Raw genomic sequence first — 1,036,722 nt, forward strand, 5'->3', positions numbered from 1 at the left:
GAAAAAGTCCCTTGAATCAAGGAGAATGCGTTCTCTCCGTAAGCCATTATCCCCCTTTACTCGATGTGCTCTAAGTAAAAATAATTTTCTAATGCATTTTCACCTCACTCGATATTGTCAGAAAAGGTTACATGCACGATATAGTTAGAAGTGAAAAGTGATAAGCAAGAAGTGAGAAGTGAGAAATAAGAAGTTAGAAGTGAGAAATTCAAAGAGAGAAGTAAAAAGTGAGAACTGAGAAGTGCGATGTAAGAAGTGATTAGTAGGAAGTGAGAAATGAGTAGTGAAAAAGAAAAAGTAATAAGTGAAAAGTGAAAAGAAAAGGCGAAAAATTAGAAGTGAAAATCGATAAGTGAAAAATGAGAAGTCAGAAGTGAGATATAAGAAGTTATATGTAAGAAGTGAAAAGTGTAAAATGAGAAGTGAGAAATTAATAAAGCAATAAGTGAGGAAAGAAAAGTGAAAAATGAGAAGATCGAATTAAAAAATAATAAGTGAATAATGGGAAGTGAGAAATGAGAAGTTAAAAGTGAGAAGAGAGAAATGAGAAATTTGAAGTGCGAAGTATGTAGTAGGGAGAAGTGAAAAAATACAGGTTAGAATTGATAAGTGAGAAATGAGAGTTCTGAAGTGAGATATAAAAAGTTATAAGTCAGAAGGGAGAAGTGAGATATCAGAAGTGAGAAGTGAGTAGTAGGAAGTGGGAAATGAGAATTGAAAAGTTAGAAGTGAGAAATTTGAACTGCGAAGTGGGAAATGAGAAGCGAAACATAATAAGTGGAAATTGAAAAGGAAGAAGTAAAAAGTAAGAAGTGAAAAGTTAGAAGAGAAAAGGGGTAAGTGAGTAGTGGGAAGTGTCGAGTACGAAGAGAATAGTGGGGAGAGGGAGGTGAGAAGCGATATGCGTGAAGAGAGAAGTAAGAAATTAGTAGTGAGAAGTTAGAAATGAGGAGTGAGAAGTGAGTTGTGAGACGGGAGTAGGAAGAAGTGAGGGCTGGGGAGCGAGAAGTAAGAAACGTGATTCTCTCTCTTTTTTTGTTCTTCTTCCTTATTCTCTTTGCCTTATATCTCTCCACTTACTTCTAACTGTACTTATTTCAAGCATCTCATTCCTCACTTGTCAGTTCTCGCTGTTTACTATTCGCTTCGAACATCTCACTTCTCATTTCACATAAAAAGGGAAAATAAATTTCACAGACGTTATTCGTTCAAAAATAAATGTATTCCCTATCTCGATACCTCCCTAACTCGATGGTCCCTTCAATATCGAGTAAGGGAGATTTGACTGTAGTTCAAATAATTCAACCTCAGATTGCCAGTAGTAAAGAGAATTGAGAAGTGAGTAATGAGAAGTGAAAAGTCGGAAGAAAGTGAACTAAGAACTGAAAACAGTGAACTTTCCTTCTTATTCTTTCTTTCTTCTTCATAGTTTTTTGCTTCCTCCCTTAAACCTTCTCCCTTCTTTTTTATCCTTCTTCCATTTTCCCTCTTCCTTCTACATTCTTCTCTTCCTCCTTCGTCTTACTTCCTTATTTCATTTTCCTTCTATCTGCTTCCTTCTTCCTTCTTTCTTCTTTCTTATTTGTCTTTCTTCTTGCGTTTTCCTTTTTCCTCTTTCCTTTTTCCTTTTCCCTTTTTCCTTCTTTCTTCTTCTCTCTTCATTTTCCTTCTTCCACCGTCGGTCTTCTTTATTCCTTCTTCCGTATTCGATTTTCATTCTACCCTCTATCTTCTCCCTTCTACCTTCCACCCACCTTCTTTCTTTTTCCTTCTCCCTTCTTCCTTCATCTTTCTTTCTCCTTTTTTCTTCCTAGATTCTTTTTTCTTCCTTCTTACTTCTTCTTTGTTTATTCTTCATTCAGAGATGACTACTCGCTGTTGCACTTATCACATTTCACATCTCACCAATAACTTCACACTACTCTTTTCTCTCCCCAGGCCATCTGCGAGTTGTGGCGCCTGCCTAGGATGTGGTGGGGTTTGACAGTGGGCCCTGTTAAACCTCTATAAAAAGCTGCATGAATCCGCAAGTAGGCTCCGCCAAAGCGACCGTGTGCTGCTCAAAGCGCACAAGCCCAAGTCCTGGTGTTAGGTGGGACGCTAAACAGCCCTGACACGACGGCCCTCCGACGAGACAGGAGGTTTGCGCAGGCCCAATAAGCCGCCTTTAAAAACAACCATTACGAACAATATAGAAGATAATACGACTCGATACAATCGGCAACGACCTAGGCGACGAATAAAGGATCACGATTGGAAGCTTGGAACATGGAACTGCAAGTCGCTTGGCTTCGCAGGTTGCGACAGGATAATCTACGATGAATTACATCCCCGCAACTTCAATGTCGTAGCGCTGCAGGAAATCTGCTGTACAGGACAGAAAGTGTGGAAAAGCGGGCATCGAGCGGCTACCTTCTACCAAAGCTGTGGCACCACCAACGAGCTGGGAACCGGCTTCATAGTGCTGGGAAAGATGCGCCAACGCGTGATTGGGTGGCAGCCAATCAACGCAAGGATGTGCAAGCTGAGGATAAAAGGCCGTTTCTTCAACTATAGCATCATCAACGTGCACTGCCCACACGAAGGGAGATCCGACGACGAGAAAGAAGCGTTCTATGCGCAGCTGGAGCAGACATACGATGGATGCCCACTGCGGGACTTCAAAATCGTTATCGGTGACATGAACGCTCAGGTAGGAAGGGAGGAAATGTATAGACCGGTCATCGGACCGGATAGTCTGCATACCGTATCGAACGACAACGGCCAACGATGCATAAACTTTGCAGCCTCCGCGGAATGGTAGTCCGAAGCACTTTCTTCCCGTAAGAATATCCACAAGGCCACATGGAAATCACCTAATCAAGTAACGGAAAACCAAATCGACCACGTTCTAATCGACGGTAAATTTTTCTCCGACATCACGAACGTACGCACTTACCGCAGTGCGAATATTGAATCCGACCACTACCTCGTCGCAGTATGTCTGCGCTCAAAACTCTCGACGGTGATCAACACGCGTCGGAGTCGTCCGCCGCGGCTTAACATTGGGCGGCTACAAGACGGTAGACTAGCCCAAGACTACGCGCAGCAGCTGGAAGTGGCACTCCCAACGGAAGAGCAGCTAGGCGCAGCATCTCTTGAAGATGGCTGGAGAGATATTCGATCCGCCATTGGAAGCACCGCAACCGCTGCACTAGGCACGGTGGCTCCGGATCAGAGAAACGACTGGTATGACGGCGAATGTGAGCAGTTAGTTGAGGAGAAGAATGCAGCATGGGCGAGATTGCTGCAACACCGCACGAGGGCGAACGAGGCACGATACAAACGGGCGCGGAACAGACAAAACTCGATTTTCCGGAGGAAAAGCGCCAGCAGGAAGATCGAGACCGTGAAGAGACGGAGTAATTGTACCGCGCTAATAACGCACGAAAGTTTATGAGAAGCTGAACCGTTCACGTAAGGGCCACGTGCCGCAGCCCGATATGTGTAAGGACATAAACGGGAACCTTCTTACGAACGAGCGTGAGGTGATCCAAAAGGTGGCGGCAGCACTACGAAGAGCACCTGAATGGCGATATGGCAGACAACGGTGGCGGTATGGTAATGAACCTAGGAGCACGCGCGCAGGACATGCGACTTCCGGCTCCGAATCTCCAGGAAATCCAGGAGGAGATCGGCCGGCTGAAAAACAACAAAGCCCCTGGAGTTGACCAACTACCAGGAGAGCTGTTTAAACACGGTGGTGAAGCACTAGCTAGAGCGCTGCACTGGGTGATTACCAAGGTTTGGGAGGATGAGGTTCTGCTGCAGGAGTGGATGGAAGGTGTCGTGTGTCCCATCTACAAAAAGGGCGATAAGCTGGATTGTAGCAACTACCGCGCAATCACATTGCTGAACGCCGCCTACAAGGTACTCTCTCAAATTTTATGCCGTCGACTAACACCAATTGCAAGAGAGTTCGTGGGGCAGTACCAGGCGGGATTTATGGGTGAACGCTCTACCACAGACCAGGTGTTCGCCATACGTCAGGTATTGCAGAAATGCCGCGAATACAACGTGCCCACACATCATCTATTTATCGACTTCAAAGCCGCATATGATACAATCGATCGGGACCAGCTATGGCAGCTAATGCACGAAAACGGATTTCCGGATAAACTGATACGGTTGATCAAGGCGACGATGGATCGGGTGATGTGCGTAGTTCGAGTTTCAGGGCATTCTCGAGTCCCTTCGAAACCCGTAGAGGGTTACGGCAAGGTGATGGTCTTTCGTGTCTGCTATTCAACATCGCTTTGGAGGGAGTAATACGAAGGGCAGGGATTGACACGAGTGGTACGATCTTCACGAAGTCCGTCCAGTTATTTGGCTTCGCCGACGACATTGATATCATGGCACGTAACTTTGAGAGGATGGAGGAAGCCTACATCAGACTGAAAAGCGAAGCTAAACGGATTGGACTAGTCATCAACACGTCGAAGACGAAGTACATGATAGGAAGAGGCTCTAGAGAGGTCAATGTGAGCCACCCACCACGAGTTTCTATCGGTGGTGATGAAATCGAGGTGGTTGAAGAATTCGTGTACTTGGGCTCACTGGTGACCGCCGATAACAATACCAGCAGAGAAATTCGGAGACGCATAGTGGCTGGAAATCGTACGTACTTTGGACTCCGCAAGACGCTCCGATCGAATAGAGTTCGCCGCCGTACCAAACTGACTATCTACAAAACGCTTATAAGACCGGTAGTTCTCTACGGACACGAGACCTGGACGATGCTCGTGGAGGACCAACGCGCACTTGGAGTTTTCGAAAGGAAAGTGTTGCGTACCATCTATGGTGGGGTGCAGATGGCGGACGGTACGTGGAGGAGGCGAATGAACCACGAGTTGCATCAGCTGTTGGGAGAACCATCCATCGTTCACACCGCAAAAATCGGAAGACTGCGGTGGGCCGGGCACGTAGCCAGAATGTCGGACAGTAATCCGGTGAAAATGGTTCTCGACAACGATCCGACGGGAACAAGAAGGCGAGGTGCACAGCGGGCAAGGTGGATCGATCAGGTGGAGGACGACTTGCGGACCCTCCGCAGACTGCGTGGTTGGCGAAGTGCAGCCTTGAACCGAGCTGAATGGAAAAGTCTTTTATGTGCAGCACAGGCCACTCCGGCCTTAGTCTGATGATAAATAAAAATACTCTTTTCTCATTTGTCACTTCCCACTTTTTGCTTCTGAGCATGAGTATGATGACCGTGCATTTCGTAGTTGCTACTCTGTGATCGACCAGAACAATCGCAATTGCACGGGGAACCAATGGATGGAAGCATGGGATTTGCTCTCCAACCTCAATGTACACAGGCCGAGAGCTCTAGTATCTTGGATGATCGATAACAGCGCTGGCCACGTCCTCACGGTCATCGGGGATGGGAAGGAATTGATGATGCAGTTACTCGCCCACTGCAAGCCGAGAACACCTCTGCACTCGCCACGAGTTCCTGCGGAATTTTATTGGAGCCTGGGGGTTAGGTTTTGTGACATAGGTTCGTCTTGGTTAACGGGTTGCCAATGTGATAGTAATGAAGAGGTGGTGTATATTCTAATTGGATGCCGAAACGAGCTTTTCTGCTTATTTTGAATTCTAACAGTTACTTGCTAGAACTAATGATGAAAGCCCATTTCCAGTTCTAGCGATTGCTAGAACATGAGAAATATATGGAAAGATACAAAGTAGAAGGAATGGAACGGGCCTGGGATTGAACCCACGACCTCCTGCGTATGAGACAGAAGCGGTAGCCATATGACCACCAAGCCCGTTAGTTACTTCTCACTTTTGGCTTCTCACTACAAACACTTCTTACCTCTCACTACTCACTTTTCACTTTACACACTTAATAAGGAAACGTACTCCAACTATTCGGCCAAATGACCCCAAAACCAACCAATCAGTGCGGTCGGAAAGTATATTAGTCAGCACATTGATAAACGTGTTTTGTATCGGACGCAGAGCTTTCGCGAGATCCGGGTGATTAGTTCTGTTTTGTGTGCTCAAAAAGTAAATCAACCAATGCTGTCGGAAGAAAACCAACCAGTGCGATCGGAAAGTAAATCAGTCAGTGCGCGATCAACCGTGTTTTGTAGCGGTTGCCAAACTTTCGCGAGATTTGAGAGCTTAGTTCTGTTTTGTGCGGTCGGGTAATAAATCAAACAGTGCGCGATCGTTCTTGCTTTGAATGCGCGTTTGCTCGTGTATTACCCACAAATATCGGAATTTGTACCCTAAAGCGTTTGGCACGAGAAATTTTACTTAAGCGAATTGGAGTTCTTACCATATAGATTGCTTTGAGAATAGGTCGTATGTGCAAAAGAGAGATTCTCTTTGATCACGCTCTCTTTCGCTAATATATCGGCTAGTTTTGTATGTTTTGCTACATTTCCACTTCAGCATGATAGACAAAGCTATTGTCTTTGGATATCGGCTGAGAAATTCGAAACTTTTGCATAGTTTTGTAATAATCGAAAGAGAATAGATCCAAAGAGAGACTCTCTTTTGCACATACGAATTATTTTCAAAGCACTCTAGAATTTGCTCGTAAGTCTAACTGAAGAAGGAGTGCACCAAAGCGCAATTCCACAAAATTATTCTCCATATTCCAGTCTACATTTTTATTTAAAAAAATAAAGAATATGAAGAAGAATTGCCATTCAACATAATTTTTGCTCATCAAGCAAATTAAGACATTCGTCCATTTTTCATTAGGAAACCCTCCACTGCGTGCTGGGTCGGACGTTCTCGCGCCAGCAAATCAGCTGACGATTGGGCCAGTTCTGTGATACATCACCCACGCATGAGCCATGATGGGAGAAACGATTTCCTTCGAAAAGCTTTTAATTCCTCGTCATGGGGTTGCTGTGACGCTTTCAATTCCGTACAATTCTCCTCTGGGAGGTGGGAAACTGATTCACTTGAAATAGACAATGCACTGAACGATCATGAACGCAGTCACCAGCAGTGTGATTCCGAAGCTGAAAAGTCGCGCCGGTTGCGGCACGGGCACCACCGCGTAGACCAGACTGTGGATGATTCGTCCTATGGCTCCGGCTCGGATCAGCTGGGTGGCTAGCCAGGGGTTTGGGTTGGTGAGCAGATACAGGAATGCAACCACGAAAAACGGCAGAATGTTTTCCAAATCGTTGCGATGGGCTCTGTTTTTGTTTCAATTGTTGGAAATGGATTACATCGATGGAGTTTGGATTTTAGCGAATATGATCTTTACCTGCGAACTCGTTCGACGTCTGGATCGTCAAATTTGGGCTTCAGCTTGGGGCTAATTGATTTAACATCCTCTGGGTTGATAAAAGCCTGGAACAAAGGTAATCGGAATTATATTCAAAAGAATATTTATATAATGACTTTGGTTGAAATACAGGAAAAGGTTGGACATTTCATTCAGTATAAATGTCTAAGCAATTGTGTATTTATATTTGTCGTAATATTCAATGATTTGTTTTCTTTGCGTGACAACGTAGTAGTTTTACAAAAACGATGTTAGAAGACAAAATGAATTTATTTTTCTGCGAACGAGTACATTTTTTTACAAACAAAGAATAAGTTCAGCATTCTATATTCACATACATGTACCAGAATGCACCCATTTTACACGAAGGAAGACTTTGATTGAATGGGCTGTAGGTTGATTTAATTTCAAATGTTGCTGCTTATATCAATTGCGGAAGTGTGTTATCACTCCAATTTAAAAAAAAGGTCCCCCACCTGGGTAGCGATCATCCTACCTATGACTTTTTGTTTGCAAACAGATGAATCATCATGAATTTTGTATTCGTTGACAGACGATTCGGGTGGCGCATTTAATTCATCGTTGCCATCATTGCATCAGAATTGGTTTAGGAGTTAGTACGTTTGCTAATTGGATTTACTTCTGCCCCATTGTTATGGCGCCATCCACGTTGTTTTATATGGAGCAATACGACCAGAATAAATCAAAAGGAAGGGGGGTTGCGTTGTCGGCTTAACCACGTGGTTTCAGTTTCCGTTCATCTTTGTTGGCGCTTAAGGTTCTTTCTTTGCATCTGTTATGGTTTATTATGTGAAACAAGAGCTTCCATGTACATCTGAAACCTGTTGCGTAAAATTAATTTCAGTATTGGACTTTTGGGTTGACTGAATATTTTCAAGTGTATGAGGTATATACAATAATTGCTGTGTCGTTTCAATTTTGATTTTGTTTTGAGGGAGTACAATATATTTTCGGTTCGCTTTTACTGTTCAAAAATTTGAACGAATTAATGCTTGGCAGCTGTGGGTTGATAACAGATTGTGTAGTTTTTCCTGCTGTTACAGTCTGGTAACGCAGTAATGTTTTTGCTGCATTACAATACTGCAACAGCCGAAAAACTACACGTTCAAAAATTGGAATTTAATTTGTTTGGTAGTTGTGTGTTATCGATCACTAATAAGAATTCATCGTTATGAAGGGTGCCAATTTTGTAAACTATTTGCGGATAAAACCATCGAAAACAGGCACACATGTGGCGTTAAAGTCGCTATGGACGGACTCCGATGCCGACTAATTGTGCCATCCCAGCCCATGCCTGAATGTACATATTACAAAACTGTTTTACATGGATTCTTGTGATATGGTATTTGGAGATCTTCGGGAGATCCGAACTATCCCAGGACTCCAGGAGGCTACGAACTTATCAATTGCGACGTCGAACCCAGGCAAAAGTTGATAGGAAAAGCAAGAATTGTAAACATTTTGAAAATGTTTCAACACCACCAATGTTAGTCACATATTTCGACATTGTTGTTTCAAAAGGGCGAAAGTCGCAAACGTAAACATTAACTTCTTCTGCTGATTTCAGGAAGATTAGAGACTTCTGGCGGTATTTTCCACTTCCGTTCGATAGAAAGCGCGGAGCGCCACCAGTTCCAAGTGATTGTTAGTTGGGAACGGCCCTAGTTGTTGAGGAATTTGCAGGTAAAGGCATTGTTCACGTTTGCGACATTGGCCCTTATGAAACAACCGTGTCAATTTGTTCTTTAATTTTATCTAGTCGAGCATGTTTGGCATTACGGCTTTCGATTCGATCTCTAAAAAGATTTATCGTGATTTATCGTTCGAGTATGCGTGGGGAGGTACAAGAATATCGAGATGTTTTGGCATTATGGATACTCGATAGCACACTGGAAAACGACTCAAGTCGGATGAAAAACGCTCGTCACCTTCATAGATTTCGGATGTTGTTCGAGAGTAATTTCTCGATGAAAGTTTTGAATTATATTTGTTATTATTTCTGTACGTGAAGAGAATACATGTTTTATTATTGTATCTCGAAACAAAGAATGTCATTAGTATACCTTCCTTCATTGTTTCCAGACAATATGCTATCTCGAATTATCCAGAAATCTGCGCAGTAATGACTTCAACGCAAAGATGACTTTAAATCTCTGTGGAAAATCCACGTAAAATAATCACGTAAAAAAAAAACCAGATCAATCCGCCTAGCGGTGATGGTGCCTTTCTCGTTTTTTTTTTCTAGTGAGTAATTTCTACGCACTTTTGGTATAAAAAAAGTATTTTGGCCATAACTTCTGAGCCCATAGTTTGATCCGGCCAGGATTCAATAGGAAACAATGGGACAGGATTCTGCGTCGAATGCAACTTGTTGCGAGCAAATCAGCTGAGGGTAAGTGCCTAAAAATGAGTGAGAATTTTGTATGTGTTCTGATGTAAAAAAAAATGAGTTTTGGCCATAACTTGAAAACACATAGTCCGATTTGTCCTATTTTCAATACGAAACAATGGGACAAGATTCTGCGTCGCATGAAACTTGTTGCGAGTAAATCAGCTTAGAGTAAGTGCCTAAAAAGTTAGTGAGAATTTTTCTTCTGAAAAAATATATTTTGGCCATAACTCCGAAGCCCATAGTCCTGTTGGGCCAATTTTCAATACGAAACAATGGGACAATATTTCGCGTCGAATGCAACTTGTTGCGAGAAAATCGGTTAAGTTATTCTTGCCTGAAAAATGAGTGAGATTATTTTGCGCACACACATACACACACACATATCGTTCGGCTACGGAAAGGTCCGGCAGGGACACAGGTAGCATTGGTTCGGCTATCTGCAGCGAACGCCTCCAAGGTAGTCAAGTTAGGGAGCGTCAAGGTGGGGTGGTCGGTATGCCCGAAGTTTGCTTCAAGTGCCTGGAACCGGGGCACAAGCAATGGGACTGCAAAAACCCTGACAGAAGCAAGCTATGTCGACGTTGCGGATTGGAGGTACATAAGGCACAATGCTGCACGAACCCTCCCAACTGTTTGATATGTTCCAGCAAAGCTGCGAACAGCAAGCTCCCCATGGGGGGTTCGAAGTGCCCGGCGTTTAAGCGTGCTGCAAAATCACAGTGCAGGTAACGCAGCTAAACCTGAACCACTGCGATGCAGTCTAGCAACTGCTGTGTCAGACAGTTGCTGAATGGGGGACGGATATCGCCATCATAGCAGATCCTTACCGGGTACCTGTCAGGAACGGTAATTGGGTCACCGATTGGTCTAAAATGGCGGCGATATGGACAACGGGAAAACACCCAGTCCAAGGGTTGGTGTCTTCGACACACGAGGGCTTCGTCATTGCCAAAATCAACGGGGTCTTCTTCTGCAGCTGCTATGCGCCTCCTCGATGGTCGATCGAGCAGTTCGGTCTTATGCTGGATTGTTTGACGGCTAACTTGATGCGGCGTAGGCTGGTGGTGATAGCGGGGGACTTCAACGCTTGGCCCGTGGAATGAGGAAGCCGTTCCACGAATCAACGGGGGCAGATCCTGGTGGAATCACTGGCCATGTTGGATGTGGACTTGGCCAATGTTGGTACCAAAAGTACCTACAGCTGGAACGGGGCCGAGTCGATTATCGACGTTACGTTCTAGAGCTCTGGCCAAACGAGTAGTTCGAACTGGAGGGTAGATGATGGCTACACTCACAGCGACCACCTGGCGGTTCGCTACAATATCGACTATACGACCAGTATTCAGCGGACGGAAGAAGGGCGAGGCCTAGCTCTCGTATGTGGAAGACATCATACTTCGACGATGAGGTGTTTAAGGAAGCGCTCCGCCGCGAGCACAATACTATCGGTCTGAGCGGCGAGCAGCTGGTAACAGTACTCTCGCGTGCATGCGATGCCACCATGCCTAGAAAATCCGCGGAGATAGCTATCCAGCGTAAGAGGAGGGGAGTGCAGTAGTGACTCTTGACGTGAGGAATGCTTTCAATAGTGCCAGTTGGGCAGCTATTGCAGATGCGCTCCTGCGTCTTGGAATTCCCGAGTACCTGTACAAGATTCTTGGAAGCTACTTCCAGAATCGAGTACTGGTATACGACACGGAGGCGGGTCGGAAGTACGTTGACATAACCTCAGGGGTTCCGCAAGGTTCCATACTGGGTCCGGTGTTATGGAACGTCATGTACGACGGTGTCTTGAGGTTGAAGTTCCTGGTGGGCCTGGTAATCGTCGGCTTCGCTGACGATATTACGCTGGAGGTCTACGGCGAATCGATCGAAAAGGTGGAGTTGACTGCAGCCCACTCGATCGCAATTGTGGAGGAGTGGATGAGTTCCAGGAAGTTAGAACTGGCTCACCACAAGACTGAGGTGGTTGTTGTTAACAACCGAAAGTCGGAGCAACAAGCGGTGATAAGAGCAGGCAACTGCACGGTCACCTCTGAACGCTCCATCAAACTCTTGGGGGTAATGATCGACGATAAGCTCACCTTTGGCAGCCACGTCAATTACGCCTGCAAGCGTGCCTCCACAGCTATAGTGGCATTGTCCCGGATGATGTCCAATAGCTCTGCGGTTTATGCCAGCAAGCGCTAGCTTCTGGCTAGCGTTGCTCTGTCCATATTGAAGTATGGGGGCCAGCTTGGGGCACGGCTCTGCGTATTAACTGCTACAGAACGAAGTTAGAAAGTACGTATAGGCTCATGTGCCTAAGAGTTGCGAGCGCGAACCGTAACGTGTCAGACCGCATAGTGCTTTCGTGCTGTGCGGTTCTTTCTCTCTTTGCGGAAGGAAGTTTTTAATACTACCCGAAGCTATTTTAATTTCAACAGTGCTTCTCAGCGCTATTTGTACCCACTGATCCCGTTACGATCTTTGCAAGGACCCATGCCTTCGTTTTACGTTGGACCCGTTTCTTCTTCGTTGGCATTACATCCCCCGTTTGGACCCGTTTGCGGAAGTAAAATTCCGACAAGCGGTGTTAATCCTGCAGGGACACCGTTCTGGGAAAAAACCTCTTAGAAGGTCACGTCTCCACGCTCAGCCATGAGCATTAATAAAAACAAGAGGAAGGGGGAGTCTCTCAATTCTCCACTTCCTTCAAAGAAACAAGGTTTCAAGACCGTCCTGCCCAAGCGCGGAAAAAATAGAAGGAAGCTGGCGACTTCAGATCTTCTTCTTCTTCTTCTTATTGGCATTACATCCCCACACTGGGACAGAGTCGCCTCGCAGCTTAGTGTTCATTCCACAGTTATTAACTGCGAGGTTTCTAAGCCAAATTACCATTTTTGCATTCGTATATCATGAGACTAACACGATGATACTTTTATGCCCAGGAAAGTCGAAACAATTTCCTATCCGAAAATTGTCTAGACCGGCATCGGGAATCGAACCCAGCCACCCTCAGAATGGTCTTGCTTTGTAGCCGCGGAGGGCCCCTTCAGGACCTCAGATATTCCTTCTAAATCTAACGTTGACATTATTTCTTCTCCTATCGAACTGAGCAATCAGTTCGATTTGATTAATGATGAAATTGATCAAATCGAATCTACCTCTAGCCCAAGTGATTCGATTCATGCGAAAAAGCAAAAGGATTCCGCCAATTGTGGTATCTGTTGCCGAGTTTTCTGGCTTTAGGAATGAGATTTTGAGTAACCTTCAGGGGATCAAGGTTTCATTTCAGATTGTTGGGAAGGGTGACTGCCGCGTTTTGCCGGGATCTCTTGACGATCGCAAACGTCTTCTTCAGTATTTAACTTAGAAGCGCCATAAATTCTTCACATACGACGACAAAACTGAGCGATTGTTCAAAGTCGTCTTGAAAGGTCTCCCCAGTGATGACAAATCACTGGATGAGATTAAAATTGAAATTTCTCAATTACTTGGATTTGCGCCAGTCCAATTAATTAAGATGAAAAAGAAATCCCACTCTGGTACTTCCCAAAGGGGCATTTCTCAAGAATTTTATTTAGTTCATTTTAACAAAAGTGAACTAAATAATATGAAAAGTTTGGAAAAGGCCTGTATTATGTCTCATGTCCGTGTTACATGGGAACATTTCCGCAGGCCTGGGGGAAATTTCCAAAACCCCACTCAGTGCCGTAAGTGCCAAAAGTGGGGTCACGGAACCAAACATTGTCACATGGATGCTAAATGCATGATTTGTGGTGGAACCTCTCGCTCCAAGGACGCATGTCCTGTGAGAGAAGATTCCAATAAATTTAAGTGCGCAAATTGTGGGGGCAATCATAAATCCAATTTCTGGGAATGCCCTTCACGCAAAAAAGTTTTGAATTCCCGTGCAAAATTGATGACGGAAAATTCCAATCGGATCCCAGATTCGACGGGTAGAAATTTTTCAAACGCTCAAAATTCGAAATCAGTTACCGGTCGAGCAATTCATACCCACCACAATTCACGAACAAATTTTGCTGCTCCACAACGGGTAGTAAGCACTTCAGTAAATTCAATTTTTCCAATGTACCTACGTATGCAAACATCGCTGCTGGTAGACAAAATTTCTCTTCTCAAAATGAGGTTTATACCCATGTCCCAACGGAAAATAACGGTCATGTTGCCGATACAGGTAGCATGTCTGCTTCCGATTTTGATTTTTTAACTGAACAATTGCATCATATGATTGATGCAATGTTCTACTCAAATACCATATCTGAAGCTGTTCAGGTTGGTATAAAGTACACACAAAAAATTGTTATCGGACTCCGTTTCAATGGATCCAAATAGTTGTGTGAAAGTTCTAAATTGGACTGCCCGCTCTCTAAAGGGTAAGGAAGATGAATTATTCAACTTCCTTCCAGTTCATAATGTGCATATTGCCATTATAACTGAAACGTATTTAAAACCAGGACTCTCCATTAAAAGAGATCCAAACTATTTTATCTACAGAAATGATCGTCTTGACAGCGCCTGAGGTGGGGTCGCCATCGTCATTAATAGACGTATCAAACATAAATTATTTTCTTCGTTCGAAACAAGGATGTTATCGATCATTTAGTAATCTGCCTCCGATCATTTAGTAGTTTGTCAATAACTCATTCCAGAGGCTAAATTTCAAAATGTGTTGTATGGTGAACTTCTAGTGCAAAGGTTTATCTACAACTCTGCGTAATAGTTTGTTGTTTGAATTTTACTAATAACGGAGCTATATCGCTAGTAGCAGTAACTTAGACTAAAAGATTGCATATTTTGTTATCATTTAGTATAAGTATAGCAACTAGCACCGTAACTCCTTTAATAGTGGAATTCGAACATCGACCTGTTTCCCAGCACCAGGTACCAGCCGATCTCTCGCAATACATTTTCAGAACTACTCTCTCAAATGTATTTTTGTACACAATGTCAACCAAGTAGGATGAGTATTTAATATTGTCCGGCTCCTACACACTTGCTTCATCAGAAACGGCGCTCAATGAAGTAGGGTTGTGTGAGGTTGTGCCAGTTTGGTCGTCAGATCCCAACACGACCACACAAGCGAAGAGAGATCGCCACTCGAGATCAGTACATTCAAAGTTAATTGCCTATATGCCGGGTATATTGGTTTCATCAGTACCCGCTAAGCTGCGGTGGACGACGGAGGTCCTTCGTAGCTTAGTAGGGAAAGCACCTGTCATGCGAACTGGGGTCGTGGGATCAAACCCCACCGAAGGGGCGGTTACCCTCCAATACCTTTTCCGAACTAAATCTATCACATGTTGTACATATGCATAATCAAGTTTCAGACACAACAAATTTTGGACAATTTTCCTTCATTGCAGCCTACTTGCCTTTTCAATGCAATGGGCAGCAAAAGAATTTGTTCTTTCAGTTCGAAACCCTTTTGGAAATTAACGAAAATTCTTAAAAAAAAACACAAAAGCCAATTCCAGCGCTTAAAGAGGGAAATAAAATTTTATTTACAAATGGCGAAAAGGCTAAAAAACTTGCTCAGCAGTTCGAGAGTGCCCATAATCTTAGTCTAGGTCTCACTAGTCCAATCAGGATCAGGTTACACGGAGCTTCGAAGACATTCTCAATCAAGAGAATGTTTTTAACCCTTCGTTGGGAACCAATTTGGATGAAGTGAGATCTATTACTAGAAAATTTAAAAATATGAAAGCCCCGGGTGATGATGATATTTTCTACATACTTATCAAAAAACTTCCTGAGAGCTCTTTATCCTTTTTGGTTAATTTATTTAACAAATGTTTTCAATTGGCATACTTCCCAGATAAATGGAAAAACGCCAAAGTTGTTCCAATTTTGAAGCCGGACAAAAATCCAGCTGAGGCTTCTAGTTATCGCCCGATCAGTTTGCTCTCTTCAATAAGCAAACTGTTTGAAAAGATTATTTTAAATAGAATGATGGTTCACATTAATGACAATTCTATTTTTGCTGATGAGCAATTTGGTTTTCGCCATGGGCATTCAACCACCCATCAGTTATTAAGAGTTACGAATTTAATTCGGCTCAACAAATCTGAAGGATATTCGACTGGGGTTGCTCTTCTTGATATAGAGAAAGCATTTGACAGTGTTTGGCATGAAGGTTTGATTGTAAAATTGATGAATTTTAATTTTCCTCTGTACATTATTAAACTGATCCAACATTATTTATCAGATAGATTACTGCAGGTAAACTATCAGAATTCTAAATCTGATAGATTACCTGTAAGGGCTGGTGTCCCCAAGGCAGCATACTGGGGCCCATATTGTATAACATTTTACTTCTGACTTACCTGATTTACCACCAGGGTGTCAAAATCTTTGTTCGCAGATGACACAGGTCGCTCAGCCAAAGGGCGAAGCCTTTCGTGTCATTTGTAGTAGATTGCAAAAAAGTTTGGATATTTTCTCCACTTACTTGGAAAAATGGAAAATTTCCCCGAATGCTTCCAAAACTCAGCTTATAATTTTCCCACATAAGCCGAGAGCTTCTTATTTGAAACCTTCTAGCAGACATATTGTCACTATGAATGGGGTTCCAATTAATTGGTCTAGCGAAGCTAAATATTTAGGACTTCTGCTAGACCAAAAATTAACTTTTAAAAATCACATTGAAGGCCTTCAAGCCAAATGTAACAAATATATTAAGTGTCTATATCCACTTAAAACAGAAAATCAAAACTTTGTCTTAAGAACAAACTTTTGATTTACAAACAAATTTTTAGACCTGCCATGTTGTATGCTGTGCCAATATGGACTAGTTGCTGCAATACCAGAAAGAAGGCACTTCAGAGGATTCAAAATAAAATTCTGAAAATGATTCTGAAGTTGCCTCCGTGGTATAGTACCAATGAACTTCATAGAATTTCTAATATTGAGACATTGCAACAAATGTCCAATCTTCTATTGCAACGATTAACTCCTTGTACCCTTAGTATAAAATAGGTTAAGATTAGTTTAAGTTGAAAACATTGTAATTCCTACATGGTTCAATTCAACCAGAGGAAAAATTCTAACTGCCAGAGGCAATTGAAATGTATTACTAATAACTAAAAATATAACATAGCAAATAAGGATGAAGGTGTTTAGAAAACACGGAACACCTAGTCTAAGAGATGAATGCATGTATTAGATAATTAGCAAATAAAATTAGTTAAAAAAAAAAATGGTAACTTGGCTTAGAAACCTCGCAGTTAATAACTGTGGAAGTGCTTAGTGAACACTAAGCTGCGTGGCGGCTCATTTCCAGTGTGGGGATGTAATGCCAATAAGAAGAAGAAGAAGGCCGTTGTCATTGGTGGCGGAGTGAAGGCGTTAGCGTCTCCGATAACAATTTTCACGTCATGCTTTGGGCACTTTCCACAGGCTTTATCAAGACATTTTTAAACGTGTCCTTCACGTCGTCGGATTTATCGTTTGTCGGTGCGTAAACGTTGATTAGGCTGTAATTGAAGAATTTACCCCGTATCCTTAGCACACAGATTCGTTCACTAATGGGCTTCAATCACTCACTTCATCTGCTTGCCCATCACTACGAAACCAACTCCATGCTCTGCTTTCCCGCCACCGCTGTGATAGATGTTATATTTGAATGCATCAGTGTTGGTCGTGTGGTCCACGGCTCGGAATTCACGTTCTCCGGATCTAGGCCATCGGACTTCTTGAATAACGGCCACGTTCACTCCAACCTTCTGCAGTTCACGAGCCAAAATACTCACTCGTCCAGGTTCATTTAGGGTCCTGACATTCCAGGTACCGAGTTTCCAATCATAATCCTTATTTCGTTGCCAGGTCGGTTGGCAAAATTAACGTTCTCTTTTTCTTCTATCTCCATTTTTCGTGGTATTTGAGAGGATTCAGTAAGCTACCTACCCAGAGAACGTTCGATCCCGATAGTGAATTGTGGTGATCAAACCACCGACCCGCCATTTTAACAGGATCAATCAGTCAAGTTTCCATTCCTCAAGAATAACGAGCGCTCGTCAACTTCGTCGTTAAAACCAAAGGGTCGTACCAATAATGGATGCCAACCCAAATCGACCCCATGCATCGTAAAATGTACTGAAAAAATCATATTAGAAAGGTAAAAAAAAGCACTTTAGGGGAATAGATCCCATATTTACTTTCATTTTGCATGTTTTTGCATCAATTATCATGCATTCCCACCATTCTTAAAAAAAAAAATTCGGTGTTGAAATTTTTTTCCAAGGGGGGACCCTTGGGAAAAAAACCATAATTTTTCAATCATTCCGAAATGCAATGTCCGATCGGGCCAGTTTTCAATAGCAAACAATGGGACCGCATTCCCCGTCGAATGCAACTTGTTGCGAGTAAATCGGGTAATGCTAAGTTCCAAAAAGTGTGTCTACAAAATTTGTACACAAACACACATACACACACACACACACACACACACACACACACACACACACACACACACACACACACACACACACACACACACACACACACACACACACATAGGGGCAGCAGGGACTTTGTCCAAGGGCTTGACGACCCCTCCCCATGGCCACTGCGAGTTAGGGGGCCTGTCTAGGATGTGGTGGGGTTTGACAGTGGGCTCTGTTGAACCTCTATAAAAAGCTGCATGTGTCTGTAAGCAGGCCCTATCACAGCGACCGTGCGCCGCTCAAAGCACACAAGCCCAAGAGGAGTGCCAACTGGCACATCAGGATTCATACCAGTAAGATCCTGATTATGGTATACTGGTCACGGCAAACGACATTGGACGATTCTCGGTTTTGGATAGGATTAGGCGTATATGGGCTGACAGTCGAGCTATTCTGTTTCCTGAGTAAAAAGAGTGACATCTTTTTGAAATGGCAGGCAGGCTAATGGTTCGACTGCCTCCGTCCCGGTAAACAACCTGGCAGGCCTCCGGTAACGCTCAACACCTGTCACCTAGACTGGTGGGTAGTAGGTTCAGATGTAACATTCCTGATCTACGTCGATCCGGCTCTGAACACGGTGCTATAAGGCACCGGAGTCAACCCTGCATGGACCTCACTGTTTACAAAGGCACCTATGGGATCACAAAAGGCGACTATCTACAACGGGTAGAGATAACGGCCCGGAGGGGACCCTTTTAACATGGAAACGAATACAAAAATCAACGAAGGAGCAGGCGGAGCGATTGTTTTCGCAAAGAGTGGGAAGCTGCAGCGATCTCCAGTGATGGCGCAGGCAGCAGTAGCAAGTACCAGCAGTTTGGCCAAGACTTCTGAGAACCAGGCAGGCCAACAGGAGATAGGATCCGAGAATAGGGTGTCCACACCAAAATCGGCAAGTAGTGTTATTCAGGAGGAACTACAACTTGGGAGGTCCAACCTGATGGAAGTGCGGAAGCGAGTCAACGAGCTTTATGACTTCGTGAAGGACAAACACAATGTCCACACTAAGATAAAGGTTCTAGTGACGAGCATCAAATCCGCCGTTAAAGCTGCCGAGCACGAACAGAACGCGCTCAAAAATAGAGCTGAGGCAGCTGAAAAAACGCTGAGAGAGGGAGCGGAGCATGCAGCAGACACACAGCAGACACCAATGAGCATCCAAAATACTCGCACGGAGAAGCGAAGCAGGGACTCGCCAGGGGAGCAGGAAGTCCCGAAGAAGCAGCGGAACGTGCACGATTGTGCTAACGTACTAAAGGATGGCGCCAAGAACGGTGAATGGCAAACCGTAGAAAGCCAGCGAGAGAAGAGGAAGAAGCAGAAGGTGACTGTGGAAAAGAAGAAGGAACAGAAAAAGAGAGAAAAACGTTGATCTTCTCGGGAAAGGCTCAAGGGCAACGCCCTGATCATCGAAGCTAGGGATAGGACGACGTATGCAGCAATTCTAAGGAAAGTGAGAGAAAGCCTAGAGCTCAAGGACTTTAGTGAGAAAGTAGTAAGGACTAGGCGTACCCAGAAGGGGAGTTGCTGTTCGAGCTGAAGAAAGATCCTATGATCAAAAGCTCGGCCTTCCGGGAGCTCGTTGCCATTTCCTTGGGTAGTGGAGCAAACGTAAGAGCTCTTACACAGGAAGCAGTAGTCGAGTGCAGAGACCTGGACGAGATTACGTCGGAAGACGAACTGAGGGAGGCTCTTGTCTCACAATGTGTGCTGAGTGAGGTGCAGATGACGATCCGGCTTAGGAAAGCGTACGGTGGTACACAAGTAGCAGCGATACGATTACCAGCAGTTGCTGCCAACAAAATGGTGGAGGTGGGCAAGGTGAAAGTCGGATGGTCGGTGTGCCCGTTGAGACTCACTCCGCGGGTCACCAAAGAGATGGAGAGATGCTTCAAATGCATGGCGTTTGGACACCAGGCGCGAAACTGCAAAGGTCCGGATAGATCCGGTCTATGTAGAAAATGTGGCGAAGAAGGACACGTTGCTAGGGACTGTACGAAGCAACCGCGATGCCTGCTCTGCAAACCGGAGGACGGAAACGACCATACGACGGGTGGCTTCCAATGCCCTGCATACAAGAAGGCGATGGCGGGCCGAGATTAATGGAGATCATCCAGTTGAATCTCAATCATTGCGACACCGCACAGCAGCTGTTGTGGCAGTCGACAACAGAAGCAATGTGCGACGTGGCAATTATTGCTGAGCCGTACCGGATCCCTTCTGACAACGGCAACTGGGTGGCGGATGCTACGGGATTGCGGCTATCCAAGTGACGGGCAGATTCCTATCCAAGAGGTGGTAGACAGCTCTAACGAAGGTTTTGTTGTCGCCAAAATCAACGGGATCTTCGTGTGTAGCTGCTACGCACCCCACGGTGGACTTTAGAGCAGTACAACAGGATGCTGGATGCACTCACGGAGAAGCTGATCGGCCTTAAACCCGCAATCATCGGAGGCGACTTCAATGCTTGGGCAGTGGATTGGGGAGCAGGCTGACCAACGCCAGAGGTTACAGTTTGCTGGAGGCGCTTGCAAAGCTGGAAGTCAGACTGTGCAACGAAGGTACCGTTAGTACATTTCGCAGAGACAGCAGGGAGTCCATCATTGTCGTGACGTTTTGCAGCCCGTCGTTGGTGAGAAACATGAACTGGAGAGTTTGTAAGGACTACACTCATAGTGATCACCAAGTTAACCGGTATAGTGTTGGAACACGGCTACCGATGACGCGGAGAGGGATAAGGACTACCGGGCGAAGATGGAAAACGAAGGACTTTGACAAGGAGTTTTTCATCGAAGCACTTCGAGTTGACAGCGGCGCAATAAATCTGGAAGCAGATGAACTGACGGAAACGTTAGCAAGGGCTTGCGATGCGTCGATGCCAAGAAAACTGGAGCCATTAGACAGCCGACGCCCAAATTACTGGTGGAACGAATCTCTTGCCAATCTTCGTGCTGCCTGTCTCAGGGCCAGGAGACGTTTTCAGAGGGCAAGGTCTGAAACGGTAAGAGAAGAACGTAAGATAGTTTTCCGGGAAGCTAGAGCGGCTTTCAAACGGGAGATCAAAGTCAGCAAGTCCAACTGCTTCAAGCAGTTGTGCCAAGAAGCTGACGCTGATCCTTGGGGCAATGCTTATCGGGTGGCAATAACGAAAATCAAGGGTCCAGCGACGCCAGCGGAGATGTGTCCGGACAAGCTGAAGATCATCGTGGACGGTATTTTCCCGCAACATGATTCTACGATGTGGCCGCCTGCACCGTACGAAGATGAAGACCGTGTCACCATTGCAGGTATGCAAGTCTCCAACGACGAGCTGTCATCAGTGGCGAAAGGTCTGAAGAAGAAGAAAGCGCCGGGTCCGGATGGAATTCCAAACGTGGCTTTAAAAACTGCGATACTGGCGTTTCCAGATTTGTTCAGGATGGTGCTGCAGAAATGCCTAGCAGATGGTTACTTTCCGAATAAGTGGAAGATTCAGAAACTGGTGTTACTGCCGAAACCAGGAAAACCGTTGGGGAGTCCAGCTTCGTATAGGCCCATATGCCTGCTGGATACACTGGGGAAGCTTCTGGAAAGGATTATCCTTAACAGGCTGACGCAGTTCACGGAGGGTGAGATCGGCTTGTCGGAGAAGCAGTTTGGAATCCGAATAGGCAGATCGACGGTGGATGCAATTAAGGCGGTCGTTGAAGTTGCAGAGAAAGCATCCAAGAAAAGAGGTGCGGCAATCGGTTCTGCGCCGTAGTAACAATTGACGTCAAAACGCGTTCAACAGTGCCAGCTGGGAGGCCATCGCCGTAGCGCTGCATGGAATGCGGGTTCCTGGCTATTTGTGTAGAATCCTTAAGAGCTACTTCGAAAACCGGATTCTGGTCTACGATACGAACTCGGGGCAGAAGTCGATTAGGGTTACGGCGGGTGTTCCGCAAGGCTCCATACTTGGCCCAATGCTGTGGAACGTTATGTACAACGGAGTGCTAAAGCTGAAGTTGCCCAAAGGCGTGCAGATCTTCGGATTCGCGGATGATGTCGTTCTAACGATAACCGGAGAGTCGCTGGAAGAGGTAGATATGCTGGTGGCGGAGACGACCGACGCAGTTGAAAACTGGATGAATGGGGTCAAGCTGCAGCTTGCTCACCACAAAACGGAAGTGATGCTGGTCAGCAACTGCCGAATCATACAGCGAATGCAGATTATCGTCGGAGAGCACGACATACCGTCCGTGCGGGCTTTGAGACATCTAGGAGTGATGATCGACGACCGTTTGAATTTCAACACCCATGTCGACTATTCCTGCGAGAAGGCGGCTAAGATGGTCAGTGCGTGCAGGATCATGCCGAACGTTGGCGGACCGAGAGGCAGCTGTAGGCGTCTTCTGGCGACCGTATCATCCTCAATACTTAGGTACGGCGTTCCAGCCTGGGGAGCTGCGCTCAAGACGAAACGTAATCGCAGGAAGTTGAATAGCGTGTTTCGTCTAATGGCCATTCGAGTGGCGAGTGCGTACCGAACAATTTCGTCAGAGGCAGTTTGCGTTATCGCAGGGATGATTCCAATCTGCATAACCTTAGCAGAGGATATCGAGTGCTACCAACGGAGAGGTACCAGAAATGTGAGGGAGACGATGAGACTGGACTCAATGGTGAAGTGGCAGCAGGAGTGGGACAATGCAGACAATGGAAGGTGGACCCACCGGCTCATCCCCAATGTGTCGACGTGGGTGAACAGGGAGCATGGAGAGGTGAACTTTCACCTCACTCAGTTCCTATCCGGACACGGTTGTTTCCGCCAATATCTGCACCGATGTGGCCATGCGTCATCGCCATTCTGCCCGGCGTGTATCAACGTAGAGGAGACTCCAGAGCACGTGTTATTCGATTGTCCGAGGTTTGCGGAAGCACGTAGAGGAATGCCTGCCCTAAGCGTGGACAACATCGCAGAGCGAATGTGTCACGATGAAGATACGTGGAATGTGGTAAGCAGAGTCGTGAGGCAAATATTGTCACAGCTGCAGCGTAGATGGAGAAGGGACCAGCAAACAAGCGTCGGCTCGGAGGAAAATCCAGCATAGTGAGCAGTGTTGGCCTCAGGTCGTCAGGGCGCCGGTGAACCGGAAGTTTTCTGCCAACCGGAATCGTCGGACCGACTTCGGCACTCGATCAGTCAACCTGCTGAAGAAGAAGAAAGAAGAAAGAAGAAGGAAGCGCTTCGGGTATGTAGGGCACCGCCAGTGCGGACGTCATCCACCACCGGAACTGTCGGACTACCTCTGCAACCCGAAGACGGAGTAGGCGCAATACGCGAAAGCGTCCCCTGCGATAGCCGCCGGTAGTCAGGGCACCATCAGTGCGGAAGTTTCCTTCACCGGAACTGGTGGACCACCCTCGACGCCGGGGGGAGGAGGATTCGAGATAGGAAATTTGTGGCACGACCGCCGAGGGATCGAGACAATGTAGCAGTGGATCTCCAGCAAGCCAGTCGGCGAACTAGCCTAAGCTAGGGGCCGGAATTTTAGAAGAAGTGCATGAGCACAGCCCCCCGAAGTAGTCGCAGCATCCAGTGGTCCGGGGGGATCGAGGCAAGGAGGATAAGGGACTCGGTTTATCCGGGAGGCACATTTTTAGCAGGTCGGGAGGAGCCCATCCCTGTTCGCCTTCGAGCATAGTGTGGATGCTCGAGGTGTCTGTCGCGCAGATTTTTGATGGCCTTTAACGAGTGTAAAAAAAACACACACACACACACACACACACACACACACACACACACACACACACACACACACACACACACACACACACACATACGCACATACAGACATCACCTCGAATCGTCGTACTGAGTCGATCGGTATATAACACTATGGGTCTCCGGGCCTTCTATCAAAAGTTGTTTTTTTAGCAGTCCTATGGCCTTTCAGTACAAATTTGCTGTGCGAGAAAGGCAAAACCCAGATTAATCCACCTATCGTTGGTGGTGCCTTTCTCGCGCATTAAAAAAATAAGAAAACACATAAGAGAGGTCGAAATAGCACTTTAGGGGGATATATTTTACCTTTTCCATCAATTCATATGCATTTGCGGTCATTTGAATGCATAGCTGTAATAGAACCTGTCTTAAAGCTAAAAGAAGGTTGCGACGTGCTAGAACAGACGCTGAGCGACTCGATAGACGAGGGGTATTCCGGACAGCGAACAGAGCCCTGAACTACGAGATTAAATGTAGCAAGCGAGCCTGCTTCGAACAGCTGTGCAGGATGGCGAATGACACCCCGTGGGGTGATGCATACAGGATAGTGATGTCTAGGACCAATAGCACACCTCCTGAAAGATCCACAGAGCTGTTAGCCAGTATAATAGAGGGACTGTACCCGACACATGAACCATCGGACTGGCCCGCTACACCATACGAGTCAGTCGACGTGGTACCGCTAGTGACTAACGAAGAGCTTATCGTAGCCGCAAGAAAACTTAAGCTCAATAAGGCGCCAGGCCCGGATGGTATTCCAAACCTGGCCCTTCAACACGCCATTCTTGCCAATCCAGATATGTTCAGGAGCTGCCTCCAGAGATGCATGGACGAAGGAAACTTCCCAGATCGATGGAAACGGCAGAAATTGGTGCAATTACCGAAGCCTGGCAAACAGCCGGGGTTATCCTTCGGCATACAGACCAATTTGCCTACTCGACACAGCTGGAAAGCTGCTAGAGAGGGTCATTCTGAATAGATTGTCGGCTTATACAGAGTGTGCTGGTCGCTTATCTAGCAACCAGTATGGCTTCCGTAAGGGCCGTTCTACCATCGAAGCAATTCGAGCGGTAACGGATACGGCCAAGATAGCGAGAGGTTTAAACAGAAGAGGTATTAGGTACTGCGCGTTGATTACACTTGATGTAAAAACGCGTTCAACAATGCTAGCTGGGCAGCAATTGCTGACTCTCTGCACCGATTGAGAGTTCCGGATTACCTGTGCAGGATACTGAAAAGCTATTTTCAGAATAGGGTGCTGTTATACGACACTGATGCTGATCAAAAGTCGATCGTAGTGTCCGCGGGTGTTCCATAGGGATCGATCCTCGGACCGGTTCTGTGGAATATTATGTACGATGGAGTATTACGCCTAAGTCTCCCGGCCGGAGTGAAGATAGAAGGCTTCGCGGATGACGTAATGCTAGAAGTAGCAGGCGACACTCTCGACGAAGTTAGATTGAAGGCTTCATACGCGATTGGCAGAGTGGAGGAATGGCTCAACTCGAGACGGTTATCCCTTGCACACCACAAGACGGAAGTCGTGGTAGTGCATAACCGTCATGGGTTGCAACAGGCTAGGATAAGAGTAGGGACCTGCACAGTTAACTCCGTGAGGTCTCTCAAGCATCTGGGCGTGATGATCGATGATAAGCTCAATTTTACGAGCCACGTCGATTATGCATGTCAGCGGGCTTCATTGGCGATAAAATCTTTATCACGAATGATGTCCAACAGATCGGCGGTGCATAGTCAAGTGCGTAGACTGATAGCTGGCGTAGCATTGTCTGTCATCCGTTATGGCGTGCCGGCATGGGCCGTAGCACTAAAAGCCGAGTACAATGTAAAGAAATTGATCAGAGTACACCGGCTGATGTGCTTACGTGTCGCGAGCGCATATCGCACCATATCATATGAGGCGGTGTGCGTTATAGCTGGAATGATGCCGATCGACACACTCTTAGAGGAGGATGTGGAGTGCTACAACGAAAGGGACTCGGTGCAAGTGCGACGTGTCAAGAGAGCAGCTTCGTTGCTCAAATGGCAAAGAGCATGGGACACCGCAGTCAAAGGTCGTTGGACCCACAGACTGATTCCAGATGTGTCCAACTGGGTTGATAGGAAGCATGGTCAAGTCAACTTCCACCTAACACAGGTGTTGTCTGAACATGGCTGCTTTAAGAAATTCCTACACAGGTTTGGCTTCGCAGATTCTGCGGAGTGTCCTGAATGTGTAGGTGAGGTAGAATCGGCAGAGCATGTGATGTTCGCATGCCCGCGATTCGAGGTAGAACGCAATACCATGCTGCTTATTAGTGGTATAGATACAACCCCGGACAACCTCGTCGAGAGGATGTGCCGGGAAGAAGCTATATGGAATGCGGTGAACACAGCATCTCAACAGATTATGTCGAAACTGCAGCGGTGGTGGCGTCTTGAACAAAACCAACGAGTGCAGTAAGGGCACCTGTGATGCAGTGAACACTTTGCTCACCCCGACAACCAACATGTCGCGGATGGGCTGCGGGGACCTCAGTATGTAGATATAGAGGTCATTGCGGTTCGCGCGCGGTGGTTGTTGTCGGGGTGCTCGTCTCCAACGTGAGATTATGATACGGACCGTTAGGTTACTATCATAGCTTGCGATCGACGGGTGGTGAGGTAGCCACCCTTGAAGTCGATGTTGTGTGTATTGACGTCAAGTGCGTTAGCATAGGCGTAAGCGTTCTCAATAGTCCCCCCTGATGTATTGCTTAATTGCAGGCCGGGGGTACGGACTGGCGAAAGGGTTTTGGTTTTAGTGGGTCGGGTAAGAGTTACATGACATACCCATCCCCACACTACCTGAGTGCCTCCTCAGGTGTCTGGTTGCAGATTTCCGTTTACCCTTGCTCAAGAAAAAAAAAGCATATCGCACGACCTTCCTTCTGCTAAGCTCCCGTATGAAGGGGGAGGGAAGAATATCAGTGTGGAAGCTGATATATCTCCACTGGCAAAAGGAAGGTGGTTTGACTTGCTCATATGCCATCGCGTGCGGAAGGATTTGCTATCGACGAGTACTGTCTCCATTTCTAATATGACATCAGCATTTAGTCGAATAGGATTTTTATTGCACAGTTCTGTTTTCTCATTGCGTCCGTCTCGTCGCAACCAACTTGGCTGCCTCGGAGAGAACAAAGCAGAGAAATGCACTGCTGCTGTACCGTCGACCAATAACAGCTGAATTGATGGATGCCCCCACCAAGGGTAGTACACTAAATTAATGATTTCGTGTGTGTTACTTCTACGTGAAGTTAAACGATTTACAATGATATAGAAATGCTAATATCATCTTCCAAACTTGGACGTACATGTTCATGATAGCATTAGAGGCGAAAGTATAGAATTGATAGTTCCGTTAGGATACGGCAGGCATGAAGAATGTTTTTGGAGACAGTACTCGTCGATAGCAAATCCTTCCGCACGCGATGGCATATGAGCAAGTCAAACCACCTTCCTTTTGCCAGTGGAGATATATCAGCTTCCACACTGATATTCTTCCCTCCCCCTTCATACGGGAGCTTGGCAGAAGGAAGGTCGTGCGATATGTGCCATCACAAATATTGCCCTCCGCTCGCTTTCAAATCGACTTCTATAAAAACATTCTTCATGCCTGCCGTATCCTAACGGAACTATCAATTCTATACTTTCGTCTCTAATGCTATCATGAACATGTACGTCCAAGTTTGGAAGATGATATTAGCATTTCCAGAGAAACAATGTTTTTCAATAACTTTGGAACGCAATGACCAATCGGGCCAATTTTCAATAGGAAACAACTAGACCGCAATCCGCGTCGACTGCAACTTGTTGCGAGCAAATCGAATAATGCTAAGTACCAAAAAGTGAGTCTCACATTTTTGTACACACACACATACAGACATCACATCAATTCGTCCAGCTGAGACGATTGGTATATAACACTATGGGTCTACGAGCCTTCTATCAAAAGTTCGGTTTTGGAGTGATTCTATAGCCTTTACGTATACTTTGAGCATGAGCATGAGTATGATTGACCGCCCACGGTTGCTACTCCGTTATTGCCAGGCCAGCTGTCATTACACAGAGAACCAACAGATGATGTTTGGGATTAACATCATCTTCAATGTGTAAGAACTGGTGACCCAAATTCAAGCAATACCAGCGCCGGCCGTGTCCGAATGCAGGTCAATTAGGGAATAGGTAGGAAACTGTTGACGTGATACTCGCTTTGATGGAAGCCGACGAGTCATCTGCACTTCCACGAGAAATCACTGGGATGTTGGATATATGGGGTAGGGAGTGTGGCAGGGTTCGTTTTGGTAAACGGTATGCCGGGTGTAACGTGTAGTTTGATCGAGAGTCAAATAAAAACACAATCGAACGCGCACTAATCAATTGACTTACGACCGCACAATGCAGAACTACATATTTGGAAGATCGCGCGATCGTTCTGCATGCTAAAGGAAAAACGATCACATCTGCACTCAAGTTTTACTTGCTAATTGATTTACTCACCCGCACAATGCAGAACAGTATATTCCGATGATCACGCGATCGTTCTGCATACTATAGGAAACACGATCGGACGCGCACTCGTGCATCTACTATATCCAATTGAAAAAATAATGTATCGAAAAAACACTACAAAGTTTTTTTTAACTCTCACTTCCTGATATAAATAATATTTAGGAAAGGAAACACGACCGAACCCGCACTCGTTTATCTACTATCCAACTGAAACTAAAAAACTGTTACGTTCTCTTGTATTCGATTTTTTTTATTAATCCAATATTTCTCTCTCTGAATAGACACTGTTTGGACACATATAACCAACACTTACATGAATTTCAACTGTATTATACTCATTTAGGTCATTTATCTTTTATTAAGTTCACTTTAGATCCATCCATACTCTAAAGTTCATTTTTTTTAATGTCTGTGCATTTTTTGTTCTTATTTATTTCAATTTAATTATTGTATGTGTTATAAAGATCAATGTAATCAATCTTTCATGCGATAGTCTCTTAACAACGCAACGTTTTATATTTACCATTCATAACCCTGCCATAACACGGCCCTCCTTAGCCGTGCGGTAAGACGCGCGGCTACAAAGCAATGCCATGCTGAGGGTGGCTGGGTTCGATTCCCGCAATTTTCGGATTGGAAATTGTCTCGACTTCCCTGGGCATAAAAGTATCTTCATGTTAGCCTCATGTTATACGAATGCAAAAATGGTAACTTGGCTTAGAAACCTCGCAGTTAATAACTGTGGAAGCGCTTAATGAACACTAAGCTGCGAGGCGGCTCTGTCCCAGTGTGGGGATGTAATGCCAATAAGAAGAAGAAGAAGAAGAAGAAGAACCCTGCCGATTTATCAATAAATAAATATCATGTAGCTTAAGTTTTTTTTTCAGTCAAAATTAGCAGAAAATTTAGAACATCAATTACAATAAATATTAAACTTCAAATTCTAGTCAATGAAATGTTTCACTTGACTAAAAAGTGGAATCTAGTTCGAAACGCTGTGGGAGGCCTTATTGTTGGTCGAAATATGTAACGAAACATGTAAATTACCGCTTGCCGTGTGCCAGTCTGATTTAACGTCGAGTAACGCGTCAAACCGTTACGTGGACATCGGCCCTAAGACTTCCCGATACGTGGCGCGGTTGATGCTTTTGCGTTTAATAGAACCTTGCATACAGTGCAATATTTCCGTAGCGCTTAAAAGAACTTCGAAGAAGCATCTTATTTTAAAAGAAAAGGATGCGAAGAACTGCACACAATCAAAATCATGTAGGTGCATGAACAACTTAAAAAAGAACTCACCGAAGAAGTTTGACATACACACAACAAGCAAACCGCGTTTCTACCATAATCTAGAAAATGGCTTTCGTCCCCAATTTCCTTCTGCTCCATCGACCCGATATTGTAGTTCAACTTTCATACGTGGCAACCTAAAACCATGTTTTTTTTTAATTTGATTTCTTGAATGTGTCAGTATAGTACGAAAACATTGATTCTTGTCATAAAATATTAAACATAAAACTTTATTCCACCAGCTTGAGCTTGAGCTTGAATGACCGCTCGCAGCTGCCACTCCACCATGACCAGATCAGCCGTTCTTGCACAGGGAACCAACAGATGTCTGCTTGGGACCAGCACACATCTTCAATGCACAAGCACTGGTGATCCCATCTGTAAGGCCATACTGGCGCCTGCCACGTCAGAATGCAAATCATGTAGGGAAGGTGGAGGAAACGTTGATGCAATCACTCGCCCACTGCAAGCCGAATACACCTCTTCACCCGCCACGAGTTCATGCGGAATTTGTTGGATTTTTTTTTGGGTTAGGTTCGAGAGGCAGAGGTCCGTCTTGGTTAACGAGCAGCCAATGTGATAGATAGGATGGATTTTCTAATTGGATGTAGGAAACGAGCTGTTTTTTATAGTTCATTTCCAATTCCAGCAGACCACTGCTAGAATACTCAAGTTGAAGGTACAGGAACAGTAATGGAAACGGTATGGTCCGGTCCATTTCCAGTTCTAGCGATTGCTAGAACATGAGAAATATAGAGAAAGATACAAAGTAGGAGAATGGAACGGACATGAGACTGAACCCACGCCCTCCTGCGTGTGAGGCAGAAGCAGCAGCCATATGACTACCAAGCCCAACTGATTAGCCTTTGCGAGGATAAACGATCAATTGCTTAAAGTAACCGAATTTCAAATAAAATTTTAGGTCAAGCACCCACATCACTTACTTCACTCAGGCAAGTAAAACAAACACTGGCTTGGAATTGATGAAGGGGGGATTAACGGCTGTTCGACCACATTGATAGATACGGAAACCCAATGATAAGCACCAACCCTTATTGAATCTCAAATTGAGGTTAAATAATAGTAGGTTATGAGTATGTTTTAATTTAGTTTTCAAAGATTTAAATTTTTTTTCGATTAATAATATAATATTATGAGTTCGCGATAAAATCGCTCGCTTAGTTTCACAGGGGCGCAACCATATTGACCGATCTCCCTTCGTCGATGTTTTCTTTTTATTGTTGTACTGGAATGCGCTAGTTTGTCGATGATTTAATCATTTGGTGTGATAAAGGATGATTGTATCTTGTACCAGAATCAATAATCACGGTTGTAGCTTTTGAAACAATTGAGTTATTAACAAAATATAAAATCGATTGAGAGAGTTCGGCCAACACAGCCACGCCCCTATGAAACTAAGCGCGAGAAATAAGAGTTTGTTATATACGGAAAAAACTACAATATTATTCCTAGTAGATTTGATTTTTATATGACATTTCTGTACAACTTAAAGTTTGGTAAACTAACGATCTATCTTTAGAACGAGTTTGAAGAAATTGTAAAAAAATATTATCACCTTGCTTCACTGTACACCATTTAAAGAACAGTTTCCCTTAGAATGATTCAACAGCTTTGAATATCGTAATAGGCTTACCTTGTGTTCAAATCTAAAGATTTTTTAATTTTAAATTTATGGAAAATAAAGAAATGTTGTATTAGAGAAATATGTTTAATATGTTGAAAGATTGAAATTCGATTCCTCTTTATTTTCAAATGAAAAAAAAAAAAAATGTCTAATTTCAAAATTATATTCCAATGCTTTAGTTTTGCCATTCGTTTAAGGATAAAAAAAAGCATGAAAAATGTTCAAATTAGGGAGAAATTGCTGTGAGAGAAATTAAACATCTTCCATAGTAAGTTAAAGCAGTAAAATGTTTGTCATTCTCCGCAATTAATTTTGAACAAAGCCAAACTATGACCTCACCGCACCAGTAACTCTAACTCGCGCGACGGGGATCATACGTCAATTTATTTCATCATAAGACTGGGAACCCATACCACGGAACAAACTCACCGGATATATTTCCGAACTGCATCTGGAACTTCAAAGTAGAACAAGGCGAATAAGATGTCGTTCTTTAACTTTTCCACATGAATCAGACACTGCACTACATAAAAATACAATGTACAACTAAATCGGAAATTAATAATCCTTATTCATAAGTTTTAAAAAAATGACGGGAGCAAAATAAAAACACTTTTCATCTCGAGCGTAGCACACTTCGATCTTCTATAGCCTTTACGTATACTTTGTATACGAGAAAGGCAAAAACCCTGATTAATCCACCTAGCGGTGTTTGTGCCTTTCTGGTGCAAATAAAAATACTAAAAATATGAGTGAGTGCTTTTGAGCGTGTTTTGCGCATAGAAAATAGTATTTTGGCCATAACTTCTGATCCCATAGTCCAATCTGGCCAATTTTCAATAGCAAACAATGGGACAGGATTTTCAGTCGAATGGAACTTGTAGCGAGTAATTCGGCCAATGCCAAGTTTCAAAAAGTGTGTCTACAAAATTTTGTACACATACACAGACACACACATACATATATACACATAAACATACATCACCTCAATTCGTCGAGCTGCGTCGATTGGTATATAACACTATGGGTCTCCGAGCCTTCTATCAACAGTTTGGTTTTGGAGTGATCATTTAGCCTTTACGTATATTTAGTATACGAGGGGCCCTCCTTAGCCGTGCGGTAAGACGCACAGGCTATAAAGCAAGACCATGCTGAGGGTGGCTGGGTTCGATTCCCAGTGCCGGTCTAGACAATTTTCGGATTGGAAATTGTCTCGACTTCCCTGGGCATAAAAGTATCATCGTGTTAGCCTCATGATATACGAATGCAAAAATGGTAACCTGGCTAAGAAACCTTGCAGTTAATAACTGTGGAAGTGCTTAATGAACACTAAGCTGCGAGGCGGCTCTGTCCCAGTGTGGGGATGTAATGCCGATAAGAAGAAGAAGTATACGAGAAAGGCAAAACAAAGTCAGACCATACAGTTTATCAAAATAAATCCACACTTACCGTACAGTTTATCAAAATATTTTTTAAAAAGTCCACAGTTTGCATAACCGTTGCTCCACGTAGCTCCTCCGAATTAACCAGTAGCATGAGCTAGTTATCCGGGAGTCGTTCTCGTTGTGAGACTTGAGAGCATACCGTAAAAGTCTGAGATAGTTTCACACTGGATTGGAATCCAGCAGGACATCGCAGCAGAAGCAGACTCAAGGGTTCGTGGTGACGAAGCATCAATAAAGAAATAGAAGAACTCGATAGGAACCTGGCCGGAGCCCAGGTCTTGAATCGCTTACGTTGTCCCCAGGTACCCCTAGGAGTGCTCAGGACTCATGATCATCCATAATGTAAGGATTATGTGTTGCAGTGAAACAGCACTTGTCGTTTACTCCGAACTGCTCCGAAATCATCGAAGTAGGCCTAATGCAAACTTCAACTGACAGTCACATTATTAGCAATCAAAGCAATCGGGCAATGTGTCAACAATCACGTGTAGTGAACTGTCGATTGTGCTTAAAGTGGCTCCCGCTTGCCTACAGCCAGAATAAACTCCACAGGTTTCTGTCATCGGAAGTGACAATAAGTCTAACGGGGATAATATTGTGTCACTCTTTCAACAATCTAGAATGCCTGTAAAATGGATTGAATGTATCTGAGGACAGGAACATTTAATTACATGAAAGATATCTGACCTAAAGATTGTCAGTGTGTATGATTGATGACCCAATCTAACCCCTGGACTTGTTGTCACCTTAGCCGACGGTGAAAATATTCAATGAACGCTAAAATCAGTGAAATGCAGAAAATGTATGAAAATACATGATCATCAAAAGGGAAATGCTGTGTATTTTTTCAAAATATGCATTGTCAGAACCTCAACGGGGACATTTCAGATGAGATTATCTTACATTTCTTGGTGAGGCACCATTACTTTTTAAACATCGAGTTCTTTTCTGTGCGTCAAGCTTTAATGCAACAATCGATTGAGCATGAACTTGAATGTTCTTCACACCCAAAGACAAATACCGGGGTGTGTCCTGTAGGAATCAACAACTTTTTCCCCATACTAGGCCCGGTCAGTCCTACTATCCAATCAGAATCGAGCTCACTACAGAAGCGCCACCAAGACAGTGCAGTGCCAATTAACAGGATACACCCAACCAGCAGGTGCCAAACTTTTCTTTTAATTCTGTTTTAAAACCTTACAAGTTCTGTATAGAATCTTGCCTAATACGATAATGTCCGATTTTTATGCAAACGTATGAAAGCAATGATGAAGGAAGCCGTTTACGCAAGTGACCTGCCCTGCGTTCATTAGCCATACAAGAGAAGTTTTATCACCGAATTGTAGATCAATCTTGAAGACGAATTCTATGATACAATAAATGTTTAATCACAAACTGAGATATGGAACTAGTTTGAAAAGAAAAGGGAGATCTACTTGGGTAGCGCCTCCTATTCCCGTCTAAAAAATCAACAGATACTAACACTGTCCTGAAAATCAATCACTTCGGTAGGAATGCGACTGAACAATAAACGGGGCACGGGTATAGAAAAGCATCCCAAATATATCTTTCTTCTAGTGCCTCCAACACGCTGAATTCAGAAATTTATTATATTCAGTGAAACCAGTGTCCAATTTTGCTGATTCATGTCAAAATAGGAATGACAAACTCTATTTGCTAGCAGGTTTAGTTCCTAACAAAATTGTTTTGATAATGTTTGCGGTTTACCACGAGCACATTTGTTGCCATACACGACTTTGTCGCCACCGAACCGGCCGCAATCTCCACAGTCTTGTGAAAGGGAGGAATCCAGACAGAGAGAAATCTCGCACAGCAATAGTTTTACATAGGCTTAGATCAACAGTATTGCATCTACGGAAAAAGGTGCTAATCCTCCACTATACGCAGTCTGTAATACGACTCAGTTAGCGTGAACTTTGTGCGATTGAATGTGCAACCTCATGATGATTCCGGAGAAGAAATCCGTCCAATCATAGACCGCCAAACAATTGCATGGTCACGCACACCCACCATGAGGCAAACTAAACCGAAAAGGTGTTCATCCACCGTTTGTTATCACGTGCGAAAACAAAAATCTATACGAATATCGGTGACGCACACACGGTTGGAAGAAGGAAAACAAAATCGGTCACAAGTCGCGACGTTTGATTGCGTCCATATAGGGCTGAGTCCCAGTGGAATGGATCGTGATGTGATAAGACGTTGCTGAAAGATAGGAAGCTATTTCGGAGGTATGATGTTAGATGAACACTTTGTGTTGATGTTGGCTTTGGACAATTGCATCACATTTCCTAGGAGTTTGAGTGACCTCATCAACTTGGAAAACGGATGTTGTAGAACCAAGCCGATTTAGTAGTGAGATTTCCTTTATGTTATAGACGAGAAAAGTTGATCGATAAAATCGTTCTGCTAGTAATTAGTAACTCTAGTAACTGCTGTACTATAGGAATTACTATCTCACTGAATCAGAAAACCAGGAATTAGTGAAACAAGTTAGGCTTGCAAAAATGGAGGTGTGCGTCGCCGCGTCATTGACGACAGTTTTGGGCATGTCGCTTCCGCTGACATTTTTGCCGGTTCAAATTTGTAGGCGTCTACAGCATTCAATACGGATAATATTACTGCGTTACAACATATCATTTTAGTATCAGAATCTGACAACACTGACAACAATTTGATGAAACTTTACCAAATAGGGGAACTGTTCCATTTTCCATCTCACTGAAGATATATTCATCTCATCGCGAAACAACGAAATGCGGCACCAATTTCGTCGCTTCTTTTTGCTAACATGCGTGCTTACTGCTGAAAAAAATCACAAAAATAATAAACAAACCAAATACCTTTTCATTGCTTTGTTCTTTGTGAGACCAATATCGGAGCTATGAGATGAAGTCCAGGAGCAGTAACCCTATGCATACGAAATTATGCAAAGTCAGTGTAATTCACTGTGTTACAATTAATTAATTTGAATTGATCTGGAAGATATTTTTGAGGGAGTCTTGAAAACATTGACGTCAATTATTCGAACACTCGAATGGTTGCTAATTAAACTGGTAAATAATGTACTGACGCAATTGACCCATGCAGACAGGTGGGAACCATTATGATCCATTGCCAAATCAATCCTGCTCAGTATCCTACTGGTACTCTGGTCAAGTGGGCCTTTCCAATACTTTTTCTTCAATTCCCACGACTGGCAAAGTTCTTCACTGGCCTGGCACTGTTTTTTAAAATGGGGTTATTCGAAAATGCAGATCAAAGCGTCTTCAGAGCGTACATTTTCTGGTCATCGGTATTGGTTGTAAAGATGTTGGTTATGTCGTTTGTGACCGCCACGCATCGCTTTCAAAAGAAGGTGAGAAGACGTCATCGATTGTGTATTCGAAGGTGATAAGTATGGGGAGATGCATAAAATCGTTGAAATGCGAAATTCCGATAAACTAATATTCATATCATCATAGCGTACATATACGTAACTTTAACTTGTCAAGTGTAAGGGAAATTTATTTATAAACATCGCCCTATTTTTTTGTTGTGAATTTCAGGCTTTCGTTAACCAGGAGGATATCGCCAAAACTCCCGATCTGAAGCTGAAGTTCGACGATCCTGATGTAGAACGTGTCCGACGGTAAGTCGTGTAGCTTCTGAATCAGTCAACGAAAACAATCGAACAATTGTCTTAAATTTTTATATTTTCTAGCGCCCATCGGAATGATTTGGAGAATATCCTGCCGTACTTTGTGATCACTTTTTTCTACATCCTGACTAATCCAAACCCACTGGTTGCTATCGTTCTGTTTCGGATTGTTGCCCTAGCTCGTATCACTCACACGCTGGTCTACGCAGTGGTGGTTATTCCGCAGCCAGCTCGAGCTATTGCTTGGCTTATCCCGTACGTCTCAAGTCTTTACATGGCTTTCCATACAATTGCATTTTTCGTCTAATCAATATTTAAATTTATTCCTTTGGAATTCGAATTGATTAAGCCATAGAATCAAGAGAAATAAAAAATATTTATAAATGTCATGGAAAAGATATTTTGTCATAGATAGTTTGTTATTATATTTTTTTCAGATAAGTTTGTAATTATTGTTCCCAAGTTTGGCGATTGAACGAATATTTAATGTGCAATTGCTACTCCAGATAATTTTTATTAGCATTGTTGGTGTGGAGTCACAGTGAAACGTCCGTAAATGTATTTAGGATAAGAATAAGAACTTTTTTATTACCGAATTGGCAAGAGTTAGAAATCTTACTTTAATTGCAAAATGTCAATTAAATCGTGCCCTCAAATTTGTTTCAAAGGAGAAAAATTAAAATGCCGTCCAGAAACAACTCTGAAAAAGACGCATGGTTTCTTCTTCTTCTCTTATGACTCTACATTCCAACTGGAAGTTGACCTGTTTTTCAACGTAGTATTCTATTTCCTCAGTTATTAATTGAAAACCTTTCTATGCCTGCCATCGCATGAGTATGTATCTTGTGTGGATACACTATGCCCAGGGTGACGAGAATGTTTCCCACCCGAAAACATCTTAGACCGGACCGAGAATCGAACTCGCCGTTTCCAAATTGGCAATCCGATATCTTTGCTCGCAAGGCTAACTCCATATTTGCTATATGGAGGCAGAAGTGGGTCGTGGGTTCTAGAGGTCACAAAATTGCACGTAGACAGTTTTTAGCACGATGTAATATGAGGCTAAATGCTTCATGTGCAGAATTTAATAAACCAAAAAATCGAGAAAAAAATGGCAAAAATTTACAATGATATGGAAATGCTAATATCATCTTCCAAACTTCGACGTACATGTTCATGATAGAATTAGAGGCGAAAGTGTAGAATTGATAGTTCCGTTAGGATACGGCAGGCATGAAGAATGTTTTTATAGAAGTCGATTTGAAAGCGAGCAGAGGACAATATTTGTGATGGCACATATCGCACGACCTTCCTTCTGCCAAGCTCCCGTATGAAGGGGGAGGGAAGAATACTCGACTAGATGCTGATGTCATATTAGAAATTTTGAGACAGTACTCGTCGATAGAAAATCTTTCCGCACGCGATGGCATATGAGCAAATCAAACCACCTTCCTTTTGCCAGTGGAGATATATCAGATGATATTAGTATTTCCATATCATTGTAAATCGTTTAACTTCACGTAGAAGTAACACACACAAAATCATTAATTAGTGGCAAAAATTGACAAAATGGCGGCCTTTCTGTCACAGGCACTTTAAGCAATCATTAAAATTAAAGGACAAGCATCTAGGAATCCAAAACAAAATTCATTCGCCATTTCAAGGGTACACCACTCAATATGAAAACATCGCACAACTGTAATGAATTATTGGCAGTGGCTTATTTTCTATCCGCCGCTTCCACATTCAAGCGCTGTCGTATATGCGCAAATAGCCAGCAGGAGTTAACCGCCAGAAATTTGTATGGCGAAAGGCATCTAACGCGGATTTTCTCAAAATCAGGAAGTTTACATGAAAAACTATTTGGTACCAGTTATGAAGGATGGTGTCCGCTACTACGCCTACCAAATATTTTTTCCATGAAGGTGCTTAATTTTGAGAAATCGAACCTTAGATGCCTTTCGCCATACTGATTTCAGAAAGTTAACTCCTAGTGTGCCGCTGTAAGCACGCTCAAAGCAGGCGATTCATTATTATTATTCCACGCATGCTGCGATGGAGCAAAGCTGAAATAATAAAATTAAAAATTGTCCGCTGTCTCCGTATCGAGTGGTGTGCTCTTGAAAACTTGAGTGAATTTAGTTTTGGATTCTGTGATGCTTGTCCTTAATATTTCAGTTGTTAAAACTCCATGGGGGCTACGAAATGGTGAGTTGACATCCGGGAAGGAGCGCCTAACATAGCTCTGGTCCTCACAAATTCCAATACTACGCTTCCACGGGTCTGCCGATAACAATTGACCGCCAGCTAAGGGTTGCGTACTTAGCTGGTAGTGTAGCCTGGGCACTGTTGTCCTTCTGACATCAGCTAGAGTAAGAGGGTGCTTCCTGTGGGGTCTGCATAGGATGTGGTGGGGTTCGACAGTGGGCTCTTTTTAACTTCTATAAAAAGCTGCATGTGTCCCCAAGCAGGCCCTATCAAAGCGAGCGTGTGCCGCTCAAAGCGCATTAGCCTAGTCCTGGTGTTGGGTTGGACTTTAACCCTCTAAGACCCGGGACGAACGGATTTTTTTTCAAATGGCTCGCATTCAGCACCTGATCGTCGGAATTCCTCGTGGTTTCGTTTGTGCTCAATGGGAATAGCTATATTTTTGCTCTGATACATTTTCAAATAGAAATATTTGTTCAGGTCCGAGTTATTGCGAGGTGTTTTTCCTATAATTCAAACATCTTTTCAATATTCTGGTCGTGTTCATGCCAAAAATTTATCAAATCACCCATCAAACCAACCCAAAAAGATATTTGTAAAGATTCTTAGTCGATTCCGATGTTTTCACCATTTGAGTAGGGCCGGATTGACTGAATTCAGGGCCGCATTCAGGGCTTACAATGGTAGAGTATTGGTAGGAAACTTGCATGAGGTAATAAACATGCGGCTGCACAAATTTTACAAATCAGGAGTTTTAAATATTTAATTTTCAATTGAAATTGACCTTCTGAAATTCTTATCGGGGCCGGATTTAGGGATCAAAATGGGGGTGACCAGGGGCCATATCACCAATTGCAATGAAACTGGGCATGCGACTGCTCAAACTTCATGAAAACACATCAGGAGCTCAAAGAACTCTGTTTGAATTTGAAATTGATCTTCTGAAATTTTGACCAGGGCCGGATCCAGGGGTGAAAATATGGAGAGCAGGGGCCATATCACAGGGCTATATCACAGCCCCTGGCAGCAGGGACTATGTCCAAGGGCTTGACGATCCCTCCCCAGGCCATCTACGAGTTGTGGCGGCTGCCTAGGATGTGGTGGGGTTTGACAGTGGGCCCTGTTGAACCTCTATAAAAAGCTGCATGAATCCGCAAGTAGACTTCGCCAAAGCGACCGTGTGCCGTTCAAAGCGCACAAGCCTAAGTCCTGGTGTTAGGTGGGACGCTAAACAGCGCTGACACGACGGCTCTCCGACGAGACAGGAGGTTTACGCAGGCCCAATAAGCCGCCTTTAAAAACAACTATTACGAACGACATAGAAGATAATACGACTCGATACAATCGGCAACGACCTAGGCGACGAATAAAGGATCACGATTGGAAGCTTGGAACATGGAACTGCAAGTCGCTAGGCTTCGCAGGTTGCGATAGGATAATCTACGATGAATTACATCCCCGCAACTTCGATGTCGTAGCGCTGCAGGAAATCTGCTGGACAGGACAGAAAGTGTGGAAAAGCGGGCATCGAGCGGCTACCTTCTACCAAAGCTGTGACACCACCAACGAGCTGGGTACCGGCTTCATAGTGCTGGGAAAGATGCCCCAACGCGTGATTGGGTGGCAGCCAATCAACGCAAGGATGAGCAAGCTGAGGATAAAAGGCCGTTTCTTCAACTACACACTTAGCTCATTTTGCAGTATTCGGTAAATTTTACCGAAATCTCAACCGCTGAACTGTTCGGTAAATTAATTTACAGATTTTTTGTAATTTTTTCCATTGCTCAACTGTCAAAATCACCGAAAATCAGTGAAATAATTTACCGAACAGTTCAGCGGTTGAGATTTCGGTAAAAATTTACCGAAGTCGGCGATTTATTTTAAGTGTGTATAGCATCATCAACGTGCACTGCCCACACGAAGGGAGATCCGACGACGAGAAAGAAGCGTTCTATGCGCAGCTGGAGCAGCTGGAGTCAAAATCGTCATCGGTGACATGAACGCTCAGGTAGGAAGGGAAGAAATGTATACACCGGACCGGATAGTCTGCATACCGTATCGAACGACAACGGCCAACGATGCATAAACTTTGCAGCCTCCCGCGGAATGGTAGTCCGAAGCACTTTCTTCCCCCGTAAGAATATCTACAAGGCCACATGGAAATCACCTAATCAAGTAACGGAAAACCAAATCGACCACGTTCTAATCGACGGTAAATTCTTCTCCGACATCACGAACGTACGCACTTACCGCAGTGCGAATATTGAATCTGACCACTACCTCGTCGCAGTATGTCTGCGCTCAAAACTCTCGACGGTGATCAACACGCGTCGGAGTCGTCCGCCGCGGCTTAACATTGGGCGGCTACAAGACGGTAGACTAGCCCAAGACTACGCGCAGCAGCTGGAAGTGGCACTCCCAACGGAAGAGCAGCTACACCCAAAAAACAAATCTGACAATTATTGTATAAAATCTGGGCATATACAATTCTGTAAGCTTTTTATACAAATATTGTATTAAAATAATACAAATCTGTATTATTTTAATACAATATTTGTATAAAAAGCTTACAGAATTGTATATGCCCAATTATTATACAGTTTCTGTAAGGTTCTTATGCAGAACTGTATTAAAATCTGCCAGCCCCTGGTTGGGTGTAGGCGCAGCATCTCTTGAAGATGGCTGGAGAGATATTCGATCCGCCATTGGAAGCATCGCAACCGCTGCACTAGGCACGGTGGCTCCGGATCAGAGAAACGACTGGTATGACGGCGAATGTGAGCAGTTAATTGAGGAGAAGAATGCACCATGGGCGAGATTGCTGCAACACCGCACGAGGGCGAACGAGGCACGATACAAACGGGCGCGGAACAGACAAAACTCGATTTTCCGGAGGAAAAAGCGCCAGCAGGAAGATCGAGACCGTGAAGAGACGGAGGAACTGTACCGCGCTAATAACGCATGAAAGTTCTATGAGAAGTTGAACCTTTCACGTAAGGGCCACGTGCCACAGCCCGATATGTGTAAGGACATAAACGGGAACCTTCTTACGAACGAGCGTGAGGTGATCCAAAGGTGGCGGCAGCACTACGAAGAGCACATGAATGGCGATATGGCTGACAACGGTGGCGGTATGGTAATGAACCTAGGAGCACGCGCGCAGGACATGCGACTTCCGGCTCCGAATCTCCAGGAAATCCAGGAGGAGATCGGCCGGCTGAAAAACAACAAAGCCACTGGAGTTGACCAACTACCAGGAGAGCTGTTTAAACACGGTGGTGCGGCACTGGCTAGAGCGCTGCACTGGGTGATTACCAAGGTTTGGGAGGATGAGGTTCTGCCGCAGGAGTGGATGGAAGGTGTCGTGTGTCCCATCTACAAAAAGGGCGATAAGCTGGATTGTAGCAACTACCGCGCAATCACATCGCTGAAGGCCGCCTACAAGGTACTCTCCCCAATTTTATGCCGTAGACTAGCACCAATTGCAAGGGAGTTCGTGGGGCAGTACCAGGCGGGTTTTAGGGCGAACGCTCCACCATGGTCCAGGTGTTCGCCATTCGCCAAGTACTGCAGAGATGCCGCGAATACAACGTGCCCACACATCATCTATTCATCGACTTCAAAGCTGCATATGATACAATCGATCGGGACCAGCTATGGCAGCTAATGAACGAACACGGATTTCCGGATAAACTGACACGGTTGATCAAAGCGACGATGGATCGGGTGATGTGCGTAGTTCGAGTTTCAGGGGTACTCTCGAGTACCTTCGAAACCCGCAGAGGGTTACGGCAAGGTGATTGTCATTCGTGTCTGCTATTCAACATCGCTTTGGAAGGGGTAATACGAAGAGCAGGGATTAACACGAGTGGTACAATTTTCAATAAGTCCGTCCAGCTATTTGGCTTCGCCGACGACATAGATATTATGGCACGTAACTTTGAGAAGATGGAGGAAGCCTATATCAGACTGAAGAGGGAAGCTAAGCGGATCGGACTAGTCATCAACACGTCGAAGACGAAGTACATGATAGGAAGAGGTTCAAGAGAAGAAAATTTGAGCCACCCACCGCGAGTTTGCATCGGTGGTGACGAAATCGAGGTGGTAGAAGAATTTGTGTACTTGGGCTTACTGGTGACTGCCGAAAATTATACCAGTGGCGCATAGTGGCTGGAAATCGTACGTACTTTGGACTCCGCAAGACGCTCCGATCGAATAGAGTTCGCCGCCGTACCAAACTGACTATCTACAAAACGCTCATTAGACCGGTAGTCCTCTACGGACACGAGACCTGGACGACGCTCGTGGAGGACCAACGCGCACTTGGAGTTTTCGAAAGGAAAGTGCTGCGTACCATCTATGGTGGGGTGCAGATGGCGGACGGTACGTGGAGGAGGCGAATGAACCACGAGTTGCATCAGCTGTTGGGAGAACCATCCATCGTTCACACCGCGAAAATCGGACGACTGCGGTGTGCCGGGCACGTAGCCAGAATGTCGGACAGTAACCCGGTGAAAATGGTTCTCGACAACGATCCGACGGGTACAAGAAGGCGAGGTGCGCAGCGGGCAAGGTGGATCGATCAGGTGGAAGATGACTTGCGGACCCTCCGTAGACTGCGCGGTTGGCGACGTGTAACCATGGACCGAGCCGAATGGAGAAGACTCTTATATACCGCACAGGCCACTTCGGCCTTTCTGAATAAATAAATAAATACTATTATGGGTAAACAATTTTTTTTCCTAATCAACCATTTGGTTAATTACAATCATCAGTGATTACCTGACGTGCTTATAATTTCCCCAAACACAACGCACTGTCACTATCGCTGGACGACTGCGACTATTTGTCGTGATGGTACCAAAGCGTTATTTTAACCTAGATTGCAACGATCCAGTGATAGAATCAAGGCGATAGCCGCGTGTTCGGGAGAGCATTTTACCGAAATAAAGAAACATATTTTAAAATCAATAGGGTCGATGTATAGGTAATAGCTGTATTAGTAACAGGTTCAAGTTAATCTATATCAAAAATCTATCTTCTTCTATATCTGTATGAAGTGTTTCTAAAATTGATTTTGCTTCACCATGCTCAATCGATTCTGTCTCATATTTTCCGTGCCCTCTAAAAATTGTAGCTTATTTGGATAAAAACTGATGATTTTTTCATTACATTTTACGATGCACGACAATCATCGCCGCTAGGCGGATTATTCTGTTTTTTTAATGGTGTTTGACTGAAATGCCCGCTCTTTAATGGGTAAGGATGATGAATTATTCAACTTTCTAACAGTTCATAATGCACACATTACCTCTATAACTTAAACGTTTTTAGGACTCTCCATTAGAAGAGATCCTTATGTTATCTATAGAATGATTGTCTTGACAGCGCCTGTGGTAGAGTCGCCATTGTCAATAATAGACGTATTAAATATAAATTACATTGGATTCTGTTTTTACACGATTTACATTTTCTCAATTTTGCACCCATCCTAAATGTTTAACGCATATTAATTAACATGTGATTTTTTGAAACATGTTTCAAAGATTTTTGTGGCAAATTGAAGTCACACAATCAAAAATACAAGCGAAAAAAATCGTGTGAAAACAGAATCCTGTGTATTCACTTCATTTGAAAGTTTTTGAAACCTTATCAATGCAGTGGGCAGCAAAATATTGAAAAATTATTTTCAAATTCTTCTTCATGCTGAGGGTGGCTGGGTTCGTATTCCCGGTCCGGTCTAGGAAATTTTCGGGTTGGAAATTGTCTCGATTTCCCTGGGAATAAAAGTATCATCGTGTATCATCAAAAATGGTAGCTTGGCTTTCGCAGTTAATAACTGTTAACGTGCTTAATGAACACCAAGCTGCAAAGCATCAATGTCCCGTGTAATGCCAATGAAGAAGAAGATGAACTCATCTTATGACAAATAAAGACATTCCACTAAAAACTCAAAATATTTTGTAAAACTATTTTTTTCGTAATTGATTACTTCACTGCCGAACACCGTTCATAGGATAATGTTCAAAGCAATTCCAAGGTTAAAATTGAATTTGAAGATTGTTCTGCGGGATATTCATTCTTGTATTTAGCTTTAACTCTAAACAGATAACACTGAATCAACAATTTGACGCAACAAGCCACGTTTTGAAGCCACATCTCTCCATCCTCGAATGGATTCTACCTCGCTCGCTGCGCCTTCTTGTATCAGCAGTATCGAAAGCGATCATCATATTTGCAGGGTTGCTATCCGTCATTCTTGAAACATGCCATGCTGATGATACCCATCGTTTGCCGTAGAGCTGGACTAGACCCACAGATGATGCGCCTTCGCATTTAACGACTAACTTTATTACCAGCCGTTAGCAAGGATCCAAGGTAGACGAATTCATCGACCACCTCGTCACGCTCGGTTCCGCCCACTTGCATGTACTTTGTCTTCGACGCAATGACCTGTTCCTTCCACTCCTCCGGTAGCTATTCAGTTTCCCAGATTCCGATAATGAATGATGAAAACCCAGAATTATCCACCTAGAGGTTATGGTGCCTTTCTGTGTGGTTGCCCATTCTAACCCCCACTGGCTGGCAGTGATGTTATGGAAGAAAGCTGTCTGTTTTACAGATAGATTTAATCCGGGAGTTAGAAGGTGTTACCTCTACTGCAGATCCGGTTACCCATTTCAGACTGCCTAGTATTTTATGGCCAGTCCGAGGCCACTTTCACTTACTATAAGCCCGTCTGTTTATGCTACCATTATCAATTGGACATTGGATCCATAAACAAACTTCCGGATTATATAACCCAGCGCATATCTAGTGTTATATGTGAATAGGAATCATTATGAAAGCATATAGGAACAATCTCATTCCCTGATGGAGGAAGTGAGATATCTTGGTAACTACAGAGGAAAATTCGTTAGAGCTTTGGCCATCGGCAATCAACCAATCGTACTATTCTATGATATCGACATCGGTAATCAGTCGTAGCGGCGACAATAATTTGTTGAACAGTGATTCCAGAATTTTCAATTGAACCGTAATTACTAGTTTTCACTGCACTTACAGCACTTCTACCACACCTAGAGGTTATGGTGCCTTTTTCATGTATTATAAAATGTAACAAGAAATGCAAATAAGAGAGGTCAAAATTGAACATTAGGGAGATAGATTCAGTTATTTCCACCAATTCACATTTATTTGCGTTCATTTGAATGCATTACAGCAGTTTTTGAAAACAAAAAATCGATTTTGAATTTTTTTCAACGACCTTTGGAAAAAATGGAGAAACAACGATGTTTTTCAATAACTCCGGAGCGCGATGGCTAAGGCTAAGAAGGGGCCCTTGTGAAACGTACTAGTATTAAAATCTAGATAATTTTCTAAAATTCGCCAAAAATTGCACAAAGAATAATGTTAGTCGAATTCTTCGAAATTTTTCAAATATGCTCGCTTAACTTTTCAAAAGGTCCTAAGTAACATTTTTTCCATGAATTAATTTGAATAGCGCAATCAACAGAACAACATGAAAGCTATTGATTGCAGTATTCAAATTAATTCATGAAAAAAATGTTACTTAGGTCCTTTTGAAAAGTTAAGCGAGTATGCGTTCATGGGCAGGAATGGTGGGTTGCAAAATGAATACTGTATGTGTAAAAGGAAAAAGAACCACAGATTACATCAGTTGCTGGGAGAATCATTCATTGTTCACACTGCACAAATCGGACGATGGTGGTAAGCCGGGCACGTAAGCCCGATTGACGGGCACAAGGCAATGAGGTACGCTTCATACCTCGTTTCCAGTATATCAATGTTTAAAATTGTGGTTTTGCGGAGAGGTTCGGTAAGAAACATAGGTATAAGCCTTAAAATGCACAATAGACTGGCCTAGCCTAGTATGGGGAGAAAAAAAGTCGTCCGATTCTACGGGGCACCCCCAGGATTATGCTTTTGGGTAAGAAAACCATTCTCTGAAAATACCAGCCTGATCGGTTATTGCGTAAGCTGGCGAAACTGATTTGAAGTTAATATGGGGTTTCCAGCCGAAGTATATGGGAAAATACAACTCTGTTACTATTTCGTAGAGAAAATTGGATGGAAAAGCCCGATTGAGCACAGATTTGCAGGAAATGAAGTTAACATGAACAATTCCACTAAGAATTCTACTACCGTTTTGACTCGAAGTTCGGACACCTAAGCATTGCGGAATTTTTAGTTCAATATTCCAAACGGAATTAAGTACTTGACACTGAGTGATACAACACCCTGTCAAGATTAACTTATCAAATTTGCTGTAGTGTACTGAAAATGACATTTAGTATGCACGAAATAGCCAATATAATCGAAAACATTGAACATCGCTTGCTTCGAAATCCGGACACAGTATGAGGGATACTTCAAATACCGGATAATTTTGCTTCGAATTTCCGGACACTTCGAGTTTGGCTTTATGGATTCTCAAAAAACCAATTCTCGCTTAACTTTTCAAAAGGACCTAAGTAACATTTTTTTCATGAATTAATTTGAGTACTGCAATCGAAAGCTTTCATGTTTTTCTGTTGATTGCGCTATTCAAATTAATTCATGAAAAAAATGTTACTTAGGTCCTTTTGAAAAGTTAAGCGAGAATTCATTCAAATACGACTAGCATAAAGCATTCATATTTCTCGATTAATATAAGTCCGTAATGCTAGGTTTTTATACAGATTTGTATGGAAATCTGGCATCCCCCCGTTGTATGTACCATTCGAAGTTTTTGATCCGTGATTAACCATGACTGCCAAAAAACAGTAATTGAAACCAAGCGGGATCATTCAACTGCAATATACAACATTGGGAATCTAACAATTTCACACCGCCCCTCCCCCTCTTAAGATAGAACCCTTTTTGGACATTTGACGTCTGGGTGAAATATTTTCAAAACTGGACAATAAGTCTCTCAAACTCAACGTGGGTAATCTTGATAGATCATAGGAAGGATTAGATAACTAAAATTCTTTTCTAATGAATCATGTCAGAAATAATTATGAACTGGGGGAACTGGGAAACGATTGAAATAATTGATTCATGTTTTTTATTTGACTGGTGTCGTTCACAACGTGCCTGTAGAACTGATACAATTCATTTAAAAATGCTAGTTTCACGAACTTATTTTTTTTTTACAAAAATGTGAATGATTAAAAAATACTTTGGTATTTTTGGTATGATTATACCTCTATACTTTCACACCATTGATTCCTTCCAACACATCCGCGAGCATCCGTGTGCTCCCGATGAAGTTGAGAGATTTGCAGTTCCACGAATCGAACTTTCAAACCCCAATTCCACGGACATCCGTAGTTTTCGAATATGCGCCCTATTAACCGCCTCATTGTATCAGCGCCCCATTAAAAATAGGCGACTAAGTAGCTCATATTTTACGACGACAGAGCTGAAATCAACACATCTGTGTGGACGAGTTAAACAAGGAATAAAATAGCGGCCATTCCTCCAGTGATCCATCAAATTCAGGCAAATCTCTGGCTACCGCTTGCCGTGCAGCGATTTGGCTGCGGTTGAGGATACAAACGGCTTCGTTGTTGTGTGTTGACGGGTGAAGACCTGGGTATGTTGACTGTATTGGCGTTGACCGCTGCCCGGGAGCGAATTCATTGAGTATACTAGTGGGTCCGCTCATTGGATTAACGGGAACTCGGGGGTATTTATCGTCCCTTAGAGCTTCGTTCCAGTGTTGACAAAGGTGGCGTTGTACACATTGACCTTGGAACTCGAAATTGCTGATTGGCGAACTGACCTGGATGAATCTCAGTTTGAGTAATATGAAGCGCGTTTTGTCGACCACCATGCTCGGACGGTGATCGTTTAGAGTAGTATACACCTTGCGACTGTCGATTGTGCTGCAAAACTGGAACTGACGAATGGGCTAATTGTTGATCGGAATGCTGTCCAGCCAGTAATCAAGGATGTTATCGATCATTTAGTAATTCGCGTTCGATCATTTAGTAGTTTGTCAATAACTCATTCCAGAAGCTGAATTTCAAAATGCGTTGTATGGTGGACTTCTAGTTCGAAGGTTTTTCTGCAACTCTGCCTAATGGTTCTTTGTTTGAATTCCACAAGCAACGGAGTTATAGCTAAAGTTTCGGTAACTTAGATTAAATGATAACACAATTTCAATCATTTAGTTTAAGTTGCTGTAACTAGTGCTATAACTCCGTTGCTTGTGGAATTCAAACAACGAACCATTAGGCAGAGTTGCAGAAAAACCTTCGCACTAGAAGTCCACCATACAACACATTTTGAAATTCAGCTTGTGGAATGAGTTATTGAGAAACTACTAAATGATCAAACGCGAATTACTAAATGATCGATAACATCCTTGCCAGTAATGGTAAATCGCGTACAGATTGTTTCCCGTGCTGGTTCGTTCGGAGAATAGATGGGTTTGAGTTTTGTTGGGCCTTTGGAGCTTGGTGCTCCCCGAATGTTATACCGAATAACTGGGAAATCCGGAAAAGTGGAATAACCGAATGATCAACACTACTGTAACACTGAATACCTTTTTATTTATCCGTTCGAAGCGTACACCATATTCAGGCTCTGTCTCATTTGGATAATTAAACTTAAAAGTGACAGTTCGAAAATTAGCAAGTGCTACCCAGCAATTCCAATAAGACATCGATGCAAAATGATTCGATATCTGTCAAAATTAATCTTGCTGTGCGAGCAGGGTTATTTGATAATTATTAAAATGTCACTTTTAAGTTTAATTTCAGACTACAACTCTTTGCTCTTCAGACTAAGGGCTGACTTGGTTTACATACGATATCGCACCCCCTGCGCCGCCTGTCTTGCGTGGTGCGCTTGAATTATTAAGAGCAAGCAGACAGCAGCAGACGTCGAAAGACTCGCCACCAACGCAGCCTGAAACACGACCACGCGATGCGACGTGACAGTTCATTGATAATGATTGTTATTCTTTTGCGTGAGTCGCGTCGCGTCGCATCGCACGTCGCGTTTACTCTAGAGGGCACCTTAGGCATCTGTTTGCTGTGCGTCATGTCACAGATAACCGATCCTGATGCTGGCATCCGATACGTGTGTAAACTTCCGCAACCGTTAATTCGAATGTATTTAAAATAGGGACCGTGTTCGGCAATCGATTGTAGATGGCGCAAGGATCATTGTTATGGAAAACGCAGCCCGATTGCGGCCGTCAAATGCATTGGCTGCGTTCGACGATTGCTAATCAGCTAATTGCTAATCATTGCGATCAGTTGAGTAGATGGCAGTGGTGGGCCAACGTCAAAAGCTTACACAGTATTATCAATAAAATTTGTTCTAGCCCTAATATCTGTTATCTGTGGTCATATCGAAAGATATTTTAGTTACAAGATAAATGTGGTCGGTACGGTTCACTTTGTTCTGCTGTCCGAAACATGTTGGATACCGAACTGTCAAACCGTATGTATTTTTCCTTCATTGATATTTAGCACCCTATCCTCGCTAGCAAAAGATGTTGGGGACAGCGACGACAGCGACAATTTTCATCTTGTAACTAAAATATCTTTTGACATATCCCTTGTTCCATGACCTTTTGTTGCATTCAGGTTTTCCATTCCAGAGTAGAGTCAGACGTATAATAAGTAGGGGGGGTTGTAATTCTGGAATAACATCCGTAGAAATTCATGGAGAAACTTTCAGATAAATTTTGGAAGAATTCCTGGAGGAACTTCTTGAGGAATTGCTGCAGGAACTTCCGAAGGAATTCCTGGAGAAATTTCTGGAAAAAAAAATTCCAAATGAATTTCTGGAGGAACTTCCGGAAGAATTCTTGCAGGAACTTTCAGGGAAACTACCGAAGGAATTATTGGGGGAACAACCGGAGGAAATTTTGGAGGGATTCCTGGAGGAATGAGGAATTGCTGGAGGAACTTTTGGAGAAATTTCTGGAGCAACTTTCGGAGGAAATTCTGGAAGAACTTTAGGAGGAATTTCTGGAGGAACTTCCGGAGGAATTCCTGGAGGAACTTCCGGAGGAATTCATGGATAAACTTCCGGAGGAATTCCTGGAGAAACTTCCGGGGGAATTCCTGGAGAAACTTCCGGAGGAATTCCTGGAAGCTTCCGAAGAAATCCGCAGATTTTTATGCATAAAATTAGCCCACCCCAACCCATGCCACTGCGCCAACGATCACCAGTGGCGTGACGCCGCCACGCCGCAGCCGCTGGCTGAAAACGATCTATCACGCCGCCGATAAAATTTCAAACGGCGCACAGGTCTAGTCTCGTGTTCGTAGAGAACTACCGGTCTAATAAGCGTATTGTAGATAGTCAGTTTGGTACGGCGGCGAACTCTATTCGATCGGAGCGTTTTGAGGAGTCCAAAGTACGTACGATTTCCTGCCATGATGCGTCTCCGAATTTCTCTGCTGGTATCGTTATCGGAGGTAACCAGTGAGCACAAGTACACGAATTCTTCAACCACCTCGATTTCATCACCACCAATACAAACTCGTGGTGGGTGGCTTACATTGTCCTCCCTTGAGTCTCTTCTTATCATGTACTACGTCTTCAACAGATGACTAGTCCAATCCGTTTAGCTTCTTTTATCAGTCTGAAGTAGGCTCCATCTTCTCAAAGTAATGTGCCATAATATCTATGTCGTCGGCGAAACAAAATAACTGGGCGGACTCCTTGGAAATCGTACCACTCGTGTTAATAATCACAGCTCTTCGTATTATTCGCACCAAAACGATGTTGAATAGCAGACACGAAAAAGCATCACCTTGCCGTAACCCTCTGCGCGTTTCGAAGGGACTCGAGAATGCCCCTGAAACTCGAACTACGCACATCACCCGATATCAGCTTATCCGGAAATCCGTTTTCGTGCATTAGCTGCCATAGCTGGTCCCGATCGATTGTATCATATGCGGCTTTGAAGTCGATAAATAGATGATGTGTGGGCACGTTGCATTCGCGGCATTTCTGCAATACCTGACGTACGGCGAACATCTGGTCTGTGGTAGAGCATTCACCCATAAATCCCGCCTGGTACTGCCCCACGAACTCTTTTGCAATTGGTGTTAGTCGGCGGCATAAAATTTGGGAGAGTACCTTGTAGTACCTTGCTACAATCCAGCTTATCGCCCTTTTTGTAGATGGGACACACGACACCTTCCATCCACTCCTGCGGCAGAACCTCATCCTCCCAAACCTTGGTGATTACCCAGTGCAGCGCTCTAGCCAGTGTCTCACCACCGTATTTAAACAGCTCTCCTGGTAGTTGTTTTTCAGCCGTCCAATCTCCTCCTGGGTTTCTTGGAGATGCGGAGCCGAAGGACCTCTATCCTGCGCGTATGCGCCCAAGTTAATTACCATAATGCCAACAACGTTGTCTGTCACATCGCCATTCAGGTGCTCTTCGTAGTGCTGTCACCACCTTTGGATCACCTCACGCTTTTTCGTAGGAAGGTTCCCGTTTATGCCCTTACACATATCGGGCTGTGGCACGTGGTCCTTACGTGAATGGTTCAACTTCTCACAGAGCTTTCGTGTGTTATTAGCGCGGTTCAGTTGCTCTGTCTCTTCACGGTCTCGATCTTCCTGCTTAACCTTCTTCAAATATTTTGAAAATGTTTCATATGTTTTATGTGTTTACAAAATTCTATATCTTCATAGAGTGCCAAATGTTTTCAAATCTGGCTTCACTGGATTTTTCTCGCAAATGGACTTGTGTAGTTGCATGCAATGTTGCAGGGCATATTTTCTTGTTTTCCCTACAATAGGCAACCTGTGAATTACTAATTACACTATTCAACAATTCAGTTCAGGGTGTTCAATGCTTCTGCTTAGAAAGTTTTAAAAAGACTGAAAGTTAGAACATGATGCACATAAGCTACATACAAACGTATTACGTATATAATGTATGCTAATTCTTGGCAGATTAGCATGTCTGGTAGATATAAGCCAGCATGTGTCAGCTCAGTCAAAACTTTTCAAGGATTGAAGGCTTCTTAACAAAAGATACATAATTATACAAATGATTTACATTGGAACACTATTTCAAACTTGAATAAACGCCAAATTGATTATCGTGGATAATCGATAGCTTGAATAATACTTCATTCGTATTACTGGTTTCCAAACCAGTTATGCATGAATGAATCCAATAAGAATTTATTCCGCTTGTCTTCTTGCTAGAAATGCAAAACTCACCATTTTTCTGAACCTCGTCAGCGTGGTGAACAGCGACATGAGCAGCATCTTCAGCACAAGAATCACACTCCAGAATGCGTACGTACGCAGCAGCTCCGGATTCACCTGATCCATTAGGGTTGACATTTTTCTCCTCTCACTTACAGATCACGATTTTTTTTTCTATTATGTTGTTGACCGCACGAGAGGTTAGTTCCAACTAAACGAAGCTGAACGCAGCACCAGTGCAGTGTACCGGTCCGGTACCAGTGCTGAAGATATTTCGAAGATTTTACGAATTTGTATGAGCTTCATTAAACGCTTTCCCATTTCTCTTTTTCTTGGACACTGCGTTGCGTATGTCTGTGTGCTTTTAATTGGTTCCGATTTTCGGCGGTTCTCTGTTCCGCCGTTAATTAATTCATGATTTTATAATAGCTAGTAGAAGAGGACCGCTATCGGCGCTGACATTGACATTGAATGGTTTGGACTCGTAACGGCAAGTGGAATAGGATTTTCAAACAAATGTGCATTAAAATTGTTTTCTTATAAATGATGATAGTTTACAATGATCACGTTTAAAGAATACGCGAAGATCTTCATATTTTCCTAGGAGTTACGTACAGCTCAACTAGTTTCAGTACAATCGGTAGATTTCCATACACACTTTTTTGTCGAGATTGCAGTCCAACTTTTGTTCCTTTTCTCGTAAAATATCAGCAGATATGTTTACTGTACGATTCCACCAACGCCATTCTCATTCCGATTGAATTCGTTTTGGAAGTCGATTGGATAAATTTATTCATTGATTCAACAACTTTGACAAGATTGCTCGTTGCGGGAGAGCAAATGTTCACCAAAAAATAAATCGATAATAATAATTGGTTAATATCAATTGATATTTTCAGAAAATTTCGCATAATGAGTAATGCAATGTTTATCAAAATTGCAGAGCCTCTCGAGCGCGATATGGGTCATTTTGTTTAATTTGAACATTGTACTGGAACTGATTATTTATCACTTGTCAACAGTGTTAACCTGTTGATACCAATTATGAAACGACGTGTTATCTCTAGCTTGCGCAGGCTTACTAACAAGTGATAGTTAATCTAAGCGAAGAAGTTGGTCGATGGAGGGTCCGTAAGGCGTAAATAAATTATGTATGTTGCACAATATTCAAAATTGTTTCATTTTTATTCATTACAACTAAATCTCAACCTGAGTGATTTGTGATTCAAAATTTTATCGACAGAAATGTCAAATCTTTGTGATCTTCACGCATCCTAAAATCTACCACTTACAACACCATGGAACCTTAAAAATAATGTCTGCTGGAAGGCACCACCCCGCTTACAAGAAAAACACAATCGTTTTGAAGGCCATGTAGAAACTGGTTGCGTATGGAATGAGCCAGGCGATGGCACGGGCCGGCTGTGGAATGACAACCACGGCGTAGACCAGCGTGTGCGCGATGCGGGACACAGCCACGGTACGGAACAGGTTCGCCGCAATCACGGGATCCGGATTGGTCAGGATGTAGAAGAAGCCGATCACAAAGTATGGCAGAATGTTCTCCAGATCGTTCAGGTGGGCACTGCAAGTACAAAGTTGTTAAAGCGATTGCTCCCCACCACGTGCGAATTCTGGGTACACTTACCGACGAACGCGTTCCACATCTGGATCATCAGTTTTGAGCTTCAACTTGGGATTCGACGCGATATCTTCCGGGTTGACAAATGCCTGTAATGTGGGTTGTGGGAAAAAAATCCTATTAGAATCCGACCAGGAGGCAATCCACATTAAGATGACGATGCGTTGCAAAAATTGCAAGTCATTCTCGTGACGATAGCGCAAATCTAAATATGTTTCCACGTGTGATTAAATGAAGTAAACATTCGCTCGAACAAGAAGATATTTCGGGAAGTTTCCATGCTTTTCATTCAAACAGCATCTATTTGAATGAACCGCATCGAGTCCATCCGAAAAAGAATATATTTTGAATGGCATTCTCTAGGCAAATGTTTACATTATTCATCTATCGATCGTAACACTTTAGATCTGGAGGCGATCAAAAGCTCTCTTTCTGCGCCGAAACACATTTCAACACAGTAGAAATACAATGTCAACGTTCATGGCCATATTTGTTTGCATCCACAATCAGCGATGTTGCGTAATAGACTGCATCAAACTTAATTTCATAATAACATAATAAATTTTGCCTCTGTGGGTTGAACAAAGTCCACCATGTTTAACGCCTCATGAGAATTTTCACTCCTACGTCATCAATCGGTTAGAGTATTCGAACGAAAAACCACAACTTACCTTCTTCTTGAAGCGCTGCATTCCGGTCAGAACCGACATGACCAGCATTTTGACGACCAGGACCGACGACCAGAAGACGTACGTCCGGTAGACGCCTTCGTTCACGTTGTCGAACAGTTGCATTTTGGAATGATTTTTCTGTCTGTCTTCCGCTCGGGGGCCGGTTATGGGCTGATAAACGAAGAGTTATCTACGTCTGCTTCTCGGGAGTGGCAGTTGAACACTAAACCGAACGGGACTGGCTGGATGAATGGCGTCGTAGAGCGGCAACATGTTTTGCCGGCTCGATGAGTTGCAGTTTGCGTGCGGTTAGAGAGGCTATGTTTGACAAATACATAGGACGGCGACTAGTATATGTATTATCTCGCGGATTGTGTAGAGATGTGGTATGAATGTTTCCAGAAGCATTAGGCTAGGAAAGTTGTCGATAACATAGTAATGATTACAATTATGTACAATGTCTTAACCTTATTTTATTCCAGTTAAAAGTTTGTTAATTAATAATAAATTATTGTTGGTAATTACTCAGAAAGACTGTTTTATTATCTGCTCCTATCACGGGGCTGCATAGCAACCAGTAAATAGAAGAGTGCGCGAACCGGCCACAAAATCGGATCAACTGGATCAACTTATTCTTGTTTAAGCTTAGTATGCAGATCTCAACGAAAATGATCACTTAAAAAAGCAGGTGTAAAATAAATCATTTTCGGTCCAATTTCGTAGGACAATTTGGCAGAATGTCTGCAAGCAGGTAAGTAATTGTAGATAATAAATTAAGAAAACCAAATATTATAAATATGAGTGAGCCTTCTGGCTCGTGAACTGCAGAAGGTTGGGGTGAACGTGGTTGCTATTCAAGAAGTCCGATGGCCTAGATCCGGAGAACGTGAATTCCGAGCTGTGGACCCCACGACCAACACTGCATTCAAGTATAACATCTATCACAGCGGCGGCGGAAAAGCAGAGCATGGAGTTGGTTTCGTAGTGATGGGCAAGCAGATGAAGCGAGTGATGCGGTGGAAACCCATTAGCGAATGAATCTGTGTGTTGAGGATACGGGGCAAATTCTTCAATTACAGCCTAATCAACGTTTACGCACCGACAAACGATAAATCCGACGACGTGAAGGACACGTTTTAAAAATATCTTGATGAAGCCTATGGAGGGTGTCCAAAGCATGACGTGAAAATTGTTATTGGAGACGCTAACGCTCAGGTCGGTAGAGAGGACTTTTTCCGTCCCATAATTGGTAGGGAGAGCCTTCACTCCGCTACCAATGACAACGGCCTACGGCTAGTAAATTTCGCTGCTGCCAGAGGGATGGCCGGCAGCAGGGACCATGTCCAAGGGCTTGACGACCCCTCCCCAGGTGTCTGTGGGCGTGGTGGGATTTAGCAGTGGGCTCTGCTAAAATCCCTCCCAAAAAACCTCAAGTGCCCGTAATCAGACTCTATCAAAGCGACTGTGTGCCGCTTCAAAAGCACAAGCCCAGAGAGTGCTACTGGCACATCAGGGCTGATACCAGTAAGACCCTGATTAAGGTATACTGGTTGCGTGTTTTGGTCTTGTATTTGGATATTGAAATATTGTGAACGCGAGGGCTGGTAGTCTGGTTATTCTATTCTCTTAGTAAGGCCGGGTGACACCGACCTGAAACGGCGAATGGGCTAATGGCCAGGCTGTCTTCCGTCCCCTAAAACCGTGGCAGGCCTTGTGGCACGCGGTACAATCCTGTGGCTCAGCTGGTAGCTGAGTGGGAGTAGGCTCAGATGCTCCTTCCTGACTAGCGCTGATCTGGCTCTGAACACGAAAGTGTCAACCCTCGCATGGCCTCCCTGTATGCCGCAAGGTATGTATAAATAACCATGGGATCGCGAAGGCGACTACACCGAATCCTGTTGGTGTAGTCGCCTTCGCGATCCCATGGTTATTTATACATGCCTTGCGGCATGCAGGGAGGCCATGCGAGGGTTGAAACTTTCGTGTTCAGAGCCAGATCAGCGCTAGTCAGGAAGGAGCATCTGAGCCTACTCCCACTCAGCTACCAGCTGAGCCACAGGATTGTACCGCGTGCCACAAGGCCTGCCACGGTTTTAGGGGACGCAAGGGGGCCCAATAGACATGAGTAATCCAATTAAAATTAAATCAACGAATGAGGGAGGTGAGGCGAATGGCGACAAGGAGAACCCTTTCGCCAGGCGCAGTGGCTTTGATCGGTCACCCCAAAGGTCGCCGGGGGGAGGCGATGGCGGAGCACGTGGAGGGTCGGAAGAGGTGCCGGTGGATGTTAAGATGGACGGCCCTACTCTGACCCTAGGATAGGATGTGCCAATTAGTCATTCAATATCGTACCGATTTTCTGTCAAAATCGTACCGGTTGCTGATTGGGTGAAAATGACAATCGATTACTTCAATCGGCGGTATCACATTTTCAAAAGGGCAGGATGTTGTTACCTTGGCCGTGTTGCTGGGTAATTAAATTGAAATTTTTGACAAATTTCAAAAGTTTGTTTTTTTAATTTTTCGGGTAAAATTAATTTATGCTAGGCTGCAAATGATGTATGCATGATTCTCAAGAGTTATGCTAATTTAAAACACTCGATGAGATGCATTATCGACCAACTTTTCACCCATTCCACTGTAAAACTCTTACATCTCCATGTAAAAACTTTGTTCTGATAGTACGCAGCATCCTTCATTACGAATTATGGAAAAAAAAGAACGAGAAAACATGATTTTTTCACATACACTATTCAGTGGATTTTGCATAAAAAACATTCGGAAGCACTGGCCATCACCTCGTCAAAGCAATCGACTGAGGAAACAACAAGGCAGTTGCAATTCTATTGTCACATCCTATCCTAGCTCTGACCAAAGTCATTAACTCGGTGATGACTAACCACGGAGAGGATGGAGTCCAGACGATGGAAGTGATTACGGACGTTTCGGATGTAATCCTGTCCTTCCTGGACAACCGAGTAAATTATAGTAAGGACTTGAAACAGGCCGTACTGACCCTCTGAGCTCTAGTAGTGGAGGCGAAGTCGGAGTGGAAGTCCTTGCTGGAAGCCAGTAAGGAGGCGGAGCACAAGATCCGTCTTCTTACTGAGGAAAAGGAATTGGCGGTTAGCCAAGCATAGAAGGCCTCGAAGGAGGCCGAATCGAAGATTCGGCTCCTTACAGAAGGGAAGCAGCTGGCGGAGAGCCAGACTGCAGAACTCAAACGGCGTATGGCTAACAGCGGAGCAACTGCTAAGCTAAGTAGGGTCACGCAGGAGGCGGACCTGAAAGTAGCTAATAAAGCCTCGGCACGGACCGTAGAAAAGGTCCGAGTGGAGACCGAGAGAAAAATGGTACCTCCACCTAGGAAGATACCAGAGGACCGCCGGGAGGAAGACCTACCATGGACGGAGGTAGTGAATCCTAAAAAGGAAAAAAGAAGCCGTCAGCAGGTCGCAAGGAGTGCGACCAAGGGAAAGGAACCAGTCACCGCCAAGAAGGGTAAAGCCCGTGAGAAAAAGGGTGCGCCTTCTAATGGCAGTGACAAGCGGAAGGACAGAGGCGAAGCAATCATTGTCAAGGCTAACGATAAAAGCTATGCCGAAGTCCTAAAGACTAGGAGGGGATGTCAACTGCATCCGAAGAACGCGCAAAAGCGAGATGATTCTCGTCTTGAAGCGGGATGCTGCTCGGAAGAGTTCCGAGTATAAAAAGTTGACGGAAGAGGTCCTGGGTGACAGGGTCCAGGTTAGAGCCCTGTGCCCAGTCCTGAACATCCAGTGCAAGGGCATGGATGAAATAACCGAAGCCGGAGACCTGGTAGACGCACTGAAGGATCAGTGTAATGTCGAGATCCAGGAATCCGCGATTCGGTTACGCAAAGGCTTTGCGAGAATGCAGGTTGCCTCATTCCAAGTACCTATGGCTGAGGCCAAGAAGGTGCTGGATAAGGTAAAACTAAAGGTGGGTTGGTCGGTGTGCTCGCTGAGCACAAGCCAACCCAATCAGGCCTGTTATAGGTGCCTTGGCCACGGTCATTCCTATGACTGTAAGGGACCTGACCGTAGTAAGATGTGCCGTAGGTGCGGAGCCGAAAACCACCAGGCTCGCACCTGCCAGGCTGCACCGAGATGTCTAATCTGTCCTCCGGGGGCAGACAACAGGCATCTCACCGGTGCGCAGGCCTGTCCGGCCTCTAGCAGGGTCCAGACATGCAAGTAACACAGCTAAACTTGAACCACTGCGAGGCGGCCCAGCTGCTGCTACAACAGTCGGTTATCAAGTGCAAAGCTGATGTTGCCTTTCTGTCCGACCCATACCGCATCCCTGCTGGAAACGGCAGCTGGATTGCGGACAAGTCCGGTATGGTGGGAATCTGGACTTGTGGGCGATACCCCATCCAGAAGATAATATCTTCTCCCGACGATGAGGGTTTCGTCATAGCAAAGGTAAACGGTGTTTACTTTTGTAGCTGCTACTGTCCTCCTAGATGGAGTATAGAGCAGTACACTAGGGTAGTTGATATTCTTGCGGCGAAGCTAACTGGCCTTAAACCAGTAGTTGTAGCAGGTGACTTCAATGCGTGGGCAGTGGACTGGGGTTCCCGGTTTACTAACGCTAGAGGTTATATCCTGCTAGAGTCACTAGCGGTATTGAACGTAGTTCTGCTGAACGAAGGTCAAGTGCCAACGTTTTGAGGACCGAGCGGTGATTCATGTATCGACGTCACCTTCTGCAGCGCAGGATGGACGGAAGAACCAGGATGGATGGTCCACAAGGGTCATACTTCTAGCGACCATCAGGAAGTACGTTTTATGGTCGAGTATACCCGGAGAACTACGACGAGAAGAGGTGGTGCTGATCCCGGATGGCGCACTTCACAATTCAATCAAGAGCTGTTGGATGAGGCGTTGCGCTGGGAGAGTAGGACTACAGGACTGAGCGGTAACGACCGAACGGTACTTACACGTGCCTGCGACGTGGCGATGCCAAGGAAGACCCAGCCCCCAGGAAATCGACAACCAGTGTACTTGTGGTCTGACACGATTGCAGATCTTCGTAGAACCTGTTTTAAAGCTAAAAGAAGGTTGCGACGTGCTAGAACAGACGCTGAGCGACTCGACAGACGAGGGGTATTCCGGAAAGCAAGCAGAGCCCTGAACTACGAGATTAAATGTAGCAAGCAAGCCTGCTTCGAACAGCTGTGCAGGATGGCGAATCACACCCCGTGGGGCGATGCATACAGGATAGTGATGTCTAGGACCAATAGCACACCTCCTGAAAGATCCCCAGAGCTGTTAGCCAGTATAGTAGAGGGACTGTTTCCGACACATGAACCATCGGACTGGCCCGCTGCACCATACGAGTCAGTCGACGTGGTACCGCTAGTGACTAACGAAGAGCTTATCGTAGCCGCAAGAAAACTTAAGCTCAATAAGGCGCCAGGCCCGGATGTTATTCCAAACCTGGCCCTTAAACACGCCATTCTTGCCAATCCAGATATGTTCAGGAGCTGTCTCCAGAGATGCATGGACGAAGGAAACTTCCCGGATCGATGGAAACGGCAGAAATTGGTGCTATTACCGAAGCCTGGCAAACAGCCGGGGGATCCTTCGGCATACAGACCAATTTGCCTACTCGACACAGCTGGAAAGCTGCTAGGGAGGGTCATTCGGCTTATACAGAGTGTGCTGGTGGCTTATCTAGCAACCAGTATGGCTTCCGTAAGGGCCGTTTTATCATCGAAGCAATTCGAGCGGTAACGGATACGGCCAAGATAACGAGAGGTTTAAACAGAAGAGGTATTAGGTACTGCGCGTTGATTACACTTGATGTAAAAAACGCGTTTAACAATGCTAGCTGGGCAGCCATTGCTGACTCCCTGCACCGATTGAGAGTTCCGGATTACCTGTGCAGGATACTGAAAAGCTATTTTCAGAATAGGGTGCTGTTATACGACACTGATGCTGATCAAAAGTCGATCGTAGTGTCCGCGGGTGTTCCACAGGGATCGATCCTCGGACCGGTTCTGTGGAATATTATGTACGACGGAGTATTACGCTTAAGTCTCCCGGCCGGTGTGAAGATAGAACGCTTCGCGGATGACGTAATGCTAGAAGTAGAAGGTGACACTCTCGACGAAGTTAGACTGAAGGCTTCATACGCGATTGGCAGAGTGGAGGAATGGCTCAAATCGAGACGGTTATCCCTTGCACACCACAAGATGGAAGTCGTGGTAGTACATAACCGTCATGTGTTGCAACAAGCGAGTATAAGAGTAGGGAACTGCACAGTTAACTCCGTGAGGTCTCTCAAGCATCTGGGCGTGATGATCGATGATAAGCTCAATTTTACGAGCCACGTCGATTATGCATGTCAGTGGGCTTCATTAGCGATAAAATCTTTATCACGAATGATGTCCAACAGATCGGCGGTGCATAGTCAAGTGCGTAGGCTGATAGCTGGCGTAGCATTGTCTATCATCCGTTATGGCGTGCCGGCATGGGCCGTAGCACTAAAAGCCGAGTACAATGTAAAGAAATTGATCAGAAAACACCGGCTGATGTGTCTACGTGTCGCGAGCGCATATCGCACCATATCATATGAGGCGGTGTGCGTTATAGCTGGAATGATGCCGATCGACACACTCCTAGAGGAGGATGTGGAGTGCTACAACGAAAGGGACTCGGTGCAAGTGCGACGTGTCAAGAGAGCAGCTTCGTTGCTTAAATGGCAAAGAGCATGGGACACCGCAGTCAAAGGTCGTTGGATCCACAGACTGATTCCAGATGTGTCCAACTGGGTTGATAGGAAGCATGGTCAAGTCAACTTCCACCTAACACTGGTGTTGTCTGAACATGGCTGCTTTAGAAAATTCCAACACAGGTTTGGGTTCGCAGATTCTGCGGAGTGTCCTGAATGTGTAGGTGAGGTGGAATCGGCAGAGCATGTGATGTTCGCATGCCCGCGATTCGAGGTAGAACGCAATGCCATGCTGCTTATTAGTGGTATGGATACAACCCCGGACAACCTCGTCGAGAGGATGTGCCGGGAGGAAGCTATATGGAATGCGGTGAACACAGCATCTCAACAGATTATGTCGAAATTGCAGCGGTGGTGGCGTCTTGAACAAAACCAACGAGTGCAGTAAGGGCACCTGTGATGCAGTGAACACTTTGCTCACCCCGACAACCAACATGTCGCGGGTGGGCTGCGGGGACCTCAGTTTGTAGATATAGAGGTCATTGCGGTTCACGCGCGGTTGTTGTTGTCGGGGTGCTCGTCTCCAACGTGAGATTATGATACGGACCGTTAGGTTACTATCATAGCTTGCGATCGACGGGTGGTGAGGTAGCCACCCTTGAAGTCGATGTTGTGTGTATTGACGTCAAGTGCGTTAGCATAGGCGTGAGCGTTCTCAATAGTCCCCCCCTGATGTATTGCTTAATTGCGGGCCGGGGGTACGGACTGGCGAAAGGGTTTTGGTTTTAGTGGGTCGGGTAAGAGTTACATGACATACCCATCCCCACACTACCTGAGTACCTCCTCAGGTGTCTGGTTGCAGATTTCCGTTTACCCTTGCTCAAGAAAAAAAGAGGGATGGCCATTAGTAGCACCTACTTTGCACGAAATAATATTCGAAATCACCCTTGGAGACACCCAAATGATGAAACTTACAACCAGATAGACCATGCTCTGGTGGATGGGCGCCATTTCTCGGATGTTATCGATGTGCGGATATTCAGAGGTCCGAACATTGACTCTGATCACTACCTCGTTGTCAGTAAATTTCGATCACGGTTGTCAACTGTATCGAACGAAAGATCACAGCGAACGATGCGTTACAATATCTAGCAATCGTCGGCGGAAGGAGTACCGGCTGAGTACCGCCAGAAGCTCGACGAAAGGATAAGTGCAATCAACGTTAGGGACAACATCAACGATCTATGGGATTCGATCCATGGAGCGGCGAGCACAACAGCACGAGAAGTGGTAGGCACTGCACAGAGGCGACCCAGGACGGGTTGGTTCGATGTGGAGTGTCAGAGAGTGACAGACGAGAATAACGTTGCCAAAAGCCGGATGTTGGTGTCGGGTACCCGATCGAATAGATCGGTACAAGGAAGCAAGAGCAACCGAAAAACGAACCCACCGCAAGAAGAAGAAATAATATGAAGAACAAGTTATTAGTGAGGCGCAGGAAAAAATGGAGCAGAACGATATGCGGAGGTTTTATGAGTCTGTCAATGACGTGCGGAGAAAAACAGCGCCATCTCCCGTCATGTGCAACGACCAACAAGGGAATTTGCTGACAGGTAAAACCGAAGTAACTGCCAGGTGGAAGCAACACTTCGAGACTTTGTTGAATAAAGAAAGTGACGGTGCATCGGTGAATAGAATAAATATTAGCGACGATGGACAAGCTGTGGAGTCACCTACACTAGATGAGGTTTAAAAGCTGTTGAAGAACTGAAAAACAATAAGGCTGCGGGGAAGGACCAGCTCCCGGCTAAACTTCTCGAACATGGCAGTGAGCAGCTTTATGAAGTTCTGCACCATATTATGTCGAAAATATGAGAAGACGAGGAAATGCCTGCTAGCTGGAAAGGGCACAGACTGGAGTGCGCCAATTATCGAGGAATAACCCTCCTTAATTCGGCGTACAAAATTATGTCCCGTATTCTGTTCAACAGATTGAGACCGCTTGAAGAGTCTTTCGTCGGCGAATACCAAGCAGGTTTTCGTGAGGGCCCTGTTTACCCTGAGACAAATCCTTGATAAATTCCGGGAGTACAACTTGCAGACACATCATCTGTTTATTGATTTCAGCCTCTTGAAAGGAGGCTTTTGAACTTCTTGACAGGAGGCTTCCGAGCCTCTTGAAAGAAGGCTTCCGAGCATCTTGAAAGGAGGTTTTTGAGTCTCTAGAAAAGGAGGCTTTTGAGCCTCTCGAAAAGAAGGCTTTTGAGCTTCATGAAAGAAGGCTTCCGAGCCCCTTGAAAGGAGGGTTTTTTTTTTTTTTTATTATTTGTTCTATACATTCAACTGACAAACTTTGGTCTTATTGAACTAATTATAACTATTTATAAAACAGCAAATCAATCTTTTAAACAAATGTCACATTTAAACAAATTCCATTTCAACTAACGCTGCACAGACTGTAATACATAACAAACCACAAATATCCACAGCTCAAATGATCAAAAACGAGATGAACATAATTCTTAAAATCAATTCTATCCTTAAAATTTACATAAAAAACAAAACATTAAACAGCTAGGAATCCATTCGCAAACAACACATGAGTCCGAAATTAGAATAATTACATTACAAATGCAGGCCGTAGTCAAATCATACTTTTATTTCATACGGGTTTCCATGTAATCCTAGCGCGTTCAAAAAACTCACGAAAATATACTCTTGAAGGCCAAGTTTTGTCCATCAATGCCTTTTCCTTATACTTATCGTCTAATATGACTTTAAACGAGGCATATTCATTGAATTCATTTGCATTTATTCTCGACACTAGCTTTCTAACAGAAATAGAACTACTGCTTTCTAACCCTAGTTTTTGCGATACCAATTCATTGATCTCTGCCTCAGATACTCTTCTGTCGATGTTCGATAAAAACAAAGAGAACTTTCCCTCGCAGCTACGGATAGAATTTGTAACCGATGAATGCTGTCGAGATGATTGTTCTAAGCGATAGCTACAATCAGTTTGCGCTCTTGTGGGTCGAATCGGTGTGGAATGGCAAGGTGTTGGCTCTGCGATGCGTTCTTCGGAAAGTGTATCTCGCTCACTTAGTTCAGATACCATTTTCATCAGCTCAGACACTTTCGCTGTAATATGGGTCAATTCTGCAGTGAAGATTCGGGGTGCGCTCTTCGTAGGTTCTCTATTGATGATCGGCGTTCGCTGACGCTGGTGCTCGTGGAAGCAGAGTAGACAATCGTCACATAGCCAAATAACGTTTTTGTTGAGGCAACACACACTTGTTTCGGAAAGATGTACACATGCAGCGTGGAAGGTTCCATAGCACTTTCCTTCGCAAACAACAAATAAATCCGTCTTACAGTTAACGGGAAGCAAACACTTTGGGCACGACATGATACAGTTTATGGGTATCAACAGATTCAACAATTATAATCACATCGACAAATTACAATCAATTATTCACGCAATAATTCACAAAAAACTGGCAGACTGTGGAGATCACGTCAACACGATACAACGATGGCGAACGGCCGAGGGTTCCGAGCTTATTGAAAGGAGGCTTCCGAGCCTCTTGAGGGGAGGCTTCCGAGCCTCTTGAGGGGAGGCTTCCGAGCCTCTTGAGAGGAGGCTTCCGAGCCTCTTGAGAGGAGACTTGAGGCCTCTTGAGAGGAGACTTGAGCCTCTTGAGAGGAGGCTTCTGAGCCTCTTGAGAGGAGGCTTGGAGCCTCTTGAGAGGAGGCTTCTGAGGCCCTCTTGAGAGGAGGCTCGAGGCCTCTTGAGAGGAGGCTTCCGAGCCTCTTGAGAGGAGGCATTCGAGCCTCTTGAGAGGAGGCTTCCGAGGCCTCTTCAGAGGAGGCTTCCAGGCCTCTTGAGAGGAGGCTTCCGAGCCTCTTGAGAGGAGGCTTCCGAGCCTCTTGAGAGGAGGCTTCCGAGCCTCTTGAGAGGAGGCTTCCGAGCCTCTTGAGAGGAGGCTTCCGAGCCTCTTGAGAGGAGGCTTCCGAGCCTCTTGAGCAGGGTTGTGTTGAATCATTCTCACACGATAATGATTGGAGTTATCAATTGATAACATCTCAGGTGTGAAAAGTAGGCGAGTTTGCCTTAGCGATAACTTTTCCAATTTTGGAATCAATTGATAATAAACACAAAACTATCAATTAAATTTAAACCTTTCCAATACAAATTTAATGTCAACAATGAAGGTCATTCTGATGCTTGGCATTGTGTTTTATTGTTAGGTAGAGAAATAAGTTCAAAAAGTAACGGTAAGTGCTTAAATCGAGATACAATTGTCGAACGATTCTCACTCGCTAGCGAGTTTTTATCAATTGATAATTTGGATTTGTGATCGCATGAGAGTGTTGCTCATCCTCGATTATTTGAAAATTTGATTTTTCCCATGCCTGCTCTTGAGAGGAGGCTTCCGAGCCTCTTGAGAGGAGGCTTCCGAGCCTCTTGGGAGTAGGCTTCCGAGCCTCTTGAGAGGAGGCTTCCGAGCCTCTTGAGAGGAGGCTTCCGAGCCTCTTGAGAGGAGGCTTCCGAGCCTCTTGAGAGGAGGCCTGAGCCTCTTGAGAGGAGGCTTGAGCCTCTTGAGAGAGGCTTCGAGCCTCTTGAGAGGAGGCTTCTGAGCCTCTTGAGAGGAGGCTTGAGCCTCTTGAGAGGAGGCTTCCTGAGCCTCTTGAGGAGGAGGCTTCTGAGCCTCTTGAGGAGGAGGCTTCCAGGCCTCTTGAGAGGAGGCCTGAGCCTCTTGGGAGTAGGCTTCCAGGCCTCTTGAGAGGAGGCTTCTGAGCCTCTTGAGAGGAGGCTTGAGCCTCTTGAGAGGAGGCTTCTGAGCCTCTTGAGAGGAGGCTTCTGAGCCTCTTTGAGAGGAGGCCTGAGCCTCTTGAGAGGAGGCTTCCAGGCCTCTTGAGAGGAGGCCTGAGCCTCTTGAGAGGAGGCCTCCGAGCCTCTTGAGGAGGAGGCTTCTGAGCCTCTTGAGAGGAGGCCTGAGGCCTCTTGAGAGGAGGCTCTGAGCCTCTTGAGAGGAGGCTTCCAGCCTCTTGAGAGGAGGCTGAGGCCTCTTGAGAGGAGGCTTCCAGGAGCCTCTTGAGGAGGAGGCCTGAGCCTCTTGGAGAGGAGGCTTCCTGAGCCTCTTGAGAGGAGGCCTGAGCCTCTTGAGAGGAGGCTCTGAGGCCTCTTGAGAGGAGGCCTGAGCCTCTTGAGAGGAGGCTTCCTGAGCCTCTTGAGAGGAGGCTTCCGAGCCTCTTGAGAGGAGGCTTCTGAGCCTCTTGAGAGGAGGCCTGAGCCTCTTGAGAGGAGGCTTCTGAGCCTCTTGAGAGGAGGCTTCGAGCCTCTTGAGAGGAGGCCTGAGCCTCTTGAGAGGAGGCTTGAGGCCTCTTGAGAGGAGGCTTCTGAGCCTCTTGAGAGGAGGCTTCCTGAGCCTCTTGAGGAGGAGGCCTGAGGCCTCTTGAGAGCAGGCTTCCAGGCCTCTTGAGAGGAGGCTTCCGAGCCTCTTGAGAGGAGGCTTCCGAGCCTCTTGAGAAGAGGCTTCCAAGCCTCTTGAGAGGAGGCTTCCGAGCCTCTTGAGAGGAGACTTCCGAGCCTCTTGAGAGGAGGCTTCCGAGCTTCTTGAGAGGAGGCTTCCGAGCCTCTTGAGAGGAGGCTTCCGAGCCTCTTGAAAGGAGGCTTCCGAGCCTCTTGAGAGGAGGCTTCTGAGCCTCCGTTGCCTCTTGAAAGGAGGCTTCCGAGCCTCTTGAGGGGAGGCTTCCGAGCCTCTTGAGAGGAGGCTTCCGAGCCTCTTGAGGGGAGGCTTCCGAGCCTCTTGAGAGGAGGCTTCCGAGCCTCTTGGGAGGAGGCTTCCGAGCCTCTTGGGAGGAGGCTTCCGAGCCTCTTGAGAGGAGGCTTCCGAGCCTCTTGGGAGGAGGCTTGAGGCCTCTTGAGAGGAGGCTTCTGAGCCTCTTGAGAGGAGGCTTCCAGAGCCTCTTGGGAGGAGGCTTCCAGGCCTCTTGGGAGGAGGCTCGAGGCCTCTTGGGAGGAGGCCTGAGCCTCTTGGGAGGAGGCTTCCAGGCCTCTTGGGAGGAGGCTTCCGAGCCTCTTGAGAGGAGGCTTCCAGCCTCTTGAGAGGAGGCTTCTGAGCCTCTTGAGAGGAGGCTTCGAGCCTCTTGAGAGGAGGCTTCCGAGCCTCTTGAGAGGAGGCTTCCAGGCCTCTTGAGAGGAGGCCTGAGGCCTCTTGAAAAGAAGCCTTCGAGCTGCTTGGAAGAAGGCTTCCGAGAGGCGTAAAAGGAGGCTTCTAATCCTCTTGCAACGAAGCAACCGAGTTTTAGTGAAAAAAAAATCATTTAGTTCATTCGACGTTTTGTTCTTTCGATCTTTTGTTCCGCAGCCCTTCATACATTGTGCTGGTTGTGTCAATTGGGATTTATTGATTGCATTACATATTATGTTCAAAATAATTTTTTGAAATAGAAAATACACAATTATCCCAACTTTATCAATGAATTTTGATTGAAAATGTCTGCCATTACGCATTTTTGTCCGAGGTACCCCTTAGGGCCAGCGAAGGTACCCCCAGGGGTACATGTACCCCAGGTTGAGAATCGCTGCTTTGAGAATATGCTCCTAGAATTTGCGGACGATATCGATATTATCGTGATTGATCGCCGTGCCGTGGAAGAGGTTTTTGCGCCTTTTAAGAGGGAGACAGCGAGGATTGGACTCACGATCAATACCAACAAAACGAAGTACATGGCCGCTGGCAATCAACGTGGGTTCATTAGTGGTGGTGGTAGCGAAATGGTGCTGGATGGTGAAAAATTTGAAGTGGTAGAAGAATTTGTGTATCTTGGAACATTAGTGACGTGCGATAATGATGTTATCCGCGAGGTGAAAAGGCGTATTGCAGCTGCAAATAGGGCTTATTACGGACTTCGTAACCAGCTTTTCCCGTAGTCTGCAAACGAAAACAAAATTCGCGCTGTATACTACTCTGATTCTTCCGGTGGCTTTATACGGCCATGAGACATGAACGTTAAAGGATGCTGATCGGAGAGCTTTCGGAGTGTATATGCCCAAAACCACCCCCGTGCCTACGCCATTGACTTGATTGTGTGTTGGAGCTCAACTGGTTGAGTGTAGTTGAAGTGAATTTTTTTTCCCTGGCTGGATGGCTCAGAGAAACCCAAAAGAGAGCGAGAAGAGAACCAAAGGGCTCAAAAGTGGTCCACAAAGAGAAGCCAAAAGGGCTCGGAACGGAACTACGCCACCGAGTAGGAAGGAGGCGCAAAGTGCGCCAACATGAACAAGGTGCTGAATGCACGAAAAGCCTACCTTCCAAGTAGTACCAATAGAGGGTTTTGGTTGGACCTTGGCTAAAGTGTTTCTTCAGTGGGTACATCAGGACGTGCTCAATGCTCCACCGCACAAAAGTATCAGAGCGGTGGAAACCTTCTGACCAGCGCTGGACCAGTGCATGAAAGGTATTCCACCTTGTAATGAAAAATAGGGAGTGATGAATATTACTTATTAGGTTAGATTGCCAAATACCAAAGCCCGTGGGTTCGGTCAGTTTTTTTCCTTGGTCAAAACCACACGGAGGAGAGAATTCTACGAGAGGTTAGGCTAAACCTGCCTTCGGGAACTATCTGAGTAGATCGCGATTAAGATAGGAGCTAAATGGTCCAAAGACATAGGATTGCATAAATTTTCTCTTCAAATTAATTACATTAGACGCCAATGCTCCAAATGATCTACAACTTGGAACAAAAATCGACAAAACTTACTAAGTATCCAACTTACAGCTTAATTCACTTTTCAAACTTACTCGCGTTCCACCGTACGGTACATCGACCATGGTAATGATAATGACCGTTATGGAATGCTTTTTGCAACCAAACGTGCAAGCCCATGGTATGACTTATCTGCAAAATGCTTTTGTTTTTGGAAACAACCGACACTGCTCCAATTAGCAACAATCAACGCAAACTGGGCATCAACATGGTGTTTAGACACAGGCAATTTCTATCGGAGTAAATGGGGCTTGACCTGCGTAACACTGAACACTAACCCATTTCTCTAATTAGACGATGAATAAATGACTCTTATGGTTATTTGCTTAATTTACGATATATTTGGCAACTCTTGCTTTGTTTCGTTTAGTATCACATTTGCACTTCTTACTCCCCTTAAGTCCAGTTTTGACTGGAGAATTGTTTGGCAGAACTATCTGCTTTGAACCCATTAGATAGATAATTACAATAAATAAGACTGCGTCTCAAACGCAGTTAGTTACACATTACGCACATACACACGGATTGTTGATGCAACCTAAAAAGGAATAAATCTAACGCTTTTAGTAGATCAGGTTGTCGAACCACTGCCACATCTTATCCTTGGTTTCGTCCACCACATAGGTTAGGCATTTTCCCTTGATTCTGAAGAAAAGAGACGAAAATGAGAATACAATTGTATCGATAAAATGGCTCCAATGGGTTACTTCTTAGAACAACCCATTTTCGGGTGCTCGTGGCGGAAGCATTGTGGCTTGAGCAGGTTGAAGTAGGTGTATCCGATTTGGTTCGAAACCAGGGAGTTGGCATTCTTGAGGCAGTTGTAGAACTGCTTATCACAGTCGCAATGAGATCTAAAATAGTAGAATTATGGTAGGGTTATATTGACGAGTATATCATGCAAGCATTTTGGACAAGTGAAAATTATTCCCTGCCGTTTTAACGTTCCTTTGTCACCTTTAGATAAAAAATACCTCCGTAAAATTTTGAGATTGAACTGTTTTTCGCATTACGGGATCTATTGACAGTGCCTACAAAGCAATTTTTTTCCAGTAACCCTCTCCCAAGTAAGCACCCAGACCCACCTTGTAAAATATCCATTATTCTTCAGCCGATTGAATTGCTCCCCGGCTGCGATCGCCGCCGGGCACAGATCATGAGCCCGACAGCACGTATCCGTCATGTAGAAGAACCCGATATCGTTTTCGCTCTTGGCCTGGTTGCCATCGCCACACCAAACCGTTCCCGGATAGATGGCTTTGATGCGCTGCTTAAACTGAACGAAAAGCCCACCGACGGTGGTCTTGAACGGCCGTGAGGGGCGCTTCGTCGAGCTCCCAGCCGTTCCCAAGGAGCTCGTTGTTCCGGTGGAAGTCAGCGACGGTGTCACCTGTTCAACGAAATGGTTCGGCAGGTTGCGGATACCCTTCGGGGTGTTGATGAGGTGTGGGTGGAACCTGTGGGGAATCTTCGGACCCAGTTGCCCAGGCTTCTGCTTCTGATCCGCTTGGTAGTCGACGATGTACTTGTAGACTCCGAGCCGTTGCAACACGTCCCGGAAGAAGTCTGTAACTCGTGAGGAGATGGTTGACGTTGAGCTGGGTGAGGATCCATTGCGGGGGTCTTGTGTGTCCATAAATTACCAACCAATTCCACCAGAGAGAAACAGAAAGTGAAGTGGCTTATTTACATGCGTGGTACAGAAAAGTATTGTATTTACATATTATGTGGGTGAAGTCTAAATAAGGGTAGAGACAGTGCTGATCCACATTTCACAATGTAGACACCTTCGCCTGAGGAAAATTGGTGCGAAAGTACGATTCCGTGCCAGTTTTTTTTCTTCGTTTGTTTACGAATGCGCATGCATGAATGTATGTTACTAGAGTTACGTGATCGTGTAGGACTCCCTCGATCCAATGCCGGTCGGTGTGTTTTTGTCCGGAATCGGTCAAGCGTGGTCCAATCTGTCGGGTGCGGTAATTTGCACCCGGTGCCAATGACTTCTTGCTTACCTTCGGAGTACGGCGAGGAGTGTAGGTAATAGCTCTGCGAGTTTCCGTCGTCGTCGTAGTCATCGATCTGGACCTGGAATTTGTGTACATTGAGGGTGAGTATCAGCAGTGTCAGATTGTATTAGGCAATGATGTAGAACATTTTAAGCGCATGTTTCCCAAAATAATTAATACATCTAACAAAAATTGAGCGCGTGTAGACATGGTAAATGGCCTGTTTCAAAATTAATGAACGTGCCATCAGGACAGAGAATTATTTATTTAATTATTCTGAGTTAATGAGCGTTTCGTTTTTTAGCTAAATTATTCGAGAACAAGTCATTATGAAATTTACACAATTCAAAATTCCATTTAGTAACTTCCTTGTTCGAAAAGACAAGGTCATAGGATAGATGACCATTAGAGCAGCGGTTCTCAACCTGGGGTACATGTACCCCTGGGGGTACCTTTGCTGGCACCAGGGTGTACCTCGAACAAAAATGCGTAATGGCGAATTTATTATAAATCCAATGAAAACATATTGATAAGTTTTGGATAATTGTGTAATTTTTATTCCTAAACTTTGTATTTTACATCATATAGGGGACCTGTTCCGTTTTCCATCTCACTGAACATATATTCATCTCATCGCGAAACAAAGATATACGGCACCAATTTCGTAGCTTCTTTTTGCTAACATGCGTGCTCACTGTTGAAAAAAAAACACAAAAATAATTAACAAACCAAATACCTTTTCAATGTTTTGTTTTTCGTGAGACCAATATCGGAGCTATGAGATGAATTCCAGGAGCAGTAATCTTACAAGGCGAATGGCGAATGGTATATCAAAATATCGGAAGGACAGAGCGTTGAAGTCTTGGAAGCTTGTTTCAATAGGCTCAGAAGCCTCCTTTCAAGAGGTTCGGAAGCCTTCATTCAAGAGGCTCGAAAGCCTTCATTCAAGAGGCTTGGAAGCTTCATTTTAAGAGGTTCTGAAGCGTCCTTTCAAAAATGCTAAAAAAATCGTTTCAACACAGTCTCCTCATTTCAACAGGCTCGGATACCTTTATTGAAGAGGTTCGGAAGTCATCCTTTCTAAAGGCTTGGAAACCTCCTTTCAAGATGCTTGAAAGCTTCCTTTCAAAAGATTGGAAGCTTTTTTTTTCAAGATTCTTTGAAGCCTCCTGTCAAGAGGATTGCCAAGTAATATTCTTGGTTTTATAACGGTTTTGAAAACCACTATTTGTATTCAAGAGTTCTCACTTAACTTTTCAAAAGGACCTAAGTAACATTTTTTTCATGAATTAATTTGAATAGTGCAATCAACAGAACAACATGAAAGCTATCGATTACAGTATTCAAATCAATTCATGAAAAAAATGTTACTTAGGTCCTTTTGAAAAGTTAAGCGAGAGTTCTATAAAACCAGTATAAAACAAAAATGTTACTAGCGCTAGAGGCCTCTTTTCAAGATGCTCAGAAGCTTCCTTTCAAGAGGATTGGAAGCCTGCTTTCAAGAGCTTTGGATGCCTGCTTTCTAGAGGCTTGGAAGCATCCATTCAAGAAGCTCGGAAGTTTCCTTTCAAGAGCCTTGGAAGCCTCCTTTCAAGAGGCTTGGAGCTTCCTTTCAAAAGCCTTGGAATTCTCCTTTTAAAAGCTTAGAAGCTTTTTTTCAAGAGGCTTGGAAGCCTCCTCTCAAGGGGTTAGAAAGCCTTCTTTCAAGAGGCTTGGAAGCCTTCTTTTAAGAAGCTTGGAAGCCTCCTTTCAAGAGGCACGGAATCCTCCCTTCAAAAGGCTTGGAAGCCTCATTTCAAGAGGCTCAGAAGTCTCCTTTTAAAAAGCTCGGAAGCTTCAATAAAAGAGGTTCGGAAGTCTCAATTCCATTCAAGAGGCTCGGAAGCATCCATTCAAGAAGCTCGGAAGCCTCCTTCAAGAGGTTCAGAAGCGTTCTTCAAAAATGCTCAGAAGCCTCGTTGTAAGAGGCTCGGAAGCCTTCATTCAAGAGATTCGGAAGCATCCAATCGAGAGGCTTGGAAGGCTCCTTTCAAGAGGCTTGGAAGCCTCCTTTTAAGATTTTAGAAGTCTCCTTCCAAGAGGATCGGAAGCGTCAATTCACGAGGCTCGGAAGCCTCCTTTCAGAAGGATCAGAAGTCTCAATTCAAGAGGCTCGGAAGCATCCATTAAAGAGGTTCGGAAGCCTTCTTTTAGAATGCTCGAAGGCTGCCATTCAAGAGCCTTGGAAGGCTACTTTCAAAAGCTTGGAAGCTTCTTTTCGAGAGGCTTGGAAACCTCCTTCCAAAAGACTCGTAAGTCACCTTTCAAGAAGCTCGGAAGCAATTAGGCTTGGAAGCTTCCCCAAGTAACATTTTAAGATTTATCATGCTCTATAAGAGGTTTTCATGACCAGTTGCTAATAAAACTAATGACTCCACCAAAACCTCTTCATAACATTATTAAGATAGCTTTCCGGCTTATTGGATCAATCTACAAGAAGTTATTAAAACCGTATTAAGAGTAGTAATAAAACTGCAATAAAACATTGTATTGAATTTGTTGATACCCTATAAGAGGTTGTCGTGACCATCATAAGAGTAACAATAAAACTGTTTAAATTTCATTTTATGGATTAAATCTATTCCATTGTCCTTGTTTTTATTTCCACTAGATAAAAATATCCCCTATGTAAAGCTGATGTGTGGAAAATAATGCTTCTGATTCTACTTATGGTTGATGTTGAAAATGAAGCATTATTTAAGAAGTTCATAGTGTAGAGCTCTCCACATAGCGGTTATGATGCCTTTCTCGTGCCTTTGTAGGAGCTGAAAAGCATATAAGAAAGGTTTAAAATATCACTGATAGGTAGATAGGTCCTTAATTTTTGAATCCGTGTATACCCATTTTAAAATTTCACGTCGAACGCAATTTGTTTCGGGTACATCGGATGAGTATAGATGCCAGAAAAGTGATTTTTCTATACATTATTATTATTTTGGCCATAACTTTCAAGCCCATAGTCCGACGTAATGCGTATATTCAATAGGAAATAATGGGAATCATGAATACAACCCTCTTCAGCCAATCAGATAACAGTGAGTTATATCACGAAAAATTATGCGAAATTGAATTTCAACAATGTTTTCCTATCTCAACCTATATATCTAACCCCTGCAAAATCTTGAAATCTAATTTTCTTAAATTTTTACCGATACAATATTTTGATCGTATGCTTTCCTGAAAGGGGACGATTAGTACTAGAACCCTGTGAAAACAGATCGGAGGTTTATCTTAGTTTCATAATATTGTCATTCCTGGTATGCGTGGACCCATTATCGTTAGATTATCGAGTTAACTTACGTTAAATTATCGAACTGCAATAATAATTGAGTTGATTCATCTTTATCACAGCAAGCGATTACGTTGAACACAATTAACTTTATCAGCGATAACGATAAATTAACGATTAACATCAAGATTAGGAAGCGATCTGTTGAAAATAAGGAAGAGCTGCAGATCTTGACAAAAGTATCAATTAGTAGCCTGCCATGGGTTGGAGGATACTCTAGTATTGTGCTTCCTTTGTAAGGGGGTTCCATATATCCAATAGGTTATGGGCCCAGCACGATTCCACTGCGCATCTTCCATCTTTCGTCACTAGGCTATTGAATGCCCAAGTAACCAAAAGCTTCTTTAAGAGTACGTTTTTAGCTTAATCAGCTTCACTGAGCTGCCTAAGCGAAAAACGTACTCTTAAAGGAACTCTTGGTTACTTGGGTGCAATCCCAGCAACTGTCTAAACCCAATGCATATTCAAAACAATGCAAGCCGCGGAATGGTAGTCCGAAGCACCTTCTTTCCCCACAAAAATATCCATAAGGCCACATGGAGATCACCTAACCAAGAAACGGAAAACCAAATCGACCACGTTCTAATCGACGATAAATTCTTCTCCGACATCACGAACGTCCGTTTTGAGGTGAACCGGTCTAGGGCCGAAAACCTCATTAATAAAGACAATAAAAAAACGAACGTCCGCACTTACCGCAGTGCGAATATTGAATCCGACCACTACCTCGTTGCAGTATGCCTGCACTCAAAACTCTCGACGGTGTGCAACATGCGTCGAAGTCGGACGCCGCGGCTTAACATTGGGCGGCTACAAGACGGTAGACTAGCCCAAGAATACGCGCAGCAGCTGGAAGTGGCACTCCCAACGGAAGAGCAGCTAGGCGCAGCGTCTCTTGCAGATGGCTGGAGAGATAAACGATCCTCCATTGGTAGCACCGCAACCGCTGCACTTGGCACGGTGCCCTCGGATCAGAGAAACGACTGGTATGATGGCGATTCTGGACGAGATTGCTGCAATACCGCACGAGGGCGAACGAGGCACGATATAAACAGGCGCGGAACAGACAAAACTCGATTTTCTGGAGGAAAAAGCGTCAGCAGGAAGATCGCAACCGTGAAGAGACGGAGCAACTGTACCGCGCTAATAACAAACGAAAATTCTATGAGAAGTTGAACCGTTCACGTAAGGGCCACGTGCCACAGGACATAAACGGGAGCCTTCTTACCAACGAGCGTGAGGTGATCCAAAGGTGGCGGCAGTACTACGAAGAGCACCTGAATGGCGATGTGGCAGACGAAGATGGCGGTATGGTGATGGGCCTGGGACAACGCGTGCAGGATATAATTCTACCGGCTCCGGATCTCCAGGAAATCCAGGAGGAGATTCGCCGGCTGAAGAACAACAAAGCCCCTGGTATTGACCAACTATCAGGAGAGCTATTTAAACACGGTGGTGAGGCACTGGCTAGAGCGCTGCACTGTGTCATTACCAAGATTTGGGAGGAGGAAGTTTTGCCGCAGGAGTGGATGGAAGGTGTCGTGTGTTCCATCTACAAAAAGGGCGATAAGCTGGATTGTAGCAACTACCGCGCAATCACATTGCTGAACGCCACCTACAAGGTACTCTCCCAAATTTTATGCCGTCAACTAGCACCAATTGCAAGAGAGTTCGTGGGGCAGTACCAGGCGGGTTTTATGGGCGAACGCTCCACCACGGACCAGGTGTTCGCCATTCGCCAAGTACTGCAGAAGTGCCGCGAATACAACGTGCCCACACCAAGGATGTTATCGATCATTTAGTAATCTTCGTTCGATCATTTAGTAATTTGTCAATAGCTCATTCCAGAGGCTTATTTCAAAATGTCTTGTATGGTGGACTTTTTGTGCGAAGGATTTTCTACAACTATCTTTCACATGTCGATGTTCGAATTCCACTATTAAAGGAGTTACGGTGCTAGTTGCTATACTTATACTAAATGATAACAAAATATGTAATCATTTAGTCTAAGTTACTGCTACTAGAGCTACAGCTTCGTTATTAGTGAAATTCAAACAACGAACTGTTAGGCAGAGTTGTAGATAAACCTTTGCACTAGAAGTCCACCATACAACACATTTTGAAAATTAGCCTCTGCAATGAGTTATTGACAAACTACTAAATGATCGATAACATCCTTGGCCCACACATCATCTATTCATTGACTTCAAAGCCGCATATGATACAATCGATCGGAACCAGCTATGGCAGCTAATGAACGAACACGGATTTCCGGATAAACTGACACGGTTGATCAAAGCGACGATGGATCGGGTGATGTGCGTAGTTCGAGTTTCAGGGGCATTCTCGAGTCCCTTCGAAACCCGCAGAGGGTTACGGCAAGGTGATGGTCTTTCGTGTCTGCTATTCAACATCGCTTTGGAAGGGGTAATACGAAGAGCAGGGATTTACACGAGTGGTACGATTTTCAATAAGTCGGTCCAGCTATTTGGCTTCGCCGACGACATAGATATTATGGCACGTAACTTTGAGAAGATGGAGGAAGCCTACATCAGACTGAAGAGGGAAGCCAAGCGGATCGGACTAGTCATCAACACGTCGAAGACGAAGTACATGATAGGAAGAGGTTCAAGAGAAGACAATGTGAGCCACTCACCGCGAATTTGCATCAGTGGTGACGAAATCGAGGTGGTAGAAGAATTTGTGTACTTGGGCTCACTGGTGACTGCCGAAAATGATACCAGCAGAGAAATTCGGAGACGCATAGTGGCTGGAAATCGTACATACTTTGGACTCCGCAAGACGCTCCGATCGAATAGAGTTCGCCGCCGTACCAAACTGACAATCTACAAAACGCTAATTAGACCGGTAGTCCTTTACGGACACGAGACCTGGACGATGCTCGTGGAGGACCAACGCGCACTTGGAGTTTTCGAAAGGAAAGTGCTGCGTACCATCTATGGTGGGGTGCAGATGGCGGACGGTACGTGGAGGAGGCGAATGAACCACGAATTGCATCAGCTGTTGGGAGAACCATCCATCGTTCACACCGCGAAAATCGGACAACTGCGATGGGCCGGGCACGTAGCCAGAATGTCGGACAGTAACCCGGTGAAAATGGTTCTCGACAACGATCCGACGGGCACAAGAAGGCGAGGTGCGCAGCGGGCAAGGTGGATCGATCAGGTGGAAGATGACTTGCGGACCCTCCGTAGACTGCGTGGTTGGCGACGTGTAGCCATGGACCGAGCCGAATGGAGAAGACTCTTATATACCGCACAGGCCACTTCGGCCTTAGTCTGAATAAATAAATAAATAAATACCAGGTGTACAAAGGGCTGGATATTATTAAGCTTATACAACACGGCAGACTACGGTGGGCTGGTCACGTTGTTCGTATGCCGGAAGAACGTCAAGCGAAGATAATATTTAGTAGAGAACCCGGAAGAGGCCGCAGGCTTCGTGGAAGGCCGCGTACACGATGGCTTTTTGCAGTTGAGAGGACCTGAGGGCGCTCAATGTTCAGGGCGACTGGAAGCGATTGGCCCAGGATCGAGTCCAGTGGAGAAGGATACTCCATTCGGCGTAGGTTCATCGAAGAGCTGTAGCCCATCAAGTATCAAGTATCAAGTAAGTATATCATGAGGCTAGCACGATGCCCAGGGAAGTCGAGACAATTTCCAATCCGAAAATTTCCTAGACCGGCACCGGGAATCGAACCCAGCCACCCTCAGCATGGTCTTGCTTTGTAGCCGCGCGTCTTACCGCACGGCTAAGGAGGGCCCACGAATTCTATCATAATAATACTTAAATAGTAGTCGTTGATGATAATAACCACATCAGGTATTCGAGAGATATTGGTCTTATTTGGCCAAAAAAAAGCTATTTCAGATAAAAAACTTTGTTGGGATGTGATAGGAAAACAAAATACGGAATTCTTATTGGATGTAAGAAACAAGTTTTTCCTGCATTTCCAAAACTAACAGTTACTATTAGACTAGTCAAGTTGAAGGTACAGGATTGAAATGGAAACGCTACGGAAATCCATTTCTTGTTCTAGCGATTCCTGTAACATGAGAAATATACAAAAAGATACAAAATAGGCGAATGAAATGGGCCTGAGATCGAACCCAAGGCCTCCTGTGTATGAGCCAGAAACGATAGTTATATGACTATCAAGCACACTTTTCCGAAAACATTGGTTTTCAAATTCCAATTAACTGTAAATGACGGCACTTTTAAATATCCTGCGATATCTAACAAAACTGGTTGACCCATATATCACCCAGTAGATGTAATCCAAACTAAACAGTTTCAGAATAATGATGTTCATCCTCGAACAGCTGTGAAGAAAACGGCCACTCTCTAATGTTACAGATCCGAGGTTATATAATCAAATTGGTGGTCTCACATGTACTATCACTACTCTACGGATAAATATTTAACTTCACAATATTTCAGCATATTCGTTTCCAATCCCCGAACAACTTTGAAGAAAACGGCAATTTTCTCAATCCCCCAGATCCCAAGATATCGAAGAACTGATATCTCATATGCAGTAGCACCTCCTTGCGGATGAATTTTAAATTATTCAGTTTTTCAACATATTGGTTTCCAGTCCTCGAACAATTTTATTGCAGACGGCAATTTTCTAAATTTCACAGATCCCGAAATATCGAATTAAACTGATCTCTCATATACACTAGCTTCGCCTTATGGTCCAAGACTCGAACAACTTTATAGAAGATAGCAACTTTCCAAAACCAATAGATCCCAAAATATCAAACCAAAATGATCTCTCATGTACAGTAGCGCCACCTTGCGAATGAATTCTAAACTAATTAGCTTTTCAACATATTGATTTCCAATCTTCGAACAACTTTGTAGAAGGCAGCAACTTTCTAAATCTTACAGATTCCGAGATATCGAAGAACTGATCTCTCATATACAGTAGCGCCTCCTTGCGGGCGAATTATAAATTATTCAGTTTCTCAACGTATTGGTTTTCATTGGTACGGAAAGCCTTCATTCCGCTACCAACGATAATGGTCTGCGACTTGTAACCTTTGCTGCTACTAGAGAGATGACGATAAGCAGTACCTACTTCGCACCTAAAAATATCCGCAAACACACCTGGCAACATCTGAGTGGAGTCACTTGCTCACAGATAGACCTCGTGCTGGTTGATGGACGATATTTCTCGGATGTTATAGATATCACAAGCTTGTAGTTGCAAAAATTCGGACGTGACTCTCCAGCGTCACGAATTCTCGAAACAACAGAACGATGCGTTTCAATATGTATACAACGCGGGGCCCTCCTTAGCCGTGCGGTAAGACGCGCGGCTACAAAGCAATACCATGCTGAGGGTGGCTGGGTTCGATTCCCGGTGCCGGTCTAGGCAATTTTCGGATTGGAAATTGTCTCGACTTCCCTGGGCATAGAAGTATCATCGTGCTAGCCTCATGATATACGAATGCAAAAATGGTAACCTGGCTTAGAAACCTCGCAGTTAATAACTGTGGAAGTGCTTAATGAACACTAAGCTGCGAGGCGGCTCTGTCCCAGTGTGGGGATGTAATGCCAATAAGAAGAAGAAGAAGAAGAAGAACAACGCTTATCAGTTGAAGGAGTTGCTGAACAGAACCAACAGAAGCTAAACGAGCTGATAGGAGATGCCATCGGATCTGGCAACGTTAACATAAGACTGCGCCCGTGCCCGCCATGTGTAATGACCGAGAGGGGAATTTGCTGACAGACAAGACTATGGTGGCAGCCAGGTGGAAAGAAGATTCGAAGATTTGTTGAACGGTGGAAATAAAGATGTATTGAGGAGCTAGATGGACATAGGCGACGGTCAAGCTGTGGAACCACCAACGCTGGACGAGGTAAAGAAGGCTCTAAATGAGCTGAAACACAGTAAAGCTGCTGGGAAGGACGAGATCGCGGTCAAGCTTCTCAAACACGGAAGTGAGCAGCTGCATCAATCAATCCACCACTTCCACTTCTACTTCTTCTTCTTCTTATTGGCATTACATCCCCACACTCGCAGTTTAGTGTTAATTGATAAATTCCGGGAGTACAACTTGCAGACTTACCATCTGGTAATTGATTTCAAAGCAGCATTCGATTCAGTTAAAAGAAATGAGCTGTGGCAGATAATGTCCGAACATGGTTTTCTGGCGAAACTGATAAGACTGATACGTGCAACACTGGAAGGATCGAAATCAAGTGTTCGGATTGCAGACGAAGTGTCAACCTCGTTTGTGACCTAAGACGGATTGAAGCAGGGTGATGACACTTTCTAATTTATTTTTCAACATTACACACTTAGAATCGATTTTGCTGTTCGGTAAAAAAATTGACGAAATATTTCGGTAAACATTAAATATTACCATTTTTTCGGTAAATATAATTTGTTTTACCGTAGTTTTGTAAAACTTTACCGAACGATCCGCAAAGTTCAAATCAAATTCACGTCTTCGGTAGAAAAAAATACAATTCGTGCGGTAAAAATAAACAATTACTGAATACGGTAAGCACATCACCGAACAAAATGTAAAATGTCTGGTGAATTACCGAAATACGGTAAACTGGAATCAAATGTCAAACTGTCAGCCATTATTTTCTGAATCAGTATCTTACAGTCCATGGACTGCAGTGATCGGCGAGGAAAATTTTTTTTGTCTTTGTCGGAAGTTAAAGCTTGAAGAAGTGAAAGTAAAATTTCGTTCAGAAAATTACGTGTTTTTGAGAAAGTAAGCAAGTTAAATTTAACCATATTTAAAATGCACATTTGAAGTACGTTTCTTTTAATATTCCCATGCACAGGTTGCAGAAAACTTCACTCCCATGCAATCGACTATCATCGTTCGTGCTCCGGACCATTGCTTGCGCTATATGTTGGCGAATCTTTACATACTGGGTAGAAATCGGACTTCCGACGGCGTTTGAGATATATGATTGGTACTATTCTGGGTATCGAGACGCTGGATGGTATGATCATGCTTTATGCACGCGCTGCCTTGATGTTTTTGTTTTTTGTCCGACAATCAAGAATAAAAAAAGTGTATATATCTTTGTCACTTAGTATTGATTCATCAGAAAAAATGCAATCCGAAAATTATTGATTAAATCCTTAAAACGTAAAAATACCGAATTGGTTCAGTACAGGCGATCCAGAAATTACCGAACAGTACGGTTGTTTCTGACAGATCATCAAAAATCTGGTTACCGAACTGTACGGTATTTTTTGACAGTTCATCAAAATATTCCATTACCGAACGTTCGGTAATTGTTTGAATTACCGAACAGATTACCGTACGTTCAGCTGTTGAAAGTTCGGTAAAAAATTACAGTATACTGTAAAATATTCTAAGTGGCTCGAAGGCGCTTTTAGGAGATCTGGCGTGCAGAATAACGGCACTATCATTACACGGTCGCATATGCTCCTGAGCTTTGCGGACGACATCGACCTTATAAGAATCGATCGCAGAGCAGTAGTGGAGGCTTTTGTCCCACTGAAGAGAGAGACGGCAAGGATAGGCTTAACCATTAACTCTACCAAGACAAAGTTCTTGGTGGCAGGTAGAGATAGGGGAAGACCTAGTGGTGTTGGTGCAGAGGTAATGCTTAATGGGGATGTGTTTGAAGTTGTTGGAGAATTTGTTTACCTTGGGACACTTGTGACATGTAACAATGACGTTTCCCGTGAAGTGAAAGGACGTATTGCTGTTGCGAATAGGGCCTTTTACGGATTACCAGCTTAGGTCCCGCAACATGCATACGGAAACGAAATTTGCTTTATACAAAACACTGATTGGCCCTTTATGGACATGGACGTTAAAAGAGGCGAACCGGAGAGCTTTCGGGGTTTTCGAGCGAAAAGTGCTGCGTACAATACTCGGAGGGAAACTAGAAAATGGTGTGTGGCGCAGACGCATGAATCATAAGCTTTATCAAGTATACAAAGAAGAAAATATTGTGAATCGTCCAAGACCGACGATTATGGAGCTCTACAATACGCCAGGCATAGATGTATCGGAGCTGTGGCCAACCAGGTATCCAGGTAAGTATCTCACTTCTCACTAGAAATGATTTAAGTTACTAGTAATAGGCAAAACCATTTCGCGAAAGTGTGCCGTTCGAGGAGGAATGTAGAAGAAGAGAATGGCCAGAGGGTGGTTCGTTCCAGACAAAACCGTACGGCAAGAGTGAGAACGATAGATGATCAGGGCGAAAGTAGTGAGGATTCCGAGTAAATTGCGGTTGTAGAGAATGTGAACGTGGTAGAGAAGAAGATCACCACGGAAGTGAAATTTGCCTACGAAAAAGCCGATCCTAAGGCAACTAAGTGTCAGGTAGACACAGGCGCATCCTGCAATGTGATTTCGCGGCATCAGCTTCATAAATTGGTGGGCAGAGCAGTCGACTTGGAAGCCAGTGTAACCAAACTCAAAGGTTTTGGAGGAAATATGATTCCGTCGATTGGGGTCGTAGTGCTCCGACACCAAAGCAGTGGAAAAAGGTTTAAAGTGGCGTTTCAAGTGGTCGAACTTCCAAAGGGAGTGTTGCAGATGCCACTCTTAGGCTTCAAAACATGCGTAGCTCTGGGGATTATTAGTGTGCACGACGTACACACGTGTGAACGAGGTTTAGGAGAAGGAAAGTGCGAGAAGAACACTGAAGCGGAAGAAATTGTGAAGAGGAACGTGAACATGGAGCAATCAGCGGATGACGAAGAAATGGACGCCTTGTGGAAAGCGGTTGAAGAGGTCAACACACTGCAGAATCTCGAGATACAGGATGATTTGAAACACATCAAGAAGGAAACGGAACAGGACGAAATTTGAACAACGCTGAAGTGCTACATAATGAATGGATGGCCAAAGGACAGGAATTCGGTAACGGAGGGCGCGAAACCGTACTATCCGTTCCACAGCGAGCTGGTGATGCAAGATGGGATAATTCTGCGAGGTGAACGAATTGTGGTTCCAGCGAAAAGTCGAATGAGAGCAGTCATCAGGGCGAACAGGGTTCACTTCGAAAAGCGCGAACGGTGGTGTACTGGCCCAACATGAACGACCACATCCGGAACTACGTCAAGAAGTGTGAGGCGTGTAACAAATTCAAACCTTGTCCAGCCAATGAGCCAATGCAGAGTATACGAATACCGTCTTTTCCCTATGACATAGTGTCGATGGACCTGGCAGAAATTTCGATAGCGGCGAAGAAGTACATTCTGTTGATCACCGTCGATCACTTCTCGAATTTTTTCGACGTCGACGTAATCACCAATCAAACGACGAAGTCGCTGATTGATTGTTCGAAGCGCAATTTTAGCCGTTTCGGAATTCCCCGCCTAGTGATCACGGATTCGGCTAAACAGTTCACTAGCGAAGAGTGGATGAAATTCATGAGGGAGTACGGCATCCTGCATTCAACCAGTGCTCCATACCACCACGAAGCAAACGGGAAGGCGGAATCAGCGGTCAAGATTGGAAAGAACGTGATAAAGAGAACTCTAGAAGAAGGAAAGGATATATGGCTAGCATTTCTGGAATGACGTAACACGCCGCAGTCCGACGGGTACTCTCCAACGCAGAAGCTTATGGGCAGGAAAACCAGAGGGATTTTTCCAGTTCCGCAACACCAACTGCAAATAATGCCGGTGGATTCAAATCGAGTAAGAGATGCTAAAGAAACAAGAAAGGTGAAGTCTAAGTTCCATCACGACCGTGAAGTGCAGGAGCTGCCTAAACTTCAACTAGGACAGGAAGTGTACGTGCAGCTGAAGCCAGAGAATACTACGGAATGGACCAGAGGCAGGGTAGCTGAAGTTCTTAACGATCGGGATTACCGAGTGCAAGTAGGAGAAACGACGTATCGTAGAAACAGAAAATATCTGCGGGATGCAAACACGTCTGCATTCTGTGGATACCAGAACACTGCAGAATCGCACAACAACAATGAAGATCGCCAGGACGAAACATCCGCAGACAGCTTCCTCAGTGCGGCCAGTCGAAGAGATCAACAGGTACAAACACCAGGAGCCAATAAGTCGTCTTCAATCAAGTTCGAACCATCAGGAGAAGGCCACAGCACTCCAGCATATAAGTGCTGAACAGTATCCGTCATCAGAGGCCGATCAACAGTGCGCCCAGATACCCCCGGTCGTCCGAAGCGCACTACCCGACGTCCGCTGTGGCAGGGCGATTACGAGTTGGAGGTCTAAACAGTATGGTGAGAGCTATCTTGAAGCAAAGGAAGGTGTTATGATATTGATTTTACCCTAAATTGATTATTTTGAATTTACCTTGTATACCTATATAAATGAATAAATCTGGCATCATTGCCTGTCCTTGGATGTACATGAACTATCAAAACAGTTATAGTTTTAAAAGTTCGAACAGTTTCGTTGGAAAATTTATAAATGGAATACTGCTCAGTTGTTTGCACGAATTTGCAACAGAATTTACTCGAGTTTTATTTCGTTCAAAACAATAGAGAAGACGTCATCAGCTACAAAAAAAATACAGTTTCATTAACATCATAACAGTTTGACATTTGAATTGCCCTTGGACGATTATTAGCGTGATTAGCGTGAAAAAGGTTTTGTCTGTCTTGTATATTTGGTTTTTTGATTTTTTACGAAGTTGCGTTTTTTTTCAAGGGTCCCTCATTGTGAACAAAAGTGCAAAAAAATAATATTTTACTTATAATGCGTTTTCCGACTAGAACTCTCCAATAAAAAATGAAATGGGCCTTGATTTGATTTGTTTTACGTAAAACCTAATTTTTAAAAATCTTTTATTTATTTTTGTTATTGCCTGTTTTCCCGCTTGCAAGGCAGTGGCAACTAAATTAAAATTAATTTTTCAATGTTTCTGAACTGTTTAATGTATAACAAACATACATTTAAGTTTGATATCATGTAAACGTTGTGTTTTATTGTTGTTTTTGTAATTTATTGTTCAGATTCGTCTGCCTTATAAGGGTTAAAGACAATACTGTCGGTGTCGGAATCCAAATTTAAAAGTAGGGGGAATGACGGCTTTGGCAGGTTTTGTTCTATTATTGGCAGGGGTTTTTTTTTATGACTGACTAGGCTCAAATTTGGCCTAAACATTCTTCGCATATCAAAGAATATTGTGGCCAAGTTTCATAAAATTTGGTCGACAAAAACCCCCTGCCAATAATAGAACAAAACCTGCCAAAGCCGTCTTTCCCCCTACTCGCATTTTCAAATTTTATTATTTTAGTTTTGATGCGTCGCAGCATGCGTGAATTAATAAAAATGACAGTTGTGCGATGCTTCCGCATTGAGTGGTGTGCCCTTGAAAACGCGAGTACTTTTTAATTTGGATTCCGTGAGGATTGTCTTAAGGTGAATTCTTAAGTTGTCTTAGAGGAAGTTCCGAAGGAATTCCTGGATGAAATTCTTCGGAAATTCCAGAGGGAAATTTCTTAGATTTTTTTAATAATTCAGGATTCAGGTTGAAGGAAATCCTAAGAGAATTTCCGAAGTAATTCGTGGAGGAAGTTCCGAAGGATTTTGTGTATTTGTTTCCCGAGGATTTCTCGAAACAATCTCTGTAAGAAATTCTAGGAATTCCTGCAGGTATTTTCTAAAAAAAATCTTAAGTCATTTATGAGAAAAAGTGTCAGGAAGCTTTTCCGAAAGTTATCCTGGATGAATTTCTAAAATAATATCTAAATTAGTATTCCAGGTAGCTTTGCGATCAAAGGGTTTCCAGTTACCTTTGCGAGCAAAGGCGTAGAATTGTCAATCCGAAGATGGCGAATTCGGTTCTCGGTCTGTTCAAGGATGTTTTCGGGTGGGAAACATTCTTGACTTCCTGGACAAACTGTATCTATTGTACTTGCCACACAACATACATTTTCATGCAATGACAGGCATAGGAAAGCCTTTATGTTATAACTGAGGAAATGCAAACAGAATATTAAGTGGAAAAGCTGACCAGTTGGAATGTAGAGCAATAAATAGGAGAAGAAAGTGAATATTCCAAGAAATGTTTGAAGGAATTTCTGAAGCTGCTGAATGAAATCCTCAAGGAGCTTCAGGAATTGGAAGTTTTTGGAGAAACATTTTAAAGAATTCCTAGAGGCTTTTCCAATAAATTACTAAACAATTTCAAGATGATAAAATACAATTAAAGTTAAAAGTCGAATAAAAGTCGAATTTCAAACTGTCTGAATACGTTTAAATATATTATTTGCATAATTTGAAATGAAAAGCTTGGGAGCTCTGTTCTACTTAAGAAGAACACGGAAAGGGAATCTGACAATCGTTGGTGGAGTAAATTACCGAATTAAAGGAACTTAAGAATTAGCTCTGGAAGTGGAAATTGCAGAAAAATACCTGCTGGGTCAAGCAACTTAAATTGTAATTTAAGTGTTAACAAATCTCTCCTGCGAATTTGGACTTGTTATTTGATCACTTGTATCTGTCTTCACTCACTTTGTTTTTACTTACAAAATTGCGTAAATGATGCACAAAAATAGCCTGGATAAGCCAGTTTCAAAAGAGGGTAGATGAAGTGATGGAGTTTGTTAAACTTTCACATACCACAACGTTCTGCACCGGACTTTCATTCGGCTTAAAATCTGCATGCTGCATCTGCTCACTGAACAGCAACTCTAGATCCAAATTCTCGTCCAGACCCATGAAATCACTAATCGGAATATGATCCGGTTCCAAAAACGTAAAATTCTTCGTCCCAAAATGCTTCATCTTCACTATCACCGTACTGATGCCAACGCTGTCCGCTTCATTTTCCGTCGTTGCATTCCCATGCTCAATTTCAGTAAAGTTCTCCAGCACTGGAGTTGAAGATTCACCGGAATCTAACTCCTGACTTGGGGTGGCTTCATTTTCTTCGAACTTCGTCACTTTTTGAAACCTTCGCACCGGATCGTTGTGCACTACCGAAAGCAAGGAACCCAGCACAATCATCACCGTCAGTATAATGTTTTCCACCATTATCGGACTCGAGGGCATTCTGGCGCCAAACTAAACGCTACTAAACCTTTGTCAAACTGAACAACTGGCTTAAGAGCTTTCTTCATGCTTGTCTCCGCGCTCAAATGATCATATTCTGCCCTTTTCCAACACACCTTTTTAATTCGCGAGATTCTTTGTAACACACAGCTTCCAATCAGTGGAACTATTTCACCGGAACGAATGCACTCTTCCGATCGAGCTCAACGGTGGCTGCTGAATGTCTTGATGGCAGAAAATTCTTTGCAATCGCAACGTTTCTCAGCAGGTGCACCGCGTGGGACCAGCCAACGAACTTTTGTTGTTGAAGTATCCTTGACTCTGTGCCGCTCAGCAAATCCGCACAGGCGAACTATTCTTACACGTTCTTCGTTCGATATCCACAGCATCCAACTCCAGCTCAACAATGGAACTAATAAATCAATTATTTATTAAAAAGCTTTGCGATGACGAAGACGATGATGATGATGTTGCTTCTTCAAATGGATCCAAGCTGCATGCGGTAGAATGGAGCCACCGGATTTAATTCACCGAAAAACGTGCACTGGCAGTTGGATTTCCGCGTGAGAATTACGCAGAGCTCCACAAGTGCGGAAAAATGCAGAACAATATCGATGATAGCGATCGCGGCGGGTCAATTACTGCTTTTTTTTGTTTCTAAGCCTGATCAAAGCAAACCGTTTCGGATGGTGGCTCAAAATGGACTAATGCGCCTACTAAGTATCGACCGACGATGGATGGGGTGGAAAATTATTCGGAATCGAGACGCTACTATGGTTAGGGTTTTCAGCGTTTCGATTCGAGCGTGGAGCATGGCCTTCTGCGAGGTTTCGCCTGCCTGGTCTGCGAGTGAAATGGGTGCCTTGATAAAGTAAAACTAACCTACTCTACAGCTGTTGTGGTGCGTTTGTTATTGTGTTTTGTCGAATTGTAGTTAGGTGAACAGGTTCTTTTTTCTCGGTGGAAGCTTATTTAGGCGGTTGTTCGAGAGAATGGCATTATCAAGTTTGTTTAGAGTTTTTAGTCAGAGCATCTTCTTGTTTTTCTTTGGCTCTACATTCAAGCTGCAACTTAGCCTGATTTTAAACAAAGCATTCTTTAGCATTTCCGTAGTTATTAATTGAATGCTTTTCAATGCCCGCCAATGCATGAGTATGTATCTGTGTGGCAAGTACAAGGATGCACTATGCCCCACCCGAAAACATCCTAAACCTGATCGATAATCGAACTTGCCATCTCCGGATTAGCAATCCTACGCCTTTGCTCGAAAGGCTACTGGAGACCCCGCTTATAGCAATACAAATAAGCACGTGCTTCTATTTTTGTTTGATTTCCGTTGGACTTGGCATTGACGATTGTGTACAAAAACTGACAAGCTTGAAGGAATGGATCACTCAGTTGATCCAAATTAAGCTGCGTTTTGAACTAAACAAATTGGAGGGAATGCCAAAGAATTTCCCAATAAAAATGGAGATATTTTCTATAATTCGTTAAATTTCATTAAATAATAAATGACACCATTAGTACGGAAACGTTAATAGAACATTGCATGCAGTGACCCAACGATAGAGTCGTGCGATGAAATCGCGTAGGTTTTGGGGGGCTTAAAAATGTTGCCACGCTAATTGGCGCCACCGCTGCCGGCTAAAATTACTTCCGGCGTGATGCTTTTGACAGGATACAAAGTTCAGGAAGACCTATCCTTGAATTCAAAGTTATAGTTGCGAAATTGATGAAAAGGCCACTATTCCAAGTATGTCGAACTATGTGCATCACGCAGTGGCGTAGCCACGGGGGTGGTTTTGGGGTTAAAACCCCCCCCAGAGACAACATTTTTGGAAGATTTTTTTTTTCGAAAAAAAAAAATGTTCAGAAAACCCCCCCCAGACCAATTTTCTGGCTACGCCACTGGCATCACGTATGTGCAAATACATCGGATGTATTCCCTTTTGATGCACATTACAAACCCTTCTCGTGATCGTGAAAAAATAATTGATTCGTACTAAGCCACTAGTTCAAATGCACATGAGTCTAAATTCCGCCCGAATTCCGCTTTACCACCGCGACCGGCCCTACACGCATTCCTACAAGCATCCTCGCACTAATTCCCATGCTTGTTTTCCATTCCTCACCCACACACAACAGTCACTCGTTTGCCGCTGTGTCTTTCCCGCGAAGTGAGCGCGCCGATATAATTATTGTTGTTATCATATGTAATCGATGTAATTCAATTGCCCTTAACACTTTCGGTGAAGTCAATTTATTTTTTCCCATGTGTTCACGTGCGCCGATGGTTGTTTAGGTTGAATGCTTATGTCACTGCATTGTCGCAGCAGGAAGCGATTCCGAATAATCGCTTGAATGGTGTCATATCGTACTAATATCAGAACGAAGTTTTTACTAGCAGCTCTTGGATTGAACACTTAAAATCGAATTTCCACTCTGATTGGTCCAGACGATTGTCGTGAAAATTGCAATGTCAATGTCGTTGATCGCCGATCAACCGGAAATATTTGCCTTTCAACGTTTCATCCGGTGCTGATTAAAAAGCACCGCCAATGTTTAATGCTGCCGATCCAATTATGGATGGATCGGTTCACGGATGGAAAAGTTACCTCAAGGCAATCAACGATAACCGCTTACGATGGGTTTCATAAATTTCGAATAATAAAATATAGCCCATGGTCTGCGACCAATGTTCGGTGTCTGCAGCTAATCGCGATCCAAAACTAATTGTGGAAAGTGGCCATGGCAGTCGCCTCCACAGAACGGCAAGTTCAGTGTTGATGTTAATCAATTCCCGGCGCAGAACTAGCCGTGTTCTATTACTTTCACTAAGCGTCGTGTGGACCGTAAAAACAAACGCGAGGCGGCTGCCGGATTGATTAACAACTTTATACCGTGCATCGTGATTACCGGTTGGCGAGAACATAAAGTTTATGCGGAACTGTCGAAGTGATGAGCCTTTTATTTTTCGATCGTACGTAATGCTTGGTTTAGATTGACTTGGATTACGTTATCATTAATGATTCAATATGTCAAAAAATAATTCGAATCACCTGTATCATAATTGTACCAATTAAATTGCCAAATTTTACGTTTCGTGATATGGAAACAGACATTAGGTTAAATGAGATCATAAATGGATCCTTACTTTGTTAACATTGAGTTGGTTCACATTTAATTATTTAATAATGCATCAATTGCTGCATGATTTCTCGACAAAATTTTCTATTCGCCCTATCGATTATTTAATTTATTCAAGGTAAAGCTTCCCAGAGAACACGTTTTTTACGCCTCCGACTATCTTTAAATTTTTAAATTCAAATTTTAATTTTTTTTTCAGGTTTGGCTCAACATTTGCTTGATTCTGAACCAACATTAGGTTAACTATTCAGGCTGGTTCACACGTGTGGCCCTTTTTCAGTTTTTGGTTTCGATTTTAGAAATAGTTTGATACTTTCAAATAAAGACACTTCATACAAAGACGCGAAATCTGATCCTCGAACAAACAAATCAACCGGCAACCTCGAATGCGCAATACTGCTGATGCTGCATAAACTTTTTAAATTGGTCAAATTGGATTTTCATGAATCAACAATATTGAATTAGTAACGTGTTCACCAAACCAAATCGGTTTGTGAATTCACGATAAACAAATAAATTTTATTTCCAACAATTTTTTGTGGTTGATTTGCTCAAAATGATCAAAAAATAATAATTTGTTTATAGTGTCTTTACTTTCAAAGAATATGGGTTCAATGGGCAGGTTGACCTTAGATGTGTCAAAAAAAAACACTAAAACAATAAAACGAGATGATTTTATTTTTCGGGAAAATTTCATTATTGTCAAATAATTGCTGCCGTGGGATACAAATCTTCTCGTATGAAGTCTTCAGTTTTAGCTGTTAACACAATGCATGTGGTATAACAGTAGGCGCATTCCATAACTTATGATAAGTCCATCTCACTACAAAGCTGTTCGAATGGATTTAGATCAGATTTGAAATTGATTTATGGATTGTATTAGAATTTTTACTTTTACTTATGGATCCTGTACACCTCCGGTGGTGCAAAGGGCCGACTTGAAAGATCTCCATCCTGAGCGTTGCCCGGCTATCGCTTTAACCTGTTGCCAGGTTAGATTTCGGTCGACTTCTTTTATTTCTTTATTGAGGCTTCGCCGCCATGAGCCTCTGGGTCTGCCTCTGCTGCGATGTCCCGCTGTGTTCCAGTCTAATGCTTGTTTACAGATTTCCTTTCCGCCCCTACGTAGAGTGTGGCCGACCCAGCCCCACTTCCGATCCCGAATTTCTGTTGCTATCGGCCTCTGGGGACAACGACGATGGAGCTCATTGTTTGAGATCCAGTTGTGAGGCCACCAGGCCCGAATTATATACCGCAGGCATCTGTTAATGAACACCTGCAGCGCTCGGCAAGGTCGTTGAGCTTACTCTGCATATCAGAGCGCCGTTGCGCGAGGAGTGCAACATCATCCGCCAATTCATAGTCATTTAGGTGCTCCATGGTTATAGGCTGCCATAACAGCCCACGGCTTGGTTCACGGTCAATCGCATCTACCAGAATCTCGTCGATTACGATGAGGAACAGTAACGGTGATAGAATACATCCTTGCCTCACACCAGCTACGACCCGGTTAGGGTCGGACAGGACCCCATTGTGCAGCACTCTACACGAAAAGGCATCGTACTGTGCTTCGATGAGGCCGATGATTTTCTCAGGAACTCCCTTGCGTCTCAGGGCGCCCCACATATTCTCGTGATTGAGACGGTCGAAAGCTTTTTCGTAGTCAACGAATACCAAGTAAAGGGACTCTTGGAATTCGTTGACCTGCTCCAGAATGATGCGGAGCGTGACAATATGGTCCACACAGGATCTTCCGGCACGAAATCCGGCTTGCTGCCGCCGGAGAGTCGCATCGATCTTCTCCTGAATCCGGGCTAGGATAATCTTGCACAGAACTTTGAGAACGGTACACAGCAACATAATGCCTCGCCAGTTATCACATACAGTCAGGTCACCCTTTTTGGGCACCTTCACTAAGATACCTTGCATCCAGTCGACCGGGAAAGTTGCGGTGTCCCAGATATTACGAAAGAAACGTTCCAGTAGTTGAGCGGACGTCATGGGGTCAGCTTTGAGCATCTCGGCTGACATGCGGTCGACTCCTGGGGTTTTATTCGATTTCATGCTTTGGATGGCTGTTTGAATCTCTAGCAGTGATGGAGCTTCGGTATTGACGCGTGTTATACGTCGGATCCTAGGCAGATCATGCCGAGGTGGTGATGGCCTGGCTGGCACTTGAAAAAGTGGTTCGAAGTGCCCGAACCAGCGTTTCAGCTGGTCACTTGGGTTGGTCAAAAACTGATCATTCGCGTGTTTCACAGGCATCGTTGCATTCATCTTCGCCCAGCTTAAGCGTTGTGAGATATCGTAGAGGAGACGAATTTCCCCGGTTGCGGCGGCTCTCTCTCCTTCGTCGGTCCCGTCGACATGAGCGTTTTACTTCCTTCTCAAGAGCCGCGTATCGTTGACGGGCTAAGACTTTGGCTCATCTGGTTTTCGATCGCTCTATCGCGGCTTTGGCTTCTCTTCGCTCCTCTATCTATCTCCAGGTCTCATCGGTGATCCATTGTTTTTTATGGGTGCGTAGTTCGCCCAGATTGTTCTCGCTGGTGGCGATGAAGGCATTCTTGATGGCGGTCCATTGGTCTTCCACGCTGCTACCTTCCGGAATATCTGCAGCACGTGTCTCCAGTTTTTCAACGAAGGACCGTTTCACCATGGCATCTTCCAGTCGGCGTGTGTTGAATCGTCGTCCAACTTTTTCCTCCTGCCGACGAATCCGCGTAATGCGCAGGCGTATTTCGCCGATGAGGAGGTGATGATCAGACGCGATATCGGCACTACGTTTATTCCGTACATCAAGAAGGCTCCGTTTCCATTTTCGGCTGATGCAGATGTGGTCGATTTGATTTTCTGTAAAGTCGTCACGGGAGACCCACGTGACCTTGTGAACCGGTCGATGAGGGAAGAGCTATCCCCCGATCACCATGTCGTTATTACCACAAAATTCTGCGAACAGCTCTCCATTTTCGCTCATTTCTAGACCAACATTTGAAAAGGGCGTAACAGCGAAAATTTATTTATTCTGATTCTTCGCCCACATATCCAGTATTTTGCAATCGCTAATGGCGTCCAAGTGAGTGCCCTTTTGACATTCAAGAGGTAGAAAATATTTACATATTTTAATCAACGTAGGCTTCGCTTTATAGAAACATGTTGGCACTCACTTGCTCTGTTTTGAATCTATAGTTTTGCTTTCCAAAAGTCAAAAAACCTCATTGATTTGTTTTCATTTATGTATTATTCATAGCTGAAGAATTCGTAAGCCACAAGCAATTTAGGGATAAACCATTTGAGAAACAACTCTTTTGCCATCTATTGCTATTGATGCCAAAATACTCCATATTCCTATATTAATAAGTGTCTTTGTATGTACTCACAGTTTCAGATGAGTGGGATCGCAAGTAGAGGTAGAGCCAGCAATAAACTTTGTAGAGTCAATATTACTAGGTGCGCAAAAATGTTAAATGTTGTTTCTTTTGCGTATTTCTCAAAAATGGGTTGCAAAGAAAACTTCAATTGTTATCCAAACTTCCTGCTTCAAGCTACGAATAAATCAGGCTATCAAAATTTGTCGGCTCAATATGGAACCTAAATATCAACATAATTGTATCAGTAGATAGTAAGTGTCATCTTCTATATAATAAAAATGAAATGGCCTGTGTTCGTATCCGCATAACTCGAAAACGGCTGAATGGATTTTCCTCATTCCTTCAACTGATATGTTCGTTATCATTTCCGACGGGTTTATATGGTACTTCCTTATGCGAAAATCATGGGTAAGGTTGAGTAAATTGTGATAAACTAAAATTAATATTCGTATGGATATTTCTCATGGGCAGTTCACAACCCGCATTTTCGCCTACTATGCAGGACAACGTCTGCCGGGTAAACTAGTATTCCATAATCTTACTAGCTCAAGTTTCAAGCTTTTTAGATGCTTTTTCTGCCTCTTAAAGATAAATATTCGTTGTACTAGGTTTTGTATATGTGGTAACTTGTTTACGAAATATTTATGCATGTATTCAGAGCCGAGTTCGCGAGACATTGAAACGTTGGCAGAGACTCAGATGTACTAGATGGACTTAACAAATAGTTCTAAACACCTACCTGGGCGTTCTTGCTGAACACTGGAAACCGCTAAAAATCTTATACCCCTCAAACTCTTTCAGGTTTTTGGTGTCCCGTCGCGAGTCATATAAATCAAAAAGCATAAAAACGATTTATTCGTCGGAGCTCAACAGTAGACAGCGTAAGTTTTCTGTCCAACTTCTTTTATAGAAACACGTACATATTCCAGAGCGATTCGAATAAATGTTGAATATTTTGCGTTGCGGTATCCAATGTTTTCTGTTGGATTCACGACTGCTACATTCCTCTGCAACTGTGAGACAAATCATACCTATCAATAAATAGTGCATATGGTTTTTGTGTTCTTCAGCTAGAAAATAAAAATACATATTAAAAATGGGGCAGAATTGTAGAAAATAATAAACAAATCCAGGAAGGAAGTGCTTTTGACTTTTAAGAAACTAAATTAGGAAAAAAAAAATGGCTGTTACGCCCTTTTCAAATGTTGATCTAGATTTCTCCGAGACCATGGCGTCCCATAATGTGCTCAGTGAGTTGTCGGATCCGATCTTCGCATTGAAGTCGCCCAAACAGATCTTGATATCACCCTTCGGAATTCTATCTACGACGGCATTGAGTTGACTGTAGAATTTCTCTTTGTCTTCCAGATCGGCAGCATCGGTTGGCGCATAACATTGGATTATAGTAAGGTTCATTCCTCATTGACTAAAATGGTCATTTGGCCAAATAGGACATTTGGCCGAAAAGGAAATTTGGGCCAATAAGACATTTGGTAGAATAAGACATTTGGCAGAATAGGCCATTTGTAAAGTGAGAAATAAGGAGTAAGAAGAGAGAAGTCTCAAATCTCATTCCTCATTTCTCAATTCTCACTGTAAAAAAGGGGAACGCGAAGTGATTAGTGAGACGTCTCCCTACTCACTTTTTACAGTAACAAGTGTTAAATGAGGAGTGAGAAGTGAGACATCTCACTCCTTGGGGCCTCGTCTTGGGAAAGGACGCAGTTTCTAGTCTAGTGCCCGGCTTATACACAAATGAACAAAAGCATTCGTATGAATTAATACAGATTTCTGTGAAAACATGACGAATACTTATGTCCATTAGGGAACATATAGGCCTAGGTTCAAGCGCCATTACTCGCTCTCTGGAATTTTTCTGGAATAAATCAAAAGCGATGAAAAACAAGCGAAAACTTAAAGGCCGATAAAAATAGAACACATTTACAGGGTGTCTACTCTCTGGAAAAACCTGGAAAACCGGGAATACTCAGGAGATTTTGTTCAACATGGGAAAACCAGGAATCCTCAGGGAAATTTCAGTGAAATCAGGGAATTATTTTGGAACTGCAAATTTCAATTTTGTTGTAGTTATTTAAACTTAGATAAGACATTCCTATGATATTAGCTGCCAATGCACAAGATTCTATATTTTTTGTCAATGTCAACAATTACAATCTGCAACATAGTTCAGTGCCCAAAGCATGACGTGAAAATTGTTATCGGAGACGCTAATGCTCAGGTCTGTACACTGCAGTGAAACTAAACTATCCAAAATCGAGTGTGAAAGCACTCAAAATTAAGTATTTTACTAATACTCCCTCTTTGGATAGTTTTTTGTTCCCATTGATGGGTGATATTAACTTTGTTTTGAAGTTTAGTCCAATAACTCACGCCTGAGTTATTTTGGTTTATACGTAAATATCCAAAATAAAGTGTTGGGACTTCACTTAGTTTCGGTTGAAAACTCACTTGACGCCATTTTAATTGATCCTTGTCTCCACCCGGGAATTGAATTTGTTAATTAATTAATCATTTGATTGCAGGTAAGTTTCAATTGATTAATTATGAATAAAAGCGTTTTTTATAAATTTACTATGGAGCATTTCAGGATTACTGATGGATAAAAACTCTCGGAATGACAAATTGAATCAACGATTTTTCAGCGCCGCTCCTGTCCCACACCACTGCAAAGCAGAACATTCTTTCAGGTGGAAGCTATTATTGTGCGGCAGTAATGCTTCGATAACTAGGATAGTGTCCCTGATGCAGGTCATTTGTGCTTTATTTATTGCGATCATTCATGCTTGTTGCATTCCGGAAGCAAATTGATATCCATATAATGACAACAATTATTGATATTTATATATGTAATTACGCTGAATATGTAATAATAAACAAAACATGAGGGTGGGCAGTTTTTTAAAGTCCCTATAGAAATTATAGTGCTTGAAATTTTATTTAAACGTAAATCACAATAGGGTAACGGTACCAATAGTGAAGGTATTAGTAGATCCACAAAAGAAAATATTTTTTAAAAATTGATAATTGTGAGAAATTTAAAGCTTTAATATCTTATTCGATAGAAAAACTAATAAATTTGCTAACAAGAATGATAAATGATGAGATAAATGTCATTTAACATCAACAATTACCAAATATTTCTTGCACCACTATGGGTACACTGTTCCTTTAGTGGCGGTAAAAATTAATTTTGGTTCCCATAGTGGTGCTATCCATTGGTTTCTTATGAGACTCGCCACTATTGGTACAGTTGCACCACTATAGGTGCAAGGGAGTCAATTTTGTTAAGAAAAATCATTGTTTTCAATCATGGGCGTAGCCAGGATTTCGAGAAGGGGGGGGGGACCAACTTTTTTGGTCTTCAAAATCGTAGTTTTATAAAAACACATGAATATTAACACATGAAACCAAATCCAAACCAAATCGAAACAATAATGATTAAAACAATAATGGATTTAAAAATGCGTGATTTATTGCTCATCAGATATTTTTAAATAAAGTGAAAAAAATATTAACGAACTTAGTATTCAGAAAGAATATTAAATCGGCTATAACAATTATTATAAAAATCCTGCATTCTTCCATAAGTTTAAGAAAACTAGAACCATACATCTGACTTTCTAAACAAATCCTCTTTGAAATAATATTTATTATAAAATAGGCAGAAAAATCAATCCGAAAAATCAATCAATCAATGGCATTCTATCCGAATTTCTATCAGGGATTCTTTAGGAATGCCTCCAGCAACTTCTTCGGCAATGTCTTCAGGAATTCCACCATAAATTTTGCCAGGAATTGATCCGAAATTCCACCATTATTTACTCCAAGAAAATCTTCACGAACTTCTTTATAAGTTCTGCAGAATTCCCTGCAATAATTCAAATAATTTCGTGCTGTTTTCTATAATTTTTAAGAATAAGAATATTCCGTGGACATTCCGCAGAAAACATTCCTAAGAATTTCACGAAAAATCTTCGAATTTCTTGTGTGAATTCCATAAAATTTTCCGTGAATTGTTTCGAATAATTTCTTGTGAATTTCTCCAGGAATTCCACCGGAAATTTATACAGAAATTATACCGAAAATGAAATCAACAATGGAATTTTCCGAGGAGTTCCTAGATTAATTCGAAATTCCTTCCTCCTGGAATTCTTCCAGGAGTTCCACCGGCATTTCCACCAAGAATTTCTCTAGGATTTCCTTCGAGAATTATTCCGGTAGTTCTATCGGCAGTTCCTCTGAAAATTCTTCCGGGAATCTCGGCAGAATTGGAATTTATTTAGGCTTCTTCAGGAATTGATATAGATTTTCCACCAGAAGCTCCTCCGAGAATTTCTCTGCGAGCTCCTCAGGGAATTCTCCGGGAGGTCCTCTGATGATGAGGATGGTCCAGCTACAATCCCCAACACAGGTTTTAGGTAGACGAGATTTGTCTAGAGAATGAATTCTCTTGTTTCCGAGAATGCTTCTGGTAGTTTCCCCGGGGTTCCTTTGAAAATTCTCCCGGGAGTTTCTTCAGAAATTCTTCCAGAAAATTCCTTCGAGAGTTCCTCCGGGAATTCCACCAGCAATTCATCCGGGAGTTTCTCCGGAAATTCCTCCGGGAGTTCCACCAGAAGCTATTCCAGGAAATTATTCAGGCTTTTTCAGGAAATCATTTAGGCTTTCTTCAGAAATTAAGCTGGAAATTCCTCCCGAAGTTCTTCCGATAGTTTCTCTGGGAGCTCATCCAGGAGGTCCTCTAGGAATTCTTCTAGGAGTTCCTCCTGAAATTCCTCCGGGAGTTCTTACGGGAGATCTTACGGGAGCTCCTCCGGCAGTTCCTTCGGGAATTCCTCCGGGAGATCCACCAGCAGTTTCTACGAGAATCCTTCCGGGAGTTTCACCTGCAGTTTCTCCGGCTGAAAAGGAACTCCCGGAGGAACTCCCAGAGTAATTTCCGGAGGAACTCCCGGGGGATTTTCTATAGGAATTTCCGGAGAAATTATCAGAGGAATTCTCGGAGGAACTGCCGGTGGAACTTTTGGAGGAATTTATTGAAGAACTACAGGAAGAATTTCCTTAGGAAATCCAGGAGGAACTCTCTTAAGAACTCTAGGATGAACTCCCAAAGGAACTTCCGTAAGAATTCCAGAAGGAACTCCTGGAAGAATTCTTAAAAGAACCTCCCGGAGGAATTCTCGTAAGAACTCCCAGAGAAATTCTCCGAGGAACTTCTGGAGGAATTTGTAGATAAATGTCTAAAGAAATGCTAAATGAATTCCTGGAAGAAAGCCTGATTGAATTCCCGAAGGAACTACTGGTGGAATTTCAGAGGAACATCCGGTGGAATACCCTAGAGGAAGAGAAAAAATATTTCTGAAGGAACTTCCAAAATCCCATTTCCCGTGAAATTCCTGCTAAATATCGTCCAGGAATTCCCTGTATTACCGGAGAATTTCTTGGAAAAACTGGAAGAACTCCCGGAGGAACTCCCACAAGCACTTCCGGAAGAATTCCCACATGGAAGTCCTGAAATAATTCTTAGAGATCTTAGAGAAAATATCTGAAGGAATTCCCAGAAAAATACCAGGAGGAATTAATGCAGAAATTCCCAGATGAAATCCTGAAAGTATTCCCAGATTAATTGCTGAAGAAAATCTCTGCGAATTGTTCCGAAGAAATTTCTGGAAGAACGCTTGGCAGATACCTAGTAAAATCCGAGTGAAGTCCGGAAGAAATTCTAGTACACTTCCGCGGAAAATCTCCCGGAGAAATTCCTTAAGGAATTCATGGAGAAGTACCTGAAGAAACTCCCGAAAAAATACCTGTAAGAATTTCTAGGGAAATACTTGTACGAATTCCAGGAGAAATTCATGAAGATATTTCTAGAGGATTTCTTGAAGGATATTCTGAAGTAATTGCCAAAAGAATTCCAGATTGGAATGCTAGATGATTTCGCTATTGAATGTTTGGAGGTATTCCCGGAAAATTTCCTGGAAGAAATCCCGTAGGAATTAAAGGAAGAGTTCCGAGAGGAATGCCCCGAGAAGTTCCTAGAAGAATTTCCGAAGGAATTTCTTATAGATTTACAAGTGAAATTATGTAAATTATGGAGCTAAATCGGAGGATTTCCGTCAGAAATTTTTGAAGAAACTTCTGGTAGAATTTTGGGAAGAAATTCCGTATGTATTGTTGCGGGAGCTATTGGCTGGTGGCTTCGAACCGATGCTTACAGCAAATAAAATACATAATTGTAATTTATTAGCTAAAAAGCTGAATTAATATATATATATATTGATAGTTATTTACATAATTAGAAATAATGTTTAACTCACAATTTCGGTGATTTGTCTGAAGCCGATTACCTCCTTGCCAACAGAACCTCCACACTCACTAAACAAGAGGTTTTGTTGTTATTCCATACACATCTAAGTTGTTTGATTTATAGCTAGAGGTCAGTATTATGCAATGAGGTGCGAAATGTAACATGTATTCTTGACGGAACTCTCGAATGCATGCCTGAAGGAAATGCCGGATTCTTCCTGAAGAGAGAATAGCCGAAGAAATATCTAGAAGTAAATCTTGGAGAGCAGAAAGGATATCTTCAAGGAATTTCCTCGTGAATTTCCTAGAGAAATTTAGTGTGGGGTTTCTAGATAAGGAGGAATTACAATTACATGAGAAGGATTTCAAACGATTTTCAGAGGAATTTGTGGATGACTTTCCGGAGGAATTCAGAAGTTCCCAGGGGAGCTTCTAGAGGGATTTCAAGGAGAATTTTTGAGCCCGAAATGTTTCGAGTTGTTTTGAACTTTCATATAGGTATTATGGATCCTGGATGCCCTAATAAGTTTTGGGAATTTTTTGAATTTCAACCACCTATTTCTGTATATGATTGGATCGTAAAGTGCACATGTTTGAGTACCCGTTCAATCGTTCAGTACCCGTTCAATCGTTCCACAATTTAGGGGGGGCGACGGCCCCCCCTGCCCCCCTTGGCTACGCCCATGTTTTCAATAGTTTTTCAAGCGAAATCTTAAGATAAGTTGCATTTAACAAGATATTTAAAGCACGACGCATCAACTGAAATCATCGTTAACTATATAACGGTAGTCAACAATATTCTCCGTTCAAGTAATGTTACCGCTAGGTAGAAATAAGAGTTTTTCGATTATAATCATGAAAATGTATTTTGTGGAAGAAAGAGAGAGATAGTCATAAATGACGCTAGTTTCGTTTCAAATATTGACTTCGTAGACTTCTTTACGTAGTAAATTCAACATTCATACAAATAACCTAGTGTATTTTGACTACTAGGTCATAATGATGCTAGTAGAGCTGTCTTGATCAACTTCACCCCAAACCAGATTACTCAAAAAATGTGTGATAATTTAATTTATTTTAATAAATGCGAACGCATTTCAGAAAACTAAAGTTGTTGATTATTGCAACGTATAGCAGTACATGTTTTGAAAATATTTGTTTCGATTTAAAATGTAAACACACATTGTTATTGCATGTTTTGTCTTAAAAATGATCATCTTCCCCCCAGTTGTCGGTACTGTAGAGAATAGTATATAGTAGAATTTCAAATATTCCTTTAATCTAATACTCAATCAACAAATAAAAACTGTGTCATAGTGTACAATATACATTTATTTTAAAAATGTTACGCAATATATTAGAGTTGAAATTCATTTAATTTGTTGGGCAATTTTTAAGAGTGTTTATGGCTGGAGAGACAATCCGTGGATAGTAATGATCAGTTTTGTGACGAACGTTGTTGACAGCAGATGTGAAAAATGTTGGAAAAGAAAAAATTGGAAAAAAAAATTGAAAAAAATAGAGTTAAGTTCAAATTGAATTTTGTGTTTTGTTGTGCTTGGCCTATACAAAAAAAAAAGAGAGAAAATCCGACAATGGCCAGGTCGGTAGTGAAACCATTGACGAATACATAGACCGAAATGTCCGGTACAAAACCATCAGAAAATCGGGCACCATGTCTTCTTCTTCATTTTGAAGAAAATACCCCTCGTGGGTGACGAATTACATAAATATTTTACGAACGCTGACTTACCCCCTCTTGACGTTTTGACAGTTTGTTTGTTATTCTCCCTCACCTTGTGACGTCGTTTCGGTTCGTTTGTTGTTTGTTCGTTTCGTTACTCAGTTGGAGCGTGAGTTCGACCGTTTTGGTGCCATCAAAAAGAATGAATATAACAAAGGGAACACCCAGGCCTACATTCTGTACGATTCTATTGATGCTGCTACGGCTGCTGTGAAGGAAATGCGTGGATTCCCGTTAGGGGCACCGGATCGTCGTATTCGTATCGATTTTGCTGATAACGGAACAGCACCATCGTTCTCGAAGAACAGTGGAGGTTTTGAGGAAGGCGGTGAGTATCGTCGCGGCCCCGACTACGAATATCCGGAAGGCGGTGCATCATACGAGGAAAATTCATCGTACGGCTATGAGGGAAAACCGTTCCGCGGCCGTGGAGGATTCCGCGGACGTGGTGGTTTCCGTGGCGGTTTTCATCGTGAGGGCCCACCGCACCACGGGGACAATGATGAATGGCGTCGATCAGGAGCCGATGGCGAATATGATTCACGCCGTCGTTCTGGATCACGTGAACCAGGAATCGATAGATTTCGTTCCCGTTCACCGAGGCGACGCAGTCTTGTAGGAATGGCATGTTATTGAATGCAAGAACGTTACCAGAAGTGGCACGGAAATCTACCACAGTCTGTCAAGGGGCGCTGATTTTGCAGATTTCTCTATTCCCCGCCAAGTTGCACCTAACGGACGGAGACAACGGAATAGTGGACAGCCTGATGAAGGACGTGGAAGGTAAACACCACCTTCGTGATAAGAAAATTATTTTGAGCTTTTTAGTGGAATGTCTTCACTTGTCCTAAGACGAGTTTATACCATCCCATTGAATTCCACCACTTAATTAATTAAGTGGTGGAATTCAATGGGATGGTATAAACTCGTCTTAGGACAAGTGACCACCTTCGTATTACTCAGCGACTACGCCTCGATCAACCCAAGTTGGAAGATGTGCAGAAGCGCATATCGACGTCATCGTCGCACGCAATCTTCCTCGGCCTGCCGGGATCGACGTCATCGGTAGCATCGTCGGATGATGCCAGCGTTCAGACGCGTCCACTGCGTTATCTCGTGTCCTACCTGAAGCAGAAAGAAGCGGCCGGCGTTATATCCTTACTCAATAAAGAAACGGAAGCAACTGGTGTGCTCTACTCATTCCCGTCATGCGATTTTTCGACAGAATTGTTGAAACGAACATGTCACAATCTCACTGAAGGAAGACCATCTGGTAATCGTGGTGGTCCGAGGAGGAACAATCCTCTGAAGTGCCTTCTTTCTGGTATTGCAGCAACTACCTAGTCCATATTGGCACAGCATACAACATGGCTGGTCTAAAAATTTATTTGTAAATCAAAAGTTTGTTCTTATGACAAAGTTTTGATTTTCTGTTTATAAGTGGCCACTTAATATATTTGTTACATTTGGCTTGAAGGCCTACAATGTGATTTTTAAAAGTTAATTTTTGATCTAGCAGAAGTCCTAAATATTTAGAATTCTGATAGTTTACCTGCAGTGAGCGATCTGATAAATAATTTTGGATCAGTTTAATAGCTGGTTGGTTGTTTGCTCATTGTTTGTTGATTGCTTCATTGTTTGTTGGTTGATTGGTTGGTAGAATGTTTAATTGGTTGGTTGCTGCTTGATTTGTTAGTTGGTAGAACTGTTGAATGGTTGGTTGCTTCACAGTTGGTTGGTTGCTTGATTGGTTGGTTATTTGGTTGATTGGTTGTTTGACTGGTTGATTGATTGGTTGGTCGGCTGGTTAGTTGATTAGTTGTTTTGTTGGTTGCTTGAATGGCTGATTGTTGGGTTGCTTGATTGGTTGATTGGTAGCTTGCTGGAATGGTTGATTAGTTAATTATTCAGTTGATTGATTGCTTGATTGGTTGGTTGATTAGTTGATTGCTTAATTAGTTAGTTGGTTGATTGTTGGTCGGTTGCTTGATGGGTTGATTAGTTGTTTTGTTGATTGCTTGATTGGTAAATTAGTTGGTTGGTTGCTTGATTTGTTAGTTGGTAGAATGATTGATTGATTGGTTGGTTGCTGCTTGATTTGTTAGTTGGTAGAACTGTTGAATGATTGATAGTTGGTTGGTTGCCTGACTGGTTGATTGATTGTTGGTCGGCTGGTTAGTTGATTAGTTGTTTTGTTATTTGGTTGATTGGTTGGTTATTTGATTGATAGGTTGCTTGACTGGTTGGTTGATTGGTTACTTGATTAGTTGGTCGGCTGGTTAGTTGATTAGTTGTTTTGTTGGTTGCTTGGATGGCTAATTGGTTGGTTGCTTGATTGATTGATTAGTTGGTTGGTTGCTTGATTATTGGTTGGTTGGTTGATTGGTAGCATGCTTGAATGGATGGTCGTTTGATTGATTAGTAATTTGGTTTATGGGTTGCTGCTCGATTTGTTAGTTTGTAGAATGGTTGGTTGCTTAATTGGTTGATTCGCTGGTTGGTTGCTTGATTGCTTGGTTGATTGGTAGCTTGCATTAATTGTTGGTTGCTTGATTGTTGGTTGGTTGCTTAACTGGTTGATTGGTTGGTTGCTTGATTGGTTAGTCGGCTGGTTAGTTGATTAATTGTTTTGTTGGTTGCTTGGTTGATTGGTTAATAAGTTGATTGGTAGCTTGCTTGAATGGTTGGTTGTTTGATTAGCTAGTTGATTGATTCGTTGGTTATTTGATTAGTTGGTTGCTGCTTGATTTGTTAGTTGGAAGAATGGTTGATTGGTTGGTTTCTTTTTTGTTTATTGATTACTTGATTGGTTGGTAATTTGGTTGATTGGTTGCTTGACTGATTGATTGATTGGTTGGTCGGCTCGTTAGTTTATATGTTGTTTTGTTGGTTGCTTGAATGGTTGATTAGTTGGTTGGTTGAATGATTGCTTGGTTGATTGGTAGCTTGCTTGAATGGTGGGTTGCTTGATTGCTTGGTTGATTTGTAGTTTGCTTGAATGGTTGGTTATTTGATTGATTGCTGCTTGATTTGTTAGATGGTAGAATAATTGATTGGTTGGTTGATTGCTTGCTTGATTGGTTGGTCAGCTGGTTAGTTGACATGTTGTTTTGTTGGTTGCTTGTTTGGTTGATTAGTCGATTCGTTGCTTGATTGATTGGTAGCTTACTTGAATGGCTGATTGCTGGATTAGTTGGTTGGTTAGTTGGTTGATGGGTTGCTTTACCGTTTGATTGAATGGTTGGTCGGCTGGTTGGTTGATTAGTTGTTTTGTTGGTTTCTTGATTGGTTGATTAGTTGATTGATTGATTGATTAGTTGATTGATTGATTGATTAGTTGATTGGTTGAATGCTGCTTGATTTGTTAGTAGGTAGAATTGTTGATTAGTTAGTTCCTTGATAGTTGGTTGTTTGGTTGCTTCATTGTTTGTTGGTTGATTGATTGGTTATTTAGTTGAATGGTTGCATGATTGGTTGGTTGATTGATTGTTGGTTGGTAGAATGATTAATTGGTTGGTTGCTGCTTGACTTGTTAGTTGGTAGAACTGTAGAATGGTTGGTTGGTTGCTTGATTGGTTGTTTGACTGGTTGATTGATTGGTTGGTCGGCTGGTTAGTTGATTAGTTGTTTTGTTGGTTGCTTAAATGGCTGATTAGTTGGTTGCTTGATTGGTTGATTGGTGGCTTGCTTGATTGGTTGGTTGCTGGAATCGTTGACTAGTTAATTATTCAGTTGATTGGTTGCTTGATTGGTTGATTGATTAGTTGATTGGTTGATTAGTTGGTTGGTTGATTGTTGGTCGGTTGCTTGATGGGTTGATTAGTTGTTTTGTTGATTGCTTGATTGGTAGATTAGTTGATTGGTTGCCTGATTATTGGTTGGTTGCTTGATTTGTTAGTTGGTAGAATGATTGATTGATTGTTTGGTTGCTGCTTGATTTGTTAGTTGGTAGAACTGTTGAATGGTTTATAGTTGGTTGGTTGCTTAAGTGGTTGCTTCATTGTTGGTTGGTTGCTTGACTGGTTGATTGATTGTTGGTCGGCTGGTTAGTTGATTATTTGTTTTGTTGGTTTCTTGGTTTATTGGTTAATAAGTTGATTGCTAGGTTGCTTGATTGGTTAGTTATTTGGTTGATGGGTTGGTTGGTTGCTGCTTGATTTGTTAATTGGTAGAATGGTTGACTGGATGGTTGCTTCATTGTTGGTTGATTGATTGATTGGTTGGTAATTTGGTTGATTGGTTGCTTGACTGGTTGATTGTTTGGTTGCTTGATTGGCTGGTCGGCTGGTTATTGATATGTTGTTTTGTTCGTTGCTTCAATGGTTGCTTGGTTGGTTGATTAGTTGATTCGTTGCTTGATTGCTTGGTAGCTTGCTTGAATGGCTGATTGCTGGATTAGACAATCAAGCAACCAATCAACTAAATAAACAACCAAGCAACCAACAAACAATGAAGCAATCAACCAACCAATTAAGCAACCAGTCAACTATCAAGGAACCAACTAATCAACAGTTCTACACACCAAAATCATTAAAAGTTTTTCAGCAAAATGCTTTACTGAAGAATTATCAGCAATTTTGAAACTTACTGAAAATCAGTATACTTTTCTAGATTACTGATCGTTCAGCGTTTTTTTCGACGGGCACTGCTGTCAAACTTTAGGAAAAATTAGCCATTTTAGCTTAGTGATTTCTTTTCACAATTATTGTTTTATGTAATATTTGTCATTTTAATCCATGATGAAACCGGTAAGTAGGGGAAATGACGGCTTTGGCAGGTTTTGTTCTATTATTGGCAGGGGGTTTTTTTATGACTGACTAGGCTCAAATTTGGCCTAAACATTTTTTGCATATCAAAGAATATTGTGGCCAAATTTCATAAAATTTGCTCCACAAAACCTCCCTGCCAATAATAGAACAAAACCTGCCAAAGCCGTCATTTCCCCTACTTACCGGTTTCATCATGGATTAAAATGACAAATATTACAAAAAACAATAATTGTGAAAAGAAATCACCAAGCTAAAATGGCTAATTTTTCCTAAAGTTTGACAGCAGTGCCCGTCGAAAAAAACGCTGAACGATCAGTAATCTAGAAAAATCGGTACATATACTGATTTTCAGTAAGTTTCAAAATTGCTGATAATTTTTCAGTAAAGCATTTTGCTGAAATTTTTTTTATGATTTTGGTGTGTATCCAACCAATCAATCAATCAATCAACTAATCAACCAATCAGAAAACCAAAAAAAAACAACTAATCAACCAATTGATTGTTGGTTGGTTGCCAATACAACCAACCAATCAGGTTATTTGATTGATTGGTTGCTTGCCTGGTTGATTGATTGGTTGGTCGAGTTTAGGACTCTCCATTTAATTCCACCAATTATTTTGACATCTTTGCAGATACGTATTTCGACCACAACTGTGTGGTCGTATTCAGTGTCTCGTACTCGACTCGACTGTTTTGTTGCTTGCTTGATTAGTTCGTAGGTTGGATAATTGATTGGTTGATTGGTAAATTGCTTGATTGGTTGGTTGATTGATTGGTTGGTTATTTGGTTGATCGGTTGATTGGTTGCTGCTTGATTTGTTAGTTAGTAGAATGGTTGATTGGTTGGTTGGTTGCTTGATTGTTGATTGGTCTCAATCTTACCAACTAATCAGGTTATTTGGTTGATTGATTGACTGGTTGATTGATTAGTTGCTTGATTGGTTGGTCGGCTGGTTAGTTCATATGTTGTTTTGTTGGTTGCTTCAATTGTTGCTTGGTTGATGATTAGTTGGTTGGTTGCTTGATTGCTTGGTTGATTGGTAGCTTGCCTGAATGGCTGATTGCTGGATTAGTTGGTTGGTTGCTTAATTGGTTGGTTATTTGGTTGATTGTTTGCTTTACTGGTTGATTGAATGGTTGGTCGGCTGGTTAGTTGATTAGTTGTTTGTTGGTTGCTTGAATGGTTGATTGGTTGGTTGCTTATTTGGTTGATTAGCTTGTTGGTTGATTAGTTAGTTGGTTGATTGGTAGCTTGCTTAATTGGTTGGTTGCTGGATTAGTTGATTGATTGGTGGTTGGTTACTTATTTGGTTGATTGGTTGCTTTACTTGATTGATTGGTTGTGGTTATTTAGTTGATTGGTTGGTCGTTTCGTTAATTGGTAAGTTGTTTAGTTAATTGGTTAATTAGTTGGTTGGTTGCTTGATTGGTAGCTTACTTGATTGGTTGGTTGCTGCTTGATTTGTCAGTTGGAAGTATGGTTGATTGATTGGTTGCTTGATTGTTGGTTGGTTACTTCATTGTTTGTTGGTTGGTTGACTGGTTGATTGGTTGGTTGCTTGTTGGTTAGTAGGCTGGTTAGTTGATTAGTTGTTTTGTTGATTGCTTGGTTGATTGGTTAATAAGTTGATTGCTAGGTTGCTTGATTGGTTAGTTATTTGGTTGATGGGTTGGTTGGTTGCTGCTTGATTTGTTATTTGTTAGAATGATTGATTGGTTGGTTGCTTCATTGTTGGTTGATTGATTGATTGATTGGTAATTTGGTTAATTGGTTCCTTGACTGGTTGATTGTTTGGTTACTTGATTGGCTGAACGGCTAGTTAGTTGATATGTTGTTTTATTGGTTGCTTGGTTGGTTGATTAGTTGATTCGTTGCTTGATTGATTGGTAGCTTGCTTGAATGGCTGATTGCTGGATTAGCCAATCAAGCAACCAATCAACTAAATAACCAACCAAGCAACCAACAAACAATGAAGCAACCAATTAAGCAACCAGCCAACTATCAAGGAACCAACTAATCAACAGTTCTACCAACTAACAAATCAAGCAACAATCAACCAATCAGTCGACCAACCATTCAACCAACCGGTAAAGCAACCCATCAACCAAATAACCAACCAATTAAGCTACCAACCAACTAATCCAGCAATCAGCCATTCAAGCAAGCTACCAATCAATCAAGCAACGAATTAACTAATCAACCAACCAAGCAACCAACAAAACAACATATCAACTAACCAGCCAACCAGCCAATTAACCAGTCAAGCAATTAATCAACCAAATTACCAACCAATTAATAAATCAACCAACAATGAAGCAACCAACCAATCAATCATTCTACCAACTAACAAATCAAGCAGCAACCAACCAACCCATCAACCAAATAACTAACCAATCAATCAACTAACCAATCAAACAATCAACAAAACAACTAATCATCTAACCAGCCTACTAACCAACAAGCAACCAACCAATCAACCAGTCAAGCAACCAACCAACAATTAAGCAACCAACAATTCAAGCAAGCTACCAATCAACCAAGCAATCAAGCAACCAACCAGCCAATCAACCAATCAAGCAACCAACCAATAACCAATCAAACAACCAATCAACTAAATAACCAACCAATCCAGCAATCAATTATTAACCAATCAACCAAGCAGCCAACAAAACAACGAATCAACTAACCAGCCTACTAACCAATCAATCAACCTGCCAAGCAACCAACCAATCAACCATACTACCAAATAACAAATCAAGCTGCAATCAACCAAATAATCAATCAAGCAATCAAGCAACCAACCAACCAATCAAGCAAGCAACCAACCAATCAAGCAACTAACCAACTAATTAACCAAACAACTAAACAACTTATCAAATAACGAGACGACCAACCAATCAAGCAACCAATCAACTAAATAACCACAACCAATCAATCAAGTGAAGCAACCAATCAACCAAATAAGTAACCAACCATCAATCAATCAACTAATCCAGCAACCAATCAAGCAAGCTACCAATCAACCAACTAAGTAATCAACCAATCAACCAACAAGCTAATCAATCAAATAAGCAACCAACCAATCAACCATTCAAGCAACCAACAAAACAACTAACAAGCCGACCAACCAATCAATCAATCAGTCAAGCAACCAATGAACCAAATAACCTTCCAATCAATCAATTAAGCAACTAATCAACCAATTAAGCAAATAACCATTCAACCAACTAACAAATCAAGCAAGCAACCAACCAACCAGTCAACCAATCAAGCAACCGAATTACCAACCAATCAATCAACTAACAAATCAAGCAACCAACAAGCTAATCAACCAAATAAGCAACCAACCAATCAACTTTTTTTTTGCAACAATTTTGATTTTACTTATATGGAGAACAACAATTTGTCTTTTATTTCACCGTGAAAAGCTTGAGCAGAATTTAAAAATAAATCCTAATCAAGCAACCAACCATTCAAGTAAGGTACCAATCAACTTATTAACTAATCAACCAAGCAACCAACAAAACAAATAATCAACTAACCAGCCGACTAACCAATCAATCAGCCTGTCAAGCAACCAACCAATCAACCATGCCATACTACCAACTAACAAATCAAGCAGCAGCCAACCAAATAATCAACCAAACAATCAAGTAACCAACCAGTCAAACAAGCTATTAATCTACCAAGCAATCAAGCAACCAACCAACTAATCAACCAATCAAGCAACCAACCAACTAATTAACTAAGCAATCAACAAAACAACTTATCAACTAACCAGCCGACCAACTAATCAACCAATCAACTAAGTAACCACAACCAATCAATCAACCAGTCAACCTCTCAAGCAACCAGCCATTCAACCATTCAAGCAAGCTACCATACCAATCAATCAACCAAGCAACTTAGCTGAGTCGATTGATGTGTAACAATATGGATCTTCGGGCCTCTCAACAAAAGTTCGTTTTGAAGTGATCTTAAAATAGGTATGTATTCGTAATCATTACGGTAATTTATTACATATTACGGTAGTGTGGGCAGCAATGCGAGTCACCAAGTCATGCAAATGTATCTCCGTAAATATAATCAATGAAAAATGAAAAATTGAGCGCATCTGGCGAATATTGTTTCCATTAGCTGTTTCACTAATTTTCTGCTCTCGACGAGTTTCCGAATTTGGCGAGACAATATTCCCATTTTGCTTCTTTGGAGGATCTGAGCGCCGGCGTTCTCATAATCTTCTGCATCGGTAGTCGTAGTAAAGCAAATGTTGTATTCCTGAACCCCTTTATTGGTTCCAACACAAGGCCGTCGGAGTATGCCACCATATTTTTAGGTTTGCGACGATCAACAGCTGCTTCCGGTTTCTATTTATTATCGAATGACTAGGTAAAACCGTAACTGCTTTCAGACATTGAACTGAAATTCCGTTCTTAGCAAACCATGAAACTTTGGTAATCAATACCTTCTTCTTCTTATTGGCATTACACCCCACACTGGGACAGAGCCGCCTCGCAGCTTAGTGTTCACCCAGACAACCAGAATGCATGCATAATAGAATTGTTTTTCTGTTATGCGATGCCTATGCGCACAAATTTCATCGCTTACCAGTCGCGAAAACACTTTTTACGTACAAAAGTGGAGGCGATATAAGTGTATTTCTTATCCGACGTTGCACGGAAGTGTATGCGATGTGCACGATTTTTATGCGAGTTTGTTCGTTATGCATTGCGATGTAGTTTGTGATAACAAACTCTGTTTGACAGATAATCCGATTTCATGTGAGTTTGATTGCAGGAATATGCGATGTCAACAAATGAAGCTGGAATAAACTCGTAAAATAGCCTACTGTGCGGGAAAATTTATAAATAAACTGATGAGCTTTGCACAACAATGCGAATCTGATGAAACTTGGATCGGTAAACGATTTTGATCGTGCATTCTTATGCGATGTGTGGTTGTCTGGGCATTAAGCACTTCCACAGTTATTAGTGAACTAGCTACCAATCAACCAAGCAATCAATGAACCAACCAACTAATCAACCAATCAAAGAATCAATCAATTCACCATTCAAGCAATCAATAAAACTACTAATCAACTACACAAGCAACCAAATAAGCAATCAACCTATCGAGCAACCAACCATTCAAGCCCACTTCCAATCACTCAAGCAACCAATTAACCAATCAAGCAACTAATCAATCAACCAACCCATCAATTAAGCAACCATCCAATCAATCAAGCAACAAACCAATCAACCAACCAATCAATCATTTAGGCAAGCTACCAAAGAACTAACCAACCAATAAACCAATTAGGCAACCAACCTACCAAGCAACTACCAATCAAGTAACCAACCATTCAGCCAACTAACAAATCAAGCAGGGGCCCTCCTTAGCCGTGCGGTAGGAGGCGCGGCTACAAAGCAAGACCATGCTGAGGGTGGCTGGGTTCAATTCAGTGCCAGTCTAGGCAATTTTCGGATTGGGAATTGTCTCGACTTCCCTGGGCATAAAAGTATTATCGTGTTAGCCTCATTATATACGAATGTGAAAATGGTAACCTGGCTTAGAAACCTCACAGTTAATAACTGTTGATGTGCTTAATGAACACTAAGCTGCGAGGCGGCTCTGCCCCAGTGTGGGGATGTAATGCTAATAAGAAGAAGAACAAATCAAGCAACCAATCAATCGAGCAACCAATTAACCAATCAACTTTAAGAGTAAAGAATGAAGTTACCAACTAAACAATCGAGCAACCAATCATTCAAGCCCACTTCCAATCAATCAAGCAAACAATTAACCAATCAAGCAACTAATCAATACCAACCCCCCAACTAAGCAACCAACAAATCAATCAAGTAACAAACCAATCAAGCAATTATCTTTTAAGCAAGATACCAGTGAACTAATCAACCAATAAACCAATCAAGCAACCAACCATTCAAGCAAATTACCAATCCAGCAACCAATCAATAGAGTAACCAATTATCCAATCAAGCAACTAATTAACCAGCAAAATAAACCAAACAACAAACGAATCAAGTAACCAACTAATCAATCAAACAAACAATCATTCTAACCCACTTCCAATTAGGCTGTGAACCATTCAACCGATTCGTTTAACTTTTAGTTAAAATTTGACAGTTCAATGGTTATTTCGCCGTGGTTAAAAATAACCCTGCTCCGGAGCATGGTTAGATTTGACAGTTCGATAGTTAAACTTTGTTCGCGAGAAAATTGGCGCCAAATCCATTTCGTTCCGAATAACTATCAATCTGTAATTAGTGAAATGGGTCGGCTTCGGAGTAAAATTTTACCACGATGGGAAAATAACCATCGTAGTGTCAAATTTTAACTAAAAGTTAAACGAATCGGTGGAATGGTTCACAGCCTTAATCATGCAACCATTAACCAATCTACCAATCAACCAATCAACCATTCAAGCAAGCTACCAATCAACTTCCAACCAATCAAGCAATTAAACATTTAACCAACTAACAAATCAACTAATCAATCAATCAACCAACCAACTAATCAACCAATCAAGCAACCAAAAAAAACAAATAATCAACTAACCATCAGACCAAAAATACAAGCAACCAATAAATCAACTATTTAAGCAAGCTACCAATTAACTAACCAACCAATAAAACAATTAGGCATTCAAGCGAGCTACCAACCAACCATTCAACCAACTAACAAATCAACCAACCAACCACCCAATTATTCAACCATTCAAGCAAGCTACCAATCAACCAACCAACCATTCAAACAACCTACCAATCCACCAGCCTGTCAACCAACCAATGAAACAACAAACTAATCAAACAACCTACTAATCAATCAAGTAACCCAATCAACTTTTCAAGCAACCAACATAAAAACCATTCAAGCAACCAACAAAACAATCAATCAACCATTCAAGCAAGCTACCAATAAACTAAATTAGGCAACCATCCTATTAAACAACCATTCTATCAAGCATCTTACGAATCAACCAAGCAACCAATCATTCAACCATTCAAGCAAGCTACCAATCAATTAAAAATTAATCAAGCAACCAATTAACCTATCAAGCAACTAACCAACCAATTAGGCAACCAACTAATCAAACAACTAACCAATCAAGCAACTAACCAACCAATTAGGCAACCAACCAATCAAACAACTAACCAATCAAGCAAACAATCATTCAAGACCACTTCCAATCAATCAAGCAACCTTTAACCAATCAAGCAACTAACGAATCAAACAAGCTATCAATCAACCAACTAACTTATCAAGCAAATAATCATTTCACCAACTAACAAATCAATCAATCAACCAACCAATTAACCAATCAACCATTCAAGCAACCAACAAAACAACTAATCAACTACCAAGCCGACCAACCAAATAACCCACCAATTAGGCAACCAATTAATCAAGCAGCCAACCCATTAACTAACTAACAAATCAAGCAACCAACCAGTCAACCAATCAAGGAACTCACCATTCTACCATTCAAGCAAGCTACGATCAATCAAGCAACCAGCCAACTAATAAAGCAATCAAGCAACTTAGTAATCAATTAGGCAACAAACCAATCAATTAATTTATCGAGCTGAGTCGATTGATGTATTATGTGGATTTCCGGATATCCTATTAAAAGTTCATTTTTAAGTGATCCTAAGATATGTATTCGTAATAATTAAGGGCCCTCCTTAGCCGTGCGGTAAGACTCGCGGCTACAAAGCAAGACCATGCTGAGGGTGGCTGGGTTCGACTTCCGGTGCCGGTCCAAATATTTTATATTGTACGGGAAAACTTTCACAAATATGACCTGAACCTCCAAGCGGTCACTCCGCCGACAAAAGGGATTACGATCATCGTCGCCTTCTATCAGATTTGTGTGTTTTTCTACCGAATTTGATTTGTAAAACATCTTCGTTAATAATTGTATACTTTTTCCGCCTCTTGGTTGATTATTTCAAAGAAAATCCGAATACAGTAAAACGGTCCAGGTAAATCTGAGTAGACGAGCGTGATCGGGGGAGCGATCCAAGCCGGAGGCAGCGTTACAAAACATGTTTCTTCCTAGCAATAGTCTGAATGAGTGTTCTATTCTTACCCATAAAAAAAAAGAGAATGACACAATTCCGCAAAAGTAAAGATTCTCAACAAATCGGAGATCCACTTTTGCGTACAATCCACCTACACCATACACACAGCCGCTTCCGCTGTCGTTGCTGGTGGGGGCAGGGTTCTCCGCCGATTGGCGTTCGTGATACTCCTGGAAGCAGGGCGCAATGCACAAGTTCGTCTGGCACTCGGGACAGTGGTACTTGGTTTTCCGTCGCAGTATCCTCCTTGTGTTCCAGCAGAAATTGCAACCCAGCGCGGGACCCTCCCGTACCACCGGACAGTGGCTAGACCGTTGGCTGTCCAGGCCGGGTATTTCCTTCGATCGGCTGCTCATCTGTATGAGAAGATAGATCAATTCACTGTAAATACTGGCATTTAAGGTGGTTATACAACAAAGCCACAAATCGGCCATCTTGGAAACCACGTGCTTTTTCTAGTGATTTTTCAAGAGCACTAATTGAGAGAACAACAACGCCCATGGGGATCACAACATCTGTAGATCGTTTGATTACTCATGCTAATCAATCGACTTTAATTTCAGCATTGTACAAAAAATATTACGCTGGTTTTGAACTTTTGATAATAGGAGTAGAAAACCGTGTGGTGAATTTGAAATTCACCACATGGCTTGATTGTATAATCACCTTAAGTACAAAACAAAGGTAAATTTTGATTCAGGAAATGTTAACACTTACCAAAGGAGATGAAGCAGACCGCGACAATTCGTCGCCTTTTATGCGAATTAAACTCAGGTCGGCAAGTAGCACTGCGGCGGTGGAGCTGGTGGTGCTGGTCGTGGTGATCGTTGTGATAGGAGCACTAGCACCTCCGGTGTACCGGCAACCTCACTTCCCGATAAATGGTGCTGGTGCTGCTGTTGGAGCGATTCCATATCGGAAACGAGAACAACCGTTGGACTCGATGTGCGATCGGTTTTCAGATGAAAACCGATCGCACATCGATGTTTTTATGGTTCGAATTGAGGGGCTTCTCAATGGTCGAGTGATTGTAATAATTGTAATCCGTCACTCCCCAGGGGTATATAGTGGTGCCCGGAAAAATGGCCACCCCTCCGTCTATGTATTCGTCAATGGTGAAACTACGCTCCCTAATTACAATGTGTGTTTGTTTCAAATTATGAAGTAAACAGTGTTTTCTTGTTGCGCAACCATTCAGGTAAGTTGTGTTGTTTGATTTATGCCGGATTATGCTACAGAACAGATGGGCCGATAGATTTGTCTTTAGCTTGTGCCGGGGCTGAATGTTGTATTTGTGGATGTGCAATACAGGGTTGTTTGGGAGATCATTCAAATTGTGACTTCAATACAGGGCTGTTAATGAGTTTTATTGTCTACAACTACCGAAGGTGAAATGGAATAGTGTTTAATGAGTTGAGTATTTTTTATCAACAGAAGAAGAGATGTAAAAAAAAAGACAACCTCTGTCGTATCATTCTCGTAATTGTTTTGATTCGAATTGTCTTTATTATTATTTTTTTATTATTTATTATTTATTTATTATTTATTTATTATTAAGATTTCTAATACATTTTTGCCAAAACAGGCGCTTAATGATATGTATAAGAAAAAATAGTCACATACATTCCAAAACTTATACTTTTCATTAACTTATGAATGTTATTAGCTTTTTGATATGGGATCATTCATTAGGTGGCATAATGAAGAGAATAAGTATCTTCGAATGGTTTTTTGCCATTACATATAAGGTTATTTTTTTACGTGTATGATCGAAGAGAACAGTTTTTTGACAACACATTTAATTATTAAATGTTATTGAGTCAATTTGAAAGTCTGATAAAGCTGGTTGATGCGTCTAAGTGGACGTTGTACCCGGTTGGGTCAGTTGGAAGAAAATCCAAACCCTTGAGCGGGTTGGTGCGTCTCTAATGTCTTCTACATTCGAGTGGACGTTGGACCCGGTTGGGTCCGTTGGAAGAAAATCCAAACCTTTAGGGGGTTGGTGCGTCTGAGTGGACGTTGACCCCGGTTGGGTTCGTTGGAAGAAAATCCAAACCCTTGAGCGGGTTGGTGCGTCTGAGTGGACGTTGAACCCGGTTGGGTTCGTTGGAAGAAAATCCAAACCTTTGAGCGGGTTGGTGCGTCTGAGTGGACGTTGGACCCGGTTGGGTTCGTTGGAAGAAAATCCAAACCCTTGAGCGGGTTGGTGCGTCTGAGTGGACGTTGAACCCGGTTGGGTTCGTTGGAAGAAAATCCAAACCTTTGAGCGGGTTGGTGCGTCTGAGTGGACGTTGGACCCGGTTGGGTTCGTTGGAAGAAAATCCAAACCCTTGATCGGGTTGGTGCGTCTCTAATGTCTTCTACATTCGAGTGGACGTTGGACCCGGTTGGGTCCGTTTGAAGAAAATCCAAACCCTTGAGCGGGTTGGTGCGTCTCTAATGTCTTCTACATTCGAGTGGACGTTGGACCCGGTTGGGTCCGTTTGAAGAAAATCCAAACCCTTGAGCGGGTTGGTGCGTCTGAGTGGACGTTGATCCCGGTTGGGTTCGTTGGAAGAAAATCCAAACCCTTGAGCGGGTTGGTGCGTCTCTAATGTCTTCTACATTCGAGTGGACGTTGGACCCGGTTGGGTCCGTTGGAAGAAAATCCAAACCCTTGAGCGGGTTGGTGCGTCTGAGTGGACGTTGAACCCGGTTGGGTTCGTTGGAAGAAAATCCAAACCTTTGAGCGGGTTGGTGCGTCTGAGTGGACGTTGGACCCGGTTGGGTTCGTTGGAAGAAAATCCAAACCCTTGATCGGGTTGGTGCATCTCTAATGTCTTCTACATTCGAGTGGACGTTGGACCCGGTTGGGTTCGTTGGAAGAAAATCCAAACCCTTGAGCGGGTTGGTGCGTCTCTAATGTCTTCTACATTCGAGTGGACGTTGGACCCGGTTGGGTCCGTTTGAAGAAAATCCAAACCCTTGAGCGGGTTGGTGCGTCTGAGTGGACGTTGATCCCGGTTGGGTTCGTTGGAAGAAAATCCAAACCCTTGAGCGGGTTGGTGCGTCTCTAATGTCTTCTACATTCAAGTGGACGTTGGACCCGGTTGGGTCCGTTGGAAGAAAATCCAAACCCTTGAGCGGGTTGGTGCGTCTCTAATGTCTTCTACATTCGAGTGGACGTTGAACCCGGTTGGGTCCGTTGGAAGAAAATCCAAACCCTTGAGCGGTGGTGCGTCTGATTAGACGCTAGACCCGGTTGGGTTCGTTGGAAGAAAATCCAAACCCTTGAGCGGGTAGGTGCGCCTCTAATGTCTTCTACATTCGAGTGAACGTTGGACCCGGTTGGGTCCGTTGGAAGAAAATCCAAACCCTTGAGCGGGTTGGTGCGTCTGAGTGGACGTTGAACCCGGTTGGGTTCGTTGGAAGAAAATCCAAACCCTTGAGCGGGTTGGTGCGTGCAAAATAATTCTTCATTCGAGTAGACGTTGGATTCCGTTTGACCCGTTGGAAGAAAATGCAAAACGGATTGATGTTTCTGAGTGAAAGTTGTACCTTCTAGAGCCTTGTAAGCTTTCTTCGTGACTGCATGACTAAGATCTGCTGTTGCTTATGTGTAGGTTTAGAACATGTATGGTACGAAATGATTTCCTGATTTTGATGCAAGATTGACCTTCTAGAGCCTGGTAAGCTCTCTTCATGACTGCATTACTAAAATCAGCTGTTGCTTATGTGTAGAGTTAGAACATGTTAGGAACGAAATAAGCAACAAAAAAAATGTATGGTGGTGTATAGTACAAAATGAGCAAAAAGTTGTAGAAAATTTCCTAATTTTGATGCAAGATTGACCTTCTAGAGCCTGGTAAGCTCTCTTCATGACTGCATGACTAAGATCAGCTGTTTCTAGTGTGTAGAGTTGGAACATGCATGGTACGAAATGAGCAAAAAAGTTGTAGACAATTTCCTGATTTTGATGCAAGATTGACCTTCTAGAGCCTGGTAAGCTCTCTTCATGACTGCATGACTAAGATCAGCTGTTGCTTGTGTGTAGAGTTAGAACATGTATGGTACGAAATGTGCAAAAAGTTGAAGACAATTTCCTGATTTTGATGCAAGATTGACCTTCTAGAGCCTGGTAAGCTCTCTTCATGACTGCATGACTAAAATCAGCTGTTGCTTGTGTGTAGAGTTAGATCATGTATGGTACGAAATGTGCAAAAAGTTGAAGACAATTTCCTGATTTTGATGCAAGATTGACCTTCTAGAGCCTGGTAAGCACTTTTCATGACTGCATGACTAAAATCAGCTGTTGCTTAAGTGTAGAGTTAGAACATGTTAGGAACGAAATGAGCAAAAAAAAATTTAAGCAATTTCCTGATTTCGATGCAAGATTGACCTTCTAGAGCCTGGTCAGCACTTTTCATGACTGCATGACTAAAATCAGCTGTTGCTTATGTGTAGAGTTAGAACATGTTAGGAACGAAATGAGAAAAAAAAGTTTTAGACAATTTTCTGATGTTGATGCAAGATTGACCTTCTAGAGCCTGGTAAGCTCTCTTCATGACTGCATGACTAAAATCAGCTGTTGCTTGTGTGTAGAGTTAGATCATGTATGGTACGAAATGAGCAAAAAGTTGAAGATAATTTCCTGATTTTGATGCAAGATTGACCTTCTAGAGTCTGGTAAGCTCTCTTCATGACTGCATGACTAAAATCAGCTGTTGCTTGTGTGTAGAATTAGATCATGTATGGTACGAAATGAGCAAAAAGTTCTAGACAATTTCCTGATTTTGATGCAAGATTGACCTTCTAGAACCTGGTAAGCTCTCTTCATGACTGCATGACTAAAATCAGCTGTTGCTTGTGTGTAGAGTTAGATCATGTATGGTACGAAATGTGCAAAAAGTTGAAGACAATTTCCTGATTTTGATGCAAGATTGACCTTCTAGAGCCTGGTAAGCACTTTTCATGACTGCATGACTAAAATCAGCTGTTGCTTAAGTGTAGAGTTAGAACATGTTAGGAACGAAATGAGCAAAAAAAAATTTAAGCAATTTCCTGATTTCGATGCAAGATTGACCTTCTAGAGCCTGGTCAGCACTTTTCATGACTGCATGACTAAAATCAGCTGTTGCTTATGTGTAGAGTTAGAACATGTTAGGAACGAAATGAGAAAAAAAAAGTTTTAGACAATTTTCTGATGTTGATGCAAGATTGACCTTCTAGAGCCTGGTAAGCTCTCTTCATGACTGCATGACTAAAATCAGCTGTTGCTTGTGTGTAGAGTTAGATCATGTATGGTACGAAATGAGCAAAAAGTTGAAGATAATTTCCTGATTTTGATGCAAGATTGACCTTCTAGAGTCTGGTAAGCTCTCTTCATGACTGCATGACTAAAATCAGCTGTTGCTTGTGTGTAGAATTAGATCATGTATGGTACGAAATGAGCAAAAAGTTGAAGATAATTTCCTGATTTTGATGCAAGATTGACCTTCTAGAGTCTGGTAAGCTCTCTTCATGACTGCATGACTAAAATCAGCTGTTGCTTGTGTGTAGAATTAGATCATGTATGGTACGAAATGAGCAAAAAGTTCTAGACAATTTCCTGATTTTGATGCAAGATTGACCTTCTAGAACCTGGTAAGCTCTCTTCATGACTGCATGACTAAAATCAGCTGTTGCTTATTTGTAGAGTTAGAACATGTTTGGAACGAAATGAGCAAAAAAAAGGTTTAGACAATTTTCTGATATGATGCAAGACTGACCTTCTAGAGCCTGGTAAGCTATCTTCATGACTGCATGACTAAAATCAGCTGTTGCTTATGTGTAGAGTTAGAACATGTATGGTATGAAATGGGCAAAAAGTTGTAGACAATTTCCTGATTTTGATGCAATATTAACCTTCTAGAGCCTGGTGAGCTCTCTTCATGACTACATGACTAAGATCAGCTGTTGCTTATGTGTAGAAATAGAACATGTTGATACGAAATGAGCAAAAGTTGTAGACAATTTCCTGATTTTGATGCAAGATTGACCTTCTAGAGCCTGGTAAGCTCTCTTCATGACTGCATGACTAAAATCAGCTGTTGCTTGTGTGTAGAGTTAGATCATGTATGGTACGAAATGAGCAAAAAGTTCTGGACAATTTCCTGATTTTGATGCAAGATTGACTTTCTAGAACCTGGTAAGCTCTCTTCATGACTGCATGACTAAAATCAGCTGTTGCTTGTGTGTAGAGTTAGAACATGTATGGTACGAAATGTGCAAAAAGTTGAAGACAATTTCCTGATTTTGATGCAAGATTGACCTTCTAGAGCCTGGTAAGCACTTTTCATGACTGCATGACTAAAATCAGCTGTTGCTTAAGTGTAGAGTTAGAACATGTTAGGAACGAAATGAGCAAAAAAATTTAAGCAATTTCCTGATTTCGATGCAAGATTGACCTTCTAGAGCCTGGTCAGCACTTTTCATGACTGCATGACTAAAATCAGCTGTTGCTTATGTGTAGAGTTAGAACATGTTAGGAACGAAATGAGAAAAAAAAAGTTTTAGACAATTTTCTGATGTTGATGCAAGATTGACCTTCTAGAGCCTGGTAAGCTCTCTTCATGACTGCATGACTAAAATCAGCTGTTGCTTGTGTGTAGAGTTAGATCATGTATGGTACGAAATGTGCAAAAAGTTGAAGACAATTTCCTGATTTTGATGCAAGATTGACCTTCTAGAGCCTGGTAAGCACTTTTCATGACTGCATGACTAAAATCAGCTGTTGCTTATGTGTAGAGTTAGAACATGTTAGGAACGAAATGAGAAAAAAAAAGTTTTAGACAATTTTCTGATGTTGATGCAAGATTGACCTTCTAGAGCCTGGTAAGCTCTCTTCATGACTGCATGACTAAAATCAGCTGTTGCTTATTTGTAGAGTTAGAACATGTTTGGAACGAAATGAGCAAAAAAAAGGTTTAGACAATTTTCTTATATGATGCAAGACTGACCTTCTAGAGCCTGGTAAGCTCTCTTCATGACTGCATAACTAAGATCAGCTGTTGCTTGTGTGTTGAGTTAGATCATGTATGGTACGAAATGAGCAAAAAGTTGTAGACAATTTCCTGATTTTGATGCAAGATTGACCTTCTAGAGCCTGGTAAGCTCTCTTCATGACTGCATGACTAAAATCAGCTGTTGCTTGTGTGTAGAATTAGATCATGTATGCTACGAAATGTGCAAAAAGTTGAAGACAATTTCCTGATTTTGATGCAAGATTGACCTTCTAGAGTCTGGTAAGCTCTCTTCATGACTGCATGACTAAAATCAGCTGTTGCTTGTGTGTAGAATTAGATCATGTATGGTACGAAATGAGCAAAAAGTTGAAGATAATTTCCTGATTTTGATGCAAGATTGACCTTCTAGAGTCTGGTAAGCTCTCTTCATGACTGCATGACTAAAATCAGCTGTTGCTTGTGTGTAGAATTAGATCATGTATGGTACGAAATGAGCAAAAAGTTGAAGATAATTTCCTGATTTTGATGCAAGATTGACCTTCTAGAGTCTGGTAAGCTCTCTTCATGACTGCATGACTAAAATCAGCTGTTGCTTGTGTGTAGAATTAGATCATGTATGGTACGAAATGAGCAAAAAGTTCTAGACAATTTCCTGATTTTGATGCAAGATTGACCTTCTAGAGCCTGGTAAGCTCTCTTCATGACTGCATGACTAAAATCAGCTGTTGCTTATTTGTAGAGTTAGAACATGTTTGGAACGAAATGAGCAAAAAAAAGGTTTAGACAATTTTCTGATATGATGCAAGACTGACCTTCTAGAGCCTGGTAAGCTCTCTTCATGACTGCATAACTAAGATCAGCTGTTGCTTGTGTGTTGAGTTAGATCATGTATGGTACGAAATGAGCAAAAAGTTGTAGACAATTTCCTGATTTTGATGCAAGATTGACCTTCTAGAGCCTGGTAAGCTCTTTCCATGACTACATGACTAAGATCAGCTGTTGCTTATGTGTAGAAATAGAACATGTTGATACGAAATTTGCAAAAGTTGAAGACAATTTCCTGATTTTGATGCAAGATTCACCTTCTAGAGTCTGGTAAGCTCCCTTAATGACTGCATGACTAAAATCAGCTGTTGCTTATGTGTAGAATTAGATCATGTATGGTACGAAATGAGCAAAAGTTGAAGATAATTTCTGATTTTGATGCAAGATTGACCTTCTAGAGTCTGGTAAGCTCTCTTCATGACTGCATGACTAAAATCAGCTGTTGCTTGTGTGTAGAATTAGATCATGTATGGTACGAAATGAGCAAAAAGTTGAAGATAATTTCCTGATTTTGATGCAAGATTGACCTTCTAGAACCTGGTAAGCTCTCTTCATGACTGCATGACTAAAATCAGCTGTTGCTTGTGTGTAGAGTTAGATCATGTATGGTACGAAATGTGCAAAAAGTTGAAGACAATTTCCTGATTTTGATGCAAGATTGACCTTCTAGAGCCTGGTAAGCACTTTTCATGACTGCATGACTAAAATCAGCTGTTGCTTAAGTGTAGAGTTAGAACATGTTAGGAACGAAATGAGCAAAAAAAAATTTAAGCAATTTCCTGATTTCGATGCAAGATTGACCTTCTAGAGCCTGGTCAGCACTTTTCATGACTGCATGACTAAAATCAGCTGTTGCTTATGTGTAGAGTTAGAACATGTTAGGAACGAAATGAGAAAAAAAAAGTTTTAGACAATTTTCTGATGTTGATGCAAGATTGACCTTCTAGAGCCTGGTAAGCTCTCTTCATGACTGCATGACTAAAATCAGCTGTTGCTTGTGTGTTGAGTTAGATCATGTATGGTACGAAATGAGCAAAAAGTTGTAGACAATTTCCTGATTTTAATGCAAGATTGACCTTCTAGAGCCTGGTAAGCTCTCTTCATGACTGCATGACTAAAATCAGCTGGTGCTTATGTGTAGAGTTAGAACATGTTTGGAACGAAATGAGAAAAAAAGGTTTAGACAATTTCCTGATTTGATGCAAGACTGACCTTCTAGATCCTGGAAAGCTCTCTTCATGACTGCATGACTAAAATCAGCTGTTGGTTGTGTGTTGAGTTAGATCATGTATGGTACAAAATAAGCAAACAGTTGTAGACAATTTCCTGATTTTGATGCAAAATTGACCTTCTAGAACCTGGTAAGCTCTCTTCAAGACTGCATGACTAAAATCAGCTGTTGCTTATGTGTAGAGTTAGAAAATGTTAGGAATGAAATAAGCAAAAAAAGTTTTAGTCAATTTCCTGATTTTGATGCAAGATTGACCTTCTAGAGCGTGGTAACTTATCTCCATGATTACATGACAAAGATCAACTTTTGCCTTGGCGTAGAAAACCGAGGTTGCTAACATGACGAGAGAGTACGTGGAGCTCAGTTAGCTGTTACTCAATAAGGGGTTATAATTTATGTGATACAATTATGAATTATCGTTGGTAAGTCTCGTTTCCAAATAGTTCTCCAAATAATATAAGATTAATAATTTTTTTTCTTTTCAGAGCATGCCAATCATATCCAGGAAAACTTCAATGTTGATTATTGTTATTTGTGTGATATGTTTCAGTTTTCGAGAGTAGCGGAGGAGAAGGATGTAGAGAATAGTATATAGTAGAATTTCAAATATTCCTTTAATCTAATACTCAATCAACAAATAAAAACTGTGTCATAGTGTACAGTATACATTTATTTTAAAAATGTTACGCAATATATTAGAGTTGAAATTCATTTAATTTGTTGGGCAATTTTTAAGAGTGTTTATGGCTGGAGAGACAATCCGTGGATAGTAATGATCAGTTTTGTGACGAACGTTGTTGACAGCAGATGTGAAAAATGTTGGAAAAGAAAAAATTGGAAAAAAAAATTGAAAAAAATAAAGTTAAGTTCAAATTGAATTTTGTGTTTTGTTGTGCTTGGCCTATACAAAAAAAAAGAGAGAAAATCCGACAGGTACTTAGCGAATATCTCAATTTTGAGTGGTTGCACTTAGCTGTCAAGTTGAGTGAAAAAGACTTAATTTTGGATTGTTTCGGATCTCCGTGTAGAGAGGACTTTTTCCGTCCCATAATTGGTAGGGAGAGCCTTCACTTCGCTACCAATGACAACGGCCTACGGCTAGTAAATTTCGCTACTGCCAGAGGGATGGCCATCAGTAGCACCTACTTTGAACGAAAGAACATCCGAAAGCACACTTGGAGACACCCAAATGGTGAAACTTGCAACCAGATAGAGCATGTTCTGGTGGATGGGCGCACAGCGAACGATGCGTTACAATATCCAGCGATTGTCGGCGGAAGGAGTATCGGCTGAGTACCGCCAGAAGCTCGACGAACGGATAAGTGCAATCAACGTTAGCGACACCATCAACGATCTATTCGCGAAGTCGAAGCAAATTCTGCTCTTCCCTCCTATGGGAAATCCCATTGCTATCTGTCAGAGTTTCAGTGAAACATGGCCGCTATCTCCTCCTCTCTGTTGCTCTACTGTAAAAACCTATAAAGAACTGTCATTGTTTTAGTGAAGAATTCTGCTTCGACTTCGCGAATGGGAGTCGATCCATGGAGCGGTGAGCACAACAGCACGAGATTTAATTGATTGCCAATCTATCAGATATCCCTCAACCGTATAACTGAGGATATCCATTAACAAATGTAACAAGAATTGATATGGAATGATTTTCATTTTCCTTGTACGAACAAAATATCACAAGTCAGTCAAAAAGCCGCTTGGTGCGGTTTGGTTGAACCCCGACCATTTATCATAGACAAAGATTCTGCAAAGTTTTGACTAAATTTGGCTAGTTGCCACTAAAATCCAGACACTTTAGTAGCGCCGTAGCGTGTGGTTGGCCAGGTTGGCCCCCGCCAAGGGCGCCAGGCCTTAGGGGGCGCCGAAATCGAGAATTTGGGAAATGATCATAAATTATTCTCAAATTCACCGCTTCAAAGTGATTCAGATTTAAGCGATCAGACGATTTCCTCGGTAATCAACGATTCCGTAATCAACCGTTTGACCAGTATCCGGAGAGCCATTTTCCTTTTCTTTTCGCTGTGGCGCGTTTCCCTCAATTTAGGAAATTTGTGCCATCACCTCCACTTTTTTTTTCATCACTTGATTGACGTATGAGGAAGTATAAGAAAAGATCAGGAAATACAAATGGCAAAAAAGCATGGAACAAGCTTTTGGGGAAGAAGTCCTAGAAGGGGATTTTTCAATACGCTAAAGGCGAAACACAGAGTAGACTGTAAAAACATATACACGAATGTAGTGACAGAGAGTTTGTGTGAATTTGAGATAAATTAACTCATTTTACACAGACAAACTATTTGCCTATTTTTCCAGTGACATTTCCGATTTCATTGAACCAGAAACTTGTATGAGTTCAGGTGAGGTGAAAAGACAAAGTGAAGACGTTAAATATTCGATGGGTATTGATAATATGAGTTTGATTGTTTCCCTAAGGTCTATATAAACTGGTTAAGCCTTAAATGAAGAGCTTTAAATGATGGAAACTGATTTACTTCAAAGTTGAATTTTTTTGGTCCAAGCAATTTTACCAGTGCCACCAAATTACCGACAGACCCGATGGCTATTCTGGCCATCGATCAACACACTCTAGACTGGACTAGGTTTTTTTTACATGACTACACACTTAATTTTATTTACCGGGCTCGGTTACCAGATTACCGATTTCTCAACAGCTGAGCTCTCGGTAAAATAGTTCAACTCAGTACCGAGGTCTCGGTTCTGAGTGTGCGTTGACGAAATGTCAATTTTTACTGAGCACTCAGTAAAACATTACCGAGTGATCTGTAAAATATAGTACAGACTACGGTAATAAAAATACCGAATGAATTGTATCTACGAATTTAAAGAAATAAATTGAAAGCAAAAATTGTTTGGTAGAATTATGTTTATTTATTTGAACCGAAAACCGACTGGCTGGTGAAGATTGTTCCCAAAGGTAGCGTCACACCTCACGAGATTTTGCTGTTGGATTTTGGTCGCTATGTATTTATGATTAGACGTCATTTTCGATTTCCGAGGTATAAGGCTACATTAAAGATCCGACGGGTAGTGCTGCGCCCGACGATCAAGGTGAATTTATCAGGAGGAAGATTATTTGTAGACATTGGCGACGTGCAGCGTCGGACAAGAATACTCTCGAACACTGGCTTCTTCTGTATCCCCTTCCTCGAACGGAAACCCCGACGGATGCAGTCAGCAACTTTCTGAAAATTCAAGTAGTTTACTTTCTATTTGTAAGTTTGATCGCTTCTATACTCACATAAATACCATTATTGTTTAAAATACTATTTGATAAAACCTGCACTCCCGCGCAAATATTCGAGCAAAAATTACTACGTAGTTTAGAAATCCACAAAAAAAAAGAATACACAATATGGCGCCACATCAAGCGTCATGAGAATCGAGGGTGAACTGTTAACTCGGTAAAAGTATTACCGTAAGCTCAGTAACGCATATTTTTTTCACTGAGGTCTCGGTATTTTTTCTGACAACTTCAGTCAGAATTTGTTGAACAGAGCAACCCGGTAATCTATTATACCGACATCCTGTAAATTTGATTGCATGTCAGAGTGGTCGGTAGAATTTATTACAAAACTCAGTATTATTTTTCGATATTTACCGACCTCTCGGTTAAATTTAATGTTTACCGGGTGAAACCGGTAATTTTTTTTACCGAGCTGAAGTTCTCGATTTAAGTGTGTAGGTCCAATTGACCATCTACCAATTCAGTGCAGAGTTGAATTTTATTGAAATTCCTATAGTTCCTTCAAACTACCGACAGGTTTTTTTTGTACAGTATCCGCTCATTGCTGGATCAAATTTTTGGTTTCTGCGTGCCACATACCTACCACGAATGTATGTAGTCGTGCAATCCAAAGTCAGGAACTCTGGTAAAATAAATGTATCGAAAACATTTAAAACGCCTTTGTACGTTACTTCAAATTCTATATTTTAAAGGATTGAAAAAAATCTTCTAGTGACAATGTATAAAAATGTATAAATGTAGGGTTACTGCTCCTGGACTGGACAATGAAAAGGTATTTTTGCAATTCCTGATCATAATACCTGGTTTGCAGTACGTCATTGAGTGATAAAACGGCCTACTTTTCCATACCAACCAAATGGGTGCTTTAATGACCATTATGCAACTCAAATGGGTTGTATAAAATCCATTATAGCACTCATTTGGGTGTTATAATGAAAAACCAACATCAGAACAGTAGTTACACGACTACATTTTGCTGATCAAGTTTGGGTAAGTGATCTAATAGTGTATTCTCTGCGTCGCGTAATAAATGAAATAGTTTGATGGCTATGACATCAGAATTTTCTAAAGGCAAGTTCATCTATCGCTTCAAGGCTTGTCGACCTATGCAATGTGGCACGACAGCATGGAATATGATTGTTCTCTGCAGCAACATGATTTATTTGGTGAAAATGATCATATGGAGTAAATCAGTTTGTACCGTTTTGCTACAAATTTACCATATTGAAGCCCATTTTTCGTCATTGCAAAAAATAGCGTGTGCAACTCGTTGCAAAACTCGATTTTTCAGCACTCGTAGTATTTATCCAACTCGGCAAGCCTCGTTGGATAAACGTACAACTCGTGCTGAAAAAATCATCTTTTTGCAACTTGTTGCACAAACTACTATTGTTTTGTTTCTTTTTTTTTTTTGTTATTTTTTTCAGCAGTGAGCACGCATGTTAGCTAAAAGAAACGACGAAATTGGTGCCGTATTTATTTGATTCGCTATGAAATGCAAATGAATATATGAAAACGGTACAGTTCCCCTACATAATAATGTATAAAATCGTGATGCTGCGATTTGGTTGCACGACGAAATCTAATGTCGTGCGCGTCAACGACGATGCGACGAGAAGCAGTGAAGAAACTAAAAATTAGTTTTAAATCTTACTGCTTTTATCACGCTCTTTATTTTGAACATCTGCACGGAAGTAAGAGGGCGCCCAATGAAGGTTTCGCCAAGGGCGCTGGAGGGCCACGCTACGGCTCTGCACTTTAGTGATACCTTGACAACAGGGTGAATTTAATTAGAAAGGATTTCTGTCCACCAAATTGCCTCCATATTCCTCTTTTCGAGAGGTCAATTTTCCATTCCAGTTCGAGACAGCAACACGTACGGACGTGTTTTTTGCTCGCGCATTTTTTCGAAGTGTTTTTTCTCGTTCTTTCGCTGTTTACGTTTTCGCTTGTCGCGTTGGCGTTATTTTCTCCCGGACCCGTCATGGGAGACTCGGTGGCCGATTCGGTCGCTGGAAAAGTGCCTAAGCGCACTGCTCTTGGTGGCGCGGGTAACCCCTCCAAGCAGCTTTTGCAGAGCAACGTGTTCTCGCCGTTGCCGCTTGATGACGCCGGCAATCCGCCGAAAAAGAGCAAGAAGCAGCTATCGCCGCTTCCGCAGGTGCAACCCGGAGCGGAAGGAGAAGTGCCCGCCCGTGTTTGTGAAGGGCGATCCGCCGGATTTACGCCCAAAAATTCGCCAGCTGATCGCTAAGGGGCTGAAATGTACTTTTCGGCTCTGCAGCGAGGGCGTGAAAGTGATGCCGGCCAACAGGGACCATCATCAATCCGTCGTGGAGTTCCTCGAGGTCCACAAGTATGAGTACTACACTCATGACCACCCCGGCACGAAGCCGCTCAAGGCTTTGCTGCGAGGACTTCACGACATGAAGGAGGAAGAGCTCCAAGCAGAGCTTGAAAGTTGCGGACTGAAGCCAGTAGCCGTCCACAAGATCGCTCGTCACGACAAGGCGAGGAAATATCGCGACCAGCTTTACCTGATCCATCTGGAGCACGGCTCCACTACCTGGAAGGACCTGAAGCTGGTTGGCGTTATAAATTACACCGTCGTTGACTGGGAGCGATATCGGCCAGTGCACCGCGATGTCACGCAATGCACCAACTGCTTCAATTTCGGGCACGGCACCAGGAACTGCCGCATGAAGCCGCGCTGCAACAAGTGTGGCGAACCCCATCCGACTGACGAGTGCGACAAAATGGAGGTGGCCGATCCCAAGTGCGCCAACTGTGGCGACAAACATCGGGCCACCACAAAGGGCTGCCCAAAGCGAGCCGAGCTCCTGGAAATCCGGAAGAAGGCTTCCACCAGGACCATTCCGAAGAAGAACCGTGTTCCTGTAATCAACGAGGTGAACTTTCCAGCTATCCCGGCTCCCCGTCGTGTGATTCCAATACTCCCACCGCTACAGCCGCACAAGCGACTGGCAGCGGCAGCTGCATCGGTCAAGCTCCAGCATCGTCGGCACCATCCACCAGCGAATGGCCCCGCTCCCTCCTCCTGGGTTCCGTCGGCAGTCGGAGAACGAAGCCGTCCCACCGGAAGAATCTGCTCCGCTGTACACTCCGGAGCAACTGATGCCGATCTTCGCGCAGCTCGCCACTCGACTGCGCGGCTGCAAACCCGATTCGACCAGGTCTTCACACTTGGCATGTTCATCATTGAAAATGGCTGCTAGGGTGGGCCTGGTCAACTGGAACGCTTGCTCGCTAAAGAGCAAAACAATCGAGCTGAAGGATTTCCCTTGAGGAGAAGGAAATAGACGTGGCGTTCATCACCGAAACGCACCTAAAACCGGAGGTGAACATCAACATCGGACTTCCGCATCGTGCGACTCGACCGGCCGACCAGGGAGGTGGTGGCCATCGCTCTTCGCTACAACATCAACTGTCGTCTGCTTCCAAGCTTCCAGCTCAGTGTCATCGAGGCCATCGGTGTCGAAATCACCACTTCGGTCGGCACAATCGCGCTCATCGCGGCGTACTGTTCAACGCAAGCCAAAGCCGGCGATGGATCATCGGCTGCCCTTCGGAGGGACATCGTCAAGCTGACGCGGAGGCAAGGCCAGTATATCATTGCCGGCGACTTGAATGCCAAACATCAAGCCTGGGGCAACAGTCGCGGCAATCGAAACGGCACCATCTGGAGCAACGACATGGAGGAAGGCCACTACACGATCCTGAGCCCGGATTCCTCCACTCGGCTGAGTCGGTCCGGTGCCCACGCAACGCTCGACCTCTACGTAACAAACCTGAGTGACCACGTCTCGCAGCCGGTTGTATACCAGGAGCTCAGTTCGGATCACTATCCGGTGGTGGCGGAACTGGGCTCCTCGGTCAATCGGCACCAGCAGTTACGGCGGAACTACCACCGAGTGAACTGGCAGCGGTTCCAGCAGTGCGTCGATAACACCGTCGACTACGAGGTGCGTCCGGAGACGCCGGAAAGTATCGACCGCCAGCTGTGCGCTATCGAGGAGGCGATCACGGCGGCCCGAGAGCAACACGTACCGACGGCTCGGCAGGTAAGCAACTCCTTAAACATCGATACACTCACCAAAGATTTGATTCGATTGCGGAATGTCACTCGCAGGCAGTTTCAGCGTACTGGACTGCCTGAGCTTAAGGCACGCTGCAATCGAATCACAAAATTATCAAGGCCAGAATGGTGGACCTCAAAAATAACGACTTCTCGAATAAGATCCGCACTCTCCCAGATTATGCTAAGCCGTTCTGGAAAATGACCAAAATTCTAAAATCCAAGCCTCGGCCCATTCCACCTTTGATTCCACTAGACAATAATGGCTCTAAGGATCGCTTGATAACTCCTGCAGAGAAGGTCGCTGAAATAGGTCGTCACTTCGTCAGCTCACACAATCTTGGGCAGAACATCGTCAGTCCACACGAAGCAGCCGTCAACGAGCATGCTAACAACATCCATTTGATTCCCAACGACTTCTCGGAGGAGTTGGAGATCTCAGCTGACGAATTGACGGCCTATATCAAATCGTCGAAGAACATGAAGGCCCCAGGCTTCGACAGCATCCTGAATCTCGAGCTCAAACACATGAGTGCTCCGTTCTTTGAGCACCTCGCTGATCTTTAATCAGTGTCTCCGGCTTAGCTACTTCCCATCGTCCTGGAAGTCAGCGAAAGTCATCCCATCCGGAAGCCTGGGAAGGATCCTTCCTCCCCCAAAAGTTATCGACCCATCAGCCTTCTCTCAGGGTTATCCAAGCTATTCGAAAAAGCTATTCATCATCGGTTACTTGAGTCTGCCGAAAATCTCAACATCTTACTCGAGGAACAGTTTGGTTTCCGACGCGGTCGGTCAACTGTACACCAACTGACCCGAGTTACCAACGTCCTCAGACGGAACAAGTTTGTCTCGAAAACATCCGCCATGGCCTTACTCGATGTTGAGAAGGCATTTGACAATGTATGGCATGATGGCCTGGTGTACAAACTACAACGCTACAATCTTCCCAGCTACCTGGTGAAAATCATCAACAATTACCTGTCGGCAAGGACATTCCGGGTCTCAATCAGCGGAGCGAGTTCCAATGCGCACAACATCGTCGCAGGCGTTCCCCAGGGCAGTATCCTCGGGCCCCTGCTTTTCAATCTGTTCACCTCCGACATGCCAGAACCTCCAGAAGGCGGCATTCTGTCTCTGTTCGCAGATGACACATCCATCGTCTACAACGGTAGAGTGATCAGAGCGCTAGTGGCAAAACTCCAACGAGGCCTGGATGCCCTGACGGAGTACCTCACCAGCTGGAAGATCTGTATCAACGCGGCGAAGACCCAGGTCATCATTTTCCCCCACTCCAAATCCCTAAACTTGTTCCGCCTGGGGACTGTAAAATCATCCTCAATGGCACGACCGTGGAATGGGCCAATGAGGCCGGCTACCTTGGCTTGACCCTCGACAGCAAGCTTATTTTCAGGCAACAGGTTGACAAAACGGTGACAAAGTGTAACGTCTTGTTGAAACTACTGTACCCTTTGATCAACCGCCGGTCGTCATTGTCCCTGAAAAATAAGCTTGCTGTCTACAAGCAAATCATCCTCCTCCTCCTCATCCTGTGATCGAATATGGCATGCCGGTCTGGGAGAGCTGTGCTAAAACCCACCACCTCAAACTTCAACGGGTCCAAAACAAATTCCTGAGGATGATCCTAAACACCCCTCCCAGGACAAGAACATCCGAGGTCCACCGTCTGGCCGGGATAAAAACCTTACATGAACGCTTTGGTGAGTGTAAAGAAAAGTTTAGGGTCCGTTGCTTGCATTCGGATCAGGCTCCAATTAGGGCGCTAGTTCCAATCTAGGTTATCAAATTTTTATTGTAAATATTAGTGTACATAGTAGTTAGGTTATCAAATTTTTCAAAATGAACTAATGCCTGCAATAGGCTTCCATGTCATACTAGAGAATTTTGAAATTACTTCCTTTTCAAAATAATATTAATAAAAAAAAACTAATAACAAAGATGAAGGGTCGTGTGGCCAAACACTTACAATGTACACTAGATGTAAAATCAAAGCAAATAAATAAACATACTTTTATTGAAAAAAAAAAAAAAGAGAGGTCAATTTTAATCTGAAGCCTATAGAAGTCCTAAAAAGCGACTCGGGTGCTGTAGACGTCAATGATTGAAATAGCCGCTTAAGTAGATAAACAAGATAATTTGAGGTATTCCAAGAAAAGTTCTTCATCTCATCAAATCAAAGAAGTAACGCAGAGTTTGAAGTTAGTTTCAATTTCAATTGAAAACGATACAAACGATATAGGGACACGGCTGGTATTTTCGTCTGTTCGTCATAGTCACGAAAACCAATAAAAAAGACGCTTTTTTGTAAAACTCATACGTACCAAATCGTAAGCTCAGGTGAAACGTTCTACTATAGTTGAGTTCTAGCAAATGTACGTTGCTTTCGTTGGTTTTAGCCCCTACGACGAAGGACGGAAATACCTGCCGTGTCCCTACGATAAAAAAAAGGCATAAATCTCTTACAATCGTTACAAGCCACGAAAACAAGCTCATCGCAACCTGACACAATGTAACATGAAATCACGTCCCATTAAAATTAATATTCTAAACAAAAAATACATGTATTTTGTTTTGCGTTAGGAGTTAGGAATTAGTTTTGTTAAAATTTGTTCATTTTTATCTGCCCACTTGAACGCCGTCTGCTACCAAAACTATCCAAGTTTCTGCTACCAAAGTCACACGATACGGTTGGTATGCGTGATCTGACGGAAACAGAAAAAGAATGGGGAAAAAGGTTGGGGTTCGGTGGAGACTCATCCCCATTGCTCGTCCTCTTTTGGGCTTGAGCCAGCCATCGATACGGTCGTGTGTGAAGAGTCCGGTCAAGTGAGTTTTTTATTCGAGACGGTCTGCACCGTGAATCCGAATCGAAAAGTTGTGCGACTGGCGAAAAGAATGCCTCAATACCGATAGTGCGTGATCGTGTGATTTCGGAACCCCAAGTGATAATCCGGAATCCGCCGGGAAACGAAAGTTATTTCGGGACGTTAGATTCCGCAATCAACCGGCCGTAGTGAATAAACCATATTTGTAAAGCCGACCGCGTGTGCCTAGAAAATATGGGATAGTCGGTAAAGCGACAGTCCAGTGTGGTCCCAAACAGCCGGCCTTTAAAGCGGCCATCCCAGTGCCCCCGAAAAGTGAACCCCTAAACCAAGCCCCGAATAATTGTACTAGTCGTGGACACGAAAGTGAGCTTGTGTTAGCTAGTTTTGTAGCTATAAAGACGCGGGTACCCCGTCTCGGCGCGTGTGTTCCGTGAGTGCCGGACGTAATATCCCGGCGTCCGACCAACGACGCTCGTACCTAGTCCCCAACCGCTGGCGTTGTTAAAACAGTTAGCGACGGCGCGGGCCCAACCTAACCATCGACGACTCTCGAACGGCAGAGTAGGCAGCCCCTGAGGTTAAAGGTAAGTTGCATGCTTCCACCATGTTATAACAAGTGCGATGGAAATAGAATTGGAGAAACAGTCGTCATAGACAAGCTCATCTTACTTATTTGTTGGAGACAAAGATTTTTTTCGCAAAGCCTTTGTAAAACAAGTCAAAATGCATCAGCTCCAGTGCCCCCGCAATGAAGCTTTTAGAAAAGGAATTTATCATGGAGTATATCCTCCCGAATCAATATTCTTGTTAACATTTGCTCAACGTGTAACAAAAAATCTTCAATTTGACTGCTCAACTGCTTTCTTTCAATGGAGCAATACGGAGCAAGAGCAAGAACTCGAAGTAGTGAAAATAATTCCTTCGAGTTAGAGTCAAAAACAATTAGAATTCTCCAAGTTTTCTGTATTCATACAATTTTTATGAAGGTAATAACCCGCATACATTTACAAATTCTGACTTGCAGAAACCGATTTTTTTCATATGATTTTAGCACCTGGAAAAACCTGGAAAACTCAGGGAATTTTCCCCCAGATCTCGAGTAGACACCCTGATTTACTTACAACTGCTCCATGTTTTTTTGTCCCTGGAAGCGTTAGCTTGATTATCCCCGTCAAAACACATTTTACTTCATTTGAGTGTCTTTATATATAAACAAGTTTATTTGTGGACGCAGTAGCGCCCGTACTTACTTACTTATGGATCCTGTACACCTCCGGTGGTGCAAAGGGCCGACTTGAAAGATCTCCATCCTGAGCGTTGCCCAGCTATCGCTTTAGCATGCTGCCAGGTTAGATTTCGGTCGACTTCTTTTATTTCTTTATTGAGGCTTCGCCGCCATGAGCCTCTGGGTCTACCTTTGCTGCGATGTCCCGCTGGGTTCCAGTCTAATGCTTGATTACAGATTTCGTTTCCGCCCCTACGTAGGGTGTGGCCGACCCAGCCCCACTTCCGATGCCGAATTTCTGTTGCTATCGGCCTCTGGTGGCAACGAAACGACGATGGAGCTCGTTGTTTAAGATCCAGTTGTGAGGCAACCAAGCCCGAATTATATACCGCAGGCATCTGTCAATGAACACCTGCAGCCGTTGAGTGTTCTCCACTGATACACACCATGTTTCGCTAGCGTATAACAGCACAGATTTCACGTTAGAGTTGAAAATTCGTATTTTGGCGCGTTCACTTATCTGCCTGTTTTTCCAGATATTTCTTAAACTCGCAAAGGCATCCCTTGCTTTCTTGATCCGTGCGCCTATGCAGTGTTTGTAAAAATTCAAAATCTCAAAACTCATGGATGATTCAAATCAAGCGTGAGTTGAAACGCACCCAACTCAACACCTAAAAACTCATAGATGAGTTGAATCATCTATTTGAATCATCGTAAGTTTTCTTTTGTTCTCCTTCGTTAAAAACAGTGAATTGACGTTTGTCGCATAAAATATTAGACACTCTTTTATGTATAAGCAATAAATTGCCCCTAAATTGATTTCAAATGCGTTTTTAAACCAAAATGATTTTTTGGCAAATGAGTGAAATAATGCGTTTTAGCATGAAAAATTCAAGCGTGATGCATTCCTTTAAAATCGCAGACGATTTCGTTCGAGTTAAGTAACTCCATTTAATTCCACCAATTATGGGTGGAATAATTGGTGGAATTAAATGGAGTTACTTAACTCGTCTTAGACGATCATTAATTAACTGAAACAGAACCTGCTGGTGTTCGAGTTGTAAGACAAGAACAGGACGCTTTTATCAGCCACCCGGGAGAAACGAGAAGCCCGACAAAGGTGCCACAACTGAAGCCTTCTCCTTTTTCGGAACATGGACTATGGCAGAAGAGGCAATTGATTTCGCCCATATGGTCAACGAGGAATATATTGCGCCTAACTAAAAACGACTCAGGCAACAAACCGGCGAAGATGCTCAGAGCAAAGCCAAGCAGTAGGCGACAGTAGACCAAACGTCGTCTTGACGGAGTAGATCGGGATGTAGTGATGCCCGAAGGGCGTTGACCCGAGAAGGCGACTTCTCGGCCCAAAGAAGCGAAAGACACCAACCGAACGCAAGTCGCCGGGCCGCAATAGGGTACCTGCCGGCCAGTGCCATCGGCACAAGGGACCGAAAATCCCTGGCAGCTGGTCAGTAGCTCAAAGCGGAAGTAGAGTGCATCTCGACCCGCAAAGATAGTGAAGGACAGAGTAGAGGCCTTGCTGCTCAAAACTGATAAGCATAAGTACGCAGGCGACCGAAAAGCTTTCGGCGCTGGAACAGGACGCACGAAGCGTCAGACGCATCAAGACTGATGAAATGATCTTGGTGCTAAAACGTGGAGCTAGCGGGACGACTGGCCCAACCCTAGCAGCACACATGCTTCACATAGATTGCTACAACTCATATGTGACCAGATTTAGTCACAATCAAGTTGCTGCAACCATTTCTGTCTGACTTGTGCTGCTCGGGAAGAGATCTTGGGTGACGGCACCGAGGAGATGGTTGTTGGGAACGGAAGTGACCTTCCAGTGCAAGCAACTGAACGAGTTCATGAACACGGACGACGACGTCTTGTTATACTCTACTGGTACCGCTCTTCTAGCCCTCGAGGATTTCGGTCCGGAACCCAGAAGGGGAATCCGATTAAAACCCCAGGCCACTGGTTTGACCTACGGCAGCCAACGGGGTGGGCGCGGAAGGCCTCTTTTTGGTCCTCGAGTCCCAGGGTCGTTTTGAGGAAGCGGGGAGGCTTTCGGATCTGGTTAGCAACGGAATTGGAGGTTAGTTTTGCAAACTTTATTTACTCACTCGGAAACGATGTCTGGAAGCGCTACTTCTGTAAACCACAGTGTAATCGCTGACTGGACTGGCAAACTTGGCGATGACAGCAATCCGGTGGGACTGCTGTTGGTTACGCTAGCCTTGACGGTTGGGGTCCAATGACGACGGAACGACGGGCCGGATCGGTGAGTATCGTGATGGTACGGTATCTTGATAGGCTGGGTATAGAACGCTGGTGAGGGCGGTGAATGACTGATAGCACGGCGAGAATGGCGATATCGACGGCAACTAGAGGCTAGCAGGCTGGCTGTGCGACGCACCGGCTCAGCGACAATCGCGATGGCGGTTCTAGCTTTGCAGGCTTGATAGCGGGACAAGAATGGCGATGGCGACGGTAATTGACCAGCAGGCTTGCTGATCGATGGGTAGGGTTCGGGAAAATCACGATGGCGACGATAGCTTGACAGGTGGATCGAACAACGCGTATAGCGAGGCTCACCGGGCGACGCGCTGGGTCAGCGACAATCGCGATGGCAATGGTGGCTTGGCAGCAGCGGCGAAAATAGCGAGGCCGGCAATAGATCGGCCAGCAGGTTTGCTAGACGACGGGCAGGATCAACGGTAATCGCAATGGCGGCAATAGCCGAGCCGGCGGGGAAACGGTCGATGGCGCTGACGGAACGGACCGGGAAAGTGGTCACACTGTCAGCGTGACGAGTAGACGGCCAGAATGATAGGCGAAAACCGCAATCTGTTGTGGCCACTCGATTGGCCGAATCTTGAACTTAGGACCAAACTGTCCTTAAGGACTAACACTGAGTCCTTCACGTACAATTACCCGCACGTTTTTAAACCGGCTCTAATTGGCTCTTCTGTTGCACAAAAACTAACCGTTCTCCACGAGGCTTCTCATCCAACTCCCGAAAACCATCTATCTCCCGAGTCTTCTGTCCCCACCCATACAGTCATCCAGTTCTGTGCTCCCCATTCTCGACATTCGTCGTGTCATTTCCCGGCTTCCGTTCCCTGTGCTGTCACCCAGCTACCAACAAGCGCCATCTGTTAGGGAGTTTGTCGTCCCCATTGGTTGGTAGCACATGCCCGCGTAATAGGGTTCTAAAACCATACCTCCGTTCCCATACACTATCCAAATAGTGAAAATCGCAATAAACCGGTCATATCGCCAGGCTCGGTACAACACTGAAGCTGACAATATGACGTCCCTAACCCCGAATCCCAAGGTGTCAGGCGACCCGCACTGAGAGGATGAATGGCCTGGGGGGTGAAACAATTAGCCAGGCAGTTAACGGAGCCTGTAATGCTGGGTAGACACTCTTCGTGTTGCATTACAGAGTAAGATCTACCACACTGGTTCTAGTTCTTACTTTTCTTGTTAATACTTATGAGTGATGGTAGGAAGAGAATGGAACGACTATAATTTGCTTCTAGATGACCCATTTTTTTTGCGCCTTTTCGATGGAGTCAATGGAGTAAATTGTAAAAACGTAACTCAATCTTAGGCTGGTTTTCGAAGCCGACGACATGAATCTCCAAGCTCCAGAGCGCTGATTAATTAGGAAAGAAGCGGATACGAATTTGGTGGATCTGCTGAACCCTCTGACTGATTAGAGCTCTGTGTAAAGGTGAGATTCGGAAATGCCAAACGAAAGGTTCGGAAACACGTGAAAACCACAAAAAAAACTATTTTTATTCAAGTCGTTTTTTAAGGGATTTTTAGGATTTACGCGTTTTTTTTAAGCGGTTTTGATTTACGCGGAACGTATCCCCCGCGTAAAAACCGACTCCAGTGTACATACATTCACCCAACACATCAAATCAAATTCTAAGCTTTGTTTTAGATTTTAGATACAAAATATGATGGATATTGCATTATAAGACTGTGCATAAGGTTCAGAATTCATCGATCATTCTATATTATTATATTTTACAGGAATCCTGGGTTCCCTACAGTTCTGCAAGACTTCAATACAAGAAATGTTAGCTTTCTGTACAGATACTGCATTATAATATTTCAAAATTGTCTGATCCTAGTGCAATGGTTGTAATGAAATCTATCGTTGCAAAAAAAAAATATGCGCGTGTTCTTAAATGTCTAATGTCAGTAATGTTGAGCCATTAAACAAAGTCAAATAAGGGTAAGTAATGCCTCGTGCAGAAGTTGGAGAATCAGGTGATAATTTTTTATTTCCAAACGATTATCACCTATAGAAAAACTGATGAACGTAACGATCATTAAACTATGATGCAATACAAACTGAAGTCATCGTTTGCCTACAATGCACTCACTCAATTACGATGTGCAAATTGATGATCTTTCGACCCTTGTGTGAACAACGAAACACAATCAATTTCTCCGGGCTGTGCTTTCAACAAAGAAACTAACCTTCGGTGCATTTGCAAATGCACCCAGTCCAAGCTGGTTAATAGCTGCACCAGCCGAGCGGAGCTTGATGCGACAAATATTTGCAAAACAGATTCCCTATGCCGCAACCATATCAAACACCGTGGAAACATTAAGTAGCTAGCCAGTTGGCAGTCACATGAACCGTCTGTCTCGTTGTTGTTTTGTTCTTCAAATGTGATGCTGATGCTAATTGTAAATCGCGGCCATCAGCGCTTGGATGGCCGGCCGGCCGGCGCCACTATTCGCCCTTCTGACGTCAATGCCTCGATTCCAGCTTTCGGACTCGGACAGGCCGCGAGCGCCTTTGCTCTGATGCGATGCTATATGAACGCAAAAGCTCCAAAGTTCACAAGTGGCGTGATCGCGCTGTCATCCGCTGAGTCGACGGTGATTGGTCGGGCTCGGCGGCGGCGTTGTGTGCGGCAGTGTGCGATGCAAATGTTATCATCGGTCGGTTCTGCGCCCATTATACATACATGTGTTAATCTCCATTCTGCAATGTACTCGGGGCTTGTTTAGCTATTTTTTAGGTTCCTGAGTGATTCCATTCAATTGTAGCTGAATTTCTCCGCTACTGCACGACTGATAAGGGGTTTTCCTATCTACGGTATCAGTGCGATTAGAATGCGCGAGTCCAGCGATGTTTACTCTACTGATGCCAACATGCTGAGTATTTTTTCAGTTAGTAAGCACTGTGTTTCGTCAAGTGCAGAAGGATTTTCTGTTCAAAATGTCACCTGGCCACGCGTTCGATGATTACAACATTTCCGAATGTTAAAAATGTAGACTTCCAAAGTACAGGTTGCCGGTGCCGATTGTCTTTGTTGGAAATATCATCAGCGGGTAACGTGCACAACACGAGTCACACATTGATAAGAGAACGATGTTGGAACCAATGAAACGATGTCGGCGAATTGACGTCAGTCAGCATCGACCTTCTGTCGGTCAAGGGTTGTTGTGATATTTTTTATGACCGACAAATCAGATGTTTTTGGGTTTTACAATTTTTTACTTTCACAAAAATATATATAGATACGAGTAAACAATAATATAGCTCATCTAAAAAAATATTGTTTTGAAAATAGGGTGAATATATAAACGTTTGGGTTCCAATATCTCTACACTCCTGGCAGACGCGTAGGCCTCCAGGACTAGACAATCTTCGCTCCCTAGGTGTAGTATTATTAACAGTAAACAGTGTTTCCGATCAATTTTAACACGCACTCACATTCATTCGGACTCTCACACAAACGCACGCAAATTAAACATTCGATTTTTACTGCACTCGGACCGCAACCGGATCAGAGTGAGCCAATGTCCTTTTTGTCGGTAGACAAAAAACAAATGCGAAAAATATCTACGATTACATTAACATTCTACTAGTTAATCAGTTCGGTTGGGGGCTTACTATCCCGCACACACAAACAAACACGTTCCGTAGCCTAAGGTGTACGCCTACTGCGTCTTCTGGTCGTCTACGCCGTTCTCCTTCTGCACCAGCGTCTTGCTGCTGTTTATCGTGGCAACCACGGCCGAGGTGTTGGAGGCGGAGCTTGTGCTGGCGGCAACAGGGGTGGAGGTGGCATTAGCGCTGACCGGGGTCGAGGTGTTGTTGGCCGGTGCAGCTTCCACGGCCGGCTGCTGCCGTTTGTCGTTGATGAAGTTGAGGTACTGGGTCAGGCGCAGGACGGCAATCAGCGTGGCGATGTAGTCCTTGACGTCTTCCTTGCGGAGCGATTTGACCTGCTTGGACACGGTTCGGTAAACGCGGCGGGCAACTTTGTTCGACAGGCGGCCAACGGTCTGGACGGTGTGCAGCGCCGGGTCCTCCTTGACCGAGATGGGAGCTGTTTTGGGGGAAAAGAAGGAAGGTTAAAATCGTTGAGATTTGGGAAGGGTCATAGAGGGTGCTACTGACCATTATCTTCTTCCAAGTCGCCTTCGCACTTGGGGAAGTAGTAGTCCAGCAGGCGTTCGGCCAGCTGGGCGGTGGTGTCTACGCCGTTCACGGCGAAGCTTCCGTACTGGGTGGCCAGTACTTCGTTGGCTTTCTTCCAGGAGAGATCCTTCAGCGAGGCGGCCTTCTGCTGCGAAGTCTGACGGAGCTCGCACACCTTCTCGGTGTAGGGCTTCACCGTGCCGAGAACCTTGGATTTGGCCTGGTTGTAGATCTCCTGCGGCTGTTCCTTGATGATGGGAGCGCTCACTTCGAGGCGATCGATGCCCTTGACCAGCGTTTGGTCGACCAGTTGGATCGAGCGGTCAAATTTGTGCACGATCGGCGCCGAGCGGTTGACGGCTTGCTGCACTACATGCTCCGCAGTTCCGAAGGCCCAGGAGAAGAATGGGTTGTGATCTGTGCGAGGGGGGGAGAAGAAGGAAGAAGAAATTGAATTAGATGTGCGTCATTAGGCAGCGATGAGGCGGCACGAAAGTTTAATCTTATCGGGCTGGGAGAAGCGGAGGCGGTCTGCGCGATAAGCTCGGTCAGTGTTATTTATTTGTGGAGCTTGTGTGTCAATCGGTGAAGGTTAGTATTTTCGAGGCTGCGTTTGTTGCTTCAAATAATATTTGAATGGTATTCAAATGAGATGTATTCGATGGGGTCGTGTTGATATAAAGTCCATAAGCTTACATACAAGGCAAGGCATCAGTTAATAGAAATTATTTCATGATGTCATTCCTGATGAGTCTCAAGTCAAATTCGTAATATTTGATTCAATTCTTTTTATCAATCAGCAAGAAGCCGAAGTTTTAGGAGATCTTGAAGATCATTTGGCTATCCTCGAGTAATCACTAAGCAATCATTAAAAAAAAGTTTTGCTCGCCAGATATAGTTCAGAACGCGAACAACCATTCCTAAAACAAGGAAATCACCTCAGAGGATCCTACATTCGGGCCAAAGTCGATATTGAAGGAGTACTTCTCAGTTAAAAAACGAAGCTTGATAATCGCCGAGTAACGCAATTAAAGATGATTAAATGTTTTGCTTCGTGCTCCTGAATAATGATTGAAGTGCCATTGCATCATACCAGTAAAAGTGTTGCGCAGTAGTGAATGTTTGGTTACAAAAACATTCCTAAAATATCCTCCCCAACTTATTCAAACCTTGTTATCATCCTTGTTAATGGACAAACCACAACAAACCATCACCGGAGCCATCACTCGAAAGTCGGTTATCACTTAATTCAATTGACACCAAGAATTCAAAGTCACCTTCACATAAAGCTTCCGCCTCAACAGCCCGTCGTTACTGTTTATGACCAGCAAGTTGACGTGGCATCCCTATCTTCCTCGGCCCGCCGGCCTAAATGACGCATAATAACGAATAAATTTCCGCTGAACCAGCATTCTTTTTCGGTTTAGTAACTCTAAACTGAACTGATTCAAACAACAACATGGCCAACAGCGCGCTTGTTTGTTCACTCGCAAGCGAGCTCGCTGCAAAGAATTGGGTCCAAAGTGCAACCATAACTGCGGTCGCGGTGATTACCCGTCGTCGTCGTCGTCACCAGCAGCAGCAACCAGTCAGTGCACTTCATATCCGTGCCGCACATATTTATCGAGAACAGGAAAAAAAAGTATATGAAAAACATCCATCCAAGTAGCCCATCACCGACGATTTGTGTGTTTGGTTCCTCTCACCACGCACACGCGTCTCGTCCGTCGTCGTTCGTCGCATCCACACCACGCGATCATGCGATGCGAACATGACGAAGAGGACGCCCAAGTCAACGCGCAGCAGCTCCTCCGCATATCGTGACGTGGTTCGCGGGATGGTTGCCTGACCAAAGATCATCCCGCCGCCGCGAGAGCGAGGGACTCTCTGCGGGGAAGATGATGTTGATCCGGTTTGTTTGGTTCGTCGCGCTTCTACCCGCACGGCTTACCGTGCGCGAAGGGGTTCCCTCATCCAAGCGTTATGGAAATCAGAGGGGTATGCGAGGTGGGATTGTGAATTAGTTCACAAGGCGGTGCAAATTGAGACTCAATTGGCGTTGTTTTTGAAACTTATGAAGCGATATGCGAACAAATAGTCGTTCATGAGAGGAAGAATTACTCAACTCGTTTTTCACAACTGTTATTGGATTTAAAAGCAATGCTGTTTTGGGACTTAATAAACATTAAAACCATGTTTACAGGTGGTTTTAATACAATATTGCAAAAGATCAAATTAGTGCTTATTGATTTTCGTTGATCAAACGGACTATCTGAAGTAAACATATTTATCAAGAATTCTACAAAATCGTGCCTTTTCTGAAACTAAAGTTGAAAAAAAAATCAGTCGACAAAAGAATACAAACATGTTGCTGGTTTCAGAGATATTGTAAACATGTTTTTAAAATACTGTTGAAGAGTCGAAGAGAACAGCGATTGTATCTACTCTGAATTGCTAAAAGTTCGAGGTCCTAAATATTCGGCACACCTCCAATAGTGATCAGAAGATTCACTACAGATTACAGAAGAATTTCTCTGATTTTTTTATACCGATAGATTTGAGGAACGATCATCATAACCTAGAATATATGAATACGGAACTTGTTTTTCAAAAGTTTTCTCAACATAATCTATAGCTAGATAAATCTTTCAAGATTTCAAATGAATGAACTACTGAATAAATGAAGTACTCGAAGGAATCCCTAGAATCCAAATACTCGAAAAATCACCATCATAAAAGATGGCTCTAATTTGAGATTGTTTACCTTTGCAAAGCGACTGTTAGAACAGGAAACAAATCATGCACCATTCCTATTAAAAAAATATTATTATTAGTCTTAATTTTTCAAAGGCATTATTAAATCGAAAATACATTCTCAAAACATCCTCAGAACACAAACATTCTGAGGTATTTTTGAATTCCAAACTTTCCCAACCGGCCCAAACTTAAGCCACATAGCTTCAAAAAGTTGCCTTTAAAAAGCTACAAACAGAAGGAAAGAAAAATTATCATTTGATAGGAAAATTATTATAAAAATTACGGAATTCAATCCAAATCGATTAAAATTAATGCCTTTTAAAGCAGTAATAATAAGACACAAAAGTAACGAATCTTCAAAGTTCTTACGAAAAGTCTAAACTAAAGCCAAGTTGCTTGATATTTATGCCATTATGAAGCGGCTATTAGCAGAAAGAAAGTGAATCATTTGATCGCAAAAATAATTACAATAAAATCTACAGAATGCACAACAACGGTGCTTTTTTAGTTTTCCTAAAAAAAATATTTGATCGCAAACAAAATTTCTCAAACGTTTGAAAGAACGCTCGGTTTCCTATACAAGCTGCTTTTTTCTCCTTTATTGCAACGAAGTTCAGAATGAAATCACTCGAAATCGATGCCTGTATAGAACTACTGTGGAAGAAAAAATCATTCGATTACAAATAAATTTTATAAAAGTCTTTAGAAGCTAGATATCCGCCAAATCACTTAAAACTACTGCCTTTATAAAGGTCCAAGAGGGGAAAAAAATAATCATCGTGTTTGCTAAAATATTCTCAAAAAATGTTCAGAATCTGATCGATCGATTAATTTTCAAATTTATAAAAGAACGCAAAATTTCGATTTCAAAATTTATTCCGAGTCGCTTGAAGTTACACGGGAAAAAATCCGGAACTAACAAGTGACAAAATGAGTCATGGTTTCATGAAAAATGTGTGTTTTTTGCTATGAAAATACACCATGAAAAAAGATCATGAAATCTCGCTTAACTTTTCAAAAGGTCCTAAGTAACATTTTTTTCATGAATTAATTTGAATAGCACAATCAAAAGCTTTCATGTTGTTCTGTTGATTGTGCTATTCAAATTAATTCATGAAAAAAATGTTACTTAGGTCCTTTTGAAAAGTTAAGCGAGAAATCATGACTCATTTTGCTGTAACGCAAGCTTGGCGTTACGATTTTCGATATTTGGCGACGAAAAGCGGCAAACTGAGTCATGATATCATGAAGTGTGGGCTCCGAAACCGTGATCTCAGGTCATGAAAACAGAATCAGAACTCACGAATCTGGCAGCTGTCATTTATGATTCGGATGGGTTTAACGAAAAGTGGTAATTTGGGACATGATAGCATGACGCATGCACACTGAAACCAAGAGCTAAGGCCATGAATCAAAAAATAAAAACTTCTAGCATCCGTCACAATACTAGTTTTTGCTGATCATTCGACACATTCAAAAAATGGTTATAGAGTAAGTGAATTTTGCATGAAGCAGTAGGAAGAGCTTCGAAATAATTCTACTAAAAATTAAAAATTATTTGTCTTTTGTATCCTGGATTGGAAATTTGGAAAAGATCAGTTTCCCAATTATTTTTCTTTAGAGAGAAGTTTGTGAGGGCATAACCATTATCATATCAACGAATGATTAGAGAGGAATCAATGCCGGATCGAAATATAGCTGAAAAAAAATTCTCAGGTGGTCTATGACATGATCAATTGAAAATGCTCTGCTGGATGAAAATCAGAGACCCCCTTCATATTGTTGTTTTACGCCGCTGGATTGATGAAATTTAAAATGCAAAAATTTGAAAATCTGATCCACAAACCTAAAAATTAAAATTTTAGATATTTGGATTTTCAGATTTATTAACATTTCTACCACTTTCTGTTGATGAAGTTAATTTTGGGATGCATGTCACCAAAAACTATCTTAAATATAGTGTCCATAGTATGGTTGAAAGAAATATAGAATATAGAAACATATTAAATAATATAAATATTAAAATGTATACAGCTGGCAGACTTATAGTTATCATTTTTTACTTTTTTATTGTCTTTATTAGGGAGAGTGTCAGCCCGAGGCTGGCTCGTCTCCGGTTATAGTCGACATCTTTGAGAAAGCTTTGTGGAACTGCTGCATTACGTTGAATATTCCAGACAATATACACACCTGATTGTCAGCTCCTAAATGAGGTTTGATCTTGCAGAAGCTATTTCGGAGAAATTGTTGGTAAAAATCAAATAATCACAGGGCTCTAAATCGTAATAATGGTTCCAAACCACGTTGCTGAGAATAACATCCATAGAATGTACATTGGCATCAACAGAATCAATAGTTTAATGAATTTGTTTGGAAGAATGTAGACCGTTTGCAGCAGATCGTTTATTTATGGCAAGGAATGTGGGCCCATAAGTGTATAGGGGACAGTGGGGCAAGATGGCCACCCTAAGCGGTAATCTTTGTAGAATAGTGAAACACCTTCGATTGCTGTTGTTTTGTTCAAGAAACACCTTTATGATGACCTGCCTTTGACATAAGTACCAGTAAAAAATGATTCATTACGTTTCAGTATCTTATAAACTGGTTTTAAAAAAGGTGTTTTTATGATGCCTATATTTATCATATGGGGCGACATGGCCACCCCCTCGGGGCAAGACGAGCGAGGACCAAAAATTATATTAAAAGTGTGCTGAATTTATTTAGAACGGGTGACACATTCCTTGCACTTCTAGGGATTATGTTCAAATGATGTTTCGCTTGAAAATGTCGTATTCCATGTTGATTTGTTGACCCCTGGTTAGGCGACTCTTAATCCTGGAGATGAACTTGTTCCTGATACAGTTGGCAGTACCGCCCCAAGTCGCCGTATATCCAAAGATTTATATCCTATCGATCATAACTACTGTGAATCTCCTCAAATTATTAATGTAGCTCGGCTATATTTATATAAAATCCTTGGAAAATATCAATTTAAGCTGAAAAATTAGTAATTTTGGCTTCAAACCTTAAATATTATAACTACAAAATTTATAAGAAAATTCAAATTTCAACTAAACCATCTCAAAATCAATATTGCAAGAACAATTGAGGTTGTCAAAGTGCGTTTTTTAGTTGTATAGCCCTTTTATGTCATTGTTAACCATCCTTCGTAACAATAATGTGAATGTAATGCTTATCTAAGTCATAATCAACGTTGACTGTCTTGCCCCATATGGCGATCTTGCCCCACTTTCCCCTACATTCAAACTTCCATAACAACGTAATCCCTAGGAGATACTTCGGATTGGAGGTCGGCAGCATGGCCTCTTCATGTCAGGTTTGTATGAACAGGATGGTGAGACAAATCAAAACTCGCCCTTCTCGTAATAGGACTTGAATGATTGTGGAGATCAATATGTAGATTTGTGGGATCAATATGTTGTGATCGTAAGAGGTAAATATCCTGTCACAGCTACCAAGACAATGCAAATGCCAAGAATGAGGATTGCCACTAATCATCGCCACAAATCATGTGCTTTGACAGAAGTGAAAAAAAAAATTAACAAGGTTTTGCAACGCTCATTTCGGATAGTTTTGACATATTTTCATGACTCTAGGTCATGTAATGCGTATAGCATTTTGAAAACGCTTCTGCCGTTTATGACCTTAGGTTAAGAAAAAAAATGCTATTATTGTTCATGGTAATCGTCGTTTCGGTCATGATATTATGAACTGTAGTCAAGATATCATGAAGCAATCAGTTTTATGGAATCATGACTTTTACCCGTGTATGGCTTCATAAATCAACGATTAAAAAGACTTTTTCATTCTCATAGCTTCTGAATCCACACAAACGGAGGAATTTCCGGAGCTATTTCAGGTGATTGAAGATAGTTCTAGTTCAAATCGTTTGAAATGTATGCCTTTTTATGCTAAATTTGTTTTAGTTTTTCAAAACAAAATCATTTGATCACAAAAAAAAACATTTTAAATATTTTCTCAAGCATGTGGAGAGACTTTAAAACGAGCTGTCTATCATGCCTTAATAAAGTGACTTTAATAATTGGAACGTTTTGAGGCGATTTATTCAAATCTTGCCGTGAAAAAAAGAATCTTCATATTACAAACACATTTAAAAAAATTCAGGAACTAAAATTTTGATGGAATTGCCAATTCCTGAAACAGGCTTGAATTGGAGCCAAATTTCTGATTACACACAAATTAAAAAAAAAATATGATGGAATTGCAAATTCCTGAAAGAGGCTTGAATTGGAACCAAATTACTTAGAACAGTATGACTCGTAGGAAGGAAAGAATAGCAGAATAAGAAAATTATATAAATGAAAGAAAATCTTTAAAAAGCCTAAGAATCCTATCATTTTAATCAATCATCAAATTTCTAACAGAATCCAAAATTCTGGTTCCAAAATTACATCCAAACCGTTTGGAGTTTATGCCTTCATAAAAATAGCAATTAGGAAGAAAAATGATCTCATCAGATTGCATTAATATTCACAAAAATAGCTTCAGAATCCTAACCAAACGCTCTGAGGAATTCTCAGTTTCTTTGAAGTGTTCGAAATTCTTCCAACAGGTCTAGATTAAAGCCAAACTTGATCGGAATATATGGCTTTATGAAGTGATAAACAGCATCTGATTACAAAAATATATTTAAAAAATCTTCAGAATTTAAAAACTTGGAAGAGTTCTCGGAGCTTTTTTTTCTTTCTAAAAACATTTTAAAATATTCGAAGTAGCTGTCGGATTCCGAAACCAGCTCGCTCGAAATTGATGCTTTTATAAAGCGACTGCCGACAAACAGCAATTAGGGAGAAAATAAAACTCATCTAATTGCTAAAACATTCTGAAAATATTTTCAAAAATGACACTCAGAGGAATTCTTGGTTTCCTAAAAGAGCTAAAAATTCTCCCAAAAATCTAAAATAAAGCAAAGTTGCTTGTAATGTTCCTATAAAGAAATTTTTTGGAATTTTCCCAATCTTTTATTTGAAAACTTATTGATTTTTCTCGATTATATCCATTTGATTAACAGGTGAAAAGAACTTTGGTTCTTTAAAAAAAAGTCTAGGTCAATTTTGGGAAAACTAAGTATGCAAAGTGGCTTTTTGTGACAAAGTTCGCATGTCCAGAAAGTTTCATTGAAATCTGAGACGGTGCTGCCAGCTCCATGTACGAATTGGCGCGAAATCCCTTCTTTATGAAGTGATAATCAGCAGGAAGAAATAATAATCATTTAATCGCAAAAATATGTTTAAAGCATAATCATCAGAATCCAAACACCAAGAGGAATTTTCATAGCTTTTTAAAGAAATTCATTTTTGTTTCTTGAAATTGATGGAATTTTGTATTCCAAATTTCGATTTGTTTTTCAAAACAGCCATTTGATTGCAATAAAAAAAACAATCTCAAGTTGAAAGAACCCTCAGATTCCTTAAGGGAGCTGTCTTTTCTGCCTTAACTTAATAAAGCGGCTTTAAGAATTGTAACCGAAACGGCTTACAATTGATTCAAACCCAACAAACATTGACGACAGACAAAACTCTTATATGGCCAAAAATCGCCTTCTTCAGCTTAGAAAATAGCTTTTTTGGCTTAAATTCTTTGTTGAGAATCGCTCTCATTTGAAACATTTGTGCCTTTAGAAAAAAAGTAATCATCCGATTGCAAAGACATTTTGAAAAAAATAACTTTCAAAGCTTAATTTCGGAGGCAGAGGTCTAAATTGAGACCAAATTTATGGAAATTGCTGTCCAATAGAAAGAAAAAAAATTGATATGCTCGAAAAGATCTTTAAAATCCGAACAATCGGATAAATTCTCAATTTTCAAACGAACTCCAAAATTTCATCCAAGTCGCTTGCCTTCATAAACCAACAATTAGGAAGAAAAATGAACCTGCGTGCATGCGTACAACTGCCTGCGTACAAACTAAACCCCACTGACTGGCAGTGATGTTATGCACCCAAAATAATCGTACCGTCATATCTACGTGAAAATATACGTGGATTTTTTCCACAACACTTTTCACGTAACAGTCAAGTGACTCAAAGGTACAGGAACTCAGTTCCACTCAATCAGATGTTACTAGAGTTTCACATAAAGGCTACGTGACTGCTTTATGGCTTTGAAGGTTAATACAAAAAAAATGTTTGTTTATTTTTCTGCTTTGATAAATAAGAAAAATAAACAATAAAAGTTTTCCCAAGTTTTTATTTAAGAATCAAAAGCATAAACAAACATTTAATTAATAAAACAACTACAATGTAAATATATAATATCGTCGGGCAGATTTCGTTTCGTTGTGAAATTCGATGGCCACATCTTTTGATATCCGGAAACCGGAGCAAAATGCCGCAGAAGTAATAAAAACGTGCGTTGTTTATATGCACCACGAAATGGAGGAGGCAAAAGTGGGATTTAAGTTGCCAGATTTCTCCGAGGATTTCTCCACGATTCGGTGATAATTCGCTGCAAACGTATATAAATGCGCTATTGCAGATAAGATAAAAAGAATTAAATAAATAGTACTAACCTTATGTAAAATTGATTTCTTGTTGGGTAATTGGAAATTATTTGTACACAACACTGATTTTCAAGAAAATGAATGATTCTGACGTCTCAGATTCTGACAGCTGAGTGAGTTCTCAACCAATGCTTCAATGACATGAAATTCACGTATATCATAAAGTTTCTTTTAATGATTTTTATGAACATTTAATTTAATTTTCACGCTATACCGCTACGTTTCATATGCATCAGGTAAAATTACGGGCAGATTATTTTGCGTGTGGAAAAAAGCTGTCTGTTTTACATACTTGTACAAATGTACAGTCAGATTTAGTCCGAGAGTTAGAAAGTGCTAGCTCTATTGCAGCTCCAGTGACCCATTTCAGACTGCCTGGTATTTCATGACCAGTCCGAGGTCACTTTTGCTTACAATAAGCTCCGACTGTTTATGCTACCATTATCAATTGGATAATGGATCCGTAAGCAAACTTTTAGGCAAATTAAAAAAAAAAACATTCCGTAACAATCTCACCAAAAAAGTCCATATCCGGAGCAGTGTTGGTAGAATCATACTCAAATCTGAATCATCGAGGCTTTATGCACGAGCCAACTCGCTTGCGATTCTGTAGGGGGAGCATCGCGCTTGAGTTTTCGGACAGAATCGCTTCGCTCACTCACCGAAACACGATTTCGCTCTTAAAAGCGTTAGAACGGAATCGAGGCGTATGTTTTGTTTATATATTTGAGAATAAGATTTGAGAATTTGAGATTTTACCAACACCGATCTGGAGACCTGATACTTCATGCTTAAGGAAGAAGATCTGCGATAACATGCGAAAAAAATGATGATGGATGATTGTTATGCAACAAAAATTTGACGCGCAAACAAATAACACAACAAAACTGAAGCACGGTTTACTTGGATCTCAATGTTAATAAGAAAGGAAAATGGACCTGATAGAAAAAGCATTCTCAAAAATATCATCAGAACTCAAACATGCCGAGGAACTCTTGGTTTCCTAAAAGAGTTCAAAATTCTTCCAAAAAATTGAAGAAAATTCGCTCAGAACATATGTCTTTAAATCATCTTATCGCAAAACTATTTCCAAAATATCTTATTATTATTATTATTATTGACATTATTATCGAGGTCTCCGGCCCTAGGCCAGTTTACCTCGTGATGCAAAACAATCTTCAAAACCAAAACATTTGGGGAACTCCAGAAGATTTAAAAAAAATGATGATCGTTTTAGTTCTAATCGCTTGAAATGTATTCCTTTACTATACAAAATCTCTCAAAAATATCAAAAAGAACCATTTGGCCGCAAAACACATTTTCAAGCATTTGGCAAAACTTTTGGATTCCTTAACAAGCTGTCTTTTCTGCCTCAATAACGCGACATTTAAATTTGGAACCGGAACGAGCTACACATGATTCAAATCGCAAATTGTCTGTCAAAAGATCATGTCCCTTGGTGACAGTGACAAGACAAGTAAAATAAGGAATTATCTAAAATTGCGAAAAAAAAATTGCAAAAACATTTACTTACAGAAAAGCTTTGGGAATCCGGTTGATGCGGCGCTAGGGCCTTCCAAATGAGAATCGAATCGAATGATAAAGGTGCGGCGAACCTGTGCTACCAAGTCGGATCCCGAGCATCCCAAGCGATCAGCCTGTCGTTCCAGCCGGACCGCCAGATTCGATACGCTGAAGAGGAAGAAGCAAGCAAGCATACTGGACAGCCTCATCGTCAGCGCTCTTGTTGGATAACATCCCAGCGAACCTGCGTGCTACCAAGTCGGATCCCGAGCATCCCAAGCGATCGGCCCGCCGTTCCAGCCGGACCACCAATTCCAACGGAGCCGAAGAAGAGGAAATCTACAAGCCGCTGAGCGGAGCGTATCATCCGTATCCAGAGATCGTCATCCCACTGGGCCGCAGCGCCACTCAGGACCACAGCGTCACCATGCGAACCGGAGCGCTTCATTCGGTTCGATTCTCATTTGGAAGGCCGTAGCGCCGCATCAACCTAGCCGGAGCGCACCATCCGGCTGATCGTCATTTCAGCAGATCAGAGGCACAATACGCCAAACGCTACGATGATGCGATGTGCGATCGAACACAGAGTTATCTGACCACAAAACCATTCCCAATAATATCAGGATCCAAACACTTGGAGGAATTTTCGGTATCCTTGAAAAGATCCAAATTTAAGCAAAGTTGCATAGATTGTATGCCTCTATGAAGCGACAATCAGCAGAAAGGGAATGAAACATCTCACAGCGAAAAGTTTTCATTTTTCCAAAATCGGATGTTTTTAACTCATGAAAACTGTCGGATTCGCAGAAAAAATCAGAAATCGTCCAATATGTTTAAGTTCCTAAAAATATACCTACCATCCAAAGCCTCGAAGAAAATTTCACGATCCCTAATTTTGTAAAAAAAAAAAAAAACTATCAGAATCAGAACGTAATTAATGTGTCACATCCTCTGAAAATTTTCCCCAAAGCTTAATAAAATAAAATAAAACTCAGTTTTTATCAAATGCTAGTACAGACTCCATTCGACGTTCGGAACATTTGTGTTGCCAAAATCGAATGTTGCCGAAATCGAATGGTTTTTTTTTCTCATTTCTTCACTAATTGTGACCATTGATATACTGTGTCCATTTTTTAAGCGAATTTTGAATTTTTTAAAGTTTTTTCGTGAAAAAATTTTTACGCGTTTTTTACGATTTTTTAAGTCGGTTTCGGGCTCTAACCACTTTTTTTGCTCAAATTTTAAAATCTAAGTGTTTTTTCTAACCAATTTTTCTTACGAACATTATGAGAAATAAAAATATTTTTAAAAAATTTGTGTTGCCAAAATCGAATGTTGCCTAAATCTAATGTTTCCAAAACCGAATGTTGCTAAAATCGAATGGGGACTGTATTTCTAAAATGGGTAAATAGTCTTCCAGTCCATTAAAATTTTTGCATTTATAAATTGACTGTCAGAAGAAAAACTCATTCGAAGACATCTCAAATTTTACAAAATGGGGAAACACTTTTGGCCTTTAAAACAAATGGAACGGATTTCATACACCATTTCTATTCAAAACCATCATGCACGCGTACAAAATATGACGAGATTGAGCAACGACTGCTACGCGCACATAAAATTTAGCGCGCGCGGGTCTCACGAAGCTTGTGTACCTCACATTAACATTGGTGAGTCGCATTGAGACATCTCAGTGCGATCAGCTCATGCGCTGTTTGCCATGACAAACCATTGCAATCAACAGCGGAGATGCGTAAAACAGCTTGGGCGGGAAATTTTCATTCAATAATATCGTCGCCTAAGTAACGCCAGCTATACATTCCTAGCGCATGAGATGAGTCTCATAAGACGTACATCGAGACACGCTCACTTAGTTATTTTATGCGCGCGCTAGCTTCTCTCGGCGCACTGAATCGGTGCTACGTGAGCTTTTGTAGCTCATGGCACACTGTCTCATCCATGTATACACGAGAATTAAGAGACTCTGTTCAAAACCTTCTTCAGTTTTCAAAGGAAACGATTTTTCTTTATTCTAACATTTGATGGAACTTTCCAATTCCTAAAAGTGTTCTAAATCAATGTCAGAAGTCTTCAGAATCCTAACATTCAAAGGATACCCTGAAGAATTAACACTCGGTGAAACTTCTTCTTCTTAACATCCCAATGAAGTTTATAATGCTTAAAAAACATGAATGTTTAATCACATCGGTTAATGTCTTCGATAAAGCAGTTTACAATTTGTTTAGAACATATCAAAATTGGAAGAGCGTTAGCAATGAAAGATGCATTCAGCATAAGAACTGAATTCATTTGACAACACAATACAAAGTCTTCTTGGCTCTTAGTTTGATCTTCAGATTGCAAAATCATTTTCAAAGAAAACCTTACAATGTAATCATTTAAAAGCATGTTTGGACTGAAACAGCTCAATATTCTTCAAAAAAAAGGACTGAATTCAATCGAAAGCCATTGGAAACTGAAACTAAATTTACTGTTATAAAAAGTGATGTCTGATAAGAATCAACATTTTCAGTCAAAAATTTATTGTCTCATTTAAAGCCAATAAAAAATCGAATACAAAAACTGAAAAAGTGTCGCACGTTTGAACGGGTCAGAAGTTTGCTTCAAATTGGTCAAACGTTAGGAAAAACTTAAAAAGCAGCAATTTTTCGATTTTTCATTTAAACTTTAAGAATAGTTAGGGATTGATTAAATAAAATAATTGATTGGGCGAATAGAAATGTATTGACCTTTCAGAACTAAATAAGCTTTAATGAAATTTTCTTAGAGTTGTAATAAAATCTTTGAAGAAATGTTAAGAAACTCCCTTTCATAAAGCCGTTCAAACAAAAAAAAAACAGTCGTTAAATCATTCTTAAAGGAATTGACTCTCTATGGAAATCCCATTCGTTTAGGCTCTCCTTAACTATTAAAAGGAATCTAATCGCAAAAGGAAACGTCAGGCTACCAAATTGCTCATCAGAACGTCAAACGAACATTCAATTTAAGGACTATCTGATAATAATATGATCTAATGTTAACAAAAAATCAGAATATTTTACTCTTTTCCAATGCACTCACCTCGCGTTTTCGACGGCATAAATGTCAATTAAGAAACAATCGGCACATCATAAAATCATATTTTCTGTTGCATGCTGCAACGGAGCTAAGGTGAATAAGTGATTATCGCTCTTGCTTTTGGAGATTTGTGCCTCTAAAAGCTTGTTGTAGTTTGGATGTTAAATTCTAAGGCGATTCACATAAGAACTTTCAAAAACAATCAATTCTAGGATTTCTAAGCCACGGATTGTTTTTCAATATTTATTTTATGGTGATTTGGTTGGTAAATCTTTACTTTAGCAGATTTTTTACAACTTTACAACTTTTCAGACTGACTTTGATTCGTCTCACAATTCAAGTTTTCTAAATCGAACTTCAATCTGCTATGAAAATGGATAATATTTCCAAGATTTCGTTAAATTATTATGCTTATTGTCTTTTTTAATGAGGTTTTCGGCCCTAAGCCGGTTTACCTCGTATTTCGTTAAAATAAAGAATATGATATTTAAAATTTAACTAAAATCATCCATATTCCTTCCAGACAAAAGAACATATGCAATTTGTAGAAAATCCTTTTGATGTTTGTCTTTATGATGCGGCCGTTGAAACTTGATAAAGACAAATTCGACGGAATTCGTCGGATATGGAATTTTTCGTACTAACGAGAATAGTGATTTCCTTCAAGAGTCATTGCGTTTTGACGAGAATTTGCACAGATTTTAAAAGAAACTGAAGTAGAAATCGAAAAGACTTAATTATGTGGAGAAGCATCAGAATCCCACAAGCAATATCTATGATGTTTTAAAAGATTTTCAGTTAGCATCTAGAGATTCCTATGAATAAGTGAAATTGAGTGGAATCTTTCAAATTTCCGATTCTGTGATTCTAATAATTTTGGTATTGAGAGGAGGGTACCGGAGTTCTGAAAATTCAGTTGGTTTTTTTCAACATTATCTATATATCTAATACCGCATACCCCTACCGCCACCAAGCAAACCCCACCACTCTTCGGCACTCGGGGAGCCTGCGCAGGGAGCGTAGCATTCCCGAGCGGTGAACAACAACGGTTGCGGTTCTTGTTTGGTTTGGCTTCACTGCGGAACCTGTTCAGGCAACCGCGCGGAAACTCCCTTCACCGGGAAACTGCGGCGATCGATTTTCTGCACAAGAGCAGCAAAATAAAAAAAAAGACCAAGCATCGAGCAAAATGGCACGGAATCACCTGATCAGTGCGCGATCAGTCGAACGTGCCGTGTTTTTTTTTGTTAAATGTGTTCGCTTTCGGTTTTCGTTTGAGTCATGCTGACGGCTTGGTATTCTTTTTCACCCTCGAAGCCGTTCTGTATATATGCCTTCGATTGGAAAAGCCGTTCTCCACACAGCGGACGGAGACAATAAGCCGATTATGGTGCAATGTGTGATGTATTGATTTGGGTTTTTAGTGTGCGTTGGATGGATCGGTCACGTAGCACTCGTATAGAAGTGTGGAGGAAAGCTGGAAGATTCCAAGCTGGAGAGATAGATCGAAAATAACCTCGACCCGAAAAAGATTGAAATAAATTGCGTCGCAGGAAGATGCGTTTGACAAGGGATCGCAGCAGCTTAGAAATTTGTTGCACATCGAATCACGTGGCAATCGCTATAGGAAACGCAAGGCACACTTCAATTATTTCGAGATCCCTGCGGCTGGTTCGACAATCTCAACTCACTTGACGACACCAGGCTGCAGATGACCTCAATGTCAAATGAATTGATTATAACAAAAAGTCCAGTCAATGTTGAATTCCGGTGGTGGTGATCAACACACTGGAAAAAGTCAGTTATGGCGACAACGTGCTCCCCATGTTCCCTGAACAATAGACTTTCAGTGCTATTGTTCTTCACCCTCAGAGCCCCATCCTCCCAAATCTCCCCCAATCTACCTACCTTTTACGCGTCCGTAGACATTTTGCGTTTGCTGCCAAGTGGCATCCACGACCGGCAGCTTCAGCATACGGTCCCATGACTCCAGATGTGGCAACACGCTGGACTGGTGGTCACCGGTCGAGCAGACTTCACCATTTTCATGCACTTTAGCCGACATGGTCACTGTAACTTTTCTTCTTCTTTCGCTGATTGAATCGCTTTACACACTTATCAGTCACTTCTTCTTTTCTATCAGATTACTGAACTTCTGATAGGCACTTGGGGAGTCACACAATTGGCACTTCACGACTTGGCAACGTCCGGGAATCGAATGAGGAGCTACCGAAGGCACGGCAGTTCGTTTCTAGTCGCGATGGTCGCTTTTTCTGTATATCACTCTCAGCTCTCACGGACGGTCGCTGACTTGCTCACTCTCTCACTATGTGTGATCAAGATGCACACTGACTTTAATTGGCGTCGCGACGTTTCACGTTCTACTGAATATCTGGCCACAGTTTACTCGGACGGGAGCGTATAAACGATTCGATTGATTGATTTGTCTTGAAGAAATGGTTTGGATTAGAAGCCTGCGGTGGGTATTTATACCCGGGTGAGTTATCTGCTGTCCGAGTTGTCCAGCTCCAGTAAGAACCCAGAACTGATAAGGGGCTTGGACTGGGGCTTATCAGTGAGCGTGGTGCAAGCAGCGTGACACAGACAGGGTTCCAGTCAAGATTCCAGTTCAAAGAGCACTTTCATAAGTGCTTTCCATTTGATTGGAGGAAAATTATGACACCATTGTGCAACTGTGATCGAATTTATTGCAAGTAACAGGAACTTCACGTTTGATCTATAGAATGTAGTTGAATGCGTTACGCGAACGCTTTGGGGAAACTAATTTGAACGAATCTGATTCGTTTGACACTTGTGATCATTCGCAAACAATAAGTAGTTCATCCTAATGTCCATGAGATTGAAATTATTAATTACTATTGGAAATCCAATATTGCATAACGACGTTTAGCCTAAAGATCTAGATTTACTTAGATTATAGTCAGTTTGGTTTGTTGACTGTTGGCCAGAATCAACAAAATCGCAAATTGAATCAAATAAACCGTGAAAACATCAAAACCGATTAATTTATAAATGCATGGCAGGCGATCATTGTTTTATTCTGTTGCAGTTAAAGACAAACGGTTGTTGCGAGTTGAGTTTGTCCCAGCATTTACAAGAGAGGACAATGTTGTTGTCATTGGCAAAGTAATAGTTTTACATTCGCTGGTCACAAGTTGATGAAACAATGCACCATGCGTTTCCATATGCCTGTGTGGGTATATGATGAAAATATTTTAAGCTTGTAGGCATAAAAAGTAATAGGGTAGATGTAGCAGTCGTGGCTATTGCACCAATTTTCACGCCAATGCATTATGTGCCAAACTACACATCGAATTGCTTCAGAACAAAACAGTAGACCACATTCATTTGATACTGTATCACCTTTCATTTCCACCAAAATAAACGAAACATAGGGTAGTGAGCTAATTCCCGTCGTAGTAGGTAGTGCTTGGTTTTCAAATCTAATTTATACGCCAGCCCAACTACTTACTCTAACTAAGTTGTATGCAACACGTATTTTAGAGTTCCTAATTTTCATTGTGTACTATTAGCGCATTGAACAAATCATAGTTTATTGAGAATCGGCAATCAAAAATACCCTTCAAATTTTTCAAATTTGTCTTATGAAAATCTGTTTACGTCCATGAGAATTTTCATTAGTCCAGTCTAAAACTCGATGGATTGCTGTCAAATAAATCTGTTGGTATTGGTGTGCGATTTCTACAAGTACACCAAATTAGTTTTTTATGCGGTATCATACCGTGTTAATTAAAAATAACATAAATTCAATTAATATTGGCCTGTTCTGAATATGATATGTGTACATTGTGAAACATTGAATAGAATATGTGTACGGAGGATGTTCGCGGCTATCCAAGAAATACCTGAAGTGGAGGTCTTCAGATCTACACGCGTATCCAATGATATACAGGCCTGTTTTGTAAATGTAATGTACCCATTGTAGTACATATAACAGCATCTGCGTATGGAAGACGTTCGCGGTTAACCAAAAAATACCGGCAGTGAAGGCCTTCAGATCTACACGCGTAACCAATGATCTAAAGGCCTATTTTGTTAATGTAATGTACCCATTGTGGTACATATAACAGAATCTGCGTATCGAAGACGTTCGCGGTTATCCAAGAAATACCTGAAGTGGAGGTCTTCAGATCTACACGCGTATCCAATGATCTACAGGCCTGTTTTGTAAATGTAGTTTACCCATTGTAGTACATATAACAGAATCTGCGTATGGAAGATCTTCACGGTTATCCAAGAAATCCCTGAAGTGAGGGCCTTCAGGTCTACACGCGTAACCAATGATCTACAGGCCTGTTTTGTAAATGTAATATATCCATTGTGGTACATATGATATAATCTGCGTATCGAAGACGTTCGCGGTTATCCAAGAAATACCTGAAGTGGAGGTCTTCAGATCTACACGCGTATCCAATGATATACAGGCCTGTTTTGTAAATGTAATATACCCATTGTGGTACATATAACAGAATCTGCGTATGGACGATCTTCACGGTTATCCAAGAAATCCCTGAAGTGAAGGCCTTCAGGTCTACACGCGTAACCAATGATCTACAGGCCTGTTTTGTAAATGTAATGTACCCATTGTAGTACATATAACAACATCTGCGTATGGAAGACGTTTGCGGTTAACCAAGAAATACCGGCAGTAAAGGCCTTCAGATCTACACGCGTAACCAATGATCTAAAGGCCTATTTTGTTAATGTAATGTACCCATTGTGGTACATATAACAGAATCTGCGTATCGAAGACGTTCGCGGTTATCCAAGAAATCCCTGAAGTGAAGGCCTTCAGGTCTACACGCGTAACCGATGATCTACAGGCCTGTTTTGTAAATGTAGTTTACCCATTGTAGTACATATAACAGAATCTGCGTATGGAAGATCTTCACGGTTATCCACAAAATACCGGAAGTGCAGGCCTTCAGATCTACACGCGTAACCAATGATCTACAGGCCTGCTTTGTAAATGTAATGTACCTATTGTAGTACATATAACAAAATATGCGTATGGAAGACGTTCCGGGTTATCCAAGAAATACCGGAAGTGAAGGCCTTCAGATCTACACGCGTAACCAATGATCTACAGGCCTGTTTTGTAAATGCAATATACCCATAGTGGTACCTATGATAGAATCTGCGTATGGAAGATCTTCACGGTTATCCACAAAATACCTGAAGTGAAGGCCTTCAGGTCTACACGCGTAACCAATGATCTACAGGCTTGTTTTTTAAATGTTATGTACCCATTGTATTACATATAACAGAATCTGCGTATGGAAGACGTTCGCGGTTATCCAAGAAATACCTGAAGTGGAGGCCTTCAGATCTACATGCATAACCAATGATCTACAAGATGGTTTTGTAAATGTAAGGTCCCTTTAATATCGACTCATGGAGGTTTCACAGTAACAGTAACAGAATCTGCGTATGAAAGCCGTTCGCGGATATCCAAGAAATACCTGAAGTGGATCATTTCAGATCGACACGCTTGTTTTGGCTTATATATACTTTTGGCTTATAAGGCTTGTTTTGAATATATAATGTACCCATTATTTTTGCCTTTCTCGTACAACAAAGTTGTACCGAAAGGCTATCATTTCACTCCAAGAACGAACTTTTTATAGAAGGCCCGGAGACCGATAGTGTTATATACCAATCTACTCGACTCAACGAACTGTATGCATGTGTGTATGTGTGTGTATGTGTTTGTGTATGTGTGTGTATGTGTGCACAAAAGCTAAGAAAAACATTAGACAACTTTTCTTATAGCAATCCTTAGCCGATTTTCTCGCAACAAGTTTTATTCGATAGAAGGCAAAGCCTAGTTGATCGCGTTTGAAAGTTATTACGAAAATGGTACATTCAACCGAGCCATATAAGCGACATATAAGGTTAGTGTCTTGACTAAATGCGAGAAAGGCAGTATCACTATTCGGTGAACTAAGTTGGGTTTTTTTTTCTTTGAGGTCGTTCAACAATGATGTCACAGGTTTTAGGAGGGGAGGGGTTTGTAAGATTTTGTGACACTGCATATACAAGGTATACAAAAAAGCGTGACAGACGAGGGAGGGGGTCTAGAAATCTCAAAAAATAGTGGACGTCATATTTGATTCATCCCTTTATTTGTGTGTTTTTTAAGTTTAAAATCAAGTTCAACACAAATGTATTCAATATGAAGAGAGCATGAACCATATTTAAAATCGAAACATTGATCTTCATCTACGCGTGAAGATCAAATTGCTTTACTCCAGGGATTTCTTGAATGACCAAGAACATATGCTGTGAGGGCATTCTGTTATTCGTACTACAGAGAGCATGTACTATATTTGAAACCGGAAAATTGATCTTCAGTTACACGTGTAGATCGAAAGGCCTTACTCCAGGGATTTCTTGGATGACCAAGAACATATGCAGTGAACGCATTCTGTTCTTTGTACTACAGAGAGCATGTACCATATTTGAAATCGGAAAATTGATCTTCAGTTACGCGTGTAGATCAAAAGGCCTTACTCCAGGGATTTCTTGGATGACCAAGAACATATGCAGTGAACGCATTCTGTTCTTTGTACTACAGAGAGCATGTACTTTATTTGAAACCGGAAAATTGATCTTCAGTTACGCGTGTAGATCGGAAGGCCTAACTCCAGGGATTTCTTGGATGACCAAGAACATATGCAAAGAACGCATTCTGTTCTTTGTACTACAGAGAGCATGTACCATATTTGAAACCGGAAATCTTCAGTTACGCGCGTAGATCGAAAGGCCTTACTCCAGGGATTTCTTGGATGACCAAGAACATATGCAGTGAACGCATTCTGTTCTTTGTACTACAGAGAGCATGTACCATATTTGAAACCGGAAAATTGAACTTCAGTTACGCGTGTAGATCGGAAGGCCTTACTCCAGGGATTTCTTGGATGACCAAGAACATATGCAGTGAACGCATTCTGTTCTTTGTACTACAGAGAGCATGTACCATATTTGAAACCGGAAAATTGATCTTCAGTTACACGTGTAGATCGAAAGGCCTTACACCAGGGATTTCTTGAATGACCAAGAACATATGTAGTGAACGCATTCTGTTCTTTGTACTACAGAGAGCATGTACCATATTTGAAATCGGAAAATTGATCTTCAGTTACGCGTGTAGATCAAAAGGCCTTACTCCAGGGATTTCTTGGATGACCAAGAACATATGCAGTGAGCGCATTCTGTTCTTTGTACTACAGAGAGCATGTACCATATTTGAAACCGGAAAATTGATCTTCAGTTACGCGTGTAGATCGAAAGGCCTTACTCCAGGGATTTCTTGGATGACCAAGAACATATGCAGTGAACGCATTCTGTTCTTTGTACTACAGAGGGCATGTACCATATTTGAAACCGGAAAATTGAACTTCAGTTACGCGTGTAGATCGGAAGGCCTTACTCCAGGGATTTCTTGGATGACCAAGAACATATGCAGTGAACGCATTCTGTTCTTTGTACTACAGAGAGCATGTACCATATTTGAAATCGGAAAATGATCTTCAGTTACGCGTGTAGATCGAAAGGCCTTACTCCAGGGATTTCTTGGATGACCAAGAACATATGCAGTGAACGCATTCTGTTCTTTGTACTACAGAGAGCCAGGGATTGAACTTATCATTTCATTATCATTTAGTATTCAGCCAATAACTCATTCCAGAGGCGGAGTTCCGAAAAGTGTTGTATGGCGGACTTCTAGCGCTGATTCCCCTCTACAACTTTGTCTGAGGGTACTTTGCTCTATATCTAATATTCACCGCAGGAAACGCTAGTATCTTTTAATATACTAAATGATAATAACACTTATTATCATTTAGTATATTGAGTGATGATAGCGTTTCACGCTGTGAATATTAGACATAGAGCAATGCACCCTTAGACAAAGTTGTAGAGGGTAATCAGCGCTAGAAGTTCGCCATACAAAACTTTTCGAAATTCCGCCTGTGGAATGAGTTATTGGCTGAATACTAAATGATAATGAAATGATAAGTTTAATCCCTGCAGAGAGCATGCACCATATTTGAAACCGGAAAATTTATCTTCAGTTACGCGTGTAGATCGAAAGGCCTTACTCCAGGGATTTCTTGGATGACCAAGAACATATGCAGTGAACGCATTCTGTTCTTTGTACTACAGAGAGCATGTACGATATTTGAAACCGGAAAATTGATCTTCAGTTCCGCGTGTAGATCGAAAGGCCTTACTCCAGGGATTTCTTGGATGACCAAGAACATATGCAGTGAACGCATTCTGTTCTTTGTACTACAGAGAGCATGTACCATATTTGAAACCGGAAAATTGATCTTCAGTTACGCGTGTAGATCGGAAGGCCTTACTCCAGGGATTTCTTGGATGACCAAGAACTTATGCAGTGAACGCATTCTGTTATTTGTACTACAGAGAGCATGTACCATATTTGAAACCGGAAAATTGATCTTCAGTTACGCGTGTAGATCGAAAGGCCTTACTCCAGGGATTTCTTGGATGACCAAGAACTTATGCAGTGAACGCATTCTGTTATTTGTACTACAGAGAGCATGTACCATATTTGAAACCGGAAAATTGATCTTCAGTTACGCGTGTAGATCGAAAAGCCTTACTCCAGGGATTTCTTGGATGACCAAGAACATATGCAGTGAACGCATTCTATTCTTTGTACTACAGAGAGCATGTACCATATTTGAAACCGGAAAATTGATCTTCAGTTACACGTGTAGATCTAAAGGCCTTACTCCAGGGATTTCTTGGATGACCAAGAACATATGCAGTGAACGCATTCTGTTCTTTGTACTACAGAGAGCATGTACCATATTTGAAACCGGAAAATTGATCTTCAGTTACGCGTGTAGATTGAAAGGCCTTACTCCAGGGATTTCTTGGATGACCAAGAACATATGCAGTGAACGCATTCTGTTCTTTGTACTACAGAGAGCATGTACCATATTTGAAACCGGAAAATTGATCTTCAGTTACGCGTGTAGATCGAAAGGCCTTACTCCAGGGATTTCTTGGATGACCAAGAACATATGCAGTGAACGCATTCTGTTCTTTGTACTACAGAGAGCATGTACCATATTTGAAACCGGAAAATTGATCTTCAGTTACGCGTGTAGATCGAAAGGCCTTACTCCAGGGATTTCTTGGATGACCAAGAACATATGCAGTGAACGCATTCTATTCTTTGTACTACAGAGAGCATGTACCATATTTGAAACCGGAAAATTGATCTTCAGTTACGCGTGTAGATCGAAAGGCCTGACTCCAGGGATTTCTTGGATGACCAAGAACATATGCAGTGAACGCATTCTATTCTTTGTACTACAGAGAGCATGTACCATATTTGAAACCGGAAAATTGATCTTCAGTTACGCGTGTAGATCGAAAGGCCTTACTCCAGGGATTTCTTGGATGACCAAGAACATATGCAGTGAACGCATTCTGTTATTTGTACTACAGAGAGCATGTACCATATTTGAAACCGGAAAATTGATCTTCAGTTACGCGTGTAGATCGAAAGGCCTTACTCCAGGGATTTCTTGGATGACCAAGAACTTATGCAGTGAACGCATTCTGTTATTTGTACTACAGAGAGCATGTACCATATTTGAAACCGGAAAATTGATCTTCAGTTACGCGTGTAGATCGAAAGGCCTTACTCCAGGGATTTCTTGGATGACCAAGAACATATGCAGTGAACGCATTCTATTCTTTGTACTACAGAGAGCATGTACCATATTTGAAACCGGAAAATTGATCTTCAGTTACGCGTGTAGATCGAAAGGCCTTACTCCAGGGATTTCTTGGATGACCAAGAACATATGCAGTGAACGCATTCTATTATTTGTACTACAGAGAGCATGTACCATATTTGAAACCGGAAAATTGATCTTCAGTTACGCGTGTAGATCGAAAGGCCTTACTCCAGGGATTTCTTGGATGACCAAGAACTTATGCAGTGAACGCATTCTGTTATTTGTACTACAGAGAGCATGTACCATATTTGAAACCGGAAAATTGATCTTCAGTTACGCGTGTAGATCGAAAGGCCTTACTCCAGGGATTTCTTGGATGACCAAGAACTTATGCAGTGAACGCATTCTGTTATTTGTACTACAGAGAGCATGTACCATATTTGAAACCGGAAAATTGATCTTCAGTTACGCGTGTAGATCGAAAGGCCTTACTCCAGGGATTTCTTGGATGACCAAGAACATATGCAGTGAACGCATTCTGTTCTTTGTACTACAGAGAGCATGTACCATATTTGAAACCGGAAAATTGATCTTCAGTTACGCGTGTAGATCGAAAGGCCTTACTCCAGGGATTTCTTGGATGACCAAGAACTTATGCAGTGAACGCATTCTGTTCTTTGTACTACAGAGCATGTACCATATTTGAAACCGGAAAATTGATCTTCAGTTACGCGTGTAGATCGAAAGGCCTTACTCCAGGGATTTCTTGGATGACCAAGAACATATGCAGTGAACGCATTCTATTCTTTGTACTACAGAGAGCATGTACCATATTTGAAACCGGAAAATTGATCTTCAGTTACGCGTGTAGATCGAAAGGCCTTACTCCAGGGATTTCTTGGATGACCAAGAACATATGCAGTGAACGCATTCTGTTCTTTGTACTACAGAGAGCATGTACCATATTTGAAACCGGAAAATTGATCTTCAGTTACGCGTGTAGATCGAAAGGCCTTACTCCAGGGATTTCTTGGATGACCAAGAACTTATGCAGTGAACGCATTCTGTTATTTGTACTACAGAGAGCATGTACCATATTTGAAACCGGAAAATTGATCTTCAGTTACGCGTGTAGATCGAAAGGCCTTACTCCAGGGATTTCTTGGATGACCAAGAACATATGCAGTGAACGCATTCTATTCTTTGTACTACAGAGAGCATGTACCATATTTGAAACCGGAAAATTGATCTTCAGTTACGCGTGTAGATCGAAAGGCCTTACTCCAGGGATTTCTTGGATGACCAAGAACTTATGCAGTGAACGCATTCTGTTATTTGTACTACAGAGAGCATGTACCATATTTGAAACCGGAAAATTGATCTTCAGTTACGCGTGTAGATCGAAAGGCCTTACTCCAGGGATTTCTTGGATGACCAAGAACATATGCAGTGAACGCATTCTATTCTTTGTACTACAGAGAGCATGTACCATATTTGAAACCGGAAAATTGATCTTCAGTTACACGTGTAGATCTAAAGGCCTTACTCCAGGGATTTCTTGGATGACCAAGAACATATGCAGTGAACGCATTCTGTTCTTTGTACTACAGAGAGCATGTACCATATTTGAAACCGGAAAATTGATCTTCAGTTACGCGTGTAGATCGAAAGGCCTTACTCCAGGGATTTCTTGGATGACCAAGAACTTATGCAGTGAACGCATTCTGTTATTTGTACTACAGAGAGCATGTACCATATTTGAAACCGGAAAATTGATCTTCAGTTACGCGTGTAGATCGAAAGGCCTTACTCCAGGGATTTCTTGGATGACCAAGAACATATGCAGTGAACGCATTCTGTTCTTTGTACTACAGAGAGCATGTACCATATTTGAAACCGGAAAATTGATCATCTACGTATTCTTTCTCTGTACCACAAGGAGCATGTACCATACTTAAAACAGGACTGCAAATCTTTGTTCCTGAGCTCAAGCCATTTCTTGGATAACTGGACGACTTATCTGTGACTTTATGCAGAATAACTATCATTTCGGCCAATTTGGAAAGTCAAACTTAAAAGTTTATTTCGGTTCCAGTTAACAAAAATTTCCTATTGCAATCCCATTTCGACCGCATAAAAATGGTTTCGATTGTGCTGCCATTCAGTTAAATGCCTCAGTCTGTCAAACAACTAACACACATGCTTAACATGTACGTGGGTAGTGCTGCCAACTGATTTCTGTTATGAAATTATTTCTCCTGTTTCAAACTTTTGGAATAGTGGAAAATTTTAGTGTGAATGACGAGTGTGTATGAAAAATATTTATTTGGAAAACTTTTCTTTTATTACACTAGCGGAAAATAATTGAAAAACCCACTTTTATTGACTGCATGATGTATTATCAGATGTGTAACATAAGATTATTTCAGTTCAAACCGCCAGTTTGGCAACGCGTTTTTCGACTATAAACAAGGCGACGAAGAAATTAAATTTCAAACGCTCTAAAGTTTGAAAAAACAGATCATTTGAACGCCTTCCGGTAGTTATTTTTCAATTATTTTTCACTTGAGCAATAAACATTGCTTTTATTTAGTGCGCAGTGAGAAATTTATGTGAAAAAGTGCGGTGAAAAGCAGTGAATTAAGTTGATTTTGGTGACGGTGTTGCGCGTGTTCTACAGCAGTGAACGAACTGGATTTTCCTTCGTCGCATGGCTATCGTAGGAAATTGTGAAAAAAGTCACAGTCGCAAAGTTAAATTTAACTGTATTTCAAGTAAGTAACACCGGAATGTAATTTAAATGAATGCAGATCGTAGTGTACACTTTTTTCTATCTCGCCAGATGGTTGGTTCATTATTTTAGTTTACGATTCGCGAGTATTTAGTGATTTAGAATTTGATATGACGAATGCTAGCGCCATGGACGAATTAGCGCATAACCCTATTTGTAAAAAATCATTTTGCTTTATTTATGGCATCTTTTGCGCACACAATTGTCGCACTAGGGATCCTATTATTGCCAATTGGTGAAAAATATGCAATTTGCAGAGAAATATCACAAATTAACTTTTGTGGCTGATTAACAATTAACAAGTGTTACAACGTTCGTGTTCTTTCCCGTCATTGCCGGAGCTCCATCAGTTGTTAGACCATAAGTTTTCAGGAAAAGAGTTCATTGGGATCAAAACTACATGCCTTGTTTTATATATAAAGTATTTTCATCGAGTGCGAGCAGGTAGAATCAGAAGCAAGAGGCTTTTTCACGTACGTAGTTTTCAAATCTTCTATGAGTACTTTAACTCTTCATCGTGCTTTACGAGAAACTAATACTACTGAAAGAGGCTTTTTCTTAAGACTTAAGACCAGCAGCCGATTTGCATTCCCTAACAAAGTTCTCCGTCCTGGAAAGGGTTGATCTATAGTAATAACCAATAGTAGTTATTAATAAAGAATAAGAAAAAGCCTTCCGAGTCAGATAGAGAGCTTTTGGGCCGGTTATGAAGTATTTTTCCCAACACGCCGCAGGCCACAAAAATTGAAGCAAAGGGCCGCTGGCCGTACGTTGGGCAGCCCTGGGCTAGGGAATACGTCCGGACCGCTGCAAATCATGTGTTTGTCTTGCGTAAGCGATTCAGCCAATCCCTTCTTTCTTCGCCGCTTCGTGGAAGCGTTCCTCGACGGCACAATCGAGGAGAATCGTACGTATTAAAGGTGAGAAACTGGAAAGAGATGCCCCTGTACCGACCAAATATGCGGAAATTGTTCAAAGCACCACCCGATGGATGCCGCCATGGCCACCGACGAAGCCATCAACGCCGCAGTCAACCGTCCACAATGCCCCAGCCAGCAATCCTGTAAATTCTGCTGAGCAATGTATATTCCACGGCAAGCAGGAAGAGCCCCTAATATGTCAAGGTAGTGGACATTCAGCACGTCAAGATGAATCGGGGTGTTCCGTACGCTGCAGCCGACGGGAGTTCGAAGCAACCCCCAAGTGCAAGCTTATGATAAAGTCCGACAAACTAAGCAATTAGAAACCAACACCCAGCAACATTTTCAGCGGCAACGACTCCAATGGAATGGATACAATCTCCTAACTAATACTGAAGCAAGGCCGTACGTCAAGGGATTCAGGATACAGCAGCTGCCCCAAGACAAGCAACGGTGTGGTTGCCAAGTAAGTGGTTATTAAACTCAGTTTGCCTTTCTTCATCCATCCGCCAAACCAACCAAGACACCCCAACTGACGAACAATCCACGACGCTAGGATTTTATTTCTGCAAACCAAGAACATCTTCCACAAGGAATGGAACAAGTCTCCGCAGAAGTATGACAAACTCCACAGAGGAAGGTTCGGATCAAACACCCTCCTCATCCTGCCTGGTTCTTTGGGCTACAACATCAAGCCAGGACCTACAAGGTAAGCAACAACCCGCGGTCAGCTTGGACGACATCATTCGTAATTTGTTTTACATAAGCAAAATTATGAAAATACATTTTGACATTTTCCGTGTACTGTCAACCGTGCCCCGGTTTTATCTAGCAGACGCTTCACTTTTCACTCCTCATTACTCACTTCTCACTGTGAAAAGTGAATAGTGCGAAGTGGATAATGAGAGGTCTCTCTTCTCATTCCTAATTTCTGACTATTCAATAAACTATTCGGCTAAATGACATATTCGGCCAAATGTCCTATTCGGCTAAACGATTTTTTCGGCCAAATGACCCTTTCGGCCAAACGACCCTTTCGGCCAAATGACTCTTTCGGCCAAACGACCCTTTCGGTCAAACGACCCTTTCGACCAAACGACCTTTTCGGCCAAACAACCCTTTCGGCCAAACGACCCCTTCAACCAAACGACCCTTTCGACCAAACAACCCTTTCGGCCAAACGACCCTTTCGGCCAAATGACACTTTCGGCCAAACGTCCCCTTCGGCCTAACGACCCTTTCAGCCAAACGACCCTTTCTACCAAACGACCCTTGCGTTCTAATGACCTTTTCAGCCAAACAACCCTTTCGGCCAAACGACCCATTCGACCAAACAACCCTTTTGGCTAAACGACCCTTTCGGCCAAACGACCTTTTCGGCCAAACAACCCTTTTGGCTTAACGACCTTTTCGGCCAAACGACCTTTTCGGCCAAACAACCCTTTCGGCCAAACGACCCTTTCGGCCTAATGGTCTGTTCGACAAAATGGTATATTCGACCAAATGGCTTTCGGCCGAATGGGTTTCTGCCAAATGACCCTTCCCCAAATATTCATCCGATGGCAATGGGTCCAAAAAATCGAGGGCCACGTCAATCCCCGGCTTTGATAGAAGTTGGTAACCCTACTAGACGACATCCTTCGCATCTGTCTACTAGTTTCACCGCATCTTTGTTCATTAACGGCCACCAAACACGGTCCCGCAATCTTCGTTTCATGACTGATTCCCCGGGATGTCCTTCGTGAGCCAACTGAAGAATACGGCCTCGCAACTTGGACGTGCACGATCATTTTATTTCCTCTGACCAAAAAAGTTTCCTACCATACCTGATTCATTTCTGAATAATTCGAATGCTTTCAAATCAGGAGTGGCATTGCGCATATCGAAACGAAAGGAGCAAACCATGTCTTCATTGTTAATGGTGATCGCTAATCTTGAGAATGCGTCAGCATTGTTTGTTGATCCTTTGCGGTATTTCACTACGAATCTGAAAGGTTGCAACCTGAGTACCCATATCTCGATCCTTGCAGATGGTTTCGATGTTGGAGAAAATATCACTTCCAACGGCTTGTGATCGGTTTCCAATTCGAATTTTCGTCCTATCAACTAAACCGAAAATCACTCAACGGCTCAAAAAAGGGCCAATGCCTCCTTCTCCGTTTGGCAATAGCTTCTCGGTTGAGCTGAGGCTCTTGCTTGCATAACTAATAATGCGAGGACTGCGATCAGTATCTGAAAATTGTAAAAGAACGGTGCCTAACGCCACTGGCGAACTGGCACTGACTACTGCCTAATGCCACATTGTCCCATTAAAAAAAACCTCTGTGTGTAGTAAATCGCGGAGAGGGGCCGTCGCTGTCGCCAAATCAAGGATGTTAACGATCATTCAGTAATTTGCGTTCGATCATTTAGTAGTTTGTCAATAACACATTCCAGAAGCTGAATCTCAAAAAATGTAGTATGGTGGACTTCTAGTGCGAAGGTATTTCTACAACTCTGCCTAATGGTTCGTTGTTTGAATTCCACTAGTAACGGAGTTATAGCTATATCTCGGGTACTTATTCAAAAGGACGTATGTGATTTTGTAAACAAAGAATCAAACGTCGATTTGTCCAATCTGATGGCACTCCCACGCAAACCAACACCACCAACAGGTAGCCGAAGGCTTCCCCTACCTGTCTGTGGTGATGGTTTGCGTGGGAGTGCTATCAGATTGGACAAATCGACGTTTGAATCTTTGTTTACCAAATCACATACGTCCTTTTGAAAAAGTACCCGAGATATTTTCAGTAACTTAGACTAAATGATAACAAAATTCCAATCATTTAATTTCAGTTACTGCAACTAGCGCTCTAATTCCGTTGTTAGTTGAATTCTAATAACGAACCATTAGGCAAACTTGTAGAAAAACCTTCGCACTAGAAGTCCACCATACAACATATTTTGAAATTCAGCTTCTGGAATGTGTTATTGACAAACTACTAAATGATCAAACGCAAATTACTGAATGATCGTTAACATCCTTGCGCCAAATTTGGCAGAAATATGACCATGCCGAAGAAACTCCGGAAGTTCTTCAGCATTGACCGAAGTTCTGAACGGTTTTAATATACGCGTCAACGAAAAGGTTATGGCCCATGAACATAATATCCGTAACTGTGAAGACGCATCTGGCGTGATTCAGCAACACTCCTCTAGATATCAATGCTTTCAGACGCTTGTCCAATGCTACTGTCAATCCTCGCCGAAGACATGTTTGGGGTCGTACACTTATTACGTAAGCTATTTTTCTGGGTTTTTCGACCCCCCCTCCCTCCATGTAAGATTTTTTTTCATACAAATGATTTTTTATGCATATGGAGCGTAAGATATTGGCCGACCCCCCCTCCCCCCATAAGTGCTTACGTAATATGTGTACGACCCCTTTCCATGATCTTTGGAAACATTTCCGGAGCACACGAAATGCCGTACATCGACCGATGTAAGATTTTTTTCATACAAATGATTTTTTATTCATATGGAGCGTAAGATATTGGCCGACCCCCATAAGTGCTTACGTAATATGTGTACGACCCCTTTCCATGATTATTGGAAACATCTCCGGAGCACACGAAATGCCGTACATCTGCCGATATCGATGAACTCCTTTATGAGTTATAAATGTGATTATGTATTTGATGATATCTCGCGCTTAGTTTCATAGGGACATAACTGTATTGATCGATTTCTTCAAAGAACTTTTGATGGTTCGGCATTCCATATGGTCGAAACGTCAACTGACATCTGTTACGAGGATTTCTCATTTCAAGTCCTTGCTACACCAAGCGTCTCCATGTCTGCTCATCTAAAAGGTTTTTTACTGACCCTGAATCGATCATCATTTCACCCAACATACCGCCGACTCGAACTGGTATCATTTCCTCTCTGTCGCAGATGTTATAGATCTGTTATCTGTTATCTGTCTCGTCGATTTGCAACGTTTGGTACAGTGTCCTACGTTCCCGCACTTGTTGCATATTTTGTTCCTTGCAGGGCAATTAGCGTCATTCGCTAAATGGCCTCTCCACCCTCATCTGGAGCAATCGAGTCCGGTGGTCGACATGGTAGGTGCAGAGACATGCAGTTTGTTAACCATACTCGTATTCGCAACTGTAGAGATAAATAGATGACATTTGTGGTGCTTGATATTTCACAGAGGAGTATGAGTTAATCGTCTTGGTCAGCTCAGCTAGTGTCAAATTTTCCTTCTGCAATAGTTGCTCCTTAAGTTCAGTTGAAGACTTTCCTCCTTTGGACTCCCAAAGTTGCATTTCGCTGCCTGCCCTTAACAAAAAATGTTCACGTGTTAAACCGACATCCCCTTAAAAATGTTGTTTTCATCATATCTTTCTTATTTTAATTTTTTTTTTGCAAGATTTGTCAAGTGGCAAAATGTGGCAGACAATCTCATACGCATAACAAAGTACAAGTGATTGACTTTGATTTAATACATGAACCTAAATTGAACTATTGAGTTCATCTTCCGCATTTGACCATTATCTCTGTGAAACTTCGAGTAACTAGTCCTTAACCTCAGGCCAAATTATTTTTGATCATAACTTGATGCAAATATGCTCTCACTAGAATGCAGAATGTTATAAACCTTTATTTTTTGCACAAAAAGTTAAGTCACACTCACAAGTTGATGAAACAATGCACCATGCGGAGGTCCAGCATCGTGGTACCAATTCCAAAGAACCAAGGCCCTCGAACGAAGCTGGCGGCTATCGCCCAATTGCGCTTACCAACGTAGGCGCAAAGGTCTTGAAGTGGTTCGTAAACCGAACGATAACGGAACACCTGGAAAGCACCGGCAGATTGGACAACCTATGCCTATCTAGCATCGCTATGCAAAATCCTCCAGGTTCCGAAAGACGCGGGCAATGCCGAAGGAGTTGCGCTAGACATTTCGAAGGCGTAAAACCGGACATAGACACCGGACACGCTTTGGGTGATCTCCGGGAACCTTCTTCAATTTGTGAAAAACTTCCTGCTCGAGCATTCGTTATGAGTTAAACTCTGATCACATTAATCAAAGACCACGATGGAAGAGACCGGGAAACCCAAAGGATCCATTATCGTCGTATCATTATTTTTGGTTCCCATGGAACAGGTATTCGCGTACCTGCCAAAGAGAAAGTTTATCCTCGTCTACGTGAATGACATACGTTTTGTCGCTGTAGCATCCCAAAGCCATCAGGAGGAATGGCCCAAGCAACCGTTAGCAAAGTAGCAAAGTGGGCTCAGTCAGCTGGTTTTCAAATGGCGGACAACAAGTGCGCGAGAGTTCACATCGACGAGTCCAACCACCGGTTTCCCAGCCGACCCATCACCCTGGACGGAAGCATCGTCCCGATGATTTAAGGTTATTTAGCCGAATGGTGAAGTGAGATGTTAGAAGTGTCTAGTGAGTAACGAAAAGTAGAAGTGAGAATTGAACAGTGATAAGTGAGAAATGAGATTTTCGGAGTCAGTAGTAAAAAGTTAGAAGGCTGTAGCGGAAAGTAAGAAGTGACAAGTGAGTGAGTGATTATTTGTGAGAAGTGAGATGTAATAGGTGAGATAGCGAGCAGTAAGACATACAAAGCGAGAAATGAGAATGCAGAATAAACAAAAAAGAAAGAGGAAAGAAGAAGGAAGAAAAAAGAAGGAAAGAGGAAGAAGGAAGAATGAAGAGGAAAGAAGCAAGAAGGAAGAAGGAAGAAAAAACAAAGAAGATGGAAGAAGGAAGAAGAAAGAAGGAAGAAAGAAGAACGAAGAAGGAAGAATGAAAAATGAAGAATGAAGAAGAAAGAAGGAATAAAAAAGAAGAAAGAGAAGGAAGAAAGAATAAGGAAGAGGAAGGAAGAAAGATGAATTAATACGGATGACTGAAGATGGAAGAAGAAAAAAGAAAGACAGAAGAAGTAAGAAATAAGAAAGAAAAGGGCTAGAGGAAGAAGAAGGAGAGAAGCAGGAAGAAGGAAGAAGAGAGAAGGAAGAAGAAAGAAGGAGTAATGAATAATTTATCATTTATTATTTATTTATTAATTGATTACAGTTCGACTGGGGTGTTTATTGAAATATTTTGGCTTTTTCAGTCTGATATATTCAAACGGGTTTATATTTGCATTGCCCGACGTTTCGGCCCGTTTATTGGGTCTTTTCCCTTGAAAAAGACCCAATAAACGGGCCGAAACGTCGGGCAATGCAAATATAAACCCGTTTGAATATATCAGACTGAAAAAAGCCAAAATATTTCAATTATTTATTTATTATAATTCATCCGACGAATTGTCTACATGAATAAACTTAAGTGGTAAAAAACAACAATAACACATTGTAACGACTAGTAAAAAAAAAGAACAATTAAATAACACAAACGATACCACAGTCAGAATTTCCTTCTACGGATTTTGCTACGAAACTTTTTGGATGAGTCTTCAAACTCGTAATCTGCTTCTACTATTGAAAACACTCTAACCATGGCAGAGAAAGGCTCGTATTAGCCATAGGCGGTGCGATGATACCTTGGTTGCAGAAGCGAGGAATTCCTTAACGATCGCTGAGGAACTCGGAAATTCAATTTGGATAACAATTCCGGGCAATCCACCTCGCCGTTCAAGAGCTTCGCGACGAATGTAGCCTGCTGAATTTTCCTCCTGTGTTCCAACGTGTCCAAATCCAGCAGCAAACATCTACTCGTATATGGGGGTAAATTATCTGGATCATTCCACGGAAGATTGCGTAAAGCTAGCCGAACAAATCTTTTCTGCACTCTTTCAAGTCGAAGAATCCAGGTTACTTCATAGGGACACCATACGACTGATGCGTTTTCTAGTATAGGTCTGACTAGAGAGCAATAGAGTGATTTCAGACAGTGAGGATCTGTGAAATCACGCGCTCACCGAGAACACCGAGATCATTGACTTTATCGACTCTGCGTAGCGTATCGCCGTTAATTATGTAGTTGAAGATGATTGGCTGTTTTATGCGATGAAACGTCATTACCATACATTTTGCCACACTGATTGTCAATTTATTACGATTACACCATTCAACAAATAGGTCCAGAAATCTTTGAAGACGGTAACAGTCGTCAATTGTTTGAACCGTAACGTAGAGTTTGAAGTCATCAGCATATACGAGTTTGCATTTAGCTCCATATCGTTGCGCAACATCATTGAAGAACAGCGTGAATAGCAATGGGCCCAAATTACTTCCCTGAGGAACGCCTGATTTGTTGACAAAAGGGTTTGAGATACAGTTGTCTAGTTTCACACGTTATTCAAATACGAATGCATCCACGACTTGAGCTCTGCTTATGCACCCAGCTTAGAAAGTTTACACAGCAAAATATTATGGTCAATCTCGTCGAAGGCAACTTTAAGGTCAGTGTAGATGACGTCGACTTGTTTATTCTGTTCCATCGCTGTAACGCAAGTACTGGTGAAGTCCAGCATGTTTGTCACAACAGACCTTCCAGGAATGAAGCCATGCTGATCTGTCGAAATGTAATTTCTCGAGTTGCTGAAGATGACCTGGTATAGTATAATTTCGAACAGTTTCGATGCCGCAGATAAGCTTGTGATGCCTCGTTAATTCTTTACATCCCGGCGGTCCCCAAATGGCGGGAAATTTGCCTTGATGAAAGGATCGGTTGAAAATTGTCGCAAGAGGTTTGGCTAAGGCTGCAGAACATTTGCAAAACAGAACGGCGGGTATGCCATAGGGGAAACTGGACACACATGATCCCCACTTTTTGTTTAGGATATTTCTCGATGTACCATGCATAGATTTGCACGCTTCTTGATGGACTTGATAAAGAATTTAATAAGCTATTAAAAAACGTCATTGGAAGCAATTATTTGTTCATGAAAGTTACCAAAAAATCGATTTTGCCGAAAGATAGAAATTTTGGCATTTTCAAAACTTGCGGGAGACTTGATCCCCATATAGGGGGAAATTGATCCCTTTATGAGCTGAACATGTTTAGGTTCTTCCAAGTCTAATGAAAGGTTGAATCGGTCTAGCCTCAAATCCTAATAATTCTTCATAGTCTGCCGTAATATCAGTCGTGCGAAAATTAAATATTGTTGATATTAGGCAAGGCAAGTATTTCATATCGAATAGAGTAATAGTGACAGATAGAATGTCTGCTATAGCAACAAAATTGGCATGGTGATGATGATTTATCTGCAAACCATTCACTCCACTAAAAGACAGTGGTCATATCACGACAACCATGATGTTCCCAAGAGGATCTCTCTTTGTGATTGATACAGTTATGATACCAAAAATGGTTGATCGATACATAAATATATCTTTGTAATTTTAGGATCTAATTATTCTATTAAATTGTTCAAAAAGGTCTCTTATATTTTGATCTTCTTGCCCTCAGATGCATTCAATCTATTCTACAATCATTCTAAGTAGCTGAAACAGTGACACATTCTCACCCCTATTTGACCCATTGCTTCCCCCGACGACGGTACATCGAGATCGCCAGGCTACTACCAATACCACAACCATGATCATACCAGGATGATAACTTCATACATCAATATGGTACTATCACGCATCATCATTTTTGTAGGGCGTGTTATTATTACACAAATGCGTTTTTTCTTAAACGACTGACCAAAAGATGTTGAATGAGCCTATTATTAAAAATTCCTTAAGAAGATTTACAAATAAATGGTGATTGTAAGCAAACTTCTCCTAGTTCAAATGAAAAAAAAAAAAAATAATACCAGATCAAACAATACTGATTTTAAGCCCTGTGATTTGTTGAGTATTTTCAAAGCTTAATTTACGCTCTTTTTCATTGAAAATAATGTTAAAATGTATTTAATAAAACTAATCAAAACTAAGTATGTTCAACTACACTTTGTTGGGGTTAATGAAATAAGGCTATTGAAAAATTCAAATTGCGCGTGTATTGTCTGATTAACAAAATTAAAGAGAAATATAATTTATTTATACTTTTTAACTAGAAAAGAATTTTAACAGATCAAATACAATACAACAATATGCGACGATATACAACAAACGCCTTAATATATGCAATATCGGGATCAAGTGTGTCCAAACTGTGGGGGATCAAGTGTGTCCATGTTGAGTATTTATCTTCTTTTGTTTTTTTATTCAATGGAAAATAAGCAATAGTTATTTGAATGAATTTATTCAATTCTACAATAATAAAACTTTGTCCAGTAAAAATTTGGTACGTTTTCGTTGGACATATTCAAAGTTATTAAACTTTTCTCCTTTGAAGAAAAAAAGGATTGAGAATGCTTAAATAATAAAACCTCTCTAAAACCCATATACATGAAGTAACTAATATCAAATGTTACTCAGATTTAATAGTCTATCTAATGGATTCGTTTGCACATATTACTGGTATAAAAATGTGATTAGTATTCGAGAAAACAGGGGGGGATCATGTGTCCCCGGGGATCATGTGTGTCCAGTTTCCCCTAAAGATGGTAGGGTTTCGCATTTTGTAAACCCGAACCCGACCCGAACCCGATTTAGAAATTCCTTTCAATTTTTGCAGTCTTAAACCCGAGCTGGACCCGAACTATTTTTGACGTAGGACTTACGTCTCTCTTTACTATACCGGGTGTCATTTCAAAATATTCAAATCGACCGCGTTACGCTGTGTTGAAAGATTTTAAACTTTGATAGCGTTCGTCTCAGTGGACGAATTTCTGCGGTAAGCCGACAGATTTCAAGTATGCCTTTCATGTCCATGCTTGATAAGACCCGAAAAACTTGTTTCAATAGGCATGAAACTGTTTTCAATGAAAAATATTGAGATCAAGGAAACCTATAAATATGGGTACCGCATAATTCTTGCATCATTCCATTACCACGTTCTGATTGGTGCAGACACCAGCGAATGAGCAGCCGCTGGGTCTGCCGAGAAGCCATAAAATAGCGCAATGCGATTTTTTTTCCTTTCATTCTGACCGGGACAAGCGAAGCAACCGCAGCATCGATTGAACAGCACTCATACCTTTTAGCAGGGAATGAAGTCATCGAAGCCACCATCATCAGCCGAAACCTAGCCAGTACAGCAGCAGTCCACCCTACAGACCTGGCAAAGCAGCAATGCTGAGCAGATACCGGCAGCAGCAGCAGAGTCGAGCCGAGACCGGCCGGCATCGGTGATGAGCCGAGACAGGCTGAAGAAAAGCCACATGATGCATCATGTATGTCCAAAAAACAAACGGTTCTTCAGAGAGCCAATGATAGAGATCAATATCAAAGCTTTCAGACCGCATCGTGCTTTCGTGCTGTGCGGTTCTTTCTCTCTTTGCGGAAGGAAGTTTTTAATACTACCCGAAGCTATTTTAATTTCAACGGTGCTTCTTAGCGCTATTTGTACCCACTGATCCCGTTACAATCTTTGCAAGGACCCGTGCCTTCGTTTTACGTTGGACCCGTTTGCGGAAGTAAAATTCCGACAAGCGGTGGTAATCCTGCAGGGACACGGTTCTGGGAAAAACCTCTTAGAAGGTCACGTCTCCACGCTCAGCAAATGAGTATTAACAAAAACAAGAGGAAGGGGAGTCTCTGAATTCTCCGCTTCCTTCAAAGAAACAAGGTTTCAAGACCGTCCTGCCCAAGCGCGGAAAAAATAGAAGGAAGCTGGAGAATTCAGACATTCCTTCTAACTCTAATATCGGAATTAATTCTTCTCCCATCGAACTGAGCAATCAGTTCGATTTGATTAATGATGAAATTGAGCAAATCGAATCTACCTCTAGCCCAGGTGATTCGATTCATGCGAAAAAGCAAAGGATTCCGCCAATTGTGGTATCTGTTGCCGAGTTTTCTGGCTTCCGGAATGAGATTTTGAGTAACCTTCAGGGGATCAAGGTTTCATTTCAGATTGCTAGGAAGGGTGACTGCCGCGTTTTGCCGGGATCCTTTGACGATCGCAAACGTCTTCTTTAGTATTTAATTGAGAAGCGCCATAAATTTTTCACATACGACGACAAAACTGAGCGATTGTTCAAAGTCGTCTTGAAAGGTCTCCCCAGTGATGACAAATCACTGGATGAGATTAAAATTGAAATTTCTCAATTACTTGGATTTTCACCAGTCCAAGTAATTAAGATGAAAAGAAATCCCATTCTGGTACTTCCCAGAGGGGCATTTCTCAAGAATTTTATTTAGTTCATTTTAACAAAAGTGAACTAAATAATATGAAAAGTTTGGAAAAGGCCTGTATTATGTCTCATGTCCGTGTTACATGGGAACATTTCCGCAGGCCTGGGGAAATTTCAAAACCCTACCCAGTGCCGTAAGTGCCAAAAGTGGGGTCATGGAACCAAACATTGTCACATGGATGCTAAATGCATGATTTGTGGTGGAACCTCTCACGCCAAGGACGCATGTCCTGTGAGAGAAGATTCCAATAAATTTAAGTGCGCAAACTGTGGGGGCAATCATAAATCCAATTTCTGGGAATGCCCTTCACGCAAAAAAGTTTTGAATTCCGTGCAAAATTGATGACGGGAAATTCCAATTGGATCCCAGATTCGACGGGTAGAAATTTTTCAAACGCTCAAATTTCGAAACCGGTTTACCGGTCGAGCAATTCATACCCACCACAATTCACAAACAAATTTTGCCGCTCGTCAACGGGTAGCAAGCACTTCAGTAAATTCCAATTTTTCCAATGTACCTACGTATGCAAACATCGCTGCTGGTAGACCAAATTTCTCTTCTCAAAATGAGGTTTATACCCATGTCCCAACGGAAAATAACGGTTATGTTGCCGATTCAGGTAGCATGACTGCTTCCGATTTTGATTTTTTAACTGAACAATTGCATCACATGATTGATGCAATGTTCAAAGCAAATACCATTCCTGAAGCTGTTCAGGTTGGTATAAAGTACACACAAAAAATTGTTATCGGACTCCGTTTCAATGGATCCAAATAATTGTGTGAAAGTTCTAAATTGGAATGCCCGCTCTCTAAAGGGTAAGGAAGATGAATTATTCAACTTCCTTTCAGTTCATAATGTGCATATTGCCATTATAACTGAAACGTATTTAAAACCAGGACTCTCCATTAAAAGAGATCCAAACTATTTTATCTACAGAAATGATCGTCTTGACAGCGCCTGTGGTGGGGTCGCCATTGTCATTAATAGACGTATCAAACATAAATTATTTTCTTCGTTTGAAACCAAAAGTTTTTGAAACCTTGGGAGTTTCTGTTGAAACAAATTTTGGACAATTTTCCTTCATTGCAGCCTACTTGCCTTTTCAATGCAATGGGCAGCAAAATAATTTGTTGAAAGCTGATCTTCAAATTCTGACTCGCAACAAATCAAAATTCTTCGTAATTGGTGACTTCAATGCCAAACACCGTTCATGGAATAATGCTCAAAGCAATTCCAATGGTAAAATTTTATTTGAAGATTGTTCTGCGGGATATTATACTATTCAATATCCCAATGGCCCTACTTGTTTTTCTTCCAGTCGAAATCCTTCTACAATTGATTTAGTTTTAACGGATTCAAGTCAGCTGTGTGGCCAATTGGTAACTCATGCTGACTTTGACTCTGATCACCTTCCTGTGACATTTGACATCTCTCAAGAAGCCATTTATAATCCAATCAGCTCTACTTTTAATTATCATAGAGCTGATTGGGATTCTCGAGAAAACGTATATCGATAGGAATTTTGATGTTGATATTCCTCTCGATACCAAAAGTGATATTGATAATGCTCTCGTATCTTTGACAAATTTAATTGTCGAAGCCAGAGGCATTGCAATTCCGAAATGTGAAGTTAAATTCAACTCCATTATTATTGACGACGATCTTCAGCTACTGATCCGTCTTAAAAATGTGAGGCGAAGGCAATACCAAAGAACTCGCGAACCCGCGTTGAAAGTTATTTAGCGAGATTTGCAAAATGAAATTAGAAAACGTTTCGCTATTCTGAGAAATACCAGCTTTGAGAATAATGTCTCGAAGTTGGAAACTCTTTTGGAAAATCACGAAAATTCTTTAAAAAAAACACAAAAGCCAATTCCAGCGCTTAAAAGGGAAATAAAATTTTATTAGCAAATGGCGAAAAGGCTCAAAAACTTGCTCAGCAGTTCGAGAGTGCCCATAGTTTTAGTCTAGGTCTCACTAGTCCAATTGAGGATCAGGTTACACGGAGCTTCGAAGACATTCTCAATCAAGAGAATGTTTTTGACCCTTCGTTGGGAACTAATTTGGATGAAGTGAGATCTATTACTAGAAAATTTAAAAATATGAGAGCCCCGGGTGATGATGGTATTTTCTACATACTTATCAAAGAGCTTCCTGAGAGCTCGTTATCGTTTTTGGTTAATTTATTTAACAAATGTTTTCAATTGGCATACTTCCCAGATAAATGGAAAAACGCCAAAGTTGTTCCAATTTTGAAGCCGGACAAAAATCCAGCTGAGGCTTCTAGTTATCGCCCAATCAGTTTGCTTTCTTCAATAAGCAAACTGTTTGAAAAGATTATTTTAAATAGAATGATGGTTCATATTAATGACAATTCTATATTTGCTGATGAGCGATTTGGTTTTCGCCATGGGCATTCAACCACTCATCAGTTATTAAGAGTTACGAACTTAATTCGGCTCAACAAATCTGAAGGATATTCGACTGGAGTTGCTCTTCTTGATATAGAGAAAGCATTTGACAGTGTTTGGCATGAAGGTTTGATTGTAAAATTGATGAATTTTAATTTTCCTCTGTACATCATTAAACTGATCCAAAATTATTTATCAGATCGCTCGCTGCAGGTAAACTATCAGAATACTAAATCTGATAGATTACCTGTAAGAGCTAGTGTTCCCAAGGCAGCATACTGGGGCCCATATTGTATAACATTTTTACTTCTGACTTACCTGATTTACCACCAGGGTGTCAAAAATCTTTGTTTGCAGATGACACGGGCCTTTCAGCCAAAGGGCGAAGCCTTCGTGTCATTTGTAGTAGATTGCAAAAAAGTTTGGATATTTTCTCCACTTACTTGAAAAAATGGAAAATTTCCCCGAATGCTTCCAAAACTCAGCTTATAATTTTCCCACATAAGCCGAGAGCTTCTTATTTGAAACCTTCTAGCAGACATATTGTAACTATGAATGGGGTTCCAATTAATTGGTCTAGCGAAGCTAAATATTTAGGACTTCTGCTAGATCAAAAATTAACTTTTAAAAATCACATTGAAGGCCTTCAAGCCAAATGTAACAAATATATTGAGTGTCTATATCCACTTATAAACAGAAAATCAAAACTTTGTCTTAAGAACAAACTTTTGATTTACAAACAAATTTTTAGACCTGCCATGTTGTATGCTGTGCCAATATGGGCTAGTTGCTGCAATACCAGAAAGAAGGCACTCCAGAGGATTCAAAATAAAATTTTGAAAATGATTCTGAAGTTGCCTCCGTGGTATAGTACCAATGACCTTCATAGAATTTCTAATATTGAGACATTGCAACAAATGTCCAACAAAATTATTTCCAATTTTAGACAAAAATCGTTGCAATCTTCTATTGCAACGATCAACTCCTTGTACCCTTAGTATAAAATAGGTTAAGTTTAGTTTAAGTTGAAAACATTGTAATTCCTACATGGTTCAATTCAACCAGAGGAAAAAATTCTAACTGCCAGAGGCAATTGAAATGTATTAATAATAACTAAAAGCGTAACATAGCAAATAAGGATGATAGTGTTAAGAAAACACGGAACACCTAGTCTAAGAGATGAATGCATGTATTAGATAATTAGCAAATAAAATCAGTTAAAAAAAAAAAAAAAAATCAAAGCTTTCAATTCCCTTCGGGATAGAAATTGCAGGGTTGTTACGGAGATCCTGAAATTTTTTCCGCGCCAAATCCGCGCCGACTAAAATCAAATCCACGCCATTTCCGTGCGACATGAAAATCCATTCTGCGCCAAATCCGCGCGACCCAAAACTAAATTCTAAGCAAATACACGTTAAATATCAATTCATTGATCAATGCAATATTGGCATTGATAAAAAAATATGTAGAAAAACATTATTTGATACTGACCGCACACAAAGCGAACGTGACTGAATGATCGTCCCATGTTATGAATTCTAAATCTTATCACCCGAAATCCCATGTCCGGGTGTTTCCTTCCTTCTACTAATAGCAATGTTGTCTCAGAAAAGAACACCCTACTTCCCACCTGAACTGCAATTCTAAGCTCGCTTGCCCGGCTTATTGGCCTGTATCAAGCGAAAAGTCCCGTTAGGAAATAGACGCCAGCAGCGAACAACAAGCGTAAAAAAGAAGAAGCTCTTCTCGAACGCGTTGATGATGATGACGCTTTGGCTGACAAAGAAGCGGGATACAAGACACTAGCTGATTGGCCCACCAATTGGAAAGCAGAGAAGATTCAAAATTAAGTAGTATAAATGAAAAGTGCATTCGCTCGCAGAGCACTCAGTCTTTTTTATACCATCACTAGAAATTCGCGGTTATTTGAAAAGATCGTTTTCTTACTTTTTGCACTTAGCCGAAGCAAACAGCCTTTTTCAAGGCTCTAAGAGTTAAAAATAATGTTCTCCTTCAGTCGCTATCGCACGGATTAGAAGACCCTCCAGTGGAAGGGCTGAGATACAGTCTACATCCCCTGCTGAGCCAACTTGTGGTTTATTTCAGGCAGTCCTTCAGTGGGAAGGTTGCCACTGTCGAGGCTAATATTTCGTGACCGGACAGATACTTCCTGAATTTTTTTTTTGATGATTCTTGTTCGAGGTAGATTTGATTTCTATGTCGGTTTGATGAGAAGATTTTGCCAGGGAATGGTATGCAATGCCGATTATTTATCCAAAATAGTTGATGTGAGAAATTTGGACTTATTAGTGCTGTCTAATGAGCAGCTCGAAGTAGCTCGAAGTTGTTCCCGTCCTTCTTTTTTGTAAACAAACGGGCATAAGCAGGACAGGGAGAAACTTCGAGCTACTTCAAGCTCTCATTGGACAGCACTATTATGTATCTTAAAGGCATGGTCAAGTCAAGTCCTACGTCCACTTAGCGGTTATGTCATAGACATTACCCACTGTTCGTTTTTTGGCGGAAAACTCAAACTAGATATTTTATATTTCTCTTTTACACTCAAAAGGGTATAGGCCCAAACAACGAACAAGCCTTCAAATTACCAGAAGCGAATAAAAAATATTCAATACTTTATTTATTAAACTCGTACCCGACCCAAACCCGACATTTTATCATCTCACAAACCCGTACCCGACCCGAACCCGACATTGTTGAAAACCCGAAACCCGACCATCTCTAGTATGCCATCAGGTCCAGGGGATAAAGAACTCTTAAGTTTCCTTGATGCTGCGATGACCATATCCTCTGTCACTTCAAACGTTGTTAAAGTCTAAAGGCACATCACCGGATGCATTCTCAGCTTCACTATCGCTTGCTTCAACGTCTTCGAAAACTGACGCGAAGTGTTCCGCAAATAGTTCACTTGCCTCTGCGTTGTTCGTGGCTTCCTTCTCATTGAGATACACGTTAGCCGGAATGGTTGAGGTTTTCCTTTTACCGTTTACGAAACTCCAAAAGCTCCGAGAATTCGTCGTAAATTCATCTGAACTTTTGTTACATATGACTTGTACAAATAGCCATTCAGCCTACAAAATGCTGTACTTGCGCGTTTAAAATTTAGTTTATTCTCTCCCGTTTTACACCTTCTTAATTTGCGTTGAGCGGAATTTCTCTCTTTTTTCAACCGGCGAAGCAACGGGGTACTCCAAGGAGGCTTCAAACGACGTCTCATGCGTGGCACATTCGACTCCAGCCAATGAGTAATGACGCCACAGAAGCGTATAGTCATTTCGTTAACATCAGTGCACTCTAATATGTCGTTCCAATCCTCACTAGAAAGGAACTGTAGGAGCATTGCGTAGTCAGTTTTCTTGTAATCCAGTAGTATTACATCATTGTTTGCCGCCTCATCTGAATTTACTGACGAATGATGAATAGCGGGTAGAGATAAAGTTAAAGGAGGGTGATGGGAATCAATTGGCAAGAGTGGTACGACTGACTCTTCAATTTCAATTGTGTTATCGACGTTATAGAACACAATATCAAGCGTGCGTTGTAGCTCATTCGTTATGGTGTTGCACTGACTTAGTTTGACAAAATCCATTCCGTCAAGAAGGGCTACACCAGCCGCATTCAACGAGGATGTTTCTGAGATGCTGACCACGTGATCTACGGTTAACCATTGTAATCGAGGTTGATTGTAGTCACCACAAACAAGAACAGGCTCGACTGTGTCGGATGACTTGGGGGCTTCCGGTATGCTTTGTGATGAGCGTTCCGTTGTCGATACACGAAGAGATTATGAAGAAGGAAGAAGAAATAAGAAAGATAGAAGGAAGAAGAAATATGAAAGATAGAAGGAAAAAAGAAGAAGAAAGGTGGAAGAAGAAAGATGGAAAAAGAAAGAGGGAAGAAGAACGAAGGAAAAAGAAAGAACTTTTCATTTTTCACTTTCATTTCTCACTATACACTTCTCATTTCTAATTTCTCAATTCTCACTTATCAAATCTCGATTTTCACATCTCAGTTTTATTTTCTTACTTTTCATTTCTCACTTCTCACATCCCACTTCTCACTTCTCACTTCTCATTCTCAAATCTCACCTCTCACTTCTCACTTCTCGCATCTCACATTTCAAACTTCTCACTACTCACTTCTCACCCCTCACTACTCGTAATATGAGGTATTTTTTTAAAATTATTGAGCCAAATGGCCTGAAGAAGTAGGAAGAAGGAAGAACAGGAAGAATGAAGAAGGAGGTGAAGGAAGAAAGAAGATGAAAGATGAAAGAAGGATAAAGGAAGAAGGAATAAGCAAGAAGCAGGAATAAGGATTGAGAAAAAGGAAGAAGGAAGAAGGGAGGAGAAAAAAGAAAGAAGGAAGAAGGAAGAAATAAGAAGGAAGAAGAAAGAAAGAAGAAGAAAGAAGGAAGAAGAAATAAGGAAGAGAAACATGGAAAAAAGGAAGAAGGAAGAAGAATGAAAAAAGAAGGTATAAAGAAGAAAAAAGAAAGAGAAAGGAAAAGGAAGAATAAAGAAGGAAAAAAGGAAGAAGAATAAAGAAAGAAAGATGACGGAAGAAAGGCGAAGAAAGAAAGAAGAAGGAAAAAGGAAAAAACGAAGAGAAAAAAAAGAAGAAGGAAGGAAGAAGGAAGTAAGACGAAGGCAGAAGAAAGGAGGAAGAAGAAAGAAGAAAGAAGGAAGAAGGCAGGAAGAAGGAAGGAAGAAGGAAGGAAGAAGGAAGGAAGAAAAAAGAAGGGAAAATTGAAAAGGAAGAAGGAATAGAGAAGAAGGAAAAAGGAAGCAGAGAAGAGGAAGAAGAAGGAAGAAAAAAAGAAAGAAGTAGAAGGAAGTTCTCTGTTCTCAATTCTCAGGTCTCTTTTCTCTTTCTACTTTTCACTTCCCGCTTTTCTTTTCCTACTTCTCATTATTCACTTCTCATTACTCACTCTTCACTAGTCGTAATCTGAGGTCAATTTTTTTTAACTATTCGACCAAACGGCATTCAGCCAAACGACATTCGGCCAAATGGTTTGACACCATCAATCCATCTTTTGTTACTAACGAATTAGATGTCTCACCAAATATTATGACACTCGAACCAGCGTCGCACGAATCAGCTTTATAAGCTTTGCCCGAAAGCCATGTTCAAACCACAGAACGCTCACTGAGTCGTACGCTGCCTGTAAGTCCATAAACAGATGATGAGTCCGCAAGTCGTATTCCCAGAATGTATCAAGGACTTGTCACAGTATGATCATCTGGTCCGTTGTCTCAAGAACCGCTTTGATATTCACCGACAAAGGTCTCAGCAAACGAGCGCATTCTGCTGAACAGAATTCGGGATATTACCTTCTAGGCGGTATTGAGAAGTGTTAAAGCTCTGTCCAGTTAGAATCCGGAATCATTATTGTGCCACGGAAAGTGACCGCTGCAAGAATTATTTTACAGCGGTATGTATACCCTGACGCCGACTTTCTGTGGTATAAATTCCATGGTGTTTCGTGCAGCGAGTCAAAAATGATTCCAGATGGAAGCCGAGAGGAGAGAAAAAAATCTGCACACCCCCGTTGATAATCCTGCTCATCGACGGTGGAACCTACGTCAAAATGGATTTTGGACAGCTTCCTGGAAGAAAGTGCGAATTGTCATCAGAAAACTAGAAAACGAAACTGTTGAACAATCAGAGCATGTTTTTGACTTGCGTAGGGATCGTGGCCTGGACTTGGGCTTGTTCGTTTTGAGTGGCCCTTGATCGCTTTGATAGCTTGCGACAGTTGGTATTAAAGGCGGCTTATTGGGCCTGCCCAAACCTTCTCGCCGGAGTCTCCGCGGAGGGCCGTCGTGTAAGGTCTGCTTAGTATCCCACCCAACACTAGGACTAGTGCTTGTGCGCTTTGAACGACACCACACGATCGCTTTGGCGGAGCCTGCATGCGGCTACATGCAGCTTTTTATAGAAATCAAACAGAGCCCACTGTCGAACCTCATCACATCCTAGACAGGCTCCCAAGGTCGCACTCACACACTCTGGCTGATGTCAGAACTAAGAATAAAAGTACCAGGCTGTCTGCGAAGTACGCAATTTTTAACCAGCAGTCGGTTGTCATTGGCAGACACGTGGCAGTGTGGAATTGAATCTAGCTATGTCAAGCGCCTTTCTTCTCACAAATTCATACGTAGCGTAAACGAGAAACATTGCGCAGTATTGTTGGAATAGTGGTATTGTAGATATAGGATAGAAGTAGAAGGGTAATCGTGGAAATTTACAAAAAGACGTATAATAGAAAACGGACAAGCCTTCGACAGAACTTAAAACATTTTGTGTGAATTCATTGTGAAAGGTTTAGATGTGTTTCCGAAATTTGGTAGAGAAGATTATAATATCCTTGAACTTGGAAAAAAAACTAGTACTTGCTGTAGGTTGGATTCTAATTTAACCCATATTAAATCACCTCACCAGCACTGATCAAATTCGAAATAACAAGTTAAATAAAAATAAAACAAATGTCTGACATACACTTGATAATCAAGCGCTTCGCTAGTGTTTCACACTTCTAGATCATGTGGTCATCGATCGGGTCGGTAAGCAGTAGTAAACAAATTCGTCCAGTTTCTCGTGCATCATCGCTGGACATGGCGCGATTAGGAGCATATCATCACATCCCCAAGCAGCACACGCTCAGCAGTGTGGCTTCGTTCGAGGAACCGAGGAATTCCATCGCGATGATCGACGACGACGAAGACGGAGGACGTGGTAACACTTACTGAATGCGCTCGCGGGGCTAAAGGTTGACCAAAACACGGTGCATTCGTCGTCTTCTTTCATCAGTCGGTCAGTCGCTGATAAAGCCACTCTGGCGCTATCTGCACTGATACCGAACCGAAGCGAATGTGACTGAATGATGGCTTTTTGAGCGGAGAACAGTTGAGGTGAAGCAACATTGCGTCACGTGGTGGCCTGACTAGCTTCGGTTTAGACAAATAACATCGGCCATCTAATTATATTGTAATCAGATGTTACACGTTTGAGGGAGATCAGCTCACGTTTACTACAGGAACATCATCCATTACCGGCGTTTGTGAAATTGTGCATCTAGAAGTGAGATCATTGCCACGCACAGCTCACACCAGAAGGCTGGTTGATTGCTCAAAGTTCAAGTCTGAGTCGTCGGTCACAATCGTCACCGTCTACTGTACTGTGATACTTTTTCTGCTCTGAGGGGGTAAATCTAATTACCCATCGCATACTGCAATAATAGAGATACGAATCATGCGAGGCTACTACAAGTACTACGACTATCGAAGCGGTGTCTATCGTTCGCCTCATAGTTTTAGGGTGTTGGATGTGATTTTCATCCGATTGAACAATCAAGTCATTAAATCATGCGACAGTTTTTCACATTACCTCGAACCTTAGGAATTTTCCCATCTATTGTGATTTCAGTTAGGCTAAAAATTCTACCCAATCATAAATAAATTAACGCAAAATCCCGTGAACTTATTTCCCAATATGTGCGACTGACGGGGATCTGTGCACTAACGACGAACAACAAACGCTCAACCCTATTCATGTGTTTTCTTTTTCGTCTACCAGAGTCAACCGCAAATAGCTGACGCAATTTTCAAGAAAGAGCACGGTAGCGATGACTAAATTCTTGGCGCAAAGTCCATATCCAACGATCACGCTGTATCGCTGTACCGGCGCAAAGGCATTTCCGACAACATTGCTGCGTCCAAAATGTCGAGTAAATTTGTACTCACTCGGAGCTCTGTTGCTAGAGGGGATTCGCTCGTATCAAAGACAGTCACAAATAACCGAAAAAAAACACTCATCCAATAGAAATCTAATCAAAATGAAGCAAGAAGCGTGGCCACGAGTTTCGGAGAAGAGTGCATCTACTGCGTGAGTGATTCGTGGTTAATTATTCGTTGGTACTGAGCATGTTATTACGATGTGCTGATAGCTGACTTAGCTTAGTTCGACTCGGCGAATCGTCGAGCTCGGATCAAAGTCCATACATACGTTTTTTTTTCTCCCCGCTGTCTTGCTTACAATTAAGTCTTCCGTCCTACATATGAAGTGTCACCGTCTGTTGGAGCTGTTGCAGGGCAGCTTGAATGAACGAATCGCTTATCTGCATTTACATTTGGAGATTCCGACTCGTTATCGCGCGTGACGAATACAAGAGGAATATAAAACTTTTTTATCATTCGAAAATTTGGAAGACTCTTGAAATACGACTTCATTGTACCTCACAAATCTATGCTAAAAAGAATCCATTCGAAAAATTGCAATTGCTTTTTAGCAATTAACACCAAGAGCCGATTTGGAAGTCCAGGATTTAAACTTCAAATGGATCTGCAAAGTAAAAATAAATACAAAAGTTTCTCGTTTGAAAAACTTCCGTGAAAAGTCAGAGAATTGGCCAATTAGAAAATGGTGCATCATTTTTCAGAATGACGGTTCCCATCTTCAAAATTCGGTTCTATTTGTTTTTGAGGCATTGGTCATCGCCATGATCCCGGATGTATATTTTTTAGTACTGCGGTAACCTCCCGTCCCGAAAAAAAATGGCAAAATATCTTCAGAACACATTCACATGAACTTGTTTCGTAACTTGCTTACTTACTTACTTACTTACTTACTTACTTACTTACTTACTTACTTACTTACTTACTTACTTACTTACTTACTTACTTACTTACTTACTTACTTACTTACTTACTTACTTTTACTATTTAATTTACTTACTTTGCATTTACTTACTTTACTTTACTTACTTACTTACTATCATTTACTTTTTATTTACTTTACTTACTTTATTTACTTACTTACTTATTTACTTATTTATTTATTTATTTATTTATTTACTTACTTTACTTATTATTTACTTATTTATTTACTTTTTACTTTACTTATTTATTTACTTATTTATTTATTTACTTACTTACATATTTACTTTACGCATTTATTATGTATTTACACTTATTTACTTATTTTACTTATTACATGCTTATTATGATCACCCACCCCACCCCACCAACCCACCCCACCCACCCCACCCACACCCACCCCACCCACCCACCCACCCACCCACCCACCACACCACCCACCCAACCACCCACCCCAACCCCACCCCCCACCACCCCCACCCCACCCCACCCACCCCACACACCACACCACCCACCCACACCACACCCCACCCCACCAACCCCACCCACCCCACCCACCCACCCCCCACCCACCCACCACCCACCCCCCCCACCCACCCCACCCCCCCCCACCCACCCACCACCCCACCCACCCACCCCACCCCACCCACCCCACCCCACCCCACCCACCCACCCCACCCACCCCACCCCACCCACCCACCCACCCACCCACCCACCCACCTGCCACCCACCCACCACCCCACCCACCACCCACCCACCCACCCACCCACCCACCCACCCCACCCACCCCACCCACCACACACCCCCCACCACACCACCCACCCACCACCACCCACCCCACCCACCACCTGCCACCACCACCTGCCTGCCACCACCACCACCACCACCACCACCCACCCACCCACCTACCTCAATTCACCACCACCTTGCCACCTTGCCTTGCCTTGCTTACGTGCTTACTTACTTGCTTACTTACTTACTTACTTACTTACTTACTTACTTACTTACTTACTTACTTACTTACTTACTTACTTACTTACTTACTTACTTACTTACTTACTTACTTACTTACTTACTTACTTACTCCTATTTTGGACCATTGAGTGCAAATTCCTCTTGGTGGTTCAAAATAAGAGCCCCGGTAAGGGTGGTCCAAAATACATCCTTTTCCCTATCTATTCTACTTATAACGCATAAGCTATCCCTTTACAAATAAATTTATCATCCACTGCTCCCTTATTTATACTCCATTTTCTTATTTACGTAGTCAGTAGTATGAATTTGAAAGTTTCGAGTTAAGGACAAATTCAAAAAATAAACTCCAAAACCAATAATCTAATTCTGAAATACTTAAAAGCATTGTGTCATTATCTTTATCTCAGAGTTACATACACCAAAAAAGATCAACTAATCTAGCTATGTATTTGTTTTCAGGTTGAGCACTCTCTTCCAATCCAAAGCATTCCCATCAGCAGCGTTAGCGTTTTGTGATGCACGTTGCCTACACGGAGGCGGCGAATTGCGTGCTGCAGTAAGCATGGTAAGTGCTTCGCATTGTTCACATGCATTCTACGATTCACCTTTCGAAATTCAGTTACATTCCCTGCAGTGGAATAGTATTGACTAGCAATAAACAGCGCCCCGCCAAATCGGTTATTTTGTTTTGTTCGCTGAAGAAGCAGTGATAAAAATCTTCCCAAGAAACGGTGTATTATCGTATTGTTGACTAATTTGCGTGTTGCGCCAACGTAACTCCCTAACCTGAGCCTGATAACGATAGAGTAAATTTTCAATTTCAAAAAATGCACAATCAAAATAATTGTTACTTAATTTCCACTATAAAAATCAGGTAGGTTATAAAAATCGATTTTTTTACGATCTTACTGGTATCTAATGAAACCTACTCACATGGCATATGTAAATCCATACCAATACCATTTCATCGAAAGACATGTCGTCGAATAACATTTGGTCGAAAGACCATTACGTCGAATGGGCATTAGTTCGAAGGGACATTTAGTCGAAAAAGAATTTTTAATTCACAAGAGGCGTAGAACATTTGGTCGAATGACGTTTAGTCGAAAGGACATTTATTCGAAATCATATTTCAGAATAAATCATCTTCATAGACTTGGTCGAAAGCGGATTTTTGAATTCATAATCTTGGTACATATAGTCTAATGACGTTCCGTTGAATGGATATTTGAAAGACGAACAATTAAATAAATGATTTATTGCGGACAAGTCACATAGGGTTACTGCTCCTGGACTTCATCTCATTGCTCCGATATTCATCCCACAAAAAAACAAAGCAATGAAAAGGTATTTGATTTGTTTCTTATTTTTGTGATTTCAGCAGTGAGCACGCATGTTAGCATAAAGAAGCGACGAAATTAGTGCCATATTTCTTTGTTTCGCGATGAGATGAATATATGTGAATTAGAAAATGAAGCAGTTCCCCTAATTATTGCTCCATTATCGTCCAAAGAATGATGAGTTCATAAAAAGAATAAATAATACGAAAAGGATGACAGCTGTACCCTGCTTCCATATTGAGTAATGAGGCCTTGAAAGCGCGAGAAGATTTAAATTTGCATTCAAGGAGGCTTGTGCTTAAATGACAGTAGGGAGTGAGTGCTAGTAATGGACCCCATGCGTATAATGGACCCCCTGAACAAAATCAAATTAAACGTTGGAATTGACTATTTTCTGCAAACTTCCTTCGGGAGAAGTTGCTTCATGTAACAGGACAACAGTTCCATACATTTGTTATGGACAGGGAAGCAGAAATTTAGTTATATTAACTAATTTGTAAATGTAAATATGCTAAAGGGTCCATTACTAGCACACAAGGGGGGTCCATTATAGGCACAAGGAACATGTGGGAATGGAACATGTAAATCAAATGGGGGACCATAATACGTATATAAACAAACTCGACGTTGCGTATTATGGACCCGGGGGTGGCCATAATAGGCATGCTAGCTACATAATTTTAAAATGCTTGCTTTAGTAGTAAAAATAAATGTTTTGGCTAGTTTTATGTACGAAACACGATGCTGATACCTGTTGCTTGTCATCTGGTGCAACAGAACTGTAGTTTGTGAAGATGCTTGTTCTAGCGGAGCAACTGTAGTAAATTTCATTCGTTAAGGGGTCCATTACTAGCACTCACTCCCTAGTTGAATTCCGGTAAAAAAATCTCTTTTGAGAAAAATTCTCGGAGACATTTTCAAAAAAAAAAAATATTTTAGAGTTCAAACGAAAGAGAGGGAGAAACTTTTTGACAGATGAAAAGAAACAGATAATTTTAATTTCCTCAAGATTCGAAAGGAAGAAATTCGATAAGCGATTTTTCTAGGATCTAATTTGAAGGTATAATTCGGCATGTATCCATTGTACTTAATTGCTACTCGAGCTACATACTCATACAATGTCGGCCATATAAAAGCTTTTAAATTAATAACTATGGAAATGCTAATAGAACGCTAAAAGCAGGCAAGGTTCCAGTTGAAATGTAGAATCTTCGACGAAGAAGAAGTATCGAGTATTATTTTTTGATTTTTTCAATTTGAACTTCTCCAGCTGAATTAGCTTAGCTTAAGCTTAGCTTTAGCTTAGCTTTAGCTTAGCTTTAGCTTAGCTTTAGCTTAGCTTTAGCTTAGCTTTAGGCTTTAAGCAGGCAAACAGCTTTAAGCAGCTTGAGCTGAGCTGAAGCTTTAACTTTAGCTTTAGCTTTGGCAGGCTTTAAGCAACTTTAAGCAGGCACTTGGCCAGCTGAGCCAGGCACGAGCCCAGGCTGAGCAGGCAGGCTGAGGCAGGCAGGCAGGCTGAGCAGGCGCAGGCTGGGCTGAGCCCAGGCTGAGGCAGGCTGAGCAGGCTGAGCCGAGGCTGAGCGGAGCTGAGCCCAGGCTGGGCAGGCTGTGAGCTGAGGCCGGGCACAGGCAGGGCTGAGCCCAGGCTGAGGCAGGCAGGCTGAGCTGAGGCTGAGGCCAGGCAGGCAGGCTGAGGCCAGGCTGAGGCGGAGCTGAGGCGGGCAGGCAGGCTGAGCCCAGGAGGCTGAGGCAGGCTGAGCCAGGCTGGGGAGCTGCGGGCTGAGGCAGGCGGGCTGAGCAGGGCTGAGGCGAAGCACGAGCAGGCTGGGCCCAGGCAGGGTGAGCTGGTGAGGCTGAGGCCCAGGGCTGAGCCAGGCTGAGCGGGCGGGCTGAGGCCCAGGCTGGGGGAGACAGCTGGGGCTGAGACTGGGCGGGCGGGCTGAGCAGGGCTGGGGCCAGGCTGGGGCGGGCTGGCTGAGCTGGGGGGGCAGGCGGGCTGGTGGGCTGAGCTGAGCCCAGGGCTGGGCAGTGGCAGGCCAGGCTGGGGGCGAGGCTGGGGCGGGGCTGAGCCCAGGCTGAGGCCCAGGGCTGAGGGGCTGAGCCAGGCTGGGCCAGGCTGGGCCGAGCTGAGACAGGCACTGGTGGGGCAGGCGCAGGCTGAGCGGGGCTGGGGCGGGCTGGCAGGCTGAGCAGGCTGCTGAGCCCAGGCTGAGGCCAGGCTGAGCTGAGGCAGCTGAGGCAGGCAGGCAGGGCTGAGCCCAGGCTGAGCGGGCAGGCTGAGCCAGGCAGGCTGAGGCAGGCTGAGCCCAGGAGGCTGAGGCCGGGGGCAGGCGGAGGCAGGGCGCGAGGCAGGCTGAGCCAGGCTGGCGGGCGGGCTGAGGCGGAGGCACAGGCAGGCTGGGAGCCAGGCTGGAGCCAGGGCTGAGGCGGGCGGGCAGGCCGGGCACGGGCGGGCTGAGGCGGGGCTGAGACGGGGCTGGGGGCGGGCTGGGCGGGGGCTGGGCAGACGGGGCAGGCAGCTGGGGCGGGCCCCAGGGCTGGGGCAGGCTGGGCGGGGCCGGGGCTGGGCTGGGGCTGGGGGGCTGGGCGGGCGGGGCTGGAGCGGGCTGGGCGGGGCTGGGCCCAGACTGGGGCTAGCAGCTGGGCTGGGGCTTTCCAGGCTGGGCTTAGGGCTGGGGCAGCTTTAACAGCTTTAGCTTAACTTTAGCTTAGCTTTAGCTTAACAGCTTTAACAACTTTAGCTTAACTTTAGCTTAGCTTTAAGCTTAGCTTTAAGCTTAGCTTTAACAACTTTAGCTTAGCTTAACAACTTAGCTTTAGCTTAGCTTTAGCTTAGCTTTAGCTTAGCTTTAGCTTAGCTTTAGCTTAGCTTTAGCTTAGCTTTAGCTTAGCTTTAGCTTAGCTTTAGCTTAGCTTTAGCTTAGCTTTACCTGTAACACCTTTTGTGAGGCCGTTTACTTACGTTGGCGTAGATTATTTTGGCCCAGTGACAGTGAAAGTAGGTCGCTCAAAAGTGAAGCGCTGGGTTGTACTTTTCACGTGCCTCATGATGCGTGCGATACACCTCGAATTAGTACACAGTTTAACCAGCGAATCATGTATGATGGCTATACGGCGCTTTATTGGTCGTCGCGGAGCGCCGGTGGAATTCTTTAGCGACAATGGAACGTGTTTTGCAGGCGCTAACAAGAAATTACAACAAGAGGTTGCTAAAATGAACGAGGTTCTGGCAAATACGTTTACCAATACCAATACACGTTGGAACTTCAACCCACCGGATGCCCCACATATGGGAGGGGCTTGGGAGCGCTCAGTGCGCTCTGTGAATAATGCGATTGGGACAATCATCGATAATCCACGTCGTCCATTGGATGAAGTGCTTGAGACGGTATTATTAGACGCAAAGGCAATGATTGATTCTCGTCCTCTCACTTATCTTCCACTGGAGACTGCAGTGGAAGAATCTTTGACCCCTAATCATTTTCTTTTGGGAAGTTCGTCAGGAGCAGACATCATGCACGCGTACAAAAAGGGATGAGATTGAGCAACGACTGCTACGCGCACATAAAATTTAGCGCACGCGAGTCTCACGAAGCTTGTGTACCTCACATTAACATTGGTGAGTCGCATTGAGACATCTCAATGCGACGAGCTCATGCGATGTTTGCCATGGCAAACCTTTGCAAACAACAGCGGAGGTGCGTAAAACAGCTTGGGCGGGAAATTTTCATTCAATAATATCGTCGCCTAAGTAACGCCAGCTATGCATTCCTAGCGCATGAGATGAGTCTCATGTTATTTTATGCGCGCGCTAGCTTCTCTCGTCGCACTGAATCGGTGCTACGTGAGCTTTTGTAGCTCATGGCACACTGTCTCATCCATGTATACACTAGAATTAAGAGACTCTGGTCAGGAGTCAAACAGCCACCATCAGAATGTAAGGAACATCGAACAAATTTTCGAAGCTGTTGGGCACAAGTTCAAGGTGGATTAAATAATATCTGCCGGTGATTACGCGTCATGGTAGGTGGTTTGAGGAAGTACGAGATATTCAAGAAGGGGATTTAGTGCACATGGTTGGCACAACAGTAAGGAACCAGTATGTTAGAGGACGAGTCGAGAAGGTTCTCCTGGGACGTATTGGCGCGTGCGTCAAGCTTTGATTCGTACAGCTACAGAGTGCAGAGTGTACAGAAGGCCAGCGGTGAAACTTGCATTACTGGACGTTGGAGTACCTAGTGAAGATGTTCAATAGGTTTAGCTTTCACTACCCTTTACGGGAGGGGGGATGTTACGTCACAGCAGTCAGCCTCTTGTTAGATTGTATTGTTGCTAAAATTATCGTATAGGGCAAGTAGATGACAGTGACATATGTCAGTGAAAACGGTTAGTGCAAACGAAGGAAAGACAAAACGAAATGACAGATCGAGGATGACTAGCTAACTTACGTGTTGAATTAATTAGTTGAATTTGATATCAGGCATCGAGGAAATTTGTAAAATATTCCCTATCTCATTATTAGTTGGTTGGCGATTGAATACTTTGAGATACTCGGTAACAAACCGGTTTACTTGTAAGTTTTTCATTACAATATAAAAGATGTGGCTCTGTTTGACCCAATTGAATTTAAAGATAGGATTACTGGAATCGATCTGCACATTGTCGTCGAGAAGAAGGTGAGGGATATACATAACCTACACTTTGTGGTAGAACACCAAAATTGTGAGTTTGTAATCATTATTGAAGTAGCGACGTGATTATTAACGATGAATACATCTTTCAGCTTAGAGTGACAAACAACAAAACTGTGTTTCGTTAGAAAGATTGGTAATATCCGAACACCAACAAGCATTTGATACTGCGTCCGCTCTCATAGACCTAGGCGAGCATTCAACCCCTTCAACTAGAGTGGCATGCCGCAAAAATCCCCAAGGAGATGAACCCTCGCAACACGCCGGAGCTGCGGCCAGTAGAGAAATATTGGAACATCGTCATGCGAAACCTCAAGAAGCCAGCTACAGACAGCGAGATGCAGTTTAAAGTAGTGAGGAAAGTGACCAAGGAGTGTGAGAGCCCTTTGTACCACTGCGATTATTTATAGGAATAGTGTCTTAATACCATTTAAGAGTATTTACAGGAGGAATTGGCAAACATTAATTCTGCAGCATTTGAAGTCGATTCAAGAGACACTAAATACGGTCTAATTGTTGAGGTTAAAATACATATCTGTGAAGATTACAAAGTGACGGAATTAAATGGATCAATTACCAATAGAAGTAACAAAAAATTGAAAACACCTCAAACGACAGGAATTACTTTGAAGCAGGCACTAGACCCATGATTGCACTCAGAACTCAGTTGTTGAGTTGGAGTAGAACGTCGAACTTTACGTGATAATTTGTTGCAAATACAGTCGATGAACAAAACAAAAAATCAGTGATCTCGTAGCTCACCGCATCGTGCTTTCGTGCTGTGCGGTTCTTTCTCTTTGCGGAAGGAAGTTTTTAATACTACCCGAAGCTATTTTAATTTCAACGGTGCTTCTTAGCGCTATTTCTACCCACTGATCCCGTTACGATCTTTGCAAGGACCCGTGCCTTCGTTTTACGTTGGACCCGTTTGCGGAAGTAAAATTCCGACAAGCGGTGGTAATCCTGCAGGGACACCGTTCTGGGAAAAAACCTCTAAGAAGGTCACGTCTCCACGCTCAGCAATGAGTATTAATAAAAACAAGAGGAAGGGGAGTCTCTGAATTCTCCACTTCCTTCAAAGAAACAAGGTTTCAAGACTGTCCTGCCCAAGCGCGGAAAAAAAGGAAGCTGGAGACTTCAGATATTCCTTCTAAATCTAACGTTGACATTATTTCTTCTCCCCATCGAACTGAGCAATCAGTTCGATTTGATTAATAACGAATTTGAGGAAATCGAATCTACCTCTAGCCCAGGTGATTCGATTCATGCGAAACAACAACGGATTATGCCAATTGTGGTATCTGTTGCCGAGTTTTCTGGCTTTCAGAATGAAATCTTAAGTAACCTTCAGGGGATCAAGGTTTCATTTCAGATGCTAGGAAGGGTGACTGCCGCGTTTTGCCGGGATCGCTTTGACGATCGCAAACGTCTTCTCCAGTATTTAACTGAGAAGCGCCATAAATTCTTCACATACGACGACAAAACTGAGCGATTGTTCAAAGTCGTCTTGAAAGGTCTGCCCAGTGATGACAAATCACTGGATGAGATTAAATTGAAATTTCTGAATTACTTGGATTTTCACCAGTCCAAGTAATTAAGATGAAAAAATCCACTCTGGTACTTCCAAAGGGCATTTCTCAAGAATTTTATTTAGTTCATTTTAACGAAAGTGAACTAAATAATATGAAAAAGTTGGAAAAGGCCTGTATTATGTCCCATGTCCGTGTTACATGGGAACATTTCCACTGAGCCTGGGGAAATTTCAAAATCCCACTCAGTGCCGTAAGTGCCAAAAGTGGGGTCTGGAACCAAACATTGCCACATGGATGCTAAATGCATGATTTGTGGTGGAACCTCTCACGCCAAGGACGCTTGTCCTGTGAGAGAAGATTCAATAAATTTAAATTACTGCAAATTGTGGGGTAATCATAAATCAATTTCTGGGAATGCCCTTCACGCAAAAAAGTTTTGAATTCCCGTGCAAAATTGATGACGGGAAATTCCAATCGGATCCCAGATTCGACGGGTAGAAATTTTTCAAACGCTCAAATTTCGAAACCAGTTACCGGTCGAGCAATTCATACCCACCACAATTCACAAACAAATTTTGCCGCTCGTCAACGGGTAGCAAGCAACGGGTAGTATGCAAACATCGCTGCTGGTAGACAAAATTTTTCTTCTCAAAATGAGGTTTATACCCATGTCCCAACGGAAAATAATGGTCATGTTGCCGATTCAGGTAGCATGACTGCTTCTGACCTGATTTTTTAACTGAACAATTGCATCACATAGTTGATGCAATGTTCAAAACAAATACTCATTCTGAAGCTGTTCAGGTTGGTATAAAGCACACACAAAATTGTTATCGGACTCCGTTTCAATGGATCCAAATAATTGTGTGAAAGTTCTAAATTGGAATGCCCGCTCTCTAAAGGGTAAGGAAGATGAATTATTCAACTTCCTAACAGTTCATAATGTGCATATTGCCATTATAACAGAAACCTATTTAAAACCAGGACTCTCCATTAAAAGAGATCCAAATTATTTTATCTACAGAAATGATCGTCTTGACAGCGCCTGTGGTGGGGTCGCCATTGTCATCAATAGACGTATCAAACATAAATTATTTTCTTCATTCAAAACCAAAGTTTTTGAAACCTTGGGAGTTTCTGTTGAAACAAATTTTGGAAAATTTTCCTTCATTGCAGCTTACTTGCCTTTTCAATGCAAAAAGCTGATCTTCAAATTCTGACTCGCAACAAATCTAAATTCTTCGTAATTGGTGACTTCAATGCCAAACACCGTTCATGGAATAATGCTCAAAGCAATTCCAATGGTAAAATTTTATTTGAAGATTGTTCTGCGGGATATTATACTATTCAATATCCCAATGGACCAACTTGTTTTTTCTTCCAGTCGAAATCCTTCTACAATTGATTTAGTTTTAACGGATTCAAGTCAGCTGTGTGGCCAATTGGTAACTCAGGCTGACTTTGACGCTAATCACCTTCCTGTGACATTTGAAATCTCACAAGAAGCCATTTATAATCCAATCAAGCTCTACTTTTAATTATCATAGAGCTGATTGGGATTCTCTCAAAAACGTATATCGATAGGAATTTTCATGTTGATATTCCTCTCGATACCAAAAGTGATACTGATAATGCTCTCGTATCTTTGACAAATTTAATTGTCGAAACCAGAGTGCAATTCCTAAATGTGAAATTAAATTCAACTTCATTATTATTGACGACGATCTCCAGCTACTGATCCATCTTAAAAATGTGAAGCGAAGACAATACCAAAGAACTCGCGATCCTACTTTAAAAGTTATTTGGCGAGATTTGCAAAATGAAATTAAAAAACGTTTCGCTATTCTGAGAAATACCAACTTTGAGAATAATGTCTCGAAGTTGGATCCCAGTTCGAAACCTTTTTGGAAATTAACGAAAATTCTTGAAAAACCTCAAAAGCCAATTCCAGCGCTTAAAGAGGAAATAAAATTTTATTAACAAATGGCGAAAAGGCTCAAAAACTTGCTCAGCAGTTCGAGGTGCCCATAATTTTAGTCTAGGTCTCACTAGTCCAATTGAGGATCAGGTTACACGAAGCTTCGAAGACATTCTCAACCAAGATAATGTTTTGACCCTTCGTTGGGAACTAATTTGGATGAAGTGAGATCTATTACTAGAAAGAATTTAAAAATATGAAAGCCGAGGGTGATGATGGTATTTTCTACATACTTATAAAAAAACTTCCTGAGAGCTCTTTATCCTTTTTGGTTAATTTATTTAACAAATGTTTTCAATTAGCATACTTCCCAGATAAATGGAAAAACGCCCTAAAGTTGTTCCAATTTTGAAGCCGGACAAAATCCAACTGAGGCTTCTATTTATCGCCCAATCAGTTTGCTTTCTTCAATAAGCAAACTGTTTGAAAAGATTATTTTAAATAGAATGATGGTTCATATTAATGGCAACAATTCTATTTTTGCTGATGAGCAATTTGGTTTTCGCCATGGGCATTCAACCACTCATCAGTTATTAAGAGTTACGAACTTAATTCAGCTCAACAAATCTGAAGGATATTCGACTGGAGTTGCTCTTCTTGATATAGAAAGCATTTGATAGTGTTTGGCATGAAGGTTTGATTGTAAAATTGATGAATTTTAATTTTCCTCTGTACATTATTAAACTGATCCAAAATTATTTATCAGATCGCTCACTGCAGGTAAACTATCAGAATTCTAAATCTGATAGATTACCTGTAAAACTAGTGTTCTAAGGCAGCATACTGGGGCCCATTTTGTATAACATTTTTACTTCTGACTTACCTGATTTACCACCAGGGTGTCAAAAATCTTTGTTTGCAGATGACACAGAGTCTCTCAGCCAAAGGGCGAAACCTTCGTGTCATTTGTAGTAAATTGCAAAAAGTTTGGATATTTTTTGCACTTATTTGCAAAAATGGATAATTTCTCCGAATGCTTCCAAAACTCAGCTTATAATTTTCCCACATAAGCCAAGGAAGCTTCTTATTTGAAACCTTCTAGCAGACATATTGTCACTATGAATGGGGTTCCAATTAATTGGTCTAGTGAGAAGCTAAATATTTAGGACTTCTGCTAGATCAAAATTAACTTTAAAAATCACATTGAAGGCCTTCAAGCCAAATGTAACAAATATATTTAAGTGTCTATATCCACTTATAAACAGAAAATCAAAACTTTGTCTTAAGAACAAACTTTTGATTTACAAACAAATTTTAGACCAGCCATGTTGTATGCTGTGCCAATATGGACTAGTTGCTGCAATACCAGAAAGAAGGCACTTCAGAGGATTCAAAATAAAATTTTGAAAATGATTCAGAAGGTTCCTCCGTGGTATAGTACCAATGACTTCATAGGATTTCTAATATTGAGACATTGCAACAAATGTCCAACAAAATAATCTCAATTTTAGACAAAAATCGTTGCAATCTTCTATTGCAACGATTAGCTCCAATACCCTTAGTATAAATTAGGTTAAGTTTTGGTTTAAGTAGAAAACATTGTAATTCCTACATGGTTTAATTCAACCAGAGGAAATATCGTAACTGCCAGAGGCAATTGAAATGTATTAATAATATCTAAAAGCGTAACATAGCAAATAAGGATGATAGTGTTAAGAAAACACGGAACACCTAGTCTAAGAGATAAATGCATGTATTAGATAATTAGCAAATAAAATTAGTTAAAATAAAATTAGTTAAAAAAAAAAAAAAAAAAAAAAAAAAAAAAAAAAAAAAAAAGTGATCTCGTAGCTCTATACATTCCTAAGAAAGGCAGATGATAATGAGAGTGTTGATCAATGCAATGTTGAATTGTACTTTGTCGTCATCTTGGAAGTTGTCGTCCACACGTGCATCACGATGATACGGGTTTTCATTATTGGCTATATTCATTAGAGCGCACTTGGAACATTGAGTTTAGTTGGTTCGTTGGTAAATTGTCTTCTAACAAGCGTTTAATCTTGCGTTTATTTAACTCAATAGCAATCGCCGATCTATCCAGATTAAAACGCAAGATTAAACGTTTGTTAGAAGACAATTTACCAACTGAACTCAAACTCAAAGTGAAGTGCACTAATGAAAATGCGATGAAACGTGATGCGTGTGGACAACAAAACTACGAGATCACTGATTTTTGTTTTGTTCATCGACTGTACTTGCAACAAACTACTCCAACTCAACAACTGAGTTCTGAGTACAATCACTGGTCTAGTTCGAAGTGCCTGGTTCAAAGTGATACTTGTCGTTTGAAGTGTTTTCAATTTTTTGTTACTACTGTTAGTAACTGATCCATTTAATTCCGCCACTATGTAATATTTACAGATATGCATTTCAACCTCTATAATTAGGCCGTATTCAGTGTCTCGTACTTGAATCCGCTTCAAGATGCTTCAGAATTATTGTTTGCGAAATCCCCCTGTGAATACTCTGAATGGTATTAAGACAACATTCCTATAAACAATATTCTTATGAATGGTCACAGTGGTACAAAGGGATTTCACACTCCTTGGTCACTTTCCTCGCTTCCATGAACTGCATCTCGCTGTCTATAACCGTCTTTCGCGTCTTCTCGCGGTTTCGCATGATGATGTTCCAATATTTCTCTACTGGCCGCAGCTCCGTCGTGTTGCAAAGGTTCATGTCCTTGGGCAATGCCCAATGGGCATGTTTGCGGCATACCACTCTAGTCTAGTCTATACATACACAACCAGTTATTGGATAGCTCACCCCGACAACAAATATGACGCAGGTGGGCTCCTCGCAGCCGTATGTAAATGCAGAGTTCATTACAGCTCATGCACGGTGATTGTTGCCGGAGTGCTCGTCTCCATAACTAGAGTTAGTGAAAGAGACCGTTAGGTCTTTAACACGGCTTGTGGTCCATGGGTGGTGAGGTTACCACCCAGAAGTCGATGTTGTGTGTTTTAAATACCTTATCGTATGAGGCTACTATTAACTTTGGCGGGTTATAGCGCCACTCTCACGTGTGAGAGACCACCAGTCTTTTGATTTGCCAGACTTTCTTGAGACAATACCTCATGGGAAATCCTCGAACAATTGCTGGCTGAATATTCCAAACCACTTACCACCCAAACTCGTTCTGCTTATCCCTTATTGCCCCTCATACTCACTTAAGCTCGTTCAACCCAATACTCACTTACCACAGAGGAATAGAAGTCTGAAAAACCAATCTACTAACGAAATGACTTGAGAACATATCCCAAGCAACCAAAAGTTTAGATTTTACTTAAATTTGTTCCTAACCGAACCAATTGATTCACTCTTGGTTCATATTGAGTTCCAAGCTTCTTAACGGAACTTCAAAGTTCACTTCTTCGCTCCCACCATACACACTTAAAATGCGAGCAGATTAAGCCAAAACATCTCATCTTATCCGTACTTTTGGTTGCTTGGGATGTGAACACGAACAGTGTGTTTTAAACGGAATGGCAGAAAATAAAATAATTGGAATCCAGATTTTCTAATTCAACATAATTAATTATCAAGCGAGTTAATTCGGGTTGGACGACATGCTAAATGGGCTTAATATTTATATGGGAAATTTCATGGCCATGATAACAATGTTTCCACGTATCTACGCAGGTTTTTGTAGCGATGACAGGATTCCGGCGGGGTGCCGAATGCGGATGGTTTCCAGCGAGGTGCCGAAGACGGTTGGCTTTCCGGCGGGGATGACGTCGCTGTCCTCGGAGCGTCTTGTTACCGGCGGCTTACCAGTGGGCGATGTGGCGGTATGAGCTCGTGTGCAAATGGCCGAATTAAAGGTGCGGAGAGAGTGGCGGCTGGCGTCCGGAATACCGTTCCCTCGAGCTAGTAGCCCACTTTCCCTTACGACCCGGCTTCACGTACCTTTCCAAATCACCGGGCGAGTACTAAAAGGAAGCTACTAATTCATGGTTCAGGTTCGGTCCAGCGTACGTTAATTAACGACCGTGCTCTCGCAACCTGACCACCGGGCGAACTGACTGGCGAACTTCACTCCTCTCCGTTTTGCTACCACGAAAGGCGGCTACCTCCCAGATTTTCAAATGGCGAGATCTATACTTTCAGGAGCCATTGCTGCACTCACTGAAGCAGTATACCACTTTGTTCAGCCGAGACGTAAACCGTACGAAACATTTCACCTCCCAAGACAGTCAAGTAGCCAGGAACGGGTTGTATTTTGGTCTCGCTTTGGACTTTGGATCATCAAGCCGACTTAACGAACTCCTGCATTACTTACTTGATATTTGATGGGCTACAGCTCTTCGATGAACCTACACCGAATGGAGTATCCTTCTCCACTGGAGTCGATCCTGGGCCAATCGCTTCCAGTCGCCCTGAACATTGAGCGCCCTCAGGTCCTCTTCAACTGCAAAAAGCCATCGTGTACGCGGCCTTCCACGAAGCCTGCGGCCTCTTCCGGGTTCTCTACTAAATATTATCTTCGCTTGATGTTCTTCCGGCATACGAACAACGTCACCAGCCCACCGTAGTCTGCCGTGTTGTATAAGCTTAATAATATCCAGCCCTTTATACACCTGGTACAATTCGTGATTCATGCGACGCCGCCAGATACCGTTCTCCTGTTTACCGCCGAGTATTGTCCGCAGCACCTTACGCTCAAACACTACGAAAGCTCTCCGATCAGCCTCCTTTAATGTCCATGTCTCATGGCCGTATAAAGCCACCGGAAGAATCAGAGTAGTATACAGCGCGAGATTTGTTTTCGATTGCAGACTACGGGGCTTAAGCTGGTTACGAAGTCCGTAATAAGCCCTATTTGCAGCTGCAATACGCCTTTTCACTTCGCGGGTAACATCATTATCGCACGTCAATAATGTTCCTAGATACACTAATTCTTCTACCACTTCAAATTTTTCACCATCCAGCACCATTTCGCTACCACAACCACTAATGAACCCACGTTGATTGCCAGCGACCATGTATTGATCGTGAGTCCAATCCTCGCTGTCTCCCTCTTAAAAGGCATAAAAGCCTCTTCCACAGCGAGGCGATCAATCCCTATAATATCGATATCGTCCGCAAATCCCAGGAGCATATGCGATCTTGTGATAATGGTACCGCTTCTTTGCACACTAGCTCTCCTAATCGCTCCCTCGAGCGCTATATTGAACAGTAGATTCGAGAGTGCATCACCCTGCTTTAATCCATCTAAGGTAACAAATGACGTCGATATTTCATCCGCAACCTTTACACTCGATTTCGATCCGTCCAACGTTATACGAATCAGCCGTATCAGTTTCGCCGGAAAACCATGTTCAAGCATAATTCGCCATAATTCATTCCGTTTCACTGAATCGTAAGTCGCCTTGAAATCAATAAACAGATGATGTGTCTGCAAGTTGTACTCCCGGAATATATCGAGGATTCGTCTCAGGGTAAACATCTGATCCGTCGTTGATCGGCCCTCACGAAAACCTGCCTGGTATTCGCCGACGAACTACTCTTCAAGCGGTCTCAATCTGTTGAACAGAATACGGGACATAATTTTGTACGCCGAATTAAGGAGGGTTATTCCTCGGTAATTGGTGCACTCCAGTCTGTGCAAATTAGAGGGCAAATGAGTCCGTCCAACCAGCTAGCAGGCATTTCCTCGTCTTCCCATATTTACGATATAATATGGTGCAGAACTTCAAAAAGCTGCTCACTGCCATGTTTGAGAAGTTCAGCCGGGAGCTGGTCCTTCCCCGCAGCCTTATTGTTTTTCAGTTCTTAAACAGCTTTTTTAACCTCAACTCGCATTATTTTGCTTAAAAAGATAAAAACGTCCAAAGCTAAATTAATTCAAATGAAATAAAATATATACAGAAAGGAACAAAAATAATCAATTTACAATAATTAAGCTTTAATTCAATCCAAATATTATTTTGCTTAAAAAGATAAAATCGTCTAAAGCTTTTGAATTCCTTTTCAAATTTAATTGGGTCCTAAAGCCCTACATCGTTTATGGCTGCAAACGATAGTGCATCGGTCAAGAATACTTGAACCGATGTAATAAAAATTCTGGTAAATATCTGAATCAGTAAAAATAATATTTTTGTGTTTAAGACATTTAAAGGCAAATTTTGGGCTGAGCAACATTTAAACCCTCAGCCCAAAACGTCAGATCCATATATTAACTGTCAAAGGTTGAGTCAAGTGCCCTGCGGTGTTTTACTAGTGCGTTTGAATCATATTATTCCGTACGTCAAACGCACGGGGATGACAAGCTACGCTATCTTTGTCAGATCTTTTCTGAATCACCAATACGAGTGCACTGCGAATGCAACATAAACAATTGCGAGGGTGAAAATGATATAAAACGAACAAAGGCATAGACAGTACCTTGTGCAACTAGCATTCTAAATAATTGAGCAAATAAGTTGAACATGCTTAAGTTTGAAACATGGAATCGAGTGTAAAATTGTTCTAATTGATAATTTGTTAAATTTTTCTCTATTTTCTCATGATTGTATCATGTTGCATTATTGAGTGGTATGGGCGAATATTGCATCATATTCTCCTGTAAAAACGTAAACATTCAAAATTCACGCACATACTATTGCAAATTAAATCAGTATTGGGGTGATTTGACACTGGGGGATAAATTTATCCCCCAAAAAAGAACGAACAGGCGAACCTGTCAAAATCCATAGTAAAAAAATTGGATGTCGCTCCTCTGGTCAAACGAGACCAAAAATGTCGAGGAAGCATTTTTCATCTATTTTTAAATTTCAAATTAAACAATGTTCCTTTTGATTTCTAAGTGAAAAGAAAAACTGATGCGTACAGGATGATGAACTTCATCGTTCCATGCAAGAAAATCAAATATCGATTCTTCATTTTAGGGCCCAATTCAAAATATCCGTCCTACATTACAAGGGTAAGAAGCTTCAGTGAGAATGGTAAAAATAATTCTAAGCCATCCATCCACCCACGTTACCTAAGTTAATAATCTTTAAAAAAAAATCTTATTTTAATTATAATTGGTTATTATTGGTTGGTTATCGGCGGCGACGGTGAAAGTTGGCGCAAACCAATTTCATGCATAAGAAATTCTGCGGATTTTTTTCGGAAAGTTTTCATGTATTCCTCCGGAAGTTCCTCCAGCAGTTCCTCGAGGACTTCTACCGGCACTTCCTGCAGGATTTCCGCCGATAGTTCTTCCAGAACTTCCTCCAGGATTATCTCCGGAAGTTCCTCCAGAACTTCCTCCGGTAGTTCTTCCAGCACTTCCTCTGGAAGTTCCTCCAGCAATTCTTCCAGAAGTTCCTCGAGGATTTTCTCAGGAAGTTCTTCCAGATATTTCTCCGGCAATTCCTCCAGCACTTGCTCCGAAAACTCCTCCAGAACTTCCTCCGGTAGTTCCTCCAGCACTTCATTCGGAAGCTCCTCCAGGAATTCTCCTGGAAGTTCCTCTAGCAATTCCTCCAGAAGTTCCTCTAGGAATTCCTCCGGAAGTTCGTCAACGATTTCCTCCGGTATTTCCTTCAGGACTTCCCTCGGAAGTTATTTCAGGAATTCCTCCGGTAGTTCCTTTTGGAATTCTTTCGGAAGCTCTGTCGGGAATTTCTCCGCGAGTACCGTCAGGAATTCCATCGGAAGCTCCGTCAAGAATTCCTCGGAGAATCCTACACGCTCTTGTAGTTCCTCTAGAAATAATTTAAGACATTTTCCAGGAAATACCCCCAAAGATCACCTCAGATACTCTCTAATAATTTTCTAAAGGTTGACCCTCTGTTTGGTCATCCTTTTTCGCGGGCGCGTACTTAGATGAGATTTTTTTCCAGTGAAACGCCCGAAGACGAAACCAACGGCCACCAAAGATTAACGGGCATGGGGTCGTACATACATCAAACGAACGCGAACTTTGTGTCAACAATTCTTTTAACATCTAAATCATCTCGCGAGCTCAAATCATAATAATATTTACGTATGACCGAACGCCGTCGGCGCACAAAGCGAAGTTTCTTGTGCAGTGTAGCGGCAAGGATAGGCTGCCTAATGGGGTGCAGCAGAAGACCTTCGAACAACTGTTTGCCAAGTTTGCCGGGAGGTAAACATCCATCGCCGTTCGATGGAAAACGTTAGTCACTTGGTCAAAGGGTTATCTGTTATATGAAGTAATGAGTGGGAGGTAAAATAGGATAAACAATTATAATTTACAGATGGCTCGAGTAGCTCTATGGATTGAATTTTTGATCTCTGATTTCGATTTTTTTTTTGATTTGGTGCAGATTGAAATGTTCTGAAATCACGTTAAGTCAAATTCGTTGGATGTGAATGCTAACAAACTTTTGTGCCTGTCATAAGAACATTCCACTAAAAAGCTCAAAATAATTTTCTTATCAAACTTTTGTGTTAGCATGTTTCAAATACGTACTCCATTAGGAATTTTACGAACATTTTTTAATTAGCATGTCTTTTTTCGTAAATTCACACCTCTCGTTTTTGTGTCGTTTTCGGTGTACGTTTGACGATTCCAACTTCCCATTAGCGGCGAGTTCCCACACTTTGCCGGTACCTTAGATTGGTTGGCCCGGATGGGCCACTCTCTTTGTCGGCACTATTTATTTGAAGCAAATATTTGATTTTATGACTCCATGTGTTATGAAAAGGGGTGAGAATGAAGTCACATTGTCAATTTTGGAAGATTTCGGTGAGTTGAAAAAAGGCAAAGCTGTTTGATCCAACAAGTGTGTGACGTCATGAAGAGCTGATCAACATTCAAAAGTAGAAAAGACAAAGATAAAAATGACAAAGTAGATAAAAAAAGACAAATAAAGACAAAGACTTCAAAGAATGAACAGGAGATAAGGAAGACGAAGAAGGCAAGTAATGCACAGGAGACAAAGAATGAAAGTCTCTTGATTAAAGATATAAAAAAAACAAAGAAAACAAAGAAGACAAAGAAACAAAAAAGACAAAGAAGACAAAGAAGACAAAGAAGACAAAGAAGACAAAGAAGACAAAGAAGGCAAAGAAGGCAAAGAAGACAAAGAAGACAAAGAAGACAAAGAAGACAAAGAAGACAAAGAAGACAAAGAAGACAAAGAAGACAAAGAAGACAAAGGAGACAAAGAAGACAAAGAAGACAAAGAAGACAAAGAAGACAAAGAAGACAAAGAAGACAAAGAAGACAAAGAAGACAAAGAAGACAAAGAAGACAAAGAAGACAAAGAAGACAAAGAAGACAAAGAAGACAAAGAAGACAAAGAAGACAAAGAAGACAAAGAAGACAAAGAAGACAAAGAAGACAAAGAAGACAAAGAAGACAAAGAAGACAAAGAAGACAAAGAAGACAAAGAAGACAAAGAAGACAAGGAAGACAAAGAAGACAAAGAAGACAAAGAAGACAAAGAAGACAAAGAAGACAAATTAAACAAAGAAGACGAAGAAGACGAAGAGAACTAAGAAGACAAAGAAGAAAAGAAGACAAATAAAACAAACAAGGTGAAGAAAACAAAGAAATTAAAGAAGAAAAATAAAACTAAGAAGACCAAAAACACAAAGAAAACAAAGAAGACAAAAAGATAAATAAAACAAAGAAATCAAAGAAGATAAAAAAGACAAAGAAAACAAAGAATACAAAGAAGACAAAGAAGACAAAGAAGACAAAGAAAACAAAGAATACAAAGAAGACAAAGAAGACAAAGAAGACAAAGAAGACAAAGAAGACAAAGAAGACAAAGAAGACAAAGAAGACAAAGAAGACAAGAAGACAAAGAAGACAAAGACAAAGAAGACAAAGAAGACAAAGAAGACAAAGAAGGCAAAGAAGGCAAAGAAGACAAAGAAGGCAAAGACAAAGAAGACAAAGAAGACAAAGAAGACAAAGAAGACAAAGAAGACAAAGAAGACAAAGAAGACAAAGAAGACAAAGAAGACAAAGAAGACAAAGAAGACAAAGAAGACAAAGAAGACAAAGAAGACAAAGAAGACAAAGAAGACAAAGAAGACTAGGAAGACAAAGAAGACAAAGAAGACTAAGAAGACAAAGAAGACTAGGAAGACAAAGAAGACAAAGAAGACAAAGAAGACAAAAAAAGACTAAGAAGACAAAGAAGACATATAAGACAAAGAAGGCAAAGAAGACAAAAAAGACAAAGAAGACAAAGAAAACAAAGAAGACAAACAAGACAAAAAAGACAAAGAAGACAAAGAAGACAAAGAAGACAAATAAAACAAAGAAGACGAAGAAAACTTAGAAGACAAAGAAAAAAAGAAGGCAAATAAAACAAACAAGACGAAGAAAACAAAGAAGACAAAGAAATTAAAGAAGAAAAATAAAACAAAGAAGACGAAGAAGATAAAGAAGACAAAGAAAACAAAGAAGACAAAAAAGATAAAATAAAACAAAGAAATCAAAGAAGACAAATAAAACAAAGAAGACACGAAGAAGACAAATAAAACAAAAAAGCCGAGTAATACGAAGAAGACAAAGAAAATAAACTGGTTGTTCATGCTGAACACGTTCAAGTAAGGTTAGATAGCATCTAAACGGGACGATCATCAAGTAACGGATGCTTCATTGGGTTTTCGGTGTATCTAAATCTTCTTCCTTGCGAATCGTTTTAATCAAGCTAGAATTGCATCATGCTTCGAATTCCATTGAAACGGAATTCAATTTGTATAGAAACAGCTGAGAATGAGGGAATGTACGAATAGAGAAACCCATCGAATCGATCGTAAAGATGGTAGGAGCAGTAGTTGTAGATCATCATCTCTTTCATTCCTCGCAGTTGTTGTGGTACCAGTCATGAAAGGTTATTTCGAACCGAACGGGAACGGCGTCAAAGCAAAAAATCACGAGCGAACATTCAAGACGGTAAATTTCTTTTGAAACTCGTTGAATCAATCCTCTGTTGAATGCTGGAACCCAGCACAAAAAATACCACCATCATCATCATCGCCGTCCGATGTGCGAAGAAGTAGAACAAGAACACAGGAAGAGATCACATACAAAGTGCCTTTTTTCTGAGATGAAGGAAAACTGCGCACTCAACATCGGCTCACGGTATAAGATCGAGTTTGTTGGCTATTTTCCGTCCTGGTAACCGTAGTCAGAGTTGTTTCTGTCCCTGCACAACATCCGACCAACTGTCTTTCCTCATTATTTTTTTCATCATTCTCATTTTTGTTTTGCAAACAATTTTTCAGAAACTTTTTAGCAAAATATTTTTATGAAATCGCTTTATTATAAGATCAAACCAATTTCTTCAAATGTTCTGAGCGTCCTTATAAGCACACTTTTTTTCTGGGTGCCACAGAGTTGGACAAAAAATAGCGCACAGCTCGACTTGATCAGCGCTCGGTGATGTTTGAAAGCATTGAAGGGAAAAGATCAACCGCAAATCCGGACCGAGCCGCCCGTGAATGATCAAAGAAAGAAAAAACGAAGCGATAGAAAAAAAAATCTGAATAATACCTCTAGCAATATAAATGGCTTTCCAGTACAAAATGTCGTATGAGAAAAGTAAAAATACATACAGAACGCAATTTCCTTTATTGAATCCGAGAAAATAGACTAAAATATCAGATAAATAAAAACCGGTAGATTTACATTATCAACTCAAAATAGTGAAACTGTCATCACTTCGGAAGTAAAAAACTGATCTGGCTTACTCTAAGAGATGAATAATTTAAAAATTCTCCAATAAAAGAACTTTTTTAGTTTCGAAATGATCATAAAACCTTTCCATAAACCTAAGAGTATGAGACAGGCTAAAACCTTATGCGCCAGATGATTGTATTGGAGCTTATCCATCTTGAGGAGTGCAGATTAAGATCGGAGAAATGTTTGCCTTAACTTCCATTTGATTGCTTTGACTAACTTATGCCCGATTTCAAAATTGCTCTCCAAACGTAATTTTGGTCTTTCTCATACAACAAAGTTGAAACAAAAAGGCTATCGTTTCGCTCCAACGAACTTTCTACGGAAGGCTCGAATATCGAACTCGACGAAATGAACAAAATTTAATGTCTGTATGTCCGTATGTGTGTGTGCATGTGTGTGCACAAAAGCTATGAAAAATATTAGCCAACTTTTCATAGTAAATATTATTCCTTTTTCTTTTTTTCACAGCAAGTTGCCTTCGACAGGTGGTAAAGTTTCGAAGATCACAATAAAATTGATAACGATCGGTCATTGTGTTCAAAAGTTATGACGGAAATAATGGTTAGAACAAAAATGGTTGGCCTTGGTTAAATGCGAAAAAGGCAGTATCACTACTAGGTAAATTAATTTGGTTATTTACGATCAATTCGGCACACCATACAGAAGGAAGTGATTTCCATGAATTGCATTTTTTTTTCTCCCAACTCAGAAAAGACACATTCATTAGGATGCAATAATTAGCCTGTGTATCGGGTATCGCTTCCAGCGCGGTTGCCGCCGGGGCGCACAGTAAGTCAGCATGGCATGTCAGCCGGCAGGGACCGACCCGTACAAGATGTAATGCCATCATCAGTGACCAGGGGGGCAATAATATAAGCCGAGTGCACGGTCGGTAAATCGATTTCACACCTCCAGCCATTATAGCCATGCAACCGTTCGTGGAGAGAAAAATTGGAGGAGCGGAGAACACAAAAAATGTGAGAGACTATACATGCGAATGAATAGGACAGGAACGTATCAATCATCGAAGAGAGTCGATTTTGCGAGTTTTCTTTTACTCTGAAGATTCGTTTCTCTTGTTAGTCTGAAACGTTGGAGAGAGTCAATTGCGAACGATCTACTCTCCTAGGTATGTGTGTTGGTGAGATGTTTCTGGCATGTCAATAAGCATTATGTGTATTATACAATGTTTGTATTAATTGTGCTTCAGTGTGCCCAATTCCGTTTTTTGTACTCATAATTGTATATATTTTCATTTGAATATTTTCTTCAATTTTCTAATTTTTCATAAAGAAGAAAGCAATTGTATACAATGTTTAAATAATTTCATTTCTTTTCTTAAATGGTGATTGAAACTTACACTTCTTCTAAAATTCCGGCCCCTAGGCTAGTTCGCCGACTGGCGTGCTGAGATCCACTGCTACGTTGTCTCGATCCCTCGGCGGTCGTGTCACAAACTTCCTCACTCGAATCCTCTTGACTTCCCCCGGCGTCCGGTGAAGGAAACTTCCGCACTGATACTGCCCCGACTACCGGCGGCTATCGCAGGGGACGCTTTCGCGCATTGCGTTGACTTCGTCTTGGGGTTGCAGAGGTGGTCCGACAGTTCCGGTGGTGGATAACGTCCGCACTGGCGGTGCCCTACATAGCCGAAGCACTTCCTTCTTCTTTCTTCAGCAGACAGTTGACAGAAGACTTCCGGTTCGCTGGAGCCCCGATGACCCGAGACCAAACACTGCTCACTGTGCTGGATTTCCCTCCAAAACCGACGCTTATTTGCTGGTCCCTTCTCCATCGACGCTGCAGCTCTGACAGTATTTGCGTCACGACTCTGCTAACCGCATTCCACGTACCTTCATCGCGACACATTCGCTCCGCGATGTTGGCCGCCCGTAACGCAGGCATTCCTCTACGTACTTCCGCAAACCTTGTACAATCGAATACCACGTGTTCTGGAGTTTCCTCTATGGGCAGAATGGCGATGACGCATGGCCACACCGATGCAGATAGTGGCGGAAACAGCCATGTCCGGACAGGAACTATGTGAGGCAAAAGTTCACCTCTCCATGCTCCCTATATACTTACCCACGTCGATACATTGGGGATGAGCCGTTGGGTCCACCTTCCATTATTCGCATTGTCCTACTCCTGCTGCCACTTCACCATAGAGTCCAGTCTCAACGTCTTCCACACATTTTCCTCCGTTGGTAACACTCGATATCCTCTGCTGAAGTTATGCAGATCGGAATCATTCCTGCGATAACGCAAACTGCATCCGACAAAATGGTTTGGTACGCACTCGCGACTCGAACGGTCATTAGGCAAAACACGCTGTTCAACTTTCGGCGGTTACGTTTCGTCTTGAGCGCAGCTCCCCAGGCTGTAGCTCCGTACCTCAGTATCGAGGATGATCTGCCGTTCTACGCATGCTTGTACCAAATTCAAAAAACGACAAATGAGAAAATGGCATTTAAAATTGATTCCTAATTTTCATTGCTGACGTATAACCTGAATGAAATATAAAATTATTACATCACACAACCATTCAGAAGACTTAGTTTCATTAAAATCATACTTATTTTTCACCCACAAATAGAATTTGCGACATCGATCATGAAAATAGTTTGGCGGGACAGTTATGCCGAGAAATAGAGCACTTGTTTTGTGGTTTCTACGCATATCAGCCCCGTTCAGTGCATGATTTCGTGAATGACTACTGCGATTAACATACGTCTCCACATGCTTTATCTATGGAAGTGAACCATCCACGTGGTTGAAGTGACTATGTCGCTTAGAATGAGTATTGTACAAATTTCCCTGTATTAATCAGTGGAACAGGCTAAGATTGGAAGATTTAAACAGAAAATGCTATTTCAATGTGTGTTGCTCCATAAAATAACAGAATCCGCCATAATGATGAATTTAATCACCGCGAGACAATTATGCGTAGAAACTAAGCAATGGGACAAATAGACTTGATGTTGTTTTCAATGATTTTCCGAACAAAGTTCGAAATCTGTTAGAGTTTTCTAAAAGTATACATCAAAATAGACTGCTCTGTGGTGAAAAGTCAAAATCCACAAAAACTAACATGGGACAACTATGCGTAGAAGGGCAGTGATACTGCTGCCAGAAGACGTTTACTGCTGCTTTTAGGGACCCACGTTCGGCATGATCCCTGCAAACGCACTGACCATTTTAGCCGCCTTTTCGCAGGAATAGTCCACATGAGTGTTGAAATTCAACCGGTCGTCGATCATCACTCCTAGATGCCTCAAAGCCCGCACGAACGGTATGTTGTGCCCTCCTACGGTAATCTGCATCCGCTGGATCTCTCGGCAGTTGCTAACCAGCATCACTTCTGTTTTGTGGTGAGCAAGCTGCAGCTTGAGTCCATTCATCCAGTTTTCTACTGCGTCGGTCGTTTCCGCCACCAGCATTTCTACTTCTTCCAACGACTCTCCGGTTATTGTAAGAACGACATCGTCCGCGAATCCGAAGATCTGCACGCCTTTGAGCAACTTCAGTTTTAGAACTCCGTTGTACATAATGTTCCACAGCGTTGGGCCTAGTATGGAACCTTGCGGAACACCCGCCGTAACCCTAATCGACTTCTGCCCCGAATTCGTTTCGTAAACCAGGATCCGGTTCTGGAAGTAACTTTCAAGGATTCTACACAAGTAGTCAGGAACCCGCATACCGTGCAGCGCTGCGGCGATGGCCTCCCAGCTGGCACTGTTAAAAGCGTTTTTGACGTCAATCGTTACTACAGCGCAGAATCGATTGCCGTGCCTCTTCTTCTTGGCCGCTGCCTCTGAAACTTCAATTACCGTCCTGATTGCATCCACCGTCGATCTGCCTTTTCGAAATCCGAAATGCATTTCCGATAAACCGGTCTCGCTCTCAGTGAACTGCGTCAGCTGATTAAGGATAATCCTTTCCAGTAGCTTCCCCAGTGTATCAAGCAGGCATATGGGCCTATACGATGCTGGATTCCCCGGCAGTTTCCCTGGTTTCGGCAGCAGCACTAGTTTGTGGATCTTCCACCCATCCGGAAAGTTACCATCTGCTAGGCATTTCTGCAGCACCATCCTGAACAAATCTGAAAACGCCAGTATCGCAGTTTTTAGAGCCACGTTTGGAATTCCATCCGGACCCGGATCTCTCTTTATCTTCAAACCTTTCGACACTGATGACAGCTCATCGTTGGAGACTTGCGTACCTGCAATGGTTACTCCGTCTTCATCTGCGTACGGTGTAGGCGGCCACATCGTAGAATCATGCTGCGGGAAGAGACCGTCAACGATGATCTTCAGCTTGTCGCTGGACCCCTGATCCTTGCTGTTACGAACGATAAGCGTTGCCCCAAGGATCAGCGTCAGCTTCCAAGATTCAGCGTCAGCTGCACAATTCCTTGAAGCAGTTGGATTGGCTGACTTTAATCTCCATCTAGCCACACGGAAGATTATCTTACGCTCCCCTCTGACTGTTTCAGATCTTGCTCTCTGAAAGCGTCTTCTGCCTGTGACTAGCAAGAGTTTCGTTCCACCAGTAATTTAGCCGCCGGCTTTTCTTGGCTCCAGTCTCCTTGGCATCGTCGCATCGCATGCCCTCGCAAGAGTTTCCGTCAACTCATCTGCATCGAGATTTGTAGCGCCGCTGTCTGCTCGAAGTGCTTCGATAAAAAAAACCTTGTCGAAGTCCTTCGCCTTTCATTTTCGCCCGCTATTCCTAATCTCTCGCCGTACCGTCGGCATTCGTGTTCCAACACTATCCAGCTTTTTAAGCAGGGAATGCTATAAATTTTGCATCACCCCTTTTAACATTACTGTTGTACACTGTAATTTTTATAACTAGATCATAGCATCCCGGGTAGAAGCCGTGATATTGATAACAAAACATGATATTAACTTGTTTGAAATAAGAGTAAAAATAACAAGCGAAAATAACAAAAAATTGCACCGAAATATCATAAAAATATCAGGTTTTGCTATTAACAATAACAAACTAATAGCTCAGTCACAACCTGATATGTGTAAGAACATAAACGGGAACTCTCTTACGAACGAGCGTGAGGTGATCCAAAGATGGCGGCAGTACTACGAAAAGCACCTGAATGGCGATGTGGCAGACGAAGATGGCGGTATGGTGATGGACCTGGGGGAACGCGCGCAGGACACGTAGCCAGAATGTCGGACAGTAACCCGGTGAAAATGGTTCTCGACAACGATCCGACGGGCACAAGAAGGTGAGGTGCGCAGCGGGCAAGGGGGATCGATCAGGTGGAAGATGACTTGCGGACCCTCCGTAGACTGCGTGGTTGGCGACGTGTAGCCATGGACCGAGCCGAATGGAGAAGACTCTTATATACAGCACAGGCCACTTCGGCCTTAGTCTGAATAAATAATAAATAATAACGGGTCAAACCTATCTGGCGGTTTCCGAGCATGTATAGAACGCCTAGGAAGATCCAGCACTGGCACTTCTTCTTCTTCTTCTTATTGGCATAACATCCCCTCACTGGGACAGAGCCGCCTCGCAGCTTAGTGTTCATTAAGCACTTCCACAGTTATTAACTGCAAGGTTTCTAAGCCAGGTTACCATTTTTGCATTCGTACATCATGAGGCTAGCATGATGATACTTTTATGCCCAGGGAAGTCGAGACAATTTCCAATCCGAAAATTCCCTAGACCGGCACCGGGAATCGAACCCAGTCACCCTCAGCATGGTCTTGCTTTGTAGCCGCGCGTCTTACCGCACGGCTAAGGAGGGCCCCCACTGGCACTTACTCAACTTTAATAGCGGTCTCGAATTCGGTCGATGTTGATAGGGCACAAGCCGACTTGGAACTGATGAAGGTATGCTCGGGACTGAAGAATGTCTCTGATGTTTGAGTTGATTCGGATGGGCTTGGGAAATTCTAGCATCAGATGTCAAGCGGTAACGAAGAGGTGGTATGTGTCGTAATCTCCTAGCCCAAGCAGCACACTTGTCATAAACAAGTTGCTGTCACTTATGTGCGACCAAATCCGGTCATATATGAGTTGTTGTAACCAAATCGGTCTAAATTGTGCTACTCGGGAGACTACTACGTCCAGAATCCGTTTTTTTTTCGTATCGAATGTAGAGCTGACTTCTGCCCTCCATCTCCAATGGTTTCTCTTCTCGGTATCAAGAGGTCGTTCAATAATTACGTAAGCATTTTTTCTCCCTTTGTAAGATTTTTTCCATACAAATTATTTTTTTGTTTATATGAAGTGTAAGAAAATGGCAGACCCTCCCTCCCCCCATATGAACTTACGTAATTAGTGAACAACATCCAACCAGGCGATCTAAGAGATGGCCAATCGTCTATCCATTATTCATCAATCGGCGTCCAATGTTTCTGTTTTCTATTTCGTGTATTTCACGATAACAAAGCTTCGGAAATATCGACTTGGTTTTTTACATTTGATCAACACAAAAGCCTGAAGCACCTCCGGTAGGTTAAAACTTAGCTTAAGTGAAAATCAAGCTCTATCTGGAATAAGGGCGAATATCGCAAGAGAGGATTCTCTTCGTCGACTTCCCCTCTTTTAAGTAACAGTGACAAGCAGCAGATTTCTTTTTGGTTTATCATCTCAGAACGATAAAAAAACAATGCAAACTTGCATTCTGAGGTGATAAACTGCAAAGAAATCTGCTGCTTGTCATTTTTATTTAGAAGAGGGGAAGTCGACGAAGAGAATTCCCTGTTGCGACATTCGTCCTTTTACCAAATATTGAATAAACATTTATGTCAAACTACCGTGGGGCATCGAAATCCGTACACTTAAGCACCTGTTACATTTCAACAAATGTCCCATAATAACAAACTTAAAATTATCTAAAACCTATTATAAAATTTATTCGTTAGGAGCTAGGAAACTGTTATTATTGTTAAAAAATTGTTATTTGGTATCACCGCCACCGACATCCCACTCCGACAGTACGAAATTGCCGAAAAACGCAATGCCAAAAATGTTCGGGAGGTGTCTTCCGCCCGAACGAATGAAACTCGGTCTACAAGGGGGGTTCTGGTGGATCAAGCGAACGAACTTCGGTCTCTTCTGTTCGAGTCGTCAGTGCGATAAGACGTGTAACTTTTAAAAATCTCGGAAAAGTGGTCGAGTATCCTCCCTAGTTACTGGTGAGATCGTTCCGTTTCGTGACCGACGCGGCGTTCCCTACAAGTGAAGAGCCCTCTTATTCGCGAATTGTCCAAAACCAGGGGTTTCATCAGACGAGTGTAGCGACTAACGTAAAACCCCCCCCCACGCGATCGTGGAAGAGACTGGTCCATAGGGCGTGGTTGAAGATCCACGAGGCAGTGCCAAAAACCTCTATAACAATCGCGAGTGAAGATTCCCTCAATACATCTCCCGTAGTGCCAAACTGTCGTGAAATTGTGAAATTTCATGATCCCTCGTTGTCGGAATACCTCCCCATCCAAGGAAGTAACGCGTGAATGGGTCGAGTTCGATCGGTAGTGCGGAGTGACACGGTTACAACGGCAGGCGGCAGAAAGGAGAAGCCCTTCTCCCAACGTAGAAATTTCCACTCGGCTAGGAAAGCTAGATTGCCCCTGGGATGAGTCCAAAAGGTGAGTCGCATGTTCTAAATTCCTACGTAAGCTAAACTCGAACTTACATAATTGTCGCTCCAACGAAAAAAAAGCTTTCGACTTAGTCTCGAGAGTTAATTTTTTCGTGGGAGAAGGGGTGTAATTTGAACGATTGCTCAGCAATTGCATTAGAGAAAAAAATTAACTCTCTTTAAGAATTAAAAATTTCTGTACCGGTCTAGCTTCATACTCCGGGGTACTCATACTCACAATCGATTTGGTGGCTAGAGATTGATAGGTAGCACGTGTTATAAGTGTATATTGGATTATAGAAAGCGCGCGCTATTAGATAGAGAGCACAGTTTGGACAGTCGGTCGATAAAGAGACAATAGTTTGTGAATCTCGTGCGTTCTATCATCGTTCCCTATTGTATGCATGCACTTTCTTGTATAATATAACGCTGAACGCTCTGGCATCAACGCTGCAGCGCTGGCTTAGGCTGTATCCACATTTATATTTTTTGTAATTTTGCTTCGATCTCATCGCTCGCTGGTTGATTAGATTTTAACTCCGTCATGAACATGGATGGCGAGTATCAGATAGAAATGTGTGTCACCTACCTGACACCGGACGAAGTAGTTTTTGAATTGGAGATCAGAAATCTGATGAAGGATCGAGAGCGTAGTTTGAGCGTGAACCGTAGGAAGCTCAAAAATGCATTGCGTGAAGAAGCGGATGGTTTACCACGGATCTTTTCATACAAAAGAGATCCGAAAATTGAAATTGCCGTTTGTAGGGAGAGGTTAGAACGCGTCTTTGATAATTTGAATGATGGTTCGCTCGATAAAGAGATGTCAAAGACAGCGCTCTTGCACCTGTATCATCGTTTGAAACTTTTCAAACGGAAATATGGTGTCAGCAATTATGCTAATGATGCGAATTGGTTATTTTCTAAGGTGATACAAACATATGTATCATTTTTCAATGAAAATGCGATTTTTTCTCCATTCCCCGTCACTGTACAGAGCACTATAGCGGTGGATCTGCAGGGGGCGGCTAGTTTGACTGCTCAATCAGCAGCACAAACACATGATTTGATTACTTTGGATCAGACAAACCCAACAACGTCCGGGGGTGAAAGAACACCAAGGACGTCGGAGTTAGTTGAAACACGATCTAACCATATTCTCTCTACTACAGAAAATGATCCACTTATGAATTTTCAAAATTTAGCGATCGAAACTGCTGTTTCGAAAACTAACATTACTTCTATTAGTACTGCCTCGATTGTCACGGTGGCCACCGATGGTGGCATGAACATGACATGGGCTACACCACGGTACCAGGTCGCATCAAGAGTGCAATCAAGACAAGTGAGGTTCGATACGGTTCGCGATCTGCCAAGTGATCTACGGGTAATGGCAAGAAATATGACGGAAAACACAACAAGTACAGTGAATACAGTTAGCTACATTAGTGCAACAAATGCTAGCAGTGTTTCGGGAGCAATAATCCAGCCTGTGGACGTCAGCTATCCTGAACAACAACCAGCTTACAGCATGTGCGCAATACCACAGCAGACTTTACCCAACGCCATACCTAGTGTTTTACCGGTTTCGTCTCATTGGGCCAACCCGTACGATTATCCTCAGAACCAATCCCATGTTAACTTTTCTCAAGCGAATTTAGGATACCCAAACATTCCTTATTATCCGTATCCAACATTAAACAATCAGTTTCATCATAATCCGGTCTATTATCAAGACCTTCAATATCAACCAAATGCAGGCTTCCCAGTAAGGGATCCGACACCGATACAGTTACCGGTCCATTCAAGGAGTGAGCCATTAACCACTGATTTATTAGGTTTGGCTAGGAGCAGCACTACTGCCCCGAACCAAAATCCTTATCAGAACACAGTAATCAATACTCCTAATCAATATCCCCAAACAAGTACTAGAGTATACACCCCAGCTCCTACTCCCTCTTTGAACCCTTTCCAAGATCTGGATTTCGTACCGGTGGCCAATCGAACGAAAACTATACCGGTCGTTAAGTGGCCAATGCGATACGCGGGAGAGGACCGAGGTGCAGGTCTGAATACATTTTTGTGGGAAGTTAATGACTGGACTCAATCCGAGCTGATTCCAGAAACAGAGTTGCTGAGAGCTTTCGGTAACTTACTGACAGGAAAGGCTAAAATGTGGTTCATCAGCAACAAACACAGATTCACCACATACTCAGACCTCATTGACAGCCTCAAAGCAACGTTTCGACATCCAGACTTGGATCACTTCGTGCTGCTGGAGATTTACCAAAGAAAACAACAGAAGAATGAAAGTTTTCTGGAATTTTTCCTTGATATCGAGAGGAAATTTAAAAGTTTAACCAAACCTGTGTCCGAAGATGAGATAGCACAGACGGTGCGGCGAAATTTGCGCGCCGACTATAAACGTGCCCTCATTGGTCGAGAATTTCCAGATTTGTACTCGTTACAAATGGCGGGTCAAGAAATAGATGCAACGAACACCTACCTCTTCTTCAAGCCAACAGGAAACGCACAGACGAATGCTATCCAGGTGTCAGGAAAACCACCAGCTTTTATCCTTCCTAATAGAAATAATGACAAAGGCGCTCAACAATCCGGAGGTAAAGGCCCGAGCCAACGCCCCAATACATGCGACCAGCAGTATCGACCCAAACAGGGAATCAGTTTAGCAAACAAGTGCGGAAAACATTCGTCCAAATGGGAAACTCCTAAAGGTGATGGTAGGAGCAAGGATACAAAACCGGAGAAGTCGTGTTCAAGTGACGGTGACTTTCAAGAGAGTGTACCTCAACCGAAAAGAGGTAGTGGATGGGAGAATCAACTGCGTATGCATGTGCCCTTGAATAATAAATTCGTTTGCTTCAACTGCCGAAGCCAACAACACACTACAGAACAGTGCACACAAGCTTACAAGGTCCACTGCCAAGTATGTGGATTCTTAGGCTTTCCCACACATAAATGCCCTTTCTGTTCAAAAAACTCCCAGCGCCGGAAGGACAGGAGTCCTTCCAAGTAGAAACACTCCCACCTTCGAACAACCTTCTCTTACCAAATCTGACAGATACTTTAACAGCATTAGGTTACAGTCCTCTACCTGAGTTCGAGGACAATACTGACGAAAATGTCCAATGTTCCTCAGTATTGTCAATCGTCAACGATAATCGACCCTATATAAAACCTAAAATCTTCGACACACCCATTCGTACACTTTTGGATTGCGGAAGCCAAAGAACACTGATCTCTTCTGACACCGCTCCGCTATGGAAAACTGGTAGTACTAGGATTTTTCCAAGCAATTTGATACTCACTAGCGCCTCAGGGGATGCCCTGAACGTAGTGGGTCGTGTGTTTCTACCTTTTTGGTTTGAAGACCAAACCAAAATAATTGAAACCACTATTGTCGAAGATCTGCCAGTCCAGTGTATCGCTGGAATGGATTTCTTCACATCTTTTGATCTGCACATTACAAAGGGAGAAGAGATTCTATTCCTCGTAGAGGAGTGTACAATTAGTAACCCACCTTGTCTCGTCGAGCTAAGCTCCGAGCAGGTTGCGGCACTAGAAATAACTAAGACAAAGTTCAAGCCAGCTATGAAAGATCAGCTCGAGGTAACCTCGCTGATCGAACATTCCATAAGACTGAAGGAAGAATTTAAGGATTCTCCGCCAGTACGGGTATGTCCCTATCCATACTCCCCAACCATACATAAGGCATTAAATGAGGAAGTAGATCGACTACTCCATCTCGGAGTGATCGAAGAGTCCTTCTCCGATTGGGCACTCAATGCCGTGCCTATTAAAAAACCCAATGGAACTGTTCGGTTATGTCTAGACGCGCGCAAGCTCAACGCCCGGACTACCAGAGACAGCTACCCTTTGGCTCACGTCGGTCGAATACTGGGACGGTTAGGTAAGACTAGATTCCTCAGCACGATAGATCTAAAGGATGCCTTTCTGCAGATTCCTCTGAGCGAAGACTCAAAACATCTGACTGCGTTCTGCATTCAGGGTCGAGGCATGTTTCAGTACACGCGTCTCCCGTTCGGCTTGACAAACAGTCCAGCAACTTTATCTCGGTTGATGGATAAGATCCTCGGAGCTGGCGAGCTGGAGCCATGGGTATTCGTCTACCTGGACGATATAATTGTGGCCAGTGACAGCTTCGAGGAGCATATCCGTCTTCTTGAGGAGGTTGCACGTAGACTGAGAAACGCAAATCTTTCGATAAACATCGAAAAGTCGAAATTTTGCCGAACTGAGGTTCCTTTTCTGGGGTATTTACTGTCGAGTGATGGACTTCGACCCGACCCATCGAAAGTCCAGGGTATCCTGGATTTTGAAGCCCCAAAGACCATCCGACAAGTACGACGATTTCTTGGGATGGTGAATTATTACCGTCGCTTCGTACCTGACTTTAGTACCATCACCACGCCAATTTCGGACCTCCTAGCTGGCAAACCGAAAATTGTGAGATGGACTAAAGAGGCGAACGAAGCTTTTCGGATAATTAAGGAGCGCCTCATTACGGCACCCATATTATCAAACCCGAACTTTGAGCAAGAGTTCATTGTGCAAACTGACGCAAGTGATCGTGCCGTAGCAGGAGTGCTCACTCAAATCCAGGACGGGTCGGAGAAGGTCATCAGCTTTGTATCCCAGAAATTGAACTCAGCCCAGCAAAATTATTCGGCAACGGAAAAGGAAGCGCTGGCGGTCCTTATGTCAGTGGAGAAGTTCCGCGGCTACATCGAAGGTAGTCATTTCACGCTTGTAACGGATGCTTCCGCGCTTCAATACATCCGTAACAACAAATGGCGTCCGTCATCCAGGCTCAGTCGCTGGAGTTTAGACTTGCAGCACCTGGACATGACCATCATTCATCGAAAAGGTACTGAGAACATAGTACCCGACGCGCTTTCGCGTAGCATATGTGCTATACAAGCATCCAAGTCAGGAACATCATCGTTTGAAGACCTGGTGCGAAAGGTGGGAGCGGAACCCGCGGATTATCCGAGCTTTCGTCTCGAGGACGGTCAGCTTTGGAAATATATCGCGGTGGACGACGAACCTTTTGACGTGAGGTTCGAATGGAAACTGGTTCCCCCTCCAGAGAATCGACAAAGAATCCTAGAACAGGAACACGAAAAATCGTTCCACCTCGGAGTCGAGAAGACATTAGCTCGCCTGAAACTCCGATTTTTCTGGCCGCATATGGCCACGGACACTCGGAAATTGGTTCAGAGGTGTGTCGTCTGCAAAGAAAGCAAACCTGCATCAGTTTCCACCATCCCGGTGATGGGGAAACAAAAACTAGCGGATCATCCATGGCAAATCGTCGCTATGGACTATATAGGTCCACTCCCCAAGAGCAAGGCAGGATATATGCACATCCTGGTGGTGCAAGATTTGTTCAGCAAATGGTGTCAACTACATCCCGTTCGAAGGATCGAATCGGGTAACCTCTGCAAAACGTTCCGAGAGTGTTGGTTTCTAAGGAATTCTATCCCAGAGATCGTTTTGACAGATAACGCCACGACCTTTCGGTCGAAAGACTTCGAAGCTCTGCTCAAGCAGTACGGAATCAAGCACTGGACAACATCACGACATCACAGCCAAGGAAACCCGGTTGAAAGGCTCAACCGTTCCATCAACGCAGCGATACGGACGTACTGTCAAAAGGACCAGCGTGGTTGGGATACCAAGATTCCCGACATCGAGCATGTCTTCAACAACACTGTGCATTCCGCCACAGGCTTCACTCCATTCTTCGTTACTCGAAATCACGAGATCGCTACAAGCGGAGACGATCATCAGAGGATGCGACACAAGGAGGAGTATGAACCGGAAGAACGAACTCAGAAGCATAAGCAAATATGTGGAGAAATATATGACCTGGTATCTAAAAATTTACTTAAAGCGTATGAATCCAGCGCACAGCGGTACAACTTGCGCAAGCGGGCACGTCCGGAAGAATTCAAAGTGGGTCAAAATGTATACCGCCGTAACTTCAAGCAATCGAACGCAGGAGAATACTACAACGCTAAGCTAGCGCCTATGTATTTGCCCTGTCGTGTGGTAGCTAAATTGGGTTCAAGCTCTTACGAGCTCGAGGATGCTGATGGTAAAAATGTGGGTGTCTGGCCAGCGGAGCACATAAAGCCTTAGTTCCCGTTGTTCGCGAGCGATCTATACTTCCCCCATAACCTATCTGTTTCCTGTAGGCAATATGATACACCGCGGAATAACTTCAGAGTAACTCACTCTCCATGCCACATAACGCAGTTTGTCTCTCTCATGAGAATTGAGAGAAGATTGCATGCTGTGAGTGGTGTCGATCTCCTAATGTGAATATCTTGTGTTTCTCTCAATGAGAGATGGTTAAAAGCTTAGCTTAGGAGATTTTCCACGTTCGGGAAAACCCATAACGTTATTTTAGGCCGGCCGCATATCAATTAAGTTTTTATAATCAAAATCGATCGTTAGAGAAACTAAACTATCTTCCAATATTGAAAGAATTTCCAATTAGAACATTCTCTAGCGATCAAGCCATGAGTGAGTATGATGTACATCCGTGAGTCTTCGAGTAAACGGAACAGAAATGGGTAGCAGGGAGGAGCTGGTCATTTGCTCAAACATACTCCGACAATTTAGGATTGAGCAGCGACGAACCCGTGACGGTTAGATGGGACGAAGCTAATTAGTCAACCAGCACAATCTTGTCTATAGACAAGATCCTACGGGTGTTCGAGGAGCCGAAAATATACCTTTGGATTCACCGTGATGGCGTGCCAGATCACGGGGATCCCCCAATTGCGCGTACCCGAATCGAGCACCTTATAAATCATAAAACAGCTTTGCGATCAACGTAAATTTTGTTAACTTTGTTACTCTGTTTATTATTTAAATTTTGATGTTTTCATTCTTGGTTCTGCTTTGTTAGTTAATATGATTGTTCTTTTTTCTGTTGATAAAAAAAAATTAAAATACACATATTTATAATTTTTTTATTCTACCTCGGGGGAAATGTTACATTTCAACAAATGTCCCATAATAACAAACTTAAAATTATCTAAAACCTATTATAAAATTTATTCGTTAGGAGCTAGGAAACTGTTATTATTGTTAAAAAATTGTTATTTGGTATCACCGCCACCGACATCCCACTCCGACAGTACGAAATTGCCGAAAAACGCAATGCCAAAAATGTTCGGGAGGTGTCTTCCGCCCGAACGAATGAAACTCGGTCTACAAGGGGGGTTCTGGTGGATCAAGCGAACGAACTTCGGTCTCTTCTGTTCGAGTCGTCAGTGCGATAAGACGTGTAACTTTTAAAAATCTCGGAAAAGTGGTCGAGTATCCTCCCTAGTTACTGGTGAGATCGTTCCGTTTCGTGACCGACGCGGCGTTCCCTACAAGTGAAGAGCCCTCTTATTCGCGAATTGTCCAAAACCAGGGGTTTCATCAGACGAGTGTAGCGACTAACGTAAAAACCCCCACGCGATCGTGGAAGAGACTGGTCCATAGGGCGTGGTTGAAGATCCACGAGGCAGTGCCAAAAACCTCTATAACAATCGCGAGTGAAGATTCCCTCAATACATCTCCCGTAGTGCCAAACTGTCGTGAAATTGTGAAATTTCGTGATCCCTCGTTGTCGGAATACCTCCCCATCCAAGGAAGTAACGCGTGAATGGGTCGAGTTCGATCGGTAGTGCGGAGTGACACGGTTACAACGGCAGGCGGCAGAAAGGAGAAGCCCTTCTCCCAACGTAGAAATTTCCACTCGGCTAGGAAAGCTAGATTGCCCCTGGGATGAGTCCAAAAGGTGAGTCGCATGTTCTAAATTCCTACGTAAGCTAAACTCGAACTTACACACCTTAGTATATGAAAAAGTTATTAGAAAATAGGAATCGAATGTAAATAAAACGTTTTTCATTGACTTAGGAGCATGAAGGTTTCTACTTTTAAAGTATTCTACATTTACTCATTAAAAATTACGAAAAACATAATAAAATAATGAATAAAATCAACTACTCCTGACTCGAAATCCGTCCACCGTGGACGGATTTCAAATCAAAGGATCAAAATCCGTACAGCTATTTTTTAACTAAATATTTAAATTGAAACAGTCTGATGGACTAAACTACCACTGTAAATAGTTCGATACGCACCTTCCGTATTCCGCTTATTTTATGTAATCATTCGCAATTAGCAAAGTAACACAATTACTTTTGGTGCAATAATGCTCTACCCGAAAACAAAAGGGCGGCCAAAACTCCGCGTTTAATCGTTGGCGATTTGTTTTTGATTTTTGTTGTTTTAATTTCAAAGCCTTCTTTCCATTTCAATGCCCTAAAAGCTAACTGCCAAGTATCTGAACAGGACAAGATAAATTATTTCTACATTAATTACCTTTAACCCCCTTTAATTTATTGATATCTCATGAGGTGGACGGATTTCGGTGCTGTACGGATTCCGGTCCCGCACGGTACTGTGGTTTTACCACTTCAAGTTCGGTAACTATGGCAATCGTGAAAGCACGCCTCTTCCATGGCTGTAACTCCTTCTCAATGCTACCTATGCATCACCTGTCCGTTGGTTTTTCGATTTCGAGTGAAGGTAAGTGTTGGTTGCCAATCGCAACTGATGAGTTCGCGTTGGCTTTCTCGCCAGTTGAGATCAATCGGCTGTTCGAATGGCATTCGAGAGTAGAACGATTCGATCCTTTTTTCATCAATCATATTTTGTTCCAGATTTTTTTATAATACCAACATGCCATGCAAATTCAAACCTCGGACGCTTAAACACTTCTCCATGAACCTATAACACTGGTCGACAGTAAATTTGTATCCATGATGTTCATGTGTAGTTGTCGACCTCTAGAATCGACTGGTGACTGGTAATTTCCGATATTTTTTGGTCGCAAAGTAGAACTTCTTTCGTCGCTTCAACGGCATTGAACTTATTTTCATGATTGAATGCATGCAATCTTTTTTTTCCCTTGTTGGATATTTTAGTCACTGTGACCATTTGTTAGATCTATTGTGTCATAGGGGCAGCAGGGACTATGTCCAAGGGCTTGACGATCCCTCCCCAGGCCATCTTCGAGTTGTGGCGCCTGCCTAGGATGTGGTGGGGTTTGACAGTGGGTCCTGTTAAACCTCTATAAAAAGCTGCATGTATCCGCAAGTAGGCTCCGCCAAAGCGACCGTGTGCCGCTCAAAGCGCACAAGCCCAAGTCCTGGTGTTAGGTGGGACGCTAAACAGCCCTGACACGATGGCCCAATAAGCCGCCTGGAAAACCAATAATTACGAACAATATAAGAGATAATGCGACTCGATATAATCAGCAAAGACCTAGGCGACGAATAAAGGATCACGATTGGAAGCTTGGAACATGGAACTGCAAGTCGCTAGGTTTCGCAGGTTGCGACAGAATGATCTACGATGAAGTACATCCCCGCAACTTCGACGTCGTGGCGCTGCAGGAGATTTGCTGGACAGGACAGAAAGTGTGGAAAAGCGGGCATCGAGCGGCTACCTTCTACCAAAGCTGTGGCACCGCCAACGAGCTGGGATCTGGCTTCATAGTGCTGGGTAAGATGCGCCATCGTGTGATTGGATGGCAGCCAATCAACGCAAGGATGTGCAAGCTGAGGAATAAATGCCGTTTCTTCAACTATAGCATCATCAACGTGCACTGCCCACACGAAGGGAGACCCGACGACGAGAAAGAAGCGTTCTACGCACAGCTGGAGCAGACATACGATGGATGCCCACTGCGGGACGTCAAAATCGTCATCGGTGACATGAACGCACAGGTAGGAAGGGAGGAAATGTATAGACCGGTCATCGGACCGGATAGTCTGCACACCGTATCGAATGACAACGGCCAACGATGCATAAACTTCGCAGCCTCCCGCGGAATGGTAGTCCGAAGCACCTTCTTTCCTCGCAAAAATATCCACAAGGCCACATGGAGATCACCTTCCGGAGAAGCAAATCGACCAGGATCTAATCGACGGTAAATTCTTCTCCGACATCACGAACGTCCGCACTTACCGCAGTGCGAATATTGAATCCGACCACTACCTTGTTGCAGTATGCCTGCGCTCAAAACTCTCGACGGTGTACAACACGCGTCGAAGTCGGACGCCGCGGCTTAATCTTGGGCGGCTACAAGACGCTAGACTAGCCCAAGAATACGCCCAGCAGCTGGAAGTGGCACTCCCAACGGAAGAGCAGCTAGGCGCAGCGTCTCTTGAAGATGGCTGGAGAGATATTCGATCCGCCATTGGTAGCACCGCAACCGCTGCACTTGGCACGGTGCCCCCGGATCAGAGAAACGACTGGTATGACGGCGAATGTGAGCAGTTAGTAGAAGAGAAGAATGCAGCATGGGCGAGATTGCTGCAACACCGCACGAGGGCGAACGAGGCACGATATAAACAGGCGCGGAACAGACAAAACTCGATTTTCCGGAGGAAAAGCGTCAGCAGGAAGATCGAGACCGTGAAGAGACGGAGCAACTGTACCGTGCTAATAACACACGAAAGTTCTATGAGAAGCTGAACCGTTCACGTAAGGGCCACGTGCCACAGCCTGATATGTGTAAGGACTTAAACGGGAACCTTCTTACGAACGAGCGTGAGGTGATCCAAAGGTGGCGGCAGCACTACGAAGAGCACCTGAATGGCGATGTGGCAGGCGAAGATGGCGGTATGGTGATGGACCTGGGGGAACGCGCGCAGGACATAATTCTACCGGCTCCGGATCTCCAAGAAATCCAGGAGGAGATTGGCCGCCTGAAGAACAACAAAGCCCCTGGGGTTGACCAACTACCAGGAGAGCTATTTAAACACGGTGGTGAGGCACTGGCTAGAGCGATGCACTGGGTCATTACCAAGATTTGGGAGGAGGAAGTTTTGCCGCAGGAGTGGATGGAAGGTGTCGTGTGTCCCATCTACAAAAAGGGCGATAAGCTGGATTGTAGCAACTACCGCGCAATCACATTGCTGAACGCCGCCTACAAGGTACTCTCCCAAATTTTATGCCGTCGACTAGCACCAATTGCAAGGGAGTTCGTGGGGCAGTACCAGGCGGGTTTTATGGGCGAACGCTCCACCACGGACCAGGTGTTCGCCATTCGCCAAGTACTGCAGAAGTGCCGCGAATACAACGTGCCCACACATCATCTATTCATCGACTTGGATCGGGTGATGTGAGTAGTTCGAGTTTCAGGGGTATTCTCGAGTCCCTTCGAAACCCGCAGAGGGTTACGGCAAGGTGATGTTCTTTCGTGTCTGCTATTCAACATCGCTTTGGAAGGGGTAATACGAAGAGCAGGGATTAACACGAGTGGTACAATTTTCAATAAGTCCATCCAGCTTTTTGGCTTCGCCGACGACATAGATATTATGGCACGTAACTTTGAGAAGATGGAGGAAGCCTACATCAGACTGAAGAGGGAAGCCAAGCGGATCGGACTAGTCATCAACACGTCGAAGACGAAGTACATGATAGGAAGAGGTTCAAGAGAAGACAATGTGAGCCACCCACCGCGAGTTGGCATCGGTGGTGATGAAATCGAGGTGGTAGAAGAATTTGTGTACTTGGGCTCACTGGTGACTGCCGAAAATGATACCAGCAGAGAAATTCGGAGACGTATAATGGCTGGAAATCGTGCATACTTTGGACTCCGCAAGACGCTCCGATCGAATAGAGTTCGCCGCCGTACCAAACTGACAATCTACAAAACGCTAATTAGACCGGTAGTCCTCTACGGACACGAGACCTGGACGATGCTCGTGGAGGACCAACGCGCACTCGGAGTTTTCGAAAGGAAAGTGCTGCGTACCATCTATGGTGGGGTGCAGATGGCGGACGGTACGTGGAGGAGGCGAATGAACCACGAGCTGCATCAGCTGCTGGGAGAACCATCCATCGTTCACACCGCGAAAATCGGACGACTGCGGTGGGCCGGGCACGTAGCCAGAATGTCGGACAATAACCCGGTGAAAATGGTTCTCGACAACGATCCGACGGGTACAAGAAGGCGAGGTGCACAGCGGGCAAGGTGGATCGATCAGGTGGAAGATGACTTGCGGACCCACCGTAGACTGCGTGGTTGGCGACGTGTAGCCATGGACCGAGCCGAATGGAGAAGACTCTTATATACCGCACAGGCCACTTCGGCCTTAGTCTGAATAAATGAATGAATTGTGTCATAGAATAGATAGGGACACGGCAGGTATTTCCGTCCATCGTCGTAGGGGCTAAAATCAACGAAAGCAACGTACATTTGCTAGAACTCCACTATAGCAGAACGTTTCTCCTGAGCTTACGATTTGGTACGTATGAGTTTTACAAAAAAGCGTCTCTTTTATTGGTTTTCGCGACTATGACGAACAGACGAAAACACCTGCCGTGTCCCTATTCATTTTCGTTGAATATTTAAAAGTTAAAATAATAAGTTAATATCATAACCAAAGTTATTCTTCTTCTTCTTATTGGCATTACATCCCCACACTGGGACAGAGCCGCCTCGCAGCTTAGTGTTCATTAAGCACTTCCACAGTTATTAACTGCGAGGTTTCTAAGCCAGGTTACCATTTGTGCATTCGTATATCATGAGGCTGGCACGATGATACTTTTATGCCCAGGGAAGTCGAGACAATTTCCAATCCGAAAATTGTCTAGACCGGCACCGGGAATCGAACCCAGCCACCCACAGCATGGTCTTGCTTTGTAGCCGCGCGTCTTACCGCACGTCTAAGGAGGGCCCCAAAGTTATTACGGTATCTAAGTGACACCACGAGTGACCTTCCAGGGGGAACGGTTACATTCAGTAAAAATGTTCAGCAGCACCATAACAGTATATGGAGACGCATGGTACTTTTGTGCAATGATTAATCTGGTGACTAAAATGTCATCACATCCGTTTAATTAATCCGTATAGACTGAGCCAAAGAAAAAAAAAATTAAATGGCTGTCATTTCGTCATTTTTTTCCGTACTGACCTGATTTTATCATGTTCTGTTCCTACAGATCCCAGAATTCAGAAAAAGTGACGTATGCGCCAAATAACAACATACTAGTTTTCTATTTTTCTGTTAAAGAGCACGATGAGTACTACTCGTTAACACCATTTTCGGAAAATGGTATAAACGTCACTTTTTCAGATTACGGCAGTATATCATAACCAAAAATCATTGTAACTTCTGTTCCTGAAATGGACAGTAACAGATTTCTACGAAGTGACCCTTTGGGAACCGGCCTCAAAATTGCCAGTTCAATACTCCCGCTCTATATTGACAATATGGGTATCAAACTTCAGCATTTTGCAAGTCAATGACATCCGAATATGATTGTGAGGATATTGGCTACCTTAATACTAATATTGGTCAGGCCCTCGCATACTTCATCACCTTTCAAACCATTTTCACATTTGTAGCAGCCTAGCGATAATTTTTGGATTCCGTTCTTTCCCATCTGCTTTCTCACACCCACTGCGCCCTTCCACTACCTATACGAGTAGCATCGAAACCGATATGCCAATAAAATTTAATTTGAAACTGATCACGATCATTCAACTTTTGCCTAAATACTTCTAAATTTGTAAATTTTCCGCACGTTGAAGTTGGTAGATCGAAATTTTCTACAATCTTTATGACAGCATCCGTACTCCATCCGATCTTGCAAAGTAAATGAACAACCCTAGAAATACAACAAACTAGTAAACTACAGGCAATGGATAAGACATTCTTGAAATAATTATGAGAATCGGTTAGAAGATGCCCGGAAATCGCCGGTTTGACATCACGATTCTCATGATTTCTTGATCGCAGTATTCAACATGTTAATCAAAAACGTGTACTTCCCAACATGTAATTAGGTTCTGGTTGCCCCTGATACAAGTTGCCCTACAAATTCTTGCACACTTGTACGTTTATTCAATTGAACGGATGTGATGAAATTTGACTAACAAGTTTTGTCACTGGATGAACCATTTTACAAACGCCCGGGGTTCTGCCAAATCGCACCAAGCGCCAACCAAAAATCTACAAATTTTCTGCTTAAGGCTTAGCTTAAGCCCGAACCAGTGGCGTAGCCAGAAAATTGGTCTGGGGGGGGGGGGGTTTCTGAACATTTTTTTTCGGAAAAAAAATTTCTTCCAAAAATTTTGTCTGGGGGGGGGGGGGTTATACTCAAAACCACCCCCGTGGCTACGCCACTGGCCCGAACTATTCGGAATCCTTTCTTCACCTCTCGTTTTCAAGGGCACCACTATTGATAATAATGCAACTAGCAGCTGCCAAATTTTTATTCTTAGCCAAAATAAAAGGATGACAATTATTCGTTTGTTCTTTGTTGAGACCAATCTACTGCCTCTGAAAATGCGAGGTATTTTTTTCGATTCGGGACAATTCCATTCTACCATACTTAATTAAACACAATTCGTATCGGAAACCCCCAACCCGTTTCCCTTTTACGATCAAAATATTACAAGTCAGCCAAAAAGCCGTTTGGTACGTTTTGTCAGAACCCAGACCAAATGTACCAAGCGTCTCCATATGTTGTTGTGCTTATATGCTACTGAATATTTTTACTGGAAATACCTACCCGACTAGAAGGTCATATCAAAATTATATCAACCTATGTTATTATGTTATGCTAATTTTTTATAACAAAATTTGATAGAAACGTGGTGCAGGATGTTGTTAAAATATCTAAATTTTTATCAAAAATTACACTACTGGAAACAAAAAACTATCAAATTTTGTTACAATTTTATCATAAAAATAACAAATTTTGATAAAAATTTATAACAGAATCAGATACAAAATATATTGTTTATGTGCAGTTGGAATTTTTCACAGGTCGTGATGGGTCTCCAGATTGTGATCAATAATCAGAAATTTTTTTTTTATATGTACAAGAATATTTTTCGAGAACATGAAACTAACAACATTGCAATAAAGGCAACCTTTTCAAATTATATCAGCATTGTGATATCTATGGCTGAAGGACTTTGCTACATCTATTTTAATTGCCTACTGTTGGGCAATTCGGTGTTAAGCATTTTTTTTAAATCATATTATGATAAAATCCTGTTACAACATTTGAAAGATACTGCTGCTAAGAACAAAATTGTATCAAAATAAGTTATAAATATCACAATATGTTAAAATTGTGTTCAGTTTCTGTTATGCTCTTCTAGTCGGGATACTCACCGTTCTATCTAGGATGCTCATTTTTGCCTGAAATACACTCGTGAGGACGTTCATATAACGTAATAACTTAGGGTATGGTTCATTTCATTTTCATTTATTTAGTCTATATCTAAACAGATAACACTGAATCAACAATTTTACGCCACAATACACGGTTCGAGACCGCATCTCTCCATCCTCCGACACGCCCCACGCTCGCCAAGTCGTTTTGTACCTGGTCTGCCCATCTCGCTCGCTGCGCTCCACGCCTTCTCGTACCTGCCAGATCGGAAGCGAACACCATATTTGCAGGGTTGCTGTCCGACATTCTTGCAACATACCCGATCAGGAATGCATAACAAAATTATAACTCAATTCTATCAATGGTTGATATTTAAAACAACGTGTGTTATAATTAAATAATTCGATAAAAATTGATATTTCATATCAAAATTATAACAACGTTGGTTATGTAATATTTACACAAAATAATTGCCTACATTTTTTGTTGATATTGGAAAAAATCGGAGGTAATCACCTCCAGTAGAACTTGAATCTATGTTCGATATTGGCTACACAGTATAAAAATGTTACAGCATATATGATGTGACAAAAAGGCTCCGTTCGATTCCACTCATTTTTACATCTCTTTTTAATTTTACAGGTCGTCGTTACTATGAAGCTTGTATTCAATATTGCGTACAAGAAAAAGTTGGATGTAAAATGAAAGGCTATTGAACACAAAAATATGCGTTCAAATATTTCCATAGCGTGTAATTTTCAGAATTTTTAACTGTGTAGTACAAAGTTAATTGCCTACATTATGGATGGAAATCCGGCGTTGTAGCGTACCACATTTTTATACGTGATGTATGCAATTCATGGAAGTAGATTTTTGTACCTCATGAGCATATCAACGGTTGTTATAATGCTGAAATGAAGGTAACAATCTCTGCTATAATTATGTTACGGCTAGAGGGAATTTGCTGTAATTTTTGTTATTTTAACAACTAACCAGTCAATTTTATAACACATTTTGTTACATTACTTTTCTGAAATAAATAACTCCCCTTGTTATAATTTTGTTACGCATTCTTGAACGGGTGTCCGGCCCAGGGAATCAATATTCGGGCAACGCCTAACAATATACTCTTTGTCATCAACAGAGTTTGTTACTGACAAACGCACCTAGCGACAAACCTTTATCCGAACCCGAACACAATATGACAAGAATCATTGGGTTTGCATGCTCTTATATTTCCGAAAATACGATGCTAATTTTGTAATCATTGTTCGATTCTCGAATATTTCCATAAAAGCAGACACTATGATAGCATAAAACCGAAATTGGCTCTTGAAATAACGCAAAATAACGGGTTGAAAAGTTAGCAACAAGATTGTCTTCTTTTTTGTTGCTGACAAAAATTTTCGGATCTTTGTCATTATTATCTCCGACAAAAACAAAGCTTTGTCTTTGGTTCGCTTTTGTCGCTTGTTTCGCACGCGCATTCCAAAAAAATTGATTCCCTGGTCCGGCCCATCGTACCCTTCCGGCTTAGCTACCTTCTGGATACTGGGTTCGCCGTAAAGTTGGGCGAGCTCGTGATTCATTCCTTGCCGCCACACACCGTCTTCTTGCACATCGTCAAAGATGGTCCTAAGCACCCGTCTCTCGAATACTCCGAGTGCTTGCAAGTCCTCCTCGAGCATTGTCCATGTTTCATGTCCGTAGAGGACAACCGGTCTTATTAGCGTCGTGTAGATGACACATTTGGTGCGGCGGCGATTTTTTTTTTGACCGCAGTTTCTTCTGGAGCCCGTAGTAGGCCCGACTTCCACAGATGATGCGCCTTCGTATTTCACGACTAACATGGTTATCAGCCGTTAGCAAGGATCCGAGGTAGATGAATTCCTCGACCACCTCGAAGCTATCCCCGTCTATCGTAACACTGCTTCCCAGGCGGGCCCTGTCGCGCTCGGTTCCGCCCACAAGCATGCACTTTGTCTTTGACGCATTCACCACCAGTCCAACTTCTGTTGCTTCACGTTTCAGGCGGGTGTACAGTTCTGCCACCTTTGCAAATGTTCGGCCGACAATGTCCATGTCATCCGCGAAACAAATAAATTGACTGGATCTGTTGAAAATCGTACCCCGGCTGGAACACCCGGCTCTCCGCATGACACCTTCTAGCGCAATGTTAAAAAACAGGCACGAGAGTCCATCACCTTGTCTTAGTCCCCGGCGCGATTCGAACGAACTGGAGTGTTCGCCCGAAATCTTCACACAGTTTTGCACACCATCCACCGTTGCTTTGATCAGTCTAGTAAGCTTCCCAGGGAAGCTGTTCTCGTCCATAATTTTCTATAGCTCTACGCGGTCTATACTGTCGTATGCCGCCTTGATATCAATGAACAGATGGTGCGTTGGGACCTGGTATTCACGGCATTTTTGAAGGATTTGCCGTACAGTAAAGATCTGGTCCATTGTCGAGTGGCCGTCAACGATGCCGGCTTGGTAACGGCTCCCGGCTCCCACGAACTCCTTCACTATTGGTAACAGACGACGGAAGATTATCTGGGATATCACTTTGTAGGCGGCATTAAGGATGGTGATCGCTCGAAAGTTCTCACACTCCAGCTTGTCGCCTTTCTTGTAGATAGGGCATATAACCATTTCCTTTCACTCCTCCGGTAGCTGTTCAGTTTCCCATATTCTGACTATCAGTTTGTGCCGGCAAGTGGCATGCTCTTTCGGGCCCATCTAGATGAGCTGAACTTCGATACCATCCTTCAAGCAGCTGCTGCTTGTCCTTAATTGTTGGATGGCATCCTTAACTTCCCTCAAGGTGGGGGCTGGTTGGCTTCCCGGCAAGCCTGCCGACCTCAAATTCAACGCAAGCTTTATTCGCCCTGCAAGCAAACGCCACATGACCCTTTGAGCAATTTCTAGCTATTTGCAGGCATTGGAATCGTAAGTTGATTTCCGATTCTTTTGACCCGAGAAGGCGCTTAAGCTTGGCCACTGTCTGCGCGAAGGTAAATTCCATCGGTTTAGGTAAAATGTGGCTTGCACACGTTTCGTGTTTCATAAGACCAATTTTCGTTATAAGCAGGCGAACTGTTGTGCAGCCTGGCAACATCCTTCTTGAAAGGATCGTTGTACCAGAAATACTACACAGAGAGTGACGTTGATTTCGGCCTCGTACCTGAATTCCTTAATATTGCTGGCGAAGGAATCAACAATTTGATCCATGGTTGCTGGTGTGTACTTGTACTTTGATGGACAATGCGACACTATTGTTGCTGAATTGCGGTGCTGATATTATTGTTGCGCTGCCGCTGAACTAATCGAGCCATCAACTCATTATTCTGCGCTAGCTGCTGCTGCTGCGTTACCTGAAACACTTGAATCAGCGGGCTTTCGTTACTATGCTTCTAGATGCTGTTGGTTAGACGGTATTGTTTGGGCGTATCTGCTCTTGCTGCGTTGTTATGTTGGTAACCACTTGACAGATTGTGATGAAATCTCGCTTAACTTTTCAAAAGGACCTAAGTAACATTTTTTCATGAATTAATTTGAATAGTGCAATCAACAGAACAACATGAAAGCTTTTGACTGCAGTACTCATGAAAAAATGTTACTTAGGACCTTGTGAAAAGTTAAGCGAGAAATACTGCCAGATTATGCAGTACATGAATAACATTCTTTTGCTACATTCAATCAGAATTGCATTAATTTTATACTTACTCTTCAGAAGGTTTCACCCTAATCAATGTATCTGCAGTTTATCAAACCGAGTGTTCGCCATTTTGGTTGTCATAATCCAGTCCAATATGGTCATCTAAACATATTACTAGTGAATGAATATCTTTTAATAGATCTTGGTAAAACATATTATAGTTTGATATGAAAATAATCCGACTGGGACCGCATCTACTCATGTTTATGTCGTCGTTAGTTCACGAATATACTAACGCGTTTGTTTTGATAATGGCAGCAGGTTGCTTTCCGTCCAGAGCACAAGCAGAGCGATTTTTTTTTAAACTGAGAACCGCGCGTGAGAGCGATCGAAAGCCATTGGCGGTGATGATGTCGGAGAGAATGTTTCAAACTATCGGCCAGATAGAAGGTATCGAAGGATCGCCGCAAAGGAAAGCGCAAAAGAACAAAACCGTCTTTACGGCGGCCGTCTTCGTTGTCGTCGCCGTTGCCTGCTTTCAGCTTTACCAGCAACAGCAGCAGCAACCCCAGCAGTGCCGGAGGCGGTCAACTTCAATCAAACTGCTCCTCTCCTTCATGGGTATATCCGCCCGGTCCGTCGGTCGTCCGTTCATTCGTTCCGTTCCCGTATACACATTGGACGGCCGTTCTCTGTCGGTTCGATTCAACTTCAGTCAATCGCGCCCGCTGAGTCAGTCATTGAGTAGAGGTTGACGGGTGTGGACGTGCTTTTTCGTCGATCTTGTTTTTGGGTCTTTCATTTATGGTAGAACAAATCGGTGACGGTATTGTTGTTCTGTAGAACTTTGTGTATTGAAGGTAGAGCGTTTTGCGCAAAAGTGAATAATCACGACCGAGCTGTTATGCAGACGTTTGTAATACAGTGGTTATGAAAGGGAGAAGTTTGGCGAAATAAAGTGAATCGGAAGAAGTTTCAAATAATTTCATTTGTGGAAAAAGGGTTCTGTCGATTGAATTGTACAATGATCGTAGTCTAGCATTAATAGACACCCTAATTGAAGTGAGCTGAATCTTTGTAATACAAGCGAATAAGCCAGTGTGCTGTTTTTTGAAACCATGGCGACGTGCAAAATCGTGCTGAGAGGCCTACTAGGATTGATGCTGTCAGTTTTGTTAATCGGGATAAGCTCAGTGGAATCGGTGGAAGAGCTGAAGTGTGAACTTATCACGGTGTCGGCCTGTCAGAATCTGGTTTACAATATGACGGTTGCTTCTGCGCCAATTACGACGACGGTATCCGCGACCAGTGGTTCCGGTAACTCAACCGGATCAGGCGAAGGAACCGGCAGTGAACCGGGTGCAATCAGATCGCAACTCGATGCGGAACTTCTGGTAAGTGAACGTTGCCCCGACGTAGAGGCCTCTGACGACGGCAGTATCTTATCTCTGTCAAAGCGGGTGATGAGCGTTGTTTATTGGGCTATGAAGTTGCGGGCGAAGATAGCATCCATTCTGAGAGAGTGCACTATCAGTTGGTTGAGGTTAATCATACCAACATTCAGTGGGCCTTTCCGTTCCGGAGCGAACGCGATATGTTGCGAAGAGGAATGAAAAATGTACGGGGCAAAAACACCGCATGGAGTTTTGATGCGGCCGAAACCGGTTGGAGTGCTTTGCGCCCGCTAATGGTGCCACTATGGGATCAGCTTAGTATTATAAGATTTTTTGAAATTATAAAAAACTCGTTATGTCGGCCCTTTTTATTGAACACTCAATTGAGGGGTTGATTCGTCGCTTACCCGACTAGTGGCAAATATTAGCCACATTGCAACTGCGTTTCGCCCACAATCCACTATCTTTTTTCGAGTCGATTCTCCTGTCCGCGTATCTCTGTTTTGTTGTTGCCTTCTTCTTCGTCTTCTAGTGCCCGCTTTGAACTGTCTGTTGTGCGCACCACGATACATTGCGGTTCGCTTCCCCACAGAAGATATTTTGTTTTATTTTTTACGATCCGCCGGGTCGGTTCGGGCAAGTGGCGGCTGCGGCCTGCGACGGCCAGCGCGGCGGCTATCTGCCAAAGCGAAAGAATAGCAGCGAATTGCTTTTAAAGTATTATTTTGTTCCTCACAACGGTCGGCGCATGGGCTGCGAAGCTACGCTGAATGGGGCGGTCAGCGGCGGCAAACGAGGAAAAGATTCCGCCAGTCGCGGCCAGATTCCGGACGGTTTTTCGCTTGTTTTGTAATCGACTTCTTGCCGAGCTGGTTGGAATCTTTTTATATACCTTCAGGAAATAATAAAGTGAGCATTACGTCTGGGATTTAGTCTTGTGTAGGCACAATGTTGCGTACTTGACAGTTTCCATCAAACGACGCTTTATCAAATGCTGTCAGTTGTGGTCCGGGGTCGTCATGTAATCTGGGGTTTGAGAAGTGGGTGAGCAGAGATTCCCCACGGGTTAAATTGGAGGCTTCCGCCGCAGGCGTTTCTATAGAATAGAACCCTTATCAGGGATGCGAAATGTGTTTGCGGTCATAAATTTATACACAGCTATCTTATCACTAGAGCCTTTTATTCATGTGTGGATACTTCGTGCAGTGCGAGTAAGAATGCCGACAAAGAGGATACCAACTGCCCCCTCAGTCCGCATTTCTTATGGCTGTGCACAACCTCTGCCGGTAATTGCGATATCAGGTTCCGACACTTCTGTCGTGTGTTGGGTGCTCCGAACGCGAATCGCCTCCAACTTGACCGACAATAATTGCTATTTAATTGAACAATTATGGCTCTTTCCAAACAAGTGTAGGGTTTCGAGCCGCCCAACCCGCGCAGTTTGAGCTAAATTCCAGCCGTCGTAGATTTTGGTCATAAACCGCTCCGCCCCAGCTCGTCAAGCCTGTCAAGCTCGGCTGTTTACACTCCGGTTCAGTCCATGATTCTTCGATGTCTGATTGCGGTGATTTTTTGTTTGCCTTTCGCCCCGCGCACTGCGGCGCGCTATGGGGCCAAAGAATGGCGTTGATAAGATTGTGACTCGAGTGCGGCTCGCCGCCTTTGAACTGCTTCTTCCAGCTGGGAAAAAACGAGCGTTGAAAAGCTTTTAGCACCACTTTACGATATGACTAACCTCTTCGCCGGATTCGGACCAACTTATCAAACAACACATCGCACGCTTCGCGCCAGATTCAGCCGACCGATGGACATGATTCTTCGATCGAGACGCGACAGACGAGCACGGATCATGCTCCCGGAATCGATGTCAATTAAAAGTGTACTGACTGCGTCCGTCAAGCGGGACGGCACGGTCACGCTCCGGCATCGGTTTCGCTGTGACGACGACGACGACGGCGAGAAGACAAACATCCTGCAATAATTGAAACTGCACCACCGCCACCGTGGCAGTAGGCTGTGAAATCATCCATCGCAAGATGTCTCCTAGGAGATAGAGGTGACATGCAGCAGCGCGCAGAAGACCGGCGGCGGCTGGGATGCCCTTTTATAGAGCGGGGCAAGTCTCGTCGTCAGCATCGCATCGATGGTGGCGGCATGTTCCGCCGCCGCCACCGCCGTTCGTTGGCTTGTCATTTTAATTGCATTCTAATTCACAGAGATGGCCAAGTACGGCGGCCGGCAAGCCGTAGTTCAGGCGCGACGTACTGAGCGACCGTAGCGCCTTCCGCTTCTGCTGCTGGTGGTGATCCATCTCCGTCCGCCGATGGATCGATGGTGATCGTCGTCGTCGCGAGTAAGCCGGTGGGAGGGGAGTTGCTCAACTGCCCATGCGACTCCACCGGTTGAAAATGGAGCGAAAAATGAAGTAATTAATCGTGCCTGGTGGCGGTTGTTTTTCTTGCTTGGTGGACAAGCAGTACCGATTTGGTAGTTGAAGATAGGAATTTTTCTCATAGGGTTTTTATAGTAGACTGAATCGCCAGCGGATTGGCAGTCTACAAAAAGATCGGCTCAATAAAGTCATGGAGTCAGGGTTTACATTCGGAAGATTAAAATAATGATCAGAAACGTCCAGGATGGATTTTTTCCGACACTAAAATTGCGAAGCATGCCTGAGAGCAGAGTTTTGATCATTCTGGTCTACAAAACGCCAATCTTTTTGGGCGTCCCACCACGCAGAATTATGATACAGAATAACAACATGCTTCTTGCGGGCGTCCCACTAACGAAGAAGAAGACAAATTCGACAACCAAGTTTATTGCATTATATGCGGACCTCCTACAACGCAAAGCTGTGGTTACTCTGATCCACAGCAACCAACATCATTGGGTCGTATGAATAAAAAGTAGTAAGTTCAACTTTACTACATTTTCAGTAGTAAACGTCACTTGTGGAACATGTTCGTATGAATAAAAGAGACTTTACTACACTACACATTTCGAACATACTACAAACAACTGATTCGGTATGAATAAAACAAGAGTTTACTACTGATTTCTTGTAGTCTGCTCAAGACGTTGCTACTCATGTTTCAAATGCAGATTACTCATCAGAATCGAAGCGAATCGGCTTTGTTCTTGAAAATAGAAGTCCAATTTAGGGAAAACAAACAAAACAGACATGTCTTTTGTTGATTAGCCACAAAAAATGATGAAATCATCATCGCCATCATGGGGTCAATTTTGTTTTGACGTTTCTCCGTGTAGTAAATGGTAGTAAACTGTAGTAAAGGCTAAGTTCGAATGTAGCATTTGCCATAAGTTCGAAAATGTTTTTATTCATATCAAACATGTAGTTTTCTCTGTGGACTTTATTTTTGAGTAGATACTACAACGCAAAGCTGTGGTTATTCTGATCCACAGCAATCAACATCATTGTCTTTGCGATCGTCCTTCCAACGCAGAGGGAGAATTTATTGTAGTGCATGTGGGCGTCCCAACACGCAGAATTGTGATTATTCTGATCCACATTTACACCATTCTTTCCGCGGGTGTCTCGCCAAAGCGGAGGAAAACATTCTGACACTCAATTATATTGAAGTGCATGCGAACATCCCACCACGCAGTGTTGTGAGCATTCTGATCCACAACAACACCATTCCTCTTGCGGGTGTCCCACCAACGCAAAGAAAGACATTCCGATAGTTAAATCTAATGCAGTGCATGCGGCCGTCCTGAACATGTCAAGGGCTGCATTTATGGCGGCCTTCATTGTCACGTTCGGGATATTTTCTGGCCCCGGTGCATTGATATTTTCCAGTGTGTTTGCGATTCCTAGCAGCTCCTCGCTCGTCAGTCTAACCTACTCTTGAGGATCTGATGCCTAAGGATCCTCTAGCCTAAGATCTGCGGAGACAATTTTTCCCCCGAAGTCCGAGGCTTTTCATCTGCGGTCTTGGTACACTGATTTATTTATCGCTTCGTACGCCCCATGGCTAACCTTATAGCAGACTGATGTGTGTAGTCTTCGTAGAAGTCATCGTGGAAAGTCTTGGGCCAAGGTTTCCACGGTGTCGGAATCTCTTGCAACTGTTTCGTCGTTCATTTTCATTGCATAGATTCTTGATTTTTTTTTCGCATTCTATGTATATGCCGGGCTCTGTTTAGGGTAGCACAAAAACAGATCCCCGTGGCCTCAATCTCTTAGAGGCCTTTGAAGCTGCCGACACGTTGGCTCACCTACTTTCGTAGCACCATAAACATTACCACAGTCTGTCGTTCGGTCGTTCTGTTACTAAAACTGGAAATCAGCTCCAACCTTTACGGGAGCAATCATTTTCCAATTTTGGTAACTGGTAATGCCTCTCTACCTACTACTTCCAAGAGGCCCCAGTGGTGTCATGGCGACACCAACTGGGAAGCCTACGATCGTCTTATGAGAAGTTCGATGGAAATCTCAACCTAAGCAGTTTTTTTTCGAATTCACCCAAATACTCCTGTAGCAAAGTCAACTCCATCAACGAAAAGCCGAGATCTGTCCCATCCACTTGAACGTTCAAAATTGAATCCATCTACGATTCTCAGGAGGATGCCGAAGAACGTTGCGTCTTTTGCCCTGTCTAGGAGCAAAAGAAAGTCATCTAGACCGGATGGGGCTGGTAATCCCTGCTCAAAAACTCCCCCCTTCCATCAAAGCCGGATTTTTAGCGGATGAATGGTGACAGAGCAATGTTAAACCGATTCCTAATAGTTACGTCCCTACTCGGGACACTTCCAAATTTCGACTACTCTCGCTGATCTTCTGTATGTGTGATGTCGTTGAGTGGTTGATCAACCTTTGGTTACGTTAGAAGTTGGAAGCAGACGTACTGGGTATGGGACAGGTTCATTTGTTGTCGGGCCAGAGGACTTTCTTCAGGACGCCTTCGAGCACTTTTAGTGATCATCCAAGGTGTCTTCCGCCACCTCCCATCAAACATCTACGCCGACGACAATCTTTTAGTTATTGTCGGTGACACACCAAGGCATACGCGAATCCGAGCTCAACTGTAACGCAGTCACTTGTTAGGCTACATCTATAGGGTTCACAATGCCAGCGATAAAATGCGTTTGAGAGAACGTATGCCAAGAAGAGGCACCAGCTGACAGGTCTCAGCATCAGGCTAGATGAGCTACTTATTTCCAACCGGATGATCATCGAGGTTCTTGGGGTATCGATCAAACGGGGTCTTGCGTTCCTGGCCCATTTTCGGTCCGTAATGGTCAACTGCCGTACAAGGGTCGACTTGGTCTAGCCGACAGCTTTGTTAATTGCTGCTTTGAGGAACGAGTATCCCAAGCATCCCTGAACCGAGAGCATCCTCGCGAATTTGCACCAGCTGACATCTATTGCCTGGATTGCCTGGATAACATGAAAACATGGAATAGTAAAGTTGTCAACCAGCATTGGGATAGTTAGTAAGGGGCAATAATTCTGCCCTCTGAGGAAAATGAAAGACACTGGCACCTTGTAGCGATTTGGCTTGTCCTAAAAATCAGAAAGATAAATCCTGACTGCGTACCGGCCGCACTCGAGCCTTCCACAACTTCGGAGGTGACCCTTTCCGTGTTATTTGTGAGATCTTTGAGAATCCTAACTCTATGGTACTAGGTCCATCATTGCTTGTAGCATTAGGAACGGTCTAGGAAATGATCGTTTATCAAGATTTTGAATCGATATACGTTTTCCATTACTATATGCTTCCGATTACTTTATCTTCTTATGCTTAAGAAGATCTTGCAGTGCTTAGCCGGTTCCTGTAGAAGATCGAGATAGTTTCTAAGCCAAATTCGGCGCTCTGCTACCCGATTACCAAGTTACATGGTTGAGCATTATGAACAACCTATTAATTATTCATCCCCAACTGTTGAAATAAGGAAGGAATTTGTAAACTCCGGAGAACAGCACTGGATATATTGAACAGGATATCATCTTATCAGGCTTCGGAATTCTCCTCATATGAATAAAAACCTACGATTAATCCATTAAACGGAGTATGATTTTTCATGTTGCCCTGTGAGGAAGTATTCTTACACAACATTTTTATCTGGATAGAATGGCGGGTGATAAATTCGTGAGCGCCGGCTCGCCGGATAAACTTAATTTTAATCCACAAATTTTCTTTCTCGTCGCCTCACCAGATAAATTTGACAAGCTTATTTACAAAAATTTAGGACCGCAACGGGATCCGAACCCAAAACAATTTTAAAATGTTTAGAGCGCCCACTATAACCACGCCACCACATGACCTGATTGAAAGCGAAGGGAATAACTGCTGTATTGAACCTTCTGCTTATCATGGCACATCGTCTGATTCAATCAGCTTGGAGAGGCAAAGTAAGCAGCATTTGACTTTCGCGAAACATAGAAAGAAGGATAACAATTTTTCGCACCATCGCTTGTCCCGGAGATTATCGCACTGCAATTTATCCGGATAAAATGCATGGTGGAGTGATCAGTTGTCGCGTGAGTGAGTGAGAAATCCGAACCCTGCATCTTATTGATTGAAATTTCTAGTAATCGGGATTTTCGGGTTTCAGTCACATGGAAATGTTAATAATTTCAAGTCATTGCCAACGTCTCGATCCAGGGGTTTGGATTTTCACCCCCGTATCGAAACGATGTCAATAATTTGAAATTAACAACATATTAATTTACTGGAAGCCGAAAATCCTGATTACTAGCAACTTATCCAGTCGCAATCCCTAAAAATAGAAATTACTTCTTTCGAAGCTCCTTCATCGACCGATCAAGAAGATCTTCATCGGTCCTACTGACGAAGTCCACCAACGACTCTTTAGATGCCAACTACCAGCCCTGATAATACGGGAACCTCCAAGTGCTTTCATTATTTGTGTTTCCGTTTCAGCATCGACTAGCATGTTTTATTTTATTAACGAATTTTGCAACTGCCCGTCGCGAGAATCCCGGAGCAATTATGTGAGGGCATTCTGCTCCTAGATGTTTTATCAAATCTCAGACAAACACGTATTTTTTTACAGCAAAAAAACGGCCACATTTTTCCCAACATTCGATGAAAGTGTATGATCGACTGCACTTCAGTCTATTATTCAACAAAACGATTCCACATAAAAGTACAAAAATTATGCTTCCAAATTTATTCCATCATCCAAATCACATTCATCACATATTGTAAACTCTGATTTAGCGGCCAATCTGCTTCGCCAGTTTGTCACCTATGGTTGTACTGGTGAAGTTGTTGTATCTCTGAAAACGTTAAAGGTAAAGGGAAGTATTGTCTTCCATGTGTATTAGTGTGCCAATGAAAATCGAATTTCAAAAATGGGTAGTCTCAAAATTTCATCTCCTCGGAAAAGTCTCTATGCTAAATGTTTAACAAAATCGGTCAAAGTTTGATTGTTTTGAAACACGAATTTTGAAAAAATTGATATTTGTATGCCAAAATACCTTTTCGGGACTCAGAAAATTCTTTGAAATTGAATTTTTTGTTTTTGATTTCAAATATCTTAGAAATGCATTAAACGTCTAGATTTGCTGTTATCTCTTAAACAAATATTTTTTTTTTGCTTTTCTGTAATTCATGTAATAATGGTAAAATTGGTTATTCTTTTGCTATTTTCTTCTACTCGGATAATGTGTATCACTAAGAACTTTAAATCCAAGGATACTGACAAGGAGCTTGAACTGAAAACTTTGTCGATATATGTGGACATACTTCCGTTCGAACGATGAACAGGACTTGGGTCTCCGTTCATGTTTATGGGGAAGGGTAGTTTGGTCGAAAATCATTCGGCCAAAAGCCATTTGGCCGAATAACACGTTAGGCAGAAAGTTATTTTGCCGTCTTGTACGTTTGGCCGAATTATTAGGCCAAAAAAGAATTATCTGAAATTTTCATTTGGCCGAAAAAGGCGTAGGGCCGAAACAATCATTTGGCCGAAAACGGCATTTGCGCGAACGCCTCGTACAGCCGAAAATATCGTTTGACCGAACAGTCGTATGGCCGAAATGGTCGTTTTGCGGAATGGGCCATTAGGCCTAGAATGTCTGTTGCGCTAGCAAACGGATATGATGAACAAAGAACGATTTTCCGATTTAATAACGTTTTATTACAAATGCGTTGGCATTCGAGGTTAAAATTCCTTAGGGAGAGAAACCAATACATTTGGGAACGATTATCTTACATATATATACAAATGTGTGTGTGGGATACATATGATAATCGTATTTGGCCTACTCACGTTTAGTGTTCTTTGCCGGTAACTTTAAACCGTACTAGCGACAACTGACACCGCACTATTCGCGGCCGTACTGTAGCTCTCACTGTAGAATAACGACAATATGCAACACCTACAAGCACACTTCACTCCGTTCCTAACAGTTTCAAGCTATGCCTTGCACTTCTGCAGTCACTATATCAGTATTGGTTTTGGTTTGATTGTTGCTAATCTATCTGCTTGCTCATACATACCTATAGGTTGACCAGTACCAATCAACCTGTAGGTGGTAGATACGTGAAGATCAGGCCGCGCTGATTGTTACCTAAATTAATTTAATAAACATGTAAGGTGCGTCGCAACTCCTAGATGTTGCAACAATGTCATTAAACGAGTATACAATCGAAAATGTTGTTTGGCGAACCAAAGTGATTGCGGAAAATAACAAACTGATAATAAATATTGATAAAAAGTAATTATTGATAATTGAGAAGTATGAAGTGACCAAGGAGGAGTTGGATGTGAGAAGCGAGACGTCTCACTTCTCAATTCTCATTCTTTTCGCACATCTCATTTTTCACAATGCAAAGCGAGAAGTGAGGAATTAGGAACAAAAAAGTGAGAAGCGTAATGTCTCACTTCTCACTCTTGATTCCTCACTTTCTACTTCTCACAGTAAGAACTGCAAACTTAGATATGAGTTAGATGAGACAAGGGACTTAAGTAGTGAGATTTCGCAACTCTCACTCCTCATTTCTTACTTTTCACTTCTCATTGTGAAAAGTGAAAAGCGCGTCTCATTTCTCATGTCTCACGAGAAATCCCCACCCACAGTAAGATATGTCTCAGTTCTCATTTCTCACTCCTTGTTTCTCATTTCTTTTCACTTGCCACAGTGAGAAGTGAAAAGAAGGGGCTGTTCACAAACCATGTTAACTCTTGTTGGGGTGTTCAAAAAAGTCTGCGTTGGTCTACGAAGGGGAATGGGGTATACAAAAGTCTACATCTATGGGGCCTGTCACAAATTACGTGACGCTGTAGAAAGGGAGGAGGTCAAGCAGAGCGTTACGATCCATTCAACAAAAAATTAAACCGCAGACAAACAGACATAACACTTGTGAAATTTTCTTCGTTTACTAATTCACTGACCTATTTGAATAATCATTGAAGGCCAATCGATCACTCGTGGCGCGCGCATAGGAATTGCTCGAGTTTGACATCTGCTCACTACCGTCATCTGATTCGCGGTTTTGCCCAACTTCAGTGGAAACAACAGAATCTGTTGTCGTTAGCGTTTGTAGGACAATAAATTTGATCAAAAATGTTCAATGCAATGTGTATGTTTGTTCAGGATTAAACCTCCATACAAAAAGTGTTACGATGGGAGGGTGGGGTCCACAAACATCACATTTAGCGTTACGTAATTCGTGAAAGAATTCTAATACATTAATTTTCAAGAATTTTTGTCCACTGTAAGTTGTTCTTAAAGTGCTTTTGAACCCAAGTGAATATGCCAGGAGTGCTGAATAAAAATCGAGTTGACTGCATTCCGAATCTAGCTAATTATAAAAATTCGGCCAAATGGCTTATTCGAAAAACAAATGCGTCATCAAATGATCCTCCGCCTTCCGCGGAGTATGACTTAACAAAATGAGATCACCAGTACTTGTACATTGAAGCTGAGTGCTAGTCCCAAGCAAACATCTGTTGGTTCTCTGTGCAAGAACAACTGTTCTAGTCATAATGGAGTAGCGACTACGGGCAGTCAATCAAGCTCTCAAGCTCAAATGACCTGTTCGGTCTAACGACATTCTCAGTCATATGGCCCATTCAGCCAAATGACATTTTCGGGCTAATAGCCTTTTTGTCAAACGACCATTTCGGCCAAACAGCATTTGGAGCCAAATGAACTATTCAGTCAAACTACTTGCGGCCAAATGATCTTTCCGGTGAAACGACATTTCGACCATATTACCCGATCTGCCAAATGATCATTTTGGCCAAATGGCATTTCGGCCTAATGGTTTGCTCGGAAACATGGCAAATCAGCCAAAAGACCAATTCGACCAAACGACTTTTTCGGTCAAATGAATTTTTTGGCCTAACGTCATTTTCGATCATGTGGCATATTCAGCCAAATGAGATTTTCGGTTTTATGATCCATTCAGACAAATGACATTTTCAGCCTAATGGCCCTTTTGGCATTTGGAGCCAAATGACCTATTCGGTAAAACCACATCCGGCCAATAGACCTGTTCGGTACAAGGACGTCTCGTCTATATGACCCAATCGACCAAATGACCATTTGTGACAAACAACCATTTTGGTCAAAAAAAATGTTCGAGCAAATGACCAATTCTACCGATCGACATTTCGGTCATATTCAGCCAAATGACATTTTCGGCCGTATGATCCATTTAGACAAATCATATTTTCGGCCTAATGGCCCTTTTTGTCAAACGACTATTTCGATCAAACGGCATTTGGAGCCAAATGACCTATTCGGTAAAACCACATCCGGCCAATAGACCTGTTCGGTAAAACGACGTTTCGGCTATATGACCCGATCGGGCAAATGACCATTACTGACAAACAACCATTTTGGTCAAATAAAATTTTCGAGCAAATGACCAACTCAGCCGATCGACATTTCGGTCGTTTGTTCGTATGTTTCAGCTGAATGATATTTTCGGCCAATCAGCCAAAAGACCAATTCGGCCGAATAGCTTATTGTGCCAAACGACTTTTTCGGTAAAATGACCTGTTCGGTCTAACGACGTTTTTGATCATATGGCCCATTCTGCCAAATGACATTTTCGGCCTTTGTCAAACGATCATTTCGGCCAAATGGCATTTGGAGCCGAATGACCTATTCGGTCAAACCACTTTCGGTCAAATGACCTGTTCGGTAAAACGAAATTTCGGCCAAATGATCATTTCGGTCAAATGGCATTTTCGGACAAATGGCAATTTCGGCCAATCAACATTTCGAACGTATGTTCATATGTTTTAATGGAATGATATTTTCAGCCTAATGGTTTGCTCAGAAATATGGCCAATCAGCCAAAAAACCGATTCGGCCAAATGGCCTAAGGGCTGTTCAGTTTATAAAGAGGATAATTTGTATTGTCGATGTTTTTAAACCATCAATCTTTTTCGAAATCTGTTTTATTTCCATTGAATATATTGTCTGGCCTTCTAGAAATAAAATCCAATTATCAACGAAACAATTCTAACTCAGAAATTTGGGATATTCATAATAATCTAAATTTGTTGGATTTTCAACAGCTTCAACCGTTTATATCCCGTTTTCGGGCTGCCACAGGCTCTACTGTTTCTAGATATCGACAAATTATTGACAGTGTGTTTCTTTCCGATCTTCTTGATGATTTTGTTGACATGCCGATTTACAATTTTCTCACAAATCGTCAATTTTGCTTATAACAAATTCTGTTGGAAAGCTTATGTTTACGCGAAATTTGAGGAGCTTTGACAATTGGCGCCATTTTGTTAGATTTAAACTGTTTTATCTCTTTTCAAAAAGTACAGTTGATTGACAGTGTATTATAATATACGACTCCATCGAAATTGGCCAATCTATCTGCATAATATCGTTATGTAAAAGTGTCCTCTGAACAGTCCTTATTCGACCAAACGAATTTTTCGGTCATATGACCTGTTCGGCCAAATGGAGTAGCCATCGGTGTAGTAAGTACAGTGCGTGTGTTATTCGTCGCGGGCGGTAGAAAAAAAATTATATCTGATATTCGGTGAATCATGCGCTTGTATTGCGTTTCGCTCCGGTAAAGCAAAGGCAAGTAAGTACAGAATACTGCACGTCGGTTCTGTCGCGATCCTCCACAGTTTTCATATGCCATCGGGTATGCATAGTGACTGTAGTTAATGCTCAGTTCATAGGCACGTCGAACGATCTGGTATCGTTGCACCTTGTTTGGTCGAGAAGTAAATCAATTGCCATGCGTTTGATCGTGTTCCTGCTCGGTGTGCATGTGGTTAGTTTGTTCTGCTTTGTGCGGCCGAATCATGGTTATTTAAAATCATTGTGTATAAATAATGGCACGGTCGTATCGCTTATCAGAGTGAATCCAGATAAACCTTCCTGAAGTTTTTGTGGAGACGCAGAGGTAAACACGGTCTTCAAATAGCAAAAACCGCCTACTAATATTCCTTCCCTCTTCCATACTGACTACAAGGACGTGTCCGGCGCCGTTAGATCTTTTGAACATTTGAGTCACTGAAACTTGCACACTGATGGGCCAAACACAATTGATACGTTCGCGTGCGTTTTGACAGTTTTGCCATGGGAAAATGCTTGAACAATCCCAGTCAATCATTCAGTTGATTCTTTATGCAATTTCACTGATTCTGGTCAATCACGGAGTAGCAACCACAGATATGTGTAGTCAGTCAAAGCTAAGCTAAGCAAATGACCTGTTCGGCCAAATGACTTTTTCGGTCAAATGACCTGTTCTAACGACATTTTCGGCCGTATGATCCATTCAGCCAAATGACATTTTCGGTTCAATGGTCCTTTTTGTCAAAGGACCATTTCGCCAAATGGCATTTGGAGCCAAATGACCTATTCGGTCAAACCACTTTTGGCCAAATGACTTGTTCGGTAAAACGACATTTCGGCCATGAAATCCGATCGGCCAAATGACCATTTTTAGCCAATGGCATTTTCGGTTAAACGACCAATTCGGCTGATCGACATTCAGGTCGTATGTCTATTGCAGAGGCCCTCCTTAGCCGTGCGGTAAGACGCGCGGCTACAAAGCAAGACCATGCTGAGGATGGCTGGGTTCGATTCCCGGTGCCGGTCTAGACAATTTTCGGATTAGAAATTGTCTCGACTTCCCTGGACATAAAAGTATCATCGTGTTAGCTCCATGATATACGAATGCAAAAATGGTAACCTGGCTTAGAAACCTCGCAGTTAATAACCGTGGAAGTACTCAATGAACACTAAGCTGCGAGGCGGCTCTGTCCCAGTGTGGGGATGTAATGCCAATAAGAAGAAGAAGAAGAAGTCTATTGCAGCCGAATGATATTTTCAGCCAAATAAATTTCGGCCTAATGGTTTGCTCGGAAACATGGCCAATTAGCCAAAAGAGCAATTCGGGCTAACGACATTTTCGATCATATGGCATATTCAGCCAAATGACATTTTCGGTCGTATGATCCATTCAGCCATTTTGTCAAACGGCCATTTCGACCAAATGGCATTTGAAGCCAAATGATTTATTCGGTCAAACCACTTTCGGCCAAATAACCTGTTCGGTAAAACGACATTTTGGTCATATTACCATTTCTGTTTAACATCCATTTCGGCCAATTAGCATTTTCAGGCTAATGACTAAATCGGCTGACCGTAAGGATTGAATCCTAAAGAGAAAGAGCAAGTCTCTCACTTATCATCTCTGTATACACATACGATATGTAGCATACCGCGAGAAACTTTTTTCGAAAACCTTCATGATAGAGAACTGATTCTGGATTACTAAATTAATGATTTCGTGTGTGTTACTTCTACGTGAAGTATATCATTGATTCTGGATGTTATACCCCATGATAAATTTCTTTTAGAAAGCTCCAAATGCGGGGAGCACTGGCTTTGATGGTGCATTTCAACTTGTTCTATACAGCTGTGCAACCAACACGAAAGGAGCGGAACACAAAGCGAGAATCACCATTTTTCTGTGGGGTCTGCCTATCCGATTCTGTTTTTTTCGCACTTGTATACAAGTTTAATAAATTTGTTATCATGGCTTGTTATGATTCGGAACAGTTTTTGCCTCCCTTTTATCGTTGTTCGTCATCTGTGGAGAGCGATTTCTGCAAACCCTGGCTGACCGAAATTCCGGTCGTATGTCCATTTCTGCCGTATGATATTCTCGGCCAAATAACTTTCGGTCAGATGAGTTTCGGTCTAATGGTTTTCAACATTTCGACCATATGACCCGGTCGGCCAAATGACCATTTCGACCAAATGGCATTTGCGGGCAAATGACCTTTCGGCCAATCGACATTCCTACGTCCATTTCAGCCGAATGATATTTTCGCCAAATAACTTTCGGTCAGATGAGTTCCGGTCAATTGCTTTGCTTGGAAACATGGCATATTCGGCCAACCAACTTTCGGCCTAGTTGCCTTCGGCCAAATGGTATTTGATCGGACTGCTATCCCCCCTTCCCCATAAGCGTTCAGAATTGCATTCAAATCACTGGCACAGTCAACGGTTTGAAGTCTCGTCAGAATATCGGAGGGATATTGTAATTTAATTACAACTTCATGAACGTGATGATCTTATGCGATTATTCGGATGAAGAGAACAAAGTTTCTTGATTATGACGCGCGGACGTAGCTTCTTAACTAAACTTACTAATATTCGAAAAGGGGCAAATTCTGATCCATATAATGTCGAAAAATGATAAAAGAGAAAGAAAGCCGATGCGATCCAAAAGCAGTTATTAATTGTTAAAACGATTTCGAAAAGTGATCAGAATTTCAATTGCAGCTCGATTAAATCAATTGATCGATTGATCAAAAATAGACATCGTACTGCAAATCAAATCAATAGACTGATAAAATTACACCCAGTTAGACGGGAAATTAAAGAATAGCAATCGTGTAAAAAAATATTGGGACGAATTAGGCTATTTTGCAACTACAATTTTGCAACTACAATATTCATGAGCACTTATGCCGGGCACTTATGCCGATCGGAAAAAAATGTGGTGCAATTGGCATTCATTGAACGCTGGAGTTTGAGTTCGAGTTAGTTTGAAATCTGACAGCCTGCTAAAACTTTTACAACTCTTCTAACCGTAAACACCCATTTACAGTGTCAACTTTCTACCGGTCTGCACCTCCTAATCGTCCATCACGCAACGCACATCATTCCCATATCACCCTCCGATCTAAAGCTTTTTTCCCAGGCTCCCGTCGATTTTGGCCGCTACCGCATTTTCTAAACAGGCTTAACGACCGCTGGAATGAGCGCGCCTACTGCGTGCGCTTCCTATCTCCTCATTAAAATCTCACGCACTGCTCGAATTGGCGACCCAGGTGGTCGCCGAGCTCCAGTTTCCACCGATCCTCGAACTCCTGCGGGGCATCGATTTTGCGATTTTGCGCGCACAATTCCCACGCAGCCCCACATTTGTCCCGAATTGGAACGCATCGTAAAGAATTACGTCTTTTTTATATGCAGCCGCTCGCCACCTTCGATTGATTACGGCGTTGAACTTTCACATCTCTTCGCTAAAGGGTCGTCCGTCGGTGAGTGACGGTGAAATTTGAGTCCGGCAATGGCGGCAAAAAATTAAAATTAATTACAAGCAATCGCGCGCAAGCTCGATTGCCACAAGAGTGAGCATTCAGTGAAAGACGAAAAGCAAAAAAAAAACGCACATCAGTTCGATCCGATGCGATTTCGACAAAACTACAAAGAAGTACGAAAGAGATCTGTGAAGGAGATTGCGTTGGAGGGTGAGGCGTAGCAGGAGGGACCGCAGGCAGTGGGTATCTCGAAGTGAGCGCGATTGCTGCATTGATGAAACGGAGAAAAGCCAGTAGGTCGAGTCCGAGAGGATGATCGCTACAACTTGATTTATTTGGGAACAGTGGAGTCTCCGGTAATCCGGTTCAGTCGAGTGCCGGCCGAGCTGTTCGGATCAATGCGAATGGACCGTAACAGTATTATGTTTGCTGCGACGACGGCTGGCGGTGTGGTTCAGCCGCAGCGGTGTCCGTCAGTCCGACTGTCGAGTGAGTGCGATCCGATTGAAGTCTGAGGGCAGATCGAGCGGGAAAGGAGCGCTGCCAGCAGCAGCAGCAGCAGCTACAAAAAATAAGTCGAGTGGATGAAGAACATGGCCAGAGTACACTTGGGATTGTTTTTGATGCCGAAGCCAAACGAATGGAAGCGGAGGAACGGGGACCGAGAGCGACGATGATGACGGTTAATCCCTAAATTGTTAATCGAAGCTCGAAGGTAGGCAGGTATAAGCCGGATCGATATATTCTAATTCCCTTTGGACGATGGCGAAGCGAGCGTGGGGTGTGCAACGGCAACGGCCGAGAAGAGAATATGTAATCGATACGCTTTTCATCTCGTTTTGCTCATTACACATGAATGAAGTGATTATTGACATTTAATCCCGGTCGGTAGGTCGGATTCGATCGGATGCCAGAGGGGGTTCTCGGTTTTGGACAGTGTGCGGCGCACACTGTCATTCTTGTCGTCGTCGTCGTCCATGTTGGCTTCTCAGGTCTCAGGCTTAAGAAGATTAAACGATGGAAGCCGACATTGGATCCGCTCAAGAAGAATCGAGTGGTAACTCATCGGATCACCGGATTGTTAGCACTGTTGCTTATAGTTGCTGCCGTCCATCCAATGGAAACTGGCATTATTTTTTACCAACGAACATATGACTTTTCACATTTCTAACATAATTTGACGGAACTACAAATGTATGTCAAACAATGGCCAACATAGTTGCGCTCATAAAATGCTGTCAGTAATTGTCAACCGATTTGTTTCATCAAAATTCGAAAGATTGAAGGTAACTCAAAGGAACTTTTCGGCTCACCTAAACTTCCTTTGCTAAGAGCAAATACGACACCGTTTTCTCGGGAATTTGGTCTATATTTACCAGCACTTATCACCTTCCAGCTGCCGGCTCAAGTGTGAAACGCTCCTAAATTTCTCCGAAGAAGCACTTGAGCACATCCTAAACAAATAGCTGCGCGAAGCTGACAAAAGTGTGACACACAAAAGGATGCACTTCTGAAGAGGGCCCCTTCTCAATACATGCTGCGATGATGGCGTTACGAATCGAGATTCGCTCATTTTTTTCTCCGTAAACGGAAAACGGTCACCTGCCGAGAAGCGGAACAGCCGACCCGCTGGGAAAACGTATACCGACCGAAGATCACCGTGTGCCGATGTAAATCGTAATGGCCGGAGGAATTTCGGTTACGCTTGGCTGCAGTCAGCCTCCTGCATCACCGTCACAGATCCGTTAGATGTAGAAAATCCTCGCGCGCTGCTGAATCCAACATCCAGCGCAAGATCCGATGCGAATCGCAACCATTAAGACCCGCTGATGATGATGATGATGAAGACGATGATAGTGATGTTCTCCGGGCCGCAGCCATCCATCGGCGATCGAGAGGAAGAGGAGGGATCAGAGAATACAGAATCGTGAGGCGGCTATATGTGATACCCATACCCATCATGGCTTGCCTAGTTGCTTGAGGCAATGCTGCTGCTGCTGCGGCGGTAAAAAACGGATGGAACGGATCGAAGCAGGCGAGGAGAGTACCACTCAAAGTGCCGACTTTGATCTTTTTCGTTTCTCTTTTGTGTGGCTCGCCTCCCTTGCTTGGGTTTTTATTACCGCTTTGCGCCCGCCTGGATTCGGTCGCTTGCCATTCTTCCCTTCCTCACCTGTGTGTGCGCATTCGCATGCCCGCCCGTCCGGTTGGAGCGCAGATTTCGCCACATATGCCTTCCAAGGACCCACACTGCCGCCGTCGTTCCCAAACCGCACTCTATAATTAATCACAGAATGGCATGTAAATCTTAATTTGATTTAAATATGACAGGATGGTTTAATTTTTACAAATGTTTCATTTCGATTCTCACCTCCTGCGCATTTTCGCCGGCAAAACCGACGCACGCTGGCGAATGTTGCGAAGAACCGGCCCCGCTGCGGAGTAATTTTTGGCAATTACATGATCCACGCTCCTCCCATGTGCCGTGTGTGTGCGATGCCCGGATCGGATCGCTTTGAAAATTTAATTTCATTTTCATAACTTAACGCCAAACTATTAAAGCTAATTTCGATTATTTATCTTTCCGATCCGTCCGCCGTGAATGATCGCTGCTGCCGCAGCCGCCTGCTACCGCCGGAACGATTTTCCCTTCCTGAGTGAACCGCCCCCCCCCCCCTCCGTGCGGCGGAAAAGATCAAAGCGGTTGCCTCCCTTCGTGCACACACATCCCCTTCCTGCCACCGCCCCTTCATTATACGACGGCCTGGTACCGAGCCGGTACACACATCTCACACATCATGTGCCATCATCAATTGCGCTCGCATTCTTCTCGCCACAAAGCCGTCCGCCGCGCCGCCCAAATGGTGAGAATTGGCCGATTGGTCGTCGGCCTACCCACCGTAGGCCGATTGTGCCCCCTGGTTTTAGTCCGGTGTGCAGTTTATGTTATTAAATTAAGCTGCCGCCGCCGGAGCGGTTCGCTTTTACTGCGGATCCGCCAGCCAGGGGCGTCATGAACTGATGGTGAGCAAAGCTCGATTATTTGTTTTATCCACTACTGGCCGAGCGAGATGCGCGCCTCCACCGCGGCTAACAGCGCTCGTACCGTTTTAATGGCGGATGTAATTCAACGTCGATAGCACTCGATTCAGTTCTTCTCCGACGATGGTCTGGTCTTCCGCGGAGGTCGGTCGAGGGAAATTTGATTTAGCTCGGTTGCGCAAAACAGGTTGCATTTGAAGTCCGTGCGTGGGGAGCGAGCTCTTCGGAGAGGATGCGCGGGGGAGGAAAATCGGCGATATTGTATTTTAATGGTTTCCCCTAATGGCTTAATGAAGACCCGCGATAGTCGTAATTAGATTTCAGTCTGCGCACTTACGCACGGAAGTTGTAATTATCTACCATTGGAATGGAGAGGCTGGCGGTGGATATCTTTTGATTTTTATTTTTTTCTGATTCAAAACAGTAAGACCGGAGCATCTTCGTAGGAGTTTATCATTCTATTGAAGCAAAATGGAAGTAATTTATTTGGGAAGTACGAGCACGCGTCGGCGTATCGATTTGAGCATAAGATTGCGTTTGAAGTCGGTCTGAGGCATGTTCGTGTTTTGTATTTGGCAACAAACCGAATTTCAACTGCTGTAAATCTAACTGTGGCTAGTGAGTGCATGCCCTGGCTGGTTCAGGCAATTATTTTGGTGCGATGATGTTATCGAGCTCCAAAACACACCTGGCTAGTACCGATATTTCTTCCGGTGCTAGCCGGGTGTAACGTGACATATTGATCAACGAATCATCAAAAATATTGTAATGCACTTTTTAATTTAAAGCCAATTCTACAGGGAATTCTTATCTGCTACTTGTTGTCGGATAGCAACAGATTACTATTACTATGAGGGCACCAGGTGAAAATTTCTTATTTTCTCACATTTCAAAGTAGGTTTGAGATTGAGAATCAACTTGATGTGGATTTTTTAGAAAGGTTTTACTGCTTCCGAAGAACTGACCGTGCTCATAACAACGGTCAACGTACTTTATTTCAAATGCCAATTTTCACCCCAAAACAAAATGACCCAAAATGAATAATTCCCGTGAAAATTTCAAAAACTCTCCTGTGATTAGTACGAAGAATTTTCAGTGAAAACTATTAATCTGATCTCGAGAAATTGAAAAAAATACCCGTTGAATATCCAAAGAGTTTCCCGAAAAATATTCCTATGCTTCTAAGCTCCTCTAATTCCTAAGAACTTTTTTGGCGGTATAAGTCCAAGAAATTGTCGTTTATTTCGTCTCTATTTATACTATTAAGATAGATTTGTATAAAGAGATTATATGAGAACCAAAAACATGATGACACCTGTTCCAGAAATGGCCTACAACGGGTTGCTTTGGGAATTTGGGAATTGGTCAGAGCAATATTTTCGCTTCACAATAGCAATATGGGTATAAAACTTAAGCATTTTGCAAGGTAAGTAGGATTATCACATCCGGATATGATTCTGGGGATATTGATCACCCTGAGGTTAGTTCATAAACAATTTAAACTGACTAACCTAGATATGTAGCTGGAAAAACATATTTTTAATGTAATAAGCCTATTTTCAGCTTTAAATTTTTGCTGGGTAGCTTTCGGAGGCATCAAAATTGACTATTTTCAAAATGTCACAAACTATGGCAATAAAATCAAACTTCAACATTTTACAAGACAAGTAGGACTATGACATCGAGACATGCTTCTGGAGATATTGGCCAACCTCAGGTCAGTAGCGAGGCCCTTGAGGCATCCGGAAGCATCAAAATAAGCCATTTCCAAAATACCAGATATTAAACTACAGAATTTTGAAAGTCAATGTCGTTCTGGGGATATTTGCTAACATGAAGGCAGTTCCGTGGCCATTCGGGGAGATTCCGGAGGCATCAAAATTTGACATTTTCAAAATACTACCGACTATAGCTGTATGGGTATCAAGCATCAGCGTCTTGCAGGAGAAGTGAAACTCTAACATTCCCAAATATGTTTCTGGGGATATTGGCCACGCTAAGGGAGTCCGAAATAAGTATCAATCCGACCTCAGTGTGATATTCAAAAAATGGCTGATTTTGATGCTTCTTCAAGCGCTTCTTAGAGCCTCGGAGTCGGAACTGACCTCAGGATGGAGTATCCCCAAAAACATATCCGGATGTCATAATTCCACTTGTCTTGCAAAACGATATTGCCATAGTTTGTGAAATTTCGAAAATGGCCGATTTTAATGCTTACGGAGGCTCCCTCAAGTGCCTCAAAACTGACCCTAGGGTGGACAATGTCGTCAGAAGATATGCGGACGTCACAACTGCACTTGTCTTGCTAAATTCTGAAGTTTGAGACCCATATTGCCAAAGTTTGTGACATTTTGAAAATGGTCGATTTTGACGCTTCCTGAAACTCCCCAAAGAGCCTTGGTACTGTATTTTTCACCTTCTTCAGGGATTTAGAGGCTGCATTTTGTTGTGTATGTGTGTGTCCTGTCTGACATAACGTTGTCAATTAACAATGGCGTCTCACTACGGTTCATAAGTCTCATTATTTTTACACTGCACTGTGGTTTTTCAAATATTTCCTGTGGTATTTGAGCTTTATCCCACCTACACTCTCGATAAAAGCTTCTCTAGATTTATCGCCCGCGCACTAGTAATGGCGTATCTATCTGTTTTGCCTTTCTCGTATACTAAGTATACGTAAAGGCTATAATTTCACTCCAAAACCAAACTTTTGATAGAAGGCTCGGAGACCCATAGTGTTATATACCAATCGACTCAGCTCGACGAATTGAGGTGATGTCTGTTTGTGTGTATGTATGTATGTGTGTGTGTGTGTATGTGTGTATGTGTACAAATTTTGTAGACACACTTTTTGGAACTTAGCATTACCCGATTTACTCGCAACAAGTTGCATTCGACGGGGAATGCGGTCCTATTGTTTGCTATTGAAAATTGGCCCGATCGGACATTGCATTTCGGAATTATTGAAAAATCATTGTTTTTCCCAAGGGTCCCCCCTTGGAAAAAAAATTTCAAAATCGAAAAAAAATTTTTTTTTTCAAGAATGGTGGAAATGCATAGTAATTAATGCAAAAACATGCAAAATGATAGAAAATATGCGATCTATCCCCCTAAAGTGCTTTTTTGACCTTTCCTATGTGATTTTTTCAGTACATTTTACGATGCACGAGAAAGGCACCATCGCCGCTAGGTGGATTAATCTGGGTTTTTTTTTGGTTAATTGACAACGTTATGTCAGACAGGAGACACACATCACACCAAAACGAAGCCTCTTAATCCTTGAAGAAGGTGAAATATACACCAAAACGTCGTAAAAAAGACGCAATCACGTTTTGGCTGCTTTAAAAGACTGAAAGACTCAAACGCTTATCTATTAGCAGCTCTTTGCTTACATTACTGCAACCATGCATATTCTGTATTTCTAATTTTTCATTTCGCAGAGTTTTCACCACAGTTCTGTTGGTTGCGATCCGTTTTTTTACATAAAGTGTACATGAGCCTGTCCATTTAAAAAGCCTTTTGTCGAATTAGGGGAACTGTTCCAGTTTTGGCCATGTTCCTAATTTGGCCAGTTTCAAGCACAACTAAAGAATAAAGCAATTGTTGAGGGTTTTATTAACTCTAACAGGAGATATATCGCTCATGCTTCTTAACTGTTGAAACTGATGTTGATATTTTTTGAAAAAAAAAATCATTTTTCAGGGATAGCCAAATTGTGCACTAAGGTGGCCAAAACCGGTACACCCTACCCGTTATCTTAATCTGTGTCTCGCCATATTGGATTTCAAAATACTCTCAGAGCCCAAAACGATTCGATTGGTGAGTAAATCTTGCAAATCGGCCAACCCGTTCGTAAGTTATAATACCTCAAAGGAAAAGGAAAAGTCCTTAACACGCATTATGATAGTGATTGAATTGTTTTCTAGACAAACACGATAAATACAATACTCTACTGGCTACCGTAAGATTACCCAGCTAATTATCATAAATTTAAATTCCGTCCTTCGGAAAGAGGCTCAAAGATACTCAATGACTTTTTCCTCACCTCATTGAGTCAAACCATTTAGTTATCATTAAGACATAAATATATTTCGGAGCTACCTGAAAAGAGAGAAACGAGAGTGAAAAGTACAAAGAGAAGAGCAAAGATTCGTGCACGCTTAAAGTCATTCACACAATTTTGTGTTTCGTTCACACAAAACGGGCCTAACCTGGAACAACACATATTATGAGTAACTGCCATGTTACTCATTTTAGTGTAATTGACGGTTAACGATTTCCGATGAGTTCATTTCACACAGTGAGAGAGCGGTCGGAAAACGGACCTAACCTCAATTATATTTTTTCATGTAAATTGAAAATTATCGCAACATTTTATACTGTTTCAGAGGAGTCCGCATTTGTTTCGATATGACCAAACTAAAGTGCGATGTTTATAGTTGCATATTTTAGTTGTATCGTATCGAAACATGACGAAAATCCACAGAAAAAGTCATTTTCGTTACGATGCATGCCGGACGCAACCGCCATCATGGCGATCAAAATGGACTTGACAGTTCGAAGCAAAGTTTCTTACACATATTTAAAGAATAAAAGACATTACACAGCGACTGTGCATGTCTTACACATAATTTTCACACAGATTGCTATTCTCTCGTGTCATCGTCGTCATGTGTGAAAATTATTCATGCGATGTGTAATTTACTTTAAGCGTGTGTGTCTAGAGCAGTGAGCATTTTTTTTCTTCTCCTGATTCGCTCTGAGGAGCATTCCATCCCTGCGTCATCTAGCTCAATCGATAAAAACTCCACTATTGCATAGTTACAGCTAAAATTGTTGGTCCATATGGTCCACCAATTTGGATTCCAAGATTGTGTCGAACATAGGTTTTTTAGTTCTGGTCATTAAGTCCGATTAATAGACTGCCTTTTTTCTGCAAGGCTTCTAAACCCAGTTACCATTTTTGCAAGCGTATAACGTGAGGCTAACATGATGATACTTTTATGCCCAGGAAAGTCGAGACAATTTCCAACCCTAGACCGGACCTGCTTTGTAGCTGCGCATTTTACCGCACGGCAAAGGAGGCCCCCTGCATGGTTTCAGATGAAATAATAATCCATGTGCCTACCATTTTAGACCTTGGACTTCGAAATGGCGTTGAGTATTGATTTTCGAGTTCTACTCACCAAGCTCGATCTTCAGACAGTTATATTTTATGGTTTCAGGCTAAATAACAAATTCATATGCCAGACATCTAGGTCATATGATCGGCATTTTAGGATTGTAACATGGCGTCGGACATCGATTTTAGAGTTCTACACACCAAGCTCGATTGATAGACATCCATATTTCGTGGTTTCAGGTCAAATAAATGGTCCACAAAGCCACCATCTTGAACTTCAAAATAGCATCGACTTTTGAGTTCTGCTCATCAAGCCCGATTGATAGATAGCATGTTGCATAATTTTACGTCAAGCAATTGGTCCATTTCTCCGCCATCTGGATTTTTAGTACGTCATTTTGGATTTCAGGGTTACGTCGGGATTGCTAGGAATGCTTAATGCAATCGTTCCTGAGCTGCATGGTTTGCTAGATTTTTCCAGGTTTTTTTGACACATAGCACTCTCCATCCCCATCAGTGTTGGTGCCGTGTTTACAAAATTTTCCTTTGTTTGCTGTTAGAACTGTCATATTTTTCTTGTTTTCTGTTAAAAAACAACAAACAATCCGTTGCTACACTAAGAAAAATATCGCAAATTTTAACTAGACATCACCCGGAAGAAAAAAAGTACCCAAAATTGAGTATTTTTAAACTTACTTTTGAGCTATTTTTTCTCTTCTCTTCCATCCACTCTTTCTTTTGTTGTCAAAAACAAAAGAGCCAAACAATCCAACGACGCCAGTTCAATATGGGAAGCCAACTTTTAGTTTTATTACCTGAGGTCGATATTGAGTGAATTAAACTTACATTTGGAGAAATAAATTTTCCATTGGGTACTTTTTTAACATGGGAGTAAAGGCAAACTACTTCGACCCTACTTACTCAATTTTGGCTTCCCGTACGGATGTTCGAGGTTGGGTGAATTAAACTCACTATTGGGTGGTTTATTTCTTCCGTGCAGGTGAAAATGATAATTTTCATTTTGATTTAGTGTGCAGCGAAAAAAAATCACTCTGTGATAGTGTTGGTAAAATCTGCTTGGAGACCTCCATTTAAGACACCTTGGTCCCCAGACAATGATTTCCATGACAATACTCATGTTGGGTAGTTCCATAATTATTCATAATTCCAGGGAACTATTTCCCGACTTATAATGTGTTTGATAGGAAACTGAGCTGTACCTATCAATTCCCTGGTCGCCCTGCGGTGCACGGTGAGGTTCACCGCGGTGCATTTTACACCAAAACGTTGCGATGATCAGCTTGATCTCGCAGATGATCTTTTCAGTGCGACACGGTGGACGATGCTGCTTGTACTGCGCTCTGAAAATCATCAAGGAAATCATCTTTTCGCCAACACTATCATCACCTGTCATCTTCTTCACTTGTGGCATTTCAAGACTTTTCATTAGATACATGATCTCATACCAGTCCCATCTTTGGTGGATTTCCTATTAATATGGGATAAATATGCGCTTGTTGGCAGTACAGCACTACTGCTTCTCACCAGGGTTCGTACTTTTCGTATCGATGAGCCGAAATCAGGCGATTTTCGGGTTGGATGAGAATCTCTCTTTTCTCTAGAGTGAACCTAGAAGATAATCAAAAATCGTGCCTATTTGATGATTTTTTTTTCGTTTCATAACTTTTACGCCTCACTCACTCTTCGCAAATTTTTTCGGAAAACAATTACAAAACTTTTATGACCGCAACGGGGTTCGAACCTAGAAGATCACCAAAAATGGCGATGTGATGCGTTCACTATACTGCCGCTAACCGCAAGTCGAGCACATCTGTATGTGGGGCTCCATATACAGATGTGTTCGACTTGCGGTTAGCCGCAGTATAGCCACACCACCACATCGACTGCATGTAGGGATTGGGTTGTTTGTTCCATAAAGGCTACACCCAACCAGGAGATGGCAGACTTTAATACAGTTCTGCATAAGAACCTTACAGAAACTGTATAATAATTGGGCATATACAATTCTGTAAGCTTCCACACCGTAAGCTTTCACACCGTATTTTAATACAATATTTGTATAAAAAGCTTACATAATTGTATATGCCCAGATTTTATACAATATTAAATATTTTGTCAGATTTGTTTTTTGGGTGTACTTTTTGCAATTGGTGATGGCACGAAAAGGAAGAAAGGAGTTAGAAAACGAGCAAATCAACATTTCGCGGCACTGGTAGTGAGAGAGCAATGGTTATCTCTCATCACACCGTTTTTCTTTTCCCGCAAACCGATTTCTCGGCGAAAATCAGCGTGAGGGAGCATTCTCTGCTCGTCAGAATGAGTGAGAATTACGATCACTGTTTCTCACTATTCGTCATTTCCGTGATACAAATATCAGCTACAGACGGATAACGGGGCTCTCACAAAAGCTCCGGTCTAGGAAACCCGGGAAAAACAAAATAACAAATTTCTAACAAATTTTGTTATCAAGTAGTTTGATAACCAAATGTGCTATCATTACGGCTGAAATAACAGCCACTATAACAAAAACAAAACCTATTCGGCCAAACGTTGTGTTCGGCATATTGTCCTATTCGGTCAAATGTCCTATTCGGCCAAACGTCCTATTCGGCCAAACGTCTTATTCGGCCAAATGACTTTCGGCCAGATGGGTTTTGGTCTAATGGTTTGTTCGGCCTAGAGGCATTCGGTCAAATGGCTTTCGGCCAAACGACCCTTCCCCCCACTAGGCTGGACAGATGTTGCTCAATTTATTTCAGTAGCTTTTGGGAGTACCCACAGAACTTCACCTTATTGACCTCTGTAAGATTGTACGATAACTCCCCGAAAACCAACTTCCAGAATTGATTCCTCTGTATCCATTGAATTTGCCACAAAAGATAAGCTTTAAATTAATAACTATGGAAATGCTAACAGAACACTAAGTTTAAGAGCAGTGCTCCAATTGGAATGTAGAGTCGTCGTAGAAGAAGTAGAGAAAGCCTTTTTTTCTGTCCGGTATAAGGCTAATGGGCCAAGCACAATGGATACGTTTGCGTGCGTGGGCTCTTAAGTGGCGATATAAAGCTTTCTTCAAATGAATACGATTCATCATACCGGTCGCATCTGCCCGGTTTCAAGCAAAGGGGTAAGATAATGCCTTCTCAAAATAAACGCCTCTACCCTGTATAAGGCGAAGGGATGAGATAATGCTTTCTTCAAATGATAACATCGCTCGTTATTATGTGAATGGAAGTGCTAATGTCTTCTTCAAATTAACCCGTTTGCCCGGTATAAGGCAAAGAGGATAGCTATTCCTTTATTTAAACGAACACGTTTGCCGGGAATAGAGTGAATGAAGTAGTCAATGCCTTCTTCAAATGATCGCGTCTGCCCTGTATAATGCGAATGGAGGAGATAATGGCTTCCTTAAATGAACTCGTTTACCCGGTATAAGGCGAGAGTTAATCCGTTCATAGAGGAGCGCACTTGCCAGATATAGTAAAGGATTGGTATGAAGCAATTATAATTTTTCAAACTGCTGTGTTCTACACTACGATTATTTGCTGAGTTCGTAATGCTCATTCAATCTTAAGAGCACAGGATGCTCCCCCACGAAAACTTTAGGGGAGAAATCGTTTTTCGGGAAAGAAAAATAGACTGGAGAGTAATAACCATTTTTAGCTCACTTCGAATGTCTTGGGAAGTTGGATGGCTCGTTTTCTTCCATATCCGAGCATTTTCGGTGCCATCAGTAATGCAAACGGTAGAAGCCTTTGTGGTACCTGGTACCAACATGCGGATAGCGTGGTGGTGTGGCTAGCGCTATCCCTTTGGTAATTATTGTTGATGTTCTGGGTTCGAGTCCCGCCGTAGCCATACAATTTTTATAATTGTTCTGCGATAATTCTTGCGAAAACTGAGTGAGAGGTGAAAGTGATGAAACAAAGGAATCTAAGGCACGATTTTCGTTTATCTTCCAAAGCTAGCTCCAGAGAAAAGATTGGTAGGTGAATGACGTTCCTCGCTATAAACAACGAAAATAGATTAATCAATGTGCCCGAAAAACGCTTGCTTTGTTCTCATCGAAACGAAAAGTCGAAACCCTGCTAATTTGAGAAAATTCCAAATGGAACATTCCGTAAAACGACATTTTTGCAAGTCATACTAAGAATGGCATAGTCCGTCAAATATCATACCGCGAAAATAACATACCGATGAATGTTATTCCGCGAAAATGAATTCGATAAAACGTTTAAAAATTTGCTTCAAATTGAAAAGATAGCGGGTAAATGTCTACTTAAATGAAAAGGAATCTCATTCACCTTTGCCTTATTTAGAGCTACTTAAAAAAAATCGCATCGCATTATATTTGTTTTAAAGGATTCACACCCACCATTACCTTATACTTCTTAGAGAAGGGATATAAGACAGGAGTTTGAATTCAGGAGATAAAATAATATTCACTAAAACGCTATCAATCGGAATTGCTGTTCGCAATTCAACTTAAAAAAAACTTTGATTTCTTCATAATTCAACAACGCGTCTTGGAGAATCAAGAATATCCATTACCATTGAAGGATTCTTACCCAATTGAGCGTATCTTTGAACGTTGCTCTGTTCAGACGCATACAGTCGATCGCAAAGATGTGGTGTTGTAAAAGATGCTTTATTTTCGGGGAATTGTTTCATGCGGGGAAACTACATTATGGAAATTGGATTTCAAGGAATTGTTGTACAATCCCTCCGAACATCTGTCCATTCACTTCAAAGTACTTTGGGATACTGAAATTAGATTTAGCACCCCTTTCAAGGGCAATGACCTCTTTTTTTAAATCAGTTACCCCACATCATGCCTTCGACCCAATTACCCCTTCATGACTACTCATTGGTGATATCATTATTGGCGTAACTAGCCCCGATGCCTAGGGGGGCATAGCCCCTTCATCTATTTTTTCTATTTTGATTTTCTTTTAAAGAATTCTTCAGCATTTTACCACCTCATTAAGTTATCTTAGTGGTAATGTGATAGATACGGTCCAACCAGCTAAGGCAATTGCGGATTATTCGCACTTGGTCGAGGTTCTGCCAAACCGCACCAAACGGCTTTTAGTCTGACTTGAAATATTGAGTTCGTAAAAAAAACGGAAATCATTTCAAACCAATTCATTAGTACATTTGTTTTAGAATATCCTCAGCTATGGGGCTGAGAGATATCCGATACGAATTGTGGTCAATTAAGTTTGCTAACCGAAAGCCTGGAATAACAAATGGATAATTTTTTGTTGGCGCTTGGTGCGATTTGGTAGAACCCCGGCCACTTATTCATATTATCTCAAGAACGTGCTTTCTGTTCCAGTTGCAGCCCACAGTATCGAAGTGTGTTTGTTTACCAGCCGATGATTTCTACAACGTCTCAAATTGAAAGTGTATGGCTATTTCGTCCGAGTGTATTAACGCAATATGTGACGATTCGCTGTTAGGTTCCCAGATTGCATATTTCATAAATATTCTCTATCTATCTATCTATCTATCTATCTATCTATCTATCTATATATATAAAACTCAATGTTTGTATGTTTGTATGTATGTTTGTATGTATGTTCCAGCATAACTTCTGAACCCATTGACCGATTTCAACCAAATTTGGAACACACATACTTTATCTTAAGGAGACGACGATAGGGGGGTTGGGGATGCTCTTGGGAAAGGGGGGGGGGTGGGGGGGGAGGGGTATTGCTTAGTTATCGATCAACTCAGTGTAACTTCTGAACCCCTTGGCCGATTTCAACCAAATTTGGAACACACATTCTTTATCTTAAGGAGACGACAATGGAGGGAGGCTAAGCATGCTCTTTGGAAAGGGGGAGGATGTGCGGGCAGGGTATTGCTTAGTTATTAATCAACTCAGTGTATCCTCTGAACCCCTTGGCCGATTTCAACCAAATTTGGAACACACATTCTTTATCTTAAGAAAACGATGATAGGGGGTTAGGGATGCTCTTTGGAAAAGGGGGAGGGTGTGGGGGATGGGGTATTGCCAAGTTATTGATCAACTCAGTGTACCTTTTGAACCCCTAGGACGATTTCTACCAAATTTGGAATACACATTCTTTATCTTAAGGAGACGACGATAGGGGGTTATGGATGCTTTTTGGAAAGGGGAGGTGTGGGGATGGGGTATTGCCAAGTTATTGATCAACTCAGTGTACCTTTTGAACCCCTAGGACGATTTCTACCAAATTTGGAATACACATTCTTTATCTTAAGGAGACGACGATAGGGGGTTATGGATGCTTTTTGGAAAAGGGGGAGGGTGTGTGGGGGGGGGGGTATTGCTAAGTTGTTGATCAACTCAGTATACCTTTTTAACCCCTTGGCCGATTTCAACCAAATTTGGAACACACATTCTTTATCTTGAGGAGACGATGATAGGGGGATTATGAATGGGGGTGGTGTGAGAGAGGGGTATTGTTTAGTTATCGATCAATTCAGCATAACTTTTGAACCCATTTATCGATGTCCACTAAATTTGGAACCCATATTCTCTGTTTAAGGAAGACTAAATCAGACTGGATAGGAGTGTCATAGCTGAATGAGAGAGATGGTATATTTATTAAACGAACAGTTTAGTATACCTTTTCACGGCATGGGTCAGTTCAAACCAATTTTGTAAACACATATTCTCTGCCCAAAACTATTATATAGAGGCTGGGAGAAACTTTTCGAATGTGGGAGGTATTGTTCAGTAAACGTCTTAATTTAAAATCCCTCTTATTTAGTTCATTCGAGGTTCATTCACATTGTACAATGCTCCGAAAACAAATTTCCCGAATTCCTTAAAAATTCCCGTTAATAACATTTCCCCAAAAATGACTTCAACGAAAATGATATTTCCCAAAAATGATTCTTACCGATACACATATCCCAGAATATGTCACTTCCCTGAAAATGACATATCCCTGAATGAAGCAGACCATTAACATAACAATATTTGGCTTAAGGTCATTTGACATGAAGGGCATTTGGGATAATTATGAACATCATTAGAAAAATTATTCATAGAAACATGCATTTGCTGGGTATAGAGCAATGATCATTGTTACCCTTTATCGGAATCATGGTTTGCCCAGTGAAAAGCAACAATTGATGCGTTTCCCTCTGGATGGTGGATGTGATTTCTCCTTTAAAAGTAGGCATTTGCCCGGAATAAGGCAATGGTGAGTGTGATCCCTTCTTTAAAAATGGGCGTTTGCCCGGAATAAAGCATCGGTGGATGTTTTTCCTTCTTTAGCAATTGACGTTTGCCAGGAATAAGCCTATTCAAACCAACGATCCCTTTTTCTGGATCAGTCAATGCTTCCAAAAGCCTTCTATTAGTCAAATGACGAAGTATCAATAAGTTAACACAATTACTCTGTTGACCAATGGGTTTTATCTTTTTCTGATTGTAAAAAACTGAAAATCAAACTGGCAATTCCGAGCAAGGCCGGGTACATAAAGCTAGTATTTAATGAAAACAAAATAATGCAACTACCTCCAGGGATTCCCACTGGAAAACTCTAAGCATTCAGATGAGAATCCTTTAGTGATTCCGACGGGAATGTTACGGGGATTCTGACGGGAATCTCCAGAGATTTCGACGGGAATCCTCCAAGGATTCTGAATGGAATCCAGTAGGAAGTCCGAAGGGAATGTACCATGGATTCAAATTCCTCCCGGGATGTCGACGCGAATCCTCACTGATAGGATTGTTTCAGGAATTCCAATGAGAATCTTCCTCTATCCTCCAGGAATTCCTTGGGAAATATTCCAGGAAGTCAAAAGGGAATGTTCCAGGAGTTCTGACAGGAATGTTCCAGAGATTCTGTCGGCAATCGTCTAGGAATTCCAACGTAAATGTTCCAGAGATTTCGTAGGCAATGTTCCAGGTACGTAGAAGCAAATCGTCGAAGGATTCCGAGGCAAATCGTCTCGGAACTCGGAATTAATCCTCCAGGGATTCCGAAAAGAATCCTCCAGCTGTTCCGTAGGGAACCCTCCAGGAATGTAGAAGCAAATCGTTGTGGGATTCTTAATCAAATCGTCGAATGATTCCAAAGCAATTCGTGGAAGGGATTCCGTAATAAATCGTCTATGGACTCCGAACCAAATCCCTAACGAATCCCTAAGCAAACCGTCAATGTATTCTGAAGCAAATCGTCAGAAGGATTCGGATCGTCGATTCGGAAGCAGACCATTGAGGGATTCCGAGGCAAAACGTCAAGAGAATCCGAAATAAATCTTCGAAGAATTCTGAAGAAAAACATCGAAGAATTCTGGAACAAACCGTTAAGGAATTACGAAGCAAATACACGAGGCATTTTGCAGCAAAGCTTCCATGGATTATGTAGGGTATCTATCCCCAACAGATTGCCAAGGGTATCCCTCAACGATACCGATAGGAATCTAGTGTGAATTCTTCTAGATTCTGGTTGGAATACTTTGATGATTTTGGAAGGAATTATTTAGATATTCCAATCAGAAGGCTTCTCGGATATTGATGGGAATTCCTCTCGGATTCCGATGAGAATCTTTTTCAGAAATAAGAAACAAGCTCATTTGTCTTCCACACATTTCATTATGATAGGGTGAATATGGGAGATAACTATTTTGTCTTGAAACTTTTTCAGTAATTCATTGTGTTATATGTTGAAAAATGATATCACTGCTAACTAACTTTTCGAATCCTAAAGGGGCTATTTTTTTTCTAGTGAGGGTCTTGCCCCCCCTTATTTACGCCAATTGATATCTTTGGCTATCTGGTGCCTATAATAATTCTTCCGCGAGGCGATATATATTTGGATCCCTAAAGGCTATGATAAGCGCTTAAGTCTCCTCCCAAAAGCATTGCGTTCGGAAAAGGGGCGACAAAGTCCAAAAGTTTTTTTTCTGGTAACTTCTTCTCCGGGTGGCAAAAATACACTGACATACCTTTACTACACGCAAAAAAAAACGTTCATGAATTCGTGAACTAACGAGTTCACGGTGTATTTTTTCGGGAACAACACTCACTAATTCGGGAATACAGTCACGTTTTCTGGAACGTTCTGGAAAACGTGACTGGTGTTCCCAAATCCATGAATTGAATCACGGTGTATTTTTGCTGGTTCACGAATTCGGGATCGCTTTTTTTTGCGTGTACAATTTTTTCCATGTTGATTTCCGTATTGATCGAGCTGACTTTTCTTCAAAATATTGTTGCCAAATTTAAATCCGGTGTTTCCTATGCTTATTACCGTCTTTCGTAGTTTCTGCAGAATGGCTTTAGATCACACTTATCCAGTTGATGAGTCCTAGAACAGCTTCTGCAAACAGTGAGTTTCGAACATTTTATCGATCGTATCGCTTTCGAGAACCATTTCCACCGGATTACTTATAGTTCTCCCAACAGCCTGTTTGGTGCAACGGCGAACTTTATTTGATTGGAGCAGCATCTTTCGAAGTCCAAAGTTTGTGCGATTTTAAGCGTTTACGGCACAGAATTTCTCTGCTGGTATCGCTTTCGGCGGTCAACAGTTAGCTTAAGTTCACGAATTATCCAACCATTTCGTTTTCGTCATCACTGTTACAGGCTCGTGGCTAGTCGCTTACTTTGTCCTCTCTTGTCCTCCTTTAAGCGTCTTCATGTTCTTTGTCTTCATCATGTTGATGACTAATCCAATCCGCTTAGCTTCCCTCTTCAGTATGATGCAGGCATCCTCCATCTTCCCAAAGTCAAGTGCCATAATATCAATGTCGTCGGCGAAACCAAGTAGTTGAAAGGACTTCGTGAATATCCCTGCCCTGACTCGAGGATGCCTGGGATGACTGCTAAGCCGTGTGGTAAGCCGTGTGGTAAGACGCACGGCTACAAAGCAAGACCCTGCTGAGGGTGGCTGGGTTCGATTCCCGGTGCCGGTCTAGGCAATTTTCGGATTGGAAATTGTCTCGACTTCCCTGGGCATAAAAGTATCATCGTGTTAGCCTCATGATATACGAATGCAAAAATGGTAACTTGGCTAAGAAACCTCGCAGTTAATAACTGTGGAAGTGCTTAATGAACACTAAGCTGCGAGGCGGCTCTGTCCCAGTGTGGGGATGTAATGCCAATAAAAAGAAGAAGACTCGAGGATGCCATAGCTGGTCTCAATCGATTGTATCATATGCGGCTTTGAAGTCGATGAATGGATGTTGTGTGTGCACGTTGTACGCGCCGCATTTCCATCTGGCGTATGGCGAGAGTTCGCCCATTCCCTCCTGATGCTCTCCTGCAATTGATGTGACGGCATCAAATTTAGGAGACTTCCTTGTTGGCGGCATTCAACAATGTGGTTACGCGGTAGTTGCCACAATCCAGCTTGTCGCCCTTATTTTAGAAATTCGGTCAAACTCGCATCTATTTCTGCGGCAGAACCTTTTCCATAGCAAACAATTTACATATTTGTATGTCAAAACACATAAAAAACAGTTTCCTTAGCCGAGCGGTAAGCAATGTAGCTGGATTCGATTCCCAGTCCGATCTAAGAAAATTTTAGGGTTGAAAATTATTTTGATATCCTTGCGAGGCTGCGAGGCGGTCCCAGTGCGGGATGTAAGGCCAATAATAAAAAGAAGAACATTAAAAATAAGCAATCAGCTGACCACAGATGCCTCACTGTGCTCATTGAGCTCAAGCACAAACTAAATCCACCGAACTGGGAGGAAAGCGACAGCATGGCTTCGAAAACACTCACTTTGCCACCGACCGTAATATTTAGGTCACGAAATCTGCCAATCAGAGCCCTCCGCTTACCATGGCTGTAACGTGTACTGCTGCTGCGCTGCTGACCGTCACCGCCGTCGTCGTTAGCGATCACAATCAAATGATCGTTCGCGATCACTGCTCTAAAGCCAGGGAAAAAACTAACCTTCATACCGCACCGCACGAGTGAAAAAACATTCCACCAACCAGCAGCGTATCAATGGCCCGTAGATCGACTATGATTATTGCTATTTTCCGTCGATCGCTCGCCGCGGTCGACGGGCGGGCGGCTGCTGATCGTACACGGTTGAACGGGTTCCACCGCGGTGAGGGTCCGAGACAACGATCGTTATGACGATGATGATGATGATGATGGCCGATGATAATGAATAATGGCGATGATATCCATTAATTTGCTATTATATTTTTATGGATTCTTCCTATCCCTGCCTCATCATTTTCACCAGCGCCGTCCATCGATTGGGCACTTCGATCGTATTCGACGACCGCATTAGTGACCGTTTGCATGCAAAGTTCTCGGCGCAGAAAAGCTTTGAATTCCGTGTCGATCGCTGTGAAACCTTCGTTAAAACCTACCTGCTAGGTGGATTCCTTTCAATTTTTCTGGTCCACATTTCCACTCCCCGAAGATACTCCCGAAAAGAAACAGAAACGAAAGTATCTACCGAAACCAACGGAGCTCCGCATTGTGGAGCGCACAAAAACGAAACTCATGGCCTGGGCCCGGTCCGGGCCAGATCGCGCTCGCCTCTACAGACGCCGTGGAGAGTATAATAATAATCAAAAGGAATTAGTCGTAATTATGCACGAACGGGCTTGATTACATACATCATACACCCGGGGAGCGAACAATGCTGCAGCAGAGAAGCTTTTTCGGGGCACTTCGAAGGTGTCTGCAAAGATCACGACATCATGCGTTGCCGATCCACCGCTGCTGCTGCTCCCGACCAAGCACCTCGATCGACGCCGTGAGCTCTCCCTTCCTTCCCTCATCCGATTACGAAGGCATTGTATGGGAACCGGTCATCATCAGAGCTTCACGTTGGGCACCGTCAACCGTCAAGCCGGAGAACCCTTCGAGGCGTTCAGCAGCAGCCCATGACGTGTGAGATAAAGGTGTTTTCGTACACCGGAGATCTGCACGGCGGTGATCGGATCCTGAGGGCCCCCAAAAGTGCACAGTGGAAAACCACCGCCGTTCCACGATGAAGTCGGGAATAATTGGTCGTTTACATTACCGATTCGACACGGAGAGGAAGGGAGCGTACGGGGGGGGCCCGGCCCATGGCCCGAAGGGACTTTTTCCCGTCTTCGATTCTCGTGTTGTTGCTTCGCGCCCAGTCAGTGGAGAAAAGCGCCCCATCACGTGCCCACTTTCGATCCCCACGAAACGAACCCATTGCGCAGAAATGTTTTGCATTCGGTGCCGGTCGAGACGCACCGATGCGATTTCCTTATCGCTGCGCTGCTGCTGGCTGGGTTCGGGAATTAATTAGAAGTTAGTGCAGCCACAGCGTTTGGGATGATGGAACCGGGCAGGGAACTAAGGGGCGAAAAGGCTGAACAAAGCGTACGGCTCGAGAACAAAAGCTTCCGCCGACGAAGCCGAGGTGTAGCAATAATTGACCTTAATGGAGTTTCCGAAAGACATCGATCATCGTCCCGGACATGCGGAGAACATGGGGCAGGAAAAATCGCAGAATCGAATCGGTTGGTATCATCATCATCTGCATCGAAAGATTCAAAACCTTGGTTTTACTTTTTGTGTAGAACTGCTTTCCGATCATGCGATTATAGAACTGGATAATAATACATTTTGACCGTGAAAGTATGGTCACATGCATTACCCCAAATAAAATATAATATTTGGTGGCTTTCTTGCACTATTAATAACTATGAAAATATTACCATTAATGATTTTTTTTTTTGAAAGATTTCGAAATAACTTTTTGGAGCTAATTTCCCGAAGGAAATTTGGAGGAATTTCCCTAAAAAAAATCGAAGGAATTTCCCGAAGGAAATTCGAAGGAATTTCTCGAAGTAAATTCGAAAGAATTTCTCGAAGTAAATTCGAAGGAATTTCTCGCAGAAAATACGAAGGAAATTCGAAAGAATTTCCCGAAAGAAATTCAAAGGAATTTCTCGAAGTAAATTCAAAGGAATTTCCCGAAGGAAATTCGAAGGAAAATTCCGGAAGAAATTTGTAGGAATTTCACAAAAGAAATTCGAAGGAATTTCCCGAAGTAAATTCGAGGGAATTTCCCGAAGGAAATTCGAAGGAATTTCCCGAAGGAAATTCGAAGGAATTTCCCGAAGGAAATTCGAAGGAATTTCCCGAAGGAAATTCGAAGGAATTTCCCGAAGGAAATTCGAAGGAATTTCCCGAAGGAAATTCGAAGGAAATTCGAAGGAATTTCCCGAAGGAAATTCGAAGGAATTTCCCGAAGGAAATTCGAAGGAATTTCCCGAAGGAAATTCGAAGGAATTTCCCGAAGGAAATTCGAAGGAATTTCCCGAAGGAAATTCGAAGGAATTTCCCGAAGGAAATTCGAAGGAAATTCGAAGGAATTTCCCGAAGGAAATTCGAAGGAATTTCCCGAAGGAAATTCGAAGGAATTTCCCGAAGGAAATTCGAAGGAAATTCCCGAAGGATAGTCGAAGGAAATTCGAAGGAATTTCCCGAAGGAAATTCGAAGGAATTTCCCGAAGGAAATTCGAAGGAATTTCCCGAAGGAAATTCGACCGAATTTCACGAAGGAAATTCGAAGGAATTTCCCGAAGGAAATTCGAAATAATTTCCCGAAGGAAATTTGAAGGAATTTCCCGAAGGAGATTCGAAGGAATTTCCCGAAGAAGATTCGAAGGAATTTCCCGAAGGAGATTCGAAGGAATTTCCCGAAGGAAATTCGAAAGAATTTGGAAAGAAAATGGAACGGGAATCGAACCCAGCCATCTTTAGCTTTATCTTTAGCTTTAGCTCTTTAGGTCTTACGTTGTAGCTGCGCATCCTGTCGCACGGCTAAGGACGGCCTCTGCTCTACATTACTCAAAACATCTCTGTAGCTCTTTGGACTTTAAAATCGATTTTTTATTTTTCGGCCCCTTGACTAACACAATTGTTCTATTTCTCGCATGGTGATTCTTGATTTCGGCACCCTTGGCGAGGGCCAACCCAGCCAGCCTTTATGTACAATCGGGGCCCTCCTTAGCCGTGCGGTAAGACGAGCGGCTACAAAGCAAGACCATGCTGAGGGTGGCTGGGTTCGATTCCCGGTGCAGGTCTAGGCAATTTTCGGATTGGAAATTGTCTCGACTTCCCTGGGCATAAAAGTATCATCGTGTTAGCCTCATGATATATGAAAGCAAAAATGGTAACCTGGCTTAGAAACCTCGCAGTTAATAACTGTGGAAGTGCTTAATGAACACTAAGCTGTGAGGCGGCTTTGTCCCAGTGTGGGGATGTAATGCCAATAAGAAGAAGAAGACAATCGAATTTTGACATCGCCTTTTGCATGATAATTAAGTCTTTTTTCTTCCAAACTTTCTTATTAAAGGATGTAAAACACAGAAGAATAATTGACTATGAAAAAAGTTTTTGTATTTGAAAGCTAAATAAACTAGTTAGTCAGATTTTATGTAATTTTTAAATAATATTTCATATCAATATTCGAACCGGGGCTCCGAGTTTCACAATGCTTATCCAATGATTGCAAAATAAAATAGTGACTGTCAAAATTGTTATTTCGTTACAAGAAGGCTGGTGATTTCCTCAGCAAAGCCACACATGGCCGTGGTCCGCTTTTTCTTTGATTTCGAAATTCCTAGAAAGACCTCAACTCCAACCCCATCTCGAATCCTCGGTCACCAGAGCAAAACATGTGAAATTTAGCATGTTGCTGCTAACGACAAAAGATTACTCACGGCAAAGCAACAACAACAGCAAAAATGAAATGAAGAGTCGCACCGAACCGAGTAAAAGGCCTTAAAAGCGGGCGGGCTCGCAACGGCATAATGGTTGCAATAAAATTAGTTTTATAATTTCACGTTGTCATAAAAACAAACCCAGCGACCAGCTAGCGGCGAGAGCCGACTCTCGCGGCTCGATCACCTCACACGCCGAGGCCCTCCGGAGTCCCTTAACGGCGTTCCTGGTCCAGTCGGCAAGCAAGAGTTCACTCGAGAGGTGGAGCGGGGGACACCGGTTCAATCCGTGTTCCATTCCGTATGTCTTCCAACCTTTTTTCCAGACCCGGTAGCACGATCATCTCTTTCTCCGGCAAGCGTGCACCACCAGCAAGCAAAAGCAATCAAAGCAATATAATCTCTTTTCCAGTTCCTTTTCGGTTCGCTGTTTCTGCTGCCCCCGCTCTGCCTTCGTGACGTGACGCTTCTTGCTTCGCCAGGTTCGCTCGGTACGTCGGTTAATTAGCGCTCAAGTTACTTGCCTGCGCTTGCGGTCGCGGATTGATTCAAGCTGACAGGCAACAGGGCCGGACTGGTCCACCGATGTTTGCCGCTGGCAGTAACTGCCGGATCACTCGATCCGTACCTGGTCGTCCCAGGCAGGCAGCGCGCAATAATCGTTGTCAGAATCCGGGGGACAAAAACCTTGCGCACTTTTTGCATCTGTGCCGCTGCAAACCCTTCGCTGCCGCCTCGCCAACATCGAAAGCGCGCAGCGCAATGATGCATTTTTTCATCAAACATCTCATTCGGTCGGAGTGGGCTTTGTGAATGCCTATGGTCTCCGTCGCAGCAGGCCGATGAAAGCCGTAGCCTCCTTTGATGAAGTATGACGATGTGATCATCATATTTCTTCTTTTATTGTCGCTGTCATTCGCTTCGTTCATTCCGTTTCTTTACATTTTTTTGCGCTACTATTTCTTTCATTGCTTGTGAGTTGTGTCACAGAGGGACCTAGCGAAGGTCTGATACCAATCCAGCTTATTAGAGTGAGTGGTTCAATGGTCGGGTTTCGTCTCACTTGGAGGGCTTTATTTGCCCTTTAAAACGAGGCCTTTTGGTGATCATCGGCTCCAAAGGAGCCGCCGGGTGAGCTCGAAACTGACTAATTTTGTAATTAGTCCCGTATCTGTGTTTGGCAGGAAAATTCCTCCCAACCCGGAATGAAAAAACCTTTTAAGGCAATTAAATCGGCTTATCCTAAACATAACGAGCCACTTAAGGTCGCGGTGGAGCTGTGCGCCGAAATACCTGAAGTGGGTCTCGCACCGCGCAGCCGAATTGATTATTCCAATCCCATCAGTTTCGGATGGGTCTTATCTTGCGCTGCGAGAGCTCTTTCATTTCGTCCGAGCCGGGGACCAAAACACACAGGCCCCCACTCGAAACCGGGAACCAGCCGGTTTGAATTAATTCGGCTTATCTCTACGCGCGAGTTTTCTCTTGAGTGCTTCGCTCCACACTCGACGGTTACGGTTCCTTTCCGATACGGTGCCGCCGCTGATTCGTCTTCTTCGCTCTGCGTAACGTATTCGAATTAAAACACTTGACTATGGGTGTCCGGAATTTATTGCCATTAAATCGTTATCGGGCAAAGATTTAAATTCCAATTCGTTTTCATTAGTGACTAATTTTTAATTGATTCCCGCCGAACGTCTCGCGCTGGTTGGCATTAGATGCCGCCTGCCTGATGCGATTAGAAAGCTCACGAGTGTGACGATCCAGCCTTATGCGGTAGCATCGTCCTTCTGGTCTTGTCCGTGGAGGCGATGCTTTGCATTAGATCTGCATCGCAACCAGAACCCTGATCTTTCGCTTCCAGTCTCGGAGGACTAAATCGACTGTGAGCATGTCGAATTGGGTCTTCTATTCATCTGCGACCCCGCCGGAATCCGTTCCATCCGTCCGGGCCACCCGTCTCGGCCGGCACACAGTCAAGCACAAAACAAGCGGCGAAATAAGCCTGAACCGTTGATAATTTTTGAAAAATAAAACTCATCTTTTGTTCGACTCGAATTCCAACGCTGATGGTCGAGCATTGTGGGCAGTATTGTGATCGGAGCCCGGACAAAAGTGGGTGCCCCGTTCGGCTCGGCTGCCGTTTGTTGTAATCTTCCCAAATTAGTAAATTGAACAAATTTTTCACCTTTCATCGTCATCACGACTGGTGCAATCTCAGGTGCAACCCTGACAGCATCCATCTCCATCTGCCAAAAGGGAACCCGTCCTCCGTTCTTTTCTTCACTCTGTGTCGCTTTTCATTATTCCGATACGTTTTCCGTCCCGTAGTTTCATTATCTTTCTTCTGCCTTTTTTCCGCTACGCCTCGTCTGCCCCAGTCTTTCATTCTCCCGGAGAGAATTATAATACACTAATGTATGCTCTTTCGGTTAAATAACATACCGAGTGCGCGCACCTTTGGAACAGAAACAACAGCATCAACAACAACAGCTGGGGAGGAGAAGCAGAAGCGAAAAGAAACGACGAACGGCCAAAGAAGAGCCCACGACAACGAAGAATGCTTTTTAATGTGTCTTAATATCCATCTCGCTCGCCGCGGCCGATGAACGAAAACGTAGAATTAAGTCGATGCCGATGGCAGGAAGCACAAGCGAACCGCGCCGCCGCCGCCGCTGTTTCTGCGGGCTTGCGTTGTTGAGCACGGCCCCTTGGTACCCATGCTATGGCAAAAGGGTCCCGACCACCGATCTCGGCCTACAACAGAGCCACAGCCACCGACCGAAAGAGAGGTTCAGGGAACGAAAGGGTTCCGTCAGCCAAGCTAGCATTCGGTGTAGGAAACAAAAAAAAGCGGGGCAATGAAGGAATACGTCGACGATGACGGCCCTTCTTTTCCCTGCGGAAAGAATGTTTTTGGGCGAAAAACCCAGAGTGATCCACCTAGCGGTGATGGTCATGATCGGTTTTCGATCCAATCTGCCGGTATTTGCTTGGCTCAGCAATTTGTTGACCGATCTGGTTAATTTGCAGGAAGTTAAATCTCTCGAAGTGTCACTTCTTGCTCACATAAACACATACACACTTACGGACAAACCCTCAGTTCATCGAGTTAGCTCGCTTGGTGTATGGTGTATGGAAAATCATTTATTTCGAGTGAATATTAAACCTTTCGATGCACGAGAAAGGTAAAACCAGAACGCTTTGACGGTGCTTCTGGCTGAACTGGTTTGGTGGCTTTGTGGAAGGTATTTGCGCAAAATTAGTGGATGTAAACAAAATTGTTGTCCTCCAGAATTGTTATGCGACGTTGGAACTACAAAATAGATCCTATTGAATGCCGTTGCGCCACATACTCACATATATTATGTCCTATAGGAGGAGCTTTTCAATTCAGCCTTGGGCAGTGTTTAGACGGCAAAAAATTTAAGCATATTAACAAATTAAACTCATCAGTTCCTCATCAGAAATTCATTCGAATTTCCAGGGGAAATTCATTCGAATTTCCAGGGGAAATTCATTCGAATTTCAAGGGGAAATTCATTCGTAGTCAGACGGAAATTCATTTGAATTCCCTACGGAAATTCATTCGAACTTCCAACGGAAATTCATCCGAGTTTTCAACGTAAATTCATTCGAATTTAAAGAGGAAATTCATTCGAATTTCCAACGGAAATTCATTCGAGTTTCCAACGGAAATTCATTCGAATTTCCAACGGAAACTCATTCGAATTTCCAGGGAAAATTCATTCGAATTTTCAGGGGAAATTCATTCGAATTTCCAGGGGAAATTCATTCGAATTTCCCGCGGAAATTCATTCGAATTTCCAACGGAAATTTATACGAATTTCCAACGGAAATTCATTCGAATTTCCAACGGAAATTCATTCGAATTTCCAACGGCAATTTATTCGAATATACAACGGAAATTCATTCGAATTTTTCGAATTTCCAACGGAAATTCATTCGAATTTCCAACGGAAATTTATTCGAATTTCCAACGGAAATTCATTCGAGTTTTCAACGGAAATTCATTCGAGTTTTCAACGGAAATTCATTCGAGTTTTCAACGGAAATTCATTCGAATTTCCAACGGAAATTCATTCGAATGTCCAACGGAAATTCATTCGAGCTTCTAACGAAAATTCATTCGAGCTTCTAACGGAAATTCATTCGAATTTCCAATGGAAATTCATTCGAATGATTTGAATTTCCACGGGAAATTCATTCGAATTTCCACGGGAAATTCATTCGAATTTCCACGGGAAATTCATTCGAATTTCCACGGGAAATTCATTCGAATTTCCACGGGAAATTCATTCGAATTTCACGGAAATTCATTCGAATTTCCACGGAAATTCATTCGAATTTCCACGGAAATTCATTCGAATTTCCACGGAAACTCATTCGAATTTCCACGGAAATTCATTCAATTTCCACGGAAATTCATTCGAATTTCCACGGAAATTCATTCGAATTTTCACGGAAATTCATTCAATTTCCACGGAAATTCATTCGAATTTCCACGGAAATTCATTCGAATTTCCACGGAAATTCATTCGAATTTCCACGGAAATTCATTCGAATTTCCACGGAAATTCATTCGAATTTCCACGGAAATTCATTCGAATTTTCACGGAAATTCATTCCAATTTCCACAGGAAATTTATTCGAAATTCCACAGGAAATTCATTCCATTTTCCACAGGAAATTCATTCCAATTTCCACAGAAAATTCATTCGATTTTCCACAGGAAATTCATTCGAATTTCCAAGGGAAATTCATTCGAATTTCTACGGAAATTCATTCGAATTTCTACGGAAATTCATTCGAATTTCCACGGAAATTCATTCGAATTTCCAAAGGAAATTCATTCGAATTTCCAAGGGAAATTCATTCGAATTTCCAAGGGAAATTCATTCGAATTTCCAAGGGAAATTCATTCGAATTTCCACGGAAATTCATTCAATTTCCACGGAAATTCATTCAATTTCCAACGGAAATTCATTCGAATTTCCACGGAAATTCATTCAATTTCCACGGAAATTCATTCGAATTTCCACGGAAATTCATTCGAATTTCCACGGAAATTCATCTGAATTTCCACAGGAAATTCATTCGAATTCCACGGAAATTCATTCGAATTTCCACAGGAAATTCATTCAATTCCACGGAATTCATTCGAATTTCCACAGGAAATTCATTCGAATTTCCACGGAAATTCATTCGAATTTCCACAGGAAATTCATTCGAATTTCCACGGAAATTCATTCGAATTTCCACGGAAATTCATTTCAATTTCACAGGAAATTCATTCGAATTTCCACGGAAATTCATTCGAATTTCCACGGAAATTCATTCGAATTCCACGGAAATTCATTCGAATTTCCACGGAAATTCATTCGAATTTCCACGGAAATTCATTCAATTTCACGGAAATTCATTCGAATTCCACGGAAATTCATTCGAATTTCCACGGAAATTCATTCAATTTCCACAGGAAATTCATTCAATTCCACAGGAAATTCATTCGAATTTCCACGGAAATTCATTCGAATTTCCACGGAAATTCATTCGAATTCCACAGGAAATTCATTCAATTTCCACGGAAATTCATTCAATTCCACAGGAAATTCATTCGAATTCCACGGAAATTCATTCGAATTTCCACGGAAATTCATTCCAATTTCCACGGAAATTCATTCAATTTCCACAGGAAATTCATTCGAATTTCCACAGGAAATTCATTCGAATTTCCACGGAAATTCATTCAATTTCCACGGAAATTCATTTGAATTCCACAGGAAATTCATTCGAATTTCCACGGAAATTCATTCGAATTTCCACGGAAATTCATTCGAATTTCCACGGAAATTCATTCGAATTCCACGGAAATTCATTCGAATTCCACGGAAATTCATTCAATTCCACAGGAAATTCATTCGAATTTCCACGGAAATTCATTCGAATTTCCACGGAAATTCATTCGAATTTCACGGGAAATTCATTCGAATTTCCACGAGAAATTCATTCGAATTTCCACGGGAAATTCATTCGAATTTCCACGGGAAATTCAGTCGAATTTCCAAGGGAAATTCATTCGAATTTTCAAGGGAAATTCATTCGAATTTTCAAGGGAAATTCATTCGAATTTCCACGGGAAATTCATTCGAATTTCCACGGGAAATTCATTCGAATTTCCACGGGAAATTGATTCGAATTTCCACGGGAAATTGATTCGAATTTCCACGGGAAATTCATTTGAATTTCCACGGGAAGTTCATTCGAATTTCCACGGGAAATTCATTCGAATTTCCACGGGAAATTCATTCGATTTTCCAAGGGAAATTCATTCGAATTTCCAAGGGAAATTCATTCGAATTTCCACGGGAAATTCATTCGAATTCCAGAGGAAATTCATTCGAATTCGGTCTAGACAATTTTCGGATTGGAAATTATCTCGACTTTCCTGGGCATAAAAGTATCATCGTGTTAGCCTCATGATATACGAATGCAAAAATGGTAACCTGGCTTAGAAACCTCGCAGTTAATAACTGTGGAAGTGCTTAATGAACACTAAGCTGCAAAGCGGCTCTGTCCCAGTGTGGGGATGTTATGCCAATAAGAAGAAGAGGAAATTCATTCAAATTTCCAGAGGAAATTCATTCAAATTTCCAGAGGAAATTCATTCGAACTTCCAAAAAAAATTCATTCAAATTTCCAACGGAAATTCATTCGAATTTCCAACGGAAATTTATTCGATTTTGCAACGGAAATTCTTTTGAGAATCAAAAACGAAAATTAATTCGAATTTCCAACGGAAATTTATTCGAATTCTCAACGGAAATTCATTTGAATTTATAATGGAAATGTATTCGAATTTCCATCGGAAATTCATTCGAATTTCCAACGGAAATTCATTCGAATTTCCAGAGGAAATTCATTCAAATTTACAGAGGAAATTCATTCTTATTTCCAGAGGAAATTCATTCCAGAGGAAATTCATTCGAATTTTTCCAACGGAATTAATTCTAATTTCCAGAGCAGATACATTCGATTTTCCAACAGAAATACATTCGATTTTCCAACAAATTAAATCCTTATATTGAAACGAGTGTTTGAAATGTGAATTTGTTGGAAAAATTTCCAACAAATTCACATTTCAAACACTCGTTTCAATATAAGGATTTAATTTCAAAACGGTAATTGCATTGCTTTGCAAAATGTTTAGTGATTTCGGTCCGGCTTTCGATGAATCCGTTAACTTAAGTAGTAAATGTAAAATATCCAAATAAATTGTAACTTAGCTACCGATGCAAATTGGTAAAATAATCAACGACGAAAGTCCGAAACTCATTATTAATGCCAAGCGATATTAATTGTTGCATAAGAGCATGCACTAGACTAGAGTAGTGTACAGTATAGAAAACAAGTTTTCCGTAAATGTTTCCAGCGTGTTGCAGCGAAATGTAATCAGCACGAATAGTTCGATAACATTACTGTCGTGATAATCATCAATCGCAACAATCACGTTCGCCGAATTCACGGCTTTTATTGCTTTCAACGTGGGATCTCCACCTCGGCAGGAGGGCCGCGTGAAACGCATTCCCTATTTCTACGCTGCCGCACACCTCTTTCTGACTTTCTGTCCGGTATCTTCGGGGCGAAATAGGGCTTTTAGTAGCGTGGCCAAAGTCCGCTCTTCATTATAGTGGCCAATATCTTCGCCTCGGTCTGCGTCTCCCCCATATTATACCTCGCTGTCGCCCAGGGAAAAGACGCGATCACTCTCTATACAGAGGAGTAGCCGATCATGATCTGGCCGCCCCTCTTCGATCGACTTGGATGGATGGAAACGTCCGATCCGCGTTGGACGATCGATATTCTGCTTCTCATATCCTTCGCTTGGAGCGGACGGCACGGCGGCGGCGGTCTGTTCGACGAATTTCGACGAACCAAGGGTGTGCTGGGCGTGCCGCAAATTGCAGAGCTAATGACAGCTAAGAATTTGACTGGGTTCCATTCCATCGTCATCTTTTGTGTAAAATTTTCTCTATCTCCCCTTTCATCTCTCAGGCTGTCTCTCTTTCGACGTGGATGAGTTTTTCGCCCTTGTTTTTTTTTTTCGAAGTGACATTCCTGGAATTTCACCCTCATCGGTCGGTTTTCTCGACAAAGCTCATGAGAAAATTTTCCGAAAAATAATTACCACCGTCACCATCATCCCGTCGATACCAAACGAAAGGCATTTCCGATTCTAGCGAAATTCAGGTCCCCACCGGACTAATTGCCCCTGGTCCGCGTTACGGTCCAGCGGTGATGTGATAGCGTGGAGGAAATGTGTTATTATTTCTGGAACGGGGCCCACTGCAAACCGATATAAAAGACACCTGTCATCCATCGTGTACGGTGCACTTTGCCCAATCGGTCAAAGATGGCGCGCGCGCTCTCTCAAGCGAGGGGACAATTAATGCTGTCCGCTGTAATCAATTTAATTGCTCCGGTTTTGGAACGGCTCGATCCAGTTTCGTGGCCGGGCTAAAGGTGGCATTATTTCACGCTCGATCGCCTCCGGTCGATCGATTCCTCGGTGACATTCATCAACGGTGTTTCGTCTGTCTCTCCCTAAGCGCACTTTCCAACGCGAATGCGCTTCCAGACGACCGGACAAACCCCAGACATGGATATTACCCATCGAACCTATTACCCCGATCGAAGGTAATATTCACAGCGGAACGCCTCGAAACACGTTGGATGATGCATTATAATAATGTTATTATTATTATATGATACGGGCACGCCATAGCCAGGCAGGAGGCATTTTCACATCAACCGAACCACACTCTGCGCTATCCCGCACGGAACTCCACTCCGTTGAATCGGCAGCCAATGGGACCAACCGAGCGACGACCAGCCGAACGCTAAAAGTGTTATAGCCCCCATCGCCTGCCCGGAGAGGGCCACAACCGAGGCGGTCCCTTTCATCTTTGCTCAGATCTTTTCCGCTTCGGCTGCTTCTGCTTTGCGTTCTTCATCTTCCAGTCCCACTGCGCACCACCCTTCCCGTTCGCAGCGATGATGTGCCTTCCGGGAGCACTCACTGAACCATTTCATTTATGGCTTCCCTGACACTTTAGTAGAGCGCGCTCGGAAAAAGACTGCGATGCACAGCGCAGCAAATATGCATGATCACGAACCTCTCCGGTCCGGCTGGAACACGGCAAAAAAGGGGGACCGCAATGATTTATACCCGTGATCACCGCCGCACAGCGGGCATGGATGGGGTCCGATCGATATGCATTTGGAATCGAATCTTCGGCGATCGAAATCAACCCAGCTGTCACATTTGGGCAATTTTATCTCACCATTCCTTTTCCTCTCTTTTATCTATTTCAGATAACATCCTTGCGGCCGGTAATCGATTCCGGTTGCTCCAAGCAGGCCCTGTTCCTGTTCTGCTCGTCGTTGTTTCCGCTGTGCTCGGCCAATGCACCGCGGCCGGTGCAACCGTGCCGCTCGCTGTGCGAACAGGTTCGCAAGGATTGCTTCAGCGACGCCATCTTCAGCAAGCTGTGGCCCTCGTACCTGGACTGCCGGACGCTGCCCCAGCCGGAGAACCACGGACTGTGCATGCAGGTGAGGATCGTTTTCAAACAAAATATCGTTACGCGTGGTACATGTGATAAGATGATTTGAAGAATTTAGTGGTGCACAGCGCCTACAATATTGAATCGGCCGCCAATTTTTTTGTAGAAATTAACAGTTTTTCAATATCATTATTCATTTACATTTGAAATTTACATTTTTTGAATTTTATTTTCGGAAAATAGGAAAATATTGTTTTTTTGATGGAAAATTCTCTAATGAGTATCGGAATTGCACATCCATCCATTATCTGGGCATCCCGGAGACCCCAACCCGGCCGTTATAGGACCCAACTGGTCCAGCGTCCCGGGCATCCTGGGTAGAGGTATAAGCGGGTTCAAAAATTGACGGCGGCGATTTCTGCGTAACGTCGAAAACAATTTTAGCTGATGGCGTATATCCGCGTGATGAGAAGGCTTCCGAGTCTCTTGAAAAAAGGCTTCAGGGTATCTTAAAATGAGGCTTCCAGGCCTCTTGAGAGGAGTCTTCCGAACCTCTTAAAAGAAGGCTTTCCATCCTCTTAAAAGGAGTCTTCCCATCTTCTTGAAAAGAAGCTACTGAGCCTCTTGAAAGGAGGCTTCCGAGCCTCTTGAAAGGAGGCTTCCGAGCCTCTTGAAAGGAGGCTTCCGAGCCGCTTGAAAGGAGGCTTCCGAGCCGCTTGAAAGGAGGCTTCCGAGCCGCTTGAAAGGAGGCTTCCGAGCCGCTTGAAAGGAGGCTTCCGAGCCGCTTGAAAGGAGGCTTCCGAGCTTCTTGAAAGGATGCTTCCGAGCCTCTTGGAAGGAGGCTTCCGAGCCTCTTGAAAGGAGGCTTCGAGGCTCTTGAAAGAAAGCTTCCGAGCCTCTTGAAAGAAAGCTTCCGAGCCTCTTGGAAGGAGGCTTCCGAGCCTCTTGAAAGGAGGCTTCCGAGCCTCTTGGAAGGAGGCTTCCGAGCCTCTTGGAAGGAGGCTTCCGAGCCTCTTGGAAGGAGGCTTCCGAGCCTCTTGGAAGGAGGCTTCCGAGCCTCTTGGAAGGAGGCTGAGGCCTCTTGGAAGGAGGCTTCTGAGGCCTCTTGGAAGGAGGCTTCTGAGCCTCTTGGAAGGAGGCTTCTGAGCCTCTTGGAAGGAGGCTTCTGAGCCTCTTGGAAGGAGGCTTCTGAGCCTCTTGAAGGAGGCTTCTGAGCCTCTTGGAAGGAGGCTCTGAGCCTCTTGGAAGGAGGCCTGAGGCCTCTTGGAAGGAGGCTTCTGAGCCTCTTGGAAGGAGGCTTCTGAGCCTCTTGGAAGGAGGCTTCTGAGCCTCTTGGAAGGAGGCTTTGAGCCTCTTGGAGGAGGCTCTGAGGCCTCTTGGAAGGAGGCTTCTGAGCCTCTTGGAAGGAGGCCTGAGCCTCTTGAAGGAGGCTCTGAGCCTCTTGGAAGGAGGCCTGAGCCTCTTGGAAGGAGGCTTCTGAGCCTCTTGGAAGGAGGCTTCTGAGCCTCTTGGAAGGAGGCTTCCTGAGCCTCTTGAAGGAGGCCTGAGCCTCTTGAAAGGAGGCTTCTGAGCCTCTTGAAAGGAGGCTTCCTGAGCCTCTTGAAAGGAGGCTTCCTGAGCCTCTTGAAGGAGGCTTCCTGAGCCTCTTGAAAGGAGGCTTCCTGAGCCTCTTGAAAGGAGGCCTGAGCCTCTTGAAAGGAGGCTTCCTGAGCCTCTTGAAAGGAGGCTTCCTGAGCCTCTTGAAGGAGGCTTCCTGAGCCTCTTGAAAGGAGGCTTCCTGAGCCTCTTGAAAGGAGGCTTCCTGAGCCTCTTGAAAGGATGCTTCCTGAGCCTCTTGAAAGGAGGCTTCCTGAGCCTCTTGAAAGGAGGCTTCCTGAGCCTCTTGAAAGGAGGCTTCCTGAGCCTCTTGAAAGGAGGCTTGAGCCTCTTGAAGGAGGCTTCCTGAGCCTCTTGAAAGGAGGCTTGAGCCTCTTGAAAGGAGGCTCTGAGCCTCTTGAAGGAGGCTTCTGAGCCTCTTGAAAGGAGGCTGGGCCTCTTGAAAGGAGGCTTGAGCCTCTTGAAAGGAGGCCTGAGCCTCTTGAAAGGAGGCCTGAGCCTCTTGAAAGGAGGCTGAGGCCTCTTGAAAGGAGGCTTCTGAGCCTCATGAAAGGAGGCCTGAGCCTCATGAAAGGAGGCTTCTGAGCCTCTTGAAAGGAGGCCTGAGCCTCTTGAAAGGAGGCTTCTGAGCCTCTTGAAAGGAGGCCTGAGCCTCTTGAAAGGAGGCTTCTGAGCCTCTTGAAAGGAGGCTTCTGAGCCTCTTGAAAGGAGGCCTGAGCCTCTTGGAAGGAGGCTTCTGAGCCTCTTGGAAGGAGGCTTCTGAGCCTCTTGAAGGAGGCTTCTGAGGCCTCTTGGAAGGAGGCTTCTGAGCCTCTTGGAAGGAGGCTGAGCCTCTTGAAGGAGGCTTCTGAGCCTCTTGGAAGGAGGCTTCTGAGCCTCTTGAAAGGAGGCTTCTGAGCCTCTTGAAAGGGGCCTGAGGCCTGTTGGAAGGAGGCTTCCGAGCCTCTTGGAAGGAGGCTTCCGAGCCTCTTGGAAGGAGGCTTCCGAGCCTCTTGGAAGGAGGCTTCCGAGCCTCTTGGAAGGAGGCTTCCGAGCCTCTTGGAAGGAGGCTTCCGAGCCTCTTGAAAGAGGAAGTTTCTCGAGCCTCTTGAAAGAGGAAGTTTTTCGAGCCTCTTGAAAGAGGAAGTTTCCCGAGCCTCTTGAAAGAGGAAGTTTCCCGAGCCTCTTGAAAGAGGAAGTTTCCCGAGCCTCTTGAAAGAGGAAGTTTCCCGAGCCTCTTGAAAGAGGAAGTTTCCCGAGCCTCTTGAAAGAGGAAGTTTCCCGAGCCTCTTGAAAGAGGAAGTTTCCCGAGCCTCTTGAAAGAGGAAGTTTCCCGAGCCTCTTGAAAGAGGAAGTTTCCCGAGCCTCTTGAAAGAGGAAGTTTCCCGAGCCTCTTGAAACAGCTCAGGCTGGTGTAAAGGCCTTCTAACGCGTCATTGCACCAGACGACTCCGTTCTGGTTTGAGACGGTGTTTCCACACGATTGGTGCTTTGCGTTCAGGTCTCCGGCGATGATGAACTGCCCCTGCCACCGAGTGAGCTTGATTATATCCCTTCGTAGCTCGGCCGATGTGCCGTCGTCAACTTTGACTTGTGTGGGACAGTAAGCCACGATGAACGTGACGACTCCAACGGAGGTAGTGACTTCCTCTCCAACTCTTCGATTATTTTGAGCTTGAAATCCGGCAGCAGACGGCAGGCGATGTTGCTCCGCAAGGCGATTGCCACTCCTCCTCCCCTGGAGCTTTTTCGATCAAACCGCACCAGCCTAAAATTCGGAATTGTTGCACTTTCCTCGGGCTTCAGGTGGGTTTTGGTGATGAAAGCCGCGTCAATCTCTTCTCTTGAAGGAAATCGCTGAGCTCGACGATTTTGCTCTTGAACGAGTAAGCGTTCCAGTTTACCAGACCCAGCCTATAGGCCAATTTCAATTACGAAAAGGCATAGAGTGTAAATCTGGTCGAACCGGGATTTGCAGTTTTGAAGCCGCAAGTTGGCGGAATCCTCCGAAGGTAGAGGATGTTCAGCTTGCTGCCGGTGGAATCCTGGGGTAGGTCTGAGGCAGCAGCAGTTGCGAGTCTTCTTTGCGGTTGCAGTGGCGGAAGGATTTGGATCGTCCGCCGCGGGGGCGGAATTGTCAGGAAGATTTCGTTCGTCGAGCAATGAGGGCGAACTTCGGGCTGGACGATTTCTTGTGGAAGCTTTCTTGCGGATTTCGCAGAACTCCGCGCGTTTCGGACAGAACTTCATGGTGGCCCGGTGTTTTCCCAAAGTTGGCACACTTGGGGTCAGCCTCTTCCATTTGCTCGCACTCGTCGATGCAGTGGTCTCCAGTGGTGTTTATTTATTAAAATAATTCAACTAACAATGAATGTCTAAATGAATATTAGTTAAACTAATTAGTTACGGTCAGCGGTACGGAAAAAGTCTAGTAACCGATGACGAAACACGTCAACTGATGAATTAAAGTCAAAAATATCGAAGAATTCGTTGAAGCGGCGACTGATGAATCGAATTGGTTCGTGTAGTGCATAGTTGCTAGTCTGTGGCTCTAGAGGGTTAGGGACGAAAGGTCGAAAGACAAAACGTCGAAAGGACAAAAGGTCGAAAGACAAAAGGTCGAAGGTTCTCATTTGGTTTTGCTGCTGTTTGTGATTAGGAAGACGCATTATTGAAAATAAATCGATTCTTTTCAAGACCAACTTTCTATACAAAAGAAAGCTGATCCGAGAAGAAATATCTTCAATGTACAAAACACAGTCGCTTAGTTACGACCGAAACATCGCAACGATGTAATCACGTTGTCCAGTGTCAACCTTGCGGTTGTGTCTTGTACACAACTCTTTTGATTTTTCTATGTTTTCGTTTCATATAATTTGTACGGAAGTTAAAAACAATTTTCCAATTTTCTGTGAATTTTCACAATTTTAACAAGCAGCGTACAAACTATCCAGCTTTCCACGCTCGGTAATGGCTACTTGTTGGTGTGTAAAAATCAATCGGTCACTGTACTGTTTGACACTAGCTGGAGGAAAGCCCACTGGTAGGGCTTCCATTCCCGGAATGTTTCGTCCAGGGAGGACGACCCTACGTTGTGTTTACTTTCTCCAGGATTCAGACGACGAGTAACAAGAACTGTCGGCGACTTTACTAATGATTTATTACCTCCGAGAGGCAGCGTGCCAGCTCGGAGGTTACGATAACGATACTGTATTGATAGGAGACTCCCACCTTAGTTGTTTCTGAAAATATTTGAGACTGTAGAATAAGTTTGTTTGACCATTGTTATCCTAAGTTAGTAATCGAAATCTATTGTAACTTGATTTGTATAAAAACATCTGTGATACAGCGATCTATTCATCTGTTGAAGTTGACACTCCAAGGTGGGGAGTATGTTTGGACAACGCTGCTTTTTCGGTACGACGCCAATGGAACAGAGCTTTTGCCGGCTAACTATGGATTCGACGACGTCGAACCGTTGAAGGTGAAAGAAACCGCAATTTATCGCGATGAGTTGAAAGTGCCGAGTAGTAAGCTGGTTCTTGGGCCATCGAAGGGTGCTATTTTCGATGGATACATCAAAGGCTTCCCGACGATGAAACACCTTCATTATCATGGAATCCTCAAGGAAGTGCGAGTGAAGGTGTTCAACTTCCCCAGCCGAAATCCAAGCATGGTGGTGGTTATTGATCGCCCCCTGGAAGACTCTAAGAAAACAACGGAAGCATAGGCGCGCGAGCTACTTGGCCGTATTGTCTACGTTAGCAGGCCGCATCTCACTGAGGCTAAGGTAGTTAAGGTGACCGATGCGAAGCAGATATTTGAGATGGATCGCGAGCCTCAGGGAAACAATGACAAATTTTTCAGCACCTGTAGCAAAGCTATCGCCGAACATCACAACAACCGGTTGGCAATTGACTTAGGCGACATAGATCAAACGGTGCATGTGAAAGTATGCATAGGAAGCGAATATGTACTTAAAGATGATCGCTACGTGCTACACAAGCTGTGGTACATCGGGCAAACAATTTATCCCGTCCAAGCGGTCTTCACTAATTTGCAGGAAGCTTTGAAAACTTTGAAACCTTATCAAGAAATTCGAGAAATGTTCCCTGAAAATTGTTTGGTGTTTTTGCGTGCCATCCAGTGGTATGGAAGCATGGGTAACGTAATCGAGGTTACCGCGGGTCAGAAACGCATCAAGACAAGGTTTGAGATATACGAAGAGCCCAACTTGGATCAGATCGCGGCCATCAATGATGAAGCCAAGAGTCACTATTTGACCTTGCAAGATGGGGCCTCAATGATCGGAATATCTGCCAACCTTTTGAGCAAGCTTTCGTCGACTATTTATATGTTGAAAGGAGCGAGACGTTCGGTCAACGTGGATGAGGGTGGTAAAATGAACATCGGGCTGCAGTTGCGAATGGTTAGTCAAGATGTGGAAACGGTTGGATACACCCGAAAGGTTAATAAAACGTGGTTGTTTTCCGAGAAAGCCGTCGACGATCAAAAGTTATCACGAAAAGATGCCCATTTTGTTTGAGAAGCTGGAACATTTTGGAAAAAGTGACATTCTGTTTGAAGACGAAATTTTCGGCGAACAAAAAGACGATAGTGTGAGGCTGAAAGAGTTGGTAGCATGGATTAAAAACCAGGATCCATGCGATAAACCTGTGAGGAATTGTTTAAATCTGGCGAGTATCAACACTACAACAATGGAATTGAAATTTCAACATATGCGAACGTTTCTGGAAGACAACGCTAGCATTTCGATTCGATCCTGATCCTGCAACGTCCTCAAACCAAGTGATGAAAGTGAGAAACATTGTGAATCATGCCGTTTAACAACGAAGAATTACCATCACTCCCAGCTACGATGGTGTGGCCCAATCGGTAGCCATCTGGCAAAGTATGTACGTTCTCGACTCATCTCGAGCTATAGCAGCTCTGGTCGAGGAACATGCTCACAACAATGGCGAGTGCGTTTGGCGAATTCTGGATTGGTTACCATATTTACAACGTTCTTACACACGCATTTTGAGATCGCTTTGCTTTCGCATCATTTACCGTTTAAAGGATCGTTTCGTGTACCCATGCATTCCTGTGACAGTGCTGAGCAAATTAAGGAACAAAAGCCGCTTCAGAACGAACAAAATTAGTGTGTTGGTTTAGGAAGAAACGTGTTTCTCAAACAATATTGTGTTGATAGGAGACTCCCACCTTAGTTGTTTCTGAAAATATTTGAGACTGTAGAATAAGTTTGTTTGACCATTGTTATCCTAAGTTAGTTATCCGATTCCCGGGATATATGTATCAGTTTCCCGAATTTCCCGGGAAATGAACATACTAACATATTTTGTAATAATTGTCTTATTTTTTAAATTTAATGATAACAGATTTTGGGGTATCAATTACAATTATTTACTAGCATCATCTCACTATTTGTTTCACTTTTGAAGAATCATACGGTGCATTCCAAAACGTGTTGACGAGAGGCGAGACAAAGAACCAGTTTGTATCTATCGTTTCTTCGGTAGGTCCAAACATCGGTAAGCGTTGTGAAGTTGAATTAAAAATTTAGTGTCTGCGGTGAAACAGCAGAGCTACCAGTGAAAAAAATGTTATAGTCAGAATCATTAAAGTACGACAATCAAGCACTCGCCTGAAAGCTCTATTTTATTTTGAATGGAAGAATTCTCATTTCAAATATTTTATTCATCTCCTTTAAATACATTCAAAGTCGAAAATGTGTTCAAAAGGACGTACATGAATAAAAATGGGAGTGCGTGTTTTCTCGCATTTCGGTCGGTCAATCATACTCATACTCAAGTGGACGTACATCAATGAAAAATGGTTTATCCTTTAGGAATATTTTATCGATAATAGAAGAGAAGCCGGCGTTGTCCAAAAACTAGAAAATAAATGCGGATAGAACCTGAAAAAGTTTTAAAAAAATATGAAAAAGTAGCACATAGCGGAGCTCATCAGGACACTGCATATCTTACCCTAGAGCCAGAGCAGATGCTGATACTTATGACATGGCGAACATTTTATAGAAGGAGTTAACGCTTTTCGAACTGAACAAAAACTTTCTCAACTTTCAACAACTCTTTCATCATTTGAGCATCCCTAATGTCGAATGTATATTTTCGAAATCATATTTTACGACAAAATTTAAACTACGATTTTGAATTAGTTTCGAGAGTTTTTTTTATATCCCGGGATCCCGGGAAATCCCGGGAAATTATTATTCCATTTCCCGTTTCCCGGGAAGTTGATTCCCGGGAAAAATGGAAGCCCTACCCACTGGTGTTCCTGAGGGGAAGGGAAAAAGGACTTTTCGCCAGTGAGTTTTCCTCCAGCTAGTGTCAAAAAGTACAGTGACCGATTGATTTTTACACACCGACAAGCCGCCATTACCGAGCGTGGAAAGCTAAATATCAACATATTGCCGCAAAGCATAATAGCACATAACATAAGTGTAACTTCGAAGAGAAGTCGTAGCAAAAAGTTGGCCCCCTTTTGCTTCTCGCCAAAGTTGTATAACTGGTACGGGGAACATCGTTCTGTCATCTGAGAAAAGCGACACGGAACTAAAAAGTGGTATAAAAGTAAAGCCCTGCACGGTCTAATAAATTAACCCAAAATTTGAATCACATTAATTGAATCACGGCGATTCGGTCGCACGAAAAAAAAAGTCTGTTATTTCACTTTGTATGCGGTACGTAGCCGTGTTTCGTTTTATTTTCTCATTGAATTCAATGAATTATGAGATAAAATATATGGTATTTTTAAGGTATCACAAATGATTAATTTCACCACATTAGGCATCCATTAGGCAACATAAATGTTGTTGTTGAACGCTTTTGAGATTTATTCAGATCAAGGGCCTATTAAGTTAGTTCATGTTGATAGAAATACAATCTGACCTTGACCTTGACCTGTGCTCTTGAGATTGAGTGAGCATTACGAGCACTGGTGAAGTATACAATTTTAATACCAACATTTGAAAAGGATTTTAAAAATAAATTTTTCAAATGAACGAGGATGAACAACACTCTTAAGCGATCACGTATCCAAATAATCAATTGAAATAACTATAATGTTTGATTTGAAAGCACCCGCCACAGTCTGACTAAGCACCTGCCACTAAGTCAGACTGAGCCCCGGTGACTCATTACAGGAAAGTCCATTGTGGCAGCTGGGCTGTCAACGGCGTTTGGTGGTCATCCTATGGAGGAAGTCAGAGTAGACGCGACAAAGAAGTTTGACAGTTTATTGATAATAATTATTATTCCTTCACGTGAATTGCAGTTGCAACCACAGAAATGCTAATAGATTACTAATTTCCAGTTGGAATACCGTGAATAATCAAAATTCGGACACACTCAAACTTCGGACGCTTCAATTCGTATGGGAAATTTTCTGAAATGTTTCATCGAAATGTTTCGTCAAGCTGGATCGGAAAGACTAATAGTTTTCGCTTGTTTAGTATAGTTACATTTTAATAAGACATGTTAAATCAATGCTACGAAATGTTTAAAAGACAGTCTGAGCTGTGCAGTGAAAATTCTTCTTAATCATTCGTCCCGGTACTGTGTAATCAGGTGTCCGAAGTTTGAATCTTTGTGTCCAAAATATGAATCCAGCCCCGCCGGTGTCCGAGGTTTGAATCAAACAGAAGCCGGACATTTTCATAAATTGCAAACATTCTTCGCAAAATCTTGCACATATTAAATTCGTAGTTCAAAGCTGAATACGGTGTGATTAAAAATGTGAGTTAACAGGATGATTGTATTTCAGAAAGTGCTTAAGCGTCCGAAGTTTGAGTTTGCACGGTATAGTGATATAAAAGAAGAAGCTTGGGATGCTCTTACGAGATCGACGAATCTACCGAAACCGTCTGCTAAACTATTAGCAATTGTTCAATAGCAAATATTATCATACATCAATATTGTATGTAACCTAGACTGATTCAAATTTTGACTTTTTCGCTCCCCTGTGCTTAAACGATTACATTAGCTATTTTAACAATCATCCTAAATTTTTAGCTAATTTGAGTGAGCACGCGCAACATAAAGTTTGTATGAAAATCGATATGAAAACAGTAACTTTTGGGTAAACCGTTCCACAACGCTTCCCATTAAGCTTCAAAAACGTATGAATACATCGACTACAAAAGCAAACGAGCAAATTTATCAAGGAAGCAGCTCGTCTTTGTTACGAATCAATTTGATGCTTACAAGAAAAGTTATTAAGGAAACACTGAATCGTGGGAAATTTAATTTAACACGTAAAAGAATAACATCAATATCAATAATGAGCATTTTTGTTTTCTATATAACTTTGCTTACAAAAGTCAAATCGCTTCGCAACAACAACTGTATTTCAGCTTAGGAACTGTTTAATGCAGTCGACGCGTTTATTATATTCTAATAGTTCATGGGCCACCTCACGGAACGATCTTTTACATCAATAGCGATTTCCATAGTAATTTTCATACAAACTTCAAATGACGCGTGCACAATCAAATTACATCCAAATTAGCTAAAAATTCGGTTTTGCATCGGGTTGCAAAAAAGTCAAAATTTGAATCACTCTAGTAACACACTGAAATCGGTTTTAACGCGGAGGATATGGGCCGCGTAAATTAAAACAACGTAAAATCCACGTAAATCCCAAAATATGTCTGAATGACCAGCGGAAATCCCAAAATTTTAGTGAAAAAAATCCCATAAAATGCGATTCGTGTAGAAAAAGCCAATATAGAAAAGACAGACGTAGTTCTATGTCAAAAGAGTGACTTTTTCACGGTAGGAATGATATTAACTTAAATACAGTACCCATTAATGGGTTAAGTCATCTCATCGTGTAAGGTTTGATTGTGTTTACTATATTTTTTTCCGTGTTTCGAAAGTGAACTGGTATAATGCCTTTGACATTACGATGTTCTCTATACCACCTCTGAATCTGTACTTGGGTACAACTTTTTGAACCCGAGTTACACATATGTTATGTGATAATAGGCATAACTAAATACTCATCCTACTCGGTTGGCATTGCACAAACAATACGTGTGAGATTGCAAGAGTTCGGCTATGAGCCTGGTGCTGGACATTTGATCCCATCAGTAGCCTCCTGAGCTGCGGAGGACGATGGCGGTCCTTCGTAGCTTAGTAGGGAAAAGCACCTGTCTAGCGTACTACTGGTTTTGTGGGATCAAATCCCACCGAGACCGAAGGAAGTGGTTACCCCCAATACATTTTTCGAACTAAATCTTTTACATATTGTGCAATTTCACAAATCGAGTTTCAGACATAGTAACGATAATAAAACTTGTGTGGAGCCGCCTCATAGTGCAATTGTGAGGCTAGGAATGGGCGTTTTTCGGAAAAATATCGATACTGCCGAATCGATGTTTTTATTGTCGAAAAATCGATGCCGAAAAATATCGGCGTTGGAACATCGATATTCCGATATATCGATACGCCCGAAAAATTAAAAGCACGAGCAAAAAAAAAAAAAAAAAACAGGGTTAGTTCAGATTTTTCATTTCAGGTCATCGAATCGCACATCAAAGTTTCGCTGTTTCGCAGTTTTTAACAGATTGTGCCTAATGTGCTATATTTTTGGAATTCAAAAAATCGAAATCCGATATCCGCAAGAAAAAATCGATACAGTCAAATATCGAACCTAAAAAAATCGATACGAAATATCGATTAATCGGAGCGAAAATATCGATTGCCGATATATCGTATCGGTATCGCCCATTCCTATGTGAGGCACTCGCTAGAGCGGTCATAACCTGGCAGGATTCATAAGCGACCAGGTGTTCGCATTACGCCAGATATTGCAGAAATACCGCGAATACAACGTGCCCAAGAGATGATCTTCTCAGTTGGTCAATGCGAGATGGATCGGGCGATGTGCGTAATTCGAGTTTTGTTTTAGGGGCATTCTCGAGTCCCTTTGAAACGGGAAACTCGGGCCTTAGTCTGGGTAAATAAATAAGTGACTCGAGCTTTATGTCTCAGCTACAGGATGGTTCGCACAGTAGAAATAATTTTTAGCCCAGCTTAGCCCAGTTTGTGCTGTTTATTATATTATAATAAACAGCACAAACTATGATATTCTAATAAAAATCCTTTATTTCACTAATGACACATACTCACGACGCGATTGCCAATCACTTTAATCGCACAAAAGTAATTAGGACTTTCGAGAAGTAATTAATTTCGGACTTAACCTTTTTCCGCAAAGTCGCTGCCAATTTGTTCGAGAAGAACGAAGGGCAATAGAAGCATTCTTTTTCTTCGTTCATCTCAGCGATTCTCTCGCAAGGCAACCAATGTTCTAGAGGGGAACACACGAAAGACAAAAACCGTCCAGCGCATATCTTTTGGGACCTGGCGGCGACGACGACGCCGCCGCGGTGGTAATTATCATTTGTCTGCGACTTTGGCGGTTCGATCCCAAATCGTGTCAAAGAGGTGGATCGAGACCTGCTGCTGCTGGATGCGTGTACGAACGAGTTTTCAATCAACCATCCCTGGCCTGTTTGGTCGCCATGTGTCATGTGCATCGCTTTTTTTACTTTTTTTTGTTTGAATCGTCGGCACTCGAAAGAACCCGCGATGGAACGAACGCAATCGGCCACGGATCGAAATAAGATAAAGTGCGGTGTCTATAAAATTGCTTTATCAAAAAAGTGCTTTTAAGTGGTTTTTCTTTTATGCCTTCTTCTAAATGTTCTGCAGCTATTATTGGACGGAAGGTCCTTCTTGGTGTATGAACGAACTCTTTTTTCCGTTAGTGAATCTTCAACACGCAGGCATTAATTTGAGCGCCAGTCAGGCATAAAGTCCCAAAGACTCTCGGAATCAGACGAGAAGGAAACATATTTTTGATAACTACTTTCAAAGTGATGCAGCCCGCTAATTAGAAGCACGATATGAATGATCTGTGCATAGAGCCGTTCTTTTTTTCACATCTGCCCTGAACGAGTCTGGTGGTTTCGTCTTCGACAAAGAAACGTAACAATCCGTTGGATGCGAATATGATGTTTGAATTACTGCTTTTAGCGTGGGTCTTAATTATAATGCACAGTTCTCGAACTCCAAACACAAGCGACAGTGTTGCTTTTGATTCGTACTCATTTTTGACGGTTTAAAAAGGAACAAGTTTCAAGACAATTGTACAAATCGTTACATTTTATAGGTGATCGATAGATGAAATTCCGTGTAGCGTTGATCACATCCATAACTATTCAAGCCAATCAAAGACGAGTAGCTTTAAGCAATCGGCATAATTATTTAATTTAATTTGAATTCGGTTTCACGCGACCATTTTAGGAATCGAACACATGTTTTCAATAATTCTACCAATAATCCAAACAAGCGTTCTAACCATTTGAATCTTCTCTTCACCCCTTACAGGTCCCACCGGAAGCCTCCGGCAGTGTTGAGAACAACCGCAGCAACCCAGCCGCGGCAGCTCCGACCATGCCCGTAAAGCCCTGGTCCATCTTCAACCTGCCACAGTTGCAGCACCACACTGCTGCACGCCAGCATCCCAACTCGCTGCTAGAACCCGGTGCCACCCGGCCCTCGTCCAACCACCATCCCAACCCGCCGCTGATCTGTCCCGCCAATTACACGCTCGACTACGACCAGTGCGTCCCGAAGTGCGGCCCCTCGATCGACGCCATGTACAACGCCCGCCAAAAGGAAACCATCGAGTTCTGGACGCTGATTCTGTCGGCGGCCTGCTTCATCTTCACGCTCATGTCGCTGGTCACTTTCTGGACCAAGTCCACCAAGTTTGAGTACCCCGATAGGCCACTGCTGTTCATGACCCTGTGCTACAACTTGATGGGACTGTGCTATCTCGAGCGGACCATTCTGCACAATCCACGCAAAGAACTCATCGACCTGCTGGAGTTTCGCCAGGACTGCAACATAACCTCTCAATGCCTGGCTTACTACATCATCAAGAACTACTTGCTCATCAGTGCCACCACCTGGTGGCTAATCTTCGGCATCTGCTGGTACCTCAGCACCGCGAAGCAATGGTCCTGCGAAGCCTTGGAGAAGAAATCTGGCCTCTTCCACGTAATGGCTTGGGTCGTTCCGTTCGCCTCACCCATCAGTGCCCTTCTCCGCGGAAACATCCAAAAGTTCGAACTGACAAACTTTTGCACCGCCAAGGGATTCACCGAAATTCCTGCCCTCATCCTACTACTTGCTGGAGCTACCCTCGTGCTCTTCGCCCTGATCGCCTTGAAACGCCTCAAATCCACTTGGAACCAGAGCGAAACTCTATCCAAAGTATTCGCCCGGGTGCTGCTCTTCGCCATCATCTACCTCATCCCCGCCCTTTCCGCCGTCATCTGCACTTTCTTCGAACGCATCGAAAACCCGATAGACCCATGTCTATCCACCGCAGCATGTTCTCCCCCGCCAAAGTTCTCCCTCCTCCCAACGCTGCTCAAGCTGATCCTTACCCTGATCGGTGGATCCACCACCGGCATCTGGCTGTGGACCAAAAACACCTCCGAACTGTCGAAAAAGGTCAGCGGAACCAACTCGGCTAACGGATCGCTGAAATCCGTTCCGCTGCTCAAGGTCAACCATCCAGCGGCGCTGTCCGTCGTGGGCGTCGGAAGCCCCTACCGAAGCACAACAACCTCCAGTGGTGGCGGGGGCGGTGGTTCCGTTGTGGCAAGCCATCAGAACTCCAACTCCAAGAAGTATCTCTACAACTCGGCGTACAGCACCGGGCTTGGCAGTCACCGGAGCGGCTCCAACGGGTATATGCCCGTTCGGATACACCGCAGCCTGAGGGGGTCCTCTTCAGGTGCACGAGGGGTTACTTCGTCGATTATCACGAGGATATGAGAACAGGCGCGGCGGTTTGTTGCGAGGGGTGAAAGCTTTAATGGAATTAGGGGTTAGAGTTGTGCGCACAAATAAGCAAACATTTTGATCACTGTGATATAGCGTTTATGGATTAGTTTTTAGGAAAACAGTGTTGATTAATCATTGTTCTGTATTTAAAATGTGACAATATTGTGAGAAGAAAACACTGTTAAAAAGTATTTATTTACTATGTAAATGGAAATTCAAATAATATTATTATAGGTAGTAAAGAACTTGAGCAGCTTCCTAACCAATGTATAGAATGCTGAGATTTACATAACTTAATGGAATGCTGTATACTTGCAATTACATAAATAGAGTATTCGATATGAAAAAGTTCTAATGTAGAGACATGAATGGAAATAATTGTTAAGGAATGCAGTTGATTGTATATTTTGATTAGCATCTTAATACAAAACCGAGAATAATAATTGTTAATTAAAATTGAATGTTTTTTTTAATATCACATACCGCCAAATACCATGACCTTGATGTTTCACCGGTACTGTTTTGATCTTTACGTCATTCTTTGTATATTGCTCTATCCATTGAGCCGAGTTGTTCCACGGTGGAATACAAACTTTAAAAGTTTACAAAACATGGTGAAACCCTGCCCATCAGTTTTCTGTTCGGTTCCAGATCTGTCGTTTTGTAGATGGTCAGTTTGTTACGACGGCTAATTCTATTTAATTGGAGCATCTTATGGACTGGGAAGTTGGTACGATTTCGGATTCACAACTTTCACAAACAGATTATTCAACGCGTTGAAAATTGCCATGTGATAGCTCAGTCGGCAGTGACCTCCCAAAAAAAAATTTAGCTGAATAAGCTATTTTTTTAACTGAAGGAGACTAATTTTGGTCATATAAGCGCTTTACCCACCTCCAATGTTTATTGGGCTGTCAAGACCTTGACTAAGATACTGCAATTCTGTTTAGACAGATTATCCAAATAGCTTGCTACTACCGGAGATGGCTCCCGAATGTACAATTTTATTTGATGACATGGATCCATACTATTCCGATGCCATTTGTGCTGAGTGACAGCCCAAAAGTTAATAAAAAACTTCACCCAACACTTGGATATTGGAATAGCTGGCTCAGGGCCAATGCAGTCATGTGATGCTCCATTGCGAGCTAATTCATCAGCCAATTCGTTTCCAGCTATGGAAGAATGGCCAGGTACTTATATAAAGTGTAAAGTATTAACAAAATTCAGTTCCTCAATTTGAGTTCGGCATGTGATTGCTAACTTCGACCTTGAGTTGGCTGAAGCGAGAGCTTTAACAGCTACTTGGCTATCTGAACAGAAGTATATTACTTTCTCCTTTAAGCGCTGCTGCAGTGCGGATTGCACTCCACACATAATGGCAAATATTTCCGCTTGAAAGACAGTCCAGTGTCTACCCAGAGAGTGGAACCACAGACAAACAGACGTAACAGCTAGAACAATTTGTTTCAAAATTCATCGCCCAGTTATTTTACAACCACCTAACGTGCATGTTGTACGAAACAAAGTTTAGTACGACAATGTCAACAGAAGGCGCTAGTGTAAGATGTGAAATACAAAGGTATACGATGCGCGCGCCTCTGGATATGAAACTCGCAAGCAGTTGAATTTAAAACTACCGTTGAGCTCATGGTCGATGGGAATTTTCTCAGTGTAACGTCTGTTTGTCTGTGGTAGAACTGTTCTAATCTCAGCTCTCGCGAGTAGACACCTGCACCCGCTGTACCTTCGAAGAGGGAGCCGTTAGTGTAACAAACAATGTTGTCCGACATACTTCTCTCCAAATTGCCAGACGCCTCCCGCGGAATGGTAGTCCGAAGCACTTTCTTCCCCCGCAAGAATATCCACAAGGCCACATGGAAATCATCTAATTAAGTAACGGAATACCAAATCGACCTCGTTCTAATCGACGGTAAAGTCTTCTCCGACATCACAAACGTCCGCACTTACCGCAGTGCGAATATTGAATCCGACCACTACCTCGTTGCAGTAAGTCTCGCTCAAAACTCTCGGCGGTGTACACCACGCATCGGAGTCGTCCACCGCGGCTTAACATCGGGCGGCTACAAGAGTGTAGACAAGCCAAAGACTGGAAGTGACACTCCCAACAGAAAAGCAGCTAGGCAGCGTCTCTTGAAGATGGCTGGAGAAATATTCGATCCGCCATTGGAAGCACCGCAACCGCTATGTACTTGGCACGGTGCCGCCGGATCAGAGAAACGACTGGTATGACGGCGAATGTGAGTAGTTAGTTGAGGAGAAGAATGCACCATGGGCGAGATTGCTGCAACACCGCACGAGGGCGAACGAGGCACGATACAAACGGGCGCGGAGTAGACAAAACTCGATTTTTCGGAGTAAAAAGCGCCAGCAGGAAGATCGAGAACGAACGTCAAGAGACGGAGCAACTGTACCGCGCTAATAAGCACTTTCGCTATGAGAAGTTAAACCGTTCACGTAAGGGGCCCTCCTTAGCCGTGCGGTAAGATGCGCGGCTACAAAGCAAGACCATGCTGAGGGTGGCTGGGTTCGATTCCCGGTGCCGGTCTAGGCAATTTTCGGATTGGAAATTGTCTCGACTTCCCCTGGGCATAAAAGTATCATCGTGCTAGCCTCATGATATACGAATGCAAAAATGGTAACCTGGCTTAGAAACCTCGCAGTTAATAACTGTGGAAGTGCTTAATGAAAACTAAGCTGCGAGGCGACTCTGTCCCAGTGTGGGGATGTAATGCCAATAAGAAAGAAAGAACGTAAGGGCCACATGCCACAGCCCGATAATGTGTAAGGACATAAACAAGAACGTTCTTACAAACGAGCATGAGGTGATCCAAAAGTGGCGGCAGCACGTGGCAGCACTACAAAGAGCACCTGAATGTCGATGTGACATACAACGGCGGTATGGTAATAAGCCTGGGAGCACGCGCGCGGGACATATGACTCCCGGCTCCGAGTCTCCAGGAAATCCGGGAGATCGGCCGGCTGAAAAACAACAAAGCCCTTGGGGTTGCCCAACTACCAGGAGAGCTATTTAAACACGGTGGTGAGGGACTGGCTAGAGCGCTGTACTGGGTGATTACCAAGGTTTGGGAGGATGAGGTTCTGCCGCAGGAGTGGATGGAAGGTGTCGTGTGTCCCATCTACAAAAAGGGCGATAAGCTGGATTGTAGCAACTTCCGCGCAATCACATTGCTGATCGCCGCGACGTGCAGCCATGGACCGAGCTGAATGGAGAAGGCATGTTATTCAATTCCGGTTTTCAACTGGATTGAGAATATTGTTATGGATGTATGTATTGTATATACCTATTGTTGAATAAAGAGAACTGCAGCTGCTGGCAAAAGTATCAGTCAGTAGCATGCCTTGGAGTGAAAGGGAAGTTTAGTATTTGTTATTATTTGTGAGGGAGTTCCTTTCTCCAGGCTACAAGTTATGGGGCCAGGAACGATTCACGTTCTCCATCTTAGTAGGATGTTATGTTATACTTGTGACATGTATATGATACCAATATCACTGTACAGCGTAAAATCATATGTCTGTCACCCAGAATCACGCTGGTATCACGATAGCACGATGATTCCCGTACCCTGCCCATCGACCGTTGTATTGTACGAAACAGAACATAGTTTGTTGTTTTGAAATGTCAAATACGCCGTTTGACATGTGAAATAAAAACAAACATTTGCAAGCTGACTGAGTAAAATTCGTTTTTCTGCAATTCCGGATGATTTTTTTCACAACATTGGCAAAATAATTATTCGTTAGCCCATTATTTGCTAAAATTACGCTATGAAGATGTCTTCCTATTGTTTTTGCCAGTTCTTATGTTGTTTCCGGGAAGATCTACCGTCACTTTGCCATGATATTCTATGGTTTGAGTTCTGTATTGTGTGGTTTCGAACATTTTGTGCAAGGATACCATGGGTTTTAATTGGAATGAGGTCTGGGGATTGCGAAGGATGCGGGATCTTTGATTTGCCATTAGTCAGCCACTACTTTTTCAGATGACCCAATTGAACGGTGCTGGCTTCCCAAGAAACAATTCAGAGCCATAAATCAACAAGCTTGTTGGACAGTTGTTGCACGGACAAACAGACGTAACACTAGAAAAAATACCATCGACCATGATTTCAACGATCAATTTGAATTTGATTGGTTGCGTGTTTCACAACTAGAGGCGCTTGTGTCGTAATCCTTCGAGTTTGACATTTCACTCCAGCGCCTTCTGGTGACAATGTCATACGAAATATTGTTTCGTGTAACATGCTCGCAAGGTGGTGGTAGAAGAGTTGGGCGATGGATTTTTCAGAAAATTGTTCAAGCTGTTACGTCTGTTTGTCTGTGGTTGTTGTATAGAAGCGATGGTAATTTAACAATAAAGCATGTTTAAAAAGTTGTTTAATAAGTGTTATACTGATTGAAATCACCGCATTAGTTCTCTGTTTTATTGTTATTTGAATAAAGCGTCGAATAAAAGTTTAACAAATGTTGCCTTAAAATTTACCTGGCAGGGTGAAGAACAGTTGTATTATTCACTGTAAATATACTTTATTCCACCAAACTAAATCCTATTTTGTGTAAGCAAGTTGATATTGAATAACATGTTTATGTGATGCTTAATAACATTTGTTAGAATTTGTTATTTAACAGCGCTGCCGAAGTTGTACAATTCAATGAAGTAATGTGTCTTATATTAGATTGAAAGCCTTTGAACCAAACATGTTGATTAATTGTGAAATAAGGGAAGATCCATAAAGTACGTCACGCAAAAATCGGCGATTTTCAACCCCCCCTCCCCCCTTCGTCACACTTTTTGTAATACACCTCTAAAATTTTTGTATAGATCGTCACGCTGCTCTGAACCCCCCCTCCCCCTTAGAGGCGTGACGTACTTTGTGGACGGCCCCTAAGTTTACTGTATGATAATTATTAATTATAGTGATGTTTTTTTTCAAATGTTATTCAACACAACATAATTGCTGTTGATTCATCATTGTTGACAAAATCAATTATGTCGTATCTGGCTGTGCGGATGTCACTGTGCGTTGATTTTTTTTGAGAAAATGGATAAATCTTTCTAAAAGTTGAAAAAGAGTGGTACAAAAGATATTTTAGTTACTAGATAAAGATTGTCGCTGTCGTCGCTGTCCGGAACATCTTTTGCTGGCGAGGATAGGGGAGCTAAATGTCAAAGAAGGAAAATCCATACGATTTGACAGGTATGTACCACACATGTTTCGGACAGCAGAACAAAGGGAACAGAAGCGATAATCTTTATCTAGTAACTAAAATATCTTTTAGTGGTACATATCATATCAGTGATTAGTGAAAAACACCGGTTGTTGTGTAGGACGCTACAAGTACAACACAAAACAGTGGAAAATGCAGCGACATTCGCAAAACTCAAAGCTGTACCAGATCCTACGAATGGTATAAAGCTTGTTTTTGCTTAATATCATAAAATTATACTAAAAAGCATAATTTCAGACCGAAACTGTTTGTTGTTGCTGTTTTCACAGTGATGGGCAACGGATGCGCGCACGGATTGACTATTGGAGGCAGATTGTTTCAGAATTCATTATTCAACGATTCTTAAACTGCAATCGAGGCAACTACATTCGATGCTCATCTGAATCTGTATAAACGTTGCTGTGCAAACGTTTTCAACAATGTTGTTGTCATATACATTCTATTTAATAAATATGTTCAAATGTTGTTTATGCAATGTTTGTGCAATAAATTGTTCAATTTGGTGGTAAATAATTTATAACTATCTACATATAACATGGTCGATTTATATGACCTTGCATGGAGCAGCGGAAGAGCAAGCGGATATGTCAATCGAAGGGTCCTGGGTTCGAGCCTCACATTGTTCGAGATTGTGATAACTGTAGTAATGACTAGTTGATGTAAAAAAAACAAGTCACTGTTCTATAAATTAAGTTGAATGATAGAATAATATCGAGATAAAAATTATCCGTAAGAATTAGTACTCTTTTAACATGTTTATAAAAAAATCATAAGGGTTGTGTACAAGACACGACCGCCCGACGTAAACTACGTAAAACAGTTTGCTGAAATGAAGAATCTAGTGCCAGTGCAAGAATACATATTTGCAGCAGCTCTCTACAATACGCGCTCGTTATTCTGCTACGAACGGCAACGTAATTCTGCTACGACGTCGTACTTTGAACAAATTCGTCTCGCCTCAATCTTCCTATGTTTAAAATGCTGTCCATGAGAAGAATCGATTAATTCCCAATCATGCATATTTCGAATCACTAACGACCACAGGACCCACGCCATAGGCTGGAATAACAAAACCAAATAAGAATCTTGAAAGAATTAAACTTGACTGCCACTGAAGCCATCCATGCGAATACATATTTGTAGCATCTCCCTCCGACGCGCGCTCGTGATTCTGCTACGGACGCCAGGCAACTTTATGGCGTCTCCAAGCGGTAAATTTGCACTTTGAAAAAGTTCGCCTCGCCTCAATCTTCCTTTGAATAGAATGGAAGCCCTGAAAAGAACCGATTTTTCCAATATCCCATATGTATCTTCTTCTTCTATATATATAAAAATCAATCTATGTATGTATGTTCGCTAACTACTTCTGAACCACTTGGCCGAATTCAACCAAATTTGGTACACACGTTCTCTATCCTCAGGGGAAGTTGACAAAGGGGTGGAGGGTCATTTAGAAAAGGGGAGGGTTTTGTTTAGAAAACGAACAATTATGTGTAACTTGCATCTCCTAGGGCCGATTTCAATCAAATTTTGTACACATATTCAATATAAGGAGACAACCATATGAGAGTGTAATCTTTGAAAGGGGGAGGGTCTGGAGGGAGGGTATGGTTCAGAAAACGGGTAATTCAGAGTAAATTCTGAACCCCTGCACCGATTTCAACCAAATTTGATACAAACATTCTCTACCCTAAACAAAAGATAACAAAGCGGGTGGGGCGGTCATTGTAAAAAAGGGAGGGTATGGGGAGGGGTTGTCTTTATAAAACGAGCAATTCAGTGTAACTCCCAACCCCAGTACCCATATCAACCAAATTTTGTACACATATTCACTAAGAGTAGTCGATCATATGGAAGTGTAATTTGGTAAAGAGGGGAGGGGGCTGGGGGGAGGGGTATTGTTCAGAAAACAAGCAATTCAGTGTATCTTTTGAACCCCTGGACCGATTTCATCCAAATTTGGTACACACATTCTCTATCCTAAGGAGAAAATAACAAAGGGTGGTATGATCATTGGGAAAAGGGATGGTAAGGGGAAGGGTTGTATTTAGAAAAAGAGCAATTCAGTGTAACACCTAACTTCCAGCACCGATTTCAACCAAAATTGGTGTACACATTTTCTATCCCAAGGAGAAGATAACAAAGGAGGTGGGAGGGTCATTGGGGAAAAAGGGAAGTTATGGGGAAGGGGTTGTCTTTAAAAAATGAGCAATTCAGTGTAACTCCCAGGATAAATTACAACCAGATTTGGTACACTTATTCTCTATTTTTGGAAGATGTTTATTGAAAAGGTAGAAGGGCCAAACAAATATATAAAAATAGATTGATACAAAGGAACAATTCTATGAGCGGTAGATCTACCTCTGTGGGTTTTGTGCTACAGCATTGGACATTTTAATTGAATAATTTACTTTTCAGTCCCTAGCAAAGCCGAATACATATAGCTATTAGCTATCTATATATCTCGGATACTTATTCAACGTATGTGACGTATGTGATTTTGTAAACAAAAATTTAAACGTTGATTTCTGCAATCTGATAGCACTCCCACGCAAACCATCGCCACATACAGGTAGGGGAGGTTTCGGCTACATGTTCGTTGTGTTGGTTTGCGTAGGAGTGCCATCATATTTGACAAATCGACGTATGCATCTTCGTTTACAAAATCACATACGTCCTTTTGAATAAGTACCCGAGAACTATGGCAGCTGTTTGTGTGTATGCTCCAGCCTAACTTCTGAACCCATTATTGTATTGTTTAGTTATCGATCAATTTAACCATTTATCGAAATTATGGTTGCCCAGTGACAAGCAATGATTAATGTGTTTCCTTCTGGATGGTGAATGTGATCCCTTCTTTAAAAATAGACGTTTGCCCGGAATAAGGCATCGGTGGATGTTTTTCCTTCTTTAGAAATAAACGTTTGCCCGGAATATGGCGATTATGGGTTTGCTCCCTTCTTCAAAACCAGTCAATGTTTTCAAATGAAATCTGCCTTCTTCTGATCAAATGATGAAGTATCGATAAGAAAACGCAATTATCCTGTTGACCAATTGGTTTATTCATTTTCCGATTGTGAAAAAAAAACTGCGAATCAAACTGGCAATTCCGAGCAAGGCCGGGTACATAAAGCTAGTTTGGAATAAAATTTGCTCAGCAACTCCGCCGATGGTTAGAGATGTCGTAAAATCTCGATTAATCGATTAGTAACTAATCGATTACTCTCGATTCTTGACGATTATTGAATCGATTCATCGTTGAGTAGTAATCGAATCAAAATTAATCGATTATCATAACGATGAATCGAGAATCGATTAATTGAAGTAATCGAAATCTAATAGTTGTCGTAAAATCCCGAATAATCGATTACTCTCGATTCTTGTCGATTATTGAATCGATTAATCGTTGGGAAGTAAGGGGACGTACACATATTACGTAAGCACTTATGGGGGGAGGGGGAGTCGGTAAATATCTTACGCTCCATATAAATAAAAAATCATTTGTATGAAAAAAATCTTACATGGGGGGAGGGGGGTCCAAAAATCTAGAAAAATTGCTTACGTAATAAGTGTACGACCCCTAATCGATTTAAAAATTAATCGATTATCACAACAAATAATCGATGTAATCGATTAATTTGCGACATCTCTACCGATGCTGGGACCGCTCTCCGCGATATTGTCGGGCCGGCACCAAACCGGACCGCGCGATTGAGCACTCGCGCTGCGACGCGAGTCGCGACAATTTGAAATATTTCATTAGTAGTGCGCATCATGCACGCATGGATGTACTATCATGCGCACTAATCAGAAATGAGTTGCGACGTCTGATAACTGCAGGTATTTCATTTTATTGAAAACAAATTTTCGATTTTCGACTATACACGGAATATTTCAAATGAAATGCCACGCGCGCGCGGGAGAGCAGTTTTCTTATAATCAATAAAGATGGCCCATTAGTCCCGCCTCTTTGTTGTCCGGTATGACTGCAAATATTGTGTACCCGTCACACACTTACTAAAGGGGCGTGACTCCAGGTTTAACTTTATTGATTACAAGAAAGCAGCTCTTCCGCGCGCGCGAGTCATTTCGTTCGAGATGTCGCGAAAAGCAGATCGTAGTCCCACCATCGGCTTCGGCGGAGCTGCTACCGGAAATTTCATTCTCATCGATGGTGTGGTTCATGCGGTCGTTCGCGCTCAGATTAAATTTTCTTGTCTGAAGTACTAATGATTGGCTACCATCAGAGAAAGTAGCTCTTAAGTCACAACTTGAGGCGAGATGAATTTTGTTCAAAGTAAAACTTAATTGCTTGGTGATGGCAGAGTGTTTTCCATCGGTAGCAGAATCACAAGCGCGCGTTATAAAAAGACGCTGCCGATAATTATTCGCGTGGATAGCAGTAACATTCAAGTGAAATTTCCCATCAAGATTATAATTCTAGTAGGTAGCCTGCTACTTGTTTAAGGTTCTATTTCCATCCATGCGAATGCATATTTGCAGCTTCTCCTTCTGACGCGCGCTCGGACCGGCAGTAATGCTATGATTCCGCTACCGGGATTGAGTATTTTTGAATTTTTCACCCGGTTTGGAAAGAAATAACATTTTCAATAGTTTGCCGTTGATAATGAATAGTTTTAATACAATTAGCAAATTGATGGGAAATTTCCGAATCTATTAATAACAAAATCTCGAAAATCCGTCGAAAGATAAAGTCGCCATTACCGTTTGAAATCTTACATGATTTCGTGACGGTCCCCAATTTGGAAATTTTCATTTTGCACCCTGTATCCGAGGCTTCCCCTTAGACGTAGTTAACGTCAAACGTTGCTGATATGCAAAGAATGTTTAGGCCAAATTTGTGCATAATTAGTTACAGAAAACCCTGACAATAATAGAACAAAATCTGCCAAAGCCGTCATTTCCCTTACTAACGATTGGCTACCATCAATGAAAGTAGCTCTTAAGTCACAACTTGAGGCGAGATGAATTTTGATCAAAATAAAACTTAATTGCTTGGTGATAGCAGATTGTTTTCCGTCGGTAGTAGAATCACGAGAGCACGGTTCAGAGAAAGATTTATAATTTTGGTAGATAGTCATCCATGCGAAAACATTTTTGCAGCTTCTCCGTTTTACGCGCGCTCATGATTCTACATACATACACATCCATGAGTTTGTAGGTGCTGAAATGCCGCGCGCGCGCGGGAGAGCAGTTTTCTTATAATCAATAAAGATGGCTCATTAGTCCCGCCTCTTTGTTCTCCGGTATGACTGCAAATATTGTGTAACCGTCACACACCCCCCAAAGGGGCGTGGCTACAGGTTCAACTTTATTGATTACAAGAAAGCAGCTCTTCCGCGCGTGCGAGCCATTTCGTTCGAGATGTCGCGGAGAGCAGACCGTGGTACAACCTTCGGCATCGGCGGAGCTCCTACCGGAAATTTTATTCCCGGCGATGGTGTGGGTCGCGCGGTCGTCGTCATTAACATTAGCAGCGCTCAGTTTAAATTTTCTTGTATGGTGTAGGAGGAATGACGGCTTTGGCAGGTTTTGTTCTATTATTGTCAGGGGGGTTTTCTTGACCAAATTTTATGAAATTTGGCCACAATATTCTTTGATATGTTATGATATGATATGATATTTGATATGAAGTACTAACGATCGGCTACCATCAATGAAAGTGGCCCTTTGGAGCGTCCATAAATTACGTAACGCTTAGAGGGGGGGGCGAAGTGTGACGACCCATGCATAATTTTTAGATGCTTCGTACAAAAAGTGTGACATAGAGGAGAGGGGGGGGGGGGTGTTTCAAATGCTCAATTTTTGCGTTACGTAATTAAAGAATCTTCCCTTAAGGTGACTCGGGGAGGCACTACACACCGTGTTATTTTTCCTATCTTCTGTCTCTTTCTAACATTGTCACCTCGTAATTTTGGAGTGGCGTATTTCGGTTTTCAGTTGTTTGATGTAACTGTAAATGTATCGTAGGAGATTGCGACTGGTAGAATGGATATTTTGACGTTGGCTTTCTCAGTCTAATTTAATTAAGACGGCTAGTTTGGCATAGCCTAGCTATGCCAAACTAGCCGTCTTAATTAAATTAGACTGAGAAAGCCAACGTCAAAATATGTAAATGTATCAGCATGTAGAATGCGAGTAAGCACGCGCCGGTGATACTTTTTCAAAATCATATTTGTGTTGGAAAAAAATGAAGCATTAATAATAATCAATAGTATCAATAGTATTGGCAAATTGCTGAAGGGTTTCCGAATCGATTGATAAGCAAATGTCGAAAATAAGATAAAGACGCATCTATCCTAATTTTTGTGACAGTCTCGAATTTGGAAATTTCCGTTTTAAACCCTGTATCTGAGTCTTCCCCTTAGACGAAGTTTACGTCAAAAAATCTGTAGCAAACATCAATACTGACGCCATACATTTTTTTTCAGTCATAATGCGAATCAATTGTTTGCATGGTCTCCTTCCAATACTTGCTTGGGATTCAACTACCGACGTTAGCGTTGCGCTTTGAATAAAGTTCATCTCGGAACCGATTTCTTTTTCAATCAACAAGAAAAATACAAAATTAGTCTCGCGGGAAAATTTCATGTTGTGCCGACAACATCCAAATCGTTGCAAACGCCACATTAGTGAATAAATTGCTGTAGCAATCTTCCGATGACAGCCTATGCTCGGACCGGCACTAATGCTATGATTCCGCTACCGATGCCAAACAATTATGCTTTGTTCTATGAAGAAAGTTCGTCTAATATCAACATTCTCAATCACTAAAATCATACAACTCCGAATTACGCTAGAAAATTTCACCGAAGAATTTTCCAGTTCCTAACGGTTGCACTTTAGGAAAATTATTTCTACTTAACCTTCCTCCCAAATATAATGATGGTCCTGAAAAGAACCGATTAATTGCCACTTATGTGCCTTATCAGCAGCCACTGGGCTGCGCGACCGCCATCGATGATTCGGCTCAACGAACGCCGTCGATTGCCGAAGATGGGACACGGATGAAAATGATGTGTTGTCACTGGGACCGCTTCTGGACGCCCTGGTCCGCTCGCCGTAACATCCAGAATGAAAATGACGCGCGCACGCGAAACACGGGGCTTTTTATACACAGGGAAAACGAAACAGTGGATCAAAAGGCCCGTACCTTACTGCAACCTGATGTCCGTGTTGGGGATTTATGAACGGAATTGAATTTTTCACCCGGTTTGGAAAGAAACAACATTTTCAATAGTTTAACGTTGATAATCAATAGTATCAATGCAATTGGCAAATTGCTGGAGAGTTTCTGAATCGATTGATAAGCAAATGTCGAAAATCCATCGAAAGATAAAGACGCTATTAGCGTTTGAAATCTATCCTAATTTCGTGACGGTCTCGAATTTGGAAATTTCGGTTTTACACCCTGTATCTGAGTCTTCCCCTTAGACGTAGTTTACGTCAAAAAGCTTGTTGAAGAAACTTGTAATAAGCTTTATTTGAGATATTCCTTACAACAATTTAGATGCCATCAAAACCAACGTTATTCAACTTGTATACAGGACTTTTTCTGATGGAGACGAGCTAGCCTCTGGCTGAAAGTCTTCCTAATAAAGACATTAAAAAAAGACTTTTTCTCAAACTAATGTTGAATAATAGTTTCCTCTAGCAACCCTATAACCAGAGACCGGCGGAGTGAAAAACTGTCGAGTTGGCAACGTATGAAAATGCATGAAATCGCGAAAATAATGCTGGCAGCACTTGAACTTTTTGCTTGCTTCTTATGGAGGCAAAAGTAAACAAGTCGAATTGGAACCGCTTTTGACGGTTCGAATGGAAACAAGATGGCGTCTTCGCCGATCTCTTATTCTAGTATTTCTAGTTTCCTCCAACCTTCTAGCACAGACAAACAGACATAACACTCGTCAAATTCTCATCGTTCACTGATTTACTGGTCAATTCAAATAATCATTAGTTGGCCAATCGATCACCCGCGGCGCGCGCATCGGATTTGCTCTAGTTTGACGTTTGCTCACTACCGCCATCTGGTTCGTGATTTGCCCAACTAACTGAAATCAACAGATGTCGTTAGTGTTTGAACGACGATGAATTTAATGAGTAAATGTTCAATGTGTTATGTCTGTTTGTCTGTGCTTCTAGGTTACACCACAGAGAACAGACATGGAGGCTCGAACAAAATTTCTTGCAAAACATGTGTAAACAAACACACCGAACCTCAACGTCATCGACGTCGACATTGCAACTCACAATCTCATTTTGACAACACGATGGCGCTGGTATGCTCTTGCATGCATAACAACACTAGCGCACAGTGGCATTTTTGGATGACGCTAGCGCTGATTATGCACGGGATAACGGCGACATTCCAAACTAATTTCAAAATGAACAGTAAAAAGTTATCACAACATGGCAAGTGGAGCTTCAACGTCTGTTCTCTGTGGTTACACAAACAACAGTATATCAAACAGCCTTAAGGTTCCCCCAAACACACGCGACGCGATAGCCGTGACGCGATTCTATCGCTTGGCGACAGCGATTCTGTCGCCGTAGGTATGTAAGCGTAAATAGGATATTGCCTGCAGCGACCCAACGATAGAATCGCGGCGACTGGTTGTCGCCGTCGCGGCGATGAAATCGCTTAGGTCTGGGGAAGCCTTTATTTGTAAAACATTGAACAAAAGCTTTCTTAGTTCGGGTAATAAGCTTTGTAGTAACAAGCGTTGAATTAATGTTGTTGTAGCTCTTTTATTGTTTTTGCAGTTGAACAATCGAGGCAAGGTGATAGCTTAAGCATTTATTTCAACATGCTTATAGAACTGCTGTTGTTGAATAGATTCTCCATTTTTGGGCGAACAAGGTTGGTATTGTAGTATCAAATGCAATAAATCAATCATAATTAAACATACAGCTGAATAGCGTTGTTATTGTACGAAAATAAACATTATGTGTTTTGTTTACTATTTGTTTTGTTTAAATCTGAAAATTGTTTTCGAAATAATTTGCAAGATTTCCATCTTTGACCATGGGAATTATGTTATTTGATGATAAAATATAATAAACTAACGAATTGGAGTGAATCGATAGGTGAAATCAAACGCTACACGAAATCATATTTCGTAACTTGTTCTCCCGCTCCGAATCAAACAAAAGATATTATTATTGTTTATACTGTGATGAGCATCACAGTTGAAATGGTCCGGGGATGCAATTCGAACAACATTCAATAGTGAAATTGAAATGAAATAAATGGTGTGCAGAAAGATGTTTTAGGATTATATTTACATGCCCATAATAGCTGGTATTATTTTTGAATAATTTGAAAATATGTAGCCAACAATAGTTTGGACACGTTTGGATAAAATGTAGTTGCTTGTAAACGCACGATTCGGGAGAAGTACTTTTCAAAATGTATGCTGGACATATTTATGAAGATGTTCGCTACGCTGAAAAGCATGTCTTGCCACGGGGTTGATTCGGGATGTGAATGACATTCGTTAAACGGCGGGAGCAACATACTTTTGTGAGGAAGCTTTCGTTCAGTGCAGGTGATCTCAGCTTGCATGGCAAGTTGCATGAAACATGGCATAGTTCGTCTTGTCACATATAGAGGGCTTAGGAAAATTCTGTAAGCTATCGACACACCCCTCGTCTGTCAAAACACCGGCGTGCGGCTGGACGGCAATCACAAACAAAAACATCTTGTTTCTCAACTTTTTGAAAAGAAATCGATTTGTAATAATTTCACATTTTAGATAAAGAAATAAGTGCCATTGTTACTAGAATTAAAAGAAGTTCCACAATGACCGTCGGCAAATCGGAGAACTCGCTGCGGCCGATGCACTGTGAGCTGAATCTTCTGACCAGATCTGATGGATCAGCAATGCTCACTCAAGGTAAGTCAATCATTACGAGTAGCTATGCTGCCTTGCTTATCAATGTTACGTTTCACTAGGTGCCACGGCCGTTGTAGCGTCGGTGAACGGTCCCATCGAGGTGAAGCTGCAGCACATGGATGTGGAGAAATCCTACATCGATATCTGCTTCAAACCCCGCACCGGACTGGGCAGCGTGAACGACCGGCTGCTGGAAAGTCTAATCAAGAGCACATACGATTCGGCAATCCTGACCGGTCTCCATCCGCGGACAGCCATTTCGATCCAGATCCAGGAGATGCAGGACCAGGGCGGTCTGGTGGCGTGTGCCATCAATGCGGTTTGTTTGGCGCTGATGAACAGTGGAATCGAAATGAAGTATCTGGTGGCGGCGGTGCACAGCGTTTTGCGCCAGGATGGAACGCTGGCTCTGGATCCGGACGAGCTGCAGTCGAAGGACTCGCTGGCAAAGTTCACCTTCGTGTTTGAGAACTGTACGAGAAACACGGTTTCGATTTACACACACGGGAAGTTTACGACGGAGCAGTACCACCGGGCGCTGAAGATGGCCGAGCAAGCGGTGGGGAAAGTTTTTGAATTCTACGGGAACATAGTGGCGAAGCAGCGGGAGGTATTGTGAGCAGGGGGCAGGAAGAAATTGTTATTTAAAATATTCGGTAAGGTGTCCTCTCTTTGGTTTGTGGTAAATCACGGCACATGGCTGTTTCTGAACTTTATTTTTGTAATATTTGACTTTTGCAAAATGAATTTATGCACATTTAGTTTTAAGCATATAAAGCGAAACCTATCTTTGTTTTGTTATGGAAAAGAAGAACATTAGCATCGGATATCATAGAATAGGCCTGGCAGTTCTAGAAGCGGCTTTCGAAGGGTTCTCAAGGCAATGATGCACACAAGTCAACCGTGAAATTCAATCAATTTTTATTAAAATCATCTCCTTACAGCAGTAAATGCCTTACCAGCTAACCACGTTAAGTTTTATGAGAGTTTTGCATGTGCGGAAAGATTGTGTGTGTGTGTAATTACTTCTAGTGTTCTTCATGTTATTTTTTTCTGTCCGTTCACTGCTGTTCCACCGTCGTGTGCTTCGATTTTAACATTTGACTTGCTATCGCAAATCTTCAGCACATGATTTCAGTCGAATTCAACTTAATGGCTGAATAGTGTTTTTGTGTTGTTCTGTGTGTACGTTTGACTACACTGCTAAGGATGAGTAAATCGAAGGTCTGTTCCAATTGACGAAACTCTTTGGAATGTCCACCAAATGAATGTTTGATTGTATTGATGCGTCTGTCTCTGTATGCGAAAAAAGTAAAAATCATGTAGCAAATTTGCACTGATTCAAGTAAAATAAACTTTATTGAAGAGTAGCTTTCATTGATTGATGAATAAATTCTGAATTAAATTCAAATTTTGTTTCTAGTCTGTTGCTGCATCCAATAGATATGTCGATAACAGTTGACAAAATAGCTTTGCTAACTAGATGAAATTTTGCGTCGCCACGTGTTTAACAATTCTCAAATTGGAACAGATCCTGAATTAGAGTTTGTCAATCATACAACTTGTCTAATTGCTTTTCTATATGTCTATACTTTATTTCGTTTAATTTTAATTTCTCAAATGATTGGCAACGTGTTTCTTTTTGTTTTGTTACTTCTTTAAAAGTTTAACTCTAACTGTATTTAATCTGTTTGTGAAAGATTGATTCATCAAGTTTTGTTAAGAACCTAAAATAGGAGATCTACTCTACGTAGCATTTGCTTTCTAATATTATTTAAAGGTTTAGAATAAAAATAATTTTATATACTATGAATTGTCATCAAAAGTTCAAACGGATGCCTACCGCAGGCGTCGGATGCTACCAATTTTTTTTTCTTGTTGAGGAAATTGAAGACTCGTTTTGGAAATGGGAAGAGAATTTTCAGTTTTCTGCCGACTCGCCCCTCTATTTTCATGACCTACTACTTTCCTATTGTTTAATGTTGAACATTTTCCAAAATAAAAATAACCGCCTGCTAGGTGCGTGGGGTGCGCATGACGGCACCCGCCGGGAAGCAACCGAAAACCGTAGTCAGTGGCAATCGCCGCATCAGGGCCTCCTACCGACTTCAACCGAGAATCTTCTTGATGTAGTTGCCGCGGCTGTTGTGCACTTCCGGCTTGGATAGGCTGCGGTGCCGGTTCGGTTTGTACGGTTGATAGTTTTCAACGTTGGAGAAGCTGTTGTGCAGCTTATTTTGCTGATTGATGGTTTCGTCTTCGTGTTCATCGGTCGCGGAGGTGTCAGCGGACTCCGTATCGAGATCCTGGTGCAGCTCATGCTCGGTTACGTGAACGGTGGTGGGTTTCAGCGTCGTGATGGGAAGGCTCGTGGTTGAGCTTTCAGGAGGAGTTGTCGTTGTTGAAGGAGCAACTGTTGAAGTTGTTGTAGGAGTGGTGGCAGTCGACAAGGCTGCGGCGGATGGTGTCGTTTGTGGAGCACCGGTTGTGTTCTCTGCAGTGGACGATGATTGTAACTCATCGACTGTAAACGGGCGCGTAGTAACACTAATGCTTCCAAGCTTAGAACTAACGTTATCCTCGAACGTTATATCAACAACGTGGTGAGCAGTTGTAAGGTCCGCTTCCGTAGAAGTAGAAGTTTCCAGGGAAGACGCTTTGACATCGAGTTCTACAATCTGGATTTCGCTCACATTATCGGACACCGCAAAAGTTTCTTCTGTTAGAATAGCGGTACTTATCTCATCAGTAGTCGAAGGCGGAGCAACCGTACTCGGCGACGATGGCTCTGATGTTTCCGTTACAATTTCCGTAGTGCTTGAAGTCTCAACATGGGCTCTCGTGGAAGTAAATCTTGCCTTCACCATCAGCATCGGTGGTATGAAGTGGTCTCCAATGCCGGAGATTTCCTTCTTGGGCGTTGTCGGAAGAATATGACTACCGGTGCTGCTCGTCGTAGGTTCCATAGTAGTAGTCGTCACAGGCGTTGTGGAAGCTTCCATCGTGGTGGCCGCTTCGGTTGTTTCTGTGGCTTCTCCATCGGTAGCTCGACGCAACCTCGAATCAACCGTGGTGCTCTCAACCACTACGGTTTCACTGGACACCGCCACGTCAACCGACGATCGTCCAACATCTCCATAGGTTGAGCTCTCGTCAGAATCTCCCTCCGTTGGCTTAACCGCCTGTTGAACTATATCGATCGGCTGTGCCTCCGTTTCATCCGGCTGATCACCCATCATCAACTCTTCTTCTTCATCTACCTTTCGATCTCCTTTCTTCTCAAATTTATCCTTCTTGTCGAACATCAGCTTATACTTCAAAGAACCCAACTTCATCGCTTCACTAACTTGCCCCCCGTCCATTTCGTCATCATACATCGATTTGTAATTCTGCTGGCTGATAACGTTCTTCACCGTATCCTCAATTTGGTGCGGACTGACGTTGATGTTGTTATCCTCGTCATTATTGGAAACCACCGTCAGTATGTCTTGTTCCAAAATTTGCGGCGATGGAGTCCGCGCTGCTGACTGTTTCGGAGTCGCCACTACTTCCTCCGGTAGCTTGTTGTTCTCGGTGGCCTGAGCTGGATCCTTTTCCTGGTCGCTGCACTGCAACTGCTGCAGGATCGTGTCCCGATCCAGCTTACTCTGACACGACATATGGCGGGTGCCCTGTTCGCCGCAATCGCGAGCCAACTGGACCGCGCCACTGTCCGACATGTACTGCACGGTTAGCGAAGGCATCGACGTTACGGTGCAGTCCGTTGCCCATGCTGGAACTGGAATTGGAAAGTCAATCGATAATAAGAAACTATTTGAAAGGAGAAAGTTTATAGAACCAACCTGGCAATTCACACAGGAAGGCCGCTGTTTCTGGACCGCCACAGCGGAGTGCATGCCAACGGAAGTCTCGAACTGGGTCGACTACGGCGCAAAGTGGGGTATCCATGGCTGGCAGCGATTCAGCCCAATATCCGCTGGAAGAGTCTAGTGTTTTGGCGTTTCTGCAATGAGATAAAGGAGGTTGATAAGTAAATGATGAGAGATAATTTTTATATTCAATATATGAGGACCAGTCCGCAAAACTAACATCATGTGTGACAAAACGTTGTAATACTGTCTGTTAAATCAATTTATCAATTCATGTGAATCCGCAAAAATGGTTAGTTTTGTATGACTTTACAAATCTAACACATTGTCTAGAAGCATCGCAGAATTTTTCCTGACGCATGTCAAAACATCTCCAGAAGAACTTCAAATGCATTTCTCCATCTGTCGCTGCCACCAGCGACGAATCTTCCACTGTCTTCCCCGCTACCCAGATCTCGCAAAATGCAAACGCCAACACAAGATATCACCAGGTAAGACTGTTTCCTATTCCCTGAAATCAAAGACATCTAACAGATATCTAGCCGCAAGCATGTTATCGATCATTTAGTAATCTGCGTTCGATCATTTAGTAGTTTGTCAATAACTCATTCCAGAGGCTGAATTTCAAAATGTGTTGTATGGTCAACTTTTAGAGCGAAGGTTTTACTACAACTCTCCTTAACAGGTCGATGTTCGAATTCCACTGCTAAAGGAGTTACGGTGCTAGTTGCTATACTTATACTAAATGATAACCAAACATGCAATCATTTAGTCTAAGTTACTGCTACTAGCGCTATAGCTCCGTTATTAGTGAAATTCAAACAACGAACTGTTAGGCAAAGTTGTAAATAAATCTTTGCACTAGAAGTCCACCATACAACACATTTTGAAATTTAGCCTCTGGAATGAGTTATTGAAAAACTACTAAATGATCGATAACATCCATGCCTAGCCGTCGCTAAAACTACCACCTCTAACGTCAGCGTTGGCTCTTGAGTTTCCAACACTCCGCAACGGAGTCTTACGAAAATTTCATCAGACACTAGAGGCCACAGAAATACTAAAAAAAAAAACAGCGGATGGCCAAAAAGAATAGTGGTGGTTTTTCCGCCAAACCTTAATCACCTCTTCAATACATACGCTACCATCCACCATACTGTTGCTTCCAACATGCCAAAAACAACACACTCTGTTACAACGCTTGAGCCGTTGCCTGTCTAGACAGAGGAGGCACCTTAGAATCGGACGTCATGACCCCACCGGAACGACCGGGTCGACCCCGGCACCCAGTGGACGAAGGCTCGCCTAGCATGAAGAACCTGTCCAGATCCCCCTATAGTCGGGGTCCCCTCAGTGCGGACATCATTCCCACACCGGAACTGAAGAACATCCTCGTCGGTGCCGGGAGATAGACGGAAGAGGGACGCTTTATCCCCCTGCAAGCCATCAAGCAAGCGCAAGGTTCAAAGACGCTGTTTCTCCGATTCCTATCAGGTTATCGGGTCGCATTGTTCTTCCCCGACGGACGACGGTGGACGTAAGCTACCGAGTAGCAGCAAGTTAAGCAGCCTAGACCATGGAGAAGTTAGCACGGATCAACAAATCCAGGTATTGTTACTTTACTTACTTAAGGATCCTGTACACCTCCGGTGGTGCAAAGGGCCGACTTGAAAGACCTCCATCCTGAGCGTTGCCCGGCTATCGCTTTAACCTGTTGCCAGGTTAGATTTCGGTCGACTTCTTTTATTTCTTTATTGAAGCTTCGCCGCCATGAGCCTCTGGGTCTGCTTCTTCGGTGATATCCCGCTGGGTTCCAGTCTAATGCTTGTTTACATATTTCGTTTCCGCCCCTACGTAGAGTGTGGCCGACCCAGCCCCACTTCCGATTCCGAATTTCTGTTGCTATCGGCCTCTGGTGACAACGACGATGGAGCTCGTTGTTTGAGATCCAGTTGTGAGGCCACCAGGCCCGAATTATATACCGCAGGCATCTGTTAATGAACACCTGCAACCGTTGAGTGTTCTCCACTGATATACACCATGTTTCGCTAGCGTGTAACAGCACAGATTTCACGTTAGAGTTGAAAATTCGTATTTTGGTGCGTTCACTTATCTGCCTGTTTTTCCAGATATTTCTTAAACTCGCAAAGGCAGCCCTTGCTTTCTTGATCCGTGCGCCTATGTCGATCTTGCCGTCTGATGCAATTTGGCTACCAAGATATTGGAAGCTTTCAACATTCTCCACTGGTTGCCCGGCTACTGTGAAACTGGAAGGAGTCACCGTGTTTACATCCAACGATTTGGTTTTGTTGACGTTGATGACTAAACCTGCCGAAGAGAAGCGCTCGGCAAGGTCGTTGAGCTTACTCTGCATATCAGAGCGCCGTTGCGCGAGGAGTGCAACGTCATCAGCCAATTCGAAGTCGTTTAGGTGCTCCATGGTTATAGGCTGCCATAACAGCCCGCGGTTTGGTTCACAGTCAATCGCATCTACCAGAATCTCGTCGATTACGATGAGGAACAGTAACGGTGATAGAATACATCCTTGCCTCACACCAGCTACGACCCGAATAGGGTCGGACAAGACCCCATTGTGCAGAATTCTACACGAGAAGGCCTCGTACTGTGCCTCGATGAGACCGACGATTTTCTCAGGAACTCCCTTGCGTCTCAGGGCGCCCCACATATTCTCGTGATTGAGACGGTCGAAAGCTTTTTCGTAGTCAATGAATACCAAGTAAAGGGACTTTTGGAATTCGTTGACCTGCTCCAGAATAATGTCAGGAGCGTGACAATATGGTCCACACAGGATCTTCCGGCACGGAATCCGGCTTGCTGCCGCCGGAGAGTCGCATCGATCTTCTCCAGAATCTGGGCTAGGATAATTTTGCACAGAACTTTTTGGGCACCTTCACTAAGATATCTTGCATCCAGTCGACCGGGAAAGTAGCGGTGTCCCAGATATTACGAAATAAACGATGCAGTAGTTGAGCGGATGTCATGGGGTCAGCTTTGAGCATCTCGGCTGATATGCGGTCGACCCCTGGGGCTTTATTCGATTTCATGCTTTGGATGGCTGTTTGAATCTCTAGCAGTGATGGAGCTTCGGTATTGACACGTGTTATACGTCGGATCCTAGGCAGATCATGCCGAGGTGGTGATGGCCTGGTTGGCACTTGAAAAAGTTGTTCGAAGTGCTCGAACCAGCGTTTCAGCTGGTCAGTTGGGTCGGTCAATAACTGATCATTCGCGTCTTTCACAGGCATCGTTGCATTCATCTTCGCCCCGCTTAAGCGTCGTGAGATATCGTAGAGGAGGCGAATGTCCCCGGTTGCGTCGGCTCTCTCTCCTTCGTCGGCCAGAGAGTCTGCCCACGCTCGCTTGTCCCGTCGACATGAGCGTTTTACTTCCTTCTCAAGAGCCGCGTATCGTTGACGGGCTAAGACTTTGGCTCCTCCCAGGTATTGTTAGGTATTGTAGAAATGATAGATTGAAAACGGATTGCATGAAAACGGATTTCCAGATAAACTTATATGGTTTATCATGGCAACAATGGATCGCGTGATGTTCATTTCATTTATTTAGTTAACATCTAAACAGATAACACTGAATCCACAATTTGACGCCACAATGCACGGTTCGAAGCCGCATCTCTCCATCCTCGGATACGCCCCACGCTCGCCAAGTCGTTTTGCACCTGGTCTGCCCATCTCGCTCGCTGCGCTCCACGCCGTCTCGTACCTGCCGGATCGGAAGCGAACACCATCTTTGCAGGGTTGCTGTCCGGCATTCTTGCAACATGTCCTGCCCATCGTACCCTTCCGGCTTTAGCTACCTTCTGGATACTGGGTTCGCCGTAGAGTTGGGCGAGATCATGGTTCATTCTTCGCCGCCACACACCGTCTTCTTGCACACCGCCAAAGATGGTCCTAAGCACCCGTCTCTCGAATACTCCGAGTGCTTGCAAGTCCTCTTCGAGCATTGTCCATGTTTCATGTTCGTAGAGGACAACCGGTCCTATAAGCGTCTTGTACATGACACATTTGGTGCGGTGGCGAATCTTTTTCGACCGCAGTTTCTTCTGGAGCCCGTAGTAGGCCCGACTTCCACAGATGATGCGCCTTCGTATTTCTCGACTAACGTTGTTGTCAGCCGTAAGCAAGGATCCGAGGTAGACGAATTCCTCGACCACCTCGAAGGTATCCCCGTCTATCGTAACACTGCTTCCCAGGCGGGCCCTGTCGCGCTCGGTTCCGCCCACAAGCATGTACTTTGTCTTTGACGCATTCACCACCAGTCCAACTTTTGTTGCTTCACGTTTCAGGCGGGTGTACAGTTCTGCCACCTTTGCAAATGTTCGGCCGACAATGTCCATGTCATCCGCGAAGTAAACAGGCACCAGTTTTGCACACCATCCACCGTTGCTTTGATCAGTCTGGTAAGCTTCCCAGGGAAGTTGTTCTCGTCCATAATTTTCCATAGCTCTACGCGATCTATACTGTCGTATGCCGCCTTGAAATCACAAGATCACACAATGAAATCACAACGAACAGATGGTGCGTTGGGACCTGGTATTCACGGCATTTTTGAAGGATTTGCCGTACAGTAAAGATCTGGTCCGTTGTCGAGCGGTCGTCAACGAAGCCGGCTTGATAACTTCCCACGAACTCGTTTACTAATGGTGACAGACGACGGAAGATGATCTGGGATATCACTTTGTAGGCGTCATTAAGGATGGTGATCGCTCGAAAGCTCTCACCCTCCAGTTTGTCGCCTTTCTTGTAGATGGGGCATATAACCCCTTCCTTCCACTCCTCCGGTAGCTGTTCGGTTTCCCAGATTCTAACTATCAGTTTGTGCAGGCAAGTGGCCAGCTTTTCTGGGCCCATCTTGATGAGCTCAGCTCCGATACCATCCTTACCAGCTGCTTTATTGGTCTTTAGCTGTTGAATGGCATCCTTAACTTCCCTCAAGGTGGGGGCTGGTTGGCTTCCATCGTCCGCTGAACTGACGTAGTCATCTCCTCCGCTGCCTTGACTTTCACTGCCTGTACTCTCAGCGCCATTCAAATGTTCCTCGTAGTGCTGCTTCCACCTTTCGATCACCAAACGTTCGTCCGTCAAGATGCTCCCATCCTTATCCCGGCACATTTTGGCTCGCGGCACGAAGCCTTTGCGGGATGCGTTGAGCTTCTGATGGAACTTGCGTGTAACTTGAGAACGGCACAGCTGTTCCATCTCCTCGCACTCCGCTTCTTCCAGGCGGCGTTTCTTCTCTTGAAAAAGGCGGGTCTGCTGTTTCCGCTTCCGTCTATAACGTTCCACGTTCTGCCGGGTACCTTGCTGCAGCGCGACCGCCCGCGCTGCGTCCTTCTCCTCCAGAATCTGTCTGCACTCTTCGTCGAACCAATCGTTCCGTCGACTTCGGCCCATGTACCCGACGTTGCTCTCCGCTGCGTCGTTAATGGCTGCTTTGACTGTATTCCAGCAGACCTCAAGAGGGGCCCCATCGAGCTCACCCTCTTCCGGCAACGCTGCCTCGAGATGCTGCGCGTATGCAGTGACGACATCAGGTTGCTTCACTCGCTCCACGTCGTACCGCGGCGGTCGTCGGTACCGAACATTGTTGATAACGGATAGTTTTGGGCGCAGTTTAACCACAGAGAACAGACGTTCATCTTCATTCGCTTGCTTGTGTAAAAGTTTGTACTGGCCATTTTAAAGTATGTCGTTATGCACCCGTTGCGCGGTGCTAGTGTGCTGATAAATATGGTTAGAATTGGCCGTGTTTTTCTTTTTAGCGCTAGTGTTCATTCCGAATTGCTCCTAAGCTCGCTCCTAGGTGGCATCACTACATTGTTTATGTAGTGTATGCCAACGCCATCACTTAGTGAAATTGAGTTTTTATGTCGGGCAGCCTGCGTTGGCGGCGCTGAGGTGCGATTTAAATCTTTACACACGTTTTTAACGAAATCTTGTTCGAGCATCCATGTCTGTTCTCTGTGGTTTAACCATCACCAGATAGTGGTCAGAGTCGATGTTAGCGCCACGATACGTCCTGACGTCGATAATGTCGGAGAAGTGCCGTCCATCAATCAGAACGTAGTCGATTTGTGATTCTGTCTGCAGTGGTGATCTCCAGGTGTACCGATACGGGAGGCTGTGTTGGAAGTAGGTGCTGCGAATGGCCATATTCTTGGAGGCGGCGAAATCAATTAGTCGTAGGCCGTTTTCGTTCGTCAGCCGGTGAGCGCTTTCCAATAGTCGGTCTAAACTCCTCCTCTTGGCCAACCTGAGCGTTCAAATCTCCTATGATGATTTTGACGTCGTGGCTTGGGCAGCTGTCGTACTCACGTTCCAGCTGCGCGTAGAATGCGTCCTTATCATCATCAGTGCTTCCGGAGTGTGGGCTATGGACGTTGATTATGCTGAAGTTGAAGAACCGGCCTTTGATCCTCAACTTGCACATTCTTTCATTGATCGGCCACCACCCGATCACGCGCCTTTGCTTATCGCCTATCACTATGAAAGCTGTTCCCAGCTCGTGTGTGTTGCCGCAGCTCTGGTAGATGGTATGATTACCTCTAAACATTCGCACCATTGATCCCTTCCAACAAACCTCCTGCAGCGCTACGATGCCGAATCCACGGTCCTTGAGCACATCGGCGAGTATGCGTGTGCTTCCGATGAAGTTGAGAGATTTGCAGTTCCACGAACCGAGTTTCCAATCGCTAGTCCCTTTTCGTCGCAGTGGTCTTCGCCGATGGTTCCGGTCCGTACTCTCTTGTTGATTGTTCGTTGCTTATGATTTTTTAAACGCTGGCTTGCAGGGCCTGACACCAAATCCCCTAAATTTCCGGAGGACCATGGTGCACAGTTTCACTTAGAGTCCCTCGCTGGCACTCGGACGATGATCAGCCGCCCCTAACATGGAGAACAGACGCTGTTGTGAGCCGATCCTGACATGGAGAACAGACGCTCAATAAGATTTGCACCTCCGGAGAGGAGCAAACCCCCCCTTCCCTGTCAGCATACGACCATAGTTCCCACCGGGGTTGGTTACCCGATCTTCCCTAAGGTTCCCTAAGGTGCTCAAACAACTTTTTGACCTTTAGTCACAGAGAACAGACATGGATGCTCGAACAAAATTTCGTTAAAAACGTGTGTAAAGATTTAAATCGCACCTCAGCGCCGCCAACGCAGGCTGCCCGACATAAAAACTCAATTTCACTAAGTGATGGCGTTGGCATACACTACATAAACAATGTAGTGATGCCACCTAGGAGCGAGCTTAGGAGCAATTCGGAATGAACACTAGCGCTAAAAAGAAAAACACGGCCAATTCTAACCATATTTATCAGCACACTAGCACCGCGCAACGGGTGCATAACGACATACTTTAAAATGGCCAGTACAAACTTTTACACAAGCAAGCGAATGAAGATGAACGTCTGTTCTCTTGTTACATTGGATACGGCACTCACATTTCGCATACACTATAACGACATGATCTCTACAGCCAGCCGGCAGCTCGGGTTTATTTTCAAAATAACTACTTGATACCAGGCAAAGTTTGCCTGGTAAACTTATTTATCTGAACTCCAGAACAATTTGGAGAACCTAGCCCATCTGCATCAAACTAATTTGCATACAATAGGCTTTGATTGATAATTTTGGTTCGATATCGTGACGAGTTAACCTGGTAGGCTAACTCCGGAACAATTTGGAGAAGGCAGCAAAATAAAATTTTCACGAAGAATCAGAAATTTTCCATTAAAAAATAGGAAATGGTCAATAAAGAAATCAGAGAATGGGCAATAAATAAATATAAAATTTGTACAAATAATGCAAAAGTTCCATAAACAATTAAGAATTTTCCACAAAACAAAATCAAATTTCCAAAAACAAATACAAAAAAGGAATCATTTATGGAAAATTGCTTTTTTTTATTTATGGAAATTTTCAATTTTTTTATTGATTTTTTTTCATTTTCTGTGGAAAGTTTTAGCTTTTTGTGCAGACGTGTTTCCGATTGCGCTCTTGGAAAGTCAAGTGATCGATTCTTCTTCTTCTTATTGGCGCATTACATCCCCACACTGGGACAGAGCCGCCTCGCAGCTTAGTGTTCATTAAGCACTTCCACAGTTATTAATTGCGAGGTTTCTAAGCCAAGTTACCATTTTTGCATTCGTATATCATGAGGCTAACACGATGATACTTTTATGCCCAGGGAAGTCGAGACAATTTCCAATTTGAAAATTGCCTAGACCGGCACCGGGAATCGAACCCAGCCACCCTCAGCATGGTCTTGCTTTGTAACCGCGCGTCTTACCGCACGGCTAAGGAGGGCCCGGAGTGATCGATTACAGTGGTTAAAGTTTGCTTCCGTCCGTGCCAGGTCGCGCGTTTTGATGATCCGCGATAAGGCTTCGTATTGAATATAAGACTTTTCCGGTGAAGCCATCATTCGAAAAGGTTCACGGCTTTTGCCGCACGGTACTCGACCTGAAGAAAGAAAAACTGTTGAGACTACAGTGCCACAGAGGTGAACAATGTGCATTCGTCGTCTATTCAAACCTCTCGCTATCTTAGTCGTGTCTGCTGCCGATAGAATTGCTTCGAACGGCCCTTACGGAAACCATACTGGTTGCTAGATAAGCCACCAGCACACTCTGAATAAGCCGACAATCTATTCAGGATAACTTGCTTTAGCAGCTTTCCAGCTGTGTCGAGTAGGTAAATTGGTCTGTATGCCGAAGGGTCTCCCGGCTATTTGCCAAGCTTCGGTAATAGCACCAATTTCTGCCGCTTCCAGCGATCAGGGAAGTTTCCTTTGTCCATGCATCTTTGGAGGCAGCTCCTGAACCTATCTGGATCAGCAAGAATGGCATGTCGAAGGACCAGGGTTGGCATGATATCCGGGCCTGGTGCCTTATTGAGCTTAAGTTTTCTTGCAGCTACGATAAGCTCCTCGTTAATCACAAGCGGTAGTACGTCAACTGACTCGTACGGGTAGCGGGCCAGTTCGATGATTCATGTCTCGGAAACAACCCTTCGACTATTCTGGCCAACATATCCGGGAATTTCTCAGGAGGCGTGCTGTTAGTCCTAGCCGTCACCTCACCATCCTGTATGCGTCTCCCCATGGACGGATCGTTTGCCATCCTGTACAGCTGTTCAAAGTAGGCTCTCTTACTACATTTATTCTCGTAGTTCAGAGCTCTGCTCGCTGTCTGGAATACCCGGCGTCTGTCGACCTTTTCAGCGTCTGTTCTGGCACGTTGCACTCTTCTTTTAGCTCGAAGACAGGTTCTACGAAGATCTGCGATTGTGTCTGACCACCAGTACGCTCCTCCTAGGCATCGAGTTCTACTTCAGCAGGTACAATACGATACTAGAACGGACATGCTGACGGGATGCGTTTCTCCGTTAACTGTAAACGGAATTCCGATTCAACGTTATTTTGATGCCGCCGATGCTTACATAGTCGAAAAACATAACAGAAAAATAGAAAACATGCATGTTGTAATTTGGTGCATACAGCGCCGTAGCGTGAGGTTGGCCAGGTTGGCCCCCGCCAAGGGCGCCAGGCCTCAGGGGGCGCCGAGATCAAGATTTCAGCTTTGAGGAATAGATCAGAATTATAAGTTAAGGGGCAATCAATAACAAACCGACTACAAAACCTAAAATGGTAAAGATATAAATTAGAAAATATTTTATATATCAACATGTCAAATGGCTTTTCCGGTCACTGAGAGTCATCCGTTTACTAGTTTAAAGTTATTTAGATTCAAGCGATTCCCTCAGAGGCTACAGCCATAATAATCCCGGTTTCGGAAGGCATTTTATTCAGACAAACTATTTATTTGAGTTTAGAAAAATGGCCATTATGGCCGAATTTAATCCAATTGCATTTCGGATTCAAATAGACCAAAAACTTATACAAGTTCATATATGTGAATAAACAAAACGAAGTCGTTGAATATTTGGTGAATAGTAATAATTTGACATATTCCAAATGGGTTTGGTGGTCATATGGCTACCACTTCTGCCCCATACGCAGGAGGGCGTGGGTTCAATCACAGGCCCGTTTCATGCCTCCTACTTTATATTTTTCTATATATTTCTCATGTTCTATCAATAGCTCATATAGCTCCTTTATCTATTTTCTCTATTTTGAGCTTATTTAAAACAAAATCTCGAACATTTTACCACCTAATTTAGCTGTCTAAGTGGTAATGTGTTAAATATGGTCTAACATTCTATTTTCTCAAGCACGTGATTTCAAGCGTAACCCACAGTATCGAAGTGTGTGTGTTGTTTACCAGCCGATGATTACGACTCAAATTGATAGCGTATGGCTATTGCGTCAAATGCTACACTTTGACAGAGCAATTGAGTTCAACAACTTAGTTGAATCCAATTGGCTTGCCTCCAGGAATTCTGAATGCAATCCACCAGGGATTCCGTTGTGAATGTACAAGATAATCCAATCCTTCAGGTATTCCTTGAAGAATCATCCAGCCATTCCGAAGGAAATCCTCAGGGGATGTTGAAGCAAATCTTCGAGGGATCCCGAAGCAAATCATCGAAGGATTTCGAAGCAAATCATCGAATGATTCAAAAGCAATTCATCAAGGGATTCCGAAGTAAATCGTCGAGGGGGTCCGAACTTAATCTTCGAGGAATTCCGAAGCAAACCGTCGATGTATCTCCGGAGCGAATTGTCGAATGATTCCGAAGCAATTCGTCGAGAGATTTCGAAGCAAATCATTAAGGGATTCCGAGGCAAAACGTCGAGAGACTCCGAAATGAATATTCAAGGGGTGCTGAACCAAATCGTCGAAGTACTCTGAAACAAATCCGGAGGCATTTCGAAGCAAATTAACGAGAGATTCTGAGGCAAATCCTCCATGGATTATGGAGGGTATCCCCATAGATTCCCAAGGGTATCCCTCAACGATACCGAAAGAAATCCAGTCTGAGTTCATCTGGATTCCGGTTGGAATACTTCGATGATTCTGAAAGGAATTCTTTAGAAATTTCAAAAAGAAATTTTCTCGGATGCTGATGGCAATTGTGGAGATTATCAATCTGCTAGGCAAGCGGAAATCTGCTAGCAAACTGTCACTCCAGTCCGTGATGGTTGACCACATGTCCTTGACTGCTGGAAAAGTACCACGATTGCTTTGATTGATATATTGGTGGCTCTCCGTTGTTGTTCATATCAAGCTTGCTTTGATGCTATCAAATCAATGAATTATTGGCAGTGGCTGATTTTCTACTCGCCGCTGCCACATCCAGGCGCTATAGTATATGCGTAAAATAGCCAGCATGAGTTAACCGTCAGAAAATTGTATGGCGAAAGACATCTAATGCGGGTTTTCTCAAAATTAGGAGCTTTTCATGAAAAAATATTTGGTACCGGTTATGTAGGAAGGTGTCCGCTACTACGCCTACCAAATATTTTTTCGATGAAGGTGATTATTTTCGAGATATTAATCCTTAGATGCTTTTCGCCATACTGATTTTCGAAAGTTAACTCCTAGTGTGCCGCTGTAAGCACGCTCAAAGCAGGCGATTCATTAGATATTGACTTTTAATAATTACGCCAAGTGCAATTTCACTGCCACACAGGAATCTTTCTTAGAAATGAGAAACAAGCTTATTTGTTTCCACTCATTTCATTATGATAGGGTGAATATGGGAAATAACTCTTTTGTCTTCAATTTTTTTCAGTAATTTATTATGCTATATCTTGAAAATTGATATCACTGCTAACTAATCCTAGGGGGGGCTATTTTTTCTAGGGTGGGCTAAGTCCCCCCCCTTGCCTTCTCTTATTTACGCCAATGACTATTCGCATCTTGTAAACAACCTAAGATCCGTGTTATCCCAGTCCGGAAAAATTGAAATAATAAAACCCCTTACCTTCAGGGTTATCAGTCGAAATTTCTCCTGATTGCATGAAGCCATTTTTTTTAGAAATTTAGTAGAACAGATGTTCGGAGGCTCCACGTCCCATGTTACAGAAACGAAATATATCATTCTGAACCTGGCCAATATTTTCCAAATGATATCTACTCGGGCAGTATCCGGCTGTAAGGCCAGTAAATATGCAATGAGCTCTTTTAGTGAGCTCCAAGAGCATTTCGTTTACTTAAACATTGGGAATTATAAATCTATTATTTCACTTAGTAAGAAAGGGGCGCCTAAAAAGGTTTCGCCAAGGGCGCTGAGAGTCCACGCTACGGCTCTGGGTGCATACGTCATTTTGTCAGATTACGGCAGTTAAGGTCACCAACCAATTTTTAAAGTACTCGCGTTTTCAAGGGCACACCATTCGATACGGAAGCAACGCACAACTGCCATTTTTATTTTTTCACGCATGCTGGGACGAAAACTGATTTCCGTCAGGAGTGACCTTAAGAGGTGGATGGGACTGTTGCGCACAGAGAACAGACATGGAGGCTCGAACAAAATTTCTTGCAAAACATGTGTAAACAAACACACCGAACCTCAACGCCATCGACGTCGACATTGCAACTCACAATCTCATTTTGACAACACGATGGCGCTGGTATGCTCTTGCATGCATAACGACACTAGCGCACAGTGGCATTTTTTGATGACGCTAGCGCTGATTATGCACGGGATACCGGCGACATTCCAAAGTAATTTCAAAATGAACAGTAAAAAGTTATCACAACATGGCAAGTGGAGCTTCAACGTCTGTTCTCTGTGTGTTGCGTTACAAATTGTTACGGTTTGTCTAGGGGTGGGTGGGTTTGTTCAGTTCTGATACGAGTAACATTTATGATAATAAACAGTATTATTATGTACTATGTAGAAAGTTGAGGTAGAGTTCACTAAAAATAAAAATTTATATTTTTTTGTAAAATTTTCGTAAAACGTTATTCGTTACTGATAGAGGTGGGTGGGTATAAAGAAAATCAGTCTTCACGAAAACATGAGCGGCGCTGAGCTTGTGTGCAGTTTTTGCCAGTGCATGTTCATCCTGAGCGCGCGCTCTCTTTCAAGCTCGTGTTCACCGTCAACATTGAACATGGGTGCGAAAAATGAACGCGGTGCGGTTCAGCTCAGGCTCGAGCTCAAGCTCAAAACTTGGGCTGTGTGTTTAGGCTGTGTGCTCATGGAGCATGCTGTGTGCTCAGACTGTGTGCTTAGGCTGCTGTAAACTGAGGCTGTGAGCGTAGGTTGTGGGCCGAGCGTGAAGCATCATGATTGTGCGGCAGTGCGGCACGTTTCATATGCGGCATATATAGTTGAGGTTGAAGGCAAAAAACGATTCGGAGCAGGATGCCTTTATTGGGGCCTTGATTCAGAGTTTGTAGATGACAAGATATAGTTTTAGCATTTGTAGATAAACATGGCAGCATTGATTATTTTACGATATAAGTAAAATATACAATATTTTATTGCTCTATGTTAAACGATATGCAAGATTTTATTGCTTGAATATTTTTCAAATGTGTGCATCTGACCTTGATAGAAATGAGTAGAAGTATGCGCAAACCTAAATCTCACTGTACAGAATATTTAAGATTTATTATTCATATCATGAATTTTTATTTTTGTTTTTCATGAAGATTTATCAGAAGCATTTGAAAACTACTTTCTAAAAACTGGTCTATATGGAAGCATTGGTGTTCTTTTTCTTTATGATTCTTCTCTCGGTTGTAAATCCCTTAGTATGTGGAGAGCGTGTTATGTTTTATTTATTAAAGATTGTAGAAAATAAACCGAAGCTTGGAACTAACTCACATTCACATAAAAAAATAAGTGTGTTAGCAAAGATACACATAATATTATTATTTCTGTTATTAAAACTATTAAACTCAATTGGGGAGATGAATGAAACGCATACAATCTTTCCAGAAAAACAAAAACCGTAAAAATGTTCAATAAACGGCAAAAAAATTAAATAAAAGCCACCAACATGTTTCGGTCTAAGATGTTTTTGGGTGGAAAACATTCTCGACACTCTGGGCATAGTTTATTCATTGTGTTTATCGCAAATGATAAAAAATACACCTTCATTCAATGGCAGGCAAGCTTTCAAATAATAACTGTGTAATGTAAATGCTAATAGGTGCTAATAGGGAACACTAAGTTGGGAACTAATAAGGAAAATAGCAGTTGGAATAAAAATTCATTGAGAAAGAGAAGAAGATATCCGGAGACGAGCCAGCCTCGGGCTGAAAGTCTCCTTAATAAAGACACAAAAAAAAAAAAAAAAAAAAAAAAAGAAGAAGATATTTCGATAATGTTGACTATGGGTCAACCTATTTTATTTTCCACAAACTTTTATTATATTGAACATATTGAATAGTAGAGCGGAGGACCAGTTGGACTGTACCCCCAATTTCCGTCCGCAACGTTTATAACTCGGCCGTCTTCCAACCATATGACTTAATTTTTTGTACATCACTAGAAATCTGCAAATGCTAACTGCGTACTAGAATCCAAGTAATTCAGTTCTAATGCGCCCAAGTAATAAGCTTTGCGGACGGGAATGGTTGGTGCTGCCCTAATGGTCCGATAGCCTAATACAAAAAGTCCGTGATTTAAGATTCTTGCAGTAGTTTTCAGTAATTCCGGTTTCACACGGATACTTAATCAATCGTTATGTAAATACTTCTGATCGTTGTTGTTTGCAAAAGTGTTGGCCAATATCGGGAACTTGTGCGGCATTTTAAAATATGACCGTGTGCCTAACCGTTTGAATCAATACACTGAAGTCAGTTTTCACACGGACAATATCCCGTATACGTATAGGATACGTATATCCCGAAAACCGCATAAAAAACTACTTAATCGAAAACAGTTTTTTTTTTTGCGATTTCCACTTATACAACGCGAATCCACGTAAAAAGCGACCCCAGTATACACATTCATAATAATACTATTTTTACTTGTGTTAAGAAGTGTCAGTGCAAGTTAATTGGACTTGAAAAGCAAATTATATCAAACTTATATAGGGGAAAAGACGGCTTTGGCAGGTTTTGTTCTATTATTGGCAGGGGGGTTTTTGTCGACCGAATTTTATGAAATTTGGCCACAATATTCTTTGATATGCAAAGAATGTTTAGGCCAAATTTGAGCATAATCAGTCATAAAAAACCCCCCTGACAATAATAGAACAAAACCTGCCAAAGCCGTCATTCCCCTATCGAATTTTTCACCTTTTTCGATGTCGAAGAAGAAGGAGAAAGATAATATTTAAAAATATGACACAAGAAAGCAATCACATTAAATTTGGAACTCTAAAAGTAATTTTATTTTGATTTATCACACTTGATACACAGAATAAGAAAAGTCCAACTCCGAAGTGCTAACCGTTTTAAAATAAATTGATTTTTGAATTTTCGGGAAGAGTTTTTAAAATATCCTCGTATGCTTTGCGGCCCATTTTTTTTTTTTTTTGAATAGCATCTTTCTGCTTCTCTTTTATGCAACATCAAAAAGCCAATACCTCAGCAGTATGAAACACTTGAATAGATCGATTTTAAACTGCTGTACTGCTCTAGGCGTCAACTGCCCAGATATCAAAATTAGTTTCTCACTGAAAATATATAAGAAATTCCTCAAACAATGATGGTTATTTAAAATATGACTGAAATATACTATCACCTGAAAAGGCGAAGTACTTTAAAATAGCTTTCTTCTATGCTACACAAGACGTTGAAGTTTTGACAAACCAAACCGTGCATCAATAAACAAATGCTCAGTTTATCGCAGAAGTTAACATAATTTTCTTTTTACTTTTACTTATCATAGAACCAATGAAATTCAATTCTATAAAACTAAAGTTTGATATGAACATCAAAGTCACATACCAAAATGATAAGCCAAGCTCAAACCAATGTCTGTGGATTGGAACCAATGTTTTGTACCGTGCTCAAAGCGGCGCTCACAGCCGCGCTGAAAACATCAATGTTCGAGCGCCGCTGTGAGCGCGGTGCAAAACATGAGCATCCAACCTGCGCTCGTGTTCATGTTCATTTTTACGAGTGCACGTTCGAGCCCGAAGCGAATGTTCATTCGAGTGCGGCAGCATGGATAAACATCTGCGCGGGGCTGCACCTTGAAGACTGAAGAAAATGTTACAAACAAGTCATAGAGGGATGGGTGAGGGTTCGAGTCTGTGTTTTTTTGCGTTGTGAAATTTGTGAATGAGTCTCAACCATTACGAACGGCATAGAATAATACGACTCGATACAATAAGGGACCGACTGTTTACTTTGATGACATTTACTTCCAGGGTGCAGCAGCCGTAAAAAGTGTAGACAACAACCTTCCGTGCATCATGTTTACGGTACTCGTCACTGAGTGGCGATACCGGCGTTTCTATCTGTGTTGTTAAGCCTGCTACTCTATGTTCTGAGATTTTCACATTTTCCACCATGAGCTCATGGAAGAATGGTAGTTGGAAATCGATAAAATGTATGGGAAAATCAAGTATTTTGCAAATTTATGGAAAATGGAAGTGTTTTAGAAGAAAGTAGTGATAAGGAATGAAGTATGAGGTGAAAAGATTATCTCCTGCACTTAGTTTGCACTGATTGGTAGTTTTATAGTGATGAAATTTCGATTTTACTACCACTGAAAAAACGCCATCTCTTGCATTAATCGTTTTGACTGGTACCTTATTGGCTACGAACTAGGAGATGAATAAAATAATAACTATTGGAAGCTTGGAACATGGAACAGGACAGAAAGTGTGGAAAACAGGGCACCGAGTGGCTACCTTCTATCAAAGCAGGTGCACCACCAACGAGATGGAAACCGGCTCCATAGTTTTAGGCAAGATGCGCAAACGCGTGATTGGGAGGCAGCCAATCAACGCAAGGATGTGCAAGCTGAGGATAAAAGGCCGATTCTTCAACCACAGACAAACAGACGTAACACTAGAGAAATTATCATCGACAATGACTTCAACGATCAATCACAGAGAACAGACATGGATGCTCGAACAAAATTTCGTTAAAAACGTGTGTAAAGATTTAAATCGCATCACAGCGCCGCCAACGCAGGCTGCCCGACATAAAAACTCATTCTCACCAAGTGATGGCGTTGGCATATACTACATAAACAATGTAGTGCTGCCACCTAGGAGCGAGCCTAGGAGCAATTTGGAATGAGCACTAGCGCTAAAAAGTAAAACACGGCAAATTTTAACCAAATTTATCAGCACACTAGCACCGCGCAACGGGGGCATAACGACATACTTCAGAATGATCAGTACAAAAATTTAACACAAGCACGCGAATGAAGATGAACGTCTGTTCTCTGTGGATCAATTTGAATTTGATTGATTGCGCGTTTCACAACTAGAGGCGCTAGCGTCGTAATCCTTCGAGTTTGACATTTCACTCCAGCGCCTTCTGGTGACCATGTCATACGAAACATTGTTTCGTGTAACATGCTCGCAAGATGGTGGTAGAGGAGTTGAGCGATGGATTTTTCGAAAAAATGTTCAAGCTGTTACGTCTGTTTGTCTGTGCTTCAACTATGGCATCATCAACGTGCACTGCTCACGTGAAGGGGGACCCGACTACGAGAAAGAAGCATTCTCTGTACAGCTGGAGCAGACATACGATAGATGCCCACTGCGAGACATCAAAATTGTCATCGGTGACATAAACGCTCAGTTAGGAAGGGAGGAAATGTATAGACCGGTTATCGGACCGAATAGTCTGCATAAGGTCCGTCGCGGCACAAGATGGTAGACTAGCCCAAGACTACGCGCAGCAACTGGAATTGGCACTCGCAACGGAAGAGCAGCTAGGCGCAGCATCTCCACAGAGAACAGACGTTGAAGCTGAAGTCGCTATGTTGTGATAACTTTTTACTGTTCATTTTGAAATACTTTGGAATGTCGCCGTTATCCCGTGCTGAATCAGCGCCAGCGTCATCAAAAAATGCCACTGTGCGCTAGAGTGGTTATGCATACAAGAGCATACCAGCGCCATCGTGTTGTCAAAATGAGATTGTAAGTTGCAATGTCGACGTCGATGGCATTGAGGTTCGGTTAGTTTGTTTACACAAGTTTTGCGAGAAATTTTGTTCGAGCCTCCATGTCTGTTCTCTGTGGCATCTCTTGAAGATGGCTGGAGAGATATTCGCCCCGTCATTGGAAGCACCGCAACCGCAGCACTAGGGACGGTGCCTCCGGATCAGAGAAACGAATGGTATGACGGCGAATGTGAGCAGTTAGTTGTGGAGAAGAATGCAGCATGGGCGAAATTGTTGCAACACCGCACGAGGGCGAACGAGACACGATACAAACGGGCGCGGAACAGACAAAACTCGATTTTTCGGAGGAAAAAGCGCCAGCAGGAAAATCGAGACCGTGAAGAAACGGAGGAACTGTACCGCGCTAAAAACGCACGAAAGTTCTATGAGAATTTGTACCGTTCATGTAAGGGCCACGTGCCACAGTCCGATATGTATAAGGACATAAACGGGAACCTTCTTACAAACCAGCGTGAGGTGACCCAAAGGTGGCAGCAGCACTACGAAGAGCACCTGGATGACGATATGGCAGACAACGGTGGCGGTATGGTAATGAACCTAGGAGTACGCGCGCAGGACATGCAACTTCCGGCTCCGAATCTCTAGGAAATCCAAGAGGAGATCGGCCGGCTGAAAAACAACAAAGCCCCTGGAGTTGACTAACTAAAAGGAGAGCTGTTTATACACGATGGTGAGTCACTGGCTAGAGCGCAGCACTGGCTGATTACAAGGTTTGGAAGGATGAGGTTCTGCCGCAGGAGTGGATGGAAGGTGCCGTGTGTCCCATCTACAAAAAAGGCGATAAGCTGGATTGTAGCAACTACCGCGCAATCACATTGCTGAACGCCGCCTACAAGGTACTCTCAAAAATTTTATGCCGTCGACTAGCACCAATTGCTAGAGAGTTCATGGGGCATTACCAGGCGGGATTTATGGATGAACGCTCCACCACGGACCAGGTGTTCGCCATTCGCCAAGTACTGCAGAAATGCCGCGAATACAACGTGCCCACACCATCTATTCATCGACTTCAAAGCCGCATATGATACAATCGATCGGGACCAGCTATGGCAGCCAATGCACGAAAACGGATTTCCGGATAAACTGACACGGTTGATCAAAGCGACGATGGATCGGGTGATGTGCGTAGTTCAAGTTTCAGGGGCATTCTCGAGTCCCTTCGAAACCCGCAGAGGGTTACGGCAAGGTCTTTCGTGTCTGCTATTCAACATCGCTTTGGAAGGGGTAATACGAAGAGCAGGGATTAACACGAGTGGTACAATTTTCAATAAGTCCGTCCAGCTATTTGGCTTCGCCGACGACATAGATATTATGGCACGTAACTTTGAGAAGATGGAGGAAGCCTACATCAGACTGAAAAGCGAAGCTAAACGGATTGGACTAGTCATCAACACGTCGAAGACGAAGTACATGATAGGAAGAGGCTCAAGAGAGGTCAATGTGAGCCACCCACCACGAGTTTCTATCGGTGGTGACGAAATCGAGGTGGTTGAAGAATTCGTGTACTTGGGCTCATTGGTGACCGCCGATAACGATACCAGCAGAGAAATTCGGAGACGCATAGTGGCTGAAAATCGTACGTACTTTGGACTCTGCAAGACGCTCCGATCGAATAGAGTTCGCCGCCGTACCAAACTGACTATCTACAAAACGCTTATAAGACCGGTAGTTCTCTACGGACACGAGATCTGGACGATGCTCGTGGAGGACCAACGCGCACTGGGAGTTTTCGAAAGGAAAGTGTTGCGTACCATCTATGGTGGGGTGCAGATGGCGGACGGTACGTGGAGGGGCGAATGAACCACGAGTTGCATCAGCTGTTGGGAGAACCATCCATCGTTCACACCGCGAAAATCGGAAGACTGCGGTGGGCCGGGCACGTAGCCAGAATGTCGGACAGTAATCCGGTGAAAATGGTTCTCGACAACGATCCGACGGGAACAAGAAGGCGAGGTGCACAGCGGGCAAGGTGGATCGATCAGGTGGAGGACGACTTGCGGACCCTCCGCAGACTGCGTGGTTGGCGAAGTGCAGCCATGGACCGAGCTGAATGGAGAAGTCTTTTATGTGCAGCACAGGCCACTCCGGCCTTAGTCTGATGATAAATAAAATTAATAAAGCGACAAATGCTCTATGGATTAGTAAACGAACTTTTGGTAGGCAAGCCGAAAATGATCCATTGGATATATTCAGCTATAGTAAAACCAAGAATTACCTATGGTTCGTTGGTCTGGTGGCCAAAGACGAAAGAGAAGAATGCTCAGATGAAGCTCGAAAAACTTCAACGATTAGCGACTATCTCAATTACAGGTGCAATGAGCAGTACACCATCGAGTGCACTAAATGCTCTACTGCACATGCTTCCTCTGCATCAAATTGTACAATTAGAAGCTGAAAAGATTGCCTTGAGGATCAGAAGATCCGAAAACCTCTTATGAGGTGACCTTAAGGGTCATCTTAGCATTCTAAAAAACTTCAGTATAAGCTCCTTAGTAATAAGCAATGAGGACTGGATGGAGAAAATGTACAATTTCAATAGACTGTTCAAAGTAATTGATCCTGGGCGCAATACATGGTTGAATGGAGGACCAACACTTCGTTCAGGATCAATTACGTTTTATACTGACGGTTCAAAATTGAACAACCAAGTGGAAGCAGGAGTTACTGGCCCTGGGATAGACAAATCGATTCTTGCACTTCAAAACAAGTTTGGTAATGCATTCAGTCCCTCCAAAAATTGTCTTGTCTGAACCAAGTCAATCTATATTGGGTTCCAGGACACTGTGGAATAGATGGTAACGAAAAAGCCGATATGCTGGCGAGACTCGGATCATCAAGTCGGGATACAGGACCGGAACCTTTTTGCAGCTTACCAACTTCTTCTCTTCGTATGGAGCTGAAGGTATGGGAATCTATGAAAATAGAAACCAATTTTAGGAACGCAACTAATGCCAGGCAATCGAAACGCTTTATCACTCCAAATGTTTACATGACTCGCAACATCTTAGAATTATCTAAAAGAGACCTAAGCACTTATACGGGTCTCATTATAGGTCATTGTCCGAGTCGATATCATTTGAAGCTTATAGGGAAACTTCAAAATGATCTATGTCGCTTCTGTGACACAGAAAAAGAAGACTCGGAGCATCTGTTATGCCGTTGTCTGGCAATTTTTCGAACAAGACAAAAGTTTTCACCAAGGGACTTATAGAACCACTTGAGCTTGGTAGAACAAATCCCAATTCGGTGGTGAATTTCATTCGAAAAGCTGAGCCGTGTTGGGGAGAAGCTGTTAGTCAAACAATGGCAATCACTCCCAATAGCGATACGCCATAGTGACATAGCTAGAAAAAAGGGGAATATATCACAATAGATCAAAAAAAAATACCCGACAAGGAAAAAAAATAATTGTGTTCTTTTCAGTATAATCGTTAATCGTAATTTATCTTTGAAAACTAACCTATTACAGCAATCAAGGTATCGTGTCCCAATTGTTCTAGCTAGCCAGGATAAATACATCTATCTTCATCTGTTTGGATAATTTTGATTCAACCTGTCTGCATCCGTAAAGTGCTCAATGGTCCATTGAGAATCCAATTGCATTGAAACCCACCCGGCAGCATCGACCAGTTTGGTTTGAAATGCAAACAGTGAATGCAACGTAGACAGCAATCGCATTCTTAGTCACTGCTCGCATCGCATTATTTGTCTCTCTGCTTATCTTTGCTTGGGTTGGAGACCTATATCGTGTGAGTGCGGGGTACTGAGCCCTTCAAGTGACTTGTTGAGTGTTCTCCAGGTCCAGCAACTATCGTTCAGTTTCATCCTCACCTTTGTTCGACACAGTTTGTATCGCGATAAAATGTTCCACCAGTTCGACACTAGCTCCAAATCATGGATTTCGCGTCATCCACCTACGGTTATTGATCCGGAAGCTAACCTGGGCCAACTGATACTAACCGTGCTTGATCGCAACCCGGAGAAGACGCTTCAAATCGATGCCGATACAGGCCGGGAGATGACGGCCGCGCAGATGCGCCTCCGAGCGATACGCGTGGCGCAGAACTTAACGGCGCTTGGATTTCGCAAGGGGGACATGGCGGCGGTTGTCTGTTCAAACAGTGAAAATCTTGCGCCGCTGGTGCTCGGTCTGTGGATGGTGGGCATTCCGTTCATAAGCCTTCCGGTGGGGTTCAACGGAGACGATTTGGGCCATTTGATGGGGCTGGTTCAACCGAAACTCGTATTCTGTGACGACGCCGTGCATAAGATGACACTGGAAGGCATTGGCAAAGGACTAAAGATGAAGCCTGTGGTGTTCGCCGTGGAGAGCGAGATGGAGAGTATAAGGAAGGTGGATGAACTGTTGGAGGTAACTGGGAAGGAGGAGGAGTTTGTGTGAGTAGTTTGCTAAGTAACTCAGTTAACAGTGGCTTAACTCAAGATTTATGATAGGCCGCAACACCACGGGGACATGCGCGATTTGATCGGCATAATTTTGTGCACGTCTGGAACAACTGGCCGACCGAAGGGTGTTGCTGTATCACAGGCTCATATCGCTGTCGTGTTGGGGCGGCCGGTGAAGCAAAACGATTCTGATCTGGTGTTCAACTTTAGTCCACTGTATTGGGGAACGGGACTGTTTGCGCTGTTGAACTCGATTTCCACCGGAACGACCCGAATTGTGACGAGGAATTCTTTCAGCGAAGAAGGCTTCTACGATGTTTTGAGCAAGTTTCGACCAACACTCTTTTTCACGCCACCGTCTCACGCTATTCTGCTGCTGGAGCATCCGCGAGTGAAGGAAGCTGATTTCAGCTGTTTGAAGAGCTGGAGTTTGAGCGGAAGCATTGCTTCACCGCAGTTGAGAAAACGTATCGAGGAGAAACTCAGCAATGGAACAACCGTAAATAGTTACGCTTCGTCGGAAATTGGACTGATTGCGATGGATGCGATACGGAAGAAAGAAGGCAGCGTTGGGCTGTTGATGCCACATTTGAATGCGAAGGTAGTCGATGAAAATGGAAAAGCGGTGGGTCCTAGAGAACAGGGGGAGCTGTTGTTGAAGACTTCGATTCCCTTCATGGGGTACTACAATGATGAGGAAGCCAATCGTGAGCTGATGACCGAAGATGGTTGGATTCGAACCGGCGATATTGGATATTTGGATGAAGAAGCATTCGTATATCTGATTGACAGGAAAAAGGATGTGATTAAGTATCGGGGCTATCAGATGTCACCGATCGATTTGGAGGCAATCGTAGAGAAGATTGAAGGCGTTCAGCAAGTCTGCGTGGTGGGCGTTCCGGAAATGGATGGAACATCGGATTTGGCTACGGCAGTGATTGTGAGACGGAACGGCAGCACTTTGACGGAGGAAGAGGTTGTTAAACAAGTAGAGGAGCAAGTGTCGGACCATAAACGGTTGCGTGGAGGAGTTTTCTTCTGGGAAGAATTGCCGTTGTCTTCAACGGGAAAAGTGCTCAGAAGAGATGTCAAGCAGCTGTTGATTGAGGCGAGTCTCTTATAAAATAGTAACTATTTATGGTGGTCAGCAATGGTCCTGAGATTACACAAAGTTAAATTATTACAAATAAACATATTCTAATGTCATGAAGATGCCACATTTTCTCATCTTGAGGTGTAAATTAAATATATTTGAGTCAAAATAAAATGGTAGAATTTGCTGCGAAAACGAGCAAAGAAATTTTCTTGATGGATTAGAATGAATTGTAACAATTTCTACTAAGCGCAACTAGCTAATGTTTATCATTTATATAAGAGTAAAATCAATGATGATAGAAATTAATTCATTTCAATCAAAATTATTATCTTATATTCCGGGTATTCATCATCCGGATTGGAAATGAATTACTATCTTCGTCGGGGGTGAGAATGTGTCAGCGCCCTCACCGACAGTCTTGAGGTCGGATAAAAAAATCGTTCAGAAAGGTCTCTTATAATTCAGTTTTCTTGTCCTCAGGTACATTTAAATCTATTCTACAAGCATTATTTCTGTTCCAGAGATAACTTTCCCTTTTACGATTCAACTTAAAAACTACCGCAATTGTCTTTTCATATTTTTACTCAGATTTTTTGCATGGCATTCTACGATGACAACACCAAATATCTGGATTTTGTTTCAGTGTTTCGAAGATTTTCAAGCTGGCGGTAGAACTTTGACAGCTGCGGAAGAACTTTGCGGAATCCGCAAAATGGAAAATTTTGAAAAGATCCGCAATATATGTAGTTGAAACAGTATCCCATTGTTAGATTTGTGCATAGCACAACATATGAAACCATTTCCTTAGGTGGGATTTGAATCCGCGACCCTAGTATGCTAGGCAGATGCTTTCCCAACTCAGCTACGTTATACAGTGATGAACTTTAAATCAAATTAAAAAAAATCACTCCAATAAAGTTTAAACACAAACAGCTACGAGCTACGAAGGTCCTCCGTCATCCTCCACATGGGTCCACATTCCCATTAGTTGAAAAAACTTGCCTCAAGTTGCGAGTAGAGAAAAGTAACAAATGAAAAATGAGTAGAGAGAATTGCGAAATGTGAAGCGAGAAGTGGGAAATGAGACATTTCTCACTTCACATGAGGAAAAGGACAAGTCAAAGGTGAATTAAGTGAGAAGTAAAATTTGTGAAGTGAGATGTGAGAAGTGATAATTCCAAAGTGAACAGTTCAAATTGAAACGTGAGAAATGAACAGTGAAAACTGAGATGTGGTTAGGAAAAAAGTAAGAAATGAGAAGTGAGAAGGGAAAAAGAAGAAGTGGGCAGTAAAAAGTGAAAATAGACAATTAGAAAGTGAAAAGTGTGAATTGAGAAGAATAAAATGAGAAGTAAGAAGTGAAAATTGAAAAATTGGCTGACCCGGCGAACTTACTTTCCAACATCTCGCTACTTGACATTGACACTTCCTTCCCTTATATGAAATCTCATTTCTCGCTTCTCGTTTCTCACTTTACACTACTTCCTACTAACTTTTCATTTCTCACTTGTCACTGCTCACTTCTCACTTCTCACTTGTTACTGTACACATCTCGGAAGCCTCCTTCCAAGAGGCTCGGAAGCCTCCTTCCAAGAGGCTCGGAAGCCTCCTTCCAAGAGGCTCGGAAGCCTCCTTCCAAGAGGCTCGGAAGCCTCCTTCCAAGAGGCTCGGAAGCCTCCTTCCAAGAGGCTCGGAAGCCTCCTTCCAAGAGGCTCGAAGCCTCCTTCAAGAGGCTCAGAGCCTCCTTCCAAGAGGCTCCGGGAAGCCTCCTTCCAAGAGGCTCAGGAAGCCTCCTCCAAGAGGCTCAGGAAGCCTCCTTCCAAGAGGCTCAGGGAAGCCCTCCTTCCAAGAGGCTCCGGAAGGCCTCCTTCCAAGAGGCTCGGAAGCCTCCTTCCAAGAGGCTCAGGAAGCCTCCTTCCAAGAGGCTCAGAGCCTCCTTCCAAGAGGCCCGGACGCCTCCTCCAAGAGGCTCGGAAGCCTCCTTCAAGAGGCTCGGAAGCCCCCTTCAAGAGGCTCGGAAGCCCCCTTCAAGAGGCTCGGAAGCCTCCTTCCAAGAGGCTCGGAAGCCTCCTTCCAAGAGGCTCAAGCCTCCTTCCAAGAGGCTCAAGCCTCCTTCCAAGAGGCTCAAGCCTCCTTCCAAGAGGCCTGGAAGCCTCCTTCCAAGAGGCTCGGAAGCCTCCTTCCAAGAGGCTCAAGCCTCCTTCCAAGAGGCTCAGGAAGCCTCCTTCCAAGAGGCTCAGAGCCTCCTTCCAAGAGGCCTGGAAGCCTCCTTCCAAGAGGCCCGGAAGCCTCCTTCCAAGAGGCTGGAAGCCTCCTCCAAGAGGCTCAGGAAGCCTCCTCCAAGAGGCTCGGAAGCCTCCTTCCAAGAGGCCTGGAAGCCTCCTTCCAAGAGGCCTGGAAGCCTCCTTCCAAGAGGCTCAGGCCCTCCTTCCAAGAGGCCTGGAAGCCAGCCTCCTTCCAAGAGGCTCTGGAAGCCTCCTTCCAAGAGGCTCAGGAAGCCTCCTCCAAGAGGCTCGGAAGCCTCCTTCCAAGAGCCTCAGAGCTCAAGCCTCCTTCCAAGAGGCTCAGGAAGCCTCCTTCCAAGAGGCTCAGGAAGCCTCCTTCCAAGAGGCTCAGAAGCCTCCTTCCAAGAGGCTCAGAAGCCTCCTTCCAAGAGGCTCTGGAAGCCTCCTTCCAAGAGGCTCAGAAGCCTCCTTCCAAGAGGCTGGAAGCCTCCTTCCAATAGGCCTGGAAGCCTCTTTCCAAGAGGCTCAGAAGCCTCCTTCCAAGAGCCTCAGAAGCCTCCTTCCAAGAGGCTCGGAAGCCTCCTTCCAAGAGGCTCGGAAGCCTCCTTCCAAGAGGCCCGGAAGCCTCCTTTCAAGAGGCTCGGAAGCCTCCTTCCAAGAGGCCCGGAAGCCTCCTTCCAAGAGGCTCGGAAGCCTCCTTCCAAGAGGCTCGGAAGCCTCCTTCCAAGAGCTCAGAGCCTCCTTCAAGAGGCTCAGGAAGCCTCCTTCCAAGAGGCTCGGAAGCCTCCTTCCAAGAGGCTCAAGCCTCCTTCCAAGAGGCTCAGAAGCCTCCTTCCAAGAGGCTCGGAAGCCTCCTTCCAAGAGGCCTCCTGAAAGCCTCCTTCCAGAGGCTCAGGCCTCCTCCAAGAGGCTCAGAAGCCTCCTTCCAAGAGGCTCAGGCCTCCTTCCAAGAGGCTCAGAGCCTCCTTCCAAGAGGCTCAGAGCCTCCTTCCAAGAGGCTCGGAAGCCTCCTTCCAAGAGGCCCGGAAGCCTCCTTCCAAGAGGCCTGGAAGCCTCCTTCCAAGAGGCTCAGAGCCTCCTTCCAAGAGGCTCAGAAGCCTCCTTCCAAGAGGCTCAGGAAGCCTCCTTCCAAGAGGCCTGGAAGCCTCCTTCCAAGAGGCTCAAGCCTCCTTCCAAGAGGCTCAGGAAGCCTCCTTCCAAGAGGCTCAGGAAGCCTCCTTCCAAGAGGCTCGGAAGCCTCCTTCCAAGAGGCTCAGGAAGCCTCCTTCCAAGAGGCTCAGGCCTCCTTCCAAGAGGCTCGGAAGCCTCCTTCCAAGAGGCTCAGAAGCCTCCTTCCAAGAGGCTCAGAAGCCTCCTTCCAAGAGGCTCAGGAAGCCTCCTTCCAAGAGGCTCAGAGCCTCCTTCCAAGAGGCTCAGGAAGCCTCCTTCCAAGAGGCTCAGAGCCTCCTTCCAAGAGGCTCAGGAAGCCTCCTTCCAAGAGGCTCAGGCCTCCTTCCAAGAGGCTCAGGAAGCCTCCTTCCAAGAGGCTCAGGAAGCCTCCTTCCAAGAGGCTCAGAAGCCTCCTTCCAAGAGGCTCGGAAGCCTCCTCCAAGAGGCTCAGAGCCTCCTTTCAAGAGGCTCAGGAAGCCTCCTTTCAAGAGGCTCAGAAGCCTCCTTTCAAGAGGCTCAAGCCTCCTTTCAAGAGGCTCAGGAAGCCTCCTTTCCAAGAGGCTCAGGCCTCCTTTCAAGAGGCTCAGGAAGCCTCCTTTCAAGAGGCTCAGAAGCCTCCTTTCAAGAGGCTCAAGCCTCCTTTCAAGAGGCTCAGAAGCCTCCTTTCAAGAGCTCAGAGCCTCCTTTCAAGAGGCTCAGAAGCCTCCTTTCAAGAGGCTCAAGCCTCCTTTCAAGAGGCTCAGAAGCCTCCTTTCAAGAGGCTCAGGCCTCCTTTCAAGAGGCTCAGGAAGCCTCCTTTCAAGAGGCTCAGAAGCCTTTATTCAAGAGGCTCAGAAGCCTCCATTCAAGAGGCTCAGAAGCCTCCTTTCAAGAGGCTCAGAAGCCTCCATTCAAGAGGCTCAGAAGCCTCCTTTCAAGAGGCTTAGAAGCCTCCATTCAAGAGGCTCAGAAGCTTCCATTCAAGAGGCTCGGAAGCCTCCTTCCAAGAGGCTCAGAAGCCTCCTATCAGAAGCCTCATTTCAAGAGGCTCAGAAGCCTCCATTCAAGAGGCTCAGAAGCCTAATTTCAAGAGGCTCAGAAGCCTCATTTCAAAAAGCTCCGAAGCCTCCTTTCAAGAGGCTCAGAAGCCTCCTTTCAAGAGGCTCAGAACCCTCCCTTCAAGAGGCTCAAAAGCCTCCTTTCAAGAGGCTCCAGAGCCTCCTTTCAAGAGGCTCAGAAGCCTCCTTTCAAGAGGCTCGGAAGCCTCCTTTCAAGAGGCTCAGAAGCCTCCTTTCAAGAGGCTCAGAAGCCTCCTTTCAAGAGGCTCAGAAGCCTCCTTTCAAGAGGCTCAGAAGCCTCCTTTCAAGAGGCTCAGGCCTCCTTTCAAGAGGCTCAGAAGCCTCCTTTCAAGAGGCTCGGAAGCCTCCTTTCAAGAGGCTCAGGAAGCCTCCTTTCAAGAGGCCTCAGAAGCCTCCTTTCAAGAGGCTCAGAAGCCTCCTTTCAAGAGGCTTGGAAGCCTCCTTTCAAGAGGCTCAGGAAGCCTCCTTTCAAGAGGCTCGGAAGCCTCCTTTCCAAGAGGCTCAGAAGCCTCCTTTCAAGAGGCTCAGAGCCTCCTTTCAAGAGGCTCAGAGCCTCCTTTCAAGAGGCTCAGGAAGCCTCCTTTCAAGAGGCTCAGGAAGCCTCCTTTCAAGAGGCTCAGAAGCCTCCTTTCAAGAGGCTCAGAAGCCTCCTTTCAAGAGGCCTGGAAGCCTCCTTTCAAGAGGCTCAGGCCTCCTTTCAAGAGGCTCAGGAAGCCTCCTTTCAAGAGCTCAGAAGCCTCCTTTCAAGAGGCTCAGAAGCCTCCTTTCAAGAGGCTCAGGAAGCCTCCTTTCAAGAGCTCAGAGCCTCCTTTCAAGAGGCTCAGAAGCCTCCTTTCAAGAGGCTTGGAAGCCTCCTTTCAAGAGGCTCAGAAGCCTCCTTTCAAGAGGCTCAGGCCTCCTTTCAAGAGGCTCAGGAAGCCTCCTTTCAAGAGGCTCAGAAGCCTCCTTTCAAGAGGCTCAGAAGCCTCCTTTCAAGAGGCTCAGGCCTCCTTTCAAGAGGCTCAGAGCCTCCTTTCAAGAGGCTCTGGAAGCCTCCTTTCAAGAGGCTCAGAGCCTCCTTTCAAGAGGCTCAGAAGCCTCCTTTCAAGAGCTCAGAAGCCTCCTTTCAAAAGCTCAGAGCCTCCTTTCAAGGCTCAGAAGCCTCCTTTCAAGAGGCTCAAAAGCCTCCTTTCAAGAGGCTCAGAAGCCTCCTTTCAAGAGGCTCAGAGCCTCCTTTCAAGAGGCTCAGGAAGCCTCCTTTCAAGAGGCTGGAAGCCTCCTTTCAAGAGGCTCAGGAAGCCTCCTTTCAAGAGGCTCAGAAGCCTCCTTTCAAGAGGCTCAGGCCTCCTTTCAAGAGGCTCAGAAGCCTCCTTTCAAGAGGCTCAGAAGCCTCCTTTCAAGAGGCCTCAGAAGCCTCCTTTCAAGAGGCTCAGAAGCCTCCTTTCAAGAAGGCTCTGGAAGCCTCCTTTCAAGAGGCTCAGAAGCCTCCTTTCAAGAGGCTCAGGAAGCCTCCTTTCAAGAGGCTCAGGAAGCCTCCTTTCAAGAGGCTCAGAGCCTCCTTTCAAGAGGCTCAGAAGCCTCCTTTCAAGAGGCTCAGAAGCCTCCTTTCAAGAGGCTCAGGAAAGCCTCCTTTCAAGAGGCTCAGAAGCCTCCTTTCAAGAGGCTCAGAAGCCTCCTTTCAAGAGGCTCAGAAGCCTCCTTTCAAGAGGCTCAGGAAGCCTCCTTTCAAGAGGCTCAGAAGCCTCCTTTCAAGAGGCTCAGGAAAGCCTCCTTTCAAGAGGCTCAGAAGCCTCCTTTCAAGAGGCTCAGAAGCCTCCTTTCAAGAGGCTCAGAGCCTCCTTTCAAGAGGCTCAGGAAGCCTCCTTTCAAGAGGCTCAGAGCCTCCTTTCAAGAGGCTCGGAAGCCTCCTTTCAAGAGCTCAGAGCCTCCTTTCAAGAGGCCTGGAAGCCTCCTTTCAAGAGGCTCAGGAAGCCTCCTTTCAAGAGGCTCAGAGCCTCCTTTCAAGAGGCTCAGAAGCCTCCTTTCAAGAGGCTCAGGAAGCCTCCTTTCAAGAGGCTCAGAGCCTCCTTTCAAGAGGCTCAGAGCCTCCTTTCAAGAGGCTCAGAAGCCTCCTTTCAAGAGGCTCAAAGCCTCCTTTCAAGAGGCTCAGGAAGCCTCCTTTCAAGAGGCTCAGGAAGCCTCCTTTCAAGAGGCTCAGGAAGCCTCCTTTCAAGAGGCTCAAGCCTCCTTTCAAGAGGCTCAGAGCCTCCTTTCAAGAGGCTCAGGCCTCCTTTCAAGAGGTTCAGAGGCTCGGAAGCCTTCTTTCAAGAGGCTTCGGAAGCCTTCTTTCAAGAGGCTCAGGAAGCCTTCTTTCAAAGAGGCTGGAAGCCTTCTTTCAAGAGGCTCAGAGCCTTCTTTCAAGAGGCTCAGAGCCTCCTTTCAAGAGGCTCAGAAGCCTCCTTTCAAGAGGCTCAGGAAGCCTCCTTCAAGAGGCTCAGAGCCTCCTTTCAAGAGGCTAAGAAGTCTCCTTTCAAGAGACTCGGAAGCCTCCTTTCAAGAGGTTCGGAAGCCTTCTTTCAAGAGGCACGGAAGCCTTCTTTCAAGAGGCTCAGAGCCTTCTTTCAAGAGGCTCAGAGCCTCCTTCCAAGAGGCTCAGAAGCCTCCTTTCAAGAGCTCAGAAGCCTCCTTTCAAGAGGCTCAGAGCCTCCTTTCAAGAGCTCAGGAAGCCTCCTTTCAAGAGGCTCAGAAGCCTCCTTTCAAGAGGCTCGAGCCTCCTTTCAAGAGGCTCAGAAGCCTCCTTTCAAGAGGCTCAAGCCTCCTTTCAAGAGAGCTCAAAGCCTCCTTTCAAGAAGGCTCAGGAAGCCTCCTTTCAAGAGGCTCAGGAAGCCTCCTTTCAAGAGCTCAGAGCCTCCTTTCAAGAGGCTCAGAAGCCTCCTTTCAAGAGGCTCAGAAGACTTCTTTCAAGAGGCTCAGAAGCGTTCATTCAAAAGGCTCACAAGCCTCTTTTCGAGAGGCTCGAAAGTCTCCTTTCAAGAGGCTCGAAAGCCTCCTTTCAAGAGGCTCAGAAGCCTTCTTTCAAGAGGCTCAGAAGCCTTCATTCAAGAGGTTCGGAAGGCTCCTTTCAAGAGACTCAGAAGTCTACTTTCAAGAAGCTCAGAAATCTCCTTTCAAGAGGCTCGGAAGCCTCCTTTCAAGAGGCTCGGAAGCCTCCTTTCAAGAGGCTCGGAAGCCTTCTTTCAAGAGGCTCGGAAGCCTCCTTTCAAGAGGCTCGGAAGCCTCCTTTCAAGAGGTTCGGAAGCCTCCTTTCAAGAGCCTTTCGGAAGCCTCCTTCAAGAGACAATACTTTTTCTGAATAGAATAGTCTCTGATCGTTTTAACATAATTTTTTTTCCACCGATTGGAGCCATTATGCGTATTTTAGCATTCATTGTTTTTATTTATTGTAAGCGATTCTCTCAACCAACTGTTCTTGTTTATATTATTAAATTGTATTTGAACCTTTTCGATGATTAAACTTTTTCGCCCTTTCATTTGATTGATTATGGAAGCTCATAGTCATTAAAGTATACTACCGAGAATCCCCTGTTCCGTGTTTCACTGCAATTAATAAAGCCATTCAGAATTTTGCAGGAATTGTGTCCCTATTCAGCTATAAAATCCTCCTGCAGACCTTCGTCCTTCAACACCTTTTTATGCTTTATCTTGCGCATTTGCCACAACATCCATATCTCAGCTAATGATTTATGGCACTAATTTGAACCCGAAAAAGCGGCCCCCCTTCCATGATATCATCAAGACCAATAAAGGAAACGACTACCGACTATAGTCAAAGACCTGTAAAAATGTTCCGAAGCAACCCAACGAGATTCCGTTGCGGCTCATTTCCATCTCCCGCGTCCCGTAAGCAATGCCGAAAAAGTATCATTTATCAGCTGTCTGAAATCTCAGCGCACTGCTCGTCCCCTCGTAAAGAATAAAGGGACCACACCACAAATCTGGAAACGCTTCACGCTCGTAGCAGCATCCCTCACCAGCAGCCGCCAGCCACGACGGACACTATTTCTAGGTTATTAACTCTTTATCCGGACCGTGTGCCGGTTCCCAGCGTTGGGAAAACATCAGACGTGCGGAGACGAAGCCCGTGGGGAGGGGTGGGGGGCTTAGGTGAAAGCGAGAGGCAAATACCGGAGCCAGGGAACATTATCGGATCCAATTTTCCAACTCGGCAGCACGTTTGCACAGTTTTCACTGTTTACTGTTCCATAAATTTGGCAAATTACGGTAATAAATTTATTGCCCATAGTGTGGTTGAAGCCCACTTTTAGTTAGGGGGGATTTCGGTAAATGGATTTCCGCCGGTGAGCAGATGCTAAGTGACTTCGACTTCGGGAAAGGTCAGGTCAAGTGTTCGCTAAATCAATTTATGCGAGTTTTGTCTGTCGTCTCAAGATGGGAGTTTGCCTTTAGGAGCACGGAAGTCTTGCTCCGAAGGGACTTATTTTTGTCTTTGTTTTCGACCTTTTTTAGCGTGAAAATAATGAAAACTAGTGCCTAGAAAAGTGCCTCTCAGCGAACACTGAGGAAACTGGACGTAAAAATTTCAATCAAACGCCTTATGGAAAAATGCCACAAGAAATTTCCAAAGGCCGCTTTATGAGAGATAATGTTAATTTAACAAAATCAAAGTGCAGCAGACTAGGTTCGTCCGGATAGGGACGCCCGTGGAGATCACACGCCCATCGACGCTTGAGTATAGGGGCCGTACACATATTACGTAAGCACTTTTGGGAGGAGGGGGGGCGGTCAATATTTTACGCTTCATATAAATAGAAAATCATTTGTATGAAAAAAATCTTACATTGGGGGACGATTCGAAAAACACAGAAAAATTGCTTACGTAATAAGTGTACGACCCCATACGTTTAGGCATCTGCGAATGTCAAACGCTGTTGGTGGAATATCAGTCGCCCACCTCTACGGCGAACCCAGAACATATCTAGAAAATCCTTAAAGCTGGAAAGGGTAGAATGGGCAGGGCATGTTGCAAAAATGCGTAACAGAAACTCTGCAAATACGGTGTTCGCTTTCGATCTAACAGTTACAAGAAGGCGGGGAGCTCAGCGAGCTAATTAAGCGGCCCAAGTACAAAACGATTTTACGAGCTTGGGGCGCAGCCGAGGATGAAGAGGCGTGGTCTCGAACCGTATATTGTGGTTTGCTACAATTTGCCAAAAATATAATGTAATAATTTACTGTCTTTCGTTTTTGTTCCTAATTTAATTCACGATGTTTAGCTTTAGGAGCACTAGATAAATAAATCGGAAGTTAATTAAATCAGTTGAGATCAAAATATTTAAATTTCTTTGACAATCATAGGATCAATACAATCAAATAACATTCCATTGGCATTCCACCGTTTAAAAAAATGACAAACACAACGGGTCATCCTTGCTAAATTATTCCGCAACGATGTCGTCGTAGACGGCCTTGCATGACAAAGAACAGAGAACGGCTCGCTCTGTCTCTTAACGCCCAGTTCCTGATGTATTTCCACCAACCAACCCACAGAGTAGGTTAATGGAAACTTTTTTTTCCAATCTAGTCCAGCAACGACCGACCGACCCCGCACCGGGATCCAATCTCATTAATATTTATGAGGCGTCTTCCGTATCGCAGAACCCCAATCGTTTTCGAATGACGACGAAAAGGACGTCCACCCCATCAATTTCGGGAAAAAAGAAATGGTCGCGAATGGTCGGCCACCCCGCAGGAATCCAATAAAAATCTGCGAATTCCGGGCATTGTTGCTGGGCTCCAGATTGTGGAAGCACAATCTCAAGCGGCGATCGGCGGAGGGGGCAATTGAAACGAATCTGGCTAAGCCATCGAGAGCAGCATGCATAAATTTATGGCGGTTCTGGTTTTATTTTTACTGAAGGTGTAGATGCAGGCGGGACGCAATTTGGCTTTCGGTTGAGTTCGTAACTTGCTGCTTTAGGTTCGATGTTGTGGAAGAATTTCTGAAGAATTATGAAATGTTAAAAAAATATTTCTAAACGGCACAGGTGGTTGAACGGTAAACATGACTGCTTCTCATTCCAATGGACCTGGGTTCGATTCAAGATAAAACATTTCTGGTCACGTCTTTTCTCGCATATGTATGAATTAGTGAAGCCGTATGATTCGGTTCCTATATATGGTTATGGGTTCAATATGTAGGGCCCAGGTTGTGTGTCACAGGTGTGGACCCATCTGGTTTCCTGGCAGCATAGCAGTGGTTGTCACTCAGAAAATAGGACAATAATAAATGGAATAAAATAAATAGAACTGAACTCCTCTTAGGTGAATAGAATAGAGTTTAGAATTCATAATAGGATTCAGAATCGAATTAGAAATTGAAATTAAATTTGTCATTAGATTTGGAATTGATGTTGGGTTCGAAAATAGATCTGCGATTGGAACTTGAATTTTATTCAAATATGCTTTTAATTGAATACGGAATAAGTTGAAGCAAAGATATTTTATTTACATTAAAAAATTGGGAAATTGTCAATAAAGAAATCAGAATATAAGCAAAATATAAATATGAAATTACAATTTTATGTTCAACCAAAATCAAACGAAAAACGATAACGATTGCAATCTATTCCTTTTTTTACCAACTTATTTTCCCTTCTTCCTTCGCTCTCCTTCAATCTTCTTTATTTCATCTACTTCTTAAATTTTTCTTCCTATTTGACCTTCCGTTTTTCCTCTGTCTTTTTTCTTCTTGCTTCCTCCGCCTTCTCTCTTCCTTCTTTTATCATTAAATCTTTCTTCTTCCTATTTCAATACACCCGATTCTTTTTTACATGGGGGATGCGTTCCGTGTAAAAAAAGTTTTCAGTTCAAAATTTGAAAATCCGTGTAAAAAAAGTTTTATGATTTCTCGACAAATCATGGAAAATGGAGCAACTTTGCAAAAATTATGTGTGGGAATTGTTTTCACGGCCGTGTAAAAAAAATCCGTGTAAAAGCAGAATCGGGTGTACTCATTCTCCTATCTTCCTTTTACCTTCATCCTTCTCCCGTTTATCTTTTTGCCTTTCTCGTACAGCAAAGTCCACTGCGAGGTGAACCGGCCCAGGTCCGAAAACCTCACTAATAAAGTTAATAATAAGCAAAGTCCACCATTTCACTCCAAATTCGAAGTTTTCATAGAAGGTGCGGAGACCCATGACGTTATATTCCAATTAACTCAGCTCGTCGAACTGAACAAATGCCTGTATGTCCGAACAATATAAGGTTGGTTAGTTGATTCGCTACGAAGTGTTTTCAAAAGCCGTAAGGTTGGCAATTATTTTTGATGTGTATCACACTAAGGCGGAACCAAACGATTGAATCAAGAAAGGCATCTTCACCGCTAGATGGATAATTCTGTGTTTTTCTTTTTCAATTCCTTCTCCCTTTTTCCATTTCCTTCTTTTATTTCTTCATTTTATCCTCTTTCTTTTTTCGTTCTTGTTTTTCCTTTCATTTTATTAGCGGGCTTGGTAGTCATATGGCTACTGCTTCTGCCTCATACGCAGGAGGTCGTGGGTTCAATCCCAGGTCCGTTCCATTCTCCTACTTTGTATCTTTCTCTTTATTTCTCATGTTCTAGCAATCGCTAGAACTGGAAATGGACTTCCATACCGTTTCCATTACTATTCCTATACCTTCAACTTGAGTATTCTAGCAGTAATCTGCTAGAATTGGAAATGATCTATAGAGCTCGTTTCCTACATCCAACTAGAAATTCCATCAGTTACCTTCTCCTATCTATCACATTGGCAGCTCGTTAACCAAGACGGACCTCTGCCTCTCCAACCTAACCCAGAAACTCCAACAAATTCCGCATGAACTCGTGGCAAGTGCAGAGGTATATTCGGCTTGCAATGGGCGAGTGATTGCATCATCATTTCCTCCCCCTTCCCAACATTGACTTGCATTCTGACGTGGCAGGCGCCAGTATGACCTAACAAATGAGATCACCAGTACTTGTACATTGAAGATGTGTGCTAGTCCCAAGCAAACATCTGTTGGTTCCCTGTGCAAGAACAGCTGATCTGGTCATAATGGAGTAGCAACTACGAGCAGTCAATCAAGCTCAAGCTCAAGCTTGTTTTTCTTTTCATTTTATTCTTCCTTTTTTTCTTTTCCTTCTTATGTCTTCTTTCTTCATATCCTTTCTTCTTCTTCAATTTGCCTCCATTTTTCCTATTTCCTATTTTCTACAACCATTTTTCCTTTGTTTTAATCTTTTCTTCCTTCTTCCCATTTCCCTTTATCTCTACTGTTTTCCTTTACCTCCTTCCCTTTTCCATCTACCATCTTCTTTCTTTCCTTTTCCTTTTATTTCTTCTTTCTTTCTTCGTCCTTCGTTCGTATTTTTTTCTTACTGCATTTTTTTCTTTTATTTCTTTCTTCTTCTTTCCTCTTTCTTTTACGTCAAACTTCCTTCACACTTGCTTCTTCTTTTTTTTTTGTTTTCTACTACCTACTTTCTGTTTCATTCTCTATTTATTTTTTTCTTTCTTTCTTTTTCCACAATCCATTCTCCTCCTCTTTTCTCCTACTTCATTGTTCTTTCTCGTTCTTCATTCGTCTTTCTTTTTTCGTTCTTCTTCTTTCTTCCTTCCTCCATCCACACTCTTACTTCTTATTTCTTTCTTTATTTCTTTATTCTTCCTTTTTACACCTTCCTCCTTCCTTCCCCTTTCTTCCTATTTCCTTATTTCTTTCGCCGTTCTCATTCTTTCTGTTTCATTCAATTTTTCGTTCTTTTGCTTCCCATCTTCCTTCATTCTTCTGCCTTCTTTCTTTTGCTTCTTCCTTCTTTCATCTTCATTTCTCCTTTTTCCTTTCTCATCTCTCTTTATTCTTTTTTTTCTTTCTTTTTTCAACCAACTTCTTTTCCCTCCTTCCTTCTTTCTACTTCAACCTTCTGTACTTCCGCTACTTTTTAATTTGTTTCTTCCTATTTGGTCTTTTTTGGCTCTACTTCTTTTTACTTCTTGCTTCTACAATTTTCCTTTTTCCGTCCTCCACCTTCTTTCTTCCTTCTACTATAATTATTTTCCTTCTTCATATTTCCTTATTCATTCTCCTGTTTTCCTTTTATCTTCATCCTTCTGCCATTTATCTTTTTGCCTTTCTCGTACAGCAAAATTGTACCGAAAGGCTACAATTTAACTCCAAATTCGAACTTTTTATAGAAGGTGCGGAGACCCATGATGTTGTCTTGTCGACTTGTCGAGTCGAGTCAAGTACAAGACACTGAAGACGACCACACAGTTGTGTTCGAAATACGTATCTGCAAAGATAACGAAAATAAACTGGTGGAATTAAATGGACAGTACTTAATTCGTCTTAGATGGTTTAATACATTCCACTAAACGAGCTTAATATATTTTTCTTCATTTTACTATTTTTTATATTCTTCATTCACATTCTTTCTTTTCCTTCCTTTTTCCTAGTTGCTTCTCTTCTTTCTTTTTCCTATTTCCCATTTCCTACATTCATTTTTCCATTGTTTTACTCTTTACTTTCTTTTTTCTATCTCCCTTTATCTCTACTGTTTTCAGTTTTTACTTTCTTCTTTTTCTTCCGATTTTTTCATCTTAGTTTTACCTTTTTTATTCTTGCTTATTTCTTTTTCCTTCTTCTTTTTTTTCCGTCTTCCTATTTCTTTCTACTTATTTTTTGTTCCGTCTTTTTTCTTCCCTCTTTGGTTTTCCTTTTTCTTTCATACTTCTTCCATCTTCCTTTTGCTAACTTATTCTTTCCTTCTTCTTTGTTCCTTCATGCTTCTTCTTTCTTTCTTTTTCCTTATTCAAGCAAATCGGATTAGGATAAGAGGCTCAAAAATGAGTGACACTTTCGTTACATTTTTTGGGCGGGTGCGCACAGACATACACACACATATACACACAGACATCACCTCAATTTGTCAAATCGAGTCGATCGGTATATAACACTATGGGTCTCCGGGCCTTCTATGAAAAGGATGTTTTTGGAGCGATCATATAGCTTTTACGTTTACTTAGTATACGAGAAAGGCAAAAATAAAGAATTATTAAATGAAAAGTGAGAAAAGACAAATAGGAAGTGAGAAATTGAAAAAAGAGATATGAAAAATAAGGAGTGGGGTTTGAGTAGTCAGAAGTGAATAGTAGGAATTAGAAGAAAGAAGTGCAAAATGATATCTAAAAAGTGATTTTTTTCCTTATTTATATCTTTTCCTCCTTATTTCTTACTGCTTCTTCTTATTTTCTCTCTCATTTCCTCTTTTTCCTTTTTGCTATTTCTATTTCTTTTAAAATATTTTTCCCTTCTTGTTCTCCCTTTTTCCTTTTTTATTTTTCCTTCTTACTAATTCGTTTTATCAGCTTATTTTTCCTTCAACCTTCTTTCTCTCTCCTTCTTTCTTCTCACTCCAGAAAGGAAACTTTTCTTTTTCCATTCCTACTACCTTCTTCCTTCTTTCCTTTTCATTTTTCCATTTTCTTTCTTCCTTCTACCTTCTCATTTATTTCTTTTTCATTTTTACTTCTTCTTTCCATCTTTTTTTTTCTTTTTTTAATTCTTCGTTTTTCTACCTACTGCATTCTTTCTTTCACATATTCCTTGTTCTTTCCTCTTTCTTCTATGCCAAACTTCCTTCACACTCGCTTCTTTTTCTTTAATTTAATCGTGTTTTCTCTTTCTTCCTCTTTTCTAATTCATGCTCCATTCTTTTTCTACCTTCTTTCTTCTTCCATAATCCATTCTCATCCTCTCTTTTCATAATTCATTGTTCTTCTTCCTTCTTCCTTCTTTATTCGTTCTCCTTCCATAATCCTTTTTTCTCTTCCTCTTTTATTCTCGTTTTTTCTTTTTCCTTTCTTCTTCCTTGTTTCCTGTGTTTTTTCTGTTTCCCTTCTTCATTTTTTCTTGTTTTTTCTTCAATTTTCTCAATATTTTTGCTTTCCCTCTTCCTTTTTGCTTCTTCCTTCTTTCATCTTCCTTTCTCCTTTTTCTTTTTTCATCTGTACTTCTTCCTTCTTAATTTTGCCTCCTATCTTCTTTCTCTTTGTTCGCGCGCCACTTAAAGACGGTTTTCGGACACCTGATAGAAGACTCGCGGAGTTTAATAATCACTACTTTTTATTACGCGAACAGAAAAACTTAGATTTACTTTCAAAATCTGAATGAGTAATCAGCTGTGCAACGATCGAGAGGCTATCATTCGTACAAACGATCAGCAAAACACTGGAAGTGAAATAGGCCAAGAGTTTTTGGCAAAGAAAAAGGGATAGCTAGTGATATCGATAGTGTTCACAAAGAGAAGATCCTTGTACTCTTCCGGCTGGTCGAGATTGTGCACGATTCGTTCGAAGGCTTCGACCAGGGTGTAAAGGTCTACACCTGATTCCTTCGAGAGTGTGGGCAGCTTCACCCAGAAGCTGGAATAGCTTCTACCAGAAAAAGAGAGATTGTACCTGCCGCTTCCTTAGTTGCTTGCTGTTATTATAGCGCTTTAACAGCAAATCCCACGCCACTTGATAATTGGCTTTTGCGATTGAAAGTGGATCAATAAGAACCTTAGATTCTCCTTGAAGACAACCCTTCAAGTAATGAAGTTTTTTCACTTCTGGTAGTCAGTGGATGAGCGACGTGAATAGGTCGCGGAAACTCAGCCACTCATCGATGTACCCGTGGAACGTCTGCAGCTGGATCTGCGGCAAACGTACGTGATCGACAATTGTTGAAGCCCCATTTCCACCTCGATTCGGCTGTTCCAGAATCTGGGGTTTCTGAAACGATTTGATCTTGTCCATTAGGAAGGACTTGATCTCATAATATCGATCGCTGAATTCTCGTTCCTTCTCAAGCGACGTCTTTTCCTCGTTGTATTCCTCATGAGCGAAGATCTCCACCATGGTAGCACTGTAGCTCTCCCACAGCTCGTCGAGTTTTGCAAAACGTATTTCCACCTTGGTAGCAGTATTGGCATCAGAAAATTCCCTCGGTGAACCGCTGAATGTCGTTGAAGGACCAATTACCTTCGAAAATAAGCTCAGTTGGATGGATTCCAATCCCCAACATCGATTGTTGTTGAGTCCAGTTTAGAAAGGGTTGATGATGGTGCACGAAGAGCACGTTATACTGGTTGGCTGGCACACAGACCGATATGAAGTCCATCACCGTAACAAATTAGGAACTAGCACGATTTATAGATAGACAAACACTTTATTTTTACGTTCACAATGCACAACATGCTTAAAAACTCTATTTATTTGCTCCTAACTCCTAACTCCTAACTCCTAACACGATTCTAAACTTAAGTTAATTCAATTTGCCACACAAACACTATCGATTGGATGTTGATCGTTCGCGGAGTATGCTGGCCGGTGATCTAGTTGAAGTGGACTGACTGTCGGTACGTATCGTCCAGTCCATAAGTCCTCCGTTTCACAGTGCGATGATTTGTGTCAGTTGCCGTTAAGAGAGATTTTCACCGAGAGATATGATTATTACCCGGTCCTCCTTATCACTCCTAGGGCCGCGATGACGATGACCGTTGAGTGTGATGAGTGGAGGAGCGTTCAGATAGGTAGGGAGAGCGTACAGCTCGGCTAACTGCGATGCCTAGCCACCCGAGTTGGCGGTGGATAGTCCGCACGGCGATCGTATTTAACAATTGCTGTGATGCCGTCGTCAAATGTGTGGGAATTAGGTACAACTTGCCAACGTCGATCGTTTGCTCTGATACGGCGACACATGGACGGGGATGGTCTTTGCTCTGCTGCTACGAAGTGGTTGGGTTCTACTCCTCAACAGATAGTGTGGAACATAAGTAGTGATTCACTTACTATTAATTTCTGTCTCGCTTGACCACTCTTCTTTCTTTTTTCTTAATTTCTCTTTCTTCCTCCTTTCCTCTTATTCATTCTTTTTTCCTTTTTTTCAATAAAGTTCTTTTCCCTTCTTTCTTCTTTCTCCTTCAATTTTCTTTATTTCAGCTACATTTGTTTTCCTATTTGGTCTTCTGTTTCTCCACTTTCTTTTCCCTTCCTGCTTCTATGATTTTCCTTTTTCCGTCCTCCACCTTGTTTCTTTCTTCTATCATTATTTTTCCTTCTTCCTATTTCCTTATTCATTCTCCTTTTTCCTTAAACCTTCATCCTTCTACCATTTATCTTTTTGCCTATGTCATACAGCAAAGTTGTACCGAAAGGCTACCATTTCACTCCAAATTCGAACTGGACTGGTCTGTCTACCCGTGTGTATGTGTGTGTGTTACGATCGGTTATTGCGTTCGGAAGTTATGAAGAAAATAGTATGTCGAACAATATAAGGTTGTTGATTGATTCGCATTTGCAAAAGCGGAAAGCAAGGTTGGCAATTATTTTTATTATGTATCACACTAAGGCGAAACCAAACGATTTAATCGAGAAATGCATCATTACCGCAAGGTGGATTATTCTGGGTTTTTCTTTTGACGTAAACTACGTCTAAGGGGAAGACTCGGATACAGGGTGACAAATGAAAATTTCCAAATTCGAGACCGTCACGAAATCATGTAAGATTTTGAACTCTAATAGCGCCTTTATCTTCCGATGGATTTTTGAGATTTATATATCAATCGATTCGGAAATTCTCTACCAATTTGTCAATTATATTGAAACTTTGGGTTATGAATGTTAAAATAGGGTATCGGATCATTTTGGCAGCACCCTCTTTTCTTGTCCGCAAGAGTCTCGTTTCGGCCGTCGCCGTTCAGTGTGGTTGGCTTTTGGACTCTCCTTTTTGTGCGGTGTTTCGCAAAAGTAGAACAATGGAGCCGGACCAGTGACCGCGGTCGAAACAAATGTAACAAAAGTGCGTAATGTAGTGCATGGTGTATAAAAAGTGATCCAGAAAGGGGCATGTTTGTGCAGGCATGAGACGATCAATTGTTATCAATGCCAATGCCCTTGCTAGTAATGCAATCAATTTATATTAAAAAACGACTTTGGAAAATGCATTTTTTTTGCAAACTGAAAACTAATAAGGCCGTTACTCATATTTATTAAAAAAATATGGTCTCCGCAAAGTCAAGGGGGAGGAGGTAATCTTCTTCTTCTTCTACTGAATCGAGCGGCATGAAAATTTGAATGCAGAGGTTTTTGGGGCCGGTTAAGGTTCTTAAGATGGTTAGAGACCCCTCTCCTCTTCGAAACCTGGCTCCTATACAAATGAAACACCAATTTCATCATAACTCGAGATCAAGTAAATGGAAACAAATCTGGCGTGTGGAGGTTTTGGAAGAGAAGATATGTTTCTGTGGTGGTTTGCAATGCCTCCCCCCAGGGATATAGCGCAGCTGTCAACCCCATACAGATGCACCGTAGTAAACATGAATTTGACATTTTTGGAAATTTTGACAGTTTTGGGCATTCTGACATTCTCGGTTTGTGCACGCTTAATTCAGTTGACCTTTTTCCATGAGTTTCAACGGGGTTAACTCCTGTAAATGACTCGTTTTTTTGGCGTGTACGTGAGTGCACTATACACGACTCAGAGGAATAAATCATTTTTAAGTCATAAATCTGTGTAAGTCAACGAATAAAAGAGTAAACATATTTAGGTATGTATTTTACGTTTGCTTCGGTGATTTTGACTTTTGCTATACCCCTGCCTCCCCCTTCTGGAAAGGTGGGCTCCCTTACAAATGAACCAAAAATTTCTGCATAACTCGAGAATTAATCAGAGAATAAATCAATTTTAGGCGAAGCAAAGTTCGACGGGTCTGCTAGTAAAAAATAAATATTAAAATGGAAAAAAAAGCTACTCGGATTTGTTAAAGAATGTTTTGAAAGTTCTCCAAATTTACCGGAAATTTTTTTTGTTGCCCCTCAAGTTGTTAATTTTGAGCAAAACAATTCGAAGGGGGGGGGGGGGCATATTTAAAAAAAATATTTATATCGGCCTAATAATATTTTGTCCAATTAAATGCGCGCCTGAATCATAAGGATTTAACTTTGATTCAGGAAGTGTGAATGCACTTAAGATATTTTTATAATACGTGGGTGCAATAATGCGGTACTTATTGTACACGACAAAAGCTTCGGAACGCATACGTTCTTTCAACGGGCTATATGAGATATAATAGAGCTATCACCTTCTTGCTCCCTGATTCAAAAGTCTTGCAATGATATTAATAAAATGTTTGCATGAATATTTTATCCATAATGACACTCAATGTTGGTAGAATCATACTCAAATCTGAATCATCGAGGTTTCATGCACGAGCTAACTCGCCTGCGATTCTGTAGGAGAAGCATCGCGCTTGAGTTTCTCGGCCAGAATCGCATCGCTTCGCTCACTCACCGAAAAATGATTTCGTTCTAAAAAGCGTCAAAACGCAATCGAGACGTATGTTTTGTTTATATATAATTATTAGCCATTGTTTTAGACGAAAAATATTCATTCAATAAATAACACGTAAATATCATGCAATGGTGCAAATTGCGATTCAAATCATGAGCAAATCTCTCGGCCATAATTCTGATGGGATTTGACTCACGCATGGTTTGAATCGCCGATGAGATTTGAGATTTTGAGATTTTACCAACACTGGTGACACTGCCAGACAGTGGGAGTTAGATTCTAATAACACACACACCGTCTTTTCCCGTCCGCAACGTTTACTACTCGCGCGCATCACAACCATATTAATTGGGTTTTGGTACATGGTTGACATTTTATGATTTCTAGTGATGCACGAAAAACAAGATATGCCTATGATTGGAATGTTTCTGAATAATAAATGTTGCAAACGGAAAAGAGAATGCTTCCCTAGGGCTTCTTCTATTGAATTATTTCATCAAATGCTTCAAAACCCAAATGTAGGCAATTCGGATCCAAGAATGGCATCATTACCACTGAGCACTAAATTTGGGTTTTCTTAGTAAATTTTTTAAACAATTGTCGTATCCAACAATTTTCATATCTTAAGATACGCTAGTTTTGTTCGAAACCAGTGACATAAGTAATCAAATGAATTTTCTAAAAATATTCATGCATGATGGCACTACAATCCTCAATGAACAAAACTGCCTTACGTAGTTTACGTTGGGCGGTTGTGTCTTGTACATAACCCTTCTGATTTTTCAATTCCTTTTCTCAATTTTCCTTTTCCTTCTTTGATTTCTTCATTTTATCCTTTTTTTCGTTCTTGTTTTTCGTTTCATTTTACTGTTCCTTTTTTTCTTTTTTCCTTTTCCTTCTTACGTCTTCTTTCTTCCTTCATCCAATTTCCTTCATTTTCTCAATTCCTTCTCTATTCCATTCTTCATTCTTCTCTCTTATCCGTTCTTTCTTCTTTATATTTTTCCTTTTTTTTTCTTTTATTGTAATTTTTCCATTTTTCCTACAATCTTTTTCTTTCTTCCATTTTCCTGTTTCCCTTTACCTTCTTACTTCTCTCTTCTCTCTTTCATCTACTACTTTTCATATTCCTCATACACATTATTTCTTTTCCTTCCTTTTTCCTTCTTTCTTTTCCTTTCTTTTTCCTATTTCCTTAATCCATTTTCTACATTCATTTTTCCTTTGTTTTTTTCCTTCTTCCTATTTCCCTTTATCTATACATATTTCCAGTTTTTACTTTCTCCTTTTTCTTCCGTTTTTTCAACTTCCATTTTCCTTTTTTATTCTTCCTTATTCTATTTCCTTCTTATTTCTCCCTTACACGAGATGAATAAACTTCCTTTCTCCATCTTTCTATTTCTTCCTACCTTTTTGTTTCATCCGTCTTTTTTCTTCCCTCTTTGGTTTTCCTTTTTCCTACTTACTTTTTGCATCTTCATTACTTTTTCTAATTCTTTCCTTCTTCTTTCTTCCTTCATGTTTCTTCCTTTTTCTATTTTCCATTTTCATCTGTTTTCATCTCTTTTTTTCTTCTTTTTCTTTATTTTCCCTTTTTCATTTTCCTCCTCTCCCCTTGATAAGGGGAGAAACCCTTATCATGTTTTTTCTTCCTTCCTTTCTTTTTCTTGCTTCACCCTCCTTCCTTTTTTCTACTACCTTCTACCTTTTTCCCTGCTTCCTTCTCTCCTGTTCAATATTCTTCATTCTGACTACATCTTCAATTCTCCTCCACCTGTTCTGATTTCTGTTGCCCTTATTTCTTTTTCAATCTTTCTTCTTCAATTTGCCTTAATTCTTTTTCCTTCCTGCACTCTTTACTTCCTTCTTTCATCAACATTCTTCCTTCTTATTTTTTCTTACTTTACCTTTACTCTTACCTTACATTTTCTCCTACTTTCATTTTCCTCCATCCTTCTCACCTTTACCTTTTTTTCGTTTCCCTCTTCCTTTTTTAATTTGTATGTTTTTTACTTTCTTTTTTTTTATTTTTTCATCCTCTTCTTTTCTTATTTTACCTTGTATAATCAATCTATCTTCTCCTTCATTTTTTCGTTTTCTTCCTCCATCTAACTTTTTTCCTCTTCCTCTTCTATTTTCCTTTTTCCCCTTCTCTTTTTTTTTGTTTTTCTTACTTCTTCGTACCTCCCATACTTTTACCTTTTCCTTCCTATTTCATATTTTTTTCCGTTTGCCTTATTTCTTCTTTCTTCATTTTTCCTTCGTCCACCTTTTTCCTTCTTCCCCGCCTTTCTTTTTTTTCCTTTTACCTTTTCTGCTCTTCTTTCTGTCTTTATAGTTTTTGTTCATTCTGTTTTCAGCTGTTTATTTGCTTTCTTATATGTTTTCCTTCTTTCTTTTTTCCTTTTATTTTGTTTTTCTCATCATTCTTCCTTTCTCTTTCTTCTTTCTTTATTTTTTTGTTCTTCTCTTTTCTTCTATTTAATTTTTCTTCTCTCTTGCTACTTTCTGCTTTCGGGTAATATGAAAGAAGTAAAAAATATAAAGGAAGAAACTAGAAGAAGAAGAGAGAAAGTAGAAGAAGAAAGAAAAAAAAACAAACAAGACGATTCAGATTTTTGTTGGAATCGGATTCGAAGTCGGAATTAGATTCGAAAATAAATTCACTTACAACGTATTGATCACCAGATCTAAGAACGTACTTAAAGTACATCACTGCATTCCTCTGAGGAAAACTAAGGAGGGGTTTTCGAGAATCAAATTTTAAGAAGCTATATTCACAAAGTGTATTATTCTTTTTAGAATGCTAGTAGATAAAAAAAATGTTGCAGTGATGTAGTGCGTAGTATTAGCAAGTAATTGATGATAAGAATGAATGAAAACGACAAAAAAAGGTTTGCTTAAGGCCACTCCTCACGGAATTCAAGTTTCAAAGTGCTCGCGTTTTCGGGGGCACACCACTCGATACGTAGGCGGCGCACAACTGTCATTTTTGTTGATTTAACTTTGCTGTGTCGCAGCATGCGTGAAATTATAAAAATGACAGTTGTGCGTTGCTTCCGTATCGAGTGGTGTGCCCCCGAAAATGCGAGCACTTTGAAACTTGGATTCTGTGAGGAATGACCTTAAACACATCAACGAACATAGTGGACCGTACTCACACTCACAATCCGAACTTTGAATCCAAACAATCGGAAATTGGCCCATAATACATTTCCAACACCCCTATCCGTCCAGTCCGATTCTCATAACTAATTCAAATCCAATTGGCGCTCGACGAACCCCATTGCAGACGATGAAAAACTCCTTCAGAAATTATCATTCAACAAGCCACCCGAAATAAAACTTGCATCATCGGTACAACACACAGTCGCAGTCGTCGTCCTAGTCGTCGTCGTCGTCATCGTCGGGTGAAAATTTACATATGAATTGAACTGTAATTAATTCAAAGCATCCTCGAATCACCCTCCGTTTCAGTTCGCTTCCCGGGATCTCACCTCTCTGCATTGAAAAGTTTTCAATTTGCCTCCGGGTCGACTCCGCCCGCTGCTTCGTCGAGAACTTCTGTCCGCATCTATGAATGCATCTATGCGATGTTCCGGATTTTTTGGCAGTCGACTGTGCGAATTGAAGCAAGTGGAAATTGAATTTTCAAACTTTCACTTTTCGGGCAACAGCCAAATTCCATCCATGGTGCACAGTAGCCGATGAACGGATGAATTTGCGAATGCAATTCGTAGCTTGTTCCCAAAAACGTAATCGGCAATCGAAAATTAGAAATCCACTATCAGAAATTAAAAAGGGAAAAAACAGTGCTCGGATGGCCCCCACTGCGTCAGCATGGTTGGGCGCCAAATGTGCATTGATATTCCATTTGGGGTCGGGTGTGGAATGTATGATTCGGAAAAAGGGGTTTCATAGCTCCGACCCTCTGCTACAGTAGAAGCAGTAGCACCGACCGGCAGTGTAACGGAGGACTGTTCTGCCATAAAATTGGCGCTGGCTGTTGAAATTTGCATGAAATGGCGATGAACGACGGGACGACCGACGACGGATGGTCTTCGATGCAATAACAATTGAGAGTGATTTGTTCTGCGGGGTCGTAAAACATGGGGAAGGATGGATGCTGAGGTCGTTCGGGTAGGTGAATATTGATTCGGGATGAAAACTTCGAAAGGCTGAGTTTTGAACCGAAGTTAGAACGGTAGTTAGCGAGTGAAAAATTGATCTTTGGGAGATAGAGCGCCGTTCGCTCGGAATGGAAGAAGTTGTTCGTTCGCCAGAACGAGCAAAACTGTAATCAAATTGGAAAGTAATTTTTAATTTATTTTACAGCTAAAAAGTTTTCTTAATTGAACTCTTATTTTTCGGATATCATATGTAGTTAGAAGAAACGTACTTTAAGACCAAAGAAGTTATGGAAAATTTCTAATTTGAAAACATTCCAGACCAGAAGCGAAACAACCCTATATGGAAGGCAATGTAATGCGTATCTTCCCTATTTGTCCTCCTCGGGACATTTTTACCTCGCAGATTAGTATTCAATAATCACTTCCACAGATAATAGCTGCGAAATTATTAGGACAGGATACCATTTGTGTAGACTTAGGGTTTCTTACCCCATTCCCGGCCTAACATGCGTACGACTGCATTATTTAATTGATATTTATGACAGGAAGCAACTTTTCCTGAATCTTGTGGGATGTATAATACTGCATTGAGGTTCACTTCTGCTTAAAAAATAGCTATTCGTGCTAAATATCGTTCAAAACAGCTTTTATTTGATTTAAATTAACGAGGTGCAGCACTCATTTCAGTCGTAGCGATTGCCATTCCGGCATACATAAAACCCAGTTCCCGGCCTAAGCAAAATTTCACTCAATCTCTCAACATTTTACTCTCATTCTCTCTCGGGACGGTAGAAAATGCGACGTAAACAAAAATATGCATGTTCTACGACAACAAGATGCCAGATGGTATTATTCATAATCATTTTTATTTGGTTGAGAAGATATATTTACTCATCCAAATTTCTTCCAAATACTTAAAAACAATATTTTTTCCACCTTTTGAAATCGAGAGAATTATAAATAACATGATAGCGTCAACGTATTAGACAATTTTCCTATTAACGATGAAGGATCATTTTCATAATACTGGCCTTTTGGCAGCACGGTGCTGCTAGAAGTTCTTGGGCCGAGGTGAATTTTTGTTCGGTTTGAGAATACATTTTAAAATGTATTCTAATATATTTAAATAAGTTCTAGTGAAACGAACAAATAGGAATAATTAAAGTGCTTGTGTTTAGAATTATGGTGTGGTGATTAACAGCTTCAAGCAATGGTTGTATCGAGCACTGTGACGATTTTCTTTCAGTTGACAGCCTGGCCTAGAACGAATCAGACGTGTTTCGAGCTTGTTTCTTTTTATCAATATTATACGTGAACAATGGGTGTCAAACGGGAGAACACATTAGTAATAGATTTCAGTGTTCTACCCAAACGCCCGGAACCATCGGCCGTGCATAAGTTTATGTGCAGTGAACTGAAATTGAACAACGATGACATCGTGAATGTTCAGTTCCACAATCTTCGAAACTGTGTATACGTCGAGATGGTGGATATAGACACCGCCAGAGGATACCAAAACACTAATCATCTACAACACCACGTGCGGTGTGGCGAAAATGCATACAAAATCCCAGTGTATGTAGAGGATGGCGCGACTAACGTGCGCGTTCATGATCTTCCACCTAGGACTTCACACTCTGTTATAGCAGAACACTTGCGACAGTACGGCACCGTTCTTTCCATCACTAGAGAAGTGTGGAAATATTATTTCCCTGGACTTTACAATGGAGTTCGTGTGGTGAGAATGCAACTCACAAAACCGATCCCTTCACATGTGACTATTAATGGTGACGTCACTTTGGTCACTTACCAAAATCATCCACGGCCAAAGAAGGTACGTCTGCAGCAAAGCGAAAACGGCCAACAACACACATACACCACAAATCCGATGGAAGCTGTGGAACCGAATGGTACATTCATACTGGATGCTGCCAGCTTCCCTTCGCTGGAAGAAATACCTATGAAGACCAATGTATCACAACAAAAGCAAACGGTGGAAGAAGGAAACGATAAATCCAAGCAGTACTCTCAAGCTGTAGGAAACAATAGCGAACCAGATTCAATAGACGAAGAGACTGTAACAATTCAGACTGCGAACAAGCGACGGCTGTCATCGGAAAGGAAAGAGAATAGTCCAAAACGAACCACTCAAAAACAGAGTATCCGGAATCCAAGATCGGAGGACACCATGGATGAAAGTGAGAAAGAATCAGATGATCCTGCTTCGTACTCACCAGTATTAACGAGAAGCAAAAGAAAAAACCAATAAAAAACAAAATATTTTATTCCAAATTTATAAATTGTAATAAGTTAGTTTTCAGTACGAGACGAGCCAGCCTCGGGCTGAAAGTCTCATTAATAAAGACAAAAAAAAACGATTTTCAGGTAGGGTGGGTGTACCAATTGACGCCATACATAAGAACAACTATTTTTTAAAAAATAAGTAAAAGGCATGTGGATGGACTTTATATATCAAGTGAAAGGTTTTACTTCCTGCTCCTTAGAACAGCTGTGAAAACCACAATAAAATTTGTTATAATCATCAAAATTGATTAATCCATAATAGGAACGCATGCACCAGTTGTGGCACTATTCTTAATTTTGGTTCCTTATTTGGCAAATCCCATTGTTTTCTTATGGGACTGGCCAAATAGGGACCACTAGTGCGACAACTGGTGCAAAGGACGTCAAAAATTGAGCAAAATCAATTTTTACAATTATGCTTTGCTTGTTTTGGAGGAGATCAAAAGTTTTATCGTATCATATGAATATGCTTTATCGATATGAACTTGATTTGCGGTGATTTGATTGGCCATTTGGCATATAAAGCACTAGTGCGACAACTGGTGCTATAGCCACAACTGGTACATCTAGCCTAGGTGTTTATTCGATGATACCGTTTTGTAAAAGTGGAAAGAATCACTCCGGCTCAGTGGTGTGGCATCGGAGAGCGAATTTTGAAATCTACATTTTTGTTTTCTACAATTGAATCAATTAGGAGTAAAATAAGTGATTGAAAAATATTCAGTATTGTGAAAAATAAATGGGAGACTTTTTAAAAATTATCACTCATAAACCTACGGCATCCAAACAGTATAAATCATTAGTTTTCTGTGCAGTGAGCCGGGAACCGAGGCCATAGGCCCAAGTAGTGATTTACCCTATTTCATGAAATTAGCGCACGACGAAGCCCCGGTAAGAGTGATTTTTTAAGCTCTCGTTAAATTTTACCCATGTATAAAATTCAATGCAACCTTATCCTTGTTGCTGCATACTACCAAAGTTGCATAACAATCAACTAAAGTTATTTTAGAATAACGGAACGGGAAGCAGCAAAGACATCAAACGGCCAATCTCAGAGGAAAAGCAACGAATTAATAATGATGCAAAGTGGTTTTCCACCACCAGCCCACGTAGTAGGTACGTCTATTTATGATCTAAATTGTACGGGCAGACGCCGCCGCCACGGATAATGCAGAAAGCAATCCTCATCACAGCAGGAACTATACGGTACGGAGCGAACCAAAATCACCATCTGCTTACGCTGCCATGGCCTGACCAGTGTAGTAGTGGCCAACGGAGATGTTTCACATCCGTAGAGTCGTACTCATAATATAAATGGGGTGAAAAAATAATAATCAAGCGAGCATGATCGTTTGAGCCGTCTGGAGCTTTGTGCTTTCTTTTGATCCACTTTTAATTTCTGCGGTTCTGTAGAACTGCATCAGCTTCTTCGTTTATCGTGCATTTATTCATGGTGAAACAGCTTGTTATAGGCGAGAAATTTTAATTATTTTTATGTTAATTTTGGTTTCCTCGCTTGAATGCGCTTCTGTGTCTGAAGCACTACAGATAAGTGAGAAATAAAGTAAATTAGTTTTACCTCTTCAACGTTGCCACAGAAACTAGAGCTGCTTTTCAAATTAGATTTCTATTGTGTATATGCACCATTTAAGATCACATTGAACGAAACTAGGCAAACGGCTAATCGAATTCAATACAGAGGATGCCTTTTAGTGTTAAAATGAATCCTTTGACGTTTCGGCCAGGGATTCAAATTCTGACTTATGGATTTTTTGAGGTATTTTCTATTTTTTAAAGGAATTCCAAGAGGAATTTCCGTAAGATCACTCCAGAGGTTTTTTTTGTAGGAAGGGGAAATTCAAGAAAAAATTTCCGAACAGCCGAACAGAACATTTGGTCGAAATGGTCGTTAGGGTTAGAGTGAGTTCCAAACAACTGTGCAAAATTTGAGCCCGATTGGTTGCTTCCTCGCTCTCCGCATCGCGTTTGAAGTTTGTATGGAAATTAATATGGGAAAACGTACATTTTAGCAATTTTTATTTGTAGAGGTTTCAGTTCATCGTAAACCATGTGGCACTTCCCGATCAAGAATGCGTAACAAAATTATAACAAGGGGAGTTATTTATTTCAGAAAAATATTGTAACAATATGTGTTATAAATTTTGCTGGTTAGTTGTTAAAATAACAAAAATTATATCAAAAATACCTCTAGCCGTAACATAATTAAAACAGAGGTTGATACCTTCATATCAACATTATAACAAACATTGATATAATTTTTCTGTACAAAAATTTACTTTCAAGGTAATTGCCTACATCACGGATAGAAATCTGGTACGCTACCACGCCGGATTTCCATCCATAATGTAGGCAATTAACTTTGTACCAGCTATGTATTAATATCGAGCGGGTTCAAGTTATACTGAAGATGATTACCTCCGATTTTTTTTCCATTGTCTACAAAAAATGTAGGCAATTATTTTGTGAAAATATTCATAACTAATGTTGTTATAATTTTGATATGAAATAAAACTGGACGAGGACACATTTTTATCGAATTATCTAATTATAACACACGTTGTTTTAAATAACAACAATTGATTGAATTGAGTTATAATTTTGTCAGGCATTCCTGACCATAACAAATATTTGGCAGGAAAGACCATTTGGCCGAACGGGTTCGACCGAGAGTGTCGTTTTGCTGAAAAATAGTGAATGTGAAAAGTGTTAAGTGATAAATTAAATTGACTAATACTAATGACACATTGGTGGTATAAGTACCATGGTACAAGAATCTTGAAATGAGTACCGTATCGATTATTGTCTTTATCAAAGATAGTCTTGGAATAATTTTCTTGTCCTCTTGTACCATGGTACAAGTACCACAGGTGTGTCCTTAGTATAAGTGAGAAGTAAAAAACGAGCAATGCCTTAGGGGCAAGCCAGAGTAAACGTGACGTGCGATGCGACGCGACAATGCAAATTGACAACCTGTTGATTTTTTTTTAACTAATTTTATTTGCTAATTATCTAATACATGCATTCATCTCTTAGACTAGGTGTTCCGTGTTTTCTTAACACTATCATCCTTATTTGCTATGTCATATTTTTAGTTATTATTAATACATTTTAATTGCCTCTGGCAGTTAGAATTTTTTCCTCTGGTTCAATTGAACCATGTAGGAATTACAATGTTTTCAACTTAAACTAAACTTAACCTATTTTATACTAAGGGTACAAGGTGTTAATCGTTGCAATAGAAGATTGCAACGATTTTTGTCTAAAATTGGAAATTATTTTGTTGGACATTTGATGCAATGTCTCAATATTAGAAATTCTATGAAGTTCATTGGTACTATACCATGGAGGCAACTTCAGAATCATTTTCAAAATTTTATTTTGAATCCTCTGGAGTGCCTTCTTTCTGGTATTGCAGCAACTAGTCCATATTGGCACAGCATGCAACATGGATGGTCTAAAAATTTGTTTGTAAATCAAAAGTTTGTTCTTAAGACAAAGTTTTGATTTTCTGTTTATAAGTGGATATAGACACTTAATATATTTGTTACATTTGGCTTGAAGGCCTTCAATGTGATTTTTAAAAGTTAATTTTTGATCTAGCAGAAGTCCTAAATATTTAGCTTCGCTAGACCAATTAATTGGAATCCCATTCATAGTGACAATATGTCTGCTAGAAGGTTTCAAATAAGAAGCTCTCGGCTTATGTGGGAAAATTATAAGCTGAGTTTTGGAAGCATTCGGGGAAATTTTCCATTTTTGTAAGTAAGTGGAGAAAATATCCAAACTTTTTTGCAATCTACTACAAATGACACGAAGGCTTCGCCCTTTGGCTGAGAGACCTGTGTCATCTGCAAACAAAGATTTTTGACACCCTGGTGGTAAATCAGGTAAGACAGAAGTGAAAATGTTATACAATATGGGCCCCAGTATGCTGCCTTGGGGGACACCAGCCCTTACAGGAAATCTATCAGATTTAGAACTCTGATAGTTTACCTGCAGTGAGCGATCTGATAAATAATTTTGGATCAGTTTAATAATGTACAGAGGAAAATTAAAATTCATTAATTTTACAATCAAACCTTCATGCCAAACACTGTCAAATGCTTTCTCTATATCAAGAAGAGCAACTCCAGTCGAATATCCTTCAGATTTGTTGAGCCGAATTAAATTCGTTACTCTTAATAACTGATGGGTGGTTGAATGCCCATGGCGAAAACCAAATTGCTCATCAGCAAAAATAGAATTGTCATTAATATGAACCATTATTCTATTTAAAATAATCTTTTCAAACAATTTGCTTATTGAAGAAAGCAAACTGATTGGGCGATAACTAGAAGCCTCAGCTGGATTTTTGTCCGGCTTCAAAATAGGAACAACTTTGGCGTTTTTCCATTTATCTGGAAAGTATGCCAATTGAAAACATTTGTTAAATAAATTAACCAAAAAGGATAAAGAGCTCTCAGGAAGTTTTTTGATAAGTATGTAGAAAATACCATCATCACCCGGGGCTTTCATATTTTTAAATTTTCTAGTAATAGATCTCACTTCATCCAAATTGATTCCCAACGAAAGGTCAAAAACATTATCTTGGTTGAGAATGTCTTCGAAACTTCGTGTAACCTGATCCTCAATTGGACTAGTGAGACCTAGACTAAAATTATGGGCACTCTCGAACTGCTGAGCAAGTTTTTGAGCCTTTTCGCCATTTGTTAATAAAATTTTATTTCCCTCCTTAAGCGCTGGAATTGGCTTTTGAGGTTTTTTTTTTAAGAATTTTCGTTAATTTCCAAAATGGTTTCGAACTGGGATCCAACTTCGAGACATTATTCTCAAAGTTGGTATTTCTCAGAATAGCGAAACGTTTTTTAATTTCATTTTGCATATCTCGCCAAATAACTTTCAACGCGGGATCGCGAGTTCCTTGGTATTGCCTTCGCCTCACATTTTTAAGACGGATCAGTAGCTGAAGATTGTCGTCAATAATGGAGTTGAATTTAATTTCACATTTAGGAATTGCAATGCCTCTGGCTTCGACAATTAAATTTGTCAAAGATACGAGGGCATTATCAATATCACTTTTGGTATCGAGAGGAATATCAACATCAAAATTCCTATCGATATGAGTTTTATATAAATCCCAATCAGCTTTATGATAATTAAAAGTAGAGCTGATTGGATTGTTAATGGCTTCTTGTGAGATTTCAAACGTCACAGGAAGGTGATCAGAGTCAAAGTCAGCATGAGTTACCAATTGGCCACACAGCTGACTTGAATCCGTTAAAACTAAATCAATTGGCGAAGGATTTCGACTGGAAGAAAAACAAGTAGGGCCATTGGGATATTGAATAGTATAATATCCCGCAGAACAATCTTCAAATAAAATTTTGCCGTTGGAATTGCTTTGAGCATTATTCCAAGAACGGTGTTTGGCATTGAAGTCACCAATTACGAAGAATTTTGATTTGTTGCGAGTCAGAATTTGAAGATCAGCTTTCAACAAATTCTTTTGCTTCCCATTGCATTGAAAAGGCAAATAGGCTGCAGTGAAGGAAAATTGACCAAAATTTGTTTCAACAGAAACTCCCAAGGTTTCAAAAACTTTGGTTTCAAACGAAGAAAATAATTTATGTTTGATACGTCTATTAATGACAATGGCGACCCCACCACAGGCGCTGTCAAGACGATCATTTCTGTAGATAAAATAATTTGGATCTCTTTTTATGGAGAGTCCGGGCTTTAAATAAGTTTCTGTTATAATGGCAATATGCACATTATGAACTGTTAGGAAGTTGAATAATTCATCTTCCTTACCCTTTAGAGAGCGGGCATTCCAATTTAGAACTTTCACACAATTATTTAGATCCATTAAAACGGAGTCCGATAACATTTTTTTGTGTGTACTTTATACCAACCTGAATAGCTTCTGGTATGGTATTTGCTTTGAACATTGCATCAATCATGTGATGCAATTGTTCAGTTAAAAATCGGAAGCAGTCATGCTACCTGAATCGGCAACATGACCATTATTTTCCGTTGGGACATGGGTATAAACCTCATTTTGAGAAGAGAAATTTGGTCTACCAGCAGCGATGTTTGCATACGTAGGTACATTGGAAAAAATGGAATTTACTGAAGTGCTTGCTACCCGTTGACGAGCGGAAAAATTTGTTTGTGAATTGTGGTGGGTATGAATTGCTCGACCGGTAACTGGTTTCGAAATTTTAGCGTTTGAAAAATTTCTACCCGTCGAATCTGGGATCCGATTGGAATTTCCCGTCATCAATTTTGCACGGGAATTCAAAACTTTTTTGCGTGAAGGGCATTCCCAGAAATTGGATTTATGATTGCCCCCACAATTTGCACATTCAAATTTATTGGAATCTTCTCTCACAGGACATGCGTCCTTGGCGTGAGAGGTTCCACCACAAATCATGCATTTAGCATCCATGTGACAATGTTTGGTTCCATGACCCCACTTTTGGCACTTACGGCACTGGGTGGGGTTTTGGAAATTTCCCCCAGGCCTGTGGAAATGTTCCCATGTAACACGGACATGGGACATAATACAGGCCTTTTCCAAACTTTTCATATTATTTAGTTCACTTTTGTTAAAATGAGCTAAATAAAATTCTTGAGAAATGCCCCTCTGGGAAGTACCAGAGTGGGATTTCTTTTTCATCTTAATTACTTGGACTGGTGAAAATCCAAGGAATTGAGAAATTTCAATTTTAATCTCATCCAGTGATTTATCATCACTGGGGAGACCTTTCAAGACGACTGAACAATCGCTCAGTTTTGTCGTCGTATGTGAAGAATTTATGGCGCTTCTCAGTTAAATAGTGAAGAAGACGTTTGCGATCGTCAAAGGATCCCGGCAAAACGCGGCAGTCACCCTTCCTAGCAATCTGAAATGAAACCTTGATCCCCTGAAGGTTACTCTAAATCTCATTCCGGAAGCCAGAAAACTCGGCAACAGATACCACAATTGGTGGAATCCTTTGCTTTTTCGCATGAATCGAATCACCAGGGCTAGAGGTATATTCGATTTGCTCAATTTCATCATTAATCAAATCGAACTGATTGCTCAGTTCGATTGGAGAAGAATTATTTCCGATATTAGAGTTAGAAGGAATGTCTGAATTCTCGAGCTTCCTTCTATTTTTTCCGCGCTTCGGCAGGACGGTCTTGAAACCTTGTTTCTTTGAAGGAAGTGGAGAATTCAGAGACTCCCTCTTCCTCTTATTTTTTATTAATACTCATGGCTGAGCGTGGAGACGTGACCTTCTAAGAGGTTTTTTTCCCAGAACGGTGTCCCTGCAGGATTACCACCGCTTGTCGGAATTTTACTTCCGCAAACGGGTCCAACGTAAAACGAAGGCACGGGTCCTTGCAAAGATCGTAACGGGATCAGTGGGTACAATTAGCGCTAAGAAGCACCGTTGAAATTAAAATAGCTTCGGGTAGTATTAAAAACTTCCTTCCGCAAAGAGAGAAAGAACCGCACAGCACGAAAGCACGATGCGGTCTGGTCGCGATACTCTGGTTTGCCCCTTTGACAGTCAACCGAAAAGTAGACGTAGGCCTTAACCCTTCACAAGGCAGTGGCAACTATATTGCCACCACCAAATTATATGTTTTTCTATTTATTAACAAGAGCTCTACTGATTATTTCCCATGTAGTGGCTTTATTTGCTTTTAAGTAATACCCCAGATGAATTTGAGCCATAAAAAATTGAAATGTCAATTGAGAACAGTTTTTTTTCGAACAGATCGTAAGTTTCGAGTGGAAGAAGGATTTTCAGTTATAATTCGTTAAAAAAACGACAAAGATATATTTTTTCCCTTTGGTATTAATTATTTTGAATCTCCTGTGTTAGATTATTATGTGATTAGCGTGAAAAAAATGCCTTTCTGTATATTTGGTTTTTGGATTTTTGACTAAATTCTGTTTTTTTTCCCAAGGGTCCCCCCTTGGGAATAAAAGCGTAAAAAAAATTGTTATTTCACTTATTGCGCTTTTTGCACTTTATAAGAGTTTTGCGAGATTTTTTTTCTTGCAGTCATCTTTTTCTCACACTCAATACACTCAAAAAAGTTTGATTTTCCGTGTACTTAGTCGACTCGACTTATTCGAGTCAAGTACGAGACACTGAAGACGACCTTACTGTTGAGGTCGAAATACGTATCTGTCAAGATACAATTAAGTGGTGGAATTCAATGGGATTGTGTAGACTCGTGGGGCCCTCCTTAGCCGTGCGGTAAGACGCGCGGCTACAAAGCAAGACCATGCTGAGGGTGGCTGGGTTCGATTCCCGGTGCCGGTTTAGGAAATTTTCGGATTGGAAATTGTCTCGACTTCCCTGGGCATAAAAGTATCATCGTGTTAGCCTCATGATATAAGAATGCAAAAATGGTAATATGGCTTAGAAACCTGGCAGTTAATAACTGTGGAAGTGCTTAATGAACACTAAGTTGCGAGGCGGCTCTGTCCCCCAGTGAGGGGATGTAATGCCAATAAGAAGAAGAAGAAGAAGAAGAAGTGTAGACTCGTCTTATGACAGGTGAATATAGCAGTGTTTGCTTAGCTAGGGCATATTGCCCCCCCCTTCCCCTATATCATCAGTATCTTGGCTCAGAAGATCGAATGATGGGATAAATTGCGCTGCCTGGTTACTGCACACGGAAGAAATAAACTACCCAATAGTGAGTTTAATTCACCCAACCTCGAACATCCGTACGGGAAGCCAAAATTGAGTAAGTAGGGTCGAAGTAGTGTTACCATGTTAAAAAAGTACCCAACGGAAAATTTATTTACCCAAATGTAAGTTTAATTCACTCAATTTCGACCTCAGGTAATAAAACTCAAAATTGGCTTCCCGTATTGAACTGGCGTCGTTGGGTTGTTTGGCTCTTTTGTTTTTGACAACAAAAGAAAGAGTGGATGAAAGAGAAGAGAAAACATAACTCAAAAGTAAGTTTAAAAATACTCAATTTTGAGTACTTTTTTCTTCCGTGCACAGCTGTGTAGAACAGGGATGCCAGATACTATTTTTATAAGTCTGTATCAATCTCAGCAAAATGTCTGTATTTGTCTGTATGGAGTTTAGAAGGTACAGGAATTAGAAAATTATTCAAAAATCATGCACTTTTGACAACGTAGAATATCGAGGTTTCAAGACTGTAAGACGATGTAAGACTTAGTCGAGATACAGAAGACAAGTAAGGTTACTGTTGAGGTCGAAATACATATTCTTGAAGTTACAATCAAGTGATGGAATCAAATGGTATAATACTATCTCGTCTTACGCCAAGTGAAGATATTCCACTAAGAAGTTTTAAATAATGTTTGTATCAATATGCATATTGTTACATTAGCATAAATTGATAATATTTACGAAATTTCCTAACTGAAAAACCTTTGGGAAGTTCGAAGGAGAGGCACAGAAGTAATAAATCCGTCTTGAAACCCAAAGAATGTAACGGACATCTTTTGGGTTTACAAACGGACAACCTTAGGTCTTTCAAACTTTTTTGGGCTTCTAAGCGCAACTCTTTTTGCGCTTTCGAACAAAATACTTTTGGCTTCCAAACGGAATCTATTAAGACTTCGGAATCCCAAATAGAATACAGAATGTACAGAATGAGAAAAAAACTCGACTCCACTCAGAATTCCAAAAAAAATTTTTTTTGAAAGTCTAGAAGGAATCCGTTCGAAAGTAAAGTTCAAAATAATTTCGTTCAGCAGCCCAACAAGGTTCCGTTAGGAAACCCAAAGGAATTCTGTTTTGAAAGCCTATAAGTATTTTGTTCAGAAATATAGAAGAATTTCTTCCAGAATCCCAAATAATTTCGTTCGGAAACCCAGAGAAAGGACTTATTTGGATTTACGAACCGAGATTTTTTGGTTTTCTGATAGGGGCTTTTCTTGGTTTTCGGAAGGAGCTCTTCTTGGTTTTCGAATCGATTCCGAACTGCAGTTCCGAACAAAATCCTGTCAGGGCTTCGGTAGGAAATCCCTTCTTAAGTATTCTAATGGGAATCCCTTGTCCAGAAGCAGAAAAAGATTCCGTTCAGAAGCCCAGAACGCTCCAATCGAAAGCCCAGAAATATTTCTTTGGTAAGTCCAAAAGTATTCCGTTCGGGATTCTAGAATGATTATGTTCAGAATCCCATCAGAATTCCGTTCGGAAGTCCTAATGGATTTCTTTGAGAAGCCCAGAGTGATTCCTTTCGAAAGCCCAAAAGAATTTCGTTCAAAAACTCGAAGGGATTCCGGTAGTAAACCCAGTAGGATTACGTTCAAAAGTTCACATAATTCTGTACAGAAATACGCACGAACGGTTATCTTTTGACCACCCTTGTGTAATTCTTTTGGGCATTTGAACGGGATCATTTTGGGCTTCAGAATGAACGAATTTTGGATTTCTGAATAAAATCTTTTCAGGTTTCGGAAAGGAATCAAAGAAATCTATCCGTTTAAAATTCTAAAAGGAAAACTGTTTGAAATTCAAAAGGAATCCCGTTCATAAAAGGCTCAGCTTCGTTTGGAAACTTTATAGGAATCCTTACGAAATCGCCATAGTAATTTTATTTGAAAACCCAAAATGTTTTAATTGGAAATCCCAACAGAATTTTGTTTGGCAGTCCAAAGTTTTCGAAAACTGAATGTCTGTAAAAGTCTGTAACTTTAATCAAAAGTCTGTATAATGTCTGTAATCTGTATGATGTCTGTATGCCAGACCAAATGTCTGTATAAATACAGACATGTCTGTATGTCTGGCATCCCTGGTGTAGAACAAGTTGAAATGAATCATCAGAGCCAGTGCTCCCCGCATTAGGATCTTTCTAAAAAAAAAAATCAAGGGGTATTCGCGAAGTCAAAGCAAATTCTGCTCTTCCCTCCTATGGGAAGATCCATAAAGTACGTCACGCAAAAATCGGCGATTTTCAACCCCCCCTCTCCCCTTCGTCACACTTTTTGTAATAAACCTCTAAAATTTTTGTATGGATCGTCACGCTGCTCTGAACCCCCCCTCCCCCTAGAGGCGTGACGTACTTAGTGGACGGCCCCTATATGGAAAACCCCATTGCTATCTGTCAGAGTTTAAGTGAAACATGGCCGCCATCGCCACCTCGCTGTTGCTGTACTGTAAAAGTCCATACAGAACTGTCATTGGTTGTGTGAAGAATTTCTGATTCCTTTCCGAATCGGTTCTCTATCATGACAGCTTGGGAAAAAAAGACTCTAGCTGTATGCTACATATGGTCGGGGTTCAGCCAAATCACACTGAGCGCCAATGGAAAATTCTCGATTTTTCTGCTCAAACTTTCGTTTTGCGGATTTAATTGATCGCAAATCGTTTCGGATATCCTTCAACTCCATAACTAAGGATATCCTACTGCAAAGAGACTTGTTCATTCTCTTTAGGATTCTATCCTTAATTGCCACCAATGTTGTCCCGCTTGCCGGGCAGTGGCATATAGGCCACCAATTTTTCAATGTTTCTGAACTGTTTAAAGTATAGGGTAAGGGAGGTATTTTGGACCGCCAGTTCGACGGCTCATATTTTGGATCACTGAGTGCAAATTCCTCTTGGTGGTCCAAAATAAGAGCCCCCGTAAGGGTGGTCCAAAATACATCCTTCACCCTAACAAACATACATTTGAGTTTAATACCATGTCAACATTGTGTCCTATTTTTGGTTTTGATAATTTATTGTTTAGATTCGTCTGCCTTAAAAGGGTTAACATGCCAATGTTTTCAAGGTGGAAACAGAATAAAGAATAAGAATCCTATAAGAAAAGGTCAGCTATGAATACAGCAAACTTATTGCTGCAAACAAAATGCGCAAAACACTTTAACAATATATTTGTGGGATTTGGATGATGGACCAAAATCTAATAAGAAACCTTGTCATTGTCATAAGAATCTAACAATTTTGTAAGCTTTTCTTACATTTTGTGTATAAGAATCTAACAATTTCGCATATGCCCAGTTCTTATACAGGTTTTGGTAGATTCTTATACAGAATTGTTAGAAAATCTAACAATCGCCGGTTGGGTGTAGCCGTCTCTTTCAGGGCACCTAGAGAGAACGTGCATTATTTTAATTTGTTAACTGTTTCAGGTTGATTGCGTATCTTTAAGTTGGTATAAAAAATGTTACACTGTCGCCAAACGTGGGGCCCGAAAAATCGGCTTGTTACAACCTGTTCACACAACGTGATTAATCAATTAAAAAAAAACTTTCTTGATGCCAAAAACCACACATTGAATTTTCTTATTAAATGTTCTCATAGGATTAATATTATAGTAGTTATCAAATTCAATGATAATTATTCTAAACTGAGAAGAATAGTTTGCAGTATCCATCGAACAAGTAAGCACAGACAGTGCGTGTTTTGGTCGTCGCGAAAACAATAAAATATCTATTTGGTCAACTGTCTAAAGCGAGTTTAGTTCTTTCCATTCAATTCCACTACGTTACTGTTACCTTTATCTGTAAAAATAACAAAACGTAGTGGAATTAAATGGAAAGTACTAAACTCATCTTAGACAGTTGAAGACATTCCACTAAAAGAGCTTAAATATTTTTTCTGATTCACTTGGTATTCGGTGGCTCATGCGCATGTCTTGCGCTTTGCTCCGGTCGAAACAAGCGCAATCCTCAATAGTTTGCAGTACTCATCGAATGCTTGAACAATCCCAGCCAATCATTCAGTTGATTCTTTGTGCAATTTTACTGATTCTGGTCAATCAGATATGTGTAGTAGACTGGCCCAGATTAGTGTGGGGTTTGAGTAAAATGCCTTCACCGTGTGTTAATAAATTCACACATCAGCGTGTCAATCGTCGAGCAGCACGCCATGACTTTACTCTCTTCCAGTCAGACCTCCGCGACGTGCGCATACATCCACGGAGAGGAGCTGTCGTAACTTCATTTCCGGCCATTTAAGGTCACACATTTTGGCGATCTCGCCAGTCTATTTTTTTGATCCTGTCGCTGATTTCATGAGGTGAGTTGAATTCAAGTGGTTAAATTGTGACGAGTGATATATTTCAGTTTGGAAAATCACAAGACGCGTCTCAAAGACCGTCAGAAAGTGGTTTGTGGTTTGCTAAATCACGACGCGTCTTGAAGACCGTCGGAAAATGATTTGTGGTTTGCTAAATCATAAGACGCATCTCGAAGACCGTCGGAAAATGGTTTGTGGTTTGATAAATCACAAGACGCGTCTCGAAGACCGTCGAAAAATGGTTTGTGGTGGCGCGTTTCAGACCACTGGAAACATGGTTTGTGATTTGAAGAACATCAAAGCCTCACCTGGAAGACCGTTTGAAATTTGTTTGTGGTTTGCAAAATTACAATGCGCGTCTAGAAGATCGGTGGAAATGGTTTGTGGTTAAGAAAACTAAAGAACGTGTCTGAAAGGTGGCCAAAAAAAATGTATTGTAGTTTGTGAAACTACAAGGTGCGTATGGAAGAACAGAATGGTTTACGATCTAGAAAATTAAAGTCCTGCGAGCATTCATTTTGATTAAAACAAATTTAAATTTCATGACGCCACTTGGCGACGTACATGAGACTACCAGTTGAGCAATGATATAATGGAAGAGGAATAAAGAAATATTCAATGCTGTACTGTTCGAAACTGTTCAGAAAGCCAAATATATAGAAATTTAGCTTGGAATGTACTGACTTAGTAGCCATAGTTAGATTACCTGTAGGAGCAGACATTTTGGAATTTGAAAAATTAATTGCCGGATTTTACAAAGCTATTCGGAAGCTCGAATTTATTATGCGTTAGATTAGTTTGGAGTTATTGGCTAGCAATACTAGTTGATGGAAAATGGTTGATGGTGTACTATACGCAAAACTAAAAGTTGGATTAAATGTACGCATTTTAATTGGATTTTGAATGGATTTGAATTGGATTTGGATTGGATTTGCATTGGATTTGGATTGGATTTGGATTGGATTTGGATTGGATTTGGATTGGATTTGGATTGGATTTGGATTTGGATTGGATTTGGATTGGATTTGGATTGGTTTGGATTGGTTTGGATTTGGATTGGGTTGGATTGGTTTGGATTGATTTGGATTGGTTTGGATTGGTTTGGATTGGTTTGGATTGGTTTGGATTGGTTTGGATTGGTTTGGATTGGTTTGGATTGGTTTGGATTGGTTTGGATTGGTTTGGATTGGTTTGGATTGGTTTGGATTGGATTGGATTTGGATTGGATTTGGATTGGATTTGGATTGGATTCTGATTGGATTTGGATTGGATTGATTGGATTGGATTTAGATTGGATTTGAATTAGATTTGGATTTGAATTAGATTTGGATTGAATCTGCATTGGATTTGATTTGGATTGAATTTAGATTAGCATGGATTTTTTTATCTTTATTAGGTTGTTCTTCACGTCACGCAGTTTTCAATGGAGTTAACCGGTTGCTCAATTGCAATCGATGTTCACCTTCGTCTCATTTAAATAACCCAGGAGAAAAACAAGCATTGCATCCTATGCTAGAAGATTTTTTTTGCGTTTTTAATGAGAGAAGAAGGGAAATGTGGGGTTTGAGTAAAATGCCTTCAGCGTGTGTTAATAGATTCACACATCAGCGTGCCATTATTGGAGAGCAGCAAGCCATGCTCTCTTCCAGTCAGACCTCCGCGACGTGCACACTCATCCACGGAGAGGGGCTGTCGTAATTTCGTTTCCGGCCATTTAGGGTCGAATTCCACGGGGCGCCCCCCAGGCTTGTGTCTTTGGGTGAGAAAATCAATCTCCCAAAATTTCAGCTCAATCGCTTGTTGCATAAGCTGGCGCATTTGATTTGAAGTTTGTATGGGGATTTCAGCCAAAATATATAGGAGAATACACCTCCGTCACTCATTCGATCTGGAAAACGGTTCTGATTGCTCGATTGAGCTCAGAATTGTAACAAGGGCTGTTGGTATGTTACAGAACAATTTCACAGAATGTTGTATGATGATGAAATGAACTTTTACTTAGCTTTTGGCTGATCTATTGGGAGCTCGATTTGCTATTTTTGGATTTGTGAGGTGCATACCAGTCTTATTGCCTCAGTTTCCTCATACGTGTTGATTTACAACAAGGTCAGCTTTATTCTTTATCTGGCGAGGCATTATGTTGCTGTGTACCGTTCTCAAAGTTCTGTGCAAAATTATCCTAGCCCGGATTCAGGAGAAGATCGATGCGACTCTCCGGCGGCAGCAAGCCGGATTCCGTGCCGGAAGATCCTGTGTGGACCATATTGTCACGCTCCGCATCATTTTGGAGCAGGTTAACGAATTCCAAGAGTCCCTTTACTTGGTATTCATTGACTACGAAAAAGCTTTCGACCGTCTCAATCACGAGAATATGTGGGGCGCCCTGAGACGTTCCTGAGCAAATCATCGGCCTCATCGAAGCACAGTACGAGGCCTTTTCGTGTAGAGTGCTGCACAATGGGGTCCTGTCCGACCCTATCCGGGTCGTAGCTGGTGTGAGGCAAGGATGTATTCTATCACCGTTACTGTTCCTCATCGTAATCGATGAGATTCTGGTAGATGCGATTGACCGTGAACCAAACCGCGGGCTGTTATGGCAGCCTATAACCATGGAGCACCTAAACGACTTCGAATTGGCGGATGACGTTGCACTCCTCGCGCAACGGCGCTCTGATATGCAGAGTAAGCTCAACGACCTTGCCGATCGCTCTTCCTCGGCAGGTTTAGTCATCAACGTCAACAAAACCAAATCGTTGGATGTAAACACGGTGACTCCTTCCAGTTTCACAGTAGCCGGGCAACCAGTGGAGAATGTTGAAAGCTTCCAATATCTTGGTAGCCAAATGGCGTCAGACGGCGGTACCAAGATTGACATAGGCGCACGGATCAAGAAAGCAAGGGCTGCCTTTGCGAGTTTAAGAAATATCTGGAAAAACAGGCAGATAAGTGAACGCACCAAAATACGAATTTTCAACTCTAACGTGAAATCTGTGCTGTTATACGCTAGCGAAACATGGTGTGTATCAGTGGAGAACACTCAACGGCTGCAGGTGTTCATTAACAGATGCCTGCGGTATATAATTCGGGCCTGGTGGCCTCACAACTGGATCTCAAACAACGAGCTCCATCGTCGTTGTCACCAGAGGCCGATAACAACAGAAATTCGGGATCGGAAGTGGGGCTGGGTCGGCCACACTCTACGTAGGGGCGGAAACGAAATCTGTAAGCAAGCATTAGACTGGAACCCAGCGGGACATCGCAGCAGAGGCAGACCCAGAGGCTCATGGCGGCGAAGCCTCAATAAAGAAATAAAAGAAGTCGACCGAAATCTAACCTGGCAACAGGTTAAAGCGATAGCCGGGCATCGCTCAGGATGGAGATCTTTCAAGTCGGCCCTTTGCACCACCGGAGGTGTACAGGATCCATAAATGAATAAATAAATCAGCTTTATTCTGTTGGTATCACTGACTGTCGCAATTCAATCGCGAGCAAGCCGAGGATAACCACGTCGCCGGCCGGCATCGCCCGAGTCAGCATCAGCAGCCAGCAGGTGCAAGCGACGGGTCCCGAGCAGTCATATCAATTCGGAGCATATTTACATTGGCGATCCTGCCAGTTTATTTTTTGAAGTAAGTCGAGGTAGAAAATGCAGAAATGGAAATATTTGACTAAAGTTTGATGAGTTTTGATTGTTGGTACTAAAATTTGTGGAGTGTTTTGGATTAAGCAATTCGATGTGAGTCAAAAGCGGAATGGGTAAGATGCTTGAGGAATAATAAAAGAGTGACACAAGGATGTTTTTTTTGTTCGGTAATGAAAACCGAACTCAAAAAAACATCTTTTTAAATGGTAATGAAAATCATTCGGGAGGTAAGGAAAACCTCTTCATCGGTAATGAAAACCGATGGAAAAAAACATTTTGAATGATAATGAAAACCATTTGGGAGGTAATGAAAACCTCTTCATCGGTAACGAAAACCGATGAAAAAAAATCATTTTGAATGGTAATGAAAACCATTCGGGAGGTAAGGAAAACCTCTTTATCGGTAATAAAAACCGATGGAAAAAACATTTCGAATGGTAATGCAAACCATTTGGGAGGTAATTAAAACCTCTTCATCGGTAACGAAAACCGATGGAAAAAAATCATTTTGAATGGTAATGAAAACCATTCGGGAGGTAATGAAAACCTCTTCATCGGTAACGAAAACTGATGAAAAAAAATCATTTTGAATGATAGTGAAAATCATTCGGGAGGAAAGGAAAACCTCTTGACCTGTAATGAAAACCTTTCAGGAGGTAATGAAAACCTCTTAATCGGTATTGAAAACCGATAGAGCTTGAGCTTGATTGACTGCTCGTAGTTGCTACTTCATTATGACCAGATCAGCTGTTCTTGCACAGGAAACCAACAGATGTTTGCTTGGGACTAGCACACATCTTCAATGTACAAGTACTGGTGATCTCATTTGTTAGGTCATACTGGCGCCAGCCACGTCAGAATGCAAGTCAATGTAGGGAAGGGGGAGGAAATGATGATGCAATCACTCGCCCACTGCAAGCCGAATATACCTCTGCACTTGCCACGAGTTCATGCGGAATTTGTTGGAATTTTTGGGTTAGGTTCGAGAGGCAGAGGTCCGTCTTGGTTATCGAGCTGCCAATGTGATAGATAGGAAAAAGCAACTGATGGAATTTCTAATTGGATGTAGGAAACGAGCTTTATAGTTCATTTCCAATTCTAGCAGATTACTGCTAGAATATTCAAGTTGAAGGTATAGGAATAGAAATGGAAACGGTATGGAAGTCCATTTCCAGTTCTAGCGATTGCTAGAACATGAGATATTGAACCCACGACCTCCTGCGTATGAGGCAGAAGCAGTAGCCATATGACTACCAAGCCCGTATTAATCGGTATTGAAAACCGATAGAGAAAAAAAATATTTCGACTGGTAAACTAATCGAGAGTTAAGGAAAACCCTCGGTAAGACCGGCAATGAAAACCGATTGAAAAATGAAACATTTAGAACTGTAGTGATACACGGGGAAAACCATACATGCAAAAAAAAATATGACAATGAAAACTAATCTGGTGACGAAGAAGACTGATCGGTAATGAAAACCGAGGGAAAAAAACATTTTAAATGGTAATAAAAAGCATTTGGGAAATATAGGAAACCTTTTGATCGGTAATACAAACCATCCGGATGGCACTCTGCTATGCTTCTGGTTCCAGCATAAAATACACGATGTTATTTTGCTGTAGGCGTAAATTTCTGATACTTTTATTATCGTTGGCGTTGCACCAAATTAGAACTCGGAAGTCGGGACTTCCAAACCGAACTTTCTTCCGAAGTTGTATCTGTCAAACTAATTGATTAGTTATCTAGCGCATCTTTAGTAGAATCCAGTATTGCAAATTTTGCGCCGTGTTCGACTCCCATGCAAAAAATATTGTCCCACCAAAATATGTTGCCACTATAGACACTGTAGATTCCATAGACGAGCTGAGGCGAAGGCGAGTGTAGCCAAACGAACTGTCAGTTAGTGTAGCCAAACGAGCATGACGTCACAATTGCAATCCAAGCAACAGAGCGTGTGACGTCAAATTCACGTGGTACACTGAGAAAAAACGGAAAAACACACTAAATCGAAATGACTCAACCGTGTCTTCGCTCGTCTATGGAACCTATAGTGTCTATAGTTGCCACCAGTTTCTCCATATATGGATGACGTCTGTACTGCAAGAAAGAGCTGTTTGGGGTGTGAGATAAGGTGCAAGAATGGTGTTTTGGATTGTACTTTTGCTAATTTCTATACAATTGGACGTGTGAGCATTTGTTTTGGTACTTCGACAAACTTGCACGGTAGTCTATTATTCGGTGAGAAAAGCAATATCTGGAGAAAAATCCAACTTCGGTATAAAAACTTTGTTCCGGATAGACAGTGTGGTATTGAAAGATGGTTTGAGGATTGAGAATCAAACATATTTTTTGCCATGATATACGTAGTACATAACGATTAAAGTAATAAATTCAATCAAAGCGCTATATGTACAATAATTACTCCATCCTAGAAAATTAGACCCGGATGTTTTGTTCACAAACTTTATATTGTCAGGGCAATGAGTGCTTTCTTGTTCTCCGTCAAATTATTACTATGGTAGTGTAGCACCAAGCAAAAATAATCTCTTTAAAAATCATTGAATAATATGGTTATGGAAACGCGAGGGACTGAAAAGGTGGTTAATTTGTCTATCCACCATTCATTTAAAATATCGAAGGTATCGCTAATTCCTAGTTTCCGACATAAGCTGTACAAACACAAAAAGGCTCGATAAAACTTAGCTAATCGCAAGTTTTTGCCTAGAAAAGTTAAACGCCGATAATTAGCACTTACCAAATTCGAGCCAATCGCCCAAAATAAGCAGCTGAATTAGAAAGCGAATACCTAAAACAGAAGTACCTACTAAAAAGATGTTGAGTAGAATGCCATTTTACCGCGTTTCAGCTTCAGTTGAAGTTCGCTCGTTGATCTCTTGTTAGTCAGGTGTTCTCTGGTTAAGCCGCATCCAACAAGCACATTGAGATGAAATAAGCGCTATACCAGCTTTTGAAGTTTATTGGTTAGACCGAATACAAAGTACTTTCGGACAAAAGTTTGTTTCACAATCCAAACGTCAAGAGATTTTATTTTCTCATCGGACAACAAGAAAGCTTGTTTTACACGATTAATTTTTTTTTTTCAATTTCCCACTCATTCTAAATGTTAAACGCATATTAATTATCATGTGATTTTTCTTTGATTTCTTTAGGATTTTTTGAAACATGTTGCGAAACATGTTTGGTGGTAAATTGAAGTCACACCAACACAAATACGAGCGAAAAAAAAATGTATGAAAAAGAATCCTGTGCAATTAAATGGCTAATAGTAGAAATACTAAATAAGTAAGTAGGTGGAGACGCCATCTTGTTTCCAATCGAAACGTTGCAATCGTGGTTGCAATAAGACTTGTTGACATTTTTAATTATCGCATTGATTGATTGAGAGATAAATAATGGGTTGCCCTTAAAACGCGAAAAGGTCCTAAATAAGCATTTATTCATCCTAATATTTAATTAATCAATGATTTATTTTTTTATTTGAACACTGTCTTCAATTTACGAGTTGTACAGACTGATTGTAGTTGCGTAGTTGATGAAACGTTTCTGTATTCTCTCGGTGCGGTCAACGTGAATGGAATGATACGGAGCCCAGATTACCCGAGTATGCAACGAATTAGTGCACAATACAGTGATTTAAGAGCATGGACATCATCGAACTGTGCTGTGTTACGTCGTAAGAAACCCAGCATAGCGTTCGCCTTAGCGATGGTAACTGAGATATGTTCAGTGAAACGAAGCTTGCTGTCGAGAACGATTCCAAGGTCTTTGATCGATGTAGCTCTCTGAAGCGCTGTGTGACTCAGACAATACATGATCTTATGCCAGTTTGAAACAAATTCAATATTAACGCATTTGCCCAAAAGTACACGCGGCGCTCCCCACAGGAAACGACGCATCGCGTTTTTGCTGCCCGTATACCCGGTTCTTATGGGGAAATAACATTGCGGCGTTTCCTGAGGTGCGGTTGTTCCTTTAGAATGTGATACGCCGCGTGGAATCTTGTGCAAATGCGCTTTTGACAACATTACAACAGCCGCGCGGTGTATCGTATTGACAGCACCCTACAATATCAGTTTGCAAAGCACAGCAGTCTACAAGTGATTTTAGGGCACGGTAAATTTTCAGATCGCCAGCTAAAAAAAAGGATAGATCAGGGGATAAAAGTAGGAAAAGATGAGTAAATATCGCGGGATTTTTTTTCCACATTTGATATTAGTGCTGTCCATACATTGAACTGCGGATATTTTTTTTTATAGAGGAGAAGGAGGATGTGAGGTGCATACCAGTCTTATTGCCTCAGTTTCCTCATACGTGTTGATTTACAACAAGGTCAGCTTTATTCTGTTGGTATCACTGACTGTCGCAATTCGATCGCGAGCAAGCCGAGGATAACCACGTCGCCGGCCGGCATCGCTCGAGTCAGCATCAGCAGTCAGCAGGTGCAAGCGACGCGTCCCGAGCAGTCATATCAATTCGGAGCATATTTACAGGATTTATTGATCGAATCGAATCAGCCGAAAATTATACAAAAATACATTTAATCATCGGACAATCTTCTGTGGAATTGTTCTGTAACATACCAACTGCCCTTTTCTGAGCTCAATCGAACAATCAGATCCAATTTACAGATCGAATAAGTTACGGAGATGTATTCTCCTATATATTTTGGCTGAAATCCCCATACAAACTTCAAATCAAATGCGCCAGCTTATGCAACAAGCGATTGAGCTGAAATTTTGGGAGATTGATTTTCTCACCAAAAGGCTCAATCCTAGGAGAAGCCCCGTGGAATTCGACAACTTTTTGTTTCCTGGGCCAGTCTAATGTGTAGTCAGTCAAAGCTAAAAGATAAACTAAGCTTATTCTAAACTGAGAAATTGGATAAAGCCAAACTATATCATGAGCATAAGATGGCGAAGTTTCAGCATCTGATCTCGTTAGAGAGTAAGATCTGCTGTGTCCAGACGATTCCTTGATTCTTCCTTGATATGGAGGAGAAGACGGCTTTGACAGGGTTCGTTATTGTCGGAAGGTTAATAACATCAACCATTCTGGCACACGTCCGTATATTTTCTTAATGCAAACAATATTCTGGTCAAATTTGATTTATAATACGAAACTTGATACGAACACTTGAGCACATTTCGCCTTCGAATTTGAAAAGTGTATGTAAGTGTATTTTTTTTTTCAAAATCCATAAAATACTTTTAGACGAGCTTTATAATGATCCAAATTTGGCCGAAAATGTCTTTTTGCCAAATATCGATTAGTGAACGGGTAACGTGGTAATAAATATCCACCCGTTTGGCTAAATTACATTTTCGGCCAAATGATTTTTTGGCCAAACGACCTTTTTGGCAAAACAACTTTTTCGTTTAAATGATCAGTTCTGCTGAACGACATTTCCGGACCATTTCGGCTGAATTAAATTTTCGGCAAGTTTGATTTTGGCCTATTGGGTTGTGCGACCAAATGACATGTTCTGCCAACACCTTTCGGCCTTGTGGCATTCGGATAAATAGCCCTAGTCATCATTTGGCCGAAAGTCATTCGGCGAAAAACAATTTGTTCGAATGCCAATGGGCCGAAAAATACGTTAAGCCGAAAGTCATCTAGTCAAATTCCATTAGGCCGAATTGTACGTTTGTCTACAACGGTTAAGAGTTTGAAAATGATTTGACCGAAAATGTCATTTGGCCGAGAACGTCAATCAGCCGAAAGGGAAATTCGGCCGAAAACGTCAAACAGCCGAAAGGGACATTGTTCCGAACTGGTCATTTGTCCGGAAAAGTCGTTTAGCCGAATAGATCATTTGACCAGTTTGGTCATAGATCATTTTATGCAAAACAATCATTTCGGCCAAACAGCATTTTCTGCCAAATGCTATTAGGTTAAACGACTTTCTATTGGCAAAAAGACTAATTCAGCCGAACGACACTTTCTTCCATACGACCATTTTGGCCAACTGATTTTGATCAGCCAAAGTAACATTTACCCAAATCATATTTTTGGCAAAACAACGTTTTAGGCTAGATGGGCTTCAGCTGAATGGTTTGTTTGGTCATACGACATATTGGGCCAAACAGCTTTCGGCCTTCCCAACGAACAATTTTAGCAAAATAAGCTAGGTTTTTGGGAATATTGGGCTTCATTATTTTTATAAATCAACAGACTTGTTACTGTTCCAATGATATCATGGATGAAAAAAAAAATAAAGTCATAAAAAATGATTGCCAAGTCAAGGTAACAAATTAGCAAGGTAGCTAATTAGCCTTGTCATGAAAAAACAATAAAATTTACGCCGAAGAACCTCTCGAGACAAATGAGAATCAAACACTGGGGAAACCAGGATAAATACCCTGTGCAAACCGTCTAAAGTTCCTTTCTGATCGAAATATACTTGTGATTCAACCCTGATTTGTACGACATCAGGGATAGTCAATGCTCTGGAAAGGTCCGTCCACCCAGGAAGGACGGTGGTAAGTGGTTACGGCAGGCTGAGAGCTCTCAGCCGCTCCAGACCAGGGAAATAAAGGGGGATGACGCCTCCTGGAACCTGGTCAAGAGGAAACCGAAGCCGTCAAGGGCCGAAAGAAGTCTAGGGTAGGCGCCAATCGCTCCAGGGGCGATGCCCTAGTCATCAAAACAGACGAGGCTAAGTACTCGGACGTCTTGAAGGCGATGAGGAGTGACGTCAAGCTCGGTGAACTCGGCGCCGACGTACGTCGAATAAGACGTACCCGGACGGGCGAGATGATCCTCAAGTTGAAGCGGGGCGTCTCGCAAAAGGGCGCCGCCTACAAGAAGTTGGCGGAGAAAGTCCTAGGCGAGACGGTCAAGGTGATGGCACTCATGACGGAGGTGAATCTAAGGGTAAAAGACCTGGACGAGATCACCGAAGTCGAAGAGCTTGTCACGGCACTGCGGCGACAGTGTGAAATGGAGACGCCCACCGCAGCCGTTCGGCTACGGAAAAATCCGGCAGGGACGCAGGTAGCATTGGTTCGACTATCTGCAGCGGACGCCTCTAAGGTAGTCAAGTTAGGGAGCGTCAAGGTGGGATGGTGGGTGTGCCCTGTGGGCATATACGAGCAACGCGAAGTTTGCTTCAAGTGCCTGGAACCGTTGCTCAAGCAATGGGACTGCAAAGGCTCTGACAGAAGCAATCTCTGCCGACGCTGCGGATTGGAGGGACATAAGGCACAATGCTGCACGAACCCTCCCAAATGTTTGATTTGTTCCAGCAAAGCTGCGAACAGCAAGCACCCCATGACCCGAGCAACACCCATGTTGTAAATCAGTCTATTTTGCTCATATACGACTAAATTTGGTCATATATGAGTTATTTCAACCAAATCAACGTGAATTGTGCTGCTAGGGGACGGGTTCGAAGTGCCCGGCGTTTAAGCGTGCTGCAAAATCACAGTGCAGGTAACGCAGCTAAACCTGAACCACTGTGATGCAGCCCGGCAACTGCTGTGTCAGATAGTTGCTGAATGGGGGACAGATATCACCATCCTAGCGGATCCTTACCGGGTACCTGCCAGGAAGGGTTATTGGGTCACCGATGGGTCTAAAATGGCGGCGATTTGGACAACGGAGAAATACCCAGTCCAAGAGTTGGTGTCTTCGATACACGAGGGCTTCGTCATTGCCAAAGTCAACGGGGTCTTCTTCTGCAGCTGCTATGCGCCTCCTCGATGGTCGATCGAGCAGTTCGGGTTGGATTGTTTAACGGCTAACTTGATGGGGCATAGGCCGGTGGTGATAGTGGGAGACTTCAACGAATGGGCTGTGGAATGGGGAAGCCGCTCCACGAATCAACTGAGGCACATCCTGCTGGAATCACTGGGTATGTTGGATGTGGATTTGGCCAATGTCGGTACTAAAAGTACCTACAACTGGAACGCGGCCGAGTCGATTATCAACGTTACGTTCTGGAGCCCTGGCCAAACGAGTAGTTCGAACTGGAGGGTAGATGATGGCTACACTCACAGCGACCACCTGGCGGTTCGCTACAGCATCGACTATACGACCAGCATTCAGCGGACCGAAGAAGGGGCGAGGCCTAGCCTTAGTATGTGAAAACCATCGTACTCCGTCGACGAGGTGTCCACCAGTAATCCGGTGGCCTCCCATCCCTAGCGCTCCGCCGCGAGCGTAATAATCTCGGTCTGAGCGGTGAGCAGCTGGTAACAGTACTCTCGCGTGCATGCGATGCCACCATGTCTAGGAAAGTCCACCCTAGGAACGGGAGGCCACCGGCTTACTGGTGGACTCAAGTAAAGCCGATACAGTTATTAAAAAAAACATGTTTGGATTAGTTTTGTCAGAAAGTAATAAAAACACAATAAAATTTCCATATTTCTTGAATTTTCAAAACATTCTTTATGAATACAGTTTTTGATTTTTTTCATTTTTAAAATAATTATTATTATCACCCATCACATTGATCTTTCGAGGACCAATAGGGCATAACTTTTAATAAATATTTGTAACGGTCTTTCCCTCTAAATAAAAACCCATATAGAATTTACACATATTGTTCGCTCAACTTGAACTAAATTTGAAACTACACCCATTGAAACTAAAAGTGTACTAGAAAAAAAAACCGTAGATTTCCGCAGAAATTTTCAAACTTCCGTTGTTTTTATCTACAGCTCCGTAGATCAGTGGAAAGCATTCAATTCCGTAGATCTACGGAAATTTCCGTAGATCTGACATTGCTGCAAGCCAGTTCTAATCGGCTCTATAGCCCAGTCTCATTATTTATTTATTCAGACTAAGGCCGAAGTGGCCTGTGCGGTATATAAGAGTCTTCTCCATTCGGCTCGGTCCATGGCTACACGTCGCCAACCACGCAGTCTACGGAGGGTCCGCAAGTCATCTTCCACCTGATCGATCCACCATAGCCCAGTCTCGATAGCCCAGTCTCAAATATCTCTATATCTCTTTCTTGTTCACACACTTCTACGATCGCTCTCAAGCCACTGTTGGCTTTGTTATTTGTTGCCGACAAAAGCCTGATTTGAATTTTACCGAATGTGAATAACTGGGCGATTGGCGTAGGACCACATCTTAGCTAAATAAATCTGATCTGGTTACTTTCTCCTGATCCCTCCTACAATGACCATCCAGCTTAATCAACCCCAATTGACGACGGGCGGCGCGCATTGCAGCTCTGCGCAATCTGAGCTTCCGATAGTTTTTTGGGTCGCTTTCTTCACCTTCCATTTTTGTTGGGTAGTGAACTTTCTGCCAAACGATTTTTATCCGTTTAAAAACTCTATTTCAATAAGAAATTCTTCAGATTTTTCGTAGACAACTCGGAGGTATGTACATTGTACATATGTGTCCTTATTACTTATTATGATAACTTGCTAACACAGAATAACTGGTCTTGGTCAAATAGTTGTAGAAAAAATTAAATTTGTTCTAGGTTACTTACGTCCAGATGAAGCGCGCCGAGTTCTCCGGTCGCATCAGCCCAATCCACACCGGATTGGTTACGTCCAGCTCTTTGAGGAAGGCCCGTGCCGCATCGAACTGCACGCCATTGTCCACTGGAAGAGAGAAAACAGAACGCAAATGGAAACGTAAATAATTTGGAATTGGTTTGTTTAGTTGATCAAATTCAATTTGATATTCAGTTTTGAACGTTTTAGGTACAGCTCGCTGCCTTAAGAAGACAGTCGTAAAAGAGGATTACGGTTTTCACTTGAACGAAAGTGAACGCAAATAATGCGCTGGAACATTTTTTTTATCAACTCTTGGAGGGTAAACTTTCGTTTATAAGGAATAGGTAGGTGATGCTGTTGGGAAGGCGAAAAATTACTGTTTGACGATATCTGCAGCGCGTGACAAGGTGATAAAGGAACAGAACAAACTGTTTCGACTGGAGTGTGAGAAAGTAGGTAAAGATTTTCCTCATACGGATGTATAAAAGACAATGAATCGATATAGGAAGGTGCCGGAAACGTTCAATCCGGAACGGATTTATTTGAAATGTAAACTGCTTCAAAGAGAAATATGAAGGGTGAATTAACTACTTTTTACATTTCTTCGAAAGGTATTAGCAAGCAGCTCACTTTTACCCATGAATTTCCCAACCAATCAGTTTGCAAGAATTGCATTTTTACTCATTGCACAAGCTAGTTGCAACTTTTTAATCCACCCGCAGTCCTTGCTCAAAACAAAATTAACATCAATACTTGGTTGATTTAATTAAATCCACCCGCCACGTACGGGATACGGACCCCATGACCGGGCACACATACTGCCACCCACCGCACAATGCCGTTATTCACCACGCCGAAGCTGGCTCCATTCACGGAAACTGACAAAACAAATTTATTGCCACCATTCATTTTGGTTTTCCGGCGCGGTGGCGTTGCCCGTGCGCCGCCCGTACGATGTCGATATAGTGTCGCTCTCGCAAAAAACAGCAAGGACGTGGCCAACAAAAGTCTGAGCATGGGTGGTGCGACAATAACAATAGAACGGTAGACACGCCACCCAACCCTATCAAGCAGACCGAGCGACCCCAATCAGGCCTTTCGGATGTGTTGCCCTCCTTCCCGCTGCTGTACGACACGCAAGCGGACAAGCTCGGAAAATCCAGTGAACATGTGCTTTTGTCGCCACGCACGACTTGTTTCCACATATGTGTAGGGTGGTATGTGAAATTTTGATTCATTTCTATTAGTGTCTCAATCAGTTCAATTTAAATCTTGGTCAATCATGAATCTGTTTCATCGGAATAATCAAGTTAACTTTTTATTTTTTTGTCAGTCAAATTTGGAAAGACTGTTCTAGTGTCAGGATGTCACTGTCAATAAATCTTCATTAACTAATAGTAAATTGCGTACTTTCCGTAATACACCCTACTTCACATTTGGAGTAAACAGAGCCGAAAGTCCTCAACAACGCAACGAGAGGAACGAGCTCGGTCGCTCATCTCACTGCAAAGATTGGTTAGGGGGGGATCGGGTCGATCGGATCGCTCGAATCTCGCAGTGAGTGAAATACGACGACTGAATACTAATTAGCATTTCAAAAGGTTGCAGTGCAAAAACAACATTTTCACCGGCTGCTCGTTTTCCACACTCGAACAATTTCTAGGTACAGACGAGTAAGTACGGTGCCGACCGTGCTGTGAAATAGGATCAGAGCCAGGCTATATAGGGGGAAGTTCTGCTGTTTGGTTGAAAAATCGGGGGGTTGTGGGTGGAAAATCGTAAAAAAAGACACCCAAATCAAACGAATGTCGATGTTCTTTCAGACAATTCTCGATACAAACTTCCAATGAGTTAAATTTTAGACAAATATTTCTCGATTTGGATAAATATTCAAGTAGAATGAATTAAAAAACCTTGAATAATCCACCTAGTGGTGTTGGTGCCTTTCTCGTGCAAAAATAATACTAAAAATATGAGTGAGTGTTTTTTAGCGTGCTTTGCGCATAGAAAATAGTATTTTGGCCATAACTTCTGATCCCATATTTCAACCTGGCCAATTTTCGATAGCAAACAATGGGACAGGATTCTCAGTCGAATGGAACTTGTTGCGAGTAATTCGGCCAATGCTAAGTTCCTAAAAGTGTGTCTACAAAATTTTGTACACACACACATACATACATACACACAAACAGACATCACCTCAATTCGTCGAGCTGAGTCGATTGGTATATAACACTATGGGTCTCCGAGCCTCCTATCAAAAGTTTGGGTTTGGAGCGATCATATAGCCTTTACGTATACTTAGTATACGAGAAAGGCAAAAAGTGGTTTAACGATTGTTTCTAAAACTAAATATTCTTTTTAAATATGCAATCATAATAAACACGCTACAAGCAATTTTTGCCTATGCAAAATTCTCATACCCCGTACGTAGAATGTTCCACCATCGAGCAGACCCTGGTTGGGTGTAGGTGAACCGGAAAAGGGGGACCCGCTTCGCTGGAACCGGTGGGTATTTATTTACTCAATATTTCGTCGTTTACCAATAAAAAGAAGAGGAACATTGTTAGGCGCAATGCTTTCACTGCTTGTTAGAGCGGATTTTCATACAATTTTGTGGGTTGCCAAGTGGAAGCCCAGAAGTGGGGGGATAATTGATGATAAAGACCCCGGATCTGGCTTGACTGCATTATGACAGAGGGTGTGTATCTACTGATTGGAGTTGATTAGAGCGCCTATTTCGCCCTCTCTACTGGGTTACGGAAGGACGGGCATTGTTCACAATTAGATGAATCGTTGCTTGATGAACAACATCATTGAAGCTGTGCTCTGTGTATCGCTTTACGTAAGAGGTGTTTCATATGTGGAGACAGATCGGATCATTAATCTAGAAAAAGATACCGCTAAAGAGGAACAAATATAAGAGTTGTCAAAACATTTCACATTATTTAGAAACTCTTATTACAGTTGCGCCACTGTTAGGGAATAATTACCGTATGAGTCTTCGTATTAGAAATAGAGGTGTACACCGCTTGCAATAGATTTTGGCTTCACTATGACGACTTCAATTTTGCATCCAATTTGATGTGTAATTAGATTTAGATCTTGATACTCAATTTCTTAACTTATTGTTTGAGGCTGGAACACAATAGCGCAAGTGAATCAAAACGTGTTTTTTATCTGGTCTTAAGTATAATCCATACATAATTTAAAATCCAACCAAATTTTAAATCTTATCTAGTTGTTGTCTCAAGACTTACTTGGTGTTCGCCAAGAAATTCAAAAATAACATCTTTATTATTTTATCTACTCGTTTTCTCTTTGAAGATTTCATCTACTTGATATGATATTTTTCTTTTCTCAACCTCCTACAAAATAACATGTTTCTATCAGAAATTCTGGCTCCTCCAGGAACATTTGAAATTTCTCCGGAAAGTTATCCAAAAATTCCTCTGAAAATCATTCGAAAACCCTTCTCACAAATCTTTTTGTAATTCATCCAGAAAATATACATTCCCCTAAGAATTTATTAAAAAAAAACCTATGAAAATTACTTCTGGAAATTTATCAGGGAATTCGTTGAAGATATTTTTCCTTCCTCCAAGAGTTCATTCTAAAAATTTCTTCAGCTTTTCATCCAGAAAAATCTACGGTATTTCCTCCAGGAATGCAGAGCAGCGGCTCTCAACATGGGGTACATGTACCTCTGGGAGTACCTTTGCTTGCCCCAGGGGTTACCTCGGATCAAAATGCGTAATGGTGGAAGCCTTCTTTCAAGAGGCTCGGAAGCCTCCTTTCAAGAGTCTCGAAAGCCTCCTTTTGGTTTGTAATAACGATACGCGAAAAGAAATATGGTTGCGTATTGACGCCCGGCCTATTCACTTCCTCTCAAAAAGACAAAGCAGACATCTTTTCAAGCATTTTCATTTATGCCATATGCCAAATGAGAAATTTTCCATACCCTGGGATGTCGTGAAAATTTCGCAGCTGATAAAAAGTGCTCAAGTAGATCGCAATTCATATCACGCCAGTGCGCTGCCTATAGCATAGTTTGATTCGGTTTATTCCTCAACCAGCTGGAGATAAATCGCAATGCGATGATAAAATAATCCATCCTTCGTCAACTCTACCCAACAGAACGGAAATTAGATCAAACACCCCACCACACACCGTAGGCTTGTTCTTGTTCATCAACTTTAGTCTTATCGGTTGTGAAGAAGAATCGCCTACGCATTGGGTCCCACGTCCCACCAGGATCCACCGACGGAAAAATCGATACAATCAGCACTAATTACTGCTCATTACAACCATCATCCATCACCAACTGGGGGAGGGGCGAAGGCTTATTGGAGGCATCGATTGCTGTCTGACGGCATCCTGCCTGACCGACACCGGCAGACAAAGTCGATTCTTGATTGATGATTGCTGACCAACCACCACCTACCACCATCACCACCAGACCGTATCCGCCTGCCCTGGTATTCATTTCCTAGAAGATCTGAGACGAGGGTAGCGAAGACATGCGGACGTAACAGTGTATTCGGTCCCAAGAAAGTGCTCAATGTTGCATTCGCTTTTCAGCTTGGGGATTGAATGTTGTAATTCTTAGTTTCCAAAAAAACAAACAACTTTCTGTTTCGGGAAGGAGTTTTTTGAACGTACTTTTGTCTGTGAGTAAACCATCGCAAACCGTAGTTCTTTCTTATACCAACTAACGCAACGAAGCGACAAATGAAGTTATCCAACAAGTTGTGACAGCCTTCCGGGCCGGAAGTCGTTGGTCGTGGCGAAGTCGTGTCGAAGAAAGATAGGGCAGTCACGCGTAATTAGGGCTGTCAAACCAGTAATTGTCCGTAGCAGATCGAACCCGAGAGCTTGATCGGTAACGCAATTCGATTGAAGGGGAGAAGGGGGGGATGCGCTTTCTGAAAGGATGAGACCAATTATGTTCCTGTCCTTGGACGGCATCATGGAACGACGGACGAAATGGATCCCACCGGGCATTGTTAGTGTCGTTGTCACTGTTCCTGGCAGTTTTGTATTAACTATTGTGTGGCTCGTTACCGTGTAATGATAACGAAACCGGGCGATGGCGACTCCAAGAGCGACATAATATTTTTGTCGTTTTCTGTTGTTGCCCGGCGCCAAGTTCGTTTCGAAGAGTGGATGAGCGTTTTCTGAATAGGCATTAAGATGAGATAAACTTTTTTTATTGGCTCTAATAAGGCCCTAATAGAGGAATGTGAAACAATAATTGTGCAAAAAACAATAATGAGTCAGTGGATCAGTGGTAGCAGTGTTGATACCTGATGTTTCAATACTGTTCGAAAACTATGTATAACACTGACCCAACAAAGTGCAAAATGGAATGACTAATTATAATAATTCCTGAAATATTCTCAAATAAATAGTCGTTTGTTAAAGTTACGATGCTTCCTCAGAAACCTGAGAAGATGGTTTGACTAGATTTAAATAGCGCGGCTGTAAATGTACAGAACTGCGTTTGAATAATAAAATAAATTTTGCTCCTTGTCAATTGCCGGTGATAATAAAGACTCGCTGGAAGTACTTTTCTAACCCGAAATTGGGAATGTTACGTACAACAACATATCCAGATAGGTTCTACCAGCTCTGGTTTTTATTTGATTGAATTGCTCCATTCGAATACTTTTCGCCAGAGGAGCGACATCCAATTTTTTTACTATGGATTTTGACAGGTTTGCCTGTTCGTTCTTTTTTGGGTGATAAATTTATCCCCCAGTGTCAAATCACCCCAATACTGATTTATTTTGCAATAGTATGTGCGTGAATTTTGAATGTTTACGTTTTTACAGGATAATATAATGCAAAACGCCCTTAACACTCAATAATGCAACATGATACAATCATGAGAAAATAGAGAAAAATTTAACGAATTATCAATTAAAACAATTTTACACTTGATTCCATGCTTCAAACTTAAGAATGTTCAACTTATTTGCTCAATTATTTAGAATGCTAGTTGCCCAAGGTACTGTCTATGCCTTTGTTCGTTTCATATCATTTTCACCCTCGCAATTATTTATGTTGCATTCGCAGTGCACTCGTATTGGTGATTCAGAAAAGATGTGACAAAGATGGCGTAGCTTGTCATCCCCGTGCTTTTCGCTGATTGCATCTGCTTGCTATGGTTTCCAACAAAGTAAACATTGCTACACATGGCTGAGGGTTGCGCAAAATTCGCCTCGCAAACCGACTGGAAAGCACACAAAAACTCATGGCTCACTGATTAAATAGAGAAACCGGGCGAAAACCTCCTAAGCTTCTGGCTGGTGCTGTGATTTCGCTTGTCCTGCTGCACTTTTAACCGCCACACAGACCCAGACCTTATATCGCTATATAGCGATCGGGAGAAAAAACCTCAAAATCCACCGAAACCACACCAAAAGACAACACAGGAAAATAAACCAAACTTGTACTGTATGGAGCTGCAATGGAAATAAAACTGCCAGAACTGGATTACCGACGAAGGGAAAATAGCGACGGACCGCCACTGTTGGCATTCGGTCGCCTGTGGACTTTTTCCTTCAATGCCATCAGGGTTGAATTCAGTAAAAGGAGTTCTCGATCAACCGGAATAAGTTCTCATCGTGGATATCCACCCTAACTACAAATCCGACCCTGTATGTAGCTTATATTGTGAGAAAACTATAAAAACAGCAGAAACGATTCACAAACACACATTGTTTAGCCTTGGGAAGGGATTTATTGAAAAAGATTTACATCTCCCTCCCGGACTCCGGGAAGCCGCGGCGGCAAAGTGAAACCGACAGACAAAGGTTTTTATCTAAATTGGAATTGCTTTGCAACAACGAAACAACGGCGACGGCGGCGCGGCGGCAGCACATTGGCACCGACTCGATGCAAATTTTTCGTTACAAAACAATGCAACCGCAAAACTGTCACAAACACACGCGTTCTTTTAGCCACACCAATGACACGGGATTTCTCCCGGGCAGTCCACTCTGAGTCTGGGATGATCAGCACTGTTCTGTGGATAGACTTCAACGCTCTTTGTGTGATTGTGGCACAATAAAATGGAATTGTTTTCAAACAAAACTGCAGTGTACTCAAGTGATATTATTTTCTATAAGTGCACGGTCGTCTCTGGTTGAGTAGGGTAAAGTGCCCAATGGTGGACCCCCAACCAATAGTGGACCCTCCAGACATTTTTTCATTATTACAGCACAATGGAAACATTTTGCCATGAAATTCCATCGGGAGAACCTACGTTACAGTTCTATGATTTGATTACATGCATTGGAAATGCTATGGAAAGTAAAAATAGATGATTTTTTACAATTCTATAAAAAAATAAACACGAGAGTGTCCATTATAGGAATATTTTGGAGGGTCCATAATAGGAAAGAAGAACGTCCCGAAACGAAACATGAAAATCAAATGAAGTGTCGACTATAGGGAACCAATTTCCTATTATGGACCCCCAGGGGGTTTACTATAGGGCAAATTTAGTTCGACTTTACAATGTAAATTTTAAAGAATAACGTCGAGTATTTGAGCGTTTTATGTATGTATCGTGAAGAGGAGATGCAGAGCTTGATATTAGATGTCACGCAAAATTATTATTTTGAAAATTCCCACTCCTTATGCCAGGAAGAGCAAAATTTCGCTACTAGGGGGTCCACTATTGGGCATTTTACCCTATAAAATAGATCCACAGAAAAAACAATCACAGATGAAGAGATGTTTGGTAGGAAACATACAGAAACAAAATCATTGACAATAAAACGGTTGCCGTTGTCTAGGGTAAGGCGGTATAATATGCTCCTCCTAAGGCAATATTTATGATATCCTTTTTCTCTTCAACGCAATTTATGCAAACTTTGTGTTATTTGGTAGTCCAAAAAGTCACAAATGCATTGCCTGTGAGTAGTCATATAAAAATATTACAGAGAATACGTAATAATTAAGCTTTTTTAAGAAAAGCCGTGAAAAAATGGATTTCGAAAGTTCCTGGGAAAAACGCCCCACCGTTATTAAAGACGTTCCATAGCCCTTCAACTTCATTAGTAGGTATTTTATCCATCCCATAATAAAAAGGTTATAAGACAAGAATCTTGAATCAGATGGAGACGCATTATACTACAAGACATTTTATATAATCAGAAATTATTTTCATTATTATATGAATGAAGGATGAAATCATCTATTTCGTGAGGGCCGATCAACGACGGATCAAATGTTTACCCTGAGACAAATCCTTGATAAATTGCGGGAGTACAACTTGCAGACACATCATCTGTTTATTGATTTCAAGGCGGCGTACGATTCAGTGAAACGGAATGAATTATGGCAAATTATGCTTGAACATGGTTTTCCGGCGAAACTGATACGGCTGATTCGTATAACGTTGGACGGATCGAAATCAAGTGTAAGGGTTGCGGATGAAATATCGACGTCATTTGTTACCTTAGATGGATTAAAACAGGGTGATGCACTCTCGAACCTACTGTTCAATATAGCGCTCGAGGGAGCGATTAGGAGAGCTGGTGTGCAAAGAAGCGGTACCATTATCACAAAATCGCATATGCTCCTGGGATTTGCGGACGATATCGATATTATCGGAATTGATCGCCGTGCCGTGGAAGAGGCTTTTGCGCCTTTTAAGAGGGAGACAGCGAGGATTGGACTCACGGACAATACCAGCAAAACGAAGTACATGGTCGCTGGCAATCAACGTGGGTTCATTAGTGGTGATGGTAGCGTAATAGTGCTGGATGGTGGAAAATTTGAAGTGGTAGAAGAATTTGTGTATCTTGGAACATTAGTGACGTGCGATAATGATGTTACCCGCGAGGTGAAAAGGCGTATTGCAGCTGCAAACAGGGCTTATTACGGACTTCGTAACCAGCTTAAGTCCCGTAGTCTGCAAACGAAAACAAAACTCGCGCTGTATACTACTCTGATTCTTCCGGTGGCTTTATACGGCCATGAGACATGGACGTTAAAGGAGGCTGATCGGAGAGCTCTCGGAGTGTTTGAGCGTAAGGTGCTGCGGACAATACTCGGCGGTAAACAGGAGAACGGTATCTGGCGGCGTCGCATGAATCACGAATTGCACCAGGTGTACAAAGGGCTGGATATTATTAAGCTTATACAACACGGCAGACTACGGTGGGCTGGTCACGTTGTTCGTATGCCGGAAGAACGTCAAGCGAAGATAATATTTAGTAGAGAACCCGGAAGAGGCCACAGGCTTCGTGGAAAGCCGCGTACACGATGGCTTTTTGCAGTTGAAGAGGACCTGAGGGCGCTCAATGTTCAGGGCGACTGGAAGCGATTAGCCCAGGATCGAGTCCAGTGGAGAAGGATACTCCATTCGGCGTAGGTTCATCGAAGAGCTGTAGCCCATCAAGTATCAAGTATCAAGTATGAATGAATACCGTGGGGAATATTCAGTACTTCACTTGTCATGGTATCGCCAGTGCTAAAGGAGCAGCGCCCCTAAGGTCCAACCTAGGGACCTTCCGCAAGTCAATGCAAAAAAATACAGTGTAGATCAATTAACAAAGCAAATTCAAACTACACACTTAAAAAAATATATTAAAATTAGTTGAAAGGTAAAAAATGGACAAAAAAGCGGGACACAGCAATAGATCAGGATTGTCTTCCAAGGTGAGGAGTCCTCATGGACAAAAAAAAACTTATCAGAACGTTAATTAGGCAAACACGATATCAAGCAAAAGGTTGAATATCGCTGAAAGCACGGCTCACTCTGAGAGCGACAATTTTCGTGTTCCTGCTACACAGGAGTTGGTCGGCTGGTGTCAATATGAAGAAACGATGTTAGCGTAGTCGATGAGGAAACCCCCTCCAGCTGATCTTGTTAATATGATGTTTTAGGAGCAGAGGACTTATGTCCTGGGTTGAGATGCCCGGGTAGGCTGGTCACTGGGGGTTGGAGGGGCTTACACCCTGGAAAAACCAGAGAAGCCCGCATACCTCCGAGGATGGGACTTAAATCCGGGTGGTAGTGGCCCAAGCTGAGTCTAGATCTGGTGGTATTGCCCCCCCATCTTTGAGGAAACACATTAGGGCTGATATGCTTGCGGTATCGTCAGCCAAGGCATCTCGAGGCTGGATCGAGAAATGTCAAACTTTGGACAACGGCAGATCACATGTTCAACTGAGTGTTCTACTTCGCAGATTTCACAAACGATCCGAAAGGGCCTTCCACCGAAATTATGTGAGAATCGTGTGTACTCTGTGCGAAGGCAGGAAATGACTTGCTGGTCCTTGAAACTGGACATGTCGTTCCAGGGTGCCGTGAATCCTTTGACCTTCCGTAGCTGCGTGGTTCTGGAAGCTGCCCATCGGTTAACCCAATCCTGGCTGACGATCTTTTTGATCCAGGCTTTAACGTCCGCATGAGGAACCGGTGTCGTGGAATGCCGGCCTTGATGCTCGACTCTAGCAAAAGTGTCCACAGTGACGTTCCCTGACACCCTACAGTGGCCCGGGATTCAGGCGAAGTTTGTCGACTGTGGATCGCAAGCGAGAATTACCTGAATTCATGGGTGTTTCGGATGGTCGCTTCGCAGCTATGGCACTGGCCAACCCAAGCAACCAAAAGTTCTGATTTTACTCAAATTTGTTCCTAACCGAACCAATTGGTTCACTCTTGGTTCACATTGAGTTCCAAGCCCTATAACGGAACTTCAAAGTTCACTTCTGCACTCTGATTAAGCCAAAACATCCCATCTTATCCGTACTTTTGATTGCTTGGGAAATCAGTCAGGACTAGAAGACGCTGCATTGTTAAGGAAGGCTATCCGACGCCGTTAGGTTGTTCCCAGTAACGCCTATGCTGACTTGTTGTCTCGGAAGGTTCCTATGAGTGTAGTGGTTCTCGTGGTTCCTAAACTCGGTGTTTAGCAGCTCGGCGACCGATCTACGTAGAGCTTTCGTGTTGTCCGCTCTTTTGAAGTACCTCGCAATGGAGTGATTTATATTGACTGTAGAGGAGTGCCAGCTCGTCTCTCCGATCCAGTGGACCATAGCCATTGGTGGGGGGAGGGTTGACGCCGGCCATCGTATACAGCATCCGATCCCCTCGAACAAGGGGGTTCCTAAGGTTTCCGGATGTTGCGGAAGCGTATGCTGCGGATTTTTGGCAAATAGCCGCCTGCACACGGTAGCCTCGGCCTCGGCGCAGGCAGCCTCAGCAGATGTAAAGGGAAGAAGTCCGGAGGCTATGTTGAGGTACTTGTTGAAACCTGGGGAGAGTATGCTGACAAGCTCCCGACGTGCTACACAAGTCAGCTCCAGCCCGTAAAGCAGTTTGCTGTCAATCAACGCTTGCCCGATACGATACCGAGTGGCCCTGTTGTTTGTCCCATACGGAATTGATAAGGTTTTAGCAAGGTTAATACTCAATTTGCAGCCGGTTTTTATCGCTTGGAAATGAGAGACAAAAGACAGTCCTCGGTCGATGGAAACTCCGAGGACCTTGACGAGTTTCCGGTTTGGGATCGGCTGCCCATTAATCTTGAGACTGGGGCCGGAGAGACGATGTCGCCCGTTGCAAACATGCCCGCGGACACTTTTCCCGGCCGACATGGTGAAACCGACCGACGAGGCCCACCGATGGACTGCACCAACCAATGCTGGGGTTAGGAGACGGGTTCGGAGAAAGGAAGCTTCCGAGCCTCTTGGAAGGTGGCTTCCGAGCCTCTTGGAAGGTGGCTTCCGAGCCTCTTGAAAGGAGGCTTCCGAGCCTCTTGAAAGGAGGCTTCCGAGCCTCTTGAAAGGAGGCTTCCGAGCCTCTTGAAAGGAGGCTTCCGAGCCTCTTGAAAGGAGGCTTCCGAGCCTCTTGAAAGGAGACTTCCGAGCTTCTTGAAGGAGGCTGAGGCCTCTTGAAAGGAGGCTTCCAAGCCTCTTGAAAGGAGGCTTCCAAGCCTCTTGAAAGGAGGCTTCTGAGCCTCTTGAAAGAAGGCTTCCAAGCCTCTTGAAAGAAGGCTTCCTGAGCCTCTTGAAGGAGGCCTGAGCCTCTTGAAAGGAGGCTTCCGGGCCTCTTGAAAGGAGGCTTTCAAGCCTCTTCAAAGGAGGCTTCCAAGCATCTTGAAAGGAGGCTTCTGAGCCTCTTGAAAGGAGGCTTCTGAGCCTCTTGAAAGGAGGCTGAGCCTCTTGAAAGGAGGCTTCTGAGCCTCTTGAAAGGAGGCTTCTGAGCCTCTTGAAAGGAGGCTTCTGAGCCTCCTGAAAGGAGGCTGAGCCTCTTGAAAGAAGGCATCCAAGCCACTTAAAAGAAGGCTGAGCCTCTTGAAAGAGGCTGAGCCTCTTGAAAGAGGCTTCTGAGCCTCTTGAAAGGAGGCTTCTGAGCCTCTTGGAAGGAGGCTTCCTGAGCCTCTTGAAAGGAGACTCTGAGCCTCTTGAAAGGAGCTTCCTGAGCCTCTTGAAAGGAGACTTGAGCCCCTTGAAAGGAGGCTCTGAGCCTCTTGAAAGGAGGCTTGAGGCCTCTTGAAAGGAGGCTTCCGAGCCTCTTGAAAGGAGGCTCTGAGCCTCTTGAAAGGAGGCTTCTGAGCTCTTGAAAGGAGGCTTCTGAGCCTCTTGAAAGGAGGCTTCTGAGCCTCTTGAAAGGAGGCTTCTGAGCCTCTTGAAAGGAGGCTTCTGAGCCTCTTGAAAGGAAACTCTGGAGCCTCTTGAAAGGAGACTTGAGCCCTTGAAAGGAGGCTTTGAGCCTCTTGAAAGGAGGCCTGAGCCTCTTGAAAGGAGGCTTCTGAGCCTCTTGAAAGGAGGCTTGAGCCTCTTGAAGGAGGCTGAGCCTCTTGAAAGGAGGCTTGAGGCCTCTTGAAAGGAGGCTTCTGAGCCTCTTGAAAGGAGGCTTCCAGGCCTCTTGAAAGGAGGCTTGAGCCTCTTGAAAGGAGGCTTCTGAGCCTCTTGAAAGGAGGCTTCTGGAGCCTCTTGAAGGAGGCTTCTGAGCCTCTTGAAGGAGGCTTCCAGGCCTCTTGAAAGGAGGCCTGAGCCTCTTGAAAGGAGGCTGGGCCTCTTGAAAGGAGGCTTGAGCCTCTTGAAAGGAGGCTGGAGCCTCTTGAAGGAGGCTGGGGCCTCTTGAAAGGAGGCCTGAGCCTCTTGAAGGAGGCTTCCAGGCCTCTTGAAAGGAGGCTTCTGAGCCTCTTGAAAGGAGGCTTGAGCCTCTTGAAAGGAGGCTTCTGAGCCTCTTGAAGGAGGCTTGAGGCCTCTTGAAAGGAGGCTTCCAGGCCTCTTGAAAGGAGGCTTCTGAGCCTCTTGAAAGGAGGCTTTGAGCCTCTTGAAAGGAGGCCTGAGCCTCTTGAAGGAGGCTGAGCCTCTTGAAAGGAGGCTTCCGAGCCTCTTGAAAGGAGGCTTCTGAGCCTCTTGAAAGGAGGCTTGAGGCCTCTTGAAGGAGGCTTGAGGCCTCTTGAAAGGAGGCTTCCGGGCCTCTTGAAAGGAGGCTTCTGAGCCTCTTGAAAGGAGGCTTCTGAGGCCTCTTGAAAGGAGGCTCTGAGCCTCTTGAAAGGAGGCTTCTGAGCCTCTTGAAAGGAGGCTGAGCCTCTTGAAAGGAGGCTTCCGAGCCTCTTGAAAGGAGGCTTCTGAGGCCTCTTGAAAGGAGGCTGAGCCTCTTGAAAGGAGGCTGAGCCTCTTGAAAGGAGGCTTCCAGGCCTCTTGAAAGGAGGCTTGAGCCTCTTGAAAGGAGGCTTCCAGGCCTCTTGAAAGGAGGCTTGAGGCCTCTTGAATGGAGGCTTCCGGGCTTCTTGGAAGGAGGTCTCTGGGCCTCTTCGAAGGAGGCTTCCAGGCCTCTTGAAAGGAGGCTTCCAGGCCTCTTGAAAGGAGGCTTCCGAGCCTCTTGAAAGGAGGCTTCCGAGCCTCTTGAAAGGAGGCTTCCAAGCCTCTTGAAAGGAGACTTCCGAGCCTCTTGAAAGGAGGCTTCCGAGCCTCTTGAAAGGAGGCTTCCGAGCCTCTTGAAAGGAGGCTTCCGAGCGTCTTTAAAGGAGGCTTCCGAGCGTCTTTAAAGGAGGCTTCCGAGCGTCTTGAAAGGAGGCTTCCGAGCCTCTTGAAAGGAGGCTTCCTAACCTCTTGGAAGGAGGCTTCCTAACCTCTTGAAAGGAGGCTTCCGAGCCTCTTGAAAGGAGGCTTCCGAGCCTCTTGAAAGGAGGCTTCCGAGCCTCTTGAAAGGAGGCTTCCGAGCCTCTTGAAAGAAGGCTTCCGAGCCTCTTGAAAGAAGGCTTCCCAGCCTCTTGAAAGAAGGCATGCCAGCCTTTTGAAAGGAAGCTTTCGAGCCTCTTGAAATGATGTTGCCGAGCCTCTTGAAAGGAGGCTGCCGAGCCTCTTGAAAGGAGGCTCCCGAGCCTCTTGAAAGGAGGCTTCCGAGCCTCTTGAAAGGAGGCTTGAGCCTCTTGAAAGGAGGCTTCTGAACCTCTTGAAAGGAGGCTTCCGGGCCTCTTGAAAGGAGGCTTCCAGGCCTCTTGAAAGGAGGCTTCTGAGGCCTCTTGAAAGGAGGCTTCCAGGCCTCTTGAAAGGAGGCTGAGCCTCTTGAAAGGAGGCTTCTGGGCCTCTTGAAAGGAGGCTCCGAGCCTCTTGAAAGGCGGCTTCCGAGCCTCTTGAAAGGAGGCTTCCGAGCCTCTTGAAAGGAGGCTTCCGAGCCTCTTGAAAGGAGGCTTCCGAGCCTCTTGAAAGGAGGCTTCCGAGCCTCTTGAAAGGAGGCTTCTGAGCCTCTTGAAAGGCGGACGTCCGTGTACAGGAACATATCCGATTCGATCAGTGAACACAAATCATTTATGAATAACACAAAAAGGAGAAGCCCGAGGTGGCTACCTTGAGGAAAACCAGAGGGAATTCTAAATCGCGCTGACTCTTAGCCATTAACTTTAACAAATGCAAGCCGAGAATTGATCGCAGCCGGGCGGTTTTCCAGTCCGGGAGTCTCATTTTCCGCAGCTTCGCGATCATCAGGTCATGGTGGAAAGTGGCGAAGCGCCGACCTGGGTGCTCAACCTTATCCAGAAGGTCAGCTCTAACGTTCCAGGAAACGTCACAATGCCCTGGAATTCAGGAGAAGATTGTAGACTGCTGCGCGTAGGTGAGAATGGTCTGAATATAGAGAGCCGCGAAGGCACTGGCAGAGTCAGTAATTACTAGACCGGATGCAATTCTGACGTAGCTAATGAAGCTTGATGACAGGACGTTGTTGACTAAGTTACAATTGGCAATACAGGTAGGTTGGAAACCGTATAGTAACCTGCTGTCGATGATTGTATGATCGATCTAGATGGAGACCCCTGTTCCTAGTCGTGTGAGGCTTCGAGAGTGTCTGGATTAGGTTGGCTCTGGTACGACAATTGGTTTTCACGGACCGGAAGTAAGGCATTTGAAATAGTGCGGTTTTGTTGGTCAAGGTAGGTGGTGGAAGATCTTTTCTTCCCGGTGAGGGCATTGATTTTCCGCCACAGTCCAGCTGCTGATTATGAAGGATTCACGGTGTCCAAATTCTTCCCACTGCCTTTTCTTAGTTTTTCTTTTTCATGATAGTTTGGCACTGACACTGTTTCTTCTCGTAAATATCCAGGGCGCTGACTTTAAGGGGGTGGGGTGAGCTAAAGGAACTCTCCTAAGAGCTCTTCCTCCTGACTTTAATGGCTCTTCGTGTCTAACGGCAGCGCCTAGGACGAGGTCTGATTTGTGGTATGGATAAGGGGGTGATTCCTGATGTTTTTAGTTTCCGGATGGAGTTGGAAAACTGCTACTACCAGTATCCGCTCAGGGAAACCGGAGGCCTGTATGCTGCATCTGCATAACGCTTGCGTAATGGAGTCCTCCGGTGAAACAGCGACTTTGCTCTTTGCTGTGAACTTGTTGCTTGCAGGGGAATGGGGCGTCCCTCTTCCGTATGTCATCGGACAATGAGTGATGTCCCTTGGTTTCGGTGTCCCACAGTTCTTGTGTAGGAGGATAGGAAGGGATGTTACAACCTGAAGAGGTACTATCCCAGAGAGGAGGGTTCCACTAGCAAATGTCCTCACGCTTCCGCGAGGGAAAGCTTCCTGAATTAACAGCGCACTCCTTACTGCAGCTCCCCTTGGCAGGAGGAGGTACTCGGACTCGGGACTACTAAAGACACTAGGGTAAAGTGCCCAATAGTGGACCCCCAACCAATAGTGGACCCTCCAGCCATTTTTGCATTATTATAGCACAATGTCAACATTGTGCTATGAAATTCTATCGGGAGAACCTACCTTACAGTCCTATGATTTGATTACATGCGATGGAAATGCTATGGAAAGTCAAATTAGATGATTTTTTACAATTCTATAAAAAATAAACACGAGAGTGTCCATTATAGGAATATTTTGGGGGTCCATAACAGGGAAGAAGAACGTCCAGAAACGGGACATGAAAATCAAATGAAGTGTCGACTATAGGGAAGCAATTTCCTATTATGGACCCCCAGGGGGTCTACTATAGGGCGAATTCAGTTAGACATTAAAATGTTAATTGCAACGAATAACGCCGTGTATTTGGGTGTTTTATGTATGTATCGCGAAAAGGGGATGCAGAGCTTGTTGTTAGATATCAAGCACAGTTAATATGTTGAAAATTTCTATGCCTTACGACAGGAAGAGCAAAATTTCGCTACTAGGGGGTCCACTATTGGGCATTTTACCCTATAAACAAAGACGCGAAATCTGATCTCCGAGCAAACAAATCAACCGGCAACCCCGAATGCGCAACACTGCTGATGTTGAATAAACTTTTCAAATTGATCTATGCAATTTTCATGATTTAAAAATATTGAATTTGTATCGCTTTCATCAACTTAAATCGGGTTGTGAATTCACTATAAAGAAGTAAAGTTCATTTTCAACTTTTCGTTGGATTAGCCCAAAATCATCAAAAAATAACAAAATCTATATACATAAAAATAAATTTCTGTCTGTCTGAACCTTATAGACTCGGAAACTACTGAACCGATCGGCGGGAAAATTTGTATGCAGAGGTTTTTGGGGCCGGGAAGGTTCTTAAGATGGTTCAAGATCTTTCCCCGCTTTGGAAAGGGGGGCTCCCATACAAATGAAACTGAAATTTCTGCATAACGCGAGAACTAATCAGAGAATAAATCAATTTTAGGCGAAACGAAGTTCGTCGAGCCTGCTAGTAATAAATAAAACATGTGACTTTGTGGAAATTGAAATGGCCCTTATCAAATGTAGCGCGCGATTTTTTGGAATGACAAGACTCTTGCTCGATTGGAATGACACTGACAGTAAATTTGGACTTCCAATTGGAACATTTCCTGCCTTTGTTTACAGCAGCGGTTCTCAACCTGGGGTACATGTACCCCTGGGGGTACCTTTGCTGGTCCTAGGGGGTACCTCGGACAAAAATGCGTAATGGCGGACGTATTAAATTCCAATCGAAACTTGATAATTGTGCATTTTTTATTTCAAAACTTTGTCTTGTACATATGCGTGGCTATTAGTAAACCAATGCCAATTAAATCCTGCCCTCCTCAACCAGCACAGTGCATGAAGTGCTGCGGAACAAAAGAGCAAACGAACAAAATGTCGAATGAGCAAATTTGAAAAATCTTCAATGCAACTTAGGCGATCTAAACAAAAAGTTGAACAATATGTTAGGAATATGCTTTTGAAGTGAAATCTAGAATCTAAAAGTTCGGAAGCCTCCGTTTGAGAGACATGATGGCTTTTTTTTTAGAAAAACTCGGTTGCTTCGTTGCAAATTGTTCAGAAGCCTTCTTTCAAGAGGGCCGGAAGCCTTCTTTCAAAAATTGCGGCTTCTTGAGGCTCGAAAGCCTACTTACAAGTGAATCGGAAGCCTCCTTTCAAGAGCCTCGGAAGCCTCCCTTCAAGAAGCTTGGAATTCTTCGTTCAAGAGGCTCGGAAGCGTCCTTTCAAGATGCAAAAGAAGTCTCCTTTTAAGTGGCTCAAAAACCACCATCCAAGAGGCTCGGAAGCCTCTCTACAAGACGCTCTGAAGCATCTTATCAATAGATGCGTGAGCCTACCTTCAAAAGATTCAGAAGCTCTTTTCAAGATCCTGCTTTTGAGAGATCCAGAAGGCTTCTTGCAAAAAGCTTTGAAGGCTCCTTTTAAGAGGTTCGAAAGCCTACTTTCAAATAAATTTGAAGCCTTCTTACAAGAGCCTCGGAAGCCTCTCTTCAAGAAGCTCAGAATTCCTCGTTCAAGAGGCTTAGAAGTATACTTGCAAGAGACTCAGAACCCAAGCAGCATAAATTGTTTCAATACTGAACATTTCACTGTGTTGCAACTTGCAACTATTTGGAAAGAAACAATCTTTGCCTTTGTGCCATCAAATATAACTGTCTTGCAATCTAAAAAGCGCAAGAGGTGGAGCCTACGGAAACATCCTTCGATTGCAGTAATATTGCAATAATGTTGCAAAATACTACAGTGGAAAAAAAAAATAAAAATATAAAACTGAATTCGATTTATGAATCTTGTGATTGATAGTCCTTCACTCTACCACAGCACCATTCAACACTTCGAAGGGACTGCATGTTGACTCACCATAACAACCCTACACACTTAATTTTTTTACCGGGATCTCAGCAAAATGGTCAACTTTTACCGAGATTCGCACAGCCGTGCCCCAGCAAACATGTTTTTTGCCGAGATTTCTGTCAAAATTGCTGGAAATCAGTAAATAATTTGCCGAAAATCAGCTATCAAACATCATTTTTGCCGGAATATCAGTTATTTATTTTGCTGGCGCACGGCTGTGCGGATTTTTGCCGAGCTGCAGAAATAAAAACTAAGTGTGTACGATTATGAAGTTTTGTACTCGGGTTTTCTGTTACTTGATTGCACCATCACCGGAAAAAATGTGAGTTGTCAAAACGTTGAACGATGCTAAATTAAACATGAAGACACTCTCAACTTATCTGCAACTTAATTTAAACAAACAAATACATTTTGAAAGACGTATTGAAGTTACATCATTGACGAATACATAGACCGAAATGTCCGGTACAAAGCCATCAGAAAATCGAGCACCATGTCTTCTTCTTCATTTTGAAGAAAATACCCCTCGTGGGTGACGAATTACATAAATATTTTACAAGCGCTGACTTACCCCTCTTGACGTTTTGACAGTTTGTCTGTTTGTTTTTCTCCCTCACCTTGCGACGTCGTTTCGGTTCGTTTCGACAGGAACTGGAAATGCTTTTGTTCGTTACCAAACGTTGGACATGGCTCACCGAGCTAAGGTTGAGTTGTCCGGTCAGTACATTGCCAAGTTCCAGCGCAAGATAGGATACGGTAAAGCTATTCCGACGACCAGAATTTGGGTTGGTGGTCTTGGCGCATGGACTTCGGTTACTCAGTTGGAGCGTGAGTTCGACCGTTTTGGTGCCATCAAAAAAATCGAATATAACAAAGGGGACACCCATGCCTACATTCTGTAGCATTCTATTGATGCTGCTACGGCTGCTGTGAAGGAAATGCGTGGATTCCCGTTAGGGGCACCGGATCGTCGTATTCGTATCGATTTTGCTGATAACGGAACAACACCATCGTTTTCAAAGCGCAGTGGAGGTTTTGACGAAAGGTGAGTATCGTCGCGGCCCCGACTACGAATATCAAATCAAATCAATTCTTTTGGGACTCCAATACGGGGAGCACCACTGGCAAATTTGATGCCTACGACGACGACGGAATATTCGGCACCGATTTGAAAGACGAATGACGACTCAAAGGATTTTCTGACCACAACAAAAAATAACAGCATGCAGATAAGTAGGTATCAACAACTAGTCGGTGGAGTTTAACGAACGGCAACACCCCAGATCGAAAGCTAGATATTGACCAAATGCTGCCCCTATTTGCATAAGCGTTCCATGTCAGCTTTCTCCAACTTAAGTAATATGCTGTTGAATTTTTCAAACTCATTTTACATGGAGAAATACAAAACAATTTTAGACATATTTCTGAAAGGAAATCAAAATTGTCAAAAATCATCGACATGAGGCTCGGGACTATATATGCCTTGCGCCTTGGCGAAACTCAGAACTTCGAATTCCAGAACAAATACCCAGGCCAAGTGGTAAGGCAAAATTATTTTAAATTAATTACATACATTTTTTAATGTTTTTCTTCTTTTTTCATACAACAGGGCTTACCTTCGTTTGCTGAACTAGGTTGAGAAGCTTTCAAAACAGATATCAGCAGCACTAGACTATACATTACATATCGAATGATCCTAAACGAAGATGATCAACCCTCCCTCCGTTTCAATGAGCGTAAAATCTGAAAACTTATGACAGTAAAGTATTTAAAATAAGAGAATAAAATAAATATAACAATTTATTATTTTAACAACAATTAAACAAATTAATTTGATCATTTTAAAATTATATTTAAGCAATATTCCTTGAAATGAAATGACACCCTTGTTATTGCTTTGCAATAATTTAGATTTTAAGGTATAACTTTTTTTTAAACAAATTATTCTTGCAATCCTATACCTTCTACCGAAAGTCACTAACTCATTTTCTTAAACTGTCTAGTCTAGTTTCACTTTTAATTCCACCACGTTTTGTTATCTTTCCAGATACGTACAAGGCACTGGAGACGGCCTCACAGTTGAGGTCGTATCTGGAAAGATAACAAAACGGGGTGGAATTAATTGGAAAGTTCTAAACTCGTCTTAGACAGTTGAAGACATTCCACTAAAAGAGCTGATTTTTTTTCTCATTTTCTTAATTCTGTCCGAAAGAATAAGTGAATATATAAACTGGTCATCATCAGAAATGATTTTCTCATTCTATTCGGTTCATTGTAAAATCTCATTTTGTTTCTATCAAATTATTACTTATATTTTTTTATATCAATCATTACTTAAAAACTTCTGTAACGGTCATATTCATCACAGTATTATCGAATGCAATTGTCAAATAGGAATGTTTGTTCAAAAGTCGGAAAAAATATCAAGCCAGTTCACCTTAGATGGAAAATGACCTTATGAGTTCCTTGTTCCTTAATAATTGGACTCATGTGCAGTCATTTTCAAGATGGGACAAGTAGGCTTGATGTTGGTTCCTCATTTACTCCATTTGATGTTTTTCCAAAAGGGACTAATATGCGATCATATGCCTATAGGCAGTATATATAATTATGTATCGTTGCAAATGCTGAAAACAAACAATGAGAATGTCTTTTTCACCGGTGTTGAACTTAGTCTGTAGATCAAAAAAACACCTTAATAAAGACTAAAAAAAAAGTCTTTTTCAATTTAATTCTAATTTAAATTCAGATTAATATAATTTTAAATATATGTAGGTCTAAATTAATTGATTAAATTTTAATTCATTTAGTGCTATTTTAACTTTTATCTTGTTTTATACTATTTTTACTTTAATTTCAGTGTAATTTGAATTCAATTTCATGAGGTACGCAATTTCAATTTAGTTTTACTCAATCGTAAAATTTATTTAGTTCTATCTTATTGCAGTTAATCTGTTACAATTTCATTTTGCAAGTCTCTCTAATGAAGCTAACAAAAATTATTACTGTTGAATCTGGTCTGAACACAGGCCGATGATTATGTGACACAAAGAGCAGAACGAGTATGGTTTCAATCGAATCGCCCGAATAGCCTCCATATCAAGGTCAGAGAATTCTGCGACAATTTGCCCATCTGTCAGTGAGTTTTTGTTGCTATGAACGGTAACTGCTTATATTTTTCAAGCCTTCGAACTGTTTTCCTCCTGAGGACGATCCTTCAAATTTCCAGTGATAGTCACATTATGGTCTGGACAAACGGCATCCTGGACTCATAAGTGTCGATGTCCCGAACATCCTCGACAGGATGTAGGGAAAAAAACATTTCATATCAGCCGTGTAGCTTGCAGTTCCTATTCTATAGCTTGTGCATGGCATAATGAGCAACGGAACGCCATCCAAGTATTGATACGGTACCTGAGAAAAAAATAAAATCATGTTTTACCAATATTTATTTTGATGTATTCTCCTAGTTTAGTAGCCATTTGGCTACTCGATTTTTCTGCAATGTAGACGATCCTTCACAATATGCCGAATCAATTAAAAAAAGTCTTTGGTGCTCTTAAATTATGGGAACAGAACCACTTACCATATTGGGGTAGATAAACCATTTGCGTACTACATCGAATCGCGAATGAAAGCCAGACGAAAGTTGATACCAGCTAAACCGGATTTGAGAAGAACTGCAAATATAAATTTTCATTATCGGTATATATTTTGAATTAAATTACGATTTAAGTACCAATCCATTTGTATTTAAAGTTGTCTATTATAATATTTTTGTAAAAGCGTGCTATCTTTGCCGTTCTTGTTTCCACGCATTTGTACAGCATGTCCAACCCCAACGCCGTCACACGTACATAGTCATCCGCTCTCTCAGGGCCATCAGTCCTTTACCGCCGCTTCCGGGCACGGATATTTGACGAAACTTCGTGCACCTTGGCATTAGCGACAGGTGGAATGCATCAAAAATCGATAAGCTAATTGTCACCTGTTTTCCGGTCCCGTTGCAGTGGTTGCAGTACTTACTGGACACAGTCCCTGCTTCGAATCAAGATCCGGCACATTCGGGCATAATTATTATCACTTTATAGACATCACCAATGTTATACAGTGAATAAATCATTGAATCCGGCCTTCTTCCTCGGTCCGCAAAATTTTCCAAATTCACAAATACACAATGACCATTCGTTTGATTGAGAAGATACTTACAGGAAATTTGAGACTTTTTCACCTGAAAACAGAATTATTAACAATATTATTTTATTAAATTAGACTATGATTGGGTTTAACAAATACCAACCTTCTATTTTGAGTTTATTATCGTCAACCAACAATTTGAACCCGGAAGAGGCCGCAGGCTTCGAGGCACGATGGCTTTTTGCAGTTGAAGAGGACCTGAGGGCGCTCAATGTTCCGGGCGACTGGAAGCGATTGGCCCAGGATCGAGACCAGTGGAGGATACTCCATTCGGCGTAGGTTCATCGAAGAGCTGTAGCCCATCAAATTCAAATTCTTAACGTCAGAATTTACCATTTTCTAAGCAATTTTCAAACTAAACTAAAAAACTAAACAGAGAAAAACAAAACCTGAGAAACAAAACAAGAAATCAAAAATAACATTCTAATTGGACTTGAAATGACAAGTGGAATTCTCGCTTAAATTTTCAAAAGGTCCTAAGTAACATTTTTTTCATGAATTAATTTGAATAGCGCAATCAACAGAACAACATGAAAGCTTTTGATTGTGCTATTCAAATTAATTCATGAAAAAAATGTTACTTTTGAAAAGTTAAGCGAGAATTGATGTCGAGGAAAATGCGCAGGGCCTTCGGCCTTCAGTCGAGCAGCAAATTCGATCAGTTGTATCATGTTATTCGCAATAACATGTTATTCAAAGGTGTTATTCGGCTGTCAGAAATGTATGGGAATATTACCTTTGAAAAACATGTTATTAGCCGAACTCTTTACCAAAGCGCGAAAAAACATGTTATTCGGCCGTAGTGCGGATATAGTATTAGATATTTTTATGAAACATATTGATTTAGATTATTAATTTTGATGTTTTATATCTAATTACAATGAAAACTAGATTTGTTTACAATTGTCAGTTCCGCCCTTTTGAAATGTTGATGCCGAATTGATTTTTGAATCAGAAACAGGAGGTAAACAAAAATGGAAATGACAACGTTGTCAAACTGACGTGATTTGAATTGAGGGGCTTCTCAATGGTCGAGTGATTGTAATAATTGTAATCCGTCACTCCCCAGGGTGCCCGAAAAAATGGCCACCACTCCGTCTATGTATTCGTCAATGGTTACATGGTAAAAAATATGCAACTTGATGATTTTGTTTCGTGTTTGCAACATAAACCCCATAAAACATTTGACAGATGGGAAATTCTGTGGTACACCGACTAAGTCGGGTACCGACGAAACCAACTGTTTTTATCACCGACGAAATCGGGTGTCAACCAAAGTGTTGACGAAACCAACTGTTTCTACCACCGACGAAATCGAGTATCGTAAAACTCAACCTTTATGAATGCCTACTAAATCTGGTGCCGATCAAATCATTTGTATGGATAGCTTATTTTGTCGAGTACCATTTAGACATTATTTATATCCACGTATCAATCTATGGATTAAGTAGTGTTTATGTATCAGATTTAATCGGGATAATTATTGATAGTTATAATTTACTTAGAGTATTGTTTACTTATGCAGCTGTTGTGTTCCTTGAACAAAATATAATTATAAAAAAATGATAAAGTGTGAATATCTACCAAGTAAGTTGAAAAATAAATGCAGTACGATGGCAAGTCTGTGTGCACGTATGTGTGTATGTAAGTGTGTACGCAAACACTTATGCAAGTTTCACAAAAAGTTTCAATGGGAAATCCTGTTTCCTATTGAAAATCGGTCAAAACGGTCAGATGAGGTTATAGCAAAAATACTTTCTTTCATATTATTTTAGTGTAAAAAAGTTGTCTTCACAACAATTTGTTATACAAAGACACATAAAGCATCGCCGATTTTTGGCATTTATCTTTAACTGTTTTACTCGCAACAAATTGCATTCGACAAGGAATCCTATCCCATTGTTTCCTATAGTAAATTGGCCAGATCAGACTATGTGCGCAGAAGTAATCTCAATAAATAATTTGTGAAATGAAAAATTTTCTAGTATCGAAATCAACTGTTTCTGTAGACAAAATCAACTGTTTTATTATAGACAATCTTTATGTATCTGGTGCCGACTAAATCATGAGTATGATGGGCCCGTTTTCTCGAGTGACCAACAGTCGATGTAACAAACGTAGGATTGAATAGTGCTTTTATAGCAGATTTAATCGGGATAATAATTGGTAGAGCAAATCTGCTCAACCTTATTATTGTTTTCTTATAAAACTGCTGTGAATGTTAATTCATTTAAAACCTTTTTTTAATTAGTTAACCAGCGAATAACTTAAACGTAAGTTGCAAAATTTTGTTCAGCACGATGACAAGTAGGTGGAGTATTTGGAGAGAGAAACGGAAAACTAGGAAATTTAAGGAATATGACGATGTTTACCGACGGCATTTGAATGAAAACTGTGAATCGGATGACCAAGATGGGAGTGATTTAAGGACGGATAACGAGCTGGACGAAGATCAGGGAGAAATCAGTTTTGACCACAAGAATGACGATGTTGCGGGGACTAATTATCGTGATAGTGATCCTGATACAGACGGAGAATTAAGTGGAACTGCAGCCGAGCATAATGCAAATGTTCCCATTAAATATCGACTCGCTCAATATGTGTCTCAATACAGGTTAGGGGTTGAGGCAACTAAATCTCTCCTGGAAATTCTTCGTGATGAGGGATTAGATGTTCCACGTTCTCGGTTGACTCTTTTGGAAACTCCCAGATTTAACATTATCCCCAGAAAGGTAGCGCCTGGCGAATATCTCCACTTTGGAATACAAACTGCTTTGTCGAATCTGGCTCTTGATTCAATAGTAGTTGAAATGCAAGAGATTACCCTTGATATTAACATCGACGGCCTCCCAGTTGCCAAGAATGGGCGATGCCTCTGGCCGATACTTGCCGCGTTCCCCAACGTCCAAGAGATCTCTCCATTTGTTATAGGCTGTTATGCGGGTTTAAAAGAGCCATCTAGCGCTGATGACTTTCTTCATGATTTCGTGACAGAGGTCAATGATTTGATCTCAAATGGAGTGCAATTGAAACGGAAATGTGAAACGGAAAGGTTGAAATTTAGTATCAGGTTATTTATTTGCGATCGTCCAGCAACTTGTAAAATTAGTGGCGCTATATCTCATGTTAGTAAACATGGCTGCCCAAATTGTACACAAATTGGTAGTCGTGTAAACCGGGTGACGGTTTATTCACCGGAAGAGGGCTTTCCCAGAACAAATGAATCGTTTCGCAATAGAGTTGATCCAGAGCATCATCGTACTCAGACTATATTTGGGATAGAACGAATCAAGGGATTAGACATGGTGCTGCAATTAGCGGTTGACCCTATGCATGCATGTCATCTAGGTGTTACGAAGAAAATTTTAGATGGTATGCTGGGCAAACTTACGAAACCGGGATATACAGGCAATAGACTACGGAAAGCGGATCGGGACCAAGCAGGTACTTAACAGTACACACACGCAAAAAAAACGTTCATGAATTCGTGACCTAACGAGTTCACAGTGTATTTTTTTGGAAACAACCGTCCCGGATTCGGGAATACAGTCACGTTTTCTGGAACGTTCTGGAAAAACGTGACTGATGTTCCCAAATCCATGAATTAGACTAGCACGGTGTATTTTTGCTGGTTCACGAATTCGGGAACGCTTTTTTTTGCGTGCATATTTGTAAACTTGTGTAGTATTTATTTTAGATACTTAGCCTATCGTGCATCGTACATAAAACTTATTGCTTTCGATTCGCACTTCGATTGTAAAATGTTTGAAAAGGGTTTTATGATATACCTTGCATCATACTTTTTGACTAGTTCATTTTTAAGAAGCACGTGTTTATCTCTATACTATACACATTTATACAACAAGTTGTAACATATTAAATTTCTTACAGGTGTTTTTTATTCCGAACTGGGTAGATCTATTCCCAGTGAATTCGCTCGTCGACCAAAACCATTTACTGAATTGCCAAATTTCAAAGCAACAGAATTCAGACTTTTCGATAGTTACGCTGGAATTTTAATTACAAAAAAGTTTTTCGGACAGGATCAACATGAACATTTTTTGCTGTATTATTGCGCTCTCCGCTTACTGTCGATGAGGAACCCAACATCGGAGGATGTAGAATTAGCCCGAGATTTTCTTCGTGACTTTGTTCTGCGGTTTAGAATGTTCTATGGCCAAAATAGTCTCTCCCATAATGTACACATGTTGCTGCATCTACCTGATTATGTAGAGCTTTATGGAAACCTGCCATCCATAAGTGCATTTAGGTTCGAAAATTTTATGCAAGAAATCAAACGGAATTTAACTAAAAAGCATCAATACCTGCAACAGCTCCATAATCGAATGGCAGAGCAATACAAATTAAGTGAACGGAAACCAGCCGAAAAACATTTTTCAGACAAATTTCAACTGAAAAAAAATCTTGTTGGATGCTCCTTTGCATATCGTACTTGCTACTTCGACAAATATTTGATGATTAGTGCCAATGGAAAGGATGATTGTGTATTAATAGATGGAATTCCTGCTAAAGTTTTGGGATTTGCTGAGTCCGAAGGACATGCTAGAGCAATAGTTCAAGAATTTTGTGATCTTCGCCCTTTTTTCACACACCTGTTGAATCGACAAGGATTGGTATTTGGTACTCCCGAAACATGGCCAGTGACGTCAAATTCATTCAGCTTAATCAAATACAAACCAAATTGTTGAAGTTATTTTTCTGCAATGGATTCGTATTAATAAGCTTGTTGCATATAGGTTACGATTAAGCTAAACGTTCAAGATGACAGATTTCAACATTAAGCGATTCTTGGAGCGTGAATTCCAGCGGTTGCACGCAAGAATTGATAAAGGTAATTATACTCTACGTAGAATAACTCAAAAAGATGTTTGTATCGTTGAAAACAAAGATTCAATCAATTCAAACGCGACACCAACAACATAGCATAGAAAAAAACCTAATATTGTAGGTGTTCGACAGTTTACATTAGAATCTATGTTCACAAAGCACAAGTCGTTCAAATTTTGCCTTTGCACTGTGAATATTGAACCACGTATGTTGTCTTTTTATTTCAAAGTCGAACAACAAAACCGCGATCTGATTGCCCATCAACGGACTGCACGAGAGTTGCTGACGAACACAGGTGAAGAACTACGCGGAATAAAAGATGCTATTGAGAAAACCATCGAGACGCCAAGAACCAGGATGTTTCCCATCACTTCTGCCGATAAGATTAAGGAAGCGGCAATCAAGTTTCAAGATCCACGTCATGAATCTGGCATGAAACGAGAAATTGCCTACGCGTTAAGCAACGTATCCAAAGATGACTGGCTTCGAGCCATTATTACCGACAACGCTGCAAACGAATTCCACAGAGCTGAGGAGTTAAGAAACGTTAGTTTCATACGTCATATCATCCGTAAGTATACGTAAAATAATTGCAATGACCTAAACTTAAATGAAAATTTCTCTATAGTGAATATTACCTTCACTCCGGAGAAAATCTTCACAGCCATGGTGTCTGCAGCCAAAGGTCGGGTCTATTCGAAACAGCGCAGAGACGCCAAGAAACGCCTGCCAGATGCCGGAGTATCGAAGGAAAACTCCTCGAAGACATCCGACCCTCAGCCAGGAAGCAGTAACCCAAAAAGAATTCGTACTGCACTCGAGACTCTCTCTGAAAATGAGAAATCGAAGATCGTGGAATCAGCACTACAGGTTCTCGGCAGACGTGCTTCAGAAACCGAATCAGAAAAATCGATATGTGTTCAAACAGCAGCTAAAAATGTCAGTTCCGATTCTGATTCGGAATTTGATTCACCAACATCGCCAGCATACTCTCCATTGAAGATGGGCCAATGACCAGTTTTTTTTCAGTTTAGTTTAGTTCATAAGTTGGAGTTCAATGTGTTTTTTTTAACAAATAATGTACGTTGTCACGCGTATTTGTTTTCTTTTTATAAAAAATGATAAGTTAACTGTTAACTATTTTAAAAACGGTAAAACATTCGATTTTATGCCTGTCAAGTTAATTGATATCGATCTATTTAATAAAAAAATAATCATCCTATTTCGTCGGGTAATCTTTATTTTCCATTTTAAATATCCGATTCATATTTTAATTTCGTTGAACTAAAACAACCGATTTAATCGGGAATCATCTAATATTCATTAAAATACATTAATCAATCGACCAATTTGCTTGCTCTTCATCGGCCGATTTCATCGGCTATATTTTAATATTTAACTGAATCCGTTGATTAGTCATGCGATTTTTAAGTATTCCATCTGCCGACTTTATAGGTTTAATTACTTTTTGGCGATAAACTATGTTAACCGATTAATCATCCAACTGAATTGCTTCAAATCTATGGATTTAGATGGCCTACTTAATGTGTTGTTTAATCGATAAACGCCCCTGTTAAGCTTCCATATACGTCGGTGCAACAAACAACCGATTAGTCGGATTCGAAGTAGGCCGATCCAACCGACGAAAACCAACTAAGTCGGGGGAAAAGTAGGTGGGATGTTTTATGGGGAAGTGCAGTATTCTTTGGCTGTTTGTTTCCAAATGTCAAACACGTACTGCATTGCAATGTTAATGAAACATTGATCACAACCAGGCTTGTAAAATGTCATCTGCATGTCATTTGTCTAATTTGTTCATAACTTTCTTTAGAAGCCAAATTTATTCCATAATTTTAGATGTACTCATAACGCTTGAGTAGGCCTATATTTTTGTTCAAGGGTACATTGCTCTAAATATATCATCTGAGCCTGGGGAGTGAAAACTCTCCAAAATGTCACGTGTCATTTGACATAATGTCATTTGAATGACATTTTGCCTCCCACGCCCCAGATTACATATTTACAGCAATGTCTTGTTAGACAAAGTTGTAGGCACATTTAAGCGCTATGAGTTCGTCATACATCATGAATTGATAGCTACCTTCTGGAAAAAGTTCTGAGAAAATTATATAAACGAATGCAAATGACATTTTACAACACTGATCACAACTCGAACATTTTTTACATCTTGATGCAACTTTTTCATGCTTTGATGTTTTTCCAATGCCTTTAATGAAACTGAATAGAAACAAGGTGCTTTTTGGAAGATGTTGCGTGTGCTACATCAGATTAGTGTTCAGATTAAAAACAGTCTTATTACCGGGCATCCACGGTACCACGGTACACTTTAAATGAAATTTCGCACGTGATTAGTAACGTTCATTGGATTTTGAGCGTATGATTTGTTCGTTACATACGGTATTTCAAACCTCTCTTGGAATGTAATTGGAAAAAATATATTTAAAAAATATTTGAAATTCCTATCAAAAAACGAAACAACAGTACTGCGCTGCAATCACAATTAATTAAATTGTTTTAAGGATAACAACATTTCAAGCCCTGCGGCAACTATGAAAAACAATCCTCAGAGCTATCGATTTCCGACCCAAATCCAAGCCGAAATAGCCATTGCTCCCGCCCGTTGTTGGTGGATGATAATTTGCATGGGCTCGGTCGGTCGTAATAGCGCTGAAAAGCATTATTATCGATTGGTATCTGTAGGCCAAAAGTTGAGAGGGTGGCTTTCATCGTTCACCGAAATGACCGACCCATTCACATCTTCTCGGTGACCCTTGAAGCGGATAGAGAGGCGCCGCCGGCGGCCCCATCGTGTAGTGGTCGGCAAAGCACGGATGGGAAAAAGGCCAATAACAGCGTGCTTATCTTTTCGATGGGTGGTGAAAAATTGGGCATATTTTCCGGGTAACAAACAAGGCCAAAGGCGGATGAAATGAATGGCGAATAGAGTGGGATGCCAGACGGTTCCAATTATGCAAAACATGTTCCAACATGGGAACAGGACACGCAGCACTCAAATACGCGTATTGAAAATTCGATTACCGAAATATGTTGTTTGTCGCTCACTGCGAAAACAGCATCACGTGTATAGGATTTTGGCAACACTTGAAGTCGCAGTAGGCGCGAAAAAAGCAATAAAAAGTAGTCGGAATTTATGAAAAGTAAGGAAGAGTAGGGGGAAAACAGCGCCTCAGCGGAATCATAATGGCTGATGGATTGTTTGCTAACCTTTTTGGGGCTCATCCATCCGGTGTGCTCGAGGGGAGCGAGAACAGTTCACGATGCCGGCGGCGGGGCGACGACGGACGCAGAGGATTATCATGACGATGAAGTATATGGAAAACGATGCGATTAAGGTACGCCATTTTTACTACATTACAACCGTCCTGTGTAATTGATGTTGCCGCTTGTCGGACAGAGGGTATTGTTTGGATTGATGGAGGGGGAAATGGTGAGTACCAGCCCCCTGGCCCTGTTTGTACGGAAATGGGTGAGAAGCGTGAAAAACAAGCGAATGTATAACCGGGGGGCAATATACATCCGACCAATTTGAGCTAATGTTAGGTTAGGATCATGTTGTTTATCCAGGCTCATTGTTTTGTTTGATGATGTGATGAGCCAATGACAGTCCGTAGTGTTCGGTCAAAGCTTTGCATTCATCGGTACACATCGCATAATCCAGTTTTTGTGTTTAAACATGGAACTAATTTCCACGCTGATGGCGTTCTTTTATGATAGGTATACAAAGAAAAAACGTTAATAGGGCACCTGGTATATTGTTTGTACAACAGGATTCTAGATAAATATGAACCCATGTTAATTAAAACTAAATCATGCAATTTATGTTGTTAAAACAATTATGGTACATATTTGAAAATATTTCCATCGGTTTTAACATTCAGAAATTTGTTCCAGTTGCAGAATTCCAGTGGTGAAATCCCTTTGGACCAGCTTCCAATCATGGAATCCCTTCGGATTCCAGTCATGGAATCCCTTCGGATTCCAGTCATGGAATCCCTTCGAAATCCAGTCGTGGAATCCCTTCGGATTCCAGTCATGGAATCCCTTCGAAATCCAGTCGTGGAATCCCTTTGGACCAGCTTCCAATCATGGAATCCCTTCGAATTTCAGTCGTGGAATCCCTTTCGGATTCCAGTCGTGGAATCCCTTCGGATTCCAGTCGTGGAATCCCTTTCGGATTCCAGTCGTGGAATCCCTTTCGGATTCCAGTCGTGGAATCCCTTTCGGATTCCAGTCGTGGAATCCCTTTCGGATTCCAGTCGTGGAATCCCTTTCGGATTCCAGTCATGGAATCCCTTTCGGATTCCAGTCATGGAATCCCTTTCGGATTCCAGTCATGGAATCCCTTCGGATTCCAGTCATGGAATCCCTTCGGATTCCAGTCATGGAATCCCTTCGGATTCCAGTCATGGAATCCCTTCGGATTCCAGTCATGGAATCCCTTCGGATTCCAGTCATGGAATCCTTCGATTCCAGTCATGGAATCCTTCGATTCCAGTCATGGAATCCTTCGGATTCCAGTCATGGAATCCCTTCGGATTCCAGTCATGGAATCCTTCGGATTCCAGTCATGGAATCCCTTCGATTCCAGTCATGGAATCCTTCGGATTCCAGTCATGGAATCCTTCGATTCCAGTCATGGAATCCCTTCGGATTCCAGTCATGGAATCCTTCGGATTCCAGTCATGGAATCCTTCGGATTCCAGTCATGGAATCCCTTCGATTCCAGTCATGGAATCCCTTCGGATTCCAGTCATGGAATCCTTCGATTCCAGTCATGGAATCCTTCGGATTCCAGTCATGGAATCCCTTCGATTCCAGTCATGGAATCCCTTCGGATTCCAGTCATGGAATCCTTCGATTCCAGTCATGGAATCCTTCGGATTCCAGTCATGGAATCCCTTCGGATTCCAGTCATGGAATCCCTTCGGATTCCAGTCATGGAATCCCTTCGGATTCCAGTCATGGAATCCCTTCGGATTCCAGTCATGGAATCCCTTCGGATTCCAGTCATGGAATCCTTTCGGATTCCAGTCATGGAATCCCTTCGGATTCCAGTCATGGAATCCCTTCGGATTCCAGTCATGGAATCCCTTCGGATTCCAGTCATGGAATCCCTTCGGATTCCAGTCATGGAATCCTTTCGGATTCCAGTCATGGAATCCTTTCGGATTCCAGTCATGGAATCCTTCGATTCCAGTCATGGAATCCTTCGATTCCAGTCATGGAATCCTTCGGATTCCAGTCATGGAATCCCTTCGGATTCCAGTCATGGAATCCCTTCGATTCCAGTCATGGAATCCCTTCGGATTCCAGTCATGGAATCCCTTCGGATTCCAGTCATGGAATCCCTTCGGATTCCAGTCATGACCGGATTCCAGTCATGGAATCCCTTCGGATTCCAGTCATGGAATCCCTTCGGATTCCAGTCATGGAATCCCTTCGGATTCCAGTCATGGAATCCCTTCGGATTCCAGTCATGGAATCCCTTCGGATTCCAGTCATGGAATCCCTTCGGATTCCAGTCATGGAATCCCTTCGGATTCCAGTCATGGAATCCTTTCGGATTCCAGTCATGGAATCCTTTCGGATTCCAGTCATGGAATCCTTTCGGATTCCAGTCATGGAATCCTTTCGGATTCCAGTCATGGAATCCTTTCGGATTCCAGTCATGGAATCCCTTCGGATTCCAGTCATGGAATCCCTTCGGATTCCAGTCATGGAATCCCTTCGGATTCCAGTCATGGAATCCCTTCGGATTCCAGTCATGGAATCCCTTCGGATTCCAGTCATGGAATCCGTTCGGATTCCAGTCGGAAATCCCTTCGGATTCCAGTCGGAAATCCCTTCGGATTCCAGTCATGGAATCCCTTCGATTCCAGTCATGGAATCCTTCGGATTCCAGTCATGGAATCCTTCGGATTCCAGTCATGGAATCCCTTCGGATTCCAGTCATGGAATCCTTCGATTCCAGTCATGGAATCCTTTCGGATTCCAGTCATGGAATCCTTTCGGATTCCAGTCATGGAATCCTTTCGGATTCCAGTCATGGAATCCCTTCGGATTCCAGTCATGGAATCCCTTCGGATTCCAGTCATGGAATCCCTTCGGATTCCAGTCATGGAATCCCTTCGGATTCCAGTCATGGAATCCCTTCGGATTCCAGTCATGGAATCCTTTCGGATTCCAGTCATGGAATCCCTTCGGATTCCAGTCATGGAATCCTTCGATTCCAGTCATGGAATCCTTCGGATTCCAGTCAGGAGTCCTTTCGGATTCCAGTCAGGAATCCTTCGGATTCCAGTCATGGAATCCCTTCGGATTCCAGTCATGGAATCCCTTCGGATTCCAGTCATGGAATCCCTTCGGATACCAGTCATGGAATCCCTTCGGATTCCAGTCATGGAATCCCTTCGGATTCCAGTCATGGAATCCCTTCGGATTCCAGTCATGGAATCCCTTTGGATTCCAGTCATGGAATCTCTTCGGATTCCAGTCATGGAATCTCTTCGGATTCCAGTCATGGAATCCCTTCGGATTCCAGTCATGGAATCCCTTCGGATTCCAGTCATGGAATCCCTTCGGATTCCAGTCATGGAATCCCTTCGGATTCCAGTCATGGAATCCCTTCGGATTCCAGTCATGGAATCCCTTCGGATTCCAGTCATGGAATCCCTTCGGATTCCAGTCATGGAATCCCTTCGGATTCCAGTCATGGAATCCCTTCGGATTCCAGTCATGGAATCCCTTCCAGTCATGGAATCCCTTCCAGTCGTGGAATCCCTTTCGGATTCCAGTCATGGAATCCCTTCGGATTCCAGTCATGGAATCCTTCGATTCCAGTCATGGAATCCTTCGGATTCCAGTCATGGAATCCCTTCGGATTCCAGTCATGGAATCCTTCGATTCCAGTCATGGAATCCTTCGGATTCCAGTCATGGAATCCCTTCGGATTCCAGTCATGGAATCCCTTCGGATTCCAGTCATGGAATCCTTCGATTCCAGTCATGGAATCCCTTCGGATTCCAGTCATGGAATCCTTCGGATTCCAGTCATGGAATCCCTTCGGATTCCAGTCATGGAATCCCTTCGGATTCCAGTCATGGAATCCTTCGATTCCAGTCATGGAATCCCTTCGGATTCCAGTCATGGAATCCTTCGGATTCCAGTCATGGAATCCTTCGATTCCAGTCATGGAATCCTTCGGATTCCAGTCATGGAATCCTTCGATTCCAGTCATGGAATCCTTCGGATTCCAGTCGTGGAATCCCTTCGGATTCCAGTCATGGAATCCCTTCGAATTCCAGTCGTGGAATCCCTTCGGATTCCAGTCATGGAATCCCTTCGGATTCCAGTCATGGAATCCCTTCGGATTCCAGTCATGGAATCCCTTCGGATTCCAGTCATGGAATCCCTTCGGATTCCAGTCATGGAATCCCTTCGGATTCCAGTCATGGAATCCCTTCGGATTCCAGTCATGGAATCCCTTCGGATTCCAGTCATGGAATCCCTTCGGATTCCAGTCATGGAATCCCTTCGGATTCCAGTCATGGAATCCCTTGGATTCCAGTCATGGAATCCTTCGATTCCAGTCATGGAATCCTTCGGATTCCAGTCATGGAATCCTTCGATTCCAGTCATGGAATCCCTTCGGATTCCAGTCCTGGAATCCCTTCGATTCCAGTCATGGAATCCCTTCGATTCCAGTCATGGAATCCTTCGGATTCCAGTCATGGAATCCCTTCGATTCCAGTCATGGAATCCCTTCGGATTCCAGTCATGGAATCCCTTCGATTCCAGTCATGGAATCCTTCGGATTCCAGTCATGGAATCCTTCGGATTCCAGTCATGGAATCCCTTCGATTCCAGTCATGGAATCCCTTCGGATTCCAGTCATGGAATCCTTCGGATTCCAGTCATGGAATCCTTCGATTCCAGTCATGGAATCCTTCGGATCCCAGTCATGGAATCCCTTCGGATTCCAGTCATGGAATCCCTTCGGATTCCAGTCATGGAATCCCTTCGGATTCCAGTCATGGAATCCCTTCGGATTCCAGTCATGGAATCCTTCGATTCCAGTCATGGAATCCTTCGGATTCCAGTCATGGAATCCTTCGATTCCAGTCATGGAATCCCTTCGGATTCCAGTCATGGAATCCCTTCGATTCCAGTCATGGAATCCTTCGGATTCCAGTCATGGAATCCTTCGATTCCAGTCATGGAATCCTTCGGATTCCAGTCATGGAATCCTTCGATTCCAGTCATGGAATCCTTCGATTCCAGTCATGGAATCCCTTCGATTCCAGTCATGGAATCCTTCGGATTCCAGTCATGGAATCCTTCGGATTCCAGTCATGGAATCCCTTCGGATTCCAGTCATGGAATCCTTCGGATTCCAGTCATGGAATCCTTCGGATTCCAGTCATGGAATCCCTTCGGATTCCAGTCATGGAATCCCTTCGGATTCCAGTCATGGAATCCTTCGGATTCCAGTCATGGAATCCTTCGGATTCCAGTCATGGAATCCTTCGGATTCCAGTCATGGAATCCTTCGGATTCCAGTCATGGAATCCTTCGATTCCAGTCATGGAATCCCTTCGGATTCCAGTCATGGAATCCTTCGATTCCAGTCATGGAATCCTTCGATTCCAGTCATGGAATCCCTTCGGATTCCAGTCATGGAATCCCTTCGGATTCCAGTCATGGAATCCTTCGATTCCAGTCATGGAATCCCTTCGGATTCCAGTCATGGAATCCTTCGATTCCAGTCATGGAATCCTTCGGATTCCAGTCATGGAATCCCTTCGGATTCCAGTCATGGAATCCTTCGGATTCCAGTCATGGAATCCCTTCGGATTCCAGTCATGGAATCCCTTCGGATTCCAGTCATGGAATCCTTCGGATTCCAGTCATGGAATCCTTCGGATTCCAGTCATGGAATCCTTCGGATTCCAGTCATGGAATCCTTCGGATTCCAGTCATGGAATCCCTTCGGATTCCAGTCATGGAATCCCTTCGGATTCCAGTCATGGAATCCCTTCGGATTCCAGTCATGGAATCCCTTCGGATTCCAGTCATGGAATCCCTTCGGATTCCAGTCATGGAATCCCTCCGAATTTCAGTCGTGGAATCTCTTTCGGATTCCAGTCATGGAATCTCTTTCGGATTCCAGTCATGGAATCCCTTTCGGATTCCAGTCATGGAATCCCTTCGGATTCCAGTCATGGAATCCCTTCGGATTCCAGTCATGGAATCCCTTCGGATTCCAGTCATGGAATCCCTTCGGATTCCAGTCATGGAATCCCTTCGGATTCCAGTCATGGAATCCCTTCGGATTCCAGTCATGGAATCCCTTCGGATTCCAGTCATGGAATCCCTTCGGATTCCAGTCATGGAATCCCTTCGGATTCCAGTCATGGAATCCCTTTCGGATTCCAGTCGTGGAATCCCTTTCGGATTCCAGTCGTGGAATCCCTTTCGGATTCCAGTCATGGAATCCCTTTCGGATTCCAGTCATGGAATCCCTTCGGATTCCAGTCATGGAATCCCTTCGGATTCCAGTCATGGAATCCCTTCGGATTCCAGTCATGGAATCCTTCGGATTCCAGTCATGGAATCCTTCGGATTCCAGTCATGGAATCCTTCGGATTCCAGTCATGGAATCCCTTCGGATTCCAGTCATGGAATCCCTTCGGATTCCAGTCATGGAATCCCTTCGGATTCCAGTCATGGAATCCTTCGGATTCCAGTCATGGAATCCTTCGATTCCAGTCATGGAATCCCTTCGGATTCCAGTCATGGAATCCTTCGGATTCCAGTCATGGAATCCCTTCGATTCCAGTCATGGAATCCCTTCGATTCCAGTCATGGAATCCTTCGGATTCCAGTCATGGAATCCTTCGATTCCAGTCATGGAATCCCTTCGGATTCCAGTCATGGAATCCTTCGGATTCCAGTCAGGAGTCCTTTCGGATTCCAGTCAGGAATCCTTTCGGATTCAAGTCGGGAATCCCTTCGGATTCCAGTCGGGAATCCCTTCGGATTCCAGTCATGGAACTCTTCGGATTCCAGTCATGGAATCCTCTCGATTCCAGTCATGGAATCCTTCGATTCCAGTCATGGAATCCCTTCGGATTCCAGTCATGGAATCCTTCGGATTCCAGTCATGGAATCCTTCGATTCCAGTCATGGAATCCTTCGGATTCCAGTCAGGAATCCCTTCGGATTCCAGTCATGGAATCCTTCGGATTCCAGTCATGGAATCTCTTCGGATTCCAGTCATGGAATCCCTTCGGATTCCAGTCATGGAATCCCTTCGATTCCAGTCATGGAATCCTTCGGATTCCAGTCATGGAATCCTTCGATTCCAGTCATGGAATCCTTCGATTCCAGTCATGGAATCCCTTCGATTCCAGTCATGGAATCCTTCGGATTCCAGTCATGGAATCCCTTCGGATTCCAGTCATGGAATCCTTCGGATTCCAGTCATGGAATCCTTCGATTCCAGTCATGGAATCCTTCGGATTCCAGTCATGGAATCCCTTCGGATTCCAGTCATGGAATCCCTTCGATTCCAGTCATGGAATCCTTCGGATTCCAGTCATGGAATCCCTTCGGATTCCAGTCATGGAATCCTTCGGATTCCAGTCATGGAATCCCTTCGGATTCCAGTCATGGAATCCTTCGGATTCCAGTCATGGAATCCTTCGGATTCCAGTCATGGAATCCTTCGATTCCAGTCATGGAACCCCTTCGGATTCCAGTCATGGAATCCCTTCCAGTCATGGAATCCCTTCGGATTCCAGTCATGGAATCCCTTCGGATTCCAGTCATGGAATCCCTTCGGATTCCAGTCATGGAATCCCTTCGGATTCCAGTCATGGAATCCCTTCGGATTCCAGTCATGGAATCCCTTCGGATTCCAGTCATGGAATCCCTTCGGATTCCAGTCATGGAATCCCTTCGGATTCCAGTCATGGAATCCCTTCGGATTCCAGTCATGGAATCCCTTCCAGTCATGGAATCCCTTCCAGTCATGGAATCCCTTCGGATTCCAGTCATGGAATCCCTTCGGATTCCAGTCATGGAATCCCTTCGGATTCCAGTCATGGAATCCCTTCGGATTCCAGTCATGGAATCCCTTCGGATTCCAGTCATGGAATCCCTTCGGATTCCAGTCATGGAATCCCTTCGGATTCTTACAGTTCTAGAATCGCTGTAGATTGGAATCTTGATATCTATCGGATAGCGATCCAGGAGTTCGAGCGGATTCCTTCCATGCAATCCCATAGGACATGATTATATTTTTAATACGTCTTCTGAATTCCTGAACATTCATTTCTTAGTATCGTCTTAGATATAAGTATTTGTTCCGTTACATATTTTGCACAGTTCTAACGAATTGAAGTTTTCAGTATTTTAAAGAGGTTTGAATTTCCGATCTTGATGCTTTCAAAAACCTTGTCGTATCTGTATTGAGAATTATTTTTGAAATTTTTGTTTAGATTAGTCCTTCTCAAATAGAAATTGATTACACGTATGGTGATACAAACACAAGATATAAACATCAGTACTCAGAAACTTCCAAAACAACTGTCAGCGTAACAACCACCGCACTGATATAATCATCTCGATTGCTCATGCTACCTCAATTTAATATCCACCTGTGTGTTCAGTTACGTACAACACTGTGCAAATACGGAACCTATTCCAACTTGTCATGGGCCCCATATCAAGCCAAACCTTGAAGCAGATATGGAACCTAATTTGCATTCAACATTGACTCCGATGGGTGGTCTGAAGCAGTGGATATTTCACCACGTGCCGTTCGCTCATTCGTCAAACAATCCTTCCAGTTCTGCTGGAAGCATCAGACAGCAAACAGGCACCACCGCCCGCCGGGGAAGGCCGTCACTCTTGAGCTCTGATATGCGACTGTATAGTTGGACCGATACGATTTACTTCCTCCCCATATCGTCGCACACAGTTGATACAATTCTTCACAGCAGCGTAGCAAGGAACATCAATGGTACACAAAGTTTCCTTCAATCAGAAATTGTAACAATTCGTTACTTGGCGTTACTTAGAAGGGCTACGAATAGGGACGAAATTAACTTTAAAGGAATCTTTTTGCAATTAGAAATTCTTCAAATCAGCCTAGTTACTGAAGCTACCAGGAAATTGAAGGATACGAGCGAAAGGGATTCCACAGTGAAATTGTGATTTGATATTCATAAACTTGTTCGTTCGTTCATTCGGAAGGACTATCATCATCTTGTATGCGAAGCGTCAAGACACGGAACATTCGTCGTAAGTCTAACCATCATCATCGTTTCCAGCATGTACCACCTTGTGCAAACCCAAACTTGAAACAAGCCAAGCAATTGCTGTTCTGGAATTGGTTTCTTCATGGGAAAGTGCCATTCCACTACTGCCGGGCCATCATTTACATATGATGTTTGGGAGCTGGGGAAAGGCTCTTACGCCGAAGAACATGTAATTCAATTGCAGAGAAAGGCAGACTGGTTCCAGGGGACGCACCCGTCTTGCTTAACCGAGGGCACGGCTAGAGGTTGTGGGAAGTTGAGGCAATGCAAATGAGACTATGAATTTCTTATGCGTGTTGTAATACTGTCTTGTTGGTTTGTTCCTGAAGAAGATGACACTGACTGACAGGTCGAGAGATTCCACGCTATAAGCGATAGGGGAATCGTCCGGGGTTGAGTTTATCTTTCCATTTCATGGGGCGGGTGATGTTTGCTGAACTTGAAGGATGTGTCGCAGTCTTTAGAGAAAAACTGTTGAACCGTAAGGGGATGTTGAGGGTCATCATCATAAAATTGCTTGTTCACAGTTGAAAATGTTGAACTTTTGACAAAATGGAAAATTTTCAAATGATTACACGTCATAAAGCATGGAAGCGTTTGTATTTGTTATATATAGCTGGCAGGATTGCCAGATTTGTATCGGATTTCAATTACAACACACAACCCTCTAAAATGGTTAAATAACATTTGTTTCGTCGTAAAATACTTTTTTGAATATCACTTTCCGTTTTAGATTTGTTTGTTATTGTTCAAAAGTGGTCTTGATTGTATCCTCTCGAGCGAAAGTAATAAAATTATGGTATCATGAACCACAACCAGGATTCCATTCGGAATTCTGGGAATTCCATTCGGAATTCTGGGAATTCCATTCGGAATTCTGGGAATTCCATTCGGAATTCTGGGAATTCCATTCGGAATTCTGGGAATTCCATTCGGAATTCTGGGAATTCCATTCGGAATTCTGGGAATTCCATTCGGAATTCTGGGAATTCCATTCGGAATTCTGGGAATTCCATTCGGAATTCTGGGAATTCCATTCGGAATTCTGGGAATTCCATTCGGAATTCTGGGAATTCCATTCGGAATTCCGAGAATTCCATTCGGAATTCCAAGAATTCCATTCGGAATTCCGAGAATTCCATTCGAATTCTGGGAATTCCATTCGAATTCTGGGAATTCCATTCGAATTCTGGGAATTCCATTCGAATTCTGGGAATTCCATTCGGAATTCTGGGAATTCCATTCGGAATTCTGGGAATTCCATTCGAATTCTAGAATTCCATTCGAATTCTGGAATTCCATTCGAATTCTGGAATTCCATTCGGAATTCTGGGAATTCCATTCGAATTCTGGGAATTCCATTCGAATTCTGGAATTCCATTCGAATTCTGGGAATTCCATTCGAATTCTGGGAATTCCATTCGAATTCTGGGAATTCCATTCGAATTCTGGAATTCCATTCGAATTCTGGGAATTCCATTCGAATTCTGGGAATTCCATTCGAATTCTGGGAATTCCATTCGAATTCTGAAATTCCATTCGAATTCTGGGAATTCCATTCGGAATTCTGGGAATTCCATTCGAATTCTGGGAATTCCATTCGAATTCTGAATTCCATTCTGAATTCTGGAATTCCATTCGAATTCTGGGAATTCCATTCGAATTCTGGGAATTCCATTCGAATTCTGGAATTCCATTCGAATTCCGGGAATTCCATTCGAATTCTGGAATTCCATTCGAATTCTGGAATTCCATTCGGAATTCTGGGAATTCCATTCGGAATTCTAGAATTCCATCTGAATTCTGGAATTCCATTCTGAATTCTGGGAATTCCATCTGAATTTGGGAAATTCCATTCTGAATTCTGGGAATTCCATTCGAATTCTGGGAATTCCATTCGAATTCTGGGAATTCCATTCGAATCTAGAATTCCATTCGAATTCTGGGAATTCCATTCTGATTCTGGAATTCCATTCGAATTCTGGGAATTCCATTCGAATTCTAGAATTCCATTCGAATTCTGGGAATTCCATTCGAATTCTGGGAAATTCCATTCGAATTCTAGAATTCCATTCGAATTCTAGAATTCCATTCGAATTCTGGGAATTCCATTCGAATTCTGGAATTCCATTCGAATTCTGGAATTCCATTCGAATTCTGGGAATTCCATTCGAATTCTGGAATTCCATTCGAATTCTGGGAATTCCATTCGAATTCTGGGAATTCCATTCGAATTCTGGGAATTCCATTCGAATTCTAAATTCCATTCGGAATTCTGGGAATTCCATTCGGAATTCTGGGAATTCCATTCGGAATTCTGGGAATTCCATTCGGAATTCTGGGAATTCCATTCGGAATTCTGGGAATTCCATTCGGAATTCTGGGAATTCCATTCGGAATTCTGGGAATTCCATTCGGAATTCTGGGAATTCCATTCGGAATTCTGGGAATTCCATTCGGAATTCTGGGAATTCCATTCGGAATTCTTAATTCCATTCGAATTCTAAATTCCATTCGAATTCTGGGAATTCCATTCGAATTCAGAATTCCATTCGAAATTTGGGAATTCCATTCGGAATTCTGGGAATTCCATTCCGGAATTCTGGGAATTCCATTCGGAATTCTGGGAATTCCATTCGAAATTCTGGGAATTCCATTCGGAATTCTGGGAATTCCATTCGGAATTCTGGGAATTCCATTCGGAATTCTGGGAATTCCATTCGGAATTCCAAGAATTCCATTCGGAATTCCAAGAATTCCATTCGGAATTCCAAGAATTCCATTCGGAATTCCAAGAATTCCATTCGGAATTCCAAGAATTCCATTCGGAATTCCAAGAATTCCATTCGGAATTCCGAGAATTCCATTCGGAATTCCGAGAATTCCATCTCGAATTCGAAAATTCCATTCGAATTCCGAGAATTCCATTCGAATTCGAGAATTCCATTCGAATTCCGAGAATTCCATTCGAAATTCCGAGAATTCCATTCGGAATTCCGAGAATGCCATTCGGAATTCCGAGAATTCCATTCGGAATTCCGAGAATTCCATTCGGAATTCCGAGAATTCCATTCGGAATTCCGAGAATTCCATTCGGAATTCCGAGAATTCCATTCGGAATTCCGAGAATTCCATTCGGAATTCCGAGAATTCCATTCGGAATTCCGAGAATTCCATTCGGAATTCCGAGAATTCCATTCGGAATTCCGAGAATTCCATTCGGAATTCCAAGAATTCCATTCGGAATTCCAAGAATTCCATTCGGAATTCCAAGAATTCCATTCGGAATTCCATTCCGAGAATTCCATTCCGAGAATTCCATTCGGAATTCCGAGAATTCCATTCGGAATTCCGAGAATTCCATTCGGAATTCCGAGAATTCCATTCGGAATTCCGAGAATTCCATTCGGAATTCCGAGAATTCCATTCGGAATTCCGAGAATTCCATTCGGAATTCCGAGAATTCCATTTCGGAATTCCGAGAATTCCATTTCGGAATTCCGAGAATTCCATTTCGGAATTCCGAGAATTCCATTTCGGAATTCCGAGAATTCCATTTCGGAATTCCGAGAATTCCATTTCGGAATTCCGAGAATTCCATTTCGGAATTCCGAGAATTCCATTTCGAATTCGAGAATTCCATTTCGAATTCCGAGAATTCCATTTCGAATTCCGAGAATTCCATTTCGGAATTCCGAGATTCCATTCGAATTCCGAGAATTCCATTTCGGAATTCGAGAATTCCATTTCGAATCTGAGAATTCCATTTCGGAATCTGAGAATTCCATTTCGAATTCGAGAATTCCATTTCGGAATTCCGAGAATTCCATTCGAATCTGAGAATTCCATTCGGAATCTGAGAATTCCATTCGAATTCCGAGATTCATTTCGGAATTCTGAGATTCCATTTCGAATTCCGAGAATTCCATTTCGGAATTCCGAGAATTCCATTTCGGAATCTGAGAATTCCATTCTCGAATTCCGAGAATTCCATTTCGGAATTCCGAGAATTCCATTCGGAATTCGAGAATTCCATTTCGGAATCTGAGAATTCCATTTCGGAATTCCGAGAATTCCATTTCGAATTCCGAGAATTCCATTTCGGAATTCCGAGAATTCCATTTCGGAATTCCGAGAATTCCATTTCGAATTTGAGAATTCCATTTCGAATTCGAGAATTCCATTTCAAATTCGAATCATTTCGAAAGGAATTCCATTTCGGAATTCGAGAATTCATTCGAGAATTCAATTCCATTTCGGAATTCGAGAATTCCATTTCGAATTCCAAGAATTCAATTCGAGAATTCCATTTCGAATTCTTAGAATTCCATATTTCGGAATTCCGAGAATTCCATTTCGGAATTCGAGAATTCCATTCAGAATTCAGAATTCCATTCGAATTCAGATTCCATTTCGAATTCGAGAATTCCATTCGGAATTCCGAGAATTCCATTTCGGAATTCCGAGAATTCCATTCGAATTCCGAGAATTCCATTCAGATTCCGAGAATTCCATTTCGAATTCGAGAATTCCATTTCGAATTCCGAGAATTCCATTCGAATTCCGAGAATTCCATTCGGAATTCCGAGAATTCCATTTCGGAATTCCGAATTCCATTCAGATTCGAGAATTCCATTTCGAATTCCGAGAATTCCATTTCGAATTCGAGAATTCCATTTCGAATTCCGAGAATTCCATTTCGAATTCCGAGAATTCCATTTCGGAATTCCGAGAATTCCATTTCGGAATTCGAGAATTCCATTTCAGATTCCGAGAATTCCATTTCGGAATTCCGAGAATTCCATTTCGGAATTCCATTTCGGAATTCCGAGAATTCCATTTCGGAATTCCGAGAATTCCATTTCGGAATTCCGAGAATTCCATTTCGGAATTCCGAGAATTCCATTTCGGAATTCCGAGAATTCCATTTCGGAATTCCGAGAATTCCATTTCGGAATTCCGAGAATTCCATTTCGGAATTCCGAGAATTCCATTTCGGAATTCCGAGAATTCCATTTCGGAATTCCGAGAATTCCATTTCGGAATTCCGAGAATTCCATTTCGGAATTCCGAGAATTCCATTTCGGAATTCCGAGAATTCCATTTCGGAATTCCGAGAATTCCATTTCGGAATTCCGAGAATTCCATTCGGAATTCCGAGAATTCCATTCGGAATTCCGAGAATTCCATTCGGAATTCCGAGAATTCCATTTCGGAATTCCGAGAATTCCATTTCGGAATTCCGAGAATTCCATTTCGGAATTCCGAGAATTCCATTTCGGAATTCCGAGAATTCCATTTCGGAATTCCGAGAATTCCATTTCGGAATTCCGAGAATTCCATTTCGGAATTCGAGATTCCATTTCGGATTCTGAGAATTCCATTTCGGAATTCGAGAATTCCATTTCGGAATCTGAGATTCCATTTCGGAATTCCGAATTCCGGAATTCGAGAATTCCATTTCGGAATTCCGAGAATTCCATTTCGGAATTCTGAGAATTCCATTTCGAATTCCGAGATTCCATTCGGAATTCCGAGAATTCCATTTCGGAATTCCGAGAGAATTCCATTTCGGAATTCCGAGAATTCCATTTCGGAATTCCGAGAATTCCATTTCGAATTCCGAGAATTCCATTCGGAATTCGAGAATTCCATTTCGGAATTCCGAGAATTCCATTCGGAATTCCGAGATTCCATTTCGAATTCCGAGAATTTACTCGGAATTCCGAGAATTCCATTTCGAATTCCGAGAATTCCATTTCGAATCTGAGAATTCCATTTCGGAATTCCGAGAATTCCATTTCGAATTCTGAGAATTCCACTTCGGAATTCCGAGAATTCCATTTCGAATTCCGAGAATTCCATTTCGGAATCTGAGAATTCCATTTCGGAATTCGAGAATTCCATTTCGGAATTCGAGAATTCCATTCGAATTCCGAGAATTCCATTCGAATTCGAGAATTCCATTCTGGATTCTGAGAATTCCATTTCGGAATTCCGAGAATTCCATTCGGAATTCCGAGAATTCCATTCGGAATTCCGAGAATTCCATTCGGAATTCCGAGAATTCCATTCGGAATTCCGAGAATTCCATTCGGAATTCCGAGAATTCCATTCGGAATTCCGAGAATTCCATTCGGAATTCCGAGAATTCCATTCGGAATTCCGAGAATTCCATTCGGAATTCCGAGAATTCCATTCGGAATTCCGAGAATTCCATTCGGAATTCCGAGAATTCCATTCGGAATTCCGAGAATTCCATTCGGAATTCCGAGAATTCCATTCGGAATTCCGAGAATTCCATTCGGAATCACGAGAATTCCATTCGGAATTCCGAGAATTACATTCGGAATTCCGAGAATTCCATTCGGAATTCCGAGAATTCATTCGGAATTCGAGAATTCCATTTCGAATTCCGAGAATTCCATTTCGGAATTCCGAGAATTCCATTTCGAATTCTGAGAATTCCATTCGAATTCCGAGAATTCCATTTCGGAATTCCGAGAATTCCATTTCGAATTCGAGAATTCCATTTCGGAATTCCGAGATTCCATTTCGAATTCGAGAATTCCATTTCGGAATTCCGAGAATTCCATTTCGGAATTCGAGAATTCCATTTCGAATTCCGAGAATTTACTCGGAATCTGAGAATTCCATTTCGAATTCCGAGAATTCCATTTCGGAATTCCGAGAATTCCATTTCGGAATTCCGAGAATTCCATTTCGAATTCGAGATTCCATTTCGGAATTCCGAGAATTCCATTTCGAATTCCGAGAATTCCATTTCGGAATTCCGAGAATTCCATTTCGAATTCCGAGAATTCCATTTCGGAATTCCGAGATTCCATTTCGGAATTCGAGAATTCCATTCAGATTCCGAGAATTCCATTTCAGATTCCGAGAATTCCATTTCGGAATTCCGAGAATTCATTTCGAATTCCGAGAATTCCATTTCGAATTCCGAGAATTCCATTTCGGAATTCCGAGAATTCCATTTCGAATTCCGAGAATTCCATTTCAGATTCCGAGAATTCCATTCGGAATTCCGAGAATTCCATTCGGAATTCCGAGAATTCCATTCGAATTCTGAGAATTCCATTCGGAATTCCGAGAATTCCATTCGAATTCCGAGAATTCCATTCGAATTCGAGAATTCCATTCGGATTCCGAGAATTCCATTCGAATTCCGAGAATTCCATTCGGAATTCGAGAATTCCATTCGGATTCCGAGAATTCCATTCGGAATTCGAGCTGAATTCCATTCGAAATTCGAGCTGAATTCCATTCGGAATTCGAGCTGAATTCCATTCGGAATTCGAGAATTCCATCGGAATTCGAGAATTCCATTCGAATTCCGAGAATCCATTCGGAATCTGAGAATCCATTCGGAATCTGAGAATTCCATTCGGAATTCCGAGAATTCCATTCGAATTCCGAGAATTCCATTCGGAATTCCGAGAATTCCATTTCGGAATTCGAGAATTCCATTCGGAATTCCGAGAATTCCATTTCGAATTCCGAGAATTCCATTTCGGAATCTGAGAATTCCATTTCGGAATTCCGAGAATTCCATTCGGAATTCCGAGAATTCCATTTCGGAATTCGAGAATTCCATTCAGAATCTGAGAATTCCATTTCAGATTCCGAGAATCATTTCGGAATTCCGAGAATTCCATTTCGAATTCCGAGAATTCCATTTCGAATTCGAGAATTCCATTTCGGAATTCCGAGATTCCATTCGGAATTCCGAGATTCCATTTCGGAATTCGAGAATTCCATTCAGATTCGAATTCCATTTCGAATTCGAGAATTCCATTTTCGAATTCCGAGAATTCCATTTCAGATTCCGATTCATTCAGATTCGAGAATTCCATTCAGAATTCGAGAATTCCATTCAGATTCGAGAATTCCATTTCGGAATTCGAGAGAATTCCATTTCGAATTCGAGAATTCCATTTCGGAATCTGAGAATTCCATTCGGAATCTGAGAATTCCATTCGAATTCTGAGAATTCCATTTCCGGAATCCGAGAATTCCATTCTCGGAATTCCGAGAATTCCATTCGAATTCCGAGATTCCATTTCGGAATTCCGAGAATTCCATTTCGAATTCCGAGAATTCCATTTCGAATTCGAGAATTCCATTTCGAATTCCGGAGAATTCCATTCGAATCTGAGAATTCCATTTCAGATTCTGAGAATTCCATTGGAATTCGAGAATTCCATTTCGAATCTGAGAATTCCATTCGAATTCGAGAATCCATTCGGAATTCCGAGAATTCCATTCGGAATTCCGAGAATTCCATTTCGGAATTCCGAGAATTCCATTCGGAATTCTGGAGAATTCCATTTGGAATTCGGGAGAATTCCATTCGGAATTCCGAGAATCCATTCGAATTCCGAGAATTCCATTCTGAATCTGAGAATTCCATTCGGAATTCGAGAATCCATTCGGAATTCTGAGAATTCCATCTGGAATTCCGAGAATTCCATTCGAATTCTGAGAATTCCATTCGAATTCCGAGAATTCCATTCGGAATTCCGAGAATTCCATTCGGAATTCGAGAATTCCATTCGGAATTCCGGGAATTCCATTCGGAATTCCGGGAATTCCATTCGGAATTCCGGGAATTCCATTCGGAATTCCGGGAATTCCATTCGGAATTCCGGGAATTCCATTCGGAATTCCGGGAATTCCATTCGGAATTCCGGGAATTCCATTCGGAATTCCGGGAATTCCATTCGGAATTCTGGGAATTCCATTCGGAATTCTGGGAATTCCATTCGGAATTCCGAGAATTCCATTCGGAATTCCGAGAATTCCATTCGGAATTCCGAGAATTCCATTCGGAATTCCGAGAATTCCATTCGGAATTCCGAGAATTCCATTCGGAATTCCGAGAATTCCATTCGGAATTCCGAGAATTCCATTCGGAATTCCGAGAATTCCATTCGAATTCGAGAATTCCATTCGGAAATTCGAGACTTCCATTCGGAATTCCGAGAATTCCATTCGGAATTCCGAGAATTCCATTCGGAATTCCGAGAATTCCATTCGGAATTCCGAGAATTCCATTCGGAATTCCGAGAATTCCAATCGGAATTCCGAGAATTCCAATCGGAATTCCGAGAATTCCAATCGGAATTCCGAGAATTCCAATCGGAATTCCGAGAATTCCATTCGGAATTCCGAGAATTCCATTCGGAATTCCGAGAATTCCATTCGGAATTCCGAGAATTCCATTCGGAATTCCGAGAATTCCATTCGGAATTCCGAGAATTCCATTCGGAATTCCGAGAATTCCAATCGGAATTCCGAGAATTCTTTTAGAATTCCGAGATCCAAAAATTCCTTTCCGAACTTGCCGAATTCTTTTCGGAATTCCGAGATCTAAAAATTCCCTTTGGAATACCGAGCATTGTTTCGGAATTCCGAGAATTCTTTTCTCCTGAGAAAATGCTTTGAATCTCCTTGATAGCATTTGAAAAACTTCCCAGGCATTCGAAGCGCTTAGCCTTTTCATGGGACTCGTAACACGTGTCGATCATGTGTTTTTTTCAATAATTCGAGAGGACATTTGCGGAAATATTTTCGATGGATGCCACAAAGATTTATTTACATATTTGATAGAAGATTGTGAAAAATATTGAGTTCTCCTAGCCAAGTTTAATAAGTTTTTAGAAAAAATCAGGGCCTGATGTGGAAATGATTTCCTAGAATATGAGAAAAAATCAGTCTTTGGATGAAATTCTCCTTTAAGCTACATAGGGGCTGAAAGTCAACTTAAATCCCACTCCCAGGCTCAATTACAGCAGCAAGAAATCTCTAACAAGCCAAATAATACCAATCTCCCATCATCTAGTTTATTGAGATTCATGAAAGCCTCTATGCTCATCATTTCTACGAAGGATTCCTCCCACCGAGTCCCTATACATCATCTCCCCTAAGCTCCGTCAATTCGTGACTGCATAAAGCTTTTTTCTCCCGTTTTCCAAAGAAAACGGTTCCAAGAAGCCAATCGGAAAAGAAGCAAACAGTTTTTTTTTTATCAATTGCTCCATTTCGTTTGCCATTGTGGGTCCGGCTGGATTGCCCACCATCAGCGCGAACGGCGTCCCCATCGGATTCAATCGTTTTGCCATCTCCACCCGCTCCTGGTAGGCGGGTTGGTTGGTTGGCTCATAGACATTCATCCCAACCGACAGTTATGAGAAATTGAGCCCAGCCCATCACCGCAGCAGGGCGGACAGGGTTGGATCTCGATCGTTAGGAAATTGTTTAAGCTGAGGGACGGGTTGGTTCTGGTACAGCATGCAGAGTGCCAACCCTGATGAGCTTGTTCCTTCACTAAGGTGGATTCCGACCGGCATGGGATGTCTTCTTGGCATCCGGTTTTTGGGGATCCTACCATTATTTGAAAGGGATCGGACAGCGATAGTTTGGTTGGAGTGCCTTTTGACCTGGATTCGGTCGTCGAACGCTTTATTGCGCTACCGGGCAGTATCCCCGCCCGCCTTCCATGGCTAACTCGACCAGTTCAAACAATTTCGGGGGTTGCTTTTGTTACTCAATAAAACAACAAACACTGGTCATACGAGCAACAGTAGGCGTAGGCGAAACAAAGAGGCATCCAAAGGCAGGAGTATGGCACTCCTGAAGCGATAAGGATTCGGAATTAGGGTGTGTGTAAATGCAAAATGTTTACAAAGCTCTTTTTCGACTGGTTCGAATAAAACTGGGATTGAATCGACAACTATTATACTGTTAAAACTAAAGTTGGATTAAGGTGAGGAAAGAGAACCCATTACAGAAAATAAAGTAGAAAATTTAATACTAACCAAATTGAAACACGTAGGACTAAAATTGAAAAACAGTGGAAGAAATGATAAGCAATCAAATACAGTTCGACCATTAGTCCAGTCCATTCGACCAGTTTATGAAGGAACGCCCTAACAGGAACACGGACAATGCAAAATTCAATAAAAGTCCAGCTCAAATTGAGTGAACACCAGCCTTCCATAAACCTCAGTAACTAGAGATGGGGAGAATATGTGAACGCTGTGGTTGTTTCCCAATTGCTCCATTCGAAAATTGAAGTTGCTGTTCAGAAATCCCTTCTGGGCTGAAAAGAATAACACATCCGAATGTTCTCCTCCGGCAAAGTTCACCATATCCATCGGTAGTGGGTGGTTCTCCCAGCTCCAGCCACTACAACCACCAGACAAGCAGCGGGGTAGAGATAAAACTAATTTATTTGCGGTGCTTATTTTACATGCAATGCAATTTCGTTTTCCGTTCAGATGCTCAGACAGAGACGAAAGCACCGACCGACAGAGCCCCCAATCGAAGTGGGTTTCGTTCCTATGTAGCTGCATTCATGGAGTCTGTTGTCGTTATGGAAGCACACTTGACAAGCACGAGTATTGCTCCGATTGCAATGGAATACTTACAGCATGATGGGCCGGGCATGGATGGAGGATGCAACTGTATTATTCATTCCAGATGAGTGCAATTGCACTTGTGCTACGTACTTCCCCGATCAAAACATGAATAAAATTGGCAAAACTAATTGAAACAACATTTTTGCTCGTAGTTAGGCTTGATAACAAAAGTTTGTAAAAGAGCTTTTGAGATAGGTATTCTAGCCTAGATTTCATGTTTCCACTATGCAGTAGATAAAAATACCAATTTAAAATATTCTCGTGCTTAAGTATAGGGAAACGAACAATCATACTAGATCGCTGCGTAATGCCTTTTGTACGGTAAAGAAACTGAAAAAAAACGTTTGAAGGGTTTAGAATTCCTGTTTCAGGTAGAGGTAAGTAAGCTAACAACATAGCCTCTTTTTTTTACAGAGGGATGAATGCAAATCTGCAAACAAACACCTGAAATTATCTCTCAGGGAGTGGGGTTCACGGAACGCCGGACCCACTAAGCCCACCCAAACAATGGAAGGTTAATTGAGTAACCCTCTCTATTAATACCCTGGTTCTCACAGGAACTGCCTCCCAGCATTAATTAATATACTCGCACATTCACGCTCACACAGGCACTCATTCCGTATGGGGCTTACTTGGGTGCTCTCTCTAACATACCTTCTGACACACCCTGACACTCTTTCTGACGGACCATGTGAGACTAACTTGGATGCTCACCCTGTCACCTGATTCACGCTCTAGCACACCAATCTGAAACTTATTTGGGTGCTCAACCTGTCACTCCTCCTGACACACGCTCTGATACACAATGTGGGACTTACTTATGTTCTCACTTCTGACATGCCACGCGAGGCTGACTTGGATGCTTACTCTACTCACCTCTGCCATGCCTCGAGGTATCTATAGCGATAAGTACCAACAGTTCTACGATACGACCCTCCTACGGCATGTGCAGTCCATACTAACAACTATGCGCTTACTCTTCTGCCATGCCTCGTGGTGGCGACTGTGGTTGTCACCCGCTGCGACACTCGTACCTGGACATATGCAAACCTCTCATTCACTTCCCCGCGCTCAGCCTGTTTTCGCTCTAACTAACCAATCACAAGTTAGTCATGCTTGTTGACTGCTGCTCGGCGCGCCAGATTCTCTGCAAACTGCAGGCAATCTGAGTGGTTGCAGTCGAAACTGCGTTCCACTTTTCCACCGCTTGGCACATCCTCTGGATAAGGGTATCCGGGGTTGTGTTCCGACCGCAAACGTCTATCATAGCTCTTCTTTCGATGTGGAAACGAGGACATACGAACAGTATCTGCTCTGCAGTTTCATCAACACCTGGGCAGTCAGGGCAGACGGGGTTCTCCTCGTTCCCGAATCTGTGGAGGGACTTCCGGAAGCAGCCATGGCCTGACAGGAATTGTGTCAGATGGAAGTGAACTTCCCCATGGGGTCTCTCCACCCAGCTCAATATGTTAGGTATCAGCCGGTGCGTCCACCTACCTTTAAATGAGCTATCCCACTCGCGCTACCATCTGGCAACCGAAGTCACCCTGAAGCGTTTGCGGGTTCCTCTGGTGCCACGTAGGTCGAAACACCCCTCGTCTTCCCGGATGACCAGCCCGACTAGCATCATGCTTGCAATCACGCAGGCTGCATCGTGTGATATCGTGCGGTAGGCCGATATCACTCTGAGACACATTAAGCGGTAGGTGTTCTCCAGCTTCCGCAGGTAACTGGTTACCCCCAGAGCTCTCGCCCAGGACGGTCCGCCGTACCTAAGAATAGATACGGCAACGCCTGCCAGTAGCCTACGTCTACTGGCACACACCTTGGAACTGTTGGACATCATCCTCGATAATGCCGCAACAGCAGTCGAAGCCCTCTTGCACGCATAGTCGACATGGCTGGCGAAGTCGTCTATTACGACCCAAAGGAGCTTCAAACTCCGTTTTGATGCGATCGCGACTTCACCCACGTGAATCACTGCATGTTGAACCGACTTGCGGTTCTTGACGATAACCACCTCCGTCCTCCAAGGTTACGTCATCTGCGAAGCCGACGATCTTAACACCAGGAGGAAACTTTAGCTTTAGAACTCCGTCATACATAAGGTTCCATCGTACCGGGCCCAGTATTGAACCTTGCGGAACTCCTGTGGTGATAGGTACGCTTCTCTGACCGGCATCGGTCTCGTATAATAGTACATGGTTCTGGAAATAGCTTTCCAAAATGCGGTACAGGCCCACCAGCAGGTTTAGCCGGTGTAACGAGAGCGCGATGGCATCCCAGCTTGCGCTGTTGAATGCGTTCTTCACATCAAGTGTCACTAACGCACAGTATCGAATACCTCGCCAGCGCATCCCCGCTTAGACCTTCAGTGTTGGCTTCCAGTCCCAGGGCCGTGGTGAAAACTTCGCTGTCGAAGGGATTGGTTCTCCACCAACGGACCTGACAGGGACCCCTGTACGTCGGATGTTGCACGCCATAGTTGATCTTAAAGCAAATTGCGGGATGCTCACTCGTCCACCTTCCAGTCAAAGTCTGGTGCCAGACCAGGACTGACAAACGCTACGTCAATCCATGACTCGACCCCGTTCCTTCTGAACGTGCTAGCGGAACCATCATTGACTAGCACTGCGCCAAGCTGGGCAGTTACACAGTGGTTAAGATTCAGCTGTGTTTCTTGCACGGCTTATTCTTATTTTTCTCTCCGATGGGACACGAAGACCCACCCATAACGTGGTTACAGGCTTGCTTTTTTTTCTGGTGCAGATAAGGTACTTTGGTGCCTTATCGCATTCATGCGCCTTGTGCCCTTCCTCACCACAACGACAACATAGATTGCTACGGTCTGGGCCCTTACAGTTGTAGGACTTGTGTCTCAGCTCTAAGCACCGATAGCACCTGTCCACTGAAGGCGGCTGGAGTTTGCTCACTGGGCTTACTGACCAGCCGATCTTCTACTTCCCTCGCTCCATTATCTCTTTGGCTTCCGCAACCGCTAACCTAAGTTAGGATACCTACCTGCCAAAGGGACCGCCTCTTAGGCGTCCGCGTTCGTCGTTCGCCTTCGTTACCTCGTCCAGTGGCTTGCACTGGAGGGTCACTTCGGCCCCCAACGACCTCACCTCGGCGTCGTCACCCAAGACCTCTTGGGCCAGCTTCCTGTAGTCAGTCCCACTAGCCTGCACTCCGCGTTTCAGAACCACGACAATTTCACCGGTCCTGGTGCGTCTGACGCTTCGCACGTCCTGACCCAGCGCCGAAAGCATTTCGGCCGTCCGCATCGATTTAAGGATTTCAGCGTACTTTGCCTTATCAGTTTTCACCAACAAGCCCTCGTCTCTGTCCTTAGCTTTCTTTGCGGGTCGAGATGCGTTCGACTTCCGCTTTGCCTTACTGACCAGCTGCCAGGGATTTTCGGTCCCTTGTGCCGATGGCACAGGCTGGCTGATACCCTCTTGCGGCCTGGCAACTTGCGCCCGATTGGTGCCTTTCGCCTTGTTGGGCCGAGAAGTCACGGGTCGACGCCCTTCGGGCTCCTCTGCACCCCGATCTGCTCCGTTCAGACGACACGACGTTTTGCCTTCATGGTCGCACGTCGTTTGGCTTTGCTCTGAGCGCCTTCGCCGGATTGCTGCCTGAGCCGTTTCCTCCCGGACCCGTCATGGGAGACTTGGTGGCCGAAGCAGACGCCACGCGATTCCAATCCTCTAACCGTTACAATTGTACAAGCGACTGGCAGCGGCAGTTGCGTTGGTTCAAGCTTCAGCACCATCGGCACCATCCTCCAGCGAATGGCCTCCGCTCCCTCCTCCTGGATTCCGTCGGCATCCGGAGAACGACAACTTTCCACCGGAAGTAACTACTCCGCTCTACACCCGGAGCAACTGATATTTACGCACTCTGCTGCGTTTCCACTAGATCTTCACTCTTGGCATTCTTAATATTGAAAACTAGTTTATTTGTGGACGCAGTAGCGCGTGTGGCAAGTGTTTTTTTTTTCAATCAAAATTTTCAACGTCTGTAGTCTGTGATTTTTTTCATGAAATGCTGTGTCTGGTTGTCTAAGGTTGTCACTGGTTTTGTTTTCTGCATCTGATAGTAAAAAAGAATTTAAGTGTCAAATATTTTATTTTTTTTGTGAGAATTTCACCGCGTGCTACGTCTGGTTGGGTAGTCACCGAACAGGTTAGGGCTGCTAGGGTGGACCAACTGGAACGCTTGCTCACTCAAAAGCAAAAACATCTAACTGTCTGATTTCCTCCAGGAGAAGGAAATCGACGTGGCGTTCATCACCGAAACGCACCTAAAACAGGAAGTAAGCGTCCACATCCCGGGTTTTCGTATCGTGCGACTCGACCGGCTGACCAGGGGAGGTGATGTGGCCATCGCTCTTCGCTACAACATCAACTCTCGCCTGCTGCCAAGCTTCCAGCTGAGCATCATTGAGGCCATCGATGTCGCAGTGACCACTTTCGTCGGCACAATCACGCCAATCGTGGCGTACTGCCCAATTCAATCTAAGTCCGGCGATGGTTCATCAGCTGCCCTTCGGAGGGACATCATCAAGCTAACGCGAAGACAAGGTCATTGACACATGAATGCCAAACATCAAGCTTATGGTGCAACAGTCGCGGCAATCGAAACGGCATCATCTGGAGCAACGATATGGAGGGAGGCCACTACAAGATCCTGAGCCCGGATTCCCCCACTCGGCTGAGTCGGCCTGGTGTCCATTGGACAATCGACTTGTACATCACCAACATGCACGACCACATCTTGTAGCTGATCGTCTACCAGGAGCCCAGCTCGGATCACTATCTGGTGGTGGTGGTGGAGGTGGGCTCCTCGGTTAATCGGCATCAGCTTGTTATGTTCTTACTCCGGAGGTGATATTCCCTTGCTTCGGCGATCGAAATGCGCTGGTTGAATGTTCAAATTGAACTGTCTTTATTCATTTATTATCGAGTTACAGGTTTACCTACGGAAGGTTCTTGGAGTCATTCTCTGGTTGATATCGTGAGCAAATTTAGGGAGAGTACGAAGTTGATAAGAGAGTAGCCAAATGGAGAAGGCGAGTAATGGCCTTTGCTTTGCTATCTCAGCAATGGGTAAACCATTGCCGATGTGGAATATGTCTATTGAAAGTAATCGAACTACTTTGTGCACGCATTACATTTGTTGCAAAAGCAGTTCGATGGCCTAGGAATATTATATTTTCTCACGATGTGTTTGCATTGAGGTTTGTTGCCATGTGAAATGCACACGTTACAAGCTTTCCCGGCGAAACTATCATCGAGTCGTCTGGTGCCGGTTCCAAAGACAATTGATCGGCAGCTGCGTTCCATCGAGGAGGTGATCTCGGTGGCCCGAGAATGCATATTTTTGTTTACGGCGCATTTTCTACCGCCCGAGAGAGGATGAAAGTAAGATTTTGAGAGATTGAAAATCGCCTATGCTGGGAATTGAATTGAAATATGTCGGAAAAGCAATCGCTGAGACTGAAATACATGCTACACCTGGTTAGTGTAAATAAAATAAAAGCTTTTTCAAACAATTCTTAGCAATATTAGCTATTTTTTAAGCAGAAGTGAACCCCTTTGCAGTATTACACGGCCCACAAAATTCAGGAAAAGTTGCTTCCTGCCATAAATATCAATTAAATAATGCTGTCGTACGCATGTTAGGCCGGGAATGGGGTAAGAAACCCTAATAGTTAGGTTATCAAATTTTCTAAATTCATCAATGCCTCATTAAGTCTATTCTGACACATTAGATGAACTTTATAAATCACATTTGAATTCCAACCATTACTATTGAAACAAAATTAAAGAAGGGCCAAGTGGCAACCCACTTGAAATGTTAAACATGATGTATCAAGCAAAAATAAAAAAAAATACGAAATTAAAGTAAAAACTCAAATTCATCCACTTAGCGGTGACGATGCCTTTCTCGATTCAATCCCTTGATTTTGCCTTAGTGAGATACACATCATAAATAGTTGCCTACATTACGGCTCTTGCGAACGCTGTAAGGCAAACAACAAACCAACTGTATATGGTTCAACACACCATTTTCTTCATACACTCTAACTTTCATCTACTCAGTGACTGAGTAAAATTGTACTGCCGTCTCTTTTCTTTTCACGGAAATTTTCCTCAATTTCCGTCAAAAGCAGGACAACTCATAGTTTTGAGTAGTCCCGCTTTTGACGGAAATTGAGTAAAATTTTCGTGGAAAGAAAAGATAGGGCAATACAATTTTACTCAGTCACTGAGTAGCTGAAAGTTATCGTGTAACTTTTGATCGCAATAACCGATTGTGATTATACTCAAAAGTGATTATTGTGTTTGCGGAGAAAAATCTAAATACTGGTGCAACTGCATTTTCATTCGCGAAATTTATCTTTCTCGCATAATATTACGAAATAGTCCACAATTTTTATGAATTTATTCTTCTGCTCTTCATGATAGCAATAAAAACATGTTTCTATATAATTGAAACATAGGCAATAACAGAACAGTAGAAAAGTGTTAATTATTGATTTTTTTCTTTGTTAGTGTGTTTTTTTTAATTATTAACTAAGTTCAACACAGATTAATCATTGATGCTAAGTTCTGTATATATAAGAAAACCAAGTATGAAAACTACATTTAATTTTTGGTATTATTGGCATGTTACGCTATATCTCGTGACACATCACTCCAAATTTTTGTGTCAATTCAGTGTTCGAGAAACTGTCACACATGTCGTCGTGTAAACAGCAGGAAAGAAATTAAAATCTAAATTACGTTTTTTATTAATAATTGTTTAATAACGTTTGATTTTATTAAAAATGTGTTCCCACTAAAAGAGGCAAGTGAACCGAACATTATTTTCCATTTTTTTAACTATCTGGATGGTACATTTTATATATAGTGACATAAATCCGGATTACGAAGAAGTAGAATTTTTATCCGATCCGGAAAAAGAGGAAAGTTTTCTCGATCCAATGGATTATGATCCGCTCCTGGAAGACGAGGAAAATGCGGTTGACTTATCGTTTATCGAAATAGCGCGCCACTGGGAAAAAGCCAGGGATTTTTTCGTTTAAAGGTGTTTTTTGTCAACGTCATTCCCGCAATCAACTTCGGTCTAAAGAAAACTGGAAGAAGTGGAAGAAGTAGTGAAGAATCTTTGGACGGCAGGAAAAGATTTGGCGAAGCGGCTGGTTATTCTTGATGACGCCAATCCCAAGTGGTCGGATAAGGAAAAACCTTCACTCGAGGACGCATCGGCCTTCGTAAAGCTCCAGGATCAAGAGAAGAGGAAAATCTATTGCATATCCGGCCTGACACCGGGACTTTTGCAAAAATGGCGCGGCAAAACATTAAAAGTTTTCGTATACTCTTACTCGGTCAATATCGAAACCAGTGCACAATATCAGCAAGTTATGAAGGAATTGGTCACTCCAAAAAATCCTGACAGAGCAGGAGCCATTCAACGCAGGATAATTCTTCATTGGCAAATGAGTTGATAGAGAAACATCCACATTTGGAAGGATTTCACAGTTCATGGATGCTATGGGCCAACTATATCAACTTCGCAGAAGCACACGAACGAGAATCCATGTAAAATTGCAGCGTTCCTCCTGTTGACATCTCAAAACATTTTCGTTGGGTGGCAGTTTCAGAAGCAGCTCGTTTGGAATAGGTGCATAAGGGAATGCTAGTTGCTCAAACCGTCAACGATCACTGGACTCGGGAAATGAAAACTATCAAGGATAATGTATCTATGGCTCTTACGTTGTTGCAAGGAGCTATGCAAAGTATCAAGTTGTTGGAAACAAGATCCGCGGTAGGCTCCGAATTGATTACCGCCATGCAATCAGCAGTGCAACCGGAAGAAGCTGAATTGAGCCGAAACCTGGCTTCTCAAGTGACCGATTGTGTCGACGTTGACCACCTCTGACCCAAAAATTTGAACATTTTTATCTCGTATTAATAAAACCACTAACACTTGTCATAAGACGAGTTTGTACAATGCCATTGAAAATCCACCACTTAATTGTATCTTGTCAGATACGTATTTCGACCTCAATAGTAAGGCCGTCTTCAGTGTCTCGTACTTGACTCGACTTACGAGTACGAGACACTGAAGACGGCCTTACTGTTGAGGTCGAAATACGTATCTGTCAAGATACAATTAAGTGGTGGAATTTCAATGGGATTATACAAACTCGTCTTATGACAAGTGAAGACATTCCACCAGTGTTGTAAAATGTCATTTGCATTCGTTTGTATAATTTTCCCAGAACTTGTTTCAGAAGGTAGCTATCAATTCATGTTGTATGACGAACTTATAGCGGTTAAATGGGCCTACAACTTTGTCTAACGAGACTTTGCTGTAAATATGTAATCTGGGGCGTGGGAGGCAAAATGTCATTCAAATGACATTATGTCAAATGACACGTGACATTTTGGAGAGTTTTCACTCTCCAGCCTTTGATGTTTTACTTAGAGCAATATACCCTTGGACAGAAATATAACCCTACTCAAGTGTTATGAGTACATTCAAAATTATGGAAGAAATTTTGCTTCTAAAGAAAGTTATGACATGCAGATGACATTTTACAAGCCTGCATTCCACTAAAAAGCTCAAAATAATTTTCTTAATAAAACCACTAAGTTGTTTTTGTGAAACATTTATTTCTTTATAAAACAAATAAAGGCAGTAGTACGAACTGCAACAATCACATTACTCGGGGGCAACATTAAAATTGATACTTTTGGAATTTTGTTGTAAGCATTTCTCTGGTAAAAAATTACCACCAGAATAGTAACCACAATGTTTAAAAAGTTCCAAACAAGGATAAACTTTGAATTGATTTATCGTGTCACAAATTTCATTTAAATTCGATGCATTTTGACTATTGGTTCGTATAAGACTATTTTTTTAACAATCCAAAAACAATTTCTAATGGATTGAAGAAGGGACAGTATGCTGGTAGGAATACTGGCAAAATGCCAATTGATCTAAGGTATTTAATTATATTTGCGTCGCAGTGTAGTCTTGCGCCATCCATTACCCATACGGAATGGAATCCTGGATAACTTTCGACCTGAACCTGGAAATTATGAAGAGCAAAATCTCGACAGCATTGGAAAAATTTTGTTCGGGTGAATGTGCCTTCAGTATGAAAGCTTTCTAAAATTCCACCCATGCCAAGAAAGCACAAAAATGATGATCTAGGCTTCCGGCGAAACTCTCCTCGATAAATAACTTTTGATGTAAACTACGTCTAAGGGGAAGCCTCAGATACAGGGTGCAAAATGAAAATTTCCAAATTGGGGACCGTCACGAAATCATGTAAGATTTCAAACGGTAATAGCGTCTTTATCTTTCGATGGATGTTCGACATTTGCTTATCAATCGATTCGGAAACTCTCCAGCAATTTGCCAATTCTATTGATACTATTGATTATCAACGTTAAACTATTGAAAATGTTATTTATTTCCAAACCGGGTGAAAAATTCAATCCCGTTCATAAATCCCCAACACGGACATCAGATTGCAGTAACGTACGGGCCTTTTGATCCACTGCTTCGTTTTCCCTGTGTATAAAAAGCCCCGTGTTTCGCGTGCGCGCGTCATTTTCATTCTGCATGTCACGGGGAACGGACGATTTCGTTCGCACGGGAGGGCTTGTTGATTGAGATTTATGAGCAGGGTTCGAATTTCTCACTCACTCACGCGACAACAGATCGCTCCACCAGTACATCTTTTCATCCGTGTTCCCAACAGCATCGTTAAATCTGGCAATCAACGTCGTGCTGTTGATGAGGCACATAAGTGGGAAATTAATCGGTTCTTTTCAGGACCACCATTATGTTTGGGAGGAAGGTTAAGTCTAAGGGGAAGACTCAGATACAGGGTGTAAAACGGAAATTTCCAAATTCAAGACCGTCGCGAAATTAGGATAGATTTCAAACACTAATAGCGTCTTTATCTTTCGATGGATTTTTAATCACTTACTCTGCAGAAGTCGAATGATGGATTGAATCTTATGAATTTTTGCGTTACTGCTGCCGATTTATTGCAACAATCTAATAAATTTACTCTCAGTCAAACCAAGTTCCTTCAATGGAAAAATTAATGCCCTAGAAAGGACAGATTTCAGATCATGCGGATTTCTAATCATCAACACAACAGCAATCATTCGATAGTCAGAATATGACAAGAGTATTTCACTCAAATGCAGATGCTGGCTCTATGGTTCTATCGCTACACTGCAACAAATTGCCATCGTTGGATTCTCTGTCGCAACGATCCTGTTACGAGCGCTACCTACGCCATCGGTGGGAACGAAGAGCGTGCGTCAGAAGGGGAAGCTGCAAAAATGTATTTGCATGGATGGAAATTAAACCTGAAACAAGTAGCAGTCTATCTACTAAAATAATAATCTTGAGGGGAAATTTCACTGGTATTAATGCTATCCATGCGAATAAATTTTTGTAGCGTCCCTGACGCACGGTCGTGATTCCGCCATCGACGGAAACTGTCAGCCATCACCAAGCGATTAATATGAACTTTGATCAAAATTCGTCTCGCCTCAAATTATGGCTTAAGAGCTGCTTTCACTGATGACACTTCAGACGCAACCGTTGCAGAAATAAGCACCACCATATCCGCCATCGTAGAGACACGCAAGAAAATTTCATCCGAGTGCTGTTGATGCTGACGACGACGACCGCGCGACCCACACCATCGCCGGGAATAAAATTTCCGGTAGGAGCTCCGCCGATGCCGAAGGTGGTAGCATGGTCTGGTCTCCGCGACATCTCGAACGAAATGGCTCGCGCGCGCGGAAGAGCTGCTTTCTTGTAATCAATAAAGTTGAATCTGTAGCCACGCCCCTTTGGTGAGTGTTTGACGGTTACATAATATTTGCAGTCATACCGGACAACAAAGAGGAGGGACTGATGAGCCATCTTTATTGATTATAAGAAAACTGCTCTCCCCGGGCGCGTGGCGCAATCAGCCTCATTCCAGTTCAAGACAGCAGCACGTACGGACGTGTTTTTTGCTCGCGCATTTTTGACGTAAACTACGTCTAAGGGGAAGACTCAGATACAGGGTGTAAAACCGAAATTTCCAAATTCGAAACCGTCACGAAATTAGGATAGATTTCAAACGCTAATTGCGTCTTTATCTTTTGATGGATTTTCGAGATTTGCTTATCAATAGATTCGGAAACTCTCCAGCAATTTGCCAATTATATTGATACTATTGATTATCAACGTTAAACTATTTAAAATGTTATTTCTTTTCAAACCGGGTGAAAAATTCAATTCCGTTCATAAATCCCCAACACGGACTAGATAATAGATAATAGAACAAAACCTGCCAAAGCCGTCATTCCTCCTACTTCATACAAGAAAATTTAATCTGAGCGCTGCTAATGTTAATGACGACGACCGCGCGACCCACACCATCGCCGGGAATAAAATTTCCGGTAGGAGCTTCGCCGATGCCGAAGCTGGTACCACGGTCTGCTCTCCGCGACATCTCGAACGAAATGGCTCGCCGCTGATGGTTTTGATGACAACAAAGCGGCGGGACTAATGAGACATCTTTATTGATGATAAGAAAACTGCTCTCCCCCGCGCGCGTGGCATTTCATTAGAAATTTCGCGGGCGGCGGTCCCAGCATCGGCGGAGTTGCTGAACGAATCAATCGGTTCTTCTCAGGGCCACCATCCTATGCAAAGGAAGAGGTGAGGCGAATATTGTTCAAAGAGCAAATTTACCACTTGGCGATGCCATAATGTTGCCGTCCGTAGCAGAACCACGAGTGCGCCCCGGGAGCAGATGCTACAAATATGAATTCGTATGGATGGCATCAGTGGCAGCCAGGTAAAATTTTCTCAAGATCTTTTTTAAGTTGTTGCAGCTTGTGATTGGGAAGGCGGATTATTAACAATCAATCGAAAGATGGAGATGGAGACAGTTCAATCGAAATGATGCCGTCAGTAGCGAAATCACGAGTGCCCTTTGACGCGTGGTCTTTGCAAAAACATGTGTGCGTCTTCAGTGATTTGATGGTAGTTATCCTCATATCTAAAGTTTTAATGGTTAAATACAGTACAAAGTGCAATTAAACCTGATAAATTGAAATTTAGAAATACCCAAGTTAAGTTAAGCTCATTTAGAATATTTTTCGAAAAATTCGAAAAAGAACAATAAATTGAATTTAAACAAACAAAACTAAACTACTCATATTATACAAAACTCGAGAATTAAATAAATTTGTTTTAATTACATAAATATATTAGTTCCTTTTAAAATGTAAATTTTATAAGAAATCCAAAGAGTAATTTTGTAATACTCATGGATAATGGCACTAGATTCTTCATTTCACCAAACTGTTTCACGTAGTTTACGTCGGGCGGTCGTGTCTTATACACAACCCTTATGATTTTTTTTCCCAATAATACCATATCCTTTTCGCCTTAGCATATCTCGGTTGTCGAAGCTCACTTCATCTAAAAATACAAGATTGTACACATCTCAAGGTAACGATAGAAGCTCTGCCATGTAACGCACGATTTACGATTCTCGGATTTGAATAGCATCACGCTCGACATATTTCTAGGACATTCCTGCCTCATGCAAAATTGTGCATACAGAGGACATGCTAATTGACATCTGGAACTTCAGTTGAAACAGTTGCTTCGCTTCATCCAAGAAGAGTATTGGTTGTCGTAAATACAATTCAACCAGTCAGGTTCCGTTTTTCTTGTATAACTGGGCTCGTTTCATCCGGCTGATCATCCCGTCTTCAAGAAATTTGGAATACTATTCAGATATCGTCGAGGGAGCCTTGCCATAGATTTCAGCCAGCTTTTTCTTACTGATTCCGAGAAAGAAGTGTCCATACAAGGCATGGTAGACGTATTAGCACTTGCGTGGTGTCGATGAACGTTTTGGATAATGATACTTGCCATTTCTAAATGAAAAATTGAATTAAATTACATTTAAATAAAAGATTAGCAAATTTGAACCAAATCACCTTTATCGTTTGCAAATTTGTTTGTGAATATAAACAAATAACAACAACATAAACGGGCTTGGTGGTCATATGGCTACCGCTTCTGCCTCATACGCAGGAGGTCGTGGGTTCAATCCCAGGCCCGTTCCATTCTCCTGCTTTTTTTTTATATATTTCTCATGTTCTAGCAATCACTAGAACTGGAAATGGGCTTTCATACCGTTTCTATCTTCTATCCCTATAACTACAACTAGATTAATTCTAGCAGGTAACCGTTAGAATTCGAAATGAGCGAAAAAGTTCGTTTCGGCATCCAATTAGAATACTACACCACCCTTTCATTACTATCACATTGGCAAATCCGTTAACCAAGACGAACCTCTGCCATAAAACATAACCCTCAGATTCCAATAAAATTCCGCAGGAACTCGTGGCGAGTGCAGAGGTGTTCTCGGCTTGCAGTGGGCGAGTGACTGCATAATCAATTCCTTCCCATCCCCGATGACCGTGAGGACGTGGCCAGCGCCGTTATCGACCTTCCAAAATACTAGAGCTCTCGGACTGTGCACATTGAGGTTGGAGTGCAAATCCCATGCTTCGATCCATTGGTTCCTTGTGCAATTGCGATTGTTCTGGTCGATCACGGAGTAGCAACTACGAAATGCACGGTCATCATGCTCATGTTCATAAACAAATAACAACAACATAAATATACACTGATAGAAACGAGTGTTTTAATTTTGACATTAAGTTCGCGAACGCGAGTCGCTGCGCAACTTGAATCGCGCGATTCGGATTAGTGCCATCACGACAATAACTCGTTTGTCCCCTGTCGAATGCCACTTGTTGTGAGAAAATCGGTTAAGAATTACTGTATGAAAAAGTGGCTATTTTTTCGGTTTTCGTGTGCACACACACATACACAGTACACGGACAGACATACATTTGTTCAGCTCGACGAACTGAGTCGATTGGTACATAACATCATGGGTCTCAAAGACTTCTATAAAAAGTTCCATTTTGGAGTGAAATGATAGCCTTTCGGTACAACTTTGTTGTACGAGAAAGGCAAAAAAAAAGTTAAAAGTCAATGATACTTTTATGCCCAGAGAAGTCGACAATATTTCCAACCCGAAAATTTCCTAGACCGGACCGGGAATTAAACCCAGTCACCTTAACATGGTCTTGCTTCGTAGCTACGCATCTTACCGTACTGCTAAGGAAGGCCCCGAGCCATATACCCTACATCAGTTTTAAATAGCGACTCCTTTCACTCCACCAACCGAAGCCAAACAGCCTTTTCAAGGCTAATGAGTTAATTTCACCCGTTTAATTCGAGGTACCGTTCGTGTCCCGGCGATCCTTGAGCAGGAGGATCCGGCCATTGTCCAAACCGATGAAGAACCTGATGAAACCTAATGGAGCCATTGCTGAAACGAGTTCGTGAACGAACATATGCCTTTTATGAATTTATGATGCGCTATTTATCGAGAGTATGTTATCGAGAGTATGTATGAATGTGAGATTTTGATTTATTTCTAAATTCAAACCCCTCAACAGATTCTTAGGTGTGCGTATGAGTTGGTTGAGTGAAACTAAATAACCGGGTACTATGGTACAACTTTTTGTACGGTTTGGGTAAAAACTTGGCAAAAACATAAGCTGGAAAATTTAGTACGAACCTTCACCCACCACATCACCAACTTTCTTCGGAGAAGTCGCTTGCAAGTTCGTTATTCATCGATATGATAAGTTGTGAAAATATTATTCTACTCGGGACCAATCCAAGTTGTTGCTCCCTTCGAAGACAATAAGATGCTCGTTCTTCCTACGCGAACAAAGGGGAGAAACGATCTGATTACCTTCGTTAGAAAGACAACGAACGAAACAGCCAGAACCTCCGGCACATTATTCTAAAGAAACTGCTTGAAACAACGCGAATGGGGATGCCTCAACCTCAACCGCAGTATCAGCAGGTAGCTATCGTATTGCACTTTTCTTGAATTGCCCCGCTTCTGTAGCACTCAATCGCGTTTACACGGAAACCTCATTGCTATACACATTAGAACGGTAAGATAAGGGAAGCGAAGCAAAATGGGACTTCGGGGAAAATGGAAAATTGTGGCAATGGCTTGTTTCGCAATGGAAGCATCATATACATATGTGTTGGAGTTGGTTATTTGCATAGACCAAGGGCAACGTGCCAGGCGCTGATGGGTAGAAGAATGTGCACATCGGCTTCAATTGATGGTCCGATTGGGACTCTGTCGATTTGGTTACAATTGTTTTGATAAACATTTTTGTGAGTTGAATTATTGTAATAATAAATAACCACTCTAAATAACTTCATATGATTGTGGTTGGTTGCCCCTATCTGCGTGTACCGACCACATGAACACAAAACAGTCAGTGCCAAAGTCAAACTATCCAGTGAAAATATTAAGTTGTTCAACTTTAAGCAATGCAACACAGACAAGCAATTTACTTAGTCTGTCTTCAGAGCAATATGAGCTTCTATGAAGATGTCCCATGAGGATCATTTCTCTTCGCGAAGAACACTTTTCCAGCTGCACTGATGCTATATGCTGCTTTGACGTCCCATGCACATCGCACACACTCTTGCACAAAGCTCACTGAACTGAAGAAATCGTCTCTTGGGTAAAAACTTTCGTTCGTCATACTTCTTTGTGCTCTCTCATACGAAAAGCCCGTCACTACATAGCGACATCACTGCCAACATGCTTGAACGTAGCAGCTTGAGCTCCACCAAAGTCGTGGTTTCTGTCATTTTAAGCTAATGATGCCATGGCTACCATTATTGCTGCACTTGCTTTGCGATGAGCGAACGGGAGGGCATAACTTTGTTGTGTTGCAATATTGCGATCATATTTCAATGTCGATATTTCATTCTAAGAAATACGAATGCGAAGTTGTACAGAAGGTATGCTAATTGACATCTGATTAGATAAAATGATAAATTCGAAAAGAATCAATCTTCAGCATTGAATGTCGAGAGTCATACCTAGATGCCTACTCCCCCTGCTATGCAAAAAATGTATGAAGTCTACCCAAGTTTGTTCAAAATGTGCTATTATGAAAGTTCATTCTTGCATTCTTGTCAAAAGAATCAAGTGGCCTTCTGTGGAACAACAAAATGCAAAATTCAATAAATAAGTCAGAACATGTGAAATGTAAAACACGTAGCGCTATTCGAAGAACGATCCGATAGATATGGGTGTTCCTTTAGTTGCGGTGGTGTAGTTTTTACATAGTCCTTGAATTAAACTATCCATCCATCGGGGGCGGGATTTGTATGGAGAAAATAATGATGCGTCATCTGCATCCAGGTAATCTCGTCACAAACCGGTGTATCCAGCAGCTTTTTGTGTAAATATTGATATCCCATATAAAATATTTCTTTAGTTTTGACGGTTTACACAGATTAACTGCCAGTCTTTTCATTGGTCGACCCGTGGAAGCGTGAGATAGGTACTTGCGGGAACCCGAGCTATATTGGACGCTCTTTTCTTTATGCCCACCCACCATTTTGTAGCCCAGGAGGAAATGCCTGCTAGCTGGTTGGACGGCCTCATTTGCCCTCTCTTTAAGAAAGGACACAGACTGGAGTACGCCAATTACCGAGGAATAACCTCCCTCATTCGGCATACAAAATTATGTCCCTATTTTGTTTAACAGATTCGGTGTTGAACTTAATATGTAGATTAAAAAAACACTTTAATAAAGATTGAAAAAAAAAAGTTTTACAGATTGAGTCCGCTTTAATCGTCGGGGAATAGCAGGGAGGTTTCCGTGAGAGCCGATCAACGACGGATCAAATGTATACCCTGTGACAAATTACGGGAGTACAACTTGCTGACACATCATCTGTTTATTGATTTCAAAGCAACGTACGATTCAGTGGAAGGAAATGAGTTTGTAGGATATGTAGTATTAAAGAGCGATCGTAATAAATGTATTCCCAACAAAAGCTATTAATGTGTTATCTTTATTGAAAATCAAAATGGGAAGATATAATTCATTTTATAATCCTAGTATTTGAAGTCGTAAAAGCACCTTATTACCCTATTAAGCAAAAAGGCCTTTTGAAAAAATGAAGAAGAAAAAAAAAGATAAAAATGTGGAACTGTTTCTCCTCGATGTTTTCCCCTTCGCTGTTTCTGATTGGTCGGCTGACTTGAGCATTCAGCTATAAAAGCAATGACATTCGCTTGAATTGTTGATTCATTCCAGTTCGAGACAGCAGCACGTACGGACGTGTTTTTTTGCTCGCGCATTTTTTCGAAGTGTTTTTTTCTCGTTCGTTCGCTGTTTACGTTTTCGCTTGTCGCGTTGGCGTTATTTTCTCCCGGACCTGTCATGGAAGACTCGGTGGCCGATTCGGTCGCTGGAAAAGTGCCTAAGCGCACTGCTCTTGGAGGCGCGGGTAACCCCTCCAAGCAGCTTTTGCAGAGCAACGTGTTCTCGCCGTTGCCGCTTGATGACGCCGGCAATCCGCCGAAAAAGAGGAAGAAGCAGCAATCGCAGCTGCCGCAGGTGCAACCGGAGCGGAAGGAGAAGTGCCCGCCCGTGTTTGTGAGGGGCGATCCGCCGGATTTACGCCCAAAAATTCGCCAGCTGATCGCTAAGGGGCTGAAATGTACTTTTCGGCTCTGCAGCGAGGGCGTGAAAGTGATGCCGGCCAACAGGGACCATCATCAATCCGTCGTGGAGTTCCTCGAGGTCCACAAGTATGAGTACTACACTCATGACCACCCCGGCACGAAGCCGCTCAAGGCTTTGCTGCGAGGACTTCACGACATGAAGGAGGAAGAGCTCCAAGCAGAGCTTGAAAGTTGAGGACTGAAGCCAGTAGCCGTCCACAAGATCGCTCGTCACGACAAGGCGAGGAGATATCGCGACCAGCTTTACCTGATCCATCTGGAGCACGGCTCCACTACCTGGAAGGACCTGAAGCTGGTTGGCGTTATAAATTACACCGTCGTTGACTGGGAGCGATATTGGCCAGTGCATCGCGATATCACGCAATGTATCAACTGCTTCAATTTCGGACACGGCACCAGGAACTGCCGCATGAAGCCGCGCTGCAACAAGTGTGGCGAACCCCATCCGACGGACGAGTGCGACAAAATGGAGGTGGCCGATCCCAAGTGCGCCAACTGTGGCGACAAACATCGCGCCACCACAAAGGGCTGCCCAAAGCGAGCCGAGTTCCTGGAAATCCGGAAGAAGGCTTCCACCAGGACTATTCCGAAGAAGAACCGTGTTCCCGTAATCAACGAGGTGAACTTTCCAGCCATCCCGGCTCCCCGTCGTGTGATTCCGTTACTCCCACCGCTGCAGCCGCACAAGCGACTGGCAGCGGCAGCGGCATCGGTCCAAGCTTAAACATTGTCGGCACCATCCACCAGCGAATGGCCCCCGCTCCCTCCTCCTGGGTTCCATCGGCAGTCGGAGAACGAAGCCGTCCCATCGGAAGAATCTGCTCCGCTGTACACTCCGGAACAACTGATGCCGATCTTCGCGCAGCTCGCCACTCGACTGCGCGGCTGCAAAACCCGCTTCGACCAGGTCTTCACTCTTGGTATGTTCATCATCGAAAATGGCTGCTAGGGTGGGCCTGGTCAACTGGAACGCTTGCTCACTCAAGAGCAAAATAATTGAGCTGAAGGATTTCCTTGAGGAGAAGGAAATAGACGTGGCGTTCATCACCGAAACGCACCTAAAACCGGAGGTGAACATCAACATCCCGGACTTCCGCATCGTGCGACTCGACCGGCCGACCAGGGGAGGTGGTGTGGCCATCGCTCTTCGCTACAACATCAACTGTCGTCTGCTTCCAAGCTTCCAGCTCAGTGTCATCGAGGCCATCGGTGTCGAAATCACCACTTCGGTCGGCACAATCGCGCTCATCGCGGCGTACTGTCCAACGCAAGCCAAAGCCGGCGATGGATCATCGGCTGCCCTTCGGAGGGACATCGTCAAGCTGACGCGGAGGCAAGGCCAGTATATTATTGCCGGCGACTAGAATGCCAAACATCAAGCCTGGGGCAACAGTCGCGGCAATCGAAACGGCACCATCTGGAGCAACAACATGGAGGAAGGCCACTACACGATCCTGAGCCCGGATTCCCCCACTCGGCTGAGTCGGTCCGGTGCCCACGCAACGCTCGCAGCCGGTTGTATACCAGGAGCTCAGTTCGGATCACTATCCGGTGGTGGCGGAACTGGGCTCCTCGGTCAATCGGCACCAGCAGTTATGGCGGAACTACCACCGAGTGAACTGGCAGCGGTTCCAGCAGTGCGTCGATAACACCGTGGACTACGAGGTGCGTCCGGAGACGCCGGAAAGTATCGACCGCCAGCTGTGCGCTATCGAGGAGGCAATCTCGGTGGCCAGAGAGCAGCATGTCCCGACGGCTCGGCAGGTAAGCAACTCCTTAAACATCGATACACTCACCAAAGATTTTATTCGATTGCGGAATGTCACTCGCAGGCAGTTTCAGCGTACTGGACTGCCTGAGCTTAAGGCACGCTGCAATCGAATCACAAAAAATTATCAAGGCCAGAATGGTGGACCTCAAAAATAACGACTTCTCGAATAAGATCCGCACTCTCCCAGATTATGCTAAGCCGTTCTGGAAAATGACCAAAATTCTAAAATCCAAGCCTCGGCCCATTCCACCTTTGATCCCACTAGACAATAATGGCTCTAAGCATCGCTTGATAACTCCTGCAGAGAAGGTCGTTGAAATAGGTCGTCACTTCGTCAGCTCACACAATCTTGGGCAGAACATCGTCAGTCCACACGAAGCAGCCGTCAACGAGCATGCTAACAACATCCATTTGATTCCCAACGACTTCTCGGAGGAGTTGGAGATCTCAGCTGGCGAATTGAGGGCCTATATCAAATCATCGAAGAATATGAAGGCCCCAGGCTTCGACAGCATCCTGAATCTCGAGCTCAAACACATGAGTGCGCCGTTCTTTGAGCACCTCTCGCTGATCTTCAATCAGTGTCTCCGGCTCAGCTACTTCCCATCGGCCTGGAAGTCAGCGAAAGTCATCCCCATCCGGAAGCCTGGGAAGGATCCTTCCTCACCCAAAAGCTATCGTCCCATTCTCTCAGGATTATCCAAGCTATTCGAAAAAGCTATTCATCACCGGTTACTTGAGTCTGCCGAAAATCTCAACATCTTGCTCGAGGAACAGTTTGGTTTCCGACGCGGTCGGTCAACTGTACACCAACGAACAAGTTTGTCTCGAAAACATCCGCCATGGCCTTACTTGATGTCGAGAAGGCATTTGACAATGTATGGCATGACGGCCTGGTGTACAAACTACAACGCTACAATCTTCCCAGCTACCTGGTGAAAATCATCAACAATTACCTGTCGACAAGGACATTCCGGGTCTCAATCAGCGGAGCGAGTTCCAATGCGCACAACATCGTCGCACGCGTTCCCCAGGGCAGTATCCTCGGGCCCCTGCTTTTCAATCTGTTCACCTCCGACATGCCAGAACCTCCAGAAGGCGGCATTCTGTCTCTGTTCGCAGATGACACATCCATCGTCTACAACGGTAGAGTGATCAGAGCGCTAGTGGCAAAACTCCAACGTGGCCTGGATGCCCTGACAGAGTACCTCACCAGCTGGAAGATCTGTAACAACGCGGCGAAGACCCAGGTCATCATTTTCCCCCACTCCAAATCCCCTAAACTTGTTCCGCCTGGGGACTGTAAAATCATCCTCAATGGCACGACTGTGGAATGGGCCAATGAGGCCGACTACCTTGGCTTGACCCTCGACAGCAATCTTATTTTCAGGCAGCAGGTTGACAAAACGGTGACAAAGTGTAACGTCTTGTTGATACTACTGTACCCTTTGGTCAACCGCCGGTCGTCATTGTCCCTGAAAAATAAGCTTGCTGTCTACAAGCAAATCATCCTCCCTGTGATCGAATACGGCATGCCGGTCTGGGAGAGCTGCGCTAAAACCCACCACCTCAAACTTCAACGGGTCCAAAACAAATTCCTGAGGATGATCCTCAACACCCCTCCCAGGACAAGAACATCCGAGGTCCACCGTCTGGCCGGAATAAAAGCCTTACATGAACGCTTTGGTGAGTGTAAAGAAAAGTTTAGGGTCCGTTGCTTGCATTCGGATCAGTCTCCAATTAGGGCGCTAGTTCCAATCTAGGTTATCAAATTTTTATTGTAAATATTAGTGTACATAGTAGTTAGGTTATCAAATTTTTCAAAATGAACTAATGCCTGCAATAGGCTTCCATGTCATACTAGAGAATTTTCAAATTACTTCCTTTTCAAAATAATAATAAAAAAACTTACAACAAAGATGAAGGGCCGTGTGGTCAAGCACTTACAATGTACATTAGATGTAAAATCAAATCAAATAAATAAACATACATTTATTGAAAAAAAAAAAAAAATTTGGGTTGGTGATTCATTAGTCAGACGTTGCAGACAGAAAAAGTCAGCCATAGCAGCAGTGGATTGGACCCGACGCGCTCGTCATCATTCGGACATCATCGGCAGCAGCACTAGCAGAGTACCGACGCGGAAAAGAAGGAAAAGAGGAGCTACATATAGCGTTGGCATCCGTCGGCGAGATTCATTCGTTGTCACACTTTGACATCAACGCATCAGCGGTGGTGAAAACCAACACCTACACACTCGACGTATGCCAGTGGTAGCAGCACGGAAGATTAGCATCTAACCAGAAAGCGCAGCAGTATCGGAATCAAACGGCCCTTTTCAGGGCCAAGGTTACAGAGGAAGATTTAGCCATACAAACTACACTGTCTGGTTTCATCGCAGAAGAGAGGAACATTCGGAGTCCGGTAGCAGTAACAATAGCAACCAGCCCTTTATCAGGGCCACAGTTAATTGAAAGTTTTCCATTGTTACTGCTCTGTCCGGCGGCAGCAGCAGCTATCTCAGGTCCGATTTCTGGATCGGTATCTTTAGCATCGGCACCGAATCATCGAGTACTTGGGCGGATAACCAGTGTCATTATGACCCCCGGCTACGACAATTGCGCGGCTGGTAGCAGCACACAGTCTCCATAGAAATTTATCAAGTAAGTAAAAGAAATCGACCCAGATAGAAAAGGCGGGGGTCAGCGAATAATAGACTTCGGTTGGAAAGGCGGAGTTGGATATTTTGAGACCCCGATTGGAAAGGCGGTGGTCGATAATTCGGGACTGATTTGTAATTTGGGCGTAACTTATTTTGTAAACAAACATTGTTTTATAGATTCCGTAGAATGCAAGCATTTTAATCCAAAACTAATTGCCTTATCTGAAAGAGGAAAGCCCATTCTGTCAGATACATACGTTGGCTTTCTCAGAAAATGCTTGGTTTAGCAGGAATTTGCCTCCCAATGTTTGTTTACAAAATAAGTTACGCCCAAATCGCAAAGCAGTCCCGAATTCTTTAGACTCCGATTGAAAAGGCGGTGGTCGATTTTAATGAACCGATAGGAATGGCGGTGGTTCATTGCAATAATTAAGTAGATCCCAGGACTAAAGAAGGTTTAATTTTCTTCTACAGGATAGAAAAACGAAGTGCGGCCAAAAAAGTATCGGAAGAATTGGCCTAAGTGAAAGCAGAGTTGGAAAAGACTCGTTTGGAGAAGGAAGAATTAAGTCGGATACTGGCGGATCGGGAAAAGGAGGATAATGAATTTTGCCAAGCTAGATCAAGCATGATACGGGAGGAGCACACTGCAGATAATGAGACATTGCCCACGACAATGAACAACATGTCACTGAGCAGTCTCAATATTCCAGAGTGTGTTCCGACAGCAGGTGAAACGGAATTGAATAAACGTGACTACGACCATTGGAAGAACGTTCTGAATGCCTCCATGGACCTCATACAAGCAGTTATGAGTCAACGAGGATCAATGTATTTCGCATCAAGGCAGGTCCATTGCTGCTGAGTTGCTTGACGGCACATCATCTAATCCAGGGATACCAGATGAGAAACAGTTTCCATATTCGAACGCGATTGTTCGGTTGGACGCTCACTTTGGATCAAGAGCATACATGTTGTCATTGTCGTAGCCGGGGGTCATAATGACACTGGTTATCCGCCCAAATACTCGATGATTCGGTGCCGATGCTGAAGATTCCGATCCAGAAATCGGACCTGAGATAGCTGCTGCTGCCATTGGACAGAGCAGTAACAATGGAAAACTTTCAATTAACTGTGGCCCTGATAAAGGGCCGGTTGCTATTCTTACTGCTACCGGACTCCGAATGTTCCTCTCTTCTGCGATGAAACCAGACAGTGTAGTTTGTATGGCTAAATCTTCCTCTGTAACCTTGGCCCTGAAAAGGGCCGTTTGATTCCAATGCTGCTGCGCTTTCTGGTTAGATGTTAATCTTCCGTGCTGCTACCACTGGCAAACGTCGAGTGTGTAGGTGTTGGTTTTCGCCACCGCTGATACGCTGACGTCAAAGTGTGACAACGAATGAATCTCGACGATGGATGCCAACGCTATATGTAGCTCCCCTTCCGCGTCGGTACTCTGCTAGTGCTGCTGCCGATGATGTCCGAATGATGACGAGCGCGTCGGGTCCAATCCACTGCTGCTATGGCTGACTTCTGCTGTCTGCAACGTCTGACTGATGAATCAACAATCCAAGCGATTGTCATTGCTTTTATAGCTAAATGCTCAAGTCAGCCGACCAATCAGAAACAGCGAAGGGGAAAACATCGAGGAGAAACAGTTCCACATTTTTATCTTTTTTTTTCTTCTTCATTTTTCAATGAATAAGGTTATAAGGCAAGGACGGAAATCTTCGTTTTACTATCAGTTGTATCGATGCTCAGTAGGCAGCTTCATCATTGATTCGTGTTTGTTTTGATCAGACGCTCGGCGATGCAGGCACGAACATCTCGCAGCATGCTGTCAAACTTCCATACCAAATTTACCGCCCGATCTTCAATAGCCAATTGATAATCGAGCGTAAAAAATGAATATCTACCGGGGCTGAAATGAATATTTTGAATTGCGGTTAATTTGCACCGATAAATGATGATTATTTTACTTTATATACTAAACAGATGCATATATTTTAGGAATCTGACTTCAAAATGTAGAATCCATGCACCGCAGTATAAAATGATATTCATATTTTGAGATTTCAAACTGAATATCAATGTGCCAAGCTGAAGATTCATTTTGACACCGCACAAAACAACGCTGACACCGAGAGTCGACGCTTGCTGCTGTTCATGCACATGCCGTCATATTCATTCACATATTCAAATTCGGGAAGGACTAGTAACTTGATTGTGTGTTGGATGTTAGTTGTTTGAGTGTAGTTGAAATGACTTTTTCTGTCCCTGATTTTGATTTTCAATAAACACATTAACAGCTTTTGTTGAGAATACATTTATTACGATCGCTCTTTCATTCTACAGGATATATAATTAGTACGATCACATTGAATACCAAATTTAAACATTTATGAATAGTTTATATAACTGTGTACTTGGAACGGATACTTCTGAAGGGTCGTTGAACGCAAATATACCGGAAACGCTCTTAACTGAGAGGTCGGAACCAATTTGGTGTGCGACAGAAAGAGAGAGATTCGAGAAGTAAACTCGTATAAAACGATACATGTCAGTGGCTACACGACAAGGAAAGAGTGATCGTTGAGATGCAGCTATGTTTCCTTGGTGCGTGTTGTGAAATACAGGTTCATTCAGTGTATGGTTTTCGGAGGATAAACATCTGCTGGTTCGGATCCGAGTTTTAAAACCAGAGCAAAAAAAATGGATGGTGAGGAGTGCCACAGAGTTTTGCTGCGCTAGAACACGGTTGCTATTGGGTGGCATCCTTAATTTCCCTCAAGGTGGGGGCTGGTTGGCTTCCATCATCCGCTGAACTGACGTAGTCATCTCCTCCTTGACTTTCACTGCCTGTACTTTCAGCGCCATTCAAATCTTCCTCGTAGTGCTGCTTTCGATCGCCACACGTTCGTCCGTCACGATGCTCTCATCCCGGCACATTTCTGCTCGCGGCACGAAGCCTTTGCGGGATGCGTTGAGCTTCTGATAGAACTTGCGTGTTTCTTGAGAACGGCACAGCTGTTCCATCTCCTCGCACTCCGCTTCTTCCAGGCGGCGTTTCTTCTCCTGAAAAAGGCGGGTCTGCTGTCTCCGCTTCCGTCTATAACGTTCCACGTTCTGTCGGGTACCTTGCTGCAGGGCGACCGCCCGCGCTGCGTCCTTCTCCTCCAGAATCTGTCTGCACTCTTCGTCGAACCAATCGTTCCGTCGACTTTGACCTATATACCCGACGTTGATCTCCGCTGCGTCGTTAATGGCTGCTTTGACTGTATTCCAGCAGTCCTCAAGAGGGGCCCCATCGAGCTCACCCTCTTCCGGCAACGCTGCCTCGAGATGCTGCGCGTATGCAGTGGTGACATCAGGTTGTCGAGAACCGTTTTCACCGTATTGCTGTCCGATATTCTGGCTATGCGCACGGCCTACTTCAGTCGCTCTAGGTCGTTCCGCGATGGTCGTCGGTACCGATCATTGTTGATGACGGATAGTTTTGGGCGCAGTTTAACCATCACCAGATAGTGGTCAGAGTCGATGTCAGTGCCACGATATGTCCTGACGTCAATAATGTCGGAGAAGTGCCGTTCATCAATCAGATCGTGGTCGATTTGTGATTCTGTCTGCAGTGGTGATCTCCAGGTGTACCGATACGGGAGGCTGTGTTGGAGGTAGGTGCTGCGAATGGCCATATTCTTGGAGGGAGCGAAATCAATTAGTCATAGGCCGTTTTCGTTCGTCATCCGGTGAGCGCTGAACTGCCCAATAGTCGGTCTCAACTCATCCTCTTGGCCAACCTGAGCGTTCAAATCTCCTATGATGATTTCGACATCGTGGCTTGGGCCGCTGTCGTACTCACATTCCAGCGTAGAATGCGTCCTTATCATCATCAGTACTTCCGGAGTGTGGGCTACGGACGTTGATTATGCTGAAGTTGAAGAACCGACCTTTGATCCTCAACCTGCACAATGCACATTCTCTCATTGATCGGTTACCACCCGATTACGCGCCTTTGCATATCGCCCATCACTATGAAAGCTCGTGTGTTGCCGCAACTCTGGTAGATGGTATGATTACCTCTAAACGTTCGCACCACGATCCCTTCCAACAAATCTAATGCAGCGCTACGATGCCGAATCCACGGTCCTTGAGCACATCGGCGAGTTTGTGTGTGCTCCCGATGAGGTTGAGAGATTTGCAGTTTCACGAACCGAGTTTCCAATCGCTAGTCCCTTTTCGTCGCAGTGGTCTTCGCCGATGGTTCCGGTCCGTTCTCTCTTGTTGGTTTTTCGTTGTGTATGCTTTTTAAAGGCTGGCTTGCAGGGCCTGACACCAAACCCCCTAAATTTCCGAAGGACCATTTCTCTTTATTCCCGGTGGACCATGGTGCACAGTTTCACTTAGAGCCCCTCGCTGGCACTCGACGCTCAGTAAGATTTGCACCTCCGGAGAGGAGCAAACCCGCCCTTCCTGTCAGCATACGACCATAGTTCTCACCGGGGTTGGTTACCCGATCTTCCCTAAGGTTGCTCGTATCCCGGCCAGCACCACGGGAAGGTAGGGATAGGAGTTGCTGGATAAGAGACTAAGGACCGCGAGATTTTATTCTTTCAGGTACGCGAAGTACCAATGGTACGCTTTACCCAGCATTTGCCGTGCCATTCGCGTTTTATAAAGCTATTTGAATTTACTTTCTTCCTGTGTGTGCATAAAATTTAAAAATTTTAATTTGCAGTTTGCAATAATTTTAAGTTTGGTAGTTTTTAATTAATTTTCTCATAAGTGGGCTAGGCTCTGCCGATCCGCACCAAACGCCATCGAAAAACCACCCAATTTTACGCACAAACAACGTGTAGCGGTTCTAATTATTAACAAACCGTATTCAACATTTCTCTACCTAGTAATCAAGAATATTTTATCTCAAATTAGTGCATAAATAAATGTGAAAATTGCTTTGTGCTCTTTCACGAGTAAAGTATCAAAAGACAGGAAAAAAAGCGCTTGGTGCGGTTTGGCAGAACCCCGACCAAGTGTTGCCACGATTGTAGTTCACTAACATTCGTTTCTTGTCTGCTTCATTTCGATGGGAATTCGTGACATTTTACCAATATGATCCCAACTGATTTCGATTGAGCTACACTGAACATTTTGTAAAAGGCAAGCAATCTGATGGGAACAGAATCCGTATTGTGTACAGCTTGCCAACACTACTCTTTTCGAAACGAATTTCATTGCCGCAATCTGGATCTCTTTGAAGACAAATTGATCGTTATCTCTTACATCGGATACCAGACATGGCGGTCCACACCCCTCGTTGCATCATCACCATTCGTATCCCACTTAAATTCGTATCGTTTTCATCACGTGGCTGCTCGAAAGTGCGAAGCTTCAGCTTCAGACATTCAGGCCAACTGGAAAGTCCAAAATATCCATTCCGGATGGTAATGATGGCAATCACAGACCATCGATCCTTTCACAAAGCAATTTATATATGTATATATTGCCTGATGGCTGCTGCCAGTTGCGTTTCGAGATGCGTCGAAACAGAGGAAACGAGCAATCACTCATCATCAGTTGTATCATGGCCAATCTGCACCAGGGCTCGTTCGTTCGTGTTATGCAACGGGAATATTTTGAGGATAATGATGCTGGTCTTGTTATCTTCCGCCCCCCGATGCTGATTTTGGAATTGAATCGCCACCAACTAACGGATTGGGTTGAATGGGCTTTTTGATTGAATGCAATCGAAACGTATTGTGCATTTCAGAAATACTGATACTATAAAGTTTGATTTAATTTATTGTTACTGCAACGCTTTTTGATTATTTGGATTGGAAAATTCGGAGAGAAATTTTAATTTTAGGAAAATCAACAATGAATCCTTGAAAGGCTTTTTTTAATGGATGTTTGATGATCCTGATACATGATTATTGACAGCTATCAAAAAAGAAAAAAATAAGAATCTTGAAAAAAAAATCCTTGAAGCCTTAAAAGTTGAAAGCATCCAATAAACTCAGATGTGATATCAAATACCGAAGCTAGTAGATTAATTAAAGCTTGCTTCAGTTTCTATCAACAGAGCTAATAGTCAGTACGAAAAAAAATACATTTATATGGCACGGCAAATGCTGGGTAAAGCGTACCATTGGTACTTCGCGTACCTGAAGGAATAAAATAGACCCCATCTCGCGGTCCTTAGCCTCTTACCCAGCAACTCCTATCCCTACCTCCCCGCGGTGCTGGCCGGGATACGAGCAACCTTAGGGAAGATCGGGTAACCAACCCCGGTGGGAACTATGGTCGTATGCTGACAGGGAAGGGGGGGTTTGCTCCTCTCCGGAGGTGCAAATCTTATTGAGCGTCTGTTCTCCATGTCAGGATCGGCTCACAACAGCGTCTGTTCTCCATGTTAGGGGCGGCTGATCATCGTCCGAGTGCCAGCGAGGGACTCTAAGTGAAACTGTGCACCATGGTCCACCGGAAATAAGGAGGAATGGTCCTCCGGAAATTTAGGGGTTTGGTGTCAGGCCCTGCAAGCCAGCCTTTAAAAATCATAAGCAACGAACAATCAACAAGAGAGTACGGACCGGAACCATCGGCGAAGACCACTGCGACGAAAAGGGACTAGCGATTGGAAACTCGGTTCGTGGAACTGCAAATCTCTCAACTTCATCGGGAGCACACGCATACTCGCCGATGTGCTCAAGGACCGTGGATTCGGCATCGTAGCGCTGCAGGAGGTTTGTTGGAAGGGATCAATGGTGCGAACGTTTAGAGGTAATCATACCATCTACCAGAGCTGCGGCAGCACACACGAGCTGGGAACAGCTTTCATAGTGATGGGCGACATGCAAAGGCGCGTGATCGGGTGGTGGCCGATCAACGAGAGAATGTGCAGGTTGAGGATCAAAGGCCGGTTCTTCAACTTCAGCTTAATCAACGTCCATAGCCCACACTCCGGAAGCACTGATGATGATAAGGACGCATTCTACGCGCAGCTGGAACGTGAGTACGACAGCTGCCCAAGCCACGACGTCAAAATCATCATAGGAGATTTGAACGCTCAGGTTGGCCAAGAGGAGGAGTTTAGACCGACTATTGGAAAGTTCAGCGCTCACCGGCTGACGAACGAAAACGGCCTACGACTAATTGATTTCGCCGCCTCCAAGAATATGGCCATTCGCAGCACCTACTTCCAACACAGCCTCCCGTATCGGTACACCTGGAGATCGCCACTGCAGACAGAATCACAAATCGACCACGTTCTGATTGATGGACGGCACTTCTCCGACATTATCGACGTCAGGACTTATCGTGGCGCTAACATCGACTCTGACCACTATCTGGTGATGGTTAAACTGCGCCCAAAACTATCCGTCATCAACAATGTTCGGTACCGACGACCGCCGCGGTACGACCTAGAGCGACTGAAGCAACCTGATGTCGCCACTGCATACGCGCAGCATCTCGAGGCAGCGTTGCCGGAAGAGGGTGAGCTCGATGGGGCCCCTCTTGAGGACTGCTGGAATACAGTCAAAGCAGCCATTAACGACGCAGCGGAGAACAACGTCGGGTATATGGGTCGAAGTCGACGGAACGATTGGTTCGACGAAGAGTGCAGACAGATTCTGGAGGAGAAGGACGCAGCGCGGGCGGTCGCGCTGCAGCAAGGTACCCGGCAGAACGTGGAACGTTATAGACGGAAGCGGAGACAGCAGACCCGCCTTTTTCAGGAGAAGAAACGCCGCCTGGAAGAAGCGGAGTGCGAGGAGATGGAACAGCTGTGCCGTTCTCAAGATACACGCAAGTTCTATCAGAAGCTCAACGCATCCCGCAAAGGCTTCGTGCCGCGAGCCGAAATGTGCCGGGATAAGGATGGGAGCATCTTGACGGACGAACGTGTGGTGATCGAAAGGTGGAAGCAGCACTACGAGGAACATCTGAATGGCGCTGAGAGTACAGGCAATGAAAGTCAAGGCAGCGGAGGAGATGACTACGTCAGTTCAGCGGACGATGGAAGCCAACCAGCCCCACCTTGAGGGAAGTTAAGGATGCCATTCAACAGCTAAAGACCAATAAAGCAGCTGGTAAGGATGGTATCGGAGCTGAGCTCATCAAGATGGGCCGGAAAAGCTGGCCACTTGCCTGCACAAACTGATAGTCAGAATCTGGGAAAACGAACAGCTACCGGAGGAGTGGAAGGAAGGGGTTATATGCCCCATCTACAAGAAAGGCGACAAACTGGAGTGTGAGAACTTTCGAGCGATCACCATCATAATGCCGCCTACAAAGTGATATCCCAGATCATCTTCCGTCGTCTGTCACCATTAGTGAACGAGTTCGTGGGAAGTTATCAAGCCGGCTTCGTTGACGGCCGCTCGACAACGGACCAGATCTTTACTGTACGGCAAATCCTTCAAAAATGCCGTGAATACCAGGTCCCAACGCACCATCTGTTTGTTGATTTCAAGGCGGCATACGACAGTATAGACCGCGTAGAGCTATGGAAAATTATGGACGAGAACAGCTTCCCTGGAAAGCTTACCAAACTGATCAAAGCAACGGTGGATGGTGTGCAAAACTGTGTGAAGATCTCGGGCGAACACTCCAGTTCGTTCGAATCGCGCCGGGGACTAAGACAAGGTGATGGACTTTCGTGCCTGTTGTTCAACATTGCGCTAGAAGGTGTCATGCGGAGAGCCGGGTGTAACAGCCGGGGAACGATTTTCAACAGATCCAGTCAATTTATTTGCTTCGCGGATGACATGGACATTGTCGGCCGAACATTTGCAAAGGTGGCAGAACTGTACACCCGACTGAAACGTGAAGCAACAAAAGTTGGACTGGTGGTGAATGCGTCAAAGACAAAGTACATGCTTGTGGGCGGAACCGAGCGCGACAGGGCCCGCCTGGGAAGCAGTGTTACGATAGACGGGGATACCTTCGAGGTGGTCGAGGAATTCGTCTACCTCGGATCCTTGCTAACGGCTGACAACAACGTTAGTCGTGAAATACGAAGGCGCATCATCTGTGGAAGTCGGGCCTACTACGGGCTCCAGAAGAAACTGCGGTCGAAAAGATTCGCCACCGCACCAAATGTGTCATGTACAAGACGTTAATAAGACCGGTAGTCCTCTACGGACATGAAACATGGACAATGCTCGAGGAGGACTTGCAAGCACTCGGGTATTCGAGAGACGGGTGCTTAGGACCATCTTTGGCGGTGTACAAGAAGACGGTGTGTGGCGGCGAAGAATGAACCATGAGCTCGCCCAGCTCTACGGCGAACCCAGTATCCAGAAGGTAGCTAAAGCCGGAAGGGTACGATGGGCAGGGCATGTTGCAAGAATGCCGGACAGCAACCCTGCAAAGATGGTGTTCGCTTCCGATCCGGCAGGTACGAGACGACGTGGAGCGCAGCGAGCGAGATGGGCAGACCAGGTGCAGAACGACTTGGCGAGCGTGTGGCGTATTCGAGGATGGAGAGATGCGGCCTCGAACCGTGTATTGTGGCGTCAAATTGTTGATTCAGTGTTATCTGTATAGATGTAGACTAAATAAATGAATGAAAATGAAATGAATGAATGTCGCCTTCCAATTGATCATCTAAACAAATTCAAGCTAACTTTTCTTATCAAGCGCAACATACTGCCATCCTTCCGCTGGGTGAAGCCACAATCGCACCAAAATTCCACGAAAATTTGCACCAATCTGTGGAACATATCGCTCTTGCGGAAAACTTTACTTTCCGATGCTATCATCTTCATCGCCCTCCCGACTTCCATCAAATTTTCTTTATTCACATTTCTCAAAAAAAAAAAAGCGGGAAAAACTTCACCTCCGAACATGTCCCATTCGCAGCAGCCGAAGCGTTCCCTCGGCGGTAATTGTAGCGAAATGAAGATGTGCCTTTCACTACACAACGCGCACACACCTCCCCGCTGCGATGTCATCTTCAGCGCCGTACTTCACTAGCGCAAATTTACTTCGTGTTTGCGATGCCCGACTAAAAGTTGTTTGTTCAAGTTAATACAAGTTTGTGTTGTGCGAAAATAAAAGTTCCTATGTAGTCAACCACACCTCGCTGACGCCGAGCAAGCTCGGCGTGGTAAGGTAAATGTCCATCAAAAGAAATTATTCCAGGTCTTTAATTTAGCGGATGTTTTATCGTAAAAATGTGTTTACGACACATTATAGCGTACTTATCACATTAAAACGCTTCCTCGGGGATTTTCGCCTATTTTCGCCAAACAACTTGTAGACGTGAAGTTGGGGTCCAATGTTTCGCGCGTGTCGTGCAATTTGCACACGGCACTGACTGTGTGGTGAGGAAGAAAAAAGCACCAACGGGTACCATGACAAGGATGCAAATCAGAAAACCTTCCTCCTCACGATGGATTTTTTTTTGTCGCTGGCAAATTCTAAAAAGTTAGTGCGCCGTGGGTGTTGCCTGTCACAAAGTTGTGGACTGTATGTGTACTTGTACTTGGAAATTGTTTCATGTTTTGCTCTTCAGTTTCGAGTATTCATTCGGTTGGTGTGCTTCCACTTGACATACGGCTGGCCTGCGATAGCTTGGCTTGTTGCTTTGAAGTTGAGCGCGAGGAAGATTGAAATTTGTAACGAAAGTTTTATTTTTTTTTGTGCTGCTCAGTTGATGAGGCATTGGGTAAAGTTTTTCGACGATTTGGTTTGGGAAATGATGGAAACTGATGGAGCGGCAATATCATTCCATCAAGTACAACAAAAGCTTGCCTATCGGCGGTTGTGTTGATGGCATTTGTGATGGCTTTTCAAACTTATTCTACAGTTTTGAGGTTTGATTTCTTGCACATTCTTTAGAACGGTTAGGTTAGAAGCGGAGTTTTTATAATGCGTTGAAAAAGATCCATAAATCACTGGATCTGGATAGCTTTTTTTTTGGCATGCAAACATTGAATGGAGGACCTTCATAGCCTAGCGGTTAGATGCGTGGCTACAAAGCAAGGCCATGCTGAGGGTGACAGGGTTCGATTTCCAATTATGACCTGTATGGCCAAATGGTCATTTGATAAATAAGGAGTGAGAAACGAGAAATCAGCACTGAGAAGTGAGAACTGATAAGTGAGGAATTAGAAGTGAGAAATGTGTAGTGAGAAGTGAGTAATCTGGTGTGAGAAATGGTACGTGAGGGGCTACAAGTGAGAACTCTGGCAGTACACATGTTCTAAGTAGCTTATTGCAACTCATATATGACCAGGATCTCCAGTAGCCTTGCGAGCAAAGGCGTAGGGTTGCCAATCCGGAGATGGCGAGTTCGATTCTCGGTCTGGTTAAGGATGTTTTCGGGTTGGAAACTTTCTCGACGCCCTGGGCATAGTGTATCCATTGTACTTGCCGCACAAGATGCATACGCATTAGGGTGTCCCAAAAAAAAATCGATGTTTGAAATGTCAGATCCACTGAAAATAAAAAAAATAAAAACGAATGGGTGACCCTCAAAAAAATGTGAAAGGACCCAATATTTGATTTTTTACCTAAAAAAGGCTCATTTTTTTAAAATTGATCTGGCGCGACCTCTAAACGATTTTTTAGAAAGTCGGTTTGTTCTACAAAAAATATCCAGACAGGTATATTATTATTATTATCGTCTTTATTTTAGAGGTTTTCAGCCCTTGGCTGGCTCACCTCTGAGACAGGTATATCTTTCATTTAAGGGTTGAGCACCATGACTTTTCGAACATCGATTTTTTTTGGACACCCTAATACGCATGCAATGGCGGGCATAGAAAAGCTTTCAATTAATAACTGAGGAAATGCTAATAGAATACTATGTTGAAAAGCAGGCCAAGTTGCAGTTGGAATGTAGAGCCATTGAAGAAGAAGATATGATCAGATTTAGTCACAATTAGACCTATGCGGCGGTTGTGTTGATGGCTTTTCAAACTTATTCTACGGTTTTGAGGTTTGATTTCTTGCACATTCTTTAGAATGGTTAGGTTAGAAGCGGAGTTTTTATAATGCGTTGAAAAAGATCCATAAATCACTGGTTCTGGATATATTTTTTTTGGCATGCATAAAAAATGAAATTGAGGACCTTTATAGCCTAGCAGTTCGATGCGTGGCTACAAAACAGGCCATGCGGAGAGTGGCAGGATTCGATTTCCGATTATGACCTGTACGGCCAAACGGCCCTTTAATACGTGAGCAGTGAGGAGCGAGAAATGAGCAATGAGAAGTGAGAAGTGATACGTGAGGAGTAAGAAGTGATGAGTGAGAAATGAGAAATGTGGAGTGAGAAGTGAGAAGTGGTACGTGAGGAGTGAGAAGTGAAAACCCTGGTAGCAGACATGGTCCAAGCAGGTCATTGCATTTGATATATGACCAGAATTAGTCACAATGTGCGCCACCGCCATTGCTTTTCTCACGCCGTCGACACCGTCAAAAATGAGTCGGCGCGCCATGAAAATTTCCTATGCCACCGAAATCGCCGATAGCTACTGAAGGACTAGTAAAAATAATCCTATTAGAAATATATTGTAGACACATTCCAGCGTAACGCGACACCATGAGGAGTCGACTTTCAGTAAGAAATTAGGTCCGCATTCGAAAATTAACTTTGGGGACGTATGATTAAACAGGTTTAAAATTATCCTCACCAAATTTCCTTCCTGATGGTATATTAATTTTAAGATTTTCCACTTTGAATATGATTAATATAACGCGCTGCATTTCGTAACGCGACACCATCGCTGAAATGCACTTTTTTGCAATTGGCAATGCAAGGCAAGGCAAGCAAGCTCTGGTATAAGGTTTGGAATCTCGGTTTATTCCAAGCATTTCTCTTATACATTAATAGAAATGAGGATGTGAATTAAAGTAACGGATAAAAACGGATATTATATGAAAAATGCTGGATTGATTTAAAACCCGCCGCGTTACGCTGATCAACAAACAGTGTTCTGCAAATGGTGTCGCGTTACGCGAACGTGTTTATCGTTGATGGAGTACATAATTTCAGTCGATCTCGATGCGGCATGTTGCGTTTGACGTGGAATATTATCACGATAGATAACGTTGAATTTAGTTCGAGTTAGTGGTCGCGATCTGGAGTTTCGGCTATTAAGGTTTTAGGGACTAATCGGCCCGAATTCGGTACTGAACCAAAACCATTCACGTCACAAGTTTTCAAAACGAAATCAATGCTAATGGGTTCACTGATTTTCAAATAAGTCACACCCAGGTATGATCAGGATCGGTTTTTCAATTCGCGGTCAGATGATCGATCCCCCTAGAAGTGAGTTGTATTTTTACATTGAAAAGTTCTATGTTGCTTTTTTCTGCGTTAACAATTTTGAAAGGTGATGATGACCCAAGCAAATCAGAAATGTTGAAGATGCACCTTTCTGTCGTTTTTTACTCTACGTTTCTACTGGAACGTGGTCTGTTTTCAACTTTTTATTTATACCCTTTCAAAGACATTGGTGTATGTTTCATGCCTCAACAAATGTTCATTACAAGAGAGTGCACTTGCGTGCATGTTAAATCTTTACGCTCTAGAGTCAATACTTTGAGTAAAATGAGAATTGCCGATACTTTCCATTTAAATTACACGGTCTGTTACGTGAGACGTGTCAGATTCGACATTCCTCGAGTTATTCAAGACGCATAATTGGCACAATTGTTGTATATTCCATTTCAAAGTGAAATTCATTCGAATGATAAATATAATATGTCTTTATTTATTAAGGACATTCGTCAAGGAATCCAAAATTAAATGCACTCGCGTTTACAAGGGCTCCCCACTCAACAATAAGGCAACGCACAACTGCCATGTCCGTGAAATGATAGAAAAAAAACCGTGTTCAGGAGCAAATTGTTCGTTGCGTATACTCTTATATGTACCTGATGATGTTGAGTGCGATGATGTGCGAGAGATGTTTAGAAAAGCCTCACAATCTATTCAAACAAACAATAATTGAGCCCTAGTTTTACGGGGGTTATTTATGGACGACCCCTATGAGTTCTACGAAACAACCAAATTTGCAATTTTAATTTTTCGTAACATTTCTTTTATGGGAACTCATTTTTTTTAGTATGAACAGTTACCAAATGACACAGCCTATTTTGTTACGCAATTGATGTACAAACCCTAACATACAAAATAGAAACTTTTTTTCATTTTATGATCCATTGTGATACTGTATACATAAACCGAAAGCCGTATATCCCTCATTCCAGAAGCACACTGAATTCGCGTATCGCGACACCATATTTTTGTACCTAGTGTAACTACATAAATAATGATCCGATTTTGGATCTTAATATATGAAAAGAAAGCTTTTGACGAGTACTAAGGGAATCAAAAATATTACTTTTCCAATGTGTGTACTTTTTGTATAGTATCAATAATACGACTATTTTCGTAACGCGACACCATTTCAATGTCACTGTTTTAAAAATATAAATATTTCATAACATTTTTCAAAAATGTTCGAAACAATACAATTGGTACAAAAAAAATGTCATTATCAGCTCTACTTTATCATGTATTCATTAATACATTTGATCCCAAATAGGTGCGATGGAGCACATTTGTTAAAAATGATTACGAAGTCTTTTCTCATGCTAAAAGTCTACTACTTTGATTGGCTGATAAACTATGTTCCTAAACCAATTTTCAGTGGAAAAATGTTTTTTCTTATAATTCAATATATATGTTTTCGTGTCCTATTGATACTGAACCCTAATTTTCAGTTTGAAATGTTGGTCCTTTGGCGTAGAAGTGCGTGGAATGTGTCTGTAACGTTTTATGTTTTTTATCGTTTTAAATTTACGTAAATATTCGTAGCTTCAGACGTTTTATTTTTTTCAAGCAATATAATTTCAAACAAATCAATAATTTACTATCAAGTGTGTATAATTTTTTGAAATAATTTTTTTTATTATTATCATTGAGTCTAATAGTCTTTAGGTGCTGTCTGGTTTATTTAAATTTTATTTTTGTAGCTTTTGATGTTTTTTTTCTTTTTAAGTAAAATCATCCCAAGTAGCACACGCAACATCTTCCTAAAAGCACATTGTTTCTATTGAGTTTCATTAAAGGCTTTGGAAAAACATCAAAGCAAGAAAAAGTTGCATCAAGATGACAAAAACGTTCCAATTGTGATCAATGTTTCATTTAAATTGCAATGCAGTACGTGTTTGACATTTGGAAACAAACAACCAAAGAATACTGCACTTCATGTTGCAAACACGAAACAAAACTATTGAGTTGCATATTTTTTACCATGTAACTTTAATGCGTCTTTCAAAATTTCATTGTTTGTTTAAATTAAGTTGCAGATAAGTTGAGTGTTGCTTCATGTTTAATTTAGCATCGTTTAACGTTTTGACAACTCACATTTTTTTCCTGTGATGGTGCAATCAAGTAACAGGAAACCCGAGTACAAAACTTCATAATCGTATGGTTTTTATGGTGAGTCAACATGCAGTCCCTTCGAAGTGTTGAATGGCGCTGTGGTAGATTGAAGGACTATCAATCACAAGATCCATAAATCGAATCCAGTTTTATATTTTTATTTTATTTTTAACCGCTGTAGTATTTTGCAATTTTACTGCAATCGAAGGATGTTGCCGGAAGCTCCACCTCTTGCGCTTTTTAGATTGCAAGAGAGTTATATTTGATGGCACATACGCAAAGATTGTTTCTTCCCGAATAGTTGCAACACAGTGAAATGTTCAGTAGTGAAACAATTTGTGCTGCTTGGGATGTTTAACACTTGGGCTGCAAAATGGTGGGTCGACATGAAGAAAGGAGCGCCCAACAGAGCTCTGGTCCCCACAAGTTCCTATCTCACGTCGTCCGATAACAAAAGACCGCAAGCTAAGGGTTGTGTACTTAGCTGGTAGTGCAGCCTAGGCACTGTTGTCCTTCTGACATCAGCTAGAATGAGAAGGTACGCCTGGAGCGTCTGTCCACCAAAATGTGCTGCTCAAACAGCATCTGCCTGGTACCCAGCGGCTGATCAACGAAATGCTGTATCGCGTCAGCTATACCTAAGGTGGCAGTCCCATCAGCGCGATGTAGGTAACGCGACCTCAGTAAGGTAGCTTACTGAAGCCAAGAAGACTAAAATACAAGAGACTTTTTTGAACGATTTTGCTCCACGACCTCCAGACTTCCGGTGAGAGCGATAACCCATTCTCACCCCCCAGACACCTCCGATGGCGGTACCTGGAATGCCAGGACCCTAAATGAACCTGGACGAGTGAGCCTTCTGGCTCGCGAACTGCAGAAGGTTGGAGTGAGCGTGGCCGCTATTCAAGAAGTCCGATGGCCCAGATCCGGAGAACGTGAATTCCGAGCCGAGGACCCCACGACCAACACTGCATTCAAGTATAACATCTATCACAGCGACGGTGAAAAAGCAGAGTATGGATTTGGTTTAGTAGTGTTGGGCAAACAGATGAAGCGAGTGATGCGGTAGAAATCCATTAGTGAACGAATATGTGTGTTGAGGATACGGGCAAATTCGCACCGACAAACGATAAATCCGACCACGTGAAGGACGCGATTTATGAATGTCTTGATAAAGCCTATGGAGAGTGCCCAAAGCATGACGTGAAAATTGTTATCGGAGACGCTAACGCTCAGGACTTTTCCGTCCAATAATCGGTAGGGAGAGCCTTTACTCTGCTACCAATAACAACGGCCTACGGCTAGTAAATTTTGTTGCTGCCAGAGGGATGGCCATCAGTAGCACCTACTTTGCACGAATGAACATCCGAAAGCACACCTGGAGACATCCAAATGGTGAAACTTGCAACCTGATAGACCATGTTCTGGTGGATGGGCGCCATTTCTCGGATGTTATCGATGTGCGGACATTCAGAGGTCCGAACATTGACTCTGATCACTACCTCGTTGTCAGTAAGATTCGATCACGGTTGTCAACTGTATCGAACGAAAGATCACATCGAACGATGCGTTACAATATCCAGCGATTGTTGGCGGAAGGAGTATTGGCTGAGTACCGCCAGAAGCTCGACGAACGGATAAGTGCAATCAACGTTAGCGACAACATTAACGATCTATGGGAGTCGATCCATGGAGCGGTGAGCACAACAGCACGAGAAGTGGTAGGCACTGCACAGAGGCGACCCAGGACGGGTTGGTTCGATGTGGAGTGCCAGAGAGTGACAGACGAGAAGAACGTTGCCAGAAGCCGGATGTTGGTGTCGGGTACCCGATCGAATAGAGATCGGTATAAGGAAGCAAGAGCAGCCGAAAAACGAACCCACCGCAGGAAGAAAAAAGAGTACGAAGAACAAGTTATTAGTGAGGCGCAGGAAAAAATGGAGCAGAACGATATGCGGAGGTTTTATGAGTCTGTTAATGGCGTGAGGAGAAAAACAGCACCGTCTCCCGTCATGTGCAACGACCAACAAGGGAACTTGCTGACAGATAAAAGCGAAGTGGCTGTCAGGTGGAAGCAACACTTCGAGACTTTGTTGAATGGAGGAAGTGACGGTGCATCGGTGAACAGAATAAATATTAGCGACGATGGACAAGCTGTGGAGTCACCTACGCTAGATGAGGTTAAAAAAGCTGTCAAAGAGCTGAAAAACAATAAGGCTGCGGGGAAGGACCAGCTCCCGGCTGAACTTCTCAAACATGGCAGTGAGCAGCTTTATGCAGTTCTGCACCATATTATGTCGAAAATATGGGAAGACGAGGAAATGCCTGCTAGTTGGACGGCCTCATTTGCCCTCTCTTTAAGAAAGGGCACAGACTGGAGTGCGCCAATTACCGAGGAATAACCCTCCTTAATTCGGCGTACAAAATTATGTCCCGTATTCTGTTCAACAGATTGAGACCGCTTGAAGCGTCCTTCGTCGGCGAATACCAAGCAGGTTTTCGTGAGGGCCGATCAACGACGGATCAAATGTTTACCCTGAGACAAATCCTTGATAAATTCCGGGAGTACAACTTGCAGACACATCATCTGTTTATTGATCTCAAGGCGGCGTACGATTCAGTGAAACGGAATGAATTATGGCAAATTATGCTTAAACATGGTTTTCCGGCGAAACTGATACGGCTGATTCGTATAACGTTGGACGGATCGAAATCAAGTGGTTGCGAATGAAATATCGACGTCATTTGTTACCTTAGATAGATTAAAGCAGGGTGATGCACTCTCGAACCTACTGTTCAATATAGCGCTCGAGGGAGCGATTAGGAGAGCTGGTGTGCAAAGAAGCGGTAACATTATCACAAAATCGCATATGCTCCTGGGATTTGCGGACGATATCGAAATTATCGGAATTGATCGCCGTGCCGTGGAAGAGGCTTTTGCAGGAGAACGGTATCTGGCGGCGTCGCATGAATCACGAATTGTACCAGGTGTATAAAGGGCTGGATATTATTAAGCTTATACAACACGGCAGACTACGGTGGGCTGGTCACGTTGTTCGTATGCCGGAAGAACGTCAAGCGAAGATAATATTTAGTAGAGAACCCGGAAGAGGCCGCAGGCTTCGTGGAAGGCCACGTACACGATGGCTTTTTGCAGTTGAAGAGGACCTGAGGGCGCTCAATGTTCAGGGCGACTGGAAGCGATTGGCCCAGGATCGAGTGCAGTGGAGAAGGATACTCCATTCGGCATAGGTTCATCGAAGAGCTGTAGCCCATCAAGTATCAAGTAAGTAAACATTGAATGGTGGACCTTGATAGCCTGGCGGTTAGATGCGTGGCTACAAAGCAAGGCCATGCTGAGGGTGACAGGGTTCGATTTCCAATTATGACCTGTATGGCCAAATGGTCATATGATAAATGAGGAGTGAGAAACGAAAAATCAGCAATGAGCAATTAGAAGTGATAAGTGGGGAGTTAGAAGTGAGAAATGTGGGGTGAGAAATGAGTAATCTGGTGTGAGAAGTGGTACGTGAGGAGTTAAAAGTGAGAACCCTGGCAGTGCACATATTCCTAGTAGCTTATTGCAACTCATATATGACCAGGATCTCCAGTAGCCTTGCGAACAAAGGCGTAGGGTTGCCAATCCAGAGATAACGAGTTCGATTCTCAGTCCGGTTTAGGATGTTTTCGGGTTGAAAACTTTCTCGACGCCCTGGGCATAGTGTACTTGCCACACAAGATGCATACACATTAGACCTCTTCATGTTTTCAAAAAGTATCGAAAATACAACCGGTCAGCCCAGAATTACAACTCTTATGTTAAAATAAGTCTTCTGTCAAATTTTTAGCTCATTCGGATAAAATTTCGAGGTGGCTCAAGTCGATTTAATGTTTTTGGACTATTTTCAATTTTGAAAAAAAATTGAGTTCAGTGCGAGTTGGCTCTTGTTTCGGACGGCAGAACGATCACGCGATTTGCCGAAATATTGTGTTCTGCATTGTGCGGCCGTCAGTGCCTGTTTTGTCGAGTTTCTGCTCAGTAAGCAGATAGTTCGCGCGGCCGAGTGAGTAAACAATTGGTGCGTGATCGGACGTATTTCAGGTAGGATTTAGAACATTCGTAAAATCCGAATTTTTGTTTCTGATTTTAATGTTCGGTGAATAAGTGTTCGGTTGAACGTGTTTTGTATATAATGCGAAACATTTGTAAAATCCAGGTTACTTTGATCTCCTTTGGACGGTTCGTAAGTAAATTGATGAATATATTTTAATATTTTTTCAGCATATACTGTTATTGACAAACGCTCTATATTGTCGAATAGGGCTCCCTATTATTCACCTTACCCACTATCACAAATTTTCCTTCCCGAGACATCTATGAAGGTAGTATGGGTTCCCTGCATCTTCACTAGTAGATGTTGAACTAACATTCCTTCCCTTCCTTCCGTGATTGTAAGGACGTGGCCAGGTATACAACTGCTACTGTATAGGAAAAGGTACTAATCCCAAGTACCAATTTGCGACAATATACAGTAGATTGCTCAATTGAGCATTGTATAGCCACCCACGATTTGTACAATCACATATGCTATGCTATGCTATGCTATTTTCGTCGCATATTGACAAGTCGTCGTTTAGGTCGCATATTGACAATTATATTACTCAAATGTCCAGGGAAAACAGAGGAATAATTATATAATAAATAACTGATGATTTATAATAAATTCAAGAATTTCGTAGAATAACGACTTCTAGCGAAAACGTGAACGAATCAAAATGTTCACAACACTTGTAGATCACACTAAAAGCTTCCGTTTAGAGGTTGTTGTGATGATTTCCGGCGTTTATATCTCCGTATGTTGAAAAGCAGGCCAAGGTACAGTTGGAATGTAGAGCCAGCTACGCCGTCAAAAATGAGTCGGCGCGCCGCGCCATGAAAATTTCCCATGCCGCTGAATATTTTTAACCACGCCGATGGCTATTGAAGGACTGGTAAGCTAATCCTATCGGAAATAGATATTCTTAGTCAAGTTCATATATCATTTATCTACTTCCAAGTATGCACAAATTATTGGATGGGTATTCATAACTGTTATTAGCATTGAGCTGATTTTGATATGGTCGATTCAACGATAGGATCCAAAAATGTTGGCGATAATGGCATCGTTAACACAGCCGGTTCAAAATAATTACGATCGGCAGATACGGCATGATTATGATCTAGTTCGAAATTGATTGATGGACAATAATCGGAAATGGGTGGTTCTCGAACGTGTCAGATGGCGTATTCTGAAAACCTACCATGACGATATGGGACATATGGCCGAAGAAAAAGTGTTAGAAAATGTGAAGAAGAAGTTTTGGTTCAAACGAATGCGGCATTACGTGAAAGAGTTCATCAAAGCTTGCCTCAAATGTGCTTACAAGGCGGAAGGTGGACAACCAGAGGGAAAATTTAATTCAATACCGAAGATAGCAGTACCATTTCAATCCATTCATCTCGATCACATCGGCCCGTTTTCCAGATCTACCAACGGCAATATACATGTGCTAATATTGGTTGATGGTTATACGAAGTTCACATTTTTGAAGGCTTAACTTCTATATTCGGAACAACGCAAAGAGTGATCACTGATCGGGGTACATCCTTCACGGCTGGAGTGTTCCAAAAATTTTGCGATGCATATATTATCAAGCACGTGTTGGTGGCAGTTGGCTCTCCGAGAGCTATTGGACAAGCACAGCGGGTGAATCGTGTATTGCTGACATCGATCCGCTCGACACTGGACGAGGATCGAAAATGGGACCAATGCCTTCCGTCAATTCAGTGGGCAATCAATTATACTCAGAAATGCAACAACAGGTATCTCACCCAGTGAACTGGTGTTTACGTTCAAGCCGGTGAGATATAGTTCGCAACGAAATTATGTTGGAAATCCATGACGAATCGGATAATTACATTGACAACATCGAGGAACTGAGAATGTGAGCAGAGGAAAACATACGCATAAAACAACGACAGTAGAAAATGTACTACAGTGGGCAGTGGAGTTCGCTTCCACGCGGTATCTACTCCCACTGGAAACGATGGTCGGTCGACACATTGTTATATTGTGTAAGTGAGGGCTGACAGTCCAGTCATTCCACTCCCTTAGTAAAGCCGGGTGATACCAACTCAAAACGGCGCGGGTGGGCTAATGGTCGGGCTGCCTTCCGTCCCATAAAACCGTGCGGGTCAGATGATATTACCTGACTAACGCTGATCTGGCTCTGAACACGCTAGTGTCAACCCACGCATGGTCTCCCTGCATGCTTGCATGCACAGACAACCATGTAGGGACGTTCCGATACTATATATTCCGATACCGATATATTGGAATGAAAATGTCGATATATCGGAAAATCATATGATATTTCAGAAATGAGAAAATTCAGAATATATTTGTTGTAGTTAATCAATTACCGTATAACCCGTTTACAATAATTATTAGAAATATCTTTTTTTCTATTACTTAATCCAATCTGGTTCTAGAGTATGCCAGTCCAACAATTATCGGCGGCAGCGTTCGTCGTAGTTTTAACCAGTAGCGGTGGCGTTTTCGGCATGATACTGACCTCACTATTTTCCGTTTGCTCGAAGTTTCGAGAAATTTGCTGACAATTTTTCTGTACTTCTCCACTGGTTATTCTGATTCTTAACAATAGAAAATTCATTCTTCAAAATTTCCACGAAAGTTTTATTTTAATTCAATTTAAAAAACCGAATTTTCACGAGAAGATTAATTGAAATATTGTCAACTAAAAAATGAGATTCTCTTAAACTTTCACGAGAAATTATCTTTATGTTTCACATGAAATTCCCTTAAAAATCGGCAGAAAATTCTCTTCGATTTCAGGGGCATTCTTCAAAATTTTTCGCAAAAATTTCCAACAGGAAAAAATCAAAATTTTCATCAGTAAATCCGTAGAAATATTTTAAGGAAATTCTCCTACGGGGCATTCTTTTGAATTTCGGAAGATTTTATTTTGTCCAATTCTTCTAAATTCTCATTTCCACGAATCTCTTCCTAATTTCTAAAGTAAATTTATCATAGGAACACGTCAAATATACAATCGAATTCACTTAAGGATTCAAGGACCAGCTGTTGCACAAGTGTCGAATTGCCAAAACTATTTGTGATGGCAGCGCACACCTCACACCATCCGTACCGAGAAAAAATATCTTAACCATTAAAAATACGGCATTTCAGATCCATTTTGAAGTTTTTTCGTTCACAAAATACAATGCAATTATTATTTTTGTGTTACTTTGTGATTCAATATATCGATATCGAAAGCAAAAATATCGATATGACCGATATATTGAAAGCAAAATATCGATACAAAAATATCTGATATCGAAACAAAAATATCGATATTTCGATATATCGGAAGTATCGGAACGTCCCTACAACCATGAGATCATAATCGCAACTGCTTCGGCCGGATTCGATGGCAGCTGCAAGGGGACCCATAAGCTATGTTTAATTCTCCAAGAGTCGGCGGTATGGGCGCTTCTAGCGTAACGGGAGATCCCAACGGGAGAGCAAGAAGGGGTCTAACGAAGTGTCCTCCGACTAGGGAGGAGAATAGTGAGGAGATAGTCACTAACGAGCACGGCGTTAGCACTCCTCCAGCGGTGAGATGGCCATAGTGGTGCCCTGGCCGTCGACACGCTCGGGCAACTACCCGCGATCCGATTAGTCGCCGAACAGCTTGATGACATCATCGAGTTTACGAGCGTTCGTAATAATGCCAGCAAGGATCTTAAACAGAAACATCTGATACTTCGAAAGTCTGTTCAAGCTACAAATCGAGAACAAGAAACGCTCATTAAGAGATAGGTGGGAAGTGAGAAGGTCGAGGTTGGCTCGCAAACTGAAGCCTTCTCCTTCCCAAACGGTACGGAGGGGACGCAAGAGGTGACCGAGGTCACCTCGAGCGTCAACGAGGGCCGGACTGCGGCGCGCCCCAAATGGTGTCAGGCCATTAGGCCGAAGGCCATTTGGCCGAATGGTCATTAAGCCGAATGGTCATTAGGCCGAATGGTCATTAGGCCGAACGGTCATTAGGCCGAATTAACAAAAAGAAGCAAAAAGTGAAAAATTAAAAGTTTTTTCTTCACCTTACCACTTCTTCCTTCTTCTTTCTTCCTTTTTCCTTCTTTCTTCATTCTTCTTCCTTCTTCCTTCTTCCTTCCTTGATCCTTTTTCCTTCTTCCTTCTTCCTTCTTCCTTCTTCCTTCTTCTTTCTTCCTTCTTCCTTTTTCCTTCTTCCTTCTACTTTCATTCTTCTTCCTTCTTCCTTTTGGGGGCTTCGTGGCCGTGCGGTTAGCGACGTCAATCGTCTAAACGCATGTGCTGTGGAGTGTGGGTTCGATTCCCGCCCGGTAAGGAGAAAACTTTTCGTAAAGCGAAAAGTTCTCCACTGGTCCACTGGGTGTTGTGTAAATGTCCTTGTCCGTTGTCTTAATGCTAAATGTTAAGTGTTCAGTCTGTGCGACCTTTGGTCGAAGACGGTGATTCTGTCTTTTTTTTTCTTCCTTCTTCCTTCTTTCTTCCTTCTTCCTTCTTCTTTCTTCGTTCTTCTTCCTTCTTTTTTCTTCCTTCATGCTTCATCCTTCTTCTTTATTCTTTATTCCTTATTCCTTCTTTCTTCCTTCTTCCTTCTTCCTTCGTCCTTCTTCCTTCTCCCTTCTTCCTTCTTTTTTCTTCCTTCTCCCTTCTTCGGTTTTCTTCCATCTTTCTCCCGTCTTCCTTCTTCCTTATTCCTTATTCCTTCTTCCTTCTTCCAGATTCCTTCTTCCTTCTTCCTTTTTCCTTCTTCCTTCTTCTTTCTTCCTTATTCCTTATTCCTTCGTCGTTCTTCCTTCTTCCTTTTTTCTTCTCCTTCTTCCTTCTTCCTTATTCCTTATTCCATCGTCCTTCTTCCTTCTTTCTTCTTCCTTCTTTCTTCTTCCTTCTTCCTTATTCCTTCTTGCTTCTCCTTCTTCCTTCTTCGTTCTTCCTAATTCCATCTTCCTTATTCCTTCTTCCTTCTTCCTTTTTATTTCTTCCTTCTTCATTCTTTTCTTCTTCCTTCTTCCTTCTTCCTTTTTCCTTCTTCTTTCTTCCTTCTTCCTTCTTCCTTCTTACTTCTTCCTCCTTTTTCCTTTTTTCTTCTACCGTTCTACTTATTCCTCACTTCGCACTAGCCACTTCTCACTCCCCAGTGCGCATTCGGCCTAATGGCTATTCGGCCTAATGACCATTCGGCCTAATGGCCTTCGGCCTAATGAGCTTCGGCCTAATGACCCAGCATCGCCCCAAACGCGTGAGCCTAGTAACGCCGAACGTCGTACGGTCCACGGGGTGAAATGGCGGTTGGTCGCTACGGGCAGCGACACGGCTAAGCCCGAGAAAGAACCTTATCGTCAAGAGAGGGTACCCAATCGAGCGAAGCGACGAGGGATGGGCACTGGTGTAGCCCAGGCTACTGAACCTTCAGGTGATGTTAGCCAACCTGCGACAGTTGTTCAGCGGACCGAAAATCCTTGGTAAATCGTCAGCAGGACCAAGAGGAGAGGGAAGTTCTGAAATCTATGCGAGGTGCCGAAAGACTTTCAGCACTGGATGAGGGCGTGGGATGCGTCAGACGCACTAAGGCAGGTGAACTGATCCTAGTGCTGAAGGGTGGAGCACCAGCGAGCGGAACAGCCTACAAAAGCTGCCTTCTGTACGACTTAGAGGGCACGCAGGTAGCTTGGTTCAAGTTACCAGTCGCGGAAGCCAAAAAGGTCCTGGCGGTCGGTAAACTGAAGGTTGGATGGTTAATATGCCCAGTAAGCATGTTCCAACCACCTTTAGTTGACAAATGTTTTAGGTTCTTCGAGTCCGGCCACAAATTGCTAGAGGCTCTAGCAAAGCTGGAGGTAGAATTAGTCAATGACGGCTAAGTCGGCACATTCCGCCGGGATGGGGTCGAGTTGTTCATTGGCGTAACATTCTGTACCCCGGGCTTGGCCAGGAGACTGAACTGGAGAGTCGACGAGAGCTACACCCATAGCGACCAACTGGCCATCCGCTATGAGGTCAGCCATGGCGTGCAGAAAACTTGGGTCGACAAATCCCCGCCAGATTCGTGGGTGGAAGGCCACAAGCTTCGACAACGAAGCATTCACCGCAGCTCTGGGACTGGAGGCACATACCGAAAGTCTAACCGGGGATGCGCTGACAGCTGTTCTGTCACGCGCCTGTGATGCCAGTATGCAGAGGAGGGCCCCATCGAGGAACGGTAGACCTCCAGCGTACTGGTGGAGCGCTGCGATCGCAGACCTTCGGTCAACCTGCCTTGGGGCCAGGCGAAGGATGCAACGAGCTCGCTCTGAGCCAGATAGGTATGAACGCCACTTAACGCTCAAAGCTGCGAAATTGGCCCTTAACAAGGTCATTAGTGGCAGTAGAAGAGTGTGTTCTGATAAGCTTTGCCAGAACGCCAACGCTAATCCCTGGGGCGATGCCTACAGAATAGTAATGGCGAAGACCAGAGGTGGGCTAGCACCCCCAGAACGGTCGCCGGCAAGGTTGAAGCGCATTATCGAGGTTCTCTTCCCGTCCCATGCCACAAGTTCCTGGCCTCCAGCACCGCAAAGTGCGGCCGAAGTGGCACCGGTGACGAACGAAGAGTTGCTTGCGGTTAGCATTGTTAGCATTGTTAGCATTGTTACGGTGTAATTCGTAGATTGGACACTAGTGATACTCATGTTTTACTTTTGAGATCCTTATCTAGAATGCTATCAGAAATCAAAAAGGGGAGTGGTCTTTGATTCCAGTCTTAAACAAAAATAACAAAAGCATGAGGATTACTACTCCTGGCCACGCCCATCTTCACCGTAACTAGGGAGAGGAAGGAAGTGTTGATGTAGTACTTACTTAACGAGAGGCCACCGACTTAGCGACACCCTCATAAGTACTACGGAGTTGGATAATGAGGAAGGTATTCGTTGGGTCAGGATTTGCCTGTAGCTGGCAATGTAACCGTGGTAGATCTTACCCCGTAACACACCACGTAAAGGTGTCTACCCAGCATTACGGGTAGACGAACGAAGAGTTGCTTGCGGTGGCCAAAAACCTGGACACGAACAAAGCTCCGGGGCCCGACGGAGTGCCAAACCACGCTCTAAAGGCAGCGATCAAAGACCGGGCCCCCACAAATCTTATATAACAAAACCAACCTTTTTTGTACATTTTGGGACCCCCACAAGCTGTCGGCCCCGGGGCCCCCTTCCGGCTGAATCCGGCCCTCCATGATCCACCATTGCCTCAATCTGGGCAAACACCTATTTGAAAGAAAGGATCACATCCGCCATTGCCTTAATCCAGGCAAGCGGCTATACCCGGCTTATGTATGCTTACGCCTTATATATAAATTACGTATTTTCAATTATATTATCCACCGGTGAGGTGTTATATTCCTCACTAGAAATCAACTATAAAACAACAACAAGCCAAAATTATGAAGTCCCTTATGACAAATGCTTCCTTTTGACGCTGTTCACAGTTATGCCAAAAGTTCATGGCGTTATGAATTATTGCGCATACTGGGCAAACGCATGTATGGCAAATAGGAGGTGACCAATTCTGGGGAATGGTGCATTCTAGCGAATGGCTTTCTAGGGAATGGCACAAACGGTAAACGGCTTTCTGAGGAATGGTTTATTCTGGCAAATTGATTCTGGCAAATGATTTTCGGGCGAATGTCTTACAAACGATATGGTCGGGGTTCAGTCAAATCGCATCAAGCGCCAAAGAAAAATTATCCATTTTCTAGCATAAATTTTCGTGTAGCAGATCCAATTGACCACAAATCGTATTGGACAACCCTATTATCCACCCGAAGTTATTTGAAGAATTCATCTGAAAATTTCTACAGTGACTCAAACCAGGAATTCCTTTTCGAATTTCTCCAAAAAATTCAATTGGGAAATAAATCAGAAACTTCATTGAAAATTCCCTCTTGAGTTTATTCTAAAACTTCTCTAGAGATTGGCATCAAAAATTCCTTCGTGAATTACTTTAGAAATTTCTTAAAGAAATCCATCAGAACTTATTTCAAGAAATCTTTTAAGAACTCATTTGAATAATCCCACAAAAAATCCATCAGGAGTTCCGTTTGGAAGAATATACCGGAGCAGTTCCTGGAGGATTTTTTTGTGTATACCAAAAGAAATGGGAAAATTTCAAAATGGATTTCCGGAGCATTTTTCCGAGAAATAGAGGAATTTATAGAAGTAAGTATCTTGAAGTCATTTCCACGGAAACTCGTAAAAAACTCCAGGAAGAGGAGGCAGGAAAATTTAAGGAAGAATTTCCAGGGGCAAAATTTAGGCGCTATATCAGGAGAAAAATTGGATTACTTTCAGAAGAATTTCCTGTAAAAGTTGGAAATGCCGAAAGAATTTCAAATACACATACTTGAACAGAGACTCGAAATTCGGTAATTCATTTTACTGAAAAGATCGGTGTGTGTGTATGTGTATCTTCAATCTAACCCCCACTGTCCGGCAGTGGTATTATGGAAGAAAGCTGTCTTTAATAAAGTCAGCTTTAGCCCGGGATCATCATCATCATCATCATCATCATCATCATCATCATCATCATCATCATCATCATCATCATCATCATCATCATCATCATCATCATCATCATCATCATCATCATCATCATCATCATCATCATCATCATCATCATCATCATCATCATCATCATCATCATCATCATCATCATCATCATCATCATCATCATCATCATCATCATCATCATCATCATCATCATCATCATCATCATCATCATCATCATCATCATCATCATCATCATCATCATCATCATCATCATCATCATCATCATCATCATCATCATCATCATCATCATCATCATCATCATCATCATCATCATCATCATCATCATCATCATCATCATCATCATCATCATCATCATCATCATCATCATCATCATCATCATCATCATCATCATCATCATCATCATCATCATCATCATCATCATCATCATCATCATCATCATCATCATCATCATCATCATCATCATCATCATCATCATCATCATCATCATCATCATCATCATCATCATCATCATCATCATCATCATCATCATCATCATCATCATCATCATCATCATCATCATCATCATCATCATCATCATCATCATCATCATCATCATCATCATCATCATCATCATCATCATCATCATCATCATCATCATCATCATCATCATCATCATCATCATCATCATCATCATCATCATCATCATCATCATCATCATCATCATCATCATCATCATCATCATCGAATGGAAAACAATTTTTCATCGGAAGAGATTGTGTCCACTTTTTTGGAAAATGTTCCTCCCATGAACAATTATTCTAATAAGTTTCACAAAAGGAAATCCATTTCCTCCGGAAAAAATTGCGTTCACAAAATGCGCTTTTTCTCAACAAAAAAATAATCTGCGGGTTTGTTTGAGTCGAAAAGACAAAACGTCGAAATTAAGTAAGAAGAAGGAGTAGCAAAAAAGAGAGAGAAGAAAAAGAGAAAAAAGGAAGAAGGAAGAAGGTAGATGACAGAAGTAAGACGAAAAGAAAATCATTGAAGATGGAAGAAGGATGAAGAAAGAATTAAAAAGGATGATGGGAGAAGGAAGCAGCAAGAAAAAGAAAGAGAAAAATATATTAGAAAAACCAATCTACTCTGATATTTCAGCACCGTTGGTCAGGCGCCAATCGAAATATTAAAATTTTCTTCTTAAGGATTTTTGCCTTCCTTGAAGCGCTTTTTTCAAAAATAAATAAGCTCTGATGTTTCAACTTCGTTCGGTAGACACCCCTCTCAAAAAATTCAAATTGTTTTCTTGAGTAATTGTTTTGAAAAGCAAAAAAAAATGCTCTGAACCAGGGTTTGCAGAAACCGCTCTCAATAGATAACGAACAACGATACAAGAGAGGCAAAAACTATTCCGAATCATAACAAGCAATGATAAAAAATTTATCAAACCTGTATACAAGTGCGAAAAAACAGAATCGGATAGGCAGCCCCACAGAAAAATGGTGATTCTCGCTTTGTTTTCGCTCCTTTCGTGTTGGTTACTGCACAGCTGTGTAGAACAAGTTGAAATGCATCATCAGGGCCAGTGCTCCCCACATTTGGAGCTTTCTAAAAGACATTTATCATGGGGTATAACATCCCGAATCAGTTCTCTATTATGACAGCTTGCGAAAAAAGTTTCTCGCGGTATGCCACTAGGCCAAACAAACCATTAGGCCGAAACCCATCCGGCCGAAAGTCATTTGGCCGAAAGGATCATTTGGCCGAAAGGGTCATTTGGCTGAAAGGGTCATTTTCCCGAAAGGGTCATTTGGCCGAATAGGACATTTGGCAGAATAAATCATTTGAAAAGTGAGAAATAAGGATTGAGAAGTGAGACGTCTCACTAGTCACTCCTAATTTCTCACTTCTCACTATAAAAAGTAAAAAGCGCGAAAAAAGTGCATTCGGCCGAACGGTATTCGGCCAAACGGCGCTTTCCCATTTCAGTGGATACTATTTTTATATACTGCTTACTATTGAAATACTTGAAAATTTAACTTTTTCCACATGCGTGGTAGAAAAAAGTTTCTTCAGCAAAGCAATATGACATTTTGCTATGAAAACTGCGATAAATACATTTGGAGATATGAGTGTAGCTTCTGAACCCCTGAACCGATTTCAATGTCTCACTTCTCACTCTTTATTTCTCACTTCTCACTGTAAAAAAAGAGGAGCACGAAGTGAGTAGTGAGACGTCTCACTTCTCACTCCTCATTTCTCACTTTTCACTGTGAAAAGTGAGTAGTGCGAAATGGCTAGTGAAACGTCTCACTACTCATTTTGCAATTTTCACTTTTTACAGTGAAAAGAGGACAATGAAGAGTGAGACGTCTCTCTCTCCTTCCTAATTTCTCACTTTTCAAATGACCTATTCGGCAAATGCCCTATTCAGCTAAATGACCCTTTCGGCCAAATAACCCTTCCGGCCAAATGACCCTTTTGGCCAAATGACCTTTTTGGCCAAATGACCCTTTCGGCCAAATGACCTTTTCGGCCAAATGAGCCTTTCGGCCTAATGACCATTTCAGCCGAATGATCGTTTCGGCTAAACGACCCTTTCGGCCAGATGGGTTTCGGTCTAATGGTTTGTTCGGCCCACTGGCATTCGACCAAACGACCCTTACCGGCTATGGGAAGTAAAATTTGATTATTTCTCACAATTCCATAAAAAAATAAACACGAGAGTGTCCATTATAGGAATATTTTGGAAAGAAGAACGTCCTGAAACGGAACATGAAAATCAAATGAAGTGTCGACTATAGGGAAGCAATTTTCTATTATGGACCCCCAGGGGATCTACTATACTGCCGCTAATCGCAAGTCCATATACAGATGTGCTCGTCTTGCGGTTAGCGGCAGTATAGGGCGGGTTCAGTCAGACTTCAAAATGTTAATTCCAACGAATAACGTCGTGTATTTGAGTGTTTTCTGTATGTATCGTGAAGAGGAGCTGCAGAGCTTGTTATTGGATATCGAGCAGGTTTAATATGTTGAAAATTTGTACTCCTTTTGACAGAAAGAGCAAATTCCGCTACTAAGGGCTATTGGGCATTGTACTCTATATAAAAAAATATATCGGATGGTTTTGTTTTTCAAATTCTTAAGATGTTGTTCGGAGTCTGTTCCAACATATTTAGTATTTTAGATTTATAAAATTTCATGATTTTTAAATCTTTAGATCTTTGGAATACGTCTGCAAACCAACAAACTTATTTGGCCTCTTGGCTAATCTGAAGAATCAAAATCTTTCTCGACTTCAATTTGAGAATGATGAAAAACGGAGTAAAAACATTTTCGAAGGATAACAAAATGATACTACTGTTCAATGAAAGGACAAATACTTCAATGAAAGCATGAAAAGTCGGTTCAATCACTTAAAGCTAGGGTTCGATAACAATCCTGGTAGCAGTTCCTGGCAACATTGGAATCCCTTCTACATATTATCATACTCATGTGATAAATGGATTTTCTCACTTTCCACCAAACCCGTCCCAACGGTTGCACCCCACCAGCAGCAGAGATTGTGATTCATACAAATCACTAAGCGGATTACCATAGTTTTCAATTAGGTGAACATTGACCAGCATAGCATTCTCGTCCTGGAGGAGCGATGCTGCCGAACACCGAACATGTAACGAAATCGTCCCAACCTACCGCTCGCTCCAAAAACTGGCGAAAAGAAGACAAATGGTGCGAGATTGCTATTTGGGGTTAGACACGGATCGATTGCTACCAGCATCAGCATCCCCAGCAAGCAGCAATCTTGGATCTATGAATCGGAACCCGAACACTGGCATAGACGGGTAGGAACGACCACGGCTGCTGGCTGGTGCTGGAAAGAGAAAATGCACCCCTTCTGGGGTGGAAACTACGGAATAAATGGTTTGGGCCGGGAGGAAAGGAGGAAGCAATCGAAGCACGAAAGCGTGGGAATTGTGCTGGTTCCCATGTTCAGATGGTTTGGGAAGAGAAAATGTGATTCAGTATGATGTGTGTCCTTGAAATTGGGTTCGTTTTGAATTTAAGAGAACTTGTTAACGAAGAGCCAGAATTTTCCGCTTTGCCATTTCTGCTATCTAATGGGGTACGGATTCTGTGGAATATGAATATTTACTAAAACAAAATATTTTGCATAAATTATTTTATTCTTAGAAAGCATTTGATAATTCAAATAAACCCTCTACTAATATTTTGTTGAAGAGTTGCAAACATAATTTCCATAGAAAATCTAACAGGTATTGCAGAAAACATCAAAAGTTTTATTTCAGGTTTGTTGCTTTTTCGTGCTCTTACACTGCTTTACTTAGCATTCAGATCATTTTTCATCAACAAGATCGTAACGTTTTTTTACAGGGCTGTTGATCATCTTCGTAGGCAGCGGCGGTGATAACTTTTGAAAAGTCCTTTTGCTTCATCCCAAATGTAGTCGAATGAATCAAAACGAATTCGAAACAATGCCATCGTAGGTATAGAACTGTTCCGACCGCAACTCATTGATCGCACAACAATGGTATGCATTGTGCTCAAACTTCTAACCGTGTACGAAAACTTTGCCGAAAGTCCTTCTAATTAATTCTGCGAAATAGGCCAACCGGAAGCAAAACAATTAGAGGCCTTCTATCCCCCCATCATCTTTGTTGTGGTGTACTTCAAAGTGCGCACAACTGATGTTGCGATAGGAGGCAAAACCTTCTGCATCATCAGCTTATCGAGTTTTCGAAAGACGAGCCACTCCGTCGCACCGGGATGTAAATAAACATTTCAACGCATTAGTGTCGTCGATGTTGACGTTGCCAGCGACCGACGACGCTGCCTCGACGTTTTACGCACGCTGGCTGTCTGCTAGGCTGGGTATCGCCGTCATTGTCATCGCACGGGAGTGCCAGCGCTTGTATAACTTTCGAGCAAATTCTCCTTCCGGGAAAACAATTAACTTTCCGTTCTCATTAGCAAGATGGTTTCGGGCAAATAATGGTAATTCGATTTCGCTGGATTTGTGTAGCGAAGTGGAATTCAAGAAACTGTGTCTACATTGTGGAGCTGTTTGGTGTTTGGTTACAATAATGGCGCCCAACGTAGATACAAATTAAACTCAATCGAAACTATTTTCCGGAGGGGACTATTTTTAGCGGTCTTCAATAGAGAATCGTAACTTGAAATCGAATCTTCCAATGGGAAAGTACTCGGTAAACGATGGGCACGGCTTGTGGCTTGGCCCAGAATGCGGCGAAAATTCATTACGATCCGTTTCTCGTGGTCGCCTGATGGCGTGCGTTGGCTGATGATGCTGGAGGGATGAAGCTCACATTGTTCGTATCAAACCGAGCGGAAGAGGCTCTTGTTCTCGGCGTTGAAGCCAGCACCGTTATCAGAAGGACCGCTCGTGCCATTCCGGCTGTGGATGGGTTGCATTGAGGATCAGATTGAGTTGAAACGGCGTCGCTTGTGCCTCTGTTCCGACACGGACCAGAGCCGGTTGATAGAGATGATAAATTGCATTTGCACGGGGAAGAAAACCCGCCTGGGAGAAGTGGTGTCTTTGTGGGCTGATGGAATGTTAGTAATCGCTTGTCGGGCAAGTGAAGCAAGGGTTTCAATGCTCTTCGGTGTCTTGCATGATTTAAACTATAATGGAAATTGTCTGGAGTCGTTTGAGTTCATTTAGGTAGAATCAAGTGCTCGGAACACACATTAAATTATTTTATGGCTCCTAATTGTGATTTTATATTCATCTCAATGTAAAACGACCCCTGGGATGGGATCATGAAACATGTTTGTTACTATAGGAAGGGACAACGCATCAAAGGTCACTTAATGTTCCTAATCCGGAAATAGTCTTTTTTATAACAATTAATGATTTATGATTAATCGGTACTGCTTCATAACCACAACTAATTGTCAACTACATATCACAAGATTATGAAGATGTTGCGGATATTTGAGATATTCTATTTAAGATTTATGAAATGTTCTGTTACATGACATTTTTCAAGAATCTTATTCTGATTTTCTTGAAAGTCCAAAACATAATTTCTACAAATATCAATTCAAGATCTTTATTGGGATTTCAAAAAATTGAGAGGACGATTTCTTATCCAGCTTATGAACTCCTGAGAAATCCTTCTCAATATAATTAAGTTCATAATTTCTCAAAGATTATGTTCAAAAATTTTCAGAAATCCTGTTCAGGATTTTGCACGAATTTGGATTTCTAGCCAATCTCGGAATCCTCAATTTCGTACATCTTTCCTTCTATTGACGATGGGAAAGGGTTGTTTGGCCGGTAGTCATTCGACCGAAAGCCATTGCACAAACTGCACAAAGAATCAACTGAATGATTGACTGGAATTGTTCAAACATTCTCAGTTTGCAAGTTACATTAACTTTAATATTCAAATGATCAATAACGCGCCGACCACATTCTTGTAGTCAGTTAGTAAGAGGGAACGAATATTAGTTGGTGGTTTTTGCTATTTTTAACACCGTGTTTTCCTTTGCCACTCCACAAAAACCACAGGAAGGATTATCAGTCAGTTGGTAAGCATCGTTGGATCTGGATTTATCCTGATAAGTGATAGGCCGCCTATCATAGCCGTCTAGTATCTGCGTATCGAACAGGAACGCGATCAATCGCGCACTCCACACTATACGCGACCGGTGACATCGGCAAACTGTGGAGGATCACGCATCTAACGACCGAAATGACTTCCAAACACCAATCAATCATATCCATTGTTCTGTGACGAGAAAAAAAATCATATCATACATGTCCGATGGGATCTTCAAACTCCGCTGGGTAGAACTAGTTATTTGGCCGCAAAAGTCAAGAAATTCTTTGAACAATCCTCGGCAAGTTCTTCAAAAACTCCTCGCTGAATTCTCCAAAACTTCCTCGGTGTGTTATTATTTTATTCGAGATTTATCGGTCACATTTTTTTTTTCCAAAGTTTCATTCTAAATTCTACGGAAGTTGCTCGGCAACTTTTTCGGAATTTCTTTGGCAAATTCTTGGGATGGTCATTGGGATATTCTTCAATATTTCCTTGGCGTATTCTTTGTATTTTTTTTAACGTAAACTACGTCTAAGGGGAAGATTTGGATACAGGGTGAAAAACGGAAATTTCCAAATTCGAGACCGTCACGAAATTAGGTGAGATTTCAAACGCTAATAGCGGCTTTATCTTTTAATGGATTTTCGAGATTTACTTATCAATCGATTAGACAACTCTCCAGCAATTTGCCCATTCTGTTGATACTGTTGATTATCAACGTAAAATTATTAAAAATGCTTTTTCTTTCCAAACCTGGTTAAAATTCAGAAATAATCAATTTCGTTCATGTATCCCCAACACGGACATCAGATTGCAGTAGGGTACGAACCTTTTGGCGTACGGCTTCGTTTTCCCTGTGTTTCGCATGCGCGCGTCATTTTCATTCTGGAATTCACGGAGAGCGGACCAGGGCGTCCAGAAGCGGTCCCAGCGACAACGGCTCGGTGGTCGTGGCATCATTTACATCCGTGTTCCAAACAGCATTTTTGGCGGATCTGGCAATCAACGGCGTGCGTAGAGCCGAATCATCGGTTGGCCGTCGTGCAGTCTAGTAGTTGCTGTTATGCTACTTTTAGACAAGGCAAGTGAATTGAGCAAGTCGCTTGAATCGAACGCGAATTGAAAGTGTAAACACCTTAATTCAATTCACTTGAACGAAAAGAAAGTTGAACATGTTCAACTTTTGGCAAGTCAATTGAATTCAACTGAGTTGTTCAATTCACTTGCCCTGCCAAAACGTAGCATTAGTGAGGCACATAAGTGGCAATAAATCGGTTCTTTTCAGAACCACCATTATGTTTGGGAGGAAGGTAAAGTTGAAATAATGTTTCATAAGTGCAACCGCTAGGAACTGGAAAATTCTTCAGTGAAATTTTGTGTCGTGATTCTGAGATCGGTTATATGATGTTAGTCTAGCACTTAACCACTTTTCTTGCTGTGGACTTAATTGTGAACGTTGCTTCAGTGTTTGAGAAAGTTGATTTTAGACAAACTTTCTTCATAGAATCAAGCATAATTGTTTGGCATCGGTAGCGGAATCATAGTATTAGTGCCGGTCCAAACATCGGCTGTCGGCTGGTGGATGCTACAGCAATTTATTCATCAATGTGGGGCGTTTGCCATGATTTGGATGTCGTCGGAACAAAATAAAATTTTCCCGCGAAGTTCTAACTTTAGTTTTTTCTTGTTGGTGTATGAAAATTAAATCGGCTCCGAGATGAACTTTATTCAAAGCGAAAACATAATCGTTTGGCAACTGCACAAACCTGCCGTCGGTAGTAGAATCCCAAGCACGTGTCGGAAGGAGACGATGCAATAAATTTATTCGCATTATGACTGAATAAGCCTCCTTTCAAGAGGCCTGGAAGCCTCCTTTCAAGAGGCCTGGAAGCCTCCTTTCAAGAGGCCTGGAAGCCTCCTTTCAAGAGGCCTGGAAGCCTCCTTTCAAGAGGCATGGAAGCCTCCTTTCAAGAGGCCTGGAAGCCTCCTTTCATGAGGCCTGGTAGCGTCCTTTCAAGAGGCCTGGAAGCCTCCTTTCAAGAGGCCTGGAAGCCTCCTTTCAAGAGGCCTGGAAGCCTCCTTTCAAGAGGCCTGGAAGCCTCCTTTCAAGAGGCCTGGAAGCCTCCTTTCAAGAGGCCTGGAAGCCTCCTTTCAAGAGGCCTGGAAGCCTCCTTTCAAGAGGCCTGGAAGCCTCCTTTCAAGAGGCCTGGAAGCCTCCTTTCAAGAGGCCTGGAAGCCTCCTTTCAAGAGGCCTGGAAGCCTCCTTTCAAGAGGCCTGGAAGCCTCCTTTCAAGAGGCCTGGAAGCCTCCTTCCAAGAGGCCTGGAAGCCTCCTTTCAAGAGGCCTGGAAGCCTCCTTTCAAGAGGCCTGGAAGCCTCCTTTCAAGAGGCCTGGAAGCCTCCTTTCAAGAGGCCTGGAAGCCTCCTTTCCAAGAGGCCTGGAAGCCTCCTTTCAAGAGGCCTGGAAGCCTCCTTTCAAGAGGCCTGGAAGCCTCCTTTCAAGAGGCCTGGAAGCCTCCTTTCAAGAAGCCTGGAAGCCTCCTTTCAAGAGGCCTGGAAGCCTCCTTTCAAGAGGCCTGGAAGCCTCCTTTCAAGAGGCCTGGAAGCCTCCTTTCAAGAGGCCTGGAAGCCTCCTTTCAAGAGGCCTGGAAGCCTCCTTTCAAGAGGCCTGGAAGCCTCCTTTCAAGAGGCCTGGAAGCCTCCTTTCAAGAGGCCTGGAAGCCTCCTTTCAAGAGGCCTGGAAGCCTCCTTTCAAGAGGCCTGGAAGCCTCCTTTCAAGAGGCCTGGAAGCCTCCTTTCAAGAGGCCTGGAAGCCTCCTTTCAAGAGGCCTGGAAGCCTCCTTTCAAGAGCCTGGAAGCCTCCTTTCAAGAGGCCTGGAAGCCTCCTTTCAAGAGGCCTGGAAGCCTCCTTTCAAGAGGCCTGGAAGCCTCCTTTCAAGAGGCCTGGAAGCCTCCTTTCAAGAGGCCTGGAAGCCTCCTTTCAAGAGGCCTGGAAGCCTCCTTTCAAGAGGCCTGGAAGCCTCCTTTAAAGAGGCCTGGAAGCCTCCTTTCAAGAGGCCTGGAAGCCTCCTTTCAAGAGGCCTGGAAGCCTCCTTTCAAGAGGCCTGGAAGCCTCTTTTCAAGAGGCCTGGAAGCCTCCTTTCAAGAGGCCTGGAAGCCTCCTTTCAAGAGGCCTGGAAGCCTCCTTTCAAGAGGCCTGGAAGCCTCCTTTCAAGAGGCCTGGAAGCCTCCTTCCAAGAGGCCTGGAAGCCTCCTTTCAAGAGGCCTGGAAGCCTCCTTTCAAGAGGCCTGGAAGCCTCCTTTCAAGAGGCCTGGAAGCCTCCTTTCAAGAGGCCTGGAAGCATCCTTTCAAGAGGCCTGGAAGCCTCCTTTCAAGAGGCCTGGAAGCCTCCTTTCAAGAGGCCTGGAAGCCTCCTTTCAAGAGGCCTGGAAGCCTCCTTTCAAGAGGCTCGGAAGCCTCCTTTCAAGAGGCTCGGAAGCCTCCTTTCAAGAGGCTCGGAAGCCTCCTTTCAAGAGGCTCGGAAGCCTCCTTTCAAGAGGCTCAGGAAGCCTCCCTTTCAAGAGGCTCAGAGCCTCCTTTCAAGAGGCTCAGAAGCCTCCTTTCAAGAGGCTCAGAAGCCTCCTTTCAAGAGGCTCAGAGCCTCCTTTCAAGAGGCTCAGGCTCCTTTCAAGAGGCTCAGAAGCCTCCTTTCAAGAGGCTCAGGCCTCCTTTCAAGAGGCCTGGAAGCCTCCTTTCAAGAGGCCTGGAAGCCTCCTTTCAAGAGGCCTGGAAGCCTCCTTTCAAGAGGCCTGGAAGCCTCCTTTCAAGAGGCCTGGAAGCCTCCTTTCAAGAGGCCTGGAAGCCTCCTTTCAAGAGCCTGGAAGCCTCCTTTCAAGAGGCCTGGAAGCCTCCTTTCAAGAGGCCTGGAAGCCTCCTTTCAAGAGGCCTGGAAGCCTCCTTTCAAGAGGCCTGGAAGCCTCCTTTCAAGAGGCCTGGAAGCCTCCTTTCAAGAGGCCTGGAAGCCTCCTTTCAAGAGGCCTGGAAGCCTCCTTTCAAGAGGCCTGGAAGCCTCCTTTCAAGAGGCCTGGAAGCCTCCTTTCAAGAGGCCTGGAAGCCTCCTTTCAAGAGGCCTGGAAGCCTCCTTTCAAGAGGCCTGGAAGCCTCCTTTCAAGAGGCCTGGAAGCCTCCTTTCAAGAGGCCTGGAAGCCTCCTTTCAAGAGGCCTGGAAGCCTCCTTTCAAGAGGCCTGGAAGCCTCCTTTCAAGAGGCCTGGAAGCCTCCTTTCAAGAGGCCTGGAAGCCTCCTTTCAAGAGCCTGGAAGCCTCCTTTCAAGAGGCCTGGAAGCCTCCTTTCAAGAGGCCTGGAAGCCTCCTTTCAAGAGGCCTGGAAGCCTCCTTTCAAGAGGCCTGGAAGCCTCCTTTCAAGAGGCCCTGGAAGCCTCCTTTCAAGAGGCCTGGAAGCCTCCTTTCAAGAGGCCTGGAAGCCTCCTTTCAAGAGGCCTGGAAGCCTCCTTTCAAGAGGCCTGGAAGCCTCCTTTCAAGAGGCCTGGAAGCCTCCTTTCAAGAGGCCTGGAAGCCTCCTTTCAAGAGGCCTGGAAGCCTCCTTTCAAGAGGCCTGGAAGCCTCCTTTCAAGAGGCCCTGGAAGCCTCCTTTCAAGAGGCCTGGAAGCCTCCTTTCAAGAGGCCTGGAAGCCTCCTTTCAAGAGCCTGGAAGCCTCCTTTCAAGAGGCCTGGAAGCCTCCTTTCAAGAGGCCTGGAAGCCTCCTTTCAAGAGGCCTGGAAGCCTCCTTTCAAGAGGCCTGGAAGCCTCCTTTCAAGAGGCCTGGAAGCCTCCTTTCAAGAGGCCTGGAAGCCTCCTTTCAAGAGGCCTGGAAGCCTCCTTTCAAGAGGCCTGGAAGCCTCCTTTCAAGAGGCCTGGAAGCCTCCTTTCAAGAGGCCTGGAAGCCTCCTTTCAAGAGGCCTGGAAGCCTCCTTTCAAGAGGCCTGGAAGCCTCCTTTCAAGAGGCTCAGAAGCCTCCTTTCAAGAGGCTCAGAGCCTCCTTTCCAAGAGGCCTGGAAGCCTCCTTTCAAGAGCTCAGAGCCTCCTTTCAAGAGGCTCAGAAGCCTCCTTTCAAGAGCTCAGAAGCCTCCTTTCAGAGAGCTCAGGAAGCCTCCTTTCAAGAGGCTCAGAAGCCTCCTTTCAAGAGCTCCAGAGCCTCCTTTCAAGAGGCTCAGAAGCCTCCTTTCAAGAGGCCTCAGAAGCCTCCTTTCAAGAGGCTCAGGAAGCCTCCTTTCAAGAGGCTCAGAAGCCTCCTTTCAAGAGGCTCAGGAAGCCTCCTTTCAAGAGGCTCAGAAGCCTCCCTTTCAAGAGGCTCAGAGCCTCCTTTCAAGAGGCTCAGAAGCCTCCTTTCAAGAGGCTCGGAAGGCTCCTTTCAAGAGGCTCAGAAGCCTCCTTTCAAGAGGCTCAGGAAGCCTCCTTTCAAGAGGCTCAAGCCTCCTTTCAAGAGGCTCAGAAGCCTCCTTTCAAGAGGCTCAGAAGCCTCCTTTCAAGAGCTCAAGCCTCCTTTCAAGAGGCTCAGAGCCTCCTTTCAAGAGGCTCAGGAAGCCTCCTTTCAAGAGCTCAGAAGCCTCCTTTCAAGAGCTCAGGAAGCCTCCTTTCAAGAGCTCAGGAAGCCTCCTTTCAAGAGGCTCAGAAGCCTCCTTTCAGAGGCTCAAGCCTCCTTTCAAGAGGCTCAGGAAGCCTCCTTTCAAGAGGCTCAGAGCCTCCTTTCAAGAGGCTCAGAGCCTCCTTTCAAGAGGCTCAGAAGCCTCCTTTCAAGAGAGCTCAGGAAGCCTCCTTTCAAGAGCTCAAGCCTCCTTTCAAGAGGCTGGAAGCCTCCTTTCAAGAGGCTCCAGGCCTCCTTTCAAGAGGCTCAGAAGCCTCCTTTCAAGAGCTCAGAGCCTCCTTTCAAGAGGCTCAGAAGCCTCCTTTCAAGAGGCTCAGAAGCCTCCTTTCAAGAGGCTCAGAAGCCTCCTTTCAAGAGGCTCAAGCCTCCTTTCAAGAGGCTCAGAGCCTCCTTTCAAGAGGCTCAGAAGCCTCCTTTCAAGAGCTCAGAAGCCTCCTTTCAAGAGGCTCAGAAGCCTCCTTTCCAAGAGGCTCAGAGCCTCCTTTCAAGAGCTCCAGGAAGCCTCCTTTCAAGAGGCTCAGAAGCCTCCTTTCAAGAGGCTCAGAGCCTCCTTTCAAGAGGCTCAGAAGCCTCCTTTCAAGAGGCTCAGAAGCCTCCTTTCAAGAGGCTCAGAAGCCTCCTTTCAAGAGGCTCAGAAGCCTCCTTTCAAGAGGCTCAGAAGCCTCCTTTCAAGAGCTCAAGCCTCCTTTCAAGAGGCTCAGGCCTCCTTTCAAGAGGCTCAGAAGCCTCCTTTCCAAGAGGCTCAGAAGCCTCCTTTCAAGGCTCCAGAAGCCTCCTTTCAAGAGGCTCAGAAGCCTCCTTTCAAGAGGCTCAGAGCCTCCTTTCAAGAGGCTCAAAGCCTCCTTTCAAGAGGCTCAGAGCCTCCTTTCAAGAGGCTCAGAGCCTCCTTTCAAGAGGCTCAGAAGCCTCCTTTCAAGAGGCTCAGGAAGCCTCCTTTCAAGAGGCTCAGAAGCCTCCTTTCAAGAGCTCAAGCCTCCTTTCAAGAGGCTCCAGAGCCTCCTTTCAAGAGGCTCAGGAAGCCTCCTTTCAAGAGGCTCAGAGCCTCCTTTCAAGAGGCTCAAAGCCTCCTTTCAAGAGCTCAGAGCCTCCTTTCAAGAGGCTCAAGCCTCCTTTCAAGAGGCTCGGAAGCCTCCTTTCAAGAGGCTCAGGAAGCCTCCTTTCAAGAGGCTCAGAAGCCTCCTTTCAAGAGGCTCAGAGCCTCCTTTCAAGAGGCTCAGAAGCCTCCTTTCCAGAGGCTCAGAGCCTCCTTTCAAGAGAGCTCAGGAAGCCTCCTTTCAAGAGGCTCAGAAGCCTCCTTTCAAGAGCTCAGGAAGCCTCCTTTCAAGAGGCTCAAGCCTCCTTTCAAGAGGCTCAGAAGCCTCCTTTCAAGAGAGCTCCAGCCTCCTTTCAAGAAGGCTCAGAAGCCTCCTTTCAAGAGCTCAGAGCCTCCTTTCAAGAGCTCAGAGCCTCCTTTCAAGAGGCTCAGAAGCCTCCTTTCAAGAGGCTCAGAAGCCTCCTTTCAAGAGCTCAAGCCTCCTTTCAAGAGCTCCAGAGCCTCCTTTCAAGAGGCTCAGAGCCTCCTTTCAAGAGCTCAGGCCTCCTTTCAAGAAGAGCTCAGAGCCTCCTTTCAAGAGGCTCAGAAGCCTCCTTTCAAGAGGCTCAGAAGCCTCCTTTCAAGGCTCAGAAGCCTCCTTTCAAGAGCTCCAGAGCCTCCTTTCAAGACGCTCCAGGCCTCCTTTCAAGAGGCTCAGGCCTCCTTTCAAGAGGCTCCAGGCCTCCTTTCAAGAGGCTCAGGAAGCCTCCTTTCAAGAGCTCAGGCCTCCTTTCAAGAGGCTCAGGAAGCCTCCTTTTAAAGAGCCTGGAAGCCTCCTTTCAAGAGGCCCGGAAGCCTGCTTTCAAGAGGCTCAGGCCTCCTTTCAAGAGGCTCAGAAGCCTCCTTTCAAGAGGCTCAGAAGCCTCCTTTCAAGAGGCTCAGGCCTCCTTTCAAGAGGCTCGGAAGCCTCCTTTCAAGAGGCTCAGAAGCCTCCTTTCAAGAGGCTCAGAGCCTCCTTTCAAGAGCTCAGAAGCCTCCTTTCAAGAGGCTCAGAGCCTCCTTTCAAGAGGCTCAGAAGCCTCCTTTCAAGAGGCTCCAGAAGCCTCCTTTCAAGAGAGGCTCAAGCCTCCTTTCAAGAGAGCTCAGTAGCCTCCTTTCAAGAGCTCAAGCCTCCTTTCAAGAGCTCAGAAGCCTCCTTTCAAGAGGCTCAGAAGCCTCCTTTCAAGAGGCTCAGAAGCCTCCTTTCAAGAGAGCTCAGAGCCTCCTTTCAAGAGGCTCAGAAGCCTCCTTTCAAGGCTCAGAAGCCTCCTTTCAAGAGCTCGAAGCCTCCTTTCAGAGGCTCAGAAGCCTCCTTTCAAGAGGCTCAGAAGCCTCCTTTCAAGAGGCTCAGAAGCCTCCTTTCAAGAGGCTCAGGAAGCCTCCTTTCAAGAGCTCAGAAGCCTCCTTTCAAGATGCTCGGAAGCCTCCTTTCAAGAGGCTCGGAAGCCTCCTTTCAAGAGGCTCGGAAGCCTCCTTTCAAGAGGCTCGGAAGCCTCCTTTCAAGAGGCTCGGAAGCCTCCTTTCAAGAGGCTCGGAAGCCTCCTTTCAAGAGGCTCGGAAGCCTCCTTTTAAGAGGCCTGGAAGCCTCCTTTCAAGAGGCCCGGAAGCCTGCTTTCAAGAGGTCCGGAAGCCTTCTCATTTTTCATTTCTGATCCGGTTCGAAGGACCAAATGTTGGGGAGTCAGCTTACCTCCTTCGATATCGGCTAGTGGGATTCTTTCCTGCTGACTTCCAACGGGTTGGGGTCCGAGCAGCTGTTTCCTGACCTTTGGGGAACGACGGCAATTCTTGTTCGGTAGATTTCTTAATTTGAACACACAACACTCCGATTTACATTAAACTACCACAGTTAGAACAAAATACTTTATTTTTACAACTTAACTTTTAATGGTAAATGAGAACTTAACACTAAACAATGAATAATAGTTACCGATGGGAGTCCATCCGTCCTTGACGGGCACCAAAACCAACTAACTTTCTCCCACTGAAACGCTGGCCTGGAAGCCTCCTTTCAAGAGGCCTGGAAGCCTCCTTTCAAGAGGCCTGGAAGCCTCATTTCAAGAGGCCTGGAAGCCTCCTTTCAAGAGGCCTGGAAGCCTCCTTTCAAGAGGCCTGGAAGCCTCCTTTCAAGAGGCCTGGAAGCCTCCTTTCAAGAGGCTCGGAAGCCTCCTTTCAAGAGGCTCGGAAGCCTCCTTTCAAGAGGCTCGGAAGCCTCCTTTCAAGAGGCTCGGAAGCCTCCTTTCAAAGAGCGCGGAAGCCTCCTTTCAAGAAGGCTCAAGGCCTCCTTTCAAGAGGCTCAGGAAGCCTCCTTTCAAGAGGCTCAGAAGCCTCCTTTCAAGAGGCCTGGAAGCCTCCTTTCAAGAAGAGGCTCAGAAGCCTCCTTTCAAGAGCTCAGAAGCCTCCTTTCAAGAGGCTCAGAGCCTCCTTTCAAGAGCTCAGAAGCCTCCTTTCAAGAGGCTCAAGCCTCCTTTCAAGAGGCTCAGAAGCCTCCTTTTCAAGAGAGAGCTCAGAAGCCTCCTTTCAAGAGGCTCAGAGCCTCCTTTCAAGAGGCTCAGAAGCCTCCTTTCAAGAGCTCAGAGCCTCCTTTCCAAGAGCTCAGAGCCTCCTTTCAAGAGGCTCCAGGAAGCCTCCTTTCAAGAGGCTCAGGAAGCCTCCTTTCAAGAGGCTCAGAAGCCTTCTTTCAAGAGGCTCAGAGCCTCCTTTCAAGAGGCTCAGAAGCCTCCTTTCAAGAGGCTCAGGAAGCCTCCTTTCAAGACTCAGGCCTCCTTTCAAGAGGCTCAGGCCTCCTTTCAAGAGGCTCAGAAGCCTCCTTTCAAGAGGCTCAGAAGCCTCCTTTCAAGAGGCTCAGAAGCCTCCTTTCAAGAGGCCTGGAAGCCTCCTTTCAAGAGCTCAGAAGCCTCCTTTCAAGAGGCTCGGAAGCCTCCTTTCAAGAGGCTCGGAAGCCTCCTTTCAAGAGGCTCGGAAGCCTCCTTTCAAGAGGCTCGGAAGCCTCCTTTCAAGAGGCTCGGAAGCCTCCTTTCAAGAGGCTCGGAAGCCTCCTTTCAAGAGGCTCGGAAGCCTCCTTTTAAGAGGCCCGGAAGCCTCCTTTCAAGAGGTCCGGAAGCCTTCTCATTTTTCATTTCTGATCCGGTTCGAAGGACCAAATGTTGGGGAGTCAGCTTACCTCCTTCGATATCGGCTAGTGGGATTCTTTCCTGCTGACTTCCAACGGGTTGGGGTCCGAGCAGCTGTTTCCTGACCTTTGGGGAACGACGGCAATTCTTGTTCGGTAGATTTCTTAATTTGAACACACAACACTCCGATTTACATTAAACTACCACAGTTAGAACAAACTACTTTATTTTTACAACTTAACTTTTAATGGTAAACAAGAACTTAACACTAAACAATGAATAATAGTTCCCGATGGGAGTCCATCCGTCCTCGACGGGCACCAAAACCAACTAACTTTCTCTAACGCTGGTCATCTGTTGACCGATGGACATGTAGCGCAAATCTCCCTCTCTGGTCCGCAGCATCTCCAATCCATCTCGATGGTTCTCACAGTCGCAGGTATCTACTCTCGGCTTTTGCTATCTGCTACTCATATTATACGCCAGCCGAAGGTAATCGTTCTTGATGATCAACATAGGTAGGTATGGTCGTTTACAGCGAAAGTAGTGCGAAAATCCAACTAGTTTCCCTTGCCTTGGACCAACAAACAGCTGGTCAGCTGTAGCAGCAGCAACGATTATTTCTGATCCAGGGATGTTTCCGGGTGGTTTAATATCGCACATCCTCACCACCCAGAAACACGCAGAATTTCTGAAATAAAATAAGAAAACCTCTTCGACGGGATGGGAAGGAGGACAGGGTACAGAAGCAAATGTTTACAGCAACGTCTCATCTTCATCGCTGTTGGTACTAGGAAGTGGAAGAATACAATACAATTCAAGAACTATCATTAATTTGGTTCGAATCTTCAGGAATTTCGTTAAGGAAATCTCAGAAATCCTTCTCATATCCTTTTCTACAGGAATTTTGTTCAGCAATTTATAAAAACCTTCGGATTTTCTATTCACGATTTAACAGGAATCTTGATCAGGATTTCATAAACATTCTTTCCAGAACTCATAAATTCTATTTAGGATGTGTCAGTCAATCTATTCAAGAACCATCGTGTCTAAGACTTTTCATAAATCCTGTAAAAGATTTCTTAGTTCTTAGTTGATTTCTTTTAATTGTCTTTGTTAGAGATTTTCAGACCGAGGCTGACTCGTTTCTACCTGGTTTCTTAATATATTCTACGTTAGAAAATTCTGAAGAATTATTCCTGTTTGTATTTTAGAAGAGTTATTTTATGAATATCTGAAAAGCAACATTGAAGAAACTTAAACATAAGCAGTTTCTGTGGAATTTTCATTAGGATGTGTGGGCAACCTTGTAAACGATTTCTACAAGTTTGAAGAAAGGCATTATCACAGAAATTCAGATCAAGATTCTTCAGAAATCATTATTTTTCTTTGATCAGAAATCTCGAACAAACAGAAAATATATCGTGCCCAATTAGAGGAGTGAAACTAACAGCGATATACAAATATAGAAGTTTCCGTTATAGTTCTTTTTTGAATTGGCACAACGAACCGCGGAACATGCAGTATTGCCCACCGGGGTGCGATAATCCCGGATGCCACATTTGCGCGGGAACGGCGTAATTAAATTCATAAAATTGAACCTAATTGTTTATGCACATTTATATATGCGAATGGGAATCCGGTGCCGTTGCGGACGGCACCGACCGACCGTATTGTGAGCGCTTTCGTATTTCACGATCGAAATCATTATAATTGCAGGCCAGTCGGAGCGATGCGATATCGTATTGCATTTACGCTTGGACACTTTATCGGCCCGGGACAATAAAATGGAAGCATATTGCCATCATCAACATCGGCAACGACAAATGGATAAATATGCTCACCGAGACTACAACGCGCACATGAATGGGTTCTGCTGAATGGCTCCCCGGCGGATGGTCGCTTTACGCATAGGCAATGTGCCGCTGCCGAGTTTATTAACATTATTGCGTTGTCCGATTGCTCAGATGTTCGTTGTCGGAAATAATGGAATGGAGAGAGAGAGCCTTTTCCCCCTTGTTCCTGGGATTGCGACGTTTTGCGAACGGACGCCAGGATAATTAAATGGTTAAATATTTACACTTTCATTTCAAATAATGGACCACCGCAACAGCAGTCGATTCACTTGGAATTAACGACCGGAACTTTGTGCATAATTCAGTTCGGAAATACAATGTTAATTAACGATTTAATATTTTTTGGAAGGTAATATTTGATGCTTAAAAAGTTCGAAAATGATAATCATATTCGCGTGTTTAAAAAAAATTGCCATTTATATCAGAGCAAATCATAAATTGTAATATGATATAGGAGGGCTAAATAATAAAAATCTACCGTATCCCAATCCCAATCCCAATCCCAATCAAAATCCCAATCCCAATCCCAATCCCAACCCCAATCCCAATCCCAATCCCAATCCCATTCTTAATCCCAATCCGAATCCCAATCCCAATCCCAATCCCAATCCCAATCCCAATCCCAATCCCAATCCCAATCCCAATCCCAATCCCATTAGGCCGACTTACTTCTTTTATCTATCTTCCTTCCTTCGTCTAATTTATTTTTTCATCTTTTTTCCTTGCTTCTTCAAGCGCTTTTCATAATTTTTAATTTTTGCATATTTTTCCTTCCTTCTTCCTTTTTAATTTTCCCTCCTTCCTTCTTCTTTACTTTTTTACTTCTTTATTTTCTCTTCTCATTTTAAATTTTTCCTTTGTACCCTTTCTTAATTGTTTCTTCTTTCTTTCTTCTTTATTCTTCTTTCTTTTTTCTTCAGACTTCCTTATTTCTGCTTGCTTCTTCTTTCTTCATTCTTCCATCCTTTTTCTGCAATTTCTTTTTTCTTCTTTCTCCTTTCTTCTTCCGTTATCCATCTTTTTTCTTCTTTATTTCCTGTGTCATTCTTCCTTCTTCCTTTTTCTTTCTTTTTCCTTTCTTCTGTTTTCTTCCTTTTTATTTTATCTTAGTGCCTTCTTCCTTATTTCTCCTTCTTTGTTTCTTTTTCCTTCTTCTTTATTCTTTCTTCTTTCTTCCTTCTTCCTTTTCTCTTCTTTCATATTTCTTCTTTCTTCTTCCGTCATCCCTGATCGTTCTACCTTATTCTTTTTTTCTTCTTCCTTATTAATTCTTCTTTCTTTCCTCTTTCCTTCTTCCCTCTTCCTTCCAACTTCTTCCTCCTTGCTTCTTCTTTCTTCCTTCTTCCTTTTCCTGCTTCCGTCCTCCTTTTTGCTTCTTCTTCTACCTATTCCTTGCGATTGTACCCCGTTTGGCATAAAGTCATTTGGCATAATGCCGTTTGGCATAATGTCGTTTGGCATAAAGTCATTTGGCATAATGGCCGTTTGGCATAAGGCCGTTTGGCATAATGGTCATTTGGCATAAGGTCATTTGGCATAATTGTTATTTGAGTTGTGTAATGGATAAGTAAGATTTGTTGAGCCATTCAGTTACGTGGTTTCCTTCATATGGGCAATACACGATAATTGGGAACGGAATTGTACGACGTGACAAGTTAAGAATAAAGAACCTGTCAAAACAGGACCATTTGAAATGTTGACGCACCTACCAGCAAGATAGATCAGTATTAAATTAACTTGACATTTGTGGCTTGTTTTGTCTTTCATGTAAGGGCAAGCAAGAAAACTTGTCCATTTCTCCCTTTTATTATTTCTCTATTAACGGTTTCTAAGAAAGGATCATATTTCCCCTTGCATTGAACCGAGCGTGTCAAATTCTTGAATTGAAAGAAAGAGTCATATTCTCTTTGGCTGCTGCTGGGCAAATGCCTCCTTTAAAAGAAGGGATAATTATTTCCGTTTCTTTAAGCCGAGCAAATGCCTGAAATAAAGGAAGAACTCATATCGTCTTTTGCCGTCTGCCAGGCAAATGCACCTTTTGAAAGAAGGGAAATATCTTCCCGTGTCTTAAGCCAAGCAAATTCCTGAATTGAAAGAAGGAACCATTTCGACTCTATGACATTACCCATATATCCATTACCCATAACGCCAATACCCCAAAGACCACTACCACGAACGTCATTACCCGAATGAATGTCATCACCCATCACCCCGAGTGGGTCACTACCCTGAATGAGCCAGTACCACCAGTAGTCCTGATTTCAAGTTAATAGTTTATTTCAGTGAAAAAAAAATTAATTAATAGAAATTTAATTATAATTCATGTGAATGATTATTACTTGTTTTACGACTTATTCAATAGCAGGCGACTCCAGTTGAGTAAATTACAATTTTTTTACGAGAATTTTTATTGTGGATCCTTACTTATTTTTTGATCCTTTTACAAGGTTCACCGTTTTGGACTCGCGATTCGTTTCATCGAACTCGAACTGTTTGAAAACAATATAGAACGATTAGTTATTGGTCCAAAAACTCCCATTACATATCATGTGCTACCTTTGAAGATTGTTTAAGTTGAGGTGAGAATTACGAGAAAATTTCAGCCCACGTCGACTGGGCTTGAGCCGGCTCGCGAACATGTGCAGAGTAAAGGGGTATAAAAAGTTACTTCTGAAATTTGCCGGAGATAAACCTTACTGTGACAAGAAGGGCATGACGACCAGACCATAGAATGAGAAAATTTCTTCTGTTCTTCGAATATGCTTGTTCCTCTTATGGCATGGCAGGAATAATTTCGTTATACCTTGCAAACGCAATCATAGAGGTGTTAACTCTGTTCGCCTTATATTGGGCAAATGCATTCATCTAAACAAGGCATTATCATCTCTGTACACATTAAACCGACAAACTGCCGGGCGAATGCATTTTCTGAATGAACATTCATATATTCCTTTCCTTAAACCGAGCACACGCCTTGCATAAAGGAACTATGTCGTCTTTTACCTTTTGCCGAGCAAATGAATCCTCTGAGTGAAGGAATCTCATCTTCCCTTGCCTCTAACCGAGTAAATGCTTGAATTGAAAGAAAACCCATATCATCTTTTACCTTCTCTGGACCTTCTGCCATCCGCTGAAAGAAGCGATCATATCTTCCCCCGCATTAAACCGAGCAAATGCCCGGACTTGGAAGAAGGAATCATATCGTATTTCGCAATCTACCGGGCAAATGCATCCTTTAAAAAATGGAACCATATCTTCTCTGATGTAACTGTCGGGAAGATGCATCCTTTGAAATAAGGGATCGTATCCTTTTTTGCCTTAAACCGAGCAAATGCCTTAATTGGACAAATGAATAAAATCTCCCTTTGCCTTCGCGAAAATGCATCCTTTGGAAGAGGAGCTATATCTTCCCTTTCCTAGAACTGAATATTGCATACATTGAGAATAGGAACCATACATAATCTCCCTTGTGTTATGCCTAAAAAATGCATTACTTGACAAAAAGAAGCATACAGACTTATGAACAACAAAGTATGCTTTTAAAGAGATGAATATATGTCATGCAGAAATAACTTAATTTGCTTTTTATTGCACTTACAATTTTGCTATTTGACTTTCCGTATATTGTAGTTTGTTTTAGTCAACGACGATCTTGCTGCTGACCCAGAGGTAAAAAGATTTTAAGTGAAATAGACAGATAATAATAAGTCTAAATAAAGTACCTTCAAGCATTGATTTGATAGAATCTGAACTTTGAGTCGAAAAAATCAATTTAGAACATCTCTTTTATAATGTTAAGGTGACAATCATTATAAATAATTGAACATATTATGCATAAGCTTCGAAATTGATGATTACACAACTATTATGCCAAATGACCATTATGCCAAACGGCCATTATGCCAAACGGCCTTATGCCAAACGACATTATGCCAAACGACCTTTATGTCAAACGGCCTTATGCCAAACGGCGTTATGCCAAACGGCGTTATGCCAAACGACTTTATGCCAGATGACCTACCACCATTCCTTGCTTCATCTCTCTTCTTCTTACTTTTTATTTTTCACTTCTTTCTCTCACTTTTCTCTTCTCATATTTCACTTCTCACTTCTCGTTTCTCAGTTCACTTTTCTTACTACGTACTCCTCGTTTCTCACTTCTCTCTTCTAATTTTTTATATCTCTCCTCTCACTTCCAACTTTTTACTTTTCACTTCTTCCTTTTCAATTTTTCCTCCTTCCTTCTCCTTTACTTTTTCACTTCTTTACTTTTTTACTTCTTTATTTTCTCTTCTCATTTTAAATTTTTCCTTTGTACCCTTTCTTAATTGTTTCTTATTTCTTTCTTCTTCCTTTATTATTCTTCTTTCTTTTTTCTTCAGACTTCCTTATTTCTGCTTGCTTCTTCTTTCTTCATTCTTCCATCCTTTTTCTGCACTTTTTTTTTGTTCAGTCTCCTTTCTTCTTCCGTTATCCATCTTTTTCTTCTTTATTTCCTGTGTCATTCTTCCTACTTCCTTTTTCTTTCTTTTTCCTTTCTTCTTTCTTCTGTTTTCTTCCTTCTTCTTTTATCTTTGTTCCTTCTTCCTTATTTCTTCTTCTTTGTTTCATTTTCCTTCTTTCTTATTCTTTCTTCTTTCTCTCTTCTTCCTTTTCTCTTCTTTCATATTTCTTCTTTCTTCTTCTCTCATCCTTTCTCTTCTCATTTTAAATTTTTCCTTAATCCCTATTCTTAATTGTTTCTTCCACTTTTCCTCTTTATCCTTCTGCCTTCTTCTTTCTTTCTTCTCCTTCTTTATTCTTCTTTCTTTTTTCTTCTGCATTTTCTTTCCTTTTTTTTCTTTATTTATCCTTCTTCTTTCTTAATCTTTCATCCATATTTTTTCTTCTTTATTTCCTGTGTCATTATTTCTTTCTTTTTTCTTTCTTCTTTCTTCTGTTTTCTCCCTTCTTCCTTTATCCTTGTGCCTTCTTCCTTATTCTTTCTTCTTCGTTTCTTTTTTTTTCCTTCTGCCTTCTTCTTTCTTCCTTCTTCCTTTTTTTCTTTCATATTTCTTCTTTTTTCTTCCTTCATCCTTGATCCTTCTTCTTTTTTTTCTTCTCCCTTATTACTTTTTCCTTCTTTCCTCTTTATTCTTACTTTTTCCTTCTTCCCTCTTCCTTCTCTCCTTTTCTTTCTTCCTCTTCCTTTTCCTTTCTTGTTTCACCCCTCTTTTTCTCACATTTTCACTTCTTTCTCTACATTTCTCACTTCCTTTTTTCTCACTTTTCTCTTCTCATGTTTCACTTCTCTTTTAATTTTTTCCTAAATCCCTTTTCTTCTTTATCCTTCTGCTTTCTTCTTCCTTCTTTATTCATCTTTATTTTTTCTTCCGGCTCTCTTGTTCTGCTTGCTTCTTCTTCCTTCATTATTCCTTCTTTCTTCTTCCTTTTTCTTTCTTTAGTCATCCTTCTTCTTTTTTACCTTCTTCATTCCTTCTCCTTTCTTATTCTTTCATCTATTTTTTTTCTTCTTTATTTCCTGTGTCATTATTCCTTTCTCTTTTTTTTGTTTTTTTCTCCCTTATTTCTTCTATTTTCTCCCTTATTCCTTTATCCTTGTTCCTTCTTCCTTACTCCTTCATCTTCGTTTCTTTTTTCTTTGTCCTTCTTCCTTCTTCCTTTTCATTTCTTTCATATTTCTTCTTTCTACTTCTCTCATCCTTAATCATTCTTCTACCTTCTTCCTTTTTTTTCTTCCTAATTACTTTTTCTCTCTTTCCTCTTCATTCTACCTTTTTCCTTTTTCCTTCTTACTTCTTCCTCCTTGCTTCTTCCTTTTCCCTTCTTGCTTCACTCCTCTTTTTTCTTACTTTTCACTTCTTTCTTTTCATTTCTCATTTCCCTCTTTCTCACTTTTCTCTTTTCATATTATTCCTTCTCCTTTCTTCTTCCTTCATACATCTTTTTCTTCTTCATTTCCTGTGTCATTCTTCCTTATTCCTTTTTATTTCTTTTGTTTTCTTTGTTCTTCCTTATTCCTTCTTCTTTGTTTCATTTATCTTATTCCTTGTTCCCTTTTTCTTCTTTCTTCCTTCTCCCTTTTTTCTTCTTTCTTCCTTCTTCTTTGTTTCATGTATCTTTTTCCTTATTCCTTCTTCCTTTTTTCTTCTTTCTTCCTTCTCCCTTTTTTCTTCTATCTTTCTTCTTCTTTTTTTCTTCTTTCTCCTTTCTTCTTCTTTCACCTTTGATCCTTCTTCTCACTTCTTTCTTTTTCCTTCGTCATTTTTCCTGCTTCCTTTCTCCTTTTTCCTTCTTTTTCTTCCTTTTTCAATCTTGCTTCACTCCTCTTTCGTCTTACTTTTCACTTCTTTCTTTTTATTCCTCACTTCCCTCTTTCTCACTTTTCTCTTTTCATATTTCGCTTCTCCCTTCTCGTTTCTCATTCACACTTCTTACTACTTACTTCTCGTTTCTCCCTTTTTTTCAAATTTTTTATATCTCTTCTCTCACTTCCCACTTTTCACTTTTCTCTTCTCATAGCAGACTCATTACTAACTTACTTCATTACTTACTTCTTACATCTCACTTCTCACTTTTCTCTGCTCACTTTTTACTACTCGCTTACTATTTCTCACTTCTCACTCTTAACTTCTCACTCCTCCCTTCTCACTTCTCACTCCTCGCTGCTCACTTCTTATTACTCACTACTCCCTTCTTACTTCTGAATTCTCACTGCTTATATCCCACTTCTTACATGTTTTTCGGCCTAATGACCTTCGGCCCAGCATCATCCCTATCCCATTTTTATTCCCAATCCTATTCCCACAGTCCCAATTTTGTTATGATTGGTATTGGGACTATGATTGAGATTGGGAATGGGATTGGAATTGAAATTAAGACTAAAAGTGGGACTGTGATTGAGAAGGGATTTTGACGTAGAACTACGTCTGTCTTTTCTATATTGGGGTACACTTTACGATTGCAAAAAACTGAAAAACGTCACGAAAATATGATAGACTTTGATCGTTAATAGCTTAGCCGTTTCTCGATGGATTTTCAATTTTCTTGGACCATTCGATCAAGGAAGAGTCAACGCTTCATACCCAATGTACACTGAAGTCGTTTTTTACGCGGTTATTTTTACAGGAATTGTTTTTTATGCGATTTTTTTCACTCGAATTTTTGGACTTCCGCGGTTCATCCAGACATATTTTGGAATTTACGCGGCTTTTTACGTTGTTTTCATCTACGCGGCCCATATCCCCTGCATAAAAACCGACTTAAGTGTGTTACAATATCAATGTATGATAATATTTTCAATTAAAAACTTGCTAACAGCTTAGCACTCGGTTTTGGTGATTCAGTAAATCTCGTAAGTGCATCGCAAGCTTCTTCTTCCATAGCACTACTTTCCAACTGGAACTTTGCCTGCTTTTCAACTTAGTAATCTATTGGCATTTCATTAGTTATTAATTAAAAGCTTTTGATGTCCACCATTGCAGGGCTTTTAGCTGGTGCAGTTTGTTTCTGCTAACTTAAACGTGCGTTTTCTCTCGAAAGCTTGGGGGCGTTTGACGGCAGCTTCTTGCTTACGTCTATTGATGCCAGTAGAGGGGCTCAAAATCTTCTTCGCTGCTGCAATGATTGCGTTCTGGTAAACTTTCTTCGGCTCGTTTTTGCTGATTCGTAGGTGTCTGCCAGAGAAAACGCTAGGTCCGACACTACTCACGTGAAGAAATAATAATTATTATCAATAAACTGCCAAACTTCTTTGTCGCGTCTACTCTGACTTCCTCCATAGGATGACCACCAAACGCCGTCGACAGCCCAGCTTTCGCAATGGGTTTTTCTGTAATGAGCCACCAGGGGTTTAGACTGATTTAGTGACGGGTGCTTAGTCTCTGTTCCAGTTTGCGACGTATACTATCAGCCAGGGTTGTGCCTTTCAAATTTTTAAAACGATTATCATTTAAATGTAAACCTAACTAATACCAATTTAATGTCAATAATGAAGATCAATCGGATGTTTGGCATTGTGTTTTGGTTCAAAAGTAACATTTACCAGTGCTTCGAATCGAGATACAATTATCGAACGATTCTTACTTTCTAGCGAGTTTTTATCAATTGATAATTTGGATATGTGAACGCTTGAGAGTGTTGTTCATCCTCGATTATTTGAAAATTTTATTTTTATCTTCTTTCTCAAATCAATCTCAGGAGCATAAGATAAACGCTTGCTTTAGTCCAATCGCACAGAATAGTCGAAAACCTGTACATTACATACAGCCACGTAGTTCAACGTCACCTTTGCGTACAACCCGATTGGGCTGCACCTTTGAGTTTTTTATTCAAATTTCTAAGGGAAAGAGTTATGATTTTTTTTTGGATGCAGCCGTTGAGTGTTCTCCACTGAAACACACCATGTTTCACTTACGCATAGCAGCACATATTTCATATCTCAAAATATTCAAAATGAGACTTATCCTGGTGAACCGCTATTTGCTTATCTGAAGCAGAAGAATAATTATGGTCCGGAATAATCTGATTTCCTTTTTGGTAATATCATGGATACGAGAAAGGCAAAAATAAAAATTTCGTCATCAGGGAAACAGTTAGCTAATTCGGGTCAATCCTTTCCTTAACGAATAATTGAACCAAACAAAAATGTATGAATCAAAAATTGCACAGTTCTGTTCGTATGCTCGGTGAGCACATCTACACAATATGAAAGTGACTTTTTGAAAGTAGAATAGATTGCCGGAGCGTAACAAAGTCGCACAGCTCTCCTCACATTCAGCACTCAATTGCAACTTTCCACAAAAGAAAATTCCTTCATCCCATTTGTTGAGTGAGCATACATTTGCCTGCGCATGCAGAAGCATTTCCCATTCCATCAGAATAATATTGGAGTGGAACAATGTTGAATACAGCTGTAGCTGTTACTGTTACTGCCACTACTTGCTGGAGCAGCGAGAAACTGTGCGGAAGGAAGTCATGCTTCCCACTCAGATTCTCGCAGAGTCGTATGCACTTGATGCGTACGAGAAATAAAACCTACTAACAGTAGCTTTTAAAATTGTGACAGCACTTTCGATCTGTCTTTTTCATAGCAGATAAAATATCGTTTGTTTCTGTGATCTATTTAAGAAATATATTTAATATTTAAAAAAAAATCAGAGTTGCTACTTTGTAGAACCAGTACTTAACGCATAGTTTTCGGCACAATAAGTTGATGATGTACGCATCATTTTGGAACCAACTGTTGGCATGCTCCGGTTAACACACATTGTCTGAAAAGGTAAAAATTATCTCATTCCCAGTGAATTCGAAAGTTTCTTCTTTCAGTACATGTTTCATAACAATGATGGTAAATTTTTCATTTTGCTAGACTTCCAGATTCAATATTTGTGTTCTGCATGGAACATGATGGAACGGTAGATGATGATTACCAGAACCATCACTTTTGTAAAAATTGTATTCAATAAAAAGAGAAGAATGGTTGTACCAAACCAATGTCATGCCGTCATGCGGCATTTAGAATAGCTCGTCCCTTGCATTCAGGTATGCAACAAATTGAATATTTTGCACAACCTCTGAAGACACTATTTGGATAATTTTCATGGCTGTTTTTTTTTTTTTGATTCCTAAAGTATGTAGACTACCCTCAATGATTCTTCAAAGATTGGTGTATGGCCATCATTCAATATGAGCTAACTATTGATTGGTACTAAGTGGTCCATACAAATTGGATCTCTGTATATGCTAATTTCGGGATCATCACAAAGCTGCATTCGGAGGACCATTTTCAATTTTGAATTCCCATCAATCTTCACGTCAATTTATCAGCAACCACCATCCTCTCATCCTTCAAAACTTCCCCATGGTAGAAAGCTCAACTTGAATTTGTTTTCCACCGCCACCAACAACCCCTTCCACTGTCCCAGCACATGTTTATTGGAAAATTCCTCAGCAGCAGCAATAACAGCCGCATCGAGAACGAGACCTGATGGAAAGGAGAACATCTTCTTCGCATCCGAACAGCTGCATCAGGTTCCACCGAGCGGCGGCGGGCAATGGTGGTCCGAACGCCAAATTAGCATACCACCGTTATTTCGCTAACGTTGTCATCTTGAATCGCTTCTTGGCGAAAAAAAAATCGAACCGTCGTCGTCGGCATCGGAGGATCATGAAAACCAGGGAAAAAATTGATTGTGTATTTTAAATACATTGCAGATAAAGGTAGGAGAGAGTGGTATAAAATACCCAGCAAACAAATTGCGCAATATCGCTGATCTATTTTCAATTTCGGAGACACCTCTGTTAAGCATATTCTCTAGAATTAGCCGAGGAAATGCAGAAAATTTTCGCCCTGCTTTGCTGGGTCCAAACTGAATAAGGTGTGGGATGAATGTTTTCACTAGAACTAGATGTGGTGAGTTCTTTGCTGGATAAAATTATCGGAATTGTGGGTTGCTTCATTGGAGTTTGAATGGATTCCAATTCAGTCATTGGAGAGACAGATTGAGTTGGCTTAACCGCACAGAGAATGCTTTTGATAAGTTGGGTATTTGTAACTATTTGAGACGATTATTGTTGCAAATGAGCACAAAAGTCCTTGGTCTTCAAGGGTATTTTGGCTGTGAAAACTGTGCAGCTTCTGAATGATACTTTCCCTCTCGTTAAAGGATAATAAAAGGTCAACCCGGCTGCACATTTGTTCATGCCGCTTATATTACTTGCCTGAACGAGATTAGCAAAAGCTTTTGGTCCATTTTTGCCCTTGTAGATACATGCTTGACTGTTGAAAACGTTATTTCGTAACCAATACTCACTCGTTGAATTTTATTTTTAGCTCGTTAGAGCGGACAAGTCTTTTCAGAGAGGGCATGGTCGCTGGTTTGCAGCTAAGTTTTGTCATTCGAACAACTTTTCTTCGGCAGCCCTTACTTTGTACAAAAACAAACTACTAAAAAATGAAAAACGATCCGTAAATAACATCTGAATATTCCAAAGAACGCTACCATAAATTCATAGTTCAGGAGTATCAATAAAAAATAATTTTAAGATCCATAACTATGCTAAAATTTAACAATTAATTGGAAAATATGTACCGTTCAACATGATCAATAAAAACAATATCATTTCTGCTTTTTTTCCCATGAACTTATGACAAATGATTCAAAAAAGTTTTGAATCATAAAAATTTAAATTTGCGCAATCGTGATAATGATCCATAATGCTTGGAATGAAGGCCAATAAACTATATTAATTGAGCAACATTTTTGTAAAATCTATGGATCATATTACTGAAATTATGGATCATGATCACGATAAATGGATCAAAAGAAAAGTTTTTTATATGGCTGATTTTCCACAGAATTATGGATCATGTGTCATACGTTCAGCTATGACGTAAGTTCTCGAACCATTTCCGCATATTGGCTATTTTGTCTAAAGCAGGCTTGACCAACTTTAAAGAATGACTGAATTTTTTTTACGTTTATTCTTTTGCCTTATTTTAATTTATTTTTACTCAACAGATCTTTTGGTTGAAAATGTTATGAAGAACATGAAATTGTTGACTATTATCTAATACTCGACGAAAATTCGCAAGCAAGATACCCAGATTTCGTCAGATAGTGAAAATGAACAATATTTTTTATTGCATACTAGCAGACCCGGCGAACTTCGTTTCGCCTAAAATTGATTTATTCTCTGATTAGATCTCGAGTTATGAAGAAATAGATGTTTCATTTGTATGGGAGCCTCCCTTTTCAAAGCGGGGATAGGTCTCGAACCATCTAAAGAAGCTTCCCCGGCCACAAAAACCTCCGCATACAAATTTTCAAGGGCTTGGCGATCCCTCCCAGGCCATCTGTGGTGCCCGCTTAGGATGTGGTGAGGTTTGACAGTGGGCCCTGTTAAACTTCTATAAAAAGCTGCATCCGCAAGTAGACTCCGCCAAAGCGACCGTGTGCCGCTCAAAGCGAACAAGCCCAAGTCCTGGAGTTAGGTGGGACGCTAAACAGCCTTGACAAGACGGCTCTCCGACGAGACAGGAGGTTCGCACAGGCCCAATAAGCCGCCTCTAAAAACAACCATTACGAACGACATAGAAGATAATACGACTCGATAGGCGACCTAGGCGACGAATAAAGGATCACGATTGGAAGCTTGGAACGTGAAACTGCAGGTCGCTAGGCTTCGCAGGTTGCGACAGGATAATCTACGATGAATTACATCCCCGCAACTTCGACGTCGTGGCGCTGCAGGAGATTTGCTGGACAGGACAGAAAGTGTGGAAAAGCGGGCATCGTGCAGCTACCTTCTACCAAAGCTGGGAACCGGCTTCATAGTGCTGAGAAAGATGCGCTAACGCGTGATTGGGTGGCAGCCGAACAACGCAAGGATGAGCAAGCTGAGGAAAAAAGGCCGATTCTTCAACTATAGCATCATCAACGTGCACAGCCCACACGAAGGGAGACCCGACGACGAAAAAGAAGCGTTCTATGCACAGCTTGAGCAGACATACGATGGATGTCCATTGCGGCAACATAAACGCTCAGGTAGGAAGATAGGAAATGTATAGACCGGTCATCGGACCGGATAGTCTGCAATCTGCGTACTGTATCGAACGACAACGACCAACGATGCATAAACATTGCAGCCTCCCGCGGAATGGTAGTACGAAGCACTTTCCTCCCCCGCAAGAATATTCACAAGGCCACATGGAGATCACCTAATCAAGTTACGGAAAACCAAATCGACCACGTTCTAATCGATGGTAAATTCTTCCCAGACATCACGAACGTACGCACTTACCGCAGTGCGAATATTGAATCGGACCACTACCTTGTTGCAGTATGTCTGCGCTCAAAACTCTCGACGGTGTACAACACGCGTCGGAGTCGTCCGCCGCGGCTAAACATTGGGCGGCTGCAACACGGTAGACTAGCCCTAGACTACGCGCAGCAGCTGGAAGTGGCACTCCCAACGGAAGAGCAGCTAGGCGCAGCATCTCTTGAAGATGACTGAAGAGATATTCGATCCGCCAGTGGAAGCACCGCAACCGCTGCACCGCTGGCCCCGGATCAGAGAAACGACTGGTATGACGGCGAATGTGAGCAGTTAGTTGAGGAGAAGAATGCAGCATGGGCGAGATTGCTGCAACACCGCACGAGGGCGAAAGTTCCTCCGGGAATTCCTCCGGAAGTCCCTCCGGGAATTCCTCCGGAAGTTCCTCCGGAAGTTCCTCCGGAAGTTCCTCCGGAAGTTCCTCCCGAAGTTTCTCCAGGAATTTCTCCGGAAGTTCCTCCGGAAGTTCCTCCGGAAGTTTCTCCAGGAATTTCTCCGGAAGTTCCTCCAGGAATACCTCCGGAAGTACCTCAGGGAATTCCTCCGGGAATTCCTCCGGGAATTCCTCCAGAAGTTCCTCCGGCAATTCCTCCGGAAGTTCCTCCGGGTGTTCCTCTGGAAGTTCCTCCGGGAATTCCTCCGGAAGTTCCTCCGGGAATTCCTCCGGAAGTTCCTCCGGGAATTCCTCCGGAAGTTCCTTCAGAAGTTCCTACGGAAGTTCCTTCAGGAATTCCTCCGGAAGTTCCTCCGGGAATTCCTCCGGGAATTCCTCCGGAAGTTCCTCCGGGAATTCCTCCGGAAGTTCCTCCGGGAATTCCTCCGGAAGTTCCTCCGGGAATTCCTCCGGAAGTTCCTCCGGGAATTCCTCCGGAAGTTCCTCCGGAAGTTCCTCCGGGAATTCCTCCGGAAGTTCCTCCGGGAATTCCTCCGGAAGTTCCTCCGGGAATTCCTCCGGAAGTTCCCCCGGGAATTCCTCCGGAAGTTCCTCCGGGAATTCCTCCGGAAGTTCCTCCGGGAATTCCTCCGGAAGTTCCTCCGGGAATTCCTCCGGAAGTTCCTCCGGGAATTCCTCCGGAAGTTCCTCCGGGAATTCCTCCGGAAGTGCCTCCGGGAATTCCTCCGGAAGTTCCTCCGGGAATTCCTCCAGAAGTTCCTCCGGAAGTTCCGGAAAGTTCCGGAAGTTCCTCCGGGAATTCCTCCAGAAGTTCCTCCGGGAATTCCTCCGGAAGTTCCTCCGGGAATTCCTCCGGAAGTTCCTCCGGGAATTCCTCCGGAAGTTCCTCCGGGAATTCCTCCGGAAGTTCCTCCGGGAATTCCTCCGGAAGTTCCTCCGGGAATTTCTCCGGAAGTTCCTCCGGGAATTCCTCCGGAAGTTCCTCCGGGAATTCCTCCGGAAGTTCCTCCTGGAATTCCTCCGGAAGTTTCTCCGGGAATTTCTCGGAAGTTTCTCCGTGAATTCCTCCGAAAGTTCCTCCGTGAATTCCTCCGGAAGTTCCTCCGGAATTCCTCCGGAAGTTCCTCCGGGAATTCCTCCGGAAGCTCTTTCGGGAATTCCTCCAGAAATTCCTCCGGAATTCCTCGGAAGTTCCTCCGGAATTCCTCCGGAAGTTCCTCCAGGAATTCCTCCGGAAGTTCCTCCAGGAATTCCTCCGGAAGTTCCTCCGAGAATTCCTCCGGAAGTTCCTCCGAGAATTCCTCCGGAAGTTCCTCTGGGAATTCCTTCGGAAGTTCCTCCGGGAATTCCTCCGGAAGTTCCTCCGGGAATTCCTCCGGAAGTTCCTCCGGGAATTCCTCCGGAAGTTCCTCCGGGAATTCCTCCGGAAGTTCCTCCGGGAATTCCTCCGGAAGTTCCTCCGGGAATTCCTCCGGAAGTTCTTCCAGGAATTCCTCCGGAAGTTCCTCCGGGAATTCCTCCGGAAGTTCCTCCGGGAATTCCTCCGGAAGTTCCTCCGGGAATTCCTCCGGAAGTTCCTCCGGGAATTCCTCCGGAAGTTTCTCCAGGAATTCCTCCGAAGTTCCTCCGGAATTCCTCCGGAAGTCCCTCCTGGAATTCCTCCGGAAGTTCCTCCGGGAATTCCTCCTGAAGTTCCTCCGGGAATTCCTCCGGAAGTTCCTCCGAATTCCTCGGAAGTTCCTCCGGAATTCCTCCGGAAGTTCCTCCGGGAATTCCTCCGGAAGTTCCTCCGGGAATTCCTCCGGAAGTTCCTCCGGGAATTCCTCCGGAAGTTCCTCCGGGAATTCCTCCCGAAGTCCCTCCGGCAATTCCACCGGAAGTTCCCCCGGGAATTCCTCCGGAAGTTCCTCCGGGAATTCCTCCGGAAGCTCTTCCAGAATTCCTCCGGAAATTCCTCCGGAATTCCTCCGGAAGTTCCTCCGGGAATTCCTCCGGAAGTTTCTCCAAGAATTCTTCCGGAAGTTCCTCCAGGAATTCCTCCGGAAGTTCCTCCGAGAATTCCTCCGGAAGTTCCTCCGAGAATTCCTCCGGAAGTTCCTCTGGGAATTCCTTCGGAAGTTCCTCCGGGAATTCCTCCGGAAGTTCCTCCGGGAATTCCTCCGGAAGTTCCTCCGGGAATTCCTCCGGAAGTTCCTCCGGGAATTCCTCCGGAAGTTCCTCCGGGAATTCCTCCGGAAGTTCCTCCGGGAATTCCTCCGGAAGTTCTTCCAGGAATTCCTCCGGAAGTTCCTCCGGGAATTCCTCCGGAAGTTCCTCCGGGAATTCCTCCGGAAGTTCCTCCGGGAATTCCTCCGGAAGTTCCTCCGGGAATTCCTCCGGAAGTTCCTCCGGGAATTCCTCCGGAAGTTCCTCCGGGAATTCCTCCGGAAGTTCCTCCGGGAATTCCTCCGGAAGTTCCTACGGGAATTCCTCCGGAAGTTCCTCCGGGAATTCCTCCGGAAGTTCCTCCGAGAATTCCTCTGAAAGTTTCTCCGGGAATTCCTCCGGAAGTTCCCCCGGGAATTCCTCCGGAAGTTCCTCCAGGAATTCCTCCGGAAGTCCCGCCGGAAAGGCCTCCGGAAGTGCCTCCGGCAATTCCTCCCGAAGTTCCTCCGGCAATGCCTCCGGAAGTCCCGCCGGGAATCCCTCCGGAAGTTCCTCCGGGATTTCCTCCGGAAGTTGCCCCGGGAATTCCTCCGGAAGTTCCTCCGGTAGTTCCCTCGGGAATTCCTCCGGAAGTTCCCCCGGGAATTCCTCCGGAAGTTCCCCCGGGAATTCCTCCGGAAGTTCCCCCGGGAATTCCTCCGGAAGTTCCTCCGGGAATTCCTCCGGAAGTTCCCCCGGGAATTCCTCCGGAAGTTCCCCCGGGAATTCCTCCGGAAGTTCCTCCGGGAATTCCTCCGGAAGTTCCTCCGAATTCCTCCGGAAGTTCCTCCGAATTCCTCCGGAAGTTCCTCCGGAATTCCTCCGGAAGTTCCTCCGGAATTCCTCCGGAAGTTCCTCCGGGAATTCCTCCGGAAGTTCCTCCGGGAATTCCTCCGGAAGTTCCCCAGGGAATTCCTCCGGAAGTTCCCCAGGGAATTCCTCCGGAAGTTCCTCCGGGAATTCCTCCGGAAGTTCCTCCGGGAATTCCTCCGGAAGTTCCTCCGGGAATTCCTCCGGAAGTTCCTCCGGGAATTCCTCCGGAAGTTCCTCCGGGAATTCCTCCGGAAGTTCCTCCGGGAATTCCTCCGGCAGTTCCTCCGGGAATTCCTCCGGAAGTTCCTCCGCGAATTCCTCCGGAAGTTCCTTCGCGAATTCCTCCGGAAGTTCCTTCGGGAATTCCTCCGGAAGTTCCTCTGGGGATTCCTCCGGAAGTTCCTCTGGGAATTCCTCCGGAAGTTCTTCCGGGAATTCCTCCGGAAGTTCCTCCGGGAATTCCTCCGGAAGTTCCTCTGGCAATTCCTCCGGAAGTACCTCTGGGAATTCCTCCGGAAGTACCTCTGGGAATTCCTCCGGAAGTTCCTCTGGGAATTCCTCCGGAAGTTCCTCTGTGAATTCCTCCGGAAGTTCCTCTGGGAATTCCTCCGGAAGTTCCTCTGGGACTTCCTCCGGAAGTTCCTCTGGGAATTCCTCCGGAAGTTCCTCCGGGAATTCCTCCGGAAGTTCCTCTGGGAATTCCTCCGGAAGTTCCTCTGGGAATTCCTCCGGAAGTTCCTCTGGGAATTCCTCCGGAAGTTCCTCTGGGAATTCCTCCGGAAGTTCCTCTAGGAATTCCTCCGGAAGTTCCTCTGGGAATTCCTCCGGAAGTTCCTCTGGGAATTCCTCCGGAAGTTCCTCTGGGAATTCCTCCGGAAGTTCCTCTGGGAATTCCTCCGGAAGTTCCTCTGGGAATTCCTCCGGAAGTTCCTCTGGGAATTCCTCCGGAAGTTCCTCTGGGAATTCCTCCGGAAGTTCCTTTGGGAATTCCTCCGGAAGTTCCTCCGGGAATTCCTCCGGAAGTTCCTCCGGGAATTCCTCCGGAAGTTCCTCCGGAAGATCCTCCGGAAGTTCCTCCGGAAGTTCCTCCGGAAGTTCCTCCGGAAGTTCCTCCGGAAGTTCCTCCGGAAGTTCCTCCGGAAGTTCCTCCGGAAGTTCCTTCGGAAGTTCCTCCGGAAAGTTCCTCCGGAAGTTCCTCCGGAAGTTCCTCCGGAAGTTCCTCCGGAAGTTCCTCCGGAAGTTCCTCCGGAAGTTCCTCCGGAAGTTCCTCCGGAAGTTCCTCCGGAAGTTCCTCCGGAAGTTCCTCCGGAAGTTCCTCCGAAGTTCCTCCGGAAGTTCCTCCGGAAGTTCCTCCGGAAGTTCCTCCGGAAGTTCCTCCGGAAGTTCCTCCGGAAGTTCCTCCGGAAGTTCCTCCGGAAGTTCCTCCGGAAGTTCCTCCGGAAGTTCCTCCGGAAGTTCCTCCGGAAGTTCCTCCGAAGTTCCTCCGGAAGTTCCTCCGGAAGTTCCTCCGGAAGTTCCTCCGGAAGTTCCTCCGGAAGTTCCTCCGGAAGTTCCTCCGGAAGTTCCTCCGGAAGTTCCTCCGGAAGTTCCTCGGGAAGTTCCTCCGGAAGTTCCTCCGGAAGTTCCTCCGGAAGTTCCTCCGGAAGTTCCTCCGGAAGTTCCTCCGGAAGTTCCTCCGGAAGTTCCTCCGGAAGTTCCTCCGGAAGTTCCTCCGGAAGTTCCTCCGGAAGTTCCTCCGGAAGTTCCTCCGGAAGTTCCTCCGGAAGTTCCTTCTGATGATACGCCGGCCGCCCAGCCCGAAGCTCCTTCGGAAGTCCCCCCGGAAGCGCCCTCGGAAGTTCCTCCGGAAGTTCCTCCGGAAGTTCCTCCGGAAGTTCCTCCGGAAGTTCCTCCGGAAGTTCCTCCGGAAGTTCCTCCGGAAGTTCCTCCGGAAGTTCCTCCGGAAGTTCCTCCGGAAGTTCCTCCGGAAGTTCCTCCGGAAGTTCCTCCGGAAGTTCCTCCGGAAGTTCCTCCGGAAGTTCCTCCGGAAGTTCCTCCGGAAGTTCCTCCGGAAGTTCCTCCGGAAGTTCCTCCGGAAGTTCTTCCGGGAATTCCTCCGGAAGTTCATCCGAGAATTCCTCCGGAAGTTCATCCGAGAATTCCTCCGGAAGTTCCTCCGGGAATTTCTCCGGAAGTTCCTCCGGGAATTCCTCCGGAAGTTCCTCCGGGAATTCCTCCGGAAGTTCCTCCGGGAATTCCTCCGGAAGTTCCTCCGGGAATTCCTCCGGAAGTTCCTCCGGGAATTCCTCCGGAAGTTCCTCCGAATTCCTCCGGAAGTTCCTCCGGAATTCCTCCGGAAGTTCCTCCGGGAATTCCTCGGAAGTTCCTCCGGAAGTTCCTCGGAATTTCCTCCGGAAGTTCCCCTGGAAGTTCCTCCGGAAGTTCCCTCGGAAGTTCCTCCGGAGGTTCCTCCGGAAGTTCCCCCGGAAGTTCCTCCGGGAGTTCCTCCGGAAGTTCCTCCGGAAGTTCCTCCGGAAGTTCCTCCGGAAGTTCCTCCGGAAGATCCTCCGGAAGTTCCTCCGGAAGTTCCTCCCGAAGTTCCTCCGGAAGTTTCTCCAGGAATTTTTCCGGAAGTTCCTCCAGGAATACCTCCGGAAGTTCCTCAGGGAATTCCTCCGGAAGTTCCTCAGGGAATTCCTCCGGAAGTTCCTCAGGGAATTCCTCCGGAAGTTCCTCAGGGAATTCCTCCGGAAGTTCCTCCGGGAATTCCTCCGGAAGTTCCTCCGGGAATTCCTCCGGAAGTTCCTCCGGGAATTCCTCCGGAAGTTCCTCCGGGAATTCCTCCGGAAGTTCCTCCGGGAATTCCTCCGGGAATTCCTCCGGAAGTTCCTCCGGGAATTCCTCCGGAAGTTCCTTCGGGAATTCCTCCGGAAGTTCCTTCGGGAATTCCTCCGGAAGTTCCTCCGGGAATTCCTCCGGAAGTTCCTCCGGGAATTCCTCCGGAAGTTCCTCCGGGAATTCCTCCGGAAGTTCCTCCGGGAATTCCTCCGGAAGTTCCTCCGGGAATTCCTCCGGAAGTTCCTCCGGGAATTCCTCCGGAAGTTCCTCCGAATTCCTCGGAAGTTCCTCCGAATTCCTCCGGAAGTTCCTCCGGGAATTCCTCCGGAAGTTCCTCCGGAATTCCTCCGGAAGTTCCTCCTGAATTCCTCCGGAAGTTCCTCCGGGAATTCCTCCGGAAGTTCCTCCGGGAATTCCTCCGGAAGTTCCTCCGGGAATTCCTCCGGAAGTTCCTCCGGGAAATCCTCTGGAAGTTCCTCCGGGAATTCCACCAGAAGTTCCTCCGGAAGTTCCGGAAAGTTCCGGAAGTTCCTCCGGAAGTTCCTCCGGGAATTCCTCCGGAAGTTCCTCCGGGAATTCCTCCGGAAGTTCCTCCAGGAATTCCTCCGGAAGTTTCTCCGGGAATTCCTCCGGAAGTTCCTCCAGGAATTCCTCCGGAAGATCCTCCGGGAATTCCTCCGGAAGTTTCTCCGGGAAATCCTCCGGAAGTTCCTCCGGGAATTCCTCCGGAAGTTCCTCCAGGAATTCCTCCGGAAGTTCCTCCAGGAATTCCTCCGGAAGTTCCTCTGGGAATTCCTCCGGAAGTTCCTCTGGGAATTCCTCCGGAAGTTCCTCTGGGAATTCCTCCGGAAGTTCCTCTGGGAATTCCTCCGGAAGTTCCTCCGGGAATTCCTCCGGAAGTTCCTCCAGAAATTCTTCCAGAAGTTCCTCCGGGAATTCCTCCGGAAATTCCTCCGAATTCCTCCGGAAGTTCCTCCGAATTCCTCCCTAAGTTCCTCCGAGTATTCCTCCGGAAGTTCCTCCGGGAATTCCTCCGGAAGTTCCTCCGGGAATTCCTCCGGAAATTCCTCCGGGAATTCCTCCGGAAGTTCCTCCGGGAATTCCTCCGGAAGTTCCTCCGGGAATTCCTCCGGAAGTTCCCCCAGGACTTCCCCCGAAAGTTCCTCCGGGAATACCTCCGGAAGTTCCTCCGGAATTCCTCGGAAGTTCCCCCGGAAGTTCCTTAGGAAGTTCTTCTGGAAGTTCCCCCGGAAGTTCCTTTGGAAGTTTCCCCGGAAGTTCCTCGGGAAGTTCCCCCGGAAGTTCCTCGGGAAGTTCCCCCGGAAGTTCCTCGGGAAGTTCCTCCGGAAGTTCCTCCGGAAGTTCCTCCGGAAGTTCCTCCGGAAGTTCCTCCGGAAGTTCCTCCGGAAGTTCCTCCGGAAGTTCCTCCGGAAGTTCCTCCGGAAAATCCTCCGGAAGTTCCTCCGGAAGTTCCTCCGGAAGTTCCTCCGGAAGTTCCTCCGGAAGTTCCTCCGGAAGTTCCTCCGGAAGTTCCTCCGGAAGTTCCTCCGGAAGTTCCTCCGGAAGTTCCTCCGGAAGTTCCTCCGGAAGTTCCTCCGGAAGTTCCTCCGGAAGTTCCTCCGGAAGTTCCTCCGGAAGTTCCTCCGGAAGTTCCCCCGGAAGTCCCTCCGGAAGTTCCCCCGGAAGTTCCTCCGGAAGTTCCTCCGGAAGTTCCTCCGGAAGTTCCTCCGGAAGTTCCTCCGGAAGTTCCCCCGGAAGTTCCTCCGGAAGTTCCTCCGGAAGTTCCTCCGGAAGTTCCTCCGGAAGTTCCTCCGGAAGTTCCTCCGGAAGTTCCTCCGGAAGTTCCTCCGGAAGTTCCTCCGGAAGTTCCTCCGGAAGTTCCTCCGGAAGTTCCTCCGGAAGTTCCTCCTTAAGTTCCTCCGGAAGTTCCTCCGGAAGTTCCTCCGGAAGTTCCTCCGGAAGTTCCTCCGGAAGTTCCTCCGGAAGTTCCTCCGGAAGTTCCTCCGGAAGTTCCTCCGGAAGTTCCTCCGGAAGTTCCTCCGGAAGTTCCTCCGGAAGTTCCTCCGGGAATTCCTCCGGAAGTTCATCCGGGAATTCCTCCGGAAGTTCATCCGGGAATTCCTCCGGAAGTTCCTCCGGGAATTCCTCCGGAAGTTCCTCCGGGAATTCCTCCGGAAGTTCCTCCGGGAATTCCTCCGGAAGTTCCTCCGGGAATTCCTCCGGAAGTTCCTCCGGGAATTCCTCCGGAAGTTCCTCCGGGAATTCCTCCGGAAGTTCCTCCGAGAATTCCTCCGGAAGTTCCTCCGGGAATTCCTCCGGAAGTTCCTCAGGGAATTCCTCCGGAAGTTCCTCCGGGAATTCCTCCGGAAGTTCCTCCGGGAATTCCTCCGGAAGTTCCTCCGGGAATTCCTCCGGAAGTTCCTCCGGGAATTCCTCCGGAAGTTCCTCCGGGAATTCCTCCGGAAGTTCCTCCGGGAATTCCTTCGGAAGTTCCTCCAGGAATTCCTTAGGAAAGTTCTCCAGGAATTCCTTAGAAAGTTCCTCCAGGAACCGGAGGATCTTCCGGAGCAACTTCCGGAGGAACTTCCGAAGCAACTTCCGGAGGTACTTCCGGAGGAACTTCCGGCAGAACTTCCAGCGGAACTTCCAGAGGAACTTCCGGCTGAACTTCCGGAGGAACTTCCGGAAGAACTTCCGGAGGAACTTGCAGAGCAACTTCTGGAGCAAATTCCGAAGCAACTTCCAGAGGAACTTCCTGAGCAACTTCGGAGGAATATCCAGAGGAACTTCCGGGAGAACTTCCGTAGCAACTTCAGGTCAACTTCCGGAGTAACTTCCGCAGCAACTTCCGGAGGAACTACAAGGAACTTCTGGGGAACTTCCGAGCAACTGGGGAATTTCCAGAGGAACTTCCGGGGGAACTGCCAGAGGAACTTCCGGGGGAACTGGGAACTTCCGGGGAACTTCCGGAGGAACTCTGGGAACTTCCGAGAGGGGAACTTCCGGAGGAACGGGGCACTTCCGGAGGAACTTCCGGAGGAATTCCTGGAGGATCTTCCGGAGGAATTCCTGGAGGAACTTCCGGAGGAATTCCTGGAGGAACTTCCGGAGGAATTCCTGGAGGAACTTCCGGAGGAATTCCTGATAAGTTCCTGATGAGTTTCTGTAGAATAATTACGAAGATTGCATGGAGGAATTCCTGGAGGAATATCCGGAGGAGTTCCTGTAGTTCTGGTAGAATCCCAGAGAAAGATTTGGAGGAATATCCGGAAAAATTCCTAGAGGAATATCCGGAGGAATTCTTGGAGGAATATTTGGAAGAATTCCTCCGAAAACACTTCCAGGAATTCTCCAGGTTCCTTCTGGAGTTATTCTGGAGATGCATTCTGAATTTCCTCCGTAAGTTCTTTCTGGAATTCCTCCGGAAGTCCTTTTGAATTCCTTCGGAAGTTTCTAATGGAGTTCCTCCGGAAGTTCCTTCTGAAATTTCCCAGGAAACTCCTTCTTGAATTCCGCCGGAAGTTCTTACCAGAATTTCTCAGAGAGTTTATTTTAAAATTCTTGCGGAAGTTCATTTCGGAATTCCTCCGAAAGTTTCTTCTGGAATTCCTCAGGAGGGTCCTTCTGAAATTCCTCCGGATGTTCGTTTTTGGAAAGCTTTGGAAGTTATTTCTGGAATATCTTTGGAAGTTCCTTCTGGAATTCATCTGAAAGTTCCTCTTGGAACTCCTCCGAAAGTTCTTTCTAGAACTCCTCCAGAATTCTTGCGTAAGTTGCTTTGGAAAATCTGATGTTCTTCCAGGAGTCCTTCTGGAAGTTCCTCTAGGAATTCCTGGTAGACCAATTGAACTCCTACACAGTTTGAAAATTTTTGAACTTCTGATTTAGATGAGGTGCGAATCATATACGCGAGCTCGACGGACGTGTATGGACATGACTGGTCAATGTCAGTTTTGACCTGTTAAACCAATTGTTCCAAACTTCACAATAGTTTGGACAACCTAGAACATCTGGTTTGGGTATAACTAAAACGAAATTTGTAAGTGGCGTGTCTACGGGCATGTTCCTCCAGGAATTCCTTAGGAAAGTTCTCCAGGAATTCCTTAGAAAGTTCCTCCAGGAACCGGAGGATCTTCCGGAGCAACTTCCGGAGGAACTTCCGAAGCAACTTCCGGAGGTACTTCCGGAGGAACTTCCGGCAGAACTTCCAGCGGAACTTCCAGAGGAACTTCCGGCTGAACTTCCGGAGGAACTTCCGGAAGAACTTCCGGAGGAACTTGCAGAGCAACTTCTGGAGCAAATTCCGAAGCAACTTCCAGAGGAACTTCCTGAGCAACTTCCGGAGGAATATCCAGAGGAACTTCCGGGAGAACTTCCGTAGCAACTTCCGGGTCAACTTCCGGAGTAACTTCCGCAGCAACTTCCGGAGGAACTACCGTAGGAACTTCTGGGGGAACTTCCGGAGCAACTTCCGGGGGAATTTCCAGAGGAACTTCCGGGGGAACTTCCAGAGGAACTTCCGGAGGAACTTCCGGGGGAACTTCCGGGGGAACTTCCGGAGGAACTTCCGGGGGAACTTCCGGAGGAACTTCCGGGGGCACTTCCGGAGGAACTTCCGGAGGAATTCCTGGAGGATCTTCCGGAGGAATTCCTGGAGGAACTTCCGGAGGAATTCCTGGAGGAACTTCCGGAGGAATTCCTGGAGGAACTTCCGGAGGAATTCCTGATAAGTTCCTGATGAGTTTCTGTAGAATAATTACGAAGATTGCATGGAGGAATTCCTGGAGGAATATCCGGAGGAGTTCCTGTAGTTCTGGTAGAATCCCAGAGAAAGATTTGGAGGAATATCCGGAAAAATTCCTAGAGGAATATCCGGAGGAATTCTTGGAGGAATATTTGGAAGAATTCCTCCGAAAACACTTCCAGGAATTCTCCAGGTTCCTTCTGGAGTTATTCTGGAGATGCATTCTGAATTTCCTCCGTAAGTTCCTTCTGGATTTCCTCCGGAAGTCCTTTTGGAATTCCTTCGGAAGTTTCTAATGGAGTTCCTCCGGAAGTTCCTTCTGAAATTTCCCCGGAAACTCCTTCTGGAATTCCGCCGGAAGTTTTTTCCAGAATTTATCCGGAAGTTTATTTTAAAATTCTTGCGGAAGTTTATTTCGGAATTCCTCCGAAAGTTTCTTCTGGAATTCCTCAGGAGGTTCCTTCTGAAATTCCTCCGGAAGTTCGTTTTTGGAAAGCTTTGGAAGTTATTTCTGGAATATCTTTGGAAGTTCCTTCTGGAATTCATCTGAAAGTTCCTCTTGGAACTCCTCCGAAAGTTCTTTCTAGAACTCCTCCAGAATTCTTGCGTAAGTTGCTTTGGAAAATCTGATGTTCTTCCAGGAGTCCTTCTGGAAGTTCCTCTAGGAATTCCTGGTAGACCAATTGAACTCCTACACAGTTTGAAAATTTTTGAACTTCTGATTTAGATGAGGTGCGAATCATATACGCGAGCTCGACGGACGTGTATGGACATGACTGGTCAATGTCAGTTTTGACCTGTTAAACCAATTGTTCCAAACTTCACAATAGTTTGGACAACCTAGAACATCTGGTTTGGGTATAACTAAAACGAAATTTGTAAGTGTCGTGTCTACGGGCATGTATTAACATGAATGTATGATATCATGTTTCTATCGAGCGCAGTTGCCCTTGTAGACCGATTGATTCCAGAACATTTTGGGTATCTGGTACATCTGATATTGGTATAACTGAGTTCCAAATCGTATGCATGGGCTCTACTGATTTGTATGGACATCTTATTGCTGTCGGATTTGTACCGAGCGCAGTTGACCTGGTAGACCAATTGATCCAAACTCCAGAACAGTTTGGAGAACCTAAAACATCTGGTATGGGTATAACTGTGCTGTAAATCATATGCGTGGGCTCTAAGGACTCGTGTGGACATGATTAGTCGATTTCAGATAGCTATCGAGCTCAGTTGACTTGGTAGACCAATTGATCCAAACTCCTAAACAGTTTGGAGATCCTAGAACATCTGATTTGGGTAAAACTAGGTAGAATATCATTCCCCTGGCCACTATTGACCTACATGGACATGACGGGTTTCTATTGGCGCGGGTTTCCGTAGTTTTCATTGTCAATATTTGCATATAATCTTTCATTACTATAGAGGTCATTTTGGAGTCGCTAGGGATGTACAGAAGAAACATTTTGTTGACACATAGTATAGTCGATGCTAGAATAGTGTTATAAAACATTTTTTGAACCTGTAAGTTCCAACTGAAGAATGTCATGTAAATCGAAATTTACTATATTTTGAATAAAAAAACATCCTTACTCACGCCCCTCTAGGGACAAATTGAGCATCCCTAAAAACATATGTTACCAGTATGAAGAAACTAGATGAGATAGGTAAGACATCCGTAAAAGAATTGTGAAAATCGGTCGAAAGACGCTTGAGATACAGCTGTTTGAAAATTTAGTTCCCACGATTTTCTGATCACTGTATTCAGCGTGTTAATGCTTATGTTTACTTCAAGAATGCTTTGAAGAAAAATGCTATTTGCGCAGATTTGCGCAAAACAATCATCATATCCCCGAAAAGCTGAATAAATATGCTTTGAAATAAGCCCAATTCGGCATGCGTGCGATTGCGTGCTCATAGTTAAAAATCAGGTTGAACAACATCATGTCTTCGCCATACATGGCGCAAGCAATTTTAAAAAACATCTTTGATTTACCATTGGATCGACATGATGCACCCCGTGCAATTTTCATCCAATCTTCGTGAAATTTTGAGGAAAGACATTTCAAACATTATGAAAAATTATAAAAATACTTTCGAAGCTGTACGCTCAACTCAATTTTCTTCACTTTTTTCCGCCTTGGCATCACTGTGCGCCGCCGCGCCACGCCGCCGCCGCCGGTAGTTTTTGGCACGCCGCCGCCGCCGACATTTTTGCATCGGCGCGCCGCTGTTTAAAATTTGCCACGCCGCTGATCTATAATTTTCCACGCCGATTGAAATTTTCAGTGGAAACTCCTAAGATTCATTGGATTTTCCGTATAATTTGTTGACAGATCTCTACAACATTACGTTGAAACTTCAGATAATTTTTCGTGAGGATACTTGTTAAAACTTCGAAGAGCTTTCCGTAAAAACTAAGCGTGTGAAAATTGCGAAAAATGAAAAAATGAAAATCTAATTGAAATTGAATTTTTGAACAGAAAAGAAACAGAAAAGAGTTGTTCTGCAGAAAGTCACAAGACTGAAAGTTGTTAGGCCGACTCGTTTAACAGAAAAGACTAAATGGTATAAGCCTACTCGAGCAAAGCGTAAAAGCAAATCGATAACTTGTTTTAATGTTGTGAAATCATCGATTATGTTTACTTAATTTGATATCTTTTTGATCGTTTTAACGGTTAAAATAACAAAACGTATAGCAGAATTAGCTTACCGTGACATCAAATCAAAAACTATTCTGCTGTCGATGAGAGCAAATCGAAAACTAAATTTGATATTGGTTTCCGATAGCAAAATAAGTACACAGTTTGATGTCATATCATTCAATTTAGTAATCTACAGCAACATGAGATCAAAATATGTAATCAATCATGATGATTTATACATATTTGAAAACAAAATATTCTTTATGCTCTCATTATGTTTCCAGACTTTAATAGGATATGTAGCCCACAGATATTTGGCCGAGAATCTCATTTTGTCGAACAGTTCCTGTGGCTAAAAAAATCGTGAACTTGTCCTTCGGCTGAAATAGTCGTTTGGTAGAAAGGGCAATTTGGTCAAAATGGACATTCGGACGAAAGTGTCATTCGGCTGAATTGGTCATTTAGGATATTTTCACGACAATAACAAGAGAATCTTTTGAATTTCGCCTTAAAAAAATTGATGAACTGCCCCAGAAATACTTCAAGTTTTTCCAGAATATTCATTTGAAAATTATTTTCAGATTTTCCACGGGAACTACTTTCACGTTTCGAGAACTCTTTGTAATTACCAAGGGAAATTGTTTGGGATTTACATGAGAATCTCTACAGAGTTTGTAAGGAAAGTTGTTCCTAATTTCTACAGGAAAATATTTGGAATATTCACGGAAAGTTCCTATTGAGTCTCTGTTGAGTATTCTTCAAAATTCACACAGAAAATTTTGACTAGTGAAAGAGATGCTTTAACGTTGACTTCCCCAATCGACATTAATCAAGCCGGTTAGTTTTTTATCCTTTATTAGAGCGATTTTTTTTTTTGCAGGTAGAAGTTCATCATTAAACGGCTAGTTTAGCATAGCCAAAATGCTCGGAGTTTTTCAGGATTGTTTTTGGTTTCTTCAGAAAATTCTTTCTACTTTCGATTAAAAATTCTTGGTAAGTTTCATTCCATTCCAATAAGACCGAAAGTAACAGACGGCCGAGCTGGTAATTTGGCCGAAAAAGCCGTTTGCCCTAACAGGTCGTCTGGCCGAAACCATCGTTGCCAATAAATGCCATTTAGCAGAAATAGTTTTTTGACAGAATGGGTCCTTTGGCCAAAAATGTCATTTGGTCAAACGAGGTCATACGGCCAAATTTCAATGACTGAACCTCGTACTGAACGGGTAATATGGTCAGAAATGGCCACTTATTTGGCGAAATGGTCTTTTTGACAATTGACCATTGAACAAAATTTCGTATCCTCTCTATTTTTAGGTCAATACTAGACTTTAGACCAAAAGACATCTAGCCAGGTACCATTTAGCAAAACAGAAACTGTTATCAGATCAAAACTGGTTTGACCGAAAATGTAGTTTGGCCGAAAGCGATATAAAGGAAAGTTTGGACGGACTTGTAAAAAGTTGTTTACCCTAACATGTCATTTAGCTGAAAATGCCGTTCGGGTGAAAAAGTCGTTTGACCGAATATACATCATTTGACCAAAAATGCCATTTGGTAAAAAATGGCATTTGACAGAAAGAGACATTTGACCCTTAAATGTCCTTTCTGCAACTTTCTTTGAAAAGTTGGTAATTTTGCCAAAGAAGACGTTTATCCGAATTGGTCATTTGACAGAAAATGCCGATCTATTTGGTAAAACGATTTTTTCGGCCAAATTACCAGTTCGGCTGTATGTCGTTTTCGGTAAAAATACATTTTTGGTCAGACCATTTTTGACCTGATAACAGTTTCGGATGAACGTTCAATTCGGTCTAATGGAATTTGGTTAGATGGCTTTTGGCTTAAATGCCAGGATCGACTCAAAAGTAGAGAGGTGCGAAATTTCGTTCAACAGTCTTTTCAACGTAAATGTCATTAGGTCAAACGGATGGATATTATGGACTAAATTAACCATTCAATTATTGGCATTTGGCCGTAAGACCTGTTGGCCTAAACGATATTTTGGCCAATCGGCATTTTTGGAGTGATGACCTATTCGGCAAAACGACTTTTTCGGCCAAATTACCAGTTCGGACATACGGCTTTCTGCCAATGGAATTTCCCAAGAATTTCTTACAGACAATACACTAGTCGTTCGATAACTGTAACATGACGCATTCTAGACGTCAAACATTTGTCAGACGTCGTCAAAATAGAAGTGCGTCTGATTGTTCACCCCTATGCAGTGATCATCGACTTTGACATAGTTTTGAAGCTCAGCTGTTCGATAACTGCAAAACTGATGTAATTTTCGAGTTTCGAACAATTTTTTGTTGAATCGTTTTGAACAATCCTCCGCGGAAATTATAAAGAAGTTTCCGTTAAGGTTCCCCCAAACACACGCGATGCGACAGTCGCGACGCGATTCTATCGCTTGGCGACAGCGAATATGTCGCCATTGGTATGGAAGCGTAAATAGAACATTGCCGGCAGCGACCGAACGATAGAATCGCGGCGACTAGTTGTCGCCGTCGCGGCGATGAAATCGCTTAGGTCTGGGGGAGCCTTTAAACTTACGGAGAATTTCTCCTGAACAGTCCAGAGAATTTTTTCGAAAACTCCTTAGAGTCTCCCGCGGAAATTCTTAAGAATTGACTGTTTTATCGTTGGCCATGCCAAACAAGCCGTCTTTATTATTCTAGACTGAGAAAGCCAACGGTAGAACACCCATTCAACCAGCCGCACTCTACTACAATTATCAATAATGTTTTGTACAAATTTGGAAGAATACTCAACAGAAACTCAACAAGAGCTTTTCATAAATTTCCGAAGTTTTTCCTGTAGAAGTTAAGAAATTTTTGTTTGTAAAAATTCTGAAGTTTCTCATGTAAATTGCAACAAATTTTCTGCTGAAATTCATGTGGGAATTCAAAAGAGCTTCTCTTGGTAATTCCAAAGATTTCTGGAGAAGTTCATTAGATTTTTCATGCGAAAATAAAAAAAATCTTCTTTTAATGTCTTGAATATGCCGAAAAAATGCAAAAAAAATCTTAGAAAAACGTAATAAAAAAAACCCCACGCCGCTTCACGCCGCCGCCGCCGCCGGGTAAAATGGCTTTCGGCGTGACGCCGAAAACGCCGCCGCCGCCGGCCAAAATTCTGACAAACGCCGCCGCCGACGAATATCGGACCGGCGCACACCTCTAGCTGAAACTTCCTGTGAAGAACTGTTGTGTCCATCAAATTATTTCACACTTACCTAGGCCAATCAGACAGTATATTTACCAATTCAGTGAACATTTACAAAATGAATTTATTTTTATTTAGTGCATTTTCTTGCACATTTCGTACCTACTGTTCCTAATTGTCCATTTTTTGTTTATTTAAATAATTTTTATGATTATATTTAGCTCGGTACATGGCTGCATATCGCAAAGAATGCAGTCCATGGAGGGTTCGTAAATCGTTCCCCACCTGATCAATTATATTTCTTATATTAATTAATTTTCTCAATTCATATATGAGGAGGCCAACTTGTTTTCATTTGAACATAATAGTCATATAGTATTATTTTATTTGCTGGAAGACTGGGATGTACCGAAAATCAATTCTTCACCAGATTGTCAATGCACCAGATTGACAATCCTTCAATTGCACAAAAGGGGGAAATGTTGTATGGATTATTTTTATTGTATACATTACATTCATCACATACGTTATACTCATTATTGAAATTAAAATTAATGTACATAGTTGAAAACTAGACGCAGCATATCAAAAATAGTGGCGCACAGCATGAGAGTACAATGAAGGCTGATAACATTTGCTTCGATTTTCTTAAATTGGCCTTGATTCAGATGTGACAGACACTGATATTGTTCTTCCTAAGGAAATAACCCAATATCTGAAGCAATCGTCACCATATTGTGGTTCAATGTAATTTCTAATAATTAAAAAAAAGCTTTCTAAACGGTCACGCTATATCATATTCACTATATCTTTGTTCTACATACTATCCTCATAATGCATATTTAATTTTCCTGATAATCCAGAGATTCTTCATACGTTTATTATATAATGACGTGAACTTTGTATACAACTACATATTATCATTCCAAGCCGGAATGTTCCGGAATATCAAAAGCCGGCGTTTAAATGAGTTTCAGGACTTCCAGCATTCCGGAAATAGCTTGAAACGTTTTTAAAAATCACACATCACCCAATACAATACCAATTGAGAAAATCATTTAATTACGCAACGCAAATAGTTTGGAGAGTCTCAGTAAGCATGGCAGGCCTTTTTTTTCCTCCGTCAAAATTGTGTTCAAAATGTTGGAAAATAATATTAAATGTACAAAATAGAAGACTTCACATTTTAACACTCGCACCAATTTATTGGAGCTAAATTAGTGAATTATCTGATGTTGCAAGATGAATGCAAGCCCACATCAATGGCGACGATTACGGTATACACGATTTGTCGGGATCTCATTTTCAAGAACTAATCAAACTGGTAAATGTTGGCATAACTGGGAGTTCCCATAAAGGTAACAAATTCAACATTTCATCTATATTGATGACATCAGTAATATAGTGGTAGGCTATTTCATTCTCATCTCCTCTTTGAACGGATGTTCAACGCCAAAACATAAATCATCAATAAGTCATACTGTTTTCGTTCTTAATTTGTTATGTTTTGGAAAAATGTCTCTCTAAATCGATATCTTCTCTATCGATTTTAGTTGTCTCTTCTTTAACTCGTCTGACTAGTAAATTTTTATTTAATGAATTATAAAAGTTTGAGTTTTATTAATCAAATGGAAATTGGCAACGCACTTACAAATTATTAGTTAATAATCCTCCATGGCAGTCAGCATGATAGAAATATTTTGATGACATTGAGTTTTCAAAACAAAATGCGAGATAGTTTAGTCTTATGGTGTGAAGGAATGCATAGAAGCAATCATTAGGCTATAGTTTCAAGGGTCGTCTACGTAATGGATATTCTATTTGCTGCTGTTTCGCATGTTGCTTTCATTGAAGATTAGAAGTTGAAAAATGTTTGATCTTTCTCGTAAATTGATGTATTCTGAATAATTTATAACAAATCAAAAAAGTGGTTGATTTGCTCAAAACTTCACGTGTCGCCGCTAAACTATGAATAAATAACATTGTAATGTTTTCTTATGTGCGGTACGTCATTTCCTGACCACGTAGTATTACAATTACAGAAACACCCAGCATACATTTTTCCGGGGCAGATTATGTAAGAATGATCACAAACCAAATTGCATTCCAATACAGTACATAGTTCTTAGCTTTCTGGTGCACCAACGTAAAAAGCGATATAACTATATTTGTTATTTTTTTCTGCACGAGAAAAAAAAACTATGTTTTATATTGATTATTTTTCCTCGCGTTCGATGAATATGAAACAATCACGATTATTAATTATCGCGGACAGTTAAAAGATAAATTAACAATAGCTCTACCGTAGCGATTGATTGTCTGCCCTTACGTTGGGTGAACAATGACACAACAAAATACGTCGTAACTGATCTTTACTTTGTTCTCGCGTCAACATTAACATATTAGTTACTTGGATTACATCACCTACCAAGGTGAATCCTGATCTAAGTAATGACACTTCCTCTCCTTCTTACAATACTCCTTCCCGTAACAACCGTAGAGATGCAGACGATTCGTCGGTTTCTAAAACAACGGTTGTTACAACAAAATTCCTTCCCTTCCCTCGATGATCGTAAGGACGTGGCCGGCGCCGTTATTGACCCATTCAAAGTTGAGCTTTCGGAACTTGCACATTGAGGATGGAGAGCTAATCCCAAGTCCCATCTGTTGGTTCCCTGTGCAATTCCGCTAGTTCTGGTCAATCACGGAGTAGCAACTACGAATTGTACGATCATCTCATGCTCATGCTCATGCTCATGCTCCGTCTATAATGACGTGCAATCAATTGTGTGAAGAAGTAACGATGGAAATCGTCATAACTTTTGGCTGCGCGACTATCTTCGTGGTAGACATGCGGCGCGAAGAAACCGAATTGGTGTAGCGTCGTGCAATGTTATGACGAAGACTATATTTTTCTCGCTTTCTTCGTACGACGAAAATGACTATTGTCAGCCCTGTACTGATAGCTAAAATCTGGGAAACAGAACAGCTACAGGAATAGTGGAAAGAACGGATCACATGCCTCATCTACAAGAAAGGCGACAGGATGGGGTGACGTCGTCAGATCATCTTCCATCGTCTGTCACTAATGGGGAGTTATCAAACTAACTACTACGTTGACGACTGAAGCAGTCAATTTGTTTTTTTCGCGGATGATATGGTTATTATCGACTGAACATTTGGAATGTTACAGAACTATACACCCACCTGAAACGTGGAGCAACAGAAGTTGAGCTAACGGTAAATGTCTCAAAGACAACATACATGTTAGTAGACAGAACCCGCATGGGAAACAGTGTTACGATAAACGAATGTATACTCAACTCATGACCACTGCCATACGTTCCATAAGAGTCAGGTAACGTTTAGGCTCTGACGCCAAACCACTTTTCACATGGCTGCTCAAGCGGGGTGAAAATATTTTCTTCTTTCTTTCTTTCTCCGAAGGCTCTACATTCCGCAATCGGAACTTGGCCTGCTTTCCAATAAATGCGCTTCACTCAATATTACACTGCATCTTAAATTAGACCCTATTGTAAACAAAATCTCTTTATTGAAGACACATAACTTATTGTTGTTATGTTTACACTAGAACTTCATCTATTTGATTATATTTTAAACAGTAACTAACTTCATTTCCGAAAACTAATTCAATACTCAAGAAGTGCCCGGGTGCGTTCGGGACCATCCTCCCGTAACCCACAAAAACCGCACCGAATAAACTCACCTGTGACGAGATTAGCGTGATGAAACTGGCACACGGCGTCCGCCTCGAACCAGGAAATTTTGTCACGGAAGTACCGATAGAAGACGGGGAAACCGTCCTCCGGCAGCGTCCAGGTGTTGCTGATGTTCACCTGCAAGAGAGCGAGGAAGCAAAAGAGAGGAGACATGTAGCGAGTTAGAGCGAGAGAGTGGGGGAAAAATGATGAAAAGTGAGCGATTGTGTGGGTTGGAAATTTGGCAGGTTTTTATGGCGTTTTCATCGTAAAATGTTCAACAATGTGGGTGGGAGACGGGAACGGAGTAGCGCCAGCTTGAGGTGCGAGATTATGTTACGGGAGATAAGCACAAAAGGCGTGGAGGTGGGAGGGGTTTACGGTGACTAAATCGTCAATCATTAAGGATTACATGGAGGATTTTACGGTGGAAAGGAGTCGATAACAGAGATTCGCCTCATCTGGTTGAATAACTTTTATAAATTTACTCAAGTTCACCGTTGCTTATTTGATGAACGACCGGTTAGTGCCATGAGGTTCTTTGGGTTAGTTATAAGTTTTCTGTTCTCGTGGCGGGAAGTCACTTTCAAAGTTTACTTTATTAACCAGAAACACTGATTTCACTCACAGGACTGTGATTTATACACATTTTGAGAATTCTGCTCTCATATTATATTTAGCTTAGACAACAATTGTTGAAACCTGAACAACACGAATGCTTTATGTTCCAAGAAAGTCGAGAAAATTTTCTACCAGAAAATTATTTGCTACGAACCGGAACTCGAACCCAGCCATCGTCACCATGCTCGTCCCCATGGATCTTAGGGTTTTTATTTAGCATTTTATAAACAAATTCCGTGGTCGAACAGCCACATGTTAGGTTGAAGCTAAGTGCATAAGAATTGTTTGGAATTGCCTCATACAGATACCAGACGAAAGTTGAATAGTTTCATCCTTTTCTCTCAGTTCGGGTTCTGCTCTATTCAATTCGGTCGTTTTAATGTTCCTTTCAAATGTGTAGAAGCTCCTAAGCTAAATGCTCAAATGTGTTCCCATCCCACCCCACCGCCGTAATAAACGTTCCGAACGGACAGGATGCGAGCGCCAGGTGCGAAAGCATTTGTGCAGTCGATTAAATCTCACCTGTGTTACCGCACTTTACCGACCGACCAGCAACAACTGTCTGGCAAAGCTGGCAAAGGCGTTGCGATTCGATGTGTTCCGTTGGAGCCATGAATGGGTCCCACATGTGGTAAATCCGAAATGGAAAAACGATAGAGTTTTCGGGATGCGGGACTATACCAAAGCCAGCACACGGCACACAAAACAACACACCGACCGAATGTGGGGGAATTAAATTTTCAATTACACGCTAGAAGGACTTTTTCGCACATTTACACTCGAAGGCCTTTCAATAGTTATTAGGCGGATAGAGCTGGTTGGTTGGAATGTGAAATTCGAAATCGTTTGTAATTATCATCCCACGTGAATCGTATTTTGTTAGACGAAAGGTAGCTTTCGTTATGGCAATCGGAGACTAAATGGTTGAACAGATTTCTAAATTGAATCAATTTGTGTCATGCCATTCTCGTAATTCTGAGTAGACACCTTCTCAATGTTTACGGGGTTTGCATTATCGGACATTACAATATACTGGCAATCACCTATCGTGTTATGTCGTAGTACAAGTTTGAATTAAAAAAAATGGCACATTTTGATAAAGCTTCTTGAATTAAGAAAAAAAGGTTCTCCAACAAAATTTAGGCACATTACTGGTTATGTCGGAGACATCCTCCTCATTACACTAACGAACAAGAACTTTTGATGTAGGACTACGTATGTGTTTTCTACACTGGGGTATACTTTACGATTGCGAAAGCGGTAGACCATCATGAAAATAAGACTTCGAACGTAAATATCTTAACCGTTTCTCGAATGATTTTCAATTTTTTGGACCATTCGATCAAGAAAGATAAGCCAACGACTTTTGTATTGCTCTGAAAATGTTGATTATCAACTATTTATTACTATTTATTATCCTGGTCAGCGAAAGTTATTCCTATCCAAAATCATACGAATGACCCTTCCTCTCCGAAAGGCGATTCACAGCCAGCTAATTGAGTCTGTCGAACATCACAACATCTTGCTCGAGAAACAGTCCATCAACCGTGCACCAACTGACCCGAGTTACCAACGTCCTCATGCGGAACAAGTTTGTCTCAAAAACCTTCGCCATGGCCTTACTCGATGTCGAGAAGACATTCAACAATTTATGACATGATGACAATAAATCTCTACAATCTTCCCAGCTTCCTGGTGAAAATCATCGGCAACTGTCTGTCGGTGAGAACATTCAGGGTCACGATCAGCGGAGCGAGTTCCAATGCGCACAACATCATCGCAGGCGTACCCCAGAGCAGTATCCTCGGATCCCTGCTTTTTCACCACCGACTAGGAATCTTATACCCTCTACCAGGGATTGCAGAAATCGCTCTCAATAGATAAGGAACAACGATAAAAGTAGGGTGGTCTAACCGGTAATACCGGTATTACCGGCCAATTTTGAGTACCGAAAATACCGGTTTTAGAGACGGAAAATACCGGTATTTTCGGTATTTCAAATTTCGCTTTTGGTATAAAAATCTCGAACTATTGTTTTCAGTTAAGCTAAAAATTCACCGTGCCACTAATACTTACAACAATTGAATGCGCACATGAATAACCATTTGCACAAGTAAGCTTCGTTGACGACGTTCACACTACCGCAAAAATCGATGATCATCGTCATTAATCATACGTGTTGCTCTATTCTTTTAGCCATATGTCAAATTGCCAATAAATTTTTTCTTCATTGAAATTGTTGTGAAAACGGTAAGTGCCGTAGTAGTTCTCTTCCGGAGATCACATGTGAAAAATTATTTGCTGCAAAAATATGTCCGTTCTCAATTCGGAAAAGAACTTGTATTGGTGGCTGACACCAAGCCACGCTAGAATAGCATGTTATCCATACTCGAACGGTTCTGGGAGTTTTTGGGGGGCCCTCAAAAAACTTTGATCGATGAAGCTGCAATCCAAACTTATCTTCCGTGGTTATGATTTTTGTTTTCGGTAGGTGAAATAATTCAAGCCCTCAAAACTGTTCAAGCTGCTGTGGAACTACTTTGCCGACGTGGAAATTATCAAGTAAAGCCACAGAGATTCCCGCCGTTGCGATGCTCTCAAAGAACGAGTCCAAGAGACGATAAGAATACACTGTTGAAAAAAAATTGATCAGACATGATTTTGACATTATCTTCAAGACATCCATCTTTGATTAAACAAGTGGACAAGATCTTGAAGCGTCTAATCATTCATGTATCAGAGCAGAATGCATAGGCAACGACCACACCTGACGGCCGGTGCATAGAAGATACCTTCATGGACGATTTGTTTGGTTTGTCGGTAAAAGAACAACTCGTTAAGAGACTGTAGCAAAATACTTGCTTTGCTGGTGGCAATTACCTTGACGCCAGGATCCTTGCAAGTAATTCATAAAGATTTCTCCTACTATGAATCTAAAGGGATTAAAGGCAAGTATTTGAGACTAATTTTCGACGCTCTTGGAACCATTCGTCCAACATCGATTGAACCAGAGAGCATTCTCAGTAGCTGGCAACAGTGTCAACCAAATCCGATGCGGATTGGGAAATGAATTGCTCAGTATGTTATTACTTAAATTTCATTTTTCTCAGTTCAACTAGCGATGGTTTTTACCTTGGGTTTTTACACTTTAAGCTTATCGATAAATATTGTTTTTCGCCCAAAAGTTCAAACCAAATGTTCTTTTTATTATTTCAGACATTTTCACAAATACCGGTTTTATACCGGTATTACCGGTATTGGCTCCACCAAATACCGAATATTGGTATTTGTCAAAAATGGCCAATACCGACCACCCTATAAAAGAGAGGCAAAACCTCTTCGAAACATAACAAGCCATGAAAACAAAACTATCGCACTTGTATACAAGTTGAAAAAAACTGATTCGGATAGGCGGCCCCCACCAATGGGGTTTGATAAAACGCGTTGTTCTCGTTCATTTAATGTTGGGGGCCATATTTTTTTTTTCACACAGCTGGGTAAAACAAGTTGAAATGCATCATCAGAACCTGTGCCCCCCGCAATTGGGGCTTTTTAGAAGAAATTTATCATGGGTTGTAGCCCCATCAGTTCATTATCGTAACAGCTACCGAAAAACGTCTCTCACGGTATGCTACATATCGAGAGTGCATACAGACATGATAAGTAAGAGATTTTCTCATTCTCCTTTGGATTCAAACCCTGCACGTTTTACAGAACAGCACCCCATATTCACAAATTCGTCCAGAATGCCGCTAGGGCATGTATGCCACAAACTAGTAGCCGGCTGGGATGTCTGGTGCTCAAGATTGAAAGGAAATGCCTCATTCTCTTTAGAAAGCTTTCTTCTGATCATCCGAGAAAGGGTACTGCGTTGAAACATCACAAAAAAAAACAATAAGAATGCCGCTGCGTAATCCAAGAAGCTAAGAGGAATGGTGAAGGGCCTTAACTCCATAAACCCAAGTCAGCCGTAGAACTCTAGGGGGAGTGCCAATATACTCAGTGGCAAGCACAGTTGTTCGCATATATTGTGCCTTGTAAACTAAATTCGAACATTTCAGACATTTTTCAGACATTGGGGTCCTCCTTAGCTGTGCGGTAAGGTGCGCGGCTACAAAGCAAGACTGCTGAGGGTGGCTGGGTTCGATACCCGGTGCCGGTCTAGGCAATTTTCGGATTGGAAATTGTCTCGACTTCCCTGGGCATAAAAGTATCATCGTGCTAGCCTCATGATATACGAATGCAAAAATGGTAACCTGGCTTAGAAACCTCGCAGTTAATAACTGTGGAAGTGCTTAATGAACACTAAGCTGCGAGGCGGCTCTGTTCCAGTGTGGGGATGTAATGCCAATAAGAAGAAGAAGAAGAAGACATTTTTCAAGGCTTCCACAGATCTGAAAAAAATATTCGCGGTACAAACAGCTCGTGCTATCAAAGCATACACCGCTACAAACCACAACGTGACGGCCGAATTTTAAAACTTAAAAAGCTTTTTTGCTGCAGGTATGTTTTTCTTAGGCGATTATCTGGCACTTATTGTTGATTGCGACGAAAAATAAGCGGATGAGTAGATTTTTTTATGCGCGGTACAATACATCTTGATGCGGACTATCGCACCATTTCCGATCCTCCAGAGGCTGCAAACGCGTTCGGGAAATATGTCCCATCCTTAGTGTCTGTAAGTGGCTATCCAGCTAGACCGCCAACGCTTGAATACTTTCGAGTCGCACCGGATTTACCAGACTCCTCCCGGAAATTTTTCTAGGGAGTTCCTCCGGAAGTTATTCTTTCAAGCTTTTTCTTTCAAACTTTTACAATTTGTGGTTTTTCGTAAAACTTTACAATTCAAATTATGTTTATACATCTAGCTTCCTACAAGACTTTGAAGATCCGAGCCAACTGAAAGCAGGTTTCCGAGCCTCTTGAAAGGAGGCTTCCGAGCCTCTTGAAAGAAGGCTTCCGAGCCTCTTGGAAGGAGGCTTCCGAGCCTCTTGGAAGGAGGCTTCCGAGCCTCTTGGAAGGAGGCTTCCGAGCCTCTTGGAAGGAGGCTTCCGAGCCTCTTGGAAGGAGGCTTCCGAGCCTCTTGGAAGGAGGCTTCCGAGCCTCTTGGAAGGAGGCTTCCGAGCCTCTTGGAAGGAGGCTTCTTAGCCTCTTGGAAGGAGGCTTCCGAGCCTCTTGGAAGGAGGCTTCCGAGCCTCTTGGAAGGAGGCTTCCAGGCCTCTTGGAAGGAGGCTTCTGAGCCTCTTGGAAGGAGGCTTCTGAGCCTCTTGGAAGGAGGCTTCTGAGCCTCTTGGAAGGAGGCTTCTGAGCCTCTTGGAAGGAGGCTTACGAGCCTCTTGGAAGGAGGCTTCTGAGCCTCTTGGAAGGAGGCTTCTGAGCCTCTTGGAAGGAGGCTTCTGAGCCTCTTGGAAGGAGGCTTCTAAACCTCTTGAAAGGAGGCTTCTAAACCTCTTGAAAGGAGGCTCTGATCCTTTTGGAAGGAGGCTTACGAGCCTCTTGGAAGGAGGCTTATGAGCCTCTTGGAAGGAGGCTTCTGAGCCTCTTGGAAGGAGGCTGAGCCTCTTGGAAGGAGGCTTGAGGCCTCTTGGAAGGAGGCTTGAGCCTCTTGGAAGGAGGCTTGAGCCTCTTGGAAGGAGGCTTCTGAGCCTCTTGGAAGGAGGCTGAGCCTCTTGGAAGGAGGCTTCTGAGCCTCTTGGAAGGAGGCTTCTGAGCCTCTTGGAAGGAGGCTTCTGAGCCTCTTGGAAGGAGGCTTCCTGAGCCTCTTGGAAGGAGGCTTCTGAGCCTCTTGGAAGGAGGCTTCTGAGCCTCTTGGAAGGAGGCTTCTGAGCCTCTTGGAAGGAGGCTTCCGGAGCCTCTTGGAAGGAGGCCTGAGCCTCTTGGAAAGAGGCTTCTGAGCCTCTTGGAAGGAGGCTTCTGAGCCTCTTGGAAGGAGGCTTTGAGCCTCTTGGAAGGAGGCTTCTGAGCCTCTTGGAAGGAGGCTTCTGAGCCCTCTTGGAAGGAGGCTTCTGAGCCTCTTGGAAGGAGGCTTCTGAGCCTCTTGGAGGAGGCTTCCGAGCCTCTTGGAAGGAGGCCTGAGCCTCTTGGAAGGAGGCCTGAGCCTCTTGGAAGGAGGCTTTGAGCCTCTTGGAAGGAGGCTCTGAGCCTCTTGGAAGGAGGCTTCCAAGCCTCTTGGAAGGAGGCTTCCGAGCCTCTTGGAAAGAGGCTTTTGAGCCCTTTGGAAGGAGGCTTCTGAGCCTCTTGAAAGGAGGTTTTCTGAGCCTCTAGGAAGAAGGCTTCTGAGCCTCGTGGAAGGAGGCTTCTGAGCCTCTTGAATGCAGGCTTCTCAGCCTTTTGAAAGGATGCTTATCTTGGAAGGAGGCTTCCGAGTCTCTTGAAAGGAGGCTTCTGAGCCTCTCGACATGAGGCTTCTGAGCCTCTTGAAAGGAGGCTTCTGAGCCTCTTGAAAGGAGGCTCGGAGCCTCTTGAAAGGAGGCTTGAGGCCTCTTGAAGGAGGCTTCTGAGCCTCTTGAAAGGAGGCTTCTGAGCCTTTGAAAGGAGGCTTCTGAGCCTCTTGAAAGGAGGCTTCTGAGCCTCTTGAAAGGAGGCTTCTGAGCCTCTTGAAAGGAGGCTTCTGAGGCCTCTTGAAAGGAGGCTTCTGAGCCTCTTGAAAGGAGGCTTCTGAGGCCCTCTTGAAAGGAGGCTTCTGAGGCCTCTTGAAGGAGGCTTCTGAGGCCTCTTGAAAGGAGGCTTCCTGAGCCTCTTGAAGGAGGCTTCTGAGCCTTTGAAAGGAGGCTTCTGGGCCTTTTGAAAGGAGGCTGGGCCTCTTGAAAGGAGGCTTCTGAGCCTCTTGAAAGGAGGCTTCTGAGGCCTCTTGAAAGGAGGCTCTGAGCCTCTTGAAGGAGGCTTCTGAGCCTCTTGAAAGGAGGCTTGAGCCTCTTGAAAGGAGGCTTCTGAGCCTCTTGAAAGGAGGCTTCTGGGCCTCTTGAAAGGAGGCTTCTGAGGCCTCTTGAAGGAGGCTTCTGAGCCTCTTGAAAGGAGGTTTCTGAGCCTCTTGAAAGGAGGCTTCTGAGCCTCTTGAAAGGAGGCTTCTGAGCCTCTTGAAAGGAGGCTTCTGGGCCTTCTGAAAGGAGGCTACGGAGCCTCTTGAAAGGAGGCTACTGAGCCTCTTGAAAGGAGGCTTCTGAGCCTCTTGAAAGGAGGCTTCTGAGCCTCTTGAAAGGAGGCTGAGCCTCTTGAAAGGAGGCTTCTGAGCCTCTTGAAAGGAGGCTTCCGAGCCTCTTGAAGGAGGCTCGAGCCTCTTGAAAGGAGGCTTCTGAGCCTCTTGAAAGGAGGCTTCTGAGCCTCTTGAAAGGAGGCTTCTGAGCCTCTTGAGAGGAGGATTCTGAGCTCTTGAAGGAGGCTTCCGAGCCTCTTGAAAGGAGGCTTCCGAGCCTCTTGAAAGGAGACTTTCGAGCCTCTTGAAAGGAGGCTTCCGAGCCTCTTGAAAGGAGGCTTCCGAGCCTCTTGAAAGGAGGCTTCCGAGCCTCTTGAAAGGAGGCTTCAAAGCTTCTTGCAACAGAGCTTCTTAACTTTTAGGAAAAAAGTCCTTTAAGCCTTTATAATGGATGGATTTTAGTTCAGAAGCATTTTCTCAACATATCCGGAAGTTCCTCCAGGAATTCCTCCGGAAGTTCCTCCAGGAATTCCTCCGGAAGTTCCTCCAGGAATTCCTCCGGAAGTTCCTCCAGGTTTTTCTCCGGAAGTTGCTCCAGGCATTCCTCCGGAAGTTCCTCCAGAAGTTCCACCGGAAGTTCCTCCAGAAGTTCCTCCGGAAGTTCCTCCAGGAATTCCTCCGGAGGATCTTCCAAAAATTTCTACATAAGTCTCTCTAAGGATTATTCCGAGGTTTTCTCCAAGAAATTCTCTGAAAGTTCCTCCAGGAATTTCCCCAGGAATTCTTCGGGAAGTTTCTCTAGGAATTCCTCGGGAAGTTCCTCCAGGAATTCCTCCGGAAGTTCATCCAGGCCTTGGGAAGTTCCTCCAGGAATTCCTCCGGAAGTTCCTCCAGGAATTCCTCTGGAAGTTCCTCCAGGAATTCCTCCGGAAGTTCCTCCAGGATTTTCTCCGGAAGTTGCTCCAGGCATTCCTCCGGAAGTTCCTCCAGAAGTTCCTCCGGAAGTTCCTCCAGAAGTTCCTCCGGAAGTTCCTCCAGGAATTCCTCCGGAGTATCTTCCAAAAGTTTCCACATAAGTCTCTCTAAGGAATATTTCGAGGTTTTCTCCAAGAATTTTTCTGGAAGTTCCTCCAGGAATTTCTCCAGGAATTCCTCGGGAAGCCCCTCCAGGTATTCCTCGGGAAGTTTCTCTAGGAATTCTTCGGGAAGTTCCTCCAGGAATTCCTGGGGAAGTTCCTCCAGGCCTCGGGAAGTTTCTCCAGGAATTCCTCGGGAAGTTTCTCCAGGAATTTTTTGGAAAGTTCTTTCAGGAATTCCTCGGGAAGTTCCTCCGAGAATTCCTAAGGAAGTTCCACCAGGAATGCCTCCGGAAGTTCCTCGGGAATGTGTGGCAGTGAAATAGCACTTGCCGTTTACTATATAAGAAAATATTCAATGGCATTTAAACCATCGAAGTAGGCCTGATACCAATAATCGAATAAACAACAATCGAAGCACGTGGATGTCAGTCACATGTGCTGCACCATCCAAGGTAAAAGGTTTTCCTGGAGCCTCCCACTTGCATATGAACGGAACAAACTCCACAGGGAAGTTACTCCAGGAATTCCTCGCAAAGTTTCTCCAGGAATTCCTTGGGAAGTTCCTCCAGAAATTCCTCCGGAAGTTCCTCCAGAAGTTCCTCCAGAAATTCCTCCGGAAATTCCTCCAGAAGTTCCTCTGGAAGTTCCTCCTGAAAATCCTCAGGAAGTTCCTCCGGAAGTTCCTCCAGTAATTCCTCCGGAAGTTTCTCCAAGACTTCCTCCAGAAGTTCCTCCAGGAATTCTTCCGGAAGTTCTTCCAAGCATTTCAACAATAAGTCTCGCCAAGGATTGTTCCACGGTTTCGTCCAAGAATGTCTCTGGAAGTTCCTCCAGGTATTCTTCGGGAAGTTCCTCCAGGAATTCCTCAGGAAGATCCTCCAGGAATTCCTCCGGAAATTCCTCCAGAAATTCCCCCCGAAGTTCCTCCAGAAATTCCTCCGGAAGTTCCTCCAGAAATACTTCCGGAAGTTCCTCCAGAAGTTCCTCCAGAAATTCCTCCGGAGGTTTCTCCAGGATTTCTTCCAGAAGTTACACCAGGAATTACTCGGGAAGTTCCTCTATGAATTCGTCTGGAAGCTACTCCGGAAGTTCCTCCAGAAATTCCTCCGGCAGTTCCACCAGAAATAATTCCGGAAGTTTCTCCAGAAATACTTCCGGAAGTTCCTCCAGAAATTCCTCCGGACGTTCCTCCAGAAGTTGCTCCAGAAGTTCCTCCAGAAATTCCTCCGGAACTTCCTCCAGAAATACTTCCGGAAGTTCCTCCAGAAGTTCCTCCGGAGGTTCCTCCAGAAATCCTCCGGAGGTTTCTCCAGGATTTCTTTATTTCTTTATTTCTTTATTTCTTTATTTACTGTTTGATTCAACTGACTTTTTATAGTCTTATTGAATATCTTACTATTCTAAATACAAATTTATCTAAGATATAAACATCATAACATAGAATATAAACAACGGAGCATTATTCATTTACACTTATCACATCAAAAACAAAAAATACAAAACTGTACATACAAAACTCTACAACAATACACTTTACATGAAAACTAAAGAGTAGTTTTTTTGCCTTTCTCGTATTTACAAATTAGGTTTCCACGAATAATTTTTCTGGACAAACTCTCTGAACTTTATATTCCGAGGCCATGTAGTAGGATCCATTGCACGGTTTTTAAATTTTATTTCAAGTACGACCTTAAATGAAATGTAATCCAATTTACGCTTATTCCATTTCGATACCAATTTTTTCACATCGATTTGATCGGGTTCTTGCAGTCCTATCACACGTGAAACCATCTGTTTGACATCGCATTCCGAAACACACACATCGATATTGGTTAACAGCACCGCGAATGTGTCGTCAGTTGTTGTCCATTGCTGTTGATGTTGTTGACCACTAGTACGCTTCGACCAAGGTTCAAAATTATTCGTCCCATTGAGTAGAACACACGATGAAGCTGGAGCCGATCGTAGGGAGAGAGCGTCCACCGTACAAGTTGTAGGCATTATTTCGGACTTATCGGTTATCATTCCAATAGTTTTCATAATTTCGGATACAGTGCGTTTTAAATCTCTCACCTCATCTACGATTGATTTAGACGCAGATTGAATCGTTTTATCACCAGTCTTTTCCGATTCATCAGTTACAATATTGTGCTTAGCTCGATGGAATACATGCATGCATTCGTCACACATCCATAAAACATTTTTCGAAAGAGTAGTGAGAGTACACAATTGATTTTTTCTCATGCCAACGCAGCTGCCATGAAACACACCGGCACAGTTTCCTTTGCACGAGACGTAGAAACTATCTCCTTCTACGATGCTGAGAGAGCATTTACGACAATTACCCATTGCTAATGGCGCCAAAAATCCTGGGACGGGTATAGTTTATGAAATCGAAACAATATCTTTCACTTCGCAGATTTCGTTTAACAGAAGCAAACACACAGTGCGGAGAGCTTGTAATCAATTATTACAGTTAATTCAAAATTTTATAAGACGAGTTTACTAGAATTTTTCACATCAGAAAACAGAGAACTTCCAGAAGTTCCTCCAGGAATTACTCGGAAAGTTCCTCCATGAATTCCTCTGAAAGCTACTCCGGAAGTTCCTCCAGGAATCCCTCCGGAAGTTCCTTCAGAAATTTATCCGGAAGTTCCTTTAGAAATTGCTTTGGAAGTTCTTCCAGGCCTCTGGAAGCTCTTCCAGGAATTTCTCCGAAAGATCTTCCAAAAATTTCTACATAAGTCTGCTCCGGAAGTTCCTCTAGAAATTCCTCCGGAAGTTGCTCCAGAAATTGCTCCGGAAGTTCCTCCATAAATACTTCCGGAAATTCCTCCAGAAATTCCTCCGGAAGTTCTCCAGGACTTCTTCCAGCAGTTCCTCCAGGAATTCTCCCGGAAGTTTTTCCAAGAATTTCTACATAAGTCTTTCCAAGGATTATCCCGAGGTTTTCTCCAAGAATTTCTCGGGAAATTCCTCCAGAAATTGCTCCGGAAGTTCCTCCAGAAATTCCTCCGGAAACTCCTCCAGAAGTTCCTCCCGAAGTTTCTCCAGGAATTCCTCCGGAAGTTCCTCCAGAAGTTTCTCCAGAAGTTCCTCCAGAAGTTCCTCCAGAAGTTTTTTCGGAAGTTCCTCCAGAAGTTTCTCCAGGAGTTCTTCCGGACATTCCTCCGGAAATTCCTCCAGGAATTCCTCCGAAAGTTCCTCCAGAACTTCCTCCGGAAGTTCCTCCAGAAGTTTCTCCAGAAGTTCCTCCAGAAGTTCCTTCGGAAGTTCCTCCGGAAATTTTTTTGGAAACTCCTCCAGGAGTTCCTCCGGAAGTTCTTCCAAGTATTTCTGCATAAGTCCCTCCAAGGATTATTCCGATGTTTTCTCCGAGAATTTCTCGGGAACTTTATACAGGAATTTATGTGAAAAATCATCCACGAATTCCTTTGAATGTTTCTTAAGGAATTCCTCCGGAAGTTATTTTAGGATTTGCCTCAGAATTTTGTTCAGAATTTTTTTTGAAGTTCATCCCGAAATTCCTCCAATAGTTTGTCGAGTAAATAATCCAGAATTTTCTCCTGGAAATCTTTCAGAAGCTCCGTTAGGAATTCCACTAGGAGCTACTCCAGAAATTCACATGCGAATTCCATTAGATTAGATTATTTCACAGATACAAAACTTTTTGATAATTATCACGGGAACTTTTCCAGAAACGATTGAATTCATTTGCTGATTGCGCAAATCGGAATGTCGGAACAAAACAAAAGAGTTTGACACTTATTAAAACTGCTATCGCTGAAAGACTTTAATCTAATCTAATCTAATCTAATCTCATACTTGCGTAGCCAATACTTGAAAGCATCCTGGAAAATGACGGCTTCTGAATTCCGTCATTTTTCTTTTCATATGGCCAGGCCAACTACGCAGTATGTACCGCAGAGATGACTCCTAGATATTGAGCGACTTCAGGAATACCTAAAGTCACTTAATAGCTTGGAATCAAGGGAAAAGGAAGAAAGCGTGGACCTCCCGTACCAAACGCTTCCAATAATATATGTACCTAATATATAATAAAAATCGTGTACGTGTTTATGTATGATGTATATCTGTATGTGTGTATATGAGTGTGTATGTGTGTTTATATGTGTACACTGATAGACAAAACTGATAACATTCTGATAACTGATAACAATCGATCAGCCCTAGCAAGCACGAACATGCGCACGTCTTCAGGATCTGCAGCACTTTTTTATATACTACACATTTGTTTCGACCGCGATCACTGTACTGGTTCTATTGTTCTACTTTTAGGCGAATCTCCGCACAAAAGTAGTGTGTGTATCTGTGTGTGTGTATCTTCAATCTAACCCCCACTGTCCGGCAGTGGTATTATGGAAGAAAGCTGTCTTTAATAAAGTCAGCTTTAGCCCGGGAGTTAGAAGGTGTTAGCTCTACTGCAGCTCCAGTAACCCATTTCAGACTGCCTGGTAACTCACGTCCAGTCCGAGGTCACTTTCACTTGCAATCAGCCCCGCCTGTTTATGCTACCATTATCAATTGGATAATGGATCCATAAACAAACTTCCGGATTTTTAAATCAAGCGCGTATTTAGTTTTGGAATCATATAAAAACAAATTGAAACAATCTCACCAAATTGATCAAATTCCGTATAAATGAACTGAGGAAGAAAAGTCCACAACTAGTGTTCACGAAAAAATCCCTCCTCTTCCAGCGCTAATCCGAGCAATTCGTTAATGATTCATATTTTCCTGGTATTATTACACATTCAAATATATTTTCACCAAACACATCCGCGTATACAAACTACACAAACGATTTCGCGCGCTCTAATAAGAATACACTTGAGTAAATGTCACCAAACTGGTAACTCTCAGAACTTCAGATAACTTAAACTTTTTTCTTCTAGTATATATGCAAACAATATACATCAGCCGAAACTATTTCTTGCGGAAACGAACAAAAACGTGACAGCAAATTTAAAAGCAACCATCCGCGCGCATGGCTTGCTGCGATCTTCGCGAATCTCCGCACAAAAAAGCGCAAAACCCAACCGCATTGAAAGACGGTCGAAACGAGACTCTGCTATCGCTGAAAGACTTTAATCTCAAAAGTACAACAACAACTCTTATATAGAAAACTACTACCTATCTCAAGAAATTATAGGAATAGATCATGATGGCCCATTAATGTTTTTTTTATCAAGTTTAGTCAGCTGGCATTATAGCAAGGAAGTGCTACAATGGTATAACGATAGTGGGGCCCAGTGCATTCCAAAAGAGTTGAATCCATCAAATTGTCCTCAGTTCCATCTTCTTCTTCTTATTGGCATTGCATCCCCACACTGGGACAGAACCGCCCCGCAGCTTAGTGTTCATTAAGCACTTCCACAGTTATTACCTGCGAGGTTTTTTTTGCCAAGTTACCATTTTTGCATTCGTATATCATGAGGCTAACACGATGATACTTTTATGCCCAGGGAAGTCGAGACAATTTCCAAACCGAAAATTGCCTAGACCGGCACCGGGAATCGAACCCAGCCACCATCAGCATGGTCTTGCTTTGTAGCCGCGCGTCTTACCGCACGGCTAAGGAGGGCCTCAGTTCCATACAATAGAGCAATTTTGGGTGATTATTAACCATAAACTGAAGATGAAGGGGTTAGTCACCACTGACATTGGCCGTATGAAGAATTGGTGGAATCAGCTAGCCAAAATCATGATTGAAGAAGGTGTGCGCCGACTGACAAGCGGCATCAACAGAAAAGTTTAAGTCCTTCATATTAAATAAAATAAAATAACTTTTGTTCCATTCTTAGAAAGTTTTTCAATCAAACAAAAAGTTAAAAAATACACGCATTTGAAAGTGCCCCATTTCTAAATGATCTAGCCTTTACTACCGAAACTCCCCTAAAAAAAATGCCAGGTACTATCTTCACCAGAAGAAATCATCCAGAAAACTTTTCTGGATTTTTTCCTTTAAATTCTCTCAGGGAGGAATTTAAGGAAGGAGGGGGGGGGGGCAAGATGAATACACCACTAGGTGTTCGAATCTGCGAAATTCCCGGGTCCGCCATTTTGGATTTTAGTATGGGAGAGCCAGCCGGTTTGTTTATGTTTTGCACCGAATATGAATTTTTCATCCCCGCCTTCTTCTCGTCCATAAATTGGGAAGATTGAAACACCTAGCTGTGTATTCATCTGAAGTGTTGCCCGATGTGTGATAATTCATACGAAATTATTAGAGGCTTCATACAAAAAGTGTGACATACGGAGGAGTGGGGGTTGAAAATGGCCAATGTTTGCGTTATGTAGTTAATGGATCATACCTCAGGCATTCCACCAAAATGTCCTGAACAATTTACCCTGGAAATTCCCTCAATTTTCTTCCACGAGGTCCTCTAGGAATTCTTCCAAAAAAAGCCATCTGAAAATTTCTCGGGAAATTTATTATAAAATTAAAAAATTCTATGAATGTCACCGGAATTTTTTCTTTAAGAAAAATTCACGATGAAATTTTTGTGGAAAAATCCGAATGAGGTCCTGAACGGTTTCACGTGGCTGAAAATGTGTATTTCAGGTAAAAACTAGGTAAAACTTTTGTAAAAATGTACGAAACCCTACTGCTTCAATAGTCCTCTAATATCCATTGGAATGATAAAAAAAACTACTCGGCGGCGTGGTAAATTTTCATACGGCGGCGGCGCAGGAAAATCGTCAGCGGCGGTGCACCGGTTTAAATGAAATACCGAGCTGAACAGCAGACCAAGTTCCTGTTGAAATGTAGAGTAGGGTGTCCCAAAAAAAATCGATGTTCGAAAAGTCATGATGCTCAACCCTGAAATGAAAGATATACCTGTCTGGATAATTTTTGTAGAACAAACTGAATTTCTAAAAAATCGTTTAGAGGTCGCGCCAGATCGATTTTTGAAAAATGAGCTTTTTTTAGGTCAAAAATCAAATATTGGGTCCTTTCACAATTTTTTTCAGGGTCACCCATTCGTTTTATATTTTTTTATTTTTCTGTGGATCTTTGCCCATATTCTCCATGAATTAGTTTTTGGTATTATACGTGTTTACAGTCTGCAGAACTGTTTAAAAATCGAAAAAAGCACATTTTTTTGACTAATTTTTGAAGTTATTTCATCCTTAAACAAAAAATATTTTTTTCTCGTTCAGAAAAACAAGGCAGGCTCAGCACGTATGTAAACATTCAGTTTGAATGTAAACATGTGTCGTCACTACTATCTTCGCACAAGCTGAACTGAGACGATGCTCTACGGTCTCAGCATGCTTACTTTTGTACTCTAACATGTGGCGTTAAAATATGCGTCACTCTTGACGTGTCACTTTTCTTACGAGCCTACCTTGTTTTCTGTATACCGTGATGTTTTTGATATGTCATACAGGCATACCTCGATAGTACGTACCCTCGATAGTGCGTACCCTCGATAGTACGTACCCTCGATTGTACGTACATTTTACCTCGATAGTACGTACACAAAAAAAATTTTTTTTTCGTTCAATTTTCTGTACGATTTTAGTAAAAAAAATTAATATGCATTGATCATGGCACATGCGGGGGTCCTTCATATGTTACGTAATAATTTCACAATAACTGATTTAAACACCATCGTGAGCTTATAACGATTTTAGTAGCAAAACTTTGAAAAAGCAGCGTGTCATAAATGTTTCCCAGTCTTACATAACACATACTATACTATCATTTTAAACAATTGAAGGAACATCTGAAACAGCTGAGCGATGCGGAGCGCGTCCAAGCCCTCATAAAGCTGAATATCAGCAAGAGGAATTCTTTTGTCTTGGACGCGTTCGCACACGCACTCGCGTGAGTATGTCATCGGCATAAGAGTGTTATCAGCAATAATTGAAATTTTATGGGTATGATTTTCTTATAAAGCAGATTAGCTATCCACTTAATTAAACAGTTATTATTTTTGTGAATTATTTTATCTATCAAGGAAATTAGTTCTAGTTCTAGAACCCTTCCCCATGCATTAGTTCACCTGATAGACCAGAAAATATTTCCCCGAGGAGTAAATTAATTCCATCATGGGAATGGTGATTCATAAAATTGAATTTTCGACAAGATACTTTACTGTTTAATTAAGTTTACATTAAGTTTAGTTCCATTCTATCCACTTGTCGGTAACATTATTTTTTTCTTGAGAAACAAATTAGCAGCGTTACTAAAATGAGGAAAATTTTTGGTCGAAAGACGTCTTACTGGGTTTCCGAAGAAGTTTATCCTGGAACAGTAGTTCTCCCAAGGGTTCTTCCTGGGATACCTTGGTAGTTCGGTCCAAAATTCCATACATGATTTAACTTGATATTCTATCTAGACCTGTGCGCCGATTGAAATTTTATCGACGGTGAGGCGTGATAGATCATTTTCAGCGTGGTGGTGATTGGCGGCGGCGTGAGTCAGCGTGAATCAATTTCGTGTATTATAAGTTTTCCGGAATTTATCTAGATGTTCCTGCAGGAATTCCTCCGATATTTCTCTGAAAGTTCCTCCAGGAACTCCTCTGGAAGTTCCTCCGGAAGTTCCTCTAGGAATTTCTCCGCGAATTTTTACGAAATTCCTCCGAACATCCATTTTAAATTATAGCCAAATATTGTTTCCGTTAATCCTTCCAAATATACCCTATAAGTTCCATTATTTTCTCGGTAATTTCTTCAGCAATTCACTTAGGAATTATCTGAGAAATTTCCACATCCCCTTTCCCAGAACTTCCACCAGAAAATCATTCAGAAATTCCCATACAAACTCCTCCGGGCATCCTCTCTGGAGTTACTCCAGAAATTCCATCAAGATCTCTCCATTAATTACTTCGAGGTCTTTCCGGAAATTCTCATTGAATTTCTTCAGAAACTCACGTGGAAGTCCTTGATACTCACGCCCCAGACATTCCTCCAAGAACTCTCCCGAAAAATTGTTTTTTTTTATCTTCGGGAATTCTCTTGGAAATTTCTTGCAAAATTCGTCTGCAAATTCATCTGGGTACAAAAATTAAATTTCGTCAAAACCAGTGCTGGAAATACTCGCTTCACGAGTAAGAAAAGAGTGTAATTCGCGTGAACCTACTGCCTGCATTTTTTCAAGCGCTTGCTTTGTTCGCGAGTACGGGCAGAGCAAAGACAAAAAGCAGGACAGTATTTTTTCGCGAGGAAAAAATCACGATCACGAGTATTTGTGGTTACTTCGAATAAAATGGATAAATTTTACTTAACATAAACACAAAAACAAATGTGTTCTTGCTAGAACACCCGTGAGAATCATGTTCCGAGGTTGGTTTATGACATTTGGCAAATTCACCCAAGTGACTCGCGAAGCTCTACGAACATTTTCGGGGTTCGCTTTTCTGTTTTCTCTGCGAGTAATAGGTAGGCAAGGGAGCGTCCACAAATTACGTAACGCTTAGAGGGGGGAGGGGGGGTTGAGCGAAGTGTGACGGTCTATACAAAATTTTCAAATGTTTCATACAAAAAGTGTGACATAGGGGGGAGGGGGGGTTGAAAATGCCCAATTTTTGCGTTACGTAATTAATGGATCTTCCCCAAGAAAAGGCAAAACAAGTTTTCCCGAGTATTTTGCATGGCCTAATTCTTGTTTTGTGAACAAGGTTCACAGATTTTCACCACTGGTCAAAACTCTTTCGGAATTACCTACAAAAATTCCCCTTGAAATTCCTCTGAAAATTATTTAAGGGATTCTCCCGGAAGATCCTGCAGCCATTCTCAAAATTTCTACGGTACTTCGCTTAAAATCATCCGAGTATTTTCCGAGATTTTTTTCCATGAATTCGCAGCAATATCTTAAAACAACAACCCCGAAAATTCTTCGAGAATTCTCACACTTTTTATTCCAGAAATTCCTCCATGTATTCTCCCAAAAAATCCGTTAATAATTTCCCCAGAAATTACTTCAAAAACTTCTTCAGGAATCTCTTTTAAAGTTCCCCCGAAAAGTTATTCAAGAATTATCCGGGATTTCGTATCGGAATTCCCACAGAGTTTTCTCAAATTATTCTGCAGAAAATTCCTTCAAGAACTGCTCTGGGAAGTTCCTTTTTCAGGAAGAATAGGAGTATCCGAAAGGATTTCCTGAAGAATTTCCTAAAGTAATTTTTGAAAAAAATCGCGATGGATTTCTTGGTTTGAGTTTAAGTTTCGAAAAATCTTGATGGATTTACCTATGGAAAAAATCCTAGAAGAATATCTGAAACAAATCTAGGATAAATATGAAAATAAGAAGTTTTTTGAACGAATTTCCTAAGGAATTTTCAGAGGAAAATATTTTTGAATGTCAAAATAAATTTCAAATAAAGTTTTAAAATAATTTCAAACTAAAATACGGAAAAACTCTAGTAGAATTTCAGAGGGTGTTCTTGGAGTAATTCCTTAGTTTCCTGAAGAACAAACCCACATTTTCAGAAAAAAGTATCTTTATGTTTGGCCGAGAATGTGTTGAAAAGTGACTATGTTGCCAAAAATTATCCCACGTCGCACTTTTTGGCCAGAGATCCACGCTAGTTCAACTAGTTCAGTAGATCAACATCCAATGATTTAGATTTAAATACTTTATCGACAGACACCACCTCAATTCATCAAGCTGATGTGTTCGCCGTCACATCAAGCTGATGTGACGCTCAGTGTTCTCAGAATATACATCTGTTACAGCCTTTCAGTCCATTATTGTCTGTTTTTGCTTTGTAGAAGCAAACTATCAAAATCTGTACGGATAATTTGCAGACACCCTGTATGTACGAGAAAATTAAAATAAATTAGAAAATTAGAAATCAGTTTATTTGTTATCTTTATACTCATCTTAGTGTAATGTATTTATGTATAAAAATACGAATCATAATGAAGATTCCTCCTAATCAACGCGATGCGTTTGTTGCTATAGCTAACAGTTTGTCGCTTTGGTGAGGAAGCGTCAATGGAGCCAATAGAATCACAACGACAGTGACAGTTAGGGACAAGCTTAAAGCTTTTCATTTACATAAAATCTATAGGTGGAATCCATAAAATACGTCAAAAATGTTGTGATCCACCTCCAATCGTCACTTTTTGTAGTTACATGCATAATTATGCATGATGTGTAACATATTTTTATAACGTTACGAATATCACGTAATTTATGGATGTTCCGAAGCATTAACATACAATATTTCATAAAAACAATAGCCTCACATTTGCAAGGACGATAATTTTGCGCAATGCTACATGTAGGCACCATTTCAAGAAAAATCTTAGTTATGCTGGTCCGTTGTGTACTATATCAAATAAAAATTTGCTTAGAATACAGAGCCTTCTATCGAATTTTTGGCTTCCGAGCGGTTTTATAAACATTACACCACTCCCAAATAAATAGAAAGGCAAAAAAAAAAAATGTTTTGTTCGGTATTTTTTTGCTTCGATAGTACGTACGCTTCGATAGTACGTACACTAAAATTACGGAGGTGTACGTACTATCGAGGTATGCCTGTATGAGTTTCAAACAATTTTTTTCGTCGTATCAGTTCGACAGCTTTTCCATGAGTTCACTTGAGATATTGGAAAAGTAAAAACGGAATAAACGTAAAGTAAAAACGGAAAAATTACACTTCAAGTGAGACGCATATTTTAACGCCACATGTTAGAGTACTAAAGTAAGCATGCTGAGACCGTAGAGCATCGTCTCAGTTCAGCTTGTGCGAAGATAGTAGTGACGACACATGTTTACATTCAAACTGAATGTTTACATACGTGCTGAGCCTGCCTTGTTTTTTGTATACCGTGAAAAGCATCCTATGATCAAATCAAAACTAATAAAGAGATCATAGTAAACCTTATTAGTTGTTTATTGCTATATATTAACTGTTGGATGTGATATCGTTTTATAACTGGCTCTATCCATATACTCCGACCAAATCCTGTAATTCAGGTAACCAACTCCATCGGAAATAAAAGCTATGTTACCTGGAAAATATTCCCATTTATTTGCTTTTGAATTGTTTTTAATTTAAATTAAATTATTGGTGCAACTTGATGAAATTATAACATGTAAAGAAAAAGTACCGAATTTGTACACTTTTTGACTATTTACTAAAACTGCAATATCTCAGCCCCAGAACAACATTTCTTGGATCTTATTTTATGAAAATACTCCCTATAAATAGCTCTTTGTAGTATGTAAGTTTTTCTGAACGAGAAAAAAATATTTTTTGTTTGAGGATGAAATAACTTCGAAAACTTGTCAAAAAAATTGTGAAAGGACCCAATATTTGATTTTTGACCTAAAAAAAGCTCATTTTTCAAAAATCGATCTGGCGCGACCTCTAAACGATTTTTTAGAAATTCGGTTTGTTCTACAAAAATTATCCAGACAGGTATATCTTTCATTTCAGGGTTGAGCACCATGACTTTTCGAACATCGATTTTTTTTTTTGGGACACCCTAATGTAGACCTGTGTGCCGCCGCGCCGCCGCCGCCGGTGGTTTTACTCACGCCGCCGCCGCCGGCGATTTTGGGTCGGCGCGCCGCCGATCATAATTTTGCCACGCCGATGACTAATCGCAATAAAAAAATCAATTAACTGAAGATGGTCTTACAGAGACGAAATACGTATTTGTAAGACAATACAACGTGGTGGGATTGATTGGAATAGTACTAAACTCGTGTTATGATTGTTGTTGTTAGTTAGTTGTTAGAATGTTGTTGAGGAGGAACTCGTCAGAATTCGATTTCAAATCTACCTCAAGTGATGGTGCCTCTAAGACAGTGTGGTGACAAACATTGGATAATGAATTGGTTGGTTGATTAGTTTGTGAATTTGAATTAGGCTGTATCTAGTAGATTTAATCTACTAAGTAGAATAATACAAAAAATGTTGAAATGGTCTTTGGAATTCGTCTAAGCCAAAACCTCATTCAGTCGGGCACCTAAATCTGTAGGCAGCGTTGTCCTACACTCTGTGCAAAAAATTCTGCTCTGATTTTACAATCTTAACTAAGTAAATGCAACTAATAGAAGGCTATTTGAATTTTCTAAATGTCCATCGTTTAGATGGAGTAAAATCAAAAAGCAGAATTTTTTGCACAGAGTGTAAGACAACACTGCCTGTAGGTGACTCGCAAATTATGTTTGTTGTGGTACATAAGCTTTTGTGAAGGCTTGAATACATCCTCAAAGCGCCAAAACCACATGGTATATTTCCTAGTAAATTCCTCCAGATATTCCTCCAAAAAGTTTCAATAAAAAACCATGGAAAATTACTTCACGTATTCTTCCGGAAATGTCTTATAAAATTTCTCCGAAATTTCTTTCAGAAATTCCATTACGGATTTCTTCAAAAAATCCTTCATGAATTTCTTCAGGAAATTCCTTATGGAATGCATACAAAAAAAAATGTTTCAGTAATTTCTACGAAAATGTTGTTAAGAATTCCTAAGGAGAATCGTTAAGGAATTCCTTCGGAAGTTTCTTTAGCGATTCCTACGGATATTTCTTAATAAATTTCTCAAGACATTCCATTTGGAGTTTCTCCAAAAACTGTTTAGCAACTCTTCAATTTTTTAAAGGAATACCTCCTCATGAATTCCTTCGGCAATTATGCTATGAATTCTTCAAATAAATTCTTAAAGAGATCGCATAAGGAATTTCTTCCAAATTTTCCTAATGAATTTCTTCAGAGCTTCTTCCAGCAATTCCTTTAAAACATTCTTCGAGAATTCTTCCAGAACTTCCTGCAGGAATTCCATCGAAAATGCCTCCATGGGTTCTTTACGAAATTCTTTCAGTAATACCTTCGGATTTTTTCAATGTTAGTTGTTTAATTTATTTGTTTTATTTTTTCAAACATTCAATTAGCAACTCCACCGAAAACTATTTCATTATCTAATTAATTTTCAATGGATTTCCTGGAAGAAATCTAAGAAGGGATCCGGGAGGCTTTTCGAAGAAATTTTTAAAGAAACCCCTGGTGAAATATCCAAAAGAATTCTTGGTGGAGTTCTTTAGATTATTCAAGGAACATTTTTTGAGGAGCTCTTAAATGAATTTTTGGAGAAGTTTTTGAAGAAATTCCTGGAGGGTTTTGTGCAGGAATTTCTAAATATATTTCCGAAGGCATTTTCAAAAGAGAGCCTGAATGGATTTTCGAAAATAATTCCCGTTTGAACTACTTTAAGAGATTTTGAAAGTATTTCTAAACAACTTCCCACAAACCACGTAGCCCGAATTTTCACATTTTCAAACTCACGTCCCTTTGCCCCCTAGTAGACTTTTCCAAAACCTCTTTCCTACCCCCTTGAAGTCTACGATTTTAAATTTAACAAAATGTCATAAGTGATTGAAAAAAAAGGAAATCAACAACGTTTTCAGCAATTCAGATATACAAATCTATTTTCAAATCCATTGTGAACACTACAGTAAAATTCAAATTTCAAACCTAACAAAATCAAACTGAATAAAATCCAACTCAATATCAATTAAAAATTCAAAACGAAATCAAATTTAATGCTCTGTCCATAGCTCCTGAAACCAAATCTCGAAGACAATTATTTTAATTGCTGTTGGATTTGATTCCTCCTAGAGGTGTGCGCCACCGCCACCGGCACTTGCATAGGCGCGCCACTGCTTAAAATCTGTCACGCATCTGAATTATAATTATTCATGCCGGATCAAATTTGTAGAAAACCCAAGAATTTTCAGATTTCGAGTTGAAATTCCGAGAACGTCAAGTCTACATTCCAAAAAGTTTGTCGTAGAAATTCCGTAGAATGTCCCAATTGATAACCTTCAAAGTTTCCAAGTAATACTCCAAAGAACTCTCCGTGATAATTCCGATATTTTTCTTGAAAATTATATTCCGTTGAAATCTCAAGAATTTTTTCTAAATTCCAAAAGTTTTCCCGTTAAAATGTCGAGAAATTTTCCGTGAAAATTTTAGATTATTCCCCTTTGAAACCATGCTAAAGGTTTCCTACGATATTTTGACATTTCTCTTGCAAAGTAGAAGCGATTTCCTGAAGAAATTTTAAAAAAATCCTATGGACATTCCAAATAGTTTTCCATATAATTTATGGAGGATTTCAGTTGAATTTGTGGTGAATTTATCGTAAAAAAATAGAATAAATTTTTATGAAAATTACTAATGCTTTCTTACAAGAATTGCAATAATTTGTTTGTGAAAACTCAAAGAGTTTTTGGTGAGAAATTAAATAATTTCTCTGTGAAAGTTTTCAAAAATTTCTTTTTCCATCGATAATTCCAAAGAATTTTCATTAGAACTGCCGAAGAAATTGCCGTTAAATTTCGAAGAATTTCGCTTATATGTATGTCCAAACAATTCCTCGCAAAAATTCCAAGAATTTAAGAAAGTAAGAAAAATTCCCAGAAAATCTTCAGTGGAAATTCTGAAGAATTTCTCACGGAAATTTCGGAGAATTCCCCTTAAAAGTTCCAAAGAATGTCTTTTGGAAATTCCAAAGACTTCTTCTTGGATATTCCAAAATGCTTCCTTTGTAAATTCTAAATAATTTTTCGTCGAAGTGCGATATAATTCCCCGTGGAAATTCTAAAGAATCACTTGTAGTTTCTAAAGAAGTTCCTGCCGAAAATCAAAAGATATTTTAGTAGAATCTACAATGTAATCAATGTAATCCAAGTGGAAATTTTGAATTTTTTTTCGAAATTTTTTATAGAATACTTTGGAGAATTTTCTTGCTCAACACAGAAGAATTTGCTGTTAAAATCATGATATTTTTAAGAATACATTTTTTTTTTGGCTTTCAGTCTTTACTGGCTATTAAAACGACATATTTCTTCTACGCCCGACGTTTCAATGGTTTATTCCATCTTTTTCAAGGTTCAAGGTACAACGTATGCAGGAATTTTACACACACTGAAAACAAGAAATAGAACAGATAACCGTAGAACACAAAACCAGACAAACACCAACAATAATGATAATGACACTCAATAGATAGAGACATCAAATTACACACATCATCTAGACACTCATGACATTTTTAAAATAGATAATTACAAAATGACAGTTGAAAACGAATATTACTGACTATCAGCAGAGTAGTGAATAAGCACCCAGGTTTTTCATAAATTTAAGTCCCAATATTTTGTTAAATGTTAGTAATTGTCATTAATATGTTGCATTGTATAGTGATGAATGTTTAACTGTTAATTGTTTTAGGAAATTGACGATATTTGTTAATGTTTTTATGACAATCAGTGAGCTCAACAAACCACCTGACAAAAAGCGATATTTTCTGTAAGTTTTTGTGCTATTTGTATGTCATCTCATAATTGTTTGTAATCTGCCAATTTTTTTTTTAATAGAACCCTTGAAAAAGATGGAATAAACCATTGAAACGTCGGGCGTAGAAGAAATATGTCGTTTTAATAGCCAGTAAAGACTGAAAGCCAAAAAAAATGTATTAGTAAAATTCAAACAGTCGAGAGCCTATTAAGTGATATTTTTAAGCCGTAGTTCAGACTATTACTTCAGTGAAATCCATAAGAGATTCGAGAGATTATTTCGGTAAAGTCTTGCAAAAAAACGGAAAAATCGAAAAAAATCAAACAAGTGAACTTCGCACAAAGCTGCTGTATGAAATGTTTTCCGTAAAAAAATTAAATAAAAAAAGTCTACGTAGACTTTTTGTATACCCCAGCCCCCTTCGTAGACTGACGTAGACTTTTTCGAACCCCCTCTCCCTTAAGAGTCTACATGGTTTATGGACAACCCCTAAAAGAATTTCTGAAGGAAGATTTGAAGGAATTTCCGGAGGAATTCTCAAAGGAATTTATGAAGAAATTTCTAATAGAATTTCAGAGGAAATGCCTCCTGGTATTTCTGAAGTCATTCCTAAAATTCTCCAGGATTTTTATTGTAGTTCTCGGATATTACCTCAAGAAGTTCTACAAAAACTCCTCCGGAAACGAATTCCAGAAAGTCTTTCGAAAATTCTCTCAGCTATATTCGGAAATTTCTCTCAGGAATTAGTTCTGAAAAAGTTCCTTCAGAAATTTGTTTAAGAAAACCTTGGGGAAATCGTTAAGGTGTTTTCCCGAAAATTCCTCAAGAAATTCTTTTAAAAACTCTTTTGGAATTCCTTGAAAAGTTCTAGGACGAAATTTCCTTAAGAATTCCTGAACAAGTTCCTGAAGGAATATCCGTAGAAGTCCCTGCAGGTTTTTTTTTTTCAAAGTAACTCCTGAAGAAACTTCTGACAGTCTTAGATATCTCCGAAAATTCCTTTGGACATTCTGTCAAGACTTTGTTTAGAAATTCGGATATACCTTCTGAAAATCCTTCTTTTTGAAATATCTACAGAGAATGTTTTAGGAGTTCCTCAGGAAATTGTTTCAAAATTCCAAATCTCTAAAAACTCCTTCAGAAATTTATTAACGGATTACTTCGGAAATTTCTGTCAGCTTCGGAATTTTGCTTTGGAATTTCTTTGAAAATCAATTTGATATTTCTTCGGAATTTTTTTTAGTAATTCCTCTAGGAGTTCCTTAGCAAGTTCCTTGACAATAATTGTTCCTGAAATTCCCATAATTCCCAAATTCCCAAAACTACTTGAAGCAATTTAATATAGAATTTCTCAGGGTAATCCTTTGAAAATTCTTCCAGAAAATTCTTTTGTAACTTCATGACGCTACCTACAGACACTGACAAAACTAGCTCTGTACACATCGTTGTCCAGTCGTCCTGTACGGCCATGAATCATTAGTAATTTTGTGATCAAAACAACTGAAATGTATCTAAATCCTAAATTGGTAATACCTTTTACCAATTTGTTCTATGACACCGAAATCCAAATCTTAACACTTTGGGGTCACGAAAAAGTGAAGCAGGATTTATTGTTAAAATTTGATTAATCAAAATCAAAGAGTAACAAAACAGTGGTAATTCAAATAACATTTTGAAATCAGGTATTGATTAGTATCGCCGACAATTGACTATTTTGAATGTGCTGTTTGATGATCGGCAAACGCAGAATATTGCAATTTTAATCCACTGAAGTCGGTTTTTATACGGGCGATTCCTACCATGTGAATCAAACCGCGTTAATCCAAAAATTTACGGTAAAATTGATTTTTTCAGCCATTGATTTTTTCATCCACGCCGGTTCACGCCGCCGCCGCCGCCGCCGATAAAAGTCAACGGCGCGCCGCCGTGACGCCGCCGCCGCCGGGGCAAAAGTGATCACCACGCCGCCGCCGCCGATGATATGACCGGCGCACAGCCTAATGTAGAGCCATTGAAGTCATATTTTCACGGGAAATTTTTAATTACCATTCCACGAATACCTAAATGAATTTTTATTTCGAATTTCTTCGGAAAGTCATCAAATTCTGTACGGTAAATCGTTCTAATTGATTATGACTTCCACAAGTATTTTCCATCAGGAGCTTTCTTTAATTTTCACGGAAAATTCATTTATTTTTTTACTGCAAATTTATTTCAATTTGCACAGAGTGAATTCATTCTAATTCATTCGAATTCCTTCAGGTAATTTATCAGTTTTTGGATTTGTTTGAGTTGCACAGTAAATAATGTTTAGGAAAATTCCTCTTCATTCTTTTTAAGCAATAATACCATACTCAATAGCTTCAATTGTAATTTAGTTCGCCTACTTTAACAAGAAAGCTAGATTTTAGATCCCATTCCGCTTCCACAGCCAGGGTGCTCAGGCTACCGTTGAAAACGCTTTCCTGTGCAGAACATTTGGTCCAATCAATACAAAGTGGAAAGCAGTGATCCTCTTAGAGGCTACCCTAGCGAGCACCTATTCATCGTTCTCCATCAAAGAATGGACTGCAACTCGTGAGCGCATCCTGGTCACGTGGCTCTGCTCGCTCCTGTAACTATTCCGGGCATGTCCACACTGAATGACGGGTCGCCCACTTACTCGGTACGGTCGGTTCACTCTGTGACACAAGCCGATTCGTCTGGAAGCCCTCTGTCTGCTGGTGCACTGCTCCTCTGCACACGTGGAAAAGAGCACATATCGAAAATATTTACTATCCATTAAAATGATTGCATTTTTTCTTGTGCATCGCTATATTCGGTTGATACACGTGTTTGTTATCCACTTGTTTGTGCAGGTTAGGGTATTTTTTTTTGCGAGGAATGATACGCCACCGAAGAGGTTTTTTGTATCATCTATGTGGGATCGAGTTACCGTCGAATGAGCCCAATAAAAGTGATGCAATTTTGCTTTGTTTGCTGTCTCCTTCGTATGGAAGGATATCGGACCACTTGAAAGCCCTCACAGAGCATTCGTTCCTATTTTTTATCTCATGCTTCCGAGTTCTTCAGGATGGTTAAATTGCTGTAACAATAGGTTCTGATGGAAGAATTGTTAGTCCATGAGCAATTGCATTCTCTAAAATAACTAAACTAACTTATTTTGAATAGTTTATTCATAGTGTTCATCAATTTTTGCAGGATCTGCTCACATTCGGTTCGGTGCTTCTTGGTGAACAGACGCTCGGTTCGATAGTGGCAATCACCCCCTCTCTGTCTTCCATAAGATTATTCAACTCTCGGCCGCCACCACGGGGACATAAGAATGGGAATTGCTAAGCAAGACTAAGGAACTCTCACTGGGAACAATTTTATTCCTTCATCTACACGAGGTTTTAAGGATACGATATGCCCATCTTCTACCGTGTTATCTTGGTGCCTTATACAATTATGTTCTGTTTACGTGCTTGTTCCTATCATATTTTTAGAAAATATTGAACAATTGTTTTCGTTTCTCAAAAAATGTTTTGCCAATAAGACATCGGAATGCCATATGGCATTCATTTTGAAGATATTTCACAGATTCAAATCAAACGTTCTATAGGACCCTAACGGAAATTCATCCATCAGGAATGTATCCGAATCCAGAGAAAAAGATATGTCTAGGATAATTAACTTTGCACTACGATGATTCCCAACATAATTAAGTGTATACTTTCAAACGTGTCAAGCTTGCCGCAATTTCCTAGTGATCCAGTCAAAGTCTCATCGTGTCCCTCATAATTCATAACTGGAACGACCCGAAGCACCGGAACTTCCTCAACTGCTGCGCCAGTTCGTCTGCGGCAGCATATCCTGCATCGATTGCTCTTATCTGTCATCATCAACCATACAACAGATGCACATGCAGAAAGCATCTCATACAAATAACCGCAATTGCATTGCACGCTCTTCCAGCTCAGGGGATTTGTGTTCGAAACTGTGCCACTGCACCTCGCATGACGCTGCTGCTCCGGATACGAGATGATGTAACTCACGGCAACATCTTGGCACGACACTTTCTGTTTGCGTTTTCTGTTTTCCCTGGGGTTGGTTGGTTTTGGGCCCATCGCATCAACATCAACATCCATCAACCAAACACATCCGTGCCGTGGATGCTCTGCTCTCTGGACTGGTGTGCCATAATTTACCTTCCAGCAATTTGTTTCCAAGAAGAAGAGAATTGCCTCCAATGCGTCACTGGCGTCGTCGTCGTCGTCGTCGCCGTTGTCGCACTTTGACTTTGTGTCCAAACCTACTCACTCAGACTCACATGACACCACGTGGGCTGGAGGCGGTCGTATCATATGTGATGACAACACCGGATAACGTTTTCCAATTTGCATCACTGCTGCCGGGGCCGGCATGAATTCTGGCAAGAGCCCATTAGCCGACAGGTGCTGCAGCCCTCATGTCTGTATTTCGAAGACTCCTGAACCTACACACTCCGGTAAGTGAATTTTGTTATACCATAAATGAATTAAGTTGCTTTCGAGTGCGGTGTCAAACTATGAGACACTATCATTATCATCAAGTGGGACATCTAGTCTATTATAAGACCACCACTGGCTACAGTTCTAGTTTCATACAGTGGTGGTCTTATAATTAGCACAAATATATTTTATTACAAACAAGTCAACTTTGCGGAGTTGTATCTTTGTCGTTTGATAATAACTTGAATTTCAATATGACTATGGGTTCATCCATGAAAAATGCTTGGTTGAAGGGCTATATCAAAATTGGTCATATAATTGGCACAGATTCTCCATACATTTTGGTAAGCTAAATTGTTAGATGTTTCATCAAAATGTGGAAAATCTTGGTTTTTCCAACTTACTATTTTGATGTGTGAAATTAAATACACAACGCCATAGAGTTGTACTGACTTCATATCGCATTTGTTTCGAACATGGTTTGCAGTTATTTTAAAAAGAAATAAATTTAAAATCGTTCGAATTATAGAAGAATTTGTAGTGAATTTAACTTATTTATTGGGTACGTTCTTCAAAATTAGATTCTATTTTAAACATCGCATTCACACATATAATTTCGCGTGGGTATATTACATTGACGATCTAGGAATAATTTATGTGGCAATGAAATTGCTCACTATTTTTTCTATTTGCTACTTTTGAAAGTTGCAGTATCACGATCAGAAATGTTGCCAAATGTGTGGAGCTACCAACGAAATCAAATGTTAAGGCTAGTGACAAATATAAAATTTTACAAAAAAAATGGACCCAATAATCCCTCTGGAGCTTCCTTCTGACAATGACCCGGCAGACTGACTGTATCAGCAGCAAACAAAGTGGCAACGTCATCCTATTTCTGAATCCCTCGTTGTTGAACAGGTCCTTGTCGTAGAGCAGAGTTTCTCAACCTTTTTCTTGAGAGGTACCCCTTCGAATTTTGGAATTAATTGAGGTACCCCTATATGTGTTTTTGCTAAAATGAAAACAAGCGTAACTACTACTGAAAACTAATGGAAATATTTTCATTATTCCATGAAAAACTCAAATTCAAGGTAAATTTATATATAAATTTTAATAGTCAAAAAAGTCCTTTAGGATGCTTTATGTATACATAAAGCATCCTAAAGGACTTTTTTGACTATTAAAATTTAAAAGGCTTCCGAGCGTTATTAAACCAGCATTAAAGCAAGTACGTTTCCAAGCATTTTGGAAGAAGAATTTCGTGCATCTTCAAGGGAAGCTTCCGAGCGGAGATCGAAGTGCACCGTGCTTGCAGTTGGACGTGTTTTTAATTTTGTCTCGTCACTTTTTTTGTATTCGCCAATTTCGATTTTCATTTTTCTAGAATTCAATGTTTAAGGTCACTCCTGACGGAATCCAATTTTCAAAGTACTCGCGTTTCAAGGGCACACCATTCGATACGAAAGCAACGCACAACTGTCATTTATATTTTTTCATGTTTGCTACGCCGCAGCATGCGTGAAAAAATAAAAATGACAATTGTGCGTTGCTTCCGTATCGAATGGTGTGCGAGTACTTTAAAAATTGGATTCCGTCAGGAGTGACCTTAATCAGACATGATTACCATTTAACAAGTGCTATGCTTCAAGTAAATGTGAGGCGTGGTAACACTGAATACGTATACTGAAATTGCGAAGTTGGAACTATACAGGTTTTGTATTATCGTGCTAATGGAAAAAGGTGTTCTGTATTTTAGTTCGAGTAGTCCAGTTTTCGGAAATCAATTCGGTGAGTTTGTTCCATGATATGATTAACGAAATGACACAAAAATCGTCTGAAATGTGTTCCCCGTCACAGGATTAAGAGCCGGTTCTTTTGCGACAGATTTGATTGCACAGTCGGTGCGTTGGTGAAGAGGGCAAGTGAAAACATTATACATATTAAAATAACTTGGCAGAGGTGTGCTAGGGCCGGTTGGTCCCAATACCGGACGTTTCTCTTAAATGACACTTCTGGGATCCACACATATATTATATCTAAGAATAACAGGTCTATTACAAAGCTTTTGTCCTGCGTAGACCGTCTCTGTTCAAGATTTGAATTAGACATAATGGTCAACATTTTGAAGATTCACTCATTTCCAACAGATTTGAATAACCTGTAAGTTTTTTTTTTCACATTATTTGGGTTATATTCCATCATATTGAGAATGCAAGAATGAGTCGCGAATGGGTTACTTTAGTAGGGTTTGATGGGGCAAAGAATGATATTTAATACCTTTTAAGTCAGCCTGATTTCCTATACACCCGATTCCGTGTTATTTCGAGAAACCGTGTAAAAAATCCGTGCAAAAAATATCCGTGTAAAAAAAGTAACCGGGTCTTTGTTAATATGGGGGATGCGTTTCGTGTAAAATAAATCCGTGTGAAAAACATCGGTGCTGTTTCGAGAATCCGTGTTATTTCGAGAAACCGTGCAGAAAAAAAACAAAGAACTTTCTTTTTAACTTATATTAAGCATTTTTTTTTTGTACATCCTCTGTCAACGTTATTTGTCACAAAACTGATCTTACATCCCAAAGCTGTTGAAGCCTGAAGCAGACCACACTATTCGCTCTCCGCTCAGTTGAAGTTCTTCGTCTCTCACTCAAAATCCATCATTTCGCTCAAAGTCCATCACACCGCTATCAAATTCGTTGCACGCTAATGTTTTTTAAATAGTTAAATATCCGATCAAATTACAACAAATTCCATTTTTATTTATATTTCAGCAACCGTCATCATTAAAAAAACATTTTTTTAAATTTACTATTCTTCATTCCTACACGTGCTACAAAAAAAACGTGTATACGTTTTCATACCGTGGTTTATATGTTGAAAATATTGCAGGCTAGTTTTTTTTCTTTCTTTTCAACAATCAATGTAATAGTAGGAACTTCTTGCTCGCAAATGAATTCCACGATCACCATAGGTCATTGCGCGTGGCAAACATAACCTCACTATTTTGACAGGTACTGGTAGACAGGTACTCATAGAAGAATCTCAAAATTAAAATAAAGTCGTCTGTAAACAACAGGACCAGTACCTGTCAGAAGTCGTGCGTGACGTCACTGTGCAATAAAGTATAATGTTTTGTTCTTGTAATTAACAAATATAGAACGATCACGCGAAATGTTTTGTTCTGTTTTGTGTGGGTGAATAAATTAATTAGCAAATGAAATATTAGTGCGCGTTCGATTGTGTTTTCTCTGAATGCAGAATGATCACGCGATCATAGAGATATTTGGCTCTGCGTTGTGCGGGTAATTAAATTAATAAGCAAATAAAGATTTAGTGCGTGTTTTTATTAGTACGCAGAGCGATCGCGCGATCATCGAAATAATTTGTTCTGCTAAGTGCGGTCGATAAGTTGGATAAATTAGTGCGCGCTCTATTGTGATTTAGTTTAAACTTCATCAAACTACATGCTACACACGGCAAACCTTTTACCAAAACGAACTCTGCTACACTTCCTACCCCATATATCCAACATCCCAGTGATTTCTCGTGGAAGTGCAGATGACTCGTCGGCTTCCATCAAAGCGTGTATCACGTCAACATTTTCCTACCAATTCCCTAATTGACCTGCATTCGGACACGGCCGGCACTGGTATTGCTTGATTTTGGGTGACCTGTTTTTACACATTGAGGATGATGTTAGTCCCAAACTTCATCTGTTGGTTCTCTGTGTAATTACAGCTGACTTGGCAATAACGGAGTAGCAACCGTGGGCGGTCAATCATGCTCATGCTCAGCTTCAAGGGAAGCTTCCGAGCCTCTTGAAAGGAGGCTTTCGTCCCTTTTAAAGGGATTCTTTTAAGCCTCTTGGAAGGACCTTTTCGGGTCCTTGAAACGGGGTTTCAGAGCCCCTCGATAGGAAGCTTCCGAGCCTCTTGAAAGGAGGCTTCCGAACCTCTTGAAAGGACACCTCTGAGCCTCTTGAATGGGGTCTTCCAATCCTCTTGAAAAAATGCTTCCGAGCCTTTTGAAGGGGACTTCCGAGGCTCTTGAAAGGAGGCTTCCGAGTAGCGTAGACCGATCCTACTAATGCAACGAAGCAACATAACTTTTCGTAAAAAAAGCCTCTATGCTTCTCAAATGCAGGGTTTCGTACCTTCAGACTCTAGATTTTAATTCAGAAATATCATTCATTTATTTAGTCTGCATCTAATCAGATGACACTGAATCAACAATTTGAGGCCACAATACACGGTTCGAGGCCACATTTCTCCATCCTCGAATACTCCCCACGCTCGCCAAGTCGTTTTGCACCTGATCGGCCCATCTCGCTCCGGCTTTAGCTACCTTCTCGATACTAGGTTCGCCGTAGAGTTGGGCGAGCTCGTGGTTCATTCTTCGCCGCCACACACCATCTTCTTGCACACCGACGATGGTCCTAAGCACCCCTCTCTCGAATACTCCGAGTGCTTGCAAGTCCTCCTCGAGCATTATCCATGTTTCACGCCTGTAGAGAACAACCGGTCTTATTAGGGTCTTGTACATGACACATTTGGTGCGGTGGCGAATCTTTTTTCACCGCAGTTTCTTCTGGAGCCCGTAGTAGGACTTCCACAGATGATGCGCCTTCGTATTTCACGACTAACATTGTTATCAGCCGTTAGCGAGGATCCGAGGTAGACAAATTCCTCGACCACCTCGAAGGTATCCCCGTCTATCGTAATACTGCTTCCCAGGCGGCCTCTGTCGCGCTCGGTTCCGCCCACAAGAATGTACTTTGTCATTGACGCATTCACCACCAGTCCAACTTTTGTTGCTTCACGTTTCAGGCGGGTGCACTGTTCTGCCACCTTTGCAAATGTTCGGCCGACAATGTCCATGTCATCCGCGAAGCAAATAAATTGACTGGATCTGTTGAAAATCGTACTCCGGCTGTTACACCCGGCTCTGTGCATGACACCTCCTAGCGCAATGTTGAACAACAGGCACGAAAGTCTCACCTTGTCTTAGTCCTTGGCGCGATTCGAACGAACTGGAGTGTTCGCCCGAAATCTTCACACAGTTTTGCACACCATCCACCGTTGCTTTGATCAGCCTAGTAAGCTTTCCAGGGAAGCTATTCTCGTCCATAATTATCCATAGCTCAATGCGGTCTATATGGTCGTATGCCGCGAGGGCAGTTCAGATTTCAAAAATGTTCGAAATTTCCTACTCCCACATGTCTATTAGCATAATTTTGATAATATAGGAGTCCTGGCAAAATTTCAGGCAATGGCCACTGACATTTAGGGATGGCTCGAAGTCAATTTATGTTTATATGGAAATAGGAAAAACTCAAAATTTATTTAAATCCGCCTACAACTCTTAAAATCGCGATTAATTCAAATAAACATCCCAACCTCCATTTTTGGAATCTATTTGGACTCAATCCACTCATAACTAATGTGTTACCCGGAGGTCTCATTTATATAGATTTCAAAAAGGGAAGTTGGGGATGTTTATTTGAATTCATCACGGTTTGACAGCTATAAAGAGACTCGAATAAATTTTAAGTTTTTCCCATACTAATTTCCATATAAATATAAATTGACTTCACGCCACCCATAAATGGCCACCGAATTGCCTGAAATTTTGCCAGGACTCCTATATTATCAAAATGATGCTAATAGACATACGGAAGATGGAATTTTCGAACATTTTTTAAATTTGAACTGCCCTCCGCCTTGACATGAATGATCAGATGGTGCGTTGAGACATGGGACCTGGTATTGAAAGATTTGCCGTACAGTAAAGTTCTGGTCGAGCGGCCGTCAACGAAGCCGGCTTGATAACTTCCCACGAAATCATTCATGAACGGTGACAGACGTCGGAAGATGATCTGGGATATCACTTTGTAGGCGGCATTAAGGATGGTGATCGCTCGAATGTTCTCATACTCCAGCTCGTAGCCTTTCTTGTAGATGGGGCATATAACCCCTTCCTTGCATTCCTCCGGTAACTGTTCAGTATACCAGATTCTGGCTACCAGTTTGTGCAGGAAAGTTGCCAGTTTTTCCGGGTCCATATTGATAAGCTCAGCTCCGATACCATCCTAACCAGCTGCTTTATTTGGTTATTAGCTGTGGGATGGCATCCTTAACATTTGAGATTATGGCTTTCAGTCTTCTTATGCTCAAAAACGGGTTTTACGTTTTTATCCGACGTTTCGGTTACAAATTTTTTCGGTTCGGGCTGCGAAATTTGTATATATTCGAATACCAGGAACCATCGTGCAGTACTTTTTGGCGTCCAATTACTTGCTGGGGTGGTCGAAAAAATGAGCAACAAAGTTGACGTTCTCGCTGCGTCTCAAGCAGGTGTAAGTAGAAATCAAATGCTTACACCTTCTCATCGCATTTGACCTAAACTTAGTGCGACACGATCCCGTGTGGAACAAATTGATTCATCGTCTTTGGGCTTCGATCGCGGCACAAGATCGGTTGATCTGAGCGATTTGTCGATTGAATCAATTATGCCTACTCCAACACCGCCCATGTTCTGGTTGTACTTGTCTGGGTTCCATCCTCGCGTTTCATCCGATGATGTGCAGAAAATAGTGACGCGCTGTCTAGATTTGCAATCTCCGTGTGATGTGGTTCGTTTAGTTCCTAAATGGATGTCTCGAACATGTCGTTCGTTTCATTCAAAGTTGGGCTCGAAGCGTCACTGAAAGAACAGGCGTTGCTAGCATCGAGTTGGCTGAACGGACTGGTCTTCAGGGAATTTGTGGACCAATCAAAAAACGCTCGACGACCATCCTTCAGAACGGTGGTCATCAATCAGAGTCAGACACCTGTTTAATGCGCTATGCTGAGGACCCTAGGCTTTCCATCATAGGCGAGTATTCGTTTTTAAATTATTCTTCCCACACACTCAACCGTGCTATATTGCAGACGACTACCTCCCGAGCTGATCGTGTATTCGTATACTACCATAACGTGAGGGGACTGAGGACGAAAATCGACGATTTGTTTTTGGCTGTGGTGGATTGCAACTACGACGTCATAATACTGACCGAGACCGGATTAAACGATTGCATCGATTCTCTGCAAATTTTCGGGTCATCATTCAATGTGTTTCGCTGTTGCCGAAACCGTATGAACAGCAACAAGACAAATTTCGGCGGAGTCCTGATAGCAGTTAATCATCGTTATTACTGTGTGCAAGTCCGTACAAGTTTTGGTGAAAAAATTGAGCAAGTGTTTGCCGATATCACCATTGGGTGTCGTCATCTGCTGGTTGGTGCCGTCTATATTCCGCCTGATCGTAGCCATAATGTGGAACTCTTTGACGAACATGTAGCCTCCGTTCGTGAGCTGTGCAACAATGCGTCCTTCGATGACCATGTGATGATTTGCGGGGATTATAACCAGCCCCGCACACAGTGGATTCTGAATGCTAATGATAACGTGCTGATTGCTGACCCTTTGTCTGTTCCAGGTTCCTGCATCAAGTGCTGCACTGCTTGACGGAATAGATTTCATTATAATATGACGCAGATTAATTACCATCGTAATCAATCCAACCGTACACCGGACCTTGTGTTCTGTTCCGATAATTATAAACCAAACGTCAACTCTGCTGTAGATGTAGTTGCTTTGTTGCCTGTGGATACGCATCATCCTCCGTTGGAAACATCTTTCCCAGCGCGACGAGCACTTCCGAAAGATTACTCGCATGGTGCAGACGATAAGCTAGGTCTGGATTTTGGCAAGGTAGATTATGAGTTGCTCAGCGGCGATCTTCAAAATGTTGATTGGGACTATTTAAATGCGAGTCAGAATGTTAATGAAATGGCGAGTAAATTCTGTTTCATCGTTTAACAATGATTGCAAGCAAATGTTCCTGCTCAACGGCGCCCAAAGTCACCTGCGTGGAGTACCTCGTTACTAAGAAAGTTGAAAAGGGAAAGATGCCAGTCAGTGAAAGCATCGTGCGCAACGGTCTCTCGAGAGAAAACTCCGTTTCCAACGTGCTAGTAATACTTACCGCAGCTTGAATTCGGAATTGCATAAGGCCCCACGTTATGAGAGTGCAAACGTAATCTCAAAAGCTTTTGGAAGTTCGTTAACAGTAAAAGAAAAAACTCCTCTGTTCCAAAGAATTTGGTGTATGACAACGCTGAAGCGAAAACATCTGATGAATGTTGTGAACTCTTCGCTAGATTTTTGGAATCCTTATTCAATCAAAGACGTTCATTTGGACTTGATTAGCCTAACAACATTCGTGGTAATCCCCGCAATGGTCATCGCAGCCGCCAAGAAGCTGAAAAGTTCTCTGTCTCCGGGTCCAGGTGGGATTCCATCTGTTTTATTCTGTCGCGTTTTTGCCGAGCCTCTCGCTTCTATTTTCTGCCGTTCACTCGATGATCTTTCCGAAGATTTGGAAGCAATTCTAAATGTTTCCTGTCTTCAAAAATAGTGACAGAAGGGAAGTCAGAAACTACAGGGGGATAACTCTATCTTATCAGCTGCGTCCAAGCTATTCGAAATAATCGTTAGTGAGGTGATTCCTAGTAAATCGAAGAATAACATCTCAACAGATCAGCACGGTTTTATGCCAGGAAGGTCGGTCACTACGAACTTGCTAGTTTTTACTAACACCTGCGTGAATGCAATGGAAAGCAAGGCTCAAGTAGGTAGATGTCTGCAGTACTTCTGGTGTACCCCAGGGAAGCAACTTTGGACCATTGTTGTTCACGATATTCTTCAACGATGTCGCTGCAAAATTTGGACTGGATTTCAAAATCACGTATGCTGACGATCTGAAAATTTATTTGGTGATTCGATCGGCTAACGATTGTCAATGATAACAAAGTTTGCTGGATAACTTTGTTGCCTGGTGTCATCGGAACCGACTTATTGTCAGTGTTCCGGAATGACGTTCCATCGATTGAAGGAGCCAATATTGTTCGATTACCGGATAGACGGCACGATACTTGAAAGAGTTGAGATGGTTTCCGATCTTGGAGTCATGTTGGATCCAAAGCTGACATTCAACTCTGTGCTGACATTATACTGCGATAATTTCCAGAGCAAATCGTCAGCTGGGCTTTATTGCTAAAATTGACAAAGATTTGATGTTGATGTATTGTGATCCCTGAGGATTGAGTGTGTTCAGCGGAGGTTCATTCGGATGGCATTACGCAGTTTGCAGTTTGATATGGACACTCTAGAAAGAAGAAGAAGAAGAAGAAGAAGAAGAGTGCAGCAGGCAACATTCTTTGCGAAGATACTGAACAACATTGATGACGTAGGACTATGTCTGTGTTTTCTATATTGGGGTACACTTTACGATTGCGAAAATCGGGGATCGTCACAAAAATATGATAGACTTTAAACTCTTATATCTAAGCCGTTTCTCGATGGATTTTCATTTTTTTTGGACCATTCGATCAAGGATGAGTCAACGCTTCTTTGTATTTATTTGAAAATACTGATTTTTAACTATTTATTATCGATAATTGATGAAAAGTTTAGAAATAGGTAAACTAACCAATCACGTACATGCATCACTAGCACAGACATCAAAAATCAAGTACTTGCGGGTTTGGATCTAATCCTCAGTTTGAACAAGATCAAACAAACAAACACAAAATCAAAGCGGTCGTAGCGGAGCGGACACAGCATCACGGAGGCGCTAATAAGCTTTTCAAAGAAAATCCATCGCATTGGTGGTGGTGCTCGATGTGTTGCTGCAGATCATTCATCCTCAACGAACCAGAATTTCATATGATCCCGCACCGCCAATGCCGATGCTGAAAATTTATTACAAATTGTGGTGTCAGTTAGTTGGAAAGGAACATTGGGAAAAGAAAATTGGTTCTTCTCAGGACCAACATTTTATGAAAAGAAAGAGTTAATTGCGAAAATGGACTGTTTCGGTGGCATCGGGTTTGGCGTGGTTGCTGTTAGTGATTCCATCCATTAAAATTCACTACATCATCTCCCTCCGACGCGCTATCAAATTCGCTATTTACGATTGAGTTTTGCACTTTGAAGAAAGTTTATTTCGGATAGTCGGATCAGCCTTCTTTTGTATAAAATCAATGAAGACGCCACCTCAGTGGAAACTGTCTACAGCAACCACCCATCGGTGAACGTCGCTCGGACAGACAGATGCCGAAAGATAATGTTTTGTAGTATGGAGAAACTTCGTCTTGAGTCAAATTTCTGTTGTCATTCCTCGCAACAATACGCATCTTAGATAAACACCATCGGGATTTCGCAGAGAGCGGTTAAATAAGATTTTACGCAGAGCCGACGCAGCGGAGCGAACGCAGCAGCCCGAAGGCGCTCTGGTAGCATTTTCAAAGGAAAATCATCGAATTGGTGGTGGAAGTCTGCGTTGGTGGTCGTCATTCAACCTCAACAAACCATCATTTTTGTAAAGAAAGGGTTGATTGCAAAAAATGACGGCTGTTTCGATCCCGTGCGATGCAGTGGCGATGCTGAAAATTTATTCCTAATGGTGGCGTCTTGGCGAAAACTCATCGAGTGGTCGTCGAACAATAACAGCACGAAGTAGAATTCTAACCCTAACGTTTCGACAAGCATTGGGTTGCAGTTAGTTATTGGAAAGGTGCATTGGGGACACAAAATTGGTCCTTCTCAGGACCAGCATCTTCTGAACAGAAAGGGTTGATTGCAAAATGGACTGTTTCCGTGGAACCGGCGTTTGGCGTGATAGTTCGGTTGCTGTGAGCGATTCCATTCATTCGAACAAATTTGTTGCGTTGTCACTCACCGACGCGCGCTTATGATTCTGCTATCGAAGGGTAACTTTCTGTCAACGCCAAACTATTAATTTTGGACTTTGATGAACATTCTTGCATCCCGGATTAAACTACCCTTGTGTAAAATAATGGTACTGTAAAGAACCGATATTTTTCCAATAATGGAGCTTTTCAATCCTCAACTACAACAAAACATAATCAAAATCTTGTGAGGAAATTCCATTTGACTGCTACTGACGCCATCCATTTGAACAAACTCATTGCATCATCTCCCTCCGACGCGCGCTTGTGGTTGTGCTACCAAAGGGCAACTTTCTGTCGTCGCCAAACGATGGTAACCCGGAAAAAAAATCGATATCATTTCTAATGACTAACGAAACAAAACCAAAGAATCTTGCCAGAAAATTTCACTTTCCGTCGACGACGGCCAAATCGATGAAGACGCCACCTTAGTGAAAAATGTCGTTTAGCTGCCTTAGTTTTTCAAATGGCGCATTATTAAAAACAACAAATCTTTCCAAAATCGTCATTGTCGTCTAAACAGCCGAACAGTCTGTTTGTCTGGATAAACAATTTTTCTAACGGTCAAAACGGTCAAAGGACTGTTTGTAATTTATTCTTGAAGTCCTGCTCACGTTGCCACCAGCGCTATAGAAAACGATGCATGTACGCTTCCATCGCGGGCGGAAGTCGAACGTTTGTTACCGTCCACGATAACAATGGACCATTTATTCAGCCACTCGCTTCTATGAACAATAAGTTAAATTAACCCAAAATAGAAACCCCTTCAGAATTGTCAAAAAAAACTAAACCTACTAAAAAAACCAAATCGGCTCTGGGCTCTATCAAGGGCGAAATCTCCATCTAGACCCCACTAGTTCCGGGGCGAAGAACGAAGAAAAGCCGAACATAGAAATACGGGCGGAGGAGATTCAAAAGGAGAACGATTCAGAACGTGAACGACGTCAGACGTGCTTAAACGACGGAAAAAAAACTTGGTTGGTGATTTTTGATCATCGTTTTCCTTGGCCGTGACAATTTCGGTGAAGTGCGAGTGTTCAATACGATAGGAAGATCGACGAAGTGCCCGGAAAGGTTGACCTAGTGTTTCTTACACCTGGAAGACGGTGAAATTCGGTGTTTTTGGACGGCCATCTCTGGCGAAGTGGAAAACCACGTGCCGGCACAGTTTTAAAACCAAACCCAACCCAGCTTCTGGCCTGCCGAATCCAGTCCGGCTTCAGGCCTGCCGAATCCACTCCGGCTTCAGGCCTGCCGAATCCACCTCCAGGAGGCCCGGAGATACCAATCCCGCCGACCGAACGTAAGAAGATTTATTCTTCCTCCCGGCACCGTCGCCGAGAAGCAAAGCCATCGAACAATCCTATCCATTTGAAGAGGAAATATCATCGTGTCCAACCTATCAAGCACCACCGAAGGAAGTCTTGCAGCAAGTGCCAAACCCATCCTCGCTCGGAGGCCCGGAACCGTGGATCCTGGAAGCAAAGTGCCCGAAACCACCGAACCCACACCCACGTGGATTTCAGCGACAAGTGTCCCCTCCTCGTTCGAAAGCCCCGAAAGGTGGGTCCACGTCCGAACCCTTAATAGCTCAGACCCGGTGTCGACCCGAGCCTGCCCCGCTGGGCCGAGAAGCCGACCAGTTCCCTTCGTCGGTTACGTATCCCAGGCTCACCTGAAGAGCACTTGCAGCGGCCAAAGTGACGTCAGTGTTGGGTGCATTCGCCAAGTCCCAATTATTCTCGGGCCATCGAAGGTATGTACGGACCAGATTTCGTACCTCCGTCATGTGGCGTAAATCAAGCATGCCACTATGGGCCCCAGCCCACCAATCGGCCGAATCAGCTATACTAATCGTTACTAACCCTATTCAAATGAACTAAAACTAACCTTCTTATACTAACATGAGCTTTCAATAAAAAAGACAAGTAAAATGTATCCACAAGCTTTTCTTATTCGTTCATAAAATGCATGACTGTCCGTTGGTCCTTAAAGGTCTACCTCTGTCCGCTTCGTGGTTGTGTGTCCCTTCGAGCCGATTAATCGTCGACCCTGAGCAATAGAGGTGAGCTAGTTAGGGGCGTAAGGACGTCCACTGCCCAGACGTAGGGACGTCACGAGCAGTTACACGTTGCAAATTAATATATTTGTGTTTGGTTTCGCGCCACGTCCGATTCTGCTTATTTTTCCTTTATTCCGGACATTTTTGAGCATAATGTCTTCTAGGATTCTGATGATATCCACTGAAAGATAGGCGAGTGACTTCAGTGGCGATGCGGCCGATGAGTCGTTCCTTTTCCACGGCTGGTTCATCCAACTGGGAGCTACCCTCCAATAAAAAATACCCTCCATTTCGTATAGCTACGTAGTCCTACGTCACCTTTGCGTACAACCCGATTGGGCTGCACCTTTGAGTTTTTTTAAATTTACTTCTACTTAGCAACTTTACCCCTTGGCAAAACATATAATTTACATATTAAAGTGAGTTAACTTTAAGTTGTTTCAATTTAATTTTAATTCCTGACATTTGCGACCATGGTGAAGGAGGCTGGGTTTGATTACCGGTCCGATCCAGAACATTTTGTTGAATTCCCTAAAATAAGAGTTTCATCATGCTAGCAATTTGAAAATAACAACTCGGCTTTGAAACATCGCACAAGCATTAGACTGGAACCCAGCGGGACATCTTAGCAGATGCACACCAAGAGGCTCATGGCGGCGCAGCCTCTATGAAGAATTAAAAAAAGTCGATCGATATCTAACCTCGCACCAGGTTAAAGCAAAAGCTGGACATCGCTCAGGGTGGAGATCTTTCAAGTCGGCTCAAGTAAACACACAAGTAAAAGTAAGCTGGAAGCGATCCCTAGAACTTCTCGATGATTTCCTGCGAGAAAAATTGTTGAATCGCAGAAGGAATTTATTGGGGAGCTGCAGGGGAGATTTCTGCCCACGATTTACTCAAACCTACTCGTGATTTTCGCATGAGGAAATATCGTATAAACCTGTCGGAAACGATAACCAACATGCTGCTGGAGTCAAACTGCACTATCGACAATTTTTATGAAAAATACGAACGCTGAACTCCAATCCTATTGCAACGCAAATGGAATCTTTTCGATGGGCAAAGTCTGAAATAATTAAAGCAAAATGTCATTTCTTTCACAGTCATTTTTTTACTACTGTAATGACTTATGCAATGCACAATCACATACAGGTGATGCCCAAACTGGGATTTTTGGGTATGATTATTTTTGGATATAATTAGCCCCGTGGTGTGTTTACGTGGTATGTTACGGTGTAAGATCTACCACGGTCACATTGTCAGCTACAGGCAAATCCTGACTCAAAGAATACCTTCCCCAATATCCAACTCCGTGGTACTTATGAGGGTGTCGCTATGTCGGTGACCTCTTGTTAAGTAAGTACCACTTCAGCACTTCCTTTCTTTCCCGAGTTACGGTGAAGATAGGCGTGGCCAGGAGTAGTAATCCTCAAGCTTTTGTAATTTTTGTCCTAGATTGAAATCAAGGATCACACCACCTTGATTTCTGATAGTATTCTGAATGGAAATTTCAAAAGAAAAACATGAGTATCATTAGTGTCCAATCTACGAAGTGCACCGTAACAATGCTATGCTATAATTATTTTTGGATATAATTAGAAGTGTTGTAATTATGTCAATTACTAATACATTTGTTTTTTTTGGCTTTCAGTCTTTACTGGCTATTAAAACGACATATTTCTTCTACGCCGGGCGTAGAAGAAATATGTCGTTTTAATAGCCAGTAAAGACTGAAAGCCAAAAAAAATGTATTAGTAAAATTCAAACAGTCGAGAGCCTATTAAGTATGTCAATTATTATCCATTTTTGACAATTCCGGGATGTCAAAACTATAAATTTAAAGTTGTTTGACGATATGTTCATTGAACCGATTGTGCAACTTACAGTCAGTTTAAGCTGAGGTTAATGGCAGCTAAAACCGGTATAAAAAGCAGCATTATATTTTTAATTGCATTATTCAATTGAGCACAAACATAACATCGTTTTTGTGTCCATAAAGTGCCTTGTTTCAACACAGAACGAAAATTACAGCACTCCCACGCTATCGCTTCAGCCACCATCCATCGCCAACAAATACAAACGTGACGTAACGTAGCACTTTTGTTGAAAAAACACTTCCACCCCACATCCGTCGCCTGCATTCCACGTCCTTAGGTCAGCCAACCATCTTCTACTCTTCGGCTTCATTTAGTTTTATTGGTCAATTTTGCATTTTTTACGACCCGTCCATGGTTTGGCACAAGCAATTTGTTGCATCACAAATGTGGTTCTACAGCGTTCCAAAAGTTGGTGAGTGTTTCTTCCGTGTTTCCGGCATCGACCAAAAAAGATGCGCTCGTTTCGTTCCCACCAGCAGCATCAGCACAGGCCAGCGCCAGCGAGCACGGACGGGTCGTCCTGGGATATTGCTCCACTTCGGAATGGGGAAAAATAGTACCTTCCTATACATACATTCCTCCTGGTTGGCAGTAGATGGGAAGATAGGTACCTGCTATGATCTTTTATGCCTTGTGTTCACAGCTCTCGCGGGGCGCAAAAAGCTCCGAAAGAAAACGTGAGAAATGCTTTCACTTAAGCAGAACAGACGGCCGGTGCAAGATCCTGCCCCGTTTTAGGATATGAACTTTAGGGTTTTAGAATGATAGCCTCCGCCGCCGATGGATGGTGCTGGATTGGAAGAAACACATCGTAAAACGGAGAATTGTCTTTTTACTACAGTTTTGTTTTATTGAAATGAGTTTTATTCGCAGATGTAAAAAAAATGACAAATGAGCTTTAGAACATCTAAATTGCATTCCATAATTAGGACTGTAACATTATTTGTAAATGAGTGTTAGCATGAATTGGGCCATATTGTCATCAAGAGGGAATTGGATTCTCCATGCGTTGTAAAGTTGTTTTTGATTGTGTCATATTTTCTTTAACTTTTATTCGTCAATTCGGAGATATAATACTTATTAAACTTGATAATTTCTTCTTTCAGTAATTTATTCAATAACTACTTCACTTCACATTCTCTTATTTAGAGGAAACACATTTACACAAATTAAAAAAAAAAATCATTTAAAAAATACCGCATAGAAATATAAGAATGTGAGTTATATTTCGAGCATGATTATGTTGAAAGAGTTTTTCAAATTTCCAATATGGCTCTACTCCCAAAGCAATAAGCTGCGTAGCCACTTACGGTAAAAACAGCCAACGTTCTGTAACCCGGTAGACCAAAAAACGGGCTAAAGTTAATGGTCCCTTATACCGACTACATACAAGAACAACTCGCCCTGAACGAAAACAGACAGCTATGTAGATAGGTGAAGTGTGCACACTGGAACGTGACTTTTCAGCTCGGTCCAATTGTTCCTCCGGTGAGAGGTGATAAATGTTTTTCCAACTGTACACACCGAGTGGTAGGTACACAACCCACCCGGAAATCATCAATCAGGATTGACTCGGCTTCCGTTTCCTCCCTGGGAGTTGTTTACTTTTCCTCAGTCACGCAGGGCAGCAAAGAAAACTCTCGCTCGCCGTTTGACAGTAATCGATTGCTGACGGACGAGCGGATTGATTTTGACAGCTTCGGAACGAATAGCGCAAATATGGCACAAACAAGAGATCGATCTAGTTCCGGGACCTAGCACGCGTTCCGTGGAAATTGACAACTCCCAACGGGGTTCTCAATGAGGAGGAAAAGAAATGTTTCTTCACTTGCTACCGCGGTGGGAAACGGAAAAGAGTGAAAGTCTGCGCCTCCAACAGCACTGCCACCACTGGGATCGAGCAGACCGACCGGAAACCACAAATTGCACTTTGTAGCTCATGTCAGATGATAATAAAAACGCCCGGCAATTGCTCTTCTCCATTTATTGTGCGCCTGGCACATGCTGGTGGGTTGGTAAGAAGTTCAAACTTTGCCGGACGGAGTCACGAAATGCTCATTCAGGCTGCGAGAGCGAGGCCGAGGGGGATGCCAGGTGGAAATTTATGAGCCATGTTCATGCTCGAACGTGCATCTTGGAAGCTGGCTGCCTTCTTGGTCGTACGTGAGGTGGTGCACTTGGGCTGGGATCGGGGGGCAACAGCGGCACAGAATCTGAGACACGGAACGACTCGGTTTCCAGGCTGGAGAACTCAGAGCTGTGCCATTGAGCAGGTGTTGTAAGAACAGACTACCAGTAGACTATGCGTGTCATTTAATGGTGCAGATTGCTTTGTCAATAGTGGATTGTGTTGGGGCTTATGATACGAATGAATGGTTTTTGTTGTGGACAAAGCTGAATGGCAGAAGTTCAGCAGTATTTCATCGAAGATTTCTTGTGAATAAACATGGAATTGACAGAGCAATTGTGGAGTCTGTGCATATGAATGCGATTAATTTAAATAATACATACTTCCAGAGCATCACACAGTGTTATTTAATGCGAAGGGAATCAGGAACAAATGCATCGGATTTGAATATTTTTTTAGTTCATATTCTGGCCACCCCAAGAAAATGTGCATTTCACAAAGATAGTTGATCAATAGGATCCTGTTGGAGATAATAAAATCTACCTTATTCGCAAATGAGGTCAAATCTTTGACCCTGTTATTGAAAATCATTAATGAACTGTTGATCATATGGCCCTAGCTGAATTTCCTAATAAATTTCTGTCTTGCGCTCCCTTGCGTGCTTTCCTTTTTTGATTTTTCATTAGCGTTTGTTCGTCACCGATCAAAACAAATCATCATATGCAACGGTGATAAAAACATACATACGGTAAAAGGGAAGGGGGGGATATGCCCTAGCTAAGTACAGACTAAGCCTTCATGTTTTAACTGTAACAATTTTCATGGGTATTTTTACCTTATACAACAGTTAAACAATATAACTAGCTGATACCATTTTAAAATTGTAGAAAATCTCAATCATATTGATAATGTTTACATTTAAAAAAAAAGTGTTGATATTTTGTTGGCGAAAAACTCATGAGCCAAAATTACTTTTTAGCTGGCAGCTCTTATGGAACAATGAACCACGCGTCGGTGAATCAGTATTTTGGTATGGGCAGTACGTGGAGACGCTCAGTACATTGTAGGTTGTAGCCGGCACGGAGCGATCCGTTCATAAAAGCGCGTGGCTTAAGCGCCACTCCACAAGGGAGACCACGGCCCAATTTAATTTGCCCGGATGAGACTCTCTCAAGGCGAGTCCATTTAAATTTTCCCGATAAGGATTTATGGATCGGTCCAGCCAGCAACAACGAAACGTGCCAAATTTGGTCCACCCTATCTTCCATCCATACTTTACAGTCACATCATACACTCAAAGAATCGGTGAGAGCCCACCAGAACCTAATACACTCTAAGCTTGAGTACCGCTCTCATCATCGGCGGACTCTCTCCTCTCACCAACAACCATCAATGAGTTGGAAGCAACATGATACACCACAGTCAAACTCGCAAAGAGGACGGGACTCGAAACTAACAAACAATATCGCGTTGTGACGTCAAACACAATCAATTAACTAAATGGCTAGGGAGACACATTGAAACATTTTATTTACTAACAACGGAAACATTTATTGTCTTAATACTAACAGGGGCACATGTTTGTTCGGGGTTTGTGTTCTGTTCGTTTTAGTGTTTGTGTTCGTTCATAACTTCTTACTCCCTAGCTTGTGTGCGGTTTTCTCTCTTCTAGTTCCTACTCTATTCTCACTTGTGCTCTGTGCCTAATGTTTACGTGACGTCACTCCTCCAGGCAGCGCAGCTGCTGACTAGTCTGCGCTCCTACTACTCGACGGGATTTTTCGGTGGTGGCAAAACGGGCTCACGCACGCATTTTCACGGGTCCGTGATGGCAGACCCAAGCGTTGGTCGGCAGGCTTTCCGACTCGCGAAAAAATGTTTGGCTTTAGCAGCACATTTGGGTCATCAGTCTACGACTGGCACAAAAAACGTTTCCTCCGCGGCGCCCTCCTCGGACGCCGCACTCCAATCAAAAAAAGTTTGCTGACTCACCGGTTTGTTGTGGGTTTTACGTAACCTGACCCAGTCGATGACCTGACGGTGGGGTCGACGCTCCCGGCTTGTTGACGCCGGCGATGACGCTTCTTAATGAAGCCGACGCGGCGCGATGGCGATTGCTTGCCGGCTGGTGGATCTCGTCCACGTGGAGGCCCCCTGGCCTTCCCTTGGACCGATATGGCGACGGATCGGTCCGCTTCTGGCAGGTGATGATCGCCAGGCAGGAATATTCCGTCCGTATGGGGGGGGGTTGCGTCGCGCTTGGGTGCGATAATTTGCTGCGGGTGGGAAATATCTAGCCAATCTGGCGAAACAAAATACTTGAGCACTAGCACATCATGTCACATTTAGAGCACATTTTACCTATCTAGATGGTGGCATTTGCCAACATACCGCACACAAATATTCACGCACACTTTTGAAATATAACTATTGGAGAACGAACAATAAATTAATTAAATAATTACATCTAACGCCACTATAGGAAACATACTTCAGACGATTGAAAAACAAATTAGCAAACGCGGACACTTCCAACTCATTGGCTGATCACGGACGAAATGATTGAGTCCGTGAATCCTCAGATTAAGGAAGGTGGGCTCGGACACAACCGGAAATACGTCATTTCCCGACTCCCTTCGTGTATAATCGTGACCTTATTGGTACGATGGATAATCTGACACGAAAGTTGTGCTGCTTTCCCTCTCCCACCTTATCCAGAAAACAAATGGCCTCGACCTTAGAGAGCCTGGCTAATTGATAAATGCCCGCTTGCCTATGTTAAGGGATCTGTTATCCTAAACTATTGGCGATTTATAGATTGCCTTTCTTACAACCTATCTTATGAGAACTATTTACAGGTATTTAAGTACAACAAATATTAACAATATTCCTGACTGCTACAAGGTTAGTTCCACTAGGGCGTTTCGCCTTGCCAAAGTATTAGATGTTTCATCAAAATGTGGAAAATTAGGGCTTTTACTACTTTTCTATCTATTACTTCGACACTTTTTTTTGCCTAACCTACATAAAGTGAAGTGAAGTTTTGTTACGGCCATCTCAAACACAGTAAATATGAGGGAATACTCAAAAGGCGTTCATTTTGGGGCCTCTTGCCTTAGTATCATTATTACGACTAAGAAAATCCGTTCGTCTGGAAAGAATCGTCCGCATCGTGAATTTGCGTTTTGCAAGTCTGTTTGAAGCAAACCAAAATTGTTGGATACATATGTACATAAATACTGCCCAGAAATTCTGGTATCCGGAATCTAGACCGTCCCTCAGTCTATCCAGTTCCTTTGCAAATACGCGAAGTTGAGTGCGCCGTTCTCTCTTAGTCCCCATGATGATACTAGTTATAAATGTCCTTTGTCGGCTTAATGAGCTGAGCTTTGAAAAGGAGTCTGCGTTCTGTGTGGTACTAGATAATGAACTTAAAGAATGCATGCCACCGCCACGTGATAGCCGTTATACGACAGCCTTATGTACATGCATTCATTGCAAGCATTCATGCCTCAAGCTCATCGCAGCAACCCAGAATACCTCGCCCTCCTTCAGTAAAAGCCAATCGGACAGGTAAGACGTCTTTGCCAAGCTTCATGTAAGAACTCCACAATGGCGATCCTGCCAGGAGTGAAAATTTTCAATCGAAGAAACCTAAGGAACCGATAGAAGCATTTTTTTAGAAAAGGGACCACTCAGAAAAGTTTATAATTTCGCGATATAATAAAAGTGACACATTACTGCTACTGAAAAAAATATCAGGTTAGTGTCCCTTCAATCTACATACATTTGGGCATTCTACATCTCGATAACCTCTATCTCGATGCGTTCAGCACATAATTTGTTTAGGATTCACTTTCCTTATGTCGATATGTTCAAATTTTTAGGCTACTAGACCATCTTTGGACAATAACAAACACATCAACAACAGGATTTACGGGCAGCAGGGACTATGCCAAGGGCTTGACGATCCCTCCCCAGGCCATCTGCGAGTTGTGGGGCTTGCCTAGGATGTGGTGGGGTTTGACAGTGGGCCCTGTTAAATTCCTATAAAAAAGCTGCATGTATCCGCAAGTAGGCCCCACCAAAGCGACCGTGTGCCGCTCAAAGCGCACAAGCCCAAGTCCTGGTGTTAGGTGGGACCAAGATGAATACACAGCTAGGCGTTGCAATGTGCTTAGTTTGTGGAAGAGAAGAAGGCGGGGGTGAAAAATTCATTTTCAGTGCAAAACGAAAACAAACCAGCTGGCTCTCCCATACTAAAATCCAAGATGGCTGAATCGTGAGTTTGGCACATTGGAACACCTAGTGGGTGGGACGCTAAACAGCTCTGACACGACGGCCCTCCGATGAGACAGGAGGTTTGCACAGGCCCAATAAGCCTCCTGGAAACCAATATATACGAACAATATAAGAGATAATGCAACTCGATATAATCGGCAAAGACCTAGGCGACGAATAAAGGATCACGATTGGAAGCTTGGAACATGGAACTGCACCGCGGGAAACGGACGACTGCGGTAGGCCTGTCACGTAACCAGAATGTCGGACAGTTACCCGGTGAAAATAGTTCTCGACAACGATCCGACGGGCACAAGAAGGCGAGGTGCGCAGCGGGCAAGGTGGATCGATCAGGTGGAAGATGACTTGCAGACCCTCCGTAGACTGCGTGGTTGGCGACCTGTCGCCATGGACCGAGCCGAATGAAGAAGACTCTTATATACCGCACAGGCCACTTCGGCCTTAGTCTGAATAAATGAATGAATCAACAACGTTTGTTTTGTTGTTGTTTTTCATAGCAACGAGCGTTTTTGGATCTAGAATCCATTTAAATATTTCTTCCATTGCTCGCTCTCCCTATCTCGACGGTCCCTTCAATATCGTGATGTTGAGAGCCGACTGTAATTCAATCGACAAAGGATATTTTTTTACTTAAAAAAAACAATGTTGTTTATTCAAGACAGAGCTCATTAGTGCCAATATTTTTCATGAACCCGAGGCTTACTTTGTTTATAATATGTAAATGTTTTCTACCTCTTGAATGTCAAACGGCACTCACTTGGCCGCCAATACCGACAATAACAAAGCGCAAAATTCTTCTTCTTCTTCTTATTGGCATTACACCCCCACACTGGGACAGAGCCGCCTCGCAGCTTAGTGTTCATTAAGCACTTCCACAGTTATTAACTGCGAGGTTTCTAAGCCAGATTACCATTTTTGCATTCGTATATCATGAGGCTAACACGATGATACTTTTATGCCCAGGGAAGTCGAGATAATTTCCAATCCGAAAATTACCTAGACCGGCACCGGGAATCGAACCCAGCCACCATCAGCATGGTCTTGCTTTGTAGCCGCGCGTCTTACCGCACAGCTAAGGAGGGCGCAAAATACTCTTCTCGAATTCTGAAAGGATTTCGTATCCGGAAAAGATAACAAAAGAAATTCTCGCTCAACTTTTTAAAAGGACCTAAGTAACGTTTTTTCATGAATTAATTTGAATATTGTAACGCGCATGAAAAAATCCCGAAGTGGATTTTACTCATTCGCTTATTTTTCGTCGCAACAAAAAATTAGCGCCAGATAGTCGCTTAAGAAAAACATACCTAAAGCAAAAAAAAAACTTTGATAATTTTGAAAATTTGACCGCCACGTGGTTTGTCCCGAAGTGGATTCGTCCCGAATCCCGAAGTGGATTCGTCCCGAATCCCGAAGTGGATTCGTCCCGAATCCCGAAGTGGATTCGTCCCGAATCCCGAAGTGGATTCGTCCCGAATCCCGAAGTGGATTCACGCTAACTTTCACCTACTCAGTGACTGAGTAAAATTGTATTGCTCTTTCTTTCTATCCCACGGAAATTTTACTCAATTTCCGTCAAAAGCAGGACAACTCAAAACTATGAGTAATCCTGCTTTTGACGGAAATTGAGTAAAATTTCCGTTGGAAGAAAAGAGATGGCAATACAATTTTACTCAGTCACTGAGTAGGTGAAAGTTAGAGTGTTCGTCCCGAATCCCGAAGTGGATTCGTCCCGAATCCCGAAGTGGATTCGTCCCGAATCCCGAAGTGGATTCGTCCCGAATCCCGAAGTGGATTCGTCCTGAATCCCGAAGTGGATTCGTCCCGAATCCCGAAGTGGATTCGTCCCGAATCCCGAAGTGGATTCGTCCCGAATCCCGAAGTGGATTCGTCCCGAATCCTGAAGTGGATTCGTCCCGAATCCCGAAGTGGATTCGTCCTGAATCCCGAAGTGGATTCGTCCTGAATCCCGAAGTGGATTCGTCCTGAATCCCGAAGTGGATTCGTCCCGAATCCCGAAGCGGATTCGTCCCGAATCCCGAAGCGGATTCGTCCCGAATCCCGAAGTGGATTCGTCCCGAATCCCGAAGTGGATTCGTCCCGAATCCCGAAGTGGATTCGTCCCGAATCCCGAAGTGGATTCGTCCCGAATCCCGAAGTGGATTCGTCCCGAATCCCGAAGTAGATTCGTTCCGAATCCCGAAGTGGATTCGTCCCGAATCCCGAAGTTGATTCGTCCCGAATCCCGAAGTTGATTCGCCCCGAATCCCGAAGTGGATTCGTCCCGAATCCCGAAGTGGGTTCGTCCCGAATCCCGAAGTGGATTCGTCCCGAATCCCGAAGTGGATTCGTCCCGAATCCCGAAGTGGATTCGTCCCGAATCCCGAAGTGGATTCGTCCCGAATCGAAGTGGATTCGTCCCGAATCGAAGTGGATTCGTCCCGAATCGAAGTGGATTCGTCCCGAATCGAAGTGGATTCGTCCCGAATCCCGAAGTGGATTCGTCCCGAATCCCGAAGTGGATTCGTCCCGAATCCCGAAGTGGATTCGTCCCGAATCCCGAAGTGGATTCTTCCCGAATCCCGAAGTGGGTTCGTCCCGAATCCCGAAGTTGATTCGCCCCGAATCCCGAAGTGGATTCGTCCCGAATTCCGAATCCCGAAGTGGATTCGACCCGAATCCCGAAGTGGATTCGTCCCGAATCCCGAAGTGGATTCGTCCCGAATCCCGAAGTGGATTCGTCCCGAATCCCGAAGTGGATTCGTCCCGAATCCCGAAGTGGATTCGTCCCGAATCCAGAAGTGCAATCTTCCTGAATTGGATTCGTCCCGAATCCCGAAGTGGATTCGTCCCGAATCCCGAAGTGGATTCGTCCCGAATCCCGAAGTGGATTCGTCCCGAATCCCGAAGTGGATTCGTCCCGAATCCCGAAGTGGATTCGTCCCGAATCCCGAAGTGGATTCGTCCCGAATCCCGAAGTGGATTCGTCCCGAATCCCGAAGTGGATTCGTCCCGAATCCCGAAGTGGATTCGTTCCGAATCCCGAAGTGGATTCGTCCTGAATACCGAAGTGGAATCTTCCCGAATCACGAATTTGATTCGTCCTTAATCTTGAAATAGATTCGTCCTGAATCCGGAATTGGATTCGCCCCGATTCACGTAGTTGATTCGTCCCAAAACCAAAAGTGGATTCGATCCGAATCCCGAAGTGAATTAGTCGCGGTTGCCGAAGTGCATTCGTCCTGAATCCTGAAGTGGATATTTTTATAAATAGAGCCAGCCTCATCTTCCCATTCACTTTCTTTACAACATTCATGCACACTCAGTTTTTGTTTCTGCAGCTCGGCAAAATCCGCACAGCCGTGGCCCAGCATAATAAAAAAACTGATGTCCCGTCAAAAATTAAGTTTGTTAGCTGGGTTTCGGCAAATTAATTTCTGATTTTCAGCCATTTTGACAGATATCTCGGCGAAAAACATGTTTGCTGGAGCTCGGCTTAAGTTTGTGGGTAATTAAAGTACATTAAATCAATAGCATAAGTGTTGATAACTTTCTTTCCCCTTAATGAAATAAACTTATTTTAATTCGAACCCCTTCAATATTAGTATGTTGCATGACTAGTTGTGGCTGTAAGATAGACCTCAGCAATATAGTTTTTAACCGGATTGTGTTTCTTACAACGTTTATCGCTTTTTCTGAATAACCCCATCAAAGATCTAGCAGGGGTACTCCCCTTATCGTTGCACGTGGGAAACAATTCCTGAATAAATCCTATCCAATATTGGTCCATGGCTTTATTTTATCCCTTCTTGTTGTATTTCATGCACTGTTAGGATAAAAATAGAAACAAGACTCTTCAATATTCCTTATGGGAGATTGCCCATTCTGTTTGCTACATGAAGGTACCTTTTTGTGGAATATGCTATTATGGGTTTGATTCTGATGGGAGGATAGAATGCGGAATGATGTTGCCGGTTTGATGCGGTATTCCGCCCACACCGAAGATGAACAGAAATTGAAAGCAAAAACCGCACTTTATGCAACTCTGCAAGCAGCAAAGAACCATCCATCCGGCTAACAAATATTTCATATCGTTATCGGTCCGTGTTCCATGTGGTTGCTTTGATTTGTTGCAGAATATTCGAGCACGAAAAATCACGGGAAACATCTGCTTGCCAAAAGGGTGCGCAATGTATTGAATATATGATCAAAGTAAGCGATGTATGATTTTTGATAACATTGCAGAAATGGATATTTTTTGCTTGATTGATAACGAGCTCCACATGTCCCACCTCAATTTTTGTGCATCAAACATATTTTTACATTTGTGACGGAAGTTACGCATAATTGAATAATTCGAAAATATCTGTGCAAATAACGTTAGGATCTAATCATGATATCATTAGCAAACACTCTTACTCCGAATCATGAGAGTGATACCATCAATTAACAGGACAGAATTCGGGATCAATCTTTTACAGGATTCATAACGAATCCTTTCGCTCTTCTATTTATGATTTTCAATCACAGTGTCCCTTCTCCATTTTTGCTAATCTTTTTATAATATCCTACCTAAAAGGATATTTCCTCAACAATTTCGTTTGAAAAATGCCAATCGTGCTGGTTGAAAAAGCTTCAATGAAATTGCAAACCAGAATGAAATGGAATTCTAAAATCCTCAGCATCTCATTTACCATAATGTTTTACTTACTCCAGCACTTGCAATCATCCTTGTGCTTGTGAATGAAGAGCAAAGTTAGAGCAATGGTTTGTGGTTCCTGTATCGAAATACATACATTCTTTGAGATTAATTAATCTCGAAACTGGTTTTGAAGCGACTCCATTATCAGCTTTCAACTCAACATTCTTGATGTGAAATTTTGCCTCACGTCTCGAACAAACAAAACTTTTCCTCAGTGAATCTCTTCTCCCGGTTCCGTTCCTACGTCGACTGCTTCCAATACCGCAGGATCTGCCGGGTTTCCCACCGCAGTTCAGCCTTCTAATGCCTTCCAATGCTATACTGTAAAAGGGGTTTCACTTTAATTCCCACTTCCAGCCGAACACACTTTGATTAAGCAACATCGATTGAAGGAAAAGCCGGATGATTGAATTTCCCATCCTGGTGCAAGAAGCAAAAAAAAACTTCTTCTTTCACGGAGCAGCACGCTGCCGAAGCGATAGAGCGTTCGACTGTTTTCCGACTGATCTACTCCCTTCTTTCCGCACCTTCACGAGGATCAACCCACTCGATGCGAGCTATGTTAGATATTTTTTTATCTCTCACCGATTCTTACTCATAGAAAAAAAAGCATAGCCTACTTGGTACCTCGTGCTTTTTTTACCTTACTCTGATACAGATGGCGCGCTGGCAGTCGCTCGGTAAACGCTTCTCAATTGACTTATTTATTCAACCCCACCAACATCTCGCTACTTCGCCATTTCCTAATGACGCGGGGGAAGGGAATGATGTTTGTGCGTGCTCTTGGAAAACGCAAAGCGTGAAAATCCTAAGAGAAAAGGAAAATTGAAAGTAATTTTACTTCTTCTTTTTTTTTCTCCGGAATCGCGTTCGCGTTGGTTCCAACCGTTTTGCGGAAGGGTAGCGCACCTGCTGGCGTGTTGTTGAGTGACGCGTTCCCCGTTCGCCTAACCATATCGCAGGCAACCAAAGTGTTATCACCATTTGTGGAGCATCATCATCAGAAGCCATCGCATCGAATGATGCCTCCATTTCGCTTCCCATGGCTCCATGGCTGGTGGAAAAATAAATAAGGCGAAAACGGAGGAGCGACTCAGCAGTCAAGCAAACACAATTTGATTTAATCATCATCGACAATCACAACTGAATTAACCAAACAACTGGTCTATCGGAACAAGCTTGACAGAACGCGATTTACCGAGAATGAGTTGAATAAGTTGTATGGTATTACAGATGTGTTATTAATGGTCTTGATTCTAATTAAATTCCAATGTAAGTGCTAGAGAAAACCGTAGGAAATAATTGAATATCCATTTTTAAAATACCATTCAGTAAAGAATTTTCCATCAGTTGAATTCCATTTTTTGTGGGATTCAATTTCAAATCAATTCCGGATGATGCAGTCTTCCGATGCTGGCTGGATTCAGTTCAGAATACTAAATTCAACAGAAAATCTTATAGAATTCCTCACAGATTGTGCCGATCTTTAACCAGAATTTTGTTCGATTGGATTCGAAATGCTGCTAAATATGTATCGGAAACCTGCTATATTAGATTCAAAACAATTAGTAATGTAAGTTCAAAATCGGACATTGGTTGGATTTAGCATGATTTTCGGCTGGAACGGCCACTTTGAACCCGGCTGGATTCCACTCGGAATTTCAATTCTACTCTGATTCCGACGTAGATTCCTCTCGGAATCCCAATGGATTGCACTCGGAATACGAAGTCGAAATCAGAACAATGGATTCCTCTCTGAGTTTTAAATCTGGATTCCGAGTGGAATCTTTTCCGAATTCCGAGTGGAATTCATTCCGGATTCCAAGTGGAATGCATTCCGGATTCCGAGTGAAATCCACTCCGGATTTCGAGTGGAATCCATTCCGGATTCCGAGTGGAATTTATTCCGGATTCCGAATGCAATCCATTCCGGATTCCGAATGCAATCCATTCCGGATTCCAAGTGGAATCCATTTCGGATTCCGAAAGGAATCCATTCCAGATTCCGAATGGAATCCATTTCGGATTCCGAGTGGAATCCATTCCGGATTCCGAGTGGAATACATTCCGGATTCAGAGTGGAATCCATTATGGATTCCGAGTGGAACCCATTCCGGATTCCGAGTGGAATCCATTCCGGATTCCGAGTGGAATCCATTCCGGATTCCGAGTGGAATCCATCCCGGATTCCGAGTGGAATCCATTCCGGATTCCGAGTGGAATACATTCCGGATTCAGAGTGGAATCCATTATGGATTCCGAGTGGAATCCATTATGGATTCCGAGTGGAACCCATTCCGGATTCCGAGTGGAATCCATTCCACTTGGATTCCGGAATAGATTCCACGCGGAATCCGGAATGGATTCCACTCGGAATCCGGAATGGATTCCACTTGGAATCCGGAATAGATTTCACTCGGAATTCGGAATGGATTCCACTCGAAAACCGGAATGGATTCCACTTGGAATCCGGAATGGATTCCACTCGGAATCCGGAATGTATTCCACTCGGAATCCGGAATGGATTCCACTCGGAATCTGGAATGAATTCCACTCGGAAACCGGAATGTATTCCACTCGGAATCCGGAATGGATTCCACTCGGAATCCGGAATGGATTCCACTCGGAATCCGGAATGCATTCCACTCCGAATTTGGAATGGATTCCACTCGGAATCCGGAATGGATTCCACTCGGAATTCGGAATGGATTCCACTCGGAATCCGGAATGGATTCCACTCGGAATCCGAAATGGATTCCACTCGGAATCCGGAATGGATTCCACTCGGAATCCGGAATGGATTCCACTCGGAATCCGGAATGGATTCCACTCGGAATCCGGAATGGATTCCACTCGGAATCTGGAATGGATTCCACTCGGAATCCGGAATGGATTCCACTCGGAATCCGGAATGGATTCCACTCGAAATCCGGAATGGATTCCACTCGGATTCCGAATGAATTCTACTCGAAATTCGGAGTGGATTCCACTCGGAATCCAGAATGGATTTCACTAGGAATCCAGAATAGATTCCACTCGGAATCCAGAATGGATTCCACTTGGAATCCAGAATGGATTCCACTTAGAATCCAGAATGGATTCCACTTGGAATCCAGAATGAATTCCACTTGGAATCCAGAATGGATTCCACTCGGAATCCAGAATGGATTCCACTCGGAATCCAGAATGGATTCCACTCGGAATCCAGAATGAATTCCACTCGGAATCCAGAATGGATTCCACTCGGAATCCAGAATGGATTCCACTCGGAATCCAGAATGAATTCCACTCGGAATCCATAATGGATTCCACTCGGAATCCAGAATGGATTCCACTCGGAATCCAGAATGGATTCTACTCGCAATACAGAATGGATTCCACTCGGATTCCGGAATAGAATCTTACTGGAATCCGGAATGGATTCCACTCGGTATCCGGAATGGATTCCACTCGAAATCCGGCATGGATTCCACACGGAATCCGGAATGGATTCCACTCGGAATCCGGCATGGATTCCACTCGGAATCCGGAATGGATTCCACTCGGTATCCGGAATGGATTCCACTCGGAATCCGGAATGGATTCCACTCGGAATCCGGCATGGATTCCACTCGGAATCCGGAATGGATTCCACTCGGGATCCGGAATGGATTCCTCATGGAATCCGAATGGTTTCCACACGGAATCCGAATGGATTCCACTTGGAATCCGAATGGATTTCACTCGGGTTCCGAATAGATTCCGCTCGGAATCCGGAATGAATTCCAATCGGAATCCGGAATGGATTCCAATCGGAATCCGGAATGGATTCCACTCGGAATCTGGAATGGATTCCACTCGGATTCCGGAATGGATTCCATACGGAATCCGAATGGTTTCCACACGGAATCCGAATGGATTTCACTCGGGTTCCGAATAGATTCCGCTCGGAATCCGGAATGGATTCCACTCGGAATCCGGAATGGATTCTTTTCGGAATCCGAAATAGATTCCACTCGGAATCCGGAATGGATTCCACTCGGAATCTGGAATTGATTTCACCCGGAATCCGGAATGGATTTCAACCGGAATCCGGAATGGATTCCACTCGGAATCCGGAATGGTTTTCACTTGGAATCGGGAATGGATTCCACTCGGAATCCGGAATGGATTCCACTCGGAATCCGAAATGGATTCTACTCGGAATCCGGAATGGATTCCACTCGGAATCCGGCATGTAATCCACTTGGAATCCGGAATGGATTCCACTCGGAATCAGGAATGGATTTCACTCGGAATCCAGAATGGATTTCACTCGGAATCTAGAATGGTTTCCACTCCGAATCCAAAATCAATTCCACTCGGAATCCAGAATGGATTCCACTCGGATTTCGATTGAATTCCACTCGAAATCCGGAATAAATTTCATTCGGAATCCGGAATGGATTCCACTTAAAATCCAGAATGGATTCCACTCGAAATCCGGAATGGATTCCACTCGGAATCCGGAATGGATTCCATTCCGGATTCCGAATAGAATCCATTCCGGATTCCGAGTAGAATCCATTCCGGGTCCGAGTGGAATTCATTCCGGATTCCGTTTGGAATCCTTTCCGGATTACGATTGGAATCCTTCCCGGACTCCGAGTGGAATCCATTCCGAATTTCGAGTGGAATTCATTCGGAATCCGACTGTAATCCATTCCAGATTCCGAGTGGAATCCATTCTGGATTCCGAGTGAAAACCATTCCGGTTTCCGAATGCAATCTATTACATATCCTTATTTGATTCCATTCTGGATTCCGAGTGAAATCCATTCTGGATTCCAAGTGGAATCCATTCCATATCTCGAGTGGAATCCATTCCGAATTTCGAGTGGAATTCATTTGGAAACCGAGTGGAATCCATTCGGAATCCAAGTGAAATCCATTCCGGAGTTCGAGTGGAATCCATTCCGGATTCCAAGTGGAGCCCTTTCCGAATTCCGAGTGGAATATACTCCGGATTCCGAGTGGATTCCAAGAGGAATTTAGTCCGGATTTCGAGTGGAATTCATTCGGAATCCGAGTGGAGTCCATTCCGAATTCCGAGTGGAATCCATTCCGAATTCTGAGTGGAATCCATTCCGAATTCCGAGTGAGGTCCATTCCGGATTCCGAGTGGAATTCATTCCGGATTTTGAGTGGAATTCATTCGGAATCTGAGTGGAATCCATTCGGAATCCGAGTGAAATCTATTCCGGATTCCGAGTGGAATCCATTCCGGATTCCGAGTGGAATCCATTCCGGATTCCGAATGGAATCCATTCCGGATTCCGAGTGGAATCCATTCCGGATTTCGAGTGGAATCCATTCTGGATTTTAAGTGGAATCCATTCCGGATTCCGAGTGGAATTTATTCCGGATTTCGAGTGGAATTCAATCGAAATCCGAGTGGAATCCATTCTAGATTCCGAGTGAAATCCATTCGGGATTCTGAGTAGAATCCATTGCGGATTCCGAGTGGAATCCATCCTAGATTCCGAGTGAAATCCATTCCTGATTCCGAGTGGAATCCATTCCGGATTCCAAGTGGATTACATGCCGCATTCCGAGTGGAATCCATTCCGGATTCCAAGTGGATTACATGCCGGATTCCGAGTGGAATCCATTCCGGATTCCGAGTAGAATCCATTCCCGATTCCAAGTGGAAACCATTCCAGATTCCGAGTGGAATCCATTCCGGATTCCGGGTGAAATCCATTCCGGATTCCGGGTGAAATCAATTCCTGATTCCGAGTGGAATCCATTCCGGATTCCGAGTGGAATCCATTTCGGATTCCGAAAAGATTCCATTCCGGATTCCGAGTGGAATATATTCCGGATTCCGAGTGGAATCCATTCCGGATTCCGAGTGGAATCCATTCCGGATTCCGAGGGTAATCTATTCCGAACCTGAGTGAAATCCATTCGGGTAGAATCCATTCCCGATTCCGTATGGAAACCATTCGGATTCCGTGTGGAATCCATTCCGGAATCCTAGTGGAAACCATTCCAGATTCCAAGTGGAATCCATTCCAGATTCCAAGTGGAATCCATTCCGGATTCCAAGTGGAATCCATTCCGGATTCCGAGTGGAATAAATTCCGGATTCCGAGTGGAATCCTTTCCGGATCCCGAGTGGAATCCATTCCGGATTCCGAGTAGAATCCATGCTGGATTCCAAGTGGAATCCATTCCGGATTCCGTGTGGAATCCATGCCGGATTCCGAGTGGAATCCATTCCGGATTCCGAGTGGAATCCATTCCGGATTCCGAGTGGAATCCGTTCGGATTCCAAGTGGAATCCATTCGGATTCCAAGTGGAATCCATTCGGATTCCAAGTGGAATCCATTCGGATTCCAAGTGGAATCCATTCGGATTCCGAGTGGAATCCATTCCGGAATCCGAGTGGAATCCATTCCGGATACCGAGTGGAATCCATTCCGGATTCCGAGTGGAATCCATTCCGGATTCCGAGTGGAATCCATTCCGGATTCCGAGTGGAATCCATTCCGGATTCCGAGTGGAATCCATTTCGGATTCCGAGTGGATCCATTCCGAATTACGAGTGGAATTCATCACGGATTCCATTAAGATTCTATTCCGGAATCCGAGTGGAATCCATTCTGTATTGCGAGTGGAATCCATTCCGGATTCCAAGTGGAATCCATTCTGGATTCCGAGTTGAATCCATTCTGGATTCCGAGTGGAATCCATTCTGGATTCCGAGTTGAATCCATTCTGGATTCTGAGTGGAATCCATTCCTGATTCCGAGCGGAATTCATTCGGTATCCAAGTGGAATCCATTCTGGATTCCGAATGAAATCCATTCCGGATTTCAAGTGGAATCCATTCCGGATTCCGAGTGGAATCCATTCCGGATTCCAGGTGGAATCCACTTCGGATTCCAAGTGGAATCCATTCCGGATTCCGAGTGGAATCCATTCCGGATTCCGAGTGGAATCCATTCCGGATTCCGAGTGGAATCCATTCCGGATTCCGAGTGGAATCCATTCCGGATTCCGAGTGGAATCCATTCCGGATTCCGAGTGGAATCCATTCCGGATTCCGAGTGGAATCCATTCCGGATTCCGAGTGGAATCCATTCCGGATTCCGAGTGGAATCCATTCCGGATTCCAAGTGGACACCATTGGGATTCCGAGTGGAATCCATTCCGGAATCCGAGTGGAATCCATTCCAGATTCCGAGTGGAATCCATTCCTGATTCCGAGTGGAATCCATTCTGGATCCCGAGTGGAATCAATTCCGGATTCCGAGTGAAATCTATTCCGGATTCCGAGTAGAATCCATTCCGGATTCCGGTCTCCGAGTGGAATCCATTCCGAATTTCAAGTGGAATCCATTCCGGATTCCGAGTGGAATTCATTTGGAATCCAATTGGAATCCATTCCGGATTCCGAGTGGAATCCATTCCAGATTCCGAGTGGAATCCATTTCAGATTCCGAGTGGAATCCATTCCGGATTCCGAGTGGAATCCATTCCGGATTTTGAGTGGAATTCATTCGGAGTCCGAGTGAAATCCATTCCGGATTCTGAGTAGAATCCATTCCGGATTCTGAGTGGAATCCATTCCGAATTCTGAGTGGAATCCATTCCGGATTCCGAGTGGAATTCATTTGGTATCCAAGTGGAATCCATTCTGGATTCCGAATGGAATCCATTCCGGATTTCAAGTGGAATCCATTCCGGATTCCGAGTGGAATCCATTCCGGATTCCAGGTGGAATCCACTTCGGATTCCAAGTGGAATCCATTTCGGATGCCGAGTGGAATCCATTCCGGATTCCGAGTGGAATCCATTCCGAGTGGAATCCATTTTGGATTCCGAGTGGAATCAATTCCGGATTCCGAGTGGAATCCATTCCGGATTCCGAGTGGAATCCATTCCGGATTCCGAGTGGAATCCATTCCGGATTCCGAGTGGAATCCATTCCGGATTCCGAGTGGAATCCATTCCGGATTCCGAGTGGAATCCATTCCGGATTCCGAGTGGAATCCGTTCGGATTCCAAGTGGAATCCATTCGGATTCCAAGTGGAATCCATGATTCCAAGTGGAATCCATTCGGATTCCAAGTGGAATCCATTCGGATTCCGAGTGGAATCCATTCCGGAATCCGAGTGGAATCCATTCCGGAATCCGAGTGGAATCCATTCCGGATACCGAGTGGAATCCATTCCGGATTCCGAGTGGAATCCATTCCGGATTCCGAGTGGAATCCATTTCGGATTCCGAGTGGATCCATTCCGAATTACGAGTGGAATTCATCACGGATTCCATTAAGATTCTATTCCGGAATCCGAGTGGAATCCATTCTGTATTGCGAGTGGAATTCATTCCGGATTCCAAGTGGAATCCATTCTGGATTCCGAGTTGAATCCATTCTGGATTCCGAGTGGAATCCATTCTGGATTCCGAGTGGAATCCATTCTGGTTTCTGAGTGGAATCCATTCCTGATTCCGAGTGGAATCCATTCCGGATTCCGGTCTCCGAGTGGAATCCATTCCGAATTTCAAGTGGAATCCATTCCGGATTCCGAGTGGAATTCATTTGGAATCCAATTGGAATCCATTCCGGATTCCGAGTGGAATCCATTCCAGATTCCGAGTGGAATCCATTTCAGATTCCGAGTGGAATCCATTCCGGATTCCGAGTGGAATCCATTCCGGATTTTGAGTGGAATTCATTCGGAGTCCGAGTGAAATCCATTCCGGATTCTGAGTAGAATCCATTCCGGATTCTGAGTGGAATCCATTCCGAATTCTGAGTGGAATCCATTCCGGATTCCGAGTGGAATTCATTTGGTATCCAAGTGGAATCCATTCTGGATTCCGAATGGAATCCATTCCGGATTTCAAGTGGAATCCATTCCGGATTCCGAGTGGAATCCATTCCGGATTCCGAGTGGAATCCGTTCGGATTCCAAGTGGAATCCATTCGGATTCTAAGTGGAATCCATTCGGATTCCAAGTGGAATCCATTCGGATTCCGAGTGGAATCCATTCCGGAATCCGAGTGGAATCCATTCCGGATTCCGAGTGGAATCCATTCCGGATTCCAGGTGGAATCCACTTCGGATTCCAAGTGGAATCCATTCCTGATTCCGAGTGGAATCCATTCCGGATCCCGAGTGGAATCAATTCCGGATTCCGAGTGAAATCTATTCCGGATTCCGAGTGGAATCCATTCCGGATTCCGGTCTCCGAGTGGAATCCATTCCGAATTTCAAGTGGAATCCATTCCGGATTCCGAGTGGAATCCATTCCGGATTCCGAGTGGAATCCATTCCGGATTTTGAGTGGAATTCATTCGGAGTCCGAGTGAAATCCATTCCGGATTCTGAGTAGAATCCATTCCGGATTCTGAGTGGAATCCATTCCGAATTCTGAGTGGAATCCATTCCGGATTCCGAGTGGAATTCATTTGGTATCCAAGTGGAATCCATTCTGGATTCCGAATGGAATCCATTCCGGATTTCAAATGGAATCCATACCGGATTCCGAGTGGAATCCATTCCGGATTCCAGGTGGAATCCACTTCGGATTCCAAGTGGAATCCATTTCGGATGCCGAGTGGAATCCATTCCGGATTCCGAGTGGAATCCATTTTGGATTCCGAGTGCAATCAATTCCGGATTCCGAGTGGAATCCATTCCGGATTCCGAGTGGAATCCATTCCGGATTCCGAGTGGAATCCATTCCGGATTCCGAGTGGAATCCATTCCGGATTCCAAGTGGAATCCATTCCGAATTCCGAGTGGAATCCATTCCGGATTCCGAGTGGAATCCATTCCGGATTCCGAGTGGAATCCATTCCGGATTCCGAGTGGAATCCATTCCAGATTCTGAGGAATGGATACAAATCGGAATCCGGAATCCGAGTGAAATCCATTTCTGATTCCGAGTGGAATCCATTCCGGATTCCGAGTGGAGTCCATTCCTGATTCAGAGTGGAATCCATTCCGGATTCCGAGTGGAATTCCGGATTCCTAGTGGAATTCCGGATTCCTAGTGGAATCGATTCCGGATTCCGAGTGGAATCCATTTTGGATTCCGAGTGGAATCCATTCCGGATTCCGAGTGGAATCCATTCCGGATTCCGAGTGGAATCCATTCCAGATTCCAAGTGGAATCCATTCCGAATTCCGAGTGGAATCCATTCCAAATTCCGAGTGCAATTAATTCCGGATTCGAAGTGGAATCCATTCCGGATTCCGAGTGGATTCCAATCCGGTTTCTGAGGAATGGATACAAATCAGAATCCGGACTCCGAGTGGAATCCATTCCTGATTCCGAGTAAAATCCATTCCGGATTCCGAGTGGAATCTATTCCTGATTCCGAGTAGAATCCATTCCGGCTTCCGAGTGGAGTCCATTCCTGATTCCGAGTAGAATCCATTCGGGATTCCGAGTGGAATCCATTCGGATCCCAAGTGGACACCATTCGGATTCCGAGTGGAATCCATTCCGGAGCCCGAGTGGAATCCATTCCGGATTCCGAGTGAAATCCATTCCGGATTCCGAGTAGAATCCATTCCGGATTCCGAGTGGAATTCATTCGGATTCCGAGTGGAATCCATTCGGAACGCGAAACGCGGGACACCTATCTGGATTGCGTCACTGGCTTGAAATTGGATCCTCCAAAAATGCATTTCGCATAGATTTTGGCCAAAAAAAATTAGAAAAATATTTGTAAGGCTGTATGAATTGTAATAAATCTGTAAAACGAAGTTGAAAAAAGTTCCACTTGAACTTAATTCTTGATCCGACTTGGATTTTACCCAGAATCCGATTCGATTTCCACTCTAAATACGACTTGATTTCCAGACGGAATCCAACTTGATTTCCATTCAAAATTCTATTGGAGAAGAATCAAAATTGGATTCCACTCGGAACGTTGAACAACTATTAATATAGGGTATAAGGCTCAAACCTTAGCCTATTATGCTGTGGTTGAGTACATTTATCATTTTAAATATTCGTATATTGAAGATCTAACCGTCATTATGCCACCAAACGGCTTTCTTACTTTTGGTTATTACGCTAAGTATTCAAAACCAACAATAATGGTTCAAAATCTATTATTTAATCCATCAAAAGTTTCGTGCGACATGGACCAATTTTCGTTCGGCTAATTTTCCTAATCTTGGCTCTGGTGTTGGATGCTTTTTCGGCCCATGAAATGTTTATTCACTGTGAATCGTTTGTATAAGCCGTAAGGTAGGCAATTATAATGTGCTGCTTCAAGTGAAAATAGTCCGCCGTATTTTGGCAACGAGTGTTCTAATATTGTTCAAAAAAGTTTTGATAAATTGTTTCACTATAATATGAAAATAGTGAATTTAACATGAACACTAAAATAGTGGGATTGTCATCCGTTCATCTAATGTGCGAAAAAAGGTAAGTCCATTCCAAAAACTACTTTATTGGGCAAAAGAAAAATATCTTGCACAAGTGGTTGCTAACAAACGGAGTCAAAGCAATTTTTCAAGCAGGCTTATTGCGTTTATCAGTTAAAGAAGTGCATGAATCTTGCATAATATAAATAAAGTCGGCTTTATATACTTTTTCAAAAAAGTATTAATAAATATCTCTCTACAAAACGATGTATTATTGCTGAATTATTGATTAATTTGCGTGATGAGCCAACGTTGCATCCAGGCCCAATATTGTCAGATTTCTTCATGCGGCGAATGACTGTCGAAAGGTACGGCCGCGCCAAACGATACACCGCAATGCTATTCACCCATAAGAATCAAATAAACGGGGTGCAGAAAGCGCGGCGGTACTCATCATGAAGGGTTCGCCGTGTGCAATTTTGAGAAAATCAGGCAATATTACATCCCGTTACCCTATACTTTTTATCTTTCAATCTGACGAAAGGAAAGATTGTCAACTATTGATATTTTTCATTACCAACTGAACAGAAAAAGTTTTCCCAAAATTGGCTGGATCATTCTTGTCAGCGCTTGTAGTGACGACTCACGAGCTAGCTATGGAATTGTTCCTGTAACGACTAGTGTAAATGATCCAATAGTGCAGGAATTAAATATGTTCCAACATTATTAATTTCCCCAGAATAATAGAAGATCTCATTTCACTTAGCTTTGATATGTATCCGTAAGTAGTGAATTCATATTTTCAACGTAAATTAATTGGACCAGGAAAGAGCGATAGAAACATCTCTGATCTGAAACATCGATATTTTCTTTGGTTATCAGAATAATGATTTCCCAACAAAAATATTGTGCTGACCATATTCGTTGCGGCTTGCGGGCGTAACAATGGGAAGATGTAAATCTGTAGACAAATAATCCAGGTCGATTCATCCCATCCACAAATAGAATAACAGTCCACAAAATTGGCACACGCTTCAGTCCCATCATTACCTTTAGTAGATTTATTTCAGCACATTCCATATAAATTCAGTCCATGCAATGCATACAAATGGTCCAATTGCCTCCATCGCCCCAACGCACAGGTAACCCCTTTCCCACTGGCCGGCCGATATCAGCCCAAAGTGTCACAGTTGTTGGCAACGACACATCCGACGAACCAAATATTTGCCATACAATGCGGAAAGATGCAGCTCGGCCGCTCGCTCTCCAGCCCAGTTATAGGGCCAGGCAAGGCAAGGCACATCATCGCCAGACGACGACAATTCCTGCCTATTCTGCTGCTCTCTTGAGCTGCGTTATCCAACCGGGCATTCCGGAATGGATACCGACATTACTCAACAAGACACGCCGGCGAGCTTCGAAGGAGAAGCAAATACTCGAACATCGGCGGAAACTGGAAGCGAGGGAGGACGCGAGGAGACAAAAGGCTCATAAACTTCCGGAGAAAGATAAATGTGGTATGGAAGGAGTTTGCTCAATGCCGTTCGTCCACCAGCTCCCTTCGTCACTCTGATCCGGGATCACAATACTGCAGCAGGAAGAGGAAACTCCTCAGCCTCCGCCTCCGGTCTCCGATTTGGAGGGATATGGAACCGGGTGTATAAATTTCACTTTGAATTATGTCAACCGGTGGCTTCCTGGGGCTGCGATGGAAGATGGCGGTTGGTGTATTTGGGATACTGTTTGCTGAATTTGTCAGCAGTTAGATCCGACCAATGAATACAGGAGCCACACGTTGGCTGCTTCATCGATGGCCCTCTGATGGGGCAACGAAGGCGGAATTGAGGCTGGGCGGTTGTTTATTCATGCACGATTGGGGGAGCTGTTCTAATTTCTATTTATGGAAGCCGCACCATTGCACAAATTGGATGTTTTGATTTGCATTGCGTGCGTTGATATTTGCGGTTATATGGATTCACGGTAATTGGTGATATTCTGTTATTCAATCATCGCCGTCGCGGCAATCACATTTGTTTGTTTGGCCATAATCGCATTTGACAGGGGTCCAATTGAGAATGGTTTGAGTTACCTTTTCCAAGATCATGATGTTTACAGCCAATGGAACGGCAAAACTTTTTCATATAAAAAAAAATGAATGATTAGCTGATTATTGTTGCGTTAAACACTACCATAAATCCATGGAAAAGTTTGGAAGCCCCCATTAAGAATAATTTTAGGGGTCATAACTACGCTAAAATTTGGTAATCAATATGAAAATACAGTCACTCTCAAAATTGAGCGTACAGCAAGGATTAGATGAATATATTCGAAAATTCCAAAGGAAATTTAATTGTTGGCTCGGTTGTTTTTAATGCATTTCAATATTCATCCCTTCCTTCAATGTATGCGCACATAAAATGGTTGAAATTTTTTCTCTAAAGTTCATTTGTTTGAAAATTATCTCAAAATACGCGTATTAGATGTGACGAAATTGAGCGTACAGCGAATGTTTTTCTATAAAATTTCTTATTATAAAAGCGATTAATGTTATTTAATGTTATTTTTCATGATTATATTTATAATAATAAACATCCGCTACTTAAACATTCAATGTTTTGAAATTAAACCATGTTTTGGTCAAAATGGCGAACATATGAGAGGTAAGAACATTGCTATTTAACAATTCAATGCCTGTGGGCAAAATAGATGCTTTAATTTGTATGTTTCACCGGCATCATATCTTATATATGATAGATAATCGAAATCGAGCGAGACATATGATAAATTTAGGAAAAATCAGTCGGTAAATGATGAAAACAGATGTAAACATACAGAGAAAACGACAAATGTTGGGAATGGCATATTTCAAATTAAGTATAACTTTATTTAAAAGTCGATGTATGGGTAGCTTATAAGCTCAGGACACTCATTAATAATGATATTAATAAAAGAGCAGCACACGGATACATTATAAGATGTAATTTTATATTTGAAGACTCAGTCACCGTAGGAACAAATTTGGTTGAATCATTTAAATTCACCAAGATATCATTAAATAAGCTGCCGAACTCTTAAAAAAGTTTATTTTTACTCGCCACATGGAAATCATCCAATTGTATCCCTCATGGTAACAGATCGTGGAGTTTAATCCAAAATTAATTATGAAATTACGATTTTAAGCTATATTTTCAATATTCAATCAGAAGTGCTCTACGGGGTTAAAAAGCTGATTTTATGTTCGGTACCTTAACATGCACCTTGTACTTTTAGAATTCGACTGTGAATGATTGGATTCAATAATACTACTCTTAGTGATAGACCTGAGACAATAATCGACCTTTGAAACAAATTAAAGTTAAAGACATACTAAATTTGAAATATGTCATTCCTAACATTTGTCGTTTTCTCTGTATGTTTACATCTGTTTTCATCATTTACCGACTGAATTTTCCCAAAATAAACGTATGTCTTGCTCTATTTCGATTTTATATCATATATAAGATACGATGCCGGTGAAACATACAAATTAAAGCATCTATTTTGCCCAGCAGCATTGAATTGTTAAATGAACCGGTGCCAGCGAAAGTGGTACATAAACCATTTTTGTCAATTTTGAGTTTTTTATACCAACGGCTTCTATTTGCAAAGATCTAGTAAGGGAATAACGAAAAAGTGATTTTTGGCAACTAAATCTGAAGATATGCACATTCTATTTTCTGGTATATATCACAAAGGCCATTTCGTTGCCAGAAAAGGTGGTACATGTACAGTTCAACCCACTAAAATCAGTATATTTAAAAGAAAATTTGGCAACATGACTGTTTTCACAACAGATTTTAATCCTAATTCGAATTTCAAGATAGTTTACTGTCGTTTAGATTGATTTAAAAAATGTACATGTACCACTTTTACTGTCAACGTTTTTCGGTTTCTGTTTCCTTTTGTTTCCCATTAATAGTGGTACATGTGCAATTTGTTCCAATAAACTTAAAATTTGTCATAAACTTCGCTTATATTTCACAACTATCCTTAGGCACATCAGTCATAACATGTTGGGACAGTTAAGTTGCAAAAAATTGCAAATATGAATTTATTATTCGATGTTTTTGGGAAAATGCGTCTCCTGAAAAATTTACTCAATGTAACATGTACCACTTTCGCTGGCACCGGTTCAAATAGCAATGTTCTTACCTCTCACTTGTTCGCCATTTTGACCAAAACATGGTTAAAACATTGAATGTTTAAGTGACGGATGTTTACTATAATAAATATAATCATGAAAAAACAATATTAAAATACATTAATCGTGTTTATAATAAGAAATTTAAAAGAAAAAAAATCACTGTACGCTCAATTTTGTCACATCTAATAGGCGTATTTTGAAATTATTTTCAAATAAATGAACTTTAGAGAAAAAATTCAACCATTTTATGTGCGCATACATTATAGGAAGGGATGAATATTGAAATGCATTTAAAACAACCAAGCCAACAATTAAATTTCCTTTGGAATTTTCGAATATATTCATCTAATCCTTGTGTACGCTCAATTTTGAGAGTGACTGTATGTTCCGTCAGACATGACCAAGAAAAAACAATAGCATTCCAACTATTCTCCTATGAACGTACATTTGGCAAATGATCCATACATATTTGGAAAATTACGCATAACAAACTATATTTTTATCCACAAGAACTCAAATTTGTGCATTTTTTAACGTGATGATGATCTATAATTATGTTCTCCTGTAGACCTGTGCGCCGCCGCCGCCAATGGTTTTACTCACGCCGCAGCCACCGACGATTTTGGGTCGATCATAAGTTTGAAACGCCAATTGCAATAATCGCAATAAAAAAATCAATTAACTTGGGTCGAGTCGAGTAAAATACGAGACACTGAAGAAGGCCTTACAGTTGAAGACGAAATACGTATCTGTAACACAATACAACGTGGTGGAATTGATTGGAATAGTACTAAACTCGCGTTATTATAGTTCATAAATGTTGTGGTGGAACTCGTCAGAATTCAATTCCTTTAAAACATTCTCCGGGAATTCTTCCAGAACTTCCTGCAGAAATTCCATCCCTAGCGGCACACATGTTCCACATAGGTTACTGCAACTCTTATGTGACCAGATTCAGTCACAATCAAGTTGCTGCAACCATTTTTGTCTGACCTGTGTTGCTCGGGATCGAAAATGCCTTCATGGGTTCTTAACGAAATTCTTTCAGTAATACCTTCGGATTTTTTCAGTGTTTGTTGTTTAATTTGTTTGTTTTATTTTTTCGAAAATTCAATTGGCAACTCCACCGAAAACTATTTCATTCTCTAATTATTTTTCAATGGATTTGCTGGAAGAAATTGTGGCAAAATCTAAGAAGGAATCCCGGAGGCTTTTCGAATAAATTTAAAAAAAAAATTCTGTAAAGAAATTTCCGATGTAATTTTTTCGAAGGAAAATTTTTTGAGTAGTTCCTAAATGAGTTTTTGAAGAAGTTTTTGAAGAAATTCCTGGAGGGTTTTGTGCAGGAATTTCTAACTGTATTTCCGATAAAAATAGGCTGTATGGATTTTTGAAAATAATTCCCGTTTGAACTACTTTAAGAGATTTTGAAGGTATTTCTATACGACTTCCCAAGGAATTTCCATAGGAATCCATAAAGGGATTTCTGAAGGAATTTTTGAAGGAATTTCCGGAGGAATTCTCAAAGGAATTTATGAAGAAACTCCTAATAACATTTTTGAGGAAATGCCTACTGGTATTTCTGAAGTAATTTCTAGATTTCTCCAGAAATTCCTTTGGAGATTCGTCCAGGAATTCTCTCGGAAATTGCCTCAAGAAGTTCTACAAAGCTCCTCCGGAAACGAATTCCAGAAGCTCTTTTGGAAATTCTCGCAGCTATATTTTGAAATTTCTCTCAGAAATAAGTTCGGAATTTCCTTCACGCATACCTTCAGAAATTTGTTTAGAAAAACGAACAGTGGGTAATGTCTGTGACATAACCGCTAAGTGAACGTAGGACTTGACTTGACCATGTCTTTAAGATACATAATATGTCCAAATTACTCACATCAATTATTTTGGATAAATAGGCAAATAGGCTATGTCGGCTTGGCAAAATCTTCTCATCAAGCCGACATAGAAATCAAATCTACCTCGAACAAAAATCATCAAAAAAAAATTCAGGAAGTATCTGTCCGGTCACGAAATATTAGCCTCGAAAGTGGCAACCTTCCCACTGAAGGACTGCCTGAAATAAACCACAAGTTGGCTCAGCAGGGGATGTAGTCTATTTCTTAACGGGACTTTTCGCTTGATACATGCCAATAAGCCGGGCAAGCGAGCTTAGAATTGCAGTTCCGGTGGGAAGTAGGGTGTTCTTTTCTGAGACAGCATTGTTAGTAGTAGAAGGAACGAAACACCCGGACATGGGATTTCGGGTGATAAGATTTAGAATTCATAACATAGGACGATCATTCAGTCACGTTCGCTTTGTGTGCGGTCAGTATCAAACAATGTTTTTCTACATATTTTTTTATCAATGCCAATATTGCATTGATCAATGCATTGATATTTAACGTGTACTAGTTGACCCGGCAGACGTTGTCCTGCATAGTAAGCAAAAATGCGCCTTGCGAAATTACCATACGATTCTTAATATTAGTTTTTCACGATTTTCTCTAAGGACTGTATCGAAAATAAGTTATCCAATTTCAAAGTGTTACTACTCAGAAGCTCATGAAGGTATTGGTTTGTTTTACCCTGCATTCGATGTATTCATATGTTAAGTTTCAAATCAGAATTAGTTTGTTTATTGAAAATTTGTTGTTTTCGATGTATCGCAAATTGAAAGTGATATTGAAATTCTAGTTTCGGACACATGGCTCCGTAAGAAGGGCATCGAGATGGATAATTTGACCAAGCGTTTCGCTATTCACCCCCAAAGGTAAAAATTCATTGTCAACAAGCTTGAGGAATACTACAAGTTCGCTAACCTGTCGTAAAAGGAAGAAAATCAAAATCAAGTGACCGGAATTTAGACCAGAAAGTAATCATGTTATAAAACGAAGCAATTTTATGACGATTTGTGACCAGGAAGAAAAATGCTTGAATAAATGTTTGAATAGTGCAATATTTATTCAGTATTATATTTTTTCATAAAACTTAACAACCAGAATTATCATATATTGCTAGACAATTTTTAATAAATTTTTGAAATTTATTCGATATTATTCGAATAAAAGAATGTGGATAACTTATTTTCGATACAGTCCTTACTTCACTAACGATTTTCGACTGAGAAAATATCATATAAACCCGTCGGAAACGATAACAGTCATATTTGCTGAAGGAATGGAGAAAATCCATCCAGCCGTTTTCGAGTTATGCGGATACGAACACAGACCATTTCATTTTTATTATATAGAAGACTAGTCGACCCGGCAGACGTTGTCCTGCATAGTAGGCGAAAATGCGCGTTCTGAACTGCCCATGCGAAGTATCCATACGATGCTTAATTTTAGTTTTTCACGATTTACTCAACCTTATTCGTGATTTTCGCATGAGGAAATATCATATAAACCCGTCGGAAACGATAACGAACATATTTGCCGAAGGAATGAAGAAAATCCATCCAGCCGTTTTCGAGTTATGCGGATACGAACACAGACCATTTCATTTTTATTATATAGATATAGATAGAAGAAGATTTGCTTAGAATTTAGTTTTGGGTCGCGCGGATTTGGCGCAGAATGGATTTTCATGTCGCGCGGAAATGGCGTGGATTTGATTTTAGTCGGCGCGGATTTGGCGTGGAAAATATTTCAATCTCCGTAACAACCCTGCAATTTCTATCCCGAAGGGAATTGAAAGCTTTGGTATTGATCTCTGTCATTGGCTCTCTGAAGAACCGTTTGTTTTTTGGACATACATGCTGCATCATGTGGTTTTTCTTCAGCCTGTCTCGGCTCATCACCGATGCCGGCCGGTCTCGGCTCGACTGTGCTGCTGCTGCCGGTATCTGCTCAGCATTGCTGCTTTGTCGGGTCTGTAGGGTGAACTGCTGCTGTACTGGCTAGGTTTCGGCTGATGATGGTGGCTTCGATGACTTCATTCCCTGCTAAAAGGTGTGAGTGCTGTTCAATCGATGATGCGGTTGCTTCGCTTGTCCCGGTCAGAATGAAAGGAAAAAATCGCGTTGCGCTATTTTATGGCTTCTCGGCAGACCCAGCGGCTGCTCATTTGCTGGAGTCTGCACCAATCAGAACGTGGTAATGGAATGATGCAAGAATTATGCGGTACCCATATTTATAGGTTCCCTTGATCTCAATGTTTTTCATAGAAAACAGTTTCATGCAAGGATGTTATCGATCATTTAATAATTTACGTTCGATCATTTAGTAGTTTGTCAATTACTCATTCCAGAAGCTGAATATCAAAATGTGTTGTATGGCAGACTTCTAGTGCGAAGGTTTTTCTACAACTTTGCCAATTGGTTCGTTGTTTGAATTCCACTAGTAACGGAGTTATAGCGCTGGTTTCAGTAACTTAGACTAAATGATGACAAAATTTCAATCATTTAGTTTAAGCTACTGCAACTAGCGCTATAACTCCGTTACTAGTGGAATTCAAACAACAAACCATTTGGCAAAGTTATAGGAAAACCTTCGCTCTAGAAGTCCACCATACAACACATTTTGATATTCAGCTTCTGGAATGAGTTATTGACAAACTACTAAATGATCAAACGCAAATTACTAAATGATCGATAACATCCTTGGTTTCATGCCTATTGAAACAAGTTTTTCGGGTCTTATCAAGCATGGACATGAAAGGCATACTTGAAATCTGTCGATTGAGGGGCTTACCGCAGAAATTCGTCCACTGAGACGAACGCTATTAACGTTTAAAATCTTTCAACACAGCGTAACGCGGTCGATTTGAATATTTTGAAATGACACCCGATATAGTAAAGAGAGGCGTAAGTCCTACGTCAATAATAAAAATCTTCGCTGGGCAGCTGCCGCTTGAAGAATAATTGTATGAAGACTTCGTTCTTCGTTGTCGTCATGACGATTTGGTTGCACGACGAAAGCTAACGTTGTGCGCGTCATTGACGATGCGTCGAGTAGCAATGAAGCCAATAAATCTCGTCGCTACTGCGGTTTTTCTTGCTGCGACGATGACTATTGTCAGGCCTGTCCCTGTCGCTGGATGTTGGTTCTCTACCGACCGCTCAAGATAAAATTTGAGCAGGAATTAAACTCGCGTGAGCCATGATTTTATCATTATATCAGAACTCTAGCCGAAGCTCCGCCCCTTTGATGAATAAGACCATTGAACATCGTTTGCTCACTGCTAGTCGTGGGTAGTTAAAGTGACAAAACATTTCAAAATTATTATTTTCTAAATAATAACTAATGAATAAAAGAATTCACTATCAAAATAATTATATATGGGACATTCGAAGTATTTTCAATGCCATAATTGCCAAAAAAAGATGAACTATAGCATAGGAAATCCGCCGAAGCTCCGCCTTTTCGATGAATAATACCATTGTAAATCAGCTGATGGCTACACCTTTACATTGATCAATAAAGCGAATGATTTCTTCATTATAGCATTGCAACTTAAGCCGATGTTCCACCTTTTTGATGAATACATCGCAAAACATTTGTTGGTTCTACCTTTACGTTGACCAACCAAGCAAGAATCCCCATATATTGGGCAACAGACAGCACATTCACACCATCTTGGGTTACCAAAGATGACTAACGCCTAAAAATGATTGCCAGGGGTGCGATAATTGCAAATATTACACTAATTTTACAATTTTTGAAAATTTTAATTACATTTTTCAACATTTCATTTTTAAACTAAGATTCCAAAATGGAATCATGTGATGATTTCCAGCACATTATTTCGACATGTTATGCTGCACATTGAATTATACGTTTAAGCACCCCTCGCAATGTCTCTTCGCTACATTTCTTGTCTTTTGTGATACCGCGACGCTACTGAGTTAACTCTTCAAATTAGCTAGAGTGGTAGTAGTGGTAATAGCGTATACTTGCTGAAATACAAAATCACGTTAACCAAGAATATTCAAAAGATTTATACCAACGTTTGAAAGTTACACAAAATTCAGTAGCTATTTACCTATTTACATCAACAAATTAATCAAATTTTAAATTGAAATACTCAAGAGACTCAAAACAGTGACAATTTTTGAAATTCTAATGGAGAAATTTCAAAAAATTTCGTTAAAATCTTAGAATAAGAAACGCATTTTCTTTTGTCGTGAGCGAGGAAGACAGAATTTTGTAACAATTCATCGCCATGAACGCGAATTAATAAAATTGTCACGCAAACGCTCTCTAATTAGTTGATTGTACTACATTTTCAAAATGATTCTATTGCGAAAAACTCTTTAGTAAGTATATTAGTGGTTCTGAAAAGATCCATTCACAATGTTAGATGTAAATTTCCTCTTGAGCGGTTCAACTGGGAGTTTATGATTGTTTAAAACATTATGAATCGAAGTCTGCAGGAATACCAAACGCTTAACCGCTGCTGCCATCGGCCGAGAAAACCTGATCAGTAGTGTTGTCGTGACGATTCTGTCGTGTGACGATTCTGCCTTGCTCTTAAAAAGGCTTTAGGTATGCGAATGCGTGGCTGACACGATGATGCAACCGTTCAAAAATTCCGACGATGTGATGCTGTTATTGCTTTGCCTGTTTCGGTCAGATTGAGAGGAAGAATTCGCGCTGTGCTATTTTATGCCTTCTTAGCAGACCTAGCGTGAGCTCATTCGTTGACGTCTGCACCAATCAGAACGTGGTAATGGAATGATGCAAAAATGATGCGGTACCCATATCTATAGGTTTTCGTGAATTCAATGTTTTGCTTTGAAAACAGTTTTAGGCCTATTGAAACAAGTTTTCGGATATTATCAAGCATTAATATGAAAGGCATACTTGAAAGCTGTCGATTGAGGGGTTAACTGCAGAAAACTGTTCACTAGGGTAAAAGCTGTTACCATTTGAAATCTTTCAACACAGCGTAACGCGGCCGATTTAGAAATTTTGAAATGACACCCGGTATAGTAAAGAGAGACGTAAGTCCTACGTCAAAATATTTGGTAGGTGTACTAGCGAAAACCATCTATCATAACCTGTACCATATAGTTTTCCATGATAAGTTCCTAATTTTGAGAAAACCCGAGTTAGATGTCTTTCGCCACATAAATTTCTGGAGGTTAACTCATGCTGGCTATTTGCGCATATACGATAGCGCCTGGCTGTGGAAGTGGCGGGTAGAAAATCAGCCACTGCCAATAATTCATTCATATCACTTCAAGACAAAATTTCCAATACGACTTATCTGCTTTTGTAAACAAAGATTCAAACGACGATTTGACGAATCTGATAGCTCTCCCACGCAAACCAACCCCATCAATAGGTAGCGGAAACCTTCATCTACCTATTGATGGTGTTGGTTTGCGTGGGAGAGCTATCAGATTCGTCAAATCGTCGTTTGAATTTATGTTTACAAAAGCAGATAAGTCGTTTTGAAAATTTTGTCTTGACTTGATCAGTGTTGTCATTAACAGTCTATGGTCACACCGCCGAGCGGCGCTAACTGTTGACTTCTCCTTTGTGCGACCTCGACAATGCCGGTGATGCTGACGATTCTGCCTTGCTCTTCATAAAGCTTAAGTTTGCGATTGCGTAGCTGAGACGATGGAGCAACACTTCAAAAGTTCTGGCGATGCTGTGGTTGCTTTGTCTGTTCTTGTTAGATCTCAGGGTCAGATTGAGAGGAAAAAAATCGTGCTGCGCTTTTTTATGCCTTCCTGACCTAGCGAGAGCTCATTCGCTGACGTCTGCACCAATCAGAGCGTGGCAATGGAATGATGCAAGAATGATGCGGTACTCATATTTATAGGTTCTCGTGAATTCAATATTTTGCTTTGAAAACAGTTTTGGGCCTATTGAAACAAGTTTTCGGATATTATCAAGCATGAATATGAAAGGCATACTTGAAAGCAGTTGATTGAGTGGTTAACTGCAGAAAACTGTTCAATAGGGCAAAAGCTATTAACGTTTGAAATCTTTCAACACAGCGTAACGCGGTCGATTTAAAAAAATTGAAATGACACCCGGTATAGTAAAGAGAGACGTAAGTCCTACGTCAAAAGGGTGCCCACAACCGAACCTCTTCCCCTACATGTAGCTCAGATCTCAAGATTCGAATCCAGCAGTAAATATTCCTGAAAGTAAGTCTGAAACAACACCAAAAATGCCAAAAGATCGTTTTACCCCAGTTTATCCTACAAATTAGTTCTATGACACCGAAATCTAATTCTTAACACTTAGGGAACACGAAAAAGTGAAGCAGGATTTTTTGTTAAAATTTTAAATTACATTTTGCAATCAGTTATTGATTAGTATCGCCGGCAGTTGACTGTTTTGAATGTGCTTACAGTGTGAATCAAAACCAAGTGAATCCAGAAATCCGCGGTAAAATTGAATTTTTCAGTCATTGATTTTTTCATCCACGCCGGTTCACGCCGCGCAGCCGCCGATAAAAGTCGGCCGCCGGGGCAAAAGTGACTACCACGCCGCCGCCGCCGATGGTATGACCGGCGCACAGGTATATTCTTCTGATATTTGCCGCTGACACAGAGATTGCTTTCAGAAAGCTCAATCCGAAACTTATGAGCATTTAGTGATTAATGATTAGACCTTGGTCTGCACTTGGTTCGAATGAAATCGCGTCCCACGTTTTACCCTTTGAACCATGGTCTCTTCTATACATGATGGAGAATAGAATGCAGCCATCTACCTATGTCTGCACTTTCCATTTTCGCTGCCAACTGAACAAGGTTCCCTGACGAGCTATTGCAAAAACTTCATTGAAGGCGATTTGTCGCTCGTGAATATCACCTTCAGCAGCGCCCACCTTAGCCAGGGAAAAATTGCTGTAACGCAGGAAGCGAAAAGTAAACGTAAGGCTCGCCCGGTTATTGTGATTAAACCTAAAAAGTCCAACCAGAGTAGTGATGCTACTCGGAAATTTTTGAACGATAAATTAGATCCAAAAACACACAAAATCAGTAACTTTAGGAACGGGAAAGACGGCTCTATTATTGCTGAGTGTGCAACAGGATACAATGTAAATGTTGTGAAGGATGGCATTCAAAGCGATCTGGGTGAAAGCTACAATGCTGTTGTTCCCACATCGGTGCCAAGGCTTAAAGTGATGGGCATGTGCGATAAATTATCCTCCGATGACTTCATCGAGATTTTAAAAAATCAAAATGAAGACATCGCTATAAATGAAGTTAAGGTTATCAGGACGTACGAAAATCCACGTTTCAAGTACAACAAATACAATGTTGTGATTGAAGTCGATAAGGATACTCATAGTTGCTTGCTGACCGCGAAGAAAGTGAATATAAGGTTTGATCGGTGCCTTGTAGTTCCGGAAATTAGTGTTCTAAGATGCTTCCAATGTGGAGAATTTGGGCACATGAGTACGGAATGCAAGAATAGTATTGCGTGTTCTAAGTGCAGTTAAGGTCACAAAACATCTGATTGCACGTCAACTGCTTTGAAATGTATCAATTGTTTGAAAATGAATAAAGAACGTAAAATGAATCTGGACGTAAACCACGGAGCATTTAGTACTGAGTGTAAAGTTTATAAAAGGTTATTTGATCGTAAAAGAGCAGCTTACGTTTCAATGAATAGCAACCAAGTTCCAGTAGAAATGTGAATAATTTAGATATTTTGTATTTGAATATTGCTGGTTTGTCTACAAACTACGTTGCACTACGTAAGATTGTAGAAGATAAACGTCCACTTTTAGTATTTCTATCTGAAACTCATATTGTTAACTTAGAAGCATTTGATCAATATAGTATTCCGGGATATAGTGTTGCTGCTTGTCTATCACATTCGAGACACACCGGCGGAGTTGCTATTTATGTCAAAGAATCAGTTCAGTTCAAGCTTCAATTGAACGAAGTTTGCGATGGCAATTGGTTCTTAGGCATTGCAGTTGTACGTGGCATGAAGTTGGGTAATTACGGTATTTTATATCACTCTCCCAGTGCTAATGACCAGCATTTTTGGAAATTTTGAAAACTGGTTAGAGTCGTTTATGGATCCTAGTAAATTAAATGTTATTGCTGGCGATTTTAATATCAATTGGTGTGACGATTCAAATTCGAATCATTTGAAGCGATTAGTTGACTTTTTAATTTAAAACAAAAGTAAATGAGTATACGCGTATTTCTCGGCACAGTAGAACTTTGATTGATCATGTTTACTCTAACTTTGATTCTGTCACTAGTGTTACGAATTGTGATTTAAAAGTAACCGATCATGAAACACTAGTCATTAGCATTACAGATGACAGTAGTAATAATAACGATTTGGTAAAACTTAAGTGCTGGAGAAAATATTCGAAACAAGCAATTACGAGCCTTATCGAAACAAACGTGGATTTTCGAGAAAATACTGGTAATTTAGATCAAAGAGCAGCTGTTATCACGAGCGTCTTAAAATCCTGTACCAATCAGTTAGTTGAACAGAAATTAGTAACTTTGAATAATTCAAACAGCTGGTACAATCTAGATCTTTTACGTCTTAAACGTAAAAGAGATAAGTTGTACAAAAAATGTCGTAAAAGTAATAATGAAAATCATTGGAATAGGTACCAGGTTGCGCGGAATAAATATTCGCAATGTTTAAAGCATACTCGATGCGAATATATACAGTAGACTGGCCCAGGAAACAAAAAGTTGTCTAATTCCACGGGGCACCCCCCAGAATTGTGTAATTGGGTGAGAAAATCAATCTCTGAAAATTTCAGCTCAATCGCTTGTTGCATAAGCTGGCGCATTTGATTTGAAGTTTGTATGGGGATTTCAGCCAAAATGTATAGGAAAATACACCTCCGTCACTCATTCGATCTGGAAATTGGTTCTGATCGCTCGATTGACCTCAGAATTGCAAAAACGGCAGTTGGTATGCTACAGAACAATTTCACAGAACATTGTATGACGATTAAATGAATATTTATATGGGTTTCGGCTGATGCGATTCGATCAAAAAACCCAAAAATACACAAATCAGCTCTTAATAATTCAGCCGAAAATTATATAAAAGTTCATTTAATCATCATACAATGTTCTGTGAAATTGTTCTGTAGCATACCAACTGCCGTTTTTGCAATTCTGAGGTCAATCGAGCAATCAGAACCAATTTCCAGATCGAATGAGTGACGGGGGTGTATTTTCCTATACATTTTGGCTGAAATCCCCATACAAACTTCAAATCAAATGCGCCAGCTTATGCAACAAGCGATTGAGCTGAAATTTTCAGAGATTGATTTTCTCACCCAAAGACACAATTCTGGGGGGTGCCCCGTGGAATTCGACAACATTTTTTTCTCCCCATAGTAATCTGGGCCAGTCTAATATACAGAGGAAAATTTATCAGCATCAAAACAACAGCAAAGAGTTATGGAAAATATTAAAATCATTGTTAAAACCTAGTTCTTGTAAACCGCGATCCATAACTTTTAATGGCACATTAGAAGATTCGGAAGAAGTAATCGCGTCTAAATGCAATGATTATTTTATTGAAAGCGTTTCAACCATTAACCGATCTATCGAGTTAGTGGATGAACCTGACGAAATAAAACAGCCAGTTAACAGTAACTTGAGATTCGAAGGTTTTCACCCCATTACATTTCAAGAACTTGAAACGATTTGTTTTAATCTAGGAAAAACGGCTGGTATTGATAATATTAATGCTAAAATTATACAAGATTGCTTTCATGTCATCGGACACAGCCTGCTGGACCTGATAAATGAATCATTGCAAACTGGGCACGTGCCGCAAGTTTGGAAGGAATCCTTAGTTATTCCAATTCAAAAAGTTGCTGGAACGATTAAAGCCGAAGAGTTTCGTCCCATCAACATGTTGCACACAGTAGAGAAAATTTTAGAACTTGTTGTTAAAGGCCAGCTACTTATGTATTTAAATAGTAATAACTTGTTAATACCGGAACAATCGGGATACCGGGAGGGTCACTCCTGCGAAACCGCTTTGAACTTGGTATTAGCTAAATGGAAAGAAAGCATAGAGCATAAAGATACGATTGTTGCTGTGTTCTTGGATCTTAAACGCGCTTTTGAGACAATTTCTAAGCCCTTATTGTTGAAAACTTTGGAGCGCTTTGGAATTTCAGGTTCAATTGATAATGTCTCGGTGAAAATTGATGAAGAGACTCTTGATCGCGTACGGGAAATTAAATATCTTGGCGTGATTATTGATGATAAATTGAAATTTGACCAACATATTGACAATGTCATCAAGAAAATAGCCAAGAAGTATGGAATCCTCTGTCGACTAAAAAACGAATTAAATATTGCTAGCAAAATACAGTTGTACAAATCAATCATCTCTCCTCACTTGGACTTTTGTCCTTCCATTTTGTTTTTAGCAAATCAGACACAAATATCGAGATTGCAGCGTTTGCAGAATAAGATTATGCGTTTGATTTTGAGATGTAGCAGATTCACTTCCTCAACTTTTTTGTTGGATGCTTTGCAGTGGCTCTCGGTGAAGCAAAGAATTGTGTATTTGACAATGGTGTTCATTTTTAAAGTAATTAACGGATTGCTGCCTCGATATTTGTGTGATCGAATTGAAAGAGGAAGTGACATTCATAGATATAACACTAGAAACGCGGAAGATATAAGAACACCGTACTTTTTGCATGGAGCTTCACAAAATTCTTTGTTTTTTAAAGGTATCAATTATTTCAATTCGATGCCTACACATATCAAACGTGCAACTACACTATCACAGTTTAAGAGACTTTGTGTTTCACACGTAAAAGCTGCCTTTTAAGCAGCTACTTAGTTGACTTTTATAATTCAATAAATTTTGTATCTTGACGAAGTTTGACCTACGGATTGTTTGTTTGGACAATTGTATTTTCTATTTATTGAGGCACTGATAAACTGTTTTGTTCGCCTCGATGATGATGATGGATTTTAAATATATTGACGTAATTGTAATCTGACCTTTTTTTGTGTAGTCTACAAAAGTTTGAGTCTCGCGCGCAAAGCAGATATGGATGATTTTTAAAATTTATGTACAGACTTGCGCATTTTCAACTGTTTGAATGATTCTTCGGATTAGTAATGGGCTATCTGGTAGAGTTTTGTTCCCGTGGTTGATACCGAAACTTTTGATATCGACGGAGCGGTAACACAAGTTTTAGTTTTGTTGACGACTTAGATTATTAATTTTATTGATGCTTACGAGTGATAAACGTGGTCTTGTATAAACATGAAACGCGATTCTTGGTGGAACTTTTGAAATCTGTGCGAGAGGTATCACAAGTTTTGCATTTTAGTATAAGTATCACTACCGATGCTTATGAGAATCTGTAGATGAAAACAACAGTTTTTTTTTTTAAATTTACATTTTTTGCTGGATAGTAATGAAAAGTTATGTAATTCATATCTGTGATGGTAATCAGATCGTTTTTGTTTTTTGCAAATCTGATTAAATTGTTATTATATCATTCAATTAATTATCTTAAAGATAAATCGTCTAGCTCAAACCTTTGTAGGGGTATGTGGCGGGACCATCATCATCATCAAATTCTTCAAAGTTATATGTTGTTTAAAATTGGCCCATTCTCACCCCTCATAGGGGGTGACATTGGGCCACGTACAATAAAGTTCAACGGTGACGATGCAACGATTCAATCGTTCATTAAAAATAATTGCCTACATTACGGCTCTTACCAATTATGTATGGCAAATCAACCAAAGGCTTGGCCCAATCTCACCCCTTTTCAGCGTGCATTGCTCGTTGCTACGAAAAACCAGAACCGCTATATAAATATTCATAAAATTCGATAAAACAACAACAGATTATCGTAACATGATAACCAGCTATCCATCGATCTAAAAACTAGTTATGTAATAGATTTGTGGGACATTACTGACACCATTTTAATACGGGTTCATTCGATCAATAATTTTACATTCAAATTCCAAGCATTATGGTACGAGCACAATTAGTTCTTGGAATTTGTTTTGTGATTTCCTAGACGTGAATTTTACTATAATTTCTAACCGTTTGAAGTTTTGATCAAAATTCGTAACAGTTTCTGAGATATTAGGAGTTAAAACATTTTTCGTTTTTGGCCCAATCTTACCCCCTAGGCCCAATGTCACCCCGAACGACGGTACTGTACTTCATGCTGCCTATCTGTAATGGAACGTACACACGGTCAAGCAGTTTGACCAACATTGACCCCACCTCTCGTTTATTCAAACATCCATCAAGTTTTACCAACACCGGCACGAACAATCAATTTATTCGACCAACAATATCACACACGAACGACCGAAGCGTCAACTTGAGCACCAACCATCAAAAAATATATGGGAGTTTGTGCAACTTCACTACAAATGCTCAAACATGTTCGGCGAACCTTGACTCCACCCCCGACAACTCAAACCAAAATAAAACCGTTTTAATTGTTTCCAACAGAGCCGCCAACTGTCAAATGGTTGTTCGAACAACTTCACACACGTTCAAACAAAGCAGCAACCGAACCGTTTTCTTGGGGGCGGAGTCAATGCTCGTCAAACTGCTTGACTGGTGTGTACGTTGCATTAGGCGCTCGTAGGATTGAATAACTACACGGAGATTTGAGAAAACACATTTTATGTATAAAAATCACCCACCTTGCGATGCAGTATGGAGCTGTCAAAAAGGTGGGTAGTATGAGTTTATACAAAATGCTTCAAAATCACCCACCTTGAAATTGATGATAGTGAAAATGAATTTGGGTATTTTTCACACCATTATGGATGAAAATTTAGTTAGTAGTTTTTTTTTCAATTGGGAAAAAAAAAAATTTAACTTCCAAAAGTTTTCGGAGAAATTAAATCTTGAAAAAACGAATACACCAGTTTGGTTTAGGATATATTGGTAGACAGCACATCTTTTCAAGGTAAGTGGTATTTTCTTTTCTTTTAATTTTGTCTACAGTTTTTTTTGAAAAATTTGCTTCGAAGTAAAATAATTTATTTCTCCTGTACAGGCAGATCAAACTAATACGACGATATGTAAGTGAAGGCTACTAGGACATAAGACAAAAGACTGGTATCGAGCAGAACCTGACCAAGCCCCGGGTCCGAATTCACCAAGCAAGGGGCGCGGATTTCACCAGATGTTTGAAACGATGGCCTGGATTTTTCATAATAATCAGCGCGATTATCATTATATTGTTAGAATGTAATATTAATTAAGCAATATACTCACGTGGTATTCATATAAATTTAGTTTCACAATCTTATTCAATTTATATCTGATTATTCTCTAATTTAACTAAATTATTTCATATTCATATGGGTATTTTTCACCCACCTGCCCAGGTTCAGGATTCGAACAGATGGGTGAAAAATACACATCCATTTTGACGTACAACCCTTTTACCCATTAGTGAGTATCGCAGACTTACCCACCTTATGGGTTAGTCCACTTATCTCGAAGGTGAGTGAAAAAATACCCATTTCTGAGTATTCCTATTTCTCCGTGTATTGTGACATGGTTAGTAACAATCGTAACGCTGGTTGCATATATTGTACTCGTAATTTCCAGAGATCTCGATATTAATTAATCCAGAACTAACTAAATTAGTCATTGATCTGAGCGAAACTCAATAGCGTTCAATAATAACATACATTTCGCCTTATGGATGCCTAATTTGGTAAAACTAAGCTTGTTCAATACCTTAAAAATGAGCGAGATTTGTATGGTAGTAAATTTCAAAATTTCCCCACATACGCACACATACATGCATACAAGTGATCTATTAGTGTCTCAAAACATGCTCACATTTGCTATCTAGCTTCCACTGAAGAAATTTGTTAAATCCCTTTCAATTTTTACGTTTTTGCTTTTCTGAGAAGATTTTTTTGTACATGCTTCTATATGTTCCTCAATTAAAATCATTTGTTTCTTTGAAACAAATCAGAAAAATAGTCATAATTCCATATCATATGATTTGTTATAATTATATTTTCAATGCCAAAGTGAATTTGTTTAAAATACCATACATTTTATTTAATAATTCACGAGATTTCTTGATAGATTAATACGTAACACACCTGCGTAACGCATACAAAGTGAAATTATAGACACTTCCGAAGGAAGGGTCAAAAAAATTTATATCAATCTGCAAACGCCATATAAATTATTCTCAAGGGTTGTAAAAGTATAAAACTGTTGATTTTAAGCATTACGATTCACCTTTCTGTCATTTTCGATCTCAAAGTCATATTTTCATTAGCGAAAACTTCTCTCTGTTAGTCTTTCGCTTCTCTTACATAAATAATCGATGGAACGGAAAGAAAAACATCAAGTTTTGATACACTATATTTGGACGATTTTGTACCAAATTACTTTGGCTGCACTGGCGACCACCTCGTCAGAGCAACCGACTAAGGCTGTGAACCATTCCACCGTTTCGTTTAACTTTTAGTTAAAATTTGACAGTTCGATGGTTATTTCGCCGTGGTTAAAAATAACCCTGCTCCGGAGCATGGTTAGATTTGACAATTCTTTAGTTAAACTTTGTTCGCGAGAAAATTGGCGCCAAATCCATTTCGCTCCAGATAACCATCAATCTGTCAAAACTCAAATGAATCGGCTTCGGAGTAAAATTTTAACCACGATGGGAAAATAAACATCTAAGTGTCAAATTTTAACTAAAAGTTAAACGAATCGCTAGAATGGTTCACAGCCTAAAAAACAACAAGGCAGTCTCAATTGAGTTGTCACATCCTATCCTAGGGTTTTAAAAAGTTAAATGAAACAAAATAGAAAACACTGTTTGCTTGCTTTTTTGTGAATAATATTTGCGAGTTATTTTAATGTTCTTGAGCTTTCCTTAAACATTCATGTATTTCAAATATCCTATTGTAAATAATTGTTCTTCAGCTTATAATCCATGGCGATATTGTCAAGTCCAATTATGTCTAAAATGAGAAATAGACTTTGAATAAAGAAATATAAAACCTAAGTGGAAATTTGTAAACTTCGCCATTTTTTTCTGTTGACTACTTAGAAAATAAACAACTAAAATAGTGTCATGGGTAACGCGAAAAACCGATGCCTGCTTGGATGAAAACTACCAGATTAGTTCTGTCAAACCTAGTGTCAAACCAGTGGAAGGTGCGTTGCAATAATGATCAAACATTACCATTGCGAAATCGAATCAAATCGACTTTACTTCGATTGAAATTAGCTGCGATCGATAGCTGTGAGACACCCCTTCTAATAAACTGATAATTATCTTCAAAATGCCTTACTAAATTTTCTCCAATAGTTGTGGTAGTGTTCCTATAGTTGCGAGTCTCGTAATAAAACATTTGGCCGAATAGGACATTTGGCCGCATACGACATTTAGCCGAATTGATCATTGGGCCGAACAGGTCATTTGGCCGAATAGGTCGTTTGAAAAGTAAGAAATGAGGTGTGAAAAGTGAGACGTGTCGCCAAATATTGCATTCGGCCAAATGTCCTATTCGGCCAAATGTCCTATTCGGCTGGATGACCCATTCGGCCAAACGATTCTTCCCCATCCAAGGTAAACGAAATGAGTATTGGAATAATTCTGGGAGAATGGATAGTTTTGGAACGTGCTTAGTTCCTCCACTATTGGATCATTTTCACTAACATTTTGTTTTCATGACGGTCACACATGCAACACATGACCAACACCAACAGATCTACAGTTCAATACAGTACACATGGATTGAATCCAAAAGAGAATGAAACAGTCTCTCACTTATCAACTCTTTATACACTCTCGTTATGTACACGCAAAAAAATACACACGCGACTATAAAGTGTTCCGCCCATTGATTTGTCCTACTGGTCAAGCATGTGATACTCGAGTGTGAAACACTTTCAGTAACTCACCACGCGACATATTAGTTTGAACAGCAAAACACTTTCGGAACAAGTGTTATTATACTTGATAACAACAGTTTTCGACATTGTAATGCTATGGTATTGAAATCAAAAAGTATTGTTCTTTGTTTGAAATAGAAAATGCTTTGAAAATGAATGTTTTAGTTGATCAAATCCACTGTTCACTGATCAGACAGACAGAAATCCATTTGTATGTATGTAATATATGAGACTATTTTACCCCGTATTCCCCTAAAACTAACACACTCTCCAGATAGAATAACACTGCGCTTACCCAACAGTATTCTAATCATTCAGATTCAATCAGAAATATGCTGTAAACTGCTTATAACGGCTGTATTCCGTTCATAATACCAAAGTTCTGGGGGAAGTTGGAGGAAAACGTCCAGAAAGTCCTATTAGGAATGGCGTGCCGAAATTACCCCCATTCGATTCCTAAGAAAATTTTGTTTAAGAAAAGTTCTTGGTCACAATTTTCGTTCAGCGGCCTTTTGAGTTATTGAATTTTGCCCGAAACATGCAACATTCTCTCCATTGTGCACTGCTTGGCAGCAAAATCATTATTCCATTTAATTAATAATGTGGCAAGTACAATGAATACACTATGCCTTGGAAGTCGAGAATGTTTCCCACCCGAAAACATCCTGGATCGGACCGAGAATCGAACTCGCCATCTCCGGATTGGCAATCCTACGCCTTCACTAACTGGAGACCCTAAAACAGAACCACCGGTTCATAATTCACATAATTCAATTCATTTTAATTTTGATAAAAATTTGCCTGTCCCGATCATTCTGTCCAACTGTATGTTTCGAGTCATGTATGTATGTATGTTATTTTTTTCAAATGCCGCATATCCATAGGTAGAGTAGAGTGGGGCAAGAGTGCGCGTGGGGTAAGAGTACGTTTTCGATTTTTTGAAGTAATGAAAAAAGATAAACTAGCAGCACTGCATCAGTTTGATAGGTTTTCTGGCCAACTATTATCATGTGTAGTTGTAAACGATTTGAATAAACAACAAGGGAGATATGGAGTTAGCTAACCTTTTGATCATTTTTCTAAAAATAATTGGATATCCGCAACTAGTATTTCATTACCATAAATACGTTCAATCAGGTGAACATTATACCATTTCGATAACCTATTGTATAGAGTACTTTATGCTACAGAACACCAATCCGGTTGGTTTTCCAAGAAGTCAAAACCATTACTTGAAAAACTTTTGGGACTGTGGGGTAAAAGTACGCAGGAGCCGGTGGGGCAAGAGTACGCATATGCATCTTCAAGTTATGATGTCAAACCCGTATCTCTGGCCGAAATAAGACTTTTTACAAAGCGTAAAGATCCACAACTAAGAAAAAAGGGACAGAATTTGAAATAATCACAAGTTTTTAGGATAAGTTGAAGTAATTCGGTGTTAGAAAGGACTTGCCGAACAAAGCACTGAAGCGAAATAATGAAATTGTATTAGGACTTGTTGTACACCTAAACATAGTACGAAAACACAATTTCATCTAAATGATAATTTCATTTAATCAAAAGTAGCATTCATAAATTACGCAACGTTTAACTGGGAGGGGTTGCGAGATGTGTGAGGATCCATATAATTTTTAGAGGATTCATACAAATAGTGTAAGATAGGGGGGGAGGGGTGATGAAATAGCCAAATTTTACGTTACGTGATTGGTGGACTTTCTTTAAGGAAAATGCCTTTGTATACGCCACGCGTAACCTGATATATATATTTTTACCTCTGTAGTTTTTTGTATTTATGAAAAACAATGGTTTTTCGTATGACAGTGCACATTTTTAGGACCCCCTCCCCCTTTAAGAGTTACGTAATCTTTAAACATTCCCTAATATGTGTCCATTAAACATCAATTAAATGTTATCAACTCTTATTTGTGTTAATATATACTTTAAGCACATGATTGGAAAAATGCGTACTCTTACCCCACCCGATGCGCACTTTTACCCCACCGGTGGGGTAAGAGTGCGTTTTTCACTTGTCTTAAAATAAGGGTTCTACTAAAACGAATCTCAATAATTTCAAAAAAATTTCCACTGGGCAACATAAAGGAAGAGTATATGAATCATCGACACTGATTTGATATGCAGAAGCTTGATTCATAAGGGCCACATGATCGATTGAAAACTAAGTGCGTACTCTTGCCCCACTCTACTCTAATGTCCATTTGAGTTGAAGCGAAATTGCTCTATTGTGTATCCGGAATAAATTTATACCGCTTTTTATACCGATGTTGGATTTTTCTCCAGATACAGGCAACTTTCCCAACTTCGGAAGTAGTGCGCTGGATTCGTCTAAAGATGCGCTAAACAACGCATCAATTAGTTTGACAAATAAAACTTCGGAAGAAAGTTCGGTTCGGAAGTCCCGACTTCCGAATTCTAACTTGGTGCTACGCCGACAATACGAAAAATAATATCTACACCTCTGCTTCTGATGCCATTGTCCGTACAGGAAACCGATACTAAAGTCCAAAGGGTCATAAGAATATAAAGGAGAGGATCTTTGCTTTCAGAACATGTCATACCTACCCACAAAAAAGAAAAACCAACGCCATCGCTGTGTGTACCACTATTTTTTTATATTGGTACCTAGGGATCCTACAGACAGAGATAAGCGAGATTTTTTTCAGGCCATTTTTTGCAATAGCAAAGCAAATTAATCTCTGATAACACTTTTAATTGAATTTCATTATAGTTCCAATAAATTGGCTCTAGGCCGCTCCCGCACATCTCGGAATACAGAAACTCTATCGATGTCTATCAGAATTCTTTTTCGGTCCTTCCAAAAATTATAAGCATCTCCGGAAACGGGACTTTTCAACTTTTGGCTCCTTGGGAAAGGTCCAACTCTATTCTCTTGACTGGCCCGCTATTTCTTCTATCCTCCAGCGTCATCTTACTTGTCATTCGGAATTGACGCAAAAAAAAGTTTGCCGATTGAAGGTACGACGACGACGACGCTCCGTCTGCAAAAGGTCAGATAAAGTAGCCATTCGGTCGGCGGGAAGGGGAGTCACTTTTCGATTCCGGTCCCGGCGGATGTGACGATGAACGGATAATGCGGATGACCTTTTGTGAGAAGCGGAATCTTTCGCTTGTTGTGTTGTCCCCCGGGAAGGAAAGTTTGCGACAGGTTACAGGAAGGAAGCCAGAAACGGAAGGTCAGCTAAACTGGACCAGCGTGACTCCGTTTTCCAATTTGACTTTTGAGTTGAGTCATCCGCTTTTTTGTTTGAGAAGGACCGTCAAAGCAAATTTTTCGGTGACCTAAAAATGGGATTATTGCGATAATAGGGAAAAAATTAACGGTTTTTTATCGATCCATCCAATGATAGAGCATAAAGTAGTTCAGATTTTAAAGTTACTGAAGTGATCCTTGATTGATATTTGGAAGACTTTCGAAGTTTTTTCTTCCTTTATTTATGTAAATGTTTAAATTTCAAGTTCTTCACTACGGAATCCATAAAAAATGGTTAGAACTGAAGTATTGTCTTCTCTAGAAAAATTCCTACAATTCAATTCGAACTGAAAGAATCGTGGTACATACTTTTAGAGCAAAAGCGATTGTGGTCAACATCTATCCTAAGAAAGGCAATATAAATGAGAGATAATTTTCTTGTTGGAAATATCGAAGATAGAATGATTTTTTTTACTGCCATCATCATTGCCACGTAGAAAAACCTTGCCGTCATTCATCTTATTCAGGGGGTTTCAATGACACCGACAAATCGAAAGCAAAAAAAAGCCTCATCAAAATGCGTCCATCTTCCCCCGCGCATTCATCCGGCTTTTCACGTTCTGAGTTTTTCTCTTTTGTACCGTATCTGGCAGTAAAAAAAATCTCCTTCCATCCCTCCTCGTCCGCGCCTTATCGTTCAACGGCCTCGTTTGTTTGCGAAAACTGCGTCGAGGTTCTGCACGTGAAAAGTGTCAGGTGCAGTTTGCGGTCGGCCGAAATGGCCGTTCTTTGAGGATCATCACTCATTGTGTTCGTTCGAGTCAATGCGTTGCGTTTGCTCTGTACTACGTGGCCACCGACGGACTGGGCCGAACACCTATCCTATATCCAAGTCCAGGACCGTATTTTGGCATCGTTGGGATCAGCACCGTTGGGGGGTCATGGTGCGAGTTCAGCCCTGCTGTCATTAGTCGTCAGGTCGTCAGAACGATGGACGGTAACCAGGCGTGCATGATGCTGAGTAGAATTGACGCACAAAAAAAAACTTTGGGTGATGACAGCTGGCGTTTCACTTTCGGTTTCTCATTACTGTAACTCGGTGGTTCATTTGGGAAAGTGACAGGCGTAGATAGATTGCCGACCAAGCGAATAAGAAAACAATGAGATGGGCTGAGAAGTCATTTACTTGGGACATAAGCTGAGGTAATTTACCAAACCGTAACATACTTACCGGACAAATTGGAAAGGTGATTGCTTACAGGCAATTAATACATAGCTTGAAGAGTTTCATTCAAAACATAATATATTTGGTGAAAGTAGCTTACCTGAAATGGAAAATGAAGGAAAAATAAACAATTAGGTTCTTCTGTCTGTGGTGAGATTTGCTATACCTAGTAGAAGGTAGGGGCAAGGGTATAGCCAGATACTTTTCTTTTTATCCCTGTTTGATTGGAGCTCGACGTAGAATCACTTTTAAGTAACTGTTGGCTGTTCATTTAAATATTTCCACATTCTTCAAAACAAATTATTGGTGTTCAATGTTTATTAAAATAGTTTGGAAGGTGAATTAGCTATAAACGATAGAAAATACAGTTGACTCATTACTTCTCGGTGCCCTGTGTCTCGATTTTTCTCCCTATGTAGATGGTTTTCTCGGTCTTATCAATCTACAAACAGTTGGGCTCTCTACATAGATTCTTCTTCTTATTGGCATTACATCCCCACACTGGGACAGAGCCGCCTCGCAGCTTAGTGTTCATTAAGCACTTCCACAGTTATTAACTGCGAGGTTTCTTAGCCAGGTTACCATTTTTGCATTCGTAATATCATGAGGCTAACACGATGATACTTTTATGCCCAGGGAAGTCGAGACAATTTCCAATCCGAAAATTGCCTAGACCGGCACCGGGAGTCGAACCCAGCCACCCTCAGCATGGTCTTGCTTTGAAGCCGCGCGTCTTATCGCACGGCTAAGGAGGGCCCCTTCTACATAGATAACCTCCCTATTTTTCTATCTTACTAACCTTTTGACCTTCGTCAATTTATCATTTCAACCTCTTGTCCTTTCGACCATTTGTAGTTAAACCTTTTGACCTTCGATCTTTGACACAGATTAACTGTAGATATTATAACCTGACTCAAAAATTTTCTGAATAATATTTAGGATTATGTTGGAATGAGTATTGGTAAATGACTGGGACATTTTGTAATACGTTAGTGCAAAAGCCTAACGAGCCGAATTTTAATACGCTTTGAAGGTCTTCGAATATTACTATGTAGTATGTCAAATAGATATGTGGTATTAACTTATTTGATTCTATGCAAATTTCCCCATATCTTGATGTATCTTGATGTTATTACAATTGTGTACATTTGCAGAACTCTCGAACTGAACTTATAAACGCTTCGGATAAACTAGAATGCATTCAATATTATTAGCAACCGACAAGGTTTGAATCCAAAGGAGAATGAAAAAATCTCACTTATCATGTCTGTATAGGGGAGACTGGGGATACTTGATCCCTGTTGACGCACATAAGAGCGATTGCTGGTTTTGATCACTGTCGGGTTTCGGTGGGCTCCAGAAGTTCCTCCAGGAATTCCTCCGGAAGTTCCTCCAGGAATTCCTCCGGAAGTTCCTCCAGGAATTCCTCCGGAAGATCAAAGTTCCTCCAGGAATTCCTGCCAAAGTTCTTCCCCCTCACTCGATGGAAAAACTGGCCTACCAGCCTTATCGTTCCTATTTGAATATTTTATATATAAAATCTCACAGCTTTCTAGTAAGTTAAAAAAAGTCGCAACTTTCTAGTGCGAATTTGTAGAATTGATAACATTTCCAGATGTTCCAGAGTTTCTGAAGCACCCCTTAGTGACCGGGGTCAATGGATGGTTTTTGCAAAGATGTTGCTCTCATTTTGATACAATTTATTGTGAACCAGTCGCTACTTTTCGAGGATGGATTTCAAAATTTGTCATTTACTCTGGATGATTCGTAGCTCCTGGACCACTTAGTGGAATTTGGCTCTTACGTTGCTAGAGCAAATGATGTATAAAAAGTCCCAGCAGTTTAGGACTATTTCCGATTTGGTCACTACTCCGGGTGCTCCGGAACTTACTAGGACCACTTGATGCCCATTCGGGTTCAATTTGTTGTCCTTGCAATGATTTTGCTCTCACACTGCCACAATAAGGGATCTTTAAAGTCGTGGTTCTCTAGAACTGAATTTCACAATTTTCCACTTCGCTGATGGTTTTGAAATTTCTGGAGGGCTGCTTATTGGCCATCCGGAGTCGATAAGTGCGATTCTATGCATTGATTTTGCTCTCACATTACATCAACCATCGATTTATAAAAATCGCAGCTTCAAACGACGAACTTGTTCAACTGACCATTCCCCGGATTAGAGGTGTGCGCCGCCGCCGACATTTTTGCATCGGCGCGCCGCCGTTTCAAATTTATCACGCCGCTGATCTATAATTTTCCACGCCGATTCAAATTTTCAGTGGAAACTCCAAAGATTCAGTTCAATTTCCATTGATGGATCTCTACTATTTTCCGTGAAGATAATTATTTCCATGAAAATTCCATACAATTGCTTGTTGAACTTTTGAAAAGCTCTCCGTAAAAACTAAGCGTGAAAATTGCGAAGGAGTTCCCGTTGAAATTAAACAAAAATATAATTGAAATTGAATTTTTGAACAGAAAAAAATCGTTCGGGAGAAAGCCACAAGGGTGAAAGTTGTTAGGCCGAATATGTCGTTTAACCGAAAAGACTATTTGGTAGAAGCCTTCCCGAGCAAACCGATAACTTTTTTTTAATGTTGTGAAATCTTCGATTATGATTACAATTTGATATCTTTTTGGTCATTTTAACGATTAAAATAACAAACCGTAATTGCAGAAATATCTTATTTTGGCATTCAACCATTAACTATTCCTGCTGTCGATGAGAGCAAATCGAAAACAAATTTTGATATTGGTTTCCGATAACAAAATAAGTACACAGTTTGATGTCATATCATTCAATTTACTAATCTACAGCAAAATGAGATCAAAATATGTAATCAATCATAATGATTTATACATATTTGAAAACGAATTATGACTCAATTTGATGTCAAAATCAAAATATGTTTTCTATATGATCTCATTATGTTTTCAGACTTCACTAGGATATCTAGCCTAAAGTTATTTGGCCGAGAATGTCATTTGGTCGAACAGTTCCTTTGGCTAAAAAAAATCGTGAATATGTCCTTCGGCCGAAATAGTCGTTTGGTCGAAAAAGACTTTCGTTCCGCTTTTTTGGTCATTTTGGATATTTTCAAGACAATAACGGGAGAATCTTTTGATTTTCGCCTCAAAATTTTATCGAAAGATTTCTAGTTTTTCCAGAATAGTTATTTTCAGTTTTTCCACGGAAACTACTTTCAAGTATCGAGAACTCTTTGGAATTACCAAGAGGAGCTCTTTGGATTTATCAAGGAAAGTTGTTTGGTATTCACATGAGAATCTCTTCATATTTTTCACGAGAAGTTGTTTCAGCTTTCTATAGGAAAATGTTCGGAATATCCACGGAATGTTCCTATTGAGTTTCTGTTGAGTATTCTTTGAAATTCACACAGAAAACTGCGACTGGTAAAAGAGATGCTTTACGTTGACTTCCCCAATCTAGATTATATGAGACGATTAGTTTTTTTTATCCTTTATTAGAGTGATTTTTTCGCAGGGAGAAGTTCATCACTAAACGGCTAGTTTGGCATAGCCAACTTTAAAACATCGAAAAATGCTCGGAATTTTTGAGGATTTTTTTGGATTTCTTCAGAAAATTCTTTCTATTTTCGATTAGGAAATTCTTGGTAAGTTCCATTGACCGAAATCGACAGACGGCCGAACTGGCAATTTGGCCGAAAAAGCCGTTTGCCCTACCAGGTTGTCCGGCCGAAACGATTGTTGGCCAAAAATGCCATTTTGCAGAAATAGTTTTTTGACAGAATGGGCCATTTGGCCGAAAAAGTCATTTGGTCCAACGGGTAATACAGCCAAATTTCTGATCCTCGTACTGAACGGGTAATATGGTCAGAAATGGCCATTTGTTTGGCGAAATGGTCTTTTTGTCTATTGACAATTGAACAAAATTCCATAGCCTCTCTATTTTTAAGTCGATACTGGCCTTTAGGCCAAACGACATCTAACCAGATACCATTTAGCAAAACTAAACGTTTCACGGAAACTGAACCGTTTGTTTGAGAAACTGCATATGTAACATTTTTGGCCAAAATGAGATTTTTATATATTCTGAATCCTCGTCCAAAAATACATATTCTGGCAAAAAACACGAAAAAAATTTTTTTGTTCAGGACTGTATGAAATTTTTTTCGTTTGTTTGAGAAACTACATATGTCCACGTACTTTGAAGAGCAATTGTGGAGTACTGCTTACATTTTTTGCACTGAAAGTGCCCCAGGTTGTGGAGTTTTGCTAAAATCTATTGATCTGTATCGAAGAAATCGAAAGATTCGGTGCAAATTTGTTAAAAAACAGTTTTTTGTTGTTTTCTCGAAATAGTGTAAAATGGACTTATGCAGTTTCTCAAACAAATGAACTGTTATCAGGTCAAAATTGGTTTTACCGAAAATGTAGTTTGGCCGAAAGCAAAGCAGACTTGTAAAAAGTTGTTCATCCTAACTATTTGGGTGAATTTGCTGTTTGGATGGAAAAGTCGTTTGACCGAATATAGATATTTTACCAAAAATGCCGTTTGGTAAAAAATGTCATTCAGTAGTCGTTTGACAATTAGCCTTTTCAACGTAAATGTTATTAGGCCAAATCGATGGATATTTTGGATTAAATTACCCGTTCAGTTATTGACATTTGGCCGTATAACCTGTTGGCCTAAACTATATTTTCGGACAAATATTCCATTCTGCCAAACGACCATTTCGGCCAAACAGCATTTTTGGACTGATGACATTTTCGGCCAAACGACCTATTAGGGCAAACGACTATTTGAGCCAAATTACCAGTTCGGCCGTGTGTCGCTTGCGGCCAATAGGATTTTCCAACAATTTTTTATGGACAATACATTAGTCGTTCGGGAACTGCAACATGTTTTCGTTTCAGCTAGCCAATGGCGTTCGATAACTGCGACGCATTCAAGACGGCAAACAATTGTCAGACGGCGTCAGAATAGAAGTGCACCTGATTGTTCAGCGCTATCCAGCTTTCCACGCTCGGTAATGGCGGCTTTTCAGTGTATAAAAATCAATTGGTCACTGTACTGTTTGACACTAGCTGGAGGAAAGCCGGTGATGGGAAGGGAAAAAATGCCTTTTCAACAGTGAGTTTTCCCCCAGCTAGTGTCAAACAGTGCAGCGACCTCATTCCACGTCGAGCATCCGTGCGAGACAGACGATAGTCCGCGTACGGTCCGTTCCTTTTTCGGGTTTTCCTTACGATTTAAGGTTTTTACCGAAAATCAGAGAAAAGGTTCCTTATTAGCGTGTAATACAGTACAATTTGAAAGTTATTTCGTTAGTGCGAAAATCAGCGTGATTTATTGTGATTATTTTCGGCGTCCATCGTAACGCGCGAAAAAACATAATTGCCCCACGCCGATAGTCCCTTGTGGTGGTGAGCTCCGTTCGTCATCTAACACCATCATCAACCATCGAACACAACAATCGCCGCCGTACCATCGCCCCCCGCGGCTTATACCATCCAGCTGCTGTGCGAGATCGAAGAGTGGCACAACACACACGCGACGGTCGGTCCGGTGTGCGCTGCAGAAACAGAGACTGGTGAAGCAGCATCCAGAGAGTTAAGTACACTCATCCTTCCATTCTCGTTGTTTCCCCCATCCATCCAGTTTTATTTGATTAGTTTTTTTTAATTCTTTTTCACTCGTCTCCCCCCGTGTCTCCAAACATTACCTTCGTGTCTGTTTTTTTTCTGTCTCTGTGATAAGTGTCTAGTTTAGAATTGTGCGTGCCTCGCTGCAGCGGCACACTCCGTGTCCGCAATGCACGAAGGCGATGATGGCGGGGGTACTTCGTATTCCCTGTCTGATGCTTCATTGCATTCTGGTGCACCGAGAAAAAACCTAATGGACACTAGCAACTCAGATGTTTCCCCCACGAACCCCCGCCACAAGACCTACCCTCCCGACGCTAGTGGGCCTTACGTTGTTTTCTTCCGACCCAAAGGCAAACGGTTAAATATCAGTCAGATTAGCAAAGATCTGGAAAAGCGTATTTCGTCTGTCACAACCATTGATATGGTTGGGTCTAGTAAGTTGCGCGTCACTTGTACTGATCGCAAACAGGCCAACGAGATTGCTTCCTTTGAGCTTTTCACTCTTGAATACAAGGTCTATCTCCCGTCAGCAGTGTGTGAAATCGCGGGAGTGATCACGGGGGGGAGCATGACATGCGAGAGTTTGAAACAAGGTTCTGGCCGTTTCAAGAATGCTTCGCTGCCTCCTGTTGAGATACTGGACTGCAAGCAAATGCATTCAGTGTCGCAGGAGGGGGAGAAGCGAGTTTATTCGCCTTCAGACTCCTTCTGTGTGACATTCTCCGGGTCCGCACTGCCTGACTATGTGGTGATTGGCAAACTTCGTTTACCTGTTCGGCTGTATGTACCGAAGGTGATGAATTGTGTTAATTGCAAGCAGCTGGGCCACACCGCTCAGTACTGCTGCAATAAACATCGCTGTGTATCGTGCGGAGAGAAGCATGTGGATGGCGCGTGCAAGACGGCGCCGAAATGTGTTTATTGCAACGAAGGCCCACCACATGTGTAACGAAGTTGTTTGTATCGATGTATTGTTCACGCCCAAATGTTAATAAATCACCGTTCCACGATGTGGTAAGCGTTCTATGCCGAAGGCGCGGCACTGGTCTTTCGGTTTTTCTAGTACAAACACTCAATTACGATTGGAATAAGAACTTTTTATTTATGTAACACTATTTAGTTCTTACAATAATACTTTTCTTCTACTATGTAACACTTGTTTCTTATAATTACACTTTTTCCCTAGAAATTAAACTCAAATATTATCCATTTCAACGGATTTCGCACTATTTTCCGTATGAAGTTTTCACAAGTTTCTAACACTTTTTTTCGATACTTATCAAGAGACTCTAACACTGATTTTCAATTTTACCGCGACGGACTATTTAACTGTTCACTCTTGTTTTTTTTCAAGAAGTTAATTAATTTAATCTTAGATTTCGATTCCATTCACTAGTCACGAGGGTCGAGGTGACAACCATGACAATTGGAGTGTTCGGTAGGCCGGCTAAGGAAATCTAGAAAGCGCCGAATTCCAATAAAGGTGCTGCTGAATATTTGGGACTGACCCCGAGCTCAATTGGAGTATTCGGTAGGCCGGCTAGGGAAACCTAGAAAGCGCCGAATTCCAATAAAGGTGCTGCTGAATATTTGGGACTGACCCCGAGCTTGGAAAAGCGCACGGTATTTATAGTCAATCCGAGTTCTGAATTTCATAATGATTTCATGAATTGCATCAGACTGGACTTTGGACCCCACGAAAGGTCCAAGAATCCTTAAGTAACGTAACCATTTTCCTCATCCCACATTTATCTATTCAGACTAAGTGGTTTTAATTTTAACTTCGTAAATATCCTCGATTTTGAGGTTCCATTCATTACTCAACTTTGCATTCTTTATGGATGCTCCCTAAAGCTCTTTTGCACGAAACGCTTCATCAGCTTATTTGAAAATCCATAAATTCCGAAACAACTTCCTTTTGATTCCAAATTTTACAATAGTTATTTAATTTCTTGTCATAAGTTAGCTAATTCAGCCTTAATATTGGACTTCCATACTTTACGAAACTTTGCCCCTTTTTAGGATGTCCCTTTGGAATTCTCTTGGAAAAATTCTGTTCTCTTTCCACTCTCTAAAACTCTCTTATTTCGAGCACACATTCAAGTGGCTACTTCAATTTACTAATATATCTTTTGTATAAAATGAGTATCTCTAAGTCCTGCCCTTTCTTTACACCTAAACTTGACCATTGCTATCTCACAGAGTAATGTTCAACAAGTCCCAAATGTTTCATAATGCATGATACTACTAAACCAACGGAGTTGTGAAAACCTTCACTTAAACATCTGTATTCGAACCCAGCATGGGTTCTTTGTAAAACAGCGCACCATACCGCCGAGCTATTAACAGCTACCGCTTGTATTACTCTTTGATTTTAAGTATACTCTTAAAAATCAATCAATCAATATTTTTCTCTTTCTTTCAACTGGACTTTAAATTAAATTCCCCTTTCCCTAAAGAATCATTACCCCTTCGGGTCGGCTCTTCCTTTTCCCGAACCACTAAGACCCCAATATCAATATTTCTTTTCAAGTTTATATTGGTAAGAACAAAATCATGTTCTCTCTGTTTTTCATACTGGGCAACAAACCCCTTTAAATCAATACACCTGTATACGTGTATGTAGATTCAATGAAGACTCTTATTGTCTCTATCATTTTGGCTAAGTTATTATTCCGCGCTCCTCACCCAAACAAATTCTTTCCTTAGTGTCCTATACATATGCGCCAATGCATCATCATCAATGACGATCGCGGCTATGTACCGCTATATCGTGCACTGTCCAATATGTGAGCACGTTTGAACATGTCAATCCACCGCGCTCCAGTTAAGTAAATCTGACTAAGCTGTTTTCGACGGTTTCGCCAAACCGTGATAAGGGTATGCGATATTTCACATAGCTTTTAAATTGATGAAAAGTAAATTAACCCAACAATTCCTACATGCAACATTTTTAATTTATGTTGATTGCTTAAATTACTTTGCGTTGAGTAATTGAATATATTCGGCCTTGTTTTTACAATATCTCACTGCCATCGGTATTTAAAATTGTTTTAGGAAGGTGTCGGCACATAAGGCTGTGCATATCCTTCCATCCCATCGAGTTGAGCATATATAGTAGATTATGCTCAATTGTTTGCGCCGGAAAATCCGAGTAAATATATCGACCATTTCAATTTAACGGTCAAAAGTAACATGAATTATACTGTCAATAGTGATTTTATGTCACATTGACCCTTAATAACGTACTTGTCGTTCCATTACGTTAAGAAAGGTAATGAACGTTTCCCTGCGTACAATAATTGCCACTAATAAAATTGAAATATGATGCTCCGTATGTGAATCGCCGGGCGTTGGTCCCTCACCAGTGGCAATGTTTTTGCCCTCTTGTATGTATATTATTTCGTATGCACGATCGTTTATTTTAATTTGTTTTGGATCAGCTGATCGCAAGTAAATGGGTCAGCTGAGTCTGTCTCAAAGTTTTACGCTTTCTTCTATGTTTAGTTTAAAGATTCCTACGATATATCCCGTGATCTGATATGAGGAGTGATGAAGGATATCAAGGCCGTTCATCTCCTCCCACACAAACGAGGTGAAGGTTCATTAAAAAAATGATCCTTCGCTTGTTAGGGTAGGCCAAAAACATATATATTTTTCAATTATATAATCATTCAATGGTCCGTTGTTTATCAATCATTAACTATTATCTGTCATATTTGAATTTTACTTTCGGTCGAGTTTAGTGTTAGAATCTCTTGATGTTATTCGTTCTGTATATGTTTTTTATAAATTCTTTTAATAATAATTTCTTACAAAGTTTACTTTTGGATCTTTGATATGGTTCAGCTAACATTTTTTTGTTATTCTTCAACGCTTCTCTTGACCAAGATTTAAATACATTGATACGTTTCTGCAATTTTATTTTTTTCTGCGTTTCTTGCAATTTTAATCTCAATCTTGTTAAAGTTGGTGAAGTTTCTTTTAAATGCCATAAAGAAATCAGTGGCCTATGATCTGTGTATACAATGAATCTTTGATTATAAATATAATGTCTGAAATGATGTACTGCCCAAACGATTGCCAATAACTCTTTTTCAATCGTGTGATACTTTCTTTCTGCTCCAATAAGATTTCTGCTAGCGTATGCAATGGGTCTGTCTATTGATTTTTCATTCGAAAGGACTGCTCCGATAGCATATTCACTCGCGTCGGTTGTGAGTACGAATGTATCTTTGTAGTTTGGTCTCGCTAACAGTGAATCCGATGTTAGGAAATTCTTGAGTTCTTCGAATGCTTTTTGACAATCATCAGTCCAATTGAATTTTACATTTTCCTTAATAATTCATTCAATGGTTTTCGTTTATCGGCTATTCCTGGGATAAACTTGCCATAGAAATTTACTGTTCCTAAAATGATCGTACTCCTTTAACTGTTTTTGGTACTGGCATCTCTTTTATAGTTTTAATATTATCTTCCAATGGCCGTATACCATTTTTGTCTACAGTGTGTCCTAGAAATTTAAGTTCTTTTTAAAATTTGGCATTTTGTTGGTTCTATTTTCAAATTATGTTTTCTGATAGTATTTAAAACCTTTATTAGATTTTCATTATGCTCTTGAACTGTTGCACCAAAAACTATTATGTCATCTAGATAAACAATAGCTTTGACATCCCTAATTTCATATAATACAGTATTCATTAGCCTTTGAAAAGTCGATGGGCTATTTCTTAGTCCCATAGGCATTCTTGTAAATTCAAAATGACCTCTTGGAGTTGAAAATGCGGTTTTGGCGGCATCTTTTGGGTTAATTGGAACCTGATAAAATCCTGATTTCAAATCAATAGTTGAAAAATATTTACTGTCTCCCAAATTATCTAAAATTTCGTTTATTAAAGGAATCGGGTATACGAATGGCTTTGTTATTAAATTCAAAGCTCGAAAATCAACTACAATTCGATATTTCTTATTACCGTCCTCATCTAAATCTTTCTTTGGTATGCACAAGACGGATGCATTCCACGGACTTTTGCTTGGTACAATGATTCCTTGTTTATACATCTCGTCAATTTCTTCATTTATATGTTTCTTTGTGGATTCGGGGAACCTATATTGCCGTTTATTGATTGGTACATTGGTTGTGGTTTCTATCTCGTGTACTGCTGCATTTGTAGTTGTAAGATGATCTCCTTTCAGATAAAATACATCACAGTAATTTGCCATAATTCTTTCCATTTCATCAAAGTTCGCACGATTCAAGTGCTGTAAAGGAACTGTATCGAGTAATTTTTCTAAACGTTCCTTATCTTGTATTTCGTTTTGATTTCGATTTTCAACTAGACTGTAGTCTTGATTCGAGTCCAAATCCTCTGCTTTCCATTGTTCACTCTGTATATATTCATCTTCAAAATTTTCTTCCCAATATTCATTATCCACATAATAATTGCTATTATCGTTCAGAGCAGCTATTGTAAATACTTCTCCCATTTCTTCATTTAGTTTGGCCAGATCATCGTTTACAAAAGTATTTTGAAAATATTCTTCTTCATCCGTGTACAGGTCGTCTTCCTCTGGTACCCATGGTTCTTGTTCATTCTCGTCTATGTGTTTCTTTAAACTTTCTTGGTCTTCAATATTTCTTGTTACATAGTCCACGATGTTCCATCGTACGCGATTTTTTTCCATGTATGGTTTTCCAGCTTCAGCATTCGTTTTAAGGATAATAGTTGCAAAGTTGTCTTCAATGGTGTGTACATGTTTTTTAATGAAGTTAGCGCCTAGTAATGCTGGTACGCTTAGATTGTTTGCTACATAGAATTTGACTGGAATTATTGTTTTCCCGATAATAAAATGTATCCACGTTGTTCCTATAGTTTGAATTATGTTTTTTGTCATTCCAGTAACTGCCATATGACTTTTCGTGTTTATGGATGAAGCTCCAATTTGTATTGCCCTTTTGGCAGTGATTAAATTCGTTTCAGCTCCGGTATCTAAGAGAAATTTTGTAGCTTTATTTGGATTTTCTTGTGTTTTGAGCTCTAAGTAGAATCGCTTGTCGAATGTATATTCTATAGGATGTCTGATGCTTTCATCTACCTCAGTGTCACGATTCTTTACAGCGCTATACTTTGGGCCGGAGTTTAAATCTTCCCTAATAACAGAACCATATTCCGGAATCATACTACTAATACAGTCGTTTCCATTACCCTCTGAAACCCTACTATTTCCTCTATGTTGATCTCCTGAAATGTTATCATTATACATTGATTTATTTAATCCATTTTGGCCGTTACTTTCAATTGATGCATCCAAGTATTCATTGTTTTCCTTTGTAAATTCATTTATTTCCGTTTGACAACCCTTTTCAACAAGTATGCTTGTGCCTATTTTATTTATTTTGCTTGGAAAAATATTCGGACTCTTTTTGTTTGAGTATCCATTCAAATGTACTATACCTATATCCTTTTTCCTATTTTTGTCATTTCCTAGAGAATTCATGTTATAACTTGGTTTTTTCAGTACTATATATTTTAAATTCTTGTTAATATACAACGTATATTGCTGAATAAATTCTGCTCCGATAATTCCTGGAACACTTAAATGCTTGACTATGAAAAACTTAATTCTATAATGAGAGTTTCCAATTCTAAATGTAATTTCTGTGGATCCAATAGCTTTTGACTGACTTTTATCAAATCCTGTTATCAAAAGGTTCTCTGAATAATCTATATCTTCTGTGCCGACCTTGGCCACTATGTCCCACCTTATTATATTACAGAAAGATCCTGTGTCTAATAAATATCTGAAAGCTATATTAGGTTTTGAAACTGCTTCCAGTCTCACTATGAATTGATTGCTTTTCGTATAATGAATATATAATTTCTCATGCGGTGTTGTTCTCATGTTGCTAAATTGATCATCCCCACGATCCCATGATTTGTTGAATTTATTATAAGCATTGTTTGATTGATAGCATCTTCCGTGGTAAATGTTTGGATAAAAGGAATTCTCAGCTCTTGTATTATTTATCTGTTTCTTTGAATTACAATAAATGTAACGCCGAAAATTATTATTGAAATTGTTATTTATGTATCTTTCATATTTGCAACTATTACTGCTATCATAGAGATGTGTATTACTTTGCCTTCGTTTCTTCTGTATAAATCTCCTTTTATAAGCTATTAGTCGTTGTTCAATTTGTCGTATTAGTTCATCGTTAACACATTCGTCTTCAACATATTGTACAAGGTTTCTGAAATTGATAACTTTCTGCTTTCTCGCTGATTCTTTTAAGGTTGTGTTCCTTAAACCTGCTAAAAAGTGTATTCTAAGACTTTTTTCTGCAAATATAGCTTCTATATAAGGGTATGCGATAACACACTTTTTCCTAACGAAACGAAACGAAACGAAATTTTAAATGTCTATGTTGATTCGGATCGAAACGAAACGAAATATGGATTTACTTTCGAAACTTCGAAACGAAACGAAATCAAGGTTCATTTGATTCGAAATTTTTCGAAACGAAACGAAATTTTTATTTTTTTTCCGCGGAATTTTGACTAAATTTGTTTTACATTACGTACGCAATACGGATTTCACTTTTTCAAAGTCAAATAACTGTTTTACCATATACAGATGTGCTCTACTTGCGATTAGCGGCACCATAGTCTTATATACAATCAGCTCGACGAACTGAGCTATTGTCTGTGTGTCCTTGGCATATGAGAACAGCTGTTATGGTCAGTATGAGCTAAAAGCAATTATAAGTAAAGATCTTTCAGCAATTTTAATGATCTTTCAACCCGCTTTGGATTTTTTTTTTGTGCAAATTTCTTGCGAAGATCTAGAAATGCCCACAAAGAGGCTTCCGAGCCTCTTGAAAGGAGGCTTCTGAGCCTCTTGAAAGGAGGCTTCTGAGCCTTTTGAAAGGAGGATTCTTAGGCTTTCGAGGCTCTTGAAAGAGGCCTTCCGAGCCTTTTGAAAAGATCTTTCCAAGCCTTTTAAAAGAAGGAGAAAAAAAAAGAAAATTTAAAGAAGAAAGCTTGAAAAAAGATTTCCGGGCCTCTAGAAAGGAGGATTCCAACCCTCTTGAGAGTAGGCTTCAGAGCCTTTTAAAATGAGACTGTCGAGCCTGTTCAAAAATCCCTTCCGAGCCCCTTGAAAAGATCCGAGGCTTTTAAAAGAAGCAGAAAAAAAGAAATTTTTAGAAAAACAGCTTGGCTTCCGGGCCTCTTAAAAGAAAGTGTTCGAACCTCTGGGTAACTTGAAAGGAGGCTTCCGAGCTGCTTGGAAGGAGGCTTCCGAGAAGCGTAGAAGGATGCTTGCAATTCTCTTGCAACAAAGCAACTGAGCTTTTCGGGAAAAAGTCTTCATGTCTTTCAAATGGAGGCTGTCGAATCTGTAGATTAGATTTTAGTTAAGAATCATATTCCCGGAAGATTGCATAGAAGATTTTCAAAATTTGTTTATTTGAGGTTTTGCCCTTTTGATCTTTTGTCCCACATCTCTTCATCCATTGTCCTGGTTGTGGAGGACAGGATACAAAACCCGGGCAGAAGCCATGAACAGAATAACAAAACATGATATGGACTTGATTGATATAAGAGATAAAAGATCAGACAACAATATCAAAAATTTGCACCGAAATATCATTTAAATAGCAAAATATGCTATGGGTAAGAACAAACTAATGACACATGATATTCATCACTTATTACAAATAGCATAACTTGATATTTAAATGATATTTCAGTGCAAATTTTTGATATTGTTGCCTGATCTTTTATCTCTTATATCAATCATATCCATATCTCATTTTGCTATCTTATCAACATTTGATATTATTGAGCTATTTTCGTCTACTCGGGAAGGCCATGCTTTACTGATCGCCATGCATAGGGTAAGGGAGGTATTTTGGACCACCAGTTCGACGCCTTATATTTTGGACCAAGTTTAGAAATAAAAAAAATACAAAGCTTTATCAATAAGTTTGGATTAAAACGGCGAAGGTACCCCCAGCGGTACATGTACCCCAGGTTGAGAACCGCTGTTATAAAAGACCGAGGAATGCTCTGCATCTCCGTGAGCGCTATGGGAAAAGAATCGTTGGTTAGTAGAGAAGGTAATTCATGTGAAGCCCCTTGATAAGCGACTAAATATTTATTGTAAAGTTATTTTGAAAACAAGAAGACGAAAACTGTGTTTGAAATCAATCCAACACAATTCAATGTGCTTCGTTTAATAAGCTTCTACAATATGATCGATTCCGCACTAAATAATTCTGTGCTCTTCGATGCAGACATTAGTTTTATCACTTCGCGTTCTCCCACACTAGCTGGCGTGATCAGCATCTACAAGATCGATTGTACACTGGTTAAACAAATTTCTGCTACGCGAGGTAGATTTTTTTTCACTTCGCGTTCTCCCGGACTAGCTGCCGTCCCATGATCAGCAGCAACACGATAGATTCCGCATTCATACTGTACAAATAGTAAAAAATATCACAAAATATAAATTTGAAACTTGGAAACACTGAAGACGTTTTATAGAAAAAAAAACTATATACGTATTTGTCGACTAAGAATAGGGTTATGTAGTAAGCGTTATTAGAAAAAATTGTATAACCTAAAGTTATGAAAACAACTTAACGATTTTGTTCAGCGGCGTAGCCAAAATTTTTGATAATATGAAGCATGGTTTAAGTTTAAATTTGTTTCGAAATTCCGCGGAATTCCGTTAAATTTCGTTAGAAGCTAGTTTTTTCTAGCGAATTTTTTGTAATTTTACGAAACGAAACGAAATCAAGAAATGCGATTTCGCCATGCCAAAATTCCGCGGAATTTCGTTTCGAACCACCTGAAACGAAATTTTTCGAAATACCGCATATGCTTACTTCTATATCATCTTGCTTTAAATCATTTATGCATTCATGAATTTCTAGTGCTCTGTCAATATACGTCGGAAGTGGTTCTTTTTCATTTTGTTCTAGGTTTTCAATCTGCAACATTACACTTTCCTTACTCATCTTTTTCTTGAACTGCCTCTTAAGATTTGTTTGCATCTCTGCCCATGTATCTGCCTTTACTCTATTAATATATTTTCCAGCTTTTCCTTTAAGTTTCATGAGAACAACATTCAGCAGTGTTTTCTCATAAGTATTATCTGGCATAAGATCAAAAAAGTATTGGATTTGTCCCAAAAATGGTTCTAGCTCTTCGGATATGCCATGATATTCTGGGATGCATTTTACTATAGTTTTCATTGGGAACTGGTATTGGGTACCAGCTCCGTTTCCGTTTTGGCTGCCAGTCGACATAGACCAAAAATCATGTACATCATTTAGTGCCATTTTAGATTATGATTTCATACAATGTTTAAAAAATTAGCCCTATGGAGTGTTATGCAATATTATTTTTCAAACATTTTTCTATTATCGTCCGTATTTCAATTAGGGTAATTCGCCAAATGCTTCGTAATCCATTCCCATTTTTTGTTCGTCTGTTCGTACTGAATGTTTTAAATATTATTTTTCTTCTTTATTGTAGTGAATGATCAACTAAAATATTTAATTTCACTCTTGTTTTGTGATAACGTTTTACAATTATAAATGCTCATATTTTTAGTTGGAATTTCCTGCAACATTATTAACATTACTCTTTTGTACATGCATATGAAACTATCAAACTTTCACTCACCCAGACCTGTTATACATACTCACTGCTTCTTGTTCCTGTGGTACACTCGGCCTTCTGTACTTGCCATAATGATGTGCAATCCTTAGCTTCATCTCTGTCAATCGATCTTCTGATGTCTTTTTGCAATTCTTCGTTAGCAACCAAATTCCGCTGTTTTGCCTTTCTCGTACAACAAATTTTATTTATTTTTTCAGTACAACCTGGTTTTCTGTCTGTTTGATCATCATTTTTGCTGCTTTTCTGAACACTAGAACCCACAAGCGCAGTGCATTGGTACTGGTCCGTGTCCTTGATCACAGTATTAAAATTGTCACTTTTTCCGTTTCTTCATTTTACAGTACACTTTTTATTACCCTTAATTTCACACTTTAATTTCTAGCCTCTATACATTTTCCATTGTACTGGGTTTCTCTTGTCTTTTTCACTTCTTCCATTTTATAATACTGTTTTGATTCCCTTGAATGCCATGCTCTTATCATTTTTCTTCCGTTCATCAATGATCTAGCCGGCACTGGTTCTCACTTAATCAAAAATAGCGTTCCTCTGTTGCGAAAACAGTCTTTTTCCGCTGTCACCATATGTAACGATGGAAATGTCCCGAGCGGAACATTAAGACGCTTCTACCACGATATATGAAGTGTTCGGGGCCGACGGCGCGGCACTGGTCTTTCGGTTTTTCTAGTTCAAACACTCAATTACGATTGGAATAAGAACTTTTTATTTATGTAACACTATTTAGTTCTTACAATAATACTTTTCTTCTACTATGTAACACTTGTTTCTTATAATTACACTTTTTCCCTAGAAATTAAACTCAAATATTATCCATTTCAACGGATTTCGCACTATTTTCCGTATGAAGTTTTCACAAGTTTCTAACACTTTTTTTCGATACTTATCAAGAGACTCTAACACTGATTTTCAATTTTACCGCGACGGACTATTTAACTGTTCACTTTTATCTTTTTCAAGAAGTTAATTAATTTAAACTTAGATCTCGATTCGTGCACTAGTCACGAGTGTCGAGGTGTCTAAGGGACAACCCTGATTCAATTGGAGTGTTCGGTAGGCCGGCTAGGGAAATCTAGAAAGCGCCGAATTCCAATAAAGGTGCTGCTGAATATTTGGGACTGACCCCGAGCTCAATTGGAGTATTCGGTAGGCCGGCTAGGGAAACCTAGAAAGCGCCGAATTCCAATAAAGGTGCTGCTGAATATTTGGGACTGACCCCGAGCTTGGAAAAGCGCACGGTATTTATAGTCAATCCGAGTTCTGAATTTCATAATGATTTCATGAATTGCATCAGACTGGACTTTGGACCCCACGAAAGGTCCAAGAATCCTTAAGTAACGTAACCATTTTCCTCATCCCACATTTATCTATTCAGACTAAGTGGTTTTAATTTTAACTTCGTAAATATCCTCGATTTTGAGGTTCCATTCATTACTCAACTTTGCATTCTTTATGGATGCTCCCTAAAGCTCTTTTGCACGAAACGCTTCATCAGCTTATTTGAAAAATCCATAAATTCCGAAACAACTTCCTTTTGATTCCAAATTTTTACAATAGTTATTTAATTTCTTGTCATAAGTTAGCTAATTCAGCCTTAATATTGGACTTCCATACTTTACGAAACTTTGCCCCCTTTTTAGGATGTCCCCTTTGGAATTCTCTTGGAAAAATTCTGTTCTCTTTCCACTCTCTAAAACTCTCTTATTTCGAGCACACATTCAAGTGGCTACTTCAATTTACTAATATATCTTTTGTATAAAATGAGTATCTCTAAGTCCTGCCCCTTTCTTTACACCTAAACTTGACCATTGCTATCTCACAGAGTAATGTTCAACAAGTCCCAAATGTTTCATAATGCATGATACTACTAAACCAACGGAGTTGTGAAAACCTTCACTTAAACATCTGTATTCGAACCCAGCATGGGTTCTTCGTAAAACAGCGCACCATACCGCCGAGCTATTAACAGCTACCGCTTGTATTACTCTTTGATTTTAAGTATACTCTTAAAAATCAATCAATCAATATTTTTCTCTTTCTTTCAACTGGACTTTAAATTAAATTCCCCTTTCCCTAAAGAATCATTACCCCTTCGGGTCGGCTCTTCCTTTTCCCGAACCACTAAGACCCCAATATCAATATTTCTTTTCAAGTTTATATTGGTAAGAACAAAATCATGTTCTCTCTGTTTTCATACTGGGCAACAAACCCCTTTAAATCAATACACCTGTATACGTGTATGTAGATTCAATGAAGACTCTTATTGTCTCTATCATTTTGGCTAAGTTATTATTCCGCGCTCCTCACCCAAACAAATTCTTTCCTTAGTGTCCTATACATATGCGCCAATGCATCATCATCAATGACGATCGCGGCTATGTACCGCTATATCGTGCACTGTCCAATATGTGAGCACGTTTGAACATGTCAATCCACCGCGCTCCAGTTAAGTAAATCTGACTAAGCTGTTTTCGACGGTTTCGCCAAACCGTGATAAGGGTATGCGATATTTCACATAGCTTTTAAATTGATGAAAAGTAAATTAACCCAACAATTCCTACATGCAACATTTTTAATTTATGTTGATTGCTTAAATTACTTTGCGTTGAGTAATTGAATATATTCGGCCTTGTTTTTACAATATCTCACTGCCATCGGTATTTAAAATTGTTTTAGGAAGGTGTCGGCACATAAGGCTGTGCACATGCTCTCGAAGCCTGCCCGACGTACATACAGATGCGAATTCACCAGAAACGGTCTCTTCAGCAGCGTTCTCGTCGAAGCTACGCCGAGATGCTGAGAAAGGTTGCTTCATCGGTTGTTTCTGACACCATCTATTCGTCTCTTCCTCTGGACGATCAAGGCAGCTCTGACTCTGAAGTTGGAAATGGGATTCCCTTTGTTTTCAAAGGCTCAACGAGGAAACGAGTAAAACAAAGCCAGCGACCCTCGAAAAAGCCTAGAAAACAGCCCCAAAGTGAGCCCCATTCCAACATGGTCAATTCCAAAGCAGGTGGAACTCAAAAACGTTCAACTTTTGTGATTCCACATCGGGATGAACGAGAGTTTCCACCGCTTCCGGGGACATCTAAAATCCCAGATGCCCCATTTGTTTCGATTTCTCAGCCAGAAGGAGAGCATAGAGAGCGAACGGAAGAACATCCGAGCGCTCCAATGTTCACGCTTTCTGGCATCGTGGAGCTCATTCTCAACTTCTTTGATGCTTCCGACCCCGTGAAGAACATGGTGAAAGCAGTTCTTCCTATTTTGACTCCTCTCCTGAAGCAGCTGGCTTCAAAAATGCCCCTCCTCGAGTCATTCGTATCCTTCGATGGCTAACTTCGTCAATAAGGGTAATATGATTTCGATTTTTCAGTGGAACTGTCGAAGCATTCTTCCGAAATTAGATATTTTTAAATTTTTAGTTAATAAATTACAATGCGATGTTTTTGTTTTATGTTAAACGTGGCTAACACCAGATGCGAACCTTCATTTTCCTGATTTTAACATCATACGCCGTGATCGGGCAAATGGACATGGAGGGGTGCTGTTAGGGATCAAAAAACTACACTCCTTCTATAGAGTCGATCTTGTTCCGATGTCAGGCATCGAAGCTGTCGCATGTCAGGTGACTATTCGGGGAAAAGATCTCAGTATCGCCTCGATATATCTTCCTCCAAACACCGCGATATCTCGTAGAGATCTCTCGCACATCTGCTCGGTTATGCCCGAGCCGCGGTTGCTCTTGGGAGATTTTAATTCCCACGGAACAGGCTGGGGGGAACTGTATGACGACAACTGTTCAACAATGATATACGACCTCTGCGCCGACTTCAATATGTCAATTTTGAATACAGGAGAAGTTACACGAGTGGCACCTCCAGCAAGAGATAGCCGTCTAGATCTTTCCATTTGTTCGAGCTCATTATCGTTGGACTGTACTTGGAAGGTGGTCCAAGATCCCCATGGTAGTGATCATTTGCCGATCAAAGTTTTAATTTCCGATGGACATTATCAATCTGCTTCTATCGACCTCTCATATGACCTCACAAGGCACATCGATTGAGGAAAATATGCAGAAGCCATCATCGATGGCATACAGTCGATAGAAGCTCTTCCCCCACGAGAAGAGTACCAGTTTCTATCTCAGTTGGTTCTTGACAGCGCTCTCCATGCACAACGCCGGCCGGTGCCAGGAGCTTCGGTTCGTAGGAAACCACATAGTCCGTGGTGGGATAGCGAGTGCACACTACTCTATCGTGAGAAATCCTCTGCGTTAAAAGATTTCCGGAAAAACGGATCGATTCTTCTTCACAAACGGTACATCGCGCTTGAAGTCCAGTTCAAGAAGCTGGTGAAAGTGAAGAAACGCGGATATTGGCGCACTTTCGTTGAAGGCTTGTCGCGCGAGACTTCAATTAAAACTCTTTGGACCGTCGGAAGGAGAATGCGCAACGCGTCGTCCTTTAACGAAGATCGTGAAAGCTCGCCGCGGTGGATACTCGACTTCGCAAAGAAAGTTTGTCCGGATTCGGTACCAGTGGAGCAAGTGTCACGTGATACTTTTGCTAACAGGGATGATATGGATCGCCCTTTTTCGATGATCGAATTCTCGCTTGCTCTCCTTTCATGTAACAATTCAGCTCCAGGGATAGATAGAATCAGGTTCAATTTGCTCAAAAACCTCCCAGACGTCGCGAAGAGGCGCTTATTGAATTTGTTCAATCAGTTCATGGAGTCTAACATTGTTCCGGATGATTGGAGGCAAGTGAGGGTGATAGCCATCCAAAAGCCCGGAAAACCTACGTCGGATTGTCATTCATATCGTCCTATCGCGATGCTTTTGTGTATTCGGAAGCTATTGGAGAAGATGGTTCTCTTCCGGCTAGACAAATGGGTTGAATCGAATGGTTTGTTGTCAGATACACAATTTGGTTTTCGTAGGGGAAAGGGAACGAACGACTGTCTTGCGTTGCTTTCTTCAGACATTCAGTTAACGCTAAAAAAGAGCAAATGGGCTCAGTGTTTTTGGACATTAAGGGTACTTTTGATTCAGTTTGCGTCGATATCTTATCCGACAAACTCCACTCGTGTGGTTTTTCACCAATTTTGAACAACTATTTGTACAATTTGTTGTCAGAGAAGCGTATGAGTTTTTCTCATGGTGACCTGGCAACTTCAAGAATTAGCTACATGGGTCTCCCCCAGGGCTCATGTTTGAGTCCCCTTCTTTACAATTTTTACGTCAGAGATATTGATGAATGTCTCATGCCAAATTGCTCGTTAAGGCAGCTTGCAGATGATTGTGTTGTATCCGTTTCGGGTCCAACAGCGGTTGATCTGCAAGGACCATTGCAAGATACTTTGGACAATTTGTCTACTTGGGCCTTAAAGCTGGGTATCGAATTCTCTCCGGAGAAAACGGAGATGGTTGTCTTTTCAAAAAAACATAATCCGGCACAGTTCCCTCTTCAACTGATGGGTAAGACAATCACTCACAGCATGTCTTCTAAATACCTCGGGGTCTGGTTCGACTCGAAAAACACCTTCGGGAAGCACATTGTGTATCTGACACAAAAATGCCAGAAACGAATCAACTTCATGCAAACAATAACCGGAACATGGTGGGGAGCGCACCCCGAAGATCTCATCACGTTGTATCGAACAACAATTCTGTCGGTTCTCGAATACGGTAGCTTCTGCTTCCAGTCCGCAGCAAAAACTCACATGCTGAAGCTTCAAAGGATTCAGTACCGCTGTCTCCGTATCGCGTTGGGTTGTATGAATTCGACTCATACAATGAGTTTAGAAGTACTTGCGGGAGTACTTCCTTTGACAGATCGTTTCGCGGAATTATCGCTCCGGTTCCTCCTCCGTTGTGAGGTTCTCAATCCATTGGTCATTAACAACTTCGAGAAGCTGCTTGAACAAAATTCTCAATCTCGATTCATGAGTATTTACCACTGGTATATGACGCTAGAGGTAAGCCCATCTTCGGTTGACACCAATCGTGCTAACTTCTTAGACTCCCACAGTTCCTCTGTATCATTTGATCTGTCCATGAAACAGGAGGTTCATGGAATACCAGACTTCCTTCGTGCGGAGGTAATACCTCCATTATTTGCAAGCAAATACGGGCACGCCAGTAAGAAGAGAAGCTTTTTCACTGACGGGTCAAAAATGGATGACTCCACTGGTTTCGGTGTTTTCAACGTTTTTCATAGCGCCTATTTTAAGCTCAAAGAGCCTTGTTCCGTGTATACTGCTGAGCTAGCAGCTATACACTATTCACTCGAACAAATCGCATCCCTACCTCCTGACCACTTTTTCATCTTCACCGACAGTCTAAGTTCCTTGGAGGCTGTTCGGTCAATGAAACCGGTTAGGCAGCGTATCTCCTGAATGGGATACTGAAAGCTTTGAGTGCTTTATCAAAAAGGTCTTACACAACCACCATGGTCTGGGTCCCTTCTCATTGCTCGATTCCAGGCAATGAGAAAGCGGACTCTTTGGCTAAGGTGGGTGCTATGGAAGGTGATATTTATGATCGACAAATCACCTTTGATGAATTTTTCTCATTAGTTCGTCAGGAAACCTTGACCAGCTGGCAACAAAAATGGACAAATGGGGAGATGGGTAGATGGTTGTATTCAATTCGTCAACAGGTATCGAGGCGACCATGGTTCAAAAAATTGAATTTGGGACGAGATCTCATTCGAACCATGTGTCGTCTAATGTCCAATCACTACTTTTTAAATGCACATCTTTTTCGAGTGAGGCTCTCAGAAAGCAATCTCTGTGTTTGCGGCTCGGATTACCAAGACATTGACCATGTCGTGTGGGCGTGCGAGGAACATCGTGGCCCCAGATCTGCGCTAACTGAATATCTGCGGGTCCGAGGAAAGCAGCCGAGGTCTATTAGGGAAGTGTTGGCGGGTCTTGATCTCGAATACATGTCCCTTATCCACCATTTTCTGAAAGTGGCTGATGTTAGACTGTAATCGTCGTCCACCCATCCCTTTCGTTGTCGTAGTCCTTTAAGAATGTCTCCCTCTTGTTGTCTACCGTTAAATCCCACTCGTACGTCTTCCTCTCGCTGCTGTCTTCCAAAAAATGTTTATCTCGTTACAGATGTGAAACATCCCCAATGATATCAACCATGTGAATATCAATATCACATGTAATTAATTTAAGCACCTAAATTCCCTTCCTTATTATTCCTTTTTGTATTCCCTAACCTCGACCAAACCGCGAGTCTTACGGTTCCCCAAAACTAACATTAGTGTATAAGAATCATAATAAACTGTATTTAAAAACATGATTCCGGCTCCGTAACGCTTCACGGCAAGTGAGCCTTCCAAATAAATGATAGATAAAAAAAAGTGCAGCGACCGATTGATTTTTACACTCCGATAAGCCGCCATAACCGAGCGTGGAAAGCTGGATGCAGCTATCATCAACATTGACATCGTTTTGAAGCTCAGCTGTCCGATAACTGCAAAACTGTTGTAGCTATCGAAATGCTGTTAAAAGCATTGCAGTTAAATTACTTTCAGTTATCGAACATCTAATGTACAAAGAATTTCCCGTAGAAACCCAATAATTTTAGAACAATTTTTCGTGGAGACATTTTGAACAATCCTCCGCGGAAATTCTAAAGAAGTTTCCGTTAAACTTACGGACAATTTCTCGTGAACATTCCAGAGATTTTTTCTTGAAAGTCTTCCGCGGAAATTCTTAAGAATTTACTTTTTTATTGTTGGCCATGCCAAGCTAGCCGTCTTCATTATTCTAGACTGAGAAAGCCAACGGTTAAACACCCATTCCACCAACCGCACTCTCCTACAATTATCAAGAATTTTCTGAGAAAATTCAATTTTTCTGCTGAAATTCCAATCAACTTTATTTGGGAATTACAAAGACCTTTTCTTGGTAATTCCAAAGATTGCTCGAAAATATTCTCCAAATTATGGAAAAACTTATAGATTTTTCTGGAGAAGTTCATTAGATTTTTCATGCGAAATTCAAAAGATTTGAAAATCTTGAAAATATGTGCAGGTGTGCCATACCCTGGGCGAAAGGCGTGCTGTTCGAAGCCGAATCTTCCATCTGCTTCCAGTTTTTCACGGAGCCGGCGGTTGACCATCCTCTCCATGGTCTTACATGCGCAGGAGGTGAGGGAGATCGGTCGAAACTTAGAGGGATCCCGACCCGTGGTGTGATTTTTGGGGATGGGGATCACGTGGCTTTTCCTCCACTCGTCTGGGAAAGTGCGGTTCTCCCAAGTGTCGTTGACGAGTTTGAGGAGATGGGTTTTGGCGTCTGGAGGAAACCGTTTCAGCATGGGATACCCCAACTCATTCGGGCCGGATGAGTTCCCATTGCACTTGGAGAGTGCATGGGCCAACTCACCTGCTGAGAAGGGTAGGTTCAACAGGCAGTTGGGGGGGTCCGCTGGAATAAGGGTGGCGCTGAGAGTCAAGTTTCGAGTGGAAATGGTGCTTCGGAAGTCAGCCGGGTACTGGGCTGTGGCTACCAGGGAGGCGAAGTATTCCCCGAGGGTGTTGGCAACTTGTGCGGGTTCTGAAATCGTTTGGTTGCCTTGGACGAGGTGGATAGGCGTCGCCCTCGACTTACCACTGATGGCATTTACCCGTCTCCACAGATCGGCGATTGATTGGGAGGGGTTGATGCTGTCGACAAAGTCTTCCCACTGCTTAGATTTCGCCTCCCTGATAATGATTTTGCACTGTCGATGCTTCTCCTTGTAACAGTCCAAGGCGTCTGACCTGAGAGGGTGGTTGGGGCTGAGCTTCCTCAGAGCCCGCAAAGCTTTGCGTCTGGCTTTGACCGCGCGCCGAGTATCCTAGGACCACCATCTGAGTGCACGACGGCCAGGATAGCCGCTGGACCGGGGAATGGTTTGCTGGGCAGCATCGAGGATCATGCTGGTAAAATCGGAGAAGGACGAGGGAGGTTGGTCCGCGCAGGCAGTCGACATGGCGCGCTCGTACTCCTCCCAGTCCGCTTCGTCGTATTTCCAGCGGCGTCGCTTGATGTTCACAGGAGGGGGAGCGTTGGTGGAAATCTGCACCGGGTAGTGATTGCTACCGTACAGATCAGTGCCGGCTTTCCAGGAGAAGCGTGGCAGAATGGACCTACTTACCGCGGAAACATCAATGGAAGTGGCAACGTGCCCGTTGAAAAAGGTGGGGGCCCCGTCATTGAGGGTGACGAGATCGCCTTCCTGAAACGCTTCGGCTAGTGCGGAGCCACGAGGGTCGGCCCTTGACCCTCCCCACATGGGATGGTGGGCGTTCATGTCCCCGAGGAGAAGCAGTGGGGGAATAGCGTTTTCAATCAGGGAGCTTACCTTTCTTTTGACGGCGGGGAAGGCGCCGCAAGGGATGAACACATTGATGATGGTAATGGGCATACTTCCGTGCAGCCGGACACCGACAACCGGCAGATCCTCGTCGATATCGAGGACATCAAAGGGGATATCCACCAGTACCCCGATGGCTACGGAATGCCTGAAGTTGTTCCCAACCTTGCTGGCCCAACGGTACTTGCCTCCGAGCGTTCGGTCCATGAGGGCGTCGGAAACTCGGTTCACCTCTTGGAGAGCGATGGTCCATGGTAAGCTGTGGTGCACCAGCAGCTCAAGGTTCGGAAGGTTGTTCCAGTACCCGTTGATGTTCCATTGGAGGCAGTATTTAACTTCCAGCGGGAGGGCCGGGGTTGGGAAAGGGGACGATAAAGAAGGGGGAGTGTTTCTTACCGTACCTGGAGGAATCCTGGACGAGCCGGAGCCGATGGAAGAGGATGATCCACTGGCTGGCCCGGAGCTAGATACGTCAAGGGGTGACGACGAAGAAGAACTGGAAACACTGGACGATACATTGTGCGGCCGGGAAGAGCCATCTCGGCTAGTACCGCTTGAAGTGGGAGAGGAGCCACAGATGTGTTTAGTAGTTTATAAATGTTCAGTTGATTTATAAACTATTTTTTAATATCGTTTTTTTTACAGTGGATGATTTCGAAATATTCAGAATTATTCAGAAATACTTCGAATGATTCTTGATGTTTCGAAAAGAATCAAACGATTGAGAAATGTGTGGTAAAGCAAATTAAAAAAAAAAGAATTGCGAAGTAGCAAGACAAAGAAATGAAAATGAACCTAATCTGAAAATTGAAATGTCTGTCCCTGCGCTTCATTTTAATTGACGTTGATGTGTGACCTGATTTTTAGGATATACTTGCCCACAAATTCACCAGTTCCGCTCAATCCACTGATGAAATTGGCCAAATTTTAATGCCTCCGAAATAAGCAGAAAAAAATATTGAAATGAAAGTGTATAAAAAAATCTCCCGTTGTTACCTGTTGTCATTAACTGTTAAAAACCTTACGAAAAGTCGATCCATGCAAAATCCAAAACGACATACACGGCAACATTAACAACATAACATCTTAAACTTTTTTAAGGTGATTATACAATTAAGCCATGTGGTGAATTTCAAATTCACCACTCGGTTTTCTACTCCTATTATCAAAAGTTCAAATCTGGCGTAATAAATTTCGTACAATGTTGAAATTGAAGTCGATTGTTTAGCATAAGTAAGCAAACGATCTCAGACCGCATCGTGCTTTCGTGCTGTGCGGTTCTTTCTCTCTTTGCGGAAGGAAGTTTTTAATACTACCCGAAGCTATTTTAATTTCAACGGTGCTTCTTAGCGCTATTTGTACCCACTGATCCCGTTACGATCTTTGCAAGGACCCGTGCCTTCGTTTTACGTTGGACCCGTTTGCGGAAGTAAAATTCCGACAAGCGGTGGTAATCCTGCAGGGACACCGTTCTGGGAAAAACCTCTTAGAAGGTCACGTCTCCACGCTCAGCCATGAGCATTAATAAAAATAAGAGGAAGGGAGTCTCTGAATTCTCCACTTCCTTCAAAGAAACAAGGTTTCAAGACCGTCCTGCCAAAGCGCGGAAAAAATAGAAGGAAGCTGGAGAATTCAGATATTCCTTCTAACTCTAATATCGCAAATAATTCTTCTCCAATCGAACTGAGCAATCAGTTCGATTTGATTAATGATGAAATTGAGCAAATCGAATCTACCTCTAGCCCAGGTGATTCGATTCATGCGAAAAAGCAAAGGATTCCGCCAATTGTGGTATCTGTTGCCGAGTTTTCTGGCTTCCGGAATGAGATTTTGAGTAACCTTCAGGGGATCAAGGTTTCATTTCAGATTGCTAGGAAGGGTGACTGCCGCGTTTTGCCGGGATCCTTTGACGATCGCAAACGTCTTCTTCACTATTTAACTGAGAAGCGCCATAAATTCTTCACATACGACGACAAAACTGAGCGACTGTTCAAAGTCGTCTTGAAGGTCTCCCCAGTGATGATAAATCACTGGATGAGATTAAATTGAAATTTCTCAATTACTTGGATTTTCACCAGTCCAAGTAATTAAGATGAAAAGAAATCCCACTCCGGTACTTCCCAGAGGGGCATTTCTCAAGAATTTTATTTAGTTCATTTTAACAAAAGTGAACTAAATAATATGAAAAGTTTGGAAAAGGCCTGTATTATGTCTCATGTCCGTGTTACATGGGAACATTTCCGCAGGCCTGGGGGAAATTTCCAAAACCCTACCCAGTGCCGTAAGTGCCAAAAGTGGGGTCATGGAACCAAACATTGTCACATGGATGCTAAATGCATGATTTGTGGTGGAACCTCTCACGCCAAGGATGCATGTCCTGTGAGAGAAGATTCCAATAAATTTAAGTGCGCAAACTGTGGGGGCAATCATAAATCCAATTTCTGGGAATGCCCTTCACGCAAAAAAGTTTTGAATTCCCGTGCAAAATTGATGACGGGAAATTCCAATCGGATCCCAGATTCGACGGGTAGAAATTTTTCAAACGCTCAAATTTCGAAACCGGTTACCGGTCGAGCAATTCATACCCACCACAATCCACAAACAAATTTTGCCGCTCGTCAACGGGTAGCAAGCACTTCAGTAAATTCCAATTTTTCGAATGTACCTACGTATGCAAACATCGCTGCTGGTAGACAAAATTTCTCTTCTCAAAATGAGGTTTATACCCATGTCCCAACGGAAAATAATGGTCATGTTGCCGATTCAGGTAGCATGACTGCTTCCGATTTTGATTTTTAACTGAACAATTGCATCACATGATTGATGCAATGTTCAAAGCAAATACCATTCCTGAAGCTGTTCAGGTTGGTATAAAGTACACACAAAAAATTGTTATCGGACTCCGTTTCAATGGATCCAAATAATTGTGTGAATCTTCTAAATTGGAATGCCCGCTCTCTAAAGGGTAAGGAAGATGAATTATTCAACTTCCTTTCAGTTCATAATGTGCATATTGCCATTATAACTGAAACGTATTTAAAACCAGGACTCTCCATTAAAAGAGATCCAAACTATTTTATCTACAGAAATGATCGTCTTGACAGCGCCTGTGGTGGGGTCGCCATTGTCATAAATAGACGTATCAAACATACATCACTTTCTTCTTTTGAAACCAAAGTTTTGAAACCTTGGGAGTTTCTGTTGAAACAAATTTTGGACAATTTTCCTTCATTGCAGCCTACTTGCCTTTTCAATGCAATGGGCAGCAAAAGAATTTGTTGAAAGCTGATCTTCAAATTCTGACTCGCAACAAATCAAAATTCTTCGTAATTGGTGACTTCAATGCCAAACACCGTTCATGGAATAATGCTCAAAGCAATTCCAATGGTAAAATTTTATTTGAAGATTGTTCTGCGGGATATTATACTATTCAATATCCCAATGGACCAACTTGTTTTTCTTCCAGTCGAAATCCTTCTACAATTGATTTAGTTTTAACGGATTCAAGTCAGCTGTGTGGCCAATTGGTAACTCATGCTGACTTTGACTCTGATCACCTTCCTGTGACATTTGAAATCTCACAAGAAGCCATTTATAATCAAATCAGCTCTACTTTTAACTATCATAGAGCTGATTGGGATTTATATAAAACGTATATCGATAGGAATTTTGATGTTGATATTCCTCTCGATACCAAAAGTGATATTGATAATGCTCTCGTATCTTTGACAAATTTAATTGTCGAAGCCAGAGGCATTGCAATTCCAAAATGTGAAGTTAAATTCAACTCCATTATTATTGATGACGATCTTCAGCTACTGATCCGTCTTAAAAATGTGAGAAGAAGGCAATACCAAAGAACTCGCGATCCCGCGTTGAAAGTTATTTGGCGAGATTTGCAAAATGAAATTAAAAAACGTTTCGCTATTCTGAGAAATACCAACTTTGAGAATAATGTCTCGAAGTTGGATCCCAGTTCGAAACCCTTTTGGAAATTAACAAAAATTCTTAAAAAACCTCAAAAGCCAATTCCAGCGCTTAAAGAGGGAAATAAAATTTTATTAACAAATGGCGAAAAGGCTCAAAAACTTGCTCAGCAGTTCGAGAGTGCCCATAATTTCAGTCTAGGTCTCACTAGTCCAATTGAGGATCAGGTTACACGGAGCTTCGAAGACATTCTCAATCAAGAGAATGTTTTTGACCCTTCGTTGGGAACCAATTTGGATGAAGTGAGATCTATTACTAGAAAATTTAAAAATATGAAAGCCCCGGGTGATGATGGTATTTCTACATACTTATCAAAAAACTTCCTGAGAGCTCTTTATCCTTTTTGGTTAATTTATTTAACAAATGTTTTCAATTGGCATACTTTCCAGATAAATGGAAAAACGCCAAAGTTGTTCCAATTTTGAAGCCGGACAAAAATCCAGCTGAGGCTTCTAGTTATCGCCCAATCAGTTTGCTTTCTTCAATAAGCAAACTGTTTGAAAAGATTATTTTAAATAGAATGATGGTTCATATTAATGACAATTCTATTTTTTGCTGATGAGCAATTTGGTTTTCGCCATGGGCATTCAACCACTCATCAGTTATTAAGAGTTACGAACTTAATTCGGCTCAACAAATCTGAAGGATATTCGACTGGAGTTGCTCTTCTTGATATAGAGAAAGCATTTGACAGTGTTTGGCATGAAGGTTTGATTGTAAAATTGATGAATTTTAATTTTCCTCTGTACATCATTAAACTGATCCAAAATTATTTATCAGATCGCTCACTGCAGGTAAACTATCAGAATACTAAATCTGATAGATTACCTGTAAGGGCTGGTGTCCCCCAAGGCAGCATACTGGGGCCCATATTGTATAACATTTTTACTTCTGACTTACCTGATTTACCACCAGGGTGTCAATCTTTGTTTGCAGATGACACGGGCCTCTCAGCCAAAGGGCGAAGCCTTCGTGTCTTTTGTAGTAGATTGCAAAAAGTTTGGATATTTTCTCCACTAACTTGCAAAAATGGAAAATTTCCCAGCTTCCATAACTCAGCTTATAATTTTCTCAAATAAGCCGAGAGCTTCTTATTTGAAACCTTCTAGCAGACATATTGTCACTATGAATGGGGTTCCAATTAATTGGTCTAGTGAAGCTAAATATTTAGGACTTCTGCTAGATCAAAAATTAACTTTTAAAAATCACATTGAAGGCCTTCAAGCCAAATGTAACAAATATATTAAGTGCCTATATCCACTTATAAACAGAAAATCAAAACTTTGTCTTAAGAACAAACTTTTGATTTACAAACAAATTTTAGACCTGCCATGTTGTATGCTGTGCCAATATGGGCTAGTTGCTGCAATACCAGAAAGAAGGCACTCCAGAGGATTCAAAATAAAATTTTGAAAATGATTCTGAAGTTGCCTCCGTGGTATAGTACCAATGAACTTCATAGAATTTCTAATATTGAGACATTGCAACAAATGTCCAACAAAATAATTTCCAATTTTAGACAAAAATCGTTGCAATCTTCTATTGCAACGATTAACTCCTTGTACCCTTAGTATAAAATAGGTTAAGTTTAGTTTAAGTTGAAAACATTGTAATTCCTACAAGGTTCAATTCAACCAGAGGAAAAAATTCTAACTGCCAGAGGCAATTGAAATGTATTAATAATAACTAAAAGCGTAACATAGCAAATAAGGATGATAGTGTTAAGAAAACACGGAACACCTAGTCTAAGAGATGAATGCATGTATTAGATAATTAGCAAATAAAATTAGTTAAAAAAAAAAAAAAAAAAAAAAAAAAAAAAAAAAGCAAACGATCTACGGATGTTTCAACCCCATGGGCGTTGTGGTTCTCTCACTTCGTGCTCTTGAAATATCACTGGAAAAAGCACGTGGTTTCTAAGATGGCCGGTTAGTGGCTTTGTTGTATAACCACTTCAAGGGTTTCGTCCACTTTCCTTGTGTTTGGTTTAAGATTCCTGCCTAAAATAGGGGAAATGACGGCTTTGGCAGGTTTTGTTCTATTATTGGCAGGGGGTTTTCTATATCCAATTATGCTCAAATTTGGCTTAAACATTCTTTGCATATCAAAGAATATTGTGGCCAAATTTCATAAAATTTGGTCAACAAAAACCCCCCTGACAAGACAATAATAGAACAAAACCTGCCAAAGCCGTCATTCCCCCTATTAAATTTGTTTGAATAATATTTTGAAGCTCTTTGGATGAATCGATAAAAAACGGGACAAATTGATGATTTTTTAGATTACGACGGGACAGCCCAATAAGGTTTGAAAAACGGGACTGCCCCGTTTAATACGGTACGTATGGTCAGCCTAGATCTGACAGAGTTTCAACGTCTTACTATGAAAAATCAATTAGAGATCGTGAATTGAATTCCGAAAAGGTACCCGGGTACCCAGCCGACCACATAGGGGTTAAAGAAAAATATCGAATTTACAAGAAAATGAAAAAGAACATAAAAGACACAATAATCATTGATACAATTTTAATTATCGTAACAGCGCTTCCAATCCTGACAATTGACAAACTGACAAACTTACTCTCACACCTTACCTGTAGCCAAGTTGTATTCACTTCAAATGATTCAGTGGGTAACAAACTTTCACCGTACGCATACATGCAAGGAAACTAAGTTGTTAAAAAATATATCAAGGTAACTTTGCAGCATCACTCTAACGCTTAGGTACATACTTATTGTTTACCCACCATTACATACCCATTGGATATAAATCATGCGTGCTCCCTTCCTTCCATCAATCGTTTCAAACAATTTCAATCCAACCCGTTAAACTGTGCATCATGTCAGCTGAGTGTCCGCCTATGTTAGCTCTTCCTGTGGAAGTATTGGAACACATCTTTTCATTTCTGCGCCTGAATGATCGTAAGGCAGCTTCGCTGGTATGCCACTTATGGAACGAATTGGCCTTCAGTCGTCGATTTATGGGCAACGTACGGCTCAGACTCTTCGATTATTCCCGACAGGGAAGTTACCTTCGGAAAAGCTCCCGCCAATACCGAAATTTGATCACCGAGGAGCTTACTGAATCCATCACGTGTTTTTGGGAGTTGTACGTTGAACGGTTGGAGAGCTTCGAAAGTGGTCAGTACTTGTACGAAGACCAACTGTGGGACTTGCTGAAACGCGCGCCGAAACTTCGACAGTTATCAGCGGAATCAGTCGTAAAAACCAAAACATTGAACCCAGAATGGAGCAACCTCTGTTTTCCGGCGATGAATCATTTGCAAGAAATGAGGATATTATCAGAGTTTGTTCCGGTAACGGTGGTCGCCATGCTGCACAGCCTGGCTCCACAGTTGAAGAGTTTATGTTTAGCGAGGGAAGTCTGTACCCATATCATTGATCTTCAATTTCCACTGGTGGAAGTTCTGGAGCTGGTTGGATTGTATTATAAAAAACAATCAATTGCGAAATTCTTGTGCGGGTTCAAATCTCTAAAAGAAATTTACATGAAGTGCAGTGTTTTGAATTCAGAGCTGGATGCCATAACGAACACATATCCAAACATTACGAAACTGTGTTTGACCACAACTAATTTGAATCCAAATGCATTCTGTTTTTTGGAGCGACTGAAAAGTCTAAAGACATTAAGTGTTCTTGGAAAAGTGGATTCACGATTCATTCTACCATGCAAACCTTTGAAGAGTGTTAAGCAGTTTACCATAGAGGAGCTCTCCCCTGGACACCTGGCATGTGACATGAAAAGTCTGAAGCAGCTACTACCGAACGTGATCGATTTGAAAATTACGCGTTTACAAAATGATGCCTGTGTTCTGAGCTCGCTACGACAAAACTTTTCTCATCTCAAGCGACTAAGTTTAAATGACAATACGCACCACGATCCAGAAAGTGATCTTTTAGAAAACTTCAAAAGTTTAGAAGAGCTTACGCTTGGGAAGCGTACTCCGAGTACGTATTTGATATCAAACAAATGCCTAACTCGATTGAAACTGGTTCAATTTTGGTTAACGAAAAGGATGCTGCGAGATATTTTAGAAGTTTATCCAAATCTTAAATATCTTGAGCTAATAGATTGTATGTATGACATGCAGGATATTGATTACAGATGGATACCGAAGTTTCCATCGGCACTGACGGAAAAGATCCAAATAGTTGTTACCACAGAAGACCCGAGTATTAATTATTAAGTTTATTATACAAATGAAATAAATGAATCTATTATTGAAATCTTAATCAAGTTGTTTTAAGCATGCAAGGCCAGATGTTACGGTGCAGCTCAGAATAGGAGCCCCTTAATAAAATTCTAGAATTCGTGACACAATCAGAAGTGGTGGTAATAAGATCTATGCAAAAACAACTTCCAAAATGTCCTCGGCATCTATTAAAATTCTTTCCAACAAAACCGTAGATGCAAAGATATATGAGACTCATCTTTCTATATTAAAAGAATGTGTTGATTATATTTTAATAGTTCAGAGGCCACCTCTCGAAACGGCCTCTCACATAATGATTTTCACAGTTATTTCCATACAAACTTTAAATGACGTGTGCACAATGAAATTACATCCAAATTGCTAAAAAATTTGGAGGATTATTAAAATGGCAAATGCAATCGTTTAAGCATCGGGGAGCAAAAAAGTCACAATTTGAATTACTCTACTCCGACATGTTGTACAACTTAGACTCCGCTGCCAAGTTAGTCCGAACAATTCAGTCTCTACAACCGTCTGACGAGCAGTTGTTCCAACCAAAAGAACAGCAAACGTCATTCCTGTGTGGCCCCAAATGGCCGGAGCAAATGGTTATGACAGCTGCTCTCCGTGGGTGCGTGTGTACGCCACGGAGGTCTGACCAGAAGAGGCCGAGTCATGGCTTGCTGCGCACTGATCGAAACGCTGAGGTGTTGATGTATAATCACACGCTGATGGTAACTTACACAAACCCCACATTTCCCTTCTCCTCTCATTTAAAAAGGCATAAAAAACCTCTAGCATAGAACGAAATGATTTTTTTAAGTTATTTACGCGAGACGAAGATGATCATATTGCTTTTGAGAAACCGATAATTTCCTTTGAAAACTGAACTCCAAACTTGTCTGATCATCGTGGTTTTCAATCACAGAACAACGAAATGCTAGTCAATAGGTTGTATCGTTTAAATGTTAAATTAAATTGGTACCTAGTGTTATGGTATTGAACTCACAAGAAACATTTTATATTGTAGCAATAATCTAAATATCTTATACCGTCCATTAAATCCAACTATCAGCTTCATATATAGTAATACCAGCAAGCTGACCTTCAACCTATCGATGTTGAACTTGCTAACAACCACTAAATGTGTTCCCAAACTGTGGACCGCGACTCCCTGGGAGCTCGTGGTCTGATTAACGATGGGTTGCGAAAGCCGAATTTTGATTCACATTTTTCTCCCTATTTTGTCCCACAAACATGGATGTTATCGATCATTTAGTAATCTGCGTTCGATCATTTAGTAGTATGTCAATAACTCATCACAGAGGCTGATTTTCAAAATGAGTACTATGTTGGACTTCTAGTGCAAAAGTTTATCTACAACTCTGCCCAACAGTTCGTTGTTTGAATTGCACCAATTACGAAACTATAGCACTAGTAGCAGTAGCTTATACTAAATTATTGATTTTTTATCGTTTAGTACTAGTTACGGCCGCTAGCGCTTTAGCTCCTTCAATAGTTGAATTGGAACATCAACTTGTTAGGCAGAGTTGTAGAAAAACCTTCGTACTAGAAGTCCACCATAGAACACATTTTGAAATTCAGCCTCTGTGATGAGTTATTGACAAACTGCTAAATGATTGAACGCAGATTACTAAATGATCGATAACATCCTTGCCCACAAATCTATCACAGCCATTAGATTTGGATCTATGTAGTGAATGAAGAACAATAAGTTTTGAGATTTTGTCAAATAGAATAAAATTCAAACAATTGAAATCCAATCCAAATTCAATCCAATTCCAATAAACATCCAATCCAAATCCATTTCACATTCAATCCAAATCCGTTCCATATCCATTCCAAATCCAATCCAATCAAAATCGAATTCAAATCCGTTTCAAATCCATTCAAAATAAAATCCAAATCCAATTCAAATCCATTCCAATCAAGTCCAAATCCAACCAAAATCTAATCCAAATCCTATCTAAATCCGTTCGAATTGCAAATCATTTCCAATCCATTCAAAGTAATATAATGATGGGATATGAAGCAATTCATAATGGTTTGTAACTCATTGTAACTCATTTTTATCCAAATTCTAAAATCCAATGTGGTAGGGTCGCTAGCAATATGCGATTCGGCTTGGTGGGTCGCATGTACAAGTAGTTTGAGAACATCTGGCCTAGGATATGATATTTTTCTGAAATTTCGCAGAGATATCATACTTAAATGAGATGACATAAGTATATACCTAAATTTTAGACTTTTGTTAACCAGTATTATTAGCCAATTACTCCAAACTTATGACTTTGTGAATGCGGGCAACGTTTTTGAGCTTCGGGAATGTTGAATATCTCATCCAACGGAACTTCCGGAGGAATTCCTGGAGGAACTTCCGGAGGAATTCCTGGAGGAACTTCCGGAGGAATTCCCGGAGGAACTTCCGGAGGAATTCCCGGAGGAACTTCCGGAGGAATTCCCGGAGGAACTTCCGGAGGAATTCCCGGAGAACTTCCGGAGGAATTCCCGGAGGAACTTCCGGAGGAATTCCAGAGGAACTTCCGGAGGAATTCCCGGAGGAACTTCGGAGGAATTCGGAGGAACTTCCGGAGGAATTCCCGGAGGAACTTCCGGAGGAATTCGGAGGAACTTCGGAGGAATTCCGGAGGAACTTCCGGAGAAATTCGGAGGAACTTCCGGAGGAATTCCCGGAGGAACTTCCGGAGGAATTCCGGAGGAACTTCGGAGGAATTCCCGGAGGAACTTCCGGAGGAATTCCCGGAGGAACTTCGGAGGAATTCCCGGAGGAACTTCCGGAGGAATTCGGAGGAACTTCCGGAGGAATTCGGAGGAACTTCGGAGGAATTCCCGGAGGAACTTCCGGAGGAACTTCCGGAGGAATTCCCGGAGGAACTTCTGGAGGAATTTGGAGGAACTTCCGGAGGAATTCCCGGAGGAACTTCCGGAGGAATTTGGAGGAACTTCGGAGGAATTCTGGAGGAACTTCGGAGGAATTCCCGGAGGTACTTCCGGAGGAATTTGGAGGAACTTCCGGAGGAATTCCCGGAGGAACTTCGGAGGAATTCGGAGGAACTTCGGAGGAATTCCCGAGGAACTTCCGGAGGAATTGGGAGGAACTTCGGAGGAATTCCCGGAGGAACTTCGGAGGAATTCGGAGGAACTTCGGAGGAATTCCTGGAGGAACTTCCGGAGGAATTCCCGGAGGAACTTCCGGAGGAATTCCAGAAGGAACTTCCGGAGGAATTCGGAGGAACTTCGGAGGAATTCCTGGAGGAACTTCGGAGGAATTCCTGAGGAACTTCGGAGGAATTCGGAGGAACTTCCGGAGGAATTCGGAGGAACTTCGGAGGAACTTCCGGAGGAATTCCTGGGAACTTCGGAGGAATTCCTGGGAACTTCGGAGGAATTTCCTGGGAAACTTCCGGAGGAATTCCAGAGGAACTTCCGGAGGAATTCCCAGAGGAACTTCCGGAGGAATTCCCAGAGGAACTTCGGAGGAATTCGGAGGAACTTCGGAGGAATTCGGAGGAACTTCCGGAGGAATTCGGAGGAACTTCCGGAGGAATTCCCGGAGGAACTTCTGGAGGAATTCGGAGGAACTTCCGGAGGAATTCCCGGAGGAACTTCCGGAGGAATTCCGGAGGAACTTCGGAGGAATTCCCGGAGGAACTTCCGGAGGAATTCCCGGAGGAACTTCGGAGGAATTCGGAGGAACTTCCGGAGGAATTCCCGGAGGAACTTCCGGAGGAATTCCCGGAGGAACTTCGGAGGAATTCGGAGGAACTTCGGAGGAATTCCGGAGGAACTTCCGGAGGAATTCCCGGAGGAACTTCCGGAGGAATTTGGAGGAACTTCCGGAGGAATTCCCGGAGGAACTTCCGGAGGAATTCCCGGAGGAACTTCCGGAGGAATTCCCGGAGGAACTTCCGGAGGAACTTCCGGAGGAATTCCCGGAGGAACTTCTGGAGGAATTCCCGGAGGAACTTCTGGAGGAATTCCCGGAGGAACTTCCGGAGGAATTCCCGGAGGAACTTCCCGGAGGAACTTCGGAGGAATTCGGAGGAACTTCCGGAGGAATTCCCGGAGGAACTTCCGGAGGAATTCGGAGGAACTTCCGGAGGAATTCGGAGGAACTTCGGAGGAATTCCCGGAGGAACTTCGGAGGAATTCCCGGAGGAACTTCGGAGGAATTCGGAGGAACTTCCGGAGGAATTCCTGAAGGAACTTCCGGAGGAATTCGGAGGAACTTCCGGAGGAATTCCCGGAGGAACTTCCGGAGGAATTCCCGGAGGAACTTCGGAGGAATTCGGAGGTACTTCCGGAGGAATTGGAGGAACTTCCGGAGGAATTCGGAGGAACTTCGGAGGAATTCCCGGAGGAACTTCCGGAGGAATTCGGAGGAACTTCCGGAGGAATTCGGAGGAACTTCCGGAGGAATTCCCGGAGGAACTTCCGGAGGAATTCGGAGGAACTTCCGGAGGAATTCCCGGAGGAACTTCGGAGGAATTCCGGAGGAACTTCGGAGGAATTCCCGGAGGAACTTCCGGAGGAATTCCCGGAGGAACTTCCGGAGGAATTCGGAGGAACTTCGGAGGAGGAATTCCCGGAGGAACTTCCGGAGGAATTCCCGGAGGAACTTCCGGAGGAATTCGGAGGAACTTCGGAGGAATTCCCGGAGGAACTTCCGGAGGAATTCCCGAGGAACTTCCGGAGGAATTCCGGAGGAACTTCGGAGGAATTCGGAGGAACTTCCGGAGGAATTCCCGGAGGAACTTCCGGAGGAATTCCCGGAGGAACTTCCGGAGGAATTCGGAGGAACTTCCGGAGGAATTCCGTAGGAACTTCGGAGGAATTTCCGGAGGAACTTCCGGAGGCATTTCCGGAGGATCTTCCGGAGGAATTTCCGGAGGAACTTCCGGAGGAATTCCCGGAGGAACTTCCGGAGGAATTCCCGGAGGAACTTCCGAAGGAATTCCCGGAGGAACTTCCGGAGGAATTCCCGGAGGAACTTCCGGAGGAATTCTCGGAGGAACTTCCGAAGGAATTCTCGGAGGAACTTCCGGATAAATTCCCGGAGAAACTTCCGGAGGAACTTCCGGAGGAATTCCCGGAGGAACTTCCGGAGGAATTCCCGGAGGAACTTCCGGAGGAATTCCCGGAGGAACTTCCGGAGCAATCCCCGGAGAAACTTTCGGAGGAATTCCCGGAGGAATTCCGTGAGGACTTTCAGAGGAATTCCGTGAGGACTTTCGGAGGAATTTTGGGAAGAACTCTCGGTTTGATTCCCAGTGCAATTTTCGGATTGGAAATTGTCTCGTCTTCCCAGGGCATAAAAGTATCATCGTGCTAGCCTCATGATATACGAATGTAAAAATGGTAACTTGGTTTAGAAACCTCGCAGTTAATAACTGTGGAAGTGCTTAATGAACACTAAGCTGTGAGGCGACTTTGTCCCAGTGTGGGGAGTAATGCCAATAAGAAGAAGAAAAAGATGGACATATCGCTTGAAATCCGATTTTCCTGGAAGTCAGAGTGACCGATCGGTCCATCCCGATAACAACTTGATAGAAGTAGTTTTAAATCGAACGATACCAAAACTATGTAGATTGGTTGAAAATTGCTTAAGATATAAGCATTTTAGTTCTGTGGGTACCCGGGTACCCTGCCGGCCTGTTAGGGGTGTTTTTTTTTTGCCGGCCACACAACGGTTAAACGCTTCAAAAATGTTCCACATTTCTTCATTTTCTTATTTATCTAAGGGCCAATTTCTTCACCTCCGCCTAACTCGTAAGGATTGCTTATCCATACGCTTAAACCAGATTTAAGCTCTAAGCAAAGGTGAAAAAATTGGTTCTATGTCTAATAAATTATCAAAATTTAGTAAATTTTGTTAATTTGATAAATTTGTTACCGATTCCAGTAAGTATGGATTTGAAACGTCCAATTACACTCCTTCTTGAAATGTAGGTCGATTAGTTAGTTGGGCAATCGGCTTGAGCAGCTGAGATATCAAATTGAAAATCATGAGGTTGTGGACTGATATGGAATCATTAACAATGATTATCATAATGTGCTGTTGTTTAGCTACATCCAAATATCCAATCTGATGCCACAGATGCACGCTTTCAGTGCAGAACTTCCGAATAATTAAGATTCGCACCGCAAGTATATTGGCATGACGTGACGTGTGAACGGTAGGTGAATTCAATTTGGACTGTTCTCTTCGGAAACCGAATCCACTCCGTAGAATGTGTCCTCCACTATCCAATATCGGATCAGGGAACCAGGCGTTCCGAATAGCACCAGCCAGCAAACGGAGGTGCTAATGATCGTCAATTTGGAGCCGATGACGATGATGTGGCTGCTGCACTCGGCTGGTGTTGGTTCCGTTCGACCTGCTATCAGGAGCCGCTTTGCTTCCGCTCATTAAACATTTATTTTAATCACACACCCTTCATTTTCGTTGAATTGACGCTGTGACGAGCCGGCCGGCAGGGGGTTGCTAAACGAGTTGATTGGAAATGGTAGGCCTTGCATAATAGACCTGTGCAGGAGTTCATCAAATTCACTCACCTGATGGATTTTGACATTTGAGCGGGTCGTCTTCTCGAACAAAAGTTCATTTTGCGTTCATTATGCGACCCGCTCAAACGTCATAATTTCTTGGGGGAGTTCATTTTGCGTTAGTCTATAGCGGCAAGTTAAGCGCGTATTAGCTTTGCTTGCCAAGCACGAATGGGGGCGTCGACATAATCGTCGTCGTCGATAGGCTACTAACGAGCTTATGTTCAATCAAGCTTTGAAATCATAGTCTTTCCGTTGCATCCGGTGGACTATGATTTCGAATGTTTTCAACTCGATATTGGTGGAGTCATTCGTGTCTTCCAGTTTAATCGAATCTCGTTAGTATCAAGTCAGCTTTGAATGAAATTTTTTCAGACCTAATGGAACTATTTATTAGTTTACTAAATACAATTTTCAATTCAAAGAAAGTTTCCGTGGACGCGCTTATGGTTCAACAAATCAGTCCATAAAGCATAATCCCTTTGAATGCATTATTGATCGCACAATTTCTCACGCATATTGAGTGCAAACGAAGCGTGCCGCTCTCCGACCTTCTTTCCAACGATCAAACACCTCCATTGCATTGCTTGCATCTTGCGATTGCCGTAAATATTGCATAAAATTGATCCTTTTCAAAAGGAAAAATCGTTTGAGAGGGCGCACCTGCTAGTTCGACAGACACAGCTAGCTGCTGCTGCCATCGAAACTCGTTACTGCACAGAAGAAAAAAAAGCAGCGAATGTGATACAACAGATTTTCCGATCGTTTTGCATGCATGAGCCGTTAGCGTGAATGGCTCGAATGGGATTTCTCTGCAAAACTTACAAACACGTGTGCTGGAGCTCGTAAAAGTCAGACCGGCGGGTGATTCACAGTTTATCGAAATTCGAAGAGGTGGGAAGAGTGAGTGGGCAAAACTGTAAATAATATCAGTAAACAGATGCGAAACATATTAGTGATGTATGATTCTACTATTGGATGTATTCCATGAGCAAATAATGGAACCGTGGGTTGAACAAATGTTCTTTTACATATATGAAACACAACTTTGAAATAAGAAAAATGTTATGGGAAAATGATTAACAACGGGAACGTTGATTTGCTCGATGCGTTAACCAGGTTGTTACACAATCAGTTTTTATTCCGCAGCTCGGCAGAAACCCGCACAGCCGTATGTCCAGCAAAATTGAAACTGATATTCCGGAAAAATTACGTTTGTTAGCTGATTTTCGGCAAATTATTTGCAGAATTTCAGCAATTTTGACAGAAATCTCAACAAAAACACTGGGGAAAACCATTGGCGTAACTACAGGGGGCTAGAGAGGCTTTAGCCCCACCTAGAATCCAATTAGCCCCCCCTAGAATTTTTGCTACAGAGAGTGAATTTTTTTCATTGTATCTCTACGAAACACTACAGCAAGTTGATTACACTTTATTAAGTTTCTGAACTTGGAATAATTCTCGCCTGGTTTTCGAAAACATCGAATGTCAAAAAGAGAGGCCTCCGGTGCATCAACCCCATAACTGACAACAAATGTACGTATGAATTGATATGAAATTATTTACGTTTTCCTTTTACGAACAAAAAAGTCAGTCAAAAAGCTGCTTGGTGCGGTTTGACAGAACCCCGACCATATACAAATAATATCTGGCTTTCTAACAAAAGATGCGTCGCATTCCTGAGTGTAATATTTGAGTGTAATAATGAGTGTAATATTTAGCGCCCTGTCCTCACCTGCAAAAGATATTACGGACAGCGACAATGTTTATATAATAACTAAAATATCTTTCATCTATACAGTGAATATAGAATACACCCCACCTCTCCTTTCCCCTTTTCACTTCATTCTCCGTCAGGTAAATGATGAGAAAGGCCATGGCACACCATCATTTACCTGACGGAGAAGGAAGTGAAAAGGGGAAAGGAAAGGCGATGGCACAAATCTCCCAAATTGAGGGGAACGTGCCTCCTGAGCCAACGTTCTGAACCTGATACCTGCTTTGAATGACGTGTCTTGTATACTTGTCTTGTATTTGATAGCCAGATTGTTCAAACCTAGATTCCCAAAATTTCAAAATTTCTGTGATGAAAACTCATTGCGCCACAGACATCAGACTTAGGAAAATTGTGAAAATTGTAGAAAACATGCAGGGCGAGGCAAGGCCGAGCAGTCTCAAGAGACCACCATCACAGTTTAGTTTGGGGTCTATACAAAAGATATTTTAGTTTCTAGATAAAGATTGTCGCTTCGGTTCCCTTTGTTCTACTGTCCGGAACATGTTGGGTAGCAAGCTGTCAAATCGTATGGATTTTCCGTCTTTGACATTTAGCTCCCCTATCCTCGCCAGCAAAAGATGTTCCGGACAGCGACGACAGCGACAATCTTTATCTAGTAACTAAAATATATTTTGTCTATACTATCTGGATGGATTTTTTTGGTTCAATCAAAGTTAATTGCCTATTTCCGGGGATTAAACCACCCGACTTGTACGTTAATTTACAATGCTATGAAAACTCATATGTAAATATGTACGTTATGTGGAAGACATTGATTTGGAAAATGTATTGGAGGTAACCACTTTCCCTTCGATGGGACTCGAACCCATGATCCTACCCCGCATTGCGTAGGCGGTCGGGTCTGAGCTTGACAACCGACTGGCAAATAGCTTACACAACCTCACTTGATCAGTACAGTTGCTGATGAAGAATGTGTATAGCCGCCAGACATCCTAAATACTCACGCTCCTCTAATGTGGACGTGTACTACACATGTGGAAGTATTGGCTTGGGGAATGGATTGCGAGTGATTAGACTATGCGTCCAATTTGGGAATCTCGAGCTCGTTCAGTAGCCGCTAGGTTGCTAAGGCCGACGGAGGTCCTTCGCAGCTTAGTTGGTTAAAGCACCAGTCTAGCGTACTGTAGGGTCATGGGTTCGAGTCCCATCGAAGGGAAAGTGATTACCTCCAATACATTTTCCGAATCAATATCTTCCACATAACGTCAATATCTTTCACATTCTCCAAATTAATATCTTCCACATAACGTACATATTCACATATGAGTTTTCATAACATTGTAAATTAACGTCCAAGTCGGGTGGTTTAATCCCCGGAAATAGGCAATTATCTTTGGTTGAATTGGTTTGTGTATCAACTAAATGTTGTGATGTTTGAGTACTATGACGACAGTAAGCATATGCGGTATTTCGAAAAATTTCGTTTTAGGGCATTCGAAACGAAATTCCGCGGAATTTCGCGGAATTTTAGTATGACGAAACCTGATTTTCTGATTTCGTTTCGTATCGTTTAATTCCAAAAATTTCGACGGAAAAATCATGCTTTTAACGAAATTAAACGGAATTTCGCGGAATTTCGTAATGAATTTTTAATATTTCAAATTTTCATATCATAAAAAAATTTGGCTGCGCCGCCGAATAAAGCCATTCAAACTTTATTTAAATTTTATACATATAACTTCTTTCACTTAATCTCACCACGTAACACAATTCTGTTTGTTCAACAGAAACACATTTAGCTTTCCACTTAAAAATGTCTTCAATGTTTTGTTGAAAGTATTCAAGTATAAAACGTAATGCATAGCTGTTGATTTAAATAACATTGTTCAGTGACATAAACATAATTTGTACATTTCATCGTTTTGGTATGCTCTATTTTTATTTAAGTTCACTGAGCTAGGTAATATTTATGAGGCGAACCCGGTTAGTTGATAGTAATAGATTTATATCAGAACATGTTATTCTATTACAGAAGTTTTTTTATAACAGCGGTTGTTATAAAACATGTACCATTAGTAGTTAAAATAACAAAAATTGTAACAAAATCTCTTCTAGTTTTAACAAAAATATTACTAAATATGTAATCAATTGAACAAAAATATAACCCAATGTGTTACATAAAAAGTGGTGAAAGTGGCTAAATAAATAAATAAAATAAAATAAATAAAATAAAATAAAATAAAATAAAAAAATATATTATTGAAAAGATTATGATTATCCATAATGTAGGCGATTAACTTTGTCCAGCTGGTTCAACTTTGAATGTAGGTTCAAGTTATACTTTTTTTCCAATTCCTATCTACCGAAAATGTAGGCAATATTATATTTCGGTAAATATAAACATAACACATTATGTTATAATCATGTTATGATGATCATGAAATTTTCTTTCATCCATCTTTGACAGAGAATTTATAACAAAATTATTGCAAGTTTTGTTATTTGTAACACATATTGATATAATTGTGATAAAATTTTGTTATGACTAACTGGTCGGGATTGTTCGATCTGTGCACTAGTTGTGGTAACTTTTCGATTAACAAAATATTCCTAACATGTCTACTGAATATTGTCCGCTTTCCGTTGTCTTTTAAAAGTATTCAGTTTGAACAACCATTATTTAGAAACAGTGAAATGAAGATGGTGATGATTCAGAAGTTGTCCTGATTTAGTAAATTTACAGTTCTTTGCAGATTTAAGAATGCCCAAGATTTAGGGCATTTTCTGATACCTCATCTATTTCAGATTTTGGAACTGATTAAAATCCTTCCGATTGAGATCATTGTCATGTGTTTTGTGTTTGTAACTTTTGCTTCTCTTGCATAAATAATGGATATTTCTATCGAGTTTGGATAGTTTCTATCGAGGAAGATAAACATCGAGTTTTGAAACATATTGTATGGAAGGTTCTGTACCAAATTTATTTGGTTACACTGACCACCACCGAGCTACCGACTGAATAGTAACAAGGCAGTCTCGATTGAATTGTCACATCAAGTCCTAGCTTCCAGCAAACACGTATACCTCTTTTTTATTGCTAAAACACAGCAAATAGTTTATTGGAAATCAGCAAATAACCGTATTTTGTACGGAAATCTGTTCTTTATTAAGCTGAGATGCAGAAATAAAAACTTGCTGTGTATACTTTAATATTGCGAAAATTGTTTAGATACTCAAAATTACCTTCATCCTATAACTTCAGTGGACCCTCAAGGCCCTCAACTTCAGTAGGTTCAAGTTCCCTATATTCTCTTAATTATTCAGATCTGTTAGAGGTTTTTTTTTTACATTCCATTTCCAATGGTTTTGATCTCCAGGCTTTTCAGATTCATCATGCAACTGTCCCGCATAATCCGGGACGTTTGGCTACTGTAACCTAATGCCTACATGCAGATAGCGTAATGGTGTTGCTGGAGTAAGAGCATCCCACGGATATTATTGTTAAGGTTCGACTCTCATCAGCGCACCATAGAATTTTTCTAATCGTTCTCATAAAAAGTGAGTGAGAGGTGAAGTGATCAAACGAGAAAGGTTTTTGTCTAGCAGTCACGATTTTCGTTTATCTTCCAAGGCCGAAAAAAAAGTGATGAATGAAAAATGCCCCTCACCATAACCAAAAAAAATGCTCGCTTAATATAGACCTAAGTAAAAGACCTAAGTAAAAAAATAGAAAAAGTCGAGTTTACTGATGCAATCAACAGCTGTTTGGACAGTTTTACAGATTCAATAAATCTTCATGAATTTGGTTGGAAATTTGCCTAGAGACTTTATTAACACCCAAAAGGCCAAGCTCTTTGAGAAAGCGATTTTTGATTTTGAAAAAATCATAACTTTTTTATTTTTTGTCCAATTTTGATGAAATTTTGACACAAGGTCCAATTTTTATTCTAGTTTTGGCTGCACACTGAGTTTTTCGGAATTTCTGGATGGTTCCGGAATTATTCCAGATTCCCTTGGGGTACCAGCAAACTGGTGTTTGGGGTATTTCGCCAGTTACTCAATATTTCTCCATGGAACCCATATCAAACAGTATAAAAAAAATGTTGCCACACTAATAACGAGTCTCATTGCGATTTTTCCGAAAGTTGGTCTTCCATACGGACATCCCCAGGAAGCTTCCAAATGTCCCCAGGGAACCTGTAATGGGGACAATTTCGATTTTGCTCCGAAACATGTCGTGCGACGGCTCTTTCTTCACAATTTTTCATGAATATACTCGCTTTTGTTATAAAAGTGGTCGAGGGACGATAATTGGTATCACTCTTTGCAGCAGCTTCCGTATTTGTGTATAGCATTAACCTATCCATCATCTCCTCGTCGAAAAACTCCATAAATGCTTTTTAGGTGAACTTATTTTACTTAAACATAGATTGAAACTTTGGTCACGTTCAAGTTTTGCATCATTTTAACGAACTTTGGAAGGTTGCTTTGTTGACCACTTAAAATCTCCTGATTTGCTAAAAAATGTCGTTTCATCCTCTTCGTATGCAAACGGATGCACTTCAAAAAGCTCTTCGTCGCTGTTCAGATCACAGATGAATTCGTCGACATCAGAATGCACGTTGACTAGATCCGACTCCGATGAGCTCTCCATTTTTACAACTGGTCAATCTCAATATCGCTTGACAACTGGGTTTGAAGGTCAAGGGAATTTGAGAAAATTTTATCGATACGAAGAAAAGTAAGATTTAAAATTCATTCTACTTCCAAAAGGATGTAAATGATGTATCACTGAATACTTTGTGTTTCATCGATGCCCACATAATATAATACAATGGGATTATAGAATTCCAAGAATTTTGACGATGACAGTCATTGATTTTGATGCGGCACCAGTCAAAAAAGGAACAAATAGAAACAGGCTTCGCTATAATTCACGCTTGACATCGTGAACATATATGAAAGCAAGTAGAATTACGGTATTCGTTAGAATGTTTAGAGTAAAATGCACAGCCAATGGCTGATTGTTTCATAGTTACAAGTGATGGGAGTTTTGAATAAGTAATGAAGCATTCTGTCATTTCTACCTAATATTCCGTATATTGTCCCTTGCGATATCCTACTAGCCCTACGCTGCTTGCAGTATCCTCGGAGTAATCTAAATGTGCACACATAGAAATAGTTTAAAGAACTAGTGATGCTGTCTTGAAGTCGGAGGAAAAGTAAACTTTCAACCAGGACTTACTGGGGAATCTGAGGAGCAGAATTATGATGTTTCAGATATTCAAGACAAAACAGAACTGTGTGAAAGTTTATTGAAAATAATGATGGCATTCATACATACATATTTTTTTCCCTTAACACGGTAATCACTTTGACGTAGTGTGTTACGGTTTACGATATATCGTATTTAGTCCTCGCTACCAACAGCAGTCTCAGAAATAAAATATAATTAATGTTACCCTGCAGATAATTGGAAGACTTCGAATCCCGTTGGAGAATAAACTGCATGCAACGGAAGCACCTTTTCAAGCAATTAGTTTAAAAAAACCTCGATGCCCGTATCCGCTGAACTGACTGCTGGAAAATCGAGTTGGGGGCTTAAATATGTGCTAACTTTTTATGAACTTAAACTTATTATTACAGCATTTGTTTCTCAGTCTATATTACATATTACAGAATATTGTGTATTTGGATAACATATTTTATTCCTGTGAGTCTTTTTCAAATAAATTATGTACTTGTGAGGACATTATTTCTACAGGTTTTATCGCCATAGCTGATTTTTAGTCTAGCTGGGAGTTTCGGATAAAATCGATTTGTCGAGTATCGCGCATTTGTGCGCCCTCATGCAGCATGAAAAGATAAATCTTAAGAGCGAGAATTTTTTTACAACTAAGTAACTGCAAAATATTTTGGCTCATGGGAATATTTTCAAAATACCCCTTCACTCGCTTGAGAGCAAAAAGACGACTCTTTCAGCAGCACCCAGGTCTATAGTACATTTTTTGCAGTAGCAGACTTGACACGAGAAATTGTTTTTTTCTCCATAGCACCTTTCGGCTCAGTTGATCATATGCTGACCCATTCTATAATTTCGATCTCATGTTTTTTATGCTCGAGGCTTAGTGAACAATAACTTGTCGTAAAAATTTAGGGTGAAGTTCTGAGAAAAACCCTATTGAGATCCTGATTAGAATCGGCTCGAGATTCTAAGAATCATCCACTCAGGATTATGAGCAAAATTCGTTCGAGATTCTAAACTATATCCGTCTGGAATTCCAAACAGACTCTATTTGAGATTCTGATACGAATCTGTACGGGATTCAAAATTTCAAACAGAATCCGTTTCGATTGGAGTTCTAAACAGAATCCGTTCGTAATTCTGAACATAATTTCGGTTGAGATTTGGAGAGGAATTTGTACAGAATTCTGAACAGAGGCCGTTTAGGATTCTGAAAAGAATCTGTTTGAGATTCGGAACATAATTTGTTTGAAATTTGGATCCCAATCCGTTTGAGAACCCGTATGAATAGAACCCGTTGAAGGTTCCTAACAGAATCTGTTTGCGATTCTGAAAGAAAAATCGAATGGTTTTCTGAACAGAATTTATTTAGGATTCTGAAAAGAATACGTTAGCAATTCTGAACAAAGTGGCCAAACAGACCAATGACCACTTTTATAAGAATTTCGAATCTATTCATAACAAATTGTGAAGAAAGAGCCATCACACGACATGTTTCGGAGCAAGATCGAAATTGTTCCATTTAATTGATCCTTCCCGACTAGAAGGTCATATCAAAAATATATCAACCTATGTTATTGTGTTATGCTAAATTTTCATAACAAAATTTGTTAGAAACATGGTGGAGGATGTTGTTAAAATATCTAAATTTCTATCAAAAATTACATTACTCGAAACAAAAAACTATCAAATTTTATTACAATTTTATCAAAAAAATAACATATTTTGTTGAAAATTTATAACAGAATCAGATACAAAATATATTGTTTATGTACAGTTGGGAATTTTTACAGGTCGTGATTGGTCTCCAGATTGTGATCAACAATCAAAAATTTTTGTTTTTGTCTGTACAAGAATATTTTTCGAGAACATGAAACTAACAACATTGCAATAAAGGCAACCTTTTCAAATTATATCAGCTTTGTGATATCTACGGCTGGAGGACTTTACTACATCTTTTTTAATTGCCTACTGTTGAGCAATTCCGAATTCGGTGTTAAGCATATTTTAAATCATATTATGATAAAATCCAGTTACAACATTTGAAAGATAATGCTGCTAAGAACAAAATTGTATAAAAATAAGTTATAAATATCACAATATGTTAAAATTGTGTTCAGTTTCTGTTATGCTCTTCTAGTCGGGTTGGGAGCATTCCGGGTGTCCCAAGAGTGGCCAAACCATTTTTGTAAGAACAGCTAGTTTATTCATGACCAATTGTGAAGAAAGAGCCGTAGTGTGACATGTTTCGGAGCAAAATCGAAATTGTCCCCTTTACAGGTTTTTTGGGGGTATTCCGGGCGTCACAAGAGTGGCCAAACTGACCATAGACCACTTTTATAAGAACAGCGAGCTTATTCATGGAAGATCGTGAAGAAGAGTCGTCGCATGACATGTCTCGGAGCAAAATCGAAATTGTCCCCTTTACAGGTTCCTTGGGGGTATTCCGGGCGTCACAAGAGCGGCCAAACTGACCAATGGTAACTTTTAAACAAAAGCGAGTATACTCATGAAAGATTGTAAAGAAAGAGACGTCGCACGACATGTTTCGGAGTAAAATCGAAATTGTCCCCTTTACAGGTTCCCTGGGGACATTCCGGGTGTCACAAGAGTGGCCAAACTGACCTTAGACCACTTTCATAACAACAGCGAATATATTCATGAAAAATTGTGAAGAAAGAGCCGTCGCACGACATGTTTCGGAGCAAAACGAAATTGTCCTCTCTACAGGTTCCCTGGGGACATTTGGAAGCTTCCTGGGGATGTCCGTATGGAAGACCAACTTTCGGAAAAATTGCAATGAGACTCGTTATTAGTGTGGCAACATTTTTTTATACTGTTTGATATGGGTTCCATGGAGAAATATTGAGTAACTGGCGAAATACCCCAAACACCAGTTTGCTGGTACCCCAAGGGAATCTGGAATAATTCCGGAACTATCCAGAAATTCCGAAAAACTCAGTGTGCAGCCAAAACTAGAATAAAAATTGGACCTTGTGTCAAAATTTCATCAAAATTGGACAAAAAATAAAAAAGTTATGATTTTTTCAAAATCAAAAATCGCTTTCTCAAAGAGCTTGGCCTTTTGGGTGTTAAAGATGTTGATTGAAATGGAAGGGTGGTACTTTAAACCTGTAATATTTTTCAAAATGGTGTACAGATGCAATCAATATGAAATCTGTTGATTTCAGTTAAAAATCGGCTTTATTTTATTTTCACTGAGGTATGTTGGAAATATTAGGCTATGAATATTTTTACGTTGTTTCTGTTAAAGGGACATACTTTTGAAAATGGTAAACAGGTACAAAACTGATCTGTTACTTATGTCTTTTTGTAAAATTAAGCTAGATTCTCCCTATGGCATTTGGGTAGCAATATTTTACTTTAAAAATATTGAACAAAATTAATTCTTAATTTTCTTTAATTTTTCTTCGTATTATATATGTCATGCAAATAAAAACTATTTAATATAAATTCCGCGGAAAAAAAATTAATTTCGTTTCGAAAAATTCCGAATCAAATGGACCTCAATTTCGTTTCGTTTCGAAGTATCGGAAGTAAATCTGAATTTCGTTTCGTTTCGTTTCGAACCAACAAGAGCATTTCTAATTTCGTTTCGTTTCGTTTCGTCTGGAAAAAATGTGTTATCGCATACCCTTAGCCGACAGCCATATTCAATATGGCAACGATACTTTGTAATGTTCTATGTAGTAAAGTTAGCTTGATGTTTCCGAAGACGCGAACACTGTGTCGCCATTTGAAATTTAAATTGGCGCAATTGCTAAATAATGGGTTAATTGTTACAGAAGGTTTCTTGTTCAAGAACAAACTCAAACTCGTTCATTTCGCTTCCATAACGGCTGGCATTTAGAAGTTTTGCGAGTTTTGAAAATTTTTATTGAAGAGTTTGAGTAAGGTTCAGTTTATCGAGATAATTAAAGTGATTGGAGTGATTTTGTACTTCTTCTTCTTCTTCTTATTGGCATTACATCCCCACACAGGAACAGAGCTGCCTCGCAGTTAAGTGTTCATTAAGCACTTCCACAGTTATTAATTGCGATGTTTCTAAGCCAGGTTACCATTTTTGCATTCGTATATCATAAGGCTAGCACGATGATACTTTTATGCCCAGAGAAGTCGAGACAATTGCCAATCCGAAAATTGTCTAGACCGGCACCGGGATCGAACTCGGCCCCCTTTCAGCATGGTATTTCAGCATGGTGAATAATAATTAGTTTTTTTCGTTCGTTCTTTAGATTTTATTCTGTTGGCGGTGTAGCCGACTCTCGCAAATTTTTATTTTAAATAGTGTAGTGTACCAAAAAAGGTATTTTTTTGTCGAACTACTCGTTATCTGTTTAATGTTAATTAATGTTTCGCGTTGGACTTCCAGCGCGTGGCGCTTTTTTGGTACGGGCTGGAATTTCGTCAAGGACAGCTTCGCCGCCATCGCCACGAACAGGTTCGACGCCATCGTTCCGAACTGGTTCACCGCCATCGCACCGGCGAAATCAGCAAGTCGACGAAGAAGAAAACCTGCCCAGGTTTGTGACTACTGTGTAGACATAACCATGATCTAGATAAACATTTCCATTTCCATACCAATCCCAAATATGAGTTCAACCCGAAACAAATAAATCCCACGAATTTTTGAGTAAGAATATCGAGTAGTTTTTTAGTTGGAGTAATCGCTGAGAGATCATTCCGTTCGTTTTTCCGTTGTCTACTTCGATCATTCGCTTTGCATAATTTCTGCCGGGATTTGTTGGTGGGTTGAAAGAGTTTGAGAGTTCGAGTAACGTAACTTGGGAGGTGGCCAAGTTGGAGAAGCACTTGGTGCAAAGCAATATTTTAAGTTTCAGCCAGCGACCGTTCAAGTTATAAGACCTCCTTTTGACCCCGGAACCGCTGGGCTCGATTTCAGAGGGAAATCGGCATCAAACCCCAGGCTGCTGGTCCAGAGCCAACGGCAGCCCCCAGGGAGGGTACGCAAAACCTCTTTTGACTCCGGGTCTCAGGGGGTATTAACGCTGGGGAAGCTTTCGGAATGCGGAAACCTATCTTTAAAGTTTTTACTTACGGTCAACCCAATACTTTTATTTGTCCTAGTCGGTCACACTTCCGTGATGGCAAGTAAAATTCACTGTGCTGCGGCTCAGAAGGTTAGAAGGCGGCAGCGGCGGCAGCGACGACAGCGGAGTTGAAGACGGTGGTGGAGATAGCGGTGGTAGGCGGCTTCAATGGTCGTTTGGCGGATTACGGTGATGAAACGGTGGCGGGTAGGTGGCCGTGGGAGGCGGTCTCGCAGACGGTTTGGAGGTTCTGCTGTCGACACGTAGTGGCAAACGATGGCTTCGAGGGTGGCTTGAGTTAACTTTTACTGCTATCTATTTCAACTTGTGTACAATGGTAAATTTGACAAGAATCGATTCTGATCCACAATGCGCCTTTCTAACCATTCATAGACTAACGCAAAATGAACTCCCCCGTTTGAGCGGGTCGCATAATGAACGCAAAATGAACTTTTGTTCGAGTGGACGACTCGCTCAAATGTCAAAATCCATCGGGTGAGTGAATTTGATGAACTTCTGCATAGGTCTATAGCAAACAAACGATAGTCCGTACCTTGCGTAAAAATTTCACTTTTCTGCTAAATAACCACTATTAAGACAACATTTTCAGTGGCGCTACTGGTATCCGAGGACCGTAATCGATGCCATTTTTGCAAACAACTCTTTTTTCTCATAAAATTTTGGTCCTGAGAAGAACCGATTTTCTTTCCGCAACGCGCACGCTAACAGTAACTAAACGATAGTAGGAAGATTGTTGTTTTTGGCGATGGCCTCTCGATGTTCCGCTTTCTGTTGAGACTGCTGCTACGGGCGACATCGTTGTGCCTGCTCTCCGAGAAAATTTAATTGAACTGAGGATTGGAGTCGAGCCCGTAAGTTGCACGATTTTGATGTCTGTGCTTGCGATGCGATTCTATCACAAACGCCCGAATGACACTCGCCCGAATTCCATTCGCCCGAATGTAACAGTCGCCCGAATTCCATTCGCCCGAAAAGACCATTCGCCCGAATGGATCACTCGCCCGAATGGACCAATCGCCCGAATGTACCATTCGCCCGAATAGGTCATATATTTACTCCAGATTCTATAACAACATAAAATAACATGTTCTAATCAAATTGAAAGAAAAAATATGAAAATCACCTGAAATATATGAACGTATCAGTTTGTCTAGTTTTTCATTCTTTTCTGCTATTTTAGATGTCTTCTTAGCCTGCAGTGGTCGTGGGGTATCAGTGGTCGCATTTCTTTCTTATAGTTGGAACTGTTTTGGAATGTTGTAAAACGGAGGACTTCATCGTTTCAAAAGCGTATTCCACTTATTATGCCTACCTAAAATGTTATTGGAAGTTCGAGGAATACTGTTTAGGGTATTTTCATAGACCGGCCATAGTGAAGGGGAGAAAAGTGGGTCTCCAGTGGTCCTTTTGTGCGTTGATTGACGACCATTCACATGAGTCCACTACGTTAGGCATAATTACGTTAGCCATGATTGACGTTACGCATTACGGACGTTAGGGATAATGTACGTTAGGCATAATAGTTGTCTGGCATAATTCTGCCTTCTTTATGTCATGGGCTGTTCTTTGGGTCATTTATGTATAACGTCCATTATGCCTAACGGGAACACCCCATTCACATAATACTTGCTTACATAAAAAAATATGTTTCTTTGGGCAAGATTTTCGAACCTCCTCGAATGCCTTTGTTATATCTTAACATTAAAAAAGTGCTAAGGTAACAAACTTTTTATAGGCAAGTTGAAGTCTGTGATCCTACCCGTATGCTGATTGTAATCCCAATCGCTGATGTTTTCTAAAAACAAAACTTTGGTTGAGGAGAAAGAAACATCCATATAACTTGAATTCGGGAAGACACGTTCATCAGCATTAATCTCAGCCATCTTTAAATCCAATATTATATACTCTGGATCTAACGTATACTGATAAATTTCGTTCCATAATGAACAAAAGGCAGTATCATACGTTCCAAATCTTGGCTTGTGCTTGTGTGTTGAAGGAAATAGCAAGATCGTCCCATCATTACCATGGATAGTCGATCGCAAGAAAGGTTCTTCGTCCAATGATGTCATATAGCATCTGTCGATATTCAGTCTATTTATCGCCACATCCTGATGGTTATAAGGGTACATCACGTCGTCACTGGCGTTACATTATACGACGTGGCTCGTTTTTGCTTATCTTAAAAATGAACTTTGCTTGAACTTTAATACATAGGGAAGAAATTGTGTCTTCAATACATTTAGAAAGAACAATGTATGAAGAAAAGAAGGGCGAATTCCTAGTTGCTCCCTTATTTTTGACGATTGGTTTAAATAAATACCCTTGCAATGTTATTTTTCGCTACAGCTCTAATTATTTCGTCAGATTTTGATCTATTTCAGGATGCTTGTGGATGCTTGTGGTGGTATAAGTGACCAGCATACATAAAACATATTTCAATATCTGATTCTCTCAACAATGCTGAGCGATTGATTTTTTTTCTATGTGAATGGATTGCAAGACAGTGATGAGTAGATTTTATTTATAATCATTGTTAAATGGTGCTTTACACCTCGGGAAAGTTTTCTGTCGGATTTTGGTCCCTGTGCCCTGGGGAAAAATCTGCGGGCCGAATTCCCGAGGTGTGAAGCTGCATTAAAGGACTTTATGCATACGTTTATAGAGAAATTAAGCCATTATTTGAATATTACGAAAAAGAAAGTACATAACGTCATTATTTTTCTTATTATTTCACACATAAACGAAACGAATATTTAGATACATGTGAGAGACGTGTACAACAAAATATGAGATAAGTAGGAAATCAAATATACAATTTCTTTTTATTAGTCACAAAAAAACTTTTCATCAAGTTATGTGAAGATTTTATTCGGGCATATAGTCTATTCGGGCGAATGGTCTTTTCGGGCGAATGGTCCATTCGGGCGAATGATCTTTTCGGGCGTTTGGTCTATTCGGGCGAATGGAATTCGGGCGTTTGTCATTCGGGCGAATGGAATTCGGGCGAATGGAATTCGGGCGAGTGTCATTCGGGCGTTTGTGATAGAACCTGCGATGCACATACGCGATTTGGTGGTTTACCGATTTTTCAGTGCCTAGTAAAATTCAATTTTTCAATAGCTTAGCACCTTGAATGCATTTTTTCGATAGTTGAGCAAAAGAGTTCGTCGATCGATTAACACCAAAATCTTTAAAATCGGTTGAAAGACGGCTGAGTTGTTAGCCCATACTTCCTGACCACTTTTCGTGACGGTCTCAGATTTGAAACTGCAGAATGACCCCCCTATGTTCCGGAAAGACGTAATCCTGCGCCAAAATGGATTATTTTGTTAATTACGATCACGATTCTGCGAGCATAAACCAAAAAATCATATGATTGGCCAACGTTGACCACGTCCTCGTTTGCTCAAACAAAAATCAAACCACCAACTATCAAGCGGTTTCTCGAACAACTTCACACACGGTCATACAAAGTAGCTACCGGAGCATTTTCTTGGAAGCGCAGTCAATGTTGGGCCAACAGGTTTGAGCGTGTGTACGCTACATAAAAGTATCATTGTGTTAGCCCCATGGTATACAAATGCAAAAATGGCAGCTTGTCTCGCAGTTCATAATTGTGGATGTGCTCAAAGAACACTAAGTTGTGTCTCAGTGGGGAATGTACTGCCAAAAAGAAGAAGAAGGTAAAATTGGAAAGCATCGAAACGCATGTATTCTTCCTTGTACAACAACTTTGTTGATTTCAGTTTTCGAATCTTGTACATTGGCATACGCAATTACGACCCAAGATTGCCTCACTGGAATGAAGTCGCATTAAATTCGCATCAAAAGCGCATCAACTTTTTGCCTTATCCCCCCTGCAGAGCCATGGGTGAAAATTTCCACTTCCACACATGGCACGTAATCGCGGAAGCTTTTTCCGCTTTTCCGTGGACCTCAGGCGGCGAGAAAGTTGATTCACTCACGCCCCCTTTTCCATAGTCCTGCACAGTCCGCCACTCACCAACGGAAATTTGAGAAGGAGCAACTTTTTTCGGCAAACCATACCGCAACGCAACAACCCACAGCCCTGTAGTGTACGTCATATGCACGGTCGAAGCATAGACAGCTACCTACGGGATTCAAACAAAATCGGAACGGATGGTGATCCCTTCGTCAGGTTTCACTTCGGGCGCTTCCGGACAGTAGTTACTGTCTGTGATGAAGTTAGGTACCAGCAGTTTGACTGAAGGCAGCGTTCCCATTGTGGGGCGGTGGAGCCGATTGGCTTGTTTTGGGGTGGTGGTGGGTAAACCACGGAATAGGAGAAAGTTTCTCAACATTGAAAAGAGCTTTACGGTGTGGCGGTGTTCTTCACTCCGGATGTAACACGTGGTGGTCATCCGGCAGAGCCAAAGACTGTACTGTTCGGTTTTGTTGACAGAAGTTTCCGGGCGTTTGCAGGCTAAATTTTGTTTGTATTGCATCGGCAGAAGGATCATCGCCAGTACACCGGCTAATAACCGCAGGGCATTTTGGATCAATGGATGGGTTGTAATTTCTTGATTGGATGGTTGTATGTAGAAAATGTGCGTTTGAAGCAGATGCTGTTCGAAATTGGTTTTGCAATTTGCTTGTTGGAAGTAGTAACCCGAGTTGCCGCAATACATCGTAGCTCCGTTGTTGTTTGCATTTAAATTTTCTCCACTATTAAGCGCACCATGCAAGGGCTAGGTACTTGATATCCATCATATTATGAATTGTTTCCCGTGAAGTACACTCATAGTTAAAAGATTATCGTGGGAATTTTACTACAGACCGCAATCGAGTGCTTTTAAGTGCCGTTTCCCGCTCGAGAGGATATAAAATAATAGCATTCAGTGTATTGCGGATTTTATAAACTTTAAGTGGCCACCCCATAATATAACGGATGGTTGGTTCGATAAAATCCACCAGAATCGTAAAACTGAAAAACGATGAAAAGTATAGTTCACATTAAATTTGAAACGGGTTCAGTAGTATACAATCGATGAATCTAATGAAAATGTTATATGGAGAAACTCGCAATGTGTTGTTTACTATTGAACTAAATAATTCCTTTCTATGCATGGAACTTTATGTTTCCAATGGTAGGTAGTATTGTGCGTTTACTTGCTAGGTGGACACGGTCAGTTAGAGTAGCCGTTCCACCAAATAAGCTAAGAATAAGAAGTCGCTAGTAGAGATGTGGGCCGCCACGTCACGCTGCCACCGCCGACATTTTTGCATCGGTGCTCCGCATCAAATGAATATCTGTGATCAAACTCCATAGATCCAAAGGTTAGAAGTTAAATTGTTTTGTAGAAAGGACATTTCCGGGCCAAATAACCGTTCCTACCATACTGCAATTCGGTCAAATAATCCATTCGGTTAAATCAAGGGTTAAATGATTTTTTTCGGCTGTATGTCGCTTTCGGTCAAACCATTTTCGATTTGTTAACAGTTGTCATACCGCTCAGCTTCTGAGACGTGTTCACGATTGCGCTCTGAAAGTTAAGCGAATTAAATCCGGTGGTTCATTATTTCATCCGTCCGTGCCGCGTCGCGCGTTTTTAGTGTACCGCGATGAGGCGAGAAAACACTTTTCGTATAGATTACTCGCGCTTCCCGGTGAAGCCGTCTTTCGAAAAAGTGCATGGCTTTTGCCGCACAGTTCAGGGGCTGAAGAAAGAAGGTGTTGTGAGACTCCAGTGCCACCGCGGTGGACAATGTGCGTTCGTCAAGGTCAATGATCTAACGCTCGCACAAAAAATCGTGGACGCTCACGATGAAAAACATGAAGTGGATATTGCGGGGAAGAAGCACAAGTTGCGAATAACAATGGAAGGTGGAAGTGTTGAAGTGAAGGTACACAATTTGCCGGAAAACGTTACCGAAGAGAAGATCGTCGAGTTCCTCAGTGCGTTCGGGGAAGTGATCTCGCTGCGAGAATTGACGTGGGGTGATGGGTTCGAGTTCGGTGGGATTCCGCTCGGTATCTGGTCGGCTCGTATGCTGATTAAACGCAATATCGATTCGTGGGTTACGATTGATGGCCAGCAAGTGTATATCCACTACAAGGGTCAGATTGCCTCTTGCAAACACTGCAAAGAGCAGACCAACACTGGCATTTCTTGTGTACAAAACAAGAAACTGCTGGTCCAAAAAAAAAGCTACGCCAACGTGACGAAGCAAGCTGAGTCACGACAGGCGCCGAAGAAGACGAGCGGAGCGAAACCCCCGATAGCCAAACCAGTTGATCAGGGCTCTATCGCTCCAGCACCAACATCGTTTGAGGCCTTTCCCGAGCTACCGAAGCCGGTGAGTCTAAACGAACCTTCTGGGTCGAAAACCAAATCAGCAAGTCAGCCTGCTATAAGCATCGTACGAACGGTGTCTCCTATCCCGCTGCAAAAGCAAAACACGCGCAGCTCATCGTCGGCATCGTTACGCACACAACCACAACACGCCGAGGTGGCTTTGGTTCAACTTTTTAAAAAGCTTGCAAATGTGACTCGTTCCCAGAGCCGAACCGCTTCGAGACAGACGACTCAACAACGTCCACAAGAAGCGGACGAAGCCGAGGGCGCCCATCCGGCAAAAAGCAGCGATGCGATGATGGTGACGACGAGCTGGACGTGGATTCTCTCCCACAAATGGCACTCACGTCGTACAACCTCGCTTCGTTGAACATCGCCACATTCGCGAACCCCACGAAACTCAACGCGCTCCGAACCTTCATCAGCAGTCAAAGCCTCGATATCGTGTGCCTGCAGGAAGTCGAGAACGAACAACTTTCCTTGCCAGGCTATGTCGTTTTCGCAAATGTGGACCACACGAGGAGAGGTACCGCTGTTGCAGTGAAGGAGCTCGAATGTCGAGAAAAGCCTGGGATAGCCGGCTGATCGCGCTTAGCGTGCACGACACGACAATTTGCAATATTTACGCTGCACTGCACAGCGCGCTGCTAGAGAAGAGTTTTTCAACGGCACCCTGGCCTACTACCTTCGTCACCCCACCGTTCTCGTCATCCTCGCTGGTGATTTCAACTGTGTGCTGCGAGCTTGCGACTCGCCCAGCCCAAACACAAGCCCGTTATTTAAAACAGCCGTCCAACAACTGCAGCTGCATGACGCGTGGGAAAAGCTATGTCCGCGTGATCCCGAGTTCACGTACGTCAATCGAAATGCGCAATCTCGACTTGACCGCATGTACGTAAGCGCCGGCTTATGGAACAAGCTGCAGTCTGCAGCCTACACGCACGTCTGTTGCTTCACAGACCACAAAGCGCTGACGGTACGACTATGTCTACCCCCACTGGGACACGAACCCGGACGAGGTTTCTGGGCTCTTCGTCCGCATCTTCTAACCGAAGAAAACGTAGCCGAGTTCCATTATAAGTGGCAATATTGGACTCGGCAACGTAGGAACTACGGATCGTGGATGGAATGGTGGCTGTTGTACGCTAAGCCCAAAATCAGAACGTTTTTCAAGTGAAAATCTCGAGCCGTTTTCGAGGAATTTCACGATGCGCACCAGCGTCTCTATGCGCAACTGCGGCTAGCGTACGACGAATATTACCAACATCCCGAAATGCTGACTACCATAAACCGTCTTAAAGGTGAAATGTTGGCGCTTCAAAGGAACTTTACCCACGCGTTTATGCGCATCAACGAAACGCGCCTGGCGGGAGAGCCTATGTCGATCTTCCAGCTGGGGGAAAAACGACGTAAAAAAACAACCATCATGCAGTTGCAAACGGCTGAAAACGTTATTCTAAATGAACCACAAGCAATCGAAGCAAATATGTTCATTTTGTAAACCTAATCTTGTTTAATACCTTAAAAATGAGTGAGATTTATATGGTAGTGAATTTCAGAATTTGCACACATACGCACACATACATGCATATAAGTGGTCTATTAGTGTCTCAAAACATGTTCACATTTGCTATCTAGCTTCCACTGAAGAAATTTTTGAAATCCCTTAAAAATTTTACGTTTTTTGCTTTTCTGGGAAGATTGTTTGGTACAAGCTTATATGTGTTCCTCAATTAAAATCAATTGTTTCTTTGGAAAAAATCAGAAAAATATGCATGTTTCCATATCATATCATTTGTCATAATTATATTTTGAATTTTGAAGTGAATTATTTCCAAATACCATACATTTTATTTAATAATTCAAGAGATTTATTGATAGATTATTACGTAACACGCCTGCGTAACGCATACAAAGCGGAATTATATACACTTCCGAAGGAAGGGTCAAAACATGATTACGGGTAGGCTAAATTAAGATCTAAACACAACTACACATCTACAAAACAACTGAACTATACAAATTTCAGATATCTACTGGTATCGATATTCAAATAAGGCTTGGACTCACTTTATCAAATATTAGGCGTTTAAGCCATATCATTCTTTTCAAACAACAGAGATCCTGGTTGTAGGTTGCACATTATAAACTTACTGTTTAATCCTAATAATTATTATTGATATTTTATATTTTGCGGCAATAACCTTATATAACATAATTTTGATAAGTTTGTATTCTTCTATTCTTGACACTACTCATCATATTTTATAATTGAACTTGGTAAAGATTGGATGATTATTTCCTCTTCTTAGAAAATGACTATTGTAATGTTGGATGAATATTTTAAAATAAATCTAAATAAATTAGGAAGGTTTAATCGTTTTTAACTTTTTAAGAAAAATCAATTGTAAACAAATACTGTAATTATGTTTTATTATTGTTATAAAAGTAAATATGCTTTTATTCATTTGGGCAATTTATTATTTAAATTGAATTGATATTTAATTATTGTAAATTAATTATCTTGCGAGAACAACATATAACTCGTCTGACTACTTGACTATCTTGGGTGATAACATGTTTCGTGCGGTTGGTGTCTTGGATAAACAAAGTGGAACTCTGCTTCAGTCAGTGCAGCAATGACTCCTGAAAGTATAGATCCTATTTCAACCATTTTCTTAAATCTAGGGAGGAGAACAACTGCAATCGCCAATTGAATCTGTAAACAATAAGCAATTATCCTGCAAGGTTTCCAGAAGAAGAAAAAAAAATAAAAACGGAAATAAATGATTCCGCTTGCAACAGAGGAGTAGAAATATCGCGTTTTATCAGTCCCGAGAAAATGTATTTCCAAAAGTAAAACGTCGTGTGAACCTCCATGTATTCATATGTTAAAAGTAGATTTCGAACTGTGGTTTTAGAGGTGAAGTGTTGGAGATTCAATATTTTGAGAATCCCGACATTAAAAAAGAAAGAAGATAATTGTAATAGATGGATTTTATTCTGTTTTGCATTTGACTAATCGCCATTCGCGTTGGACTAACAGGAAATTAGTAAGCGGGATCCCATTCATTCGTTGCGGATTGTAGAGTGATCAATCCAGCTCAAGTGTCAGCTAAGGCCCGCCTTTCGAGGCAAACAAACGGAGGGGAGTGAAGTTATCTAATAAGTTTAACGAAACTTACCCGACAGTCGCCCAAAACCCATACTTTGGACAGAATCCGAACCGAGAATTAGTAGCTTTCCTTTAGTCCTCGCCAGGTGAATCGGAAAGGTACGTGAAGCCGGGTCGAAGGGAAAGTGGGCTACTAAATCGTGGAAATGGGTTTTCCAGACGCTCTTGGGAAATACAAGTCGGAAGCCACTCACCCCGCACCTTTAATTCGGCCATTTTGCACAAGAGCTCAAGATGCCATCTTGTGAAGCAGCGATCGACACTGGTGAGCCACCGGTAACTTGAGGTTTATGGAAACCTTGTAATTATGATCATAAAAAGTTCATCGTAAACCAGATATGCCCATATGCCGATGATTTTCGGTGAGTTCATTTTACACACTCAGTTCAGCTCGGCTTTTTTTTCATTCTTTTGCCGAGATCCGCACAGCCGAGCGCTCGGTTCGAGACTTTCTGCTGATATATCAGCAGAAAAAGTAGTTTGCTTACTGAGGCACTCAAGGGAGCCGCCGTAATCATACGTCTATTTAGCCGATATTTCATAAAACGAAGTTAAACCGAGATTTGCACAGCCGAGATCGGTGAAAAAATTTAAGTGTGTACACAACGAGAGAGCAGTCGTAAATCGAACCTAACCTCAATTGTATATGTTGAAGTAAGCCAACTTTTCCATACTCCATACTGCCGGCTGTAGTAGCATTCGGTGTGATGCTGAAAAAGGCCGCCGCCGTCGACTAAAATTATGACAAACGCCGCTGAAAACGATTTTTGGATTGGGGTACACCTTTATTTTTTATCGCGACGGAACGTTGGATGTTCCTCTCTAACTTACTCACCCATGTACAGTTTTCTCCGACCATTTGGTCGAATGCCATTGCCCGAATAATTGAAATTTGGATCCTTATAAAGTTAAGCGACAAAATAGATGTTCGAGGTGAGAGGTAAACAGTGAAAAGAAAAAGTAGAGAAAAAGTAGAAATAAGTAGTGACTACTGAGAAATGGAAGTACTGAGTTGTGAAATGTCTGCAGTACCAAGTGAGAAGTGAGTAGTGGGAAGTATGAAATAGAGAGTGAGAAATGAGAAGTGAGTGGTGAAAGTTGAGAAATGAGAAGAAGATGAGAATAGTTGGAAAAACAAAAGCAAAAGGTGAAAAGTGAGAAATTATAATAATGAAGTGAGAAGCGAAATGTTGAGAAATGAGAAGTGAGTAAGAAAAAAAGAGAAAGGATCAGAATGAAGGAGCAAGGGGGAAGCAAGGAAAAAAGAAGAATGAATAAGGAAGATGAAAGAAGTAAGAGGAAGAAGGAGAGGAAAGAAAGAGAGGAAAGAAGAAGGAAGAGAAGAAAGAAGAAAAAAGAGAGTTGGAAAACGGAAGAAGGAAGTAGCAATGCTGAAGAAATAATAAAATAGAAAGGAAAGGTGGGTTAAGGAAAAAAGAAGAAGGTAGATGAAAGAAAGAAGAAAAAAGAGAGTAGAAGGGAGAAGAGAGTAGAAATGAATAAGGATTCACTATTTTCAATTTTCACATCTCATTTTGCATTTCTTACTTCTCAATTTTTGTATCCAATTCTCAATTCTTAAACCACTCACTCCTCACTTCCCACTCCATATGGTCACTTCTCACTCCTAAATTCTCACTTCTCACCCCTCACTTATAAGTTTTAACTTTCACTTCTCATTTCATACTTCTCATTTCTAACTTCTGAATTCTCGATTTTCACTTTTACATTTCACTTTTATATTTCACTTTTTATTTTTCGCTTCTCACTTATCACTTCCAACTTCTCACTTCTCGTTTTTCACTTGTCATGTCTCACTTTCCTATGAGATGTGAGTAATGTTTCATTGCGCACGACACTCTGTAGACTTCATGTGATTCCCACTACTCACTTCTCACTCAATCATTCGGAAAACTTAGTATTTTTCAACTATTGGGCCAAATGGCGTTCAGCCAAATGGTCCGACACCCCTCCGATGGAGCGATCTAAGGAAGTTGTGCAAATACGATTTACCTCCTGTGAACAATCGACGCAGGAAAAGCTGTTACTGATTATAGACAGTCCTAGAAATTATTACCACCCTAAAAATAGTGGGAAAATTGGAATGAATGTAATGTTTCATGGAAATTTCTATGCTTCCCATTGATAATATCCATTTAATAAACATGATGTGAAAATTTGTCCGAATATTTTGCATTAAAATAAAAAAATATTTAGCTTCTATTTTGGGTCAATTGGCTTGCACTAACTGACCATTTTTAGGGTGACTTTTTTTTTAAATCACCAAGTAATAAATGTAGTTTTTTGGAGCTGCACCCTGTGAATTTTAAATTCTTTATTCAATATTTTTAGTTTTTACATCTGTTAAGCTTGGTTAATAAGTATAATGACCATATGCAATGGATTTAGTGTGAATATTGATGAGAAATATGAAGACGAGCTCGGTGGTCTAGTGGCTACCGCTTCTGCCTTATAAGCAGGAGGTCGTGGGTTCAATTCCAGGCTCGGCCCTTTCCTACTTTGAATTTCTATCGTAGTTCTTTCTGTGTTTCACGTTCTACCAAAACGATTCCTACTGTCATAACCTTCCACACAATCCCAAGTCCTTCCGTGGCATCTATGAGAGGTCGTAAAGTTCTCTGCATCTTTCTTAAGTAGATGTCCAACTAACCATCCTTCCCCTTCCTCAGCATTCGCAAGGACGTGGCCAGGACAGATCTCGACTATTGGAGGGTACATTGCTTCCATCTAAGAGATAGTGATTAATCCCAAATTAATATCTGTGGTAACGGATGAAAGTGATACTACTCTCATACAATAGTCTTGGCTTGTACCACCTACGAATTTGTGCGAATTGCTCAATTCTAATGCTAATGCTAATGCTAATATTGATTAGAAATATGAAGAAACTACTTGAAAGTGTCTTGCACAAACACCTGAAGGGTACACTGAAGGCAAAGCTGTACTTCCAGTATTGGGAGAGTGGGGGGAGTATGTGGTTGGTGGGAAGAAAAATGTTGATACTAAGGATGTGAGAATATAAAAATAAAAAAGGTAGAAATAAGAAGAGATGTGTGAACTGCAAAGTGAAGAATGGAGAAGCGAGAAGAAAGAAGCAAAAAAAGTAGAAAGAAGAATGAAAAACGAAGAAGAAAGGTGAAAAAGAAGAAGGAAAAACTTAACGAAAAAGGAAGGAAAAAGATCAAAAGGAAGCAAGAGGAAGGAAGAAGAAAGAAGGAAGAAGAAAAAAAGGAAGAAGAGAAAAAAGAAGAGAGAAGACAGAAAAAAGAAAAAAAGAGGAAGAAAGTACGAAGAAAGGGAGAAAGAAGGATAAAGGACGAAGGAAAAAATAAGAGTGAATGAAGAGAGAAAGATGTGGGAAAGAGGATGAAAAAAGGAAGAAGGAAGTAGGAAGAATAAAGAAGATAGAAGCAGGGAAGAAGAAGGAAGCCAGAGGGGGGAAAGGAAGAAGAGAGAAGGAAAAACCAAAGAACTGGCCTACCGTTATTCTCACTTCTTATTCGATCTTATGACCATTTGGCCTTATGGCCTGATTCCATTCATTAGAAATTTCGTTAGAAAATCATTCAAATTTCCGAAGGAAATTCATTCGAATTATTGAAAAAAATATCATCATCATTATATTGTTAATAAAAATTTATTTGAATGTCAACACATTCATTGGAATTCTCGCAAAATTAAAAGAATCTCCATTTAAAATTCGAATAAATTTCCTTTCGAAAATCGAAAGAATTACGAATTGATCAATATAAAAGTGAATTTCAATAAATAAAATACAATCGAGTTTCTAAAGAAAATTCAAGTTCATTTTATATTCATGATTTTTTTGTGGGAAATTATTGGATTTTTTGTTAACCCATTCGGCCCTTAGACTTATTCAATGCTCCGAGTTATTATTAGTTTACCGATCCGATGATTTCATTAATTCTCCAGCTTAACATTCCAGCCAATTAACTAATTGAGTCAGCTGTAGAATGTGGTCAGTTCACCAATTCAGCCAGGTGAGCGGTTCAATCAATTGATGAACTAATTTAGTCAATTGACTAAATTGACCTTTTTATGCCCAACAAGAAAATCATTTAATCACTCCTAATCGATAAAAAAATTCATCCAATTATTTTATGACCCCAGAAGAATGTACATTAGAGGCGATTGAATTTGCATAATCCGTGAATCTATGTGCATACGTGCACGCCACAGGGGATTAAATGAAGATAAACAAACGTCCGCACAAAGACGGAGCGGAATGCCATCAGAGCGGCCACATCACGAGCGTGCGATAAGAATAATTATTCAGATGTGATACCAACCCGAGTTACAGCGCACATATCGAGAGAACGGTGGTGGGGGTATGCCGTGCGAACGTTTGTGTATGGCTGTTTGCATACTTGTAGGAGTGGAGTTAGTAAAACCATTAACCGTAATGAACGGGGAAATCGATAGCGAAGCCGACGTTCGCCGATTGAGTAAACAGCAAAATTTATGCGATTGATATCGATCTGGAATTAATGTTTGTTGTTGAACTATGAATTATTTTTATTACAAGCCGAACACACCACAATAGAACTCAATCAAATGAAAATTGGCAGTTCAGTATTTGTGGGAAGTGAGTTCAAATTAGTGGCTGTCATCGGAGTATGATGAATTGACTAATTTGCATTTTCGATATGAGTTTGCCTCTCGCAAGCATGTTTGTATACCAATGCCATAACCCTGTACATAACTATATCTCGTTTGGTAAATTCAAGGGAGGATAAAAAATCAATCCTTCCTAGAGAACGCCGGAAATTAGATTCGATTTACGCTCAACCTGGTTTCAACCTTCTCGTTCGGCTTGTGAATGGTGCACGCCTAGATCCAACTATTCGTTGCCTAAGTTGCCTACATTTATCTATTGAAAAGAAAATAGAGTTTCGATAAAGGTTTTCAAGAGCATATACATTTTTTATGAAAACTGGTTCCGATAATGATGCACTTTGTACTCAGCTTTGAATAGCAACATATAAGCGTGTGATCCGGAACGATGCCCTGCTTTGAGCCAAACAAGCTTTGAATATTCAATCGCCGTGATGCTGGCAAAACTGCACACCACAGCGCCTGCATCTATTTACCGTGCCAAGGCTTGTTTCTTTTATCGCTAGCGGGGGTGCAGGAAGCCACGCGATGCGCTCAGTCCGCCTAAATGAATTAAATTATCCCCATCATAATATTGCATGCCGGCGGTCGCGATTGTGAAAATATAATCACCGACCGGAGCCGGTTCCCCATATTGTGAGCCCGGTTCCGACGAGTGCATTTAAAATTGTTCCACGGTGCCGTGTGCCGGCACCGCGAAAATGACATTAGGAGTTAAACGAAGCGTCATCGTGTGTTGCATAAACTCCGGCGCTATGAACACTTAATATATTTATACAGTTTATACCCGTTTCCGCGCCCCCAAAAATGGAACCAAAAGCGCGAGGACATTTCACTCTGCTGCATTGCCGCCGGGCTTCGGAAACCCGTGAACAAACCACCACCGCCGCCGCCGCCATCACAAACGGATGCTTTTTAAACGGAATGCATACATGCAGGCGGTAATGGAAGAACCCACACGAGAGTGCTGCCGCATGCATAAACGATGATGGCGACCGATCGGCCAGCCACCGGCGCAAATTGTCGTGCTTAATGGGTCGTTAATAAAATATTTTAAATTAAAAACATATTTATAGAATCAGACTGAGGGTCCCCAACGGGGCCCCACGTATGGGAATATAGGAATATTAACGACATGAAAGAACATGATCAAATGGGGAGTATTTATCGTGTGGTTTGTTTCCAGAAATCAATCTACCCACCAACAAAACGAATGACAATTCAAATCTGTTACGAAAGCAGCTTTCAGTATTTATTCTTTGCTTGCGTTTTCTTTTTGAACAAATTTTCAACATTTTTCTTCTATCGCCGCCGGTAACTGCCATTTGTCGGTGCCACAAAAAAGATAAAACTGTAACATTTCATCACTTCCAGCATTAGAAAAAGGGCCAACTTTTTAATGTCGAGACAACACAGCAGCAGCAGAGCAACTAAGCAAAGATAACTGCCCTCACCGTTTTCCAAGCAGTTGAAGCGAAAGGCAAAGCGAAACGAATGGGACACAAAACTAGACGTGACTTTGTTTGATGGAAGGGAACATCAGCTGAACCGTGTGGCAGGGAAAAACTGAAGAAAATGCACCCTGCTTAAAACTTCATGCTATTGCAATGACGTTCCGAAAGGCTGAACGCTCACATCAGAAAAACATTACGTCTAAGCGAATGGCAGATTTTAATACAGTTCTGCATAAGAACCTTACAGAAACTGTATATCTTTTTGGCTAGAGCTTCTATTTCCCTGAAAACAATTCTATTCAATGTGGGTTCGGCATCAGTTTCGAGGAGTTGGATTCGGATCACGCTCTGAATCGCCATTTTGGTTTGGTCGTCCAGTTGATGAATGCAGGTTCCAGAGAGATATAAAATACAAGGCCTTGTTGGCAGGCTCACCAGGTGAGTACCTGTCCAAACCCAATACTCTCTCTTGGAAAGGTTCCCCGCTTTGCCATACATTCTCAGGACTCTCCTAACCGATATCGTCGCAGCATGGGTGGCAAGAAGCTGAAGGCTATGATTCACGTTAGGGGCAGCGTCGTGGATTTCCTGACCCGAACGGAGAAGTTCCTGAAAAGCACGCAGGCAGCAGACGAGAACCAAATACGGTTTCGGCTAGTGAAGTTTGGCCGAAAGAGTCGTTTGGCTGAAACCCATTCGGCCGAAAGCCATTTGACCGAATGCCACTAGGTCGAACAGACCATTAGGCCAAAACCCATCTGGCGGAAGGTCATTTGGCTGGAAGGGTCATTTGGCCGAAATGATCATTTAGCCGGATAGGATCTTTTGGCCGAAAGGCGCATTTGGCCGAAAAGGTCATAAAACCGAAAGGGTCATAAGGCCGAAAGGGTCATTTGGCCGAATAATACATTTGACCGAATAGGACATTTAGCTGAATAGTTCATTTGAAAAGTGAGAAATTGGGAATGAGAAGAGAGACGTCTCACTTCTCACTATCCATTTTTCTCTTCTCACTGTAAAAAGTAAGAAGTGCGAAATAAGTAGTGAAACGTCTCACTACCCCCTTGGCACTTCTCACTTTTTACAGTGAGAAGTGAGACGTCTATCTTCTCACTCCTCATTTATCACTTCTCGATGTAAACAGACGTCTCACTACTCACTTCGCGCTCCTCTTTTTTACAGTTGTAAATGAGGAGTGAGAAGTGAGACGTCTCATTTCTCTTACCTTATTTCTAACCGCTGACTGTGAAAAGTGAGTAATAGGAAGTGGGTAGTAAGACATCTCACTACTCACTTCTAACTGTGAAAAGTGAGTAGTGTGAAGTGGGTATTGAGACGAATAAAGTTTTGATGAATTTTTAGCACCCTAAATCATGTCCGATTCAGCTCAAATTTTGCATAGGGGGATATTTTTGGCTACGAAACGTTTCCATTTGAAAGAAAGCTTCCGAGCCTGAAAGGAGGCTTCCGATCCTCTTCAAATGTGGCTTCCAAGCCTCTTGAAGGGAGGCTTCTTGAAAGGAGGCTTCCGAGCCTCTTGAAAGGAGGCTTCCGAGCCTCTTGAAAGGAGGCTTACGAGCCTCTTGAAAGGAAGCTTCCAAGCCTCTTGAAGGGAGGCTTCCAAGCCTCTTGAAAGGAGGCTTCCGAGCCTCTTGAAAGGAGGCTTCCGAGCCTCTTGAAAGGAGGCTTCCGAGCCTCTTGAAAGGAGGCTTCCGAGCTTCTTGAAAGGAGGCTTCTGAGCCTCTTGAAAGGAGGCATCTGAGCCTCTAGAAAGGAGGCTTCTGAGCCTCTTGAAAGGAGGCCTGAGCCTCTTGAAAGGAGGCTTCTGAGCCTCTTGAAAGGAGGCTTCTGAGCCTCTTGAAAGGAGGCTTCTGAGCCTCTTGAAAGGAGGCTTGAGCCTCTTGAAAGGAGGCTTGAGCCTCTTGAAAGGAGGCTGGAGCCTCTTGAAAGGAGGCTCGAGCCTCTTGAAAGGAGGCTTCGAGCCTCTTGAAAGGAGGCCTGAGCCTCTTGAAAGGAGGCTCTGAGCCTCTTGAAAGGAGGCTCTGAGCCTCTTGAAAGGAGGCTTCTGAGCCTCTTGAAAGGAGGCTCTGAGGCCTCTTGAAAGGAGGCCTGAGCCTCTTGAAAGGAGGCTTCTGAGCCTCTTGAAAGGAGGCTTCTGAGCCTCTTGAAAGGAGGCTTCCTGAGCCTCTTGAAAGGAGGCTTCTGAGCCTCTTGAAAGGAGGCCTGAGCCTCTTGAAAGGAGGCTTCTGAGCCTCTTGAAAGGAGGCTTCTGAGCCTCTTGAAAGGAGGCTTGAGCCTCTTGAAAGGAGGCCTGAGCCTCTTGAAAGGAGGCTTGAGCCTCTTGAAAGGAGGCTTCTGAGCCTCTTGAAAGGAGGCTTCTGAGCCTCTTGAAAGGAGGCTTCTGAGCCTCTTGAAAGGAGGCTCTGAGCCTCTTGAAAGGAGGCCTGAGCCTCTTGAAAGGAGGCTTCTGAGCCTCTTGAAAGGAGGCTCTGAGCCTCTTGAAAGGAGGCTTCTGAGCCTCTTGAAAGGAGGCTTCTGAGCCTCTTGAAAGGAGGCCTGAGCCTCTTGAAAGGAGGCTTCCGAGCCTCTTGCGAGGAGGCTTCTGAGCCTCTTGCAAGGAGGCTTCCTGAGCCTCTTGCAAGGAGGCTTCTGAGCCTCTTGCATGGAGGCTTCTGAGCCTCTTGCAAGGAAGCCTGAGCCTCTTGAAAGGAGGCTTCAGAGCCTCTTGAAAGGAGGCTCTGAGCCTCTTGAAAGGAGGCTTCTGAGCCTCTTGAAAGGAGGCCTGAGGCCTCTTGAAAGGAGGCCTGAGCCTCTTGAAAGAAGGCCTGAGCCTCTTGAAAGTAGGCCTGAGGCTCTTAAAGGAGACTTGAGCCTCTTGAAAGGAGGCCTGAGCCTCTTGAAAGAAGGCCCGAGCCTCTTGAAAGGAGGCTTCCGAGCCTCTTGAAAGGAGGCTTCCGAGCCTCTTGAAAGGAGGCCTCCGAGCCTCTTGCAAGGAGGCTTCTGAGCCTGTTGCAAGGAGGCTTCTGAGCCTCTTGCAAGGAGGCTTCTGAGCCTCTTGCAAGGAGGCTTCTGAGCCTCTTGAAAGGAGGCTTCCGAGCCTCTTGAAAGGAGGCTTCTGAGCCTCTTGCAAGGAGGCTTCTGAGCCTCTTGAAAGGAGGCCTGAGGCTCTTGTGAAAGGCTGCCGATCCTCTTGTAAGGAGGCTTCTGAGCCTCTTGTAAGGAGGCCTGAGCCTCTTGAAAGGAGGCTTCTGAGCCTCTTGAAAGGAGGCTCTGAGCCTCTTGAAAGGAGGCTTCCTGAGCCTCTTGAAAGGAGGCTTCTGAGCCTCTTGAAAGGAGGCTCTGAGCCTCTTGAAAGGAGGCTCTGAGCCTCTTGAAAGGAGGCTTCTGAGCCTCTTGAAAGGAGGCTCTGAGCCTCTTGAAAGGAGGCTTCCTGAGCCTCTTGAAAGGAGGCTTCTGAGCCTCTTGAAAGGAGGCTTCTGAGCCTCTTGAAAGGAGGCTTCCTGAGCCTCTTGAAAGGAGGCTTCTGGAGCCTCTTGAAAGGAGGCCTGAGCCTCTTGAAAGGAGGCTTCTGAGCCTCTTGAAAGGAGGCTTCCTGAGCCTCTTGAAAGGAGGCTTCTGAGCCTCTTGAAAGGAGGCTTCTGAGCCTCTTGAAAGGAGGCTTCTGAGCCTCTTGAAAGGAGGCTTCTGAGCTCTTGAAAGGAGGCTTCTGAGCCTCTTGAAAGGATGCTTCCGAGCCTCTTGAAAGGAGGCTTCTGAGCCTCTTGAAAGGAGGCTTCTGAGCCTCTTGAAAGGAGGCTTCTGAGCCTCTTAAAAGGAGGCTTCTGAGCCTCTTGAAAGGAGGCTTCTGAGCCTCTTGAAAGGAGGCTTCTGAGCCTCTTGAAAGGAGGCTTCTGAGCCTCTTGAAAGGAGGCTTCTGAGCCTCTTGAAAGGAGGCTTCTGAGCCTCTTTAAAGGAGGCTTCTGAGCCTCTTTAAAGGAGGCTTCTGAGCCTCTTGAAAGGAGGCTTCTGAGCCTCTTGAAAGGAGGCTTCTGAGCCTCTTGAAAGGAGGCTTCTGAGCCTCTTGAAAGGAGGCCTGAGCCTCTTGAAAGGAGGCTTCTGAGGCCTCTTGAAAGGAGGCTTCTGAGCCTCTTGAAAGGAGGCCTGAGCCTCTTGAAAGGAGGCTTCTGAGCCTCTTGAAAGGAGGCTCTGAGCCTCTTGAAAGGAGGCTTCTGAGCCTCTTGAAAGGAGGCTTCTGAGCCTCTTGAAAGGAGGCTCTGAGCCTCTTGAAAGGAGGCTCTGAGCCTCTTGAAAGGAGGCTCTGAGCCTCTTGAAAGGAGGCTCTGAGCCTCTTGAAAGGAGGCTGCTGAGCCTCTTGAAAGGAGGCTGCTGAGCCTCTTGAAAGGAGGCTTCCTAACCTCTTGAAAGGAGGCTCTGAGCCTCTTGAAAGGAGGCTTCTGAGCCTCTTGAAAGGAGGCTCTGAGCCTCTTGAAAGGAGGCTTCTGAGCCTCTTGAAAGGAGGCCTGAGGCTCTTAAAGGAGACTCTGAGGCTCTTGAAAGGAGGCTTCTGAGCCTCTTGAAAGGAGGCTCTGAGCCTCTTGAAAGGAGGCTCTGAGCCTCTTGAAAGGAGGCTTCTGAGCCTCTTGAAAGGAGGCTTCTGAGCCTCTTGAAAGGAGGCTTCTGAGCCTCTTGAAAGGAGGCCTGAGCCTCTTGAAAGGAGGCTTCTGAGCCTCTTGAAAGGAGGCTTCTGAGCCTCTTGAAAGGAGGCTCTGAGCCTCTTGAAAGGAGGCTTCCTGAGCCTCTTGAAAGGAGGCTTCCTGAGCCTCTTGAAAGGAGGCTCTGAGCCTCTTGAAAGGAGGGCTGAGCCTCTTGAAAAGGAGGCTCTGAGCCTCTTGAAAGGAGGCTTCTGAGCCTCTTGAAAGGAGGCCTGAGCCTCTTGAAAGGAGGCTTCCTGAGCCTCTTGAAAGGAGGCTTCTGAGCCTCTTGAAAGGAGGCTTCTGAGCCTCTTGAAAGGAGGCTTCTGAGCCTCTTGAAAGGAGGCCTGAGCCTCTTGAAAGGAGGCTCTGAGCCTCTTGAAAGGAGGCTTCTGAGCCTCTTGAAAGGAGGCTTCTGAGCCTCTTGAAAGGAGGCCTGAGCCTCTTGAAAGGAGGCTCTGAGCCTCTTGAAAGGAGGCCTGAGTCTCTTGAAAGGAGGCTCTGAGTCTCTTGAAAGGAGGCCTGAGCCTCTTGAAAGGAGGCTTCTGAGCCTCTTGAAAGGAGGCTTCTGAGCCTCTTGAAAGGAGGCTTCCTGAGCCTCTTGAAAGGAGGCTTCCTGAGCCTCCTGAAAGGAGGCTTCTGAGCCTCTTGAAAGGAGGCTTCCTGAGCCTCTTGAAAGGAGGCTTCTGAGCCTCTTGAAAGGAGGCCTGAGCCTCTTGAAAGGAGGCTTCTGAGCCTCTTGAAAGGAGGCTTCCTGAGCCTCTTGAAAGGAGGCTCTGAGGCCTCTTGAAAGGAGGCTTCTGAGCTCTTGAAAGGAGGCTTCTGAGCCTCTTGAAAGGAGGCTCTGAGCCTCTTGAAAGGAGGCTTCTGAGCCTCTTGAAAGGAGGCTTCTGAGCCTCTTGAAAGGAGGCTTCTGAGCCTCTTGAAAGGAGGCCTGAGCCTCTTGAAAGGAGGCCTGAGCCTCTTGAAAGGAGGCTCTGAGCCTCTTGAAAGGAGGCTTCTGAGCCTCTTGAAAGGAGGCTTCTGAGCCTCTTGAAAGGAGGCTTCTGAGCCTCTTGAAAGGAGGCTCTGAGCCTCTTGAAAGGAGGCTTCTGAGCCTCTTGAAAGGAGGCCTGAGCCTCTTGAAAGGAGGCTTCTGAGGCCTCTTGAAAGGAGGCTCTGAGCCTCTTGAAAGGAGGCTTCTGAGCCTCTTGAAAGGAGGCTTCTGAGCCTCTTGAAAGGAGGCTTCTGAGCCTCTTGAAAGGAGGCTCTGAGCCTCTTGAAAGGAGGCTCTGAGCCTCTTGAAAGGAGGCTTCTGAGTCTCTTGAAAGGAGGCTTCTGGAGTCTCTTGAAAGGAGGCTTGAGCTCTCTTGAAAGGAGGCTCTGAGCCTCTTGAAAGGAGGCTTCTGAGCCTCTTGAAAGGAGGCTTCTGAGCCTCTTGAAAGGAGGCTTCTGAGCCTCTTGAAAGGAGGCTTCTGAGCCTCTTGAAAGGAGGCTTCTGAGCTCTTGAAAGGAGGCTTCTGAGCCTCTTGAAAGGAGGCTCTGAGGCCTCTTGAAAGGAGGCTTCTGAGCCTCTTGAAAGGAGGCTTCTGAGCCTCTTGAAAGGAGGCTCTGAGCCTCTTGAAAGGAGGCTTCTGAGCCTCTTGAAAGGAGGCTTCTGAGCCTCCTGAAAGGAGGCCTGAGCCTCCTGAAAGGAGGCTTCTGAGCCTCTTGAAAGGAGGCTTGAGCCTCTTGAAAGGAGGCCTGAGCCTCTTGAAAGGAGGCTTCTGAGCCTCTTGAAAGGAGGCCTGAGCCTCTTGAAAGGAGGCTCTGAGCCTCTTGAAAGGAGGCTTCTGAGCCTCTTGAAAGGAGGCTCTGAGCCTCTTGAAAGGAGGCTTCTGAGCCTCTTGAAAGGAGGCTTCTGAGCCTCTTGAAAGGAGGCCTGAGCTCTCTTGAAAGGAGGCTCTGAGCCTCTTGAAAGGAGGCTCTGAGCCTCTTGAAAGGAGGCTTCTGAGCCTCTTGAAAGGAGGCTTCTGAGCCTCTTGAAAGGAGGCCTGAGCCTCTTGAAAGGAGGCTTCTGAGCCTCTTGAAAGGAGGCTCTGAGCCTCTTGAAAGGAGGCTTCTGAGCCTCTTGAAAGGAGGCTTCCGAGCCTCTTGAAAGGAGGCTTCCGAGCCTCTTGAAAGGAGGCTTCCGAGCCTCTTGAAAGGAGGCTTCCGAGCCTCTTGAAAGGAGGCTTCCGAGCCTCTTGTAAGGAGGCTTCCGAGGCTTCGCTTCGCTTAATCAGTTCAGTCAAGCTGCTTAAGCGAAAAACGCACTGTTAAAAGAACTTTTAATTACCGTCGTGCAGGGCTACTTTTGATTCCGGGGGCTACTTTGGATTTTTGATTTTCTAAAAAAAACTAAACGAAAAAAATACCAAATTTGAAACAGAAAGTTGCCATCCATTTATCAACAAGACATCCGGATGGTGATAATGGCAATTTGAGAGTAGATTACGTTTTGATTTTTGTTTCAAAATGTTCAAAGTAGCCCCCGATTTTTCAAAAGAAGCCCCGCACGACGGTAGTTGGGTATTCTCCATCAAGCGCAGGTTAAAAGAAAACCTACATAGCTAAAAGCAATACTCAACAGCTTTCACCCAAAGAAAACCGCATCTTAATTAATTGTTGCAATAATCTGCACAGCTGAAATGATCCAACTGAAATGATTAACCGGCGTATGAAGGTATCCAAGTCGACGCGATGTCATCCCTACTGTTGACAAGGGACGTAGCGGCACGATTGGATGACCAGACGCTTCAGCTTTGAGAGAAGACCCAGAAGCACCGGGAATTTTCGGACTTCGCCGAAACTGTGAAGTTCCTGCAGAGCGAGTGCCCGGTTTTGGATAGGTTTCAGAATCGACACCAGGCGGCTATGTTGAAGGAAGGAAATCCCAAGCCATCCGCGAAGCTCGCAAACCAGGAAGAACATGCAGTGACCCCTACGACCAAACATCAGCCTTGTCGCGTGTGCAACGAGGAATATCGCCACGACGAGTGCCCTGCATTGAACAAGCGGACACCAGCTCAACGTAAGTGAAGGAGTTGAACCTTTGCTGCAACTGCCTTCAATCCGGCCACCAATCCAACGCGTGTCCATCGAACAAGACGTGTTTGAAGTGTCAACGCAAGCACCAAACCCTTCTGCATGAGAAACCCAAGCAAGCACCGGAGAAGACTATCCCACCGGTGCGGTACAGAAGGTAAGCCCCACGCCAGCAGTGCAACCAGAACGGCAAACTCAACCATCTGTTCTGCCGGTATCAAACACCGCCATTCCTAACAATCGATTGATAAACAATCGCGCAGTAGTTGAAATATAAATTTAAATCTGAAGGTCTGTTAAGAAGTTAAAATAACCCGGCAAACAGTCAGATAGTAATTAAGTGCAATAAAACTTGAAATTCTTGAATACGAGATGTTCAAAACCGTTCTCGAGTTCAGCCCACGGTACCGAACAATCAAGGCTTTTGCAATGTTTTTATCATCGGCTTATACTCAAACTGAATAAATAGACAAATTCGCTTCATCTGAACCCAATTTCCCCGAAAACGAGATAAAAAAGGTACTTTAAAACGTTCTCGAGCTCAGCTACCAGATCGATCACACCTTGAGTTAAGGACAAGCATCTCGGAATCCAAAACAAAATTCGCTCGCGTTTTCAAGGGCACACCACTCAATGTGAATGCATCGCACAACTGTCATTTTTATTATTCCACGCATGCTGCGACGCAGCAAAGCTGAAATAATAATAAAAGAGTTGTACGCTGCTTCCGTATTGAGTGGTGTGCCCTCGAAAACGCGAGTGAATTTAGTTTTGGATTATGTGATGCTTGTCCTCAAGATCAAGGTATTAATCTGATGGCCTTCCTTAGCCGTGCGGTAACATGCGCGGCTACAAATCAAGACCATGCTGAGAGTGGCTGGGTTTGATTCCCACTGACTATGTAAGCTACTTCAATTTTCTTGAATCCGAGAAAGGCACAACACTTTTTAGGTGTTCTACCAACTGTGTACCACCAAGAAACAAAGAAGTCGGACAGCGGTGACAGAGCGTCACTTACTTAGTTGAGTGCAACCAAAAGGGGGTTGTCTGTCTCAGCCAGCCATGATGGCAAACGACGACGGCCGTCGTCTTTTCGTTACACAAGAATAGTAAAACGAATGGAGCTTAACAGTGGAGTTGACTCGTCGTTTGGTGCTGGATACATTTTAAATGACGACATCGACGACGATAAGGGTGGTAGCAATGCCAATTTAGTGCTCCGAAGAACTTAACTGCAAGTGGTACTCAACATTGTTGTTGGTCTCGCCATCATCGTCGGGAGCCATCATCAAAGCAATCGAGCAGTAGATGTTTGAATTTCCAAAACACAAACAAACCCAGGCACTAATTAGCTAGCGAAGAACTTGCCCTGGTACTTATCGGTGGAAAAGGAGGAGAGTTTCGCAGAAATTCAATTAACGAAAATTATGCTACAACCATGACAAATTTCCCATTAAAATTCTCATCCACTTTGGGGCCGAACACTATATATCATGGAAAAGCACTAATTACTTGACTATGCCAGTCAAATTTCACCTGATGGGCACGCCACGAAGGAAAACCATCGAGTCATCATCATCATCGTTCGGAAGTTTGGTATGGAGAACGTCCGACCAACCACTGTACAAACCGAGCTTAAACCGACCGGGGGTCATGTTTACGACCCATTTGCTTGCTCATTCATTGCACATTATTTTCCCCATTTAAATTTTAATTTCGCAATGTTCCCGTTCCCGCGTTAACCTCCCTCCCTGTCGTTCCACATCTCTCGTCCACGTGAGTTCTTTGATCCGAATGACCTACAGTTAAATTGGTCGGTCGCAGGCTCCATCAGCTGAGGACTACCTACCGCTGATTACAATTTCAGGCAGTTTTAAACTGTGTTTTTTACTTGTCCGGAAAAATTGACCCGATTCAGTACTCGACCCCAGTACGGTTGCTGCAGAACGGCAATTCAGAGTTCAGACGCAACATCATCAACTCTCGCCAGCAACAGCAGCAGAGAGGTGCAAATGAAGACATCAAAAATTTATCATCGTTCCGCATCCTTCGTCGTGCCGTCAACGTTCGTTGGATTGCAGCAAGCCAAGCGTCACTGCCGACACCGCATCAAGCCCTCAGCCCATCCAATCAACGTAATCTCAATTCTCAATGCGCCCGCTGGAGATGGGAGTTTTGGCAGCCGTCGAGGTGTGCAAGGATCGAAAGTTGACTGACACCTACCCCCCTAGGTAGGAGGTTCTGTTCTGGTAATTGCCTGCAAGTATGATGCATGCATACAGAATTTGTTTCACCGAGCGGCGCGGCGTTGGAGCATTCCCCTAGGAAGGTGGGTGATTGAACTTGCACTGGCACTGTTCAAATTATGGCAACAGGAATAGATGATCAGGTAATCTCCCGCAAGTTACATGTTGGGCTGGGTGAAAAAAGGAGATGCATGGTACTTTTTAAAGCTATCCCATTGAAGAAACGCTTAAGTAGAGTTGTGATCTAATTACTACCGTAGATGAACTGTTCGTTTTTTAAATTTATTGTTAGATGGATTAGTAAATGGGTGGTCTTTGAACGATGAAATATGTGTAGATGTAGACAGCGCCATAGCGTGCGGTTTGCCAGGTTGGCCCCCGTCAAGGGCTCCAGCCAAAATCAATGTTTGCTCTATAAGAAATAGAACAGTTTTATTAATTAGAGTAAAATCAATAGTGCCACTGCAAATTTTCGAACACTTCTAGTTTGAATGTGAAGCAAAATAGAACAAAATAGTGTTCTATTCATGTTCGTAATATTTTAAATTTTATGAAATAATAATGATTTGACTTATATTCCAGATTTGATATTCCAAGTTTGATTGCGATTAGTTAAATTTTAGATCGCTAGTAGGCTTCCGAGACACTTTCGGAACCGTAATGTTTAACAGCAATGAGGGATGAATAAGTTTTTTCATGTGAATTCTTTCAAGGACGACATCCATTACCAACCGATTGATCAAATTTCGTAGTGCCCTTTTGCTTCTATGACTGATACCAGAAAGTAGTGGTTTGGGATAATTGTGTAGAATTGAGATACATTTCGTTTAATTAGGAAAAATTCCATGAAGTCCGAATAATATAAAGGTTCATCATCCTAACTATTGACATACTTCTATAGAATTGTAGATGGGGCAGTAATTGATTGTAGACGAATGTCCTCAATGCCTATCAATGTTTGTTGCGGATTTTCGTTTTTTCTCTTCTAATATGTTTTAATCAAAACCAGAGTTGGATTTTTTACTTTACCCTCCTGTTTCCAATGGCGTTTTCGACCATCGACCAAACCACATCAGAGTTACATTTTATTGACCCAGCTATGTGAATAAGTGCCTCCAAACCACCAACAGACCCAATTCAGAGTAAGATTTTCCTTGATCCGAATCGATCCGATGGTGATTTCATCAATTGCCCAATTGAATTGGTAATTGACCCAACTAAGTCCGTTAGCTCCTTCAAACCTCTCCAAGCCAGGCTAAATTTTGATTTTTCTTATCCGACTAGGTTCGACTGCAATTCCTACTTCAGATCTGCATTTCATTGATCCAACTTGGTTCAAAGGTATCTCCAAGTCAGGCAAAAACTTAATCCAGAGTTGAATTTTCTCAATCTGTATATGTCGATTCCGGCATTCAACCAATCCACTTTAAAGTCCTTTTTGCCTTTCTCGTACAACAAAGTTATACCGAAAGGCTCCGACCTCTTCACCTCAGTGCAGAGATGTCCTACACAGTCGGTAAAAAATCTGTTCTTTAATATTTCACAATTTTTAACAATCACATAAAAATCACTCGGTGAGTGCAACTAATAGATGGGTTTTTGAGTTTTCCAAATGTCCCTTTGATCTGTCAAAATAATACACACCAAATTCACGCGGGTGCATGCACAGCAAATAAACCGGCGTGTATTACACGCAATGGCTGATCGATACCAAATTCAATAGCAATACAAGACTTTACGACCTCTCGAATACAACTTGTTCGAGAAAATCGGTTAAGGATTACTTTATGAAAAACTAGTAGACCCGACAAACTTCGTTTCGACTAAAATTGATTTATTCTCTGCTTAGTTCTCGAGTTATGCTGAAATTTCTGTTTCATTTGTACAGGAGCCCCTCATTCCAAAGGAGGGAGGGGTTTCGAACCATCTTAAGAACCTTTCCCGGCCAAAGAAAACTCTGCATACAAATTTTCACGCTGATCGGTTCAGTAGTTTCGGAGTGCATAAGGTTCAGACAGACAGAAATTCATTTTTATGTATATAAAAAAAGGTTGGTTGCAATTTTGTTTACATTTTGTGCACACAACAACACCATCAATGCGAATGAGAGCCTAATGAGCAACGTTGCGGAAGATATGTGGGAGGAGGAGGCCATGATACGGAGCAGATGTTTATCGATGACAGATTTTTTTCTACTTTTTTAGCATATATTCATTTTAATTAAGTATATTTCGTAAAATTGCGAATTATTGACCCACGACCGGAAGACAATTGAATCAGAGTTAGGGATTTCTCGTCTAGTTTCCGGTTTTTAAAAACTTACTCGCGTTTACACAGCACTTTATTCACTTACGTTACAATGATAAAAAAAAGCCTGAGCGACTCAGGTAAACTGTTTTATAGTCTAATTGTGCATACTATGCACATTCCTACTTCCTAACACCTGATTGGTGCAACGCGTGGCGTGATGTCGCCGCGTTAGTGCGCCAATTTCCTGATTGGCTAATCCACCTACTGAAATTTCCTAACTACTCCCCGTCTACTTGAAAGTCGTCCTCGACTTTCGCGATACTAGGCAGCTGCGGTCGTCCGTAGATGATTTGTTATTGTGGGATAAGCCTCGGTTTCCTGGGTTCTGGAATGGGATTTGGTTCTTCTTTGGGTTCTGGTTGCACTATCTCCTCGTTGTTAGTATTACGCTGGCATAGAATGATACTTCTGAACAGCCAAATAAAGATGACTCCGGCGATCATAATCGTTGTGGCAGAGATCGATCCGAAAGAGATCAATTTGAGAATGTCAAGCCTTCCTTGGATATTTTCTGTGGTTAAATTTAGTTTCCGAAGGTTTTCGCGATGCTCCATGTGGAAGTTCTGCAAAAATTCTAAAGGCATACGATCTATGGTTTTAGTGGTGTTTACCTGTAGTCCGGTGGTCGGTAAAAAGGATTTTATTGGTATAACGGTGTCCTTGTTGACGTATTCCTCCTGGTCCATGTATATTGAGCAATTAGAGATTTGTATTAGAAATGATCCGACTAATACTTTGGGTTCTTCCAAACAGTCTGATGATATTGTTATATTTCCGTCGTTAATGAGAATATTAACTTCGTCGATTCTTTTGATTGGGTTTTGTTTATATACCTTTTCCATAGAACAGTGAGCTGAATTTCCGCTAATTAGTTTTGTAATACACTGATCTGCCAGCTTTAGTTGATGAGTGGGACAGATGTAGAGATTTTTCAGCTTTGGACAGGGTGATTGGACTGAATATGACTTGATCCCTTTGAGGAAATAATTTGACTGGACGAGGATCTTTGAACTATTGTTGATGATTGGCTCTATGTAATATAGTTCATAGTTTATGGCTTTTATCTTCGGTATCTTGAGTACGTAAATGATCTGTTGAGCATCGTGTAGGACGTAAGCACTTGCGATATCGAGAATGTCGTTTGGTGAATCCAAACCGAGAAGATTATCCGTGATGAGATTCCTAGCCAGCTGCAGCTCCTGTGTGGTGATGAGTCGGCTACTGGGGATATTTGCCCTAGCTAATGAGATTGCTTCTTCTATGGTATCTAAATGTTTGGTCAATTCGTCTATGTTAAAAAGCAAATTAATTGTGTTCATTCTATTAACTACTTCGCTCGTAACACTTGAAATGAATTTTGATAAAGATGCTGACATATTACGAATCCTATCTTCAAACTGCCAATTAATTCTAATCTGTTCATTATTTTGGTCTATCAAGGAATTAGTGGTTGTGTTTATGATTCTCAAGTCTTCTGCATCGGGGCTACCGGAAATGTATTTCCATGCTGATCCTAAGGTTTCCCATCTTTTGGTTCGTTTAGAAGTGACTGGTTTCAATTTACTGTGGGTTTCTATCAGCTTACTAATTTTTAACTTAATCAGAGGTCCTAGTATTTCATCATTCAAAGCCCTGTCATTAGCTACTGCTCTGACTCGTTCAATTGCGTCTTCCATAATGTTCATATCTATTTTATGTAGGATTCTAAGGTGGTTGCTGCTAACTCTGGCATTGCCCATCGTCACTACTGCGAGAGGATTTTGTCCAAGGTCGTGAACATGTAGAAATTTCGAAGTTACCGTCGCCAGAAAACATAGTCTGTAAAGGGAATTGCCATATGTCAGAGCATTTTAACGTTTGTTTTGTGTGTTTTTATATTTTGTTGGTCAGTAATAGTTTTGTCTGTCTGTCGTGTTATATCTATTAGTCTGTATCGGTGGCCAGAAGGGTGTGGCTTCGCCTTTCCTTTAACCAATACTTGTTTTTGATCTATATTCTCGTAATTTTGTGCGTCCGTCGTTTTTATGTTTTCGTTGTGTCTCGTTGATGTTGTCACGTGCTGTTTGTATAATCTTTTGTTTTGCAAGGTTAATTTCGGCAGGTTTCAGTGATGAACTAGTTCCAAATATGATTTCGCGAGGTTTCAAATTAGTCGCGCTATGTCTCGAATCGTTATAGAGCGCTGTTATCAAAGCTAATCCTTCGTATAGAGTCAAGTTTTCAACTTTTCTACGATTTGCTAGGTACATTTCAAGCAGTGTATTGTGGAAACGTTCCACAATTCCATTGCCTCTACTATCGCTAGCAAAGTGAAGAGCGACTCCTTGTCTTTCCAGGAATTCTTTAAATCGAGCATTTCGAAACCCTGTTGCCTGATCACATGTTATCATTTTCGGCAACCCGAAGGTTTTGAAATACTCGACGAGTATTTCCGTTAATTCATCTGTAGTTTCATTTGGAATGTGATATATTTGTGCAAACTTTGAGAACGAATCTACGATGGTCAAAAATTTCTGCGTTTCTTTTACATATACGTCGATGAAGACATTTCCAAAAGGCTCATCGTAAATCCTTCTTGAAATCGGGATTTTGAACGGTTTTCTTTCGTATTTCGAGAATTTACATTCCTCGCAGTTTTTAACAAAGGCTTTGATTTTTCCTAGCATACCAGGAAAGTAAGCGGATTTCCTCACTTCCTCGTATGTTAGTTTGTGATTGCGATGGTTGAAATTATGTGCTTTTCTTATGAATTCCTCTTGGTCCTTGGCTGAAACGATATCGGGTAATAATAGGTTAGAATAATGAACCTTTAAATTTTTACTATAGTTTGTTCTTATGATTTCATCACAAAGTCGAACTATTTCTAGGGGTGCAAATAAGCAATTACTAGCATCTGGGTCTAGATATTTTTTAACGATGTCCGCCAACTCTTCTTTGGAATAGTTCAACCTATGAAACACATGTCTTATTTGGCCAGGAAAATTTTACACATGATGTGGGGGCTTTTACGGCTATCGCCGGTAACGCGAATGATAAGTTGGACTTTAAACCTGTTGATTATTTCGGGGCCGTATAATTTATCGTTCGGAAAACATTCATTGGTCAGTTCTTGTAAATTCAATTCGATAGCGGGAATTCTGGATAAACCATCTGCGACCACATTTTGTTTCCCTTTTTTGTACACGATTTTAAAATCATACTGTTCCAAATACAGCCTCTGACGAGTAACTCGTCCAGTGGCGTCTGTAAGCTTAAGCTCTTTGGTTAAAGGCTCATGATCAGTATAAATTGTAAACGGTTTCCCATAAAGGTAGGGTCTAAATCGTTTAGCAGCAAAATAAATACCTAATAGTTCTTTGGCAGTCGCGGAGTAATTCTCTTCTGCTTTAGACAGCGTGCGTGAGAGGTAAGCTATCGGCCTCTCTTTTCCGTCTTCTAATTGTGACAGTACTGCTCCGATAGCAATGTTGGAGGCATCTGTCGTAAGAATGAATGGTTTATCATAGTCTGGATAGGCTAGCAACAAATCTGTAGACATGATTTGTTTTAGCTTTTTGAAGGAATTCTCAAAACCTGCGGACTCATAATTTACAGTCTTGCTTTTACCTCTCAGCTGGCTCGTGAGCGGTTTTGCAATGTTAGCGAATCCCGGTATGAAGCGACGGTAATAGCTGACAGTTCCAAGAAATGATTTCAGCTGTTTTGGGGTTTTTGGTAGAGGCCAGTTTAGAATGGCTTCTATCTTATTAGGATTTGGTTTCACTCCTTCTGTGGTAACAACATGACCAAGGAACTCGACCTCCTTGCGGAGAAATTCCGACTTATCACATTGTACCTTGAGATTCGCATCACGCAATGTCTCTAAGACTTTCGTGATGTCCTTTATATGTTCTTTCAGGGAGGATGAGAATATTATGATGTCGTCCATATAGACGAAGCATCTTATTCCCAGGTGCTTTCGAAGAACAGAGTCCATCAGCCTCTGGAATGTAGCCGGAGCATTCTTTAGGCCAAATGGCATTCGAACGAATTCGAATTTACCATGGTCAATATTGAATGCTGTTTTGGGAATGTCTTTGGGGTCTATTTCGATCTGGTGAAATCCGCTGGCCAGGTCTAATACTGAGAAGTATTGGGCCTTTCCGAGCCGGTCTAGAATCTCGCTGATCTCCGGAATAGGGTATCGATCTGCGGAGTTTTCTCGTTTAACTTCCTGTAATCTACCACTATCCGGTATTTCTTTTCCCGGAGTTATCCATCTTTTGGGTACCACCCAGATAGGCGATGTCCATGAAGATGATGATTCCCTAATTATACCCGAATCGAGCATTTTCTGTATCTGTTCGGATACTTCCTTTCTCAAATGATAGGGTATTTGTACGTCTTTTGATGAATCGGCTTTTCATCATTTGTTTCAATCTTATGCTTAATTTCATGTGTGAAAGTGAGCTTCTGTTCTTCATTAAAGAACACATCCCTGTAGGGCTTAAGTGCTTTCACCAGTTCTCGCTTCTCTTCTTTATTCAAATGATCGGAAGGGAAGTTTAATTTAACTTGCGTTTCATTCTGGTTTAGAAAGAAACGTTCGTTCTCGAGCGGTTGTATATCATTTACCCTGATATGTTTGTCGCTGGCTAAATGTACAACGGCACGGTTACATTTGGCTTCATATAGTCCGGGTTGTAACCTGATGCCTTTTGTTATGTTTAACTCGTCTTCTATGAGGAATGCACCATCAGCAGTGGTGCATATCTCAAACATATTCTCCGACTGCTCATGAAAGTTTATTGAACATGGATAATATTTTGAAAGTGAGAAATTCGAGTTTCCAATTACTAATTGATGATTGCTAGAGTCGATTTTAGCTTTCATCTTTGCAATGTTCTCGTAGCCGATTAGGCCATCGAAGAATTTATGAAATTTGAACAAATGATAAGGAAGTTTTTTATCAAATGCTTCCTGAAAGAAATTAGCGTGTACTACCTTGTCGATTGCAAATTTCCCATTTTTATTACTAATAATCGAAGGTTGCCTAAGTTTAGAAGCGCGCTTTACGTGCTCTGGATTTATGTACGACTTGTTGGCCCCAGTGTCAATAAGGAAATTCAAATAGCCTTTGCTTGTGGGAAATCTAAAGTAAGGAATAAAATTCAAGTTTTCTTCTTCATTAGGCGTACCGCGTGAAAATTTAGTTCATCAGCTTCCAAATTAATTTCGTCCACAAATTCATGCTCTTCTTCTTCTTTTTCTTCTTCTTCCTCTCTTTCATACGGCTCAGTTTCCTCTGTATTATTTGTTTCGGCCCTAGGTTTGTTAAAGAAGGGCTTTCTATATTTAACAGCTGCGTTATGTGGCGAGGTGTTAAATTTCTGGGCGCTGGTCTGCGGTGGATGGGAGCCGCTCGTTCCCCCGTTGAGCGGTTTAAAAGGCTTGTTATGAAATTTGGTTTGGTTTGAAAACGTTTGCGTTTTAGTTCGCGTTTCCGCGTTCTGGTTCAGCAGCACCGCTTGATGCGCCTCCTCCAGATTGTTTGGTTTAGAATTTCTAATGATAGAGCCAAGCGGCTCTGGAATGTTATCTAGGTATTTCGCTACCGTGATAATTTCTATAATTTCATGTGCCGTGAAGGGTTTTGAGATAAGGTTGGCTTTCAATCGAATGTTAGTCTCCTTCATCTCGTTATAAAATCTTAAGTGACCCTTGTCACCTTTTCTAATGCGGAAGAGCGTCGATAGATTTGTTATAAAATCCTTTTCGTCGCCGAAGTTCTCGATGAGAACCTTTTTGATACCTTCAATTGTGTTCGGGTTTCCGTTCGTGCACAAAACTGTGCGTGCTTCACCTTTTACTTTGTTTTTAATAGCCCTAATATGTAGGCTACTAAGGGAGTATCCTCCCTGTTGATTTTTAACTTTAAAATCATTAAAGAGTTCATCCACTTCCTCTATCCATGCGGATAGCTCCTTTTTATTCCCTGAGAATTCAGAGAGGAATTTAAATGGGTCGGGGAGCCTAAAAGCATCCCTGCCCTGAGATGACCCGGCCGCCAGCTGAGATCGAAGCTCGACCATTTCCGTCCTGAGCTCCTCCAACTCTAATTCGGGGCCAGCGTTATCTCTGTTGGACATTTCAACTTAAGCTCAGCCACTGTGGCCCTGAGCTGCTCAATTTCATCGGCACGTGTTTTAGCCATTATTGTGCGAGTTTTGAATAAAGTGTGTTGAATAAAAGGATTAGTACTTACTGTATAATCGATGATAGCATTAAAGGTTGAATGCTTGATATAGTTCTCCTCCGGTTCGGAGAATGTGTGCTACGTGGCGGATTGCTCGATGTCGTCCCCGTTGGCTGTGTCGCTGCGTTATCGATGATCCTCGATTGATGCAAAGCGTGACTGCTTCTGGATCGCTGTCTCGGCTAATCACTTTAAACACTTAGTTTTAACACCACTTTTCACACGCGGTATCCCACTTCTGACACCAGTTAGGGATTTCTCGTCTAGTTTCCGGTTTTTAAAAACTTACTCGCGTTTACACAGCACTTTATTCACTTACGTTACAATGATAAAAAAAGCCTGAGCGACTCAGGTAAACTGTTTTATAGTCTAATTGTGCATACTATGCACATTCCTACTTCCTAACACCTGATTGGTGCAACGCGTGGCGTGATGTCGCCGCGTTAGTGCGCCAATTTCCTGATTGGCTAATCCACCTACTGAAATTTCCCAACTCAGTAACAAGTGAAGCGAATGCAGTACAAGAATCTGGCTAGTCAAGGCATTGCTATTGGCTGAAAGTGTTTATGATCCGACCGTTGAAGCACGCTAACGTCCATTAGTTTGTACAACACTGGAACGTTTACTCCGATCAGACAACTGGAAAAAGAGATCGCTGTTCCTTTGTGGGCGGGGCTGGATTGGAATGGTTTGGACATGGTTTGCTTTCGTAAGAAAAGTATTCAAAAATTTTTTTTAGCTAAACTTCTTGCAGACAATTTGTCAAAATATTGTCTTTCCATATCATTAGAAGATTTTCTTGAAGGTTTGGAAGGTAGCCGGTTAGAAGGAGGGGTTGAAGTGATTAACGGATGTAAAATTTCCACGAAGAGGTTGAAAATTTACATAAGAGCACCGGAGTTTTTATATTTCTACTACTACTTCATCTACCTTCACTACTAGCGATGAAGTTTTAAATATTTTCATCTCATTTCCGGTGCATTTAATCCAAATATTTTATTTTTTTCATAGAATCCAGGGGCAACCTTACGATTTCGCATAAGGTACACCGGGGCAAGTTGAAATGAGGGGTAAGTTGAAACGGAAGCTGTAATTTGGATCGGAAATGACCCAATGCCCTGATTATTTTTTACAACAAACTACTCCCCTGAACACACCTCCTGACTGCCATTCCCGGAAGATTGCAGCTACAAAAACGCAATACCCGCCTATGTTTATTTTTCGCCCTTCACAAAATTGTAACCAACTCTTTGACGTGCCAACAAATAAGGTCTCAAAATGATGTTTGGAAGAGTGTTTCCATCAAATTTTCACGGTAGGTAATCATTAAATGTTGAACAAGCATAATGATTATGAAAAATCGATGGGAGATCCGTTTTAATTTTTGTATTTCGGTCGTTTGAAATTGCTCCGCAATTCAAACCCATCGGGGCTAATAGAAATGTGTGGTGCGGGGCAAGTTGAAACAGCAATTCAAAACGTCTACCCCGCAATTTTTTTTTCTAAAATTCAACATGGTCCGTAAATACATTCGGAAAACATAAATTTATAAAAAGGTCCAAACTTCTGGAAATAAATTTAATAAATTTCCGCCCATCCCGTCATGAATGCAACCCTCCTACAATCTCCATTAAAGAATAGAATGAAAAGAGGGGTCATGTTTAAACCGCATGGTCTAGTTTTGAGATTCTTAATCTACTTTTTTCTCGTAGTCAGCACTGGCTTTCAAAAAAAAAATAAAACAAAGAGCATGTAAACATTTCGTTAACTCCACCTTTCACTTATTCAGCCCCCTCATTCTTCAATCGAAGAGTTTATGAGAGATACGCTGGTTAATCATTAAAAAGCCACAACCGAATTTATCAAGCGCACAATTCAAGTGAAACAAATAATGAACCATCCTGAAGAGTAATCCTAGTGGTCACCAGTAGGAGGTAATCAATCTGATAAATTTCCAGCGTAGTGCGTTCCTTAGAATTTTTTAGAACAAAGCCTACCTAGTCATAAGACGAGTTTGTACAATCCCATTTAATCCCACCACTTAATGTTACCTTGACAGATACGTATTTCGACCTCAACAGTAAGGTCGTCTTCAGTGTCTCGTACTTGACTCGTCTGAAGAGACACTGAAGACGACCTTACTGTTGAGGTCGAAATACGTATCTGTCAAGGTACAATTAAGTGGTGAAATTAAATGGGATGGTACAAACTCGTCTTATGAGAAGTGAAGACATTCCACTAAAATGCTCAAAATAATTTTCTTGACAATTTTATGCTAGTTTCTAGCAAGAAAATCAAAATCGTCAAAAAATTACATGGGCCTCTTATACGAATTTAGTCACCTTTACAACCTAGTGCATCTTGAGTCTCACTGAGTGCATATATTGTGATTTTAATACGGAAAAATTAGCTTATGTCTGTATGTAGCGCAGTGTTTCAACTTGCCCCGATACGCGGGGCAAGTTGAAACGATGCACATAAAAAGTAATTTTAGTCTACAAAATATTTATAAAAAAGTTTGGTGAGGTTGCTTATTTTTTATGTATAATATTTGGCCCGCACTAGCAAACACCGCAAACGGATTCCAAATTTATCAAAGAGCGATTTTTCATAGCCTTAATAAAGACTAAAAAAATTTTTTTTCATGGCACTTCAAAGTTCAACTTTGAAAAAAGCGTTTCAACTTGCCCCGGTGTACCTTCTGGCTGTGTATGTGTCACAATACAAAAGCACAATCATTAGATTTTGTATTCAAGGCGAGAATAAATATTAATCAATAATAATATATTTATATACCAGAGATGAACTACCGAGCGTTGGGCTGAAATTCTTTTGGTTGAAGATTAAAACAGGAATAGATTGTATTCTTGTGTGTCACCGTGTCACTTCTATCACTATCATCGCGTTATTTTCATGAATGAATGATCTCTTAACTTGTCTATATTAAATAATTATGTTACACTATCATTGCATTAATTGAAGCTGATTCGTAAAACTATTTAATTTTTCATATCATACACTTAAACCTTTGTTTCTTCGTTTATGTTAATATTTTGAATTGGTAAATAGGGTACGACGGTATAATGCGCCCCACCTGGCCAAAACGCCCCCCTTTGATTTCTAGAAAACTATAACCAATTAAGGGTCAAAAACAGTTGGTACCTATAAGTATTTGTAAACCCATCATACTATGTGAATGTGGAAGTATTTTTGTATTACACAATAGAAATAATAGCAAAATACAAAAAGTTACAGTTTTGATGTAACTTTTCATGTTTGTTTGCTCAACATTCTGGAGCGACTCTGGCATACTGTCCGCAAAACTTGCACTGGAACACTCAGTTGGGCAACAAAATTACTTTTCTTAGTGATTAATATGATATAAAATTGCTACCATCTTCAAAAATGTAACGATTTTCGAAAACATGTTTCACTGGCCAAAACGCCCCAGTGTAGGCAGGACGATATGCCCTTACCAACTGGACACAAGCGCAGCGAGCCTGCAGCAGTTGCTTCCAAATTGTATGGAAAATATTGAAATGTAATTCACACTTGCTTGAATGGACCTACGTTGGTTTTTTAATATCAAGCGCATAAAGATTTGTAGCCTTTTTATTATGGGATTGATAAAATACTAATGAAGGGCAATTAAACGTCTTTGGTTGAGGTGGGGCGTATTGCCCAGGCACTTTTTAAAATTCATTTTTTCACGGCTTTTCAAAAAAGCTTTATTACCTGCTAACTGAAATATTTTTATATGACTAATCACGGGCAATGCATTTGCGACTTCCTGGACTACCAAATAACACAAAGTTTGCATAAATTGCGTTGAAAAGTAAAAAGTTATCAAGGAGTTGCCTTAGGGGGGCATATTATACCGTCTTACCCTATGTATATTTACACCGTTTGGCTAGTGTAGCTAATGTAGAATTGATGATTTATATAAGCAACATAAAAATTTCAATAAGTAACTTCTTCTTCTTCTTCTTATTGGCATTACATCCCCACACTGGGACAGAGCCGCCTCGCAGCTTAGTGTTCATTAAGCACTTCCACAGTTATTAACTGCGAGGTTTCTAAGCCAAGTTACCATTTTTGCATTCGTTTATCATGAGGCTAACACGATGATACTTTTATGCCCAGGGAAGTCGAGACAATTTCCAATCCGAAAATTGCCTAGACCGGCACCAGGAATCGAACCCAGCCACCCTCAGCATGGTCTTGCTTTGTAGCCGTGCGTCTTACCGCACGGCTAAGGAGGGCCCCCAATAAGTAACTTAAAAAAAAAAAAGTTACTTTTTAATAATTAACTTAAAAAACACAATAAGCAACTATGAAGTATTCCGAATCTTATTTTATTATTAACTCAAAACCTATAGTTTAACAATATATTTTATACTCCATTGTATGCCACTTATAGTTGTCGTGCCAGCTTATGCAACAAGCGATTGAGCTGAAATTTCGAGAAATTGATTTTCTCACCAAGAGACACAATCCTGGGGGGTTTGTACGAGAAATGCAAAAAAGTCAGAATACATATTCATATTAATCAAAACAATTATCAGTTCAATCAAAGTTAATTGCCTATTTCCGGGGATTAAACCACCCGACTTGGACGTTAATTTACAATGTTATGGAAACTCATATGTGAATATGTACGTTATGTGGAAGATATTGATTTGAAAAATGTATTGGAGGTAACCACTTTCCCTTCGATGGGACTCGAACCCATGACCCTACAGTAGGGTCATGGGTTCGAGTCCCATCGAAGGGAAAGTGGTTACCTCCAATACATTTTTCAAATCAATATCTTCCACATAACGTACATATTCACATATGAGTTTCCATAACATTGCAAAACAATTATGTTATTATGTATGATACTGCTGTCCGTCTGAAGATCGTAGTGTGCGGCGTTCAAGGAGGAACAAGAAAATTTTGCTGCCGTCATTTTTCTAAATTTTATTTGATTTGTTTCCGGAGTTCCATTATAGTAAAATGAAACGGAATATTAGCAGTGAAGTGTTTTATTTGAGCATCGTATATATCCCTAATCTGGTGCATCACAAAAAAAGTTCACAGCATGCAAATGTTATGTTGTACGATTTCACCGTCTACCTCCGGTACAATACTGGCGTTGAGGCAACATTAGTGGAACGGCTCCGAGTTTGCAGACAAGAATGTGAGTGTTTTAAGAATTAAATTTTGAACACCTTCTGCGGTTTAGGCTCCCATTTCAAGACATTGCATTGGCTGAGAGTGAAACTCTTTCTCAGATAATATCCAGGACATGCATGGAAGTCCCATTTGGTGAGATAACTCCAATTTATCTATTTATTCATTATTGTTATTGCATATGAAAATTGTTTTTTTAGCCTAGCTAGAATGTTAGGTCAATTGGTCTGAGCTCCAATGTGATTTGAATAGAACATCATAATGTAGACAAGAAGAAAGGCCTGTATGAAAGTGATTGGTTGAAATTGGTTTTGTACCAAGCCTAGTTGACTTAGAAATATGATTTGTATATGTATATAATCATAAATCATACTCATGTTTTTGTTCCAAGCGTCAGTAACCTGATGAACAAAGGGCCCTAACTCCAGAATAGTTTAGGAAACTGAAACCAGTGATGAGATTTTAAAGAACATCGAAAGACTTTTCGATGGGCCAGCGTTGGAAGCAAAATTTCAGAAAAAAAAAAACAAATAGAACTAGATACTGCAGGTTTGTTTTCTGAAAACCTCTCACAACTAAGTATTCACTGATTTTTTCTATCTGCAGTTCGCCAAAGATAGTTTAATTTAGATTTAGATTTTTTCAGCAGCAACATTTTGATCATTGGTCATAAGACAAGTTTGGTGCTATTCCGGAACTACCACCGCGTTGTAGTCTTTACGGATGTATGTTTCTGGCTAAGCTATGGGGCCGACTTTGGTGTCTCGTGCTTGACTGGAAGTGACACGCTGAGGACGACTTTGCCGGTGTGGTCGGGATTCGTATCTGTGGAGATTGCAGCGCGATCTAGTTGAGTGGAGGTACTGGACTCGTCTTGCGACAGATGGGAGCATTCCTCTAAAAGAGCTTCTCTTAGTCCTTGCTATACATTCAACAATTAGAAACTTTCTGTTGCTGTTGTTTTGTTTTTCCAACACACTTCTATTTAAGCTCAGGTTGAAATTCAATAAGGGTTGCTGATTGACTTTCCGATAATTATCAACATGGTTAAACAGCCGTGATTATTTCCAATTTAATGCCCGTTTTTTTCTACTTTCCTCACTTTGAAGGTATTATGTTGCGGGCGCTCGACTCAAAACTCAAATACACAATCGCTTACTTCAAGCGATTGATTGTTTATCCTCGCGTAGGGTGAACAATTAAACAATATTCGAAATATCGGAACTAATTAGTAGAATAGTAGTTGCATAGGTCACATCACTTTCCATGGTGCATCCCGATCTATGTTTCCAATCACCCTACCCAACTAATAAAACTTTTTTTTTGTCTTTATTAGCGAGACTTTCATCCCTAGATCACAATATATATTTATTCTGGCCTTTGCTTGGCTTCTAGTTTGACTATCTTCAAATCTTCCTTCTCAATGCTGTAACTTACGTTTGTTACGCCCGCTCAGTCACAAGGACTCCCAGCCCACTCAGGGTCGGCTCTTTCCACCGAGAATTAACGAACAAGAGGAAAATACGGTAATAATACGGAGTAATGACGGCTTTTATTAATAATGGTCCCTAGCGTCCCTAATGCCCTAACTACGGCCTACCATTGACAAAATACTCACGGTTAGTGTATGGTGTAAGTGTGGGGCCCTGATGTCGCCGACGCCTGGTATGCTTCTGTGGATCCGTTCGTCGACAGTCGTGGCACCGGAGACGCAGTCGTTCATGCGAGATGCCTTATCCGGAGGACGTCGCCAAAATACCGTCTCGATGACTTTGCTGATGCCTGCGGTCCGCCACCTCGTGTACCGTCGCTACGATGCTGGGGGCGTCGGCCGCCGGGCCGGAATGGTGTTTGAGGGTTATTACCGTCGCGTTCGCGTCCGAAAATGGATGCTCCGAGTATGCTTTCACGTTTTGGTAGGGCGTCGGCCGCCTGGCCGGAATTGTCCTTGAAGGATGTCGCCGCGCGTTCGAGTCCGGAACTCACACCTTCCACAGAACCCTTGTTCTTCACCGGTTATTCCGGGACACTCACTAGCTATGGTGGTGATTTGAGGTTCACCTATGCTCGTCACTATCTGTAGACGCTTGACACTACTATATGTGAACTTTAAAAACTGGTTTCTGGGTTGTTCAGAATCTGCCAAGTAGGAGAGAGCTAGACCATCTCGGAACCGGGGAAAAGGCTTTTTTTTCGGGACCAGTGGAAAACGGTTTCGCCCACATACAACGGCTACCAAGCTCCGACAGCGAAAAGGGTGTTTTTGTAGAAGTGTAGTGACTGTGGATACAAATTCTGTTTTGTGTTTTGTGCTTTATTTTAATTTGATCGTTGTGCCGTCCTTCTATCTAGCTTTAAATAATTTTGCATGGTTTTTATTTGATTGCATGATTTAGTTTATAAACTATATTTATTGGTATCACTTTCAGTCTAGTAATATATGGTTTCAGATTGACACTACTAGCTAGCTAAATTTTCAACGTATTTTACCGGATTTTCCTACTAATTATTATTTGTGGTTGGAGTTTCTTGAGAACAGAGTTAACATCGCTAAACGACTGGTAACAATGCCTATTTCAAATATATCTCTTTTGTCAACTATCTTCCTCGCTTTCCATTTTGTTAGTAGAAAATGCATTTTAGACATAGCTAATTCTTTGAAGAGTTGTAGAAAACCTAGTACCGATTAGGTTGGTAAGAGAATAGATCAGAGTGCGTTTTCATATGATATACAGATAGTTCACGAGAATCAGAAGCTTTTGATCTGCTTGTGCGGTCGATATATGAAAAGATTTTATTAATCGCAATGCTGTACTTGAAAGCATGCCTCAGAGACGTTTATTTAGGAGATCAAATTTTCTGTCGGAATTGAGTGAAAAAAGAAGATCATGTTTGTTTGTAGCTTGAAAGACAAATGTTCAGCATTCAGAGTTTACGTACAGTCGTGATTTATTTAGTAGGCAGAACGATCGGCCGGTCATCACATAATTTGTTCTGCTTTGTGCGGTTAGCAGAACGATCGCCCGATCATCGAAATGTTGTTCTGCTTTGTGCGGGTGAGTTAATTAATTAGAAAGTTAAGATTCAGTTCGCGTTAGTAAGCAGAACGATCGGCCGATCATCGACAATGTTGTTCTGCTTTGTGCGGTTAGCAGAGAGATCGGCTGGTCATCGACAATTTTGTTCTGCTTACCGACCGCATGGTTATTAAAATAATTAGTGTTCGTTCGACTATGTTTTGAATTGATCAAACTACACGCTATACACGGCATACCGTTTACCAAAACGAACCCTGCCACAATACCTACCTCATGTATCCAACATCCCAGTGATTTCTCGTGGAAGTACAGATGACTCGTCGGCTTCTATCAAAGCGAGTATCATGTCAACATTTTCCTACCCATTCCTCAATTGACCTGCATTCGGACACGGCCGGCGCTGGTTTTGCTTTTTTTTCTGGTCACCAGTTCTTACACATTGAGGATGATGTTAGTCCCAAACTTCATCTGTTGGTTCTCTGTGTAATTACTGCTGACCTGGCAATAACGGAGTAGCAACTTTGGGCGGTCAATCATGCTCATAGTCATGCTCATGTATAGCGATGGACAGTATTAGAATTTATATCTGTAAAATAATCGGATCGTTTTTTTGTTATTGGCAAATCTGATTAAAGTGATCTTAATTAATTATCTAAGAGATAACTCGTCTAGCTCAAAACTTTGTAGGGGTATGTGGGGGGACCATCATCATCATCATCGTCATCACTTGATGAACTTCTGTTTTCGTTTCATCATTTTTAAGCCTCACTCATTTTTCGCGACAAATTTTAGTGTGCGTTTATACAAGAACTTAAGGCCGCAATGGGATTCGAACCTAGAACAAAAAATAGCACTGGATTGCGCTCACTCTAGCCATACCTCCACGTTGACTGCTTGTTGGGATAGGTATTTATTCCAAAAAGGCTACTCTTGTTTACATTGGTGAAGGCACGAAAAAGATAAAAAATGTGAGAAAACAAAGCAAATCAACTTTGCACAGCCCGAACAGTTAGGGACAAATAGCTATCTTTCATAAGGTCTTTTTTTTTTCTTTCCCGCAAAACGATTTCTCGGTGAAAATCTGCGTAAGTGAGCATCCTATACTCGTGAGAATGAGTGAGCATTACGATCTGATTATTTGACAGTGTTTTTTTTTGTGAAGTGAAGTGAAGAGTGAAGAATTTCTCATCAATAGAATTGTTTTGGGCTCTTCTGTGTTGTGTATGTGAAAAAATAGAACATTGAAAAATGTAAAAATGCTACGTTTTCATGGATTCTGAAGAAAACCATCAAACTGTAATTGATCCAGAGGGCGACGACCAAACGATTGACATTTAGGACGAAGAAAAAGCAACCCGAACAAGATGGGGCAAGCCCACACACTCCGCTCGGCAAAAACGATTTGTTTGTATCTTTACAGTTCGTCCTCTGTCAGCAGTGAGAACAGCACAGCAACGCTGCTCAAGAACAACGTTATAGATGTTAGGCCCCTTCCCTTCCTATTTTTTTGTAGTTCTTAACCTCGACCAAGCCTCGAGTTTTTTTGGCTCCCCAATGCCAACATATAAGTTAAGAAGGAAATCATGAAATTGTACAAACATTTCAACCAAGTTATGGCTCCGTTATGCCTCCTGGCGCCTGAGCCTTCAAATAAATGACAATTTAAAAAAGATGGGGCAGGTTCGACTAGTCAACAATAAATATTGTTATTGTTGCAGAATCCGGTTGATTCTAACACATTTTTCTCCGTGTAGAATCTGAAAAAAAAACATGCAAATTCCATTAAATTTCCGATGGAACATCAGAACAGTTTTCTGCGTGAAAACTCCGGAGCATCTTGTAGAAATTAGGATAAATTTCTCGTAAAATAAGAAGATTTTTTCACTAATAATTTTCCTTGCGAGTTCTAAGGAGCTTCGCTTGAATATTCCAAAGAATTCTCGAAATTTCAAAGTAGTTTACGTGAAAAATTCCCCAAGTAATTTACAAATGAATATAAAAACTGTGAGTGAGTTTTGTGGGGAAATTCCTCAGATTTTTCCTATGAAATTCTAAAGCTTTTTCGTTAATGCTTTGAAAATATAAAAAAAAAATCCAAAAAAAAACTTGAAAAATAATTAATGCAATAAAAAATTGTCACGCCGATTCACGGCGCCGCCGCCGCCGACAAATTTCGGGCCGACGCACACCTCTACTTGAGGGAAGTTAAGGATGCCATCCAACAGCTAAAGACCAATAAAGAAGCTGGTAAGGATGGTATAGGAACTGAGCTCATCAAGATGGGCCCGGAAAAGCTGGTCACTTTCCTGCACAAACTGATAGTCAGAATCTGGGAAACTGAACAGCTACCGGAGGAGTGGAAGGAAGGGGTTATATGCCCCATCTACAAGAAAGACGACAAGCTGGAGTGTGAGAAATTTCGAGCGATCACCATCCTTAATGCCGCCTACAAAGTGATATCCCAGATCATCTTCCGACGTTTGTAACCATTAGTGGATGAGTTATCTAAAAGTTATCAAGACGGCTGTGTTGACGGCCGCTCGACAACGGACCAGATCTTCACTGTACGACAAATCCTTCTAAAATGCCGTGAATACCAGGTCCCAACGCACCATCTGTTCATTGGTTTCAAGGAGGCATACGAAAGTATAGACCGCGTAGAGCTATGGAAAATTATGGACGTCTACCTCGGATCCTTGCTAACGGCTGATAACAATGTTAGTCGTGAAATACGAAGGCCACCGATCCGCCACCGCACCAAATGTGTCATGTACAAGACGCTGATAAGACCGGTAATCCTCTACGAGCATGAAACATGGACACTGCTCGAGGAGGACTTGCAACCACTCGGAGTATTCGAGAGACGGGTGCTTAGGACTATCTTTGGCGGTGTGCAAGAAGACGGTGTGTGGCGGCGAAGAACGAACCACGAGCTCGCCCAGCTCTAAGGCGAACCCAGTATCCAGAAGGTAGCTAAAGCCGGAAGGGTACGATGGGCACGGCATGTTGCAAGAATGCCGAGCAGCAACCCTGCAAAGATGGTTTTCGTTTCCGATCCGGCAGGCACGTGACGACGTGGAGCGCAGCGAGCGAGGTGGGCAGACCAGGTGCAAAACGACTTGGCAAGCGTAGGGCGCATTCGAGGATGGATAGATGCGGTCTCGAACCGTACCTATATTGTGGCGTCAAATTGTTGATTCAGTGTTATCTGTTTAGATGTAAACTAAATAAATGAATGAACTAGTTACCATTACCTTAATCCGAACAAATGCCTATTTTTAAAGAAGGGATCGCATCCACCATTGCCTCAACCCGGCAAGCGCCTTCTGTTAAAGAAGAGATCATATCCGCTATTGCCTTAATCCGGGAAAAGGCCTAGTTTTCAAGAACGGATCACATCTACCATTGTCCTGTTCCGAGCAAGCGCCTATTTTAAAAGAAGGAATCACAACCGCCATTGCCTTAAGGGCACTCCTCACGGAATCCAATTTGCAAAGTACTCGCGTTTTCAAGGGCACACCAATCGATACGGAAGCAACTCACAACTGTCATTTTTATTTTTTTAGATTTGCTGCATCGCAGCATGCGTGAAAACATAGAAATGACACTAAGTCTTGTGCGTAGCTTCCGTATCAAGTGGTGTGCCCTTGAAAACGTGGGTACTTTGAAATTTGGATTCCGTGAGGAGTGACCTTAATCCAGGCAAGCGCCAAAAAATATATGACCCGCTCCTCATTTAGTTATTAGCTTTTCAGGAATCGAATACCCAATCGATCGTCTACCATTCTCAGAATCATTGTGATCCATCACATAACCTGGGGTGGTATTGCGCACCTCGATTCGAACGAAATTCTATCGAGTCGAGCAAGTTTGACATTACGGCTTTCAATTCGATTTCGAAAATGAGTTTCCGTTCGAGTATATTCGAGGAGGTACAAGAATATCGAGATGTTTTGCAATTGTGGATATTTGATATCACACACGAGAACGACTCAAGTCGAAAAAAAAACGCTTGTCAGCTTTATTGCTTTCGAATGTTGCTCTTGCTGAAAGGATATTATTATTGTGTGCGATGTTGTGTGACTATGGAGCTTATTAGACAGAGACTACCAAGCGTGTCAAAAACTGAAACAATATCAATGTGAACGACATGCACTTTAACAGTGAATCGAATTAATAAATTCAACTGTGCCCTCATTGATAGCTGCACCTGTCAGTTGCACACCGCAAACTGTAAACATGGCAAAATTTCCACTTCAACATGTACTTGTCCTTCCCGTCGGTCTCTGACAGATTCCTCTGGCGACAAATTCGCTCCATTTTAGAATCATTCAATTTCTCAAACGGACACATTTCGACACATTTCATCTTCCTCTTCGGTGATTTTTTCTTCCTGAATGTAAACCAGAGCCAGGCGACAGCGGCGCCTATCTCGCATCTTCATCTGCAGATACGGTGGCGCTCTGGCTGGCTGGAGAATTATAAATCCGTTTTCCACTTCACTTCGGATGCAGTGGGACCTGGTCTGCTTTGCTCCATTTATAGTAAACTCTTCCTATGTCGATGTTATTTGGTGGTCATTTGTGCATTTTTACTTTGCAGAGCAAATCTCAGCCAATCAGAAATTCTAAATTTCGAATATTTTATCTTTTTCATTAGTCACCATCGATCAATAGAGGATTCACTATGCCTATTCTAGAATGCGGAGATCTAACTAAGAGAAAAAAAAATCCTCCAATGCATTCCAATTCCTTCTCATTCTTTGGTTGGCATCCCTTCAGTAGACATCCATGAATAAATCGTAGTTAAATTTTGAAAAGGGCTTAAAAACAATGAAAGCATCCGTTTTGAGAGTGTTATCTTTCGTCATAAACACTCAACTAAAACTATTTCTGGAAGTTGGAACTAACGAAAGACTGTAACTCACAGAGAATTCCATCATTGTTACTTTCGTCCTTTTGAAAAATCGAGCGAAAATTCAATTCAATTTATATGCTAAAGGCTTTCTGATGCCGAATGCCAATTTCGATTCCGGTGATTTGGTGTGTTTCCTGCTTCCTTTTTGCAGCCATAACCATTGCAGCGACCCAGTTACTGCGGTGTGCAAGTTGCAGTTTGCATTCCGAGTTCCTTCAAGTGCCAAATGCCCCAGCCTCATGTTCAATGTTCATATAGGTACAAGGCACGAGCACTTTGACAGTTGAATTATTCACCACGCGAGCTCTGTCAACGCGCTGTCACACGTGGCGAATGTTTGTAATTTCGCATTCTTCTACCATGGCCAAAATGGGAAAGTTGCTGATGAAGATGTTATTTTTTTGCCAGATGTTAAAGAGACAGCAGACTGGCAAAAGCACTTTCCGCGATTATTGCGATATCAAACAACCTGCGCCATGAGGAATAATAAATAGCTCCTTTCGTCGCTTGCGAGATAAATGTCTCCGGCACAAGGAAAGGGAACGGCGAAAGTTGCGCCCAGTGAATGGGTGTCATTTTTACGAAGAGATCCCTGATGTCAGACTCCTGTAGCTATTCATTTTACATTTCTCGGCGAAGCAGGTCCTGTTAATTTTTTGTCATACATTTCACTGCTTTTGGGTATCTTTTGCTCCACTTTCCACCGGGAGGATGGAAAAGGCCTACACTACTAAAAATCCACACATATTTATTGGCAAAAATCCATAGATTTAACTTATGATGTATATCAGCGCACACATAACCATTCTCCACGCGAACTACTTATGAAATATATATCCAAATAAACTTTATGTGTGGTCTCGAATTAGCAATTATTTAATTTATGTGTGGTTCTATATCGATTATATTAGGGTGGAGCTATTGCAAAAATTTATAACGGCGACACATATATCTGATATAGATATTTTTGGCAGTGTATGATAAACAGAACGAAGAAGTCAACACCGGCTGAAAGTTATTCAAATACCTCTCGCACGTTTCCTCCCGGGATATTTATTTACCTTTTTACATCATCCGTGCCCTTCCGTTTTCCTTGCGCTTTGCCTCGACATGACTCTTGCTAAAGCAAACAGGAAAAGTAGGCTACTCCTAAGGGTTTCGCAACCATAACAGAAGTGCCAAACCTTCGTCATCTGCGTGTAGATACACAAACAAAGAAACCTGGCAGCACTGTTTTCCTTCGTGGAAGAGATGCCCTTTTGAAAGAGTTTTCCCCATCGCTTCTTTGATGCTTGTTATTGGAATTCTTTTGCCAGTTGCTGCTCCCCGGGTAGAAATCCGAACAAGTTTTCCACCTTGTGTGTTCGGTGAAGTTTATGAAAGCTCTTTCTCGGTGAAAACTATGTGGTGCTCATACTCGGCAGCACAGAAAGAGGGAACCGTAACCAACTTCCTGCCCGATAATCGTTCCGGTGAAATTAGGTCCCGACGAACGTGGGCAGATAGGTTGAAACTGTTTCCAATATACTGAACTACTTTTTGGGACACATCCTTGGAATGTGATGTAGTTGAAGGGAAAGTTGGGCTTCCAAGGCGTATGACCAAGAAGCGTGCTTTGAAAACGTTAGCAATTCATTTTCTCCAATAAATTCGATTCAAATTAGATTTGGCTTTTCTATTTTTAGACGACTAGGTATGTTCTGTTCGGTTGCCATAAAGTATCTGACTAAAAAAATATGACAAATGACGGAAATTTTGGTATTTTGGTTTCCATTCAAAGATGCAAGACACAGGAAATCCTACAGAATTGGAGAACAAGAAAAACTTCTCTTTGATTTCTGAAAAACAAATTCCCTGGATATTTTGAATAAATTCCAGTGGAAATTAGAAGTTTATTTTTCTGGAAATTTGAAATAGTTTTTCAAAAAAATTCGGTGGAATTTATTATGAAAACAAATCCCATGAAAATCAGAGACATTTTCCTTGGAAATTCGGAGGAATGTCCCAAGCCTCTTGAATTTACCGAACGCGTTAAGCTTTTATAAGGGGCTCCCCATTTTGAATAACTTCATTCTAAATATCCAATAAATGCAGGAACAAAAACTCATACTGTTTACTTTATCTCTGTTGTTGCCGGATAGAGGCCCACCTCTTGCGTCAATCTTCGTTCGCTCGGATTTTTCGATAAAACTTTTAACATTGTTTTTGCAAGCACCTTGGTAGGCTGTGCCTTTCCTGTCTGTGGCCTGATGATGGTGCTGATGCAATTTTTGGCACCCGGTCCCCCTTGACCATGTGGTTTGGCTTTGATGCGGTCGGGACTCTGCTGCTCGCTCATCGCATGGCCTACTGGTGCTGTTGTTGCGGCTTTCGCTCCGGCTACGATCCGAAAGTTTTCTCATTTTACCGGGACTCGGCCTGATGACAACCGACAGACCGACCGACCGGGATGAAGGATGTGGGTTTTTCTGCTTTAGAATAATTCAAACTGGGGGATAAGAAGAGCGACTTTTTTAAGGAGGTGGGCGTGTGAAGCCTGGTGGTGACTGAGGCATAATTTTGAACTAGTTTTAAACGAGTTTTTGAACCGTGGCTATGTCTTTGCAGGTTTCACGGCAATGAATTGCAAATTGGGAAGAATTTCTTTTGGGCCACTCTGGAACGCTGGTAATATAAGCACAAATTTATAGAATTTCTTTGGTAAGATAAATTTGGTAAGATAAAAGTTATTGAAGGGGATTGTCTCGAAAATACTGTATCTTATAACACTAGAAAAAGACCACCACGCAATATGGTACTTGCTGAGCAAATTCACAATCTACCATTAATATGGAATGTTCGACCGGTTTCCGATGTGGTGTAATATCATCCTTTTGCAACTAGTTGCACAAATTACTATTTCCGTTCTAAGTACAATTTTGTCGAAGAGGGAACCGTTAAACACCAAGGGTTAACGGAATTTGGCGCACTTCAGTCCCAAACACTCTTCAGAGACAAAAGAAAACGCGAAGCAAAACTCGAGAGCCATTAGCACGGCAGCTCTACTGACTGCACGGTGCTGTTTATTGCTCACTCGAGTTTTATTCGTTCTAATTTGGAATGATTTTTCTCCGTTTCTTATAAATTATTCCTTCCTTCCGTTGATCCAACACCCGGGTTCAGGGCGAATCCTACTTGAAAGCTTCTCTCCACTGCTCGTTCCGCCGGTTAGCTGCGTGAAAAAGTATCATTAAATCTTGCGAAAACGCCTTCCACCTTTCCTTCACCTCGCCAAGCGTCAGTTTCCACTTGAATTCGGATTATTGCAATCCTGCTCACATTGTGCTTTAATTTTCTTCCTTTTTTTTTATTATTTTTTGCTAAGGATTAGTGCGCTGGTTTTATGTTTCCCGGCAATGCTGACTAACTAGCGCGATACCATGCCAACGATGCGATGGTTGCGAAAGATAATTACGGCGCCAATGAGGGGGTGAAGCTCACACGCGCGCCCCAACAACGGACGAGAGGCCACTCTTATCGCAGTGGGATTTTTCTTTCTCTGCAATTGGCTAGTTGAGACCATCGTTATTGTGTTGGAACTTATCTGCAGAGAAGTTTTCTCATTCCGGCAATAGATCTTGCTTGGCGGAGGTTTTTGTATTTTTTCACGATTTTGATCCCTGCTGCGAATGTACTTACAAACGGGCATCAGGCTCAGAGCATAAAATATTCACCTTCACGAAGCAACTTCGGCCCTAATTTTGACTCAGTTTTATTCTTCACAAATTCATGCATATGATTGGTACTGAAAATAGTCACTGCCAGAGCATAAAATAAGAGATAATTCCTCGAAAATATCAACATACTTAAATGCGGAGGGCACTGACACAGCAAATGATGGGTAAAACGTTCCATTGGTACTTCGTGTACCTGAAGGAATGAACTAGACCCAGCCACTCCTATCCTATACTTTCCCGTGGAGCCAGCCGGGATACGAGCAACCTAAGCAACCTCTTGAAAGGAGGCTTCCGGGCCTCTTGAAAGGAGGCTTCCGGGCCTTTTGAAAGGAGGCTTCCGGGCCTATTGAAAGGAGGCTTCCGGGCCTCTTGAAAGGAGGCTTCCGGGCCTCTTGAAAGGCGGCTTCCAGGCCTCTTGAAAGGAGGCTTCCGGGCCTCTTGAAAGGAGGCTTCCGGGCCTCTTGAAAGGAGGCTTCCGGGCCTCTTGAAAGGAGGCTTCCGCGCCGCTTGAAAGGAGGGCTCCGAGCCTCTTCAACGGAGGCCTCAGGCCTTCTTGAAAGGAGGCTTCCGGGCCTCTTGAAAGGAGGCTTCCGTGTCTCTTGAAAGGAGCCTTCCGGGTTTCTTGAAAGGAGGCTTCCGGGCCTCTTAAAAGGAGGCCTCCGAGCCTCTTGAAAGGTGGTTTTAGAGCCTCTTGAAAGTAGGCTTTCGAGCTTCTTGAAAGAAAGCTTGAGGCCTCTTGAAAGGAGGCTTCTGAGCCTCTTGAAAGGAGGCTTCCAGGCCTCTTTAAAGGAGGCTCTGAGGCCTCTTGAAAGGAGGCTTCCAGGCCTCTTGAAAGGAGGCTTCCAGGCCTCTTGAAAGGAGGCTTCCGAGCCTCTTGAAAGGAGGCTCTGAGCCTCTTGAAAGGAGGCTTGAGAGCCTCTTGAAAGGAGGCTTCTGAGCCTCTTGAAAGGAGGCTTCCGAGCATCTTGAAAGGAGGCTTCCTGAGGCCTCTTGAAAGGAGGCCTGAGGCCTCTTGAAAGGAGGCCTCCGAGCCTCTTGAAAGGAGGCCTGAGCCTCTTGGAAGGAGGCTTCTGAGCCTCTTGGAAGGAGGCTTCCTGAGCCTCTTGGAAGGAGGCTTCTGAGCCTCTTGGAAGGAGGCTTCTGAGCCTCTTGGAAGGAGGCCTGAGCCTCTTGGAAGGAGGCTTCCAGGCCTCTTGGAAGGAGGCTTGGGGCCTCTTGGAGGAGGCCTGAGCCTCTTGGAAGGAGGCCTGAGCCTCTTGAAGGAGGCTTCCGAGCCTCTTGGAAGGAGGCTCGAGCCTCTTGGAAGGAGGCTTCCAGGCCTCTTGGAAGGAGGCTTCCAGGCCTCTTGGAAGGAGGCTGAGCCTCTTGGAAGGAGGCTTCCGAGCCTCTTGGAAGGAGGCTTCAGCCTCTTGGAAGGAGGCTTCCAGGCCTCTTGGAAGGAGGCTTCCAGGCCTCTTGGAAGGAGGTTTCCAATCCTCTTGAAAGGAGGTTTCCAAGCCTCTTGAATGTAAGCTTCTCTGCCTCTTGAAAGTAGGCTCGAGGCCTCTTGAAAGGAGGCCTGAGCCTCTTGAAAGGGGGCTTACGAGCCTCTTGAAAGGAGGCTTCCGAGCCTCTTAAAAGGAGGCTTCCGGGCCTCTTGAAAGGAGGCTTCCAGGCCTCTTGAGAGGAGGCTTCCAGGCCTCTTGAAAGGAGGCTTCCAGGCCTCTTGAAAGGAGGCTTCCAGGCTTCTTGAAAAGAGGCTTCCGAGCCTCTTGAAAGGAGGCTTCCGAGCCTCTTGAAAGGAGGCTTCCGAGCCTCTTGAAAGGAGGCTTCCGAGCCTCTTGAAAGGAGGAGGCTTCCGACCCTCTTGAAAGAAGGAGGCTTCCGACCCTCTTGAAAGGAGGAGGCTTCCGACCCTCTTGAAAGGAGGAGGCTTCCGACCCTCTTGAAAGGAAGAGGCTTCCGACCCTCTTGAAAGGAGGAGGCTTCCGAGTCTCTTGAAAGGAGGAGGCTTCCGACCTTCTTGAAAGGAGGAGGCTTCCGACCCTCTTGAAAGGAGGAGGCTTCCGAGCCTCTTGAAAAGAGGAGGCTTCCGAGCCTCTTGAAAAGAGGAGGCCTGAGCCTCTTGAAAGGAGGCCTGAGGCCTCTTGAAAGGAGGCTTCCAGGCCTCTTGAAAGGAGACTTGAGGCCTCTTGAAAGGAGGCTTGAGGCCTCTTGAAAGGAGGAGGAGGCTCTGAGCCTCTTGAAAGGAGGAGGCTTCTGAGGCCTCTTGAAAGGAGGCTCTGAGGCCTCTTGAAAGGAGGAGGCTCTGAGCCTCTTGAAAGGAGGAGGCTCTGAGCCTCTTGAAAAGAGGAGGCCTGAGCCTCTTGAAAGAGGAGGCTTCTGAGCCCTGAAAGGAGGCTTCCGAGCCTCTTGAAAGGAGACTTCCGAGCCTCTTGAAAGGAGGCTTCCGAGCCTCTTGAAAGGAGGAGGCTTCCGAGCCTCTTGAAAGGAGGAGGCTTCCGAGCCTCTTGAAAATAGGAGGAGACTTCCGAGCCTCTTGAAAGGAGGCTTCCGAGCCTCTTGAAAGAAGGCTTCCGAGCCTCTTGAAAGGAGGCTTCCGAGCCTCTTGAAAGGAGGCTTCCGAGCCTCTTGAAAGGAGGCTTCCGAGCCTCTTGAAAGGAGGCTTCCGAGCCTCTTGAAAGGAGGCTCTCTGAGGCCTCTTGAAAGGAGGCTTGAGGCCTCTTGAAAGGAGGCTCTGAGCCTCTTGAAAGGAGGCTTCCTGAGCCTCTTGAAAGGAGGCTGAGGCCTCTTGAAAGGAGGCCTGAGCCTCTTGAAAGGAGGCTTCTGAGCCTCTTGAAAGGAGGCTTCTGAGCCTCTTGAAAGGAGGCTTCTGAGCCTCTTGAAAGGAGGCTTCTGAGCTCTCTTGAAAGGAGGCTTCCAGGCCTCTTGAAAGGGAGGCTTCTGAGCCTCTTGAAAGGAGGCTTGAGCCTCTTGAAAGGAGGCTTGAGGCCTCTTGAAAGGAGGCTTCCAGGCCTCTTGAAAGGAGGCCTGAGCCTCTTGAAAGGAGGCTTCTGAGCCTCTTGAAAGGAGGCTTCCAGGCCTCTTGAAAGGAGGCTCTGAGCCTCTTGAAAGGAGGCTTGGAGCCTCTTGAAAGGAGGCTCTGAGGCCTCTTGAAAGGAGGCCTGAGCCTCTTGAAAGGAGGCTTCTGAGGCCTCTTGAAAGGAGGCTTCCAGGCCTCTTGAAAGGAGGCTTCTGAGCCTCTTGAAAGGAGGCTTCTGAGCCTCTTGAAAGGAGGCTTGAGGCCTCTTGAAAGGAGGCTTCTGAGCCTCTTGAAAGGAGGCTTCTGAGCCTCTTGAAAGGAGGCTTGAGGCCTCTTGAAAGGAGGCCTGAGCCTCTTGAAAGGAGGCTCTGAGCCTCTTGAAAGGAGGCTTCTGAGCCTCTTGAAAGGAGGCTTCCAGGCCTCTTGAAAGGAGGCTTGAGGCCTCTTGAAAGGAGGCCTGAGCCTCTTGAAAGGAGGCCTGAGCCTCTTGAAAGGGAGGCTCTGAGCCTCTTGAAAGGAGGCTGGAGCCTCTTGAAAGGAGGCTTCTGAGCCTCTTGAAAGGAGGCTTGAGGCCTCTTGAAAGGAGGCTTCCTGAGCCTCTTGAAAGGAGGCTCTGAGGCCTCTTGAAAGGAGGCTCTGAGGCCTCTTGAAAGGAGGCTCGAGCCTCTTGAAAGGAGGCTTCCTGAGCCTCTTGAAAGGAGGCTTCTGGAGCCTCTTGAAAGGAGGCCTGAGCCTCTTGAAAGGAGGCCTGAGCCTCTTGAAAGGAGGCTTCTGAGCCTCTTGAAAGGAGGCTTCCGAGCCTCTTGAAAGGAGGCTTCTGAGCCTCTTGAAAGGAGGCTTCTGAGCCTCTTGAAGGAGGCTCTGAGCCTCTTGAAAGGAGGCTTCTGAGCCTCTTGAAAGGAGGCTGGAGCCTCTTGAAAGGAGGCTCTGAGCCTCTTGAAAGGAGGCTTCTGAGCCTCTTGAAAGGAGGGCTCTGAGCCTCTTGAAAGGAGGCTTCCAGGCCTCTTGAAAGGAGGCTTGAGCCTCTTGAAGGAGGCTTCCAGGCCTCTTGAAAGGAGGCTTCTGAGCCTCTTGAAAGGAGGCCTGAGCCTCTTGAAAGGAGGCTTCTGAGCCTCTTGAAAGGAGGCTCTGAGCCTCTTGAAAGGAGGCTTCTGAGCCTCTTGAAAGGAGGCTTGAGCCTCTTGAAAGGAGGCCTGAGCCTCTTGAAAGGAGGCTTCTGAGCCTCTTGAAAGGAGGCTCTGAGGCCTCTTGAAAGGAGGCTTCGAGGCCTCTTGAAAGGAGGCTCTGAGCCTCTTGAAAGGAGGCTTCCAGGCCTCTTGAAAGGAGGCTTCTGAGCCCTCTTGAAAGGGAGGCTTCAGGCCTCTTGAAAGGAGGCTTCCAGGCCTCTTGAAAGGAGGCTTCCAGGGCCTCTTGAAAGGAGGCTTCCAGGCCTCTTGAAAGGAGGCTTCCAGGCCTCTTGAAAGGAGGCTTCCAGGCCTCTTGAAAGGAGGCTTCCAGGCCTCTTGAAAGGAGGCTTGAGGCCTCTTGAAAGGAGGCTTCTGAGCCTCTTGAAAGGAGGCTTCCAGGCCTCTTGAAAGGAGGCTTCGAGCCTCTTGAAAGGAGGCTTCCGAGGCCTCTTGAAAGGAGGCTCTGAGGCCTCTTGAAAGGAGGAGGCTTCCTGAGCCCTCTTGAAAGGAGGAGGCTTCTGACCCTCTTGAAAGGAGGAGGCCTTCCTGACCCTCTTGAAAGGAGGAGGCTTCCGACCCTCTTGAAAGGAGGAGGCTTCCCACCCCCTTGAAAGGAGACGGCTTCCGACCCTCTTGAAAGGAGGAGGCTTCCGACCCTCTTGAAAGGAGGAGGCTTCCGACCCTCTTGAAAGGAGGAGGCTTCCGACCCTCTTGAAAGGAGGAGGCTTCCGAGCCTCTTGAAAGGAGGAGGCCTGACCCTCTTGAAAGGAGGAGGCTTCTGAGCCTCTTGAAAGGAGGAGGCCTGAGCCTCTTGAAAGGAGGAGGCTTCCAGGCCTCTTGAAAGGAGGAGGCTTCCGAGCCTCTTGAAGAGGAGGCTTCTGGAGCCTTCTTGAAAGGAGGCTGAGCCTCTTGAAAGGAGGCTTCTGAGCCTCTTGAAAGGAGGAGGCTTCTGAGCCTCTTGAAAGGAGGAGGCTTCCTGAGCCTCTTGAAAGGAGGGAGGCTTCTGAGCCTCTTGAAAGGAGGAGGCTTCTGAGCCTCTTGAAAGGAGGAGGCTTCCTGAGCCTCTTGAAAGGAGGAGGCTTCTGAGCCTCTTGAAAGGGAGGAGGCCTGAGCCTCTTGAAAATAGGAGGAGGCTTCTGAGGCCTCTTGAAAGGAGGCCTGAGCCTCTTGAAAGGAGGAGGCTTCTGAGCCTCTTGAAAGGAGGAGGCTTCTGAGCCTCTTGAAAATAGGAGAGACTTCTGAGCCTCTTGAAAGGAGGCTTCCAGGCCTCTTGAAAGGAGGCTTGAGCCTCTTGAAAGGAGGCTCTGAGCCTCTTGAAAGGAGGCTTCTGAGCCTCTTGAAAGGAGGCTTCCTGAGCCTCTTGAAAGGAGGCTTCCAGGCCTCTTGAAAGGAGGCCTGAGCCTCTTGAAAGGAGGCTTCTGAGGCCTCTTGAAAGGAGGCCTGAGCCTCTTGAAAGGAGGCTTCTGAGCTCTTGAAAGGAGGCTTCTGAGCCTCTTGAAAGGAGGCTCTGAGGCCTCTTGAAAGGAGGCTTCCTGAGCCTCTTGAAAGGAGGCTCTGAGCCTCTTGAAAGGAGGCTTCTGAGCCTCTTGAAAGGAGGCTTCTGAGCCTCTTGAAAGGAGGCTTCGAGAGCCTCTTGAAAGGAGGCTTCCAGGCCTCTTGAAAGGAGGCTTCTGAGGCCTCTTGAAAGGAGGCTCTGAGGCCTCTTGAAAGGAGGCTTCTGAGCCTCTTGAAAGGAGGCTTCCTGAGGCCTCTTGAAAGGAGGCTTCTGAGCCTCTTGAAAGGAGGCTTCTGAGCCTCTTGAAAGGAGGCTTGAGGCCTCTTGAAAGGAGGCCTGAGCCTCTTGAAAGGAGGCTCTGAGCCTCTTGAAAGGAGGCTTGAGAGCCTCTTGAAAGGAGGCTTCTGAGCCTCTTGAAAGGAGGCTTCCTGAGCCTCTTGAAAGGAGGCTTCTGAGCCTCTTGAAAGGGAGGCTTCTGAGCCTCTTGAAAGGAGGCTCTGAGGCCTCTTGAAAGGAGGCTTCTGAGCCTCTTGAAAGGAGGCTTCTGAGCCTCTTGAAAGGAGGCTTCCAGGCCTCTTGAAAGGAGGCTCTGAGCCTCTTGAAAGGAGGCTCTGAGCCTCTTGAAAGGAGGCCTGAGCCTCTTGAAAGGAGGCTTCTGAGCCTCTTGAAAGGGAGGCCTGAGCCTCTTGAAAGGAGGCTTCCTGAGCCTCTTGAAAGGAGGCTGGAGCCTCTTGAAGGAGGCTTCCTGAGCCTCTTGAAAGGAGGCTCTGAGCCTCTTGAAAGGAGGCTTCTGAGCCTCTTGAAAGGGAGGCTCTGAGCCTCTTGAAAGGAGGCTTCCAGGCCTCTTGAAAGGAGGCTTCCAGGCCTCTTGAAAGGAGGCTCTGAGCCTCTTGAAAGGAGGCTTCCAGGCCTCTTGAAAGGAGGCTTCCGAGCCTCTTGAAAGGAGGCTTCCGAGCCTCTTGAAAGGAGGCTTCCGAGCCTCTTGAAAGGAGGCTTCCGAGCCTCTTGAAAGGAGGCTTCCGAGCCTCTTGAAAGGAGGCTTCCGGGCCTCTTGAAAGGAGGCTTCCAGGCCTCTTGAGAGGAGGCTTCCAGGCCTCATGAAAGGAGGCTTCCAGGCCTCTTGAAAGGAGGCTTCCAGGCTTCTTGAAAAGAGGCTTCTGAGCCTCTTGAAAGGAGGCTTCCGAGCCTCTTGAAAGGAGGCTTCCGAGCCTCTTGAAAGGAGGCTTCCGAGCCTCTTGAAAGGAGGCTTCCGAGCCTCTTGAAAGGAGGAGGCTTCCGAGCCTCTTGAAAGGAGGAGGCTTCCGGGCCTCTTGAAAGAAGGAGGCTTCCGACCCTCTTGAAAGGAGGAGGCTTCTGACCCTCTTGAAAGGAGGAGGCTTCCGACCCTCTTGAAAGGAGGAGGCTTCCGACCCTCTTGAAAGGAGGAGGCTTCCGACCCTCTTGAAAGGAGGAGGCCTGAGCCTCTTGAAAGGAGGAGGCCTGACCTTCTTGAAAGGAGGAGGCTTCTGACCCTCTTGAAAGGAGGGAGGCTTGAGCCTCTTGAAAGAGGAGGCTTCCTGGAGCCTCTTGAAAGGAGGCTTCAGGCCTCTTGAAAGGAGGCTCTGAGCCTCTTGAAGGAGAGACTTCAGGCCTCTTGAAAGGAGGCTTCTGAGTCTCTTGAAAGGAGGAGGCTTCTGAGCCTCTTGAAAGGAGGAGGCCTGAGGCCTCTTGAAAGGAGGAGGCTTCAGGCCTCTTGAAAGAGGAGGCTCTGAGCCTCTTGAAAGGAGGAGGCTCTGAGGCCTCTTGAAAATAGGGAGGAGACTTCTGAGCCTCTTGAAAGGAGGCTTCTGAGCCTCTTGAAAGGAGGAGGCCTGAGCCTCTTGAAAGGAGGAGGCTTCTGAGCCTCTTGAAAATAGGAGGAGACTTGAGCTTTCTTGAAAGGAGGCTTCTGAGCCTCTTGAAAGGAGGCTTGGAGCCTCTTGAAAGGAGGCCTGAGCCTCTTGAAAGGAGGCTTGAGCCTCTTGAAAGGAGGCTTCCAGGCCTCTTGAAAGGAGGCTTGAGGCTGAGCCTCTTGAAAGGAGGCTTGAGGCCTCTTGAAAGGAGGCTCTGAGGCCTCTTGAAAGGAGGCTTGAGCCTCTTGAAAGGAGGCTTCCAGGCCTCTTGAAAGGAGGCTCTGAGCCTCTTGAAAGGAGGCTCTGAGGCCTCTTGAAAGGAGGCTCTGAGCCTCTTGAAAGGAGGCTTGAGGCCTCTTGAAAGGAGGCTTCTGAGCCTCTTGAAAGGAGGCTCTGAGCCTCTTGAAAGGAGGCTTCTGAGCCTCTTGAAAGGAGGCTTCTGAGCTCTCTTGAAAGGAGGCCTGAGCCTCTTGAAAGGAGGCTCTGAGCCTCTTGAAAGGAGGCTTCCGAGCCTCTTGAAAGGAGGCTCTGAGGCCTCTTGAAAGGAGGCCTGAGGCCCTCTTGAAAGGAGGCTTCTGAGCCTCTTGAAAGGAGGCTCTGAGCCTCTTGAAAGGAGGCTTCCAGGCCTCTTGAAAGGAGGCTCTGAGCCTCTTGAAAGGAGGCTTCTGAGCCTCTTGAAAGGAGGCTTCTGAGCCTCTTGAAAGGAGGCTTGAGCCTCTTGAAAGGAGGCTTCTGAGCCTCTTGAAAGGAGGCTTCTGAGCCTCTTGAAAGGAGGCTCTGAGCCTCTTGAAAGGAGGCTTGAGCCTCTTGAAAGGAGGCTTGAGCCTCTTGAAAGGAGGCTTCCAGGCCTCTTGAAAGGAGGCTTCTGAGCCTCTTGAAAGGAGGCCTGAGCCTCTTGAAAGGAGGCTTCCAGGCCTCTTGAAAGGAGGCTGGGAGCCTCTTGAAAGGAGGCTTCTGAGCCTCTTGAAAGGAGGCTTCTGAGCCTCTTGAAAGGAGGCTTCTGAGCCTCTTGAAGGAGGCTTGAGCCTCTTGAAAGGAGGCTTCCAGGCCTCTTGAAAGGAGGCCTGGGCCTCTTGAAAAGAGGGTTCCAGGCCTCTTGAGAGGAGGCTTCCAGGCCTCATGAAAGGAGGCTTCCAGGCCTCTTGAAAGGAGGCTTCCAGGCTTCTTGAAAAGAGGCTTCCGAGCCTCTTGAAAGGAGGCTTCCGAGCCTCTTGAAAGGAGGCTTCCGAGCCTCTTGAAAGGAGGCTTCCGAGCCTCTTGAAAGGAGGAGGCTTCCGACCCTCTTGAAAGGAGGAGGCTTCCGACCCTCTTGAAAGGAGGAGGCTTCCGACCCTCTTGAAAGAAGGAGGCTTCCGACCCTCTTGAAAGGAGGAGGCTTCTGACCCTCTTGAAAGGAGGAGGCTTCCGACCCTCTTGAAAGGAGGAGGCTTCCGACCCTCTTGAAAGGAGGAGGCTTCCGACCCTCTTGAAAGGAGGAGGCTTCCGAGCCTCTTGAAAGGAGGAGGCTTCCGACCTTCTTGAAAGGAGGAGGCTTCCGACCCTCTTGAAAGGAGGAGGCTTCCGAGCCTCTTGAAAAGAGGAGGCTTCCGAGCCTCTTGAAAGGAGGCTTCCGAGCCTCTTGAAAGGAGGCTTCCGAGCCTCTTGAAAGGAGACTTCCGAGCCTCTTGAAAGGAGGCTTCCGAGTCTCTTGAAAGGAGGAGGCTTCCGAGCCTCTTGAAAGGAGGAGGCTTCCGAGCCTCTTGAAAGGAGGAGGCTTCCGAGCCTCTTGAAAAGAGGAGGCTTGGAGGCCTCTTGAAAGGAGGAGGCCTGAGGCCTCTTGAAAATAGGGAGGAGACTTCGAGCCTCTTGAAAGGAGGCTTCTGAGGCCTCTTGAAAGGAGGAGGCTTCTGAGCCTCTTGAAAGGAGGAGGCTTCCTGAGCCTCTTGAAAATAGGGAGGAGACTCTGAGGCCTCTTGAAAGGAGGCTTCTGGAGCCTCTTGAAAGAAGGCTTTGAGCCTCTTGAAAGGAGGCTTCTGAGCCTCTTGAAAGGAGGCTTCTGAGCCTCTTGAAAGGAGGCTTTGAGCCTCTTGAAAGGAGGCTTCCTGAGCCTCTTGAAAGGAGGCTTCTGAGCTCTCTTGAAAGGAGGCTTCTGAGCCTCTTGAAAGGAGGCTTCCTGAGCCTCTTGAAAGGAGGCTCTGAGCCTCTTGAAAGGAGGCTTGAGAGCCTCTTGAAAGGAGGCTTCTGAGCCTCTTGAAAGGGAGGCTTCTGAGGCCTCTTGAAAGGAGGCTTCTGAGCCTCTTGAAAGGAGGCTTCTGAGCCTCTTGAAAGGAGGCTTGAGCCTCTTGAAAGGAGGCTCTGAGCCTCTTGAAAGGAGGCTTCTGAGCCTCTTGAAAGGAGGCTGGAGCCTCTTGAAAGGAGGCTTCTGAGGCCTCTTGAAAGGAGGCTCTGAGCCTCTTGAAAGGAGGCTTCTGAGCCTCTTGAAAGGAGGCTTCTGAGCCTCTTGAAAGGAGGCTTCTGAGGCCTCTTGAAAGGAGGCCTGAGCCTCTTGAAAGGAGGCTTCTGAGCCTCTTGAAAGGAGGCTTGAGCCTCTTGAAAGGAGGCCTGAGCCTCTTGAAAGGAGGCTTCCTGAGCCTCTTGAAAGGAGGCCTGAGCCTCTTGAAAGGAGGCCTGAGGCCTCTTGAAAGGAGGCTGGAGGCCTCTTGAAAGGAGGCTCTGAGCCTCTTGAAAGGAGGCTTCTGAGCCTCTTGAAAGGAGGCTTCTGAGCCTCTTGAAAGGAGGCTTCTGAGCCTCTTGAAAGGAGGCTCTGAGCCTCTTGAAAGGAGGCTCTGAGCCTCTTGAAAGGGAGGCCTGAGCCTCTTGAAAGGAGGCTTCTGAGCCTCTTGAAAGGAGGCTTGAGGCCCTCTTGAAAGGAGGCCTGAGCCTCTTGAAAGGAGGCTTCTGAGCCTCTTGAAAGGAGGCTTCTGAGCCTCTTGAAAGGAGGCTCTGAGCCTCTTGAAAGGAGGCTTCCTGAGCCTCTTGAAAGGAGGCTTCCTGAGCCTCTTGAAAGGAGGCTTCTGAGCCTCTTGAAAGGAGGCTTCTGAGCCTCTTGAAAGGAGGCTCTGAGCCTCTTGAAAGGAGGCCTGAGCCTCTTGAAAGGAGGCTTCTGAGCCTCTTGAAAGGAGGCTTCTGAGCCTCTTGAAAGGAGGCTTCTGAGGCCTCTTGAAAGGAGGCTTCTGAGCCTCTTGAAAGGAGGCTTCTGAGCCTCTTGAAAGGAGGCTTCTGAGCCTCTTGAAAGGAGGCTTCTGAGCCTCTTGAAAGGAGGCTTCTGAGGCCTCTTGAAAGGAGGCTTCCGAGCCTCTTGAAAGGAGGCTTCTGAGCCTCTTGAAAGGAGGCTTCTGAGCCTCTTGAAAGGAGGCTTCTGAGACTCTTGAGAGGAGGTCTCTGAGCCTCTTGAAAGGAGGCTTCCGAGCCTCTTGAAAGGAGGCTTCCGATCCTCTTGAAAGGAGGCTTCCGAGCCTCTTGAAAGGAGGCTTCCGAGCCTTTTGAAAGGAGGCTTCCGAGCCTCTTGAAAGGAGGCGTCCGAGCCTCTTGAAAGGAGGCTTCCGAGCCTCTTGAAAGGAGGCTTCCGAGCCTCTTGAAAGAAGGCTTCCGAGCCTCTTGAAAGGAGGCTTCCGAGCCACTTGAAAGGAGGCTTCCGAGCCTCTTGAAAGGAGGCTTCCGAGCCTCTTGAAAGGAGGCTTCTGAGACACATATAAGGAGGCTTTCAGGCTGCTTGCAACGATGCTACAGAGCTTTTCGGTAAAGTCCTTCATGTCTCTCAAATAAAGGCTTCCAAACCTTTCAATGCTATTCAGTTCAGAAGCATATTTTTATCAAATGATCTTAATCAATTTGAAAATGAAATTGTTTTTTAAATTTCTTCACTCGACGTTTTGTCCTTATGTTCTTTTGTCTCGAGCGTCCATACACTGTGCTAGTGGTGGTGGACAGGGTTCTAAAGTTACAAAAATTTAAAATAAAAAATATCGAAACTTTATCAATTGGTTTTTATAAGAATTGCAATACATCCGCTACACGCATTTTTGTCCGAGATACCCCCTGGGGCCAGCGAAGGTACCCCCAAGGGTACATGTACCCCAGGTTGAGAACCGCTGTATTAGCAGACAGTGGTTATTCGTCTCCTAGATTCTGATGCTCAATTTTAGTACCTTTCAGAGCATCATTTTCCATTGATTATTGTTGAGACGTTTTAGGAAGGATTCTACCGTATAAACCAGTATGGAAAACCCTATTATTGTTTCCCTTTTTAATAGAAGAAAGTCGTTTTTCTTGCTTCCCCTCAGCTCTGAAAGACTTACCGAGAAACGTGCTTGTTTTACCGGACGTTCTCACCACCATTATCATCACCGTCGTCGTACGAAGAAAGTTAAGGTGTTTCACTCGCGCTGAGTTTATGAAAAGTGATAGAAACAAGACATCTTTGTTAGGCTCAGCAGTCCGTCCTAAAGTGACGGCCGACTGACCATTATTCTCCTAAGAATGGTGTGATATTTCAAGTCCGACTTACTTGACGATGATATTAGGTATTAGTAGAACGAACCGGAAAACGACGACGACGACGACGACCGTTCGGACAACTGACAGCTTGTTCGATAAGCTTTTCGTTAAATAAGACCAAAATGCGTGCCGTTTCGGTGCTCTCGATGTCGACTCGACGACATGGAATCTAGAAGGGGGGACCACCGTTGTCGTCCGTGGCGCATTGTGCGTGCGTCCTTCTTCTCCTCCTGGATCGTGGGCAACGGCAAATCAGATGGGATTACAAATCGGTAATGGGTTTTGTGTTGGCTGAGTCTTGGATTTCGTTTCGTTTGCAGAGTCGCTTTGATTTGGATCGGAGCTGGAAATTGAGTGCGGGATTAGGTCCCCGGTAATAGCGTACAAGGCGACTCCCATCAAACGAATGGGTCGGATTGCGAGCTGTCGGATTGATTAAATTTCACTTATTTCGGATGATGTCTTGTGCACTATATGTTTGGATTAGGTAAACGATTTTTTGCCGAGCATTGATATGGAATAAGCTTTCTAGTCAAAGCTATTTTGAACATAAATAAAAATAAATAAAATTATTGTAATAAAAAACAGAAATTTTCCATACGGAAAATAACGACCATCCTGGCTTGAATCTTGCTCTACATACGGCTCCATACGGCTACGCAGTTCAAGTGGTTTGGTTCGCAAGTGATTTTGGACTTTTTCCCCTCGAAGAATTTCGCCGTGATCATATCACAGAGAGTGGAATCGAATTCGTCGCGAGTGAATCACTACACGCACTGCAATCGTGAACATTTTTTGGTGCCGAAACCCGGGACAGTGAGTTGCAGTTAAGTGATAATCGCCATTGCGATATCATGTCCAGGGTTGTTACGGAAATCCTGAAATATTTTCCGCGCCAAATCCGCACCGACTAAAATCAAATCCGCGCCATTTCGCGCGACATGAAATCCATTCCGCGCCAAATCCGCGCGATCCAGATCTAAATTCTAAGCAAATACACGTTAAATGTCAATTTTTGTATAACAATTTATTGAGCGTCTTCTCTTCAAGTTCTTTTTTTACAATTATTGCTGATTTCAAATATGATTTAAAACTGCAACATATGTTTGTATCAAAATGCTAATAGGACCAATAAACCGGTAGTAAGTATTACAACCCTTCTAAATGGCCTTATTCGCCACTAGAAGTAATGAATCTAAGGGAACAAGAACTAAACAGTCAAAACTATTTGCATAAGCATTGCTTTTTGGATTAGATGATGGCTTTGGCATGTTTTGTTATTATCAGGTTCTTTTTGTTGATAGAACTTTATAGTATATATATGGGTATATGTTCCTATATCAATAACAATAAGGCAATGCGCATATGAAATGCATTGATTTCTCACCCAATAACCAAGAAACATGAGAATAATTATGCTCACCTCACGTAATTTTTAATTGAGAACAATTTGGCATCTTCAAAAACGAAATTATTATCACATTCTAGAAGTATTTAGCTAAAAAACATCAACACCGCCATGTACCTATATCAATAACATTCAAAAACAGTTAATCCTATGCTTGTACCTATATCAATAATACTGATTCCAACAAAAAATACGCACACTATTACTTGTGTGTATACGTAACGATATGATTGCATGATGATGATGATGGTCCCGCCACATACCCCTACAAAGGTTTGAGCTAGGCGATTTATCTTTAAGATAATTAATTGAATGATATAATAACAATTTATTCAGATTTGCAAAAAACAAAAACGATCTGATTACCATCACAGATATGAATTACATAACTTTTCATTACTATCCAGTAAAAGGGTAAATTAAGAAAAAAAACTTTTGTTTTCATCTACAGATTCATAAGCATCGGTAGTGATACTGAGTTTATACTAAAATGCAAAACTTGTGATACCTCTCGCACAGATTTCAAAAGTTCCACCAAGAATCGCGTTTCATGTTTATACAAGACCACTTAACGTTTATCACTCGTAAGCATCAATAAAATTAATAATCTAAGTCGTCAACAAAACTAAAACTTGTGTTACCGCTCCGTCGATATCAAAAGTTTCGGTATCAACCACGGAAACAAAACTCTACCAGATAGCCCATTACTAATCCGAAGAATCATTCAAACAGTTGAAAATGCGCAAGACTGTACATGAATTTTAAAAATCATCCATATCTGCTTTGCGCGCGCGAGACTCAATCTTTTGTAGACTACACAAAAAAAGGTCAAATTACAATTACGTCAATATATATATAAAATCCATCATCATCATCGAGGCGAACAAAACAGTTTATCAGTGCCTCAATAAATAAAAAAAAATACAATTGTCCAAACAAACAATCCGTAGGTCAAACTTCGTCAAGATACAAAATTTATTGAATTATAAAAAGTCAACTAAGTAGCTGCTTAAAAGGCAGCTTTTACGTGTGAAACACAAAGGCTCTTATTCTGTGATAATGTAGTTGCACGTTTGATATGTGTATAGGCATCGAATTGAAATAATTGATACCTTTAAAAACAAAGAATTTTGTGAAGCTCCATGCAAGAAGTACGGTGTTCTTATATCTTCCGCGTTTCTAGTGTTATGTCTATGAATGTCACTTCCTCTTTCAATTCGATCACACAATTATCGAGGCAGCAAACCGTTAATTACTTTAAAATGAACACCATTGTCAAATACACAATTCTTTGCTTCACCGAGAGCCACTGCAAAGCATCCAACAAAAAGTTGAGGAAGTGAATCTGCTACATCTCAAAATTAAACGCACAATCTTATTCTGCAAAGGCTGCAATCTCTATATTTGTGTCAGATTTGTTAAAATCAAAATGGAAGGATAAAAGTCCAAGTGAGGAGAGATGATTGATCGTACAACTGTATTTTACTTGCAATATTTAAGTCGTTTTCTAGTCGACAGAGGATTCCATACTTCTTGGCTATTTTCTTGATGACATTGTCAATGTGTTGGTCAAATTTCAATTTATCATCAATAATCACGCCAAGATATTTAATTTCCCGTACGCGATCAAGTGTCTCGTCATCAATTTTCACAGAGACATTATCTATTGAACGATTTCGCGAAATAATCATATACTTTGTTTTACTAATATTCAATTTCAACTGTTTGTACTTCAACCATCTACTTAAAGAATGCAAATCTTCATTCAAGCGTTCAATCGCATCTTCTAAGTCTCTAGCTGCAATGAATAACACGGTATCGTCTGCAAATAAGTTTATATCACAAAAACGTAAAACCCGTCGCATGTCATTTATATACATAATAAACAAAAGGGGCCCCAATACACTTCCCTGTGGCACTCCTAGGGTGTTCTCCACGGGACGAGATACAGAATCATTAAAAGCAGTCCGTTGAGTTCTGTCAGACAAATAGCTTTAAACCAATTGTATGCAGAACCCGAAATTCCAAAGCGCTCTATAGTTTTCAACAATAAGGGCCTAGAAATTGTCTCAAAAGCGCGTTTCAGATCCAAGAACACAGCAACAATCGTATCTTTACGCTCTATGCTTTCTTTCCATTTAGCTAATACCAAGTTCAAAGCGGTTTCGCAGGAGTGACCCTCCCGGTATCCCGATTGTTCCGGTATTAACAAGCTATTACTATTTAAATACATAAGTAGCTGGCCTTTCACAACAAGTTCTAAAATTTTCTCTACTGTGTGCAACATGTTGATGGGACGAAACTCTTCGGCTTTAATCGTTCCAGCAACTTTTTGAATTGGAATCACTAACGATTCCTTCCAAACTTGCGGCACGTGCCCAGTTTGCAATGATTCATTTATCAGGTCCAGCAGGTTGTGTCCGATGACATGAAAGCAATCTTGTATAATTTTAGCATTAACATTATCAATACCAGCCGTTTTTCCTAAATTAAAACAAATCGTTTCAAGTTTTTGAAATGTTATGGGGTGAAAACTTTCGAATCTTAAGTTACTGTTGACTGGCTGTTTTATTTCGTCAGGTTCATCCACTAACTCGATAGATCGGTTAATGGTTGAAACACTGTCGACAAAATAATCATTAAATTTAGACGCAATTACTTCTTCTGACTCTTCTAATGTGCCATTAAAAGTTATGGATCGCGGTTTACAAGAACTAGGTTTTAACAAAGATTTTAATATTTTCCATAACTCTTTGCTGTTGTTTTGATGCTGATAAATTTTCCTCTGAATATATTCGCATCGAGTATGCTTTAAACATTGCGAATATTTATTCCGCGCAACCTGGTACCTATTCCAATGATTTTCATTATTACTTTTACGACATTTTTGTACAACTTATCTCTTTTACGTTTAAGACGTAAAGATCTAGATTGTACCAGCTGTTTGAATTATTCAAAGTTACTAATTTCTGTTCAACTAATTGATTGGTACAGGATTTTAAGACGCTCGTGATAACAGCTGCTCTTTGATCTAAATTACCAGTATTTTCTCGAAAATCCACGTTTGTTTCGATAAGGCTCGTAATTGCTTGTTTCGAATATTTTCTCCAGCACCTAAGTTTTACCAAATCGTTATTATTACTACTGTCATCTGTAATGCTAATGACTAGTGTTTCATGATCGGTTACTTTTAAATCACAATTCGTAACACTAGTGACAGAATCAAAGTTAGAGTAAACATGATCAATCAAAGTTCTACTGTGCCGAGAAATACGCGTATACTCATTTACTTTTGTTTTAAATTAAAAGTCAACTAATCGCTTCAAATGATTCGAATTTGAATCGTCACACCAATTGATATTAAAATCGCCAGCAATAACATTTAATTTACTAGGATCCATAAACGACTCTAACCAGTTTTCAAAATTTCCAAAAATGCTGGTCATTAGCACTGGGAGAGTGATATAAAATACCGTAATTACCCAACTTCATGCCACGTACAACTGCAATGCCTAAGAACCAATTGCCATCGCAAACTTCGTTCAATTGAAGCTTGAACTGAACTGATTCTTTGACATAAATAGCAACTCCGCCGGTGTGTCTCGAATGTGATAGACAAGCAGCAACACTATATCCCGGAATACTATATTGATCAAATGCTTCTAAGTTAACAATATGAGTTTCAGATAGAAATACTAAAAGTGGACGTTTATCTTCTACAATCTTACGTAGTGCAACGTAGTTTGTAGACAAACCAGCAATATTCAAATACAAAATATCTAAATTATTCACATTTCTACTGGAACTTGGTTGCTATTCATTGAAACGTAAGCTGCTCTTTTTACGATCAAATAACCTTTTATAAACTTTACACTCAGTACTAAATGCTCCGTGGTTTACGTCCAGATTCATTTTACGTTCTTTATTCATTTTCAAACAATTGATACATTTCAAAGCAGTTGACGTGCAATCAGATGTTTTGTGACCTTCACTGCACTTAGAACACGCAATACTATTCTTGCATTCCGTACTCATGTGCCCAAATTCTCCACATTGGAAGCATCTTAGAACACTAACTTCGGGAACTACAAGGCACCGATCAAACCTTATATTCACTTTCTTCGCGGTCAGCAAGCAACTATGAGTATCCTTATCGACTTCAATCACAACATTGTATTTGTTGTACTTGAAACGTGGATTTTCGTACGTCCTGATAACCTTTACTTCATTTATAGCGATGTCTTCATTTTGATTTTTTAAAATCTCGATGAAGTCATCGGAGGATAATTTATCGCACATGCCCATCACTTTAAGCCTTGGCACCGAAGTGGGAACAACAGCATTATAGCTTTCACCCAGATCACTTTGAATACCATCTTTCACAACATTTACATTGTAACCTGTTGCACACTCAGCAATAATAGAGCCGTCTTTCCCGTTCCTAAAGTTACTGATTTTGTGTGTTTTTGGATCTAATTTATCGTTCAAAAATTTCCGAGTAGCATCACTACTCTGGTTGGACTCTTTTGGTTTAATCACAATAACCGGACGAGCCTTACGTTTAGTTTTCGCTTCCTGTGAAACAGCGATTTTATTACTAATTTTAACTTTATTCCCAGCTTTCTTTTTTACAACATCCGCGAAACTAACATTCTCAGTCAACAAATTCTCTGACGCTTCATTAACATCATCCTGAACTTTACGCTTTTTAGGTCTGGGAGTCTGACCTGGCTCTGAGGCCGGACTTGAAGTACCATGCATTACATTCATTGCAGCCAAACTTTTATTCGAATTAAATTGAAAAAATGAACATTTCATATTTTCCAACTCTTGACCAACAGATTTTTGGAAGCCACTAATAGCCTCACCCAAAACGCAATTCAATTTACTTGCCAATTGTTCCATACCGAGCTTCAACGCGCTGTCTATCTGGGCAGTAATGTGATCTCGGATGCCACCAATCGAATCGGAGAGAGAAGAAATTTTCTTCATCTCTTCCTCAATACGGGTAACATCCGACACCTTAACATTCTGCCCGTCGCAAAACCGACTCGACAGACAGTCCGAACACTTGAATAGCACATTTGCGTTCTCCGTTATCAACCTCGCTGCTGCCTTATTCTCGATAGGAGAACAGCGGGCGTGAAAGTGCTTATCGCACTGACAACAACACAGCGGAAAATCGTTGATAGCGATCCCCACTTTGCACTTTTCGCATTCCATTATCGCTACACAGCAGTGGATACCAATATGCAAAACACCACACAATACACAGAGATAGAAAAATCGAAGGTGCAAAAAAACGACAACGACAGCTTGCCGCACGAAACTATAGGTTGTACTACGGCTTCGCGGGATGCTGTGTTGGGTAATAAATCACAAAATTAGATATAATTAGGCACAGAGATAATATATCTCCTACTTATCCTGATATAAAAATACTTCAGGCACACTTTAGAAACTAATTTCTCGTGGCACAAGTACACTTTCACACGTAATAATTATATTTTTATCACTGCACAGAGGCAAACAAACTATCATGTCCACCATCACCACAAGAATTGCAGTGATGCCGAATTCGTCAATGTTTTGTATTTGAGTTGAAATATAATTACAAAATTGCAGTTTTTGTTGTAGTTTTTCAACTTATCAGTTTAATTTTATGTTTGTAATAGATATTTTTTCGATATACCATATTTTACAAACATAAGAGTTGAATTTCACAGTGAAAGTTCATTCAAGCATTTTTGAAATAAAAATCTAGGTCGGCAACCCTTGAGAGTACTGCAAGCAATGTAAACAGTTTGGAATACGGACAAGGATAATTTAGACGTTGTTCGAAATAAACCTATATCAAACTATAGGAAATCGCGTTGGTTTTTCAAGTATAATTATATTTATAGTGAAAATGTGATGTGCTTTATGTGTTGTGAAGTGAATTTTGAAAGAATACATTTGTGTTGACTTGAAATAGAGTGGAAAACAACGGCGTGAAAACAGATGAATCTGCTAGTAGCAATCGAGCGGTGCATCAAACCATCAGTTCAGAGGTAGGGAAATGAAAAAAAGTGCTTTATAATTTTATCTTTTAATAATTTGATTCTTGTGAATTAGAACATTACATAAACAAAATCTTGAATAATATTCCAAACATTCAAGAATGTGTTCCATCCATTATTGTGTACATACGATGTGAGAAATTGTAATTAAATTGATTTTTTATTTTGTTTATCGACCGTTGAGATTAATATACGGGCTGTTATTAATATGGGAACAGATACCCTACAATTCGGCACAAGGTACGTTGATTACAAATGAATGTTAAGCCCAGATTTGATCATAATTTATTAAAAATAAACGTGGCAAATATTAAAATATCTGCCAAAACCGCAATTTTTTTAAAGTAATTAATTGCTTGCTTAGATATTGAGGAATTAGACAATGAAGCTCCGTTTTTAAACAAAACCGTGAAACAAATATTTGAATTCTTATATAGAAACAAATAATACAAAATCTAACATAGTTGCTCAAGCTCCGTTGATTTTCAAGTCAGAATCAAGCGTAAATTCCTTCAAAAATTCCAGAGGAATATTTTTAGAAATTTCAGAAGAAATTTCTTTGGAAATACGGAAGAAAAATTTGCGTAAACTCCAACAGAAATTAGTCCGTTATTTCTTCTTCAATTTTTGTAACAAGCTTTTCTAAAATTCAGGCAGATTTTTTTTTGGCCATTCTTACTGGTGTAACGAAAAAAATCCCACCGCTGTCACCATATGTAACGGAGTGGAAATGTCCCGAGCGGAATATTAAGACGCTTCTACCACGATATATGAAGTGTTCAGGGCGGACGGCGCGGCACTGGTCTTTCGGTTTTTCTGTTCAAACACTCAATTACAGTTAGAATAAAACTTTATTATTTATGTATCACTTGTTTGTACATTTATAAACTTTTTTTTTACATTTTAGCACTTATTCATTACACTCATTACAATTAACACTTTTCGTATAATTATAAACTCGAATATTTTCGTTTTTACAAACTTTTGCACTATTTCCCGTATGACAATGTCTTTCCCAGAGATACTAACACTTTCTATTTATCGATACTTATTCTGAGACTCTAACACCGATTTTCGATTTTACCGCGGTTTACTGCGATACCGACTATTTAACTGTTCACTTATGTTTTTTCAAGAAGTTATTAATTTAAACTTAGATCTCGATTCGTGCACTAGTCACGAGTGTCGAGGTGTCTAAAGGACAACCCTGATTCAATTAGAGTGTTCGGTAGGCCGGCTAGGGAAACCTAGAAAGCGCCGAATTCCAATAAAGGTGCTGCTGAATATTTGGGACTGACTGTGAGCTTGGAAAAGCGCACGGTATATATAGTCAATCCGAGTTCTGAATTTCATAATGATTTCATGAATTGCATCAGACTGGACTTTGGACCCCACGAAAAGTCCGAGAATCCTTAAATAACGTAATCATTTTCTTCATCCCACATTTATCTGTTCAGACTATGTGGTTTTAATTTTAACTTCGTAAATATCCTCAATTTTTAGCTTCCATTCATTACTCAACTTTGCATTCTTTATGGATGCTCCCTAAAGTTCTCTTGCACGAAATGCTTAATCAGCTTATTTGAAAAATCCAAAAATCCATAATTTTTTTCCAAATTTTATACAATAGTTATTTAATTTCTTGTCATAAATTAGCTAATTCAGCCTTAATATTGGACTTCCATACTTTACGAAACTTTGCCCCCTTTTTTGGATGTCCCCTTCGAAATTCTCTTGGAAAAATTCTGTTCTCTTTCCACTCTCTAAAACTCTCTTATTTCGAGCACACATTCAAGTGGCTACTTCAATTTACTAATATATCTTTTGTATAAAATGAGTATCTCTAAGTCCTGCCCCTTTCTTTACACCTAAACTTGACCATTGCTATCTCACAGAGTAATGTTCAACAGGTCCCAAATGTTTCATAATGCATGATACTACTAAACCAACGGAGTTGTGAAAATCTTCACTTAAAAATCAGTATTCGAACCTAGCATGGGTTCTTTGTAAAACAGCGCACCATACCGCCGAGCTATTAACAGCTACCGCTTGTATTACTCTTTGATTTTAAGTATACTCTTAAAAATCAATCAATCAATATTTTTCTCTTTCTTTCAACTGGGATTTGAATTAAATTCCCCTTTCCCTAAAGAATCATTACCCCTTCAGGTTGGCTCTTCCTTTTCCGAACCACTCAGACCCCAATATCAATATTTCCTTTCAAGTTTATATTGGTAAGAACAAAATCATGTTCTCTCTGTTTTCCATACTGGGCAACAAACCCCTTTATATCAATACACCTGTATACGTGTATGTAGATTCAATGAAGACTCTTATTGTCTCTATCATTTTGGCTAAGTTATTATTCCGCGCTCCTCGCCCAAACAAATTCTTTCCTTAGTGTCCTATACATATGCGCCAATGCATCATCATCAATGACGATCGCGGCTATGTACCGCTATATCGTACACTGTCCAATATGTGAGCACGTTTGAACATGTCAATCCACCGTGCTCCAGTTAAGTAAATCTGACTAAGCTGTTTTCGACGGTTTCGCCAAACCGTGATAAGGGTATGCGATATTTCACATAACTTTTAAATTGATGAAAAGTAAATTAACCCAACAATTCCTACATGCAACATTTTTAATTTATGTTGATTGCTCAAATTACTTTGCGTTGAGTAATTGAATATATTCGGCCTTGTTTTTACAATATCTCGCTGCCATCAGTATTTAAAATTGTTTTAGGAAGGTGTCGGCACATAAGGCTGTGCATATCCTTCCATCTCATCGAGTTGAGCATATATAGTAGATTATGCTCAATTGTTTGCGCCGGAAAATCCGAGTAAATATATCGATCAAACGGTCAAAAGTAACATGAATTATACTGTCAATAGTGATTTTATGCCACATTGACCCTTAATAACGTATTTGTCGTTCCATTACGTTGGGAAAGGTAATGAACGTTTTCCCTGCGTACAATAATTGCCACTAATAAAATTGAAATATGATGCTCCGTATGTGAATCGCAGGGCGTTGGTCCCTAACCAGTGGCAATGTTTCTGCCTTCTTGTATGTATATTATTTCGTATGCCCGATCGTTTATTTTAATTTGTTTTGGATCAGCTGATCGCATGAAAATAGGTCAGCTGAATCTGTCTCTAAGTTTTACGCTTTCTTCTATGTTTGGCTTAAAGATTCCTACGATATATCCCGTGATCTGATATGAGGAGTGATGAAGGATCTCAAGGCCGTTCACTAGGATTTAATTTAAAAACTCCGAGTTCTCGGAAATCCATCTTAGAATCCATCGTAGAAATCCATCTTTCGAGCGCCGATTCATCCCAAACATTTCTGCGGGTCATCCTCCGGAAATTTTCCCGGAAATTTTCATGGAAATGTTTGCAGAAATCCAACTGCCCTTGGATCTGCTGACGTGCAGAAGTTGCTCCAAATTGTCTGTGGAAATTCTTCCGAGAACATCTGTGGGAATTCCTCCGAGTATTCTTACAAAAATTGATTGGTGTCTTCCTGCGGAAAAACTCCCGGTTCTATTTTTGAGCACTTATTAAAGAAATTTCTGTGATCATCGCTATAACTCTTTTGTAAATTCAAGGCGGCATTCTTTTCGATTTTCTATAGTCATTCCTGCGGTCACCGCTCCAGGAAATTCCTCCAAAAATGTCTTTATAATTTTTCGGGTTTTTAATGCTGCAGAAATCCTCTTTACGCTGTGGAAATTTATTTGCAAGGAATTTATACAAGGATCATCATAGGGTCCTTGTGGAAATTTCTTTAGGAAGTTTCTTCGTTTTCTGTTGGTAATCCTGTGAAATATCACCGGAGTAATATCATAAAAAGTAATATCATAAAAAAAAACCGCCAGAGGCCAGAAATAACTTTTGAGAATAATCTTCTAATTTTTTATCGACTTTCTACAGAAGAACTTATTAAAATGATGCATCTGCATTAAATCACAGAATATTTTTATGTTTTCATTTGTTGTATAAACCTTTATTCGTACTAGATGAATGTGGAAATATGTAAATGGAAATATAAAATGTTCCAATATTATGAAAGAATTCCTGACGAGTTTTGAAAAATGATATGCTGAGTGGTTCATCGTAGAAGAAACAACCAATCAGAAACTGACAAATATCTTGGAATTACGAAGAAATTGACAAGATGAAAATGGGTGTTCATGTCCTTCAATAGACATGGTTTGTGTGGGTCGTGTTTTAGAATGGATTGAAATGACAACAAGTGGCGTATCCCTCCTCATAACATTTATTTAAATAATGCTTTAGAGTGTAATTAAATGAGGACTTGGACATATACGAAAAATAATGTTAATAAGCTTGAAACGTACACACTACGAAAAAATCTTGTAACATTATGTCATTTATGACCGACATATGCAAGCGAAGCGAACCAAAAGACGCATTACTGCGTCCAAATTAATTTTTACAAGGCTCTGAAAATGTGTATCCTAAATTTTACACGGCCAAAAAAACTAGTGTACATATGTAGCAAAAATGGTAAGTCCCAGCATGTCAATTTAACACCAGATCTTATGAGTGGGAGTCCCGTTCGATACCACTCTACCATTCCTGTTGCTTGGCAGAAGGGAGATCGAAGCTTACTATGTTCTACAACTTCATGAATATGGGGAAGCATCAGCCCATCCACTGCTTGTTCCTTGCAACTGTGCTGAAGGTAAAAAAGGAGAAACGAAAACAGTGCTCAGCTGGTGCGCAAAGAATCTTGTATCCATGGGTCACTTTGTTTGTTTCGGGAAGCTTTGGATTTCAGTCATTATTACTGTAAATTTAAGCCATTTGGTAATGAGAAGCATTTAATGTCGGGCATTCGGTATTTGTAGACAGAATGATTCTGCAAATATATTGTTTTGGGTGTCTGAATCAAATATGACACAATATTATGTTATGATTGGATATGTATCTCGGTTGATTACGTCAGCTTAAAGGATTGCGTCCCTTATAAAATTGAGAATTTTTTGGTGTGTACGGCTGCCGGAGATCAAGATTCCCGTATTTTGTGGCAAGATTGACGATTGGGTTTCATTTCGCGATCTTTTTGTTTTGCTGATTCATTCTAATCAGCAATTGACAGCAGTACAGACGATGCATTATTTGCGAGCATCGTTGACAGACGAGGCCGCTCGTATGATTTCCGCACTTGATATTTCTGCCGACGATTATCAAGTTGCGTGGAATCTGTTGAAAGATCGGTACGAGAATTCAAATATGCTCATTAAGCAACACATGTCAGCTCTATTGGCGATCAACCCATTGAAAAGGGAATCCGCTTTGGGACTGTCAGAGTTGGCCGATAGTTTCGATCGTCATGTTCAGTTACTCAATAAACTCGGGACAGCTGAAGAGCACTGGAACTCGTTTCTCGTTGAGCGTTTGAGCAGTTGCCTAGATCCTGGCATACTGCGAGAGTGGGAAACCCATGTGGATGATGGCGAGCGACCCACTTACAAAGAACTTCTTGATTTTGTTCACAAAAGATCGCGAATTATAAAAACACTGATGCCCTCCCACCCAACCAATACCCAGTCTAAGCCCAAATCGTCAAAATCTCGCTTTACAGCCCATGTTGCTGCAGATCACACTAAGAAGTGCCCCTACTGCAAGCAAACGCATCTCTTGTTTCAGTGCAGCGGTTTCCAAGGCATAATTCCGCAACAACGTTTCGAGTTCATCAAGAAGCATGGGCTTTGCATAAACTGCTTGAAGGGTACACACATGGCGAAGGATTGTTCCAGCAGTTCCTGTAAACAGTGCTTCAAGAAGCATCACTCCCTGCTGCATCTCCCACCGTTTATGTATTCTACTGTTCCTGGACATCTGCAGCAGCACCAAACCAATCAACACCAGTTGTAATTGGTCAATCGGCAGAAGCAATCGGTTCGCCATCGTATCAAGTCTCGCCACGCGATGTGAACGCTGCAGTACGCCAACCGTCGGTTATGTCTAGTGCCACACAACTCGCGAGTTCGTCGTTTCGGTCGCTTCCACAATCGTACTTGGTCGGTATTGCCCCAACCACTCCGTCGTCGGTTGATTATTTCGTCGAAACTCATTCGCCTTCCTCCAATTCCTGTCAAAGTGCTAAAATAACTGGCCATTCGCTCCAGCAAACGGTCGTGCTATCAACGGCAGTGACAAGGGTGAAGGATGTCGACAACAATGACCATTTCGCCAGAGCCTTGCTGGACAGTGGTTCCCAACCTAGTTTCATCTCCGAATCACTCTGCCAGAAACTCCGATTAAAGCGAGTCAAACTGAATTCACCGGTTAGTGGAATTGATCAGTCCACCGTAAACGTTCATTTCGATGTTACCATTTCGCTTGCATCACGCTTCGAAGATCATAGTTTCGTTCTGGATTGTCTGGTACTGCCGAAGCTAACGGTGTTACTGCCTAGTCACCATGTCGACGTCACACGTTGCATATTCCACGCCATCTCCCGATGGCCGATCCTCAGTTCAATATAAGCCAACGGATCGACCTCATCATCGGTGCGGAACTGTTCTTCTTTTTGCTGGAACAACAGCAAATTATGCTCGCTGCAGGATACCCGCTCCTACAAAAAACCGTACTAGGCTACATCGTCTGTGGGAAGGTCGCGGATCCAACCAAGGATCCACCAGCAGTCCAGACTAGTCACGTTTGCACAGACGACCACCTCGACAAACAACTCGAACGTTTTTGGGAAATCGACAACTTCGACGTCGGGAAAGCCTACACTTCCGACGAGAAACACTGTGAAAATCACTTCCAACAAACCGTTGGACGGGACTCAGACGGGAGATACGTCGTTCGTCTTCCGCTGCGAGAGGAAATGCTGCCGATGTTAGGCGATTTCTACCAACTCGCACTCCGTCGTCTCCAGTCTATGGAGAAAAAGTTCGCTCATGATAAATGTCTTCGTGTCGCATATCACGAGTTTTTGCAGGAGTACGAAAGTCTGGGTCACATGGAGGAGGTGAATTCGCGCGCGTCGTGTAGTCCGCAGTTTTTCCTACCCCACCATGCCATCCACCGTCCTGAGAGTTCCACTACGAAGACACGAATCGTATTCGATGGATCCTGTCGTAGCTCCACCAGTTTGTCGTTGAACGAGATTCGATTTGTCGGACCAACAGTACAGCCAGTTCTGTACTCTACCGTCATCAACATTCGCTTGCCTCGATACGTAGTTACTGCTGATGCTGAGAAGATGTTTCGACAGATCTGGGTGCATCCAGAAGACCGAAGGTATCAACAGATTCTGTTCCGAAAGGATTCATCAGTCCGCATTTATCAGCTTAAAACCGTTACATACGGATTAGCTAGCTCGCCGTTCCATGCAACACGCGTTCTGAAGCAGTTGACTGTTGACGAAGGAGAACGCTTTTCGTTAGCAGTCCCCGTAATAAGGGACTCATGTGGACGATGTACTCACCACTGCCATGACGACATGAATCTACTTGCCGAGACTTGTCGGCAGTTAATGGAAATACTGAAAACAGCAGGCCTCGTGCTCAGAAAATGGGCAACAAACGACACATCCGTCCTCAGTTACGTACCTCGTCAATTGTGGGAAACCAAACCAGAACTCGAAATAGATCGCACACCTACAGTCAAGACCCTAGGACTACTTTGGTTGCCCCAATCAGACACATTTCAGTTCAAGATCCCAGATCTGCCGCAGCTGCAAGTCGCGACTAAACGCCTCGTCGTATCCGAAATGTCGCAATTATTTGACCCTCTTGGTCTTCTCGGACCTGTAGTGGTTAAAGCTAAAATGTTGGTCCAAGTCCTTTGGGCAGAACATTGGTCGTGGGACGATCAAACTGTCCGAAGAACACGCGTCCTGGTGGACAACCTATCGCTCGGAGCTCAAACTGCTACAAGCACTCTCCGTACCGCGCAGAGCAGTCAAGAATCGACAATACAGTTTGCACTGCTTCAGCGATGCATCGAAAGCAGCATATGGCTGCTGCATCTAGGTCGTCTCAACTGACGAATTCGGACAATGCCATAGTCATCTACTGACAGCCAAATCTCGTGTCGCTCCATTACGTGGGCAGTCAATTCCTCGACTTGAACTGTGCGCCGCTCTGCTCGGTAGCCAGTTGGCTAACACTCTTCGTAGGGAAACCGATTTCTTCGAACCACCAACATTTTGGGTGGACTCCAGTATTGTTTTGCACTGACTGAAATCTCAGTCGAATGGCTGGAAAGTCTTCGTGTCGAACCGAATCGCAGAGATCCAGCTCCTAACCAATAACTCCAAGTGGAGGCATGTCCCGTTGGAACTGAATCCAGCTGATCGTATTTCTCGAGGAATGATGGCAAGTCAAATCTCGACGGACGATTTGTGGTGGCATGGACTAAGTTTTCTCAAGGACCCCGTCGACAGTTGGCCCGAGTGTGTAGTTTCGACGCCGGATGCTCATCATTTGCAGAAAGAAGCTTGTCCAGTGCATTCTATGCACAGTACCATTATCGACTCAACAATCTTTGATCGTTTTTCGGACCTAGCCAAGCTGGTGCGGGTAGTAGCACGATGCTATCGATTCTTCAACAATGCCAAACTCCCTCGAAGTGATCGCATCGATGGTTCACTGAACCCTGAAGAAGGTGAACATGCACTCAAGATCCTCGTCCGACAAGCCCAACTTGATAATTTCCCTATGGGAGTTCGTCATTATAGCCGCATCCAAGGTGCACAAGCTGCTACAGTTTTGCCAATGTCGAAGTCACCACTCAAGGACCTGATGTTGTTCATGGATCAGTTTGGATTGCTCAGACTTTGCGGAAGACTTGCGAACATGAAGACCTGCTTCGACACTCGCTTTCCGATACTGCTCCCAGCTGATCACCGACTCAGTTGGCTCATCGTCCGATCGTGCCATATTCGAACACTTCACGGTGGTCCCACGCTCACACTTACAACCATTCGTCAGCGATTCTGGCCAGTCCGGGGTCGACAACTAGCACGCAAAGTTGTACGTCAATGTGTTACCTGTTTCCGGTGTCAACCACGACTAGCTCAACAGATAATGGCACCTCTTCCATCTGTTCGCGTGTCACCTGCTAGACGTTCATACACTCGGGGATGGATTACTGTGGACCGTTTCTCGTACGTCCGTTAAGTGGTCGGAGCGCGTCGGTAAAAGTGTACGTCGGACTATTCGTGTGCCTCGTGGTTAAAGCTGTGCACCTTGAAGTCGCCGCAGATTTGTCCTCCGTTGCCTGCATAAACGCCGTCAAACGTTTCGTGGCTCGTCGCGGTCGTGTGCTCGAACTACATAGCGACAACGCGACTGCTTTCGTCGGAGCAGACCGAGAACTTCGCACAATGCGAGACCGTAGAAAAATCCGCTTGGAAAGTAAAATCCAATTTCGATTCATCCAGGCTCGTTCGCCACACTTTGGCGGTATCTGGGAAGCCGGAATAAAATCCTTCAAGCACCACTTTCGGCGCAGCATGGGGAACCGCTCATTCTACGTGGACCAGCTCCAAACCGTCGTTGCCCAGATCGAATCGGTGCTCAATTCCCGTCCTCTCTCCGCTTACAGATTCGCCTGACGATTGTTCCGCTTTAACTCCTGGCCACTTCCTTGTTGGCGAACCCCTCGTTGCCATCCCGGAGCCGGACCTGATCGACATCAATCCGAATCGTCTGCCTCGTCTACAGGAGATGCAAAGATCGGTCCAAGACCTCTGGCGTTGCTGGCAACTGGACTACGTCAGTCAACTTCAGCAGCGAGCAAAGTGGAAACAGCCACAGTCTGATGTCCGCGCTGGTTAGCTAGTGCTTGTCAAGCAAGCGAACGTACCCCCGCCATTGAGGCGGATTGTCGACTCTGTAGCAGGCAAGGATGGAATAGTTCGGGTAGTCATTGTCAAGACTGCCTCCGCGGAGACGAGCCAGCCTCGGGCTGAAAGTCTCCTTAATAAAGACACAAAAAAAAAAAAAAAAAAAAAAAGACTGCCTCCGGACAATACAAGCGAGCGGCTACTGATATCGCTGGCCTGCCTGCAGAATCCACCGAAGATGACAACAAGGCAGACAGCGTGGTTGCTAGATCGTGACTGGCCGAGTTTCGAAGATTGCAGAAAATGGTTGAAGCGGACGGCTTCAACGGTAGCAAGACTCTTTACTTAGTTTGAACTACACACTATGAATTCGTAAATTATATTTTAATTATATGCACACACCCTGTATAATCGCAACCACACATATCATACAGACTCCATACGCTCTCTATTGTAAACCTCTCACACGATCGTCACAGCAGTTTAGTTGAATACAGCACTCGAACCAAACGCACGCTTTGGCTGTTTATTCCATCGGTCGGTCAATCCGAACAAGCCCGTTCAAAGGTAAAAAAAGATCCCGTCGTCGTTGTCGCAGTTCAAGTGGTTTGGTTCGCAAGTGATTTTGGACTTTTCCCCCTTGAAGAATTTCGCCGTGATCATATCACAGACAGTGAAATCGAATTCGTCGCGAGTGAATCACTACACGCACTGCAATCGTGAACATTGTTTTTTATTCATTCGATAGAATACCTTTTTCTGAGCTACAACATATTTTTTCACACTCATAGACCCTAAATAGGATGTAAAAAATATATTTTTAAATAATAATAATATGCTCACAGGTTGACAGCTCGGCCCATAGTAATGTTAAGATAAAGGTGTTCAATACGTGAATTTATTAGGTTTTACGAAATTGATTTAAAATAGTTCCCGTGCACCAAAGTTCATGTTATTTTGGATTTAGGCTCAGCTTTTCTAATAGTTGCAAGATATGCAATAATCTCAATACCCCTAAAAAAGCCTTGATTATATTGACTTTTGGCGCCAAAAGTGACCCTCAGTTGAACGTTGGTGTCAGATCTAAGAGGGTAGTTGCTTAAATCAACATATAAGTATTCACTTTTACAGTAATTTGTTAGTTTATGAAATCCAAATAAATACTTACTGCCTGATATTCGATCGAAAATTGACAATGTTCAGCCGAATAATAATAATAATTAGTCACGCCACCAAGTATTTCTTACCACTCCGATTGCTATTGAAGCAGCAACACTTGACTTTTTATTTTTTATTTTGTTTTGTTCTTATCGAAAATACACAAAAGGTGGAAATCGCCTTACAAGAATTTAAAAAATGACTTCCGGAACACCTTCGAAAATTTCTACTAGGAATCCTTCAGTATTGCAGTCTGGAATTATTTCAGACTTGCTTGTAACTTGTTTGCTAGACTTGTTTTAAAATTTTCGGGATTTTTGCCTTTCTCGTACAACAAAGTTTTTTGGAGAAGTTCTTTGAAAATACTTCGTATTCTGGAATTTCTCAACAACTTTTCAGGATTTTTTGTATATCCTCCAGTAAGTCCGTTAGGTAATTCACACATTACATCGAAAATACATTCAAGAATTTATCCGAAAAAATCTCCACGGATTTAAACCAGGAAATCACGATTTTCTTCGAGAATTTTTTAAAGAAAACCTCCAGAAATTATTTTATGAAATCTTTTAGGAGCTCCAGGGGACTGGAAGTTTGAAAGAATTTCAGAACGAGTGTCGAATTGAATCAGAGTTAATTTCTAAAGATGTTCTGGAGGAAAGGAATCCCTGTAGAAATTTACGGTAGAATTCCCGGGTCTGGTGGGAGGTGAGTATAAATGAATTGCAGAGTTTCGGAAGAATTATCGAAGTAATGTATGAAAAGTTCTTGGGGAATTCCTGGAGAAACTCAAGGAAAAATTTGGGAAGAAATTTCATAAGGGGCTGTCCACAAACCACGTAGACCGAAATTTCACTTTTCCAAACCCCGTCCCCCCTAGTAGACTTTCGTAGACTTTTCCGAAACCCCTCCCGCCCCCTTGAAGTCTACGTAGACTTTTCAAAATTTTACAAAACCTCATATGTGATTGGAAAAATATGGAAATCAACCACGTTTTAAGCAATTCAGCTATTCACTTATATTTCCATGTAAACATTACAACAAATTTCGTATTTCAAACATAATTAAATCAACTTGAACAAAATCCAACAAAACGAAAATCAAATTGAAACGAAATCAAATTTAATTCTCTGTCCATAACTTCTAAAATCAAATCTCAAAGCCAATTAATTGAATTACTGTTAAATTGAATTCCTCCTAGATGTGTGCGCCACCATCGCCGACACTTTTGCATCGGCGCGCCACTGATAAAATCTGTCACGCATTTGACCTATCATTCTCAACGCCGGTTCAAAATTAGGAAAACCGAAGAATTTTCAGAATTTGGAAAAATTTCGAGTTGAAATTCCGACAATGTCAATTCTACATTCCAATAAGTTTTGCTTGGAAATTTCGTAAAATTCCCCAATTGATAACCTTGAAATACTACAAAGAACTCTCCTTGATAATTCCGATGCTTTTCTTGAAAATTCCATGCAATATCCCGCTGAATAATCATCTGTTGAAATCCCAAGATTTTTCTTCTAAGGCTGTGAACCATTCCAGCGATTTGTTTAACTTTTAGTTAAAGTTTGACAGTTTGATGGTTATTTCTCTGTGTGGCATTATAACTGCCGAAGAATTTTCCACGGGCATTTTGAATAATTTTGCCTATATGTCCAAAGAATTCCTCGCAAAAATACCGAAAAATTCCAAAATTAAGAAAAAAATCGAAGATTTCCCAGAAAATCTCCAGTGAATATTCTGAAGGGTTTCTAGCGGAAATTTTGGAGAATTCCCTTTACAAGCCCCAAAGAGTATCTTTTGGGAATTCTAAAGACTTTTTCTGGGATATTCCAAAATGCTTCCTGCGTAAATTAAAAAAAAATCCGTGAAAGTACTTCAAGCAGGACATAATTTCCATAGTTTGCAAAGAAGTTCCGTAAATTAAAAGAAATTCTAGTAGAATCTGCAATAAAATCCAAGTGAGGATGAAAAAATTTCGAAAATTTTTATAGAATGCATAGGATTCTTTTTCTGCTCAACAAAGAAGAACTTCCAGGTAAAATTCTTGATAGTTTTAAGCCGTAGTTCAGTAGGGGAACTGGGGGTAGGACGCCCACGTTAAGGAAAATGCCATTTTTATCAATGAAAACCACCATTTCAGCCAGTTTTCATCAGCGCATACTGAAGAACAGCATATCTGCGACTGACTACCGATAACAGATATCTAATTGTCCATTTTATTGCACAGAAATTTGATTTTTAAAAAGCACCCGAAAAAAATGATTTTGAAACCATGCGGGGTGAGATGCGCCAGTGGATGGGTTAAAACGCGCATGTGCTTATCGTACTGATTTTTAGGCATTAAGGCAATTAACCGAATGTTTCAGCTGTTTCGGTCATACGAAATGAGCATGGGCGTAATGCCCCACACCGACCTCAGAAGTTTGAAGGCCCATAAAATCGTTTTAAAACCATTTTTGACGACGATTTCGTGTGGAACATAAAGAACATGAGTAAGCAGCATGGCTCATGGCTCAATTATTAATTTATCAATGTATAACAGCGACAGAAAGACTAAATTCCACCGAGCTAGAAATGCATCAAAACACGCAAAAATCGTTTTTTCGAGTTTTTCATGTATAACTAGAGAAAAATCATGAAATATATGTATCCAATGGCAATATTTTTCATTGCTTTATCGTATAGACTATTGAAAATAATCAAAATGGGGATATTTAACCTTATTCAGGGGTGGCGCGTTTTAACCCCTATGGGCGTGCTACCCCCACTTCCCCTAGTTATTTCGGTCAAGTCATGCAAAACAAAAACGAAAAATCCTAAAAAAAATCAAACTAGGGAACTCCGCTCAAAGCTGCTGTATATCGTTTTCGAAAAAAAATAAATAAAAAAGGTCTACGTAGACTATTGGTATACCCCCCCGACCCCCTTCGTAGACTATCGTAGACTTTTTCGAAACCCCTCCCTCCCCCTCAAGAGTCTACGTGGTTTATGGACAGCCCCTAAAGAATTACTGAGAGAATTTCTATTTGTGAACAAATCTGTAGAAATACTCATGTGAATTCTAGTGGAATTCCTGATGAAGAAAATTCCGGAGCAATTTCTGAACGCCCTTTCCGACAAACATCCGGAGGAATTTCAGAAGGAACTTCCATGAGAAATCTTGCAATAACTTCCAAAGGAACATCCAGAAAAAATCCTGGAGGAAGCTCTCGAGGAATACAGGACGATTTCTCGAAAAACCAGGAGGAACTTCTGGTGGAAATTCTGGAATAACCTTCACAGAAATTTATGAAAGGACATCCACAGTTATTTCTGGAGAAAGTTCTCGATCAATTTCAGAAATATTTTCGAAGAGAATTTCTAGAGGAACTTCCGGACGAAATCCTGGAAAAGCTTCCGGAGAAATTCCTGGAAGAGGTTTCAGAGTAGCTCTTAGTGGAACTTCCTGAAGGAGATTCCCAAAGAATTTTGGAAGGATTTCTCGTAGGAATTTCTGGAAGGGCTTCTGAAGAAACTCTTGGTGGATCGTCCAGAAAAATCTTTGAACAAACTTTTGGAGGAATTTCTGAACGAGCTTCAGAAGGAATTTCTGAACAATCTTCTAGAGGAATTCCTGGAAGAACTTCCGGAGGAATTCCTGGAAGAACTTCCGGAGGAATTTCTGGAGGAACTTCCAGAGCAATTCCTGGAGGAACTTCTAGAGGAACTTCCGGAGGAATTCCTTGAGGAACTTTCGGAGAAAATCCTGGAGGAATTTTCGGAGGAAATCCTGGAGGAATTTTCGGAGGAAATCCTGGAGGAATTTCTAGAAAAAATCCTGAACGAACTCTCGGAAAAAATCCTGCACTAACTTCCGGAGAAACATCCAGAAAAAATCCTGAAGGATATTCCCAAAGAATCCTGAAAGAATTCTGGAGCAATTCTTTGTAGAACTTCTAGAAAATTCAGAATAATTTCTGGACAAACCTTCGGAAAATATTTTGAATGAGCTTCAGGAGAAATTCCTGAGGAAATCCTGAAATATCCTACGGAGGAAAGCCTGGAATAAGATCCAGGGACATTCGTAGGAATTCATACAGCAACCTCCGGAGAAAAGAATCCTGGATGAACTTTCGAAGGTATCCCTGGAGGAATTTTTGGAGGAGCTTTCGATGAAAATATGGAAATTTTTGAAGCATGAAATTATCCCATGTCGACTCACGCCGTCGCGCCGCCGCCACCGCTGGCTGAAAATGATCTATTACGCCTCCAATTAAATTTCAATAGGCGCACATGTCTAATATGAATATGTTACGAAGCGAAGGTGACAAGAAAGGCCGATGAGCTACACCAAAAACATTCGATTATTCAAAGTTCTGGCACAGTGACTTGCGCGGGAAGAGGGAATGTCTTCCCAACGGACTAACAATGAGATTCATAATACTTGTTGAGCCTTCCGAGATATGGTTTGTTTGAAGAAGGGAGCATCAAATCCATTACAACTATGGGGGAAAGTACTCATCAACTGCATATAGCACAAGTTTCCCCTTGACTTCGGTAAGTTTTCAAATCTTATCTTATTAAAAAAAAATACCGTTGTCTTAAATGACACTCTTACGCTTCTTTGCACTGCTTAGCTTACGCTATCAGTTTTGCATTTATTCTTAAAATTGAAATTAAATTGGCTTGAATTGAACGCTAGCATCCTTTTTTCATGTTGTCCGTTTAGCAGCTCCGTAAATTAGTCTGATATGTAAATTACACGCCCAACTCATTTTGGAGTTGAATCCCTTTAATAAACATACCAACTACGTATAGCTCCGATATTATCGCCGATGAAGCCTTACTATTCTCTACGGATTCTCCTCAAGAAAAAAAAACTAACCTAAACCAAGCGGAACTGAACCGGAAAGTACTTTCGCCCACTTTTCTTCCGCCTTTGCTTCTCGGTTTTGTTGTCCTCGGAAAAGAATACGGAACGCAGCAACGAGCAAACAGATGGCTCGCCAGGTCTACTTAAAGACTTTAAACGTTGTTGGCTCATCTTCCCATGCCAACAGTAGCCCTTCACCGCGTCGCGGCATCCGCATTTCGGCGTAATTAAAGGGTGGTATGGACTTCTAAAGTACTGTGCAAAAAGATAGGAAAAGTAATGGTCAAGGAATGATTGCGCTACTGAGATTCCTTGAGCAGTACGGAGCTGACAAGGAAAAAGAACAATTTTGCAACAGCAGGCCAACTGCAGTGAAGAAAACACAGTCTGACAGTTTGTCTTGCGGAATAATGCATCGATGCATTATTCCGCAAGTAAACGTGACGTTTTGTTGTTTTCGTACTGCTCTCGGTTCGTTTTGTCCGCGATTCAAAATTTGTTTTCCGGCGAAATTATCATTAAAAAAAATTAAAATTAGCTTACAGGTATGGATATCTGATTCTACTTTAATTTTATTAAGATGAACATTGCCTCATTGCTGATAACATGACCACATTCCATTTAATTTCAGGTCGGATTCCCAAGTGCCAGTCGGTCGATTTTGAGAATTGTTGTAGTGCTGTCGGATTAGATGATGTACCCAAGTAACAATTGAGGTTGTATCAGAGTTTTATAGCGTTCTTCAAAACCTAATCTCAAAACCATCCATGCAGTCCACGTAGTTTCCACAACCTCCTGTAGTTTTCTATATAACTATGTTACAGCCAGTTGGCCCAGTTTTATTGCAAACATTAAAACCTGATATGCGTTCCAGTTCAGAACCAACGGTTTTATAATATACTTCAAGTCTCACATAAAACATGCAACATAAAACCTCCTCCAGACTTGGTGGTTTTGAGAACCACTATATAACCATGATACAACCACTTCATGACTATGATAAAACAAATATGCCGATAATTAGACAGTTGTCAACTCTCAGGTTGATTATTTGTTTATTGTTTGTACTCGAATAAAAATATGTTTTTTCTTCCGGCAATATATGGATAACATGTCAGCAACAAAGATATAAGAATTATGATCAGCCATGTTCAATAAAAGTTTATATCTGGCTTTTAGTGTTCTATGCATGTTTAAAGGCATGCTAGGGATTTTCCATGGTGAAACCATGATAAATATTCAGTATTTTAACAATGCCCTTCGTTAATTTGTTATTATTTAGAATTTTTTAAGTTTAATTAATTGCCTTAGTCAAATACTTTCGAGATAATTTCTATCAAAAACCACTTTGTTTGATAAAATAATCAAAGCATTATTCTTAAAACTTATTAGGATGACCAATTTTATCGTTTAAAAGGTGAAACATAATTATGCATGATATCTCGATTATGAAATTCATTATTTTTTTTCATATCGGCGACATTTTTTCGAATAAAACTTTGATTGCATAAAATATGCCTCTATATAACCATTACTCCTGAACTGGCCCTTTGTTGGCATTTCAAACATCTAGAGGTTTTATCTTGGTCTTTCTCAAGACCATGTCACGACTAGCAAGTTTTATCTTGGTCAAACTAAAAGCTTGGTAGTTTTATATATAATGACAACATGACAACGTAGACAGATATAAAAATATCATAAACAAACTTTTTCTGCCCTCGGCGTCGCATGCAAGTACTTTTAAAAGTAAGTATTTCAATTAAATAGCATATAGTGAAAATTGTTAAATGGTACATTTTATACCATAAAAGTGTTTTAATCGTGTTAAATTGGCAAAGCCTGCATGAATTAAAAAAATATGCCTATTCCCCTCATCAGCAAATGCTGTTTGAACAGTTATTTCGACGACCTAAATATATAAGGGAACTGCTCCTGGATTTCATCTCATGACTCCGATGTTCATCCCATTAAAAGCAGAGCAATGGAAAGGTATTTGATTTGTGATTTTTTTCAGCAGGAGTACGCATGTACGCAAGCGACGAAATTGGTGCCGTATTTCTTTGCTTCCCGATAAGATGAATGTATGTTCAGTAAGTGAGATGGAGATCGGAACAGTTCCTACATAATTCACGACATAGAAAAACTGAAGTGATTTTTTCATTTTCAACTGAAATCGAAATGAAAAGACTTCGAAATGATAAGAAATCGAAATGAAAAGACAATTTGTGCTGAATTTGAAATTTGGTTTCTATCCATTGTAGTAGTTTAAAGCTTCGAATTCCTATGCAGGTCTTCTTCAGGATTAAAGGTTATATGTGGGTAGTATACAGGACTCTTCAAAGCTTGGCAGCTTTTATAAGTCTTGATCAAAGCCAACATATAACTTATCTGCTGGCTTTATGTCAGTTCCATTTTTCAGCTCTGAGGAGGAACGCAGGAGCAATATAAAACCTAAAGAGCTGTGGTTTTATATTGGAAGTCAAAACGTAGTTCTCAAGTACTCTTGCGGATCTAATTAAATGACAACTGCATAAAACCAAAATAAAACTTTAAGCATTTATACATGCCGTAATAAAACCTCTATAAAACTAACATAAATCTTCGAAGCATTGCGATTGTTACTTGGGTAGTCCGATAGGGGACGCATTTTAGTTCACTTGTCCACAGAGAGAATACTAATTTGAAAAAATAACTCTTCGATTCGATTCATCTCGATGGTTCAGGGCTTCCTACGCCTTAACCTGATTTCGACACCATGGTTTGGCTATAGATTGACCTGACGCTGTGTGGGGAGGATCACGAAAACAACAACGACCTTATTTGCGATGTGAATTTATTGCTCCTGAGAATTCAGATAAGATATATCGTTAGAGAAAAATATTTAAAAAAAATTCAGAAAGATTATCAAGATCCGTCGAATGAAAATATTATAAAGAGTACTAGTTGAAGAACTATGAAGAACACAGATTTAAAATAAATTATTCAAATAAAATACACCTATTTTCTAAAATGCAGTGAAATTTACAGTGTTTGGGTGAAATATGACAAGCTCGGTAGTCTAGGGCCTACCGCTTCTACCTTATAAGCAGGAGGTCGTGGCCGATACTGAAAGCAAAGTAAGAATAACCAACCTGCAAACGTACGGCATAACCACGCCGAAGATAAATCCTCTCGAGTGAGTGAAGACCTGTACTATTTATAGTCCTGTCCGTCTCATGGATCATTGTGGTCTTCGAGCAAGGTGTAACCAATATTGTGTAAAATGTTTCAAGATTCGATGTGTTTTTCCAGAAAATGATTCTTGTTTCCTTCCCTATTCTTTATGAAATGAATTCTTCATTTTTTTCCTGAAAATAATCCCTGAAATTTCTCCTGAAGTTTCTTCAGTTTCTTTTTAAAATTTCTCTACTGCAGTTCTTCCAGAAAATCCTGAAATTCTGGGGTTCCTCCAATAATTTCTCTTGGATTTTTTTCTGAAATTCTTCAAAGAATGTATTCTGGAGTTTCTTGCAAATCGTCCATCAGGTCCTTTAGAGGTTCATCCAGAAAATTATCTGGATATTTTCCAAACATTTCCTGAGATATTATCCAAAAATTCATCAAAGAAATCCCCCATGAGATTTCCTCAAGGAAGTCTTTCAGAGACTACTGATTGAGTTCGATCAAATTCATGAACTTCTCATGATGTTCATTTAGATTTTTTTCCGTACATTAGTCCAGTTCCTCCAGGGATTAATTCTGGAGTTTGTCCAGAAACTTCTCCTGAGTTTCTTCAAATATTGTTTCACGAATCCTAAAGGAATCCATTCGAAAAATCATCCAGACATTTCTAAGGGGATTCCTGCTGGAATTCCTACGAAGATTCCTCGGTACTTTCCTCTGCGACTTTTCTAGGAATTCATTCGAGAACAACTCCAGGAACTCCGCTGGAATTCTTCTAAGACATATTTCAGGAACATCTTCGGTAATTCCTCAGATAATTTATCTAGGACTTTGCGGGGTTTTCTCTGGGACGTTCACCAGGAACATTACCGGAATTCTTCCGGTCCATATAAAAACTTCCAAGATAAATCCTTCGGGAATTCCTCCGAAAATTCCACCGGAAGTTTGTCAAGGAATTTTCCGGAAATTCGTCCTGAAATTCCTCCGGAAATGCCTCTAGGAGTTTCATTGAGACTTTCTCCAGGAATTCTTTAAGCACCGGAGCTCTTCCACCGGCAATTCCTCAAGGAATTTCTTTGAGAATTCTTCCATGAATTCCTCCAGCAATTGTTTCACGAACTCCCAAATGTATTCCTCCACGAATTTTCCCAATAATTCCTTCTCGAACACTTCCAGAAATTTCTACGCGAATTCCTCCAGGAAGGTTTTCGGGAATTACTCCGGCAAATAAGGGAATTTCTCCAGGAACTACTCAGGATTTCTTCGAGCATTTCTTCATACAATTTCGAAAATAACCCGTTCTGGAATTTCTCCGGAAATTTGTCCAGGGTTTCCACTTGGATTTTCTCCAGGAATTCCTCCTTAAATTCCTCAGAATTTCTTTTGGCTCTACGTAATTCATCCGGTAATTCATCCTGGATTTCCTCCGAGAATTCCACTAATAATTTATTCAAAAGTTCCATAAGTAATTCCTTCAGCAATTTTTACAGACATTCCTCCGAATATTTGTCCAGGTATTCCAACGAGAAATCGTTCAGGTTTTCCTCCTGTAATAACTCCCTGAATTCCTCCAGAAATTCTTCTTAAAATTCCTCCGAGCGTTCCTTCAGCAAATCCTTGGACAATTTGGTCCACCATTTTCCGAGAATTCCTCCAGCAATTCCTCCGAGGATTCCTTAAGCTCTGAGGGAAGCTCTCTCGCGGTAGAGCGCTATTTTCGTACTAAAATGTCTATAACTTGGAATTGGGAACGAATTTCGCTTATCCCAACTGACAATCTCTCTGAAATTTATCAAGGAATGTTCCTACAAAATTTCATGGACCTACTATTTCCCAAATTTGAATTAAGCTCTAAATACTGAACTATTGTAGAACTGAAATTTTCGCTTCTCAGTACCTCTCTCCGATGATTTGAGGCACGAAGGAACCGAATTTCGCAAAACCCAACTGACAAAAGTTTTGAATTTTTCCAACGATCATTTTGATGTAATAAAAAGTATATGTCACCGCAATAAATTTTGGAGGAAGCTCTTTTTACTTCAACCAAGTTTTTTAAATTCCATACAAAAGTTACCATTTCGGGAAAGCAGCCAACAGCAGATTTTCTTGAGGCGCACGGCAGGAAAGGAGCTATGAGAGCGGTAGAAAGTCCGTCAACTTTGTATCTAGCGTGACACTAGAAAAAAGCGTATTCCTATTTGTGAACACGAGGATACGAAATATATAAATTGAAGTCAAATATGGTAATTTGATGAGATAAACAATCGAAGATAAATAAAACAAATAAGACAAATAGAACAAATAAGCAAAATAAAAGAAACGAGACAAATAAGACAAATAAAGTAACTAAGACAAACAGTACAAATAAGATATACAAGACAAATTCCTACGGAAGTCCCTACAGGTATTCCTCCAGAAGTTCCTCCGGAAGTACCTCCGGGAATTCCTCCGGAAGTTCCTCCGGGAATTCCTCCAGGAAATCCTCCAGAAGTTGCTCCAGGAGTTCCTCCTGAAGTTCCTTCAGGAATTACTCCGGAAGTTCCTCCAGTAATTCTTCCGGAAGTTCCTCCAGTAATTCCTCCTGGAATTCCTCCGGAAGTTTCTACAAAAATTCCTCCGGAAGTTCCAGCAGAAGTTCCTACGGAAGATTCTCCAGGAATTACTCCGGAAGATTCTCCAGGAATTCCTCCGGAAGTTCCTCCTGGAGTTCCTTCAGAAGTTCCTCCAGAAATTCTTTCGGAAGTTCCTCCAGGAATTCCTTTGCAAATTTCTCCAGGAATTCCTTCAGAAGTTCTTCCAGGAATTTCTTCTGAAGTTTCTCCAGGAATTTCTCCCAAGTTTATCCAGGAATTCTTTCGGAAGTTACTGCAGAAATTCCTTCGGAAGCTCTTCCAGGAATTCCTTCAGAAGTTCCTCCAGAAATTCTTTCGGAAGTTACTGCAGAAATAACTTCGGAAGTTTATCCAGAAATTCCTTTGGAAGTTTCTCCAGGAATTCCTTCGGAAGATTCTCCAAGAATTCCTTCGAAAGTTTCTCCTGGAATTCCTTCGAAAGTTTCTCCAGGAATTCCTTCTGAAGTTTCTCCAGGAATTCCTTCGGAAGTTTCTCCAGGAATTCCTTCGGAAGTTCCTCCAGGAATTCCTTCGGAAGTTCCTCCAGGAATTCCTTCGGAAGTTCCTCCAGGAATTCCTCCGGAAGTTCCTCCAGGAATTCCTTCGGAAGTTCCTCCAGGAATTCCTTCGGAAGTTTCTCCAGGAATTCATTCGGAAGTTTCTCCAGGAACTCCTTCGGAAGTTTCTCCAGGAACTCCTTCGGAAGTTTCTCCTGGAATTCCTCCGGAAGTTTCGCCAGAAATTCTCTCGGAAGTTTCTCCAGGATGTCCTTCGGAAGTTTCTCCAGGAATTCCTTCGGAAGTTCTACCAGGAATTCTTTCGGAAGCTACTGCAGAAATTCATTCGGAAGTTTTTCCAGGAATGCCTTTGGAAGTTTCTCCAGGAATTCCTTTGGAAGTTTCTCCAGAAATTCCTTCGGAAATTTCTCCAGGAATTCCTCCGGAAGTTACTCCAGGAATTCATTCAGAAGTTCCTTCAGGAATTCATCCGGAAGTTCCTCCAGGAATTCCTTCGGAATTTCCTCTAGGAATTCCTTTGGAAGTTGCTCCAGGAATTCCTTCAGAATTTTCTCCAGAAATTCCATCGGATGTTCCTCCAGGAATTCCCCCGGAAGTTCCTTCAGGAATTCCTTTGGGAGTTCCTCCAGGAATTCCTTCGGAAGTTCCGCCAGGAGTTCCTTCGGAAGTTCCGACAAGAGTTCCTTCGGTAGTTCCTCCAGGAATTCCTTCGGAAGTTTCTCCAGGAATTCCTCCGGAAGTTCTCCCAGGAATGCCTCCGGAAGTTCTCCAGGAATTCCTTCGGAAGTTTCTCCAGGAATTCCTCCGGAAGTTCTCCCAGGAATGCCTCCGGAAGTTCTCCAGGAATTCGTCCGGAAGTTCCTCAAGGAATTCCTTCGGAAGTTGCTCCATGAATTTCTTCGGAAGTTCCTCCAGAAATTCCTTCGGAAGTTCCTCCAGGAACTCCTTCGGAAATTCCTCCAGGAATTCCTTCGGAAGTTTCTCCAGGAATTCATTCGGAAGTTCCTCCAGGAATTCCTTCGGAAGTTCTTCCAGGAGATCCTTCGGAAGTTCCTCCACGATTTCCAATGGGATTTCCTCCGGAAGTTCGTCCAGGATTTCCAATGGGAATTCCTTCGGAAGTTCCTTCGGGAATTCCTCCGGAAATTCCTTCGGGAATTCCTCCGGAAGTCGCTTCGGGAATGCCTCCGGAAGTTCCTTCGGGAATTCCTCGGAAGTTCTTCAGAATTCCTCCGGAAGTTCCTTCGAATTCCTCCGGAAGTTCCTTCAGGAATTCCTCCGGAAAATCCTTCGAATTCCTCCGGCTCCAGAAGTTCCTTCGGGAATTCCTCCGGCTCCGGAAGTTCCTTCGGGAATTCCTCCGGCTCCGGAAGTTCCTTCGGGAATTCCTCCGGCTCCGGAAGTTCCTTCGGGAATTCCTCCGGCTCCGGAAGTTCCTTCGAATTCCTCCGAAGTTCCTTCGAATTCCTCCGGAAGTTCCTTCGGAATTCCTCCGGAAGTTCCTTCGGGAATTCCTCCGGAAGTTCCTTCGAATTCTTCCGGAATTCCTCCAAAAGTATCTCTGAAAACTTCCAGAGGAATTTCTGAAGAAACTTCCAGAGGAATTCCTGGATGAACTTCCAGAGAAATTGGAAGAATTCCTGTAGGAACTTCCGGAGGATTTCCTGGAGGAACTTTTGGAGGAATTCGGAGGAACTTCCGGAGGAATTCCTGGAGGAACTTCGGAGGAATTCCTGGAGGAACTTCGGAGGAATTCCTGGAGGAACTTCCGGAGGAATTCCTGGAGGAACTTCCGAGGAATTCCCGGAGGAACTTCGGAAGAATTCCCGGAGGTACTTCCGGAGGAATTCGGAGGTACTTCCGGAGGAAATTCGGAGGAACTTCGGAGGAATTCCCGGAGGAACTTCGGAGGAATTCCGGAGGAACTTCCGGAGGAATTCAGGAGGAACTTCCGGAGGAATTCGGAGGAACTTCCGGAGGAATTCCCGGAGGAACTTCCGGAGGAATTCGGAGGAACTTCGGAGGAATTCCCGGAGGAACTTCCGGAGGAATTCCAGGAGGAACTTCCGGAGGAATTCCCGGAGGAACTTCGGAGGAATTCCCGGAGGAACTTCCGGAGGAATTCAGGAGGAACTTCCGGAGGAATTCCGGAGGAACTTCCGGAGGAATTCGGAGAACTTCCGGAGGAATTCCCGGAGGAACTTCCGGAGGAATTCGGAGGAACTTCCGGAGGAATTCCCGGAGGAACTTCCGGAGGAATTCCCGGAGGAACTTCCGGAGGAATTCCGGAGGAACTTCCGGAGGAATTCCCGGAGGAACTTCCGGAGGAATTCCCGGAGGAACTTCCGGAGGAATTCCGGAGGAACTTCCGGAGGAATTCCCGGAGGAACTTCCGGAGGAATTCTGGAGGAACTTCCGGAGGAATTCCCGGAGGAACTTCGGAGGAATTCCCGGAGGAACTTCCGAGGAATTCGGAGGAACTTCGGAGGAATTCCCGGAGGAACTTCCGGAGGAATTCGGAGGAACTTCCGGAGGAATTCCCGGAGGAACTTCCGGAGGAATTCCCGGAGGAACTTCCGGAGGAATTCCCGGAGGAACTTCCGGAGGCATTCCCGAAGGAACTTCGGAGGAATTCAGAGGAACTTCGGAGGAACTTCCGGAGGAATTCCCGGAGGAACTTCCGGAGGAATTCCCGGAGGAACTTCCGGAGGAATTCCCGGAGGAACTTCCGGAGGAATTCCCGGAGGAACTTCCGGAGGAATTCCCGGAGGAACTGCCGGAGGAACTTCCGGAGGAATTCCCGGAGGAACTGCCGGAGGAATTCCCGGAGGAACTGCCGGAGGAATTCGAGGAACTTCCGGAGGAATTCCCGGAGGAACTTCCGGAGGAATTCCCGGAGGAACTTCCGGAGGAATTCCCGGAGGAACTTCCGGAGGAATTCCCGGAGGAACTTCCGGAGGAATTCCCGGAGGAACTTCCGGAGGAATTCGGAGGAACTTCGGAGGAATTCCCGGAGGAACTTCCGGAGGAATTCCCGGAGGAACTTCCGGAGGAATTCTGGAGGAACTTCCGGAGGAATTCCCGGAGGAACTTCCGGAGGAATTCCCGGAGGAACTTCCGGAGGAATTCCCGGAGGAACTTCGGAGGAATTCGGAGGAACTTCGGAGGAATTCGGAGGAACTTCCGGAGGAATTCGGAGGAACTTCGGAGGAATTCGGAGGAACTTCCGGAGGAATTCCGGAGGAACTTCGGAGGAATTCTGGAGGAACTTCCGGAGGAATTCCCGGAGGAACTTCCGGAGGAATTCCCGGAGGAACTTCCGGAGGAATTCCCGGAGGAACTTCCGGAGGAATTCCCGGAGGAACTTCCGGAGGAATTCCTGGAGGAACTTCCGGAGGAATTCCCGGAGGAACTTCCGGAATAATTCCCGGAGGAACTTCCGGAATAATCCCCGGAGGAACTTCCGGAATAATTCCCGGAGGAACTTCCGGAGGAATTCACCAAGGAACTTCTGGAGGAACTTCCGAAGGAATTCCTGGAGGAACTTCCGAGGGAATTCCTGGAGGAACTTCCGGATGAATTCCTGGAGAAACTTCCGAAGGAATTCCTGGAGGAATTTTCGAAGGAACTCCTGGAGGAACTTCGGAGGAATTCTAGGAGGAACTTCCGGAGGAATTCCTGGAGGAACTTCCGGAGGAATACCTGGAGGAACTTCCGGAGGAATTGCTGGAGGAACTTCCGGAGAAATACCTAGACGAACACCCGGAGGAAGTCCTGGAGCAACTCCCGGAGGAGCTCCCAGAGGTATTCCTTCGGCAATTCCGCTAGGAATCCCTCCGGAAGTTTCTCCAGAAATTCTTCCGTAAGTTCTCTAGAAATTCCTCCGGAAGTTCCTCCAGGAATTCCTCCGGAAGTTCCTCCAGGAATTCCTCCGGAAGTTCCTCCAGGAATTCCTCCGGAAGCTCCTCAAGGAATTTCTCCGTAAGTTCCTCCAGGAATACCTCCGAAAGTTCCTCTAGGAATTTTTCCGGAAGTTCCTCAAGGAATACCTCCGGATGTTCCTCCAAGAATTTTTTCGAAAGCTACTCCACGAGCTCGTCTAAAAATTTATCTGCGAATTTCAATGGGAGATCCTTTCTCCGGGTCCTTCTGAAGTTTCTTTTTGTTTTTTTTTTATCGAAATTTAGTTCTTTTGTACTTTACATATCAGGACCGATTTGCGATATGAACGTAGCATATTTTGTAAAAAAACATTGTTCTGTTTATTCCGTAGAATGCAAGCGTTTTTCTCCAAAACTAATTCCCTTACCTGCTAAAGCTTACTTTATTAGGAAATCGCCTTCCAATGTTTGTTTACAAAATGAGTTACGCCCAAATCGCAAATCAGTCCAGATATGTACTTGGAAATTCCTTTAGAAATTTTTACGGTTAGGGGCTGTATACATATTACGTAAGCACTTATGGGAGGAGGGGGAGTCTGTAGTTTTCTTACGCACCATATACATTAAAAATCATTTGTATGGAAAACATCTTACATAGGGGGAGGGGGGTCGAAAAACCCAGAAAAAAATGCTTACGTAATATGTGTACGACCCCTTATACCCCAGAAATCCCAACAATAATTCCATAAGAAATTATTTTTGCAGTTACTTCCATTTTTCCATGAACGCTCAAAGAATTACTTTGAGAACTCTTCACTGACAAATATTCAATCATATTATTTATGTGTTGTACACATAAAATTTGACTACAGCATTTCCCACATAATGATTAGGTATGTGAATTCGCATAGTATAAATGTGGAAACACACATAACCCTATAATTAATTATTTGCGAGCGTCTTAGGGGAAATGTTACACGGTTATTTAACTACTAACCTTTATGTGGATTCTCATATAACAGGTGATTACTAACGCACTCATAAAATTTACTGGAAAATTTCTTTAGATTTGTGCCAATTTCTAATGGTGTGAATGTTTATTAGTGTATAATTTAACATGGAATTCTTCTACTCCAAAGGTACTCCAAAGTTTCTCCGAAAATTCATGAAGATAATCATTCAGAAATTTTTCTGGTATATTTCTCCACGAATTCCTTCGGGTGGGCTTAGATAAGCTTAGAATGTGGGCTTAGATAAGCTTTTAAATAATAAATGAGGAAATGCTCCAGTTGGAATGTAGAGCCATTCATATAAGAAGAAGAAACTAGCGGATGAGTTCCAAAAATTATTTGACTTGCAACGGATGGTTTTGCCCTACGGAAAAAAAAGTAGAGGACGATACCTTTCTTAATTTTACGGATTCTAAAAAATTCAACAAGTTTTCCCATATACACTAGCTCCGCCAAGTGGATGAGTTCTTTAATAATATGATCTGTGTCATGCTGTTGACCTTCTGAATGATTTATAAAATTATTTTGAGCTTTTAGTGGAATGTCTTCACTTGTCATAAGACGAGTCCTTCCCATTTGATTCCACCACTTGATACCTTGACAGATACGTATTTCGACATCTACAGTAAGCTCGTCTTCAGTGTCTCGTACTTTAAAGTCGAGTCAAGTACGAGACTTTGAAGACGACCTTGAGGTCGTAATAAGTATCTGTCAAGGTACAATCAAGAGGAGGCATTATATGGAAGGTACAAACTCGTCTTAAGACAAGCTCCTGAATGAATTTTAAGATGACGGGAACTTTCTAAATCTTACAAAAATATCCTACTAATATCAGCATGGACATCGAGCTTGTGAGCATCAACTATGCAGTTTATATGAAAATCACGATTTGCTCCGACGTCTTGAGATCCAGAAATGTAATCCGATCGGAGATCTTAACTTCTCAGATAAATCTTGAAAGACGGAAAAATTTGTGAGTCGCAAAATTATTCAAATCGGTTTAATAACGACTGAGTTTTAGCGATTTGATAATAGCGATCTGACTCTTTGGGATGCTTGGTTGTTGGAGTGTTAATTAATCAGAAATGACTTTCGTTTCTACTCGACTTGAACACATGTTTCGAAAAGAGTATTTATAGACCCTAATAAATAAAGGGCAAAGAAATTCCAACCTTACAGAGTGCTATAAACGACTCGAACAAAAACGCAAGAGCAGGAAGACAAAACTAGTGCATCAGTAGAAAAAGCGTGGGATGACCCGGAACTTGAGCAGCTGAAGCTGCAATTAGAGCAAACAGTATTGGAAAGATCATTCCGTCTGCGGGAGAGTATAAAAATAAAAAAGGAAGATCAAGATGACATTAGCAGTATACGCAGTATTGGAACGTTTATCAAACTAAGTTCGATAGTGGAGAGCGATAAATTCGACGATTTTTACCTCGGCGGATCAGGGTCAGGTGATTGGCAGGTCAGGAATCAACACGGAAAACCTTAAGATACCAAAACGTTAACAATTACGGGACGACATGCAACCAGCTAGCAATAAAAGGGGAATGGCAGATGACGTGGCATTGAAATAATCATTGGTTGTGTATGCATTTTGGTAGGAGAAAACGCTGAAGCTTGGTGAGACTCGAATATTGTGCCTTCAGTGGACGGCGATTAGGAAAATAACTGAGACAAATTCACAACTTGTCATGCGAGAACAGGTGAAGTTGGCTCGAAGTCAGTCATGACCTTTCTCTTGAAGGTTTCCATTTACGGAAATGGCTTTCTAATACTAAGGAATTATCGCACGGGTCAGGGAAAGTGCACAAACAACAGAGAAAATGCTTCAGCTTGACTAAAACAGCTGTACTGAAAGCGTGTTTGAATTGTATCAGAACCTTAAACATCTTTATATCAATAAAATTGAAAAGACGGTCAGATTTTTCCTCGACATATTGAAAATTTGAAGAACAATTTATCTTCTATGGCCCAATCTTCAAACTGCAAAAATAAAACGAATTAATAGTTATTCACAAGGGAAATCTTATATAATCCCAAAGTTCTACAAACATCCACATAATCCAATGAAGAATGATTGCCAATGCACCAAGCAATGCATTCGTTTTAAACTGTGCCTTCAATAAGTTTTTTTGCATGGCATTTTTCATTCCACCTTCTCCGCTTCTTCGATGCAGCTTTGTTATATCCAAAACGGCAGATGTAGCAATTCTAAAAGGTATACAAATGTATTAAAAATATAATTTACCTTAATTCATTATTTATATTTAACAATATTTAACCTGTTTGATGACATTTTGCCAAACTGACTGAATGAGCTCAGAAAATGCTTAATGTTTCGCCTACTTGTTCAATTACGTTCAACACGTCACAATTACTTTGGTAATTAGATCAAATTTTCCTTGACCCTTTTCCTTGAGATCTCCATACTAAGCTTAATTAGGGAATTGTTTGCCAGAAAAGTGTTTGCGGTTACCCTCGACGATGGCGGCGCCTACTGCGGTTCCGGTGCGCCCGAGCCGAAGCGAGAAACTTTCCGCTCCTTTTTCCCAGCAGGCTCTTGGGGCAGGTCCTTTAGTGCTTGTCGTCGCAAATATAGTTTCCGTGACGAACGATTCGGTGGGGATGCGGCCGGAAAGTAAGCTCATTCTTCATAATCTCAGCATTTCAATTTCACGGTGAACGCCTATCGGGGAACGGATTATCCGGCTAATGGTACCGAGCCCAAAAGCTTCAGCCAGGTTTGGGAAAAGTTTCTCTCACCTTTGCACGTTCGAAGCGATGAAAGGGAAGCCACGATAACTAAGGCATCGACTTTGGCAAGTCAGGGCCGGTAGTGCAGAATTCTAGAAAATTCAATTATTCCAATGAAACGATTCTCATTAGCCGGTGACCGCTGGACCCAACACAGCATTAGTTTCGCCCGAACGACGAAGTCGGCTCGTTATCGAACGAAGCCCGGTGCAGCGGGATGAAAATGTTTCGCCCATTTTAGCGTTATTTTTATCGGATTTATATTTATGCTGACGGATGTTTCCACCACCGGGACACGTCGTCGTATTTCATCACCGCATCCCGGGTGACAGCGGATCTGGAATTCAATTTCGTTCTCTGCGCAATCATCACTTCAAATCAAGCGTGCAGAATAATAAAAAGATTTTCCGTCTCATGGCCAACGGCCATCGTTTCGGATCATCCACTTCCTTCTGGTCCTATAGTGGCTCCGTAGCGAGACTTAGTCCACTCGAAAATCGACAACGACCTCGCCTTTTATCCCAGAAGGTCAGGGGGTGAATAAAATAAATAAAATTTAGCCAGGATGTCCATTTTTTTGTCTACGCTTGCACTGGCCCACTCAAGAAGGCCGTGGAGCAGCTCGCTGAAATATTTTATTGCGGACGAAGAAATCCAAGTAGGCTGTCGCTATGCTGCACGGCATGTAACTAGACAAAGACGACGGTCGGGAGGCAAATCCTAATAAATTACCGTCATAATCGTATTCAGCAGACTCGAGAAGATTATGGCACCCGTATCGAGCTTCTTCGACTTGGCTTTAGACATCGGTCGGCCAGTGCAGTGTTTGTGATCTTTGTTCATCGTATTTTGATTTTCTTGGTAGGTAGGTAGATCAGACGACTTTCTGGGAAATAAGAGCTTTGTTTTGCTCACGTTCGTTGGATATCTTTCGTTGAGGGGAAATTCATGGGAATTTGCAATCTGAGTGATATATAACGTTCAATATGCATATTTTGTGCTGATTCAAACAAATTACCGCTAGAGAGGTACCTACGTCACCAACCACATTGTTGCATATGAACCTTACAGCAACTGTACACTCAACCCTTTTTTTACGTCACTTACAAATTAGCTTTTTGTTTCGTTCTCTGTTTAGTATTAGTCCCTAATCTTAATCTTCATTGCTCCCTTATTTCGTCACCTAAACAGTTACTAACAAGAATCAGTTGTCATCCAAGCAATAGGATTCTAAACCGAAATTCAGTTAAGTGAAGGCCCCTATTGTTAGGGTGGCCATATGAAATTTTTCCAAAGGAGGACAAATCACCAGAATTGAGCAAAAAAGGAGGACATTTGGTTGAAAAAGGAGGACATAAAAAAAATCGATCGTTTGTCAGTTGTTGATTAAGAATACCGTTTTGGCTCAAATCCCGAACATGACTCATATTCCGAACACTAGCGTTTTAGCGCCCTAAAACTAAAACTTTCATTGGTTTTCCGCACTGAGGGCCAAGATTTAAAATGAATTGAAGTTCCTGTGGAGAAAATTACACGAATAAAGTCAAAATGGCCATTTAAAAGCGAGTGTTCGGAATATGGGTCATGTTCGGAATTTGAATCGAAACGGTATTATATTTGTTAGATTTTTGCACACCAAAGTCTATTGGAAGATGTTTTTGTAATTCAATGCAAATAACAACATCTTCTTATGTTTTATTAACATAACAGATCACTTAATCAACTTCAGTTGGAACGTTTCAGACTCTCATAACAGTCTACATAAAGCACTTTCTAATTATAAACTACCCGCAACATCTTTTCAATGGAAAGATTTCAGCTTAACTAATTTTAAAATTTTTGACACTGTAACTCACGCATTTTGTTTTCCATATTAACATTATTTTTATTCCAAAACTTAATATTTCAGCATTACTGCTTTGTCGGGTCTGTAGGGTGGACTGCTGCTGTACTGGCTAGGTTTCGGTTGATGATGGTGGCTTCGATGACTTCATTCCCTGCTAAAAGGTGTGAGTGCTGTTCAATCGATGATGCGGTTGCTACGCTTGTCCCAGTCAGAATGAAAGGAAAAAATCGCGTTGCGCTATTTTATGGCTTCTCGGCAGACCCAGCGGCTGCTCATTCGCTGGTGTCTGCACCAATCAGAACGTGGTAATGGAATGATGCAAGAATTACGCGGTACCCATATTTATAGGTTCCCTTGATCTCAATGTTTTTCATTGAAAACAGTTTCATGCCTATTGAAACAAGTTTTTCGGGTCTTATCAAGCATGGACATGAAAGGCATACTTGAAATCTGTCGATTGAGGGGCTTACCGCAGAAATTCGTCCACTGAGACGAACGCTATTAACGTTTAAAATCTTTCAACACAGCGTAACGCGGTCGATTTGAATATTTTAAAATGACATCCGGTATAGTAAAGAGAGACGTAAGTCCTACGTCAAAAATATTTGGTAGGCGTACTAGCGAACACCATCCATCATAACCGGTATCATATAGTTTTTTTTTGAAAACAAATATTCATTATGTGTAAAATTGTGTAATTGTTTATTGCTTATATTAATTTGTTTATGGAAATTATGTATTTTTTCGGTGCAACAATTTGCTTTGTTTATGGAATATTCATTTTTTTTTTAAATTGCATGTTTAGCATTCAAAAGTGCTAATATGTTTTTGTTTTGTGGAAAATTCTTAATTGTTAATAGAAGTTTTGCATTATTTGAGTGTTTTATATTTATTTTCCAACAGACGAACTTTGTTTCGCCTAAAATTGATTTATTCTCTAATTAGTTCTTGCGTTATGCAGAAATTCATGCTTCGTTTGTATGGGAGTCCACCTTTCCAGAAGGAGGAGGGGTTTCGAAGCACTACAGAACATATGTATCTTCCCTTCCAAAACCCCCACATGCCAGATTTGGTTCCTTTGGCTTTATTAATTTTCGAGTTATGAAGAAATTGGTGTTTCATTTGAATAGTGTCATATACTCAAGAAAGAATAAATAATGTTTAGCGTGTTCAGATTCCTATCCCTAGTTCAGATAATTGACAGATAATAACTATCATAGGCCTGATAAATAAATCTAGGTATATAAGAAATACTTGTACATAAACATGAGAGGTTTGCTGTTGGGTAAAATAAATATAGATGCTCTCTTCTGTAGCAACTGTTGACCAGACCAGTGCGTTTTCCTTGAACTTTACAGTGGCGACGAGATAAAAAAAAAAGTAATTCGCGTGTGAAAGTAGTAAAAAATAGTGGAATAAGTGGCCGTTTCGGATTAGCTAGTGTCGGTCGGAGCTAAGGTTGGCTGGTTGAGGAGTTAATCGGATGAAAGGTAATTAGTGGACATTGTACTTTGGGATGTTGTAGGTTGTGATTTGAATTGAAAAGCTATTGAAAGAAGTTAATTGTTTGGGTGATTGTTTTGCTAACAAAAGAAAGTGAGGTAAGTGTAAAAGATATTATTCTTTTTCTTCTCGTTCATAGCCGGTCAAATGTGACGCTAATTCCTTGGCTTAAAGTAGACCCTATTATCCACAGGTCAAGTCAATTTCCTGGTGAAGTCTGGGATTGAAGTTTACCGAAGAGCCTTTGAGCAGGAAAGCTAGGCCAGTTGACCGATAATCCGGAGAAGGCTGTACGAAAAAGGATGGTTACCGGTATTGTTGCTGAGTGAATACGTGATACCGGTGCAAAAACGTAATCGTTTGAACGGCGGAATTATCCACGCACACACGAACTTTTTGGGATTGGGAAAATTGGCATTCAGCAATACAATAACCTATTGCTCCGGAGGAGACGGGAACTGGAATTCAGCGAGTGAGAACGGTACAAAGGAAGGAGAGAAGCAGCGATCGGAAAATTTCGTATACGACTTGATTTAACAAAGGTATGTGAATATATTGTTCCTTTATTTTTGAAGAATATAAATCAAGACAAAATTTTCAAAACGACTTATCTGCTTTTGTAAACAAAGATTCAAACGACGATTTGACGAATCTGATAGCTCTCCCACGCAAACCAACACCATCAACAGATAGCGGAATCCTTCACCTACCTATTGATGGTGTTGGTTTGCATGGGAGAGCTATCAGATTCGTCAAATCGTCGTTCGAATCTTTGTTTACAAAAGCAGATAAGTCCTTTTTAAAATTTTGTGTTGAAGTGATTGCTAGATTGCATTTTGAATTTCAAGTTGTGAACTAATTAGACGGTTCAATTGATCAATATGTTCAAGGTATCTCGTTCTCACATTTTGTAGAACAAATGGAATACATCCTCTCTAGTAACGACATTGCAGAGGGTAAGAAAAAAGATATTTTCCTTAGCTTGTGCGGGATAACGGTGTTCCAGGAATTGAAACGACTTTATCCTGCTAGGGACTTACGTATCCTACGCGGATATTATAAAAAATTGAAGGAGAGATATGATAAGGTAGAATCAGACATAGTGATGCGATATAAGTTTAGATGCAGGGTACAAGGACCAGGTGAAACGAACGAAAATTTTTTCTAGATGTAAAACTATTGGCTGAGACGTGTGACTTTGATGAATTTAGAGACTCGGCCATTAGGGATCAATTGGTTTATCATGCACACCGATAAGGATTTGCAACAGAAGCTTTTAAGTGAGGATAATTTGACGTTGAAAGTGGCGGAGCGGATTTTAAAAACAAAAGAAGTTACAGCAAATCAATAGGAGCAGCGGAGTGAATTCGGTAAAGCATAGGTAAGGATGGAAGGAAACCAAGGATGAAATAAAAAATAATAGCGAAAGAGATTTTGAAAGAAGGAGCAGAGAAAGGTATCGAAATTATAATAGAAGATCCCAATACCAAAATGGCGGATATTGTTCTCGATCTAGGTCACAGACAAAAGGACGGTATGCTAATTTTATTTGTCATTTTTGTAAAGCCAGAGGACATATACAAAAAAATTGGACGTGGACTCAGGTGATTACTACCCTTGCTACCCTTGCGAAGTACCCTTGGTACTTTATTTAAAAAAACATATAATGTACCGTACAGGCTGCGCGATAAAGTTTTGGGTCTATTGCAAGAATTAGAGAAGGATGGAATTATAACCCCTATCAAAACAAGTTTATGGGCTTCCCCTGTTGTGATTGTACCTAAAAAAGACAACGAAATTAGGTTTGTTATAGACTGTAAGGTATCATTGAACAAGGTACTGATACCAAACACATATCCCCTTCCTACAGCGCAAGATGTGTTTGCATCGTTAGCCGGATGTAGTGTATTTTGTGCGTTGGATTTGACTACAGCATACACACAATTAAAGCTTTCAAAAACATCGAGAAAAATTGTCGTTATTAATACGATTAGGGGTTTGTTCACTTATAATAAACTTCCCCGAAGGGCATGATCGAGCGCACATAGGAGTACGCAGTGTAAAAGCATGGCCAAAACTATGCTAATCATTTTGTCGGCTGTAAATGCATTCAATTAACAGCAAAGCGTATTTTTTTGTTTTTGTGCTCTTTGTATTAAACTAGTAGTGAAGTATGACCACCGGCGGCGTCAGTTGTTGTTATTAGGTAGAGCACCACTTGGCGTAAGAACGCTGCCTTTGGGTACTACAGCGTGCTTGCGACGAGTGGTGTCCTCCTCTGACTCTGTCATTGAGTATGATTTTTATGTTGATTTTCATTCTTTAATTATTACTTACTAAGATTTCCGAAGATGTGCTTTGTTTGTTCACTTCGACTATATAAATTTGTCATCGGATAATGTTAAAGTCCCTGGATAATGTATTGATATTACAATCAAAGAAACAGATCAGCAATGATATGGAATTAGAGGCGAAAGTATAGAATTGATAGTTCCGTTAGGATACGGCAGGCATGAAGAATGTTTTTATAGAAGTCGATTTGAAAGCGAGCGGAGGGCAATATTTGTGATGGCACATATCACACGACCTTCCTTCTGCCAAGCTCCCGTATGAAGGGGGAGGGAAGAATATCAGTGTGGAAGCTGATATATCTCCACTGGCTTCGATATCAAAATGATCTAGTTGGATTTGCTTCACATGATCGTTCTTGCAAAAAATCAAGATGGTCACAAAACAACTAATTTCCATGTTATCGAGAAACATTGCACAGCTCGACAAACCATGACACGAAAACTGAACCTACCTATGGGTAGTTTTGAAACCATATTCATCAATGTATTTGAGCACTCACCCAGACTAACTGAACAATTTGTAGTCAGTCATGTTACTGCTGGTCCATCGTTGGGTTTCCATTATAACACTCAAATAAGTATTAAAATCAATTTTATGCATCTCATATGAATACTATATTGGTTATTAAAGCGCTCATTTGGTTGGTATGGAAAAGTAGGCGTTTTTTTACTTAAACATGGTCCAGGTATTATGATCCGAAATTTCAAAAAGTCTTTTTCCAAGCTGCAGTAAATCGTGAATAACTTTTAAACGGATAGAGATAGAAGGTTGCTATTTTTAGCAAAATATTCGTTATAAAATTCCCCATCTATGTATATATAATTTCGAAAGATTTATGATGGATACCCGTTTTGGATGCATTAATAAAAAAATATTAAGAAAAATTCATCATTTTTGGGCATTTAAAGCATCAGTGAAAAATATATAGAGCTAAAAAATGCGGTATCAAAGTTTTACCATAAAGAATAGACCCTAAGTTAAATGTAAAAAATATAAAATGGATGGATTTCATCGAATTTCTTTCCGATATACCGGTATTTTCGATGTTACCTATAAAAAATGCACTTTTTTCATAAAACGCGTCGGGGCCACCCCTAAACGTCATTTCCCAGAGTTGTCGTAGAACAATTTTTCTTTTGTTATACCCTAAGCTTTCATTTGAAGGTTGAGCCCCCAAAATCCCAGACTTGGTCCAATTTTGGGACACCCTACTGTTTATTGCAGAGCTTCCCAAACTTTAGGGTATGCGACCCACCTAGCAAAATTTTATATATCTCGCGACCCACCCTACCAAGTAGTATTAAGCATTAATTGAATCAGAATGTCATCTGTTTCGGCAAATTTTACAAAAATATTCACGTTACCTTCATGTACAAATGCAAAAAATGACAAACATGATATTGTTTGTCAAAATGTTTTTATTTTACTTCATTAAGGGGTCAGCTTTTAGGCATAAATGTTTTCTAAAATAGCATGGTGATGAATATTTAAAATAAAATGCGGTTTGAACTTGAAATTATGTTCCTGAAAAAAATGATCAAAAGGTTCGGCATTCGAGCTGCAATTAATATTTGTTCTACGCGACCCACCAACAATCTGCTCGCGACCCCCCTCTGGGTCGGAATCCACAGTTTGGGAAACCATGGTTTATTGGTTTGGGATCAATAAAGATGTAGAAGACTTCGTAAATCACTGTGAGACGTGTTTGAAGTCATTAAGCAGAATTCACGCTGATTTTTTTTTCTTCAAGGGGCATAAGGTACCCCGGGGCAAGTGAAAATACGGGGTAAGTGGGTACTATGGCTGGGGCCCTCCTTAGCCGTGCGGTAAGACGCGCGGCTACAAAGCAAGACCATGCTGAGGGTGGCTGGGTTCGATTCCCGGTGCCGGTCTAGACAATTTTCGGATTGGAAATTGTCTCGACTTCCCTGGGCTTAAAAGTATCATCGTGTTAGCCTCATGATATACGAATGCAAAAATGGTAAACTTGGCTAAGAAACCTCGCAGTTAATAACAGTGGAAGTGCTTAATGAACACTAAGCTGCGAGGCGGCTCTTTCCCAGTGTGGGGATGTAATGCCAATAAAAAGAAGAAGAAGAAGAAGAAGAAGAAGGGTACTATGGCTGCCAATTAATCGGTGAACGTTTTTCATGGTAACAATGTTCTAGAAAGATGAAGCAGAATTATCAACGAATTCGCCTGACACAAAAAAAATTGGAATCAAAACCATTTGCGGCACCATACTAATGGTATTGTTTCATCATGACTTTAAACTACCGGCAAAATCTATCACTTTTATTTTAATTCAATGGATTTTCAACAAAATAGTCGTTCCTAAATTCATCATTGATGAAGAAAGTGAATATTTTGAGCAATTAAATAATTGTGTGACATCAAAAACGATTTAAAAGTTTTGATTAAAGCCAAAATCTGCAATTTTCACTTTCCCTTGATTTTTAACATACATGGGGCAAGTGGGACATATTTGAACAACATTTTCGATAGGGCCATTTTACCTGTTTTTACATTGTTGTCTAGTGAAAAATAACATCGACACTCATATGTCATATGGATCTGAATCATATGCAGTTGATATCGTTGGTTTAGTTGTTAAGAACACCCAAAAAACAAATCTGACAATTATTGTATAAAATCTGGGCATATACAATTCTGTAAGCTTTTTATGCAAATATTGTATTAAAATAATACAAATCTGTATTATTTTAATACAACAATTGTATTAAAATCTTCCGAAATTGTATATGCCCAATTATTATACAGTTTTTGTAAGGATCTTATGCAGAATTGTATCAAAATCTGCCATTCGCTGGTTGGGTGAAGTAGTGTACAGTTGATTTACCTAATGTGTATTTTACTTTCTGAAAATTATCTCCCTCATAGAAAAGAGCAATGGTTATATCTATGCAAAATGTTCCGTTTACAGTGCAAACAATCTACTTATTCTACAATAGATCAACAGGTTTTGTCTTGTGATTTGTTATTTTTAAACTTCGCATCAGATTAACAGATTTTAAGATAAATAAAGTGCTTAAGACATGAATTGGCCATTTCGTTCTATTACAAATTTACAACACCGCCTGAATAAAAACGTTCCTTTTGAGGTTCTAGTTCATGTAATAATTTGTGTTAAACAGAGAAACATTTATTCGAAAAGTGAACAAAGGTTTGCTTATCTCTTCCATCTAACAGGTTTTTAGGTCCCACTTGCCCCGGGGTACCTTACTTTGTTGTTGATAGTTGACAGTTGTTCCAAATGGTTGTAAATTGAAATAATGGATTCAGGTACAAGCGCAAATACAGTTCTGAAGAAAATGGCTGGAATATTTGCCAGGTATGGGTTACCTGGCACTGCAAATGCTGGGTAAAGCGTACCATTGGTACTTCGCGTACCCCAAGGAATGAAATAGACCCCATCTCGCGATCCTTAGCCTCTTACCCAGCAGCTCCTATCCCTACCTCCCCGCGGTGCTGGCCGGGATACGAGCAACCTTAGGGAAGATCGGGTAACCAACCCCGGTGGGAACTATGGTCGTATGCTGACAGGGAAGGGGGGGTTTGCTCCTCTCCAGAAGTGCAAATCTTATTGAGCGTCTGTTTTCCATGTCAGGATCGGCTCACAACAACGTCTGTTCTTCAGTGAAACTGTGCACCATGTCACCAGGCCCTGCAAGCCAGCCTTTAAAAGAAACATACGCAACGAACAATCAACAAGAGAGTACGGACTGGAACCATCGGCGAAGACCACTGCGACGAAAAGGGACTAGCGATTGGAGACTCGGTTCGTGGAACAGCAAATCTCTCAACTCTCAACTCTCAACAACTCGGGAGCACACACATACTCGCCGATGTGCTCAAAGACCGTTGATTCGGCATCGTAGCGCTGCAGGAGGTTTGTTGGAAGGGATCAATGGTGCGAACGTTCAGAGGTAATCATACCATCTACCAGAGCTGCGGCAACAAACACGAGCTGGGAACAGCTTTCATAGTGATGGGCGATATGCAAAGGCGCGTGATCGGGTGGTGGCCGATCAATGAAAGAATGTACAGGTTGAGGATCAAAGGCCGGTTCTTCAACTTCAGCATAATCAACGTCCATAGCCCACACTCCGGAAGCACTGATGATGATAAGGTGCGCGTAGAATGCGTCCAGCTGGAACGTGAGTACGACAGCTGCCCAAGCCAAGACGTCAAAATCATCATAGCAGAACGAAAACGGCCTACAACTAATTGATCTCGCCGCCTCCAAGAATATGGCCATTCGCAGCACCTACTTCCAACACAGCCTCCAGTATCGGTACACCTGGAGATCACCACTGCAGACAGAATCACAAATCGATCAGGTTCTGATTGATGGGAAACACGTCAGGACATATCGTGGCGCTAACATCAGCTCTGGCCACTGTCTGGTGATGGTTAAACTACGCCCAAATCTATCCGTCATCAACCATGTTCGGTACCTACGACCGCCGCTGTACGACCTAGAGCGACTGAAGCAACCTGATGTCGCCACTGCATACGCGCAGCATCTCGAGGCAGCGTTGCCGAAAGAGGGTGAGCTCGATGGGCCCCTCTTGAAGACTGCTGGAATACAGTCAAAGCAGCCATTAACGACGCAGCGGATAACAACGTCGGGTATATGGGACGAAACCGACGGAACGATTGGTTTGACGAAAAGTGCAGACCGATTCTGGAGGAGAAGGACGCAGCGCGGGCGGTCGCGCTGCAGCAAGGTGGAACATTATAGACGGAAGCGGAGACAGCAGACGGAGAAGTAACGCCGCCTGGAAGAAGCGGAGTGCGATGAGATGGAACAGCTGTGCCGTTCTTAAGAAACACGAAAGTTCTATCAGAAGCTCAACGCATCCCGCAAAGGCTTCGTGCCGCGAGCCGAAATGTGCCGGGATAAGAATGGGAGCATCTTGACGGACGAACGTGTGGTGATCAAAAGGTGGAAGCAGTAAGGGTATTTTAAATTTAAAATGTTTGGGGAAAAAAACTAATGTTAGGGAAATTCAAAATGTTTGTGTTGATTCGAAACGAAACGAAACGAAATATATATTTACTTTCAAGACTTCGAAACGATACGAAATCAACGTCATTTAATTCGAAATTTTTCGAAACGAAACGAAATATTGATTTTTTTTCCGCGGAATTTTTATTACATTATGTACATTATATACGAAATTCTGAATTCATTTTCTACAGGTCAAATAACTACTTTGCGACCAATAGAATTACACCATTACACGGCCGTGTAAAAAAAATCCGTGTAAAAACAGAATCGGGTGTATTGTCACAGAAGAAGTAGTCTGTGATAAATCACCGTTTTGCCGTTTACCATTGACGATAAGGCAATACCCCAGCATGTGGGATTCATTTTGTATTCTAATTTAATAATTTTATTTAAGACTAATGTGATTATGCTGAAGCATACTTCATATTCATTTATCGGCGTGGTTTTATGGCATTGAGCTAAATCAAAACCAGAATATACGAAGAAAGTATACGCAGATAGAGAAATGTTATTAACATACATTTGCTCACTAGACGAATCCTCTGCACCTTTCATAAATGCACAAAAATATGTCTTTCAGATTGTGTTTCAGAAATGCGATCGCAAAGTTTGTACGACTGCAGTTTGCCAAAAAAAAATATATTTTTTCCTTTTTCATGCAAAAGCATATAAAAAAAAGGATATAATTTCCTTCAAAATTCAACCTTTTTCAAGAAGTCTCGGAGACCGGAAACCAACTTATGTACAACCCACTCGACGAACAAAGCTATTGTCTGTTTGTCCTTGTATTTGTTTGTGCATATGAGGCATGCAAAAATCGTCAAATTTTCATCCTCAACCGACTTCAATTGAGTGCAAGAAACAGCAGCTATGGACAGTATGAGCCGGTCACGCCCTTACAGTCAATTTAGGATTAGGTAGGCTTACCAGATCATTTCGGTGAAAAAATTGGACGTTTGTACAACGGGAGTCAAAAAACTTGTGACAATATTTAAGAGCAGTGGAAATTTAAAATTTATGGGCTTAATTTTCATTTTTCGTGTTAGAAGTTGGATAAAATTTTAAGAGTGAATTACTCAACTTCCTATTGTATTAGGTTAGTTGTGGAAAAATACTGAACTACAAATATTTCACTGTTCAAAGGGGCGAGAACAAACACACGAAGAAACAAAAAAATACGCATTTTGAATATTTTAAAACAAACATAGAATTTTTAAATTTAATTTTGATCTATTCTACATTAACACATACATTAAGGATTTTATCACTGACCAATATCAAAAACTTTTCCAATTCTGAACAGTTGAATTTTCCGGCCATTTTTTTTATTCGCTCAATCGGTTCTTTATTTTATTTGAGGTCAACTACCCCAATGAACCTATATTTTTGACGCCTTAAAGTATTTTTTAAATTTAAAGCAGAAATAAAAACCCAGAATAATTCACCTAGCGGTGATGATGCCTTTCTCGTGCGGTAAAAAATTGTATTTTGGGCGAGATTTTGGGCATTACTTCTGAGTCCATCGTCCGATCCGGCCAATTTTCAATAGGAAATAATGAGACAAGATTCTGCGTTGAATGCAACCTGTTGCGAGGAAATCGGTTTAGGGTAAGTGCATTAAATGAGAGCTAGTTTTTTTACGCGCTTTTTTATGAGAAAAAGTATTTTGGGCATAACTACCAAGCCCATTGTCCGATCCGGCCAATTTTCAATAGGAAACAATGGGGCAGTATACTGCGTTGAATGCTGCTAAGAAATCGGTCAAGGGTAAGTACAAAACAAAATTAGCTAGACTTTTTACTCTCTTGGTGCGCACACACACACAGACATCACCTCAATTCGTCGAACTGAGTTGATTGGTATATAACACTATGGGTCTCCGAGCCTTCTATAAAAAGTTTGTTTTTGGAGTGAACATATAGCCTTTACGTATACCGTCAACTGGGGGGAAGATGATCATTGAGGTGAAGATGATCATTTGATGTGTCAGTCAAAAGTGCCAATTTTTTTCATGAAACGGTAGTCAACAATATTCTCCGTTCAAGTAATGTTACCGCTAGGTAGAAATCCGAGTTTTTCGATTATAATCATGAAAATGTATTTTGTGGAAGAAAGAGAGAGATAGTCATAAATGACGCTATTTTCGTTTCAAATATTGACTTCGTAGACTTCTTTACGTAGTAAATTCAACATTCATACAAATAACCTAGTGTATTTTGACTACTAGGCCATAATGATTTTAGTAGAGCTGTCTTGATCAACTTCACCCAAAACCAGATTACTCAAAAAATGTGTGATAATTTAATTTATTTTAATAAATGCGAATGCATTTCAGAAAACTAAAGTTGTTGATTATTGCAACGTATAGCAGTACATGTTTTGAAAATATTTGTTTCGTTTTAAAATGTAAACACACATTGTTATTGCATGTTTTGTCTTAAAAATGATCATCTTCCCCCCAGTTGACGGTACTTAGTATACGAGAAAGGCAAAAAGTGCTGTTTTTTTTAAGATTAGCCTAACATTTGCTCGATTTTGAACGAAAATCGAGTGTATTTTTCAGAGCGGTTTACACCTGTAGCTGCAGCACTTTTTTAGCATGTGATTTACATTTTTTAAATAGTTAAAGGCTTAAAAAATATGAGTTCTTTGGGAAAATTAGGCTTAAAAAAGCCAAAGAATCGATTGAGACATTAAAACGAAAGCAATTTTTGACGGGAATCGTCAAGTGAAAATAACAAAAAAATAGTCAGAGTACCCTGTCTGGGTATTAGAGAGATAAGATAAAAAAGTTAAAAGACAAATGCGAACAGAAAAATCTGCGGATAAGAATAACAGGAATATCAACAAGCAAAGAACATGAATAAAATGTAATTTTAATTATTTCCATCAATATGGTTAACAGTCCTTTTTGATCGAAATTGATTCAAATGATACTACATGTAGCCTTGCATCTCGGAAATCTTGTCCATTTATTTTGTTCACATGTGCTTCCAAAAAGGCGCAATTTCGTCGTGGAAAGTAAAACAAATCCTGGCAAAATTTGCAGACAAGCTCCTGATTTGTAAACTAGCCTGATCTGTAAATTACGTGAGGACTGAAATCTGAACAAATTTTCCCTAGTTGAAACTACCTTAGATTTGATTTTTTTCAGTTGATTTATAATTTATAATTGATTACAGTCCGGCTGGGGTGTTTATTGATATATTTGGGCTTTTTCAGTCTGATATATTCAAACGGGTTTATATTCGCATTGCCCGACGTTTCGGCCCATTTATTCGGTCTTTTACAAGGGAAAAGCTGTCTGCCGTTCTTCATACACTTAACAAATATGCTAGGATTAGAGCTTCTGGTATTTGAACACATAATTTGATTGTCATTTTTTTTTTAACATTAAATGGGACACTGTTTAACAGACTGAAAAAGCCAAAATATATCAATCTTCTATATAATAAAAATGAAATGGTCTGTGTTCGTATCCGCATAACTCGAAAACGGCTGGATGGATTTTCTCCATTCCTTCAGCAGAAACGTTCATTATAGTTCCCGACGGGTTTATATGATATTTCCTCATGCGAAAATCATTAATGGGGTTGAGTAAACTTAAAATTAAAATTAGTATGAAAATTTCGCATGGGCAGTTCACAACGCGCAGTTTCGCCTACTATGCAGAACAACGTCTGCCGGGTCGACTAGTAATTTATAATTATACCTTTAAATACAGTTGTTGTTTTGCTCTCGTCACGCGCGGACGTCTAACTGGCATAGTAGGTACCTACCCGGCAGCTTTGTTTCTTGCTTTGGTTTTTTCGTTTGCGTACGTACGTTTCCCTCTACTGTGGGCGATTATTATGTGCGAAATGATCATCAATACAGTGCAATTTCGTTTCCCGCCTACCGCTCCCCGACCAACATGGGTTGAAATTGCCGGATTTGTGCGACAGTTGGATACTGATGTATCCCTAATGGAAACGGTTTATAAAACAGCGATGGATCGTTCGCTGTTTGTAAAGTTTGTATCGATAGATACAATGAAGGATGCGTTGAGGAACAACACGGAACCGCGTAAATTCCATTACACCAACGGGATTACAGTAGAAGTGAGCATGACGATTGCTGGTAGCAATGTTCGTTACATTCGAATATTCGACTTGCCATCCGAATTGCCGGACTCAGATCTGAAGCAGCGTCTCATGGAGTACGGGGAAGTGGATCGCGTGGTCCGGGAAAAATTCCCACCAAATTTAGGATTGGACCATATGTAGAGGAGAACGGTCCAAAATGCACCCCTTAAGCTTTTTCGATGTTTCGCCCATATAAACAAAAATTTCAAACCATTTCAACGTATAGGTGCTAAATTTACAAACCCAGCTACATTCCACAATGATCTCCTATTCAAAAAAATAAGGTTTTCATGACTTTCTAACGCTTTTAAGAAATGTTTTAAAAATAGGCGTGGGGCAAAACGCCCGAATGGTGGTCTAAAATGACTCAATTGCATGTAAAATGATGGTGAACGCATAGTTGTTTGTTTTTTTTTTAATGGGTTGAACTACAATCTTACGGATGTGGTGGAAAAATAGCAAATCGTTATATTTCAGTGAATATGAAGGGATTTTGCTATTTTTTCCAATGGAGCTCAATAATGGTTAACTAATTATGCATTGTAATGGTAATATTCGTTCATAAATGTACTACAACAGATTATATGAGTGATTTTATGAGTGAGGCCATTTTGCCCCAGGGGTGCATTTTGGACCATTCTCCCCTACACCGGTGTGAGAGGTGTATATATTGACGTGAAAAAGGAAATCCCACCATCGCTGGAGGTTTCAAACTGGAAAGGAATGGTGTTTTATCAGGATTTGCGAAACAAATGTTTTATTTGTCGCGCGGAAGGTCACCGGAAAGATTCGTGTCCGCAACGGAAAAAAGTTATCCAGCAAAAATAAGAAACTGTACGAAAGGGAGAGACGAACAAGCAAAATGGTCATCGACAATCATACTCCGGTGTCGTCATCGGATTCGAAGCAGCAGTAAGCGGGGAAACATCGGTGAAAGCAACGGAGACAAACGTAATTGAAGTACCAGAGGAGGAAATTGTTGAGCTCGACTCCGAGCCAACAGGACAAGCAGAAACAGAATTTGAAATACCCAATTCTATGGTAGAACGTGAGAAGCTAGCGGAAAAAATGAGCTTCAAAAATAGTACGGATCGTGTTTGGTTTGTTAAGAAGGAAATAATGGGCTACACGGACAATCTAAGAAAACTGAGAGAGGAAGAGGAGAAAAAATGTCAAGCGCAGTCGACGAGTCAGCGCCGGGATCATTCTGATTCGGCAGGATCATTGGACCGATCTCCACCTAAGAAGACATCTCGCATAAATGCTTCTGATACTTCTTCAGAATAATTTATTGTAAAATTTTCTAATGCTTTCGGCTCCGTAGAGTTTTTTTTAAGAAAACAATTGAGCCAAACAAATAAACGAATTGATTAAAAAAAAAATATATATATATAATTATTTTTAATAATCGTCGTATATATAATAATCGTCGTTTTTTTTTTTACAGTGGATGATTTTGATATATTCAGAATTATTCAGAAAGGTTTCAAAACCTTGATTCATGTTTCGAAAAGAATCAAACGACTGAAAAATATATGGTAAAATAGATTTGAAAAAGAAGAATTGCCTACTTTGCAAGAAAAAAAAAAGAAAATGAACCTAATCTGGAAATTAGAATGTCTGTCCCAACGGTTAATTTTATTAACATTGAGGCGTGACCTGATTCTCAGGATATACTTCCCTATCAAGTTACCCGTTTCGTTCAATCCGCTGATGAAATTTGCCAAATGTTAATGCTTTCGGAATTAGCAGAAAAAAAAACATTGAAATGAAACTTTTTGAAAAAATCTCTTTTTGCCACCTGTTGTCATTAACTTACCTATTTGTCTTTAGATTCCTGTCTAAAATATTGAATTTGTTTGAATAATGTTTTGGAGCTCTTTGGAAAAATCAATGAAGAAACGGGACGAATAGAGGTTTTTGTAGATTACGACGGGACCGCATAAAAAGGTCTAAAAAACGGGAAGGGTGAAGAAGTTGGCCTTTAATAAAAAAATACTTTAGAAGGGCCTCATGAATCCGCGCCACGACCTCTTTGACAAATTTGTACTGATCTGATTATATTTACAGTCTGAGCCTGACATCTCAAATATTAGGTCGGACCACTTTAGGAAAAAAATGGGATAGAATAGTTAAAGATATTTTTCGTTTTCTGGTGGACATTTCTAATGAAACACCGAAGACGTTTTAAAGAAGAAAACTAAATACGTATTTGTCGATTCAGAATGGGATTTATTAGCAGGCGTTAATAGAAAAGTTTGTATAACATTAGGTTTTGAAAACAGCTTTATGATTTTGTTCAGCGGCGCAGCCAAAATTTTTGATAACACACGACTTTACGAGACAGTATGCTTTAAGTCTAAATTTGTTTCGAAATTCCGCGGAATTCCGTTAAATTTCGTTATAAGCTAGTTTTTTCTAGCGAAATTTTTGTAATTTTACGAAACGAAACGAAATCAATAATTCCGATTCCGCTATGCTCAAATTCCGCGGAAATTTGTTTCGAACGAAATTTTTCAGAATACCGCATATGCTCAGGAAGCAGCACTACGAGGAACATTTGAATGGCGCTGAGAGTAAAGGCAGTGAAAGTCAAGGCAGCGGAGGAGATAACTACGTCAGTTCAGCGGACGGTGGAAGCCAACCAGCCCCCACCTTGAGGGAAGTTAATGATGCCATCCAACAGCTAAAGACCAATAAAGCAGCTGGTAAGGTAACGGAGCTGAGCTCATCAAGATGGGCCCGGAAAAGCTAGCCACTTGCCTGCACAAACTGATAGTCAGAATCTGGGAAACCGAACAGCTACCGGAGGAGTGGAAGGAAGGGGTTATATGCAGTGTTGGTAAAAACTCAAAATCTCAAAACTCATGGATGATTCAAATCAAGCGTGAGTTGAAACGCACCCAACTCAGCACCTAAAAACTCATGGATGAGTTGAATCATCCGTTTGAATCATCGTAGGTTTTCTTTTGTTCTTTTTCATTAAAAACAGTGAATTGACGTCTGTCGCATAACATATTAGACACTCTTTTATGTATAAGCAATAAATTGCCCCCAAATAGATTTCAAATGCGTTTTTGAACCAAAATGATTTTTTAGCAAATGAGTGAAATGATGCGTTTAGCATGAAAAATTCAAGCGTGATGCATTCCTTTTAAATCGCAGACGATTTCGTTCGCACGGGAGCGCTCGTTGATTGAGATTTATGAGTGATTTTACCAACACTGGTTATATGCCCCATCTACAAGAAAGGCGACAAACTGGAGTGTGAGAACTTTCGAGCGATCACCATCCTTAATTCCGCCTACAAAGTGATATTCCAGATCATCTTCCGTCGTCTGTCACCATTAGTGAATGAGTTCGTGGTAAGTTTTCATGCCGGCTTCGTTGACGGCCGCTCGACAACGGACCAGATGCTTATGCTTACTGTAAGGCAAATCCTTCAAAAATGCCGTGAATACAAGTTCCCAACGTACCATCTATTCGTTGATTTCAAGGTGGCATACGACAGTATAGACCGCGTAGAGCTATGGAAAATTATGGACGAGAACAGCTGGGAAGTTTACCAGACTGATCAAAGCAACGGTGGATGGTGTGCAAAACAGTGTGGAGATGTCGGGTGAACACTCCATTTCGTTCAAATCGCGCCGGGTAAAACAGCCGGGTACGATTTTCAACAGATCCAGTCAATTTATTTGTTTCGCGGATGACATGGACATTGTCGGCCGAACATTTGCAAAGGTGACAGAACTGTACACCCGCCTGAAACGTGAAGCAACACAAGTTGGACTGGTGGTGAATGCGTCAAAGACAAAGTACATGCTTGTGGGCGGAACCGAGCGCGACAGGGCCCGCCTGGGAAGCTGTGTTACGATAGACGGGGATACCTTCGAGGTGGTCGAGGAATTCGTCTACCTCGGATCCTTGCTAACGGCTGACAACAACGTTAGTCGTGAAATACGAAGGCGCATCATCTGTGGAAGTCGGGCCTACTACGGGATCCAGAAGAAACTGCGGTCGAAAAAGATTCGCCACCGCACCAAATGTGTCATGTACAAGACCCTAATAAGACCGGTTGTCCTCTACGAACTTCGGACAATGCTCGAGGAGAACTTGCAAGCACTCGGAGTATTCGAGAGACGGGTGCTTAGGACCATCTTTGGCGGTGTGCAAGAAGACGGTGTGTGGTGGCAAAAAATGAACCACGAGCTCGCCCAACTCTACGGCGAACCCGGTATCCAGAAGGTAGCTAAAGTCGGAAGGGTACGATGGGTAGGACATGTTGTAAGAATGCCGGACAGCAACCCTGCAAAGATGGTGTTCGCTTCCGATCTGGCAGGTACGAGACGGCGTGGAGCGCAGCGAGCGAGATGGGCAGACCAGGTGCAAAACGACTCGGCGAGCGTGGGGCGTATTCGAGGATGGAGAGATGCGGACTCGAACCGTGTATTGTGGCGTCAAATTGTTGATTCAGTGTTATCTATATGTTCAGTATATCAAAATAAATGAAATGAATGAACAGACGCTATGAACTCAAGAAACCGTTTAAATAATTTATGTAAAAGAAATAATCCGTTGTATATTCTGGACCGCTTAAAACTTTTCCATTCGCAGCTATTATACGGCGACGTCCGATTGTTTTTATACACAATTCAACAGGGAATCTTGAAACCATACTCGAAATGAAGAATTGAAGAAGAATGATTAAGAAGAAACTGCTGAGGGGCTGCAAAATACGGAAGAGAGAAATAACAGGAAATAGAATCGTTTTCCGAGATCTTATTTAATTGAAAGAAGCCATTTTCATTTGCGAAGAAAAAAAACTCAGAACTTTTGCATTTCATCGCACGACAAATGCAAATTCCATTGTTCCTAAAATGTTGGAGAGACCGGAGCAAAAAAAGAAAGAATTTTTGCACATAAAAGAGGGCACTTCAAATGCATCAATTAAAAACCCGCTTCGCCGAGCGCGGTTAGGAAAACCTCGTTACCATCAACTTTCACTTCATAAATAATCCACTGGATGTCATTTCCTCTTCGCAATTAATATTCATAAGAATCAGCAAAGCTTTCACAATTTGCACAAAATCTTCGTTCATCGCCGAGCGACGACGCGTGGCACAGCGTGGCCGGAAACTGGTGCAATCGTCACTATACTTTTATCCAAGGATTTTTAGATTAGAATTATGCCGAAATTCTAGAATTTGACCCCACGTGAATTGACTATTTCGGCACCGTTCGAACATTATTACATAATATGTGAAACACAACAATCACGACAATCTTTAACAAGTTATTTTGCTCAGCGTTCAATCGAAGACCATCCTCCGTGCACCACCACCCGTGTGGTATGACAAGCGTCACTAACGGAAACGCGGGTTCTACTTTGCCTCAGTTCTATCCCGCTTCAACGAGTTCTGCATCAGGAACCAAATGCAGCGGATGCAACAGCGTCAAAAATTCGAAGATCAAAGTAACTCTTCATGTCAAGCATGCGATTTGTGGGAAAATGCGACAGCGTGGAGTTGTCATCGCCAGTCATGACAACTGGAATTGCATTCTGGAGCACGATTTATGGAAGTTGGGAAAGCTATTGAACGTTACTTGTTTCCAGAGGTTGCACCGCTGAGAGGATTTCGGCTTTTAATAAGAGGCTCCTCTATCATTTCCACGAGAAGTACCGACTCACTAATCTTGTTAGCGGCTTATCGCGTGTGTCCCATCGTTACCGCTGTTCTGTCGGCTTACTTGGAAACGATCTGTGTCATCGGGGATGGGCACAAAGAAGGACGTCTGGTCCAAAAGCCGAACCGCGATGTAACCCGTAGGAATTATGGGATTCGTTCCGCTTACCTATGGAAAGATGAGAGAGAAATGGTTTGGTTAGAATCTGTTTCATTTAGACTCATCTAATATTGTCAAAACTTCAGATTGTTAGAATACAATAATACAATAAGATAAATGGTTTATATTCCCCATTTTTATGAGCTTATGAACTGAAAAAATAAAAAAAAATATTGCGCAGAAGATGTAAGAGAAGAGGATCCAGAAAACATCCACCCATTGGAATTATTTGAACAAAAAACTAACGATTTCACGAAGACAAAATTCTTCGAGACCTTACATTTGCAAATTATTGAAAAAAAAATAGAAAAGGATGCCATCTCTGGTTAGTTCATTTGTCATTATCGCTGCGTCACGGCTTCCGCCCATTACTCACGCACGTGTTCCCACTTCGACCACCACCGGTGTAATTCGCTTTGAATACTGCGCAATCAAAACTTTTCCCACTTCGATACGTCTAGCAGCTAGCACCGGGGTGGGTATCAGTTTCAGGGGATACATTCCGGTGATGTTTGTTCCCGCTGGCGTAATTTAGTTACGCTTTCCCACTTGGTGTGCAGACGAACGAATGATATCGATAGCACCACAAACGCGCCCAACAAACTGTCTACGAACGAACTTCATCGCTTCGATTGACATACCCCATCGTTGCCATTCAAACTTTGGCCTGGCTTCATCGTTTTATGGATAAACTAGTGGGGAAAAGTTTTCCCCCGAATGGAGGCGATTTGTGCATGCGGGGATAAGATGATTCGAATGTTCCGAACGATGCTCGTAAAACATAAAAGTTCTTTCTTCCCGAGAATCTGACATGTAGGCGTTTCGAATGTCATCTGAAGTTGTCGGTTGCTGTCGCACCGTCATCATGACATTTCCTGCGTAGACTGAGTACGAAAATTGTGCTTGCGCTCTTCCGGTGTTCAAAACTTTTCCCCAAATGTGACTGCGATGATGACGACGCGAGGCTTCTGTCGGGAATGTAAACAGCAATGTGCATCAGAACTTCATGTGATAACATCGTTGGAAAACCGGGATCGGTCCAGCCTGGAAAATAACTTTCGGAAATAACTTTATGCATGCGTTGTTGTCGGGATGGGAGGTGGGAAATTTTATGCCCATGCTGTTTCAACACTAGTCGACAGAATTCAAATATCCATTTCGAACAGTTGATATAAAACGTTTTTTTATAAAGTCGCCTCTTTCTATAAGAGATTGTTGATGCTTAATTTAAATCTATCCTGCATTAAATACAGTCTACGATAGCTCGGTCAGATTTTATTGAATCACAAGTTGTTCTTCCAGTCAATAAATAGTCGATCGCCCTTCACGAAGTACCAACAAAAAAATATTGAAAATGGATAGATTTATTTTTTTGGAATAGAAAGTTTTTGAGAATTTAGATTTGTTAAAGATATACCAAGCCAATCCGAATACCGGCGAGATTCCGTTCGCAATGCAACGAGATACCGAAGGAAATAACGGGAGGGGCTCCGGAGAATTCAAATGAATTCCATACGGAATCCGAGTGGATTCCAGTCGGAATCCGAGTGAATTCCATTCGAAATCCGGACTGGATTCCATTCGGAATCCGGACTGGATTCCATTCGGAATCCGGACTGCATTTCCATTCGGAATCCGGACTGGATTCTATTCGGAATCTGGACTGGATTCTATTCGGAATCAGGAGTGGATTCCTTTCGGAATCCGAACTGGATTTCAATCGGAATCCGGACTAGATTACATTCGAAATCCGGACTGGATTCCATTCGGATTCCGGACTGGATTCCATTCGGAATCCGGACTAGATTCCATTCGGAATCCGACTGGATTCCATTCGAAATCGGGACTGGATTCCATTCGGAATCCGGACTGGATTCCATTCGGAATCCGGACTGGATTCCATTCGGAATCCGGACTGGATTCCATTCGGAATCCGGACTGGAATTCTTTCGAAATCCGACTGGATTCCATTCGAAATCTGGACTGGATTCCATTCGGAATCTGGACTTGATTCCATTCGGAATCCGGACTAGATTCCATTCGGAATCCGGACTGGATTCCATTTGAAATCCAGACTGGATTCCATTCGGAATCCGGACTGGATTCCATTCGGAATCCGGACTGCATTTCCATTCGGAATCCGGACTGGATTCTATTCGGAATCTGGACTGGATTCTATTCGGAATCAGGAGTGGATTCCTTTCGGAATCCGAACTGGATTTCAATCGGAATCCGGACTAGATTACATTCGAAATCCGGACTGGATTCCATTCGGATTCCGGACTGGATTCCATTCGGAATCCGGACTAGATTCCATTCGGACTCCGACTGGATTCCATTCGAAATCGGGACTGGATTCCATTCGGAATCCGGACTGGATTCCATTCGGAATCCGGACTGGATTTCATTCGGAATCCGGACTGGAATTCTTTCGAAATCCGACTGGATTCCATTCGAAATCTGGACTGGATTCCATTCGGAATCTGGACTGGATTCCATTCGGAATCTGGACTGGATTCCATTCGGAATCCGGACTGGATTCCATTCGGAATCCCGACTGGATTCCATTCGGAATCCGGAATGAATTCCGTTCGGAATCCGGACTGGATTCCATTCGGAATCCGGACTGGATTCCATTCGGAATCCGGACTGGATTCCATTCGGAATCCGGACTGGATTCCATTCGGAATCCGGACTGGATTCCATTCGGAATCCGGACTGGATTCCATTCGGAATCCGGACTGGAATTCTTTCGAAATCCGACTGGATTCCATTCGAAATCTGGACTGGATTCCATTCGGAATCTGGACTGGATTCCATTCGGAATCTGGACTGGATTCCATTCGGAATCCGGACTGGATTCCATTCTGAATCCGGACTGGATTCCATTCTGAATCCGGACTGGATTCCATTCGGAATCCGGACTGGATTCCATTCGGAATCCGGACTGGATTCCATTCGGAATCCGGACTGGATTCCATTCGGAATCCGGACTGGATTCCATTCGGAATCCGGACTGGATTCCATTCGGAATCCGGACTGGATTCCATTCGGAATCTGGACTGGATTCCATTCGGAATCCGGACTGGATTCCATTCGGAATCCGGACTGGATTCCATTCGGAATCCGGACTGGATTCCATTCGGAATCCGGACTGGATTCCATTCGGAATCTGGACTGGATTCCATTCGGAATCCGGACTGGATTCCTTTCGAAATCCGGACTGTATTCCTTTCGAAATCCGGACTGTATTCCTTACGAAATCCGGACTGGATTCCATTTGGAAACCGAACTGGATTCCATTCGGAATCTGGACTGGATTCCATTTGGAATCTGGACTGGATTCCATTCGGAATCTGAACTGGATTCCATTCGGAATCTGAGTGGATTCCATTCGGAATCCGGACTGTATTCCATTCGGGAATCGGACTGGATTCCATTCGGAATCCGGACTGGATTCCATTCGGAATCCGGACTGGATTCCATTCGGAATCCGGACTGGATTCCATTCGGAATCCGGACTGGATTCCATTCGGAATCCGGACTGGATTCCATTCGGAATCCGAGTGGATTCCATTCGGAATCCGAGTGGATTCCATTCGGAATCCGAGTGGATTCCATTCGGAATCCGAGTGGATTCCATTCGGAATCCGAGTGGATTCCATTCGGAATCCGAGTCCAGAATCCACTCGGATTCCGAATGAAATCCAATGTAATCCACTCGGATTCCGAATGGAATCCACTCGGATTCCGAATGGAATCCACTCGGATTCCGAATGGAATCCACTCGGATTCCGAATGGAATCCACTCGGATTCCGAATGGAATCCACTCGGATTCCGAATGGAATCCACTCGGATTCCGAATGGAATCCACTCGGATTCCGAATGGAATCCACTCGGATTCTGAATGGAATCCACTCGGATTCCGAATGGAATCCACTCGGATTCCGAATGGAATCCACTCGGATTCCGAATGGAATCCACTCGGATTCCGAATGGAATCCACTCGGATTCCGAATGGAAGCCACTCGGATTCGAATGGAATCCACTCGATTCCGAATGGAATCCACTCGGATTCCGAATGGAATCCACTCGATTCCGAATGGAATCCACTCGGATTCGAATGGAATTCACTCCGGATTCCGAATGGAATCCACTCAGATTCCGAATGGAATCCACTCGGATTCCGAATGGAATCCACTCGGATTCCGAATGGAATCCACTCGGATTCCGAATGGAATCCACTCGGATTCCGAATGGAATCCACTCGGATTCCGAATGGAATCCACTCGGATTCCGAATGGAATCCACTCGGATTCCGAATGGAATCCACTCGGATTCCGAATGGAATCCACTCGGATTCCGAATGGAATCCACTCGGATTCCGAATGGAATCCACTCGGATTCCGAATGGAATCCACTCGGATTCCGAATGGAATCCACTCGGATTCCGAATGGAATCCACTCGGATTCCGAATGGAATCCACTCGGATTCCGAATGGAATCCACTCGGATTCCGAATGGAATCCAGTCTGGATTCCGAATGGAATAAAGTCCAGATTCCGAACGGAATCTAGTTTGGATTCCGAATGGAATCCAGTCCGGATTCCGAATGGAATCCAGTCCGGATTTCGAATGGAATCCAGTCCGGATTCCGAAAGGAATCCAGTCCGGATTCCGAACGGAATCCAGTCCGGATTCCGAACGGAATCCAGTCCGGATTCCGAATCTAATCCAGTCCGGATTGCGAACGGAATCCAGTCCAGATTCCGAATGGAATGCAGTCCGGATTCCGAATGGAATCCAGTCTGGATTACGAATGGAATCAATTCCAAATTACGAATGGAGTCCAGTCCGGATTTCGAATGGAATCCAGTCTGGATTTCGAATGGAATCCAGTCCGGATTCCGAATGGAATCCAGTCCGGATTCCGAATGGAATCCAGTCCGGATTCCGAATGGAATCCAGTCCGGATTGCGAACGGAATCCAGTCCAGATTCCGAATGGAATGCAGTCCGGATTCCGAATGGAATCCAGTCTGGATTACGAATGGAATCAATTCCAAATTACGAATGGAATCCAGTCCGGATTTCGAATGGAATCCAGTCTGGATTTCGAATGGAATCCAGTCCGGATTCCGAATGGAATCCAGTCCGGATTCCGAATGGAATCCAGTCCGGATTCCGAATGGAATCCAGTCCGGATTCCGAATGGAATCCAGTCCGGATTCCGAATGGAATCCAGTCCGAATTCCGAATGGAATCCAGTCCGGATTCCGAATGGAATCCAGTCCGGATTCCGAATGGAATCCAGTCCGGATTCCGAATGGAATCCAGTCCGGATTCCGAATGGAATCCAGTCCGGATTCCGAATGGAATCCAGTCCGATTTCTGAATGGAATCCAGTCCGATTCCGAATGGAATCCAGTCCGGATTCCGAATGGAATCCAGTCCGGATTCCGAATGGAATCCAGTCCGGATTCCGAATGGAATCCAGTCCGGATTCCGAATGGAATCCAGTCCGGATTCCGAATGAAATCCAGTCCGGATTCCGAATGGAATCCAGTCCGGATTCCGAATGGAATCCAGTCCGGATTCCGAATGGAATCCAGTCCGGATTCCGAATGGAATCCAGTCCGGATTCCGAATGGAATCCAGTCCGAATTCCGAATGGAATCCAGTCCGGATTCCGAATGGAATCCAGTCCGGAATCCGAATGGAATCCAGCCCGGAATCTGGATGGAATCCAGTCCGGAATCCGAATGAAATCCATTCCGGATTCCGAATGGAATCCAGTCCGAATTCTGAATGGAATCTAGTCCGGATTACGAATGGAACCCAGTCCAGATTCCGAATGGATCCAGTCCGGATTCCGAATGGAATCCAGTCCGGATTTAAATGGAATCCAGTCCGGATTTCGAATGGAATCCAGTCCGGGTTCCGAATGGAATCCAGTCCGGGTTCCGAATGGAATCCAGTCCGGATTTCAAATAGAATCCAGTCCAGATTCCGAATGGATCCAGCCCGGATTCCGAATGGAATCCAGTCCGGATTCCGAATGGAATCCAGTCCGGATTCCGAATGGAATCCAGTCCACCAGATTTCGAATGGAATCCAGTCCGGATTTCGAATGGAATCCAGTCCCGATTCCAGATGGAATCCAGTCCGGATTCCGAATGTAATCCAGTCCGGATTCCGAATGAATCAGTCCGATTCGAATGAATCAGTCCGGATTCCGAATGGATCCAGTCCGGATCCAGATGGAATCCAGTCCGGATTTCGAATGGAATCCAGTCCACCAGATTCCGAATGGAATCCAGTCCGGATTCTGAATGGAATCCAGTCCGGATTCCGAATGGAATCCAGTCCGGATTCCGAATGGAATCCAGTCCGGATTACGAATGTAATCCAGTCCGGATTCCGAATGGAATCCAGTCCGGATTCCGAATGGAATCCAGTCCTGATTTCGAATGGAATCACGTCCGGATTCGAATGGAATCAGTCCGGATTCGAATGGAATCGGTCCGGATTCAGATGGAATCCAGTCCGAATGGAATCAGTCCGGATTCCGAATTGAATCAGTCCGGATTCCGAATGGAATCAGTCCGGATTCAGAATGGAATCCAGTCCGGATTCGAATGGAATCAGTCCGATTCGAATGGAATCCATTCCGGAATCCGAGTGGATTCCCATTCGGAATCCGGAGTGATTCCATTCGAATCCGGACTGGATTCGAATCCGGACCGGAATCCGGACTGGATTCCATTCGAAATCCAGACTGGATTCCATTCGGAATCCGGACTGGATTCCATTCGGAATCCGGACTGGATTCCATTCGGAATCCGGACTGGATTCCATTCGGAATCCGGACTGGATTCCATTCGGAATCCGGACTGGATTCCATTCGGAATCCGGACTGGATTCCATTCGGAATCTGGACTAGATTCAATTCGGAATCCGGACTGGATTCCATTCGGAATCCGGACTGGATTCCATACGGAATCCGGACTGGATTCCATTCGGAATCCGGACTGGATTCCATTCGGAATCCGGACTGGATTCCATTCGGAATTCAGACTGGAACCATTCGGAATCTGGTCTTGATTCCATTCGGAATCCGTGCTGAATTCCATCCGGAATCTGGACTGGAATTCATTCGGAATCAGGACTGGATTCCATTCGAAATTCGGACTGGATTCCATTCGAAATCCGGACTGGATTCCATTCGGAATCCGAACTGGATTCCATTCGGAATTCAGACTGGAACCATTCGGAATCTGGTCTTGATTCCATTCGGAATCCGTGCTGAATTCCATCCGGAATCTGGACTGGATTTCATTCGGAATTCAGACTGGAACCATTCGGAATCTGGTCTTGATTCCATTCGGAATCCGTGCTGAATTCCATCCGGAATCTGGACTGGAATTCATTCGGAATCAGGACTGGATTCCATTCGAAATTCGGACTGGATTCCATTCATATCCGGACTGGATTCCATTCGAAATCCGGACTGGATTCCATTCGGAATCCGGACTGGATTCCATTCGGAATCCGGACTGGATTTCATTCAGAATCTGGTGGGCAGGATTCTATTCGAAATCCGGACTGGATTCCATTTGAAATCCAGACTGGATTCCATTCGAAATCCGGACTGGATTCCATTCAGAATTCGGACTGGATTCCATACGAAATCCGGACTGGATTCCATTCGGAATCCGAACTGGATTCCATTCGGAATCCGGACTGGATTCATTCGGAATCCGGACTGGATTCCATTCGGAATTCGAGGTGAATTCTATTTTGAATCTGGACTGGATTCCATTCGGAATCCGGACTGGATTCCATTTAGAATTCGAGCTGAATTCCATTTGGAATCCGGACTGGATTCCATTCGGAATCCTGACTGGATTCTATTCGGAATCTGGACTGGATCCCATTCGGAATCCTGACAGTATTCCATTCTGAATCCGGGCTGGATTCCATTCGGAATCCGAACTGGATTCCATTCGGAATCCGAGTACATAACATAAGTGGATTTTAGAAGAAAATCCCTATCAAAAAGTTGACCTTCTTTCGGTGGGATAAAACTGTTATAACGAGCGTCGGGAACATCGTTCTGTCATTCTCAAATGTAAACAAATCGACATTGTTGTTTCAAAAGGGCGAAAGTCGCAAACGTAAACAATGACTTATTCTGCAAATTTCAGAAAGATTAGAGACTTCTGGCGGTATTTTCCACTTCCGTTCGATAGAAGGCGCGGAGCGCCATTAGTTCCATGTGGTTGTTCGCTGGGAGCGGTCCTAGTTGTTGAGGAATTTGCAGGAAAGGGCATTGTTTACGTTTGCGACATTGACCCTTATGAAACAACCGTTTCGAAATACCATATGATCGCAGAAAATTAGAACACTTTGTTTCAAAGAGTACAAAGGTCAGGATAGATAACCGATATAGCACAGCATAGCATAGCATATGTGATTGTACAAATCGTGGGTGGCTATACAATGCTCAATTGAGCAATCTACTGTATATTTTCGCAAATTGGTACTTGGGATTAGTACCTTTTCCTATACAGTAGCAGTTGTATACCTAGCCTCGTCCTTACAATCACGGAAGGAAGGGAAGGAATGTTACTTCAACATCTACTAGTGAAGATGCAGGGAACCCATACGACCTTCATAGATGTCTCGGGAAGGAAAATTTTTGTTAGTGGGAAAGGTGAATAATAGGGAGCTCTATTCGACAATATAGAGCGTTTGTCAATAACAGTATATGCTGTAAAAATAATAAAATATATTCATCAACTTACTTACGAACCGTCCTAAGTAAAAACAAAACAAAACACAAAATTTCGGCTAATCGCGCGATCGTTCTGCCGTCCGAAACAAGAGCCAACTCGCACTGAACTCAGGTCAGGATAGACAACCGATATGTGGAGAAATTCAGTTTTAGCATGCATATATTTTAAACATTATCGAGGAACGGTAGATAATATCCGAAAACAAATCTCTTCTGCGCTTCTCACAACAATGGACAAGATATAAAATCAATATCGACATTTTCTTTATCTAAAACAGCTATTTTCAGGCGATTTTATAAAAATATCTTTTTTCTACCGATTACTAATATCGAAAATGAAATGATCCTAAAACCGGTTCAATAAGTTTGTGTATGAATTGAAGAAAATTGAAGTATTTTCAAAAAGTGTTAATTAAGATGTCGTTTAAAACTTTTCTACATTAGAAACTAATCTGAAAATATGCAGTTTTCGGATTTTTCAAAAGTATGGCTAGGGATACACCAATGTTGGTTTACAAGTTGCAAAAATGAGTTGCGAAATGAAACGAGAAAAAAAACTAAACAGTTTTCAATACTAAAGTTTTATTATTGACTTGATGTCATTCTTGTTAATACTTTTATACCGTATAGACTGCAATGTATATCCAAAATCATTAACCAAGTATACGAAAGCAAACTCGCGGTACGGCGTCGCGGTGTTTTTAATTTGGAATAATGATGAACTATATTAACGATGCTTCTGATCATTTTAAGAATTGAAAAGCTGTTTCAACACTAATTTACTTAATACGCTTTAACTAAGCATTAGGCTCGATGCCCACGTAGCGTCTTTTCAACTCTGCGTGCACACGGAGTTAAAAAGACGCAGGTGTGTATCGGAAAAAAGCGTTAACGCAGCGTCACCGCTCCGATGCATACCTGCGTTATTTTAACGCTGTGTGCACGCTGCGGCGAAAAGACGCTACGTGGGCATCGGGCCTTAGGTCAATTTGTACAACTCGACAAATTGTTGATACAATTCTGGTAATAACGTTTCCAAATTTGTACCGATAAGGGGAAACATTGATTACATTTATTGTTCAAACAGCAAGACACTGCTATTGTGAACCAATATTGTATTGTAATACTTCATTCAATGTTTTATGTTCAAAATATTTCATAGTTAATTACAGAGTTTCAAAAAATTAATCGTATACGATATATAATTATGTTGATAATCAATTTGATAATAATCATATAATTTTATAATGATTGTGACTGACCTTCATGAGTCGATATTGAAAGGAACAGTCGATTCATGGGAATATCGAGATGTGGAATAGAAAATCTTTGGAAAGCTCTTTGGAGGGACCATCACAGTAACCCAGAAAATATTGTTTTCATATGACATAATTTGCTTCCATGATCCGACATCGAGTCATAGAACATCGACTCATGAAGGTTTGACTGTTATCATTTTCATATTCAATGAACCAATGGTCTATGTTAACTATTTGAGGCAACGAAGTTCGATTCTTTTATTTGACATTTTCGCATGGTTATGCAGAAAGAAAGGTTTTAGCTCAATAATAGAAAGTTTCTTTACTATATGCGTCTTCTACATCTTCTTCTGTGTCTAGTGGGCTTGGTAGCCATATTGTTACCGCTTCTGCCTAATACGCCATGTCGTTTCCATTTCTATCCTATATCTCCATCTTAATATCCTAGCAGTAATTGCTAGAACTATAAGGGTTTGTCTCATTTGGAGAATTAAACTGAAATTAAACTTAAAAGTGACATTTCAATAATTATCGAATATCCCTGATTACTTTTGACAAATATCGGATCATTTTGCATTGATGTCTTATAAGAATTGCTGGGTAGCACCAGCAATTCTTATGACCGGATGTTTTTGTAATTTTCGAACTGTCACTTTTAAATTTAATTCTCCAAATGAGACAGACCCTAAGGCTCTGTTTGTCGAGCAGGGTTATTTGATAATTATTGAAATGTCACTTTTAAGTTTGATTTCAGTTTAATTCTCCAAATGAGACAGACCCTAAATAAACGAAAAGATAGTTCCCTACATCAAATTAAAATTCCATCAATTGCTTTCTTCTGCCGCTTTACCAACTCGTTAACTAAGACGAACCTGTGCTACTCGAACCTTATTCAAAAATGTCAATAAAGTTCGCATGAACTCGTGGCAAGTGCAATGTATATTCGGCTTGCAATGGTTGACCGTTTAGAGTTGCATTGCTGCTTACTTTTCTGATTCACAGTGACCGGTTAACGGTGACATCAAGATCAACGAATACAAAACGAGCTGTCTTTCCCCAAGATCGGTAAATTTTATTACCAACTAGTCGACCCGGCAGACGTTTTACTGCATAGAAGGCAAAAGTGTGCGTTGCGAACATGCCCATGCGAAATACGAAACTCATTATTTTCGCATGAGGATATATCATATAAGCCCGTCGAAAACGACAACGAATCTGCTGAAGGAATGAAGGAATACCATCCAGCGGTTTTCGAGTTATGCGGATTCGATTTATTTTTTATTATTCAGAGATATTATTTACATCAACATCAGCACTTTGAACCATCAATATGGTAGAATTGGGTTACAAAACTGCAAAACAATAAAAAAAATATTAAGCCCTTTTTTGCGGATTGTCTTTACCTTTCATAGGACGAGTTTAGTACTATTCAATTTTTTTCCACCACGTTGTAATCTTAAAAAATATTTGGCTAATTTTGGTGTGAATAATAATCAGATAAACAGTAAAAATCACGCGACCTCTTGCTAATTCAATACTGTTATATCATATCTTTTGACGTTTCGATGTTCCGTATAACACATTTAATCTGTTATGAGGGTACAACTTTTGCTACCCGAGTTACACATATGTTATGTGATCCGAGTGGATTCCATTCGAAATTTGTGCTGAATTTCATTCGGAATCCGGACTGGATTTCATTCGAAATTCGGACTGGATTCCATTCGGAATCCGAACTGGATTCCATTCGGAATCCGGACTGGATTCCATTCGGAATCTGGTGGACTGGATTCCATTCGAAATCCGGACTGGATTCCATTCGAAATCCGGACTGGATTCCATTCGGAATCCGGACTGGATTCCATTCGGAATCCGGACTGGATTCCATTCGGAATCCGGACTGGATTCCACTCGAAATTCGGAATCCGGACTGGATTCCATTCGGAATTAGGACTGGAATATATTCGGAATTCGGACTGAATTCCATTCAAAATCCGGACTGGATTCCGTTCGGAATCCGGGTGGATTCCATTCGGAATCCGAGTGGATTCCATTTGGATTCCAGACTGGATTCCATTCGGAATCCGGAATGGATTCCATTCGGTATCCGGACTGAATTCCATTCGGTATCCGGACTGAATTCCATTCGGAATCCAGGCTCCAGTCTAAACTGGATTCCATTCGGAATCCGGACTGGATTCCATTCGAAATCCGGACTGGACTCCATTTGAATCCGGACTGGATTTCATTCGAATCCGGACTGGATTCCATCTGGAATCTGGACTAGATTGCATTCGGAATACAGACTGGATTCCATTCGAAATCCGGACTGAATTTCATTCGGAATCCGGACAGGATTCCATTCGGAATTCGTTAGCAGTTGATATGCATAAAACATTGGAGACTGGTGTAAATGACGAACACGAATGTGTGAAGCCGGATGCAGAAATTCCAACTACATTCTGGAAGCTGCAATCATTGCGCATTTTCTGGAATAGATAATTTACGACGGAACACGGTAAAGTTAGTCGTAAATTTCACGCGCGAGAATTCCGATTATTTCCAAAGAATGGATAAGACAATTTATTGGATGGAAACTTCGGTTGGTTAATATTGAACCAAGCACACGGAAGTTTGAGTGGCAATTTTTTCTGATAAAGCATACTTTCGATTAGATTTGCGCCTATCCAAAGAAAACAAATCGTCTACTTGCGGAATCGATTTGACTCAATCCAACATTGTATCCAATTTCAACGATTGAAAAAATAAAGAAATAAAACCTTTTTATCGCTTTTGCGACACAAAATCTAGCCCAAACCCCGGTCCGGAATACCGAGCTGGAGCGAAACAATGATTTCCATTTCCCTCTGTTGAGTTGCCACTTTTTTCCCATTCGTTTTTTTTTTCCATGGGTGGTTGTGACTTCACTTTTCTGTTTATGGGTGATGCGGTTTTGTCATCATCAGAGCATAGCTTTTAGCGCTGTGGCCGGAACCCGCCAGCAGCGCCAGCACATCGCGATGCATTGTCATCTACACTTCGGTTGTCACGTGCAGATAGGGGTTGCAGAATGATGACAATGCAGTTGTCATCATTTTTGCGAGTGTGGCGCACGGTCTTAAGTTCTGTTATTTTTAGATAGTTATTCTATCTAGGTAGCTACTAGAGGACAGATAATCAGACGTTCTTCCAGAAACATTAGCTTTTGATCATCGAAATAGGGGTTTTTAAACATGTGAAAAGATGTTGAGGAGAAATACGAAACAACTAAGGAAACTTGTAGCGAGCAATGCGCCCCAAGTCTGCTTGTCTGTGCCACAGTGGTGATGATGTCAACCGCAGCAGCTTGCAGATTTTCCCCGGAAATAACACAAAATAAGCGACCGAATTTCGTTGGTGACAATGATGGTGCCGCTTTTTCGTGGTATTTCTGTTGTGGGTTTTTGGGGGTTTCGAATGGGAATTCCTATTGCAGAGTGAGGATGGCGGAGGGGGTTGATTTGAATGGGGAGCATGACATTTGAAATTCAAACAAAATAGACTGTCCTTCTTCTCCATAGCATTTTGCGTTTCCATTAAAACTTGTCATTCCAAAAAAGATCGAGTTAATCTGCATAAAAATTGAACCGAAACTCAATTTTTCAGAATACATATTTTATTGGCGGAAATTTTTAATTTGCATTTCAAAAGTTATGGACGTAGTGAATGACCACTGCGATGCATGTTCGTATCAAACGGATCAAAGTCATAGATCCAATGGTAACATACCCGACAGCAAATGAAGGACAACAACTGGAAAAGGTTTTACGCGACTGCAATGGCGCGCGACATAAGACTGCGCCAGTGCCCGCCATGCGTAATGACAGAGAGAAGAATTTGCTTGCAGACAAGACTATAGTGGCAGCCAGGTGGAAGGAGCACTTCGACGATTTACTGAACGGTTAAAACGAAGGTGTATTGTGAAGTAGGATAGACAAAGTCGTTGACGGAAAAGCTGTGAATGACGCTGGAAATGGTTAAGAAGGCTAAGCAACTCTTACTCTCTGTCTATTTCCACCGGAGAGCCTTTCTTATTAATTTCCCCCTCCCCCTTTTCATTTTTCTTTTATAATTGCCTTTTTTTATTCCTTTCTTAGGAATTTTCCACATCATTCCTCTTTTAGAATTTTCCACCTCAGCTATCAGTCTAATCAGTTTCGCCGAAAACCCGTTTTTAGACTTTATTCGCCACAGCTCACTCAGCTCACCTTTCACTGAATTGTACGCTACTTTGAATTCAATGAACAGATGATATCTTTGCAGCTTTTAGTCCCAGAAATTAAAAAGAATCATCTGTAGGCTAGACATCCATGGTTGATCGGTTCTCACGAAACCCTGACTTGTTTCTGCAGACGATGGAATCGTCAAGCAGTTTTGGTCTGTCAAACAAAACACGCGACAGAATTTTGTATGCCGAGTTCAGAAGGGTGATCCCTCTGTAATTGGCACACTCAAGACTGTGCCCTTTCTCGTAGATTGGGCATATGAGGTCATCGAACTGGCCGATAGCAGATCTTCATCCTTTCATATTTCCCGAATTGGTGGATCGATTGAGATGCAGCTGCTCAATTTCAAGTTTGGAAGCGGGTTTTTCTTTGCAAAAAAGTAGCTTATTAAACCTTATTTTTTCTTGTTGAGGAACCACAAGATCCCTTGTTGTACAACGTATGCTCGGCCAAACAAACCAAAACTTCCTCAAACAAAATGCACCTGACATATTATTCAGAACATAAGTAAATTGCAATACCACAGAATTTGCACAGAAATTCTTTAAGGAACACCTTCGAAAATTTCTCCTATAAGCCCATCGGGAAGTGTACACGAAATTAATTCAAGATAAAAAAAATCTTCTGAGTTTCAACTTCAACTTTTTTTCCTTATGATATTCCGGAGGAGTTCTGGAAGGAGTTTTCCGGAGAACTCCTATAAGGTTTTCTGGAAGAATTCTTGGAGAAATTCTGGAGAAGTTTCCGTGGGAATTGACTGGGAGATACTGGAATTCATTTGTGAAGCAGTTCTTGAAAAGAATTTCGAAGAATTCCTTAACAAATTTCCGGAGAATGTATTTCCAGAATAAATAAATTATGAATGACTTTCCGGGAGAGTCCCTGGAGGAATTTTGGGGTAGGATTTTTTGGAACAATTCCCAGAGGACTGCGCGTAAGATTTTCTAGATCTAGATTTCGCAATTTAATTTCCATAAGAAGTTCTTCAAGAATTCGTGGACAATTTTCCAGAAGTATTATCGGGAGGTGCGTTTACTGGAATTCCATTTGAGTTTCAGAAGGAATTCAGAAGTAATATCTAAAGAGCCCTCCTGATAATTTCTGTACAGATTGCGAATTAATTTATGAAGTGTTGCTTGAGGAGTTTTTGTAGCTAATCCAGAGAGAATTTTTAAGAGAAATTCTATGAGTCATTATTCAAGAAGTTATAGGACTTCTTGGGAATTTCTTGAGCAAACATCCTGAAAAATACATATGGAAAATTCCGAAAGAATTCCTGATTTTTTTTTGAAGGAATTAACCAAAGAATTCTTGGAGGCGCTTCCGGAGAAATCCTGCAGGAACTTCGGAACGAATTCTATTAGCAACATCCAGAGAAATTCCTGCAGGAACTTCAGGAGGAACTCCTGGAGGAGCTCCTAAAGGAACTTCCAGAGGAACTCTTAAAGGAACTTGCGGAGGAATTCCTCAAGAAACTTCCTGGAAGAACTCCTGAATGAACTTCCTGAATGAATTTCCGAAGGAACTCCTGGAAGAACCTCCTAGAGAAACTTCCGGAAGAACTCCTGGATAATCTCTTGGAGGAACTTCTGGAGGATTTTTTTTATTATATTGTTTTTCCTCTGGGAGAAGGCACAAAAACTACTCTTCTTTTCGAAATTGGTTTACAAAGTGTTTTCACCTATCAGCTAACCCAATGAACTTATTGTTCTTTGAAGGGTTGGCTAATGATTTCTCTATTTGGTAAATTATTCATGTTTTTCCACATTTTCTTTGAGTTATCATCACTAAATAGTACTGAGTAAAAATTGGTTTAAGCTTTATTTTTCGCTGCATAGAGTTTTTAATTAATGTAATCGAGTGTAAAGTTCGTTGGGAAGACGTTTCAGCTTTTTGAAAAGTGTATTCTTTATTTGCATCAACTTCCAGACATCAATAATCCATGGAGATGCACTGTCTTTAACTCTTGCTCCAATTTCAACAGATCTAGAATGTAATTTGCGCACTTCATTATACTTTTTTATAATGCTTTTAATTGCTTCATTAGGAGAAATTCCTGGAGGAACTTCCTGAGGAATTCCTGGATGAACTTTCAGAGGGATTGCATTCCATTCGGAATCTGCCGGATTCCATTCGGAATCTCACTGGATTGCATTCAGAATTTGACTGAATTCCATTCGGAATCCGACTGGATTCCATTCGGAATCCGACTGGATTCCATTCGGAATCTGAACTGGATTCCATTCGGAATCCGGATTGGATTCCATTCGGAATCCGGACTGGATTCCATTCGGAATCTGAATTGCATCCGAAATCCATTTGGATTTCATTCGGAATCCGACTGGATTCCATTCGGAATTTGACATAATTCCATTTGGAATCCGATTCGAAATCCGGACTGGATTCTATTCGGAATCTGAACTGGATTCCATTCGGAATCCGGATTGGATTCCATTCGGAATCCGGACTGGATTCCATTCGGAATCTGAATTGCATCCGAAATCCATTTGGATTTCATTCGGAATCCGACTGGATTCCATTCGGAATTTGACATAATTCCATTTGGAATCCGATTCGAAATCCGGACTGGATTCTATTCGGAATCTGGACTGGATTCCATTCGGAATCCGGACAGGATTCCATTCGGTATCCGGGCTGGATTTTATTTGGAATCCGAACTGAATTCCTTTTGGAATTTGGACTGGACTCCTTTCGGAATCCGCACTGCATTCCATTCGAAATCCGGACTGGATTCCATTCGAAATCCGGACTGGATTCCTTTCGGAATCCGCACTGGATTCCTTTCGAAATCCAGACTGGATTCCATTCTGAATCAGGACTGGATTCCATTCGGAATTCGAACTGAATTCCCTTCGGAATCAGGACTGGATTCTATTCGGAATCAGGACTGGATTCCATTCGGAATCCGGACTGGATTCCATTCAGAATCCGGACTGGATTCTATTTGGAATCCGGACTGGATTCCATTCGAAATCCGAACTGAATTCCATTCGGAATCCAGACTGGATTCCATTCGGAATTTGTCTAAATTTCATTCGGAATCTAACTGGATTCCGAAATCCATTTGGATTTCATTCGGAATCCGTCTGGATTCCATTCGGAATTTGACTAAATTCCATTCGGAATCCGACTAGATTCCATTCGGAATTCGACTGGATTCCATTCGGAGCCTGACTGGATCCCATTCGGAATCCGGACAAAATTCCTTTCGGAATCCGGACTGGATTCCATTCGAAATCCGGACTGGATTCCATTCGGAATCTGGGCTGGATTCCATTCAGAATCCGGGCTGGATTTCACTCGGAATCCGGGCTGGATTCCACTCGGGATCCGGACTGGATTCCATTCGGAATCCGGACTAGATTCCATTCGAAATCCGGTCTGGATTCCATTCGGAATCTGGACTGGATTCCATTCGGAATCCGGACTGGATTCTATTCGGAATCTTGACTGGATTCTATTTGGAATCCGGACTGGATTCTATTTGGAATTCGGACTGGATTCTATCTGGAATCCGGACTGGAATCTATTCTGAATCCGGAATGGATTCCTTTCGGAATCCGGACTGGATTCTATTCGGAATCCGGACTGGATTCCATTCGGAATCCAGACTAGTTTCCATTCTGAATCTTGACTGGATTCCATTCGGAATCCGACTGGATTCCATTCGGAATCTGGACTGGATTCCATTCGGAATCCGGACTGGATTCCATTCGGAATCCGGACTGGATTCCATTCGGAATCTGGACTGAATTCCATTCGGAATCCGGACTGGATTCCATTCGGAATCCGGACTGAATTCCATTCGGAATCCGGACTGGATTCCATTCGGAATCCGGACTGGATTCCATTCGGAATCCGGTCTGGATTCCATTCGGAATCCGGTCTGGATTCCATTCGGAATCCGGTCTGGATTCCATTTGGAATACGGTCTGGATTCCATTTGGAATACGGTCTGGATTCCATTTGGAATCCGGTATGGATTCCATTCGGAATCCGGTCTGGATTCCATTCGGAATCCGGTCTGGATTCCATTCGGAATACGGTCTGGATTCCATTCGGAATCCGGTCTGGATTCCATTCGGAATCCGGTCTGGATTCCATTCGGAATCCGGTCTGGATTCCATTCGGAATCCGGTCTGGATTCCATTCGGAATCCGGACTGGATTCCATTCGGAATCCGGACTGGATTCCATTCGGAATCCGAACTGGATTCCATTCGGAATCCGGACTGGATTCCATTCGGAATTCGGACTGGATTCCATTCGGGATCTGGACTGGATTCCATTCGGAATCTGGACTGGATTCCATTCGGAATCCGGAGTGGATTACATTCGGAATCCGGAGTGGATTCCATTCGGAATCCGGACTGGATTCCATTCGGAATCCGGAATAAATTCCATTCGGAATCCGGACTAAATTCCATTCGGAATCCGGACTGGATTCCATTCGGAATCCGGACTGGATTCCATTCGGAATCCGGACTGGATTCCATTCGGAATCCGGTCTGGATTCCATTCGGAATCCGGTCTGGATTCCATTCGGAATCCGGTCTGGATTCCATTCGGAATCCGGTCTGGATTCCATTCGGAATCCGGTCTGGATTCCATTCGGAATCCGGTCTGGATTCCATTCGGAATCCGGTCTGGATTCCATTCGGAATCCGGTCTGGATTCCATTCGGAATCCGGTCTGGATTCCATTCGGAATCCGGTCTGGATTCCATTCGGAATCCGGTCTGGATTCCATTCGGAATCCGGTCTGGATTCCATTCGGAATCCGGTCTGGATTCCATTCGGAATCCGGACTGGATTCCATTCGGAATCCGGACTGGATTCCATTCGGAATCCGGACTGGATTCCATTCGGAATCCGGACTGGATTCCATTCGGAATCCGGACTGGATTCCATTCGGAATCCGGACTGGATTCCATTCGGAATCCAGACTGGATTCCATTCGGAATCCGGACTGGATTCCATTCGGAATCCGGACTGGATTCCATTGGAATCCGGACTGGATTCCATTGGAATCCGGACTGGATTCCATTCGGAATCCGGACTGGATTGCATTCGGAATCTGGACTGGATTCCTTTCGGAATCCGGACTGGATTTCGTTCGAAATCCGGACTGGATTCCATTCGGAATCCGGACTGGATTCCATTCGGAATTCGGGCTGGATTCCATTCGGAATCCAGACTGGATTCCATTCGGAATCCAGACTGGATTCCATTCGGAATCCGGACTTGATTCCATTCGGAATCCGGACTGGATTCCATTCGGAATCCGAAGTGCATTCCATTCGGAATCCGGACTGAATTCCATTCGGAATCCGGACTGGATTCCATTCGGAATCTGGACTGGATTCCTTTCGGAATCCGGACTGGATTTCGTTCGAAATCCGGACTGGATTCCATTCGGAATCCGGACTGGATTCCATTCGGAATTCGGGCTGGATTCTATTCGGAATCCAGACTGGATTCCATTCGGAATCCAGACTGGATTCCATTCGGAATCCGGACTTGATTCCATTCGGAATCCGGACTGGATTCCATTCGGAATCCGAAGTGCATTCCATTCGGAATCCGGACTGAATTCCATTCGGAATCCGCACTGGATTCCATTCGGAATCCGAACTGGATTCCATTCAGAATCCGGACTGCATCCCATTCAGAATCCGGACTGGATTCCATTCGGAATCCGGACTGGATTCCATTCGGAATCCGGACTGGATTCCATTCGGAATCCGGACTGGATCCATTCGGAATCAGGACTGGATTCCATTCGGAATCCGGACTGGACTCTATTAGGAATCCAGACTGGATTCTATTCGGAATCTTGACTGGATTCTATTTGGAATCCGGACTGGGTTCTATTTGAAATTCGGACTGGATTCTATTCTGAATCCGAACTGGATTCCATTTGGAATCCGGACTGAATTCTATTCGAAATCTGGACTGCAATTCATTCGGAATTCGGACTGGTTTTTATTCGGAATCCAGACTGGATTCCATTCGGAATTCGGACTGGATTCCATTCGGAATCTTGACTGGATTCCATTCGGAATCTTGACTGGATGCCATTCGGAATCTTGACTGGATTCCATTCGGAATCTTGACTGGATTCAATTCGAAATCCGGACTGGATTCCATTCGGTATCTGGACTGGATTCCATTCGGAATCTTGACTGGATTCCATTCGGAATCCGGACTGGATTCCATTCGAAATCCGGACTGGATTCCATTTGGAATTCGGACTGGATTCCATTCGAAATCCGGACTGGATTCCATTCGGGATTCGGACTGGATTCCATTCGGGATTCGGACTGGATTCCATTCGGAATCCATCTGGAATCCGGACTGGCTTCCATTCGGAATTTGACTAAATTTCATTCGGAATCTAACTGGATTCCATCCGGAATCTGAACTGCATCCGAAATCCATTTGGATTCCATTCGGAATCCGACTGGATTCCATTCAGAATTTGACTTAATTCCATTCGGAATCCGACTAGATTCCATTCGGAATCCGAATGGATTCCATTCGTAGTCTGACTGGATCCCATTCGGAATCCGGACTGGATTCCATTCGGAATCCGGACTAAATTCCTTTCGGAATTCGGACTGGATTCCTTTCGGAATCCGCACTGGATTCCTTTAGAAATACTCACTTGATTCCATTCGAAATCCGGACTGGACTCCATTCGAAATCTGGACTGGATTCCATTCGAAATCCGGACTGGATTCCATTCGGAATCCGGACTGGATTCTATTCGGAATCCGGACTGGATTCCATTCGGAATCCGGAATGGATTCCATTTGGAATCCGAGCTGGATTCCATTCAGAATCCGGACTGCTTTCCATGCAGAATCTGGACTGCATTCCATTCGGAATCCGGACTGCATTCCATTCGGAATCCGGACTGGGTTCCATTCGGAATCCGGACTGGATTCCATTCGGAATTCGGACTGCATTCCATTCGGAATCCGGACTGGATTTCATTCTGAATCCGGACTGGATTCCATTCGGAATCCTGACTGGATTTCATTCAGAATCTGGACTGAATTCCATTCGGAATCCGGACTGCATTCCATTTGGAATCCGGACTGGATTCCATTCGGAATCCGGACTGGATTCCATTCGGAATCCGGACTGGATTCCATTCGGAATCCGGACTGGATTCCATTCGGAATCTGGACTGGATTCCATTCGGAATCCGAACTGGATTCCATTCGGAATCCGGACTGGATTCCATTCGGAATCCGAACTGGATTCCATTTGGAATCCGGACTACATTCCATTCGGAATCCGGACTGGATTTCTTCCGGAATCTGGACTAGATTCCATTCGGAATCCGGACTTGATTCTACTCGGAATCCGAACTGGATTCCATTTGGAATCTGGAAAGAATTTCATTCCAATGCGTCATGGTGTACAACAAATATGTTTTCTAAAATTTTGGAAAAGTCTTCGTAGACTTCAAGGATTTGGAGGTGTTTTGGAAAAGTCTACGAAAGTGTTCTAGTGGGGAGGGATATTGGTTGCGGTTTGAAAATGTGAAAATTTGGTCTATGTGGTTTGTGCACAGCTCCAAACGACCCTTTCGGCCGAACGGCATACGGCCAAATGGCCTGGCACCGTCTGCAGAGGATCCGCAAATCGTCTTCCATATTATCGATGCTCGCTAAGAACCTCTCCTTCTTGTAACCGTAGTATCGCTATCCAGAACCATTTTCACCGGGTAATTGTCCGATATTCTGCCCACGTGCCCGGCCCATAGCGTTCCTTCGATTTTCGCGGTGTGATCGATGGATGGTTCTCGCAACAGCTGATGCAACTCGTGGATCATTCGCCTCCTTCATTTACCGTCCACCACCTGCACCCCGCCATTGATAGCACGCAACACTTTTTCATCAGCTTTCTTGGTATGATTTTATTTGAAACACTTCCAAAGTAAAGGGTCAAATCTAACTTACTGCCTATGGTATATGACAAGGTTAAAGGTGATGATTATACTGCCGTTATACGCATAAATGTCCCATGTATATAGGGAATCCCAGCAAACATGGGACAAATATGTGTATGACGGCAGTATAAGGGCTGATCAATTCTGATCGATGGCTATCTATACGTAGATGCGCGTGTCAAGGCTTCATTTGTCTATATATGTATACTAGCTTTATGTACCCGGCCTTGCTCGGAGTTGCCAGTTTAATTCGCAGTTTTTTTCACCATCGGAATTGGAATAGGTCAAAAGGATAATTGTGTTTTCTTATTGATATTTCATCATTTGATTAAAAGAAGGTAGATTACATTTGAAAACATTGACTGATTTTGAAAATGGGATCAAACCCAAAATCGCTTTATTCCGGGCAAACGTCTATTTCTAAAGAAGGAAAAACATACACCGATGCCTTATTCCGGAAAAACGTCTATTTTAAAGAAATGATCACATTTACCGTCCAGAAGGAAACACTTTAATCATTGCTTTTCTCTGGGCAAACCATGATTTCGATGAAGTGTTGAGTTGATCGATCCTGTCATCTTCGCCTTCTTAAGAAAAAGAATGTTTGTTCCAAATTTGGTTGAAATCGGGCAAGGGTACAGAAGTTATGCTGGAACATTGGATCATTGCATACCTTGCTTTTATTTATTAATCTTGAATCATTATCATATAATTATCATACCTTTTAAAATTTGGAATAAAGGTTACTCGATTATGGATCACTATGCAATTTGATCATTCATAATCATCAATCATTAATCATATCGATCGTTAATCATTAACCATACACATAGTGTGTCAACATTTAATCACGATCGGTAATCGTTAATCATAATCCAACGGTTTTTTCATCTATTATTCATAATCGTCAATTATTGTCAAAAATGAATTTAATCATTAATCATTATCAGTCATCATTTTCAAAAATTATAATTCATTAATCATAATCTTTAATCATAGAGTTGAATGATTTAATCATTTAATCTGCTTAGAATTGGTCCTGGGGGTCAGGAGTTACACTGAATTGCCCGTTTTCTAAAGACAACCGCTTTCCCTTTACCCTTCCTCTTTTCTCAACGGCCATTTCACCCCCTTTGTTATCTTCTCCTAGGGATAGAAAATGTGTGTACCAAATTTGGTTGAAATCGGTACAGGGGTTCAGAAGTTACACTAAATTGCCCGTTTTCTGAACAATACCCCTCCCTTCAGACCCCTACCCCCCTTATCCAAATTTTCGTTTTCCAAAGACAACACCTCCCCCTATACCCTCCCCTTTTTTCCAATGACCATCCCATCCCCTTTGTTATCTTTTCCTTATGATGTAGAATGTGTGTACCAAATTTGGTTGAAATCGGTACAGGGGTTCATGATTTACTTTGAATTGCCCGTTTTCTAAACAAAACCCTCCTCCAGACCCTCCCCTTTCCCAAATCCTCCCATATGATTACCTCCTCGTAGTGAATATGTGTACAAAATTTGGTTGAAATCGGTCCTGGGAGTTGAAAGTTACACAGAATTGTTCGTTTTCTGAACAAAACCCTCCCACCACCCCTCCCCTTTTCTACATGACCATCCCACCCCTTTGTTAACTTCCTCTGAGGATAGAGAATGTCTGTACCAAATTTGGTTGAAATCGGTCCTGGGAGTTGAAAGTTACACAGAATTGTTCGTTTTCTGAACAAAACCCTCCCACCACCCCTCCCCTTTTCTACATGACCATCCCACCCCTTTGTTAACTTCCTCTGAGGATAGAGAATGCCTGTACCAAATTTGGTTGAAATCGGTCCTGGGAGTTGAAAGTTACACAGAATTGTTCGTTTTCTGAACAAAACCCTCCCACCACCCTCCCCTTTTCTACATGACCATCCCACCCCTTTGTTAACTTCCTCTGAGGATAGAGAATGTCTGTACCAAATTTGGTTGAAATCGGCCAAGTGGTTCAGAAGTAGTTAGCGAACATACATACATAGATTGGTTTTTATATATATAGAAGATAGAAGAAGATTGTTTAAGTTCAATCAATCCTTCTACAATACTTTTTATGGACTATCAACAGATGAACAATAACTTGAGCCCACCAAATAAATCACAAATTCTTCTTTGTTTTGACACATAAATAATAGAATTCTTTATAAACACGATGTGTCATTCTACTCAAGTCATATATAAAATACCAATTTGATTTAGAGTACTCTTCAACACGATAGCCCAATTGTAAACGAGTGAACATTGGAAGCCAGATGGCGGCTGTCTGTCTGTTCGTCACCAGCGGAAATAAATCTCTCCAGAAATGGTCCAAACAGACTCCACTTCTTCACCCCCAGTGACCACTTTGAATCCGAAATCGAAAACGACGTTCTATGCCGTTCCTCTGTCTGTCACGGACCATTTCAGCTGTGATATATGGACCAGAGTGGCACCGGAAACCTGAGCCACGCATTATTTGAGTTGACTAGCGGAAATTCCGGCAAGGAACACAATACGGTCATTCCTGTCGGCAGCGGGCAACAAATCAAGTATTTGGAATGCTCTCCAACTTGGTTGCGCCAGGTCCAGATTGTCTTCATTCTCAGCTCAGATACATCCATAGATACCAATGGGCACCGACAAAGAAAACAGACGGCAAATAAATCGAGCAAATATCTACCCACTTTACCAGCACTGACTACTATCGGTGTCCGATCCGGCTACGGATCCGGACCAGGTGAACGGTAAACCCCCCACTGTTGTTCGACTTCCGAAGCGATGAAGCTGAAAAGCCATTCGAAACTGGACTCCCGCTCGCAAACTCATTAGCGACAAATTAGTGCTGCCACCTGTCGACGAATGCCGGACAGCAAAAATTATTCACTCGGACCCAGCGAGGACCAACTGCCGTCGTCGTCGGTTTCTAACTTGAAGCTGGAAAAACTTTTTCCCACTACCCTTCGTGATTTTATTTTCTATCTATCTTCAGTCCTCGCTTGGAAAAAGAGAAAAGTAATATTGCTTGCACACGAAAGGGTAATGGGTTCGCAACGCCGCCGTGTTCGTTTGTGTGGATACAAAATAGTAGGTACAGAGAAAAGGCTCATAATTTTCACTTGAAAGCAAGAAAAAACCTTTTAACCCTCCGTCTCCGCTGTATTTATGTTCACCCGAGACGAACCGTTTTGCACTGTGAAAACATTTGTATTGAAATCGTCCGATTACTCGTCGAAAAGTGGATCTCGTTGTAAAATAGTTGAGTATTCCCATTATTTCAATGAGTTTTGACAATATTAACATTTTTCATTGATTTCTATCAGTGCGCTTTGCATGGTGTGAAAGAGATCCGAGTACATATTTTCTTTTCATTTTCCAGAAAACCTGCATTGGCGTATCCAGAATATAGCAAAAGCCCTTCTGGGCGAAATTTCCAAATAAGAGAACACCTTGAGATTATCAACGGTGATCCGAAATGTTCTATTAATTAAACACTTGATAGTGCCAATCGAGAACAATGTTAAGTTTTAAAACCCAGATCAATCCACCTAACGTTGGTGGTGCCTTTCTCGCGCATTAAAAAATAAGAAAAACACATAACAGAGGTCGAAATAGCACTTTATGGGGATAGATTTTACTTTTTCCATCAATTCATATGCATTTGCGGTCGTTTGAATGCATTGCTGCAATCTAAGAAAAAAAATTTTTTTTTTTCGTTTTTGAAATTTTTTTCCCAAGGGGGGACCCTTGGCAGAAAAACAATGTTTTTTCAATAACTTTGAAACGCAATGACCGATCGGGCCAATTTTCAATAGGAAACAACTAGACCGCAATCCACGTCGACTGCAACTTGTTGCGAGCAAATCGAATAATGCTAAGTACCAAAAAGTGTGTCTCACATTTTTGTACACACACACACACACACACATACATACACACATACATACACACATACAGACATCACCTCAATTCGTCGAACTGAGTCGATTGGTATATAACACTATGGGTCTCCGAGCCTTCTATCAAAAGTTCGGTTTTGGAGTGATCCTATAGCCTTTACGTATACTTTGTATACGAGAAAGGCAAAAATATTCGAATTTTTTAAAACTTAACATTGTTCTCTAACAATTGTAGAAAAAATGCTCAAAATTATGAAAGCTAAAAAATTCAAAATAATTTGGCAATAAATACATAATAATGTCAGTCAGGAGGAAGACTCGACACAATTCTAGATTAAAAAATATAAACAGACATTAGATTTTTTCTAAGAATTACAAAGAAATTTTATTATTTCCCTATTTATTCACAAGCAGCTTTCCATCTAATTTCTCGCTCTTTAGTTAATTGTATTAAACCAAAATAAGTGGGATTCGAAGATTTTCGAAATATTTTTATTTTCGATAATTAGTTAAATTACAATGACTCGTAAATATAGTTTATCAAAAACAAACCTTTTTACATCATTGGTGACTAACAACATTCAACAGTCGGCCACACCAGCGAGCATACGAATTGAGAAATAAACGAAACGTTATGGCCCTAGAACCGAGAGGAAGCACACCACACCAAAATTTCTGGAAACGTTTCTGCTGGCACTTACTCCGCCTACCCACCCACCTTTTCTGCCAGGCAGCGGAAAAGTTTCCCAGTAAATGGATCCGAGAGCAGGCGCGCTCCACCGCGGCCGCGAAAGGATCCCGGCCGGAGGGGCAGCAAATGCATTTCGCCGATTTTAATGAAAATTTATTTTGGTCCGAAAATACCGAACCGCTGCTGGCTGCTGGCGGGTGCACTACAGCCGCTGGCTGCCGTCACCGGAATGAAAGCCAGTCGCTTGATTCGGGAAGGAAGCCGATGGAGTTTGGCACAATTCGGTTGGCCTCTTTCAGGATACGGAAAGTTCACCGCAGAGTGCCTGGGAAAACGGCAGGGGGCAGCGCTTTCAAAACTGGGAAAAGACCAAAAACACGATGTGCTTTTTCTAGTTAGCGTCTGTCGCGGAAAATGGGAAAGTTTTCGTAGAAACTATAAACAGGAAAAGGCGCAAGTGTTATGGTTAATAGAGCTGAATGGGGGGAACTGTAACTAACCGAATGAATAATGGGATATGATGCAGTTGGTAGAGGAAGTTTTGCCGGGAATTTAAGAGCACAGTTTTGAAACCCAATCGGTGTAGTTTTTATTATTGTTATAAACGCGTCCAACTGCTTTCTATTGAGTCTTTATCGCACAAAACCATTAGGTTTTCCCTTTTTTGTACAACATCCCGGGCAGAAGCCATGAACAGAATAACAAAACATGATATGGAATTGATTGATATAAGAGATAAAAGAACAGGCAACAATATCAAAAATTTGCACCGAAATATCATTTAAATATCAAGATATGCTATGGATAAGAACAAACTAATGGCACATGATATTGATCACTTATTACAAATAGCATAACTTGATCTTCTCATGATATTTTAGTGCAAAATATTGATATTATCGTCTGATCTTTTATCTCTTATATCAATCATGTCCATATCTCATTTTGCTATCTTATCAACATTTGATATTATTGAGCTATTTTCGTCTACTCGGGATAGCTTGTCATAAACAAAACTTTTTACAAAAGGCTTAGAGTCTCATAATATAATATATATCAACTCGACTCGATGAACAGAGCAAATGTCTGTCTGTCCGTTTGTTGTGTGTATGTGTGTGTACGGAACGGGTATTAGGACCACTCCGAAACCAAACTTTTAATAGGAGGCACGGAGTCTCATAGTATTATACACCAATCGACTCAGTTCAACGAATTCAGCAAGGACCTGAAACTTGCTGTACAGGCGAAGTTAGAGTAGAGGACCCTACTAAAGGCCAGTAAGAGTGCAGAGTGCGACATCCGCAAACTTATGAAGGAGCGGAAGCTGGCGGAACGCCAGGTAGAAAAGGTCAGAGAGGAGGCTGAATCGAGGATTCGTCTCCTTGCCGAAGAAAAACGGTTGGCGGAGAACCAGATCGAGAACTCTGTAAGCGGATGGCCGTGACAGGGGCGACTCCGAAACTTAGTAACGCAGGAGGCGGACCTGAAAGTAGCTACCGAGAGGTCAGCAGCTCCCAAGCGGGAACGGGAGAAGGTCGAGCGGAATCAAGAACGGAATACTGGCTCTACCAAGACGGAGAGACTAGTGCTTTTACCAGCGAGGTCCACTGAAGCTCGCCGGGAAGAAGACCTGCCCTGGAGGGAGGTCGTGAACCCCAAAAAGGCGAGAGGGTGTCGGCAGCAGACCGCAAAGAGAGCGCGGGGTGGAACGGTGCACACCACTGCTAAGAAGGGTAGAGCCCAGAAGAAGACGGGTGCGCCTTCCAATGGCAGTGGCAAGCGCAAAGACAGAGGTGAGGCGATTATCGTCAAGACTGACGATAAAAGCTACGCTGAAGTCTTGAAGGCCATGAGAGTTAACGATAAGCTCTCTGGCCTAGGAGGGGATGTCAACTGCATCCGAAGGACGCGGAAAAGCGAGATGATTCTTGTCTAGAAGCAGGATGCTGCTCAGAAGAGTTCTGAGTACAAGTTGACGGTGGAGGTCCTGGGTTATGGGGTTCAAATAAAAGCCTTATGCCCAGTCTCGAATATCCAGTGAAAAGGCCTGGATGAAGTAACCTAGGCCAGAGATCTGGACCTTGGCCGAGGCCAAGAAGGTAATGGATAAGGCTAAACTGAAAGTGGGTTGGTTAGTATGCCCGCTGAGCATAAGCCAACCGCTTCAGGCCTGCTTCGGGTGTCTTGGCAACGGTCATAAATCTTATGACTGTAAAGGCCCTGATCGCAGTAAGCTATGCCGTAAGTGTGGAGCTGAAGGCCACCAAGCTCGCACCTGTCAGGCTGCACCAAGGTGGCTGATTTGTCCCCCGGGTACAGACAACAGACACCTTACCGGTGTACAGGCCTGTTCGGCCTCTAGAAGACACGCAGGTAACACAGCCAAACCTAAACCACTGCAAAGCAGCTCAACTACTGCTACAACAGTCGGTTACTGAGTGTAAAGCTGATGAATCCTTGCTGTCCGATCCATACCGCATCCCTGCTAGAAACGGCAGTTGGATTGCGGCCAAGTCTCAGATTGTGGCTATCTGGACTTGCGGGCGATACCCCATCCAGGAGATATTATCATCATCTGATGATCGGGGATTCGTCATTGTAAAAGAAAACGGTTTTTACTTTTGTACCTGCTACTGTCCTTCCAGGTGGAATATTACTAGGGGAGTCGATATTCTTGCACCGAAACTAACTGGCAGGTGACTTCAATGCGGAGGGAGTAGACTGGGGATCCCGGTTCTCCAACGCTAGAGTCCATACTCTGCTAGAGTCACTAGCGGTATTGAACGTAGTTCTGCTGAACGAAGGCGAAGTACCAACGTTTAGGGGTCCGAGCGGTGATTCATGTATCGATGTGACCTTTTGCAGCGCGGAATGGACGGTGGAGCCAGAATGGAAGGTTCATGACGGGCATACCTCCAGCGATCATCAGGAAATCCGTTTTATGGTCCGGTATCCTCGGGGAAGTACTTGTTCAGCTCAAACAGATAACTTCCTGATGCCTCCCCTGATTTCAGCTGCAGAGTGAATGCTATCTAGCCGTTAGAGCCCGAAATCGGACACCGGGACGCACACTTGCCGCTGGCCGTGAGGAAGACCTTTATCCGCTCATCACAGTCGAGCCGTTCTGTCTACGTTCAACAGTCGTCTCGGTCCTGTGTATGAATCAGGAGAAAGGGTCTTCCATCTTCAGGCAAGTACACGGATCGGCTCACCCAGCCAACACAAAGTCGCATATGCTAACGAATAAGTATACATGATGGAGGCGATATAGGCGTATTCCTCCATTTGACTGCATGCAATATGTGCGTATATGGCCTCCACTTTGTACACTTATTCGCTATGATATACGATCTTGTGTTTGCTGGGCACTGCCTGACATCTCACATGATTCCAGTGTGATTGGTAAACTTCAGGCCGCTCCGTGTATCGTCTCAGCCTCAGTCTCAGTCTCAGTATTGGTATCGCTCGTCGGGGAACCGGGATGGCGCCTCTTTGAGAGCAGGAACACGGTTATTCTTCGGCAGGGTCCTGGCCGCCCGCTTTGGACAGTCCTTGGTTGTATCCTGATGTATATCCCCATAGCTGGCATACTCCTCGGTAGGATGGGGTTTGCCACACTTGTTGCCTGAAATTAAAGCAGTTGGTGCACTGCGTGACATCGCGGTGCACTGATTGATATCGCTCCCAGTCAACGACGGTGTTATTTATAACGCCGCCCATCTTCAGGTCATTCCACGTGGTGAAGCCATGCTCCAGGTGAAGCTGGTCGCGATATCTCCTCGTCTTCTCGTGACGAGCGATTTTGTGCACGGCCACTGGCTTGAGGCCACAGCTCTCGAGCTCCGCAATTAGATCTTCTTCCTTCATGTCGGGGAGCCCTCGCAGCAAAGCCTTGAGCGGCTTCGCGCCGGGGTGGTTATGAGTGTAGTACTCATACTAGTCATACTAGTGGACCTCGAGGAACTTTACGACGGACTGATGATTGCCCTTGATTGCAGGCTTCACTTTCATGCTTTCGCTGCAGAGCCGAAAAGTACATTTCAGCCCCTTATCGATCAGCTGGAGAATTTTTGGGCGAAAATCCGACGGATCGCCGGATCGTGTTTGTGAACACGGACAGGAACTTCTCCTTCCGCTCCAGTTGCACCTGCGGCCACGGCGATTATTGCTTCTTTCGTTTCTTCGGCGGATTCCTGGTATCGTCGATTGGCAACGACGAATATACGTTGCTCTGGAAAAGCTGCTTGGAGTAGTTACCCGCGCCTCCAAGAGCAGTGCGCTTAGCCACCCTTCTCGCGATCGAATCGACCACCGAGTCTCCCATAACTTGTCCGGGAGAAAATAACGCAAACGCGACGAAGCAAAAACGAAAAAAACATTTGGAGAAAATGCGCGAACAAGAAGCACGTCCGCACACACTGCTGTCAAGATCTGGAATGGCTCCTCTCAAGATTATGATTTTGGTTAAGTTGCTGTTAGCGATTGGAAAGGCACATTAAACCCGATTCTTTTTTTACACGGGGGATGCGTTCCGTGTAAAAAAAGTTTTCAGTTCAAAATTTGAAAATCCGTGAAAAAAAAGTTTTATGATTTCTCGACGAATCATGCAAAATGGAGCAACTTTGCAAACATTTTGTATGGGATTTTTTTTACACGGCCGTGTAAAAAAAATCCGTGTAAAAACAGAATCGGGTGTATAAAAAATTAATCGATTCTTTTCATAACCACATGCTTATAGAAGAGAAGGTTGAGTAGAGATAAATTTTCTTTAAAGTATAAATCATGATCGCTGAGCGACAGCAGAAATTTGCCTTCGGCAGCAGAATCACAAGTCCATCCACCTAAGCAACAGAAGATTACTTGAGTTACCCTCTCTGCTAATACCCTGGTTCCCCCAGGAACTGCCTCACAGCATTATTTCTAAGGGATAGGCAGTACTTAATGTACTCGCTCATACACGCTCACATAGGCACAGAACCCCGTCATACATAAGGTTCCATAGTACCGGGCCCAGGATTGAACCTTGTGGAACTCCTGCGGTAATAGGAACGCTTCTCTGACCGGCATCGGTCTCGTATAATAGTACACGGCTCTGGAAATAGCTTTCCAAAATCCGGTAGAGGCCCTCCAGCAGGCTAAGCCGGTGTAACGAGAGCGCGATGGCATCCCAGCTTGCGCTGTTGAATGCGTTCTTCACATCAAGTGTCACTAACACACAGTATCAAATACCTGGCCTTTCCTGTTAGATCGCTATATCAGCAGTCTTTACCACCGAGTTAATGGCGTCCAACGTGGACTTACCCTTGCGAAAACAGAACTGATAGCTTGACAGGCCGTTCGTACCCTCTGAGTACGGGGTCAGCCTGTTGAGGATGATCCTTTCTAGCAACTTGCCTGTCATGTCTATAAGACAGATTGGTCTATGCGCCGATGGGTCGCCCGGCGGCTTCCCGGCCTTCGGCAACAACACCAATTTCTGCCTATTCCACCTTTCGGGGAATCTAAACTCATCTAGGCATCTCTGCATAGCTAACATGTTCGGGATCGCTATGATTGCTGCCTTGAGAGCGCTGTTCGGAACTCCATCAGGCCCTGGAGCTTTGTTCGTTACCAGGAATTTGGCCACCGCGAGTAACTCTTCGTTCACCATAGCCACCATATTTCCTCGCGGTGCAGGAGGCCAGGGACTTGTGGCTCGGGACGGGAAGAGTATCTCGATAATCCTCGCCAACCTATCCGGAGACCATTTGGGGGGTGAAGAGCTCCCTTTGGTCTTGGCCATCACTATCCTGTAGAGCTCCCTTTGGTCTTGGCCATCACTATCCTGTAGGCCTCCACGGATTCGCGTAGGCTCCTTCGCATAGGTCTCTTACTACTCTTCATGGCCTTGTTAAAGGCCAGTTTCGCAGCTCGAAACACTTCACGGCGGTCTGCTCTTTTATCCTCGGTGCAAGCACGTTGCATCTTTCGCCTAGCCTTGAGGATGTTGCACGCCATAGTTTATCTTAAGGTGAAAGATGATCACTATGGGTGTAACCCTCGTCCACCCTTCAGTGCAAGTCTGGTGCCAGTCCAGGACTGACAAACGTTACGTCAATCCATGACTCGACCCCGTTCCTTCTGAACGTGCAAGCGGAACCATCATTGACTAACACTGCGTCGAGCTTCGCTAGCGCCTCTAGTAACGCTTTATTTCACTGCCCAAACGTTAAAATCTCCTGCTATGACGATCAGCTTACGACCCACTAGGTCAGATGATGGCTTATCGATCATCTGGTTGAACTGTTCTAATGGCCACCTTGGTTGGGCATTGCAGCTACAATAGAACACACCATTGATCTTGGATATCGCGACACCTACAGGAGTGTACCACCTCTTGGATCGGGTACCGTCCCGTCGTGCAAATAGCCGCCATCCTAGACCCGACGTTATACGTGTCGGACAGGAGGGCAACATCGGTCACTTCCACCCCCAACGACCTCACCTCGGCGTTGTCACCCAAGACCTCTGGGCTAGCTTCCTGTAGTCAGTCCCACTAGCCTGCGCTCCGCGTTTCAGAACCAAGATCATTTCACCGGTCTTGGTGCGTCTGACGCTTCGCACGTCCTGACCCAGCGCCGAAAGCTTTTCGGCCGCCCGCATCGATTTAAGGACTTCAGCGTACTTTGTCTTATCAGTTTTCACCAAAAAGGCATCGCCTCTGTCCTTAGCTTTCTTTGCGGGTCGAGATGCGTTCGACTTCCACTTTGCCCTACTGACCAGCTGCCAGGGATTTTCGGTCCCTTGCGGCCCGGCGACTTGCGCCTTTTTGGGCCGAAAAGTCACCTTCACGATTCTGTTTCAGTTCCTTAGTGATGTTCTGCCTTGCGTTCGCGAGCTCGATGATATCATCGAGTTGCTCGGCGACCACCCGCATCCCGGGTAGTGGTCCGCCGAGCGTGCCGATAGGGATATACCCCGTTACTGCTGGGGAGACTCCGGTGCTGCTAGTTGCAGCCTCCGTCACCCTGCTCTCCGCCTCCCTAGGAGGAGACCTCACCAAACCCCCTGTTGAATCGAAATACCCACCCAACTACAACCCTGAATTTTTACCGGCGAACGGTCAGCGCAGCGATGTCCAGCCTGCAGTTTGTTTACGTCTGGTTCATTCGTCTCAAACACCTAAATCCTCTACGATCGTCATCAGCTAGGCTGGCGCTGGTTTGGGCTTATATAATAATGTAGGGAATAGCATTAGGTATACCGCCAACGGGGGTGTCATTGGGCCAAAATGTGGTATGCTCCAAATAAATGTTACAAAGCTCTAGTAGTTAACATTGGAATCAAGTTTTAATAACATTAATGGTACAAGCTTGAACAATGAATTTACCACTGTGTGGGGAAAAAATAATAAATGAGGGAAATTCTTCAAAGTTATATGTTGATTAAAATTGGCCCATTCTCACCCCTCACAGAGGGTGACATTGGGCCAAGTACAATAAAGTTCAGCGGTGACGATGCAACGATTCAATCGTTCATTAAAAATAATTGCCTACATTACGGCTCTTACCAACTATGTATGGCAAATCAACCAAAGGCTTGGCCCAATCTCACCCCTCTTCAGTGTGCATTGCTCGTTGCTACGAAAAACCAGAACCGCTAGGGTCGGTGTACCAATTGTCGCCATACTTGATAACAACTATTTTTTAAAAAATAAGTAAAAAGCATGTGGGTGGTCTTTATATATCAAGCGAAAGGTTTTACTTCATGCTCCTTAGAACAGCTGTGAAAACCACAATAAAATTTGTTATTACCTTCAAAATTGATTAATCCATAATAGGAACGCATACACCAGTTGTCGATAAAACAACAACAGAGTATCGTAACATGATAACCAGGTATCCATCGATCTAAAAACTAATTATGTAATATATTTGTGGGGCATTACTGACACTATTTTAATACGGGTTCAATCGATCAATAGTTTTACATTAAATTGCCAAGCATTATGGTACGAGCACCATTAGTTCTTGGAATTTGTTTTGTGATTTCCTAGACGTGAATTTTACTATAATTTCGAACCGTTTAATGTTTTGATCAAAATTCGTAACAGTTTCTGAGATATTAGGAGTTGAAACATTTTTCGTTTTTGGCCCAATCTTACCCCCTAGGCCCAAAGAGATCGCAGTATGCATTGACGGCAACAAGTTGGAAAATTTTCGCGAGTGTCATTTTTTTGCTTTGAATAATAATTGTTAGCTAATAGTTAGGTTATTGCCCTTATAGAGGCTGTTTTTATAGTAATCTTGTTGAGAAGCTATAATAGTGATGTTCTTTGTACGGTTTACCGCGTCTCCGTTGGCAGTTGCCGTTGGAGTTGCCGTAGCGTTGTAAAGTGAAAGTGCTACACATCGGAGAAAGGATATGCAGAAATGGAGACTTGAGAGCAGGGATTGAACTTATCATTTCGTTGTCATTTGGTGTTCGGCCGATAGCTCATTCTGGACGCGGAGTTCCGAAGAGTGTTGTAAAGCGGACTACTAGCGTTTTTTTCCCTCTACAACTTTGTCTAAAGGTAGCCATTCAACACTTTTCGGAATTCCGCCTCTGGGGTGGATTGTTGGCCGAATACTAGATGATAGCGAAGCTCAATCCCTGCTTGAAGGTCGTGTTTGCGAAAAATTGTACCGGACATACGGATAGTATCTGCACCAGACAAGAAGTAGAGAGAGGGATATCAAAAAACAAGCTGTGTTATAGAATCTTGTTTCGGGCAGTTGTGGAAAGTTTCGAGCATCACATTTGTGCAAGCCGAGTTTGGCGTCATCTTGAGCTAAGTGACACATGTTTTGATTTTTTTTTTGTGTTTAGTGTTTTGTGTAATGTGTATGTAATTTAATTGTAATGTATGCTGGATAATTTGCACTAAAAAGGTTGAAAACGCTTTTGCTCCTTTGGCGGAATCAACATTTATTTTTCGTGGACATGATTTTCTATTAGATACTTTCGATGATAAAATTAAGGCCAGAATAGCTGATGTGCATATTTAAAAGCAAGTTATATTTTTTTTTCTCATAATTTTACGTTACAGATTGTTCATTTCAATCAAATTTACAATAGATACTCTATGGATCGATATTCTATAATTTTACATCAGTTACTGTAAAGCAGATCCTGTCAAACAAAAACATAATTCTGAGTTATCGAAACTTCCATCGACTCTCTAAGCATTTTTTTACATCTGCAGACTTTTCCTTAATTTTCATACAAAAATGAATAAAATGCTCATAAATTTGTTCACTATTCATGCTATATTTACACGAATAACATGGAATCTATGAGATGGAAAACCGGAGCAGTATCCTAGTAAAGACACGCAGCATCGCCATCAAAATCAACGAATTTCACTAATTTACACTACACTTTTCTACATTAGTTTTCCACTACGCACTAAATGAAAGCAATATCTATTGCTGGAGAGAAGAATTATTCGAAAAAGAAACTCTAAAAATTTTGATTTTTTTTTTCTTTTGTCGCCTTGTCGAAGATTTAAAATTGCTAAAACAGTAATATTCCGATGTCATCACCCCCTGACGAAGTTCGGGGTGATGAAAAAAAAATGTAACAGAATCGAAAAAAAATATTTTCATTATTAATTTGTTACAAAAATATAAATCAGTTTATGCATTGGAAAAGCAATGAATGTATCCTCAAACCGAACAAAAAATCACCTCGGCCAACACACTTTTGGCCGCACCGTGCTGCCAAAAAGCCAGGAGCTTTTATTTTTAAGTATGGAAATAATCCTTCATCGTTAAAATACATATTCATTTTAATCAAAACGCTCATGTTATTATCTATGATACTGCCATCCGTCATTTTATTTCATCTTTTCAGAAATCAAGAAGTCTATTTTTCGATCTTTGAAGAATGAAGAATATTCCGAACTATCGGGTTTTCATCTCTGAAGACAGCATAAATCCAAAACAAGCTGGTGTTGAAGAACGGTCCTCCTTCATCCAGGACATGCGAATTAAAACTTGGTGAGAGAATTCCATTATATATTATATATTAACCAAATTATATTGAAACCATATGATTATTACCGAAAAAAACCATCAGGGCACCCGATTGAAGCGATTTGGATAGGAAGAGTGGAATCGCCAACTTCCTATTGTTAACATCTCGTGGATAAAGGGCGGGCTCTTCTCCCCATCTATTGGGTCAATCTGGGAAACGAGGGCTAGGCTATATTGTTGTATGTACTAACTTTCTTCTGGAAGGAGATTCTCTATTCATCCCGTGGATTCGCATAAGTGTCTCTGCTTATGGAACCACCCCACCCATTTTCGGCCCTTCATACAGGAGTTTGATGAAATACAAACAATAATATAATCATGATCAAATCGTTTGTCAGATATGGCCAGTGCTATCGGCAGGTGCCTTGCTACAATAGATGGTAGTATCATCATCATCATCATCATCAATCTTACCCCCTAGGCCCAATGTCACCCCGAACGACGGTATGTGAAAAAGAGATTGTAGTGAGAGATGATGTGAGAAGAGATTCTTGATTAGTTCAACCCAACTGGCCAGATAGATAGGTACTAGGATAATAGAGGAGAGAATTGACTGGAGAGTTCAGTTTCCTATCGATCGTCGGGTATAGCACAACTTTCACAACTGCAGATGCTTTGACATACCATCAATTTGTGGGCAATCTTGCCTGCATAGACATATTTGAATTTTCTTGGGGCATTACCCGAGTAGACGAAAATAGCTCAATAATATCAAATGTTGATAAGATAGCAAAATGAGATATGGACATGATTGATATAAGAGATAAAAGATCAAACGATAATATCAAAATTTTGCACTAAAATATCATCAGAAGATCAAGTTATGCCATTTGTAATAAGTTATCAATATCATGTACCATTAGTTTGTTCTTATCCATAGCATATAATGATATTTGAATGATATTTCGGTGCAAATTTTTGATATTGTTGCCTGTTCTTTTATCTCTTATATCAATCAAGTCCATATCATGTTTTGTTATTCTGTTCATTGCTTCTGCTCGGGTAGCCTTCCGTTTGGCAAGGTAAAACTTGTGTCCCGGGAATTGAAAGTCCATTTTAATATTAATTTCTTCGCCCATCAAAATACATCAATTGTATTTCGTCAGAACTTGCTCGACCAGCCTTCTTGCGCGATGTTTGGCAACCAGGTTCTGTTTCAGGGTCCTGACATCATACGACTTGAAACTCCTGACCATGTTGGATTTCCAACGTGAGTGTGCAAAATTTGTTCCCATCTCTCGCGTTCCATTTTCGATAACTTTTGAACGTGAGCATTAATACTGATGAAACTTTCACCATAAATTAAACAAATCTTCTGCAACGATGTGATGTATTTAACTTCTAGGAACGGCCACCAGAGGCGCCGCAGTAATTGAAAAGAAACAGCCAAATTCTAAGTGGATCAAGCTTTATATGTAGTGCAGTAAAATTCTTAAGTCTGGAATAATAATTAATAAGCATATATGATTGAGGCACTACATCACTAGTGAAAACAATATTTAATATTGTTTTCACTAGTGATGTAGTGCCTCAATCATATATGCTTATTAAATTCGTGGAAGAAACCTGAATCATACGCCGAGGCTAGGATACGCCAGAATAGGCAAATTGCGGAATTCAGTGATGATCGCTGCTCCCCCTTGGCAAAGGGGTTTATCACCGCCACCGATTGGACAGCGTGCTACAGGAAGACAGCCTAGCCAATAGCCCACTCGCCGTTTCGAGTCAGTGTCACCCGGCTTTACTAAGAGAGTAGAATGTCAGACTGCCAGCCCTTGCTTGCACAGTATTATGATGTCCAAGACAAGAACCGTTAGCACGCGGCCAGAATGCCATAATCAGGATCTCGCTGGCATTGATTCTGATGTGCCAATTGGTACTTCTTGGGCTCCTGTGCGCTTTGAGCGGCACACGGTCGCTTTGATAGCGCCTGCTTGCGGACACATGTAGCTTTTTGTAGAGGTTTAACGACGTCGACGTAGCAATGAAGACACTACAACTCGTCGCTACTGTGGCATTTCGTGTTGCGACGATGACTATTGTCAGCCCTGTTTAAAAGATTCCGCTGCCCCACCACGTCCTAGGCAGGCCCCCTAACTCGCAAAGGCCGTGGGGAGGGGTCGTTAAGCCCTGCTGCCCACAGAAGGAGCCCCTGCAAAAATTTATTCGCATGGATGGCGCCAGTGGCAGCCAGGTGAAATTTTCGCCCAAGATTCTGAGCTTAGGGGGCTTTACTGTGTGACAGACGGGAATGAAAGGAGGCAGAATATGTATACGGCTTACTTTTATTTCTCCCTTGAGAATACTTCCCCGGTTACGTCAAGAACCGGATCGGATCGACTATAGTCCGACTATCTTCTTTTGAATATTGTGTAATGCTTCCGTTGTAGGTTAAGGCTTGCTTGAGTCGGTAAACATAAATTGTTTGCTTTTTGCCTGATACTAGTATTTCAAAATACTTTTTGCTGCGTGCTAAAACCTTGTAGGGTAAATGATGTATCTTGGGCATCTGAATATACTTTGGACTTTTGGCTTCATTTTGCGTGTTTTTTCTGCTTAGCTTTCATCAAAATAATTGGAACCATGTCAGCCTTTTTCATACTAATATTTCTGAAATGTTTATTGTCTCTATGTAACACATTAAAAAAATATATATCCAAAGTCCAAATATTATTCAGATGTCCAAAATACCATCGTTGGGCCTGTTTAAAAATTTAGTAACGCGAAAAACGTTGGTTTTGAGAACCCCCCACCACCTCGCAATAATCCGTAACAATTTTCAGAACCACACCCCACCCCCTGTGTAACGCGTAACAAATGCTATTTTTTGAAAAAGATCTTAATTTTGGTAGAATTTGAAAGATCCGTCAAATAGATAATGAAAATATGTATTTCTCTCTATGCAAATTACTTGTTACTCCCTTGTTACGCGTAACAATGCACTATGGTCCAGGATACAGATTTACGCGGAAAGATGAATTTTTCGCCAAAACTATATTTTTTAGAAAAAAAAACTGATGTTTTCCAAAATTGTTCGAAATAGTAAGGCTATCATTATGGTTTTACCAAAAAATAGTGTGGCCCATCATATAAAAAATTAGAATATATTTTTTTTTAATTTCTCGGAATATTGACATGTTATGTTCTACAAAGTTGTAGCGCAGCTTATTCCAATCAATTTGGCTAAAAAACTTTTTCTGTAGCTTTTAAGTTGGCTGATTTAGAGCAATTTTACCTAATTGGATTAGGGTGTACCTAAAAAATGGTGGGTTGACATCAAGGAAGGAGCACCCAACAGATATCTGGTCCCCACAAGTCCCTATCTCACACATCCACGGGTCGTCCGATGACAAAAGACCGCCAGCTAAGGGTTGTGTACTTAGCTGGTAGTGCAGCCTGGGCACTGTTGTCCTTCTGACATTAGCTAGAGTGAGAAGGTACGCCTCGAGCGTTTGTTCACCAGGAGGTGCGGCTCAAACAGCGTCTGCCTGGTATTCAGCGGCTGATTAACGAAATGCTGGATCGCGTCAGCTACCTAAGTGATACCTAAGGTGGCAGCCCCATCATCGCGATGTAGGTAACGCGACTCCGGTAAGGTAGCTTACTGAAGCCTCTCAAATACCACGAAAAATGGAGATAGAAGAAAAAGAGAACGTTATTTTTGGCAACCGACCCGGCAACGAAATAAGGACTATGATTGGAAACTCGGTACCTGGAATGTCAGGACCCTAAATGAACCTGGACGAGTGAGCCTTCTGGCTCGTGAACTGCAGAAGGTTGGAGTGAACGTGGCTGCTATTCAAGAAGTCCGATGCCCCAGATCCGGAGAACGTGAATTCCGAGCCGTGGACCCCACGACCAATACTGCATTCAAGTATAACGTCTATCACAGCGGCGGTGAAAAAGCAGAGCATGGAGTTGGTTTCGTAGTGATGGGCAAGCAGATGAAGCGAGTGATGCGGTGGAAACCCATTAGCGAACGAATCTGTGTGTTGAGGATACGGGGCAAATTCTTCAATTACAGCCTAATCAACGTTTACGCACCGACAAACGATAAATCCGACGACGTGAAGGACACGTTTTATGAATGTCTTGATAAAGCCTATGGAGAGTGCCCAAAGCATGACGTGAAAATTGTTATCGGAGACGCTAACGGGCCCTCCTTAGCCGTGCGGTAAGACGCGCGGCTACAAAGCAAGACCATGCTGAGGGTGGCTGGGTTCGATTCCCGGTGCCGGTCTATGCAATTTTCGGATTGGAAATTGTCTCGACTTCCCTGGGCATAAAAGTATCATCGTGCTAGCCTCATGATATACGAATGCAAAAATGGTAACCTGGCTTAGAAACCTCGCAGTTAATAACTGTGGAAGTGCTTAATGAACACTAAGCTGCGAGGCGGCTCTGTCCCAGTGTGGGGATGTAATGCCAATAAGAAGAAGAAGACGCTAACGCTCAGGTCGGTAGAGAGGACTTTTTCCGTCCCATAATCGGTAGGCAGAGCCTTCACTCCGCTACCAATGACAACGGCCTACGGCTAGTAAATTTCGCTACTGCCAGAGGGTTGGCCATCAGTGGCACCTACTTTGCACGAAAAAACATCCGAAAGCACACTTGGAGACACCCAAATGGTGAAACTTGCAACCAGATAGACCATGTTCTGGTGGATGGGCGCCATTTCTCGGATGTTATCGATGTGCGGACATTCAGAGGTCCGAACATTGACTCTGATCACTACCTCGTTGTCAGTAAAATTCGAACACGGTTGTCAACTGTATCGAACGAAAGATCACAGCGAACGATGCGTTACAATATCCAGCGATTGTCGGCGGAAGGAGTATCGGCTGAGTACCGCCAGAAGCTCGACGAACGGATAAGTACAATCAACGTTAGCGACAACATCAACGATATATGGGAGTCGATCCATGGAGCGGTGAGCACAACAGCACGAGAAGTGGTAGGCACTGCACAGAGGCGACCCAGGACGGGTTGGTTCGATGTGGAGTGTCAGGGAGTGACAGACGAGAAGAACGTTGCCGAATGTTGGTGTCGGGTACCCGATCGAATAGAGATCGGTACAAGGAAGCAAGAGCAGCCGAAAAACGAACCCACCGCAGGTAGAAAAAAGAGTACGAAGAACAAGTTATTAGTGAGGCGCAGGATATGCGGAGGTTTAATGAGTCTGTCAATGGCGTGCGGAGAAAGACAGCACCATCTCCCGTCATGTGCAACGACCAACAAGGGAATTTGCTGACAGATAAAACTGAAGTGGCTGCCAGGTGGAAGCAACACTTCGAGACTTTGTTGAATGGAGGAAGTGACGGTGCATCGGAGAACAGAATAAATATTAGCGACGATGGACAAGCTGTGGAGTCACCTACACTAGATGAGGTTAAAAAAGCTGTTAAAGAGCTGACAAACAATAAGGCTGCGGGGAAGGACCAGCTCCCGGCTGAACTTCTCAAACATGGCAGTGAGCAGCAGTAGTTTTTCGCCAGGGCCGACCAACAACGGACCAAATGTTTACCCTGAGACAAATTCTTGATAAATTCCGGAAGTACAACTTGCAGACACATCATCTGTTTATTGATTTCAAGGCGGCGTACGATTCAGTGAAACGGAATGAATTAAGGCAAATTATGCTTGAACATGGTTTCCGGCGAAACTGATACGGCTGATTCGTATAACGTTGGACGGATCGAAATCAAGTGTAAGGGTTGCGGATGAAATATCGACGTCATTTGTTACCTTAGATAGACTAAAGCAGGGTGATGCACTCTCGAATCTACTGTTCAATATAGCACTCGAGGGAGCGATTAGGAGAGCTGGTCCCCACACTGGGACAGAGCCGCCTCGCAGCTTAGTGTTCATTAAGCACTTCCACAGTTATTAACTGCGAGGTTTCTAAGCCAGGTTACCATTTTTGCATTCGTATATCATGAGGCTAGCACGATGATACTTTTATGCCCAGGGAAGTCGAGACAATTTCCAATCCGAAAATTGTCTGGACCGGCACCGGGAATCGAACCCAGCCACCCTCAGCATGGTTTTGCTTTGTAGCCGTGCGTCTTACCGCACGGCTAAGGAGAGCACAAAATCGCATATGCTCCTGGGATTTGCGGACGATATCAATATTATCGGAATTGATCGCCGTGCCGTGGAAGAGGCTTTTGTGCCTTTTAAGAGGGAGAAAGCGAGGATTGGACTCACGATCAATGCTAGCAAAACGAAGTACATGGTCGCTGGCAATCAACGTGGGTTCATTAGTGGTGGTGGTAGCGAAATGGTGCTAGATGGTGAAAAATTTGAAGTGGTAGAAGAATTTGTGTATCTTGGAACATTAGTGACGTGCAATAATGATGTTACCCGCGAGGTGAAAAGGCGTATTGCAGCTGCAAATAGGGCTTATTACGGACTTCGTAACCAGCTTAGGTCCCGTAGTCTGCAAACGAAAACAAAACTCGCGCTGTATACTACTCTGATTCTTCCGGTGGCTTTATACGGCCATGAGACATGGACGTTAAAGGAGGCTGATCGGAGAGCTCTCGGAGTGTTTGAGCGTAAGGTGCTGCGGACAATATTCGGCGGTAAACAGGAGAACGGTATCTGGCTGCGTCGCATGAATCACGAATTGTACCAGGTGTATAAAGGGCTGGATATTATTAAGCTGATACAACACGGCAAACTAAGGTGGGCTGGTCACGTTGTTCGTATGCCGGAAGAACGTCAAGCGAAAATAATATTTAGTAGAGAACCCGGAAGAGGCCGCAGGCTTCGTGGGAGGCCGCGTACACAATGGCTTTTTGCAGTTGAAGAGGACCTGAGGGCGCTCAATGTTCAGGGCGACTGGAAGCGAGTCCAGTGGAGAAGAATACTCCATTCGGCGTAGGTTCATCGAAGAGCTGTAGCCCATCAAGTAAGTACCTAAAAAAATAGTATTTATTATCTACTTTTTTTGTTTTAGATTTGTCGAAAAAGTCGACTTTTAGAGCTCAAATAATGCAACTTTTGATGGGTAAATATGCTCAATATCTTTTTCCGATCAAAAGTTATAATTGTTTTTCTGTCAAAATTACATTTTTTTTTCATGAGTTGATATCTCCGGTTAGGGCAGACCAAAAAAAATATATTTGCATGGCATTTGAAAGAGAAATTCATATTTCTTATTACGTCAAAAAAAATAGGGATATGCTATTTTTTTATCTTAAGTTTTACCAGATATAACTCGACAACGGAGGAAGATACAGACGATAGTCTTATAGCAAAACACGCATTTTGATAAGCCCCAAAAGTCTTCAGAAGGTGACACCCGTGAAAAATAAAAAATGAAATGAGCAGATCATAAATATTGTTTTTGAGAGACGCCCTAATCCTGGTAAGTAAAATTACACTAAACAAGTGAGCTTAAGAGCTACACAAAAAGTTTATATACCAAAGTTGATTGGAAAAAGCTGCGCTAAGACTTTGTAGAACATTTTATGTAAACATTCCGCAAAATAAAAAAAATCACATTTTTATAAAATGACCCACCCTATTTTTCGGTAACTCTATAATAAGGGCCCAAGTATCCAGAACAACTTTGTAGAACAAATTTTGTTTCTTAAAAGTATGCTTTAGGCCGAAAATGCATCTTTTCTCGTAAATCTTGCAATACGATGATAATGATAAAACTTATAAAAAGTGATTAAAGCTGTAGCTTTTTTATTTTTTATTTCTCGTGAATGTCACCTTCTGAAGACTTTTGGGGCTTTTTAAAACGCGTGTTTTGCTATAAGAATATTGTCTGTATCTTTTTCAATTGTCAAGTTATATCATTTTTTTTGAAAAAAAAAACACGATTAAGGTAAAATTGGTAAAACTTGAGATAAAAAAATAACATATCTCCAATTTTTTTGACGTAATAAGGAATATGAATTTCTCTTTCAAACGACGTGTGAACGTATTTTTTTGGTCAGCCCTAACCGGAGATATCAACTTATGAAAAAAAATATAATTTTGACAGAAAAACGATTATAACTTTTGATCGGAGAAAGATATTGAGCATATTTACCCATCAAAAGATGCAAGTTTTTAAGCTCTAAAAGTCACCTGAAAACGAGAAATCTAAACCAAAAAAAGTAGATCAAAAATACTGTTTTTTGAGGTACACCCTAATCCAATTAAGTAAAATTGCTCTAAATCAGCCAACTTAAGAGCTACAGAAATTTTTTTTAGCAGAATTGATTAGAATAAGCTACGCTACAACTTTGTAGAACATAACAAGTCAATATTCCAAGAAATAAAAAAAATATTTTATAATTTTTTTATATGATGGACCACCCTATTTTTTAGTAGAACCATAATAATGGCTTTACTATTTCGAACAATTTTGTAGAACAACAGTTTTTTCAAAAAAACATGGTTTTGGCGTAAAATACATCTTTCCGCGTAAATCTGTATCCTGGACCATAGTGCAATGTTTCGAAGGACTCCCACCCCCTTTATTTTGCGTAACAAAGCGTAACAAAAATCAAACAACCCCCTAATCCTATTGCGTTACGTAGTATTTGAACAGACCCTGACCCTACGGAACTTCATATGGTTGCTATAAAGCAAGTACCTAGCGGCGTAAGTTCTTCTCACTCGACAAGAGGGTTTAATTCACTCAATTTCGACCTCAGGCAGCAAATTCAAGGTTGGCTTCCCGTATCCAACTGGCGTCGATGCATTGTTTTGCTCCTTTGTTTTTGACAACAGACGAAAGAGTGGTTGTTCTCAAAATAACTTCAAAAGTAAGTTTAAAGGCTCCCCCAGACCTAAGCGATTTCATCGCCGCGACGGCGACAACTAGTCGCCGCGATTCTATCGTTGGGTCGCTGCAGGCAATGTTCTATTTACGCTTCCATATCAACGGCGACAGAATCGCTGTCGCCAAGCGATAGAATCGCATCGCGACTGTCGCGTCGCGTGTGTTTGGTGGAACCTTAAAAATACTCAACGCTCAACTCTTTTACATACACTTACATTAAGATGAACCGCGATGGAATCCAATTTCAAAACTACATCACGTTTTCAAGGGAACAAATGTCAAAAAGCAAGTGACAGACAACATTAAAAAACAGTTTACCATCTTTGCTCCATTGCAGCATGCACGAAAAATTATTTTCAGATGTGCTGACATTTGTGCCGTCAGAAAAGTGAGGTGATGGCTTGGACGGACAGTGTGGCAACCATTATTGAACTCTGTCATGATTGTCCAGATGTAACAGCTCGACGTCCGTGGTTTCGCAATAAATTGACAGAAAGGCAGCTAGGGTGAATTGTAGTTTCCACTTACCTGTGGGGAAATAAGAGAAGAATAAATTTTGTATTTGTTATTTTGTAAATTTTGTAGGGGGGAAGACGGCTTTGGCAGGTTTTGTTCTATTATTGGCAGGGGGGTTTTTGTCGACCGAATTTTATGAAATTTGGCCACAATATTCTTTGATATGCAAAGAATGTTTAGGCCAAATTTGAGCCTAGTCAGTTATAGAAAACCCCCTGCCAATAATAGAACAAAACCTGCCAAAGCCGTCATTCCCCCTATATTAATAAATTGTTTTCAGATGAAAATGTGAGGTGTTTTAAGACATGAATAATATAAGAAGCCTAATAGAAATAGGTCAGCAAGTTTGTTCAACCGGGTTACCAGGCCGTTATTTGACCACTTGACAAGTCAACATACTCAATTTCTAAATGAATCGTAATTACATATATCACAACTTTTTCTAATTTCCATATTGTTGTACTTTTGTAATATTGAGAAATTTGACAAATCTTTGGACCAACTCTGAAACCACTGAGAATTTTCACTATTTCAGAGTTATTTTGGACATGACGGAATTTAAAAAAATGAACAATGACTTGAAAATATTGTGCCACATTTGACTGGGTCATCCGAGACTATCATCTCCTATAAACAAAAAGTTATCTACTGTTATGATTCCCCATGCTGGAGAGTTTATGAAAAAATATGAAAAATGAGTCTCCTCAGGAACAAAACTGATATTAACAAACTTCAATCCATTAAATCAACTAGCGTCCATCGGAGCTTTGACAGACCACGCCGCATCGCCCCACCGAAGCACAGATGGGCACGGACTGGGCGAAAGTTTTCAACAAATCCAATTAAAACACCCCCATCCCCCATCCCCCTCCGGTAGTTAGAGGTGCACGTGCAGCTGGGTCCCCTGTTTACTTTATGTGCACTTGTTCGGCATTGCTGTTGACATCGTCGAGCTGTGCGCTTCACCAACCCAACTTCCACGACGGCATCGGTGACAACCGAAGGAGGCTGCGGCGGCGTGGCCTCAGAGGATATGCAAACTTTCTGTTTATCTGGTCCGGCTTTTTTTTTTTAAATTTTCAACACTATTGTGGTGTGGTGGCCCATCATCAGTGCCACCCGGTGTCCAGTTGTTTACATCGCACTGATTGAGCTCTTCTGGTGTGGCTGTTCAGTTGGTGCAACACCGTCCCCCGTCCTTCCCGCCGTAGATGATGCAAGTAAAATGGCAATTAAAAAGTTTTTTTTCTCTACTATTCACACTGATTTGCAGAATAGAGAGTTTGTTTACCTGGCGGCAGATTGTTATCTAGGTTGTTCTTATAAGCAATATTATAGGCCACAATGATTGAGCGAGATGTCAATTAAGAATTCTATTTCATATGTGGTCGGGGTTCCGCTGAGCAGCACCAAGCGGCTTTTTGACTGACTTGTAAAATTTTTTCGTATAAGGCAAAACGGAAATCATTTGAATCTGCTAAAGTAATCCAAACCTTGGGCAGAAAAATTGATATTTTTTTGTTGGCGCTTTGTAGTGCGATTTGGCAGAACTCCGGCCATTCATTCGAATGGAAAATCCTGCTTACAATTAAATATTATCGCATAAGCATAACGTCAACCAACTTAGACTAAAAAGTGCCACGCTCTGATCAACAAGCAACGCCTAAACCCTTGTCGTAGCATCCAGTAATATTTTGGTTTGAATTGGATGAAGAACTTATCAGAAAACCTCACACCTTCGAGTAGTTCATGTGATATCTGAAGCTAGTTCCGCATGAGTTCTTTTAATGACATGAACAAACATAGAAACGTTCACCCTAGCCTTATAACTAGAGTGACTGCCGAGTGCCGACAGGCTAAAATCTACGAACCTAGCAAATTTGTATTCAGCGAAAGTTTTACGACAATGACAACCCCACGACATAAAAAACAAAAGCACCGAGTCTTTTTTATGGTTCCATGGCAAATGGCGAACAGCTGTGCGAGCGGAAGTCCCTCTGAGTAGCGTTGGTGGTACCGAAAGCACACCGTTGTTGTTGGCAGAAGTACAACCGGGGACTGTTAGCAACAGGAAACTTGTTTATGGTAATGTCCGCCCGAAGTGATTGCTCTGCCTCAGTTTTAGTTACAAGTCTGAAAAATATTTGCTGTTGGCTCGTCATGGGAATGTGAGGGTTACACGAACGACAAGAGTTTTTTTATAATGAGTACATAAAAGAATATTGCTTTCACAGAATCCAATTCATTTAAAACGCCTCAATTTGCTACTACTAGAAAAGCAAATGCGCCCGAAAAAAAACCTCTCTGTATTTCAACGATCATTCCCTTTGAAGTATAAAAACAAAAATTTCCATCGCAAATCAATTCAAGTCCCATCAAATTATCTACCAGAGCCGCGCCACCCGAAAAAAGGATTGGGAGCATGTAGAATGTAATCCATCCGTCACGCCATCGATGCTGATGATGACAAGCTTCGTCGACTTTTGATGGTACTCCTTCCTCGACGCGTACATCAGCCGATCCGATTCGGAGGAACACATCAAACGAATTGAATTCAACTCGAGCCTCCTCTAGAGCGCCGATTTCGGATTTGTGCGTTGCTGTTGGATTGTGATCCCAAAAGGGATTGGCCTTCTTGGATTGCACAGATTTATCTAAAAAAGCGTACATAAACAAAGCAATCGTATCCACTTCGGAGACTCAAACCTGATGAAAGATTCATAGATTGTAAGCTACAAAAAAAATCAAATTGGAGTTCCAATGATTAACTTCAAATTGAAACATCATATTATCGGAAATGTTTGTGAAAAATAACACACTGTGAAGGACATTTAAACATCCATCTTGAAAACTTCATTTGAATATAATTTAGGAAGTGAGAAAGAACTTACGAATTGAAATTTCATTTGAATTGGATTTCTATTGAATTCGGATTGGACTTGAATAAGTTTTGAATTCGTAATGAATTTCGATTTGATCTGAATTCAGATTTGGATTGGATTTGGATTGGATTTTGATTAGATTTTGATAAGATTTGGATTAGATTTGCATTGGATTTGAATTGGATTTGATTTGGATATGATTTGGATTGGATTAGGATTGGATTGGGACTGACCTGGACCGGATCTGGACTGACCTGGACTGGACCTGGACTGACCTGACTGGATCTGGACTGGACTTGGACCGGACTTAACTGACCTGGACTGACTGATCTGGACTGACCTTGACTGACCTGGACTGACTTGGATCGACTGGACTGGGATCTGACTGACTGGACCTGGACTGACCTGGACTGGATCTGGACCGATCTGACTGGATCTGGACTGGATCTGGACTGACCTGACTGGATCTGGATCTGATCTGGACTGACCTGGACTGGATCTGGACTGACTTGACTGGACTGGACTGACCTGACTGGATCTGGACTGATCTGGACTGACCTTGACTGACCTGGACTGGATCTGACTGACCTGGACTGACCTGGACTGGACCTGGACTGATCTGGACTGGATCTGACTGACTTGACTGGATCTGGACTGGATCTGGACCGGATCTGGACTGGATCTGGACTGACCTGACTGATCTGACTGGATCTGGACTGGATCTGACCGACCTGGACTGACCTGGACTGACTGGACTGACCTGGACTGACTGGACTGATCTGGACTGGATCTGACCGACCTGGACTGGATCTGACCGGATCTGACTGGATCTGGACTGACCTGGACTGACTGACTGATCTGGACTGACCTGACTGGACCTGACTGGATCTGGACTGGATCTGGACTGACCTGACTGACCTGACTGATCTGGACTGGACCTGGACTGGATCTGGACTGACCTGGACTGACCTGGACCGGACCTGGACTGGATCTGGACTGGATCTGGACTGGATCTGACTGGATCTGGACTGATCTGGACTGGATCTGGACTGGATCTGGACTGACCTGACTGACCTGGACTGGATCTGGACTGACCTGACTGGATCTGGACTGGACCTGGACTGGATCTGGACTGACCTGGACTGGATCTGACTGACCTGGACTGGATCTGGACTGGATCTGGACTGATCTGGACTGACCTGACTGGACCTGACTGGATCTGGACTGGATCTGGGATCGATCTGACTGACCTGGACTGGATCTGGACTGGATCTGGACTGACCTGACCGACCTGGACTGATCTGGACTGATCTGGACTGGATCTGATCTGGACTGACTTGACTGGATCTGGACTGATCTGGACTGGATCTGGACTGACCTGGACTGGATCTGGACTGACCTGACTGGATCTGGACTGGATCTGGACTGGATCTGGACCGGATCTGGACTGGATCTGGACTGACCTGACCGACCTGGACTGACCTGGACTGGACCTGGACTGGATCTGGACTGACCTGGACTGATCTGACTGGATCTGGACTGACCTGGACTGGATCTGGACCGACCTGACTGACCTGGACTGGATCTGGACTGGATCTGGACTGGATCTGGACTGACCTGACTGGATCTGGACTGGATCTGGACTGGATCTGGACTGGATCTGACTGACCTGGACTGACTTGACCGATCTGGACTGGACCTGGACTGACCTGGACTGGATCTGGACTGACCTGGACTGACCGACTGATCTGGACTGGATCTGGACTGGATCTGGACTGAATCTGACTGACCTGACCGACCTGGACTGACTCTGGACTGACCTGGACTGACTTGACTGGATCTGACCGATCTGGACTGACCTGACTGGACCTGACTGGATCTGGACTGGATCTGGACTGATCTGGACTGACCTGACTGGATCTGGACTGACCTGACCGACCTGGACTGGATCTGGACTGGACCTGGACTGACCTGACTGGACCTGGACTGGATCTGACTGACCTGGACTGACCTGGACTGACCTGGACTGATCTGACCTGACCTGACTGACTGGACTGACTCGACCTGGGACTGGACTGACTGGACTGACCTGACCTGGATCTGACCTTGGACTGACCTGGATCTGACTGACTGGACTGATCTGACTGGATCTCGGACTGGATCTGGGACCGATCTGACCTGGATCTGGACTGACTGGACTGACCTGATCGACTGACTGGACTCTGACTGGATCTGGACTGACTGGACTGATCTGACCGGATCTGGACTGGATCTGGACTGACCGACCTGGACCGACCTGACCTGGATCCTGACTGGATCTGGACTGGATCTGACTGGATCGACTGGACTGGACTCGATCTTGGACTGGATCTGGATCTGACCTGACTGGATCTGGACCTGACTGGACTGACCTGGACTGACCTGACTGACCTGGACTGGATCTGGACTGACCTGACCGGATCTGGACTGACTTGGACTGGATCTGGACTGGATCTGACTGGATCTGATCGACTGGATCTGGACTGACCTGACTGGACCTGGACTGGATCTGGACTGGATCTGGACTGACCTGGACTGATCTGGACTGGATCTGGACTGACCTGACTGGATCTGACCTGGATCTGACCGACCTGGACTGACCTGACTGGATCTGGACTGACCTGGACTGGATCTGGACCGACCTGGACCGACCTGGACTGGATCTGGACTGGATCTGGACCGATCTGACTGATCTGGACTGGATCTGGACTGACCTGGACTGACCTGGACTGATCTGGACTGGACCTGGGACTGACTCTGACTGGATCTGGACTGGATCTGGACTGACCTGGACTGGATCTGGACTGACCTGGACTGGATCTGGACCGATCTGGACTGACCTGGACTGGATCTGGACCGACTGGATCTGGACTGGGACCTGGACTGACCTGGACTGATCTGGACTGGATCTGGACTGGATCTGACTGACTGACTGGACTGATCTGGACTGACCTGACCGGATCTGGACCGACCTGGACTGGATCTGGACTGACCTGACCGACTGGATCTGGACTGACCTGATCTGGACTGGATCTGACTGACCGACCTGACTGGATCTGGACTGATCTGGACTGGATCTGGACTGACCTGGACCGACCTGGACTGGATCTGGACTGGACCTGACCTGACTGATCTGACTGACTGGATCTGGACTGGACTTGGACGATCTGACCGACCTGACTGGATCTGGACTGGATCTGGACTGGACCTGGACTGATCTGGACTGGATCTGACTGGACTTGGACTGACCTTGGACTGATCTGGACTGGACCTGGACTGACCTGGACTGGATCTGGATCGACTGACCTGGACTGGATCTGGACTGGATCTGGACTGACCTGGACTGGACCTGGACTGACCTGGACTGGATCTGGACTGGACTTGACTGATCTGGACTGGATCTGGACTGACCTGGACTGACCTGACTGACCTGGACTGACTGGATCTGGATCTGGACTGACCTGGACTGACCTGGACTGACTTGACTGGATCTGGACCGGACTCTGACCGATCTTGACTGACCGATCTGGACTGACTCTGGACTGGATCTGGACTGACCTGGACTGACCTGACTGGATCTGGACCGACCTGGACTGGATCTGGACCGACCTGACTGACCTGACTGATCTGGACCGGATCTGGACCGACTGGATCTGGACTTGACCTGGACTGATCTGACCTGGACTGGATCTGGACTGGACCTGGACTGGATCTGGACTGGATCTGGACTGGATCTGACTGACCTGGACTGACCTGGACTGGACCTGACTGACCTGGACTGACCTGACCTTGACTGACCTGGACTGGATCTGGATCTGACTGGATCTGGACCAGACTTGGACCGACTGACCTGGACTGACTGGACTGGATCTGACTGACCGACCGACCTGGACTGACCTGACCGACTGGATCTGACCTGGACTGACCTGGACTGACCTGGACTGACCTGGACTGACCTGACTGGACCTGGACTGGATCTGGATCGACCTGACCGGATCTGGACTGGATCTGGACTGACCTGACTGACTTGGACTGGACCTGGACTGACCTGGACTGGATCTGGACTGGATCTGGACTGACCTGACTGACCTGACTGGATCTGGACTGACCTGGACTGATCTGGACTGACTGATCTGGACTGACCTGGACTGGATCTGGACTGGATCTGGACTGACCTGACTGACCTGGACTGACCTGGACTGACCTGACTGGATCTGGACTGACCTGACTGGACCGACCTTGACTGGATCTGGACTGACCTGACTGATCTGACTGATCTGGACTGGATCTGGACTGACCTGACTGGATCTGGACCGACCTGGACTGGATCTGACTGACCTGGACTGGATCTGGACTGGATCTGGACTGGATCTGGACTGGATCTGGACTGACCTGACTGGATCTGGACTGACCTGGACTGATCTGGACTGATCCTGACTGATCTGACTGACCGACTGGACTGACCTGGACTGACCTGACTGGATCTGGACTGACCTGGACTGGATCTTGGACTGACCTGGACTGACTGGACTGGGATTCGACTGACCTGGACTGACTCGACTGGACCTGACTGGATTCTGGATCTGACCTGACTGACCTGGACTGACCTGGACTGGATCTGGACCGACCTGGATCTGGACTGGATCTGGACTGGACCTGGACTGGATCTGGACCTGACCTGGACTGGATCTGGACTGACCTGGACTGGATCTGACTGGATCTGGACTCGATCTGGACTGGATCTGGACCGACCTGGACTGATCTGACTGACTGATCTGGACTGGATCTGGACTGGACCTGGACTGACTTGGACTGACCTGGACTGGATCTGACTGATCTTGGACCTGGATCTGACTGGACTTGATCTGACTGGATCTGGACTGACCTGGACTGGATCTGGACTGGATCTGACTGGATCTGGACTGACTCTGGACTGGATCTGGACTGACCTGGACTGGATCTGGACTGGATCTGGACTGACTGGACTGACCTGGACTGGATCTGGACTGACCTGGACTGACCTGGACTGGACCTGGACTGGATCTGGACTGGATCTGGACTGATCTGGACTCGACCTGATCTGGACTGATCTGGACTGATCTGGACTGACCTGACTGACTGGATCTGGACTGGACTGGACTGGATCTGGACTCGGGACTTGGACTGACTTGGACTGACCTGGACTGGATCTGGACTGACCTGGACTGGATCTGGACTGGATCTGACTGGATCTGGACTGATCTGGACTGACCTGGACTGGATCTGGACCGACCTGGACTGACCTGGACTGGATCTGGATCTGGACTGATCTGGACTGGATCTGACTGACCTGGACTGATCTGACCGACCTGGACTGATCTGGACTGACCTGGACTGACCTGGACTGGACCTGACTGGATCTGGACTGACCTGGACTGACCTGGACTGACCTGACTGGATCTTGGACTGGATCTGGACTGATCTGGACTGATCTGACCGATCTGGACTGGACTGGATCTGGACTGACCTGGACTGACCTGGACTGGATCTGGACTGGACTGACCTGGACTGACCTGGACTGGATCTGGACTGGACTGACCTGGATCTGACTGGATCTGGACTGACCTGGACTGATCTGGACTGGACCTGGACTGGATCTGACCGACTGACTGGACTGGATCTGGACCGATCTGACTGGATCTGGACTGACCTGGACTGGACCTGACTGACCTGGACCGACTGGACTGACCTGGACTGGATCTGACCGACCTGACCGACTGACTGGACCTGACTGGACCTGGATCTGACTGGATCTGGACTGACTCTTGACTGGACTGACCTTGACTGACCTGGACTGGACCTGACTGACCTGGACCGAATCTGGACTGGATCTGGACTGACCTGGACTGGATCTGACTGACTGGACTGACCTGGACTGGACCTGGACTGGATCTGGACTGGATCTGGACTGGATCTGGACTGACCTGGACTGACCTGACCGACCTGACTGACCTGGACTGACCTTGGACTGGACTGGACTGGATCTGGACTGGACTGACTGATCTGACTGACCTGGACTGACCTGGACTGACCTGGACTGACCTGGACTGATCTGACTGGACTGGACTGACCTGACTGGATCTGACTTGACTGGATCTGGACTGGATCTGGACTGGACCTGACTGACCTGGACTGGATCCTGGACTGACCTGACTGGATCTGGACTGGCCTGGACTGACCTGGACTGGATCTGGACTGACTTGGACCGACCTGGACTGACCTGGACTGACCTGACTGACCTGACCGACCTGGACTGGATCTGGACTGACCTGACTGACCTGGACTGGATCTGGACTGACCTGGACTGGACTGATCTGGACTGACCTGGACTGACCTGACTGGATCTGGACCTGGATCTGGACTGACTTGACTGACCTGACTGGACCTGACCGATCTGGACTGACTGGATCTGGACTGGATCTGGACTGACCTGACTGACCTGGACTGGACTGGACTGGACCTGGACTGGATCTGGACTGGATCTGGACTGACCTGGACTGATCTGGACTGGATCTGGACTGGACCTGGACTGACCTTGACTGACCTGGACTGGACTGATCTGGACTGACTTGGACTGGATCTGGACTGACCTGACTGGATCTGGACTGGACCTGACTGACCTGACTGACCTGGACTGGATCTGGACTGACTTGACTGGATCTGGACTGACCTGGACTGGATCTGGACTGACCTGACCGATCTGGACTGACCTGGACTGGACCTGGACTGGATCTGGACTGGATCTGGACTGACCTGGACTGATCTGGACTGACCTGACTGACCTGGACTGGATCTGGACTGACCTGGACTGGATCTGGACTGACCTGGACTGACCTGACTGACTGGACTGACCTGACTGGACCGACCTGGACTGGATCTGGACCGACCTGACTGGACCTTGGACTGACCTGGACTGGATCTGGACTGGATCTGGACTGACCTGGACTGGATCTGACCGACCTGGACTGATCTGGACTGACCTGGACCGATCTGACCGACCTGGACGACTGATCTGGACTGACTGGACTGACCTGGACTGACTGGACTGGATCGACCTGACTGGATCTGGACTGACCTGAACTGGATCTTGGACCGACCTGGACTGGACCTGGACTGGACCTTGGATCGACCTGACTGACTGGACTGACCTGACCGATCTGGACTGGATCTGACCGACCTGACTGACCTGGACTGGATCTGGACTGACCTGACTGACCTGGACTGGATCTGACTGACTGGACTGACCTGGACTGGATCTGGATCTGGACTGACCTGGACTGGATCTGGACTGGACCTGGACTGGACCTGGACTGACCTGGACTGACCTGGACTGGACTGACTGACCTGGACCGGACCTGGACTGGACTGGACCTGGACTGACCTGGACCGACCTGGACTGGACCTGACCGGATCTGGACCGATCTGACTGGATCTGGACTGGATCTGGACTGACTGGACCTGACCGATCTGGACTGGATCTGGACTGGACTGGATCTGGACTGACCTGACCGACCTGGACTGACCTGACTGGATCTGACCGATCTGGACCGATCTGGACCGGATCTGGACTGACCTGACTGACCTGGACTGACCTGGACTGGATCTGGACTGGATCTGGACTGGATCTGGACTGACCTGGACTGACCTGACTGGATCTGACCGACCTGACTGGATCCTGGACTGACCTTGGACTGACCTGACCGATCTGGACTGACCTGACTGGATCTGACCGACCTGACTGACTGACTGGACTTGGGCCTGACCGATCTGGACTGGATCTGGACTGACCTGGACTGGACCTGGGACTGGATCTGGACTGACCTGACTGACCTTGATCTGGGACTGACTGACCTGGACTGACCTGGACTGGACCTGGACTGGACCTGGACCGACCTGGACCGATCTTGACTGATCTGGACTGGATCTGGACCTGACTGGACTGACCTGGACTGGACCTGGACTGACCTGGACTGGATCTGGACTGACCTGGACTGGATCTGGACTGGACCTGGACTGACCTGGACTGGACCTGGACTGACCTGGACTGGACTGGACTGACCTGGACTGGATCTGACTGACCTGACTGGACTTGGACTGGATCTGGACTGGATCTGGACTGGATCTGACTGACCTGGACTGATCTGGACTGGACTGGACTGGACCTGACTGGATCTGACTGACCTGGACTGACCTGACTCGGGACTGGACTGACCGACCTGACCTGACTGGACTGACCTGGACTGGATCCGACCTGGACTGACCTGGACCGATCGACCGATCTGGACTGCATCTGGACCGGATCTGGACTGGATCTGGACTGACTTGGACTGACCTGACTGGACCTGACTGACCTGGACTGATCTGGACTGGATCTGGACTGACCTGGACTGGATCTGGACTGGATCTGGACTGATCTGGACTGGATCTGACTGATCTGGACTGACCTGGACTGACCTGGACTGATCTGGACTGACCTGGACTGATCTGGACTGGATCTGGACTGACTGACCTGGACTGGATCTGGACTGGATCTGACTGGATCTGACTGACCTGGATCTGACTGGATCTGGACTGACCTGGACTGACCTGACTGGATCTGGACTGACCTGGACTGGATCTGGACTGGATCTGGACTGATCTGGACTGATCTGGATCTGGACTGACCTGGACTGACCTGACTGACCTGGACTGGACCTGGACTGACCTGACTGACCTGGACTGATCTGGACTGGATCTGGACTGACCTGGACCGACCTGACTGGATCTGACTGACCTTGACCTGGACCGACTGGACTGGACCTGGACTGGATCTGGACTGGATCTGACTGACCTGACTGACCTGGACTGACCTTGACCGATCTGGACTGGACCTGACTGGATCTGGACTGACCTGGACTGACCTGGACTGACCTGGACTGACCTGGACCGACCTGGACTGGACCTGGACTGACCTGGATCTGGACTGACCTGACTGGACTGACCGATCTGGACTGGATCTGGACTGACCTGGACTGGATCTGACTGACCTGGACTGGACCTGGACTGGATCTGACTGACCTGGACTGGATCTGACTGGATCTGACTGACCTGGACTGACTTGGACTGGATCTGGACTGGACTCTGGACTGATCTGACTGGACTGGACTGGATCTGACTGGATCTGACTGACCTGGACTGATCTGGACTGACCTGGACCGATCTGGACTGGATCTGGACTGGACCTGGACTGACCTGACTGGACCTGGACTGACCTGGACTGGATCTGGACTGGATCTGGACTGGATCTGGACTGGACCTGGACTGGACTGGACTGACCTGGACCGACCTGACCTGGACTGGACTGACCTGGACTGACCTGGACTGGACCTGGACTGACCTGACTGACCTGGACTGACCTGGACTGACCTGGACTGGATCTGGACCGACCTGGACTGGATCTGACTGGACCTGGACTGACCTTGACTCGACCTGGACTGGACTGACTGGACTGGATCTGGACTGACCTGGACTGACCTGGACTGACCTGGACTGGATCTGGACTGACCTGGACCGATCTGGACTGACTGACCTGACTGGATCTGGACTGGACTGGACTGACCTTGGACTGACCTGGACTGATCTGGACTGGACCTGGACTGGATCTGGACTGATCTGGACTGGATCTGGACTGACCGGATCTGGACTGACCTGGATCGACCTGGACTGACCTGGACTGGATCTGGACTCGACCTGGGACTGGATCTGGACTGATCTTGGACTGGATCTGGACCTGGATCTGAACTGACCTGGACTGGATCTGGACTGGATCTGACTGACCTGGACTGGACCTGGACTGGATCGACTGACTGGATCTGGACTGATCTGGACCGGACCTGGACTGACCTGGACTGGATCTGGACTGACCTGACTGACTGACTGATCTGGACTGGACCTGGACTGACCTGACTGGACTGGACTGACCTGGACCGACCTGACTGGACCTGACTGACTGGACTGACCTTGGACTGACCTGGACTGACTTGACTGACCTGGACTGACCTGGACTGACCTGACTGATCTGGACTGGATCTGGACTGACCTGGACTGACCTGGACCGACCTGGACTGACTGACTGACCTGACCTGGATCTGACTGGATCTGGACTGGACCTGGACTGATCTGGACTGGATCTGGACTGGACCTGGACTGGATCTGGACTGGATCTGACCGATCTGGACTGACTCTGACTGACTGACTGGATCTGGACTGATCTGGACTGGACCTGGACTGACCTGGACTGGATCTGGACTGACCTGACCGACCTGACTGACCTGGACTGGATCTGACTGGATCTGGACTGACCTGGACTGACCTGGACTGACCTGGACTGACCTGACTGACCTGGACTGGATCTGGACTGACCTGACTGGATCTTGGACTGGATCTGGGACTGACCTGGACTGGACCTGACTGACCTGGACTGACCTGGACTGATCCTGACTGGATCTGACCGACTGGGACCTGGACTTGACTGATCTGGACTGGACCTGACCGGATCTGGACTGACCTGGACCGGACCTGGACTGGATCTGGACTGGATCTGGACTGACCTGACCGGATCTGGACTGGATCTGGACCGACCTGGACTGGATCTTGGACTGATCTGGACTGACCTGGACTGACCTGGACTTGGATCTGACCTGACTGGATCTTGGACTGACCTGACCGATCTGGACCTGGACTGGATCTGGACTGACCTGGACTGATCTGGACTGACCTGACTGGACTGGACTGACCTGGACTGGACCTGACTGACTTGGACTGACCTGGACTGGATCTGACTGATCTGGACTGGACCTGGACTGGATCTGGACCGACTGATCTGGACTGACCTGATCGACTGACTTGACTGGATCTGGACTGATCTGGACTGGACCTGACTGGACCTGGACTGGACCTGGACTGGATCTGACTGGACCTGGACTGGATCTGGACTGACCTGGACTGACCTGACCGACCTGGACTGACCTGGACTGACCTGGACTGGACCTGGACTGACCTGGACTGACCTGACTGATCTGACTGACCTGGACTGGATCTGGACTGGATCTGGACCTGACCTGGACTGACCTGGACTGACCTGGACTGACCTGACTGGACTGGATCTGACCTGACCTGACTGACCTGGACTGGATCTGGACTGATCTGGACTGACCTGGACTGATCTGGACTGATCTGGACTGACTTGGACTGGACTCCTGACTTTTGACCTGGACTGACCTGACTGGATCTGGACTGGATCTTGACCGGATCCTGACTGGACCTGGACTGGACTGACCGACCTGATCTGGACTGACCTGGACTGGATCGGACTGACCGGACCGATCTGGACTGACCTGGACCGGACTGACTGGATCTGACTGGACTCTGGACCGACCTGACGGACCGACCTTGGACTGGATCTGACTGACCTGGACTGACCTGGACTGACTCTGGACTGACCTGGACTGGACCTGACTGACCTGACCGACCTGGACCTGGACTGACTTGGACTGATCTGACTGGATCTGGACTGGACTGACCTGGACTGGATCTGGACTGACCTGACTGACCTGGACTGGATCTTGGACTGACCTGACCGGATCTGGACCGACCTGGACTGACCTGACTGACTGGACTGACCTGGACTGGATCTGGACTGACCTGGACTGACCTGACTGACCTGGACTGGACTGGACTGGACCTGACTGACCTGACTGACCTGACTTGACTGGACCTGGACTGGACCTGGACTGGATCTGGACTGACCTGACTGACCTGGACTGGATCTTGGGACTGACCTGGACTGGATCTGACTGACCTTGGACTGGACTGGACTGACCTGACTGGATCTGACTGGATCTGGACTGGATCTTGGACTGGATTGACCTGGACTGACTTGACCTGGATCTGGACTGGATTTGGACTGATCTGATTCGACCTGGACTGACCTGACTGACTGGACTGGATTTGGATTGGATTTGGATTGGATTTGGATTGGATTTGGATTGGATTTGGATTGAATTTGGATTGGATTTGAATTGGATTTGGATTGGATTTGGATTAACGATGACCAACCAAATTGAATATTTTCCTCAAAAGATGGTAAATTTGTTGGTAATGGTTAATCTTTTCGCGGATGACACAGTATTATTCATTGCAGCTAGAAATATCGATGATGTTGTTTCACGCTTGAATACAGATTTGCATTCTCTAGATCAGCGGTTCTCAACCTTTTTCTTAGGAGGTACGCATTTTGCATTTTTGCATTCATTATTCATTCATTCTCTATTTTTATCGCCGTTCTTCCGCGAAATATAGTGTTATTTTATCATTTCGTGAAAGTTTGCAGTTCAAAATAAGTTCGTACTTCAAGCTTCTTACAAGACTGAAGATTTTTAAAGGCTTCCAAGCATCTTGGAAGGATGCATTTGAGTCGATTTGTAGGTCTTAGCCGTATAGAAAGAGGCTTCATAGCGAGGTTCCCGAACCTCTTGAAAGAAAGCTCCCGAACGGGAAAGTAGGCTGCGAAGCCTATTGAAAGGAGGCTCCCGAACCTTTTTAAACGAGGCTCCCGGAAATCTTGAAAGAAGGTTTTCGAGCCATTCGAAAGGAGGCCTTCTAGCCTATCGAAAGGCAGCTTTCGAACTTCTCGAAAGGAGGCTTTTCGAACCTATCGAAAGGAGGCTTTCGAGCCTCTCGAAGGGAGGCTCTCGTGCCTCCCCAAAGAGACTTCCGAGCCCCTAGAAAAGAGTCTCTTGAAAGAAGGCTTCCGAGCCTCTTGAAAGGAGGCTTCCGAGCCTCTTGAAAGGAGGCTTCCGAGCCTCTTGAAAGGAGGCTTCCGAGCCTCTTGAAAGGAGGCTTCCGAGCCTCTTGAAAGGAGGCTTCTGAGCTGCTTGGAAAGGAGGCTTGGAGCCTCTTGAAAGGAGGCTTCTGGAGCCTCTTGAAAGGAGGCTTCTGAGCCTTCTTGAAAGGAGGCTTCCTGAGCTCTCTTGGAAAGGAGGCTTCCGAGCCTTTCTTGGAAAGGGAGGCTTGAGCTTCTTGAAAGGGAGGCTTCTGAGCCTCTTTTTAAAGGAGGCTTCTGGTGGAGCTTCTTTTTGAAAGGAGGCTTCTGAGCTTCTTGAAAGGAGGCTCTGAGCTCTTCTTGAAAGGGAGGCTTCTGAGCCTCTTGGAAAGGAGGCTTGAGCCTTCTTGAAAGGAGGCTTCTGAGCTCTTGGAAAGGAGGCTTCTGGAGTTTTTGAAAAGGAGGCTCTGAGTTCTTGAAAGGAGGCTTGAGCTCTTGAAAGGAGGCTTGAGCTTCTTGAAAGGAGGCTCTGAGTTTCTTGGAAAGGAGGCTTGAGCCTTCTTGAAAGGGAGGCTTCCTGAGCTCTTTGAAAGGAGGCTTCTGAGCCTTCTTGAAAGGAGGCTCTGAGCCTCTTGGAAAGGAGGCTTCTGAGCTCTCTTGAAAGGAGGCTTCTGAGCTCTCTTGAAAGGGAGGCTTCTGAGCTCTTGAAAGGAGGCTCTCTGGAAAGGAGGCTTTGATTGAGCCTCCTTGAAAGGAGGCTTCCTGAGCCTCTTGAAAGGAGGCTCTGAGCTCTCCTTGAAAGGAGGCTTCTGAGCCACTTTGAAAGGAGGCTTGAGCCTCTTGAAAGGAGGCTTCTGAGTTTCTTGAAAGGAGGCTTCTGGAGCCTCTTGAAAGGAGGCTTCTGGAGCTTCTTGAAAGGAGGCTTCTGAGCTCTTGAAAGGAGGCTTCTGAGCTCTTGGAAAGGAGGCTCTGAGCCTCTTTGAAAGGAGGCTTCTGAGTTCTGAAAGGAGGCTTCTGAGCCTCTTGAAAGGAGGCCTGAGCTCTCTTGAAAGGAGGCTCTGAGTTTCTTGAAAGGAGGCTTCTGAGCCTCTTGAAAGGAGGCTTGAGCTTCTTGAAAGGAGGCTTCTGAGTTTCTGAAAGGAGGCTTTGGAGCCTCTTGAAAGGAGGCTTCTGAGCCTTCTTGAAAGGAGGCTCTGAGCCTCTTGAAAGGAGGCTTCTGAGCTCTTGAAAGGAGGCTTCTGAGTTTTCTGAAAGGAGGCTTCTGAGCTCTTGAAAGGAGGCTTCTGAGCCTCTTGAAAGGAGGCTTCCTGAGCCTCTTGAAAGGAGGCTCTGGAGCCTCTTGAAAGGAGGCTTCTGAGCTCTTGGAAAGGAGGCTTGGAGTTTCTTGGAAAGGAGGCTTCCTGAGCTCTGGAAAGGAGGCCTGAGCCTCTTGAAAGGAGGCTTCTGAGCCTCTTGAAAGGAGGCTTCTGAGCCTCTTGAAAGGAGGCTTCTGAGCTCTTGAAAGGGAGGCTTCTGAGCTCTTGAAAGGAGGCTTCTGAGCCTCTTGAAAGGAGGCTTCTGAGCCTCTTGAAAGGAGGCTTCTGAGTTTCTTGAAAGGGAGGCTCTGAGCCTCTTGAAAGGGAGGCACCTGGGGAGGAAGCCTCTTGAAAGGGAGGCTTCTGAGCTCTTGAAAGGAGGCTCTGAGCCTCTTTGAAAGGAGGCTTCTGAGCTCTTGAAAGGGAGGCTTTGAGCTTCTTGAAAGGAGGCTTCTGAGCTCTCTTGAAAGGAGGCTTGAGCTTTTGAAAGGAGGCTTCCTGAGCCTCTTGGAAAGGAGGCTTCGAGTTCTTGAAAGGAGGCTCTGAGCTCTCTTGAAAGGAGGCTTCCTGAGCCTCTTGAAAGGAGGCTTCCTGAGCCTCTTTGAAAGGAGGCTTCTGAGCCTCTTGAAAGGAGGCTCTGAGCCTCTTGAAAGGGAGGCTTCCTGAGCCTCTTGAAAGGAGGCTCTGGAGCCCTCTTGAAAGGGAGGCTTCTGAGCCTCTTGAAAGGAGGCTCTGAGCCTCTTTTGAAAGGAGGCTTCCTGAGCTCTTTGAAAGGAGGCTTCGAGCTCTCTGAAAGGGAGGCCTGAGCCTCTTGAAAGGAGGCTTCTGAGCTCTCTGAAAGGAGGCTCTGAGCCTTCTTGAAAGGAGGCTCTGAGCCTCTTGAAAGGAGGCTTCTGAGCCTTTTGAAAGGAGGCTTCTGAGCCTTCTTGGAAAGGAGGCTTCCTGTTTCTTGAAAGGAGGCTTGAGCCTCTTGAAAGGAGGCCTGAGCCTTGAAAGGAGGCTTCTGAGGCCTCTTGAAAGGAGGCTCTGAGCTCTTGAAAGGAGGCTCTGAGCCTCTTGAAAGGAGGCTTCTGAGCCTTGAAAGGAGGCTTCTGAGCCTCTTGAAAGGAGGCTTGAGCCTCTTGAAAGGAGACTGAGCCTTTCTTGGAAAGGAGGCTCTGAGCTCTTTGGAAAGGAGGCTTCTGAGCCTCTTGAAAGGAGGCTTCTGAGCTCTTGGAAAGGAGGCTTGAGCCTTCTTGAAAGGAGGCTTCTGAGCCTCTTGGAAAGGAGGCTTGAGCCTCTTGAAAGGAGGCTTCCTGAGCTCTCTTGAAAGGAGGCTTCTGAGTTTTGAAAGGAGGCTTCTGAGCTTCTTGAAAGGAGGCTTCTGAGCCTCTTGAAAGGGAGGCTTCTGAGCCTCTTGAAAGGAGGCTTCCGGAGCCTCTTGGAAAGGAGGCTCTGAGCCTCTTGAAAGGAGGCTTCGAGCCTCTTGAAAGGAGGCTTCGAGCTTCTTGAAAGGAGGCTTCTGAGCCTCTTGAAAGGAGGCTTCTGAGCCTCTTGAAAGGAGGCTTGAGCCTTCTTGAAAGGAGGCTTCGAGTTTCTTGAAAGGAGGCTTCTGAGCTCTTGAAAGGGAGGCTCTGAGTTTCTTGGAAAGGAGGCTTCCTGAGCTCTTCTGAAAGGGAGGCTTCTGAGCCTTTCTTGGAAAGGAGGCTTCCTGAGCTCTTGAAAGGAGGCTTCCGAGCCTCTTGAAAGGAGGCTTCCGAGCCTCTTGAAAGGAGGCTTCCGAGCCTCTTGAAAGGAGGCTTCCGAGCCTCTTGAAAGGAGGCTTCCGAGCCTCTTGAAAGGAGGCTTCCGAGCCTCTTGAAAGAATATCTTTGGGTTGCTGATTTTTTCGGTGAAAAAAATTTCACCGAAAAAAATCAACAACCCAAAGATATAAAAATTCACGGTGACCAAAACCCTACTAAACTCTTGAAAGAAGGCTCCCGAGCTTCTTGAAATATCCAAAACTTCTTTAATAAGTTTTAATTGGAATTGAAATACATCCGCCATTACGCATTCTTGCCCGAGGTACCCCCTGGAGCCAGCGAAGGTACCCCCAGAGGTACATGTACCCCGGGTTGAGAACCGCTGACGTAGGGTGAAGGATGTTTTTTGGACCACCCTTACGGGGGCTCTTATTCTGGACCACCAAGAGGAATTTGCACTCAGCGGTCCATAATATGAGCCGTCGAACTGGTGGTCCATAATACCTCTTTTACGCTATTTGTCGAATCAGAATAAGATTATGTAGTAAGCGTTCATAGAAAAATTTGTGTAACAAGTTTTGAACAACAACTTTATGTTTTGTTCAGCGGTGCAGCCAAATTTTTTGATAATACACGACCGTACGAGGCAGTTCAAGTTAAATTTCGTTAAAAGCTAGTTTTTTTTTCTAGCGAAACTTTTGTAATTTTACGAAACGAAACGAAATCAAGAAATCAGATTTCGCCATACTCAAATTCCGCGAAATTTTTCGAAATATCGCATATGCTTATGGATATTAGAGTGGGGCGCCATGGTCATTTTTTCAAATCAATGGTTTTTCGAAGCCATTCTGGGTCCTGAACAACTGTGCAGAATTTGGGACCGATTGGTTGCTTCCTCGCTTTCCGCATCGCGTGTTAAGTTTGTATGGAAATTAGTATGGGAGAACGTATATTTTTGCATTCCTACTACTAGAGCTTTCAGTTCATCGTAAACCAAGTGGCACATTGCGTTAAAGTATAACCCAAAGGATGCCGAAAAACTTTGCTGAAGAAGGCACGTTGCTGGAACGTCCAAGAAAAAAGTTATAACGCTTCGAACATTGAGTGTTCAAACCATATGCAAAAAATCGTTTATTCTGCCAACACTGCCGTACTACGTAGACCAATAATTTAACTGAGTGTTATTTCAAAATAATTGATCTAATATGGCTATTGAGCTAATGGGAGCTATCCGGAATTATTTCACAAAGAAAAAAATCCGACAAGAAGGAAGATGAGTTTTGCCCTTCGATAACCATAGGTTGTCCGGTAGTGCTGGCAGAAAAATTGATTTCTTGCATATGGTTTGAACAATCAATTTTCGAAACGTAATAACATTTCTTGTAGACCTACCAGCTATGTACCTTCTTCGGCAAAGTCTTTCGGCATCTTCCAGACTATATGCTAACGTACTGAGTCACGTGATTGATGATAAATTGAAGCCGCTAAGAGCAAAAATGTAAAAAAGTATCTTTTCCTATACTAATCTCCATGTAAATTTAAAACGCGATGCGGCATGCGATGTTGCAACCAATCGAGCCCATATTTTGCACAGTTGATTGGGGTCCCAAAACGATTCAGAAAAACGTTGATCTCACTTGATCGGACGAAGTTTGCGTTTTTCCATACAACTGCGCCCCACTCTAATGGATATACCTTCCGAAATTCATTCGTAAATTCCTTTTGAAATATCGTCGGAATATATTTTAGAATTCCTCTGAAAATTCATTACCAGATTCCTTCGGAAATATGTTTAGTCTTTGAAAGTTTGCTTAGGAATTTCTTCGGAAATCAATATGAAGAATTATTTTAGGATTTTATTCGGATTTTTTTTTAGAAAAAATAAAACGTTGGAATTTTTTTGAAATTCCTCTAGTTTAGCATAATTACATAATTCTTGATTGGAATAAGGTTATTTGATTCCAAAAAAAAAAATCCCACAGTTTCTATATTGTTTCATACTTACTGTATTAAACTGAACTGATATTAAAATTGATCAGATTCGAAGGCACACACTTCATGGTTTATGGAGTATTACCTTATCGCCAATGGTATATGCCTATATGGTATACTAGCTTTATGTACCCGGCCTTGCTCGGAATTGCCAGTTTGATTCGCAGTTTTTTTTCACAATCGGAAAATGAATAAACCAATTGTTCAACAGGATAATTGCGTTTTCTTATCGATACTTCATCATTTGATCAGAAGAAGGCAGATTTCATTTGAAAACATTGACTGGTTTTGAAGAAGGGAGCAAACCCATAATCGCCATATTCCGGGCAAACGTTTATTTCTAAAGAAGGAAAAACATCCACCGATGCCTTATTCCGGGCAAACGTCTATTTTTAAAGAAGGGATCACATTCACCATCCAGAAGGAAACACATTAATCATTGCTTGTCACTGGGCAACCATAATTTCGATAAATGGTTAAATTGATCGATAACTAAACAATACAATAATGGGTTCAGAAGTTAGGCTGGAGCATACACACAAACATACAAACATTGAGTTTTATATATCTCGGGTACTTATTCAAAGGACGTATGTGATTTTGTAAACAAAGATGCATACGTCGATTTGTCAAATATGATGGCACCCTACGCAAACCAACACAACGAACATGTAGCCGAAACCTCCCTACCTGTATGTATGGCGATGGTTTGCGGGAGTGCTATCAGATTGCAGAAATCAACGTTTAAATTTTTGTTTACAAAATCACATACGTCACATACGTTGAATAAGTATCCGAGATATATAGATAGCTAATAGCTATATGTATTCGGCTTTGCTAGGGACTGAAAAGTAAATTATTCAATTAAAATGTCCAATGCTGTAGCACAAAACCCACAGAGGTAGATCTACCGCTCATAGAATTGTTCCTTTGTATCAATCTATTTTTATATATTTGTTTGGCCCTTCTACCTTCTCAATAATCATCCTCCAACAATAGAGAATGAGTTTACTCTGTCTGGTTGTAATTTATCCTGGTGGTTACACTGAATTGCTCATCTCTTTTAAAGACAACCCTTCCCCCATAACTTCCTTTTTCCCCAATGACCCTCCCACCTCCTTTGTTATCTTCTCCTTGGGATAGAAAATGTGTACACCAATTTTGGTTGAAATCGGTCCTGGGAGTTAGGTGTTACACTTGAATTGCTCTTTTCTAAATACAACCCTTCCCCTTACCATCCCTTTTCCCAATGATCATACCACCCTTTGTTATTTTCTCCTTAGGATAGAGAATGTGTGTACCAAATTTGGATGAAATCGGTCCAGGGTCTCAAAAGATACCCTGAATTGCTTGTTTTCTGAACAATACCCCTCCCCAGCCCCTCCCCTCTTTACCAAATTACACTTCCATATGATCGACTACTCTTAGTGAATATGTGTACAAAATTTGGTTGATATGGGTACTGGGGTTGGGAGTTACACTGAATTGCCTGTTTTATAAAGACAACCCTCCCCCCATACCCTCCCTTTTTACAATGACCGCCCCACCCGCTTTTGTTATCTTTTGTTTAGGTAGAGAATGTTTGTATCAAATTTGGTTGAAATCGGCAGGGGTTCAGAATTTACTCTGAATTACCCGTTTTCTGAACCATACCTCCCTCCAGACCCTCCCCTTTCAAAGATTACACTCTCATATGGTTGTCTCCTTATATTGAATATGTGTACAAAATTTGATTGAAATCGGCCCTAGGAGATGCAAGTTACACATAATTGTTCGTTTTCTAAACAAAACACCTTCCCCTTTTCTAAATGTTCCTCCCACCCCCTTTGTCAACTTCCCCTGAGGATAGAGAACGTGTGTACCAAATTTGGTTGAATTCGGCCAAGTGGTTCAGAAGTAGTTAGCGAACATACATACATAGATTGATTTTTATATATATAGATAAAATAAAATAAATGGGAATGCGGAAATTTATCACAGACTGCTTCTTCTGTTACTATAACTCTATTGATCGCAAAGAAGTTATTTGACCTCGAAAAATGGAATCAGAATTGCATACATAATGTAAAATCAATTCAATAAAAATTCCGCGGAAAAAAAATTAAAATTTCGTTTCGTTTAATTTCGAATTAAATGACCCTTGATTTCGTATCGTTTCGAAGTCTCGAAAGTAAATCTTTGTTTCGTTTCATTTCGTTTCGAATCAACATTGACATTTAAAATTTCGTTTCGTTTCGTTAGGAAAAAGTGTGTTATCGCATACCCTTATATATCCAAAAGAATTTCTAAGGGAATTACGGAAGAATTCCTAAAGGATTTTATGAAGCAATTCCTTAAGCAATTTCCTACGAAATTTTCAAAAGAATTTTCCTAAAGAACGAACCTTAACGAATTTTCTAAGGTTTTTTTTCAAACAAAAGAATACGTGAAGGAAATTCTGACGTAATTCCTGAGGTAAATTTAAAGGAATATCCGAAAGAATTTCTGAAGAACTTTCTGGAATTCGTTTCTGGAGGAGATTTTGTAGAACTTTTTAAGGCAATTGAGGCTTGGCTACTGCTTCTGACTCATACGCAGGAGGTTGTGGGTTCAATCCCAGGCCCATTTCATTATCCTTCTTTGTATCTTTATCTATAGTTCTCATGTTCTAGCTAGAACTAGAAATGGACTTCCATTCCGTTTCCATTACTATCATGTACATACCTTGAACTTGACTATTCTAGCAGTAGCTGCTAGAATTGGAAAGGAACTAAAAAGCACGTTTCATACATCCTATGATAATTCCGTCGGAAATTCCATCATAAAATCCTTCAAAAATACCTTTATGGATTCCTCTGGAAATTCCTTTAGAAATTCTTTATGGAGGTGTTTTACCTTCAAAAACTCTTTAAAAAGTTCCTTTAGGAATTATTTTCGAAAATCCATTCTGATTTCTTTTGGGAATGCCTTCGAAAATTTCTTTGGAAATTCCTACACTAAACCCAACACAAATTTCTTCAAAAACGCCTCAAAAAATTTATTTGGGAACTCCTCCTGAATTTTATTTCTTAAAAAATCGAAAAAATATCGCCTGGAATTCCTTCGAATATTCCTCCAGGGACTTCTTTAAAAGATTATTCGAAAAACCTCCGAGATTTCCTTCAGAGATTTCTCCAGATTTTTTTTTCAGAAGATCTTCCAGGAAATCCTAAGAAATTTATTGAAAATGAAGTTGTTTGCAATGCAGTAACTTATTGAATTTTCGAAAAAAAAAACAAAAATAAACAACAAACACTAAAAGACTTTCGGAAAGATAAAGGCTATTTCGAAGAAATTCCTGCAGGAAGTTCCGGAAGAATTCCCGGAGAATGTACTAAACGAATTGCTGGAAAAAGTTCTGAATAAATTCCTTAGGCAAATTTTGAATGAATTCCTTATGGAAATCTAGAAGAATGTTTTTCCAGTGATTCATGAAATAATTGCCGAAACAATTTCAAAAGGAAAGATTTCTAAAGAAATTCTCAAAAAAAATTCCGAAGAAATTCCCCAAAAACGAATGTGATTTTTTGAGGAATTCCTCTAGAAATATCCGCAGGAATTGCTAAAGAAACTTCCAAAGGAATTCCTCAAGGAGTCTCAGAAGGAGAATGTAGGAATTCGTGGCACAAAATCCAAAAGCATTACTTAAGCAATTTCCGAAAAAAAATCGTAACGGATTTTCTGAAGAAATCCGTAATGAAAATTGTTAAGGAATTTTCGAAAAAATTTTGTTAGGAATCTCCGAAGGATCACCCAAAAAAATTTTAGAAAGAATTCCTAAAATAATCTTCTAAGGTTCAGAAAAAATATTTTAAGGTTTTTTTTAGTGGAATGTATTCAACCGTCTAAGACGAGTTTAGTACTTTCCAGTAAAGTCGAGTCAAGTACAAGACATTGTTGAGGTCAAAATACGTGTCTGCAAAGATAACAAAACTTAGTGGAATTAAATGGAAAGTACTAAACTCGTCTTAGACGGTCTTCTAATATTTTTGAAAAGAAACTTTTCTGAGGAATATCTGGAAGAATTATCAAATAAATGTCTTGATAATAACTAATTTCTGGAGTATTTTTCGAAGGAATTCATAAATGAATGTTTAAACGATACTTCTTCGAATATTCTCAGAAATTCTAGGAATTTTACGACGGGACGCTTTGGGCATGTATCCAGGCCCCACAAAAGCTTATGATCACAAAAAACCCATTTTGAGAGTCACCTACTAGTGTAGGTGCCCTTCTGAATGAGGCCTTAGCTTAACGCATTCCAAAGATCAATTTAACCAAAAATCGTCGTCGGCGGCGGCGTGGCGCAGTGGTGCACAGATCTAATGGATTGATGTATGTTAATATTACACTTGACTTATTGCATTGGATTTTTTTAACATTTGACATGTTGCACTAATCGTCACGACAATTAATTTAAAAGTTGATAACTTTTTGGAATAGGCGTTTATTGACTACCATTTTTTTTAATTTTTCATCAACTTGGTTGACCTCATCACCTATTTGCCTTTTCTGTAGATTATCTTGTTTATCTGTCAGCATGTTTGACCTTTTATGTAAAGCGAAATCTCTCCTACATTGTGCATTTTTTGAAGCAGAGTAATTCTCGCAGAGACCGGGCCACTATTTGCACGAGGTTCTTAAAAATTCCTAAATTTATATTTATTTGACAGCTTTCGGCGAGTATATTAAGTATCCTAGTTAAATTCTTCAGAAAGATGAACCCCTCGTTAGTTATACACGAAATCATTTTAATGGACCCCTCGATTTTTGTCAATTCTTGACTCACCAAAACTGTCACAACTCCAACATTTCTCAACTGATCATAGAGATCCGCATATCATTGGAAAGAGGAAGAGTGTATCCTCAATTTATAATAATAAAAATTGAATTTGGCCGCCATCTTGGATTTCTTTTTAAAAACCATTTTTCCACCTGGTTGGTTGGATTTGAGATGGCGGCCAAATTCAATATGGCTGCTTCTATTTTCATTAATGCAAATTGATGATACTCTTCCTCTTTCCAACGATATGCTGATCTCTAAGATTGGTTGAGAAATGTTGGAGTTATGACAATTTTGGTGAGTCAAAAAATATCAAAAATCGAAGGGTCCATACAAGTGATTTTGTGTATAACTATCGAGGGGTCTATCTTTTTGAAGAATTTAACTGGGATCCTTAATATACTCGGTCTCTATATAGGTCTCGAATGAACATAAATTTAGGAATTAAAAAATAAAAATTTTTGGGAATTGAAAACCTCGTGCAAATAGTGGCCCGGTCTCAGCGAGAATTACTCAGCATACTTCATATAGGTATGACCAACTATTCAAACTTGATATGTTTTTGCAATTCCACCATCAACTTTTACTTGACTTCACCCCGAAACCCGTACAGCATAATCCGTTGTAATCCGTTGATTTATGGCATTAAACTTTCATGAAACACCCCGACTAAACAAAACAAAATCCTAGTCTCGCTGGCTGGATAGATAGTTTTCCTCTCGAAACCCAAACAAACCCCATATCTACACAAATCCTCTCAAAACTTGCCCATCACCATCGTCACAATTCCTGGCGAGCGAGGGTGCCAACGACTCAGTGCGGCAGTTCCCGCATATAGTAAGTCATATTTGTGACGCTGTTTACTTTGGCTCGACAAACAAAATTCCATAATTCATGTTGACTGTGTTTGTTGTGTCAATGCGGGGGGGATGGTGGAGCAGAAAGCCCATGCACCATTCCGTTTAGTTCCCCCCAGAGATGTTTGCTGGCGAGTGGGACACTCGACTCGGCTCGGTTTTCCACCTAAACGTGTATTCTATTCAACTGGAGAAGGAAAAAGCATCGTGGGTTGGACAATTTAGCATGATATGGGAGATAGTCGGAGATCATCGTTTGGGCAGTGGCTCTTGCATTCACGATGTTAATTCTTGTTTCACTGTTCCTATCCGGGACGCGCATAGAATTATTAAATGGGACGAAGCTGTAGTGAAGTATGGACCCTTGTGCCATGAAGAAAATGTCCCAAGGGGTTTAATGAATCGCTAGAATCTTTATTTTGTACAACAGATTTTAGTTTAATGATAATCAAATCTAGAACATTGCAGTCAAGTGGTTTTGAAGCAACTTTACAACCAGTTAGTGACGACGGTAGCTATGTTGGACATGATCGAAATTCAAACTCAACCCTTTTCAGTACGGTCTAGTTTGATAGCCACTCAATTCACTAATGCGCTACGTAATTCCCCTTAATTGAAAAGCCGTGCTTAATTTGTTAATCCGCCATGTTTACTCAAAGATGACCGGTTGTGCCCAACCTTCACCTAGATTTGTTGCAATAAAGATGCTTTCACCCATTCTGAAAAGCGACCCCCTTTTGATGTGTGCATAAAGAGAAGCTTTAGCTTTTCTATATATCCAGGTGGGTAAGTTACAACCATTCGGTCGTTTCCCGGTGGCAGGTAGGGAGGCCCGTGCTTGAATGCCTACGGTTTTACCGCCATTCGTTTCCCACTAAAACGCGAAATCCCTTGACTCACTTTAGCTGGCCACCCGGCGTGCAGTGGCATCGGGGTGACAAGGATAAATGCGATATACTGACTTTCTCTCTGCATAGTTGCTGGAATAGCGCGCAAAAGGACACAAATAGCGATGCTTGGCTACGGCCGGAATGTACATGAAAAGAGTGTTTACAGCGCAAAAAGCTACCTTAAACCTTTGGTTTTATATTTTTTGAATGACTCTTGAAACGTTTCGTAGCGAGGTAGGTACTAGATGCAACATAGAGTTGAAGCTGTTTTCAGCAGATCGTTCTTGATGAAATGATACATTCCTGGAAATGTTGGTCTGATGAGGTAGGTCATTAAAAAAGTCACAATCATGCAACAGTGATTTTTTTTCACTCGCGAATTTTTCATCTGCGTTCTCGACGCAAATGAACGGAATGTGATAGAAGAATATGGTTACTAGAATTTATCAGTTGAATAATTTCCAAACAACGCTCACACGACAAAGATTACTTTTGACAGACATCAAATTGTTTTTAAAAGATCTCTTATCAGGCTTATTGGAAAGCACCTGCGATTTTCAGGACCGGTTGATTTTTGATTTTTAAACTGCCACTTTTAAGTTTAAACGCAGCATGAGAAACCAATTGTTTTTCAGGAGCTTCCGGAACTGCTCAATAAATTTTAAAATGTTCTCATATTAACATTGATTAAGAGTTTCGGTCTGAAATTATTTTAAATTAAAAAAAAACTCAATTGTTCAAATTCGGAAACTCAAAAATAGTTTCTTTTGAATTTCTTATAAACTCCCTATGAAAAACTTCAACTGCTTGAATTTCTCTTGAAGTTTCGTTAGAAACTAATTTAGAAATTCCTTTAAAAATACCTTCTGGAAGCCCATTGGAAAACACAACCGAAATTATTTTCATCTAAAAAAGTTTACACTGATTCAAACCGGAACTCCATTTGGAATTTCTCCTACAATTTCTTCAACAATTCTTCCAACAATTTATTTTCCACAATTCCTCCAGGAAATGCATTAGCAAATAAATCGGAAATTTCATCGAGAATATCCCCACGAAATGTATTCTATAATTTTCTTTGGGTATTTCAACCAGAAGTTCTTCCCGATTTTCTTCAGAAACTTCTCAAAAAAATCCTTCAGGACTTATTTCAAGAGATCTTTTAAGAACCCTTTTTTATAATCCCATAAAAAATGCATCGTGAATTCCTTCTGGAGGAATATATAGGAGCAGTTCCTGAAGGATTATTTTTGGATTACACTTAATGTGACCAGACGTCACGCGTTTCGCGGGACGCTGCCTTTTTCAACCCCGTTTTACTAATTTATTACAACTCATACAGCCTTTCAAATATTTTTCAAATTTTTTTTTGGGTCAAAATCTATGCGAAATGCACTTTTGGAGAATATTTGTGTCCTTTTTCAAGTCAGTGACGCAACCCAGATAGGCGTCCCGCGTTTCGCAGGACGCTTGCTGGTCACATTAATTATACTTGGGGAATCTATGAAAAGATTTATACAATAATTTTTGCAGCTAATTCCGCGGAACTCAAGGAACAGACCGCAGGAGAATTTGATGGTCTTGGTCCAGTACCAGGAAAAGGATTTTCTGTCAAAGTTCCTGTGGGAATTGCCGGTAGAATTTCAAGCATACAAACTTGAACAAATACAATATCTGTGATGATAATAATTACAGATGTTTCGGTAACTGTGCGCAAGTTAATTGGAGACTTTAGATAAAATTACACAATTTCGTAGATTATTTTTAATAATTTAAAACAGTGAAAAATATTACCGATGAAAATGTAAGAAAAAATGCAATACCTATTTCGGTGAAATACTAAGCTGGAATATCGGTAAACGCAAACAAGATCGGAACATCATGCAGGGAACTGGAAGTTGTCTTAGAAGTCCCGTAGTCAATGACATTGTCTGCTCAAAATTATCTGAAATACCAGAAGGGCTCCTCAGGGAAAGCTTCCGAAGCAATTCCTGGAGAAACTCTCGAAGAAATTTCCTTAACAATTTTGATGGACCATTTGTAGGAATTCCGTGGAGAATTTTTGGACTTTCCGAGAAATTTATTAAGAAGCTTCCAGAAGAACTCCTGGAGAAACATCCCAACTAGTTTCTGGTGGAATCTGGTAGTATTCCTAGAATAAATTTCGGAGGAATTCTTGTAAGAACTTCTAAAGGAAATCATGGAGGAACTTTCGGAGGAATTCCTGGAGGAACTTCCGGAGGAATTCCCGGAGGAACTTCCGGAGGAATTCCCGGAGGAACTTCTGGAGGAATTCCCGGAGGAACTTCCGGAGGAATTCCCGGAGGAACTTCCGGAGGAATTCCCGGAGGAACTTCCGGAGGAATTCCCGGAGGAACTAGTTCTGGAGGAACTTCTGGAGGAATTCCCTGAGGAACTTCTGGAAGAATTCCCGGAGGAACTTCCGGAGGAATTCCTGGAGGAACTTCCGGGCGAATTCCTAGAGAAACTTCCGGAGGAATTCCCGGAGGAACTTCCGGAGAAATTCGGAGGAACTTCCGGAGGAATTCCTGGAGGAACTTCCGGAGGAATTCCCGGAGGAACTTCCGGAGGAATTCCCGGAGGAACTTCCGGAGGAATTCCCGGAGGAACTTCCGGAGGAATTCTCGGAGGAACTTCCGGAGGAATTCCCGGAGGAACTTCCGGAGGAACTTCCGGAGGAATTCCCGGAGGAACTTCCGGAGGAACTTCCGGAGGAATTCCCGAAGGAATCCCCGGAAGAACTTCCGGAGGAACTTCTGGAGGAATTCTTGGAGGAACTTCCGGAGGAATTCCCGGAGAAACTTCCGGAGGAATTCCCCACAGGAACTTCTGAAGGAATTCCTGGAGGAACTTCCGAAGGAATTGGGAGGAACTTCCGGAGGAATTCCCGGAGGAACTTCCGGAGGAATACCGGAGGAACTTCCGGAGGAATACCGGAGGAATTAGGAACTTCCGGAGGAATTAGGAACTTCCGGAGGAATTCCCGGAGGAACTTCCGGAGACATTCCCGGAGGAACTTCCGGAAGAATTCCCGGAGGAACTTCCGGAGGAATTCGGAGGAACTTCCGGAGGAATTCTGGAGGAACTTCCGGAGGAATTCCCGGAGGAACTTCCGGAGGAATTCCCGAGGAACTTCCGGAGGAATTCGGAGGAACTTCCGGAGGAATTCCTCGGAGGAACTTCCGGAGGAATTCGGAGGAACTTCCGGAGGAATTCGGAGGAACTTCCGGAGGAATTCCGGAGGAACTTCCGGAGGAATTCTGGAGGAACTTCCGGAGGAATACCGAGGAACTTCCGGAGGAACTTCCGGAGGAATTCCCGGAGGAACTTCCGGAGGAATTCCCGGAGGAACTTCCGGAGGAATTCCCGAGGAACTTCCGGAGGAATTCCTGAGGAACTTCCGAGGAATTTCGGAGGAACTTCCGGAGGAATTCCTGAGGAACTTCCGGAGGAATTCCCGGAGGAACTTCCGGAGGAATTCCCGGAGGAACTTCCGGAGGAATTCTGGAGGAACTTCCGGAGGAATTCCCGGAGGAACTTCCGGAGGAATTCCCGGAGGAACTTCCGGAGGAATTCCTGGAGGAACTTCCGAGGAATTCCGGAGGAACTTCCGGAGGAATTCCTGGAGGAACTTCCGGAGGAATTCTTGAGGAACTTCCGGAGGAATTCCCGGAGGAACTTCCGGAGGAATTCCTGGAGGAACTTCCGGAGGAATTCGGAGGAACTTCCGGAGGAAATTCGGAGGAACTTCCGAGGAATTCCCGGAGGAACTTCCGGAGGAATTCCCGGAGGAACTTCCGGAGGAATTCCCGGAGGAACTTCCGGAGGAATTCGGAGGAACTTCCGGAGGAATTCCCGGAGGAACTTCCGGAGGAATTCCCGGAGGAACTTCCGGAGGAATTTCGGAGGAACTTCCGGAGGAATTCCCGGAGTGAACTTCCGGAGGAATTCCTGAGGAACTTCCGAGGAATTCCCGGAGGAACTTCCGGAGGAATTCCCTGGAGGAACTTCCGGAGGAATTCGGAGGAACTTCCGGAGGAATTCTGGAGGAACTTCCGGAGGAATTCCTGAGGAACTTCCGGAGGAATTCTGGAGGAACTTCCGGAGGAATTCCCGGAGGAACTTCCGGAGGAATTCCTGGAGGAACTTCCGGAGGAATTCTGAGGAACTTCCGGAGGAATTCTGGAGGAACTTCCGGAGGAATTCGAGGAACTTCCGGAGGAATTCCTGGAGTGAACTTCCGGAGGAATTCCGAGGAACTTCCGGAGGAATTCCTGGAAGAACTTCCGGAGGAATTCTGGAGGAACTTCCGGAGGAATTCCTGGAGCAACTTCCGGAAGAATTCGTGGAGGAACTTCCGGAGGAATTCCCGGAGGAACTTCCGGAGGAATTCCTGGAGGAACTTCCGGAGGAATTCCCGGAGGAACTTCCGGAGGAATTCCCGGAGGAACTTCCGGAGGAATTCCCGGAGGAACTTCCGGAGGAATTCCCGGAGGAACTTCCGGAGGAATTCCCGGAGGAACTTCCGGAGGAATTCCGGGAGGAACTTCCGGAGGAATTCCGGAGGAACTTCCGGAGGAATGTCTGGAGGAACTGCCGGAGGAATTCCCGGAGGAACTTCCGGAGGAATTCCCGGAGGAACTTCCGGAGGAATTCCGGAGGAACTTCCGGAGGAATTTGGAGGAACTTCCGGAGGAATTCCTGGAGGAACTTCCGGAGGAATTCCCGGAGGAACTTCCGGAGGAATTCGGAGGAACTTCCGGAGGAATTCCTGGAGGAACTTCCGGAGGAATTCCTGAGGAACTTCCGGAGGAATTCCCGGAGGAACTTCCGGAGGAATTCCCGGAGGAACTTCCGGAGGAATTCCTGGAGGAACTTCCGAGAATTCCGGAGGAACTTCCGAGGAATTCTGGAGGAACTTCCGGAGGAATTCCTGGAGGAACTTCCGGAGGAATTCTGGAGGAACTTCCGGAGGAATTCCTGGAGGAACTTCCGGAGGAATTCCTGGAGGAACTTCCGGAGGAATTCCTGGAGGAACTTCCGGAGGAATTCCTGGAGGAACTTCCGGAGGAATGCCGGGAGGAACTTCCGGAGGAATGCCGTGAGGAACTTCCGGAGGAATTCCCGGAGGAACTTCCGGAGGAATTCCTGGAGGAACTTCCGGAGGAATTCCTGGAGGAACTTCCGGAGGAATTCCTGGAGGAACTTCCGGAGGAATTCCCGGAGGAACTTCCGGAGGAATTCCAGGCGGAACTTCCGGAGGAATTCCCGGAGGAACTTCCGGAGGAATTCCTGGAGGAACTTCCGGAGGAATTCCTGGAGGAACTTCCGGCGGAAGTCCCGGAGGAACTTCCGGAGGAATCCTGAGGAACTTCCGGAGGAATTCCCGGAGGAACTGCCGGAGGAATTCCTGGAGGAACTTCCGGAGGAATTCCCGGAGGAACTTCCGGAGGAATTCCCGGAGGAACTTCCGGAGGAATTCCCGAGGAACTTCCGGAGGAATTCTGGAGGAACTTCCGAGGTATTCCCGGAGGAACTTCCGGAGGAATTCCTGGAGGAACTTCCGGAGGAACTTCCGGAGGAACTTCCGGAGGAATTCCTGAGGAACTTCCGGAGGAATTCGGAGGAACTTCCGGAGGAATTCCTGGAGGAACTTCCGAAGGAATTCCTGGAGGAACTTCCGGAGGAATTCCTGAGGAACTTCCGGAGGAATTCCCGGAGGAACTTCCGGAGGAATTCGGAGGAACTTCCGGAGGAATTCCCGGAGGAACTTCCGGAGGAATTCCCGGAGGAACTTCCGGAGGAATTCCCCGAGGAACTTCCGGAGGAATTCCCCGAGGAACTTCCGGAGGAATTCCCCGAGGAACTTCCGGAGGAATTCCCGGAGGAACTTCCGGAGGAATTTCCCGAGGAACTTCCGGAGGAATTCGCGGAGGAACTTCCGGAAAAATTCCCGGAGGAACTTCCGGAGGAATTCACCGAGGAACTTCCGGAGGAATTCCCCGAGGAACTTCCGGAGGAATTCCCCGAGGAACTTCCGGAGGAATTCCTGGAGGAACTTCCGGAGGAATTCCCGGAGGAACTTCCGGAAGAATTCCCGGAGGAACTTCCGGAGGAATTCACGGAGGAACTTCCGGAGGAATTCTGGAGGAACTTCCGGAGGAATTCCTGAGGAACTTCCGGAGGAATTCCTGGAGGAACTTCCGGAGGAATTCCTGGAGGAACTTCCGGAGGAATTCTGGAGGAACTTCCGGAGGAATTCGGAGGAACTTCTGGAGGAATTCCCGGAGGAACTTCGGAGGAATTCGGAGGAACTTCCGGAGAGAACTTCGGAGGAATTCCTGAGGAACTTCCGAGGAATTCCCGGAGGAACTTCCGGAGGAATTCCTGGAGGAACTTCCGGAGAAATTTTTGAGGAACTTCCGGAGAAATTTTTGAAGGAACTTCCGGAGAAATTCTTGAAGGAACTTCCGGAAGAATTCCTGGAGGAACTTCCGGAGGAATTCCCTGAGGAACTTCTGGAGGAATTCCCGGAGGAACTTCCGGAGGAATTCCCGGAGGAACTGCCGGAGCAATTCCTTGAGGAGCATCCGGAGGAATTCCTGAGGAACTTCCGAGGAATTCTGAGGAACTCCGGAGGAATTCCCTGGAGGAACTTCCGGAGGAATTTGGAGGAACTTCCGGAGGAATTCCTGGAGGAACTTCCGGAGGAATTCCTGGAGGAACTTCCGAGGAATTCCTGGAGGAACTTCCGGAGGAATTCCTGGAGGAACTTCCGGAGGAATTCCTGGAGGAACTTCCGGAGGAATTCCTGGAGGAACTTCCGAGGAATTCCTGAGGAACTTCCGGAGGAATTCCTGGAGGAACTTCCGGAGGAATTCCTGAGGAACTTCCGGAGGAATTCCTGGAGGAACTTCCGGAGGAATTCCCGGAGGAACTTCCGGAGGAATTCCTGGAGGAACTTCCGGAGGAATTCCTGAGGAACTTCCGGAGGAATTCCTGGAGGAACTTCCGGAGGAATTCCTGGAGGAACTTCCGGAGGAATTCCTGGAGGAACTTCCGAGGAATTCGGAGGAACTTCCGGAGGAATTCCTGGAGGAACTTCCGGAGGAATTCCTGGAGGAACTTCCGGAGGAATTCCTGAGGAACTTCGGAGGAATTCCCGGAGGAACTTCCGGAGGAATTCCTGAGGAACTTCCGGAGGAATTCCTCGGAGGAACTTCCGGAGGAATTCCTGGAGGAACTTCCGGAGGAATTCCTGGAGGAACTTCCGGAGGAATTCCTGGAGGAACTTCCGGAGGAATTCCTGGAGGAACTTCCGGAGGAATTCCCGGAGGAACTTCCGGAGGAATTCCTGGAGGAACTTCCGGAGGAATTCCTGAGGAAAATTCCGGAGGAATTCCTGAAGAAACTTCCGGAGGAACTTCCGGAGGAATTCCTGGAGGAACTTCCGGAGGAATTCCTGGAGGAACTTCCGGAGGAATTCCTGGAGGAACTTCCGGAGGAATTCCTGGAGGAACTTCCGGAGGAATTCCTGGAGGAACTTCCGGAGGAATTCTGGAGGAACTTCCGGAGGAATTCCTGGAGGAACTTCCGGAGGAATTCTGGAGGAACTTCGGAGGAATTCCCGGAGGAACTTCCGGAGGAATTCCTGGAGGAACTTCCGGAGGAATTCCTGGAGGAACTTCCGGAGGAATTCTGGAGGAACTTCCGGAGGAATTCCTGGAGGAACTTCCGGAGGAATTACTGGAGGGACCTTGGGAGGAATTCCTGGAGGAACTTCCGGAGGAATTCCTGGAGGAACTTCCGGAGGAATTCCTGGAGGAACTTCCGGAGGAATTCCTGGAGGAACTTCCGGAGGAATTCCTGGAGGAACTTCCGGAGGAATTCCCAGAGGAACTTCCGGAGGAATTCCCGGAGGAACTTCCGGAGGAATTCCCGGAGGAATTCCTGGAGAAACTTACGGAGGAACTTCCGGAGGAATTTCCGGAGGAACTTCCTGAGAATTTCCTGGAGAAACTTCCGGAGGAATTCCTGGAGGAACTTCCAGAGGAATTCCCGGAGGAACTTCCGAGAGAATTTCTGGACGAACTTCCGGAGGAATTCCTGGAGGAACTTCCAGAGGAATTCCTGGAGGAACTGCCGGAGGAACGTCCGGAGGAATTCCTGGGGAAAATTCCTGAGGAACTTCCGGGGGAATTCCTGGAGGAACTTCCGGAGGAATTCCTGGAGGAACTTCCGGAGGAATTCCTGGAGGAACTTCCGGAGGAATTCCTGGAGGAACTTCCGGAGGAATTCCTGGAGGAACTTCCGGAGGAATTCCTGGAGGAACTTCCGGAGGAATTCCTGGAGGAACTTCCGGAGGAATTCCTGGAGGAACTTCCGGAGGAATTCCTGGAGGAACTTCCGAGGAATTCCTGGAGGAACTTCCGAGGAATTCCTGGAGGAACTTCCGGAGGAATTCCTGGAGGAACTTCCGGAGGAATTCCTGAGGAACTTCCGGAGGAATTCCTGGAGGAACTTCCGGAGGAATTCCTGGAGGAACTTCCGGAGGAATTCCTGGAGGAACTTCCGGAGGAATTCCTGAGGAACTTCCGGAGGAATTCCTGGAGGAACTTCCGGAGGAATTCCTGGAGGAACTTCCGGAGGAATTCCTGGAGGAACTTCCGGAGGAATTCCTGGAGGAACTTCCGGAGGAATTCCTGGAGGAACTTCCGGAGGAATTCCTGGAGGAACTTCCGGAGGAATTCCTGGAGGAACTTCCGGAGGAATTCCTGGAGGAACTTCCGGAGGAATTCCTGGAGGAACTTCCGGAGGAATTCCTGGAGGAACTTCCTGGAGGAATTCCTGGAGGAACGTTCCGCAGAATTCCTGGAGGAACTCTCGGGGGAATTCCTGGAGGAACTTTCGGAGGAATTCCTGGAGGAACTTCCGGAGGAATTCCTGGAGGAACTTCCGGAGGAATTCCTGGAGGAACTTCCGGAGGAATTCCTGGAGGAACTTCCGGAGGAATTCCTGGAGGAACTTCCGGAGGAATTCTGGAGGAACTTCCGGAGGAATTCCTGAGGAACTTCCGGAGGAATTCCTGGAGGAACTTCCGGAGGAATTCCTGGAGGAACTTCCGGAGGAATTCCTGGAGGAACTTCCGAGGAATTCCTGGAGGAACTTCCGGAGGAATTCCTGGAGGAACTTCCGGAGGAATTCCTGGAGGAACTTCCGGAGGAATTCCTGGAGGAACTTCCGGAGGAATTCCTGGAGGAACTTCCGGAGGAATTCCTGGAGGAACTTCCGGAGGAATTCCTGGAGGAACTTCCGGAGGAATTCCTGGAGGAACTTCTGAGGAATTCTGGAGGAACTTCCGGAGGAATTCCTGGAGGAACTTCCGGAGGAATTCTGGAGGAACTTCCGGAGGAATTCCTGGAGGAACTTTCAGAGGAATTCCTGGAGGAGCTTCCAGAGGAATTCCTGGAGGAACTTCCCGAGGAATTCCTGAGGAACTTCCGGAGGAATTCCTGGAGGAACTTCCGGAGGAATTCCTGGAGGAACTTCCGGAGGAATTCCTGGAGGAACTTCCGGAGGAATTCCTGGAGGAACTTCCGGAGGAATTCCTGGAGGAACTTCCGGAGGAATTCCTGAGGAACTTCCGGAGGAATTCCTGGAGGAACTTCCGGAGGAATTCCTGGAGGAACTTCCGAGGAATTCCTGGAGGAACTTCCGAGGAATTCCTGGAGGAACTTCCGGAGGAATTCCTGGAGGAACTTCCGGAGGAATTCCTGGAGGAACTTCCGGAGGAATTCCTGGAGGAACTTCCGGAGGAATGCCTGGAGGAACTTCCGGAGGAATGCCTGGAGGAACTTCCGGAGGAATTCCTGGAGGAACTTCCGGAGGATTTCCGGAGGGACTTCCGGAGGAATTCCTGGAGGGACTTCCGGAGGAATTCCTGGTGCAACTTCGGGAGGAATTCCTGAGGAACTTCCGGGGGAATTCCTGGAGGAACTTCCGGAGGAATTCCTGGAGGAACTTCCGGAGGAATTCCTGGAGGAACTTCCGGAGGAATTCCTGGAGGAACTTCCGGAGGAATTCCTGGAGGAACTTCCAGAGGAATTCTTGGAGGAACTTCCGGAGGAATTCTTGGGAAACGTCCGGAAGAATTCCTAGAGGAACTTCCGGAGGAATTGCTGGAGGAATTCCAGAGGAAATCCTGGAGGAACTTCCGAGGAATTCCTGGAGGAACTTCCGGAGGAATTCCTGGAGGAACTTCCGGAGGAATTCCTGGAGGAACTTCCGGAGGAATTCCTGGAGGAACTTCCGGAGGAATTCCTGGAGGAACTTCCGGAGGAATTCCTGGAGGAACTTCCGGAGGAATTCCTGGAGGAACTTCCGGAGGAATTCCTGGAGGAACTTCCGGAGGAATTCCTGGAGGAACTTCCGGAGGAATTCCTGGAGGAACTTCCGGAGGAATTCTGGAGGAACTTCCGGAGGAATTCCTGGAGGAACTTCCGAGGAATTCCTGGAGGAACTTCCGGAGGAATTCCTGGAGGAACTTCCGGAGGAATTCCTGGAGGAACTTCCGGAGGAATTCCTGGAGGAACTTCCGGAGGAATTCCTGGAGGAACTTCCGGAGGAATTCCTGGAGGAACTTCCGGAGGAATTCCTGGAGGAACTTCCGGAGGAATTCCTGGAGGAACTTCCGGAGGAATTCCTGGAGGAACTTCCGGAGGAATTCCTGGAGGAACTGGAGGAACTTCCGGAGGAATTCCTGGAGGAACTTCCGGAGGAATTCCTGGAGGAATTTCCGGAGGAATTCCTGGGGAACTCCTGGAGGAATTCCTGGAGGAACTCCTGGAGGAATTCCTGGAGGAACTTCCGGAGGAATTCCTGGAGGAACTTCCGGAGGAATTCCTGGAGGAACTTCCGGAGGAATTCCTGGAGGAACTTCCGGAGGAGTTCCTGGAGGAACTTCCGGAGGAATTCCTGGAGGAACTTCGGGAGGAATTCCTGGAGGAACTTCCGGAGGAATTCCTGGAGGAACTTCCGGAGGAATTCCTGGAGGAACTTCCGGAGGAATTCCTGGAGGAACTTCCGGAGGAATTCCTGGAGGAACTTCCGGAGGAATTCCTGGAGGAACTTCCGGAGGAATTCCTGGAGGAACTTCCGGAGGAATTCCTGGAGGAACTTCCGGAGGAATTCCTGGAGGAACTTCCGGAGGAATTCCTGGAGGAACTTCCGGAGGAATTCCTGGAGGAACTTCCGGAGGAATTCCTGGAGGAACTTCCGGAGGAATTCCTGGAGGAACTTCCGGAGGAATTCCTGGAGGAACTTCCGAGGAATTCCTGGAGGAACTTCCGGAGGAATTCCTGGAGGAACTTCCGGAGGAATTCCTGGAGGAACTTCCGGAGGAATTCCTGGAGGAACTTCCGGAGGAATTCCTGGAGGAACTTCCGGAGGAATTCCTGGAGGAACTTCCGGAGGAATTCCTGGAGGAACTTCCGAGGAATTCCTGGAGGAACTTCCGGAGGAATTCCTGGAGGAACTTCCGGAGGAATTCCTGGAGGAACTTCCGGAGGAATTCCTGAAGGAACTTCCGGAGGAATTCCTGGAGGAACTTCCGGAGGAATTCCTGGAGGAACTTCCGGAGTAATTCCAGGAGGAACTTTCGAAGGAATTTATGAAGGAACTGCCGAGAGAATTCCTGGAGGAACTGCCGAAGGAATTCCTGGAGGAACTTCCGAAAGGATTCCTGGAGGAACTTCCGAAAGGATTCCTGGAGGAACTTCCGGAGGAATTCCTGGAGGAATTTCCGGAGGAATTCCTGGAGGAACTCCTGGAGGAATTCCTGGAGGAACTTCCGGAGGAATTCCTGGAGGAACTTCCGGAGGAATTCCTGGAGGAACTTCCGGAGGAATTCCTGGAGGAACTTCCGGAGGAATTCCTGGAGGAACTTCCGGAGGAATTCCTGGAGGAACTTCCGGAGGAATTCCTGGAGGAACTTCCGGAGGAATTCCTGGAGGAACTTCCGGAGGAATTCCTGGAGGAACTTCCGGAGGAATTCCTGGAGGAACTTCCGGAGGAATTCCTGGAGGAACTTCGGAGGAATTCCTGGAGGAACTTCCGGAGGAATTCCTGGAGGAACTTCCGGAGGAATTCCTGGAGGAACTTCCGGAGGAATTCCTGGAGGAACTTCCGGAGGAATTCCTGGAGGAACTTCCGGAGGAATTCCTGGAGGAACTTCCGGAGGAATTCCTGGAGGAACTTCCGGAGGAATTCCTGGAGGAACTTCCGGAGGAATTCCTGGAGGAACTTCCGGAGAAATTCCTGGAGGAACTTCCGGAGGAATTCCTGGAGGAACTTCCGGAGGAATTCCTGGAGGAACTTCCTGAGGAATTCCTGGAGGAACTTCCGGAGGAATTCCTGGAGGAACTTCCGGAGGAATTCCTGGAGGAACTTCCGGAGGAATTCCTGGAGGAACTTTCGGAGGAATTCCTGGAGGAACTTTTTGAGGAATTCCTGGAGGAACTTCCTGAGGAATTCCTGGAGGAACTTCCGGAGGAATTCCTGGAGGAACTTCCGGAGGAATTCCTGGAGGAACTTCCGGAGGAATTCCTGGAGGAACTTCCGGAGGAATTCCTGGAGGAACTTCCGGAGGAATTCCTGGAGGAACTTCCGGAGGAATTCCTGGAGGAACTTCCGGAGGAATTCCTGGAGGAACTTCCGGAGGAATTCCTGGAGGAACTTCCGGAGGAATTCCTGGAGGAACTTCCGGAGGAATTCCTGGAGGAACTTCCGGAGGAATTCCTGAAGGAACTTCCGGAGGAATTCCTGGAGGAACTTCCGGAGGAATTCCTGGAGGAACTTCCGGAGGAATTCCTGGAGGAACTTCCGAAGGATTTCCTGGAGGAACTTCCGAAGGAATTCCTGGAGGAACTTCCGAAGGAATTCCTGGAGGAACTTCCGAAGGTATTCCTGGAGGAACTTCCGAAGGAATTCCTGGAGGAACTTCCGGAGGAATTCCTGGAGGAATTTCCGGAGGAATTCCTGGAGGAACTCCTGGAGGAATTCCTGGAGGAACTTCCGGAGGAATTCCTGGAGGAACTTCCGGAGGAATTCCTGGAGGAACTTCCGGAGGAATTCCTGGAGGAACTTCCGGAGGAATTCCTGGAGGAACTTCCGGAGGAATTCCTGGAGGAACTTCCGGAGGAATTCCTGGAGGAACTTCCGGAGGAATTCCTGGAGGAACTTCCGGAGGAATTCCTGGAGGAACTTCCGGAGGAATTCCTGGAGGAACTTCCGGAGGAATTCCTGGAGGAACTTCCGAGGAATTCCTGGAGGAACTTCCGGAGGAATTCCTGGAGGAACTTCCGGAGGAATTCCTGGAGGAACTTCCGGAGGAATTCCTGGAGGAACTTCCGGAGGAATTCCTGGAGGAACTTCCGGAGGAATTCCTGGAGGAACTTCCGGAGGAATTCCTGGAGGAACTTCCGGAGGAATTCCTGGAGGAACTTCCGGAGGAATTCCTGGAGGAACTTCCGGAGGAATTCCTGGAGGAACTTCCGGAGGAATTCCTGGAGGAACTTCCGGAGGAATTCCTGGAGGAACTTCCGGAGGAATTCCTGGAGGAACTTCCGGAGGAATTCCTGGAGGAACTTCCGGAGAAATTCCTGGAGGAACTTCCGGAGGAATTCCTGGAGGAACTTCCGGAGGAATTCCTGGAGGAACTTCCGGAGGAATTCCTGGAGGAACTTCCGAGGAATTCCTGAAGGAACTTTCGAGGAATTCCTGGAGGAACTTCCGGAGGAATTCCTGGAGGAACTTTCGGAGGAATTCCTGGAGGAACTTCCTGAGGAATTCCTGGAGGAACTTCCGGAGGAATTCCTGGAGGAACTTCCGGAGGAATTCCTGGAGGAACTTCCGGAGGAATTCCTGGAGGAACTTCCGGAGGAATTCCTGGAGGAACTTCCGGAGGAATTCCTGGAGGAACTTCCGGAGGAATTCCTGGTGGAACTTCCGGAGGAATTCCTGGAGGAACTTCCGGAGGAACTCCTGGTGAACTTCCGGAGGAATTCCTGGAGGAACTTCCGGAGGAATTCCTGGAGGAACTTCCGGAGGAATTCCTGGAGGAACTTTCGGAGGAATTCCTGGAGGAACTTCCTGAGGAATTCCTGGAGGAACTTCCGGAGGAATTCCTGGAGGAACTTCCGGAGGAATTCCTGGAGGAACTTCCGGAGGAATTCCTGGAGGAACTTCCGGAGGAATTCCTGGAGGAACTTCCGGAGGAATTCCTGGAGGAACTTCCGGAGGAATTCCTGGAGGAACTTCCGGAGGAATTCCTGGAGGAACTTCCGGAGGAATTCCTGGAGGAACTTCCGGAGGAATTCCTGGAGGAACTTCCGGAGGAATTCCTGGAGGAACTTCCGGAGGAATTCCTGGAGGAACTTCCGGAGGAATTCCTGGAGGAACTTCCGGAGGAATTCCTGGAGGAACTTCCGGAGGAATTCCTGGAGGAACTTCCGGAGGAATTCCTGAAGGAACTTCCGGAGGAATTCCTGGAGGAACTTCCGGAGGAATTCCTGGAGGAACTTCCGGAGGAATTTCTGGAAGATCGTCCAGAGGAATTCCTGAGCCTTTGTTCATTCAGCATTCCCAAAATTATTACCTGCGAGGTTTCTAAGCCAAGTCACCATTTTTTTCGCATTCGTTTAACACGAGATTAACAAGTTGAAACTTTTATAAAAGCCAAAAAAAATTTCGATAAATTTCCTAGACCGGGCCAGAAGTTGAACCCAGCATCCTTCAGCATAGTCTTGCTTGGCAGTCATGCATCTTTCCGCACGGCTTAGGAACGCCACCCAGAATATTTAGAAGTAGTTTCAATTGCCCCTTAAACCGGGCGGATACATCCATTTAAAGAACGTTACCCCTCGTTTCACTCTATACCGGGCAGACGCGTTCATTTAAAGAAGGCATTATCAACTCCTTTCGTCTTATAACGGATAGATGCATCCATTTAAAGAAAGCATTACCCCTCCTTTAGCCTTATACCAGACAGACGCATTCTTTTAGAGAAGGCATTATCAACTCCTTTCGCCTTATACCGGGCAGATGCATCCATTTAAAGAAGGCGTTACCCCCGCATTCGTCTTATACCGGGCAGATGCACCCATTTAAAAAAGGCACCCGATGGGTTCAGGTTTTAAAAATGAGTACAATATCGGGTTCGGGTCGGGTGCGGGTCGGGTGCGGGTTTGTGAGACAAAAAATCGGGTCCGCGTCGGGTACGGGATTAAGAAATAAAGTACTGAAAATTATTTTATTCAGTTTTGTTAATTGTGAGCACATAACATATGTGTAACTCAGGTAGCAAAAGTTGTACCCTTATAACACTTTTTATTTGTTATACGGAACATCGAAACGTCAGAAGATAGTATAACAATATTTGATCTAACAAGGGGTCACACGACTTATATTGTATATCTGAATACGATTCACGTTGGAATTATACAAAAGATTTTCCCTAGTGGCGTTGGATGTTTAGGAGCTGAAATTGTTTTTTTTATAATTAATTGGAGATTGGGGTAAACAATATTAAAGTAGAAAAGAAAGGAGTTGAAGGTATGTAACTGATTTGATATTGTATTGATATTGATTCGACAAACTCGAACCAAATCCATTCTTACGCCGCGCTCGGGCTGTTAACCAGTAAACGATGAATTTGTTTTGTGTTTGATTGAAATATTATGTTTTTATTCGAAAAGCATATCAAATGCTCAATCATTGTCATGAGCATATTTATTAACCGCATTTCTCAAATATTTCCCATGTCTCTCCCAGTGGTGTGGCATCGCACCCGAATTTGACTTTTTTTTTCTAACATGTATATGTAACCGACTTTTTGTCTTTCAAAAGTCTTCTACACCTGGGTGGTGCGGATAGAATCGATTTGGTTGCCAAACTGAAGCCAAAATTTTCTATTGTGCCGGAGCCAAACATTGAAGATTGTGGTTATGTTCGTTTCTGATCTAATATTGAAAAGTATTGTTGTTATTTGGGGAGAAAATGAAAATAAACTTTGTTTGAGTTTTTTATTCTTTGTAACAAATATTCCCACATTATATTTCGAGAGGAAAATTAGTAGGAATGCAACTTAAAAGCACTCGTTACGAAATTTCACGAGATTCAGCAGCTTATTGGAGCATGAATGTATGTAAATAATCATAAAGTCATGTAGAGTCTAGCGCCTTTGTGCGCCCTCATGCAGCGTGGAAAGAGAAATTCGAAGGGCGGGAAATATTTGACAGCCAAGTAACTGCAAAATAATTTTATTTTATGGTAGTGATTTCAAAATATCCCTCTACTCGCTTGAGTGCAGAAAAGCAGCTCTATCCGCAGCACCCAGTTCTACACTATGTTTCCTTAAACTATCAATAACAACAAGTAGAGTTTCATTTATCGGATTTTTCGATTTTTAAAAAGTTGATGCCTCACCTAAATTTACCCTCAGTTAAATGTTCAATGCACAGTTTTGGTGTTTTCTGTTTCCTTTTTACATGTCGTTGAAGTTGCTCTACTTTTGGTAAAGAGTATTCGGAATACTATCAACCCAAAAGCAATGTTCTAATAATGAAAAGAATGCCAATAAAAGAGATAACATTAATATCGTACATCGTAACTATTCTATATAAACTATATAAATTATTCAGATTACGTGCTTCATGGCATGATAAAGATTATCTTGATTTCAATGTTGAATCATCTCATTTTCATTTTATATGATATCCAAATAGTTGCAATGCTCTCCTGCATTATGATAAGCGAGCTTGCTTTCGTACGATTGATAATTTATAATGTTGCTTCTAATCAGTTCTAATAGGAATGGGCGATACCGATACGATTTATCGGGAATCAATATTTTCGCTCCGATTAATCAATATTTTGTATCGATTTTTTAAAGTTCGATATTTTACCGTATCGATTTTTTGTAGCTGATATCGGATTTCGTTTTTTTTTTTATTAAAAATATAGCACATTAGACAGAATCTGTTTAAAACAGCGAATCTTTCATGTGTGATTCGATGATCTCAAATGAGAAATCTAAAGCCTTCATTTTTTTTGCTCGTGTTTTTAATTTTTCGGACGTATCGATATATCGGAATATCGATGTTTCAACGCCGATATTTTTCGGCATCAATATTTCTATAATAAAAACATCGATTCGGCAGTATCGATATTTTTCCGAAAAACGCCCATTCCTAGTTGAACCGTTTGTTTGAGAAACTGCATATGTAACATTTTTGGCCAAAATGAGATTTTTATATATTCTGAATCCTCTTTCAAAAATACGTATTCTGACAAAAAATACAAAAAAAAAATTTTTGTTCAGGAATGTATGAAAAAAATTTCGTTTGTTAGAGTAACAACAAAAGTCCACGTACTTTGAAGAGCAATGGTAGAGTACTGCTTACATTTTTTGCACTGAAAATGCCCCAGGGTGTTGAGTTTTGCCAAAAACTATTGATCTGTATCGAAGAAATCGAAAGATTCGGTGCAAATTTGTTCAAAAACAGTTTTTTGTTGTTTTCTCGAAATAGTGTAAAATGGACTTATGCAGTTTCTCAAACAAATGATTCAGTTCTAATCTATCTATTTTGTGATTGTTGCTCATCGTAGACAAACATTGGTGTATCCCTCGTCATCCTTTCGAAAAAAACGAAGACTGCGTAAATAAAGATTCGTTCCCAATGTAGAACAGTTCTAAGGAATATATATTTCTACACATGTTAAATAAAATCTACATTTTTACCATGCTGACTCAAAAATATTATATCTATTTTGAAGGAATTTTATTTTTGTATGATAAATAAGTTAAAATGGATAAAAGACAAACAATTCATCAAATATCGCCTGAATATAGAAGTTTACTCTACAAATAAATCAAATTAGATTTCATGAAATATAAATTGGTTAGTAACAGCATAGGAGAGACCATTTTTAAAAACAATGTAAAAAATTGATGATAGAAAAATAAATATCATTATACTTCGGCTACAGATCTTGCTTATTGTAGTCTTGGGAAAAAGCGTTAAAATTTTCTGATCATATGGTATTTGTTTACACTTGAAAATGACAGAACGATGTTCCCGTTCCCAATTATAACAGTTTTGGCTCATCAAAAGGGGGTCAACTTTTGGATTGGATTTTGTTCGAAGATCCACTTATGTTATGTGTTGTGAGGCTAGTTCGTTGTTTGGGCTTACATTTTTTTTTAATTTAAAGAGAACCAGGAAATATCTAGTTTGATTTTTTCGGGAAAAACTTTTGTGCAGGCGTAAATAATTAAATGATGTCGGGTTCGAGTCGAGTACGGGTTTAAGAATACAAAAATTCTCGGGAGCGGGTCGGGTTCGGGTTTGCATTAAATCCAAAATAAAAATAGCCCAGATTTCATGGAATTGAGCAGAAATCGGTATACAGTAATATCCCGATTTTATCACCCCCTGGTGAATTTTGGGGTGATAAAACAGGGTATGTGACAAAATTGGAAAAAAATATATTCTTTTTTTTTATTCATTCGACAAATATGAATCATTTTATGCCTTGGAAAGCCTAAATGCGTGAACGGTACCCGTTATTTCTTGTCGAAATTGCTTACAGAATATTTCCCAGGTACTCAGAAGTCGTTCGTAATAAACTACAGTCGGTTAAAGTTATTTCATGAAAATCAATGTTGTTTTTGGTACTATTTACGAAAATAAAAAGAATGACAAAATTTTTTGGGGTAACAAAATCGGGTCGAAAACGTGACAAAATCGGGACGTGATAAAATCGGGTCGAAAACGTGATAAAATCGGGGGTAGACAAAATCGGGGAGTGACAAAATCGGGTCAACACTGTATATCTGAATGATAATTATTCTAACCGCATTCCGCCAAATGGCATTCCGCGGAATGATTTTCGGTGAAAAGGTACATTCCGCGAAATGTCTTTCGGAAAAAAGGTGCATTCCGCGAAATGTGTTTCGGAGAGTTGATACATGTTTTTCGGCGAAATAGTATACAACCTTTTAAATCATAAATTTTTTAAATTTTTAGTCTTTTAAATTTTAAATTTTTGGAATTTTTTAATTTTTAAATTTTTCAATTTTTAATTTTTAAAATTTAAAATTTTTTGAATTTTTTCAATTTTTATTTTCTTTTTAATTTCTAATGTTTTATTTTTTTAATTTTAAAATTTTTAAATCTTTTAATCTCAAAATTTAAACAAATTTTAACTTTTGAATTTTTATTTTTGTCTTTATAGGAAAGACTAGCATCCCTATCCGCGACTGTAATACAGACAGTTTCCTTAATATTCCCTGCCTCGTCTAGTAGCTTTGAATTTTTAAATTTTTATATTTTTAAATTTTCAATTTCAAATTTTTAAATTTTTAATTTTTAAAATTTTTAAATTTTTAAATTTTTAAATTTTTAAATTTTTAAATTATTAAATTTTTTCATTTTTGAATTTTTGAATTTTTAAATTTTTTAATTTTAATTTTTTTAAATTTTTAAATTTTTAAATTTTTAAATTTTAAAATTTTAAAATTTTAAAATTTTTAAATTTTTAAATTTTTAAATTTTTATTTTTTTCAATTTTTAAAATTTCAATTTTTTTTTATTTTTTTATTTTTTTTTTAATTTCTAATGTTTTAATTGTTAAATTTTTAAATTTTTAAATCTTTTAATCTCAAAATTTAAACTAATTTTATCTTTTGATTTTTTATTTTTGTCTTTATTGGAAATACTAGCATCCCTATCCGCGACTGTAATACAGACAGTTTTCTTCCTTAATATTCCCTGACTGCTCCAAAAGCCAGTTACAGGCAACAGCGAGCATAAAAAAAATCCAGGAGGGCTTGACCTTAGTGTGCCAAAAACTTGAGGTGTGAACCAGGACGTCTATTGTGGCAGCCAATTTTGGACTCTGTAGTAATAGTTCGTAAATCTTAAAATTTAAAAATCTAAAAGTGAATAATTCAACGATCTAAAAATCCGATGTTTTTAAAATGTAGACGATGCAAAACCTTAAGACGTTGAAATCAATTAAACCTTCAAGAACTAAAAAAAATTAAGAAAATCTAAGAATTATAGTTTTAAAATTCAAAAATTGATGATCTAGAGATCTGGAAATTAAAATTTCCAAAAATCTACAAAATCTAAAATTCTAAAATAGAAAAAAAAAAACCAAAAGCAATAATGTTGCAACGTCTTAAAATCTGAAATCTAAAAAAAAACTTATCTCGCTTTATTTCCGGGATGAAACGCCAAGTTAGTCACTTTTGCAAACATCAGGAAGATCATTAATAAGATCAGATAACAGCAATGTCAGATAACAGCACTTGTCAGTACATTTTCCAGAAGATATTAACGCACTTCTCGATGACCGGTCCTTACAAAAGACATTTTGTTTTCTTCCAGTTATGTAAGATGTTGTGCACGAAAACAAACTTGATAATCTGATTAGTAAACGGGGCTTTTTTTATGAAGCAATTTCATGGCCGTTACAAGATTTTTTCGAGGATTGTTGATTTCATCTGGACTAAAATCATATATTATAAATTATAATTTGGTCAAGTAGTTTAAATTGGCTTGAGAATTAGGGTTAATGGAAAACAGACCAACGACCAAAATTTTCTGAATGTGACCAGAATACCAAAAGAAAGCTTTTATCATGCTTGCTTCCTACTTCCGTGCTTCCTTCCGATACTTGAGTTGAGCCAAGCAGTGACACTGAAAACGGCGTTACCGTTAAAGTTAAAATTAGTGTTGTCAAGTTTAATCAAACAGTAACTCATATAATGCACAGCCATTTGGCTTGATTTCCCAGAACAATGTTTCTTATTTTGTGTTAGATATGATTGAATAAGATTGAATAAAACATCATTCCACAAAATCCAATTCAAGAATTGTTGAACCGTTAACTTGTTCAAAGCAGCCAAATCATTCGTTATTGAAATTCGCGGATTATCGCCCAAATACGATCCATTCGTCCGAATTGTACATCGCTATTTGAGGTATGTGCGCGTGTTCGATGGCAGAAAAATCGTTCAAATTTATAGCCGCCGGAATCGATGCAATTTATCCGGCTTAATTGCTCCCGCATGGATTCCTCCGAACGGTAGAGAAAGACCCCACCGTCCTTCGATCCGCTGCCCCTGACTGGAATTCGCAGGCCGGATGCGTGTTGAGGGAAAATCGTCGGTGTAAAATATTTCAACACGTTCCATTAATTAATAACACCTGGTGCTTCAAGGATATTGCTTGGCGCATGGTCTATTTACTGAAGGGGCTGCTGCCAACTGTCGAAGGAGCGTGTGGAGTGGGTGGTTATGATACTGCTCCTGTTAGTGAGCAAATACGGCAGTAATGGCAAACAACAACCGCCACCGTGTTGTACGGCGGTGGCGGCACTGCTGATGGCACAGAATGATGCTTGATTCGATTGCGACGGATCGCTGCAATGGAGGCCGTGACCGGAAAACGTGCACAATCGCCCAATAAGGAAAGCCGCAGGCATGCGTTTTGATTTATCGTCTCGGTTGGCAAGCAGGGTTAATTTGAATTTATAATTGGATTAAGTCGAAAGCATTAAGCAGCTGCGGCTTTGTGAGTTCGAGTCGATACCGGATTTCGGGTGAAACGAAGTTCAATGAATAAGATATGTACCCTGTTTAAGTCAAGCCAAATTTAGATGAATAAATCACATTTGCTCACCGAACACTCGACGGCAACAGAAATATCTCCAACGTTTTAATCTTTCTGCTCTTCTACATATATTGCTTCTGCCAGTAATACGAACAAAATGTACACCACTTCCATCACCCCTCGAACATCAATCTGTTGAAAGGAAAATTAAACTTTCAACTTAACTACCTGATATAAACATTACAGGTCTCTTTTGACACCACACAATAGAGATTATTCCTCTTCTCACTTGGACCTACCCGTCCGGATCCCGAACTATGAATCATGGCAACACCCTGCAGGCACAAAATAAAACAGTTTCCCAAACAAAACCCCTTTGTGAGCCATTATTAAGTTAATCCATTAAGCTGCTGCTGCTGCTGGATCCATCGGTGTATCAGAAAAACTGCTGCCACCCGCGATCCAGCGATATCCTGTCCCGTCCGTTCCTTTTGGATACAGAAAGAGACATCGTCTCCAGCAATAACTCCAAGGACGAGGACGCACAGAGGCCGCTGTGTACGTTTGATAACTTTTTTACTGCTGCATACATTTTCAATTTTATTTCATGAGATGGAGACGCATGGTATATTGTAAAAAAAATGAATAATTTGTTGATAATGGCTAGATTTGGCTATCATGAAGATTGGTTTAGGTGCCCTCCTTAGCCGTGCCGTAAGACGCGTGGCTACAAAGCAAGACCATGCTGAGGGTGGCTGGGTTCGATTCCCGGTGCCGGTCTAGGCAATTTTCGATTTGGAAATTGTCTCGACTTCCCTCATGATATACGAATGCAAAAATGGTAACCTGGCTTAGAAACCTCGCAGTTAATAACTGTCAAAGTGCTTAAGGAACAAATGAAATTTTAGAAGGCCAAAAAATGGGAATCTACCAGCTTATTTTCAACTCGGGCCTTTGTCCGGAAGCCCTTCACTGTGCGATGTCGACGACCAGCGAGCCAACCTGCACGAACGATTGGCTAGAGCCAAAGGTTTGTCGGCGCTTTCCTTTGATAATTCAGAACCAGCGCCAGCGGGAGGAGGCGAAGAAAATCACGGATTGGAAAGGAAAATACGTTCTGGGGAGGGATAAACTGTGGTGGCCGTAGTTGGCGTCGGTCCCAGCAAGAGTGCTCCCGGTGTTCTCCACAGGGACACAAAGTTGACAAAACAAAGCTGCTGCGACATTTTTTGTGTGTGCTTCCTTCTTGCTTTTGTTCTCGGATCATCGCCGCCACAACTGATGCAGCTGAGCCAAGCAGCAGAATGCATGGGGCTTGAGAAGATTCTCTCTCGCCTTTTTCCTTCGGGTATCGTCCCATTAGAAAATGGGATTCTGAAAAACGTTCTAAGCTGTTACAATGGTTGCCATTAGCTTTTTTTGTGATGTTGCATAAATCATTTTGACGGTACACTAAAGATCACACAGCTCGCAACACTTGCCACGAGAAAATGGTTTGCCTCGACGATGCGTTCTAATGAATCGAAAATATTCCCCGTTGAGATATTCTTCCGGAGTCTTTGCTTTCCATCCGGGTAATTTTTGCTGCCACAGCCCCAACAAGCATAAGCCGTGTAGTTTTAATTTTCTTTCACGTTGTAGTCGAGGAACAAGGTGAAGCTTTCCCGTAAGGATAGCACCGTAGGGACGGCAACCAGCTTCTATGACTTGCCATATTTCTTCGGCTTAATTCCACCTTGCTTTGGCCAAGCATGGATGGTGGGATACTTGGCATCTGGATCCACTTAGGGCAGGGCAAAAAATTCTGTTTAATGACCGTAGGCTGTAGTGGCTCTTGTGACGAGCATCTTTTAGCAAGATAATAGTATCTACTCCTTTGCTGCTTTCGCTGCGCATAATTAGAGTAACTATCGTAACGACGCTATTTAAAGGAACATTTAAGCCGAAAAACGTGTACGAAAGTCATCATCATCAATAGATATTACAGCATTAAGCCTTCAGCAGCAACTCTATTGGTGGGGTGCGCGTTTCCGGTCTGTTTCTCACGTACAACATTGGATGGTTCTGAAAAATAATTTCGACGATATTTTTTAAGTAAGGGGTGATTCAACTATGAAGTCCACTACTTTTTTAGATTTCCAGACCCCCTTTGTTACGCTTTTTTGTATGTTTTGTATGTTTGTATGTGCACTGTCACAAAATCTTAGATCCCCTCCCCCATCCAACCTGTGACATCATTATTGAACAACTCCTAATTGTAATTGTAATTATAATTCATCAGCCTTCACCATGGCCAAAACCGTCCGCCCATCTACACTCAAGTTGGGTGAAGACCTAACAAATGGTACAAATTTCGGTAAGAGAATTTAAATCTTTATTTATATACTCTTTATTTGTATACTGTCGATGATATGTAGTTTTAAGCCAGGGTTTTTTTTTTTATCGAAGGCAATGGAAATCTACAACCAGCCACCTGGGGAGGCGAACCAGGGTAGTTTGGGGATGCGATCACCACCCCCGATCCACTAAACCAACTTCTTCCTCTCCAGTCATTCCCCCGGCCCGCAATTAAGCAATACTTCGGGGAATGACTATTGGGCATTGCGCCCCTCCATGACGTACACAAGTGCACGTATGCGCCTCAACTCTCCGACACTCCCCATGCAACACATTTGCACAAGACACACTGACACCACATGTGCCCCAACACTCACCTGCCTATGCCGCTTGAATGATTGCAAGAAGAGTAACAGGTACCCTGCAGGGGGTACCCCATGCCGCCATCTCACAACATAGACAGTCCTCATTCAGTATGATGTTCACCCCGTCCTGCAACAGGTTGGCACCACTTGTCTACCAAGCCGGAGACGACCCTAGGTTGGTGGCTCCTATGCCGCTCCTACCTCAGCTACGAGGCAGACCCTTTCATGTCTCCTATTTCTGAGGTGCTGCAGAAGCATCAACCCCCCGACACTGCTGCCAGTCATAGCGAGACTTTCGTGTCCCCTACTTCTGAGGTGCCGCAGAGGTATCTGTCCCCCAGACACTCCTGCCAGGCCTAGCGAGACTGAGTCCCTGGCAGCCGGATCACACTACTGCCTAAGCAGCCACTCTGACCATACGTACCATGCGAGTTTGACTTGTGTGCTCGCTCATACATTCAGTCCCAATCGCTTGCACCACTTGTGCACCACTCTCTTGACATTCAGTCTCTCACTCAGTGGGGGTTGTAATACCCCATCTCCCATTTATATCCACTCTGTGCACCTCATGTGCATCGTTTGGGCGTGGAACACCCGGCACGTCACGCTTACCTAACACTCACCTACTCGGGCTTTGATGCTGCCAATAGGTCTCGGACAGGTGCTTTGCAGGCAGCACCCACCTATTGATATTTCGAAGCCCAGATAGTCCTCAGTCAGTGTGGTGGTCTCCCCATCCTGCAACGAGGTGGCACCACTTACCTTACATGTCTCCAATTTCTTAGGTTCCGTAGAAGCATCAACCCCCCGACACTCCTGCCAGTCGCAGCGAGACTTTCGTGTCCCCTACTTCTGAGGTGCCGCAGAGGTATCTGCCCATCGGGACGGGACCATCGTCTCTAACCCCTACTCCCAAGGCGTTAAGCGACCCGTGCCGAGGGGATGCATGGCCAGGGGGTGAAATAATGAGCTAGGTCTTTAACGGAGCCTGTGGAGTACCTGGGCACCCTCCACAGTAATTGTCCCTTACCGCGTCATGCTGGGCTCTGGCGTGGTGGACCTCTTTTCCCGAGCAACTCGTGGAAAACCAAGTCAATTCTTCAATTAGTGGTAGTAGTGTAGGCGACAACCTCTTCGCAAGAGGTGGGTTGTTCAGGCTTCCGCTTAGGAGGCCAGAGGCAATAGTCGGCAGCTCAGTGCGCAGCGCCAGCGTGGGTCACTTAACCATCTCCCAGACTCCGCCGGTAGCCGATCTCTCGCTGGGTGCTGTGAATTTGGTTTCATCAGTACCCGCTAAGCTGCGGTGGACGACGGAGGTCCTTCGTAGCTTAGTAGGGAAAGCACCTGTCATGCGAACTGGGGTCGTGGGATCAAACCCCACCGAAGGGGCGGTTGCCCTCCAATACCTTTTCCGAACTGAATCTATCACATGTTGTACATATGCATAATCGAGTTTCAGACATAGTAATTAATTTCCACTCCTGGTGGCTTAATACCCGGAATATAGCCAATTAACTTTGAATGTACTGAAAAAAATCTGTTTTGTTTTCACATTGTCGGTGGCTTACAAACTGCTTAAAATATTTTTCTTTTCTATCAATAATGTTAAATAAAGGTTGTGCCAAAGGCGTTAGTTCATGCTACGGCTCTGGTACTACCATATCCATTAGAGCGAGCGTCAGGATCATTTTTTCAAATCAATGGTTTTCCGAAACCATTCGGAGTCCCAAATAATTGAGCTGAATCTTGGCTCGATTGATTGCTTCCTCGCTTACCGCACGAGTAATTTATAAACTATTTTTTCCATTGGGATGGGGTGCTTCTTGGAGTTAATTAGGAATAATTTCTGAAAGCAAAACTCCGATAAAAAAGAAGGATGTTGCCCTCTGCCAAGCACAGGTAGCCCGGTAGCCATGGCTAAAACATTGATTTCTTGCATATGACTTGGACAAAGTCTTTTATATAGGCAAGCATGTGTATTACTACATATTGAACGGAAGAAAGGCAGGCAAAGGAGCTCGCCCATGACTATATTAGGCAATTGCAGCGAAACATTAGCGGTCAAAGTGAATGAAATATCTCTCGTCTTGAGAAACGGCTACATAAGTTCCAAAATTACAAGAACACTTCTACAGGTGCAAAAATAATGCAGGCTACACTTTACTTGCCCTGCGAAGAACTAATGCAACGCAACTATCAAAATGTGCAATACCATGTGTGCGGATCTGTGTTCTCCGCTGAGAGCCACTTTCCAATCGTTTTTATGCTATTCCCTTCCGATTTACGTATCAGTTCGTAGAATTTGCTTTGCTTGTACAATTCTTGCCTCAGCATACATATTTGCCGATGTCGACCAGAGGAGGCTGATATCTTCCATTGGAGATCAGTATTTCGGTTTCTGAATCTGGAAACAAATATAATTATTGTAGATGACGGAAATCAAAATTATCATATTCCTGCAACATTCATAAACCATGGGAAAATAATAAATAATTAGCCAGGATGATAACCTTGACAACCGTAGTAAATTAGAACATTTCAAATTTATTTTGAAGCGTTGCTTTATTTCACTGGGTACCGAAATATTAGTACATGGACCCATAAAATGAGTACTAATTTGTTCTGACCCCAACATCTTGATTATTATATCTATGATGGTATCGTCGCTTTCGCGGCGTCGGTCAACCAGGCGGGTTCCGAGCCCAAGGACGGAAAGGGGTCCTCGTCAAGGCTGGGGCAGGCGTAGGAACCGCGTCGGCAAGTCCCTCTGTATGTTGGCGAATAGACCCTGGCGCAGAGAGTTCAATTTGGGGTGCACGCGGCATCATCATTCATGATACCAGTCGTGCAGAGGGAAGCAGGCGCGAAGTCGACCCTTCCCATCTTCCAAGGACATAGGGCGTGGCAAGGCCACCTGGAAAGCCGGCAATGCGCTGGCACGATACCATGGGGTTCTTCTAAAAAAGCGAGTCACGATGTTCCGTGCTGCAAGGACACGCAGCTAACCTCGAGGGTGCGTTGTGCACTGGCCACCCTTTGTAGCATTACTTTCTGGTTGTACCGAAAGGACTATGGAAACGGTTCAGCGGGTCGGGGATGTAGTCCTGCCTCCCTCGTTTGTTGTTGGAGGTGGTCTCTATCTCCGCACCTCCTGGACATCCCAGGATGTCTGTTGAGCAGATTCCCCCTCCATTGCTTAGGAAGAAAAAAAAGTGGTATCTGCCCCCCGACACTCCTGCCAGGCCTCACTTGACTTCAGTCATTCTAACACTACCGACCATGCGTACCATGCGAGTCTTACTTGTGTGATCACCCATACACTCGGTCCCTCACTCTGTGGGGGTATTTCGAGTAATACCCCCAACTCCCATTCGCTTGCACCACATGTGCACCATTTGGCGGTGTGTGGGTACCACCCACTGCCACCCGCTTGTCGCCTAAGCAGCCCTCACTCTGTGGAACCTCCACAGGCTCCGTTAACGACCTGGCTGATTGTTTCACACCCCAGGTCATTCATCCCCTCGGCACGGGTCGCCTGACACTTTGGGATTCGGGGTTAGGGACGCCATATTGTTCAGCTTCAGTGTTGTACTGAGCCTGACGATATGGCCGGATTTACACCGTTAAGCACTACTTCCAAGTATCCATATCCCAACGTAACGGGGATTCTAAGTCAGTGTAGGAGACACCAAATGTATATATCAAAACGATTCAAATTAGAAATTTATTTAATAGGTTACTCATCTAAAACAGAAATAAAACTAAATTCGAAAGACATTCCAATATTGGGTATTCAGCCGCCATATGCATATTTGTCCAATATTAAATTCCATCATGGCAATCATTGCTTAACCCTTATCCTCCCTTGATACTTTTTAGGCACAAAAAATGACTTCAAAAAATCATAACTCCGTTGGTTCTCAACCGATTTTGACGATTCACCTACCAAACGAACCGGTTAGGTCTCTAGTTTTCAAACCTGAGAAGCCACCTGGCCACCTGGTTCCGGAATAATTCCGGGGTCGAGTGGGGTACCTTTTTTGTTCTCAAATCAAATGACCTTGCTAAAAGTCTTAAAACTATTTTTTTATGTGTTCTACTTCATGAAATCACGAGACATGTTCAATAGTGCGTTTTCCAAGGTTCCTTGGTGGGTTTGGACAGGTTCTGCGGCATTCCGGGGACCTTGTTCCCCCGGGGAAGTGGCCACTTTTTGATATGATCTGAAACCCATTTTGCGACCTCTCAAACTTCATGATTTCGCGAAACGAGCTCAATAAAGTCTTATTTGAGGTACCTAAGTGATTCTGGTCAGGTTCCGTGGCATTCCGGGGACCTGGTTCCTCCGGGGAAGTGGCCACTTTTCGATATGATCTGAAAACCCATCTTGCGACCTCTCAAACTTCATGATTTCGCAAAACGAGCTCAATAAAGTCTAATTTGAGGTACCGGAGTAGTGCTGGTCAGGTTCATTTGTAGCATTCCGGAAACCTGGTTCCCTCGGGGAAGTGGCCACTTTTCGATTTGATCCGAAACCCATCTTGCGACGTCTCAAACTTCATGATTTCGCGAAACGAGCTCAGTAGAGTCTAATTTAAGGTACCTTAGTGGCGCTGGTCAGGTTAAGTGGCATTCCAGCAACCTAGTTCCCCCGGGGAAATGGCCACTTTTTTAAGTGATCTGAAATCCATCTTGAGACGTCTCAAACTTCATGATTTTGCCAAAACGAGCTCAATAAAGTCTAATTTGAGGTACCGGAGTAGTGCTGGTCAAGTTCCGTAGCATTCCGGAATCCTGGTTCCCCCGGGGAAGTGGCCACTTTTCGATTTGATCCAAAACCCATCTTGCGACGTCTCAAACTTCATGACTTCCACCAACGACAACGACACATATTACCTCAGTTTATGGACATTATTGGACGTAACACAACTCATTTCGTTTAAGTGTCATATATTTGGCCAAGCCAAATTCAGGAGGCATGTCTGAGAAAAATAAGATGGTCACTTTTCGAATATTAAACGAATACATAACTTCCTGGGCGTGCGGAGGCCGATAAGCCAACTGTAATGTCGTCTCTCTGCCGCGTCAATTTTTTCCGATTGTGGAGATTGGACAGGTATTCTTGGGACCACAACTGCTGTTTGAAATCTCTCATCTTTTCCTAAGCTGTGAGCCTGTTGTCCGGAATACCAGCAAGATCAGGCTCCGGAATAGCCGCCAGTGGCTGCTGAATTAGAAAATGTCCCGGTGTGAGAGCCTCAAAATCGTCTGGATCGTTGCTGATCGGAGTCAGCGGCCTGGAGTTCAGGATTGCTTCTGTCTGTGTCAGGACCGTTTGCATCTTATCGTACTCCAGAGCACGTGTGCCAATAGTGCGCTTGAAGAGATTCTTAAAAGACTTCACCGCTGATTCGGCGATCGGGCTGGAATAAATCGGAACTCGATTCGTTCTTCTTGTAGTACTCTACAACAATTCTTGTGAAGGGATGTCGGTGGTCGAGGATGTACGGATGCTTCCGACTATCTGATATGGCTGCATTATTCAACCGGCCACCAACGCATAATATACCGTCGGCAAGTTGCGGATTTTATCCAGAGATTCTGGAACAGTCTTGTACCTGGCCGTTTCTGGCGATGTCTGCTAACTCCTGTGAGAAACTTTTTCTCTGTGATTGCTTCACCAGCCCTTTGAGAGCATCGTCGTACTCTTGGGAAGTGATGTTGTCGACCTTTTTGTTAGACTGATTTGCAAGCGACGCATTCCACTGGAATCGATAGATGTGAACTGTCAACTAGATTCGCTAGCAATGAACGAAGGCCGAATATCTCGCTTGGTGAAATGGCTGGAAGGACAGCGACGACAACTTTTTCTTCCAAATCCATCTTGCCGATGTGGCTTTCGTCGATCCGTTTGGAATCAGGCCAGTATTGTCGATCCAGTATCAGCCGATTCGGTCCATGGAGCCAGCGCGATTCGTACTGCAGTTGTGTCGGCGACATGCCACGGGAAATGATGTCCGCAGGATTGTCTTCTCCAGCAATGTGGTTCCAGTCACTCCCTTTCGTAACGTGCTGGATTTCGGGGACGCGATTTGCAACGAACTGCTTCCATCTGAATGGCGACGATGACAGCCAATACACCACGATAGTGGAATCGGTCCAAAAATAACACTTGGAGTCTACGTAAATATTTTTGACGAGTTTCTAGTACAAGTGTGTCAGAAACAGTGCTGATGACAGCTCTCGCCGAGGAATGGATAGAAACTTCTTATTTTTCTTCAAATTCTCGAGCGAAGCTACACGAGATTTGGAGGTCAGCAGGTGTACTTGAACGCTTCCGTCTGCTTCAACCGTGCGGATGTAGATGCAGGCATCGTAAGCCTTCCTTGAAGCGTCCCAGAAGCCATTCGTTGTTAGTTCCCACTCACCGTGGGACAGCGATGTTTACCAGACCTACCGAATTCCGCCGGTACTCACGCCACTGCTCTTGTAATTGTGGATTCAGTGGATCGTCCCACCGGCAGCCTTGTTTCCACAGCTCTTGTAGGAAAATGTTCGCCTGGACGATGACTGGGCCCACTACTAGCCCTAATCGTTGCTGGTTGGAGCTGATGGGATTGACTGGCGCCACAGACTGCAATACAGAACAATGGCTCTTGAGGAAGTCCATCAAGTCTCTGTACTTCGCCACTTTCTTGCTGTTGTGGTGGGTTTCCCACTATCATAAAGTCGTCAAGCCCAAACTGGTATACACCATGTAAGCCAGAATGGTGCTCCAATCCGACGGCTTCTCTCCGATCTCCAAGGACGCAAAACAACAACAAGCTATACACCGCGACGCATCGTAGAAAGCACATTGGAGACCCCATCTAGGATCGACACAGTCCCGCCTAATGCAGTCATCGGTCATCGGAGTCGTCGCGGTCCTGTTGTCGAATCTGTCGATGGGGTTCTCCAGCATGCTTCACTAGGCAAGTACACCCAAAAAACAAATCTGACAATTATTGTATAAAATCTGGTCATATACAATTCTGTAAGCTTTTTATACAAATATTGTATTAAAATAATACAAATCTGTATTATTTCAATACAATAATTGTATTGAAATAATACAGATTTTGTATATTCCCAATTATTATACAGTTTCTGCAAGGTTCTTATGCAGAACTGTATTAAAATCTGCCATCCGCTGGTTGGGTGTACCAATACGTTCAAGAACCAACTCTTCCTGATCGGATTTCCGCTTCTAGTGCCCGTTTGCCAATCAACAATCAAGTTTTATCATCATCTGATCTTGATCACGACAATTTCCGTGGTTTCTCTCCAATGATCTCACAACTCAATCAACTCGCTGGCTTCTCACCCCGGGACGCACTGCGAAAGATCCCAACCCAACCAGCACGGTCGCGCCTTTGTTGTCCCGTGTCTGGGCCTGTGGAAGGGGTCTTCCAAGCCGCATATGATGGCAAGTACACTATAATTCCGAACAATTCAAACGCTCATGAGATTCCCGCTTCTAGTTCTTCGACGATTGGACAGCGACAACCAAGCAACCGTCAATGTGACTCCAGTGAAATCTCGATTTATTTCCAAAACGTACGAGGAGCGCGGACGAAAACTGATGAGCTGTTTCTTGCCACCTGTGACAGCAATTACGATGTCATCGTTTTGGTTGAGACTGGTATTGATGACTGCATCACTTCTCTGCAGCTATTCGGTACTTCCTACAACGTATGTCGATGCGATCGTTGTGCTTTGAACAGTCTTAAGTCGCGTTTTGGAGGTGTGCTCATCGATATTGCTCAACAATACATTAGCTCGTCGATCGATTTGATGGGGACTATAATCAACCGCGTTTGTCCTGGTCTAAACAACCCAGAGGTATATGTTACGATCGTTCTGTGTCACTTCCTCTTGCAGATTCTACACTGGTTGATGGTTTTGATTTCCTTAATATGATGCAAGGTAACTCTGAGTACAATTACCTTGGTAGAGTGCTTGATCTGGTTTACTTCTCATGTGACAATGACGTTAATGTAACGAGAGCGGTTTCTACTCTATTGTCAATTGACCCACATCATCCTCCGTTAGGTGTTGCCGTTACTATTCCTTCTATAAGAAATATTACGCTTTGTCAAGATGACATTCGACGTTTAAACTTTAGTCGTATCAACTTCGAAGCTACAATATTCCAAGACTCTAACGATGTAGACGAAATCACTGTGCGTTTCTGCGATACCTTGTGCGCGTGGCTTAATGAGAACCTACCGACGATTAGACCACCTGGTAAACCAGCTTGGGGCACCCCGGAGCTACGTAGATTAAAACGTCAGCGAAATGCCAAACAAAGGTTACTGCGAAAAAATCGGTCATATGTTAATCAACAAGCGTTTAAATTAGCTAGTGATGCATATCGTCAGATGAATGCTTACTTATATAAATCGCATGTGATGCGTACACAGTTCAGCTTGCGAAGAAATCCAAAATGTTTTTGGAGCTTTATAAACTTGAAAAGAAAAAGCTCTTCCATCCCGTCGCACGTTTTTCTGGACGATTCTGAATCGATGTCAGCACAAGAGTCTTGTGCGATGTTTGCCAAACATTTCGCATCAGTTTTTTCCTCTCACATCACGTCCAAAACGGAAGCTAATGCGGCAGCTTCTGATCTACCTGCTGACGCTGTTGATATTGACATATTTTCAATTTCTGCGGACATGATCATCGCTGCCGCAAAGAAACTAAAAAACTCCTACTCGCCTGGACCAGTGCACAAGAAAGAGGATAAGCGAAACGTAAGGAACTATAGAGGAATTACCAGTCTCTCCGCAGGATCAAAGCTCTTCGAAATAATAGTAACCAATGCCATGCTAAGTGCCACAAAGAGCTGCATTTCATCAAATCAACTGGATCTATGCCCGGTCGTTCCGTTTCAACTAACTTTCTGAAATTTACTAGTCCTTGTTCTTCTTCTTCTTCTTCTTCTTCTTATTGGCATTACATCCCCACACTGGGACAGAGCCGCCTCGCAGTTTAGTGTTCATTGAGCACTTCCACAGTTATTAACTGCGAGGTTTCTAAGCCAAGTTACCATTTTTGCATTTGTATATCATGAGGCTAACACGATGATACTTTTATGTCCAGGGAAGTCGAGACAATTTCCAACCCGAAAATTGCCTAGACCGGCACTGGGAATCGAACCCAGCCACCCTCAGCACGGTTTTGCTTTGTAGCCGCGCATCTTACCGCACGGCTAAGGAGGGCCCCTACTAGTCCTTGTATATCGCAGATTGAAGCTAAGCCGCAAGTGGATGCCGTATGGACCTGAAAGCTGCCTTCGACGTGATTGGATTGACCATCGAATACTCCTGTCTAAGCTCTCCCACCTCGGTGCCTCTGAACGTTTTACGCTGTGGCTGCAAAACTATCTTTCAAATCGTGTTCTGCGCGTTAAAATCGACTCGTGTGTATCCCGTCCGTTTAGTAATAAATCAGGTGTACCACATGGTATCAATCTGGGTCCATTGCTATTTACGCTGTTCTTCAACGATGTTCCATTGCTGCTAGGATCAAAATGTGTGCTTGTCTACGCTGATGATCTGAAAATTTACTTGGTTGTGAAGACAATAGAAGATTGTTACCGACTACAAGGGCTATTGAATACCTTTGCTGAATAATGTAAACTGAACAAACTTGTAGTTAGCGTTGACAAATGCGTGGTGATTACGTTTCATTGACTGAGAACTCCTATCACGTTCGAATACAGCATTGACGGAAATGCTCTCGAGCACGTCGATCAGGTCAGCGATTGTGTTCAATTATATCCAAAGCTTCACGTCAATTGGGATTCATCACGAAAATGTCCCGTGATTTCACCGACCCTCATTGCCTCAAAGCACTTTATTGTGCATTAGTACGACCAATACTTGAAAACTCAGCTGTTGTGTGGACTCCTTACCATCTATTGTGGATTGCCAGAATTGATAGCGTTCAACGAAGATTCATCCGCATTGCGGTAAGAAATCTACCATGGAGAGATTTGCTAAATCTTCCTCCATACGTAGAGCGTTGTCGGCTTCTGGGACTTGATACGCTGCTTCGACGCCGAAAGATTCATCAGGCTTCACTAGTTGCTAAAATATTAATAGATTAGATTGATGCTTCTGAACTCCTGTCCCGCATCGAATTTCGTACCATTGGTAGACAACTGCGATCTTCGTCTTTGCTGATGACCAGATTCCATCGAAACACATACGGATTCCACGAACCGCTTACATCGTGTGTTTGAATTTTCTCTCTAGTAGACGATCTCTTCGATTTTGGGGAAAATTGTAGATTGTTCATTAGTAGGGTAGAAAGCTTCGGAAGACTAAATTAGTTATCTAAGACATTCATGTAGACTGCTGTCAAATGAATTAAATAAATAATAATAATATTGTAAATGAAATAATAGAAACACATTAGAATGTATTGTTATAAACCATTCATTAAATAGTGTATTAAGTTTTCACATTAGAATGTACGGGTTGTTAAGTATCGTAACTATACAAAATCTGTAATTTTTGCATACACTTTTCTTTGTAAAACAAAAGAGTGTATCGTAAATATATTGTTGAAATATCCAAAGAAATCCGTTCAAATTACATCAGATTGAATTGTATGTACATAGTAAAACCATACGGTATTCGATTCGACGCAATGGGGTAAATATTATTCTATTGCTAATATGCAATTTGAATAAAGTTTTCAAAAGGAATCAATGATTAAAACTTATGTACTTAAATGTTCCAAAAACAATTGCAAGTATTATTACATTATAGAACTATGTTGACGTTGACTACCCGAATAAAAAATACAGTAGAATAACAGTACAATTTATTGTAACACTACTATTAATAACATTGAATTGGCGATAAATTATATTGTAAATAGATAGAATATATTGTAATAGAAATACATTAGAATGCATTGTTATGAACCATTTACTCAAATGTAAATGAAGTTTTCGCAATAGAATGTACGGGTTGTTAAGTATCGTAACTATACAAAATCTGAGATTTTTCCATACATTTTTTTCGTCACACAATAGAGTGCATTGTTAATATATTCTTAAAATATACGAACAAAACTGTTCAAAATACAATGGATTGAATTGTATTTGTATAGTAAAACAATACGAGTTTTGATTTCTCAGCTGTGACAGCTTTACTGTTCAACAATGCAACTTAATGAAGCAAATATTGTTAAATAGTTTATATGTAATGTAATGAAACATTTCAAAAGTTATCAATGTATGAATCTTATGTACGAAAACGTTTAAAAAACAATTGCAAGTATTGTTACATTAGAGAAATATGTTGATGTATTGTATCCTCAGTGTATCTTGTATCAGATTGTATCTGTGCAACCATCAAGAAACAATGTATCCTATTGTATACCGTACATTGTAAGGTAATTCAATTGTTTACACTATTGAACCAACAGTACATTTTTATCCGGGTATGTCCACGTTGTTGTTACATATGTGCAACCATCAAGAAACACTTTATCCTATTGTATACCGTAGAGCATATGGTAATTCAATTGTTTACACTGTTGATCCTATGGTACCTTTTTATCCAACTACTTGCCGCAATTGGACACTCTGCGGATTCCTCGCTGCTATTTTCGTGCTCCGTTTCCCACCAACTTTGACGGAGTAGAACTCCATGTGCTCGTCGACGCTACACTGAAAAAAACTTTGTAGTAGAAATTACAATTTTGTGGTTAAATTAAGAGCAGTACCGGCGTTTTCCAACCGAAGGGACAAATCGCTTAAATTTACCATAAATGTAGTAAATCTGATTGATATTATTTTCAAATTTACCACAAAAATTGTTATTTAGCAAAGACTCACACAAAATAGATTGGCACTTCGGTTGAAAAACGTCGGTACTGTTCTCAATATTACCCCTAAAATGGTAGTTTCTACTATAACATTTTTCTCAGTGTAGTGATTCCGCGTTCGCTTGCGTTGCATACTACCACCTCGAAACGGAGAACAGAATTCATGTAGCACTGACCTGTTCGAAAAACAAGGTGGCTATCAATTCCTCATTTGGAGTTGAAAGCGGAGGTCTTGGAAGTTCGGATGTTTGAGTCAGTTTATACAGTCGACTCTCCACATCTCGATGTTCTATATCTCGATATCTCTCCCTATGTCGATGGTTTTCTCGGTCCCTTCAATCTACAAACATTTGGGTATTCTACATCTCGATAACCTCCCTATCTCGATATCTCTCTATCTCGATGTGTTCTTGTCATATTTTGGTCAGAAATCTCTCTCCCTATGTCGATGTTTTTATATTTCTAGGCTACTAGACCATTTTTGGACGATAACAAATCCATGAACAACAAGATTTGACCTTTGTTTTGTTGTCGTTTTTCATAGCAACGAGCTTTTTCCAATCTAGTACCCATTTCACTTTTCCTTCCATTCCTCGATCTCTCCTTATCTCGATGGTCCCTTCAATATCGAGATGTGGAGAGGCGACTGTAGTTATCACACCTATCCTATTTGTCGACGGTTCTTCTGTAGCGATTCATGTACTGTGTTGGCATGGATTCGGTCTGAGTATCGCCGATACAATAAATTCGTCGCCGTTTGCATTGGCGAGATTCTTACCGCAATCGATGTCCGCGAATGGAGATTGGAGATGGGTTCCCTCTGGTCTAACCACGGCAGATCTCGCCACTAAGTAGAAGAATGGGCCAGATTTCTCGCCGAATAATCCTTGGTTCGACGGACCGTCGTTCCTTCACCAGCCGGAGGACTTCTGGCCTCAGCAAGTGCAGACAATAACCACCAGCGAAGAACTAAAAACTACTCACACCCATTCTACGATTGCATCGTTAATCGACCCCCCACGGTTCACATTATCACTCTCCTAATTACAGACTGGTACCATAGTTCTTTTCGCCACGCCAATCGAGATACCGTCACGAACGAGATGAGACAACGTTTCGAAATCGCCAAGCTGCGCGCCTTGATTGGAAAGGTAAAACTCTATGATGTGCCGACTGAAGAAAGCTGCGCCAAATCCTTCCGCAATGGCACCACTTCCTGCGGCGCGTTTGCAACCATTCGTTCGGCCACTCAGCTTCGTTGGGGTGGACTACTTTGGACCGATAATGGACAAAGTAGGGAGTAGCTAAGTGAAACGGTGGGTGGCTCTGTTCACCTGCCTTACTGTTCGGGCAGTACATTTGGAGGTAGTGCACAGCCTGTCTTCTGAATCCTGCATCATGGCAGTGCGCCGATTCGTTGCACCCCGCGGATACCCGACCGAGTTCTATTCGGGTAACGGGACATGCTTTCAAGGTGCCAGCAAGAAATTACAGAAAAAAGAATGGAAGAGACGGAATAGCGCACTGGTTACTACTTTCACAACCGCGCAAACTCGATGGAGTTTATACCACCGGCTAGGGCTTCCATTCCCGGAAACGATTTCCCGGGAAATCATATTTCCCGGGATTCCCGATTCCCGGGATTTGTGTATCAGTTTCCCGAATTTCCCGAGAAATGAATATACTAAAATATTTTGTAATAATAGTCTTATTTTTTTAAATTTGATGATAACGGTTTTTGGGGTATCAATTACATTTTTTTACTAGCATCATCTCACTATTTGTTTTCCTTTTGAAGTTTATGAATTTAAGTCATACTGAAAATGCTACAGAATCATACGGTGCATTCCAACACGTGTTGAAGAGAGACAAAGAACCAGTTTATATATATCGTTCGTTAATTCAGTAGGTCCAAACGTCGGTAAGCGTTGTGAAGTCGAATTAAAAATGTAGTGTCTGTGGTGAAACAGCAGAGCTACTAATGTTCGCAGATATTCAGGCAATAACAGTGACCGCTTTGGCAGGTTTGTCCTATTATTGTCAATGGTATTTTAAGACCTTCAATCCTTTTTGAGTCAATTCCCGAACAGATTCATATTCCGAAGACTCGTTTGTATTTTGTGATATTTCGGAAAAATTTCATTTGAATATTTTATAATATTGGAAGGCTAACAGATCTTGATGGAAAAACAGATTTAAGGTTTTTAGTATGCGATAATTACAACTGTCTTACAACAAATACTCGCAAAACTTTTGCAATTTGATGCGTTTCAGGTGCTGTTCGGCATTTCAAGCAAAGGAAGAATTCTCATTTCAAATATTTCATTCATCTGCTTTAAATACATTCGAAGACACTGCAGATCTTACTTTTGAGCCAGAGCAGATGCTGATACCTATGGCATGGCGAACGTTTTGTAGAAGGAGCTAACGCTTTTCAAACTGAACAAAAACTTTCTCAGGCTTTCAACTACTTTTTCATCATTTGAGGACAAAATAGCAAGAATCACTGATGTAGAATGTATATTTTCGAAATCATATTTTACGACAAAATTTAAACTACGATTTTGAATTTAGTTTCGAGAATTTTTTTTATTTCCCGGGATCCCGGGAAATAATTATTTCATTTCCCGTTTCCCGGGAAGTTGATTCCCTGGAAAAATGGAAGCCCTACCACCGGCCGCCCCCCACATGGGAGGCGCATGGGAGCCCTTCTTTCGTTCTGTAAAGGAAGGTCTAGAAACCATAGCAGAGACCCGTACACCAGACGATGAAGTTCTCGAAACGGTGTTGCTCGAAGCCGAGGCTCTCATCATCTCACGTCCACTCACTTACATCCCTCTTGATTCGGCGGATGAGGAAGCCCTTACTCCCAACCATTTTCTTCTGGGCAGCTCCAATGGCGATAAATGAGACTTTCTCAGGCAATAACCCAACAACGGTTCTGGACAAGATGGGTCAAGGAGTACCTACCAGTAATTATACGCAGGTCAAAGTGGTTCGAAGAGGTTCGTTGGCGGAACGGCGAAGGACCAGTGGTTACGTGGGCGAGTAGAAACGGTGATTCCTGGACGCGATGGGAAAGTACGCCAAGCAATGGTCAAGACTGCAACCGGAGTGCTACAACGGCCAGCAGTAAGTTGGCAGTACTCGACGTTCGACATAAAAGTGAATCAAGCGGTGATGTTCTACTGCGGCCGAATTTTGACTAGGTTTTACGAGAGGGGGATGTCACGTCACCCCCTGCCAATCATCCAATGTTGCAAAGTTGTGCTGTGACCACCGCTTTGGTCATTCAATATTTGACCAATACAGCGATACGCTGACCACCAGCGCAAAGAAGGATGGAATAGATGATCAACTAATAAATTCCTTCTGGTGAAGTTTCATGCTACTTTAAAAGTTGTTACAATAAATTAATTTCTATCTTAAACGTATACTTAAAACTATTGTGTCACTTATATCCCTAAGACTAAAGTGTCAATAACTACTTACAGGTAACAAACGAAATTACAAAATAATGAAGCATGCAATTATGATACATTAAAATTAAAACAATATATTAAAAGAAACATCTGAGGTGTTTTTTTGTTACGGGAGATTTTAAAATCAGTCCAGTCCAGTCCAGTCCAAAAGAAACATTTCAAACAAGGAAAGCGAATGTATATGCCATGCATCCATTTTACCAAGCATGGATTTCACAAATATCATCCCCCAATTGCCCACATGCCCCCATGGCACGCACTATGGGAGATAATCTGGGGACATTGCGCAGCTTGGCGACATCCTTCTTCCAGTTGCTGTGCGCTGCTAATTACCTGCGTATGCCTGCTATAATACCCCCATCTATGTTACACAGACAAGAGCATTCTGCTTAGACTCTTCCATCATCCGACCCAAGTAGATTTCGGCGAATCCATTTCCTCCCAACTCCGTTGTGACAACGAACCAACACTACATGGTGCAGCTTGGCTGGTGGCTGGCTGATGGCGAGCGGGAAGCCTGCGGCAGTTGCGACGCCAAAACTCAACTCAATTATTCACAAATTGACTTTTCGAATCATTTGGAAGTGTAAATTTTACGCCAGGTCATCGCCGCCGCTCGCTCAGCGAAACCCCACCGAGTGTAAACTGGTGCCGAATCCCTGGGAATGGTTTCGCGCTTGGAACAATCCAGTCCAACCGGGTTGCCCCGTCGTTTCCACTGTTTCAGTTCGCCGGAAGACCGACACTTGAGCAGACCGACCGTGTGTATGCTGATTGTGTCAAACGACATATTGCCGGGAAATGTCCTTTCCGTCTCTTTATGACTCTATCGCCGGACCACACCGCAGCCCGACAGCAGGAGTAGATTGCTAGCGAGTTGCGTCACGGTCGGACTGGACACTGTGGCGTATTTGTGTGCGACGACCAGCTTCCAGCGAAGGGGTGTTTGTTGCCACGGCTACCATCATCATCACCCCATTGCTTTTTGCTTCGGAATGGCACAGCCAACCATGACGGTGGCGAATTTTCGCACTTTTCCACAAGCTGAAAATCGTGAATTTGGAAGTGTGTTTGTCATGAATAATTTGGGTGTCGTGCCGTTTAGATGGGAAAAAGCTGGCTGCCAGTGTTTGCCCGGTCACAATGGCCGGCAGCGTCGGTACTTTCCAAGTGACCGTAATTAACATATCTGAATGGATATCCATCAACGGCCGGAGAAAGCCATTTCGAAATCCGCACCATCATCATTATGAAGTTGCAAAAATGGAATTTTGGTTGAGCTTCTCCGACGCTTGCTTCTGCCGGGACGTTTGGAGTCAATCGAAAATCGATAACGAAAAGTAGGGACATTTTTGCTGCTTCCACCAAATTTTGCTGTTGCCGGTAGGCAAAAAACTGAACCAATCATAATGGGATTTCAGATCGTGTTGGATCGTGTGTATAAATTTATGATGAACTTTGCGAATGGGAGAAAAATGGTTCCTTTAGGGATTTGTATAACATCGAATGTTGAAACATAGAAAACAGACGCTTAATACTATTCTCATGGTATTTGAGATTTTTTTTTTAATTATAATTCAAAAGACTATAGACTATAGACTACAGTCTATAGCAGGGAATGTAAAACAACAACATTGTCATTGAAAACAACATTGTTCTCACTTGTGAATGTTGGGACAAACTCAACTCGCAATAAACGTTTGTCCCAAACTGCAACAGAATAGGACAATGATCGCCTGCCGCGCATTTCGAAAAGTAGTCGGCTTTCACTGATGTTTTTGGATAAATAAGTATCAATTATCAATATTGAGACATAAACTTAACCATCTGTTAACATGATTTGTTTTTTACTTCTGAAATATACAAGTTATCGCAGTTTGAAAAGTTCACAACAATTACCTCTCCATGTTTGTTGCAAATAAAATGGAACGCAACATTGTCATTATCCTCTGCAGATGAGGACAAAGAGTTATCGCTATTCTTTTTTGTTGCTTGTTTTTTTTTGCATTTTTCAGCGACAATTACATTCCTTGGTCTATAGACTTAGGTGATTTCTTTTTAGGTGAAAATTTGCCATTCAGTCACAGATATTACATATTATAATACATAGTTTTTTATGGAAGATGCACCATTCTCTCAACCATTTACTCTCAATCACCAATGAAAACGTCACCAAAATTTTGCTTAGTCTCCATTAATGTAAATTTTAATATTTTAATCAGTTTTTTTTGGGATTAGTACCTTTTCCTGTACAGAAGCAGTTGTATACCTGGCCACGTCCAAACAATCACGAAAGGAAGGAAAGGAATGTTAGTTCAACATCTACTAAATGCAGGGAACCCATACAACCTTCATAGATGTCCCGGGAACGAAAATTTGTGTTATTGGACTGCATAAATAATAGGGAGCTCTATCCGGCAATATAGAGTGTTATATCTTCAATTTACTGATATTTTTCGGTGAAAAATAAACGCACACTTCAGATTTTGCATGACGTTTCGGCCTACTGCTTTTCAGCCAGCATCAGATTTGCAATAAATCAATTGCTAACCACCACACGGTGGCTAAAATCGTGTTTAAGGCGCTTTTATTTAATACTAGCGAAAGAAACCCAGCTTTGCCCGGGTGTTGCAAATGTCACATACTGAATTATATGCAGCACCGCACTCTAGATCCATTTCCGTGCCTTTATTTTGTTTTCCTCAATAGCTGACTAAAAATTGAATTTCAATAATTTTTCATCTTTCTTCGTTAAATTCACCAACTTCTTGTATATACAAACCATGCGAATCTCAAAACGAATCGATTAGGAAAAAATCTTGCAAATCGGTCAACTCGTTCGCGAGTTAAATCGTCAGGAAGGAAATCTCAACTTATTTTTATTATATAGATTATGATGATTATGTGATTTAGCGTAGGAAGAGGCCCCAAAACGACCCCACAACCACCCCCCCCCCTCCCAAAGGCAAAATGCCTTTTATGGTTTCCCTCATATTTACCGTCATTAAGATGTCCGCAACAAAACTAGATCTAAAATTATGTAGGTCAGGCGAAAAAAGTTTCAAAATAGTGTATGGGAAGGTCGGAAAAACCGAAAATTTGCACATTTTGAAGAAACATCTAACATTTTGGCGAGGCAAAACGCCCTAGTGACACTAACCTACAATGTACTTGCGTCTCCACGGACTATCCATACCAGAATGCTGTTTCGCCGACGCGGGGTGCTTTGTTCCCTAGGAGCTGCCAGCTAAAAGGCGTTTTGCCTCATGAGTTTTCCGGCAACAGAATATCACCACTTTTTTGAAATGTGAATATTATCAATATGATTGAGATTTTTGACAATTTTTTAATGGCATCAACTAGCTATCTTGTTTAACTGATGCATAATGTAACAATACCCATGAATAGCGTTACAAATAAGACAATAAAGCAGTGTTTGCTTAGCTAGGGCATATTGCCCCCCCTTCCCCTAATGGTGTCTTCGAGACATTTTGTTAGTAAGTCGATGCGCTTCTTTGGATGTATTTAGTCTTATGATCAATTCCCCTAAAAATGAGATGCAAAATTTATTTTATTTCAAATTTACAACATGCAAGGTATCTGTCTTCGCGAGAGTTGTAGCAAAAGCTCTCCTGAAAAACTTTGTCGAAGACACCAAATTCGTAATTTCATTATTTCGGAGATTTATTGCTTTTTGTCAACAAGCTTTGAACATGTTCGACCTATAAGCATACAAGCATATGGAGACGCATGGTGCTCTGATTCATTAACTCTTTGTGATGGGAGATTGCTTTTGCTTTGCATAGTAGGAAATGTTTTTTAATGAAACATTCCTTACGTTCGCTTACAACTCTACAGTTCAGGTATTAATTTAAAGTTCATTACTTGTACTTTGTTATGCGTATGAGATTGACTGCCTCAAACATGACTTGAAAAATCCAATAAAACTGTTATAAGAACATGCAAAAAATGTAGAAAGGAAAATTAAAAAAGATATCTAGACAACACAATTTCTAAGGGGTTGTCAGCATATAACGTAAAAAATCTCCAAAAGTAACGGAATTACGAGCTTGGTGTCTTCGGCAAAGTTTTTCAAGAGAACTTTTGCAACAACTTGTATGAAGAATCAAATCTTATATGTTGTGAAGTGGAAAAAATAAATTTATTATCTCACTTTTAGGGGGTTTGATCAGATCGCTCTGCCGCAGTTCCGGTTCGTATTTCTTGTCTACTGGTTGCGTGGAGAGTCATATCCTATATGTCTCCTTTTCTCTATGCAATAGACACCATTTTCAAACGAGTTTCACAGTTAAATTGTATTAAGCATTTTGGTTTGTTCATCAACGGTCATTTTAAATATTGTTAGATAATTTTCTGCTTTCTACAGTTTGCAAGCTAATTACCAGTATCGATACTCCCCATTTATTAAAAAAAATCAGCTAGGTCTGCGTATGGCGAGTCACGTGAGACGCTGAGATCTCAGGTGAGATGTAATAAGATAAGATAGATAGATAAGATGGATATCGGCAAACACAAAATAATCCTTTACCTTCAAAAAGTTTAACGGCTCAAAAATTGTAATTTGATTCCTTTGCGAAATCATTATTTGATTTCTTTACGCGCACATAAATTAATCCAAAATTTAAGTTAAAAATACTTACAGATTATACATTATGTATAATATTTATAGTTTGATCATAATATGCTGTATCTTCATCCTGGTTGGCTACAGCGTCGATATTGTATTGTAGAGCTCCATAATCGTCGGTCTTGGGCGATGTTCCTCCAGTTTCCCCAAACGTTCAGGGTCTCCAGGTCCGATTCCAAGGCGTGCAGCCAACATGTTCGTGGCCTTCCACGAAGTCGCCGGCCCCTTTCTGGTTCTCTGTTGAATATTGATTTCGCTATTCTTTCTTCCGACATTCGCACTAAGTGACCAGCCCACTGAAGTCTGCCGTATTTTAAACGATTCACAATATTTTCTTCTCTGCCTCTTTTAATGTCCATGCTTCATGTCCATAAAGGGCCACTGGTAGAATCAGAGTTTTGTATAGAGCAAGTTTCGTTACCGTCTGCGTGTTGCGGTACCTAAGCTGGTTACGTAATTCGTAAAAGGCCCTATTAACAGCAGCAATACGTCTTTTCACTTCACGGGAAACGTCATTGTCACATGTCACAAGCGTTCCAAGGTAAACAAATGCTTCAACAACTTCAAACACATCCCTATCAAGCACTACCTCTGCACCAACACCACTAGGTCTTCCCCTATATCTACCTGCACCCATGTACATTGTCTTGGCAGCGTTAATGGTTAAGCCTATCCATGCCGTCTCCCTCTTTAGAAAGCCTCCACTGCACTGCAATCGATTCCAATAAGGTCGATGTCGTCCGCAAAACCCAGGAGCATATGCGACCGTGTGACGATAGTGCCGTTCCTCTGCACGCCAGATCTCCTAATAGCGCCTTCGAGTGCAATGTTGAACAATAAATTCGAAAGTGCATCACCCTGCTTCAATCCGTCTAAGGTCACAAACGAGGTTGACACTTCGTCTGCAATCCGAATACTTGATTTCGAGTCATCCAGCGTTGCACGTATCAGTCTAATCAGTTTCGCCGGAAAACCATGTTCGGACATTATCTGCCACAGCTCATTTCTCTTCACTGAATCGTACGCTGCTTTGAAATCAATGAACAGATGGTAAGTCTGCAAGTTGTACTCCCGGAATTTATCAAGGATCATTCGTAGGCTAAACATCTGATCCGTCGTTGATCGACCCTCATAAAAACCTGCCTGGTATTCGCCGACGAAGGACTCATCAAGCGGTCTCAGTCTGTTAAACGGGATACGCGACAGGATTTTGTACGCCGAGTTCAGAAGGGTGATCCCTCTGTAATTGGCACACTCTAGTTTGCGCCCTTTCTTATAGATTTAGCATATGTGGCCATCCAACCAGCCGGCAGGCAGTTCTTCATCCTCCCATATTTTCTGGATAATGTGGTGGTTCCACAGCTTGACCGTCGCTGACTATGTCCATCCTGCTTCTTAATACACCTTCATTTACACCGTTCAACAAATCTTAGAAGTGCTCCTTCCACCTGGCTGCCACCATAGTCTTGTCTGTCAGCAAATTCCCCTCTCGGTCATTGCACATGGCGGGCACTGGCGCAGTCTTATGCCGCGCGCCATTGACAGTCGCGTAAAACCTCCGAATATTGTTCCTATCCATGTTCTCCTGCGCTTCAGCTATTACACTCTCTTCGTGTTTGATAAAACATTTAACTTTTTGGAGTAAAATATTTTTATATAAATCTCTAGTTGCACCAAACATGGATTATTGTTCATCGGTTTTGTTCCTTGCTAGTGACACTCATTTAAAAAGATCACAGAAACTGCAAAATAAATTTATGAGGTTTATTTTAAATTGTAACAAATACACTCCAATTCAAGTGATGTTAGACACATTACAATGGCAGTCTGTGAAAAAAAGAATTACTTTCAATGTGCTTTTGTTAATATTTAAATTGACAAACAACAATACTTAACCCATATTACGGAATACTTAACCCATATTACTGTAAGAGGTAGAAATGTACACCGACACACAACAAGACAGGCTGACGATTTGTGGGTGGTTCCATTCACAATGACCACCAAACTTTTTAATCAGTTACCTTCGGACGTGAAAATGCAAGATCAGTAATGGAATTAAAAAGAAAATGTACTGTGTTTGTCAGAAATATGTATAGATTAAGTTAAACATTGAATGAATTTTATTATAAATTATCTGATGATAAATAAATAAATTACTACTACTACTCTCTTCGTGTTGCCTTTTTTTCTGCGTTGGATTCGTTTCTCTTCTGCCCTTGCTACACTGTAGGGGAAGGAGGGGCAATATGCCCTAGCTAAGCAAACACTGCTTTATTGTCTTATTTGTAACGCTATCCATGGGAATTTTTACATTATGCATCAGTTAAACAAGATAGCTAATTGATGTCATTCAAAAATTGTCAAAAATCTCAATCATATTGATAATACTCACATTTCAAAAAAGTGGTGATATTCTGTTGCCGGAAAACTCATGAGGCAAAACGCCTTTTAGCTGGCAGCTCCTAGGGAACAAAGCACCACACGTCGGCGAATCAGCATTCTGGTATGGATAGTTGGTGGAGACGCAAGTACATTGTAGGTTAGTGCCACTAGGGCGTTTTGCCTCGCCAAAATGTTAGATGCTTCTTCAAAATGTGGAAATTTTCGGTTTTTCCGACCGTCCCATACACTATTTTGAAACTTTTTTCGCCTAACCTACATAATTTTAGATCTAGTTTTGTTACGGACATCGAAATGACGGTAAATATGAGGGAAACCATTAAAAGGCGTTTTGCCTCGGGAGGGTGTTTTGGGGCGTCTTCTCCTACCGCTCTCTGTTGGAACGGGTACGAGCCACTAGCATTCGACTCCTAGCAACATCTTTCTCGTACGTCACTCGCTGGCACTCCTCATCAAACCAACCACTGCGCTGCTGTAGTCACAGCTTCGTGGACATGTTCCCATAATCTGTTGACGTCGCCAGATCCGGTGACATCTCCTATCCGCTCGTCCAGCTTCTGGTGGTACTGTTCAGCAACTCCTTCAACTGACAGGCGTTGGATATTGAAACGCATCGTTTTGTTGTTTCGTGAAATCGTGACGCTGGAAAGTCGCGCCCGAATTTTTGCAACTACAAGATAGACCTCTGAAAGAGCTTACATTTATAACATCCGAGAAATGTCGTCCGTCAACCAGACCGTGATCGATCTGTGAGCAAGTTTCTCCTCTCGGTTGTTGCCATGTGTTTTTGCGGATATTCTTACGTGCGAAGTAGGTACTGTTTATCGCCATCCCTCTAGCAGCAGCAAAAGTTACAAGTCGCAGACCATTATCGTTGGTAGCGGAATGAAGGCTTTCTGTACCAATGACAGGGCGAAAGAAACTTTCTCTTCCGATCAGCGCATTTGCATCCCCGATGACAATCTTTACATCATGTGTTGGGCACTCTCCGTAGGCTTTATCAAGGCAATCATCACGTCATCAGGTTTATCGTTCGTTGGGACATAGATGCTGATCAGGCTATAGTTGAAGAATTTGCCTCACGAGAGGAGCCGGCCAAGGGCCGAAAATCTCGTTAATAAAGATAAATAATAATAATAAAGAATTTGCCTTCATTCTCAACATGCTTATCGGCTTCCACCGGATAACACGATTCATCTGTTTCCCGTTCACCATGAAGCCAACTCCTCGTATGCTGTAATGTGTTGTTTATATGACAACGTCAAAGTTTTGGCGAGATGGACCATGATTGGTCCCAGCCGTCTGTCAACAGACATCACAAAGAAAAAAAAAAACGTCAAAGTTTTCATCGTCGTCTGTAAAATTCTGTTTTATTTTCATTTCATACTTTAAAATACCTTAATTGATAATTTCTAATATCGTTTCAGGTTCAAAACATTGCCGATTCTGTAAATGTGTGTGGAAAGTCCCTATATTGTGGTTCTAACGCCAAAAATTGTTAATCGATTCACTGGATTCGACTAAAACATTATTACGAGTTATTCCTGCATTTTTTTTTATTATGCGTTGAAAATAGCTCACCGCTGTTCAGTCTACAGCAAAGCGCAACGAAAGACGGGTAATCCACTCTTGATTTCATATTTATCCCTGTGTTTATCTAATTATTAAACTTTTTATCAATTAAAATGTTCATTGTTCATGTCTTCTTTTGAATTTGCTTCATAAAATGCATACAAATTTATTTATACTTTATCAACTACAACTACCTCAACCTGTGAGATTTTTTATCCTAATTTTTGCCGAAGGGTTGAATTGGTCCTGTGCAGCATGCATATTTCCAATACAGGTGCGTAGCCACGGGGGTGGTTTTGGACATAAGCAAAACTCCCCCCCCCCCAGGAGACAAAATTTTTAGAAGAAATTTTTTTTCGAAGAAATTTTTTTTTCGGAGATAAATTTTTCAGAAAACCTCCCCAGACCAATTGTCTGGCTACGCCACTGTTCCAATAACATAAAATACATGAAACATTAAAATGATGAAACAAAAAATAAAGAATGAGTTTCTGATTATAGTTTCGGAAAATAGTTGATATTTGCTTGTTGATAACTCTCCGTCTCGTCTCCTCCGACTCGGTCTAATTAACTTAAACTATCATTCTACCCGATTATAACCTGGAAAAGTACTATTTAACGAAATGGAGGAAGAGAGTCTTCCTTAATAGAACGCGTTTCCCGTGTATAAGGCACACAGGAAAAATAATGCCTTTCTAAAAGAAACGCGTCTGCCCGATATAAGGCGAACAGAGATGATACCTTCTTCAAGTCAATGCGACTTCCTGAAGACAAACAAGATCCCCCTCTCTCTCATACACACAACCCCTTACTCACTCACTTCTTATGCCTCACTAATTATTACTCACTCACCCACTATTATTCATTCACCCACTCTTACTCAATAATCCACTTTTACTCACTCATTTACTCTCAATCACTCGCTCTCCTTTTCTCGCTAACTCTTACTCATTCTTATTACTCTTATTCACTCTTACTCACTCTTACTCACTTTCTTATTTACTCTTACTCGCTAACTCGTCTTTTCACTCATTCACTATGACTCACTCACTTTTGCTCATCCTCTTCTTGTTACTCTCTCATATTACCTAACTTACTCTCGCTCACTCACTCACTCTTATTAACTCACTCACTCATACTTACTCACTCATACTCACTCACTCATTCTTGCTCACTGATTTATTCTTACTCACTCGCTCATTCACACCACTCACTCACTTTTACTCGCTCACTCATTCTTACTCTCTCATTATATCTTACTTATTCACTCACTCCTACTCACTCAATCTTACTCATGCACTCACTCTTACTCACTTACTCGCTCCCTCTTACTCACCCACTCACTTTTACGCACTCACACACTCACTCTTACTTCCTCAGTCTTACTCACTCACTCACTCTTACTCATTAGCTCATTCACTTTTACTCATTCATCCCTTCTCTATTACTCATTCACTCACTTTTACTCTCACTCACTCATTACCTCTTACCCACTCACTTTTACTCGTTCAGTCTTACTCACCCACTCGTCGATTCTGAGATTTAGACCACGCTTCATCTAGAATCCGTTGCTTGTACTACAGCGATCAAGAAACAATTTCAATCTTGTTGCCCTTGTTGCCCATGCTGACGAGGACCGCAAATACCTGCGACTCTCTGCATTGTGCATGCGAACGTGCTGCATAATCAGTTCAGAGCTCTTAAAGGGTGTCATACGAAGAAGGACAGGATTTTACGGAGTATGAATGCTTAGTTCTATACTGCACTAAAACAGTTCCAGGCGAAGGGCAAACTATTGTTCTTTCATATGAACTCTGAATTAACTTTTATGAAGTAACATTTTTTTTCATTGAAATGAAGTATGAACTTGAAATGATGTCTAATTCGGGGTACTGGCTCATTCGGGGTAGTGACACATTCGGGGATGTGGCGATCGGGGTAGTGGCCTTAAGGGTAGTGTCGTAGAGTCGCTCGCAAAAGTGCTCAGTGATGATGGTGTAAAATGACAGAGTTGCATATGGAATAATGGTGAACGCATGGTTGTTTGTTTTGTCTAGAGATTGAAAAAAAAATCTCACAAATCGTAAAATTTAAGAAAAAATGGAGGGATTTTGCATTGAAGCTTGATAATGAATAACTAAATTTGAATATGTCCGAATTTTCATTCTCCACGGTATTGGTCGGAAAGGCTGGTCCCTTTCAGATGACCTGAGGCCACACAGAAAGGTTCTCGTGAACGTTCGGTCCTCGGGAAACTCTTCAGAATTTCTTCGGGAGCAGCGCCGAGATTTCCTCGGGAAATATTTCGAACCGGCGTGAGAAATTGTGGATCAGCGGTGTGACAGATTTTGAACAGCGGTAGGCGATGAAATATCGGCGACGGCACAACGCCAAAAACTGTCGGCAGCGGCGCACACCTCTATTTCCGAGAGCCACCTGAAGTAGGACACTTGATCAATATTGACTCACTGTCTCATATTTGACTCACACTTGAGTACGAGAAGTACTTTTACGCAGCTTGTCCGAGTTTTTCGATTTTTTTTTAACTTGAATCGCGGTCGCAGTTATCACGAAGGTTTCCAATAATCCTGGCAACTATTTGCAACCAGGTGTTTTTTTTTCTATCTCGATCTCACAATATGAACAGGCATGTTTTGATTAAAGGACCATTGTTCCTATTATCGGTTTATAATCTGAAAGTCACCTGCAATAATGAACTTTAAATTATTCAGACAAGTATGGAGCCAGAAGCAGCACATGTAGCCGATTGACACCACCATCCTATGCACGCATTTAAGTTTTGAAGTTTTGATTTGTTCTGGATTGATTAAATCAAGAAAATTGTTGTTTAAAAAAAATCCCCTCCGCCATTGATAGCAATTTTAGCTAACACTTCTTTGTCGATGTTAAGCATTCTGGCTATATTGCCGTGAATCAAAACTACTTTCATTGCCGACGACACCTTGGAAGTTGTAAAGTATGCATTTGATGAGATATTATATTGATTTTTTTTTTTCGATATATTAAACTTGCGACTCAAAAAGTGCGTAACTATAAAACGAGCATTACGATTATTATCGAATTTCACCCAGCGAGGCAATACAGCCCCAGGTATTAGTTTTGATTAAGATTTTTTTTCTTAAATTACAGTCAGGAGAGCACTGTGATTATTCTCCACCGACCAGGGTATTGGAAGGGCAGTCAATTTTGGACTGAAATCGTCTTCAAGCTCTTTCCTGAAAATGATGCATGATTGATTTGGATTGCTTTATTCCTCAGTGAGCAACAAAGTATTCAGGGATGTCGTATTCCAGCCGAAAACGGCTGAATGGAATCCGCCGTTGAAGAGCGGTGCGACTGTTCGTTTTAAAATTCGACAACAAACTGACGGTGCAATTCGTCGTTGCTACTCAATCCGATGGCGCTACCAACACCATCTCACACTGCGGTGGCAGCAATGCGTTAGCATTGCCATACCCCGCCGCGCAACCTCTCTTAGCCCCTCACAAGCTACCGATTCATTGGCGCACGCTTAAATGAAGCAAAGTTCGTCAGTATATTTGTATATTTGATTGCTTATGTTTAATGTACTATCCGCAATAGCAGAATCAATTCATAGTCTAGAATCACTTATACAAACTAAAATCATTAGCCGCTTACTCTGAATACTACATCTTTCTCCTTCCCTACTCTTTCAACTTTGTAAGAATATGATTTCAATTTTATAAATATTGCATTATACGGAAAAATCATATCCAAATTGCTTCAAAATAAATTCAAACAATTCTTAATATTGTAGTACCAACAACATCTAATGCAAAGAAGAACAAACTTGATATGTTTAGTACCGTCATATTTTTGCTAAAAACTAATAATGATTGTGGGTCACATTTTAATTTTTTTTTCGGAATTCTACTTGCTCCTGCACAATTCGGAATACACTAAAAATGACTCGGAGTCCTGCTCGGTACTCGCAAAGAGCAATCCTCTATAGAACTTGCAAACGTAGTCCTACGTCAACATTCTTTGGAGTTTTACTCACTCTGGAATAAATAAAAAAAACGCTTCGTAGTCCATTTGCAAAATGTATTCCTTCATAGAAGCCACAGACGTAATCCTACGTCAACATGTCTCGGAGTTCTACTCGCTCCGAAACGAACAAAATTGTCTCGGAGTCCTGCTCTGCATTCGTGTGGTCTTCTACAGAATACCCAGACGAACATGTCTTGGAGTTGCATCGGAGTCCTGCTCTGCATTCGCAAAGTATACTCTTCTATAGAATACACAAACGATGTCCTACCTCAAAATGCCTTGGAGTTCTACTCGCTCCGGAATAACCAAAAATGCTTTGGAGTCCTTGACATTCGCAAAGTTTACTCTTCCATAGAATACACAGACGTATTCCTACGTCAAAATGCCTCGGATTTTTTACTCGCTTCGGAATGAACACAAAATGGAATAAACACAAATTTTCTTGGAGTCGTGCTCTGTATTCGCAGAGTGTGGTCCTCTATAGCATACCCATACGTAGTCCTACGTCAACATGCCTCGGAGTTCTGCTCGCTCCGGAATAAACAAAAATGCCTCGGAGTGCTTCACATTCACAAAGTGTACTCTTGTATGGAATACACATACGTAGTCCTACGTCAATATGCTTCGGCGTTCTACTCGCTTCAGAATAAACACGAAAATGCCTCGAAGGTCGGCTCGCATTCACAAAGTGTACTCCACATAATTCACAAACGTAGTCCAGCGTCAACATGTCTCGAAGTTCTACTCGCTTCGAAAAAGAAACAAAAAATGTCGGGATCGTGCAATGCATTCGCAAAGTGTACTCTTCTATAAAATACCCAGATGCAGTCCTACGTCAAAATGTCTCGGATTTTTACTCGCTCCGGAATGAGCACAAAATGTCTTAGAATCCTGCTTTGCATTTTCAAAGTGAACTTTTTTTTGTTGAATACACAGACGTAGCCCTACTTCAACACGCATCGAAGTTTTACTCGCTCGGGAATAAACACGAAAATTCCTCGAAGGTCTGCTTCGCATTCACAAAATGTACTATTCAGACGTAATCCTACGTCAACATGCCACGGAGTTGTACTCGCTCCGGAATGAACAAAAATTGTCTCGGACACCTGCTCTGTACATATTCGCAAAGTGTGGTCCTCTATAGAAAACCCAGACGTAGTCCTACGTAAACATGCCTCGGATTTCCACTCGCTCCGGAATCAACAAAAAATGCCTCGGAGTCCTTCACATTCGGAAAGTGTACTCCTCTATAGAATACACAGCCGAAGTCCTATGTCTACGGAATGAACACAAAATGTCTTGGAATCCAGCTTCGCATTTGCAAAGTTGTCACAGACGTAGTTCGACGTCAACATGCCTCGGAGTTTTACTCACATTCACAAAAAAATGCCTCGGAGTCTGCATTCGCAAAGTGTACCCACATGCAGTCCTACGTCAAAATGTCTGATGTTTACTCGCTCCGGAATGAACTCAAAATGCCTTGGAGTCCTGCTTTGCATTTTCAAAGTGTGTTCGCATTCACAAAATAAAATGCCTCGGAGACCTGCTCGCTCCGGAATAAACAAAAAAGAAATGCCTCGGAAACCTGCTCGTTCCGGAATAAACAAAAAAAATGCCTCGGATTTTTTTTTACTCGCTTCGGAATGAACACAAAATGGAATAAACACAAATTTTCTTGGAGTCGTGCTCTGTATTCGCAGAGTGTGGTCCTCTATAGCATACCCATACGTAGTCCTACGTCAACATGCCTCGGAGTTCTGCTCGCTCCGGAATAAACAAAAATGCCTCGGAGTGCTTCACATTCACAAAGTGTACTCTTGTATAGAATACACATACGTAGTCCTACGTCAATATGCTTCGGCGTTCTACTCGCTTCAGAATAAACACGAAAATGCCTCGAAGGTCGGCTCGCATTCACAAAGTGTACTCCACATAATACACAGACGTAGTCCAGCGTCAACATGTCTCGAAGTTCTACTCGCTTCGAAAAAGAAACAAAAAATGTCTCGGGATCTTGCAATGCATTCGCAAAGTGTACTTCTCTATAGAATACCCAGATGCAGTCATACGTCAAAATGTCTCTGATGTTTACTCGCTCCGGAATGAACACAAAATGCCTTGGAGTCCTGCTTTGCATTTTCAAAGTAAACTTTTTTTTGTTGAATACACAGACGTAGCCCTACTTCAACACGCATCGAAGTTTTACTCGCTCGGGAATAAACACGAAAATTCCTCGAAGGTCTGCTTCGCATTCACAAAATGTACTCTACAGACGTAATCCTACGTCAACATGCCACGGAGTTCTACTCGCTCCGGAATTAACAAAAATTGTCTCGGACACCTGCTCTGTATTCGCAAAGTGTGGTCCTCTATAGAAAACCCAGACGTAGTCCTACGTAAACATGCCTCGGATTTCCACTCGCTCCGGAATCAACAAAAAATGCCTCGGAGTCCTTCACATTCGGAAAGTGTACTCCTCTATAGAATACACAGCCGAAGTCCTATGTCTACGGAATGAACACAAAATGTCTTGGAATCCAGCTTCGCATTTGCAAAGTGGTCACAGACGTAGTTCGACGTCAACATGCCTCGGAGTTTTACTCACATTCACAAAAAAATGCCTCGGAGTCTGCATTCGCAAAGTGTACCCACATGCAGTCCTACGTCAAAATGTCTCTGATGTTTACTCGCTCCGGAATGAACACAAAATGCCTTGGAGTCCTGCTTTGCATTTTCAAAGTGTGTTCGCATTCACAAAATAAAATGCCTCGGAGACCTGCTCGCTCCGGAATAAACAAAAAAGAAATGCCTCGGAAACCTGCTCGTTCCGGAATAAACAAAAAAATGCCTCGGAGACCTGCTCGCTCCGGAATAAACAAAAAAAAATGCCTCGGAGACCTGCTCGCTCCGGAATAAACAAAAAAAATGCCTCGGAAACCTGCTCGTTCCGGAATAAACAAAAAAAAATGCCTCGGAGACCTGCTCGCTCCGGTATCTTCTATTTATTCTATCCTCGGGAGACCTGCTCGCTCCGGGATCATGTTTTATTAAATACTCGAAGACCTGCTCGCTTCGGTATTTTTTTTTTTCTATGATTTCGGAGACCTGCTCGCTCCGAAATCCACAGCATGAGAGCATACTTACCATTTAGTAACTAGCACATTAATGGATGTGGCAAGCACCATTTTCATGCGCTAGTTACAAATATAAAACCAAACACTACCGACTGCGACATGTCGTATTCCAGCCGAAAACGGCTGAATGGAATCCGCCGTTGAAGAGCGGTGCGACTGTTCGTTTTAAAATTCGACAACAAACTGACGGTGCAATTCGTCGTTGCTACTCAATCCGATGGCGCTACCAACACCATCTCACACTGCGGTGGCAGCAATGCGTTAGCATTGCCATACCCCGCCGCGCAACCTCTCTTAGCCCCTCACAAGCTACCGATTCATTGGCGCACGCTTAAATGAAGCAAAGTTCGTCAGTATATTTGTATATTTGATTGCTTATGTTTAATGTACTATCCGCAATAGCAGAATCAATTCATAGTCTAGAATCACTTATACAAACTAAAATTATTAGCCGCTTACTCTGAATACTACAAGGGAGAGATTAATTGCATTTGATCACACGAATCGCACACATCAATCCATAATTTATGATTATGACTGCAATGATAGAATTTCATTGATACGGCCTACAAGTGTATCAATCAGGTTTGAAAGATAAATTGTTATGGGCTTTCTTTCGAATTTAATCAACAAGCTCCAATATGTAATTAACGGTCTGACCAATATGCGGATTCGATCCATAGGGATCTATGCGAATGAGAAGTCGTTGTTAAAACTGATTTGGTGGTGGTCAGATAGTCAAACTACGTGCTATAGAGTCATACGATTATCTTAAATTTGCTGGTATCGTTAGCTTTAATTTAACAAATTTGTTTATAGAACTTTTGGAAATGTTTGCTTGAAGTGTAAGTACGATATCACTTTCTTAATATTGTACATCATGATATGGCATAATTTATTTTCATGTGTTGATACGTGCATTAACTGTAACTATTGATCACGGTGAGTCGAGATTTCCACCTCCATACATGACACCAGTGAATGGATTTAGAAAACCATCGACATGTAGAAATCGACTGAATTACCTCTAAATTAGGGAGACTCTAAATCCTTCGTCTATCACCAGCATGATACCCTCGAGAAATTTTAAAAGGTTTTGATTAATACTGAATATTCATCTACAGAAGTATCCAATGTGCTAACTTCCGAAATCAAAACAAAATCAACGTCGCAAATATTGCCTGCAAAGTTACAGCAACGACCGCAATCTCTCAGGGCTCGACACGTCCTTCGCCGAAGGAAGCGGAACAAAACCATTCCATCCATCAAGCGCTCACCACACCATCCATTCTATCCGGAATTGGTTCAGTTCACATTGGAGAAAATAACGACGCAACCCTTTTCAGCCATCTACGTCCTTCTTTATGCATGCTTTTCCTTTGCCAAGGTCCCTTTCGATGGAAAATCAATATTCCAGCTTCTCCCCGTACAGGACCTTCGCGTTCTGACACTCGGTCATTCGGTGTTAAAAAACACACACACAGAATGCCTCAATTCCCGAACCACTAGCCCAATGAAAAATTCAAACTGAAACCGCCGATTGGACCGACCCCAAAAAATAACTTTGCCCATCGTATTGGTCCCATTCGCGAAACGGATTCGCAATATATTATTGATGAACTTTGGCTGCTTTTGATAACCTCCCATTCCCATCCACTTACCGCTCTGGACTCGACTCCGGATCCAACCAGCGCCAGCAACAGTCCGCAGAGAATCACCAAATTCTTCATGCTCGCCATCAGCGTCAACATCAGCGTGCTCGACACCCACCGAAAATAGACTCACGCCTGCAAGTTAGGCTTCTCGCACAACACCGGCAAAGCACTTCACCGCCCACTCTTCACTATATTCACGTTTCTTCACCGAATCCAAACAAGCGTGTAATACGCGTCCCACTTGACTTCTCCGCTGAACTTTGGCAGCCACCCGGGAAACGGCGAATCAAGATCACCAATTACCGCACACCGAGAGCTTTCAAATGAACCGCAAAAGGAAAATCACTTAATCAAGCTGGCTTCCTTCACTTTCACTGACCCCGCCGTCGACCCACGGACACACTGCCACCGATTTTGCACTTTCTCACGCGTCTCGGTCCCGGTGGGAATCGTCTTTCGTGACGAAACACGCGGTGCTGCCTATCCTACAGGCAATTGCAATCCAGAACGACACACGTCTATCTTCCGATTTACGTAACACCCGTGGGAACTGCAACGGTTTCCTTGGGCACAGCTTCTTGCCAGCAGTGGGAAAGAAAAAACTATCTGATCCAGGTGTCAGAAGAAATACCGACTGGGAGGACCGTTTTCCGCAACAACGACCGTTCCGTCCGACGTTCACAGTCAGATTGACGCCTCCGTGATGGCAGTAGACTACTTTAAGGCGACGGAATCTTCTCTTGGTGAACCGTCTGCTCCGAGTGCGCTCTAGGAACTCTCTTTCTCTTCACAGGAACGCGTGTTTTTGTTACTCTGTTGCATACTGCACAGGCGCATTAACCCGACTGCTCACATGTATCGCATTGTTCCCAAAGGTAAATATTTATGTCCAATCGGGGCGAAATGGGAGCATCGTGAGCGAATTCGCCTCCACGCGGTCGATGGTTTATAGGGACGAGTCTGGTGTGCTTTCTCGCAGTCGGAAGAATCTGCAGTATACGAATGAGAGGGAATGAGGCAAGGTTGACTTCGCCGACCTAATTTGTTTACCTTCTGTTTGTTTTGCTAATGGTTTTCGCAGATGAGATAAATTTAGCACAGAAACACAATTCGATGGAAAGAGAAAGTCCATCAAATTCTTTATTTTTCTTGAATAAGGTTAAGGTGTCCGCAACATTAAGTTTATTTTAAATAAAATAAGTATTAAGCATTGGAGCTTAGGGTAGTTCAGAAGGGTAAAACTCTTTTTTTTTACGAAAAAAAGAAGAAACAATTCATACATATAGGGGAAGGTGATCGGTTGCCGGCACCCCGTCGTCACTTTTGACAAAACAGAGGCGGTCGTTTTGACATTTGCCATACGGGTGCTATGTAGGCACGATCTTGTTGTGCCTATTTCCGAAGCATATAGAAGCGTTTGTTTCCTTTTACAGAGAAAACACATTTTTGTCAAGTGAAAACCAGCTCCAAAGTTTTGTTGGTCATTTGCTTAGTGCTATAAACCGTAGTAAAACGATCGAAATTGTGAGCGCATTACGTATTTACAAAACAAAAGTACTCTATTTTGTGATTCAATATTGAATCATACGAAATTTATTTATTATTTTCACTGTTCAAAAGGGTTACTTATTTCGGTTGATAATTAACCCTTATGCGGCCGACGGGGTACCCGTGTTCCTTTTTCAAATTCAAGTGGTGATATTTCAATGAATTTTTATAGCTGAAAGCTGAAACTCGGTGACATCTAAGAACTCCATAAAATGTAGCATCTGAGAGAAAATCACGTTGATACAGTGAGGAGGGACGTGGGGAGGGGCATCTGATTGTTTTTACCACGTGGATGGCCGACAGGGTACCCGTGTTCCACTAAATTGATATTTTCATAACTTTAACAATTTTTAACCGATTTAGATAATTTTGACAGTTTTGGAAACAGAAACTCATATACTTTTTGCCCATAGTCAAGGTTTACAGCTTTTGTCCATGGTTATACAAGAAATCTTTGAAGTAAGACTTAAGAGTCTACACACGTAACCGAAGGACTATCAACCAGTTTCGAATATATATCATGCTCATTGCGCTTCTTAGGGGTCTCCAGGGTCTCCAGAAACCCCTGGAGTAAGGCCTAAGTCACCCAAAAAATCCCTGGAATAAGATCTTATGGTCTGCTAACGTAACCAAAGGTCTATCGTGTAAATTCAAAAACGGTACATGCTCTTTATGGTGCTTAGCATATAATGCTTTCACAGTATATGTTTCGGGTCATCCAATGACCTGTTCTTAAAACATGTTTGCATTCCAAGTAGTTCTTGTTGCTGTCATTTATTCCAGGTAGTCTACGAACTCCATATAGTCAAGGTCTTCGGATCAATCTCCGTAATGGAGGCAGTTAACGAAGAATAAACCAGTTGCGTGACCCCTTCTTGGTATATGTTTGTATTCAAAGTAGTTCTTGTTGTTGTTGTGGGCTCCAGGTAGTCTACGAATTCCATAGAATCAAGATCTGTGGATCAATCTCCGTAATGGAGGCAGTTATCGAAGAATAAACAAGTTGTGTGACCCCTTCTTGGCATATGTTTGTATTCCAAGTAGTTCTGGCTGTTGTCGTGGGCTCTAGGTAGTCTACGAACTTCATAGATTCAAGGTCGGTGGATCAACCTCCGTAATGGAGGCAGTTATTGAAGAATAAACATGTTTTGTGACCCCTTCTTGGCATATGTTTGTTTTTCATGCAGTTCTTGTTGTTGTCGTCAGTTCCAGGTAGTCTACGAACTCCATACAGTCATGGCCTTCGGATCAGTCTCCGTAATGGAGGCAGTTATCGATGAATAAACAAGTTGCGTGACCCCTTCTTGGTATATGTGTATATTCCAAATAGTTCTTGTTGTTGTCGAGGACTCCAGGTAGTCTACGAACTCCATAGCGTCAAGGTCTGGGGATCGACCTCGGTAACGAAGGCAGCGTTTGAAGAATAAAAAAGTTTTGTGACCCCTTCTTGATATATGTTTGTATTCCAAGTAGTTCTTGTTGTTGTCGTTGGCTCCAGGTAGTCTACGAACTCCATAGATTCAAGGTCGGTGGATCAACCTCCGTAATGGAGGCAGTTATTGAAGAAAAAACAAGTTGTGTGACCCCTTCTTGGTATATGTTTGTATTTCATGCAGTTCTTGTTGTTGTCGTGAGCTCCAGGTAGTCTACGAACTCCATACAGTCAAGATCTTCGGATCTATCTCCATAATGGAGGCAGTTATCGAAGAATAAACAAATTGCGTGACCCCTTCTTGGTATATGTGTGTATTCCAAGTAATTCTTGGTGTTGTCGAGGACTCCAGGTAGTCTACGAACTCCATAGAGTCAAGGTATGGGGTTCGACATTGGTAACGGAGGCAGTTATTGAAGAATAAACAAGTTGTGTCACGCCTTCATGGTATTTGATTGTATTCCAAGTAGTTCTTGTTGTCATTGGTTCCAGGTAGTCTACGAACTCCATAGAGTCAAGGTCTGTGGATCAATCTTCGTAATGGAGGCAGTTATTGAAGAATAAACATGTTTTGGAACCTCTTCTTGGTATATGTTTGTATTCCAAGTAGTTCTTGTTGTCGTGGGCTTCAGGTAGTCTACGAACTCCATTGATTCAAGGTCTGTGGATCAACCTCCGTAATGGACGCAGTTATTGAAGAATAAACAAGTTGTGTGACCCCTTCTTGGTATATGTTTGTATTTCATGTATTTCTTGTTGTTGTTGTAAGTTCCAGGTAGTCTACGAACGCCATACAGTCAAGATCTTCGGATCAATCTCCGTAATGAAGGCAGTTATCGAAGAATAAACAAGTAGCGTGACCCTTTCTTGGTATATGTTTGTATTCCATGTAGTTCTTGTTGTTGTCGTGGGCTCCAGGTAGTCTACGAACTCCATAGAGTCAAGGTCGGTAGATCAACCTCCGTAACGGATGCAGTTATTGAAGAACAACTGGGAGGGACGGAAAGTAGCGGTTTTCCTCCAATACCTTTTCCGAACTTAATCTATTACATGTTGTGCATATGCATAATCGAGTTTCAGACATAGTAATTAATTTCCACTCCGGGTGGCTCAATACCCGGAACATAGGCAATAATTTTGAATGTACTGAACTCGAAAGGCGATCTCTCTTCGCTTATGTGGTCGAGTTGGGATCTGACGACCAACTGGCCCAATCTCACACAACCCTACTTCATCGAGCGCCGTTGGTGATGAAGCAAGTGTGTAGGAGCCAGATAACACTAAATACTCATCCTACTTGGTTGGCATTGTACAAAAATATATATGAGAGAGTTAGTTCTGAGAATGTATTGCGAGAGTTCGGCTACATGCCCGGTGCTGTGAATTTGGTTTCATCAGTACCCGCTAAGCTGCGGAGGACGACGGAGGTCCTTCGTAGCTTAGTAGGGAAAAACACCTGTCTAGCGTACTGGTTTCGTTGGATCAAATCCCACCGAAGTTCTCTAGATCAATCTCCGTGATGGAGGCAGTTGTCGAAGAATTAACAAGATTTGTAACCCCATCTTGGTGTATGTTTACATTCCAAGCAGTTCTTGTTGTTGTCTTGAGCTTCGGGTAGTCTATGAAATAGAGTCAAGGTCGATGGATCAATCTCCTTAATAGAGGCAGTTATTTGAAAATAAGCAAATTGTGAGACTCCTTCTTGGTATATGTTTGTATTTTAAGTAGTTATTTTCATTGTCATGGGCTCCGAAATGAAGGCAAGGCAAAATACGTGAATGGAATCCGTATTTTTTTGTCGAAGAGACGTACAAACTTATCAATAGGTACTCATAAATGATTCATAATAAGCTACAGGCAGTGAAAGTTATTTCATGAAAATCTTTATTGTTTGCGGCAAATTGGATCGAAAACGTGATAAAATCGGGTTAGGCAAAATCAGGGGTAGACAAAATCTGGGAGTGACAAAATCGGGTCAACCTCATCTGAGTAAATATACGCATTCCTAGTACAGTAGCCGTTCGATAACTGCAAAATGTTTACTTTTCAGTTATCGAATGCCGTTCGATAACTGCAGCGCCTTCTAGACGTCAAACGGTTGTCAATCGAACGTCAAATACAAGAAAAGTGCATCTAAATGCGCAGCGCAATGCAGCTGTCATTGAGTCTGACATCGGTTTGAAGTTTAGCGGTCCGATAACTGTAAAACTGTTGCAACTATCGAATTGCAGTTAAATAATTTGCAGTTATCGAACGTCTGCTGTAGTTTTTGTTTTTGCCATGGTACTAGGTAGTCTATAAACTCCATATAGGAATGATCTGTAGATCAACCCACGAACGGAAGGCTATTGATATATGTTTGCATTTCAAGTAGTTCAAGTTGTTGTCATTAGCTCTGGGCAGTTATTGAAGAATAAACAAGATGTGGAACCTCATCTTGATATATTAGCATTCCAAGTAGTTATTGTTGTCTTGTTGTTGTTGGTTCCAGGTAATATACAAACTTCATTGATATCACTAATATGAAGTCTATGCTTTGGAAATGCAAAATGTAAATAAATTGGAACGATACAACTTCACGCCGAGAACGTGAGGGAAAAAACGGGCTAATATCGCAAAGATCATGTACCATATTAAAATTAGATTAAGGCCACTCCTCACGGAATCCAAGTTTCAAAGTGCTCGTGTTTTCGGGGGCACACCAATCGATACGGAGGCAGCGCACAACTGTATTTTTGTTGATTTAGCTTTGCTGCGTCGCAGCATGCGTGAAATAATAAAAATGACAGTTGTGCGTTACTTCCGTATCGAGTGGTGTGCCACCGAATACGCGAGCACTTTGAAACTTGGATTCCGTAAGGAGTGACCTTAAAGACCCTCTAGATATTCGTGTAAGCCTAGAAGTTTAACTCCATAAATTTCTAGGATGACCATTAGCATATGCCATGAACGTATTTTATTCATGGGCCCCAAAGGCATGTACCAAATTTAAAACAGGCTGATATATCTCTGGTGTAGATCCTTATGCCTTACTTCAGGGTTATCTTGGATGACCATGAACATTTAAAATGGGTGCATTCTATTCTACGTACTATAAAAGGCATGTATAATTATTCAACTAGGCCGAAGGAACTCTGGTTACGCGTGAAGTTCTTGCTGATTGTTCAAGTGTTCTCTTGGATACCGAGTTCAGTGCGTGATCTCTCATGTTTCGGACAGCAGAACGATCGCGTGGTCGGACGAAATATTGTGTTCTGCATTGCGCGGCCGGTAATAAAATTAATCAGTTCAGTGCATGATCTCTCATGTTTCGGACATCAGAACGATCGCGCGGTTGGCCGAATTATTGTGTTCTGCATTGCGCGGCCGGTAATAAAATTAATCAGTTCAGTGCATGATCTCTCTTGTTTCGGACAGCAGAACGATCGGGTGGTCGGACGAAATATTGTGTTCTGCATTGCGCGGCCGGTAATAAAAATAATTAGTTCAGTGCGTGATCTCTCATGTTTCGGACAGCAGAACGATCGCGCGGTCGGCCGAATTATTGTGTTCTGCATTGCGCGGCCGGTAATAAAATTAATCAGTTCAGTGCATGATCTCTCTTGTTTCGGACAGCAGAACGATCGCGTGGTCGGACGAAATATTGTGTTCTGCATTGCGCGGCCGGTAATAAAATTAATCAGTTCAGTGCGTGATCTCTCATGTTTCGGACAGCAGAACGATCGCGCGGTCGGCCGAATTATTGTGTTCTGCATTGCGCGGCCGGTAATAAAATTAATCAGTTCAGTGCGTGGTCTCTTTTGTTTCGAGGCGGGCTTGGTAGTCATATGGCTACTGCTTCTGCCTCATACGCAGGAGGTCGTGAATTCAATCCCAGGTCCGTTCCATTCTCCTACTTTGTATCTTTCTCTTTATTTCTCATGTTCTAGCAATCGCTAGAACTGGAAATGGACTTCCATACCGTTTCCATTACTATTCCTATACCTTCAATTTGAGTATTCTAACAGTAATCTGCTAGAATTGGAAATGAACTTTTAGAGCTCGTTTCCTACATCCAATCAGAAATTCCATCAGTTACCTTCTCCTATCTATCACATTGGCAGCTCGTTAACCAAGACGGACCTCTGCCTCTCCAACCTAACCCAGAAATTCCAACAAATTCCGCATGAACTCGTGGCAAGTGCAGAGGTATATTCGGCTTGCAGTGGGCGAGTGATTGCATCATCATTTCCTCCCCCTCCCCTACATTGACTTGCATTCTGACGTGGCAGGCGCCAGTATGACCTAACAAATGAGATCGCCAGTACTTGTACATTGAAGATGTGTGCTAGTCCCAAGCAAACATCTGTTGGTTCCCTGTGCAAGAACAGCTGATCTGGTCATAATGGAGTAGCAACTACGAGCAGTCAATCAAGCTCAAGCTCAAGCTCATTGTTCAAGTGTTCTCTTGGATACCCATGAACATATGCAATGAAAGCGGTATATTCAATGTACTAAAAAGGGCATATGCCACTTTTGAAACAATCCGAAAGGTTACGTGTGAAGATCCTGAGGCCTATTTTAGCATTTTCTTGGAAGACCATAAACATATGCAATGGACGTATTCTTTTCTATGTACCACAAAGGGCATGTACCACTTTTGAAACAAGCCAAAAGATCTCTGGGTACCCATGCAGATTTAAAGTCCTATTCCAGGGTTTTCTTGGATGACCATGAACCTATGCAATGGACGCAATCTATTATATGTACCACAAAGGGCATGTAACACTTTTGAAAAAATCTGAAACCTCTTTAGTTACGCGTGTAGATCTTAAGGCCTTTTCCAGGGTTTTCTTGGATGACCATGAACATATGCAATAAGGCGTTCTATTCTATGTACCACAAAGGGCATGTACCAGTTTTGAAACAATCTAAAAGATCTCTGGTTACGCGTGTAGACCTGAAGGCCTTTTCCAGGGTTTTCTTGGATGACCATGAACATATGCAATGAAGGCGCCAGAGGACTTATCCGAGAGATTTCTTCGATAGCGCAGAACATATGTAGTGATCACATTTGATTTCAAGATGCGCAAAGAGCATGTACCACTTTTGAGACAAGTCCATAGACCCATGGTTACGAGTGTAGACCTTAAGGCCTTACTCCAGAGATTTCTTGGATGACTCGGAACATATACTGTGAACGCATTCTATGCTAAGTACCACAAAGAGCATGTACCGTGTTTGAATTTGCATAATAGGCCTTTGGTTACGCGAGTAGATCTTTAAGCTTTACTCCAGGGATTTCTCGGATGAATAAGACTTCATTTCAGGGATTTTGGCATTACCCGAAGCATATACTGTAAACACCTTCAATTCTAAGAAGCGCAATGAGCTTGTAGCATATTTGAAACTGGCTGAATGGCCTTTGGTTACTCGTGTAGACTCTTAAGCCTTGCTTCAAAAATTTCTTGTATGACCATGGGCATAAGCTGTAAACCTTGACAATAGGCAAAAAGTATATGAGTTTCTGTTTCCAAAACTGTCAAAATTATCCAAATCGGTTGAAAATTGTTGAAGTTATGAGAATATCAATTTAGTGGGACACGGGTACCCTGTCGGCCATCGACGTGTGTTTTTTTTGTTGGCCGCATAAGGGTTAAGGGAAAACATCAGTTGATTACACAGTTGTGTATAATGTACTTAAATGTAATAAATTTCATTGCTATTGACACAATAAATCTTGATCTTTCCAGCCACAACGCCCCCACTTCATAGTTTTTCATTTTGAGTGGTTTTTGTAGGGAGCCGACAACCGACCACCTTTTTTCTGAACGGCATAAAATCAACGCTTAACAAAATTGGTAACAAATTTTCTTCAATAGATGAAATAAAACAAATCTCTCCACTAGTTATTAGATGATGCCTATATGCTTCCATTGGTATGCAAATATCACCACATTGTGCAATTGGGCGAAAGTTATGGACCAAGTTTGGGCAGAAAAATGGGTAATGTTGGTGCGTTTTGGTTGAACCCCGACCATGTCGATTGGAAAGCGAACTTCTATAAAAACATTCTTCATGCCTGCCGTATCCTAACGAAACTATCAATTCTATACTTTCGCCTCTAATTCTATCATGAACATGTACGTCTAAGTTTGGAAGCAAACCCAAATGAGAATCTTGAGAGGAACTTCCACTTGACTGCTACTGATGCCATCCATGCGAATTAGTTTTTGCGGCGTCTCCCTCAGACGCTCGTCATTATGCTACTGACAGAAACATCCTGCCGTCGCTAAGCGATTAATTTGCACTTTGAACAAAACTCGTGAATGGTGGTCCTGAGAAGAAACGTTTCATTTCCAATAATGTGCCAATAATGTGATATTGGTTTCGATAACAAAATAAGTACACAGTTTGATGTCAGATTATACAATTAAAAAATCTACAGCAAAGTGAGATCAAAATAAGTAATCAAGCATGATTATTCATATTTGAAAACAAATTATGATTTCAATTTGATGTCAAAATCAAAATATGTTTTCTATGTGCTCTTATTATGTTTTTAGACATTGCTCGGGTAGTTGACGTAACAACCTGCACTATATATGTTGGGAAAACGCATTTTTATTCATTCTAACCGAATTATCATATCAATCAACAAACTACATGAACTTATCTGACCAAATGTACAATATGAATAGTTATTTTAGGGTCGTGGGGAATTAATTATCGTTCCTTTAATTGAAGAGTTCAAAATATGCATACGACAGTTTATATGCTCAAACGAACGTTTTCACGGTGCGCTGGTAGACCGTTATTATTAAACCCAGATTGATCCACCTAGCACCTAGACAAAGTATCATAAAAATAGATTTGCTTGGGGTTCTATAACGATGGCTTTTATTGGTTTAGTTTCAGATGAAAATACACTGAAAATAATTCCGACAAGAAAAAGTTTTTGTTAGAAAAACTTTTTTTACTTAAAAGTGCCCAGCTTGCGATGTATGGACGGTTGGTAGGGAACATAATCACCTATCTTGAGACAACATTTCATTCAAATCAAAAATGGCGTTTTTTCGCAAATCTACTTTAAAAATTTTAACCTGATTTTTTTCAGTGTAGGGCTCAATTTGGATTGTTTCCGATATTTTTATTAGAAAGTTTGACTGATTTTGCGATGGTCACCCATACAACACTATTTTGTGGGATGAGTCGTTCTTCTATTATATCCATTTGAAAATATCAGCAAAAAAATTTTGGCTCTTTTCAAAGGATAGTCTAGATTAAGTTTGGAAAACATTTTTGTTTTCATTTCTTACTTCTTACTTTTCACTCCTCACTTGGGCTTCTCACGTCACACTTTTCACTTCTCACTGCTCAAATCAGCCCAGCATAGCTAAAAATTGCAAAGATGGGTAAATTTTACATTAGGGGAAAGAAATGGCAGAAATGATTATAATTCTCGCTTAACTTTTAAAAAGAACATAAGTCACCCTTTTTTCATGAATTAATTTTTGTACTGCAATCCAAAGCTATTGGTCTTTTGATCGCAATATCAAAATTCATTCATGAAAATATGTTTCTCAGGTCATTTTGAAAAAATAAACGAGAATTTTCAGTGTATACATGAAATCCAAAAATAGGTACTTTTTAACTCATTAATGGGTTTCTATGTTTCTTTGTGAAGGTAGTTTTTTTTTTCTTCCGTGTAAGCTGTGTATTCTATGCTGTCAGTGTGCCGGTTTCGAATAAATTGTGTCTTGGGAGAACATAACCTAGAAAATCGATAGCTTATTTATTACGAAATAATGATGTCTCATAACTCTTTGAATATTTACTATTTTTTGAGAAGTGACATCATTATGAAATTCAATAGCGAACAAGAAGAAAACAATCCCCATCGAATGCAACTTGTTGTAGCAAAATCGATTAAGGTTTAGTACTAGAAAAATTGTTTAATGTTTCAATGTGCACACACATACGCACACACACACACGGACAGACAGACATTTGCTCAGTTTGTCGAGCTGAATCGATTGGTATATAACACTAAGTATGGGTCTACAAACGCTGTATAAAAAGTACGTTTTGGCAGTGAAATGATAGCCTTTCAGGTACAACTTTGTTGTACGAGAAATTCAAAATATCCATTAAAACCAAGTACATGTCTCTATTTATCTGATAATTCTGTACCTCTGGAGAAATTTCAAAAGAATCTACACTGCCCCTATTCGCATAAGCGTCCCATGTCAGTTTTCTTCAACTTGAGAAATATGCCGTTGAATTTTTCAAACTCGTTTTACATGGAGAAATTGAAAAAAATCTAATAAATCGATAAAACCAGCAATCTTTCTGAAAATTTGGCATAATATTCTTTATCTGTATACATTGCTATGGGACTATTAAATGGACCATTATTACATTGATGTTTTGTGCGAGAGTGTATCAAAATCTGGAATGTGACTGTTATGCGAATAAATAGCAAGATGGGACAACACAAGTGGGTTTTAATTTTCAAATTTCTAGAACAAAGACTGTTATTTTATCAGTTTTTCTTATAGATGAGTTCATTTTAAGCTAATTTCTGAAAGAAAATTAAAATCGTCAAAAATCGACATGGGACTCTTATGCGAATCGCGGCAGTACAAGGGTTAGACAAAAAGGTTGAGATAGGTAAAATTATGTCGAAATTCAAATCATCATAACTTTACGAACAATAAACCGATTTTGATAAAATCTGGAGCATTAGAAGCGGACACTCTTCTAGTATACTGCCCTCCCGAAAAAAAAAACTTAGATTAGTCCTTGACCACCGGAGATGTTCCGGGTTCCGGAGACGAGCCAGCCTCGGGCTGAAAGTCTCCTTAATAAAGACATAACAAAAATGCTCCGGTTTCCCGAAGGTATGTTCAAGATGCATTTCTCCACTGCTTGTCATTTTATGTGGCGTTTACTTTCATCATATTTTATGCTTTCTTCAAAAACTAGAACTAATATGCCGACCAATAGTTGCTGTTGATCGAGAATCCATCAAAACTACGCAGAGATATGGCCATTTCCGTAAAAACGGTTCCGGGAACATGATGAAACGATAATAGATCGAAATAAAGCAAATATGACTATCTAACTTCATGGCTTTGCGAGACGATGATTACAGAAACATTTTCAGAATAATAGTGTCCACTGTCACCCTTATAGCAGGTTCCAAGGGCCTTCCAAGAGGGGCCGGTTTTGGCACCGTCTGGAACCATGCATATATGGGTGACAAAATTCATGTTTTCCAAATACGATGAATATTAGGATCTTTATTAAAAATATATTATGATGACTGTAAGACTCACTGGCAAATTTATAACAGGTTCCGGGTGTTCTGCGAAAGTGATATTTGTTCATGGTATATGGCCAATCCCGATCATATGTTCGTATATCTAACGGATTTTCGATCTGCAGCCAGCATTGGTCAGCATATTAGTTCTAGTTTCCAGGGAAAGTATAAAACATGATGGCAGTAAACGTCAGATAAAACGACAAGCAGAAGAAAAAATGCATTTTTAACATACCATCGGAAAACCAGGAACATCTCCGGTGGCCAAAGACCAATCTGAGGTTTTGCATGGAGACAGTTTACTAGAAGAGTTTCCGCGTCCGAAGGTCCCTGTTTCATCGAAATCGGATAATTCTACGCAAAGTTATACTGATTTTAACTCCGACAATATTTTGCCTATCTCAACCTTTTTTAAAAATCCAAAAAAATTACCAAAAACCCTGATTAATCCACCTAGACACAGACATCACTTCTATTCTTCTTGTACCTGCCGATCGGAAGTAACCACCATCTTTGCAGGGTTGCTGTCCGGCATTATTGAAATATGCCCTGTAGGGTGGCTCAAATTAGTATGGGAGAAACTTTTTTCAATTTTTTGATGGGCCGCCCTCTTATTCGGCTCTATTTGATGCCCTGATGCTCCGAACAAAATTTCAGTCAAATCGGTCAACGTTTGGGCGGTGCTAAACTCGTTGGAAGTTTATATGCAAAAATGTATGCAGAAATGTCCAAAAACAGTAAATTGCAGTTGGACGGCACAACTTACGATGCAGAACTATGATACTCATTCAGATTTTGAAGAATTTAATACAGAATGTTATGCAGAAAACCGCGAGAAGATTGGAGTTTGCCCAGCTGAGTTATTAGCATTTCTCTGAAGTGGGGTTTGAGCAAATTTCGTTTCTTTTACATTTGAAAAGAAATAAATTCGCCCCTACAACACTTCCTGCCTATCGTACCCTTCCATCTTTAGCTACCTTCTGGGTACTGGGTTTTCCGCAGAGCTGGGCGAGCTCGTGATTCATCCTTCGCCGCCACAAACCATTATCTTGCACAGCGCCAAAGATGGTCCTAAGCATGCGTTGCCGTTTTTAGAACTATAAATATTTACAACTGACTTATCTTACCAAACTGACTTAAGTATGTTTTTGTAATTAATTTTAATTTAGTGTTTATGATCATAATGGAGCGAAAACCATGCTCCAGTTTCCACAACCAAACCATGCTAGAGTTTCAAAGTGCTGTATCCTGCCTTCACGTGTTTGAAACCATTCAATCTGATGATTTAAAAATTAATTAGAAAATTGTTAATGTTTAAGCAGAGTAACTTACCGTGACGTAATCCGAAAGATCGGGATTCTAGTAAACGCTATGCAATTTGTTGATGCCTCATATGTATTTGGTTCATTCACAAATTTAGTCAACATGGCGCTTCTCGAGAAACTTGAACATCGTATTTACAATTCCGAACAAGATGTGTGATGGCGGAGATGGGCAAAAAATTTGATATTTTATCTTTATCGTTACCAACAAACAAAATAATATGCACACAGCTTGTTCAATTCTTTCTTTCTCTTGTGCATTTTTCCCTAATGTTTTCTTTGATTCTCGAATTGTCATTCGATATGCCGAGCTCACTCTTGAAAATCGTACTTTTCTACGGGATTTTGAAAAAGTGCAATGATAAAAAGCTTTTCATTATCGCAATCTTTGGTGTCATTACCAGCCCGATGATACTTTTGCGGGGAAAGCTCAGAATTTTATAAAGCTCCGTCAATTCAATTGTTACGGCATCTGACGAAGATCTACCCTGTTATATAATGCTAAACAACTTCACTACTTTAACCCTTTTGTTACCGACAAAAAAAACACCCTTACGTTACCGACAGGGTACCCGGGTACCCACGGACTTAAAATGATCATAACATTGTCAGTTTTTCACCGATTTTGACAATTTAGGTTGCTACGGATGCAGGAACTTACCCGCTATTCGATAAATGTTACAGAGAACCGATTCGGATTACCTGGTAACCGGAATTCCGGATTAACTGGGCCAAGTCCCATAGTATGTGTAAATTGACCAAATTAAACCAAATGAAGATTTCTTGCGTCATGACTAATAAACTTCGTTGGATTAAAGAATACAACTTAACTACGTTACAGGACCATTTTATGAATTAATCCCGGAACGGTTGTTCCGGAAACAGGTTCCCGTCGGGCCTATAGTGGCCACAAACTTATTCTGAAGAAACCCTGGACCATAGGATGGTTTGACAATGGATGGGTATCAAAATTCATGAAAATGTCTCGGAAGCATGATCTTTTGGGTTATTAGGCCATAAGATGGTTTGTCAATGGACATTCTCAAACAGGTTTCCGAGGGGACTCTCATTTAGAAAAAACACTTGCTATCTTCTTTTTCCGTTATTTCTTGTCAAAAAGACTTAAAAATTCTTGACAGGCACTCAGAAATGATTTATAATGAACAACAGGCGCTGTAAGGGTCTGTCTCATTTGGAGAATTAAACTGAAATTAAACTTAAAATTGACATTTCAATAATTATCAAATAACCCTGCTCGCAGAGCAAGATTACTTTTGACAGATATCGAATCATTTTGCATCGATATCTTATTGGAATTGCTGGGTAGCACCAGCCATTCTTATGACTGGGTTATTTAATAATTTTCGAACTGTCACTTTTAAGTTTAATTCTCCAGATGAGACAGAGCCTAAGTATCATTGGTGTTTGCTGAATAGTTTACAAAAATAAAAAGAATGACTGAAATTTTCAAAATTTTGTGTGGTGACAAAATAAGTCAAAAACGTGACAAAAGCGAGACGTGATAAAATCGGGTCGAAAATGTAATAAAGTCGGAGGTAGATAAAATCGGGGAGTGACAAAATCGGGTTAACACTGTGTAACTTTTCACTTCTCTCTTCTCTCTTCTCATTTCTCTCATTTCACTTTTCACTTTTTACTTTCCACTTCTCACTGCTCAATTCTCACGATTCACTCCTCACTTCTCATTCGACCCAATAACCATTCGGCCTAACAGCCATTAAGCCTGATGACCCAACATGTTTCCGAAAATATTCCAAGAATGTTGATGCCAGGGTGTCTTCTAAATGAGTTTGTGGCCACTAAAGGCCTTTCGGGAACTTTTTCTATGATGACTGTTCTGGTTGATATCCATCCTATGGTTTCAACTTTATGGATAACATATTTCCGAAACAATTCCAAGAGTTTTGATACCCATATTGCCAGGGTATATTTTAAATGAGTTTTTGGCTGCCCACCGGGAACCTGTTCCAGAATGACCGTTCCGGTTCATATCCATCCTATGGTCTCCACTACATGAATAACATGTTTCCGGAACAATTCCAAGAATTTTGATACTAATATTGCCAGGGAATATATCTTTTAAATGAGTTTTTGGCCACTACTGGCCTTCCGGGAACTTGTTCCAGAATGACCGTTCCGGTTGATATCCATCCTCAACTACATGAAAAACATGTTTCCGGAACAATTTCAAGAATTTTGATAACCATATTGCCAGGGATTCTACCAAATGAATTAATGGTCACTTTAGGCCCTCCGGGAACCTGTTCCAGAATTACCATTCCGGTTGATATCCATCCTATGGTCTTAACTACATGGAAAATATGTTTCCGGAACAATTCCAAGAATTTTGATACCCATATTGCTAGGGTTTATTCTAAATGAGTTTTTGGCCCCTACGGGCCCTCCGGGAACCTGTTCCAGAATGACCGTTCCGGTTCATATCCATCCTATGGTCTCAACTAGATGGAAAATATGTTTCCGGAACAATTCCAAGAATTTTGATGCCCATATTGCCAGGAATGAATGTGCGGCCACTAGGGCCCACGGGAACTTATTCCGGGATGTCCGTTCCGAGTCCATATGATCACCTGGTCCTAATACATTGGGAAGTCATAATCCTCTAATTTTCTGCGAAACTGGTAACTCAGGATACAAGAAATCATCATTTGGATTCTATAAGATCAACTTCTCCATTTTTGAGACATGGTCTAGCAAATCAGGGTATTCGTTGTTTTCCGCGGACCCGGAGATGTTTATTTAGCGTAGATCTGGGGCCACGATGCTCGTCGCACGCCCACACGACATGATCGATATCCTGATAATCCTCGCCGCAAACACAAAGATTATTGCCTTCTGAGAGCCCCACTCTGAAAAGATGTGCGTTTAAAGTGTAGTGATTGGACATTAGACGACACATGGTTCGAATCAGGGTTGTAAATTTTCGGCAGCACTGGATGAAGGTGATGTTTTTTTTATATCATGTTTTTATTTTCTTCCTGCTTTGAAATCAACCTCACATTCCCGGAGAGGCAGAAAAGTAAACAACAGAACTCACATCACCCACTGCGCCGCGAAGATGAAATTTACCACAGCAAAATGTACACATTCACCCAGCAAATTGAAAAAATTCACCACGCGTTTAAATGGGCCACTCATAGTCATACGGTACGGCGCGAACTGAGCAGCCTGTCAGAGCGACTTGTGAGTGGCTGAATGCGAAATTGAACTGTCGGTGTTGGAAGTGATTTTTCGGCTGCACCCAGTCGCACTCACCACGGCGACGATGAAGGCGACTGCAGATTATACTGAGATCCATGTTTTTCACTGCATTGACTGTGAAATATTTCTACCCTGGTTCGAATGAAGTCTCGTCCCATATTCAATTTTTTGAACCATGGACGCTTCGACACCTGCGGGCGAATTGAATACAGCCATCTACCCAACTCCCCATTTGTCCATTTCTGTAGGTTTCCTGATGAACTTATGTGAAAAATTCATCGAAGGTAATTTGTCGATCGTAAATATTACCTTCCGTAGCGCCCACCTTAGCCAATGAGTCCGCTTTCTCATTTCCCGGGATTGAGCAATGAGAAAGGACCCAAGTCATGGTGATTGTGTAAGACTGTTGTGATAAGGCACTCAACGCTTTCCGTATCCCATCCAGAAGATACGCTGAGTGCTTAATCGGTTTCATTGACCGAACAGCCTCCAAGGAACTTAGACTCTTTGAGCTTAAAGTAGGCGCTATTAAAAACGTTGAAAACACCGAAACCAGTGGAGTCATCCGTTCTTGACCCATCTGTGAAAAAGATTCTCTCCTGGCTGGCATGCCCGTATTTGCTAACAAATAAGGAGGTATTACCTCCGCACGAAGAAAGTCTGGTATTCCATGAACCTCCTGCTTCATGGACAGATCAAAATATGCAGAGGAACTGTAGGAGTCTAAGGAGTTAGCACGATTGGTGTCAACCGAAGATGGGCATACCTCCAGCGTCATATACCAGTGGTAAATACTCATGAAACGAGATTGAGGGTTTTGTTCAAGCAGCTTCTCGAAGTTGTTAATGACTAATGGATTGAGAACCTCACAACTGAGGAGGAACCGGAGCAAAACGATCTGTCCCAACCCAAAGCGATACGGAGACAGCGGTACTGAATCCGTTGAAGCTTTAGCATGTGAGTTTTCGCCGCGGACTGGAAGCAGAAGCTACCGTATTCGAGAACCGACAGAATTGTTGTTCGATACAACGTGATGAGATCTTCGGGGTGCGCTCCCTACCATGTTCCGGTTATTGTTCGCACGAAGTTGATTCTTTTCTGGCATTTTTGTGTCAGATACACAATGTGCTTCCCGAAGGTGCATTTCGAGTCGAACCAGACCCCGAGGTATTTAGGAGACATGCTATGAGTGATTGTCTTACCCATCAGTTGAAGCGAGAACTTACACTTTCTCGATACCCAGCTTTAAAGCCCAAGTAGACAAATTGTCCAAAGTATCTTGCAATGGTCCTTGCAGATCAACCGCTGTTGGTCCCGAAATGGATCCAACACAATCATCTGCAAGCTGTCTCAACGAGCAATTTGGCATGAGACAGTCATCAATGTCTCTGACGTAAAAATTGTAAAGAAAGGGGCTCAAACATGAGCCCTGGGGGAGACCCATGTAACTAATTCATGAAAATACCAAGTCACCATGAGAAAAACTCATACACTTCTCTGACAACAAATTGTACACATAGTTGTTTAAAATTGGAGAAAGTCCACACGCGTGGAGCTTATCGGATAAAACATCGACGCAAACTGAATCACAAGCCCCCTTAATGTCTAAAAATGCTGAGCCCATTTGCTCTTTTTTAGCGAAAGTTATCTGAATTTCTGAAGAAAGCAACGCAAGACAATCGTTCGTTCCCGAGTTTCCATCGCGGTAACTTTCACGATCTTCGTTGATGGACGACGCGTTTCGCATTCTCCTTCCGACGGTCCAAAAAGATTTCATTGAAGTCTCGCGCGACAAGCCTTCAACGAAAGTGCGCCAATATTCGCGTTTCTTCACATTGACCAGCTTCTTGAACTTGACTTCCAGCGCGATGTACCGTTTGTGAAGCACGATCGATCCGTGTTTCAGAAATTCCTTCAACGCGGAGGATTTCTCACGGTAGAGCTGTGTGCACGCGGTGTCCCACCACGGACTATGTGGTTTCCTACGAACCGAAGCTCCTGGTTTCTACCAACTGAGATAGAAACTGGTACTCTTCCCGCGGTGTAAGTATTTCTATCGACTGTATGCCATCAATGATGGCCTCCCCATATTTCCCCCAATCGATGTGCTTTGTGAGGTCATATGAGAGGTCGATAGAAGCGGATTGATTATGCCCATTGGAAATTAAAACTTCGATCGGCAAATGATCACTACCATGGGGACCACCAAGTACAGTCCAACGATAATGAGTTCGAACAAATGGAAAGATCTAGACGGCTATCTCTTGCTGGAGGTGCCACTCGTGTAACTTCTCCTGTATTCAAAATTGACATATTGAAGTCGTCGCAGAGGTCGTATATCATTGTTGAACGGTTGTCGTCGTACAGTTCCCCCCAGCCTGTTCCGTGGGAGTTAAAATCTCCCAAGAGCAACCGTGGCTCAGTCATAACCGAGCAGATGTGCGAGAGATCTCTACGAGATATCACGGTGTTTGGAGGAAGATATATCGAGGCGATACTGAGGTCTTTCCCTCGAATAGTCACCTGACACGCGACAGCTTCGGTGCCTGACATCGGAGCAAAATCGACCCTATAGAAGGAGTGCTGTTTTTTGATCCTTAAAAACAGTTTTGACCATATTCTTCACGGGGTCGGAAGCATCGAAGAAGCCTGAGAAGTCGCAAAAATTGGAGTATCTGGGATTTTAGATGTCACCGGAAGCGGTGGAAATTCTCGTTCATCCTGATGTGAAACCACGAAAGTTGAACGTTTTTGAGTTCCACCTGCGTTTGATTTCGCCATGTTGGAAAGGGGCTCTCTTTGAGGCTGTTTCCTAGGCTTTTTCGAGGGACGCTGGCTTTGTTTTACTCGTTTCCTCGTTGAGCCTTTGAAAACAAAGACGACGAGAACGCTGCTGAAGAGAACCCTAGCAGCACAATTCACGTTTATTTGGTTGAAATAACTCATACATGACCAAATTTAGTCGTATATGAGTATAATAGACTGATTTACAACATGTGTGTTGCTCGGGAACGCTTCTCGCGGATTCGGCGCTGTATGTACGTCGGGCAAGCTTCAAGAGCATGTGGAGGACCTTCGTTGCAATAGACACATTTCGGTGGCGTCTTGCACGCGCCATCCACATGCTTCTCTCCGCACGATGCACAGCGAGGTTTATTGCAGCAGTACTGAGCGGTGTGTCCCAGCTGCTTGCAATTAACACAATTCTCGCTTAACTTTTCAAAAGGACCTAAGTAACATTTTTTTCATGAATTAATTTGAGTACTGCAATCGAAAGCTTTCATGTTTTTCTGTTGATTGCGCTATTTAAATAAATTCATGAAAAAAATGTTACTTAGGTCCTTTTGAAAAGTTAAGCGAGAATTCATCACCTTCGGTACATACAGCCGAACAGGTAGACGAAGTTTGCCAATCGTAGTCAGTCAGGCAGTGCGGACCCGGAAAAAGTGACGCAGAAAGAGCCAGACGGGGAATAAATCCGCTTATCTCCCTCCTGCGACACCAAATTCAATCCAGTATCGCAAAAGGAGGCAAAGAAGCGTTCTTGAAACGACCGAAACCTTGTTTCAAATCGTCGCATGTCATACTTCCCTACGTCACCACCCCCGCGATCTCACAAACTGCTGACGGTAAATAGACCTTATATTCGAGAGTGAAAAGCTCACAGGTGGCAATATCGTTGGCCTGTTTGCGATCACTGACCGTGATGCGAAGCTTACTGGACCCAACCAGGTCAATGGTCGTGACAGACGAGAATTGCTTTTCCAGATCTTTGCTGATCTGACTTATATTCAACCGCTTGCTTTTGGGTCGGAAGAAAACAACATACGGCCCACTAGAGTCGGGAGGGTAGGCCTTGAGGCGGGGGTTCGTGAGGGAAACATTGGAGTAGCTAGTGTCCATTTTATTTTGACGCAGAGCATCAGAAGCTAACAAGGCATTGTATGACGAGGAATACGATATACCCCCGCCATCATCGCCTTCGCGCATTGCAGACTTTAAATGCCTCGCAGCAGTGAGACACACACACAATTAAACACTTATCACAGGGGAAAAAATAACACAAAACTAATTCACAAACACACAGGGAAAACGATTCATCATAAACAGACGTGGTTCAAATTATCAAAAGAGGGGAAGAAAGGGGTTACAACGAGAGAGAGAGAGAGATCAAAAATATACTTAGCTTAGCCTTCACACTGCTATGTCACCGGCTGGGACTTGTAGCAGCACACACCGAACGGACGGCCTCTCGCCCGTGCCGCGATCGAGGCTACAGCTGCGGGTGTCGGGACAACAGCGCCTGTGTTGGTGGAGGCGCACGATCAGTGGTGATGGTGGTGGGACTGTCGGCTTTGGGCGATGATGACTTCGCCTGCGTGACGATGGACGCCGATGAATTTTGCAAAAAAGTCTGTTTTTGCGTAAAAACGACGAAAATTATTGCTTCAAATAAGCACACTTTCACTATAGTACTTCAGTTTCGGTAAAAAACCTTGGCTTTAAGGAAAAAAAACGGAAGAAGAATCGACTATGGTCTGTCTCGTACGGATTCTCGACGTGGAATGGGGTCTGGGTCATTTGGCATAAAGTCATTTGGCATAACGCCATTTGGCATAAGGTCATTTGGCATAAAGGCCATTTGGCATAATGGTCATTTGGCATAACGGACATTTAGCATAATTTTGAACTGTAAGAAAAGAGTGGGTTATTTGGCATAATTTCGAGCTGTGAAAGCGAAAGGGATATTTCATGTAATATTTAGCGTAGATAAAGTAGGTCGAGGCTGTTTTCTGATAAATTTAGATTGATGGTAGACATTTTCCGGGAGAACGAAATAACAAAACGGCAGAATTACTTCCGAGAGAGGGATCACATCCATCAATGACTTATTCCGGCCACATGCCTACTTTTAAAGTAGGGATTACACCCACCATTGCTAAAATCCGAGCATGCGCCGTAAGACCAGATCAAATCCACCATTGCCTTAATGCCGGTAAGCGCCTAACTTTAAAAACTCAAGCAACACACTTGTCGTAGACGAGTTACTAAAACCAATCAAGTCACATATAAGTTATTGCAACCAAATCAATCTGAATTGTGCTTTTCGGGGAAGAGATCACATCTACCATTGATTTATTCCCGACAAGCGCCTACTTATAAAGAAGGAGTCACATCTACCATTGCCATAATCCGGGCAGGGCCTACTTTTAAAGAAGGGATCACATCCACCATTGCATTGCCACAATTCAGGCAACACTACTTTTAAAGAAAGGATTACATTCACCATTGCTTCAATCCGGACAAGCGCCTATTTTTGAAGAACAAATCAAATCCTCCATTGCCATAATCCGTGCAAGCGCCTATTTTTAAAGAAGGGATCACATCCACCATTGCCTCAATCCGGGCAAGCACCTTCTTTCAAAGAAAGAATCACATCAACCATTGTCATAATCCGAGCAAGTGCCTACTTTTAAAGAATGGATCACATCCACCATTGCCTCAATCCGGGCAAGCACCTTCTTTTAAAGAAGAAATCACATCCACCATTGTCATAATCCGGGAAAGCGCCTACTTTTAAAGAAGGGATCACATCATCCATTGCCATAGTCCATGCAAGCGCCTACTTTTAAAGAAGGGATCGCATCCACCATGGCCTTAATCCGGCCATGCGCCTACTTTTAAAGAAAAGATCATATCCTCCATTGCCATGATCCGGGCAAGCACCTACTTTAAAGAAGGAATCACATCCACCATTATAATAATCCGGCCAAGCGCCTAATTTTAAAGAAGGGATCACATCATCCATTGCCATAATCTATGCAAGCGCCTACCTTTAAAGAAGGGATCAGATCCACCATGACCCTAATCCGGGCAAGTGCCTAATTTTAAAGAAGAGATCATATCCTCCATTGCCATAATTCGGGCAAGCACCTACTTTTAAAGAAGGGATCACATCCTTCATTGCCATAATTCGGCAACACGCCTTCTTTTAAATAGGGGATTATATCCACCACTGCTCTAATCCGGGCATGCGCCTACTTTTGCATTGCATTACAAATGCATTCTTTCCACGAGAGGACAATGTCTTTTTAATATTGTTATCGACGGGTGTTATATTTACTATTCCGGGGTGTTTCCCGCACCACTTAGTCACCGTTTAGCGAACGCAAAGAAAAATTATGCCAAATGTCCGTTATGCCAAAGACCCTCACATTTGACGTTGGTTACAATTATGCCAAATGTCCGTTATGCCAAATGACCGTTATGCCAAATAGCATTTATGCCAAATGACCTTATGCCAAATGGCGTTATGCCAAATGACTTTATGCCAAATGGCCCGCTCCCGTGGAATGATATTTTTAAAATCTCATATGATATTTTGTAAAATTTAGAAAAGTCTACGTAGACTTCAAAGGAAGGGAAATGGGTTGCGGAAAAGTCTACGAAAGTCTACTAGGGGGGACAGGGGGGTTTGAAAATGTGAAATTACGGTCTACGTGGTTTGTGGACAGCCCCCTACGAATTTGTGCGAATTGCTCAATGCTAATGCTAAATAATAGTTAGATTAGGTTATCACAATTAGAAAACACACTAGCGCTTCCTCAAGGCCGTCATGATAAAATATATTTTAAAATTGTTGAAGTGCCAAGCCGGCCGATCACTTTACATGTAAAAAATTATTGTAGAACAAAAAAATGTTTAAATAAAGAAGAGTTTTACTACTACTACTACAAGGCTTTGGGACAGAAGGTCGAAAGACAAATGGTCGAAGGACAAAAGGTCGACTGACAAAGGTCGAAGAGACAAAAGGTCGAAAGGACAAAAGGTCGAAGGGACAAAAGGTCGAAAGGACAAAAGGTCAACGGGCCAAAAAGTCAAATGGACAAAACGTCGGAAGCCCAAAATTTAAAAATCTATAGTTTTGTGCACATAAAAAGACATAATATACATCAACAAGTTTGAAAACATGTTTCTAAAAAAACTATCTTATCACATTTCCCAGAGGTTTCTCCTTCTTTATTTCATGGACAGTTCTTTAACCAATTTTCAGTGAATATACAGCAGCCAGGGCGAGCATTGAATATTTTTATTAGTTCTCGGTATGGTCAAGCTGAATAGTTAGTACTTGTTAGATTGTGGTCTTGTAACACGTGTCGCTTCGAGTGCATGTTTGAGTGAAACACGTTCATTTTGGTATCTTTGAATCAGTGTCGCATAATGAATAATTGCGCAGCTAACCAACGCGACCTCCTATACATTCCTATACATTAGCTTCCAATGTCGATCATGGAGATACAGAAGATTTTCAGTCTCTTGTAGCAATGTGTATCACATTCATTTTCCACTCCTCATCATGTATTAGATGGGGATGTAATTGGTTTTAATTTAACGTGACGTCGTTATTGGTTTTAAATAAAAAATAAACACTAAAGCATGTACACTAAGACTGGCCTTAAGCTGTATATAACAGCTTAAATTGCATATTGTTCGGTGATTCAACCGTATGAATCATTTTAATTAACACTCAAATACGCGTGATGTTGTATTTTGTTCAACATTAGCGAAAAAACATCTATCATGGTACACAGCATGAACGAGCCTGCATGAGTGTTCCAGGACCGCGCGCGTCCCGAACAGTTTACAGTCATGATTGTGCATATGTATATTGCATATTGGTGGTAGAATTTTATGTAGAAATAAGAGGTTGCGGGTTCAAGCCAAGATTGGGCCATCGTTCTCACAAACAGTCTATAGGTCGGCTATCTAAATCGCTCAAAAAAGTATCTTATATTACAATTCCCTTGTGCCCAGATACATAAATTTCATTATAAAGACTAAGTTGTTGAAAACATGGCCCAATCTGACCTCTATTTGGCCAATTGTGACCTCCGATAACGGTTCCTACATCATAGTTTTGCTTTGTATTCAATTTTAATTAATTTTGTCCTTTCGACATTTTGTCCTTTCGATATTTTGTCCTTTCGATATTTAGTCCTTTCGACCTTTTGTCCATTCAACTTCCGTCCTTCGACCTTTTGTGATAGATTCCTTCTACAAAGAGACGTATCTTTATGTTACGCTTAATAAATGTACCATGCGCCTCCATCTGCCAGTATGAATTCAAATCCCTCACACTTCAGTTGGGTTGAAAATTCAAATATAAAAAACAGGAATGGAAATACTTAGGTATATCACGAGTACAATAATATGCTTGTCTAATGAGCTGGTTGAAGTCGCTCGAAGTTTCTCCCATTCTGCTCGTCCTTTTTTGTCGACAAACGGAAACGAGCAGGATGGCGGAATCTTCGAACGACTTCAACCAGCTTATTAGACAGGTTCACTTTTGAGCCCACCAAAAATATCACATACTAGCGTTCATACTGTGTGCATTACGATTTGTTTTATTTGCGAGTGATGTGGCAGATCGTAGACAAATGGCCATCAGGAACGCAATGTGGGTTTTATTCGCTTGCTAACTTCGCTAACTTACATTGCGCGTTGAGTTAGTCTTACAGTTTGCAGAAATAGTCGGGCACACAATCAGTAGCAAACCGTTTAGTGTATTTGGGGAAACTCTCAGTCTTGCAGGCATCATTCAAAATTGCAGTTTTGAAATGGTCTCACATCGTTTCGGCTCAGTAATACTTAAGTAATAGCAAACAATGACGTGGTGTACCCAGTGGCCTTCCTTAACCGTGTGGTAACAAAACAAGACCAAGTAGCTGGGTTCGATTCCCGGGCCGGTCAAGGAAATTTTCTGATTGAAAGTTGTCTCTACTTCTCTGGGCATAAATGTATCATCGTGTTGGCCTATAGATATACGAATGCAAACATGGTAACTCGGCTCAGAAACCTCGCAGTTGACAACTGTGGAAGTGCTTAATGAACAATAAGCTGCGAAGCAGCAATGTCCCAGAAGGAAATGTAATGCATATAAGAAGAAGAAAATGTACCCAGTTGACAGTTATTTGTCTGCTCTCAGAAAGTTATACTAGCGAGTTTGATCTACTTCAAGCAAGATTATACTTCATCCTTTTATTGTGACTCAATACAAACGAAACATTGCATTGGAATCATTCGTCAATGAGTACGTTCAAAAAATGTGCATACTATGTAACATACAATTCATTCAAATGAGCAATCGTTCGCAGCCAGATCATCTGGATTTTCTCGTTTTTTAGCCAGTGCTTTCAAGTTGAAACTGGCAGCTTATCAGTCTGAATGGCTAGGATCCAGACGGAATGGAATAAGGACTGCCTAAAACGCAAAATGAGCTTATGGAAATTAGAAAATTAAAAATATGTTCTTTCAAACCACTACGAAAATTGATAAAATATTCCGCAAATACTTATTGAAATTTATATTATGGTTTTTGAAATGTATTATAAATACAAATAAATAAAATCTTAATTCTTAATCTAATTAAAACGTTGCAGAAAAAAAATTGAAAAAAAAACCTGCTTTACCATTTTCAAATCGCATCGATTGGAAATTCAAGCATCCCTACAAAAAATCGATCATAGCGTATAAATTCATCGGAATAATTGTTGCAATACGGTAGTTGTTCAACGGAATTTGCTTCGAACGGGAGGGACACAGCAAATACGAATACGTATTCTGATGTAACGAACGGAATTATTAAGTGAGTATAGTGTGAGTGAACATCGTGCATGAATGCCTATTTTGTGTTTCTATCAGTATCTGGAAATTTTTGAAATAGGTACAGTAGCAACCTAAACAAAAATGTGAAGGAAGTGAAAAGTGGAAAGCTGATGTTTGATTATTGAGTGAATAATTTACGATAAAATAGAGATCAATAACCAGAAATCTGCAGGAAACAAAATAATTTTCCTTTTGAATTTATTTTGAAATGTTTATTCCGACAAAAGAAATTTTATATTCGTGCATTTCATGCATTGTCATTGCAAAAAAACCCAACATAGAAAAATCATACATTCAATACACGCTCACTACGATGCGAGTTATCGCTTTAGAATGTTTGTTGCAATCAGTAGGCGAAATTTTAAAAAGCGTTGCTTTGCGGTTATTTTCGCAAAACCCGGGAAGAATGTAAAAAGACTAATGCTTGCGACAGCTTCAGTATCAGGAGACAGGCCTCCATTTCCAACATTATCAACGAATACTGACAACGTAATAGGAAAAAATGTTCATCGAGGTGTTTATTAGCAGCTTGAAAAGCAGACTAGTTAATTGAGATTTTGTTAGCTTTTACCGGCTAACGATTTGAGTTAATTCAAAACTAAAAGTAAAAGGTACTATTTTTAATAAGGTATGAATACAATAATGTATGCTGCAACAAACAAAAATTATTTAAATAACAGATGATGCCAACGTGGGGACGACATTCTTACAGTTGTTCAAAAAGCACTGTTCGATGTCGATCACGTTGCTCTGTTATGAACAACCACAACAAATTTTGTTCGACCGAGTTCTTCTATTTACTTGTTTTATGTGTAACTTCTATTGTCGTCCTTTTCAGATTCAAAATATGGCCACCGGACTCGCAGCTACGCTCATCGGATTTCTCTTCATCACCCTTCAAATATCCCCACTGATCTGCGATAACTGTAGCAGCGGTAAACTCCGCATCAAATTGGAACACCTGGAGCAGAAAATCCTGCAAATAAGGTCCGAACTGGTGCAGAACCAGAAACGCATCCAACAATCCCTGGACAAAATTTTGCAAAGGTTGGACCACAATGCACTCGACTCCAATGCGCACCATTTTAGCAGTGTACCAGCTTTGGGTGAAAATAATCGTAACCCTTTTGAAACGTGTTCAGAGGTAAAAACGCACAAATTACCCTCCGGTAAGTACGTATTGAAGCTGCCCGGTAATGGAAAGGGGCTATACCAGGCGTTTTGCGACCAAAAGACGACCGACGGGGGATGGTTGGTGATTCAGAACCGAGTTGATGGTTCAATGTCGTTTGAAAAGGACTGGATTTCTTACAGAAAGGGTTTCGGAGAAGGCGACTCAAATTACTGGATAGGATTGGAAAATCTGCACCTTTTGACGACGAACCGCAGCTATGAGCTTCGCGTCGAGTTGAAAGACGATTCGGGCATACAAAAATACGCGTCGTACGACGAGTTTGAAATTGGAAGCGCAGCGGAGTATTATAAGCTGAAGAAGCTGGGGACATACAACGGAACAGCTGGAGATTCGCTGAAGCATCATGTGGGAGCAAGTTTCAGTACGTTTGACAACGATTTCGATACCAACTCGATCGTGAATTGCGCTGCGAAGACGCGGGGTGGTTGGTGGTTCTCCGATTGTCAGGATAATCGGTACTGGTAGGTTGATTAGGTTTACTGGTGTGGGATGACTGACAAAGTGATTATTATTATTTATTTCGACAGCAATCTGAATGGGATATTCGATGGATCCAAGGAGCAATCAATCGTCTGGTACACCTTTATAGGATCTAAAAGATTGAAAAGTTCTCGTATGTTATTACGAACTAAATGATTTAATTTTCTTGAATGCGTTTTAGTTTAGTCTAACTTAAGGATTTATTCATAAACCATATAATAAAATTGTAAAGAAAAGGGTGGTCTGAAAAACATCTCATCAGCTTTTGCAATGTTATGTGCCATATAAACTGAAATAGCGAATCATTTTTGATGATAAGAACATTATTTTGGGCTTTTAGTGGAATGTCTTCACTTGTCATAAGACGAGTTCGTACTATCCCGTTTAACTCCACTGTCGTCTAACACTCATTGCAGACAATATCTACCACATCCACCACTTGATTGAAACTATAACAGATAAGTATTTCGACTTCAACAGTATTGCCAAAGACTAAAAAGGACGTTTTTGTCTCAAACAAATGCCAGGGCGCTGGTCCTCTACCTCCGATGTGGACTGTATGTTTGGTCGCTTTCGAAAAGCGATCCCGGGGGTTTGATATGGACACATATCGACCGACTTGGATAGTTCTCTGACGTATCGAGGCTTCCAGGCCTCTTGAAAGGAGGCTTCCAGGCCTCTTGAAAGGAGGCTTCCAGGCCTCTTGAAAGGAGGCTTCCAGGCCTCTTGAAAGGAGGCTTCCAGGCCTCTTGAAAGGAGGCTTCCAGGCCTCTTGAAAGGAGGCTTCCAGGCCTCTTGAAAGGAGGCTTCCAGGCCTCTTGAAAGGAGGCTTCCAGGCCTCTTGAAAGGAGGCTTCCAGGCCTCTTGAAAGGAGGCTTCCAGGCCTCTTGAAAGGAGGCTTCCAGGCCTTTTGAAAGGAGGCTTCCAGGCCTCTTGAAAGGAGGCTTCCAGGCCTCTTGAAAGGAGGCTTCCAGGCCTCTTAAAAGGAGGCTTCCAGGCCTCTTGAAAGAAGGCTTCCAGGCCTCTTGAAAGGAGGCTTCCAGGCCTCTTGAAAGGAGGCTTCCAGGCCTCTTGAAAGGAGGCTTCCAGGCCTCTTGAAAGGAGGCTTCCAGGCCTCTTGAAAAGAGGCCTCCAGGCCTCTTGAAAGGAGGCCTCCAGGCCTCTTGAAAGGAGGCCTCCAGGCCTCTTGAAAGGAGGCCTCCAGGCCTCTTGAAAGGAGGCCTCCAGGCCTCTTGAAAGGAGGCCTCCAGGCCTCTTGAAAGGAGGCCTCCAGGCCTCTTGAAAGGAGGCCTCCAGGCCTCTTGAAAGGAGGCCTCCAGGCCTCTTGAAAGGAGGCCTCCAGGCCTCTTGAAAGGAGGCCTCCAGGCCTCTTGAAAGGAGGCCTCCAGGCCTCTTGAAGGGAGGCCTCCAGGCCTCTTGAAAGGAGGCTTCCAGGCCTCTTGAAAGGAGGCCTCCAGGCCTCTTGAAAGGAGGCTTCCAGGCCTCTTGAAAGGAGGCTTCCAGGCCTCTTGAAAGGAGGCTTCCAGGCCTCTTGAAAGGAGGCTTCCAGGCCTCTTGAAAGGAGGCTTCCAGGCCTCTTGAAAGGAGGCTTCCAGGCCTCTTGAAAGGAGGCTTCCAGGCCTCTTGAAAGGAGGCTTCCAGGCCTCTTGAAAGGAGGCTTCCAGGCCTCTTGAAAGGAGGCTTCCAGGCCTCTTGAAAGGAGGCTTCCAGGCCTCTTGAAAGGAGGCTTCCAGGCCTCTTGAAAGGAGGCTTCCAGGCCTCTTGAAAGGAGGCTTCCAGGCCTCTTGAAAGGAGGCTTCCAGGCCTCTTGAAAGGAAGCTGAACGGCCTCTTGAAAGGAGGCTTCCAGGCCTCTTGAAAGGAGGCTTCCAGGCCTCTTGAAAGGAGGCTTCCAGGCCTCTTGAAAGGAGGCTTCCAGGCCTCTTGAAAGGAGGCTTCCAGGCCTCTTGAAAGGAGGCTTCCAGGCCTCTTGAAAGGAGGCTTCCAGGCCTCTTGAAAGGAGGCTTCCAGGCCTCTTGAAAGGAGGCTTCCAGGCCTCTTGAAAGGAGGCTTCCAGGCCTCTTGAAAGGAGGCTTCCAGGCCTCTTGAAAGGAGGCTTCCAGGCCTCTTGAAAGGAGGCTTCCAGGCCTCTTGAAAGGAGGCTTCCAGGCCTCTTGAAAGGAGGCTTCCAGGCCTCTTGAAAGGAGGCTTCCAGGCCTCTTGAAAGGAGGCTTCCAGGCCTCTTGAAAGGAGGCTTCCAGGCCTCTTGAAAGGAGGCTTCCAGGCCTCTTGAAAGGAGGCTTCCAGGCCTCTTGAAAGGAGGCTTCCAGGCCTCTTGAAAGGAGGCTTCCGCGCCCCCCGAGAGCTGCCCTCCTGCCCTCCTGAAAGCAGGCCCCCACGCCTCTTGAAAGGAGGCTTCCAGGCCTCTTGAAAGGAGGCTTCCAGGCCTCTTGAAAGGAGGCTTCCAGGCCTCTTGAAAGGAGGCTTCCAGGCCTCTTGAAAGGAGGCTTCCAGGCCTCTTGAAAGGAGGCTTCCAGGCCTCTTGAAAGGAGGCTTCCAGGCCTCTTGAAAGGAGGCTTCCAGGCCTCTTGAAAGGAGGCTTCCATGCCTCTTGAAAGGAGGCTTCCATGCCTCCTGAAAGGAGGCTTCCAGGCCTCTTGAAAGGAGGCTTCCAGGCCTCTTGAAAGGAGGCTTCCAGGCCTCTTGAAAGGAAGCTTCCAGGCCTCTTGAAAGGAAGCTTCCAGGCCTTTTGAAAGGAGGCTTCCAGGCCTCTTGAAAGGAGGCTTCCAGGCCTCTTGAAAGGAGGCTTCCAGGCCTCTTGAAAGGAGGCTTCCAGGCCTCTTGAAAGGAGGCTTCCAGGCCTCTTGAAAGGAGGCTTCCAGGCCTCTTGAAAGGAGGCTTCCAGGCCTCTTGAAAGGAGGCTTCCAGGCCTCTTGAAAGGAGGCCTCCAGGCCTCTTGAAAGGAGGCCTCCAGGCCTCTTGAAAGGAGGCCTCCAGGCCTCTTGAAAGGAGGCCTCCAGGCCTCTTGAAAGGAGGCCTCCAGGCCTCTTGAAAGGAGGCCTCCAGGCCTCTTGAAAGGAGGCCTCCAGGCCTCTTGAAAGGAGGCCTCCAGGCCTCTTGAAAGGAGGCCTCCAGGCCTCTTGAAAGGAGGCCTCCAGGCCTCTTGAAAGGAGGCCTCCAGGCCTCTTGAAAGGAGGCCTCCAGGCCTCTTGAAAGGAGGCCTCCAGGCCTCTTGAAAGGAGGCCTCCAGGCCTCTTGAAAGGAGGCCTCCAGGCCCCTCGGAAAGATGCCTCCAGGCTTCCAGGCCTCTTGAAAGGAGGCTTCCAGGCCTCTTGAAAGGAGGCTTCCAGGCCTCTTGAAAGGAGGCTTCCAGGCCTCTTGAAAGGAGGCTTCCAGGCCTCTTGAAAGGAGGCTTCCAGGCCTCTTGAAAGGAGGCTTCCAGGCCTCTTGAAAGGAGGCTTCCAGGCCTCTTGAAAGGAGGCTTCCAGGCCTCTTGAAAGGAGGCTTCCAGGCCTCTTGAAAGGAGGCTTCCAGGCCTCTTGAAAGGAGGCTTCCAGGCCTCTTGAAAGGAGGCTTCCAGGCCTCTTGAAAGGAGGCTTCCAGGCCTCTTGAAAGGAGGCTTCCAGGCCTCTTGAAAGGAGGCTTCCAGGCCTCTTGAAAGCAGGCCTCCAGTCCTCTTGAAAGAAGGCCTCCAGGCCTCTTGAAAGGAGGCCTCCAGGCCTCTTGAAAGGAGGCCTCCAGGCCTCTTGAAAGGAGGCCTCCAGGCCTCTTGAAAGGAGGCCTCCAGGCCTCTTGAAAGGAGGCCTCCAGGTCTCTTGAAAGGATGCCTCCAGGCCTCTTGAAAGGAGGCCTCCAGGCCTCTTGAAAGGAAGCCTCCAGGCCTCTTGAAAGGAGGTCTCCAGGCCTCTTGAAAGGAGGCCTCCAGGCCTCTTGAAAGGAGGCCTCCAGGCCTCTTGAAAGGAGGCCTCCAGGCCTCTTGAAAGGAGGCCTCCAGGCCTCTTGAAAGGAGGCCTCCAGGCCTCTTGAAAGGAGGCCTCCAGGCCTCTTGAAAGGAGGCCTCCAGGTCTCTTGAAAGGAGGCTTCCAGGCATCGTGAAAGGAGGCTTCCAGGCCTCTTGAAAGGAGGCTTCCAGGCCTCTTGAAAGGAGGCTTCCAGGCCTCTTGAAAGGAGGCTTCCAGGCCTCTTGAAAGGAGGCTTCCAGGCCTCTTGAAAGGAGGCTTCCAGGCCTCTTGAAAGGAGGCTTCCAGGCCTCTTGAAAGGAGGCTTCCAGGCCTCTTGAAAGGAGGCTTCCAGGCCTCTTGAAAGGAGGCTTCCAGGCCTCTTGAAAGGAGGCTTCCAGGCCTCTTGAAAGGAGGCTTCCAGGCCTCTTGAAAGGAGGCTTCCAGGCCTCTTGAAAGGAGGCTTCCAGGCCTCTTGAAAGGAGGCTTCCAGGCCTCTTGAAAGGAGGCTTCTAGGCCTCTTGAAAGGAGGCTTCTAGGCCTCTAGAAAGGAGGCTTCCAGGCATCTTGAAAGGAGGCTCCCAGGCCTCTTTAGAGGATGCTTCCAGGCCTCCTCTTGAAAGGAGGCTTCCAGGCCTCTTGAAAGGAGGCTTCCAGGCCTCTTGAAAGGAGGCTTCCAGGCCTGTTGAAAGGAGGCTTCCAGGCCTCTTGAAAGGAGGCTTCCAGGCCTCTTGAAAGGAGGCTTCCAGGCCTCTTGAAAGGAGGCTTCCAGGCCTCTTGACTTCCAGGGCCTCTTGAAAGGAGGCTTCCAGGCCTCTTGAAAGGAGGCTTCCAGGCCTCTTGAAAGGAGGCTTCCAGGCCTCTTGAAAGGAGGCTTCCAGGCCTCTTGAAAGGAGGCTTCCAGGCCTCTTGAAAGGAGGCTTCCAGGCCTCTTGAAAGGAGGCTTCCAGGCCTCTTGAAAGGAGGCTTCCAGGCCTCTTGAAAGGAGGCTTCCAGGCCTCTTGAAAGGAGGCTTCCAGGCCTCTTGAAAGGAGGCTTCCAGGCCTCTTGAAAGGAGGCTTCCAGGCCTCTTGAAAGGAGGCTTCCAGGCCTCTTGAAAGGAGGCTTCCAGGCCTCTTGAAAGGAGGCCTCCAGGCCTCTTGAAAGGAGGCCTCCAGGCCTCTTGAAAGGAGGCCTCCAGGCCTCTTGAAAGGAGGCCTCCAGGCCTCTTGAAAGGAGGCCTCCAGGCCTCTTGAAAGGAGGCCTCCAGGCCTCTTGAAAGGAGGCCTCCAGGCCTCTTGAAAGGAGGCCTCCAGGCCTCTTGAAAGGAGGCCTCCAGGCCTCTTGAAAGGAGGCCTCCAGGCCTCTTGAAAGGAGGCCTCCAGGCCTCTTGAAAGGAGGCCTCCAGGCTTCTTGAAAGGAGGCCTCCAGGCCTCTTGAAAGGAGGCCTCCAGGTTTCTTGAAAGAAGGCCTCCGGGACTCTTGAAAGGAGGCCTCCAGGCCTCTTGAAAGGAGGCCTCCAGGCCTCTTGAAAGGAGGCCTCCAGGCCTCTTGAAAGGAGGCCTCCAGGCCTCTTGAAAGGAGGCCTCCAGGCCTCTTGAAAGGAGGCCTCCAGGCCTCTTGAAAGGAGGCCTCCAGGCCTCTTGAAAGGAGGCCTCCAGGCCTCTTGAAAGGAGGCCTCCAGGCCTCTTGAAAGGAGGCCTCCAGGCCTCTTGAAAGGAGGCCTCCAGGCCTCTTGAAAGGAGGCCTCCAGGCCTCTTGAAAGGAGGCCTCCAGGCCTCTTGAAAGGAGGCCTCCAGGCCTCTTGAAAGGAGGCCTCCAGGCCTCTTGAAAGGAGGCCTCCAGGCCTCTTGAAAGGAGGCCTCCAGGCCTCTTGAAAGGAGGCCTCCAGGCCTCTTGAAAGGAGGCCTCCAGGCCTCTTGAAAGGAGGCCTCCAGGCCTCTTGAAAGGAGGCCTCCAGGCCTCTTGAAAGGAGGCCTCCAGGCCTCTTGAAAGGAGGCCTCCAGGCCCCTTGAAAGGAGGCCTCCAGGCCTCTTGAAAGGAGGCCTCCAGGCCTCTTGAAAGGAGGCCTCCAGGCCTCTTGAAAGGAGGCCTCCAGGCCTCTTGAAAGGAGGCCTCCAGGCCTCTTGAAAGGAGGCCTCCAGGCCTCTTGAAAGGAGGCCTCCAGGCCTCTTGAAAGGAGGCCTCCAGGCCTCTTGAAAGGAGGCTTCCAGGCCTCTTGAAAGGAGGCTTCCAGGCCTCTTGAAAGGAGGCTTCCAGGCCTCTTGAAAGGAGGCTTCCAGGCCTCTTGAAAGGAGGCTTCCAGGCCTCTTGAAAGGAGGCTTCCAGGCCTCTTGAAAGGAGGCTTCCAGGCCTCTTGAAAGGAGGCTTCCAGGCCTCTTGAAAGGAGGCTTCCAGGCCTCTTGAAAGGAGGCTTCCAGGCCTCTTGAAAGGAGGCTTCCAGGCCTCTTGAAAGGAGGCTTCCAGGCCTCTTGAAAGGAGGCTTCCAGGCCTCTTGAAAGGAGGCTTCCAGGCCTCTTGAAAGGAGGCTTCCAGGCCTCTTGAAAGGAGGCTTCCAGGCCTCTTGAAAGGAGGCTTCCAGGCCTCTTGAAAGGAGGCTTCCAGGCCTCTTGAAAGGAGGCTTCCAGGCCTCTTGAAAGGAGGCTTCCCGGCCTCTTGAAAGGAGGCTTCCCGGCCTCTTGAAAGGAGGCTTCCCGGCCTCTTGAAAGGAGGCTTCCCGGCCTCTTGAAAGGAGGCTTCCCGGCCTCTTGAAAGGAGGCTTCCTGGCCTCTTGAAAGGAGGCTTCCTGGCCTCTTGAAAGGAGGCTTCCTGGCCTCTTGAAAGGAGGCTTCCTGGCCTCTTGAAAGGAGGCTTCCTGGCCTCTTGAAAGGAGGCTTCCTGGCCTCTTGAAAGGAGGCTTCCCGGCCTCTTGAAAGGAGGCTTCCCGGCCTCTTGAAAGGAGGCTTCCCGGCCTCTTGAAAGGAGGCTTCCCGGCCTCTTGAAAGGAGGCTTCCCGGCCTCTTGAAAGAAGGCTTCCCGGCCTCTTGAAAGGAGGCTTCCCGGCCTCTTGAGAGGAGGCTTCCCGGCCTCTTGAGAGGAGGCTTCCAGGCCTCTTGAAAGGAGGCTTCCAGGCCTCTTGAAAGGAGGCTTCCAGGCCTCTTGAAAGGAGGCTTCCAGGCCTCTTGAAAGGAGGCTTCCAGGCCTCTTGAAAGGAGGCTTCCAGGCCTCTTGAAAGGAGGCTTCCAGTCCTCTTGAAAGGAGGCTTCCAGGCCTCTTGAAAGGAGGCTTCCAGGCCTCTTGAAAGGAGGCTTCCAGGCCTCTTGAAAGGAAGCTTCCAGGCCTCTTGAAGGAGGCTTCCAGGCCTCTTGAAAGGAGGCTTCCAGGCCTCTTGAAAGGAGGCTTCCAGGCCTCTTGAAAGGAGGCTTCCAGGCCTCTTGAAAGGAGGCTTCCAGGCCTCTTGAAAGGAGGCTTCCAGGCCTCTTGAAAGGAGGCTTCCAGGCCTCTTGAAAGGAGGCTTCCAGGCCTCTTGAAAGGAGGCTTCCAGGCCTCTTGAAAGGAGGCTTCCAGGCCTCTTGAAAGGAGGCTTCCAGGCCTCTTGAAAGGAGGCTTCCAGGCCTCTTGAAAGGAGGCTTCCAGGCCTCTTGAAAGGAGGCTTCAGCCTCTCTTTTGGACTTACGACGTTTTCAAAAATCAAGCGAGAACTGATAAAAGGTGAAAAAATGGGAACTTTGAATTCTTAGTCGACTTCCTTGTTGATGAAAAATAACAAATTTTATTGGCAACGAAACACATTAAACACATCAATGCTTGCTAGATGGAAATTTTAGTTCAGTGTCTGGAAACAGTTATTGTAAAGCTTTTTATGGCATCCGCCATTATGGTGAGCGTGGAAAGCTGGATAAATCATTAAATCCTTTTTTGGAAATTACAACATTTTAAATATAGTCGGCTAATTAATTTGACACGTTATTATCCTTATTTGTCACCGTGATACGTGGTGGTACCGTCACTAGTTATTTGCCAATACTGTTTAGGAGGAACAAATCGTTATACAAATTTGAAGCACGCTTTTGATTTTAAAGAGCACTTAACCTCGAAATGGATTGCTCTGACAGCAGGTGAGGAACGTTGAACCTACTCCTACCACCACCCATCTTATGGGTTCGAAAACAAAAGAACAAATACCGAAACACATTGATTCAAGCTTGTTTTAATCGAGCAGAAGCTCTCAAAGTCTGTTGTTCCCCACAAGGCACGTGCACTGACTCTTCCTTGCACGTGACTAAAGCTCAACCGGCCAACCATCTTCCATTCGCAACCACTCATCGAATGAGGCAACAAGTTGTCTCAGCTGTTTATTTTCTGTTCCTTTTCCGCCCGAACAGTGGAACCCAGCATAAGTCGAAGTCCTTGCCAAGAAAAACCCGATTCATTCTCCGTTTGAAACCCACCGTGACACTTTTCCACCAGTGAGAAGAAACACTCGCATCATAGCCTACTGTGGTCTCTTTCACTCCACCTTCACACCGGCGCTGCCGCTGCCGGTTGAAGCACTTCGCGCCATCAGAACGGTTCGGCGGAAAACTGCTCTACTCTACACGGCAGCATAACAGCAGCCCTCGCAGGCACGCTCGTTCAGTTCACCGGAACGTGTTCCCCTGCGAGGGGTTCACGACGTTTTCTTTCCTGGCGCGTGATTTTAGCGGTGTGGAAAACCTAAGGAAAAACAGGGACTAAATTAAGTTTTGTGTTCTTGGCGGAGTGTGTGAAAACAAAAGCGACCAACAATTAGGATAAAGGAAGCGTGTTGTTGACACTGTCTAATTAGTAAGAGTGCCCCTTAATCTTTATCAGCTTGCCGCTGACCGTGTCGCGTCGTTGTGGATACGCAGAAAGCAAACATCTGAAGAGAAAACCATGAAGTGCTGAAAGGATGTAATTGAGGGGAAAGGTCAGTGCCAAACAGAATGAGGGTCATTCACAAATCATGATCGGGGAAGAATGTTCGGGCATTCTTTCACATTTGAATACCTTAATTTGTATGAAAACGACATTTTTTATGAGGTGAAAAATCTATTACATATTTTTAGAGTGATCCCATTGCAAGTGCAATGCAACAGGGAAGCTCGCGGGTCAGGTGGCATTTCTTCGTAGTTTGATGAAACGAGGAAGAAAAGTTGACGGACGCAGAAGGGATAGCGCAAACGTGCGGCACGTGTCCAACAATGTCAGGTTCAGTCCCGTGTCGTTGATTTCTCCAGAATAAGTTCTCGTTTGTCAAGCCTCGGGATGATGGCTTCAGTTTGCAACTAATGACGGCAGTGACTAATGAAGGCAAGGCTGCTAAAGGTGAAGGGTAGAGCTTTACGTCTTCGGATCACATTTCCTATTATCTGCAGATGATTTTCTTGGAGCCGGAGCGTTTGTCTTCATTGCACACATAATCAGAGGTCTTCCCTCGCTCATTGGTAGGATGTAAGATTTCAAATCAAACCATGCTGAAGATCGGTGGGTTCGAATCCGGCTATATGAGAATTTGATTCAACCACATGTTATGCGAATGCATAACACATGACTATAAAACCTCGCAGTTTAAAATTTCTGGGATTGTTAAGCTGCAATTAGCTGCACAGCAGCAATGTTCCAGTTATGGGATGCCAATAAAATAAATAGAAAAGCTATGTACGTATTTAGTACAGATTCAAATAAGGTTGACAATGGGTAGGTAGTATGAGAAAAATCATTACGTATGAACACAAATTAGATCCGAAGGAGCATGTTCTTTACAAATTCATATTTCATGTAATACATAATAAATTAGTTACCTTCCACTTCGAGAGCCTACGAAATCTCGAAACACTATCCTCATATTCCTTTCAAGATCTTTTTTATCTTTATTTCTGTGAATTTAAAAAAAAACAATTCTTCGCTTATCATTATATCGCCAGTACTAGGGTACCAACTGGCGGGGAAGGGGGCTGGTAGCTGCAAGTACAAAAATACAAACTTTAAGAAAATACATTCAAATTGGTTGAAAGTTAAAAGCAGGACGAAACAGCGGGAAGAATATCATGGTTGTTTTCCACGGTGGGGAATTCCCATCGACAAACTTCGGCCGGGTGGCCATCTGTGACTGAAGGGTTATCCAGGAATCCACTGGTTGAAATGTGCTGTTCTCCGAAGCTGAGGAAACCCAAACTTAGCACATAACATCTTACGAACCGACCAAAAATAGAAACCAAGATGGAAACTTTCCAGAGCAAATGATCTCCGCAAAAAAACGATTCGGAGCGGAGGTTTTCCACAATAAACTTATCAGAACATCAGTTAGGCGAAGACGATATTCAGATCGCAGTCAAGCAAAAGATAAAATATCGCAGAACGAATGGCTCACTCTTAGAGCGACAGTTTTCGTGTTCCTGCTACACAGGAGGAAACGATGCTAGCGAAGTCAATGAGGAAAACCCCTCCAGCTGACCTTGTTGACTTTGTTTATATGATGCGGTATCCAAGGCATCTCGTATATTCGTCGATATCTCGTAGCAGGATCGAGCAATGTCGAACTTTGGACAACGGAAAATCGCATGTTTTACTGAGAATCGGTGTGCTTTGTGCGAAGGCGGGGGATGACTTGCTGGATCAGCTGTGCATGTTGTTCCATGGTACCGTGAATCCTTTGATCTTCCATAGCTGCGTGGTTCTGGAAGCTGCCTATTGGTTCTCCCAAACCTGAGGTGGCATTGCCCATCTCGACTCGAAATTAGCTAACCATGCAAACTGTTATACTGAGGCCCCTGGCTGATGATCTTTTTGATCCAGACTTGAACGTCAACATGGGAAACCTATGTCGTGAAACGCCGACCTTGGTGTCCGACTCAGAGTGTTCGCAGTGTAGTTCCCTGGCACCCTTACAGTGCCCCAGGATCCAGGCGAAGATTGTCGAGTGTGGTTCGCAAGCCGGAATGGCCTGGATCCATGGGTGTTTAGGGTGGTCGCTTTGCCACACAGCGATGGCACTGACGGAATCAGTCAGGATTAGGACCGGTTTATCGGAGGTTGTGGTAACAACAATAAACAGAGCTGTGGGTTCCGCTGAGAATATGTTCATTGTTCAAAAAGACTATCCGACACCGTTAGACTGTTCCCAGAAATGCCTAAGCCGACTTCTTGTCTCGAAAGAGAACCCGCCGCACTGGCGGTTCTCTTTCAAGACAAGAAGTCGGCTTAGGCCGCACTGGGAACAGTCTAACGGTGTCGGGTAGCCTTTCTGAACAATGCAGCATGTACTCGTGGTTCCTAAGCTCAGTGTCTAGCAGCTCGGTGACCGATCATCGTAATGCTTTCGTATTGTCCCCTCTTTTAAAGCGGGTCGCAATGGAATGGTTTATGTTGACTGTGGAGAAGTGCCAGCTCCTCACCCCGTGGCAGTGGATTCTATCCACTGGGGAGAGGCAGATGCCGGCAATCGTGTGCAAGATCCGATCCCCTCGAACAAGGGGGGTTCCTGTGGTTTCCGGATGTGGCGGAAGCGTATGCGGCAGCTTTTTGGCATATAGCTGACTGCATACGATAACGGAATTGGAGGACACTCACTTCGACGCAGGCAACCTCAGAAGGTGTGCAGGGAAGAAGTCCGGAAGCTATACGGAGGTACTGGTTGAATACTGGGGAGAGTATGAAGAAATGCTCCCGACGTGCTACACAAGTCAGCTCCACCAAAAGATAGTTTAGTTACAAGATAAAGATTGTACCCAACATGTTTCGGACAGCAGCACAAAGGGAACCGAAGCTACAATCTTTATCATGTAACTAAAATATCTTTTGCTCAACCCCATAAAGCATTCTGCTCTCAATAAACGCTTGCCCAGTACAATACCGAGTGGCCCTGTTGTTTGTCCTTGATGAGGTTTTAACAAGGTTAATACTGGATCTGCAGCCGGTTTTGACCGTTTGTAAATGAGCGACGAAAGACAGTCCTCGGTCGATGGAGATTCCGAGGACCTTAACGAGTTTCCGGTTTTGGATCGGCTGCCTTGAGACTGGGCTAGAGAGACGGTACCGCCCGTTGCACACATTCCCACTGACATTTTTCCGACCGACATGATGAAGCCGACCGACGAGGCCCACCGATAAACTGCATTAACCACTGCTGCTTGGGTTCGGAAACGCGTTCGCGTCGGAGTGTCTCCGATGACCAAAAGCAGAATGTCGTCCGTGTAGACAAAGATGTAGATGTTCTTTGGTAGGCCACCGCCAGATCAGACCACTGTGGAACTCCGTTTTGCTCCCGGGATGTCCTGGAGGCGGAGTTGCCGATAAGTACCCGGAAGAATCGGCTGGAGAGAGAGTTTTAAGCAAAAGCTAAATGGTTACCAGTGAAACCCCAGTTCACCAACTGCTTCTCCAAGTACCGTCGTGCGGGGCTTCTTTTGACAAATCGGGGGCTACTTTGGACATTTTGAAACAAGAATTATAACGTGAATTACTATCAATTTGCCATTATCACAATTTGGGTGTCTTGTTGATACTTGGATGGCAACTTTCTGTTTCAAATTTGATATTATTTTCGTTTAACTTTTTCGGAAAATCGAAAATCCAAAGTAGCCCCCGCATCAAAAGAAGCCCCGCACGACGGTATTCTAAAGTTCCTTTAAGAGTAGAGCAGCTCGGATAATTTGATTAAGCGGAAACGTACTCGTAAAGGAACTTTTGGTTACTTGGGTCAGCCAGCACTAGTCAACCACCACTCCACGGGAATCATACCTTCTACCACCCCACGTCGGATGGTGAGGTAAAAATTCAATACACTAATGGGAATGATTCCTCAAAGTCGTACTCCTACGACTGGCAGATCTTCGCTAATCTAAAGATCATCAAATGGAATCTCTCGATTTCTATCGCAAATGAGTGCCGGATATTTTAACTTATCTCACATTATTATTATTATTTATTCAGACTAAGGCCGAAGTGACCTGTGCGGTATATAAGAGTCTTCTCCATTCAGCTCGGTCCATGGCTGCACGTCGCCAACCACGCAGTCTACGGAGGGTCCGCAAGTCATCTTCCACCTGATCGATCCACATTGCCTGTTGTGCACCTCGCCTTCTTGTTCCCGTCTAATCGTTGTCGATAACCATTTTCACCGTGTTACTGTCCGACAATATGGCTACGTGCCCGGCGCACCGCAGTCGTCCGATTTTCGCGGTGTGAACGATGGATGGATCTCCCAGCAGCTCATGCAGCTCATGGTTCATTCGCTTCCTCCACGTACCGTCCGCCATCTGCATCCCACCATAGATGGTACGCAGCACATTCCTTTTGAAAACTCCAAGTGCGCGTTGATCCTCCACGAACATCGTCTAGGTCTCGTGTCCATAAAGAACTACCGGTCTAATGAGCGTTTTGTAGATTGTCAGTTTGGTACGGCGGCGAACTCTATTCGATCGAAGCGTCTTGCGGAGTCCAAAGTACGTACGATTTCCAGCCACTATGCGTCTCCGAATTTCTCTGCTGGTATCATTTTCGGCAGTCACCAGTGAGCCCAAGTACACAAATTCTTCTACCACCTCGATTTCGTCACCACCGATGCAAACTCGTGGTGGGTGACTCACATTGTCTTCTCTTGAACCTCCTCCTATCATGTAATTCGTCTTTGACGTGTTGATGACTAGTCCGATCCGCTAAGCCTCCCATTTTCAGTCTGATGTAGGCTTCCTCCATCTTCTCAAAGTTACGTGCCATAACATCAATGTCGTCCGCCAAATAGCTGGACGGATTTATTGAAAATTGTACCACTCGTGTTAATTCCTGCTCTTCGTATTACCACTTCCAAAGCGACGTTGAATACCAGACATGAAAGACCATCACCTTGCCGTAACCCTCTGCGCATTTCTAAGGGACTCGAGAATGCCTCTCAAAGCGACCGTGTGCCGCTCAAAGCGCACTAGCCTAGTCCTGGTGTTGGGTGATACTTTAAACAAATTTGACCCGACTGATCGAGCGTCTGTCCACCAAGGAGGTGCGGGTCCAACAGCGTTTGTTCTGGCATTCAGCAGCTGAGTATGAAATGCTATTCCCCGGAAGCTATACATAAGATAGCAGCCCATCCCGGTGGATAGGGAACCTTGGGCCAACAACCTACTGTTCCCGAAACATCAATTTGTTCGAGAATCCGATAATGAAAGAATACGGACTGATTTTACGTCGACAACTCTTTGCGCGAAACAACGGACACGAATAGGAACATGGAACGTTTTAACCCTAGCCCAGCATGGTAAATTGGCACAACTTGCCAATGAGGCACGCCGCATGAAGCTTGAGATCCTGGGACTGAGTGAAGTCCGTTGGCCAAACTTTGGAGAACACAGAACGCCATCGGGACAAGTTCTGCTATACTCTGGTTTACGAGGTGAACACGCTCCCCGGCATCGCGGAGTTGGCTTCCTACTAAGCGCTCAGGCGCACTCTGCGCTTATGAAGTGGGAACCTATAAGTGAAAGGATAATCGTTGCCAGATTTAGAACACGGGTCCGAAACCTTACTATAATCCAATGTTATGCGCCAACCGATGCTGCCGATCTGCAAGACAAAGAGAACTTTTACAGTCAACTCAATGCCGTCGTAGATAGAATTCCGAAGGGTGATATCAAGATCTGTTTGGGCAACTTCAATGCGAAGATCGGATCCGACAACTCGAACCATGAGCGCATTATGGGACGCCATGGTCTCGGAGAAATGAGCGAAAACGGAGAGCTGTTCGCAGAATTTTGTGATAATAACGACATGGTGATCGGGGGATCGCTCTTCCCTCATCGACCGGCTCACAAGGTCACGTGGGTCTCCCGTGACGGCTTTACAGAAAATCAAATCGACCACATCTGCATCAGCCGAAAATGGATTCTTGATGTACGGAATAAACGTAGTGCCGATATCGCGTCTGATCATCACCTCCTCATCGGCGAAATACGCCTGCGCATTGCGCGGATTCGTCGGCAGGAGGAAAGAGTTGGACGACGATTCAACACACGCCGACTGGAAGATGCCACGGTGAAACGGTCCTTCGTTGAAGAACTGGAGACGCGTGCAGCAGATATTCCGGAAGGTGGCAGCGTGGAAGACCAATGGACCGCCATCAAGAATGCCTTCATCGCCACCAGCGAGAACAATCTGGGAGAACTACGCACCCAGAGAATACAATGGATCACCGATGAGATCTGGAGAAAGATAGAGGAGCGAAGAGAAGCCAAAGCCACGATAGAGCGATCGAAAACCAGAGGAGCCAAAGTCTTAGCCCGTCAACGATACGCAGCTCTTGAGAAGGAAGTAAAACGCTCATGTCGACGGGACAAGCGAGCATGGGCAGACTCTTTGGCCGACGAAGGAGAGAGAGCCGCCGCAACCGGGGACATTCGCCTCCTCTACGATATCTCACGACGCTTAAGCGGGGCGAAGATGAATGCAACGATGCCTGTGAAAGACGCGAATAATCAGTTATTGACCGACCCAACTGACCAGCTGAAACGCAGGTTCGAGCACTTCGAAAAACTTTTTCAAGTACCAACCAGGCCATCACCACCTCGGCATGATCTGCCTAGGATCCGACGTATAACACGCGTCAATACCGAAGCTCCATCCCTGCTAGAGATTCAAACAGCTATCCAAAGCATGAAATCGAATAAAGCCCACATATCAGCCGAGATGCTCAAAGCTGACCCCATGACATCCGCTCAACTACTGCATCGTTTATTTCGTAATATCTGGGACACCGCAGCTTTCCCGGTCGACTGGATGCAAGGTATCTTAGTGAAGGTGCCCAGAAAAGGTGACTGGCGAGGCATTATGTTGCTGTGTACCGTTCTCAAAGTTCTGTGCAAAATTATCCTAGCCCGGATTCAGGAGAAGATCGATGCGACTCTCCGGCGGCAGCAAGCCAGATTCCGTGCCCGAAGATCCTGTGTGGACCATATTGTCACGCTCCGCATCATTCTGGAGCAGGTCTTTGAATTCCAAGAGTCCCTTTACTTGGTATTCATTGACTACGAAAAAGCTTTCGACCGTCTCAATCACGAGAATATGTGGGGCGCCCTGAGACGCAAGGGGGTTCCTGAGAAAATCATCGGCCTCATCGAAGCTCAGTACGAGGCCTTTTCGTGTAGAGTGCTGCACAATGGGGTCCTGTCCGACCCTATCCGGGTCGTAGCTGGTGTGAGGCAAGGATGTATTCTATCACCGTTACTGTTCCTCATCGTAATCGATGAGATTCTGGTAGATGCGATTGACCGTGAACCAAACCGCGCCCAAGTAACATTTTGAGTTTTATCATACTCTATTAGAACTCTTGGAGAGCAAATTTTCAAGGCAAGCGATAAAACTAAATACTACATGACAGCCTCTTGATGACCGCTACAAGAGTAATTTATGACCAAGTGGACCAGTCTTGAGAACGTCTTCAAAGCAAGTTCCAAGTTGATAATAAGGCTACCATAAAACCGCTGTCAAAAAAAGGGAATTTCTTTTTCACGGAGCTGTTTGTTATTGTTTTGGAGAAAAGGGGAAAATATCAAAATGGAACAACGAAGAAAAATAATAACCAACATTCATGGACATAGAAGAAAAATAATTGGAAATCATAGGAACATTGTAGTCTCGAAATTCGTTCGCGTGCATCAAATCTTTGTGCGCGTTCGAATTTCTGGTAAAACCAGGTGAGAAAATTAATTTGATCGAGCGCACTAAGGGGTAACTGGACCAAAATCCTGGCCAAAATTATATTTCGGCGTTTTCTGGCAGGTTTTGCATTTATGATGCAAAAACATAGTAACAATCGATTTTCGAACGTTTTTACAGGTGCAAATTCACCTACCAGTGATAAATGACCTTTCTTGATATGTTCAAAAATGAAATTATAAACAGAAGCGACAGCTCCATGACAGTTCATTTTTTCACTCACTTTTGTCCTTAATTCGCGTGGGAAACGTGAAAAATTAAAAATCTCACGTAGCATTTGATAAGGGTCTATTACAGAAAGGTAAACATTAATCGACTCAAAACAAAACATTAGATTAGAGCTCCCATTTCACAAGTTTATTATATTTTTAGCAGCGAAAGGTACCCAGAACGTACAATCAACACTGATTACTCACGCATAACATCAGTTGCATCGGAAAATTTTAAATTGATTAAACAAAAGTCTGGCTATTGTTTTTGCACCCTTATGGGTCGTTCATAAACTTTATGCTTAAATCATCTTCATCTTACAATAACATAGGATCGATTATTTTTGGAGAGGAAATGTTTCTTTATATTTCCTGTTTAGGTCCTATGTACAAGGTTGCCTCAAGTGGTTACTTCACCTAAGACCAAATAGACTGCTTATTCGAATTGTTTCTATTTAGCTTGAAGTGGCACTTGCCCGTTTTATCCCCTACCCCATATTATTTCTTTGCTTCAACTTGTCTACATAATACATAATATCAACTATGATGTATTTAAGTTATATCGAGATTTACATATTTGTTGTCGATGCAATCGCCAAATTCAATACAGTTGATATTTAGATTTTTCATAAGATTGGTTAGTGGGAAGGAGATAAAAGATAATGGAGTGTGCGTTATGCCACAGAGAACAGACATGGATCCTCGAACAAATTTTCGGTAAAAACGTGTGTAAAGATTTAAATCGCACCTCAGCGCCGCCAACGCAGGCTGCCCGACATAAAAACTCAATCTCACTAAGTGATGGCATTGGCATACACTACATAAACAATGTAGTGCTGCCACCTAGGAGCGAGACTAGGAGCAATTCGAAGTGAACACTAGCGCTAAAAAGTAAAACACGGCAAATTTTAACCATATTTATCAGCACACTAGCACCGCGCACCGGGGGCATAACGACATACTTCAAAATGACCAGAAAAAACTTTACACAAGCACGCGAATGAAGATGAACGTCTGTTCTCTGTGGTTATGCTTTGTAGAGATTTAAATGAGCAGCAGATGCCCCAAACTAACATTATTATTTGAGGGTTAGGTTACAAAATTGTATTAAAAAGTGTTTTTTATAATCGGCTCCGTAACGCCCTACAGCATTTGAGCCTACCAAATGAACGAATGAATAACAAAAAAAGAGTATGTTACTTGAATACAATTCATGTCTATGAGTCAAATGCCTCGAAAACCAGAAAAGTTATCTGCGGAATTTTTCTGCTTATATACTGTTGAAAACAATGGCGGAAAATATGAAAACAACCTATTTTGAAGTTACTCGCAAATTCGTTTGCGGACGAGTGCGGATGATCTTTAACCCGCAATGGAAAGATGAAAGCCTATATTTTCATGTGTGTACAATCTCGTAGCGGAATACGAGGGAGTACTTCTACTTTTTTAATAAAGTTTGTTAAAAAATGTCAAAAACTCCATGTTATTTATTTTAATGAAATAATATCTTAATTTTAAACACAGATAACAGATATTGAGGCTGGCATCCCATACGTGTGTAAACATCCGCAACCGTTAATTCAAATGTATTTTAAATTGGGACCACGTTTGGCAATCGATTGGAGATGGCGCAAGGATCATTGTTATTGAAAACGCAGCCCGATTGTGGCTGTCAAATGCATTGGCTGCGTTTAACGGTTGTTATTCAGCTGCATCCTTAGGTACTGCCGCAATCAGTTGAGTAGATGGCAGTAGTGGGCCAACGTATATCAATTCAAAAGTTTACACAGGATTTTCAATAAAATTTGTTCTAGCTTCAATATCTGTTATCTGTGTTTTAAATATAATTCATTTCAGCTCATGGAGGTCCTAGGGCAGTCTATAAATGATGTTTTGTGTACTATAAACCTAATATTATATGTGTTGTTTAGATTAGCCAGCAGTGGTAACTGATCTTTGTCTTACGGCACGCTAAAAACCATCAAATTAACATGATTTTCGATAGGTTGTCATTAATACTAATAAGGATCAAACGTAAAAATTTCAATGACACATAATGGAGATAATATTGAAGAATATTCTAAAAATATAATACTATGCAAAAGTTCGAAAAACGAGAAAGGGTTTTTGGCCAGCCATTTGTTCTAGCTACTCCACCGTGGAGCGCGCCGGCAATAAATTGTGGTTTACGACAATCACATTGAGGCTGTATCGTCTGCAAAATCGATCGATATGCTAAAAGTTGACAAATTACTCTGGGGCTGTCCATATACCACGTGGACAGTTTAGGGGGGAGGGGGTGTATGGCGAATGTCCACGGTTCATACAAATTTTTGAAAATTTATATGAGCAGTTGTCCATGCTGGAGGAGGGGGGTCTATTAAACTGACCAAAACCTGTCCACGTGGTATATGGACAGCCCCTCTGATTCAACTCGAAACATTTCCAGATCTTCTATATTTAGAACATAGTCTAGAAATAACCACTAATTACATCTGATAGTGATTTCCATTAAAGAATTTGCGCTAGTTTGAAAATAATTTTATTTAACCATCATGGCTGCTACTACACGATGGGTACTTTTCGTTCAAGTAGTGGCCAAAATAAATTGCTGCATAGCTATCAAGATAATAAATGATTTGAAATAGAATGCTCAATAATTAACTAACTATGGTAGAAATTAATAATAGCATTGAATACTACGCTATGATAGCTCTGAGATGAGCTAGCCTCGGGCTATAAATCTCACAAATAAAGACATAATAATACGTTATGATAGCATAGGAAACGGAATGACATTCAAAATAGTTTCAATTAAAGTTATTGCTTCATCAGCAACAGTAGAACCTGTATGTTAGTCGCACCCATTCACACTAAAAATTTCAGATAATTCACGATAGTTTTCATACCATTTTATTTTTTCGGGAAGTACATGGGCATCTTCCATTAAATGTATATAAGAAAAATTATGTTATGGACCATTTTGAAGAATTAGATTTTATTGTTTTCATACAACAAACTTTTTGTTGGTTTTTATGTTTCTGCTAAATATATCCAAAATAATGGAAATAGAAACATAGACATTCTCAATTGTGCATTCGAATTAAGAATGATTACGTTTCTGTTCTTATTATGTTGGATACATTTAGCAAAATAATTATGACAAAGAAAATGTATTTTTGACCATTAAATCTGCTAAAGTTCATGAACTGAAAAATAAACATTATGTTCTTGCGTAATACCATTATAAATCTATTGAAACCCACGAAGTTTTATGGATGTTATGCGTGAGACTAGACTATGACCAAAATATTTGGCATTATGACAGTCTCCCAACGTAGTTTTAAGAGACCCCTCAGGATAATCATTAGACCACTAATAAGGTTATGATGCATTTGACATTTGTGGTTTTATTGTGCGGTTTATTATGGTTTTGAAGATAACTATAAGCCCATCAATAAAGCTTATCCTATGGTATTAAGAAAAGCTGTAATAAAACCGTTAAAAAACTTTAAAAAACCACGAAGCCTTGAAATTGTTACTTGGGCGGGCTGTTATGGCAGCCTATAACCATGGAGCACCTAAACGACTTCGAATTGGCTGATGACGTTGCACTCCTCGCGCAACGGCGCTCTGATATGCAGAGTAAGCTCAACGACCTTGCCGAGCGCTCCTCCTCGGCAGATTTAGACACCAACGTCAATAAAACCAAATCGTTGGATGTAAACACGGTGACTCCTTCCAGTTTCACAGTAGCCGGGCAACCAGTGGAGAATGTTGAAAGCTTCCAATATCTTGGTAGCCAAATGGCGTCAGACGGCGGTACCAAGATCGACATAGGCGCACGGATCAAGAAAGCAAAGGCTGCCTTTGCGAGTTTAAGAAATATCTGAAAAAAACAGACAGATAAGTGGACGCACCAAAATACGATTTTTCAACTCTAACGTGAAACCTGTGCTGTTATACGCTAGCGAAACATGGTGTGTATCAGTGGAGAACACTCAACGGCTGCAGGTGTTCATTAACAGATGCCTGCGGTATATAATTCGGGCCTGGTGGCCTCACAACTGGATCTCAAAAAACGAGCTCCATCATCGTTGTCACGATAGCAACAGAAATTCGGGATCGGAAGTGGGGCTGGGTCGGCCACACTCTATGTAGGGGAGGAAACGAAATCTGTAAACAAGCATTAGACTGGAACCCAGCGGGACATCGCAGCAGAGGCAGTCCCAGAGGCTCATGGCGGCGAAGTCTCAATAAAGAAATAAATTAAGTCGACCGAAATCTAACCTGGCAACAGGTTAAAGAGCTATCGCTCAGGATGGAGATCTTTTAAGTCGGCCCTTTGCACCACCGGAGGTGTACAGGATCCATAAGTAAAGTAAGTAAGAGAATGCCCTTGAAACTCGAACTACGCACATCACCCGATCCATCGTCGCTTTGATCAACCGTATCAGTTTATCTGGAAAACCGTGTTCGTGCATTAGCTGCCATAGCTGATCACGATCGATTGTATCATATGCAGCTTTGAAGTCGATTAATAGATGATGTGTGGGCACGTTGTGTTCGCGGCATTTATGCAATACTTGGCGAATGGCGAACACCTGGTCCTTGGTGGAGCGTTCGCCCATTAAACCCGCCTGGTACTGCCTCACGAACTTCCTTGCAATTGGTGCTAGTCGACGGCATAAAATTTGGGAGAGTACCTTGTACGCGGCGTTCGGCAATGTGATTGCGCGGTAGTTGCTACAATCCAGCTTATCTCCCACACACGACACCTTCCATCCACTTATGCGGCAGAACCTCATCCTCCCAAACCTTGGTAATTACCCAGTGCAGCGCTCTACCCAGTGCCTCACCACCGTGTTTAAATAGCTCGCCTGATAGTTGGTCAACCCCAGGGGCTTTGTTGTTCTTCAGCCGGCCAATCTCCTTCTGGAAGGAACCTTGTAAGAAGGTTCCCGTTTATGTCCTTACACATACCATGCTGTGGCACGTGACCCTTACGTGAACGGTTCAACTTCTCATAAAACTTTCGTGCGTTATTAGCGCGGTACAGTTCCTCCGTCTCTTCACGATTTCGATCTTCCTGCTGGCGCTTTTTCCTCCGGAAAGTCGAGTTTTGTCTGTTCCGCGCCCGTTTGTATCGTGCCTCGTTCGCCCTCGTGCAGTGTTGCAGCAATCTCGCCCATGCTGCATTCTTCTCTTCCACTAACCGCTCACATTCACTGTCATACCAGTCATTTCTCTGATCCAGGGGCACCGTGCCAAGTGCAGCGGTTGCTGTGCTACCAATGGCGGATAGAATATCTCTACAGCCATCTTCAAGAGACGCTGCACCTAGCTGCTCTTCCGTTGGGACAGTCACTTCCAGCTGCTGCGCGTATCCTTGGGCAAGTCTACCGTCTTGTAGCCGCCCAATGTTAAGCCGCGGCGTCTGACTTCGACGCATGTTGTACACCGTCGAGAGTTTTGAGCGCAGGCATACTGCAACGAGGTAGTGGTCGGATTCAATATTCGCACTGTGGTAAGCGTGGACGTTCGTGATGTCGGAGAAGAATTTACCGTTGATTAGAACGTGGTCGATTTTCCGTTTCTTGGTTAGGTGATCTCCATGTGGCCTTGTGGATATTTTGCGGGGAAAGAAGGTGTGCCTCGGACTACCATTCCGCGGGAGGCTGCGAAGTTTATGCATCGTTGGCCATTATCATTCGATACGGTGTGCAGACTATCCGGTCCTATGACCGTTTTATACATTTCCTCCCTTCCTACCTGCGCGTTCATGTCGCCGATGACGATTTTGACGTCCCGCAGTGGGGATCCATCGTATGTCTGCTCCACCTGTGCGTAGAACGCTTCTTTCTCGTCGTCGGTTCTCCCTTCGTGTGGGCAGTGCACGTTGATGGTGCAATAGTTGAAGAAACGGCCTTTGATCCTTAGCTTTCACATCTTTGCGCTAATTGGCTGCTACCCAATCACACGTTGGCGCATCTTACCCAGCACTATGAAGCCGGTTTCAAGCTCGTTGGTGGTGCCACAGCTTTGGTAGAAGGTAGCCACTCGATGCCCGCTTTTCTACACTTTCTGTCCTGTCTACAAAATGTCCTGCAGCACCACGACGTTGAAGTTGCGGGGATGTAACTCATCGTAGATCATCCTGTCGCAACCTGCGAAGCCTGACGACTTGCAGTTCCATGTTCCAAGATTCCAATCGTTATCCTATATTCGTCACCTAGGTCTTTGCCGATTATATCGAGTCGTATTATCTCTTACATTGCTCATTATAATTGGTTTTCCAGGCGGCTTATTGGGCCTGCGCAAACCTCCTGTCTCGTCGGAGGGCCGTCGTGTCAGGTCTGTTTTGTGTCCCACCTGACACCAGGACTTGGGCTTGTGCACTTTGAGCGGCACACGGTCGCTTTGGTGGGGCCTACTTGCGGATACATGCAGCTTTTTATAGGAATTTAACAGGGCCCACTGTCAAACCCCACCACATCCTAGGCAAGCCCCACAACTCGCAGATGGCCTGGGGAGGGATCGTCAAGCCCTTGGACGTAGTCCCTGTTGCCCGTGTCTGTTGCCGTTGAATCAATCCATTTGCTCTACTTTTGCCTTTCTTGGTAACTGTAGAATCTTCGGTATGCTTCCTTACCAGGGTTGCGCTACCTACATCGCGTTGAAGGTGCTACCTCCTCGATGCTGACACAATGCTACATGGTGTGCACAGTTTAGTTTAGAGTCCCTCGCTGGCACTCGGACGATGATCAGCCGCCCCTAACATGGAGAACAGACGCTCGATCAGATTTGCACCTCCGGAGATAAGCTAATCCCCCCTTTCCAGTCAGCATACGGCCATAGTTCCTACAGGGGTTGGTTACCCGATCTTCACTAAGGTTGCGCGTATCCCGGCCAGCGTCACGAGGAGGTAGGGTAAATGTAAAGGTAAAGCACCTGAAAAAAAAACCTGGAAAAATCAGGGAATTTTGTTTCTACACAGATGACACCCTACTGGAGGAACTTCCGGAGGAACTTCAAGAGGAATTCGTGGAAGAACACCTGGAGGAGCGTCCGAAGAAATTCCTAAGGTACCTTCTGGAGGAATATTTAGAAGAGTTTCCAGATGCTCGAGGAACTCCTGGAGAAACTTCCGGATGAATTCCTGGTTGAGCATCCGGAAAAAAATCTAAGGACCTTTCCAGAGAGGTTCCTGGAGAAACTTCCGAAGAAATCGTTATAGAAACTTTCTGAGAGTTTCCTTAAGGAATTTTGATAGAACTTTCGTAGGAACTCTGGGAAGAATTTATGGAGGAAGTTTCCGAAAAATTCTTGAAAGAACGTCCCAACTAATTCCTGGTGAAAATTCGGAGGAATTCCTGGAGGAACTTCCCAAGGAAGTTCTGGAGAAAATTCCGGAGGATATCATGGAGAAACTTCCTGAGGAATTTCTGGAGGAACTTCCGGATGAATTCTTGGAGCAACTTCCGGAGAAATTCCGAAAAAAAATTGAAACTTGAAATTAGTTTACGCCAATGGCGTGACGCCGCCACGCCACCGCCGCTTGCTAAAAATGATCTATCACGCCGCTACCAGTAAAATTTCAATCGGCGCATAGGTCTAATTATGCCCTCCAAAGCTATGTTGAACAGCAGCTTACCTTGCCGTAAGCCTCTGCACGTTTTGAAGGGACTCAAAAATGCTAGTGCTAATCGACGGCATAAAATGTAGGAGAATACCTTGTTCAGCAATGTAATTGTGCGGTAGCTGCTACAATCTAGTTTAGCGCCCTTCTTGTAGATGGGACACACGACACCTTCCATCCACTCCTGCGACAGAACCTCATCCGCCTAAATCTTGGCAACTACCCAGTGCAACGCTCTAACCAGTGTCACCTCATCGTGTTTAAACAACTCTCCCGATAGTTGATCAACTCCAGAGGCTTTGTTGTTGTTCAGCCGGCCAATCTCCTTCTCGATTTCCTGGAGATCCGGGGCTGTAAAACGTATGTCCAGCACGCGTGCTCACAGGTTCAACACCATATCGCCTCGTTGTCGGCACCTCTGGATCATCGGATCACGCTCGTTCGTAAGAAGGTTCCCATTTATGTCCTTACACGTATCAGGCTGTGACACGTGGCCCTTACGTGAGCGGTTGAACTTCTCATAAAATTTTCGTGCGTTATGAGTGCGGTACAGTTTTTCCGTCTCTTCACGGTCTCGATCTTTCTGATGACGCTTTTTTCCGGAAATTCGAGTTTTGTCTGTTTCGCTCTTGTTTGTATCGTACCTCGTCTTTGATGAGTCGTTAAATATTTGTTCATTTCGTATTATTTTATCGTGTCCGCCCGATATCACCCATTCAATTTCTCCTGGTTTATGTTCATTTCAGCAATTCAATATACATACCTGTTTATACAAGTCCAATTACCCCCTCTACTGAATCGAACGTTCGAGCTCAATGGGCAAGCAGTAAAACCAAAGTTATCGGAAGTGTTTATTTCCACCAAACAAGCGTACATATTGTCTTTCCTGATCACCACCTTCCCCGCATTTACCCATCCCTCCTATTGGAAAATATCCGCGCAGCGAAAACAACCCGCCAGTTAGTTGTACCGGATAAAATCGATACCTACAAAAACAACGTTTAACCTTGACTACCTTGACCCAATTCTGGACGCTTGCTGGTTGCCGTGCCGATGCCGCAGCAATCCCGGCTCGCTGCCTGCTGGGTTACGCTTGCCGTCGTCCTTTCTCCATTGCCATGGTTTTGCACGCGAGAAACCGGAAACAAGTCGTCTCGCTCACTCGCCCTGCTTTGGGAAATGTTTTCCACCACTGGCACTGTCTGCTTCCCACCTGGATTGTACAAGCAAAATAAATCAGTAGTAATTTTCCATTAACAAACATTGTAACCATTGAGGAATGCGGCTACAATTATGAAGAAAGCAAAAGTATTAAGAAATTTAGTGTTGAAATTCGTCTTTAAATTGAACTTCAGTCATTTTTTTTAAATTATTATTAATTTTTGTGGATAAATTAAATTTCCGCGTTTGGAAAATAATAGTAATTTACAGCTCACCCCTCGATTTCCTTGAATGAAAGTTTTTATTTTGTTTCCTATATTATTGCGGAGCGCAGAATTAGCCGCTACTTTATGGACATAGCAACCGCTAAAGCAAACCACCTTTCACCGAATTCCTCCCGGTTATTTTTCCACTGCTAGGTATGTTGTTGTGTGATGGCGCTATCCTTGCTTCCATACGCGGTTCAGGTGTCGGGGTGTGCAACGGAGAACCCTCTTCTGTGTACATTGTTTGTATTTTTAGATTATCCTCGGGACAGGGACACCACACCGGCTGCTAACTAAAGCTTATGCTCAACAATTGCACTATTTGATCTCTCGAGGTGTAGTTGCATTTGTTGTTGGAAACTAGACACCGTCTGCTCCAAACTTGACATTTAATCTCCTGCATGTGGTACATGCAATTTTCCATCACACCTAGAGCAAAGGTCGCGCAATGCAGTAGAAAACATTCGGCATTGACGTCGTCGGCACCACGGTTCCACCCGTACCATTCTCGAGGGAGAAAATGCTTCTATGCATGTAATATGCACTCGATGTGTTTCGATGGTAGTACCTACTACAGTAATGCCACAATTATGAATCAAACATTCTTATACTGTAAATAAAAAGTTATTTGTATAGTAACAGCACTGAAATAGGGGAACGTATAGTTTCCCGTGGTAAAACGTTCGCCTATCAATCTTTTGCAATTTATATATTATCCAGCTTTTTACAAGTCGATGCCATAATTCAAACCCCAAACGATTTTGACAACATTCAGTTTTGGCAACAATACCATACGATTTTGGCAACACATTTTTTTTTAAATTTATTTTGCTATTGCTTATAAACTACATAAATCTCATAACCATTGTAAAAAAATATTAAGAGCCTAAACCAACACAAAAAATAGTGAGAAAAAACACAAAACATTTTTTTCCAAGAAAAATTCTAAATTCAAATTTCTCGTAAAAAGATTTTGTGACACCACATATAATAGGTATACAAAAAAAATTAATAAAGGGGGGAGTAGGGCCTTTTTTACAAGGAAAAATGCATTATGCACTGACCTAACACACGCGTAGTAGTTGCCAAGCTACCACATGGCAATGTACCGGAGTGTGGGACTCTCACCCACTAAACCCTCCTTGGGCTCCCTCCATCATCGAATTTGCGTCATCGAAGCATAATATCAGTAAGGACCTCAAGAGGAGCTTGCAGAAACTTCGAAAGCCGATGCTGGACGCCAAGCTGGAGAGGAAGAGGAGAGGAGAGGACTTCATGGAAGCCTTGGTTGATTTGGTAGACAATTTGATTTGAACTCCAGAATAATTTGAAGATCTTCCAACATATGATATGTCTGGATTTGTGACGCAAATGAAAGACAAATACTGGGAGGAAATAATTGTGTTGAAACTGCGGCTGAGGATATTATGGAAGCATTCGTTGATTCGGTAGGCCATTTGTTTCAAACTCGAGGACAATTTAGATATCTTTCAACATCTCATATGCCTGGATTTGTGACGTAAGTGGAACTTGAAGACTCGGAGAACTTTATTGAGTTGATAACGCTGTTGGGAACAGCATGGAAGCCTTGGTTGATTTGCTAGACTATTTGATACAAACTCCAGGACATTTAGAAGATATTACAACATCTCATTTGCCTGGATTTGAAACGCAAGTGAAAGATAAGCTAGAGACTTCATGGAAGCCTTGGTTGATTCGATAGACCATTTCATTCAAACTCCAGGATAATTTGGAGATCTAACAACATCTCAATTGCCTGGATTTGAGGCGCAAATGAAATGCAAATACTCGAAGGACATAAAAGAGTTGATATCGCGGCTGACGACATCATGAAAGCTTTGGTTGATTCAATAGACCATTTTGCTCATACTCTAGAACCATTTGAAGATCTTACAACATCCCCTATGCCTGGATTTGAGACGCAGGTGGAAGACAATTATTCGGAGGACATGATAGGGTTTATACTGCGACTGAGAACATCATGGAGGCCTTGGTTGATTCGATAGACCATTTTACTCAAAATCCAGGACAATTCGGAGATATTACAACATCTCAAATGCCTGGATTTGAGGCGCAAGTGAAATACAAATACTCGAAGGACATAAAAGAGTTGATATCGCGGCTGGGGACATCATGGAAGCCTTGGTTGATTCTGTAGACCATTTTACTCAAACTCCAGGAAAACTTGGAGATCTTACATCATCTCAATTGCCTGGATTTGAGACGCAAGTAAAATATAAATACTCGGAGGACATAACTGGGTTGAAACCGCGTCTGGGGACATGTTGGGGACATGTCTGGTGGTTGATTCGATAGACCATTTTACTCATACCGGGACAATTTGGAGATCTTACAACAACTCAATTGCCTGAAACTGCAACGCAAGTGAAAGACAAATATTCAGAGGACATAATTGGGTTGATGCCGCGGCTGGGGACTTCGTGGAAGCCTTGGTTGATTCGTAAGACCATTTGATTCAAACTGCAAGAAAATTTGGACATCCTACAACATCTCATATGCCTGGATTTGATACCCAAGTGAAAGACAAATACTCAGTGTAAATAATTGGGGTGATCCCGCGGCAGAGGACATCATGGAAGCCTTAGTTGATTCGATAGACCGTTTTACTCAAACTCCAGGGCAATTTGGAGATCTTACAACATCTCAAATGCCTGGATTCAAGACGCAAGTGAAAGATAAATACAGTCAAACCTCCATGAGTCGATGTTCTATGACTCGATATCGACTCATGGAGGTAAATTATCACATATTAAAAAATATTTTCTGGGTTACTATGATGGTCCCTTCAAACAGTTCTCCAAGGACTTTATATTCCACATCTCGATATTTCCATGAGTCGATGGTCCCTTCAATATCGACTCATGGAGGTTTGACTGTACTCGGAGGACATAATTGGGTTGACACCGCGGCTGAGGACATCATGGATACCTTGGTTGATTCGGTGGACCATTTTACTCAAACTCCAGGGCAATTTGGAGATCTTACAACATCTCAAATGCCTGGATTTGAGATGCAAGTGAAAAACAAATACTTGGAGGACATAATAGGGTTTATACTACGGCAGAGGACATCATGGAAGCCTTGGTTGATTCGATGGACCAATTTATTCAAACTCCAGGACAATTTGGAGATCTTACAACAACTCAAATGCCTGAATTTGAGACGCAAGTGAAAGACAAATACTCGGAGGACATAATTGGGTTGATACCGCGGCTGGGGACATCATGGAAGCCTTGGTTGATTCGGTAGACCATTTTATTCAAACTCCAGGACAATTTGGAGATCTTACAACATCTCATATGTTTGGATTTGAGACGCAAGTGAAAGACAAATACTCGGAGGACATAATTGGGTTGATACTGCGGCTGGGGGCATCATGGAAGCCTTGGTTGATTCGGTAGACCATTTGATTCAAACTCCAGGACAATTTGGAGATCTTACAACATCTCATATGTTTGGATTTGAGACGCAAGTGAAAGACAAATACTCGGAGGACATAATTGGGTTGATACTGCGGCTGGGGGCATCATGGAAGCCTTGGTTGATTCGGTAGACCATTTGATTCAAATTCCAGTACAGTTCGGAGATCCTAGAACATCATAATTTATTATCACACATGTTTCGTATATAATTTACATTTATTTTAACAAGTTCACAGTAGACAACATGCTTGAAAACATTTTCTGAAGTTTTATACATCGTGTAGTATAAAGTGACTCCTAAAGGTATCGAATTATCATCGTATGCATAGTAGGGATGCTCAAAGTGTGTTCTTATGTTCCAGGTGATGTCTTTTATTTGTTATTTTATCATTTCCATCATCACTATATGAATAGATATCATTTTTGGTAGAGTAGAGTGGGGCAAGAGTGCGCGTGGGGTAAGAGTACGTTTTCGATTTTTTGAAGTAATAAAAAAAGATAAACTAGCAGCACTGCATTAGTTTGACAGGTATTCTGGCCAACTATTATCATGTGTAATTGTAAACGATTTGAATAAACAACAAGGGAGATATGGAGTTAGATAACTTTTTGGTCATTTTGCTAAAAATAATTGGATTTCCGCAACTAGTATTTCATTACCATATGTACGTTCAATCAGGTGAACATTATACCATTTCGATAACCTATTGTATAGAGTACTTTATGGTACAGAACACCAATCCGGTTGGTTTTCCAAGAAGTCAAAACCATTACTTGAATAATTTTTGGGACTATGGGGTAAAAGTACGCAGGAACCGGTGGGGCAAGAGTACGCATATGAATCTTCAACTTATGATGTCAAACCCGTATCTCCGGCCGAAAAAAGACTTCTTCCAAAGCGTAAAGATCCACAACTAAGAAAAAAGGGACAGAAGAAAAGATTATCACAAGTTTTTAGGATAAGTTAAAGTAATTCGGTGTATTAGCGGTGAATTAGCGAACAAAGCACTGAAGGGAAATAATGAAATTGTATTAGGACTTGTTGTACACCTAAACATAGTACGAAAACACAATTTCATCTAAATGATGATTTCATTTAATCAAAAGATACATTCATAAATTACGCAACGTTTAGCTGGGAGGGGTTGCGAGATGTGTGACGATCAATATAATAGGATTCATACAAATAGTGTAAGATAGGGGGGGGGGTCGATGAAATAGCCAAATTTTACGTTACGTGATTGGTAGACTTTCTTTAAGGAAAATGCCTTTGTATACGCCACGCGAAACCTGATATATATTTTTACCTCTGTCGTTTTTTGCATATATACAAAAACAATGGTTTTTCGTATGAAAGTGCACATTTTTAGGACCCCCTCCCCCTTTAAGAGTTACGTAATCTTTAAACATTCCGTAATATATGCTCATTAAACATCAATTAAATGTTATTAACTCTTATTTGTGTTAATATATACTTAAAGCACATGATTGGATAAATGCGTACTCTTACCCCATCCGATGCGCACTTTTACCCCACCGGTGGGGTAAGAGTGCGTTTTTCACTTGTCTTGCAATAAGGGTTCTACTAAAACGAATCTCAATAATTTCAATATTTTTTCCACTGGGTAACATAAAGGAATAGTATATGAATCATCGACACTGATTTGATATGCAGAAGCTTGCTTCATAAGAGCCACATGATCGATTGAAAACTAAGTGCGTACTCTTGCCCCACTCTACTCTAATGAAATATAAATAGGGGAACTGTTCCGTTTTCCATCTCACTGTACATATATTCATCTCATCGCGAAACAAAGAAATTCCGCACCAATATCGTCGCTTCTTTTTGCTAACATGCATGCTCACTGCTGAAAAAAATCACAAAAATAATAAACAAACAAAATACCTTTTCATTGCTTTGTTTTTCGTGAGACCAATATCGGAGCTATGAGATGAAGTCCAGGAGCAGTAACCCTATATCTCCAAAATCTCATTTTTCTAAATCCGTTGCTTTACTCCCACAGCTTTAGTGAAAAATTGAACACCCCTAGATACAATATTCTGCAATGTCCAGAAACTAGAAGAGATGGCTAAGAGGTTGGTGAAAAAACTGAGAAAATCGGTTGAAAAACCACTGAGATATAGCCATTTGAAAATTTAGTTACAACGATTTTCTGCACGAATGTATCCGCGTAAGTTTTTTTAGCGAATCAATCCTAGTGTTAACTCAGTGCTAAAGACTGCAGAGGTAGCGATCCAACGGAAAAGGCGAGGAATTCGATACTGTGCGTTGGTGACACTGGACGTGAAGAACGCATTCAATAGCGCAAGCTGGGAATCCCATCGCGCTCTCATTACGCCGCCTTAGCCTGTCGGTGGGACTGTACCGGATCTTGGGAAGCTACTTCTAGAACCGTGTGCTGCTATACGAGACCGATGCCGGTCAGAAAAGTGTTCCCATTACCGCAGGAGTCCCGCAAGGGTCAATCCTGGGCCCGGTACTATGAAGCCTGATGTATGACGGGGTTCTGAAGCTGAAGTTTCCTCCTGGTGTGAAGATTGTCGGCTTTGCTGACGATGTAACCCTAGATGTCTACGGGGAGTCAATTCCCAAAGTAGAACTAACCGCAGCACGCGGACTGGATGATTGCGAGAGGCCTTGAGCTCGCTCAACATAAGATGGAGGTGGTTATCGTCAATAACCGTAAGTCGGCACAACATGCAGTTGTTCACGTGGGAGACGTCGCGATCACTTCAAAGCGGAATCTGAAGATTCTTGGGGTCATCATAGACGACAAGCTTACCTTCGGTAGCCATGTCGAATATGCGTGCAAGAAGGCTTCGACTGCTGTGGCGGCATTATCGAGGATGATGTCCAACAGCTCCAAGGTGTGCGCCAGTAGACGTAGCCTACTGGCAGGCGTTGCCGCATCTATTCGTAGGTACGGCGGCCCGTCCGGGGCCAAAAGCACTGGGGGTAACCAGTTACCTGCAGAAACTGGAGAGTACCTACCGCTTGATGTGTCTCAGAGTGATATCTGCCTACCGCATGGTATTGCACGACGCATCCTGCGTGATAGCGAGCATGATGCCAGTCGGGCTGGTCATCCGGGAAGACGAGGAGTGTTTTGAGCTACGTGGCACCAGAGAAGCCCGCGAGCGTACCAGGGTGACTTCGGTTGCCAGATGGCAGCGCGAGTGGGATAACTCCTCGAAAGGTAGGTGGACCCACCGGCTGATTCCTAACATATCAAGCTGGGTGGGGAGACCCCATGGGGAAGTTCACTTCCATCTGACACAATTCCTGTCAGGCCATGGCTGTTTCCGACAGTACCACCACAGGTTTGGGCACGCGGAGGTCCCCGTCTGCCCTGACTGCCCAGGTGTTGACGAAACTTCAGAGCACATACTGTTCTTATGTCCCTGGGAGGGGGTCTAGAGGGGGTCTGGAAATCTCAAAAAGTAGTGGACGTCAATGGCGTTATATTTAAATCGCTCTACATACGTCAAATCCGATTCAGCCCTTGTTAATTTATGGTTGGCGTAAATAGCTGGTAGCCTGTTAAGATTAAGGAGTCTTTTACATGACATCATATTCAATGAAAATAAGATGAGTTAGTTTTGACATCAAGGAAGCACGGCCATTAGAAGTCAGCAAAAAAGGAGTATCTTGTAAGCGATGTTACAGTGCGATTGCGAGGAAATTCAGCATTTTTTGATGGCATGTATATTTTATACAAAATACCAGGCTTCGGAATTCTCACTCATACGAATAAAAACCTGCGATTAATCCATTAAGCGGAGAGTGATTTTTCATGGTCCCCCTGTGAGGAAGTATTCTCACACAACATTTTTATCCGGATAGAATGGCGGGTAATAAATTCGTGAGCGCCGGATCGCCGAATAATTTAATTTTAATCCACAAATTTTCCTTCTCGTCGCCTCTTCAGATAAATTTTACAAGCATATTTACAAAAATTTAGGACCGCAACGGGATTCGAACCCAAAACAATTTTAAAATGTTCAGAGCGCCCACTAAAACCATACCACCACATAAATTGATTGAAAACGAAGGGAAATACTGCTCTATTGAACCTTCTGCTTATCGTGGCGCATCATCAGATTCAATCAGCTTGGAGAGGCAAAGTAAGCTGCATTTGATTTTCGCGAAGCATGGGAAGGAGGATAACAATTTTTCGCACCATATCGCTTGTGCCGGAGTTTATCGCACTGTAATTTATCCGGATAAAATGCATGGTGGAGTGATCAGTTGTCGCGTGAGTGAGTGAGAAATCAGAACCCTGCAAAATATCATTCACATCTTTGGGGTGATTCAAATCTGTGGGGTAACTGTACTTGAAATATTCGTGTTGAGTATAAAAGTGTAATTGCAATTTTTATTACCCTGTTAGAGCTGCATCATATTGTTCACAAATGCTAGAATTCTAGCCTAGAAGTCTTCGTTGCTCACATTTCTGTTCCGAATTTACCATGAATACGACAAAAAAGAAGCTTGCTGCTCAAGCCATATCAATTTAAAATGCTTTGTGCAGAGCAGCTTTATAGTTAAGATTACTATGTTGTAGGGTTGCCCTATGCCATTCCTAACAGTTGTCGTTTTCTCTGTATGTTTACATCTGTTTTCATCATTTACCGACTGAATTTTCCCAAATTTATCGTATGTCTCGCTCGATTTCGATTATCTATCATATATAAGACACGATGCCGGTGAAACCCATATCTTAAAGCATCTATTTCGCCCAGCAGCATTGATTTGTTAAATAGCTTTGTTTATACATCTTACTTGTTCGCCATTTTGACCAAAACATGGTTTAGTTTCAAAACATTGAATGTTTAAGTAGCGGATGTTTATTATTATAAATATAAACAGGAAAAAACAATATTAAAATACATTAATCGTGTTTATAATGAGAAATTTGATAGAAAAAAAAATTGCTGTGCGCTCAATTTTGTCACGTATCAATAGACGTATTTTGTCAATAGACGTATTTTGAGATTATTTTCAAATAAATGAACTTTAGAGAAAAAATTTCAACCGTTTTATGTACGCACATTGAAGGAAGTGATGAATATTGAAATGCATTTAAAACAACTAAGCCAACAATTAAATTTCCTTTGGAATTTTCGAATATATTCATCTAATCCTTGCTGTACGCTCAATTTTGAGAGTGACTGTAAACAGCCAAAAAATAGCATCGGCAGAGCCGCGTAAAGAAATAATGAATATTTGTCAACATGCCGGCCCAGGCGTCTATATCTTTCTCTGTTTAACTTATAGAAAACACTTTTGTTAATTTGTCACCATAATAGATAAAACGGCTCAAAATATATAGAACGATGATCATAAAAACACACTAGCGCCTCCTGAAGCCCGTCATGATACATTATATTTTAAAAATTAAGTAACAACATAAAAATAATAATAATAATTAAAATTGACGTTGGAAGGCCAAGCCGGCCGATCACTGTACATGTTTGAAAATAATTGTAGAACAAAAAAGTGTTTAAATAAAGAAGAATTTTACTACTACTTACTAGAACGATGATCAGTCTTGAAACGACTACTTCTTGTACTTCACTGCAATTCACGGTCTCTGACCGATGAATACCGCATACTGAAGGAAATCCTTGTTGAGTGCACTAACGGTCTTCGCTGCCGTTGGTTACCACTCTGGGAGTTGAAGTCTCTAGTTCATAATCTCACCGGAGATAATAACTCGGAAATAGAAGCATGCAAGGAACATGTTTCACCAGACCTTGCTTTCGGTGAGTCGTATCCCTAGTAACATTTTGATTTTATGATGGTTTTATAACACTCTTGTAGAGTAAATTATGTTCTTCAAGAGCGTAATAAAACTTGAAATGTTATTTGGGATATGCAAGAAAGGATATCGTGTAAGTTTTTCGAAAGACTCTTGTGAAGTGAGCAGCGAATTCTACGGTGAAATCATCGCAACCGGTATAGAAGAGGATGGTCTGTACAAGTCGAAACCAAGATTTTTTTTATGTACAGGTTATCCGACTTGTCAATATCCCCAACTCAGCCATCTTGGATTTTTGTATGGAATTTATGCTCGTTTGTTTACGTTTTGCACTGAAAATGTATGTTTCCCCTCCGCACTGGTTATTCCCATCTATAGATAGTAGAATCTATAGATGAGCGAAAGCATGGCTGAGTCGATTTTTTTGCCCGTGCACACACGCATATGACGTCACAGCCCTTAACGTTTCCATTGAAATCGTGACGTCATGCTCGTTTGGAGACACGTTTGACAGTTCGTTTGGAGACAGAGGATTTATCTTCGCTCATCTATATATTCCACTATCTATATTCCCATCTACTGACGAAGCCGGATAACCTGAACATAAAAAAAAATCTTGGTCGAAACCAGGGGTCTGCGAAGCGGCCATGTTTCTGATGCCAGCATCAGAATCATAGATCAATTTAATACGAGGGCGTAATCATAATCTTGGAAACCTGACATTGAAAATATATTTTAAATATCATGTTATTCTGGCGAAGGAGAGCGCTTGGTGCCGATTGAAATATGAAAACTTACTAAAGACATTAATATTCTTGTTGAAATACACCTCGCATTCATACTTTCGCACAAGTTCTTGAAAAATGATGAAAAATAATTACGTCTATTTGGAAAAAATCACTTCGGAATAGTGGTTTGTTTACAAAATAGACATGTCAGTGGGAAACCCAATTTCAATAGAACAATGGGAAACTCAAAGATGTTGGCTATTGTCAAACGTAGTGGGTAGGATTGGGGGTGCCAGATACCTGGTCGAAACAATAGGGCACTGCAGGGACTGGTTTGTCTCTTTTTCGCTGCAAAGAAATTAGAAAACAACAAGGCCAGTAAACGTCAAAATTTATGAAGAACGAAAGAGAAAGAGATCTTTCCGTGCAGTGCCCTATATGGCCAACCCAAGGCATACGTTGCAAAAACCCATATGCGTCCGAAATACAGGGTTTTTCTTCGGAGCATCGATCCGCTTTCGCTTTGAAGTGGCCAATGTTCGTCAGACCGGTCAACTCGACAGTGCTCTCGCATGCTGCATGAAGCAGACATACGAGCCGCAGAGAATCAGAGCCACCAAGGTCCGTTGTTGTGATCGTCGAGCACGGCGTGTCATAGGAATCCACGACGAATAACGACGCGGTGGAGCGGCTCACGACATGGCAGGTATGGGGGCAAAGTGCACACGTGGAGCATAGATGCAAGGTCGGAAGTAGATGTTTCGAAAGTCGCATGATTAGCAATCAAAGTAAACGGGCAATGTGTCTACAGACCAGTGGTGAACCATCAACGGCACAATGTGTTTTGAGAGACTCTCGCTTGCCTACACTGCCCTTCTACGCATAATTGTCCCATGTTCCAAAACAGGCAATCGAGAAAAACGCGAACAAAGATAAAAACAGTTTTTATTCTTCCGAGGCACAAAATAAATCAAATCGATAAATTCTCATCCCAGTAACGTTAAACATACTATTTTCCATTGGAATCAATCGAAATGTTTGATGTATAAATTCAATTTACTACACTTTGTATAGAAAATATAATAAATCAAGAATAAATCAAAGAAAAATCACATGATACTTAATATACGTTAAATATTTAGAACGAGTGGAAAATTGAGAAAATGTAAATCGTGTAAAAACAAAATCCAGTGTAAATACATATTATGAATTGAAGTCGTATAAGAAACTCTCAAAATAAGATTGAAATGAGATTATATAAAAATATTAATAATAATAATTTAGAAGAATCGGAACAAAGATTATTTATTCCAAAAAGGCAGGTACAGGCGAGGATGATGGATGAATACATTTGAATCGCAGTAGGCATAAGGTATTCAAAATAGATGGTGTAATTGAATGGGTATGATAAAAGATTAATGGGGTAGATCGGAGTAGGCGTAGGATATTTGAAAGCAGATGGTGTGAATGAACGAGTAGAATTCAAACAATGGAATTCAATCGCAGCAAGCATAGGATATTTGAAAATGAAGCGGTGTGATTGAATTCGAAAAATATTGGAATCGCAGCAGGCTTAGGAGATTAGCTTCAGTTTGTTGGACGATTTGAAGTGGAATAAACGTGTTTCCAAACAAGTGCAAAAAAAAGTTAATTATTTATCAAGTCCGATTATTAAAAAAATACGAGTCACGACAGAAAGTATTGTACACCGAAAATGGATGCGTTGGCAATGCTTCAGGTGTATAAAAGTGACGGAAGTGACGATAGTGAAGAAGAGTTTTACGGATTCGATTTGTCTGGCGAATCAAAAGAATCTGACACCAAAAAATTAAGAGTTGAATCGGATATCGAACGTTTCTCGGAGGATCCTGGAGCGATGGCTCTGATGGAAGCTTTTTCGGATCGCATGCTGCAGACAGGAAGAAAGGAAAGAAAAGAACAAAGGCTCAAATCAAGAAGGAGGATGACGCGAAGAAGCGAAGGTCAGCACATTTATGTATCTTAAAAAAATGTGGATGTAACAAGAAGTGTGCTGAGCTTTTGTCTCATGATGACAGACTAAAGGCAAATGATATGTTTTGGAGTTTGGATGCAAATGGTGATTTGACGGATGTGGATAACCGAAGAAAAAACGAACAGTGGGTAATGTCTATGACATAACCGCTAAGTGGACGTAGGACTTGACTTGACCATGCCTTTAAGATACATAATATGTCCAAATTTATCACATCAACTATTTTGGATAAATAATCGGCGTTGCATACCATTCCTTGGCAAAACCTTCTCATCAAACCGACACAGAAATCAAATCTACCTCGAACAAGAATCATCAAACAAAATTCAGGAAGTATCTGGCAACCTTCTCAGGACTGCCTGAAATAAACCACAAGTTGGCTCAGCAGGGGATGTAGACTGTATCTCAGCCACTGAAGGGCCCTCTAATCCGTGCGATAGCGACTGAAGAAGAACATTATTTTTAACTCTTAGAGCCTTGAAAAAGGCTGTTTGCTTCGGCTAAGTGCAAAAAGTAAGAAAACGATCTTTTCAAATAACCGAGAATTTCTAGTGATGGTATAAAAACCCAGATTAATCCACCTAGCGGCGATGATGCCTTTCTCGTTTTTTTCGAGTAAGTAATTTCTACGCACTTTTGGTATAAAAAAAAGAATTTTGGCCATAACTTCTGAGCCCATAGTCCGATCCGGCCAATTTTCAATAGGAAACAATGGGACAGGATTCTGCGTCGAATGCAACTTGTTGTGAGCAAATCGGCTGAGAGTAAGTGCCTAGAATGAGTGAGATTTTTTTTGTAAAAAAATGTATTTTGGCCATAACTCCGAATCCCAAAGTTCGATTACACCAATTTTCAATACGAAACAATGGGACAAGATCCTGCGTCGTATGCAACTTGTTGCGAGCAAATCCGTTTAAGATAAGTGCCTGAAAAATGAGTGAGAATTTTGTATGTGTATCTTATGTAAAAAAATGAATTTTGGCCATAACTTCGAAGTTCATAGTCCGTTCTGTCCAATTTTCAATACGAAACAATGGGACAAGATTCTGCGTCGAATAAAACTTATTGCGATAAACTTATAAATCAGCTAAGAGTAAGTACCTAAAAAGTGAGTGAGAATGCTTCTTGTAAACAAATATATTTTGGCCATAGCTCCGAAGCCCATAGTCTGATTGGGTCAATTTTCAATACGAAACAATGGAACAAGGTTCCGCGTCGAATGCAACTTGTTGCAAGTAAATCAATTAAGGATAAGTGCCTGAAAAATGAGTGAGATTATTTTGCGCACACACATACACACACATACACACACATACACACACAGACATCACCTCAATTCGTCGAGCTGAGTCGATCGGTATATAACACTATGGGTCTCCGGGGCTCCTATAAAAAGTTCGTTTTTGGAGCGTACTTTGTATACGAGAAAGGCAAAAATGAATTTTGGCCATAACTTCGAAACCCATAGTCCGATTGGGCCAATTTTCAATACGAAACAATTGGGCAAGATTCTACGTCGAATGAAACTTGTTGCGAGTAAATCAGCTAAGAGTAAGTGCCTAAAAAGTGAGTGAGAATTTTTCTCATAAAAAAATATATTTTGGCCATAATTCCGAAGCCCATAGTCCGATTGGGCCAATTTTCAATACAATGGGACAAGATTCCGCGTCGAATGCAACTTGTGAGCAAATCGGTTAAGGATAAGTGTCTGAAAAACGAGTGAGATTATTTTGCGCACACACATACACACACACAAACACACACAGACATCACCTCAATTCGTTGAGCTGAGTCGATCGGTATATAACACTCTCCGGGACTCCTATCAAAAGTTCGTTTTTGGAGCGAACATATAGCCTTTACGTATACTTTGTATACGAGAAAGGCAAAAAGGCAAAACAATAAACTTTGGCCATATCTGTTTAATATTGATCTGTTTAATTTTCAATACGAAACAATGGAACAAGATTCTGCGTCGAATGCAACTTGTTGCAGGCAAATCGGCTAAAAGTAAGTGCCTAAAAAATGAGTGAGAATTTTTCTTGTCAACAAATGTATTTTGGCCATTACTTCGAATCCCATAGTTCGATTCGACCAATTTTCAATACGAAACAATGGGACATGATTCTGCGTTGAATGAAACTTGTTGCGAGTAAATCAGCTAAGAGTAAGTGTCTAAAAAGTGAGTGAGAATTTTTGTTGTAAAAAAATATATTTTGGCCATAACTCCGAAGCCCATGGTCCGATTCGGCCAATTTTCAATACGAAACAATGGGACAAGATTTCGCGTCGAATGCAACTTGTTGCAGGCAAATCGGCTAAAAGTAAGTGCCTGAAAAATGAGTGAGAATTTTTCTTGTCAACAAATGTATTTTGGCCATTACTTCGAATCCCATAGTTCGATTCGACCAATTTTCAATACGAAACAATGGGACAGGATTTCGCGTCGAACGAAACTTGTTGCGAGCAAATCGGTTAAGGAAAAGTGCCTAAAAAATGAGTGAGAATTTTGTACGTGTTTTTCATGTGAAAAAGTGGATTTTGGCCATAACTTCGAAACCCATAGTTCGATCTGTGCAATTTTCAATACGAAACAATTGGACATGATTCTGCGTTGAATGAAACTTGTTGCGAGTAAATCAGCTAAGAGTAAGTGTCTAAAAAGTGAGTGAGATTTTTTTTTGTAAAAAATATATTTTGGCCATAACTCCAAAGCCCATGGTCCGATTCGTCCAATTTTCAATACGAAACAATGGGACAATATTCCGCGTCGAATGCAACTTGTTGCGAGCAAATCGGTTAATGATAAGTGCCTGAAAAATGAGTGAGATTATTTTGCGCACACACATACACACACACACATACACACACACATACACACACATACACACACACATACACACAGACATCACTTCAATTCGTCGAGCTGAGTCGATCGGTATATAACACTATGGGTCTCCGGGACTCCTATAAAAAGTTCGTTTTTGGAGCGAACATATAGCCTTTACGTATACTTAGTATACGAGAAAGGCAAAAAGACTGAATGCTCTGCGAGCGAATGCACTTTTCTTTTATACCTTATTTTGAATCTTCTCTGCTTCCCAATTGGTGGGCCAATCAGCTAGTGTCTTGTATCCCGCTTCTTTGTCAGCCAAAGCGTCATCATCATCAACGCGTTCGAGAAGGGCTTCTTCTTTTTTACGCTTGTTGCTCGCTGCTGGCGTCTATCTCCTAACGGGACTTTTCGCTTGATACAGGCCAATAAGCCGGGCAAGCGAGCTTAGAATTGCAGTTCAGTGGGAAGTACGTGTTCTTTTCTGAGACAACATTGTTAGTAGTAGAAGGAAGGAAACACCCGGAAACAATGTTTATCTACATATTTTTTTATCAAAGCAAAAAAATCCAACATTTGATGAAAAATCGATTGATAGTTTATTAATGTTTGAGCTGTTATCGGTGTTTTTTTTTATCGAAATAAGATTATGTGAGAGATTTGGACATCTTATGAATCTTTAAAGGCATGGTCAAGCGAAGTCCTTCGTCCACTTCGCGGTTAAATCAGAAAAATTATCCACTGTTAGTTTTGACGCTATTTATGAAAATCACGCATAAAATTTTATCTCTAGAATATTGGATTGGCACCCAAGCACAATTTCTATCCCGAAGGGTTGTCACGCAAGCTAATTAAATTTTTAAAACGATTCTACAGCGAAAAACTCTTTAGTAGATCTTGAAAACTTGAGATCGTAGAAAACTTGATCAATGAATTGTCCACTTTGAACGTACAGGGGCACACTAGAAGTTAACTTTCTGAAAGCAGTGTGGCGAAAGGCATCTAAGGTTCGATTTCTCAAATTTAAGCACCTTAATCAAAAAAAATATTTGGTAGGCGTACTAGCGAACACCATCCATCATAACCGGTACCATATAGTTTTTCATATTCAAAGTTCCTAATTTTAAGAAAACCCGCGTTAGATGTCTTTCGCCATATCAATTTCTGGAGGTTAACTCATGCCGGCTATTTGCGTATATACGATAGCGCCTGGCTGTGGAAGTGGCGGGTAGAAAATCAGCCACTGTCAATAATTCATCTTGTTCAGTGTTGTCATTGACAGTCTATCGTCACACCGCCGAGCCGCGCTTACTGTCCGGTAGGCTTCTCCTTTGTGCGGTGGCCTCGACAATGCCGGACCGAAAATGCCGATGATGCTGACGATTCTGCCTTGCTCTTGATAAAGCTTAAGTTTGCGATTGCGTAGCTGAGACGATGGAGCAACACTTCAAAAGTTCTGGCGATGCTGTGGTTGCTTTGCCTGTTCTTGTCAGATCTCAGGGTCAGATTGAGAGGAAAAAAATCGTGCTGCGCTTTTTTATGCCTTCCTGACCTAGCGAGAGCTCATTCGCTGACGTCTGCACCAATCAGAGCGTGGCAATGGAATGATGCAAGAATGATGCGGTACTCATATTTATAGGTTCTCGTGAATTCAATATTTTGCTTTGAAAACAGTTTTGGGCCTATTGAAACAAGTTTTCGGATATTATCATGAATATGAAAGGCATACTTGAAAGCTGTTGATTGAGTGGTTAACTGCAGAAAACTGTTCAATAGGGCAAAAGCTATTTACGTTTGAAATCTTTCAACACAGCGTAACGCGGTCGATTTGAAAAATTTGAAATGACACCTGGTATAGTAAAGAGAGACGTAAGTCCTACGTCAAAAGGACACTGTAGCGCATATTTTCAAGATTTTTCAAGCGAATTTGCACATAGGAGACAGATCTCGGCGAGTTTTACCAAACTACCAAAAATTAGAAGAATCGGTTGAAAACTAAAAAAATGGCAGCCACTCAAAGTGGCCTGGGGTCATATTGACCCCAGAGCACAGACAAAAGGTTAATGAACACTAAGCTGCGAGGCGGCTCTGTCCCAGTGTGGGGATGTAATGCCAATAAGAAGAAGAAGAATATTAACAACATGGTCCACTTCGAGAATCCCCATATATTGGGCAACAGACAGCACATTCACACCATCTTGGGTTACCAAAGATGACTAACGCCTAAAAATGATTGCCAGGGGTGCGATAATTGCAAATATTACACTAATTTTCCAATTTTTGAAAATTTTAATTACATTTTTCAACATTTCATTTTTAAACTAAGATTCCAAAATGGGATCATGTGATGATTTCTAGCACATTATTTCGACATGTTATGCTGCACATTGAATTATACGTTTAAGCACCCCTCGCAATGCTTCTTCACTACATTGCTTGTCTTTTGTGATACCGCGACGCTACTGCTACAGACATCGATTCATAATGTTTTAAACAATCATTAACTCCCAGTCGAACCGCTCAAGAGGAAATTAAGGTCACTCCTGACAGAATCCAAGTTTCAAAGTGCTCGCGTTTTCGGGGGCACACCACTCGATACGGAGGCGGCGGACAACTGTCATTTCTGTTGATTCGTGAAAAAATAAAAATGACAGTTGTGCGTTGCCTCTTCAAATTAGCTAGAGTGGTAATAGTGGTAATAGAGTATATTTGCTGAAACACAAAATCACGTTAACCAAGAATATTCAAAAGCTTTATACCAACGTTTGAAAGTTACACAAAACTCAGTAGCTATTTACCTATTCACATCAACAAATAAATCGAATTTTAAATTGAAATATTTAGACTCAAAACAGTGACAATTTTTGGAATTCTAATGGAGAAATTTCAAAAATTTTCGTTGAAATCTTAGAATAAGAAACGCATTTTCTTTTGTCGTGAGCGAGGAAGACAGAATTTTGTAACAATTCATCGCCAGGAACGCGAATTAATAAAATTGTCACGCAAACGCTCTCTAATTAGTTGATTGTACTACATATTCAAAATGATTCTATTGCGAGAAACTCTTTAGTAAGTATATTCGTGGTTCTAAAAAGATCCATTCACAATGTTAGATGTAAATTTCCTCTTGAGCGGTTCAACTGGGAGTTTATGATTGTTTAAAACATTATGAATCGATGTCGATGTCGATGGGGCCCTCCTGCGCCCTCCTGTGCAGTAAGACGCGCGGCTACAAAGCAAGACCATGCTGAGGGTGGCTGGGTTCGATTCCCGGTGCCGGTCTAGGCAATTTTCGGATTGGAAATTGTCTCGACTTCCCTGGGCATAAAAGTATCATCGTGTTAGCCTCATGATATACGAATGCAAAAATGGTAACTTGGCTTTGAAACCTCGCAGTTAATAACTATGGAAGTGCTTAATGAACACTAAGCTGCGAGGCGGCTTTATCCCAGTGTGGGGATGTAATGCCAATAAGAAGAAGAAGAAGAAGAAGAATCGATGTCTACCATCGGCCGAGAAAACTTGATCAGTAGTGTTGTCGTCGATACTCCGCCGTGCCGCGCTTACTGTTGGCTTCTCGACAATGCAGGGCTGAAAATGCCGATGATGCTGACCTGAGAATGCTGACGATTCTGCCTTGCTCATAAAAAGGCTTAGCTTTGCGAATGCGTGGCTGAGACGGTGATGCAACCGTTCAAAAACTCCGACGATGCGCTGCTGGTATTGCTTTGCCTGTTTCGGTCAGATTGAGAGGAAAAATTCGCGCTGCGCTATTTTATGCCTTCTTAGCAGACCTAGCGTGAGCTCATTCGTTGACGTCTGCACCAATCAGAACGTGGTAATGGAATGATGCAAGAATGATGCGGTACCCATATTTATAGGTTTTCGTGAATTCAATGTTTTGCTTTGAAAACAGTTTTAGGCCTATTGAAACAAGTTTTCGGATATTATCAAGCATTAATATGAAAGGCATACTTGAAAGCTGTCGATTGAGGGGTTAACTGCAGAAATCTGTTCACTAGGGTAAAAGCTATTAACGTTTGAAATCTTTCAACACAGCGTAACGCGGCCGATTTAGAAATTTTGAAATGACACCCGGTATAGTAAAGAGAGACGTAAGTCCTACGTCAAAATCCAACATTTGATGAAACATCGATTGATAGTTTATTAATATTTGAGCTGTTATCGGTGGTTTTTTATCCAAATAAGATTATGTGAGAGATTTGGACATCTTATGAATCTTTAAAGGCATGGTCAAGCGAAGTCCTTCGTCCACTTCGCAGTTAAATCAGAAAAATTATCTACTGTTAGTTTTGACGCTATTTATGAAAATCACGCATAAAATTTTATCTCTAGAATATTGGATTTGGCACCCAAGTACAATTTCTATCCCGAAGGGTATTGAAAGCATTGATATTGATCTCTATTATTGGCTCTCTGAAGAACCGTTTGTTTTTTGGACATACATGCTGCATCATGTGCCTTTTCTTCAGCCTGTCTCGGCTCAGCACCGATGCCGGCCGGTCTCGGCTCGACTCTGCTGCTGCTGCCGGTATCTGCTCAGCATTGCTGCTTTGTCGGGTCTGTAGGGTGGACTGGTGATGTGCTGGCTAGGTTTCGGATGATGATGGTCGCTTCGATGGTGACGAGCCGAAAAAGCGGTCGGTGAAGACTTCATTCCCTATTATGGAACGTACACACGGTCAAGCAGTTCGACCAACATTGACTCCACCTCCCGTTTATTCAAACATTCATCAATTTTTATCAACACCGACACGAACAATCAATTTATTCGACCAACAATATCCCCCACACGAACGACCGAAGCGCCAACTCGAGCACCAACCATCAAAAAATATATAGGGGTTTGTGCAACTTCACTACAAATGCTCAAACATGTTCGGCGAACCTTGACTCCACCCCCGACAACTCAAACCAAAATCAAACCGTTTTAATTTTTCCCAACCGAGCCGCCAACTGTCAAATGGTTGTTCGAACAACTTCACACACGTTCCAACAAAGCAGCAACCGAAGCGTTTTCTTGGGGGTGGAGTCAATGTTCGTCGAACTGCTTGACTGGTGTGTACGTAGCATTAAAAGTGCTATTCAATCAATGATGCAGTTGCTTCGCTTGTCCCGGTCAGAATGAAAGGAAAAAATCGCGTTGCGCTATTTTATGGCTTCTCGGCAGACCCAGCGGCTGCTCATTCGCTGGTGTCTGCACCAATCAGAACGTGGTGATGGAATGATGCAAGAATTATGCGGTACCCATATTTATAGGTTCCCTTGATCTCAAAGTTTTTCATTGAAAACAGTTTCATGCCTATTGAAACAAGTTTTTCGGGTCTTATCAAGCATGGACATGAAAGGCATACTTGAAATCTGTCGATTGAGAGGCTTACCGCAGAAATTCGTCCACTGAGACGAACGCTATTAACGTTTAAAATCTTTCAACACAGCGTAACGCGGTCGATTTGAATATTTTAAAATGACATCCGGTATAGTAAAGAAAGACGTAAGTCCTACGTCAAAAATATTTGGTAGGCGTACTAGCGAACACCATCCATCATAACCGGTACCATATAGTTTTTCATGAAAAGTTCCTAATTTTGAGAAAACCCGCGTTAGATGTCTTTCGCCATATCAATTTCTGGAGGTTAACTCATGCTGGCTATTTGCGCATATACGATAGCGCCTGGCTGTGGAAGTGGCGGGTAGAAAATCAGCCACTGTCAATAATTCATCTTGTTCAGTGTTGTCATTCACAGCAAAAAATATATTAATATGCCGCGACGTATTTTCGTAAAACGTACATGAAAATCCGATGTAATAACGTATTTAACGTAATATTGTGCCATATTAACGCATTATTAAATTCCTCGTCGCAACATTCAATTGAGAAAGTTCATATTTCAGTTACGTCGATCCAACGCCAAATTACCTGCCAAATAGGTGAATATCGCGAACTCAGCGTAATATTACCGCCACCATCAGTAATATTGCTTCATAATGCATGCTGCTGTAAATGTCAACAAAGCCGGCAGTCAGTTCAGTTTTCACTCCATTCTGTTCACATTGAATACGATTATAATTTGAACTAATTGCTTTTTAAAAACTAAATTAAGTGGATAGGAAGTTATTGAAATGTGCAAACAGTGTTTCTGACCTGGAAGTGGGAGAAAATCTGTTCATGGGTAAGTATTGTTAGTAGTTTTATTTGTACCCAGCCTTTGCAATTTATTATATCATTTTTCAGAGAGGCAAATATCGAAAGGATGCTAGAGCTGCAGGATTTGTTCATACCTACGATGAATTCGTTCACACCTTCAATGCCGGAATTGAATTGTGCAGGTAAATTTCTTAACGATGATTGTTCCGATCGCTTGACGATTGTGGGTTTTTTTTACAGATTCAAAATCGTCCTGGATAATCGATCCAGGAACCGATCTCTCTGCAATCATACGTCATACAGAGCCATACTGTTGCGTCGTGATCATGCACCTTACCTCAACTTTTTAAAGTATTTCGAACGGATCAAAAGCAGGAAAAATAAAACCGAGCAGGTAAGCTCTAATTTCTGATCGACTAACATAAAAACCTCGAGCAGTACTGAACAGTTAATGAATTATTTAATATTTTTTCAGGCACAGGACAAAACTGCTGGGTTCATGTTTCCACCCACTATCCCGTACAAGAGCAATCAAGTGGACTGCGAATAACAGAAGGAGTTGCGAAGCAATGCAAACATGCGTTGACTTGTGGGAAGACGAAAAAATTAAATCTTAAAATCTTAAAATCTTAAAATCTTAAAATCTTAAAATCTTAAAATCTTAAAATCTTAAAATCTTAAAATCTTAAAATCTTAAAATCATCTTAAAATCTTAAAATCTTAAAATCTTAAAATCTTAAAATCTTAAAATCTTAAAATCTTAAAATCTTAAAATCTTAAAATCTTAAAATCTTAAAATCTTAAAATCTTAAAATCTTAAAATCTTAAAATCTTAAAATCTTAAAATCTTAAAATCTTAAAATCTTAAAATCTTAAAATCTTAAAATCTTAAAATCTTAAAATCTTAAAATCTTAAAATCTTAAAATTCAAAATCTTAAAATCTTAAAATCTTAAAATCTTAAAATCTTAAAATCTTAAAATCTTAAAATCTTAAAATCTTAAAATCTTAAAATCTTAAAATCTTAAAATCTTAAAATTCAAAATCTTAAAATCTTAAAATCTTAAAATCTTAAAATCTTAAAATCTTAAAATCTTAAAATCTTAAAATCTTAAAATCTTAAAATCTTAAAATCTTAAAATCTTAAAATCTTAAAAATCTTAAAATCTTAAAATCTTAAAATCTTAAAATCTTAAAATCTTAAAATCTTAAAATCTTAAAATCTTAAAATCTTAAATCTTAAAATCTTAAAATCTTAAAATCTTAAAATCTTAAAATCTTAAAATCTTAAAATCTTAAAATTAAAATCTTAAAATCTTAAAATCTTAAAATCTTAAAATCTTAAAATCTTAAAATCTTAAAATCTTAAAATCTTAAAATCTTAAAATCTTAAAATCTTAAAATTCAAAAATCTTAAAATCTTAAAATCTTAAAATCTAAAATCTTAAAATCTTAAAATCTTAAAATCTTAAAATTCAAAATCTTAAAATCTTAAAATCTTAAAATCTTAAAATCTTAAAATCTTAAAATCTTAAAATCTTAAAATCTTAAAATCTTAAAATCTTAAAATCTTAAAATCTTAAAATCTTAAAATCTTAAAATCTTAAAAATCTTAAAATCTTAAAATCTTAAAATCTTAAAATCTTAAAATCTTAAAATCTTAAAATCTTAAAATCTTAAAATCTTAAAATCTTAAAATCTTAAAAATCTTAAAATCTTAAAATCTTAAAATCTTAAAATCTTAAAATCTTAAAATCTTAAAATCTTAAAATCTTAAAATCTTAAAATCTTAAAATCTAAAAATCTTAAAATCTTAAAATCTTAAAATCTTAAAATCTTAAAATCTTAAAATCTTAAAATCTTAAAATCTTAAAATCTTAAAATCTTAAAATCTTAAAATCTTAAAATCCTAAAATCTTAAAATCTTAAAATCTTAAAATCTTAAAAATCTTAAAATCTTAAAATCTTAAAATCTTAAAATCTTAAAATCTTAAAATCTTAAAATCTTAAAATCTTAAAATCTTAAAATCTTAAAATCTTAAAATCTTAAAATCTTAAAATCTTAAAATCTTAAAATCTTAAAATCTTAAAATCTTAAAATCTTATTAAATTAAATATTAAATATTAAATATTAAATATTAAATATTAAATATTAAATATTAAATATTAAATATTAAATATTAAATGTTAAATATTAAATATTAAATATTAAATATTAAATATTAAATATTAAATATTAAATATTAAATATTAAATATTAAATATTAAATATTAAATATTAAATATTAAATATTAAATATTAAATATTAAATATTAAATATTAAATATTAAATATTAAATATTAAATATTAAATATTAAATATTAAATATTAAATATTAAATATTAAATATTAAATATTAAATATTAAATATTAAATATTAAATATTAAATATTAAATATTAAATTTTAAATATTAAATATTAAATATTAAATAATAAATATTAAATATTAAATATTAAATATTAAATATTAAATATTAAATATTAAATATTAAATATTAAATATTAAATATTAAATATTAAATATTAAATATTAAATATTAAATATTAAATATTAAATATTAAATATTAAATATTAAATATTAAATATTAAATATTATTATTAAATATTAAAAATTCAAATTAAAAATTAAAAATTAAAATTACAAATTACAAATTAAAAATTAAAAATATAAATTAAAAATTAAAAATTAAAATTACAAATTACAAATTAAAAATTAAAAATATAAATTAAAAATTAAAAATTAAAAATTAAAATTAAAAATTAAAAAAAATTATATTGCAAGTATTAAAACTTCTGGAGGAATTTCCGTAGGATCTCCTGAAGGAATTTCCGTAGAAGCTACTGAAGGAATTTTCGGAGTAATTCGGAATATTTGGGGGAGCCACTGGAGCCATTTCCAGAGTAACTCCTTTAGGAGAAACTCTTGGAAGATCTTCAAGAAGAACTCCTGGAATAATTCTTGAAGGGTATTTTGGAGGAATTCCTGGTGGAATTTTCGGAAAAAGCATTGAAGAGTTTCCCGAGGAACTTCTTAAACTCCTTAAATTCCTGAAGGAATTTACGGAGGAGTTCCTGCCGAAATTTCCGGAGAAACTCGTGGATAATTCTTGGAGAAATCTCCGAAGGAACTCTTGAAGGAACTTCCGTAGAAGTTACCGAAGGAATTTTCAGAGTAATTCTTAGAGGTATTTTCAGAGGAACTTCCGAAGAAACTCTTGGAGGAATTCCTGGAAGTACTTGCCGAGGAATTTCGGAAGAAGGTTCTGAAGTTACTTGCGGAGGAAATCGTTGTGGAATTTCCGATAAAACTCTTGGAGGATTTTAAGGAGGAGCTCCTGGAATAATTCTTCAAGGGCCTTCTGGAAGAACTCTTGGAAGAATTTCGGGAACAATATCTTGGAGAGTTTCCGGAAGAACTTCTGCAGATATTTCTGGAGGAATATCCAAAAAAGTTCCAAGAGGAATTACTGGAGAAAGTCCAGATGGATATTTCGGAGGAGTTCCTGCCAAATGTTTCGTCGAAAATCATATACAATTCTTGGAGGAATTTTCGAGGGAACTCTTAAAGGAATTTCCGTAGAAGCTATTCAAAAAAATTTCGGAGTAATTCGAAATATTCGGAGGAGCTACTCACAAGTAGAAGTCGTGATATTGACAACAAAACATTATATTAACTTGTTTGAAATATGAGTAAAAATAACAAGCGCAAATAACAAAAATTTGCACCGAAATATCATAAAAGTATCAGGTTTTGCTATTAACAAGAACAAACTAATAGCTCAAGATATTGATAAGTTCTTGTTATTGTTTTTATGATATTTCGGTACAAATTTTTGTTATTTTCACTTGTTATTTTTACTCTTATTTCAAACAAGTTTATATCATGTTTTATTATCAATATCACGTTTTACTGTTAATGAGCTATTACGTCTACCCGGGCTGCGGTTATTTCCGGAGGAACTCCTTTTAAGAGAAACTCCTGAAAGATTTTCAAGAGGAACTCCTGAATAATTCTTAAAGGACCTTCTGGATGAACTTCTGGAGGAATATCCGAAGAGCTCTTAAAGGGATTTCTGGAGTAAATCCAGACGGAATTTTCAGGGGAGTTCCTGGCAAATTTTCCGGTGAAACTCACATACAATTCTTGGAGGAATTTCCGAAGGAACTATTGAAGGAGTTTTTGTAGAAGCTACTGAAGAAATTTTCGGAGTAATTCTTAGATGTATTTTTGGAGGAATTTCTGGAGGAACTCTTGGACGAATTGTAGACGAACTCCTTAACGAAAATCCGAAAGAAGATTTGTGGGAAATTTCCGTTGGAGCAAGAAGAACTGAAGAACTTTTCGGAGGATCCCGCTGAGGAATTTCAGGAGGAATTGTCATATGAACTCCTGAGGGAATTTTCTAAGGAACTCCTGGAGAAATTTCCTAAAAATATTCTGGAGGAATTTCGGAAGAAAAATCTGAAGGATTTTCTGGAGGTACTTGCCGAGGTATATCGGAAAAATTTTCTGAAGAAACTTCCGGTGGAATCCGTTTCCGAAGAAACTCCTGGCAGATTTCAGGAGAAACTCCTGGAATAATTCTTGAAGGACCTCCTGGAAGAACTCCTGGAGAAATTTCCGGAAAAAATCTTGAAGAGAACTTCTGAAGGAGGCAATCCAGGAGCAGTTTCTGAAATAACTTCTGGAAGAACTATTTGAAGAATTTATAAAATCCTGGTGAACTTTTCATTGGAACTTTTTGAGAAATTTTCAAACCAAACCCCTGAACAAGGAGTTAACAGGAATATCGGGAGGTATTTTCGGAGGAACTCCGACTAGATCTTCCGAAGTAACTCTTGTACGAATTTTCGGAGAAATTCATGTGTGAATTTCAGAACACCTGGAGGAACTGCTAAAGGAATTTTTGGAGAAATTTCCGGAAGAACTCTTGGAGAAATTCCCGGATGAACTCCTGAAGGAGTTTCTGGAGTACTTTCTGAAGAAACCCGTTGAGGAATTTCTGGAGGACTTTATGAATGAATTTTGAGAGCAACTTCTAAGGAATTTGCCGGAGGAATTCTTGGAAGAGTTTTTGTAGGAATTCCTGGAGAAGTTACTAAAGGAAATTGCGGAGGAATTTCCGAAGGTGCTTTTAGAGGAATTTTCGGAAAGATTTTTTTGTTAAGTGCAGTAAAATGACAAAAATTTAATGTATAAAATAAGTCCACGCCAACTGGAAACGATCTATCACGCCATGGCGACAATATTTTTATCGGCGCACAGGTCCACCAAAAATCCAAAAATACTAAACCAAAACGTTAAGCCTGAAAAAACTAAAAATCTTAGAATAAAACCTTTAAAAAACAAAGTATTGTCATTTTTTCACACTCACACACACACACACAAAATCGATGTGTCACAATGCTGTAAATTAAAACAAAAATCAATAATTTGTTATTATATTGTATATTTACGTGCAAAATTATGAGAAATAAAATATAACATTTTTTAGAACTGCATTTTGGAAGCATGAAAGAAAAATCCCGAACACCCCTAACCCAGCTGCCAAAAGCAATGCTTCTGCTGGCTGGTTATTACGTCGTTTTTGTCATTACGTCGAACTGATTACGTTTTACACAATTTCATTTTGGCGACAAAATCCCAATTACGTCACTTTTTGTTACACAAAACTGATGTAATAATACATGCGATTTACGACGGCGATGATGTGCATCAATTATGATGTGATATTACAAATTTTTTTTTACTGTGTATACCTTATCCATCTGGGAGCGATACAGTCCCGTACACCGCAATGTGACACAGGACACATTTGATCCCAACTCAACCATCTGTAGCGATAAACTTTGGGCCACCGCAACGTGACGTGTTGTCACTATGAATGGGATTCAAATTAATCGGTCCAGTGAAGTCAAATATGTAGAAGGCACTTTAGAGAATTCAAAATAGGTATATATTATGAAAATGATTCTGAAGTTGCCTCCCCGATATAGTACCGATGAATAACATAGAATTTCTAATATTGAGACACTACAACAAATGTCCAATAAAATAATTCCCAATTTAGACAGAAATCGTTGCAATCTTTTATTGCCACGATTAGCTTCTTGTACCCATAGTGGAGTTTATTCTGACTGTACTGCCGTTCTACGCATAATTGTCCCATGTTCGCGTGTGCTTGGGGGAACCTTAAAACATGATTTGTCTAACATATGCTACATAACGCGGACTAAAGAACTTGAAGGAGTATCCATAAATTACGTCACGCAATTATGACATTTAGAAAAATGATGATCTATTGCGGATGGCTGTATACAAATGATGTATTGAAATACAGATAGGAAAAGGGCAAAATATCCACTGTTCTGAATGACAACCTTATTGAACGTATCCCTAAAAGATAACAAAAGTTTTCAGTGGATGATATCATTATATCAAGAATTATCTTTGATGAACTGATACTTTCGTTAAATGTTTTACAAGAAGATGCTTATCAAAATTGGTTACTGACTGGGATTTATCGTTCATTTCCTTTCTTTATCTCACGTAATACACCTCAAAATATTGTGTAACGTTCAATTTCGTTTGAAAGAAGTTTATTGGCTGCATGTCAAGTACTTCAACTTTCTTCGTGGCCTTGGCAACAGCAGACTTAAAGTCATCGAAGGTAATAACACGTTCGTGTCGCATAACAGTCTTTACCAAGATGAATTCAGTACTAGGTGCTCCAACCTGCCAAGTTCATGGCAGAGAAGAAGACGGGGGTGAAAAAATAATTTTCAGTGCAAAACGGAAACAAACCCGTCGGCTCTCCCATACTAAAATCCAAGATGGCTGAATCGTGAATTTGGCAGATTGGAACATCTAGTGGTGTATTCATCTTGATCTCTACTGCAGCGTGGAAACTGTCGGCTGACATGAACGTATGACCCGGTTCAAAGTATTTAAGCTCCACTTCTTGGAGTGCATTGTCCAACTTATTCACAAGCAGTACAATATGTTGAAAAAAAATTCCAGTGCTTATTTTGTGAAGAACAGTTGTCAAGCCATAGAGTCAGCTTTTTAAGATGCCCATAGTGTAGAAAGACGCGATGAAAGCAGCTTAATATGTCGTTACTGCTGTAGCCACTGCCCAACAAACATTGGAAACTAATAGAGCGCTTATTCTGCCAAAAATAGTCTTAGTTAGAAAGCTAGCTTATTCAGCTAAAATTGTTTGTTGGGTGATATGTTCATATACATGCAAGAACGGGAAACGTTCGGGTGTACACGCCAACAGGCGCAAACGTTTCATTGTAGGCCATAATTCTCTGGGAAAATAAAGCTGTTTTAATCCATCTAGACGAGTTACCACCTGGATAACCTGAAAAGTGTTGATTGATAAATGAAAAAAAATGTATACAAGTGAGAATAAATTAGTAATTCATTGTGTTACTTTTGCAGATCGACTGAAATCACCAACTGATTGGCAATAGCTGTGTCTCCATCCACGCGATATTGTGCTCGTGCTTGGCTCGCGTACTCTATGTGTTGATCTTGTTTGCAACACAGAGTATCAACGGCCCAACAAACATTGGAGACGAATGAAGCGCTTATATAGCCAAAAATAGGCTTTTTCGTCTGAAAAACTAGCTTATTCAGCATAAATTGTTTGTTTGGGGGGTCTCCGGTTTTTTGTCCAGAAATCTTCTGATGCTCTTTTGCAGCTCACACTCCTCGTGTAACTCACTTTAATATTGTGCGTAGCCAAACTGGTTGTGCATTGCTATTTGCGTTAGATCGGATGGCAAATATAGACGGTTGGGAGCATGCTCCCTTCTGTAGTGCGAGATTGTAGGGCCGAAACCCGAAATATGAGCTTTTATAGCTTCACGCGCTTCGGTATTCCTTAAGTATTTTCCACGCTTCGTACTATGCGTATCAGTGTATCGCGGTTTTGACGTAGGACTTACGTCTCTCTTTACTATACCGGGTGTCATTTCAAATTTTTCAAATCGACCGCGTTACGCTGTGTTGAAAGATTTCAAACGTAAATAGCTTTTGCCCTATTGAACAGTTTTCTGCAGTTAACCACTCAATCAACAGCTTTCAAGTATGCCTTTCATATTCATGCTTGATAATATCCGGAAACTTGTTTCAATAGGCCCAAAACTGTTTTCAAAGCAAAATATTGAATTCACGAGAACCTATAAATATGAGTACCGCATCATTCTTGCATCATTCCATTGCCACGCTCTGATTGGTGCAGACGTCAGCGAATGAGCTCTCGCTAGGTCAGGAAGGCATAAAAAGCGCAGCAAGATTTTTTCCTCTCAATCTGACCCTGAGATCAAGAACAGGCAAAGCAACCGCATCACCAGAACTTTTGAAGTGTTGCTCCATCGTCTCAGCTACGCAATCGCAAACATAAGCTTTCTCAAGAGCAAGGCAGAATCGTCAGCATCATCGGCATTTTCGGTCCGGCATTGTCGAGGCCACCGCACAAAGGAGAAGCCTACCGGACAGTAAGCGCGGCTCGGCGGTGTGACGATAGACTGTCATAGCTAGCGGTCCCTAAACTTAAAGAGCATTTTCCAGTAATATTATTTGTTGAACAAGAATAATTCAAATTAAAAATAAATTTCACTGATTTTGTAAAAGATGTTCAATTTTGATACACATGGTTAAGTTTGCCATTTGAGGTGTTTTTTATGAGGTACTAGCTTTATGTACCCGGCCTTGCTCGGAATTGCCAGTTTGGTTTGCAGTTTTCTTTTACAATCGATAAAAATGATAAAACCAATTGATCAACAGGGTAATTGTGTTTACTTATTCATACTTTATCATTTGATTAAAAGAAGGCTTTGGGTCTGTTCACAAATTACGTAACGCAAAAATCCGAGTTTTTGACCCTCCCTCGCCCTCGTAACAAAAAGTAACATTTTCGGTACCCCCTCCCTCCACCGTATAACGCGTAACAATGAAAATTTTAAAGGCAGATTTTTTTCCTTTTCTGAACAACATGGGTTTTGGTATTTTTGAACACTGTTATAATACGAATGGCAGATGATCAAAAATCAAGGATAATAAAAATACAGCTATTAGAAACGTAAATTGCGACCATGGCCATTGAAATAGTTTTTGGGCATATCAGTTAAATTGAATGTTTACATGGTTGAAGCTGGGTTGTTTCTATTAACTTTGGCTGTTGTTTGGAAGATTTAATCATGAAATACAATACCAATAAAAGCGTCGTCTCCGAGGTCGTTCTATACAATCGTGAATATTGACTCAAAAATTCCTAGAAATTAAGAAACAATGTTTCGAACAAAACTCGCTGTCTTTTAGAATTAAAAAAATACACTAAAATAGCCTGCTCTGAGATAAAAAGTAAAAAAACTACAAAGACTAACATGGGACAATTATGGGTAGTATGGTAGTAAAGAGGATAGGTTATTGCGTATTCATCGTCAAGACATGTCAATGATTACTGCAATCAGTGATTAAAAAAACATTTGAAATAAACTTTCATTCGCGTTATGCGTAACATTTCGTAGTACCCACCCCCTCCCCCACCTTTTGGTGTAACAAAGTATAACGCAAGTTGGACCTCCCCCCTCCCCCCAAAAGCGTTACGTAATTTGTGAACAGACCCTTTTGGAAACATTGACTGATTTTGAAGAAGGGATCTTGGGTTTGAAAGGTCTTATTCCGGGAAAACGTATATTTCTAAAGAAGGAAAAACATTCATCGATGCCATATTCGGGCAACGCATATTTTTAAAGAAGGGATCACACCCACCATTGCCTTATTCCGGGCAAATGCCTACTTTTGAAGAAGCAATCACATCCACCATTCAGAAGGAAACACATTAATCATTACTTTTCACTGGGCATACAATTATTCCGATGAACAACAATACCCAATCCCAATCCCCCCCCCCCCCAACCCATTCCAAAAGTCCCTTCCAGTTTCTCTATTTTCTCTATCTTTGAGTAGGGATTACGTGCTTACGTGTTTGGTTTGAATTGACCTATGCGATAAAAAGGTATACTAAACTGTTCGTTTAATGAATATACCCTCTCTCTCATTTAGCTATGGCACTCATACCCAGTCTGATATAGTCTTCCTTAGACAGATAATATGGATTCCAAATTTGGTGGACATCGATAAATGGGTTCAGAAGTCATGCTGAATTGATCGATAACTAAACAATACCCCCTGTCCCACACCCTCCCATTTTTTTAAATTACTTAACCACATCCACTAAAATCGCTTCCTTAGGACAGACAATATTTGATACAAATTTGGTTCAAATCGGTCATGAGGCTCAGGATTTACTCCCTCTTTTGTAAAGAACACCCCTCCTCCCACACCCTCCATCTTTTCCAAAGAGCATGCCTAACCCCCTATCGTCCCCTTCTTAAGATAAAGAATTTGTGTTCCAAATTTGGTCGAAATCGGCCAAGGGGTTCAGAGTTTACACTGCGTTGATCGATAATTAAGCAATACCCCTCCTCCCATACCCTCCCCTTTTTCAAAGAGCATACTTAACCTCCCTATCGTTCCCTATGTAAGATAAAGGATTTTTGTTTCAAATTCGGTTGAAATCGGCCAAGGGGTTCAGAATTTAAACTGAGCTGACCGATAACTAAGCAATACCCCTCCCCCCACACCCTCCTCCTTTTCCAAAGAGCATGCTTAGCCCCCTATCGTCTCCTTCTTAAGATAAGGTAATTGTGTTCCGAATTTGGTCGAAATCGGCCAAGGGGTTCAGAATTTAAACTGCGTTGATCGATAATTAAGCAATACCCCTCCCCCCCACACCCTCCCCCTTTTCCAAAGAGCATGCTCAACCCCCCTATCGTCCCATCCTTAAGATAAAGAATTTGTGTTCCAAATTTGGTCGAAATCGGCCAAGGGGTTCAGAATTTAAACTGCGTTGATCGATAACTAAGCAATACCCCTCCCCCCACACCCTCCCCCTTTTCCAAAGAGCATGCTCCACCCCCCTCTCGTCCCATCCCTAAGATAAAGAACTTGTGTTCAAAATTTGGTTGAAATCGGCCAAGGGGTTCAGAATTTACACTGAGTAGATCGATAACTAAGCAATACCCCTCCCCCTACATCCTCCCCCTTTTCCAAAGAGCATGCTTAACCCCCTATCGTCCCCTTTTCAAGAT

At 42.5% G+C, this 1,036,722-nt stretch overlaps 12 protein-coding genes, 8 long non-coding RNA genes and 2 pseudogenes across 29 annotated transcripts; 11 read left to right on the forward strand and 11 right to left on the reverse strand.

The window, feature by feature from the left end:
* Window positions 1-6,866: 6,866 nt before the first annotated feature.
* On the reverse strand, window positions 6,867-53,119 carry LOC134207273 (prostaglandin E synthase-like). Its single transcript, XM_062682998.1, has 3 exons — window positions 52,909-53,119; window positions 7,274-7,359; window positions 6,867-7,202 (listed from the first exon to the last, which is right to left on the reverse strand). Exons 1-3 carry the CDS (start codon window positions 53,032-53,034, stop codon window positions 6,959-6,961), a joined length of 456 nt encoding a protein of 151 aa, XP_062538982.1. The 5' UTR covers window positions 53,035-53,119; the 3' UTR covers window positions 6,867-6,958.
* LOC134207274 (microsomal glutathione S-transferase 1-like) lies at window positions 36,040-36,842 on the forward strand. Its single transcript, XM_062682999.1, has 3 exons — window positions 36,040-36,204; window positions 36,395-36,477; window positions 36,550-36,842. Exons 1-3 carry the CDS (start codon window positions 36,082-36,084, stop codon window positions 36,791-36,793), a joined length of 450 nt encoding a protein of 149 aa, XP_062538983.1. The 5' UTR covers window positions 36,040-36,081; the 3' UTR covers window positions 36,794-36,842.
* Window positions 53,120-54,062: 943 nt separating the features above from the next.
* LOC134213516 (microsomal glutathione S-transferase 1-like) lies at window positions 54,063-55,449 on the reverse strand. Its single transcript, XM_062692647.1, has 3 exons — window positions 55,210-55,449; window positions 54,545-54,627; window positions 54,063-54,481 (listed from the first exon to the last, which is right to left on the reverse strand). Exons 1-3 carry the CDS (start codon window positions 55,330-55,332, stop codon window positions 54,238-54,240), a joined length of 450 nt encoding a protein of 149 aa, XP_062548631.1. The 5' UTR covers window positions 55,333-55,449; the 3' UTR covers window positions 54,063-54,237.
* Window positions 55,450-70,005: 14,556 nt separating this feature from the next.
* On the reverse strand, window positions 70,006-88,854 carry LOC134213525 (uncharacterized). 2 transcript variants are annotated; one of them, XM_062692668.1, is made up of 5 exons: window positions 87,611-88,854; window positions 71,700-71,772; window positions 70,773-71,253; window positions 70,395-70,541; window positions 70,006-70,332 (listed from the first exon to the last, which is right to left on the reverse strand). In XM_062692668.1, exons 1-5 carry the CDS (start codon window positions 88,040-88,042, stop codon window positions 70,251-70,253), a joined length of 1,215 nt encoding a protein of 404 aa, XP_062548652.1. In that variant the 5' UTR covers window positions 88,043-88,854; the 3' UTR covers window positions 70,006-70,250. The 2 variants fall into 2 exon arrangements, with proteins under 2 accessions (XP_062548652.1, XP_062548643.1); XM_062692659.1 differs by having other exon boundaries at window positions 70,773-71,310; window positions 87,611-88,850.
* A 6,947-nt stretch (window positions 88,855-95,801) lies between these two features.
* On the forward strand, window positions 95,802-103,940 carry LOC134207286 (RNA-binding protein spenito-like; annotated as a pseudogene).
* An 11,119-nt stretch (window positions 103,941-115,059) lies between these two features.
* Window positions 115,060-116,355, reverse strand: LOC134213537 (uncharacterized). Its single transcript, XR_009979476.1, has 2 exons — window positions 116,224-116,355; window positions 115,060-115,862 (listed from the first exon to the last, which is right to left on the reverse strand). It is a non-coding gene; the product is annotated as an uncharacterized LOC134213537 (long non-coding RNA).
* An 18,392-nt stretch (window positions 116,356-134,747) lies between these two features.
* Window positions 134,748-305,151, forward strand: LOC134207290 (frizzled-3). Of its 2 annotated transcripts, XM_062683014.1 has the most exons (4): window positions 134,748-135,348; window positions 193,561-193,666; window positions 290,022-290,261; window positions 303,226-305,151. In XM_062683014.1, the coding sequence occupies exons 2-4, from the start codon at window positions 193,664-193,666 to the stop codon at window positions 304,684-304,686; spliced, it is 1,704 nt and encodes a 567-aa protein (XP_062538998.1). In that variant the 5' UTR covers window positions 134,748-135,348; window positions 193,561-193,663; the 3' UTR covers window positions 304,687-305,151. The 2 variants fall into 2 exon arrangements, with proteins under 2 accessions (XP_062538998.1, XP_062538997.1); XM_062683013.1 differs by lacking the exons at window positions 134,748-135,348; window positions 193,561-193,666 and adding an exon at window positions 241,305-242,217.
* Window positions 141,508-158,799, reverse strand: LOC134207283 (lipid storage droplets surface-binding protein 2-like). The gene is made up of 3 exons (XM_062683006.1): window positions 158,269-158,799; window positions 142,438-142,875; window positions 141,508-142,366 (listed from the first exon to the last, which is right to left on the reverse strand). The coding sequence occupies exons 1-3, from the start codon at window positions 158,423-158,425 to the stop codon at window positions 141,975-141,977; spliced, it is 987 nt and encodes a 328-aa protein (XP_062538990.1). The 5' UTR covers window positions 158,426-158,799; the 3' UTR covers window positions 141,508-141,974.
* A 14,502-nt stretch (window positions 305,152-319,653) lies between the features above and the next one.
* On the forward strand, window positions 319,654-320,538 carry LOC134207311 (exosome complex component RRP46). Its single transcript, XM_062683034.1, has 2 exons — window positions 319,654-319,886; window positions 319,946-320,538. Exons 1-2 carry the CDS (start codon window positions 319,793-319,795, stop codon window positions 320,503-320,505), a joined length of 654 nt encoding a protein of 217 aa, XP_062539018.1. The 5' UTR covers window positions 319,654-319,792; the 3' UTR covers window positions 320,506-320,538.
* A 252-nt stretch (window positions 320,539-320,790) lies between these two features.
* Window positions 320,791-951,146, reverse strand: LOC134207309 (mucin-2). Of its 3 annotated transcripts, XM_062683031.1 has the most exons (5): window positions 950,468-951,146; window positions 552,832-552,961; window positions 399,667-399,781; window positions 323,729-323,889; window positions 320,791-323,664 (listed from the first exon to the last, which is right to left on the reverse strand). In XM_062683031.1, the coding sequence occupies exons 1-5, from the start codon at window positions 950,555-950,557 to the stop codon at window positions 321,995-321,997; spliced, it is 2,166 nt and encodes a 721-aa protein (XP_062539015.1). In that variant the 5' UTR covers window positions 950,558-951,146; the 3' UTR covers window positions 320,791-321,994. The 3 variants fall into 3 exon arrangements, with proteins under 3 accessions (XP_062539015.1, XP_062539016.1, XP_062539017.1); XM_062683032.1 differs by lacking the exons at window positions 552,832-552,961; window positions 950,468-951,146 and adding an exon at window positions 405,942-406,083; XM_062683033.1 differs by lacking the exons at window positions 552,832-552,961; window positions 950,468-951,146 and adding an exon at window positions 402,670-402,689.
* LOC134213551 (uncharacterized) lies at window positions 345,623-347,530 on the forward strand. The gene is made up of 2 exons (XM_062692698.1): window positions 345,623-346,212; window positions 346,270-347,530. Exons 1-2 carry the CDS (start codon window positions 345,677-345,679, stop codon window positions 347,342-347,344), a joined length of 1,611 nt encoding a protein of 536 aa, XP_062548682.1. The 5' UTR covers window positions 345,623-345,676; the 3' UTR covers window positions 347,345-347,530.
* Window positions 418,887-420,029, forward strand: LOC134213556 (uncharacterized). The gene is made up of 2 exons (XR_009979482.1): window positions 418,887-419,770; window positions 419,840-420,029. It is a non-coding gene; the product is annotated as an uncharacterized LOC134213556 (long non-coding RNA).
* On the reverse strand, window positions 420,286-422,837 carry LOC134213561 (uncharacterized). The gene is made up of 4 exons (XR_009979483.1): window positions 422,531-422,837; window positions 421,970-422,461; window positions 421,817-421,910; window positions 420,286-421,644 (listed from the first exon to the last, which is right to left on the reverse strand). It is a non-coding gene; the product is annotated as an uncharacterized LOC134213561 (long non-coding RNA).
* LOC134213567 (uncharacterized) lies at window positions 427,104-428,489 on the forward strand. Of its 2 annotated transcripts, none has more exons than XM_062692737.1 (3): window positions 427,104-427,279; window positions 427,505-427,846; window positions 427,940-428,489. In XM_062692737.1, exons 1-3 carry the CDS (start codon window positions 427,210-427,212, stop codon window positions 428,287-428,289), a joined length of 762 nt encoding a protein of 253 aa, XP_062548721.1. In that variant the 5' UTR covers window positions 427,104-427,209; the 3' UTR covers window positions 428,290-428,489. The 2 variants fall into 2 exon arrangements, with proteins under 2 accessions (XP_062548721.1, XP_062548710.1); XM_062692726.1 differs by having other exon boundaries at window positions 427,106-427,279; window positions 427,904-428,489.
* LOC134213574 (uncharacterized) lies at window positions 450,266-451,236 on the forward strand. Its single transcript, XR_009979484.1, has 3 exons — window positions 450,266-450,426; window positions 450,496-450,873; window positions 450,941-451,236. It is a non-coding gene; the product is annotated as an uncharacterized LOC134213574 (long non-coding RNA).
* On the reverse strand, window positions 459,818-464,068 carry LOC134213580 (uncharacterized; annotated as a pseudogene).
* On the reverse strand, window positions 600,935-602,019 carry LOC134213584 (uncharacterized). The gene is made up of 3 exons (XR_009979486.1): window positions 601,769-602,019; window positions 601,639-601,704; window positions 600,935-601,579 (listed from the first exon to the last, which is right to left on the reverse strand). It is a non-coding gene; the product is annotated as an uncharacterized LOC134213584 (long non-coding RNA).
* LOC134213585 (uncharacterized) lies at window positions 678,634-680,079 on the forward strand. The gene has a single exon (XM_062692782.1). It carries the CDS (start codon window positions 678,666-678,668, stop codon window positions 680,031-680,033), a length of 1,368 nt encoding a protein of 455 aa, XP_062548766.1. The 5' UTR covers window positions 678,634-678,665; the 3' UTR covers window positions 680,034-680,079.
* On the reverse strand, window positions 798,131-798,649 carry LOC134213589 (uncharacterized). Its single transcript, XR_009979487.1, has 3 exons — window positions 798,501-798,649; window positions 798,271-798,429; window positions 798,131-798,201 (listed from the first exon to the last, which is right to left on the reverse strand). It is a non-coding gene; the product is annotated as an uncharacterized LOC134213589 (long non-coding RNA).
* Window positions 951,147-976,847: 25,701 nt separating the features above from the next.
* LOC134213595 (fibrinogen-like protein A) lies at window positions 976,848-978,903 on the forward strand. Of its 5 annotated transcripts, none has more exons than XM_062692812.1 (3): window positions 976,848-976,953; window positions 977,812-978,629; window positions 978,696-978,903. In XM_062692812.1, the coding sequence occupies exons 2-3, from the start codon at window positions 977,821-977,823 to the stop codon at window positions 978,802-978,804; spliced, it is 918 nt and encodes a 305-aa protein (XP_062548796.1). In that variant the 5' UTR covers window positions 976,848-976,953; window positions 977,812-977,820; the 3' UTR covers window positions 978,805-978,903. The 5 variants fall into 5 exon arrangements, with proteins under 5 accessions (XP_062548796.1, XP_062548814.1, XP_062548805.1 ...); XM_062692830.1 differs by having other exon boundaries at window positions 976,849-976,964; XM_062692821.1 differs by having other exon boundaries at window positions 976,900-977,031.
* A 25,026-nt stretch (window positions 978,904-1,003,929) lies between these two features.
* Window positions 1,003,930-1,004,908, reverse strand: LOC134213616 (uncharacterized). Its single transcript, XR_009979491.1, has 2 exons — window positions 1,004,533-1,004,908; window positions 1,003,930-1,004,309 (listed from the first exon to the last, which is right to left on the reverse strand). It is a non-coding gene; the product is annotated as an uncharacterized LOC134213616 (long non-coding RNA).
* A 20,359-nt stretch (window positions 1,004,909-1,025,267) lies between these two features.
* Window positions 1,025,268-1,026,114, forward strand: LOC134213623 (uncharacterized). The gene is made up of 4 exons (XR_009979493.1): window positions 1,025,268-1,025,539; window positions 1,025,602-1,025,696; window positions 1,025,755-1,025,908; window positions 1,025,990-1,026,114. It is a non-coding gene; the product is annotated as an uncharacterized LOC134213623 (long non-coding RNA).
* Window positions 1,026,115-1,036,722: the final 10,608 nt, after the last annotated feature.

Source organism: Armigeres subalbatus, chromosome 1 (genome assembly GCF_024139115.2).
Source record: "Armigeres subalbatus isolate Guangzhou_Male chromosome 1, GZ_Asu_2, whole genome shotgun sequence".
NCBI classification, from domain to species: domain Eukaryota; kingdom Metazoa; phylum Arthropoda; class Insecta; order Diptera; family Culicidae; genus Armigeres; species Armigeres subalbatus.

Coding starts and splice junctions, on each gene's coding strand:
- LOC134207274 (XM_062682999.1), top strand. CDS start 36,082: ATGGGGTTATTCGAAAATGCAGATCAAAGCGTCTTCAGAGCGTACATT. Junction 36,205..36,394: donor CGCATCGCTTTCAAAAGAAG/GTGAGAAGACGT, acceptor TGTGAATTTCAG/GCTTTCGTTAACCAGGAGGA. Junction 36,478..36,549: donor GATGTAGAACGTGTCCGACG/GTAAGTCGTGTA, acceptor TATATTTTCTAG/CGCCCATCGGAATGATTTGG.
- LOC134207273 (XM_062682998.1), bottom strand. CDS start 53,034: ATGTCAACCCTAATGGATCAGGTGAATCCGGAGCTGCTGCGTACGTAC. Junction 7,360..52,908: donor TGACGAGGTTCAGAAAAATG/GTGAGTTTTGCA, acceptor CCTTTGTTCCAG/GCTTTTATCAACCCAGAGGA. Junction 7,203..7,273: donor GACGTCGAACGAGTTCGCAG/GTAAAGATCATA, acceptor AAACAAAAACAG/AGCCCATCGCAACGATTTGG.
- LOC134213516 (XM_062692647.1), bottom strand. CDS start 55,332: ATGCAACTGTTCGACAACGTGAACGAAGGCGTCTACCGGACGTACGTC. Junction 54,628..55,209: donor TGCAGCGCTTCAAGAAGAAG/GTAAGTTGTGGT, acceptor CCCACATTACAG/GCATTTGTCAACCCGGAAGA. Junction 54,482..54,544: donor GATGTGGAACGCGTTCGTCG/GTAAGTGTACCC, acceptor TTGTACTTGCAG/TGCCCACCTGAACGATCTGG.
- LOC134213525 (XM_062692659.1), bottom strand. CDS start 88,042: ATGCCCTCGAGTCCGATAATGGTGGAAAACATTATACTGACGGTGATG. Junction 71,311..71,699: donor CTCCTCGCCGTACTCCGAAG/GTAAGCAAGAAG, acceptor TGGACACACAAG/ACCCCCGCAATGGATCCTCA. Junction 70,542..70,772: donor AATAATGGATATTTTACAAG/GTGGGTCTGGGT, acceptor CTACTATTTTAG/ATCTCATTGCGACTGTGATA.
- LOC134207283 (XM_062683006.1), bottom strand. CDS start 158,425: ATGTCGGCTAAAGTGCATGAAAATGGTGAAGTCTGCTCGACCGGTGAC. Junction 142,876..158,268: donor TGTCTACGGACGCGTAAAAG/GTAGGTAGATTG, acceptor CCCCTCGCACAG/ATCACAACCCATTCTTCTCC. Junction 142,367..142,437: donor CGACTTGGAAGAAGATAATG/GTCAGTAGCACC, acceptor CCCCCAAAACAG/CTCCCATCTCGGTCAAGGAG.
- LOC134207290 (XM_062683013.1), top strand. CDS start 241,942: ATGGCGACGTGCAAAATCGTGCTGAGAGGCCTACTAGGATTGATGCTG. Junction 242,218..290,021: donor AACTCGATGCGGAACTTCTG/GTAAGTGAACGT, acceptor TATCTATTTCAG/ATAACATCCTTGCGGCCGGT. Junction 290,262..303,225: donor ACCACGGACTGTGCATGCAG/GTGAGGATCGTT, acceptor CACCCCTTACAG/GTCCCACCGGAAGCCTCCGG.
- LOC134207311 (XM_062683034.1), top strand. CDS start 319,793: ATGACCGTCGGCAAATCGGAGAACTCGCTGCGGCCGATGCACTGTGAG. Junction 319,887..319,945: donor ATCAGCAATGCTCACTCAAG/GTAAGTCAATCA, acceptor ACGTTTCACTAG/GTGCCACGGCCGTTGTAGCG.
- LOC134213551 (XM_062692698.1), top strand. CDS start 345,677: ATGTTCCACCAGTTCGACACTAGCTCCAAATCATGGATTTCGCGTCAT. Junction 346,213..346,269: donor GGGAAGGAGGAGGAGTTTGT/GTGAGTAGTTTG, acceptor GATTTATGATAG/GCCGCAACACCACGGGGACA.
- LOC134213567 (XM_062692726.1), top strand. CDS start 427,210: ATGACAGATTTCAACATTAAGCGATTCTTGGAGCGTGAATTCCAGCGG. Junction 427,280..427,504: donor GCACGCAAGAATTGATAAAG/GTAATTATACTC, acceptor TTTATTTCAAAG/TCGAACAACAAAACCGCGAT. Junction 427,847..427,903: donor TTTCATACGTCATATCATCC/GTAAGTATACGT, acceptor ATTTCTCTATAG/TGAATATTACCTTCACTCCG.
- LOC134213585 (XM_062692782.1), top strand. CDS start 678,666: ATGTCAGCTGAGTGTCCGCCTATGTTAGCTCTTCCTGTGGAAGTATTG.
- LOC134207309 (XM_062683031.1), bottom strand. CDS start 950,557: ATGTTGACGCTGATGGCGAGCATGAAGAATTTGGTGATTCTCTGCGGA. Junction 552,962..950,467: donor CCGGAGTCGAGTCCAGAGCG/GTAAGTGGATGG, acceptor GCTCTCTTGCAG/GTGAACATCAGCAACACCTG. Junction 323,665..323,728: donor CTTCCTGTGTGAATTGCCAG/GTTGGTTCTATA, acceptor TTCCAATTCCAG/TTCCAGCATGGGCAACGGAC.
- LOC134213595 (XM_062692802.1), top strand. Junction 978,630..978,695: donor TGTCAGGATAATCGGTACTG/GTAGGTTGATTA, acceptor TTATTTCGACAG/CAATCTGAATGGGATATTCG.